The sequence below is a fragment of the Cynocephalus volans genome, chromosome 8 (genome assembly GCF_027409185.1).
Source record: "Cynocephalus volans isolate mCynVol1 chromosome 8, mCynVol1.pri, whole genome shotgun sequence".
Taxonomy (NCBI): Eukaryota; Metazoa; Chordata; class Mammalia; order Dermoptera; family Cynocephalidae; genus Cynocephalus; species Cynocephalus volans.
The window spans coordinates 61,607,830-62,761,262 of record NC_084467.1 but is presented as its reverse complement, the minus strand read 5'-3'; the positions used below and the strand labels follow the sequence as shown (position 1 = coordinate 62,761,262).

General features: G+C 34.7%; 1 protein-coding gene and 1 non-coding gene across 2 annotated transcripts; one reads left to right on the top strand and one right to left on the bottom strand.

Annotated features, from left to right (window-relative positions):
- The first annotated feature begins 270,929 nt into the window (after positions 1–270,929).
- On the top strand, positions 270,930–1,118,603 carry NEGR1 (neuronal growth regulator 1). Its single transcript, XM_063106484.1, has 7 exons — positions 270,930–271,105; positions 623,837–624,069; positions 766,209–766,334; positions 850,466–850,597; positions 930,439–930,559; positions 948,241–948,392; positions 1,118,479–1,118,603. The coding sequence occupies exons 1-7, from the start codon at positions 270,930–270,932 to the stop codon at positions 1,118,601–1,118,603; spliced, it is 1,065 nt and encodes a 354-aa protein (XP_062962554.1).
- Positions 1,053,286–1,053,359, bottom strand: TRNAI-GAU (transfer RNA isoleucine (anticodon GAU)). The gene has a single exon. It is a non-coding gene; the product is annotated as a tRNA-Ile (tRNA).
- Positions 1,118,604–1,153,433: the final 34,830 nt, after the last annotated feature.

The following is a 1,153,433-nucleotide window of genomic DNA, read 5'->3' as shown; positions in this document are numbered from 1 at the left end:
TTTCTCAAAAAATTACAGATAGAACTACCATAACATCCAGCAATCCAACTAGTGGGTATATACCTAAAGGAATGGAAGTTATCATGTCAAAAGGATATCTGCGCTCCCATGTTTATTGCCCCTATATTCACAATAGCCAAGATATGGAACCAACCTAAATGTCCATCAACAGATGACTGGATAAAGAAAATCTGGTATATATACACAATGGAATACTACTCAGCCATAAAAAGAAATAAATTCCACAATTCCCAGTTACATGGATGAGCTTGGAGAAAATTATGTTAAGTGAAACAAGCCAGGCACAGAAAGAGAAATACTGCATGTCCTCACTCGTAAGTGTGGATGGAAGGAAGGAAGGGAGGGAGGGAAAGAAGGGAGGGAAAGAAGGGAGAGAGAGACAGAGAGAGAGACAGAGAGAAAGAAAGAAAGAAAGAAAGAAAGAGAGAGAGAGAGAAAGAAAGAAAGAAAGAAAGAAAGAAAGAAAGAAAGAAAGAAAGAAAGAAAGAAAGAAAGAAAGAAAGAAAGAAAGAGAGAAAGAAAGAGAGAGAGGGAGAGAGAAAGAGAGAGAAAGAAAGAAAGAAAGAAAGAGAGAGGGAGAGAGAAAGAGAGAGAAAGAAAGAAAGAAAGAAAGAAAGAGAGAGAGAGAGAGAGAGAGAAAGAAAGAAAGAAAGAAAGAAAGAAAGAAAGAAAGAAAGAAAGAAAGAAAGAAAGAAAGAAAGAAAGAAAGAAAGAAAGAAAGAAAGAAAGAAAGAAAGAAAGAAAGAAAGAAAGAAAGAAAATGACTTGAACTTTCAGGAGGAGATAACAGAACTATGGTTACTAGAGGTGGGAAACAGGGAGCATGGGGGTTAGCAAAAATTTGGTTAATGGACACAAGGAATGATTACATTTTGTAACGATGTACATGCTAATTATCCTGATTTGACCATCATACATTGTACACAGATATTGATATTCAAGTCTGTATCCCACAAATATGTTTAGTCAATTATTTTCCAGTTGAAAACTGTTGTAATATCATCCAAGAAATCAAAGGAAGATTGCATTCTGGAAAGAAGAACAAGGTGTTATTTTTAAAAAGAAAGAAAGAAATATTAGATTATAGAAATCAAAATGATGATAACAGAAATTAAAATTTAGGAGAAGGATTAGAAGTTGAAGTTGATAACATTGCTCTAAATGTAAAACAAAATATTGGAAAAACTGGAGAGAAAGATAAAAATATTACAGGATATGTTTAAGAGATCTAAAATCCAAATTATTAGAAGTTTCAGAAAGAGAGAAAGCAGAGAACACAGTAGAGAGAAAAGTATGTTAAAAAATATATATGAAAACAAATTTCCCAGAGCTTAAGGAGTTTCCAGGTTCCTGTCAAGTGCCCAACGCAACCGAGTTTCTTAGTCAGGTTGGGGACTGCTAGGTTTTATCATATGGCTATAACGTTGCATGCCATTAACTAATTAATTGTATTCCAGTGAAAAATACAGACACAGATTCTGCTGTCAAGGAGCTACTAACATCCTAGCATCAAGATATGTGGGCAAAGCAGCCAGGACATCTTTGTATCCTTCTAGGACTATCTTCCCTTTGTCACCATGGGGAACACTTCTAGAAAAGTTCTGCCACGTAATAAAAAAAAAAAAAAAAAAGACAAATACTCTGTGATTCCACTCATATGAGGTTCTTGGAGTGGTCAAAATCATAGAAACAGAAAGTAGAAGGGTGGTTGGCTGGGCCTTGTTCATTCTTGCCTGGGGAGGGAAGAATGAGGAGTTATCTTTAATAGGTACAGAGTCTTAGTTTTGCAAGATGAAACAAGGTCTGAAAATGAATGGGGATAATGGTTGTTCTACAATATGAATGTATTTAATGCTACTGAACTGTACACTTAAAATGGTTAAAATGGTAAATTGAAAATAGTAAGTCTTGTTACATATATTTTGCCACAATTAAAAATTTAAAAATAAGGTAATAGGGAGTTATTTAGAAGTCAAACATTTAAATTTTTTTCTTTTGTAAAAAAAAAAAAAGGAAAGAATAAAATAAAAATTTCTATTTAACATTCTCAACTGCATATGTATTGATGTGTATGTACATTAAAAAAACATAAATATGTGTGTGTGAAAAAGAAAAAAAATGTGTGGGCATATTTAATCTGCCCCAAATTATTATTATTTCATAAAACTTTAGTTTCTGTGGCCGGTATGAGAGCATATACTTTGTTAAGTTATAAGGTATATTTCTTTTGGCCAGTAAAGTTCAAAATGTATGAAAGCCTCTATAGTTCCATTTTTATGCTAATTGTGTGTATTAGTCCAGCTCAATTTTACTTTATTCTAGAAATACACAACATAATTGGAGTTACTGTATCCAATTTCATATACAGCATCCATTTAGATATATTTAAATTTTCTATATATTAAATAATGCAATAATTGCCATTCTGAGAATATCTATTGTATAATAGTTCCAAATTCCAAATTATCTTTAAATATTATCTATAATCCTAAATATATATTGCAGGTTGTATTTTTATTTTATAAATGTGGGAATTAAAGGATAAATGGCTAGACTATGAAAACATAAAATGATACATATGAAATAATAAATTGAATCAATTAGTGGAGCAATTAATCTAAGAAGTAATTTACTTACAGATCCCTTTTATATAGAAATTAATTACACCCATTTCTTAAAGAAACAACACTCAAGAAGTGAAACAACTAACCCAAATCACACAACTGATTTAGAACTGAAATTCAACACAATTTATTATAATAATGCCATATTCATAAACACTATGACATGTGGTTTCCAAAAGGTTTTTTTGAATGTTAGACCAGCACATTATTTCTCTGTAGTACCTTTTTAACCATATAGATAAAGAATATAAAGTATTATAGATATTACTAAGCATGCAGTTCTATTTATTACATATTCACAAAATGTGTTAATAAAGCATTAGCAGGCTTTTTGCAATGCCCTTATAGAACTAAAAGGAAAACTAAACTTAGGAGAACATTAGAGTGTCCATCTAATCACCTTTATTCAGATTTAAAAAAAAAAAAACTCTCAGAAAGGAAAAAACAATCTTATCAATCTTGTTGTAAATATCCAGATGGAGAAATGCAGGAATCTTGGTAACCCATTATCATATCAGCTAATTGTATTAAAAATACATTTCTTGTATCTCATTTTATTTATTTTTAGTTTGTATTTCAAATCTAAGCTTAGCATGGGAAAAATAATAGTCCATTAATCTCTAAGTAGCACTCTTTCATATATAATACTAATAAATTATTAGTTGGAAATTACTTTGACCAAGCGATTTTAGGAACTATTGAAGGGGTATTAAGTAACTAAAGTGAAAATTAAAAAACAAATAAATAAACATACATAAAAATCCATAAACAAATATTTTTATAAAGTAGCTAATATCTTTATTTTTTCTAACATTTAATGTAAATTGAAAGCATATAGAATCAGAAAATGTGACAGTAACCTGGAAGAGTCTATAGGTGGGCTATACACAAATTAAATGAAAAGTAGCTTACATGGTCAAATTATTGACAAGTCTTTGAAATATTATTTGCCCGCCCCCCTTAAAAAATGTTCTTCCTTGTATTAGTTTTTGTTGTTGTATAACAAAGTACCACTTAATGTCTTTAAACAACACATATTTATTATCTTACGCTTTTGATGGGTCAGGAGTCTAGTAGAGGAGTCTAGTACAGTCTAGCTGGGTCCTCAACTAGCGTCTGCCCAGATTGAAATCAAAATGTTAGCCAGGGCTTTGATTCTTATCTGAGACCTGAGGTCCTTTTCCAAGCTCACTGTATTAATCTTGGCACAGTCCATCTCCTTGCAGCTGCATTCTTACTAGTATACTAGTATACATGTAGACACTGTCAATGATTATTCTCAGCTCTTACCAGCCAACTACATTTCCTAGCCACTTGGCTCCCACAGGCAGTTGGCATCACTACTATTGTATTCTTCCAGATCCGCTAGTGTGAGTCAGTCTTTCTGTTCCTCTCTAGTCTGCTAAGATGGAGTCATAAATTTGAAGTATAATCACAGCAATGACTATCTCATCATATTCACAGGCTCTACCCATACTGAAGGGTAGTAGATTATACAAAGTATGTTTATACAGGAGGGAGCTGGAAACTTGGCCACATTAGAATTTTGTCTACTGCAGTCCTGTATTATTATATGATATAATAAAATATGTTACGAAGAAATGATATAACATATATGTTAAGAAGAAATGTTTACTAATTATTGTGCTACTATTCAAATGTTTATCCATCTATTCATAAATGAATGTGCTATATGATAGTCTCTGGGTGAAAAGTCAGGTAAAATATGGCTCTTCTTTTCCTAAAGCATACACACTTATGACAAAGAAGGATAACTAATTCAACAATTAACCTGGTAAATATGGCTGAGGTATAGCAAAGGTGCAGATCATAAAGAAGGGTTACATAATTCAGACAGCAGAATTGGGAAGTCATTGTAAACTGAGAGTTGAATTAAGATTTAAAAGATATGTAGAAACTTGCTGAATTGGAAGCATTCCAGGCAGAGAAAAAATTATGTAAAGAGAAAGATAAGAAATACTGTATGAAATGTTCAAGAAGTATAAGTAACTTGATATACCATGAGGTAAGGGTGCCAATAATGTGAATGTAGCCTTAGCTGCAATCCCAATATTAATAAAATCTGTATCGATCTACTTAGAACTAGGATGAACTATAATTGAGTTAAGCAGAGGTAGATCACCGATGTCAGAGTGAGTTATGCTGTAACTAATGTTGGTGGCTGAAATCAACATCTTATAACATACAGTACACAACTTTAATATTTCCTAATACTATACTTTTTAAAATTCCTTAAAGCTTGTTGACAAAGCATAAGATTACTTTTTACTTCAATAACTGACTATAATAATTTTGTATTATATGGTAATCTATTGTAAAGAAGAGAGATTTCAAGCATTATTATAGTATGTAAAAGAACTAACAAATATGGGTTGCACAAATCTGATGCTATAGACACCTAATATTAATCATAGCAATGCTTAACATTCACACTAAAGTGAAATATCCAGAAAGAGGTGAATGAATGAATGAATGAATAAATAAATAAATAAATAAATAAATAAATAAATAAATAAATAAATAAATAAATAAAATTTGAGCACCCCCCCGTGTTCAGATAAAGATGTTCAGATAAAGAAACTGCCATTGTCTTCAAAGGGATAAATACTTTTGAGAATCTCCCATTGCCATAGTGAAGTTCCTTTTGTCACTTTTGTTTTTCTAACTAATTCTCATCTGTCTTACCTTCAGTATTTTTTAGTGACATAGTTTAAACCTAGACAACATGATACTCAAAAGCGTAAAATCTGGGATAAGTGTCTGTGATATCAGAAAGACAAAATAGAAGGGGCATCTCTCCCTTAGTTGCTTAGTTAAGGTGAGGTAGTATGTCAGTGTGGTTAAAAGCAGGAATGCTGGAAGAAAGCAGGATGCTTGGATTTGTATTCCTTCTGTTTCTTATTAGCTGTGGAACCTCGAGATAATTACTTAATCTCTCCATTACATAGAAATAATAAGAATGCCATCTGACTCACAAGGTTGTCTTGTAAGTATTAATATATTTAAAGTGCTTAGAATTGTGCAGGGCTTAGAAAGTTTTCACTATTTTTTAGCAGTGGAACATGGGTTGTGTTGAGATGCACAGAGAGGAAGCAAGTGAGCTGAGCTGTTATTGTAATGGATGGAAGCTTCCCTGTGAACCCCTGTTAAAGTTTTCCACAGATTCAGGCTTAGTTCAGAACGTGGCAGTTTCCCATAAAGCAGAAACATCACCAACAGTTTGTGATCAATAGCCAAATTATACTGTGCCACCACTGTGGTATACCAGGGCCCTAAGATGGCATGGACACTAAGAGGACAGGGCTTGAAACTAGTAACCTAATGAATATTAGGAAAGGGTGCAGGTTATTAAAATACCATTTATTAAAATAGCTTCAGTACTGTCACTTACTCTCTGTGTGTGTGCGTGTGTGTATGCACACATTTTAGCAATAGATCTTATGTGCCAACTCAGATTTAACAGCGAAGAAGAGATAAATCATAAGGGATAAAAGACAATTGACGGAAATCATGACATCTTCACATCAGGTTAAATTCATAATCCATAGTTTATAATCCCCTTTGGCCGGTAACAATGACAAACCTCTTCACCAGAGCTTTTAACCCTACTTTTGGTCAGTGTTCCAAGCCTGCTAAGGGTGAGAAATTGTTTCACACACCCAGAGTTGTCCTGCATGGCATTTTTCAGCCTGTCGCCCTAATTGAAATAAGCAGTAACTTTAAAAAGGAAAAAAGAGTACAGAGGAAGTGCTCTTCACGGCAGTGAAATATGGCCTTGACCTTCACACATTGCCCTGCCTCCAAAAAGCTGCCCTTTGCTTTACAAGCTTATAGCAGGGGACTAGCCAATGCTTTCTGAGTGACAGACAATATTTCACCAGACTGTGACACCTTTTCTAGCCTCTGCATACATCTCCCAAAGCAATTAAACTTTGTAAATAGTAGCTTTTAAAAAAATAAGCAAATAAATAGTTTTAAAAACCAGTAAAGAGGATTAGTGTGAGCCACATCCTCTTTTTTCATACTTACATTCACAATTTTAATGGCACTTGACTCTGAAATCATTCCAGTAAAGCGGAAAATTAATATTTTAATATGTCTACCACTCCAGCAAGTAGAAATAAGTAAAGTGGAATAAATAGTGGAGAATAAAATGTTTTAGTATTAACTATATTTATGAATATTTATCACCCTACCCATCAGATATCTGCCTTTTGCTGTGCCCATTCGCTTATATATACAGTAAATCATCACAGAACATACACTACCAATTGTTTTACATTTTATAGAAAAGAGGATGACAATTTCCTTTTAATATTCTTTTGATTAGATTTTGTCATAATTTTTTACTGAGTGAATCCAAGAGTGAAGCATAGCTAATAAAAAAACATTACCCAATAAGTTTTTCATGGAATGACAACATTCTTATCAGTTTTTCTTCATCTATATGGGGGATGGCAAAGAAACAGGAGAAAATAAAAAAATGCGTAAAATGGTTTTGTTGTCTATGATACTGTCTAAAAATGTTTTACTTTAAGTAAAAATTTGACCCATATGACTCTGCTGTGTTCATGATGCATATTCATTTGTTTATTTTTGTAAGGAGCAGGCTGGCTGATTGGTTCATTAAAACAAACAAACAAAGAAAATGCAAAAACAAATTATTACTGTAAACCAATCTTTATAGTATACACATTGAATTAGATTTTTTTAACCAGGAACACAATTAGTTACATTATTTCTATTTTTATCTAGCTCTGTAGACTATTTTATTCTGAAGCTTAATTCCTTTCAAAAATGAATGCAAAAAACAGCTCCCACTGCTCTTCCCCACTTGCATATATGCATAAACATGCACACACGTATATACACATGCACACACACATGTATCTATAGTTAAAGCAAAAATATCTGTAAAATTAATCTTCAAAACACCAGGTACCAACATTTCTATACTTAGATTAATACTAGAACTTTTTTTTTTATTGATAAAGGGGAAATGTTTCATTTACTATGAAGGGAGGAAACTACTTGTAGGGCCAAGAGTTCACTGTAGATAGGAAATTAACTTTTCTCAGCATCCCATATGTTAGGAAAACATTTTACCAAAATTATACTTTATAAAAAGCAGACTTTTCTATTTATGTCCTTCAAGTATTCTGTTATCAAAGGGCACTCTCTCAAGTCCTGTGTTCTGAACAGCAACGTATTCGGAGGGAAGACACAGCATCCTGAAATGACCTCAACTAACACTCGTTTGAATCTCATAGAAGTAATAGAATAAAAAAAAAATTTTTTAAAGGAAAAGAAACAACAGTGATTTAATAGCTATTTATAGAAAAAATAATAATTCACAATTGCAAGTTTGAGGTACTTTTATAAAGAAGCTTTTTATTTAATTAATTATTTTATTTTTTTGCAGGTGGTTGGTATGGGGACCCAAACTCTTGACCTTTTGTTATCAGCACCACAGTCTGACCAACTGAATCAACCAGCCAGACCCAAGAAGCCTTTTAAAGATCACTTTAGAAATAGAAAGTAGTGAGTGACATCGGAAGATCACAAATATTCTCAGGACAAAACAAACAAAAGAAATGAGACAACAGAAATTGTTCTCACGGTATGTGAATGATATCCTGTGACTTAGGATAAAATTCTCATTGATTCAAAAAGTGCTGTACTTCAAATAACTTAGTTGGAAATAAAGACAACGTTGGAAGTCGCTGATGTTGAGGTGCATGTGACAGTTTGAAAAAAATTACTTAGGGATTGTGAGATAAATGAAAGTAACTTTTCTAAATTAATTTTTATTTTATATATTGAATTTTAAATGTATGATGTGTAATTAAGTTAAATATTAGAAATAGATATCGACATTGCTAAACATATTTATTGAATATATCTGTTTATATATTCTTGCTAGATTAAATGTATGTCTGGTTGGTTAGTCACAATTAGAAAATCAGATTATTTTATGGGCACATAAAATACTTTAAAGCATACATAATTTAATTTGACATGAATGGAAATATTTAATAGTAATATCCTGAAATTCTCCTGATATTTTTATCATAGGCAGATACTTTCTTTCCAAAAGGATGATCCCTCCGTAGAACTATTATTATATGAATTGATAAACTGGTAATGATTTGTAAGATAGAAGTAGAATATAAAATTCATTCAATTTGACATCTCCTACAAATAAACTGAATGTACAGCACTCTTCAAACACAAAGGTGTAATTCTAAGGGAAGAAAATTGGGGTGAGCAAAGGCCCAAATGTGAATCCATTTTTTTTTCTCAGTAACCATCCAAACTAAACTATATAAAAGGTATTTTTCTTTAATCTCCAGGTCATACACACAAGCAAAGAATCACAAGTATACTGCATAAGAGCATTTTCTGACCATAGTGGTTCCATATACTTATGAAATACTACAGAGGTTTACAAGGTCTGAGATTTTTCAGATTTGAACATTTTTCTCACTTTTTGGAAGCCAGTAAACTAGAATCTCAAATGGGATTATTAGAACATGACAATTTTCTCCCTGATCCAGTCTTTTGGAGAATGACACATAGTGGCAAGATCATGGGTTTTGAAGGTAGACAGCCCTGAATTGGAATCTCGTCTCTGTCAATTGTGACTGTCAATGACACTGGCCAAGTTACTTAGACTATTTATTTTATAAAATAATTCAGTATCACCAACCACACATAGTTGTGATGGAAACTTAAATTATTCAACAAATATTTATTAGACACCAAATATGTATCAGCTACTGTACTAAGTGCAAGAAGAAACAGCTATTGCAGGGGGGAACAAAGGCAAGAAAAGTAGATGTAGTGCCTACCCAGAGTTTATAGTGAATACAGAAGGCAAAGCATACATAATTGATAGCATTAAATATGATAATGTGAAAAACACTTGCATTAGAGAGTGTCCCAACAATTTTAAGAGCATTGTTTAGAGAATAATCTTAGATTGGGTTCTCCAAAAGGAGGCCCTGAAGCAAGGACTTCACTGCCTGTAGTTTATTTGTGACATGATCCCAGGAGGTACAGGTGAGGCAGTGGGTGTATTAGTCTATTTCGTGTTGCTACAACAGAATACCTGAGACTGGGTGATTTATAAAGAAAAATGAAACTTATTGCTTACAGATTCTGAGGCTGGGAAGTCCAAAGTCCACCAGGTGGTGGCAACAGTGACCCAGTGGTCTCACATTGGAAGGTGGTGGGAGCAGAGAGAGAAAAAGACAGATGCTCCTCTTCTTTTAAAGCCCTAAGAACTATGCCCCTGACCACCATTTTTAATCCATTCACTACGGCATGGTCCTACAATCCAATCACCTCTTCAAGGCTTCACTTTTCAGTTACCGTAATAGGATTTCCCAGCCCCTGAACAGTCTCCGTGGGGGCTAAGTCTCCAATACATAAAACCTGGGGAACACAATTCAAGCTTCAGTGAGTTTGGGGGGTACATAATTCAACCCACTGCTGTGGGGAAGGGAGACAGCAAAATGGTAAAAGACATTAATGATCAAGAAATTACTAGGAGTTACTGCAGCTAAGTCCTAATGAGAACCCTCAGAGAAACTATGTGGATCCCGAAATAGAATCATCACACAAGATAGTCAGAAAGCTGAAGAATTTACCACTGACTCTCACTCGTCATTGGGTAACCATTGTCCCAAAGGTGTGAGCTCCCCTCTAAGTCCAGGGTACATCTGGCTTGTGCATAACCAACTGTCCTGATATCCTCTGGTAGAAGAGAAAAAAAAAAAAAAATTTGGAGACAGGTATATTAAGTTTTAAATTCTTGCTTCATCTTTCCCTAAGTACTTGATTTTAGGATGTTGACTTACTCCTTGGAGTCCCAGTAAAATATTATTGGTTAAATTGTGATACTATTAATTATCTCATAGTAATATTGTGAGGAATAATGAGTAATATAAATAAAATGCTAGTACAATAGCAAAAATATAGGATACATTCAATAATGGAGGCTATTATCTTTGTTAATAGCAATAATTTTCAAGTCACTATGCTTATATGCCACAAAAAAATAAAGATATTGAAAAATTTTATTGAAAATTATATATCAGGCAGGTGATAAAACTATTATAACTATTATATTTGTCCCTCAAAGACAAATATAATGACTTTTTCAATATCTTTGCTGCTGCACACTACATTTCTTTAGTTTATTACATTTTAACTCCATAAGGTTGGGAGAAGGGAAATAATTTTATGCACTACATAATAGAAAGTTTAAGTAAAAAGGAGGGTCCATATATAAATTTCAACAATGGTGGGTATGCTATGGGATCTGTAAGCAAATGTATATCCTAAAGCTACCCACAGGGGCATAAAATTTACCGCACGATTGCTACTATTACTTATTAAATCTTTGTACCAAGGCTACCACATGCATTTTATTTTTTCAAATTTATAATTTTATTTGTTTATTTTTCTTCGTTTTACCTCTTTTTTTAAATTTACTTTTTCTCAAAACATTTTATTTATTTTTATTATATATATATTCATGGGGTACAGAGTTGACTATCAGTATTTGTGTACAGTATGTGATGATCAAATCAATATTATTAACATGCTCATCATTACAAATCATAATTATTACTCTTTTTGACCCTTACCCTATTACTTCCAAGTCCTATCCCCCACCCCTTTCCCACCTCCAATAACTGTAAGTCTGTTCTCTCCTTCCAAACACCTACATTTTATATCACTACTTTGAATTTCTGAATATGTATTTTATATCTGCACTTTGAACTTTGATTCTTTAAAGAATATTTCTGAAAGTATATAGGAATCTAAGAACAACAACAACAATGAAAACAAAAAGAACAAGAAATACATAACATCTATTTCAGTCTTTACAAGGGAAATGATTATTTAATTGTTTGAGTCAATCTCTACCTCTCCAGAGTATGTAGGACTTCCTGGTTCTTCTTCAAATATATATGTACTTCTCCCTTTGAGATAAACTAGCAATAACTTTTATTCTCTTGTTAATCATCATAACTTATAATAGTGCTTGTCATTAATATTTCCCACTTAGATAAGCAGTATTTCCATCTCCTTGCCATCTGTATCCACACCTAAATGAGAAACTATGAAAATAGAATTTCATTTCTTAAAAATCAGATAAATTTTTTTCAAATAGATTCATGGACAGTGAGTATTGTAAACCATTACCTCTGTACTTATTTGTTTTTTTTTTTAAGACATCATGTTTACTTCTAACAACTTAGTTAAGATGATTTGGAGATTTTCTAATTGCTCATCATCATTCACTAGTGCAGTGGTTCCAGAAGATTGGCATCGTACGTCTGACGGGCATTTTTCCTGTACAGAATCTTTCAGGTTATACATCAGACCTATATTACTAGGAAAGAGGAAAATGATTGATGATTAATGAGAACATTACCTACAAGCTGACAGCACCAGATAGTAAGGATTTACACGAAATTGGAATGAAAAATGCCTTACCACTAAAAAAGGATAGCAAGTAGCTGACCTCAAATAGCCAAGATTAAAAGAACTCTAAGTTATGTGGAAATAGAAGTATTGATACATGTTATTCTTTCATTTATATATTAAGCACTTATTATCTAAAAGATAGTCTGTTGTACGTTGTGGGAACTATAAAGATGAATAGGAAAATAATCCTACCTCAGTGAACTACAGGAGAAGTCGCAAATATACACATATCCCATCATAAATTTTGTGTAAAAGGTAGAAATCTCTGCATCTTTTTAGACACATAGATCAACCAAATTTATCATTCATTCACTTACAGAATATGCAAAAAGTAATAAACACTTGTAATTTTTCATAAAATTTAATTTGTCCTACGAGAAAATCAATGAATATAAATATAAATACGTGAGAAAGATATCTTTTTCCATGTTACTTGGTTCTTTTAAAGTCTAATTGTTCTAAATAATTTACTGTATTTTCACATATCATATATTTTATGGTGTATACTTATTAGATCAGTACACATCTGATGTAGTAAATGGATAGTCAAGATCTCCTGCTATCTTTGCATGTTTTTGTTTTCTTATTCAGACCTACCAATTTATCTCACATGTGATTGGTAATAATGTTATTTAAGACATAATTGTCTTATATATGTGCTACATTTTATCATTGATAAAATTTTTCTATTATAAATTGATGTGATTATTTTTAACGCATAATTTGTTGTATGCTCCTAACTTTGAATTCTTAATGTCAAGGATATAGTGAGGAACAAAATGACAGAAGACTTTGCCTTCAAAGAATGCAAGTACTAGTGGAAGTGAATGATTATGAATGAATAATATCTAATAATCAAGATATTATTTATGATATAGAATATTAAGTAATAAGCATAAGTTTATGTATAATATATAATATACTGTCAATTATTGATAAGTGCTTTGAACAAGAAATGTAAGATGAGGAGATTTGAAAGTGACTGTATTGGAAGTGTGTGGGACTGTTTCACATAGGGTTATCAGTCAGGGATGGCCTTTCCCAGGAAGTTATAGTTGAACAGAGAAGAAAAATGAAATGATGTCATGAGCCATGCAAATCTTTAGGGCAAACATGTTCCAAGCCAAATGACTATCTGGTTCAGAGGACCTGAGTTGGACATCTACTCAAATGTTGAAGGAACAATAAGAATATAGTTAAAGCAAAGCATGTCAGAGAGTTCACAAAGGGTCGGAAATATGGAGCCTTGTATTTTATGGGAAATACTTAGGATTTTATTCTTTAAAAGTAATGGGAATTTTCTAGAGAGTTTTGGGCAGAAGAATAATACAATCACATTTACGTTTGAAAAGGCTCATTGTCTCTTGTAGCAGGGAAAATTGTGCATGCAGGGAGAGTTGAAGAGGATGCTGCTATACTGCAGGCCAAGATGATGGTGGCTTAGTTGTTTCTGGGTTTTGTTTTGTTTCTATAAAAGGGAAACTCTTGAAGTGCAAGACTTATGACGTTTATTTTCCTAGTACCTAGAAGACATACCATAAAGTAGGCACTCAAAAAATGCCTCATGAGCGAACAAAATGTTGGTCACTTGACTAAAGTTTTAGTCTAAGAAAGGAAGAAAGCTAGATGTTAAATTTTTCTTGAAATATATTTTGTTATAAATTTTACAATATGTCAATATCTCAATACAATAAATGAACTTTAATGTAGTAGGCATAGGAGGTTAATTTTCTCAATGAATTCACACTGTAACAATGATGAAAGTTTTAACAAGTGGAAGTCTTTCCTCTGGTCACTTAATATTAAGAATAATAACTGAAGTTTGAAATATCATTGATGCAGAATGATAAAAACATGCCACAGTTTTAATCAGTCCCTTTCATAAGGGTCTAATTGTACCACACTGTGTTACTAGGAGTCCCAGAGGCAGAAGATGAGATCTCCAACTGGGTGACTTTTGACAAAATCTTAAGTGTTCTTACTGATAGATTGGGCATAACATTTTGTTTGTGGTGCCTAACTAAGAGCATTATTAATAAGAAACCAATATGGTGATGTACCTGAAAGCAATCTGATAATGTCAATATACTACAGATTTTTAAACTATTATTATGCCAGCAAATTATCTAAAGTTAGTTAACATGGCACAGGTGATGACTTTATTTTCCTGGTTTCTCCTATTACTGCTTTATTGCCCTACATATTAGATCATCAATTTTGTTTTCAATCCTTACTCACTCTATTCTTATAGCCAGTGGCTCCCAAACAACTGGAAAGCTTGTTAAAACTCAGATTACTGGGCTTCACCACCAGGGTTTCTGAATCAGTAGTTCTGGATAAGGTTGGAGAATTTTCATTTCTAACAAATTCCCAAATAATTTTGATGCTACTGCTCTGGGGAACCACACTTTGAGAACTGCTGCTTATGGGGATAGTGACTATTCAATAGAGTTAAGAAAAATGCTTTTTATGTTGTTATTAAAGTAAAGTGTCTCTCAATCAATTATTCTTCGGAACTATATATGACAGCTTCTCACTCACCAAGAAAATAAACACTTCAAATGGGAAAAATTTAAGGTAATCATCTACTAATTTGAATATTCTGATGACTGGCATACTCCTATATTGGAACTCCCTTGCATGAGCTAATAGACATAAATCTAAATTCCATGTGGCAGAGGCAAACCCATCTCTTACTAGAGTTGAAAGTTGAAATTGCATACCTGTTATTCATTATATTAAAATCACTGAGATGTAAAATTATAGGTAGAGTGTCAAACACTATGTATTATTTCTTTATTCAGAAAAGTCAAAATCTTTTGAGTATAACTATATTTTTGATAACTTTCTTTCCTGTGTTAGTCATAAACTAAGAATAAACCAATAAATACTATTTGGGAATAGGTGAAGAATCTGTTAGGAATATAAAAAAATATTCTACCAAAATGCTTTCAGAAAAGTTTTGCAATTATCATAAAGACAAAAGAACTTGTGTAGAGAGATATGAACCATGTTTTATGGCCCATCTTCTCAGCTTTAGAAAGCCAAAGTCACTTAGTGGAATGCACATTCAAGTTCAAGAACTAGGTTCTATTTCTAGAAATTTTACTTAAATGGTATATGCATTCATTTCCGTCTTATATGGTATTATTACATTGCTATACATTAGTACAGATGACTGCCTTCCCCTTAATACAGAAGCATGGTATAATCCTTCTCTGGCTTTAGATGGGTTTTCACATATTTACATGCAAAGAACAAAAACTATCCTCCACACCTCTCCCTGAGTCAAACCCACCCATAAATAAAAAGAAAAGGTATATATCCAAGAAAGCAAGCTAGAAAAAATGAGGTAAAGAAAAATGATATTTCATTTTCTCTGGCATACAAATATGTTTCTAGAGCTGTTGTCTCTACTAAATATGGGTGCTGTATTCCAAAGAAAACTTGGACCTTCTTTACCCCAAAATTTATATTAGTCTCTTATGTGTTTATTTAATTTTTGATTATGCTGCAATTTATTAGACAATGTACTAAGTCAAAGGTCTTAACAAATGAATAGAAAAAATGCAAGTAAGAAAGCAAGATACAGAAAACTCCACTTTGCTTGAAGATAATGGAAATTTTGTTCCCAAACAAAGAGAAGTATTGAGTTAAACACTGGTATGAGGAGATCTACTCCTTGTATGTCTGTTTGTGTGGGTGTTTAGCTGTTACCTTGAGTCTGGATCAGAAGATATATTAATACCTGAGACAATTTTAAGTAGAATGCTCTTACTGCTTGTACCACATACATCTGTTTTCCCTTTTGGGGTATTAACATACCTGGAGCCTAGGATTTCTGACGGCTCAAAAACCATTGGCTTTTCAGAACCCCCAAAAAGGGCCTTTAGCTAAACTTGCTAGAAGAAATGCTGAGAGAAAAAATTTATACACACACACACACACACACGTATATATATATGTATATATATATATATGTTTATATATATATGTATGTATATATCAGATGTTATAAAGAAATTCAAAATTATTCTTTTCTCCAACATTTTGCACAATAATGAAAAACAACCGGCATATGCTGGAGTCTCTTTCCTTTGGTGGTGTTTCACCTCAGTGGAGTTGTCACTTTAACTAGGTCCTTCTCCACAGCTGCCAACATTAGTGTTTCCATTCTGGGTATGTCAAGTCCATTGGTCAGATTCTGCTTCAGTGTGTGGTCATAGGTGAGATATACAACACCAGGTGCCAAAAGATGGGGAAGGTTCTAGTGAAGCTTGAACAATCGCAACTCAGTAGAGGCCAGACTCTCTAACCTAAGTGCTACTTAATCAGATTTAGTTCCCCACAAGTGACAAACCAAGTCCTAGTGGAGACTTCAGAGTATTGATGACTGCTTCCAAATGCCTCACAGAATTGTGCTTCTGAATTCATTTATAAAGCTGTGTTTGCCCACAATTAAAACAAAAATAAGCTTTACAGTTTAAAACTAAGATAACATTCTCTTAATAAATCCTTCACCTTCCACCTGCTAGTATTTAAGGAAACAATCAATCAAGCATAGCACATTCATTTAAGCAGCCTCTTTCTAAAGTGTTTTGAGAATGTGTATGCAAGGAAAAATTGGGGAAGAATATGTGCTAATAGTACAGCCTCTCCTGCAGAGGAATAGTAGATCCAATTGTTAATGTCTATGGAAAGCATTGATATAATGTATAATTTCAAATGCTCATCCTAGCATCCAAAAACCCATATAGATAGATGATAGATAGATAGATAGATAGATAGATAGATAGATAGATAGATAGATAGATAGATAGATAGATAGATATCTCCAATAGAAAACAGAGACTTTTATCCAGCCAAGGCCCACCTGGTAAATCCTAAGCTTGCAGACCAAGACTCTTAGACATTAGCCATGCGTCTGACCTTCTATCAGAGAAAGGACAGGCTTCATAAATTGTCAATAGGTCCTTGTTGCACTGGAATCACGAGACCTTGGTTTTATTATTTCAAAAAGATAATTTTCACAAGTTACAACAAAGAATAACTTGAAAGCACAGATCATTTGAGAAAACTCTCATATCTCTTTTTCTCTGTCCTAAAATATTATGCATACTCTATTGCAAAATTATTCTATTAGTGATGAGGAGATGAGTTTCTCAGGACCCCAAATGAACAAAAACTGTTATGATTTGATGTCATTTTATATCTCAATTGTCTCAATTTTAAGCAAACATAGTCAGAACATCTTACTTCTGCAAGAAATTTACCATGTTGTGCTATGGATCTTGTAGTGGAAAACCTTCTCCTCGTTTGCCTACCAAAAAACAGGGTTAAGATGAGATGTGCAATGTGTACGTGTTTGTGTGTGTGTGTGTGTGTGTGTGTGTGTGTGTGTGTGTTAATTGATGAGGGTCCTCGAATTAGACTTCTGAAATAGATGAAAGAAATCTGCATTGTGGTAGAAACTGACAAAACAGGGAGAGTAATATTTAATTATTGCTTAACAGAATTTCGAGATATTTAACAGTACCTTAAATTTTTTTTAAAAAAAAGAAAACTCTTTTTGATGAATGTCTGTCTCTTTGGTTTTGATTCTTGCACTCATTCCTTTGCTTAAAAAATAATTAATTTAGAATCTAGAAAGAGGCAGGTATCCATTGTCTCTACCTCATAACTGCATAACAAATCGCTACAAAAGTGGCTTAAAATATGAGTCATCATTCATTTTGCTCAAGACTAGGGAGTGACTGGCTCAGTAGTTCTTCCTTGGTTTGTCTGGCACCTGGGCTAGTAAGTTTTAACAGGTAGACACTGGAACAGCTGGACCACTTCTGACATCGTTGTCTCTGTGGTCCTTACACAGGTGGCCTCATGGTAACTGGACTTCTTCCATAGCGAGTGAAGGCTCCCACATACACTGTTCAAAGGGCAACCAGGAAAACCTGCATGGCCTTTGCTGACATTGTTTTAGAAACCATGCACTGTTATTTCCACCACATTCATCTTAGCAGTCTCATAGTCTGGCCCATTCTCAAGGGGAGGGGACAGTGACTTCTTTTGATGGGGGAAGTTTATAAAAATTTGCAGTTATGTTTTAAAATCACCACAGCAATCCTCTGTAATTTCTGGCCAGAATTATCCAGAATATCTATCTAAATGTAACTGCAATCTGATAGGCTAAACAGAGTCAATAACAATTTCTAAGCAACTTAGCGTATAAATTTTTTTTCTTATAATACTAAAGTATCAAAGAGACATTTCAGATGTCTACCTTCTCATTGACATTAATTACATCATACTTTAATTTACCTTTCAGTAGAGTGTTATCTGTATGGCCATTATGGAACAAGTAGTTAAGATTAAAAAACAAATAAAAAAACAAAAAATTTCAAAGCTTAATGTACAGAATTCAGTGATTCAGACTTATATTTTTTTAATTATGACTATGGCTTACCACTTACATTTGCCATATTATTTTCCAAGTACTTTAAATTAAGTCATTGTATTGTACCAACAACTCTATGATATAGTTATTTTTATTATCCTCATGTTACAAGTAAGGAAACTGAGGCCCAGAGAGGGTAAGTAACTGCCAGAGGTCACACATTTAGTATGTAAAGAAGCTGAGATTCAAACCCAGGTAGCTGGCTGTAGAGACCATAATTGCTGCCTCTTAGTAAGATCAGCTCCTTTATACATTGGATAGAAATTAGCCTTCAACCACAGAGTAACATGAAAAGATTAAATGTAATTATAAGATTAAATATAACTATGAATGATAAACTAAATATAAATATAAACATAAGATTAGATATAATTCTACTGTTAGAATACAAAGTAATAGCTTAGAACTAGGGATTTTTAGGTGATCTTCCAAGTGTCATGGAAATTTGTTCACTTTTTTCAGTATTAGAGAGACCTCTGTCATTACTATATGTATGTATGTATGTATGTTTCCAAGTACCTATCTATCTATTATCTACCTATCTGTCTTTATATCTATCTTTGTAGAGATTGAACTCCCTGAGAAGCAGACTTTGAGATGGAGATTAGTGTACAAAAGTGGATTAGGAAGTGCTCTCAATATATACAGCTACAGAAAAAGTGAAAAAACAGAATTGAGCAGCAGAAGGATGTGAACTATGAGACGGTCATAGCAAAAGTGCCAACTCCACAGGGAGCTCTGAAGCTGGGACGGTGTTTCAGACTTGGACTGGGGCAAAGGAACCAGGTTTTGATAATCTACTATCACCTAGCTACTGGTTGCAGACTACGCTCAAGGAGGAGACATGGCCTCGAGCAAGGCAACTTCCTTCAGCTAAGAGCAGTTCCAGGAGAGCAATGAGAAGGCTTCAGCTGTCAGTTGACCCATTGCTGAAGGAGGGACATATGCACGGGTGTGCACGTGCACACACACACACACACAGAAAACATGTATATTTATTTGTAAATTGCATACACGTGCTTCTTCAATTTGTATATTAACTTTTATTTACATTCAAAATAAACAAATATAAAGTTCAAGTATATTTTCTTTGATCTCAAATTATTTTCTTGTGTATTCCCCACTTTGGAATTAATTCTCGAGATAAAGATAATTATTTTTACAAAGTTTATTCTCTATTTGCTTATGCTTCACTTTGATATAAAGAGATTTTTGAGGTGGGTTATAGAGATGTTTAAGAATACAAGAATTTTAAAAAATATAATTGAAGGAAATCAGGACAAAAAGAGAATTAGAATAGGAAAAAAAGGATGAAAACAGTGGCAAAGCTACTAGATTCATATAAAAAGAAGGTTATAAGATGCTGTACACTTTCATGATATGAGGTACAAATTTGGTGCTGGCTTCTGAACAACAGTAATAAAAGAAAATAGAATCTCTTACAAAGGCCAATGTCTACTAAATTAAAAATATACCAAATTTGTAAGTTTTTCTGGTACTAATACCTTAGAAAAATTTCATGTTTGGCTCATTATAGGGTTTATTTTTTCAACAAAAATTGAAACATATGCAAAGCCCTATGTATAATCAAGTAGAGAAACTTGAATACTTTCAAACCATTGAATATAACTGAAAAGACTACATAACATAATGAGGGCAGTAGGAACCACTGCAGGCTGAAATAACAAAAAGAGAATTCACGTAGGATGTAGCATTTAAGCTAGGCCTTGGAGCATGATTAATAGAAGTGACAGGCCTGATAGTTAGAAAGAGTTCATCCAGAGAAGCTAACATGTATAAATGTATGGAAATGCAAGAGAAAAGGCAAAGCATATTTCTGAAATTAGTGAAATCAGGTGACATTTCCTGATATCTTTGATGCCGCTTCTTAAGTTTAGTGAGTATGAAATTTGAGAATTATTCCAGAGAAGAGGTAACTTTGAAATTTGGAATGTTATAAAAATCTCACTCAAGCAAGCAGCAAGTCCGTATAAGAAAATGTTATTAAAATAAGAAATGAGATTTTTTTGATAAAACATCCAAATGAGTTCAAAATATATTTGATTTAAAATTTTACGCCAAAATAATTGGCAAAAAGGATCTACTGAGAGTATTATTTAGTTATGGAATTGGTATGACTAAATTATTTTGTTCAAATTTATTTGTAAACCAAAATGCAATATTTCAAAATGTAGCAGAGAGGCAATGCTATATTTGGTATTATGAAGACAGTGCTCTTAAAAATGTTTCCCATAATTTTGAACAAATATTAGTAGTTACATTGAGATGTCAGCTTGACAGCATGATTTTACAGTTGCAGAGAAATGGATCGCTTTTTTATGGAAAAAGAAGTCTGATAAAAATGATTTTTAAGTTATAATGCATGTTTAAAATTAATTAATAGATATTTTGTAAAGTTTTACTATAGACAATTTTTTTCTTCATTTTCTTGCATAACCTAACATTATTTTAATTAAATAGAAATTTATTTTCAAATATATCAAAAATAATCATGGTCTTTAAAAAAAAATTATTAGTTGATCAAAAGATGTGTTAGGAACTAAATGAAGCTACTTGAATTTGTGCTGAAGATTTTAATCATGATGCAGAGTAATTTTATGGAAATATATATAACTGTATGAAACATTGTTCCTATGGAAAAATAAATGTAGTTATAAAAGTTTCAAAAATTGGGTTATTAAAGTTTTCCTCTACACTGCTAAACAAATTAAAAATTGAAAAATAATGAATGGAAATTTTTAATAAAATATATTTTCTACCCAACAAATATTGAAGTGATATGTTATGGCTTTGGGGAAGCTATGACTAAACAACATGGAATTTGTATATATAGACATAGCTGGTCCTTTGTAGCCATACGTTCTGCATCCATGGCTTCAACCAATCATGGATCTAAAATATTTGAAAAAAAAAATTCCACAAAGTTCCGAAAAGCAAAATTTGAGTCTGCCACATGTCAAGTACTAAGCTGAATGCACGTGAAAGATGTGATGTGCATGCATTGCATTAGGTATTGTAAGTAATCTGGAGATGATTTAAACCATATAGGAGGATGCATGCAGGTTATATACAAATACTGTGCCATGTTATATCAGGGACTTGAGCATCTGCACATTTTGGTATCCAGAGGGGTCCTGGAACCAATCCAGGTTACCCAGGGATGACTTTATGAACTTGAACGTAGAACCTAATATTAAGTGACCTGCAGGAGTAGACACATATAGTTAATAGCATTCTTTCAACAGTATTGACTACAAAAAGATTCATTATTCACAATTCAGTAGTGTGTCATGACTTACCTTTCTTTTTAGATCTTGAGTATATGTGGGTCACGTTGGGGCCAATTCCTTTAAACCTAAATCCAAAATCCTTTAAGGACTAAAATACATATCTTTAGCATAGATTTCTTATAGGTATGATTCATTGCAAACGCCTAGTAAACTCTCTTGTATTCACTTTACCTCTCAGTATTGCTTCTTCAAACATTCCTTTCCCATGCACTTATGCAAAAATGCAGGTTCTGGACGAATGACCCTCCTCACCAACACAGCCTTCTGAAATCAGTCTTTATCTCCTTGTCACAACTCCTTTCACAAGCAGCAGTAGCATATGCCTGAAATTGTGCTAAATACAATTCTCCTTCTTGTTACTTTTTAAGATAGCCCAGGATCAAAGTTCTGATTTCTAATATTATAACATTATAAACTGTGTTAATTATATTGGATGAATGAATTAATGTGTCCATTGAATTATCGGGTGAATATTCAGCATTCCTTTATCTCTTAAGCTAAATGTTTACTTATAGGAAAACATTTGTGTAGAATATAATATTTTGATTAGCCTATATTTATCTAACTGAGTAAATTTTACTCTACAAAAGCATGTTTTACAAAAATTAGAATATAAAAATGTATACTAAATCCATGATGCCACAGTTTAGAAACCGTTGCCCTCTTGTAAAAACTTAAACTCCACTTTCTTTTTTTATATTATTAAAATATTTTATTTTTGTTTTTAAATATAAATCATATTCTAACATTTACATACCTCCTCCTCATTGGCCCCTTCTCATATTCTGATAAATCCCCTGGTCAAGCATGGACTCCAGAAAAGGATCTAAAATTCTGTGTGCATCTTTCCCCTATATTCCATTTTATAATGCACTACCCAAGTTTAAATACATTATTTCATTTGTTCTGGAGCAATAAACTGTGTTTGAGGAATTAAATGGCACTTATTTAAAGTGGCAAAAGGCAAACAATGTAGTCAGGCTTCTGATTCCCAAGGTTGTGCATTTTCTATTATCCTTTTTGCTTTTAATCTTTGCTGAGGTGTTCTGGCCTTTTCAGTTCAGTATGCAAAACCTCAATTATAGTATGGCACCAACAAATACTTCTGGTTTCTTCTATTTCTTTCTTTTTTTTTTTTTTTTAGTTTAATTTTGGAGAATGCAGGTCTTTCAAGAATTTCAAAGTTTTCCACACTCATGTATCAGAACACTAAATTATTTTTTTGGTATATTAGGCATAGCAAAGTTGAATATTTTTATAGGTTTTCTCATTTACTAAGATAACATAATTTATACACCATTTTCTTTTTGTGTTTATTTTTTATTTTTTTAATCTCCATATTCTCAAATTCATATTATTTTTTTAGCCTACAAAGTAATTTGATTTAACCTAAACATTTAACTTTTCAGACAATACGCAATGATACCAGCATCTACTTTTGAATATCACTTCTCAGTTTGCTGTTAAAACCCAGAATCATTTAGCTCATGTACCACTGAAAAGTTCACAGAATTGAGCCACTAACCAGAAGTTTTTTCCCTTGATAATTGCCATTTCTTTACTCTCCTACTTTACTATAGGACACTTTATCCAGGTACCTAATCTGTTTATGCCAACAATTAAAATGTTCTAAAATAAGTCCTTTTCAATGTAATACAGTGGTAAGGGAAAACTGAAGGATTAAAGTAAATACTACCTTCAAAATTAATGGCTTCAGATGTTTATATTGGCATTATTTTTCTTTGCTGTTATTTTTTTAACAAAAGAAAATAAGTATATCGAAAGAAACAACTTTTGAAAGCAGTACTGCATTTCCACAACCCTCACAACATTCACAGGTAGGGTATTGATAGTTGCTGCAGGCTATTTTAACTACTGCCAGACTCTTTGACGTTAATGCATACTGTTTCAAGTTTTTTGGCATGGAAGGATAATGGCTCCAAATGCACTTCTATTTATTAGTGAAGACTTACACAATCCTTTTGTATTTCAAACAGATGATGAGAATAATTTAATTTGTTTTACACCGTTACACTTGTTTTAATGATTTTTTCATAATTCACTACTTTCATGTCCTGATCTAATTTCCCACAAAAACAATTTTGTAGTTATCACATGAGCATCTCACAACCCATCAGCCAAACAAGAAAGAATGCTCTCAATTTTACTATTTCAAAATGTCCTCAATATTTTACCAACATGTTTTAATGTGTATTTGGTCGAAAGAGTCAGAACAAGATCACTTGAGCAATTCTGGTATATAATTCTCCTAAACAAAGACATACATTAATTAAAGATGTTAAGACATAAAACATTGAAAAGATTCTCCAACCTCTTTAGTAGTTGACAAATTAAGGAGTATATGTACATGTGTTACCTAAATGCAGAATTCTGCTTATAAAATCTGTTAGAGGACTTCTTTCTGTTGTAATTTCTAAAGTTTATACATGGCCTCTACTTGCCCTTTTGGCCTATGTTAGTAAATTTGCCCATGCTCTTGTTCCCTAGTAGCTGACACCACAGCAAAGGAAGGAATAATAGAGGTTGAATTTCCCCCCAGAGATACACAGAAGCCAATAATCTTGCTAACATCTGTTCTAGTATAAGAGTCACTCTAGTTAGGTGGCTACCCACATTTCTTTGCCATACTGTCATGGTGAGGACAGAGGATGCATACTTCCAATCACAGGATTTTAGGTAGTAGTTGTGTGGTACTCAAATGGAGAAGAACAGGCAATACATATTCCATCATTAGAAGATATTTCAATGGAATCAAGTTACTTTCTACAAGACTGCAAGAAACAAACAGTCTTTGGATAATAGGAAGTGGGATGAAACTTTCCTTTTGTGTAAGTCACAAAAACTGGGCCCAAAGTGATGCAAAGTTCTCAATTTATAATAAAATTCAAACAGCTGGGGGCAGACAACCCTGTTAAGGTTTACTGAGATGGACCAGAACTATCCATGCTATCAACAGGAACCTCCTTGTTATGAACTGAATGTTTGTGTCCTCCCAGAATTCATATGTTGAAGCCCTAACCCCCAAAGTGATGATATTTCAAAGTGGGACCATTGGGAGGTAACTAAGTCTAGATGAGGTCATGATTGTAGAGCCTCCATGGGATTAGTGTCCTAATAAGAATAGTAAGAGACCAGAGCCCTCTCCCTCTCCTTGATGTGAGGATACAGCAAGAAGGCAGACATTTAGAAACCAGAAAGAAGACCCTCACCAGACACTGAATCTGCCGGCACCTTGATCTTGGACTTCCCAGCCTCTAGAACTGCGAGAAATAAATGTCTGTGGCTTAAACTATCAGCCTATGTTATTTTGTTATAGCAGCCTGAACTGAATAGACTCTTCTCAATATCACCATTCTTAGTCTGGGAATGGTTGGAAGGAGTATGTACAATGTGGATACACATTGGAATTGCTTTGTTCATGCTTACCTATCTCCAAAACAAATGAAAGTGGTTCTAAAATATTAGCTTGTAGAGACTGAGATGCAAAGGCTGACATTGATTTCATTCCCCTATTGAATATACCCCAAATATGCTGAACTTCTCTGAGCAGGGGAAAAGAAAAATGACTGTGGAGGCAACCTCTAGGAAACTGGAGGATCGATGTATTTACTAATGTAGGCCACAAGAGCAAAAGTTCCACACCACCTCCTATTAGGCAAGGCAATTATTGCAGCCTTACAGAAGAATAATCTGTCTGCTAATATCTGTACTAGTAGTCACAATTATCCAGAGAAATAGAATTAATAGGATGTGTGTACATAGAGAAAGAGATTTATTTTAAGAAATCAGTTCAGATGATTATGACCATTGACAATTCTGAAATCTGCCAGGTGGGACATCAGGCTAGAGACCTAGGAGGGAGCTAATGCTGCAGTTTAAGTCCAAAGGACATCAGGCTGAAGACCCAGAAATATGCAGTGTTTCACTTCAAATCCAAAAGCCTCCTGCTACAGAATTCTTTATTGCTGAGAGAATTCAGTCTTTTGTTCTATTCAGGCCTTCAGCTGATTGGATGAAGCCCACCTACATTATGGAGGGCAATCTACTTTACTCACATTCAACTGATTTACATATTAGTCTTACTCCAAAACACCTTCACAGAAACACTCAGAATAATGTCTGATCACATATGTAGAAACCATGATGCAATCAACTTGATACATAAAATTAACCATCTCAGTACTTGACCACAATACTGAATTGTTATGGCTAACTTTTCTTCATTTAGATATCAGGATGAGGAAATGATGGCATTGGCTATGATCACTTCATGTGAATATCTGAATTTCCTGTCAGTCAAGGGAAACTAGAAGTAGTTGTATTTGAGCGACTTTGCTGGCACGATCCTGAGAAGCTGTTCCACTATAAAATACCACCATACCAAGCAAGAGGTATACACTGCCAAGGGTGCCTGGGCCAGATCTCCCAAACCAGGAAACTTTATAGTAGGGAGGACCCCCAGGAGCTCCAGAACTTACACATGTGGCCCAATTCATTGGCACACTTACCACACAAACGGTATCTGTAGTGGCCAGAAAAGCTGTCACAATCAACCAAGAAAGAAATGTACAACACAATCTGTTAATAAAGAGGCATGTGCAACATTTCCTCCCCTATGAATGTACCCCCAACATACTGCAGGACACAGAATTTAGAAGATACAGGCAGAGGAAGTGTCTCAAAGACTGAAATGTCACTCTTTCACCCCTGAATCTGAAGGGATGTGAAAAAATAATATCAGATGACAGAGAAGGAAAAAAGCTTTGAATTGAAGATGACGTTGAAGTTTAAAACCACATAGATTTGTACTAATTGAAAATAACAGGACGTTTTGAAATTTGCGCAATTTTTTTTTTTTTTTTCAGGGATAACAAATTCAGTTGCAGGATATGGCTTAAAGTGATGACTGGAGTAAAAAATAAAAGGACATCACATTTATAACTTACTGATTTGGTCCAATTAATGACCTAATACACTTATAAGTAGAGAGGGAATGTTATGTTAGCTATCTGTGGTAGCTACAGCCTCACTTCATTCCAACAATTAGCAATTTTCATTGCTAATATTCTGATGGCAACAGTCTTTTTCTTTGGAGAATTTGTCTGTAACTCCAAATGGTCCTGCTGAGATTATCTATCATGGTGCCCCTTATCTCAGCCACAGGCCTGAACTTCTGGACCAGGTTGGGTCATAGTTCCATTGGCTAATACATAGCAAATGCTCAAGAGGTAGACACATGCCCTGAGCCCGAGCTAATAGAATCTTATCCTGAAGTTTTATGAATTAATTTTGATGGGTGTATCAGGCAGAGTCCAGTCAAAAGAAAAAAGCTGCACCAGTTATTGGGAAAGAATATTTCGTATAAAAATATTGTTACTAAGTAACTGAAAGGATAAAAACAGAGCTCTAAGGTATCATGGAAGTAGCAAATATAAGAAGAAGCTGTCACCTTTAGGGCCAAAGAAACAAATGGAATAGCCTAGAATAATTGAAACTTGGAAACAGATGACAGGCCACAAGAGTTGAAACATGGACTACTGAAAGGGGGTGCTACTTTACTGGGGCTGGTATCTTTGAGTTTGGAGGACCAATTTTTGCTTGGGACCCAGACATCTAAGGAGGGGGCACTGGCAGATGGTGTTGGTGTCACTGAAAGGCAGGTGATGAGGCTGGGTACGTAAGTGTTGGAAAAACTGCCAGCTGGACTCAGCTGCTGCTATGTTGTGGTGATGCCCACAGGAACAGGAAGCAGTCCAGAGGCTCACCAGGAACAAATAGAAAAGAGCATTTTCCTTTTTCCTTCTCCAACTCTGTTGTTCTCCTGTAGTACCCATGATTGGCAGAGCTTAAGACAGAGTCATTGGACCAGACAAAAATGTGGCTTGCAGAGTCTCAGGCCCAGAATCACAAATCAGAACAGAGAAGGGTGAGTTGGAGATCCTGAGAGATAAGAACTATGAGAACTACATACTGGCATGTAACTAGTACAGAAATATAGCCCTTCCTTTTAAATTATGAAGAGAGGTGAATCTGAAAGTTTATTAAGAAAAAGCTGTCTTGAGGGTCTTGCAGTCAAGATGGTGGAATAGATGGTTCCCACTGTCACTCTCTCTCACAAACAACCAATGTACATTACAACTATTAAACAGTACTGACAGCCAAGGTGGGGCTGCTAGAGCTCAGGAGAAGAGGAGGAGAGATGTAAGGAGTGCCCAAAGCTGGGAGAAGCCACGATGAGAAATGATCACTCCTACAATTTTGAATTCTGGCTGCTTCCAGGATGCAGCTGGTGAGCACATGGGGTAGGAGCTGGCAAAAGCCACAGCTGTGCCCTTTGGATGAATTTGCTTGGAGGCTGTGGGGAGAGGAGAGACTTGGTGGCCCTCAGGCCAGCAAGACTACTAACAGGGTTTCTGTGGACCCACATAGGAGCAAGGAGCCACAACAACTGAAAAAAGGAGCCACTCAGAGGCTAGTGAGTCATCTCAAGGGACCAGCGCACAGCCTGTCCCATGGGAAGTGTTTGGAGTATGGGCGATGGGGGAGATGGGCCCACTGAGGCAACACTGGAGCACAGCAAGGACAGCTGATCTGCCATCCAGTCAGCACAGGCCCACTCTGTGTAGACTGGTCAGGAATATAGAACTCCAGGGGGAGCACTTTGCTGAAAAGACTCAGTTCCAGACCATAGTTTCTACACAACTCGGGTGCACCAGAACTCAAGAGAACCAGAAGCATCTACAAAGTCAAACATTAAACCTGAGCTGCACAAAAAGCCTTCCCCAGGGATTCAGCAGCAAGGCAGCAACTTAGTTCAACCATGGGCCTCAAGTGCTGGTCCCCACAGGAAGTTCCCCCATTTTAGAAGTAAGCAAATGACAAGTTAGTTCCAGTGCAGAGTTTAAGTGGTAGAAACAGCAAATAATCCAACACAACCCTGAAAGAAAAAACAAAATACCCACAGACCAGGGACAAAGTTTGATATTAACTAGTAAAGGTCTTACTTCACCAAAGAACACCAATAAAACCTAGAAGGAAGACACCTGGGCCCCAGCCAGGGCAGGGGGAGGGCCAGGGGCCTCAGCCATGCACCCTGACACCCACGACTAGCCCACCAATGACCACTAGCCACTGCAGGAGGTGCTGCAGCCCCCAAACCAAGACAGTGGGGGGCCAAAGGCCTTGGCCATGCCCTCCCAACACCTGCACACAGCCCAGCAATGACCAAGCCACCATTGGAAGCCCCTGGTCTCCACTGCAGGAATGAAGGGGGTGTCACAGGCCTCAACCACAGACACCCTCCTTCCTCCTTCTCCCACCCTATTTCCTTCCCCTTTCTCCTCTCCCCCACCCACCCAACTGTTCCGCAACAACATCTTAGAATGTAAAAACAGATGGAGCCAGGGCCCGCCTGGGTTCCTGAGGCTTGGATCTGGAGACCAGCCCCTCCTCCTGGAAACAGGCAAGGAGCATGCTCAAAACACCACTTATATGTGGGTGGCCCACCACAGCCACCACGATAGCCACAGCTGTCACAAAAGTGGCTAGATGCCATAACCACCATGCAGATGGCCCACCAGCCACTCTAGTGCATTGACACAAGGAGAGCCACCAGCAGAGACCAAAGAAAAAAAGAAGATGTCTCTCTCCCCAAAACCCATTCCAGAGTGAAAGAAGAAGCATCTGCTCTATGGTAACAGTGGGAGACCTGAACACACCTCTCAGCACTGGACAGATCATCTAGGCAACAAATCAACAGAGTAACTGTTACTCTTTCAGAGGGAGAGAAGAAATCTAGGGTAATTAGTGGTGGGAAGTATAGGTAGAGGAGGACAGGGAGAGATTGGACAAGGGGCAAAAAGAATAAGTACAAATTTTAATAATATATAAGCTAATAATATTGACTTGATAACATATGTCAATGTTGAACCTCCAAAATATGTATAATCAATTATGATTCAATAAAAAAATTAAAATTAAAAAAAAAAAGAAAAGACTCTCGGCAAGTCTCAATCCACTATCTCAAGAGTGGAGCAGGTTCATATCAGCCACTCAGTTCCAGAGTCTCTCCTTGACCAGCAGCTTCTATTTTTAATACACTCGACTAGATGTTTCCTGACTCCCTTTTCCTATAAGTATATAGTGATTCAGGATACAGTCCAGCCAAGTTCTTTGCCAATTCACAGCATGTGTGGCCTCCAGTTTCCAATAAGCTCCTTATTTCCATCAGCAACCTCCTCAGAATGGCCTTACTATCCATATTTCTATCAGCATTCTGCTCACCACCACTTGACAAATCTCTGAGAAGTTCCAAATTTTCCCTGATCTTCTTGTGGTCTTCTGAGCTCGCACCAGAATCACCCTTAGTATTCCATTCAAACCAATATAAACTTATTCTGGCCTTCTACTCCAAATTCTTCCAGACTCTGCCCATTACCCAGTTTCAAAGCTGCTTCCACATTTTCAGGTATTTATTATAAGCAACACCTCACTTCTCAGTACCAATTTTCTATATAATTCTGTTTTCTGTTGCTTATAACATTTCTGTTGCGAATAACTAAAATTGGGTAATATCTACAAAAATAAATTCAGTTCTCACACTTTGGAGGCTTGGAAGTCCAGGGTCAGGGGGCTACACCTGGTGAGGGTCTTCTTGGTGGGGACACTGTACAGAATCTCATGGCAACACAGAATATCATGACAAAGATGGCAAGAGAGCTTTCATGTGCTCTCCATATAAAGCCACCACTCCACATCCATGATAACCCACTAAACCATTGACCCATTAATCCATGAATGGATTAATCTATTCATGAGGAGAGAGTTTTCAGTATCCAATCATCACTCAAGGGCTCTGCCTATCAATTATCATAATTCAATTTACCACCCTATTAACACTTCCAGACTGGAAGTGTTATTTCTAACACATGAAATTTAGGGGACACATTCAACCCTGAGCATTCACCCAGTCTGTGGTATTTTGTTATAACAGCTCAAGCTGACTATGTCAAGAGGTAAGTATGGAGAAGAAATAATGATTAAGAGAAAAAGCCTTAAAAACATCATTTGAGCACTGTCTGTAGCCATGCAAACAACCTGATTCTTTACTGAACTCCCAATATGATAAGAGCTTATACATACCTTTCCCAGCTAAACTAGTTTAAGTGGATTTCCGCAAATAATCTTGACTAGTACATGGGGTTTAAAGCTGAGGCATTTAACTTTTTTTTTTTAATAAGAGATTGTTTCAAAGAAAATAAAGCTGACATTTGTGAAATGATTAACTGAACAAATGATGAACCTCAAAGACTCTTTCTTCTAACTATATGGCTTGTTGGACAATAAGTGAAGATCAAGGACACAATAAAGCTTCATTTTAAATAACTGTGTACCATGTTACTGCAATAGTCCAAAGTGGCAGTAGATATAATTTTTGGATTTTAAGTGGTTTCAATGTCATCCAACACTTAGAACATCCATTTTTATAGATATGTAGACAAGAAATAGGACAGACTTTAATTTAGTGAACTGAGGCTTATGTCCAATGGTGAAACTTGCACACTTGAAGTGCATCCAATTCCTGAATTTCTAGTATGCCAATCCTACTCAGGGAGCTGGAATATTGTTTGGAAAGAAAACAAAACTGTGGTTGAGCAGAGTCAGGTAGAAACATTTCAGAACTTCAAATTCACTTTCCAGCCTTTCAGAGAATAGTTTAGCATGCATATCTAACTTAGTTCAAAGTGAACACTTCTCTGGAAGTAATACAAGTCATGCACTGTCATCTAGTACCCACACACGTCTTACAAGCAAGTAGGGAGACTCATGATATTGCTCAACTGCAAATGGTTCCCTAAAATAACAAAGACATGAGCTGGAACACCTTCTTCTCATTTCAGAGAATGGCTTCTTTTAACTTAAGCCACAGACCCAGAAAAATTAACAAATCAACTCCAAAATCCACCTTCTAACTATAGGCAAGCATGAGAGATTTGGTGTGGAATTAGAAATTGTTGCCAATATGAATTATCACCAATTGTTATCAATATCCAATATTCTCAACCTCAACTAAGCTATAAAAACCACATAAAATTTTTAAAATATTTCAATAATAATTTGCTTTCATATTTTCCTCATTGTACTGTTTCAAACCTCCATGTTACCCAAATTTTTAGTGTCCCCCATTGCTATAACTCTCAGCTCTTGGTTTTGCCTCATACTTCAGAGAAGTTAGAAGCCAAAATATACAGACTGGACAATCTTGCTAATACTAAATAGTCCAATTTAATTGCATCCATAACTATTTTCTTTTATTTCTGCTTCCATTATAATAATGAAATTATCCCTCTGCTAACAAAAGCTATCACTCCATAAGCACTGAGAGACAGGATTTCATGCCATCCTTCTTACGAAATTAAACAAGCAACAAACCCATAACAACAGTTAAAAAAAAAAAAAAAGGAAAAAATCCCTAAAAGCCACAACCTTCTTCAATTATGGCTCTGTCTCTATTCTGAAGACAAACTTCTAAGTAGATTCTCTAAACACACTATGCTATTTTGTCTAATCTCTTACTAGCTATTTAACCAATTTTCCAAAGCTTTAAATTGTTTTTCTTAGAAATAAAACTTTAAAGCCAAAATTGAAAGCCATTTTTATTCTTTTCCTAGTCTCATTCTTTCCCCACCATTCTCAGAGGCATCCTTTATCCTGGTCTCATGACATAGTCTTCTATCTGATTTCTCCACTTCCATTAATGTTCAGCTGCAAATCTTTCAGCAACAAAGTTATTTTTTTAGGAAGACATTTTTAGGGAAGAGGGGGGCAGCAGCACCAGCCAGCTGAACCGTGCGGCTCCACGTGGCCCCCTCACCCTGCCACCTTGGACCCAGGTATGGGGGGAGCTCCAGGCCTCACCCCTGTGCCCTGAACCAGCACTATGCAGGTGATCCTGCTGGTGGCAGCTGTCAGCAACACCAGCCAGAGAAACTGTGTGGCTGGACATGGCCCCTCACCCTGCCTCAGACCCGGGGGGGAGCACCAGCAGAACTCAACAGCACTAGGGATTCATTCTATTACCACAGAGTCTCAAACAAGAACCAAGGTGGTTTAACATAACCACCACCACATCTGCTGTCAAGCAAAGACAATTCACCTCCTACAGTAGCACCCAGGGCCATTCCACAGACAACCTCAGTGTAATAGAAGGAGCAAATCCTCTACCAAATGACCAAGCATCAGCCAAAAAATACTAGAAGTACAAGCAATCAGGAAGAAATGACACCACAAAAGGATATAGTAATGCCCCAAAGTCAAACTCCATGGAACAGGGAATCCTTCAAATGTCTGAAAAAGAATTTCAAGCAATGATCTTAAGAAAACTTGAAGAAATAAAGGAAGACTCAATTAGAGAACATAATGAAAAAAGAAAAAACATCCAGAATATAAAGGTAGAAATCTACAAAAAGATTAATACCATAAAAAAGAATGTAGCAGAACTCCTAGAAATGAAAGACTCACTCAATGAAATAAAAAACACAACTGAGAGCTTAAGCAGCAGGGTAGAGCAAGCAGAAGAAAGAATTTCAGAGCTTGAAGATAGTCTTCTTGAAATAATTCAGGCATATTAAAAAAAAGGAAAAAAAGAATTAAAAATAGTGAAACCTAAGAGAGATAGCAGATGACCTCGAGCATTCTAACATCCGAATTGCAGGTATTCTTGAAAGGCAGGAGAAAGGAAAAGGTATTGAAAACCTACTCGAGGAAATAACAACAGAAAAATTACCAGGTGTAGGGCAAGATACAGACCATCAGATCCAGGAAACTCAAAGTTTGCCAAACAGAGTCAACCCAAAAAGATCCTTCCCAAGGCATATTATAGTTAATTTTGCAAAGCTCAAAGACAAAGAGAGAATACTACAAGCAGCAAGAAAAAAGCATCAGGTCACTTTTAGGAGAACCCCTATCAAACTAACATCAGACTCTTCAACAGAAACCCCACAGTCCAGAAGAAAGTGAAATGATATATTCAAAACACTGAAAGAAAAAAAGAAAAACTGCCAGCCAAGAACTCTTTACCCAGCAAGGTTCTCCTTCAGAAATGAGTGAGAAATAGTGTATTTCCCAGACAAACAAAAGTTGTGGGAGTTCATCACCACATGACCAGCCCTGCAAGAAGTTCTCAAGGGAGTCATTCATCTGGAATCTGAATAATGATGACCACCATCACAAATACACAAGAAAGAGCAAAACCCACAGTTAAAACAAAAATGCCATCAAGAAAGAGAAAGAAGCTAAATCATTCCGACTTAAATTCCCAACTCACATTGAAGAAGAGAAATAAAAGGGGAAATAATGATCAAAAGATATATAAACCACCTAAACAAGTAGCAATTAAATGACAGTAATTAAACAACACTTATCAATAACTACTCTAAATGTGAATGGACTAAACTCCCCATTCAAAAGACACAGACTAACTGACTGGATTAAAGAGCTAGACCCAAGTATATGCTGTCTTCAAGAGAACCACCTCACCTGTAAAGACATCCATAGACTAAAATTGAAGGGATGGAAAAAGATATACCATGCAAATGGAAATCAAAAACGAGCAGGAGTAGCTATTCTTGTATCAGAAAAAATAGACTTTAAACCAAAAAACATTTAAAAGGACAAAGAAGGCCATTATATAATGATGAAGGGAACTATCCAGCTAGAAGATGTAACAATCATAAATATGTATGCATCCAATACTGGAGCACCCAGATATATTCAGCAAACACTCTTAGACCTAAAGAAGGAGATAGGACCTAATACATTAATAGTGGGTGATCTAAGCACCCCTCTCTCAGTATGGGACAGGACTTCCAGGCAACAAGTCAACAAAGAGACACAGATTTAATCTACAACCTAGACCAACTGGAGTTGGTAGATATATACAGAACATTTCACCCAACAGCTAAAGAATACATGTTCTTCTCATCAGCTCAGGTTATATTCTCCAGGATAGACCACATATTAGGTCAAAATTCTAGTCTCAGCAAATTTTTGAAAACTGAAATCATTCCAACTATCTTTTCAGACCACAATGGACTAAAACTGGAGATAAACAATAAGCAAAATGCTGGAAGCTATACAAATACATGGAAAATAAATAATAGGCTCCTGAATGACCTTTGTGTCCAAGAAGAAATTAAACAGGAAATCAAAAAATTTCTCATAACTAATGAAAATAAAGATACATCATACCAAAACTTATGGGATGCTGCAAAAGCAGTACTAAGGTGCAAATTTATTGCAGTAAATGCTTATATCAAAAAAATGGAAAGACTTCAAATAAGCGGCCTAACACTATACCTCAAAGAACTTGAAAAACAACAACAATCCAAATCTAAATGAAGTAGATGTAAAGAAATAATTAAGGTCAGAGCAGAACTAAATGAAACAGAGACCCAAAAAAACCAGAAAAAATCAACAAAACTGAAAGTTGGTTTTTTGAGACAATAAACAAAATAGACAAACCATTAGCTAGATTAACAAAAAAAAAAAAAAAAAAGGAGAGAGAAGACCCACATAACAAAAAATCAGAAATGAAAAGGGAGACATTACAACTGATACCACAGAAATACAAAGTCATTAGAGACTATTATAAACAACTGTATGACAACAAATTTGAAAATCTGGAAGATATGGATAAGTTTCTAGACACATATAAATTACCAAGACTGAACCAAGAAGAGATAGAAAACCTGAACAGACCAATAACAAGCCAGGAGATTGAAGCAGTAATTAGCAATCTTCCAACAAAACAACGTCCAGATCCAGATGGCTTTACAGCTGAATTTTATCAAACTTTTAAAGAGGAGTTAATACCAATTCTCATGAAACTATTCCAAGCAATTGAAGCAGATGCTACTCTCCCAAACTCATTCTATGAGGTCAATATAACTCTGATACCAAAACCAAATAAAGACAAAACAAGAAAATTATAGGCCAATATCCTTAATGAATCTAGGTGCTAAAATCTCAACTAAATATTATCAATTAGAATACAGCAACATATTAAAATGATAAAACTATCATCAAGTGGGATTCATCCCAGGGATGCAAGGATCTTTCAACATATGAAAGTCAATAAATGTGATACATCATATCAAAAAGCACAAGGACAAAGACCATATAATTATTTCAATAGATGCTGAAAAAGCATTTGACAAAATTGAACATTTCTTCATGATAAAGACTCTAAACAAATTAGGTATAGAAGGAAAATTTCTTAACACAACAAAAGCCATTTACAACAAGTCCACTGCCAGTATTATTCTGAATGGGGAAAAATTGAAGGCCTTCCCCTTAAGGCCAGGAATAAGACAAGGATGTCCACTCTCACCACTTCTATTCAACATAGTACTGGAGGTACTAGCTAGAGCAATCAGGCAAGAGAAAGAAATAAAGGGAATCCAGATTGGAAAAGATGAAGTCAAACTTTCCCTATTTGCAGATGACATGATACTATATATAGAAAAACCTAAAGACTCTACCAAAAACCTCCTATAGCTGGTTAATAACTTCAGTATTGTTGCAGGATACAACATAAATGCCCCCAAATCAGTAGCATTTATATACTCAAATAATGAATTAACAGAAAGAGAAATAAAAAAAGTAAGCCCATTTACAATTGTCACCAAAAAAATACAATATCTAGGGATCAATTTAACAAAGGAGGTGAAAGACCTCTACAATGAGAACTGCAAACCATTTCTGAAAGAAATTAGAGAGACATAAAAAGATGGGAAGATATTCCATGCTCTTGGACTGGAAGAATTAACATTGTGAAAGTGTCTATACTACACAAAGCAATCTACATATTCAATGCAATCCCCATCAAAATACCAATGACATTCTTCACAGAAATGGAAAACAAACAAAAAAACAAACAAACAAAAAAAAACAATCTGACCTTCCATATGGGAAAACAAAAGACCCCGAATAGCCAAAGCAATCCTGAGGAAAAAAAAAAAAAAAAAAAAAAATCCTGGAGGCATAACTCTGCCTGACTTCAAATTATACTAAAAAGAGGTTGTAAACAAAACAACATGGTACTGATATAAAAATGAGCATTCAGACCAGTGGAGTAAAATTGAGAACCCAGAAATCACTCCTCAGGCTTATAGCAATCTGATATTCGACCAAGGCAACAAAAATCTACATTAGGGAAAAGATTGCCTCTTCAGTGGGTGGTGCTGGGAAAACTGGATATCCATGTGCAGAAGAATGAAACTAGATATGCATCTCTCACCATACACTAAAATCAACTCAAAATGGATTAAAGACCTAGGTATAAGACCCAAAACTGTGAAATTACTAAGGGACAATATAGGTGAAACACTTTGGCAGTTAGGTCAGGGCACAGGCTTTCTGAAAATGAGCCCAAAAGCACAAGCAGCAAAAGAAAAAATAAACAAATGGGACTACATCAAACAAAAAAGTTTCTGCACAGCAAAAGAAACAGTCAACAGAGTGAGATGACAACCCACAGAGTGGGAGAAAATTTTTGCCAACTACACATCCAACAAGGGACTAATATCCAGACATAGAACTCAAGCAATTATACAGTAAAAAAACAAATGACCCAATTAAAAAATGGGCAAAGGAGCTGAATAGACATTTTTCAAAGGAAGACATACAAATTGCCAACAGATACATGAAAAAATGCTCAACATTACTAGTCATCAGGGAAATGCAAATTAAACCACATTAAGATACCACCTCACTCTAGTTAGACTGGCTATAATCAAAAAGATGGTGAATAACAAACGCTGGTGAGAGTGTGGAGAGATGGGAACACTACTGCACTGTTGTTGGGACTGAAAATTAGTACAACCACGTTGGAAAACAATTTGGAGGTTTCTCAAACAACTATAGATGGATCTTTCATATGATCCAGCAATCCCTCTTCTGAGTATATATCCAGAGGAATGGAAATCATCATGTCGAAGAGATACCTGCACTCCTATGTTTATTGCAGCTCTGTTTACCATAGCCAAGATATGGAACCAACCTAATGTCCATCAATGTATGATTGGATAAGGAAACTGTGGTATATATACACTATGGAATACTACTCTGCCATAAAAAAGAATGAAATTTTCCCATTTGCAACAACATGGATGAACCTGGTGAAACTTAATGTTGAGTGAAACAAGCAAAGCACAGAAGGATAAATACCACATGTGCTCACTCATATGTGAGAGCTAAGAGAGAAAGGAAGGCAGGAAAGAAAGATCACAGTAGTCCTGTGATCCGACAGAGGGAGGGAATATTCCTAGGGCTACAAATTGGAGTTGAGGGGAGAGGGCGAAGGGGAGGGAGGATGTGGGATAACTGTGAGGGGACAAAAGTAATTTTTGGTAATGCGTATGCCCCCAGTATGAATCTGTCCCTCACATCATGGGAAGGAGGGGGGACAATCAGCTTTGTATCTCATGAATGTGCATAATAAATAAATTAATTTAAAAAATAAAAAATAAAGTGGAATATTTATATCAAAAAAAAAATTTAAGATAATTTATTATACATACATGTGGGGTACAAAGTTGATTTTCAATAGCTGTTTACAATGTGTGGTGGTTACATCAGGATAGTTAGCTTAGTCATCATTACAATACGTAATCATTTTTTGTGTCCACTAACCAGTTCCTCGTTAGCTACCCTCACTTTCCCCCTCTTTTCCTTTCCACCTCTAGTAAGTACAATTCTTTCCTTTCTTTCTAAAAGTTCAACATATTACTGTGATTGTTGTTTTTTTTCTTTCTCTCTCTCTGTCTTTCATTTTTGTTTATTTGTTTATTTATTGATTCGGCTCCCACTTATGAGTGAAAACATGCAGAATTTCTTTCTGTACCTGGGTTATTTTACTTGGGATAATGTTCTCCAGGCTCATCCATGTTGCTGAAAATGGCAGAATTTCATTCATTGTTATGGCTGAGTAGCAGTATTCCACTGTGTGTGTGTGTGTGTGTGTGTGTGTGTGTGTGTGTGTGTGTGTGTGTGTGTGTGTGTGTGTGTGTGTGTGTGTGTGTATACCACAGTTTCCTTATCTAATCATCCATCGATGGACATTTAGGTTGGTTCCTTTGCCTGACTATTGTAAAAAGAGCTGCAATAAATGTGGGAGTGCAGGTATCCCTTCAACATGATGATTTTCAATCCTCTGGATATATCCCAAGTAGTGGGTTTGCCAGATCATATGTTAGTTCTCTCTGTAGTTGAGGAAGCTCCATACTGTTCTCCATAATGGCTGTACTAATGTATATTCCCACCAACAGTGCAGAAGTGTTCCCCCTTCTCCACATCCTCACCAGCATTTGTTATTCTCTGTCTCTTTTATAATATCCAGTCTGACTGATATGAGGTGGTATCTCAGAGTGGTTTTGATTTGCATTTCCCTGATGATTAGTGATGCTGAGCATTTTTTCATATACTTGTTGGCCCCCGGTATTTTTATAAAATATGTTTAATTATGCCACTTCTCTGCTACCCACCGCAACATCCAGCCTCTGCATCTGCATCCTAACTTATGCCGTACTCTATGCACCAGGCTTCTTTTCAAATCATTTTCCAGACTCAGGGACCTCACACAGATTTCCAAAGCAACATAACTGCTCTGTCCTGAAGCTCCATGTGATTCCCTACGATTGTGGATCCTCATATACCAGTCGAAATACTACTTCCAAAGAAAGGTTGTCTTTATTCCCTTATCTTCAGTCTGGATCCATGTTATACTTTCTCATAGCATCCAGTTATTTTTCCTCATATAATTTCAATATTTTGGCACTTTTATATATACAGTCACAACTACATCAATTTTTATTAATCATAGTTTTGGTTCATGACACACTTACATATTTGGCACACACATGACTTTTTCTTGGGTAAATATGTAAGTACATATTTAGAATACAAAATACAGAAATCACTCATGACTCTACTACCAATAGCACTAGACAGATTTTTGTTTTCTAATGAATTCTTTGATATTAACTTACATATACTGATGAGTTTCTACCTCGTATTTTTCCTTTACTTTGCCTTCTAAAGATCCTAAGTCATGTAAATTATTCTTACTTTTTAAAATTCCTACATTTAAAATTTACTTTTAATTTTGTTTACTTTTGACTTTTAACTAGATCTATTATCAAAACGTAACATGAAAATCTGAATATTATATTATTAAAATGTACTCATACTATAGTTGATAACTATATTTTATTCATTTTTAATTTTCAATAATATTATGTTGTGTCAACAAATCACAATTTACTTGTGCATTTTCCCTTATATAAGTATTTGGGTTGTTTCCATATTTTTGTTCTTACCAACAGTGGTACAATGAGGATACAATAGATTTTCTAGTCTGCATGTGTGATAGGCAGAATGTTGACCTCTGTGATATTTGCCCCTTGTTGATACTTCCACAGATATGTTATGTTACATGGCAAAAGGCTTTGTGGAGGTAATTAAGTTTACTAATTGGGTGACCTTAACTTAGAAAGATTATGCTGTGTTATTTGAATAGGCCTAATATACTTGCAAGCACCCTTTGAAACAGAAATCTTTATCTTGCTGAGAGAAGAAGGGGATGTCAAAGATTTAAAGCACAGAAAGAATTTAATTTGTTGTTGGCTTGAGGATGAAGTGACAAGAAAATAGAAAGTTTAGTCATAAAGTTCCAAGTAACTGAATTCTAACAACAATCTAAATGAGTTTGGTGGTGGAATCTTAACCAGAGCCTCCAGATAAAAGCCTAGCATAGCTAATAATTTGATTTTGGTCTTGTGAGGACCTGAGCAGACATTGTCTCTGGACCTATGACTCACAGACCTTTATGATGACAAAAATGGGTGTTCTAAGACCCTAAGCTTGTGGTAACATGTTTTAAAAAACAGCATAAAACAAATACAACATATTTATCTATGTGCTTCTCTTAGAGTGTAATTTCTCTATGAGTCCAGAGGGTACATCCGTAATGTTCACTAGTGAATTTTCAGTTTTTAACACAGTGCCTGGTTGACTTTGAACATTTAATACATATTAGTAGATTAAATGAATGAACAGAAAACCGAAGTCTACAAATGCTTAAAACCAAAGAGAAGAATTGGGTATAAAATAGAAGGGCAAACTAGATAAAGGAAAAATAGTGAAAAACTCAATTGCATTATAATTATATAAGATCCTAGTAACTAATATTTGTGAAAATGTAACATATGGAATAAAAATTGTAAGTTAAGAATTATCTACACCGCCCCCTTTATGAAACATTATATTTAAAAACTTGACTGCAAAAACAGGTTTGTTAGAATTCAAAACACATTTTCACAAGGAAATGATATTACAAGAGGCTAATAAGTATCCAATATCACCTAAAAGCAACAAATTAATCCATAGTTTAATTGACAATTTCTTATGAACAATGAAACCATAGTAATAGTAGAAATCCAGAATATACAAGGAACTCAACTTCACAGTAAAAAAAACAAACAAATAATCCAATTAAAAAATGGGCAAAGGAGATGAACAGACATTTTTCAAAGGAAGACATACAAATGGCCAACAGGTACACGAAAAAATGGTCAACGTCACTCAGCATCAGGGAAATGCAAATCAAAACCACGTTGAGAAATCCACCCCAGCTAGACTGGGTATTGTCAAAAAGACTGAGAATAACAAATGATGGTGAGGATGTGGAGAAAAATAGCCACACTGTTGGTGGGACTGAAAATTAGTACAGCTATTACGGAAAACAGTATGGAACTTTCTCAAGCAACTACAGATGGAATTGCCATAGGATCCAGCAATCCCACTTCTGGGTAGATGCTCAAAGGAATGGAAATCATCGTGTGGAAGGGATGCATGCACTCCAATGCTCATTGCAGCTGTTTACAATAGCCAAAATACGGAACCAACTTAAATGTCCATCGATGGACAACTTGATAAAGAAAATGTGGTATAGATACACAACGGAATACTTCTCAGTCATAAAAAAGGATGAAATTCTGCCATTCATAGCAACATGGATGAGCTTGGAGAAAATTATGTTACATGAAATAAGCCGGGCACAGAAAGAGAAATACTGTATGTCCTCACATAAGTGTGAGCTAAGAAAGAAAAAAGAAAGAAAGACCACAAAAAAACACTGAACTTTCAGAAGGAGAGAACAGACCTATAATTACTAGAGGTGGACAAGGGGGAGGGGGTGGAAGGTTAGGGTGCAATTGGGTAAGGAACACAAAGAATAAGTGCAATTTGTAATGATAAACATGCTAATGATATTGATTTTATCATCACATATTTTACACAAATACTGATAGTCAACTCTGTGCCCCATAAGTATGTATAATCAATTACATTTAAATTCAATAAATAAATTTTGAAAAATAGTAGAAAACTTATAGCAAATGGCAGAACTATGGTTAGAAAGTAAATCCAGAAAAAAAGATAAGGGACTATTTTTGATACGATTTGAAATGATGGTAGTTTCATATGACAAATTGCTGTAATAAAATAATAGTTTTGTCACACTATTTGTATAGCTCAGATGGAATGGCCAAGAGACCAGGGGCAAAAACATCAATAAGGCCTTTGAATTTAATTAAGCCATGTGTGAAATAAGAGGAAATTTGAGTTGTGACAGTTCCAATAGAGACAGCTTACAGATCATCTGCCTAGAGCTTGATGATGAATTGGATAAAACAATGAAAGGAGGAGATGCTACAATTTTTATGAGTATTCATTAGACAGGGAGGGTGTGTTTTAGACTAACAAAATTCTTAATCCTAAACTTATGATTTTTTTAAAGACCAGGTCATTCCCTCTTCTGTTCCATACAAAGTAATCTCCATAACATGATTTTGTGCAGAAATAGTTTCACGGATTGTCTAAATATATTATTAGAAGTTCCCCATAATCTCCTCATTTCATAGACTACAGAATTTCTATCTGTTCTACACCATTCCGTATCAGGTTCAAAATTTTATGTGTTTAGTATATCTTTCTATGCTAATATACAATCATTCCTACAAATTGTTCAAATGCCATTCTTCTTGCCCTCCTTTTGGTGGGCAGCCCATGTTCCAATTTGGTGTGGTGACAAAGTAGTTTTCTAAAAAAGACCGTGCTTTTTACTGCATAAACAATGGGAGTAGGATCTAAATCCAGAATTTCCTCCAGTCTGTTTTATTTAGTTTAGCTAACACTGAGTTATTGACTAAGTTCTAATTAAGATAAAACTTAGCTAATTAATTATTTTGTTTCAGCATGCTTTATAGTACTAAAAAATTACTTCATTTAGTTTCTCTTTCTGTCCTTCATATATTCTATTTTGCATATAAAGTTGTATTCTTTTTACCAGCTTTTATCCACAATTATTGCAATGCAACATCACCAGACCACAGCATTGTAAATTTACACTTAAGAAGCTACAACTTCATATTTTGATATAGTTATATCACATTAAATATAATCTCAAATTTCTCTATTTCTGAATTTTCTATATGTTTCTTAACCATCTTTGTTTTCTTAAAGAATTTTGGCACTCTATTGTACTGGTATTAAAGAATTATGGTATTTTCATAAACTATAGGTTTCACATATAACAAAGAAAATTACAGTAGAAATTATGCATGCTTTTAAAATATTCCTTGAATTTTTTCAGGGAGAATGTTATTTGTTCAAAACACAATTCTCACATTTACTTTAAAAGGAATCAATTTGATATATTATGGGTTGTTAATTATTTATAAAATTTTTCAAACTTATGTGAAAATATAAGACAAAACTACATGGTTACACAATAACAAGTAGATAATATGTAAATTACATATGGAAAATTATTCAATAATACTTAACACTAAAGCTAGGCTGTAAGCTTCTGAGGCAGAGAATTATATTGCCTGTAATGCATAATGTATAATTGTTTCTCTGTTATATACAACTATACTCACACAACCTAACACTGAGCTTGTGCTTTATACATATTTGTTCAATGAATACATGAGTGAATGTATTAATAAGTCCAACTAATAGAAAAGTGTTTATCTAAGGTCAGTGCACACTTAAATATAAAAATTAAAATGCAATGATAAATTATTAGAAAAAGCAGAAGTATAAAATCTTTAGAATAGGGCATACACAAGTGTGTGTTGGGTTTTGAGGTAATAAGTACATCTCTTCTGCTTGAGAATAGTTTGGTGGACCTTCTCCCTATTAAAGCACATGTTTAACCAGTTTAATGCTATTAGCATTGAAAGAATACAAAACAATGAACTTGAAATATTATTCCATCTGGTTTTTGGTTTTTTTCCCTTCAGTGGTTCAATAATACCTGAAAAATTTATTTTGAAAGAGTAGATTAAGTGTGGTATATACTATATCGATAACCCTAGTAAATGGGACTATACATTTTTTAAAGAAGTTGCTATTAGATACAAATGTTTGAATTGTTAGAACCCCAAAAGGATTTGCAACAGCTTTCACAAAAGAAGATTAGCAGGGAAATTGCTCTTAGATGTTTCTTGACTTCAATGAATCTTTTTAAATGTTATTAATTTAGAAAATAAATAAACCTCAAACCTTACTGGAAACAACATGCTGGAAAATCAACTAGAGATTGATTCTAGAGATAAGGTAAAAGATAATAGAATAAGACTTCTAAAAATCACCATAGGTAGGTCATCATGACTTTGAGATTGGCACAGATTGCTTAAACAGAACACAACAATAATTGATCAAGAAGAAAAAAAGATTGACAGACTGGATTTTATCAGACTGGAAAATTTCTATTTAGTAAAACATAATTTTAAGATATTCAAAAGGCAAGTCCCGCAAAAGGAGACAATATTTGTCATACATGAATTCATAAGAGGACTGCTATTCAATAAATTCTACAAATTAATGAGAAAACAACAAAAATCCTTATATGAATGAGTGAAAAACTTGAGTAGGCTCTTCACAAAAAGGATGCCCAGAAGGCCAGTAAGCATATGAGCAATTGCTCAACATTATAAATCAACAGGGAAATGCAAATTAAAACTAAAAGCAGATACTGCTACATAGCCACCAGAATGGATACACCTTAATTAAACTTATAATACCAATTTGGGGTACTTAAATGGATCAATAGCACTCTTACACACTTCTGGTGATGGTGTAAAAGGAATAAAATGGCAACAAGAAGTCCCTACATATCAATAATAACTCTAAATGTAAATGAATTAAATTCCCCAATTAAAAGATATAGTGGATGAATGGATTATAAAACAGGAACCAACAATGTGCTGCCTACAACTACTTCACTTCAACTATATGTACAAACTATATGAATAAGATACATATCTACTGAAAGTAGGAATACAAAAAGGGATACAAAAAGATATTTCATGAAGATGGAAACCAAAAAAGAGCAGAAGTAGCTATTCTTATATCAGATAAAATAGACTTCAAGCAAAGGAAAGTAAAAAATAAAAGGAAGATTATTATATAATGAGAAGTGGATCAATTTAATAAGAGGATATAACAACTCTAAACATATACTCACCCAACACCACAGGAGTCAATTATATAAAACAATTACTATTAGACATAATAGTAATAATGAGAGAAGTAGATACCAACACAATCATAGTTGGGGACTTTAACACCTCACTATCTGCAAAGAAGAGATCATACAGACAAAAATTAACCAAAAAACATCAGAATTACTCTCTTCTCTGGCCAATTGGATCTAATAGACATTTATAGAACATTTCATCCAACAGTTTCAGAATACACATTCTTCTCAACAACACATGGGACATTCTCTAGAATATATCATACGTTAGGTCATAAAACAAGTCTCAACAAATTTTTATAAACTGAAATCATATCAACTATCTTGTTCAACTACAATGGAATAAAACTAGAAATAAAGAAAAAAAAAGGACAGTGAACACCATACCAATACATGAAAATTAAACAACATACTTCTAAACAAAAAATGGGTCAAAGAAGAAATCAAAATGGAAATTTAAAAAATTCCTGGAGGCAAAAGAAAGTGAACACACAATATACCAGAATCTATGGATTATAGTGAAAGAAGTTCTAAGAGGGAAGCTTAAAGCAATAATGCCTACATCAAAAAAAAAAAAAAAAAAAAAGAGGAAGACTTCAGATAAACAACTAACATTACACCTCAAGGAACTAGAAAAAAAAGAACAAACCAAACCCAAAATCAGTAGAAGGAGAGAAACAACAAAGATCAGAGCAGAAATACACAAATTAGAGATTAAAAACAATAAGGAAGATCGATGAAACAAAGAGTTGTTTTTTGAAAAGATAAACAAAATTGGTAAATCTTTAGCTAGACTAATGAAGAAAAAGAGGACTAAAATAAAATAAATGAAAAAAGAGACATTACAACCAATACCACAGAAATACAAGAATAATAAGAGACTACTACAAACAACGATATGCTAACAAACTGGAAACCCTAGGAGAAATAGATACATACTTGGTACATACAACTTGCCAAGGTTGAATCATGAATAACTTGAAAACCTACACAGATCAATAACAAGTAATGAGATGGAAGCGGTAAGAAAAACTCTAGCAACAGGAAAACCTCAGGACCAGATGCCTTCACTGCCAAATTCTACCATTTAAAGATGAACTAATATCTACTCTTCTCAAACTCTTCCAAAAATATTGAAGAGGATGGAATACTTCCAAATTCATTCTATGAGGTCAGAATTACTCTTAAACCCAAACCAGAAAAAGACACACAAAAAGCCCAAACTACAGACCAATATTCCTAATGAACACAGATGTGAAAATCCTCAACAAAACACTAGCAAACAGAATCCAAACAACACATTAAAAAGATCATTCACCATGATCAAGTGGGATTCATCCCAGGGATGAAAAGATGGTTCAATACATGCAAATCAATAAATGTGATACATCACAGCAACAGAATGAAGGAAAAAAAAAACATATGATCATTTCGATGGATGCAGAAAAAGCATCTGCATATGATAATATCCAACACACTTCTTCATGATAAAAACTCTCAACAAACTAAGTATAAAAGGAATGCACTACAACACAATAAAGGCCCTATATGACAAATCCACAGCTAATATCATACTGAATGGACAAAAGTTGGAGGCTTTTCCTATAAGATCTTGAGCAAGACAAGAATGCCCACTTTTCCCACTCATATTCATTAGAGCACTGGAAGTTCTAGCCAGCACAACAAGGCAAGAGAAATCAATGTGTCCAAATAGGATAAAAGGAAGTCACACTATCCCTATTTGCATATGACATGATTATATGCATAGAAAACCTTAAAGACTTCACCAAAAATTGGTGAATTAAATTCACTATAGTGGCAGGATACAAAATCAACACACAAATATCAATAGCATTTCTACACATGAATAACAAAATAGCTGAAGGAGAAATCAGGAAAGCAATCACATTCACAATGACAACCAAAAAACAATATACCTAGGAGTAAATTTAATGGAAGCAAAAGACCTCTATGATGAAAACTATAAAACATTGGTGAATGAAATTTAAGAGGACATAAATAAATGGAAAGATATCCCATGCTGGAAGAATTAGCATAATCAAAATGTCCATATTACCCAAAGCAATCTACAGATTCAATGCAAACCCTATCAAAATAACAATGATGCTCTTCACAGAAATAGAAAAAATGGTCTTAAAATTTGTATGGAACTGCAAAAGACCCTGCATAGCTAAGGTAATCTTGAACAAAAAGAACAAAGATGAAGGCATCACACTACATGACTTCAAAATATACAATAAAGTTATAGTAACCAAAACAGCATGGTACTATCATAAAAGTAGGCAATATAGATCAATGAAACAAAATAAAGAGCTCAGAAATAAACCCACGCCTACTGATTTTTGGCAAATGTACCAAGAAAAAACAGTGGGGAAAGGACAACCTCCTCAATAAATGGTCCTGGAAGAACTGGGTATCCACATGCAGAAGATTGAAACTAGACCCCTATATCTCACCATACACAAAAATCAACTCAAAATGAATTGAAGACCTAAATTTAAGACTCAAAACTATTAAAGTACTAGAAGAAAACATAGGAAAAACACTACAGAAAATGGGAATGGGTAGTGCTTTTTTTGACAAGACTATAAAAGGTACAGACATCTAAAGCAAAAATAGAAAAATGGGACTACATTAAACTAAACAACTTATGAAAGGGACAAAATCAACAAAGTGAACAGACAACCTGTGGAATAGCAGAAAGTGTTCACAAACTACACATCAGACAAGGGCTAACATCCAGAATATATAAGGAACTGAAACAACTCAATAACAAAAAAACCCAAATAACCCAGTTAAAAAATGGGCAAAGGACCTGAACAAATATTTCTCAATAGAAGACATACAAATGGCCAACAAGCACATGAAAAATGCTCAAAATAACTAATCATTAGGTAAATTCAAATTAAAACCATACTGAGATATTATCCCTCCCCTGTTAGGATGGCTATTATCAATAAGACACAAAATAACAAATTCTGGCAAGCATGTGGAGAAAAAGAAACTCTCCTATATTGTTGGTGGTAATGTAAATTGGTACAACCATTGTGGAAAATAGTATGGAGATTCCTCAGAGAAATAAAAATAGACCTATCTTGTGACCCAGATATCTCATGACTAGTTATATGCCCAAAGGAAATGAAATCAATATATCAAACAGACACCTGCACTCCCATGTTCATTGCAGCACTATTCACAATAGCCAAGAGATGGAATCAACCTAAATGTCCCTTAATGGATGAATGGATAAGAAAAATTGTGGTACTTATATATAAACATAGAAAATCCCCCACACTCATGTATACACTACAGAATTAGCTTCGTTTTCCCTTTGTAACTACTCCTTTTTGGTTAACTAAGATTGTATCAAATGCAGCTATCTATCGCACTTGAAGTCTCTATATCCTGTCTCCTTGATACATTTACCTGTATAACCCCAGCCCTCAGTTGATAGGAGGGGCAGTTGTGACTTTACCGTCTGTCTCCAGGTCAACATCTTCCAAAATAAAAGCCTTTCCTTTAAGTTCTGTCTGGTGGGTATGATTGGCAATCCTATAGTAACAAGCACTCAGACCCCCATGGGTCAGTGATTCCCCTGACTATGTCCGCCTCCCACATGTTGGCTGACAGGTTACTGTAGACACAATGGAATACTATTCAGCTACTAAAAAATAATTAGGTAAAAAAAAAGAAAGAAAGAAAGAAAAAAAGGAAAAGCAGTTCTCATAGAAGTAGGAAATAGAATAATAGTTACCAGAGTCTGGGAAGGAAGGGAGGAAAAGAGGAGAAGTAGTGGACTAACAGGTTCAAAACTGTCCCGTCTACTCTAAGTGAATCACTGTGCAGTATATTCATGTATTGAAACAATACACTGTACCCTACAAATATGTACAAGTAATTGTAAAAATAAATAAATAAATAAATAAATTTCAAAACATTTTTTAAAAAGAAAGAAAGTAGTTTTTAATGGAGGCCCAACTAATTCAGATATTTATTTTATAGTCAATTTTTAATAGTTAATTTTTAATATAAATAAAATTTTTATTCACCACCAAGTCATTATTTTTGTGCTTAGTTATATAAGTATGTATTTTAAATTGACATGTCTTTTTATACCTGGTAATAATAATAACACTAATAATAAATATAATGAAAATGCATTTATTGTGTATTTGCTATGGGCCATGAACCATCAAGTAAACATTTTATCCAATTATCTCATTTAAAAATCACAGCCCTCTATGAAGCAATATTATAATTTTGCCTTATTTATACTGAGGAAACTGAGTCATAAAGAAGATAACCCTGCCCAAGATGATACATCTGTCAGGTGTTAGCTCTTGAGTTCAAACCAAGCTGTTGCTGTATAAGCTTGCAACCTAACCATTTAGCTTAATGCTAAGGAACTTGTTCTTAGCGGTGTCAGCTCTACTTAAATTCCAGAGATGGTAGCAGTTAAAGATCAATTGCAGCATCTTGATGCTGTCTTTACATAGCTTTCTCCTTATTTACTTAAGTGGTCTCAATTTGTTTCTTATGCATTTAAGTGTTCAATTATGTTAATTGTGTTCCTCAGGGATTTGTTCTTCCTTCTCTCTGCTTTTTGTTTATGTAATCCCAGAGGCTTCCCTTACTGAAGGATAGGTTAAACTAAGCTTTCTTGGGCTGTATTCTCTGATACTGCTTTTTATTGCGGCAGAGATTCAGATATGGGTACCTCACCATTTTTTAAATGTTAATGGCTCTTTTCTATAGAGTACTTATTAGTTGATGCACTTGGCTGCAGAGAAGTATTGCCAGTGTTGTTGACGTATACTGATGGTTTCACTTTGCCTGTACAGATGTTGCTACAATGCTCAACCTAGTTATGTCTTTTGAGAAACATATATCATCAGTATTTAGAAAACTACATTACCATCTAAGAAGTGTTTAGCTTCCAAGATCTCAGAATGAGAAGATTTATGCATTGTTTGTTTAGGCTGTTAATGTTTGACTGGATTACAAAACAGATTTCAGATGCTGAAGGTATTACGTACTGAAGAATTAGTGCCAGCCGCAGGTGTTTAGATTGCTTGCTTGTTTACATATCAGATATGTGCCATGTACTCAGCAATCATACCACTCTGTCTTTATTTTTCATATGAGTTTAGTATTAAGACTGGCAGTAGAGATCCCACATAGGGAGAGAGAAAAGTGTGTTTCTCCTTATTCTGCAACTAAAACAGTGGACAGGAAATACTGTCAATTACAAAAAGTAGAATGATTACAGATTTGGTTATATTTCAAACATTTTATTCCACCCCCACTGCCATCTTACTTCAGTTGTCAGAAACGTTGGTATGTATTTTTTAAACTGGAGGTGATTAGATTCTTACTGGTAAATCTATTCTTTAAGCCTCCATACTTATGTTTCACATTTTTGCTCTGCTTCCATAGTTAGAATATAACAATCTCAGGAAAAGAAACCATACATTTTTGAATCTCTCCATAATTTCTAATTTAGTCAAATTTCTAAGTCTGTCATGTGGTCAATAACATTAGTGATAATGTTCCTTAATTAACATGGCAGGTGCATAATATGCCCTTGTGTGATACCTCCTATAGTGAACACAGTGGCAGCTTTATGTAAATCTGCAACTACTTTTTTTCCTCCACACCTTCAAGCACTTTGATTTCTCATTTACCAGAATACTAGAGTGTCACATACGTCAAGGGACGACCCAGAAGAACAATCTTTACTGCAGAGTGAGGGTCTCAGCAGCTCAGTGAATCAGTTATAGAGAATATAGGGTGAATTAGCAACAGAAGTCCGGGCAGTAAAGCAAACAGATTGCATTAAAGTTGTTTCTTGGCACGGGAACAGGTCTTAGTTTCTGGATTAGGGTTATAAATAGTGAAGGAGGGTGAGAGTTGGGAAGAAGGAGAGAATGAAGAGCAAAATAATATTTTTTTTTCCAATCAAACATAAAAACAAAAACACTAAGGAAACAGGCAGATCACACAGACAACACATAAGTAAGGAAATCATGTTTGGAAGAGTAAGAGCCTAAAAGGAGCACAGGTATTCAGTGGCTGTGAAAAATTAGAAGCTCAGTTATCAGGAGGGGGTACAAGTTGAGGGCCAAATCACAATAAGGCTACTCTGATATTATTCCCTAAGTGTTGGTTATAGCTCCTCAAACACCTCCAAAATAATAATGGGGCAGGGCTGAGCCTACATTTTAAGGCCAAATCATTTCAGCTCTGGAGAAATTGATTCAGAGATTGGAAAAATAGGCAAGACTGAAAGATGGGAAAAATATTTTAATTTTTTTCCAATGACATTTAATTTTCCAAAGTTATTTCAATTCCAGGAAGGAAAATCTTAGGCTTAAAGAAAAATAAAGTTTAGAAATTGTCTATGGATTTATTTTATCATTGATATCAACCTTATTATTTGGCTAGATGAAAGGTTGATGTATTGTTTCTTGTCCTTCAACATATTTATCTGGGACTGATTTTAAAATCAGGGTGAATTCATGTCAGTGCTTTATGATCAATACCTTTAACATCTCCTCACAATTTTTTTCTTTTATCCTGAAATCCAGTGGTGTACTTTATTCATATAGCCATCATCACACAGAAAGTTCCTAGATTAAAGAGTGATGGCAGTCCTAAATTTAAATAATGTGGCATTATAAGCTTTGTCATAATGCCTGGAGGCTAACTCTTTTACATTTTAAGGATTAGCTCCACAGCTATATTTATGGGACATTCTCTCCATAACTTAGCTTCTACCACTTTTAACTTTTTGACCACAAGTTTAAGCATACTTTCTTAATCTAACAATACTAGAACATCTGAGATGCTAATTTCATGAAATCTCTCAAGGTTTCTGTCTGGAGGACTGGTGCGGTTGATTACTTACTGTGATTAATTTATAAAATTTAATTATACCAGTAACTACAATTCTTGCTTTATTATTCCTATTATTATGTAATTATTGACAATAATTTAACAGGTGTAATGTTTTATATTTCTGTTACAAGTTTAATTACGTGACAGATCTGTACCTCCTAATTTCACTAAATTAAACAAACAAAAATGTGGCTTTCTGCGGCAGTGTCAAAACTATAGGTGTTGATCAACACTCTTAAACTCATTGTCACATTCAATTAATTTCTAAATCACACTAAATTGTTTGAAAAATAATTGAAATATAATAAATGATTTTATCCTAATTAACAAAATATATCTGAGATATACTTACTAAATACATATTCTTCTGTTGTCTACATCAGCAATTTATAATTGAGTTTCAGCAGAAATTTAATACATTCCACAAATGTAAATCTTATTAAAAATTATGAAACATATTAAAAAGTTTTACATCAAATTAATTAGTAATTCTAAGTCATGGGATGCACCAAATTTAAATAATTTTTAAATTTTGGATAAATATTAAATGTGTATTCATCAAAACAGTGCCTTTTTTTGAAGAGATTCAAGTAATTGGGATTTCCTGAAGAGTATTTAAATCACCTCTGGTACACATTATTGACAGGTCAGAAGGATATATTTAAAGTAGCTATAAAAAAGTTTAACACTCATGGTCTTGTTACCAAACACTACTGTAGTCAAATAAGTGTAAGCAAAATATGCATGTGTTTCTGGGATGAAACCTCTTTAAATGTTTCACTAGTGTAAGAGGATCTAACGGTAAGACTTGAGAAAAAACAAGTTGCATTGCTCTAAGTCACACCTTTTGTATTCCTTATTCAAACGATTTCTTGTCTTATGGCATGATCACAGATATTTTAACTGCATTCTAGTTACCTACTATGGGCAAATCACTTTTGCAATTGAAATTAGTTGCTTAAGAGCCATGCTGACTTCTAGTCCCAATTTTGTAAGTTAGTTCTGATAGCATTTAGAAATAAATTGCATTCCTTAACTATAGATAACAAAGACATGGAAAAATTCTGTCTGACTGAATTCACTTATTGCCTGATTTACCTGAGTGGAATTCAATGATGTACATTTATCATAGAGCAGTTTGCAATAACCATAGTTCCAGTGACGTAGTACTGCAACTGGTTTATATTTTACATGTTCATACAGATATTTCTTGAGTTCTTATTTGTAAACAAATTCTGCAAATAAAATGCCCCTAAACCGTATAGTTCTATTTTTCAAAAAGCTACGAATTTACAAGGTATAATTTGGTTTTCAGGAGCCATGTTGTGAGCATGAAGCAGGGACGTTAGTACCCATGAAGGGTACAAGGCGTGGCAGTATGTGAATTTTGTCAGGATCATGAATAGGTTGCCTAAGGCCATCACCTGGCACACCTTAATGCAAGACTCATTTTGGCCTCTAGGGAATTTTCAATGTTAGGCATTTTCAGAAACATGCTGAAAGAGAAAGATTCTTAAAAAGAAAAGCAATAATGCTTGAGCCTGTGGTTTTCAAACTTTAGTGAACATGAAAATTATATTTTAAATAGGCATTTCTTTTATATATATATATTCAAATGTATTTTTATTGAAATATAATTGATTATACATATCTGTGGAGTAAAGAGTTGAATATCAATACCTATGCACGATGTATGATGATCAAATAGGACAATTACCATATTCATCATTACAAAACATAATCACTTCTTTATGTTGAGGACATTCAATCTCTTCTCTTCTAGCCATTTGATAACATGCAGTAAATTAATGATTATTATAGACGCCTACCTCAACTATACATCAATAGAACTTATTTTTTCTAACTAGCTGTTTTGTGTCCATTAACCTATATCTCCCTCATTCCCACCTCTAGTAACCACAGTTCTGTTCTCTCCTTCTGAAAGTTCGATGTATGATTATGATTATGGTTTCTTTCATTCATTCTTTCTTTCTTCTCTATTTATTTATTCACTCATTTAATTTCTTTCTTTTTTTTTAGCACACACTTATGAGTGAGGACATGCAGTATTTATTTTTCTGTACCTGGCTTATTTCACATGATTAGCTCAGCTGGTTAGAGTGTGATGCCAATAAACACCAAGGTCCAGGGTTAGATCCCTGTACTGGCCAGCCGCACCCACCTCCCCCCCCCAAAAAAAAAATTGCTAAATAGGCATTTCTTGATCTCACCCCCAAAAGTTTTTTTTCAGTAAGACTGGGATCAGGCCCAATTATTTGCATTTCTAAAGAATTCCCAGATGATGTTATGCTATTTGGGGTCTACAGTTTGAGAACCACTGGCTTAAGAAAATCAAGCTTCATTCTATTTCTGATGTACAGTGAGAAAGGAAAAACAAAATGATTTAAATAAATCAATATTTCAGAGCCCAAGAACAAATAAAAGGCATATATGATATAACTTTGGGGATGGACATTTCTGAATAAGGGTTATACTGACCTAATTACCCTTTTTCTTTAATACCAATGATTTTCCTGGGATGGTCCACTTATTTTCAAATAGTGATGGGCAGTAATATACACTGCTACAAACTGAGTAGGAGTTGCCCTTATAAATGTCATGCCCTCTTTTTCACCGATATTTTTGAAAGGCAAATTTCTACCAAATTATCTCTTCAGGTTGAATTTATTTTCTTAATATAAAAAATCAATTTATAATTTCTTAAGTGGGATCATTTTAAGCCAAGAAAAAGTTATAGAACTTGAAGCATGACCATATGGGCTTAATCCTTCTCAAAATATCTATTTAGAATCAGCACGATTTTTAACTGCATGATTGTAACTATTGCATTGATTTGATAGAGGTTCCTCCAGCTATATAACTTGTTCCCTGTGTTGACTTCTCAATAGTCGTAGTGAGCTACTGAACACCTGTCAGAAAGGAAGAAGTACAATGAGTTGCAGGAAATAATGTGAATTATAAAATTCTCTACAATCTAAAACCTCAATGTTGTATAATATGTTTTAAGTTTCTTCCCTCTTTCATTTTTCTCTATCTCTCACCTCTCTCTTAATATCCTATCTCCTTCTTTCTCAAAAAAGGAAGATTAACAGATGCCAAAGTCCCAGATCTCCACCAGATAGTTGCATTAGACATTTCTTCGATTCTCTGCCTTTTCCATTTCCCTGATTTCTATCATTATCCTCTTTTTATCTTTGCATTTCTTAGTGACCAACAGCTGGCTCTGGCAGGTGTAGTGGTTTATCTTACTTTCATGATCAGGGCAGTCAATCAACAGAGGCAATTAAAATTGTGGTTTGCAAAACAAACAAACAAAAACACCGTACTTTGATATTGATCTCTATACATCCACCTTTTATCTATTTCTCAAGCGGCAGCTGAATCACACTATGTGAGTGTGCATAGAAATATATGTGTATACATACACATAAAATATGTTTGTATATAAACATACATAAAATGTATATATAATACATAATATATAAAATGTACATGTATACATAAATATATATTATATATTAAAGTGTATATGTATGCATATATAGTCATACAAGGCATTACTACATTTCAATCAAAGACAGTCCACATATATGATGGTGGTCCCTTAGGTTTATAATGGAGCTGAAAAATTCCTATCACCTATTAACATCATAGCCATTGTGTTACAATTGCCTACAGTGTTCAGTACTGTAAATGCTGTACAGGTTTGTAGCCTAGGAGCAATTGGCTATATCATATAGCTTAGCTGTGTAGTAGGCTATACCATTTAAGTTTGTGTAAATATACTCTTTGATGTCCACACAGCAACAAAACGCTTAATGATGCATTTTTCAGAATGTGTCCCCAACATTAAGCAGCACATAACTGTATATCTTTTCGGGGTGTGTGTGTGTGTGTGTGTGTGTGTGTGTGTGTGTGTGTGTGTGTGTGTGTGTGTGTGTGTGTGTGTGTGTATCTAACACCTTATTATTTGCATTGTTAGTTATCCCTATTTTTTCCTTATATTTCATTCCTTCCAAAGAATTAGGATCTTTTTATTAAACTGTTTTATATGACAAATGAATCAGATATCAATTATTTGCACTTGTTCTAATTTTATTCTTTATGCTAGAGGATTGGTTTCTTGATTTGAAAAAAAATAACAGATGGATGATACCTTTTGCCTATTTGCTATTTTTTTTTCTTTTTTAGCTTTTTCCCCTTTTGTTCTATCGTTCCTTTCTTTATAGTTTCTCATTATTAAAATTTATTTCTTTTCTAATCAGAAAAATAAATAGTTCATTTTAAGGGAGTATAATTTTAGTGGCGACAGGACTGGTTTAAGGTAAAAATATAACAAAAGAAATTAACTGCATACTGTCTGCATCTAATAATCTCTGATCTTTCCTACCTGTAGGAATAGAGAGAGGTGTGCAAAATATGATCATTCTCAGTTCATGTATGAAGAAATTTGAGAAAATGTCTTTCCAAATCCCAGTCCACAGTGGCACAATGAATGGGGTTGAGGACTTTGACAACTCTTTGGTTACTTACTAGTCTGTTTGAATATAAAACACATGTGTGAGACTTATAAACATTTACTGATCTTATTCATGGTCAACGGGTCAACGGTGGAGCAATTCGTCCACTCTATTTCCATTTTAGAGGAGATGGAAGTGTAAGTGTGCATATGAATGGATCCTGAATTGGGTGGCTAAAAGTCAGGTGTGTAAATTAGCTATTGAGAGAACTTCATTCTTACATTCCTTGGTGACCATTATTTTATTATGGAAATTTTACCAAGGAATATGACTTTGCATGTAAGAGAATTTTCAAACTACAGAAGAGGAATCTATTTTGGCTCATCCTGAATTCAGATCACATTATGTTTATATTAAAGAATTCCAGTATTTTGTCTGAATAATTATTCAAAGTTTACTTCACTCCTTTTCTCAAATTACTTTGGAAAATTATTTGGAAAAGATGTGCATTTTTATATTTTGTTTTATTTAACAATAGCATGTGTATATAAGTAGACATACACAACATGGATTATATGTTTTAAAGTTCAAAAAACCCTTTATGTAAGAAACCAGTATAAATCTTACCTTGCAACTAAGTAAGCTAAGCAGTAATGTGATTTTTTTTCTAGGTCTCATATATTATTTATTTGCCAATACAACCCCAACCCCTGGCACATTGCTTTGTTAATAGTAAATGCCCAATAAATAGCTGTTGAATGAATAAATGCTTTAGCAGTTCCTCAAATCAAAGTTTCTCTAATTCCAAGTTGTGTGCTACTACCCCATTTATTTATTCATTCATTAATTTTATTCAAAATTTATTAAATAGGCCTCCAAAGAGATATTAAGACATAGTTTAAGGCTAGAGATTTCAGAATCAGCTACCCAGAATCAACTGCCCAGGAGTGGTAGTTGAACCCACATAGTCATTTAAGATGTTAAGAGAAATGAGAAGACAGATGAAAGCATTTAAGTAACTGAAGATGACTTAGTAGAAGCAAACTAAGAGTGAACCTAAAAGTGAAGATATTTCTGAGAAAAAAAAAATGTGTGTGTGTGTATACACACACACACACACACACATATATATATATGATACACATGTAATACACTTACGTGACAAAGTGCCAGAGTGGGTTGAAAACAGATAAGAGATCCAAAATTTTTTCACCAGGTAGCCAGTGATAGGAATAGACACTATATTCCAGGGAGTGTAGACTACATAGTAGAGAATTCTGATAATTAATGCTAAAAAATAGATCAATAATTTAATGAATAAGATTCAAGAAATGAGAATTATTATCGTTTCTTTATATTTTTTGACAGAACATATTTGTAAGTCAAGAAAATATAAAGATTATCTATAGTATTTGTAACGAATCATATGTTTACAGAATCAGGTATCTTATAAGGACAACTAAAATCTTTGGTAATTTGGTAGGATTTATCCACAGTAAAATATGAAAAGCAAACCTTATCATAGGATCTCAACAGAGGCAGCAATATGAAGAATTATTATCATAGAATTGCAGTTGTCCATGGATATCACCGGGGAATTGGTTTCAGGACAAAAAACCCATGGATACTCAAGTCCCTTATACAAAATGGAGTATTTCTGTCCACTTTAGGTATTCGCAGATTCCACACCTGCTGTTCAATCAAGGAAAGATGGAAAAGTTGACCCTTTGTATTCACAGATGAAGAACCCACAGATACAGAAGGCCAACTGTGGTTTAGATTTGCATATTACAGATGCAGAATTATGGTTTAACAAAAATGGCATAGTCAAGCAGAAAACAATATAATAGAATTCACAAACTAAAGTGAATATCCTTAATATATAAAGAGTATTTAAAATTAAATATAAAAACCCTTATAAATAAGTGAAAAACATTTCAGAAAAATTTTAAAAGGCATTGCTCAAAAATATAAAGATATTTAAACTATCAACCAAAGAAATAGAAAATGAAGTGAGAAATCATTTTATTTTTATAATTAAAATGTTAATAAGAATTAAGTTTTCAGAAAGATTTAACAGTCCTATTCTAGTCATTTTGTAGAAAACATTTAGCTACCTTTACTTGTATGATGAGGAAATTAATGATATTTTCCAGCATAATCAGTCTTGTACTAAGTACTCTCATAGATGAATAGTGGAAAGAAAAATTTATACAAAGTTTTTGTAGGAAAATTTGATGATAAGTACCCCAAATTATAAAACATAAATAATTTTTCTAAGAATAATTTTCTCCTTCCATACCACCCCCCAATAAAAAGCCTGCAAAAATTACTGTGCATGAATGTTCACTACAGTTCTTTTATAATAATATGGTTACATAAAATGTAAAAAATCCATGTAATATGCCCACTATATTTGATATATATGTGCGTGTGTATATGTATATATATATATTCCTTAAAATGTCTACTATAGGAATAAGTAACTTACAAGATAACATAGTTATATATTTATTTACATGGAAATAGGACCACATTATATTGTATTGTGAAAATAAAAGTATCTGAAGAAATATGCTCTTTACTATTCCATTTTATTATAAAACTATATATGTCAAAATACATCTGGAAGAACATAGAATTATTAATAACTTTTTTGAATGTGGTAATATTATAAGAAATTTTTTCTATATCCATCTATTTGGTGAGAATTTTTATCAAGTTTTTTTTCTAATAAATAGAAACAAGTAACCTTTTTTATTTGAAAAAAAGTAACATTTATTGACGTCTTTTTCTTTTCTGTGATCAAAACAAAAAAACTTATGATTAAATCTGCAATTCACCCGAAACAATCAGAATCCAGTTAAAACAACTGGTTTGAAGTTTGTGTGTTGAGCAGTGGTCATGTTACCATGTCATCTATTAAATTTTTTATGAGACTAGTTCATCTATGGGGTTGAGATCTCTATTGTTAGAGATATGGAGGTTAATATTATTGTAATGAATAATTTTCAATAGAGATTTAAAAGTAGATAACAAAAAAATTGACCCAGAATTGATTTTAAGACTTATAATCTTTACATATGCCTGAGATTATTTTCATCAAGTGTCTAGAAAATTAATTGTAAAAATAATTCTTAATATAGTAACAGTCAGTAAACTATAACTATACCTTTTGTCAGGAATTATGTAAAATATTATTTTATGTTAATATTTCACAATTAATGACCTTTCAGAAGTCTTATTATGCACAGGTCTGAAGCAAAGCTGTCCTGATAATATAAGCATCATTGGCAAACTTTTAAAAAGTGTTACATAGATTTATGCCAAGGCATCTCCCATACATCAGATAACTTTCAAAATGATGAGCTGCATTGGTAAGTATTGACAGGGAATAATTCTCTTCCTAAATACACTTTTCATTGAGGGAGAGATTTCTACACTGCTCTCTTCATGATGAAATTGAAGAATACATATTTGGTCTCTTCATCTACACTCCTTCCTAAGGGAACTCACTTTCCAGTAAGTCACATATCTAGTGGGGGGAGACAGGGTTCTATTGTGCCCACTTGTCATTGCTGCTTTCTACACACCACTCTCTTTTCATGACTCTATGATGAGCCAAATACCTTGGCTTCTAATAATTGTTCTTATGCTGGTTGGGCTCCTAAGAAACATGTGAGTGTACGGACCTCAAGGTTTAGATTGGACAAGGAGAAGAAAACCTGACTCCAGTCTAGACTGCTCAAGAGCTCTGCTCTTAGGGGGTTGCCTCTTACGCCTCCTTCCTCCATTCTCTCTAATGCCATTATCTACCATTCTCCCACCTCTCATTCTTTCCTGTGCCACAAGCATCCAAAAGCTATTTCCTCTGTCTGGAAAGTTGTTACCAAGGTGTTCATATTATCCACTTTTCTGTTCAAAAGTAACAAAGAGGCCTTTTTTGACCACACTATAGAAAAGTCACTTTCCTGGCCCATCATGCTCTATTCTCTTTGATAAATTTGATTTATTAATTTTTCATAAAGTTTGCCGCAACCTGACTTTGAAAAAAAATGTTTTATCTTCCACAATTGAATTGTTTGTTAAATTAAAAAATGAATGGAATGAGTTAATGAAAGTACAGTGGGATTTTGACTAGTCATTAATTTAGCAGGTAGTGTGATCCATGTTTGCTCCCTGGTTTATCTACAATGCTCTATTCAGAGGCTCCCTGAAGGCATAATTCACCACCATTACCTGATTTCAAATGGCTCTCGATTCAGAATTATAGAAATTCTTAGCATGGTTATGGGTTTCAGGTACTACAACCACAAGGGAGTGATAGATTTTAAGAATAAAGATGAAGACAAATACAAATCTTTAATTTAAAGGGGACAAATTACCTTATTGAAATTAGGTAGAGAGGAAAAAGACATGAAATTTTGCCAAAAAAAAAAAAAAAGGTGCAAAAGGAAGAATTTAAAATGCATAATCTAGGAATTATGTATCGGAAAATAAACTTCGCTCAAAACTCAGTGAGAGAAAAATCAATTCAAAGAAAACAATTTTCAGAAAATAAAATGAAAAAAGATATGTTTACTGAACTGGGATTAGAAAAGGCCATGCTTGATACAAATTTTAATATAAGAACGTAAATCTAAGTATAACTCATTTTAATGCTTGAACTAGAAAAACGAAGTGTTGACTCCATTCCAAAGGGATACAAAAAGATCACGGAGGCACAGTCTCAGACGGTCATCTTGAAAAACTCTTCCAAAAAGGCCCAGTTCCAAGAAAATATTGAGAGGTACTCCTAAACTGTGGCATAGAGCACTTATCACCCCCCCATTTTCATGACTGGAGCATCTGCTCCTAGGAATTATTTTTTTAAAAACTTGTTTCAATTTGAGAAGCATTGACAGCATACCATATTTGAATTCTGTTTCAGTAACTTTCAAGGAAACAGAGCTATTATATGCAGAAACATGTATTTCACGTGCCGTGACGTAAAACTTTGGGGAGGCTTAGAGGACAATACAGAGAAAATGACCCACACACCAATAAGGTGAACAAGAAATAGACTGCAAGCCTGAGTTAGGTGCTGGATTCCTAACAGAAAGATTCCTTCTGTAGGGTTCTACCTACCTGAGGGAAGGGAAACTGAGATGTTTCACATAAACGATAGGTGCATTTTCATTCAAAAGCCATAGACTTCATATCTCTTACCATAACTCCCTGAATGTAACTCGAAGGAAGATGCTAAGATATGTATGTTTATTCCAAAGGGCAAGTAGAAACAAAAATAATTATACCTTTAACGAGCAAATAATGTTTACTCTGTATTTAGTGGCGAGGACAAGAGGCCAATCTGAAAAGCAAACAAAATACTGTAAAAGCACAGCTGGGTTGGCTTGAAAAGAGTGGAAATGCCAAAGGGTAATGGAAAACGACAGTTCCACCTCTCAATTCTGAGCAGTTGGTAGTGTCTTCAGTGGTACACACAGGGAGAGGAGGTAGTATGCATCGATAAAAGCTTCCCAGGAATACTGAAAGAATTTTGTAAAAGTAAAAATCTTGATTGTGGATTTTTCTCAAATGCATTTAAATTAAAAGGAGTTTTCCATAGACATTGCACAGGCTGAAGAGCATGCTAGTAGAACCAAAACCTTCCCTTTCAGAACTAAAACCTCTCTCTTCCTGTATAACTTGATAACTGTTCCTGGAATATAACAGCAATATTGATCTAGCTTGGAAATTTAATTTGTTTGGGGAGTATAATTGGGCTTGGGATAATAGATGCAGAAATTGAAAATTTTCTTGTGTCTTCTCAGTGTTGTTTGGATAGAAAACTTACTATGATGTTCTTATTTGTATTTTTTTCTGAAAAATTAAAAAACACAAACACTTTAAGGTTGAAGTAATTCAAATATGAAAATTTCTGAGGAAACTCATTTATTTCATTGGAAAAAGCAGGAATGGACCTTTTGTCCTGTGAGGAAACATTCACACTTGTACTACTCTAGGAGGATAAACATGAAGCTATTCCTATATTTATTCTGTTTTTCATTCAATCAAAAAACTATGCTCAAGACAAACAACAGGGAAGAATAAAATAGATTCTCAGAGGACATAATCAAGATTTGTAACCATGACCTGTAGCTCCAGGACAAGTTCAGACCTTAATTGTGGAAAAATATCTCTTTACTGGTCTTCCAGAGAAGGAAGTATTAATAAGACAAGAAATGCACAAAAAAAAAGTAAGAAAGGAAGTGTGAATTTGACACAATGATATACACTAACTGACATCTACCTACCAAAATTGTGTTTGGTTCTAGAAGAAACAGCAGCCAAGAGAGGTGCATTAATTTTCTGTGGCTGCTATAACAAATTACTACAAACTTTGTAGCTTAAAACAAAACAAATTTATTTTCTTCCAGTTTTGTAGTTTAGATGTCCAAAATGAGTCTCACTGAGCTAAAATCAAGGTGTTGCAAGGACTCTATTATTTTTTGGATGCTGTAGATGAGAATCTATTTTCTTGCCTTTCCAGGTTCTAGCACAAGCCAACATTCTTTGGTTCATGTTCCCTGACACCATCTTCAAAGCTGAAAATGGCCTGTCCAGTCTTGTTCACATCACATCACTCTGATGCATACCATAGTCACATTTCCCTCTCTCTTCCCTTTGCAATTAAATTAGACCTACTGCATAATACAGAATAATCTCCCTAAAGTCAGCTGACTAGTAACATTAATTCTATCTCTAATCATAACTCTACTTTGCCATGCAACATAACATAATCGTAGGTTCTGAGGATTAGGAGATAGACATCTTTGGGTAGGGTAGGGTTATTATTGTGCCTACCACAAGAAGACTTCCACATATTCGGAGGATTTGTATGCTTACATGCAAGACCAAGTAAAAATGTTCCTTCTTGTTTAGGGAGATTCACATACAGTCATGAATTGCTTAACAACAGGAATATGTTCTGAGAAATGTGTCATCAGGTGATTTTGTTTTGTGCAATCATAGAGTGTACTTACATAAACCTAGATGGTATAGCCTACTACACACCTAGGCTATATGGTATGACCTATTGCTCATAGGCTACAGACCTGTACAGCATGTTACCGTACTAAATATTGGAGGCAATTGTAATACAAAGGCTATGACATCACTGGGCGATAGAAATTTTTCAGCTCCATTAGAATCTTATGAGACCATCATCATGTACGTAGTCCATCCTTTACTGAGATGTCGTTATAAGGTGCATGACTTATAATGTCATTAGATGTGTGAGCTAAGGCACCTTTGTGATCCAGGCAGGACTGTAAAAAAAAGAAAGATTTTAAGATCATATAACCAGTATTAAGTTTGGTTGGGATAAACTAATATGTAAATGTCTTTCTGAAATTCTGAGTTGGCTGAGGACAAAGGCTTACACAGACTTCTGTGTTTTGTACCCTAATATATTCTTAAACTTTATGTCAGTATCCCACAATGCAATTTAGTAAATGAGCCCAAATGGGTAAACAGATAATAATGCTACAAAACAAATTATTTGTAAAAAAGGCAAAGATGCTAAAAAGTTCTGGAGTATTTAGATGGGAAGATTATATTTGATTGGTGGGATCGGCATTATTAAGAAGGATTTTAAAGGGGTACTATTAAGTAATTTGGTTTTAAGTGTCATTTTTGATTAGCTCAATCAATTAAGAATTGAGAGTCAGCATACTTTAATGGAAAGAGCAATAACTTTAGAGTTTTGAGGAAACCTTGAGAATTGAAATCACAGCTGCTCTAGTTTTCCCTGATTTCTAGCAAGTCTTAACCCCTCCAAGCCTAAATTTATTTTATGTAAAACATGGAAAATATCTAATACCCCCAAATTCTTGTGAGATTAGATTAGAGACAGTATCTACAGCATCTAGCACAGTCTTGCCATAAAATAAATTTCCACAAATAAGTAGTAACTATTATTTTAAGCTACTATCTGAACCCGCATTATATTGGTTTTCATTTATTAGCCATATATATATATATATATATAATTTTTTTTTTTTTTTTTTTTTTTTTTGTCTTTTTCGTGACTGGTACTCAGCCAGTGAGCACACCGGCCATTCCTATATAGGATCTGAACCCGCTGCGGGAGCGTCGCTGCGCTCCCAGCGCCGCACTCTCCCGAGTGCGCCACGGGGTCGGCCTTATTAGCCATATATTTTGAAAATATCCATCTCTTTCACAGACACTATTATTATAATTTTGAATGTTCATTTTTTAGATTATACATGCCTGCCATCTTCAAAGAAAATATTTTCCAAATCAAAGTATGGCTATAGGAATTATGATGATTAATTTTAGGTGTCAACCTCACTAGATTAAGGAATACTTAGAAACCTGGTAAAGAATTATTTTGGGGTGTGTCTGTGAGAGTGTCTCCAGAACAGATTAGCATGTGAGCCGAAGCGGACTAGTGGGGAAAGATCCACCCTCATTATAGGCAGGTGCCATCCGATCTGATGGGAGCCCAGAGAGGACAAAAACAAAGAAAAAGGTGAATCCCTCTGTCCACTGGAGCTGGGACACACTCTGCTTTCCTGTCCATGGACATCAGAACTCGAGACTCTTCAGCCTTTGGGCTGCAGGACTTACACCAGCGGCATCTCTGGGCTTTCAAGACCATTGTCCTTGGACTGAGAATTACACCACTGGCTTCCCTGGTTCTGAGGCTTGCAGACTTGGACTAAGCCATGCGACCAGCATCCAGCTTGCAGACAGCCTACTGTGGTACTTCTCAGCTTCATAATCACATGAGCCAATTTCCCCTAATAAAGTCCCCTCATATAGCTATATCTACATATTTATCTCTCTCTCTAGATACAGATACAGATAGATGGATAGATAGATCCTATTGGTTCTTTCTGGAGAACCCTAACTAGAATAGGCATAAAATTTCACAAAATCCATGATTCCTTTAAGAAGTATATTGTTTATGTTTACATGGTGTTTATATGGTCAAGATGTAAATAGTCACAGTAAAACTATTACAGTATATGTGACTTTGATCTATTTAACCAGTAAAACAATATTACATATAGTAGGTGATTATGTGTCTAGGAAATAATTTTAAAATGTAAAATTAAAATTATTTAAAATAGGAGAAAGTGAAAATTAATTGTAATATCACTAGAACTGGCATAGTGGGCACATGCCAATGTTTCAGTAGGATAGTTATCTTTGAATCCCCAGGGCTTCTTGTAATGCCTGGAACATCCTAGATGTTTAAAACAAAGTAAATTTGTGGAATTACAGTTAGTGTCTCTATCATGTTTATTATCTCTTCTTATTTTGCAATTGGCATTAATTGGTGCCTAATGAACGTGTGTGGGAATTGTAACGAACCTCAGTCAAATATAAATCTTATATTTAACTTTTTGCCCTTATTGTCTGAATTTTTTACTCTTGTTCAGAGTTCACCTAATTCTGATTCATTATTATACTTTTATCATAATTTTTCAGTGTATGATTTTCATTACATACCTAAAATCCTATGTGGAGTCAGATTAATCACCAAAGCAAATAAACCCTCAGGTCATTATTCATTAAAATAAAGCTTAGCTTTCATATCATCTGTGTTACATAAGAGCACTGCAAAATTAATAGAATTTCATGTTGTTGCGTGTCTTGTGAGTTCAAAATAACACATTTTTTATGTAACTAATATTCTGTCCACCACTGATATAAAGGAAGCAAAAATATGTTTTGGTGGCTCCATTAATAACAGGCTGTATTATTGCTTCTGTGACTCCCATTGTCCCCTTTGACACACTCATGGGTAAAGTGAACAAGGGTTCTTCAAAAATTTCATGGAAAGATTCAGATTATCTTTTAATTCTATTTTTTCACAAACTTTTGGAAGTACCCTCATATGTAGATTTCTCTCAGCTCTTTAGAATCCAAACTGACTACATGAAAAAATAATCCTTTTATGCAATGTAGTGTAGTTCATGTAGATGGTGGATGTGTTCTACTTTTCTTTTTCAAGTCATGTTTTCTTTTCTTGGTTGGTTCTAAATGTAGGGCTTCACGATAACTTTCTCTCTCTCATCCATTTTGTTATTTTTCATTTATCTTCCTATGCAAGTTTTTTTACCATGTAGCGCCTCATTTGTGAAGCAAGAAAAACAGGAGGCCTATCTGAGTTGTGGCCTTGAAGTCAGATCCTGTGAGAAGGGGGACAGGCCAAGCAACTTCTGTGGAAGGAGACTTGGATTAGGAAAAACTGTTTCAGACAAGAAATCTATCTATAAAGCAGTCATTAAGCAGGTGATCACAAAGTTATTGGCATGAAGAGATAGTATGTTGTTGCTGGCAGTGTGTAAGATAAAATGAATATAAACATGTATTATCAAGGTGAAGCATGTTTCAAATCAACTAAGTCTTTGAGTTAGTATTTATTCTTTTATTCAATCATTCATTCAACAAATATTTATTTAGTGCCTACTGTATGTCAGTCACTGTTCTGGCACCTGGGGATATAGCAGGAACTTACAGAAAAGTACCTACCTCAATGAAGCTTTTATTGTAGTGAAAGAAAACAGAAAATAAATATAATGTCAAAAATAATAGAAGTTATGAAGAAACAAAACAGGATAAGAGGATAGAATCTGTGGCTACTATTTTAGATGAAGCGGTCAACGATGTTCCCTCCTTCTCATATATTATTGAGAAAAAAGGTCTAAATCTAGTCTTTGCTTTCCAATGAATACTGGTACAATTGTTTTTAAGGGATCTTTAAGATTTTTGGAATTTGATAATGCCACCCCTTTATTATGTACTAGCTTACCGGAAACAACCAGCTCTACCCATCAGGTTGTGCAAATAATCTGGTGTACTCCGTTTTCCCAGTGGTCCGTAGAGCTTGCTGTTCAGCAGCTGGTTAACAATGAAGACAGCATGGACAGTCTTCCTAGGAGGAGAGAGGCAAAAACATAAAATGAACTGCAGGATTTTACAAGGATTTTAAACCAAGGAAAAACACATGGTCTTTCGGAGTACTTTAATCCCTTCTGTTTCACCATGTAGTCCCTGACTCTGCCTTTCAGAAACCCTGTCATAAAGCATAAGAAATCCCATCAATGAAACAGACCTGTGATCCTCTTGGTTTTCAGTGTTTTGAAGATGTAGGATTGAGGAGAAAGAACATTTTTGTCAGGTGGATCAGCTCTCAAAAATACAATATCATTCTGTACAGTGAAGAAAACAGAAAATGATTTCTCCCAAACAGGTTAAAATGATGGACTACCATCTACTTGTTCCCTTACACTTTTCCCTTTTAAATTTTCTCTAAAACTATAGTATAAGGGAGAAGATAACATAAAAAATTAATATCATGAGTCATATTGTAGGAAGAAAATTAATTCACATATATTACTAAATGGAAGTCCCGAATGGTAAAGCTCTTTCTGGAAAAGGTTATTTGTAATGACCAAATTCGTCACTGTTTGGAATCTCTTAAAGGTCACAATAGAAGGTTTTCACTTGTTTTAAATAAAATTCTATATTTAAAAAATAAATATGCTTTTCTTCCATTTCATAGAAATATCAGTGCTGTTTGAACTATAATTTACTTTTCGAGCCTTTGACATTTACCCAGCTGACTGTCTTTGGAGAACAATCACTTGACTGAGAAGCACTCTAGGTAAGAAAACTGTCAATTACAAATTACTGTTTGATGCATTGCAAAGTGCAGGAACTCTTCAGACTTAAAGAAGGACCTTGTTAGATACTTTTGTGTCTACTACCACTACCTTAAATTTAAAACAGAGACTCTGCATAAATGCAGAGCAAATTGAATAACAAAGACATCATCAAAAAAGAGGAATGACTCAATTAAAAGAATAATTGTGCTATAAACCTAATAGTGGAGTTTGTTAAGTTCATAAAATGTTCAATCAGATGTAAAATATTTTGAAAGACTCAGTATTATAGGCTTATCTTGTTATCTTGAGGGAAATATATTTTATTCATAAAATGAGTAATTGAAATCTTGACTTGGAATAGCACAATTATATATATATGTATAATTTAAATTAATTGTGAAATTTACATTATTTTTAATGATGTAATAAGACTGGATATATAACTCATTAAGGGCCAAGTTTTATATTCATTCTAAACATATTTTAATACAGAGACTACATCAACAAAATGCATTCTTTAAAAGTAAAGTAAATGTTTTCTAAGAGTAATTCAAAGTGATACAAAAAAAAGGTCAACAGGCCATAAACAGATTGCCAAAGATGAATGTTTTTTCTTTTGTAATTGGCAGCACTGTAAATTGTATATTTACAAATGTATGGTGTAACACATAAATCTAATTTATGCATTTATTATCAAGTGAATTTACCAAAATTTCACTGTACCATAAACTTGTACCTCCAGTATACCTTTTTGAAAATATTATATATTTTATAATTGAAATCACAACATTTGCTACAGCAAATTTTACCTTTCAATAAAATTCAATGTATGTTCTGAAATGAATAATATAGAAATACTTTTATATCCGCATAGCAATCGTCTCCAAAGAAAAGAAACACGATTAAATGCATCTAATTATGGCTAAAGGTGAGTTTAAAGGGCTGCTTGGATTTAATCAAATAAGAATTTATTTCATAAATATTTATCTTTTTAAGACTTTCATATTTTATTTTAAGATAAAATATCATTCAATTATATTTTCACTTTATATAAGTGATATACACACATAATATATAGATCATTGGAGCTGATATACAATAGGTCTTCAAAAAGTTCGTGGAAAGATTCATATTACCTTTCAGTTTCATTTTCCACAAACTTTTTGAAGTACCCACATATATATTAGGATATATAAATATGGGTGTATATATGTTACACACATACAAACGTGTGTTGTGTAGCCACAGAGAGTTCTCAAACAATTGTTACTTTGTCACTGTTCTGTATCGAGCAAATGCATTATGACCAGCTTTTCAGTAGTCAAACATTCCACCTCAATTATGTGATGTTCCACAGAATATGTGTTATTTCAGATTATAATTTAAATGTGATTTTACAAATCAGGACTAGTTCTCATTATAAGCACAGACATTCATTTATACCTTCATTAATGCATTCATTCAAAAATGCTGTGTTAAGTGCTAAACTCTGAGTTACAATTCCACATAAGCCGACAGTTTTGTCTTCTAGGAAGTTATACTCTCGATGGGGCAAACAAGTAAACAGGCAATTTAATTGCAATGTAAGAAATGATATAATGAAGATATAGTTATCAGGGCATATTGGAGAGGCAGGTGAGGGGTTTAAGGGAAGCTTTCAAGAGTATATGTCTTCTAAACTAGGTCATAAAGGATTAGCAGGAATTGGCTAAGCAAACAGTGGATGGTATTAAAGTAAGCAGAAGTGGCATCTACAAGAGATTTTATTCGTTGTGCAATGAAAAGGCAAATCAAATGCAAAGAGGTATGCCATTTGCACATTCTCACTTCCTCCATTTCCAACGTATTCCTTATTGATAGCTAGTCACCAAGTCTATAATTTTCATCTGAACAGGCTGATGGACTTTAGACAACAATTTCCATATCTTGACTGCAACGATTTCTGTAGACTCCTACACTAGCTTATTAGTTTCTCTTTGAACAAATGAAACTTTTAATAGCTCATTTTATGTTTGGCTTCCTAATTCCATTCAAGAAATTCTCAAGTACCATAAAATATTATAATAATTCAGGTTATGATTTAAATAACACAAATTGTCAAAATGGAGATTCTGCTTTACAAGTGTGATGATATTGTGGTGCCATTGCCAGTTGCAAGTTGAAAATAAGATTTTCTTTTTCTGTAGGTCTGATTCTATGTATTGCATACTGATTTGGAGCATGTGATTATCTAAGTCAGACACCCACAACATGTTTCTATGTTATGATCAAAAGTATGTTTTCTTTTATCTTTTTGTTCTTCCTTGTTATTTCCCTAAATTTTGCTAGCACAGAGGGCACCCTTATTAGAATGTTCATCAAACAGAGGTTTCAGCACTGCCTAAGTTAATAAAATCATCAAGCATTTCTTTATAGGCATGACAGAAAGACTTCTCGTCTATCATGAGTGTTTCATTAAGTGGCACAGAGTCAAGAGATCCAAGAATGAGAGATTTCAAAAAAAGAAAAAAAAAAAAATAGGGTTTCAAAATCATGGAGTTCCCCTCATTCCAAGATCTATCCAATTTGTGGATTTTCTCACCTGTGTATTATCACATAACCCCTTGACAAACAGAATACAGTCACCTTGATTAGGATTGTTCTGTATCTTTGAATGGATGAGATGACTCAGAAAAATGTTCTGCTCAGTAACCTGACATTGTCACCCAAACATGAACAAAAAGAAAAAAGTATCTTCAAAGTTCCAGTTAAAGCATCTCTACAAAAGACTTTACAAAAGAGTTAATCTTTCTATTAAAATTTCATTTCTAGGCAAATGCTCACATATATTTTTGTAAAACTTACCAACAAAAGGGGGTTATTATGGACCAGTTTCACCAAAATCTATACCTTGAGTTATATGAATAAATTCTTTCAAACATTTATATGCACACCTAGATGAACGACCTACTAGTAGAACTACCCGAGTTAAGTTACACAATAAAAAAATAATTTTGAAATAGATACAGCAAATTGCATGTGTCTGTTTTCTCCAGAGTAGGGTAATCACATCTACATCCATTTAGAGAATGCTTTTGGGCTGAAATGAATCAAATATTTCCCTCTCCGATCAATGATGGGAAATTGACCATACTGAACCTGCAAGTGATGCCCAAAGTGCCTACCCATTAGGCTTACTTTGAGTAGCAAGATCACCCCTCCCTGATACCTGCACATTGCACACTGTTTTGGATGTGCTTCGGTAGTAGCAACTCTGTTGTCCTGGAGACAAATACTCAGCCTGGGGGTAACCTGATAGAAAGCTGATGTACTCCTTCCATTGACAGAGCAGCTGTCATCACACTCTGGGACAAAAGCTTTGTTGTTGAAACTATTAAGAAATGTCACAAATGTCTACCACTGTTAGGCTTAGAAAGCTGCCAGGAACAAGTGTTTCATTTGCCTTTGGAGCCAGTCACTATCCTGGGCAGCTTAAAGTTATTTTTGTCCCCATCCAACACTAACCTCAACTTCCACCCCCAATTGTAAAATTCTCTATCTAGGTTCCAATTTAGAAATCAGACTAATTTTTGTCTTAGTCTTTAACCCGTACACTGCTGGGTTAGGAAGGGAAGATCAACAAGGTGGCTAGGTAGGGCCTGATCATTGAAACCAAAGCTCCCAATGAGCAAGACACTTAATATGCCATTTATTACAGGAATTAATATTAGAAAAACAGAGAAGCCAAATTTAAATTTTGGCCCATGAAGTTAAATTAAAGCTGTAAAACATAGTCACAAATTTAGATTGCATGCATCTAATCACACACTGTAATAAACTGTAATAGTTTGTCATACTAGTCACTATTTTGTGATGAGAGTTTTTAGGTTTGTGTTCAGGCAGTTTTCAAAATTGAGATTTCTTTGTTTATTATTTCAATTAGCAACTAAGTGTTGAATATCTACTGTGTATGTCTATGGATGATCCACTCCTCAAGGATGAGGCTGTGTGTTTCTAACCTGTGTGTTCACACCTCCAAGCTAAGAGATTGACACATAACACTGGATAGGCAAGTATTTGACAAATGAATGCAGTATGCCGGGGGCCAGAAGATGTTAAATTAAAAAAGATTTAGTCCTCAAAGTATATACAGTTTTCACCTGAAGCAGATCCATAAATAGGTGCTTACAGTTATTGTCTGTGAATGAGGTTTGCTGACAAGTACTCTGGGGTTTTAAAAGAAACTGGGGCATCAGAAATCAGCATCGTCGAGGAGGGGATATTTGAACTGAATAATATTTAGTTCAGTTTGGAAAATGATATGAAAAATAAGCAGGAATTATGTCAAGAAAGGGAGAGACTTAATCACGGAGTACAAACAGAATGTGTGAATGACCAGAGAAAGAACACAATATAAAACATTTGGAAATGGTATGTAGTTATATGGAGCTGGAGAGAGAGGTTGGGTGTTTTTATGTAAATGGTTTTAACTAAAGCTAAAGTGATAGTGTCTATCTAGATCGTGAAGAGCCAGCATTTTTAATTGAATGAATTGGACTTGATTCTGAATGCTAGGGAGAAATCAAAGAACTTTAACAAAAGAAAAGACATGATCTAATTGGTGCTTAAGACCACTTCAGCTGCAAGGAGGAGTAGAGCTTTGATATGGCTAGCCAAGAGGAGCAGTCAGGAAATTGTTACTTTATAATTATATAAGGAATAAGGTTTTTTTTGTTCATTATTCATTTTTAATTGTTTAATATAATTTCATTAATGTTTGTATTAAAATATTTATTTCAAAATTAATATAGCAAATTTTAAAGGATTTTCTGTAACCCAATCCTGTGATAATTTTTTTAATTAGTGATACTTCACATTCATTTTTGTTTAATAAAAAAGCAATGTTATATTTTCAAATTTTAATTAGAAGTGGTGATTAATACAGAGTGCACGATTTAGGTATTAGCTAGCCTGGACTAGACAAAATTTGTAACCTTAACCTGAGCCCTGCCATAGTTTTGAATTTTCTTCCAAAGCAAATGTAAACAGTGTTTCTTTCAAATTTCTTCCACCAGTGAATTTAATTAGTGATTAGTGGTTATTGCTGTGGTTTCTGTATCTCTATTAATGAAAGGTCACAAACTAATGATTACTTTAAAATGTGCTAAAATGAATCATCCTTAAAAAATAACTTTTTGTTACTGCTCAATGTGTGCTGCTCTCAAAAACACAATGTGGAATAAGCTGGAAAAAATGAATAATGTTATACTGAGGCTTTATAACCACTTCTCTTTCTGAGGAATTGGATAAATATATTCATCAAAATCACACTACAAAAGTGTGACAACAGTGGCTTTTCCATTCCAAGAACACAGGGTTTAATATAATGTAAAATGTAAATGACTAGTCAATTCAGGTCAGTCTAAAAGGGACAACAAAGTGACATTTCAATTTAAACAGAAACTACTATAGCCAACCTTAATCAGATGTTCTAATAAATGAGTAAACTGCATATTTCTTAATCCAAAATAAAACCAATTGCCATGACTCTTGTTCAAATGTCACATGAAACAATATGAAAATAGTTATGAACAGAGTTGATTGAATATAAATCTGTTATTCTAAATTTCAGATTCTACTCTATTTTTTTCCTTTCAAATGTTATTCAGTCATTTAGATATGTACACTACTTAGTACAATTCAACAACTATTTATAGAACTCTTACTACAGGTAAGATGTTATGTTTTGATAACTGACATAAACTGAAAGAGGAATTCATCGTGTACTCATTCATTCATTCATCAAACATTTATTGAGCTACTATTCTGCATTAGATTCTGTAGTAGATACTAGGGATTTATTTCCAAGTAAAGAAAGAGCTTGTAACTGACCTTAGGAAGGATCACAGATATCAATCAAATAATCTCATTAACAAAGACAAATTGACAACTTGGCTGAGTGGTATGAAGGAGAGATAGACCAAACATCTGTGAGCAGATATTCTAGTTAGAAAGGTCAGGGCAATCTTCCTCGAGGAAGTAATACTTTAACTGACATCTGAAGGATGAGTTGTACTTAACAAGTTAAAGGGAGAAGGGAGAGCATCTAAGAGAAAGAAAACAGCATGGGTAAAATTATTGTGTTGGATTAACAGAAGGAATCGTAGTGATTGCTATGAATCAAAAAGAGACCTGAGTGATTAGACTGGAGAGAGCTTAGGATAGGAAAATACCAATGGGGAATGATTGAAGAATTTAAACCAAGAGAAGGAGAATTTGGAGAAGAGGGCCTCAAAAGACAATATTAACTTTTTGTTTTGAAAATAGCTCTCTGGTTAGCTTGTGGAAAATAGATTGGATAAGACATAGAATAGTAGGTATGGCTCAGAGGAGAAATTTGAGGTAGAGATGAGCAAAGATGTTGATTAACCCCTGGCTGTGGTGAGATTACCTAGGAAGAGAACATGAGAAAGGAGAGGGCTTTGGATTGAAGAACTCTAAATTTATTGACTAAGTAGAGGAAAGTGAGCCTACAAAACATACCCAGAAGGAGTAGCCAGAGAATTAGGAGAAAACCAGGAGAAAGGCATGTCAAGAAAATGGAGGGAGGGAAAGTGTTTAAGAAGACCGTGGTTGACGGTATTAAATGTTACAAAGATTTGAAATAAAATAAGTACTTTTAAAATACCCATTGGCTTTATTAACATGACATCACTGGTAGCATTGATGAAAATTATTTCATGTAATTTCAATGATGCAAGCTATGTTAGCAAATACCAAACAGTACGTAAGAGCAAAGGAAATTGAGACAGTGGGTACAGGACACTATCTAATCATATGTCTGTAAGGGGGACAAGAGAGATTAGCCTGTAATGAGAGAGTCATGAAAGGGAAAATAAAGTTTGAGTTTGGGTTTGGGTTTTTGTTTGTTTAATTAAATTAATTTGATTATGTTTAGGATCTCTAGGAAGATGAGAGGAGAAGTGGATTATATAAGAAAAAGAAAGAACAGGCTTGTCAGAAAGGATAAAGAGTCTATGAGTACAGGAACGGATGGAATTCACAGACAGGTAGGGAGATTTTCTTGGGGCAGGAGCATGAAGAACAACTGCACTACTAGAATGGGAGGTATGGATATGCCAAAACCATCAGATATCCTGCCTGGTGTCTCCTATTTTTTTTTTTTTTCCATAGAGTAGAAGATAAGGCACAGGAAAGATGGATTGTTGATTCATCCAAGGTTGGTTTTAATATAAAGACAAAAGCTCTAGGAGACATGAATAATATTAAGAATGCCAAGAAGTTCAGACTATTGGAGAGAAAACACAGTTGAAAATATTGACAGAAAGTAGAGGAAGGGGTCAGTAAAAGGAAGAAAGGCCATGATTAGATGACAGAATAGTTGTAGTGAGAGTATTCAAATAAGTACTCTGAAAGACAGAGGTCACAAATAATCTATAGTTTATAAACAAACAAAAAAATGTTCTAAGAGATAAGACAATACTCCCAGATTTCAAAGAAGAAAAATAAATCTGCAAAAGAAGTCATTGTGGCACTGACGGAGTTGAAGAATTGGAAACGTGGTACTTTAACTGGAGCTTGAGGAAGGGGTAGAAAGAACTGTTGGAGGTGAAGAAAATCCCAGTTAAGGGAAACCCAGGAATGAACAAACAGTGAAAGAATGATATAGAATGATCATGCTATAGAATGATCACCAGTTCAATTTAGCCAAAGCAGAAGACAGACGAAGGGAGAAGTAAAATGAAGTTTGGAAAGATAATTCAGGATGCAGATTGGGTAGAGCTTTCCAAAAAGCTAGAAAGAATATGTGCATAATTTCTTTTGAAACCTTTCTTAACAAAAAGCATAGTCAGCAGAAATTCCCAAAGAATATGTGAGCAACGAGTAGACCAAAAAATAGAATGCGTTTAGCCAGATATTTTCTGAATTAAAATAGGACAACTGAGGGTCTCCCAGTGAAAAAAATGATCAAGTGCCACAATAAAAATATCAATACAGCTACACTTTGCTTCATTAAACACTGATTACCATGGACAACTGAGCCAAAACATTGGTCTTTTCCAACTGGCATGTCGTATAAATTTCTGAAGGAAAAACTAGAAATTCGATCTTTAATGTAAAATCTGATATAGAAGAGGCATCTGCTAATTTTAATAAGTTTTGTCACAAGACTCCAAAAGAGGGAGTGTTTTTGAAATAGAAAATTGAGGTTTTCAAAGTAAATTTACCATAAACCATTATGAAAGTCCTTGATGGAGTCAGTGATTCCATTTCTCTTTTTTCACATCCAGAGGAAATTAGAAATATGGAAATTGTGAAGAGGCCGACAGTAATTCCAAGATCTTCCAGGTTTTGTCCTTAATCTGGATGGAAAGAGAGAGAAAGAGATTCAAATTGCAAGTCAGATCAAGAAACTTTGGTGCTTACATTTTCTGTGGCAAAATGCTTCTGGGAAAAGAAATTGAAACCAAGATTAAAATAAGTCCTTGATAATGCTGACTAGACCATTTCTGACAGGCTACAGAAGATGAATTGGCAGTGGAAATGCAAGCCATGTTTTTTCGCCCTACATATCCAGAAAATGCCGTTTTATCTAAGGCCAGTTTGGGAAGACATTGAATGAAGGTTATTCCTCTACTCATATCACATGATAATAGAAGGTGAATCTATCTGTATTCCATTCTTTTTCATCTGAAATAGTTTCCCTTTAAATACCCATTTAAACATGACCATGCTGCAATATATTTACAATGGAATCCATTTCCCTTTTATGATCAATGTTTTATTTATAGAGATATCACAATACACACTAAGACAGAGAAATTTAACTTGCGTAAAATTCTTAGAAACCATGATCAAATTAATCCTTGAATTGTCTTTAGGTAAAATATCTACTTAGTACATTATAATACATAAGAAACTATTTCGAATGTTAAACTTACTTAAGAGAGGAAACTTCATATCATTTACTTTTAAACAGAAAAAGTGCTCAGTTTAAATAATCCTTATGCATGCACTGAAGTAGGTTTGAAGTACCTTAAATTAGCATAACTTTATTAACCATTGGCTTGTATTAGTTACTTGAGAAGATATTAACTCTTTAAAACATATATTTAAATTTAATTTAAAGCTCTTAAAAATTTCCTATAGTTTACATATTTATGAATTAATTTCAGCTTTACTTCCAAACTAAATCATTTTATTCAGTTTTACTATGTCCGTTAGCCAGAAGAAAACATTTATTGACTAAAATTGATTTTAAAATTCCACAATTCTTTTGAAATTGCATGTAAAATAATAGCTTTGAAATTATCATTCCAGAAGAAGTAACACTCAGTGACAATCTTAATTTAACAATTATACAAACAAAGCCAATTAAAGAAATGCTTGAAATCACTTTATTCCTTTGAACAGCACACAAATTTAATATATTGAATATCAAAGTCGGAGTTTAATGAAGGAAGTCATTTAGATGTTAACTGTAGCTTGATTGTGATGCTTTCAGATCTAAGCAGTCCTTCATGCAAAGCCAAGGAATCTCTCAAAACCTTATGGCTGACAGTGGCCTCAAGTAACTGAAACAGTACACAAACCTGACAAAGAACACTGCTGCCCTGAGTTTCCAGCAGAAAAAGCTGTTTATCTTATAGCACTACTAAAATTTCCAAAGTTGTCCTGATGTTGACCAATTATATCTGACAAGTATGAGAAGAAAAACTGTAAAATCTCATTAACAATTTCACAAATATATAAATATTCAGAAAATTATTAACAATCTGAACTCATTTACCCACGGGGTACGTTTACATTTGAACAGGCCAATCAAAGAATTATGTTCCTATCTTCAACATATGGAAGTTCCTGTCAGAATAAAGCAATTACTATGCTACACTTTTCAAAAGCCTGCTTTGGGCTACAAAAATAGCATTAGTTGATGGAGAAACAGGCATTAAAAAACAAACATACTGAGATTTCTTTGAAAATGTATTTAATTTCAAACGATGTTGAAAGAAATTATCTACTTTGCATTTTTAGATACTCTGAAAAAATTCAGTCATTTAAAATCTCATGAACATAAGAAATTGTTATTTTAAAATATTTGTCAATTAGTTTCCACTTTTTATTTCTTTTCTTTGCTTCTAGAGTTGAATTGCTTGGTAAAACCTAGTGCTATTTGAATGCCACAGAAGACCTACTCTGATCAGCAAAAGGGAGTTGAGGAAGGGGAAAGACTCGATTCAGGAAATTATGAAAGAGACATTTTTGTATGTAACACTGGGAGGTTAAGATCGTAAGGACACACATGCAAATTATATCAGCTATTTTTGCACAGCACACGCTTTATATTATCACACACATACCTATGAGGGTACTTCAAAAAGTTGGTGGAAAAATAGAATTTAAAGATAATACGAATCTTTTCATGAATTTTTAAAAGTACTCTTGTGTGTGTGTATATATATATACATATACATATACATATATATATATATATATATATATTCGTTAAAACATCTTAGAAGAAAGATGTGCACACACACCCACTTATTGAATTGTACAATGTGTGATGCCAATAATGTTCTTTATTAAAATATATCTGGAACTATGATTAGGATTTTTATTTTTCAAAGAAAGGCCTTACTTTTCCACCCGGAGAACTAATGCCTGAAAGAAAGCCTCACAGAGTTCTTGGTCATTGTAGAGATTGATATAGAGATATTGCAGGTATGTATCTGTGAGCACTGGGGGACAGAAACCGTCTATTGGTTATTTTGCTGTGCAGTGCTCACTTCTGAAGAATGTTGCTGAGAGGGTAAGACGGAGATGACAAAAAATCCTTTAAAATTGAAACATGGAGACTGTTGATAACTTTGAGGCAAATATATGAGGTGGTGTGATGGGGTGGGACCTCAAATAAAGAAATTTATTTAGAGGGAAGTGGGGGAAAGAATAAATGAAGGATTTTTATTTTGAATTTGGAAATATTAGCATAGAACAGAGAATACTAATGCAAGGCACAATGTCAGGCCTCAATAAGCATTTGTTCAATGAATTAACATGATTTACCATTATCTGCTATTTCTTGATTATTTTATTCCTTTACTTGTTAATACCACGGAGGGCAGGGCAAAGTACATTTTCCCAAATAGTCCTAAAATACCATTTTTAAAGTATTTTTATATGCCAATAACTCATTTTTATATAATAGATGCTGTTTCTGCTTGTTTTTGATTATCTGTGCCTAATTTTACTAAAATTTCTATCCATCATCAATTCTAGGAGCCCCATGGCATCTTATGACATTTGGAGATCAATTGCTACTACAGTCAATTATGAAAAGTTTTGTTTTAATGGACCTATAATTGGTATTGGTATTTCCTATTTTCATAATGTACTCAGAATATCCAGATCATTGTTTTTAATCACAATACATACAGAAGTCTAGATCTATTCTCAGAAAGCTGTTTAAATGTCTTTTTTTTAAAGAACTTTTTTAAAGCTTTCGAAAATCTAAAAACTGAGAACTATTTACTTCTCTGACTACAAACGGGAGGAATTCTAGTGAGCTTCTTCCTAAAGACTTTCTTTCTGACACACACTCACACACACAGTCTTTTTTCTCATTGAAATAAGCCCTAAAAATAACAGTCCACCTCATTATTTAACATTTTTCTGTGTGTCTCTGAGAAAACTGGGCTAGTAGAGTTTGGAGTTTACAGAATGATTCTCTCAATTCCATTTGTTGCATAGTGGTAAATTATATCCAAAGTGCCGGAGACCAGCTCCGCAGGATTCGTTGGACCTGAATAGGTGGTGTGGAGTCGGCTAGGAAAAAAGAGAAAGGTGGACGACAAATGTCTAGTGCAAGTGTGGACAACAACCACATCAATCTTGCTTTATTTATACTTTTTTACTTAATTTTTTACATGATGATTTATCTTTTAATCGAAACATTTTTATTTTGTTTCTATGGAAAAGGAAAGGTCAAAATATTCTAAAGCACTCACACTGTCACAAAAACACCTACTCATGCATCAATAGTTCACCCCAAAGCCTGTGGCTTGTGGCCAGGAAACCATACAATAGCAGCATACTTGGCTTAAAGACGTCAAATTTTTGGTTTGAATCATAAACTGTTAACCTTCTTAGCTTATAATTTAACCCCTTCTTTAATCTTACTTATACTTACTACACTTAATTTTAATAACATTGAATAGTTATGGTTAATAATTTAATATTGCTTATACTCTATATTGATCATTTTAATTTATAATCAAAATCACAATGTTTATCCCTTTTATTTCCCTGCCAATAGAGTCCGGGAACAGCACAGGGGACAAAGTGAAAAGTTAAATGATCCTACTCAAACTAACAAAAACACACTATATCATTCTTATTATTACTAGGGAAACAACATGTTCTTGGTAAATCAAGTGAAACTGTGGGAATGGGGAAAAACAAAGAAATCTGTAACTGGTTATGATCAAATAGTTGTAAACGCCACTGCACTCGGACCTACCATCTCCCTGGGGGATGTAGATAGAAATCCAACATAATAACTTCATTCCACACACACAAAAGCATGACCACAACTATAGAACTAGTTATTCTAAAATTATGGGTCAATGCACACACCACTAGCAGGAAAATCAACAACAAAATTAAATCAATCCAACCCATACCAGGAACATACATCAAAAACAACTGTAATACTGACAATGCCTTTTAAATAAGCCAAAAGGTTAGGCTGTTTAATTCTGGGAAGCCTTGTCAAGCAACCAAAGGTGAACAAACAGGAAATTCCATGGAGCCGTGTCACACACACAGGACCCCCTTGCAGCCTGTTGAACAAGGGGTATCACTCCTCAGGCTCCCATGCCATTCCCTATAGGAGGATGGCTCTCGACACCAAAGTAAAATTGTTCATAGACATCGTTATGCTGTAAAATTATAGTTTCTGTTAAAAATTAAATGATATTTTTAATACTTATATTTAATGATTATTCACATTTACTAGATGCAAACTTTCTCTAGCTGTGATTTAGAAGCAAATAAGTTTACCGGAAAAACATAAGCACTAATGTTTGAATACTGAGCACATTGTTTTATTTTTTTATCAAATATTGTTTACCTGTCAAGCACTACCCAAAAGGTATTAGTGACACAGTTCAGGAAAATGGAGGCACGGTGCCTGCCTTTGAGGAATTGACATTTTATTAAGCAAATAGCAAAAAAAAAGTTTACTTGTGATGTTGTAAATTATATGGGTGCATGTTGGGGGTTACCAGACACAATATAAGTGGCCCAATTAAATTTTAATTTTAGATAAACAACAAATCATTTTTTAGTAAAGTGTGTCCAAATATTATATCAAAGACATATGCAGGATCAGGCAATCCTAGCACATCTAGAAAATAGATCCATGCTAAACTTCTTATATTACGAATGTATCATCAAGAACATGATATCTAGTTGGAGAAGAAGTCAGCCAATTGATGAATGGAGATTGAAGGTAGGATGAACATCACGTGCAAAGACCATACTATGTTATGAATGTTTGGGTTCTTTCCAAAATTCAAATACTGCAATTCTAAAACCAAAGGTAGTGATAGTAGGAGGTGGGGTCTTTGGGAGGCGATTCAGTCATGGGGGATGAGACCTTGTGAGTGGGATTAGTACACTTAAAAAAGAAGCCAAAGAGAGACCCCCTTATTTCTAACGCCATGTGAGGACACAGCTAGAAGCTGCCATCTATGAACCGGAAAGTTGGCCCTCACAAGACACCAAATCTGCTAACTCCTTGAGCTTGAACTTCCCAGCCTCCAGAACTGTAAAAAAAAATAATTTATGCAGTTTATAACTACAAAGTTTATGGTATTTTCTTAAACAAGCTCTGTATTAGGGCCTGTTATAAGCCCCATTTTCTGGGGCTTATAACAGAATACCTGAAACTGGGTAACATACAAAGAAAATGAAATTTATTTCTTACAGTTTTGGAGACTGGGAAGTCCAAAGTCTAGGGAACACATCTTGTGAGGGCCTTTTTCTGGGTCGTGACTCTCTACAGCAATTCAGGGTATCACATAGCAAAAGACTGGCATAAGCAAGAGTGAGAGCTAAGCTTCCCAGTTGCCCTCCTTATAAAGCCATCAGAACCAAGCCCATTACTCCATGAATGGGTCAATTCATTCACAAGGATACAGTCCTCACAATCTAACCACCTCTTAAAGGCCCCACTTTTCAAGATTTCCCATCCTCTTAGCACTAATACAATGGGGTCAAGCTTCAATAACTTTGGAGGGGAGGACATTCAATTCAAAATAACAAAGGCATAAAGACAGACCAGAAGGTAAAAGAGAGTAGAGTGTATTTGGAGGACTACGGTATGCTCAGTAGGAGTACAAGGAGAGGGGAAAGACAGGAGACTGAAGAATTCATTTGGGATCAAACATGTGGACTAATAACTAACATAAGGACATTTTAATTTATCCAAATATATATATATTTTTTTTCTAATTTGTTTTGTAGTAATATTACTAGGTTTACAGTGTGGAATGTAAGTTTCATTTGGGAGGGTCAGAAGAAATTTTGGAGTCAATATAGAAAATATATGTTAGAAATGATGATTGTGTAAAAAGGAAAGGTAGCAGTAGTGTTAGAGTACAAGAGGCAGTCAGGAGAGAATGAAGCAAATTAGTATCTATTTAAGAGTTGATTCCTATAAGATTTTGTAATTGATCAGATGAGGGGAATAGAGAAGAGGGAAGAGTAAGGGATAATATCTAGATTTCTAATTTGATATATAGGGGTATTAAGGTTGAAATTCTGTAAGCCAGGGAATATATATGAAAAATACACTGGAGATAGTGCCATTATGATGGGGGAGTGGGGGAGAGGGGTTATAGGGAAAGAGGAGAATTCACAACAACCAAGAGGAGATTTCTAGCAGGTAGTTGGTGTATGTTAGTGAAGCCCAGAAGAGAGATCTGGACTTCGCAGTAGATTGGGGATATTGTTAGTTCATAGATAAATATTTCTCAAAATGTGGCTCCAGATAACCTGAATTAAAATCACCATGGGTTCCTGTTAAAATTCTTAGGCCCCAACCAGACCTACTAAATCTAACTTTATCACAAGCACCCAGATCATTCTCACACCCATCGAAGTTTGATAATCCCTGATAGAGATGATGTATGAAGGGGTGTACCTGGATAGTAACACTAAGGGACAGTATAGTGTGACAAGCGTACATAGTTCAGATGATATGGAGTACTATCAAAAGAAATCGAGTCCCTAGGGAAACCTAGAGGGAGCTACCAGAGAAATCACAAAAACAGATGAGGATGGTGTCAGGGAAACCAGGGTTATAGTGTTTCAGATTAATGCTTATAAAATACACCGGTCTGAATGTTTGCTTCTTTACCTGGGTTCTATGCTACTTGAGTCAGAGACTGCTTGTTTAACCTCTAAATCTCCAGCACCGAGCACATAAGACACACTCCTAAATTTTGTTTTAATGGATGAATGCGAGTGTTTAAACCTTGATAATGATGAACTGTGCTATTTGCCATAAATAATGTTCTTCTAGATGAAATTTCTTCTGAGGGAAAAGATGCATTTTAAAAATAAGTTTGTAAAATTTTATATTAAGTATCTAAGGTAAATACTGTTTTCTAACTTTATATTTGGTTCACATGTAAGTATTATCCAAGAAAACATGGTAATTTTGTATATATTTTCAGATATATGGTAATTTTGTATATGTATTTAGAATTAAATTCTCATAGCATTTGAACTGGCCAAAATTGTCAGTGTTCCCACTAAAATGGAACTATTTCTTTACCTATTATTCAATACAATAAGAAATCATTTAATAAGATGCTAATGCTACTCTTTTAAAATAATTAACCTCCACTTTTTGATTTCCTCTGTGTTATAAGTCTCCACATTGGAGATAAGTGTTAACAGCTTTATAGGTATACATTGCATGAGCTGGCATACATAACCTAAGGCTCCATATTTTAAAACACTCTTACCAGGATTCAATTTTTAAAGGATAAAGAAAGACGAAAGAAAAAGGCATAAAATGGCTCTACATATTATATCTCTGTCAGTATATTAACACACCTAGCTTTTCAGAATTCTTCATTTCAATTTTGATTTGGTCACTCAGTGCTGTTTAATTCACCACTTCCATTTAAAAGTTTTCTTATGCCTTTCCATTGCCTACTGAAAGTTCAATTTGTATTTATCTCCATTATTTAGCACATGAAATTGTAGCATACAATAATGATGTAAGTATAAGGAGGCCATAAAATTATTTCAATAAATATTCCAGATATCACAAGACCTCCTGCACTGAGAAGAAATATTTATGTAAGAGAAACTTTCCTATGTATTAGTATTTCAGCCAAAATAAATGACTTTTTCCCCCATCAGGTGGAAAGTCTGAATCTGCATTTAAATGGTCAGGAGAATTCTAATTCACATTTCAGCTACTGGAATCAACAACAAAGAAATCAGGTGTTGGCTGAAGAGTTGCCTCTAAAGTTATATTAAATTATACATACCTGAAGATATGCACGAAGATACATACCTGAAGATTTAGATATAATCAAATGCATCAGATTAATTCTCCCAATGAAACTTATTGTCCATCTCTAATTCAGACTTACGTGCTCCCAAGAATAAAATCTCTAAAAGTATTCATTCTAATCTCATTTTTATACATTTATTTTAGATTCCAGGGTACAAAGAAAAACAATGTGCCTTTTAATATGGCTTTATATATGAATCTTTATTTCATGTGTTATTTTTCATAATACTGATCACTAAAATATCTTCTAGAAACCTGTTAAGTCATAATAAAAGCCTCATGATAAGAGTCTTGTATAATAAAGTGTGATTTCTGTTTATGCTATTAATATGCTTACTTTAAACTCAAACCAGCTGTCAGTCAATTTAGAAATTATTCTCAACTCATAAAACTTCTACAAATATGTGAGCTTCAGGAGAGTTGGGCTATGGTTTATCTTTTTTACTACCTTATTTCATGCTCCAATAAGACAGCTCAGCATATTGCAAGCACTCCGTATGATTGAATAAATGAATCAATTACGTTGCTCAAAATTTTCCCAGAAAATTCCCAAAAATTTCCACAAAAAATCAGAGTTTCCTCAAAATTCAAAATTTTAAAATTAACATTAACTCTAGTAACAATGTATTAGAAATCAAAAGTAAAAGGGACAATAAAAAGTTGAATTTCAAAGGAAGAAAACAGACTTATAGTTACTAGACGTGGGAAAGGGGAGGGGAAGGGGGGTGAGAGAGTAACTGAGTAAGGGACACAAAGAATAATTATGATTTGTAATGATGAATATGCTAATAATATTGATTTGATCATCACATGGTGTACAAAAGTACTGATACTCAATTCTGTGCCCCATAAATGTGTATAATCCATATGTTTCAATAAAGAAATTTCAAAAAAGTAAAAGGGACTTTGGAAAAAATAGTTGATTGACTATTTGTCTGCTTCCCACAGAAAAGTCAGAAGTGCCTTTATAGCAGGGGCTACATGTTGTTGGACTCCATATTCTTTGCTTCCAGTATAAAATGCTGAACACATGGTACAGTGATGAACACTTCGTGATTGAACCACATTTGACCTTAGTTACTGCTTCTTCTGAGATCTCACTTTTATTATCTTAATATACATAATTACGCTTTCACAATATTTGAACATGCTCCCTGGAATGCCTGCCCCTCTGTTCATCACTTGGTTAATGCCTAGTCACGCCATATCAACATTGCATCCTTTGGTAAAGACAATCTTTAAATGCTACTCTCCTTCTTCATAATGTGAACATTTTGCTAGGAAGAGAATGCTTCTCTAGCTTCTACATTCCCCAGTACCACTTGTGTCTTTGTAAGGCTCTGTGGCTTGTTCACAACAAGGGCATAGGAGCAGAGTGATATGTTGTTTCTCGAACAAAGTGATTCTAAGTGGTGTCTTCTCCATTCTTTCATCCCTACCTGTAGTCTGGATTCAGAGGTTCTAAGCTCTTAAGCAGTTCTAGGCCTTAAGACAAAAGGAGCTTGGATTTCATTTGGATGTGATCCATCCACCAATCAGGAAATACTATTCATATTTTATGTATTCAAGAAATAAATGTTTATTGTGTAAAGTCATCATACACTCCGTTGTTATTGTTTATAGCATCTCGTGTTACCTTAAGTGATACACATCCCAACTTAGGGACATCTCAGTCCCTCCTACCAAAGGAGGTTTAATGACATGAAGCAACAGATCCCTGGCCAGAGTGTTAATCTACAAGGGTATTAGGCATCACTGGAATTATATCAATTAAAAGGAAGTTTCCTCGCAAGAGTACTATATGTGAGTGGAATGAAAAAAATTTTTAAGCAACTTTGGAAGGAGTCAGAGGAAAGCTACAGACAGTGTGCCCTAGTAGCAAAGGTCTTTAAAGTGGCCTGTAAGAATGCTTAGTTTGATTAATTGTATTTTTTTCCTGTTTTGTTGGGGAATGCAAATTTGGGGTCAGAACTGAATTACTCAGTGCAATGCAGAGAACAAATGATGCCCCAAGTAGTTCTTCCCAAACTGACCCTGTGCGGCACTCAGTCTAATGCATATCACATATTGAATAAATATTTCACTATCGTGTTTGAAGATGTGCCAAATTTTTGGCCTGCCAAAGCATTTGTCTAAGTTTGGCACTAGTTCTGACATACTGCATGCTATATCTATGATAATACTATTGCACACACACACACACACACACACACACACACACACACACACACACACACACGGGCATTTTTTGAGGAAAAAAAATTTATAATCGGCATATAGCATATTTTCTGGAAAACATTAGTTTTTGAAATATTCATGCAGTGATTAATAAAACAGTGGAGATCATTTGTTCTATTATTGTAAAGGTATATATGCTTTCATTATTGTGGAGCCTCCTAACTTATATTTTATCAATTATTCCCACAGTCATCACTTTATATATCTGAAAAGGCCTTATATAAATATAAAATTATTTTATTCATATTCATTTAGAAAACACATTCTTCTGGAACCCAGACAGTGATCATGGTTCATTTTATCATCATCCTGCTAGGAACTCTGTGGATCTTCTGCTAAGAGCTGATCCTTTAGTGATTACACAATTTTTGTATCTTCATAAATAAAGCATATAAAATATTTTCTTATTATTTATTAGATATAAAAATTTAAGGAAGCATGCCAGGCTTGCTGAGTTTAACCTTATACTCTAATTGAGGCACAGTGATATGAACAGTCACATTAGTAAGCAGTCTGCTAATTGGCAAGCACTGTGCCAGGGACTGTAATACATTATTCCGGACCAAATTTCAGAGAAGTAAAGCAGCATGTCCAAGGTCACACAGAGGTCAAGTCAAATTTAAAACACATCTATTTGATTTCAAAATTATTGCTTTTCTCGGAACCTAGCGCTGCCTTTCCTTGACGCTAATGTGCCACTTCAGGCCTTAGCTCATTCTAGTCAACAAAAATATGAACGTTCTTCTGAGAGCCAAAAATATTGGTCCAATTTGGTTATACTTAAGAGATAAATTTAACTGATGAAAACTAGGCAAATAATAATAATAATAATAATTATAATAACTGATATGGGGATAGTAGTAGATTATACCAATCCTGCCAGTGCCTGAAAATTTGCCCTGTTGGGATTAAGCAAATGAGGATGCAGTGCATAATGTAATCTGTTGCTGAATCTTAATGGTATCTCATGCTGAATCCCCTATCTCAGCTTATCATTTTAACAGTCCAGTTTTCATGGTTCTCATGTATAATTTAAAACCCATGGCCTGTGTAGTGTTAATTAGCATTCGGTCAATCATACAGCTAGTAACCAACACTCACCCTGGGAGATGGACGTGGGGAAGATTCAGTAACTCAGGCTGGGCCTAGAGCTCATTAGCTTGTTCTCTTTACTTTTTGGGAACTTGCTCATCTCATGGTCTTCTTGCATTTAATGGCAGGTAATAGGAAGACTTATTTGAATAGATAATAGCATTGACAATGGTAAACCTGACGTACTTTTTAAAATATCTTTAATCTTTATTCTTTTCTTTGTTGCTATATATTAATTAATTAATTTAAAAAAACAAGAACACATGCTCATAACTAAACAAAGAAAACAAAGCAAAGATATAAATTGGAATGAGATAATGAGATTTAATTGAGATAACTTAAGTACTTGTCATACTGTATGCTATCTTATAAACTATCAGTACATTTTAGCCATAATTAGTCTTATTTCTTAAGGATATTTTCTGGACTTCCAACTAAACTCCATGTTCAAAAGATTTATGTATCTGAAATATACATTTGAAATCCTTAGTTATTTCCCTTATAAATGCTAATATAAAGAGATATTATAATGATATGTTTATAAAATAAGTTTTTCTTGATCTTCACAATATTTGAAATCATTTCTATAAACTCTCATAATGCCTTCAAATTTTTCTTTTGGAGAAATGAAAAATTTAGACAAGACATCTGTTACAGTGATCCATGCTAAAATACATGGGGTACAGACTAGATCACTAGCTCTACTTTTACCATAAAGTTGTTAACCATGCTTGGACAAGTTAATTAATCTTCTTGTATCAGTTTGCTTCTTTAAAAATGGCAATCAGAGAAATAGCTTTTCTCAAAACTTGGCTTAAACACTAATACGAATGATTTTAAAGTGTTTTCTGAATATAAAATGTCACATAATGCTCAGCCATCAAGAACAGCCTCAACTTTTAAGAATGTACGTTTCTATTTTTTTCATATATTTCTACTTCTAATTGCCATCTGCTACAGTGATTATCAGAAAGAGCAAGATGCTTGATTAATTGATTGGTCACTTTGTTGCATTAATCTAGAAGTGGGAAAAATATGATCTTTTATCTCACCTGAAAGACATCTGCATCAAATCCTCCTCCACTTTACAGCGTAAAAGTGTGCTTATTTTAAAGTGCTTCATTACAGGAAAAAATAGCTCCCTGCCAAAAAAGAGCAATGTAACATAATTACTCTTGGCTTGGAAGCCTACTATTAGTTTATTCAATGACATTCCCAAATGGTTCTGGGAGAATTTGACATGAAACATTTTTGTTAGAAAGAGCATCTTTCAGCTTATGTATGATATAGACACAGAAGAATACGAATGGTCGAAATAAGCCTCCATTTAACAGTGACAAAACTACTTGCCATATAAATTCCTTTGATTTCAAGTCTTTGGTTCTATTTTGGGGTTGTAAGTGAGTGGTATACAATATCACAATAGTTTCAGATATCAAATCAGAAACTAGAAGAGTGGATCTCTTCTGCAAAATCACACAGTTAGCTACCAACCTATTCAGACAAGGCAACAGAATGATATCTCATTTAAGGAAGGAGCAGGTGAGACCTGGAAGGCTCAAGATCTGGAAATAACCCAACATTTGGAGTGTAGTATTACCAGTGTAAGAAGAGAGTAGGGTATCTGAAGAATATGGTGACAATTCTCAAAGGCAGCAAAGTAATAAATGCATCAACATGAGGTTCCTGTAGCATTCCTAGTAAACATATTGGGCTGTTAACATAGAGGTTCATGGTTCAAGTCTGGAGGGACAGTATCTCTTTATGGATGGATGGATAGATAGATAGATAGATAGATAGATAGATAGATAGATAGATAGATAGATGGATGGATAGATGAATGGATGGATATATAAAACTAGTTTTAGTTTACAAACTAGTTAAAATTTTAGATTTGGAGGTCACAAAATCATTGATTGAAATTTGTTTTTATCACTTGCTAATTATGCCTTTGGACAATCAAGTTAACTTTCCCAAGTCTCAATTTCTTTATCTGTAAAAAGAAAATAATAATAGTACCTAATTATTGAGTTATGAAAATTAAGTAATAATATGATAAAATTTTCTCACATGGAAGTTATATATCAATAGTCAATACATCGTTTTATTGATATTATTGTTGCTTTCAGGGCACAAATGCATAGGTAACAGCCTAGTACTTGCCAATGTGGGTAAATTATGAGATATAATTAGACATCAAAGGAATCCAACAATAGTGCATTAAGGACATATAATTGCAAAAGAAAACTTATCAAACCAGGGACTTGAATTTGAGGGAACACAGCAGAAGGCCAATTATGAGAAATGGAGTCACATGTTACAGTATGAGCAATTACAAAACTGATTTAGAAACATGGGATTCCAGTAATATAAGGAATACCAAATCTTTATTTCCTTACCTTAATTTTATAGATAAAAAAAGTAATATGGTACAGAAATAGTAATGATTTGTCCAAAAGTATACAGTAAGTATTGGGGCCAGGCTTTCAAACTAATTCACACAGTATATTTTCAACTACTGTGCTATTCTGCCCATTATAAATAAGGGATACCAGCAATGGAAATTACAAGCATAACATAGATAAAGCCAGTAACATAAGAGTAACATGGGAACATATGTGACTGTTCAGAAATCCCTGCCTGAAGTAGAAGATGCACTTAAGAGTTTTAGTCATCTGGAAGCTCAGAAAGATAAAAAGAGTGATGTAAATTAAATCTGAAAATAGTAAGAAAAACTAAACCTACCTCTAGCAGTTGTCATTGCAAATCATCATCATCATCAGCAGCAGCAGCAGCAGAACATAATTTATAGCATTTTAAAAAGTATATTGCCTAAAACAGGGGGGGGGGGGAGATGTTAGTCCTGCTTGCCTCCATTGTCCATTTTAGTAACCACATTTAAAAGAGAAAATTCACATATTGTATGCTGAACAAAAGCCAGTTACCATAATAGTTAAAAGTGTCACATACTGCTTAGAGAAGAATTAATGGGAATATAATTTTTGAAGGGTTGGCATAATAAACAAGAATTTATCCTTTTCTCTCTTATTGCAGGTAAAAAATTTAAGACTAACAGGTAAAAGCTAAGGAAACAAAGGATTGAAATTAATATAAATACGATTTTTTTTTTTTAGAAAGCAGAGATAATGTACAAATGGCCACATATTTATTTATTTATTTATTTATTTATTTATTTATTTATTAGAATTTTATTTTTTAATTTTTATTTTTTTATTTTTTTAAACTTTTATTTGGTCGATATACATTGCGGTTGATTATTGTTGCCCCTTATCAAAACCCCCCTCCCTCCTCCCTCTCCTCCTTCCCACCCAACAATGTCCTTTCTGTTTGCTTGTCGTATCAACTTCAAGTAATTGTGGTTGTTATATCTTCTTCCCCCCCACCCGTTTTTTTTTTTTTTGTGTGTGTGTGTGTGTGTGTGTGTTTGTGTGTGTGTGTGAATTTATATATTAATTTTTAGCTTCCAAAGGGGTTCGGAAAACTGTAAGCAGTAATTTTACACTTTGCAAGTAATGAGTACACTTTCATTATATTTAATTTGACAACGTAATATCACCTGGCATGCTAGAGGTAGACTTTAGGGGATTAGGGGAGGATGATATAGAAGACATTCAAGAGGATTTGACTTTACAACCTCTTCTTAATTTTGAAGTGTCACCCCTTAATTTAACTGACCAACCTTATTTATCCACCTAAATCTCTAATATTATGAAAGCACAAAATAGCTCAATTTTTGTTCATCAAGTCTAAGTAGAAATGACTGGAAAATATAACACAAAATACATATAATAAACCAGTAATATAATGCACATTCTCTTCCTTGCATGGAGGGAAATATTTTGAATGTGTCTGTAAAGTGCTCAGAGAAGAACACTGGAGTCTCAGCTGATCACTCTCTCAGTCAAACCACTGTCTTAATTTTGCTTTCAGGAAATCACACTGTCTGGATTATCTTCTATCTCACTATCTTCCCTATTTTGTTTGTCTCCTTTGCAGGAATATTTTCCTCTTCTTAAATTCTAAATTTTGGAATGCCCAATAATTCAGGCCTCTATCTATTTACACTTATTTCCTAAGTGATCTCCTCTGTTCCTGGCTTTAATTCTCATTTACACACTGATGGCTTCCAGAATTTCCCCAGTTCTTCCCTCTATCCTGAGCTTACCTGACAGCTACAAATGGATGTCTAGGAAGCCTTTGGAACAGAACATTTGTTTTTCCCTCAATCCCTGCTCCTCATTCTTTCCCAGTTTCCCTCATTCTGAAATGGCTCCGTTACTCACTCAATTTCTTTGGCCCAAATATCAAGGATCATCCTTTACTCCTTTTTTATAATCACTACATAAAATCTATCTGCAGGCCCTTTTGACTCTAGCTTCAAGCCACACCTGACTACAAGAACATGTGACAAAATCTATCATTGTACTGGTTATGTCACTGTCATCTCCTCGTTGATTACCTACAGCAAATTCCTATCTCTTGCTTTCACTCATACCGTCTATTGCCAGTTTTGCACACAGCAACCAGATTAATCTATTTTTTTAAAAAAAACCATAAATCAGATTATGTCAATACTCTACTCAAAACTTCCTATGACTTCCCATAATCTCTTATGACTAAGAAAATCCAAATGCTTTATCATGCTCTACAAGACCTCGTGTGATCTAGTTCCTTCTTATCTCTCTGACCTCACCTCATAATACTCTCCATCTTATTTTGCTCCAGCCACACTGGCCTTTATCTGTTCTCTCTGCTTGCCATACTAAGTATTCCTTAAGATCTTCCTTCCTTCCTTCACTCAAATCTTTGCTCAAAGTCACCACATCAGAGAAGCCATCCCTGTTGATTCTTTAAAATACTCATGCACATCCTCTCCATAGCCCTCTCACCCTTCTTTATTTGCATCAGAAGACTTATTATTATACAAAATGTATTTAGTTTCTAATTGCTTATTCTCTGTCTTTTCCACTAGAATACCAAAAGAGAAGCTTTTAGAACAGCTAGGATTTTCTTGCTGTTCCTGCCTGTTTGTTTTAAACACTATTATATTTCAAGGTTAAAACAGTGCTTGGCACATGATAAGAATGAAGAAATTGAAAAGTAATAAGTCCCTGTCTACACAGAAGGCAGGACCCCATGCTGCCACCACTGGGGAGGCATCACACAGCTTCCATGAAGGTGGTCCACAGCAGCGACCACCACAGCTTCTACTGCTGCAAGGATGGCTCCCTGCCACAGTAACATCCACAACCACCTTGTAGGTGGCCCATGGCATATTTGACCTCATTGACACAAGGAGAGTCACTTGAGGAGCCTGTACATTCTATGGATTTGGAAAAACTTGCAAGGACATGTATTCACCATTATAGTATCATACAGAGTATTTTCACTACCTTAAAAATCCTCTGCGTTCTGCCTATTCACCTCTTTCTCCCCTCACTCACTGGCAACTACTGACATTTTTATTATCTCCATAGTTTTGCCTTTTCCAGAATTTCTTATAGTTGGAATCATACAGTATACAGCGCTCTCAGCCTTCTTTTACTTAGTAATATGCAATTAAACTTCCTCCATATCTTTGCATGACTGAATACCGCATTTATTTTTAGCACTGAATAATATTCCATTGTCCAGATATATTACAGTTTATTTATTCATCTACTGAAGGAAATCTCAGTTGCTTCAGATGTAAATTTTTAAGATAACCAGTCACTGTACAAAGATACTTCAGAAAGTTCATGGAAAATAGAATTCAAAGATAATACAAATCTTTCTGTGAAATTTTTAAAGTGCCATCGTATTACTCTCACCTCTTGAAACCATCCAATTTAGAACTGGTTCTTGCTTCCCCAAACTTTATAATCTTGCAGCACAAGCCTAAATCTATAAGAGGCCCTTCCTACATCCCTTCTGAGAGGCTTTCAAGGTTCCTCTGTGGAGCATTCTCCCTTGAAGCAGGTGATTTTGCTTGAGTACAAGTGTGTTCCTAGTAGTTTCTGACTGGGGGCTTCAATAGAAGTGGAAATTCCACAAAAATTCAGCTAAGACATTTATTATTGCAAATCAGGACATCCAACACAGCACTAGCACATTTTCTAAGAACTCACCTGTTCAAGGTCAAACTGTCTCAGACTTGAGAGAAGTTTTTACTGAATCTGATCTTTAAATATTTCATTCAGTCCAAAACTTTATATTCATTCTTTATTTCTAGTCTTGTGGCTTCTTACCAGATTATATTTTTTATCTTGTAAAGTTTGATTTTTAACATTTCTCCCACTGTCCATCTGTTTGTAGTTTCTTGAGTCTTATTTGTCTATAACGGGAAGTCAATAGTGAGAGGAGAGATATACAGCCAATAAATTTATCTTAGAGCCAGCTCCAAGTTCAGAAGATTTCATTAGACTAGTGCATTTTAGACAAATTTAGCCATTATGTCAACTTCTCAAAACCTTTTGAGAACTTTCCTAAATCTTGTCTGTGTGTCTATAAGAACTACTGTGACTTCTATTTTGCTAATTCTTGCATTATCTCTCACTAAATAGGATAATTGCACTTTCATGAAAGACAATTTCAAATTACAGTGGACACTTTGGGAACTTTTAAATATAAACAAGAATATTTATTTGAGAAGAGCCTTAGAACATGAAGGAGTAAAATCCTGACTATTCAATTCCCTGCATTCCTTAATTGATATGAAGAGGCTTTCAAATATCATCTTAGCTGCAATAACGCTTCCCTAAAACTCTTTCTAGAAAGTGACAGAAAAGAGGCAAACACAGTCTACCTTTCCTATTTGGATCACATGCTTCCTTTACCTCCTCCTTCTCCAACAATAAATTTAATTCAACTTCTGTGAACTTATTCCTTTTTTTTGTCTCTCTCTCTTTCTCCTGAAACATACAAACTGTCCATGAAAGAGATTCCTGGTTCATGGACTTCAAATCCAAATAATGTGACATTGGACTTACCAGATCCCAAGACAGAAAAAAAGATAGTTTTATTGAAATATTCAGACTTTCCTGGGTACATAATCTTAAGGCCTCCATGTCCTCTATCAATTAGTACATCTTTAGGTGGGGCTAGGAGATGCAAAAACTTACTTGGAAAACGCTAATTGCAGGACCCTGAAAAGGATTTAAAGTTTAGTGCAATAAACTTTACTGAAATGGAATATTTGAGAGTACATAAGTTGGGACCATTTATTTTAGAGAAAAATTTTAGGTCTTGACAAGTAAATTGGACCTTGGTTCAATCTTGCAAACAGCAAAATAGTGAAACCATAGGAGAATTTATAGATAGATTAATTAGTGCATTTAGATAACATTTAGCATTAGGTCTGAATGCTGACATTTCCACTACACTCTTCAACATTTCTGTAGATGGCCTAAAACTAGAAACTGCAGATCTGGTATGCAAACAAAAGATCGGATGAGAGATCACTCTACTATACAAACTTTGGCCTTTGGCTGAATGCGTTGAAGAGATTTTAGATAGGAAAAAAAGTAATTTCAAACTAAACTTATGAATTTAAAAATAAAACAGTTGAATGCAGAACTGCCACAGCCTTAAGAAACAATAAAAAATCCCCTGATTAACAAAACCTTTGTTGGTTTTGTAAATGAAAGAACAACTGGAAAATTAACTACCTTATCTTAATGAAAAAGAAAAAAGAACCAAAAGTCCCCAACTGTGCTATGAAAGGGGCTCCAAGAGAGAGTGTAGTACTCAATTTCCAATGACTCGGTTAAGCCATCAAACAGAATCACCTCTAATAACAGAGTGGCAGAAGCAAAGCTTTCTAAACAGCATGGGTGCTATTCTGCCACCTGTAAATCCCACCACTATTTTTACACCTTCCTTAAGAATCTCCACAGTACTGGAGAGTTAGAGTTTTCAAATACTCCTTAGACTCCCCACCTCACCCAGCAACAACTCTTAGCCTTCTCATGAGCCAACTTTCATTCCTCTTTTGTGATATCCAAACAAATTTATTAATGAGAGATTCCTTTTAAATATTACTATCAAATCAAGTGTTCTGCAGATGGGCTATTGCCTAAAATACATGAAATCTCTTGCATGTGTCACATGCATCATACACTAATAGTTAAAGTGGATGTTTGTTTTTCTCTTCCTGTATACTTAACCCAATCCCAAATTGAGAAATTATTTCAGATTCCTGGTATCCTCTGTGCCAAAGAATCTACTGATATATTGAAATTATTGTAGGCTGATCTCATCAAAATAATAAATGATTTATTTAAGGCTTTACGCAGTCTTGCTCAATATGCTTCTAAGTTCAAAGCAAGGGAAGGACTGGATCTATTATGCAATGTATATCTAAAAGTGATCCTTTTATTCCTTGTACTAGCCCTGATAATACTCCTGTGTTGTTTGTAGAAGAAAAAAAAAACTAATGTGCATAGATGTAGATTTTGTGCAAGATCTTAGTGTTATCAACAAATTTATGATCCGCTATTTCCCAGTGGTCCCCAATTCAAATATCAGTTTGTTCTTATACTACCTAAAGCCATCTACATCTTTACTATTGTGTTCTCATGCTATTTCCTTCTGCTGTTCCTCTGGATCTGAACAGTCCATACATAGTTACTTGTCGTGGGAAAATAAAGAACATGCAAGGTCTATTACACATCAAAGATTTACAGAAGTCCCCTTCTACTTTTCTAAATATCTAATGAGCATAAAATTTCCTTGTATCTTCTCTCTTTTACAATGTATAGGGGCTCTTTTTTTTTTTAATTTTTATTTTGTCGATATACATTGTGTCTGATTATTGCTCCCCATCACCAAAACCTCCCTCCCTCCTCACTCCCCCCTCCCCCCAACAATGCCTTTTCTGTTTGCTTGTCGTATCAACTTCAAGTGATTGTGGTTGTTATATCTTCTTCCCCCCTCCCCCGGTTTTGTGTGTGTGTGTGTGTGTGTGTGAATTCATATATTAATTTATAGCTCCCACCAATAAGTGAGAACATGTGGTATTTCTCTTTCTGTGCCTGACTTGTTTCACTTAATATAATTCTCTCAAGGTCCATCCATGTTGTTGCAAATGGCAGTATTTCATTCGTTTTTATAGCTGAGCAGTATTCCATTGTGTAGATGTACCACATTTTCCGTATCCACTCATCTGATGATGGACATTTGGGCTGGTTCCAACTCTTGGCTATTGTAAAGAGTGCTGCGATGAACATTGGGGAACAGGTATACCTTCGACTTGATGATTTCCATTCCTCTGGGTATGTTCCCAACAGTGGGATAGCTGGGTCATATGGTAGATCTATCTGCAATTGTTTGAGGAACCTCCATACCATTTTCCATAGAGGCTGCACCATTTTGCAGTCCCACCAACAATGTATGAGAGTTCCTTTTTCTCCGCAACCTCGCCAGCATTTTCGTTCAGGGTCTTTTGGATTTTAGCCATCCTAACTGGGGTTAGATGGTATCTCAGTGTGGTTTTGATTTGCATTTCCCGGATGCTGAGTGATGTTGAGCATTTTTTCATATGTCTGTTGGCCATTTGTATATCTTCCTTAGAGAAATGCCTACTTTGCTCTTTTGCCCATTTTTTAATTGGGTTGCTTGTTTTCTTCTTGTAAAGTTGTTTGAGTTCCTTATATATTCTGGATATTAATCCTTTGTCAGATGTATATTTTGCAAATATTTTCTCCCACTCTGTTGGTTGTCTTTTAACTCTGTTAATTGTTTCTTTTGCTGTGCAGAAGCCTTTTAGTTTGATATAATCCCATTTGTTTATTTTTCCTTTGGTTGCCCGTGCTTTTGGGGTCATATTCATGAAGTCTGTGTCCAGTCCTATTTCCTGAAGTGTTTCTCCTATGTTTTCTTTATAGAGGCTCTTTTTGAACCTCAAAAGACAAGGTTCTAAGATTATTGCCATCTATTCATTAAAAGCATTAATTCAGAAAAGACATAATGCCTCCAAAAGGAAATTGCAGTTCTACCAAGAAATGATTATTATTTATCACATGATATTTTCCAACAAGGTAAATATCTAATCTCTAACAGATTAAACATACTTAGAATTTTTCTAAATCAATTCCAAAAGATAATTCAGGAAGTTTTTATGACTAGCTGAGTATTGAAATTACTGTGGACCAAATTTTGTAGATTGAATCTCATTTATACAATTGATCTCCAGACCTTGAATTTTCTCTAGAAGGAAAAACGTGAAAAAGCTTTTGGTAAATTAAATTATGTCGGTTGTCAACAAGCCCCAACTTTAGGATTGCCTAATTACCACACGTTCTTTTCAGTTTCCTTTTCTTTCATTGTTAATATTTTGTTTATTTATTGAAACAATTGATTATACATATTTGTGGGGTACAGAGTTGACTATCGCTATTTGTGTACAATACATGACGATCAAATCAGGATTAGTAGCATATTCATCATTACCAAATATAATTATTCTCTGTAGGCATTACCCAATTTCTCCCTGGCCCCCCGCCCCCTTTCCCACCTCTAGGAACCATGGTTGTGTTCTCTCCTTCTGAAAGTTCAACATATTATTGTGATTGTTTTCTTTCTTTCTTTCTTCTTTCTTTATACTTCAGCTCCTACTTATGAGTGAAGACCTGTGGTATTTCTCTTTCTGTGTCTGGCTTATCTCACTTAACATAATTTTCTCCAAGCTCATCCAGCTTGCTGTGAATGACAGAATTTCATTGTTTTTTATGGCTGAGTAGCATTCCATTGTATATATATACACCACATTTTCCTTATCCAGTCTTCCTTTTTGACCATTCATATGCTGGTCAGACACTAGATATACTTTGATGGTCCATCAAATGAGGCACATTTTCTTCATCTAAGAACTACAATAGTAGCTACAAAGCTTGTGGAATCTACAACTGATTTAGTTCCTGGGTCCCCCTAAAATTTGTTGGCTTCCCTTGCTGTGCAGACTGACATTAACAGAAAACATTAAGAAATTCTCAGTTAGATGGCTTGCTTCCTACGAAATATTGTTGCCTTCCCTCTCTACATATCACTTCCCATTGCTATAACCCTAAACTCAGCGATTTTCCTTCCTCTACCTGAGGAAGAAGAATCTCATTTTTTATCTTTAGGCAACTAAATCTTTTATAAAATTTTTGAATATTATTTACAATAACTCTGATTTAATTTTATTTGTTCATGATACATACAGGATACTTCAAAAGCTCATGGAAAAACAGAATTAAAAGGTAATGCAAATATTCCTATAAACTTTTTGAGATACCTTCCTACTTGAAAACTGATTCTTAATATTGTCAAGCTTGCTGTGGTGGTTCATATCTACTAATTCAGATCTTACATAGGTTTGCCAGCCAAGTATTAAAACATTTATAAGCACACCATTGCCCTATTCTTATGCTAAACCCAGGAGAATTCCCCAAATTTAAAACTAGATCATTTCAAATTAGGAACCTAAAGTTTGGCCCGGCATCTCTACATTCATTTTACCCACTCATTAACATTTTTATTCAGTTTACAGGTATTTCTTGAGCATTTACTCTGCACCATGGTTGAAAGCTTCAGCATTTTTATGAAGAGGGACTTAGGTTAAAAGGACTATCTTGAAGATATGTCTGCTTGAAAAGGATACTAGTTTTACTTAGGGAGTCTGTTTATTTGGCATGGCTCAAAATGTCTAATAGCAATCACGGAGGAGATAATGGAAGTACTAAATCTTAGCCCCTTTCCACTCATTTTTGCCAGTACTATGTACAATTCTGAACTAGCCTTAGAACAGTGAACTCAACAGAAATGCCTGGCTCACATGGAGTTTACTGTTGAATTTTTAAGTTCCTGGGTTGGTTGTCACATAGGGAGACTTTAGGATTTCCCTAACCTAAAGCTGATATTGTCACCAAAGGGCTAGTCAGTACATAATCTCCAACCAACTTCTTGGCCTACTCTACACACCATGCCACATCATAAGAGTCTGAGTACAGTCACATTTTTCTGTAAACTGTTCAGGGTAAATTCTAGGTTAAATGCAAGCATTTGCCTACCTCTTGCAGCTATCCCCAGAAACATGCCCCTAATACCACCTTGGTTTCTTTCCATTAGGCCTTTTCTTCTCAGAGAACCTACACATCATTAAGAATATTTCATGAGGGCATTTTGACAAATAAAAATCTTCCACTACTCTATGTACTTGAAACTGATTTTTAAACTGAATTTTTAGTTAAAGAGAAATATTACTTACTTTGTCTTAGAAGTCAATAACTCGAGGAAAGTAATTAGGAGTCATTCTGACTTTAAAAGTAGCACGTTGTTTTATGAATTCATATTACATTAATTCCAAATAAAAATGGAATAAAAGAGGCTTTTATGAATCAAACGTTTAGAAATCTCTGCATGTACTTAAATATTAGTTTATAAATGTTTGATGTTAAGTGAATGCCAGAATCATTTGAAACTAAGAGGTGCAATGTGAAGTATAAAATTTTTATTTATAAAATACATCTTTAAAATCATCTGAAGAATGTGGTTGAAGAAAACAGTGAACTAAACATATATTTGGATATATGGCATCTTATAGCATAGTAGGAACTTATAAAAATAACTCAGTCATTTAGTCAGCATAGTTTAAAATGATCCCTATTCTACTATAGACATTAATAAGCGAATCTATATATTTCAGCTGAAGGAAATAATTGTGGCTGAAATTTGTTTTATGCTGGCAGAGCATCTCTACCAAGGATATCACATATTAGGGATATTCTTTCTTGACATTTACTGAGTGAAAAATTGCAAAGTGGTTTAACTATGGTCTCCACTCATCTAAAGTGTTACTGAAATTATTACTGTAAACATATATGTAGTAACTTTATACTATTATAGGAAATGGAGGGACTTCAATTATCCCAGAATGTAAGACAGCAGAGATGGTCAACTTTTTCTTTAGTCTTCTGGGACAGTCAGGCAAAATGGAAAGGGAATGAGGGAACAGAGAAATTTTAATTGTGTGGGAAATTGGGGCTTGGGAGTTCAATGTGTGAAGTTATATGCCAATGTGAGTAGAAGAATTTAAACAAGCATAGCGTTTGATAGAATTAATATGTCTTATTTTTCCTACCTTTGCAGAGAAGTTTACTGAGCTCGATTTCCATATTTTTTTCCTAGTTCTGTATACAATTATTATAAAATTAACCTGATTAAAAAAATAACAAAATGAGATAGAGAGATTAGAAAACACATGCTATCTACCCCAGAACACAGGATAATACTAAATGTTTACACTTGATTATATTTCTTTCCTTTGATTTCACAACTAGGTAATAGCTGCATCAGTATTGAATCATGCATTTATAGTGGACAAATATTTTGCAGAAATAAAAAGTTTAGAATGCTCTTCACATATAAGGACATGTTCATGTACAGATATATTTACTACAAGGTATATTTACTTGTAGTCCTAACTCTGCAAATGCCTAAATTCCACAAATGCCTACAGTGTCTGTTTTCTCAATTACATATATACCTATATACAATAATAAAGCCATAATTATCAATTTATAAACTTTTCTTTTTCCTGTTGATGCTATATATTTTTTTTAATGTATGCTGCACTATTATTGCATTTCATTTGATTGGAAATATTCCTTTTACTCTAAGCGAATGAACTTCCTTAGGCTGAACAGTATCATTATTCTTCTGTTCATTTAAATATAACTGTAAGGAACTTTATACAAACATATGACTACTTGCTTCTAAAGATCACTGTCATATTATAATTTCAAAGATATTTCTCCTCTCTGATGAATTAGTCCAGATGCATCCCAAACCTGTCACAAATAAGAAAAAGGTTAAAGATCACATAATTTCTGTGTTGGACCCTCTGTCAAGTCATGTTTACTGTCACCAAAAGGTTAGGATAGAGAAGAAAAGAATCAGGTTGATGAATGTTGCAGAATCTGTGTCAGTGAAATGAAAGAGATGGCATGCACCTGTTTTGGGCAGGGATAAGCCATCCAGATTTTTGCCCTGTCACTTTTACTTTTTCAAAAGCACATTTTTGGGGGGTCTGGATTCTGAACACACCTTAAGGCACTGGGACCTCAGAAACAAATAATTCATTAATATGTTTCCTGTCAGTTCTTTGAAGATGTAGGCCTTTCCCTTTGCTGACGACTGTCTTTTGTCACTGTATATTACCATTTCCAAGCCTTTTTGAGTGAACAACTACAATTATGTTGGGATCTTTTAAAAGAAAATGATAGTAGAGGGAAAAAAGCAAAAACCAGAAACAATGAAATTTATTTGATTACCATTTATACTTAAATGTGGTCTAATACAGAGGTTTTCAAATACAAACCAAAATAAACTCAGCATTATTATCTTTCCATATCTTAGTTAAGAATTTTTTGCAAAAAAGGTAAAAATATCCACAATATGCAAACATTGTTTTGGTCAGTCATTAAGTACAGTGAAATGGTGAATTTAAAACTACAGGGCCTCTGACTGAGCTGAGCCCAGGTGATGGAAGAGAAACAGGATTATGATATCTGCAATCCACAGAGTCTCAAGTAAATCTCAGACTATCTCAAAATAGTTGCAGGTAATTTGGGCAAGAGATAAAGGTTAATCTTTCCAAAACTTTAGAAACAATTTTAATTCTCAGTAATTAACCATACAGCTATCAGCAGTATAGTACAGTGAGGTACACAATCTTCTTCCTCCTGCCTTCTAGAGACATGTGGCATTTTTCTCAGTGTCTGTCCTTAAGGGCATTATGCTGTTTCTCTTTACTCTCTCCCTGGAATTTCAAGAACTCTCTTTATGTCAAATGTCATTGTATAGATAATACTCACATTTATTTTCTTACACTTTGACCTTCCACTTGTATTCACGAGACTGTCCACTTTTCAAAAAGGTGTTGTATTCACCAATGCACAGTACCTTGCACAGTTCCAGGGGTAATATAGCCGCTGAGTGGGGAACAGATTTTCAGGCAGGGTATGTTGAGAGTTAGATACAGGTTGAAACAAGAAGCATGAATAAGACAAACTTCCATCCTGGGACTGAAGGATGGTGAGAGAAGAGTAGTGATTTGGGCTGATTGGATATTATAAGTGGAACATCTGCTTGGATATCAACAGTCAGGAGGAGGACAGGGGAGGACAAGGCCTTCTGAAGCTCCTGCTGATGGGATGGGCATCCCACGTCATCCAACCTTAGGACCAGCAAACGTACAGCTAATTCATTGGGATTCTGAGAAAAGTGAATTTAATATCAAATGATGGCTTTCTTTACCTGTAGGAGAAGAGTGATACTCTAAAGGAATTTAAGTGATGTGCAAAGTTTAAAAATACTACCAAGTACTATAGTGAGATTTTAATACTAGTATTTTTGACTCCAATTAAAATATTGCCATATATAAGTGACCTCAAACTGCAGTCCCCAGACCAAGAGTATTAGAATCACTCAAGAAATTGTAAGAAATACAAATTCTCAGGCCTCATCACAGGTCTGATCAGAAAGTCCTGGAGTGCAACACAGAAGTCTGTTTTTTAACAGGCTGTCCTGGTGACTGTGGTGCACGCTCATGTCTGACACCCATTGTGTTATACCAAGCTGCATCAAATACTCATTTGACAGCCTCAAGATACTTAAGGCACAGAGCTAAATAAGGGAGAGGCTCTGCTTTGATACCACAAAGTATTATGGGGTTCCAAAGGAAGAAAATGTAAAATAAGATGTTGAACAATCACTTCTACTAACTGATTTTCTACTATGTACCAGTCCTATTTGGGAAGTAGTATCATTGTTCCATTTGATAGATGAGGGAACTGGAGAGCAGCAACAAATTATAAGTTCCCAAGTTTACATAACTGACTAATGATAGGAATCAGAATCTTTCTCTTTATTTCATATTGAAAGGGTCTTAGGTAGAACCTCTCATCCAATCAGGGCCCTACTATAAGCATTTTTACTGCATGTGACAGTTTAAGATTTTGCAGCAATGGAGATATCATATGTTTTACTGGGTTTTTCACTCCCTCTGCTCTTTTTGTGTGTGTGCACTAATATGAAACGATCCTTAGGCAAGCACCCACATATGTTCTGCACATGGCATTTCCTTCTTTTACCTTATTAAATATCTTCAAAAATGATAGCTCGAGGCTATTTAATTACCTTATGGTGAATATCATATGAGCTACTTAGTAAATGATAACTCACCATTTAGTTTAGGCATAACATATCTGTTTCATAGTATCAGGGTGGTAATCCAATAATATGATATTCTGCAGTTATAGAAGAGATTTTAGTTGAATTTCCACACTTACAGATCTGTACTTATATGTTCTTATCTTCCCAATGTATTGTTTCAAAAGGTATTTTGTATATTATCAATGTATAAACATGTTTACATTAAACAATGTTTTTTTGAAATAAACATATTCAGAAAGAAACTGTGCTATATTTTTCAAATGCAATTTACCAGTTCTGGAGAAGAGCCTGTTCATAGTATCACCTAGATTCCATAGCAGCTCCTGCACTTGCAGATATCATGCGTCTAAAGAAAATAATCATTCTCAAAAAAGCAAATCAAGCTGTTCCATCTCTTCAGAGTTATGCCAGAATTAGTGCTCAAATAATTCCACTGGGGACTATAGCAAGCAACTGCTGCTTCTCCTTTCTGTAAAGGATTACAGTATACAATAAGCTCCATGAAATATTGTGACATTAAAAAAAAATCGACCATGGTCTTTGGAGATACACAGGCCTAGGATCAAATCCTGATTATACCATTTACTACTTGGGTAAACTTTAGCAAGTTACTCAGCTTCTATGAGTTTTATTTTCCTCACTTGTCAAATAGAAAAATTGCAAGTTTTGAGGACTCTGAGGTAACCAATGTATAACGCCTACCTATAAATCTTACAATACCTCATAATTTCCCCCATTTCCATGGCTTCAAACTTTATAGAGATGATCCAAGACCTTTGGAGAGTGACTTATAAGGGCTAAGAATCTGGAATCAGAATGTCTTCATCTGAATCCCGGGACCAAGGCCTGCTGGCATTGGGATTCTGTGTCTTACCTCCTAAGACTGTGTCAAGATGAAAGAAGAATATGTAGAATTAAGGTGCTTGGTACAAAACTGATACATACAAACACCAATTCAATATTAGCTGTTGTTATCATGCCCTTGCTCTAGTCTGGATTGAAATTCTCCACCTATCACGTGGCTTAGGGAAACAGCTACTGTTGTTCTATTGTTAGACATAGAGCAGCAGCATTCACAATGTTTATTCTCAAAAGTCATCTAGGATAGTCACTGTTAATGAAGATAGCTGCACAATTACGAGTATTATCTTCACCTGAAAGAATTCTTTGGCAAGGCGTTCAACCCTCATTCTCAGAACTCATAGTTTAAAAAGGTAGGTTATTAAAGTTGTTAGGTATCTGGTTTGAATTCATGGAGAAAAAAAAATGTTTTCCTGTGTTATTCATTGATATAGGCAGCATGCCTTTCTTTTCTTCTTTCTCTCCCTCCCTCCCTTCCTCCCTCCTTCCTTCCTTCCTTCCTTCCTTTTACCTTTGCTACTTTACTCACACATCCAAGCATACATTTGACAGGCACCTTCACATGGGCTCTGGAGTTGAATGGCCAAGTTTTGAATCCTGGCACCAACTTAATTAATTCTGTGAGCCTGCATGAGTTACTCAACCTCTCTCAGCCCCATGTCTCCTTCCTCCAATCTTAGATAACAGTAGCCAAGGATTGTTTTAACAACTAAATGAGATAATGCAAATCCCCTTGCACAGTGCCTGGTACAAAGAGCTCAGAAAGTGTTAGTGATAATAAGTCTTATTTTTATTATTCAATAATTTTATTATTTCTTCTCCTCATCTTCCTTCTATCACTACTACCTCCACTACTACTTGCCATCACTCTGACATTTGATGGATCTACACTGACAGGAAAAAAAAAAGAAAACATTCTCTCTGTCCTTATGGAATGCACATTCTGTGGGTAAACATATATACATATATACATATATATATATATATAATTATATATATGTATATAATGTACAAAGAAACAAAATTTGAAATAAATTATTATTTTTGATCATTGTTTGAAAGCACTTTGAGAATAACTGGAGGGGCCCAGTTAGAACGTTTGGGAAGGCCCTCTGTGCCTTTCATAGAAGTGACATTTAAGCCAAGACTTGACGAGAAGACGCACATGAAAAATAGAAGAGCCCAGATGTGTGAGGCAGTGCAAGGAAATTTAGGAAATGGAATGAGAGATGGAGTGTTAGGTCTGAAACCATGCAGCCTTCCTTGGTAGGGAAGAAAGTTGGATTTCATTTGCAGCATTTATTTGAAGCATTCGTCCTTATTCTTAAAAGGATTGTGTTGATATTACAGATTTTGCTCTTCTTTTTTTTATCATCTTTAAAACTATTGAATTGTTTATATGGCATTCTGCTATACTAAACATGTACAAGATATGATACCTGCCATAAGAAAAGAAAGATAAATATACCAGACATAAAATAAACAATGTTAAAATTTTCTAATTATGCATCAGTTAAGATTTTAATTTACTAAAGCTGTTTTCTTAATTCTGTAGGCTTTGTTCACAGATGGCAATATTTAAATCATGGAGTTAACATAAAGTGATAAAAGAAAAAGATCTTGGTGGTGTGATGTATCCAGTAAACCAGAACTGTGCAAACTCACCAATTAAATTTGACAACTCCTTAAAACATTTAATCCCACAGATGCAATATGACAGTCCCAAAGTGGGAATAGCACGTGAAATATCGCATCCTGCTAATTCACATAGCTGTTCTTTCTTAAGGCTGCACAATCAGAATTGCATTTAAAGAATAGACAATGGAAAATGCAGTTAGTATACAGACACCAGATGCAAAACCTTGGCTTTGTCACTAAGAGGATGCAAATGAAAATCTTCGCATCTTAAACATTATCAATTGGGCTGTTTTTATTTCTTGCCATTTTCTAGTTTGTGTTAAAATGTGACAGCAATAAGTTCCGACCCCCTTCCAAATGATTTAACAAATTGTTATTTTTTCCTGAAAATACTATACTAAATAGAAATGAAAAAATATGATTGTGTGTTGCTGTTACTGGACAATAATCTCTGTATTTGAGAAAAGCTCTTTAATTTAGCCCTAGTGTTTAAATTAAGCATTCTAATAGTAGTGGTTTTACATTCTCTTCAGGTAGACATGTTATTCAGTGCTGTGATTAATTAGGTAAGCCTGATTCCTTATATTTAGACCTCACTTGTAAGTGGAAGTGAGAAATGAATTGCGCCAAGAGCCTTCAGTTCTATTTTTATTAATAGAGTAGATTACATAGATCATGAAAACAATCTTCTAATTTATAAGAGTCAATCTAATACCTTGTTAAACAAGAGTTATTATTATTGAGCTTAAACTATTGAAGTGTGTTATATCAAAGGGCCACTTCCCACACTGAAGAATACTGCTGTGAACACTAGCATGTTAACCACATGCTAATGGGCTCTCGGCAGTCTGATAAGTTATTGATTATCTCAGCTGGCATAATTCGTATCAGAAGGAGAGGGTAGTTAACTGGAATGTAAGTCCTTCCTTTTGCAACTTGAAACAGACTCACATGCTCATCATTCACGTTAGTCAAGGCCATGGTTACAGACAGAAGGCTTTGTCCACAGGTGGATGGGTCCTTTCAGAAAGGAGCAGTGCTGAGCACCATTAAACTCTGGCCCAGAAAATTCCAACTCCTATTGTACCTATTAATCTAAACAGTAACCGACATGCCAGATGGAAGAGCAGTTCAAAGCCCCAAGCCATTGTTCTATTGCTAATGCGAATGGTAAAATTATACTGAATTTTCTATTTTGTTCATTTTTACCAAGACAGAACTGAATGAAAAAGGATGAAGAGTATATGTGATTAGAAAAGGCTATGTTAAAAAAAAAAAAAAAAGGATTCACGTGGTAACAGACAGCCATATGCCATATTATTTCAAAGCGTTTCTAAAGAAAGGATTTTTCCATTGTGAGTAATATTTAAACACATGCAAGACAAGAAATAATTTTACAGAGGATTCTCCCCACACAAAGTTGTGATCAGTGTGGTTTGTTATGTTCACTGGAAATTGGAACCTTATAATCTGTGCTTCAGCTGACACCTTTTTCCTCACATTACTGCTTTTTATAATGGGAAGAGAAATGCATGTTGAAAATTGTGAAGAAGCAATAAAATAGCTTTTAAATAAAGAATTATATTATTGTGAAGTAATTTAGGCATTGTAAATTGGCAAGATTTCATGACACATTGCTGTGTCTATTCATTTGTGGAAATGTTTGAAATTGCTCAAAAGGGTTTAGTTTCATGTTTTTGGAGGAACTGTTAAGTTTAGTGTGACAGTTTGCTTAAAGAGGAATGGTAAGAGGGAAAAAAATGTTCTCTTGGTGAATAACTCACCTTTTAACAGTTTCTTTTCAGAGATATTAAAATTATGTAATATTTTGCCAAATAGAGGATCAAATTTCAGTAGCAGCCATTTATGAAAGCTAGATGAATAAAGTCTCACCTGCATTACCTATTAATATCAGCCTAGAGGGGCTTGCTCAAATTGTTTTGATCAGAAACATTTTTTTTTCCTTTTATCTGCATACCTATAGCAGCAGTTACAAAATTGTCATGGAATATGTAAATTGTTAAAGTGAAAGCATGTCTGAAATAATGAGCTACTTAAAGCAACGTAGTATGGTATTTAAAAGTTTGGGGTTGGCAGTGAGAATGTCTGAGCTGTAATACTAGCAGTGTGCCTTAGCAAGGTAATTCAACTCTATAACCTTCAGTTTTGTTCACAATAGTTTTGGGGTAAAGTAGCTACCTGATATCAGCTGTTTTAAGAATTAAAGGAGATAATGCATATAAAATGTTTAACGAGGCATTTAGCATGGATTAAAATACAATTATATTAGTGTCGCATAATCTAACTTTCTTAACAATACTCAAGACAAAGTACACGTATTTAATCATAATTAACCGTATAAATAAAACTATATAATTAATAGCAACGTCAGGACTACAAACAAGCCTCTTTGAACTAACTTATGTTTTACACCATATTACCCAGAAAATATGAGATCAAGTTCTTCTCACTTATGTGAGTATGTTGTAGAATTTTAACACCTAGATATTTATTTGGCTACATATGATACGCATACATATGCACTTGTATATAATATGAATATAAATACATATTTTTAATTATCTGTGACTGGCTAGGGCAGTCTATATACACCATCAGTTTTTTTTATAACCTTGCTGTAGATTCTCAGGCACATTGATCCTTATCCTGACCACAGGATTTATTCTTAACTCAACTTTCTTTGGTTACAAAAGATGATTTAGTGTCTCTAACCCTAACTCTACACCCATTCCTGGGAACATTCATCCCCTCTATCTGTACCCCCCCACACACACTAGGTAGTAGTGATATGTTCATATGTCCACATCTCATTTTTTACTGATAAAGCTATCAATTATGTTTATAAAGCTTTGTCCCAAAGTTTTGAGCACAGGATGTGAATTTTCATTTTCACTGTTGGGAAAGTGGAATAGTTTAATCAGGTGCCCTCACCTCAGGTCTGGTTGGGTGTGGTGCAGCACATTGTTTGTAAATGAATTGTGGGGGGGAGGGTGGAATTAATGCACATGCATGCTAATGTATCTTTTTTGTTTTGTTGCTATTCTTATGTGTTCTTGAGAGTCATGTGGAGCAGCATCCCTGAACTGCTGGCCAGCAGAGAGCTCATTTCTAAAAATAGAGCATGTTTACTTTGCAGGCAGCTGCTCAGTTTGTCTTTGGACTTTGCCGGTAGCAGATGAGTTTTGGAGTTTCTCTTTGGACTGCTAGCTCCTAGATGAATGTGTGCAGAAATAAAAACTACACTTTTTTCAACCAAGGCTCCAAGGACCATTTTTCCAGTTACCTAGCTCATAGACCTGCATGATGTGAAGGGTTTGTGACCAGTCTGGACAAAGGGCTTGAGGGGTCTGTTAGCTCCAGACCCAGCCCTAGCTCTACAATTCGCATAGTCTGTGACAGGATTCCGAGCAGGTACAAGAGCCAAAAGCCCTTGGAAGAAGGAGGAAATGTGACTACTTCTGAATATGCTATGCCCTATGGCCACCTTCCTGTTGACCAGGATCTGGTTGCTGCACACTGTAATGCAAGTCAGCATAGACCAGTCATAACAGCAGAAAACTCCTTAAGAGGGGGAGGAAATGTGGCTATCCTTGAGTATGTGGTACCTGGTGGCCACTTTTCTGCTGACTGGAGCCTGGCTACTGCTCACTATGCTGAAAACTGATCAAGATTTGCAGCAGAAAGCAGAGTTGTCGGAAGCGTGGATGATTGTCCTGGAGGATGACATGCAGCAACTGGCCACTTCTGCCTCTCACACCAGGGAACATGACAAACCCAGTGATGGGTTGGAGGAGACCACGCTCCTCCAGGCACGAGCTGTTGTGCATCAGAAAATGAAGCATGAGCAGCCTATGGGACCAGGCAGACAACTGGAGGGCAATCCACAGGTGACCCAATTTACCACCTATATCCTGTATACAGAGGTTGAATTAGTTGATTTGGGGAAACGGTTTTGGCAGAAACAGGGGGAGCCCTTGCTGCTTGACTGTTATGGTTATGGGACCTCAGGGTGGATAGTGTGGTGTGCTCTGGTGAGGAGATGGAGAAATTGGCCTCTATTACCACACACCCATCCCTGAAGCAGCAGCTACAGAATAGCCGCAGATATGCACAAGGGCCAGGTAGTCACTCCTTGATGGAATGGGTGAGTGCACCTGCCTGAACCACGTGGGCAAATGCTAGAGAACTGCCCAAGACTGTGAGTAAGTGTCAAACGTATGCTGAGTTGGTCCAAATCATTCAAGAACTGGGGATGCCACAGTCCATGTTTAATATAAACACCTGTGGCCCAGATGATGAAAACTTTACAGGCAGCAGGAGAGACATAGTGCTGCAAAATGCCCTGTCAACATCCCTTGGGTCACTGATGGCTATACTGGACCCATATATTGGTTATCCTATACATGAGGTAATGACCATGATAGCCAGCTTGGGTGAAGTAGAGGATAGCAGACAAGCAAAAGTGGTCCAAAAGGTGGCTAAGACCAAACCCCCAAGAAATGCTTGGGATTTTATCCCAAAGGGACCAAGCAAGACTAGCCATAAGCAGATGTGGCTTGACTTGCTTGCAGCAGGGGTGGATAGTAGGAAAATTGACTGGCAGACAAATGTGGTCCTGTTTGCTTTGTGGTAGTAATTGCACCCTGAATAGTGTTTTACTAAATGTCCGGAAACAGGTAACAAGTTACACTCATTGGATTTAAAAGACTTTTTTTTTTTTTTGGTTGCTCTTGCGGAGGCAGATGAACTGTTCTATTTTGACTCGGGGGCAGGCAAGGACCAGAGGCCTCATGTTGAATTGGCAATATATTGGCAGAGGACAAATGTGTAGCATGTTTTGGCATTGGTGAATACAGGTGCAGAATGTAGCCTGATATATGACAATTCAGATAAGTTTCCAGGTTCCACAGTTCATAGAGATGGCTATGAAGGACATACTACTGAGGTCAAAGCTGTGTCATTGCCATTGGGCACAGGAAGATTACCTCCTCGTGTATATACTCTATATATATATCCCCAGTAGCTGAATACATCTTGGGTATGGATGTACTTTTTAGTTTGCACCTGCAAACGACAGTTGGAGAGTTTAGCTGCGAATATGGACAGTAAAGCGTGTGTTATGAGGATTTGCTAAACATGACCCACAGGTGTTACCCAAGCCAAGACATGTAGTTAATGTAAAGCAGTATCACCTACCAGGAGAAGATGCAGAGATAAGTGCCACTGTATTGGAGTTAGAGAAAGTTGGCGTTATTCATCCAGCTCAGAGCCCATTTAATCTTCTGGTACAGCCAGTGAAGAAAACTGATCGTTCCTGGACAATGACTAGATTATTGAGAACTAAACAAAGTAGGTCCTCCTTTGCATGCAGCTGTGCCTTCAGTTCATGACTTGATCAGCTGATGTCTCAGCTGGGAACTTATAATTATGCATTGGACCTTGCAAATGCTTTTTTCTCTATTCCAATCTCAGCTGATAGCCAAGATCAGTTTGCCTTCACATGGGAAGGAAGACAGTGGCCTTCCAAGTATTGCCCCAAGGTTATCTGCATAGCCCAACCATCTGTCATTGTTTGGTGGCTGGGGAACTAGCCAAGTGGACTAGGCCCAGCAAGGTTACAATGTTTCACTACATTGATGATTTGTTACTAACTTCTGATTCTCTTGCAGATTTAACCCAGGCAGCTCCAATGCTGCTAAGTCATTTGGAACAATGCGGGTGGACTGTGAACACAGCCAAAGTGCAAGGAACTGGGCTGTCGGTCAAATTCCTAGGAGTGGTCTGGTCAGGTAAGATAAGAGTCATCCCAGAAGCTTTTATAGATAAGATACAGGCATACCCTCGATCCAACACTGTACCTCAGCTACAGATATATTTGGGATTTGGGGGAATTGGAGAGCTTTTATACCCCATATCGCCCAAATGGCACACCCACTATATGCATTAACAAAGAAAGGAGCCCTCTGGGATTGGACTGAGGAAGTAGAACAAGTTTATCAGGCTACAAAAAGGGTAATACAGCAAATACAGGCTTTTCAAGTGGCCAGTCCCACTAAGCCTTTTGAGTTAGACATACATTTAACCCAGGAGGGGTTTTGATGAGGTTTGTGGCAGAGACAAGACCGATTCCACACACCTGTAGGATTCTGGTCTCAGCTCTTAGAAGCTGTGTATTCTGCCTTGATAGCCACTGAAGCTATCACAGGAACTTCCAAAGTCCTAGTAAGGACAACATACCCCATAAATGGTTAGCTGTGCACATGGACAACCAACCCTAAAGTGGGCATAACTCAGACTCCAACCCTGTCTAAATGTGAAGCATATATAGAACAAAGGAGCACTGTGTCAAAGAGTCCTCTGTCCAAAGAGTTGCAGACTGTGCTAGGACCAGTACAGGTTGTGCAGGAAACTTTGGCACAACTGTTACCCATGGAGGTGGAGGCTACACCTTTACATGAGGGACAGGGACCTATCACAGAGCAATTTGGTATACAGGTGGCTCTAGCATGGGACCCTCAGCATCGTGGACAGCTGTTGCTGTCCAGCTTTTAACAGATACCATGTGGTATGAAAATGGCACAAGGCAAAGCAGTGAAAGGGCTGAATTGAGAGCCGTATGGATAGTGATAAGGACCCTTTTTCCAGTTACCTAGCTCATAGACCTGCATGTGAAGGGTTTGTGACCAGTCTGGACAAAGGGCTTGAGGGGTTTGTGAGCTCCAGACACAGCCCTAGCTCTACAATCACATCTGCTGGTCAGCTTACATCATTAGTGATAAATGTATAATGGCTTTAGCCAAAATCAAACTAACAGAATAACATAAACAATTTAGCTTCTTTAATATAGCTAAAAAATGGTGGAATTGGTGGATTCAGCTGAGATTGCTATTATAACAACATTTGAACTTTATAACCTGTAGTCATTTCTCTTTTGCATACTAGGAAAGCAAGATTTAAAGTAAATTAGTTTCCGAAGTTCACTATATAGTAACAGGACAGAGATTCAGGTCCAACAGTTTTAAAAGTTTGTTGACACAAATTCAGTACTTCCAGGCCCTTACAAGTTCCTGGAGTCTTGTTCTCTATATGTGGCTACTGAGTTATTGACTCCGACACATCTCTTCACTTTCACAAATTGAGAGATGTCATGTCAATAGAACCCAAGAGACACAGTACAATTTACAGTGACAATTTTAGCAGAAATTTTATTTTGATACCGCTCAGCTTAATTATTCAGTGTCTATTTCTACATTCTTTTTATTCATTGGCACAGATACACAGATCCAACTTTAAAAATTCAAACTCTTCCTCTAGATTCTGATCTCACAAATATAAAATTGCTGTTCCTATCCATAAGAGCAATAAAACGTATGCTCTTTCTTCATGCTTGTTCATCTTCTTGAAAAAGAAGAGCAAGATAACACGGTACTATTTTGTACAGATGTAAAAATTAAGCAACATTAATTGGCAACCTACTTTCCTATGATATTCAAATCATTAATTTGGTTTGTATGTTGTCTTAACAGGACCAAAAGAAAAGACAGTAGGAGATAATTAGAATTTTTGAATTGTTATGACTCAGACTAGCAGTTTTCTAAAATAGTAGAAAATTCAGAACATTCAGGAATAAGAGATTTTAATTCAATAAAACCTGAATGCTCCAATGATTAAGAACTTGAGGACTCTAGTAAATAAGAACTAAGTTTAAATATGATCTGTAGGAACTTGAGCAAATTTTATTATCTTGTAGCTTTCTAATTTATAACAGAAGGATTACAAAAGTAGATATTCCATGGGATTCTGACCCTCACTTTCTCTTCTTTCTTTTCTTTGAGACCTAGGCCTTCATCACTATCTGTGGTTTTGAACAAATTGCACCTTTTTTTTTTTTTTTTTGACTACTGTTCACAAAAAGTTGTTCCTAGAATTCATTAAAATAATGTAAATAAAGCCGCTAATGCAGTGGCCAGCAAACTATGGCTCTTGGGTCAAATCCATCCTGCTACATATTTTTGTAAATATAGTTTTATTGGTGCATGGAATACTTTGTACTGCAATGTCAGAGTTGAATAGTTGGGTCAGAGACCTTATGGGTCACAAAGCCTAAATTACTTACTATCTGACCCTTTAGAGAAAAAGTTTATCATCTACTGCCCTAACACATTGCCTAATGTGTTTTTTTCTTCCTTCCTTTCTTTTTTTCTTTTGTCCTCTCTCCCTCCCTGCCTGCCTCCTTTCCTCCCTTCTTTCCTCCTTTTTTTCCTCCCTTTCTCCCTCTCTTGTCTCCTTCTTCACTCCCTTTCTTTCTCCCTCCATTTTTTTCCTTCTTTCTTTCCTTCCTCCCTCTTTCTGGAAAAACATTTTGTTTATTTTGTGAGTCAAGGTTTAAGCTAAGCTCCGAAGATACATCAAAAAGACCCAATTTCTACAATGTAGTGATGGGTACAGACATGTAAAAGACAACTAAAATATAGTGGGTGCTATGATAAGGTAACTACGTATATGTTGGTCTCCTAACCAGGACTTAGGGATTCAGGGAAGGCTCTCGTTAGGAAACAATGGTACGTTGAAATCTGGAAAATGAATGAAAGTTAGTTAGGTAAGGAGTGAAGGAGGAAAAGAATGTTCCAGCAATGGGGTAACATTTGCAAAAGCATGGTGATCAAAGTAAACATTGCACTTTTCAGAACTTCAAATAGTTCAGTGTGTTAGGGGCTTTATGCAGAAGAATGCGGAGAGATGAGGCTGGACAGCTGAGCAGGGACTAAACTATGCAGGGCCTTATAATTCACGGTCCAGAGGACTAAATTTACCAAATGCAATGAAAATTGATGCAGAAAGATTAAGTTTGTTGCACTGAAGTAACATAATCAAATCAGCCAACTAAAAAGATTATCTGGTTGCAGTTTTAGAAAGTGGATTTGGGCAAATGTTGTTGGCATGGAGACAAATAAGATGACTTGAAATACTTTGAATAAGTAAACAAATTTACGAGTATCTGGTTAGAATTAGTGGTATATATAAATGTGTATTTTTTAGGAATTTGACAATAATATAAAAAGGACACAGAAATGATCAAATCCTTCATTTATTAGGAAGGTGTACATAAAAGAAACAATATCCACACAGTAAAAAATATTGTAGTATTATTGTTGCTGCTGTGTGCAAAGCACTCGTAAACCAAGGGTATAACATTCTTTAGTCTTATATATATTTATTCAAGATATATTTATCAATTGCTTACTAGGCTTTAGGAACCATCTTAAGGACTGGGTATAGAGCAGTGAATAAAACAGTAAAACACTATGTTTTCTTTCATGGAGATCATGTTGTAATAGGAGACACAGCCAAAAACAAATAAATAAATGACTGCAGAGTTGTAGGTTACTATATAGCCAACAAAGGCAAAAAGAAAAACCAGGTACGGGGTAGAACAAATATAATGGGTGATTACGTGCCTTAGAAAGGAAAATCAGAGAAGAATTCTTAATGAAATGATATTTTAATTAATATGAAATATGACGGGACAGTCATGGAAAGGTTCACCATTTTAGACAGAGCAAATGGCACGTATGTTTGTCGCTTTTAGCACCAAGTAGAGCCATAGTGATCTTAATAATATTACCTTCAGTAAGGGATTGGGAGTTGTAGCCAGATTTTAATGGCCTAGGGGTTTTGGGGGGTTTGAAAAACTGTAGAGGTAAATATATTCAAAACATGCTAGTTCTCTTTATTTTTTCTTCCCCTAGGCTGAAGTTGGTGGGAGAGAACCTTTAACATTGTCTTTTGCTCCCGACCCTCCCAGAACCCAATAACTCAAGTTCTGCAGGTGAGAACAAAAGATTGAAAGGGAAATCACAACTGGCTAAGTTTTTCTTAAAACTTCAATGATAGCTCTAAACTTTAAATGATCATTTAAAAATCTCATAATAGATTAGAATTTATGTAAAGTATTATACTTTAATGACAAAACTTTATTTCTTCCCTTGAAATCATTTTTTAAAAATATTTTGATTCACTTTGGAAATTGTATGAGTTAGATTTATTTATCTGTTTATTGCTTTCCCTCACAAACACAAAATTAACCCAGCTGTGATTACACATTAAGTTACATATCTGCTCTCTAAAAATTCTTGGCATTTTGCTATGAACTTAAAACTAGTCTAAAAAAGTATCCTTAAAAAAAAAAAAATTCTTGGCACAACTCCAGAAAGGCATATATACACTCTGAATTTTTTTTTTTTTTTTAACAGAAGATACTTTGGAACATGCATATAAACTCTGTGCTAGAGTCGGTTGAATACGTAAATTGTAAAGTCAACACAATAGATAGGCATGTCTCTAAGGGCTTTATAGTAGATCATAGCTCAAACCACCTTATAACATTCTATTAACAATTTTCTTTAGGATAAATTTTTTAAACCATCATGCTTTCTTATAGGCATTTCATCTAACTGACAAATCATACTTTGCCCAATTTGCTTCATCTATGTATAACTTAATTTTAAGATGCAGCTTTTATCACTGAAGCTTTTCAAGAAGTAATGTATAAGGTTGAACGAGCTCAAGTCAGCATTTCCAGGGTAATGAACCTGGAGTATAGAGTACAGAAGATATTTTTACCTATGGGAATATTTTCTGATTTATTTTAGAAAAACTTTAAAATTTGTCTTCCCAGATACCTAACTATAGAACAAATCTGAATGTGATATTTACATGATGACTCCCAACATTTTATGCTTTTGTTCATTCACTTATTTTTTTTTTTCTGTTGCTATGCACATTTGTGACCATTCACTAAAAATATTAGAACTTTTAGACATATTGGGTAATGACTCTTTCTTGGCATGTATTAATTCTTTATATATCAACAGAAGCTCTTGAAATGGTATTTTTACTTTATATGACCTCTTTCATTAGTTTTCATGACTTTTCTTATGAGATACAAGTTTATATTAAGCCATTAATAATCAAATGTCCTCTTAGCACTCATCATTTTGACCACCTTGAAAACTAGATGTATTGACAAATCTTAATTGAAACTTCTTTCTTGATTTATCACTTACTATCTTCACATGCTTTGTCTTCTAACCCTCTAATGACTCTGTTTCAGTTTTCCTTCTCTTGTTTTTTCCAACAATTTCTAAATAGCGGCATTGCTTGAGATTCTTTATCCACTCCTCTGCTCATTTTCTCTATGGATAATTGCAGCCATATCAATAATTTGACTGGCAATGATTCCTCAATCATTCCTCAAGCCTCCACTCACCATTTTTATTCCCCACTGTCGTTATATTATGGTGCATATTTTTGCCTTAATATCATATCTGCATGTACCTGCTAATTCTTTTCCCTGTTTATATACTTCATAACTTTGCAGAAAAAAAAAATATATTAACAATATACTGGAGAACTATAGGGACATGGTGAGACTGGATTTTGTATGAAGAATTATAATTCTGATAGTCTGTCCCATTCACATCTCAATTGTTGGCCTTGTTTCTTATTTTGCTGAGAAAACATAAACAATTTTTAAAAATCATCTTTTCGGCACTCAATTTGCCAAAAACCATCTGTATTCATCTATTCTTCCATTTTTACAAATTCACTACACAAATTATCCAAGTTTCTATTTAAGATCAGCCCTTCTACTTGTGCTTTGTATTCTATCTACTCTCACCAACTCAGAACCCTTGTTTCTGTTGTTTATTGCATCATCTCTATCCACCCACAGGTATGCTCACATCTTAAATGGAAAGAAGCAACTCCCTTGATACCATGTGAGTCTATAGCTTCCTTCCCGTCTCTGTGCTCCCCTTTGGAACACAATTCCAGAGTCGCACTATGCTCCCTGCTGACTGCCTTGCCTCCCATTCTCCTGTCAATCACTGTACTGCACCTTTCCTCCCTCCTGCTCCACTGAAATCATTTCTGTCCGAGATGTCAGTGAATGCATCCTGCTGAACCAATCCATTGGACAATTCTCAGTCCTCATTTTACTCAAACCCTCAGGAATCTTCTAGATCAATCCTTTTTCTTCCAGGGACATTGTATACACTTTGTCAAGACAATTCACATTCCTGATTTTCCTCCTACGTCACTGAGCCCTCCTTAAACACCTTTATTGCCTCATCCATTGTTTCCCAACCTTTAAATATCAGTTTTCCAGGGTTCTGTGCTCTTTTTTTCTATCTATAACTTACTTCTTAGGTGTTCTCATCTAATCTCAGGGCTTGAATCACCATTTATCAATAATAATAAAAATGATGAGGATGGTCTTAGCAACAATGTAATCAATACTGTCATAATTAATTTAAATGTATTGATTAATTTAATCCTCAAGGAAAAATTAATTTCGCTTTGCAGATGATTAAACTGAGTCCCAGAGAAGCACGGTATCTTGGCCAAATTTACAGTTAGTACAGTATGCCGAGAATTCACATTCTGGCAGTTTAGCTCCTGAGCTCATAACTTCAGCCATTACAATAGACCAAATGTACATTTCCAGCCCAGAGTTCTCCATTGTGCTCCAGAGTTTTATTTCCCAACTTCTGTCTCAAATCTACATTTGACAGCTTCATGCTCGTCTAAAAAGTAAACACATGCAATACTGAATTTTCAGTTTCCTCCCAACTCCACTTGTGGTCCGCATCGGTCTGATAGATCTCTATTTCTCTGACATCATCTCTTACTAGTCTGGCCTTCTGGTTTAATTCCATATTATTCCCAAGTCATGCTCTTTGCACTTCCTCTTTTCTCCACCTGGAATGTTCTTTCCTCAGAGCTTCCATGTCGTGCTCTTATTTAGGTCTAAGTTCAAATATCACCTCCTCCAAAATAACATTTTCCATGATTAAAACAGTCATTTTCACAGGGTCTTTCTCTGACCTATTTTATTTTTCCCATTTTCACACGGTCTTTCTCTGTCTGACCTATTTTATTTTTCTTTGTAGTGCTCATGACCATGTGTAATTAAATATTTTTTTTACTTGTTTTATCATCTGCGTCTCCATTAAAATAAAAGTTTCATTAGGAGAGAGCTCATCAAGTCATTTCAATGCCTCTGCCAAAGTGCACTGTCCTTTTTCTAAACCTTCTTTAAACTTTTCGGCCTCTTTCTTCCTTTCTCAGTTTCTTCCTCTCAGTATCATATCTATCCGTGGAGGAATAACACAATGTAATAATGTTTTTGTTGTGAAGATGTTCATAATTCCTCCAGTTAAAATTTTATCCTCATTTTTTTTTTTTTTTTTTTTGTCTTTTTCGTGACCGGTACTCAGCCAGTGAGTGCACGGGCCATTCCTATATAGGATCCGAACCCGCGGCGGGAGCGTCGCTGCGCTCCCAGTGCCGCACTCTCCCGAGTGCGCCACGGCTCGGCCCTATCCTCATACTTTTATACAAATCTTCTTTTTGCGCTTCTATCATGGATTTTTCACATTCTGCTTGGTGGTACAACATATATGCCACTGTCCTCTTCACTCCTGCCCCCACTCCCATTCTATTATGTTTAGCTTCCATGCCAGTCAACAAACATTTGCTGACACACCTGCAACTCCTTTATGTGGCACCCGTGTCTTAACATTTCTCTATATTCAAAGGCCTGACATAGTAACTTGCATGTAGCAGCCTCTCCATAAATGTTTGTGAAACTGGTGAATTTTCCTGTTCCTGGAAAAAATACATTAATTTTTTAATTGAATCATATAAATTACTCACTATAAAATTTCACTATTTGGAATAAAAAAGCTGTCATTAATACTTCAGTAAAGCAAATAGTAATGATCTCTCCTCTGTTTCTTTTACTTCTTTGTGTTTGGGCAGCTGGCCAGTACAGGGATCCAAACCCTTGACCTTGGTGTTACCAACACCATGCTGTCCTTAGTGAGCTAACCGGCCAGCCCTATTTACTTTATATGCTCATATTTTTTGTATATTGAGTTTTCCTACAGGAGGAAATGCTTGTAGCTGTCACTGACTCTCCACCATCTTCTTTTCCTGGTACTTTGCCTGTGGTAAATTGAAAACCAGATGATATGTACTCCCCTCTGAGGTTATATTCGTTAAGTGACCCACATTGAGTAGGTCAGATTCACAATCACTATTAAAAACCGAGGGAAGCCCAGGAAGCAGCACTTCCTCTGCCGTTAGCAGCTGCCTCCCTAATCTTCTTTCCCTTAGCAATGACAGGCAGGCTGCTGGGAGGCCTCCGCTGTCCCTTGGACTTGAACTTCTTATACTGACACTAGCCTCACAGATTAGTTTGGCATAAATAACAGCTGCTTTAGCCTCTTGTGATATAATTTTTGACAAACTATCTGATGTCTTATCTAAGAGGCAGGACTAGAAATAACATCAGAGGGAAATTTCATTTTATTTGTTGAACTAGTGGAATCCAGGATTTGTGTATAATCCAAAAATATCTGTCAAAATGTCAGGTGTTTGTTTGCTCCCAGAAACCAGTAATTTCTCTTTCTAGATGTATTATATTTTCTAAAACCTCAAAAAGGGAATACTACAGTTACTATAGTTTATTTAATTTATATATATGTCTCTGTTGTGTGTTTAGCACAGTAAAAACCAGCTATAAATTTAAAATAACACAATTATTGATTATATACTCTTTATCTAATAATCCAAATCATATCCCCGTCATTGTTGGGTTTGTTGGGAGAGGGTATGAAAGAAATTATAAAAGGTTCCGACAAGTTACTTGCCTACTAAAAAATAAAAATCTGTAGGTTTTTTTTTTTTTTTCCTGAAATGTTTTACCTTCTTAAGAAAAAGTTCTTTATGCTCTATAAATGCAGCCTTGGGATGAATTATTGTTTTGGCAGATATGTCACACTGTCGGCTCATACTGCAAGTGTGAGCCAATAAATCCCGTGTGTGTGTGTTTCTTTTTTTACTTTTTTAATACATAAAATGCTGTCTAACCAGTTTTTCATAAAGTATACTTATGGAATTGATTTGTTTTAACCTAAATTTAAGATTATACTCTGTTAATTTTTGTCCAGCATTCTCGACACCCAAAATTACATTGTAATTTAATTTTGTCACCTAATTAAATGGCCACCCTCTTCTGATTTGTGTCATCTAAAAGCCTAATAAAGATAGCTTCCACCTAGGACACTTACAAAATGCTGAAGGGGCAAGACATAGGACACAAATCTTTACGGAACCACTCTGGACTGTTCCCAATATATACTGGCTGGATTACTGCCCAGGAAGCTTCCGGCCTTGCTTCTGCTCATGTCCTTGTTCCCGGGCAGCCTATTCTCAACCCTGCATCATACTGACAAGAGTTAAAGCAGGAGTTAGAACATGTCACTTCTGTTCAAAACCACCTTCTCATTTCCACTAAAATGTTAATGCTTTTTCCTACTTAGTGATCCTATCAAGAAGAAATTATGGTTTGCTTGCCATTGACCCAACTGACTCCCAGGGGATTACTTTTGTTTGTTTGTTTGCTTTTAATTTTCTAGAATTTTAATTAATTTTCCATATGTTCATTTACAAATTTTAAAAAATGTGTAAAACATTTGAAATAAAATGAATTTATAATCTAGTTAAATTAAGCAAAATATATTTATTCCAGTCCTTTAAAAATAATATATAATAATATTGTATAATGTTTAAGTATATTGCAATTCCATCTACAGTTGGTTGAATATAATCCCCCAAAATCATATTCACCCAGAAACTCAGAATGTGATCTCATTTAGAAACAGGGTCTTTGCTGATGTAACTTGTTAAAGATCTGAAAATAAAATCATCCTGGATTTAGGGTGGGCTCTAAGTCAGATAACCAGTTTCGTTACAGGAAATAGACACAGACAGACAAACCAAGAGGCAGGCCATGTGAAATAGGACAGAGATAGGAATTACACTGCTGCCAGCCAAGAAAGAGCAGGTACCACCAGAATCTGGAAGAGGCCAGGAAGGATTACTTCCCTGGAACCTTCAGAGGGAGCACAACCCTGCTGACACATTGATTTTGGACTTCTGGCACCCAGAACTGTGATAAAATACAATTAAACTGTTTTAAGCTACCAAGATTATGGTAATTTGCTACAGCAGTCCTAGGAAACTAATACATCATGTAATTACTTTTGTATATATTTTTTCACTTGTGCTGTATTTTCCCAATCCCTAACTTTCTTTTTCAAATGTATTACTTTTAAAGTAATTTAAAGCAAAATATTACATAATATGAATGCATTAATTGATTTTACAAGCCCAAATTGTAGAAAAGTTGAGAATGTTTCCATTTTTCTTCCTTTCTTCCTTTTTCTTTTCTCTCTTTCTTCCTTTCTTCCTTTATTTCTCTAGTTTTTCCTTTCTTTTTAATTGACCCATAATATTTGTACATATTTATGGGTACAGTGTGATGATGTTTCAATACACATACACAATTTATAAAAGTCAAATCAGGGTAGTTGGCATATCCATCATCTCAGACATTTATCATTTTTTAGTGGTGAGACCATTCAAAATCGTCTCATCTTGCTATTTTGAAATCTAAACTATATCATTGTTAACCATAGCCACACCACTGTATTTTGGAACTGGAATTTATTCCTACAATCTAACCATAATTTTGTATCCACTAACCAACCTCTGCTTAGCCTCCATTCTCCACTACCCCTCCCATCCTACAGCAACCACATCCTACTCTTTACTTTTATGAGATCAGCTTTTTTAGATTCTACAACTGAGTAAGATAGATGAATGGATAAAGCAAATGAGGCATATTTACTCAACGGAATGTTTTTCAGCAATAAAAAAGAGTGAAGTTTCATCATTTGCAGCAACATGGATGAAACTGGAGGTTATAATGTTAAGTGAGGTGAGCCAGGTACAGAAAGACAAGTACCACACAATCTCATACTGCAGTGAGATACACAAAAGCAAGGGAAGGGGGCGAGATGGCCAACTGTAATCAACTGGCACTCATCTGCTCCATAAAAAAGGAAACCAAATAATGAATAAAGAACCACATCTCAATGGGAGTGCCTGAGAAATATGCCAGGGAACACCAGGAGAATGGCAAACCCCACTGTAGCTTGGAAGCCCAGGATACCAACACAGAGAAGGGAACAAGCCACCTTCCTTCCTCCACACCATTTTCTCCACCGGGATCAACTCAGACTGAGGGGGGAATTATTCCTATGGAGAAAAGGTAAGCTGGAGATCCCCAACACCCCATATCCATCACAGACACCAGCAGTCTCTGCTACAAAAGAGTCCCCCAAGTCCCACAAGAAGTGTTTGGACATCTACCAAGAGTTCACATGGCTATAAGAGCCATGTAGTCCACTCCCCACACCCACATCCAAATTTGTAACAGCTAGTCACCGTCTTGAAACAGAACCCACAGTTGGAGTATGTGTGGCCCTGGGGACAGAAGGTCATTGCCTCTCCCTTTATTAAAGCTCCACCATTATATAACCCTGTCCTTTGAGTGCCTGCAGTGCCTGGGCCCAACAGAGCAACGAATACCCTGGAGAAATTTCCACCAACCAGGGCAGATCCCTCCCCAGGCACTCCCCCAAATCCGACCCTGCCAGCCCACTCCAGAGGTGGCCTTACCCTTTGGGATCCACCTCTGCATAGCAGGCAGGACTCCAGGATCCAGATTTACCCAAGCATGGCTCCACCAGCCACTCTGGAGGTGGCCTTGCCCTTTGGGATTCACCACCAAGTAGCAAGCTGGCACTCTGTGACTGCATAAACCCACACCTGGCCCTGTCAGTTGCCTCAGAGGTAGCCCTGATCTTTAGGAGCCACCATCAAGTATCATGTTGGCCCTCACTGCCTGTGTATACCCACACCCAGCCCAGTTAGTTGCCCAGGAAGCAGTTCTGCCATTCAGAAAACATTGCCACATAGCAGACTGACCATTTGTGCTCACAGATGCCAATGCCTGGCCCTGTCAGCAGTATCAGCAGTGGCTCTGCCCTTCAGGAAACACTACCACATAGCAGGTCTTCCCTCCACTCTGGTCCAAACCTGTGCTTGTTTCTGACAGCTACCTTGGCCATGAGCCCACCCGCTCAGGAGCTACTGCAACACAACAGTCCCATCCCTTTACATACACACAAGGCCCTGAACTTGAAGATAGAACTTTTGAAATAACATAGGCAGACAAGGAAAAATAAAAAAGGATTTATAAAAAAGGAAGAAAGCTTACAGGGATCATGAGAAACTGTCAAACAAACAAATATGTGCATTATGGGAGTTTCAGAGGAGAAAAAAATAGAAAGAGAAATAGAAAATCTATTTAATTAATAGCTCAAAATTTCCAATTCTTGGAAGAAATACAGACATCCAGATCCCAGAAGCTCAAAGAGCACCGAATAGATTCAAATCTAAAAAGGCCTCATGGAGCCACACTGTAGTCAAACTATCAAAAGTTAAAGACAATAAGAGAGCTCTAAAAATAGCAAGAGAAAGGCACCAAGTCACATATGGGAATTTCCATTAGTCTAAAATCAGATTTCTGAGCAGAAACATTACAGGTCAGGAGAGAATGGAATGATATATTCAGAATGCTGAAAGAAAAAGCTGCCAGTCAAGAATTCTGTACACATCACGGCTATCTTTCAGAAATAAAGGAGAAATAAAGTCTTTCTCAGACAAACAAAAGCTAAGGGAATTCATTGCCACCTAGACTAGCCACACAAGAAATGTTTAGGGAACTCCTACATCTAGAAGAGAAAGAACAATAGCAACCATTATGAAAACATGCAAAATTATGAAACTAATTGGTAGAGCAGAAACACAATTTAGAAAGAGAAAGGAATCAAAATGCATTAATACAATAAAACTCCCACAGAACTGCAAAGATAAACAATAAGAGGAAGAAGAACAAATGATATAGAAGCAATCAAAAAACAACCAACATAAAGACAAGCATAAGACCTCACATATTGATAATAACTTTCAAAGTAAATGAATTAAATACCCCAATTAAAAGAGATAGACTGGCTGAATGGAAACAAAAACATGGCCCATATCTATTCTGTGTCCAATTCTAAGTCCACCTTACCTATAAAGACACAAATAATCTGAAAGTGAAGAGATGGAAAAAATATTTAATGTAAATGGAAACCAGAAGTGAGCAGGTGAAGCTATACTTACATCAGATAAAACAGATGTTAAATAAAGAACGGTACAAAGAAACAAAGAAGGGCATTATATAATGATAAAGGTATCTATTCAACAAGAGAAAATAATAATTATAAATATATATGCAACCAACACCCAAACACCCAGATATATAAAGCAAATATTATTACATCTAAAGGGAGAGATATACATCAACTACTATCAATCACAGTAGTTGAGGATTTCACTGTGCAACTCAGCATTACACAGATCATCAAGACAGAAAATCAACAAAGAGACATCAATTTAAATGGCACCATAGACTAGATGAGGCTAACAGACATTTACAGAGCGTTTCATTCAATGGTTGCGGAATACACACTCTTTTCAACAGCACCTAAAATATTCTCCATTATTAACCATATATTAGGCTGCAGAACAAGTCTCAACAAGTTAAAAAAAAATCAAAATCATATCAAGTATATTTTTTATCACAATGGAATGAAACTAGAAATCAATAACAAGGGGAACATACAAAATTATAAAAATTCACGGAAATTAAACAACATGTTCCTGCATGACCAGTGGGTCAAAGAAGAGATTAAGAAGGAAATTTCTTTAAAAATTTTTAAATGAAGATAGACACAGCATACTAAAACCTGTGGCACATGGCCAAGGGAGTAGTAAGAGGAAAGTTTATGGCAATAAACACCTACATCAAAATAATTTTAAGATTTCAAATAAATAACCACGAAGAAATAGAAAAGCAAGAACAAATCATACACCAAATATGTAGGAGAAAGGAAATATTGAAAATCAGAGCAAAATAAATAAAATTAGACTAAAAATTCAAAAGATCAATCAAACAGAAAGTTGGGTTTTTTTTTTTTTTTTGGAAAAGATAAAATTGACAAGCCATTATCCAGACTAACCAAGGACAAAAAGAGAACACATTCAAATAAATAAATGCAAAAATGAAAAAGGAGACATTAAAACCAATCTCACAGAAATACAAAAGATCATTAGAGAATAATATGAACTATACCCCAACAAATTTGAACATCTAGAGCAAATGGATAAATTCCTGCATATGAAAAACCTACTGAGATTGAACCAAGAAGAAACAGAAAACCTGAACAGAACAAAAACAAAAAATGAGATTGAAACAGTAATAAAAAGTCTCCCAACAAAGATAATCCCAGGACCAGATGACTTTACTACTGTATTCTATTAAATGTTTAAATAAAAAAATAACGCCAATACTCCTAAAACTATTTCTCAAAATTAAAGTGGAGGGAATTCTTACACACTCATTCTATGAGGCCAGTATTACACTGACATGAGAACAGAAAAGGACAGAATGAAAAAAGAAAATTACAGTCCAATATGAACACAGATGGTAATATCCTCAATAAAATACTAGCAAAATGATTCCAATAGAACCTCAGAAAGATTATACATCACTGTGATCAAGTGGGATTTATCCTAGGTATGCAAGGATAGTTCAACATATGCAAATCAATAAATCTGATACATCACATTGACAGAATGAAAGGAAAAAAACATATGAGCATCTCAATACACATACAAAAAGCATTTGATAAAATTTGACATCCCTTCATGATAAAAACTCTCAACAAATTAGGTATAGAAGGAAAGTATCTCAACACAGTAAAGGCAATATATGACATACCCAAAACTGACATCATACTTGAAGGGAAAAAGCTGAAACCTTTTTTCTAAGAAGTGGAACAAGACAAGGATGCCCAGGCTCACCGCTCCGATTCAACATCTGACAATGGAACATTCTTCAGCCATAAAAAAGAATGAAATCCTGCCATTTGCAGCAACATGGATGAAGTTAGAGAAAATTATGTTAAATGAAATAAGCCAGGCACATAAAGCCACATACCACCTGTCCTCAATCATGTATGGAAGCTAAAAGAAAGCTGATCCCACAGAAGTAGAGAGTATAATAGTGGTTACTAGAAAATGGTAAGGGGGTGAAGGGATAGTGAGAGGATGAATGCCAAATTACAGCTAGAAGGGAAGAATAAGTTGAATTATTCTATAGAACTTTAGGGAGACTACAGTTAACAGCAATTTATCGTATAATTTCAAATAGCTAGTAGAGAGAATTTTGAATGTTTCCACCCAAAGAAATGACGAATGTTCGAGGTGACAGATATGCTAATTAGCCTGATTTGGTCATTGCACATTATACATACATACTCCAGTATTACAATGTATCCCATAAATATATACAATTATTATGTGCCAATTAAGAAAAAAATTAATTTAATAAAGTGAAAAAACCCTATACAAATGGGGAAAAAAAATAAGAGCAATAAACACAATAGCACACAAATCATTTTCTACACAAAATTAGAAGAATATCCTAGAAGTGGCAATGTTACGTAAATTTACCGTATTTCTTTTTGTTTTTCAATAATTTCTTTACTGCCACGTGCTACGGGTTGAATATTTCCTCCAACGTTTCCTGTATTAGAAACTTAACTTCCACTGTGACAGTGTTCAGAGGGTGGGAGATCCTATTACAGTAATTAAAAGGTGGGGCCTTTAAGAGGTGACTAGATTGTGAGGACTCTACCCTTGTGTATGGATTGATCCATTCCTGGAGTAATGGGTATGTTTCTGATGGCTTTATAAGGAAAGTGAGTGAGCGGTTTAGGTTTCTCTCTTGCTCAAGCTGTTTGCCTTGTGACACCCTGCAGTGCTGTAGAATCACCACCACCGAGGCCCCGACCAGGTGTGTTCTCTGGACTTTCAACTTCCTAATCTCTGAAACTGTAAGAAATAGATTCTATTTCTTTGTACATTACCCAGTTTTAGGTGTTCTGTTATAAGCAGCAGAAAACAAACTAACAGGCTAGAGTATAGAATTTTGTCTGGAAGTGACAAAGCAAAAAAACAAAACAAAAACTCTGTAGGTAAACTTGATGAATCAATGAGCCTCCAGTGAGAAATAAGAGAAGAAAGAATGGAACAGTGTTATTCAAAAAATGATTTTTAAAGGCACTATTCCCTTAATCTGTTTTCCCTGAACTACTGGCATAGCCTTTAAACTGGTCTCCTTGCAACCACACTTGCTCCATTATAGTTGATTCTTGACAAAGGAGGCAGAAAGTCCATGCTAGACAGAAGTCACATCGTATGACTCATGTTCTTGAAGCCTTCTTTACTCAGCATTTCACTCAGAGTTAAATCCAAAGTCCTTATATGTCCCACAAAGCTCTGCATGGTTTGGCTCCTTTACCTTTCTGACCATGTCTTTTACTACTCTCCCTTGATCATTGTGTTTCAGTAGCCTCCTTAATATTCCTCAGCATCAATTGGCCTCCTTCTGACGCAGCACCTTGCACAGGTTCTTCATCTTAACAGAGGGATTTTCTTCCATAAGCCCACAAATATATACATTACATCCTTCCTGGTTTTACAAAGAGTCACTTTCCCATTGAGGGCTAATCTGACAACCCCACATATAGTAGGAAACACCCTCACCTCAAACTGCCACTCCTCTAATCTGCATCCTTCTTTTTTCTGTAGTACGTATCATTTTTTAACATACTGTAAAATGTATTCACTTATAATTTTATTGTATCCTCCAATGAGAATAAGGATTTTCATTTATTTTGTTCAATATTTAATTTATCTGGATAAATGTTGTGAATAAATACACAACCAAATTCCAGTAATGTCTATAAAGTGTTGCAAGCATAGAAATTATCTCATATTTCATATTTTACTATTATAAATAATAACAGTAAATACATCTTGAGGCTTATAATGTGCCAAGCATTGCTCTATGTTCTTTACATACATTAACTGTAAGCACTTATGGCAAAAAGCTATGAGTGAATATTTTCTCTATTTTATTAGATGAAGAAATAAGCACAAGAGCTTGGTTTTATTTTTGTTACTTTTTAAAATGTGAATTAATATTCTAGTTTAATATGAATTAAAGTTAGTATTCTTACAGGTAAATATTTAGAGAAATTTTCCTATGATAAATTTATAAAAATATGTGAAATTTCTTGCTAGGTATTTTTTGGTGAAGAATTCGAACATTGAGATGAGTACGGTAAGATCAGAACTAGAAATTTGTGGGTTATAAATTATAGATCCTTTCCTGGATGAAAGCCATCTAAAGAGTACTGGAAACAGGTAGGTTAAGATCTAGAAGTTGAGGTTTTTCTAACTTAGTTTATGAATAAATATGAAATGTCTTGCTTACTACTTATACCACAATTAATGTATTTAGGCAATTGTTATACTCTACAATTAAGATTTATCAATTTTTTTAAAAAATTAAGATTAAAAAATGAATTCTAGGAAAATCTAATGCAAAAGAATCATCAATTTAGATTTAGCTTGTTCAAACTGAAATATATGAATTGCCTCCAGTGGAAAAAAATTCTTCTATGTCAATTTGTAAGGTAGATGAGTTACCTGTGAGATGCCTGCACTGTGAAAATATTGTACATGTTTAAATAACTTTGAGGGAAGTCTAGTGTCTCTTGAAGGCCTTCAGTGCATTATTATGTCCTGGAGTATGTAAACCTGTGTAAGTTGGTGTAATGCAACAATAACCAAAATCGCAAAACTTTTTTTCTTCCCACAGAAAACTTATCTACATCCTTCAAAGATAGTGTTCCAAGAAACTCAATTTAGAAAATGTAGGTTTGTCTATGCAAAATCATCTGCCTAAATTTAAAATGTGGGCTAATCTATTTTACATTAAAAGCAAGGAAAATACATATTTCATTCATTTGTTCATATTCTAGCTCTGGCTAGGGCTTACCTGTAATTCACAGGGAGAATGTTTGATAATATACATGAGCATGTAAAAGCTCCCTACATGTATTTGCAGAGTCTGCCTTTGCGTAGCCAGTGCTGATCTCTTCAAAGGGAATAATAAAGAATGTGAACCCCCCAAAAGATAAGCTTCAACTAGTGACTGTTGCGTGGTTGACAAAAGCCAGCTTTTAGCATTTGAGACTTTTCTAGGAGGTAAATTTCCTCCTATAATCTGCATAGAAAGTCCTCCGTCTTCTCAATTAAGATACCAAAGAATTCGCCAATAATTTTCAGACATCATAGCATCTGCTCAAAAACCATTCAGATTTTGAAAGAAGCTCTTCTTCTTCAAAACATAAAATTAATCAGAATATTGCATAACTAATGTGCTACAGTTGACAACTGTGTACAAACTACCAAAAATGGAACATCTGGGCCTCTGAGCATAATTTTATTTATAACAGGAAGGTGACATGATATAGTAGTATCAGCAGGGGACTTAAGTTAGAGAATCTGGATTCAGATTCCAGCTCTGCCAAACATTAGCTGAACAACTTCTACAACTTACCAAATGAATAATCATTTCAAAAAGCTGCTCATGTCTCCTATTTGCAAATTGGAAAGAGAGAGAGAGAGAGTGAAAGACCATTCAAAACCATTCAGGTATAAAAGATATATGTTTCTGCTAAGGCTGCCAACACCCAAACATGGCATAATAATCAAAATGATAAATACAGATAAAATAATAGTGCAGAAAATCTTAAATGATGTGAGGATAATTGTCCTACTACATAAATATTATTTCCAATCAACACGAGGTTTATGACTCATATTTCAGCTGTAAATATATTATGGCTATAAACTAGATTTTCCAAGTGGGAAAGGAATTTATGTCTAAGAGCAAAGCAGGGGTCTAAAAACACACAGGAAGATTGGGAATACGAAAAGCATCTGATCTAATTAAAACATAGCTAAAATTGTATATTTTGGGTGGTCCTCAAAGATGCTAATTTCTTCTTCTTTAGTGGTTTCTATTAACGAAAGCCATGCAAAATAATTGCATGATGCATCTTTATGTCTTCATTTTATAAAGAATGCACTTTGGTTTGTTTCCTGTCTGCAATAACTTTATAATCTAGATACGAGTGAAAGAAGGTTCAATAAAAAGCAAAATACCTATTGAATTGGGCTGTTAAAGAGTTAAAACAAAATTAAAAGTGAGAGAGTAGAAGACAAAAATAGAGTTCTAGATTAGTTTAATTATAGCGATCTTAGATCTTTTTAATGAACAATTATGATTACAAACATTCCACTTTACTGTTTATAAAAATGCTCTAGTGATAAAATGTGGGGTTAAGGAAACATTTTCACCAAAAGCAAAAAGTAAAGGGCCTAACTGTGCTGTTAACTTGCTGTTGGACCTTCCACAAGTCTCTGGACATTCATTTTACCATCTTTAAAATAACAGGTTGCATCTTAGGTTCTAAATCTGATTGCTAGTTGCAGGGGACCTAGAGCACTGTGTCAAGGAATACAAGACCTTCCCCAGGATAAATGCAAAAGCATTCTGCCAATCTAAGTGCCTGTCAGGAACATAGAAAGCAGAGCAGGAGCACAAATATTACATTTCAGCCAAATTTGTACCAATGTTTAAGGTACACATGACCTAAAAAGTCCATGTTTCCATAATGAATACAACAACGTAACTTCAAAGATAGTCAGAAACTATTATTATGGAGATGCCCAAGGAAGATTTCTTATAGATAATGGAAACTAAGCTGAATTTGAAAATGAATAAAGGCAAAAAGAGCTAATAATAACATCCAAAGTAGGTGTTAATGTCACAATGGCCAGAAGGCTTATGGAATACTCAATGGAAAGTTATTACATTCAAGGTACATTCTAGACAGCAATTAAGCCTTCAGGCTGCTTGGTTTGAAATACAAGCTCTACTGGTTCTGAGGTCATGTCTCAGTTTCTTCATCGAGAAAAAAAAGTAAATAGTAGTAGTTATTCAAGAATATGTAAATTAAATAAAAGAAAAGGATTAAATGAGATGACGACCACTTGATTAATGCTAGCTATCATTACTCCAGGTTGAAGTGAAGTTTTATGTACAAAATCAGTAAGAGCTTGGTAGAGAAAGCCAGGCTGCAGTCAGATTATGAAGGGTTTTTAATGTCTGGCTAAAGAGTTTATATTTGGTCTTCTCTTTTTTTTCTACTATTTGTCACATGTTTTCCTGAATAGTGGATATTAATAGCCTTACTACAAAAAATTCATGCTGCAAAGATCGAGGTTGCTGATTATTAAATACTTTTTCACTTACATAGTTTGTTTCAAGGGAAAAAAATCATGAAACAAGGATAACTAATAGCAATAGAAAATGTAATTTTTTTAAAAAAAAATCCATGTTCAAAACTTAATCTCCCTTCCCCCACCATATCTAGCAGTTAGACCTCTATTTGCAAAAGAGTACAGTGTGTCAGTTAACAGTGCAGGCACTAGAGCCAAATACACAGCAGAATCCAATGCCAGTTCAGTCATACTATCCTTGCCAGAAGCTCTAAGCTACCCATTTCTCAAATCTCAACTTTGAACTTTTATTTCTGTAACTATAAATTTCTATTATTTTTAACTTATTCTCTCCTACACTCCATTGATTAAGTTCACACAACTTATTAGCCTATTTCCATATTTTCCCCTTTACAGAGCCAATTCCGTATACTTTTTCCTCTTTTACTCTGCTATTACATCTATCTGATCAAATTTTAAGCTAAAGTCAATTCGACTGACCATGTTTTCTTCTCTGACACCCAGTCTGCAGGAAAAACAAAACAAAATAAAACACAGAACTGTACGTTTTAGTGCCAATACAACTTCATGGTCTCAACTTCAACTGGATCTTTTGCCACGGCCTGCCTCCTTTATCCATCCTCAAATTTTACACTTTCTGCACTCTTCTCAAATCCCTATACCATCATTTCACTTCTACCCTGATCAAACGTTTCACTTCACAAATAAAAACAAAAGACACAAGATGGGAAACTATACAACTTCCATCTATAGAATGTTCCTATCCTCCCCCTTGTTATTTCCATTTTATTTTATTCCTTGTTATTTTTATTTTCTAAGGCTACTACTTTTATCTAAAATACACACATTATATCACTGCCACCCTTCCTGCAGGACTAATGTTGTAGGGGAGATCTCACAGAGGAATCCAAGACCAGCATCAGTGTTGCAGTTTTACAGCTCTTTATTTGGTGTGACAGCTCTTTGTTCAGTGTTACAGTGCCTTTTTGCTTGCAAGCAAGGACAAAACTGGGGAGCAAACACTCCTAGACCAGTGTCTCCCCAAACAAAGGAAAGAGGCAGTCTTATATAGCCAATTTTCCCACCCTAACTTCTTGTCCAAGTTCCCATTTAGGTCCTCTTATGTAAATGAGGGATGCAGTCCTGCTAATTTGTATTGGCTGATTATGGGACACAGTCCATTGGTCAGCTCTGGAGCCTAATTTGCATTCAGACCTTAGGGCTGAGTGAGACTGTTGTTGTCTCCTATTAGCACATGGATACAGGCAGGTGCAGGAAGAAGGCAAGCTAAGTTGCAGGAGCCAGAGTTTGCTATTAAGATAGTCAAGCATAAAATTTCTAAAATGGTTTCTCGAGCAGAAAAAAGAGAAAGGTTTAACAATTAGAAAATGCTCAGGGTTCCCTGAAATGCTAAAGTTAGATAATATCTCTTTAGGAATGTACTAAGTTTAAAATAATTATTCCAGTTTTGAACTTCTATAATACCCTGTTCTGATGGTAGCCCTGAGAAAAAACTGCTCATCGTGTGCATGGGTTTATTTCCGTCCCCCCTCCCCTAATCTGTATTTACCTTGAGGGCAGAATTTATGGTTTAATTTATCTTTCTTTTTGTGGTGCTTACTACAATACTTGCCAAAGTTTGCTAGATACTTATTTATGATGGAATTAATAAATTTTGCTCTGTGGAGAGTCTCAATACTCCCATATCTCAGACAAGCTAATTGTTATGACTATTATTTGCAAACAATGTTCTGCTCCTTTTCTTCTTTCAGAGTGTTCTCTAAATCCTTGCTATTTAAAGTGTGGTCTTCACAATGGTACTGACATAACCTGGGAGCTTGTTATAAATAGAGAACACCAGTCTCCACCCCAGACTTCTTGAATGTGAATCTGCATTTTAGCAGGGGTGATTCATATGCACATTAAATATTGAAAAATATTTCTCCAAAATATATTTGAAAATCAAATATCCTTCAAATAGGAAGCTTTGAGAAAGGTAAGTGAAAGAAGCCAAAGCAGGGGCTGAGAGACTATTATTCAATGCAAACATTATTCTACAATATCAGGTACTATTCATTAATTTACTTAGGCAACAGATTTTTGCCAGAATAAACCATTTGCTAGAAATAGCAAAGAAATCATGTTGATAGCATTTTTGTAAACATTTTAAATCAGCACAAATATTGTAGCCACTAGCCATATGTAATCATTTAGATTTATATTTTAAATAATTAAAATGAGTAAAATTAAAAATTCAGTTCCTCAGTCACACTAGCCACATTTCAAATGCTCAATGTCTGTATGTAACAGGTAGCTGTCATATTAAACATTGCTGATATAAAATGTTTCTATCACTGAAGAAAATTCTGTTGGACACTGCTGTTCTAAATTATCAGTAGGAGTTATAGGCACCCACAGCTTTCTTTGAAAATGCAGTTAGGTTTCAAATCTGAAGAATAGTGAACAAGTCCCCCCATATTTGTCTTGGTATGTCTATTTAGGAAAAGTAAATTATCTGCAAGTAGTTTTAGTTTGAAATGTGAACAATGAAAGCAAATGATATAATTTAAATTGAACTGCTTTTTAGTGCTCAGTTATTTCTTAACAATTGCCAACGTACTGACATTACTTTTTTTTACAATTTCATCAAAAACCAAAAAGGAGTAAATAATAGAATTGCATATGAGGATACTTCAAAAAGTTCATGATAAATAGATTTAAAAGATAATATGAATCATTCCATGAACTTTTCAAAGACCCCTCATATGTGATAATACATACCAATTATCAAGAATTCTTGATAATATTTCAAAAATTATTTAAGCAGGATGAGTTTTTGCTCTTTAATAATGATGATTCTTTTATTGTTATAAAGGAAACCTAATTTTAGTTCTGTCTCATCTCCTTCCTTCCTTTAGCAATGCAAACATTGCATAGTATTCACTTCATGCTTCAAGGCTTACAAAGTAATTCATAAAATCTGGACAAAGAAAAAACAAAATCCAAATTGTGTAAATAGTTATAATTTTGGGAGTGGTTTTTCAGAGCCCTTTTTCTTACTGTAGAGTAAAATCTGTCCAAAATTTTAGACTATATGAATAAAACTCCTATATGGATTCTTTAAATATCCTGTATAAGTTTTTCATACAGTAATATTTTTAACAAATTCTGATATTTTATTCAGAAACACTACATGATGCTAAGTAAGAAAATGCTTTCTAATTGAGGCTAGTTTATTTATTTGTGGGTATAATGACTAATCGTTGAAACTTTAAAAACTGCAGTCAATTAAATGAAAACACATTTCCTCTTTCCTTTTGAGTAAGAACAGATAGATATCAACAATCTCTAATTCCTTCTATTTTTGATGTAAAATGAATTATAATTGAAATAATTTCTTAGCAGTTTTTATACCCAAATGCTGTTTTTCCACTGCAACCTATCAGAATTTTTCTTTGTAAATTTTAGACCACAAGCTTTCCACTTATCTATTATGCAAAACAGTTGTAATGTTTATAGCCATTCATTACAGATTTATTACTACTGGTTTCTATTTGTCTAGACACTTCAATACCCAAACCTTCTTCTGCTGCATTTTTCAAGAACTTACTACATTTCTTTGTCAGGCACATTGATCTCAGTTCTGGTCCTCAGTTTAGGTTCTGCCCTTTTATTACCCAATCTAGCTAAAACAGAAGACTGACAACTTTCATTTAACTGTCAGGCCCTTCTGTGGTCCACTAGCTGCAATAAAATGACTCTACATTGTATTTAATGAACCATGAAGATAGTGAGACCAATAAAAAAAGTTTTCATGCCCTTAGAGCAAGAGGCTGGTCTCATCTTCTATTAAAGCTGCTTAACAGCCCACAGCAACTGGCAGACATAGGGAAAAAGGTGAAATGGCAATGTAACTGAGCTACTCACCTCCCATAATGAAGCATCTGTTCAAAAAATATAGCGTGATCTCTCCTGCTAAGGAACTCACAAGGCAAAGGTGAACCAAGTAGTGAAGTAAAGACTCAATTAAACAATGTGTGTTCTAATTGCAATAAGAGAGCAAAAATAGGTTAGAAAAAACTAGGAAAATGATGGGAGCTTTTTCAGCAATTTAAATATTGTTCATTAGTGAGAATAAAAAGATGTACACAGCCTACCTACTGTTACAGCAATTAGGTTCCATGCAATTTGGCAAGAATAATATTAAACAGTAGATGAATTTTCTGTTTGGTTTGTAAACACAATAAAATCCCTGTATCATTTCTACATAATGTTGGAATTTGACCTGCCTCCCAGGAATTATTTCTCCTCCCTGTGTTTGAACACACTGACTATTAGTTTAAAGGAAAGAGAACAATAATTAGTGTGAAAGCAGTTAGAATGTTTGTGCTTTATAAACATAGACTAACACTTTTTCCCGGGAAGACTTTTAACATCTCAGATTCTCTTTCATTTTTATGGTTTCATTCTCTTCATCTTAAAGCTAAAATAAAGATTTCAGTGATTTCCTGACACAATAAATGAAAGGAAGAATTATCATATATTCAGTTCATGTTTAATTAGATAAACCAGTAACTGATAACCAGTAATCCTAGTACCCACAGCTCTACAAAAATTGCCACCCTGGCTTACCCCAGTACTTAAGTTTCACTACTTATAGGTTTGATTCTTCAGATTATGAAAGTAAGTTTCCCAAAGTCAACTATTAAAATGCTGCTACTTTAGGGAGATATAACTCATTAAGTTAAGCTATCACCAAACAAGGGCACTTTATGGTAATTAAATTTCAGAAAAGTATGGGAGATATTACTTAGAAAAGAGAAGTGGGCTACAGAAGGAAGATGGAAGCAGGCTAGCACCTTCTTGGTACTTGAAAGATGGATAGATTTCTGTTTGTAATCCATCCTTTAGCTGGGTGCCTGATTCAGGGCACTATCTAAACAACCTAGAACCATAGGCAGTGACTCCATGGGAAGGGATTGGTTTAGAGCCTAAAGTGCTTCAGGATAGGCTAAATCTGAGTGAAAGTGCTGCAAATGGGCTGCTCAGATGTCAGGCCTTACTAACAACAGGGAATTGATCTGAAAAATTGTCTGCCATCAGTGAAAGGTAGAACAGTAAACAAGAGAATCAATTTGTTAAATAAGAAGTTATTAAAGGTTTATTTTATTTTATTTTAGTGTATGACACTATTTTTCCTAGGGTTACTCTGTGGATATGTGTCCTTCTGTTGGGAAAATTCAAAACAAAATTCTCTCACTAGCCTGTTTTGTCTTTGAAGTAATATTTGCTTATTGCAACAGTCTGGCTGCTAATCAACTGCTTGCATTTTTGTTGCTGTTGTTGTTGTTGTTTGTTTGTTTTAGTAACTGAGCTTGCTTATCTGCTTAGACCACACAAATTCTTAGACCATATGAATTCTGAGAAACCAAGACTTTCAGCTGTCTCAGCCATATGTGGGCTGAGAAACTGAAGCTCAAAAACCCAGAAGAGTCTATCTATAAAAGCTTTGTAAAACCTGAGTTCAGGGTCCAAATCTTAGAGTATTAGCTCCTCTGGGCCCCCTGGCATAATAAAAATACCTGACTCTCCAACCCTCTGAGTGTCAATCATTTCTCTGTCCAGTCCATTTGCATAACACATTTCCTGTGGAGTTTGTACTAGTGAGATTTGTTTCACAGAGCTTTAAAATGCACTGGCATCCTTCAAAATGATAGGCATTCTATCATCAAAAGAGTATTCAGAGCATATAAATACTAACTATAATTTGTTATAAGGTTGAGTTAATTCATTTTACTCAAATCTATCAAAGTTCTTATTTTTCTCTTTATGAAGAAAGTGTGTGTGAAGCATCTGTCTTTAGCTTGCCAAAACAAATGAAAAACATTTCTGTTATTTTGCTTATAAGGAAATATCAATGCTTGTGGCTGCATATGCATCTCCATTTGTACTATAAGTTCCCATTAAGGAAACATTTCTTGGAGGGTAAGAATTGACTATCACTTTTATTGCATATTCCTGATCTTTTAAATATGTATCTAGAGATTTTGTGCATTGTGTTGTGTATGACAGAAGTCTATCATGCCTCAAATTTAAGGATGACTGGTGCCTTAATGAAAAAAAAATCTACCCCAAATTTATATGTTTACCTAAAAATGCAGTGCACTTAAAAATATCCCTTTAGCTCTTGGTATGAATAAGAGAATATGTTTGTTTTATTTGCCCCTAGCTATATAAATATAGTCAATGTTATTTGCCCTTTAAAATTCTTAATGAGAAAAAACCATTCATCCAATTTATACTGTAGCATTCTACAACAGTCTTAGTATATAACCATCTGCTAGCACCACAATAAATAGCTACTACGTATTCATCAGAAGTTAATATTAATCATCAGCTTCTTAAAATGGCTATGTTTATGTCTTTCTAACAGCTTCACTCTGTCAGTAAAGTTACTGTGTTCTGAGCTAAGAATTTCATTAAGTGCCTATTTTTTTAAGAAGCAACACTTCCGTAAAGAACCTGTAGACATATATGCATAGACAATATATAATTACCTTATATTTTCATTGTCATAATTCTATTTTAGAGCTGGCTTTAGATATCCATCTTTAAAACTGACCACATTAAAGAAGGCTCAGGATTTACTCCCTTTTAAAGTGCATCAGAATATCATACAAAATAGAAAAAGCTTTATCAGGACACTAATTCTGCCTTAAGTTTGGTGTCAGTCTTTATTCCTTTTAGTTGTGTCCAAGCAGTCAAATTGAAGGGAAGGTTGTGAATGCTAACCGATGCATTTTACCCAGTGAATTAATAGATCAAGTGGATATAAGAGTTTAAAATAAAAAAATAAAATAAAAGCCTGGTGTATATTGATAGAATAAATTTGGAGATGAACAAATAGTTTCAGTTCACTGATTTAAGTTATACCTTTTGGTAAATCTGGAAATATCACTTCCAAAACCACAGCATACATATACTTATACCAAGAAGACAAACACTATAGCCAACACCCTAATAGGTAATGTATGAAAGAATAGAGAATTAGCCTGTTCCTCAAAATCATACATCCATGCCATGAACACAGACTCAATTTGAGTCCATAAAAAATTACAAGAAAAGTTTCTATGTGATTCCTAAATTTAGAAAATAAATGCAAATATTATGAGAGTCTGAAGAAAGAAAAGATCAGTGAGGTCTAGTATCCTTAAGAATGGTACATGAGGTACATGTCAATCAATTAATTAAAAGCACTTGGATGGGTCGAAAGAACAGGGCTGGCCAGGACCAAAGATTCAGAAGTAGGAATCCTTCTGATGTGAAGTGTTGTGAGAAACAATAAGGTCACTGGCCAACTCCACATAAAGTCTCAGGCTTATACTGAGAAGTTGTGAGAAACATGACACAAATGGGACAAAGAGACTCAACCATACTGAAAAGAGAGAAAAAGACAAAAGGACAGGGAGACAGAGATGGAGAGAATTAAAGGCCAAACTCTCTATGCATTTATTCATAGCCTAATTTTTAAAAAATAAATAAAAATATAAGGAATAGAAAAAGACAATATTAAGAAATTACCTACATTTTCTTTCACTTCTAACAATACATTATTTGGGATCTTTTTCTAGCTTTCCAGCTACTTCCATATCACTGTTTCTATTTTTCTTCTCTAATAATCTGTACATTTTTTTCAAAGCTTGATCTTTGCTGTTCTTTCTTTTTAAATTCACATTTTCTTCCTAAGACATTCCAATTATTCTCATTCTTTAAGTGTTCGTTTCTATTCTCTGTCTCAAATTTTTTTTTAAAAAAATCTCAAATTCTTCATGTTCACTGCACTCATGCTCTAGTCTACATGCCTGTTCAGTGCATGTTTCAATTTGGATAGAATGTTTCTATGGGAATAGGCCATCATTGCCTCTAATTCACTAGGTACAAAATGAAACTTACTAGTTTTATGCCAACACCGTTCAACAGCCCAACTTCTTCTATATGTTAGTCAAATTCTTTGACATTATTTTTCTTTACTGTTTGTATTATTTGAATCATGTTTTTCTATACAATCTATCACCAATGAATCACCATCTTGGTCTAGGACTGTCCAACGCTAGCCATATACCCACAACCATGCACATTTACAACGTGAAATATAACAACAAAAATATGAAAATTTATTAAAATGTATCAAACAAAATTTTTTTATCAAAAAAGAATATCTGAAAACAAAATAAAGTAACAATACATTTTTAAAGTAACTGTCATATATCAATGGATAGTGTGATTACAAACTGCAACAAAGTGAACAACTTTGAAGAACTCAAAGCCCATGATAGCAAATGTTTCATTCATATGCATTTCCAGTTAGAGACACTCTAAATTTTCAACAAAATTAAATAAAACAATTTATTTTACACATTAGAAAAATATTTTGATATCCTTCCAAATTATGGGTCTCAGCACATTTGATATATAATTCTCTATTTCATAAACAATAGACCAATCATACTCAATACTACAGAATATTCCAAATACTAAAACACTGCATCGTGATTAAAGTCTTAATACTTAATGTGCTTAAAGAAAATACGTTTTCTGATTTTTACTGCCCTGTTTCAAGGATATTTCCACACACTTAGCAATGTGTTATCAAAGAAGCTGAGGAATAATAATCATTCAAATTTTGCATATGTCACCTCCATTCTTTCCTGCACATAGCATTAGCAAATGACATATTTAACACTAATTCTTGGATTTTGATCTTATTTTCCCTAAGAGTAATTGCTTCTCATATTATATTCAGGTTCTCAATGCGTTCAATCAAAATTAAGATCCCTGCTTAGAGAAAATGGCTATGAATTAGTAGCTTTTATAAAAATAGGAGAAGTTTAAAAAACTGATTTTGTATCTAAAAGACAAACAAAATATGGTACTTTTTTCTTCTCTGTTGTATTTTTCTGTCTATAAGCCTATCTAAATGGCACCTTTATAGAAAAAATGTGACTGTGACAATGGAAACACTTTGGAGATTATGAAGAATTATCAATCTATTTCGTAAGTGAAAATGAAAATACCTTGAATTTGCTGTAATTAAGCACTACAAGAACTAAATATGAAGGTACTTCAAAAAGTGCATGGAAAGATTCATATGAACTTTTAATTCTATTTTTCCACAAACTTTTTGAAGTACCCTAGTGTGATGCAAGTCACTAATAATTTTCAAATTCAAGACAGAAGTATGGCATGTTTTCTATTTTTCTCATATAGTCACTTGTGTGGTAAGAAGATTCCTTTGTTTTTCCCAAGATAAAAAGTTAAAGTAGGTACAAAGAAAACAATAAGCTTGAAAGGTTGGCCCAAGAACAGAGATAAGATTTAATAATAAAGGGTTGAACTGAAACGACAACCAAACAGTTTCTCAAAGTGACATGGTTCCATTCTCACAGCCACTCAGACCACCCTCATATTTTTATACGTATAGAAAAATTGTATAAAACCTGAATCCCCATTTTCTATTAACTTGAATATGTTCTCCCTAAGGAAATCTAGTTATACTTAATTTATAAATTAGTATCCATTACTTATCTTCTAAAACTTTCTGTATTTAGAGGAATGTATACTACTTTACATCGTGAGACACTATATGAGATAGATGAGTTTTTGTGATGAGTGAGTTTTATCCCCAAAGAAATCTGCAAACCTCTTAAACAGATGTGCACAGTGAATAAATCACATTATATTTTCATCAAAGGACTGGTAAATTCTGAACAATGTATAGATCCTTGGCTGTTTATACTGCTCATTAGTAAACAATGTCCAGTGCCTCAGAAGGAAGAGTAGTCAACTGATCATGATGGCTTAGTACAGTCTGGGAACAGAGTGTCTTCCAAACAAAACAAGCTGTGCACGTCCTTTTAGCTAGAGGCATAGCTCCCCAATCTAATGAAGCAATGCCTTAAGCATTAAATTAGGATTTAGCAAACATCTTTATTATAAAATAATTTAAAATTAAATTTAAGTATGTGTTATATAAAATCAAGGGTGAAAGAAAATGATTAAATAATGTACTTTTCCTGTTCATTTGTTATTTCAACATTTTACAAATTTATAAATAGGCTGTTTTGACTGAAATTATTTAGATCATGTGACAGGAGACCACAATACAGGGTTCGTTACTAATTTCCATTTTTTTAAAAAAGAAACTACTCTCTACATATACTCTATAGGTGAATACTCTACAGTGAATAAAATTAGAATAAATTTAGATAATTTTTTAGACATATCCCATAGCCTCACTCCAATATTGCCCTTGCTGAATATATGGTTTTTTGCACATCATTAACTGCTTTCAAAGTAAAAGGTGAACTAAAATGCTAAGAAATATTTTGTCAAGACACATTGATATATTAATCTCTATCAACCCCCTTCTGTTTATCCTAATATAAGCATTACTATAATTAGTATCATATAATACTTTGCATTCTTTTTTCATTTTCCAATTATATAATTCTTATGCTATGTTCTTATAGATATTCAATCTTTTAAACATAAAATACTATCCAAATATAAACCAATAATTACTAACAGTTCAGGAAGTTTTTCTTAGATCTTTTCTCTCTCATACCTGTGACACATGAATCTATCACTGAAGATTTTCATATTTTAGCTCCTTCATAGCTCTATCAGAACCCCCACTGCTCCTCATTTAGGTTCACCATCATCTCTTACTTAGACTATTACAAGAATTCTCTATTTGCTTTTTTTATTTCCGGTTTTAATGAGAAATCCATCAAATCCATCCCTGCACATCTACTAGAAGGAAGTGCCTATTTCCTGACCTCTAAGATGACATAGCCTGTAAATCACACCATTAATTACGAAGCACCAAGAATGTCAAAAACATGCTGTCAACTAAACTACATACAATACAATATATTCTAATTATCTAGAATGTTTATTTATTCTTAATGAGATATTTCTAACTTATTTAGATATATCATAGTATACTCTTATGTATAAAAATATATGCAAAACCAACTGGTTACAGAGTTCCTAAATGATTTTAACATTTACAGTCTGCTATGGATTAAATGTGTCCCCCAGAGCTTTATGAATTAGAAACTTGATCCCCACTGTGACAGTGTTAAGAGGGTGAGGAATAATATTATGGCAATTGAAAGGTGGAGCCTTAAAAGAGGTGATTAGATTGTGAGGACTGTACCCTTGTGAATGGATTGATCCATTCATGGACTAATGAGCATGATTCTGATGCTTTATAAGGAGAGTGAGTGAGCCAGTTAGCTCTCTCTGCTTAAGCCATTTGTCGTGTGACATCCTGCATTGCTATGAGGAATCACCACCCACCAAGAAGATCCTCACTAGATGTGTTTCCTGGACTTTGGGTTTTCCAGTCCCTGAAACTATAAGAAATAAATTTTATTTCTTTATAAATTGCTCAATTGAAGGTATTCAGTGATACACAACAGAAATGACAAATACACAATCCAACTCTTCTGAATCACATTTTAGCTCACAGTTTTTTAATTGGCACTTTTCATTTGATATTGTCCTCTGTACCTTCAAGAGTTTTGGCAGTGCAGAATTTAAATTCTAAAATCTGAATTAAATATTTTATGTGTCAATTTAAAAATGTGTGAGGGAGTACATAATTTTTCAAAAATCTTTTATGATATAACTAAGCATTCAAAAAAAAGAAAAAAACTACTCTAAATCTCTAAATCCAGAAAGTGAATCTGGGGATTAGATTATTTGAATGAGAAAGTTGCCAATTCCATTTTCTGGACTGGATTTCAATCTCATTTTACCAGGACACTGTTGGGATTCCTGTCACATGGGAATATAAATCTCTCATTAATGTAGATTAGTTGGGGAATTATAATAGATTGCCACCATGTAAAGCATGATTAGTTCCAAGAACCACTATACAAATAACATTTTATAATTCTACCTATATGCAAGTATGAAACTAGTTGTTTTGTGCATCACATGACTACAAAAGTCTCCATAAATAGGACCACCCTGTTTCATAAAATTTTTTAATTCTATTTTGATAAAAGATATCATGTGCTCAGTCAATTACTAATGGAAATTATAAGTCAACATGTAAGTTACTCTGGTTAAAGTGAAATATTTTAAAGAATTTTTATATTTCTTATATTTTAAAACTTAAGAATAGTATCATATCCACTCAAATATTAATTTTAAGCCTTATTATGTATAATACTCAATTTTCTTCCTTCCTTTTCTACTTCATAATTTCATTGGTAAATTAAAATAGTTTATAGCAACTATTTTAATCTGTATTTTTCATGTCAAAAGTATGCTTTATTAGTGAAATAAAGATTGAGGTTTGCTTGGAGTCTTAATGAATTATTAGTTAAATATAACTTCCATAGTTAAACAAAAACAGCATTCACACCAATAACAATGAAACTAACACATGAATTAATGTCACCCAGTTTTTACCAAGAGTGTTCATTTTTAAAACGTGAACTTTGATATATAACAGCGAACATCAAATTACTTTTGAAGACAAAGTTCTTAACAGCTGATGTAGTTAAAATTAATTTTAAAAGTTTGTGAATATTATCACTTGGGAATTCTCAAGATGGTAGTATTTTCTCGAAGACTCTGAAATTCATTATTGAATTAAAATATGAAAATTGTTCTTCATTATAAATGTCTTGCCAGTTCTCTTCCTGGCTTAGCCCAGGAAAGGCATTATAATTATTTCAGCATTTTGAGTAGATGTTTGGAGTTTTCATAGCTGGTAAAGATTTGTCTGACACAAATGTACAAAATAAGTTAAATGGAAGACAATCTGGAATCATAAAGATAAATAAGTGTATTCCTAATACAATTAGTGTTAGATATAATGAGAAGCTAGAAACTAGAGTCTAGGAAGCAAAATTATATTACATATATAAATTGTATATAATTACAATAAAATAAAAAATATATAAATATCTGTAACTGAATATATGAATATAAATTTAAGCGACAATAGTTGAATGTAAGGTAAAATTAGATTAACATGTGATTTTGGTTGTTGTTGTAAGTAACAAAAATAGAGAAGTTTGATGTAGTTCTGTTTACGAAAAAGGTTACTTCAATTGTCTATGCAGTCAACTTTTTAATTATCAGTGGTGTAATATTCATAATTTTAATTTATGATCTGAAAATAGAGAGGTAGGCTAGTCAAGTAATAAACAAATAAAGATAAGGGGAAAGTTTCAATAAAATACTGAAATACAGAAGACAAATAATAAGAATAGAAATGAAGATCATTCCTTTTCACAAAGTAAAGTCCCCGCAACTTACTATTTGTGTAAGCACTCTGTGCTTGAATGAATAAATAAAATGGTGATAATAAATTGGTTTTGACACTCAAACTAGGTGTTACACTAAAGTGTTTAACATAGTGTTTTGAAAATAAATTCTTAGAAATTATTAGGTTACTTTTACAGAGATTAATTTCAGAAAAGTGGTTAGGAAAAAGTCAAATCAGACTTCATTTCCTATTTCATCTCTTAAAAATTCTTAAAATACTCAAATAAAAGTTGTTCTTGTTATTAGTGACATTTCCAAAGATTCCGATGTTTTATAGGAAAACTGTACAGGCACAAAGTCTTTGATAGTGTATCATAAGTCTGTGGAATAGAGAATAAAACACTCAGGGGGCTTATAATATTAAATCAGACAACTGCTATGGTTTTACGGTCCCAGTAATAATAAAAATGTAGAGAAATAGAAATCAAAGTGAGAAAATCCAAAATTCACAGACCTTGGCTCTGTGGCCATATTATCCGGTTTTGACACTTTGGACAAGTTTCTTAATCTCTCTCTTTAATTCTTTCTTCTGCTGAATAAAGATAATAATGACAATTATCTTGTAAAGTTGTAAGCAGTGCATGAATTTATACATGTAAAGCACATAGAAAAGTATTCAGTATATACTGAGGTTTTTTCAAAGGAATGAAAGCTTTAACTAATTCCTGTTATGTACACGACCTATTTCCTAATGTACATTTCAAGTTAGGATTTTCCATTCTGACTCTAAGGATATTGACGGTCACACTATAAATAATTAATGTTCATACATAGTTCTTCTCATTTAGAGCTTACATAAAAACATTAATTTCCAATTCCTCCCCCACAACTCCACCCACAATGACTCAATAGCCTAGATATGCTCCCTATTTTTTCTACCATTGGGACATAGTCTCCCCCTGGATCACGGAAATTCTGTTTTCTCTCCTATATCTTCTCTATTAAATTCTACTTTCAAAATACTTGAAAAGAAATCCAGCTGAGCTATATTAATGACTTAAACTTATCTTAAATTATGTTGTATTAAGACTTGAGAGAGGTACTGGAGTTTCTTCATTTCCTATTATTAAAAATAAGTAAATAAATAATTCTCCCAGTTGTTTCCATTTAAAAATAAAAAATAAAAAAAACCACGAGAAAAAGAAGCAATCACCCTATATTTAAATTGGGTTAAATTATAAGTTATTTGACAGATATCAACAGGTAAGAATTTAAGGATAGTATGTGAGCCTTCTGCACTGCTGTGCTTTGCCATTTATAACCAACAGACATGACACATCAGGTGAGTATGCCCTTTCTTAACACAAAGACAGAATTTATCTGGAACAGTCAGAAATCGGAATCGTGACATAGCTTGATATAATCTCCATATTTTCACCTTGTGTTCCTCTTAATCATTTATCATATTCTACCTTGTATTATAGTTTTCCTTTATATCTTTGTATGTGTGATGGAAATAAAACACAGGATCTTTTGAAAGAAGTCATGGAAGATAAAGTTCAATAGGTAGACTGGGTAAAATTTGAAGAGGTTTTTAAATGCCACATAACAGAGGATTATAAATTTAGAATTTGAGGTACTGATTAATGTTCCAGTTACGCAATGGATATACCAGAACAACAATCTTTGTGAGCCTTACTTTTCTCCATTAAAATGAGGAAGAGAATAACCTAGTTGGCCACTGTTTTAAGATATATAATGTAAGAAATCATTTCTAATCTGACACCAAATGTGAGCCTTCAGCAGGCCATTCTATCATTCTATCAAGCCAACTACTTTGGGGTCATAATGTGGTAAGAACAGTGAATACCCTTGGCATGTGTCTCTTGACATACTGCCTTTCCTGTAAAATGTGTCTTCTAATCAGATGCAATGTAGAAGTAAGTGTGGCAAAACAGTAACATCTAAGAGATTATCAAAATCCATGAATGTTGTTGCTGATTGAAGTTTGCTGGGCTCTTGTTATAAGTACAAAGTGCTACTCCAACTGTTTTTAAAAGGGTTGAAAAGAACAGCTTTTTTCTGGTGGCTACTTAGACTCCTAGAAATAATATAATATTGTGGACTCATCAGTCTCTGATTTTGGCTGATCAGGCACTGAGATCAGCTTTGTTGAGGGAAAGTGTTTATCGTCAAGTGTATGTGCAGTCTCCGCCATGGTCATTTTTTTCATGGTACTGAATAATATGACTAGGGGAAAGGCATACTGTTATCTACAGTATGGCTCATCTTATCTACCATATTACTAATACCCTGGAAACAAAGTGGACTTATTCTTACTGGGAATTTAGGTAGGACATGAACATCTTCACACTGCATCCATTCTGTCTGTATTCTTATTTTCCAGAAATTCTTGGGAAATATTCCTATTTTTCCCCCAAGTCTGTCAGGGACTGAGATAGCAGCCAATTCATTAGCCACCACTCATAAATTACTATAGATGCATAATTCAGGCCATCTTTTCTTCCACAGAAAGTGACTTTCAGAAGGATTTCCCTTCACTACTGTTTTCATGGGTTGTCACACAGTACAGATGTAAGCAGCGACAGTCTACTTCCGGCCAGTAACCGTATATCTCAGAGATCTAACAGTAAACCATACTCAAACTTTTCCTTACTCCATTAACTGGTCATGGGAAACTCCCCATGAGGTCATATCTGTAGTTGAGGGAGAGGCAGTGAAGCAGCAGGAGCAGGTACTATGGGAGTCTGAGCCATCTGTTCACACAGTTTATTTGTGCCTTCTCAGACCTATGTGGCCAAGTCTAATATATACCATTTTCATTTTACAATGGAATGCTGCTATGCACATCCAATTTTATGGTTCAGTGGATCAGATCACACACAATTCATAAAGTCCAAGACAAGTTGCATAGTTGTGGTGTCCCATGAACAGGTGTTCACTCTACAAACTCCCAATAATAAGGTAGAGCTACATTTCAAAAGGAGACGAGTTATTGGCAGAAAACACATGGCTTCATTCCAAAACTTTAGAGGTCTTTGCTGTTATCCTTTTATGATGGCTTTCCAGAAGTTCTATACAACTGCTCTATATATCACAATACTTACAATACCATTGAATCTACTTTTTCATAAATCACAAGTGTCTAGGCAATATGACCCATAGACTGGATCTGAACTCTCCAGAAACTGGAGCTTTTTAGGTAAACCAGTAAATGAATCTGAGAAGAATTCCCAAATGTGGTATATGTTGTGTTCAAAATATAGGGCACACCAAGCTGTGCATCTTTGTTTACATCAGGGGTGCAAGATGCAGCAATGTATTTTACGCTTTAAACTAGATAGTCCTATAGACCCCCAGATAACTGGATAATTTGAAACTTCACTTGTGGGCCAGGTTCCTAATGCACCTAAAGTTTTTGCTATTTCCTGTTCACTAGGTCCTATCTGAATAATGTTACCCATGTAATGATGTTCTGCAAGATAGCAAGGTAATCAACATCTCTGCAGACTATATTATGACAGAGAACAGGATCTTTGACACAGCCTAAAGGCAAGACTCTTCTCCCTGCCATTAAGGCAACTTACTTCTGATTATCTATTTTGATAAGGATGAGAAGAAAAAGCTTTTTTTTTCTGGGTCAATAACTGAATAATGAACATTAAGGACAGTGTTTATTAGCTCCTGTTATGATACTACATCTGGAACTGGAGCTGTGATTGGCATTACCTTCTGATTGCATATTAAAGTCATTTCCCACAACATACCTGGCTTAGTCATGAACCAAATAGACAATAAGAGTGGAATAGGGATCACCATATCTGCATTGTAGTTCTTTAATTTTGGAACTTATATCTGTAATCTTCATGTCCCCACCCACCCCCCACCCCACCCCCACCACACACACACACACACACACACACACACACACACACACACACACACACACACACACACACACGCCCGGGATACAACATCACAATCTCAGAAAGTGGTAAGGGTGACAGGGGCTGTTTCAGAGACTTCTACTTGGCCCTTAACAAAAGTCCTCACACTGGTCAGGAAACTCATGTGGTTTTCTGCCAGTTATTACCACTCTGTACACTGAGGCTGGAGACATAATCATAGTACTAGTCTGTGGTCCACTGAGCCCACCAAAAAACTGACTTGAATCACAGTTCCATTGATCACCTGATTCTGTAAACCTTCAAGTTGAGCAGTGGAACAGTTTTCAGTTCTCTAGAGATTAACATGAATTTAAGAGTCAATATCTTATAAATTCTGGAAGTTCTTTGCTTGCTATGGGTTACTCTCTTAAATGATCACTCTGGGGAAGGCTAGAGAAAAGATTCATTGGTTACCTGTGGCCTAGATAGGTAGGAATATGTTTTGTTGTATCTGAATTTTATCCATCTATCTTTTTATCTATCTATCTACCTACCTACCTATCTAGATGTATCATGATGTTGAATAGTTGTGAGATGGATTATAATGTGTAATGGACATTTGTTTACTACACATTTGTGTGTCCCTCTCTTCCCATACTAACAGTTTTGAAGATTGTAAATCTCATCATTGCAAAGTGGAAACTATCAAACTACCTTATCTGGTTGCCCTGCTGCTAGAACGCATTTGAGTGATTTTGGTTTTGGAAATCATATTCCTCTGTTCGTAACATCGATGCAGAGCTGAGTTACATAAGGAAAGAGGCACACAATGAGTGATCCATTTTTCTTGTGCTGTTTGTGGCAGTGAAAACATATTCCAAAATTGGCAGCTGATGTAGCAGCCCTGATTTATCAGTGTCTGTACTGGGACAGAAGTTGCATGCTTGTGTTACTAGTAGTGGCAGTTCTGTGGCAGCCTGCTAACTTAGAGCTTCCTGATTGTGATCATGGCAGCAGCCATTTGGGAGGGCTAAAAGTCATCTCAGAAAACTCAGTCGAGAGTTTGTTTCTTCAGTCCTCCCAGTGGTTCGATGACATCTGTGTATCCCTAAATAATATTCTTTCAGCTTAAATTACAGTTGATTGTGTTGACAGTTGTTTTTCCATTTCTACGTATTTATTTGTCTTGGAGCTGGCTGTGACACAATGGTGACTTTTGCTTGCCATGTGATCTAAAATCGTGTTAGTTTGGATTAATATTTACATATCCCTTTCTAATTGGTAATCAGATCTTCTTGATACACTTTAGGAGGACATTAATAAACTGAAGCATATCCATGCAGTAAACAGGTTTAATTCAAGACATGGTGTTTGAGTAAAAGTGCGAAACTGAAGAGACTTACCCTAAGTAGAATTGGGATGGATTTGAGCACTGTAAAATACTAGAAAAGCTTATACGTGGAATAAATGTACTTCATATTTCGTGCTCTGATGAACACAGAATAATCAGTAAGTAATTTAGTAGACTATGAGTCAGTGAAGGACAGGTGCAATTTTATATTCCTTATTCTATCTAATCACAGTGTTTCATGCACTACTTCAATATAATAAACATTCAAAATATGCTAATTCAATTAACAAGGGGGTAGATTTGGAATTTAATATAAGAGGAATCCTTCAATAAGTTCTACTGCTGTTTGAGACAGACTGCACTTCCCAGAGAATTGTTTCTGTCACAGTATATTTTCAAGCACAGACACAATACTCGCTTACTGGAGATATACACTAGATTCCCATACTTGGTAAGATGTATACTAGATGATATATATGCACCTAGAGACCAGACACCAGTTTCTTAACTGTCCACTCCAGCGCTACTGGGGACTGCTGAAATGAACTGTTGGGGAAATCTTGTAGTGAACGAAACTCTACATGTTTCATATCCTCGTTATCTTGTTCACAATCCAGACTGTGAGTATCTATGGTGATCTATCCTCATCTGTTTCAATCTTTCTACTGATGTATATGTTCTGTAATTTCATACAACTTCACATTTTTCTCTAAATTTGTCACTGCATCCTTTCTATTTCCTTGACTACAATGAAACAATAATTTTGTTTAAAAGCAACACTTTCTTTAATACATAACACCATCTGCTCAGTTTCCCAAATGGAAATTCTGGGAGTTCTTTGACTCCTTCATATGCTTTACCTACACATTAATCACTGAGTCTTATCTATTTTTCCCTTCTAAATAACTCCATATACCATTCATGTCTTTCTAAAGCTGTAAAAACACCACTAATTCAATTTGCCATCGTTTCTCACCTGAATTTTTGTGAAAGAGCATTTTGAAGAGGTTTTTCTATAAACAGTCTTACCTTAAAGCCAGGAAAACAATCTGTTTAAATGATAATTCTTATCATGCCACTGCTCTCATTCAGAATCATTCAGAAATGATTAAGTAGATATGTAAACCCGCCAGTTTGGCAATGGTCATATTTTGAATCCATTGTTTTACTGGTAAGGAAGTTTTCAATGCAAATACTTTTTAAACAACTTTATTGAGGTATAGTTGATACAGTAGTTTCCCCATATCCACAGTTTCTCTTTCTGCAGTTTCAGTTACCTCAGTCAACTACTATACAGAAATATTAAATAGAAATTTCCAGACAGAAACAATTTATAAGTTTTAAATTCTGCACTGTTTGGAATAGCTTGATCAAAACTCACTCTGTTCTGCTCCATCCCACCTGGACATGAATCTTCTCCTTGTCCAATGTGTGCAGGCTATATATACCACCTGCACATTAATCACTTGTAGCCTAACCAATTATCACATTGACTGTTGCAGCATGCATGCAGCTTGAGTTCAAGTAACCCTTACTTTACTTAACAATAGCTCCAAATCGAAAGGATAGTGAAGCTGGCATCATTATAACAATTATTATAATTCAATTATTGTTCTGTTTTATTGTTAATTATTGTTAATCTCTTGTGTGCCTAATTTATAAATTACATTTTATAATAGTTATGAATACATAGGAGAAAACCTAGTATACTATGTATATAGGGTTTGGTACCATCTGCAGTTTCCGGCATCCACTGGGGTTCTTGGAACGTACCCGCTGCAGATAAGGAGGACTACTGTATACAATAAACTGCACATATTTAATGTGTACAATTCAATAAGTTTGACATATGTATACAAGTATGAAATCATCTTAATAATCAACATAAACAATAGCTTCCTTATGCCTCTTTGTAATCCCAAACACCACTACATCTCTGCCTTCACCATCGCCCCCAACATGGCACAATAACTACTGATATATTTTATTTCATTCTAGATCAGTTTGAATTTTCTCAAATTTTACATAAACTGAATCATACAGTTATACCTCTTTGGCTGTACTACTTTCACACAACATAAATATTTTGAGATATATGTATGCTGTTGTGTATATCAATAGTTTATTGAATTTTATTGCAGAATGATAGTACATGTGAATCTACTATGGTTTGCCCATTCTCCTGATTTGAGACATTTGAGTGGATACCAATTTTGACTATTACAAATAAAATTGCTATGAATATTCATGTACAAGCCTTGCACAAGCATATGTTTTCATTTCTCTTGGGTAAATACTTATGAGTGAAATAGCTGGATTATATGGTAAAAGTATACTCTGACCTATATCTGTGGGCTCTGCATTCATGGATTCCACTAACCCCAGTTCAAAAATATGTTTTTAAAAATTGTTTCTGTATTGCACAGACTTTTTTTGTGTGTCACTATTCCCTAAACAATACAGTTTAACAACTATTTATATAGCGTTTACATTGTATTAGGTAGTATAAATAATCTAGAGATAATTTCAAATATATAGGAGGATGTGCATAGATTAAATGCAAATACTATATGCAATTTTAGATTAAGAAATTGAGCATCCTCAAATTTTGTTATCCATGGGAGGTCCTCAAACTAATTCCCCACAAATACCAAGGGACAACTGTATTTAACTTTATTTCAAGCTGTTCTTTTTTTTTCCTAAGAGGTAGTATCATTTTCGCTCTCACCAGCAGTGTATAATAGTTTCAGTTCCTCTATGTCCCCATGGATATTTATTTAAAATAATTCCTGAAATCATATACTCTTAGTCCTTTCCAAAACAGCTTTATATAAGCTATTTATAAAGCCATTTTACTTAGTCAAACTTCTTGCCTTTCTATATACATTTAATAATTTATTTGTCAATTTTTAAGGAAAATAAATCTGCTTTATTTTGACTGGGATTGGGCTTTTTTATTTTAAGTTCTGATTGTTAACTGCTACTATACAGTCACAAAGTTATTTTATTTTATTTTTTGTATTGATGCTTTCTAAAACAGACTTACTAAACTCACTTATTAATTGGAATAGATTTTTGTAAATTTTGTTGTATGCTTTACATATATTGTCATGTAATTTTCAGTAAAGCCAGTTTTACTTCTTTTCCAATCTGGATGACTTTCATTTATTTTTCTTAGCTTATTACATTAGCGAGAATATACAACCCAATATTGAAAAGAAATAGTTAGAGCAGATATCCTTTTCCTATTCCTGATCTTATGGTAAAACATGCAGTAGTTCAACATAAATTATAAAGTTAGCTGTAGATTTTTTTTTATGGATGGCTTTTATTAAGTTTGAAGAAATTCACTTCTGTAACTCATTTGTTGAGACCTTTGATCAGGAATGGATGTTGAATTCTTTAAAAATTTTTTTGCTTCTATTGAGATGCTAATAGACTTTATTTGTTATAGTTTGATTTAGATAATGGCTTTTTGATAATAATTCACATAATTTAAAGCCCACTAATTTAAATAATACAATTCACTGGTTTTTAATGATATAGAGTTGTGCAAGTATCACCACAGTCAATTTTAGAACACTTCCATCACTTCAAAAAGAAATTCTGTATCTATTCACAATCACTCCCCATTTTCTTCCAGGCCCAACAACACTAGCCAACAAGTAATCTACTTTTATTTGTATATATTTGCCTATTCTGGACATTTACTATAAATAGAAATGTACAATATATGGCATTTTGTGACTGACTTCTTTCACTTAGCATAATGTTTTCAGGATTCATTCTTTATATAACATGTATCAGTACTTTATTCCTATTTATAGCTGAATAATGTTTAATCGTAAAGATGTACCACATTTTATTCATCCATTAATCAATTGATAGACATTTGGGTTGTTTACACATTTTTGCTATTATGAATAATACTTATATAAGCATTTGTGTACAAAAGTTTGTGTTGATGTGTTTTCATTTCTCTTCAACATAAGAGTGGAATTACTACATTGAATGGTTACTGTATGTTTAACTTTTGGAGAAACTGCCATACAGTCTTTCAAAGCAGCTGCATCATTTTACATTCTCACAACTGTGTGTGAGAGTTTTAATTTCTTCACATCTCTACCAATACTTGTTATTGTCTGTCTTTTTGATTATAATAATTTTAGTTGGTCTTCAGTGGTATCTCATTATGCTTTTGATTTGCCTTTCCTTGATGGCTAATGACTTTGAGCTTTTCATTTTTTCCCCCCATGTGCATTTTGGCTATTTGTATATCTAATTTTCAGAAATATTTATTCAGATTCTTTACCCATTTTAATTGTGTTATTTCTCTTTTTATTATTGAGTTGTAGGATAGTTTATATATTCCAAATAAAATTCCCTTATCCAATATATAGTTTCTAATGTTTCCTCCAGTTCTATGGGATATCCTCTCACTTTCATGATAGTTTCCTTTGAAGCACAAAAGTTTTCACTTTATGATGTCCAATTTACACAATTTTTCTCTTATCATTTATACTTTCAATGTCATATCTAAGAAAGTGTTGCCTAACCCAAAGTCACAAAGATTTACTCCTATATCTATGTATAAGAATTTTATAGTCCTAGCTCTTACATTTAGGCCAATTATCCCTGTGGGGTATTTTTTGTATGTGATAAGAAGTCCAACTTCATTCTTTTGTAAGTGGATATCCAGTTGTCTCAGCACCATTTATCAAAAAAACTATTCTTGGTGTCCTGTTTGAAAATAGACCATACACGTATAAGTTTATTTCTGGACTCTGAATTCTTTTCCAATAATCTATATGTCTCTTTTTATGACAAACCAAATTGCCTTAATTACTGTAGCTTTGCAGTATATTTTCAAATTGGGAAGTGTGAGTCTTCCAACTTCATTTTTTTTTCATGATTAATTAGTTTTTTCTGGACCCCTTGAATTTAATATAATTTTTAGAGCCAGGTTGTCAGTTTCTGCAAAGAAGCAAGATGAGATTTTTATACAGATAGCATTGAATGTGTAGATCAGTTGGAGATATTACCGTCTTGTTAATATTGAGTCATCTAATCTATGAACATAGGATGTCTTTCCATTCACTTGGGTCTTCTTTAAATTATTTCAACAATGTTTTGTAGTTTTCAAAGTGTAAGTTTTGCACTTCCTTGGTTAAATTTATTCCTAAGTATTTTATTATCTATGCATTTATAATCTATTATAAATGTAATTTTTCTTAATTTTATTTTTGGATTGTTCATTTCTAGTACATAGAAATACAATTGGTTATTGTAAATCAATCCTACATCCTGTAACCATGCTGAAATCATTTATAAAATATTCTGTTTCTTTTCTTAGTGGATTCCTTAGTCTTTTCAATATACAAGATTATGGCAACCTCAGAAAGATACTTTTAGAAATTCACACTTGGATGCATTTTATTTCTTCGTCTCATGTTAGTTGTCCTGGTTGTACAATGTTGAATAGAATTAATGATGGTAGACATCCTGTATTATTGCTGATCTTAAATGCAAAGCATTCAGTCTTTAAGAAAGTCATTAAGTATGATGTTAAGTGTGGGGTTTTAGTATATTCCCTTTATCAGGTTGAGGATGTCCCCTTTTATTCCTAATCTATTGAATGTTTTCATCACAAAAGAACATTGGATTTTGTCAAATGCTTTTTCTGTGTCAAAATGATCAGGTGTTTTTTGTTTGTTTGTTTGTTTTATCATATATTCTGTTATTATTCTGTTTTACGTTGGTTTTCAAATGTTAAACCAATCTTGTATCCCTAATATAAATCTCATTTAGTCATGATGTATAATCCTTTTTTTTTAATTGTAACATATTTGGTTGTATGTTTCTGTGGAGTACCGAGCTGAATATCATTACCTGTGTGCCATATGTAATGCTCAACTCAGGATAATTAGTATATTCGACATTGTACAATGTAATCATTTTTTTGTGGCCCTTTACCAATTCTTCCTTTCCCCCTGCCCTTTCCCCCTATAATCCTTTATATACAGTCATGTGACACAAAACAACTTTTTGTTCATAGTACTTCCTTATAATCCTTTCTATTTTGTAAGATCTGTAGTAGTATATCCCCTCTTTCATTTCTGATATTAGTAAATTCAAGTTCTTTTTATCTTTTTTAGGTAGGTTAGGCAAAAGATTTGTCAATCTTGTTGATCTTTTCAAAGAAACTGACCAACTTTTGGTTCATGATGTTCTCTTTTTTTAAGCTTTCTGTTTTATTCCTTTTCATTCTAATCTCTACTGTTTCTTGTCTTTTACTTGCTTTAGATTAGTTTACTCTTTATTTTTATACTCTTTATTTTTACATATTTTTTCTATTCTTTTGCCAATATCACACTGTCCTGATTATTCTAGCTTTATAATAAATCTTGAAGTTGGAGAGTGCCAGCCCTACAACTCTGTTCTTCTCCATCAATATTGTATTGGTTATTCTTGGTCTTTTGCCTCTCCACATAAACTGTAAAATCATTCAGTTCATATCCACAAAATAACTTTCTAGGGTTTTTATTAGTGTTGCTTTGAATCTATAAATCAAGTTGGGAAGAGCTAACATCTTAACAATATTGAATCTTCCTATCCATGAACATGAAATATATCTCTATTTATTTAATTTTTCAATTTTTTTCTTCAGAGTTTTATAGTTTTCCTCATATAAATCTTGTACATATTTTGTTAGATTTATACCTAAAATCTTTATTGTTTATACTAATGCAAATGGTATCAAATGTTTGGGTTTTTTAAATAATTTCACCCATTATAGTTGTTTTACTGGTGACCAAGTCTGTGAAAATTCTCATGCCACCATTCCAGAAGTGCACTTCCCATTATTTGGCTTTGGAAAGCTAAATCAACCTTGCATTATTGAGATAAATGTATTCCTGTTTATAGAGTCTTGTCCTTTCTGAAATATTGTGAATTCAATTTGCTAAACTTATCTTTAGAATTTTTGCATCTAAGGTCATGTGGGGTATTAATATCTAAGTTTTATTTAATTGTAATGTCTTTGTAAGGTTATTTATCTGGGTAATGCTCACTGCATAGAATAAGCAGGGCAGTATTCCCTACTTTTCAAATTTCTGCCAGAGTTGTTATAAAATTGACATTATTTAGTTCTGAATTTACAAATGAAGCAATTTGAAGCTGCATTTTTCTCTGCAGGAATTTTTTAACTACAGTTTTACTCTCTTTATATATAGAGGGATATTCAGGTTATTTCTCCTGAGTAACATCTGATGGTTTGTGCCTTTCATGAAATTTGTTCATTTTATTTATGTTGACAAGTTTATAGGCATAAAGTTGTTCATAATATTCCCTTAGTATCCATTTAGTACTGTACAATCTGTAGCTATGTCACCTCTCATATTCTTTATATTAGTAATTTGTTTCTTCTTTTTATTTTTCCTGGTCAGTCTGACGAGAAGTTTATCAACTTAATTGTCTTTTCAACAAATTACTTTTTGGTTTTATGGTTTGTTTGTTTTTTTAAATTTCTGTTTATTTCGATTGATCTTTATCACTCTTTTCTTCTACTTACTTCAGGTTTGCTTTACATTTTGCGCTATATTTTTTTTTGTCTTAGGTGAAACTCATGTCATTGATTTGAGATTTTCCCCCAATGTAGGTATTTAATAATATAAAGTTTCCCTTATATACTACCTTAACTACATCACACAAATTTTGATATGTGATTTTTCATTTTCATTCTATTCAACACATTTTCTAATTTCCATTTTAATTTTTTTCTTTGGCCCTTGGTTATTGAAAAATGTGTTATTTAGTTTCCTAATATTTGGAAATTTTTAGAGATATTTCCAGTGTTGATTTACAATTTTCAACTCTGAAAGATTGATCTGTTTTTTTATATCTTCCATATATTTATTTTATTTTCTAAATATTTAAAATGTAGTTATAATAACTCTTTTAATGTACCTGTCTACTAATTGTAATATCTGGATTGGTTCTGGATAATCTTAAATGGACTGACTTTCCTTCACACTATGGATAGTATTTTTTTTTTTTTTTTTTTTGCTTTTTGAACATTTGATAATTTTTATTGGATGTCACACACTATAAGTTTTACCTTGTTGTGTACATAATATTTTTTAATTTCTATAAATATTCTTGAAATTTGTTCTGAAACATGCTTAAGTTACTTTTAAACAGCTTGATTCTTCTGGGGCTTGCTTTAAAGATTTGTTAAGAACTAGAGCAGTGCTCAATCTAGGCCTAATTACTCCTTACTACTAAGGCAAGACCTATTTATATATTCTATCCAATGTCTCATGAATCATAACGTTTTCCAGTTTTTCTGCTAAAAACAGGTGCTATTCCAAACCTTATGTTAGTGTCGGGTACTGTTAACCCATTTGTGTGGTTCTTTTCCTGTGCTCTGGTAATTCTTTTACATGCATGTGCTGATCAGTACTCAGTGGAATTCTTGAGATGAATCTTCTTCATATTTCCAGAGTTCTCTTTCTATGCAGTTGGTTATTTTCTGGTACTCTGTCCTTCACATTCTAGCTCCCTTGATCTCCCCTGACTCTCATCTCCATCTCCTTAACTCAAAGAGCTTTCTGGACGCTCCGCTTGTGTTTTTCTGTATTGCATCTCCTGGAAACTCTCTCACTGCATTAAGCTGCTACAATCACCAAGCTCATCTAATTTGTTTTTCACCTCTCAGTGATCTCTGTTATTCATTGCCTGATATCCAGTTTATTAAAAACCATTGCTTCGTATATTTGTCTATTTTTTGTTTCAGGCAGAAAAATAAATCCAGACTCATCTTGTCTGAAGCAGAAAACGTAAACATTTTAATTGAAATTTTTACAGTGAGTGATGAATTTTATACAGAGTATTTTAGCAGTGAAATCATTGAGTCAGTGTAACTGCTTGATCAATTTCCTGTTGTTATTAAACAATTTCCTTTTTTCTTTCTTCTTTTTATTTTACCAAAATATATTTCATCATGATTCAATTTTCCTCATGTAAAAATTAATTAAGATTTGATTTACCAATCATTTTATTCCTATCCAAAATTAGCTATAATAGTTTTGCCACTGTGAGTTTATTTTGTGGCCATTATTTATATCTAGTCAAATTTTTGCACGTCTATACTACCTTAGAAAGATTTAATTAATCACTTTTGCTCATGAATGTATTTGGTTAGTTCAGTTGTAGCCACTGAGAGATTTACATTTGTCATTTCAGTAACATCAATGAGGGGTCTTCAAAAAGTTCATAGAAATATTCATATTATCTTTTAATTTTATTTTTCCACTAACTTTTTGATGTACCCTTATATTCTGATCTAGATCAATGATTGATAATGCATACCTATTTTTTAAAAATCTTTTATCCATTATCCATTAAACTGTCAATAGGTCTGTGAGAGAGAAAGAGTGATAAAGAGACACCCAAAGACATTAAGGGGGAGTGAAGAATGGAGGAAGGAAAGGGGATAGAGAGGGAGTGGGAAAGATGGCAAAAGAAAAAGTATATGTGTAACTGAGTATTGAATTGCTAAGCTTTAAATTGTAGACAGGGATCATACCTTTAGCCTCAGAGTACCCGAGGAAACACATGTTGCTTTGGATTAAAATTATACAACACCTGAACAGTATCCCACTGTATATGTATATATACCACATTTCCTTTATCCATTAAACGGCACTTAGATTGATTCCATATCTTGGCTATTGTGAATGGTGCTGCTATATATATGGGAGTGCAGATATCTCTTTGACAGACTGATTTTATTTCCCCTAGATATATACCCAGTAGTGGGATTGCTGGATCTTATTGGAATTCTTTTATTAATATTTTGAGCAACTTCCATGCTCTTTTTATAGTGGCTGTACTAATTTACATATCCACCAGCAGTATGTAAAGGTTCCTTTTCCCCACATACTAGCCAATAAGTATTTTTTGTCTTTTTTATAATATTCATTCTAGCAGGAGTGAGGTGGTATGTCATTTTGATATCTCATCAAAATATTATATAATGCTCTCCATTGATCTAAAGATAATGTCCAAACATCTTATATGCATTATATGGCCCATTCTTTTCCCTTCAGACTGTGCTCTGATATGCCTTCCTCACTAGAGAATTCATTTAGGTTTCCCTAATAAAATACAATTTCTCATATAATATTTCTTTATTTAGAACATCCTACCCCACCTCTCCCATCAATGATGTTTCCTATTTATCCCACAGCTCTCAGCTTAAAGTAATTTTCTTTGGGAAACCGCCCCTTACCACTTTCTACTTAAAAGACTGGTTTAAGTGTCCACAGTATATATCACCACAGTATCTTGCATTTTCCTTATAATATTAGGTACCATATTATATCATGTGATGCCTGGTTATTTATTGGCTTAATTTTCTGGATTGTGCAGTCTAAAAGGGTGGAGTTTTTCTCTTCATCACTGAACAGTTAGCACCTAATGAAGCAACTGGCCCAGAACAGGTCATAAAAAATATATTTATTTACTTAAAGTTGCTTCTCATTCTCTTATTCTATGACATCATGATTCTAAGACTCAACTAATATCTCAATAGTTGCATCGTCATGATAACATTGGATCATCACTCAATTTGTAATTAAATTAGGTAAAATGAAGTGGAGGTTTACCCATAGAAAGTCCTATTTTTCAAAAACGACACCTAATTTGTTAAAGGAAAGAAATAGTTCTTGTTATTTTAATTAGTATGTCTTCTCTTGATAGCCTGGTGATCTATGACAATACGAAGTATGGATTTTAATGAACCAACCATTTCCAAAGGATTCTCCCCTTTGTCACATACTTATTGGGTAATCAGTGTTTCACAAAACTCCGTGTATCTATGGGCTGTGCCACTCTTGCAACCCCAGAGGTTTCTAACACTAATGAGTATTGATGACATCAATGTATAACTCAAAAAGAAACTGGTAATTTAAGCTCTAAATCTAGAGAAAAGAAACAATGTGATTAGAAGGAAAGAAAATTAACTTCCTAATGTCTCTGTAGTTTTAAGTGTGTTCCTGCTTATTTCTAAACAAGACTCATTTTTACATATCCATAATTCCATTATTCAGGAAATAATGAAGACGTGAAGGAAATTTTATGAATAGAAGGTTAGAAAACCAGAAATCACTGTTTACCTTCAGGTATCCATAAAATATTCATCTGAACTGAATTACAATATTAACAACATATATTTAACACACATTACCAATACCTCAAAGACCTCATGATTTCTCTAATACTCTCTATTGAAAATGCCCCTTAAGAGAGGATCTGAAATTCAAAAATTTTTAAGGCTGAAAGATGGAGATGGTGTATTTATTTGTTGTAAATTTGTAGGTATGAATTTTTCCATCTCTTTAAAACTATGAACAAAGCCTTAATAATCTAAAAATTAAGTTTTAATGAAGGGAGTCCAAGTACCATCCAAAATATAAATACTATTATTATTATTATTTTTATTTTATTTTATTTTATTTTATTTTTTTGCAGGGGATGGGGGAAGTAGTGGGCATTGAGCTTTCTTAGTAGCTCTGCAACCATTTCTTGGAGTCTGTTATGATTCTCCAACAACACATAAAACTAGTTTTTCTGAAATGAGCACCATGAATGGTGACTTCTAAATATTGAACTTTGGTTTATTATCTGTTTTAGTCAAAATGGCTGAGTTCTGACATCTGGAAAATAAAAGCAGTATTGCTGGATTCTGGATACTTATAAACTATTTTTATTATGATATTTCTGGCAACACACTGCATGCATATTCATGGCTTTGGAAATGCTTCCTATTTCTATAGATTCCTTCTTCATTTGCAGGTGTGATTATGGATTCATGAATGCAGCTAATCACTTCTAATATGTACAGCAATCCAGCCACTGCATTGAAATCTTCCTTGATTTTTTGATGAAGCCATGGCCCTGAAGGAAGCTCACTGAATTATACAATCCAGGATAGCCTTCAGGATTAGACAGCTGCGTATAAAAGTTAGTTCATTTGCAGTTTACTTCTGATTATATTAGAGAAGGACTCTAGGAGACTCTCATTTATACTCCCACAGCCCCCACCCCACTCCACCCTGCTCCCCATATGTCATGCCTGAGCACCCACACCTATGCTCTGAATATCGCCTATATTTTTTTAAAAAGGACCATATGGCCATTTGCTTGCAGTCTAAAATCGATAGCCTATTTATTTGAAAAACAATCGAAACTTTTATTTTTCCCAGGATAAAAAAAAGATTCTGACTCTGTGTCCAAACAGAGTAATCAAAGCCATTGCAGGAAATGAGCAAAATCATGACCTTAATTTATATTTCAGCAATTTGTTTCTAATTTTGTAAAAAAAATAGCAATTTACCTTTCTTCTGTCTCATGATCAATGTGGGTATTAAACTAGATTTGATGAGGGTATATATCTCAACAAAGGGGCAACACACAGAGAATTTTCCCCCCTTTATCCATGCAGCAGAATAGAATCCTGGAAATGTTTGGAACTCTTAGAATCAAATGTACCCCAACAGCATAGAAATTGGTGTTCTGGTGTAAAAGGAATATGAGAGGACTTTCTGTGATTTTGTCACTTTCTGACACTACAATAGATGCAGGATTTCAGAGACCTTACTCCTCCTGTTAGCTGCTGGGCAGCACCTGAACCACACTATTGCCAAAGGACTCACAGACTCCACAGACTCCAGGCTCATTAAAAGTGGCTCGAGGCAAGAGATGTCAACCTGCATAATTAAATGGCTATAGTGATTGCTTCCCCAGGTGCAGTTTCCAGTCATCTCACCTGCTTTCCGATGTAACTTAACTTGGCTTCTTGTCCTGACTTCTTTTTGACAAGTCCCTTGATCAAATCACATTTGCCCATGTTTTTTCTCCACAGCTATATGCCTCTTGAATTTCAGTGTTCACTCAGTTCTTCTTTGTGGTCCTGTCTAATTTCAGTCTTACCTGATCCCATATCATGCCAGACATGACACCGCCAATGGAAAGGTGATATGCATAACTTTTTAGCCTTTTTTCATATATAATCTAATGGATTTCAACACACTGTTGATTTTATTTTATAGGGTACTAAATCTGTCTTTTTTTCCCTTAAGTTTTTGGTACATAGAAAAGCCCAAACATTTGTTGTTGTGGTGGTGGTTTTCATTTAGAGATAAGCAAACTGGAACCAAAAATGTTAAAAATTGCCTCAGAGCCACACAGCTATTAAATGATGGAGCTAAGACTTGACTCCAAAGACTGAATATTAAATCATTTTACACTCAATAAATGTTGAACTGAATTCAACTGAGCTAGTCAAATGATGTCAATAAGTAATAGAGTAAATGCTACTCACAAAGGTAGGACAGTAAGCAAGAAGTTATCATAGCCAAACTCTGTCAGCAAGGAATCAGGTCCCAGTCAAAAGGAAGTAATTACGTATATTAGAATGACTATTCCTGACTTTGGGTGCTGGAATACTGAAGTTGATGTCTAGTCTACAGGAATTTATATGCCAAGCTGATCAATAGAAGGTACAAAGGAATGAGGCAGATATTAAATTCCCTACATAGAGATGAGGTAAAGGCTACTCTAGCTTTGTGCTGTCCCAGAGGTTTGGAATAGATTTCTTTGAGCCCTTTTGCTTCAGATCAGGATTTGCCATTGGAATTTGTAGGAATGAGACTGTTGTTGTGGGGAAAGGAGGGTTGAAAACACTATTAACACAATCATTTCATACACTGTTTAGAGATTTTCCACAGTCTTATCAGGTCTACTACAAGGTGGGCTACTTTGAGGCAAGAGCAACAGCAATGGCAGTCTCTAATTCATCTTTATATCGCTCAGAACTTGGTTCATGAGTAGTTTGGAATGCAAACTACTCTTGCATTCTTGACTAAATCTTGACTAATCAAGATAGCAATCTTCACTAAATGTTCAAAAGTTTGTGGCTTTAAACCACTTGGCACATCTCTGAAGTATATCACAGGCTGTCTGTTTTCCCTTTTATTTTGCAATATAATATTAGACTTTGAGAACTGGGAGAATTTTATAATGTTTATTACTATGAATACCGATTGACAGAATAGAGATGAAAGAACTTAGCTCCATGTATGACCTCTAACAAAGGCAGATTTGCATAGCAGGTGAGAGTTTGGACTTGAAATACAGATTGCTTGGGTGCAAATTGCTCCTACACATTTACTGGTCATTAATAGGATTTGGGAAAGTTGCTTGAGCTTTGTGTCTCCCAATTTGCTCAACTGTAAACTACAGGCATGTGGAGTATTAAAAGTGTCCATCTCATGGGGTTGCTTTGAGGATTAAAGGAAGAGATATGGTGAAGTTCTAAGTGTCTGACACAAAGGAAGAGCTCAGTAAGTGTTATCTGTTATTACAATAGTCACAAAAATAAATATCAATTTGCTAACTTCCTCCTATCTTTGTATGCAAAGATAAGACATGTAGAAACTCTATATAAATGGCGGATGAAAATAAAATGAATAGTATATTCCCTGGAGAAAAAGTGATTTGTAGTTCTCTTAAACATTCATTACGCTCACTGTTTATGGACAGAAGCACATTGAAATGCAAAACTCTCATCCCTTGAGGAAGCTGATGAGGACTTATTCACCTTTCTCAGCATATGAAGAATGAAGCAACCACTGGGCAAAAATCTTTCTTTAATTCATTAATTCATTAACCCTTTGCAAGAACCTCCACTAAAATGGCATGATAGACAATAACATCTTTCACAAAATTTTATTGATTTCAGCATAGGGAAAAATAACTATCTCGTATGTAGTCATATCTTCCAAAACAAAAGAAAGAGAAGACCATCATAAGTGCTGAAACTCAGAGTAATTTCCAAAGAAAAAAAAAATAGAAAAACTGCATATATTTCATATTTCTCATCCAAGTTCTCCAAAGATTAATTCTGCAAATGAAGTAAAATATTATTAATCTCCACACTATTTGTGAATGACTTATTCTATTTTTCTAACATAAAAGTTTTGACAATCTTTGTGGCTTCCTTCCCCAAACAAATAAACAAATACCAAGCTCCAGAGAAGATCAGCAAAAATAAACCAACAAATAAGAACATAGAAATATAAAGAAATAAAAAAAAATTAATCACGAAACACCAAAATTTCAAAATTCACATTGTTAGCTCATTTTATAAATAGAAAATATAAATATATGCGTGTAATTGGAAATCTTTTATTCAAAAATTTTTAAAAATCTGGAACCCTTTCTACATGCCTAAGTCTCTTGATTAGGCAAATGAATGGTTCCTGAAATATGTCCACATCCTGACTCCTGGAATCTGTGAATAATTTACCTTACATGACAACAGGGAGTTTGCAGATGTGATTAATTTAAGTTTCTTGAGATTATCCTGGATAATCTGGATGGACCCAGTATAAAGTCACACGGGTCCTTATAGGAAAGAAGCAGAAGAGTCAGAGTAAAGAAGGAAATGTGACAGTGGAGATAGAGGCCAGAGTGCTGGGACTCCTGAAACCGGGCCAGGAGCAAAGGAATGAAGTCATCCTCTAGAATATGGAAAAGAAATGGATTATTCCTCAGAGTCTCCAGAAGGACACACACAGTTCTACTGATACCGTGATTTTAGTCCTGTGAGACTTCACGCCTCCAGAATTGCTTTCTTATATCTCGATGATGGAATTGCAATTTGAAATACATTTTCAGTCTCCAGGTCACTGTAGAAGTGTCAGAAGCTAAGAAAAGTTTGCAAATAATCTACTCATTTCCTCTATCTGAAGATGAGGATAAAAATATCATTTGTTTCACATTGCCTGAAGAAACATTTGATGTAATCTGACTATGATACAGATATGGGTCAAACAGGGACACTTCCATGCCCTTAGACTCCGGAAGTAAGTTTAGTTTATACTCAACTGTCTTGACAGAAAATCCCTTTAAAATCATTACTCAGACTTCAGTTTGAATTTGCAGCCACTTATCCATAGCAAAAGTTGCAGTCTATAGTAAATGACTTGGCATTCTTGAAGCCCTCACCCATTCTCATATTGTTGTGGAAATAAAATATCCTGTAAAAATGAGTGACGTTGGTGGACATTAAACACCACCCAAAGTCATGCACCTGAGACATACAAAATACCACATGAATCTTGTAATTCTAAACCTTCTTTTCATCTAGTTTTGTTGTTTTCACTAATAAACTGTGTTTAGATTGCCTGTTAGAATAAAAACTGTACAATTCATAAATATAGCTATTTAGTAGTTTAGGCAACGTCATTGTCGATCAGAAATCCAAGCTGTTAAAAGGTAAAACACCTGGAATTTTTGTATGAATTGACCTGCACCTTTTACATTTGTATGCCCAAATCTTTATACAAATTATATAGCTAACCAATAACATGACCTGATTCTTATTATGACTATTCATACACAACTGTGGATTTTAAATTTCAAAGTTCAATAAATATTTAACATGCATCAAGAAAGCCCTTTGCACTAAACTGCATTGATCTTGATATTTTAATATCTTGAAGGGTCATTAGCAGCACAAGATATATAAAGTTAGTAATTTATTTGCATGATATTTGTCATGTTTTTATTTATTCCTATATACTCATGCAGAAAAATTGGTAGGAAAATATATCCTTTCACTGTAGATATATAAAGGATATAATTTTACACATAGGCAAAAGAGACCAAAACAAGGATTCAAGTTCAAGATTCTCTGAATTCATTACATTGTTGAGGTAAACACATTGATGTAGCTCATTAAAATGAAAGTAGAGTGGATCATTAAAATCCTTCCAAAATTTACCCGTTTATAGACAAATCCATCTGTACTGACAGTCATTCAGCTACATGTTTTCCCATAAACATGTGTAAATGTAGCAAGATTTAAATTGTTTCTCTACAATGAAAACACAATTTTGTTCTAGTTTCCTGATTGTACATTATAGTCTTACTGAAAATTTGTGTTTGGTCCTTTGAGTGGTAATTGGCATTCATCCCTCATATGTTGCTTTATCATGTGCCTTTCTCCCTGTGTATTGAATTTGGCTATGAAAAACACAATATTCTTAGCATCCAATATTTATATTTTGGGGATGATAAACTTGGAGGCATATTAGTGGATATTTAAATGTATCTCTTGTAGCTTGATCTAATCAGTTATTTTTGTTACCTTGAGATAGCACAAGAGGCTTCCTGAAATTTCTTTGAGGAAAGTGAAAGCAGCATTGTTAATATGGGCATTTAAAAAGAATATAGTGACATAAAGAGAAAAGGTTCCATTCAAAGCTGGAAAAACAAATAGAATAGAATCTTCATCTTCAATTGCTGTTATGTTTTGCCCACAAGACCATTTTCTCCTTGCCCAGATGATGTACCTCAGCAATGTGAATCCTCCAGTTTTTGAAGCAGATTAAGATCAACAAACTGAAAAATACGTACATACTTGACTGCTTTGAAGATAAAAATCTATAAGATCCAATAGCACCCCATTATTGATAAATGGTCTACCTACCAGAAAAATATGAATTATTAATAGCATATTTTGAAAAAAATTCTTTTTGAGATTTTAATGTCCACATGTATGTACAACATGAGGAGACAATGGACAATATTAAATGATTAGATAATGCAGACACAATGGTAGCAAAAATACAAAATATGATGGGGAACCATTAAACTGATAGAGCCTACCAGCCAATCTAGAAAATCATTGTCAAGGAAAATTTTGGTAGAACTTAAATTGTATATGTAGAAAAGGTATTGGGTAATCAGAATTAAAATAGTGAGGGTTCTGGGAAGCAGGGCAAGGTTATAGACTAGAGGTGCCCAGGGCATGTTCTTCTCACCAAAAAAGGACCAGAACAAGCAGACAGCTAAATATCGATGAGAGCATTGGTGGAAGAGTTTAGGGGTGCAACATGAGATTGGAGAGATCACTGTGGAGGATGAAAGCCCAGGATGGTGGCGTAGAGAGGATAGAGAGGCACATGGCCTCAGCTGCTATGTCTCCAACACCAGCATTGGCACAAGAAGAATTTTCACCTGTGGTGAAGAGGTAGGCACTACACCAACCCTCATCCTCACCAGAAAGGCCCACAGATCCTTGGCAGGACAATCCCCAGAGCCAACTGTTGGGAGTACCCTAGAAAATATACACTGCCACTCTCTAGGACAGTAGCACAAACTGTGCACTCCTCACCCCCTACCCTGGTGACCCGCACTGATGCAGGGCAGCACTACCTTGAAAACAGAGCTCTTACTGGAGCTTGCCCTGCCCTGGGTCCAGGAGCTCAAGAGCCTCCCCAGCCTTAAGGCTCTGCCCTCTTCCCAGAACACTCACAAAAGAGGCAGCAATGCCCTGATCTGGATGCTTAAAGCCTGGTCACACAGTGGCTGTGACTCTAGTTCTGAGGTCTGGGAAGCCATCCCTAGTCCTGCTGAATTGATGCACCCCCACATCCCCAGCCAGAGATCAGACTGGCAGACCCTCAGGTGTACCACCCATTATTCCTTCCCCTACCTCCCAGCCCTGCCAACTCACTGAGTTGTGTGCACCTAAACCCTCAAGCCAGAAAAATAGCTCACAGGTCTCTACCCTAATGAATATGCCCTTGGCTAGTGGAAATAAAGTGCATCCACCCTTTCTGGAGAAGCAGTGGCCATTTGGTTTTCCCTTTTGAACAGTCCCACCTAGCAGCCTTGCTGAGAGTCCCAGAAGTAGCTGCACTGGCCATCTTACTGCAGACTATGCAGTTCTGCCTCATGGCCCTGCCCACTGCCCAGAAGCAGGTGGATGGCTCGCTTCACTGTAGGCCTGCCTAGTGACCCCTCCCATTGCCCAGAAGCCACTGGACAGGTCATCTCACTGCAAGCCTGCCTAACAGCCTTGCTCACCACCTAAGAAAATTGATGGGCCCCCTCACTGCAGCCTAGCCTAGTGGCCTTGCCCACTTGCTGAGAAGTGGCTCTGCAGCTCCACCTTTGGCAGTTCACCTCCTGAATTGCAGAGGGAAGCACAACCTCACATCAGGTCCCAACAACTAGCACAGCAGAAGGGCCACCAGCAGACCTGCACTCAGCTAGCTGAGCCAAAGCACACTCAGACCTCTGGCTCAGAGAAATAGCTCAGCTGTCATGCTCCTGGAAGACCCACCACTGAGTCTTTGAGCCATCACACTCATGCACAACTGAGTGAGAAACAACTTGGCTAATGTGCCCCTGGTAGGTCTACCCCTGGCCAGAGAGCAGAATGGTGAACCTGCCACTGGAAAACCAGCCCAGGAGACCCTAACACACTACATTCCCCACCATCAGCCTGAGAATCAATCCAGCAACCACATCCCCAATAAGCCAGATTCTGAGACGATTGACCCACAGGGTGCATGTGCACACCCCCAGCCTGTGAACCAACCCAGTGATATCTCTCCCAGCAAAGCTGTGCCACCACCACCACAAACCTGTATAGCATAGATCGCTGAGTCACTCCCAAGCATAGCAAAAGTGGGTTACATCTAAAGAAACTACAGAGTCTCCACTACTGCATTCATCCAGAAAAATGCCATTGCAGTCTACCCAACTGATACCCTAGCATACATGTGCAGGTGAAAGTCATTTCCCATGTAAGCCATTCTACAAAACTCAAAAAAGATGATTCTTCTACCAGATGCACAGATATCACCACAATGAAACAAGAAACTTGAAAGAGCAAGGAAACATGCCACCACCAAAAAACCAAAATAATGCTCCAGTAACTGATCCCAAAGAATCAGAAATTGCCAAATAGGCAGATAAGGAATTCAAATTAATGATCTTAAAGAAAGTCACTAACATACAAGAGAATACAAACAGTTACATGAAATCAGACAAAACAGCACGATCTGAATGAGAAATTCAATAAAGAGATAAATATCATTTAAAAAACCAAGCAGAAATATTGGAATTGAAGCATTAATTGAATGAAATAAAAAAATACATCTAAGAATCTCAGAAACAGACTAGATCAAGCGGACAAAAGAATTTCTAATCTTGAAAACAGCAGTTTAGACATGACAAGGGAAGACAAAAAAAGAAAAAAGAATAAAGAAGAATGAACAAAGCTTACAAGATATATGGGATACTATTAAGTGAACACATATTCAAATTATGGGCATTACAAAAGGAGAAGAAAAGAAACAAACAAAAATTAAAAACCTATATAAAGAAATAATAGCTGGATACTTCCCTAGTCTTGGAAAAGACGTGGACAATTAAATCCTGGAAGCTCAAATGTCTCCAAATAGATTCAACTCAAATAGGTTATTTCCAAGACATATAGTAGTCAAATTATCCAAAATTAAGGACAACAAATTATAAAGTCAGCAAGAGAAAAATGTCGTCAGTAATAAACAAAATTGATATCAGCCAGAATAACCAAGAAAAAAAGAGAAAATACCCAAATAAATAAAATTAGAAATGCAAATGGAGACATTACAACACATAGCACTGAAATACAAAAATCATCAGACTTATGAACAAGTATACATTAATAAAAATGAAAATCTAGAGTAAATGGATAAATTCCTTGACATGTATGCCCTTCCAAAATGGAACTAAGAAGAAATAGAAAACCCGAATAGACCCATAACAAGTAAAAAGATGGAATCAGTAATAAAAATTTTCCCAAGAAAGAAAATCCCAGAACCAGATGGCTTTACTGCTGAATTCTAACAAATATTTAAAGAAGAAATAATATCAGTGCTTCTTAAACTATTTCAGAAAATTGAAATGGATGGAATTCTTCCAAACTTATAACATGAGGCCAGCATTACTTTGACACCAAAACAAGGCAAGGACACCACAACCAAAAAAAAAAAAATTATAGGCCAATATTCTTAATGAACACAGATGCAAAAATCATCAAAAGATACTAGCAAACCAAATACAACAGCACATAAAAAAAATTATACACCACGATCAACTGGGATTTATCTCAGGGACGGTTTGACATACAGATCAATAAACATAATATGTTACATCAACAGAATGAAAGGAAAAAAACATAATCATCTCAATAAATGCATACAAAGCATTTGATAAAATTCAACATCCTTTCATGATAAAGACTCTCAAAAAATTAGGTACAGAAGGAAAGTACCTTAATACAGTAAAGGCTATATGTGACAAACCCACAGCTAACATCATACCAAATGGGAAAAAGCTGAAAGCTTTCACCATAAGAACTGGAACAAGACAAAGATGGCCACTCTCACCTCTTTTATTCAACAAAGTACTGGAAGTCCTAGCCAGAGCAAATAGGCAAGAGAAAGAAATAAGACATACAAATTAGAAAGGAGGAAGTCAAGTTGTCCCTGTTTGCAGATGATAGGGTATTATATATAGAAAAACTTAAAGATTCTACCAAAAAACTCCTAGACCTAATAAGCAAATTCAGTAAAGTTACAGAATACAAAATCAACATATGAAAATCAGTATCATTTCACTATCCCAACATCAAACTAGCAGAAAAGAAATCAATAAAGCTATCCCATTTACAATGCAGCACAAAACTAACATACCTAGGAACAAATTTAACCAAGAAGGTGAATGATCTCTACAATGAAAACTATAAAACACTGATGAAAGAAATTAAAGAAGACACATTAAAAGGGAAATATATACGATGCTCATGGATTGGAAGAATCAATATTATCAAAATGACCACACTCTCCAAAGCAATCGACAGATACAATGCAATCCCCATCAAACTACCAATGACATAGATCACAGAAACAGAAGAGAAAAATTCAAAAATTTTTATAGAATAACAGGAAATTCCAAATAGCCAGAGCAATCCTGAGCAAAAAGAACAAAGTGAGAGGTATCACACTCCCTGACTCAAAATATACTACAAAGTGATAGTAATCAAAACAGGATGGTACTGGCATAAAAACAAACACATAGACCAATGGAAATAAATCCACATACCTACACCCAACTGATTTTTGAGAAAGGAGCCAAGATCATAAATTGGGGAAAGGACAGTCTCTTCAATAAATGGTGCTGGAAAAATTGAAGAACCATATGCAGAAGAATAAAACTAGACCCCTATCTCTCACCATATACCAAAGTCAACTCAAAATGGATTACAGACTTAAATGTAAGACCCAAAACTGTAAAACTCCTAGAAGAAAACAGGGTAACACTTCAGGACATAGGTCTGGGCAAAGACTTTAGAATAATACTTCAGAATCACAGGTAACAAAAGCAAAAATAAACAAATGGGGTTATATCAAACTAAAAAGCTTTATGCATAACAATGGGAACAACTAACAGAGCAAAAAGACAAACTTCAGAATGGGAGAAAATATTTGCAAACTATTTATCTGACAAGGGATTAATATCCAGAATATACGAAGAACCGAAACAATTCAATAGCAAATAAATAAATAATACGATTAAAAAATAAGCAAAGGAACTGAATAGACATTTTTCAAAGTAAGATATATAAATGGCCAAAAGGCATATGAAAAAATGCTCAAGATCACTAATCATCAGAGAAATGCATATCAAAACCACAATAAGATATGATCTTACCCTAGTTAGAATGGCCATTATCAAAAAGACAAAAGTAACAAATGCTGGCGAGCATACAGAGAAAGAGGAACTCTTATGCATTGCTGGTGGCAATGTAAATTAGTACAGCCACTATGGAAAACAGTAATGGACACAGAACTACCATATGATCCAACAATCCTACTACTGGGTATATATCCAAAGGAATGGAAATCATCACGTCAAACAGACACCTGCAAACCCATTATATTGCAGCTTTCTTCACAATAGCCGAGAGCTGGAACCAACCTCAGTGTCCTTCCATTCCATAGATGATTTTATATAGAAAATGTGGTAAATATACACAATGGAATAATAATCGGCTAGAAAAATAATAAAAATATGCCATTTGCTGCAACACGGATGAGCTTGTAGAAAATTACGTCAAGTGAAACAAGCCAGGCACAGAGAGAGAATTATCACTTGTTCTCACTCATATGGGGAAGCCAAAAAAAAAGTCGATCTCATAGAAGTAGAAAGTAGAATAGTGGTTACTAGGGACTGGCAAGGGAAAGGGAGGAGAGGGATCAGGAGAGGGTGGTCAGTGATTACAAAATGGGATCTAAGATTCTATGGTAATATAGGGAGACTACAGTAAACAACAAAGTCCCATGTATCTTTGAATAGGTAGTCATGATAATGTTGAATGCTCTTAACACAAAAAAGTGACAAATGTCTGAGGTCATGGTTATAGTAAGCACCCTGATATGATCATTACACACAGTATGAATGTATCCAATTATCACGTTGTACTCCATAAATACATATAATTATCATGGGTCAATTAAGAAAAATAAATTAAAAAGAGGAAAAAAAAGAGAGGAATAGAAAGTAGAATAGTTATTACCAGGGGCAGAGAAAGGGAGGAGGAAGTGGGGCTGTGGAAAGATTGGAAAGTCTAGTACAAAGCTACAAAATTACAAATAGTTAGGAAGAATAAGTTCTGGTGCCCTAGGGGGACAAAAGCTAATTTTTTTTGTGTATTTCAAGATAGCTAGAAAAGAGGATCTTGAGTAATATAACCATAAAGAAATGATAAATATTTAGGTGGTAGGTATGCTAAATATTCTGATTATATCATTATACAATGTATGCATGTATTGAAACAACATATTGTACTCAACAAACATGTACAATGAAAAATATTACATTAAAATTAAATAGTGTCCCTCTCTACTATAAATTAACAACTTAACTTTGTATTTTTACTGTTGTATTATGTTATATAGTAGTTTCCATAATAAATCATAAGCTCCTGAAAAAAAATTGTGAGTATAATTATTTTTTATATTATTTTCAGCACCCAGGCTATTGCTTTTCAGAACAAGAGACATAATATGATTACTGGTTGGATAGATAAACGAAAGAATGAATAAATGAATTGAATGAAGTCAAGTAGGAATATTTTCAAATCTTGATTCTCTAAATTATGAAATCTACATAATACACTACTCTGTAGTTCACAACAATCTTATTAATACATTTTCAAAATATACATAATGGCATCTGCATGGCTAAAAAACAATGAATCTCTCTGGCCAGCCATATTGCATAATGACTAAGGGTATGGGCTCTTCAGAAAGGCAAACTTGAATTTGAATTCACTAACTCAAAGTTGTGGAAATTGGGTAAGATATTTATCCTTTCTAATTTTCAGCTTTTTATGTTGATAAAATAGAAATGAATATAATAAAAACAACTTTATAAACTATTATAAGAATTAAATGAAAGTCATTAAGTCAAAAACTTAAAACAGTTCCTGGCACATACTAGAAACATAACTAATAGTAATGATTACCGTTTTCATTCGATTTCCTGTCTTTTTAACATAATTTTTTCAAACCTACTTCAGAAAAATAATTCATAATCTCTAAAACATGGGAAGACATTTTAGAAAATCATATCACAAGATAACAATAAATTAGTCAACTTAGTCGATCTAAATGTACATTGACTGACTATCATATGACTTCAAGGGAAATGGGGGATGTCAATAAGAACACAAAACTTTAGAAATAATTATTCTAAAATATTTATAGTTTTATATTTCTTCTTCCTGAAAGTCTTCAAAAATGCAAGCAAAAAATAACCAAAAATAAATAATACTTTATCTTTGTAATTAGAAACCCCCCCAACATAACCTAAAGAAGATATGCTAAATAAGACCAAGTAATCCAAAGAAACTTTATATAGTAGCTAGTAAGAAACTCAATGAAATCATATCTACATGACTTGGGAGAAACTTTAGTCTTATAATGAGTATTCTCATTTTTAATGTCAAAATTCACTAAGAATATATGAGTTCACAGAATAAAAATATGTATTAAAATACATAATTAAAAATTACTAAACGTGCAACATGTTTACAAATCATAATCAATTCAATGTGCTTCCCAACAATTTGACAGAATCATTAGATAAAATAAAATAAATAACAATGTCGATTTGGACCATAATCCATGATCAAGTGTTAGAAAATCTAAATAATTTACAAAATTACCTATGGTTTAGGCCTTATTCTTTGATTGTAAGAGGCCTACAATATGGAGAAATTAAAAACAAAAAAATAGAGAAAAACAACCTGATTATTAGAAATCATTTAAAATTTTTAAAATAATCATCTGGACACAGATATATAAAAATAAAATTATAAATTATTCTTTAATGTGTGAAAAAGAGAGTGTTCAACATTAAACCTATGAAATTCAAAAAATAATTTATAGACATCAGAACATTATATTTGCGTTTACAAACACTTATTTTCAAAATAAAATGTAGATATTTAGAAAAATAATCTAGAAAAAGAAAAGAAAATCATAACTGGATAAAATTTAATTAAGGTACTAATAAATATGAATTTATACACTAATAAAATGAAAAGCAAATCAAAAATGTGATAGATAAATAGGATTGAGAGCAGGTTCTTTGACAAGAATAATAATACAGACAAGTTTCAATAAAGGTTATGAGGAGAAATACAAAATGTGCAATATACACCATCAGGAATGGAAAATAATATATGACTACAAATATATAATAAATAAAAAGATAAAAATATTACAGCTAGTAGAATTCCAGTTTCAGCTATAACAGAGTAGATAGCACACACTTTCCATTTAAAACAACAAAAACAAACTCTTTGAAGGTCATGGAAACCACTTAGCTCAGAGAGGCTTGAGGGGTGAGAATCTCTGAAAGAAAGGAAGCTTGCATGGTGAGTGCTGCAGTCACCTCAGCTTTTACCTTGATGCCAGTTTTCAACTTGCATCTACTGCAGCAGATTATAGAGAAACAGTATTATAAATCTGAAGACCTAAAAATTCAAGTCTCGGGTAATCAAACTTGTGGGGTCCTAAGGTTCCTGGAAAGAAAACACAAACACAAAGAAACAGCCCAATAATCTGAGTACAGGTCCCCATTATGTCAATGTTCAGCTCCCACATTGGACATTCACGTGAACAGGCCCCAAGAAATTGAACAAATCTCTGCAGATGGGAGGCTAACAAGTTGAACAGGGATGAGAGCAGTCTCTTTGACACAGGGGTAGAGAGGATGAATTTAGGTCATGCCACGGTAGAGGAAAAGATCTCAGATTTTTTGTCAAAAAACCAAAAGAATTGTACATCCAAGAAGTAAGGGCCATGCCATAAGAGCACTAAGTATGCCCACTAGGGTAGCAAAACTCAAGACCAGCTTTAACGAACCTTTAAAAACAGGCTTCAATAAAATTATAAAATAAGATAAAACAATTCTATATTCTTGCTAATAGAAAATGTAACCCTAATTGGAGGGACAGAGTAGCAGAATTTCCTAAACAAAAATTTAAGGCATGTTAAAAACAAAATTTATTAAATAAAACAAAAACAAAAACTAGTAAAAAACAACAGACCACCAACAATTAATTCGTTTAATGAGGATAACAGATATGGATTTAATAACTATGATTACCATGTTTTAAAACTTTAAAAATGACAAAAGAGATGAAGAGATGAAAAAATTTAATTGAAAATTAGGATGAACTAAATCAAATGTATCGTCCATGTCTAAAAACATGTATTATCTGAAATTAAGAATTATTAGATTTCAGAGCAGAGTAAGCAGTGGAAAAATTAGTAAATCCAAAGTCATGGTAAAGGAAAACACTTAACCTGAAGCACCAAGAGAAAAACATTGTAGGGAGAAAAAGTAGCAGTATAATAAATATGAGGAACACAGTCAAAGGACTAAATATATGTAACTGGAAATGACAGAAGGAAAGCAAAGAGATATTGTAAACATAATAATAATAATAATAACAAAGTATATAAAAGCTGAAAATTTTCCAGAGGTAATCAAGATAGCCCACAAAATCAAAAACTTTAATAAACCCCATACAAAGAAAATTACATTAAGGCATATCACGGTCAAAATGCAAACATCTCAAAGAAAAAGAAAAAAAGTCCTAATACCAACCAGAGGAAATATGACATGGTTCCTTCAAAAATCAGTAGGTGTGTGGATAACTTTTCAAAATAGACTATAAAAGCCAGAAAAATGAGGAACAACATCTTTAAAGTATAGAATGGAAAATGACAACTTCAAATTGATGTCTCCAACCAGTAAAAAATACCCTAAAACAAAGATGAAGCAATATGAATTCAGACCACTCCCCCCACCACATTTAAAGGAAATTCTTCAGGCCGAAGGGAACAAATCAAGGATGGAAATATGAAACTACAGAAGGTAGTGAAAAACATCGAAAAGGTAAATGTGAAAAGAATGTTGACCATTTAAAGCATATATGATAGCTATTGCTTTTGGAGTTTATAATGTTCATATAAGTAAAATATATATTTAAAAGCAAGAAACACAGGAGAGGTAACTAGAATTGAACTTTCTGCAGTTCTTGCACGGCTTAAGAAGTAAGAGTACTGATTTATGACAGACTGTAATAAGTCAAAGATGAGTATTACACTCTGTAGGTTGGGATAACTGATAAAGATAGTATACTATGAAACCAAAAATAAATAGGAGAGAAAATAATAAAACACCCCAAACACCTAATTCAAAAAAGAGGAGAAATAAAATTACAGGCATACCTCAGACATATTGCGGTTTCAGTTCCAGACCACCACAACAAAGCAAATACCGCGATAAAGTTAGTCACACAAATTTTTCGGTTTCCCAACACATATAAAAGTTATTTTTACACTGTACTGTAGTCTCTTAAGTGTGCAATAGCATTACATCTAAAAAACAATGTGCCGCGGGTTCGGATCCTATATAGGGATGGCTGGTCCGCTCACTGGCTTTGCGCGGTGTGGACGACACCAAGCCAAGGGTTACGATCCCCTTACCGATCACACACACAAAAAATACTCTTGCTAAAAAAATACTGCCGATCATCTAAGCCCTCAGCCAGTTATAAAATTTTTGCTGGCAGAGGATCTTGCTTCAATGATGTTTGTTGACTGATCAGAGTGGTGGTTGCTGAAGGCTGGGGTGGCTGTAGCAATTTCTCAAAATAAGACAACAATGAAGTTTGCTGAATTGATGGACTCTTTTTCATGAAAGATTTCTCTGTAGTATGTAATGTTGTTCGATAGCATTTTACCCACGAAAGAACTTCTTTCAAAATTGAAGTCAATCCTTTCAGACCCTGCTGTTTCCTTATCCACTAAGTTTATGTAATATTCTAAGTCTTTTGTTGTCATTTCAACAACGTTCACAGAACCTTCACCAGGAGCAGATTTCATCTTAAGAAAAAAGTCTAGAACATAAAAAGAATTATAAACCATGACAAGCAGTATCATCATAGACATTCGAGTTAGAATTAATAGCTGAAAATTAAGTAATGTAAAACATCATATTAATAGATTAAAGAGTAAGTGCCATATAATCATTTCAACAGATGCAGAAAATCACTTCATAATATCCAGTATCTATCTATGATTAAAAAATAAAAAAGCTCAAAAGCCTAGAAATAAAATAGAACTTCTTCAACCTCCTAAAGGGTATTCATGGAAAACCCAGAAATTAGCATTCTGCATAATGTTGAGAGAATTAATATTTTCTCTCATAATTGGGAAAAATATAAGCATATGTCTCATAACTTCTATTCAGCACTGCATTGTGGGTGCAATCAGGAAAGAAATTAAAAATAAAAGGCATCCAGACTGAAAAGGAAGAAGTAAAACTGTCTTATTCACACATGGCATGATCCTGTAGAAATCAAATCAAAGAAGTCCACAATGAAACTACCAGAATTAATAAGAAAAGCTCAGTCAAGTCACAGAATATAAAAGCATTACACAAAAATAGTTTTATTTCTATATATTATCAATGAAATATGTAGGAATAAATTTAACAAAGAAGTCCATATTTACACTTAACTATCAAATAATACCAAAATAAATTTTAAGGGATGTAGAAATGAAAAGATATCCCATGTTCGTAAATAGAGACAATATTATTAATATGGTAGTACTTCCCAAATTGACTTACAGATTCAACATAATCTCTATCAAAATCCCAGCTGGCTTCTTTGAAGAAGTTCTTTGAAGATATTCACAAGCTGATTCTAAAACGTATATGGAAATGAAAAGCATCTAAAAATGCCAAAATGTTCTTGACTAGAAGAATAAAGTTGGAGGACATACACTTCTTAATCTCGAAACATACAAGTACAATAATGGAGAAAGAGAAGTTCTGACAAAGGGTAATCATAGAGTTCAGTGGACTAGAATTGAGAAATCAGAAATCCATATGCCAAAAGATGAATTGAGATCTTTACCTCACATCATACACAAAAATTAACTCAAAATGGATTGTAGTTTTAAATATAAGAGCAAATAAAACCCCCCATAAGAAAACATAGAAATACATATTTGTGATCTTGTTTTAGGCAAAGCTTTCTTAGAAATGACTTTAAGAGGAACAGAAATAAAAGAAAACATAATAAATTGAGCATCAAATTTTAACGTGTTTTTGCTTCAAAAAGACTACTAGGCAAGTCAAGATCAAATCCCAGACTGAGAGAAAATATTTGTAAACCATGTTCCAGAATATGACTCTTACTACTCAGTAAAATAAATGCCCAATTTTAAAATGGGCAAAAGATTGATTATACATTTCACCAGAGTAGTACATATATGTCCAATAAGCACATACAAATATAATAAGTATCATTTATCATTATGAAAATGAACATAAAAACCACACTGCAATCCACTTCATACACACTAGAAGGGCTATAATAGAAAAGACAGGCAATAAAATGTGTTGCTATGAATGTGAAGAAACAGGAGCCCTAATACATTGATAGGCATATAAAATGGTGCAGCTACTTGACAGAATGAGTTGACAATTTCTTACACAACTAAACGTAAATTGACTGTACAATCCAGTATATTTGTCTTCTATTACTGTTGTAACAAATCACAAATCTAGTGGCTTAAAATAGCACTAATTTATTATCTTATAGTTCTGAGGGTCAGAAGTCCAAAATGTCTTACACAGCTATCAGGGAATGACAGCAAATGGGTGATGGAAATGTTCTAACTCTGTACTGTTGTGATTGTCACACAACTCTGTAAATTTACCTAAACTATTACATTAACCACTGAAAAAAAGTGGATCTTATATCAATTATACCTTAATAATGCTGATTAATATTTTTATGCCCAGTTCCTTAGAAATGTTAGTGAATTGATGGAACAACAGTACATATAGTCTGTAGAATGTTTTTGTAAACCTAGATAAATTCAAAATATTTCCAATATTTTAAATTAGTTTTTAAGTAATACTGAAGGAGAATATTTCTATAGTCTCGGAATGTGAAAATGACACAAAAAATGTTTTCTATGATTTAAATATTTTAAATTACTGTGTGGCTATGACATTAAAAATAAAATTAAACAAATGACTATCACAGTATTCATTACAACCTGCTGCTTTTGTCTTTTCTAAACAGGGCTGATATGTTTACCTAGATGCTTCCTTACAACTAGGCCTCTGGGTGGGAGCTGGGTTTCATTATGCAACTGAGCTTAGGGAAGAACTCAATCCTGCTACCAGTTAAATGCAGAGTGGTACCAGAGATAGCATGGTTCAGAACTAAGCTATGTGGTGGCTGCTTTCTAATCTACCAAATGGCTTTCAGGTTGGGTAGGAGCAGCAGCATCCCCAGCCATCCAGTTTGGTGGATGCTTTTTGGAGTCATTCCCACAGCTCAGGCTACACTATGTTCCTCAGCCCTGACAAAGGTTCTGTAAGCCACAAAAAAACCTTACGGCCTTCCTTTTTTCCTTTATCTAGTGTTGATTCTCTCTTCTGCCACTGAGTTCTGAGTTATATACCGGGAAAAAGTAATGCTTAATTTACATGACAGAGATACCATTTTTAATGTAGAAAGAACTTTCATAAATGAAAAAGCCAAAAACAAATGCACTCCAGTTAAACAGAGGCAACTTACTTAAGGACATACATGTGTAATGATTTAGCACATGAGAATATGCTCAATCACACGCAAATAAAAAAATTCAAATTAAAGCAACAATGTGTTATTTTTCACCTTTCGAATTGGCATCATTAAAAAGAGGGATACTATCCACAATGAGCAAAAGTGTGAAGAAACAAACAATAGTTTATACTGTTGGTAATTATGTAAGTAGATACTAAATTGTGAAGAACTGTGGTAATATTTTGGATAACTTCAAGTAATATGCAGGTTGACCCAGCAATTTCATTTTTAGAAATTTATGTAAATAAATAACTTCACTCTCTGATCCCTAGATTTTTTAACACTATGCAGCTTCTGGTAGATACTAAATAAACAGTTGTTCACACTGTTTGTGAAAAGATGTATTTACAAAAGGCTCAGTACAACAATATTGAAAAAAATAAAATGTTGGAAGTAACCAAAATATAAACCAAAGAGATAAGTTAAATATACTTAAATATTATACAGTCATTTAAAAGAATCAGTTCAGTGTATATGTTTATATATTTGGTAAGAAATAGTTGGTATAATGTAATCTTATTTTTTGTCAAATTCATGTCATAAAGGAAACTATTGATACCTTTTACTATTTCAATATTTAAAATAACATATGGCATTAACCGCAAACACTCATATACACATGAAACTCTCTCCCCAAGAGAAAAAAAACAAACAAACACACAGGGATAAATTTCAGTAACTCTTTGTGATAAATGGATTGGCAGAATATATGACAGATAAATGATTTCCATGTCTAACAAAGTTTTCTTTAAAAGCAGTAAAATGTGTAAATCCTACCAAAATCACAACGTAGGTAGATGTCTCTGAACTCCTCTTCTTTCTGTCTTTTCTTCCTCTTTCTGGAGTGAGACCATCGCTTGAATAGGCCACCAGCAGAAAACTGAGAGGTCAGATAAACAGGTCCACTGCAACCGCAGGGACACAAAGACAAGGACTGATGCACTGTTCACCTTTAATCCTTGTTGAATCAGAGGAGGGTCCTGAAGCAAAGAAGAGGCTCATATGGCTTTGGGAACAGAGGCAAAGCTTTAAACAAGGCCACTATTATTCCATTTGGGACCTTCTTGCTAATGAGAAAAAAGCCTACACTCCTTCCTTCTTGGGCAACATGGCTTAGCCAGAGGAGTGTGAGCTGGTTTTCAGCCCCTACTTACTACCTCAGTGGTCATTCTTATGCAGTGTGACAACTGCACAAGCTTAGATGATGTTTCTGACCATGGATTCACTGAAAGAGCTCAGGAGACAACACAATGGTGTCAATCATCTTGAGGAAGGCTTCCCTGGCATGCTTACATGTGATTCTGGAAAGGCCTATACCTGCTGACTTGTGAAGACCTGGACAAGGACCACTGATAGAGCTGCTCTCAGTCCCCTTGGTTCACCACCAGTCCACAAAGCTAGAAACTGTTGTGCTTTCCACCAATCACTAAAGGCCTGGTTTACAAGCTGAGGCTGCACAAAACCCTGAGTGAGCAAAGAGAAATAACAACCTACGATAGACACTAAAGAACCAGAAGTAAGAAGGACATGAATGTCCAGAGCAAGTAACTAAAATTGATTTGGATCTCAGGTGAGTTTTCTACTAAAAAGCAATGAGTTCTCAAAAATTTTTAAAGAATAAAATATATTCATAACATGATTTTAAAATAATTTTATAATTTAAAAGTCAATCAACAAACTAAAAAAAGAGAATGATCAATGATGTGGATCGATTGAATTGTGTCCCCCCAAATTTATATATTAGAAGTTTAATTCCCACAGTGATTGTTGAGGATGGGAAATCCTATTGTGGTAATTAAAAGATGGGGCCTTGAGGTGATTAGATTGTAGGACCATGCCATAGTGAATGGATTAATAATGGTGGTCATGGGTGTGATTCTGACCCCTGGTCTGGTTTGGTGGCTTTAAAAGGGGATCACAAAGAGTCTGTCCCTCTCTCTGCTCCTACATTTTCTGCCATGTGAGACCCCTGTATTGCTGTAAAGCCACCACCAAAGAAGACTCACCAGATGTGTTCCCTGGACTTTGGACTTCCTAGCCTCTGAAACTGCAAGCAATAAATTTCATTTGCTTTATAAATCACCCAGTTCCAGGTATTCTGTTATAAACAACAGAAACAGACTAATACATTCAATATGGAGAATTAGTAGATTAAAATGTCAAGTGCAATGCCAAAACATGTGGCAACATAGAGAAAAAATGGAACTAATAAAGAGAAAAATGAGAAACTTGGAGAATAGCTTCTGAAAATTTAACAAGTGTGGACATCGCAAAATGAGCAAAAGAGATAGAAGAACAAAAAATCAGCAAATAATAAAGGATGATTTATCTTTATAATAAAAAGAAAGACTGAATTCTTCAGCTTGAAAGGGCTCATTGAAATTCATGCAAGATTAATTTTAAAAAATAGATCTAGACACTTCATTTTGACATTCTTGAATAATAAATATAAGTAGAGAATATTCCAAGCTTCCCAACACAAAGAATAAGCTTCTTATCAGTGACTGATGATCAAATTTTTCATATCTGGTAGACAAATAAGATGATCAAATAATGTCTAATAGCAGATCACAGTCCACTGAGAGGAAAGCAGTTGACTTTCAAGACTCATGTAGCCAGACAAAATACCATTCCCCCATTAAAAAGAAAAATAGTACTATGCAAATTTCAGACTGTCACAGCATACTTGATACATTATTTTTAACTAAGTAAAAATTTAATGTGAACTTTAATCTCAAAAATGGGGAAGATAATAAGCACAAGTGTGTGTGTGTGTGTGTGTGTGTAAATTAAACTATTTTTAAACAATTTTTTGACTCCATCTTTCAACTATCCAGTCACGTTGGGATGAGTTCAGTGACTTCGGTGGCAGTAGGAGCAGAGAAAGAATTCAAGATAGCAAGCAGTTACGTGCTAATAAAGCAAGCCAAATCATAAAATCTACTACTCCCGGTCCCAAAGTTTCCCCCTATTTAGATAAGTCCAGCAGCAGTTGTTTATTTACACTGACATGGGCCACATACTATGTAAGATTCATAGTTCTGCAATAACTAAGAAGTTCTCAAACTCCCAGATTTAAAAAAAAAATTTCTCTTATTTACAAACCCAAAGAATGTCCTGAAACATCATCCTTCATCTGAAGACCTCCCACCCTTCTTATCTAAATTATCCAAAAGCAGGCAGAGTTAGACCACCAATTTACCACTTGTAAAATCTGTTTTGGCTTTTTGCGTGCAACTCTACTTAACAAACTATCACTGACATGAGGTAGAATCTGCAACCAAGTGAAACCTGCACTTGGACTTCCTGTTCCATCTGGATGAACTCTGTATTCTTGACCTACCACTTTTATGGGTAAAAATTGTAAACCAACTGTGGTATCCTGCTGCTGTGGGTTAAATGTGTCCCCCAAACATTCATGCAATACATGAAGCTTGACCCCCATTGATACAGTGTTAAATGGGTGGGGAATCTGATCATGATTTTAAAAGGTGGGGCCTTTAAGAGGTGATCAGATCTTGTGCCATCATGAATGAACTGATCCATTCATGGAGTAATGGGTTCACGGTTTAACCTGTGGTCATTGGCATCGTTCTAATGCTTTATAAAGAGAGCAAAGGAGAAGATTTGCTCATTCTTGCTTATTATACTATTTCTCTAGCCATGTGACACCCTGCATTGCTGTGGTGAGTCACCACCAAGTTGAAGGCCCTCACCAGATGTACTCCCCGAATTGTGGATTTCCCAGCCTCCTAAACTGTAACAAACAAATTTTATTTCTTTGTAAATTACCCAGTTTCGGGTATTCTTTTATAAGCAACAGAAACAAATGAATACACCTCCCAGTAACTTTTTTCTAATTCTTTTTATTTCCAATAAATAAATCTAACTTTTTTCTCTTTAAGAAAAATCTATTCATTCTAATTTCTACTTTCTTACAAAAATGTTATATAACTGTTTAAAAACAAAAGAGGTATATAGAGAACAATACTAGCCTGAAACTAAAAGTTTTAAATTATTTCAAGAAATCCAAAATTTGGAAGAATGGGAAGTTAAGAAGAGACAATGCTGTGTGTTCATATCATTCTTTTTACAAACACAATATTTTCCAAATATTCTTGCAATTAGATGAAGCCATATGACTAATTCAGGACAATGAAATGTGAATGGAAATGAGGCACATGAACACATTGTTTGAAGCTTTAGTTCTCTTCCTCTGCCATAGCAATTGGGGGAGCCAGTCAAAAGATGAAAACACCCTAGATCTCCACCCTAGAATCTCCACTCAGAGGGAGCTTCCCTTCAGAGCTGCTAAAGCTCCTATAGACTTTGCATAAGTGAAAAATAAACTTTGATATGCTAAACATCTGGGATTTGGGCATTGTCCCCTCGCAGCACAGCCTAGTTTATCCTGAAAAACACAGGAGACAAAAATAGGAGAGAGGGAGAAGTTAATGTTTTCTAAAGCTTTTATCTTATGTTGTGATCAGAAGTATGCCATTTGCTTTTATTAATATAATAAAGAAAATGATATATTAAATTGTGATTATTCAGAATGGAAAGATAAGTACTACCATATTGAAAAGCATAGTAGAACATAATTAGCAAGGCAAAAAAGCCACATAATACGAGTATATGAAAGCAAGCAAAACAATAAAAAGGAAAAGAGAAAACAACAGCAAAGTAAAATAAATAACCAACATAAAATAAAATGAAAGTAATAAAAACAATTATATCATTTATTACACTAAATGTGAGCAGTTTGAATTTCCCGATTAGAGATGATAATTGTTAGAATGGGTAAAAACAAAATCTACACATATGTTGTTTACAAAAAGTACAATAAAAATGAAATAAAGTGATAAAAACAAGTTGGAAGTAAGAGATGGGCAAAATATTCCTCGACAACTATAAACAACAGAAAACAGTCCTGGAAATATTTACAGTGCACTGGAATCTATGAAAAAAACTTTTGACAAGGGAAAAAGAGATGATATATAATAATTCAAAAAGTTTAAATTTTAAGGAAAATATGACACACTCAAACCTTCATATATTGAACAAGATAACAAATAACTATAGAAAGCAAATTTTTTAAAGAGAATTTAGTTCTAAAAAATAATTATAATTGGGAGAGTTTAACACATTTCTTTCTGAATTTTGACAAATCTTGTTTACCAAGACAGAACAGCTGTAGTGGATTTGAATGTTCCAATCACTATCAGCAAGCTTAACTATTTTCACAAATAAAATAATTACTTATATTCATAAATAATTCCTTATATCCATGGAACAATTTTAAAAATAAATCATCTGGGTCCATTAGGGAAAAATAAATTAAAAAGAAAAAAAATTATTTCCAGTAGATTACAGGTTACCAAAAATGGGTTTGGGGGCATGGGAGAGGGGAATAACAGGAAGTCATTGCTTAATGAGTACAGAGTTAATGTTTAGGATGACAAAAAAGTTTTCGAAATATGTAGAAATGGTGGTCATACAGCATCGTGAATATAATTAATTCCCCACATTTATATGTTTAAAAATACTTAAAATGGAAACCCTTTTGTTATATATATTTTACCACAATAAAATAAATAAATAAAATACACCATCTACTTGACTACAAATAAGCTTCATATATTTGTTTTGAATAGAGAATTCATAGTCTACACTCCCTGATGATAATTCAAAAAATTAAAATGAATTATTAAAATGTGACCCATAAAGTTTAGCTTCTAGAAAACTTTCTCCCACAAAATCCTTGTATAAATAAGGAAAACAAAAGAAAATTGTAAGTTAATTAGAAAGTAATAAGAAAAATTACAGCTTCAAGCAAAGTCTATGAGATTTAGAGCAATAATACTCAAAATAAAACATAGACCTCAAATGCTTTATTCAAATAAAAGACACCATAATAACAATTGCTAACGCACCACACATTTACTGTATCAGGTATTATTCTAAGAACTCGGAAGTATTATTAATTTTTATCACAAACCTAAGAGGTAAATGCTATTATTATTGCCATTGTGCAGATGAGGAAACTAAGGCACAGAGGGATTAAAGAACCCATTCATCATCACAGAGATGGCAAGTAGCAAAACCAGCATTCAAATCTAGGTGGTCTGGCTCCGAAGTCCACATTCATAAATATTACGCTTCAGGAAATCTTAAGAAGCAGGGGAAGGGGAGAAAGGAGGACTAAAAATAACAGAAAAAAAAAATAGGAGCATGTAAATAATGAATTTAGAAACTAAAAATTCATGAATAAGAAAAATAAAGAATAGGACAGTCTAATATGGCAAAGCAAGTTTCCTGACAATAGTAATGAAACAGACAAACCTTTACAATCCCAATACCCAACAAAATTTTACAGGAGCATACCTTTTGATTAATTAATTCTATTTCTAGGCACTGATGCTAATTGCAAACTGGACAATTGTGGCAGATGTGTGCATCTCTCAGGAACTGTCATAATTAAAAATTTTGGAAACAATCCAAATAAATGTCCATTGGTTGAGGGCTGGTTAAAGCAACAGTGCCATAGTCATACAGTGATGCTAATGTAGATCTACAATTGTTGCCATGGAAAAGCATCCACACATTTTTGATAAGCTGATAGCCATCATGCAAAATATGATTATTTCATAATTTATATATACATAAAGGAAAATATCTCAAAGGATTTGGATAATAAAATTTTTAGCGAGTGAGTGAATTTTTGCTATCTTATTTTTAATTTGTCTTAAAATTTGAATTATTTTCAGTATTAATTCTGCTTTTATAATGAGAAGAAATACTGTTTACTTTGAAAAAACAGGAAAGGAAAACACGAATTCTGGGGCTTTTTAACAAATGACAGTAGGGGTCATAAATATTTAAATTTATATACTTATTATCAGTCCTAGAAAACATAATCAAAGAAAAGGCTAAATTTGTATTCAGAATCATTGGATGAGAAATTAGGCATAACTTTTTGCTTCATAGCAAGTTTAGTTCTTTAACTGCTTATAAGAAATGCAAATGGAAGGCAGATATTTGGTTCTTTGCAGAACAGGAATTTCTTAGTAAATGAGCTTGGCCTACCAAGCGGAGGTTAGGAAAGAATTTAACTTTAGATGCACTCAGAACTTTCTCCAATTCTCTTATATTTCTCACCTTACTTCCATGAGTTAAGCTTTACCATTTTTTTTTCATGTTAATATATAGGCATAATTTGCAAAAATAGAATACATATTAGACCATATTTAAACCACTTTATGCTTTTATAAAGGCACGTTTTAAAAAATGAGGTTGTCAAGATAATTTGATGAATTTTAGTTTATAGAAACGGTTGGCTGTTGGACAAGGCTAATTGAAATTTATTTATCTCCCATATAAAGGAACTGCATATCTGAAGTCATTGTGAGAATAAGTGGCATAGTTTTTGCTTTTCAAATGCTAAGGTAGCCCTGATCTGGAATGGCCTCTACCTACTATTTTTAAAAGTATTCTGAAAACATTTCATATTTATCAATTAATCTTTAATTTAAACTATTTTGACCTATTCTTAGTAAATGTGACAACAAAAAACTCCCCAGGAGAATACAGCAAAAATCATGAGGTAAAAATCTGACTACTCTTTGGATGTCAATCTATCTAATAGAAATGTATTGAGAACCTACAAAATACCTACCCATGTTCTGAGTGTTGAAAACACAAAAGAGAATAAAATACATTACCTCTCCCTCTAACATCCTAACAGAAACCTGAGAAGAACAATGACAGGATACTCATTATAATAACAAGAAGTCATAATAATTTTATAGAAATGTATTTCTAATATAAAACTCCAATAAAGAGAAGTTATTTATTAACTTAATATATTTAAGGACTGTTATGACTTAACTCATATTATTTAAGGACCTATGATGGTTTTAGTACTGCCAAACAAAGTATATAATGCATCTGGCATCAAAAGAAAGCCGGTTAACTCAGCAGGGAGTGTAACTTTAGATTCAATAGCTGGCTTTTACCAGACTTACTCTCCTGTTATTTTTAGAGGTGATTTACCTCTTTGAGGAATGTGTCACATCAGTGGTTATCTCACAAACAATTTATTTTATAAACCAAGAAAATAGTACCTGTTTGTAATACATTTTAAATAATTCATGAATAATTTTTTGAAAACAATGAATAAAAATTCCACTTCTGTGGTTTTATAAAATGCCTTCTTTCAACTCTATATCATAATAAGGATTGGTAGGAGTCTATGGAAAATAATTGTAAATAGTGTTCATTGTGTTAGGCAGAATGCCCTCTTCCCAAGATATCCAGAACCTGTGAATACATTAAGTTATATGAAGGTAGTTCAAAAAATGTGTGAATAGAATTAAAAGATAATACAAATCTTTTCATGAACTTTTTGAAGACCTCTCATATGGCAGAGGGGAATTACGCTGACCATAAAGTTGAGAAATTATTCTTGTTATTCAGCTGGGCCAATGTTAACACAGGGGTCCTTAAAAGAAAAGTGGAAGAGCAGTAGAAAGGGCAGAACAAGAAAGAAATATGAGAAGTGGAAGAAAGGAAGGGAGGAAGGAAAGGAGAGAGGGAAGGGAGGGAAAAACGAAGGAGTGAGATACCAGGGATTATAAAAGCTTTTGCTTTAGATTTTCCCCATTTTCCACCACTAACTTATTAGAAATTCATTTTCAGTTGAAGCATAGCACCTAAGGTATGGCCAGTGTCATTATATATTTAGGAAGCTGTCGCCTTCACAGATCCATTGGATGAATAATGGCCACAGCAACAGGAAGGCAAAAGGTATATAGAGGTACATAGAAGGAGATCCTAAACGTAGAAGGAAATGGAAAGAAAATGTAAATTTTAAAATTATTATACTTGAATTAGGACAGCGGCTAGGGTTTGGAAATTTGTTTTCAATCAAATTTTTTTTCCTAGTGTTATCTATAGCAGTATTCTTTAAGTTGTGTAAGGGAAACAATTTATATGGGAGATTGTTTTCTATTTCTCATTATTTGCCCAAATTCAGATTATATTCTGCATTCCAACTTTTATCATTTTCTTTTTTAAGTCCATTTTGGAGCTACGCTCACTCTTGCTCTGACTTTATACCATTTATAGCACATGCTGAGGAATCAATATTTACAGCAGTTAACATTCAGTCTCATGAATATCAGAAACATGATGGGGTGAAAAAAATCAGGCTACTGAATTTGTTGGAGTATATTTTACAAAATTTGAATGTTCCCAGAAAGCAAAGTTTTCTGAACTTTAAGCCTACTGATATTCAGGTACGTCGCAATGGCTTTGTGAATTTATTTGCAAAGCATTTTTAACATCACTTTTTTAAAAAAGCTATCTCAATCATAAAAGACTTACATAAAAATAAAGTTTATAAGGAAGGAAAGTTTTATTAAATAACACTACCACTATCACCTTAAAATAACAAAAAACAAATACAAAGAAAAATTTTATACAGTGCAATATACTCAAATATTTTACTTCATGTCATGCTCATGGATGTATGTAAATAATTCTCGATTCGATCAAATAAAATATGAAACATTAGGGAATGATAGTTTTCTAAGCAAATATTTATTTTACCTTTACTAATACCTTATTTGATTGTTGTATGTATTGACCAAAAATAACTGAATTCACATTGATGTATTCTATGAAATTGTTTAGAATATGATTATAATAATTAAGTGGCATTTAATTAAAACACTTGTTTTAAGTGGGTTTTTGCTGCCTCACATTAACTGGCTCATTTGGATTATTGCTAATCGTTTCCTTCCATGATATCATGCATGGTGAAACTAGCTTTGGCCTGAATTTTAATAAGTTCTGTACAGCTGCTCACTGAACACCAAGAAGCTAATGAACAAACATTAGCTAAAGTGGCTTATGAATCAAATATTAAACTGCATTTTTGAATTACTCTTTTAAACATTTTTATCAACTCCAAGCATTAAAGTTTATCACTTATATTCAATAGTAGGTAAGCCTAAATATACGTTAAATTAAAAGTCCCTTTGAAGACTCGATAATTTATCTTTCATTCCATGACCTTTCTTCCATTAAATCTCTTCTTATATAAACCGAAACTCTCTAAATACTCAGCACATTGCTATTTCAATTAGATGGATGTTTTATAATCTTCCTCTTTTCACAATATCTTCTGTCTCTAGAATTAGAAAAACACTTTATAGATACACTTTTGACTGGGCTGCTAGTGATTCCTCTATCTTTGTACATACTCAGTACACACATAGGTAAATAGCAATGAAAACATTTGCTTTATTATTTAGATGAGGGACAAAATATATTCACATCTTGCTCCCAATCAAACATTACTTTCTGCATGATATTTGTTTGTCCTGACCAAACAAATGTCATGACACATCTTTGACTGGATTTTGTCTCCAAATGTAGAACTTCCACAAGCTAGGATGAACTTTGCATGCTCCATAGAACCAAAATATTCAGTTGATACCATAATTCTACATCTTACCACAGATGGCAGGGAGGGCCAATACAGAGAAGACCCACCAATGATATAGGGAAACAATTGAGAGAGGCAGAAAAAAACACGTATGGTTTCCCAATGCCTTGAGCAGTACAGAATTAATCTGGCTACCTAAAGCCTTCTATGGCATCGAGTTAAAAAAAAAAAAAAAAGGCATGGGAGAAATAGAATAATGGCCAGGGCTTCACCAAAGGTGAAGTAAAGCACGAGAAAGAGGGAGAACAGTATGGCATTACTTTGGAAGGTAAAAACCAAGTCTTCTAAGCATGCTGGCAGCCTCAAGTGATCATTTAAAAATAGGGCCATACCCAAGTATGCTAGACCTACTAACCAGGAAGAGCATTCCCACCGGTGATGAGCCACTTACTATTGCAGAATATGATTAATACAAAGCACCACTGACTCCTCTCTACACAGACAGTAGATGTGGGGAATTTGGTGGACAGTTTTTCTTTATCTTAGAACCCATACTTTATGAATTTGATTTTTCCTTCTGTGTTAAATACAGCTTTACTCACTTTTAAAACCCATGTTGAAACAAAGAAATCTCTATGTTTATTTATAAATTGGCTTCATGAGAAACTACTAATAAACAGAATAAAACATTAATTTTTATTAATAAAAAGCTCCAGTATTTAAGCAATAAATTATAATTTTCAATACTTTTGCATTTCCTCTGTAGTATAAACGTGTGTATTTAGAGTTAAACATAAATCTGTGTCAATAAATTATCATTCACAAAATTTAGCCTAGAAATGAAAGTAATAGTATCTTTCTTTTCACTTGTATTGAGTTGGCAATTTCAGAAAAATTCTGAACAATGAAGTTGGAAAACCATTTTCAGCAATGGACACTGCTATACAACACACGTTCAAACATACACGCACTAAATAACTCAGATATAACTTAGTAAGCCAGAGTTTATACTAAGCCACAATAATTAAAATATACATTCTTATTTTATTTCTTTATTTAAAAACGCTAATAGGAAGAATATTCACTTAAAAAACATACATTAGTAACCAAGTCTGCAATTTTCCTCAACAGACACATTCCCAAAACAAAATGTACATGTAACAATCATACCAACAAAACTCTGAATTCTTATGCACCTTTCAAAATTTATTTATTAATTCATTCAATAAATATTTAAATGTCTGCTATGTGACAGGCAGGGTGCTTAATAAAAACTTTTGAGAAGAATTTCAAGATTTACAAAAATATCTCGTTCTGAAAAACCCTCTCACAAATTGCTGATTCATTTTAATGATCCAGATCAGTAAATTGCTTTCCCTATTACTTGGTCTCATTCTATTTCATTTATTCATTGGCAGAATCATTCATCCATTCTATTAAAACCTACTGCATGCCTACTCTGAGGAAGACACTCTGCTTGAGGCAAAGGTGAACAATGTAGGGAGCTTACATTATATCGGGAAACACAGCTATCATATTATTATAAGCATGATAAATACCACAAAAGACAAGGAAGGAACAGGGTGCACACAGGAGTGAACTTGGTCTGAGGATAAAGAGGGATTAACATTTTATGAGGTGACAGAAGAGAAGTATTTCAGGCAAGGAAAGTCATTTGTTCAAAGGTCTCAAAATACTACAGGATAGCATGTTGAAGCAATGAAAGGAAAGGACAATGCTGCTAGAATAGAGACAGCACACTGAAGGATTAGGAAAAATGAGTTAATCTATTAGACAAATATTTACTGAATGCCTACTCTATTGTTCTAGGTAACAGGGACATAGCAGTGAGCAAAACAGAGTTCAAGCACTCATGAAACTTACATATTCTCTGAGGTAAAGAGCAAGAGACAACAAAAGTTGTGAATGATATATTAGGTAGTAAGAGCTTCAGAGAAAAGTTAAATGTGGTGAAATGGATAAGGAATGTCAAAGGAGGGAAGAGGGTTACCATTTTATTGGGCATGAGCTAGCAAAGTGATTAAGAGTGCTAATGAGTCACAATGCTTAGATGTGACCTAAGGAATATTACTTAACTTTAAAAACTTACAAAACATGATGCATTTACAAAAGGTCCTGATACATAGTATTGTGATTACTCAAAAAGTATTGCTATCATCATTGTCATCATTATCATCATTGTCTCATAATCATCTTCACTATCATTGTTATTTAGGATTGTAAAGGAAGATGTCATTGGAAAGGTTGAGTTTGAAAGAGACTGAAAGGAAATGGAGAAGGAATTCATACACACATCAAACAGAAGAAGACAACTACTAGATGAGGTCAAGAAATCACAGAGACTAGTAGTACTAGACTAGGAAGGATGAAGAGTAGGCACAGAAGAAATGTGTTAAAGAGGTAGTGGCTATTGTACATAGTGCTGCAATAAACATTGGAGTACAGGTATCCCTTCAGCATGATGATTTCCACTCATCTGGGCATATTGCCAGCAGTGGAATAGCTGGATCATATGGTAGGTCTATCTGTAATTGTTTGAGGAACCTCCATACCATTTTCCATATAGCCAAGACTTGGAACCAGCCCAAATGTCCATCATCAGATGAGTGGATAAGGAAACTGTGGTATATCTACACAATGGAATACTACTCTCTGCTATAAAAAAAATAATGAAATACTACCATTCACAACGACATGGATGAACTTAGAGAAAATTATATTAAGTGAAACAAGTCAGGCACAGAAAGAGAAATACCACATGTTGTCACTTATTTGTGGGAGCTAAAAATAAATAAATAAACAAACACACAAACAAATAAAGGGTGGGGGGGGGAGAAGACACAAGAATCACAACGATTCCTTGAAGTTTTTAAGACAAGTGAACAGATGTGATGTGGGGGGGGGGAGAGGGAGGGGGAAAGAGGAATGGTAAAGGGTCATGAAAATCAACTACAATGTATATTGAGAGGTTAAAATTTTAAAAAAGCAGCACACTGTACTCCCCAAATATGTACAAATTAATGTTAAAATAAAATAATAATATTTTTTTTAAAACAGGTAACAGCAATTTCAATTAAATAGATTCTTAGAGCCCTTGTAAAGAATTTGTTATGTATTAATTGAGAAGGGAAAGATGGAGTGTTTTAAGCAGAGGAGTGAGACAATCTGGTTTTTATTAGTATATCTCATGCATTTAGTGGAGGGAGTTGTAAAGGTAGAGTCAAGTATAGAAGGATGCAAATCAATTAGAAAGCCTGTATGTGAGGAAAAATAAAAGTGCAGTCAAGAATGGCCTGACAACTCGAACAACAGCATTTTGGCCTGACAACAGGAAGAACAGAATTTCTATATGTTAAAATTGATAATCATGCAGGAGGAGCAAATCTGGTTGTGATGATGGTTGGCAGATGGGGGGAATCAGAACTTCAGTTTTTATATGATATTTTGTTTGCACATGCAAATGGAGATGTGAAAGATAGCTTAATATGGATCTGAAATTCAGAAGAAAGGTACAAGTTGATTGCATACATTTCAGACTCCTTCTTGCCATATATACACAGTTTTCCCTTAATGTCCACTGGGGATTCCAGGACTCCCTCCCCACTGCGTATAACAAAATCTGTGGATACTTAAGTCCTGAAGTTTGCCTTTTTGAACCCACAGACATGATAAGTGGGCCCTCCATATATGTGGGTTCTGCATCCCATGAACACTGTGTTTTGGATATGTGGTTGGCTGAAAAAAACATCTGGATATAAGCATGTAAGTGAACCCACACAGTACAAACCTCTGTCATTCAAGGGTCAACTGTATAAGGTATTTTAAGCCATGAGGATGAAGAGGAGAGAAGAGAGAAGGTGTGAGAACTGAGCCTTGAAAAATTCTGATCTTTTAAAGGTAAAGGAGAGGAGAAAGAACACATGAAAGGGAATATTAGGGGTTGCTCTTTAGTTGGAAGGAGAAACTACCCTGTGGCAGGATTATATCTCAAAAAATCAGTATGTTTTCTGTGTACTCTCACTTTTATTCTGAGGGCCAGTTTGTCTCTCCAACTCATGCTGATGTAGAAAAAAATGTGTTAAAAAAAAAAGAAATAGAGACAAAGATTCTCTTTTTAGATGCATGAGAGTAGTGTTTGATTTTCACCTCTGTCAGACTAGGTTAGATGGTGTCTGGGAAGTAGAAGGAAGGACAGCCTTCTCTCACAGGGTACTAGAAAAGAAAGCCAAAGGGATACTCAGAACAGTTCCTGAAGAGTCCAAAAGTCCTATTCTCCCCAACTTCAATAGCCCTGGAAATAAACTGTAAAGAATTTCAGGACCAAGAGTCCTGAAAATTCCTCAGTCGTACAGAATATTCAATAGTATACATGGATATCTGGTGTGAGGATAATGGAAGAGAGAGCCATGAAGAGAGTATTTCATACATGCAGAAAGCTCTTACTAATATGAACCTGAAAAAAACTAGTGCTCTCTAAGGGAGAAGCAATTGTAGATCTATTTTAAGAGACACTCTGAAGACATATCCCATTAAAGAACAAGTCTTATTAAGTATTTTAAGGCAAGAAAATCTCTGTTCTGATTGTTGAGTGACAAACCACCTGAATCTTAGTGGCTTAAATTTTTTAAAATGTTAATATATCTCAAGGTTCTGTGGGTTGACTGATTGCAGCTGTGTAGTTCTTGGTTGGAGTTTTTCATGCAGTTGTGGCCAAATGTCAGCTATAGCTGCAGTTATCTGAAGGCTCAAATGGGCTGAACATGAGCTGGTTCACTCACGTGGTTGGCAGGTGATGCGGGCTGTCAAGCAAAGTGTCTATGCTCGGGCTTTCCATGAGGTTTGGACTTTTAACAGCATGACAGCTGGGTTCCTAAAGGAGCACCTCAAGAGGGAAAGCCCAAAGGTCAAGGGTTCCAAGAGGCTCAGGTAGAAGCTATAAGCTTCTGGTGACTTTGACTCTGAAATCACACATCACTTCGACAACATTCTACAAGTCCACAGTGAATCACAGGAGAAACCCAGATTCAAGTGTAAAAGGAATTCCAAATGGCCATGAACATAAATGCTTGGAGCTTTGGCTCATTGGGAGGCCACTTTGGAGACTGGCTACCACTGTCACTTTAGTATAACTTAAAACATGATATAGTTAAAAACACAAACTAAAATAATCTTAATTGTATTATTTTGGTTCATAAATATTATTTCTTTCTCTAAAAGTAATGCAAAATCTACACCCCTTACAATTTCTTACTATTAGAATAAAAATTGAGACAATTTAAAGATTGTTAATTTTAAAAATAAATTGTAAGTTTTCCTTCAAAAAGGCTATAATAATTTGTACTACCATTATTAGCAATGTTTGAGAGTTTTTATTTCCCCATACACACCATCAAAGACTTTTCCAATATGGAAAATAAAAGGATTTTTTTAGTGCATTTGTGACTAAATTTTTTTTGTCCATTTGTCATTCACCTACTGGTCAAGTTGAACATATTTTCATATGCTTAGAAATCATTTGTAGTTCTTTTGTGATTTTTCTGTTCAGGGCCCTCACTATTTTTTTTTTTTTTCCATTAAAATGTGCATTTTTTGAGAAAAGGTTTTTTTTAAAATTTTCTTATTTAATTTTATTTTTTATATTCTATGATGTTGTAGAGTAGTTGGGGAGGAGAGGGAGACGGGAAGAGAAAGGGGTTTTTTTGATACCACATTATACATTCTTAAAATGTCATGGGAAAATGGATAAAATAAAATGAATACTCCAAATAGTACAGTTTGAGTTAACATTTGTGACTGACTTCATGAATCAGAATATTCAGAAATAGAAGTAGAGAATAATTATTTCTCCTTCATTGTGGATCAATTCTTTTATTCATTTATTTATTTTATGTAGTAATTAATATCAAAACTTTGTTCTTCAAAATAATTCTGTTAGAAGTAGAGAAATATTTCTTCTCCTTTATTCAATATAGTTCTGCTAAACTTTGTAGAGGAAAGATTACACACTCCCTTTATATCTGAGGGTCTACAAGAGTATTCAGAAATATACATGGATTTAATGAGACAAAAAGAATTTGTTCCTAAATAATATTAATAAATAAATAATAAATGAATAAATAACCTATATAAATAACCCACAATCTATACCACTGCCAAAGAGAAAATAAAGCAAAACTTTCAGTTTTCTAACAATTTGTGTTGTGTGCTCCTTGCCAAGCACTGCTTAGTCACTAGACTGAGTGGTTTTATAAAGTATAGTTAAAGTTCCTTCAGAACCATTTCATACCATGCTTATAACCAACAGTCATCACTAATGACAGACACTAGAATTATCATTATCAAAACTAATATAATATTCAAATACCATATTATCCAATTAAGTAAATTTCTGCATTTCATCAATTCACTTCTGCAATCAAAAGCATAAGAATAGAATATAGTTATTATCTCTTAGAAAAATGCTGTTACGTCTGTGAATACCATTCTTCAAAAACACTAAGATAAATGGATCTTCTATTTACCATATGGTTTTATATGGTTTTAATGGTTTTATGAAAAATTCTCAATTTCTTTCTAACATTCTATCTGTTGAAAGCCACTTTAATGTCACCTCATGAAACACATGAGAATCAATTTCTGAAATCAGTACCTGACAATTCATGAATGTAAGCAATTTTCTATGTATTATCTGAGGATTAAAACCCATTATAAAATTAGGTATGGTGTCATATACTATACTTTTGGGGCACGGAGCAAAAGTGGTTAAGAGATTAAAGTAGGCAACATATCAGTGAAGCCAGAAGCCGCGCTGGTCAGACCAGGATGGTCTCACTCATTTCCTGCCACCTCAGGTTCTTGTACTTGCCTTGCTTCTGGAATCTGACAAAGCCATAGCACCAATTCCTTGCTATCTCTCTGAAGAGGCCCCACAAAATTGAATGGTCAGCTATGCTAGCTGGAGACCTATGGGCAGCTTGGAAACACACTGCTTTTTATTCATTCTCCCTCTTTCCCTGTCTCATTCTTCTTTTTCCTTATTCTTCATTTCTGGAAGTGTGTTTGCAAGTAAGGTGTGTGGATGTAGGCTATCATCAAACTGAGTTTTCTAGGGATTCCAGGCTAGAGCAGGATCCTGGTTACTAGATCCTATGAATGAATTAGGAAGAGATCCAGAAAGCTGGAAGGGATTGAACAGGTACTTGAAGCCAAAGTTAGACAGAGAAAGGATTTTCAAGTACAAAAGTGAGGGCAGAGTTGCGAAAAAGGTTTACAGTCTTTGGAACCACAAAACAACAAAATCTTTGAAACGTTTGGAATCACATCAAAATGACTGTGCAAAATATATTTTTGCACTCCTTTATACTGCTATGTTTAGCTTTGTTCCTTCTTATTCTATCATTAGACTGGATTTTATAGCTACAACAGATTTCTGGCTAAATTTGTAATAGTTTAATACTTGCTACTGAAAGTGTGATCTGTGAACATTATCTCTGATATCACCTAGGATCTTGTTAGAAATGCAGAATCTTGGGCCCCTCTTCAGACATGCTAAATTTGCTATGCATTTGATCAAGATCCCCAGGTGATTACCATACAGAATGAAGTTTGAAAAACACTACTTTAGATAAAGGAGATTAATTAACTTTGAGAACTACACAAAGACAAAATTAATTTGTTAAACAATCATAGTAAGAAAGATCTGGTTATCAATCTCCAAGGAGCAAATTACCTGGTTGAGAAAGATGGAGATAGGGGAAGAGGGAGGAAAGAAACTAACAGACTTAGTATTTACATTAGATCAGGTACTTTACTTGAAGGGTTCACTAATGTTATCATATTTAATATTAGCACAAAAACCCTATGGAGCAGTATGACAAACCTCATTTCACTGATGAGTAAACTGAGGTTAAATAACTTGTCAGAGATCATATACCTAATAAATTCTTGGCCATGGGTTTCTTTCCCCAAAAATTATGCTCTCTCTACTATTAAGTTCAGTGCACATGAAAGAGTTATGAATAATTCATGAGAAAATTGAGCATAATAATTAAATACATGTGACCCAATTTTAAATTATTAAAGTGATCACATCATTGTAGCATCATTGTGGATTGGTCTACTAATAAAAAGACTCACAGAGAATAAAGTTGTGGAATATTTGGATGATGGAAAAAGAAAGTAAAAACTTTCATTTTCGATTATCAGCTAGAAGTCTAGCCCTGTGCTAAGAAATGAACATTCATAATACGATTCTTATGCCAGCCCCATTGATTCCAAAATATTTTCCAATTTGGAGATGAAAAAACATAGAGTGGAAAAATATAAGAAATAATACCAAGTTCATAGAGCAAATAAGGTACAGAATTTTGAATTCAGAGCATAAAGCCATGCTATTCCCACCATACCATTAGGGGTGAAAACAAATATTTGTAATAAGGTTGGGGGGAATTCAATATGTAGCTTTATTTTATACTGTACTTTATTTTATAAACTATTTTATAGTTTCCACAGATAATCAGAACCAACACTTATTATCTTACTGCTATTACATTAAAATATTTGCTTAATAAAAAGTCTATTTTCTGATAAAGGTCAGTGTGCTGCTTACTCATGCCTCCATTGAATTATAACTGATGCTTCTAAATATTTTCTTTTTCTTCAAATAATCTTCTGTTCTTTCTGGATGTGAAAACACAATAAAAATACTTGAAGACCAAAAATGCAACCTTCAAATACTGTATGAAATTTATTCCCTAAGTATAAACCTATAACATCACAAGCTTAATAATAAAGGAAAAATATAAATATCTAAAGCCTCCTCAAGAGTAGATCAACATTACTATAATGCTACATTTTTTCTATTATCTCAAAGGGTATCACACTGGTCTTCAGCAGAGAATCATTTTCTAGCTGTTTAAAAATACCAAGCAACTAGTAATCCAATAAAAAACAAATCAGCAGGCCTATTTGATGTCACATATAACTCCAAGAGAGACCATTTCAATGAGTCTACAACCTAAATCTCTAAATAACAAAAATATTCATTGTATTTTTTAGTAACTTGCAGAGGCCTATTAAGTATTTACTGAAAAGAATTTAATTGGGAGTAAAGCCAAATGTTTGCTGATAAATGTGTATTTGTAGATGTTGCATGAATTTCTATATAATTGATCTCTGCACTCTCCACTCTACTTTGTTTTTATAGCAGCAAAAATGAAATTATTGATATATGCTACTTGTGAGAAGTAATGCAAAGGATGCCTAAAAGAGAAGTTAAACTAGTGGTGATGGTAATATACATAATCTTTTCATTAAACTTTTATATATAGCTCTTACAATCTTAGACATAGAATATAAAGTTCTTATGCTCATAGACACAGAGTACATTTTATATACTATCTAGTCCACCTTCGCATTTGTATATTCACTTATCCATATATTTATTTACCAGTGTTTTTTAATATTTATTTATGCTCTCGTTTACTTAAATTCGCTAATGCTTATTTTCTTTGATGAAAATAGGGTAAATAGTACTTACCTCATAATGTTTTGATAAATGTTCAATGAGGTAATCAATGTTCAGTGTCTAGCATACTATCTGATAAATGGTGCACACTAGTATTACTATTACTAAACTGAATATACTCAATACTACATAAATATTAAGAATGTAGTACAAGCAGGGCTCTGTGATAAAAAAATATGAATAAAAATGTAACCAACTCTCTCATTACTTACATTAAGAAATATACCCACTGTATTAGTCTGTTTCTATTGCTTATAAAAAAATACATGGAACTGGGTATTTTGTAAAAAAAATGAAATTTATTGCTTATGTTTCTGAGGCTGGGAAGTCCAAAGACCAGGGAACACATCTGGTAAAGGCTTTCTTTCGTGACAATTTTAGTGACGGCAGAGAATCACAATATGAAAATAGTGGAGCAGAGAGAGCTAGAGAGAAAGCTTCTCATTCATGCTCTTTTTAAAGCCCTCGGAACCACACCCCTGATCCCCATTTTTAATCAATTCCCTATGGTACGGTCCTACAATCCAATCACCTCTTCAAGGCTCCACCTTTCAATCACCATAGTAGAATTTCCCACCTTCTTAACAGTCACAGTGGAGGCGAAGTTTGTAACACATGAAACTTAGGGGACACAATTCAAGCTTCAGTGAATTTTGGAGGGATATAATCCAATCCACTACACCCACATGATATAAAAAAGGACTGTGACAATAGGTTCCAGGAAAAAAGTTCTACAAGAGGGCAGAGATTTCCAAAGACAGAAGGCCTTACTTCCACAGTATACATGACAGGTGCTTTAAAATTTTCTTTTGAAGTTTTTTCTCTGACTCCCAAGGCAGCCCATTCTATTTTTGGAGAAGTTTAATTATTAGAAATTACATTTTATTATCCCATAAGAAAACTGACTTAAGTACTTTTCAAAATATTTTCCATTATATTCCTAATCTTTTTCAGGTAAGTTTCAAAGCAAATGCAAATTAAATGGGGAAAATGTAAAAAGAATTTTCTTCAGAACTTTTTTTAAACACAGAAACTAGTAAATGGTAAATGAATTATTATATATAGAATGCTGTTATTTTATTTCTTGTGACTTCAAAATAAAATAGCATAGCCAAAAGAATAAATAACAGGCTGACCTGGCCATATACTTTCAATATATTATTAAACTGCACTATATTTCCTTCGGGAAGAAATTATCCTATTTACTTTACATTTTTTATACCAATAGATACCTGAGTTTCACTTGAGCCACAGGAGAGAGCTGTAGAAATAAATTTTGACAGAGCTGGGTTCACCTAATGAGAGGTAAGGGAGCTTAGAGTTTTGCCATGAACTCTGTTTTTCATTATAGCATTTTGGGAAGCAGGTTGTATCAAGTAGAGGGATTAAATGGCATGGGAAAAGGGTGAACATGATTAGATTTCACGTTTGAGGAGATATATTAGAAAATATGCTGTCAAAATCTGACATTTGCCTTCAGTTTTTCAGTTATAGGCAATATTGTTTCCCCAAATAAGACTATTTTTAAAAGTATTTATTCACTTTGTACTTTTCAGTTTGAGGAAAATGATTGAGCTTGTTGACAGGATTTGTTAATAGAAATGAAAGATATGAATGTGATATTTGCCTTAGAATGCTCATTCTCATATTCCGTGCTTGTGATGTCACATTTTATCTGTCTATGTTTGGTGTTTTTTATTACTGCAGGCAGCAAGAGATAGGCACATGTCAAATTGCCTCTAGCTAACAAATACATTTCTGGGAGACATAATGTTCTAAACACCAAACACAGTCATGTGTCTATAAGCCAATATATTAACAATGAATAAAGTATTCATACTTTACCTCTAGCACAAAAAGTTGAAAGGGAAAACCTTATAGTAGCATCCCTCTCCATGTATTAAAAAATAATTATTTAAAATAAAATTAAATTAACATTTAAAATAAAATCATTAATAAAAAATTGTTACTATTATAAAAGCAAGTTAAACAAAGACTTGTGCTAAGTGCAAATGAATTTTAAAAACTATAAAATGCAAATTTCATTTTCTATTTTGTCAACGAGTTTTTTAGTACATATACAAGGAGACATCAAAAAGTTTGTGGAAAAGTGCAATTAAAAGATAAAAATGAAAAATATAAACTGTATTTATCAACATAACCTTCATCAAGTTCAAAACAATTTCGTAAGCGATAATACCAGGCATTCAGTCTATCCCTAAAGAACTGAGGGTCCTGAAAATTTAACCATGTCATTGCAGTCTTTTTACATTATTAACTCAAGAAAAATGGGTGCCTTTTGAAAATATTTAAGATTAGGGAACAAAAGGAAGCCAGAAGGAGCCAAATCAGAACTGTAAGATAAATGCCTAATAATTTCATATCCAAATTGTCATAAAATTGTTTGATGAGAGAAATGAGCAGTATTGCTGTGGTGGAGAAGGACTCTGTTGAAGCTTTTCTGGGCATTTTTCTGCTAAATCTTTTGCTGTCTTTCTCCAAACACTCTCATTATAAGTGGATGTTACCATTCTTTGTCATTCCAGAAAGTTAACAAGCAAAATGCCTTGAAAATCCCCCAAAACTATTGCCATGACCTTTGCTCTTCACTGGTATGCTTTGCTTTTGCTTTGACTGGACCACTTCCAACTCTTGGTAGCCATGGCTTTGATTGTGCTTTGCTTCAAGATCATACTGGTTAAGCCATGTTTCATCTCCTGTTACAATTCTTTGAAGAAATCCTTCAGAATCTTGATCCCACTTTTTAAAAAATTTCCTTTGAAAGCTCTGCTCTTGTTTTTAGTTGATCTGGGTGCAATAGTTTTGGCACCCATTTAGTCGAACATTTCCTCAAGTGTAATTTTTTCAGTCAGAACTGTGTAAGCTGAACCCATTGAGATGTTTATGGTGTTGGCTGTTGTTTCTGCTGTTAACCATCAGTCCTCTTCAATTATGGTGTGTAGGGCATGAATGAGATTTTTTTTTTTTTCATACAAATTGATTTGGATAGTCTGCTGCTTCACCCTTCAACAGCATCTCATCCAATCCTAAAAAAAAAAAAGGGTTATCCATTTGTAAATTGCTGATTTCTATGGGGCATTGTCCCTATAAACTTTTTGTAAAGCATCAATAATTTCACCTTTCTTCCACCCAAGCTTCACCATAAATTTAATGTTTGTTCTTGCTTCAATTTTAGCAGAATTCATGTTGCACTTATAGGGTTCTTTTCAAACAGATATATTATACTTCTTAGTGCCTCAAACTAAATCCTGCTCAGACATGATATAATAAGTTAATACAAGTTTATTTTGGAGCAAAAAAATTTTGAAAGACATGTGTGGTTTTTTCATAATACAAAATTTCCATGAACTTTTTAAAGACCCCTCATATAACATGTAATTAATAAATATTTCTTTTACAGGAGTATGCTGAAATTATTAGAAAATTATTCAAAATTCAAGAAACTTTAATTTCCCATATTTCCTTAATCAAGGGTTTTGCCTCTGAAGGTCCAAAAAAAAAAAAAAAAAAAGAGAGAGAGAAAAGAAAATAAACTACCAAAAAAGTTTTAGATTGACATATGATTTAAAACTAATAACAATATTTTAATTATATGTGAAATTGAACTTTATTTAAAACTTTTAAAAATCAATAATATTTATATAATATTTGAAATAGAGCTTCCTTATAAAAATGTAAAGTGTGAATGAGATTTGCCTACTAAGATATATAAGTGGGGTCTTCAAAAAGTTCATGGAGGTTTTATCTTTCAATTCCATTTTTCCACAAACTTTTTGAAGTACCCTCATATATCTGACTCTTTTATGTATATTTGCTTGTAAGTTTGAAAAGCCCTGTATGTCAATCTAACATTTAGAATTTTATATTTTCTGAGAAGCTGAGAATTTTAAATACTATGCCACAGATTTCCACTTCTGAGCAAGATGAAATAACAATGACCAGATTTACTCTACCTGCTGAAACAAGCCAACAGCAGGTAAAATATATGAAACAATTATTGTTCAAAACACTGGAAATCTGGAAATGAAGAATAGTGACACCTGAGAGAGATGGTACACAAAGGTGATGAGCTCTGTGCTACTCCATAATACTGGAGAGAAAATGTCATGAGAATTGAGTAGAGTATACAAGAGGGTCAGTGAAATAGTGGAGAATCATTAGTCTCAGACTGAGCACTACTCTGAACCTTCTTAACAAATCTCATAAGCAAAACTTGAAAGGACTAAACTATTTTCAAGTTACTGAGCTGAGTCCCAGAAGAAAGCTTAGAAATACTTACAGTAATACAAAAATATCCAAAATCCAAAGAGAAAATGCACAATTACAAAGCATGTAAAGAGAGAATAAAACCAACTCAGAATTAATACAGGTGCTAGAGTTAGTAAATATTGTAAAAATTATAGTTGTATTCCACCTGTTTTAAAACCTTTAAGGAGGAAACAGAATATTTTTAAATACCCAAAGTAGACAAAATAAAAAAGTTATAAAGATCAGAACAACAAAATAGATGAAAAGGATATCAATATAGAAAACTAGTGAAACCCAAATTCGTTTTTGAGAATATCACTAAATAAATAAATCTCTAGCCAAATTCATCATGAAAAAAGAGAGAAGACTACTAATGTTTCTACAAATATTAAAATAATAAGAAAGTATTATGAAAACCATTTGCTAATATATATTTGATAATTTAAATAAAATGGAAAATTCTTACTCAAAAGATAAAAGTTCACAGAAAGAAATAGCCTGAATGTTTCCATATCTATTCATATCTATTCAAGAAACTGACATTGTAGAAAAAAACCATTCAACAAAGAAAATGTCAAGTCCAGATTGGTCTACCTGTGAATTCTACCAAAAATTTAAAGAAGAAATAATACCAATTCCACATGAACTCTTACAGAAAATTGAGGAAGAGAGAATAATTTCCAACTATTTTTATGAAGCTGGCATTACCCTGATACAAAAAGCAGACAGATATATGAAAACTACAGCAAATAAAAACAAAACAAAAACAACAAAAACCTTCTTCAACTTCATAAAGATTATCTAAGAAAAGCAAACAGCTGGCATCTTAATTTTAAAAATTATATTATAGTAAGAACATTTAACATCAGATCTACCTTATTAAAAAATTTTAAGCATACATTATGGTTGGCTATAGGTACAATATTGTACAACAGATCTAGAGCTTCATTTAAAATTTATGCCCATTGATTGGTAACTACCCATTTCCCCCAACCCCCAAGCCCCTGGCAATCATTATTCAACTCTTTGATTCTATAAATTTGACTGTTTTGGATGCTTCATGGAAGTGGAAACAAGCACTATTTGCATTTTTGTGACTGACATTTCACTTATCATAATGTTCTTAAGGTGCAGCCAAATTGTTGTATTTGGCAGAATGTCCTTTTAAAAGGCTAAACAGTATTTCATTGAATGTATATACAAAACTTTCTTTATCCGTATATCTATGAATAGATATTTATAATATTTTCACAGTTTGGCTATTGCGAATAAAGCTTCGATGAACATCAGAGTGCCAATAACTCACTGAGTTCCCGATTTCAACTCTTTTGGATAAATATCCAGAAGTGAGATTGCTAGATCATACAGTAGCTCTATTTCAATTTTTGGAGAAAACTCCATACTGTTTTTTATAGCACCTGTACAATTGTGCATTCCCACCAACAGTGTGAAAGCGTTCTAAATTCCCCACATATTCATGATTACTTGTTACATTTTGTTTTTTGATATTAGCAATCCTGACAGATGTGAGGTGATATCACATGGTGGTTTTGATTGGCATTTTCCTGATGATTAGTGACCCTGACCATTTTTTCATATACCTGTTGGACATTTGATGTCTTCATCTGAGAAATGTCTATTTAAATTCTTACCTCACTTTTAATCAGGTTATTAAATTTTTTCAACTGAGTAATACGACTTCTTTATATTTTTTCATTATTAACCCTTTATCAGATATGTGGTCTGCAAATAATTTCCACCATTTCATAGGTTGCCTTTTCATTTTGTAGATCATCTCCTTTGCTATGCAGAAGCTTTTTAGGTTAATGTAGTCTGCCTTGCTTATTTTTGCTTTTGTTGCCTGTGCTTTTTTGTGTAATATCTATGAAATCATTGCCAAGCCCAAGATAACAGGACTTTTCCCCATTAAAGACTAAATGTAAGACTTTAATCCACTTTAAGTTGTTTTTGTGTATGATATAAGATAAGCATCCAATTTCATTCTTTTGTACGTGGATATACAGTTTTTCCATAACCATTTGTGGGAGAAACTATCCTTTCCACATGTATATTCTTGGTATGCTCATTGAAGATCATTTGACTGTATGTGTATGGATTAACTTCTTGGATCTCTACTTATTCTCTACTATTTGTCTAAATGTCTGTTTTTTATGCTGGTACATTCTGTTTTGATTACTATAGATTTGTAATATATTTGAAACCAGATAGTGTGATACCTCCAGCTTTGTTCTTCTGTATCAAAATACTTTCACTATTTGAATCTTTTGTGATTCCAGTGAGTTTTAGAATTATTTTTTCTACTTCTGTAAAAAATGCCATTGGAATTTTGATAGGAATTGTTTTGAATCAGATTTTTGGGGGGAGTATGGACATTTTAACAATATTGTCTTTCAATCATTAACATGAGATTTCTCTTCATAAACTAGCATCCTATTCAATTGTCTTTCATCAATACTTTGTAGTTTTCAGTATATTAGTCTTTTACCTCTTAAGTTTATTCCTAAGTATTTTATTCTTTTTGGTGCTATTACAAATGTGATTGTTTTTCTATTTTTTAAAAAAATATTTCTTTGTTAGTGTATAGAAACACAATTAATTGTGCATGTTGATTTTGTATCCTGCAACTTTACTGAATTCATTCACTAGTTCTAATAGTTTTTTTTTTTTTTTTTTTTATGGAGTTTTCAGGGTTTTCTTGTATAAGATTGTGTCATTTATAAATAAGGATAATTACACTTCTTTCATACTGATTTGGAAGCACTTTATTTATTTTTATTGCCTAATTATTCTGGCTACAACTTCCAATACCATGTTGAATATCGCTTTCTTCCTGATCTTAGAGGAAATGCTTTCATCTTCTCACTGTTCAGTACGATTTTAGCTGTGGGCTGGTCATACATGATCTTTATTATGTTGAGGTATATTCCTTCTATTTCCAGATTATTGAATTTTGTTAAATGCTTTTTCTGCATCTACTGAAATAATCATATGGTGTTAATTTTCCATTTGGTTAATCAGGTTTTTTTCACTAATTGATTTTTATAGGTTTAATCGTACTTGCATTCCAAGTGATCATGGTCTATAATTGATCCTTTTAATGTGCTGTTGGATTGGGTTTGATGGTATTTTGTTGGAGATATTTACTTTTATATTCATCAGTTTTCTTTTCTTCTGGTGTCTTTTTCCAACATTGGTATCAAGGTAATGATGACCTCATAAAATGAGTTTGGAAAAGTTACATCCTATTCAACTTTTTGTAATACATTGATAAGGACAGTCATCAATTCTTTTTTAATTACTTGGTAGTATTCATCAGTGAAGACATCTGGTCCTTGACTTTGTTTGGAGGTTTTTGATTACTGCCTTAACTGACTTCTATTGCTTTCTATTTCTTCATAATTTAGTCTTAGTAGATTGTATGTTTCTAGGATTTTATCCATTTCTTCCAGGTTATCCAGTTTGGTGCACAATTGTTCATAGTAGTTTCTTATGATCCTTTTTATTTCTCTGACATCAGTTGTAATGATTCCTTATTCATTACTAATTTAATTTACTTGAGTCATCTCTTTTTTTTTCTTAGTCTAGCTAAGGGTTTTTCAAGTTTATCTTTTCAAAAAACCAAATCTAAGTTTTGTTGATTTTTTTTTTCTTGTTTTTGTATTTTCTATTTGTTTATTTCTGTTCAAATGTTTGTTATTTCCTTCTTTCTACTAAATATCAGCTTCATTTTTCTTCTTTTTAAACATCCTTGAACTCTAAAGTTAGGTTATTTATTTAAGATCTTATTTTCTTAATGTGGTGTTCATCACTATGAACTTCCCTATTAGTAATCCTTTTGTTGATTCTCATAAGTTTTGCTATGCTGTGTTTTCCTTTTTCTTTGTCTCAAAGTATTTTCTAATTTCCCTTTTGACTTCATAGTTGTTTAAGAGTGTACTATTTAATATCCATATATTTGTGAATTGTCCAGTTTTCCTTATGCCGTTCAGAAAGGGTATCTGATACGATCTCAATTATCTTATATTTGTTAAGTCTTGATTTATGACCTAACACGTGATCTATCCTGGAGGAAGATCCATGTGCACTTAAGAAGAATGTATATTCTGCTGCTGGTCCATTTAGTCTATAATGTTACTCAATTCTTCTGTTTCCTTATTGGTCTTCTATCTGGATATTATGTTCATCACTGAAAAGGGAGATCGACATCTCCTACTATTGTATTGTTGTCTATTTTTTCCTTCAGATATTTCAATATTTGTTTTATATAATTAGGTGTTTTCATGTTGTGTACATATATATTTATAATCAATATATCTTCTTGATTTTCCCTTTTATCATTATAAAATGTTCTTTCTTGTTTCTTGAGATAGCTTTTGACTAAAAGTTTCTTTTCTAATATAAGTGTAGCTACTCCTACTCTCTTTTGCTTACCATTCACAAGAAATATCTCTTTTATATCTCTTCACCTTCAGCCTATGTGTATCTTTAAATCTAAAATGAGTTTCTTGTACACAGGATATGGTTGAGTCTTTTTTTCCTTTTTCATTCAGCTGCTGTACATCTTTTAATGGGGGAGTTAAATATGTTTACATTTGAAGTAATTCTTAATAGGGAAGGATTGTAGTCTTGTAGTTCTTTTTTTTTCTGTCTTTTCATCTCTTAATGTCTTTCATTGTACTTTGTTGATTTTTTTATATTGATATGCTTGGATTTCTTTCTCTTTCTGTGTGTGAAATTTCTTGGGGCTTAAGTAAGATGTCTTATAATAGTTTATTTAAGCTGATTACAACTTAAGTTCAATTGCCTACAAAGATTCTACACTTTAACTTCCCTGCCCCTGCCCCATTTTATGTCATTGTCATCACAATTTACATCTATTCATATTGTATATTTTTAACATATTGTGTATTTTAACATATTTTAGTTACTTTTAACATATTTTAACATGTTTTAACGTGTTTTAACATATTTTAATTATTCTTAATACTTTTTTCTTTTAACTTTTATTATAAAATTGAGTGATTTACCCACCACCATTACAGTAATACCATGTTCTGTATTTGTCTTTATACTTACCTTTACCAATATTTCAAACTTTCTTATGCAAATGTGTTGCTCTGGAGTGTCCTTTTGCTTCAACTTGAAGAGTTTTATTTAGCATTTCTTGTAATGCAGGTCTAGTAGATGTGTCACCTTTTGTTTAGTAAAGTCTTCATCTCTAGGAAGCTGGAACAAAACTTAGTTTTGAAGGCAAGGTTTGCCAGGTATAACATTCTTGGTTGGCAGTCCTTTTCTTTCACCATTTTGAATATATCATCAAACTCGCTTTTGGCCCAAAAGGTTATCCAATAAACAAACAAACAAACAAGCAAAAACCTGCTGGTGAAATCTTATGAAGTTTCCCTTGTATGTTACAAGTAATTTTTTTACTTGCTACTTTCAAAATTCTATTTGCCTTTGATTTTTGACAAATTTATTATCATCTACTTCAGTGTGGATTTCATTGGGTCAATCCTATTTGGTGTCCTTTGTGCATCTTGGCTATTAATATTCATTTTCTTCTCCAGGTTTAGGAAGTTTTCAGCTATTATTTTTTTGAATTTACCTTCTGATCCCTTATTTTTTTTTTCTATTATCATTCTGGGAACCCCATAATGAATATATTGACTTTCTTGATAGTGTCCCATAACTTCCTCAAGCTTTCTTCACTCTTTTAAATTGTTTTTTTTTTTTTCTTTTTGCTCCTCTGACTAAATTATCTCTAGAGACTTAACTTTGAGCTCACTGATCATTTCTTCTGATTCATCTACGTGCTTTTGAATACTCTAGTGAGTTTTTCAGTTCAGTTATTGTGGTCTTCAGCTCCATAATTTCTGTTTTGTACTTTTCTATATTTTCTATCTTTTTGTTGAAATTATCTGCTTTTGCTCTATTAACCTAGGAGAGCATCTTATTTTTAATTATTTTAAATTCTATGTCAGATAAATCATATAAATCTATTTCATTAGGATTGGTTTCTGAAGATTTTTTTTATTTGATTGGAACATCTTTGCCTGATGTTTTGTTTTCCATGACTCTCTGTTTTGGTGTCTGTGCATCAGAGTAAGCAGATGCCTCTCCCAATATTATAGATTGGATACTCCTCCAATATTATTTAGGCTCAATTCCCACTCTTATTGTTGAGAGTGGGAAATTCCATTATGGTAATTAGCAGGTGGAACCTTGAAGAGGTTATTAGATTATAGGACCATGCTACAGTGAAATGTATTAAAAATTATAGACATGGACATGGTTCAAGGCCTTTAAAAAGATAGTGAAAGAGGACATTAGTCTTTTGCTTTCTCTGCTCTACCATTTTTGCAAAGTGATACTTTGTCACAATTAAAATCACCACCAAAAAAAGCTTCACCAGATGTGTTCCTTGGACTTTGGACTTCCTAGTCCCTGAAACTGTATGCAATAAATTTTGCTTTCTTTCTAAATTACCCAGTTTCAGGTATTTTGTTATAAGCAACAGCAATGGACTAATACAGACAGTTGGTACCAGAGAAGTGGGGTGATGCTTACAACAAATACTTAAAAATGTGGAAGTGGCTTTGGAACTGGGAGTTGAGGAGAGGCTGGAAGCATTTTGAGGAGCAGACTAGAAAAAGCCTAGCTGCTGAGGTGAGTTTAGAAGAAAAGAAAACCAGCAAAAGTTTGAGACTTCTTAGGAACTATTTAAATGGTGGTAACCAGAAGGCTGAAGGAAATATGAACTATAAAGACAATAAGGAGGTCTCAGATGTAAATGATAAGGAATTGAATGGAAACTGGGGCAGAGATCACCCTTGCTATGAACTGACAAGGAACTTGTCTTCATTGTTATCCATGCCCCAAGACTCTGTGGAAATTGGAACACAAAAGTTGTGAACCAGAGTATTTGGTGGAAGAAATTTATAAGCAGCAAAACATTCAGTAAGCTTCATGGCTACTTGTAACAGCCAATGCTGAGTTATGGTGGCAAAGGCATGACATAAAGGCAAAATTTAAAAGAAAAGCAGAGCATAAAGATTTGGAAATTTTGCAGACTGGCCATGTGGAAGGGAAGCAGAGAGCATTTTCAGAAGAAAAATTCAATGGTTAACACAAAAGTAAGGGATTGTCAAGAGAAGGGGGAACCGGTCCTGCAGGCATTACAGAAGCCTCTGGTGCTGCTCTTCCATTTCAGGCCCAGAGGCCTAGGGAGAAAGAATGGTCTTGGAGAACAGGCCTGAGGTACCTTCCACAGGCTTGCTGCTGAGGGCCACCTCGGGCAGCTGCCTCCAGTACCAGCACCCCAGCTGCTTTGGCTGCTGCAGCCATGGCTAAATTGGCCCCAGGTGTGGCTGGACCTACAGTTTTGGAAATTACAAGCCAGAAGCCTCAGCAGTATCCATGTGGTGTTAGGTTGGCAGGCTCACAGAATGCAAGAGTTGGGAAGGCTTTGGAGATTCAACCCCAATTTCAAAGGGTGTATGAAGAAGCCTAGGGGCCCAGAAAGATATTTGTCACAGGGGTGGATTCATTGCATACAGTCTTTGCTATAGCAATGCTGTGTGGAAATGTGGGCTCAGAGTTGCAGCAGAAAAACCCCAATAGTACTATGTATAGTGGAGCTGTGAGAGCAGAACCATCATGGAGGCTCCACCCAGACCTGTGCAGCTACCAGATTGGAACATCAGCTTGGGGGAGCTGAAGTGTGGCCTGAGACAAGGAAAGCCCTGGAAGTAGAGCTGCCCAAGGACTTGAGTTCCCAAGTCCCATACCAGCATGCAGAGAACATCAAATATGGAGTCAAGGTATGTAATTTTCCAGATGTAAGTTTAATGGGTTTCAGACTTGTTTGGGACCTGTTGTCCCTTTCCTCTGACCTATTTCTCTCTTTTTGAACAAGATTATGTACCATTTCTTTGTCCCACCATAGTATCTTGAAAGTAGATAACATTTTAATTTCCTAGATGGGACTTTGAACTTTGGACTTTTGAGTTGAAACAAGTTAAGACTTTGGGGATGAAATGAATGGATTTGAATGTGAAAAGGACATGACTTCGGGGGGGTAAGGGGTAGAATGCTGTAGATTGGATGCTCCCCAACCTCACTGAGGCTTAAACCTCATGGAATTGTTGAGGGTGGGAAATCCTTTTATGGTAATTTAAAGGTGGAGCCTTGAAGAGGTGATTAGATTGTAGGACCATGGTATAGTGAATGGATTAAAAATGGTGGTCATGGGCATGGTTTGCAGGGCTTTACAAAGAGAGTGAATGAAGAGGCTAGCCTTGCTCTCTCTGCTCCACCATTTTCACAATGTGATATTATGCTATCACTGCTGCCACCACCAAGACCTTCGCCAGCTGTGTTCCAGACTTTGGACTTCTCAGCCTCAGAAACTGTAAGCAATAAATTTTTTTTTCTTTATAAAATATCCAGTTCAATGTACTTTGTTATAAGCAACAGAAATGAACTAATATACCTAGTCTTCATCTACTGGCCTCATAAAGAAGAAGTCCTCCACCAATCCATCCATTCAGAAATTCCAGGGCCTCTACCAACTCTTTCTCTCTCCAGAAAAAGGCAGGTGGCTGCTTTTTTTTTCACATTCACTCTGTGATGAAGCAAGAGGTGGGCAGTGGGGGAGCTATGGTGTCTACCAGCCCAATCTGCCACTTTAGTTCTCCTCCAGGCATCTAGACTGTGCCAGACTCATCAGAGCACCAGGACTGGTGAGACAGATGGTAGTTTTCTGGACACCCCCATAGAAGCTGGGGCACTGGACACATGGATCAACTCTTTCCCTTTCCAGGAAAGCTGAGAGCTAGAATTATTGGTTTACTCTGTTGATCAAGGGGGGTTATCAATAGCATCTACCAACACATCCTGCTGTGTTTGTTCTCTCATGAGTGGCTAGACTGTGCCAAACCCATTAGAGGTCCAAGACTGGCCAAAAAAAAAAAAAAAAAAAAATTCTCTGGGGAGACATTTTGAAAAAATTACAGTGCTAGATGTGTGGACCAATTACTTCACTCCTCGGGGTGAAGTGGGCGAAGCTGGGAGTTAGAGGGTATCCTTCTAATTTCAGGGTGCTGTTACAGGGACAGGGTCTCCTGTGAGAGGGTGTCCTAAAATTTCCTACTAGCTCTTGTGAGTCTGGTTTTGCATTTTCTTGGAATGCAAGAGGTTTTCAATTAGTTTCTGACTGCTTACAAAGGGAACATGCCTGTAAATTCATTGAATTGGCACGTTCGTGTGGGGAAAAGGAGGATTCACAGCTTCCTTGTCCTTTATCTTGCTTATGTTACTGTCTCAACTAACATCTTATTTAATGGTGAAAGACTAACTGTCTATCTAAGATCAGAAGGAAGACAAGGAAGTCCATTCTCATCACATCATATTGCAGTTGCTAGACAGTGCAATGAAACACAGGAAAGAATAAATAAGGACATTAAGATTGGAATACAAGAGCTAAAACTGTCTTTATTTACAGATAGCATGATCGTCTATGTGGAAAATCTGATAGAATCTTTTAAAAATGTATCCTACCCCAATTAAGTGAGTTTAATAAGGTCCCAAGATGGAAGATCAATACAAAAACTTAAATACATTGTTTACATGCTAACAAATTACAATCAGATAATAAAATTTAAATACAATATAATTTAAACCAGTTCCAGAAATCTAAAATGCTTAGGGATAAATCTGACAAAGTATGTGAAAGACCTGTACACTAAAAACTGCAAAATATTGCCAAGAAAACCTAAAGATGATGCTATTTTGAAAGGGTGGTGCCCTTCAAAATTCATATTGAAACTTCATTTTCTTTGTGATAGTATTAAGAAGTGGGGCCTTTTGGGAAGTGATTAAGTCATGAGGACTCCACCCACATGAATGGATTAGTGCCTTATTAAATGCATTGAGGAAACTAGCATAGACCCTTTTGCCTTCTGTCTTCCACCATGTAAGGACACAGCATTTGTCTCCTCTGGAGGACACAACAACAAGACAGCATTTTGGAAGCAGGAAACAGGGCCCTCATCAAACACCACACCTGCCAGAGCCTTGTTCTTGGAGTTCCCAGTTTTCAGAACTGGGAGGAAAAAAGTCAGATTTTTTATAAATTACTCAGTCCATGGTATTTTTGTTACAGCAGCATAAACAGATTGAGACAGTTTACCTTATAGAGAAGTAAGCCTGGCTCATAGGTCAGAAGACTCAATATTGTTAAGATGTTTATTGTCTCCAAATTGATCTATAGATTTAATGCTATCCCAATCTAAAACAACAAGACTTTAGAAATATAAATTAGAGGGTACCGGTGATGTAGATGAAGTGAGGAGAGGCAACCAGAGTTATCCAGCTAGACTCTACTGAGCTCTGGCATAAAATCATATGCATTAAGAGGGATAATGCTATAAAATCTTGTGCAATGGTGAAAGGAGCACATTAAGGAATTTTATTAGTCTAGATTGTACAGGTTATAATGCAACAGATATATAGAAGTTACCTCACATAAAGGAGGTTTGTTATAAAGGTTTACTTCTATAAAAAGACAACCCAAGAAAGTGTCTCAGCTGGAAAATTTAATCAGTCCCTTTTGCCATTCAGGATGAAACAGTAGTTCTGAAGCACCAGAATCAGCTTTAGTGACCTAGCCAGCTTGTCTTCCCTTAACGGTGAGTGTCTAATACACCCTACTCTAGAAACTCTACAACACAGTTGGTCACTCTTCCTCCTTTCTACTGTTTGGCCTCTATGCTACTGTTTCCATTCTATTGCCTCTTGCTATAATTCTCTCTTATTCTCTCTACTTTGCAGTTGAAACTCCCCAAGAGATATGGTCTAATTGCATCAGTATGTCACTCTCAAGTTTGAGACAACACTATTAATATTTCTGGGAAATGTATAAACTCCGTTTGCTTTTGCCCTCAATAACAACAGCTTCTAGAGGCAATATATTTTCTAGTACTCTTATTGCTTTATCTGTTAGAAGTTTTTTTTAATTGACAATGCCAAAGCCAGTAATGAAGTCAGCTGGTGAATCATAAAGCTGTATATCTTATTGGTGTAGAGCATAAAAGTCTTAATAATTGGTTTTACATGAGTGCTAAAATATGGATTGATTTAACAGAAGATAATATTTGCATATGGTGTCTGAAAGCTGAAGGGAAATACAAATATCTCACATGAAAAATATATTTTCTGGCCTTGTGCCAGAGTTATGGGTGACACAAGGAAGAACAAAGCACAGTTCCTGATTACTAAGCACTTGTAATCTACAAAATGTTAAGTAACTTCCAATAACAGTTCAAGATAATAAAAGAAAATTTGCCACATTTTCCCATACTTAATATAAGCTATGTAGACAATAATTGCATTAAGTGTTCCATACATGATTTCATGTTAAGGAAATTTTAAATTGAAAATCATGTCAAATAAGTTTAAGGTTAGACTAAATTAAGTTATAGACTATGGGGTTTTTTTATTATTACTGGTTATGAATATTCATGAAATACAGAGCTGATTGTCACCCCTCATGCCCAAGAAGTGAAGGCCAGATTCATACTGGCAGCATGCACCTTACCACAAATTGTGTTTGTACTCTGTATCCCCCACCCAATTATCTCCAACCTCCCTCCCCCTCCCCGTTTCCCCTCAACTCCACTTTGTATCCCAAGGTATGTTCTCTCCTTCTGTAAGTCCAACACACCACTGTGGTCTTTCTTTCCTTCCTTCTTTCTCTCTTAGCTCCCATTTATGAGTGAGTACATGTGGTATTTATCCCTCTGTGCTTTGCTTATTTCATTCAATGGAAGTTTCTCCATACTCATCTATGTTGTTGCAAATGGGAAAATTTCATTCTTTTTTATGGCAGAGTAGTATTCCATGGTGTAATATACCAGTTTCCTTATCCAATCATCTATTGATGGACATTTAGATTGGTTCCATATCTTGGCTATTATAAACAGAGCTTCAATGAACATGGGAGTGCAGGTATCCCTTCAACATGATGAGTTCCATTCCTCTGGGTATATACCCAGAAGTGGGATTGCTGGATCCTTTCTATCTGTAGTTGTTTGAGAAACCTTCATACTGTTTTCAATAGTGGTTGTACTAATTTACATTCCCACCAACAGTGCAGGAGCATTCCCTTCTCTCCACACCCTCACCAGCATTTGTTGTTCACCATATTTTTGGGTTTTAAATATACATTGAATCAGGGATAATTTTATATTTCTCTGATTACAAATGAAAATATTTACACTTCAAAATGCTACTATGCTTTAATAATGATGAAGAAAATCAATTAATAAAAATTAAGCTCTCAAATTCTAGTGGAGGGCGAGCTGTGACTACCAGACCCAGCTGTGATGGAAAAAAGCAATGTGATGCAAAGGGATGTGCTAAGAGGACTGCGATAGGACTGAAACCTTGACAAGAAGTAGGGATGCAGTTATGCACAGCTTGTTTATTTGAATAATACTCCAAGAAAATACATCCTGTCTATGATATGCATTTGTAAGAACAAACTATTAGAAAAGAGGGCCCTACAACTACAAAGTCACTGTTCAAGAGTGGTTATTAACGTGCTGTCCCTCTCCAGCCACACCTTTTAAGAGAGAAAATGGCTAGATTATGAGGGCATTTCTTCAGAGGAAGTGGTATCACTTGCTTCTTTTCATTATTTTCCCCATTATATCATAATAGGCCTCTTTCCCTTTTCTTAATAGCTTCTTATTAAGTGATCAAGTTGATCTGCTGTTTAATGAGGAGGTGGAGGAGAGGGTAAATAACTGTTTATCCATTGTTTCCCCTAATTTCTTCTGTTGTTTTCAATCAAGGTGATTTGAAAATATGGGAGCAGTTATCACTGGCTTGCAGTGACCAGGGCACTTAGATGCCAAATGCCCAGCAACATGTGTAAGAGCTATGCAGACTGAAAAATTTTGGCACTGAATGTGCTAATCGAGACCCCATTCAGAAGCACTGCATATTGAGAAAGGGTTTAGAGGAGGAAATCATCATTCAAGTTTAATAGGTATTTGGGGGAACAGACTTGCTACATATCCATAAGCTGGTCTGTACTTTGTACTGTTTGGAGTTCCAATAAACATAATATAAATTATTTTAAAATTGTAGTAAACTCTATTGGAGGTTACTATGTCTTCTCATTGCTATATCAGCCCTACCAAATTATCATAGTAGAAATTATTCAGCAAAAATATTTGCAAAGATTTTTATTGCATCTAATAGAGATAAAACTCCAAGAAAATGGCTATAAATATTCTTTGCGATCATTAAATAATGATTAAAGATGCTTATTTATATAATTTTAAATCGTGCAAACTGTATGTGGTTACATGTTTCTTGCTAAGGAGGGAGAGACTGATATAATCATGAAAATTTATCTAATGTGACATGCAAATAACATAATATCTAAAAAAGAGAGAACAACTTTTGTGACATCAGTGAAATGATTTTATACCTGCTTTGTGGGAAGAGAGAGAGAGAGAGAGGGAGAGTCTTCCTGCATTATCCAGTTGAGGCCTCTTTAGCATGACATCAAAAATAAAGTTCAGAAACCCAACTGCCTGGGTTTAAATTCCAGCTTACTTGTGGAATGACTTTGATCAATTTATTTAGCCCCTTTGCACCTTTGTTTTCTAATCTTTAAATTTGAATATGAACAATACCCCTATAAATGTTAGATATTGTAACATTTAGCACTAGGCATAAAAAAATTTACTAGTGATAATTTTTTTAATAAAAAAACCAGATCATGGCCATTTCATTTGAGCCGATTTTCCTATCTATGTTATTCTTCATGCAGCTCAAAACAAGGAAGAATGAAACCTTTATAGAGAAAAACTGATAAAATTCACAGTGTTACTAATAAAATAGTGCACATCAAAAGGGACATTTAACAATTTGTAATGATGAACATGCTAATAATACTGACTTGATCATCACATAGTATACACAAATACTGATAGTCAATGCTGTACCCCATAAATATGTATAAATAAAAAAATTAAAATAAACAAACACAAAAGGGGTATACAAAAGCATGTTGAAGCCTTTTTGTGGCCCACCTTAGAGAAAAATTTAAATTTTCCCTTAGCCACCATGGAAACCACAAAATCCTTGCTATGATCTGCCTGGGATTTATTCTCAATGACGTTGCCTGGCAATGTACGACATATTGTGTTCTTTAGGTGTTGTATCAGTGTCTCTTCTTTGTTGACCAGGAAGCCAGAAAACACATAGCAATTAAAAAGATGTACTATCTAATGTATTCCAATTAGAGATGATACCCGCTTCTACCAATGGGTATTCCCGATTACCTACTAAACTACCAATTACCTACTAACCCTTTAAAATACAACTGACTTTGTATTGTTGCCATTGATTTTGAAAGCCGTACAAAAAAACCACAAGAATTATGTTAGACATAGGAGTGATTTTTTTTTTTTTTTTTTGCATTTGCTTTGGTTTTCTTTTCTTTTTCTCAATAACCACTTGGTTATTTTCCTTTTAAAATTGTAACACTATAAAACGAGGCTCTGAAACAATTTAGTCTTGTTTGGGCAATAATTTTATCTAATAATAGACAGAAGAAGCAAAGGAGGAAAGAGTTACCATTAACTAAGACTACCAGGATAGAATTAGCAATAAGGAAAACATAAATTAAACAAAGCAGACATTTGGGGGGAAAGTGACCTATTTAAAAAATAAAAAAACATAGAAAAGGTCTACTCTGGATTGTAACTGACTGGAGTAATCACACTTTTTCAACTAAGGAGTTAAAATGGAGCAGAAAGAGAAAGAGGGTAATAGCCACAGGAGGCAGGCATGAGTCTGGATTATAGCTATTAAGACAGTTTCTCAACAATTTTAACTTGATGTGGCCAAAGTGGAACCTTTATTCTTTTCCACCAAGTGTATTTCTCTCCCAAACTTCATAAGATACTACCATGTTATTTAATCTAGAAACCCAAGTTATCATCTCCTTTACCTCACTCCTGACATTGAGTCATCAAAAAACTGTCATTTTTACCCCCAAATATATCTTGTATCTGTTCCCTTCTCCCCATTTTTACACCTATGATCCTAACCTACTCTATCTCACTTAGACAAGTCCTTCATAAATTCAAATGAGTATACAAATTATATGAGAATCTTGTTAAAATATGTATTCTGCTTTAGTAGGTCTGAAGAAGGGCAGGCTCCAGGTGGTATTAATCCTGCTATTCCATAGATCATCTGTAAATAGCAAAGTTTAGATGACCCAGAAGGGTACCTAACTTGTGTTGCAGGGTCAAATTTCATCTTGCTGCAATTTATTCTCCACTAAGTAGTTAGAGTGGTCTTTAGAAAACACAAATCAGATCATGTTACTTTCCCAATAAAAATAATTTGTGACAGGGTTTAAAATGGAAATCTTACTCTTAACTCACAGTTGAATCTTCAAAGCTAAGAACAAAAGGCAGTAAATATCCCAACAACTGTACAGATCATCAAGAAATGTCCCTGCAAGATATTAAGAGGTGCCCAAACCAATCTTTCTAATATCCTCATTCATCACCTAACTTGAGCCTATGTAAGAGAAAGCTAGAGGTAAATGAGAATTCACAGGAATGCAGAAAAAGTCCCTGTTTTTCTCCTCTTTTTGCATAAGGCAGAGAATGCTCAATTCCTGGGTAATATGAAACCTGAATGTGATCTATTTGAAATGGAATTTGAGTGACATCTCTAGTTTGCTACAAGACCCATCACTCCCTATTATTTTTATATTGCCTCTTTATAAGTCCTACTTTATAACTCAAAAATTTTGAATATATAATACTACTTGTACAATGAGAAGAAAAGGAGGCCCAGTTAACAATTCAGAACAATGGCTATATTTTAAGGCAAGGCAGTAGAAGAGAGGGTTTTGGGATTTTTTTAGATACCCATGCCTGGTCCTAACCCTTGAACTCCTGAATTCCAACATAGACTCTTTAACACTGTAGACCTAAACTCACAGCTCATCAACATCTTCTTTCTAAGGATTATCAAACTCAGATTTAGAGATAGGAATACAAAGCCCTATTTCTATGTTCATCTTGCATGTACACTGCTTCCTTGATTACTGTTCAAATATACTTATACTTTCCATAGATTTATGAAGACACATGATTATGTCTTGCACAGATTTCTCTCATCACGTTTTCTATGCCTACCAGATGAATTTTGTTACAAAATTGTTGTCCTACAAATTTTCATTCACTAACTGAGTAATACTTTCTTCCCTAACACACCTATGAATCAGTGCTATGTGTATTTAAGGAGAAAGATCATGACTTTTTTTTCTTTTTGTCTTTTTTGTGACTGGCCACACCGCGCTCAGCCAGTGAGCGCATGGGCTATCCCTATATAGGATCTGAATCCACGGCCGGAGCGCTGCTGCGCTCCCAGCACCGCACTCTCCTGAGTGCGCCACGGGTCGGCCCAGATCATGACTTTTTTAAAGCTTCACCTCCCCCTTTCTATTTGCAGTTAGGCAATTTAAATGAAACTTGTGAAGACTGGAAAGGTCTTTGTTTTGGTGATCAAGACATCAATTAAAAGAAGAAATTAAATCTCACAAGGTGAAACCAGTTGGAAAGTACTGGATTCTTTTATGTTCCCCTTCAGTGTTAGTATATTTATACAACACATAGAGGATATGTTCAGAAATTATGTATTCTTAGTATGATTGACACTGAAGGAAATTGTGTAGGGCACTAAAATACTCAGCCTCAGTTTCTCCAATATTGAAACATCATGTATAGGCTTCAATGTTGGCATCATCTCTATCATTATCACCCTTATCAGAGAATCTTCAGGTCATTTCTTTCTCTTTGAAGGGGAGAGGCAGTTGACATCACGCTTTCCTATGCCTCTCACAAAATTCTGCATTTTGTCCTTTTACTCCTACTTAAACTTTCACTTCTCCATCAAGATCATTCAGAGGTCTGGCTATTTTACTCTTAAAAAATGGCCACTCTTCAGCCTTCCATATATTGATTTCAACCTGCCTTGAATCCTTCCGCTTTTCAACCAGTCAAATGCAATACAGAGATTTAATAATTTACAGTGCCATTATTAAAGTGCCCATGAATACATATTCATTTTTATAGCACAATTTATAAAATTTTAGTGATATTTATTTTAGTGATGTCTGCATATCTCCCATCTCGTCTCTTTCTATATAATAGATTAAAACACACTAGGCAATATTGCATTATTCTCTTCATGTAGATAAATGAATATTTGCCTTGCCTGCCTTTCTTTATCAGTAAATAATTCCAAAATAAATAAGTGAATGAAATAAAAAAGTAATCTTTGAGAGAATTACATTTTAACATTCTTTAACTTTATATCAGATATTTTTGAGGGATTTATAATAAAGATTCTTAACTGTTGTTGTTTTTGGTGTCGGTGACATAAAAAGTGGTATATAAGCTAATTACTAACCTCAAATGGAGTAACTGCTTTATCTCAGAGCTCTAAACTGAATATGGTCAGGTCAATAAAAGCTACCTCATAAATCTGAGTAGTCTAACAAGTACCATGCCAAATTTTATACATGTATATATGCCTTTCATTTGCTTGGTTCACTCCTGTGTACTAAAAGACAGCTCAAGGACATGACCAAGATTAACTATAAATTTTCCTTCAAGGACCAACTTTATATTTACACCAGGGAGAATTCATAAACCTTTTCAGGTAAGTACACAATTTCAGTCCAGAGTTAGTGTAAAACGGTTTGCTTGAAACATCTTAGCTCTACTTGTCACACATAGAAAATAAATATAAAGAAAACAGTAACTCCAACTTCTGAGTGACAACAGAAATACAGGGCATTTGCATTGTGTTTTGTTTTCCAAAACTTCATTTATTTTGATATTTACATTACCTGGTTTAGAGTGGAACAGTTCTTTCTAAATTAGGAATTGACAGCTTAATTCTATGTGATTGATATACTTTCTTTGTAGGAGTCACTGCTGGAATATAAACACATACCTTTATTATTTGTTTTTATCATATTCAATATAATAAAAATATAAAATGGAGACATTTTAGTTTTGTCGGATTCTGTAAGGTTCATTGGAAAAAACACAGCACAAGCAAAATTCTGTTTAGCAAGTATTAAATTATCCTATTCTGCATTGTGAGGTTAGTCTCCATATGGTATATAATTCACCTAAAATGGCTATGCAGATGCAGATATGACAAATACCATTTTAATAAGAAATTCTTTACAACATATTAATAGCCGTGTTTCTATTTAACACTCAATGTAAGTAGCAGGGGGAAACTGCCTTTTTCTTCATCTTGGCTAAAACTCACATTGTCTGAAGACCCACAGTGTTTTAAAGAACTGTACCTTTAATATCTGTGCAATGTTAAATGTTCTTCATAAAATGCTGCAATTTCCAGACTACAGTGACTTTCCCATCGGTAGCAGAGCCTAATGGGAATAACATTGCCTTTGGAGTCAGACTGACCTGATTTGAATCTTGACTTTGTGACTTACTAGCAGAGCAAACTTGCCGTTATTATTTAATTTCTATGAGTTTCACATTTTTCCTCTGTTAAATGTCAGTAACTATTCCATTAATACAAATCTTGCAGAGTTTATCATGATGCTTAATCAAAGTAATGGTGAGTGTAGAGTATCTACAAGCATGCCCTGTGCATTGTATACACTCAGTCAATACAGCTGTAATAGTTATTATGATTATATAAAGGCTAACACTGAACATTTCTTGATTGTTTCCTTGAATAGTGACTATCTTTTCTTATAAAGGAATCATAGTCTTAAAAAAAAAAGTCAAAGGGAAATAGCTAATGTTAGAGTTCTAAATGACTGTAGAGCAAACCAGATGGAAAACACTTGGGAGAAGATAAAATAGAGAAGCTTCATTGAAATTAAACATCAGGAGCATATACCTGGGTGAACAGTTATATCAGTTAGCATTCTTAGTTGCAAGTAACAAAAGACCAATTCAATCTAACTTAAAATAAAAAAGAGAATGTACTGACTCTTTAATTCACATTTCAAAAGGGCAGAGTTTGGCTAAAGAAATATTCAAACAACGTCCTCAGTGTTTTGTCTGTATGTCAGTCTGCTCTACGCTCTCTACATTAATCTCACAAAGATCTCTCACAAAGATCTTTCACTGTGGACAAACACACATTTGAGAGGTCCCGGTTTACAGTCACAGAAGAAGAGTCCCTCTCACTTTCAACGCCTAAGCAGCACTTTGACAAAAGGAAGTTACCAGGCACAGCTTGGATCATATGCCCATAATGGACTATTATTAATCGTGTTCAAGGAAACAGCATTTTGCTAGTCCATAATGTGCGATAAGACTATTTTTATCACAGGGAAGGCAGTTCCCTTGACTAAAGTTTCACCAGACTCATGTGAAATAGGAAGACAGCATTTCCCAAAGAAAGGGGATATGAGGCAGAAAGTAGATCCAATTCCTACCTTTATGTTGCCTATAGTACAATGTACAAAGGTGTATTATTTTTTTAAAATCATAATTCTATCAAAGTAGACTATAGCACATATGCAAGGCTGTGTGATGATGAAAATAGGGCAAGGATGATGATATATTGCATTTGGCAGAAAGAAATAAAAGAAGGCCTAAATAAATGGAAAGTCATCCTGTTTTCATAGATTGGAAGATTTAATATCACTAAGTTTGCAATACTCTCCAAATTGAACTACACGTTCAATGGAATTCCTATTAAAATTGCAACTACCCTTTTTTACAGAAACAGAAAAGTTCACCTTAAAATTCTATGGAAATGCAAGGTGCCAAGAATAGGCAAAATAATCATAAAAAAGAACAATGTTAGAGGATACATACTTTCCAACTTAATATGAATACAAAGCTACGATAATCAAGCATGTGGTACTGGCTTAAAGATGGACATTTAGATCAATGGTCTGAAATTGAGAATCCAGAAATAAACATATATGTCTACGGTCAGTCTATTCAACAAGGTTCTAAGGAACAAATGGTCTTTTCAATAAATAGTGTGGGAAAAACAGGATATCACATGCAAAAAATGAAACTGGACTCCTTCACACCATATACAAAAAACATTAACGCAAAATTGATCAAAGACTAAATGTAAGAGCTAAAACTATAAAACTCTTAGAAAGAGAAGTATAAATCTTCATGACCTGGATTAGGCATAGCTTATCAGATATCACATCAAAAGCACAGATAACAAAAGAAAGAATAAATTGAACTTCATCAAAATTAAACACTTCTGTGCACCAAAGGACACTATTAAGATAGTACAAAGACAATGTAGAGAATGAGAGAAAATATTTGCAAATTATAAATATGATGATTAGAAGATAGTAAACACTCTTACAACTCCACATGGAATAGACAAATACTCAGTTTTTTTTTAATGGGCAAAATATTTGAATAGACAGTTCTTTAGAGAAGATATGCAAATAGACAATAATAAGATGAGATATGCTCAAAATAATTAGTTGAATGCCAAAGTTACTATTTGATACCAGTTCACACTGAGTAGGATAGCAATAATAATAATAACAGCAATAATAATTATAACAAAAGAACACAAGTTGTAGCAAGAATGTAGAGAAACTAGAACGCTTGTACATTGCCGATGTTAACAAAAATTGTTTAGTTGCTGTGGGAAACTATTTGGAAGTTCCTCAAAAAAATTAAACATGCAGTTACTATCTGGTCCTAGCATCATTATTCATTACAGTTCAAAAGTGGAAACAACCTAAATGTCCATCTTCTGATGAATAGACAAAATGTGGTATATCTTTACAATGGAATATTATTTAGCCATAAAAAGGAATGAAATACAGTAGTCCCTCCCTCACCCTCATCCCCAGGGGATACAGTCCAAGACTCCCACTGGAACTAAATATTGAGAGTGATAAAAGGAAGAATAAAACAAAGTATATTCAAAGGGATTAAAGAAGAAATGTTACTCTATAATTTTATAACCAGTGAAAACAACTTTTACAAATTAAGAGAAGACAAATACATTTTGAAAGAAAGTCATCATTAGTTTCTTACTTAACTTAAAACTAAAGTGTTCTTTATGTGGATTAAAAATGGTTTCACATGAAAGTTCTTTTTTTAAGTTTATTTCTACTATATCAAATTGTAGATTAATTCCATCTCAAAAACATTGATATTTATTTGGCCAATAAAGATATGTAATAATGACCAACATCACTGGTCATCAGAAAATTAAAATTTTAGACACAGAATAACTAAAAATAAAAATATTAGTATTGTGTACTGATAAGAATATAGCATTACAGAAATGCTTACATAGTACTAGTGGGTGTATAACTTGGTATAGCCATTTTGAAAAACTAATTGGTATTATATGTAAAGATGAATACTTTTGCATCCAGAAATTACACTTTTATATATATATCCTAAGGATAATCTTATAACACTTCACCAGGAGAAATGGATGAGAATTTTCAAGGCAATACCATTGAAATGAGTCGTGGGTTGAAAACAATTTAAATGACCTTCCTTCAGTAGGGGAATAGATAAATAAAATGTGATATATTCTAAAATTGAAATGTTATACAGCACTGAAAGTCAAAAAATTCCTGATATACAACCACATGAATGAAACTGAGAGATATAATATCAAATGAAAAAAAGGAAGTTTCATAAAACTACATATATTTTTAGAGATAAAAACCTTAAAACTTAGAAAAATAAAGTGATATCTATTTTAGGTTATGATATGTATACGTAATATTTTATGACATTATATATAATATTTATGATACATAAACACCATGTAAATGGATAAAAAAAGTGAAAAAAGCATTATTCATGATATTAGCTATTTGAATAGAGAGGTAGGATAATAGGACAAAGTCGAAGCATGTAGCTAGATGCGTTGGTGTTGGAGGAATTATAGTTTTTACATTACAATGGATCTTATATATTCATGTGTTTGTTTTTTTCTTGTGATATAACAAAAAATTTCACATAACATAAAACTTGCCATTTTAAAGAGTGCAGTGGTTTTTTATATTTTTACAAGGTTATGCAATCATCACTATTGTCTAACTTCAGACATGTCCATTACCCCAGTAGGAAATTCCATACTGGTAGTTGTCATTTCCAATCCCATTCCTGGCCCATAGCTCCTGGAAACCATGAATCTACTATAGAGACTTTCTATCGATGAAAATGGAATGTCTCTCCATTTATTTAATTCTTCTTTGATATCTTTCATCACATTTATGTAGTTTTCCTCATACAGATCTTCTACAAATCTTGTCATATTTTTATCTGAGCATTTCATTTTGAGAGGTGCTAAAGTATTGTATTTTTAATTTTAATTTCCACTTCTTCATTGTTGGTATATACGAAATGCATTGATTTTTATATATTAACCTGTGTCTTAGTCCATTTTATGCTGCTACAACATAATACCGAAGACTGGGTAATGTATAAAGAATGGAAGTTTATTTGGCTCATGGTTCCAGAGGCTGGCAAATCCCAGAGCACAGCACTGTCATCTGGCAAGGGTCATCTCATGGCAAAAGGGCAGAAGGCAGAAGTGAGTGCATGAGAAAGAGAGAAATAGTGTTGAACTCATCCTTTTATCAGAAGCCCACTCCCAGGATAATGAACTCACTCCCATGATAAAGATATTAATCCATTCATGATGGTGGAGCCCACATAGCCTAATCAACTTTAATAGGCCCAATGTCTTAATACTGTTACAATGGCAGTAAAGTTTCAACATGAATTTTTGTCGGGAGAGGCATTCAATCCATAGCACCTCATATTCTGGAAAGTTGCTATAATTGCTTATTAGTTCCAGAAATTTTTTTGTTGATTTTTTAAAAAATTTTCTGCATTGACAATCATGTCATGTACAAACAAACACAGTTTTATTTTTCTTTTCCAATCAGTAATTATCTAGCAATTCCAGTACACTGTTGAAAGGGTATGGTGTCAGTTTTTTATAGGTATTCTCTATCAACTACAGGAAGTGCTGTGTTTTTTTAGTATGTATATATAGATATTCTTTACCAACTTGATGAGGTTTCTCTCTATTTCTAGTTTGCTGAGAGTTTTTTAATAAATAAATGGTGGACTTCGTCACATGCTTCTTCTATATCTATTGATATATTCATGTTATTTTTCTTCTTTAGCCTGTTGATGTGATGGATTACAAAAATTAATTTTTGACTGTTGAGCCAGACTTGCATACCTGGGACAAATCCCACTTGGTCATGGCATGCAATTCTTTTTATACATTGTTGGATTTAATTTGCAAATATCTTGTTCAGGATTTTTACAGCTAGGTCCATAAGAGATATTAATGTGTATTTTTTTGTTTTCTTGTAATGTCTTTGCCTGACTTTGATATTAGAATGGTTTTGCCTCATAGAATGAGTAAGGAAGTATTTCCTGTACTTCAATCTTCCTAAAGGGATTGTAGAAAAGTTGGAATAAATTAATCCCTACATGTTGAGTAGAATTCACCAGTGAACCCATCTTGGCCTGGAGCTTTCTGTTTTGAAAGGTCATTAATAATTGATTCAATTTCTTGGATAGATACAGGCCTATCAGATTGTCTATTTCCTTTACTAATTTCCTATTTTCAATTTCATTGATTTCTTATCAGATTTTTATTTCTTCTTTTCTGTTTATGTTGTATTTAATTAGCTCTTCTTTTTCTAGTTTCCTATGGTGGAACCTTAAATGATTGATTTTAGATCTTCTTTTATAATATATATGTTCAATGCTATAAATTTACATCTAAGAACTGATTTTTAAGCACAGAATTTCACAAATTTTGCTGTTATCTTTTCATTTTCATTTAGTTCCAACTATTTTAAAATTTCTCTTGAGTTTTCTTCTTTAATTCCGTGTGTTATTTAGGAGTATGTTGCCTAATCTCTGTGTATTTTGGGAATTTCCAGTTATCTTTCTATTATTGATTTCTAGTTTAATTCCATTGTGTTATGAGAACAGACACTCTATGATTTCTGTTCTTGTAAATTTGTTAATTAGTGTGTTTTATGGTCCAGAATGTGGTGTATGTTGGTGAATATTCCATGTGAGATTGAGAAGAATGTGTCTTCCGCTATTGTTGAATGAAATAGTCTGTAGATCCCAATTATAATCCAGTTAATTGATGGTGCTGTTTCTCAGCTATGTCTTTAGTGATTTTCTGCCTGCTGCATATGCCCATTTCTGATAGAGAGGCATTGAAGTATTCAACGAAAACAGTAAATTCGTCTACTTCTCATTGTATCTATCAGTTTTTGTCATATTTATTTTGATATTCTGTGGCTAGATGCATACACATTAAGGACTGTTATGTCTTCTTGGAAAACTGACCTCCTTATCATTATGTAATTTAGGCCACTGGCATTCAAAGTTATTATTGATATAGTGGATTAATATTTATCATACTTGTCACTGTTCTCTATTTGTTACCCTTGTTCTTTGTTCCTATTTTTGTCTTTTACTCTTTTTCTACCTTCTGTGGTTTTAACTGAACATTTTATATTATTTCATTTTCTCTCCTTCCTTAGCATAACCTTCTTTTATTTACTTTTTAGTGGTTGTCCAGGAGTTTGCAATTAAAAAGTTCATTTTATTTATTTATTTGTTTGTTTGTTTATTTATTTAATTTTTATTTTATTTTATTTTGTCAATATACAGTGTGGTTGATTATTGTGGCCCATTACTGAAACCTTCCTCCCTGCTCCCTCTCCCCCCCTCCCTCCCAACAATCTCCTTTCTGTTTGCTTGTCATATCAACTTCAAGGAATTGTAACCGTTGTGCCTTCTTCCCCTTCCCCCCCGCCGTTGTTCGTTTATTTATTTATTTATTTATTTATTTATTTATTTATTTATTTATATTTAGCTCCCACAAATAAGTGAGAACATGTGATATTTCTCTTTCTGTGCCTGACTTGTTTCACTTAATATAATTCTCTTTAGGTCCATCGATGTTGTTGCAAATGGCAGTATTTCATTCTTTTTTACAAATCTAAAAAAAATTGTTAACTTATTCAGATTTGTACATGTTGTTTAGATAGTGGCAACTTCCAAGCTTCTTACAAGTGAAACTGGAAATCTCTATCTTCCTTTTTAATCACATTTGTCTTAATGTCTTCCGAATTTTTTCAACATTCTCTCTGTATCTGAATTATATAATTTATTTTCTTTCTTTTCCACTTTTTCATCTGTTTCCCCTTTACCGGTTTGCGAATTACACATTCTATTTTTATTCTTGTATTAATCATGCTTGGAATTGAACCATGCATATTACCTTATTAAGATCTGAAGTTAAATAATATCTTAACTCTCCTTTCTGAATAATTCGAGGACTTAGAATAATTTACCTCTTATTACCATCTTCCACATCTATGTACTATTGTTTTTCCATAGATTAACCTCATAAATTAGATATATATTTTAATAAACAATGGCTGTTTAGATTTACATACATGCTTATATTTATGAGTATTTGGCTCACTGACACTGAATACTTTCGCTCTAATTTTCTGATATGGAGCCATATCCTGTATTGGTTACCTGTCTAATCTATTTTATTGCTTTTACAACTTCAACTCTATTCTTTCCGGATATCTGTGTAAACAAATTTATTCTTTATTTCCATTACTTCCTTTCCATATATTCTGCTCTTCTCTCTCTATGATCCTTTCCAGATAATGTATTCAGATCTAGCTTTAAGTTATCTATTTTATCTTTAACTATGTCTAATTTGTTTTTACTTATATTTTGATAGTTTATTTTTAATAAGTTTAGTATTATTTAATAAATTATATAATATTATATACTATATATTATAAGTTTATTTTGGCTCGTGTTCAGAATTGTCAGTCATTTCTAATAATCAGCTATTGTTTGTTCTTCTTTATGGTTCCATTCTTCCTACAATTTCTTTTTTTAAAAAAAAAACACTCTATTGAGCTATAATAGATATAAAAAAGCTGTAATTATTTAATGTATATAAACTTGATGAGTTTGCTGATAAGTATACGCCATGAAACCATCACCACAGTCTATACCATAAACCTATCACCTCCAAAAGCTTTCTCCTGTCCTCTGTACATTATTATTATTTGCAATAAGAATACTATCATAAGATCTACTCTCTTAGAATATTTTAAAGTATACAATACAGTATTGTTAACTATTGTCATTATCCTGTACTATAGACCTGTATTTTTCATTCTTAGTTATTGCACTTGCCAATTATAAAAGCTGAGGACTTAGGCATTTTAAATTTATTGTTCGTTATTTTTGATGACTTCCACATATGATGGCTTGCTCCTTTTTGTACTTAGTGGTCTTTGGTTGCATAATTGTGAGGTCACTCTTCTATTATCCTAACTGTGAACATTCTTCAGGATTACATCTGGGAAGGTTTCCTCCAGAAATATTTGCCACTCTTTATGCTGGATTCTATTTCACTCAAAATCTCTAAACAGGGTCTCTGTTTTAAATATTTCTACTTATTACTGGCCCAAGACTCAGTATTCCTATAAATGACAGTAATATCAATATAAGCACTATTCCTGGTGACATCATACCTTCTATTTTCTTATAGTTTTTTGCCCCCAGGTCTGGATTTAGCATTTGTAGTACTCCCTATTTTCTATGTTATGGGAGTGGGGTGTCTATATTTTTTCCTTTTTTTGTAAGCTCCAGATTGTATTAAAAATTTATTTTATTCAGCATATAGTAAATTTGTTATACAAGATTTTACAGAGTATCTAGTCCACCATACTGCTGGAAACAAAAATCAAGATTTTTAGAATTTTGGTTTCAAATATTTTCTTCAAATACATATGCAGAAATCAGGGTTCTCTAGAAAAACAGAATCGATATCAGAGATGATTGGTAGATAGATAGATGATAGATAGATAGATAGATAGATAGATAGATAGATAGATAGATAGATAGATAGATAGGAGATTTATTATGGGAATTGGCTCACATGATTACAGAGGCCAGTAAGTCCCACAATATGCTGTCTGCAAACTTGTGAACCAAAAAGCTAGTGTTATAATTTAGTCAAAGTCTGAAGGCCTGAGAACCAGAGAATGTAATGGTGTAACTTCTCTGCTGAAGTCAAAGTCTGAAAATCTGGAGGGAGAGGGGGAAGCAGGGTTACTGGTATAAGTCCCAGAGTCAGGAGGCTCGAGACTCATAACTTCAACATCAAGGGTAGGAGAAGATTGATATACCACCTCAAAAAAAAAAAAGAGAGAATAAATTCACCCTTCCTCTGCCTTTTTGTTCTTTGTGGACCCTCACTGAGTTTGTTGATGCCACCCCCAACCCCCACATGGGTGAGGCCAGATCTTCTTTTCTTAGTCTACGGATTCAAATGCTAATTCCCTGGAAATACTCTCAAAGATACACAGGCATATAATGTTTTATCAACTCTCTGGGCATCCCTTAGCCTAGTTAAGTTCACACATAAAAGCAACCATCACAAAATGCTATTTATTTATTTGATTACACGAGTGATTGATCCTGGATTTTTGTATCAATTACCATTGCTTTTGCAGGTAGTTCATTGCTAAAATACATCATGCCAATGCTGTAGTTATTTCCAGTTCACATTGTTACCCCTGATCCTTTCCGGAAGAAAAGTATCAGAATTTATTTTCATCCTTTTTCTGGAATATGAACTTTTTTTTCTCTTTATTTTCTTCTTTCAACTGTTTATATGAAATGGAATTTTTTAAATAACTACTAAATCTCTTCCAGATTTAGTAGTTATGTAAAATCAATTTTTAAAATGGTATTTTCTCAATGTCTACAGTCAAAATAACAATTTTTTTTCCAGGAATCTCTAGGTTTATATAAGATCAAATGTATTTCTTTCTATACTCACTCTTTCTAAGTTAATTTCATTGAAAGTCTTCAGGATAAATGAACTGTGTTCTAAAGATGTTATTTTGTTTGTTTACTCTAACTAAAAGCATTGCTGTTAGCAAAAGATAGATATTCTTATTTCAGATTCTAGTCAGACTCATTGCATTAGTAAAATAATCAGTTTAATATTGAGATGGCAGGTGGGTGATGAGGTGTACTTAGAAATAAATGTATTTACTGAAATAGTATCACTCTGTTTCTAAAATGAATCATCTCTTTCTTTGGTTTATTACTGGTAGTATTAATAATTTAACACTAATTATTAGTTATTACTATACTTAATTTTACATTACCACTGTTATTATTAATGCTAATAGTTATCATATGCAAAATACTTAGGGTCCTTACTTTTTGTCAACTATTTGCCGAACACTTTAGCTTAAGTTCTCACAAAACTCTATTTGCCATTTTACAGTTGGAAAAACTAATGCAAAAAATAAAGTGACTTATAAGTGTGTGTATATATATATAGGTACACATATGCAATCTTTATGAATATGAGTATATGGATGAGTCATATTAATTGCTTGGATAAACTAAGAGCATCCCCCCTATAAAATTAATCTTGGTGTAATGATGAGCATAGTAATAAAAAGTACAAATTGTTGGCTTTTAATATGAAAAATTTTACTTTTTGGTAACTTAGTATTTAGAGTCAAAGCTCTCAGAATCATTACATAGGAAAATAAAGTTTATTAATTCAAAAAATCCAGCATTTGCTACAACTTTTTTCTCAAAAAATACATTTTAAAGTTATTTCCTCTCTATCAATAATATTTACATCCATATACAAGCAGTCTAATAGGGATATATGAAACAAAAATCAACAGATTGAACCAAATCAGGGTCAGCAAAATTTGCAAGTCATTATCATAAATAATTGTCAGCAAGCATATATAAAAAGTACAGATGTTATTGCTTGGTTCTTAATAGAGGGGCACCTATACCACAGTCTACCTTTTACTACAGCTGGCACATCTGACTTTACATTGCAAATGCAAATGTGCTGACCACAGCAAAGACAAAGGCAGGATGGAACCAGCATGAAATTGCACAAGTTGCAAATATTATATAGCATTATTATTTACTGAGTCCCATCTGCCAGAAAAGCTCAAGTGAGTACACATAATACATCCACCTGGACATATACTTTGTCTCCCTTTTCCCTCATCTAGCCCGCATTCTTTTTACTTCAGTAAATTGACTATGTTTACATATAGAAAATGATCCAGGTGCTGTTTAAAGTAATATATCCCACTTTTTCAAAATGAGGCCAACTGATCGCCACACCATTAGCATGTGCACAAGTGTTTGCATACATGCACGCACATGTACACCAACACACACACACACACACACACACACACACACACACACACAAGCACTGAAAAAACTGGCTAGGGCTAGAAGCAGATTTTTGCATCTAGAACAGATTTTGTTTTTAATGTTTTTAAAAAATCTGAGTTTGTCAATGGGTAGTGAGTCATCTGAAATTACACATAAAATATTTGATACGATGTGTTCTAAACAAGTTAGATAGCTTTTTTCCATACAAGAAATCTTCTCTCCTTCTAGGAGAATATTTCTCTACCCACAAGAATGAGCTTCACATGCTATGTTTGTACATTACTACACCCCATATCTACAGTTGATTGCATTATGACTGAATTCTTGATTTAAGCTGGATAATTCACATTCTCCTTTGTAGTAATTTGGAATTAGGATTCAGAGACATTGAGTGAGTAGCTAGAGGTTTATATGTTTCAAAATGCAACATATACATATGGACTTTTATATAGCCATAGTTCACTCGGTAAACAGAGAAACAGAAAAAGTCATTACACAGTATCAATATCAAAATTAGACATATAGAGAGTAGATTCCTAACCACTTTCTATATTCTAATTGACTTCTTCTGTGCTTGAGTTTTGTGAGATACCTTAATATATAATTAACCCAAAATCATTATATCCTTAAGGTGACTTAGATTGTTTCAGCTATGTACTAAGTTGTAAATATGCATCATTTGCAAAGAGTAGGTGTGTGAGAGAGGGCATTGTTCTGAGCCCATAAGCCATTTTTCAAACCCTGTAAGGATGTTTTTCTGGCTTTGGGATAATACATTACTCCCAGTCCACTGGAAAATGCCTTGTAGACAACCTCCTTAGCCTCGCAAAGTACAATAAATCCCTGGTGTTCCCTACAGAAGAAATAAAATAGTTCTTTTTATTAAAACAAATACTTATCCTCAATATAAAATATTTAAAATATAAGATATTCCTGGGTAAAAAAAAATCAAGCTTTTTGAAAATTGGACCACACCTGCCTTTCACCATGTGTATTTTCCTGCTTTCTGAATATCAATCAGTTCCATTTGATTTCTCATCCTTGACAAATGTTTCAGAATTAGAGCAAAATCCAGTGAATTCAAAGCTTAAAAGAAGTCACCATGTCATAGTGAAAAGAGAATGCATTTTTGGGCTAGATAGTTCCAGCTTCAAATCCAAATTCTTCCCTTAACTATCTGCATTATCTTGGGCAAGTTACTTTACCACTCGGAATTACATTTTCTTTGCCTGAAAATCAGGGCAAATGGGTCAGTATGAGAAATAAATTAGAGACGGCACTTGTCATGTAGCTTGAGTGGTGCACAGAGGATGCTAATTCCTTTCTCTTGCACCCACATTTGATAACCTGTAAGTTTGACTCAGGATCTCATGCTAATACATAATCAAGTTAATAAGTCTGGGCAGTGGGGACAGAGGTCCCCACATGTTAATGATCCCTAATCTACCTTTCCAATAGGTCCCAGAGGTCTTTCAGGCTATTAACACCAATGATGAAGAACCACTTTATTCATTCTAGAATCAATTTTCATTATGCATCTGTCTAGAACATTCCCTATAACAATAATAAATGCCAGTTATTGATCACTAACTAGGTAGTAATCAGCTAAGCATTACATGATTTATCACATTTAATATTAACAGCAACACTCTTGAGTTAGCTATTGCTATCCTTATTTTAATACTATTAAATCTGAGGCTTAGAGAGTTTAAGTTTATTATTCAAGGTCACCAGCCAGAAATTGTCAGAGTCAGTATTCAAAATCAACTCTGTCTGGCTCCAAAGTCGAAATTATAACCAACATCCTTTGTATCTAACCCATTAAAGTAATGGTGCCCTGACTTTCCAGTGTTTGACAGGATCCCCAAAGAGCCATAGATAAGAGAAAAGTAGGTGATTCTACCAACCACTATTTGAAATAAAAATGCAGTTTATGTATAGTCACTCTTTTTTCTCAACTATTACTTCACAATGCCATGTTTTGACATATTTTCCAATTTCAAAATTGTACCGAGAGTCAATTCAATTTGATTTTGCTTATTTTTCTTAGGTTCCCCCCAACCCCTTAATCTTGTGCCACTGTTGCTGAATTATTCTTTTTGTTTGGTTTTTGTGTTATGCTTGCTTCTTTCTTTCTTTCTTACTCTTTCATTCTTTCTTTTCTTTTTTAGCAATTCCAACCTATTTGAGCAAAGAAAATAGTCAGAAGTGGGCTAGCATTACTTTTTACACTTTTACAATTTTTATTTTTGTATAAGCATCAAAAAAAAGAGGGGAGAAAAAAGCAAAAACGGGGAGAACAAATTAGTATAGTGTTCAAAATTGATTTAATTATTGAATATTGAACATTTACAGAATTAAATAATTTATGTAGAAAATGTATATTGAATGTCTACTTTTTGCAAGGTGTTGCTAGATATTGGACATGCAATAATAAACAAAACAAAGTTTCTGCCCTAAGGGGGGAAAAAAGATAACAAATAAGAAAACCAATAAATCTATAATCATGTTAGGGAATGATCAGTTTTATTTGAAAAATAAAACATGCCACTTTTCTGTAGCGGGCTGAGTCCAAGGGCTGATTAAGACAGCTTCATATCCTTTGGTACCCTGATATCTATGCACTCATAATCAATCTGGCCTACTCTGCCATAATCACCACAATGTTCTCTGAGTGCCCCTGATGTCTTTCCCTGCACTCTCAACTATTTTGGAAACCCAGCTGAAAGTGAATTCAAGTTATTCCTCCTAGACTGCTGAGTTATGTGCATATCAAAAGATATATGTCTGGGCACCATTTTTAGAATTCATAGTTTGCATCATTTAATGAGATATTAAAAGTTTCCTGAAGATTTTATGGCAGTTAGGATGCGGTACTTTCTAGAGCACACAGACTATATTACAGATAAGGAGACATTCATTTCTGATCATATGCAAAAGAAAGGGCTATAATGAGTTGACCTCATGTGCAATAACAAGGCAACTCAGATGATGCATAAGTAGGATCTGTGGCTTGGAACAAAACAAAACCAGGCAATTCAATACTGATAAATTATAAAATCCATGCTATCTGGAAAAATTGTGATTATTTCTCATTAAAACCACAATCCCCTATCTTTAGCACTAGCTTTCACACTGATTACTCTGTATTCTGGGTGCTGTTTTAAAACAGATGAAATACCAAAGCATAACTTTGTAGAAGTGGTCATATGTTTCATCTGATATGGGTTACTTCTCCCTCACATTACCTGAACCAATTCGTTAGTCAAGTACTTTAGTAAGACATTTTATTGAAATTGTTGCCAAAACGTATTTTCTCACAGGGGCTTTTCATGCACACTCTATTTAAAATATCAGTTATTATCTGTTCCATTATTTTACTGTATTTTTCTTTATAGTGCTTTAGTTATCTGAATGGTTATCTGTTTATTGTCTTTCTTCTCCACTAAAATTCAAGCTCAGTAATTGTGACTACTTTATTTTATTCTCCACTCTGCACTCTCCACCTACATTGGCTAGCACCATTAGCAATAAATTAATTTTATTATTAAAATATAGCAAAAGGACAGGTTAGGAATATTGAAGTCATTCTATAAGGAAACAAAGTACAATTGATTAAACATTTAATTTAAGTATAAATGTAGACCAAATCACAGCAAATACACTTTCATGCTATATTGTCTTTATTTCAATGACTCCTATTATTTCCTTAGTGGGAAATGGAAAACAGTGGGAATTTATTTGGTCTCCATCTATTGTCCTTACTACTTCCCAGTTATTCATCAAAATGTCTCTTCTCCCATGTGCCAATCCAAATTCCCAATATTTCTCATTATTTCCAATCTTGCATTTTATAATGGGCCAATATTTTTAGGGCACATGGACATCCTGATTTATATTATAGTTATTGGTTTATTTCTTTTTGCACATACCTGTTACTCAAGTTTGGAAGAAGTGACTCTCTCATGATATGTATGTGTATTCTCTATATACTTTAAGCACAAAATAATAATAAAAGAAGAAAGAAAAAACATGTATTACATGTGTTTTATATATATTTGAGAATAAATTAACTCAAAGTTTCTTCCAACAATGTTCCCACTGCAAGATAACATAGGGATTAAAAGTAAGTCTTTGAAGTCAGACTGGCACATACCACAAATACCAACAGAAAATTACTTACTCTTTCTGGGCCTAATTTTCCTCTTCATTAGCGTAAGGATGATGAGAGCTCCCAGAATTGTTCTGAAGATAAACTCAGTTAATGGAAACAAAATGTTTATAAAAGTGACAGACTTGTAGTGAAATGTTGATGTTGGGAGATGTTTCTACACAATTTGTAAGCAGAAACATTGACAGTTTTCAAAAGGATATTTATAAAGTGAATACTCTTGGAAGATATAGTGTCTTCCTCTTGAGAGAAGGGCAGATTTATTTACTGTGCATAAAATAATATCCCCTTCTGGAACAAAGTTTTAGCAGGTTTGCTGGAAGTGCACTGTAAGTATTTCATTCCCCTTGCTTGGAGATCCTCAGCTATAAACACGCTGTGTGTGCAGACATAACTTGGCCCTTCTCTGCTTTTCTTGTGGGAATTGGGGCTTAGAAAATAGGTGCAAGAAAATATTGGTATTCTGGCTACTATTAAGGCTGTGAGTGGTAAACTCTCTTTTGTCTGTGACCCACAAGTTTTACGTCTTCTCCTACCATTCGTGAAACCATAACAATATGCCTTGTAAGCTGGCAAGTAAGGTAAAATATCGGACTCTTCACAGTTTTTGATAATCAGCAATATTAATACTATGCTGTGTGTGTTTTTTTTCCCCTAAGTTGTATGTAACTTTCTAACTTGGAGCAGAAAAAGTGTTTTTGAGTGACAACCTAGATAGTCTTCTCCATTAATAATTAAAACTTTCTGTTTATTTCTTTAAATTTCCATACCCTTCCTACCACTCACTATAAAATATAGTCCTGGTTGGAGAACCTGGTATTAAACAATTGCTCCTGGAAACAAAACTGCCACATGCTAGTGTCTGTTGTTTCACTACATATCAATTACACTACTTAACAGTCAATTTTCTGATTCTGCACACAGGAATGTGCAGTCTTCTGGGAGACTTTTTTCTCTCCTGTTTTTTCCTCACTCCATTGTAAAGGAGTGTTGCCTTAGTTTCTGCTTTACAATATTTCATGCTCATACCACATGGTTCTTTATTCAAAATACTTTACCTTCAGGTGTTTTAAAAATCCAGAAAAGTAAAATATAGGCAAGAGCTTCAGGCTTCTATTCACTACCTGAGTGCTAGTACATGAACAAAGTCAGCAATATTTACATTTTAAGATGTATCATAGTGTAACTTTTGTTCCTTCCTTTGTTTTCACTCAGTCCCAGATATCTAGTTAAAAAAAAAAAAATCTAGAAACTTTCTGCAAAATGTTTTAAATTTTATTTAGTCATTTTCTTATCAGTATTTTAAGCTTTACATCAGCATTTATAAGCTTATTTCCTATGATGTTTTCAGTGCAATAAACCATGATAAGGATTACCATATACTATGGCTTCAGCAGCAGTTTATTGAGCTGTTCAGTAAACATAATTCAGCATGTTTAAGGTTTGTGAGATGTTACTAAAACCCATGTTTTAAAATTGTGAGATAATTTTTTAGTCATTTATTGATATCAAGTTAATAATACCAATAAATATAAAATGATAACAGTCATTGCTGTTATTGTTATTGCTATTGTGTTTATTATTTTGTTTGGTTTGAATTTTAAAACATATTAGGATCTTACTCATGTCATTATTTAATGATAGGATAGTCCCAATGTTACTTAGGGTCGATTTGAAAACAAAAGTTAAAGACTTCACAACTTTGTATGTGTTTCCCAACTGATATCATTGGTCCCCGTACTTTATACAAACAGAAACAGCACACACAAGCACACATATACACACATAGCACAAACACCACCACAATTTACATGGGAGTAACAAAAAATAAAGATGAAAGAGGTTCAGGAAGTAATACATTATGTTTAATTCTGTTTCTTGGACAGATTATGTAATACCCTGCATATTATTACACAAACCTGAGCGATCTAATGAGCCTCATACGTAGCTGCTCAGCCAAGTGAGTTCTTTGGGGGAATTCAGAGGTGATTATTGCCCCAAGCTGCTCTATTTGACAGTTAATTGTTAAAGGTCTTTAAGTCTCATCTGGGTTTATAATGATATAAAATGTAATATACAAAAGTCTAGATTCTCCATCCCACGTTTACAAACCTATGACTAGAGTGAGGAATTTGGTCTCCCCACATTAGATTTGGAAACCTCCCAATCATTCCTCTTTGTTCTCTAGTTCCACTGTCTTGACAGATGTTTTATATGTAGTATTGCATTATTTTAGCATTTTTCCAGGCATTTGAACTTAATAGTTTTAGCTGACATTTTCCTTTATAATGATCTCAGAAAGCTTACATAAGTGATTAGAAAAAACACACACACATATAATATATATACACATAAAATAGCATCTGTGTATATATACATATGTGAAGGTTAATTCTAGGTGTCAACTTGATTAGATTAAGGAATGCTGAGAAACCTGGTAAAGCTATCTTTTTAGGTGTGTTGTTGAGAGTATTTCCAACAGAGATAATTATGAGAGCATGAGTGGACTGGGTAGGAAAGACCCACCCTCAATATGGTTGGAAACCATCCAATCCTCTGGGGGTCCAGAGAGAACAAAAGACAGAAGAAAAAGGTGAAGCTCTCTATCTGCTGGAGCTGGAATACACTCTTCTCTCCTGTCTGTGCACATCAGAGCTTGAGACACTTCAGCTTTTGGGCTCCAGGACTTACACCAAGGACACCATCAGCTTCCCTGGATTTGAGGCCTTCGGACTTGGACTAAGCCACACTACCTGCATCCAGTTTATAGACGGCCTATCGTGCGACTTTTCTTCATAATCACATGAGATAATTCCCCTAATAAATCCCCTCTCATATATTTATAACATATCCTATTGGTTCTGTCTCTATGGAGAACCCTGACTAATACAACATATATACTCATGTATGTTGGTAGGTATAGAAACAAACACAAACAACTGATTCACTTTATGATGTTTACATAAAACAATTCAGCTTTGCAAACAATAATTTTGCACAGATTTTGGATAAGAGGTGAATTCACTAGAGAGTATTGTGAATAGAAAATACATGGCGGTATGGAAGTCTTCCAAAAAGTTAAAAATATTTCCCTTCAATTCACTTTATTCTGTCACTTCTCTCTAACAAACTGAAAAAAATATGTACCACTAATTATTTACAAAATGAGGCATTTTTATATAAACGATTCATTTTTAATATTCATAACAACCATGAATTTTATTATGCAAATTTTACAGATGAGGAAGTTTAGTCTCAGTGAGCTGTTATAACTCAACCAATTATTTTGAGGCAGACAAGGAGCATTCTAAAAACATCACTTCCATGTGGGTGGCCCACCACAGCCACCACAGTAACCATGGCTGCCACAAAAGTGGCTAGACACCACAACCACAATGCAAATGGTCCACCAACCACTGGAGTGCATTGACACAAGGAGAGTCATCAGCAGAGACCAAAGAAAAGAAGATGATGTCTCCATAAAGCCCATTCCAGAGTGACAGAAGAAGCATCTGCTCTACAATAATATTGGGAAACCTGAACACACCTCTCAGCATTGGACAGATCATCTAGGCAACAAATCAACAGAGTAATCATTATTCTTTCAGAAGGAGAGAAGAAATCCAGGGTGTTAGAGGGGGGAGGGGGAGTGAGAGGGGTTGGGGAGAGATTGGACAAGGGGCGTAAAGAATAAACGTGATTTGTAATAATATATACGGTAGTAATATTGATTTGATCAACATATGTCAACGTTGAACCCCAAAAGTATGTATAATCAATTATGATTCAATAAATTTTTTTAAAAAATTGAGGCAGAAACAAGTTTCTATACTGTGTCTGTCTGACTTTAGAAGGCATAATAATATCAATGGTCACAAATTGGGAAATATAATCATCATATATTTTATGGAATTCTTCCTAGAGAGAATCACGATTTTTATTCTCCCTTCCTAAACTAAGAAACAGAAGAAAAAATGAAGTCATGCCCCAGAGGTTGAGAATGAATAAGGCGGAGAAGGGTTTTATTTCAAAGATTCTGATTATCTTTGATTCAAATGATTTTTTAAAAATGTATCAGTATTTCTGGCTATTCTCATATTTCATTTTATATTTGAATAGTGCTGGCTCTGGATTCAGACAGCCAAGCCATCTGCCATGACTCTTCACATACTAGCTGTGTGACTTGAGACTAGTTGCTTTAAAACCCTCTAATCTCAGTTGCTCCATATTTGTAAAATGGGACTAAGATCTGTTCTGTTTTCACTGAATTGTGCTAAGAATTAAATGCGATAATATGTCTGAATTGTTGACACAATACTTCTTGCAGAGTAAATAATGTATTTTGCCTGGTAATATTTTTATCTATATTAAAACTATTATTATTTTATTATTCCATCATTATTATTACTAATGCAGGCGAAAGAGTATAGACTAAATTCTCGCTTGTGGTTCTTGAAACCTGCTTTATGCAAAGTTTTTGTTTAATGTAAAGTACTGCATACAACTCCTAGAATTTTAATCTATAAATCAGCAATTGTTTCATTGTTATCAGCAGATTTTTATAATTGGTTCATACAGTTTACTAGTATATGTGATAGAGAAATTGCCTTATATTCTTCTTGTTTTGTTTTCTTAATGTAATGAAACTCTTCCATCCCACTGATAATATGTGTCAATTATAGAAAAATTACAAAATTACATACAGAGGTGGAAGATGAAAAAAATATCTGTATTCATACTATTCAGAAATAAACATTATTAGCATTGAATTTTAATTACTTCTAGGCTTATTACTTTGCATTGTATACAATTCTGTATTCTATTAAGTAGAAAATATGTTCATATTGCTTTCTTTTAAAAATTTATCGAGCATTACTATATGCATAGTTCTAAATGCTTAAATATATATTACCCACACTAAGTACCTAATCTATAATTTAACAATGTTTGTTAAGGGAAAATAGGGAAAAGTGCATGAAACACATATGCACACTTTAAACAAAAATCCTAAATTCAACATTCATTTAATAACTACCATTCACATGAAGGACTAGAATACTCTCTGCATCCCAGAAACTCCACTGAGTATCTCTCTCTCTCACCTCAAATCTTTCATATTTCTCTTCAACAGGAGATACCATCATCTTGTGTTTTGTGCTTGCCACTTCCTTGCTTTTTCCTCACATTTTTACTTTCTTATTAATGTGCAATAAAACCAGTACCAAGAACAGTGAATAATCTGAGATTTTACCTTACTTGTAATCAAACAGGTTAGTGTGCCATAATTTCATGGACGCTGGCAAGAAAGAACAAGACTTCTCTGTCACAGAAAAAGGACAGTTTATTAACCACAGCAGTAGCACCAGCCAGAGAATTAGCATTGTACAAGTTCCCTAAGTCCCTTTTTCTACAGAGGTACTCAAAAAGGGTCACTTGACACCCACACATGCAGTGGGATACATCATAGGAGAGGAACTCTGAGCTTAAAGCACCTACATTTGTTATAATGAGAAACAAATATGCCTGAATTTTGTTCCAGAAGATAAGATCATTAATATATGAGAAAGCAAAGAAACCTGCCTATGGTTGAGGACTGATGCTGAAGTGGAGACAGTAAGTTCATATTTCATGTCTGTTTGTAATACAAAAATTCTTGAAAAGGCACCCTAAAACAAAGGATGTTAGTGCCTCTGCTTAAAACATGGAAGGCCCTAACAGACAATAATCATCCTATAGCCGGCACCATTAGCTGAAAAGCCCGTCCTCTCCCCTAATTATCTGGAAATGTATGTCTCTGGAATATATCAAGCTTCCATATATGTTTGCACATCTTTCCGGATCACTTTTGTTCTATTGTTTTGTCTATTCCACAGAAATACTACACTATCTTAACTATTCTATCTTCCAAATAAAATGTTTCTACTTCAAAACATTACCATATTATATTAATTGTTATATTTAAAATCTCTATGTATGTTTTAGCAAATCAACACTTCTTCTTATTCTTCTAGAATTTTTGGCTACTCTTGTTTTAAAACTTCTATAATTTTCTCCATGGAAGTCCTGAACATTAATGCCAAGAATTATTTATAAGTATATAATATTTTTATGTTATTGTAAATTGTTCCTTTTTATAATTTTTTGTTTATGTCTTGTTAATAGGGATACAATTTATAATATTTATATACACATATGTATATCTATATATACACATGTATTTTTTGTTTCTTTGTGAATCTTTTTAAAAAATTAATTCTAATTTTTATCCTTAAATCCTTTTAGATTGTAATAATTATTAAAAGGTGTTGCTATTCAGTTACAGTAATTTTAATTTTGTTCTTTTTATTGCCTCGCTGCTCTGGCTAGAAGCCTGAGTAATGTTAAATAGAATTCTTAATAGACAATATCCTTATTTTATTCTGAGTTGGGTGGAAATGACATCGACAGTTGATAACTAAATGTGTTCTTTACTATAAATTTTTTATAATCATCATCAGGTTACTAAACTATCTTCTACTTGCTAGCTTGTTAATATTATTTAAATCATAAATGGATTTTGGATTTTCTAAAATGCCTTTGCTACCTTTATAAGAATGATTATAAGTTGAGTATATGATTTTACATTTTTAGCTAGTATTGTAAACTACTTGAATGAGTAGCTAATGTTTAAAGAATTTTGAATTCCTGATACAAGTAAAATGTGGTCATAAGTACCCTTTTCATATATTGGGTGTTTCAATTTCTAATATTTTGAGTAGTATTTTTCTATGTCTGAGTGTGATTGGGCTTTATTTACCTTTAAAAAAAATTCTTTTTTTTGTATCAAAGTTATAGCAGGCTGGTAATATGAATTGGAAAATATTCGTTCTTTCTAATTTTCTGGAAAAATTTCCATGTAGTCTGAAATATCTACTGCCTTAATTATTGGTAGAACCAACCAGAGAAGAAATCTAAATTTAAAATTTTATTTGTGGATTTTCTTTATTTTCTTTAATTTATTTTTTAAAAAAATTTTATTGAATCAAAATTTATTATACATATTTTGGGGTTCAACATTGAGATATATTGATCAAATCAATATTACTAGCATATATATTATTACAAATCATATTTATTCTTTATGCCCCTTGTCCAATCTTTCCCCATCCCCTTCTCCCTCCCTCCTCCCCCTTCTAATTATCCTAGATTTCTTCTCTCCTTCTGAAAGAATAATGGTTACTCTGTTGATTTGTTGCCTAGATGATCTGTCCAATGCTGAGAGGTGTGTTCAAGTCCTCCAATATTATCATAGAGCAGATGCTTCTTCTGTCACTCTGGATTGGGCTTTATAGAGAGAGACATCCTCTTCTTTTCTTTGGTCTCTGCTGGTGACTCTCCTTGTGTCAAAGCACTCCAGTGGTTGGCAGACCATTTGCGTGGTGGTTGTGGTGTCTAGCCACTTTCATGACAGCCGTGGTTATTGTGGTGGCTGTGGTGGGCCACCCACATGGATATAATGTTTTTGGTATGCTCCTTGGTACTGATGGTGTGCCTGGTTGTGGGAGGGGAGTCCGGTTACTGACTCCATGCCTCTGGTTGCTAGGTGGGCCTTGAGGTGGTGGTGATATGCCTGGTGTGAGAGGGGGTTCTGATCCCTGGCTCCATACCTCAGGACCCCGGCCAGGCCCTGAGGTGCTGTTGGTGTGCCTGGATGTGGGAGGGGGGTGTCCATTCCCTGGCTCCATTCCTAAGGTCGCCAGGTAGACTTTAAGGTGTTGGTGGTATGCCTGGTATGGTTGGGAGGTCCAGTCACTGGCTCCATACTTCAGGTCCCTGGGAGGCCCCGAAGTGCTGGTGTTGTGCCTGGGCTGGAAGTAATTTCTTGTCCTTTGCTTACTTCTAAAATGGGGGAACTTTCTGTGGGACCAGTACTTGAGCTGTGTGAATTAGCTAAATTGCTGCTTTCCTGCTGATTCCCTAGGGAAGGCTTTTTGTGCAGCTCAGGTTTTAATGGTTGACTTTATAGGTACTTCCAGCTTTCCAGAGACCCAGTACACCTGGGTCGTGTAGAAATTCTGATCTGGGCCCCAGTCTTTTTATCAAACTGCACCCAATGCAATTCTATATTCCTGACCAGTCTCCTCTGAGTGGTCCTTCACTGACTGGGGTGCCAGTCAGCTGTCCTTGCTATGCCCCAGTGTTCCCTTGGTGGGCTTGTCTCCCCCACCACCCGTACTGCAAACACTTCACATGGGATGGGCTGTGCACGGATCCCTTGTGATGACTCACCAGCCTCTGAGTGGCCCTTTTTTTTTTCAGTTGTTGTGGCTCCTTGATCCTATGTGGGTCCATGGGAACCCTGGCCTGGGGGCCACCAAGGCCCTATTCTCCCATACCCCCTCCAAGCAACTTTATCCAAAGGGCACAGCTGTCGCTTTTGCCGGCTCCTGGTCCGTGTGCTCTGCAGCTCCAACCCTAAAGTGGCCATGGCATGAAATGGTTGGAGCGGTTATTTCTCTCTCTCATCATGACTTCTCCTGTCTTCATATACTCTGTAGGTCTCTCCTCCTCTTCCCCTGAGCTCTAGCGGCCCCAGCTTGGCTTTTGTTGCTTTTTTATAGTTGTAAATTGGTTGATTTGTGGGAGAGAGTGATGCTGGGGACTGTCTATTCTGCCATCTTGACTGCCTTGCTCTATTTGTGAATTTTCTAAATATAAAAATTAAAAAATATTGCTTCCATATCTTTTATTGTTATTAGGATATCTTACATTTTCTGTTTCTTTTTGTGTCAGTTTGGTAACTTTTTGTTTAGTTGTTTAGTTGTTTGTGGATTAACTTGGTGGTTAATAGGACAGTCTTATACGTAAGAACTGAAACCATAAAACTCCTAGAAGAAAGCATAGGGAAACTTTCCCCGATATTGGTCTTGGCAATCATTTTTTGGATATGACACAAAAAGCACAAGCCAAAAAAAAGCAATAATAAACAAGTAGGCAATAAACTAAAAGGCAATAAACTACATTAAAATAACAGCTTCTACACAGCAAAGGAAATAGTCAACAAAATGTAAAAGCAACCTGTGAAATGGGAGAAAATATTTGCAAACCAATACCTGATAGGGGGTTAATATCCAAAATATATAAGGTACTCATACAATGCAGAAGTTAAGTAAATAAATATCCAGTTAAAAAAAGAAAAAAGGCCAATGCCAAGAAGAGTGAACAATCTGACATTTTACCTTACTTGTAATCTAACATGTTAGTATAGATAGATATTTTTTTTCCAAAGGCATACAAATGTACAACAGTAATATGGAAAGGTGTTCAATATTGGTAATCATCAGTGAAATGCAAATCAAAACCACAATGAGCTATCACTTCATATCTGTTACGATGGCTATAATCAAATGGAAAAGAGATAACACACATAGAAAATAGTGTGAAGAAAAGGGAATCCTTGTACAGTGTCGGTGAGAATGTAAATTGATACAGCCATTCTGGAAAACAGTATGGTGGTTTCTCAAAAAATTAAAAAATAGAACTGTGTGAACCAGCAATCCCACTTCTGGGTATATATACATAGGAAATAAAATCTGTGTCTAGAAGAGACATATCTACACCCCAGGGTTCATTGAAGCATTATTCATAATAGCCAAGAGCCAAAATATGGAAACAACCTAATTGATCAACAGTTATCAACAAGAGATAAAAAAAAAAATGTATCATATATACAAAATGGAATACTATTCAGTCTTTAAGAAGAAGGAAATACTGCCATTTATAACAATATGAAGAAACCTGGAGGACATTATGCTAAGTGAAATAAGCCAGACACAAAAAACCAAATACTGCATGATCCCAGGGATTGAGGATGGGATAAATGGTGAATTATTGGTAAAAGGGTACAAAGTTTTAGTTATAATATGAGTAAGTTCTGGGGATCTAAAATACAGCACAGTGACTATAGTTAATGATACTGTATTGTATAATGAAAAATTGCTAAGATAGATCTCTAATGTTCTCACCACAAAAAATCTTTAAAAATTTAACTATGTGAGGTGATGGATATTTAATTAACTTGATTGTGGTAATCATTTCACAATATATACATATATTAAATTATCATTTTGTACACCTTAAATCTACACAGATTTTATTTGTCCATTATACTTCAATAAAGTGGGGGGAAATAATTAGTAATCAAAGAAATTAAATATTAATTAAATTTAATATTAATTAATTAATATTAATTAAAACAAAAATAAGATACTAAGCTTATATTATGAAATTGGAAAAAAAATGAAAATTCCAAATTCTCTAATGGGAAAGTAAATTGAAATAATTTTTTTGTAGAACAATTTGCAATTGATAAATTGTAGAACAACTTATCATTCAGGTTTGTACTATTGGACCCAGACAGTCCAATTCTAATAATGTATTTCAGACATTCATGTGAACTGTTTTCTACCTAGAGATTTAGCACTGAATTGTTCATCAGTTGTTTTACAGAATAAAAAAAACCTAATTGTTGCAATAATAGGAGATGGCATGAATAAGTCATAGCCACACAATTGCACACAGCTACGCAATGAAATATTATTTTGGAATTAAACATAGTGTTTAAAAATATATCAATGACTTAAAAAGTTGGCTAAATTTAAATTAAAATATTCTTAAAATATTAAAAACTACATCTACAGCACCATTCTAATTTTATAAATTCAAATCAATACATGTAGTAGCCAACTTCCAAGATGGCCCTCAGTGTGATCTTGACTCCTGGCATTCACATCCTTGTGTAATGCTCCCCACACTGAATCACATATAGACTGTACAACATTGGTATAAAACAGAATTATGGTGCATGACATCTAAGGCTAGGTCATCAAGGCCCCTCCCCCTTTGGACTCATGGATTGCAGAAGGCAGTCATAATGGTATTAGAGCACTCAAATATCCAGGTGGAGTGGCCAAGGAAAGGAACTGAGGCTTCCGACCAACAGCCAGTACCAACTTGTCAGACACTTGATTGAACTATCTTGACAATAATTTATCCCATCCCAGGCAAGCATTCAGATGTCTACAATACCAGTTAACATCTCCAGGTAAGATCTTATTAGAGATCTTCGTCAAAAACATCCAGCCAAGCAACTCTCAAATCCTCACCCACAGAAACCACACCAGTTAATAAATGATTTTATTTGCTTACACATTATAACTAATAAACATATATACACAGAGAAATACTGGAAGAATATACACTAAAATGTCATCTCATGATAGGTGAATTATGGGAATTTTTCCTGGCTTATATGTATTTTTTGAATTTTCTATGATGTTTTTAATGATAAAATAATTTTTAAAAGATATTTTAAAACGACATCTCATGAAGCAGAAAGACTGCCACCTATCTTTCTGGTTAATATAGATCTAAATTTCCACAATCCAAGGTACTCAAAGGAGAACACAATTTTTATTTTTATTTTTCCAAATGTCTTAATTCATGAGACAAAACCTGAGGATTTTGTGGTCTGTTTTTAACTCAGCCTTATACATCTATAGATTTAGACATACCACCTAGAGGTTGGCATCAGATTGTCAGCTTTAGATTTTAGTGTTATAAACGGTGTATGTGGGTTGTAAACTTTTAACTTTTTCTGGATTTTCATGAGTATTTGTGTTTGAGAATAGTTTCTTGATGCCATTTTAAATCAGAACTTATTTCATTTAAATTTTTAAAATATTTGAAACATGTAAATATTCTCTCTTTATAGAACATCTAGAAAATACAGAACCGTACCAGTTTAAAATGCAAAAAAAAAAAATCTAATCCCATCACAAAAAGATAAGATTTTTTAATATTTTGGTATATGAGGGATATTTGGTGTATGTGTATAAGATATAGATTTATAAATGATGATGGTGACAATGAAGAAAAAGACAGAGAGGAAGAAGGACAGAGAGATAGCTAGCTAGCAATATTTATAATTTCCCTTTTTTCTATAAAGATAGATCTGTATATCTAAAGTTTCCTTTGATTTCTGAATGTGGTAATTCTGTACATATGTGTGTTCTGATATCAAATTTTGTTCCGCATAGGAAAGGGGGGAAAATTGAGAGGAAGGGAAATAGATCTAATAAAATCACAAGTAAGAATATGAAGCTGAAAATGTTGGAGGAAGATGAGCTAGAAAAGAATGACTTAGTGCCCATGTAATACCCTCCCTTTTTCTTTCAAATCTTCTACTGAGTTGTTTTCTGAACACAGCTACACTGACACTATAGAGACAGAACAGTGGAAACAATGAAAATGCGGGATTGGAAACCAGATTGCCTCATTTCAGATTCCAGTTATACACTTAACATCCCTGTGACCTTAATCAAGTTACTGATCCACTCTGTACACAGGTTTTGTCCTCTGTGGCATGGGGCTAATTATGGTACCTAACTAATAGGGTTATTTATGACGATTAAATTATTTAAATATTAGAAGTGAGAACAGTGGCTATTATTTACTAATTTTATTATGATATTTCATATAATTACTCATGGCTTTTCATTTGTTTTAAAAATTGGTATGGTACTTTATTAAGTACAAAGTTAAATATGCCCTCAAATTTTGCATTTTCTCTTTCAATATTTTATATTATGCATATTAATTAAAATCCTTGCCCATCCTGAGATCTGTTAAATATCCCCCTCCCCCATTAGTGCCTGGCTGATTTTAGCATATGGAGTAAGATGATGGCCTTTTTATATTTTCCAAATAGTTAACAAATTTTCTCATCACCACTTTTTGACTAATTCTTCCTTCTCTCATTTACTTGTGTCAAATATGTTTCTTAGGCATTGAAGAGTTCTTCAAGTTATTCCTCCAAAACACTAATCCAATTCACTGCAGTATCAGTACTGCTTGTATGTTTTTGTGTTTTTAATATCTTGAATATGAATTTTAATTTTGCTATTGCATTTGTTTTTTCTTTGATCGGTTTTTAATTTGTTGTGTACCCTTTTTGTTTTTGAGTGATCCATTTCTATGTTTCTACAGTTTTCATATGAATGCAGTGTTTATGTGAACTTCTGTTTTGTTTTATATTGCTTCCTCCCTTATATATTTATTCAAAAAGGATTTTCTTTCTAGACTAGTACTTGTTGACTGTGTCCTTAGCTAGAACGACCAAATAGTTTTATCAAAAAATATTAAGTAGTAAACATTAACTACTGACAGTTTAGAAATAAGGAAGTCATTTTATAATTTAAATGAGAACATTCATGGATATGTACATTTCCTACATAGAAAATTAAAATATGGAACCCTTTTATTTAAAATGTGAATTAACTGCAACAATTACTCATTTCCTTTTCCACCACTCCTTCCGTTTCTAGACTATCTTTCACATTGTGTCTTTAAGTATCTTCCTAAAAGACAAAGAGGTTCGTGTTAATCCCTGACTTAAAACATATGTTACAACTTAATTTTATTTAGAAGATGTTTATGTCTCTTCACAATCTTTCCCAAACTTATTTTTCTTGCATTAACTTGTACCACTTATTTCACCTTTCATTTTAGAGTTGAGTCTAACAAAACTGCCTTCCTAGGCTCATATTCCTAAGATCACTTGTTTTTCTCATATTATTTCTTCTTTTTAAAAGTCCTCCTTTTACTCTTCCTACTGGCATATCCTACATATTCTTTAAGGCAGAGCTCAAAGTTTATCTCCAATGTGAAGACTGTTAATTGCAAATTCTGCTGTGTGTCATAGCATTTTGTTTCTGCCATCATTGCAGTAAACTCCTGTAAAGAGACAGAATGTGAGAGGCAGTTAGACTCTGTGGGTCAGCCTGGATCAAAACTGGGACAGCCATCAAAGGTACCTTGAATAGGAAATGAAGTGGGAACTTGGTCCATTCAGAGTCATTCTCAGGGGCGGTTACTGTTTATGTTCAGTTCTTCTTTGTATGTCTGGGGCACCTCCTCTGGAAATGAACATATGCTCACCTTTAAAGGTAGAAAAAAATTGAGCCAAGGAAGGAGCAATTACAACTGCTGCTTTTATTTTATTTTATACAGGGGTGTGTGTGTGTGTATGTGTGTGTGTGCATGTGTGTGTTTGAGTGCTGTGAAAACAGGGCCTTTATCTTATTCATCTCTTTATTTCTAAAGCCTTGCAGAGCACTTAGGCATGCTCATACATGTTAAACATTTTAATACACTGATTCTTTAATTCTTTTAACAAATATTTATTGAGCCTCTACTGTACATTGGTATTGTGATAAACTCCAGAAATAAACCAGTAAGCAAGACAGAGACCTCATAGAGCATGGACTATTATGGACTAAACTTTTTCCACTCAAAATTCATGTTTTGAAGTCCCAGCTCCCAATGTGACTGTATTTGGAGATAGGGCCATTAAAAAGTAATGTTAAATGGAGTCATAAAAGTGGTGCCCTAATCCAATGTGAATGGTATCCTTAAAGAAGTGGAAGAGATACCAGGGATGACTGGACAGAGGAAAAGTCATCTTTTTCCACAGTAAGGACACAGTGAGACACAGTGAGAGAATGGCCCTCTGCAAGCCAAGGAAGGAGTTTAAGTATAGGGGTAACACAATAATTTTGTGTTTTGGAAATGTTACTCAGAAAAATTAGGTTGTAGAGAGCAAGAAGGAGTGTTGGAGACCAGCTGAGTTGTTTAGGTAAGAGAGATGAAGAATTTTCAATTACTTTTTACCAATAGATGGCAAACAACAGACAAGGCTTTATTATTTATTTTCATTTAAAAAGTTAGAGCTTAATATAGGCTTAATAAAAATAATTTCAAAGAGTACTTAGAATAATAATTTTGAGATCACTAAGGGTCTTGGGAATAAAAAATAAACTTACACAGCTTGGCACATAGTGAGTTCTTAGTCAATGTTTGTAGTGGGTTTTATATTTTTTCTCACATTTATCTGTTTTGCCTTAAATATTCTTCACTTGGTACGTATATTTAGTCTTTTTAATCTCTTCTAAAACTTGGTTGATAATGGTTTCCCAGGTCATAAGAAAATCTAGAAAAATCACTAATCATGTAGAACAAAAATGTTTATGAAATTGAATCATTTGTGAGGTGAAGTCATAATAAATATCAATAGCAATCCTTTGAAAGTTATTAAAAGAAATATTAATCCATCATCACTTTTATGCTGCTGCCTCCATTCTGCAAGGAGAGTTGTATGGAACATTAGAACATCAGTCATAATGAAATAAAGTTGGTTTCAGTCTTGAAAAGCCATGTGATCCCATACTGAAAAATAACACAACCATTATATGTGAACAATCCAGGAAAATTAGTCATTTGGGAATGCCAAAATTGGTTTCTGAATGGCTCTATGTACAACAGAAAAAACATTTGGAAAAAATGAGCTAATCAAAATATGAGAAATTTTGTTATTGTCCGGCCATAGTCCTTCTCTCCTTTCTCAGAGGAGACAGTACTAAATATCATTAAGAGATCCTGATAGCATCTGGATTTGCTTTTTGGGTAACGGGAAATTAGATCCTCCATAAATGATCACAGATAAATCTTACCTCATAAATCCAATTAAAACTGACAGATCAGTGTAAGTGTAACTCCTAGATTACAATTATGGAAATAGAGCATAATTTTTTAATATAACTTCTTATTTGGATAAAGGCCAGAAAACACAATATTTAGCATGCTGTTCATTTTTCCATATATCACACATTTATTTGTCACACATATGCTATTTATAAATTATTTTTTTCCTAGTACTTCCCTATTTTAGTTATTTATTTTTATTTTATTGGAACACAGTTGATTGTACTCAACTGTGGAGTACAGCATTGAATATCGATACCTTGTGTGCATTATGTGGTGTTCCAATCAGGATAATTTTGTTTGTTCTAAGACCTGATCAGTTACATACCTCATGTAGAAATTGTGGAGGCTGGGCAAATATCCTTTAAATTGCAGACTTGTCTCAATTATAAAACTACTGAAATAGGTCCCATTCAAATGTTATTTAAACCCAAGGCCAGTCTCTTAAATATCTTTCATTATAAATATGTGTATGTATATGCACATGTATGCACGTGCACAAACAAGGATTTGCGTGCTCACACCAGGAAAGGATATGCACTAGGAAAAAGGAAAATATTTACTTTTCTACCAAGATTACATGTCTAGGGAAATTCTAATTAACTTTCATTCTGTAAACCCAGCTTTTGCTTTGTCCATTATTCATAATATATCCATGTGTGCAAATCCCCATCTTGTGGTCCAAATAAATATTTCTCTTAATCTCCATGAAAAGTAAATAAATAAATAACTGAACTTAGGTGTCACTTCCACTGAATGATGTATTGTTTTCAACTATACATTAAAATAATAGTAATAAAACAGAAACCAATTCTCAGGATGGCTCATGTTCAGTCATCATATCCATAGTAATTGAGAGATGGAGAGCAGTCACTGAGTGCACAAGAATAAATGTCTAATGTCAAGGACTGAGATTACCCTTGATCAGGTAGCAGTAATCCACACCATTCACAGTCCATCTAATTATTCTGAAAGGAGCTTTAGAGATTACAAATTATTCTCTTTGCCTTGCAAGAGGAATGGAATCCAAAGAGATAGATTTGTCTTTGGTCCTTCACCATTTAGCAGCCAAAACTTGACAAAGATTGAGGTCTGCTGTCCTCTATTTCAGCTTTCACTCCAGTTATAACTATCACTTAACCTAAAGTTACTGATTTAAAATGTAACTACATTTATAAAAATGTTTACTTTTCCTCAATTTCCAGTCATGATGTCTTTCCACTAAAGGTAGCCATCTTCACCATGTATATTGCCACAAGGTTTTTTTGATTGACAAAAACAATTAATAATGGTGATAGAAACACAAAAGTAGAGATGATAAACACAGCGTGGGTGTTTTGAAATATTTACTGGGTCAGAGAAGTTCTGGGATTAAGTTCATCATACACTAAAGTTTTCTTCCTTAAAATTTATGCTTCCCTTATACACATGACTTACATTATATTCTACAGTGATAATGAACAAGCTCAGTCCAAGGAACATTTTGAGATAGGAGATGAAAGCCTAGGTTGAGCTTACTAGAAAAAATAAAACTAATAATTTTTAAAAAATGAGGGTTATGCACCTTGAATGATGGATTAGATGTACTTTTCCCTGTTCTTCCCACCACGTACACTAAAAACACTGACATTACATATAAAACAAACATAAGATGACTTTGAAAGATAGAGAAAGATGGAAGACTGTCTGGAAACCTGAGCACTTGGGGAAATGACATGGTAGTGAGTTCCCTGGATTTTTCTTTTGCCTCATGCTTTCCAAACTTGGTCCTAAAGAAGCTCGCAACTTAGAAATGCCAACAGGCATACACAAAAAAGAAAAAAAAAAAAGCCAAAATGAAAGCCTGCTCTCTCTAGCCAAAGTACCAGCAAAGAAGCAGCCCAGCAAGAAGAAAGCTTTTAGGACATAATTACTGTACTCTAGTCAAACACCATCAAAAACACTGCAGCCCCACCCCATACATGCCAGCAAAGGTCAACGAGGAAACTGGATTCCCACCTTCACTGAGCTGCAACAAGACTCCCCAAACCTCCTTCCTTGCCAGGATGGTGTTATAGAATGCTGAATTGAAGAGCCAGAACTTTCATCACCACCAGGCAATAATGATTCATCCTTCTCCCACCCTACTGGGGTTGTGTCAGTGGAGGCCCAATGGAGAGTCAGAAATTTCACTAACGCTCATAAGTAAGGAGGCCACTTTCCACCACTCCATTACAGTGTCAATTGAGGCCATGTGGGAAATAGTAATGTATAATTACTCTCCCAGACAGAGTAGAATCAGTGGCAGTGCAGGGGTGAACCTTAATTTCCATGCCAGCCCATCAGCAACACGGAACCCCTACCCTTCAGGTGCCTATGGAGGTCAAATGAGGAACCTAGACTTTAGGAACTTGGCATTAAAGAGGTGGTATCTCATTTCCCCAATAAAAAAGTATCAGAGGAGGATTGCTAAAACAGACGATTTAAATAATTTCCAGAGTCTCAAAACATAATACCCAAATATCCAGTTTTTAATAAAAGAAATCATTTATTATACTAAGAAGAAAAAAATACCTACTTGAATGAGAAAATCAACAGATGCCAACATCAAGATGACACAGATGTTATAATTATCCAACAAAAATTTTCAAGCAGCTATCATAAAAATGCTTCAATGAACAAAGAAGAACATGCAGGAAACAATTAAGAAAATAAAAAAGTCTCAACAAAGAAAAAGTCTCAGAAAAGAAATCTCAGCAAAGATATAAAAGATATAAATAAAAACCAAAATATTTTAGAACACAAAATGAGAGTAAACAAAATTAAAAACTTAGTGATGGGGTCAACAGTAGAATGGAGAGGAAAGAATAAAGAATCAGTAAATAATACACTGGTTGGGCGGGGGGAGAACCCAGATCTTCGGAGATTTGTGGAACCATAAGAAAAAAATCTAATATTTATGCCATCAGAATCTCAGAAACAAAGAAAAAAGAAGGTGGAAATTCAAAGGTATTTGAAGAAATAATGACTGACAATATGCTAAATTTGGATAAGACAAAAACCTAGATATTCAAGAGACTCAGTGAACTCCAAGCAAGTTGAACACAAAGAAATACAAAAAATAACAAACCATAGTAAAAGTTTTAAAAACTAAAGACAGAAAAAAATTTTGAAAGTAGCACATGAGCAATGACACTTTACCTATAGTGGAAAAACAATGTAAATGACATTAGATATTTCATCAGAAACCATGCAGTTCAGAAACAAGCAGCATATTTTTCAAGTGCTAAAAGCAAAGAACTGTCAATTCACAATTTTATATGGAGCAAAAATATAGTTCAGGAATAATGGGAAAAATCAAGAAATTCTCAGATAAAGGGAAACTATGAAATTTTTTCCATAAGAAAGGAACAAAGAATAACAGAAAGAACAAATACATGGGTAAATGAAATAAACTATCATTCTAATCTTAAGTTTTCTAAATTACGTTTGATTGTCAAAGCAAAATTTATAAGATTGTCTCATGTGGTTCTCTATGTAGAAAAAAATCTCAAAGCGACTATATAATAAATGGAGAAGCAAAAGAGATTTAAAGGGTGGTGAAGTTTCTACACTTAGCTGGTAATGGTAAGATGTGGCTACCAGTAGACTGTGATAAGATCAGTATATATAATGTAATACTTAGAATAAGCACTAAAAATTCTATACAAAGATATATACTCTAAAACACTACAATAAATCAAAATGCAACTCTTAAAAGTATTCAAATAATCATGGAAATGCAGGAAAAATAAAACAAAGAAAAAACAAAGGGAAGAAACAAAACAAAACAAAAAAATGGCAGAAATAATCTCTAAAATATAAACGAGTAACAAAGTTTAAATGATCTAAATATGCCAATTAAACAATGTAGATTGATAGAGTAGATTAAAAAATGACCCAGCTATATGCTGACTACAAGAATTTCACTTCAAATATAATATAGGTGAGTGGAAAATAAAAGGATAGAGAAATATGTACCATGCAAACATGAATAAAATGAAAGAGGATGGTACTCTATTTACATTAGACAAAACAGACTTCAGACCAAAGAAAATTATCAGGAGCAGAGAGGAACATTATTTAAAAAGAAAACAGTTACTCTATTAAGAAAATATAGCAATGTCATATGGGCATGCACCAAACAAGATAGTTATGAAATGTTTCAACCAGAAACTAATAGAATTAAAAGGAGAAGCAGACAACCTAAAATTATAGTAGGAGACTACAACGCTCCTCTGACACCAATTGATAAAAAATGGCTGGGTCAATCTCCCAAAATCAATGTAACACTACACATTAACAGACTACAAAGAAAAAAATTCACACGACATTAGTTGATGAAGAAAAGTCATTCAACAAAATTGAACACCCATTTGTGATTAAGAAAAAAAAAAAAAAAACTTTCAGAAAACTAGGAATACAAGTCAACTTCCTCAACTTGATATGGAATATTTGCAAAAAAATTCCTACAGCTAATATTATGCTTAATGGTGAAAGACTGAATGATTTTCCCTGAAGATTAGGAAAAAAACAAGGATATCCACACTCACCTCAGCTATTCAACACAGTACTGGAAGTTCTAGCCATTACAATAAAGCTAAATAAAAACAAATGAAAACAAGGAAATAAGAGATACACTGCTTAGGAAGAAATAAAGCTGAATGCTGACACTATTTTTAGATGAAATAATGGTGTATGTTGAAAATATCAAGAAATATAAAAAATAATCTTCTTAGAATAAACAAGTTCAGTCACAGTATACATGGTCAACATATAAAAAACACCTCTATTTCCCTATACTAGTAATCAATATGTGGGAACAAATTAAATATTCAGTTTCACTTAAAATTGTTCAAAAAAAGTTAAATACTTAGGTGTAAATATAACAAAACTTATGCAGAACTTGCATGACATAAACTATACAACATTTCAAGAAACTGAAGTTCTAAGTAAACAAATATGCCAATTCATCGATTGTAAGTCTCAATACTGTACAGAATTCAATTCCATCGAAATTAATGCATAGATTTAACAAAATTCCTATCAAAACCCTAGCAATATTTTTTGTAAATATGCACAAGCTTATCCTAAAATGAATATAGAAAGACAAAGGAACTAGAATACCTAAAAAAAATTTGATAAAGAAGAATTAAGTGGGAGGAACTACCCTACTTCATTTGAAGACTTACATAGCTACAATAATCAAGAATGGTGGAAAGACAGACACTTAGATTAAATGAACAGAACAGAGAACCTAGAAATAGCCCTCACATAACTGATTTTTTACAAAGGTGCAAAAGCAATTCAATGGAGGAAACATAAACTTTTCAACAAATTTTACAGGAGCAATTGAACATTGATTGGTAAAATATATAACAACAACAAAAAACTGTACCTAAATTTCACACTTTGTAAAAAAATTGACTCAAAATGAATCATAGATTTAGATAAAAAATATACAATTTTTAGAAGAAAACATCATAGAAAATCTTCAGATACCTAGTGCTTGATGAAATTTCTTAGATATTATAACAAAAGCATAATCCATAAAAGAAAAATATTGTTAAACTAGACTTCACTAAATTTAAAAACTTTTACTTTATGAAAATTCTTGCTAAGAGGATGAAAAGAAAAGCTATAGACTATAAAAATATATTTACAAACCACATGTTGAAAGAGGTCTTAGATCTAGAAAATGTAAAAAAACATTAAAAACTGAACAGTCAAAAATATAATCCAATTAGAAAATGGGCAAAACAAAGAGATGTTTCACTGAAGAAGATTCATGGATGGTAAATAAGCCCATGAAAGGTTGTTCAACATTACCAGTCATTAGGGAAATGCAAATTAAAATCACAATGAAGTCTTACTACAAACCTAATAGAGGTAAAAACTAGTGCTAGTGGCAATAGAAAATGCTGTGAAGATGTGGAGAAACTGAATCTCTCATACAGAGCTGTTGGAATGTAAAATGGTGTAGCTACTCTGAAAAATAGTTTGGCAGTTTAATTTTATAAAACTAAACATACATTTACTGTACAACCCCACAATCATACTTCGGGGTATTTATTATGAGAAATGAAAACATGTCCACACAAAAACCTGTACACGATTGTTTATAGGAGCTTTATTTGTAAGAACCTCAAACTGAAAAAAATTAAAATGTCCTAACGTAGGTGAATGGTTAAACAAACTATGGTACATCCATTCCATGGACTACTCAGCAAAGAAAGGAAGACACTGTTAATATTAAGAAAGAATTTGAATGGATCTCAAGGACATGCTCAATGAATAAAATCCGTCAAAAGGTCACATGTTATATGATTCCATTCATACAACATTCTGGGAATGACAAATAATAGTAATGGAAAACAAATCAGTGGTTGTGCAAATCCAAAAGGTGACTGAGAGATTGGTATTGATAATAAAATAAGGCCAATTTGAAAGATAAAGCTGAACTTAGTAAACTTGCTGGGCAGCAGATTCCTACATTTGGAAACACAGCCTTTCTGAACAGTGCTTGAGCATTACACTCAGTTCATAGGATTTGATTGGCTCTAACAGAAGTGGGCCTGGGTAGCTATTAGTTCAAAGTAGGGATGCTTCAGCATTTTAATCTGTCCCAATTCAAAACTGGTTGATATTGATACTCAACTCTGCACCTCACAGATATGTAGAATCAAACTATGCTTCAATTAAAAAACAAACAAACAAAAACTGGTTTTTCCCTCATTATAGTTTTGAAACAGTTTTCAATAACAAAGTTTTAAATGGTCTATGATTAAAACAAATAAACAACTATATCAACAACAACAAAAACAAGGTTTTTCTTCTGTCCTTGCTTTCATATGATCAAAGAAAAGAACTTTCTTAATGTTATTTATTTGATTCTAAGTACCAAGAGAATTTATAGTTTAACACTGATTTGAAATTTTGTCAGTTTCAAAGGGTTATGGTGACAAAAAATAGAGAGTACAGGGACAGGCAAGTTTTGATATCTTTAAAAACCCTCTTATATCCAGCTGAGTTGAGGAAGGACTACGCATTGACCTATGGGTGAGCTGGAAGTAAAACAGTGTGTTCGATAATTTTATATGTTAACTTGACTAGGCCACAGTACTTAAATTTTTGGTCTATTACCAGTCTGAATGTTGCTGTGAAGGTTACTTTTTAGATCACATTAACATTTAAATCTGTAGACTTTGAGTAAAGCAGATTACCCACCATAAGGGTGAGGCTCATTCAATCAGTTTAAGATTGTAACAAAAAAAACAGGTCCCCTGAAGAAGAGGGAGGGAATTCTGCCTCTAGACTGCCTTCAGACTCCTGCTATAGCACCAACTCTTCTTCCCTGGGTCTTCCCAGCCTACACTGCAGATCTCAGACTTGTCTGCTTCCACTATAGCATGAGTCAATTCCTAAAAATAACTCTCTCTCTCTCTGTCTCACTCTCTAAACAGAGTACATCAAAAAGTTCATGACGATATTCCTATTATCTTTTAATTCTATTTTTTCCACAAGCTTTATGAATATATATTATATATATAAAATATATATAACATATTGTTTCTCTGTTGAACCCCAACTAATATAACCAGCATTCTCACAAACTTTCAGCTCAGCTTTGTGTAATCTGGGGATGTTTTCAGTAATAATATCCAAAAATGTTCATAAGATTACTGTCTGTAACAGACAAGAAATGTAAAATATAAATATCTGCCAACAATATAATAGATAAATATATAATTGCATAGTCATGCTATGAAATGATTAGTGGACACAAAAAATGAAGGAACAACAGCTGCGCAACAGCACAAAGGAATCCTAATATGTGATGGTCAGCAAAAGAAGCCAGACCAAAAAGTATATACTGTATAATTACATATTGTACGATATGATGTGGTTTTGTGCGAGCACATATAAAAGCAAGCTACTGTTTCAGAAGGATGCAAAAGTAAGTGGTAAAAATGTAAAGAAAATGATGACCATGAAATAATTATGGTGGTTACTTTTAAGAGAGAACACAGGGCTTATGAGTAAGAAAGGGCTTGCAGGAGGCTTTTGGGGTGCTGGAAATTGCCTATTCTTTAACCTAGATGGAATTAAATGGATATTAACTTCAAAGTTATTTCACTAAGCTCTACCTTTACATCTTACACACTTTTCTGAAAGTGTGTTGTTAAAAGTGTGCTGTGTTTTAGAAGAAAAAATTTTAAAATGTCATGAACATGGGTGTCTATTATAAATTTGGAAAGGTATTTGATATAGCCCTTTAAAGTCATTCCACTTCAAACCTGGCCGATTTTCTCTAATCGTAAGAAAAAAACAATGATTTACTTCCTTGTAAATATCATAACTTACAAAAGGAGCAATACAAATCTCAATGGTTGCTAGAAGTGTTCATGATATAAAATGATAATATTTTGTTTCTAGCTAGGACAATGTTTTAAAGCCATGTTTTCACAATTCTGTATTATAAAAAATATATTGGAAGTAAAGATTCTTCTAAATTACAAATTACTAATTTCAGTCAAGATGTCTTCATAAATTTACACAATGAGGTACTTCCCCTTCTATACATACACACAGAGACATGTACACACACATCAATTACAGGAAAGAATTGATAAAGAGACAAAATTAACAAGTCATAGAGTTGTTTGAAAATATACAAGATACACATCTCTGCAATAAGGATCAGAACTTTTTGGGAAATGAAATGAAATAACATAATAAAATGAAATAGAATACTTGTTTGGGAGAATAAGATTTTACATTGTTCATAGTACAATAGAAAATATCAAATTTGATATTAATTTTTATATAGATGCAGTTCCTAAAGACTTTGGGCAATAAGTGAGGAAAAATCTTAAATAAAAAAAATGATTATTGTTTTTTTCTGGAACCCATGCAAATATGTAATGAAATGTAGTTAAAGCTGTACTCATTATCTTACAAGTGGAAAAAACAAAAATATCAGTACTTTAAAAATGATTTCCACCCACGCTTATTTTAAGACTTCTCTTTCTTATTTAAGTACTTAGATGAAATTTTCAGAGCTATTCGATAGGAATGGTTTGAAGAGCTTTGAAAGTAAAGTTGGTATTTCTGCACCCCCAAATGCACATGAACATCCATACACTTACTTTTTTGCTTACCCTCAAATATGGCAGTTAGTAGATAAGATGAAAAATAAATGGCAATTAATGAATGAATATATAATTTTTAAATAGAGTGATTCAACAGGGAAATTTCCTCTCCTTTATTCAATAGCTATTTCCAGAGTGTATACACTGTAGCTGTCACAATATAAAGAATACATAAATTTAAGTCAGTTCTTGCCCAAAATAAGCTCACCGTCTTCCTACACTTTTATTGGAAAAACCACAAAATGACATTTAAAAAAAAATGAAAACCATCAGTTCAACTCTGGCTTAAAGAAAAGAACTCCATTCCCCAGCTTTACAGTAACATTTGTAACTAAATTGTGCATAACCAAACTATGAATTCCAACAATATAGATGATATTTGCTGGTTTATAATTGCAATGCTATTTGAGCAAGTCTCTTACAGTCCAGGGAAATCATAAAAAGTTTTTTTTATGGTGCTATTAAATTCATTTAATCTGTGCTAACCTGGGCTACTCAATCACACAGCAGGTAAATGTAGGGATTGAATTGATGAGCAGGAGCTGCTTTGCAGCAACAGAATTCAAATAAGTTACTTTTGACTACAAATTTGCTTTATTACTTTATTTAAAAAGCAGAAGATGTATGTATTTTCAAAAACGTAATCCATAATGGCGTGGTTCTCAATATGGGGTGACATTCCCCACCTCCTCCATTCCTGCCCCCACCCCAGGTCCAATCCACAGATACTTAGTATGTCTGGAGAAACTTTAGTTATTACAATTATTGGCATGTACTAGTGTTACTGGCATCTAGTAGGTAGAGGCCAGGGATGCTGCTAAACATTTTCTAATGCACAAGGCAGTTCCTTCAACAAATAGTTATCTGGCCCAAAATGTCAAAAGAGCCTAGGTTGAGAAACCCTTCTGTAATGGAAGATTCCTCCTCCTCCAACACATTTCCTGAGCTTTGTATTTTTCACACTGGCCTGAAAATCATCACTATAGGTAAGTTTTAGTTGGCAAAGTGCTCCCAGCTTAATTTAAATAGAGAATCAATTATGGACCAAGTGAGAGAGCTATTACTCACATGTCCAGTTTATAAGGGCTCCCTGACCAACTCCTTCAGGAATTACAAAGTGCTCTCATTAGCTTTCTCCATTAGGTCCTGGGACTTGTCTTGCCTAAAATTTCTCATGGCAAGACAGTAATAATATGAAAGATGAAGCTGGCTTTACTCGCTACCAAAAAACAATTCTAAAATTATTTTCTAATTTTTTCTGTAATAACAATCTCGTTTACACTGTGGAATAAAAGTCTAGTTTATTAAACTAAGGAAACTTAAGCAACTTCATTATAACATTATCCTTTCCAACACTTTTGAGTGATTCAAAATACAGGTCATAGATCATGAAAGACATGGGTGGAAGCCAATCTAGATAATGGAATAATCAGCTATTACAATCCAACTCCACCATTCTCCTTCTCAACTAACTGCATGTTGGTTATTACATTTCTTCAAATATGAGAAGTTGAGCTTTAAAAAAAAATACAGGCACATGATTATAAAGGAAGTAGTAATTAATTCCAAAGTCAGTTCCTAAAAATTCTGACCAGGGAAGTATCCCATTACACCCACTCCAATAGTCACCACCTAAAAAGTTCTAAACAGTGTGATTACCTATTCTTAACAACTTAAAAAAATTCTTCTAAAGAATTATGTGCTATCTGAGCTGGAAAGTTTCCTTTCTTTCATTTTCTTGTGTGTGTTTTTGTCCTGGTTTTCCCTCAAAAGGAGCCAAGACAACCAGAATTTAAGTCTCTGCTTGGAAGAACTCTAGGACCTCAAAAGCAAATATTGGAAACCCTGTAAAAGCCTGTCAAATATATGCCCTTAGAAAGGCCCAAGGGAAAGAAAGTCACAAAAGCTTTTAAATTCATTTTCGTCTCTAGTAAGAACAGTAGTATTTGGGTAAGAGGGACTGCCCACCTGACATTCTTGCACTCACTTTAAATAATAATGACCTACCTCTAATAATCTCTCCAGTAATCCATACATCTACCAGTATAAACTAGGTTTAGTCACTGCCTCCTTTCGATGGGCTCTGTGAGAGTTAAGTGCTTTGTGATCAGTGAACAGAAGTTGAGATAACTAGAACTAAGAAAAAGAAACTCTTTGCCTTTAAACAGACGTGGTTCCAGTTTCCGTTTACAAGCCTGAAGAGCTGTTGTACATATTAAAACTGCTGAAAACTGCTGCATAGCTCACTCCTCTGCCTCCCCCCCAACACCCGTGGACACTGAGGATGTCAGATCTCTGGGAAACAGCAGTTAGGAAAGGATGCTTTTCATAGCCTGTACTAGAAAACGCTGGCACCCCCATTCCTGCATGAAATAGCACTAAACTGAGTCACAATGCCGGAAGCTGTGTCTTCTGCTTCTCTTCAACTGGACCTAGTTCATTTCTAGCGAAAACACTAAATAATATCGTGTAGTTTTGCCTATGTATGTGACATGCCAATTCTTCTAATACCCCGTTTGTCCTAGATAATTTTAAGCTTTATCCATCACTGTACCACGCGAGAAAGAAAAATGCAGTTAACAAGATGACAGTGTTATCTAGGTATCTGGCATCAATGTTAGCAACAGTCTGTCATTTGACAATTATTTCTCTGGCATACCAGACGGTAAAGAAAATGTTTTCATTCATCCGCAAATGACTAACATTTTATTGATGTTTCAAATGTGGTTGAATACTACTGCACTCTCAATTTCCGAGCCTGAATACTAATGACATCAGTAACTCCCGCTGCAAATGTCTCCGTTTACTGCTGAGCCTTGGAGTGTCAGTTCAGCAGGGAGGTGGTGCTGGTTAGGGGCTCTACAATCCGTCAGTATGGGTGGTCACAGGTGATGGGAACACTTCTCTTTCCCCATATATACTCATTCATGGCGAGAAAAAAAAAATGAAAAAAAAAAAAAAAATCCTCAGCACCGCTACCAAGCAAAACGACTCCCTGCCTGCCTCTTAATGAGCTCAGTTTGGGGAGGCAGCCGGATGCTGAGCCCTGCAGAGACTATTGCTCAGGTGCGCTTTGCCAAGGGACCCTGTTAGTATTACGGAAGACGAGCTAGGGATGTGCGAGATTTTGCTTTATTTATTTCCTCCAAAGGAAGAAGGACTGGGATCAGGCTAAGAAAATCTTCAAAGACGGCTAAAGGGAGGTGGGGTGAAGGAAGAGAATGGGGGAGGGGTGGGCGGGACGCTACCTTATTTTTTAATTACTCGTTTCTCTCCTTCACTTCCCCGCTCCTCTTCCCAAACTCCTCACTGAGCAAGCCTGACTGCCGTAACTACTATCGACTCCATCCTCGGCTCTCGCATTGATTTCCAAATGGCCCGGAATAGCTAAGGACTCTTAAATCTGGAAATGAGTTCAAGAAAGGAAGAAGAAAAAAAAGGGGGCGGGGGGTAGGGGGCGGCCCCCTGTTCAGCGCCCCATTCGGCCTCAAGCCGGGGCATTGGTTCGCAGCCCAGAGAGGGTATGCGGCGTGGGAAGCGGAACTGGCCGCTCTGCGCCGCGAAGGAACAATCCTTGGTTCAGGCCGGTTCTGGAGGTTGTTAAAAATTATAACCCTGTGACTCCTTATACCTCATAACTCTGCCCTGCTTTGATACGGATGCGCTGGTCATTCCGCCGGAGCAGATCATTCCGCCTGATGGGCTCAAACGGGTTAAACCGTCTCTTACATAACGAGACTGCCTGGCTCTCCACGATTACAGCCCTGATCGCAGTCTCTTCCCGACTCCGCATCCCAGCACGACCCGCCCCGTCCCTCCCAGCGCGCCTGCGTGCTGCGCGCCCACACGCCCGGCGTGCACGCTGCCGCCGCGTACTACACACACTATCACACACGCACACTCGCGCACACACGCTCCATGTCGACAAAAATCCCTCCCCCGACACAACTTAGTGTCAGCACGCACAGAGGGCTGGGGTGGGGGGCATACTCCCGTGCGGACTGGCTGACCCAGCAGACACGCAAGCTGCTCTACCGCAAGGCCTGGCACCCCCTGGTGTCCCCGCAGAAAGCAGCTGCCCGCTACCATCCCTACCAATTCCCTAAAGAGGTAAAAAGAGAACTAGTTGGCTGCTTGTTCATCGTAGCGCGGCCTTCCAGGCGAGATTTAAAAGAAACAGAAAAAACAACTCAGTGCTGGCGTCATGATGGCGCCGACCATAACTTGGAGGACTGTAAACTTACAGTACCTCAAGAGGTAAAACGCACCGAGAGGGAAAGCAAAGCGCCTTTCAGCTCGCTTCACCACAGCCCCCCCAGCCCCGACACGCAGACTTTTCTAGCAAAGCATCCCTCTCGCGCTAACGACAGTAAGGGAAGCCTTCAGTCTACGGTGCCTCTTTCCTTCCGCCTCTGTTTGCATAATTGTGATATGCCTTTTCCTGATATTTTCCCCCCGTTTTCGTTCTTTTTTCTTTTCCTTTTTTCTTATTTTCCCTCCCTCCCTGCTCCATCCCCAGTCCCCGGGCGGGGTTGCTAAGGAAACGGCCGCTTGGCAACGCGCGAGAGCCCGGGGCCGGCGGCCGCCGCTGCGCCCCGCGCTGCTTCTGCTGCTGCTGCTGCTGCTGTTGCTGTTGCTGCTGCTGTTCCTGCTGCTGCTGCTGCTGCTGCGATTGCAGCCGCTGCCGCCGCTCGCCCTGCCTCCGCCGCGCCTCCTCCCTCACTCACCCGCGCGCTCGCCTCCACGCTAGATGGTGTGCGAGCCGCCGGAGAATTAGACACACTCCGGACTCGGCCAAAAGCAACCAAGAGGAGGTGTAGTGTGGTGCCAGGGGGTGGGAGGGGAGGGAGGGAGGGACAACGAAGAGGAGGAGGGGAGGCCAAAAGAGAGAGACAGAGAAACAACACCCAACAACTAGGAGGGGGAAAAGAAAGAAAAGCAACCCACCCACTAAAAAAAAAAAAAAGAAAGAAAGAAAGAAAAGAAAAAGAAAAAAGAAAAAAAAAGGGGGGGGGGGAAAAATCCTGTGGCGCGCCGCCTGGTTCCTGGGAAGACTCGCCAGCACCAGGGGGTGGGGGAGTGCGAGCTGAAAGCTGCTGGAGAGTGAGCAGCCCTAGCAGGGATGGACATGATGCTGTTGGTGCAGGGCGCTTGTTGCTCGAACCAGTGGCTGGCGGCGGTGCTCCTCAGCCTGTGCTGCCTGCTACCCTCCTGCCTCCCGGCTGGACAGAGTGTGGACTTTCCCTGGGCGGCCGTGGACAACATGATGGTCAGGAAAGGGGACACGGCGGTGCTTAGGTAGGAAGAACGGCGTGCTTTTCGTACTTGTCTTAGTCTATCTTTCTGTCTCTCTTTCCATCTTCTTTGCCTTCTTTTTAAACGACGCTGTAATACTGTGGTGGTGCCCACCATCAAAAGACCACAACTCAAGAACTCCAGGTGCTGATGCTTCCCGGAACCCTGGCCCCTTTATGCTGGGGCAGGTAGCGAGCTGGACTGGTGATGCTAAAGCACTTTGTTGGAACGCCTAGTAGCCCGGGGATGAGTGAAGTGTCAGGTTTAGAAGGAGGGGCAGGTGCCACTTTGAAACTCAATTCACAAGGTCTCTATTTTACGGTCATGGGGTACTCTTGGAGAGTGTGACAAGTTTATCAGGTTTGCTTCTATTTTACTCCAGCATAAGCGACTTTTTCAAACTGCTGGCTCTCTGCTCCCATTTGTTTTCCCTCTCACTCGGACACTTAGGCTCAATTTCTTGCTTTTCAGCTTTCCTTTTACCGCCTTCTCCCTTCTCCCTTGTCTTCTTTCTCTTTTTCCGTTTTCTCCACCTGCTTTTTTACTCTTTTCCCTCCATTGCTTCTTTTTATCCCTTTTAAATCTTCCCTCTGTTCCTTCCTCCTTTTTTATTTTCTTCTCATATTTTATCCTGCTTTTTGTCTTCACCGCTCTAATTTCAGATCCTCGTATTCGACCCACTTTCCTCCTCTCTCCACCCGTTTCCTTTTCCCCGTTCTTTCGTCCTCACTGCTGTCCCTAATTCTGTGTCTTGTCTTCCCTCTTTTAACTTCATCTCTTTCCCCATACCCTTTCAAATCCCTGTCACACACATGCATGTTCCCACTTCCCCGCTCCAGTGCCATTTCCTCACCCTCATCAGTCTCATTTTCATCCACACACTTCCTCACATACTCTGTCACATCCTCACGCACGCTGGCATCTCCCTGCTCCAACAACCACTTTCACGTTCAGATTCTCTCACTGTCACTCACACGTGTACACACCGCCTCTCTCTCTGTGTCTCTGTCTCTCTCTGTTTCTATCTCCTCTTCCTTCCTCCCTTACTCCCTTGTTCCATCTTCAGTTTTACTTCCTTTCCTCACTCTCCCTTCTTCCCCTTCCCCCCTAAGGTTGAGCATTGAAATGGTTTGCCATTAATGAACGTCCATAGCCTGATTCTACCCCTAAGCAACATTGCAGAGTGAGCTGCTGGAAACATTTCGTCTCTTATGAAAACATAAATTGATGATCAGCAGTGCTTAGATCTAAACAAATCTAAACGCCCTTATATTCCTTCGTTTCCCATCGCCCTCCCTTCTCCGCCTCCCACCTGACGTACACCTCAAATCTCTCTGAAAGATATTCTTTCTCTCCACTGGGTGGTAGTTGGCTTATAAGTATGGATTGCACAAAACAGTGTAGATGGCATGTCTAACATGAAAGAGAGTGGGATATGTTTCTGCCTGAACCATGCAATGTATTTTAAATTTAATGATGTGGGTGTGGTATATGACTTATACTTTTTGAAACGTGCTTATGAGTCCAAATTTGTGTGGAAAACTATTATAATTTCTTATATAAACTATTAACATATTTCTATAATATATGTTATCTTTGTGGTGAATACAAAATGCCACTGAGTGTATACAAGAGTTAACAAATATTTTTGTAATCACATAGTAAATTAACTTTTTATTGCCGGTAACAGCAATGAACTCTTTGTCACACAAAGTACATAAATTAAACCTATGTTTACTCTTTGTATTATATTTGTTTTAGAAGTTTGAACAACAGTGGCAAGGACAAAACACTATCTCCAGAAGCTGAAAGCATGTCATGGGAGTTACTATATATATATTTGTAGCAGCATGTTGCTTATTTGTAGAGCATTGCCATTTTCATCCTTAAGGATTTGGCAGACTGCTTGACTTTTTATGATATATCTTGGATTTTGGTTTCCTAATGATTACTATGGTTAATTAAAATAAATGCTATGGTTAATTAAAATAGCTGGACCCATGTTCTACTTCCAGGAGACCTATATTTAATTCACTCATTACTTCCAACAGTGAAGCTTCTCTCATGTGTAGACAATATCTTTCCAGTGTTATTGGTTTGGTGCAGTCGTTGTTTACTTTGTTTGTACTGTACCTCATTCATTTATATGCTGTCTCCTGAGTTTTGGAAGATCTTATTTTAAGAAACTTTTGACTTTTCAAATTCTTAAAGAAAATAGAATCTGTCTCTTCTCAATGATGTTTCTAACCAATTAGTTTTTAGTTTTTTAATAAACAATCATTTATGGTCATATGAAACAGAAATTTGATCTGTATCGCTTTTTACTCAAAGCAATTTGCTTATAGTAATTCTATAATTCTCTAGGAGGTATCCAGTTGTTGGAATTATTATATTGTCCATAGGTTCTTAACTAATTTCACATATTTATTTAGAAGAAATTCTCCATGAAAAAGTGTTAAATGGTGTCAGTTATTTTTCTTTACTCTTCTCCTGCAGCTGGTATTTGCTGTGTTCATAGACCAGTACAAATAGAGCTTAAGGACTAATTGAGTGTGGGCAGTTCAGGTGACATATTTTTCATCAAAAGTATCATCATAGAGCTATATTTTGTTTTGTCCTTGTATACTTAAAATCATATTTGATGCTGTTATCTAATTTATTAGAAAACAAAACAAAAATCTGCCCTTCAAACTTACTTCCCCTTCCCATAAAAATACATGAATTGAGTGCTCTAGAGAACACTTAACTGAATTACATGATACCATGTATCAAGCTTTACACAATATATTCTATTTTTAATGTAACATATTTCTCAAAGTGACTCTAATAAAAAGCAAATAGTGGCATAACAGTTATCAAATAACTTTAAGTGTTAAAGGCCTGAAAGTGCAAACATGCCAGTCAATGACTCTGTTGCTTATGCTTGCATTAATGAAACAGAAGTTTAAAGGTCAAATGATTTCTGTCTCCTAAGTGCCGGAATATCTGTTTTTGAGAAGAGAATAAAGAAAAACAAAACTTTCTTTAAGTGGAGTTATAATAAACAAAGGAATTTTATTGTTATCTACTAAATACATACATCATTTTGTAAATCATCTTCTCTGTTTAGCTTACATAGAGGACTTATAATGAAATTCCATTTACTAATTTTAACGTCTTTATCATTTTAACTTTGCCTTTTAAGGTTAGGGAAACTATATATTAAATGTCAAGATGTCCCTTGCTTCTAATTATGTTATTCACTGCTGTATCTCTGAAGGATTCCCTTCTACTATTCTTGATATTCTTGATATTCTTCTTGATAAAATATTTAATGATGTATATATTTAATATAGTAACGTATAATATTGCCCTTAAACTTTAGGTGTAAGTAAAAGCATGAATGTCTAACATACATTGTAATTTGCTATAAACACAAATGTTTTCATTAACTTATTAAATGTAGACTTTGATTGCAACTACGTTTTATAAGTATAGTAATTTATTCCTAACAAAACTTGTTAATGTGTGTATAGAAACATTAATTTTTTCAACAGTAGTTCATGAAAGTTCTGAGTTCATGTGTCATGGGGTATCATAGCAGAAAACAGGTGATGCTAGAACCACATTGGTCATGCTTCAGGACCTAGTGTTTCTAGACCTGGAGAATCAAGGGGAACATGACTGTTTTTTTTTGTTTTTTGTTTTTAATTTTGCAGTTTCTTTAATGTGAATCAACTGTTTTATTCTCACCCTATTAACAAATACTATTATGTAAATATGCCAAAAATGTTTAATATCCTTATTTATATCCTCCTAGTGCCTGTATGTTTTTAAAATACATGTCATTTTTGAGCTAATTTTTTATCCTGTTTCTCACTCAAAACTTCTGTATGAATTTTGTACATTTTTAGTCACCTTCCTGATGTGAATTCACACTATCTTATTAGCTACTTGTCATGCTTTAATCGAGGGAAGGAAAAGAGATTGTTTTCTTAATCGTGATATCTTCTTTTACCTTAGCAAAGTCAAACACAGCTTTGTCATTTTATTGCTATGGATTTGAATGAAAGTTATATAATATCCTACTATGATGTTGTACTGAGGAGGACTTTTGCCTAGAGCAGAGAGTATATTTCTATACCATTGGAAGCCACAAAAGTTTTGCAAGTAGATTTATAAATGGATATGACAAGTATATATTACTTCTCAGCCTATTTGTCCAATACATTTCGCCCTTCGATTAGGTTATATTAACTAGTTTTAGTTTGAAATGCATGCTAGTAGTTACAATAAAGTAGAGGTATGAAAATGTAGAATTACCAATAGCTATAAAAATCAATTATGCTTTACTTTTGGAATATTATTGAAGAGTCTCACATTGTTTATTGAGTTATTCCTACAAATTGATGCATCCCACATTCCAAATACACTGTTCAACTATATAGGCATTTTCAATTTAGAACATTAAGACATTATCTGAAAACTGATATGCTTATTAAATAGTGTCATTGAATAAATATTTTAAAATTTTTGAGGGCCGACCCTGTGGCTCACTCGGGAGAGCGTGGCGCTAGGAGTGCAACGGCGCTGGGAGCGCCAAGACCGCGGGTTCGGATCCTATATAGGGATGGCCGGTGCGCTCACTGGCTGAGCCCGGTGCGGCTGACACCAAGCCAAGGGTTGCAATCCCCTTGCCGGTCACAAAAAAAAAAAAAAAAAATTTTTTTTGAGAGTTCTTCCTTCTTAAAAAAGGAAGGGATAATAGATTGTTATGTGAGTCAATCTGGAAAGTTATGATCCAGAATATGGAATAAAATGCTAAATGTTACCTGTAGTTATTTGCAGAACTGTTCTGTTAGCATAATATATGACTTGGTTTATTAATATATAATCCTTACTAATGAAAGTACAACATAGTATTTTTATATTTTCTAGATAAATTTATTTTTGTCCAATCTATTTAGTTCAGAATTGAAAAGCCCATGTGGTTGTATAAATCTTTGAATACTGCATGTTGATGAACTACCTGTTTTAAAAAGATTGTCTTTACAACTAAACAGCTCTATGGAATAAATTAATTCTGCAATACCTGACTTCTAAAGAATTTAGAGAAATGTTCACATCATGGTCTATGTTAGTTCTGTGCCTGGTTGACCAGATCCACCCTTCATCCTTCAGCTATTCTATGATATTGGGTAAAGGGGAGAGAGCTAATCACTCAGACTGCATTTCTCAGTCTTCCATATCAATGGTCTTTAGGCTGTGGTTGGCCAATAGAAGTTTTGAGAGACAGGAGGACATGACAAATGAGAGGCCAGTATATTTCTTACCTTTACTGTTTTGGGCAGGGTCCAGCAGTGTCTTGACATCTCCTCCTTGAAGGTTTTTGTTCCAGCTTCTACCTGATGACTAGCTCCTAGGCTTCTGTTTATGGACTTATCGCTTTATTCCTCTCATCTAGGAGCAGTAGTGGCTTCCTGCTGTTACTAACCACTGGGTTATCTCCCCATCACCTGTTTGGCTTCTCAGTGATTCCATCCCCTTTATGATAAATTAAGTGCATTAAATCCTCTCTGTTTTAAATATACAGAATGTTTTAAGTGTGGCTTGTAGAACTCTGACTGGTAGTTGTTGAAAAGTAATAGTTTCACTGATGTTAGTTATATTTGATTGAAAGACAGTTTTGCCCATGGCACCATAAATGTTGCTTACTAGCACTGGATGTAATAGTCGTTTAAAGATAAATGCATTGAAGTTAACTATAACAGCACTGAGGCATATTACAAAAAAAAAAAAGCAAGAAAAAAGATGGATACATTGGGTTTTATATATATATATATATATATATATATATATATATATATACACAAATACAAATTATGGTGAGAATAATAAACCAATTGTATAAATATTAATATACAATTGAATAAAGAATTTCAATAGAAAATATATACTGTCGCTATGTATGAAAAATAAAGAAGTGGATGAATATATATTGACAATATTCACTAATACTGTGTTCTTTTTTGACTGAGCAAAAGAGAAAAAGGACTAAACCCTGCTTGTGGATATGTGATCAGAATGCCAAGATAATTCCTACAGTGTTGCCTATTGAAATCAATAGGAATTAAAGGTCTTTCTTTTATGAAGCTTAATACCTGAGGAGCTAATCAAAGTTTCTAGTTTCTTATGAAGTATATGACCATAAAGATGCTTGTGATTTGAGTATTTGACTATTGTAGGAATATTTCTCTCAAACCAATGGAATCTTTTGATTAGAAATCGGATCATTTTTCTACCATAACCTGTTTCAAAATGGCATAAATTAGGACATTATAGATATCACATGACTTACATAGAACTAAGAGAAGCTTCAAATGTGATTTTTTTTTTCTTTTGTACTCTCCTTAACTGAGTATTAGATGATATGGTGACCTTCCCTCTAACTTCTACAGAACATTTTCTGAAAGACATTTAGGTGGATGTTGGGTTCCACAGTCACCATCAAATCCAACTTTTGGTATATTTCTCCATAATTTTGCAGGAAAATTTTAATTTAAATCATCATTAATGAAATGACCCTCTTTCAGGGATGCTCCAAAGAGGATTTTTGAATTGGAACGAAAGTTGAAATTCTTGTTTTCTGCCATTACATCTTTCTCAAAGCTTGCTGATCCATTAGAGATCATCATTGATACTTTATATGTATAGGAGAAAATACAATTTGCTGCTCTGTTTTTCCCTAGGAATATCATACTACCTGCTTCTTTGCTTTTCTAAAGGAAATTTTAAATTGGATCACGTTTTATTTTGTCAGATATTTTATGCATTTCAAATTAACCAGTGGAAACGAGAACTTCTCATACTACTAGAGAGTAAGATCTAGGATTTATTTTTCCCCGACAGGCATAATCTTATCAAATTGGATTTTAATTACTCCACTATTACAGAAAAAATGCTATAATTTACAAGATTTTGAAGAAATTAAATAATAGAAGTTTTTTGATATTTTGCCAAAATGTACTTTCTGTTCTTTGCTGTATTGGTTTTGAATGGAAAAACACCTGTTTTATAAGCACTATCACTCTTGTTCACCTATCCCTAGGGTCTTGGCACAGAACATTGCATATATTAGGCCAACATTCACTAATTTTTGATTTAATGATTCAATGGAAGGAAAAAGGAGGAATAAATGTATTTGTTTTTTAGTTAATTGTTTCACATTTTGGTAGTTGTAATATCTTTAATACTGTGTTGGATTTTCATGCTTATAGTAACTATTTTTTTCATGGAAAGATTTATATTATCTTTTAAAATTATTAAAAATTGAAACATAATTGATTATACATATTTTGGGGGTACAGAGTTGGCTATTGGTATTTGTGTACAATATGTGATGATCAAATCAAGATCCATATATTAACAATCTCTGCCTTAAGTAAGTCCTACAGAAGTTTCAGTGGGTTAAGACAAATATATTGGAAACATTTAATGTCTTTAAATTGCAGGACACAATCTACTAGTGGATCTTGAAAAAAATATACTGGTACTAAAGGTATTTTTAAAATAAAGTGTACCAAATACACATTGTACATAATAAAGGTAAGTATAATTTGATTAAACTTTTGTGTATATTTAAGGGCGTATGTGTGTGTATTTGTGTGCGCTCTGTATCAAGATTTCAGATGTATTTCTTACTGCGGGTTTCAGCAGAAAAAGTTTGAAATGCAGTGGTCTAGTTTTAAGATTTTGAGATGTAGTTACAATTTTAAGGAGATACAAGATTTTAAATTATATAGGAAGGCTTTTACTCTTCAGAGTCGTAATCAGCAGATAACAGGGACAGTTCAAAATAGCATAATGTATTTAATATTTTAATATTTTTTTCTGTTTCTACTTCAACTCATGGAAGCTCCTTTTCTTTCTCCTGACTTCAATTAAATAAAATCAATATGGATACAGAGGTAGAGAGAACTGGCTATTGCTATGGATGACTAACTCTCAATTGTGAAAAGTAGCTACATCCACCAAATCAGAGCAGAACTTTTGTATCATCCTACCTATCTCCAAGAAGTAGGTCAACAGTTCTTTAAAAACTACAGGGTATTGGTACTAGCTGATAGAATTTTAATATGGTCATATGGCTTTGATTTATAATGTTGAGGAGGTTATCTATTAGTGTAGTGGTTTCTAAGCCATATCAAGTTCTGAATCCTTACACAGGACCTTTGATGCTCTTAAGAAATCAGCTGCATGGGTACAGGTTTCTTAAACACTTTCTCTAAGAAAAGGGGAATAGAGGAAAGGAGGAATTTGGCAGTGTTGCCAGTTTTAAGTATAGTTCTTTTGAACAGCAGCCAATACATTGTACTTTCCAAATAGCTGGTAATTTGCTCAGTTTAAGGAAGATGTTTGTAACCCTTTTTAGTCCGGAACTAAATTGTTCTTTACTGAATTTCACTAAGTCCTTTAGACACAGGTCTATTGCCCATGTTCATGCTACATGATAGGGTTTAAAAAATATTTTTAATTTTATTTTAAAGCTGTGGCTACTGCCATAAAGCATGCAAAGATTTAGGATGACTTAAAAGGCTATGGGAAATGCGTGTTCTTTTGTCTTCGGAAACCCCTTTCCTCATGCAACTAAATTGAATTTAGAGATATGAAATGGATTTAGGAGATATTGTGAATATAAAGCTGTAATTGGAAGGAATTGTTTGTATAATCTCTCCAACGACATTATGTCCTATCTTATAGAGATATAAAATAAATAAATCAAAGGGATCATAAAGTTTTCCTAATCTTATAGACAGAATATTTCTTATGGGAGAAGATATATTTTATTTGTACATAACCTCTTTTTCAACTTAATATCTTGGATAATTGATCAATTAAAAAGAATATGACATCTCTGATGCTTAACGTAGTGCTTGGCCTATTGTTAGTGCTCAAACCTGAATGTTGAGTGAAGGAATGGGAGAGAGAGAGGGAGGGAGGGGAGAAAATATGTTATGCTGTATTAGTGACTTCTAATCAAATTACCTAAAACTTTAGATCACTTGGGATGACATAAAATTAAGCCCAGAAATTACACTATATACAACTACAAGAAGAAATACATTTTATTTCCTTGTAATTTATTAAGTAATTGGGATAATTCTAAACCTATAACCTTTCCATCATGGATAGTGATATAACTGTACAATTGAAGTTCTAACATCCTGTTGATCATTCAGGAGTATGTGTTCCTTCCAAATTCTAGTTCATTTATGTTTATTTTAGAAGATAGGTAGTACTATAACTCTATACTATGGCCTGCAAAGGAACCAGGAGCTATTTTTTGAAATAAGGTTACAAAAGGAAGTTATAAATCTTTGAGTAATTGGCCACTTTTCTTAAGCATATGTCATTAATCAATTTTTTGCTCTTACATCATTAATATGAAATAATAGATATGAAAAGTTACTTTGGCTTATGCACAAAGTTTATCATCTATCATGATTCTTTAGTTTTATTGACACTGGTCATGTGTTGAGGTGTCCAGAATGAGAGTGACCAGAGTTTGAGATCCTGCTTCTCTACTTACTGGCTATATGACCTTGAACAAATGCCTTATCTCCCTAATAGAACCACACGGATTATATGAGATATTGCATGTAAAATGCTAACACAATATTTAACACATAGTAATTGCTATAGTTATATCAGCTAGTAATATTATGCTTTTATTCTCCTAATCTGAATCTGAAATTTACTGGCACTACTTACCTACTGACATGAGTATATTTTTCACCATTTAAATCACTGTACCAATTACCTGTGACCCTCTGTACAATATTCATTGACTATATATTGCATATTTTAAAAGATACTATTTAATAGGCATGCTTATATTTGCTGTTGAGACCAAAACAATTGAAATGACTCAATATCTGGAATTAAAAACACATCAGAAAAGGCTTTAGCTGTTAGGGTGCAGATCCAGAGCACTCAAAAACAATGGGACCACAAATTTTATGCTCAACAGACTGATGGTGATTTGATTCACTTACCAGAAGTAAGAGAGCAATGTAATTGTGTGGTCACATGAAACATCGAGGACATAAAGGAGAAATGAAAAGAGACAGAAGAGAAGAAATAACAGGGATGAGAAAGTACAATGTAATGGCCGTGAAGGAGTCAGAGGGTGAAGATTAACATTTGTGACATAGTTTAGTATGGAAGATCTGATAACTGATGACAACGTTGGAATATTACATAGGAGGGCTAGAATATTTTTAAAAAATGCCAACTTGGATTCTGGATAGGGTAAGAAATAATTATCCAGGATTGTTATGTTCTTATGGTTCCTCAGAGCATTTGTATGTTATGCTGGAGGCAGTACAGTTCAGAAGGAGTCTGTATGGGCAAGAACATTCCCTGTATGTTGCCATGTTTGCCATAGACCATATACTCAATAGAAGTTCAGAAATTATGTATGAATGCTTGCTGTAATTCTGCATACTTGCAAAATGCATAGCAGAATGTTTTATGTTCATAGTGATGGAACCATCAACATCATGATTCAGATTCAACTAGCACTCCTGGAGCATCTACAAAATATGATATACTTTCACAACAATATAGAATAAGGTATTGCTTTCCAAGTTTTATAGTCAAGTAGGCTTCGAAAGGTAGGGTAACCTGCACCAAAGTGGGACAGGTTGAAAATGGCTAAGCCAGAATTCAAATCTTGCTCTTTTTTCCCCAAGCCCAGTACTTTTCCATTATTTTGGATCTCATAGGAAGAAAAGATAAAAATAATTGATAAATTTATTGCTTATTCAGTTATTAAATATTTATTGAGCACCAACTGCATTTTATCTACCGTTAAGTCTACTATGTTAAACATCAAGATGATATGTTATATATTTTAGGAAAAGTGTGAAATTATTTTAAATGAGACTAAGTACTTAGCATATATATTAGATATATATGCATGTATATTAAATGAGCACAAGCATTTATTAGATAGGAAATCAGTGAATTCTTAAAATTATAAATATCCTTAAAAAAACTCTCATCCAAAAATGATTTCATCCTTAATGATTAAAAGGTACTGTTAAGAAGAAAAAATAATCAGCTATTGACCATTGCTTATAGTTAGGTATTATATATTGGTTACTTCAGTGAATCCCAGCAATCTATAATTTTTCTGGGTTGCAGTGGGGAAGCAATCTCATAGAAGCTGAGTAACTTTCTGAACTTTAATACATCCAATAATTTGATCCTAGGCTTGTGTGTCTCCAAAGCCCATGGCCATTTTTTTTTTTCTTTTTTTAAAAAGCCACAATATTTCCTGGAGCTTTTTGTACACTGTACACTTTAACAGAAAGGAGAAGCAGCAGTTGCTTGCTTTAGTATTCCAAGTATCTAGTTTATTTAATTGAATGCTAATTCTGGTGTAAATATGAACAGCTGATTCACCTTGATGTTCTCCTTTGAAAAAGGTGCAGAAGCCTAGATGGTTGAGCACCATTATTTCCCAAGATAGATGGGAAGATTAAAAAAAAAAAAAATTAGGGACCTATAAAAGATGATTTTACTCCAATTTCATTAAACATATAAGTGATATGTTATGGAGTCTTATGTTTAATTGCTGTCAGTGAATAAAATCAACTATATTTGACATGTTGCCTTTTTCTACTAGCTGGTTGAAGGTGTGTATATATAGTGTATAACCTGAGTGAAAACTTTTTTTATCTGATGATATGTAACTTAAGAATCTTTTTAAATGTGCTTACATATCTTCCTCTATAGACTCTATGTGTATACACAAGAAGGTTGTAAATTTCATTATGGCTTCTTCTATGAATATCCAAAGCTTTTCCAATATAAAGTCCTATTTTTGTCTCAAATCATTCAAGACTATTTTCAAACTTTTCTAGCTCAATTCTAGTTCTTTCTCTCTGAATTCCTACACCTTTCCATTTCACAATGTTTATTCTATCAGTTTTACATTACAGTCTATTGTTATCTCATTTGACTCTGCAGAAGACTATAACAGACATGGTCTTATATAACAGCATTGACTTATATCATTGCAGATCCTTAATAGAATCTTTCATGTTGCTCTTTGTATAGAATGTTTACTAAATTCTAGGATCTTTGAATTTATATTTTTATTTTTTCTTTCTTCCTTTTGGAATTTATTTTATATTTTTTCCACTCACATAATTTTTCTAAAGGGATCATGTTCTTTGAGACATTCATTCTCCCATTTTCTGCATATATTTATTGAGCCCCTGTGATATGCTAGACACTTTCTATGAGTTCGAGATCCAGTGATGATAAAAGTTCCCTTCTATTGAATTCACATTCTAATTCAACCTGCATTCTTAGAACCTTTTGTGTGTGTTATAAATAAATTTGTTCGAATCTTTACCTCACCAGCTATTAGCTCTGTGGCCACAGAAAGTTATCTGTTTCTTTGAGCCTAGGTTTTCTTGTTTGTAAAATGGAAATGGTAGCCACTTTCATACTTATTGTGAATCTTAGTAATAACATGTGAATGTGCCTAGAGCATTGTTCGAATGCAGTTGGTGCTCATTCAATGTCAATATCCATTCTTTGCTCACTTCCTTTCCTTCCTTTAATATAGCAATAACTCATGGCCAGGACTAGTTAAAGGAGTTGTTACATGTTATATTGCACTTGGTGTATTCTAATCGTTACTCTATTTGTTGCAGTGTAGGGAAACATCCTAGGAACTTCTGCAGCTTACCTATTTTTAATTCAAGGAACCTTTCTGACACTATGAAGAGTAGACAGAATCTGAACATGGGATGACCATCTCATGCATCTTTTTTCTACTTCTCAGACCCTCTTTTCCTTCATCTGAGATGTTTTGCATTCATACTATCCTCTCTTTAACTTCCAACACAGATTTTCCCCTTAATTTACTGTCAGTTTTTGACACACTATGAAGAGTTTGTTTCCTTCCTCATTTCTTCTGTTAGCATAAAAATCTTTTTAACATCAGGCCGGCCCCGTGGCTCACTCGGGAGAGTGCAGTGCTGGCAGCGCCAAGGCTGCGGGTTCGGATCCTATATAGGGATGGCCCCTGCGCTCACTGGCTGAGCGCGGTGCGGACCAAACCATGCCAATGGCTGCAATCCCCTTACCGGTCAAAAAAAAAAAAAAATTAACATCATTATGTGTTTCTTCTACAATACTACACTATTCTCAACACACATGCTTCTCAACTTACAATAGGGTTATATACCAATGTACCCATCATAAACTGAAAATGTTGTAAGTCAAAGATGCATTTAATATACCTAACCTACTTAACATCATAGCTTAGCCCAGCCTATGTTAAACTGCTCAGAACACTTACATTATCCTGCAGTTGGGCAAGATCAGGAACACAGTACCCTGTGGAGTATCCATTGTTTATCCTTGTGGTTGCATGGATAAACAAGCATCATGAGAGAATATCTTACCACACATTGCTAGTCTGGGAAAATATCAAAATTCAAAATTCAAAGCACAGTATCTTCTACTGAATGTGTATCACTTTTGCACCATCATAAAGTCACAAAATTTTAAGTCAAACCATTGTGAGTGGGGACTCTCTGTATGCTTGCATTATCATTTTTCTTAGTTGGAATGACAATATGTACAAGGAATACATCATAATTACCATCTGATGGTCTGTTTGACCAACAAAGCAAACAATATTTGTAATTCTTCTGCAAATAATTCTCCAATGATATAGCATTTCTGTGATTATGTCACTTCATTTTCTGAACTTCTTTGACCCACCTACCTCCCATAGAATGGATAACTCTAGTCTCTAATCTCAGTAATTGGTAGGTTGATTTTAGGACTTTTCCTGGAGCAATCTAAAAATTCTCCTCATATTTGACATATATGATAAGTTGATTGTTAGCAGATAATATTTAGACTTTTCTGTGTCACCTAGCTTTAAGTAGCAAGCAATGTGCATAATGTTAATATGGGAAAATGACTAAAATGTAAATTCTTATTAATTTTCTCCATTCACATTAGCATTCCTATTCACCTTTGTTCTCCTGTATAAGAATATTGTGCCATTTCAAAATTCTTTTATATATACTCATTATTTTCTATACTTTAATTCTTTAATATACTCATTATTTTCCTACTTTTAGTACCTATATATGAGTACTTAAGATTGGGCCATTAAAAATAGGGGTATATTTCTTTGAATCATTAAACAAAATGGATCAGGAAACTGATTAAGATTAGTTACCTCACTGTATAGGTTAGTGGTGGTACCTAACCTATAGATTGTGTGAATTAAATGAGATAAGGTTTGTGAACTCCTCAGTATCATGCCTGATACAAAATAAACAATAAGTAAATGTTAGCCATTATGATTTTTATAAATATTAACAATAAAGCTTCATTGATATTGTAGGGATTGGCTGACAGTAACCAAAATCAAGATTCTCTGTTAATGTGATCACTTTTATACCCTCCAGTATGATTTACGGTCTTATCTCATTAGTTATTCTTTATTTCAGGATAGGACCTTTTGATATTTCCCCCTCTTTTGTAGGACTATCTTTTCCTCATCAATTGACTTTCCTTAAGAATTTCAATAATTTCCAAGTTCTATTCATTCTCTAAACTTAGTGCAATGCTAATTTTTTAATATCCCCAAACATATGTACATCAAACATGTATACATATGTATGTATATATGTACACATATATATTCAAAATGTAAATATGTGTGTATATGTGTTTATGTACATATGTATATTCAAAATACAAATATATATTTCTATATTTACATTTTGAATTTATTTATCTTACTACTTTGAAAGTTTGGATCTAACAAAATGTGTTTTAGTGAATATAAGAAGTTCCTTCCTTGTATTTATATATATATAATAAAAGACCTCTACCCAACTATAGGCCTGGTAAAGATAGAATTGAATTGTTGCCTTAGTTACCTTTGTATCCTTGGGTCCTTGAACAGGCTTAGTACATAGAAAACCTTTTGTGGAAATGAGTAAATAATCTATATAATACTTGTTTGTTTCAATAGAGTCCTTAGTATGTTTAGTTTGAGGGTATCAGTTATGATCCAAATTTATGTTTAATTTGTTATTATAGTTTGTTATTAGTTAACATATTTTTACTCAGATTCCACTAGAAATACATGTAAGGGTAAATAGGTATCCACATCTCTGTTTCTCAGTGTTCATTTTAGTGTTGTATCAATCACTCACCAGAAATTTTGTGAGGCTGGAGGACATATATTCCCTGTAAATATCACTATTATATTCCCAAGAAATGTTAATATTAATAACAGTATGATGATACAATAGCATGGATAGAAAATATTCTCACCAATGATAATCTCAAGATTTAAGCAATGTGTTTTTTTTTAAAGTAATGCTATCCAAAATTAAGAAATTTTTGGAATTTATTAAATAAATCACTTAAATTCTGGAGCATATGGTATTGTAGCATTTTTCCACTAGGTTTTTTGAATAGAGGATCATAAAATAGGACATCACAAATGGGGAGGAAAAATTAAATTTGTGTCTGATAGGACCAATAATAAATTTCAGAATCAGAAAATTCTGATAAATTGTGTGTTGTGACAATGATGATAATGCCCATGATTTCTACAGCCTAATACAAACATTATTTTTAAATTCATAAAATTAGGAAGGGAGCTCATTGGATATTTTCCAAATATCTTGTAAGTTACTAATGAGTATACAAGGGTACTTCCAAAAGTTCATGGAAAAATTGAATTACAAGGTTATGTGAGTCCTTCCATGAACTTTTTGAAGACTCCTTAATTTAATAATACATGTCTTAGGAATTTAAGGAACAAAGAGTCCTTACTTTCATTTTAAAGATAATGAACTTTTGATTTCTGGTGCTTACAGTACATAGTACTATTCAATGGGACATTCCATAGCTTATTGATTGATTGCATTGTATTCCTTGAAAGCTGGAACTACTCTTAACCACTGTTAATCTGTAGTAAATTAGGGACATACTTTAGTATCTAAATTAATTTTTAGTTAAATTAAATTGGATGTTTGCACTTCAGTGATTTTTCTTGGAGAAAAATGCAAAAGATGAAATTTTATGTACTCTAAGATTAAATGGAAATATTGAAACTTATCGACTTTTGTAACACAAAGCTAATTAAAATTAAAGAGTAAAAGAACTATCTTCCTAATGAAAGAGTCAATTTATTATCTATTTTAAATGATATTTATTTGGCATCAGCAGATATGTTGGTAGTCAAACAGGCAAACAGCAATCATCAGTCATACATAATTAAAACAAAAAGATTGTCCAAGACTTTAGAGTAAGTATAGCTCAGAGAAAAATATCTTATATAGAAAGTATACATAAATTGGTTGTAATGGTATAGTTATTCAACTTTTGATTAAGGACATAATGTTAAATTATGTACCACTATTGAACTATTTTATAAAGAAATGAAAGATAAATACTTAAAACATTCTCAGAACAGAAGTTTGTAATAAATTATAAACTTATTACATTAACATAATTTTAGATTGGACAAAAATATGTGAAAACATTTTTTGCTAATGTGTTTTCCATATGTAGAAAAATAAAACTTTGGTACAATTAAAAATGTATATATATATTTTTTGTTCAAGAAGAAGAGAGTTTTCTATGAACAAATTAAATATTGACATTTTAAATGATTTTTTTCATTACTAAAAATGTCTGTTCATTATTAAACATTTTACAGGTGTCAGCAGGGGCTATATTCTCTGTCATTAGAAGTAAATAATTCTTTTCAATATTATAAGAAGATTTAAATAGTTCGAAAAAATTAAAATGCTACTCTAAAACTATTTGGTTTCATACATATTATTTTACTTTGAATAACAAATAATAAAAGATATGGTAGGATAATGGATATCAAAAACAAAAATGACATAATTATATATTTAATCACTTTTATTGATTAATTTTCTATATTTAAAAATCCTGAACATAGACCATATAGCTATTTAATAATAGACTATGAATAATCCCATAAAATAGAAATCAAGATATAACTGGGAATATAACTTGCAAATTTTGAATTAAAACTTAAACATATTTCTTTCATACCTTTGAAATATATGTATCTTAAAATGTTGTATTGTTTATATATTATCTTACTTAAATATTAGAGCAATCCTAGAGGGAAGCAGAACAAGTGTTAATACTCCAATTTTACAAATGAATAAACACTGACTTATATGTTTAAAGACTTCTTCTTGGTTATGAATAATAAATAGGTCTTGTAAATATCAAAGCCTGGACTGGAACTAGTCTCAGTACTTCTTCTGTCTGGTCCGCTGCCGGCCAAGCCGAACAGCCCTAGTCTCATTCCTTTTGTTGGGCAAGCGAATGGCCCGGATTACTCTTTCCCTCCAGTCCCCTTTGGAAGGAGCCGGGGGAAGAGAGCCATGAAGAGAGGTGAGCACAGCCGCCGGCCCCAACCAGCCTGGTTTAAAGGACACTCAGACGCGGCTGGGGTTCTGTTGAGCAGTTCCGTTTATTATCACACAAGCACTTGCTTTTAAAGGCAAATGGGGAAGGGAGGTATTTTACATCCTCCAATCAGCTTAAAGGTTACGAGAGCATGCATCCTGTCTCAATGCCTAGCTATTGCAATCACGCAGTGCTCACGAGTGTGGAAGCACATATTTGGCCAATAAGGGCTAAGGCAAGGTTCCCACAGACACCCCCACCCTACTTCCTCCTGGCGCTGTCTTAGGCTGCCTCATTAATACGCCCTTGTGGGCCCATAATGGCACCACTTGCAATGTCACTTAAGGTGGCGTTAGTTTTTAAGGCCCGACACTTCTTCCACATACGCCTTATAAGGGACACCACCTGGCGAATGGCGTAAGGCCCCAAGATGATTAAGACAAGGAAAATGGCTAGGGAGCCCGGCAGGAAGGACAGCAGGGTGGTGAGCCGTGGGGAACTTAAAAGCCAGTTTTGGAACCAATTACTATTGGCTTCGCATTCTTTTTTCGCTTTTCTAATCCTTCTCTAAGCTTAGCTAGGGAATCCTTGACCACTCCAGAGTTGTCGGCATAGAAGCAGCACTCTTCTTTGAGGGCAGCACATAATCCTCCTTGCTGTAAGAACAACAGGTCTAGTCCACGTCAATTCTGTAAAACAACTTCAAAAACTGATGTTAGCGATTTTTTTTTAAATGTGATACAGACACCTCCAAGTGGCCACGATCTATATCCACTGCCTCCCTAAGGGAAGCTACCTGTTGAAGTGCCAAGGCTATTCCGGCGGTCCCGGTACCCGCTCCAATAACTCCCAAGAGGGAGCTGATGGCCACCGCAGCTGCCCCTGCAGCCCGCTTGTTTCAGGTCCACTTATTTCGGGTTTTGGGGGCGGTGAGATTTGCCACAGTGCTGCAAAAGGGTTTGTTGGCACCTACATAGGAACCTTTGCCAAGGACCCACAGAAAGGTGAGTCCGGGGTTGGTGGCATTGGGCAACGCTACTGCTTGATTTATCTCTGCCTGCACATGGCACTCTTCTTTAAAGAAGGCGCAGAACTTGATAAACAAGTTTGGGGGGAGGACAGCCTTACAGAACATTTTCCAATCTTGGGTTATGAAAGGTTGGTGAGCTAAGCCCTGGAGGATGGTTTCTGCCCATAAGGAATTGGGCCCATCCTCTGTGACAGCCTTTTTCAGCTCTTTAAGGTCATGAGCTTCCCAAGGGTACCAAGCAGCCAGCCTGTTTCCGCCGGGGGCTTTGTCAAATTTGGACCTACAGTCCTTTTTCCAATGTAATCCTTTTTTACATCAGGGGCAAGGTGTGGTAGGGGGTTTTTTGCCTTTAGCCTTGGGACAGTGGCTTTTAAAATGACCTTGTCTTCCGCAACCAAAACATTGTCCCTTGAAGGGTGGGGAAGTATTGTTTCCTGAGGGGATCAGGGCAGTAAATGCCTTAAAGGCTTCTGTTAAGTTTTGTGTCTGATCTTGCAAGGCTGAGGATAAAGTCCTGGCCTTGGCAACAGCCTTTTTTAGTTCTTTTACAACGTTGACCAGATAGGCCTGAGGGGCCTCTTCCCCCCATGGGCTGTGGATGGCTGGGGGTTCCCAGCGAGCCATAACAGGAAAAACCTGTGGCTCTGCCAGGGATGTTGCTAAAGGTGGGCTAGCCTCCTTCACTTCTTCAGGTGCCACTTTCTCTCCTTCGGCTAAACTTTGCTCAGAGCCTTGCATTGGCAGCTTTGTTTCCTTTTTTCTCTCCTCATTGAACTGCGCCCAGTCCCTTTCTGCCCTTTCCTGATGCTCGGGATGGAAGCAAAGCTTTAGGGCAGAGATGGTTGGGTAGAACCCTAAGGGGGAGTCTAGCCCGTGACTAATCTTGTTCTTTCTAGCCAGAGTCTGAACCTGGTCCCAAGTCTCATACGAGAACAAGTTGGACGAAGGTGCCCTAGGGGCTACCTGCACCACATGATGCCAGGCATTGTTGGCCGTGGAGTCAGATATTTCTAGGCCTCTGCTTTTTAACATGTACTTTAGAGCCTTGCAGGCTGTCTCGTCACTCTTTCCACACACACCTCCCATGTTGCCCCGCGAGGAAGGGACAAAGGGAAGCAACAGGGTAGAGAAGTGCAGGGACTTCCCCTTGTTATGGTACTCACCCTGACACGCAGGCGGATTACTTCACAGCAACTACCGCGGTTGCGGGGAGCCACTCTGCTGGTTGATCACCCTTTGTCGACCTTCTTTCAGGACTGAGCAGCCAGGGGACTCACTCGCTTGCCTTTTGCCCACAAGTTTTAAAAAACGCCTCACACAGGGCACCACTCTGTCGGGTCTGCTGCCGGCCAAGCTGAACAGCCCTAGCCTCGTTCCTTTTGTTGGGCGAGTGAATGGCCCAGATTATTCTTTCCCTCCAGTCCCCTTTGGAAGGAGACAGGGAAAGAGAGCCGTGAAGAGAGGTGAGCACAGCCGCCGGCCCCAACCAGCCCGGTTTAAAGGACACTCAGATGAGGCGGGGGTTCTGTCGAGCAGTTCCGTTTATTATCACACAAGCACTTGCTTTTAAAGGCAAATGGGGAAGGGAGGTATTTTACATCCTCCAATCAGCTTAAAGGTTACGAGAGCATGCATCCTGTCTCAATGCCTAGCTATTGCAATCACGCAGTGCTCACGAGTGCGGAAGCACGTATTTGGCAAATAAGGGCTAAGGCAAGGTTCCCACAGACACCCCCACCCTACTTCCTCCCGGCGCCGTCTTAGGCTGCCTCATTAATACGCCCTTGTGGGCCCATAATGGTGCCACTTGTAATGTCAATTAAGGTGGCGTTAGTTTTTAAGGCCCGACACTTCTTCCACATACTTTCCTTCATATTATTTATTGCACAGACATAAACTACTCAAAGTCACACATTTTATTTAATTTTTCAGGGACTCACTCTAGACCAGGTTTTGATTTCCCTTTAGCCTCCATATTGAATATATGTGTCATAGATACTGAGACCTCTAATTCCAGGTTCCATTGTTTCCCATTTTGTGTTCCATTCCCCATCATACTTTACCCATTTCCACTGAATTAATGTGTGTGGAGTAAATAATGGAAACATCTAGGAGGAAATGAAATCACACGAGGAGAATAAAATTAAGGAAAGAAAGATGTAATGATAATTACTTAATCTTTTTTCCATCCTCTTGGTCATCGTTATTATTTTCCTTTGATGTCTTTTTCCCTTTACCTGCCAACTCGAAAGAAGAAAGTACCAGGAGAAGATGAATATCTATTAATGATGGTTTTAGCCAGTTGTACCATGGAGAAATTTTATTACTACTTCACTTAATTTGGGGGATAAGAGGTCAGAAGGAGAAATTTCTTCTTGCAGAAAGATGTGACTATGTATCAGTAAGATAGAACAGAGACGATTCAAGTATAGAGAGCTTTAGATTCTACAGTCTCTTCATTTTGTTTTGAATGACAATATTTATTACAATTAAAAAATTATTTAAGTTCATTTTATTAAGCATATATTTAACTTTGACAACATATTTTCCTTTCCATTTCAGTTAAAAAACTACTTCAGTGTAAAAAAACACAGAATCATTCCTTTTGGAGAAATAAAGCATCCAATTTGTATAGGTGATTTCCAGTAATGAAGAAATAGAGCCCTTTGTTTCTTCTTGATCAGCATTTGCTCAGTCAGTGTTATGGAGAATGAGAATCTACCTACACATTGTTAACACACACACACACACATGCACACACATAGACCTCTTTTAGCTGACCCGTATTTGATCAGCACTCTTTATTTACTCTAAAAAATTCTAACAGATTCCCACAGCATGTAAGTAAATTTGTTTTCAATATTCCTATGAACTTCCCTTCCCGTCAGTTGAATTCTGAGATTATCAGAGTCAGTTAAAATATGTGTGATGAAAAAGAATTTTCTTTCAACACAAATAAAGTTGAATGCCTTGGAAATACTTGCTAAAGGCTATTGTTAAAAATAGTTATGTCTAAATAGATGTAGATATGGGTAAGTAAAATGCTTGTAGAAAAATGAAGTCTAGATGTGTTCTACACTTAGAATGCTTCACAAATATCTTTAAATTCACACTCCACTTTGAAGAACTGGAAACTGAAAATCTGGTGATCTTAATGGTAGTAGTATGTGGTACAAGAAAGACAGTGTGGAACTTCAGTCCATAGTCATTTGCTAACAAAAGACATTGACCAATCTTTTGAGACTGGTATATAAATATACATTTACATGTGTTAAGGGAATATAAAATGTTTAGGGAATGCACATAATAAATTACTTTTTCATTAATTGACCAACATGATCTTCATCTTATTTTAGAAGATGTTCCTAAAAAAATACATGCTGTGAGAAAAAGTTTTAGGAACCTGTCTTCAAATAATGTACCCCTAACTATATAAACATATACGTTTCCTCCACAGTCATAACAAGGAATTAAAATGATACTTTGCTGTTTATAAAGGACCAAATAAACTATATGGCTTTTAATCTTTAAGGGAAAGTGATAATCATGTTTTTTTTCATTGATATAACTAATATTTCTTGAGCACTTAGTATATGAGAGCATTGTATTAGATTACTGAGATCGATTAGGGGAAAAAAAAAAAAAAAGCCAAAAATCCTTGTCCTCAAAAAGTTTATATATACTGGCACATAAGCCAATGCAGCCAGGGAAACAAAACAACAAGAGAAGAAAATAGAGTTCCTAATAATGAAGAAGATAGTCAGCACTTGGTATTCTTCTCTCAGGATGTCTAGAACAAAAAAGAAGCCAATGTTACTTGAGGTTTTACTTAAGGAAAGCTTTCAGTGCTTTCAGAACTTTGGGTGGAGGCAGAGCCCAGCCTTATCTCCCAATCCACCCCTTTAACAGATCTAATTATTTTTACATATACTATTGCACTTTATTTTTCCAACTTTATGGTAAGTAAAGGAAATATCATTCTAACATTTTTCTTGTCATTCATGAAGTCTCAGAGTAAAAGGCACCTCCTCAGAAAGCCTGCCCTGCCACCCAATCTAGGATAGACTCCCAGACAAACGTTAAGATGCCCATTTTTCTCCATGTGATATGCCCTTTATAATGTTGAATTTATTGTCTTTCTCCCACTACTTTATGAAAGAATGGGGACTTTGCATGCTTTGTTCCAAGCAGTGCCCAAGTGGTGCCAGACCCACAGTTAGTGCTCAATGAGGTTTTGTTGACATGAAAAGTACATTTTAGAAATAAGATATATATTTTTTTAATTTCAGGACTTCTCAATATTTAATATGACTGTTAAATATTCATTTTAGTGAATATGTAGTTTTAACAAATATGTAGTTTTAACAAAACCATTTTACCTTATTCTCTTTAAACAAATGTTCTGCATAACATAGTTTTGAGAAATATGCTTATATCAAGATTTGCCAAGTAAATCTTTATTTAAAAACATGAGGGAATTGAGACTATTTGAAACACATCATGCTACGTGTTAAAATAAGAATACTGTTCTCCAACCAATTTGTTTATGAACTTAAATGACCACAACTGTAAGTATGTAAAGGGGTAGTGAAAAAAGCTATATATTTCTATGTTCTCATTTTTTATAGTTCTACCCTAATGTCAGCTTATTCTATAGCCATCTACTTAGGCTTACATTAATTGTGACTACTTCTTGTTTACTTTTGACATTGCTATAAAACATAAATTTTCTTCCTTGAATAAAAATGTTCAAATGATATTTTTATAACATGCTTATTTGTGATCTTTCTAAAATACATGTCACTGTATAACATAAAATCCATAATCTTAGATCTGAAATCTTTCAGAAAGTTTTGTGTTAACATGGCCAAACATTTTATGTTTAAGCTTCTGCTTAAAATTCACTTTTTTAAATCCACAAGAATTGTTTTAATTATATTTTGCTTCTAGACTAAATTTTATAATTTGTTCACTTTTCAGAAAGGAATGTAATTACTCAATATGCATGTAAATGTCAGCTTTACGAATGTTGGCTCCCTTACTATAAGATGAAATACTGAATCAGTGTGAAGTTGTATTGAATTTCAATAGGAATTCATTAAAAATATTATATTCTAATTCAAGCAACTATTTAGGAAATGTGTCTTTTATCCATGGTACATTTCATTGGAGCAAGTTAGTTGGAAAGTATCTGACAGGGTAATAGAGGAACGTAACGATGTACAGGGTCATTTCTAGAGTTGACTTCTTTTAAAAAAAAATTTATTTATTTTTATTTTATCAATATTATTTTTTTTTTACATTCTATGATGTTGTTATAGAGCAGTTGGGAGGGAGAGGGAGAGGATAAAGGGGAAGGAAATGTGATTGAAGAAGGAGGAAGGAGGAGGGTCAGGATTGATGCCTGTGGCATCCCCCACATTCCCACAGGGGATACTGGGTGTCTTCTCCAGGTGGCTTGGTCATGGCTGGGCTGGGTGCAGATGTTGGGGGGTGTGGTTAAAGCCCTTGCCTCCCAATACCTCAGCTCAGGAACCCAAGGCCCCTCTGCTAGAACTCAGGAGAAGAGGAGGAGAGACCTACGGAGTGCATGAAGATGGGAGAAGCCGTGATGAGAGAAAGGAAAAAAACCCTCTGACCATTCCCACTCCTGGCCATTTCCAGGCTGGAGCTGCTGAGTACACAGAGCAAGGAGGTGGCAAAAAGCTGCAGCTGTGCCTTTCAGATGAAGTTGCCTGGAGGCGGCAGGGGAGAAGAGGGCCTTGGTGGCACCCAGGCCAGCAAGACCACTAAAGGGTTCCCATGGACCCACATAGGAGTGAGTAGCCACAACAACTGAAAAAAAGGAGTCACTCAGAGGCCAGTGAGTCATCGCAAGGGACTGGAGCATGGCCCATCCCATGGGAAGTGTTTGGAGCACAGGTGGTGGGGTAGACGGGCCCACCAAGAGAACACTGGAGCACAGCAAGGACAGCTGATCTGCCCCCCAATCAGTGTAGGACCACTCAGAGGAGACTGGTCAGGAATATAGAATTACATGGGGTGCAGTTTGATGAAAAGACTCAGGCCCAGACCAGTGTTTCTACACAACCCAGGTGTACCAGATTTCACTAGACTGGGAGGTACCTAAAAAGTCTACCATTAGAACCTGAGCTGCACAAAAAGCCTTCCCTAGGGAATTAGCAGCAAAGTAGCCATTTAGGTCAACCACAGAGCTCAAGTGCTGGTCCTCACAGGAAGTTCCTCCATCTTAGAAGTAAGCAAAGGACAACAAATTAGTTCCAGCGCAGCATTTGAGTGGGAAAACAGCAAATAATCCAACACAGAACTGAAAGAAAAAACAAAGTACCCACGACCAGAGACAAAGTTTCATATTCATATTAACTAGTAAAGGTCTCATTTCACCAGAGAATACCTATAGCACCTAGAAGGACCGGAAGTCCCCTGGACTACTAAGCCAGAAAGAGAGGAGGGACAGGTGTCTCAGCCAAGGCCCTCAACACCCACAACCAGTCCCAAGGGTGGGGGCCGAGGGCCTTGGCCACACCTCTCCGTACGCATGCAACCAGCCCAGCGATGACCACTGAGCAACCCCAGGAAGTGCCCAAAGCTCTCATGAGCCAGGGCAGTAGGGAGCCTCAGGCCTCGGTCATGCCTCCCCAATAGAAGCAACGAGCCCAGTGTTGACCACCAAGCCACAGGAAGCACCCCAGGCTCTCCTGAGCTGGGGTGGTGGGGAGCCTTGGGCCTTGGTCACACCCTCCCCCCAACATGACCACTTTGTTTTAATGCACAGTTTTGCTACTACCTTAGTATGACTTTGGATAAATTGCTTAAACTCTCTGTGCCAAAAGCTCATATTTCATAGAATTGTTGTGAGGATTTTATATAAAACTTATAATTACTTAAAATAGCACCTAGCTCATAGTAAGTGCTCAGTAAATAATAGTTAATTATTACATGTTTTTGCTAATGTAGATCATATAATTTAATGACTGAGAAGAAAATTTCTATTCAAAAATATCCTTCCTATAAGTTGTGTTTACCAATAAAGAATCAAATTTTGCTTTTGGGTGAAACCAAGGATGGAGAATGTCTTTTTGCTATATACATAATAGCCTTGGTGGGGAAGCATAGTTTTTAAGCTTTTAGATTTCAAGTGAGAGTAAACTAGATTATTTCACTTTCTAGCTGTTGAGTGAGGCAATTCTCAACCTCTCAAAGCCATGGGGTTTTTTTATCTATAAAATGGGAATGAGTCCATATTTCTTAGGGTTCCTCTGAAGCTCAAAAGAATAAACTTACATAGGCACCTAATGCACTGCATGATACAAAATAATTAATAGGTTTTGATTGTCATTATTGTTTTAACTTTATATTATACATAATTATTGTATAAAATCACTTTAAATGAGAAAAATAAACAAATGTACAAACAAAAATCTTGTGATTAAAAATCGGAAGAGTTCCTCCTGAGAACTGAGGAATAAGAACAATGAAAGAGGAGCAATAACAAAAGGTAAACTTTGCCTGTATGGCAATTTTGCCTAAGATATAACTATATCAGTATACAAGAATAGTTTTATTTGTACCTCATTATTGTCAAAGAACACTTACTGCACTTCCCCATGTTCATGCTCTTGTAAGGGTTCATTAAATAGACATGATACTTACCCTTTAGAAGGATGTAATGAGATCTATTTTCTCAATGTATAAGCTCTCTTTCTGTGGTAGGTTTGATTGGGAAACTGTGCTATTTAATAGAATAAAATAGTAAAAGTTTCTCTTCTCATTGCAGATGAGAAAAAAAAAAAGTCTTCCTCTAGTTTTAGAGTAAGGCCCTAAAATACTAAAAATCACTCTCATAACTTAGGTGATAGCCTGATGAGCCAAAAAACATGTCTTTAGATGCCACAGAGTCATGATTTGACTAACCATATGTGGGAAAAAGAGCATCTGAGAAACAAATAATAAATTTCAGTCTTTAAAAGGAGAATGAGAGAGAAAACAATAGTATAGTCGAGTTGTCTCCCCCCACTGCATTAGGTGCGATCTAGACTGATATCCACTTTGTCCTCATCTGTTAAACATCTCTTCAGGAAGCTAGCTGTTTCTCTATTGCATCCTCAGCACAGTGCCTGAATTAAAGTTAACTGCATTGAATTGAGTTGGATTTAATTACAATCCATGGCTTTTTTTCTTTAATGGTAATTTTCTGCTGCTGATACACTTTCATATACTTGATAAATACTGACATAACCTATACTGCAAACTTGGGCTTGATAAGACCTAGTCATAAAACCATTTTATTTCGCCTTGTCATAGATAGGATCACACAATGCAAACAGGAAGACAAAAACAATTTAAAAATGTATAAGAGTAAAAGGTTTGGAAGTCAGCAGAAAAACATATTTTCTATTAAAATACGCTTTTTAAAGAGTTCTCATAATTTATTATTCCTTATGATCCTCAAAATAGCTCAAAGGAATATGTGGGGAGAAGTGTAAAATAAAAGACATAAAATAACTGAGATCATGTAGCTATTTAGTAAGCAACCTAAAATAAGATTTCCTGGCTGCTAATATATTGGTTCTTTCATGAATATAAAATGATAGGTGAATTTTAGTGTGTAAAAACACATGATAGTGCATTTAGAATTTAATATATTAGATTATTTTCCAATTTTAGGGTATTTTCTCAGTACTCATTATCCTTTTGAATTTTTAAAGGTAGAGTTACCAAAGATTTAAGAACTTACATTCTGTACATGTTCATTATGCATCATGTTTATTACAAAGTTACATTACATATAATAATTTAGTTATATGAGGGCTCATCAAACAGTTCATGGAAGAATTTATATTATCTTTTAATTCCATTCTTCCATGAACTTTTTGAAGTACCTTCATATAACTGCCCTGTGGGCTTCAGGATAATAGCTAATTTTAATTTGTAAATATCCATAGCTTATTTGTATGTAATTAATCTCTTCTTTCTCTCTGCCCTATTTTCTACTGATATTTTCACGCTAAACCAGTGGTAATCAAACATTTTGGGGCCATTTTTGTTCTTGATAATCTTCATGAAACTGAGGACCCTGGTGGGGGTTGGTGAATGTTCAAACACATGCACATGGCCATTATGTATCTCTAAAAGCCCATTCCAGAGTTTCTCAATTTCAGCATTATTAATATTTTGAGCCAGATAATTTTTGTTCTGGGGGCTGCCCTGTGTATTGGGGATGTTTATCAGTAGCCTTGGCCTCTATCCACTTTACACCAGTAGCACTCGCCCCCTGAGTTTTGAAAACTGAAAAGGTATCCAGGTATTGTCAAATGTCCCTTAGTAGGCAAAATCACTCTTAGTTGAGAAGCACTGAGTCATAGCCCAATGGCCCTTGATTCATGGACCACAGGTTAAGAAAACCTGTGTGAATGGAGATTTGGGAAGGATCAAGAATATTGAGAAATAATTGTTCATGAAATATTACCATCTCCAACATAGGACCCTTCGAGCTTTTTACCTGATATTTGCCAAAAAACAGTAACAAAAATAAACTTTTTTTTCCAAATTAGAGAAGTTTAAATGTGGTTTTTCTGCAGACATTTCAGTAATTTATCTGGGGAAATAATTCTTAGATAATATTTGAATTTTCATTCTTTATGAATTTAAGATAGCTGGTCTTTACAAGCTTTGATTCCAAGGGTAGAATGATCAGGTAATTTAACTGTTGTAGCCTCAGATTATAGTTAACATCTTTTAGGAGTAGAGAGATAAAATGGAGATGAAACATATGTGCACCTCCAAACCAGTGAGTAAGAAGGAGGTACCTGAGTAGAAGTTGTTGTCGTGAAGTTGCCATCTCCTTTTCACCTCTTCAACTTATTCCTAATAGAAAAAAAAAAAAAAAAAAGGAAAAAATATAAGTAGATCTCCAACTATATGAAGGAAGGGCATATGAAACAGAGGGGACATATACCACTATGGTGTTGCATATGAATATTTTTATCATTATTTCTATTAAAAATAATGACAATAGCACTTACCCTTTTTAAGCACTTCTTATTTGCCAGGAACAGTGTAAATCAATTTATGCAGACTTTTTTTCCTTCAATCCTTTCCCTATCTTGTAAGGTAAGAAATGTTATTGTGTGGTGTTCTTAATTGGCCAAAGAAAATATAGCACTTACTCTAATTTTATGGCCTTAATGTTTTGGTGATGGTATAGGTGTTAACTATGCTATTACATGGATTTTATATGCACATTCCATTTTTTGTTTTATCATTTAATACAGATGCAAATTTTTATAGTTAAGCTGAATTTCTCTAATCAAGTAAAAAAATTGATAAGTAACAGTAAAGAACACTAAATGTTTTATTTATGTGTAGAATATATATTCTAGTTTTTACATAAATTTTATCTTAATTTCTGTGAACTGCAATAATGAAATGGACATTAGGAAACAATTATGTTTGATATATATAACGTAATGAAATTACATGGTTAGAGTAATTATAGTTCATAATTCAATTTTAATTTCAAATGCGTATTTTCTACCTCCTCATCAATTTAAATAAGATAAACTATATAAACAAGCAAACAAAAAGCACGTTCTTTTTTTCTTCTGTTGTGAGTGGAGTAGAGGAAAAGGATCTGGCCAGCTGGTGCAGAGTTACAATTTACTGTAAATGGCAGTGAAAACAGACTTGTTTGGAATCTCCAGCTGGATGAGCATCGTGTCAACACTTTTGTGATATTTCTTGATGATATCATGTCAGACTGAAGAGCACTTAGCAGATACTAATTATCATCTGGTGAACACTCTTCAGTCAAAAAGGTGAAAATCTATTGAGTATGTGCAATGCATGCTCAATTGTTAAACTAAATACAAGCTACAAAGACTTAATGTTTTGGTGATGGTATAAGTGTAAACAAAACAGATATTTTGCATTGTTCTATAAAATGTTTCCCAGTGATTGGATTCCAATTTCTAATATTATTATTAATGAGTGAGTTAAATACTTTAGCTATTTTTATTACAGTTCATGCTATTGCAAAATTATGATATAAAACATAATATACAAACTTCTAGTTTAGTCTTAAATATGACTTTAAGCTATTAGTTAATTTGGAAAAAAGATAACAAATGTTTGCTACATTTCCATGAACACTTTAATTAAATAATTAAATTTAATGAATTTAAAATTTAAATATACATTTTGATAAGTCATAGTAGGAATTCTTAAATGAGCAAATTTTAAGTACCACACATGGGATAAAGTGTATTAGTACCCCAGATAAGTTAAGATGGTGTCCTAATTTCTTATTGTATTCTGAAAATTGTTGATTCATTCATCCATTCAATGAATATCTATTCAGCACCTAATTTATGCCAGCTATGTTAACTATCATTTTATGTTGCTAGAAAGAAAATAATGGGTGTTCATGGATTTGATTCAATTTTTCATTCAGGTTATTTATTATTTCATTAAAATTATTTGTTAGTGAAATCAAATACTCCACAGTAAATTAAATTCTATTAATAATGGCGTGCATGTTAGATTAGTGCACAAGGGGAGCATTTCACTTACTTGAATTTCCTAGTCAGAAATAGCCCTGCTCACAGGTTCATTTCTCATAATACATCAATTTTACTTTAGGGCATCATAATTATGATGAAACATAAGTAGAATTTACAAGGTGACATAATAAAAGATTGAGTAGTCAAGAAAATAGAAAACCTAGTATGGACAATAGGAAAACACAGACACACACAAAAACCCTGAAAATATATTAAAATGTTGATAAACATACATGAATTGTTACTACATTTATAGAGTTAGGTGTATAAATCTCCTAAGGGTGTATGTAAAGAAATAGGAATGGCAGTAAAGTTTCTGGAAAATCTCAACTAGAAGTAATATGAAAGAGATAAATTTTTAAACAAAGAAAGGATACAATTTTTCTAGGAACTATATGGAAAGAAAAAGACAAAGCATTTCATATAAAATTTATCAACACTTTACTGGCTATTGTAAAATATTGAACCATATATGAACGAAATTTTTCTTCTTGGTGTATACATGAAGTGGTAACCAAAGTTTCATTTTTGAAAACATAAAAGCTTTCAGAACTTTAACTTGATGACTTGAAAGGCAGCAATATTTCTTCTTCATTCATTTAATCTAGGCTGCAAGCATTCTTTTGGTGTCTACTAAGTACATACAGTTCTTCTAGATACTGAGGAAAAATTATAAAGACGTTGTCCACCAGAGGACAAGTTGATTGTAGAAGCAAGAAATACATCCTGAAAGAGTTATGAGTGTACTACTATTAAATGCATTATAAAGACAATGCATAGTACTTAAATTCTCAGAAGAAGGAGTACATGTAATTTCCAAACATAGAAGTGTTGTGAGATTTGAAGTGGACCTTAGAGTGTGTATAGAATTTAGGTTAGGAGAGAATATGGGTCAGTCTAGGTACTATTAAAGAATGTCATTCAACTCTGCTTCAGGAAATTCATTTATTTAGCCTTGGGAAAATAATTTGTAATCACTTCAGGTTTCATTTTTCATTTGTAAAATGGTGGAATTTTTAAAAAATCTATTATTCAAGACTTTCTTGATGAGTTAATTTTGCATTTCTGCTTCAGCTAGTGTCCCTTTGTTGATTATTTTTTCTTACAATAGCACCTCCAAGATCCAGTCCCAATTCCCTCAAATCTCTATTTCAATATCGTGGATTCAGTATTGCTTCTCTGCCAATATCCTGAAATCCGAACAATACTTCTGTTGATTCCAATTAAAAGCATGCATCATTGTATTAATTTTTCTGGTGCTTTATTTCCTATATCCGTTCAATTAGCATTGCCTTTGAAATCTATAATTTCCATTTTTATGGTAACACAATGTTTCAGTATTTATCTCTTTGTTCATGAAAACTTATGTATTCCTAGTTTATTTTCCTGTGTCTTTCTTCATACTCTCATCTCAAAAAGTTGAATGGAAAAGACCCATACTTGGCTACACCTCACGATATGGCAGAAAGAATAATATATTAAAGTGAAGATGAGTGTTGATTTATTATTTAATACCTCTACTGGCTTATTGTCTTTCCATAAAAATATTCTGATTCTATGATTTGATCTGAAATTCATCGTATGTCTCTCCTGCCTGAACTTCTGGGCATCTAGCCTAATGAGAGGGAAAGAATTCCTAGAGAGTCCACAAAGCATCTTATAGTGAGCTTTTCAATTCTTCAAGTATCACCAAAAGAGAAAGAATGAAAATGGAATTATTAGAGATTCTTTGTTGACAATAAGGAAGAGATGATGGATGAGGCAATGGATCATTATAGCCCAATACTTTAGGCAGAATACACTGTCCATCAAACTCAATATAAATTCTGAAGCTACATTGTCAGATAATTTGAACAATTTTCACATCTTTGGGTCTATAAGAGCCAATGAACCCAACTAAATGACACCTTCCCAATATTTACACTTGTCAAACTATTGCTTGAGGTAAAAGGTCCTTTAAAATAACAACAGTAACAATAAAACAACCTGCACATGTATATCTCTCTCAGGTGAGCAATACCAATTCATTATTCCTTAGCAATTTAATTGGTTTCTAAACTTAGAAAATGTCACTTTGCACTGAATGTGGCCATTTATAATCAGAGGTCTGAACTGGATGGTGTGAAGTTAGATACTATTGGATCTATCAAACTATATACTTTATAGAATAAACCACATACTACTTTCGGGGAGTTTTATTTGTAGACCCCCAAATGGATACGCATCCTGTTGAATTTGGAATGCCGAAAGAGACTCTAACTTGAAATTATTCTTTCTCTCTCAGGCTCTCAGTCTGTCTCTTTTCTCTCCCTCCCTTCTCTCTCTCTCTCTCTCTCTCTCTCTCTCTCTCTCTCTCTCTCTCTTTCTCTGTCTCTCTCATGTACACATGCACATACAAACACTCCTCACCCTCTGCAAACTTTTCTACAGGTAAATTGATTGATAAACTATAGAGTCTACTCTACATAGGAATTGGAAAGTAACACAACTTAGTTGTAGAGGAAGAGAAATCAACAAATGTGTTACAGACACGTATTAGAATTGTTGAGATTTGAGTTTATCAAATCCAGTTTGTGGTTCTAGGACTTGGTATGCTTATGTTTGAAATGTTTTTTGAGCTCTGGGAGGAACGTGACATAAGACTACAGTGGTATAAAATATTATTTTTGAATAAACTCACTGGCTTCCCTAGACAAACCTTTAAGAGGTTATGTTGCATACATTTTTATTTAAAAATTCATGTATGGATACACTGGGAAGATTCAAATAAACTATGATTTATACTTATATATGCCTTTATACTTATATAGTCAATTATTTGTAACCAAAATACCATGACATCTACAAAATAAAAAATAATGTACTGAAAGTTTTCTAAATAAAACACTCTTGGATCAGTCATTTTTCTGAGGGAATAATTTACTAAGTTTGGCTGAAATGTATCCGTATAGAAAAAAGGAAAATTGCTTTGAAGAAATATTGTAAGAAAAATGTTTTATTGTAAGCATATAATTAAATCAAAATAGTATTTATTTATGTTTGTCTTTTGCTTTGTGTTGTTTTGAACATGTGTATTTGTAAAATGAATATTTTGTGATCATGTATTATTAACTTTTTTTTACTAATCTAGTCTTTATAAAACATGACTCATTGGAAGAATAATATCTACATAATTAATAAAGCATATTTTGTTTAAAATAATCCCTTGCTTCAAAAATCAATGTAAAACTAGTAAAGAAAAGGTATAGTGGTCAGCTACGTAATATGCCCCCTTTGAGGTATAGTATAGTATGACCATGCAAACTGTAATATAGTCATAGGCTACTTTTTTTCATACATATTTACAAGAGAATTTCTAGTAAATAGGAGTCGATTTTAATGTCCCATTACTCTCCCTGCACATTTTCCATTTTGCCAAAGGATCTTCACGTAGGCACAAGAAATCCTCTGGTGAATTCAGCTGGGGTTCCCTACAAGAAAAGAATTCATGAGTTCATAAATCTTTCAGTCCCTTCAGTTTATCTGGAGAGTTATGGATAGCATGCTGGGTAGTAGTACATGGAGCAGATCATCTTGAAAAATAATGCCATCTCCATAATGGGGAGGTTGCTATTTCCCAGTGGGGGTGAGCTGTTTAGGCTGTATAGATATGGTTCTATTGCAGATTGCTGCTGGCAGGGTGAATTATGTTCTTCTTAGTTTCCATATTGCTTTGAATATATTCCAGTGGCTGAGATTTTAATTAATTATGTCAAAAAGAGCACATGTAATTACTATTAAGGTTCTGATAAAAATGGACAAATGAAAGGAATTTCACAGTTAAATGTATGATTCTCTTATTAAAGCCCTTTAATGTATGAAAGTATTACGGGATTTTGAGATTATTAAACAATATTTTATGCTATGTCTGCTGTATCTTTAAGCACAGTGGCAAACAAGAGAGTGGATAGTCTGCGCTGATTTTTTTTGCATATTTCTTTTAGATTTGTTTGTTCATTATTTGAAGTAAAGAATTTGCATTTCATTGTTTGTCTCTAAACAAAATAGCAACTGCATTTCCAGCCATTTTTCCAAACAAGTTACCGTTTCTCTTTTGTCCAAATGTCACAATATGCATGTATATGTTAAAGCTTAAAAATACTTACTATTTACTAGCTTTAGTAATTATCAACATTTTTCCAGTCTTGCCTGTCATAAGAGCATACATTTTTCCCCTTGCTGAAATATTTTGAATCAAATATTGGGCATCATATTAAGTCATTCATAGATATCTTTAGGAAATACCACTGTCATACTCAGCAATATTAATAATATTTCTGTAATATTTTCTAATATTATCAAATATATTGAGTAATCTTTAAATCACCAAAAGTATGCAAACCAGATATCACATGATTTCTGATGTAGTAAAACTAGCAGTTTTCAGCCCCAAATATTAAGTAATATTGTCAAAAAAATTAAGTCTGAATCTTTTCAAGCCTCAGTAACTAATTACTCATTCACAGGAAATACAGAGTGTAGAAGAAAAATTTGAACAAAGCCACAATGATGCAGAATAAGTTCAAGAGACGTATTGTACAACATGGTGAATCTAGTTAATAACACTGCAGTATTTTTGAAAATTATGAGCAGAGTAGATTTTAAGTGTTCTCACCACACACACAAAAAAAGATATGAGGTCATGCATATGTTAATTCATTCATTTAGCCATTCCATAATGTACACATATTTCAAAACATCATATTTTATACACTAAATATACAATTTTTATTTGTCAATTAAAATAATTAATTAATTTATTAATTTATTTTTTTAAAAAAATTTATTTTGTCAATATACATTGTGGTTGATTATTGTTGCCCCTTACCAAAACCTCCCTCCCTCCTCCTTCTCCTCCCTCCCCCCCAACAATGTCCTTTCTGTTTGCTTGTCGTATCAACTTCAAGTAATTGTGGTTGTTATATCTTCTCCACCCCCCCCCTTTTTGTGTGTGTGTGTGTGTGTGTGTGTGTGTGTGTGTGTGTGTGAATTTATATATTAATTTTTAGCTCCCACCAATAAGTGAGAACATGTGGTATTTCTCTTTCTGTGCCTGACTAGTTTCACTTAATATAATTCTCTCAAGGTCCATCCATGTTGTTGCAAATGGCAGTATTTCATTCGTTTTTATAGCTGAATGTATTCCATTGTGTAGATGTACCACATTTTCTGTATCCACTCATCCGATGATGGACATTTGGGCTGGTTCCAACTCTTGGCTATTGTAAAGAGTGCTGCGATGAACATTGGGGAACAGGTATACCTTCGACTTGATGATTTCCATTCCTCTGGGTATATTCCCAACAGTGGGATAGCTGGGTCGTATGGTAGATCTATCTGCAATTGTTTGAGGAACCTCCATACCATTTTCCATAGAGGCTGCACCATTTTGCAGTCCCACCAACAATGTATGAGAGTTCCTTTTTCTCCGCAATCTCACCAGCATTTATCGTTCAGAATCTTTTGGATTTTAGCCATCCTAACTGGGGTTAGATGGTATCTCAGTGTTAAAATAATTAATTTAAAAAAATAGCCATGATGATGCAATCAGCCAAAGACAAAAATAGAAAATTCCATAGGAAAATATTGTTTCTTCAGTGACTGAACGGCAAGAAAAGATTGGGGGGCATAACTGTTATAGACTACAAGAAAATTAACAGACATTATTAATCAAATGCAATGTGTGAGCTTATGTGGATCTTGATTTGAACAAATCGGGTGCTTATGTGCATTTTAAGACAATTGAAGAAATTTTAATATAGAATGGGTATTATTTGAATTTTAAAACATTCAATGCTTTTTTTAATTACTGTTTTTCATCATGATTTAGTATCACACATTATGGGAATTCTGTATATATTTTAAATATTTCTAAAAATTGTTAGGTTTGCATATTAATCCTATGAATACCCATGACTAAACATCAACAATATTCTAATCAGAGGCTTCTATTTCTAACATTCCAAAAAATATTTAAAAGGTATGGAAAAGTATGACTTTTTTGTCAAAATAATCATTAATATTTTTTCTGCTATATAAAATTAATACAAGTATTGCATTTAATTAAAAATGTCCAAAGTTAATTATTTAATAATCTATAAAAGTAATATAACACAAAAATCCATGTAAATATATATTAAATAGAAATTGGTTTGTGGCTCTTTTGGCCTAATAATTTGACAAGACCAAAATTACCTTATTTCTTTTTTTTTTAACGGTTTTTTTATTTAAGCATAATTGATTATACACATTTGTGGAGTATAGATTTAAATATCAGTACCTGTTTACAATATGTGGTGATCAAACCAGGGTAATTAATATGCTCATGTTTACAAAACTTAATCTTCGTGACCCGTAACCAATTTCTCCCAAAACCCCAACCCCCTCCCATTCCACCTCTAATAACCACAGTTCCCTTCCCTTTTTTTTGAAAGCTCAGTGTATTATCGTGATTATTGTTTCTTTCTTTTCATGTATGTATTTATTTTTTAGCTCCCACCTAGGAGTGAGGACTTGAGGTATTTCTCTTTCTGTGTCTGGCTTATTTCACTTAACATAATTTTCTCTAAGTTCATCCATGTTGCTATGAATGGCAGAATTTCATTCTTTTTTATGGCCCATTAGTATCCTATTATTCCATTGTGTGTATATGCCACATTTTCCTTACTCAATCATCTGTTGATGGACATTAGTAAATAGAGCTGTGATAAACATGGAAGTGAAGGTGTCCCTTTGACGAGATGATTTCCGTTCCTTTTGGTATTATATACCCAGCAGTGGGATTGCTGGATCATATGATAGTTCTATCTGTAATTGACGAACCTCCATTCCGTTTTTAAGTAGCTGCTCTACTTAACAGTCCCACCAACAGTGTAGGAGAGTTCTCCATTCACCACATCCTCACCAGCATTTGTTATTCTCTTTTTGGTAATAGCTAGTCTTACTGGGGTGAGATGATATCCAAGTGTGGTTTTGATTTGCATTTCTCTGTTGCTTAGTGATGTTGAGCATTTTTTCATTTGTCTTTTGGCCATTTATATCTTCTTTTGAGAAATTCCTATTCAGCTTAATTTTCATTGCAAAAAGAATTTCTTCCTGTTAGATTTGATTAATATTTGTGTTTAAAATAAAATTCTAGTTGTTTTGTAAAAAGCCACTGTAATCTGTGAAAATTTCATTACTCTGAATTTAAATACTATTTATTCTTTTATTTGTTCAACAGGTGTATATTTGTTGTCCATAGAAATTTCAGCAATAAATTATCAGAAATATGTTTAGAAAATTACATTAAATGCTTTATGAATGCATAGATACCTTTAAATAAAAATTTGCTTAAAGTTGCTAAGATTTCTCATTGTTATATAAATATCTTCATGTGTTTTTCTTGGGAAGATGAAAATTTCTGAGATACTTAGGAACTTTTATCAATTTATGCTCGCCAGTAATTGCATGCTCTTTGATTGTTATTTACTTGGTTTTACCTATTAAACACCTAGGTTATAAATCAGTACACTATAAAGCATTCAATGAACATTATTAATATTAGCATAAACTATATTTCTAAGTTTGCTTCCCATATAACATCCTGTGTATTATTTTTTCATTTATTTATCACATTTTAAGTTGTATATTTATTTGCGTGGATATTTACCTAATCTCAGTCTCATTCAGACTTCTACAGAGCAAGGACCATGTCTGTTTGGTTACCATTATACACTGCACACCCAGTGTAGGGCCTACCACAAAGTTAAGCTTTCACCTAAACTTATGAATGATTTGTTCATGTTATATATATTTGGAGAACAAAAACAATAATATTAAATTAATATAATTATGTTCATACAACTAGGAAGTGGAGATTGGGATTCTGTGTGTTTGGCTGCAAAAATAATTTTTTGCAATATGCCTTGCTGACTCTAATTTATTTGGTCCCTTTTTTGATGAAAAAAAAATTTTAAATCATGGGATGACAAAATTTACCATTCATCATAGAGCAAATGATTCTGAGGCTAGGCCTTATTTTAAAAGGGCATTAAAAGATTAATACTTGCCAATTAAATAGAAGATCAAGAGAAGCATTTATTGCTATCTTCATATAGACTAGGTATGGCGCTGCTTTCAGCAGGTGTCACCACTTGCTTAAGACCTCCTATATATTTTTAGCTGCTCTCTTCGCTACTCCTCCACCCCAAACTTCCAACAACCTTTTCTCAGCACAGCAGCCAAAATGTTGAACAGTCCTTTTAAAAGGGGCAAGTCAGAAAAAGTTAATCCTCTGCTCAAAATCTTCCAGTGACTTTTCATCTCATTAGGTGTAAAATTTAAAGACCTTAAAATGTCTGACAAGGCCCCATATGATCTGACTGCCCAGAATTTCTTTCATATCATGTTCAACTGATCTGCCTCTTGTTCATACCATCCCAAGCTAATCATACTCCTGCTTCAAGACCTTTGCACTTGTTTCTTAGTCCTGAAACATTGATCCCCTAGGCATCCACATGACTTCCTTCCTTCCTTGCTTCTGGTTTCTAATCAAGGTCACCTTACCAGTTAGGCTTTTCTGACCAGTGCTTGTCACCACTGGACATACTATATTTTTTACATATTTAGTAAATTAGAAAATCAGAACTCAGAGCAGGTGGGGCATTTGAGTTTAATTACCAAAAGAAATATAGACACTGATGCTCAGATTAATGTTTTATAGGATAATATGTAAAGTACTTGGTTCATCATAACGGCTCAATAATCAACAATTGTTTGTATTTGCAATGAGTCAAAGTAAATTAAAAGTGGAATTCAGTGCTCAAGCCTATTAGTTACTTCATACTGAGAATCTACTGATATCTACTGCGTCTTTCCGTCACCCGCAGCAGAGAGAGTGTTGGTAAAGGGCTCTGCAGTGGGACTACTCGATTTGATGCTGCTGTATATAATCTTGGGCAAGTGCTTTTAGTTTTTATTTTTTTTTAACTCTGTCTTCAATGCATTTTGTAGTGGTGATGGAAATAATAGCACCTATCTCATTTCATGTCTTCAGGATTGAATTAATTAATACAGCTAAAGTACTTAGAAGAGTGCCCAGTTGATAAAAGCATTTGTTGTTAGCTATTAACTGTCTTATATTTTATTGCATAATATTTTTATTATTACACAATGCTTCTATTACACAGTCTTTTGAAAACAGATAGTATATAAAATCTAAGATAAAAAAACTTGAAATAGTTCAACTAGTGATATTTGATGAATTGCTCAAATTCTCAATACTTTTAATCCTTTCAGTATGAGTTTTGCTAATATGTATAATAAAAATATTTTCCTTTTTTTCTATTACTAATGAGGTTTTTTACAGTGGGGAATTATACTGCTGTCATGTCCTGTATTTCTGTCGTGTTCTGTATTAAACCAACTGACAGTGAATGTGGAGTGGACAAAAGGTCTTTTTAATTTTGTTTTGTCACTCAGCACACATTTATCGTTCATCTGCTTTGTGATAAGCACTCTTCTAGCTATTTGGGTTGCGAAACAAATGATATTAATAATAAGACATTTTAAATCATTTTGAAACTTATTTCTATATAATAAAGGCAATCATAAATGGATGTTTAAAATGTTCTGAAGTGAAAAATGATCAACCTATTTCTCAAGGCAGTCAAAGCTTCATAGAGAAAAGAATGCTTGAGCTGATTTTGAAATAAGTAAGTGTTCTTTAGGCAGGCTAAAGGAGAAGAAATTGTAAAATATGTATGTGTATCATGAAGGCATAAAAAACAGCTTTATTTGCGGTGAATTAAAGTTACTACCTTATTGTGAGAGTACAATGTGTGGAGGAGGTATTTCAGGTGGTAAGTTTTGAAAACTGGACGCAGTCATAAGAGAGTATTTAAGGCTCACTTGTACAATATAAATGGCAATAGTTGGGTTTTATTTAGTTGGCTATGAATTGCTTCAAGCATTGGGTGATCTAGTCAGGATTATATTTTAGAAAAGTAAAGATGGAAAGAGAGAACAAAAGCCTGGGTGTAGGATTATTAATTTAGGTTGTTGCAAACAGGCAATGCACAGAGAAAATCAATTTGGTTTTATTGAATAGGATAAAATACTTTCTACTATAAGATAACTGTAATTCATCTCATTGTAATAACAGAACTCAAATATTTCAAAGGAAGAAGCACTTAATGACAAATGCTGGTAAGAATATCAGTAGGGTAGTAAATAATTAATTTTTTGATTTTTTCTTTTAAAACTTGTATTTAATTTGCACAGCCTATTGCTGGAGACCAGCTCCAGTCGAGTTGTGGGTACCCGAAAAGGGAGAGAGAGGGTCGGTGAAAATAAAAAACACAGACGGAGACCTCAATGCATCAGTATGCACGTTCTCTCTCTGTGGGCTGTCAGCGTGTTGCAGCTGGAGCACAGTAGAGCATGAGACAATGCCTTTTATTGAGATTTTTCTCTGCAGGGGTTTTTTGGGTATCATTTTTATTACATCAGCAAGCTTAAATCAATAGTCCAAAAAGCAGGGAGGAAACTTTTTTTGAGGTCAGCACATCTTAGGTGATCAACTCATGCTTCTATTTCCTGGAATCAGGTTATCAGATCAGCCATCCCTTCATTGTCTTGAAGTTATCTTGTGACCTTTTTCTGTTAGGAAGCTGTGGTTAATATCCACCCTGTTAACAGGGTGGGAGCCAAATGTAAAAAGAACAGCAGATATTTGAGCAGCATTATCATGCACATTTTAAGGTTATGCATTTGCTATGGCCCTGTAATCTTGATCTAAATGTTAAAGTGTCCTTGTGCACAGCACCATCCCTCACGAAACCAGTTACACTCTCTTATTTTTCTAAGATCTAATTTTGCAGGTTTAATAATTTTACAGCATATATTTTTATCCCAACACCTGATTCTTAATGATTTATTTAAAACTGGACACCACCAAGTAAAGGGGGTTCTATAATTTCGTTCCCATATACTTAATTTGTCCCAATCATATAATTTCTCATTAATGCCAACCATTCTCTTGCCATTAATATAATCTCCAGTAAATGATGTTTGCCAACTTACATTAGGCTGCAGCTCATATTTAGTCATGAGCGGTGCTTTTGGAACATATGTTGGTGTGGTCAATTTATCATAAGGGGATAATTTTAAATTGTCCAATTTACTCGGACAATCCTCTGTGGGAATGTTTAGTTCAATGACCGCAAAATTATTTGTGTTATTTTTATAATCTTTTGGGAATTCAGAGAACTGCCACGCTAACCAAAATATCGAAAGAGAAGGCAAAAGCCACGAAGCCGAGGCAGGAACCCTTATGGTTGTAGCAAGTGCTCGTAGCTGCGGCCTTGCCAGCAGCTCTCCCTCCAGCAGCCTTGCCAACTCGGAGAGGGCAGCCCAAGCTGACTCCTTTAGGATATTGCCATGGCGTGGACCACACCAGCATATTAATTTACTGTATTTAGGAGTTAGTTTTTTATAACATATAGTTTTATGTCAATAAGTTTTTGAAACAGGTTATCAGTATTAGGTTGCAAAACTTATTCTTCAAACTTTAGATATTAGAAGTCTAGAACTTGTAGTTGTTTTTAGATTAATGGAATATTTACTTAGCAATTTTCTTAAAATGAATTTTATCACTGTATATGTAAAGAATTTTGTGCCAACTTGAAATTTTTCTCTCATTTAAATATATTTCTCTTATATTTAAAATTAATGTTTGAATATTCTAAAGGAGTAGCAAAACCCATTTTATTTTCTTATAACCATGAGTATTATTCTTCTACATTAATTTGAAATTATATAATTTAAAAGTTAATGTCTGTTTAGCTATTTGCAAAATCTGTCTGAATCATTAAAATATGAATTGATGCCATGTGATACTAAAATATGCTCCATGCTTTCAGGAATTATTACTGGTGCTATGACTGTACCGGCTGACTCAGAAGTTGAATAGATGTGTAACTGGAAGAACCTCTTTTTCCGATGTAGTTCATACTATTCCAATTAAAATAGTATTGTAATCATTTTGGTCCTATAAATTTCTTTAATAAATTTTAGTTGATTTACTGAAGAAATTATTTAAAATTTGTTCTAATCACTTCTCAACCAATTAGAAAATTTGGTTGGGGTGGGTCATTGATCCATTGTAAAATTTCTAACAACATATAGTTAATCCTCTTTATTTGTGGATTCCTTATTTGTTAAGACACTAAAATTTATTTGTGATCCCCAAATCAATACCTGTGGCACTTCATGGTCATGCAGAGAGCAGCAAAAACTTTGAGTTGACCAGTGTGCTCACTCCCATCTGAGGTCAAACAAGGCAATGCTCTGTTCTTTTTTTCAGCTGTCATACTGTAAACAAGTGTCCTTTTCGAAGCAGTGCTACATTTTTCACATTTTGGGGGCTTTTTGTTGGTGATTTCACTGTTTAAAATGGCCACAAGCACAGTGCTGAAATGTCTAGTGTTTCTCAGTACAAGAAGGCTATGATGTGTTGTATGGAGTTAATACATCTGTTATGTAAGCTTTATTCAGGCATGAGTTATACTGCTGTTGGCCATGAGTTCAATGTTAATGAATCATAGTTTATATTAAATAAGGAATCTTTAAACAGAAACAAACATAAAATAAGGTTATGTATTGATTGGTTGATGAAAATGTGACCAGAGACCAATGTTCAGAGACATGAACCTAGCAGGAAATACAAGAAATATAGTAACCTAATCCTGTATTACCCCTGGGAGCAATAGTTTAGTATTCTCTGATTCAGTGTTTACAGTGACTTTATAGAAAATAACTACAACAAATGAGAATTGACTGTACATTTCCCAACTGGTAGCTTTAGCAATTTGAGATAGTATATGCATAAACAGTGTTTTGCTTTCATGTATATGTAAACATAAAGCAGAGTTAAAAATGCATATCAATTTATATTGTTTGTTAGAAAATTTGCCAATAAAGTATTGTGTTATATAAAGTAGATAGAAAAGGTTTACAAAAGCTAACAGATCTAAAATTTCTTAATCTCTTGGACAGTTAATGTAAGATTTTAGAGACAGAAAGTTCCAAAGGGTATAAATCTCACAGTTAATAACCAAAAAGCTGAGGCATTTGTAACAACCTAGATGCTGTAATCCTTTCGCATTCTGGAATATATGTTTTGAATATGAATAAAGAAGTAAATCACGTGTATATGAAAAGAAGTTATCTACCATATATTGTTACCAAAACAAAACAGGACAAAATAAGAATGCTGAATTAAATAAATAATTAATGAGACATAGAATTAACTTGGGATCAGGTACTAAATATAGTATACTGGAAAATCAGATTAAGATGCTATACTTAGATAAATCTGAAAGGATAAATCTAGCCTTCTCTATAAATCACGTATTAACCTAAAAGAGAATTTAATTTCCAATTCAAATTTAAATTAAAAACCTTGATCAAGTGTATTCTAATAGCACATATATTAATTAAAATACTTATTTTCAGCAATAACTTGAATTAGCATAAAACCATCACTATAGGTAACAATGTTTGAAATTCTTAATGCATATAATTAGGTAATGAGAGTTAATCATTGTTGTGAATATAATCCAGTCAATTTATGCACATCACATACTTTATTTTTCTAGGTTGTTATAATTGCATTCAACTTGTGGGTTTTGTTTTTGTACTATTTATAGGAAAAATAACTTTATTCACTTAAGAAATATCACTAGTATCAAGACTGCTTGGGCAGGAATACAAAAAGGTGACTATGACAGACACTGCTGCAAAGTCTAATGGTAAAAACAGACACATAAACCATTCTTAAAATTCCACATTATTTACTATTTAATCCTCAAAACAACCCTATGAGATTGATACTATTTTTGATTCCTACTTTAACAGAAGAGGAAATTGAAGCTTATTCATCCTCCTACATAAAAGACTTACCCTCCTAAGGAACTGAAGTAGTCCTTTTAGGTTTAGCATTTGTAAGGAAACATAGTGATTTTAATTGAGATGAGAAGTGTACCTTTATGGTGCACAAATAATTTTTTATGTTAATGATTTGTATGATCTATCTTGATTAATACAACTGAATATTATCAGAGCCATACTTAAATAAATGTAGAACATGTTATTAAAATATTTAAAAATATGTAATTAATAAAAAAGGCAAATTTTATTTCCTTTTTATTTAATTTTATTTAACTTATAGATTAAATTTGTAAGTTATAGTTTAATAAATTTATCTGTTATAAAGGCATGATTAACATGAATACAATTAATGTTACTTTTAATAATCATATTGCATAATGATTTTCAAATACGATATCAATATAAAGCAATCTTTTATCTTTCTAGAAATATGTAAAAATACTTTATACCCTCATACTATCAATCCCAGAGAATTTACTAACGATATAAATCAATTAGATTTGCGTCCTTTTATCTGTAGCTGTAACACTGTGTAATAGTGGAGGGTAGACTCAAGAATGAGACTGAGTTCAAATCTCAGCTTTATCATTTGCTAATTTAGCGATCTTGGACAATATGATTAACCTATCTGTGCTTTGATTTACTCATCAGACAAATTGAAATAATAATATATTACATAGCTTGGTAGTGGGGATTAAATTAAAGAATACATTTAAAATACGGAGACAGTATCTGGGCTGATAAATATTAGCAATCATTATTGACATAAGCATATTTTATATATGATATCATGAGTAAATTATCAGTTCATGATAACAGAAATTAGTATATCCATCCAAGTTTCAATAAAGAGCTGTTGAATAGATGAATGAAAGCTCTTACCTATCACAGAGACCTAACATAAGTCAAGAGATATTTAATGATTAGTTATGTGTCAGTGAGGCCTGGAGACACCTCAATGAACAAGACAGATCTGGTCTCTCCCATTTAAGTATTAGTACTTCAAATCTAATAGTGAAAATAAAATTATATATATATATTAAATATATATATATGTATACACACGCAATTACATTTGTTGTATATGATTATTAATGAATGTTTTATAGTTTATTTTTTCCTATCACAAATCAAATTTTTGGCACCTCAACTCATTATATTACAAAACTAATTATAGAAATTGCTTGCTTTTAAGGGAATAATATTCGAGAGGATAATTACTTAATTTGTAATTCACTTTGAATGATATATGTGTGACATGTCAATAATAACAACTTAGGTAGCATCAAGTATATTCTATGACGATAACACCATGATAAGTTCACCGTTATGTTATTTGTCACCACCTCTGTTATTAATATTTTATGTTATAAAACATATTACTATCTCTCTCATCATCCTTTATCTTTTGGATAGAAATCATCATCATGATCATCATCAAAATATGCCCTAACTGTAAGAATTCACTGCAGACCAAAATGTTTACTTCTTTACGTAATAGATAACGTGTCTTGAATGTTTAGTGTATACCAAGCACTGTTCTAAGGGCTTTCCAGGTGTAATTTTATTTTCTTAAATGCTTACAATGTGTCTCTCAAGTAGATATTATTATTAAACACATTAATAGGTAGAGAAATTGAAACAAAATGTGGCTATTTGTCCACATTCACAAGCTGGTGACAGCTGGAGCTCAAATCTAAGAATGCAAATCCAGAATTTGCATTATTACCATGCCTATGGTATGCTTTCTCTATAAGATGTTCTTTAACTTTGGATCATCAGAAAATAGAGGAATACTAGAATCCACTAAGGTTGAATTTACCTCTCTTTTGAAACATTTTTCTTTATTTTATTTAAAGGCCTAATGAAATCAAGTGGAAAAGCAAAGCAGATACGTGTTTCTAAATGTAGAACATGGTAAACATTCATTTCATAGAATATTTAATACTTTTGGTTATATAGATTTATTTTGTATATTCAGAGTTTATTATACTGGCTAACCATTAGTTCATTTAATAGCTCTATACAAGTATTGATTAATGTAAAATCTGATGTCATGTTAGATTTGTTCTGTCATTTTCCTTTTTCTTCATTTTATGATGAAAGTGATTACTAACTTGGGTGGTTTCTAAGTAAGGTAACAGCTCAGGAAAACAAAATAGATGAGGAATTTAAAATATCTGGAACATATAATCGTAGTGTATCTCATGTGATCATGCAGCTATTACCTACTGATTTTTTAGCCAAGGCATTGTTTGAGAATCATTCTCAACACATCTAAGCAGCCTCTAGCCACTGCTCAGAGTTAGCGTGTAAGAGGAAATGCATTCATGGGCTCTCTTTCATACATTTTATAGAACATGAAGCTTTGGTTCATGGTTCTCACATTCTCAGAGGTCAAAACACAAAAAATCCTTCACATAGAATGAAGTAATTAAAACTAAATTTAGACTCCTTATAATTATGGTAGAGAGGGAATATCAGGTATCCAGAAATCTGGGTTCTGGCTCTATCCGGATATTGGAATATAGGTAATTCATTTAAATTCTGGGACTCAGTTTTTTCATCTGTCAAAACAAACAAGGGAATTTCTCATTTCTGAAGTTATATTCATAATGATTATTAAATACAGCAAAAAATTATGATCTGATTTCTAAATCAAAATGCCATGTTATAGAATCTTTCTCATGTTAAAAAGCAAACATTTTAATAAAATTTTTGGTTCAATTTTCATTTTAATTTTTTAATGCAATATTTGTGTGGATTATGGAGGGGAAGAGTCAGAAATCATATGTAGTAAAGTACTTCACTATTTAGGGAAAGCATGAATTCCTTAGAATCTAATCGAATTCCTTAGTAAATTATTATATCACACTTGCTTTGTGTGATTTGTAATTCTGGAATTTACCTTGAATAGGCCTCTGATGAATCTACATGTTGGTAGGGACTGTTTCCTATTTTAACCTTCATAATTTGTGAAAACATTTAGAAAAATTCATAAAGATGATATACATTAAATAAGAGATAAAATGTGGATAAAAGGTAGGCATTTTCACTTTCTAACTAGAGTCAAGAATGTATGTTTTATTTTTAAAATAATCATAGTATAGAAAACATTTTCTAACTATCCTGAACAAATAGAAAATGGAATTGAAACAAAATATTTTAACCCTGGGTTAGAATTCTACTACATTGTTTCCCCTTAATCTTAATAGCTTATTCTTCATAATAGAAATCTCTTTAGATTATTTTTTATATCTAAACAAAAATTGAACTCTCATATATTATAAAAATGAATCTTACCTCCTAAAAAGTCCTAGGCAACTAAAGTAACTTTTTCGGGCATTCAAATATCTGAATGGAAAGGGAACCCAAAGATAAATTTATTAATTCCCATTATTCCCCTTATTCCTCTTTTATAGCCTAGAGAGCATTTTTACAGTGAGAAATAGCCCATATCCAATAAATCATATTGAAATGATTAAATCATAATTTGCACAGATGATTGAACACACAAAGTAAAACCAACTACTGATTATTTACAATGATGGACTAGTATTAATATGGATACTTCACCATTGTATTTAATTCAAAGTCTTTGTGCTAGGCTTTTTAATCTCCATGATCTCACTTTGAAAGTTTGACCTTTATAAATATGTTTTTCTGAAGATTACATTGGCTTACTTTCTCTTAAGGTCTTATGCCTTGCTAACTAAACTAATTTCTCAGTAATTCTCCTAACTCTTAACTATTTCAAATGTTATGTCTCACCACATAAGTTTGATCATGTTACTCCCTGTACAGGACTCTAGAGTGTCTTCCTATTATCAATTAAATTAGTAGTGGACTCCTCTGAACTCACTATATTCACTTTTCCCATTATTTTTTTATTAAATCAGTTCTATTTTCAGCAAGTAATTCTCTTTACTATTCTGTATACTCTACTTCTTGCCTCTAGGTCTTACTCACTTTTTGTTCCTTTTTACTGAAAATATTAGTACTATTTTACACTTTCTGTACTTCATGTTTTACAAAATGCTTTTACAAATATGATTTACAAATTTGTCCTATATCCCATTTACCAGAGACTTCTCTAAAATGCAAACTTTTTTCTGCCCTTTTCCCCATCCAAAACTATTAGTGAGTTTCCATTACCCAATAATACTGATTTCCTTAGTGAAGATTTCAAAGTCCTCCACCATCATTTTCCAAACTACATCTCTGGGTTAGTCTTTACTAACCAACCTTCACTGACACTTGATATTCCAGCCATAGTATATATTATTATACCCCAAGTACATCTATGCTTTACCATTTATGCACCTTAGCTCTCAATTTTTCATCTGCTGAAATGTACAGTGATACCCCTCCATCCTTTCCCCATGTTCTTCATATTCAACTCATTCTTCTAGGCCAAGAAAAACTTGTCCTCCTTCATAAATGTTTCCCTGTTAAGGACAGGTATAATGGATTGCTGCTTCTGCTTCAGAGCCATAGTAGCTTTTACATGTTGCAAGGAATCACACCTTGATATATAATCATGTATATGTTATTTTCTTATTGTGGATTTTCAATTCCTTGCGGATAGAAGCTATATTATGTTTCTCTGTATCTCAGTGTATGGACATTCATCCATATATAGTCAGCTTATAAATGCTTGTTAAAATTTGATGGAAAAAAAAATGATGGAGGAATCTTTACCCCATAATTATTTGGACTGTGAAATAAAAACATAGCTGCAGATGGAGTACTCCCTTGAGGATTTCATGTAGGGCTGATCATGTGGTGATGAACTCCTGCAGTTTTTGTCTGTCTGGGAAATATAGTATTTCTCCCTCTTTTCTAAAAGATAGCTGTCCTGGATATAGTATTCTTGGCTAGGGGAATTAATACCAATTCTCTTCAAACTATTTCAGAAAATTGAAACACAGGCCATTCTCCCAAACTCATTCTATGAAGACAGCATCACCCTGAGACCAAAACCAGACAAAGATACAACAACAAAAAAGAAAACTATAGGCCAATATATTTGATAAACATAGATGCAAAAATCCTTACAAACATAATAGCAAGTAGAATACAGCAACACACTAAAAAAATTATACACCCTGGTCAAGTGGGATTCATCCCAGGGATGCAAGGATGGTTTAACGTAAGCAAATCAGTAAATATGCTACACCACATCAACAAAACCAAGGACAAAAACCATATGATTATGTCAATAGATGCAGAGAAAACTTTTGAAAAAATTCAACATTCCTTCATGATAAAGACTCTCAGCAAATTAGGTATAGAGGGAAAATATCTCAACACAATAAAAGTAATATATCACAAACCCACTACCAATATCACCCCAAATGGGGAAAAGTTGAAAGTTTTCCCCTCAAGAAGAGGAACAATACAAGGATTCTCACTCTCACTACTCCTATTTAACATAGTATTGGAAGAACAAGCCAGGGCAGTCAGGCAAGAGAATGAAATAAAGGGCATCCAGAATGGAAAAGATTAAGTCAAATTGTCCCTGTCCACAGATGACATGAGTCTATATATAGAAGAGCTAAAAACTCTATAAGAGAAATCTTAAAATTGATGAACTATTTCAGTAAAGTTGCAGAATACAAAATCAACACATGAAAATCAGTAGCATTTTTATACTCCAACAATGAACTAGCAGAAAAAGAAATGGAGAAATTTAGCCTATTTATAGTAGGCTAAAAAAAAAAATACCTAGGAACAAAGTTAATCAAGGCAGTGAAAGATCTCTACAAGAACTACAAATCCCGGTTGAAAGAAATTAAAGAGGACATGAAAAGATGGAAAGACAGTCCATGCTCTTGGGTTGGAAGAGTCTACATTGTGAAAATGTCCATACTACCCAACATGATCTACAGAGTCAATGCAATCCCCATCAAAATAGCAATGACATTCTTCACAGAAATAGAAAAAACAATCCTAACATTCATATGGAACAACAAAAGACCCTGAATAGCCAAAGCAATCCTGACCAAAAAAATAAAGTCAGAGGCATAACACTCCCTGACTTTAAACTATACTACAAAGATATAGTAACCTAAACAGCATGGTAGTTGCATAAACACAGACACATGGACAAATGGAACAGAATAGAGAACCCAGAAGTGAACCCACATACTTACAGTCAACTGGTCTTCAACAAAGGCATCGAGAACACACATTGGGGAAAAGATTACCTCTTCAATAAATGGTGCTGGGAAAAGTGGACATCCATATGTAGGAAAATGAAACCAAATCTGTACCTCTCACCATATACGAAAATCAAATCTAAATGGGTTAAAGACTTAAATGTATGTCCTGAAACTGTATAACTCCTTAAAGAAAACAAAGCAGAAACACTTCAGGAAGTAGGACTGGCAAACACTTTATGAATATGACATCAAAAGCACAGTCAACAAAAGGAAAAATAAGCACATGCGATTATATCAAACTAAAAACTTTCTGCACAGCCAAAGAAACAACAGAGCAAAAAGACAACCTACAGAGTGAGAGAAAATAGTTGCAAACTATGAATCTGACAAAGTATTAATATCCAGAATATACAAGGAACTCAAACAGCTTAACAAAAAAAAATAATAACCCAATTAAAAAATGGGCAAAGGAGCTGAATAGACATTTCTCCAAGAATGACGTACAGATGGTCAACAGACACATGAAAAAATGCTCAATATCACTCAACATTAGGGAAATGCAAATGAAAACCACATCAAGATTAGACATTGAGATTAACCACACCCAGTTAGACTGGCTATTATAAAAAAAAAGACAGAGAATAACAACTGCTGGTGAGCATGCACAGAAAGGGTAACCCTACTTCACTGTTGGTGGGACTGTAAATTGGTGCAGCCATCATGGAAAACAGTATGGAGGTTCCTCAAACAACTACCAATAGAGCTACCACTGCTGGGTATATACCCAAAGGAATGGAAATCATCCTGTCAAAAGGATAACTCTACTCTGGTGTTTATTGCACCTTTATTTACAATAACTAAGACTTGGAACCAACCTAAATGTCCATTGTTGGGTGACTGGATAAGGCAAATGTGTTATACTTACACAGTGGAATTCTACTCAGCCATAAATAAGAATAAAATTCTGCCATTCTCAGAAAGATGGATGAACTTAGAGAAAATTATGTTAAGTTAAATAAGCCAACCTATAAATGAGAGCTAAAATAAATAAATAAATAAATATAAAAATAAGGAAAGAGAGATACAGCAATCACAATAATACATTGAACTTTCAAAAGAAGGCAACAGAACTGAGGTTACCAGAGCTGAGGAATGAGAGAGGAGTAGGAGGTAAAGAAGGAATTGGTAAAGAGCCATGAGAATTGATTACATTGTATAATGTTGAATATATTAATTGTCCTGATTTGAACACCATATAATGCACACAAGTATTGATATACAATGCTGTTCCCCACAGATATGTACAATAAACTATATTCCAATAAAAAATAAATAAATAAAATAGGGAAGTACTATGAAAAAATAAATAAATAAGTTATAAAGAGAAAAAAACAGAACAAATAGCTATATAAGCCAGCTGGCTAGTTTATAAAACTTTACTGTGTACACGTTTTAATTCGCTTTCATCTTCCTGCCTTTTGAGATATCTTGTGTCCTTCTGTCATGTTCTCTTAAGGGAAGGAAAAGAGGCTGTGAGGAAGTTAGATAATTAACTTCAACTTACGTTGCAACAACAAAATTCATGGAAATATAAGGATGGGTAATGACCTGTATTGTTTTAGTCTTCTATATTCCCATGTTTCCATTCTGCCCAGGTCCAGAGAGTAGAGTGTGTTTTACTTATCCTTTCAGATAAGCAAAAAACACTTGATAAAAATTTTTTTAAAAGGATGGCCTATTGATACAATTGAACTATTTTTTATTACTTTAAAGGAAAAATGTGTTACTTAAAACTATCAGAGCATGCAGTTTTATAGATAATGTTTGTCAGTGCCAGACTATAGCACAGTTGTGGCCATGGTAATGGTTGTTTACACTGCTCATTCAGCTACCTAAGGAGATTTTTCTGTCTCACCTTCTCTCTAAGGAAGCACACTGTACTTAACAGAATGGATTAAAATGTAGCATATACTTGGTTGGTGTGCCTGGCAGTGCATTAGACTTACCCTTGAAAGCTTACTAAAACAAAAACTCCAAAGCAACTCTAAGATATCTTATTCAGTAGCTGTGAGCATGTCCTGTTTGTCATTTTAAAATTGTCCCCAATATGAGTCAGTTACAGCCAATTCATAAAACAGCGGTTGGTAGATTCCCTCTGCATCTGTGTGACTGAGATTGTCTATTGGTGAATTGTCTGAAGGTCTTATCATTGCTTCTATTTGCCATTCTTTCTAAAATTAAAATTAACTAGTTAATTTAAGCACCATCTATGTTCAGAACATCATGTGATGGATATAACATGGCTCTTACTCTCAAGTTGCTCAAAGTATAGGTAAAGAACCAAAATTAATGAACAAGCTGGTTACTATATCGTATGTTCCAGAATACATAAGTACGAAGTCATTTGGGAAGAAACATGATAAAATAATCATTTCTGACAAGATGGAAAAGATAACACATGAAGAAAATAATGATAAGAATAATAATAGCAAACACTCACATAACACTATGGCCAACAGTGCTTTTTATACATTAGCTCATTTAATCTTCAGAACAATCCTTAAATAGGTACTATCATTATTCTCATGGTAAATGTGAGGATCCTAATGCAAAATGAGGTTATGTATTTGCCCCAGATCATGGTTCTTGAATGGTGCAGCATGAACTCAAACTCAGGCAATCTAGATTCAGAATTTTTGCTCCTAATCAAAATAACTTCTGGAGAAGGCAACATTTGAACCGGTAGTAAAAGAGAGGGGAAAAAATCATTTCACAGAAAGAAAGAAAAGACGGATGGAAAGTCAAATGCTGTGAAAAGCTGTAAAAGTTTTTGCCATGGCAGGCTACAAGAGTCAGTCTGAAGGAGTTGATGTGCAATGGGTATAAATACTGTGACAATCTATCACTTTCTTTTATCTGGCTACTTTCTTGGGTTGCTCCTTTAGCCAATATTTCATGCATTCATTCATAATGAACTTGCCATGTTATTTGGGGCAGGGCATGAATCACTAATGTGGACACTAGTGGACAACTTTGGACTCCTTTCATGATCTTTAGAGATCAAAAAGAACAATTTTCCAAATACTGATGATTGTTGGCAAAGTGCACATTTTATTAGAATAGCTTAATAATGTATATTTGTGAATGACTAGATGTTGACCTAAAAGGGCATGTTGAATCATGTATCACAGGATGTGGTTCTGGATTCATTATTATTTCGTATAATTCATTATTTGACAGGCTCAAACAAGAGTGTACTTATTAAGTTTTGGATGACAGGAAGTTGGACAGGGTTGATAGAATTTTGGGTACAATAGGATTAGAATTCAAATTAACTTGGACAAATCACAGAAATATTCAGCTTTATATTAGATGAATAGGACCAATTCAGAATGTGCTTGGTCCTAAGAGAATGAAAAGATGAAAAGTGGTAGCTAAGTAATATTTTAGAAGGAAATCTGAGATTCAAGGACTAGCTAAAGGCTATTAATCCTTTGTTTATATTCATCCAGCAGAAGTCTAGATTTATGTTTTAATGAAGAGCACCATGATTTGATTTACATATTTGATGACTTGGGAAATGCATGTCAAAACCCATACAGGTTTATCATGTCAGCAAATCCATTTCTAGAAACAAAGGTGTAAAAATAACTTCATAAGTCCCATTTGTACCAATCAGCACTATTTTTTAAAGTAAATACAAATAATTTTTGTAATGCATTATTATAATATTACTCCAAAGAGAATTTGTGAGGGAGATAGGTAACTTCATTCTTAAATAACAGATTTTAACTTTCAGCATGAACTTTGGACAGCTTACTTTGCTATAATTACATTGGCAAATGATTCATGTGATATTTCCAGCAGTGAAATCTGCAAAGTATCTTACCCAATGTGGTTGCCTAAACAGTTAAATCCTCTGCAATCAGAGAACTCCTACTGAAACAGTGATTATCTGTATGATATATTCTAATGTACTGAGCAACTGTGTAAATATCATGTAGATTGATTGTTCATTTTACTAACTTCTTAAAGATATTGAGTCGAAAATTTACACAGTGCACTGTTCATCGTACAAAATCTGCTTTTTGATAAAAGCAGTAAGTCCTAAAATAATGTGGAATTTAGAAATGTAATTTTCATTACTTGGTGGAACAGATTTTCCTATTTGAAAAAAAATCTTTGAAATCAGAGGGTGAATCTAAGTCTGTAAACAAATTTTAATTTTATAGGCTTTTTATAAATTCATTAGAAACTTTGATCATTAGGTCTCTTTATAAATCAACTTTAAAAAACAGAATAAAAAGATGTATTGATTACCATGAATATAACACTCAAGGACTTAACAATTAGTTTAAATATATTATCCAGATTATAATTTTACTTTGCCCAGACTTGACCACTGATTTTTCAATAGATATTTTAGAAGTCACCATTGATAAATATTATCTTATTGGAAATATAGGTTATTTACTTTGGAAAATTTTGAAATTTGTTATATAATTCTTTCCTATTTGAAAAACTTAAATGATAGTCTACTCTTATCTAAAGTATCATTTACAATTAAAATATTGTTTTATATATGTACATGCTCATATTTATGTGCATATGTATGTGTGTGTGTAATTATCTGACTATAAATCAATAATATTAATTAGGGCTAATACTATAGATTCCAGGATCAACTTGTATTACAGTAGCATGGGATGTTACTATTTGTGTCAAAACTCAACATGGTTTTCTACAAGCGGAGTTGGGAAAATAATTTTGGTATTGATTTTTAAAAATATAAAATTAATAATTTAGTGACTTTTGCATATGGAAATGCAAGCCCAAGCATTTGATAATCCACTTTACTGAGTCCACCAATTCAAATGCTAATCTAATTGAGAGACAGACACATCCAGAAATGATGTTTAATCTGGGTACCCCATGGTGAAGTTAAATTGACACATAAAATTAACCATCACACAGGTCGGCTGTGGCTTTCCTAGCCTTATTTAAAGATCTTTGTATGTGCCTGGCATTTTTCTAAGGGTATTACACCTATTAACTCATTTAATGCCAACTTTATTATCCAGTCAGATATTGCTATTATGACCATCATTCTGATAAGGAAACTGAGGCACAGAGTAGTTAAGTAACGTGCCCAAGGACACACAGTAGTAGAAGAAGCCAATGTTCTGGCTCCATTGGCAGGAATCTTACTCAGTTGTACTCTGGATAACACTAGCTAAAATTACAGAACCACATCATGTAGAATTCAAAGCTTTCTCCAATGCTTTGTCAATTACCAGTAATGCTCTTTTTTGATGGTCATCTCTGCTCCTTTGCACACATGCTATCAATTGTCCATACCACATCAAACCAATGTGTCTTACTTGATTTTCACATGGGGAAAAAACCCTGTTCTTGCAAAAGCTTTGCATATGTGATAAAGGAAGTCTAAACTTAGCTTAAGAAAGCCAAACTCTTCAAATGTAACATTAACAGTCCCATTGTCAGAATTTTTTGTTGGTTTGTTTGCTTACTCACTCCAGAATAATGTCCACCCTCGTTTTCTCCTCACAGTCTCCAGGTTTTCTCAGTCCTTCCATTTATGAGCAAAATAGTTCTTCTTGTCTCATGCAAAGCAGTTTCTTTTCAACTTTTTCCTTCATGGTCTCTATCTTGCCTTCAGATTACACCTTTCTTTTCAATCCACCTAACTTTAAAGTAAGCACTTCCCATCCTTAGAGGACTGTGGGAATAGCAGTCAGGAGGAAGCAATTTTAAACTCCTTTCTCTACTACCACTTATATGATGCCCATTATTTATGAGGTCTATGTTTTATAATATTATACTTTTCATTCTCATGACTTTACCATGAGTTAGGCTTTTATCATTCCCATTTTAGAGATGAGGAAAACCGGTTCCAAGAAAATTAGTTCACGTATTTGAGGTTCCAAAGCCATTAAGTGAAGAGTGCATGTGCTAACTCTGATTCCAAAACCCAGATACTTCCCAATGGTATCTTCTCATTTAGGTCATGGATATTCTTAAATTCATTATTTAAACATAATATTTTGTGATTAAATGCTTTTTGCAAGCATAGAGTTACATTTTCTTCTGAGGGAGATCAACTTGGTAGCTATTCTGTGAAAATGGAATAGATGGCATTTTGCCTACTCTAATATGACAATAATTGAACCCTCACATTTCTTAGTACATTTTAAAAGTTACAGAATAGAAGTGACAGGAGAATGCCTTGTTTTGTTTTGGTTTGTTTTCTATTGAGATCGGAAATATAAAAGTAAATCTGCAGGTAAAAGATTATTCAGTTTCTGAATCACTTTTCTGAATTTCGAAGGCATTATGAATGGAAATACCATCATTTTATGAAGAAATAAATAGCATTTGAAGAATATACTGTGAATATACTGGTGAATATTTATTTCTGATAGCTGTATGTAAATGATAAATATAGTTAGCTATCACCAAAGACCAAATCAAGCTTCTAATGTGACTTGAGAGGTTTTGAATGTATGAATTTATATATGAAGTCAAACGTAAGCTCTCTCTAGACAATTAGGAATTGAAGGTTCTAACATTTGCCATTGAGAAGATAATTATTCTCTAGCTACTCAATAAGGTCCACGCCCTGTGACACTGATGATTCAGAAATCCAGTATATGTCTTCTGTGAAGTACTGGTTTTGAAGATGAGGAGGGAACATGTGTCATTAGTAAAATGTAACTCCTTGAACCTTAGGTATCTGATTAATCTCATACTTTTATAGGCATTCATTCTTGATATTCTTATGTTTAAAAGGTCTATGGTAGTAAAATCATATTTAGTAATATGTTTATAATTTTCTTTTTTAACGATAAGCTTCCCTTTTGAATAATAAAAAAATTCCATAGTATGTGTATTTTAACAATGTATAAAATAAATATATTTATCTCCATAAAGGTTTAGATCCTTTTTTGGAGATTTTGAAGATATGTTATTCTTTCATTTCCTCTCAAATAATGTTTATGGCTAGTTAGGCTATAACACTTTTCATCCATAAATTAGTTTGTCTCATAACTTCTTCTTAGGTCTTTTCGTTTACCATGCATGTACTTTTCCTTGCTAAGTCAGTTCCTCAAAATATATATTTATATCCTCATATAATTCTAAAAATCTTCAAAAACATATTCTCTTTCAAAAATTGTCAAATACCAATTCGTTTTCATCAAAACCAAGATTAATCTGGATCAAATTTGATTCTAATTCTTGTGAAAAGTGGTTGTATTGCCCAAGCTAGTTTAATTTTCTTTCTTTATCTATCTTGTCATAGCTACATACCTGAGGCTATTTTAGAAATATTCCAGTTCCAAAAAAGAAATAAAAATTACTAATCAAGATAGACTATATTAAAATTTAATTAGAGGCTCTCAGTTAAAAAAAAATCTAGATGCCCATTAATAGTGTTGAATATATCCCTAATATGAATATTTATGAAAGGAAAACATTTAAAATAGTCTTAGTTTCTTAAATATATTTTTCTAATTTTTTAGCTCTCTATTAACTATTTCTGCTCAAAGAAAAATCTGTATATCACAATTTATGGATGCTAGTAGAATTTTGGTGAAGAACTTTTTTATGAAGCTAATATTTCATAATAATTCATTTTAAATACATTGAAATATAAATGTTTATATTTAATAAATATAAATACTAAAAAAGTTCTTTACAAATGTATTACTAATGCAAAACTCATATTTTTTATTAATATGAGTTTTAAATTAAATAAAATAGTCTGCTTTTCATTTTAGATGTGACAATCATAAAACACCTTTAGTATAAAAGATGCACTATGATCTTACCTCATCTAATCCGGCTCTGATGATAAATGAGGGACATTGTAAAGTGGGTAATAATTTATACTCACTGGAATCAGACAGGCCTGGGTTCAAATAAAATTGTGTCATTTATTTACTGGGGGACCACTGATAAGCTACTTCTCTGATTCTCATTTCATTCATTTATAAATTCTCATAACCACTTTCACAAGGTTGTTGTAAGAAATATATAAGTAAGCACATATATAAGACTGGGCAATTGTTAGTAATATTGAATCAGTAATTCAAACACATAATTCTTTGGATAATTTAATAAGGATATTTTGGTAAAGTTTCAGGTATTTTCTTTTTTTATCCATTTTAATGAATACTGTTTAAAATGTACTTCCAATTTGCTTCCTTAGTAAGTGGAATATATTAAAATATTTTAGAATTTTCGTGACACAATATCATTATTAAGTATATTAATTGATTCTAATCTTTTGTACTCATAAGTAAGAGAATTGTTAAAAAGATTGAATTTTACCCTTATTGTTTAAATTATAAGCAATAGTTTTCTGAATTATATGATATAGATTCTGGTCTTAAAGCCTCAGCTATATCACAGATATATGTTTGAAAGATGGATATTCACATATTAAATGCACATCTGTTAGATTTCTGAGGTCTAATGGTGATATAATGAGTAATATGGTTAACTTTGTAATCAGGTTTTCCCTTGATGTTCAGATGTCTTCATTTACTTCCTTATTCAAGACTATTAGAAAAGTCCAAAATAAATTGAAATGCATAGTTTTTAGAACCATTGAAACAGTTGTAGCCTAGAACATAAATCACTGTGTTAATTAAATTAATAATTGTGATAATCATTCATATCTTAAATAAATAGTTCATTCATATCTTAAAATAAATAGTTTCCTTTAATCCAGGCCCTGTAATATACTACCTATGTAACCTTCAGTATGTTGTAAGTTATTTATGTTAGCTAGGATATACACTTGGATATTCAAGCATATAATGAATAAGAATATAGTAATAGGATATACTTCATAGAGAAGCTATGAGAATTACATAAAATACTGCATGTAATGAACAAATAATTTAGCATATTTGTATTTCCGTATCCTTTACAAGGAACTTCCTTCGCACAGATACTCAAGGCGATTCATCAAAAATAATTATCCTAACCCCACTTTTAATAGGATGCTTCACTTTTTCTCCTCCCTTCATTACACCTCAAATAACATGGCCATACATTAGGAAAAAAGTCACTGAATTTGACAACTTTCCTAACCAGTTTTCTTACAGAGTCATTCCTACTAACATAGTTCTCAAGAGAAATGTTATTAGAGAGGAGTTTCCTTTGCAGAACAGAAATTGTCGAATGCCATACATTAATGAAAGCCTAAGTTCTTGGGGGACAGACAGTTCCGTAGTCAATTTGGTCTACTGAAGCATACAGTATTTCATCCAAAATATTTTTAATTAAAGCAATTGTCATGCAGCTGTGATGTTGTCACTTATGAGCATAATGAATTTCAACTGAAGTCCACTATTACTGGGAGGATAAACTGAAGGACTTCATTGGTAATATTTAGTCAGAAAAGTGCAGTAGTGCAAATCAATATCTTGGTGTTGAGACTTCCCTTGGGGAATCGAAACCTTGAGAAAGTTGTCAAGCTGCAGGGAGATGGGGATGTTGCTGCTAGGTATTGCTGATTTATTCTCTGGTACTTTTACTTTATATACTAAATACATCAAAAATGAAAAAAGGTTATTTTTCTTAATAAACAGACTTAATTGGTAAACTAATCATTTTTTGTCTTTGAGAGAGGAGGAAGGAGTATCAAAATTATTGTAATTTTTTTGTCACCGATTAGCAAATATGCAACACTTGCTATTTAGTGTTATAGTTTTTCTGGAAGTAATTGTATGTAAATTTTTGCATTTTTAAGGGAAAGCAATATTATAAAGTAGGAAGCATCTTTACAAATGGAATTATAGTTATTCTTATGGCAACTTAAATAGCATGTTTTAGGAATGCATTATGTAGAAGAGAACTGTCTCAGTTACCATAGGTTTTTAGGTTATCAAGTTTAATAACTTATTATCAAAAGAGTCTCCAAACTAGAAAAAAGGCTTTTTGAATTAACACAGTTAGACCAAAAAAATTTTAAAAAAATTAAAGAAAACCTACAAAATCTTTCTAATTATCTTAAGCATACAAACCTCTTTATTATGGGTGTACCAGAAAGTGAAGAGAAAGTAAAAGTCACGGGAAGCCTATTTAATGAAATAATGGCTGAAAAGTTTCCAAATATTGAGACAGATATGGTCTTACAGGTCCAGAAAGCTGAAAGATCCTCAAACAGACTTAACCAAAAAAGGATCTCCTGAAGACATATTATAATCAAATTATAAAAAGTCAAAGACAAAGAAAGAATTCTAAAAATAGCAAGAAAAAATGTCAAATCACCAATAAGGGAATCTCCATTAGGCTAACAGCAGACTTCTCAAAAGAAACGTTACAGGCCAGGAATGGGTGGGATGACATATTCAAAAGTGCTACAAGAAAAAAACTGCCAACCCAGAATACTACATCCAACAAAGCTTTCCTTTGGAAATAAAGGAGAAATAGTATCTTTCCCAGTAAAACAAAAACTGTGGAAATTCACCACAATACTGGCCCTTCAACAAATCTTCAAGGGAATCCTACATCTGGAATCAAAAGAGAGATGTATGTCATTATAAATACACAAAAAAGAATAAAAATGGCTAGTACAATAGATACGGAGATGAGAAAGAGAAAGAAACTGTATTTTATCACTATAAAAAAAAATCAAAAGCCAAAGAAAGGAAACAAAAGAAAGGAACAAAAGAAATATAAATCAACTAGACAGAAATTAATAAAATGGCAGGAATACAGCAATACCTTTCAATAACAACCTGGAATGTAAATGGACTAAATTTCCCACGTAAAAGATATAGACTCTTGAATGGATTAAAAAACTAGACCCAACTATATACTGCTGGCAAGAAACTCACTTCATCAATAAAGACACACATAGACTAATAGTGAAGGGATGGGAAAAGACATTCCATGCAAATGGAAACCAAAAAATGCAGAAGTTGCCATACTTAGATAAATAGACTTCAGACCAGGAACTATGAAAAGAGACAAAGAAGAACACTATATAATGATAAAAGGATCAATGCAGTAAGAAGATATAACAATTATAAATATATATGAATCCAATATCAGAGCACCCATATATGTAAAGCAACTGTTGTTGGATCTGAGGGGAGAGATAGACACCAACACAATAATAGTTGAGGACTTTAACATGCCACTCTCAGCACTGGACAGATCATCTAGACAAAGAATTAGCAGAGAAATATTTCATTTAAGCAACACTTTAGACCAAATGGACTTGACAGACATACACAGAACATTTCATCCAACAATGACAGAATAAACATTTTTCTCATCAGCACATAGATCATTTTCCGGGATAGACCATGTGTTAGGGCACAAATCAAATCTCAACAAATTTAAAAAGATTGAAATCATATCAAATTTATTTTCAAACCACAATGGAATAAAATTATAAATTAACAACAAACAGAATTTTGGAAACTATACAAATTCATGAATATTAAACAATATGTTCCTGAATGACCATTGGATAAAAGAAGAAATAAAGCAGGAAATCAAATAATTCCTTGAAAAAAATGAAAATACAAGCACAACTTACCAAAACCTATGGGACACTGCAAAAACAGTACTAAGAGGGAATTTTATTGCAATAAGTGCTTACATCAAAAGAATAGAAAGACTTCAAATAAACAACCTAACATTACATATCAAAGAGCTAGAAAAACAAGAACAATCTAATCCTGTAACTATTAGATGGAAAGAAATAATTATGGTAAGAGAAGAACTAAATGAAAGAGATGAAAAGAATGACACAAAAGGTCAGCAAAACAAAAAGTTGGCTTTAGAAGATAAAATAGATAAGGCATTGGCCAGACTAACTGAAAAAAGAGAAGATCCAAATAACAAAAATCAGAAATGAAAAAGGAGATACAACTGATACCACAGAAATACAAAGAATCATTAAATACTATATGAACTATATGCCAACAAATATGAAAATCTGAAGGAAATGGATAAACTTCTGGAAAAATACAAACAACTAAGACTGAATCAAAAAGAAATACAAAACCTGAACAGAACAATAATGAGTAATGAGATTGAAGCAGTAATCATCAGTCCCCCAACAAATAAAAGCCCAGGACCAGCTGGCTTCACTGCTGAATTCTACCAAAACTTTAAAGAAGAATTAAACTTTTAAAACTGTTCCAAAAAATTAAAACAGAGGCCATTCTCCCAAACTGATTCTATGAGACCAGCATTATCCTTATACCAAAATAGGACAAAGACACAACAGAAAAAGAAAGATACAGATCAATATCCTTGATGAACATAAATGCAAAAATCTTCAACAAAATATTGGCAAACAGAAAACAACAGCACATCAAAAAGATTATACACCATGATCAAATGGGATTTATCCCAGAGTTGCAAGTCTGGTTCAACATATGTAAATCAATAATTGTGATACAACACATCAACAAAATTAAGGACAAAAACCATATGATTATCTCAATAGATGCAGAAAAAAACTTTTGACAAAATTCAGCATCCCTTCATGATAAAGACCCTCAACAAAAATTAGTTATAAAAGAAAAGTATCTGAACACAAAGACATGTAAAATAAAATTTAAAAAGCCCACCACCAACATCATCTGGAATAGTAAGAACAGGGACAAGACAAGGATGCCCACTCTACTCATTCCTATTTTATATAGTATTGGAATTATTAGCCACAGCAATCAGGCAAGAGAAAGAAATAAAGTACATCTAAATTGGAAAAGACAAAGTCAATTTGTCCCTGTTCACCAATGACATGATCCTTTAATAGAAAAACCCATAACCTCTACCAAAATCTCCTAAAACTCATAAAGAAATTCAGTAAAGTTGTAGGATACAAACTCAGTACAAAAAATATAAGTAGTATTCTAATACACCAACAATGAACAAGCAGAAAAAGAAATCAAGAAAGCAAACCTGTTTGCAATAGTTACCAAAACAATAAAATACCTAGGAATAAATGTAACCAAAGAGGTGAAATATTTCTACAACGAGAACTACAAATCACTGCTGAAAGAAATTAAAGAGAACACCAAAAGATGTAAAGACAGTCCATGTTCATGGATTGGAGGAATTAACATGAACATGTCTATACCACCCAAAGTGATCTACAGATTCAGTGCATCCCCATCAAAATTGCAATGATGTTCTTCACAGAAATAGAAAGAAACAACCCGAAAATTCATACAAAACAACAAACAACCCTGAATAGCCAAAGCAATTTTGAATAAAACAAATAAAGCCAGAGGAATTATACAACCCAACTTCAAACTATATTACAAACCTATAGAAATCAAAACAGCATGTTACTGGCATACAAATAGACAAATGGACCAATGGAACAGAATAGAGAACCCAGAAATCAACCCATGTACTTATAGTCAAATGATATCCAAAGTATCAAGAACATACATTGGGGAAAAGACAGCCTCTTCAGTAAATGGTGCTAGGAAAACTGGACATCCATATATAGAAGAATGAAACTAGACCCGTATGTCTGACCATATACCAAAATCAACTCAAAATGTATTAATGATTTAAATATAAGACCTGAAACTACAAAACTCCTAGAAAAAGAACATAGGGGAAACACTTCAGGATGTAGGATAAGGCAAAGACATTATGAATAAGACCCCCAAAAGCACAAGCAACAAAATAAAATAAATAAATAATTGGGATTATATCACACTAAAAAGCTTCTGCACAGCAAAGGAAACAATCAATAAAGTGAAAAGACAATCAGCAGAATGGGAGAAAATATTTACAAACTATATATCTGACAGAGGGTTAATATCCAGAGTATACAAAGAACTAAAACAACTTAACAGTTTAAAAAAAGAAATCAAACCAAACCCCAAATAATCCAATTAAAAAATAAGCAAAGGAGCTGCACAAATATTTCTCCAAGGAATACATACAAATGGCCAACAGGAATGTGAAAAAATGCTCAACATTACTAAGCATCAGGGAAATGCAAATTAAAACCACATTGAGATACTATCTCACCCCAGTTAGACTGGCTATTATCAAAAAGATGGAGAATAACAAACGCTGACAAGGATGGAGAAAAAGAGGAACTCTCCTACACTGTCGGTGGACCTATAAATTAGTGCTGCCATTATGGAAAATGGTGTGGCATTTCCTCAGACAACTACAGTTAGAACTGCCATACGATCCAGCAATCCCACTTCCAGTTATATACCCAAAGGAATCAAATCATCATGTCGAAGGTATACCTGCACTCCACGTTCATCACAGCTATATTTACAATAGGTAAGATAGGGAACCAACCTAAGTGTCCTTCAATGGACAATTGGATTACGAAAATGTGGTATATATGCACAATGGAATACTACACTGCTATAAAAAAAGAATGAAATCCTGCCATTCGCAGCAACATGGATGAGCTTGGAGAAATTATGTTAAGTGAAATTAGCCAGGCACAGAAAGAGAAATCCTCACTCATAAGTAGGTGCTAAGAAATAAAGGAATGAAAGAAGAAACAAAGTAAGGAAAGAAGAGAGGAATGATGAAAACCACAATAATACGTTGAACTTCCAGAAGGATTGGGAAAGGTGAGGTGGGGGTTAGGGAGAAATTGGGTAGTGGTCACAAAGAATAATTATGATTTGTAATGATGGATATGCTAATACTGATTTGATCATCACATATGGTACACAAACTCTGATAGTCAACTCTGTACCCTATGAATATATATAATCAATTATGTTTCAATTAAAAAATAAATTTAAAAGAACTTTAAAGTTTTATTTAAAGTTTTTTATTTAAAAATTTCATTAAACAAAGTATGTCATTATTTTAGCAATATTTTGAAATTTCTGGATTGACATTTTTTGGTTTTTAAATATTTTACTTTTAATTTATTTTTTTCTGTCCTCCATAATAAAATATAGCTGACACTTTTTGGTAGAAAGACGATTTAACAGCTGGTGCTAACTAGAGATGTGATTTTAATTAGAAATCTCTAATTTCATTTCTTTTATGAATTACATGCATGGGTGTCTTCATAATACATAATATGAAAATTTTATTAAGGATTTTTTTAACCTGCATAATTTATCACCATGTCAAATTCATGTGTATTTTTGTTGGGATGAACAAAAACACAACGAAACAAAAATATCTTTTAAGCATATGGACAGATTGAGTCAGTTTTACAAATGTTTTCTAAAAATCAACAGGACAAAAATATATATAGCTCCATAAAAACTGAATTTATCCTCATTCATTCTTGACAATTACACCTTGCTTCTGCAATACACTCACTTTCTCTTTTGCTCCCACATTAAATTACCAGAAAATAATGTGAACATGTGTTTGCAATCAATAGTTTTACAATTTTTTTTTTTTTTTTTTTTTTTTTTTTTTTTTTTTTTGTCGTTTTTCGTGACCGGCACTCAGCCAGTGAGTGCACCGGTCAGTCTTATATAGGATCCGAACCCGCGGCGGGAGCGTTGCCGCGCTCCCAGTGCAGCACTCTACCAAGTGCGCCACGGGCTCGGCCCAAGTTTTACAATTTTTTATGTCCTTGACTTCCTCAACACTGGGATCAGAAAAGTGCAATATCCTTTCCTTCCGTATTGTTCTTATATCATGCCTCTTCATCTCAATTGCTTTCCCTCCATTTCTTCTGGCCACTGCTCCATTACGTTCCTGTTTGCCTGCCCTAGTAGACTTGTCTTACATAGTCTTCTCTGACGGTTCCATCATGGTACTTAGTCTCTACCATACACTTGACACATAGTGTGTTCTACGTTTTAGAGATTATTTCTTTTACACTTTTAATGACAACTTTGTAAGTCTCATCATTCACATTAAAATGTCGTTAGCTTCAGGGAGCGGGGTAGTTTATATTTCTTTTTATCTAGCTCGTGACAATTTCTGTTTCTCTGTCTTACTGAATGAGCAGAAGAATTTTAGAATTACAGTTTGATCTTTTCTCAGTTCACATTTATTATTTCCCCCACAGTCTCATGTGTAAACTATTTTGATTATCACTTCCTTATTGTTTTTTCCACATCCTAAGATAGAAAAGTTTGTAAATAATTCAGTGCTCAGAATCTAAGTGATAATTAAGGGTGAATGTAAGTAGTAATCTAGATTGTAAGAATCTCTTCAGGAATTGAATATTTGTGTCTTTGGAGATAGTGTTGGCTTTGATTGTTTTCGAGTTTTTGATAAATTTGGTGTCCAGCTGCACACCACCAAGCTTGGCTTTCTGAGAGAAGCTCCAGCCAAGTGTTTTAATTTGGCCCTGTCCATTTCAGGATTGCATCTAACCAATGAGCCATCTGTCCATCTGCCACCCTGGATATAAGAAAGACTGAGAAAAAATGATTTTAAACATGACATGAAAAAAGGAGAATTTGGCAGTATTATTTAGGCAGAACAAGAGAGGTAATTTTAAAAAGTTCAATGATTATGATTTTCCAAGATAAATTGACAGAGAAAAGTTTTAACATAAACAAATTATCTTATTTCTCTTCAAAATTCTAAACCTGATTCTTTTAGTTTATTTAAATTCTCAAGTTGTATGAATCAAAACAGTGTAAAGCATCTTTGCCAATATCATTTGGTGATCGGCAAGAATCAGAATACATCTATCATGAACATTTCCTTTTGGGAATAAGTATTTCATCCAATGATTCAGTGTTTTTGTACTCCACAATTACATGTTTGATTTTTAAAACATTTTCTGAAATCCTTCTGGTCCAATAAACACTTTCCTTTGCAGATAAATCTTACAAAAATCTTCCAAAAGGAAGTGGTGAATAACTATGAGATTTGTTTTTTAAGACAGCCTCCAATATTGTTTATCTCTTCTTAGAGTGACTATTTTATAGAGTAAGCTTTTTCACTTGGGCAGTGATTCTCAAGCATTTTTGGTCTCATCAGTTTTACACTCTTAAACAGAATCTCTTTGGTGTTCTAAATACTTTTCATGTAGTCTATGTCTATGGGTATTTATTATATGAAATATTAAAATTGAGAAATTTAAAAATATCAGTTCATTTATGAATAAAACAACAAACCCATTGTATGTTAATATATTATAAAAATTATATATATATATTTTTTTTTTATAAATAAGGTGAGTGACATTGTTTTTCATTTTTTGATTATGTCTTTAATGTCTGCCTTAATAGAATACAGCTATATTCTATACTATTTCTTCATCCCATCTATGACAATATGATACATGGTTGAGTCTGGAAAGAAAATCTTACCACACCATATACAGAGTTGAAAGAGGACAAGTATGTTAATAGTTTTTTTCAGAAAATTGTGAATATTCTTCTTTTTAATTGGTTTATTGAGGTATAATTGATATACAAAAAAACTGCACGTTTAATGTATACAAATGGCTATGATATCAGAAATGGAGTGAATGTAATGATGATGTGACAATGATCTATAAGACATGGGAAATCTATGGGACAAAAGAAGAGTCAAAGATATTTTCAGGTTTTTAGTGCAGGTTCATGGAAACATTGTTATTTCTGTCCTCCTTGAAGTCATGGGCTATTTTTCTAATTTACTATTCTTGCATATTTTCTTGATGGAAAGTAAGATAAATGGTTAAGTAAAATTAAAGAAGATAAATAAGAAGAAAAATATTTCTAAATCTCTTGGTGTTCAAGAGAGTATATCGTCACATACTGGCCTGGAAATGAAAGGGTCCAATCCAATTACTTCAAAATAAGTGCATCTATTTTTTTAATTTGGTTCTATATCGTGGAGAAAAATGCAAAGGTAAAATTTGCCAAAATTTCAGAAATGACTATATTAATCAATAATAATTGTTGTGGGAAAGAAGAAACAAGCAATGAACTTGCACTTTTTTTTGTTTGTTTGTTTGTTTGTGCTAATAGTTTTTTTTGTTTTTTTTTTAATGATGAATCACCCATTCTTTTGGAAATTCTGGCAATCTTACTTTCTCAAAGTAAAATTAAACTTGACTGCCTGATTTTGTGTCTGTAATCACACATATCAAATTATTTTCTAGTGGCATTTAATGTAAAATAGCTAGCATTCTGTTAAAATAAACAAGGGTACTTTAAAAAATTCATGGAAAGATTTATATCTTTTAATTCAAATTTTCCACGAACTTTTTGAAGGACTCTCGTATAAACAGTTAAAATAACTAAACTAAATACGTTTAGTTTATTAAACTAAAATAACTAACTAAAGAGACAGTTTAAATTATTGCAGAATTGTCAAAAATGAATAATGATATACTTTATTTGTATTTGAAATAAGGCTACCCTCAGGAAGCTGGTGTGGTCTGTAATAAAAAAATGTTTTCTCAGTACTGAAGTAGTCCATGTTTTTATAGATGCTCTTTAAATAATTGTAATCCTTTTATTGTAGTATATCTATTATTTCTAAAATACCAATTCTTATCTTTCTAAAGAAGCCTTATTAGAGATGCTATTCTAGAGACTGAAGTCTTTCTATGTAAAAATTATATTGGAAGAAAAATATTTGCAGATTTCAATGGAGAGCTGAAAATATGTAACTCTAGTTCTTTAGGTAAGTGAATAGATTTAATGTAAAATAAACTAAGTCCCATTTCTATTCAGAGAATTAATAACAAAAATCTTATCACGGTGTAACAGAAATATGTTGACACAAAATTAAAGATATACTTGCTCTAGTTTATCTGTACTTTGACATTTAAAATTACATAAACTAATATTTGAAATTTATATCAGTGTTGCATATTTCACCAAGTTCTCTAAACACACACACACACACACACACACGTTCCATTCTATTGCCAGGTGACAGTTACTCTATTTTATAGATGAAGAAAAACAGATCAACTTTTTTTTCAGATAGTGCAGAATATTTTCACAATCAGATAGGATTGTTTCAATTTACTAATAGGTTGCTTTTCTTTTTGACAAACTTAATGAATCTCTACCTTTGATTGACCAGTATAATCAATAAAATTACTGCAATTTTTTTACAAAGGGGACTGATTGTTCAATTTGCTCTCTTATGTGCTTTAAATCAATATAATAAACATTAGTCTGAAATATATGCACATGTTAATTATTGGTTGGAAATTATTTGGCAAAATATATTTTTTTAATCCCAAGGATTTTTATTGGAATTCATTCAATAAGTATTTATCTAGAAATTTCCATAGTCATGCACTGAGAAGGATAACATATCACATTAATTATGCCTGAACAATTCTGCAACAACCTACCTTCCCAAAGTATAAGATTAATTTTTCTTTTACTTAGACTCCATGTATTTATAATATTTGTAAAATACTTATAAAATACTAAGTATTTGTAAAAAATATGCATAGTATATCACTTTAATGTTAATGAATTTATTTAATTTTTTTGGTGGCTAGCCCTTATGTGGATCCAAACACTTGACCTTGGTGTTATCAACACTGCTCTAACCAACTGAGATAACTTTTAATAGTCAAGATTTATCAGTGATTTGGTTTTATGAACATTTTTGCTATTTCTCATTGTTTTATTCACAAGAACTCTTCTAAATCTTAATTCTCCAGCTTCCCACAATTTTTTCAATTCTTTCTAGCTCAAACAAATGATTTGATTTTTATTTTAATTAGAAGATCAGAGACCTCCCTGTAAGAGCACATACAATGCCTTAGTCCTCTTAACTGTATGTTCCATCTCTGTCTTAGCCCCTTTCTTCTATTTTCTGGTGTTAAAACTCTTTGAGTGTGTACTGTATCCCATGTTCTTCTCTCATCTGATACTGGCTTCTTGAAATAATCCTTAGCTACTTTACTATAAGTATGCTTGAAGTATTTGGCTATATATATAATGTACATATAATATACATTGGCTTTTTTTGTTTGTTTCATTTTACTTTTCTCTCTTCTCTAGCTTACATCTTTCTTTCTCTTTTTATAGCCAGTTTTATTGAGATAGTATTTTTTATTCATTGCTTTTGTTTCTTCATTTTTGGTCCTAAACATTTTGTGTGTGTGTGTGTGTGTGTGTGTGTGTGTGCGTGCGTGTGCGTGTGTGTGTGTGACCGGTAAGGGGATCGTAACCCTTGGCTTGGCGTCGTCCGCACTGCGCTCAGCCAGTGAGCGCACCGACCATCCCTATATAGGATCCGAACCTGCGGTGGGAGTGCCACTGCACTCCCAGCGCCACACTCTCCCGAGTGAGCCACGGGGTCAGCCCGGTCCTAAACATTTAACAACTCTTGTCTTCAGTTCCTCATGGACCTGCTAGTTAATAGGAAAAATGTATGCCTCTGATTGCTATACTTTTGAAAACTAACCCCTCTTTTATTAAAATATATCTCCTTTTTTAGTCTTCATGAATCATTTCATTGCTTCTCATATTTTTCATTCTACTCCAGTCTTCCCTGGTATTTGTTTTGTTTTGTTCTGCTCTTTTCCTATTATAAAACTAGGTATGTCACCAAATTCCCATGTTTAGCCTTCTTTTGGCTTTGCAATTTTAGCCACTGCAATTCACCTTTAATATTGATGTTTGGCAAATATCCGTCCCCAGCCATGATTTTTGTGGGGCACAAATGCTCAATTCCTTTTTTTATTTTTTGGCATCTGGCCAGTACAGGGATCTGAACCCTTAACTTGCATGTTGTAATATATATACCTCCTAAGTACTTTGTAAATAAATTTGGCCCATACTAAGAGTTACACTATTGGCTTCTGTGGACTTCCATCCAGCCTCTGTACTCAAAATGAATTACCCTGTAGCTTCCCTGGTTCCCAGCTTGCAGATGGCATATTGTGGGCCTTGACCTTCATAACTGTGTGAGCCAATTCCCATAATAAATCCCCTCTTATATACCATATCTATATTTATAGCTGTAGTTGTAGATATAGTCTATTGGTTGCTTCTTTGGAGAACCCTGACTAGTACAGTCCTCATGGGTGAAAATAAAAATGAGACTTGAGTTTACAAAATGTAACATGACTTTTCCTCCCCACTTTCTTTTAATGGTTGTCTTGAATGTGAGGATCCAGCCTCTCTGGTCTCTAACTTATTAGTCATTCCAACACACTGAAAAAATCAGCTCATATAGTGTGAACAGAGTAAAATGTCAAAGTTCGTTGGAAGATGTGACCATTAAATATGGTCAAGATTGTAAATGTTCAAACATAACAAGTCACATAAACAGCTTCAAACTATGAGGCACTTGAACACCCTGTACAAAATTAATATCACTCAATACTTCCTTGCAATGAAATTTAGGACATTGGTATTTCTTGAATATTCAGTTTTGCTGTTGGTTCAGATATTTTCATAAACGTTGAAGTTATTTGTATTTTCTTCTCATAGTATGCCACATTTTCAGAAATAGTTCTGTGCCAAGACTCAGATATAATCATCTGGTAATAATGTGTATTTGATGTTTTTAAAAATAGCACTTCCCATACACACTCACAAAATTGCCTGACCTTCCTCCCCCTCAGAATTAATCATGCCATCTGTGCTCAAATAGTATTTAATCATACTTCTAGTATAACATGTACCGTATTACATTATATTACAGTTAGTTATGTATCTGTCTCCTCCACAAACCATGTGCCCCTGAGAGTAGAGATAACTAATTTATTTCTGTATTCCCAGCAACTGGCATCATGTTCAACACATAGTAGGTACTCAATAAGATAGTATTTGTATCACTTTGAAAAGCAATCAGGTGAATGTAAGTATTTGTTAATTGACAAAAATCACCTGTTACTCATTACTCCTGAGTGTGAAGCTTAAATTGTGTTTTTTTTTTTAAGTAGCAACAGGTTATGAATGTAAAAAACCTTAGAAGACTAACAAGATTCAAATTCTAATTCCAGTCTAATAGAAATATAGCTAGGCTTGAACATGCAGTTTTAGCATTTGCTTGGTCCAGTGCTGTCTACATGGCCAAGTAGATGAAGGCCAGAGAGTCAGGCCCTTGCTCGCCTGACTCCTAGACTTTTGCTGTATCGACCCAATTTGGTTTTCCCTTACCTGAAAATTCAAATAGGTAGTGGTTGTAGAGTGAAGAGCCTTCTGATATCAGTATGTGGGTTGGGTGAGAGCAGAGAAGTAATTGAAAGTCAAAAGAATCTAGTCACTGCAAATTAAGCCTTGTTAATTAAGACCACTTCCAAGTTCCATATTAGAAATCTGATCCAGGTGCTTTTATTCCCTACAGAAAATGATTTGTTATTGTTTTCTTCCCAAAATGATCCTGTGACAGGAAAATCCTACATTTGCAATGTAATAGAGTTTTTCATACCTCCAAGCACTTAGCTTTGACTGCATCAGTACAATTTTATATTTGTTCATTGTTTTACATTGTATTGCACAAGGGCATGTAATTTTATTTTTAACATGGTCATAAGACTTTACAGATCTAACAACTTGATTTAGATTTTCCGTGAAAAGCTGTTAGAAGGCCAATTGCAAATATTTTTAGTGTTGCTCACAAATCAGAATTGGGGACTATAACCTATTAACGTCTTTAATTACATAACATTTTATTCTCATTTGGAAATTACACATGAGTCTTAATTGTTCTTCCTTGTACAGGCCAGCCACTCCCAACCCCCGCAAAAAGAGTCTTAATTGTTTTGTATAGTGACTTTAAAGTAGAAGAATTAATATGTGTGTGTATACACATACATACATAGTATATGTATACACATGCGTATATATACATATACATATACAGATAAATCCTATAGCTCATTGAAACTGCCTTGATTATTTTTATACTACTTTTTTGTCTTTGTAATTCAAACTATAAAAATACTCAAAAGAAGTCAGCGTGTAATTAGTCTGTATATATGAAAAACAGATTGCATTGTTTCACATGCTGTGAGTTGTGAGTGATGTACAATACTGTAAAAGATAGCAAGCATCAACAGTTTTGCTCCCTAAAGCTCAACATTCTTGACTTTTCACACATCACTGCTTGGGGAACTGAAAAATGCAGAGGTTCTTCTGATACAATGACTATTGACTGAAATGGCTGGATTGGTTAGCATTTTTTGGCTATGGCTCACCTCTCAAGATTCTTTTACTTTTAAAATCAATTTTGATATTATTTAGAGCTTGCATGCCAGGGGAAAGAGGAAATGAATTTTTTTTCCCCATGAAATAGGCACCTTAGTAGACGTAAAGATCTTTACAGGGAACCAATTGAATTATCTTTGTGATTATAATCAAGGAATACATTATGTAGTCAGACACTTAATTCAAGCTGTCACAAAGTTGTCACCGTGTAAATTTGTTTTATTCAATTTTTAGCCTTCTAGCATTTTTGGTTCTTATTCTAACATTTCACTGTACGGATATTCAGTAGGATCAAGCCAAAATCATATAAAGATTGATGGATCTAGTGAGTATGACCATTCCAATTTTAATTTCCCTTACCTTTCAATTAAAATTAAGCATTTCATTAAGATGTTCTTAATCAATTTGTAAGCATGAAATAAAACAACTATTTAGTAAAAACATATTCCCTGCATTTCACTGATTCTAAGATACTTCTCCACCCATCCACATCTTAACATCTTTGAAATTATGATACATATTATAATCCAAGTGATCTTACATTAGTGTTCAATCAGAACACGAAATGATACTGTTGTCCTTACATGTGCATGTATAAACTTTGTCCAAGCTATTCATATGTTTGTCATTTCACTTAAGTTCTGTGCATTATTGAGAGTAAAGAATGAAGTTTATTTGCCATGTAAAAACATCTTCATCTATTGCACTAATATGTGATGTTAAAGTGAAATTATAAATATTATGTTCTCAGAAAGCCCTGAAAAAAGAACAAAAAAGTATAAATTTGATATTAGCAAAGCAAATATTTAGTATTGAAGGAATTAAGATAATTTCTTTTAAAGCTACAACCAAGTACTTAATATAAGGCCTAACAAGGGAAGATACTATAAAATGTGTTGTTTTGTTACTGAAATATATATAATTGTCTGTCATTTTCAGACAATGTAAAATGAAGGCAATAGAAATTGTCTGATTTTTTTGGACTAAGTGAAAGAGATTTAAAAAGTAGCCAGAGATGATATTACCCATTCATATATCAAATACAACTACTGTTAAATCATTTAAAATAGTACACAGTGAGAATTTTTATCACAGTGGTACATAATTTTTATCACTAGTGGTACATAAAGGTGCATCTTACAATTAAAGGCAACTTGGAATTGGTGAACTACATAATCAGCTAAAATAAAATGCACTCTTTCTGAACTCATCTTTTATTGAAAAGTTAGGTTGAAAAATTATTATAACTCAAGTAGTACTCAAGCTTACATTGGTGTCAAAATCCTCAGCTGCCTTTAACATCCAATTATTTAGGTTTGAGTATATTTCTGTTTAAGTATAAGGCAGCAATGTCATTTATAACCTCTATTACATTTGCTGACCAGAAGTTTCTCCAAATTTATCAAACTGTTTTCTTCACTGGTATATTCTATTATTTTTTCTAGTTTTTATTCTAATCAAAGATGGCATAAAGTAGAAAAATATAAAAGAAGAAAATGATAAACCAGAAAATATAATATCTTTAAGGGCAATCAAATTCAGCATTCACTTCTTTATCAGGAGCAGATGTGGCTACAAGTGAAAAAAAAAATACTAAGCAACAGTTGTTAAACAAGATAGAAACTGATTTTTGTCACACACTATGTTCCAGAGTAGGTGGTCCAGGTCTGATACATTCCTCCTACCATGAAATCATACTCCTTCCACCTTGTCTCTAGGATTTGCATCTTTCCTATACTCAAGGTGACCTATGACTTAAGGTATCTCCAGCTCCAATATTACATCTCATTCCAGCCAATACGAACATACACTCTTTCTCTAATATCATTGCCATACAAATTGTCCTTTCCCTTTTTTCCACTTCCAATCTTTTGGCCATAATTTAGTTTATATATGCCCCTAGCTATGTAGGAAGCTGGGAAATGTGGTCTTTATTTTGGGCAGCCATATAAAAAGTGGAGGTACCTCTTTAGCTCAAGAAGGAGAGAACTGGTTGGAGAAATACCAGCAGCTTCCACCTCATCCTCCCACCAATCACAGAACATTCAGAAAGCAGGAGAGCAATGGAACATGATACTTTCCAAAGAGAAGAGCCTTTTTGTTGTATTTTGCTTAAAATATTTGAGATAAATATAATTTTTTTTTAGTACCTGGGCTTAATTATTTCTTGTGTGTCTTTATGTTCATATAATTTAATAATTATTAATTATGAATTTTGTGCTTGGTACTTAAAGTATCATCTTGCTGAACAGTTCCAGGACTACCATTTGAATTGAATATAATGCTCGATTACATATATATACATATATACATATACATATATATATATATAGTTTTGTGGCGTGCGTGTGTGTGTGTGTGTGTGTGTGTGTGTGTGTGTGTGTGTGTGTATAATTCAATATAATGTTAATGATTCTTTTGGGGTTGTGCAATACAATGGCCCTGAGACATAAAACAAAGAATGCAAAGCAAAATGCTGAATTAAATTTTAACTGGCTTTGTCAAAATTTGTTTTTAAAATGAATAATCTAAATTGACTCTTTACCAGTGGCTAATGAAAAAGTCTTATTTTGTTTTTAAATCATAGAATCTTACCAAATGTAGAAGTGTCTTACTTCATTTTTGAGCAACATATTTTAATTTATTCCTTTGCTGTGGTCTTCTGCTCTTTGGTATGTAGGTTGGGAATCCAAATGTTTTTGTCTGGCTGGAATATTTGGTAGAAGACAATTTATCTTATAGATGAAAATAGAAAAACTTTCAGCTTTGGGAGTTTACATTGCCAGATGTTGGACTGTAAGCGCCCCCTGTGCTAGTGAATGAAGTGGCAGATTTATAACTCTATGTTGTTAATCAGTGTATGAACAATTGCTTTTAAATATTTGAACTTTAGTCTACAATAATCTAATTCTTCTGTCATAGAGATAGCTCACTGGCTATTGATTTAAGTGATCGATTAGAACAGTTATTTTTGCAATGTTCAGATATACAAAATATACTATCTTGAAGCCTAAAAGCAAAATGGAGGAAATGGTGCTTCTGTTGATTAAGGTTATATTTTCAACCACACCATGCTGCAAAAATAAGACTGAATAAGTGAAGGAGCTATAAGCAATTTTGTGGTGTTCTTTTTTAGATACTGAAAAATAAGATTTCCTGACATTTGTATAGTATTTTTATCACTATGATAATTCAAATTAATTTGAGCAATTATTTTCTTGTATCTTGCCATCATATCACTTTGAGAGAAGGAGCAATAAAACATTGACTTTCAGTGGAACATAAAAGACCTGCACTGTATAGCTCCGTGTGCTCTCCTCAATTTTCTGTGATCTGGGTAACATCATTAAAATTTTCAGATAAATTTAACCACATAGTTTAAGCAATGTCTTGTAATATTCTTCTAAAATAGAAATTGGATGCTAGCTAAGTTCTTTAATTAATTGTCCCAAATTATATGTTAAATTGTCCCAAATTTACTTGCCATTTTTACATGGCACACAGTGAAATGAGAATATGGTTATTAAAATTTTAATTTCATTCTCAGTTATTAAAATGACTCTTTGTGGGACTATGTCTTATTATCTCAATTTGCCAGAAATTCTTTCATTACAGTTACATGTATGTCATTTCCTCTCCTGCAGTGATTATTTTTCTATGTACAAAATTGCATTTTTTCTATCATTTACACATAGGTACCTATTTCAGTCAGCACTTTAGCATGTCTTACTAAAATAAAATAAAGTTTAAACGTAAAACAAATATAGTATTATTGAGAATATACTGTGATACTCTTCACTACTCCCTAAGCTGTTTCTTTTATTGTTATAAGACATGTTTTTTAAAGGTTATGTTTTTCTTCTAGTAATACCTAACTTAAATCATTCAAGGGAAGGAAAGGGAAGGTAGTGGGTGAAGCTGAGGGAGGGAGAAGGCACTAATTTACTGAGACTTAATGCTCAAAATACGTTTGGATTGTATCTTCACAATCGCTCTCAGTTTTCTCCAAACTTAAATTGCCTCCATAAAAACAACAACAAAAACAACAACAACAACAAGAAAAATTGCAGCTTGGTGTTGATTTTGGGGGCGTGATGTATATAACACCTTGTAATTTAGTGCCCACACATGCTATGCAGTATTTTAAAGGGCATAGATTCTAATAATTCCTTATTCTATTTGGATTTCCAGGAGTCTTACGTTGGATGAGGTCTCTAGTTATTATGATACAGAGTAATAAAGCTGTGTAGATTTTGTAAGTGTTAAGCCAAAAAAAATTCTCTGACTATAACTCGTAGGGCTTTGTAGAAACATACAAACAGATATTTTGTGTTTTGTTTTGTTTTGTTTTCATGTTTCTATGAAAATATAAAAATATAAAAGCACTTTAGGCCTACCCTCTCCTAGAAAAATAATTTATTTGAACTGTGTACTGGAAATTAGGGCTGGTTCCATAGAGCTGAAAGTAGTAAAATTTAAAATTTTTAGGAAAATATTAAACAACACTAAGAGCAGAGTAACTCTTCACCCTCAAGTGATATACTGGCTTTTCTGAAGTACTTTGGTGATGGTTGTTTAACAATGTCATAATAATGAGCTCCCTTCAGTTAAGCCAGTGGCTTTTTACAATGGTTACATATGGTTAAACTCTACCTATTGAATATAGAGCTATGTGACTGTCCTTCATAAATCCCTGTGCCTCATTGTCATGATGGGACAGTGATATGATTGGCATAAAGATGACAACAGACACATGCATGAGAGAGAAGTCCCTTTAATGTTTAAGATACAACAAACTGTGCACACTGTGCTTGCATTGTATGTGTGTGTAAATCACTACACATAACAGAGGTTACAGAAGGCATCTCTCCCATTTGGGACCCATCTTGTATGGCCTTTTAAGCCATGGGAAGGAGCTGAAGCCAATGAAAACATATGATAAAACATAAAGGTCCAATTAAGAACGGCGAGAAGCTCTTTTTGCTATTCACATGACATGGACTCATGAAACCAGAATCTTCAGAAAAACAGGAAGAAAGGAAAGAAATATAGAAACTTCTGTGTGAAGGCAAAGTGAGTTTCCCCAAATACTGCCCAGATCTTCATATTTATCAGATGCTTTCATGGTACCAGCACCTGACATATGCTGAAGGAAATGGTTTTTGCTGGGAAATTAGGGAGATTCACAGTCATCTTCCCTGTTTACTGTTTCCCTGGAAGACCTGCTTGTTGTCTAATTCTGAGTCAAATAATTGATTTTCCTGGTTTTGAGAGTACCAGCTGGGGAATCTTGGCAACTTCCCTGAACATGCTTGCTCTGACTTTAGCTCTAACAGGGATTACTTTATGATAAAAATTTCTTTATTTTTGAGATTCAAAGTTTGATGGTGAATAAAATATTTGTTTAGAACATCATGCTACCACTAAGAATAAAAACTTTTCATTTGTTTCATCCTGCTGATTAGTACCTTATGCAAAGTATGCTTGCAAGAATATTAGCTCTATTCCCCATTTACCATTCTAATATATATATCCATATCTCTGAGATATATATATATGTTTATGTGTGCATATCTCTGAGATATATATGTTTATATATATATGTGTGTTTGTCTGTGTGTAGGTATAACTATATATGTGTGCGTGTATATACACACAGAGATAGAAAGACGGAGAGGACACAGGATATGCAGCTCTGTTACACTTATCTTAGTCTAGTAAAGAAGTAGGCCCCTGATTTCACATATGTAGGGAAGTTGTAAGACAGACAAACATTTGGACAAATATTAATTCAATTTATTCTGTTCAAATACTTCCTTCTGTAAATTCAAGTGATGAATTCAGTTTCTTTGTGATTGTTATGGATTTATAAGTTCTGTACTCATTTTAAAATTTCATAATAGTACTAAAATATTTACTTTATGTATTATTTTTATTTTATATGAAGATTATGCTCTTTGAATGAAAGCAATGAAATGATAACTTAGACCAATATCATTAATAAGTCTGATATTATCCCTATGTTTTATATTCTCTAACTAGGCCTGTATATAATGATTATAAAACCCTGTGGGTTTTCAGGGCTATAATTTGACTGAAAGCATCTGAATATGATTGAATATAAAGTATATTTAAAAAATGTACATAATATCCTATAATAAAAGAATACCACGTAATCTAAGAATAAAGGAATATATTACATGAAAAAATTATATCCTTGATACTAAGTTAGAAAGATAATTAAATGACATCTCTGGCCTAAAAGGTAAATGTATTTTTACCTTTTAAGGGTCTTTTGTGAGTAATTCTTTGCTGCCAGTAATTTTAGCAATATGGGTGCTTAAAGGAATGATGATGTTGACATTAGGAGCTGTTAACACTCACTTTAATCTTGTTTTATAATTAGCTTTATAATGCACAACTACACATTTGACAGAGTAATATAGTCCCTAAATTTTCCATTTTGAATCACAAAGATACTCACACTAAAGAGATATTACAGATTGTGTGACTGTTTTACTGACACTTCATGCTGCATTATGTTTGTATTGATTACTAGATGCTTTTATGTACCGAACTTTATTGATTATTGTGTATGAAATTATTCCAAAAATCAAAAAGGAAAAATTTGTTTTGTTTTCAATTGTAAGTCACCCTAATATCAGTGTTCCTTTGATGACATAAAGAAAACAAAAACTACACACATTCAATCATCTGCAAAATCAGACAAAAATTAATTTTTCTGTTGTCTTACAGAGGTACTTTTTTTTTTTTTCTTTTTTAGTCCAAGATGCAGAAAGGTTGAGTATATACTTAAAGCACAAAGTTATTGAGTGGTTCCATCAACTACTAGGTGAATGACCTTAGAAAAAGTATTTCTCTTCTTTGTCATGATTTTCAAAAGACTTAACCTAATGAATGTACTTTTCCTTTAAAAACATTTTAAGTGTTATTGATGTACTGAATAGGAATAATAAATAAGCAAGATATAATCAGACCATCAATAACCTAATTCTTTGTAGGTGTGACTCATAGAGAAAAAAAAAACTGAAAAGCAGGATGTCGAACTGTGGGAAAATCATCGTACCACCCAATGGTAGAGTCCCCAGGCACTTATAAAAATCTGTGCATGATAAATCCTATAATGTGTAAGCTATAATCCAGTAAGGCAAAATAACATCCAAGAAAACCGCACCATTCTAATTTGGCAATATTCAATTTGATTTAATAGTGGTAATACATGGAATATTTGAAGCTTAATTAGTATTTTAGTTACCTAAGTGATATATTATTCTTCTCACTGAATCATTGCTAGGAATGTCTTATAAAGACATATGCATATGCCTTCCTAGACTGTAATTTACATTTTTAATATTTATAATTTGCAATTAGCTCTATCATTACTTTTTATTTGGGAAGGTATACTAAATCAGTACTCTTAAAATTTTAACAAAAAATCATATTTTGTAATGTTCTTCCTAGAGTGTATTATATTGTGATGTATTTTACTATCTGCCAAAACTGCTCTCTTTTACAGCAGAAGATAAATTGTTCTTTATCTCTGAGCAGTGCCTTTTTGCCATAGCCAGTGGGATTCAATACGACGGATTCTTTTTACAATCTTGGTTTAGAAAATTAAAGAAACTCAAGTAGCTCTGCAGCAATCCATTCAGGGCTAATACATCTTGTCGCGCATGACTGAGGACAAGTGCCCTCCAGATTAAATTTTGCTGCTCAGCACCCAGCATTTTCATAAAATATAGCCCTTACACAGCTCCATGAATATCCCAAGCATGTGGTTTAATTTAAACTAACATGCTTGAGTCACCCATTTAAACAAAATATTTGTAATGTTCTGAAACTATTTTATAAATGCATCTTCTTAAAATAAAACAAGCAAACACTATAATTTCAAATGACATAAAACAGTATCTACACTCAGTGACAAGCAGAGAGATCTTCAGTGAGAATTACCTGAGTTACCTGAGGGACTATACATTTATTTTTCTGAATATTGATTTGTGAAAGAGGAAGGTGGCACTGCCAGCTGGTGTTACAAGTCACTGTAGGTGCTGACCTTCCCAGATTCCCTGTTCCCCATAGCCAAAGAAACAGGGTATGGTTGATATGAATGGCCTAGCAAAAATTTACCATCTCCTGTGATGCTCTATTTAGGCTCATCTACAATTACAGTTTAAGGTGGATTTTGATATGTGTTTTGATAAAATTTATTCATAAAATGATATGTATGTAAGTTTGGCAAGAGTAAACAAGAGAAAAAGATTCTAGAATGGATTAAAACACTCCTCACCAGAGGGTTATTTATTGTGGTGCACTGTAAACACAAACCCTATGGATGATTTTTTCTTATGAGAAACATAACCTGAAGTCTAAGGAAGACTTTTGTACTTTTATGTGATTGTTAAAACAAATCAAGTGAAATAAGCATCTGATGCTACAATTTTCTCTTCTCTGTGCGTGTATCTGTGTGTCCTGGTCTCAACATAATTTATCAGATGATGCTTCATCATGTTAAAAATTTACTTTTGGAACTATTCATAGAACTTTTGACCACATAGAAACAATTATGGGATTAAAATGAACCTAACATGTTAAGGAGAAACAATTAATTCGCACTCTGATGATATGTGCTCATATTTACTAATATCCTGTGACTCAGTTGGAGGGGCAGTGTGAATTATTAGGAGAATATTAGTGGAGCATTATGCATACAAGACCCTGTATGTGTATTATGGGTTTTAGGAAATCACACCAATTGATCTGTAGGCATAAGGAGTCATCATGTAAAACTTTACTCTAAGTAAACCTTTAACTAACAAGATAAAAAAAAGTTATAAAATTAATTGAGCCACTGTTTATGCATGGTTGAGAGTATCAAAAGCTAGAAAAATGACAAAAAATAAGTAGCAGAATCCATATAACATAAAAACTAAATAGAAAACACAAAATAATTTAATGAAGTAAAGGCGTTTAATCATTGTATATCATATATATTGTTATATGGTAACATTTTAAGTTAATTTTTATATAAATATTAAAAAATATTAAGTAGTTATATTTCCTATTGGGAGTGGCAGGTAATTTATTTTCAAAGAGCAATTTAATGACTCTAGCTGTTATGTTCCTATTATGCATAATTATTAGCTGTACAGGTACATTAGCAGATGTATACTTTCTTGCCTTTATAACAAGTTTAACTAAAATGTTAAATTTATAGACATAGCATTTTGATTGATATGTTATATTAATATAATAGAAAACAAAATTAAATTGAAATGAATGTTTAGGAATACCATTTCTTTCTTAGCAAAAAGTAAAAATGTGTGATTATTTATGTGGATTATGGATTAATAAAAATATTTTTCCAATATAAATGGAATACCAAAATTATATATCCCCTTCCCATATAGGTATCTGAAGCCATGCTTCTATTTAAGTTTCTAAGTTGCAGGTAATTCATTAGTAAATATCACCAGGCATTTTTCATGTTCTTAGCATTTATCAAGTCATTTCAGGTAAATTATATCCTAGATTCTCACAAAAACCTGTATACAGTTATTATATTAACTGTTTTCTGTAGAAGTAAATACATTCATATTCGCACATGCGTACACACACACACACACACACACACACACACACAAAAGCCTGATATTTAGAGGGGTCAAATTTCCCAAGAAAATACATGGTATTTTGTAGAGCTGCAACATGAATCTGTTTATTCTAGCTCTACTCATCAAGTTATATTTAATATTTGACTGATAGGATTCAAATTTCCCATTCATGTGTAAGTTATTTTGGCTGGTATGACAAATTATTTTTTATTAATAAAATATTTTAACATATTTTATTTAGTTGAGATATCCTAAAGTAATGGCTTCTTAATGCTGTTAAATAAATAAATAAATAAATGAGTACTGGGAAAAGACAAGAGGAAAAGGAGAGAAGAAATTAAAAGATATGCACTGTACATTTTACCACCTGACACTGAAGACCAAGATGATCAGACAGACATACCTCTGAATTCTTTCTATTCCTCTTAAAATCTATGTTCTTTTCAGCAAATGACTTGAAGAATACAGTCTTGTTTCATGAGCAATATAATGCCAATTGTTCTTATTATGTACTTCTTTATTACTATATCTGCTTTGTAGGAAGAACATGTGTAAAACATGTAAATATCACTCAAGCAATGTCACCTCTACATTCTTATGTAGATAATAATTTATGCTCTAACTAATCCTATCATTGAATGAATAGCCTGCTTCGGACCTCCATAATACTAGTCATTTGGGATATAGCAATGCAAAAAATGCATCCAAGCTCTTGAGAGTTCATTATTAAGCATGAAAGACCTATATACAGTGAGGAGGTATGAAACAATACTATTTTGGGAGCTCATAATAGAGGTACATACCACAACCTGTGAAGTCAAGAAGACATTTTAATTTAATTTATTTTTTTGTTTTTATTTAATTTTATTTTTTATTGCACACACTTGTGGCATACAATGTTGATTTTCATTGATTGTGTAGAATGTGTGGTGGTTAGATCTGGATAGTTAGCTTATTCATCATTACAAGAAGCAATAATTTTTTACATCCATTGACCAATTCCTCATTAGCCCCCCCTCCATTTCCTATACTCTTCCTCCTCCCTCCCCTTTTCCACCTCTAGTTTTCTAAAAGTTCAATGTATTATGGTGATTGTTATTTCTTTCTTTCTTTCTTCTGTCTCTCTTTATTGTTCATTTGTTTATGGATTCAGCTCCCAGTTATGAGTGAGAACATGTGGTACTCTGTTTCTGTATCTGGCTTATTTCACTTAGAATAATGTTCTCCAGGCTTATCCACATTGTTGCAAATGGTAGAATTTCATTCTTTTTTATGATTGAGTAGTATTCCATCCTGTATATATACCACAATTTCTTCATCCAGTCATCCACTGATGAACATTTAGGTTGGTTCCATCACCTATCTGTTGTAAGTAGAGCTGCAGTAAACATGGGAGTGCAGGTATGCCTTCGACCTGATGTTTTCCAATCCTCAGAATATATCCCCAGGAGTGGGATTGCTGGATCATATGAAAGTTCTATCTGTAGTTGTTAAGGAACCTCCATACTCTTCTCCACAATGGATGTACTAATTTACAGTCTGACCAACAGTGCAGGAGGATTCCTCTCTCTCCACATCCTTGCCAGCTTTTGTTATTCTCTGTCTTTTTTATGATAGCCAGTCTAATTGGGGTGCGGTGATATCTCAGAGTGGTTTTGATTTGCATTTCCCTGATGATTAGTGATGTTGAGCATTGTTTCATATACCTCTTTGCCATTTTGTATGTCTTCCTTTGAGAAATGTCTATTCAGCTCCTTTGCCCATTTTTTAGTTGGATTAGTTGTTTTTTTGCTGTAAAGCTGTCTGAGTTCTTTGTATGACATTAATCCCTTGTCAGATGCATAGTTTGCAAATATTTTTTCCCATTCTGTAGGATGTCTTTTCACTCTATTGATTGTTTCCTTTGCTGTGCAGACGCTTTTTAGTTTGATATAATACCATTTATTTTTTCTTTTGTTGCCTGTGCTTTTGGGGTGTTATTCATAAAGTCATTGCCCAGTCCTAAATCCTGGAGTATTTCCCCTACGTTTTCTTCTGGGAGTTTTAAAGTTTCAGCCTTATATTTAGGACTCTAATCCATTTTGAGTTGATTTTGGTATATGATGAAAGGTACAGATCAAGTTTCATTCTTCTATAAATGGATATCCAGTTTCCCAGCATCACTTATTGAAAAGGCAGTCATTCCCATAGTGTATGTTCTTGGTACCTTTGTCAAAGATCAATTGGCTCTAAATATGTGAATAAATTTCTTGACATATACAAACCACCAAGATAGAACCAAGAAGACATAGAAAAACTGAGCCAATATCAAGCAGTCAGAAGCAGTAATCAGAAATCTTCCAATAAAGAAAAGCCCAGGACCAGATGGCTTCACTGCTGAATTCTACCAAACCTTTAAAGAGGAATTAATACCAGTTCTTTCCTATCTATTCCAAAATTTGAAACAGAAACCATTCTCCCAAACTCATTCTATGAAGTCAGTATCACCCTGATACCAAAACCAGATAAGGATACAACAAAGAAAGAAAGCTATAGGCAGATATCCTTGATGAATTTAGATGCTAAAATCCTCAACAAAATACTAGCAAACAGAATACAGCAACATATCAAAAAGATTATACATCGTGATCAAGTGGGATCCATCCCAGGAATACAAGGAAGTTTCAACATACATATGCAAGTCAATAAATGTGATACACCACATCAACAAAGTGAAGAACAAAAAACATATGATCATCTCAGTAGATGCAGAAAAAGCATCTGACAAAATTCAACAGTTCTTTATGATAAAGACTCTCAACAAATTAGGTATAGAGGGAAGGTATCTCAACAAGCTAAAAGCCATATATGATAAACCCACTGTGAATATCATCCTGAATGGGGAAAAGCTGAAAGCTTTCCCCTTAAGATCAGAAACAAGACAAGGATGCCTGCTCTCTCCACTCCTTTTTAACATCATATTGGAAGTAATTGCCAGAGCAATTAGACAAGAGAAAGAAATAGAAGGCATCCAAATAGGTAAAGAGGAAATCAAATTCTCACTGTTCTCAGATGACATGATTCTATATGTAGAAAACCCAAAAAACTCTTAGAGCTAATAAATGAATTTAGTAAGATTTCAGGATACAAAATCAACATACAAACATCAGTAGTGTTTTAATACTCTAACAACAAACTAGAAGAAAAAGAGATCAAGAAAGTAAGCCCATTTAGAATAGTCTCCAAAAAAATAAATTATTTAGGAATAAATCTAACCAAGGAGGTGAAAGATCTCTACAAAGAAGACATTTTAAAAAATCTGACCCCTGAGCTGAGCTTTAAAAGATAAGTTTGAATTTTTCAGGTGCATGGGGGAAAGGGTGTGAGATTAATATGAATAAACCTAAAGAGGTGAGAAGTAGTTTGAAATTATAGGCACATCAGTTGTGCTTTGTAGTAAACTGTCAGAGAGAGGTAAGAGAAGAATTGCTACATGGTATGGCTTTTGAGAGAGAGCACTCCAAGAATGTGTATATAACTTAAATATATGATAATAAATTTAAAAGAAGACACAGTGATAGATTTTTATAATATGATTGAAAGTACAGTTTGTCACTTGAATAGAGAGGCTGTTTTCCTGGAGCTAAAAATGAGATAGTTGGCATCAAGTCTGCTGTTGGCAAAATGTTGAAAGTGAAGTTTTAAATATATTACATTTATAAAAATCATATTTTCATGTTAGATGATAAGGAAAAGACATGGTGCCCAAGGAACATATATTTATGAATTTAAGAACAGATATTGAAGAAAGAGTACATGTTAAAAATTAATTCCTTTCTTGTTTTTAATTGCTATCCAGAGCTGGCTATAAACCATTCAAAATTGAAGTGCTCATCCTGACTTGGCAGCTTGACTGTTGCTTAAATAGGATCAGAATAATTATTTAGTTCTGATTAAAACAGTACGAATGTATAACTGGGAGAATTATTTGTAAATCCAAATTTAATATTACTATGAAGCAGAAAGGTGAAGTTTCAGCTTAATATTCCAACCAACAATTGTTTCTTAAGATTTGGGTATATCGTGTGCAAATAGTATATAATTTGCAAACATCTCCTAGGATGACTAATAATACTTACAAAGGGATCTTCTCCTTTTCAAGCAGAAGGCTATAAACACTATCTCAGATATTCAATAGAAATCAATTCTATTGACTTAAATAAAAGATGCTGAGGAAAACTCATTCTTAGAGGTACAGGCACTAAGAGGAAGAATGTGATTCATTTGATTCCAATTAATGAACTCTTGCCAAGAATTAAACGATGCCAGCTTCACAAGTGTGAAGTAACCTGCAGGCAACTAAAGTACTTAATATACAGAATGTGAAGATTGAAAAGAAGTGTCATTGGTAGGCACAAAGAAAAAAAAATCCATGTCCACACATACTGAGAAAAATCTCAGCCTTCTGAATCTCTACAATTTCATAATTTACTGATAAAACTGAACCTTTTGAAAGTTTTATCCTTCTAAAATAGTCTGGTTTTGAAACTTAATTATGCTATTTTCAAGCACAGATACAGCTAGAGAAAGGCATAGAGTTATGAGTGTGAGTCCCTTCATATTCATCTCATGACAGTAAAGAGATGAATTTAACATCAATTTAACATTCCTTTGGCTTTAATGAAAATACTAGAATGATTTGAATATGTGTGATAGTATTAAACTCTTCTTATGCTTTGATTAAACTGACCGGAGTGGAGCGGTCAGAAGGAACATTACATGAAGCATGATTGTACGTAACAAGTGTATCTCAGTTATTACGACCTTGACAATGCCTGAATTTGAATAGTGGCTCTACCACCACTCGATTTCCTTAAGTCTCATTTACCTATTCTTTTAAATAGAAGTTAAAAATAATGCCTAGCCTAATAGGGTTGTGGTGAAGATTAAGATCATGCATGACAAACTCTCAGCACTAACTTGTCCTGTGGTTCAGGAAATGTTAGCTACTATTATCACTAAGGGACTTCAAAAAGTTTATGGAAAGATTCATATTTTTTTTAAATTCCATTTTCCATAAACCTTTTGAAGTGCCCTCGTATTATTCCTTTAAAATATACTAGCTTTGGATTGTGTTTCACATGGCATGTTTTGAAAAATATTTCTAAGGTTTAGTGATGTTTTTGTTTGTCTTTGTCCTGACATTCAATAAATAAGAAGAAAAAGTAGTAGTTCAAAATCTTATAGCCCAAACCCAGGAAAACACAGCAAAACTTAGACAAGTTTGAATTTCATTTCCATTTGTGTCAGCCATTGTGAGTAGCATTCAAAAAGGTTCAGCGGTCAAGTCCTTTGTTTAACTGACCAAATTAAATAACTTGAGAATGGAAATTCAACAAATAAACATTGAATACTGAACATGTTTCATATATTGTTTTAGGATCCCTCATGTTATTTCAATAAGTATTTTCTGGAAAAATTCTAATACAAATTAAACATAAATAAGTATCCCTTTGGCGACCAAAAAACAAACAAACAAACAAAAAGCTATAGAGCTTGCTGATATACTTTTGAAGTTTAAGAAATTTTAATATTAATGGCTGAGTTTTATAGAGGGGAGAAATATCTGGTAAATTGCTAAGGGTGAAGATAAACCCTAAATAAAGGTTTCCAGCTAAAGAGAAAAGAACTAGAAACCATAACACTACCTCTCTGATAAAAGGTGAAAGTGTACTTTAATGCATTGAGAGGACAGTGTGACCTAAGTCCAGAGTAAGTGTTAGGCCACAATAAGGGGTTTCTTTTCAAGCAACAATAGAAAGGAAGGTTGACCCAGATCTTTCCCATCTCTCCCCTTATTGAAGAGAAATAATTGGCAAGCACTTTTGAGAAGGAAGCAAATAATATGGGTATCACTTCCCTCTAGTGGCCAGTGAAGATCTCACAAAGTATAGGAGTATGCCATCAGAAGACTGATGACAATCTTTTGCAGGATATTTTATACTTTTCAGTGTTCTTCTAAATGTTCTATCTCATTGAATTCTCAAAGAACTCTAGGAGGATTTGTCACTCCCACTTTCAAATGAGGTAGCAGATTCTTAAGACAAAACATGATTCAATCCCAAGGCTAATACATTGAAGGTTGGGAAGCCTTAAGACCAGATTTTAACACTAATTAGCTTTCTGAATTTATTGAGCTTATATAAATGAGGTGGAATAGTCTGGGTAGTTATTATCCTAAGGCCCATTACAATTATAAAATTGCCTCAAGTTGTCTCAGTTTTATATCTAGTGTGTAGCCAAACTAAGACTTTAGCATTGGTACTGTATCATCTGGCCCGGTTCTTTTTCTTCCCCTTTTTCTGCTCCTCTTGAATGTCTTAGGATACACATTACCTTAGTCAAGATTAATGAAATATCCAAGATGAACCATTATTAAGGATATAAAGTCTTACAGATTTTAGTAGATTGAGAAGGGAAGAGAACAGAATAAGTGAAGACTATAGATATTTAAGAATTATGTGTTCTCTTAAGAAACTCTTATAAATACATTTTCATGAACAAAGTAAAACTAGTAGTGAACTTGATTATTAAAAAGTTAGCTTTTTGAAAATCGTGCGGGAAGTTGGAAAAATAACATGTTAAATTTCAGCTGGCATGGACAAATCAATCCACAGGTGGCAATATGATCTAAACTTTGTTAGATGATGTTTTCCAAGTTAGATGTAAACAAGGATGTCCTCTACTAAAGAGATGTCTCCCCACCCCCTGATGGAGATATATCTACTATTTTCTTTACTAAGATAAATTTTTGGGTTGACTAGTTACAGAATGAGTAATAACTGGCCACTTCTGATGATCTTGATGGTTACAATGAGTGCTTATATATTTTTAATATCTAAAATTTCATTATACATGATCGTCTGTATTTCACATTAAATCAGATCTAAAGTATGAAAGCATATAATGCCAAAATAGAGCACTAACTTTTCTCCATATATGGGTGAATATAGTGTGTGTGTAGCCTTTAAGTTGACCAATGATACAAAGGTGTTATTTATCATCTAAGTTGCATTAGATACAGGAAGACTTTGCATAAATGTGGCTCTTCAGCATTACTACATTTATTATACAGCTGAGCAACCTATTAAGAAACATTCAAATAGTAATTTGAGAATAATTCTCACCAGATAACTGTTTTTTATCTCAGGTTCTGACCTAATAAACTATTAGGTGTATTTTAATTTTTTTTCCCATCAAGTCTCTCCCCTTGTTGGTGACCTCAAGTAGGGAATATAATTTTAATAGTAGAAAACCCCATTTAATGCATGGAGACATCTCAGTGAATTTCATTTTCATTTGTGCAGTTCTTTTTTTTTTTCCCCACTTTTCGCTCATCCGATCTACAGCTCTCCTGGGGAAAAGAAGCCCATATTGTTTCTCAGTTTTCAGACCCAGAACATGTAATTGCTAAGTTTATGAAGTCAGTCACAAGAGGTATGTTCATATTTGATTGATTGCTTTGGATAGTTCAGCTCTTGGATTATGCCATATTTTGCTGAACTATTATGCAGTCTTGCTCCTACTTATAGTTCTTTAGAGCAAAGGGAAATATAACTGCAAAACTACATCATTTAATGGCTCTTATTCTAAACACTATTTAAATCATGATCTTTTCCTTTAATAATTGCATAGATGTGAAGATTTATCTGAAAAATAGTAATATTTTTATTAGTAAGAATTGAGGGAGAGAAGGGCAGAAAGAGAGAGAAGAAAGAGTAATAGGGGCATGTGCTGAAAGCCTGCCCATGCCGGGCACCATGCTAATTGCTTTGTACTCATTATCTCTAATCCTTACAACATTAAAAAATAGTGTTGTTATCCTAACTTTAACAATAAGATATTTGAGATTCAGAAATGTTAAGTGAATTGCTAATGATAGACTCATAATAATAGCTAACATTTGTTGAGAATATTCTATATGCTATAATTGAGCTTAGCACTTTTTCATGTTATCTCTAACTCTCAAAATAACCCTATGATATATGCTTTGTTTTAATCCACCTATATAAGTGAAGAAACTGCTACAAATATAATTTAAATAATTGCCAGAACTGACAAACTAATAAGTAATTAAGCAGGAATTTAGAGCTGGGACTTTTACTCAGTACCTAGTACTAGGACTAGATGGTTCGTAAGGATCAATCAAACATTTCAGGATACTTGCTGGAGTTTCTTTGGTAAAAGTATAACATATAGATCAAAATAGTCTGAGTGAATTTCGTGCAACTAACATGTGGTTTTAGCTATGCCTAGTCCAAATAAAAAGAAAAATCAAAACTGTTAGGCAGGGAAGCCAAGGCTACTAATTCAGGCCTTTTATCGAGTTTCTCTCCTGTCCAATTCTGTCCTCTCCTTCTGTCATTTTTAGTGCATTACATAATTCTTACTAACTCTGTTCAGTTACTAAGAACGCAACCAATATCATTCTTTCTCTCATGTGTGATTTCCTTTCTAGATCTCTAATTTGTCATATTCTCTTTTTTAGTTCATAGAGCTACTTCTTTCTTTAACTCTTTTTTTCCTGTGCTTCTTGCTCCATGCTTTTGAGCACTGTTTGATTGTGGCAGCTTCCTGGCTAGCTCTCTTATTTGGTACCTCCTTTGCTAAATTTCTTTCTACTGCCTTCTTGAAAATATCTTCTGTGTCCTACAGTCTGAACACCCTCTATATTACCAGTAGTGATGCTGCTGCTTCTGCTGACTCCACTGAGCACAGAGGAGAGAGAATCCCTATACTCAACTACTCTTACGGTCTCTTTTATTCTTGCTCATGGCATATAAGACTCAGACCTTCCACTATCATCCCTCAGACTTCCCTCTCCCATAAAGTCTGGGGTTCTTTTCATAACCAGTTCTGCAGAGGGAGGGCACATTTAAATGTAAAGACAATGAAGAAAAAAGTTTAAAGACATTAAATCCATAAAAATTTGCCCTCAAAAACATCTTATATGTGGTCATTCAATTATAGCTCAACAAAAAGATAAAGTTATTGGATATCCCTTTAACATGTCATGTACATTCGCATGGGTTTGTCTATATTTATGCTGATCCTTTTATTTTGAATGCCCTCTTTCAACCTCCGTCCCCATCACTACGTTACACTAAAAAATTTTTTACACATACTTAAAGGCCAATCTCAAATGTCAGCCCAATTTTGAAACCTTTTATAGCTTCTCCTCTGGCAGAAGAAATAATATCTCCCCAAGTTCTCATAGGACTTAGCAAATTGTACTAAATATAATACAAAAAAACATCATACTAAACTTTTAGGTCTTTAATGTAAAAAGTGCTTACTGATTGTCATATTCTTAGCACCTGGTATTAAACAGAAACAGCTGGTGTATGAGTCCATTTTGTTTTGCTATAACAGAATACCTGAGACTGGGTAATTTATAAAGAAAAACGAAATTTATTGCTTACAGTTTCTGAAGCTGGGAAGTCCAAAGTCCATCTGGTGGAGCAACAATGACACAGGGGTCTCACGCTGCAAGATGGCAGAAGCAGAGAGAGCAGAGAGAGAGACAGACAGACAGACTCTCCTCTTCTTTTAAAGCTCTCAGAACCACGCCCTTGACCACCATGTTTAATCCATTCACTATTGCATGGTCCTACAATCCAATCACCTCTTCAAGGCTCCACCTTTCAATTACCATAATAGGATTTCCCTCCCTCTTAACAGTCACAGTGGGGGCTAAGTTTCTAGTACATAAAACTTGGGAACACAATTTAAGTTTCAATGAGTTTTGGGAGGACATAATTCAACCCATTACAGGTGGTGGTCAACAGATGTTTGAATCATTTATTTACAGTGTGTCAGTTTATATCTTTCAAGAAGCAGTCGTCAGTCCTGGATTGGCTGTACAATATTTATAGGGGATGGAGCAGAGTAGACAAGGAGAGACTTCAGACATTGACACCAGTCTGACACCTATGGAAGGAGAGACAGAAAAAGGATGATTGAAGAAGAAGACCCTCAAAATGCAGTACAGTTCTGAGACAGTCTTGGCCTGGCTGATGTGAAGATACTGAGCAAAGATCAGAAGAAATCTCCACAGTAAGAAATGTCCCAATTCTGGTACTCCCATGCTCAGTCATTAACTGTAAGAAGCCTGGGAAAGCTTGGCCTTGGCATAAATACCGTTGTGGATATGAAAGAGCACAGCTGGAAGCTGACAATCAACTATGCTTCCTGAAGTAGGTTCTCTTCAAGGGAGATTTCAGTAGCCCACCTTCCCCACCACCATAGTGTTCCAATAAGAATACTTCTCTTTTCAATCTCATTAAGTTAATGTATTGAAGGAGGGAGGTATACCTTTAAAGTCATTATGAAAGGATTACTGAATTAAGAGGCAGGAGACCTAGATTTTGGTCTTGATTTTAGTAATTAGATAGATGACTTCTGCATGTTACTATAGCCTTGGATAAAAAACCTAAATATGAGATCAGAAACTATAAACTCCAAGAAGAGAACATAAGGGGAAAATTCCCAGACAGTGGCCTTGGCAATGATTTTTGGTTATCACACCAAAAGCTCAGGCCACAAAAGCAAAAGTAAATAAATGGGACTACATGAAACTAAACAGCTTCTGCATAGCAAAGGAAACAATTAACAACACAAAACAGCAGGGTATGGATTAGGAAAAAACTATTTTCAAACCATATAAGGGATTAATGTCCAAAATTTATAAACATCAGCCTCTTTAAATTTAACCGCTTGCAGGTTATATCTGCATATGAGAAGATCCTAATTGCTAACTGCTTATACTTTTTAAAATAAAATAGTTTCTAATTATATTAAAAGAAACAAAATTTATAAACAACTCATAAACTCAATAGTGGAAAACCAAATAACCCAATTTTAAAAAATAGGCAAAACAACTGAATAGACATTTCTCCATAGAAGACATTCCCATTTTACAGATAAAACTAAAGGACAAAATTGTTTAAAACCATCCCCAACCTTCAAGAAACTTTATAGCTGGTTGAAGATATGATAAAAGTATAACTTCAGCATAAAGAGAGCATGCAAAAGGATTCTCAATAATTTTTATTGATGCATAGAAAAACAGTTGTGATAATAATAGTAATGATAAAATATAGTGTCTAAACCTTTCAGGAAACTGTATATCTAATGCATTTTGACAGCATTCTTCTGTCTGATTCATCACGTGGCTGAGTAAATCCTATGAAGAATCTCAATATAGGATAATAAAAAATGTAACCAATGCCTCTAATAAGCAGATAAGTATTAGAGCCAGGGATTCTCCTAACCACAGGAGAAAAGGAAGTGTTACAACTTTGCTAGACACAATCTAAGCAAGAAGAGCTGTGAGAGGCCTCAAATCTCTGTGAGTCATCTGTATCCTGATTTAGCCTACTTGTTCATGCGAGCTGTCAAGCAGAATTGGTAGAGGGCAAGGGAAGTGCTGTGACAAGGTGCCACTGAGAAGAGAGTTAATTGGGATTCTGCAAGCCGGTGGATGTGTGAGGTTCAGAGAAGAAGTGGACCCATTAATGGGATATGCTATCTTTAGGGACTGACCAAAAAAGTCACAAAATTCAATTGGCTGTTGGTCACAAATTCAACATCTGTGATTTTTTAAAATAAAATTAACCATTGAGCATAAAATAATACAGAAAATGGTGGTCATTAATTCAACTAAACATAACGAATTATTATCTTTAATATAAACTCTTCCTGCTAAAAAATGAACAAAAACAAAATAGGAAATTTTTTTTTTTGTAATTTAATATCCTTGACTGCCAGTTTTACTGTATCAAATTAATTCTTTGTATTCTACCTTATAAATAAATTCTCCTTTTAGAGACTTCTGAGATCTAGGTTAATATTGCCCATTATTTTTAAGATCTTGAGACTCTAAAAAGATATGACTTTTTCCAAACCCATAGTTAGGATCTGAAAAACAGCAAGCTGTACCTCATCTCAGTGAGTCACGCTCAGCTTCTGAAGGGGACCTTACTGGCCTTCCTCACGCTGTGTTGAAGGAGTTCCCTAGTGACTGTAAAAATAAGTTGTGAGTGTGTTGGAATTTTTAGAAGCCTTGGACAAAAAAAAAAAAAAAAAAGAAAAGAAAAAAGATGTGCTCTACAATTAGATGATAGTAGCAGTGTTGTTTTTCTAGAAGGTTAGAATTTGCTTTAGAAAGTAAAAGAAAAAACTAGTGACTAGGAATAAGGTTTTTGAAAAAGTTATTACTTTGATATACCGTTGGCATAAAGATCAAAATTACACGTATGAATTTCTATAAAAAGAAATTAATTTAAAATGTGGCATTGTACATGTATAATACTGTTTAAAGTAGTATTAGTTATAATAATAAAATATTGGAAAATGAAATAAACATCCCATAATAGGAAAACGGTTAAACTGTGGTATACACTAAACCACTAAAACGAGCTGTGGTTGCTTCTCAGCCGCAGTTAGAGGTACTGACTGCATTCCAGTAAATTTAGCTAGAAACTAGGTATTGTGCAGAGGAGTCCTGCTTTCTTACTCATCACATCATATCACCTGTGCCTGGGTTTGAATCCTGACTCTGTTATTCGCTATCTATATACCATGAGTAAATTTCCATACCTTCTTGCCTCAGTTTCTTCATCTATGAAATAGTAATAACAGTAGTACCTAACTCATTTGTTTAACCACGATCATATAAATATAAGATTTAGATCAGTGTCTGGCAAATAATAGTTCCTCAATAAATATTCACTGTTGTAAAAACAATAAAATCATTTATTTTGTCATTTTATTTACATGAAAAATGTTCATTTAATCCTCTTTGAAAATGACTCCGTACTGTTACCAAACTATGATTCTTTTTCCACTGAAATCCAGCTCCTGTTTTGTAGCCACTAATATAATCTGTCTGGCTAATTCACTTCCCACTTAAAACCTCTCAGTGGTCTCCCCTGACATACCTGCCTTGCTGAGGTGCACAGGCCTCCCATGATTTGTCCCTGCTTACAATTGCAAACTCATTTCTTGTCACTCTGATTTTCATTTCATGTTCTAGCCATCCCTAAGTGTTTATTCTTTTCCTTGTAAAATGCCAGGCAGATTTTCTTAAGCCAATGCCTTTATCCATGTCTCCTTTGCCTAGGAATACTCACCCATCACTAACATTGATTGACTTTTTTACTCATCCATTAACAATTAGCTCTTTTTGGTCTAGGCTTCATCGGGTGCCCCTTCTCTGGGGCCTCATGATGCTGTGTGTCTGTCTTTAATCCTCTCATCTGGTACATTGTATTTTAATTATCTTTTTTGATATACTTCTCCATTAGAGTTTGAATATATCGATGGTAAATTCTAAGGATTATGTATCCCTACTTTTTGGAACAGTGTTTAAAGCATAGTGGCTCTTTTGTAAATGCTTTAAACAAATAAATGTTGAATTGATATAATTGTTGTGAAGATAGTTATAAAAAGTTATGTAGTCACAGGGAAATGTTGGTGATATCCTATGAGGTGAAAAAAAAGCAGGGTACAAAATTTTATACAGAATTCTATATACCATTTTTAGAACTGTGTAAAAAAGTCATAAGGAAAAGAGATGATTGACTTAGGATATATTTTATATTGCTTCTCCAATTAATTTCCAAAGAAAAAATATTTAACATACAATTTAATACTAGGGCAATTTATGAAATTTTCTTGGACAATCTTCAAAAAAAAAAAGTTAGTCCTGTTCTGAGGACTGAACTGTCTCCTAAAGCCCACAAAGTATCTCACAGTGTTCATAAGTCTTCATATCCATGTTTTATGTAGATAAGGGCTACAAGATCTACATTCAAACCAATGACGTACAATAGTTGTATTCATAGTGCCTATGCCTTAATGCAAGGGTGGTTTAAAATGTGAAGTCTATGAAATATTTCAATTTAAAAGCATAAAAAATCATTTGTAGAAAAGCAACAATGATTCCAAGTTTTGATGCCTGGCTCTATAATATTTCTAAAATTATAATAATTTTATTATTGATGGGGAATATCAGTACTTATGTTTACATATATTTTTTTAAGTTTACCCTGAACTTAAACACATGTTTGAAACATACACCCAGCTTTATTTTCCAACATAAATCAGCACTTTCATCTCAGTACTTTTGGGTAATGGGATTGTTTGCTAGACAACTCAAACCAATCATGATGCCATTCCATTAGTAGCAATTTTAGACATTTATAAGGAGGAAAATTGAACATTTTGCCATTTAGGCGACTTTTAAAAAGCATGTCTGAAAGACCAATTAGACTATTAAACTAATCACTATTATAAATAGAGGAAAAGACAGAATGGACAAATCATTAGTTGGAATCAGGAGACCAGTGATAATTTCTAGATATGACTTTGTTTCTCTGTAAGTTAATGTTGGGTAATGACTAGCTACTGACCAATTTGGAAGCATTGCTTGGACCAACTTATAAACTATCTTCATACATTCTTGATGGGTAGTTGAACATTCACATCTAATGATTAAAATGATCTTTTATATTTAGAAGAACTTTATAATTTGCACCATGATTTCAAATGCACCACATTTGGTCCTAGTCTGTACAGTTCTTAGTGAATGAAAACTTTGTACACATTGTAGATATGGTGACTAAATCTCACAAAGCTTAAACAACTTGCCATCACTAAGCAAACTTTTTTCTTCTAATTCTCTGCTTGTTTTTCAATATCTTACACTGCCTCCCTAGATGATAGTAATGCAGTAATACAGAAGCTTAACTCTGAAAAAAATATTTTTTTCTGTATTTTTAAATTTTACACAAAATCACTTCCTTTTGATCCATCAATATTAGGATGCAAACTTACAACATCATTTGGAAAGAGTAATGTGGTTTTTAAAAAAGCAATTAGGATCAAAAGATCCTTATTCTAATTTAAATCCATTCACTCGACTGAGTAGGTGGCTTGAGGCATGGCAGTGAACCTCTCAGGTATCAGTTAAACCACCTGTAAAATAGAATTTAAAAATGCCAAATGTAGTAGAACTCTTGAGACAGTAAAAGGATCAATGGTTGCCAGGGGTTAGGAGGGAGGGAGGGATGAATAGTACAGAGGAATTTTAGGGCGAATAAACTGCTCTGCATGATGCATTACTATAATGGTGGATACATGTCATTAGATATTTACCCATAGAATGTTTAACACCAAGAATGAGCCCTAATGTAAACTATGGATTTTGCAGATAATGATGTGTCTATGTAGATTCATTGACTGTAACAAGTATACCACTCTGGTGAGGGATTTTGATAGTGGAGGAGGCTGTGCATATGCAAGGATAGGGGGTATATGGGATATGTCTGTATTTTCCACTTAATTTTGCTGGGAATTTAAAATTGCTCTAAAAAATAAAGTCTGTGTAAAAAAAAAATTACAGGACAATGAAACTTGCAGCTTTATACTAGTAAACTAAAAATCTTAAATATTGACAATTTTCTTAAAAAAAAAAAAAAAATGTCCATGGTGCCCATGTCAGAAGATTATTGTTGTGAAACAAAATGAGAAAATGAGAAAGTGTTTTGATAACTGTAAGCATTCCAGAAAGTTATAACTTTATTAGCATTGCGACTATCTATATTATTTCCATCTATCTTTCATTATTTAGTAGGACAGGAATAACAATCCAAAAAATGTAATGAAATACGTAGTTCAGATGTGAACTGAAGATGAAACTATTAGAAATTAGGTAGCCAAAAAATAAGGGAGAGAAGAGTTGATTAATTACTGTAGATATGTTCTTTTTTTAATAACCTTTCAAAAGCATATTTTAAAGAACATATTTATGATAATTCCATGTAAGCTGGTAATACTACATTAATTTTCATTGCATTAAAATGAATTTAATACCTGGAACACTCAAATATGTTAGTTTACTTAGCAAAAGGAAGTTAAAAAAGCAGATGAAATTAAAATTGCTGAACAGTTGACCTTGAGATGGGAGATTATACTAGATTATATAGGTGAGCACAAGGTAATCACAAGTGTCCTAGGCAGTGGAAGAAGAATGTAGGGGAGAAAGAACCAGAGAGAGAACCAGAGAAATGGCAATATGGAAGGACTCAGTCCATCATTTCTGACTTTGAAAATAGAAGAAGGAACATGGGCAACTTCTAAACCTTAGAAAAGGTAAGGAAACGGATTCTATTTTAGAGACTCCAGAAGGAATGCGGATCTGCTGACACCTTGATTTTAGACCGGTGAGACCTATTTCAGACTTCTGACCTCTATAACTGTAATGAGTTTGTATCATCTCAAGCCATTAAGTTCGAACTAAATTATTATAGCAGCAATAGGAAACTAATACCATATGCTTATCATGACAAGGGAAGAATATGACATCTTTTTTTGAAATTTATTTTTATGATGACAACTGGATTTTCAACCACAGTGTGTAAAGTAAAGACCTATATGAGAAAATTGCATTTGATGATGTGGCTTTTTTTATGGAGAAGGCAGTCGTATCCTCGTTACTATTAATGTTAAGTTTATAAGTTATAGTTGGATATGAAATTTTTTTAAAGTGTCTTTTAAAGTTTCATATTAATATACTAGTGCTATCCATTGTTTTCTTGATAAAAGGCACATTATGGCAGATAGAAGTAGATGTAATAATGGTGTTTGATTATAGTGACAAAACTATTGAAATACCTGATATAGAAAAAGAATATATCAAGACTATATCACACTGACTACTGTGTATTTAATGTGGAAGAAATTTTATTTAGGGTTATTTGACTGAAAAACAATCATATTGTTTCAGTTAAAAAAGCAAAGAACTAAATCATTAATATTCTGTAACGACATGGATATACCGATGACTTTACCATTCTTCCACCACTGTTTATGATTTCCTGTTAAGACAACTTTACTTTAAAATTAATGATGAAGAGGATCTCTAGTCATCTTTCTAAAAGAGTCATTTAACAGTACAAAAGTTTAATTATAGGAAATACTGGATTCACAAGCAGATCAACTTTTTAATGTCTTAAATAATATTTAGTTGTTGAAAGAACAGTCTGATATTTTAATATTCATTTTTCATATTTTTTGGTATTTTCCCAAAAAACGTCACAGAAACATTAATATTCTTATAACAGTTGTTGGAAAAATATTGATTTTTATCTTTATTAATTAGGAGGACCGAAGTTGGTTCTGAATACGCTTGTCAACATTAAAGTGTTGACACTTTCATAAATAACTTACTTTTATCCTTTACATAGGTAGGATATTTGTCAAGAGCAAATCACAGCAATATTCTTTCTAAGGCAAAAAAAGAAAAAAAGGCAATGCACTGGAGAGAAGTCATTTAAAGTAACAGTGACTGAAGAATTTGCAGTAAAAATTAACTTGAGTATTCAGAAACCCTTACAATCACAGCCTGAGTTTCTCAATCCCAAACGTTTGATTACTGATGATATTTCTACTTGTCAGCAGCGTCCGAATGTGTACTTACTCACTGTTTCTTTGTTAGACTCCCCAATACATGCCAGAAAGGGCAAAGGCATACTTTTGTGCATTCTCATACCATGACCCTCTAGATTTTTGATGCTCAGTGTATACACCCAGATATTAGAGAGAGATAGCAGTTTAATCTTTTTATACTGAGATTCTTGTAAGCACAGTAATATTTGTAGCAACTGTTAAATTCTGCTTCTTGGATGGCTACTTGTTCTTTATTTTTGACTTTTGTACATGGAATTAACTTGAAGTAAAATCTCCTCTTCCTCCGGCAGGGGGAGGAAAAAAGCAACCATTTGAAATACACCCAGAGTATCCTGTTGTTCTTAGCACGGCCTATTCTTGATGGCCTATTTTAACAGAGCCCACCATGTGAAATTTTACCAGAGCCTAAAGGGAAAAGAAAATACCCAACTCCAGCCCCCTATAAGCTTTGCATCTCATCTAAGAGTGGGGAGAGAGACACTGGGAAGCACTTATGAAGGTCAAAGCCTAGGGGCACAGGCTCACTAAAAGACTGAGACACAATCCTAAGACTATCCAATGCTTCCACTCACTCCACACCTTACCACCCATCAATAGGGCTCCTGTACAGTAACAGGTGAATAGTATTGGAAGAACTGCACATTTCAGACTTTATTGAAGGAATCCCTAAGGAAACACAAAGACAACAGGGGAGACAAAACAATAACATCAGAGGAAATGTTATCCTCTGATACTCAACAGTTACACCAAACAGTAAACATGTCATATTAGCAAACATGGGTGCTTAAGTGTGCAATTGTAAACAAATGAATTTGTTCTATTGTTCATTGAAAAATAAACATATGACTTACAAGGACTTACATTTAAAAGATTAAATATTTTCTGACTTGGCATCACAGCCCCTCCCCAAGTTTCTGAGTTCCAAGGATTATAAAGCTTGCATTTAACTGCTCATTCAAATTTCATTTTGAACACCTATAATATGCCAAATGCTGCCATTACTTCAAAGAATACAACAGCCAAACCTCTATCTACTTGGAGCTTTTTACATTCATTCTTCTTGGGGGAGATAGACAATAGACAAATAAATGAGCAAAATTTATAGTGTGTTAGATGGCAATGATTGCTATAAAATGAATTAGGGAAAAAATAAGAGTAAATTTGTAATATCTAAATAAAGTGGTCAAAAAGGGACTCATTGAAAAAGTGATACTTAAGGATGGGTCTGAAATATAGATTCATATCAACTAAAAAGTAACAGATGGACAGGAAGCATTTGTTTTTTTATTCAAAACAAAGTGTGAACCCTGAGCACTGTGGAGGAGCACCTCAGGAGAAAGATTTCTGAACTGTGGAAACCTTACAACCTACCAGGATGCATACTTAGAATTTTGCAATAGAGGTTTTAATAAAAGTACAAATAAAATTTTTTGTATGTGTCTAAATAAAATAATTTATATTACCGAATATAAGGAAACCTATATTTGAATTCCCTGATTAATTGTAAACTCCTGAAACTGGTATTAATGGTCCCATACTTTGATTATTTTTCAATGTGTTGGTCTGAAGAGATATCGTATTCCTTTTCTACTGAACATTTGTGTGTTAAGTCTTTCATTTGTCTTTCCACTCACCTCTAATTTGTCAGTGAACCTTTAACTGACATTTGTTAAAGTTCACTAAATTTAGAAAAGATTCTCAAGGATTAGGAAGTGTCAGACATAATTTTGTGTTTAAAAAAATGGGTCAGAAAAAAAAGCCTCATCAGTATAGATCCATTTAATGAAGAGTTTGGCATAAATTCTGGATATGAAAAACCATTGCAGGAAAAATATAGCACTGTTTGCATAAAAATAGCCATTGGAGAATTTATATTTCATTAACCTGTTGAATCTTATAAAAGGTCAGAAGCAGAAATAATATTAAAAATCATAAAGAGGAATTCAATAGAGAAAATATACTTAATTCCTAAATTATAAGATTAAATACTAAGTCTAGGCCTGAGGCAAAGTATCTTAGAATAAATAATTAACTTAAAAATCAGAATAAATGCTATAGAGCAATATATACACTATTAAATTAATATATAACATAATAAATTGTTTATTAAGCTTTTTAAAGTCCAGTAGAGCAATATTTAATAGCATGGGCTGAAAGTTGCACCTTGCTGATTTTTTCAGGAAAAGAAAAAATTTCTAAAGGCAATATGAAAATGTGAATATGTTTGTTAAAGTTATGATTTATATCTAACACTTTCCTAATATAGACATTATAAGAATTTTGTTCAACAACTCTTAATATCTTTTCTTGATAATGAACTATTGAATGCATAAATATCTAACTCCTTGCAACTTGTAACTAATTATCTTGATATGTTATCGTGGAGAAAAAGATAAGAACATTTTTCTTCTGGCAATTTTTAAAATTTAAAAATTATCGTCATATTCTCTTTGCTCTCTTCCTTGTTTGCTCTCTTCCTCTATTCTCAGTTTCACCCTAATTATTTCAGCTTCTGTGGATTTGATAAAGTTTCTAAAACCTTCACTAAATTTGCAGTTACTTTCCCTACTGCACATTCTAGTTGGTTAATGTTCTGTAGACTGAGTTTACTACCTTCATGACTACTACCAGGTAAAATGTGATGTCTTACTCCCTTGGCCTGAAAAGATATTCCCACTAATTCTACTTAAATCAATGTTAACTTTTTTTTGGCAGCCACAATCTTTGGGTCCAATAGAAAACAAAACAAACAAACTATATATATATATATATATATATATATATATATATATACACATACATACACACACACATATATATACATACACAAAACAATATATATATATGTATACACACACACACACACACACATACATACACAAAAACAAAAACAAAGAACCCCAGAGTATCTTTATTTTCCTTACATTCAAAATTGTGTGCATGGACGTTTGGGTTTGGGTTTAGACAGAGAGAAGGAAAAGAGGAAGAAAGATGGCATGAAACCAACAACAGTAGAGGCTGACTTCCCCTCACTTGTTTCTCTCCAAAATTTAATGTAAACATCTTCTAAGTAATAGACATTTTGAAATTATTCATAGTCCTCTGTTCTTTCTTGCTACTTATTTCCCAAACCAGCAGCACTGAAAGTTTGAGAATAGGATAATCAGACTAGATATTTTACTCAACTACAATAGTTGATGGCCAGTTTTATAAATATTTAGATGCTGAGAATAAACATCATGTCTTGCTACAAAATCTATTTCAAGCTTTTAAGGAGCCAGACTTGGTAAGAGGCAACTGATTAAGAGAATGAGAGGGGTAGAAGGAAGGATTGTTGGCCAGAGAAGTGTATAGAAATGAGAGAAAAAGTAGGGAATGCTGCTTGTCCTGACATGGGTACAAATAGACAGCACCTGAAGGAAATACCATTTGCAATGCTTCACTCTCTCCAGCATTCCCTGGATGTGCTATTGTATTGATGATCTAGGAAACCAGGTGTAATAGCTTCAGTGGAATCATCTGTTCTAAAACTGTTGCTAGCAAGCTGTGCATGTCTTCCCTTCCTGACTTATCTTTATAAAATCATACTTTATTATTTAGTGTTAACGTATTTATTTAATGTGTTGTTTTGACCAACTGTTTTGCATCTACTTAAACAATATATCTTCTGCATATCAAAACATATTTCACCACCGAACTATTTTCTGAACATGTGTGACCTTTCTAATTAAAATTTCTAATGCAATGTTCCTTATAACAGTTGGAGACAACTGTTGTTGATGTTCTGCTATTCTTTCCAGTATTTTGTTGTTGTTGTTAATGATAATTTTCCAGACAGATATTGTTCTGATAAATCATAATTGTTTAATATAATACCAATGATAATAAAGCTAATAATCATGAACTATGTTAAGGCTATACCTTGTGCTCCCACAGCCCCAGGGAGGAGGAAATGGGCATGTTAGTTACTTTTAAAAAAATTACCAAGTGTCGGACTCTAAACGGTGTTTGTGAGAATAGAGAGAAAACATTTGATTTGCTTTTGATTTGGAAGTTATTCATAGTGATACTTAGCAGATGAATATGACATTTTAAAAACCTCTCCTCCATCAGATTTTTCAGTGTTATACCCATTAGTCTAACCACTGCATTAGTTTAAAAATCCAAGTAGATGCACTTCATTTGATTCCCCCACCTTAATTTTCTTTCCATAATGATACGAGAATTAAAAAAAAAAAAAAGTAGGATGGGGGACTGCAAAACAAAAACAGAAAGTTATGAATATAAATATTCAAGACACGGTCTGGGAAATCATAAGCAGTAGATATCCTACAAAAGAAGTGCAAAATTCTAAAAGCAAGGAAAACATTTAAATTGCACAAATTTCATGAGACTTTCAGTTCAGTCAAAGTATTTATATGAGTAAAATGACAGATATTTGAAAGGTGAGAAAAGATTGGATATCATTTGAAGTGGTGACACAAAGTACAAACTGGGAATCTGAGGAAATATCAGAGCTGGTCTCAGATGCTTGAGATAATGTTTGAGATAGGTTGATCTGATTGAAGAGAGCAGGCAGAGACAGTAAATATGGGTAATAAGGAGGCAGCTATACCTGGCCTTAGACCACTCAAGGATATTCCTGCTTCTATCACAAAAAACACTTTTCAAGTCAATGGGTTACATTCTAAACGTGAGGTACGTTCTTTTAGAGATACACTAGGTCCTTTAAATGGTCTTTTAGGGTCACAGAGCAGTAGTTTACCACAAAGGTAAGCTGTAGCTTGAAGGAAATAGTAGGCTCCCCGCAAGGCATGAGGAACATTTGTTTTAGTAGCCTGCATGCTTGTTCCAGTGGCCTTCACACTTACGGATGGAAGTCTACTTTCTCATCCGGCCTACTGGTTTCTGCTTTTACCTTTACTTGAAAGAAAAAACAAAAAACAAACAAACAAAAAAACTTGTCTGAAGATTATGTAAATTTAAATTCCTTTGTATTCCAAAGGACTGACAACAAAAATAAAATCCAAGTCATAGCCCTAGAAGGTAGAATCTGCTTGCATGTTTTAATTTGGCATATTCCTACCTTCATGTACTCTTAAATTCTAGCCTCAAAAGGAATGTTTTGTTATATAAAGCAACAATTTTTACCATTCAAGCTCCATTTATATAAAAGGCTTGCTGATAACGTTTCCAGAAAAACAACACAAGTAAAATCCTCTTTTTAGTATTTTCAGTGACAGTGTCATGATAGAATCTATGTATATATTATTAGAAATTGGGTTTATTTTAAAATTCCAAATTTGGATTTTAATACTTGGACTACTTGAGTTATTTCTGCTACTTTTTTGTTCTATTTACTATTGATATAGACTTTTTAATTTAAAAATATTTCACATGCAGTCATATAAACAATACAATCTCTGAAATTTCCTTTTTAAAGTTGTAATTCTGGTAATTGCATATTGAATTTGTAAGGAGAAGGAGAGCTAATGAAACTATTGAGATGTTTTTAGACTTCTTAAAGTTGAATTTGCCTTCCCACCTGGGCACTTTAGGGAATTTAAAACTATTTTGATATAATATTCCAGTGAGAAAAGTCATCACCAAATGGTCTGTTCTTTTACAGTGCTAATATTGTTCACGCATCAACACCTGCTTCTTTCGAGATGGTAGCAGCTGTTTGAGTTGGAAAAAGGAATGAAACCTTGATAGTATCACACTCAGTACTACTGTATAATGAGCTAAGCCAGCTTCTGAAAATCCAACTTATTTTTGGAGGAAAGTGAGACATTGCTTGCAGAAACTTTGGTTATTTGCTAAAAGAACAATAGTTATTAAAAAAATGAAGATAAGTTTTCAAAAAATATATATGTATATTTTTGAGTGAGCAAATTGTATAAAATATGTTTAATTTAACTATGGCTACAGATTATTTTTGTGTCAAAAAGGCAGAAAACACTTTGTCAGTTACAATACGCTTTTAGATCAGTTTATAATATGTATAGCTGGTGCGTTTGTTTCTATTTAAAAGCTAAATTAATCCAAATATACAAAATGTAAACTTTAAAATATTCTTTCATCCATAAAATTTGTGCATTTACTCACCCATGTCTTTCTTAAATCTCGTTTAAATATGAATAACCATGTCCCCCAAATATTTAAAATTTCTTAGAAAATAACCACACAGCAAATGTATTTAAACAAGAAGTGTGGTATCAGAAACAAGAGAATTGAAATATAATGCCTAAGCAAAGTTTTGCATTCTTCCATGTTATTTCAATTTATGGAAACCAAACTATTTAATTTTTAGAGAATGGTTATGTTACACTGCTTGCAATATTTAATGTTTGAAGTTATCCAGCAATTGTCCCCCTTACTGAAGTCCTGTAATACTTTACACTTGCATTGTCCTTGAATACCATGAGAACATTTTTGTTGTGCAGAATTCAGTGACCCATTTACTTATGAATGTGAACCCAATATTCCACCTGTGCTCTGAAGTGCCTGTTTTACCTCTGAGCAATATTCAAGGTGTTATGTTTAGTCAACCAAGACCTATAAGGTTTGGTCTATAGTTTTCTTAGACATAGGCATTTCTTCTCACTTATGAAGGATAGACGTTTCAGAAAATCAAGGAGACTTTACAAAGATTCTTTCTACTCGGAAGTACTCTGACTCTCTGCCAGAAATACAAGTTTACGGCTGAGTATATAACCTAAGTAGATGTTTAAACCAAAAATCCAAATTGGGATGGCAATAGACATCTACAAGCGCAGAAGAAAATGCTCATGCCTAAATGTTAGTAGACATTTAGGATCTATTATACTGATTTCACATTATCTAGGCAAAGTACTTACCACCTGCAACCTCAGCAGATGTATTATTCAGCCTCACAAGGATCTTACACCTGTGTTTGATTTTATTTCAGGTTCAGTTTAACATGTTGAATTAGATCCTCTTAGGTCTCATCTTTATCAACTTAATTCTTAGATAATTTATGGCACAGAGTATTTATGATTTAAAAAATAAGCATTATCTTCATTTCAATTATGGTTATCACATTTTTAAATTCAACAAAAGTAATGGTTTGGGGACACTTGATTAATGTATACTATAGATCATATGTTTTTATTATTCACTTTCATATCATAGCTCAATATATTGTATGGATGGTCTTCCAATCTGGAATGTGGTGACAGACAAAGGGCTTCATTTTCATTTCTGTTTAAACAGCTCTATTTCAGTTCTATTAGATTTAAAATTGTCCCCAAAATTTTAGAAACAAAGCCATAAGGCAAAGGCAGAGAAGACGGAAAGAAGGAACAGAGCAGGGATCATTGAGTGGGCTGTACATGATCCAGTGGGCCAGTACATGGGCTGGTTGGGCCACTGTTTCACATGAAAAGTGTTGGATTATTCTGAGGCACTAACCCCTTCAACCACATCAGTAGCTAAGTGGGCCCTGCTGCCTGGGGCTGCCACGGGGCAGCTGGGCAAGAAATACACCATCACTGGAGAGCTGCACTAAAGGGAAGAGTTGCCACTGAATATTGTTTTTCATACTGCATCATCTAAGAGACTTTACATCCTGCCAGTATGAGTGTACTTCAAAAAGGTCATGGAAACATTCATATCACCTTTCAATTCTCTTTTTCCACGAACTTTTTGAAGTACCCTCTTATTACAGAATACTATTTTTATAGGATATATCCTCAGGATATCTTTTGACCAAGAACCTACACTTCAAACACTTTAAGTGCCCACATTTCACAGACAGCATATCCACTCTCTAAAGTAGCAAAGAATGCTTGGTCTGTGTGTAAAACTTCTCAAACGTGCTGCAGGAGGAACATTTCAAAATCACTGATCCCTTCAGTGGCTAATCTCAGCATGCTTTTTCCCATATGGACCTACATTGTGGCTTTGGGAGCCTTTGGCTCTATCTTCCAATACTTCCATGGATCAGATAAGAATGGGAGAGATTTGCTAAAGTAAATAATCCTTGATGTTTACTCTGACAATGGCTATTTTCTGTCATCTTAGGCAGGGTCTCATGTGTGTAGCTTTGTTCTTAAGTAGATGCGTGGCAGTGATAACTTTGTCTCTCAGGTTGGCTTCTGTTCTTGGCCTGTGCAAGGAATGACAAAGTCTTCAAAGGAAATCAAATAGCATGTATGTCAGTGTTAATGAATCACAGTTCTCACAAGATGAAATGGTGCTGTCTTGAATTAATAGCCGGCAGTGGCTACGGTCAGGGCTCCACTAGGTTTCCTGTGTTAGTGTCTTCATCATTGGTAGTCCTGTCAGATGGTACGTTTAACCTAGCCTGGTTCAAATTTAACAAATAACCTATTCATATAAAAAGCAGTGCTTTTATAATCATGCACCAGCTGTAAGTGCAGAGACTGCCCTACAAAGGGCAACATGGTTTATTTAACTCCCCGTCTTGCATGCATATCCGTCTATAAGAAGTGTATGTGAGAGTTGCAACATGCAGAATCTGAAACCCACTGTCATAGCTGTAAGTGATCAAAATGCTGAAATTAGGGATTGAGTTGAAATTTATATTAAATATTCTTTATCATAATGTTTAACTCTTGCATATAAGTAAAAATAGCTTTATTTGTGGAATTACGTGTGAAGCATTATTTAAATTTTATTTTTTATTTTAATTTTTTTAAAATTTTAATTATAAGTAATAATTGTACATCTTTATGGGGTACAGAGTAATATTTTGATACATGTCTACACTGCAATAATCAAATCAGGCTAATTAGCATATCCATCTCAGCATTATTTATCATTTCTCTGTGATGAGAACATTTGAACTTTCTTCTAGCCATTTGAAAATATACAATAAATTATTGTTAATTACAGATGCATTGCACTACTATAAACCACTAAAACTTATTCTTTCTATCCAAATGTAATTCTGTAGCCTGAGTCATTTCCGTCAATCTCCAATACAATACAAAAACAATCAGACATAGAAGCCCTGCTTTATTTGGAGAAGAATAGTAATCTGAAAGGTAGAAAATTTTACATCAATTGAAGTAGAGATAATTTCTTTTTTACTACCAAAATTTTAAAAAGGAGACAATAATAGAAAATAAAAATTTTGTGTTCAAAATAATAGAGGAAAACATTTATTATAGTGTTTACTTACTTATATTAAACTTTATCCTCTTGCATGTGTTCTAGTCTATTAATGCTGATAATTGGTTTCATTTCGGGTCAAAATTATGAAATAAAAGCAGGACCATCACAGAAAAACTGTATTTTCTTAGTTTAAAAAAAATGTGGTAAAAGCAGTGACAAAAAAAAAAAAAATGTAACTTTTGCATTTATTGACAAAATAGTCTATAAGCATAGCATCTACCACAGACGTGGTAAAATTCTATCAAGAAAGGTCAATCTCTCACAGTGGAAAAAGAAGAATATTTTGCTTAATACCAAAGTCCATTTGAAATGTACAACTATTTACTAGAAATGAGATGACAATTCTTTCCACTGCCTGCAAAAATGTGGTTTTTGTTCTTCTTTAAGATGTATGTTGAGCAATTCTTTTGAAACCTTTGGAAATAGAGCCAGGCAAAAATTTGAAATTGATTCCTGAATCCCCAAATAGGACTGAAGAGTGATTTTATATTAATTGGAGATCTACAACAGGAAACAGAAAGATTGTTTATAAGAAGCATAAAACATTATTTAAACATGTAGAATAAGAATATGTTACATCTGTGAAAGTTTTAAAAATATTTCACCTATACTATTACACACATTTATAATATAGTACCTGTCTCTCAGAAGATTCATGTTACCTTCTTATAGGAGGTCGCAGGTCTTTTCCAAGTGTTATGGTTCAGATAATTTTCTTATACGTAAAATTCCTTTATAAGAAAGACTACCATTATGCCTAAACCTAGTAGCATTCTCTGAAGGCTTTTAGTTTGTTTTGTTTTACTTCGATTTGCTTACTTTGGCTTGGCTTGATTCGGTTACCTTGATTTGTTTGGGGGAGGATGTAAAAAATAACTCAGTACTAATAAAATACTTATCACTTAAACATAGACGATCCATACAGGCAAGAACTGTGTATGTGTCAATGACAACTAGAACTGCATGCTTGGCACAAATCATATATTTGAAATATATTTGTAAATGAATGTTAGTTCCTGAAGTTCCTGTTTCCCCATTAGAAATTTTTTAAAGAAGAAAAGCTTGCTGAGGTGCCATTGTTCTAGAAAGAAAGGCCCCGTTCTGGTGATGATTTCACTTCTGACAGAAGGTGTCCCTCAAAAGCAAACACATCTCAGAATCTGAAGTAAATGATCAGATTTTAGGATTCAGACTTCTGGTTAAGATGACAGAATAGACGGTCCCCAGCATCACTCTCTCCCACAAAAATCAACCAATTTACAACTATAAGAAAGAAACGACAGCCAAGTTGGGGCCACTAGAGCTCAGGGGATGAGGAGAAGAGACCTACAGAGTGCATGAAGGCGGGAGAAGCCACAATGAGAGAAAGAAAAAAACCGCTCAGACAGTTTCAAATCCCGGCCACTTCCCGGCTGGAGCAGCTGAGTGCACGGAGCAGGAGCTGGCAAAAGCTGTAGCTCTGCCCTTCAGATGAAGTTGCCCGGAAGTGGCAGGGGAGAAGAGGGCCTTGGTGGCCCCCAGGCTAGCAAGACCACTAATAGGGGTCCCATGGACCCATGAAGGAGCAAGGAGCCACTAGAGGCCGGTTAGTCATTGCAAGGGACCGGAGCAGAGCCCATCAGATGGGAAGTGTTTGGAGCATGGGAGGTGGCCAGGGGAAAACTGGGGCACATCACGACAGCTGATCTGCCTCCAGTCAGTGTAAGACCACTCAGAGGAGACTGGTCAGGAATATAGAATTGCATGGGGTGCAGACTGATGAAAAGACTCAGGCCCAGGCCAGAGTTTCTACACAACCCAGGTGCACTGGATTTCACTAGACGTGGAACTTCCTATAGAGTCAATCATTAAAACCTGAGCTGCACAAAAAGCCTTTGCTAGGGAACCAGCAGCAAAACAGCAATTTAGCTCAACCACAAAGCTCAAGTACTGGTTCTCACAGGAAGCTCCCCCATTTTAGAAGTAAGAAAAGGACAACAGATTAGTTCCAGCACAGAGTTTAAGTAGTGAGAACAGCAAATAATCCAACACAGAACTGGAAGAAAAAACAAAGTACCCACAACTAGAGACACAGTTTGATATTAACTAGTAGAGGTCTCATTTCTCCAAAGAACACCTATAACACCTAGAAGGACCAGAAGTCCCCTCGGCTATCAAGCCAGAAAGGGGAGAGGGCTAGGGGAATCAGCAATGCCCCCCAGCACCCATAATTAGTACTGAGGGTGGTGACTGAAGGCCTTGACCACACACCCCCGGCATGCACAACCACTGCAATGACAACCACTAAGCTGCCACAGGAAGCACCCCGGGCTCTCCTGAGCCACCATGGTAGGACTCAGACCTTGGCCATGCCCTCCAACACAAGCAACCAGCCCAGCAACGACCACTGAACTGTTGCAGGAAGTGCCCTGTGCTCTCCCGAGCTGGGGTGGTGGGGAGCCAGGGCCACAGCCACCCCTGACACAGGTAACAAGCCCAGCGATGACCACCAAGGCACCGCAGGAAGTGCCCTGGACTCTCCCGAGCAGGGGAAGTGGAGGGGCCAAGGGCCCTGGCTAAACCCCCCATGACACCCTCGACCAGCCCAGTGACAACCATCAAGTCACCAAAGGAAGTGCCCCCTGTCCCAAGCTAGGGGCCTCAGGCCTCAGCCACACACCCCCAACACATGCAACAAGCCCAGCGACTACCACTGAACTGCCACAGGAAGCATCCCGGGCTTTCCTGAGCCAGGATAGTGGGGGGGTGTCAAGGTCCTCAGCCAACCCCCGGCATGCACAACAAGCCCAGAGATGACCACTGAGTTGCTGCAGGAAGCACCCCAGACTCTCCCAAGCCAGAGTAGTGAAGTCACCAAAGGAAGTGCCCCGTGTCCCAAGCCAGGGTGGTGGAGGTCCAAGGGCCTCACCCACACCCACCCCCGACTCCTGCAACCAGCCCAACAATGACCACTGAGCCTCAGCAAGAAGGGCCCCAGATTCCTGAGCTGGCATATTGGGAATGAGGGCTTTTGCCACTCCCCCTGACATCTGCACTCAGCCAGGCAATGACCAAGCCATCGCTGGAAGCCCCCTGGTCTCCCCTGTGGGAATGAGGGGGGTGCCTCAGGCCTCAATCCCGCCCCTTCTCCTTCCTCTTTCTTCTATCCTATTTCCTTCCCCCTCCCCTCTCCCCCTCCCTCCCAACTGCTCTGCAACAACATCATAAAATGTAAAAAATATAATAGTAATAAAAAAGAATTTTTTAAAAGGGGAGTGGGGGGTGGCTGGACATGAGAACTTTTAAGTAAGTGGTCAAGGGATATCAAAATGACCAGAAATTGCTAGAAGACCTAACATGTGAAACAGAGAGGTATCAAAAGCATACTTCAACTACTTCCCAGTGTTGCTGCAGGCCACCCTATTTCTTGGATAAACTAAATGTGACAATTCATTTAGACCTACTTTCTCTCTTTTCTTTAATTTTCTCTGTCAATTTAATGTTTGATATTTCCTGTTAATAGCTATCCACTATTGAACATTTTCTGTGTTACATTACTGTTATCACATTCAGTGTTTCTGAAGTACTTGATATGATCCCTATTGTACAGATAAGGAAACTGAGGCTTAGATTAGATAAAGAATCTGTCCAAGGTCTGTGCTGTAAAATTCAACACACCATTCTGCCTATAAAGTTCTTGGAAGCCTAAATTAGCTCTCCAAATATTGGAATAGATTATGCCTAGTTTAGCAAATATATTAAAAAATATTCTGTGTAATAGGAAAACAAAGATAAATATTTTACTTTCAATTAATAACCTAAGTGAAAATACCCAAATCTCTTATGAACCACAATGTAGTTAATATATATTTTTTGAAGAATTGAGTTGTGATTAAATGAGTAGCTATAAAGAGATATCATCCTTGCCAAAATGTTAATTATTTTGAAACAGAAATCTGACTGTTCTTAGGATAACTGACTAAGCCACTAGTTTACGTGATTTGACTACTCATGATTTTTTTCCCTTAAATTGTCATTTGGAAAAATTATGGAGGATAGGTTTTTTCACTGAAGTTGATAGTTAATTTTTCAGTGTCCTTTAACTGCTAATATTTGAAGTGAGCATTTTTATTACGAAAAGAGATGTTCCTGGAACCACTACGGGGATAATAGTCATAGCGGTTTTAGCAATGATGAAAAGGTTAGAACAATTAGAAAGTACTCGTTGCATAATTGAGATTTATGAATGTCTGGTACATCATGAAACTGTTTTAAATCGTTGCAAAAAAAGTAGGATTAGAATTATAAAAGAACAAACTAAATTTAAATCAGAAAGTGCATTTAAGGATTACTATTTTCAACCATATATTTTTTCCGCCTTAGAGACAGGAATTTGTAGAACTATTCTATATTATGTATCATTGTGTATATAAAGTTTTATACTTATTATTATATTCAGACAATAAAGTTCCTCACAACCATTTATCTAATAGCCTCATCTTTCATCTATCTGATTCAAACAAGGCTTGCAGACATTCATTCCGAAAGATAATTTATTAAATATATTAACGTACACAGTGACCTGTGGACATCTAATAACTGCTAAAGCAGCAGAGCTCAAATTTGCCCTGTGAGTCATGTGTAAAAAATATTAACCTAAAGGTATGTATGATCTTAGAATATGACTCTAGGATATCATTATAAAATGCTGTATACACTCGGAATGTATGCATTCATGTTCCAAGTGAAGTAAAATTTTTCTTGAAGTGCACAATCTCTAACGTTTTGTCGATATTTAAACCAGTTCGAAAACATTTCAGATTTGGTGACTTTCTCCATTAGTTGGGCAGTCCTAGAACCTTTCCATAGGAGGGTATTTGTTACGCTTCTGCTCTAGAAATTTACATAGCCTCCTGTGAGGGGGAAAAAAAAACAAAAAAGCAACTGAGTTTCCTGTTTTACATTAATTCTGGAAGAGGCTCTGGGAAGATCATCGGCTCCACAATAATTAACCAATCATGGGCCAGACGCCAGAAGTGTATAAACCAGAGAGGAAAATAAGGGGGCCCTGATTTGAATGGCTGGTGAATTTGGTCTAAACAAATTCTTGGCTTCTCAGGGACTTCATCCCTTAAAATGTTCGCTCTTGTGTCTTAAACTTCTCCCTTTTTATTGCATCAAACCCATTGGTATACATTCATGCTCACCTCTTGCCAAAATAAAAAACAACCAAATTCACTCACCAATCTTCTGTCAGCCCGAATCTGTCCCAGCTACTACATTACCTCTGCCCACACATCTGCAAGATGTTCACATTTGCTATCTCTACTTATTCAACTCCCATTCGTTAATTTTTTTTTACCAGATGAAATTCACTTCTAACACTACCCAGAAACTCATTTCACCAAGATTACTATCTGCTTTCTATGATGCAAATCAATGCACAATTTTCAGTCCTTTGTTTAAGAATTTTATACTGCAAGCACTCCTCTCTTGGAACTCCTTTATGTTTGCTTCCATCCTACCATTCTTTCCTAGATTTCATGCCACTCTTCTGTCTTCATCTATCGAGGTCAGAATTAAGATGAGGGGTGGAGTTGATAGAAGATACATGATAGAAATAGATATAAATATATATATAGTATCAGTCTACCTAGATAGATATAAATATATATAGTATCTATTTATCTCTTTCTATTATATATCATCTATCATCTCCACCCTTATCTCAATTCAGACTTTCAGTTCTATATGCTTAGTATCTTTTTTTAAATTCTCAAAGTAAAAAAAAAAATCAATTTGCATATATCTAAACTTAAAATAATAATATTTCTGCAAACTCTGGTTTTAAACGTGGGTCTTTTTCTCTAACAATACAACTATCATGATACAATTTCCAAATGATATATCCTTGTTATCTAAGACATATCTACTTTCATTGAATAAGTCCTTTCGAGAGGCCATCTGTTGGCATCAATGATCATCTCTACTGTGTCTTTGTTTTCTATTTTATTAATTTTTTCTTTGTTCCTTTATTTTTCCCATCCTTCTAATTTTCTTAGGTAGATATTACTATGTTTTCTCACTTTTTAAGTTGGATATGAGCTTATTTATGTCTGTCTCTCTTCTTTTCTAATATATTCATTTAAAGCTATGAATGTCTTTTTAAGTATAGCATTCACTAAGTTCCTCAGCATTTGATATCCAGTATTTTTGTTATCATTCAATTATAAGTTCTTGATAATACCATTATGATTTCCTCTTTAAGAACACATTGTTTATATGTATTTTAATTTCCAAATGTACAATCATTTTAATATTTTCTTTGTTACTTATTTTTTAATTTAATTGGATTATGGTCACAGAGTATGATTCTTTGCCATTCTTTTACATCAGTTTTATACTTAAGTGCTAGTATGTGACCATTTTGTAATTGCTTAATATAAGCTTGAGAAGGAGGTGTATTCTCCATCGGTTATATGCATTGTTCCTATGGATCATTAAATTTATGCAATTAGTTATGGTTTTCAAATATTCTATATCCATATTAATGTTTCTCAACATGAACTATCCATATTGAGAGAAACACATTGAAATCTCCTACTTTGGTACTTACTGTAAAACTTTTCTTCCTGTTCCATCAATTTTGTGTGTAAAAGTTTGGCTATTTTATTGGGTATATACATCTTTGGGATTACCATATCTTTTGTATGAATTGACCCTTTTATCATTACATAAAGACATTCTTGTAATGTAGTAACATTCATAAAATTTTTATGACTTTCCCTATTTTTGTCTTATTAAAGAAATCAACTCTAGTCCTGAGGTAATATTGTTTATTGTCTTTTACAATCATTATACTTCCCATTTATTTCTCTTGTCTTATTGTCAGTAGACTTTGCATAGTAATAATGATAGTAATTGTCCTTATTCTTTTAAATTAATTAACATTAACTTTGAAGGGTTTTTAATATTTACCATGATGTCTAACGTAAATGTGTGTATGTATGTGGGTGCGTGTGTATACATATAGTTTTACATACCACTATATTATCATTTTTTGTTTATCTGTCCAAAAACTTATTGAGCTATATATCCCTTAAGGGGAAATCTGCATGTTTTAAAAAGATATTATATCTTCATTGCCTAACATAATGCCCAACACATTGTGTATATTAAATAATTATTTATTAATTTAAGAAAAATGAGTAAATTAATAAATACAAGGGTACTTCAAAAAGTTCATGGAAAAATAAAATTACAGATATATGAGTCTTCCCATGAACTTTTTGAAGACACCTTGTATGTACTGTCAGAAGTAAATGTTTACACACTAAATAATAAATAATTATAGAAACATTGTACAAATCTTTAATCTTTATTTTGGGTCATTTTTATTTGTTTATTTGTTTTCATGGTAACAAACTTTTTCTCTGAATTTTTTAAAATTAGTATTCTATGAAGGAGATGTTTATCTGTTTGGCTGGCTGGCTTTTGTTGTTTTATTTTTTTTTTCTTTTTCTTTTCTTCTCTTTATTTTTCTTTATTTTATTTTATTATTTTTTATATATTATTTATTATACACACATGTGGGGTACAACGTTGATTTTCAATAATTGCATGTACAGTGTGTGATGGATAGATCAGGATAGTTAGCTTATTCATCATTACAATATGCAGTCATTCTTTGTGTCCATTAACCAATTCCTCATTAGCCCCTCGCCTCCCCTTTTCCACCTCTAGTAACCATGATTCTTATCTCTCTTTCTAAAAGTTCCATGTATTACTGTGATTATGGTTTCTTTTTTTCTCTCTGTCTGTCTCTCTTTATTGTTTATTTGTTTATTTATGGATTCAGCTCTGGGTTATGAGTGAGAACCTGCGGTATTTCTCTTTCTGTACCTGGGTTCTTTCACTTAGAATGAGTTTCTCCAGTCTCATTCATGTTGCTGCGAATGGTAGAATTTCTTTTTTTTATTTTTAATAACACTTGCTAAAGAGTCAGAGGAGATACTGAGGGACTAAGCGCTGAACCAAAGAACCAAAATGTGAGTGAGTTAGAATGATGCTGATTATGTAAGCTTTGTGTTATTATTATATTTTTGTTATTTGGGTTGTAGAATGACATTGCAAAAATTTGTGAATAAGCAAAATTACCATTTTTGGTTTTATAAAACTGTTAGAATCTTATATTATCATATAGACTATAATGTAAGTGTGCATATTTTAAAACATAAAGATAACTAGCAAATCTTAAATGGTAACACCTGGCCAGTTGTGGCTGCAGAAGTCCAGGCTTTGCCACAAACTCTAACCAACTGTGTTATAGATCCATTCATTTTATGAAATGACTGGTAGCCGAATACCACCAAAAAAATCAATATTCCAAAATTTAAGATTTGAAAGACATACTGTGTTTTGATGCATTGTCTTTGACATTTGCTGAAGTTCCAAGCAAACTCATTTAGTTCTGTTTTATTTTCCAATCATCAAGTAATTATTAGAAATATCTTTTTCAAATTTATTTCAGTTTATTTTTGTAATAATTATATTTACTCATTGTAATGCAAAAATTCCTTTCATGGTCACTTAGACTTTACACCATTAAGTTGAAATCTGAACTAAGTTTCCTCTTTTATTATATATTCTTTTTTAAAAGAAGTGAAAAATAGCTCTTCTTTCCAAGTCAATGTGTGTCAGTTACAAATTCATAGTATCTTTGTAGCTTGAAAGTCTTGTGCTTCATGACAGGTGTCAGGATTGGTAGTGATTCAGATTAATATTAAAGAATAATAAATGAATGGCAGAGGAAGTCTGCAAAATCTTCTCTGTTCTAAGACACTCAGCCTTGAAAATTTAATACCCATGAAACTGAATTGCTATTAGGCAAATTATGAGGGGATTCAGAGAACAACACATAGACATGTGTGACAGGATTTTTCAATATAAGTCTGATATTCAAGTTATAAACAGATCTTGAGTTATTATACAAGGATATTAGTTCTTGGTGGATGGAAAATACCAGCTTTGTGGATTGGGTTCATTGATTTGTGCTTCACTTTTTCTTAGAAGATTATATATTTTATAGTGTTAAAATAACACTATTTCTCAATGCCTATTTTAGATTTAGTATATAATATCACATGACATAGAACTCATGAAGATTTTAAGAACTTTCTGAAGTTTCCTTAAAAAAATTCAGAAATCCTTTAGGAAATATTCTGTGAAGATTCTCTTTAATGAACTCATATACATCTAAATATGCACTTTTAAATTAAAGTTTTTAATGCCCAAATGTGACTTATGCATTATGCATACTGACATAAACACACACGCTCACGCACACATGCATACGTACACACTGTACTGTTTCCTTATAGTAAAAGATTGGCTGAGTGAACCAAAATGCATTCATTAGAAGTATAGATCAAGAAGAGAATATAAGCAGTTGTATAGCGTGACATAGTAAAAATACAACTTTCCTCAAACTTCCACCATACATTCCACTTATAAATGAAGACTCTAAATTGTGTGATTACATGTAAATGGCATTTGCCATATGTACTTGTGCCACCTACCCAGTAGTGTTAAAACAGCAAATTAAAACAGATTTGTGGAGTGCCATTGACACAATGAAAGAACTTGTTCCTGTCAAGAATTAAAATATAATTTTGTGAAGGCCTCTTACCAGCCTATCCTCCCCCCACCACTACAGCCAATAGAAAAGAGAAATGATGGGAGTCACACAGCATGTGAAAACAGCAGAAACTAAGAATTTTGCTCAATAACGTCCTTTAACTTTCAAAGAAAAACTCAAGTAATTCAATTCCAGAGTAATAATACAAGTTACAGCAGATGGAATTTTTCATATTTAAGTAGAAAATATTAAGTATTATATTTTCTACTTAAATTAGAAAAGTGTATGGAGTTAGTAAAAAGGAGGCCCTAATCGAGTAGCAATGACCAAGGAAAAATGATTTTTAAAAAAGAAATGAGGTAATACTTTAGCAGTATTGCTTTATGCTAATTCTAAGTAAGGAAAATAAGATTTAGGAAAATAATGAAGGTAGAGATAAAGCCTGGAGTGGAATCACACAGAAAAATGCAAAGTCAAAACAGATTCTTCTAGGATATCAACTGTCCTGTGAGATACATCTTGTACCATCAATGCCCATTTATCTTCTGAGAGGTAAAAAAAAATTTCTACCACCCTAGCACATCCAAACTTAACACCAAAACACCCCACTTCATCAGGCAGGCAAAAACAATGTAGATTTTAGAAAAGCATGATGCATGCAATAACCTGTCAACTTGAAGTTTGCATGTGACTGCTTCAGTGCTCTGAACAAAACTATTTCACACTACCTTGCAAACTTATTTTCTGCTATCATGTTTAGCGTTCACAGGTAACAAAAATGCTGTTGAACAACTTGATCCATTTGAAGTAAACCCTCAATGATTAATGCACTTGGAATAAAAGTAAAACTATACAAGATAAGTAAAAGTAAAAGTAAAACTATGTAATGAAGTCAGACGAACACACATAATGTAAATTTTCAGTTGACTCTGTGGATGCCTTTTTTACGCATGCCTTTCTGCTTCTGTTCAGAATGTTTGACGTGTATTCATATTATCATATCCTGGATATTTAAAGAGATTATTATAAGTTATTTCTCAGGAAGTTTTTTCCTTCCTTTGAAGGCCACACATCCATTTTTTACCTCTCTCTTTATAAAACCCCAGATTCAGTATTGTTAAGGAAACATTTCATATGCCTTCTGTATAGTTCTTTGTTAAATCTGACAACTGCATGACTTTGACATGCTTTTATCGAGAATTTGTTTTGTAGGTACATAGGTAATGTATACAGATTAAAGGGCAATGCAAGCCCTGGGGTGTGAGTTGCATATCTTTATTTGAATGAAAGACTAATTTCAAATTATCTCCTGTAATTTCCTAAGGGAAGATATATTATAAAGTAATAAGAGAAAAATGAATATATATTAATATTAATAAGGGAAATATGTCTGTGTGTATGTGTGTGTGTGTGTGTGAGTGTGTATACTTTAAAGCATGTAAGGCAGAAGTCAGGGAAGCAGGAAGGTATTTCAAAAGAAGACAGATTCCTGTCTTCTAAAGTGTAGAGTACTACTGACCCTTGTTTGGCCTTGCACTTTCTTCTTGTCTCTGAAATTTGGACACTCATTAGATGGAAGAGAAGGTGTCTTTGGGAAAATTGTTCAAATCTATTTTGTTTGGTTATAAATAGTGGACTATCATTAAGGAATACCAACTGTGGTAGAACTCTAAAACATTTTTGTTTTTCTTCTTTCACATGTGAATATGTGGCTATATGTATGCTCCATGAACATATATTCTATGACCCGAATTTCCAGTTCATATCCCATAGCGATTACAGTTTATAGACATATACGTGGTTTGTTGCTTATCTGTTTAACAGTGTTTCTTATAGTTTTATGATTACATCCGCTTTACCTTAGTAGGAAATACCTCAAATGCAAACAGCATTGAAGAAAATAAGATACTAAAAGGTTGTTTTATCACTCATCGTTTTATCCCTTTATGTGTCCCCATAACCTAGTACTTGTCTGTATGCTCAGTAAATATCTGCTTGAAAATGAATGAATGAATGAATAAGATATAATTTGGGGTTCCTGAAAGACATATGTTTTTGCGTAATTTAGAGTGAGTGGAATGATCCTGTATGTTGCTGGAACGTTCTACTCAGAATTGGTCATGCACTTATTTTTCAGAATTCTATTCACTTAGGCAGTAATTTATTTTTGAGAAATCCTACTCCAAAATAGCTGAGGGGAATAATACTTCTCGATCAATAGAATCAGTGTAAAAGGGGAAAGGGCATTAAGAACATCTCAGGTCATTCTGACAAGTCACTCCCCAGATGAAAAACACTGAATTGATGCAAATACATATTTAAAACCATTTCCTTTGTTGTCAGTACATTTTCTTGGAATAAAGACACAGTGAGCTCAATTTACAATATAATGAGATACTAAAAAGCTGTCCATATTCAATAAAATATGAACATAAAACAAGATTTTTCTATTACTTTTCATGATTATTTAAAATATATTCACAATAAGGTGGAAAATATCTGCTTTAGAGGACATTGTTATGTGAATTAGAAAAAGTGGATATTTAATCATGAGATACAAAAACTGAAAACAAGTTAATAAGAAAAATAATGAATTAATATAATTTTTGCAAGTTATACAAATTTAAAAATTCAGATTATTTTGACTTTATTTGGAATTTCCATTGAACTTATGGTCTTGTAATGCTTAGCCACATTGACTCCTTATTTCCCATAAATGACATTTTCTGCAGCATGAAGGAAGACAAATTTATTTATGTCCTCTTCTCACTCTCTTACTCACCCTTTTTCTTTGGGGCAGCATGACTGTCCTAATTGATGAATGTGAAAGGAGTATTTGGAAGTGATTGGTTCAGGCTGTCCACAGGAAATCTGGTAGTATAAATCTGTCATATTCTTGGGTTCAGGTTTAGTAAACATAATTGCTGTCACATATGAGCATGGTTCTCCATAATCATCTTTAAAAGTATTTTTTAGATCCAATTGCATTTCTCTTTGCCTTGTTTTTAAAGTAGTTTAGAATTGACAAGAGAAAGAGAGAGAAAAAGCGATTATTGGGCCTCTCGTCCTCCAACAGAAATATATCTGCCAGAACTTAGAAAATGATTTTCTTAAAAAGGGAAGAAAGATTTTATTTTCAGTTTTTTAAAAATCAGAACACTGTTGCTCACAGAGTTTATCAAATTGACTTTGATGAGATTTCTACATATTTTCATTAAACTTTTCTAAAAGCTTCTCCTTTGGCTTCAAAGAAAAATAAACACACACGTTCATAAACATACATGAATGGTTTCTGTGTGTGTGTGTGTGTGTGTGTGTGTGTGTGTGTGTGTGTGTGTGTGTGCGCGCGCGCATGCTGTCTGGCTGTCTGCTCACCACTGAATTAATCATTGAGAAATGCAAAAGTTATATTGAAATAGTAGAGTTTAATGAACTATGGCCTGCTTGTTTTACACCTCACCAAACCATATACCTTTACCATAAATAGTAACTGCATGACGACATAGTTTCTCATTGTTTTATTGTGTAACAGAGCTAATAAAAAGTCTTGCAAAGCATATTTAAAAATGCTGACACAATCTCTTATATGTCCCAGATACATGATAAACCTTCAATGCATATTTCCTGAATTAATGAATGAATCAGCTGTAAACTAAATGCATTCCTTAAACTATGGGATTTTTATGGACATGTGGGAGATGAAAATAAATTTATCTCACTAACAGTTTCAAAAAGCTGAAAGTGAAGACAATAGAGGTTGCTGTAGCAGTTTCTTTTGCATTTTCACTTTTGCTCCAAGATTATCAAATGTTATGTTATCTTGTTAACTTCTTAGTGTTTACGTATTACTGAATTTAATTGTGGGGGAGATTCAGTTCAGCTAAAATTAATACTTCATTAAAAGTTTCAAGAAAGCTAAGTAATTTAGTAAGGTTTATAGCAGTGTAGACCCATAATTAGCTTTATATTTTTCTATTAATTCATTTCAACTATACAAAGTTTGTTCCTTGCCACTTGATGATTAATAGTTCCACAAGTGAAATGCTATACTTTGACCCTTTTGGAGATGCTACTTGATATTTTATGCAGTGTGAATAAATATTTATTTAGTTGGACAAATATAAATCCTGAATAATACTAATTTAATCTTCACTACAATTTTATAAAATAGGCACTGCCATAATTCCCATTGTACACAAGAGAAGTGGAGGTACATAGAGGTTAATAAATTGGAACACTCCCACACATTACACAAAAATAGGTGTTGTAGGTGGGATATTAATCCATGCAGTATGGCTCTGGAGTCTATGATCTTAAAAAATTGGAATGCTGCCTGTCTGAAAAGCCTTTTGTAAACATGTGCTCGTGATCTTGCATGAGTAATGATTCCCATCATTTTACTTTTACTTCCTAGTCTATTGGAGATGCTTTATGCCATTCTCTAATAGAGAGTGAGGAAGTATTTGTTTCTAAATAATAAAAAGTATTTGAATGCTTCAGCACTCATGTTCTTCAAATTGTGTTTGTTCACATACTTTTTACTGTCTCATTCAACATATGCCTTCTGAATGATAGTCTCTGTGCAGAACAGCAAGGCTGCCTGAGTTTAAGTATCTTAAGAGCTAAGATATATACAGAGAAATAGGTTTTTATTTATTATTAAAGGTTAAACACAAGTTAAAATGAAAACAAAATGTTATATGTGCAGTCTCATTCCATATGATGCAGGAATATTCTAATTAGTAAAGTTTGCCTCATGTAGTGACCTTCATTCTAACTTCTCTGTCATTCATGAAACAAATGTTTATGGAGCACCTATTCTCCACTACTATGTCAGGTGAGGAAATAAAGCATCCATTAAAAGATAGACATAGCCCTTGCCTTCATTGAGTGTAACCCCACCAGCCATTTGCATCACCTGTCACCCACTCATTTCTCTGCTTGGCACTGCTCTCTCTGACATCCCTTAGCTACTATTCCTGCTTCCTCTTGACACAAACACAGTTACCACACACACACACACACACACACACACACACACACACACACACACACACACACACACACACACACACACACACATATTCAGATGTTATGAACAACCCCATAAATTCCATCATGATAGGGCAAAATTTACCTTCCGTAGGAAATATATAATCAAATTAATGTAATTAATTTGAATATGTAGTTAAACATTCTAATAGGAGACCTTAGATCTCCTCTTTTTTTCTAGGGAGCATGCATTTTAACAAAAAGAATATGGTTTCATGTAAAGATCACTGGACCCAGAACCGAAAAAAGCAAGTTTAGTCCTTGATTTAGTATTTGAGCCACTGATGCTGTTAGGTTTCAATGAGACTGTACAGGCCATGTACCCTGGAAGATAATAGATACTCTCAGATTGGCTCTTTTCCTTAAATGAGACAAAATATAAGAAATTATGTTTAAACTATAAAGTGATGTATATTCTATCAATCAATCTGTCTGATCATCTATCTAGCTATCAGATTATTGTGGCTAGTAATTTGTCTTGTTGACTAACTACAGTAGCTCTGGTCTTAAGAAAATCTGTCTTTTATAATAAAATGTGGGCCAATGTTTTGGTGTTGTGAACTTTATAGTGTCTTAAAATTATATTCAATAAATGAAAATTGGGTTACTTATGTTGAAGATCAATCTCACATTTTTCATGTCCATTTATCTTTACTTGCATGTGTCTCATAATCTTTCAGAATTGCCTTTTGCTTAGTAAGGAATAAAAAAAATCACATTCTGACAGAGTAGAACCTTCCTAACGAAGCATTAAATTATAAAATCTAAGTACCAATTACCTCCTTGGTCGGGAGGGCATGGAGTTGCAGTCTGGTGAAGTAGAATGAATGATGAACTATGGTCCCCTCCAGTTTCTGTGGTCTAATTCTTTGATACAGAGATTCTTTGTTAAAGGGATAGTTACTCTATTGGTTTATTTATGATGATTGCCTGGGTATAGTGTTCATGCAGTTACTTCATTCCTTTTCTTTATTAGCTGCTGACTTTTTTATTATTCTGATTTTCCTTTTTCCTATAAATTGTTAATTATTACCTTGATGGCAGTGGGTAAAACTTCTATTAACTGTCATTGTTTGACTAGCACTTATGGAGATTTACTTTTGCTAACCCCCCTACTGTACTAGACAGTCATAAACCACAAGGCACAGTGCATTGGAGAAAAGCCTTTCTGCTTTTGTGGTCTTCAGCCCAGGGGAGTGTGTATGTTTACAGATTTATAAAGAAACTGTCCATTGAGGACCTGTATATTTTGTTATGGAGATGTATTTACTATCATTTAAACAAAGACTTCCACCAATCAAATCCTAGAGAAATATGCTGCTTTAATTAAACTGTCACCCTTTGACCAATGTTATTGCCACTGATTTGCTAAACTAAAGTTTAATAAAAAGAACCAATGAATTGAGTGCTGCTTCCATTTGATTGCAGAGTATTTTAACAAGAGAATAATGTATTTGAATTTTAGTAACCAACATCCAAATATAGTTCAAGATAATATATATCATAAGATTGGATGGCTGATTCTATTTATTGAATGTATAATTTTGATATATTTCATTTTAGTTCCCTATTATAAATTGATATCATGTCAAGACTAGAAAACCTGGAAAAAATGTAGCATTTGTATTTTTATAATTCCTTAAGCATAAATTTTGCTTATTTCATAAAGTGCCTTTACATCTCCACAGGATGGGTTCGTGTGTTTCCGTTTACATTTTTGGTAATCATGGCCTATATTTTAATAATATTGAACTACTCATGGCTCCCTGAACCCACCATATTACACATACTAGTCTGTGTCCTTGGAATGGCCCTCTCCTTCCCTTTTTCTAATATACCATTCTTGATTCAATATGCTTCCGAGCACCTTGTGCATTCTTCTGTGTTAGGACTTACAACACTGAGCGGTGTACATGTAATGTTGGTTGTACATAATGGCAGAGTCTATATCATGAACCTTTATATTCATATCGTTCAGCAAATTATCTGTATATTAGGCATACAATATAACTGCTGAAAAAAACGAACAATAGTAACTCCTTTTCAAGTTCCCTTTAGAATGTCATACTGAATGAGTGAATAGGTGAAAAACTTCTTCCTTATTTAACTATATTAATTATTAATAATACCTCAAGTCCAATTGAGGATACCCCAAAATTAATTGGTTATTACTTTGTATCTTTGTATTATTTTATATTGCATTACACATAGAATTTTTGACTCTATTATTTCATTACTAAAATTTAACAGAATATATCTCAGTTTACATTAAAGAGAATTTTTAATTTGGATTGAAAAACAACTGTCTAAAGAAAACCAGTTTTTATATTGCTCATACTACTTGGTGTAAAACTAAATTTTCTACCTAAGTATACATGCATTATGGACTGCTCCTAAAATATTAAACTAAAAATGTACATATTTTTGGAATCAATATTAGTTCTCTGCCCCAACACTTGTCTCTTTGTCTATTTCCCATTTTTACTATTATCTTAATATTGAAGTCACTTACTATACTACCGATCATGTGAGTTTTCTGAAAACAAAAGTAATAATTTCAACCACCTATCACTTAAACAGAAGATTATTTTTAAACAAAAATATCCTTTTTGTAATTAAAATATAGGAAAACTTTCATCAGATGGAAAAGTTCTGGTTTCTCAATAAGGCAATAAAAGGATTTATTGACTACTCTGCTGTGGTTTGAATATTTGTCAACTCCAAAACTCATGTTGAAATTTAATTGCCTTAAGAGACAATTAGACTATGAAAGCTCCATGGGTTTGGTGCTATTATAAAAGGGCGAGTTCAGTCCCCTCTTGCTTTCTCTCTTGCCCTCCTGCTTTCTGCAATGTGATGATGCAGCAAGAAAGCTCTCCTCAGATGCTGGCACATTCATATTGGACTTCCTAACCTCCAGAACTGTGAGCCAACACATTTCTGTTCATTATAAATTACACAGTCTCAGCTATTCTGTTTTAGCAGTACAAAATGGACTAAGACACGGTCTCAAAATGATCTGACCACTTAATCTTTGATGATTTTATATAGAATAGTAATGTGACTCTTCCAGACACTAGCAAGCAAAATCGCGGTGGTAAACTCATCTATTGGCTTGACTCCAACTCCCAGAGAAAGTGGAGGATCTGCTGCTTCTACCATAAAGTCCAAACCTACCTATTGTCAAAAGTGGCATGGAAAACAAATAACAGATTACTTACAATATATACTAAAGATAGGGTGTAAAGAAATAAAATACTACTGTTTTATAATTCTGCCAGGACCACTTTTACAACTTTTATAATATTTAAACTCTAGTGGCTCAAATTAAAATATTTTTTTCTGATTATAAAATAAATGAAAAATGAAGAAAAGTATAAAGAATAACGTAAATACTCTATCCATCAAACAGATGCAACACCTGTTGGCATTTTGCAATATTTATTTCAATATTTTGTTTTCAAATAATAAAATATGATACGGGGAGAAAATTATAGAGAATAAAATATTATAAGTAAAGCTAGAAACCTTTGACCCCAACTAGTTTTCTTTTCCCCTAATCTAGAGTTATTTCATAAGCAACCTGAAGTTAGAGTGCATCTGTGCCTTCTAAGCTTTTATATAGTGTGTAGTAAGAACAGCTCAATGTAATTCTAAAAATATACATAAATTGTACCATGCAGTATTGATATTTTGGCCATTTGCATTTTTCACTAACATGCCATTTTGGTGATTATTCATGTTGAAAATTTAGTTATCTAGTTCATTCATGTTATCTGCTATATAGTATATCAGTAGCCACATAATGTATAGTGTATTTAGTACTGTATGAATATGTTTTCCAGGCTCTTTGTTTTCTTAAAGAATTTTTTTGTGTTCTTTTTATTGTTGTGCCTTCAATATAATGAATTTGTTGTTATCTTTGTTCCTTTTCCCACAATACCAATTTTAAATTATGCATTCTGTTTCTGGTCTTATAGCAGTTATTCTTGGATTATTAACAAGTATTCTCAACATAATATACAAAATTGGTCACTAACACTGTCCTCCACTCAGATATTCCAGGGGCATTAAAATACTTGAACACTGATTAGCCCCATGTGAAAACCCTGTTATTGTTTTAATTCTACATTGTTTTTAACATACCATTGGAAAGTATTTCTGCTGGTGTTTTTACAAGCAATACATATTGAGATTTACCAAAAAGTATGAGTTTCTTTGCTTAACCTTTGAATTTTCCACCCCACTTCCTCCTCCTGAATTCAGTTTCTTTCTTTTTTCTTCCATATTTTACGGTGCATTTAACAAGAATATATGAAGGACACTACTTCTGTTTTATCAGAAAATGTCATTATTTTGCCTTGATTTGAATGATAGTTCAGCTGGGCTGAGAATTCAAGTCATAGATACTTTTCTTAAACACCTTGTAAATGACATTCTTTTATATTGCTTATTAAAGATGTTGATCAAAATCACCATTAATCTAATTGTTTTTCTGCTATAGGTATTCTGACTTTTCTTTCTCTTCATGTTTTTGGGGTTCTGTTATCCTTACACTAGAGAGTGTCTAGGCATGGATTTTTTTAAATATAGATTTTGACTGACTATGCTTTTTCAATCTGAAGATTTAATTTTTATTTTTTTTTATTTATTTTTTTTTTAAATTTTATTTTGTCGATATACATTGTGGCTGATTACTGCTCCCCATCACCAAAACCTCCCTCCCTTCTCCCTCCCCCCCCTCCCCCCCAACAATGTCCTTTCTGTTTGCTTGTTGTATCAACTTCAAATAATTGTGGTTGTTATATCTTCTTCCCCCCCCCCCCCGGTTATTGTGTGTGTGTGTGTGAATTTATATATTAACTTTTAGCTCCCACGAATAAGTGAGAACATGTGGTATTTCTCTTTCTGTGCCTGACTTGTTTCACTTAATATAATTCTCTCAAGGTCCATCCATGTTGTTGCAAATGGCAGTATTTCATTCGTTTTTATAGCTGAGTAGTATTCCATTGTGTAGATGTACCACATTTTCCGTATCCACTCTTCTGATGATGGGCATTTGGGCTGGTTCCAACTCTTGGCTATTGTAAAGAGTGCTGCGATAAACATTGGGAAACAGGTATACCTTTGACTTGATGATTTCCATTCCTCTGGGTATATTCCCAACAGTGGGATAGCTGGGTCGTATGGTAGATCTATGTGCAATTGTTTGAGGAACCTCCATACCATTTTCCATAGAGGCTGCACCATTTTGCAGTCCCGCCAACAATGTATGAGAGTTCCTTTTTCTCCTCAGCCTCGCCAGCATATATCGTTCACAGTCTTTTGGATTTTAGCCATCCTAACTGGAGTTAGATGGTATCTCAATGTGGTTTTGATTTGCATTTCCCGGATGCAGAGTGATGTTGAGCATTTTTTCATATGTCTGTTAGCCATTTGGATATCTTCCTTAGAGAAATGCCTACTTAGCTCTTTTGCCCATTTTTTAATTGGGTTGCTTGTTTTCTTCTTGTACAGTTGTTTGAGTTCCTTATATATTCTGGATATTAATCCTTTGTCAGATATATATTTTGCAAATATTTTCTCCCATTCTGTTGGTTGTCTTTTAACTCTGTTAATTGTTTCTTTTGCTGTGCAGAAGCTTTTTAGTTTGATATAATCCCATTTGTTTATTTTTCCTTTGGTTGCCCGTGCTTTTGGGGTCGTATTCATGAAGTCTGTGCCCAGTCCTATTTCCTGAAGTGTTTCTCCTATGTTTTCTTTAAGAAGTTTTATTGTTTCAGAATGTATATTTAAATCCTTAGTCCATTTTGAGTTGATTTTAGTATACGGCGAGAGGTATGGATCTAGTTTCATTCTCCTGCATATGGATATCCAGTTATCCCAGCACCATTTGCTGAAGAGGCAGTCCCTTCGCCACTGAATAGGCTTGGTGCCTTTGTCAAAGATCAGCTGACAGTAAGTGTGTGGGTTGATTTCTGGATTCTCTATTCTATTCCATTGGTCAGTGTGTCTGTTTTTATGCCAGTACCATACTGTTTTGGTTATTATAGCTTTGTAGTATAGCTTAAAGTCAGGTAGTGTTATGCCTCCAGCTTTATTTTTTTTGCTCAGCATTGCTTTGGCTATGTGTGGTCTTTTATTGTTCCATATAAATGTCTGGATAGTTTTTTCCATTTCTGAGAAAAATGTCTTTGGAATTTTGATGGGGATTGCATTGAATTTGTATATCACTTTGGGTAGTATGGACATTTTCACTATGTTGATTCTTCCAATCCAAGAGCATGGGATATCTTTCCATCTTCTTGTATCCTCTCTAATTTCTCTCAGCAGTGGTTTGTAGTTCTCATTATAGAGATTTTCACCTCCTTGGTTAACTCAATTCCTAAGTATTTTATTTTTTTGGTGGCTATTGTAAATGGGCAGGCTTCCTTGATTTCTCTTTCTGCATGTTCACTATTGGAGAAAAGAAATGCTACTGATATTTGTGTGTTGATTTTGTATCCTGCTACTGTGCTGAAATCATTTATCAATTCCAACAGTTTTTTTGTAGAGGTTTTAGGCTGTTCGACATATAGGATCATGTCATCTGCAAACAGGGACAGTTTAACTTCATCTTTTCCAATCTGGATGCCCTTTATTTCCTTCTCTTCTCTGATTGCTCTGGCTAGTACTTCCAACACTATGTTGAATAGGAGTGGTGAGAGTGGGCATCCTTGTCTAGTGCCTGTTCTTAAAGGAAAAGCTTTCAGCTTTTCCCCATTCAGGATGATATTGGCTGTGGGTTTGGAATATATGGCTTTAATTATGTTGAGATACTTTCCCTCTATACCTAACTTATAGAGGGTCTTTGTCATGAATGAGTGCTGAACTTTATCAAATGCTTTTTCAGCATCTATAGAGATGATCATATGGTCCTTGTGTTTGAGTTTATTAATATGGTGTATCACATTTATTGATTTGCGTATGTTGAACCAACCTTGCATCCCTGGGATGAATCCTACTTGATCGTGATGAATAATTTTACGTATGTGTTGCTGTATTCTGTTTGCTAGTATTTTAGTGAGGATTTTTGCATCTATATTCATCAAGGATATTGGCCTGTAGTTTTCTTTTTTGGTTATATCTTTACCTGGTTTTGGTATCAGGATGATGTTTGCTTCATAGAATGAGTTTGGGAGATTTGCGTCTGTTTCAATCTTTTGGAATAGTTTGTAAAGAATCGGTGTCAATTCCTCTTTGAATGTTTGGTAAAATTCTGCTGTGAATCCATCTGGTCCTGGGCTTTTCTTTGTTGGGAGCCTTCTGATAACAGCTTCAATCTCCTTTATTGTTATTGGTCTGTTCAAATTTTCTACGTCTTCACGGTTCAGTTTTGGGAGCTTGTGTGTGTCCAGAAATTTATCCATTTCCTCCAGATTTTCAAATTTGTTGGAGTATAGTTGTTTATAGTAGTCTCGAATGATTCCTTGTATTTCAGATGAATCAGTTGTAATATCGCCTTTTTCATTTCTAATTTTTGTTATTTGAGTCTTCTCTCTTCTTTTTTTTGTTAGCCATGCTAATGGTTTGTCAATTTTATTTATCTTTTCAAAAAACCAACTTTTTGATTCGTTGATCTTTTGAATTGTTTTTTGGTTTTCAATTTCATTCAGTTCTGCTCTGATCTTAATGATTTCTTTCCGTCTGCTAACTTTAGGTTTGGATTGTTCTTGTTTTTCTAGCTCTTTAAGGTGAAGTGTTAGGTTGTTCAATTGCCATCTTTCTATTCTTCTGAAGTGAGCATTTAATGCAATAAATTTCCCCCTCAATACTGCTTTTGCAGTATCCCACAGGTTTTGGTATGATGTATCATTGTTTTCATTAGTTTCAATAAATTTTTTGATTTCCTGCTTGATTTCTTCTTGGACCCATATGTCATTAAGTAGAATGCTGTTTAATTTCCATGTGTTTGTATAGTTTCCAGAGTTTCGCGTGTTATTAATTTCTAGTTTTAATCCATTGTGGTCTGAGAAGATACATGGGATAATTCCAATTTTTTTGAATTTATTGAGACTTGATTTGTGACCTAATATGTGATCTATCCTGGAGAATGATCCATGTGCTGATGAGAAAAATGAATATTCTGAGGTTGTTGGGTGGAATGTTCTGTAGATATCTGCCAATTCCAATTGGTCTAGAGTCTTGTTTAGATCTTGTGTTTCTCTACTGATTCTTTGCCTAGATGATCTGTCTAATATTGACAGTGGGGTGTTCAGGTCCCCTGCTATTATGGTATTAGTGTCTATTTCCTTCTTTAGGTCTAATAGAGTTTGTTTTATAAATCTGGCTGCTCCAACATTGGGTGCATACATATTTATGATTGTTATGTCTTCTTGGTGGATCAGTCCTTTTATCATTAAGTAGTGTCCCTCATTGTCTCTTTTTATGGTTTTTAGTTTAAAGTCTATTTTGTCAGATATAAGAGTAGCTACTCCAGCTTGTTTTTCTTTTCTGTTTGCATGGTAAATCTTTTTCCATCCTTTGACTCTTAGTCTGTGTGAATCTTTATGGGTGAGGTGGGTCTCTTGTAGGCAGTATATAGTTGGGTCCTGCTTTTTGATCCAGTCAGCCAGTCTGTGTCTTTTGATTGGGGAATTTAAGTCTTTTACATTAAGAGTTGTTATTGAAAGGTGTTGATTTATTCCTAGCATTTTATTGGTTGTTTGGTTGTCTTAGGTGTCTTTTGTTCCTTGCTTTCTGATTTACTGTTTGTTTTCTGTGTTTGTTGGTTCCTTAGGTTGTAGATAGTGCTTTTGTTAGCTTGTTTTCTCTTCATGAATGCCATTTTTATTATACTAGCGGGTTTAGATTTTTCTTGGGTTTTTATGGCAGTTGTAGTTATTTTTCAGGAACCAAACTCAGTACTCCCTTGAGGATTTATTGTAAGGGTGGTCGTGTGGTAGTGAACTCCCGCAGTTTTTGTTTGTCTGAGAAATATACTATTTGCCCCTCATTTCGGAAGGATAGCCTTGCAGGGTAGAGTATTCTTGCCTGGCAATCTTTGTCTTTTAGTATTTTGAAAATATCATCCCATTCCTTTCTAGCTTTTAGGGTTTGTGATGAAAAGTCTGATGTTAACCTGATTGGGGCTCCCTTATAGGTGACTTGAGGCTTCTCTCTTGCAGCTTTTAAGATTCTCTCTTTGTCTCTGAGTTTTGCCAATTTGACTATGACATGTCTTGGAGAAGGCCTTTTTGGGTTGAATACATTTGGAGATCGTTGAGCTTCCTGGATCTGAAGATATGTGATTTTTCCTATACCTGGGAAGTTTTCTGCCACTATTTTGTTGAATATGTTTTCAATGCAATCTCCGTTTTCCTCCCCTTCTGGAATACCCATGACTCGGATATTTGAGCGCTTATGGTTGTCTGATATCTCTCTCAGATTTTCTTCAATGTCCTTGATTCTTTTTTCTTTCTTTTTGTCTGCTTGTGTTATTTCAAACAGCCCATCTTCAAGTTCAGAGGTTCTCTCTTCAACTTCGACAAGCCTGCTGGTTAAACTCTCCGTTGTGTTTTTTATTTCGTTGAATAACTTCTTCAGATCAGCAAGTTCTGCTACATTTTTTTTCAGGACATTGATTTCCTTGTATATTTCCTCTTTCAGATCCTGTATACTTTTCCTCATTTCATCATGATGTCTAGCCGAGTTTTCTAGTATCTCATTCAGTTTCCTTAGAATTATCACTCGAAATTCCTTATCAGTTATTTCAAGGGCTTCTTGTTCTATAGGATCTAGAGTTTGAGATTTATTAACTTTTGGTGGTGTACTTTCTTGATTTTTTGTATTTCTGGTATCTTTTTTTTGGTGTTTATTCATTGTTGCAGGGGGTTTCACAGTCCACCAGTTTGAGACTAATGACTAACTAGGATGTTGCTGTGGTTGCCAATTTCGTATGGCTCCCTCCATGACTGCTCAGTTGGCCTCTAGTGCCTTGTGTGTGTGGTTGCCTCGGGTCTTGGGCTTCTCCGGGGAGCCACCTTTTTGGTCAGCTTGGACTCTGCTGGGCTGGTGGATCACGTACCACAGGGTGTGTGATCTCTGTTGAGCTTTCACTTCCTGTGCAGGACTTCTCCCTGTTCCGTGTGCTCCGGCCCAGGCTGTTAGAACGTGCAGTGGCGACCCCACTGGGTGTGTGGTTTCTGTCGAGTCTCCGCCTCCCTGGCCGCACGTTTCCCCACTCTGTGCGCACTGTGCTGGGCTGGGGCGTGTCTTCTGCACCCCTCGTCTATCAGCTGGGCCTTCAAGACCCTGCTCGGCACCGCCTCGCCCAGGAAGTCTACCAGGTTTCTGCTAGGCACAGACGACCGGTCTCTCTGGGTGCCTTTGTAGCACTATGTAGATCTTTCTCGGGTCTTGTTCACCTTTGTATCCCCCCAGTATAAACCGAGTCTAGTGCCCACCTGCAGCCAGCTCTCTGGCAGGTTCAAGCGTCCCTGGGAACTCTCCTACCACACTATTCCCAACCAGAAATTCGTTAGGCTTTTTTCCAAACTGGTGGCCGCAGAGATGGTATCTGCCTCCCAGTAACAGGGAGTTTACCTGGGGCCGGAGTCCAGGGTGTGGTGGAGTGACAGTCGGCCCGCCCGTACTTCCTTGCCCTCCCGAGACTGGCCGGGGACGCCCCACACCACCAGCCCCGCCAGAGAACCACGGAGGGAGTGGGAGCAGAGGCCGGTCTGCAGGCTCCGGAAAGCCCCCCGCCAGGCCAAGCAAGTGGGAGGGCTCAGTGATGGCGGAGCAGTGCGGAGCTGCCCGCACCTGGGAAAATGGAGGCAGCACCGGGGTGGTGAGTGGCCTGGCGGTGCAGGCGGGAGCCGCGTGGGCATCCACCCCCCGAACAGAGCTGTGCCAGGGATCACTCACAGTGCTGTTCCAGGTCGGGTGCTCGCTCTGTCTCTGGTTTGCCGCCTTCCCCAGTTCTTGGCCGCTGCCGCCTCGGGCTGTTCAGTCGCAGGCAGCTCGGGCGCTCCCAGGAATCTTCTTTAATGCCGGCCTGAAACCTCGAATCCTGAATAGGGCCGCTGGCCGCCTTCAGCGCGGCCCCGGCTTCCGGGATCCTGTCTGCATCCACAGCAGCCCTGGCGCCACGTTCCCTGTTTCGAGACTCACTTTTGCAGCTAAGAAACAGTTCTTTTCCTGCTCCACACTTCAAAGCTATTGCCTGTAAATGAGGCAGCCTTTCCTGCCGGGGGTAAAGTGGCAGTCACCCTCCACGACCGGCCAGCAGCAGCAGTCCTCCCTTAAGAGATGGCGAGAGGAAGGTCCACAAGTTTCCCGGCTGCCTGAGGCCCAGTGGCCACCTTTTCCACCTCAGCTACTCCGCACCAGCCGCCGCAGCCGCCGCCATCTTGAAAACCCCCCTGAAGATTTAATTTTTAATTATAAGATCTCATCCATTAGTATTTCAATATTGCCTTCCCTCATTTCATCTGTTCTCACATTCTGGAATATATAATACACATGAATCGAGACTCATATTCCTTAACCTTTCCTTTATTTTTTGATGTTTACTATGAGGTAAACTTTTTTCTGTTATTAATAAAATCACTGTAACTTTCTTTTGATTATTGTTGTGTAGCAAGTTTATCCACTCTTTTATTTTTAACCTATCTGTGTCTTTATTTTTAATTTTTTTTTCTTGACTGCTTTGCTTTTTAATCCAATTTGATAATCTTTGCCTTTTAATTAAGTTGTTTAGAGCACTTGCACTTAGTGTGATTATTGATATAATTACATTTAGTTCTATCATCTTGCCATGTGTATTTTGTTTGTCTTATTTGTTTCTTATTCCTTTTGTACTCCTTTTTTGCCTTCTTTTGAAAATTATTGGACTATTTTTTATTGATTTTTTATTTTAATAGTTGCTTTAAGATGTATAATATACAACTTTAACCTATTGCAATCTACTAATTTCAGGAATTTTTCAGCCATTATTTCTTCCAATCATTATTTTATGTTTCCACTCCTCTGTTTTAGAGATTTTACTTACAGTTATATCAGGACACTTAAAGTTGTTCCCAACCTCACTTATAATTTTTCGCTATTTTGAATTCTTTCTTCTTTGTGTATTTGTAGTTTCTATTGTCATATATTCAAGGCATTGACTTTTTCCCCAAAGACTGTATTCTACTCCTAATCTTGTCTTGTGTATTTTTCACCTTAGATATTGAATTATAATATTTTATATCTATCATGTCTTACCTTATTGAACACATGAAATATAGTTATATTAACTGCTTTAACATACTTGTCTACTAATTCTAACAACTGTTTTAATATACTTGTTGCTAATTCTAGTATCTGTTATTTCTGGATCAGTTTTGATTGATATAATTTTTTCTTTATTAAAGTTTTTAATATATTTTTGCCTTTTTGGCATTGCAGTTATTTTTTGACCAGGTGCCAGACAGTGTGGATTTAATGTTGGTGTTTGCTTGATATTTTTAATCCTATAAATATTTTTGTGCTTGGTTATTGGAGATACTTTAGTTACTTGGAAAGAGTTTTATCCTTTAGGATCTTACTTTTCAAGTCTGTTAGGCACAACAGAGCAATGTTCAGTCTTGGGCAAATTATTTCCCTCCACTAACACTCAACTCTTCCAGGTATTAAACCCAATGACTTGTGGATTATGAGATTTCAAGTGTGGCTAGTGAAAGCAGTCACTCTTCTATATGACGGATGTGAGTGCCAGGTACCAGGCCCTTTAAATTTTCAGACAGTTGTTTCTACTGCCTTGGGTAGTTTTCTGAAAGCCCCAATCAGTACTTTGCTGAATATTCAAGAAGCCCTGCTGTAAATATCTGGGCTTTTTGTGAAATTTGTCTTTCCTGGTACTGTCTTGCAAACTCTACCTCAGAATCCCCAGACTCACAGCTCTGTCTGCTCAACTCAAGGAATCTGCTGAGCTTTGCTTGGGTTTACTCTCCCTGTGCCACAGCCTGAAAACTCTCCACAGTAGTAAATTGATGCAGTCATCGATTTCACTTATTTTGTTTCCCATCTCTCAGGGATTACTGTCCTTCAGTGCCTAAATCTCATTTCTTAAAGACGGTTTTTTCTTATATTCTGTCTGATTTTTTTGGTTGCTGCATAAATCCAGTCCCTCTTACTCCATCTTGGCTTAAAGTGGAAATCTTCATTTATTGCTTTGAATAGTGGACATATTACACCTTAAATATAATAAAAACTAGGATAAATGTTATATAAATATCAACGTTCTTTTGGGTACATAGCCAGCAGTGACACTGCTGAACTATTATGGCTATTCTATCTGTAGATGTTTGAGAATCATGATGTTGAAGGGATACCTACACTCCCATGTTTATCACAGTTCTATTTACTATAGCCAAGAGATGGAACCAACCTAAATGTCCATTGATGGATAACTGGATAAGGAAAATGTTGTATATACACATAGTGGAATACTACTTAGCCATGAAAATAATAATGAAATTTTGCCATTCACAGCTACATTGTTGAGCTAGGAGAAAATTATGTCAGGTGAAATAAGCCAGGTACAGAAAGAGAAATATCACATGTCCTCACTCATAGTGGGAGCTAAAAATAAATTAATGAATAAGAGTGCAAAAAAAGATAAAACAATCACAATAATACATTGAACTTTCAAAAGGAGGGAACAGAACTGTGGTTATTAGAGGTGAGAAAGGGGGAGGGAAAGGGGATTAGTGAGAAATTGTTTAATGGGCACAAAAAATGATCATGTTTTGTAATGATGAATACACCTATTATCTTGATTTGAGCATCACATTGCACACAGGTATTGATATTCAACTCTGTTCCTCACAAATATGTATAATCCATTATGTTTCATTAATAAATATATAAATAAAATAAAAATAAATAAAAAAGGGAGAGCACATAGAAACAGAATAGAATGGTAGTTACCAGAGGTGATGAGGGAGGAAGGGGAGATACATGTCAAAGGTTGCAAAGTTCTGGTATGTAGAATAAATAAATCTAGAGATCTATATACGGCATAAGGACAATAGTTAATACTATTGTATTGTGTACTGGAAATTTTCTGAGAGTATATTTTAGGTGATCTTACCACACACATGCACACAAGATAACTATATGAGATAATGGATATATTAATTGGCTTGACTGTAGCAGTCATTTCACTGTATATATGTATATCGATACATTATAGTGTAGACTTGAAATATATGTGAAAATGTCAATGTTTTCTTATATGGAGTGATGATATTTTTCATAAGCATATTTTCCCCTGAAATAATAATCTCTATTGACATTGATGTGGTAGTCCTGGTTTTCAGTAATACTTATATATTTCAATGGAGAGAGATAGGTGATTAATTAACAAGCATTTAAAGGCAATTTATATATTTTGATGATGATAATTATTTAATACATATAGTGTTGTAATACCATTTTAGGGTTTTTTTTTCTAGATGATATTTGAATGTATTGCTTATAACAAAATTTTTAGTTATACAAAATATATAGTCTTTTATCAAATTAAAAAAATGATGCATTCTTGCTGCAGAATTTAGAAAAATGTAAACATTGCTGAATGTTTTTTAAAAACTAAATAATTTTTGAAATATATGAAATGTATTTTTATAATCTATTTCATTAAATGGGATAAATACACCATGTCTAAACTATGCTAAATAATTAATTCCCTTTTTTATGTTAACTACAAAAGTCTAAGCTGAACACATTGTTTTCTGGTTCTTATGTGCTAGTGAATCTTTACTAAAATATTTTCAGGGTTTTCCTACAAATGTTAGTATTATATTCCTTTGCCTTTTAAAAAGTTTATTTGAACACTAATTTTAGTTTAAGTATAATTGAAATTTCAACTATAATATTAATTAGTGACAAGTTACTATTGAGTATCAAAGCATATGTAATACATCTGTTGCAACTTTGAGAATATAGATTTGAGTGGACAAGAGTCTCCACTCAGGTTTTTTGAAAAACCAAAATGATATTTTACTACGCAATACAAAATAGTCTACGTTATTTCTTCCCTTTTCTTACCTGCATAAAATAATAATTTCTTACAGAAAACAGCCATCTTTCATTGAATTATTATGCTTTCTGTTAAATGTACAATATAATGTCAAAAGTATATTTTGCATGTATGAAAGAAATACAGTGTATAGGAGTTTTCCAATACATATTTTAAAAGTTTGCTTCAAGCAATAATTTCAGCTATAGGAACTCCGTATTTAAAGTTAACCAAATTTATGGTGAATTTTTTTCTTACATATCTACAAGAATGCCAAACCAGATAATTAGGTGTGGATTGATTAGTAATGGTGGTTATGAGTCTATTCTTAAGTGAGTACTGTCAAGACAAAGTAATTGTTGAATTTTAAAAGAATGGTGCCTAAGTATCGTTGAAGCCAGGTTACAAAAAACTTTTAGTTTTTCAAGAAAAGAGATTGTAAGACAGAAATTAGCTGGACCGACCTTTATTCTTCAAAGATAAATAAAATCTCAAGAACAACTTAAAGAAAACATCATGACTGTTTAATGAGAAAAAAAAATAGTCAACTCTACTATAGTCTTGACTAGTTATTACTTCACTAATGGATCTTTAAAGTTCTCTGGTACTCACACTATACACTTTAGATTGTTTTTAATTTTAAAATAATCACATTTAAATTTTACATTCACCATAAATTACTTTTATGGAAGATCGCAATTGTCTTTTAAAACATAATATATCTCATTTTTATTCTTGATTATTATAACATCAGAGGTAAATAGGTGATTACTGTTATTACTTACTGTAGTTACAAGTTGCCCATGTTAATAGTAAAGTGCATGAGTAGTGGTGTCATAATAATTGAAGAAGTTGCAATTTTAAAAATTATCATCACACCTTCACTTTCAAATTCTCTCTCCAAATCATAGTTACGCTCAGAATGACTTGCGGTCTTAGTTGCAACAACTAACGACTCCACTCTTAACATTCTTACCTTAAGGGATTATTTTTCCAAGGCACAGTCTCCTGGACTTAATAGAAGATATCTTTGCCTGGGTCCTTTGTTTCTGACCTCAGGTTTGCCCTCTTCTAAGCTAAGCCATTTCATGGGCAGAGTGACCTGTGAAATAAAATTTAATTCTCCATGAAGAGAGCACATATATATGTGAATTTCTAACTCCCTAATAACTATATAAAGGTATTGAGGAGATCCCATTAGTTCACCATTTCAGCTGTGCTCTATTTATATTCAAGGACAAGGGGAGTAAAATAACTCTTAAGGCACTCGATGCAGTATAAAATGGGTTCACTAATGTAGACATAAACAGTGAAAGTATATGTGATACATTCCTAGGCTTATCACCTAATTTGCATTTAATATTATAAGGTTGTCTTGAAAAATCTATTAATTAGATGTGTTTTTATGTTTGACTTAAAAGCTTTCTCCAAGAAAGATGGACTACTAAAAATTCCCTTGGTATCTCCTCCTGGCTTCCTGCAAATGAAGTTGTGCTACTTCCACAATTACTTAGTTTTCAAGTTTCCCTCAAATCCATAAGTAATTTATTTGAGAATACAGTATTCATGAGATTATTATACTGTTGCCCCTCTTTTTTTAGAAACCCCTAAACTAATTGAAGCCGGAGTTTATTCTTCTTTAACTTAACTTTTAAATTGTATGTTGTATTCTACCTTCAGGTGCATGTGTGCTTGTCTCACACCCTTATTATACTATAAGATCTTTAAGGACAGGGTTTTCATCTTGATTTATTTTTAAAACATCAGAATGCCTGGCACAACATAATTAGTATATGATGCATATTTACCGAATGTGTAGTATCAGATATATTAAAAGGTAGGTGTATGCAGTGGGTGGTTTCTAGGTTAGAGTATACAAAATTAATCTTATCCAGAAGCTTGAGCAAGAATGGGGGAAAGATTTTAACAAGTTAATCAGGAGACTCAGAAGACAGAACTTAGAATGTGAACATGTTTGTCAGATGGGTGGATATAAATATGACCTAACAATCTGAACAATAAAAAATCTGTTTCATAAAAATCAGATTCCTGTACACAGATGTTTCCCTATCAAGCAGTTTTCCTATTTCTTTCTCTTTCCTTCTTTCTTCTATTCCTCATCCATTCTTCTTTCCTTTCTTTTTCCCTTCCTTCAAACCAACAATTATTTGTTAAGTGTGTACTCATCGCTAGAGATGCAGCACAAATATTCCTGTCTTTAAGGAGTTTGTATTCTGTTGGAGATGTGAGGCAGGAGTTCAGGGGTATTTAGTGATCACTGAGGAAGTCAGAATGATTAGAATAAGCAAGAAATTAAAATGAGATGAGGTCTTAAAGGTAAGGGAGCTTGAGGAGTACAGGTTGGGTGTTCTGTCTGGCTGAACCCACAGGTGGAGTCGCCCCAAAGGTGCTGGCAGGGGAGTTCCTGCAAGGGACTGCTCCAAACTGTCATTAGATGGGGACAGTTGGGATTCCAAATCAGCATCCTTCTGACAAACAACAAGAAAAGTGATGTTGTACCCTGGTATGTCTGTAAGGAGGGGGTGGGGTTAAGAAGTTTATATAAAGTTTTAAGTAATTTGGCTCAAGGTGGGGGCTAGTTTTTATATGTTCAGCTTGGACAATAACCTAAACAACTTTATCAGTGCCTGGGAATGTTCAAGGCCCTGGCTTGGGTTCAAGCCTGCTGGGGAGAAACATGCAGCTGGCTGAGTCAGAGAGTGGTCAAGGTACTCTGTTTTTTTGGTCAGGACTAAGAAAGAAAGTGAGGATAATTGGGGGACTCTACAATGGTCTATCTGCCATTGTTAAGGAGGAGGATTTGACTCAAAGTGAGGTAGGAAGCATTGAGAGTTTGAGCAGAGGAGTGATGGTATCTGTTACTTTTTCACATGATCATTCTGGAAACTAGATTGAGAAGAGGATCTAGGGGTGAAACTATTGGAGCAAGGGCACTGAATAGCAGGCTATTGCTGTAATCCAGGCAAAACCAAGTTTGAATTGGCACAGGGTATTAACATTGAAGGTACTGAAAAGTGTTTATATTCTGAATATATTTTGAAGGTGGACTTAACAGTATTTTCTGATAAATTGAATATAGAGTGTGAGAGCAGAGGGATGAGTTTAGGATGACTCCAAGCAATTTCTTCTGAGCAACTTCAAGTGGAAAAAAATGTTATTAACTGAGAGAATAGTCAATACTATCTACTTCCATTTCTTTTCATTTATTCTCTCAGACCTTGCAATTTGGAGTTTACCCCAAACACTAAAATAAATTAGACCTCTAAATATCTTCCTACTTGCCTGCCCTGCAAACATTTTATTACATTGTTTTCTTCAAATAAGAAACCTACAGTATTCTTTTTCTTTTTTTTCTTTTTTTGAACCATAATGGATTATACATATCTTTAGGGTACTGTGTTGAATACCTGTGTGCAATATGTGATGCTTAAATCAGGATAATTATTATATTCAATGTTACACAATGTAATCATTTTTTGTGGCCCATTACCAATTTCTCACTAACCTCCCCCTTTCTCACATTTGGTAACCTCAGTTCTGTTCTCTCCTTTTGAAAGTTTAACATTTATTGTGATTGTATCTTTCTTTCTTTTTAAAAAATTTTATTTGTTTATTGTCGATCTGTTAGGAAATGCTTTCCTCCATTAACTTCAGTATTACTCTTTTTATCTTTGGCCAAAAAGTCTTTGTTCCATGTGTTTTTCTCACACTCCATTTGTGGTCTAACTCCCAGTGACTTTAATATAGAATAAGTAATTAAAGTTATGTACCTATTAATAAATAAAGATATTTTAACTTATGTATTAACTGGATGTGGTTTATTTTATTTTGTTCTAGGGTGTATGTTATCATTAGCATGATTAAATATGGAAAAGTAAATACATTTTGGTCAAGTGACTGAATTGTATGTTAATCAAATAATGTAAATGTGCCTTCAGAAATACTTAAATTTATTCAAGAAATTTAACAATGCCATTTAAAGTGATTGAACATGCTTGTATTAGTCAGGGTTATCCAGAGAAGTAAAAGCACTAGGATATATTGGTTTACATATATTTGTATACACACATACAGAAAATGTATATATATACATATATACATGCATGTGTATATATAACTTATTATGAGGAATTGGCTCTCAATTATGGAGGCTTAGAAGTCTCACAATCTGCCATCCACAAGCTGGAAATCCACAGAAGATGGTGGTGTAGTCCCAGTCCAAGTCCAAGGGCCTGAGAACCAGGAGAATCAGCGGTGTAAGTGCTAGCTTAAGTCCCAATGCAGAGAACCAGGAGCACTGATGGCATATGTCCCAGTCTGAGGACAGATCATCAGTGTCACAGATAAGCAGTCAGAAAGAGTAAGCCAGTTCTCCCTTCCTCCACATTTTGGTTCTGCTCAGGCCCTCAACAGATTGGAAGATGCCTACAAGGGAATTCTTCTTTACTCAGTGTAACAATTCAAATTCTAATCTTATCAGAAAACACCCTCACAGATACACCCAGAAATGATGTTTAGCTAAATATGTGAGTACTCCTTGGTTCAATCAAGTTGACACATAAAATTAACCATCATAATACTGAAATCAGAGCAAATTAATAGAAAATGTGTATAATGCTGTGTGAAATAATTTTGTTTAAATTGTAATAGAATTTCCAAACCTATTTCAGATTTAGCATGAATGGTCACTTTTACAGAACTACCATATTCATAATTCTGAAAATCTTATTTAACACAACTTACGAATATTGTGTAATAATAAGATTCAATTTCAAATTATTACTGGGATATTCCTGCTTTGTGGCACCACTGTTTGTTATACTTCACACTCTGGGGATAGCAATTCATTCTTCAGATGTACAAGTTTCATGATTTATTGCTGCACTTTAGTACTTTCTGTCTTGCTTGCAAAATGTTCCATACTTATTCTTTGTGAATATGTTTTACTCTTAAAGCGATTTAACACCATTGCAGACCCTTAATGTAATGCATTATCATGATCCAGTGTGATTACATTGTATAATGTAATCTTAGTTTCTTATATTTTTATACTTCTTGAGCTTTTAACAACCTATATCCTATAGCAAATGTGAAATATTTCATGCTTTACTTAGTGTGGTTATCAAAGAAGGTATGATTTTTGCACAATTTTATCAGATTAAATAGTTCTTTAAGATTTTACTTAGAGTGGGTGAGATCAGTCCTTTTTAAAGGGAATTAGCTGTATGAGTTGTATTCACTTGACTCATGGCAATATATTATACCATTTGTCTGCTTCCTACGATATCATTCTAACATACGAATGTTTATTAGCTATTTTTTGTTTGTTTGTTTTGTTTTATTTTTGTCCCACAAACAATTAGAAATAATGTTTATTTCTACCTTCTCTTTTGGACTTTGGAGAGGGTGATATAGGATTATAAATAAATAGTGTATATAAAGATATTTTCATTCCCTTTTAGAATTAGAAACAATGTGAGTCAATTATTCCCTGATTGTGGTTAACCATGTGTCTTCCAGAGCCCTTTCTATCAAAGATGTGAATACACTGAAGACAGTCAGCTACTAGTTGATCTATTTATTTTATAATTGAAACATATCTTCAAGGTGTCAGGCTTTGTTGAGAATTACTTAACAAATAAGACTTTTATATCAACTTCAGAAGCTTTTAATTTTTAGCACTTCATTATAAAAAGCTATTTTTTAAAGAAAATTAATAGTGGTGATAACGTTATATAACAAATAACAATTTTCACATTTTTAAGTGCCATTTTTCATACATCAATATCAATAATGGCGAAGATATTGTTATCTGCTGGGGGTCAATTATCCATGTCATTACTACACATTTTATGACAACTTTTGTTCCTAATTATCTTTTCAAGGATGGTTCTAAAGCAAACAGACTTGGAAAAGAGAAACAGTGCTCCTTCCAGGGAAAAAGGCAGACCGTATAATCAAATTAGGTCTCCCTTATTTCCTGGCGCAAAGTTTGGGCAGGCTTTCTGGAAGACTTCTAATAAGATTGGGGTTTTTCTAAGTTTAGGGGTCCTCAGATATGACACAAGCCCTCTGTGCAACTTCCATTTGGGCCATCTGGCATCACCCCACTGGTTCTTAGGGGGTGAATGGAGAACTTATGAGAACATGAAGCTCATGCAATGAGTAATAATGTTTTTTCTCTCTGTCTTGAGTCTTTTGTCTACTGTCAGCCTTTATGAAAGTGTGACAGGCTGACATGATAGCTTTCAAGTAGGATAGCATCTCTGACTCTTCACAGTTCTTGACACTACCATCATATTGTAGAGGAAATAGGCTTGGGGGAGGGTGGAAAACTAGCCCAAGGCCTTACTGATGGAGGGGGTAGAACTTGAGCTATGGTTCTAGCTTGTGTCTTAATATGATGTTGCTTCTAAGGAGTATACTTACAGCCTGAAATATTAAATTTATCACCTCGTCAGAAGTAATTGAAGCTAAACATAGTAAAGATTCTTTTAGGCAGTGCACGATTTTACTAGTGAAGACTTAACCAGGTATAAATAAAAAAGTATGTATCCATCAAGATTCAGTTACATCTTCAATAGAGCAAACTAGACGGAAACTTTTTTTTAAATTACTGTAATTGTTGTTTTCGATTTTTGTAAAGTTACTTTTATAATTGTAGTTTGATGTATAAAGATGTTCCTGGAATTTGCAAAGGTCAGGGAATAATATGGAGATAATAATTTTAAAACTTTCATTTCCAGCACTGCCTCCCTCTCATAAAAATGCTTCCTCTTACTCTCTGTGTATGTCTCTGTCTCTCTCTCTCACTGACACACACACGCACACACACGCACACACAGAGACAGTCTCTGATGACTTTCAGGAAAGAATCACATCACATAATGACTATCTCTAAGTAATCTTTGTAGTTTTTCTGTTAATGAATTTAGCATTATGGCCATCACAAACCAGAATTATTTCTTTGTTGGGAAAGCCATCTTTGAGGAACACCAAAATGTTGCTTCTTTGTTCTGCTAGAAAAAGAAAGTTAATTACTTTAAATAATTTAAAAGGGACTGTCCAATTCTAAAAGTTTAAGTTTCTTGGTTCTGTATGAGAGATATAAAAACTTTCAAAAGTAATATAGTTCTCATTATCCTGTTACATTACTTCATACTTACTTTGAGTACAACAAGCATTAGCTTCTCTATTTGCCTCTTCATTACACTATCTGTTAGTTTTATAAAATATGATGGCACTTCCACTGCATTTTAAGACTAAAATTTCATAATAATTTGATTTATAAACAACTTATAGATAAAGAGGTATATGCAACTTAATACATACGTTATGGATTGAATTTCAATTTTTTAATTTGGCTACATTTATATTGTAATTTAAACAGTACATATCTTAGCATACCTCAATAATAATAATGTTATGGAAATTGTGTTATTCTACTAATGTTGCTATTAGAGGCTCTAAGTAAATTTTAAAAACTTTTTTTTTTTTTTAAAGTAGAGTTAACTGAAATACATGTGACCTTATAGCCTTTTATTTGTCCTGGTAAGGATAAAGCCTTTTTATATTTCTTACACAGTAAAGTTTCTGTTTATTTCTGTTGGATAGATATGAAATTATAGTGAAGTGCGTTTGCATAAGTTCTCTAGCAATACTAGTTTTATACAATATTAAACAACTTTGATATTTTTCTAGATGTCCTTCCTTACAACCCAACTAATGTTTACTGAAGCTATCCTCCGGTGACATATAATGATGTTAAAACTTAAGAACTAAGTAAATTTGAGTAATTTATCTTTATATAAACCTTAAAATTTTTATCATCAGTAGTAACCATTTTGGTTAAAGAAAAAAATGCTACTTATTCTAAAATTTAACTTTTATGTTATCAAATGAGGAAATTGTTTTCAACCATTTAGGTGACTTTGTATTTCCAAATGAAATTATTTGTACCAATATTTTTGTCAGTGAAAATGCTAGCTCAAGGTTAATTCCACATCAAACTTCATTCATTCATTAGAAATTCTTCTATGAAATCTAATTTACCTGTACAAATGAAAAGCATTCAGTGCTAAGAATGTGCTAGCACCTATAATTTCTACAATAGAATACATAAAGGCAGTTATTAACCTAACGTAGTAGGGATGATAGAATTAGGTTTCTGGTAATCTTTTATCTCTATAGAGGCAATCCAGATTTGTTTTTGTTTTTGTTAAATTAATCCCAGATCAGTGAACAATTTGGTCTTTACTTTTTACCTGTATATGCCTATATATTATTGGGTTTTAATAATCTTTCCCTATGTGCCACATTGCTTAAGGATTTTTTGCCATTGTTGTGCTCTTTTGTTGGTTTGTGTGTTTTTTCTACTCCAATATTAAAGTCTTAGGTTTTGCTCTGGGCTCTGGACTATTCTTTTTTTTTTTTTTCCCAGTTCTCTTTAACTGTATTCAAGGGGTTTCCCAAAAATTTTGTGGGGACTGGCAGGAAAGTTAAGATGGCCAAAACAGTAGGAGGAGGTCACCTAGTGAATTTATCTTGAACCTGCAGTTAGCAGAGAGGGCACACTGTATTTATAAATATATGTTTATTTAGGACTGGAGAGGGTCATGGAGGTTATGGGGGAGCAAAAAACCTCCTTGGTGATTGCTGAGAAATGCTTTTTTGTTTTTTGGGTTTTTTTTACTTTCTTACTGCTAATCATCAACAAACCTCAAGGCAAGAGATTTGCAAGCCAGCAATTTCTGAGGTTGAAGGGAGAAATATGTTTTCATTTCCTTTCCAATTCCTCAAACATTACATCTCAGATTATATAAATTAGATAAATGATAAATTTCTAGTTTGGAAAAGATGATTTACATATAACTTTAAAAGAACATCTATTTCTTTCTTTTTTTTTTTTTTTGAAAAGATGAGCGGTAAGGAGATCTTAACCCCTGACTTGGTGTTGTCAGCATCATGCTCTCCGAAGTGAGCTAACTGGCCATCCCTAATTTAGGGATCCAAACCCGCAGCCTTGGTATTATCAGCACCGCACTCTCCCAAGTGAGCCACGGGCTGGCCCATAAAAGAACATCTATTTCTTAAAGTGACTGAAACAGCAGCAGTGCTAACCAAGGCAGAATCATCCCCCTGGGCCAATGGTCATATTTCACGCCTGAAATTTTACATATGCAGATAATAGCAAATAAATCTATTTTACCTTTTTGCTCTTATAGGTGCTCAAATGCTCAGAACTTCAAATCCAGTCTTTATAATAAAGAAGCTTTTGAATTCCCCCTTTTAAATCAATTATATAAAAGAATATGTTACCTGTCCTTTTAACTAATGCTTTGTTCATAGTTAAGACTAATTTATTAGGCAGAGAATACAAAAGGGATATGGTTTCTTTGCCTGTACCATGTCACTCTGCATGGCTAAAATCTGTGTTACTTAAAACCATGAGAAGTTCATATTTCCTAAATTTTACATTTTTTCATGAATTTTTAGAAACTTAATTTATTGTCTAGTGTTGAATTCTTCGTCCATGCCAAAACATTTGCCTTTATCTCTGTATGAATAACCACCTTTAGTTAGAATTTATCATCATTATGATCCTAGATTATTTGTAACAAATTTTGTAGTATGTGGTATTAAGCAAAAGGTGTTTCTTGGCCTGTTCACATGCTTTTAGAGGGATTTTGTCTTTCTACTTGAATTATACTAATATAATCTTAGGATTATCTACTATAAATTTAAAATATTATAGGAATTATGTTATTCATGAATAAATCTGTTTTATATTAGCCAAAATTGGCTTTTAATATAAAACATTCTTTGATTATACCTGAAAATTCATGGAAATGAACAAAGAAGCAAATAGGGTCTATAATTCCAAATAAGGAGATTTTTATCAATTTTAGAAACTTTGTATGGAGATTAAATAATGCTCCCAAAATAAAACTAATGACATGAAGCTTATTTAATAATATGTACAACAATAGCATTTTTTAAAAGAGTATTCCAGGAGGTGTAATACGGGTCTCAATGACTTGCATAAATTAGACGTATTTAGAATATGTCTAGAACTTATGTGCGGCCATTATGGAATATAGAGTTGTTTTATTTTGTATTTTGAAAATAATGTGTTCCAGTGTAATCACAGTTTAACACTGCTGCTGTGTGTCACTGCTTTCTGTTAAGGTGGTTATAGAATTTTACTCCAACACACTAAGTATTTGTCATTTTCTAATATTTAAATAGTATTTGAAAATGGTAAAGTCCTCTAAAAATTGCAATGGACCACTCCACCCTGCATAGTTTCACTCCATTTCATGCCATGCTGATATTTTCTGTAAATTAAAGAGCTCTTGCACAGACCCTGAAACTGCTACTAAATCATATACATACACACACACACACACACACACACACACACACACACACACACACACGGTATGTATACATATAATATTAATGATTCTTAGACATATGTATATATAATATATCAAATATATTCATAAAGACACATACATTGCATACATTTTATTATATATTATATAATATATATAATCTTCATAAATCTACCCAAAGTCACAAGTTTGTGTATGTTTTTGTGTATGAATAAAACATAACGTTACTAAATGAGTTGGAAATAAAATTCACAAGTTTTTTGCCAAGTATAAAACTGCACATTTGCTCATCTTCTTGCAAAGGCCATTTCTGTACAAATAGGGTCCTGGGGGATTGTTAACACTAGCTGAAACTTCCTGTTTATTCACTAGCTTTGGGATTTCCCATTTGCCAACACTACAAATGCATTGTATTATAAATGAGAACAGATTGTTGAGAGCTGTTGTTTAATGTTTTCTGGAAATAGATGAAGACAACATGTTCTGTCTGATATATCTGTAGCAGAATCTAGTTAGGAGCTTATTGAATATGGGAGTTTTGTTTTCTGGGTTTTTTTGTTTGTTTTTTAGCAAGCATAGGAAATATATTCTTGCAGTGACATCACTGATGATCACAAATTCTTCCTAAAGAAGTAATTATGCATATTTTAAAGTAAACCTCTTCATAGGGAAACAATTGATGTTCAGTTTGGTATCTGGGTAAATAATATTTACATAAAAATACTATAAAGTTATTCATATATGAACCTTAAAAATCCTCTGCATTAGCCTATAAAAAGGAGCTAGTAGTGATTTTTTTAATTGTGATAGATCAATTGGTGAACTGTCCTTACTCCTATTCATGTATCCTGATAGATTTTGAACAAATATTTAGGAAATCATAATTTTCCTGAAAAAAAAGGGGGAGAGTAAAATAGTGTCCACCCTACTTTGCCTGCTAACATATTTTGCTTTCTGTACCTTTAAGCTTTTGCCTATTTCACAATCCTGAGACTTTTACTTCTTAAGAGATATTTACTAACACCTGTAGGGAAAACTAAAGTTATAGCCTTATTTTCTAACTTCTCTTAAATAGATAATGAAAACTTATGCTTAGATAGGTTATATTTATTATGGTGTTAGCATATATCTAAAGGAGAAGCTTGACTATGCTACAGCATACTTATTATACCTATAATATTGTCTTCTTGAAAATATGGATTCAGAATTCTATGCAGTTAGTTTTTCGTGTGCAGTGGGTAGGGGTTGTTTGCAAATGTCAATATAGGAGATGTCTCACAATACCATAATTAAATTTTGGGTAAGGCAGTTTATATACAAAATACACAGCAGAAATGTGGGAAAATGACTAGCTGTAACGTGAAGGAAAAATTACCTTTGTATATCCTAATATTCAAAGTTTATGTACAGTCTCAGTACATGTAAATGTGTGAAAATTTGTTCTAACCTCCCCTGGTGAATTATGTTTCATCAAATATTGGCACCTCCATTACTGATCACTTTTTAAAACAAAATTTTACATGACAACATTGTGCATTAAAGTGAACTATAAAAATATTTTAAATCATACAGCTTCAAAATGATACGTTGTTCACTGAAATTTTTCAAAGCGTTAGAAAGAAATGGAATGAATTCATAATAGACCTTAATTTCATCCTTCAAAAAGTAGGGTTTGTTAAATGAGTGTCTTAAGAAGTGTTAAATTATGCACAGACATATAAAACATTAATAGGGTATTTGTATTGGGTGGGTAATTTCTTCCTTAATTGCTGAGTTTATTTACAGGACACCTGGTATCATTCCAGTTTCTTATCTCTTCAGTTATACTCTTGAATAATTTATAATTTTTCTAAAAAGTTATACTTTATCAGCAAATCATTTCTTTATCATAAAATATATTTTGCAGATTGATCTTTTCCTTTTTGTAGTGCAGTCAAATAATTTTTGGATGTAAAGACGTTTTAACCCTCCTTTTCTAATATGCATTTTACCATCGTGTATTTATGAGTAATATTTTCAAAGCCTCACATTTCTCAAAGGTTCACTGACCTAGACTCTGTGTGCTTGTCATCAATACTCCTCTGGAAGTAGGTTAGCTGTGAAATAAACCTAAAGGCTTATTTGATTTAAATTATGTAAAACCCAAAAGGTTCTGACCTTGTGAGGTTATGGTTCAAGATTTCAATAATCATTTGAGTTATTCTTCTTAATTCATCATCTATACAAGATTTATTTTAAACTTTCCATCAGATCCAGTTAATGAAGCTATTCTTCTACATAACCAGACATTCCAGAAGATGTGAGTGTGACCAAGGATCATTTGTCTGCAAATTCACTATAAAAAACAATCTTTGAATATATTCCAGTATTTTTCAACCTCAGCACTATTGACATTTTGGGCTGGATAAATTCTTTGTTTAGAGGGGCTATCCTGAGCCTTATAGGACATTTAGCAGCATCCGTGTCCTTTAACATGCCACGAGCAACCCGTTTCCAACTGTGACAACCAAACATATCTCCATACTTTACAATATGTCGCCTCTGAGGAGAGGGGTGTTAAATCATCCCCAGCTGAGAATCACTGAGATATTCTGATACTCACAATAATATAAACACTACATTTTGACATACTTCTCCCAATAACCTGGGCAGTTTCTTGTATCACACCAACAACATGATTTTCTACCTCAAGATGCTTTTTTTTTTATCTTCATAACCCTTCCCCCGCTTTTTTAATACTGAAGCATTCAAGTCTGTCTTCCATATATATTACATTTAAAATTTTTTAAACTTTTTTATTTTAACATTTAATTGTACATATTTGTGTGTTGTTGCAATACATCATATACTGCACAGTGATTCACTTAGGGTAGATAGCATGGTTTTGTACCCATTAGTCCACCACTTCTCCTTCCCTCCTTTTCCTCCCCTCCTGGAGTCTGGTAAAGGTGACCATTATTCTACTCTATTTCTATGAGAACCACTTTAGATTCCACATATGAATGAGATCATGTGATACTTGCCTTTTAGTGCCTGACTTACTTCACTTAACATGATGGTTTCCAATTCCATCCATGTTGCTGAAAATGATAGGATATCATTTCTTTTTATAGCTGAAAAATATTCCATTGTGTATATATACCATGATTTTTTTTTTTAATCTATGCATCCATTGATTTCATCTCTTGGCTAAAGTGAATAATGTTGCAATGAACATGGGAGTGCAACTTTCTTATGATATATTGATTTTATTTCCTTTGGATATATACCCAATAGTGGAATAGCTGGGTCATAGTGTAGATCTATTTTTAGTTCTCTGAGGAACCTCCATACTGTTCCACAATTGTTGTACTGATTAACATTTCTGCCAACAATGTTGGAGAGTTCTCTTTCATCACATCTTCACCAGCATTGTTTACTTTTTGTTATTGATAATAACCATTCTACTTGAGGTGATACAATATCTCATTGTGGTTTTAATTTACACTTCCGTGATGATTAGTGATTTAGAGCATTTTTTCATGAGCTTGTTGGCCATTTGCTTGTCTTCTTTTGAGAAATGTCAAATATCCAGGTTTTTTCCCATTTTTTAATTGGGTTATTTGAGGGGTTTTGTTGTTGAGTTGTTTGAGTTCCTTATATATTCTGGATATTAGCCCCTTGTCTGATGTGTAGTTTGCCAACACTTTCTCCCATACTGTAGATTATCTCTTCACTTTGTTGATAGTATCCTTACCCGTGCAGAAGCTTTTGATGCAATCCCATTTATGTATTTTTGCTTTAGTTGTGTGTGCCTTTATAGTCTTGCTCAAAAAAGTGCTGCCTACTCCATTTCTTGTAGTGTTTCACATAAGTTTTCTTCTAGTAGTGTCATAGTCTCATGTCTCAAATTTAGGTCTTTAATCCATTTATACTACATTTTGAGAGGGTATCTTGATCTCTTTTTAAAGGATAATTTTGGAAGATGCTCATAAATTTTAGTCTAAATAAATTTACTAATAAATCTTTGTCATTTTGCCTATTTAACAAATTTAGGTCATTTTAATTCTTAACAAAACAAGAAATAATTATTATATTTATGATTTTTATTTCAAATTACCTTGTTACTTACTGAGAACATTACACTTACCCAGTGTTCACTTATTCTCACTCATTCTGCATTCATCGCACTAAGTTACATTGTACAATGTCATTCTCTTTATTTAAAATAACATTTATAGTCATATCTTCTCTCTCCATATTTCAGATTCCTACTCATCATTTAAGACCCAATTGCCACACAGTCTGATAGATGGAACATTCCACCACTTCTTTTAGGGAGAGGGATATCCCCTTCCTCTGTGTTTCCAGAGCATTTTGTTCAAACATTTATAATTGCATTGACCACATCACATTGTAATTTATTGCCTGGTGTTAGGTAACTGTTACAGATCACACTGTAGAATGAAGTGAGCCTTTATCAATTTATTATTTCCAGAACATTGCACATGGTTTAAGACATAGAAGACAGTTGACATAGGCAATAATTAAAATATGGCAATAAGTGAATAATACCATAATGTGTTATTTTCCAATTTTATATCAAAAAAACCACATACTACTCAATCAGAAACGTTTTTAAAAAGCAGTATGTTCTATTGGAAAGATCACTAATTCTTCAACTTACCATTTAATTTGTTCATTGTGTTACATTAGGAGAACTCTTAACTTCTCTGATTATCAATTACTAATAATATGAAATTATATATTAATGCTTACTTTCCAACTGTGGATTAAATATTGTTGAATTACATATACTCACATCTAGCTTAATGCTTGAAAGCACCATGTAAGAAATATTACTCAATATCTGAAGTATAAAATATAATAAAGGTAATTAGAATAAAGTAAAATAACCTTCACATTTTTTTGTAACCTTGGAACTGGCTGAAAATCTAAATAGATTAGATATGATAAAAATCAGTTACATTCCAGGATATAATCTCTGTGTTAAAACTTTTCACCAAGATCCAGAAAAATTTGAGATTTTTTTTATATGTTGGGTGGGTTGGGATTTTAAGGAATTTGCTTTGGAAATAAAATGTTTAATTTTCACAACTACATTTATTTAAAATTTGGTAGGAAACAGCTCCCAAAATAGAAATATAGAAATATATGTATACATAATTATTTATAGAAATTATGATTTAACTAAATATAAATACATAGACATATATATGTAAATACATATAAATATATAAGTATAAATACACACACACTCACACACACACAAGAGGGAGTCTTCAAAAAGTTCATGGAAAGTTTCATATTATCTTTTAATTCAATTTTTCCAGGAACTTTTGAAGTATATTTGTATATTTCAGTCAGGGTTCAGCTAAAGTAACAGAAACAACTGTAGCCGTTTTTCATATAATGGGATTTATTTTAGGAAACAGGGTGCTTAAAATTGCTGGAAAGGCTTAAAAACCAGAGTAACATTACAAAACTACTACTGTACCACAATCAGAAAGCGGGGAAATCAAGACACAGCTCTACTGACTATGTCCTTCAGAATCACACCACCTTAGCCACTGCCAGACTATTGTCACCTGAGCCACAAAACACTTGCTGTATCCTCACTACCAGATGAATAAAGTATAGCCCACTAATTCTCTTCCAACTTTACTCAGTTCCTAATTCTGATTAGCAGAACCTAAGTCACTGCTGGTCTTAGCTGCAAGGGGTATGGGAATTATCTGAACTCTATAACCTGTGGAGTACAGAAAGGAGACTGGAAGAAAGAGTGAGGAAACCAATCTTCTGGATCCACTACAGCTTGTAAGTAGCAGAATCAGGATTTGGCCACAAGTAGTGTGATTCTAGGGCCAGTGTTTTATGTCACAGCCAACAAAGGGAATTTAAAAGTCTGTGTTCTATGCTCCTTAGTCAAGTCCACAAACTGTTATGCAATAATCACTCAGTTTAGTGTTATGGGGGACACAAGTTTTGGGGCACCCATAGAATTAAGTCCATGTTCTCAAAAATTGTATCGAGCTTTGAAAAGTAGGAGGAGGAAAGTGGTTTTTTGCCGGAAGGGAATTCTCAGCAGTGCTCGTAGCTTCCTTCCATCTCTTCTGCAAAGTGATGCAGATGACTTTCTAGAGTGAGTAGCTGCAGTGTTTAGATAGTTCTCTTTAGTCACAGGATTTCTTTGCCTTACTTTCTGCCACTTCTCTTAAATAACATTTGGCTGCAGTTTTTCGAGCAGGTGGCACTTAAGAATCAAAAATACCTTGAGGCAAGTGAACATCCCGCTGCTTACAGTCTGGCCTATATAAAGAACGTTAAACTAGCAGGTGTCCACCCCCGGCTGCATTCTGCCTACAAATCAAAAAGAGATATTTCTTTTCCATTGGGGAATGTATTTCTGGCTTTGAGAGACTGGTGAACAGAGGAAAGTTCCTGAAATATTAGCAATCTTAGGGTCATAGTGTAAGTGGACAGGCTGTCTCAAATCTCACAGTCTTACTACAGAGGTGATATCTGTCCAGACACCACTAGACTTGCTTTTTCCCTCTAGAGAACATGGTTAGTAATCTCGTTATAGATATTTTCTCTGTGCCTAGAATACCGGTAGATTGAAGCACAGAAATCAGTGTCAGTGTTGCTAAATCATGGTTTACCATAAAGCTGGATACCCAAACAGGTAATTCACTGGTGTGTTCAGAGCACTGCTGATATGAATAATAGAGAAACATTGTAGCTACTAAACGTTGTGTTTAGGGATTATTGAGGACAAAAAGAAGCCATGCGTAAACATCTCTAGCACTAATAAAAGTAACAGATTTAATTAGACAAATCTTTAAAAACCATACATAAAATGGTCCAGGAACGTGTATTATAGCAAGTGAAAATATCGGGCCTTCATTTTTCCATTGTATTTTAATATGTATTAGTAAAATTTATCAATTAGAGATAGAGCCAAGAAGATAGACAAAAGAAATTGATTAAACCCAATATGGCTTGCAATACTATCACTTCCTTTTTGAGCCAAAGATTGCAGAAAACTACTTAAGCTTTCTCTTGAGGTTTCAGACCAGCAATTATAAGCTCAGATAAAATGCATTCTCAGAGGAATATGGCACTAAGCTATTAGTGAACTATTTTAATGTCTCTTAATAAAACATTTCAATTCATATTCTTGTTATCAAAATTAGTGAAAATGTTTTATTAAAAATTCTTATGGATGTGAATTTTGAAGACATTTTAGTATTAGAAAATTGTTTCTAAAGAAATAGGTGAAAATAAGTAACTAATATAAACACTTCCACAGACTATTTCATTTGAACATTTAAATGTCAAACTCTATACAACTTAAATGTGTTTTTTTAAAGTTTTAAGCTATTATCTCAAAGTCAACATAAATATTCTACATAAAGCAGATTAATTAAAATAACTTTGTAGGGGGGATATCATGTTGAGATATATTATTTTCATCAAGTAGGGATTGAATCTACTATAATTGACTAAAAATCATTCTATTTTCATTGAACAAATATTTATTTATTCATCTTCTATATGTACAATTATGTGCCAATGATTATCTAGTTAAATCGTTAAGGCTGCATATGACTTTAAAGAAATCCAAATTGCTAAATCTAAAGTTATAAATTGAGTATTACTGTTCACAGTTCAAAGGAATCTATACTTTGCAAAGCAATTCTTTTTAAATGCCATCTATAATGCATTTGCTGCTTTACAGATCATAGCTACTTTTCAAAGAGATTAGATGGATAGATATATTTTAACTTAAAGTTTATGTTTTTACTTTCTTTCTAAGTATATTTTAATTTGTGCAAGGTTTTTTAAAAATCAAAAAGTACAGAATGCTATCATATAAAAAGTAAAAGTCTTACATTGTACTCCTCAGAGTGGAACTTTTACTATATCTGTTTTGAGAATGAACATCTCTATCATCCTTCTACTGAACTTCTAAACAGAATGGTATTATAATACTGTCTGGGGTGGCTTCCTTGCTGAAATAATATGTTCCTTCTATTTCAGAAAGACTGATCAACTTTCACATAGTTTTAAATTTAGCCTACACATAAAAGTGTATCTACTGTTTAAATTTTTCCCAGATACTCTTAAGTGAAGTCCTATTACTAGTTAGTTGAATGCTAATTGCTTTCTTGATTTGATGGGGCCTACATTTGTATTATCAGAACTCCTCTGCCACCCACCTCACCATCAGGATGACACCACAAAAGAGGCAAGATGTAAGACCACACCCTCAATACTCATATTCCAAATGTGAAATCTCCTTCCCTTTAGTGGGTGCCCCGTACTTGGTTTTACGGTAGTCAGTATTGTCACCTGGGGTACTTCCTCTGTATGTCAGGAGAATTACTATCCCTTCTATGCCTACTAAGTGTCTGGAGAGCTCTCCAGCCAAGTCAGTTAAAACCACCACCCTTCCCTACTTTCCATGTACATACTTTACAGGTGTTCCTCCAATTTGAGACCCATGTGGGGATCCTCCTTTGTCAGGCTGCAATCTACTTGCCCAGAAGCCACTGCTGATGCCAGATTTTCTGGCACAAGTAATGTCCTTTGAGTCACTTTTGCTAGTGTCCAATGGTCTTAACAAGATTACAGACGCACACTGTTGAGTGTGGCTGAAACATTGAGCAAGACTTTCCAGACAATTAGAGGAATTGAAGAGAGATATAACACTAATAAACTTAAAACTTGCAATTAAATATCACAATGAAAACGAACATCAGCCACATTTTCTTGAGTCCAGTCAGGATGCCTCCACACTTAACTTTTCATCTATGATTTACAGTAGGAATTCCCATTCTTTCTGGGGAAATGCTTTTCTCAACCCACAGTGATGTGACATTATTTTAAATGCTAAATGGACAAATCACATAAAAATTTAAAAGGCCGAAATTAATGCACTGCTCACAGCTTCTCAAGCACTTCCATTCCTAAGGATGTTCATTGTCTTACACTGACATAACTAAAAATTTCATTCAGGAAGTTTAAGAAAGCAAAACTCTAAACCAAAGTTTCAGTCTCTTTCTTTTACAAAACAAAAAACAGCTTCCAGCTTTTTCAAGACTTTGTGGATCCCATTTTGGCATAAAAAGCAATAGTGACAAATATACCACTGCATCTTGTTACAAGACTCAACTTCGTTCAAAAACAGAAACTTTTCATGAGTACACTATCTTCTTTTTACTTTCAATAAATTGCAGGTTCGGTAAACTAAAAGTGTAACTCCTAGGTGAGCAGTTTGCCCCAAAGGAATATGCACCTTGTACCTGGGGATGATAGTGGAAAATAGAATCAATTAGAATAAATGGTGGTCTCAAATCTTTTTTCTGTCTTTGAAAACAAAAACATAGGTTCTTCCAGAATGTGTTTTCACACTATTTGAAATAACACAAGGAAGTGAAAACCTTCTTCTGAAAGAAGAATCTATTTCTATTTATGTAATCATTTCAAGTCCTAATTTTAATGCCCAGTGTATTAATCAGTGTTCTCCAGGGAAATAGAAACAATATTCACACACACATACATGCATATATAGACACATACACACATATACTCATGTACATACACACATACATATGCATACAAACATGTACATTTCTCTATTACTCTCTTTCTATCTACAGGGAGAATGAGAGAGAGAAAGATTGTTTTAAGAAATTGGCTCATGTAATTGTAGAGGCTTGGCAAGTCCAAAATCTGCTGGATAAGCTGGCAGGCTGAGGACCCAGAGATGAGTTGGAATTTGAGTCCAAAGGCAGTCTACTGGCAGCATTCCTCTTGCTGGGAGTGGGGAGAAGAGTGAAGTCAGTCTTTGTTCTTTTAAGGCCCTTAACCTAACCGATTACATAAGGCCTACTCATATTATGGAGGGTAATCTGTTTTACCCAAGTCTTCTGATTTAAATATTAATCTCATCTAAAAAAAATACCTTCACAGTAACAAATAGAATAATGTTTGACCAAATATCTAGTCACCATGGACCAACTAAGCTGACACATAAAATTAACCATCACACTCAGTAAGTTGATCAATTCTGAAAAACTGCAATATTCTACAATTACCAGTCACACTGTTTGATGATTAGTAGATGGTGTACATAACATTACACAAATATTTGTACATAGAAAAATAGAGGATATAGTTCAATGGCCTACATAGTAAGAGTATAAGCATCAGACAACAGCCACGGTGCCCTGCTGGATAAAGCAGTGTGTGTGGTGCTGTCACACACACAGGTTAAATTCAGTCTTCACTATTGTGCTAGGCAGTACTGACTGAGAATCTGACAGCCTGATGGTATTGGAGGAAAATGAAAGCCATCTAACAGCAAGAGGACAAATTCTACAGAAAGTCCAGGATTAAGGAGAGAAAGATCATAGTCTGGATCTGCTTAGAAAGAGTAATTTTCAATAGCAAACTAAAGTGGTTATAATTCCTCAGCTTTACATATCCTTCACCACACTCATGCCATGCTCTTACCTACTTTTCCATTTACTATTTTCCTTTTCCTGACATTGTTTCTGATATTCTTTCTGTTTAAACATATATATATATATATATATTTCTAAACATACATATCTAAGCATAGGTATATTTCTAGACATATTTGTATTTCTAAACACATATATTTTTGTTTCATATAAAAGCTTACTCTGACCCCCAACTCCCACTCACCAAGAATAGCAGGTATAACATTAACTCAGATGTACAACAAATCTCCCTTTCTTTACTTTCTCCACTCTATTTGACTTTCTCATTTTGAGTTTCCATTTAATGGGATTGGCAATAAGCTCAGTTTTTCTTGTGGCTTTCCCCAACTCCAAAGTTGACTCATAGTTTCAGAGTCTCATGTAGCACCCAAACTTAGGCAATTGTTTCACTCAGTTTGCTAGTAATGATAAGTTCATAATCCTGGCCATAATGAAACCCTTGGGTCTAGTGGCTCTCTGTGCCTCTCTGTGTCAGCGTGGACTCTTCACTGTGTGCCTACCTGGAGTCCAGTATTCCCAGATGCATCATGTGGCAGGACTGAATATGCAATACTGACTTCCAGGGTTGCTGAAGAATGAATACATTCAAATTCAAACATTAAGTAAAGGAGATCAGAGACTTCTTGCCAAGAAGCAAGTATTAAAGCAAATATCAGCAGGTGGCCATGGAGGTGGTACTAAAAGGAGAAATTTGAAGAGAGGGAAAAATAAAAAGCAACACTAGAAAAAATTAGAGAGAGATGATTTGGAGAAAACTCAGATTCCTCACCAAAAACCTATATAAGAGGGAAGCTGAGAGGATCACAAGCTAGGTCATGGTCAAGGACAGTAGTGAGAGAGGTGGGATGGAGAAAGGATGATGATTTTCCAAAGAAACATCATTTAATTGTTTAAAAGAGAAACCCAAGATGCACTTTATCACCCTTAACAACTAGAAATTGTCCTAAAAGATGAGATCCAAAACTTTTATATCTTTTCCGGTAAACCACCTCTACATGGAGAACTTTTTCAGGTGGAAAACGAAGGGAGCAGAGGAGTGAGGTCCAAGGCAATGTAATGAGCAACAAATCAAAAATGAGGTATATATTTTTCACAGATGGGGTATGTACCTTGCCATTTCTTGCTCCTGGGAAGCCGAAGTAGATCCATTTTCTTTAGAAACCTGCAGACCACTCTCTCTTTATCTTCTCTTCTCCTCTCCCTCCAATCTAAGGAAATTATTTTCTAGTCTGGAAAAAAGTATCTTCCTTAAAATTTTTAACCAAGACCCAAATTTCTTTGAATCAATAAACATAGACTTGGCTACCTGCTTCAATAAAGAGAGAAAGAAATCTAACAATTATTAACGTGTCACAGTATTTGCCAGGTCATACAAATAGTATATCACCTCAGAATCAGTTGATGATTAGAAAATTCAGTGGGACTTCAGAAGAACAAAATAGGATATTAGAAAATAAAACTTGAAAACCATGGGAATATTATGGAAAAAAGTGGAGAATTATGGAAAAGATAATGAAGATATAAATTATAATGGAAATATAATATAAAGAAAAGACTCATTATTTGCATTTCCAGAGAAAATAAGCCAAATAGTTAGATAAAAATGGAGAAAAAAACATAAGACTCAGAGCTATCAATATTCTAAACATAAAAAAAATTGTGAAGAATTAGGTCTATTTTGTTGGAAATGGAGAAAGGAAATAGGTTTCTTTGTGTTATGAATAGACCATGAATGTGGAACAATACAGAAATAAATTTAAAATTTCACTGAACGACTTAGACACTCTGTGATCTTCTCCAACCTAGCACATGGTAGATGCTCAGAAAAATTTGATTACTTTTTTGTTACTTATCAGCACAGGGATGTATGCACATGCAAATTCCTGCTGCAACGATTTCAAGAAATTGGACGATAATTCCTACCATTCCTTCCAATTCCTCTTTACATTCTCTTACTCACATCAATAAAAGTTTTTATGGTACAGAAGGTCTCCATGACTGCAAACTATGAGAATTTTCATAATTTGGATTAAAAAAGAAAATGAGTTTTTTATATTTGTCATGAGTGGCTTTTTTTGTCTATTAGCACCACTAAACTCTAATGTCTTTGTGGACCCATGTTAAATCTTACTCATCTTTGCATATCATATTATATGTAATGCTATGTCTAATGCTTATGAAAATTTAAAATGAATTGATTTAATAAACAGTACTTTACGCATGTTGGTGTAATTATATTAACGAATCATTTTTTTTCTCATGATATTCAGTTATATTATGCTCTGCTTTGAGAAAAGAAATGAAGCCAAATGGTTAATTTCTCTAAAATCTAGAATGGGATGCTGAAATAAATCTAATAATTATAATTATAATAGATAATATTCTTTAGCTCTAGCTACATGCCAGGCACCACGCTCCCTGCTTTTCATGGGTTATCTGAATTAATTCTCACAATTCAATGAGATAGGTACTATTGTTACTCTCATTATAGAGAGGAGAAAACTAAAGCTTATAAAGGTTGAATAACCAACCCCAAATCATGCAACTCATATTCAGTATACACTGGAGCCTGAGAAGTCTGTATATTGATATATATAATTACCAAATTTATGTAACTTCCTTTGGCACCTATTCCACAAGTCAAAACTAATGGCAGAAAATCAAATAATGTATGAAGCAGGATAGAATAACAATTCATACATTGTTATTTCTATTTGTTTTCATGTTCTTAAAGATAACACCTATATTTTTGACTGACTGTATCTTGATAATGAACATAGTTTTCTATCCATGAATAATAACTGCTTGGAGTTAATACATGTATTAAAAATAACAAATCTTATATTTGCATGTAAAAGAGCTCAGGAAATTTGAAAACAGGATGGTAAGTTGTGAAAACCAGGTGTGCAAGATTTTTTACATTTTTCAAGGGTGTCATTTCTAAGCATGTTCATTCGTAGGTTTAACAATACCCCAAAGTTTCTAAATTAATAGAAGTCTTTTTCAAAGTAATTAAGAGTTGATATATAGCTCTTTTGGAGAAGAAAGATGTTTCTGGTTTATGGTATTTTTTAATTGTACATAAACTGAATTTTTTTAAAAAATTGATTCATCATCAAAAAGTGGCTATTGCCAGAAAATCACTTTTTCCTGAAGAGAGCAGTTAATTGCCATGACTACCATAAAATAAAAAGTTAAATGAACCTGAGAAAGGTTCTTTCTTACTGTTTCAACATGTTAATATTTTATTTTTACTTCAGAGCCATCAATTTATCAAGTGCATTCACATTAGTAACTACACATCTGTAATTTAAAAAATTATTCCCAAGTGTCACAGGCAGGCTTGCAGAATCTTTCACACCACAGAACACAAGATTCTTGTGTATATAATTTTTATGCACATGGATCTTTAAATCCTGGTGGAAATTGTGTGTGTAAAATACCTTTTTTTATATATCTGCACACCAAACTGAAAATCAATCAGCTGGTGTTATACTGTTGTATTACCTCTCGTGTTTCTCCAGCCAGGGAATGAACAAATTCTAGAAGTCTTCTTTCTTAAACCTTTTCTTTCCTGTCAGGATAAATAATCGAAATTTCACACTGTGGATTACTAAGTACTAACATCCATGTTTTTATTGTTATCTATATGCTTGATAGAGATAAAAAGAAATGAGGAAAAAGTTTTTCTAACTATATTTGAAGAATCTCTAATGATATAGGCAGCCTCTTACATACAACCGTATACCATTCCAAATTTTTTCCCATTGTTCTATTGTTCCATTTTCTTGTTTTAAAAAGATGGCAATAAAAGGTTTAAAAGATTGGGGGGGGGGGTTGTACATATTTATAGTTTGGGAATATAAATAGTATCTTCAGGAGAAGCAATGACTATAACATTTGTTCCAAAAAGACTCCATAAAATCAATTGAAGGTTAATAAGTTTCTGTAGCCACATTTTAAGAAAAAATTGTATTAACATTACTCATCTCTGTAGGTGCAAAAAGAAAAGAGTAGGGTATTAATCCATTAAACTTATCACATGTTTAAAATTAGATGAAGTATTTTTATTTATGAATCTTCTTTCTCTTCTCCTGAACCATTAACCACAATTTTTCTTGGAATGAAAGGAAGGAGGCAGATAAAATAGAATAAAATAATAGCAAAGATTGTGATTATTTTTCTCTATCTTCTTGGATTTGTATTTTAATATTTAGCACAATTTTTTAAGTTCAGTACCACTACTACATTTTGGTAAGCTTGTTATTCTAGGCTTGCTGCAGTCATATGAAAGAATTTATCCAGATAATCAGGTTATTAAATTATTTTATACATTGTTTAGTTGAAAATGTGTTTATGTGAAAAGAGATTAAAGCAATAGACTGTCACCTGTTTTCTGGACATGACAGCCTTGTCTAATAATGTCTCTTGCTTAACCTGGGAAGTTGTTGACTCACTGCAACCAGGAGGAGAAGACTTTAATAATAGAATCTATTAAGTATAGATGTGTTTTAAGTAGAAGGAAAAAAAAATTCTAAAGCAAAAACAATTTAGAAATTGCTGCTTACATATGACAATCATTGAATTAAAATTAATACTCAGCATAACAGGCTAGAAAGTGTTTTTGAAAAGAGCAACGAACTATGAATTAGACAGCTCAGTTCATTGTCCTAGTTCTGCCACTGTTCACCTCCAGAGCTTTAGATATCTCTCTGAGTTCCTAAGGAGGTTGAGATATCTGGTTCTTAAGGTCCATTTTAATCTCCTATAATTTGCTTTCCTTAGTAAATATCTCTTTATATATTCCATATTCTGAATATATATTTATATATTTATATATCTGAATATATATTTATTTATATAATATATATTATATATTCTGAATTCTAGAACTCACTTTATCTAAACTATTACCTTTTTCTTTTTCTAAACAAGTCATATCATTGGTAATGATGTGAAATACTCCTTTTGTTAAAATTATATACAGAGAAATGAATCATATTGAGTTGTTTTGATATATCCTCAGACTGTTATCTTACATTATGAACTATAAGTGGTATATTATTTATCTAGCCTAGAATTATTAATCATATTGCATGTGTGTCATATTTGCCAGTGTAATGAATAGATTCTGAAGGTACTCACATGACCCTGAGATGTAATGTGAAAAATTACACCTAGAGGGAAGATCTCACTGAGGATACCTCTAATGAACTTAGGAGAGAATGTTAACAGTTTACAGTGCTGAAATATTCACTTAAATAATGAACACAATGTTTAGTTATAAAAATGAGAAAATCTTTGTAAATATTTTTGTCACAAAACATCTGATCTTATGGGTTTATGAGTGTAGGAGGTGGGCAATGCAAGTTGACTTTAAAAAATACTACTTATAATTACTTATTCAGTTATTTTACTTATCCATTACAGTATTGTATAAATTATTCAGCTATAAATGTCATATATTTTTCAAAGCTTGATTTTTACTAAAGATTGTATTCTCCTTTCTAGAAATCCCTTCTGTACTGTAAAAAAATTATTAGACATATCATTTAGCATACTTAACCACAGATTTCAGAAAAGAGATGAAATAGGATAAAGGCTCAGCCAACTGTATTTTGTTAGCTTTGAGGAAAAAAGTGACATGTAGAATGACATGGACTTGTTAAGTGCATCGACACAGATACAGACATGTATTTTTGAATTATCTGTTTATAGAATTATTTATTTAAATAAACAAAGCAAAATAGCTTCAGAGAAGAAAGACTAGTTTCAGAGAGTCTGTGGATAAGAAAATGTTTTTTAGTCCAAAGCACAATGGCTATGACATATTTTTGCCTAAGAAAGGCTAAAATTAGCTTTTCTTTGAAATGAGACTAGAAACCCAGCCAAAAAAAAAACAAATCAAACTTGAGTTTAAGTAGGTAAAAGCATTTAGCATATTTTAAAATTTAATGTAAAAAGTTTCTGAAAAAACTTCTATGCATATATCATACTTTCTTCAGCCTAATTTTCTTCATGTTGTTCCACAATGTATGTTCTTATTCTCCAGTAGTTAGATAGGCTACAATATATGTAGGACTTACCATGAAGATTCTAGAATAGATCATTCTGTTTATTAGTATGGTTTCATAAAGCTTCAGTGTGGTAATTTCACATAATGAAATTTGTAATATTCTCAATATAAGTTTATTTCCTTCTTATGTTATCATTGCAAAACAGTTCTGCAATCAGTGGATTCATTATAACCTACTTTTAAGATGTGTGATTATTTCCTGCCCCAATGATATTTCATTTGAATCACTGAGTACAGACCTAATAAGAAGAAAATTTTTCTTATCTGAAAAATTGCTTTCTTGAAGAAGCTATATAAATCAAACTTGAACCTTTTACAATTCTTGTTTTCTTGGGTTGTTACCAGGTACCTGAATGTTTCTTACCTGATACCATGACAAGGAAATAGGAAATTGACATATATCTAAATCCGTATCTATATCTATAGTTTAATGAAATTTTTTTTGCATTTGGTAAAGAGGGAACACTGAAAATCTTGACAATCCTAAGATCTATTTACAATTGTGTCTAAAGATTTATCCAAAATTTAGAAATACTAAATTAATCTCTAATCTGCCATTGCTTTGGGTTTCTCATTCTAAATATGTTGCTCTTTTCCTTAGCCAGTTTTCATTTCAGTTTTCTATTCAAGGCAATGGGAAGAAATTTATAACCTGTCATATTAGAGTCATAAGTCAGTCATCCTAGAAGTCAAAACCTTCTGTGGACAAAAAGGACAAAAAATTCAAGTCCATCTTTTTTTCTCTTTTAGTCTACTTATTTCATAATTGGGATTGAAAATTGATATCTGAAATTTAGTATGAGTAACTTAAGCTGACATAGTTAGCAATATCTACTGAACTTTTTCCTACATAATGAGGCATGCCTGTGAACAAAGAACTTTGGTGAAGCGGACAGTGAAATTTTCATATTGCATGTTCCTGGGTCACTGCTTCCTCAAATAGAATTTGAGTACATTCCAACATGCCTCAGCTTTTCACCATGCTACAGAAGAGTATAGCAGGAAAAGTTAACTGTGAAATTTCAAATATATCACTCAAACCGAACTCCTATTCCTTTTGTCGAGTAACTATTTGATATAGTTTATAAGAAATGAGTGTTCTGACTCTATTCTAGTGTCAATTTTTTAAAATGTTTTTTAACTTTGCCATTATTGTTTTCTTATAGTTTAAACTCATTGCATCAGTTAGTACTTATATTCACATTTATTTAAATTTCCTTCAACCAAATGCAATAACTTTAGAAAAGTTACTTAATGTTTTTTCTCCTGCTCAAAAAATTAAGTTTAGATCCTACTTATTCTAGGGCAAAGTCATATTTATCTTAGTTATATCTAGGTTTTCACTGCCATATGGCATCTCTTATGAATTTTCTTTTTTGTTTTCCATTAAATGTTTCCAAAATTCTTCACTCTCAGTAAACTTAGCATTGCCCTCTCATCTCAGTTATAAAAAGCAACTTTCTCCAGTAAGGTAGTTAAACACCGTTAATATGAACTTGCTCAGTATTCCTTTTCCTTGGCTATGAAACATCTGCCTCCCTCCTTTTTCCTTTTTCCTCTTCAAGCCCCTTAATTCTCTTCTGCTATCGTTACTTGTGTAATTAATTTATCTCTCTTTCTCTCTCCTCATCCTTAGAAATATCTTCAAGTTTTCCACATCGTAAGGAAGATTTCAGCAAATGATGCTGATCCCTAAAGTTGTTCTTATTTTTCTGTTGACTGTTCCTTCATTTGAAAACCTTTGTAGTAAAATAATCTACATCTTCTGCCAAAGTTTTTTATCACTTAATTAAGTATCGATGGTGACTTCATAATCACTACGTGTCCTCTGTCCTCTTCTCAGCCATCATCACCAAAGCTTTTAACACTGTCTCTTTCTTCTATTAAAAACTCTTTGTTATGTACTTCTTATGACTCTTCTGTAATCCAATGCTCTTCAGGACAAGCTAAATTGTGTTACATAAACAGATACCACCAAATCCCACCAGTGTAACAAAATAAGGGAATATTTTTCACTCATTATATATGAAGTTGGCAGGACTTTGTTATCCATAGTCATTAAGATATCTAGGCTGACAGAGGATTTATAATTATATAGCTGCATCATCTGGAGGATGTGGCATCCTCAGTTGTTGGGACAGAGGAAGAGTCACTGTAGGTGAACTGCCAACCTATTTAATGCTGCAAACCAGGAAAATTGCATGTGATTTTTCTACAGCATGTTGTCCAGAACTAGTCATGTGATCCTGCCTAGCTGCAAGGAAACCAAGAAATGTGAGAAGGCACGTGGAATGTTAGGTGAGCTCCCTGTCTCTGCCACACCATTCCTGCTCAATATATTTCAATTACTCTCCCTTTAACTGCTCCTTAAATGTAGGTGTTCTCCAAGTTTGTCCCCTTGACTCGTTCATAACCTCAGTAATTCAACTACCATTTCTACAGAGTAGACTTACATATCTTTATATCCAACTTTATCTCTCTCTCCAATGTTGTTTAAACTTTCCTGTTGGATCTATATGACTATCTCCATCCTCCATAAATTGTGATTAATGGAACTATTATTATCTTAGACACCACCCTTTAAATACAAAATAGTTACTTGAATTTTAGTTCTTGCTTGTTTCTTTATATTGCCTGCAATAAATATACAGTTTACTCCCTTTTTGCATTTTTGCTGCCTCCAACCTAATTCAAGGCCTTATCATTATTCTGCTGAACTACTAAAATAACCCCAAATCTGCTTTCATTGCTTAAAATCTCTCCTACCATCTTTTTGTCCTAAAAAAAAAAAAATGCCATTTCAATCATCCTGAACTACATCTAGAATTCCCAGTTACCTAGCTATGAAAAGGAAAGTCTAATTTTTAAGCTATTTGTAAAATTGTTAAGTTTTTTGTTATTATATTGTGAAATGATGTGAGTGAATATTCTTCTCATTTTCTACTCATAGGATATATGTTTCTAAGTTAATTGCTTGATTGAATATAAGAAAGCATAAAACTTTTTGTTGTATCAATCTAGGCAAACCTTGGTGCAGTCCCAAACTTCAATTGTTATGTACTAGCCATAAATCAAAGAAACAAATAAAAAGTAAAACAAAAGCTAAGAAAGGTATAGTTGATAATACTAACTCATAGGTCTATAGTGGGAACTCAAATTGATAAAAAAATTTTTTGGTTCAAAAGTTAAATTTGCATTGTGGGAGGATGATTTACTAGTTTGCATAGTCAGTATGCTTATCTCAGGAGCCGTGAATGTATGCATAAGAGCTTTCAAATATCAAGATAAGTGTTTGGTGGTATTTGTTTTTTTTACAATTCAGTATATTATGTCCTGAGTGATTTGAGTTTGGCTAATTATGCCATAAGATGAAGTAAATAAAGTCTAGACCAAAAAAAAGCTCTGTATAAGTTCTCCTTATTGGGATGTCTTAGGTATGATGTTTATCTCTTCTGGGTGCATAACATATTTTAACGAATAAATATATTTTAGGCAAGGAAACTGCTACACCTAACTTTTAAAACCTGTCCAATAGTCTATTTTAAGTTCTTTGTAACTACTGATATATAATGAGCATGTATATTTATTAGTAATAAAAATAAAGTAATTAATAATGATTCAGTGAGAAATCATTTATATGGGTTTAAAAATTACATTTCCCTTATTTGGAAACAAAAGGTAAGATGATGAAAATCAAATGTTCTTCTATAGAGAAGCTGTATACTTTTAAAATATAAGCAGTTATAATGTTGATTTTTTTCAATAAACCTGTGTGTGTATTTATTTAGGTTAAAACATTTTGATAAAATTTGTCAAACATTTATATTAGACTCACCTAAATATACCCATGTTTATATAAATGTATTGAATTAAATATTTTTTGAAAAATGTTATATGGTAGACACTTGGATAGACCCTGAGGGACGATGTGAACAAAACAATTTCCAATCTCTAGGACTCTATTGTCTCCGTGAATATGGACAGAACAGACAATGATAGGGGTGAGTGTGGGGCTGTTCTTGCTACAGGTTATAAAACGGGTTGTCAGAAATGTTCCCTGGATAAGTGATATCTAATGTGAGTGTTAATATGTAGGGCATTAGCCATAAAAATATACTAGATAAAAGGGTAAAGTAAGTCAAGACTTGTTCTGGGAAGCTCAAGAAATCCAGTAAGGCTGAATCATGCAGTGTTGGCAAGGGAGGGACTAGAGACTGATTAAATTCATGTATGCCTATACCCAAAAATCCAGTCTTTATTCCCAAAGTGGATTAGTTGAGGAGTTTAACGGTGGGAATGACATAAAATCAAACACATGTTTACAAAGATGATTCTGGGTGTAGTGTGGAGACTAGTTTGCAGACAGGAAAGATCAAATTTATTGTCTGGCCACTATGATGAAAAGTAAATATAGATGAATAGACAGATAGAGCTTTGAATGTCCCTTATTATTGCAAATTTACAGCAAAATCTTGTAACAAATCTCCACTTACACCATTTTTTGAATGAATGGGAGCTGGGCTCCATTCCTATTTAAAAATACATGAGTAATGCCATAGTACAACAAAAGCCACTGGTGAATAGGCTAATCTCTGATAAACCCAGACATTTTTCTTTCTATTTGTTGAGATGAATGCTTACAAAGAGTAGTGATGCTTGTTTACGAATGACACTATAATTGTTCTTGTGATTAGCAAACTTAATTTAGTGTTGTGTTAAGCAATGAGATATGAAGACAAAAGAGAAAAAGTATTGTTGTTTTATAAAACTAAATGGAAAAATTTAAGAAACTGAAATTCAAGCCTCCTAACAGATTCTATTAAGTTTGTTGTGGATGTGATAATTGTACAAGAGATTGGGGGAGAGGGATATATTATTTTTCTGCTGTTGCTGCAGCATATTACTGCAAATGTACTGGCTTAAAACAACAACAAAAAATTATCTTACAGTTCAGGAGATCAGAAGTCCAAAATCAGTCTCAGTGGGCTAAAATAAAGAGTGAACAGAGCCCTGTTTCTTCAGGAGGCTCAAAGTTAAAATCTGCTACTTGCCTTTTCCAACTTCTAAAGGTTACCCATATTCCTTGGCTTGTTACCCTCTCCCCTCTTCAAAGCCAGCAATTGCATTATTTGAACGTCTCATTCCATGGTCACATCTCCCTCTCTGACTCTGACCTTCTTACCTCCTTCTTGTAAGGACTTCGTGATTACACTGGGCTCAACCACATTTACCTAAGATTATCTCCCAGTCTTATAATCTTTAACTCAATCATATCTATGAAGTCACTTTTTGTAAATGTAAAGTAACCATTTACAGGTTCTGTGGATTAGGACATGAACGTATTTGACAGGGTCATCCTTCAGCCTAATATGTGAGTAAAAACAAAATTCATAAGCATACTGCAGTCAAAACTGTATGTTCTCCCTGGAAGAAACCAAATCCAAAAAAAGAAGAGATGTATATGAATGTGGTTTGGAAGGAAGGACGGAAAGAACAAAGAAAGGAAGGACCCAAATACTAATTTGTGGAGTGCAGTCAAAAGTCTCAAAGTTATTCGTCCTCTTCTAAAACACACATATGTTGTAACTTAAACTTAAAATATAAGACATGCTTTTTAATAATTCCTGATCGTTTTAAAAATTAACTCAATTTTATCTTTACAGCATCATTCCCTGTTGATTTATAATTATCCGCTAGAACCAGAGAGGGTAAATTAACTCTAAAAATATTTGCCTACGAGTTTTCCTATTTCATGATCATCCCCTTAACACCCCACTTCCCTACAAGGGCTGGATCAGACACTGGCTCTCCAGGGGTGGCAGGGAGAATGGGGTAAAGAAGAAGAGTGTAAACCCGAGAGAGAGGAACCACTCTCTCATGTCCCACTGCAGGCATTATGGCTTGAAGAAGGTCTGAGTCCAAGGAGAGGTGACTTAACACTAAGTCAAGAGTCTCAGCAAATTGAAATGATGACTCAATGACTGTCTATTATCTATGAATGAGCAGAGAAGTCAAGAAGCATGCTGGGGAAGGTTTACCTCACTTAAAGCCTAAAGGAATTGATGGGAGACAGAACATAAAGTTGTATTTCAATTATATCATGCATTGTTTTTAATTAAGTCCTTAATTATGCTCTGTCACCATATCATATTAGGAAAGGAGGGTTGGGCTCAAAGAAAAAGGAAGGATGTATATTATACTATAAAATGTTCTTCATTTGTGATCTTTGTTACCCACTGAGGCTGAGTAACAATAAGAAACAAGCTCATGGAATCTTAACACTTTAATGACCAAGTGTTCATGATCAGTGGAGCTGATTAAACAATTTCATTTCGCTTTGTAGCAAACACAAAACATGTTACGTTTTATATTTAAAGGAAAGCACTTTTAAAAGGAAGACAAAAATAAATTAAAATAAAAAACAGAGTTACAAACAATGATAAGCATTGAGCAACAAGAACAACAAAAAAAAGATGGCTTTTCACTTAGAGGGTGGTTGATTGTAATATGCACCTTTATTCCCTTATCTATTGACTTTATTTTGATTTAAAGCAATTGCTATTCAGCTAACATAGCACAATTTTCTTTTAAAATTCATCTCATATAGTAGGTTTACTCTTGAAGTTGCTTGCCTCTTAAATATTTTTGGTATTTATTGAAAGAGATTTGGATTCTCTTGACTTTCTGTTATTATTGCTTCAGCAATAAAATGAGCAATAATTAGGCAAAAACAACTATATAAGAAACATAAATACATTTATAGTACTAAATATGGATATAAAATATATATGTGTATGTATATACACATATATATTAGTACATAATATTTTATTTGTTTGTTACATAGTAAGATGTGACACTTCAGTTTGCTTTGGTAAGGATGCAGCTAGCAAAAGACTTACTTTAAAAGCTTTTCACTTATACCCTCATTAGCAAAAAGTTACATAGCTGCTAGCATGTTTACAGACCTTTGCTGTTTTTAGTATCTTCCAAATGTGAGTAGTTCATTTAACTTAAATTCTATTTTTTCCCATATTTTAGGTGAAAGGTCACATTTATAGCATAGGATATTGCCTATTGCCAAATTTCTTGTAAAATAGCAATTGTGCAATATTTATGCAAATTGTCACTTTTCAGAATTTAGCATTTTAATTTTGAAGGTCATACTCTTACTCATAAAGTCCATGTAGCTTCCTTACCATTAGGCTTCTGAATTTTTTAGAAATTCAGACAGTATAATTGAATCAGAAGGGGGACAGAAATACCAGCTATACTATCTAATTCATATTACTTACAGTAAATTTTTTTATCACACAAAATGTTTTGCAAGTTTTTTTTTTATTTCTGAATCAGCTGTAGCATTCTTTTTAAGGCAGACTTAATTATGAGTTCTTGAGAAATCTAAGTGTGTTTTTCGTTTTCTTTAGAGTTACACATTTCTCTTTACTGCTGTCCTCCAGTGATCAAATGATACTTATTAGAGTTGTGATGTCAGCATAGCAATGTAGGTGTGAGACTTAGGATTAGATGAGAGATGGGAGAATGGACAGGTGACAGATAGATATTAAAACATATGTACAGATCTAACCTGTATTTAAATTAGCAATATCATGTTTTTAAACCACGATAGATCAATTAATGTGAAAACAGAATCAAAACCCACTGTAAAAGTTGTAGCCATTTCTAATTTGACTTCTACCACATATTTTAATAGACCTCTACATAAGGAGGTCCTTCAGTCTCCTTGCTTACATAAGGCCATAAAGTTAGCAATGCCAGTTCCTTGCTGTGTTTGAAGTCAGCATTTTGCTGTTCCTAGAACAATCTGAAACAAAGATCTCAATGATGTGGTTCATTATTCTAGATTAAGCACATCTCTTGTTTTTTGAGCCCTCCTTAAAAAAAAAAAAAATGCTATACTCTCTTTTTCTTATTAGTTCCTGAAAATAAAAAAGTCTCCTCCAAATAGTCCTGAAATCTTGGTTAATTCAGTCAAACTTTCACCTTGAAGTAGAAGAGGAGACCAAATAATTTGAATTTTTTTTTTTTTTTTTTACCGGTAAGGTGATCAAGATGCTCGGCATGGTGTGGGCTGCACCACGCTCAGCCAGTGAGCTCACTGCCCATCCCTATATAGGATCCGAACCCGCGGCCTCGGCACTACCAGCGCTGCATTTTCCCGAGTGAGGCACGGGGCCGGCCCATAATTTGAATTTTTGAAGTACCAAACTTAGTTGGATACCATTGTGACATTCAAAATGTACCATGTAGCAATTATTTTAAAGGTATTTCTTTGCTTCTTCATCTTCAGTCTATTATGGGAAATGTTGGTACAATTTTTGCAGCAGGATTGCTCTTTTTCTGCTGGGGATTTTTCAATATATATATTTATTACATAACAAGTTTTCATTTTGATGAACCTTAGTTTTTTTATTGTTTGTTACTGGATTTTTGGTTTGTTTGTTTGCTTTTGAGAAACTACATAGATGCCTTCTACTGAATTTTTGCTTTTTAGGACATTTTAAGAATAGAAGGAGAAAGGCAGAGTCAAGTTTATAAGTTGTGCTTAAGCACTAATATGGACTAAATTATGTGTCTCCCCCAACCCCGAAAAGTTCATATGTTGAAGCCCTAAACCCCAGTGAGATGATATTGGAGATGGGGACTTTGAGAGGTAATTAGGGTTAGATGAGGTCATGAGAGCGGGGTTGTGGTATGATGGGATAGGTGTCCTTACGAAAGAGAGACAGTGGTACACAGCAAGAAGGCAGCCGTCTGTAAGCCAGAAGAGAGCCCTTACCAAAACTCCAATTTGCCAGCATCTTGATCATGCACTTCTAAGCCTCCAAAACTGTGAGGAAATAAATTTCTGTTGTTAAGCCACCCAATCTGTGGTATTTTGTTATGGCAGACCAAGCAGACTAATGCAAGCATACAGTATGAACATAAATGCAAAAACTTGTTGTCTATGTCAGCTCTTTTTGTCCTCTGTACGTGAAGTTCCATGTTATATGAAACACTAACCAAGTAATTGCTAAACAATAAACAAATAATTTACAACCGCTTTATAAGTGTGTATGATGGAAACCATGCCATATTACTTCCACAAAACTGGAACAATTTCGTGAATTGCACTGAAAATTAATGTGGTCACAGTAATTTGAGATTAGCTATGTACTAAAGTGCCTAGGTTCTAGAAGAGCCCTGAGACTTCGAATTGTGCAATATGATGAGGAAATACATGATTAACAAAATCTTGTGCTGGCTCTTTTTTTATGAGCTGAGATATAATGAGTCGATGTTGTTAGGTGATTGCAATAATAAAGAAGAGGAAATTCTGAAAGCAGATAAAATCAATTTTAAGTAAAAACAGGACCATCCATGTATGTAGTTTTCTCAGCAGGAGCTAGAATAGACAGTTTATATTATATTTCTAAAACTTTCCTTGTGGATGTTTTAAAATTAAGTATTGATTTGGTTTTCAGTTACACTCTTGAGTCCTTGGTGATAGCTACAGTTCCAAGTCTGTCTTTTTATTCCACAAGAATACAAAATCAATCAGACAGAGCTTACAACTATATTTTAAAAAGTTATTCTAGTTCTTAAGAAAATCAACTTATTTTTATTTTTCGCATTATAGTTTATAAATTTTTATCTTTTATGTTGGTAATGTCAAGATCACTATTTGTATTTTATTTATATTTCATTTGTCATGCAATGGTTAAATAGAAAAACATTTGCCAATTAAGATCCAATTCTATAGAGTGTTATCCTTATATAAAGATATTCAAATCTTTATTTGATTAAGATTATATCAACTAAAAGTGCTTTATGTACTGTTTGCAGAAGACAATAACAAATTTGCATACATCATATTTTAAAATAATGTGTAAGTTTTATTTTATCATTTGTAAAACGCAGTAAGTAGATGCTTACCATATCAGCAAGGATTACATTGGTGAGAAAATAAAAGCAGTAATATATATGAAGTAGCAAATCACTGTGTAAAATAAGCTAAGTAATAGACCTGTGAGGAGAAAACTTTTCACCAAGTTTACTTACCAGGAACAGTGTAAAGGGTAAATTATTTGTTCTCTATCACTAAAGAAGAAAATTTATGAGTGTAAAAGAGTTGTATTCTTTTTATAATTTTTTTTATCATCAAGGTAGAAAATCAGTTGGCCAAAGGCTATTCTACCATCCGTCTTTTTGCATTTTCCATTTAAGAAAAAAAATCACAATCTCAAAACTTTTATAAGTCCTTCAACAGGATATCTTCTATTAAGCAGCTCACTCATATTTAAGAAATAAAATACACTAAAATATACAATGAATATATGCTAGGTTACAAAAAACAACTATTCTTTGAAGTAAAATCATCTTTACTGTTAAGCATAACCAAGGAATTGACAAACCTTTGTCAGAGTGAGAAATAATGAGGAATAGAAAAATGGTATGACAGTTCATTATTCAAAATAGCCTTAAATTCCTGGATATTATCTTATGAAACTTTGAAACATACTATTTAGAATCAGATTATAGATACCCTCTAATAATTGTGAATATTCTATTCAGAATAAATTCTTATAATAAAAATATGTCATATAATTAAAGATAACATACTGACATTAATTATAAGAAGCTGAAAGAGTTGAAAAGAATAATAAGATTTGAAATCCCAAGACTTACATAGCTGCTAATTTCAAAATGAAATCCATTTGTTAGGTTTAACTGAAGTCAAAAGTATTTTGTTGCTTAGTTCTGTTTTTGTTTTTTTGTGATTTTTTTTGCTTTGTACGTTATATGTTTTTGAGGGAAAATGCCACTTAATCCACAGGAACTGAATTTTAACACAGATTTAAAATTTGGAGAAAATTTTATAGACCTAAAAAAAAAAGGCTACAGATTAGGTTGGTTCAGAAAAAAGAATAGAGTTGTCCTGTGACTTGAATTTTTTGTTGTAATGAGCCATAGTCAGATTAGAACTTCTGCTATAACTCAGTTTACTTGCGATTTACATGTTACTGTTAGGTGTTATCGACTGTTGACTTTCCGAATACTACTAGACTATTAAAAACAAATCTGTTGGTCAAGTAAAGCTAAGGTTATTAAATTTAGTTTAGTAAAGGAGAACATCAAGTTCACCAATTGTTAGTAAATACTCCAAATAGGAAAATCAGAAAGGGTATTTAGAGGTTTTATTGTCTGGATTGGGGTAAGGATTTTAAGGTAGGTCTTGCAAAGTGGGTAACTGGTTGGAACTGGGCAGAGTTAAGACATGATAGCTGTGGATTGGTAGGCAGAATGTCAGGGTCTTGAAGTGACTCTTGATAAGCAATCTGTATTATCTCCAAGGAGCAAGTATTTCCTAGAGCCAGCACTGTGATTTCTTAAACTGGCCCCAGTATTTAGCAGAGAGACAGAAAAGCAGGCCTAGACCCTGTGTTGTTTAACATAGGGCCTGGAGAGGATGGCTGGTTCTATTGTTGTTTCCTACAGGCAAAGGGAGTTATGTTGTTTCAGTTCTCAGTTCCTCCTTTTGGTCATTCTTCAGGCTACATTGGACAGTAAACCATAGTCCAGGGACATGATCAATCCAGGTCTGCACAGAATGATTTGTCATGGTCATAGGTAGGTTTTCTCAGGGTAGTTGTCCCCCCTTCTTGTTCTTTTTCTTATTAAAAGATCAATTATTCCACCATTTTACAGGACAGTGGCTGTGCAGCAGCACTTAAAACTCTGGAAGTCACATATGACCCTACAACACAGACAGTTACTAAAAGAATTATAATCAGAGTTATTTTGTTTTTGTTTTCATTTTTTATTTCTTTTTTAGTGAGACATAATTGGTTATACATATTTGTGGGTTATGGAGTTGAATATCAATACCTGTGTACATCGTGTGATGATCGAATCAGATAATTAGTGTATCCATCATTCCAAAACTTAATTATTTTTTGTGTCCATTAACGGATTTCTCCCTCATCCCCCGCCCCTTTCCTCTTTCCCACCTACAGAAACTACAGTTCTGTTCTCTCCTTTTGAAAGTTCATTGTATTATCGTGACTTTCTTTCTTTCTTTTTTAATTTATTTTTTAGCTCCCACTTATGAGTGAGGACATGAGGTGTTTCTGTTTCTGTGCCTTATTTCACTTAAAATAATTTTCTCCAAGCTCACCCATGTTGCTGCAAATGACAGAGTTTTTAAGCCAGGAGCCAAAATTGCCCCAAAGTAAACAAAGAGAATAGACCCCATTTCCAGTACAACAAGTACAAAAAAGAGATATAGGATATTAGCCAAATTACCTACATTCTTGATTTCTCTGATCATTTCCAAAAATCATCTTAATGGTACCAGAGATCTCCATAAGTACATGAGTACAACATTCTTCCCCTGACAGTAAGTCAATAGGTGAGGCTGATATTATACGTAAAGCAGGATATCTAATTTCAAAAACTCTCAGGCAATGAATTGTCTGGTCTTAGTGAAATTTTGTCTGATTTTCCTGTTCTCTGAACGAAAGCATATCATAATCTTCTAACTTTGTGAGCTTTTCATAAAAAATAAAATGTGAAGGCTTGGGGGCAGAAGAAAACAAAATTCCTCTTCATTGGTTAAAGTTTTTGAACTCAAATTAAGGCCCACTTTACCTCCTTTTCTATTAAACTGTTTAAGGGCTCTTTTTTAAAAAAAGAAAAATTGATGGATTGAAATAGACCCTGGGTGATATTAGGCACTAGTACAGAGGAGACATCAAAGGTCTGTGCCATGCAGAAAAATAATGAGACAGAACAGAGAAAGCTTGGTGGTCTTTCCCAGGCAATCTACATTTTCAAATAATGTAGATAGTTTAACAATAACAGTGAGCACTTATACTCTGTGTATGTGTCAGATATGTGGTAGCTGCTTTTCATATATTGTTCAATCAGTCCTCATAACAACCGTAAGGGATAGGTACTGTTACAATCCCCACCTTACTGAGACAGTGGGGTTAAACTTACAAATATCTGTTAGCCAGTCAATAGTGGGGGTAGTGGGTTTTTAAACCCAGTGTCTGGAGTCTTTTAAGCATTATAAAATACCACCTTTAAAATTCAGTAGGACTTTAAGAGCAATTAAATATTAAAACTAAACAACATGTGCAAGACTTTATAAAATTTATTTTGCCTGGAATTTAAAATTAAAGGTCTAAAATACTTATGTAGTTATATGAACTTTTAAAAATATACCTAAAAGACAATCTGGATTTTCTTTTTATGAGTGCATTATTTTTCTAAGTGTCCTAAACTGAAAAAATGTATGAAAGTGTAAAAGGTAGATTATTTAGCGACTGTATTTATGATTCTCTGATTTCTATACAAAAGTATATTTAACATGGAATATTATATTAGGCTTCATTTATTTTGACTCTAATGTGAAAATAAAACTAAGACAAAACTTGACAGTAAACTGTAGAAGGTTCACACCAAATTTCACTGAATTATCCTATTAATTCAACCAATTATTCTTTATTGAGGTTTTTAATGTAGCAAAGTAACTTGAAATAATCATTTCAAATGATTCTTTACTATCTTATCTGCTCAAATTTTTATTTACCCAAACTCTGGGGGCTCAATAAACCAAACAATAAAATAAATGAAGCATTTGCCTTTTTAGAACATTTCAAATGAAATGAAATTCAGGTTCACCTTGAAACATCAAACATCATTTCTAATTATTTGGTGTATTTTAAACCTTAATTGGAAAATTGATCATTTAAGACTCGTATTTGAAGTGTAAAGAAATGTGATCCACAGAGAGAAAAAAAAAAAAAAAATACTACAAAATGGGTTTGAGGCCTTGTGAAAGACTTAGCAAGATGCTTAGTCATACATCATAGGTTAAAAATTGTATACTTTGGATCAAAGCTTAAAGAAAAGGAAATTTCAAATCCATTATTTTGATTATGAAAAGTAAATGTGGGAGTGGGGGAAGCAGAGATAAGAGGTGATAGGGAGAATACTTTCATGGCTAGTTTGGAGAGAAAAAGGAGAGCAGCTCCATTTCCATTAAAATTTCACTAAGACCAGGCATTCCTGACCTGAGATTAGATTGGGTTAAGGCTTGCTATCAAAATGACATCCATTTTGGAGTTAGTGGATTCTAAAAATTCACAGTTTGTGAAATACTTTTATAGAGAAGAATTGAAATAATGGATAATGATATAAAATATCTAATAACTTCAAGTTCTAATTCTTTAAGAAATGATAATGTAAGACACTAGGAAGGAGATGTTCTGACTTTGAGAATTATAACAAGTATGTTAAACTTGGTATTCGCGAAAGAACAGAACTTGATCTAAACAGGGATTTTTATTACAGGGGATAAGTAGAGGCCAAGGGATTCATTAATTAATACAAAACATTCAAGGGAAATATACCACACTAATCAACTAGTGGAAATGTTCCTAAATCTTCTGCTTGATTCCTGTAGTAAAATAATTATACTATTAAAGGTAATATAAGTTTTCCTGAAAAAATATCAAATAGTAAATCAATAAAGTAAGGAAAATATGACTGCATTTTTATTATATTAGGCAGTGGATATTAGATTTTCTTTTAGATTTCAAAGGAATATTCGTGTTTGGGTGCAAAATAAACATATTAATTATTGAACTATTTGGAATGTAATATTTTAATCCAAACTCACCACTAATCTCTGTGTGTATACTAAGATGTGAAATTTAATGGAGATTTATACAGATAATATAAAAAGCCAAGCTTGAAAAATTAGATGTATTATCACATTTTATCTTCATGTTTAGGTAGCACAATTTCATTATTTTTAAGGTGTGGATTTTGGCTCTCAGGAATCTCTACTTGTAGAATAATTTTTTGTGTGTACTGTGGTTGTTGGGAGAATACAGGAATTTGCTTTATTAAATAGGAAACTCACCAGACGAAGTTATGTAACATTTTTACATAACCTTTTGTGAGTTATGATGTAGTAGCTACTTACCTTTGTGAATTGTGATTTTTTTTAAGGCATATAAGTACAATATTTTGCCTGTTTCATCAATTTACTCATATTAGTTTTGGTTCACTCACTGTAATTATAAATATTTATATTTCTTGCTAACACTGATGTCTTTCCTAAAGTTAGCTTTCCTTTCTTTAAACATTGCTGCCTTTCAAGATTACTATTGGTCAGATAATGAGTCCTACGGAGACATTACTACTGAATAATTAGGTTCTATTTTTCGTTTGGTTTCATTTATTTAAAAATGTTTTCACACCCAACTAGAAGATACCTGTATTATAGACGTGTGAATTCTGAGGGAGAACCTTCTTTGTTTTTGATAGGACAAGAAGAGAAAGGAAAGAGAAGCACAGAAAGCAATCCAAGAAACAGGTGCTAAAATAAGCAGATGAGTTAATATATGGAGTGCGTGCTAGCACTTGATTGAAAACTAAAACTGCATGATTAAATGCTAACAGCATAGACAATTTTGGAAGGAGGCTGAGGATGTGGCTAGTAAGAAACATAGAGTTTGTTTAGGGAGGTGTCTTGTTTCCTATACAAGACTCTTGGGTTATCTGAGTCAGAGAGTAGCTCTTAGATTGAATGCCAGTACTAAATATATTTATGTTTCTAAGAAACCCTGGGTGATTAAAAATTACTTTCAGAAGCAATTGTTTTAATGGAGAAAATGAGATTAGAAAACAGCTGAATACTTTCAGAGTTGTAATTGCAAATTATTTTCTCTGATGGAATTTTAGATATAAAGGTATTCTGTAGCTATGTGTAGAATCAGACAATAAATATAACAGAAAATTCAGTCTTTGATTAGATCTGACTTTTGCTCAAGAGTAATGGACTTTCCTGCTCACCTCTACAACAGTGTTGTTTTAGCTTCTCTTTTTTTCAAAATTCATATCTCCAATAAACGAACAACAAAGCACAAAATAATTGTGATGCCAGTCTACTAAATTGCGTCTGGGGCTTTCAGTTGTTAGTTCTAGATGAGGGTCACAGCATACCTTCGTAGTGAAATTGAGCTTCATAATTGGCAGTGCCAATTCACATTATGGAAACTGGCAGTGTATTTAAAGCATCTGTAAACATTAAATTTTTCATTGAAATACAGCAGGAACCTCTTTTCAACTCCATTCAGGGCCTTTGCACAGGCCCTGTGCAAAATATATTCCCACTGCCTGATATACTTTCCCACTCTTTTCCCTGACTGCCGATTAATCCTTGACCTCTTATACTTCTTTTATATGAATTATTTCTTATTTTCTTTTATGACATAGCCGCTTGATATTTTCTTTCATAACCCTTTCCACAATTTGTAATAATAAATTCATTTGTGAGCTTATTTTTTAAGTCAGTTTTCCCTATTTGTGAGCACTGGGAGTATATCAGACTGTCTGACACATACTATTTTAAATTATGTGAGGCCATGTCTGATCTTTTACTTAAATGAGAAGTGACACCATTAGTTATTAAATAGTAAGAAAATAGGATAAAATATGTCAAAATACTTACACCTGGACTCCTTATTGTTATTGACTTTTAAGCAACTAAAGTCTACAAAATTTATTACATTGTTCAATTATGTTTAAAAATTAATCACATCTGTGATTTCCTTTCTATTTTGAAGCTAAATGTTCTTACCAGAAATGCTAGAATGTATTCTGGTTAAACAGCAGAATGCTAATTATCTAACCTTTTCTACTGCAATGAGCTCATTAAGAAATCAGAACATTAAGTTGAGAATATTTACTGACAAGATTTATAAATTTGATCTAACCAAGCTGTAGTTTTAGTAAAATGGTGATTTATAAGTAAAGGCCTAAATGAGACTCACTATTTCACAGATGTCTTTCTAGGTAAAAAAAAAAAAAAAAAAAGAAAAAAGTGCATTACCAATATAACGCAGTGTTAGAATGTTCTCATATCTCGTTAAGTTTCAATATGTAAAGATAGTTTGCATTTGGAATAATAAACACTTGACATTACAAAAACATAATGGCCACAGAATAATCTTGCCTTTACATATTTGTAAACTATTTGAGGTGTGTTAATATGACTTGCAAATATTTTCTTCTCAAAATCTATGAAGACAAGTACGTAAGTTTATTAAAAGAAGTTATGTAATATGAAATTGTTAGGCTGATAACTCTGAAATGTTTTGCTTTTTGCAAAATTTTTAAGGAACTTTTGTAGTAGGTACAATGCTATAAAGTATCCAAAGTAAAATTAAAGACTCACCAGTAATGATAAGAATTTGAGAAAATTGTACATTATAGTATAACAGTGAGGAAGAGCTCATCTCTAATGTGTTCATTATAGATTAAAAATGTGAAAAGGCATGATTGCATTTTCATTTAACTTTTGTATTGTGTCCTTTGTATTAAGTAAAACTTTGCTAGATAAATGAAAATTACAGGAAAACATTTTTTAAGGCATGTTTCTTTCAGGAAAGAGAATTCAATAAGTAGATGTATTTCTGGTTTAGCTAGAAATCTTCCTCATGTACATCTCCACCTCCCGTTGTGTTTTTAACAAGAAGTGGAGCATATCGAGTCAGAAAGCCTTTTCTCTGGCTGGTAGAGAGAGAACATTGAATAGACCTAAACTTGCTTGTTGTCTTTGCCAAGGATCATACCATGTGGAGGATGACTTCCAGTCTCCTGATCAGGGCATTTCAAGCTAGTCTCTATTTTTCCTGTCTTTTTCCTGACACTTCCATATGTAGCACCTGTACCCTAGTTACACTGAACATGTTTGTATTACCCAAAACAGAACCCACCCCCTCAGTCCACACCATGAACTTATGAAATAAGTTAAAATACTTACAGCTTGATACCTTATTGTTATTGACTTTTATTGATTCAAAGTTTATTTTTTCCATCAGTTTATGTCCTCCCAAAATTCATATGTGGAAGCCCTAACCCACAATGTGACTGTATGTTGAGACAGAGCCTGTAAGGGAGTAATGTTAAAGGAGATTAAAAGGATAGGGCTCTGATCCAATAGGATTAGTGTCCTTATAATATGACACACACAAATGAAGAGGTCATGTGAGGACACAGTGAGATGGCAACTGCTTACAAGCCAAGAGAAGAAGCTTCAGAGACGTACCCTCCCTGCTCTGTACTTTCATGGGACTTGAATGCAACTGTAGCATGAGAATGTGTTGTCTATTCTTGTAATTATTTATTCATTCCTGTCTCTCCTATGGGATCATGATGTCCTTGAGGACATCAAGCTCAGAGTCTGGCACAAAAGAGGAAGGAAGGAAAGATGGAAGGGAGGGAGGGAGAAGAGAAGACAATGGAAGAGAGGAAAGGAGGGATGGAAGGAGAAAAAGGAAGGTAAAACTTGATAAATAAGAAATCTACAGTATCGTCATCATTATCATCACCGTCATCATGGATATACAATGTGCATGACAATGTATGTCTTAATATATCTGAGAGAATATCATTTTAAATATCGAGGTGTGGCATATTCTCTTACCAGAGCAGGCAGTAGCTTCATGTTCATCCCTAGTGAAATTTCTCTAGACTTCTAGAGGGATGGAAAAGACTGACTGCAACCATCTTTTGCGATGTGAAGGGACAAGGATTGTCCCATAAATTTGAAATACATGAATGTACCACGGGCAGGCAATGATACATTTTCCCAACAAGCTTAGTAGTTGGGAATTGTATCTGTGTGGACACTGAAAGCTATTAAAATTTTGTCCAAAAGAATCCCTAAAATTTTTTTCAGAAATACTATGGCATTTTATGAAATCTCAGTTTGGCAACAGTTTGGAGATTGGCTCATTCCTTTATCTTTTGGATGAGAAAACTAGGTCTAGAGGGTTGCATGACTTATCCAAAGCCTCACTGGTAAGGATTTACTCAGGGAGAAAGCAAGCAGACAGGTGTCTGACTCCCTGTAAGTGGGCCTACTGCCTGCTGAGAATGTGCTCATTCTAATTTTCATGAATCCAGACTGGTTGTTAGGCAAGCTTAGCAAATGTGTTCAGTGAGCAAACTTGCTTCCTGTTAAAAAAAATTATCCAAATTATCAGGTAGATGATCCTGGAGTTATTTTAATTAAAGGCAATGGAGAAAAAAATTAGGCACTGAGATAGGTTTCTGGGATTCATAAAATTAAAGAGCCTCTCCTGTCAATATGTAGGTTAGAGGTAATTCCTGTAACTGTGAATGTAAATTAACTGTGTAAATTCCAATGCATATTAATTACAAAAAAAAAAAAAAAAACCCTTCACTGTATCATCCTTTATTACAATGTGGGAATTCTTATTCTTTAAGGAAAACAAAAAGAATTGTTCTATAAACTGAAATTGGAGTCTTTTAGATCTCTTTCTATTTTGATCCTCTCTGGCCTCAGACACTTAGATATATAATTGCTCTTTGATGAACCTTTTTGCTTAAGGCATTACATTTATATAACAATTAATATATCTGAAGGATTCTATGTGACAACATCCTGGGGGGATGATTAAATATCCATGGACTCCTGATCATAGGTATATTTTAAGAAATAAATACACATCTATTCTCTTAAATTAGAAAATGTGAATTCATTATCTGGAAAAATTAGGAGTGATTTTACATTTTTATCCAATTGTTTGATAGTGGTTAAAATCTAATGGCTAGCTGCTGGTCATCTGGCAAATCACTAACTTCCAACTTTAATTTTCAGTTTGATCACTTACATGATTAAAAGACTCATAAAATATAATAATCATTTTTCTATTTAAGATATTAGGAAGATCTTCTTCCCACAAATCCCTGAAGTTAGATCTGATTCAGGATTTCCTATGTCAACCAAATTTGAAATTAATCACTGGACTAATTAGTTACAGATATATAATAGTTCATAATTTAATCTCCTGTCTGCAGGACAAGAAATAATTTAAAGTGCCACAAGTAGACATAAGTTATAACTAATAAGATGGAATTAAAGAAAAGAAAAAAGACTATCAGGAAAAATAAAGTGTATGTGGAAATTATCAGAGTTATCACTGATCGGGAAAGATATAAGTAATAAGATGTGATTTCAGCTAGGAATCAAACAATATTCCATAAAAGAACAAACTTTATTATTCTACAAACTTAAAATTTTGTAATTTTTTACATAGGATTTGCTGCTTAAAATATAACATTTATGTTATCTATATAAATTAATCGATTAGTTAAAATCATACTTGAAAATGACTGATATACTTTGTATTGAAAGGTAACTTCTAGTTCTAAATATTTTTAGCTAAAAATTATTATGCACTCATGTGTCAGTCACTATTCTAAGCTTTTTGTACATATTAACTTATTTAATCTGCCAGCCATTATAAGTACTATTTCTATCTCCATTTTGCAGGTGGGGCCCAGAAAACTTTACTCACTTGCCCAAACTCACATTGTTATAAGTGGTAGCTGGTTGTTCCTATATCTGGCTCAGAGGGGACCCTCTTAACCTACATATCCTTGTTACATAGAGTATGGTCCATGGAAAAATGTTGGATGGTCCACTGGATGATTTGCATCTTTTAGGATCTTGTGAAAAAAGCAGAATCTGGATCCCACCCCATGCCTAATGATTCAACCTCTTCATTTTAAAAGATTTACCTGGTGATTCATTACAGTTTGAGAAGCATAACTCTGGACTCTAAACACTGACTCTTATTAAAACATTTCTTTTAGAACTACATTATATATTGTATTATAGTCTTAACTGATGATTGTGTGTTTTTTGTAAGAAACACAGAATCTCCTTGGGTCAGCATCTTTAAAATTTTATGTAAATTCAAAGCTAAAATTTAGTGTTGAAACAAGAATTTATTGTTCTAAGATTATTGATCTTGCTATTGTAATGGGAAGAAAGGTGTTTGCGCATTTGAACTCCTATTTAAAGGAGACCTGGTTTTACTTTTTACTTGCTGTTTGACTGCAAGTTACCTAAACTTTGCTTTCAAATCTATAAAATCTGAAATTACTCAGGCCCAGTATCTCTGAACTACATCATATGAGCAGCTGTCTTCTTCATCATTCATAATGCTAGCCTACTGTGATAGCCTAAATCAGTAATTCTTTAAGTATAGTGTTTATGAAAATCACCTGGAGGTCTTGTTGTATCATAGATTGTTGTTTCACTCATAGTTTCTATTCAGTAGGTCTAGGGTGAGATTTGACTGTGTTTCTAACAAGTTTGCAGGTGAGGCTCTCACTGTTGGTTTTGGGTCCACAATAACAAGTCACCTTCCTGCTCTCTGATTTCATCTGTTTTGATTGCCAACAGTATTTCTTAAATACATTTTTAAGTACATTTTGTATTTCTTAAATACATTTTCTTAAATACATTTTTTAAGGCAATAGCTACCACAAATAGTGATTCCTGTGATAGGTCTGGGCAAAGTAAGTGGAAAACCTTCTGGAAAGAATTCACCTTTCTAAATGCCATTAAGAAGCTTTGTGATACATGGAGGGAGGTCAAAATATCAACATTAACAGGAGTTTGGAAGAAGTTGATTTCAACTGCTATGGATATCTTTGAGTATTTCAAGACTTCAGTGGAGGAAGCAAATGCAGACATGGTAGAAATAGCAAGATTAGTAGTGGAGACTGAAGATGGGACTAAATCGTTGCAATTTTATGATATATTTTTAACAGATGAAGAGTTGCTTCTTACACATGAGCAAAGAAAGTGGTTTCTTGAGATGGAACTTACTTCTGGTAAAGATTCTGTGAACATTGCTGGAATGACCACAGAGTTTTAGAATATTACATAAATTTAGTTGATAAAGCAGCAGCAGGGTTTGAAAGGATTGACTCCAATTTTAAAAGAATTTTTACTGTGAGTATAAATGCTTTCAAACAGCATCACTAGCTACAGAGAAATCTTTGATCAGAGGAAGAGTCAGTTGATGTGGCAAACTTTATTGTTATCTTATTTTAAGAAATTGCCACAGCCACCAACATTCAGCAACTTTGATCAGTCGGCAGCCATCACCAAGGAGGCAAGACACTCCACCAGCAAAAAGATTACCATTCATTGAAGGCTCAGATAAGCATTAGCATTTTTAGCAATAAGGTATTTTCTAATTAAAGCATATACTTAAAAAAAAAAAACATAATGCTATATATAGCACACTTAATAGACTACAGTAGAGTATAAACATAAATTTATGTGCACTGGGAAACCAAAAATATGTGTAATTCACTTTATTGTGATATTTGCTTTATTGTGGTGGTCTGGAACTGAATGCAACAAGATAATTATAACCCAGATTTTCTAAACTCTAACCATGTGTTTTTTATCACACTATTTTGCTATAGTGAATGATGACTTGTTTGTGTTACCATAAAAATATTTTTTAACTATCTGTACTTTAAAAGTTATTAAATATGTATAGAAGTTAATTATATTATTATTCAATGACTGATTATTAAAGATTAGAAAAAATAAAAATATAATAAAAATGTTTTTATAATAAATATCCTTTACATCAAAAATGGCTAACATAATTTGAAATACACATAATTTTAAATAGAACTATAAACAAATTCAAGACGCAAGAAATGATCAAATTGACCCCCCCCCTTTTTTTGTGTGTGTGTCTTTTTCGTGACAGGCACTCAGCCAGTGAGTGCACCGGCCATTCCTATATCGGATCCGAACCTGCGGCGGGAGCGTCGCTGCACTCCCAGTGCCGCACTCTCCTGAGTGCACCACGGGCTCGGCCCAAATCGACCCCTTTTATAATGGAAACTAAGCAGTCCAAAGTTATAGCACTACCTACTTAGTAAAACATTTTTGCAAAACAAGTACTGATAACAATAAGTCTACCAAGTTATCTGAGTTTATGCGGTAAACAAAATATTCATTCATATTATGAATAAAGTTGGGTACTTAATATTCTAAACAACAGCATGGTCTAGGAAAGAATTGTGTTCTCTTTTTCTTTTCTTCTCTCGCTTTCTTTTTTGTTCTTATAAAATACTTTAAGGATACTTAACATAAATCTCTGGAATAAAAGAAAGAACAGAACAACAAATAGTGTAAAAAATTAAGAGCAATGCCATGTTTGCCCTTACAAATCCAGGAAAGCTTGGTGTAATACAGTCTGTCTCATGTTCATCCAAAGAAATCATAGCATCATCCTCTTGAAAAAGCACATTAATTAATAGTGTTGGCAGTGATTAGTCATGATTCAGTATCATCAACTTGTAACTGGCCATTCAAATATTTTTATTTCAATATAAATATTACCACAAATATTACATGGATGATGACTGTACATTATATTTAGGTAATTTATGAGAAATTACTGCTATTGAAGATATTACTGAAGACATTTTGCTCTTTTAAGCATTTAGTGTTGTAGGTATAGGTCCTTGATTTGAATTTCTGTTTCTAGAAATCAATTTTGTTGGGAAACGTAAAATTTAAAAAAGAAATATTTATATTTGTAATTTCTTTTAGTTCCAGATTGCATTATGTGTAAAGTGTTCAGTAGCAATACATAATAGGGAATATGAAAAGAAAGCAGATGATTTAGCTCAAAGAAGTAATTTGTTAAGAGAACGAAGAACTGCGCAGCATATACGTGGTCTGACGATTGCAACTCAGTGTAATAAGAGAAAATTGTTTAAAAGTTTTTTAAAACTGAAACTATAAAGTAACAGTTGGTTAAGATAAACATTTTAGCACATACCTAGACCAAAATGTTTACTCATGAATATTGTTTAAAATATTTTGAAGGCTGAAACTACAAATAATGCAGACATTTTCCTGTAACACTAAATCTTCCTGACACTATTATAACAAATGCTAACCTTTTTATTTATTTATCTATAAACATATATATGTATATATGTGCATATACTCGTAATTATGCATTGCATGCATTTCATTGCATAAAATGTATTATCTTTATTAAAGCAATCCTGCTAAAACAAAATAATCTGATGAAATCTCATGTTGTTTCTTTTTTACCTCTGTGGACGATCATCTGGAAGCTGCCTAAAATGAGCTTTATCTATGAAAATTTGAACTCTGAAAATCTGCTCAATCTACATGTGTCTCCTATTTTCATTTTGTCTATAAATCTGTCAGGCCATTTGAAAAAGGGTCTTGACCTAAATCATTGTGTTGCTTTCACTTAATATAATGCCCACTTTTATAATCGCTTCCCATCATTTCACATGTGCTGCATTATCACTTTGTGATCTCCGTGACATACGACTTTAACTGATAGTTTTACTTATGTGTGATCAGTTTTTTCTTTTTATGTGCAAAAAATCCAATATCGGGTTTTCTCAAGATAAGAAAAATTTCCTGGTCATTAATTTAGAAAATATTATTAAATCCTGTTATTCCTTCAAAAGTTCGATTAGAACCACATTAAACATTTCTGTAAATTTTTTATTTCCTTTAATCAACACATCATTATTAAACAAATATGTTCCAGGCAGCAAAGTAAGCAGCTCTGGGTTAGTCATGAACAAACTTGATAAAAATTCCAACCCTCATGGAACTTACCTTCTACCGCAGGGATAGAGACAAAATATTTCACAATAAATAAAACATATACTGTTTTGGGTGATGATAATTACAACTGAAAAATGATTAAGAAAAGAGAATCAAAGGTTTACAATTTTAGAATTTTTTAATGTTTTTATGTTTCTTTCTCTTTTTTTAATCATTGCACAATGTAAACATGTTTTATCACCCTTTACCAATTTCTCCCTAATCCCTTTCCCCCTTGGATTGTTCAAAGAAAGCTTCAACAAAAAGGTAAGATTTAAGTAAAGCCCTGAGGAGGGAGATATTCTGATATGTAGGAGAAGTGTGAATAGCTTGTACAGCTGTGGTCAGAGCACGTGATGGACTCATTGGCTTTAAAAATCAGAGGTATCCTTCTGTAGAGCTGAAGGTAAATGTCATTCCCTTCTACACCTCATGGCTGAAAATGGGGATGGGTAAATTTCCCCAAAGCAAATGAAAAATCATGCTGAAAAGGCCACATATGATTCCAATTATACTACATCTTGGAAAAGGCAAAACTATGGAGACAGGGAAAAGAACAGTGGGTACCAGTGGTTGGGGAGAGGGAAAAAGAAGAGGCAGAACACAAAGGATTTTTAGGACAGTGAAAGTATACTGTATGACAGTATGATTGATACATGCCATTATACATTTGTCAAAACCCTCAGAATGTACACCAAGAGTGAACTTCAATGTAAACTATGGTGTTTGGGTAATAATGATGCCAATGTGGGTGATGGAATTTGACAAATGTACCCCTCTGGTGGAGGTTATTGATAGTGGGGGAGGCTGTGCATGTGTAGGGGCAGGGTTACGTGGGAACTCTCTATAGTTTCTGCTCAATGTTGCTATGAATCTAAACTACTGTAAAAAATAAAGTCTATTAAAAAAAAATCAAGCCATAGAAAGACCCCTCTTCCCCCCAAAAAGGCAGCTTATAAGAGGGAAAGGAATATTTGCTGGGAGGCAATTAACTAATGCTCACTATTACTGAAATAAACTTGAACAATATTTTTCTTTATCAATCTGATTCTACTAGTTATGTTTGCATATCTAATTTTTTTTTTTTTTTTTTTTTCTTTTTCGTGACCGGCACTCAGCCAGTGAGTGTACCGGCCATTCCTATATAGGATCCGAACCCGCGGCCGCTGGGAGCGTCGCCGCGCTCCCAGCGCAGCACCCTCCCGAGTGCGCCACAGGCTCGGCCCTGCATATCTAATTTTTAAAATTATCTTTTAAAGACAAACACAGACGCTATCACTTTCTAAAGTTTTCTTCCTTGATTATCAATTCATACCAAATATTTTAATCATAAGTAGATATCATTGGGAGAGTCAGCATAGTTAACTTGTTTCTATAATAAATTTTAACCCAAGATTTAAAAATCAGGTGCTATTGATATTTGAATTGATTTTAGTTCACTTTTTAAAAAACAAATTCATAGCATACTGTGTTTTGGATACAAAGATTGCTATAATAAAGTGATGACCACTTATACCAATTGTAAGACATATACTCTATAATTCCATGTTCCAATATTGAAGCATACTTTAAATCTTTAGGATGTAGTTTGATTTTTTTTATCATTTCTTTTGTTTTTGAGTGAAGGAAGTTAATCTTGAAATTAATGCAAAAATTGTTTAAGGAAATGTTTATTTAAGATGATATTTTATATGGCACTGTAACAACAGTGCACTAAATAAGATTAAAGTTTTCCTCAATATGATACATTATTTTTTATTTTGTTTTTTTGGCTTTTATTGTCATTGTTTTGTAAGCATAAAATTTTGTCATGTACATTATCAGCATTTATTCTTATCAGTGAATAATCCAGGGAGAAGTCTTGCTGAAGGAGCAAAATACCAGGATAACATATTGAAGATTTCCTCTTGTGTGTCCTCACATAATGCAATGTTTACTATATCTAAGATGGAATAGTGGTTGAAAAGAATAACAAAAATCTTTTTATGGAATGTGAATGTTTATATGGATACAAGGAATAATAAGTAAACTCTGGTACATAATTTAATATATTCATAAAAATGACATTTTAATTATAATAACATTATTATTCCTTCTCATTTTAATGTCATTTCTTATTGTCATCTTCTTAAAAATCATCAAATAGTTACTGAACAGTGTGCATGACAATAGCTGTCAATTTCCAAGGGGAAAACTACTAAGAATTTCTTTCTCTTCCTCTTTCCTTACTTCCCTTCCTCCATCCTTATTCTGGTACTTGCTGCTCAAAGTGCTCTTAAGCTAGAAGTGGAGAAGTCAAGGAGAGTGTCATTCTCTAACATTTTGGTTGTACAATGGGCTCACATATTTTACTTTCATGATCACAGGATGTTGGATATAGTTCTAGGCCAAACTGAAAAATGGACCATGCTGGTCTTTAGTACTGTCTTTCACCATTTACCCAGCTATATCCCTTCCTAAAATCTCCAAATTCAAATCTTCTAGGATTCTGTTTTAAGACAGACTGAACAAGTTGATACAGTCATTCACACTAAAGTTCCAGAGACTTAATAAGTTCTTTTGAGGACGCACTCGGCATTGCTGAAAGGTGTCATGGAGGGGATATGATGAACACACGTTAATGTAGTGAAGATAGGAGGAAGAAGCAGGATAGGAATCAAGAGAGTGGCTTTTAGTTCCAAATTCTGTCACTCACTAGCCATGTTAACTAGGGCGAAACACCAAAAATCCCTTGACCTCAGTTCTGTCATCTGTAATACACTCACTCATTCATTTATTCGGTCACTTAATTAATATTATCTTCTATTTGCCTGACATTGTGCTAGTTTCTTGGGATACAGTGGTGAGCAAAAAGGGACACATTACCTACCCTCGTGGTGCTCATAGTCTAGGAGGCAGAAACAGAGATTAATCATGTAATTGTACAAATATATAACTTTAAAATGTGATGAGTGCAATGAAAGGAAATTACAGGGATCTGTAACTGAAGATTGTGTGCAGTTTAGGATTATATAACTTCTCAGGTTTTTCAGATTTAGAATTTTAAGGAATAATAATTGTGGAATCCTTGATTCGGGAGGAGAGAGATTTAAATTGTGAATAGGAGTGAAGAAACTTCATCAAGCTCCTCTTATCCCATTCTTCAGGCAATCTTATCTTTTGCCTTCGGGTAGGTCAAGATGCATGTTTTGCTCAATTACTCAGTAGTTTTATCTGGTTTCTCCATGATGTATTGAATTGAGGTCTTGTGATTAATTACACTGCCTTCCCTTTAGTCACTTCCTAGTCTCTCCTAAGTTGAACCCTAGCCCTGCCTGTGTTTTTCCAACTACTGCAAATGAAAGTATCTGAACATCTAGAACCTATCTACAGTGCGTCTTTTCTTCTACACCATATTACATTCTTAAAAATCTTCTGTTTCAGTATATGGTAAGAAGTATGGGTCTAGTTTCATTCTCCTATATATGAACATCCAGTTTTCCCAGCACCATTTGCTGAAGAGGCAGTCTCTTCCCCAGTGTGTACACTTGGTCCCTTTGTCAAAGATCAGATGGCTATAGGTGTATGGGTTGATTTCTGGGTTCCTTATTCTATTCTATTGATCTGTGTGTCCGTTTTTATGCCAGTACCATGCTTTTTGGTTATTATAGTTTTGTAGTATAGTTTAAAGTCAAGTTGTGTTATGCCTCCAGCTTTATTATTTTTTTGCTCAGGATTGCTTTGGCTATGTGTGGTCTTTTGTTATTCCATATAAATGTCTGGATAGTTTTTTTTTTTTTTTCTTTCTGAGAAAAATGTCATTGGAATTTGGATGGGGATTGCATTGAATCTGTAGATCACTTTGGGTAATATGGACATTTTCACAATGTTAATTCTTCTGATCCAAGAGCAAGAGATATCTTTCCATCTTCTTGTGTCCTCTTTAATTTCTCTCAGCAGTTTGTAGTTCTCATTATAGAGATTTTTCACATCTTTGGTTAACTTTATTCCTAAGCATTTTATTTTTTTGGTGGCCATTGTAAATGGGCTAGGTTTCTTGATTTCTTTTTCTGCATGTTCACTGTTGGAGTATAGAATTGCTACTGGTATTTGTGTACTGATTTTGTATCCTGCAGCTTTGCTGAAATCATATATCAACTCTAAGAAATTTTTTTCGAGAGGCTTTAGGCTGTTCAATATGTAGGATCATATCATCCACAAACAGGGAGTTTGACTTCATCTTTTCCAATCTGGATGCCCTTTATTTCCTTATCTTCTCTGATTGCTCTGGCTAGTACTTCCAACACTATGTTGCATAGGAGTGGTAAGAGTGGGCATCCTTGTCTAGTTCCTGTTCTTAAGGGAAAAGATTTCAGCTTTTCCCCATTCAGGATGATATTGGTAGTGGGCTTATCATATATGGCTTTAATTGTGTTGAGATATTTGCCATCTATACCTAACTTGTAGAGAGTCTTTATCATGAATGAATGTTTAATTTTGCCAAATGCTTTTTCAGCATCTATAGAGATGGCTGTATGATTTTTGTCCTTTCTTTTATTGATGTGGTGTATCACATTCATTGATTTGCATATGTTGAATCAGTCTGCATCCCTGGGATGAATCCCACTTGATCATGGTATATAATTTTGTGTATGTGTTGCTGTATTCTGTTAGCTAGTATTTTATTCAGGATTTTTTCATCTATATTCATCAAGGATATTGGCTTTTCTATTTTTGATATATCTTTGTGTGGTTTTGGTATCAGAGTAATGTTTGCCTCATAGAATGAGCTTGGGAGAATGGCCTCTGTTTCAATACTTTGGAATAGTTTGTAGAGAATTGGTATCAATTCCTCTTTGAAGGTTTGATAGAATTCTGTAATGAACCTGTCCGGTCCTGGGCTTTTCTTTGTTGGGAGCCTTCTGATAACAGCTTCTTTTATTGTTATCTCTTTTATTGTTATTGGTCTGTTCAGATTTTCTATATCTTCTTGGCTCAGTTTTGGTAGTTTGTGTGTGTCCAGAAATTTATCCATTTCCTCCAGATTTTCAAATTTATTGACATACAGTTGTTTACAGTAGTCTCTAATGATTCCTCATATTTCTGAGGTATCAGTTGTAATATCACTTTTTTCATTTCCAAATTTTGTTATTTGGGTCTTCTCTCTTTTCTTATTTAGCCTTGCTAAAGGTTTGTTAATTTTATTTGTCTTTTCAAAAACCGACTTTTTGTTTTTTTTGATCTTTTGTATCATTTTCAGGTTTCTATTTCATTTAGTTCTGCTGTGAATTTAATTAATTATTTCAACTCAAAATGGATTAAAGAATTAAATATACATTTTGAAACAATAAAACTCCTTAAAGAAAACAGAGGGGAAATACTTCAGGAAGTAGGAATGGGTACAGACTTCATGAATATGACTCCAAAAGCACAGGCAACCAATGGAATAATAAACAAATGGGATTATATCAAACTAAAAAGCATCTGCACAGCAGAAAAAACAATCAACAGAGTGGAAAGACAACGAACAGAGTGGGAGAAAATATTTGGAAAATATACATCTGACAAAGGATTAATACCCAGAATATACAAGAAACTCAAACATCTTTACAGGAAGAAAAAAAAAAACAATTAAAAAATGGGCAAAGGAACTGAATAGACATATCTCAAAGGAAGATATGCAAATGGCCAACAGACACATGACAAAATGCTCAACATCACTCAGCACTCAGGAAATGCAACTCAAAACTACTTTGAGATACAATCTCACTCCAGTTAGGATGGCTAATTTCCAAAAGACTGAGAATGAAATATGCTGGAAAGGTTGTGGAGAAAAAGGAACTCTCATACACTGTTGGTGGGACTGCAAAGTGGTGCAGCCTTTGTGGAAAATGGTATGGAGGTTCCTCAAACAATTACAGATAGATCTACTATATGACCCAGCTATTTCACTGCTGGGTATATATCCAGAGGAAAGGAAATCATCTTGATGAAGGGATACCTGTATTCCCACGTTTATTGCAGCACTATTTACAATAGACAGGAGTTGGAACCAGCCCAAATGTCCATCATCAGATGAGTGGATAAGGAAACTATGGTATAACTACACAATGGAATACTATTCTTCTATAAAGAAGAATGAAATACTACCATTAGCAGCAACATGGATGGACTTAGAGAAAATTATATGAAGTGAAATAAGCCAGGCACAGAAAAAGAAATACCACATGTTCTCACTTATTTGTAGGAGCTAAACATAAATAAATAAATAAATATACCATCAAATAAAAGGTGGGGGCAAAAGAAAATTGAACAATCACAACATTTTTTTGAAATTGTTAAGTCAAGTGAACGGATATGATGTAGTACACGGGTAGAGAAATGAGGAAGGGAAAGAGGAATTGGTAAAGGGACATGAAAATCAACTACAATGTATACTGAGAAGTTAAAATATAAATAAATAAATAGATAGATAGATAAATAAATAAATAAATAAAGTTTAATCAGACCATCATGAGAAAATGATGCTATGCAGTTAAATATATACACTGACAAGTGTATATTAAAAAGCAAAAAAATGAAAAAAAAATCAACGAAAAAGTCCTAGATACCCTGGCCATAGACTTCACACACCAGCACACAATAAAGTTGATATTTTTGAAACAAATTCAAGTCCCACACTAGTCAGGAAATGAAAGTGTGTGTTTATTAACCTTCACAAGGTTTGTTAAAAATAAATCTGACAATATTTGCTTTGTTATTTATACAAACAAACAAACAAACAAAAACTTCTGTTTCTTTGAACCTGCTCTTTCATGTCTCAATCCTTTTTGGTTTAACCAGTCCCTTAGTCTGAAATACCTTCTCCCAACCCAAGGCACATTCATTCATTACAGTCATAGTGCCAAGAGCTAGAGCTGAAATCATATGCTGATTAGGTAGACCTTCTTGATTCCTCCAGGGAAATTTAATTATAAATACTATTTACTTAGTGTTTTCTGTGTAAATCTCTATGGCAAGCACTCTGCATTCTTTCTTTCATCTCATTGAAACTCTGAAACATCCTCTGTGGTGTGGTTCTTCTTCTTATTGTTGTTATTTTACATATAGGGGAACTGCAGCCCATAGCTGGTACATGGCCAGACCAGAATACAATGTTAGGTGTGTAATTTCCAGAATCTTGACTCTTAACCATCATAATCTCCTTCTTTGTTTTTATAACATTTAATTCATTATCTCAGTGTGTCTAGTGCTTAATTCATTAAATATTGAGGCTATATATTTAAATATGAAATCTTCGTCAACAGGCCCCATATTATATATGTTCTCTTTATTACCTACAGTACCTATGAGAGTGTGTTTTTTGAATGCGTAAGTTAGTGAATCCTGTTTTAATACATGCATATACTGTATATTGATTCACTTAGGATAGATAGCATAGATTTATACCTGTGAAACAAGACACTATACCCCACCAATATGTACAAATAAAGGTTAAAATTTAAAAAATAAATTGTGGACTTTCTGTATTATCCAAGAACTTAAAAAATGTCTATAGTCAATGCAATAAGTTTTAAAGATGTACTTCTGGAATGAGTCTTTTGTCTCAGTAAGAAACTATCTGGATGTCTATACATATATGGTTAATACATTCAAAATACTGAAAGATTTTAAAGATATAAGGTTGCTTTCAATATGTTATGACATCAAATATTTTATTTAAAGTTCAAAAGCACCCTGACATTAAACCCTAGGATATTATTAAAGGGATGTATTTATAACATCAAATCTCAGTTGCAAAGACCAACAATAATAGCAACAAAATATGAACATTTTAGAGATTATACATTGTCAAAAAAAGAAAGCCCCTTTAATGGTAGGCTGTAGGCTGCTAAATAGAGTATTTGGCGGGTTATTGACTCAAATGAGCTAACTAATGGTTCTTCATCTGGGGAAAGAAGCAATAGTAGTTACTGGAAGGTATTTATTCAAATAGACAAATGCAAACTTGGATCCTTTTAGGGCATCTAAGTTGTGAAAACCTGTTTCTGGTTCAGTGATCTGCAAATTTTTGTAATAGAACAAATACACACACACGTATACACATACATATAGTATATAACTAAATGAGTAAAACATTTTTACCTTGAAACTATCAAAGAACACTTTTAAATGCACATAAATATCTTTTAGTATTCAAAGTCAATTTACAATTATCTTCCATGTAGTGGAAGGTTATAGAGGTATATTTCGTTCTTTGTTTCTTAATTGCTCTGAATTCAGAAGAAAATTCATTAGCCAAGTTTTGATTATGTTGAAAAAAAAATCACACATGGCCCATTTTATCTATATTTATGTTGACCAAATACCAAATATGAAATAAACGTAAAGACATATTTATTATAATGACTGGCATTGTTTTGGTTGTCATGTTCGTAGGAAAAAATATGGAATTCTCGGCAATTCATTTTTTCTTTGCTCATTTATTAAGATTGTTAAATAGGACTAATTTATTCTTATATCTGATAGGGCTTTTTATTTTTTAAAAATCAGGGAAAAAGTGATTACCAGCTAACATATTTTCCTATGGGCTTTTGATAACTGGGACTATGACTTAATTGGTATATTTCTGTTCCCACTGGCATGCTAATTAGGTGAGATTTACTGTAATATAGAATTGGTGTGATGTACCTGTTTATGAAACTTAAATTTGATTATCAAGCAACTATATATCAAAGGAAATTACTCAAGTATATTCTTAGATGAACCAATGAATATTAAGAGTGCTGAAAATACTTACATTTTAACTTGAATTTATATGCTTTTTGTCATAGACATATGACACATTGTATTTGGAGAGATTTTATATATATATGCACACACTGTTAAAGGTAATCATTGATATGTATCTGTTAAATATGCTCTTATGTTTATAAAATAAATAATTGGTATCATGAACTTACTTCAGTTTTATATGTATTATCATAACCTCATTTATCATTCGAACAGATGGCATATTCAGCAACAAGAGTTGTATTTTGAAGTAGATAAAGTTAAGATATTAATATAATGGTATATTAGTGTATGTAGAACTATTTATATTCTTTTTATTTTAATTTTTAAGGAAAGTTGGTGAATTTTCAAACTTAAATAAGCACATATTCTTTCTGTTAATAACAAAGATATGTGGGAACACATATCAAAAGGCAAAACTAGATCCTTAGAAGCTCTAGTCTTCCAGGTTATGTTTTTTTATATGTGTGTGAATGTTTGTGTGCATGTGCTTTCCAAAAACGATGTATGCATTTTAATGAGATATTTGCTGAAAGGTAAAAGGTTGAAATATATCAGTGTGTACAGATTTTTTTAAGTCACTTTTAAATCATTTTTGTGGCCTTCTGGTAAAGTGAACTCACTGAGATTTTGCAAAGTTCAGCTGCTTTTTCTGGTTTTGATATTTGCATACCAATAAAATACATTTGACATCGCTGCTGCATCTGATTTTTTTACTATATGACTTGGGTAACTCTTTGGGTTAAATTAGGGAGTAATAAAATACTACTCATAGTTGATCATGGATGAAAAGACAGGCTGTCTAATAGACGAAGATGTCAGAATTACACTCTCTTAAACCAAGACATTGTTAGTTCCAAGCTAATAAACAAGAAATATGCACCATATCAGCAGGATAGTTGTTCCACATTTTCACTGTGTTCTGATTACTTACAATTATTTACTATACTGGAACTGTAGGAAAAGACTTAAATCAATAGATGCTTTATTCTAATTTCTAGGGACTGTCCACTTTTCTTGTAATTTCATTTTCAATCTTTGTGCTCAATTTGAAAAAAAAGAACAATTATAAAAATAATTATTTTATCAGTGAAGATTTAGCCTGAGGTGGCAATGGTTTGAATTTTTTCCTTGTAACATTTTTACTGGTGCTTTTATGTGTAGAAAAAGAGAGGTTAAGTAATGTGGTTCAGTTAGCATTAGGTTTAGCTTCAAGTGACAAAACCCCCCACCCCCCAAAACGGTGGCTCATTCTACCTTGCTGTCCCACCATCTTCAACACATTAATGACATCTCACTGTCCAGCATTGCTGCTCCAATTGCAGACATCACATTCATGTTCCATTAACAGAAAGGACCCAAAAATGAGGTGCAGTGGGGTTAGGAGAAGTTTCTGTTTAATCTATCTGGGATGCTATGACAAAATACCATAAGTAAGGTAGCTTACAAATAACAGAAATTTATTTCTCACAGTCCTGGAGTCTAAGAAGTTCAAGATCAAGGTGCTGGCATATTTGGTGTCTGGTGAGGGCCTCTTTTCTGGTTCATAGATGGTGCCTTATCACTATTTCCTCACATGGTAAAAGGGCCTATCTAGCTGTCTGTGGTCTCTTTTATAAGGCTACTGATAGCCGTCATGACTTAATCATCTCCCAAATGTCCACCACATCATACCATTATGTCAGGGATATGAATTTGGGAGGGACATAAACATTCAATCCATTGCATATGACTATATCTAGTTGTAAGGGATGCTGGAAAATCTAGACTATATTCCAAAATTAAAAATGTGAGTCTCTTTTATTATAGAAAAGAGTGAGAATGAATACTGGGGGAAATTAGCAGTTTCGGCCACAGCGTATTATCACTGGTGTCAAATAAAACATAAATTAGGATTTAGGTAAGGAGAGACTTTATTCAAAGGGATTACTGAAGGTTAGGGAAAGGAACTATTGCAATAGGAGGATGGAGACTTTCTGCAGTATGCTTGGACCGTAAGATCTGAAAGCATCTCAAAAGTTAGGCAGAAACGGGCTTTTCTTTCATAGAAGGAACAGACAAAGCTAGAAAGTACCAGTGTAAGGAAGTGAGATGAGTGAGGATGGTGTGATAGGGCAGCAGGTCCGAGAATGTTTTACCCTGAGGCCAGCTCTTCTCTGGAGGACAATTAAGGACGTGCTGTATTCTGGCTCAGGTTAAGGGCAGGTCAAAGTTCAGCAGTCTGAGGAGAGAAAGAGAAACTTAACCAAATTTCCGATAACAAGCATTTTGCTCTGATCAGTAGGGACAGACAGTTCAAATAATCATTTATGAGGCAAACCACAGGAATCAGAAGAGTCTGTGTTTGGCCTTGCCATAGACAAACAAGGAGGGCATCCTTGAACCTCGTTTAAGTCATAGGGGGAAGGATGTTTCTTTGCAATTAGCAGAGTCACTCAAACCTGAACAGTGAGAGGATTTCTTTAAATTCGCCTATTTACCAAGAGCCCAGGGCTTGGGCAAATATCAACTTTGTCACTGGAATGAGAATAAAGGTAGCTCTAATTTTTAAGTTCATTGACTTATGATAGTATGGATTATTACATTGACAATGCATAACCGTGTGGTGATATCGGTTAAACACAATTTGGAGTAAAGATAGTATTGTGCATGCACTTGTTGAGGTCATCTGTAATAGAATAAACCTGCAATAGTGTATGTAGTGGCCACTTGAAAGGAACGTTAGGTTAATTTAGTCACCTGTGAAACATCTATCCCAATGAAGACACTGGTTGAATCGGCACTGCGAGGGGCACACTGGAATGGATCATGCTCTAAAGGGAAAAGTGTTGTTCTTCATGAAGATAAGAAGCTGATCTCCAAACAAGGAAACTACATCTTCCAAGGCAGAACTTGGGCATGAGAAGGAACCTCATCACCTCTTTTTGTCTCCTTCATTTGAGTATGGAAATTTGATCTAGACTTCAGTAAAGTTTAGAGATGGCCTCTGACTATGAAGGCAGGTGAAGGTTTGCACTAAGCATGCTTGAATGAGCTAATTTTTCGAACTAGATTATGTAGTGGTAAATTATTTACTCTGTGTATTAAATTTTGATTACAACTGAACATAGTAAAGCTTTAATTTTAATTTTATTTATTTATTCTGGTTGTCTTTCTGAATTGTATTTATTTTTATTGAAAAATAATTGGTTATACATATTTGTGGGGTACAGAGTTTACTATTGGTATTTGTGTACAGTAGGAGATGATCAAGTCAGGATAATTAGCATATCGATCATTGCAGCACTATCTTCCTTTGGGTCCATTAACGAATTTCTCTCTCATCCCCTTCCCAGTTTCCCACCACTAGTAACCACAGCTCTGTTCTCTCTTTCTGAAAATTCAAGGTATTATTGTAATCTTCTTCCTTCCTTCCTTTCTTCATCTCTCTCTCTCTCTTTCTCTCTCTCCCCTCCCACTTATGAGTGAGATGTGCAGTATTTCACTTAACATAAGTTTCTCCAGACTCATCCATGTTGCTGCAAATGGCAGAATTTCATTCTTTTTTTATGGCTGAGTAGGATTCCATTGTGTATATATATATATACGCCATATTTTCCTTATCCAGTCATCTGTCAATGGACATTTAGGTTGGTTCCATAGTTTGGTTATCGTAAATAGAGCTGCAATCAACATGAGAGTACAAGTATCCCTTTGACCTCACAACTTCAGTTCCTTTGGGTATATACGCAGTAGTGGGATTGTGGGATCATATGGCAATTCTATCTATGGTTGTTTGAGGAAACTACATACTGGTTTCCATAACGGCTGCACTAGTTTACAGTCCCACCAACAGTGTAGAAGGGCTCCCCTTTCTCTGCAACCTCGCCAGCATTTGTTATTCTCTGTCTTTTTGATAATAGCCAGTCTAACTGGGGTAGATGATATGTCAGTGTGGTTTTGATTTGCATTTCCCTGATCATTAGTGATGTTGAGTATTTTTCATTTGCTTGTTGGCCATTTGTATGTCTTCCTCTGAGAAATTTTTATTCAGCTCCTTTGCCCATTTTTTAATTGCATTATTAGTTTCTTTTATTGTGAAGTTGTTTCAGTTCCTTGTATGTCCTGGATATTAATCCCTTGTCAGATGTATAGTTTACAAATTTTTCCTCCAATTTTGCATATTGTCTTTTTGCCTTGTTGTTCTTTTACTGTGCAGAGGCTTTTTAGTTTGATATAATCCCATTTGCTTATTTTTTCTTTTGTTGCCTGTGTTTTGGGGGTCTTATTCATAAAGTCTTTGCCCTGTCCTATGTCCTGAAGTGTTTCTCCTGTGTTTTCTTCTAGTTTCATAGTTTCAGGTCTTATATTTAAGTCTTTAATCCATTTTGAGTTGATTTTGGTATATGGTGAGAGGTACAGTTCTAGTTTCATTCTTCTACATATGGATGTCCAGTTTTCCCAGCATCATTTATTGAGTAGGTAGTCCTTTCCCCAATGTATGTTCTTGGTACCTTTGTTGAAGATCAGTTGGCTATAGCATGTGGATCGATTTTGGGAATCTCTATTCTGTTCCATTGGTCCATGTGCCTGTTTTTATGCCAGTACCAAGCTGTTTTGGTTACTATAGCTTTGTAGCATAATTTGAAGTCAGGTAGTATAATGCCTCCACCTTTATTTATGTTTTTGCTAAGGATTGCTCTGGCTATTTGGGATCTTTTGTTGTTTCATATGAATGTTAAGCTTGTTTTTCCTATGTGTGAAGATTGCCATTGGTGTTTTAATGGGGATTGAATTAAATCTGTAGATCACTTTGAGTAGTATGGACATTATCATAAAGTTAATACAAATCATTTCCCATGTTTAAGCTTTCACTAGTGTAATTAAGAGGCTACCATGGTGACAATTGTAGTCATTTAGAAAGATGTCAGGCCATGGTCAAGCTGCCCTTCCCAACCAAAAGATAGTCCTGCTTTGATAATATTTTTTATGTGATGAATTACAGGTAAAGAGTTAGCTGCATTTCTTAAAATTGTTATTTTTTATTCATAATGCCTTAGCCAAAACATACTATTAGACTTTATGAGAGGGCCCAATAAATGTGTTTTTAACAAACTGAAAAATGAGACAAATTAGGGTAAATGGAGTTCAAAATTACAGAGATCATTTATGTTGGAAGGCGTACTTTAGTGTGCGTGGACATAGGCTTGCTGACTCCGTATCTCCTTGGAACATTATCTACAGGTCTGGATGGAGAGGAAAAGAGTAAGACATAAAGTCATCTACTCTCAGAAACTTTAATAAAATGGATACATGTAATCAAAAAATGTGTACAAATAGCTGTGGGCCATGAATAACCACTCATAACAATCAGAATGGACAGGGTCTTGACCCCGTACCCTCAATGTACCTTGCTTTCTAACACAGTGTGACATGGTAGGCTCACTTTGAATATTTTTTGCCCAGACTTTTGAATAAGCTATTTATCCAAGGAACCCTGGTTCCTTTTAGTGGGAAGTGAAATTTAGAAACTACTGTTGGATATCAGGGATGGGTTTCATCTTATAACTTATTTTATCTTAGATCAGTTTAAGTATTCATGAATGAATGACTCTGATAGCTATTATATGTTATAGGTGCCTTTCTTATGCAAATTACTTTCTTTTAAATTATGTAACTAAATGAACAGAAAAAAAGAAAGAGTCATAAAATGGAAGACACAAAAGCCAAGATTAAAGAAATGTTAATATTTGTCTTTTTTGCTTTATTTCTTTATAGATAGACTAAGATATATACAAAAGTAGTTATATGGAAGCTGACATGAATTGTATATAATAGAATACATGTGGGTGTGTTTTATATTTAAAATGTACAGAAATGGCATGATGAGGTATACATATTTTCTCAGCTTTCTTTTTCAGTCAACATGCTATTTTTGACACTTGTCAATGTTAATTTGAAGATGTAGTTTGATTGCTGCATAGTATTGTATTGAATGAATTAAACAGGAAGTTATCTTTTCTCCTATTGAGAGAATTTTAAGGCTGTTTCTACCTCTTTGCTGTTATTTACAATATTTCATCAAAACATTCTCTCCCATTTCCCTTGGCGTTCATGTACAAGATTTCCTCTAGGGAAGATATGTACTATTTAATTTTACTAAGTGTTCATGAACTAGTTCTACAAATTTCTTGCACAGACTTATACTCTTGTCAAAAAGTGTTTTCATTATTAATAATTGGTATTGTAAGCTATTAATATCTCTGGAATGATACCTTGTATTTATTTATATTTCCTGCTTACTAGTGAAATTCTGTATATTTTTTTATCAGTTTATTTGGTTTTCTTCATCATATTTATATTATTTAATAGTTATAGGGTTAATCAGGTTTTTTCCTTTAAACCTAGGTCAATTTTGATAGCATTTCTTTCTGGAATATTGTCTAATGCGTCTAAATTTTCAGATTTATTTGCATAGAGTGGTTCCAGCAGTTGTTTATGATTTTCTACATTGCTACTGTTTTATGTATTTATGTTTATCCTTTTTAAAAGATGAAGACACTGGAGTTCAGAGAGTTTGAGATTTGCAAAAATCAACTACCACCACCACCAAGAAAATTGTTAAACACTAAATCAAACCCAAGCACTCTGACTTTAATCTTAGTTCTTTAATCTCTTCATCAGTAATGAGGAACTGATACTCTTGCTCATAGGGTAAACTGAAACATAAGTTAATATGTGGAGATCCGTGTAGAACATACCCAGGCACATTTCCACTTTCCAGCATGTTGACAAATGGACTTCCTAAGGCTCAACCAAAATATATTTTTCCGTAGCAGCAGGCATAACTTTAGCTTCTGTTGAAAGGACCTGGGTAGTCAGCTGTAGCATTCATTCATCCAGATGGTCAGCACCATAAAAATTTGGATGAAAATTAGGATATGCAGATGAGCTGTAGATGCTTCACAGCATGACATTGCTGAAAGTAATTTTTAATATAATGGTGCCTGAAAACTCAGAATTCTTATTTTGAAGCATAGGGGAAGACACAGCTTACATATTAATTATTTTAATTCCAGTATATATGCTTAACATTTACATTGTATAATGTTTAGAGGACTTTTTTTTTTTTTTTAGTAAATCAGTTTTTAGAGTAAAAATAGTCTACCTCACCAGACTGACTTGCCTGTTTTCTGTAACAATATAGGTAAGCATGCTTTTAAACACAGCATCAAGTAACCTTCCTTCAAAAATTTATAAAATCTGTACCACTTACTTGCTTCCTAGACACATTTTCAAATTTAATTACAATTTTCTGGGTCTCTAATTTGTAAAAATAAATATTTGCTAAGCTTATCTATATCTATTTGGTAGCTTAAAATATTGTAATGTTTTTAAAGATACGTAAAATTGTTTGAAAGCAATTTACAGAGAAAAATGTTAACTCATTTTATTCCACAGTTTAATATATGTCAGGGATAAAATTAATTAAAGCTATGATATTTTAAGCTCAAGATTGTCCCTTTTTATGCCCTTAAAGTCGAATTTAGAAATGTCAGGTAAAATATGTATTATATGCCTGTCTCTGAAAAGAATTCCCACCTATTTAAATTAGAAACATTAAGAGGGGAAAAAAGACTTATTTGAAATCATAAATCCACATATACAGAAAAAAATATAATAAGGCCAAAATATGGAGAAAACTTTTTTATTTTTTTGGTTTTCAGTATGAGAACAGTAATCTATCTTTTGTAAATTCCATACTGTATCAAAGGCCTATTTGAAAATATAGAATAAAGTAAAAATAAAAGCACATTAGTAGAGTCCATGAGGCACCTAATAATTTTTACAAAATCTGTTCTTGAATAGTATCACAGTTTTAAATAGGTATTATAGGAGTTCATCATATCATTCTAAGATGATAAATGCCAAATTTATGACTTTTCTTTATTTCAAAAAACTAGTGCTCTTTTAATGTCATAGGAGTAGGGGCATAGGAGACGTTTCTTTTTTTGGAAGTTACTGGAGGGTTTTATTTTTTTTATTTTTTAACTTTTATTTTGTCAATATACATTGTGTTTGATTATTGTTGCCCCTTACCAAAACCTCCTTCCCTCCTCCCTTTCCTCCCTCCCCCCCCGCAACAATGTCCTTTCTGTTTGCTTGTCGTATCAACTTCAAGTAATTGTGGTTGTTATATCTTCTCCCCCTGCCCCCGGTTTTTGTGTGTGTGTGTGTGTGTGTGTGTGTATGAATTTATATATTAATTTTTAGCTCCCACCAATAAGTGAGAACATGTGGTATTTCTCTTTCTGTGCCTGACTCGTTCCACTTAATATAATTCTCTCAAGGTCCATCCATGTTGTTGCAAATGGCAGTATTTCATTCGTTTTTATAGCCGAGTAGTATTCCATTGTGTAGATGTACCACATTTTCCGTATGGAGATGTTTCTTTTTATCGCCAATACCCAGAGGTAAGAATTGGTACAGTGCCTTCTAGAACGTGGAATAGCAGTGGGAGAGATACAGTTTTCCTTCCCAAATCATACATTTTATATTTGCACATAAAAATTACGGCAAACAGTAATATTAGTAGTAATACAGGTAAACTATATAAATGTATCTGGGGCACATGAAAACCTAACAATTATTCTATATCAATTCGTATATGGAAAACTATATATTGAGTTATAATTAACTGACCAAAAAATAAACTTTAGAAGTATAAATGTAGTGATTCCTACATTGATCAGAACCATTTAATCTATTTTTTTCACCTCTATCACTTTTGGAGCTACAACCATATCTCATCAAATCCAAGGTGTCATCTATTGGAAGACATTATTTTATGTATCACTATGAAAGAAAAAATGTCCAATTAAATGACCATCTTTTAATTCTAAACTCAATCCTAATTCAGGAATGATAAAATGTAAAAATTACATCAGATAATTTATAAAATCTTTTATTTTTGTAATATGTTGCCCGTTGTGTTTAAGCTTCTGTTTTATAGTCTCAAAACTTTTACACTTCCATATTCCAGCATCTAATATTGTTTATCATCCTGTGATGTTATTTTGTCTTTGTTTTGGTTCAGTATCATATAAAATCCTTCATATATGCTATGATCTTTCATTTTTCTTTTCATGTCACTTTTTATTTTTTTTGAAAAAAATTTTTTTTAAAATTTTATTGCAGTAGCCCTTTAATGAACCTTAAGGACATCTCCTTCCAAGGTGTAACTTAGGAAAGCTTGAGTGCACTTACCCATTTTTAAAAAACTTTGGCTATGAACAAATTTATTTTGTAGTGGTTTACGAAAGTACATAGGTGGTATTAGACATGAAATAGATGTGTTGGTTGGTTAGAGAATTAAATGTCATTTTAAACTGATGTATCAAATTGTGCACTCCTTATAGTAGTAATTACAATGTCATTATAATATTGCTGTTTTTTTAGCTGTAAACTTCTCTTGCCTTAATACTTTAAAACAGATAGATACATAGATAGATAATGAGAGAAACAATCACAGAATGGAAGCCAATTAAAATTTAGGGACTATGGTTGATGCACCACATCGATCATTTCTGGGAATGAAACTTAACTCCCCTAACTTGTAGGAGAGCTGTTGGAAGATGGCCCTCTGTGGCAGCCTAAGAAAACTGCCTTGTTCAATGTCAGACATCCTTCTGTGAAAATATGCATTTATTGATTGATCATCACAAGGTGTATAAAGGCCTGGTGCCCATGACCCAAATGAGAATTACTATGAAGGCCTATCATAGCTCCATAGTTCCTGTGGAGTTGATTAAGGTCTTCCTTTGGACTGTATCCCTTCTCAAATTCCCCCTCTGCCTATCCTGCATTCTTCTCTTTCATTCCATACATGTTTAATCCCAGGAATATTTCCTAATAAATGCCCTGTGCACAAATTTCCATCTTGGAGTCTGCTTCTTGGGAAACACAGACTGGACAGCAAGCTAATTTAATTTTACAAATGAAATACATAAATGTTTCTCTTCATCCAGAGGTACAAGACACAAGATGGGGATGTTTTGTGGTTACTGTCTGTATGTTGAGTGGTAATACTGGTATATTTCTCCATCAATTATTCAGCAATATTCAAATGACACTGTCTTGTTAGATCTTGCTATTAGCACTGAAAAAGGAGTACTTTTTATAAAGCAAGGGACAGGGAGTTCTGAGAAATGAGCTCAGATCAATGCATTTGGGAGCCTGATGGATAAAGGACTCTGAAGTTTAAAACACCAACTGAAGACTCAGCCTACATGCTACATAGAAAGCCCAAATCCAGTGCTATCAGAGGCTAGATCAAAACCCATTATTTTTTCTCAGATTTTATTCTGAGGAAAGGATTAAATGCAAAGATATTGTTTTATTTCTCTAAAATTTTGTTTCTGAAACTATACACCCAAATAATCGATGGCTGTTGGAAAAGCATATTAAATCCACTTTTTATGCAGTCCTGTGTGCAAATAAACTTTATTTATAAATTGCATATTGTGTTGTTTTTAAGCACTGTTCTATTAGCATAAATATTTTAAGAGCTGTATTCTGGCATGAAAAACTATTTTCTATTTAATCTTCTATGCTTTTGTCACTATACTGGGTATTGGAATTTCAGTAATGATTAAGACAGGTTGGTCCTCAAAGTGTTCAAACATCTGGGGGTGAAGACAAATATAGTTTATGCTACTTGCAATACAATTTTTTAAAGGTACTGTATTTGAAGGATGTACAAAAAACAAAGTATAATGAAATTGCAAAAGATATAATAAGCTAAGATTGGCAAAGCATGGTAGGGTTTCTTATAACTAAGGAGATTATATTAGAACTAAATTTTAGGACAGAAATAGGAATTTGCCATGTTTGAAAGAAGGAAAGACTATTTCAATATTATGTAAACGAGGTTAATAAAAGTATGATACAGTCATATGAAGGGATTGCTCTTAAGGTTCTTGGAAGGGACTGACAAGATATAAGACTGACTGAGTTTGGACTTTATTCAAAAATCCATAGGATTTTAGCCATTTAAAGTTTTGTAAGTAAGAGAGTATGATGTTTAAATTTGTTTCAAGAAGTTTGTAGCACAGAGGAAGACTGGGAGAGAAAGACTGGAGAGTGAAGAAGCTGTTGTCAAGGACAATGTTTAAAATGCTGGTAGTAAGAAGAAGGGTAGGGTTTCCAACTACGGAAGTGGTTGTGGAAACAAGAAAAGACACTTCTGAAAGATATTTCAGTAGGAGACTCCAAAGGAACAGGAGAATAGTCAAACAGCGCAAAAGTGGGATGAGAGGGGAAATTCAGCAGTGGCACTAGGGTTTTAACTTGAGTTGATATGAACACCACCACTTTCAGTTCACTTATTGTCTGTTTAGCTGAGTCTGATAAGATACTCAATAGTCTGGGAGGGTTTTTTTTCTTATTTCTATAAATGCATTTCTCATTTCTAGCAGTTCCATTTTTTTGTTGTTGTGGTTTGTTTGTTTTAGATCTGCCTGTGCTTCATCCTTTATTTCTTAGGCTGCTGATGAGAACTTGGAGAATTGAATGTTTTCTTTAAGTTTTGGGTGTTGTTCTCTAGTCATTAACAAAAACAATGTTGCTCTTACTCTTGTTGTGCTACATAAGTGAAATATAAAACAGTGATTGGGTTTTGAGGTTATGATTCTTCAAAATGGCAAGGATGGACAAGTTTATATAGGATGAAAAAGGCATTTTAAAGGTGGAGATAACAGAAAGTTTTACATTAGATACCTTTATTGTAAACAAATACAACTTACATTTTGACATACCTTAATTTTTTTTTAATATGCTACCATCTATGCTATAAAATTAACTAGACTGGTTTAATATCCTTAGTTGATAGCAAATAGCAAAGTAAAGCAATTAGAGTATAGTTGGATGTGTTTATATAATGTGTTATATATATTGTCCTTGATTTTATGTTGGCATCAGGTATTACCAGTGCCAGTGTTCATATCCATGGCATTAGTCTAGGTTTTAATGTCATACTGCTATAGAACTTGGTATAAAATACCTTTTATTATAGTGTTTTTTCTAATTATTTATTATTCATTTTGGAATCTATACATTTGTATTACTTTATAAATATAGCTATCTATTCTTTATCATATTCAAAACTTCCACTACATGAAGCAGTAAAATTGAAACAGGAAATTACGGTACTAAACATGAAAATTTTTCATGACTGAGTTACTACCAATGTCTAATACTGATAGAACTTTGAATGAAAATTCTATGATTCTTGTGGGAAAAGAAAGAACAAGTTCAAGGAACATAACCATTAGGAGAGAAATGTCAATTTTGTAACTGCAAGAAAGAAGCATTAAGCTATAATTAAAAATAAGTTATTGGAGACCTCCAGAAAGCTTGAAGCCAATTTAATTAATGCAATTAATCTACTTTTCTTCATATGTTATTAAAAATGAAACAAAACAAAACAAAACAAAAAACAGTAATCTGAAGATCAGCTTTCAAAGTTCATGCGATTTGGCAATGTACATTTTAATAAACTAAATAAATTTTTATTTTTCTTGAAATTTAAAAAATCTTAAAACTAGATGTCTAACATGACACCGTTAATTATCCTGGGTTATAAGTTATGGTATAAATAAATCATCTCATCTGTAACAAGAATCATATATGGCCAAGTAAAAAATTCATATAACTTATTTTTTTAGAACAAAATACAGATAGAAATATTTAAAATTATCTTCAGGGCTTTGGATGCCTGTGAAGAAAGAGAATTATACTGTCAAAACTGCCAAGAAGCATATCGTGCAATTTTAAGAAACCTAGATCATTAATGTGCCACAGGTATTCTTGCATGTATGATTAGTGGAATATTCAAAAGTCCTTTCTAAAGCAGTGTCAATGTTAACACAATAGGAATCGATTACAGATACAAAATGAATTAATCTTAATTGGAGGCAAATTTCCTTGCCCTACAGAATGTTATTTTAGTGAGAGCTACTGGGAAAGAAAACTGAATAGAGAAAGAAAAAGAAAAATGTGCACGAGTGTGTGTGTATGTGTAAGGGAGACATGGACATAAGAAAATATTCATTTGGCAGGTAACAAAAGTACATTTATGACATGTACATACAATATGATATAAACCACCTAATCAAGAATCCTTCTTATAAAAAACAACTTACCCACTTAAACTGACTGAAAAATATGTATGAGAAAATTATTTTAGGTTAATTAATTATTTATTAAAATCTGAAGTCTTCTCTACTAGACAAGATATTAATCAGAAAACGTGATGATTTCACTAAGGAAGATAATTCTTTCTCTAAGTGTTAATTGACCAACATTTTACTGGCTTAATATATCTTTAGTTTTTTTTCCTATTAAAAATTTTCATAAAATTTAGGTAGTTAAATATTTATATACCCATATATTCTTATATCTAACAAATTTCTGAAGGATAATTCCAAACTGGTATTTGGATACAAGAGCTATTTAAGAAAATTATCATATAATTTCTAACACAAAGCTACCAATGGTTATTGATCCAGGTAAAGTACGTTCAGTCTACTTACACTGGTATTCTATCCTATTAAAAAACAGCTTCTGATTACATAAAGTTCTATTTGCTTCAAGAAATTGTGTTGTCTGGGGCCGGCCCGTGGCTCACTCGGGAGAGTGCGGTGCTGATAACACCAAGGCCCCGGGTTCGGATCCCATATACGGATGGCCGGTTTGCTCACTGGCTGAGCATGGTGCTGACAACACCAAGTCAAGGGTTAAGATCCCCTTACCGGTCATCTTTTAAAAAAAAAAAAAAAAAAAAAGAAATTGTGTTGTCTTACACAAACTTTTTAAAACACTGAGGTAGAAGTACACATGCGAAAGTTCTTGAATTATTCATCCATCTATCCACAATCAATTAAATAATAATCAGTGAACCTCTAATTGTATTTTGTGAAGTTACTAAAAAGAGATTATCCTGTCTTTCAGAGCTGAATTTCCTATGCAGTATGGTGCTAAAGACGAGCTTAATATACATTTCACAGCTGAATGTCAAAGCCTGTACATAAGATATAAATGAATAGTACTTTGGTATATTCCAGTTGGAAAGTGTCCACCATATATTTTAAAATGAATATATAATCTTTGGTAATGATAGAAATTATACTCAGTTCGACCAAATTTAAAAATAGATGCCAGCTATTTATTCCTATGTCTTAATAAAAATAAAACATTTAAACACTTTTATACAAATGATGTATTTTAAGAATAATTCGGGTTTTTCCCCCAGAATGTGAAGTCTATTCAAATCCACAAATCTGATATTATTATGCATCACTGACTATGTTTCTTGTTAGAGTGGACAACAAATTGACGAGCTAGAGCATAGATTAGGAAAATCAGTCAGTGTAAAACCACAGTTCAAGCAGGATTTGGAGCAAGTAAATTGTCTGTGAATTATGGTACCTTATCTTCAAAGTTTTATAAATTGAATAAGTTGTACTTCCTAAAATTGGAGTAGACATCTAGTCAGTTTTTTTCTGTAGCAAGAATTGGGTATGGTGTTAAAATATGCATTTTACCTCCAGTTTGGTGCTTGAGGTATGACTAGATAAATCTCATCTTTACATAAAATCAAAATGCAGTTCACAATGTGAACTTTTTACAAACCAGTTTGAGCAGAACACTCATTAAGGGTAATGGAAATTGAACATATACAGACACTGTTACACCACAACAAAATTTAAATCTCTAATGTACAGGATATTACCAAACATGAAAGATTCATGAGTTAAGTTGGTATCTTAAAATTAAAAGGTACATAATTTAGTTTACAAATCAGAGCTATCTTTCTCATGTTTATAGAACTTGCTATTTTGTCACTAAATGTTTCTACAACTAGAAAGGTAGTTCTTTACTGCTTTAACCAGGTGTGATACACTCAGAATGACATAATTATAAAGTAAATTTATGCAAATGTGATAATATTGGTAATTTATGGGAAAAATTTGAATGAGTGCTGGGAATGCCTAAAACATATACGTGCTCTAGAAATATTTTATTAGCATTTTATCTAGTTTTTAAAATTTTTTCTCAGGCCTCTCTTCCCTAAGTGTTCACTTCCCAAGTTTTTACTATTAGTTGGCACATGCCTTAGTCTGCAAGGGCTTCCATAACAAAACACCATGGACTTGGTGGTTTAAACAACAGAAACTTATTTTCTCCTAGTTCAGGAGGCTGGAAGTCTAAGATCAAGGTGTCAGCAAGTTTGGTTTCTCCTGGGCTTCTCTTCTTGGCTTGTAGATGACTGCCTCTGCTCTTTGCATGTGCATCCCTCATGTCCCTCTTTCTTCCTATAAGGACACCAGTATATTGGACTAGGACCCCAAATTTATGACCTTGTTGCATATTAATTGCCTCCTTAAAGGCTTGCTGTGGGTCAAATATGTCCCCATAAAGGTTTATGTATTGGAAACCTAATCCCCACTGTTAACAGTGTTAAGAGGATGGGAAATCTTACTATCGTAATTGAAATGTTGGGCCTTTAAGAGGTGATTACATACTGAGGACTGTACCTTTGTAAATGGATTAATCTATTGATGGTTTCATGGGTGGTCATGGGCATAGTTCTGATGGCTTTAAAAGGAGAGCAAATGGGGAGGTTAGCTCTCTCTTGCTCAGCCAATTTACCATGTGATAGCCTGCACTGCTCAGGAACAAAAACCACCATCAAGAACAAGGCCCTCACAAAATGTGTTCCCTGTATTTTGGACTTCCCAGCCTCTGAAACTGTAATCAATAAATTTTATTTCTTTGTAAATTACCCAGTTTCTGGTATTCTGTGAGGAGCAACAGAAACAGACTAATGAAAGGCTCTATTTACAAATACAATCACAGTGGGGGTTAGAACTTCAACACTAATTTTGGAGGGACACATTGCAGTCCACAAAAGTCAATCATTACTTATTCTTTCTCTTATTACTCTAAAAGTTAAAATTCGGTCTTACTTGCGGGCCTCTAGAGGTAGTAGACTAATTCTGTGTATTTAGATCTTATTGTGCATAATTATTATTTTTTTGGCAAACGTATAAATTAAAATGAGTGTTAACAAGAGGCAGTGTAGCTTAGTGGATAAGCCCATGGATCTAGGCCAGGCTGCTTGTATTTGTATTCCAATTCCACTACTTATTGGCAGAAAGATTTGCGGAAAGTTATTAACCTCCATTTGCCTCAGTCTACTTACATGTAAAATTAGTATGAATAAGGCTTCAAAAGCAATTCTTGAAGTATTAGACAAACTTCTGGCAAATAGTAAATTCCTTATAGTATTAATTATTTTCATTATTAAGGATATTTTTCTATCCTGATTATTTAAAGGTATGGTTGGCTTACTAGGAGAATTTTTTTTTAAATAATATTTTAATTACAAGTTGGTTAAATGTATGGACTCTGGTCCATGTGGCTGCCTTTGTTTGTGTCCTGGCAATATCACTTTCCACTTTGATGCCCTCCAACATTCTGTTTAACTTCCCCAGACCTAATTTTGCTTACAGGCAAAATGACAATTAAAAATGTTGCCTCATAGTGGCGTGGTAAGCATTAAAACCAGTAGTAATGTAAATAAACAGCGTTTAGTGTTGATACAAAATAAGAATTATTACCCTTATTATTTTTGTTTATGTAAATATTAATATGATGATGAATACCCCTTAATTTAATTTTAGGCTAAAAGTATGCTTTATCCTTTTTTTTTTTAATTCAACCATACTGGAGCCAAACTCCTCCCAATGGCCATTCCTGCAGTTCAAGTTCTTCCTTCTCCTTTTCGATATAGTTCTGAGTAACACATGGAGGTGGTGCTGGGCTCCCAAAGTAGCCTCTGCACATTGATTTTGTTTGTTTCTTTGTCTGTTTGAAATTTGGGTAGATTATGAGCAATGCCAATGCTTTATGTCTAAATCTATGGAAAGAAATGGGTAGGTAGCTACAAAACAAATCAAAGCAACCCCATTCAGGATCCTTCATTAATTGATGGGTACAGTAGAGGAAGAATTTCCAAAAAATATATAAAATTGTAAGGAGGAACAGAGAGATTCAAAGGCAGGTAGACAGACTGTTTTAGAATCCTTACAACTGGGCCCACTTTTTGACCTACAAGTTAAACGTCTTGTAATTTATCTTTACAAAATAATAGGATAAGTGTGCAAAATGTACATATGAAGGTAATATTCAGTAAAAAAAAGAAGGTGAAAAAATAGTTTACAACCTGTATGATTACACTTATTTATATGTTTGTTTTCACTGTGTAAGAAAAAATATACATATATGTATATCTACACATATATATATACCAAAACAACAGTGGTTGTCTTGGGATAATTGAAATTTGTTTTCCTCAGGAATATTTGACATTTGATCTACAGGTGAATGTGCAAATAATAATAATAATAATAATAATACAGAACCTGGAGTTAGTGGTGATTTATAATTCACATGCTGCAACTAAATGTCATGATCATAGGCCAAGTCATATACACTCTGTGTCTCTTAGATTCTTCCTTTATTAAAAGGAAACAAGAAAATGTACCTTCTCTATCTCAAGGTTGCTATAGGAATCATACAATACGAAAACTATCAAAATGCTTTACAATGTTGAAAGAACAATTTAAACGTCAGGTATTAGGGTTAGTAGCAACAAGAAAAAAATTATAATAATGATTCTCATTCCAGATGTTTAACGGTTACAGTGTACATTTTGCTTTTTTGGTAGAGCATATTTTTTGCAAACACAAATCCTATTAAAGGTCTATTCTGGGAAGAAATTTAAACTAAATGCTTTATAAATTGACAAGAATGACCGTATTTGGGCAGCACTGATGAAAGAATGGGGCCAACATAATGGAAGTGGTTGATGCTCAGGGCCACGTGCTCTGTTTTGAGTCCAGCTGGCCAAACCGTGGGAGCTTTTGCACAGACACTATCAACATATTGCTTTTTCAGTCAGAGTTTATCTTGCTTCAGTTACTGGTGCACTAACAAAGCCGTGGAGGTATAGGATCCTCAGCTCCTCTACATGCCTGGAGAGAGGATTAGAAGTTTTCTTTTCTTTAGGTAACTGTGTCTGGATTCTGTATTTGGAGGGCTTATTTTTAATAACTGAAGAGAAAAAGGCAGAGTGAAAATGTTCTTTCTGAGAGTCTGTAAAGGTATTATGATTTGTGATAAAGGCTTCTTTCTACAAAATAAATGGCACAGACTTAATTACCCATCACCTCTCTGCATCTGACTTAAAGCCCTGTTCTTTTGGCTAGTGAAATTTTGAGTAAAACAAAGGAAAGAAAGAAGGATTTCTTTTCTTTTGTCCTTTTTTAAAAATACATTTTAGATATTTCTGAGATTGAAAATTAGATATTTCTGTTTGCTCCAATATAGAAAAATTTTTAAAATGCATTTCTAGAATTATTCTTTAAGCTGAAATTGAATCTGTAAGCCATCTCATCACTGAGCATTATTTTACAGGACAGTAGCTGTCAAAAACTACATTAAACCTAACGCTTGGCAGAGTACATATTACGGGGAGATTCTGTGAGTATTAAGTCTTAGGGGGAGCACATAGTCGGTGTGATCAAGCACTGCAATCTTGGCTTTGTAGCTGATTATTGCATTGAGGGCTAATACGATTTAAATTGTGCATATATGTGCAAAGTGGGTCACTCCTTGGATGCTACTTTAGGACAAGCTGTGAGATAGCTTGTGAGCTGCTGAAATTTTTAATCTACATGTTTAAGTCCACATGGTCATTACTTATAATAGAAACCACACACTAGATTTATAGTGTGCTCAAAGTAAAAGCAGCTTTAGAATAAGTGAGACTCGGGTTCAAGTTCTGGCTCAGCCACTTAATCAGTATAACCTAGGGCAAGTCAATTAAATTATCTGAGCCCCACAGTTCTCATCTTACCTTGTAGGAAATTTTAGAGGATTGTGGAATATATATGTAAAATAGTGTCTATTAGTTCATTAGAGTAATGGATTATGCAAGGAAAATATTAAATTTCAAAATTTATAAATTTATCTTATAAAATTATTTTTACTGATGCAGTTCCAGAGACAATTAGGACCTGAACAGATTCTGTTTCAAAGTAAATATTGTATCCTGATTTAGTAGAGATTTCCAAAATAAATGTTTCTTTAAAAATACAACATGTAGAAAGAACTTTTTTCTTTTCCTTTACTCCCACTAGTTTTCGCACATTAATTAACAGGACTTCACTAAACTTATATACTAATGTGTAACCTTCTGAATAGAGAAAGAATACCGAAGCTGGAGATAAATTCTCTCTGAAAGTGGCTGTCTACTTGCTAGTCAGTTAATAACACCATGTGGGCAGGCCCTGGTTTCCTTTTCAGGGAAAGTTATCTTGGGAAAACATACCCACTTGAGGTTTGACAAGCACGGACCTCCGCAGTTAGGTCAGTTGACAAGTTAGCTCCTGCTCCAGATGTTGGAAAAGCAATAGTCTGTGCTTACTTTAGAGCAGAAAGCTGTTTGCCAGGAAGAGGCTTCTGAGACATGTGCAGAATCTTCCTTCTCTGGCACTGGGAGTGGAAGACTACAAGAAGATTCACTTGTCTTTTAGGAGTTTATCAGTGTGGTCACCAGGCAATATGTGTGTGTCCCCAAAGTGCTTTTTAGCCACTTTATTTCATTCTCTATTTATATTTATTGAACTCATTCTGCTGCTTCACACTATTTTAGATGCAGTGCATTTAAAGATGAATAAGGGTAGTCTTTTTCCTCCCGGAAGAGGGAGAGAAATAAATGCATGTAGTACAAGATATAGCACCTAATAAATACTGCTGATATTAAATGTGATAGGTCCTCTCGTAAAAGTATGTAGTACATATTATGGTATCACAGAATAAGGAGTGATTAATTCTGCCTGGAGGATTCTAGAAGTTTCCAAAGAATGGGTGATGTTGGGAGGGGGCTTGCCAATTGAGGAAAGGCACTTGGAAACTGGGAAACACTTTCTAGGCAAGGGAAACAAAGTAAATAATGTTTGACTGAATTAAATTGTATACTTCTTGGGAATACCCTTATATGCAGACGGTGTATCTTGTTTAGAATGGTAGTTCAGGAAGATAAATTTGGGGCCAATTTGGGAAGGATCTTGAATGACATGCTAAATAACTTGGACTTTATTCCTCAAACAACGAAGTGCTAGCTGTTTGGAAACTGTCACAAGGAAAGACAAGGATAAGTCCATAAGGCAGAAAAATATCTCTGGTAGCAAGGTAAGAAACAGCCTGGGGTGGGGGTTGGGCTAGGAGGAGACTTCAGGCAAGGAGCCTATTATAAAAATCATGAAATAATCTGTGAAAGGATTACTATAGAATAGGCATTGCACACAATCCAGGAGCAAAATAGTGTAGCTCCTATTTCATATAACACAATGTTGTTGACTGTAGAACATTAAGATTCACTGTGAGGCAAGAAAATTTACATCAACAAAAGAAATAATTTTAGATAAGCTCCCTAGATGAGGCTGGAATTTCTCTGAGAACAGTTTATGAAAATTATGTTTTAAGTTATTCTCCCCTCCTTCTTCCAGGTACATATTGGTTGGTAAGCAAAAGTCTGCTTATTCAATCATGTATTCAGTCTTCATTCAATAAATCTTTATGGATTATCTCTATGTGTTAGATATCATGCTAAGTGCTAGGTGTTGAATTAGGCACAGTCTCTGTCGATGGGCATCTAGCTGTTAAGTGACTGAAAAGAAATGATGCTATATGTCAGAATATTTCATAATGATTCTATGTTTAGAAGTTGGCATTCCTGGAAAAAAATTCCCATTAAATGCTCAAAATAAATCCATTTTTAAATGTAATTCTGGAATACAGCTTCTTCATTACATTTGATGAAATAATTGCACACTGCTGGTGATAAAACAGATGACATTGTGCTAGACCATCAATACAGTGAGAAGTTAATCAGGTTACTGTGTTCCTATATTTTAGCTAAAACAGAAGATAATGCTTCACATCTGTAGTTCAGTGCAGAAGGGGAAGATGTTTCTTTTCTTTTTCTTTTTTTGACATTTTTAAAAGTTAAAACTAGAATGCTCACAATAGGTATCAATTATTTCATTGGGGGTGAGGAAGTAGCTGTGTCATAATTTCTAGCCCTGAGTGAGGAAATCCACAAGTGACCATTTATTTCCCATTTTGAGATAGGGTATATTTTCCCCAGCACAACTTTTATTCAGTAGACAATATAGTTTGGAAGTAGGTTGAGCATTTCAGAATATGTTATGGAAAACACTAAGATAAGTTCAACTGCTCTGATGCTGAGGAAAAAGAAAAAAATTCTGCCTGTAAAGAACTATTTATCCAGAAAGCAAATCAATTTTGTAAATTCAGTCTTGTCAAAATGGCCTTGCTTAATGCCAAGGAGTCTAGAGATTAGAGAATGGAACATAATGAACGACACTAATTTACCCATCTTAGTTAATTACATGGAAACTTTTGGACCTTGAGTAATGTTTATTGTTGATGTCCACCTCCTGCTGGGTACTGCTCCATTTGAATGTCATGGAATTTTATTTATCTCCGACTTTAAAAGAGTGTTCTGTAATTCAGAAGCTTATCGTATTAACTCCTCCTCTAAACAAGGGCAGAGATGCAAATAAAGAGGTTATTAAAATCGGCTGTAAAAGACATAGATCTTTCATTAAAAGTTTCTAGACAAGCAGAAACACATAAGCTTAACACAAGGAGATTAACATGGTTAGGTTAGAGGCTAATTGTGTTTTGCATCTGAAATGTAATAAAAGTTTGTACCCTTTGGGGGGAAGTACAGCCAAGGTTCATCAATTTTTACCATCTTTAATTCTGCAAACCCTGGAAAACTAATTCAGAGCAATGGTATGGGTAGTTAAGATGATAAATCTCTAATTAAACAGGGAGTTATCTTCTTAAATGAATAATCTGTATTTAGATCTCAGTGTGTTTCAGCATATTTAACCGTGTATGGGAAAAAAAATCAAGGCAGGTTCAAAATCTTGTAGGTAGAGAGCTTGAGTTATTTTGCATATGCTATTGACATAGGTGTAAATTATTAATACATAATTTCCTAAAAGCAATTTTTGCCACTTCATGAATATGAACTTTATGAAAATTTTATTATAATTTTTCCAGCCAATTACTTTGTCAGAGGTCTGCAAGATGGATTCTTTAAAACCCGAGTTACCATCTAAATCATGTTGAAATCTGAAATGCTTCAGGCACTGTCATGGAGGGAACACTGATCTATATATGAAACAAAGATTACAGGTCAAGCAGGAATGTTTTCTTTGTTTTCCAAGTGTGACTTTTGCTACTTGTCTTATATTTGTAAAATAGCCACTAGTGAAAATACGATGTGACATTTAATATGTGTAGTATATAAATTTATTAAAAGTACTTGATTTCATAATTATTAAAACATGTTTGTTGAATAAATATTCACGGGTATTTTCGATTTGCAGTAGACTAAAGCTGAGAATTCTGCCTAATACATAAACAAAACCAACCAAAACAGAAGAAATCACTGTTTCTCTTTGTCACTTTTATATATTATGACTCAAACTATTTACTAAAATCTTTGTACTGTTAAAAATAAATTGTTGGCAAGGTTGTCTATGGGTTTAGAATTGTACATTAGATAGCTAGTTAAAATTAACAATACTAAAAAAGAAACAATTTTAAACTTTAAACAATGATTAATAAGGTGAAAAGAGTAAATAGGACTTCACTCGAAAAAGTGTCTGAATTTGATAAGTAACAATTTGACATGTCAAAGCAAAGAAACTTTGCCCTCCACTTCCTGCCCCCCCTCCTCCGGCCCCCAAAATGAATAAATGGCCTGTGAGCCTACAGGACAAGTGGTTTTAAAAAAAAATGGAGGGGCTGCAATGTTAGTGATTACACCATTTATTGTGGACATGCATTATAGACAGAATTTTGTAGCTTTGGATGCACATAATCCTTACCCCTAGGATTAAAACTAGAAAATCAAGGACACTAATTAAGAAGATTCAAGTTATAACTAGATGCTGGCCTCTATGCAGCTGCTTTGTTGATACTTTGTCACATTAAATTCACTAGAAGTTCGAAGTAAGAGAAAGGCAAAAAAAAAAAAAAAGGAAACAAAAAGAAATCAATGTATTACAGTAGATCTGGGGACCAATGTGAAGGACAGGCTTCTTGCTGTATTTCCAATGTGCCTTTTCCATTTTGTGATATTGTAAAAGTAAAGTCTTCATTAGATACCTCTGGTGTTTACAATCCCCACAATAGAAATAAAAAGGAAATGAGATGTTCCATTTTTAATATTACACATGCAATCATTTTAGAGTGTGGAGGTTAATTCCCCCCACAAAAGTGCATGAAAGGAATTAAAGGAAACAATTTGAACATTTTAATTCCTTTCCTGCATTTCAAGGAGAGAAATTAGGCACCAAAACACAAAACAATTATATATGTAATTTAAAATACATACTGATTTTTTTTCAGAGCAACAAATAGGCAATGGAGCTAAAGTGTAAAGCTTACCTTGCATAAATGAAACCTTTGCCTAATAACACAAAACTTTAAGGACAGCTATAGCAGATGCCTAGTTCATCAAGATGATATTGGTGTAGTAGCATGAACCCTAATTATTTTTATTTAAAAGGTACACATGAAACAAACTAGACGTAGCCAAAACTATGGCTTAAATTTTCTTCATAATTCCCCACTTATTTCAAAATTTACTGCTGTGTTTAATTAGAGAAGACTTTAATTCTCAAAAACCTTTAACAGAATCAACATCCTCAAACCCTTAAACTTGCTGCTAACCAGATAACATGCCAAATATCGTAGCATCCAATGGGAGCATTCTTTGAGTTCTAATGGTAGAGATTATTAAGTCGGTCTTTCTTTTGGTACTCTTTGTCAAGTTCCTGTACCTTTGGCAAGTTCAAATGCAAAAAAGTTGTTAGTTCTGTTTGTGATATTTCTTGCATATCTTTTCAAATTGCCAGACTGAGTCAAATCATATACAAGGATCCATGAGGTAGTGGGCATAGTTTCATGTGAAGGAAGTTCCCAGATCCTGAACCTCAAACGGAAATGTACCATGTGAAACTTGAGTGTGTGTCCTGTTAGGTTGATTTTGTTCAGACGTGTCAATTAAGTCAAGAATTTATCAGGAAAAGAAATGTAAGAAAAAATCAGAGTATGTGCTATGAACTAAGTCATGTTCCCCCAAAATCCATAACTTAAAGCCCTAAACCCTGATGTGACTGTATTTGGATATAGAGCCTTTAGGAGTTAATTAAGGTGCAACGAGTGCGTAAGGGTGGGGCCCTAATCCTACAGGACTGGTACCTTTATAAGAAGAGGAAGAGACACTGGAGCTTTCGTCTCTGCCATGTGAGGACCACAGCAAGAAAATGGCCATCTGCAATCCAAGGAGAGAGCCCTCACCAGACACCAACCATGCTGGCAATTTGATCTTGGACTTTCAGTCTCCATAACTGTGGGAAAATGAATGCCTGTTGTTTAAGACACATAGTCTGTGGCATTTCGTTATGGCAGTTGGAGCAGAATAATACAGTGTGTGGTGGGGGCCTGGGGGAGTCCTCCTCTAGAGTTGTGCAGAACTGACAAGGATCTCTCAGGCTCCTTATGTCCTGCTGTACCTAGTGGCTAGGGAATAAAGAATGAAAAATCTCTTTTACTTTTTCTTCTGCCAAATTCTAAATTAAGAGAATTGCAAAACTGTTCTTCACTTTTAATCATGACTTCAGAAAACTGTGCAACTATGATAGATGTGAGCAACTGAATTTCTATAGAATCTAGCTACCTGGACTAGTATAGACTGTTATCCATGCCAACCTAAGGTACAGAAAACTGAATAAATGCATAAAAACCAATTAATGTCGAAATTAAATGTATTCCAATGCTGCACAGTCTGAATTTTGTAGCCAGTGCGTTTAACAAGGAATTTCCTTTTTCCTTAAGTTTGGACTGTAGTAAGCAACTTCTATAATTCATTATTTTATCCATCTATTCATCCTTCCCCCCGATAAATAATAATATTATACACTAGCAATAATTTTAGGTACCTAGAAAACTAATAAGTCACTGTCACCACTTTTGGGATCTCCCAGCAATTAGGGGAAAGAAGGGAAATTTTAAAACACCGTGAAAAGTGCTGAGGTAGAAACATATCAAGTGCTATGGGAGCACAAAGGAGAGAGGACTGCCCCTTCCTCACTACAGGGAGTTGTGGCAAAGAAAGTACCTACATGACCAAGAGTTAATGGGCATAGAAGGACCCATGTGTAATTTACCTTTGTGGAATCAGAAAAACAACACAAAGGCAGAGTCAATAGAAATCAGTGATTAATTGGACATATTACTGAGCAAGTAGAGAAAATATGATACAAATAAACTTCAAAAGAAAAGAACTTTCACATCCTATTAGTTCCTACTTAAAACACTTATGTGTAATGAAAAGGAACTAATTCAATAAAAATGAGTTACTGGCTACTGTACTACATGTAATCAAAGGACATAGATCAGTGAGAATAATGTTACTAATGGGCATAAGGAGACATTTGTTTCTTAAAATAGTAACTTAGTGAGAATCTAATGATATTCTTATCACTTTGATGAGTTTTTAAAGTAAATCACCATAATTCCAGCAAGAACTTCTCTGACTAAATAAATTGTTCTAATTTCAGTTTCCACCCCAGAATCTGGAAGGGCACTTGCAATACTCTTAGAGAGGTTGAGAAGTAAAAGTTCTTGTCTTATATTCTTATCCAAACCCAGACAAGAATCTTTAATCCTCTTTGTGGGCCATAACAAAGTTACGATCTTTGTGCTACCAGAAAAAAAATCAGTAAACAATGAGTAAATAAATTTCTCATTCTATTTTTGGGATGTATAAAATTAAATTCTCTCTCTTCACTCATTTTCTCTGTGGAGCCAAGCAAGATCTGTACAAAGAGAAAAAGAAAGGTTTGATTAATTCCTTATGAGTAACACGTTATTAGCTAAAATCAGAACATCAAGTGTTATTGAACTCATTATATATAATTACTCTTTTTGGAGCTGTGAGGGATTCAAATCCCACATCATACTTATAAGATCTCTCAAAGAGCTTACTGACTTACCAATTTGGCAAGAATAATAAATAGGAAATAAATTGAGAAGAAAATTATACACATTCAAGTCATAAGCTCAAAGAATTAATTCCAGAATTTTAGGAATGATGAAGGTGGAAGACAGAGAGATTGAGTTGCTTATTTAAGATTACACAGCTAGTCGTTTTCAGAACTAGTATCTACAAGCCAGATTTTTAGGTACTTAATCTTTTTTAAAATTTTTTTTTGTTTCTGTGTGCTTTGTATCTTCAAAGGGTGAAATAAATGGTTATATAGATTATGTGAATAGTATGAATATCATTTTACAAAAGGATTTTGACTGAACTTTATTTCATATTTTTCTAGACACATCTGAATTGGTCTACACTAATCCAAATTGTTATATTTTAGCCATAAGTATTTAATATATTTGGGAATAGGATGGCACCCTCTTTTCAAATATATTTTTGTCAATAAATAATATTAGATATTTCTAAATGTTGAAATAAAAGCATAATTTGTGTACCTGTATATTCGGATATATTTCATTTCTCACCATTTTGTTAGTGAATTTAAAAAAAATAACATTTCATCTCTAAAGAATCAAAAGAAATGACATGTTTAAATGACAGAGAATTCTAGATCAAGTCAATCAGCATTGAGAATCACAGTGGAGAAGTTGGAGACAAAAATAAAGAAAGATAATTATTTGCTAGGCATAGGGAAAAGAAGTTATCCTATTCATTAATTCAAACTAACTGTAAATGCCTTGTTCAAAACGACTGCTGGTCTATGTCATTAAGTACAAAGATGATGTTTATAAACCTCATTTTTAATGTAGACCTCTAACCTTTGTTAGATATTCTTATACATTAAAGAAACCTGAGCAAATATTCACAATGAGTAGCAAAGATAAAGAATTTATACTATTTAGCATTAGGAATAAAAATATATGTACACACCTTGCCATAAACAAATCATTTTTTAAAGAAAAACATGTGCATGCATGTCACATACTAAATATGTAATCTTGCTAATTACTGAATATTTGAAACAGGCTTTAAAGATAAGAATTGATATATGTGTTAATATTATTATTTGAGTACTATAGTCTTCATAAATTGAATGTATTTGCAAATGAAATATAATCCCTTTGATTTCTACAGATAATTAGTGGTTTCAGACCTCTTCTAAAATTGTGAAATATAACTTCTTAAAATTTATATTAGAATTTCAGCTTACTAATACATAGAGAGAACTCTTCATATACTTGTATATTTTCATAGACATATACATACATATATGCATACATATGGATATTGAGCATAAAATATTTTATGTACAGAAAGGAAAAGACAATGTATTCAAAGGCAATGTTTTGATTGTATAGATAGCATAGATGGAAAGTCATATATTAGTCAAAGTCCAACAGCATATTGGTAATGAGATATCATATGCTTGTGAATACTAGCCTGAGATGGCAAAGATCAGAAGACTAACTTTACAAAATAAGTCTATCATCAAAACAATTAAATGAATATTATTACTAAATAGAGTACCATGGTATTTGTAGATATAAATTAGATGTATTGCGGAATAATATTTTTAAATAAAATTTATTTTTCAAAAATTAGTTGTTTGAAATTATTCTCTGTAGCTTGTAGAATTGAGCCAGGCATGTAGAATCAAAAACTGTTCCAAAGAATCTGCCGTCTAAAAGTGAATGTTCAGAAAATAGTTTCAAAAAGCCAAGAGAAAGAGAGAGAAATAGAGATGAAGACAGATGGAAAACGCTCAAGATATAGCTCTAGACGTGAATATTCAGAGTCAAATGCATCAGTCATTTGCTCAGCAACAGAGAACTTCCTAAGGGGCTTCCCTGAATGCTGAAGGGTGTGTGGTTTATTATGTAAAAGCTCTGATTATTTACTTTGCACTAGGGTAAAAAGACATTTTCTTTAGAATTTAGTTTTTGCCACATGTTGTATTTTTTATGCAGGAAATATTTTGCTATAATTTTCTCTAGAAAATGCACCTATTATTTAAAAATTACTCTCCAGAGCTAATTAACTTCAGCAGGTTTAGATCCTATCATCTCACCTTATGGCTTTGTATTCTTCTAATTGCTTTCTGTCAGGAAAGATGGCTTCATTCTGAAAATTTGGAGTATTAAATTAATTTCAACAAACATTTAGTTGAGGTTCCAATACGGGTAAGGTATTAAAAATCTTAAAATTAAAATAAAAAAAAGTTTATGTTAGTTTTAGAAATCAATAAGAAATTGGTTAATGGATAAAAAGAATGATTATGTATTATAATGACGAATAAGCTAATTGTCCTGATTTGACCATCACATATTGTACACAGTATTGATATTCAACTCTGTACCTCACAAATATGCGTAATCAATTAAGTTTCAATAAAAAATAAAAAGTAAACTGAAAGTCTAAAAAAAGAAATACTTAAAATCTTTTTATATTGATATTCTGCTGTAAATACAAAACATGAAAGGAGCAAATTATCAGATAAGTCTCTAACGGGCAAAAAGGGGTGGAAAATAAGTAGAGTATCTAAATAATTAATGGTTTCTCATTTTTTCTTAATTTATCTGAATAAGTTAGCTGTTTACAGATAGAATTTGGCAGAGAATATGTGGCCTTTGAGTTTAATGTTAATTATATTACTATGTTTACTAGAAATTACTTTTAAGGAATGAATCAAGTGAATTGTTTCTAGAACCAAGCATGATTTGTGATGTGAACAAGTGAAAGATGATTTTTTAAAAAGTGTTTATGCTGTACAGATTCTTAACTTAATTGGCAGGAATATAATTATTAATTTTTTACATATAGACTACTGAGTCTAATTCAAATATTGTATAAAGTATTTTTGTGTGTGTGTAATTTAAAGTTGACAGTTTATTTGGTGTCAAGTATAAAGAATCCTAAACTATCGCATATAATCTGTGTATATATTATTGGCCTTACCCAGTTACCAGTTCAATTTCCTTTACTAAACAATGAAGAAGATGGAAATATACACCATAATAAAATCGTTTGTCCGGGCCGACCTGTGGCGCACTCGGGAGAGTGCAGCGCTGGGAGCGCACTCCCGCCGCCGGTTCGGATCCTATATAGGAATGTCCGGTGCGCTCACTGGCTGAGTGCTGGTCATGAAAAAGACAAAATAAATAAATAAATAATAAAATAAAATAAAATCATTTGTCCTATAAACACAGGCGCTGGTTGGGGAGGGGGGAGGTCCAAACAAAGGAAAGGGTGTATTTATTTGCATTTCTTCACTTAGGAAACATTTTGTGAGCAACTACCATTTGCAACATGCTATGCTAATTAATATGTGCACTGAATGCAAACATAAATATATACTTCCTGTCCTAAATAATATCACAATCTAGTGACATGAAAAAAGAAAACTACAATAAAACCCCATAAGCACTGTCATAGCAGTAGAAACAGAGAGTGTCCGGAATACAAAGGGAAGTAATGTTGACTCAGCCTAGAAAAATCAAAGCAAGTCTTGTCCAAGAGGTGAGATGTATGGAGATGCATGACTCTTAATTAGTGAACTTACCAAAACCATTGAGAGTCTGATGGAATCAATGAAGGCCCCACACTGGAAAAAATACAAATATAAACAGAAATAAAAAATCGTTCATAAATCTATGTAATTCATTAACGTGTATTTTATTCATATACCAAGTTAAACTATTTATAGAATGCCTCACTATTTTTATTCAAAAGTTAATAGTCTAATTTAAAAAGAAATAAAAGAGCAAAAAATCAAACTTGTGCAAATTAAAAATAAATTAAACTTTAAGGTCAGTTAAAAATTAATTTCCTTTTCAAGACGCTGCTTAAAATTTGAATTTGTACATTTTTTGGTAAAACATGGTTATGTATACATCATTTTTGACACCAGATGAGATTTTCCTCCATTCGATTGGAAATGTGCAAACCTTGACAGCAATACCAAAAGGAATCAGGACTCCTTCTGTCAGCTCTGTCCATTCTAGAACACCAGAATTCTCCATGAATCCTCATTTAAATTCATGTGAGCAAGTTATTGGGGTCAGATTTGGCCAGGACTGCTTTGCTAATGTTTTCTTACATCAATATCAAAATTATTCAGCCTATGCTCAATTTTAAAGCCATTTCAGAAGAAGCAATACTCAAGAGTTCTGTTGTGATTCCAAAGTCTAAAGGCATTTATTTTCCTGGAAGAATTTGTCAAGGCTTTGTCACTATCAATTTAACCCCAAAGAAGCGCTTTCTGTAGCATTTGAAAGTTCACATAGTTGTACACCTCTAAATTTCTCTCTCCATTTATTTAGCAAGTTAGACAAAATACTTCACAGTTCACCACGACTATCAAGAATGGTATCACAGCACTCCACATGACTTCCAGAAATATTCCCCAAGTAGATCAAGCCACCAAGAAGCTCTATTAGATTGTTTTGAGGATGAGCTTTCTATCATTAGTAAAAAGTTCAATCAAGGGCTTTGAAATGAGCACGCTGGAAAGTTGGCAAACTTCTGTGTAGGACAGACAAACTTTATGTTTTCTTTCCATGCTCTTGACACATTTCTTAAAAAGGCAGTGATTCAAGACCCTGCCTCTGATGAAGTTGAGAACTTTCAGGACAGTAGACAAAAATTTTCTTAGGATTCCTGGAAGTGTTTTAATTCTGGTATATGCCAACTTAGAAAGCAGAGAGTCACAGTATCGTGGGGAGCTCCTTTCTTCACCAAGGCACCAGAGCTGTGGATGTTGCCAAGCCTCACAGGTGTTCCGTCTGTGTATGGATTTACCAAGCCTTTTCTTGCAAGCTAAGTTTTCCTTGGCAAAGAAACTTTACACACTTTCAAGGATATTGGTGGTCCTTGTAGTTTTCAAAGGGGGCCTAGAAAATAGGAAGTCTTCTTCAATGCAATAAAATAATACAGTATAGTAGAAATGCCAGCAATTTTGTAGATACAGTATAGTCGCTGGTAATATTTTATTCTGCTCCAAACCACAAATGAGTTGGATTCCTTCCAGGGTTCATATGATCACTCCAAAAGAAGTGTTTCTTCTTTTACTTGGTAACATTATGCTTAAAACAAAGATTTTTATATTTAAAAAAATCCAGATCCAGGTACAAATGCCCCCTTTTGAAAACAAGTTGTCTTCTCATGATGGTAATCTTGATTGTACTGTATATTTTCATGATGAAAAACTGTAAGCCTTTTCATGATGAAAAACTGTAAGCCTCTCCATCAAAAATGTTGGCCTTTCAGCATAATCTTGGTGTGCATTAAATACTACTTCTGAGTTCTCTGGAATTTACTGATGAGTGGGTAGAGAAGGGCTGGGTTTAAAATGCATAGGGAACATCACATTCAAAGTTAAAAAGTGGAAAGTGCATGTAGAATTTTAAGGATAGTGGAAAGTTTAGTGATGTAGAAGCTTAGCTTATTCAGGGAATAGAGAAAGAATAATTCCAGAATATAAGACTCTAGGGTCAATGAACAAGTTTCTGAGGTCCATGAACCAAATACCAAAAAATATTATAAGTAAACAAAGTACATTTATTATATTTCCTGTCTTTAACTGGAAAAAAATAGTTTTATGTTAAATGAGGAAAATATGTTGTTTCACTCTGAGCAAATTTGGAATGTCAAAGGCTTTTGAGATCTCCGGAGCCTGGGTGGTGGGGGGCCGAGAGTATTGGCCACGTTGCCCCCCCTCCCCGCGACTCCCACAACCAGCCCAGTGATGACCACCCACCCACAGCAAGAAGGGCCCCGAGTTCCTGAATTGGAGTGGTGGGAGGCGAGGGCTTTTGCCACCCTGACATCTGCACCCAGCCTGCAATGATCAAGCCATTGCTGGAAATCCCCTGGTCTCCCCTGTAGGAACGAGGGGGGTGCCACAGGCCTAAATCCTGCCCCTTCTCCTTCCTCCTTCCTCGTTCTTCCATTATAACTCCTTCCGCTTTCCCTCTCCCCCCTCTCCCAACTGCTCTGCAACAACATCATAGAATGTAAAAAAGAAATAATATTAGTAAAATAAATAAATAAAGGCTGTTATTATTTAGGTTCAGATCTGAAGGCTTGATTGGATTGAAAGGTCTGCTTTCCTGATGGCTCACTCATATTGCAGGCAAATTGGTTCTGATTCTGAAGGAGACCTTACTTCTAGATATGTGGGCCTCTTTACACAGCTTGGGATATCCTCATGTCACTAGATTGCCCCAGAGTAAGCAATCCAATAGAGAAAGGTAGAAGCCTCAATGTCTTTTATGACCTAACCTCAGAGGTCCTATGTAGTCATTTCCCTAATATCCTATTTATAACACGGTCAGCTTTATCCAATTAGGTAGGAGGCAAAGATCATTTAGAGCTGTTTTGGAGGCTAGCTACCATATCCAATAAAACTCAATTGCTATCATCGCACAAGTTGAATATCTAGAAAAGTCACTTATGGACAGGGATTTTAAAAAAGTAATTCTTGTTTCTATATTAGTTAGAATTGAAGTGAACAAAACATTTCAGAGAGTAATTCAGTTCCTTAAGGTAATTAAGTCAGCTAATAGACCCAAGCAATGTACTTTCAGTAAAATTTGCAGTGAGACCAAAAATAATTACTCATCCCTTTATTTGAAATTGTGTGAACTACACAATTTTATGACAATTGTTGTTCCCAACTTTGATTTAAAAATAAATTTAAATGAAATTTATTATTTTTTGGTATTGTAGAGTTACCTTTAATATCAGTCAGTGCATTATATATATCAGCTACTTCATTTACAAATAATATAAAGTACTAAAGATTTTAATTTTCCCAAGGTAATTTTAATGTTAACCATTATCATTAAATTTAATTATATACTATATATATTAATTTAAAAATTTATGATTTTTTAAACTTTTTGACCTTTTCCCTTTTAGAATAGAAAAATATTACTTTATCTAGAAAAACAGTGAAATTTAACTAAATCAAATAGTATAATGACATTGAAAATTTTTAGCCTGTATTAGCAGCCATTTTTCTCCATCACAATGAAAAATACTTCATCTACAAAATAACAAAAAAATGTAGTAGTAAAAAAATGTACCAGATGTAGTGGCAAAAATGCAAGTACTTTTCTCCACATTAGCCAGAGCCTCATATATATTGCTTTAGCCATGCAAAATTGCTGTTTTGAAAGGTTTAACCATTCTGGACTTTAGCCTAACTTATAGAATGAAATAACATGTATTGTAACAATAATTCAGCTTTTATTAATGTCCTGCAATATGTCAAGAATTGGAATACAAAGATGAGTAAGAGATGGTGCTTATCGCAAAAGGTTTACTTTTGAGTAGGGGAAGTTGACATGTCCTTGTTTCACTTACTTTCTGGTTTAAGGCTGTGTGTGCTGACATGTGCACAATGACAGTGGGAACTCAGAGGAATGAGCTTGAGGCTAAAAGCTCTGTACTGTAGTGCTCTGCATCCAGATTAAAAATGCGTGCAAACAACTGTCAGTTCTACAATTTTATATGTTTAATTTGTTTCATTTTAAACCATGGAAAAATTCAGTTTCTGATCAAGAAGACGTGCTACCACCTGTGGTCATTTAAATATTTCTTTGCACTTTCTATTTTCTCTGCCTTGAATAAATTTCCTCAGATAATTCTTGAGGCTGGTTCACTTTCATCTTCCATTCTCAGTTTAAATATCACTCCCTCAGAGAAATTTTAATGAACACTCTATCTAAAGTGGTCCCCCAAATTATTTTCTATTTTATTATACTATATATTTCCTTAATGAAACTATCTGTAACTCTCTTGCTTATTTTCTGTTTGCTTCTCTGGCTCTTTCGTTAGAGTGGAAAATCAGCCTGTGTGATTTTGGGCAGATGGTATAGGGATCGTACTTGAAGAATTCCTACTCTGGGATATTCTTTTTTGTTTATTTGAGGCTATTTAATTTTCCGGGATAAATCAAGAATATGGTAAAGGTAAAAAAGAACTAACCTTCTGAATCAGTGTTCCTTCACTTTGAAAATGACATAGGATTAACAACTTCAGGTTGGGGAAAAGACTAGATGAGCATCTCAAAAGTAATGTAATTCCTTATCAGATCTCTAGAAACATTTTTACTCCCTGTTTGCTAGTAGAATCATGGTTTGTTCCTGCTTGCACCTCCCTAGTTCACCCATTTATCAACTGCATAATGATCACCTTCTATGGAAAGGTTGCTGTGTAATATGTATTAAGAAATTATGAAACTTTCAAGAGCTTACAAATTTGAAAGGTGATGAACTACATGCAGACCTATTCAAAATACAAAGTAGAAAGGGAAGCAAGCAACTAAAAAGGATACAATCTTTTCTTCTAATAGTGTAATCTGAAGCAATTTATCTAACAGAAACTTCAGTTTTCTGATATGTTAAAAAAAAAAAAAGTCGAAAGGAGTCATGAGTGAAATGAACTCTAGAGTTGCTTCCAGTTCTAACGACCTGTATTATAATATGAATTAAGATGAAAAAAAAAAAAGTTCCATGGGAATTCAGTGTCATTTATATCACTTCTGGTAGGGGATAATAAGGAAAGGTTTCAAAAAAAAAATATATATATATATATATGTATATATATGTGTGTGTATATATACACACACATATATATATATATGTCTGAATGGAGTTCTCAAGGAGACATCTGATGGCTAGATTTTGAACACTTAAAGACAGAAGTAGAAGGTGAGAGATGGGGAAGGGAATTGCAGATGGATGGAAGCACTCAGAGCAGAAAAGCAGAAGTGAATCAAAAGAGTAGCTGGGCGCCAGACTGGCCCCGTGGCTCACTAGGGCGAGTGCGGCGCTGGTAGCGCCGTAAGCCCCGGGTTCGGATCCTATACCGGGATAGCCGGTGCGCTCAGGGTGCAGACCACACCGTGCTGAGGGTTGCGATCCCCCAGAACAACAACAACAGAAAAGAGTAGTTGGTTCATTTTGGCTGGCTCCTATGTTACATATAAGACTAAATTCTGGAAGGCCTCGAGTGCCTGGCTGAGCAGATTTTGTTTTCTTTCTATGCAAGTGAAGAGTGTTTGTACACTTGGCACTATATTCTTCTGTACAGAATATTCATCTGCCTGAGGGGAGACATAAAGACTCAAAGTCCACCAATGTATAATCAAAATTAAAAGTATTGAGTATTAATTAACGAACCAAATTCTTATTAGAATATTAATATCCTTGTTAATATATATAAATTTCTCAAGTTGAAAAATTAGATTCCTGGATTTTCCATGTCTTTGGTGCCTAATAGTTGAACGATTGCTTATGACAGAAATATTCCTTGTGAATTTAAAATAAGGACTGATAAAATTCAGTCTTTCAGAAATCTATTTGAGAATTATATATTATTATAAAAGATTCTAAAACTTTTAAAAATTTTTGTGGGTTATTTGTAATTTATGAAACTCATATTTATTAGTATTTGATGCATGATATCAAACTATCATTAATTTTTATATTAAAAGGTACACATTTATTTAATTATCAATTTATGTTATTTAAAAATCATGGATGAGGTAAAAATTTAGGAAATAGGGTCACCTAGTCTAGTTACTCATTAGAATCAAATGGCCTTTCTTTAGATTTTAACTCTATTTCTTCTTCACTTTTTCATTTACTTACATACTGGGTAAAAGAGATACTCAGAAATAAATATTGAAATGGTTTTCTAGGGATTGAACTTTGGATCTGCTATTAATATTAAATCTAATTCTTTGTGTGCTTAAAATGCTTGCTGAAATAGATGAGTAGATATTTAAAAGGCTAAGAACATATTGCTAGTATGAAAAGAAAAAAAAAAACTAATCTTTAAGATGAACTCGGGCAGAGGCCAGCAAGATGAGAATGCTCAATTTAAAAAAAAATCTGAGCTTTTTTTATGGTATGTGTAGGGCGGGTGGTTAATCTCTTCTTACAATCTGTGTAACATCCTGCCTATTTGAAAATCAAAGGAGAGGATGGATGTTTATAGGTCACACAGATTGCTTCCCAAGTAGCCTCTGATATAGCATTCCAATATTTTTGTTTGCAATATTTTTCTTTGTTTCTTGCTGTAGACGATTTTATTAGGATTCACTTTTTTTATACATTGAGTTTCTTTCTGGCAAATTTTCTTATTTTGAATGGATATTTCCATTCTATTATATCTTGCATGTTTGAACTGTTTTTATTTCATGATAAAGCATATTACATATAGAACTGTGTAAAAGTTTTATAAAAGTACTTTCCTTTACCATTTTAAAAAGGATTTACTTCTTATTCTCGTTTGATTTTTCTTTCTCTAATGGTCAAACCTTTTAAACAACTAAAGATTATTTCCTTTAATGCTAATTAAATTGAATCATTTACCAACTTTTATCTATTCTAAAATAGATGCCTGTTGCTTCAGGTCATTTATCTGGCTATAGTCTTAAACCTGTAATTAATTTATCATTTTGAAGGGTGGGAATGCCCTAAACTTAATGTCAATGAAGTGAATAGAAGACTCATTTCTCTGGAGTCAATTTATTGTCCTTGTATAATTTTCCTCAAAAATTGTTGTAAAGTTATAAAGCCGTGCACTTACTTTCCTCAATTTTTTCTTTGTTTTATTTGCTTTATTCTTCTTGATGCATCTTCTAAATATTTGACTTTTATCATTTTATTCTACAAGTGTCAAATTCACTTTCCTAGAGTTTCAATGTTTACCTTTTCTTAAATTTCATCTTTGCTCAATTATTGCTTAATTATAAGGCATTTAGATTTCTTAATACTAAGGCTATCTGGGAATGAACTTTGTGTTTGAATTACGTGACAATCGGAAATACATTTTTTTCCATTTATCTTCCTTTTTAAAGATTCTTTTAATCTTTCTGTCTCCATTTGCCCTAATGATCATTATATTTTTGATCATTATATTTTTCATTAATTCTTATCTTTCTATCCAAGGGTCTTCTTTCAGATTTAAACAGATTTTATTCATTCAGCAAAGGAATTTACAATATTATATGGAATTTACAAGCCATATTTCCTAACGGTCCTCCAAAATCTACCTGTACTCTTACTGTTATTTTAAAATATTCTTCTAAAACTTTTCTAGATAACTCCATACAAAATTACATAAATGTTCTTCTAATCTGTCCCATGCTATTCTCTTCAATATCCATTTTGTATACCAAATTTGATCTGTTGCTACAGATAGAAAAACTTAGGAAATGTGGATATTTGCATGCCTGAAGAAAAGCATGGAGATCAGATGCTGACCTAACTCGTTTGTTTCTGGTTTCCAATAGATGATTTAATATAAAGCTAAAGTTTTTGTCATATAATATTTTACCTTTCTGTTACTAGGATGTAGTTTCAAATGGTCATTAATATATCTTACTTTCAAACCACTGAAGACACTTTGAAGAACTTTCATGCTTTAATTATAAAAAGAATAGGAAATTTCAATCTTGCAGAATTCTATTGTAGCTACATGACTCTGGTTGAGGTCAGAATTATGTTGAGAAGAAGATAGGCTTAGGAGTTACTTGTGAGTATGAAGTATTCAGTGGAGACATAAACATTAAATTAGTACTTGACCATCATCTTCCATGTCAGAGGGTGCAATAAGACCCCCATAATTCTATAAAATATACTTCTTATTTCTGTCTTTGAGTACCACAAGAATGACCTCACGTAAGTGTTGTTAGGAAGTAATGCTTTAGTTTCCCATATTCATTCTGGTAGAGAACAGGAAAACCCTGAGGTAGGTATTCCATTCATAAGCCATTTGTCAAAATAGTAAAAGAACCAACATACCTCTGATGCTTTTCTTTTGACGCAAAAACTGTGCTACGCTTTATTTATGATTAATCCTTAGCTACAAAGTAAGGTGAACACTTCTTAATGGAATTTAGTCATTTGCTTACAGGACAGGTGATCATATCAGAGTTCATGTTTCTTCATTGAACGAGGTCATGATTTCAATAATTTTTCTTTTTTTTTGAGTTTGCCTATGCAATACTTTCAGCAGTTAAAGATTCAACCTAACTATGCTTAATATTATAGTATGCTTTAACAAAATCCATATATATTCAAGTCTCTGCATTTAGGATATGGTTACAAAGATAGTTTGTGCAAATTTTCTGTTTTCATGACATCCAAATTTTCTAGTTATTCAAATAATAGTAGATTGAATTGTGGAATACCAGATATCCCAGAAAAAATTCATAGTCCCTAATTTATTGTCTGAGGACATTGTTCTTTTTCATTTTCTTTCTTTTTTTTAAAAAAAGACCTTTGTGTCAATTTTGTTTTCTGACGTTTACTATTGAGTTTACAAAGTATTAAGGCTTTCTGTTTGATAAGAATTTCTCAGTATTCTCAATTTATTTACCAGTAATCAAATCTTAATAATATTAACCATTATATGTTAAGTACTTGTTACATGTCAAGCATTGTGTTCAGCATTTTATGCACGTAAACTGAAGCTCAGAGAGATTAAATATTTTTTGAGGCTTCAGTGATGGAAACTATCTGCATACAGATGCATGTGAAGGACTTCATAGCACACAATGGTAAACCCTTTTATTTCTGGATTATTTTTACTTACATCTTTGTTTCAACCATTGCATTTTTAATTTGTTTATTTTCATTTTTGCTCTTATGTGTCATTGAGAAATATAGAACACTTATTCTGATATATTTTTCTGTTGGATATGATTAAAGAACAATTCTGGAACTCCAATCATAAACTCCAGGAGTATTATACAAGGGTATTTCAAAAAAGTTCATGAAAAAATAGAACTAAAAGATAATACAAGTCTTTTCATGAACTTTTTGAAGACCCTTCATATTGTCCTTGCAGGTACTGATGCAACAGTTGTCACTTTATAGTGTAAATTTTTCTTGCTCTTGCCCAGTAAGTTAATTTATGGCACATTTATTCCCAAGTCATCAGACCACTTCAGACCATGATGAAAGGTCCAAGTTTTAAAACCTCAAATAACATGTAATTAATTGCAAACATGTAACACTATGGTTCTGGGCACTGCCAACACAATTATGCTAGTCTTTAACCATGTAGTATACCATTCATTTCAGAAAATCCATTGTTCAATTTGACTTTGACTTTGACTTTTTTTGAGTTAAATTGGTTTTGATATTCATTCTGAAGTCATTTTAAAATTATTTTTCAAAAATGTGTAAGAAAACTTTATATAACAGGAATTATTTCAACTACATTCTCTAACATTTATATTTATATTTATATAGTCATATATATGATATGTAATCCAGGGTTAGTGAGTATATCAGTCAGGGCTCAGACAGGAAAACAAAAGCAATGCTGATTTCTGCAAACAGAGAAGATTTGATAAAGGAAATTAATTACAAAATTATTAGACTAGAAGAGGAAAAAGGTGAGTATGAGAAAATTCAGAGGTTACTAATTCCAGGAGGGGAAAAGTTGGTAAGAGTACTCAGGTGTGAACTCAGGACAAGTGTGCCCACCTGGGGAGTTTGGAGGGAGAGCCTTCATGGACTGAGCAGGGTTAAGTAAAGTCATAGATTAGACAGCTGATACTTGTTCTTGGGATGTGGCCTGGTATGCTGCCCTGAAATAAAAAGAAATGTGGTGAGTTCAGATTCATTTATATATGGTTATGTATGCTTCTAAAAAGTTGAGCTCTCTATAGTGTAGCACAAAACAGTTTTATCCCCACCACTGTCTCCCATGTCTGTTTAAAACTGCTATAGGAAGTAGAAATATTGGTGATACCTAGGATAGTTTATTTGAATTTTCTGGGTGGTCTAAGGCAATAAATGCATCCTGGTAACATTTAGTCACAAATCACATATATGTTCTGAGATAACGTGTCTACTCTGTCCAGGCACATGTAGTAGACAAAATTCTAAATTTTATCCCCCAGCATTGGCCTGTTTCAAATGTTTGGTCAGTGTGAGAGAGTGTGAGGATCGGTAGGTGACTTTGGATTCTAATTCCTTGTCCAGTGCTTATGTGGTTTCTGAACTTTCCAGAATTGATAAGGGAGAGAGTAGTTTGAAGAGAGATAAGAAGCAAATAAGTTATTCTTTGATTTGTGCTACTGCGATCTGACATTGTTGCTCTCTGTGCTTGGCAGATGTTCAATTCTAATACCATCTTGTTTTAGTCCGTTTTGTGTTGCTATAACAGAAATACCTGAGACTGGGTAATTTATAAAGAAGAGAGGTTTATTTGGCTTATGATTCTGGGACAGCTGCATCTGGCATGGGCCTCGGGCTGCTTCTATTCATGGCAGAAAAGTGGCAGGCAGCCGGCAGGTACAAGCAGATCACATGGTGAGAGGAAGCAAGAGAGAGAGAAGATGCCAGGGTCTTTTTAAGCAACGAGCTCTCGCAGGAACTAATCTAGCAAGAACTTATTCATTACTCCCCCCCGCCCCCAGGGAGAGCATTAATCCATTCATGAGGGATCCTCCCCCGTGACTCAATCAGTTTCCAACACTGCCACATTGGAGATCAAATTTCCACATGAGTTTTGGAGCAGACAACACATCCAAACTCCATCACTTCTCGAATATTTTCCTTGGACATATCTGCTCTGAGAATATCCAACTGCATTATCTTCTTATGCAGGATGTGCATCTCTGGCTGAATTCTTTTGACTTTTCTTCATCCTGCAGTTTCTTTAGGTTCTCTGTTACCTAACAGGCAGTTTTCTAAGGTTGAATGTCTCTAAGTCATCCCATGCTGACTTTCTCTCCATCATGGTCTACAAATGGTTCAAGTGAAATACTCATGTCCCCTTGCTCTGACAAGCCCAGGAAGTGCAAGAAATTCCTGACATGGCTACCTCTCTCTCCTCTCTCCTCTGTTTGAGCAACAAGATAGGCATCATGTCTTTCCTTTGTCTCTCTGGCTCAAAGACCCCACGTGCTATGAGTGTTGCAGGACCTTTCACCTGATGCAAGATAAAGAGATGCACCTCATAAATTTGCAAGCATTTCTCAGACCAAAAAAAAAAAAAATTCCTCTTAGTCTTTCAACAGCAATCATTTTATATGATCAAGTGGGAATTGGGTAGGGTCACAAAACCAGTGTTAGACACCCTCTTGGAAGTACTACCATGTAGGTGACTTAGCATCTCACTTTGGAACAAGGGGGTGCACTTGCTATCCATTTCTTAGTCCTCAACCTTTGAGTATGCAAACAGTTCAAGACAGAAAACTTATATGAATGTAAAGTGCAATTTCAGGAGACAAAAACAAAACTGGAGAAGAAAAGTATTTTAGGAGTCATATTTTTTAAAAAAAACTATAAAATTCTGAATATTTGTAATTAAAACAACAGGTCTTAATTAAGTTCTACAGATATATATTAACTAGGCATTGAACACATGAAGAAAAAATTTGTAAATCCTTGCAAAACCTATTGGAAAAGGACCTAAAGGAATTGAAGAAGGAAGCAAAGGACAAATGATTGGGAAAATAGAACTGAGAATGAATATATTACAAATAATAATGTAAAAAAAAATTGTTGGCCAAAGCTAAACTGACATACATATAGTGTATTTTTAATTATTTTACACTTAATTTAACTTTTAGATTGAATTATCAACATTTTTCCATAGGGAAATTGATATTCTCAAACAAATTTATCTTTTGTAACAAATTCCAGTTAAGGACCGTTGGCGTTGTTTATTTGAAACATACTGTGCTGACATATGGATGAACCTAAATAGAAACCAGGTTATCAGGCTGATGTCCAAGGAGAGAGAGACTGCTTCTGAATGGGTCTACCTTAAATCAGTCTTCAGTGGAGAGAGGAATGTTGAACATTATGAAATTGATGCCCTGAAAATAGTTGCAAGACATTATTAAGTTGGATTTAATTTTTAAACAAATATAAAGTGCTGTTTTTCACATCTCCCACTGGAATTTTATGTTCACCATAATCTGTACATGGTCACGTAGTTCATTATAGGAACCTTGTAATAGTCATTAGGTCTTGCTTCTTTCTTGCACACATGCATGGACACACACACACACACACACACACACGACTGACAAAGGTTCAAAGTTGATGGGCATGTTCTCTGAAATTTTGTGAATGCTCTTACTGCACTTGCCAATTTCACTGCCAAGGGTTAGCTGGCTGACACGTTCATCATAATCAGCATCTATTCTATTTCCATTTTATACTCAAGGTCTATTGTTGCCAATTCATTCAAGAAGGTGTTTTTATTTAAGTGGTGCTTAAGTGCTGGCCTGTACTCTGTGAATGCAGTTCTCATAGGGAATGATACTGTATGATGGCTCATTCTGTGTGATTCCAGGCTACTGTGATACTCTTGTCTATTTCTATTGCAGATTCATCAGAGAATTTTCTTGCTTCTAATGTAGCAAGTATTTTTCTGGCTTATATTATCTTCTAGCACTTTTTGAGCCATGATATGGGATTCAGGGGAAGACTATGACATAGCCTTTGCCATCAAGGAGTTCCAAATATATCTAGGGCTTGAGAATTATAATATATAATAGAGAATCATATAGATAATTAAATGTAATAATAATCTCTACAAGAATTTAATTTTTCAGGAAATAAAATTATTGAAGGTTTTGTTTACACCTTAATTTCTTGTTTCTTCTTAGCTGCATATTAGACACATATTATTCTTTTTACATCTGTGTACATTCTTTACTACTGTATTCTTTCACTTCAGGATATATGGGAAATACATTTTTGCATTAAAAGCCTACAACCAGCATTCTGTCTCATCGGAAGTACTTGTTAAATATATTGCCAGAATCGCCGATGATTATCAGTTTAAGTAAAAACTGGATAAATCTTTAGAGCCCTGTGATCATAAAATAATTCCAGATTTCTGTGAACCTTCACATTCTTGGCATGCTATTGGTGTTTGCACTTAATACCAGAAGATAGTCCTTGACTATTTATTCATTAATATCATATTCATTCTTCTTATCAAGTTGCTCAGAGTTTCTCTATTATCCTTTATATCCTTCAGGGATTCTGCTTAGTAAAATATCTGAAATCCTCTTTGTCCTCTTGATCACAATATTGAGCTGGTATCCAAGAACACAGAGAATTTTTTTTTCTCTCTCTCCAACACTCAGAGGGTTCTTACTGTTAAATGCAAAATAGATTAAAGATGGAATATTAGAAGCCTGAAGAAATGTAATTCTTCATTTTATTGCTTTAACAAGAGACTACTTCTGAAATATTTTATATGTTTTCCTGCTGACTTTTCCCTTGTTTCTAGCAGCGTCTCTTGTCTGGACTTCTTCAATGGTGTCTTCATATCCACTATTCCATCCCTTTCCTGGCTTTCATGGTCATTTTGAAGCACGTAAATGCCCACATCACTTCCCTGATCAGAAACCTCAATGGCTTCTGAGTGCTTACAAGAAGACGCTAACCTCCTTAGCGTAAATTCACAGTCCTTCAACATCAATCATTGCTATTTTATTACCTACTGTCCTCTTAATATACACTGGACTATAATCACGTTGCATAATTTGCTATTTCCTGAATTCTTCACAATCTATTCTGCCTCTGTGCCTTGATTCACTTTGTTGTGTTTGCTTAGAATGGCCATTTCCTACATGGCTGCCTAAAGAGATCTTCGTACGTCTAGGTCAGCTTCTGCTGACTTCATTCTTTCACCCATCTGGGAAAGTTTCTCTTTCATGTACTCACCATGTATTTTGTTCATATTCATATTACAGCATTTATCATATTCTGACTCATGTGATTGTTAGATGTGAGTGTTCTCCTGTGCTTGATAGTAAACTCCTTGATGACTTAAAAGATACATTCCTCAAGAACCTAACAGTATCCTTAAAGTATATCCTTAACCTATCCATAAAGGACATATCCCTCAAGAACCTATTCAGTGCCTTATACCACTGTTGCATTGGAATTCATTTATTTTATTAAAATATAAAAACTCATGAAGCATTCACACTAAAATTTTTCCTGTTTCTTTCTAACGTTTCTTGGAACACAAAGATCTTCCTATACTTAACTTCAATTACCATTGCTCCTCACTAATGAAGTGATTATTTAAAAAGATTATAAGCTTTTTGAAGACAGAGGTAATCTCTTTCATCTTTGTGCCCTGATGTTTTTGTGAGCATAAATCATTTTCATATGTAGATATTATGTAAAAGACATTTAGAAAATAATACATCTAAGCTTGTATATTCAGTGGCAGAACACGGGATCTCAGCTCAGCTTCCTGACTTATTGACTAGTTCCTTTGACCTTGAAAGCTACTTTTTATTGAGACATCATGGTTTGGTGGAAGGAATATGAACTTCATGTTGGAATAAACCCAGCTCCAATCTCAGCTTAAATATGCTAATCTGTCACTTCTTTTAATCAATGTAATCATATTTATGTATATAATGTTTGCCACCAGTTTTTTATTAAATACTACATCATGAATATTTATTCTTGCCAGTGAGTGTAGAACTACCTCATCCTTATTTACCACTGCAGAACATTCAATATTGTGGATGTAGGGGACTTATTTAAAGATTTTCTAAGGAGGAAGCCACTGTAACATAGTGGTTAACATCTTTGGTTAGACTCAGACTTTAAACTTCTTAACCCTTACTACTCTACTTACCAGTTAGGTGATACTTTTGCTAGGCCTGACATATGATGCCATAGTATTTGGAAAATGGTTAAGAATCATCAATGCTAGAAAATATGCTTAGCTACAGAAACTTTAGCCCTTTTATTAATATAAGAGAATTTTTCCAGTAGGTGGCAGCAACTTTGAGTGGTGGCCATAAACACCAAGAATGGTGTTTTGTTAACTATAGATGGTTTGGGGAGCAAATACAAATGAATGATCTGGCAAACATTATATCCTGGAAGTACCTTTACTAATGAAGTTGTGTTACACTATTATGTATTGTGTAGCATAAAATGAAAATGAAATCATTTTTTTGCCACACATGATGGAAATACACTGAGATGTTTGCAATGGTTCAGATCTAGTCAGTCTTGTAGACAGATATTCATGAAATAGTTTATGACTTTATTATAAATATAAAATTATTTAATTCTAGATTTTCTCTCTACATGTTAATAAAGAAGTAAAAAATGACAAAGAATGATAACCAAGGCATTTAAAGTGTAAGTTGGAAAAGCAGAGTGTTTTCCAGAGATTCGCTACAGTACAGTTGCTTAATAGAGAGTAAAATGAACTCTGACTCTGATGTCTAATTATCTAGGAATACATCCTGGCTCTATCAGTTATTAGGTATGCGACTTAAGTGTGCATTTCCTCATTTATGAAGTGAGAATAACAATAACATTGACTACATAATGTTGTCATAATGTTGTAAAGATTAAATGAAATAATTGTGAAATAAATTGTTAGCAGTGGCGGGACTATAGTAAATACTCAATATAATGAAGCAATTACCTTTTCCAATGTGGCCTTAAACTGTATTTTTAATTTTCCGTTTAAATATCTATTTCTACATCTCTTTAAAATCTGTAGTACTCAGCTTAGTCTCACTGTTTGTTTCTTATACTTTGTGCTTAAAAAATCAGAGGTAGGAAAATAAGGTAAAAATCCAGATACAAATTCACTTACAACAGTGATAGATGTTGGAGAAGCAGGATGCTGTCATAGGTAAGAGCAAAACACCAAGCACCACATCACCTTTGTTCCATCAAATAGATCCAATGAGTGTCTGAGATAGTGATTTCCTTGGTAAGTAAAAAACATAAGGGTAATGTCATCCTTTTTATTTTTTGGTGGCTGGCCAGTCCAGGGATCTGAACCTGTGACCTTAGAGTTATAAGGCTGTGCTCTAACCAACTGAGCTAACCAGCCACCCTCTTACCTCATCCATTTTTAAAAGCTCTTATTTTACTGTGTTTTCCTCTACCTTGTCCAATATGAGGTAATTCAAAAAGTTCATAGAAAGATTTGTATTATATTAGAATTCTATTTTTCCGTGAACTTTTTGAAGTACCCTCCTATATTTTATATCAATATATATTTATTTTTATATATTCCACACCTTGTTACAAAAAAAAAAAGAATTAACCCTGTTAATTGCAGTTATTTTGGCTTATTTACAGTGTCCTTAATTTTCTTCTTATACCTAGCTTTACAGCTGAGAAAAAGAGTTTAGAAATACAGTGTGTGTATATATATATATATATTTTCATTTTAAACACCATAAAATAATAACATAATACAACACCCTTGACAAATACAAATATTTAATTTTCCACCTATGTAATTTAATGTTGCTTTTAATTGTGACTGCAGATATGCATATTTTTTTCTACCAAAGTCTAGGAGGACATAAAGCCATAAAAACATTTGTGACATTCAGAAATGTTAAATGCTTATTGGGAATGCTTCACATTTTTCTGTAGGGGTTTTACATTAAGACTAAATTCGTATCTATATAAATAAATAAGTGATATGAAATACCTAAGCAATCAGTCTAGGAAGACAGATTACTGTCAACAGTTCTCTTCTAAGAGCACTGCTTTAGCACTCACTAAAATGTACTTATACTAATTCAGAGTGTGGTTTTAGAAATTGTGGTTTTTTGACATGGTATTTGAAAGAATCAGTTCTGGTATCTGGGAAGACAACTTTTGAATCAAGTACCTTTAAACATTTCAACTACAATGTAGTTCTTAACATTGAAAGTTATTTCTAAATCTGTCCATCGGTGATTTGTGGAACTATTACAAGAGTGGGGATGTGAGAAGAACTCCCCTAACTGAAAGAAAGGAGAAATGTGAAATGATCCAAATTCCACCCACTCAAGGGCCACGTGAGCTCACAAATTATTGTAACTTCCAAGTCTCTATTTGCTCATATGTAAAATAAGGGTTGCAAAAGAACCTAAGGTCATAGGCTTTTGGTGAAGATTTAATGAAGCAAAGTGTCAGGCACACAATCTGGTTCATAGACATTATCAATTCATAGTAAGGATTTTCACTTCTATAGAATAAACATTTTAAACATTTTCTTTCTAAGTATACTTTTGCCAATGTTGCTACTGGAATTTCTGTCTTTCCTCTTTCTCCTCTCCACCCCGTATATCCATATTCATTTCTTTGCCATGTTGTATAGAAATACCTCTGTTATGTATTGCATAGTATTAAATAAAAATGAAATTGTATCTTTGCCACACACGATTTTAGCCACAGAGTCTAAAAATTAGACTTTGAGTCTGAACTCCATGTTTACTAGCTTTTTGAATTTAAACAAAACATTCAAACTTTCTGAACCCTACATCTTTATCTTTACACAAGGCAAAATGAAACTAAATCCAGTGAGATCATAGGGGTGGAGGGGAGAGGTGCAATTCTCAATCTCAGTAATGTTAAAATCATTTGTAAACTATCATCAGCTCCTCTGATTTCTTACAGTCATTCTTCAGTAAGGTCCAGAGAAGGCAGATGCTTTACTTAATGTATAAATAGACGTTCTGAGCCAGGGAAATAACAGATTTTATTTACTAATATTCTAGTTCCCGATGGACAAGAGATATTTCTTACCTGCTCTATCTGTTTGACATTTTGTTGGACAGATTGTCACAAAATAGGGTATTGTAAATGAAAAGGAAGGGGGGTATATTTACCAGAAGAGAGAAACTGAGATGTAGAGCTTGTGATTTTCGCCCAAGTGGACCACAGAGTTAATTAGTAACAAGCAAGGAAGTAAATGCTCAAAAACATTCTTCCTTTCCTTTTCCTAGTCATCTAAAAGGAGATACAATTTCAACTCCACAGTGGGTGATCACACCTGCATGTACAATAGAACCCCTTCTGGTGTTTTCCAAGGGCTAAAGAAATAAAACAGTACTCCAAGGAAGTAACACACCTGTGTGCTTTTGGCTAGCGCCACTATGTATTGTAACTGGCCAAATGTTTTCAAATAACATTCTGAAGCTAATTTTATATAAAAACCAAAAAAAAAAAAAAAAAGTCAATCCATTCTGCATGTATACCTTAAGCAAGGGTGCCTCTCCTACATTGCTACTGTGCTACCTAGTAAGAAAGGATACAAAAAAAACCAGTTCAGGTTTGTTCCACCTTCATGAAGTATATACAGAAATCGAGGTTTGCGTTCTTTAAAAAAGGACAGCATTTTGTTGGTTTTCTTGTTTAAAGCAAAAATATGACAGAAGTAATTGTAGCAGATGTTAGGGGATATTTTAAAGCTTGAGTCCAAGTGGCTTTATCCACTTCAGAGATGTTTAATAATCCCCCAGAAATGCACTGCCTGTAGTATTGTATTAATATTATGAAATAGTATTCATACATACAAAGAAATCATGTAGATCTGTGTCTTAACTAGGCAGTGTACACATGGAAAAACACTAACAGAGGCTAAAAAATGCAGGTTCTTAAAAGCTGTTTTGTTCATAAACCCAGTCAGATGTCTCATACTGTTGATGTCTCAAAAGATTGGTGTATTTTAAAAAATTAATTAAACAATTAGAACATCGATAATGAGATGATTGCTGATGTTAATGTGCTTAAAATTTAAAGTGTATGAGTTTCTTAAAAGTAAAATAGTCTGAAAGCTGATGATTAATGTTTCCTCCTTTAAGAAATGGCGTCATTTATGGAGATGCATGGTATCAGAATAAAATTCTAACCTGTATAAAATTCTCCCTTTTGACAGTTCTTTAAAAAAAATCTTTCCATTATTGCAAGGTAATAGCTTGACTGTAATGTCTGCTGTTAAAGGAGCAAGTGCCTGTACAAATATTAATCTTACATTATTACTGCTAAATATTCAGCTGATTTGAATATTAAAATAGCCCAAAGGCTCTTCAATAAAATATGTGATTACTGAAATAGTGCAGTCCCTTTTGTCATGCCAGGCATATTCTATACATATATTAACAGATTTCATAGTTACTTAAGTTAAGTAAATATATTAATTTATAATACTGGCAAAGCCTGAAGTTTAATTTTGTGCTTTTAGAAATGCTCTTACTATTACATTTAGACTTTTCTAGTGCATTATAACAAAATTTTGATTCTATGTGTAACAATTTAAACTGCTGGAACTGTACAATCTTTTAATTTCTAGAAACTCTGATATAATTTTTAAGAATATCTTCTTAATAATAACTGATACTTATATAGCAATTGCTATCTGACAGGCTCTGTTCTAAACACTTTGCGATATTGAATCCTTCAATCCTTGTAATGAGCCTATCAAGGTTCTATCATTATTCCCTTCTTATTATATAAATGAACGAACTGAGTCTAGGGGGTTTAGGTAAAACTGCTCAAGGCCACGCAGCTAGGAAGTGACTAAACAAAGATTCTAATCAATATGATCAGGTTTCACAGTCTGTGCTCTTATAGGCCACAATTTATTTGATAAAGATGAATATTAGATAAACAGGGTGTTTTTTAAAGGAAAATATACAAACAAGAGAATGCAAGAGCTGTATGAATAATAAGTTTTGTGAAAACATTTTATGTGTGTGAAATGGCCTTTTCTTGTGGAAACATTTTATGTGTGTGAAATGGCCTTTTCATTTTGAGAATGAATACAATGAAGGAAACTGATGAAAGTCAACTATGAACTTGCGTTCTGGTATTCTGTTTTAGAGCATGTACTTTATACTCTAGAAATGACTCAGGAATGCTGAGTGGAGTACAGAAAAGCTAAAGAATTTACCCGAAGTCCTTTATCTCTAGCTTCCTCTATGCCATTGCAAGCTTAGAGAGACTCTAAGCAAGGACAGCTCCAGTATAATTTTAAAGCTGGCAGGTGTTCTTTTCAGCTTCCCACTCTGCTCTTTATTCTGTACACCAATTTTCCCTTGTTTCCTGCTCTCTTTGTTCCCAAACTTCCAGTCTTCTCCATTTGTATTTTAGTTAGTTAGGATTCTTGTGATGTCTCACCCTAAATTAGCCCATACTCACAAAATCTAGGTTTTAGTGGTTTTAGAGTGATCACACCCAGCTACCTTAAAATGCTTCTATCAGTTACAAAAACATATTAAAGTAAATAATCTTCCACATGTGATATGCTTCTTGTTAACGTAGAAGTTGTTAAAGTAGAAGAACAAATGTTTTGAAGTCAGTCAGACCTGAGTTTATTTTCCAATACTTCTACTCTGTGAGTTTGGGTAAGTTACTTCAGCAATCCAAGTTTGTTTGTTTTTTTTTCTTACCTGTCAATCTGAAGAAAATAATATCTACTTCACTGGGCTATGGAGATTAATCTTTTTAAATTCTTGTTGAGTTTTTGACACATCCTAGATACTCCATAAACATGGCTCCCCTCCCGTTTCTTGAATATTCCCAGTGGTGGAGAACATATCTCATTATGAGGCAGTTCATTGCACAACATGTCCCTTGTGTTGGGCTCAGACCTTCCTCCCTTCAGACCATTTCTGCCCTTTCCTGGTTCACTTCTAGATCTTGCTGTGCCTCTGACACATGTGACCCCATGCAACGTCCCAGAACCTCTCTGGACCTGTGTTCCAACCAGAAAATGAACGGATTTCATGTAAGATATTTTTCAGCCTATTCCCATCTATAAAATCCAGTAATACTTTATGATACTCTCAGTTTTAAGCCATTTTCATCATTTTATTCAGTAACTGTAAAGCTAGGTGCATGTGTTTTCTCTCTTTATCATTCTGGGTAGTCAATTTTAAGGAGATAATTCTGATGATAATGTATGAGGTAGAAAATAAATTTAATTCTCAAACAAAATCTCTAGCTGAATTTTAATCTCCAATATAAGTAAAAGTAGAATGGCACCAGAATAAGGCAGGGTTGGATGTGGAGGAGTCCTGCCTGCTTGGCCTCAGATCCATCCCACCTTCTCCTCTCCCCTATTGCCAGTGGTATTTGAATTAGCTCTGTCTTTCAATCTCTCTGGCAAGCTAATGTAAGCTACCTCTTCTGCTGGTGCCAATCACCCAGGAGAGGTCCAATTTCCAAGCAGCTACAGGCTGTTGTGTTTTCCTCTCTACTACTTTTCAAAAGACTGGTTATCCTGGTAGTTAATAGTAAAGACTTTGAAAGGATAGTCTAACTCCAATTGCCCATGTAAACAACAAAGAAACCACACATGTAATAGAAAATTTTAAGACTCAATTTTAAGAAAGTGCTCAAAACATGATTGTTTTAAGAGTGCTCCACAAAGAGTTTATTTCCTTCAGCTGGTTTTCTTCCTATGTGTAAATTCAATGCCTTCTTTCCTAAAACAATGTGTAGAATTCTCAGCCGATATTTGTGTATGATCTTTGTAAACATTCAAATGTCTCTGTCATCCTTTCCAAGGGTATTAGGTGTTAATCTCAATGACTTGGAAATTTTAATGACTGTAGCTGCATTTGCTTTATTTGATATTGTCATGCAATTTCAATTATATATGGTATACTTTTTTTTTCATTTTTCTGTTTTGAACAGATATTCTTTTTAATGTTAACCAATGTGATGATTGAATTTCAGAGGCGCCCTCATTGCTTTATCTTACTTGTGTAATTGATAGGATCACTCTATTACTCCATGAATAAGAATGACCACATATATATGCTATTATAATTTTAAGTGATAAAATTTTGTTTCTTCTAATGAGACCCTTATAAACCAGGTATCTATGTATGCTATTCTATCTTAAATATGCCTTCTTGTAGACTAAAGTCTAATATTGCGTAAGCCTTAAACAGATGTTAGTATCTCAGTATCATCCCTAGTTGTGGCCTTACATGTGAGAATTTTACATTCCAGATTTGACTTGTGCCAAGTGAACACTGGAGAATACTGGTTTGACATATTTTGCAGGTATACTAGGACTGGCTTTATATTTTTTGCTACCTATTTACAAAGCTGTAAGAATTTTTCCACAATTCAGCTCCTTTTTAACATTTCTTAACATTTAACATTCTTGGGAAGGAGAAAGAAATCAGTAGCAATTTTTATAACAGGTTTACATTTTTCAGCATAAATACAATTATATTTTATTAACATGCTTTTTATACATAAACCTACTTCAATTTCCAAATTAGTCAGGGCATTAAAGACTGAATGGCATTACTATATTTTGGCTTTCTGACTTATTTCTACTTTAGCTATTTTTATTCCCTTAATTAGATCATGGATAAACATGATTTGTTGCATGCTGCTAAAGATCTCTTAAAATATACTTCATCCTTAGAATTATTATATACCATTCATATACTTCTTTCTCTTCCATTTTGTTGCACATAACTTTTGGAGCACAGAGTAAAAGTTTGAATAGTTTTTTAATTTGGAACATTGTTTTCTACATAAAAACCCATATTTTTCAATGAAATATGCTTACATTCTATAGGAGACAGCATTACTTGGCAATAAACACATCAAAATGACTCTGTTATAGGCACACAGTACATGATAGATTGTTAATGATCCATTCTATGAGTACCAAACTTAATGATCCAGAGCTGCCAGCTCACAGTCATTCTAGATGCTAACTAGCCATGACCCCTGCTTCCTTTTTCTTATATTTTGATCAGCATAAAAACCAGTATTGAGTTTGCCCCTTCCCTTTTCTTCTTTCTATCTCTAAATAAATGCCTTTCTCATTTTGTTCCCTTTCTCCTTTACCACTCGTTTATTTTCTATCATTTTAAATTGTATTTGTGGACTCTAAGAATCAATCTTTGCATATCAGTCTAAATAATTGGTTGATATGATATCTTCTTTCACCAGTCATCTGACTCATCTTTCTTTGTCCTTGACCATTTTAGAGATATTCATACTATTATTCTTAAGTTTTCATGTTTTATGATTGCTCAATTCTTATGTGTCTTTCATTTTATTCTACTCATTTATTTAACATTTTTATTGAGCATCAGGCCCTGAGTTAGGAATATAAGACATGGTTCTTGCTTTCAAAGAGCTCATGGTTTAATAAGGGAAATAGATAGTGAAACTCTTACAATTTTAAAACTGCTATAATAAAGAAACGTGTAGGATACAGTAGGAATATAAAGCAGAAACTGGTAAAGTATATCTGGAGAAGGTCAGAATAGTCAACAAAGGCAGAAATATTTGAACAGAATCTTGAGGATTAGGCGTACTTCAGATTTAAAATGGTGGAAGAAGTCATTCTAGGTAAAGGTATCAGTGGTGTACAAGGACAGTAACATGAAATCACTTAGTGCTTTGAACTCAGTGTGATGTGCTCAGGAAACTACAATTTGTGGGTGAAGTGGTCAGAGGGGTCGGTAAGGGTGAGGATATGGAAGGTTGTTTAATTTTTATCCTGTAGACAGAGAGAAATAATAATTGCATACATTACTTTATATGTATATATCAAATCTCCTGCTATATCAAAAATATATATTTTCATATGGATTTTATTCATGACTATGTGAAAATAGATGTTTTGTGTGAAAGCCTTTAAAATCAGGGGAATATAAATACAATTAATGCTTTTGAAAAATAATTTCAATATAGTGTGAAAGATGGTCTAAAGGATGACACAGAATCAATTAGAAAGCTGTTGCAGTGGCCAAGGAAAGAGATGAGTAGGGCTTGGATTACTGCTATTCTGGGGTAAAAAGAGGAAGAAACAGGTGTGAGGACTGTTTAAGCTGTCAGTTCAATAGGATTCAGTGGCTGGATGTGAAGGTGAGGAAAACTCCAAGATAACTGGTTTGGATAACTGGTGGAGCCAATTATTAAGATAGGAATTTCAAGAGAAAGAATAGGTTGGAGATAGGACAGGCGAGAAAATGTCGGATCTGTTGGAGGTGGGATATTGTATGAGGTGTTGATGGAAAACTCAGGTGGAAAATCTAGCACAATGTTTCTCAAAGTTTAATGTACATACAGATCACCTGGAGATTCTCTTCACACTGATTCTTTTTCACTAAATTTGAGGTCGAGCCTGAGGTTCTGCCATTATGACAGGCACCCCTGGGTTATGACAGATAGCCATGCTATCTGTCCATGAGCCACACTTTGAGTAGCGAGGATCTAAGAGACAATTGGTTATAATACTCAGCAAAGAGATATGAGCTGGAGATATAAATTCACAAGTCCTCAGCAAATTGGTTGCAGCTGAAGCTAGGGTAATGATTATTTACATAGTTTAAATATAAAAAAAATTCCTATAAAACTAATATTTGAAGTATTAATAAAAAGCTTCAAGTTATGCTATTCTTGACAGATTTAAGCTTTTTATGTAAAGTGTAGTTTTTAAAGTTTCTTCTACCTTTTACTCAGACTATCAGAGAAGCTCAAAAATTGAGTTTAGGAAGAAAATTATATGGATTTTACATGGAATCTGGTGAGCTAATAGATCTGTCATCTAGAACTAGTAAAGGCTAATTCCTTTTTAAGTGAGAAATATCTCATTCTTAAACCAATCAAATGAATCAGATTAAACATTTTCTGATAATATGATAAAAACAAATTGGCAAGTGAGGGAACCCAAACATTCAGACCAGTAGTACTTGAACCCAGGAAGAGTACATAAAATGAGAAGAAATATGAAGCCTAAGACTGATCTTTGTGGAGTGAAGATATTTGAGAGGTGAGTAGAGAAAGAGAAGCTAGCTAAGCAAGTGGAGGATTGCTAGAGAAGGCAAAAATAAAGTCTGGAATTCATCAAGTTATTGCAAACAAAAGAACAGAGGCCTTCAGGGAGGAATTTGTGAACAGTATCATAAGCCAAGTCAGTGAAAGCAAGATGAGGACCCAAATCATTGCACTTAGAATTTTTGCAGTCATGAAATTGTTGGCAATTTCCAGGTTCGTTTCAGTAGACAGAAGAAGCCAGATCACTGTGGCTTGACGATTGAATTCAAGATGAAGAATTAGAAGGAATGAGGGGAAATACTATTTTTAAAGGAATTTCATTATGAACAGTATACAAGAGAGAGGAGCAGTTCATAAAATCTGATTTTTAAAATTATATTTTAATTTCGGTATTTAACATCGCTGACAACTAGATTTTTACTCTCTTTTGGTGTGGGAGACTCCAATACCTGTGGAAAAGAAATAGATGGGGTTTAGAGACAGAGGTTTTCGTTTCAGTTTTGCCATTAATAATCCATATAATAGAATTGAAATGACAGCTGAAATCACTCAACACTAAAGCTGTATTGTCATCTATTCCCCCATCTCTACATTCTTAACAGGAAATCAGTTGAGATGAGAACCACTTCACAGGTGGAACAGAAATAAAACTTTATTTGATCCACTGAACCATCTGCTTTAATTACGTCACTTCTCAAAATCAGGGCTCTCTTCTCCAGAACTGCAACTTAGTTTTTGGCAGAAAGTATAAAGAAAGACAAAAATTACACTGCCTCTCATCAGCGATATATTTAAATGATACTAAATGAAAATCAAAATTTGGCAGATGATTCCAGGTAGATCACCAAAATTAAAACTCTTTTATGCTCCCAATTTGACTCTGGACTTATCTTCTTCAGTAACTTCTATGTTGGTGCTACTTACTGGCCTGATATTGATAGTGAACTCAGCTTGAAATATATCTTCTTAACTCTTGGTTCCCAGAGATAGCATAGTTCCTGGAAGCATGGAAGCTGTTCCCTAGATATTTACTGAATAAATCAATAAATTGTTTTATTACTTAATGAGATCTTTTAAGACCATAATAGAGTAGGATTAAGCTAGATAAAATGCCTGTTTTTATGAATCAGTTCTGTGGGGTCAGCAGACATTTTAGAAACATCTAGTCTTCAATATGGCAGGAATGTAATTTAAGATCATTTTGGTTCAGTATAAGACTTGATATTTATACAGGCCTTCTCCTTAAAGTATTATTTTTTAAATGTTGTACATACATTGCCTTTGAACCACTTTTGGCTTTTTTTGATGGAGTCAGTATGAAGGTTATATTTGTATATGAGAAATAAAAACTTAAGTTGTATAATGAGTTATATTTTGATGTTTGGACTGAAAAGTATTCCTTAAAATTTTAATAGACTTTTTTTTATTTTGTGGACCATAATTCATTTGTAGAAACCTGAAATTGAATTGTTTCACTGTAACTCCCAAGTGGCAAATCATTTCAAAAGTTCTATGAATAGACACATTTGCACAATCTGATTGGCTACCCTAAAGGCAGAACCAATTATATTATGCTAATGTGCATATTATGCTCAGAAATATGAATTTACCAATCTAGTATGTCAATGTATGTTATGTTTTTAAGCAGGTAAGCTTATAGCTGTGAAGTTTTGCATGAAGAGAGGTTTTAAAGATTTGCAATTGTCAGGTTTAGAGAGCTTGAAGAATTCTTACATTTCGTAATAATGACTGAATCTTCCCTTTGACAGTAAGTACAGAACTTTAATATAGTGATAAACTTAAGTCCACCATGGCTGTGGAAACAGTTTGGAAAAGGCCTTTTGCATCTTTCTGTGAAGTTCATAACAGCCTGAGAAAATTATTTGGAAATTTGCTCATTACGAAAAGCTTTTTATTTGCATTGCCTAATAAAACGAACCAGTGGATACATAATTTTTCCTAGGGCATATAGTTTATAGTCTAAAATGTTGTGGTATTTTTGTGACACCACTTACCAAGGTTTTATATTTTATTTTATTTTATTTTATAGCTCATCAGATAGTTCCAAATGAAGAACGTCCTTTAAAATTGAGTAAACAAAAGTAAATGCCAGTAATTCTCCTACCTTAGGTGGGTACTCTATAAGCCCGAGGGAGCTCTAAGCACTCTTACTTCAACTAAGAAAGAAACATAAAAAGATATATACTATGTACTGTAGACTTTTCATTTTTTATTTTAAATGGAGAGAAAAATAAATGATGTGGTGGTAAAAACCTTTAGTACATAGAATTTTTCTCAAATAATTCCTGGTATGTTATTCAGTAATAAGTCATGTAGCCAGATGGCTGTATATGAAAAATCACCTGTGTAAGTCAAACATTTTAATCTTAATTTTATCAAGGGTGAGACCTTGAATAAAAGAGAATTAATAACTTTTATATTAGAGCTGAGTTATATATGATGATTTTTGTTGGACATATAATAATTTATATAATGCTTTTAAAGACTGTTCTTAATGTAATGAAGGTAAGAAATACCTAGTTGTAAGTGGCCCATTTAGTTCACCGTGTCTCTGTCTATGACTGTGATTATTCTTTTGTTTGAGCAATGCAATGTATCAAGGCAGGAGAGAAGGAGAGGTTGGCATAATGTGATAGGAGAATATAATAAAATATAATGACATTTACTAGTCCCTAATACTCCTACTATGTTATTTTGTTAGTTCATTAAACGGTTTTCTCTTTCACTTTAATGTTCATTGATCCCCAGTGTGTATGAAAGTCTCTATATGGCTTAGCTCTTTAATTTGTTATTTCAGTAATTATTGTTCTTGTGTTATTTGTTAATATTTTTTTCATTAACATGTTTTAAACATGGAATGTAATCTAGTATGGAAGCATTATATTAACTTTAAAAATCCCTTGCTTTAATTTACGAGATATTTTCTAATCTTATTATGTGGGATTTAGCAGCATAACTCTCATTTACATAAAAACAGGCCAGTTGGCCTCTTTATGTGGGAGAATTTGCATCTGCATTTTAAAGCACTAAGCCTTTTTAATATTCCCCTAATAAATCAGCTTTTAGGATTCATCCAGCAAATAGGTGTGGGAAGGAACTGTAAACACTTAGCTAAGTGGTTACAGATACATGAGCAATTAAAATGAGGTAATTTTATTTGTGTAAAGAGTTTGGGCTTAATTTGAATCAAACAAGAAGTGTCAAGGGCTCTGTTCAGATTTCAGTATCACCACCACTATCACCACAACAATAAAAACCTAATCACCTCTGCATGGGCAAAGGCAGAAAAAGGATAGGAGTTATAGCTGCTTTCTTTTCAATAACTACTGCCACAGAAATAACAATGATGAGAACACAAATATGAATTGAGGAAATGAAATACTATGTAATGAAAGGAGTTGAATACGTACAGATTTTATTCTTATTTCAGATGTTTCTATTATTTCAGGGCATTTCAATGCACTGAAAATCAGTGATTTGTGGAAATGAAATGATATTTAATGAAAGGAGTAAAATAGGTAAACATTTTATTCTTGCTTCTTGGGGTGTTCCTATTGTTTTGTATTATGCCTTCGGCACCTTTTAAAATTATAGTAAAATTAAAACAAGTGTCATCACTTAGGAGCTTTTCAAGTTCAATAAATTTATTACCTTTTTATATTAAAAAAATTTAAAACATTGTCTTTTCCTAGGTATCTTGTCCAACTTGTTCTTAGATACCTTGTATTTTTATTATTGTATAAGGTATCTTTTCAAAATTAAATTTTCTAAATATTTGCTACTACTGTATAAAAATGTAATTGTTTTATGTTATATTGATTTTATATAGAGTGAACTGGCCAAACAATTATTGAATGTAATATGAATTTGCAGATTCTTTAAGTGCCTCCATGTAGATAATGATAACATTAAATAATGTGAATAATGACAACCTGGATACTTAAAAGTATTTCTTTTTCTTATCATATTGTACTGGCTAAAATTCTTGTAGAATTCTAAAAGAATTCATGGTAGTAAATATTGAGTCATGTTCCAAAGGAAATGCATTTAGTTTTAGACATTCACAATATCTATTGTAGCCTTTAGTTTATTTCCTTTATATATTTAAGCTTTTCTGTATATAACCTTTATCAGTTTACTAATCTTTTTATAGATATAAATTATATTGAATGTATTTTCTGCATCCATTGAGATGATTGTACACTTTTTCTTCTTTAATCCATTACTAAAGTAATCATACACTTGGATAAATACAATGTCTTAAAGTGGTGTTACTTTTTTATAAACTGCTAAATTAAGTTTGCTTTAGAATATTTACATTTATGTTTATTAATGAGAGTTGTTTATAATTTCCTCTTCTCATAGTTGCCTTGTCTGGTTTCCTTGTCCAACTTACTCAAAAAATTAGTACAGAGTCTTTTCCTTAGTTCTGTTCTTTATGGACTTTAACTTTGGATTATCAGTTTCCCAAATGACTGACAGAATTTGCCTGTAAAAACAGGGCCTGATGGTCTTTACAGCATGATATTTTACAAGTGATTCAATTTCTTTAATACTTAGATGACAATTATCAAACTGAGTTTTGACCGAGTTTTTTGAGTAAATTTCTTTTGGACATTGACCATTTTGCTTAGGTCCTTCAATACATTGGCATCAAGTTTTTCAAAATACTATTTCATTGTCTTTTTAGCATTTATTGTATCTCTAATTATGTTACTTTATTATGTTCACAATACGGTTTTTATGACTTCTTTCTTATTAACTTTGGGTATTTGCTAATGTTAATTTTTTTGAGCTTTGGAATGTTATGATCCTCAGTTGAACCTGAATTTCTAAATTTCTGTTTTTTTAAATTACATTTTTACTTTGTTTGAGTTTATTCTGTTATTATTTTTCTAACATACCAAATTAGATGCTTAGTGCATCAATTTTCAGTCTTTTGTTATAATCTAATAATATGTCTAATTTTTTTCTCTAATTTCTTGTATATATGTTCTTTGGGTTTTGGTAATGTGTTATATCTAGTTGTTGGTAGTACTCAGTTCTTTTAAAAAAAAATCCACTGTGATTTCTTCTTTGACCCATATATTACTTAGAAGTATGTTATTAAATTTCCTAGGAAATAAGGTTTTCAAAAACGTAATTTTCTATTTTTGATTTCAAACTTATTGGTAATGAGTGTAGTCATTATGAAATTTGGGGGGCTCTTATTATGTGTTTAATTTTTATAAATGTTTCAATGGTTCTTGTAAAAATGGGTTTTATCCAACTGTTAGGAGCACATTTCATTTATGACCATTGAGTCATTCTCATTAATTAATTAACTTGTCTACAGCTTCTGCATACTTTTGTGATTTTCTTCTTTAAATCTACTTAATTTAACAATTACTAGAAGAGTCATTTTAATACCCACCACTATAATGACAGATTTGTTATTATATTCTAGTAGCTATGTCAATTTTTTATTTAAATGTGTCGAAGCTGCATTGTAACTGCATCCAAAATGAAGCATCTCATATGTTTTCTGTGAAATTGACCCTTATATGAATATGTAGTGTTTATCTCTACTTTATCTCTACTATTTTTGTTATTGGTGGTGTCGGTGGTTTATTTTACTATTTTACCTCATAATTTACTTTGATATTAATATAAATATATGAGTTTTGTTTAGAATTTGCCTAACGTATCTTTTTCTATTCTTTGTCTTTTAATTTCCAGTGTTGTAAAGTTTTAGGCATTTTTCTTGTAACTAACATGAGGCTAGGCTGTTTTCTCTTAGCTAGTATGACAATTTTTGTGTGGTCTATTTTTAGGGCCCATGCTAGCAAGCATTCTCACTATTCCTTTTTCTGGGAAGAGAATTTTCCTGGTTTACTTGCTGAGACTGCTACTTTTTAGAATCCTGGTACTATGGGAGATCGTTCTTTCAATCTCCCCCTTTCCTGGGTCCCAGGTTCTGTCTATTGCCTTCAGAAGTATCTTGACATATCCAAACTAGGCTATTCAAAGTAAAAGAGTATTCAGGATTTACCTCTCCTACTTCAGGCGCTCTTGTAACTTGGCCCCTGAGGATTTCCTTTCCCTTAATTTCCTGCCAGCTAAACCATGCATCTACTCTTTTTAGTTGTTCTGTACTGGGACTGTTTTCCTCAAAATCTATGATCCTTTGTTGCCAGAAACAAAAGCCGGATTTTTTAAAAAAACTTAATATACTATCAAATTCTTAGATTTAGAAGGAATTTTGGAATTAACTTACCTAACATTTTATTTATTTAGTTTCTCAGTTTCCTCATCTGAAAAACAGGAATTCTAGTACCTTTACAGCATTGGTTCTTTTATTGTAACTAGAATATGTTAAACCTGTGGCTCACACTTAGCCACATATGTACTCAATAAATAGCAATTAATATAATTAATAGTCATAAAGTTTTATTATATTAAAAAGAGTATTTAAGTGTAGAATGCCATTAAAAAGGAGGTGGAGATGAAATACAAAGCATTGTTGACATTGTGGATGATTTTAGGTTAAAATGTATAGCTTCAAATTTACAGTGATGCATGGAACAAAATGGGGAAATGTGATATTGCATGGCAAATTAGGCACAGTAATAAAGCTCAACCATTATTCAGCTTTTATCAGAAGAGAAGTGGCAACTTTAAAATTAAGACAAAGCCAATTTAAAAATGCCTTTACAACCCCAAAGCTGCTACTTGGTTGAAATTCATTCATTGGTTTGATCAGGGTTTTATTTCTGTCTTCCATGGTACATTCATTTTTTAGTTCTCAGCTTTGATTAATCTTAAAGAATTTTCAGGTTCATATTGATGGAACCAGCATATGGTACAGCTCCATTATAATACGGTATTGTCTTCTATTTTCTTTTTTTCTGTCACTGTTTTCTACTGTGGGAGAGAAAAGACTCTTTAGACTTAAGAGCATTTTATAGCTGTGCGTGTGATTATGCAAATGTGCTTATATGCTGTGTCCATATGATTCACACTATATATACATGTGAAAGAGAAAGAGGACTCTGAATAGATTATTTTACCATACTATTTTAAGTCAGCAAGACCATCTTCATCTCTTTAGTTAGAGGGAAATACATAAGCATATAACTTCAAGAGTTATGAGCACAGCACCACCATTCGCTTCATTGCCTGAGCTAAAAACCCTGGAATCATCCTTGATTTCTCCCCTTTTCCTTCACATCATGTCCAGTCCATGAAGACATACTCTCCTCTCTAACATCAAAACACGTACACAAATCGAATCATATTTCTTGATTTCCAGGGCTGCCACCCCACAAAGCCACCATCATCTTGCATTTTCTGATGGGTCTTGCTATTTCCACTCTTGCTCTTCTGTAGCATATTCTCTGCAAGCAGCCTGAGGGATATATATGAACCCTATGCTAGATGATGTTGCTCTACACCAAGATTCCCAATGTCTGCCTATCACACTTAAATAAAAGCACAAAATCCTTGCAGTGGCCCCTGACTATTCCCTTGAAAAAAACCTCCTACTGTGCTCCCGTGTGCTTCCTCGCAGCCACACTGGCCTTCTGGCTGTTCTGGAATGCTCTTCCCTGGATATGCACACTGCTCTCTAGCAGACCCGGCCAATTTCTTTTCCTTTAGCCTGCCTCATTTTGCTTCATAGCACTTATCATTACCTGACATTATATTTTATAATTTTATGTCTATTTGTTCATTCTGGATGTTCTTTACCCTAGCAGCACATTCGAATTGCCTGAGAAGTTATTGAAAATTATATATGTACAACACACACACACACAAACCCACACACATTAGAATTACCTGAGAAGTGATAATTATACATATATATATATATATATATATATATATATATATATATTTCCCCCCCCCCCCAAGACGCTATTCTCAGACAAATTCAATAAGACTCTTGGTAGGGTGAGATGGGGGAGTCCTAAACATTGGTAGTTTTTAAAAGCTCTTCAGCCAGAGTTGAAAACCATTGTATATTTGTTTTGTTTCTTTCTCTCCTTAGTAGACTATAAGCTCACTGACAGCAAGGGCATTATCTATTTTGTTCATTGCTCTATTCCTAGTCTTTAGAATAGTACCTGGCTCATAGTAGGCTTTCAGTAAATATTTGTTCATTATTTTTTTAAAAATTAGTTAGTCCTTTCTACCTAGAATGTACAAATATACATTATTGGTATTGGCTGTATATAATTCAGTAAACTCTATACCTCTAATTCACTTATCAACCTGTTTGTTCACTCAAATAAGAAGTATTTATTCAGTGTTTTTAGTGAGCTGGTAATATTCTAAACTCTCATAAATCAGGAGTGAAATAAATAAATAGAACTTATGTTTTCATCCTGGTGGTAAGTTTCTATAGACGATGGTAGTTTTGGAAATAAAAAACATCTAAGTTCTTTAAATTTTTTTTTTTTTCATTATTTAGCATGATACCTTCAAAAAAAAAAAAAAAAACAAAACAAAAAAGCCACTTAACTTCTTTGGATCCAGTCATAAAATTACCTTAAAAAATCTTCCTCCTTTAATGCAATGTAATTGGAACTGTTATTTTTGTCCTGCTGCTTAAAACAACTTTCTAAAGTAATTTCAGATTATTCTTTCTTTCTAAAACTATGACTAATTAAAAGAAATCCAATTTTCTGCAAAAGAAAATAATTGGATTGTAACAGGTTTACAAGAAAGACTCACTACATCTGTCTTAAAAAAGCTCATAGTCTGCAGTGTAAAGCCAGCTGGAGTGATTGCTCTGGGATATCCCCAATAACAAAAATGCTGTATCCTTTAAAAGTTCATTTGAATTTCGTACAAACTAATCATTCAATTTTTTTTTTTTTTTTTTTTTTTTTTACCCATTCAACGAACATCCTTTGGTACTAAAAATTGCCAGGCATTTTGCCAAGTCCTATGGTTATAATACATGTTCTTTGCTCTTAAGAAGCTCATTTTACCATGGAGGTCTAAGGAAATAATGACAAATATCATGTCAAAAGTAAAACAAAACATGTATTGCACAGTGAAAGGAAGTACATGGAACTGGACTTAGCCCCTGCCCTTAAATTTACATAATCTCTTTTTTTTTTGAAGTTCTATAGCATTCAGCTTTGTTTTATGTCAACTGATATAGCCTGCTTTTATTCCAGTTATTTAACTATTCATGTTATCCAGTCCTTTAAACTCTTTTTGAATTACACTTTATGTATTATACGTATATTACACTTGCACATATATGTATTCACATTGCATTACATACCACACTCACTAGATATGTATTTTATCAAATTATGTAGAAGAAATTAAAATGACTCTAAGAGGTTGTAGTCATTATCATAAATACCCTAGAACAAAATGGGATAAATCTAAATGCATAACATCATGCTCAAAGGCTGCCAAGGAAGCTAAATAAATTTAGATGAGTAACTATGGTTATAATTCAGGTATAAGATAAAAAGATCCAGAACTTGTAATTAGCCAGATGCTAAACCAAAATCTTTAGAAAGGTCAAAAGTGTTTGTAACATGTAGTGACTGCTGATTAAACCCAATTTGATAAACCCTCTTTCTTCCCTTTGAGATAGGCAGAGCAGTGGTATTTGTTTGTTTGTTTGTTTGTTTGTTTGTTTGTTTTTGGCTGGCTGGCCAGTGTAGAGAGAGCAGTGGTTTTTAAAGTGAACCCAAGCACCTCAGGTCCTGGAATGTGGACTGATATAAATTGCTGTACATCTTCTACCTGGTTTACATATTAATATTTTTCCCATACATGAAAGCTGGATCTCAGCATTGAAGAGCAAAAGTCTTCAGTTCAATTCAGTTGTGTTACCTTTATCATGCAAGTATTTAGTGGAAATTCCAGGACCTTTAAATTTTTCCAACCTATTACCTATCTTTTCAACTCTTGGATGGTTATCTGGTCCTTTTTATCTAGGGAAACAGATGAGTGCAGGAGTTAGAGCATGGGTTCCAGAGGCGTGCAAGCCTGAATTTGAAACCTGGTTTCTCCCGCTCCCAATTGCAACCCCTTGGAAGAGTTAATTTCTCTAATCCTTAGTTTCTCTGTCTGTGAAATAGGAACACATTCTATAACTCACGTGGTCTTTTTAATGATACATTAGAAATTCTTTGTAAAGAATGGTAGGTCACAAATGTTAATTTCCTCTTGCACCTATCTTCCTTGTACATCAATAACTTTGAATGTAAAGTTCAAAGTTCTCATCTGGGTCAGTCTGGGTTATTGTTTCTCTAGGATGGGACTTAAACCCATGAGTGATACAACAAGAAATTTTTTTAATTAGAGAAAGACATTAAAACACAAAAATGCAAAATGACATGATCTCATACTGAAGGACAATTACTTAAATGAGAAAATTAGCTTAAAATAGAAGTCACTGCACTAATTTTGCTCTTCTCATTTTACTTTGGGCCAGACAAAATGTAAGCCTACATTTGCGTTCATGTCTAGGACTGACTAGATAACTTTAGAGGCCTATTTTTACTCTGATATTCTTTGAGATTATATTGGTCATGGACTCCAGAAATAGCAAAATACCTGAAAAATATTGTTTGTCATTTTATCTATGGTAGAAATTTAAAGGAGAAGGATGTACATGACTGTTTGTCTTCATAACATTAGTAGAATGTTTTATTGCTCCATAGGGCAATAAAAAGTTCATTTTTTGTGACCAAAAATTTTTGACACATCTATGTATTTTAAAAGAATATAAAGTGCCACACTAGATACTTTAAAATTTTAAAAAGAAAGAAAAATAAGGCACAACTGAGTAATCAATTTTATTTGTCCTCATAAAAGCATCATACCAGCAATAAGGCCTTTCATTTAGTATGTTTCTTCTAAGAAGTATGTGTATAAGACAAAATCAGGGATTTGTTTTTCCCTAAAGTATTTGATTATATATTTTTAAAAATTCTGTTTTCTAGTTTAACTCATATTAGTGTGACTCTCTAAGGATTATTTTCTAAATGTTAACGAAAATTGGAATAAATAAGGTGTTAGCTATAGCATTATATGGATGGAACACAGTCTTATTTATTTGAGTTTCTTAAAGTAGATCCATAGAAAATAACACTGTAATACAATTTCAATGAAAACCGAATGCCTGATCTTTGATGCATTACATTATGAAAGAATACCTTCTTGTGGCATATATCAGAGACCTCTTAATTATTGCATTTATACTAAGAGTTAAGAATAATTATTACATAGAGGACTATCTTTGTTGTAATGGACAAATAAGTAATTTGGTTAAATGGGGAGATAATAGTTAAATGAAGAACTACCTATAAAAACCCAATGCCCACACTGGTTTAATGAGAATACAGTATGTTAATGTTGCTTTTATAAATTGGAAATAATTATTTGAACATCCTATTTAATTAAGTTCTTGGTATATAAATATAAGATTGTTAATATATCTTATAGAATTTATTCTTTTAAAGGTTTCATACATATGTAAATAACTTACATGTTATTCTGTGTTACATATGTGTTCTGTGTTAATATAGGTTAACTAATATAACTTAGGAAATCATTCGACAACCTCAATTTTAAAGTAAAGTCAGTAGTAACAATAGTAATATAACTGGGAAATGTTACATCAGATATGTCAGAAAGCATTCTTCAAGTGAGTTAAAAAATAGGAATTCTTTGTAAGAAAGATGGTATTGTTTAATGGCTAAGACTATAGCTGTGTGACTCAACAGTCCTAGATTCAATCCTTGCTCTGCCACTTACCACTTGTACCACACACTCCTCAGATGAGAAGAGGTATAATAACCTATAAATAACAGGATTATTAACCAAGATAATGTTTGGACTGCAAAATTCTAGTCAAAGAATACACACTCAATAAATAATAGTACCATGATGGTGATGTTAAGCATCACTTTAAAATAAGAGAAGTTATATGGTTAAATAATTTTGGAAATATGCACACAAAAACGTTGAACATATTTTTTTCTCCCAGCATTCCCTAGAGCTTTTAAAATGCTAATGTGCATTGTGAATCTCTTGAAATTCTGCTGTTCCTAAATTTAATTAACTATGGAGCTCCCCCTCCCCATTTTTCCACGCAGCATCCCTTGGGACTAGTATTCTTCCCACACACTTTTTAAAATGATTTCTTAGGTAAACACCTACCTATTAACCATAATGCATGCAAAATTCATATTGCTCAGATTTAAGCTCCTTGAATTAAAAAAAAAAAAAAAACTTTTTACGTACTAAATGTCAAATGCCAGAGTAACGAGTGTTCAAAAACTTTTGTTCATGAACATGACCGTCAGCCAACAGAATATTTTAGGAATAAAGTTTTGAACTTCACCAAAATTAATCTTTCTGTCCCGAAACTGTCTGTGAGCACCAGAGCATAATATTCAATTAATACCTTCCAATATTAGTAATTATTATTTGTTAATAATGGCGATCTATTTATTTACAGCTATTTCATATTAACAAAAATATCACATTATAGTGCTTGGGTTTATTTAAAGTCACAATTCTATTTAGATTTGAACAGTTTACATGTTTGTAGAAAAAGTATAAAAACCAAGAAGTGGTGAGATGACTATTGTCTTGCCCTCCAAAAAAAAAAATCATTGATTACTAATATAATTGATTATAAAACCAAGCTGTTAAAAAGAGTCATTGGATATTGTATGAATCTCAGTTACTGTCTTCACTTTGTGTTATATTTATTCTAATTGGTCTGCCTGTCTCCAGTTTTGGAAAAAAAACACCTGGCACATTGTACCAGAGCAATACACAAAAGCTTTGTCCTCAGTGTAGCTCGTCACTCTTTCATGCAGCTTGACTCTCCAAAGCCTTGCACATGCCTCTCTCTCCATCTCCATCTCCAAAACTCTATGCACTTCATCAATTTATGCTCTCCCATAACTTAGATTTTTATAGGTCCTTGCACAGTTAAGTTATTTTGTTTATTTGCCTCTGTGCCTTTGTGTTTATTATTCTTATTGGCAGCTAAGTCTATCTAACTCATTGTTTAAAATTCTGTTTAGACATCATGAGTTCTAGAAGCCTTCTCTAACCCCTGAATCCAACACAGGATTTAATATCATTCAACCATGTTCCCATTTCACCCTATTGCTTCTGTTGTTTGCAGTGAACATGCTGTATTCTACTCATCTGTTTGAGTGCCTTTTTGTTCATAAAAATGTCAGCTTTTTGAGGGCAAATATTGTAGTTCATTAATTCCTAGCATCTCTGTAGTAGCTTGCTGTATCTATAGTTGTTATTTATGATTGACCTTACTAAGTGTTAGAACACTAAGTGTTAGGAAATATTTTTATTTTAGTTTGGATTCACCTTAAAAATCTGTGAACACTCTAAGTTTCCCACCTAGTATCTGAGAGTGTTTGATCTGCTATGTCAGTATTTCTGTGAGAATGCTAACATTGAGAGACCATCCTTTCAAACCCTAAACTTCTCTTTCCCAAAGATATCAGCTCGCCCACTGATTTTCTGAATTATTCTAATACCAACTGCATCTTGTTCAGGCACTTGCTGGTAATGAACTTCTCAGACATGCTGAGCCCACTAATATCCTTTGAATCCTCCTTATGTTCTCTCTCAATCCCCTTTCTGAGTAGAGTCTCAGAATGTTCATCAGCCCCCACGGTGTTCAAATTGATCTTCATTGACATGACCACCATCATGCAGAGGATACTATATTAGATAATTAAGAAAAAAAAGAACTTGAATATTTAGTTTTAAATATGTGCTTAATTTTTCTCCTGTTACCTTATTCTTTAGCCTGAATCAGGCATTCTTATGGCATCGCCTTTCTGTAAGCAAAGGATATCAGAATGAAGATACCAGTAAGAGCTAAGGCACATGTTGTCATGAATTGTTGTGTGTATCTATTTTGAATTATCTTTAAAAATCTAACTATAGGGATAATGACATACTTTTCTCAAATAAACCACTTCCATCCACCCGGTCCTCTCCCAGGCATCCACCAGTAAAAAAGTGCTCACTCCCTCCTATGCTTATGTTTATGTGACATGACCCTGAGATTTGCAGCCAAAATCAAGTTTCCTTTGAGTTCCATACAATCCTGTTTTAAGAGAGTAAATCCTTTATTACTACTCTTCTACTAAGGGTGGGAGAGTGGGGAAATAGGGGGAAAAAAAAAAAAAAAAAAAAGGAGTATAAATAGCCAGGAGAGAATAGTGCAATGCTTTAGTTGAGCCTGGAAGGTATATAGAGTTGTATACTGCATATAAGGCAGGAATTTCATTTTTATCCATTTTTATCACATTTTCTTTAGTGAACAGAAGAAGGAACAAGAAAGAGTATGACTTTGTACTAATTAGAAAAATAGAGATGAAAATGGGCATTTTGAAATTGGACATTGTGGGCACCATTTGTTCGTTTTTCCTTCTGTTTTTATCCAGCGCTGCTTTTCTTCTGACTTCTTCCCTTCCCTTATCTTATTTTATCAGCTGTCTTTAGCTGCTCTGACCCATCTCACAAGCATGGGATGTGGCAAACACAGGTGTCAGCAGCTCTTCATAGCTGGCAGAACCGTGATTTCACTTGATTTCCCCCCCATTAAAAAGAGAAAAAATAAACACCTGTTTTGACTCTTGTCCCTTCCTTTTCTCTGATGGCAAATTAAAGTGACAAGCTGGCTGGACAGTGGCAGAGGGGACTTAGTTTTCCGTCAAATTATTTTTAAATCTCTCTCTTTTTTTTTTTTTTTTTTCGCCAATGGTTTCTCTTCCTGTCATTTCCTCTGTGTATGTTTTTGACAGCTGGGATTATTTTTATTGTACATTTGGTCTCTCCTTTTAATAGGATTTTTTTTCTTCCACTTCCCAGGTTTAACTAGCAGTAGAATGGCTGTGCCTGACCCCTGTATTTAACTATGTCCCCAAAGTTACAAGTATCTACACTGGATTTCATTCATTCTCTAAGTACATAAATGTCTATGATATGTCAATGCTGGCAGGTGTTGGGGCCAAAGGTATGAATAACACATGGTTTCTATTATTGAATAGCTCAGCATGTGACAGGCAGCTAGATACAAAACAGATGAGTATGTAGAAATGCAGGGAGACAAACCTGAAAGTCCTTAATGGATAACCTCTTAGGTTACTGAAAGTTGTCACTGAATATGTCCTGCCCTGAGCATTAGGATGCTACTTATACATTTCTAGATGATAGTATGTAGGGTCTTTGAGGACTACATAGTCCAAAAATTATTTTTATCTGAAGATTGTGCTTTTTACAGACACACAAAAAAGCTTCATTTAAAAGTAGAATGATTTTAAAAAGAAAGAAGAAAAACACAAGTTGGGGAAAATGATGCTAACTTTGGATTTAAACGAAGTCAAAATTAGAATATTATGTAAGAATCCATATGTTAACCTTCACAAAGACAGGGAGAGCTTAGAAGAGGAACTGTCCCTGAAGTGTGGAGAGAAATGGGATGGCTTGGTGAATCCCACCATTTTCTGTGGTCGACAATAAAGGAAACTCAGAGAGTTCTGATTATTTCTATTATGGAAGACAAAGAATGATTCAGGAAAGAAACATGAACTTGGTTGATCATCAGCTATTTAATGATAATGTATAAAATATTGTGATAAAAAATATCATTTAATCCACATTACCATTCTTTGAAGTTGATGTTGTTAGCACTTCCTGTTCTTTTTTTTTAAGGACTGAAGAGAAGTGGTGCTCAGGAGGCTTAATAGTTCTTAACAGTGGGACTTACTAGGACCAGGTTTTAAGGCAGGTATGTCTGGCTTCGCTCGTCCCACTACTGTAATTTCTGAACAGGTTTTCCAAAATAGCAATAGTATAACCAAGGAGTACTCAATTCAGACACTGTAGGTGATTCTCATGAAAATGGTCCAAAGATGAAATGTTGTACTTGTATCTTGACTTATCTTTTCTATTATAATCATTCACCTATTATTCACAACAAGTTACATTAAGCATTGCATTAATCCTGGGACTATACAATGTGTGGTACAAAGAGAATTATATAGGCCAAGGCTCAATTTTCAGTGAGTTTATAATCACAGATAGTTAAGAAAATTCAGAATAATAATATTTAAAGTATATGAGCATTTTCTGTGTGTCAGGCCTTGTAGTAAGCTCTATACCTAGACTATCTCATTTAATTCTTAAAACAGCCCAATGAGGTAGTTACCATTTTTATTCCTATTTACAAATGAGAAATTAGAGGTTGGTACAGCTAAACAACTTTCCCTGTATCCTTGATTTATGGATAAAACACTTTAAATGTAGAGTAGGAAGAACATAATGGCGCATACTAATAGGTTCCTTGGGTTGGATGTCTCCCCAAAACTTAATTCAGACTGTAACCATTGAGGGTGGGAAATCCTATTATGGTGATCAAAAGGTGGAGCCTGAAAGAGGTGATTGGATTGTAGAACCATGCTGTAGTGAATGGATTAAAAACAGTGGTCAGGGGCGTGGTTCTGAGGGCTTTAAAAGGAGAGTGAATGAGGAGCTTTCTCTCTGCTGTCCTTGCATCCACCATCTTGCAATGTGAGACCCCTGGGTCCCTGTCACCACCACCAGATGTATTCCCTGGACTTTGGATTCCCCAGTCCAAACTGTAAGCAACAAATTTTGTTTTCTTTATAAATCACCCAGTTCTAGGTATTTTGTTGCAAGCAACAGAAACGGACTAACACAGTAGGTTACAGATAAGCAAAATAACTGCCTTTTATGAGAGTGAAAATAAATTTCTTTCAACAATGAAGAAAGAGGCACATGGAGAGTTAGATGTCTAGATTAAGGCTTCTGAAAAGATATCTCTAACCACTCTTTGATTAATCAATTTATTAACTATGTGACCTTGGGCACATCATGACTATTAAACTCAATGTCATATTCTGTAAAATGTGGATAATAGTTATTGACACCATTAAAATCACCAGTGAACTTGTATATTCATACCATCATTATCTCCCCATTTTTCCAAAAGTGATGTTTGTGTTTGTTAAATACAGTTACAAGGGGAAAAAATTCTTACATACTTATTCAAACAACAAATAATATTGAGGCACACAGGCTTACTTTATAATTTAATTTTATCTTACTTTATTTTATTTTACAACATCTCTTCTAATTCTTCTTCATAGTTCAGAACTAGTCCCTCTGTCTTCATATGCCTCAGTATTACACAACCATAAAGTGGCTCGCTTTTTATTTTTTCTTAAAGAAAATACAAGATTCAGTCCTTGGGCAAAGTAAGTATTGTATTAATGTACTTAATGAAGAAAGAGCTAATTATTGACAATTGACCAAAAAATGCCCTTTATCTGCAGAGTATATTATGGAGAATTAAATTTACTCTAAACTTCCAAATTTCAAACATGTAACATTCAAACAAAAGAAAATGATAGTAAATGTTTTTTAGTTCACTTTTATTTAAGGATCTGTTTAATTCTGTCTCTCTTCACTTCTTTTCACGTTGGCTGCAATACTTGATTTATTTTTCTTAAATTAAAAAATATATATATATTTTTAAAATTTATTGATTATACACATTCATGGGGCACAGAGATGATGGACAATACCTGTACCCAACATGTGGTGATCAGATCAGTACTATCAGCATGCCAACTGCCTCAAATTGCAATTATTTCCATTGTCCATCACCCAGCCTGTTCCCATTCCCCTCTCCTCTCCCCACACACCCCTGGAAACCCTGGATCTGTTCTCTCCCTCTGCAACTCACATCACTGTGGTCTTTCTTTCCTTCCTCTTTCTCTCTTATCTTCCACTTATGAGTGAGGATATATAGTACTTTTCCCTCTGTGCCTGGCTTATTTCACTTAACATAATTTTCTCCAAGCTTATCCATGTTGCTGCAAATAGCCGATTTCCTCCTTTTTATGGCTGAGTCGTATTCCATTATGTATGTGTACCACATTTTTCTTATCCAGTCATCCATCAATGGACATTTAAATGGCTTCCATATTTTGATTATTGTAAATAGAGCTGTGATGAACATGGGCACACATATATGACATGATGATTTCTGTTCTTCTGGGTATATAGCCAGAAGTGAGATTGCTGGATCATATGGTAGATCTACCTATAGTTGTTTGAGAAACCTCCATACTGTTTTCCATAGTGGCTGTACTAATTTGCAGTCCCACAACCAGTGTAAAAGAGTTCCCCTCTCTCTTCACCAGCGTTTATTATTCTCAGTCTTTTTTATTATAACCAGTCTAACTGGGGTGAGATAATATCTCAATGTATTTTTAATTTGAATTTCCCTGATGATTAATGATGTTGAGCATTTTTTCAAGTATCTGTTGGACGTTTGTAAGTCTTCCTTCAAAACATATCTGTTCATCTCCTTTGCCCATTTTTTAGTTGGGTTATTTGTTTTTTTACTGTGTAGTTATTTGAGTTCTTTGTATATTCTGGATATTAATCCCTTGTTGGATATATGTTTGCAAATATTTTGTACCATGCTGTAGGTCGTCATTTCACTGTGTTGCTTGTTTCCTTTGTTGCGCAGCAGCTTTTTAGTTTGATATAATCCCATTTATTTACTTTTTCTTTTGTTTCTTGTGCTTTTGAGTTCTTATTCATAAAGTGTTTGCCTAGCCCTACTTCCTGAAGTGTTTCCCCTATGTTTACTTTTATTAATTTATAGTTTCAGATCTTGTACTTCTATTCAATGAAATACTAACAGAAAACTTCCCAGGTATAGGAAGAGACACAGACCTTCAGATCCAGGAAGCTCAAAGGTCCCCAAACAGATTCAATCCAAATACTTGATTTCTTATATGCATCTTTTCAACTGGTGGCCATAGGATTATTGGCAACATAGCATAGCAGAGGCAGAAAAAAGTCAGAACTGGTGGAGAGAATTGACTTTCTTCAGAGCACCCTGGCTTCCCCTGATGCAATCAACAATTCATACTGAGCTTGACCCAGAAAATTAGTCAGATTAGGAAAGGAGAAAATTTCTTCCTTTATTTTTCTTTCACGTATATATTTTTTATCCCTTGGACTTAGAAGGAGAAAAAAGTTTTAAAAGGATTTAATGCCTGAATTCACTCTAGGATGCTAATTTAAAAAAAAAAAAGAACTACAAACTACGAGAAACATGAAAAGTTATGAAAGAAATGGTCAATCTTATAAATAAGCTCAAGGACATTTACTATAGTAAGTGAATTCTTATCAGTATGTTTGCTTCTAGGTATATAAATGATACCTTTTTTAAAAAAAAAAATTGCCCCAGTATTCATGTTTACTCTACTTTTTTTATGAAAGGTTTAGACAGAGTTTTTTGACCTTTGAAAGGAATGGAATTTTAAATTACTAATAGTAAAGACATATATGGAGAAATATGGACTTGTTAAAACACACAAAATCATATAAAAACAAATTACACTGATAACTTTGACCTTGATCTCTCACTTCACACCCTTAACAAAAAGCAGGTAGTAATGTGCTCATTGCCACTGTGCTCTATGAGAAAAGTAAGGATACCACAGAAATTGTTCAACTCTGGGTCAAACAGACTTTTTAAAGGCAGTCTAACCTTGTCTTTGCACACTACCTTATTTTTTCATAGTTTTTTTCTGCAATCGGTCTTAACAATAGTTTATTTTATTTATTTTTTTTTTAATTTTATTCTGTCGATATACATTGTGGCTGATTATTGCTCCCCATCACCAAAACCTCCCTCCCTTCTCCCTCCCCCCTCCCCCCAAACAATGTCCTTTCTGTTTGCTTGTTGTATCAACTTCAAATAATTGTGGTTGTTATATCTTCTCCCCCCCCAGTTTTTTTTTTTTTTTTTTTTTTTGTGTGTGTGTGTGTGTGTGTGTGTGTGAATTTATATATTAATTTTTAGCTCCCACCAATAAGTGAGAACATGTGGTATTTCTCTTTCTGTGCCTGACTTGTTTCACTTAATATAATTCTCTCAAGGTCCATCCATGTTGTTGCAAATGGCAGTATTTCATTCGTTTTTATAGCTGAGTAGTATTCCATTGTGTAGATGTACCACATATTCTGTATCCACTCATCTGATGATGGGCATTTGGGCTGGTTCCAACTCTTGGCTATTGTAAAGAGTGCTGCGATAAACATTGGGAAACAGGTATACCTTCGACTTGATGATTTCCATTCCTCTGGGTATATTCCCAACAGTGGGATAGCTGGGTCGTATGGTAGATCTATCTGCAATTGTTTGAGGAACCTCCATAACATTTTCCATAGAGGCTGCACCATTTTGCAGTCCCACCAACAATGTATGAGAGTTCCTTTTTCTCTACAGCCTCACCAGCATTTATCGTTCATAGTCTTTTGGATTTTAGCCATCCTAACTGGGGTTAGATGGTATCTCAGTGTGGTTTTGATTTGCATTTCCCGGATGCTGAGTGATGTTGAGCATTTTTTCATATGTCTGTTGGCCATTTGGATACTTCCTTAGAGAAATGCCTACTTAGCTCTTTTGCCCATTTTTTAATTGGGTTGCTTGTTTTCTTCTTGTAAAGTTGTTTGAGTTCCTTATTTATTCTGGATATTAATCCTTTGTCAGATATATATTTTGCAAATAGTTTCTCCCACTCTGTTGGTTGTCTTTTAACTCTTTTAATTGTTTCTTTTGCTGTGCAGAAGCTTTTTAGTTTGATATAATCCCATTTGTTTATTTTTCCTTTGGTTGCCCGTGCTTTTGGGGTCGTATTCATGAAGTCTGTGCCCCGTCCTATTTCCTGAAGTGTTTCTCCTATGTTTTCTTTAAGAAGTTTTATTGTTTCAGGGTGTATATTTAAATCCTTAATCCATTTTGAGTTGATTTTAGTATACGGTGAGAGGTATGGATCTAGTTTCATTCTCCTGCATATGGATATCCAGTTATCCCAGCACCATTTGCTGAAGAGGCAGTCCCTTCCCCAGTGAATAGGCTTGGTGCCTTTGTCAAAGATCAGATGACAGTAAGTGTGTGGGTTGATTTCTGGATTCTCTATTCTATTCCATTGGTCAGTGTGTCTGTTTTTATGCCAGTACCATACTGTTTTGGTTATTATAGCTTTGTAGCATAGCTTAAAGTCAGGTAGTGTTATTCCTCCAGCTTTATTTTTTTTGCTCAGCATTGCTTTGGCTATGCGTGGTCTTTTATTGTTCCATATAAATGTATGAATATTTTTTTCCATTTCTGAGAAAAATGTCTTTGGAATTTTGATGGGGATTGCATTGAATTTGTATATCACTTTGGGTAGTATGGACATTTTCACTATGTTGATTCTTCCAATCCAAGAGCATGGGATATCTTTCCATCTTCTTGTATCCTCTCTAATTTCTCTCAGCAGTGGTTTGTAGTTCTCATTTTAGAGATTTTTCACCTCCTTGGTTAACTCAATTCCTAAGTATTTTATTTTTTTGGTGGCTATTGTAAATGGGCAGGCTTTCTTGATTTTTCGTTCTGCATGTTCACTATTGGAGAAAAGAAATGCTACTGATTTTTGTGTGTTGATTTTGTATCCTGCTACTGTGCTGAAGTCATTTATCAATTCCAAGAGTTTTTTTGTAGAGGTTTTAGGCTGTTTGATATATAGGATCATGTCATCTGCAAACAGGGACAGTTTGACTTCTTCTTTTCCAATCTGGATGCCCTTTATTTCCTTCTCTTCTCTGATTGCTCTGGCTAGTACTTCCAACACTATGTTGAATAGGAGTGGTGAGAGTGGGCATCCTTGTCTAGTTCCTGTTCTTAAAGGAAAAGCTTTCAGCTTTTCCCCATTCAGGATGATATTGGCTGTGGGTTTGGCATATATGGCTTTAATTATGTTGAGATACTTTCCCTCTATACCTAACTTATAGAGGGTCTTTGTCATGAATGAGTGCTGAACTTTATTAAATGCTTTTTCAGCATCTATAGAGATGATCATATGGTCCTTGTGTTTGAGTTTATTAATATGGTGTATCACATTTATTGATTTGCGTATGTTGAACCAACCTTGCATCCCTGGGATGAATCCCACTTGATCGTGATGAATAATTTTTCGTATGTGTTGCTGTATTCTGTTTGCTAGTATTTTAGTGAGGATTTTTGCATCTATATTCATCAAGGATATCGGCCTGTAGTTTTCTTTTTTGGTTATATCTTTACCTGGTTTTGGTATCAGGATGATGTTTGCTTCATAGAATGAGTTTGGGAGATTTGCGTCCGTTTCAATCTTTTGGAATAGTTTGTAAAGAATCAGTGTCAATTCCTCTTTGAAAGTTTGGTAAAATTCTGCTGTGAATCCATCTGGTCCTGGGCTTTTCTTTGTTGGGAGCCTTCTGATAACAGCTTCAATCTCCTTTATTGTTATTGGTCTGTTCAAATTTTCTACGTCTTCACGGTTCAGTTTTGGGAGCTTGTGTGTGTCCAGAAATTTATCCATTTCCTCCAGATTTTCAAATTTGTTGGCGTATAGTTGTTTATAGTAGTCTCGAATGATTCCTTGTATTTCAGATGAATCAGTTGTAATATCGCCTTTTTCATTTCTAATTTTTGTTATTTGAGTCTTCTCTCTTCTTTTTTTGTTAGCCATGCTAATGGTTTGTCAATTTTATTTATCTTTTCAAAAAACCAACTTTTTGATTCGTTGATCTTTTGAATTGTTTTTTGGTTTTCAATTTCATTCAGTTCTGCTCTGATCTTAATGATTTCCTTTCGTCTGCTAACTTTAGGTGTGGATTGTTCTTGTTTCTCTAGTTCTTTAAGGTGAAGTGTTAGGTTGTTCACTTGCCATCTTTCTATTCTTCTGAAGTGAGCGTTTAATGCAATAAATTTCCCCCTCAATACTGCTTTTGCAGTATCCCACAGGTTTTGGTATGATGTATCATTGTTTTCATTACTTTCAATAAATTTTTTGATTTCCTGCTTGATTTCTTCTTGGACCCATATGTCATTAAGTAGAATGCTGTTTAATTTCCATGTGTTTGTATAGTTTCCAGAGTTTCGTTTGTTATTCATTTCTAGTTTTAATCCATTGTGGTCTGAGAAGATGCATGGGATAATTCCAATTTTTTTGAATTTATTGAGACTTGATTTGTGACCTAATATGTGATCTATCCTGGAGAATGATCCATGTGCTGATGAGAAGAATGAATATTCTGAGGTTGTTGGGTGGAATGTTCTGTAGATATCTGCCAATTCCAATTGGTGTAGAGTCTTGTTGAGATCTTGTGTTTCTCTACTGATTCTTTGCCTAGATGATCTGTCTAATATTGACAGTGGAGTGTTCAGGTCCCCTGCTATTATGGTATTAGTGTCTATTTCCTTCTTTAGGTCTAATAGAGTTTGTTTTATAAATCTGGCTGCTCCAACATTGGGTGCGTACATATTTATTATTGTTATGTCTTCTTGATGGATCAGTCCTTTTATCATTAAGTAGTGTCCCTCATTGTCTCTTTTTATGGTTTTTAGTTTAAAGTCTATTTTGTCAGATATAAGAGTAGCTACTCCAGCTCGTTTTTCTTTTCTGTTTGCATGGTAAATCTTTTTCCATCCTTTCACTCTTAGTCTGTGTGAATCTTTATGGGTGAGGTGGGTCTCTTGTAGGCAGCATATAGTTGGGTCCTGCTTTTTGATCCAGTCAGCCAGTCTGTGTCTTTTAATTGGGGAATTTAAGCCTTTTACATTAAGAGTTGTTATTGAAAGGTGTTGATTTATTCCTAGCATTTTATTGGTTGTTTGGTTGTCTTAGGTGTCTTTTGTTCCTTGCTTTCTGATTTACTGTTTGGTTTCTTTGTTTGTTGGTTACTTAGGTTGTAGATAGTGTTTTTGTTAGCTTGTTTTCTCTTCATGAATGCCATTTTTATTATACTAGCGGGTTTAGATTTTTCTTGGGTTTTTATGGCAGTGGTAGTTATTTTTCAGGAACCAAACCCAGTACTCCCTTGAGGATTTCTTGTAAGGGTGGTCGTGTGGTAGTGAACTCCCGCAGTTTTTGTTTGTCTGAGAAATATACTATTTGCCCCTCATTTCGGAAGGATAGCCTTGCAGGGTAGAGTATTCTTGGCTGGCAATCTTTGTCTTTTAGTATTTTGAAAATATCATCCCATTCCTTTCTAGCTTTTAGGGTTTGTGATGAAAAGTCTGATGTTAACCTGATTGGGGCTCCCTTATAGGTGATTTGACGCTTCTCTCTTGCAGCTTTTAAGATTCTCTCTTTGTCTCTGAGTTTTGCCAGTTTGACTATGACATATCTTGGAGAAGGTCTTTTTGGGTTGAATACATTTGGAGATCGTTGAGCTTCCTGGATCTGAAGATCTGTGATTTTTCCTATACCTGGGAAGTTTTCTGCCACTATTTTGTTGAATATGTTTTCAATGGAATCTCCATTTTCCTCCCCTTCTGGAATACCCATGACTCGGATATTTGAGCGCTTGAGGTTGTCTGATATCTCTCTCAGATTTTCTTCCATGTCCTTGATTCTTTTTTCTGTCTTTTTGTCTGCTTGTGTTATTTCAAACAGCCCATCTTCAAGTTCAGAGGTTCTCTCTTCAACTTCAACAAGCCTGCTGGTTAAACTCTCCGTTGTGTTTTTTATTTCATTGAATAACTTCTTCAGTTCAGCAAGTTCTGCTACATTTTTTTTTCAGGACATTGATTTACTTGTACATTTCCTCTTTCAGATCCTGTATACTTTTCCTCATTTCATCATGATGTCTAGCTGAGTTTTCTTGTATCTCATTCAGTTTCCTTAGAATTATCACTCGAAATTCCTTATCAGTTATTTCAAGGGCTTCTTGTTCTATAGGATCTAGAGTTTGAGATTTATTAACTTTTGGTGGTGTACTTTCTTGATTTTTTGTATTTCTGGTATCTTTTTTTTGGTGTTTATTCATTGTGGCAGGGGGTTTCACAGTCCACCGGTTTGAGACTAATGACTAACTAGGATGTTGCTGTGGTTGCCAATTTCTTATGGCTCCCTCCGTGACTGCTCAGTTGGCCTCTAGTGCCTTGTGTTTGTGGTTTCTCGTGTCTTGGGCTTCTCCGGGGAGCCACCTTTCTGGTCAGCTTGGACTCTGCTGGGCTGGTGGATCACGTACCCTAGGGTGTGTGATCTCTGTTGAGCTTTCACTTCCTGTGCAGGACTTCTCCCTGTTCCGTGTGCTCTGGCCCAGGCTGTTAGATCGTGCAGTGGCGACCCCACCGGGTGTGTGGTTTCTGTCGAGTCTCCGCCTCCCTGGCCGTACCTCTCCCCACTCTGTGCGCACTGTGCTGGGCTGGGGTGTGACTTCTGCAACCCTCGTCTATCAGCTGGGCCTTCAAGACCCTGCTCAGCACCGCCTCGCCCAGGAAGTCTACCAGGTTTCTGCTAGGCACAGACGACCGTTCTCTCTGGGTGCCTTTGTAGCACTATGTAGTTCTTTCTCGGGTCTTGTTCACCTTTGTATCCCCCCAGTATAAACCGAGTCTAGCGCCCACCTGCAGCCTGCTCTCTGGCAGGTTCAAGCAGGCCTGGGAACTCTCCTACCACACTATTCCCAACCAGAAATTCGTTAGGCTTTTTTTCCAAACTGGTGGCCGCAGAGATGGTATCTGCCTCCCAGTAACAGGGAGTTTACCTGGGGCCGGAGTCCAGGGTGTGGTGGAGTGACAGTCGGCCCGCCCGTACTTCCTTGCCCTCCCGACACTGGCTGGGGACGCCCCCCGCCACCAGCCCCACCAGAGAACCGTGGAGGGAGTGGGAGCGGAGGCCGGTCTGCAGGCTCCGGAAAGCCCTGCGCCAGGCCAAGCAAGTGGGAGGGCTCAGTGATGGCCGAGCTGGGCGGGGCTGCCCGCACCTGGGAAAATGGAGGCAGCACCGGGGCGGTGAGTGGCCTGGTGGTGCAGGCGGGAGCCCGGTGGGCATCCACCCCCCCGAACAGAGCTGTGCCAGGGGTCACTCACAGTGCTGTGCCAGGTCGGGCGCTCACTCTGTCTCTGGTTTGTTGCCTTCCAAGTTCTTGGCCGCTGCCGCCTCGGGCTGTTCAGTCGTGGCGCGGCTCGGGCGCTCCCAGGAATCTTCTTTAATGCCGGCCTGAAACCTCGAATCCTGAATAGGGCAGCTGGCCGCCTTCAGCGCAGCCCCGACCTCCGGGATCCTGGCTGCATCCACCGCAGCCCTGGCACCGTGTTCCCTGTTTAGAGACTCACTTTTGCCGCTAAGAAACAGTTCTTTTCCTGCTCCACACTTCAAAGCTGTTGCCTGTAAATGAGGCAGCCTTTCCTGCCGGGGGTAAAGTGGTGTTCACCCCCCAGGACCGGCCAGCAGCAGCGGTTCTCCCTTAAGAGATGGCAAGAGGAAGGTCCACAAATTTCCCGGCTGCCTGAGGCCCAGTGGCCACCTTTTCCACCTCAGCTACTCCGTGCCAGCCGCCGCAGCCGCCGCCATCTTGAAAAAACCCATAACAATATTTTAGAAGTAGAGATTCACCTCACATTATTTGAGTTGCTAATATTATTATTTTTAGTGGAAATTTTCTGGAACACTTTTCTTCTGATGTAATTGTCATATTCTCCCTCATCACATTATGCAGTTAGGTATTTGGCTAATTATTGAGTGCTTAATGTCAAAACACATAATGTACCTGAAACGTGGAGCCCTCTCTTCCCTCCCCTACACCCTAAGCAGCATTATGCTGTGTACTGACCATGAAAGAATGTGAGCAGGACAATTGGTTTGGTGGCACTGGTACTTATAGAAGAAAATAATTATTCTGATAGAACATACATTACACTTTGAGGTGGAGAATTATGATTATAGGCATTTAAAATGCATGGAATGTTTTTACTATGCCTACGTGATCCAGAAGGCCTTTTCTATACAAGGCTTATTTACTCTCAGAACTCTAAATTTACCATGTCATTTTAACACATTCTTGAGGGCTGACAGAGCTGGAGATACTTTCATAGGCTAATGTAAGTGGACACACAGAAGTGCCAAAGTGCATTAGGAAAATGGAAATCTATTCTGCTTCACGGTTGAATTTACTCTTCTCTAGAGACTGAATTTATTTGCATATTTTATTTCAAATCTATGTGAGTTACACTGAAGGAGGTTTGAAATTAAATAAGTGCCACAGTTAAATGGCAGACATAACACTGGCAAACCTAATAGCCTATCGCAAATTTTCCTTTTCGTCAGAGTTTAAGTCTTTGTTACTTTTTGGCGAAAAAGTTATACCTGTTCTGTAAAAATGAGTGAAATTGTGGTGGAAAATGTTGGCCAGCTGAAAGAGATATTTGATAATTACTATATGCATTACCAATACACGAGGAGAAGTAAAAGATAAATAGAATGAAAATATAAGTGTACTTCAAAAAGTTTGTGGAAAAATAGAATTGAAAGATAACATGAATCTGTCCATGAACTTTTTGAAATGCCCTCATCTATGTGAACTTGTGTATATATATACACACACACACACACACACACACACACACACACACACAAACACACACATCCTTGTATATAGGAACTCATATATGTGTACTTATATAGAGAATGTATACACACACACACACACACTCTATACATACCCTCATATATTGAGTGTATTTCAAAACAAGTCAGGCACAGAAAGAGAAATACCACATGTTCTCACTTATTGGTGGGAGCTAAAAATTAATATATAAATTCACACACACACACACACACAAACCGGGGGGAAGTGGGAAGAAGATATAACAACCACAACTACTTGAAGTTGATACAACAAGCAAACAGAAAGGACATTGTTGTGGGGGGGAGGGAGAAGGGAGGGAGGTTTTGGTGATGGGGAGCAATAATCAGCCACAATGTATATCGACAAAATAAAACTTAAAAAAAAAAAAAAAAAAGTTTGTGGAAAGATTTATATTATCTTTCAATTACATTTTTCCATGAACTTTTTGAAGTACTCTAATAATTGATTTTCTTAAATGATTTTCTTTTTCTAAATATTATTTCCTGAATCCGTGCATGATTTTCTTCCACTAAATATTTGAAATACTGAAATCACTAGAAACATTTAAGAGGTGATTGACTTATTTTTTAAATAAAAGAAATATGGAAACTTCATTTATAAAAAACAGGCAAACAGACCAACATACCTTTATTATGACCAAGGATTTGTGAACTACCTCAACTAAAAGTCTCAAAAGCAATTTGGATTCAAGTTTTTAAAATAATCTTTTATAAATTTCAAATAAATACAAATCTAGATATGTTTAATTATAAAACATGAATGCTTAATTAATAAAATATGAACAGTTTTGATACTTTACCATATTCTCTAATAATTGCAATATATGAGGAAAAGGAATTATAGATGAAAGTCACATCTAATATCAAATGACTATCTCATCAATTATGATTTGTAATTATGGCTTTGATTTATAAATACATCTTGATGGTTGACTTCTTGATCTTGTTTATATACAGCCTGACTTTGAACTATTTTTTTCTTCAGCCTTGATAGTAGGTTGGGACATTTTGCATTCACCCTGTCCTTATTTTGACTCCCCTCATGCTATCCCCACTTAGTTCTCGATATGTAATAGCAGAAATGTCATATCCCCAAATAAATATAATAAACAGAGCTTTGGTGCCAGATCACTCATTTTCAACTCTCTGTCACCGCTCTTGTATATTGGTATGCCCTTGACTTTAAATGCCAGCCTGCTGCTTTAACGGGCCCAAAGAAAAATGCAGACTGCCAAGAAAATACAACAAGAAGTTAGCTAAATGGCATGTGGGTAAACCTAATCCCCCATAACATATAAGGAGATTAATATAGTGATTGTTAATATGGCTGCCATAAAATCTGTTTCAAGGTGCTCAATAGATAACTGTGGGATTGGATTGTAAGATTTAAATTATTCTGCCTTTGTTTTGCTTCTTTTCAAACACTGTAAGTCGTCAGACTAATGAAGCCTGAATCTTCAGGATACTAAAACAAATTAGGCAGTGGTTTCCCTAAATGTCGGATTCTAAGTCAAAGCATTATTTTGTGATTTTACAAGATATAAGAACAGAGATAACTAGTTATTTTACTTTATTTTGCCATACCACGGAGGTTATGCTATATGTGTGTGAGTGTGACCACTGTTTGCATAAAATGTAATAATTTTTATTATGCAGATCCCTTCTGTTGTTGCAAAAATTGATTTTCCATTTTTTGGTTTCCAGAGAAAAAACATGTTCTTCCATGTTCTCTCTCTCTTTCTCTCTGTCTGTCTCTCTATATATTTATGTATACTATAATGAGATATGTACATAAGATATATATTCACATACATAATTTGGCAAAGGGAAAGGAAAATGATGAATAAAATTGTGGCTTAAAGCACTTTATTATAAATTCAGTAATTCCCATTTTCTCTACACATTTTTCTTCCTCAACTAATGAGGCATGCTGATCACAAAAATAAAATAAATGGGAGGAAATATGTACCTTTATTTTTCTACCCATTAAGCTCTCATTCATTTGGCTGTCCATTAATCTCTTCCTTCTTGTAAAGTGGCTCATGTAAATGAACTATAAATCTGTGGTACCAGGTTAACAACACAATGCTATAACAAAAATAAATAAATAAATTATATGTTTCATAATGGTTCTGAATTGGAATAAAACATTTTAGTTCTGTTCATGCCAGTATTTCAGGTTTTCCCTGAGTGGAATTGTATTGTAACAAACACTACAGTGTATATCACTTCAGATTGATTTTTCTATGTGAGATTTTATATTATTTTTTATACCATGACTATTTACATGACCTTAACACAATGAGGAAAGTCTGAGTATAACCAAGTTCAGTTAATATGATCTAAACACAACACATAATATTATCTTCCAATAACTTCGATAACTTCATGGTTTCTTCTTAGGTCCTTTTCTTTTCCGTGTTTCCCATTTTCTACCTACTTAAAAGTATCCAAATGTTACCGTTTTATCTTTTTAATGTCTTTAATTTTACTTGCTTTGCCATCCTGCTTCCCTTTCATGAATTTTCCTTTTTCACCAACATTTCCTCCTTGCTTATTTAACTTTCTAATTAAATCCTGCCAAGATCCCTTTAGAATGGCATTGCATGTTTGCTGGCAGGCTGCATTTTGCTGTGCTGCTTCAGCTTGAAATTTGGGTACAAAAATGTTGATATTTACAAAGCATCCTGTAAAAGTCAATATTGTACCAGGCAGAGCAGAATAGCAGCTGGGTTGTCAAGCCTAACCTGCCAGCCCAACAATCAGATAGGGTTTAAAGGCATCAAAGTTAAAAGGAAGCCTCTAGCATTTGGATATGTATTTTAGGTTATTCCTGAATCAGAGAAAGTTTTGAAGGAAATGAATATCTGAACAATGAAATTGAGTTTCTATCTTCTATTTAAATCACTGTTTTTTTTGTTGTTATCTGCTAACCTTGAAAATGCCCATTTGAGTGTTGCCCAGTTTTAAGTGCTACTTTCAAACCACTTTACAGGTTAATAACAGGTGTAACCTTCCCAAATGTCTTTATTCATGTGCTATTTAAATTGCAACCCATTAGCAGCAATTACTTTTAGTAAGCTTAGAAACATGCAATATTTTATATTTGATGTGTCCTTTGCATTGATTTAAGGAAACCATGAGAGATCTGTGATAAACTCTTTGGTGCAATTTGTAAAGCATAATTAATAAATTGCTGAATTGCATTTTTGAAAGTTAGCATTGATTTACATTTAAGAGTAGACAATCAATATGACATTATTGATTCGTAATATAAACACTAAATATTTTATATCATTTCTTCATGTTATATGGTTTCGTTATTCTGAAACTCTTCCACCCAATTCTTTAAACTCCTATTGAACATTTACCCTTTAGGCTATATAATAAAATTCTACCAAATAATCATGTGCTCTTTTACTGCTTTCTAATGACCATATCTGTCACTTCACTGGACCGTAGACTCTGAGAGGCTACAGATTTAATCACAGTGAAGTCTTGGACCAGGTGCTAAACAGCTTCTGATAATTAGTTGATATTAGAGTCATTATTTTACTTTCCCAGGTAACATTGTTGAATTGTATTTTACTCATTTCCTGTAGTCTGGGGATTGTTGAGAATTCAGTGGGGGAACTACAGAAAAGTTTGTAATTAGATAAAGGGCAGTTGTTATCACATTGCTATACTTTAAAAAAATTTATTGTGTATTTTTCTGATTTTATAACAAATTTCCCACACCTTTATATGAAGCTTTCATTAATAATCAATAAAAGCAACTTCATTACCAGTAAGACTTTCAACTTGTTTCCCCCCTCGTATTACATTATAACACAATGTAAAAACAGGAAAGAAATGAGTCCAGACCTAAATTAATTTCATTCCAAAGCAGTTTAATAATTTTCACATATAATTAACAAACCACAGTTATAAAATTCTAAGAAGCAGTGGCAAAAAGAGAAAAACACCAGAAGACTAGAATTGTATTAATACCCCAAATTTCAAAGACAAAATTTAGTTTAAGAAAACTGCACATTCATGTCAACCCTGGGAAAATTGTAAAATAAATTATCAGGTTGTTTTTGGAGGGGCACTCAGGAAAAATTATATGTTCCTAATCTGTGTAGCACAGGTGGCTAATTTCCTTGGAATGAGACTCTTAAGTGAAACAAGAGTATACCCATTTTAGGGTAGCCTCAGTGGAGATGCATTCCTGTTGTATATTATTGGCAATCATTTTTCCATTCTCTTCAAACCCCTTGAATTTCTGAGCCAACACTTGGCTAGTTTGTCCTAGCTACTAGCTATATGATTACATTCAACTTTTATAATACTTTTCTTAATTTGAAAAAAACTTGAGTAATGTCTGGTTGCTTATCTATCACTCATTTTATTTCCTTAGGCCTTTCTTGGATAGTGCCTGGTGTTAATGTTTATATTTTAATATCTGACATTTTTTTCTTTGTGACAAATCCAGAACATTCACATGCCATAATTTCATAAATATGGGTCAAATTTGATCCCTAAAAGAGTACTGCTCAATATTAATGTGCATACAGATCACCCGGGGAGCTAGTTAAAATGCAGATTCTGATTCAATGGGTCTAGAATAAAGCCTGAATTTCTGCCTTTCAAATAAGGTCCCAGGTTATGAATATTTTGCATAGAAAGATCATAGTAATATAGACTGGATTGGCAGTGACACAATAGAATTAAAAATAGGTGCTACAATTCACCCTCACCTTGGGATGGTTTGGTAAACTGGTCATTGGTTCATTGTTAGATACTATTTAAATAGAAGGAAGATTTTTACATAAGGTATGTGTAGGAAAAATTTAATAAGTTGCTTTTACAAACATGATATGCAAGGAAGATAAATGCACGCATTTCCTCTGATATAAGATGATAAACATTGACCGACTAAATATATATTTATATATATTTTTTAAAATCACAAAACTAAATGTATTTAAAGGAAATTTGAATAATTAAACTTTCAAAAAAATTTTTTGATGAAAATTGTAGCATTTATATTTTTGAAGTTGTTAAAGCTTAAACTGCAGTATAATTTTTATGAGTATTTCTTCTCAACTCTCTTTTCTCATCTGTAAAATGGAAAAAGTATTATTATGCATATAAAATGTGAGTATACAAATAACAGGCTTACCACATAAAAAGTGCTAAATAAATAGCATTCATTTTAATTATACAAATTTATTACCTTTGTCCAAAATTCAAACTTAAGAAGAAATTAAAGGAAGCTTATAAAGAAAACAGCCATACATGATGACTTTTCTAGAATAGCCATCACCATGGTATTCAAGTTTTCAGAATAACTCGGAGACTTAGAAGTATAAGCTTTAAAGTCGGATTTGAGTATACACTTAGGACCTTGATTATGTTGCTTTCACCTCTTGAGACTTGGTTTAAACATCAATCTCATGGTTATTATGAGAACTAAACAACATAATGTACATTTAGCTCACAGTACAAGGACATACACAATACAGAGGCTCAATTATGGATACTACCTTTTTATTTCGAGTCTCTTCAGAGAAAACAGGACAAAGGAAACCAGGACAAAGGAAAGTGAAAGCAAATTAATTGGTGATAAATTAAGCCAAGTACTAAACATAGCTAAAGTTAGGTTTTAAGGCTGATGCCTTTAAAGCTCAGGAAAAGTCATTGATAGACTGTAAACAAAGTGCAAGTCATGTATTTTTAGTGACTAAGAATGACTGTATGTAAAGCCAAGGCCCAGAGATCAGAGAAAAAAAAAAAAAGAAAGAAAAAAATGCATGTGTGTGTGTGTGTGTGTGTGTGTGTGTGTGTGTGTGTGTCAGTTGGGATGCAAATACACCAGAATCTTGGGAATGGGAGTGTATCTTAGAAATTTTCAGATGACAGAATCAACAAACCTAAGTGAAAATAGATGCTTGTAAATAGATGAAGAGCTTCAGTTCTGAAGCCTAGATCCATCTGTCATAGTCCTCACTTATTGTGATATATTTAACTTTCTTGAAACTTCTGGTGTTGTGTCATCTTCTCAGACGGGAAAAAAATGGGTGAGAGGAAGGTAATGGTCCAATTACCTTGAAAAATAATCTCAAGATTGTCTGTGGGAACTAATAGTGGACATTATTAAACATGAAAGGATTGAGTGAAAGAGGCAGGTTGTGAAATCCTACTCAAAGTTGAACTCTCAAAATAGAAGATATTTTCCCCAGTAATGATGGCCTCATTGAAGCTTGGAGTGAGCATTCTTGTATTCCTTTCAGCACTATCATTTTGTGATGTCGAAATAATTGGGACTCAGAAACTACATTTTAGAAATTGATATCTTTCAGAGAGGCAAAACCGAAAACCAGAGTAAAGCCTCACATTTGTGTGTTTCATAGATAATGGAATAGAAGCCAGTTCATTCAATCATGTATTCTCATATTTAAGAAAACTTTATTGATCATTTAATATGTGCCAGATGCTGTGCTAAGGATATTTGTCTCAAAGAGCTTATGACCTAGTAGAAGAGAAAATTATGTACCTGAATTTTATATTCCCAAATATGTGTATGTGTGCATGTGAAACATATAATGTATGTCACTGTATATATAACATATAGTAGAATATAGATAACTGTATATATGTGATAATCCCAAATATCACTGTATGTATGGATGGATAAATAATATTCATTTTATGCATATATATTATGTATAATATGTATAATATAGCATGTATGATATAAATACTTGGGATTATAATAGAAATTATATATACTTATATATAAAAGGATTACTAGACATATTACATATATAAAAGTGTAAATGAAAGTCTATGTGAGTGTAACAGATGAAAATATTGTGGAGGACATGACTTTCCTTTTAGCAGTGTTTTGAGGTACAGGTAAGAATCTGTATAGTAAAAGAAGGGAGATGGGGTGCAGGAAAGGCATTGTGGGGAGAAGAAAAAACATGAGGCTTAAAAGTGCATGAAATAGCTTTTATTTGGTCTTAGTGTACTATGTGTGAGATAAAAGAACCAGTGTAAGGCTGCAGTGATAAATTAGACTTCTATTTTAGAAAGTCTTCAATTCTATGCCAATTATTTTGGAATTTATTTTGTGAGCAGTAGGATGCCAGGTGAACTTTCTAAGCAGCAGAGAGTCATGATCAGGACATATGTATTAAGAAGATAACTATGACAATAATGGAAAGAGATAAGATTGAAGTATTTAGAAAATTATATGGATGGGCCAGATGAGAAATGATAGTGGCCTGTACTGGGGTAGTGGCAAAAGGAATGGAAAAGTCAGATCTCAAACTTTGAATATCTCATGAATTTTTATAGTGGTCTCTTCCCTTTTAACAACTGACCTTGCTAATCAAAAGAATTCAGTTATCCAGGAAACTGTATGGTTACTCTGATGCTGTAGCTTATTTAACTCCTTATATGCTGTAATCACACACTATATCAATGGGGCTTTACCTAAATGATAAAACCAGAATAAATTGTGAAGAAATATTCCAGAGTGTTCTTTGAAATTGAATTTTTATAAAATGGCCTGTTATATGGTATATAATAGAATAGTTTTCATTAAAATAGCTTCCTGCTTAGAAGATGGGGAAGAACAAAATTAATTAGTTAAAATGCACATCAATTATCGAGTTGTATGCCAAGAATCACGGAAATCGCATTTTATGCATTATTTTGTTTAATCTTCACAAAACCTTTGAGGCTAAGTATTATGATTAGCCACATTTAACAGATGGGTTCACAGAAAAATAGAGAATTTATGTAAATTGCAAACACATGTTGATTTAAAAGTCCTAGTATTTATCCCTTTTGTAGAGTCTTTTAACCTTACCATCCACACTTACAGCTTCTAAAAATTTTTGTCTTAGTTAGGAAAAATTAAGAACTTGTTTCAATATTATTGATTTTACAAAGGATTAATATATTAATGTTAAGAAATCTTAATGCAAATCCTAAAAAAAGTTGATTATACCTGCTATGATACCTGTAGGAGGTGGTACAGTGTCAAGCATCATGTAAAATTTTGAAATTTAAGACTGGCAAAAATGTTGGGGATTATTTAGACTAAACACCTAATTTAATAGCTGGCAAACTGACTTGGAAAGGTAAACTGAAGTCAGATCGTGGAAAGCCTGGAATAACATCCTAAGGAGTTTGGATTTTATTCCTTAGAAATCGTGGCTCTGTGGATCTATAAAAGGTGTTTGAACTCGGAGTCACCTGATCAGAAGACTTGGGATGACTGTCTCTCAGTAGGTATAGGACTCATAATATGGGAGAAGATATTAGAGGTTAAAAAGTAAAAGAGATCACTTGGAAGATTTCACATTAATCTATGCATAAAGTGATGAGATCCTGAGGTACAAGAGATAATTGAAAAATAAAACACCAAAATTTGTTATCTAACTGGTTGGTGGAATAAAAAATCAAGGATGACTACAAAGTTTCAAGACTGGGTGACTAGGACAATTTTGTTGATATTTAGAGATTTAAGGAGAACCAGAAGATTTTAGGGGTAAAATGAGAACTTCAATTTAGCCATGTTGAATTTTAGACAGTGGAAAATTATTTAAAAACTACCTTGAGATATAAAATTGAAACTGAGAATAGAAATAAAAGCTGGGTATTTAATTTTGAGGTGGCATTAATACTATGCAATTATATTATCTAGAAACAGATTGGAAAAAAGAGAGAAGTAGAGCCTAACCCCCCTTGTTAAGTTGTAGCAAGGAGGTGGAAGGAGCAAGCAGGAGGAATTGTTGGAAAATATAGTATTACAGAGAGAAAAGGAGGAGCATGTTTCAAAGAGGATGGGGAAAACAAAGACTGGGAAAAGGTCAATTGAGAGATCATTGATAACTTTAGGAAGCACGTAACTCACAAGGTAAAGGTCAAAGGTCAAAAGTGAGAGTTGTGCATGACAAAGAAAGTGAGCTTTTTGAGAGCAAAGATAATCTGATTTATTGTTATATCTTCTGATCCTTTTATAGTGTCTGGAACTTTGTAGGAGTAAAAGATTAGAGATTTCCTGAAGGTGAGGACTGATGGGAGAAGGCAAGAAAGAATGGGATCAAGATAATAGGTTGAGGAAGTAGCCTTGGAAGTGAGGATCAGAAATAATTTTGAGAGAGCTAGAAAGAGATTGTGAGTATCCAACTCAATGATTTTGATCTTTTTCCACACCAGAGAAAGAGAATTCATTTATTAAAAAATCATGAAATGGATTAGTTACTTGGGAGTTTCAGAAAAGGTTTAAAACACTGTGAGGAAATGATAGACACAAATTAATAAGCAGAAGAAAGAGCAAGGGTCCATTTGTAGTGGGGTAATATGTTCCTAACATGTTTCAATACAAATAATTTTGTATCTTCTTACAGCTATATTTGACTACAAATTGGCAAATGTCTATATTTATTTATTACATAAAGTATGTTTGATTTTACAAGATATGAGCAAGTTGGCTTGATTTTTAAGTACACCCATATTTTTATAATGTTATCAATGTTACTACTTATGTATTACATATCCAAAGTCCAAAAAATCAACAGGAAGCCATACAGAAAATATTTTTTTCTCTAGGATGCTTTCTGTGTGGTATGTATTATTATGTTTCATCAAGTTAATGGTTTTCCCTAACTCCTTTGCAATTGCAAAGTTAACAGATGTACAAACATAGACATTACTAATTCGGAAGAAAGTCCATTCTGTAAAATAAAGCAAATCATTAAGAACATCTTTAAAAAAGCCAGTTCACTAGGTAAAGCAGAGGAGATTTTTAAAAATATCGTGAATGCCGTTAAAAACCAAACTTGTATTAATTTTGAGATACATCAAATAGAGGTGTTCTAGAATATTGTGTTTGAGTTGTAAGTGGTTACTGATGAAGTGATCAGAGAAAGAAAATATTGATTGCTTATGGCATTAAAAAAATGAGTTTAGGTTTCTTTCCATAATTATTCACACACAGAAGGCACAGGTTGTATCTTTTCAGAATTTTCTTGAAAGTGTTTAAGGCCTAAATGATAAAATAGAACAGAGAAAGTGAATCAAGATGCCTAATGTTTTGTAGTGATGCACTCTGAATAAAATAGTTCCAGTTGGTCCTTATGTACAGCGAAGATGACAGTAGACAAAAGTTGAAAATATGAAAATTTCCACCCTTCTTCAGACCCATATTCAGTTAGCCTGTTGCTATTTTTTTTTATATATTTGCCTGTATCTTCATTTTTCCCAAAACCCTTTCTTTGATTGTGGCTCCCTAGAAATTTGCAGAGCAGCAGTGTTATTCATGTTATAATGAAAATGCTTAAGATTGTGTCTTCACACATCCTTCAAAGGCTGTGCCTTGGCCACATGGTACAAAGGGGTTGAGGTCATTAGTTCTCTCACTAATTAGGTTGAACTGGACAACACAAAGGAGATTATCCAACTGAAGCGTCCAACATGGTCACCCTTTTCAACCAAGGATAGATGCCAGCTCTTAAATCTTTTAATCTGAGTATGACTCAGCTACTGCCGTTGAAGGTTTTCTCTGTAGGTAAAGGCATTCCTAGAAATTGTTGCTTATACGTTGAGTTCACAAATTAGATTTGGCCTTAGGTAATGTTCTTTTAGAAAATAATAACTCTTTTAGGAGATTCCTCAAGTAGGAAAGCTGTTTCTTCTTGTAAGTTTGGGCTCTTAGGGTCTCCCCAATGTTCATATTGCTCTGTCATACCTCCTGACATACCAATGCCAGGCAGGACGTTTTAAATTAAGTGTCAGCTGCTAATGCTACCATAGAATTCAAAGTAAGGGTGAAAGGAATGAGTCATGTGGCCTTCTGTCTCTGTGAGGACTCTGACACCATGATGTAGAAATTTACAGAGTAATTCCATGGTTCCAGATTTTGAGCACTGAAATAAGAACTCAGTCTAAGTTTGCATAGTGTGAGGACTCTACTGAATACTTTGTCCAAGTGGTATAGGCTGATGCTATCTGGGAATGACCCCCAAACTTATGTAATAATACAGTAATAATATTTTACTGCTTGACTTCTGGCTCTGAACAAGTGAGAAGGGTGGATTTTTAATGAATAAGACATTTAGGCATTTAGAATTCGGTGATGGGTTTTGTACATCATATTTAATGTCTTATAACCTTTAGATTCATAATTATACAAGTAATGGTTACTGTCTGATACTTTAGGTCTTTCTGCATTAGCAGACTGAAGACAACCATTTTTGGAAGTAATTGACCGTACTCTAAATGGCAGGCCTTATTCATTCATTTGGTCATACATTCCTTTAACAGTAGTGCTGGATGTTCTACCAGCTATTGAATATATAAAGGTAGGCTGTCTGCTACTTATAGACTTTTCCATATTGTTGGTGGTAAGAATAATTGAAAAATGATAACAGATAAGAGTCAGGTTGGACATACATAGTAAAGAAGGACTCCTAAGAAATGGTTGGATTTGGAAAGTGCTCTGTTTGTATGGGTAGCTCTCTCAGTAACTGTGGTTAAGATGATGACATTGAAGTCAGAGAGTTAAAATCCCAGATCTATGATTACATTGTGCAGTATTGCATATACTAACTATCCTGATTTGAGCATTATATATTGCAACAGATATTGATATTCAATGCTGTACCCCACAGATATGTACAATTATGTTTCAATAAAAAAAAAATCCTAGATCTGCCACTTGATTACTGCATGACTTAGAGGAAATTTTTTCCCAGTTTACTCATCTACAGCATAGATATAATAATGATTCCTGCTTTATAGTGTAGCTATATAGAGGTTTAAAGAAGATAATGCATTCAATACATTTTGTGGCACACACTAAGTGCTTAGCCTGTACCTATTATTATTGTTATTATTATTATTTCTTAACTGTTCTCCAACTTCCATTTTCTTTTTTTTTAATTGGTTGTGAATACTCATGAGATACAAAGCTAATTGTCACCACTTGTGCCCAAGATGTGATGGCCAGATCGATACTGGCAGCATGCCCATTACCACAAATTGTGATTATACCCTGTGTCCCCCACCCAATTATCCCAAACCTCCCTCCCCATCCCCTTTTCCCCCACTCCATTTTGTATCCCTAGATGTGCTCTCTCCCTCTGCAAGTCCAGCACACCACTGTGGTCTTTCTTTCCTTCCTTCTTTCTCTCTTATCTCCCACTTATGTGTGAGTACATGCGGTATTTATCCCTCTGTGCTTTGCTTATTTCACTCAACATAAGTAGAAATAATATTCATACTCATCTTAATAAAATAATTTTCCTTCACATAATGTTTGGCTGTTCACATATTTGAGGTTTACAGTTTATATTATTATTTTTATAAGTAAATTCTGTCAGCTAAATAGATGAGGCATTATCTTCTCAGGTTTGGTTATGTATAGAGTGAGGCACAGAGTGTAAATGGCTTACCTACACTGCCAGCCAGTGGCCAACTCTAGCCAGAAGCTGGCCCTCTTAACTCCCCTCTCTATTGCTCAATTGCTCAAAAATTACTTTACTGCCTGGAAAATTCTTTTAGATATTTTAAGAAAGCTTTAGGAGAATGCATACTGTTCTAAAAATTCAGAAATTGACTTAGTTGTGTGACTGGGGCATGGAGACTATGAGTTTTCAATTGAGAAGGGTATGAACTGCCAAAATTATCCACACCAAATTTGGCTGTGAAGCAACCTGAGGAGCACATTTTCTCATAAAATATACTGCTACCGTGCATTAAACATTGTTGCAAGAAAGTTCTAGCAGAGAAAGAAGGCTTTCCTTAATTTTCCTGGAAATCTACAATTACTTTATTTGCTCATATGGTATGACTGATGATAATTTGACAGGGAAACCCCATGTACTACTTCCTTAGCCATCTTTATTTTATATTGAAGATCTCTCTCAAGGTTAATTCTTTTAAAATAATTTAAACTTTGGTATGGTCATTGTTTGGGGGCACTCAAAAAACAAATAAACAAGCTCAGTTTACTAGCTACAGCTCAGATTTCATTCAGAGCTGCAGTTTAGCCGACTTATCATAGAATGGATTTGAGCCAATTGTCCTCGTAAGCTTCCCAATACAGGAGCAACTAGCCATGTTTGGCTACTGAACACAGTGTGTCTATTCTGAATTGAATTGTACTGCAACTATAAAATTCACACCAGATTTTAAAGGCTTAATATGAATTAGGTTATATAATGTCTTGTTAATAATTTTATATTAATTACAGTTTGAAATAATAGCTTAGATATATTGAGCTAAAAAAAGGTATATTATTAAAATTAATTTCACCTTTTTCTTTTTTTTTTTTTTTAAGGTGACTACTAGAAAATTTAAAAATCCATATGTGGTTCACATTATGTTTCTATTGGGCAGTGCTGTTGAAGACCTTTAATTTTGGACACTTTAAAAGAATACTATGCATTAGTGATTCCTTCAAATATTTAAGAAGTTTGTAGTGGTACAATATTTGAAATCTTGTAGTAATTTGTATTTAAAGTCTCATTTCTCCTTTTTGTATTTATTTTTATATATTCCTGAAATATCACCAGTAATTCCATTTCTATAGTAAAAATAAATACATACACATATAATTTTAAATAATAATATTCATGATATTAATATTATTCTCCAAAAATGACACAAGTCATATATATTAGTTGTAGATAAACTATAATGTTATATATTTAATAATGCACTTAGTTGCTCATTTCCATGAACATCCATAATACGTTAAGTTTGGGATATAAAGTTGGGTAATCCTTGGTTCTTGTGCTCAAATAACGTATAATCTAGTAGGTAAAATAGATAAGTAAATATCAGTGACAGTGTAGAGAAATGTATTTTGATAGAAATAAACATACGTTGTTGTGAGAGTGCAGAGAGCAGGAAAGTACTCCCAGAGGAGTTGAAGCTGAGTTTTAGGAGCTCTGTGGACCAATTAATACTCATCAGATGAAGAAGAGGTGTGTTCCAGACACAGCATTAGCCAAGGTTCAGAAGCATGAAACATGACCTGTTTGGGAAGTAAATGTGTTCTCTATGGCTTGAACAAAGGCTGTGTTTGTTATGGGTGGGAGGGAATAGGGGCTGATGGAGGAGAGACTAATGGCAAGAGCTGAGATTGTGCCAGATGATGCTAAAATATGTGATTCTAAAAATATGAGATCCATTACATAGTATTAAAGAGTATTATGGAGGGGAAATTTGCAACTTGAGAGCTAACTCTGACAGCACTGGAGAGTTGATTTCAGGGGGAACAGAAAACAGGTGAAGAAATCGGTCAAGAGGTCATTGCAGTAGTCCAGGCAACCATTTATGACTACCTCAGCTAAGGACTTTGTATGCCATAAAAAGTAAGGCAGGAAATAAATAAAATTAAGGAATCTAGGATAACACTCAGGTTTCTGTCTTGCATTACAGGATATCATTTTCAAAAATAGGGAATATCAGGAAACAAACAAGATTGGTAGAGGGAAAGATTGTTCAATTGAACACATTGAATTTGTGGTATCTGTTAAAATCATCTAGTCATTAATTATATATTTGGGACTGGAGCTATAGATTGGAGAGTCATTATTTAAGAAATAATTCCATTAATGTGTTTGTGGATTGAGCTCTCTCAGAAAATGCAGAGTGACAAGAACAGAGGGCCAGGGACTAAGTCTTTTGATGAAAATTAGGATGTATTAGAGATGTACCCAGAGATAATTCATATTATACATTTTGCAAAACCACTAATATAATCTGTAGCTTTGGTAGACCAGAACTGTCCTAAAAGACAGATGTTTTATAATTTCACTAAATTATCATCATTTTACCAGTGATAAATGATGGGAACCACACTATTATTCAAAACTATGTAAATCAAATATAAAAAATATATTTCTTGGCATGGATTTTATGGCTATGATCAACAATTTTCCCAGAATATCATAATTGATATGAACATTAGATGTTAAAATGCCCCTTAAAGCTGACTAGGAAGAGCAGATGGATTCATGGAAAGGGTACCAAAATAAGTAACTCCCAATTATAATATCACTTAACGAAAGTCTTTGAATAAAAACGGTGTATATAATACAACGGAAAAGGCAGTGTTTTTTTTGTTTGTTTGTTTTGTTTTTTTACCAGTATTATATAACATTATTTAAGAAACCAAAATTGTTGAGGTGTTCCAGCAAACTTGTAGCATTCTGGGGAATTGGGTAGATGTGACAGATGGAATTCAACTTCTCTGTGTAAGATCAATATCTTTTATAAAGCTGACATGCTCTTTGTAGATAAAACTATTGAAACTATTATATTGCAATCATTTGAATTCTGTGGCAAAAGTAGTATTTAGATACTGAAGTCGAATTTTGACTGAACTTCAATAGTTAATAATAAAAGTGTTTTATAGAGAAAGAAAAGGAATCTTTAATAGTAAAATAACATAATGACTAAATACTAAACGATGCATCCTTGTTGTACATGGTTCAAGTTAGATTATTTCATTTTAATATGTATATCAGAGATCAAAAATGTTCAGAGAAAACAGCCAGGATAGTTAGGAGTTCATTAGGATTTACACATGATGAGTGATTGGAAAAACAACAATTTCAATGGTATATAAATGAGAAAATCTAGACAAGGAGTTTTGGTTGAGAGAGTCACAAATGTGAAAGCTATCATAGAAAATGATTCCGATGCCTTCTTTATTCTGTTTTGTACTTTATACAAGTATACTAAAAAGTTTATAAAAAGTATTTTAAAAGTTTATAAAAGAAAAATAGAGGCTTTCAGTTATTAAATTTGTTAGAAATATACTGACCAATACAATTGGTTAGAAATAATTAGGAGTGATTTCAGGAATGTACTTACTGGTGCCATTTATAGTCAGTTATAGGCTTCATGTTCCTAAAGTTTACAGAATAAGCATGCTGGCAGGATTTTTTTAATGGCCTTGGGTCATTTTTAAAGATGGATTAAAATCATTAATAACATTTGCAGTTATGTAAGCACTGGCCATAAAATGCCATTACTCATTTGTTCTACTTAGGCAACACAAAATGCAATTGCTGGATTGATCTGATCTGCAGCTGGATCACTTACTGGCTCATTAATTTTTATCATATATTGAGTATTCTGACCTGGTACATCAGCTTTTGAAATAGCCACTTGTCTTCTGTCCCTGGACAAATAGCTACTGGATGCATTTTTAAAATGTTGATCTAATTTATTTTGTTCTCATTGAACATCTGTGAGAACGAAAGGCTGGTAAACAAGGGTTTAGGTTTACATGTACTGTGGGACTCATATCACCTCTGCATACACTCCTACAGGATCAACTTAGGCAAATTTGTTTAGATGGTGAAACGGGTCTTCAGCATTTCACCTCTTCTCATTCCACTCTCCCTTCTCTTTCAGCACCCATGCCCAGCCATTTAGTTTTTGCTCTTTCTGCTACTTGGTAGTCCCAGAGAAGCAAAGTCGTTTGGATGCTTAAGATGAAAAAGACTTTGTAATAACATCCTTTTGCCTTCTTAGTTTTGTGTATCTCCTCAAATCTTCTTCTCCAGCACACAGAGACTTTTTCCACCTAGCATGAGAGAGCATGTGGCCTGGACATCGTGAATCCTCACCCCACATATTCAGTTCTTCCCCTCGTGAGAGTCACAGGATGAAGGACCACAGTTCTGTGTCACAGAAGGGCGACCGCTTTGAATAGTTTAGTGCCTTCAACTCCCTCCCACAGCATTTTCTGCTGTCATGCCAACCACTTTTATCCCATTTCCCTTCCTAACTCCAGTATTCTGTTTCTGTCTCCCAAATTAATTCACACAGTCTGTCAGTTCCTTGATATGTGTTACAAGTATCTCTGGAATAGTAAAAAGAAGACCACGCTCAGCACAAAGAAAGGACCATTGTGATTTCCAGTATCAATGGTAATCTGGGAGTAGGGCCTTGCACCCCAAACCACGCGTGTTCAGCTACATTGTGAGAGCCATTTTATTTTAATTAAACAATATATCACCATAGCAGGATTTTATTCTCTGTGATTTCTGTAGCCATGTGGTTCTCGATAATACACGTTTTGTGTGCATAGCATTTGAAAAATCTACACGTATATTAAACTCAGTATTCTGCTCCCCCTTTTAATTTAGCCTTTTCTCTTTTTGTACCTCCTTTCATTTTATATTTTTCTCCTCATCTGAAAAATATATGTTTCTATTTCCCCTTATTTTCTCTCTTCTTACTCTTTATATTTTCTCCATGACAGCTTTTTTCTTCTTTCCTTTTACATAAAGTGTCTCTGGTCTCTATCCTTTGTGTGTTTGTAGAGGAGGATTTATCTCCCTTGGGTAGTTTAGTGATCAAAAAGGCAGTTAATGCATGGCCTGACTGGCATGGAGAGTCGCCGGTATCATGAACTAACTCCCTTTGCTATTAATAGGACAGTGGCCACAAGAGACAGGCGCCCCTTCTGTCCATGCTCACCTGTAGCCTTGAGTGCTCTTAGGGAACAGGAAACAAAATCTTTCCTTATTAGAGACTTAGAGCTGGAGAAGAGTTTCCAAATGATTTTTAAAACAGCCTCCAAACCATCCTTCTTTGAATGAAGGGCTATTCTCTCAAATTTCACATGGCAAAGTTGATTATTTTATGCACATCTTTTCAGAGACTTAATTATATAGAAAAAGAACTAAGAAGAGACTCAGAAAATAAATGGCTTTGATAAAGCAGATTTTATAAAAATCCCCTCATCTCTTCAATTCATCATAATATTCCAGAGATTTTCCCCTGGCCACGGATGAATGTAATTGTTTCTTTTGTGACACAAATGGAGTGTTTACTTTCCTACTGCTCAATGGTAGTTGAAATGCTGTGGGGAATGTGCTTCTGTGGTATCTTCTCCAATACACTGTATTCCAGTGCAATCAAATAAACTGGATCATTGAAGACCACCAGGCACATTCATGTTGCAGCAGTAGAGAGTGAGAGGGTCAATGTCCTGCATTCTGTTCCTGCCCCTTTCTTTCTTTGCTCAGCAGTGCCCTGTTTGGTCAGCATTATTTAGTCTCGTTTCTGCACTGTCTCCTCCCTCTTCGCATAACCTTGCCATAGATCACCACCGTGTGAGTGGTTTGTATTTCTCCCTGGTAGCTGTTGCTTCTCAGTCTCTCTCCTGCCTGTCTCTTTATCTCTTTTTTGTGTGCCAGATGTAACGCTGACACCAGGCCTTGATTGAAATCGTAGAGTAGTTCTTTCACTACTTGCTATTCCCACGTCTTGTTTCTTTTATCTGGATTCAGTAAGTGAAGGTTATAGAACATACAGGATTAAGCAGGTTTATGAGAGAATTGGACATTAACTCTTTGGAAATTCTAGTGTGGCCGATAAGGCCATCCCGATGAAAAGGCCGCATAGTTACTTCCTAAGAAGCTTGATTCCAGAGACAGCAAAAAAGTGCCCCTTCCTAGAAATCTCTTGCTCACAAAACACTCAAAATTCTGCTTTTAGATCACTGAACCTTTGACTTAAATATTTCTGCCTCAAAATATCATTATCAAGATAGATATGGCAATTTTTAACTTTTATAGGTCACTATACAATTCTCAGCTATAAAATAATTATTCCCTTTTTGCGCTCAAGACCTTTGCACTGGGGAAAACAAACAGAAGGACTCTGAGTATCTCTGACAGGGAAATTCCCAGAAAGTAGCACTTCAAAGACACCGGTGAGAATGGACTCTAAAAACCTGCAAATCCGATACAGTCTAGTGAAGCCACCCACGGCAGGTCAGAGTGTCAAGGGAGAGTCTTTTTTTTTTTTTTTTTTTTTAATTACAGGCAGTCCAGGGAGAGTAGACACTTAGAAATTGTTTTGAAATGCCAATCAATTCCATTGGTCAGCATCATGGAACTCCTCTGCATGTTGGAATCCTGTCATGGCATATGATCTCAGTTGGAGGAAAGCATAAAAAGGGGATGGGGGAGCAGGACAGAGGAGGATAACAGGAGAATTGTAAAAGAGGTTGGGAAGAAGCATAGAATGAAGGCCAGTCTACAGGGACAGACCAGAATGCCAGACGGACATCTTAGTGTTACCAAGTTGTAGGGTCCAAAGAAGTGGAAAAGAAAACTTAAACATTCACTCAGCCAAGACAAATGATTCTTTTAAAGTCTCATAATGCACTACTGTGCGGAACATATCTGGTAGATTAATGACCAGCTGTGGTAAAGGCCTAGAGCCCAATTTTAAGCTAGTGATAAATATCCTGGATTTAGAGGATTAAATGTTTTTGTAGCTGAGCTATATTTTATGAAATGATAAAAACAATTACTCTACCGCATATAGAATTCTCACACACTGAAACCAAATTTAATTAGCTATGTCATTTTAGATGAGATTGGAGAACAAATAAATGTAAACATGCGTATTTTCAGTTTCATGTGTACTAGGACGGTCCTTCCTTTGCCTTTTACAGTTTTTCTTACATATTTTCTCAGCTAACTATTTCCAGTGTTCTTTTTTCCAATATCCTTCTTACGAGCAAAGTTATCCTCACTTCAACATGAGAGACCCTGGTGGTAGAAAAGTATTTCATGAAGTGTAATGCATTTCCACGTATGGTGAAGCAATGCAAGTTGTCTACCAATTAGAAAGTTAATAAACAAGTCTATCAAATACCCTAATTTTTAAGATAGTCTAGGAGCCACTGATGTAAAATAAGTGGAATTTTTAATAGATTCAAAGAGATAAAGTACTTTTGCTTCTTCTCTGTGCATTACATTATGGTTACCATCTCTAGAAACCATAAAACTGTGTGTGTGTGTGTATATGTGTGTGTGTGTGTATGTGTGTGTGTGTGTGTGTAGCATAATTGATTAGATTTGTCCGTACATTTTCAAACCTATTACATGAAAATCCTAGGACATGAATATACCGTTCCCCTTTCCTCTAGAAACTATGTAAAGTATAACATAGAGTTACATGGACTCCAGTCTTCGGCTGCACACATTCAAATCCCACTTGACGGATTTATCTTGGGCAAGTTACTTAACCTCTCTACACCCATTTTTTCATACAACAACCCTATGAAGAATAAATGAGCTATTACACATAAAGTGCTTACCACAGTGATTTGAACACATTTTATTATATAGAATTTCAGGGAAATATTTTCATGACTTAAAAGGTAAAAGGAAGGGAGAGAATTCAAGGAATATTCAGTGCATTCTCATATTTTCACATTATTCTGAATGCTTTAATATATGTGATACTCCACAACTTATTATGATTTATGTTTTTTATTTATGATTACAATTTTGTCTGTGAGCAAGAAACTATTATTCTTATCACTTAAAGAAGGAATCCAAAGCTCATTGAGATTAATGCAGTATGATACAGATGGTAAGAGCCCAGACCCTGGTGACAAACTGCCTGGATTTAAAATCTGGCTTCACCATTTACAAGCTAGTGATCTTTGGTAATTAACTTTTGTGTGCCTCAAGTTCCTCATCTGTATGATGGGAATAATTATAGTATTTATCTCCTATGGTTGTTAGGAGGATTGATTTAGTTACAATATATGTAAAAGGCTTGTAATAATGCTTGGCTCACAGTAAGTATTCTGTAATGGATAACTATTGTTTTTAAATCATTATTGTTATTATCAAAAGTATGCTTAAGTTTACACAGCTACAAAGCAGTAAAGTAAAGACAAGCCTAGAGTTCCGGACTTGTAACTGAAAATATTTATGTTGCCACTAGCATATGAAAAATTTGTCTGTAAATAATAAAGAACATTATTAACTGGGCTCTTTCTATATGCCAAACATTCTTATATCCACTTTACATGAATTATTTTAAATATTTCCCACCATGACTATGTGAGTTATTATGCCCTCTTTGTAGATAATCCACTGAGTCTGAGAGAGATTAAATTATTTGCCCAGGGCCACCAGAATTCTGGTAAAATAGTCTAACCTCTGAGTCTTTATAATAGTATGTAAATTTCAGTTTTTATTTATTTATTTATTTGTTTGTTTGTTTGTTTGTTTGTTTATTGTAGTTTCTAAATTTTCCATAATGGACATGTGTTAGTTTTACAAATGGAAAAAAATGGATATTAAAAGTTATTTCATCAGGCTAACTATCTTGTTAAGAAGAACCCTGACAGAAATTGTATACAATACGTGACGACTAAACTGTGGAGCCAGAGATTAGTATGCCTGTGGGTGGGCAGGTGGCGGAAAAGAGGAAGGTGGGGAATTAAAAGAGAATCCAAGGTGGCAGAGGATACCTTCAATGACAAGCTTTAACTTCTCAAAGCTTCTACTAGGGGCTAGATTTACATCATAGAATGGAATGGCACAAAATGTTTCAAAGAGACACATTTTATCATAGTTGGATTCAAGCAAGATTGGCACTCCTTCGACATTGAGATTCTATGACTCAGAACAATTTCATAAATGTTTTAAATCACAATTATCTGAAGAATAACATTATTTTCAGAAAAAAATATGTTGAGTAACTTTTAAAGTTATGGGCAGAAAAAATAAGTTAATCAATTATAACTACAAGTGGAGTTTAATCCAATGTGCCTCATCTGTATTCACGTACCATCGTGGTCCATTGCCTCCATATTTTTGAACACACATTCACCACTGACATGCACATGTCCCTTTGTCTGATCTCCACTTGTGGGATTCACAGACATTTGTTCTTCATAAGTCTTTTCTTTCTGAGGTTCTAGTTGTCTACAAAGCAGTCTGAACTTTTAAAGAACAGTTGAAGAGGGCTGAAGTGTATTTAATTTGATTCTATCTGCTGAAAGTAACTCTTATCAAGTCCAAAAAAGAAAATTTATCAAGTCCAAGATCCTGTGGAGGAGGCAGAGATTCTTGGAAGGCGGGGGAATTATGATCTTCTCTGCCAATGCAGGAAGTACCTTAATCCATGAGGTAGTAAAAAAAAACACGTTGTGTTTTGTCTTTGCCACTAGATTATAAAACTATTTAATCTGATTTTTCTCTGGGGAAAACAAATAAGTGTTTTCTATTATTTCGTTTTCCAGATATCATTGTGTAGAATGACTTATAGCTTCATCAATGTTTAGAAGTGAAACTGGTATGTTTGACTTATTATGTTTTATAATAATTAATAGTTTTAATAATTTGAAGTTTAATTTTCCTGCTTAGATTTTACAGATATTGCCCACGATAGACAGGCAAAATAATTTCAACTGCAAAGTGCTCTTAAGGATGAACAAATGATTATGTCTCATGCTGTTTTCTATATGACTTAGCTATTAAATATAGTTTTAAAATTAGAGTTGTTATTTTAAATTTATCAAATCCTGATAGAATGTGCAGGGATTTTATTTTATGTACAGGATTCATAAACAACTACAATGATATAAGGTCACATGAACAGCAGAGAGCTCCCGGAGGGGAATATTCCCAGTGAATACAAGGAAGCTCTCCATTTTCTTGTTTTATGTTGTTTAGCCCTTCAGGATTTCTCCCCTTAGAAATAGACTTTTGTGAATTATACTTCATTTGTATTTGTTGATGTCTTCCTAAATTAATCTTTGTGGCAGGCACTCTCTAATTGAACTAAGTTAAGTGGAATAATTTTGCTTTGTTTTTGCTGTGCCTTTGTTTGAGTATCTGGATCCACTTGGAGTTTTAAATGTATCCAAACACTGTGCAGCCTGCTCCAAGTTAATCAGTCACCATTTATTGAACCCTTGCTGTATACACTGTAATGAAATAAGCATTGTGGGAATTGTTTGAAGGAAATGAGAGATGCAGTTAACTTTATGCAACTGGGAAAGGAAATGGAAAAGAAGATTCAGACATTTTAAAATGAATAGGTATGTCATTTCTTTCGGGAAAAGAGAGTTGGACTAAAATGTAAGAAAATGGAATTCTAGGCTCACTGTACAGTACCCTCAAGGTGCTGTGTTCACTGCGCTATGCCAAATAATAGAGCAAATGAATCTTACCCCTTTGAGACAGGAGATTGTGAGGATTAATGAGAAATTCTTTTAGGTTATGCTGAAAGTTGTTTAGAAGAAAGAGTCATGTAAATACACATGGGTTTAATATTGAACTTGGAAGTTTAAGAGTTCATAATAAGTCCATGTTTATAGCTGGGCCTCTTGAATTTGTAAAGTCTGAAGAGAGATTTCATTTTTGAAAATTAGGTTTTTATTGACTATTGTATTTTTAACTCACTCATCTTGAAAATCTTATTTCTTTCTATAAATTGGAAGAACTAGATAGTAACAATGTCACAAATTACTTGTTTACAGAACATTGCTTATTGGATGCAAAAAAAAGAAACATTAAACATGATTGCTACCCCAACAATATGCACAATGCATACATGTCATCTACATGATTTATTATTCCAAGTGAGAGCTGAATGGTTCTCATCTAGGTGTATATGTAAAATCCTTAAACAGTTCACATCATGAGTGTAAACTGCAGGACAAGTTTCCATCTTCTTCACCGTATTGCGTGAAGAGTCTAACCTTTCTACCCTCCCAAATCTCAGTAGATAACTTCACATTCAACTTACTGGTGAGGCTAGGGCCATTAGACATAAATCGTATTGTTGTTATAGTGCCAAATTCTTCCAACACTGAGATTCAAAACCTTGTATCCATAGTAACATCTCCCTCTCACCCACATCATGCTTCCCAAACCTTGAAGAGCCTATCACCGAATAGGGCTTCCACAATCCTTCTCTTTCGTTGTTCCTCCAAGCTCTGGAACTAAACCTTTCACCCTTCACATTAGTAAAACTGAACTAGTCTTCCTCAGAAGGAGACTTCTGCTTTCTGATGGCCTTGCTTAAGAACTTCTTTTATACTACATTGGGCATTGTATGTTCTGCTTAAATTATGGAATGAGCCTAATTGAAACTTTCCTCCTGTAACCAACTCTGTAATATCTTCTTTCTACTAACTCTCAAAGAATAAGAAACTCCCATTTCACACGGTACTTCTCAACGTGTATCTAGAATCATGCTTTCCATGTACTTTTTCTCTCCCTACTATTAGATTCTAAGTTCGTTATTGTGAGTAACATTGTCATTTTTATACCCAGAAGTTTGTGGAGTACAATGGTGAATTTCACACGTCTCTCACAGATGAAATATTAGGCATTAGTTGTGTAGTACTGAGGTAGATGAAGACATTGTCATGATGGAAGCACAGAAGAAGGACATATAATCCAATTTCGGAGTATGGAAATACAAAATACAAATGCAAAAAGATGGGATGAACATTTGAGGCAGAGGGAATAACATAGGAATGCAGGAGTGTTAAAGCATAACGCTCTAGTAGAGATCTGGTACTGCCAAGGCTAAGTATGTAAGGCAGGATGTGGCAAACAACAAGCTATTAACACAAGATTGAGCCTTGTGTTGATAATGTGATTATAATATTGCATATTTGAGATAAGCAATTAAGGTTGAACTTTGTGATACTATGTTATATGCTTGAACTTTATTTTGTAGATGAAAACAAGCCACTGGAAGGTTTAAGGTGGGGACTGGTTATAATAAAGAGACTTTTAAAGCAGATGTATATTTATATCTCAAGTTTGCCATCTGCTATGTGCCGTTAGTGGTAAGGATGAGTTCCTCATCTGTAAAACATATAGAATAATGTCTAACTCATTGTTACAAGAATTAATTGAGATAATGTAATTATAACATCTTTTGAATACTACTTAGATGATGTCTTTTTTCCCCATTGCCTAGAATAAATCCTAACAATGGAAAATTTACAGTAACCAGTGTAAATAAGTCTCAGTGCTGTGCATAAGAGAATGGATTTTGTGTTGCACTGTGTTGCCAACTAATAATGGCTTACATTTGAATTTTTCTTTGTTGTATTTTTAGATCGAATTTTAATTTTTATCAAAGTAATGCATATGCATAGTTTAAAAGTCAAAGATTAATACAGACCTCCCCACTTCTATTTCTGGCTTGTCTGTGGCAACTTCTTATAACTCTTGCAGCTGTTTCTTCCTGCACGTATCTCCATTTTTTTTTTTTTTTCGAAATAATATGCATACTCTGTTATTTGGTGATTTTTTCAATTTAAAGGATTTCTAATGCATTATAAATATGAAAGGTGAAATTTTAGTTCTCTTGTCCCCTCCCCATGTCTGTGTAATCTCCTACTTTTTCTTTCTCTATCCCTCTTTTTAACAGATTTTGGGGTTAAATGAATAATCATTGACCACAATATCACAACTGTAAAGATAGTTTACATTTGGACAGGATTACATTTTCTTTCATTTACAGCTTTTTAAAAATACTATATTTAATAAATATCTTTTCTTTTACTTGCATAGTTTTTTTATATGCCTATATTTAAATTGTGTGAAGATTTTTCAACTTAATGTTTTAAATGTTCTATTTATTTTTCTTAGACACTTATACTGTTATTATCCAGTAACTCTTTTTTGTTCTTTGTTCTTCATGGCTGCTGTATCTGCTTTCACCTCTCAGAAGCCATTAATAGTGTTCGTTTGTTTTTCTTTTTTCTTTCCTAAATGTTCTTCAACTTCATGCATCTCACTTATTTTCTTGTCTTCCTTTGTTCTGTTAGTTTCATTTGATTTTTTTTCAAATCCTTGACTATCTTTCTGTTTAGTCATATTAAGAAGTCACTAGATGACTGACTGTGTAGAGTTATGTGTAAAACTAGTTGGCTTCTAATTTCTTTGGGAACCTCCAAATAGCATTATCTCTTTGTCTCTTTGGGACAGGGCCCCAAGTTTTCTTCAAATTAAAAGCTATCTCCATTCTGGGGTGGAATAAGAGCTTGTCTGCCAGCTTTCTGGTAGATGCACAGGGAAAGGAGCTGTGTATTATATTGTTTTAAAGGTAAACATCCAGTTTTTATTCCTGTTTTCACTATGATGTCTTATCTACTGTTGGGATGGTATCCCTGACTATAGATTTTTTGGTATAATTTCCCCGGCTGCATGAGGTAGAGAAGGGTTTAAGTTATATAAAATTTGAACCAATCATCTTTTCCAGCCACACTCCTCACACTTACTTCCTAAGTTAGCTGGTGCCTCTGATTTTCTAGCCCTTGTAAGGTTTAGTGGCTCAGACTAATTTTCTTCTTTATGGTCACAACATCAGAAGGAACTTGTAAGGTTCATAAGGAACTGGTAAGGTCACAACATCAGAAGGAACTTAGTTTCCATCCTTCTCTTCTTTACTAAATCAGTAATCAGTCATTCATCAGTTTTCCATCATCAAAAAAGTTTCTTCTCATTTATTGTCTTGTTCATTTTTATTCTCATTTTCCTTGTGGGGTTGCTCTTTTTTTATTTCGTATTGACATTTTAGTGTAATTTTGGGATTAATTGAGGACGTAAGCACATTTAATCTGTAACTATAAACCCCACATTTGACAGTTTCAGGATGCTTTGACATTGATCATCTGATTCTCACCACAATCTGAAATGTTTCACAGGTGGAGTAGGTATTATCTCTATCTTATAAGTTTTGGAAACAGCTTCTTGAGTTTGGTAGTTGTTAGGTAGCAATTTCAGGACCATAATTTGGTTTTATCTTCAGTGCTCTTTATAGTATATCACAAAGTCATTACTGGATCCTCAGAATTAAATATAGGAGACAGAGAAATAATCTTCAGCATCATAGCATAAAGAAAACGTCATTTAAATATCAATAGATTAGCCCACTTTATTTAATTTTTACATTTAACTTGATTGCTCGCAGAAGGCAAAACACTTTCCATATTTAAACAAAGTGATGGTTGGTGCTCAGTCTCATATATTTTTCAGGCAGCACTTAGCTCACAGGGTTTAACAGGGCCTGCATCTCTCCCACCACTATGAAAAAGCTCTTGATTAGTGAAGCAAAGTGCTCTGTTATCTTAAATGCTAGAGCTCACATAAAAGACTCAAGGGAAACTTCATCGTCTCTTAAAAGCACCTTCCATACTATAGCTTTTGCAAATAGAGAGATGCTTGTCACCAATAGGTTTAGTTTAGATAGCTCACCTGGACTGTTCTGCTAATAACTCATCCCTCAGACTTGTTCCATCTCATCTAAAACAATATTAGGAGCAGCTGGAGAGACACTGCTTGAAAAGAAATTTATTGTGGCAGATAGTGAAATTAAATATTGAATTGTATCTTTTAAGAATACTGCTATTTTCCTTCTTTTATTTTGCCTTTTTCTTTTTTAAATTTTTCTTGTCCTGATCCTTGGGATTCCTTTTTTTGACTTATGCCTTGCCACTATTTTCCATAGTGTTTTGTCCATTATGATTCTTAGAAAGGATAATATTCTTTTAATAATGAAAAGACAGTGAAATTTTTAGTAATGACAAGACAGTGAAAGTATGCAATCTCATATGTGCTCTGCATTATATATATATTTCTTAAAAGAGCAACTTTTATGTCTTTTTGTTACATAAAGTAGAGGTAGCTAAAAAATTTGGAGGTCATCTAGATTAATATGTAGTCTTTAAAGTGGTCAGCTAAAAATCAGTGTTGAGGTATACTGACCGTTTTGAAGGTGCCTAGTTAAATTCCCTTCGGGCAGGGAATTCATTTCAAAAACAGCAAATAGCACCTTCAATATTTTACAGTCTTTTAAATCCAGGGACAAACAGGCACTTTCTAGATTTATCCTTTATATCCCATAGTACTTCGTATTCCATAACTATTGTATACATTTTCCAGTTCTGATTTGCCTTAAAAAGACCTCCAAATAGATTAAAGAAATAGACAATAAGACACAGAACTGTCTGAATTAAATGTCTCACTATTTTTAAATGATTTCTGTGAGTTCTGCAATTAAATCCATTGAAAAAGATACTTTTTTTCTTGCTGACATTTCACTCAAAACATATCTGTTGCTTTTAGAGGCAGTGAGATTAAAGTGTTTGGAAAGAAATATTTCTGTTCAAAAACCCTAGTGCAAAGACAAAAGCAAGTTGTAAAAACAAATTTGCACAATAAATTTTTTTATGTTTTACTTTCAAAATCGGAAAGCATTTTGTTTTAAAAGTAATTTTTTAAAAAATGTCTAAATCCCAAAGAGTGAAAGATAAATAATTGCCTACAGTTGAGAGCACACAGAAAAATTCTGCCAGCACTTATAGTCATGAGCCAGTCTCCCTCAATCAAATTCACTTATCAGGTGTTAAAAATAAATGGAATGGAAACCCTGTGGCTGGATCCAATGTATTCCAAGTTTGCATATTCACAGGAAATCTTCCAGTAAATCATAGAGTAAAGCAATGGCACTGAAATTTCAAAGTAATATCAAAGACACCCGCCTCATTACTCTTTTATCTTTTGGTTCATGTACATATTACATAAACTGATGGGATCCTCATTGCTTCAATGATCTATGTTTGGATGGAAATTCTTAACTGTGTTTCTAGGTTATGATGTGGTGATGTGAATTCTTGAAATGAATCAAAAAGAAAAGAAAACAAAACAAAACTTGAAAATACCAACTTTGCTGTGGAAGTTTTAGATTGATTTATTCTAGTTTTATGATTATGCATGAATCTTACATGTAAGTTGTTCTACTTTTATAATGAGTAAGTGTCATTATGAAGCCCAATACTGGAACACTAATAGAAACTCAATTTGGTAAAGGCATGTCTATTGAGTATCTATAGAATGCCAAGCATTGTGCTTGATGATAACCACACACATAGTCGAAGGCTTTGCACTCAGGAGGAATTAGAAATAAGTAGCTTTGTCTTTCCAAATAGCAGGTGATTAAGTTAATTTATATCTTCTTCCCAAAAATGATAAGATGAATTTAACTACATGGCACAAATAAATCTGATAATTAAAAGTTTTGAGCTGGAAGGGCTTTTGAGATTATCTGTTCTTTCTAAAGCCTTTGTTTTATAGACAAGAAACACCTACAAAGAACTTGCCTTTAGTCATATAGTTAACAGCTAACACATCTGCAGCTAGGACTCAACCCAGCACAGTGGAGAGGGTATGGAATTCAGAGTCAGGCATATTTTCTTCTATGCGGGTTATGTGGTAAGGAAGATTATGGACACTTTTCTAGTGTCGTATCATGCCGGTGTTGACTCGATTGCACAGATCCAGGAGTTTCTGCAAAAGTAGTATCAGACCTCACTTTAAAAATACTTTAGATTTCCAAATTTTGCATAACAAATGGGATGGAAGAGCAGTCCATAGAACTGGCAGACCTCAGGTTGAGTCCCTAATACCAATACTGCCATATCCTTCCTAACCTAATAGCTGTACTTCTTTAGGTTGCAATACCTTTAAAGTCCTTAGGCATAGCCTCAGCACATTAGACACACGTTTACAAGAATGTGAAGAATGGGAAAATAAATATAAGAAGGCAAAGGAAATCAGAAGAAATGTGCCAGAAAGAAAATAGCCACTATCAATGCTCTCCCCGCCCCCCCCCCCAAAAAAGTTTATCTTGCTTTTTTTACTAATAAAATTATGTGAAATATATTCAACCGTGTCATAGGAATACACTTGAAATTCTTGATGTGCTTCTTTGGAAAAGTGTAAATTCCTCTTTCATGTTTGTAATGCTTGTTCAATAAGTGATTCAGCATGTGTATAATGGAGAATAACTCTTTTTGGAATAAGGAACAACTGAAGGAAACAATTGATGTCTAGTCTCTAATGTTAGATTTTTCCCCCTAGAATTCTGTTAGCATGACCTCTTTTCTATGAGCCCCAAACTGAACAATTAAGCATATTATTCAAGGAAACATTAACACAAGGGAAATATATTCATTCTTAGTCTTATGCTATTCTTGAGTTGTTTTAATCTTCCATTAATTTCAACTGGAACTTGAATAAAGATGATAGAACATCATGATTAAGGTATACACCTTTTAATAGATCACCTGAATTTGTCTGTCATATTTATGGAATAAATAAGAGGTGCTAATCTCTGAGGCTGAGTAAATTAATTCAGATGTAGACATTTGCAAAAATAATTAAAATACCATTGAATACAAAAAAAGACTAATTTAAACTAAAAGGAACTGTTAATTATATAAGATTCAGAAATACCTTGTTCTTAAATAATGTTTAAATATTGCTAGCAACTCAGAACATGCCACCATTACTTTTATTAATTTAATGATTATTAAATAAGTACTATATTCAAAACTAAGTAATGTGTTTAATTACAGTTTTATACATCATCAATTTGTGGAATATTTTTATTTTGAATAATTATATTATTAAAATACTTCAATTTGATAGTATTTCAGAAGCTCAAAGAAAGAAACAAATTTGATAATGTAGTTTAGAAACTGTATAGAAATTTATTTAATATCATCAAAGTGTAGAAGCATGATTATTATTTTATTCATTTTATTTATTTGCATAAGAATAAATGTTATTAATCAAGGCCTAATACAATTTGGCTGAAAAATTAAGTCAGGAAAATCTCGAGCTTACTTTGAATGTCAAAAGAGATAGTAAGTAATTTAATAGAGAGAATCAGCATGTTGGAATCAATAGTTGTGATATCCTGAGGTAATGTGCTTAATGTGCATGGGCCGTGTTCTTTAGACTGGATTACTGAGGCAGTGGTGTGAGTATCTGCAGTAAGAAGATAAGTAAGAGCACCAGGTGAGTGCAGATGACGGTTTCACTAAGTAATCTACTTCCTTGACTGCATTCTGTAAAAAGCTAAATTCCTCTAGCAAAATTTCTTTTGCACAATGAATGAATCAAATGGAAATACGGCATGAAAATGAGAATGTGCTTCCTCCTAAATTGCTCAATAAAAATAAAATACAATCAATAAAGGAAAAAGAAAGAAAGAAAGAAAAGAGGAGGAAAGGAAAAAAATAATAAATCATCCTAGTAACAGTGCAGGCAAAAGAAGCCATAAGGCAAGACACCAGCACTGAAGTCAGGCAGCCTTGTGAGGGTATCCTGCTAGTTTCTAATACTCTGTTCTTATATTCTGTGCGTATCCTTCCAAATAAAGGTGAAAATGATTTCATTTAAATTTTAGCACAAATCAAGCATCTGTTTTCATAATCTCCTGTGATAACACATTTTGCTAAGTAAGGGGAAAAAAGATTATGATTAATCATTCTCTTTTATATCCCCAAATAGTTTTCAAACATTGTTTAAAGATAAATGTTTTAAATAGGATCTTTTGTCCCTTCTGTTCTGCATGGTAGATCAAAAATTGCAATGGCTTCTGAATGAAAATTTGAATCTGTGTTAGTTTCCTAGAGCTTCTATAACAAACTGCCACAAACTTGTGGCTTAAAATTTATTCTCTTGCATCCTGGAGGCCAAAAGTCTAAAATCAAGGTGCTTTGAGGACCACGCTGCCTCACCAGACCCTGTAGGAGACTCTGTCCCTTGCCTCTTCCACCTCCTGGTAGCTCCAGGTGTTCCTTACTTTGTGGCAGCATGACTCCAATCTCTGCCTCCATGGTCACGTTTCTTCCTTCTCTTCTTTCTGCCAAACATCCCCTGTGTGTTTCTTATAAGGACACTTATCATTGGATTTAGGACCTACCTGAATAATTCAGGATAATCTGCTTATAGCAAAATCGTTAACTTAATTATATCTGCAAAGAACTTTTTTCCAAATAAGGTAACATTCTTTGGTTCTAGGCATCAGTATGTGAACACATCTTTTGGGGGGCCAGATTTTGTTTTTGTTACTTAAAAATCTTTACTTTTTTATCCAGTCCAATGAGATACAATCATTGTAAGCATAGCAAGCAAAAGTGCTAAAAACATCAATTTCAGAGTCAGATGGACCTGAATTTGAATTACAGCATCCATCATTACTATATCTAGCATTACTATATCTGTGTGGCATTAAGTAAGTAATTTTAAGAGTCAAAAAAGACACAAAATGTAGCATTCCAAGCATCAAAATTGTAGTCTGAGGGCTTCAAATTGTGTTACAAATACCCTTAGGGTACATGATAACTTTCCAAGGTCATGCAAGCACAGATAATTTTAAGCAATCTCTTGATCTTAAATTTTTATGTGTGTTCTTCCATGAAAGTGACTTGCCTGAGAATGCCTTTGGGCTGGTTGTATTTCCTATATAATGGAATTGTTGTGAAAATTAAGTGAGATTATATAAAGTTCTTGGTACCATGTCTAGACAAAAGAAAGGGTCAGTAAAATATATGATATTATAGTGCTTAAAACATGTTAATATTGATATTTGAATTTCTATTGAACCATTCAAAATATCTTACCAGGTAATTTTAAGCATATGCCACTGATTTGACATAAATATTTGTATTCTCCCACACTTACTTTAGTAAAAAGAAACTTTTCAGTATTTGTTAGTAAGATATTAAAAAATTTAAAAATATCAACCAAATTACTTGGGGAGTGCAGATATAATGTAGATTTATACAATCTGAAATGTTGGATTTTGCCAAAACTCCATTCATCAGGTGTTAAATATGTATAAAACAATTTGTTTTGTTTTATCAATAATTATGAAACTCCTATTATTGAAGATACTGTGTGAAAACAAAAATACAATAATAAATGAGATGTAAACCCTGCACTCAAAGAGCTTATGACTGGTAAGATGCATTAATGTAGACAGAGTCAAGCACAGATTTGTGACACAGAAGTACTATACAACTAAATGCACAAAACGATTTTTCACATGGTTTCTAGAAATGAAAGTATTTAAAAATCCATTAAAACAACATAGCATTTTTATATATTTTATGAGCAAGAAAATGTTGAATTTACAAAAATGCACCTAAATTTTGTTTTAATTAAAGATACAAAAAGTGCTTTCAGATAAATCTTAAAAACGTGATAGCTTTTGTGTCAACAGTTGATTTTTTGAAAAGAAGTTTTAAAGTTAATTTGTAGATATTTCGACACTTACCTATGTATTTTTGTCCAAATAATAACCAAACTCACTCAGAGAAATCTAACCAAAACTTACCTATGAGAATCAAAGTAGGTATTTTAAGGTAAAGACAGGGAAATCAGAATAATTAAAATGTTAACTCTATATATTTTCTCATTTTATTATAGGTTGAGAGATTATATAGTTTATATTTTAAAACTTCTATATTCCTAAATTTTTCAGTATGTATTCATATGTTCATTCACTCACCTCTGCAAGTGAATCTTGTACTCACTCTTAAGATGAAACTTTAGGGGAAGCATCATTATATAATTCTTACAATTTCCAAACAAAAGGCAATAATAAACTAAAGTATACAATATCTTAAAGTAAAGAATAAACTAGGTAAGAAATATTATTACTATAATCATCTATACTCAGTTCTACCTCATAAATTACCTTTGAGTTCAGCTGTATCAAAATAAATAGAAACTTTACAGCATCCCAAGCATAAATAGGGACTAGCCGAATACATAGTATCTAGAGGCAGGGAATAAAATTGTAGCTATATTGTAGGATTTTGGAATTTCCTCTAGAGAGACCAATACTACCAGTCAGTGGTGAGTGACATTTTTCATACATCAGAGAAGCAACATAAATAAAAGTTAAGATGTAAAAGGAGAGAAAAAATATTGCTGGGTTTAGGTATACCTAAGTTCTTCCTGAAGTGATATAAAACGAATTTAATCTGACAGAAATATTTTTGAAGAAAGGGCATATAAGTAGAAGGATTTATTTCATTCTTAGTTTCTGTTTTTCATTTGTTTATTTTCCTCCCACCCTCCCTTCTATTAAACTCATATGGGAGGTGGGAATGGTAAAGTACTCATATCTTTAGGTATTTTACTTCGTAAAAGTAGGTGTTGCAGCATGGCGTCTATTTATGTACCTGTCATTTTTAATTTGAAAAGCTTTGTAATACACCAGTAATAAATGCATTCATAACCACATCTTCTCTAATCACTACAGTGCCTGCACTGCTATTTGGCACTCATTAGCTGAAACTGCCATTCACCTATAATTTATGACTAGCATACAATTATGTGTTATCACTACTCCAAGTGATTACTACACTGCATGTTTTTGAGATAATGGTATGCAACACTCCATGATAAATTGTACTGCAATGGATAGTTCATTTCTGTCATTTACTCTATTATTTTTCTAAAAACCATCTCAAGAGAATTATATTGAAATGTGAGTACCTTTTTAAAGTAGTAATATTGGGTCAATGCTATTCCTACAAGAAGAGAAAACTGCATTCAGAGAAAGACACAGACTTAGTGTTAACAAATACATTTGAACATATTATGATAAAAGTGAAATAGGGAACTTTAAGGGAAGAGTTTGAATTTTTCTTTTTTAACAATGAATGATTGTATTTTGATTAAATGCTGACAATATTTATTTAGTACTTATAATTTGGCAATAAAAGTAAATATTTTAACATTAAGTATCATGAAATGTGGCATGGATAATTGAAAATATTACACAGTAACTATCAATTTGGATGCTGTGCATTAAAAACCAAAATGCTTTTTTAATCTTTTGAACATTTTCATTTTATTATCTGCCCAGTACTTTCACAATAGTTATAAGAACTAAAGTTAATTATTTACTCTGTGTCAAGCAAAGTACTGATTTAAGTATTTCACAGGCGTAATCTCATGTTATTCATATAGCAACTCTATAAATTAGGTATTAGTATCCCAATTTTACAAAGAAGGCAATGAGGCTCAACAAAGTTGTATAGGTTACTCAAGAGCACGCTGAGTACATGCTTGTATTAGTTTTCTAGGACTGCCATAACAAAGTACTACCAATTGGGTGGCTTTAAAAACAAAAATGTATTATTCTGTTGGAGTTCCGGAATCTAGAAATCTGAAGTTAAGTTGCTAACGGGTTCACACTACCTCTAAAGGCTCCAGGAAAGAAGCCTATCTTGTTTCTTGCAGGTCTGGTGGCCCCAGGCATTCCTTGGCTTGTTGCAGTATGACTTTAGTTTCTGCCTTCATCTTCACAAGTCTCTGTGTCTCTGTGTCCTCTCCTTTCCTTTTAAGGACACCAGTTGTTGGATTTAGAGTTCACCCTAAATCCAGGATAATTTCATGTCGAGATCATTAACAAAGACTCTATTTCCCAATACGGTCACATTCTGAAGTTCTGAGTCTAATTAAATTTGGAGGGACACTCTTCACACTACAGTGGTGGAGCAGAAGGCCCTATTCAAACACAAACATACAGTAGTCTTTTCTCTTGAATGTGTACGATTGTGCCAGAGACCACGTTCAGCACGTATTTTTTTATTTAATACATGTTTCCTCTCTTTTACGTATAAGAATGTCCAAGGTCATGTAACACAGAGCAGCATCGTTTAAGTTCAGAGTGACTTTTCTAAAACACAAAGTATGCCATTCTCCTGCTTAAAAATTCTTTGATGCATTACAATGGTCTTTAGAATAAAAACCAAAATCTTTGAAGTAATTTTCAGGGTTCAACAGGATCTGACTCTGCTTTCTTCTCCAACTCATGCCTGTCTCCCCTCCCAATACTTGTACATGCCTGTGCATCCTGGCTTCCAAGCTTTCTCCCATGTTGTTCCCTCTGCCTACCACACTCTTTCTGTCACCTTTTGCTCTGGCCTCACCTTCTCACTTCCACTGGGTTGTCCTTTCTGACACCCTAGAATAGGTTTGTTGAATCTGCCATGGACTCTCATAGCAATCTGAGCAGCACCTGACCTAACAGTCATTTGTAGGAACAAGCACCACTACTGTAAATTCTCATCTGCATTTTCAATACAGCTGTATAGTACATTTTCAATATACACTATACAAGAGTATATGACTGGCACTCAAATATATGTTGTAAGAACAAATGAACAAAATGAATGAAAAAAATGAAGCCAGAATATCTCTAAACATGAGATAAAGTAGAAGCAAAAAACTGCCTAGTAATTCATGACTCATTGTCTCCACCTTGTTCTTAAAAGGCTTATTCTGACTTTTCAGTGCACTGCTCCTCAAGAAGGAAACACATCTGGGCTTCCAGCAAGCAGCTGAGAATCAAATAATATGTTTTTAGTGTTACTTACTCCTGTTGTTTCTTCATGAGTCTAGAACTTCCTAATCATGCTGTAAGAATTAAGATGGAATACTTATTTTTTTAAATCCCATTTGCCTTCACTCCAATGGTGTGTTAAAATCATAGTGAGAAAAGTATGGAGGCAAGTAATAGATTTTTAAAATAGGACAGTCGTGACAGAAAATGTGGTCAAGGTCCAGGCCATGCCTGCATCCTGGGTTTGCATGAAATCTAAATTTACCAACATGTTTCTTGTAGAGCTCAACAAAGTCACAGGGTGATAAAGGCAGGGCAATACTATGTAAGACGATTTCAACTAAATAATCTTAGTTCTTAGAACATGATAGTGTATACATACCACCTGCAGTACTAAACACATGGGGGGAGCTACAGCCAACAGCATGGTAGCTCATTTAGAATTCATGCAAAATATTTTTCCAGGAAGTCACCTTCCCTTATGGCAGAATGCAACATTTTGAAACATTCTATTTTCATTTCAGCAAACAGGTTTTCCATGAGAGAAACACTACTGCCCACAAACAAGGCCTTTGGTCAATTTATCTCTTCCCCCTCCAAAAATATTTTACTTCATGTAAAATATCTATCGATCTAATGTTCGATTTTATACATAATGAAAGCAAGATCTTTCCAATCAGAAAATAACAGATCAGATTTATAGAAGGAAAACCCACATTTCTGAAAAAATACCTTTAGAACATTCAGCCTTCATTTAGTACTTTATTTTGTAAAACTTTTTCTATACAAAATATAGTAAATCTCTTCCTAATAGCATTGTTAAGCCTAGTAAAAATTATTTCCTGTTATGTAAATTAGGAATTTTTAAACTTAATGTCCACTCCACAGGATTTTTATGAGTTTAGTTCACTGATGTATACCCAGTGTCTAGAAGCAGTATGTAATAAGTACTCAATGAATATTTTGAATAAATAAACAAATAGACGAAACGTACTATGGCTTTAACTCATTCACTAACCACAACAAATCTGATATCCCAATGTCATTTTTTAATACTTTGTTTTTCACATGTACTTCAGAATATATTGTTCAGTATTGAAACCATCTCTGTGTATACCAGTGGGATATTGTGTCTCTCTAGTTGTGTCTCATTGATTGAGGAGTGGATCTTTTCAGAAGTCTTTTCTGCAATGAAAGATTGGAAAGATTGATATGGAAGGTCTAATTGACACTTGCCTGTTTCCTCTTTCTAGTGCAACTTGTACATTTTCTCCTAATTGTACAAGTTTAATTTCTGAAGGGAAAGTTGATAAAGTCCCAGAGTTGCTAGAGACAGCAGATAGTTGAAATGGAATGCTAGCCGACTGAAGAGTAAAAGTGATATCCTTGGGAGTGTATTTGTTTAAAATAAGACAATTGGAGAAAACCAGTTGGCTTTCATGAAGATGTCTCCATAGATATAGCAAGGTGTAGTCTGGCTATTTTTCTTCTTTTATGTGACTATTCACCATGCATTACTACAAAATGGTTTGCCACCTCAGCACATGAATCAATGAGTAAAAAACAAAGTTACTAGGGGATATAGAGAACATTGCATATAAGCATTGGGCGTAAGTCTATGCAACCACTTTTCCTCCAGTCATATGTGTAGGGTTTTTTCTATTCATATGGTTTTAAGAAAATAATCTAATGTACCATTAAATATTTGCTTTATCTACTTTATGAAGAAATGTTGTGCTTATGCATTATTATTTACATTTGACGTAAAACACGTAAATGAAGGAGAAATAATGGCCAGTATTATCCTGGAGGCATTTACTCATTTTAATTTTGTCTTATTTTCTGTCTCTTTGGGAATTTACAAAGCCAGAGTTGTTGATTATATGGAGATACTCTTCATTTATTATATGTGTAATTATAATGGCAGATTAATTCGTTTTGAGATAAAATTCTACAAATAAAAATTATAATTGTGCAAGTCCTCCAGTTACTCAATTTGTACATTTTAAAAATATATTCCAAGTGAGAGAGGATCGTATTTTTAAAAATTCAGGCTTACAATTTCTCTTTTCCCACAAAGGCCTGTGGTGATACGAAATTTATATGCACCATTGTCTGAAAGTGCCAGAGAAGAAAAATTATTGGTGCCTTTGGATTATGGTTGGATTGAATTGCTCTATTTTCTTTCCCTGACTGCTTGCTATAAGGAGGAACACCCAGCATGGACTTTCCCCACTGTCATGATCCATTTATTACTGACTTGTGGCATTTATTTGAATTTTGCAAGTATAATACCGATTTTTCATTCATTATTTTTTCATAAGTGCATTTTAGTGTAATAATCTTCTGCTCTCTGCTCTCATGTTTTTGTCAGAATTTATTATACCAGTGAAGAAATCTTTGTTTCTTGCTTAGCCTTGAACATACACAGAGCTCATTTAGGTTTTCTAAAACTGAAACAAATGCAGCTAATTATTCCTTGACCTGTATTAACAACCCAGCTGGTTGAACCCGGATTTAGCTTACTGAATATACAATTATAACAAAATTGACTTGCACCCTTCTTCCAAGTTGTGAGTGTGTTAAATATTATGAAGATTTTTAAAAGGTGCTTATTTTCTTGTCCTTTAGTCATGATCAACCACTTTTCTATGGTCTCAAACCGTATGTTGCTTTTAACTCCTTTAATTTCTTTTTCTCTGCCACACAGTGGAAAATCAAAGGGGAGAAGTTACCATCTGCATTGGCTGTCATCACTTACAGGAATTTTTGACTTGCCTGCTGATGTGATTGAGGCATGGTTGATTTTCAGTATGCTACAAAAGATGTCTTTGTTTCCCTGAAAATTCAGTATACGAGATGTTATATACTCTTTAATTCTTCAAAAGACCACCTGATTCTTTTATAGAAGTTAGAAACAATTAGAATTTTATCATTTGCAAAACCACTTGAAAAACCAAGTATATAAGACTCATATTTTGAAATCTACTTTTGAGGAATTTTGCAGAGGGCAACCATCTGTAGGTAAAGGAAAAGGATCATACAGCTCAAACATGTACAAGAAGCATAAGCAACCATCTATCCAGTTTGGTTGAAGGAACACTAGGGCTTATCTACTGTTTTGCCATGACATCTGTAACTTCTAAAACTTAAGACATTTTTTCAGCCATGCACATGTTTAAAATACACACACACACACACACACACACACACACACACACATTGCTTTGGACATAGGATATGTGTTTTAAGTTAATATTTAAAACCTTAACTTGAATTAATTTTTCAGATTAACTATCTGTCATTTAAAGAGGCAACTCTGCTATAATAAAACAAGGGGTATCTACACTTGATAAAGTGCTAAGAATTATGAGGTACAGTTATTTTTAAGCTAAAAAGAACCCCGACACACACACACACACACACACACACACACATATTTAAAATTTTCAGTGTGTGACATTTCCTGGAATCTGTTAGTAACAAATATTATTTGAATGAATGAGGTAAATTATTGAACTTTTGATGGCATAGTTATTAGCATTCTACATCAATGTTTTGTACATGGTTAGCGAATAAATGAATGAATCAACAGATACAATAAAATAATTGTTTCTAGACTGGCCATTTTTATCACGTGCCCAGCAAAACAATGATATGGTTATAACCTCTTACTTTCTAAACATGCTAAATGATTTTTTTTCTTTTCTTTTTACTTTGACACTAGGATAAAATAAAACTGATATCTAAGAGGGAGATAAATATTAACCTCTTAAAATATTTTCTATGTGATTTAGATCTGAGTTCAAATTGGTTTCCCAAATGTACCTTTTAAAATCCTTATTTATTGTATTTGATTCTGTTAGGAGGGCTAATATTTTCTTAAGCAAAAGTGAACCATTACATTCTAACAAAGTAAATGATAGATAAAATTCCACATTACAAGAAAGAATGGGTAGAGGTGCAACCTAGGTGTTCTTCAGCTCTTTTCCATGAATAAATAAAGTGCATCAATCTGATCCAAACCAAATTTCCATTCACAGCAGAAAGCCTGGGTCTAGGATATATGATCAATCTGGAACAGCTAAAGGAAATCAGACACCCCCTAGGAAGTTAAGAAAGAGACTCCAAAGCACTTTACCAGAGGATATTTTTCAAAACAAAATGGCTCTCCAAGGTAAAAATGTTGAGGATTAGTACAGTTCCACAATAAAATTAGTTTAGAAACCCTGCAATACTTTATCCAACATGGAAGATTCAGAATGCATATGAACAAAGCCACTAAAGCCAGCAATACCATTCATGGCATAGACTAGGAAGCATTGTCTAAAAGCAGCCGTATGTTGGGTAGCACACATAACACATTCAGCTGCAAGCAGCAGAAAACCTCACTAAAGTTGATTAAGTCATGTAGACTTGCATGGTCTTGTTTATGATGCGCAACAAGTGATTCCATTTCATGCCTGTACTTTGGTCCAGAATTTTTATAATTCCCTTGTCCCTACAGCTATGTTCACAAGATAACCACTACTTCTTCTAGCATCAATTCTTCCTATGGCAAATTTTAAAAGCACAAAAGTTGTGAGGGCCAGAACATTGCAAAAATAACTATTTTTTTGACCCTTGATTATTTTTTCAGGGAAGGAAAATATTTCCCATAACTCTCCCTTTGGGTCTGGGTTTGGTTTTATTGGCCAGAACTTGGCTACAAGTTCTACTAAACCAATAACTAATAAAGGGAATAGAATGACCATGCTTAACTCAGACCAATTATTGATCATCATCTGGGGCTATTAGGTAGGCAATTAACAGTGGCTACTGTGCCACCCAATATTTCCTCAAGTTGACATGGAATCCTATTTCACAAACTCCCAATCCTCAAATACACTTTGGGGAATGTTTCCTTTTGTTTTTATGCAATTATTTGTAAATACAATGGATAAATATTTCTTCATTTAAAAAAATATAAAACAGTGTTTCCATGATGTAACCATGTATTACTGCCCAACAAACCACCACAAATATGGTGTCATAAAATAGCAATGATTTTATTTTGCCAAGTGATACTATGGGTCATAAATTTATGCAGGGCACAATGAGGTTGGCTTATATCTGTTCAGAAATGTATGAGGCCTCAGCTGTGAAGAACTGAATGGCTGCGGGTGACTTGAATGGCTGGGGGTTGGAATTATCTGAAGGCCTTTTTATTTAGGAATCAAAAGCTCAGCTAAGACTTTTGATCAGGTAGTCTACATATAGCTTGTCCCTGGCAACTGGGTTCCAAGAAAAAAATATCCTGAAAGGAACGTGGTGAGTGAGTATCATAAAAGAACAAACTAAAATCCACATGGCTTTCTTTGATCTATAATCAGAATTCATGCCTCACCATTTCAGCCACATTCTATTGGCTAAAAGCTAATCACTAAAGCCAACCCAGATTTAAGAAGGGAACTTAAATTACCCTTTTAATCAGGGAGTGTCAAGGTCTTGATGCAGAAGAGTACGTAGGATGGGAGATACTGTGGCCATTTCTGCAAAATATAATCCACCACAAGGAGTAAGATGAAGGTGAAGATAATTGAGATAGCATTGTTAATGGTAACTATGGTTGATGTCATTTAAAAAATTTCAGCTGTAACCTTTGTAGAACATGAGCTTTCAATATAAGGTATATGAGGGGACTTCAAAACATTCTTGTAAAAATAGAAGATAATATAAATCTTTCCATGAACTTTTTGAAGTACCCTAGTATTTTGAGGAGAGAAGAAACAAATGCCACCCCTCATCATTTTAATGTTCTGTGATTCAGTATGGAGAATGGAGTCTGCTGTAGTGTAGAACAATAACTCCTGAGCCTAGCTGTGTAAATCACCTGAGAGATTTACAATATATTGTTTTGTAGATCTCGACTCATATTTACTGCCTCACAATTTCTGGTGATAAGGTTTTGCAATTAATATTTGTGTAACAAATCTAGTACTGGCAAGAAAAGAGGGAGTGATTAGTAAATATGCTTAATTAACAGAATTATCTTTTGGAGCTTTTAAGAAATGTGTGTGTGTATATATATGTATCCACTGAGATCCAGTAATAGAAGTTCTAATAAAGTTGGTTTACAGTACAGTCTCTCTCTCTCTTTCTCCTTCTTCCTTTCTCTCTCTCTCAATATATATTCATATATTCAATATCCTATCCATATATATTCATATATTCAATATTCAAATATTTATATATATTCATAAAAAATATATAAAGTATCTCCATGAACACAGAGATGATAGGAGTATTAACTAACACAACATTTGAGAAGAAAATTTGGCAAAATTAAATATGCATATAGCATTTGAGCCAGCAATTTTATTTCTATGAATACATGCTTTAGCTGTACCTACATTGTTACATTTAAAGGCTATTCATTGCATAATTGTATTAGCATAACATCTACTGGAAGAAACTAACCAATCTCCACCTAAAATACTTGAAGGTTAGTGCTCTGTATTCTCTCTGTAAAATCGAATGACTGCTGATGACCTCTCAGAGCTAGTAGCCTCCTTCCCCCTTAGTACTCCCTCACTCATATTAATGCATCATCTAGGCCTTCTCCTGTAAATAGTTTATGGATGAATCTATAGGCACTGAAAAAGAATGAGAAAGTACCTACGTACCTACATGAAGGTATTATAGAGAGATATCCTAGATATGTTGTAAACAAAAGCAAGCTATTTATAGTATATTATGTATAGGATAATCTTACTTACGTTAACAAAAAATTTCAAATAGATACAGGTAAAGAAAAATATTCTTGCTAGGCTATTGTTTTCATTATTGTTTAAAATGCTGCAGAGGTGATGATTCTGATGTTCATTCAGGGTTGAAGACATCTGTCACTAAATTGACTCATTTTTTTCAGGTGGGAGGAAGAACAAAACGCATACTTACAGAAAAAATACTTGGAAAATTTGGAAGGAATAGAGTAAAAGTCCAAGTTTTTTAACAGTGTATTCTATGAGGAAAATCAATGGGAGACATTTTTTATTCTTCTAAATTAGCATTTGTAAATGCAGTAATGAGATATGCCTTAACATATCATTATCTAAGAGATAGTGCGTCTTAATTTCTAAAGGATTTTTAAGTATATTGAATAGAGCCAACTAGGGCAGATTTTCATTATAATGTGATATCATTATACCAATGATTGCAGGCTAATTCCCCACTTATGCAATCTGACCACTGACCATGCTAGATCAAGAGGGTTTAATTTCCTTTGTAAATGTTCATTCCCTCTCATTTTACTTGAGTGCAAGTAAAATGGTAGTTTAACAAGGGAAGAAATCACTGTTAAAGGGAGAATATGTAAAAGCAAATGCTGTGGATTTTTGTCACAATAATTATACACTTCCCTTTACCATCATCCTCTGACATATCTGTGTAAAACCAAAAAGAAATCGTGTTTTCTGATTTGTTTCCTATAACCTTTTAAATAATGACCACGATTGTATTGACCTTTAGTGTTGACAAGTGCACACTGGACTCTTGTCTTCAAGAAATAGGGTGTAATAATAGATCCTTTTCCCTCTGTCTTATCTGACATTTTGGCATTCATCACTTTTTAATACTTTATTGGATTTTTTTTTAATGAAAGCATTACTTTATACTTGCCGACAGTCAACTTTGTCTGTCATTCTTCCCCATTCACAAGAATTTCTCAAGAAAATGAATGTTCATATGAATAATATACTTGATATTGCCCCCAAATTTAAGATTATTTTGTTAGGATTTATGGACACTGATGTTTTACATCAGTATTACAATTGTAATTACATTTGTAATTGTATTACAATTGTACAAATGAAAAAAATTAAAACTCAGAGAAGTTATGTCACTTTCTCTACTCACATAACTAGTAAGTGGCAAAATAGGATTCCAACCTAGGTCTGGTTGACTCCAAACCTCTGCTATTACCTACAGTTTACTTATAAGGATAATATTAGCACTATAATTTACCAAGTATTTTTATAGACATCATCTCATTTAGTGGTAAAATAGCTCCAGATGCTAGTTGTTCGTATTAACATTTTACAGAGAGGTATGAAATAAAGGATTGAGAAATGATGTGAGCTGCCCAAGATGACAGAATTAATAAATGGTAACCCTGCATTTTGAACTCAGGCCTCCTGATTCCCATGACTCTTTCCATGTGCCTCACCTATCCTAATGATTTTACAGCCATTATATCACCTAATTTAACCCTTGCTACCACTTGTATGGTCGGTGACTTTGTAATCTTGATTTTACAGATGAGAAAACCTGATGTTCAGGAAGGTTAAGTACTGGAAATATCGAGTGGCCTCACCAGGCTCTGGATCTTGCATCTACTGATTCCAAAAACACTTCTCACAAGATAGCCTCCTGTTTAAGCCCTGTCCTCTCGGCATTTTACTCAGCAAACAAAATCAGTGTCATCTATAAACTGGAACTTCACTTTGTAGCCCTGCTTGCAAGTCAGTGACAAATAATGTTCAATAGATCATGTATCAGTGTTGATTCCGACATTGCACCTCAAAGAGGTAGGAAGAGGAAATGCCTCACTTGAAATCAGAAACAAACTTTGGGAATGAAAGTAATAAATAACGGGCACTTAAGTGGATTTCAGCATATCCTTTGGCCCACCCACAGCTAAAGCTTAGTTCAAATTGGTAACTTTATGAGTGAGTGAGAATTCTTAGTGAACCTAAAATACGAACAGGAAATTGCTTAGGAAATACAAGAATATGGTAAAATCCTCCCATGTGTGTATGTGACAAAAGTCTGATATATAGGCATTATAATCATTTGTTTGTGGAAAAGTTAGGAGTCATCAAATTATACAAGTCACGGAGTTGATATTATACCAAATGAAACCTGAGGAAAATAAGCATAATTTTATTTTGTATTCTGGCATTTAAAGAATTTTGTCTCAGAGGGGACATTTTTGCATTTCTACAAAACGTATAGTTCATTTTAATAAAAGATAATTTTATAAGAGCTGACTGAGTTGAATTTAGTACCATAACCTAGGCAATGAAATTAACTAAAATTAGATTTCTGCTTATTTCTGAGTCCTGTGAAAGCAAGCTTTAATGATGGAACAAATGTTTAGCCCTGCGGATTAACTCTGAGCCTCCTAATGAGCCACTGATGTTCACGAGAATGCTGGACAGAGTTTAGGATGGATACAAAAAGTGAAAACCTAATAACACTAACATAATTAATTTGAGAATCTGCCTTGGCCATTAAAAATTCAACTTTAATAGGAAATAAAGGAAGCTTACATCTTCATTTTATGCTATGATAATTTTCTAGACGTTATAAAACCCTTGTAAAATTATATGCAGTTACTTTTTATCATATTCAAATTTGAGTGGCAATAAACCTTCTTTTAAAGGACCTACTTTCTTAACAAATACCCTTTTATAACTTTGGCCATAGAATATAGAAACAAAGCACAAAAAAATTGTCACATTATGATAGGATAATTAGAAGGACATTTTTATTCAAGAAACAAGTTCAAAAGAAGCTCCCTAGAGCAAACATAATTTTTTTGTTTGTTTATTGTTTCGTTTTGTTTTTTTACATTGGAGGTGATCATTAAATGTCATTGAGTTAATTTCATTTAAAGTGGAGCGTAATATAGCTTCAATATTTATGGAAACATGAAAGATGCTCTATAAGTAGATTATACTTGAAAGTTTTAGAGTCTATTTGTTAAGCTAAAAGGGTACCATATGTGAACTCTAACGCCATCCTTTTGCACCTTTTGGAGTGAATACATGCTTGCCTTAGTGACTACCTATGAAAGTTCTCAATTCTTGAGTTGAGGGATAGAGGGACGCCTTTTTAAATTAACGTTGTTATCATGTACGAGTATATGATATACAATTTTTGGTACAGCTGGTATAGAAAATATGCAACATAATGTAACCTGTACTGAATATTCATCTCTTGGTGATGCCCTCTTTCTGGCTTCTGTTTATTTATTTATCAAAATTGTCTGTGTAACATATTGGGGAAAAAATGTTTTCATATGTGTAAAGGTTTTCAATTCACAAAGTGTCAGTGAAAAAAATAATAAGTATTAAGGGACTTAACGGACTTTTGTCATGAAAATATTTAAAGTAAGAATTGGATATGAGGAGATAGGTATGAGATTTAGAAGCACCATGGCAACCTGAAAAATAAATTATTGACAACTAAATTACCAGGGAACACATATGTTAAGAAGAGGATTACAAATTTAAGTATTCACTTAAGTTTATTTATACCCAAAATAAGACTCCAGAGACACAGGAAAACATATCTAATACTGTATACATGAATGTTGTATTTGAAACCATTTATCATGCAGGTTTATAAAATAAATTACCTAACACATTTCTCCAAGTAGTAAGGGACATCATCAAAGAAGATGAAGGGAAAGGGAGATGTTTTAAAAGTTTAGATCTACTGAAGTTTGTTATTTATTTGGGTGTGTACCAGAAAAATAAATAAATATGTATTGTTTAACTGGGAGGATATTGGAACAAGGTGACAAAATAGTGAAAATGGGAAGAGATACAGGATATGGAACAATAATTAGTCCGACGTTAAACAAATTCAGTTTGGGAGGTATTTGCTTGTCTCCAAAGGTCTGGAATTCAGGGGAAAGATTTTGACTAAATGCATAGATTTGCGAATCAACATGTTAAAATTGATAATGGAAGAGTGAAAGTGGATTAGATCACCTGGGGGGGTAATTATTTGTCCTTTGTCATTTGCCTTGACATAATGAATGAGATTTTAATGGTATAAACAAAAAATATTGAGATAATATCAATAAAAGATTAGTCTGTCTTGGAGGAATTAAGGAAGATTTCACATAGATGACAACCTTAAGACCAAGAGGCTTGGTCCTAAAAGGTAAATTAGATCTTGTCAGATATTGAGTATCACTGAAGGGAGAGAAAATATTACATGAGTTTGTGTCCCTGAAATTTTTTAGACGGTGAGTACTCTACTTATCAAAATATTAAAAATAATAAATCAGTATTGTATTCAGAGTCAATCTTGGGAGTAGTATGATCCCCTAGAATACGAGAAAGTCTCTTCTGTGTCCTTCTCTTTTCTTCTTTATTTCATAGTTTTTATCTGGATTCCTTTATGGAGACACAAAAGTTTCATTTGCAGTTATAAATTAGGCTTAAAAAGCCAGCAAAGTTAACATACTATGTGGATGAATATACATTTTGAAATCTGTTCACTTCTACTTTGGGGAAAAGAGTTAGAAAATTGAAAGAAATAGATGCTAAGAGTAGGGATATCCCTAAGGGGAAAAATGCGGTAGAAAGGGAAAGCTATAGGCATTAAATTTTAGCTCACATTTTTGTTATGAAAATGCTGTAGCTATACTTAGTGGATGTAGGCAAATGGAATTTTTTTTTAAAAAGAGATCCTTTATGACCTATACTAATTGTACATACTATAGTGGAAATTCTATTCATGTGGGATGATAAAAAAGGAGAACTTCAAAGAGGGAATTTATAATGGACATTAAAGAATGGATGAGATTCTAAAACATGGTAAATAAAATGAGGACATTTCAGGGCAATATATCATTAATAGATCAGTGTAATAAAATTATTCAGGAAAGAGAAAAGACACTAAGTTGCCTATTGCACAAAGGACATATTGGAAAATTTATAGGAGAAATGGCTGGGAAGTAGATAGAGGTCAAATTACAAAACATCTTTAATTCCAGAATAATGTCTTTGGACTGTGAGCCATGAGGAAGTATTTGATGGTACAAAGCAGAAAATTGCATAATCCAATTAGACTTTTGGGACAATTAATGAGATTAAAGTGGGTAGAATGGTGGTAAGGTGGTAAGGATACGGTATAAGTTCTCTGATGTCGGGGGCCTTCTTTGTCTTGTTCATTGAGTCTTTCACTTGGTAGAGCCAGTCATTATTTTGTTTATATCTATTGATTTGCCAGAAATAAGTTTTTATTCATATGGGCATTTGGTCTATGTTAAACAATTTTACAATACCAATGAGATGGGTAGATAATGTTGAATTGGTTCCCAACTCAATTGACATTGTAATGTGATTATTATTTGAGTGGTTATCGAGAAATATTTTGGTCATATACAAAGTCAGTTTTTCACAAAGAACTTAATTGCTGTATGTTTTATTCCTCTCAATTGCAAAAACATAAGGTGCTATACAACAATTTTACATTTACTGATCATGTGTCACTATCTTGATTTGCATTTATCCATACAAATACCAATTATATCTCAATTTAGTTCAGTTCTTTTTCATAGATTCTCTGCCTAGAATTGGTTTGAAGTAACTTCGGTGCTTATAAAACTGGATTGTAGAGCTTCAAATTACCTGTGTAGAGCTAATACTTGATGATATCATGCTTACCCTTGAATTTAATCCTATGGCTATGGCTACTGGCATTTAGTTTTCTGCTCTATAGACTAAATCTCTAAATGAGCAAAGTGAGCAAAGCGAAACTCTCTGAAGTATGCACTGGGATATAGGCATGACTTACAGTTTGGCATCTTTTTTCCTGTATGGAACACTAAATCTAGAAGATTAATTTTTGATGTCATATTCAGAGACAAAGAAGTTTGGGAATACCTGTGTGTTATTCCTCTCTCTTGGAGACTCTTCATGGATATTGACATACTAAATAGTCTGAGTATTCCTGCAATGAGAAAACCTGATTATTTTAATTCATTTATATGCACATGGAAGTACAGTTTGAAGAAATGCTTGTTAACATCCCAGGGAAGTAGTTCCATGGAGTCCTCTTTGGGTACTACTAATCCTATTTCACAGATAAGGGAACATAGGTCTGCAGACACCAAGTCCTGAATAACAGTTAGTTGGTAGCAGAATATGAATGAGTTTAGGTCTTCCGATTTTATTTTTGAGCCCTTTATCCTAGGTTGTCTTACCACAAATCCCACAAGCTCAGCAGTTAGAGTTTAGACCAAGTTTACTTACACGACCATTAAAATTCACAGAAGGTAACAGGAATATTTTCTGCTGATATGACTGATATGTATTGACAGATAATTTTACAAACATAGTAAACTATGTGTTAAAAACCTTCATTTTCATTTCTCACCTTGACTTTGGTGAAAAATTTTTACTAATCAAGTCTCAAATTACTTAATTCTCATTATTTTTATCACGTATGGGAAGAGTTTTTCCTCCCCCAGACTTCCTACAGCTTTAGCAATAAATGTATTTAAAAGAGAATATTGAAAGGTTAGAATTTAGTTTTGTAAGAGAATGCTACTTTATCATTATTTCTTTGGTTTGATGATGGCATTTTTTAATTCCCTTTAATAAGCTTGAATATGACATATTTCTAATTTGTCATTAATAATCATTGTGGAAGATGATTTATGCAATTATTAATATATTCAACCAGTAATTATGGAGCACTTGGTAGATGTCAGACATTGTGCTAGACTCTGTGAATATATTGCATCAAGAAAATCGTCATACTCAGGGAGTTGGTAATCAAGTTGACATATGAAATCTCTATGTGGTATTGAAATAAATAAGAAAAAAATACATTAGATTTTTGGAGTATCATTTGGTTGCCCGCCCAAACTAATCACTGTTACCTCTGCCTTTTAAAAATATTGATTTATGTACTTGAGCTATACCTGGTTTACTGGTAAACACAAATGAAAAGAAATTGAATTTATCTATTTTAATGATGTCTTCAGTACATCATTTTTTAAAACAGAGCAAATGTTCTGTATAGACAATGTGTGAACATAAGCCTCCACACTCAAGTATGATTTGTTTATGAGCCCTTTCTTTCCACGGCAACAGCACAGTTAACTGAACCAGGCTGAAGATTCTGTGAAAACTAAGTTTCATGCTATCAGCCAAAAAGCACGGAAGGAACTGACAATAAAGATGTGCATCATAGTCACTGTCACTGCTGACCTATAACCGAGATTGGGATATTTTAACAGATATTATTCTAATAGTTTATAATATTACTCTAATAATTTTCAATACTAAACTCTTTTGGGAAAACAGAATGCAAAAATAAAAAGTGTAAATCTAATAAAATTTATTCAAAATTTATTTTAATGCTAAAACTGGTCTATGGCAATTCAGAAATGGCTGGTACTGGCATATTAGGGAGAGAAAGGACTTGTACTGTATTTATGGTCCCCATAATACCAACAAGTGAGCAAACAAACAGTTCTAAGGTTGTATAAGAAATAAGGATGTAAGTGAAAAGTCACAGACCTCTCTTTCTTCCTTGGTTCTGAAAAGAGGTCTGCTTCACCTTTGTTTTTTTTGTTGTTGTTGTTTGTTTTAAGTTTATTTATTAATTTTTTTTTTTTTTTTTACATTCTATGATGCTGTTGTAGAGCAGTTGGGGGTGAGAGGGAGAAGAGAAGGGGGAAGGAAAAAGCGTGGGAGGAGGAGGAAAGAGGAGGGGTGGGGTTGATGCCTGAGGCACCCCCCTCATTCCTGCAGGGGAGACAAGCAGTGGCTTGGTCATTGCTGGGCTGGGTGCAGATGTCAGGGGGGTGTGGCTGAAATCCTCATCCCCCACTGCCCAGGCTCAGGAGCTCAGGGCATTTCTTCTGGTGGTTCAGTGGTCATCGCTGGGCTGGTTGAAGTTGTCGGGGGGCATGGCTGAGGCCCCCAGCCCTCCCCCATCCCTGGCTTGGTAGCCCAGGGGACTTCCGGTCCTTCTAGGTTTTATAGGTGATCTTTGGTGATGTGAGACCTTTACTAGTTAATACCAAACATTGTTGGTTTTTCCAGTCTGTTGGTTTTTTGTTTTTTCTTTCAGTTCTATGTTGGATTATTTGCTATTACTATCACTTAAACTCTGCACTGGAACTGATTTGTTGTCCTTTTCTTACTTCTAAAATGGGGGAACTTCCTGTGGGGACAAGTACTTGAGCTGTGTGATTGAGCTAAATTGCTGCTTTACAGCTGATTCCCTGGGGAAGGCTTTTTGTGCAGTTTGGGTTTTAATGGTTTACTTTATAGGTACTTCCAGATCTCTTGAGATCCGGTACACCTGGGTTGTATAGAAACTCTGGTCTTGGCCTGAGTCTTTTCAGCAAACTGCACCCCCTTGCAGTTCTATATTCCTGACCAGTCTCCTCTGTGTGGTCCTGTGCTGATTGGTGAGCAGATCAGCTGTCCATGCTGTGTCCCAGCATTCTCCCAGTGGGCCCGTCTCCCTTACTGCCAGTACACCAAACACTTCCCATAGGACAGGCCATGCACTGGTCCCTTGCAATGACTAACTGGCCTCTGAGTGGCTCCTTTTTTCAGTTGTCTGTGGCCCCTCGCTCCTATGTGGGTCCAAGAGAACCCTGTTAGTGGTCTTGCTGGCCTGAGGACCACCAAGGCCCTCTTCTCCCCTGCCTCCTCCAAGCAACTTCATAGGAAGGGCACAGCTGTGGCTTTTTCCAGCTCCTGCTCCATGCACTCACCAGGGCCAGCCTCGAAGTGACCCAGGGCTCAAAACGGTCAGAGCGGTTCTTTCTTTCTCTCATCATGGCTTCTCCCACCTTCATGTACTCCGCAGGTTTCTCCTCCTCTTCCCCTGAGCTCTAACAGCCCCAGCTTGGCTGTTGTTGCTTTTTTATAGTTGTAAATCGGTTAATTTGTGGGAGAGAGTGACACTGGGGACCGTCTATTCTGCCTTCTTGACCGGAAGCCCTGCTTCACCTTTGATGTCAGTGCTGCCTTCAGGAAGTTTGCAATCTCTCATGTCAGAGCATCTCAGAGCCCTGAGTTCACTGCCATTTTCAAGTTTAGTTTAGGAAAGGGGCAATACTGTTATTCAAGAATTTATCAAGTACCACCTCAGAGAATTACTTTCTACAATATATTATTTGCCTTCCTGTTCTATTACTGTACTATGCCTTTGGGTCTACACTCAATCTGACTGTGGCCTACTGAAAAATATTATTTATTTCCCGGATACATTTAAACAATTCAGGGTAACTACTGTGACAAAAGGTTGCTCAGTGGCATATGGGCAAATTGAAGGGTACCTTAGAAAATTGTAGTTTTGTGGTAGTTTAGAGAGTATGGTACAAAGGTACAAAGGGCCAGGAATTTGGATTCAGTTGGACTTGAGTTCAAGTCCCAACTCTACCTATATCTAGTTTACTGCTTTGAACTATTAATTTCCTTGACATGCCTCTTATTCTTATCTAAAATTTAGCAATACTAACATTACAAAGTACTTTTGCATATTTGATTATTGTCTAGAATATCATTAAGTACGTTTTCATAAAGTAAATGATGGCAATGATGATGGTAATTGTAATTTGATCATTACTGTGTGTGACTGACAGCTACGAGATTGCAGTACTTTTTATTAGGATTGATTGTCTTATTGCACTTTGTATTTTTAGTGAGGTGCTTTTATGGAGTTTTGTTTTGAATATCTCGATTTCTTTAGTTTCCCTTTTGGAAGTCAGAAAAGCATGGATCATTAGAAATGATGATAATTATTCCAACACTTTCTTCATCTTAATTTAATGTTCATTAATTCTGAGGTTGTTATGTATGTGAATTATCCTGGTAATTGCTTAGGTCAGCAAGATTTTTAAAGAGCCTTCCATTTTGTTTAGGCTTATATCCAACCAACTTTAATATATTGTCATTCAATTTTTCAAAGTGTGAATTTATGAACTATAGTGTTTGGTCTATCAAAAAGATAGAAAAGTTTGATTCAGGATAATCATTATATAGTAAATCAATTTATGTGAAAGCCCTTTTCCTTAAAGAGTGCAATTTCTCTCTTTGGTTTGTCTTTGCTCTCCAAATATACCCAGGAAAGAAAGATGGTAATTTTTGATATCAACAAGAGACAGGGACATAGCACGGGTTTATAAATGTTTAGAATTAAAAATACCCTCCACATATACTAATTGAAAAGGTAATGAGGTGAAATCTTAGCACTATTTTTTTTCCGTTGTGCTAAGAGAATATTCAGTTGTGCCAGATGCTATCCTGTATCCATACACTTAGAAGTATCCAAATAAGTTAAATGAAATGGAAATAAAGGATCTAATAATTCTTCTTTTTTGAGGTCATAAATACTGATTAGACTCTAAAGAAACTTGAGTACAAAAATGTTGTTTGGCTGAAGGACAGATGTTGAATAAAATTTTTAAACAAACTTGGCAGTAATTAAATGATGTTTGCCGGCTCAGCAATGACCAAATAGGGAGTTTATGATTTTCATTTGCTAAGACTACAGGGCAGGGATGTACGAGATCATCTAACTGGTCAGTTTTATCTCTAATTAAAGCCTGCTGTATATAAGTAGTAAGCTACAGGAAGCAAACTTAAAGACATTAAAATGCAATGAGATCAAAAAGAAGGAAGACTGGGAAAGCTATTAAAAGTTTCAATTTTACATGAATCTACATCTTGTAAAAAGACTAAGATTGAGAACTGATGAAAGTAGAGTTTTCTATTGATCCTCCTTCTCTTCCATAAAACCTCTTAAAAGACTTCCATCCTTATATTCTCACCCCTCTACTAAAAATTCTCTCAGTAATGTGACTGAGAAATAATCTTCTTGTTAATGTTTTCAGTCTTCCTCTTTGACTTTTCTGTAATGTCAGACACTGAAGAACACCCCTTCTTGTTAAAACTTTTCTTGGCTTTCATGTTAAAATATCTTTTTTGGTACCATTTTAAACACTAAATATGCTAAATCTTCAAGCTTCTGTTCTTCAAGCTCCTCTCTATTCATAGCATAAGCATACTTATATCTATTGTGAATAATTTCCAAATATATGTGTATATATAACTTTTCTAATGACAACCTTTATAATTACTTTATTGACCATCTTTTTCTGGTGACACCACAAGTACCTCAACTGCAATATACTTTTTTAAAAAAAATTTATTACTACTGCCCTCAAACCAAGTTCTCTAATTTCTAATTTCTAATTTCCCTACATTTAAGTAGTGCTTGTATTTTTCCCAGTATCTAAGTTCAACAATCAAGAATACCATATGTTCACTCTTGTCTTGTGCTAGGCCCCTCAATATTTGGGATTAACTATCCCACCTTGATCATAACTATCCTGTCTATCTTCTTATTTGAAATTTTCTTTGTTGACAAGCCAGTCTGGGCTGTTGTGACTTCTGGAAAAGATCACATTCATTTCTAATTGCATATTCTGCCTGTTTTAAGAATCTTTACTTCAACTCATACCACACAAGGTGGACTTATGCTTTCCCTCTTTTATCCTCTCTTTGGGCTTTTGACCTACCTACATTATACTACCTATAACAGTATGTGCTTCTGATCGGTTTCCCAATATGTCTCGTTATTCTGGAAATTTCTGGGATTATGTATTTTCAACTCGGTATCCTTAGCCAAAAGGGGAATGCTAAAAACAAGTAGGAAGTTCAATAACTATTTGCTGAAAATAGGAATTGGACGAATGAATGAGTGAATGAGTAAGTGAATGAATGAATGAATGAAGAGAACATTTAGAACATTGCTGCTTTCTAATTCTTCTGCATTGGGAAAGTTATTGATAGCTCTGGGGTCTCCCTTTTTTCAGATATATACAAGGAATAGTAATATATATTTCAGAGACTTATTATGAAAATTTAAATCCCATAGTTTATGTAAAATCACTTAGCTTAGTATCCAGTTCTTAGGATATGCTCAAAACAGCCCTCCTCCCAATTTTTTTCGAGAGTGTCCCTTATCTATTTTAAAACATCATCATTGCCTATGGAATTTATTCCAAAATTCACAGATTGACATCTAAAATCATCTATCATTTACCACCAGGTGAATTTGGGAGATTTATTCCCCACTTCTCTCATGCACTCTTATTCAATCGAAGCAGATTGCATGCTGTTGCACAGCCTTACTCCCTATTTTGTACCTCTTTATCTGTGCTTCTCTTGGTGTCTCCTGCTGAGAACTGTTCTGCTGACAGCTCTTATTCATCCCCATTTCTCTAACTCTCTAGATGATTCCTGTCTATAAAGAGCCATTTCACATACCTATTTCTCTAGGTAATTTTCCTAATTCTAATGCAGTGAGGTATGATGTCTTCCTTCTTGAAGTCCTATAAATTATTGTGTCTCTTATGGAACTTTTGTTATGTCTATCATGGCGATCATGATATAGATATTTTGCTTACCCTCCCTTTTATATTGTAAGATTATTGAAAGTAGGGAACTATTTTTTTATGTCTTTTTAATTTTCTAGTAGACTTGCATAGTCAGAACTCAAAAGGAAAATTTGTTGAAGGAATTGAAATGGGAATTGACTGACTGTATCTCAAAATAACAATTTTGAATTGTGAAGTTATGTTATTTCTCAGTAAGATTAGGCAGGTATATCTCACTTTTACCTTGTTTTCTCTGTTTAAATATGAAAGTGTAATTTAATAAGTAGTAACATTGATGATTTGTCTGCTATAGCTGCCTGTCCATTAATAGCTTATTGGGATGACCAACTAATTTTGTGAGGATCACTGAGCATCTGTTAGATAATGATGACTTTCAGCCATTGCTAAAGATGAAAGACAAATGTTTCTCATTATATGTAAGACAATTTGGTGTTTGGCAAAATCAAAAGTAAGCTTTGCCAAATATGATTTCCTTTAATTGTTGGACCAGTGTGTATTTCAAAGGAAATTTATTCCATTCATTTACTTATAACTCAATAAAATGTCACTTTACAATCTGTTAACTGTCCATAAATTCCTATATTTGTTTTATAATTCATCTTTTTTTCTTTTTGACTAAATGCATGAAAATACTGTAGCCCTTTAAAGAATAGTACAGTGTTGATTTAAAATCCCAAAACGTACATATGATAAGCTAGTTATTTTGAGGAAACAAAAAATATATGATAGCTTCTTTCAAGGGTCATAATTAGGGAGGTCAAATAGAGAGAGAGAAGAACATGTGTGTGTATATGTAGAATGACATCTATGAAGTCCTTTTGAATCAGAAGCGAATTACAAATCAAGGACCTCAGGAGACAAGCAAAGCTGGAAACAATAGACCTGTATGTCCGCTATTGATTGCAAAGACAATTGTGAAATATCGGTAACAGAATAAAAGCTGAGGTAAGTGTGGCTGTATCACTAACACGATTTTTTACAAGACAGTTTGTGCTTAACTAACTTGCTGGGCTGCTTGAAAATAATGCACTGTGAAAGATAAGAAAAGTGGATATAGTACATTTCGATTTTCATAAAAGATTTTGACAGCTTCACGTGAAAGATTAATGGCTAAGGTAGAGAATTGTAGAGAACACAGTAAGAAATTCCTTACATAGGAAACCAGTTCAAGAATAAAAGAGAGTATTTGAGGATGAAAATATTTCAAGCAATGTAATGTTTACAATTTTGGGAGAGCAATATGCTTTATATTTCTAATTGTAAAAACACGCTCAACTTCTATCCTTCTTCCTTTCCTTCTCTAATTTATAATTGCCATACATTATTATATTTAATTATGCTCTTCAAATATGTGTTATGCTAACTACAAATTATACCAAAAGTGATTACTAGTGTGTTTAGCCAGAAAATGCAAGTAACCTTAAGGACAATGAATGACAAATTTATCTTTTGCTTAGAAATGAAATACTTATTGTCCTAAGGTAAGATAGCTGAACTACATAAACATTAATAATATTTCACCAAGACCATACTTGTAGATCACCAAACAAAAATGTAAAAAAACTTGTATTTATCAGGATAATGATCTAAAACATCGCATTGTTTGAACAAATTAAACCAAATAAGTGAGGTTTTTTCCAGGTTTAAACAAAATATTTATTCATTTATCAAGTTTTCTTTACAACTCCTCCTCACCTACTCTTTGTCTATTTAATGTAGCCTCTGAGTTTTTCTCACATGTTCCCGAAATTTAGGAAATACATCCAAATGAATGGCTTCCATTTGTTTTTCTGAGACAAATAGCAGTTTGTTCTGCTTTCAGGGTGTCAAAGCTAGAATTTTACTTCACTAAGTTTTTGTTGTTGTTGTTTTGTTTTGTTTTTAAGAGTAAAAAGAAATTGCAGGTAAAAGTAAGCTCTGTAGATAGTGAGCATTCCCATTTGCTCCAAATGATATGTTTCATTTCTGAACCATGCAGGAAATCTAGAGATTCTTGTGTGTGCTTAAATTCGATATAATCAGAGGCAAAAGATTTAAAGTATGATAGAGTAAGGTGCATATCAATGCTACCTCTTGTTCTAAACCTGCCCTGACCTATTCCTACCCCATTGTTGTTTCCAGAAGAAAGTGTCATCTTCTCTTTTATGCACACTTACACAGTGTGCTATTTGAAGTTATCGTAGTATTCAAAAACATATTTTTTAGGCACTAACTATGTGACAAACACCTCCTCCTTACTGAACATCACAATGACCAAGTCAACCAGATTCTTTTACAATTTAGTAGGGGTGATAAATGATTGAATGAGTGATTTTACAGTGCAGTGAAATAAAGCAAGACAGCTAATGTGCTGGGGCAATGCAAGCCTTAGGAGGGGTCCATCACACCTATCTGGGGGAATAGAATGGAAATGTCAGGGAGAGCTTCCCAAGGAAATGACATCCAAGGCTAGGTGCTTAGGTCTTGTTATGTGGGACATTTCAGTCAATCCTCACAAAAATAGCCCTTTCAAGTACATATTACTGTTTCCATCTTAAAGAAGCAGATACAAAGGTTGAGAAAAATTTAGTTCTCAAATTCCTAAGGCTAGAAAGTGGCAGGAAGAGTTGTGATTCAAACCATGTTGTTCTGAATTCAAAGTACAATTATCCTGGGAGAAGCCATGTCAACATTTCCGCCAGATTCCAGTTCACCTGTTTTTAGAGAACATTATAGTGATGGTTTACTTCTTTACTCTTCTGGTTTACTTCATAGAGTGACTCAAGAAAGTAATGACTAATATCACAGAATTCTGACCTTGAGAGATGATTAGTCATGGGGATAGGAAAATATGCAGCAATGGAGTAAAGAGGTTCAGCCAGAAATTCATGGCTGAAATTTCAGCTTTTTCTAAATCACAGTGGAATTTTACACCCCTTGGAGGCATTTGCTTTCCTGAGCCAGCCAACCACTGAGACGTGACAGGTCCAGCTGTCCACTAGATGCTGCTGCTGGATGGATTCTCTAGCAAGAGAAGCGTTGATATTTGGGGAGATTCTAGTACTTTCAGTACGAAAGAGCTCAGATGAAATTAATTTAAATTATATGTTAGTTACATATTCAAATTTTGTTCCCTTTACATGCAATTATAAATATTCATTTTCACTTTTTGTCCGTTTTTGCACCAAATGTCTCTTTCTTTCTCTCTTTCACACACACACATGCACACACACCCCTCTTAAAGTACACACATATCTCTTGAAGCAGTAGAGATTTAACAATGACCAAAAAGTCGATCAGAGAGAAAAGAAAAGTATTTTTTTAATTTCTCACAAGGAAAAGAAACTACCAACACTGGATATTGTCTTAAAATCTTTAAATGTATTTGAATATTGAGTAACCACAAAGGATAATCAAGTTTATGGGATTTAGCAAAGTTTATAGAGCACTATTATTAATTTCAAAAGACAGGATAAAAATTTATAATTTGCTTATTCGTGGACAATTAAAACATAGCCTGCTACACCCTGTTTTTTTAAAACAGATTTCCAGCAACTTTAAACATAGACCTAGCAGAGAATGAAGTGAAAAGACCTTTTAAGCAACTATATTTAGAAAGTCCATGTTCTTTGCAAAAAATGTCTTCAGGGCACTACCTTCAATCTGTAAACTAATAATAGGACTCACTCATATTCAGTTATCTGTTTTCTTTGCCCCTAGGTAGATAGAAACTGAACATTAAAAGAGAAAAATTAGAGACAAATATGCTGATAGCGTAACAGTAGAAAAAGATACTAAATGTAGCATTCTGGACATCAAATATATAGAAGATATGATGACTTTCCAGTGATTATGCAGAAACAGATAATTTTAAGAAAAATTTTGATCTTAAATTTTCATATGTGTTCTTTCCTAAAAGTGACCTGCCTGAAAGTAGGTCACAATTGTCTTTCATAAAACCTCTTGAACATGCAAAATCATATCTTGGGACATGGCCCGCAGTATTAAACCTCCGGGTAATGAAACAGACAAGTTAAAATATTGATGTTGGTATTGAGACAATGAATATCTAGAGGTTGGTAAATCCTTTTGTAATATAGTCGGTTTCCAATTTTCTTTCAACATATTTTCAAGTGATATAATAGAGTCAACAACTGATAAAGCAGTAGGAAGAATTTTTGTTGTTATATCACTGTATATTCTTTGGTGTATTACTCTCATGAAGTTGAAGAATTGAGTGGCATTGCTATCATAGGACTCTTTCCATTTCTATAGGCTTACTTATGAAAATAATTTTTACTCATAGTTTCTATCCATAAAAATAAAATCAAGGAAGAATTGTTCTGGACCCTGTTTCATGACAGCAAAAAGTTTGCTTTTGCTCATTTTCACTAAGAAAGTATTCAGAATATTTTTTTTTACTTAGATTCCTATGGTCACAAGATTTATTTTAATGACATTTTATATATTCAATTTAAAAAGATTGTGTATCATTAAAAGGCTTTAAAGACAAAAAATAGATTAGGATCAAATTATGTAGCAGAAGTGGAATGATAATATCGGTTTGAGGAGAAAGGTAAATAATGTAGCATTTCTTTAAAGTAGAGCTTATTCATCTTTTTAAAAAAGGCTGTTGGTGAACCTCAAATCACTATGTTATTTAGATTTCTTTGGACACATTTAAAAGTTAGAATTAACAGTTTTATTTTAAAATGGCAATATTTATAGTAATTAGACGTTATAACTTTGCAAAGTCCTCAGATTATGGTAAAAAAAATTTAGGCAATTTAAAAAAGTTCAAAGGTGTACACAATTTAAAGAATTGTTTTATGGGTCATAAAAGCAAAAATTTTTTAAAAAATGGTAACCCTTTTCTTCATCACAACGGCCTTCATTGTGCTCATGAAGTCTCTAAGTAGAGATTCATAACCATGTCCTAGAGTTATGAGGAACGTTAACCTATAAAGCCTGATGATAATTATAAAGTTTGTACACTTATAATTCACTTTATAACTTGATAGACCTATCTCCCATGCAAGTCTCTTTGATCTCAAACCAAAATAGAAGTTGCTTTGCACAGGTGGTCTTATCTACACTTTGAAAATAGGTGAATAAAGCTTTTATAAAGGTTGAATTATTTGAGCAAATTAATTGCTAGTAAACCAGGGAGTTGGTTTCTGAACATAAGTTTTGAATCCCGATATAAAGTTTTTAAAAAATATAACACTGAGGCTCCTTTTTTCTTCATTTTCTGCTTGTCAGATGGGGAAGTAATATTAAAAAAAGAAAAGAAAAAACCTTTTATGGAAGTTCAAGGAAGAAGTACTTTAACGTACGACATTCAATTAACTCTGTGAACAAGCCCTGTACGTTGACAATGTAGATAAATAAAGTTTGGCTGTATTAGGCAGACTCGAAGAATACCTCTTTTTTTCCTTTCTTCTAATTATATTTCATAGGACAAGGTTTATGTAGTTGTTGGTAGTGGTGGTAGTTTTGTTTTGTTTGGCTTTTCAACAGAAAGTTAACCACAGGAAGGCAAATAATAATAGGTATCTTTAACTACAGTCTTACCAGGTACCTGGATCCATCCTAAACATGTTAAGTAAACTAATTTAATCTTCATAACAATTTTGTCAGGTAAGTACTTTTACTAACCCTATCTCACAGTTGAGAAAACAGAGGTAAACTCACTAGCCCTAAATGCCACTGCTAGTACACAGGAAAGGTGACATTTGAGCCCCAGTATTAACTACAATTAATCACAGCACTATGTAGTCTGTTAAGGAAAAATAATAATAATAAAATATAAGATCTAAGAAAGATTCAAATTTGAGACTATTTTTAACTTTTAACATCTTTTGAGGAAATGTACAGTTTAAATTTGTTTGCAGGAAGCCAGATGGGAAAAAAAATACATTATTTTTTTTTTTCCTTCAGGGTACATTTCCTAATTTATGTTTTAAGGCATAGCTCATACTGAATTATGGTTTCGTCCGTTTTCTCAAGAGAGGACAGATAAATTTGGGTTAAGGGCTACTTTAGTTAATGATTGCAAGACTAGCTTTAATTAGTTGTACTATGTAGCCATTCTTTATTCATAAAACAAACTTCTGCTTAGAATACTTTGTGTTAGAAAAAAATTACAAGAAAAGTCCAGCAATGACCAGCAGGAAGTTTAAAGATCAACATAACAGAGAGAGAGAGAGAGAGAGATAGATAGATAGATAGATTAAAGATCAACATAACAGAGATAGATAGATAGATAGATAGAGAGAGAGAGAGAGAGAGAGAGAGAGAGAGAGAGAGAGAGAGAGAGAAACTTGTCTTGTCTTTTAAATGCCTGTATTCGCTGATACTGTAAAGTAGCATATACTTAATTAGTTTGACAAAAGGAGTGAGTTTAGAAACTTTCTCTATATCCAGGTTATGTTTCTTATTTTAACATCTCTATTCATATTCAAATAGAATGATTTAAACATAAAGAAGCTTGATGGGAGGGAGCTGAGTTGGTGGTACTGTTTTTAGTAGAGAACTCCATGTGCTTTGCTCACTTGTTTTGGGAATGAGGTGTCTGTACCTGTCTCCATCCCAAAGAGGATGTAATAGAAAGGCTTGCCCAGAACCTAGAGCTGTATCTCAGTCACTTCTCTGGAGCTGATTGCATTCCTCATCTCTGGTCCTGCTATTCGAAACACCTCCTGCATGCATTCCGAATGTACTGTTCATTCCCTTTATAGCTCCTGAAGTGAAAGTCCGACTTCTCCAGGCAGCAGCTGCCAGGCTAACAGCACTGCAGACAGAACTCTCCCCACAGTGGTTCAGAGCAACTGCCAATTAACAAAAATCTTGAAGTCTTTCCAGATCCAAATATCTCACATTCAAGTCCATGCAGGAAAAACCAAGCTGGTTTAGTTGAATTTAAAAATTAAAAAGTAGAAATGTTTTCTTCCACTCTGTAGGTTGTCTTTTCACTCTGATAATTGTTTCTTTTGCTGTGCAGACACTTTTTAGTTTGATATAATCCCATTTGTTTATTTTTTCTTTTGTTGCCTGTGCTTTTGCGGTCATATTCATCAAGTCTTTGCCCAGTCCTACTTCCTGAAGTATTTCCCTATGTTTCCTTTTAGGAGTTTTATAGTTTCGATGTATATTTAAGTCTTCAATACATTTTGAGTTGATTTTGGTATATGGTAAGTGGTACGGGTCTAGTTTCATTCTTCTACATATGGATGTCCTCCCAGCACCATTTTTCAAAGAGGCAGTCTTTTCCGCAATGTATATTCTTAGTGCCTTCATCAAAGATCAGTTGGCTGTAAGTATGTGGATTAATTTGTGGGTTCTCTATTCTGTTCCATTGGCCCATGTGTTTGTTTTTATTCTATTACCATGCTGTTTTTGTTACTATAGGTTTATAGTATAATTTGAAGTCAGGTAGTGTTATGCCCCCAGCTTTATTTTTTTGTTCAAGATTGCCTTGGCTATTCAGGGTCTTTCATTGTTCCATACGAATGTTACAGAGTGGGAAAATATTTGCAAACTATGCATCTGACAAAGGATTAATGTCCAGAATATACAAGGAACTCAAACAACTTAACAGTGAAAAAAATAAATAACCTAATTAAAAAATGGGCAAAGGAGCAGACTAGGCATTTCTCAAAGGAAGATAGATGAATGGCCAACAGACACATGAAAAAATGCTGAACATCACTCAGCAACAGAAAATGCAAATTGAAACCACATTGAGATATCATCTCACCCTAGTTAGACAGGCTATTATCAAAAACAGAGAATAACAAATGCTGACAAGGATGTGAAGAAAGAAGAACGCTTCTACACTGTTGGTGAGACTGTAAATTTGTGCAGCCATTGTGGAAAATGGTATGGAAACTCCTCAGACAACTACAGATAGAACTGCCATAGAATCCATCAGTATTACTGCTGGATATATACCCAAAGGAATGGAAATCATCATGTCAAAGGGATACCTGCACTCCCATGTTTATCACAGCTCTATTTAAAATAGCCAGGAGTTAGAACCAAACTAAATATCCATTGTTATTGACTGGATAAGGAAAATGTGGTGTATTTACACAATGGAATATTACTTGGCCATAAAAAAGAATGAAATTCTACCATTTTCAGCAACATGGATGAAATTAGAGAAAATTATGTTAAGTAAAATAAGCCAGGTACAGAAAGAGAAATACTACATGTCCTCACTTTTAAGTGGGTGCTAAAAAAAAATAAATAAACAAATAAATTAAAAATGAATCAAAATAATACAATGAACTTTCACAATGATACAATCACAATAATACAAAATCAGAATAATATAATGGACTTTCAAAAGAACAGAACTAAGGTTACCAGAGATGTGAAAGGGGGAAGGAGAAGGGAGTAAGGGAAGAGTTGATAAAGGGCCATGAAAATTAATTATGTTGTGTAATTTGAATATACTAATTATCCTGATTTGAACATCACACATTGCACACAGGTATTGATATTCAATGCTGTTACCCACAGATACATACAATCAACTACGTTCTAATAAAATAAAAAATAAAAATAAATAAAAATCAGAAATGACAAAGTAATTTCCTACTTGATTCATGTTTAAGAGCATTGTAACAAAGCTAGAGCTAGTTCTAAACTTACTTCTCAAATATGTGATGCCTCTTCCTTTTTAGGACCTTTCCATTCTGTTTCACTCATCAGTCTTGCATTCTTACATGCACTATCCCTAAAGTGGGATAGTCGGACCCACCTACCTCTGAGAATGTTTTTGTGACTGTTAAATGAGATTACATATTAAAAGCATTTACTAAGCCTCATAATCCATAGTAATCATTACCAAATGAAATTTGTTATTATTATCAAGATAAGATGGTGTTAATGAGACATTAGTAACGGGCCAAAAACGAAGACTTTTTACCCTTCAGACTTTTCTGGTTGGTTTAATCATAATATACAGATCTCTTTCACTCTACCCATGTTTATTGTGCTTAATAAGTTCTAATTAACATGTTGAATTATTTACAAATAATGTATAGAATCCCTGTAAATTTAAAAATTATTTGGCATTATACCTTCTAAGCACAAATGTGTATTCTTATACAGAAGCTTAACTTAAATGAGTCAATGGGAAGGACAAGATAAAGCAATTTGTTGTATTGTAGAAAAGCATGGTTTAATTATGAGTTAAAATGAGTGATTTTTAATGTTTGGAAATGTGATTAATCCATTACCAAACTTGAATGAATTCCTAGGCATTGAAAATATTGGATTATTTATATGTGTGTGGGAGTGGGTAGGTGGGTGTGTGTGTATAGAAAGAGAGAGAGAGACTTAAAGAATTTAAATTGTGCACTAAAATAAAACTAAAAGGTATTAATTCACACAATCACTTGATTACATTAATGTTCCTAAGTTTTAGGAAAGAATTAGGTATAGTTCCATAGGAAAAAGGCAAGAAAAACTCACAAAGCTTTATTTTTTTACAAGCTTTTTCCTCTAATTTACAATATCAAAAATATTTAAGGTTTTTGAGAATGTGTCTTATAATCAGATAATAGCTGACAGCTTCCCATCTCCTATGTAAGGTATTTTTAAATATCTTGTCTCAGAGTAATTATAAGAGAGAAATTAAAATATTAAGTCAATCATAATATTATACGAAATGATATTACCATCTAGGAAATATTATGTATATTATATAAACATAAAAGTTATGTATGCATAACACATACATATTATCTAGGAAATAGCTGTCATGAAAAATATTAAAAACAGAATGCCTTAAAAACTAAGGCAGGTAGGAGAGAAGATCGAGCGTTCTGTCCATTTAATCTATGATTTACTTCCCTAACCTCACTTCAGCCTAGAAGTAGCATGGAGATTGTATGGAGTTCTGATTCTTTTTTTTTTTTATGTATGCTTTTGAAAATTCTCTGTCTGTCAAATTTAGGACTTTTATGATACAGTGAGGGGACAGCTGTGAAGGTAGCTGGCCAATTCCTTCATAGGAATATCATTTTCACATGGTTTAGCTTTGAATACAAGGGAAATTGTACTTTTCTTCTTTTATAAATTAGTGCCTTTAATAAGAGATTTCATTAATCAACATGTCTTGAGAAAATCTGGTCTCTTTCCATTGAGCTGAATAAATCCTGCTGTGTGGAATACCGGTAATGGGGCTAAGGCTTATGTTTTTGGAATGTGTTACAAGGCATTAGAGATAAAAGGACAAAAATCACTCCTCAGCAGCCACAAAATTTTTTCTTAATAAAGGTTTAAAAATAATAAATAACCTAAATATGCTTCTTTCCACAAAATTCTCTGATGTACACCTTTCAGATTTAATCACCATAGGAGATAGTATCACAGGAAGAGTTTGTTAGAATTATTCTAACATCAGTTTAATCAACTAGCAGCTTACCAGATGGAACTTCATATCCCTAAAAAAAGGACCTGCCTAATGTGTAGAAACTTAGTTTATAAGGGAACTCATTAAAAGAGTTCAGAAGCAGAAATGCCATCCTTATTAGAAAAGCATTAAGTATCTTGGGCCTGGGTTTATATAATTAGCAACTGTGACACAAAATGAAATGTTCAAGCTATTTTCTATATATTTTTCAATAGCCAGATGTTTGGAACGATGTAAACAAAACATCCAGATGATTGACTGAACTTTTAAGTATTTGTCATGATATTTGGTGTGGTTTTACAGTTTATGCTGAAAAGTATATTTTTGGAATTGCTTCATTCACCTCCCTGCAAAGTAGGTAGTCTAGCAGATTTTTTACATGGAATAAAAACAAAAAACAAACAAAAAAAAACTTCCAAGAAAAGCCATGCCATACTCAATTAAAGCATATATTCATTATTGAACATTTTTATTCAGATTATTTCATTGTCTATACTTCAAAGGGATCTTAACATCACTAGCTGCTAAAATGTTCCATTTTTAGGTATAGAGGGAAAAAAAGATAACTGTGTGACCAAAGAACAATTGTTTCATCCTGCCCTATTAATGATCTGACCATTCTCACTTCACCAATCTCTCCCTCAAACCCTAAATTTCTCCATTTTAAGCAGGAAGAACCCCTCACTCTTGATACTGTCTGAGATTAAACATGCACAGCATAGTCTGTCACCGTGGTTAAGAGTGCAGGTCAACTGGCTTTGTTCAAGTCACAACCTGCCAGTACCTTGGCTTCTTTATCTGTAAAATAAAGGTAATAGTAGTATCTGGCTCATAAGGTTATTTGAGGATTAAATGGGATAATAAATGTAAAGTGCTTAACAAAGTGCCAAATACATGCTAAGAGTGTCTAATGGTTTAAAAGGGTTCCTGAAGTATAGACTCAAATTTTGTAGTTCTTCCTTTTCAAGTAGTTATCTGTATGCATGATTTGCTCCATCTACTACCTGAAGCTTGTCCATCTCTGCCCTTCACTTGCCATTTTACACTGTTCACTCAGTTCTTCAGCTACAATTCAGTTTGCCTAGCACATCCTCTATATCATACAGTAGTTATTGTTTGTGCCACATATATTTTCATTTAATTACATATTATCATAGTTTATGGGGGTGTGACTTTGTTTTCCCAACATGGTTACATTTGGGGAATTTTGATACTCTTTACCATATTATTTCTTTTTACAAAAGTATCTTAATTTTTGCATTCATTCATCCACTCAACAAACATTTATATTTATTGTCTATTATGTGTAGGTCCTTGGAATATGCAGAAGTGACCAAATAGACAAAATCCCTTGATCTTGCTTCTAGCAAAGAAAGACAGGTGATAATCAATTAAGTAAATAGATAGTATGTCTAATGATAGTGTTGGGAACAGTGGTGTTACATTTCCTCTTTAGTAAGTTAGGTAATTCAGTGAAGATCTAAGAAAGATAGGGAACAAGTTATGCAGAACTCTGGAGGAATATTTCCAGTTGGAAGAAAGAGCCAAATGCAAACTTCCTGAGGTAAGAGCATGTCCAACTTGTTGGAAGAACAACCAGAGGACCACAGACTAGAGCAGAATGAACTGGGAAAGAGTAGCAGGAGATAAGGTCAGAAAAGAATCAAGAGACTTGATAGAGCTGTGTTGGCAGCGATCAGGATTAGAATTTTTATGAATGTAATAGGGAGGCTTGGAGTTGTTGATGGTCTGATTTAAACTCTAGAAGGTTCATTATGTTTATTGTGGGGAGAATGGACCTGGCTACAAGGGTCAAGAGCCAAAGACAGAGACTCTCAGGGACTCACAATAATAATGACAATTTAATTACCACATTTTTCACTTCCTGTTCTGCATGATGGCCATTTATCAATATGCTTTATCATCCTTGCTAAACAGATTTATATTTGCAGACACCAGAGTTCTTGAACCAAGACAAAAAGTTTTTGGTGCCCAAAGATTACAAAAATAAATTGCTATCATACTCTCCTTATGATACCATGCATAGCTTCTCTTCTTACAGAATTTCTGAATATAACATTCCTATGTCAAGTGGTATCTCTTTGTATTATAAAAGAAAAATTAGGATGACGATGGAGTACAAAATGGAGGTAGAGAGGTAGAGATATAGTTTTGTTCTCAAGGAATCTTTATAATCTTTATAAGATTACGTAATTTTATAATCATATTATAATCTTTATAATATAACATGCACACATGTATTTTTGTGTGGTTGGCCTATTTCATATTCTTTATATAGTCATCTCATACAGGACATTAAAACAACATATATTCTATATATGTATCTTATGATTTTATAAAATTAAAAGTCATGCCTAGGCATAACTATTTCCAATTTGTGAAATTTCATATACGGTAATTTGTTTTTTTTAGACTGTAATTCAGTAGTGTACTTTGAGAATAATTCTACAGAAATCCAAGAGAGTAATAAAAAAAAGGTTTTTTTTTTTTTTTTTTTTAGTCTTGTTCAATGGTCTTCCTAATGTTTATCTCGGAAAACTTAATATTCGGCCCAATGACAATTATGAAGTATAGTTATCCAAGCCATGGCAACATAAGGACACATTTTTTTCATTTTTTCACAGTGTAGAAGTTAAAATTTATTCTTCTGTGATAGACCCTGACATGCCAAAACAGAGGAAAAGTGCTTATGCTAAGACTACTGTTTTTTCTCTGCAGGCTTCCTGACACCCCCAAAATAAAGGTAAAGCTGCTATGGCCTTAAGGGAAAGGGAAATGCCTGGCAGAGTGTTGTAAATCAGACTTTCATGGTAAAACATGCATTATTAATTAATTTTCTGCTTCCTTTAGAATAAGGCAGGTTAAGCAGTTGGTCACATTCAGTAAATAAGAAATTACTTGCAGTAATTTCTGAAACATTCTAATCATCTTTCCCTTTCTGAAATCTATTTTAAAACTCTTTGATCTGCTTTACAGTGGAAAGGACATTGAATGTGGAAATAGAAGACTGATTATGAATTCAACTTTGCCTCCTACTAGTACTGTGGCTTGAGCAAGTCGTTTAACCTAAACATCTCCATTTATTTTCTTCTGATGAAAGGCATAGCAATCTGTACCCCACAGGGTTGTTCTGAACACCCAAAAGGATAACATTTGAAGGTCATGAATGCAGAGGTCACACAATCAACAGCTGATAAACCCAGAGACTAAATGAGTGGAATTATCACAGTCCTCACAGTAGTATTTCAGAGTTCTACCTTGTACCAGCACAAATGTGATCTTCTGAAATGGGAAATGTGTCCTCCCTATCTTTTTTGTGCATATTATTAAGAATGACAACATACTGCAATTGTTTAACTATATCATTAAGGGGGGAGGGTATTTTCTTCATTAAATACATAAGAAAAAGCTTTTCAATTAATGGTGACCTTTAGGACTTCTAGTTTGGATTCTGTAGATGGTGAAGCTGACTACAAATTAGATTCTGCAGTGTACCTTGCTCTTTACTTTTTCACCCACTGATTAGTTTCATACAGTTGGCAGCAGCCTACCCTGTTGCTTCCAGCTTGCAATTTTGTAGCAATCTCAAACACTGTGTTCAATCCCCCAAGGTGTTCTGTGGAAATGCTGTCAAACTATTTCGATGTATGTGTGTTTTCATTCTGTAGCTGCGCTTTGTACTCATTTAAGAAAACCAGTCTTTAATTTGTAACAAAATGTTTTCAAGATGAAACAGAATTTCAGTCCTCAGCAAAATCAGTGGCATGTGACCACAGCCTTCTTCTGTTTTAAATCTTGACTTGCCTGACTTCTGTTATATACAAAGCTGTATTTTTAAATCTTGCCATAGAATAAGACTTTGAATAAATGGCTCCGAATTCAACCTTAAAATCTGCTAATGGTCCTCATGCTTGCCATCATCATCTGGCTCTAGTTTATCTTTCTAATTTCATCTCTCATCCCTTTCATACTATATCCCATGCTTATTTGTTCTTCTATCAAATGCCTAGCTCACCTTTACCTGGTGTTGCCCTCTTACAGCACCTCTGTCTAGAGTGGCCTGTCTTCCACTCCTCATCTCTTTACTTCAGTCATTAAATACATAAGGAAAAGCTTTTCAGTTAGTAATGACCTTTACAACTTCTGCTACGTTAGATTTTGTAGATGGTATTACCATTCCAGGAAGGCTTTCTCTACATCCCAACACCCTTTGCTGGTCAGGTAACCCTCTTTGTTATCTCTTGTATCATGTGCATGATTCTCCTTTCTGTATAGTTATAATAATTTGTTTGCTCGACTGTCTTCCTCACTAGACTAAAACTTTTAGAGAACAAGGGCAATAACCTATTTGAAGCCATAAATAAGTGCCTTATAAATGTTTGTTGGATAATTGGATGCTTCCTAGAAAAACTATTTGTCAGTTTATTGAAAAGATAGCAGAAAATTGCCACTAAAAGTATTATATTAACTTTGCTACATTTAATTATGACAGCAATCAGCAAAAGAGTTTACAGTTTTATCAGTAAAGTGCAGTTTATAGGTTCAATGTACAAGTTTACTACTCTGCAAATGCAAGTTATTTTTAAAATGGACACTTGCATGGTACTATTGTATGCTTTTGCATTTGGTACATTATATTCAGAATTGGATTGGGTCAAACCAGTCTAACTCATAGACTTTTTCTACTTATAATTTCAAACAAAGAAATATGTTTTAATGTAGGAAATTGTTATTTGAACAAATTTAACCTTCTTTAGATGTATTTGTCATCTAAAGGGTTTTGACTGGCCTGAGTTGAAACACACACACACACACACACACACACACACACACACACACTTTTTAAAAGACGGTATGCAGGTATTGTTTCATATTTGCACTGGGAATGGAAGGTGGATCAGTGTATTCATGTATCCTGAGTTTATGCCTGATGTTTGCATTTGATGCTGTGCTATTATTCAGCATGTAGAAATAACACTCAGAACAAAGATAATGTGTTCTTTCATTTTCATTTTGATTAATAGTGTTCTGTCTCATAATTTGTAGGTGTTATTTGGAAGATGGAGCTTCAAAGGGTGCCTGGCTGAACCGGTCAAGTATTATTTTTGCGGGAGGTGATAAGTGGTCAGTGGATCCTCGTGTTTCAATTTCAACATTGAATAAAAGGGACTACAGCCTCCAGATACAGAATGTAGATGTGACAGATGATGGCCCATACACCTGTTCTGTTCAGACTCAACATACACCAAGAACAATGCAGGTGCATCTAACTGTGCAAGGTATGCATTTCCAGAACTGCTATATTGTGACAGGCTATGCTTAGAAATATTTAATATTTAGATATCAAAATTATGCAAAAGCAACTAACCATGTTGAAAGATATATTTTCATCGTCTTCAGGGATTTATGTTCCTAGATACCAGTAAGCGTAATGGCTGTTATATTACAGGCATATAAATACCCACTTACAAAGATCAAGAAATATCCATTAATACTACACTGTAATTTCTGTATATGATTCACTTTGTATCTTCCTTTAATTCACCCCTTTGATAAATCTTTGAGAACCTGTGATTGATAGATAGATTGAAATAAATCTGAGAACCTATGATAGACACACTGAAATAAATCTTTGAAAACCTATGACAGATACATTAAAATATTAGAACTTTTTGAAAAATTGATAGTAACTCTTCAAAAGCAGTCCTCTTAGCCTTCCAGTACTCTGTTTCCATCCCACTTCTGTTTACTTTGATTCAAGTCACAATGAAAAGTAGCAGCCGTCTAGAATTACTTTATTTAAGTGTAAAGTAATTGAAAACATATGTATACAATGCTTCATACTTTGATTTGCTTTCAGTAGATTATAAATCATGCTAGCTAATTTTCAATCTCCAAATACAAACAAAATAGGCAAATTATTTTGTTTCTCTTGCATACTAAAATGTAAGAGCATATGTATCACAGTACAAATACTTTTTAAGAAAAATGCAATTATAATGCTAGGAGAATGGAAAATATATATTTTTGCCCTTTCACATTATTTCTTTGTGCTTTATAAATTAATCATGTGTTGGTTGTATAGATATATTATGCTCTGTGGAACTCAAAATGACATTTCAGTATTTGTAATGAAAATTAATAACAAATTATATGATAATTGCATGCATGTTTTATTACTAATAGGAAAGTCAAGTGGACAAGTTAGTTGTACTATCTTCAAGTTTGCCTTTTGATAACCCAAGAATAAAAAATAAAGTACATGGCTTAATTATGAAAAAATCGTTAATCTATAACTTATTAACTGAGCTTTATTTCCTTAGATAAAGGTGTACATGAAATCAAATACAGCTTCAATTACAGTATTAGTAAATATTTTAATGTTACGATAAGGTTAAATTTCTTAACTAAACAATTAACTTTAAAGAGGAATTTATAAATTGGAGAATAAGTAAATAAATTTCCTCAATGGTTTTTCTTAGTACAGATTATTGCAGACTGTGATGATGTTCATTATTTAAAAGTGATGTGTGAGAATATAATAAAGTTTTCAGAAGAGTTCTTCTTTACCAGAGATTATTCAGGGACTCCATAGGGCAGGAGTTTGTCCAGCTTCAAAGAACTGACACAAGATTATAAGACAAAAATACATTTCCTCTGTTATCCAGGCCTGATTTTGTCCTTCTGCTCGGTTCTGTGCCCTTTAACTTGTGTTTCTAGCTCAAAGACTACAAAAGATTTTTATTACATGAGAAAAAATGTACTTGGACAATAATATACTATATTTGATCACTTAAGATGCAGACATTTTGCTTTTACATTTTAAACTTGTAGGTTTAAATGATATATTGCTAAAGGCTAAATGTATTTCTTTTTCCTTTTTCTATACTCTCTTGTTCTGTGTTAGGCCTATATTTTTAAACCAGACTATCATTATATAAAATATTCCCAGGCACATGTTTAGTTCCCAAAAAATGTCTTTGTAACTTTATATTACATAGATTGTTTAATACTGTTCGCATTTTTAAAACTGTTACATGCTTTACTATGGTACTCTTTTTTTGACTGGCCATTTCATGATGCTGAAATTTTGAGCAGTTAGGAATGTTTTTCAGTATAATATTGTGTTCCTCAAGGGGCTGGCCAGTTAAATCACTTGAGAGAACGTGGTGATGGTGACACCAAGGTGAAGGGCTTTGTTCCCCATACCGGCCAGCTGCCCGAAAAAACAAACAAAAAAACATCGGTTCCTCTAGGAAAAAAAAAAAAAAGAAAAAAAAAAAAATTCCGTCTTACTGTTTTGAAAGTATGTGCTTGGGTAAAATTAAAAGCTAATAATTTTACAGTATTTATGAACATAATTATTTATTAGAAGTTGATTGACATGTGGGCTGTTTTCCAATTACATTAATAAAGTTCAGGGAATACATTAATAGGCTTGTCAGTCATTTGAAGAACTAAATAAATGTCATAAAAAGCCAACCCCACTTAAGCTACATTTCCTCTCAGTGAACAAAAGGAACTGATATACACAGCTCCTCAGTCTCTACATTTGTTAGGCTGTCTGATGCTCAGGTGTATCTGGATAGTTTTGAAGCCTATGCTCTTTGCCCAGCAATTTGTCAATCCTTTATTCACCAAGATAAACTTAGCAACTAAGGGAAGACTGTATTAATCATTGATGTCAAACATACATTGGCTGGTAAAAATAAAGCTCATCTCCAAGTGTTGCAAATATGTACTCAAGGGAGATATTTAAAAAAAAATCATTTTAGAAAGGGGATAATACAGGGAATATCTGCCAACACAGAACACTATACATGGGAAATTTGCTGGTGCTATTGATTTCTTAGAGCTATTAGTACAAATGAATGGAGCAATGGGGGAGGGAAAACACTAGAGTAGGAGCTGGGAAATCCTGGATTCTAATCCTGAATTTCCCTTATAAAATGGGTAATTATCAAGCCTCTCTGAACTCTAGTTTTCTCATTTGGAAGAGACTGCAGAAGATCATTGAGGTCCATGTCAGTCAAAACAAAAAGATGAATGACAAAAACAAGCAAACAACCAAAAAATAAAATCAACAATCCACTGTGATTGTTTGCTCTTGATTTAAAAGGAAAAAAAAGGTATTTAAGTAAAAAAAATTTTAAAAAATTATAACTCATACTGAGCACCATGCAAATTCATTTTTACATATAACACCTGCTAGGATATACTCCATAAGTATATTTTATTTCTTTTTATGTTTTTCTTTCATCCACTGAGCTGAACAATCTATGACTCATCAAATTTGAAAAATGTGGTAATTTGGAGTTTGACTTCAAGTTGATGGAAATTGGCTAATAGACTGTAGGAAAATAAATTTTTTCATAACCTGTGTATTATATGATGCTGATAAATCAAATTACCTAATTATTCAGTGTTTTAAATCATGTGGCCCAGCATTTATGAAGAACAATCTTTCTTGTTCACAAGTATAAAATGTATGAGGCTGGAGGACTTGTTATGAAGCCAGAGATACCTATTACAATACTGTAATGACAGAAATAGTGAATTGCAAATGCTGCCCATTCGATTATATGACAGGTTGGTTTCCACTTTGAGTCCTCCATAATGTCTAAAGTCCGGGTTGTGTATAGCACAAAATAGACATTCACAGACATTGTATATTAAATAAGTATATATAAAATGTTTATCACTCAACTCATTCCCTTTCAGGACGATATACTCTAGGTTTTCCTTAGGCAGAGCAGAAGGATATTTGACTAGCACATACTCTCTGTAACCAAAATAACTTCTGAAGGGTATTTAACTTCCCCGGGCATTGTAATTTCCTCAGGGTATCTGACTTACCTAGAGTATTTGGAATAGATGGGATGCCATGCCGTGCTTCCTTTTTCAAGCATGGCTTGTTTCTCTAGCTGCTGGGAGTGTAGTAAGCAGACGATATTCAGTGGTCAGGCTTTTGGTGGATAGCCTTTGCTGCAGAAAACTACCTTGGCCAAGGTCAAGCCCTGTCTGGAGCAGGTGGCCTCCAATGACTGATTGAGGCAGGGAGTATAAAGAACCCTTCGCTTACAGCCCAAAGTAGGATAACTCTGATGGGTCCATTTAGCTCAACTTCTTGCTCTATTCAATCCTATCTCCTTTTTCTTCCTTCCCCAGAGGTTGATCACAGGGGTATTCCCTAGTAAATATCCTGCAGTCTAAACTCCTTCTTGTTTCATGTGCTTCGCAAAGATCCCAAACTATGACAATGTCAGACCCTTTTCTCTGGCTTAGTCATTGTTTTTGAGAAAGCCTTTGTGAAATGGAAAGACAACACATTCAAATACCACTTATTATTAACATTCTGTTTTATGTTGGAAGGGATTTCAAGTGGCTTATAAAGAAGTAGTCAGTACACCAAGATAGACAGGAGAAATAGGAAGCAAAAGATCAATAAGGTAAGAGTAGGATTCAATCAGATGTGAGGTTAGATCATAAAATTTTCCTAATGATATGTATATACTTTCAGACCTTGGCAATAAATTTAGTTCTAAGATTTCTAGCAGCCAATACAGACAGAGAGACAGGATCAGTATTTATTTCATGGTCCATAAGGTTAAAACTTATTTTTCTCAGTACCCTAATCCTGTTATTCATAATGGAGAAGCATTTCTACTCTGAGCCATCTCAGAGAATGACTGTGAGAAGGAAGGAACATCTCAACAGTAACTGTACGTACAGCACTCATTCATAGGTTTTTACTTTATATTACCTCTCAATATAACCCGAAGTTCATGAAGGTAAAAAAAAAAAAAGAAATAGAATTTTCAACAAGATGCCCATCCAATAACAGGGAGATATCTTCTTGATTATCACCTTAATAATCCATAAAGAAATTTTACAACCTATCCTTCCTGAGGCAAGCCTCCACTAATACTATTTCTCTCAATTGGTCTTTGAATAGGAAATTAGGTGCAGATACTTCAAAAATATACTTACCAATGAGTATCTGGAGAGAAGTTATTCTATGTGGCCACAAGTATAAAATCATATTTTTTAAAGACCAGCACATCTTAATCTAATGTTAGCATCTTTTTTATGAATGTGAAAGCCTTGGTAAGGTATACACAGGAAGAGAAGACATACTACTGTTCCAGGTAGAGCTGATGATCATAAACAGCATTACAGGACATGGGTCTGCCTTCTTTAAAAAATAAAAGGGAGGAAAAGCTGTAATGATCAAACACCATATCAAAATACCATGTACATTAAAAAAATTCAAGCCATTGTTATGCAACAGTGAACAATTCAAAATTTTCAAGATGACAAAATAAAACTAAAGAAATATTATCAGCACTAAGAAAAGTTTTACAGAGCTCACAAATGTCAAAATAGTCACTGCCTGAATGCAATGATTACTCAGGACAAGACCCTTTTACTGGCTCCCGCTCTGTTTTATTCAAGCTCTATTTATATCTGTGGGGGAAATTAGGATTATACATAGGAACCCAATTTGGGGCATGCTGTAAAATACAAAGAAATGGACAAAAATCCAAAACACATGTCCTTAATATTTTTAGCATGGGAACGAATAACAAATCACCTGAAATAAAAATGGCTCCATAAGTTAGTTATATATCATCAATTCACCCAAAGAATTTTTAGTTTTAAGGACTGTAACTTCATGGTATACCTACAAGATAAAATAGTTACAAAATATAATCTTAGATAAAGTGAAAAAGGTGATTTGTTGGTGGAGTTACTACCAGTAAAATCTAGGTCTCCCGAAAGTTACCTTAGTTTTTTGTATATAATCTATATTTTCTTTATTGTATTAACTAGATAACAGAGATAAATTTCTAAGAACACTTTACATGTGATGATAAATACATGATAACTGCTTATAACAAAATGTTTATTTACTGTCTAAAATTCAATTAAAAGTGGCATTAAATAATTTAAATTAAACTTTCTTAGATAAGGGGTATACACGCTCTTTCTCATTTGCTCTGCAGAGAATTCCTACCTGTTCTACCACAAATTATTCTTTGCTTGCCCCAATTTATGTTATGGTGCAAGTCCAGTGGGAGCCAAATTATATTAAGCTCACAGAGTCTAATCAATACCTGACTACTGAACACAAGGTCAAAGACCAGTTAAGTTCAATAAATGATACAGATAAGGTTGTATTAAGTCCTTTCAGATTTTCCCCACAGTGGGGTAGCAGTAGCAATGGAACCATGCCTTAAAGCACCCCATTTTTCTATTTCTATTGGTCTTCAATGTCCAGAAAACAAGAATTTATGAAGATAGGAATGTATTAGCACTTTGGAAGATATTCTTCCGTTAAGAGGACTGTCATTGTATTCCCCAAGTGTGCTCTTCAGTGAGAAATATTTAATCTATTAAAATATATGAGGGAGTATTATAGAAGTCTAGAGAGATAATGGTCTGGTACCTAAACAGTTTAGAACAATTAAGCCTCATTTGTAATACTTGGGAAAAAATAAGTCTTTCAGGTGTCATTTGTGATCTAGACTTCAGCAAGATTATTCCCCTAAATATAACTTTACAGACAAACTCAGGTTCACTAACCCTGTGCTTATATGAGCTAAGCTGTTTTAGGTAATGGAATATTGTATAACAAATTTAAAAATTAATACATTTTTCAGTTTTCTTTTCATACAATCCAATCTAGCTAGAATGGCAATTATTACATGGCAGGGTGTAACAGGCCAGCTTTTAGGGAAACCATTACCTCATATCAAACTGAATATATTGACACTGATTAGGTTATGGCTTTAGCTACTATGTTTCATAAGGAATGAAGTTAACTGAGATAATTTTGAGTGAAATTCTCATTTGAATATAAACTTTTCTTCCAAAATACACATTTTTCTTCTGAATATTCTTTCTTTCTTTTTTTTTTTATGAAGGTAAAAGAAAACAAAAAAATTAAAACAAAATTATTTTCACCCGATCTCATCTGATCTCGGAAGCTAAGCCGGGTCAGGCCTGGTTAGTACTTCGATGGGAAAACAAAATTATTTTTCTGCAGTTGATATAAAAGAAGCAGCAGAAAGAGGAGGTAGATTTCAGTAAATAGTAATTTTCCTCCCGAAATATTTTCTCTATAAGTATAGTGGTCATATTTTCTTAATCAAAAATTAGTACATGAAGTTTTTATATGTTGTCTAATATAAGATACTGATACTGGAACAATAGTGTAGATCAAAACTGTGCTAAAATTTATAATGTACTGCTGCTACACACAAAGAGAATGAACAAGTTGTGATATTTTGTTATTTTCAATATGCTATCATTTGCCAATGAGAGACAGGTAGGAAAGAGAACAAAAAATAATATTGATAGATATTGCACATCATTGGCTTCCATCTGTCACCCCTTTTTCCTAAGAAGGAGCTTTGTGAGCTGGCAACAGCAAAGGTGAACAATATTGGGATTTAAATAAGCACCTTTGCAAACGAGGAATTGTGCCAGCAAGGAAGGTTCTGCTTTAGTGCCTTGGATCTACTGATGAGTTGGATAATATTTTGAGGGGATGGCAGGAGAGGGGCAAAAATCAAACAACTGTATAGTTTGTGGTCAGTATTGTTGAGCTGCAATTCTGCCCTACTTTATTCTTCTCTTTAAGCATTAAGTTTTGAACCATTTTGGCAAGTGTTAAATAAAAGGATTTCTGGCAATGGGATGTATAAGGAGAAGAGGAAAATTATGTATAACTCATTTTGAGACTGAGTAAAGCAATATTTCTATTTTTGATAAGAAGGGTAGATTTCAGAGCTATTTATTGTTGCAGTGTACAGTCCAAAATATAATTTGAAAATATGTTTAAGTAATTATCTCTTTCAATAAGATTTGCTGCCCTTAAAAGTACCTTTAGTGGATATTTATTATAGTTTCTGAAGCACATAGTTTGATAACTGTCTCAAAGCTCAGACTGATCATGTTTTCATTTTCTTGGTAGTAATTCTGAGTTTTGTTTTGTGTGTGCATTGTAGAATGGTTATATGAGTGTGTGTTGCCTATCTTGGAGTATCTTTAGTTTTTCCTTAAAAACAAGAAAAATAACTGTGTAAGTAATACATGTCAAATTCCAATACAATGTTCAGTATCACTATGAAAATCTCTCTATAAATAAAAGATTACCAACCTCTACCTGGCCCATTTATTTTGAGAAACACTGCAAATAAAATCTAAGTCTGGTGAAATAACTTATCTTCTCCTTGGAAGTCATTGTAATAGTATTTGATCTATGAAATATTTTTTTTCTGTTATCCTTCTCAAATCATGTGTATAATTAAGGTATTACTACAGAGACAATTAGTATTTTACTATTTTCGTTAGCTAAGTTCTAAGTGGCATACTGCTTATAACCTTTGTTTAGGGCAAAGATAAAATCTAGTAGAGGAGAAAATTTGAGTCTCCTAATGATACTATTTTTCTTATGTTTTGTAGCTGAAAAATAAAGATTAATCACATGTAGTGCCAAGAGGAAATGGGCACAATTAAGACACAGTTCGGTTTGCAGAGTCAAACTAGGTCACAATGTCTCTCTGATCCATACCATTTTACCTCCCATCCTTCACCATCTTCTGGTTAATGATCTAGCAAGAGCAGTAGAGAGACTCAGGAAAGGTGGCCCATGAACCTGCACTAAGCTGTCAGCTTTCTAACCCACATTGCTAGGTCTGCATCTAGACCAGTGGTTCTTAAACAGTTTGTGGTCAAGAACCCATTTGAAAATCTGATGAAATCTGTAGACACTTTCTCTAAAAAAAATGTACTCTTAACATTTTACATACTGCTTTACATGAGCCCAGGGCTCATGAACCCCCTAAATCTGTCCATGGACTCCAAATAAGAACCCTAGCAAATTTCTGGAGGGTGATGCCTGGGTCTTAATTCTTTTGATCTGAAATCCATGACAGTGCCTGACAAATGTTAGGGACTCAACAGAGGTTTATTGTACCTATTTGTACCTACAATAAACAGAGGTTTAGTGTACAGGTACCTGTTTCTTTCTCCCTGGCTTCACGTCAATCACTTTGCTTAAGTTGTGACTTAACGTACTGATCCTGTCTTTAGGACATAACACCAGGAATGCTGACATAACAAGAAATTTTTAATTTAAAAGGATTAGTTAGGCATTCATGACTTAGGTTGGTTATTTTCATTCCAGGTCATAACATCCTTATCCTCTGCTAATCCCCATGTTTTCACAAATGCGGAATAGTGAATGCATGCAGCAGCAAAATAATAATAAATGAGATACAAGCATTTTACAAAAAAAAAAGTCCCCCTAGCAATGTTATTTTGAGAAAAAAATATACTTATAGGGAACAGAATTAGCTACAAAGATTATAGCCAAGAATTCCTAATGCCAAACCTAAGTATGAGGTTAACATTTAAAAAGGGCCAAGAATTACACAGTTCACAGTTAAAATTTTCTCTCAGGTATTTCACGTATTCTTTCAGGTTTTTAATTGAGCAAATAGATGAATGGACACTTTTTAAAGAGTTGAAGACTTAAGGAAGGACAGATTTCAGAGCTATTTATTGGTGCAGAGTAAGGCAAGACATGTGTATTGTTATTCCCTCTTTTTAGGACCCTTTCATTTTAAGGTAGTCCATTTTTTAAAAGGGCATCTAGGATTAATTCAATTTAATTGAATAAAGATTTACCAAGTCCCACTTTAATTCAGTACCTACTATGTGCAAAAAACTTTGCCAAAAGCTGAACATGGTTTCATTCCTCCTTGTGGCAAGCAGAATAACGGCCTCCAAAATGACTACAACCTAATCTCCAGAACTAGTGAATGTATTAGATTACATGGCAAGGAAGAATGTAACCTGATCTCAAGATAGGGATATTATCTTGGATCGTCCAGGGCCTAATGAGATCACAAGTACCCTTAAAAGTGGAAGAGGGAAGCAGAGGAAGATAGAGGGAAATGTGACTGCAAAAGTAGGTGATGATGTGATGTAAGATGAACTCAACTCACCACTTGCAGGCTTTAGAGAGAGGAGGGGACCATGAGCCAAGGAATATGTGTAGTCTTTAAAAACTGGAAAAATCAAGGAAATATATTCTCCCCTAGGCACTCTGGAAGAGAACGTACCTCTGCCAACATGCTGATTTTGCGAAGTTAGACTTACATTGGACATGTAAACTACAGATGTGTATGATAATAAATCTGTGTTTTATAAAGCCAATAAGTTTGTGGTAATTTGTTATGACAGCAAATAAAAAATGAATATATCCCCCCCCACACACACACACACATAAACACATTCAAAAATAAAGATACCTTCTTATGCATCTAGAACAACTCTCACAATCTTGGTACTATTGACATTTTGGACCACATAATTATTGTGTGTGTGAGTGTGTGTGTGCATATGTGTGTTGGTAGTGGGGAATGTTCTGTACAGTATAGGATGCTTACAAGCCTCCCTGGCCTCAACCCGCTAGATAACAGGAGCATTCCCCTGTCGTGTCACTGAAATGCCTGCTGGAGTAAATATCACCACAGATTGAGAACCACTGATCCTGTAGAAAAGATAGACACATGCTTTAATTCTCAAATGCATGACAGGAGGCAACGAGCTACGTGAAGGTATGAATCCTATCTCTTACTGCCCTACTCTTAGTGACTACAACAGGGTTTGTAATTGAGGCTGAAATAAATATTTAATGAATGATAGAATGAATGAGTGAAGTCCCTTAGGAGTGTAAGCCAGCCAGTGACCAGAGAAACTTCTTCTGAAATTTTTCTCTCATTCAGTAAGACCAGTGTTCTCCTAAGCAGTTTATTGTGCCATAGGCATTAGATTGATTTCAAGTGATATCTAGCTTTGGTATTTATAAAGTGCATGAACTTGGTTAAGTGTCTTCACCTCTTTAAGACTCACTTTCTGCCTCTGAGAAGTAAAAAATAATACCCAGCTCTCTAGTTTGCTGTGAACATTTAAAAAACAATTAGATATATAAGATATTTCTCAAAGTATCTGATTCAGAGTAGGTCTTCAATAGATATTAAAACCTTTCCTTTAAAAAAAAAAAAAAAAACCTTTCCTTTTCCAAAGAGCTAATAATGTACAGATATGTCCTTTCCTCTTTCTCTTATTGAATTACGATATAACTGATATTGCTCTCACCGATTCCAAGTGATTTTTATATAAGAATATAGACAATAAAGTTAATCTGTCAAATTTTAATAATGTTAATTTCTCTTCTTTCCTGTGGAGATACTCTATGTGAAAAACTTATACCAATGTTAAGATTTTGAGCTAGAAAAATTGGAAATAATTCTACATTTTTTTGAAAATCAGTTACTACCTAAAAGTAGAGAAAATATATTGTACATTTCTGCTTACTTGATCTCAAAACCATTCTTTGTGCCTCCCTTGCTATGTTCTGTGTCACCCCCACGGGTGCTGTTTCCAGCCTACTGTGTTTTCCGGTTTCCGACAGGATTCACCCAGTGGGAGATACTGGCAAGAAGGAGATTGGAGACAGCAGTGAGAAAGAAGTCGGGCTATTTTCTCTTCTCTTACTGCCACAGGCAGGGTCCCCTGCAAGGCCTTTCTCTCCTCGGCTCCAGCTTCCGCTGGACAGCCCCCCTGCGGTTGGCACTGCTCACACCGGGAAGCCCCGAGCTGTGGAGCCTGCTGCTGGTGAACAGTCCCAACCTGTGGGTTCTGCCAATGATACCTGCTTGCATGACTATTAGTGGCTCCTTGTTACAAATCTCTGAGTTGTCTCTTCTTCACATTCTTTGGCTTCTCAGGCTTTTGTCACATGTATAAAAAGTCCCTGTGTCAGATCCCTCTTTTTTAAATACTTTGACTGGTTTCTGTTTTCCTGACTGGACCTTGTCTGATACAGATCTTTTCCCCAACATTTCAAGTGTTTCTTCCTTGTAAATATTCTCAAGAGGCATGTTTTTAGGCTCTCTCTTATATATAGGTAACAATTTTTTATAATGATAATTTCGCTTTTGCATTCTGAAAAAAAAAAAAAATCTCATTCCTGAATATAAAAAGCAAATTTAAAAACAAATTTTTAAATTAATTACACATATGTTGGGATCTCAGATTTACTAAACTAATTATCAGAAAGTAAGATAAATTACAGAGGGAAAGCTAAAAGTATGCATAATTATTAAATGCTGGCATTTATGTGAGCCTTGGGCTTCTCTTTATTAGCTTTTTGGGTGCAATTATCATTAACATTTCAGTTGCATCTTTAATGAATATTAGATCTACAAATTCACAATGGTATGAGTGGAAACAGCAGTCTCTCATTATCCACAAAAACTGCAACTTTAAAAAAAAAAAAAAAAAAACCTTCAGAGAGGCTGTAGAGCCGTGGTTGTTTATTTACCCTGGGAGCTATGAGCTGTCCAGCAATATTCTGGGCCTTGATTTTTACAGCTGCACCTGTGCCTTGCCTTGTGGGGAAACTGCTGAAGAGCAATTTGGGACTCTTCTCCAGTAAACCAGTTAACTGAGTTTGGGCACTAACTAATGCAACCTAGGCACATTCTTCAAGCATTTGTCTTGTGCTAAGCATGTTGTAGGTGTTGGAAACAAAGATCCACAAATCAAAATTAGCCTTTCCTGTCAAAGAACTTACAAATCAGTGAGGGGCTATTGACTTGGAGGCAAATGAGCACACTAAAGTTAGATAGGGGCTAGTACATATGTATATGATGGGTACATAAGGAAGCAGTGGTCCTTTTCTTAAGGAGAATCATAGTCAACTTTTGTGGTAAAGCAGTTTGTAGGCAGAGGGGCTTGAGGTTTAATTACAAGGCAGGAAGTGATGATTAGTGATGATAGTAAACTGCTTGGAAGTTACTCTTAGTGAATATAATAAATCATTAAGAGCTGAATGAGGAGCTACATTAAGTCTCAGCAAGAGCTGAAGAAGCAGTTAGACGAATGATGCCACATTGTCTTGCTGCATAAAGTGGAGTGAGTGTGGGGGTGGAGGAGGAACAGAACAAGCTTTAAAGATTGGAGGAATGGCTCAATCAGATCACTGTCATAGACTCCTTTAGAAGTGGTGCTGACAAAGGGATGCTCAAATGTGCAGCTCCTGAGAGATCAAGATGCTGTTGGAGGTTGTTTGAGCCTGGGTGGAGCAATGGGACTCTTGGGGAGCAGCTGTAGGAAGTAGTAATTGCTGGGCTCGACTGCTGACTGGAGCCATTCATTGCTGAGAAGAGCAGCTGCAAAGAGTTTAAGCAGGGAGCCTTGAGGAGCCATGGCTGGGAACTTCCCCAGATTAGGAAGCTGCCAGGGGAAACAGCGGTTATGAGTGTCATCATATGGAAATTTTAAAGTTATCCATCCAGCTCTAACATCTCAGCAGTTGGTAATGGTGGAAACACAGTCTTACATGTATAAAGAAATGGTGAAAGTCTGACAAAATAGGTTTGAGATTTGTAAATAACAACTTTCTTCAAATTCTGAAATAGCTTCCTTTTATCACTTTTTGTTGTTGTTTGTTTATTGAGGAAGATATTTACTCTAAAATATAGCTACTTTATCAATGAAAACAAGGACACTTGAATTTAAACCAAGGGATTCTTCAACCACAAAACCCATGACAGTATGAGTATATGTAAGATTTGGTTCTTTTGGTCTTTCTCTCCTGGCAGGATTGACTATAGTTTTTATCCTGTTCTCAAAGTTCCTGACACATAAATAGGATAAGACCTTTTGCATTAACAAGACAGATAAGAAAGTCAACCAGTGGAGAACTTGGTAACATCTGTCAACAACTTATCCACAAAAAAGCACTGTTTTTACTGATGACTTTACATAATCATCCGGTTGAGCACTGTCTAGCATTACTATGAGTCTGTCCTTTTCAAATTGTGTAGGATAACAAAACTTGATATAGTGGTGATTCAGTCTACATATTTTTTGATCAGCTTGGGCTCATTTACAAGGATGGGGGAAGGAAATAGCATAACAGATTTTTTATTTTGGTGGAACAAAATTGTGATGCAAGGAGATGACAAAGAAAATTCCAGTTGGACACCTATTGTGTTAATCCACACTTGAATGAGTGTCTGAGAACTACCATGGATACTGTAGAAAGGGATGGAAAGATGTGAAGGTAGAGATGCTTAACTTGGGAATGTGAGCACTGTAATTTTAAAATTATAATACACCTAGTAATATTTTTGTTTTCTTGAAATCTTATACTGTTGCAAATTTTTATCAAAATTATCCTATTTAGAAAAATTCCATGTGGATTAAGCCACATGGGAGTCAGTTACCTTGATTTAACAGATGCTTCATTGCTGTGGGTTTTAATCGATAAACTTGACCTTCAAACTGCCTGTTATGCAGTCTGTTCTGAGCAAACAATGATATGAAGTGAAGTGAGTCAGGCTTTGAGTATATTAGTGAATCGGGGTTTGAGTGACCAAGAATAAAATGTCAGGATAATGGCACAAAGGAGAAAACTCATTTTTCTAGGTTCAGTATATTCAGTTATTTCTAGGTATGTCATACCATACTCTCTTTTAAAAAGAGCATTTTTAACAGAAAATGTATGTGTACTTTTCAAAGTAGCATACAGATTTACCCTTGAAGCTTCTGACCTAATAAAGACTCCTGGAAATAGTTACTTCAGCTTTGGACAAATAAAAAATTGCTTTCAAAGGTGTTTATTTAGCTAATGAAGATGCTTTACAGGGCATTTGAACAATTATTTGAAGGCAGAAAACATTCCATTGCTCATCCATCTCTCATGGAGAGTTGTCAGCATTGCACACCTTGGAGTGTTTTGTTTCCCACCTCCAGAGGAGATACTGTCCCACTTTCTGAGACTTGGCATGTGGTTGGGATTACAGTGAGGCTTTTGAGCTTGTAGTTCACACAGCCCTCTTGTCTTTGACAGTATGGTGTTTTCCTCTTTTAACTTCGCAGTACACAGCAAGGTCTTCCTTAAAGGCAACCTAACTTAATCTGTACTTTCTGAAGTGTGGTTTGCTCTTCAATTTGGCTGCTTCCAAAATATGATAATACTGACTTTTTGCATTTGCATGTAGTTAAAAACTTGGGGTGACCCTATCAAGATCAAAGGGAGAGAATGTTTTAAACTCTGGATCCTTTGAATTCACAGGGATGTTTTGGAATGTACTTAAGGCTTAAAATATGGAGTTAGTCAAATAGGAAAAGCTATGTATTTCAGAAGCAAAATTATCTTCTGTTTTGTTCCTTCAGGATAAGAGATGGGATTAGACTTCTGGTTCATCACCTTCTGAAAGAACAGGGGTTATTTGTTATACTTACTATTAAAATGTTACATTTCTGTTCAGAGATAACTAAATATACCAGTTTGATTTAATATGCTCCAGAATTTTTTAGTTCTCTCCTTTTCCCACTGCAGTACTTAACATTCCATATCATTGTCATAAAGTGTTATTTATGAGTAGCCACAGACACCAAGTGGCTCACACTTCACTGTGCCAAGTGTGGCCTTAGTCCTCTCTGACTATTACATAAAGTGGAGAACACTGACACAGGTGGAGATAGAGAGGGCATATGCATGCACATGAAACACAGAAGAAAATGTCACGCCAACCTCTACCCTTCCCTTTTTCCCAAACTCCTCTTGCTAATTGGATAATCAGAAACTGCCTATTACATACAGTCCCATGGACCCCTTTTTCTTGAGCCCAGAATGAAAGCATATATATGGCTAAATGAAAATCTAGGCCTATCATTGGGAATAGTCTGTAAAATAAAAAGTTAGAATACCATGTATTTGGAATTGAAAAATCTCTGGGTTTGGGTAGTTCAACTTATTGATTTCTTTACATTTGGTAGTTCGACTACATGTATTCTTTACATTTTCAGTGTTCCATGATGAATGGGTACTTTTTAAAGGATCTCCATATTGTATGGAATTTTGCCACCAAATTTTCTATTGCTTACTATCCTAATGGATTGTAAGGAAGTATATAAGGCATGTTGTTTATAATAAGATTCACTATGCTTTTTACTTTATTTTGTATTTGATTTTTAACACTAGTGTATTAATAAAAATTTATTAAAGCATCAAATAGTATACAATAGGCTTTAAAATAAATGATTAGAGTTCAAAGATATCTCTGTAGGAAGTGGTAGAGCCAGAATGGCGAGCAAACCCCCACTGCCTACTCGCCCCAATGCAACAATCTCTTCTTTGGCCTATCTTCTTTGCCTACCCCGACCCTGTGAGAATAGTGAACATTAGCTGTCCCCTTAGAGAATCTGTTTCACATCTCCCTGTTTCTCTTCTTCCCTAAATGCTCTTCATTCCCTTCAAGTAGAATTTATCGCACATTTTCTGAGTCATCTTTGACCCTTTTCATTCTTCTATCACAGTCTATTACTGGTTAATATAACTGTGTTTCTGGCTAAAAGGTAAATCACATTAGGGCAGGTAATGTGTTTACTTATACGTCTCAATAAATCTTTCCTTATAAGTTAATTTATGCTATCATAGTTGATATTAATCAGTTAATGGAACCATGTTTTGTGGAAGAAATGGCTTCTCCGGAATTATGACGCCCTTCCTTCTGCCACTTAGGAGCTGTGTGAACTCAGAATTTAGACACAAGTCCATTCGAGGCTTTGTGGAGAATAAAACATTCATTACAGAATTACCTTAAAAATTAAGAGATGAAATATGTTGAGAATTGACACAAAGTCAGTAGTCAATAAATGATACTATTATTACTATTTGTAATCAAAGTCTTTTAAGAGATATGTATATGTTTTTATAATCAGATAAAAAGCTCACTGATCATTTTTAATTCATCAATCTCTTCTCTGCTTTGTCAGTCTAGCTTCTTATTTAATAGATGTATCAAACAGCATTGTTATAAATATTGCTGCCTGTTTCTCCAACTTCATATTTTATAGTTTTTTAGTGATGACAGCACAACATAAACAAATGCATATGCTAAGCCATTTTTCAACTTTGTAATTGTTAAGCCCAAATGTGTTAAAATGCCACTTAGCCACTTTATCACAATTAATGAGATTCTTGTTAACCTTTTTATCTTAGACCAATCATCTCCTATCCTGACAAACAAACCAATTTTAAAAAAAATAGATTTCACTGTGTACCTTCTGACTTTAATAATGACAGACAAATTGCAGACTAAATTGTCGGAAAAACTTTTGGTGTCAACTAACAGAAAAGACTTAAGAGCAGCCCAAAAGACTTTCATATAGGAAATTATAGTCATTACCAATAGCAGAAACAAGAGCACAGAGAAAATAAATCCACCCAGTTAAAATAGGTAATAATAGGCAGTAATGATGGCAGCATGGGTATCTATGTGGAACTGCATGAAAGGGAAGCAAAATTGTTTCCTGACTTCTTTGGTATTCTGACATAAATAAGAAAGAGAAAGAGAGAGAGAGAGAGAGAGAGAATACATTGACTGTGATAGTTCCCAACCTCTACCACCCATCAGGAGGCTATGAAAACATTTTTCTCAGGGAAGAACCATAGCTTTTCTTTGGACTGAATACTGTAGTGCTGTAGTGCTTGGATGCTTGTGTAAAATAGGAGAAGAATAAACCAATACTCTTACATTTCTACAGAAAGGACAGAGGAAGCTTACATGTGGTAAAGGGAGTGACAGCACCAAGTGATAGCACCAAACTTGAAATCATTTGAAAGGTGGGATGGTCAAATGGATGGTAATAATTTAGAGCATCTGTTTTTCATTGCCTGGACGTAAGCCATCAGCAGATTCCCTATACTACTGAGAAGTTAATGGGGTAAAGAGGGTAACAAACTACAGTATAGTGTTTTACAAATACATATTTACTTAATATTAAAAGATCTTGCACCTCTATAGTCTCATTTTTCATGAATTTCCAAAAATTCTGATTAATGGGAGGAAGAAGTATGTGCCTATTCTATTTGCTTGGTTTAGTTTCTCTTTGTATTTAGTTCCTTATAAATATTATTTTTAAGTTTTCACTTCTCCTAAGAAATAGCCTACAGAGAAGTGATGATTTTGTTGGCATACTCTGGAAATCCAGGAGCAAGTTGTATTTCCAGTTAATTTTTTCATTCACAGCAACAACTTTGTGGTTCATTTACCTCTTTTGTGAAATGTGGAAAGAAAGATAAAAAGGATAAGTTTTATCAGGCATTAATGTTACAATCACCTAAATTTTCATTGTTGAAGCAAAGGATGGATGAAGTCTTTCTGTGGTGAGACTGGCCCCAGGATGAATCAAACACTGAAGCAAGGAAAATAATTTGTTCCTGTTTTCATGGGTGCCATGACAGTGTCTTCTTACAGAATCTAGAGAGTGGTATGAGTTGGCTCAGAAAGAGTTAATTCTTATTCAGGTTTGTTGTCTCAGAATAATATCGGAGGTTAACCATAAGCTCTACTCTCAAGGGCCAGAAATATCTCACAATCTTCTTATATTGTTCAAATAAGAATGTCTTTGTTTTAAATTTAGCAATTGTTATGTTAATAAGAGAGGATGTTCCTATTGTGGTCAACTCTTCACAGAGAAGCTTATACCACTGAAGGATTAGAGACATGCTGGGAAAAATATTGTTTGTCTTATATACACAAAGGGGTATACTTAGTTATCACTGTTGTTTTTTTCCTTTCTTTTTTTCTTTTTCTTCGGAGGAAACACTTTGTGTTTCTTTGTTTTCTTTTTTTCTTTTTCTTTGGAGGAAACACATCGTGTTTCTAGAGTTTGCAACCATGTGTTAATGATAAAATAGAATTCAGGAATGGCAGCTCTATCTTTTTTCTATTGTGCATGTGTGCCATCCATTTTCTTGTTATAAAAGATTACAAAGTGCTGAGCAACTAAAAAGAAAATAATTAGAAATGAAATCAGGGAAAAATGAATAGAAAGAAAATTCTAATCAGCTGATGAAAGTGTATCATTTGGCACTGGGTCTTCTTTCAGTCTTAACATATTTCCTTATCCTTCAAAATCTAATCTCTAAGATCGAGAAATCCCAAAACAAGAACAACATGAGACTATCACACACACAAAATGGGGGATCAGAAGTGACATCATGCAGCCTTCTTTTCTTGTCTTGTCTATGCTAGAATAGAAAACATCATGTGGATAAGGATTGCTTCCGTATTTTAGTAAAAATATGAAGCTAGAATTTAGGGTCTAGTGTGAACCTTTAAACTTATTTAAACTGATAAGGATTTCCTACAGAGAATTGCACTGAATCTCATACATCAAACAATTAAAATTAGAACTAAAGAAATGTCAGAGAAAAAAAGAAATTATTTTAAAGAGTAAAATTGAGATTTATTACAAAGCAAATGAAAAGATTTGGTCTAATTAGGTGAATGTGTATATCTATGCATATGTACATATATACATATTTGTAAATACATATACATAAATGTATAGCTACATACACACACATATCTATCTATCCATCTATCTATCCATTTATCCTCACAGTTCATTTATTAACAAATATATTGGAGGATATAGCAGAATACATCATTTCCTAAAGTGAATTATTTGGAGAAATAATTCCAAAAAATGATCTGCAATAAAAAAGATTTAAATACTAGGGTACTCCAAAAAGTTTGTGGACAATAGAATTAAAACATAATATGAATCTTCCCATGAACTTTTCGAAGTACCCTTGTAAGTTTAAAAACTCTGAATACTACATTCCCCTTTAAAACTTACACATAGTAAATGTACATAACATTCTCTAAGAATGATTTTTATCATAGCAGCTGTAGTAGGCAGAATAAGGGTCTCCAAAGATTTCCATGTTCTAATCCCTATAACCTGTGAATATGTTACTTTATGTGGCAAAGGGAAATTAATGTTGCATATGGAATTAGTTGCTCATCACTTGAATTTATTATTTTTAATTTTATTTTCTCTCTTCATGTTTTTTAATTAATTTATTTATTTTATTATACATATACATGGGGTACAATGTTGATTTTCAATAACTGTGTAGAATGTGTGGTGGTTAGGTCAGTACACTTAGCTTATTCATCATTACAATATGCAATCATTCTTTGTATCTGTTGACCAATTCCTCATTAGCCCCCCTCTTCCTCCCCCCTCTCCTCCCCTTTTCCACCTCTATTTTTCTAAAAGTTGAACGTATTACTGTGATTGTTGTTTCTTTATTTCTTTCTCTCTGTCTTTCTTTATTTTTCATTTGTTTATGTATGGATTCAGTTCCTGGTTATGAGTGAGAACATGCAGTATTTCTTTCTGTACCTGGGTTGTTTCACTTAGAATAATTTTCTCCAGGCTCATTCATGTTGCTGCAAATGGTAGAATTTTATTCTTTTTTATGGCTGAGTAGTAAGTATTCCATTGTGTATATATAACCACAATTTCCTTATCCAGTCATCTATCGATGGGCGTTTAGGTTGGTTCCATCACCTAGCTATTGTAATTAGAGCTTCAATAAACATGGGAGTGCAGGTATCCCTTCGACCTGATGTTTTCCAGTCCTCTGGATTTATCCCGAGGTGTGGGATTGCTGGATCATATGGAAGTTCTATCTGTAGTTGTTTGAGGAAACTCCATACTGTTCTCCATAATGGCTGTACTGATTCACAGTCCTAACAACAGCGCAGGAGGGTCCTCTATAGATTATTCTTTATTATCCAGGTAGACCCAATGTAATAATAAGAGTTTTTATAAATGAAAATGAAAGTTAGAAAAAAGGTTTAGATATGTGATGTGAGTAGTACTGAGCCACTATTGCTAGCTTTGAAGATGAAGAAAAAGGCCAGGAACCAATGAGTGAAGGCTGCCTATGGAAGTTGGAAAACATGATAAAGTACATTCTCTCTTGGAGCCTGCAGAAAATAACATAGCCCTGCCGACACCGTGATTTTAGCCCAGTGAGGCTAGTGTTGGACTTCTAACACACAGAATTGTAAGAAAATAAATTTTTTTGTTGTTTTTAGCCGCAAAGTGTCTGGTAATTTGTTACAACAGCTGTAGACCACTAATACATATGCTATGGCTGTTCTGGCTGTTTGAATGATTCTGTGTGCCGGACACTGTGCTCCATGCTTGATATTCATTATCATATTTAATCAACCCAAAAAGACAATAAATGTAAATATTTTTATCTATATTTTATGAACTAGGAAACTGGAAAGGAGGGGCTCATATAGGTTAGAAATTATGCAAAATAATACAAATAAAATGTATCAGAGACAAGCCTCAAATTAAAAACTAACTACAAAATTCATGCTTTAAATTTCTTATTGTTCAATTCATCTTTTATCAGATTTACTTGACACTACAGACTTTTATTTCTCTCCCAGTATACCTGTTTATTTCAGGAAACACTATTATAATGGATAGAGACTGTACTCATACTTGAAACTAAGATCTTAATTCCAATTTTGCTACTAAATACTCACATAATCTCGGTGAAATAATCTTGTATTTCTTGGCCTCAATTCCTTCTGGTATTGATGTTCCCCAAAACAGTCACTATTCTCAAGGGGCTTAGGATCTATTTCTTAGCTTTATTCATGCCTACAGCTAAATGTGTTTTGCATTATTTACATTATCCTCAGGACCAATGAATTGGTATCTGAATCTCAGTTTTCAGATAAGAAAATTGAAGTGCAGAGAAGGTGAGTTTCTTGCTCCAGATCCAAAAGATAGTAAGCAACAGAGACAGGTTTTCAATGGACTTAATCCATTTATCTGGCTTCCTGACCATACCGCTTTCCACTGTACTACATTTAATCATATGTTAGTAAACATCACAATGCAAAATTCTTACAAAATGCCTTATTTTTGATACCAATGTAAGCTTTGATAAAATTAATACATTACCAGTCAATGTACACTTTAATCAAATACATTGTAGAAATGTAATTGATAAATAGGCTATTGCCTTAGTTTTCTTCTGTACAATGTATGATAGCTTTTTATATGGAGAATAATTTTTTTAAAAAAGAAAACAAATAAAATGATATTTCTCTTCCTGGGTGGTTCTAGTGTGTGTGTGTGTGTGTGTGTGTGTGTGTGTGTGTGTATTTTTTTTAAAGTACTATAGGAAATTCTGGTTAAAATCCAAGGCTCTAGAAGAACCTCAGATATGGTCATCCAACCGACTCTACGAGTTTAGGATTTTGCCAGATAAACTGAATGTAGCATTGAATGTCATTTTACTTACATTTAATCTACATGTAATCTAGTCAATTATAATTACATGTAATCTAACTAGAATGGTAGGCAGAGTTGTAAAACAGAAATAGAATACATTTTCAAGTCAAATTATCTGAACTTAAATTCCCTCTCTACCATGGTTAGCATTATTACCTTTAGCAGACAATTTCAAGTTATAGTCAATCAGGGTCAGTTTGCTCATCTGTAAAATGAAGATAATCAGGCCTGTCTTTGAGGATTATTGGCATTTTATAGGTATCCAGGTATTTAATTACCCATAAATTTCCAAAACCGGTTTGAACCAAGTGACTTTCCAAAGTATTCAAATTTTAAAATGTTCACACTTCTATTGCAGTTGCTTATTCAACTGTTCGCCCATTGGATTCTAAGTCTCTTAAAGGTTGAAATGATATCTATTTAAATTTTATCACCAGCATCGAGCATGTGGCCTGGCCTCTGATAGACACTCATTAAATATTTGTTGCATAAATGAGAATCTTCACTGAATATTACTTGGCTTACATTTAATGTCTGAGTTTATGGGGTTATTTTTAAAAATCAGTAATGAGGAAAAAAAAAACTTAAGAAAAAAAAAGATCTTCTGTCTGACTCCATCTGTCAATTTTAGTTTTAATGTGTTGCTTTTTCTTTCCTGAAAGCTCTCATCATATGATAGACTGGATTGAATCTATAGCATGTTTACGTAAATCTCTATACTATTTATAGAGTCTAAGAATAACTACAATTGATGATTTTGATTAAACATGTTTAATATTTCTGATGTAATATTTGTCTTTTTGTGGTTAATAAATCTTTCAAACACTTCCTCAGTATTAATATATTGATTCAGTCTTCAGAATGTTTGTGAAGTCTAATTTGTTTTCTGAGCCTGGCCAAGAGAGACTTACATTTGGAACTAACAAGATAAATCTTATATAGATTTATGTAAAATGGGACAAAATAAATATTCAAAAGACTTATAAAATCACGTAAAAACCCCTTTCCAGTTAAAACTGACAATTCATTATTCTTTTAAGTAGTGGGTACAGTACTTGAGTGGGATGTCAGTTTTGGTTATAAAATTAACTCACTAGTGCCAACCACTGTTATCATCTTGTTTTAGCTCAGAACAAAAAGAGCAAGATAGAAGAAATTTCTCTTGAAAGTAGAAGTGGTTTGGTGAGATTGACCAAACAATAACAAAGCAATCACATCCAATCAACACAGGAACATTAAAAAGCTATGTTTTAGTCCAGGGTATACCTTTGAAGAAATATAAAATTGAATTTTCAGAATTATGCTTAGTTGCTCCACGCTCTCTCTTTTCCAGTTCTTTGTTGCTTGATTTGTGGAATACTTTATGAGAGAAAAACCACGAGCCATTTCAAATCGACTCCTGCTGATATGCCCAGCTACATGGCAGCATGAAGCAATGCCTTCTCTAAAAAGTATTCTCTTAAACAGACCATTGTATCTTTCATCTTTAAGATCATGCCCACAGAGCACTGTAGCAAAGACTTAATTATTTTGAAAGCCTCATGAGAAATCCAAAGGGAATTCTTCAAGTATCTCAGCAGCCAGATCCTTAAACTTCAATTAATACTATTGGGAGTTGTATGTTTAAAAACCTGAAAAAAGGTTTAAAGGTTTAAAAAAAGGCTTTCCTTTTGTCAACAATCTTAAACTTGACACTATTTTAAAAATGCGTGTATTTAAGAAGTAAGGGAAGATGAGTTTGCTCATTTTCCTAGATTTGAGAAAAGAAAGGAAATATGAATAGTCTAAAAATTTGTGATGTCTACTTTGGTAACAAAAAATAACACATGAATAGTTTAGAATAGAGAGCAGTAATGATTTTGATGCTTCTCTGAATGATTTATAACTGTGCTAATTGATTACATAGACTTAAAATAATAGACTGTATACATGGAAGAGGCTTTAGAAATCAACTGTCTCAATTTACAGACAAAGACCCTGAGACCTACTGGAATTTATTGACTTTTGTAACTCATAGAGTTTGTAACAGAGAGTCTGGCAGAACTAAGTTTAAAATCTGTTTCTTTCCTAGTTGGAGGACCTCTCAGAGCCTTCTTTCTTCAACCTGTTGAGATGAGCTGTGTACGTTCTGAGCATGTTAGATGGGGGCTGATGCCTTAAGGACCCTGGCTGGCCTGTAACACATGAAGTGTTTAAGTCATGTTAGTTTCCTTCTATTCCTGTTCTTATTGTCTGGAGTTCTTTCAACTACAGCACATTTGCTATACTTGGTTCAATGTTTGGCTTCAAACATTGCAGTAATCCAGATTTGTAATCGTGGTTAAACTTTGGAAATGTTTGCATTAAATTAGGATGAAAGCTCTGCTGGAGAAGATTCAAAGGCATGTTGTATAGAAGGGACCCAATGACTATTCCATACGGACTTAACTGGTGTCTCAAATTCTTTCTCTGATAATTTTACATCTGTTTCAAATAAATTATTTGATGTTTAACAATGGTTAAATTCAATGTTTGGGCCAATTATATTACCAAATTATATTGGAGTCAATAAGTGCCTTGTAGTTTCTAGACAACCACTGTGGAGATGTAGTAATGGAAACAGAGGCCAGACCTAGAAATTGCTTTTAAATATTTATAAAAGGCTCTCTTCGGGCCATATGTTTAATCTGCATTAAAATAGAAATGATGGTTTCTCTTATAAATATTGATCATTACTTTTAGTTTAAATCTTTTTCAAATGAAGCCAAGTATAGATAAGACACGAAGAGGCCTGACTGTAGCGGAACTGAGACAAAACGGTTTATCCACAACATTCCCCTACAGCCAGCCAGTTGGAGTTAACCAGTGGGCTGGTGGCAATAGCAATTAAAGCAAGAAAATCCTAGAAGTGAAAATAAAGGGAGAATCTTCCTGAAATCCACCTGACTTCCTCAAGACTATCTTTACTAATTGCCCCTCAGTCTAGGCAAGAGAGAGGTATAGCTAAGAGCCTGGGGCTAGGTTCAGCTCCAGAACCACCATCTAAAATCTAAGTTAGCAAGGTGCAAAGTATGCACTTCACCTTTGCTGTGTTTTGCTGGTTTTTGTTTTTTATATTTTAACAGAGTGAAAGAGTTAATAGGACGTATATTTCCAGTGAATGTTGTTAAAAGGAAAACTAGACAAATTAGACAGACTTCAACAAAAAATGTTGAACTCAGAACCAGAGAGTTTCAGAGAGCTCCTATTTAGCAGCATGAGCAAATGGCTTTTATTAGCAGAGTGCGAAAGCAAGGTAAAGAAATTACTTGATTGGCTACAGCTTGTCATTTGCCTTATTTGTGTATAATCTGGTAGAAAGTAACTAGTTAGAGTTCAGTTGGCGGCTTCTGACTGGTTAAGTTTAAGTTTCATTTTACTGTTTACACTGGACTTCAGTTTATCTATGTAGGAAACTAAAGCACGGGAGCTGTCCCAGCCTAATGGCTTCTCAATTAAGTTTTTTTTAACAGCCTCCAAAATTTCACTTTATTAAATTATAAGTGAACTTTAATGTTTCTGTCTTACTGACATATGAGCATAATGGGTTAAACTTCTTAACATATGTGGCTTTATTTCTTAGTAGAACAATTACCAGTGGACCCTGTTTCAAACACATCTTCCTGCTAACTTTCCATCTCTTCCTAAGTCAGAAAGATTATTCCAAACTATTGCTAAGTTTGGAAGCTAAATTTTACTTTATTTGCCCCAGCAAGATCCTGCAGGACTAATTAGTGACCAGGGTTCCATATTGCTTACCTTTAATAAGTAATCTTCATGACTTTTTATTTGTATTGATTTTATTTATATTGGTTCAAGAAATAAATTCCAGATGAGAGGAAAACTCCAACTACATAATGGTGTGAATAATAAATAAATGTAAATAAAAGCACTTATCCAAAAATATAAGATGAGATGGAATTTTAAATTTTAATTCATTAAAAAATATTTAATTTGTCAAAAATATTATGATTTTAATATAAATGAAGTATTTCTGTACATAGCTTTGGAGGGGGGGGACAGTATTATGCATGTGCACGTATCTCCATTACTGACCTTAGCACATTAAATATTCTGCAGTGAGTGCCTCTCATTTTTACCATCGAAAGCTGTTTCAACTCATAGCTTTTAAAGAAAGAAGAAAAGTAACCTTATATTATATTGTTTGCATAAAAGTAAGCCTTAAAACCTGAATTGTAAAACTTGATCAAAGAATAACATTATAATTGACACTTTGAATTCTTTTTCAAGTATCTCAACCAACATGTTATATACAATATCTTTATGCATTAAGATGGAATTACATAATGAGTAAAGAACCATTAGAATATACAAAAATGCCCTGATTAAAGAAGGAACTCTTTCACAATCCTTGGAGAACATGCTACATTCTAATTATGCATGCTATTAAGGTGGCTGCTGTAGCATTCATTCTCAGGCTATATTATAGACAAATTGAATTACTGTGTCTGTATCAGAAGCTTTGTATGTAGCAAGGGATTCCCATGCAAGCTGACATCTTGGATATGAAATGTAATAGAATATTCACTGCTGATGTTGGATCACACAACTTTGTTCTTTTGTGAAATGTGTGCATCCATAGTAAAATTGCTGGAAGCCACCATCATTGTGGGTTTTTGAGTTCTTTCTGGTTACCAGATTGAGGGGTGGATACCAAATGAGTAGAAACTCTAATAAATGTGGCCATTCTTTAGTGAGTTTGCTTGCAGAAACAGGCAACTGTATAAGCTATTGGTTTATACAGATCCTAGTTTAAATTTGTTCCCAGCCACCTTTATGGAGACAGAATTTCACTTCTCTTCTTGAGACTGCTAAGTCTTGCCAAGTTCTATATGGGAAGAGACATAGAGATAAAACTTAAATGACAGTTTCCAAGTTTAAGGAACATTGCTAATACATTAAGTTTATATTACTTTATCAGACTGTGTCTCCACCATGGCAATTATATTATCTTTCATTTAAAAGTGATAGTGACGTGTACTTCCATAAAGCAAACATGGTTATTTTTTGGAGACCAAATAATCCTGTCTAGTTATGTGTAATCAGCACACAATAGTTATTAAAATGACATTTTATAATTTGTAATTCAATTTCTTGAATAATAATATAAATTAATTTTTAAGCAATATCTATTTGAAATCTAGTTATTAATAAACACATCCAAGCCCTGTCTTTTTCCCCTTGTGTGTGATGATAAATACAGTTGCTCTCCTTAGCAGTGCCATCGCAATTGCTTTTTTTCCCTGAGGCACTGCTTTATACTAGATTTCATTTTGGTTAGATAAAAGATACACTAAAGGATTTTAATATAATACATAACAAGGTGATGACATGGAATCATCACTATGAGCTCTCATACCATGTAAATAGGGGAAGCAAAGTAATAAATCAATTATTATTAAATGAACAAATAAGACTCATACAAATTATAAGGCCAGAAATCTTTTTTTTGCACACACTAACATTAAAGTCAATAAATAACAGCATGCATATCATTCATCTGCCTTATTAATGGGAAGAAAAATAGTGCTAGCTATATATATATATATACACACACACACACACAAACACACATATATACGTACAGACAAAGAGAATGAGAGGGATGTGTGTGTATATATATATATGAGGGAGATGATAATAGATATAGAGAGGGTATATATTAGAGAGAGAGATATGTGTACAGGTATATATATATATATATATGAAAGGTATATTTTATATATATTATAAATAAAGAAAGCATATAATAAAAATGTATTTGGACACACCAAAACTCATAGATGATCACTCTTGTCACATGATTAAATACATCACCTTAGTCATGGGACTTCCAGAACACCTCTAGATGAAAGATTGAGGTCACACTGGTGCCCTTTGACTGATTTAAAACTAACAATATCTGACATATTAAATATCTTAGTTGAAATGCTATCATCATATAAAACTCTTTTGTCAAGTTTGGTTAATACTTCATAGAGTGAAGTGCGTAGAAATACGATTGAAAATAAAACTGCTTTAATTCTGCTGAACGTAGAAGAACTTTTAATAAAATGTATTTCTTATTTAATAAACATACTGACAGTATAAGCAGACATTAAAAAAATGGTTAGATACCATCACGGTGGTATCAAAAGTCACCAAAGTCTACACTGGTGTATAAAGGTGCATGTGGCTTGAGTCATAGTAATGTGGAGACTTAATTTAGTCTTCTGATATTTTAACTAAGATCTCTGGAGGTTTACATATTTTGGATCAAGTTTCTTCATTTTTATTTCACCTAAAACCCAACAGAACTAAATTGTATAGATAGATTAAAAACTTTAAAATGGGAAATTACTAAAAGAGGATTAATCATACAATTTTAATAATTCTTTGGTACATTCTAGTCTCAAATAGTTTTCCCTGTTCCAATAATGTAGCTGAGTTAGCATAACAAGAATATGTGAAAATATAACCTAGAAAAGAAGCTCACTAAGAAAAAGTAATAACTTCCCATCATTTAATTTATAATTGAAAGTATATTTTAGAATTAGCAGTGACATCTTGTGCCTATATTGTGTTTATTAGCCAAAAATTTGTTAAAATCATTTGCAAATTTTATGTTCTCTAGAATAGTTAGCAATGAAAATTTCAACAATTATCAGCAATCCCACTGCTGAGTATATGCCCAAAGGAATGCGAATCATCCTGTCAAAGGGACACCTGCACTCCCATGTTCATCACAGCTCTGTTTACAGCAGCCAAGATATGGAACCAACTTAAATGCCCATCATCAGATGACTAGATAAGGAAAATGTGGTATATTTATACAATGGAATACTACTTTACCTTAAAAAGAATGAAATACTGCCATTTTCAGCAACATGGATGAACTTAGAGAAAATTATGCTGAGTGAAATAAGCCAGGTACAGAAAGAGAAATACCCCATGTCATCACTCATAAGTGGGAGGTAGAGAGGAAGGAAGGAAGGAAGGAAGGAAGGAAGGAAGGAAGGAAGGAAGGAAGGAAGGAAGGAAGGAAGGAAGGAAGGAAGGAGGGAAGGAATAAAACAATCACAATAATATATTGAACTTTTTTAGAGTTCTGTTTTTAAGATAATAGAACTGAGCTTGCCAGGGATGGGAAAGGGGGAGAGGGAGGAAAGAAAGGGAGGAATTAGTAAAAGGCCACAAAAATTGATTGCATTGTATAATAATGAATATACTAATTATCCTGATTTGAACATCACATACTGCACACAGATATTGATATTCAATGATGTACCCCACAGAAACGTACTATCAACAATGTCCAATTAAAAAAATAAAAATTAAAATAAAATAAAATGAATTATCACAGATATAGTTATGACCTTACAAAAATTGACCTAGAACATTAAAGGAAAAATTAGGTAGGTCCTGAAGTCACCAATTTATCTTTGAGGTAAAATAACAGGTTATGAGGTGTTTAGTTTAAGCTTGAACTGAAAAAACTGGGTGGGTACTAAATGGCACTGAATTTCCAAGCAGGAATAATTGAGAATATCTTACCAAGAAGATCATCACACAGAGCATAGCTGCTACAAAAAGTAGCTATAATAGGTTTTAGTTATTCATAGAAATAAATGGTACCGAACTGTCTTATAAATTAAAATGAATTAAAATACAATGTTTAAGTAGTAATTCTTATGGGACAATTCTTCAACTTCTCTTAATTCTCAACCTTTTTTCTTTTTGGCTAATAAAAATACATAAAGTGACAAATGCCCTTGTATTAAACAAGCTTTAGTAAATGCAGGTCTTCAGCTTCTTTGGAATTTGTTAAATATAAAAGCACATTATCACACACTGCACACATATTTTATCATCTAGTGACTATGGTCTGAGTGTAGGATCACTGGGGCTATGGTGACCAATCTTGTCATTACTGACTATTGGATCTTTAAACTTCTGTGCACCTCTTTGTCTGCCTCTCTTTCAATTTCTAAATCTCTGAAGTATGAGTAAGAAATCCTTTCCTTCCTTAATTTTTCTGAGTATGCAATTAACAAGATGAATATTTAAATTGTTTGAAGAAAAATAAATATTATTAGCATTTTCTTTTCTTTGCCATTTGGTGTTATGGTTAAAAATTAAATATAAGATATTCATGTCTCATTTTTAGGAAAAGGGTCTTTGGTGAGGCCCTCATCAGTACCAAAATGTTGCTTGTGGTTAGGAGGGAATTCTAACCCTAGGGGCCTATCTTAATGGTTGTTTGATCTTCTGTAAGCTAATTACCTACACCTAGATCGATGAACTTGATTGTCCATTCAATAATAGCATTTTCAGCACTTTGAAGCATAGGTAGTATAAGAGCTAGGGATTCAGCATTATACAAGATAGCCTCAGGAGGCTGCCCTCACGGGGCTTCATTCTACTGAAGAGAGGAGATGCATAATAAAGAAGAAATGTATCACGTAGTAATAATAGTATTAATATGTCAGAAGCAGTTAGTAAGTGGTACCTGCTATTATAAGCAGCAGAAGCAGTATTAGTAGTTAGAGATAGGCTCTTAGAGAAATAAATATGGAGGTTATTCCTTTATTTGGAGATTATTTTGTCTCTACTGTATTTTGAAAACCTCATTTTCAAACTTCAATCATGCATTGATCAAATGTTTTGCATAATTCCATGACTGCTTCGTTGACACCTCAACAAACGCAGATCACAGAACTAAGATTAATGTTATCAACAGATGATTTTCGTGTACAGAAGAATGAGCTTTAAGGTCAGATGGATCTGTACTAAAATCATTTACTTATACATTGTGTGAATATTAAATAAAAGTATTTTAAAACACTTCAACATTGTATAGCTATTATGGTGATGATGGTGATGGTGATGATACATTTTCTTTCACAATGTTCTATTTTATACCTAGACATGACTGTAGCCTACTAACAGATCTTGTTTCTTTGCTTCAGAATCTCTTCCCTTCAGTGTATCTTGCCCAGTACAATCTAATTGATATTATTTAAACAAATCTACATTTTGTGTGGGATGATTCTGTATGTATTGAGAGATGAGTTAAGCAAACAAATGTGCTTTCCATCCCTAGCTTCTATAATTGTGGTTACAGCTTAAATCTTGTGTTTCCTCTTAAAAGTTATTAAAACATGCAAACATTCTTTTTCTTCATTAATTGGAGCCCTGCCCTCATTTTCCAGTACATAGTTCGCTACCCTGAAAGTTAAATAACTCTAATTATTAATATTCAAAACATTACATGTATCAGTGAAGGCAATTAAGATGATTTGAATATTATTAAATGAAAATGAACTATTTCTGTTTCAAAAAACTAAATAAATATGCTTAGGGATTTTTACATTGTTAAATTGCCTCAAAAATAATTGGACAATTCAATATAATAAAGTAAATGCAATAAATAATTTTAATTCATAATAACAATAAGTAATGTGCTTATTTGCATGACTGGTATACAGAATGGTTTGTGCAAATACTAAACAGAGACTAATAGGAAAAAGGCATAGGTTATTAAACTTCTAAAACTCTAGTTCATAAGTTATGACACTTTACCACAGTTGAATTGGCCTAACTCCACTGTAGCATCCCTTATAAGATTTCTTAATCCCCTCCCATTTACCATGTGAGGAAATCCTCATTTATCAGACAAAAGAAACTGGATAGGACCTTCCCTTAGCATGATTTTACACTCAGTGGTGTACTGTATTGTTTTTCTGGAAGTAGAGAAATGGAAACTACTTACATGGTAAGTCTATTGGATGAGGATTTTGTTGGTTGTATATACCTCAAATGTTTTTTTTTTTTTTTTTTACTAACCATGTTTTCTCTGTAACCTTTGGGAAAGATTCCCAAATATTTTGATGGCTATCTTATCAGAGGAACTTAAGGAGAGCTGCAGGGCCAGAGGAGAATTAGCTACAGTTAGAGAGAAGCCTTGATCAATGGTACTGACCTTTTGGACATTTGGTGAAGGAAAAACAGAGTTTATGTTTAATGAGATCTGGATGAGACTAAAAGGCAATATGGAAAATTTTAGTTAAGCCTACTCTGAGAAGAAATAAAATGGTTTCTGATCAAAATAGCATAGATCCTAGCTATGAATAACATGTCCTTGGATTAAAGACATTCCAACATTAATAAAAAATATTTCTACAAATAAAATATCATATTTAATAGAATAATAAATGCTAGCTTTAATTGGGATTATTAGGGCTATATGCAGATACTGAAACACTGAAATGGAATTGTGTAACTTTTTAACCATTTCAAAGAGTTGGAACTCTTATTGTATTTGTGTTCTCCACAGTTCTTCCTTGTGACAATACCCCAGCTCAACAAATCTCTCAGGCTCAAATGCCTACTGTCTTTTCCCAACCTTCTTGCCCTGGTCTATATACAAGAAATTCTATTTATTCCTATTTCTTGATCCCATCTGCAAGGATGCCTCCATAGATTGACTTGCTTGCCCTATCTTCCTAGTAGCTCTCTCTTGGGTCGTCCTCCACACCCTGAAATTCAGAGGTTAGTGCCACACCAACCCTGAACCCACCTCTTTCCCAGGACCTCTGCCTAAGATATGCATTCTGGATTCTTATATATCTGTGTAGGTAGCTCTGAAATCAATGACAACTACCTTGTTTCAGCATTTTAGCAGGCATCAACGCTAGAGACAAAGGTTCAATTTCTCAGTTTTCTGAAAGAAGTTGCAAAAATGGATATCTTCCCCATGGAATTTTGCCTTTGCAGGCATCTTTTCCATGGAAGTCCTGGGTATATATGCAGAAAGTTGTTCTTTTTCACCCAAGCAGAACTTTTGGATTTCAATTATTGCAAGATATGTTTTAAACTTATGAATGTTTAAACACTAAATAAACAAAAACTGCATAGCAGTTTTCTCATTTTAGGAAATCTGTTGATTTTTATGTCTGTCAACATTCTATAGGATAAGCCCTTCTAGGATAGAGAGAATAATAATGTATTAAGGAGGGAAAAATACAAAAGCACAGCAATATTGTGAAAAAGAACGTTAACCTCCCTGATGACTGAAACTTTAAACACCAACCAGACTGCCTTCAATAATGTTCTTGAGTGCCTTTAGCCAAATTTGAGAAGAAAGATAAATTGTGTAAATTTTAAAGACTCTCAGCCATTCTTAGTTAATGAGTCTTCTTCCATTATTAGCCACAATACACTAGTCACTGTGACACTTGAGAAATTTAAAATCAGTTTCTTCAAAAAATATCATCCTTTAGCCAGAACTACTGGAAATCTAAAGGAGCCAGAACTATTAACTTAAAATTTCAAAATTAGAAATGTTTTTTTAAGAGTTCATGAATATGTTGTGTCTTATTCTTTAAAATTCAGTATTGACCAACACTATTTGGAAGAATGTACAGTTAAAACTATACTTCTAGATAAACACTTTTCACAATTCTACAGGGAAATAATACCATAGAGGTTGACCAAACCTTGACTAAAAATAAAACAAAACAAGCAACAAAACCTTACGTTTTATGTATGTTTCATGATTTCATTGTAGAATCATCTTGATTTTTATACCACTAGCAAGTTCTCACACAAGGCAGTAAATTCATTCTGTGTTTTAAAGTATGAATTAATCCCTGGAAGATTTTAGGGCTAACATATGTCTTAAATAGGGTTATTAATAAATAAGGGACTTCAGACATTTTAGACTAGTATTTCAAACTTTGCTTTTTGTGGGGAAAAAGGTGACAACAGAGCAGTTGATTTATCAAGGAGCAGAAAACTAGCTGCACAACTGGGTTCAGAGAGCTATCCTTTTAATTCTAAGTTTGATGTAGAACATTGCCTCTCAACCTGGCTTATATGACTTTACCTTAATCCTTACTAGCTGTTAATGTTAAGAAGCGGGGTAAATCTGATGTTCTTGCATTTGGCCATGTTTTTGAAATGGAAAACAGAGGCAATAATACTTTGAGTTATAGAATATATATGTGTTCCATAACTATACCTTAAGCAAAAAAAGTCTATACTTTAAATCTGAACAAGAAGAATACTCAACAGTTATTTTATCAACTGTGATATTAAAAAAAATAATTAATCTAGTGTGGATCAGTGCAGATTAGACCTATAATGTGGCATCAGAACCCAGTGCCATAGGACACAGCAATTGGAGACAGCTCAACCAGATTGATTCCCAGCTTACCAGATTGTCACTCTGACAGGTTACTTAACCTCTTCATGCCTCAATATTCTATCTCCAAAATGAAGATAAAAATATAAATGTAGAGTACAGAAAAAAACCCTTATACTTATGATTAATTGATTTTTTGGCAAAGGTGGCAAAACTTTAAAGGGGGAAAGAATAACCTTTTCAACAAATGGTGCTGGGATAACTGGATGTCAACGTGCAAAAGAATGAAGTTGGGACCTTACTTCACACCATACACACAAAAAAACCTATCTCAAAATAATAAAAAACTCGAAGGTAAGAGCTACAGCTGTAAAATTCTTACAAGAAAACATAAGAGTAAATTTTCAGTACCTTAGCTAAGGCAGTGGTTTCCTCAATTTGGCAACAAAGCACAAGCATTGAGGAAAAAAAACAGATAAATTGGACTTAATAAAATTTAAAAACATTTGTATTTCAAAGGGTCTTATCCACGGAATGGGAGAAAATATTTGCAAATCACATATTGGATTTGAAGGCACTATATCTAAAATATATAAAGAAATCTTACAACTCAACAATAAGATGACAAATAATTAGAAATTGACCAAATAATTTGAATAAATACTTTTACAAAGAAAATATATTGGCCAAATATACAAATGGCCAATAAGCACATAAAAATATGTTCAACATCATTCATTAATAGAGAAACAGAAATCAAAACAATGAGATACCACTTCACACATGGTAAGATAGCTATAATAGAGGTAATGTACAATAATAAGTATTAGCAAGGGTGTGAAGAAATTGTGACCTTCATACAGTGCTGCTGGGAATGCAAAATGGCATAGCTCTTGTAAAAACTGTGCAGCCATTCTTCAAAAAATTAAACAGAGTTACAATATGATACAGCAATTCCACTCCTAGGTATATATCTAATGTGGTTTGAACGTACTCCTAAGCTCATGTCGGAACTTAACAAGTTCACACTCATGATAATCCACTCATGAGGGCACAGTCCTCACAATTCAATCACCTCTCAAAGGGTCCACCTTTCAAATATAATTGATATTTGTTTTTTTTGTTTTGTTGTTTTTTTTGTCCTTTTTCGTGACCGGTAAGGGGATCACAACCCTTGGCGCGGTGTCGCCCGCACTGCGCTCAGCCAGTGAGTGCACCTGCCATCCCTATATAGGATCCGAACCTGCAGCGGGAGCGCCACTGTGCTCCCAGCGCCGCACTCTCCCGAGTGAGCCACGGGGCTGGCCCTGTATAATTGATATTTGAATAAAATATCTCTTAATACCTTTACAGTAGAGATCCGTTTTCCAACACACAAAATTTTGTGGGGCACACATTTGACCCATATCACTAACTTTAGGAATCAGCATTCTAGAGTCCTGACTGAATGAATCAAGCAGTATCTCAATAGTTGCTTAATATCTTTGGTCTTATTTTACTTATCTATAAAAATGGGGTAACAATACATACATCTCAGTGTTGTTTTAAGAGTAAGTGATAGAATGCATTTGAAGTATTTAATATAGTGCTTACTGTATGGTAATTGCTTAAGAAATGGAAATAGTGTCATTATTAACTGTTATTATTAATCTTAGAAGAGTGCTTCAAAGAGCCCCTCCTCCTGTTTAAATATATTTCCTCTTATTCTTTAATTATTAAGAATGTTATACTTTAGAAATTTGTAACTAATTGTAGTTCTTAAGAGAATACCAAAAGGTCTTGTGTTCTGGACTTCACCTATTCTCCCACTTGCTATTCAGATATAGGTTACGTTAGAAGAAAAATTAATAGAATTGGCTAAACTCTACTATGGGAGAGTGGCAGCATGAAGAATAAATTATAGGATTTTTAAGCTGTTCAGACATGTGCTTGTTATTCTAAAGGTGTGTATACATGTAGCCTTTTAAAAGTTTGAGCTCCCCTGGCTTTCTTTGGTGCTACCCATTGCAGCAAGATTGCAGCAACAAAAGACATGTGAACAAGACTCCTAGTAAGGATAGGAGATGTTAGCCTGTAGGAAGTATACATGGAGAAGGTTTGTTTTCACTTGGTTTTCTAAGAGAATGTGTATTTCTCATTCTTTGGCGGTGAGATGGATAAATTAGTCCTTAGTTCTTCACATCTACTCAGGAAAATTATTTATTTTAATGATAAAAAAATAATTGCAACAAAGAGAAGGTGTAGTACACAATACTGGGGAGCAAGAACTATGGAAGCAAAAATTTTTAAAAAAAGAAAAGAAAAACAAAAAGGTAATTAAAAGAAATTATAGTAATTCTAGTACAAGGAATGGGGCTAGATATATGCTTCTGACCTTATGACTGGGATGAAGCGTCAGGAGGGAAAGAAACAAGAAGATTTCCATTTCAAAAACTGTTAAGCTTTAGATATATGAGTCAATATTTTGCACCCCAAATGGAATTTTGTTCTTAGCAGTTGTCAATACAAAATAACTAAGTCGCAAGAGTAGTATAGCCTCTCTTTTCTGTGTTCCTATCTTCCTTGTTAGTGTCTTTTTCTTCCCTATCAGAAAACAAGTAAATGTAATAAATATAAAAGTATAAATGTAATAAATACCTCTTGCTATGGTTTGAGGGCCCCCCACCAAAACTCATGTTGAAATTTGATTTCCAGTATGGCAGTGTTGGGAGGTGGGGCCTAGTGGGAAGAGTTTGGATTGCTGGGGCACTGCCATCGTGAATAGATTAATGTCCTCTAGCAGTAGTGAGTGAGTTCTTGCTCTCACAGGAATGAATTAGTTCCCTAGAGAGCAGGTTGTTATTAGCAAGCCCGTCTCTCTCCTGCATGTCTCTTTGTATGTGCCCCTTGCCTTTCTGCTTCTTTGCCATGTCACAACACAGCAATATGGCTCTCACAAGAAGCCAAGCAGATCATCAGTGCCATGCTCTTGGAATTTCCGGCCACCAGAATTGTGGGCCACATAAACCTCTTTTCTTTATAAATTGTCCAGCCTTGAATATTCTGTTATAGCAACACTAAACAAACTAAGACACTTTTCAAATAGTTGTATATGTGATTTATCTTCACTGGAGATCTTTCTTTCTGTTTAAGGCAAATTAGGGAGCAGGTGAGTAATGCAGAAGGTGCATTCTACCTCATACCACCTATGTTACCATTTCAGATGCTGACTGATGTTCAAAAGTGAGGGCAAGTGTTCTACCCTATAGGAATAATTTCCCTGATTAGACGTGAAGAAATAAAGACTAATTTACCTGTGCCACCCCCAATTCCAGCTTCTCCCTCTCCCTTCACTTTTTCTCGTAAACCTGGACTAGTACATACTTTGCACTGGCCATTTTAATATATAATCTGAGGCAACCAAGAAGAATAACATACAGTAATTATTCTCATGAAATAACCAGGTTAAAACCATAAAAGAAAAAATGCAATAGAAACATTATATCATACTATCCTTAAGTTAGTAGTGCTAAAGTAAATACTACCATTTTTATTTACTATTATTATTAGTGCATAACTAATAGCCATAATTTTCAAGGGAGAACATTTTAGCAGATTTTGAATTCAGGAAACTTTTCTGGATGAATCTAAACCCTTTTGCTATAGTTTTCAATACCTTTTGTTCCTTTGTGTATAATTAGCAACTCCTTTGAAAGCTTGCAAACTTTTGAGTTCAGACTTGTCATAAGGACTATTAACAGGTTGATAGTCCTTTCCCAGAAGTGCATAAGTTAAAAAGCTGTCATCTTTTGATACAGAAACTTCATTGCAAGATTTAATTAGCATTTTAAGTGTAAATCTTTTAAAGTAAATCTTTCATCTGCTTATTAAAAGCATTTCTATATCTTAGTTTATAGTATAAAGATAGTTTTGTAAAAACATATTTTATAAATTTTCATACTGATTATAAAGATTCTATTTATTTTGTTATGAAAAATATTTGGGTAACCCTAAAACAGATAAAAGTTTAAAGAGAAACTTATAATATTTCACCAGATATTTGGATAAATCACAATAATGCTAATGTATATAATCAAGAAAAAATAATTTCCTACTATATCGAGTATTTCTCTATTCTCTAGTGTTTTGTGCGTATTGAATGCTATGTTCAATGTGATTAATTAATGTCTTGTGAACCATTTTCCAGGAAGTTTGGAGGATTTATTACATATTTCTGTTTTTATGTGTAAACCGTGTATTTTTTAATTCACTAAGATCCTCTTACTTACAGGCCCATTGCAGATTTTGTGTTTTGCTACAGAAGTTTAAAAGGAACTAATGTGCAAATTTTCCTTACAATAAAAAAATCTTTAAAAAAATCTAAACAAGAAGAAATCCTGCAAGAAACATTGCTCTATGAGTCAGGTCTTCTGGGGGAATTGCAAGCTGGCATTTTGCCCACTTATGCAGGGTTTCTTAATTTGTTCTAATATAAAATAATGTTAGTGTTCTCCCTAGCCGTAAGTACCTCACCAATTTGAAATGCAAGACATGTAATTAGACTTGAAGCTAAAAAGGAAGGTACCTTGGAGAGTCCTGGCTCTTATTAGCTTTAGAGCTAGGGACAAACAGATGCCACAGACTATTTGAGGGCTGTTTCTTGAATGATGCTAATTGTTTACTGTGCTCATTATTCTGTGACATCCTTAGAATCACCCAGGTGGGGAGTAGTCAGACTAGAATTACCAATATCTGTGTTGAGACAAACTCACACTTCCATAGTTTAAGTCCATTTTGACCAAGGTACAGGGATTCAAATCCATTCTGAGGTTTGTGAAGGAAAGTAAGAAAGCAACTTGGCACTGGTGTTGGCTTGTAAAAGTGGGACTCTTAGAAACTATTTCAGATTCTTTCACATTCCTTGTTCAAATATATAGAGAAAAATGTTTACCAGAAGAAATAAGATCAAGGACAAGTCCATCCTTTCTCCATGTGAATTTAAATCAACCATCAGGCAACTGCTTTGATCCATTTCATGTGATTGCCTGTCGACAGATCTTCCTGTCCCATTCTCAACAATCAATAAATAGGTCTTAAAATGTAACTTTTCTTTGTGTACTTGCTTTATGAAAGCAGTGAGTGAGTCATCTAGTTCTCAATTACCCACATGCCAAGTATAGGATTCTGGATGTTTAGTAAGGTATACAAGCCTCTTACTGGGGGTGGGGGGCATTTAAGTTTGGTCTAGATGAATTTTAAGCCAACCTCTGGTTTTCAAATTCTGTACTTTTAATTGTTTACTTGGTTTTGTTGGATTACTTATCAAATAATCAAATTATCAATTAAGAAGTAGTGTTTTATAAACTAATTAGTTAAATAAACTAATATTTGATTGAGCCACATGAAAAGTGGCCAATTATGATATGAATTTAGACTGCAGGTGAGTCTGTGTACATGGGTGGGGGTGTGGTCTAGTTACAATGAATAATATATGACTTGCAGAACAATGAAAATTCTCTGAACAATTTTCATACCCCCCTGCCCAAGCAATGAGGGAAAATACCAATCTCAAAGCAAAGGAAAAGAGCAAACACAACGATATAAGCATGATATGAGCTGTTCACAACCCATAGGAAGGAAAAATAGACAAAGACAGTGTTAGGAAAGATATGGAGTAAAATTACTTTCAGTAGACTTTAAGGGGCACCATGGAGAAGCTGAGCAGTGTGCTTTCACTGATTTGAGAAAAGCATGAAGATATGGTTATGGTTAAAGACACGAAAGTCATAATGCCTAAGAGAGTAAAGAAAATCATTTTAATTAGGCTGTCAATTCTTCTGTTAACTCTTTTCAGAAACTATCTTGTTTGAATCTTTGTTATTTTTAACAATAACAATTTGTGTTATGTATGGTTATCAAGCAGAGTCAATGTTAACTTTAAGAAAATATCTCCTTTAAATTGTTTCATTGAAAAGTGTATTTCAGTGGAATAACTTATAATTATCACAGTATTAGACAGACTGTATCACTTCTGGGAAGTTTAACAAATGGTCAATTTTCTGTGTTGAATTATCTATCCATGCCATAGTTTCTTGTTGAGTAAAAAGATCAGCCCTTTCATTTCTTTATTTATTTAATGAAAATCCCAAAATTAAGTGACAGAATGCATATCAAACAACAGTGGAAGTTTAATGCATATAATGATTATGCAGTGAATCAGGTATTTTAACCTAGAGGAAGTCATTGAAGACATTTTATTATGCACATAATGTATAACATTATAGAATCAAGGTGGCAGTTTTATGTTCTGAATGGAATGTAATTGAGGAAATATACTTTTGTAATGAATAAATCCTACGGTAGTGGTATTGATGAGGTGAGCTAATGTGTGTAATTTACATTTTTGAAGTAATGCTCTGTACATAGAAGAAACTGAGGCCCAGAAAGATTGATGCTCCAGAGCCAAACAGTAACAATGTAGAAATTATACTTTTTGAGTTTACATATGTTGAATTGAGTTAAGCAAAAGTAAGTAAGGTTACAATAAATAAATGGTTAGAAAGGATCAGTACAAGTACCTACCACATGCTCCATACTTTATATATGTTTTCTCCAGTCTGTACACCCTGCAAAGTAGGGAGCATGGCTCTCAAATGAAATAACAGAGCTTCAGAAAGCAAAGGAAATTACCCATGATCAGAATAGCTATTAAATGCTAGCAAAAGTATTCATATAACCTCCTCCAGGTCTAGACCAAGAACCACTGACGTTAAATCCTTGGGAAGAGCTCAAGTTACTTTTTTTTGTTTTTCTTTCCTGAAGAAGATGAAGATTTTTTAGTATGTAGAGCTTAAAAGCTGTTATCACGAGTACGGATTGGTGAGAAAACAGGGATACTGAAGATAGGCCCCTTTCAACCTTATTAAATTTCACAGTGTCTGTTTAATTTTTAAGGAAATAAAAATTTTACACACTGTGTTTGCAAGAAAGTCAGCCATGAAAGATTCAGTGTTCTTAGGGGAAACATTCTCTTCCTTAAATGAAAAAAATAAATTCTCTGTTAACTCTCTTGAAAGGTCTTCTAATTGAGGAAGTTCATTTTTCCCTCAAAGCACGTGGGCAGTTCCCGTTAATAATAAAGTCCTTAGGGGAAAATAATTCCCTAATATGCTATAAAATGTCCAAACGGGGTGAAATTTTCTGCCAAGTTTTATACTGACTCTGAGTTTTGATATAAGCAACTCACTGTGCCTTCCATAGGACTGAAGAAAATTTTATCAGCAGTTACACAACTAACTGAATTAAATGAAAAGGAGCAAATGGGAAAGTCAACAGATTTAAATTGCACCCTCTAACTACAAAGCAAGGTTTGCATCTGTTTATTTCAATGACAGTCTATCTTGGTGCCATGCTGTAGGATCCAAGAGCCTTGGAAAGTGAGATAACAGTGTTCTTGAATTCCACAGGAAGGCAACATGTTTCGAAGAGAATATTCCCAAACTGTGTTAATATGAAAACGTCTGTCAGTTACAGATTAATTTTCATCACAGATTTTCTACCTTTGGAAACATCTGTAGTTGAAATGTATTTCTCTAAAATGCAGATTACAGAGGTCAACCAGTTTATCAGCCATAACAAAAACTGGCTGCTTTCTATAGTACACAGATATACTGAAATAGCAAAATTAAGTGCATACCCTTAAAACTGCAAGTGAAAAGCAGTTGGGTGAAGGGAAAAGACTTGTAAAAAGAACACATTAGGTCTAAAATAATTCAGTTGGGAACTCACTTGTGGTCTGCCACATTATTTCAACAGAGGGAAGTCATGGGATTACCCATTATATTCAGGAAATATTTACAGCAACCTTCTTCCCCACATACATTTTTATGGTAAAGACTTTCCACTTCAAATTTAACAGTCGATAATGAAATGAAAAGAAATTGAGAAAATGCACCTTGCAGAATCTTTGTTTAAAATGCTTTATTTATAACTTTATACTTAAATATTCTGTATATTTTAAAATAAACATGCACTATAACAGATTAATTAGGAAAATGTTAATGTAGAAATCTGTGCACAGGACTAATTGAGGTGAACCTTGCCAAACAATTAACAGTTACAATTATTTTTAGACTAAGATTTAAGACTCTTTAGCAAACTTGCATGCAAGTGCCGAAAGGCTTGGTGATGTCACCAGCATGTAAGGAAGAAACTATCAATAGTATTCTTGTTAAAAGCTGAATTTGCTGTGAAGCAGATAGTTTTCTCTGTTAACGATCATTCTCCTTTTGCTTTTTCTGATTCCTTTCTGCATTGGACCCTTATTGTTCCAGACAATAGCCTCTCATAAAATATCTACACATTTGGGGATCCTATTCTCTATATAATTTCTAAAAGAGGAATTTCCTTGAAGCCTGAAACTTACTGCACTGTAGGATGGATTCTGATCGAACAGAACTCTCTTGCAAATTCTTTGTAGGTAAAAAGTTGAGTGAAACTAAAGGAACGTGACTTCATAAAATAAATTTCCTATGTATAACAGCATATACACCACCCATCTTTTGCCATTCTGAATATTTGCCATTATTATTATATTCACCGGATATGTTGCCTATCATTCTCATGGAATTCTAAGAAGCTTAATTTCAGGCTGGAAATAGAATCTAAATATTAATCAATATTCATAATTAAATAAACATTTTCCCCCTCTGCCATTTATTCCTTACTGGGCGAGATGTGAGGTCTTAAAGAAAATGCTAACAGGTATAAGCATAGAGCCTTCATCCAAAACTCTTAACCTTTTTTGAGGTGATGCATTTATGGTAAGAAGAAAAATATTTATGCATAAAGCCAGAACTGAAGGCAGGTTATCTTGGCAGGAAGCTGCAAAATAATATTTTGCCAGAGGGTAAAAGAGTACTTTGAAAAGCTCCATTGAAACTATAATTTCTATCTATATCAAAGTGCTTGGAGCTCATTTCAAAGGACTTAAAAAAAAAATGCTTGCAAAAGCAAACAAACAAACAGAAACAAAAAGTTTACCTAGAACCAAAGGTTGTCTTGAATTTAAACAGAAAACAACAAACAAAAAAAGTCAACAAAGAATCTTTGTTCCTGCTAACAGTAGCTTGCATATATTTTTAGAGGATTTGCTTGGGTAAGTAATTGGGAACATCATAATTTTTGTCTCTAGAAATATGCTTTTAAAAGGATTAAAATGATAATTTTTATCAATCCTAGGAAGCTGGTACAAAATGCACTTTAAAATGCAGGCATTCTTTGAAATAGCAACAATAAGTCTAGTTAATAAGAAATACATCAATAAAATATTAAAAATTATAGCCTTCTCTGTAAATAAAATTATTAATTTTTAGAAAAATGTATATGTTCAAAGCTTGCCACCTTGATAATTGGAGGTGTTTTGAAATATAAGGCCACCTTAAATATCTCCCCATTATGAAATCCCAAAGTTTAAAGTTAAAATGATGTAATTCTGAAAATATTATTGGAAAGGAAATAGATTTTAGATTTTTAGAGACCTTGGTAATATTGAAATATTTCAAGATAATAAATACTGAAGTTAACATATTTGGCTGCTATTAAAAGATATATCTCCCTATAGAACTCATATGAAAGCTTCAACTTCTAAATCAAGTGTTAGAAATAATACTGAGGTTTACATTAGTCAGTTTGATGTTTCTAAATTGGGCCATCAGAAAAGAAAAAAAGAATTTCAGTCCTTTTACACGTTAATTGTCTGCAAATAGATATTCAGTTTGAAAAAAGTATCAAGTTTTATTCAATGCTCCATCTGAACACAGAGAAGAAAAAAATGATCTAGTCCCAAGAAATGTTGTGAATGCCATGTTAAAAACCTGGCATTTCTAAGATTTTTGTGAAATGCTTTAGTAAAGAATAAGAAAGTTATGTTAAGATGTTTTTCACAGAGAAAAAAGAAATTCTTTATAACTTGTGGGTAATCTAGAACTTTTTGCATGTTTAGAGATTTTAATAAACTCTTAAGCAAGGAGTTTCTTGTGTAATTCTCATGGTGCATTTAATCTGCTTTCCACATATATTGCCAGCATTAGGGTTAACAAGAAAGTCCAGACTTCCATAAATATGTGGTTCATTGGCCTCCATAAAAGTAGCTGGGCATGAGACAAGCTGCTGGTATATCTTATTTTTTTGAAGGCACCATTAATCTTTAAAAATGATTATCTTGTCTTATATACTAAATTATTTGCCAAGCTATTTCCTTCCAGTCCTCTTCTTATATTGATAAATGGTGATAGGGAGGGGCATTGTTTATGCTCACCTTGGTCATTAGCCTCAATTCTAAGGCAACAAGATAAAAAGAAATACCTCTCTCCATGAATCATCCTTTATACATTTTTATCATTTATTTGGCGGCCAACAGATGAGATGTACCTATGTTATACTTGCTGTTTTTAAGCTTTCGAATTTGTGTTCTGATTCTCATATGCTGCAACCAGGGAACAGACATTAATTTCATTGAATATATTTTTTTATTAAAGGAATTCACTGATAGATATAATATCTATCTTTGTAACTTTTTATTGTCTTCACATTAGTGTGGCTAAGAACAAGATGAGACATGGGCAAGTAATAAATATTTTAAATATATATTGACTTCTTAGAGTTATGCATTCCTTGAATTGATCCTTGGTAATGATAACTGATGTTCATTTTATATCTTCTGAAATACCATGCATTTTATAATTATTTCCAGCAATTTCTCATCATTAATAATGGTGACTTCAATAAATGTATGTAATTAAAACTATATATTTCCATAATTGAAAATACTTTTTTAAGGTAAAATGGTATAATTTGATTTTATAGTTACAAACATTGCTGTAGAGCAGAGGTTTGCCCAGAGTTGTCCCTGGGCCAGTAGTAGGGACATTACTGAGAATTTGCTGACAAGGCAAATTCGCAGGTTCATCCCAGATATGAAAAAGAAACTCTGGGGGTTGAGACCCAGCGATCTGTTTTCACAAAGCCTTTTGGTGATTCTAATTAATGCCAAAGTGTCAGAATCACTGTTGGTAAAAATAATAAAAGTATTTTATCCAAGATGGATCATCTTTGCTAAAAAATGTTATGAGGGAAGCAAATTTAGATTTATATATTCTAATGAAATTTTTTTAAAAAATGGTTAAAGAATGTATTGACTACAGAAATTGGCCTATTTTAGGTTATTTATTGGTTTTAAAAATGTCCCAACTATTTCTTTCCCCTCCACCCCCCAAACAAAAATAAACAGTAAGAGCAGGCTTTTCCCAGTATTTGAAATTATTACCAGGAGAGAATGATTTTGAAGTCATTTTTAATTTGAATTAGGAAGACCAAAGACAGTAAATCATTACCCTGACATCACTAAGTGAAATCTAAATAAAATTCAGGCCATGACAGGCCATGGTATATTTTGCTATTGTCCTTAAATTATAATATAAAATTTACAAGATCACCTCCATGAAGGACCAAGGAATCAGTCCTTAGAGCTTGATAGCTCAATGGAATTTTCACATTTCTGAAATATGGACTATGTGCAATGGTAAATAACACTAATTTTTCCTTGTTTTTTTTTTTTAAGTAATGTGTATTTATTGTAAGTGTATAAATAATAAAACTAAAACCACAGACAAGTTTACTCCTTTGTCTATTCTATTTTCTTGGTTACTAATAATAAATTGTGTCCCTCCCACCTGAAAATTCATAAGTCAAAGTTCTAACCCCCCATACCTAAGAACGTGACTATATTTGGAAATAGTGTCTTTAAAGACATAATTAAGTTTAAATGAGGTAATAATGAAGGTGGGCTCTAATTCAGTATGGCTGGTAACTTTATAAGAGGAGGAGCTGAGAGCAAGCATATACACAGAGGGAAGACCACGTGAAGACAGAAGGAGAACATGGCGATCTGCAAGCCAAGGCAGGAGCCTTTGGGAGAAACCGAACTTGCCGACACATTGATCTCAGACTTCTGTCCTCCAGAACAGTGAAAAAATGCATTCCTGTTGTTTAAGCCACCCAGTGTGTGCAACTTTGTTATGACAGCCCTAGCAAATGAATTGTCACTAGCTATTATTGTGGCTAGTCCTTCTAAAGCCATGCATGGCTCTTTCTGGTTCCCTGTTGGATTTTTCTCCAGGTGGAGCTGCCTCTTACTCTCAGGACCCTTTTCTGGTTGTTGGGTTTTTTTTTTATTTTTTATTTTTTGGTGTTTTAGTTTGTTTTACCACGCTACCTACCATTGCTTGTAATGTTCTTTGACCCTTTGGTCCCACTCATCACCCTCACACTCTACCTCTTGACCTGTACAATCTTTGTTGCTAGAGTTTTACATGTTATTTCCATTCTCACTATTACTGCTATGATTCATCATCTCTTTTCTGGAATACTGCAAGAATCTTTCAATAGGGTATGTTCTCTCTAAGTATCTTCTCATTCCAGCCTGACCCCCAAAATGGAGGTAGCATGGGAGTTCTAAAGCAGTGGTCTTATTTATTTCATTCAATCACTTATCCTCCCTATTTTAACACTTACTTTAGTTTAAAAGCAATGTTTTATCCTCCATTAATTACATGGTAAGTCCCAAATGCCCTAATATGGGATCATGACCTGTAACAACTTCATTTTCTTCTACTTCTCCACATGCTACATCTGCTTGGACAATTCAAATTTATGAGCTTTTCCCTTCAACTCTAATACGCTCTTCATTTCTATTGTCTTTCCAGGTAATTTTTACAAACACTGATATCTTTAAATTGCTAGCCATGAATGAATGAATTGGTATTGCTTCAAGAGGTATAGAAAATAAAAGGTATAGAAAATAAAACTATAAAGAAATGTCCTTTAAGATCTAATTCCAGTCCTACTTCCTCCTAAGATCTTCCTTAATCACTGTTGCCTATGCTTCATCTTCTAAAATATCTTGAATCTTAGTCATTCACTTGACATGATTTATGCTTTTCATATCGTTGGCTTAGAATCATAGAATACATAACAATGTAGAACAGTACTGGACTTGCACAAAGAAAATTACATTATAGTAATTTTACAAGAACTCCTTGTTTATTAGGGCCAGTATGTTAAAAAAAAAAAAAAATGCTTTAAGAATGCCCTTGTAAAAGAAATCACAGCTCTTGTCTTCATTACCTTAAAAAATTAGAACCTTATATAGTACCAAATTCAGGGGAGAAGCAGAGTATAGAAGCCAGGTGGTGGAGAGATAAATAAGAAAAATACCTTACTTGACAGTATAACTCTATCTTTATTGGTGGGCAACACCTAAGGGTTAAGACAAGCACGTAAGGATAATGTAGAATTGTCTAACTTCATTTTGTCTTTCCATCTTTTTGTTCTGCCTTAGAATAGGCAAAGATCAAAGGACAATACTCAAATAGAAAGTTATTTTCCAGAGAGGGGGTCCTAAGTAACTCAGGTGCTGGGGTAGATCCTTCCTTCAAATGTTGGTGCTTATTGTTTTGAGTAGTTAAACAGTACTCTATGGAATACAGATGTTTCCAAGTCTCTGAGACCTAAAACCAGGACTGAACGTTTCAATTGTTGAGATTGTTCACTGTATAGCGATGCCTAGCTGAAAGAGAAAGGTAGGGACTGTAATCTAGTCCATATCTGCTCCCCAAGCTGTAATTCCTAGCACTGGGCTACACCTTTTCTAATCTGCACAGACACATTTTACCAGACTCAGCAGCCCTGATGAAGTTAGTTGAAGCTGTCAACCATTACTACTACTGGTGACAACATGAATTGGTTAAATTTCGAAGACTCAGAATGACCAGAAATTTGTCTTTACAGAGAAAAGCACCATTATTCTATAACCAGATTATTCTGTTTTAGTTTAAGATTTTTATTTTTATTGTTAATCAGAGACCTGCTTTCTAGCACAATTAAAGCAAATAAACACAATGAAGAGGAGAATGATAAATTGGGTCCAGGATATTTTTTTTGAAGCTCATTATAAAATGGTATCTACAAGACTGTCATTTTTAAGGCATATCTATGTATTCATATTTGTCTTTGTGATTTAATGAAGGCATATTTTATATAGGAAAGAAAAATTTGCTGTGGAGACCAAGAAGTTTCCTCAGTAATTAATATCTACAGAACATTTACTTGTGACATTATGAGAACTGAATGAAAACCCAAGTCTTCTAGTGTTGACCATCTTTTAAAGACACTTGAACCCTTTGGAAGCTAACACACATAAGAAGCAGATCTGGCAGCTTCAACCCATTTCAGTGAAGCAAATTCACATCCTTTCCGCTTTTCAGAGCAGGCCAATTACAATATTAGGCTGGGATATTTAAAAGACAGGAAGTAATAATGCAGAAGAAAATGCACCATAAAGTAGAAACTCAGACAATGTTGGCTTTTAAGTATGAGAATAGCCATGCAGGTTTGTGATTATAGAGGAAGGAGACCACAAATCTAGCAAGACAGAGAGAGAAAATGAGAAGTTTGTGGTTGTAAAGTATAAAGATAATAAGTACCAAAACTATTTTACACTCGAAAATAACAATAAATTTTTATTTTAATTCCTACCTTACAAATCACTCCTGAACACAATGTTACATTCTTACATTTTCCTCCATTAATGATAATGTACTATCACAGAGTGCTTTGAGATCCTTAGATGAAAGGTACAGTCTAAGTGCAAATTAATGTCATCTAAAAGCTGTCTTAATGACTTCATAAGAAATAGTGGAATGGCTTCCAATTTAGTTTTAAATAGGTGTAAATCATTTCACATGAAGAACCAAGTGAATTAATTGCAGAAGAATAGTTCAGCATGCACCAAACCTATTAGGATACTTGAACACAGCTGCAACTCAGAGGATAAACTAGATTAGAATACTGTTTGCAGAAAATAGCAAATCGAAGCACTCTTTGAGGCAATTAACAAAATCAGAGCATCCTTTGAAGGAAATAAGCATGAAAAACGCCTTTCTTACTCTGATTTTTCCAAATGCCTAAATTTGCTACTGTCTTGAGTGTCTTGGATTATGTTCAAAGCCCAACACAACAGAGTTTCTGTCATACAGATGAGATTTTGTTTTGATGTGAACTATTCAACCACAACTAAATGCACACTTTCAACCATAGCAATGATGAATATGAACTATTACAGTAACACCCACTACAGCTTGAATCACTGGTGGCATTACCCATCAAATTCTACTTATGTTTTTTGATTTGAGGGGAGGGAGGAATGTGAGAAGATTGAGAGGAAAACTAGAAAAAGTTATTAACAATAATAAAGGAGGAAAATATTCGCATATGTGTATGTAGATTATTTTGAATGCATACAGTGTTTTTATATGCATTGTCTTGATTTTATATAATTACCCTGTGAATTAGTAGGGTAAATGTAATTTTTCTGTATTTTAAAGAGAAGGGAACAGTCATTCATATACATTATCTTGTCCATAATCATATAGTGAGCCAATTGCAGATCAGGGACTCAATCTAATATTTTTATTCCAAAACCTTTTCACTAAGTCATGCCACAATAAAATTTCTCCTCTTAAAAATTTTGTAGTTATTTTTTCTTGTCAACAGATATTTAGCTACTTATATATAAAACAAGCCATCATGTTTTGCCATAGGCCTTATATATTTTATATATTTATTTCCATATTTAAATATTTTTTCAAACCTGCAATTCAAAGTACTTTACTAACATAAATGTTATTCTGTGGAAGTAGATAAATCAACCCCTGCATTGGACAAAAATAAACAAAAAATCAAAACATCCTATTTGTACTTTTTCTTTTTCATATTTAGGATTTCAATTTCAGTAAAAGAAAGAGTACGTGTGTGTCATAAAATGCAGGTCATTTTATTTTTGACTGTGAAACATTAGGGAAAGCTAAGCGTTGTTCAGGTTCCACTAACCTCTCACAGCATTTTCAGGAGGAAAAATAAAGAAAAAATGAAAGAGAAAGAGACAGAGCAGCAGCATCCACGTGGAAACAGACAAGATTGATTATTTGTGGTAAAGTTGGTTATTGGACCATAAAAATCTTAGATGCCATAAATCGTGGCCTACTTTTGTTGCACATTCCACACAAGCTGCTGTTCTCATCAGTGTGGCCAGGAGTGTGTTACTGAGATTTGAAACAGATGCAACCTATATCTGTCAGAGTGCCCTAAATTATACTGTGGTATTAAGGAATCCCTAGTTCTCAGTGGCTTAAAATAACAAACTTTTATTTCTTGCTTATGTTCCATGTCCAGTATGGTGGATAGAGGGGCTTCATTCATCATGGTCACTGTCAGGTAAAACATGACACAGCCACTTCCTTCTTGAACATTATGCTGTGCTGAAGGTAAAGGGAGAATGTTGCAGACGGTCCCTAGCCAAACAGGAAGTGGTGCACATCACTTCTGCTTCCAGCACTCCCTCTGTTCTGGCCACCTGTAACTGGCTTGTCACAGAAATACATGATGAACAGAGTTAATGTCTAATGCCCAATACTGGTTTAGAATAGTCCATAGAACCATGTCTTGGAAAATCATAGAGCTTAAAAAAACAAGTAGGTAATTCAGCAGAATGCATCAGAAACCACCTCAGAAAATCATAGTTTACCCCTTAGGTGCAACAAGAGGGAAACAACATTGTCTTCCTGAGTGTCACGCCTCTTTAAAGCAAATTTTAGACAATATTTAGTCATAAAATTATATAAGATTAATTTTGAAACATTTTAACAATTGAGTGTACTATAGTTTTCCATTAATATTATGACATCTCTTATATTGCCATCATTTATTTTCATTTTCACTGCATTGTTTAGTTGGTCAGAGTACTGAACTTTATAGACTGCACAGCATAAAAGTCTAAGGTTGGTGTCACTGAAAGTATTTGATTCTGTGCAAGCAACACTAAGAGGGGCCAGTGTGACTAATACTTCCCACAATACTTCTCAGAAAGGATATATTGATATTTCAGTTATTCTCAAATAAAAATAGATCATTTGAGCTCAAGCTAATGGAAACCTCAACTCATGAATAAACACTAATAGAAACAAGGACTCTAGGTGGGGTAGTTTTTTCTAAAACAAACAAACCAAAAAAAAAAAAAAACCACATCTGAGACTCAGTAAAAACTATTTGTTGGCAGTAAAGAAGGTGAAATTAATGTGATTTAAAGCTTTCGTTACCAGGTTCAAAATCTGTTAGGTTCTTATTTGTATGCTACAAATTAGTTTAACTTGTCGTGTATTGATATGCTGATATAAAGCATGCTATCTCATGATTAACAACAAATGTACAATGTGTATAGAATGGATGCAACTGTCAGGGCTGCTTAATATGCATTTTGAGCTTGGAAGGAACATTAAGTGACCACCACAACTGAGATAGCACATGAAAAAATTGTGTGGTTCTAAGTCACTCTTACTTTGATTGTTCTCATGATACTTAAAAGGATGCTGTTAAAGGTGCTTTTACAACACAAAATTATCTCAAACATTGTAATCCACATACAAAGTCTACCAGCAGTGCTGTTCTATCAACTCTGAGTCTGAAGAACTATTCGAATTTTAGACATCTGAGACTTAGGTGAGACCCTCCAAAATGCCTAGGTCACTCACTTCTGAGACCATCCCTACCTACAGCTATGTCTTTTTATGTCTCAGTGTAATATGTCACCTACATTAATAAACCTACCTAAGTGATGCTTTACAAGATATACTGTGCACTTCCAAGTCACTGAAACATTGATAATAGAATATTTGATATTCTCAACACACGATGGAGAAAAATTTCGAAGACAGAGAACTTCTGTACGGCTCTTCTACTTAATGCAATCCTGCAGTGGAATTTAACTTCTATTAGACTTGCTTCTCACAGCTTTCTTATCCCCAGGTATTCATATGAAAGTTGAGATTCTTACAAACAAAATATTCTAGCCTTCAGGGTGAATTTTCAAAACCTGCTTAGACGAGGCATGTATATAATCTGTTAGTTTATTGCATTTTGGGTGCATATTGCCTCTGCAGTGTTTTGAACATTTACCCCTTCAGGTTATAGCATATTCATTACAAAACATCTCATGAGTGTGATATGAACTCAAATTTGAGCACATAGATTTGAATGAATAAAAAGGCACTTACAGAGCCAGATTATAGTCACATTCATAGGTCTGTGATTTTTCAACTTAGCTCTAGGCCAACATAATTTCACACAGTGTAACAGAATGAATAATAAAACTGTTACCTAATCTTTAAGACATTACAATACCAAATTCTGGAATTAGAAATATGAGTCAGCTATACTTACCTGCCCTTCCCTCCTCAAAGCCTTAATCATGGTGTAAATGAAGCATGAATTTTATTTAGGCCAGTTTTTTTTTTTTTTTAATCATCAACTAATTTCTAAATTTTATGATGTTTTTCTTTGGTCAGTGGTAATTTTTTCAAACTAATATATGCTCCTTCATCAAAGTTCAGGGAATAATCTATTGTTCATTCCTATAAGTATTAATTACATACCCTAACATAATTAAGCATTAACTATATTAATTCCTTGCATTAAAATTAATCTTTTAAAAATTGTAGATTTTTGTAGCAGGTCTTTGTCCATATTATATTCCTATGTCTAAAAATGTTTGAAGCAAATGATACAGTTTGAGTGATAACACGTTCAGAAGGCTCAGTTTGTAAAGACTTCATAAAAACTACTCAAACAAGTTTGACAAATCGGTTAGTATATATTAAGACCTGTTACATACAACAGATTGTCTGAAAAATGCTAATATATTCTACATTATTAAGTGAAAAGGAGGAAAAGGAAATCAAAATAATTATTCTTTAGGGCAATGATTTTCTTATGACCTGAATATGTATTTCTCTTTTTTTAAATAATATTTTAATCTTTATCTATACAAATAATGTCTGGGCAAATTTCCAACCTCTACTCTGTTTAGCTACCTTTTCCTGAACACTCTATTACCTGAAAATACAAGCCTTATATAGCTCTGTCAATGTTATCTAGCAATCAGTATCCATTATGTTAAATAAATGTGAGACTAATTGCATTTCCCTTATGGACCATCCATCTGTCTTCCAGAATTTTGGTAAGGTAATCACTTTTGCCTGCTACATTTTTATTAAGATTTGTTTTAAACCTAGTAGCTATATTCTAGGATTTTTTCCTCTCTATTTCATGATTATTTTTCCCCATAATAGTATAGCTTCAGTACATCGTCTCACTATATTAGTCTATATTTATCCATTTACCTCTTCTCATAATCAAGCTTTTGATGACTTGTGTCAGTTGACTTATATAACTTGTTTACCTAATTTCACCTAGAATTACTTCCTCTCATCTATTAACTCATTTAGCAAATATTTACTTAACAACTATTTTAATACAAGAACTCTTCTTAATATTCAGTATTAATCTAGGAACAAGACATGGAAGGACACTGCCTTCATAGAAAATAAACTGGTGAATGATGCAGATAAATAGATCGGAGTTTTTGGTATAATGTAGGGAAAGCAGAGTGTGTTAAGAGCACTCAGGAAGTGTTCCAAACTAGGATTTTGAAATCAAGGGTGTACTCCTAGGAGAAACTGATTTCTATTGGTAAACATGAAGGCTGAGGAGAAGTGGACCAGACAAATGGCCTGCCTTCCAGTGTGTATATTCTTAAGTGAGGGGCTTAGGGGGAGGGAAGGAAAGAAGAAAAGAGGGGAAAGAGAGGGTGCATGTATGTGTGTGTGTCAGAGTAGGGGGAGAGGAAAGGAGGAATACAAGGTGCAGGCAGAAGCGGGAGGACGGAATAGAGTGTGCTTCAGAAATAGGATATACATTTTAATGGACTAGAAGCAGTATGATATGACTAAGGTAATACTGGAAAATATTTAAAATATTGCTTGGCAACAGAAATGGATTTTCCATGAAGCTAATGAGAGTTAAATTTCAGAGTCCTCTTTTGTATGAACAGTTTCTGTTTACCTATCTATTTATGTATCTATTCACCTACCTACCTATATTAATTTGCAAAGGTAAGGTGTTTTACCTCAATTGGTGAATACCACTCTTTCTAATTTTCCCTTCTGTCAGGAGGCACTGAGTGGTCACTTCAGTTCCTTCCATATATGGCAGTTAGTTCTGGTTATTCCCTTGATAATATTTCCCAGAAATACCCTACTAAGTAATGAAGAGGAGTGGATTTTAAAAAATACCTTGAGAAAAGATTTATTTTTCTTGCTGTTTAGACATGAAGTAATGACATTGACAAAGTTTATATAAAACTTATATGTGCTACTAAAAACAGGACATTGACCGTAAATTGTCTAATGGTGTCTTCAATTCAAAGAACTAAGACTTGGTATCAAATGGGTCACATCTGACAGAAAATTGATATAGCTTTTTCTAAAGTTGATAACAATCCTAACATATTTTCAGGACAAAACCAGTAATGAATTGGTGTGCTGAAATGGATTTCCTGAACTAATAATAATAAAATGAAATCTGAGCAATGTTGCTAAGAAAAAATGGAAAATAATCTTTCTCTTCTCTCTATAGAAAATATCACAGAGTAACTCTCATATATCTAGTTACTTTGTAGAAAACAAATATTATGGAGGTGGGTCAGATAATTAATAAAATTTTTATAATTTTTCTGGATTTTTAAAAATTTGTCAGGTTTTAAAAATTTGTACTTCATTTTTGTGTGAATTTTGTTCTTCTAATTTTGTATACTTTTTTTTTACAAAGGGCTCTCCAAATTCTGGATATTCCCCCACCTGGCAAATAGATGTTCTCAAACAATGGTAGCTCTTACTATTAAAAGATCAGGTTGATTCACTGAATCTGTGAATTCTTTCCTTACTATGTCAGCTTCAATGTTCTCTCCTTACTGGATTTCTATGGTGTTTGTCTTTGTTGCCACTAATTTTGGCACTTGTCTCTACCAATTTCTCGTGGTAGGCTATTTGGTCCGCATGTACTTTGCACTTGGTATATTATTTGTTGACGATAATAAACTCATAAAAAAACAATCTGGGTGCTCCAAATCAAACAAAATTCTTTCAATAACTTAAAAATTTGCTTTTCTCACCACTGCTTCTTAATCTTACCATTCTCTTTGCTTAAAATTCTGTTTCAGATTCATCTTAACCATAATTTCTATTTAAACAAAATCTAAGCACATTAACTATTTCCAAATTCTCTTCTCTTTCCTGCCTATTAATTCTGGTTATTTAATCCTTATTAATTCCTTTCAGTATTGCCATGGTTGCATCTTTGTCCTTGGCTGTAAGCATCAAATAGAAATTATCTTTCTATATGAAGTCTTAAAGGAACCAATATCATTGTTTCATTTCAGTAACTATACAGAACTCTGACAATTGAATTATTGACTTTAATTTTGACTTCATGATAATATTTCGTTATGAGGGCCTACTGTTTGCTTCAGACCTTCATTCTCTCTTGTTATAATCCAATAAACTATACCTAATTGATTAAAATTTTCCTACTTAAATTTGACATTTATTTGGATTTTTGAAAACATATCTTCTATGCAAAGGGTAGGATTGTTTTACTTATTTATTTTTAATTTTTAAAGAGAGATGGGGCCTCTCAAGAAAATGTTTCTTCAAATCAATCTATGTAGTTGACACTAAAATAAGCAATTGAAAGTAAAATGTAGAGACTAGAAAAATCAAAAATATTTTGCTGTTTTGATATTACTTGGTGTACATATTTGAAGGGATCACTTACTTTTAAAGTTGGAAGTGGGCTTAAGTGTCCACACTAAATACAATAATCTTTTATGTTTTTAGCATGCATGGCAGTTCTCCATTCACTGCTAGACTATTTCACAGATAGAAAATTGGCTATCTCCTCCTGCCATGTGAGGATGCAGCAAGAAGTCGCGATCCATGAAGCAGAGATCTCTCAAAAGATACTGAATTTGCTAGCACCTTGATCTTGGACTTCCCAGCCTCCAGAACTGGCCCAGCACAAAATGAAAAACACAGTCCCATTTCATGTTGTACTAAAGTATAAAGTTTAAAGAAAATTAAAAAATAGAAAGAAGAGATGAGAACATAGACACACAGAGAAGACCATGTGAAGACACAAGGAGACGGTGGAATTTGCAAGTCACAGAGAGAGGCCTCGCAAGAAGCCAACCCTGCTGGCACCTTGACCTTGGGCTTATAACCTCTGTAACTGTGAGAAAATAGATTTCTGGGATCCTAAGATGGCGGTGGCTGTGGTGGTTGGCGCGGAGTAGCTGAGGTGGAAAAGGCGGCCACTGGGCCTTAGGCAGCCGGGAAACTTGGGGACCTTCCTCTTGCCATCTCTTAAGGGAGGACTGCTGCTGGTGGCTGGTCGTGGGAGGTGACCGCCACTTTGCCCTTGGCAGGAGAGGCTGCCTCATTTACAGGCAACAGCTTTGAAGTATGGAGCAGGAAAAGAACTGTTTCTTAGCTGCAAAAGCGAGTCTCTAAACAGGGAACACGGTGCTGGGGCTGCTGTTGATGCTGCCAGGATCCCGGAGGCCAGGGCCGCACTGAAGGTGGCCAGCTGCCCTATTCAGGATTTGAAGTTTCAGGACGGCATAAAAAAAGATTCCTGGGAGCGCCCGAGCTGCGCCGCAGGACCAAGTGAGCAGCCAGAGGCGGCGGCAGCCAAGAACAGGTACAGTGACGATGCAGAGGCAGAGAGGGAGCCGCCTGACCACAGCTCTGTGACTGACCCCCGGCCGGCCCTGCTCGGGGGGTGGACGCCCTGCTGGCTTCCGCCTGCCCCACCAGGCCACTCACCGGCCCGGGGCTGCCTCCATTTTCTCAGGTGGTGGCAGCTCCGGCCCTGCTCGGCCAAGCGTGTCCTCCTCGCCAGGCTCGGCTCTTCACTGAGCCTTCCTACTTGCTTGCCCTGGTGCGGGGCTTCCCGCGGCCTGCAGGCCGGCCTCCCGTCCCACTCCTTCTGTGGTGCTCTGGCGGGGCTGGTGGCGTGGGGCATCCCCAGCCAGCGTCGGGAGGGCAAGAAAGTACAGGCGGGGCCAACTGTCACTCCACCACACCCTGGGCTCTGGCCCCCGGTAAACGTCCTGTTACTGGGAGGCAGATATCATCTCTGCGGCCACCAGTTCGGAAAAATGCCTAACCAATTTCTGGTTAGGAATAGTGTGGTCAGAGAGTTCCCAAGTTCACTTGAACCTGCCGGAGAGATGACTGCGGGCGGGCACTGGACTCGGTCCGCGCCTGGGGGATTCAAAGGTGAACTGTGTGCTGCAGGCTCCTCCCCCAAGGAGCTCAGGCTCTGGTGTGGGAGATAAGACAACTACACAAATAACCGCGATACCAGGAGGAAGGTGATAAGTCCTGAGAAAGATCTACACAGTGCTACAAAGGCACCCAGAGCGACCGGTCGTCTGCACCTAGCAGAAACCTGGTAGACTTCTTGGGTGAGGCGGTGCCGAGCAGGGTCTTGAAGGCCCAGCTGATAGACGAGGGCTGCAGAAGACACGTCCCTGCCCAGCCCAGTGCACAGAGAGCAGGGAGACGTCCGGCTAGGGAGGCAGAGACTTGACAGAAACCACACACACTGCGTGATCCAACAGCCCGGGCCAGAGCACACAGAACAGGGAGAAGTCCTGCACGGGAAGTGGAAGCTCAGCAGAGACCACACACCCTGCAGTACCGCCCCATGATCCAGCAGCCCAGCAGAGTCCAAGCTGACCAGAAAGGTGGCTCCCCAAAGAGGCCCAAGACCCAAGGCAACCACACACACAAGGCACTAGAGGCCAACTGAGCAGTCACGGAGGTAGCCATACCAAATTGGCAACCACAGCAACATCTTAGTTAGTCAATAGTCTCAAACCGGTGGACTGTGAAACCCCCTGCCACAGTGAATAAACATCAAAAAAAAGATACCAGAAATACAAAAAATCAAGAAAGTACACCACCAAAAGTTAATAAATCTCAAACTCTAGATCCTATAGAACAAGAAGCCCTTGAAATAACTGATAAGGAATTTCGAGTGATAATTCTAAGGAAACTGAATGAGATACAAGAAAACTCAGCTAGACATCATGATGAAGCGAGGAAAAGTATACAGGAACTAAAAGAGGAAATGTACAAGGAAATCAATGTCCTGAAAAAAAATGTAGCAGAACTTGCTGAATTGAAGAAGTTATTCAACGAAATAAAAAACACAATGGAGAGTTTAACCAGCAGGCTTGTCGAAGTTGAAGAGAGAACCTCTGAACTTGAAGATGGGCTGTTTGAAATAACACAAGCAGACAAAAAAAAAAGAAAAAGAATCAAAGACATTGAAAAAAATCTGAGAGAGATATCAGACAACCTTAAGCACTCAAATATCAGAGTCATGGGTATACCAGAAGGGGAGGAAAACGGAGATTGCATTGAAAACATATTCAAAAAAATAGTGGCAGAAAACTTCCCAGGTATAGGAAAAATCACAGATCTTCAGATCCAGGAAGCTCAACGATCTCCAAATGTATTCAACCCAAAAAGGCCCTCTCCAAGACATGTTATAGTCAAATTGACAAAACTCAGAGACAAAGAGAGAATCTTAAATGCTGCAAGAGAGAAGCATCAAATCACCTATAAGGGAGCCCCAATCAGGCTAACATCAGACTTTTCATCATAAACCCTAAAAGATAGAAAGGAATGGGATGATATATTCAAAATGCTAAAAGACAAAATTGCCAGCCAAGAATACTCTACCCTGCAAGGCTATCCTTCCGAAATGAAGGGCAAATAGTATATTTCTCAGACAAACAAAAACTTCGGGAGTTCACTACCACATGACCACCCTAACAAGAAATTCTCATGGGAGTACTGGGTTTGGTTCCTGAAAAATAACTACCACTGCCATAAAAACCCAGGAAAAATCAAAACCCACTAGGGTAATAAAAATGGCATTCATGAAGAGAAAACAAACAAACAAAAATGCTATCTACAACCTAAGGAACCAACAAACACAGAAACCAAACAGTAAATCAGAAAGCAAGAAACAAAAGACACCTAAGACAACCAAACAACCAACAAAATGCTAGGAATAAATCAACACCTTTCAATAACAACTCTTAATGTAAAAGGCTTAAATTCCCCAATCAAAAGACACATCTGGCTGACTGGATTAAAAAGGAGGGCCCAACTATATGCTGCCTACAAGAGACCCACCTCACCCATAAAGATACACATAGACTAAGAGTGAAAGAATGGAAAAAGATTTACCATGCAAACAGAGAAGAAAAACGAGCTGGAGTAGCTACTCTTATATCTGAAAAAATAGACTTTAAACTAAAAACCATAAAAAGAGACAATGAGGGACACTACTTAATGATAAAAGGACTGATCCATCAAGAAGACATAACAATCATAAATATGTATGCACCCAATGTTGGAGCAGCCAGATTTATAAGACAAACTCTATTAGACCTAAAGAAGGAAATAGACACTAATACCATAATAGCAGGGGACCTGAACACCCCACTGTCAGTATTAGACAGATCATCTAGGCAAAGAATCAGTAGAGAAACACAAAATCTAAACAGTACTCCACACCAATTGGAATTGGCAGATATCTACAGAACATTCCATCCAACAACCTCAGAATATTCATTCTTCTCATCAGCACATGGATCATTCTCCAGGATAGATCACATATTAAGTCACAAATCAAGTCTCAATAAATTCAAAAAAATTGGAATTATCCCATGTATTTTCTCAGACCACAATGGATTAAAACTAGAAATTAATAACAAACAAATCTCTGGAAACTATACAAAAACATGGAAATTAAATAGCATTCTACTTAATGACATATGGGTCCAAGAAGAAATCAAGCAGAATATCAAAAAATTTATTGAAAATAATGAAAATAATGATACATCAGACCAAAACCTGTGGGATACTGCAAAAGCAGTATTACGGGGGAAATTTATTGCATTAAATGCTCACCTCAGAAGAATGGAAAGATGGCAAGTGAACAACCTAACACTTCACCTTAAAGAACTAGAAAAACAAGAACAATCCAAACCTAAAGTTAGCAGATGGAAAGAAATCATTAAGATCAGAGCAGAACTGAATGAAATTGAAAACCAAAAAACAATACAAAAGATCAATGAATCAAAAAGTTGGTTTTTTGAAAAGATAAATAAAATTGACAAACCATTAGCATGGCTAACAAAAAAAAGAAGAGAGAAGAGTCAAATAACAAAAATTAGAAATGAAAAAGGCGATATTACAACTGATTCATCTGAAATACAAGGAATCATTCGAGACTACTATAAACAACTATACGCCAACAAATTTGAAAATCTGGAGGAAATGGATAAATTTCTGGATACACACAAGCTCCCAAAACTGAGCCATGAAGATGTAGAAAATCTGAACAGACCAATAACAATAAAGGAGATTGAAGCTGTTATCAGAAGGCTCCCAACAAAGAAAAGCCCAGGACCAGATGGATTCACAGCAGAATTTTACCAAACATTCAAAGAGGAATTGACACTGATTCTTTACAAACTATTCCAAAAGATTGAAACGGACGCAAATCTCCCAAACTCATTCTATGAAGCAAACATCAACCTGAAACCAAAACCAGGTAAAGATATAACCAAAAAAGAAAACTACAGGCCGATATCCTTGATGAATATAGATGCAAAAATCCTCACTAAAATACTAGCAAACAGAATACAGCAACTCATACGTAAAATTATTCACCACAATCAAGTGGGATTCATGCCAGGGATGCAAGGTTGGTTCAACATACGCAAATCAATAAATGTGATACACCATATTAATAAACTCAAACACAAGGACCATATGATCATCTCTATAGATGCTGAAAAAGCATTTGATAAAGTTCAGCACTCATTCATGACAAAGACCCTCTGTAAGTTAGGTATAGAGGGAAAGTATCTCAACATAATTAAAGCCATATATGAGAAACCCACTGCCAATATCATCCTGAATGGGGAAAAGCTGAAAGCTTTTCCTTTAAGAACAGGAATGCCCACTCTCACCACTCCTATTCAACATAGTGTTGGAAGTACTAGCCAGAGCAATCAGAGAAGAGAAGGAAATAAAGGGCATCCAGATTGGAAAAGATGAAGTCAAACTGTCCCTGTTTGCAGATGACATGATCCTATATATCGAACAGCCTAAATCCTCTACAAAAAAACCCTTGGAATTGATAAATGATTTCAGTATAGTAGCAGGATACAAAATCAACACAGAAATCAGTAGCATTTCTTTTCTGCCATAGTGAACATGCAGAACAAGAAATCAAGAAAGCCTGCCCATTTACAATAGCCACCAAAAAAATAAAATACTTAGGAATTGAGTTAACCAAGGAGGTGAAAAATCTCTATCATGAGAACTACAAACCACTGCTGAGAGAAATTAGAGAGGATACAAGAAGATGGAAAGACATCCCATGCTCTTGGATTGGAAGAATCAACATAGTGAAAATGTCCATACTACCCAAAGTGATATACAAATTCAATGCAATCCCCATCAAAATTCCAAAGACATTTTTCTCAGAAATGGAAAGAACTATCCAGACATTTATATGGAACAATAAAAGACCACGCATAGCCCAAGCAATGCTGAGCAAAAAAAATAAAGCTGGAGGCATAACACTACCTAACTTTAAGCTATACTACAAAGCTATAATAATCAAAACAGTATGGTACTGGCATAAAAACAGACACACTGACCAATGGAATAGAATAGAGAATCCAGAAATCAACCCACACACTTACTGCCATCTGATCTTTGACAAAGGCACCAGGCGTATTCACTGGGGAAGGGACTGCCTCTTCAGCAAATGGTGCTGGGATAACTGGATATCCATATGCAGGAGAATGAAACTAGATCCATACCTCTCACCGTATACTAAAATCAACTCAAAATAGATTAAGGATTTAAATATACACCCTGAAACAATAAAACTTCTTAAAGAAAACATAGGAGAAACACTTCAGGAAATAGGACTGGACACAGACTTCAGGAATACGACCCCAAAAGCACGGGCAACCAAAGGAAAAATAAACAAATGGGATTATATCAAACTAAAAAGCTTCTGCACAGCAAAAGTAACAATTAACAGAGTTAAAAGACAACCAACAGAGTGGGAGAAAATATTTGCAAAATATACATCTGACAAAGGATTAATATCCAGAATATATAAGGAACTCAAACAACTTTACAAGAAAAAAACAAGCAACCCAATTAAAAAATGGGCAAAAGAGCTAAGTAGGCATTTCTCTAAGGAAGATATACAAATGGCCAACAGACATATGAAAAAATGCTCAACATCACTCAGCATCCGGGAAATGCAAATCAAAACCACACTGAGATACCATCTCACCCCAGTTAGGATGGCTAAAATCCAAAAGACTCTGAACAATAAATGCTGGCGAGGTTGTGGAGAAAAAGGAACTCTCAGACATTGTTGGTGGGACTGCAAAATGGTGCAGCCTCTATGGAAAATGGTATGGAGGTTCCTCAAACAATTGCAGATAGATCTACCATATGACCCAGCTATCCCACTGCTGGGAATATACCCAGAGGAATGGAAATCATCAAGTCAAAGGTATGCCTGTTCCCCAGTGTTCATTGCAGCACTCTTTACAATAGCCAAGAGTTGGAACCAGCCCAAATGTCCATCATCAGATGAGTGGATACAGAAAATGTGGTTCATCTACACAATGGAATACTACTCAGCTATAAAAACAAATGAAATACTGCCATTTGCAACAACATGGATGGACCTTGAGAGAATTATATTAAGTGAAATGAGTCAGGCACAGAAAGAGAAATACCACATGTTCTCACTTATTGGTGGGAGCTAAAAATTAATATATAAATTCACACACACACACACACAAAAATAACTGGGGGGTGGGGAAGAAGATATAACAACCACAATTACTTGAAGTTGATATGACAAGCAAACAGAAAGGACATTGCTGGGGGGGAGGGGGGAGGGAGGAGGGAGGGAGGTTTTGGTGATGGGGAGTAATAATCAGCCACAATGTATATCGACAAAATAAAAGTAAAAAAAATAAATAAATAAAAATAAAATAAATAAATAAATATATATAAAAAAGAAAATCGGCTATCTCTTGTATAGTATGCAAGTTATAATCAAGACAATCTTAGGTGACATATCAGTCCTCTAAAATACTAAAAGACAAGGCTACCACTTACCTAATTTGGTCAATTTCCAAATATTATCACACAGCTGTTAAGTACCTCTTTAGTATTTATTTCTCTAATTTAAATGACTCCAATTCCTTCATCATTCTTTACATGGAATAAAATCAAACAATTTAGGTTAATACTGTCCCTTTCCTTAGATGTGGATCCCTTAAGAAAAGAGAAAATGAATCTTTCTTTTTAATATTTTCCCTTTCTAGGGCATAATAATACTGATACTTATCATTTGTATAACCTTTAGGCCTCACAAATAACTTTCATTTGCACTGTTGCATTTAACCATCACAAAAAGAAGTAGATACATTCCCATTTTTTGGAGATGGAAACCGCAATTCAGAGAGGTTAAATGATTTATCAAATTTATACTTCTTGGTATAAAACCTTTACTTATCTTCTGACACTGCATCCAGAGAGCATCCCATTATACTCACTTCTCACATTTATTTATAAAATATACCATAGCTGTTAAAATATACTAGATATTTCCTCATAAATATTATTTATTGACCATAAAATCAGCTACAAGCAAAACATAAAAGTAATTCTGTCCTTTCAGGGAGAATCTATAACTACCAATAACATTGGTGGAGTTACTATGTAGTGTAGTATATTTAAAGGATCAAAATGTTGGAGGAAATTTTTGATGAAACAAATTAATAATATAGTCATTTTAATTAAAATGTGCAAAACTTTGTAGGATCAGATATTTGTGTCATTTTTTAAAGTACAGCTTACATTATTCACCATAGCTATGGCCTTTTATCATTTTTTGAATATTGAAATATTAAAAGAATTAAATGCTTGGGAAAGTGTCTGCTCTTCATTATTATTTGATTAGCCTATTCTTACTGACATTATAATGGATGAATATGATATGTTATGGAACATCATGTCAAAAACAATTTCAACACTGCCTGTGAAGCCAAAATTCTTCTTTCTAATAATTGCTGGTGGTCTACTTAGAAGATATTTTACTATTCAGAGGTATGCTATTCAGAGGTATTGTAAATATAGTAAAATATTTACTATAGTAATATTTTACTATTCTTCTTGTGTTTTTTAATTATTATCGTTATTTAATTAGAGATTTTTAAATCATTCAAATAGTTTATTTTTCAACCCAAGAAAAAGTACCATGGGTATTTTGCTCAACTCTTTTCTCTCCTCATCTTTCTTTTCTTTATGTGAGGAGAAAAGCTTTTTTTGCAGCCTTTTGTGTGTATTCTCATAAGGTAGAAAATGAAAATGCTTCAAACCAGGGTTAGGAAAATTGTGGTATATTTTAAATGTCATTTAAAAAATAGCACTTTTAATATAAAAGAAAAACAATGGAATACGTATAATATCCATAAGATATGCCTAAGATGTATATGTCTATTTAGTGCAAGAAATAGAAACCACTCAAGATATATTAAGCCCAAATAGATTATTAAAAATATAATTTTTATAGGGAATTAGGTGCTTACACAATTGTTGGAGAAGCTCTATATCAGGCCTCCAGTCATGGCTAGGAAAACATTTCAGATCTGATCTACCTGGTAACTGATGCTGAATGTAAGATGGGGAATGAGGGGGCCGCCACTGAAAAGTTTTAACCCTTTCATCATTTTTACTGATTTCCCTATTTTATTCAGCATGTGATTAGTTGTCAAAACAATGTAAAGATCCAAATCAGACCTGATCTTGAACTTGTCTTCACTGAGAAACATGCCAGAAACTGTCCTCCCTCAAAAGTGGCTTGGTGAACTGTTTTCAGTATATAGCTTTCTTCTTATGAAATACTTTCTACATTCCTCTTGTTCTCAATGTATCTCTAAACCAGAAACCCAACAGAACACTATCTTTTGTTCTTCATATGATATTTAACCTGGTATATAACACCACGTGCACCTAAAGCACTGTATAAATAATAAGTAATAATATTTATGTCCTTCAGGAGAAGGCTGAAAACTTTTCTACTTTAATTGAGTTCTTCTGTTTGTGCTTTTAATGTTTTATTTATCGTGTGCTTTCTTGGAAGGATTTTTCTGTTTATTGTTATGGTTCTCGTTCTATTTCAGCACTGGAAATAGCTTCTATCTTGTGTTGCCCTTTTCTTTGAAATTTTGTTTAATTTCTGCCAGATGAAGGTACTTGGGAGGCTGGAGGGCACTTGTGTCAATAAATTAAGGAAATAAAAAATGCCATCTGCCACTTTTTCACCTTCTATACAACATTCATCAATGTATCAGGAAAAATGACTGTAGTCACAATTCCCTCACAGACAAATTTATTTTCTTGTTTTTCTCTGATGACCTTCTAATTTTTAGGTGTAATCAGATTGGAGTGAAAGCCAGTAAATTATACACATGTTATTCTTAAGTTTAAACTCTAGCTGTTGCTAGACCTTTCAGATCATGGCACAACGGCTCTTGGGGTGGAGTGGGGAACGAGACAAAAGCGTCCTTTCAAGTGCATCAGTGATGACGAAGAGCTGCACACCTGTGTCCTCCACAGGGGGATAAGCTGCACAGTCTCTGCTGTGGCAAATCACCTCGCATGAATAACGACAGGAGGTGATGGCGTATAGCCTGTGGATCCAGGTGACCTCTCCCTATTTGAGCCCCAGACAATCATGAGGCCAGTCCCTCAGCATGTGCTGCCCACAAGTGAAGGAGAAAACTGCTTGAAGAAGGGATGTAATATAATTTAGTGTCACATGAACAAACCTTCTTGTCAGAGAGATGTGACGTAATATGTGAGTTCCAATGTGTGATTTTGGGCATTTACTTACTTTGCTGATTTTCAGTGTCCTAATCAATAAAAACGTGAAAAAAATAATAATAATGCCCTAAAATGTTGTGGGGAGGATTAAATAAGATCAAAGGTATAACATGATTACCACATAGTAAATGTTAAGAATGATATTTTAATAGCATATTAATAATGTACAGCCTTCCTGTTTGTTAGGTATAATCATCACTTTGGGTGGGTGCCAGACTACTCAAAGTTATATTCCCTGAGGGGACTGTGGAAAACTGGTACTTTGTATTCCTGATTAAGGAGAATCTATCTGCTTTGGAAACTTGATAACCATGGGTAGGAACTCTAATTGAAACAAAGAAAAGTATACCCAGCATTCTCTCTTTCAGTCACTTATGTATTTAAATACATTTTTGAGGGCATATGATGTGCTCAGAATTGTGCTAGACACTGAGTCTCTAAAGATGAAAAAAAAGGTGTGCCTTTTCTTTGAGAAGCACACAAATGTGTCAGTAGATTAATTTTAGTGCAATATAATCTAAAATGGAAAATACACGGAATAGAGAGGAAAGCCACTGACCCCTTAATACAGGTACAAAGCAAAGGAATCTACAGGCAAAGCCAAAATTTACTCAGAAGCACGCTTAGATGTTTTTGTAAAATTACTAGACCAAAACAGTTTTGGATAGGAAACATCTCTGGAAGGAGACAATGAGGAAAGAAGTTATCTCACACTGATTTTTGAAAATAGGCGAGTGGTGGCATATTAGGAACGGGAATGGAAGGGGACTCAAGCATAGCTGTGTAATAAGAAGTCTTAGGAGCATGAGCTATGGGAGTCAGCAGGCTGTTTTTGCCCCTTCCTAATTGTGTCCTTAATCTCTATTGTTCACATTCCCTTTACTTGTAAATTTGGCAGGGTGTTGTAAAGGTTAAAAAAGCGGTTTGTTCATTTGTTCATTTTTAATGATTAGAAGAGTAACTGCCTATAATAAGCATTTTTAAAGCATTTTAAAAAGATAGTTGTTATCTATATTGGAGAAAAAGTAAGACAATATGTATTACACATAACTTAGGAAAAAAATTACACACAAAAATGCAAAAAACATTTCTCTAAAATGTTATATGTTTTGTCTCTGTTATAAATAACTAAATTATTTCTGCAGATTTTTGCCTCTGTGCGTGTAAAACCAACATAATGTCCGAGAGGACATGATAAGATTTTTATAAATGATTTCCTGGCAGGGGCTACCTTGTCTAAATGCATGGTTTCTCCTTTTGTGGAATAAAAGCTATTTCATTCAGTACAACTCTGTTGAGCCAGATTTCTTAAATGGTTAAAAAGAAAAATGGAAACAGTCATAATTACTCACTAACTTGAATTAATGTGACTGCATTATGCCCTAATAACTGCAGTTTACTCATGTCTCCCCTTTAATAATCTGAAATTAATTTCATTTTATGCTTGCAAATAATCAGTTTATTTATAAAGGTTAGCCATCTTTCTTAGCACAAGTTATTCCTTTCTCATTACTTACTGGATTGTGCTAATGAAGCCGAGGCTGGAGATGCATACAGATCTATTGCTTCTGTTCTCGTTGGTTTTGACATGGCAGCACGGGAAGGAAGGAAGTCTGCAGACAACTCGATTTGGGTCTGGAAATCTGATTCCAGCCTCATGTGTTTGCCATGCATATAAGCACTTCAGTATCTCCTAACATCTTTCATGGAGGAGGACCAAGGCTGCCCCTAGGAAAAAATGTACATAAATACTCTGAACTCTTCCAAGGAGCCTTTCAGTTCACTTCTCTTACATCTAATAATAGGGTATGATGTGTGTTATATGCCAGGCACTCATCTAAGTGTTGTACATTTAATTCTCATGATGACTCCAGGAGGTAGGTGCTATCATTATCCTCATTTTATGGATGGAGAAACTGAGTCATAAGGAGTTAAAGGAACTTGCCCAAAATCATGCAGTTATTATTACATGTTGAAGCTAAGATTCAAAGCCAAGCTTCTGGCTCCAGAGTCTGTGATCTGAAACATGATGCTATGTTACTTCTCAATATATAGATCCAATAAAATATTCTACACTTTTACAGGTAAGCACTGTTTCCCTACTGTGAGATGAAATAAGCCATAGTTAAAAAAGGGTAACTTCTCTGCTTTTAAGAGTTAGTAAACTAGTATTTGTCCTTTCAGTGACCTCTTCTTGCTTTGGTTTCATTGGATGCCCAATTATACCATTTTAATTTGATTATGCAGATATGCTATTCTATAAAAATAATCTCCAGTTTCTTCATGCCCATATGTTCACTCTATTCCCAACGACAGAAATGCTTTATGATTTGGGAAGTAGCTTATCCTGTCTGGGTAAAGATTCACTTTCTTCATCTGTACATAAAAGAAATATAATTAAGTATCTGAAGAATTTTCAACTCTAAAATGTTATCCTTCTGTAATTCCATAAGAATAGGATTAAAGCTTCATTTTTTGTGTGTTTGACTTTAGTACTTATCTCTGCAAACTAAGTTCATTGTTTTGTACATAGTAAATTTAAGTAAGTTTTACTGTCTATCATTGTATTTTGTGATAATCCAAATTCTAGTATAATGATTTCAAAATGCTATTTTTATTAGACACTGAGATTAAACGGGCATTCTAATGAAGCACACAGTAAATTTGAATTATAATTTTTTTAAATATAAAGTTGTCTAAAAATGACCTGGCACCATATTTGGAAAATATAAGCTGTCCCACAAGATCTAGTGGGCAAAGATTGTGAATAAGGTGCTGAAAAGTGCACTGCAAGTAGTAATAAAAAAGCATGGTTGTGCTGTGCAATGATCTCTCCTTCCTTGTAAGAGACTTGTGAAGTCATATTCTCACAAGTAAGTGCTGGAAAGAAAGAAAGCAAGAGTATATTGTCTCTTGCAAACTCTCCTTTCCTGGGTAGCAAGAAGAATTTCTGCCTCTCCCCACCAGCCACACGTGAGTGCACCTACAAGGGCGCTATGAGTTTCTTGGTGTAGGTATAAGGATAACGGGTCATGTATGACCTGGATTGGCAGAATTTGGAAGGGAATTCTCAGTCATATTGCAAGAATTTGCAGAGCAGTAGGGATCTGGAAACAGACCATTGGCAGTTCTTCTTCCTTTATTAATCATTGTGAGTGTGGCAGATGGTCCTTGGGTTATTTTCCAAGAGAAGTGAGAACAGAGATGTGAGGAGAGGTTCTCTTCTACTGTCCACATTCAGGAATGTGAGCTGTTACCTTGATGTTTAGATGGATAAATGAAAAGTTTTCATTGAACATTTGTTGATAGTCAGCTGTGTTCCAGGTACTTTTGTAAGCAGTGGTGATAGCGTGGTGAACTAAACCCTTGCCATTGTGGAGTTTACATCCCAAATGTGGCCAGACACAGACAAAATAAGTAAAATATATAATCCGTTAGATCTAGGGTTGGCAAATTCAGTCTGGGGGCCAAATCTGCATTGCTGCTTGCTTTTGTGAAAGTTTCATTGGAACACAGCCATGTTCTTTGATTTTCCCACTCTCTCTCACTGTTTAGTGAAACAATGGCACTGGAGAGTAGTTGCAAGAGAAACCATATGGCCTGCATCTGTCCAGAAAAAGTCTGCTAACTCCTGGGCTAGATTCTAGTGAATAGTATAGATAAAGATAAATCCAGGAGGGGGAAAGAAACAAGATGTGTTTTAGATAGGATGGCCAAGGAGCAAGTAACTGAGAAAGTAACATTTGTGTAAAGTACGGAAGAGGTGAGAGAGTTCATGCTAATTTTAAGGAAAGAGCATACTAGGCTGAAAGAACAGCCAAGTTCACAGGTTCTGAGATAGGAGAGTGCTTGGAAAGTTCTGTAAACAGCGGAAGCCAATGTTACTGGAGCAGAGTGAGTGAGGGAGAGAGAGGTAGGAAATCAAGGAATGGGGGCAGGTGTCAAGTCATCATACAGGGCCTTGTGGGCCATCATAAGTTCTTTGGCTTGTATTCCGAATGAGTTGGGAACACTGGAGAGTTGTGACCAAATGATTTTAACAGGATTTTCTCCCACTGCTGAGATGAGAACACACTGATGAGAAGCACGGAGGGGAGAGCTTCTAGTACATGTCGTAAGAAACCAGGCACGAGATAATGGTGGCTTGGAAAACAGGAGTGGAGGTGGTGAGATTACTAAACTCTGGCTATATTTTTAATTTTAAAAAGATCGCAAAGATAGAAATATGCTCTCCAATTAAATGTCACTTTTATTGAGTTTAGGGCAATTAAGTGTTGTCATTTTCAAATGCAATAAAATATTATCTTATTTTTATGCAAGTATATTTGTGTTATGTAACTTTTCCTTTACATACATACATACATATATATATATATATCTGCTGGGCTAGTCATGAGGTATTTACTAATTAGAATTTAAAAATGTTTTTGTTTGCCCGTTTGATTTCCATAAGAAGCCCATGATTTGAATGTCCCATTGTGGGCATGCAGGCAGGCTGAAAAAGAGGGAAAATATCAGCTAAGTTCCTTTAGATTCTCTTTCCTTTACTTTTCTTCAATTATCACTGAGAAATGTGGCAATTTAAAACAGGACTCTTTATCACTAACATGAATTAGCAAGGTTCCACTGTAATAATCTCTCATTAGAATCCATGAAGTTCAGGTAGTACATGATGAATTCAGAGTTGGTGACACAAATGCATGCTCCGCAGGCAGTCTGTTAAATCTGATGGAAAAGCCATCATGGCTTTTAAAACTTACCTGTAAGGAAGCTGGAAACTACAGTCTGAGCAATAGAATAGTGAGCTTTAGAAAGGAATATTTTTAAAGAACAAGAAAAATAAGAGGAGCATATTGCACTGTGGCTTTGGTTAAGTGTGGGAGAAGAACATCTCATTAGCTGCTCTCTAGGCTGTTGACCTGAAGATCTACTAGTTAAAAAATGTGTTTGTGCCACTGTAGAGAGTGACCACTGATGATTGCCTGTTCAAGAGCACACTAGGGAAAATATGTTTAGAAAAATGGAAATTAGGATAGAAAGAATGTGAAAGCCAAATTACAACACTTGGTATTAGAGTGTCGAAGGGAAAAGCAAAGCCTGCCAAATTCAATGCCCTAGAGAATATCTCGAGGGAAAGGAAATCTTTGCAAGGAGAGAAGAAAGGCTTTCTATACTAAGCCTTTAGAAAAAAACTCCCATCAATTAGATTCTCTAGAAATTACAGTGTGGCATAGAATTTATAAAATAATAGAGATAGAGGGAAAATGTATATTCGTGGAAGCTAAACTGGATAGCATTACTATATCATACTCAAGAGATGATAACAGCACTATAGTTTTCTATAGAGCTTTATCAGTTATAAAGCATGCATTCTTCATGAAATCAAGGAGGTTTGTGGCTTAGAATATTTTTCTGGCGAGAAAACTGTGGCTCAGGACAATTAAATCACAAATAGTTTTGGAGCCCAGTCCTTTTGATTCTAACATAGGACACTTTTCAATACCCATGTTCTCCTTGACATCATTGACTTCTATATTGTATTCCACTTCAGAAGTTGGAGGGAAAGAATCACTAATCACTGCCATTTGCTTTACGGTTTTGTATTTGCAAGTCATCCCTGTGCTATCTCTTTTGCTTGTTCCGTTTTACAGACAAGGAAACTAAGTCTTAGATACTTGCTTAAGGACAAAGAACCTGTTAATACAAGAATAAAACTGGAAGTCCAGCTCTTCTGACTCCAAAGCACGTGCTTCTTCCATTAAACAATAAAAAACATGCACAAAAAAGTATATTTCCTGACTTAAACAACTCATGATAGCATGAACCATTTACCAGAAGATCTTAGTAATGCCAACGCTGATAAAAAGATAATCTCCATTGCATGAAAGATTTCTTTGCCTTTTTTTAAATTCCTCTGCCTAAGCCAAGAACTGTTAGGTGCGAATCCTTTCTGTTTCCATAATGTGAGGTGTATTAAACTGTGAATTCCTTTAAACCAAAAATTAAATCTTCCTAATCACTGTATCTGACACACTATAGAGAACACACATTTGTTAAATGAATGGATAAATACATAAAATGGATGAAATCGATGAATAAGTAAATAAATGGTAAACACTTCTATGTGGGATTATGAGCTTGCTCATAGGAGAACTCCTTCTTTCATGAAGTTTTCCCTGATGTCACCTCCCCAAGGAGAGGCTGCCACTTTTAACATCTCAGTACTATATAGGTGGCTCTTTATGAACTAGCATGTGTCTCTTTCTGTACATATCACCTGGTAGAGCCCTTACTTGGGGAGATGACTGTCTTTTCACAAGACCAAGTACTCCCTAAGAATAGACATCATTTCTCACTCCTTATTTGACCTCAATATTTTGAACATAGACACTTTTATTAACACCTGTCTTTTTTCTGCCCTGTCCTTAACCTCAGCCAGAAGAGCTTGTAAGGTTGGGAAGAGGAAGTGTAGCGTGTGTGGCAAATGCAGCACGTCAAGACAGAGTCGTAAGAAGGCACCTTTGGGGGCAGGTAGAGAGATTGTGTGGTATGACTGGAGACTAGAATATAATGATATCTGCTTACTAGAACCATGGTCCATCATTATATATTTAAGCATGAATTTCCAACATATTCCAACATAGACACTCAGAACGTATTTTTGTAAATTCAGCCATTTTTAATAAAATTGATTTCTTATTAATTATTCTTTTTGCTACCCCAATAATCTATTAAAACAAATTTTTTATTTATATTACCTATTTCCTCTAAAATGCTTTGAGTACCTTAAAAGTATAATGCAAATTTAAGAGCCCATTATTAATTTTAAGACTTTGTAAGAATGAATAATTCAAAGCTATGGTTACTATACCATAAGCCTGATAAAGCATAATCAAAATAATAAGCTTATTGTTCTCAATATATTCTAGGACTTGGTATTCAATATCCTTTTCAATTAATTTTTCAACATCTTCCAAATGCCAATATATATATATATATATAATCTTATAAAGGATTTTTTATTTTTCTTCTAGAGGTTAAATGGCTAAGGCAGCTTCCCCCAGAGCTGAGTTGACTATTTCTGCTTCATAAATCAACTGCTTTTCTCCTAGGACCAAGGGAAACTCCAGATTCAATTATTTCATTTTGAAAGAGAAAAATTATTATTAAGGGTCTTCCAAATAACCTCACTAGTAGAAAAAAAAAAATTCTCCCAGGTTCATCAGGGAAAACCAGAGATTATACAAATGTTATTTGTCAGCCAATGCATATTGATTGAATAAAAGTTGTTATTCTTTCTAATTGCACGTTTCTTTACAAGGAACGCTGCAGGTCAGGGATTTGAATTTACTGAAAGAAAATGAAAAGGGGTTGCAGTTTGACCTGAGAGACTGCATATGGGAAAAATATACAACAGAGTTACATTTTTCAAAAGGGTCTTTGGGCAATGAAAGTGATTTATAGAACTTCCACATGCCTAAACATGATATTCACTGGGGAACATTTAACGATAAGAAGAGTGGAAGATCTTAAATGTAAGCATCAAAACTCATAGGTCAAGAAAAGGTGAACTCAAAGACTTATATAGCTAACCTCATGCTGTTATAGAATGTCTTACAATTGCTTGAGTCTTGGTGCCAGTGGACGTTGGCTGTTGCAATTCTTGTTTTGATACCTAAGATTATAATTCTCATTACCTACTGACTGACCACTTGATTTATGGTATTGAGTTGAATCCGTTTTTATTTAATCTCTTCTACATATCAGGTGCTGTATTAGTTGTGGCAGTATAGAAGATATAATTTTGTTCATTCACTTATTTACTCAAAATGCATTTATTGAGAGCCTACTGTATTTTAGGTACTGTATTAGATTCTGGGAATATAGAGAATATTATAATTTGGGCCTGAATATGAGAGCTCATGGTTAGGGTATTTAATTCTAGAGCTCACATGGGAAATAATATGTAGCCAGCATTCTAAAAGTAGAAATAGAGATATACAAAAGGTACCTAATACATTTTGATCAAAGGAATGAAGGAAGCCTTCAATGTAGGGCCTGAGACAGGTTTTAATGGATGGGTAGGAGTTTGCCAGGTTAACAAGGGATAGGGCAGAGAAGAATGACCAGTGTGTAAAGATGAAGAGATATGATATTAGGCTAATTTTTCAAAGAAAGCATGCTTAGTAAAAATCAAACCCTCAACAGAGCAGAATACAGAATCAACAACATCTCAACTGGAAATCATTCTGCCCTTTGCACTGATGGATGAAAACCACTAGTTTCATCTCAAGTTTAGTAATTTATTTTTCAGATTTCACAACTGCTGCAATTGCTCCAAAATAAACATGTTTATACTAAAACAGACATCCTGCAATGCTAACAAGCAAAGTGGGAACTGCTTCATAAATGTAATCCTCTCCAAACAACAGCACAGACAACTTTTGGTACTTGTTGTTTGCTGTGTGATAACAGAACCTTTTCTAGCTTCTTTCTTCCTCTATCTCTTGACCCATTTCTGGATCTGGCTGTTATGGACAGAAAGGCTGTAAATTCAGAGGCACAGAAAAATGAACTAAAGAGGATCAGGAGTTGTCCAGTTACCCCTCAGTTTTCTCTTGTGAGCGTTCCTCATTTCTGCCTCCTTTCAGCTACTCTGAATGAATTATTAAATCCCTAGTTTGCTACATAGCTCATAGAATTTCCAAGACAAAGGCACAGTTTGGTGGAATTCTACTCCACTATGGACACAATCTTTCTATGAAAATTTCTACATCAGCCTGTATCTTTTAATGGACTTCTAAACATAGCTCGGACTGCTCATAATTATCATTCAGCAAAGTCATATTAAATTCATATATGTCACCACTTCACATGGAATAATGAACAAGAGTACAGTTGTATGTGAGAACTCATTAAGCTGCGGATTTGAAAATGGCAAATTATTATCTTTTAGTTGTAGCAAAATTATGATCCGAATCTGTGAAAATATGACAACATTCTGAAGATTGATAAAACTTATGCATATTCCTTATAGTTCACTTCAATAAACATTTACTGAAGGCATACCCTTTGCCAAACTCTGAGGTTACATGAATAGACAGACTTCCATCCTTGCCCTGAAGATTTACAGTTTATTGTCATGGATTAGGGTCTGCAAGTATTTCTGAGGGTCAGTATAGATTTTTACTATGATTCGTGATTATTGGAAATTTCCTTAAATTGAAATTCCCAAATTCAGTAAGCCCAAAATTGAATCCCTGCCATTTTTAATGATACTCTGGTTTGTCCCATTTTTATTAAAACGGGTTACTTTACCGGGTTATTTTACCTGTAGGTATTTCTTTCATCATCTGCCTTGTGTTAAAATCTGCATAGAGATCTTATCTCTTTTAGGATAAAAGCGATCAGTATGTTGCTGATCATGCACAGCCCCTTGTGCATAGTCGGCGCTTGATAAAATTGCATTAAACAAAATTAGAAATATACCAATCAAAGGGTTTTATCCATTTCCTGATACAAGGGGTATGCTATGTCTAAATGTAGAAAAAATATAATTAAAAATCAAATGCTTTCTAAAAGAAAATTTGTCTGCATTTTTCAGCATACCTCTTATGGCAGTGCTTACAAATCTTGATTAAAGCCATCAAAAATCATGTATTAAGTTATTTCAAAAATAGACAGGATGTATTTGTAAAATATTAGGAAGAAAAAACTTATTTGGTAAGGAAATAAACTAGGGCTTACAAATGTGGGCGGTAATGTCAACATGCAAACCAATTCCCCTGGTAGCACACTGCATAAAAACATTTTGTTCAAACCAGGGTATCCTGCTGTGTTGTGTAGTTTCCTGCCAAAATGTTCCTTTGCTGTCATGAAGATAGCCAAAGCTATCTGTTAGGAAAACTCCCTTCGCTACTCAAATAGCCCAACTCAGCACTTTCAAAGGCCCACAGGAAACAGATGCTCATCTTGGAATCATCAGGGATGGATGGCTAGGATAAATACAGGTAGCCTGATGTCGCATAGTCCATGAGACTACCCTCCCCTAAACCGTGAATCAGAAGTGATGTTAAACTATATCCTGAAATTTCAGCCTTGAGTGCTTCAGGATTGGGCTTATTTTAAAGTGTATTTTACTGAGAAAATTTCCAAAAACCAATGTTGGGGTTTTTATAGATAGCTATGGCACCCTAAGATAAGCAAAATTACATTCTCTTGGTGCCCTATAGTTAAATATTAGAGCATCTAAATGCATGTGATGCCAAATCTTTCCTACTTCTCTGCTCTCTTTTCTGTTAACAAGAAAAATAACAGCACTATAAAATCAAAAGCATAAGCATTTAGAACTAATCCCTCATCATTCTGTCCCCAAATAAATGAGATAAATAAGTAACGTACAGACACTGATATATACCCATTCACCTAGCAGGAATTCTGATTTGTTTGGCAGAGGATATTCTAACAGGGTTGTGTAGGAGTTTATTTTGCACCATGAATAAGAAATTCTCCTGCTAAGACAGTAGATTTCAAGTGTTCTCATCACAAAAAAAAAAAAGTGTGTGATGTAATAGATATGTTAATTAGTTTGATTTAGACTTTTCACATTGTACGCATTTATCAAAACATCATGTTCTAATCATAAATATATACAATTTGTATTTGTCCATTAAGAAACAAAAACCCAAATAAATGAATAAGAAATTCTCAGTAACAGTCCAAACAGTCAGTCTCGACACACCAAAGCAGATGTAATGAGGCCGTAATCCCCTCTGTAATAAAATGTTCTTGACCTCAGTGCTGGGGATTTGGTATCTAAAGCAGACTTGAGTCAGCCAACATGAGGGACGAGGGGTTTTGCTTGGCGATAGTGGTGAAGAGAAGTACTAATATGGAAAGAAGAAGGAAGAAGAATTTGTTTTCTTCAGAGTAAGGTACTGTGGGAGAAGTAAACGTTAAATAAGATTTTAAAATATGTGCTATGGTCTAAATATGTCCCCCCAAAATTTATATGTTGAAACCTAATCCTCAATGCAGTAGTATTAAGAGGTGGAGCATTTGGAAGGTGATTAGGTCCTGAGGGCAGAGCCCTGTGAATAGGATTATGATTTTATAAAAGAGGCCCAAGGGAGCTTGTTGACCTCTTCCCCACTGTGAGGACGCAGTGAGAGGGTGCTGTCTATGAGCAATGGGCCCCTACCACGTATGAACTTGCTGGAGCCTTGATCTGGGACTTTCCAGGATCCAGAACTGTGAGAAATAATTTTATGTAGTTTTTAAGTTACTCAGTCTATGGTATTTTGCTCTAGCAGCCTGAATGGACTAAGACAGAATGTGTCAAGGTAACGAAAAGAGCTAGGAAGGAGTATTCTTCAAAAATGTGGGAGGTAGTGACACCTGGAGATTAGAGAGACAGGAATGGAGTGAAGAAGTGGCCAATGACTTGCTTTACTATTTGGTCACTTTTTTTTTTTCTTTTTTTTTTTCACTGAAAAACATATCCCAGAAAATATGGCAGCAATCTTTCAACTTCCATAACCTACCGTTGTGTGTGTATGTGTGTCTTTGTGTACGTGTGTTTGTATTTGTAGCTCTGAAAAATGAAGGAGATAATCATGCAAGTAGGTAAGACCTCTTGTGTTAGGTAGATGAAACTAATAGTACTCCCTGCTACTTGGTGTTAGAAAAGCAATCTGACTTAAACACTTCTGTAGGAAAAGAATTTTGATTTGCTGGAAGGTGAAGCTTGCCTTCCATTCAGCTCACCTTCCAAGGACAGCACTAGAATAGAAAAGAGGGAAACACAATTTCTGGCTCCCAGCAGTACAACAGAGAAAATAAGAACACAAGCCCAGGCTACATAATTTGAATCTGGCTCTGACTTTTTGCTATATGAATTGGTCAACTTAATCTCTCTCTGCCTCAGTTTTCTCATTGGTTTTAAAATGAGTATAATAAGAGTACCTATTCATAGGGTGGTTGTGAAAACTGAGTTGAATGTTAGTGTTTAGAATAAGGCATGATAAGTAGTAAATGCTCAATTAGTGTTATTATTTATTAGTACTTAGTTTTGTTACACTTAGTTTTAGTTGTATCTAGTGAAGGCATAGGAGAGGCCTGTTTTCCCGACTTAGAGAACAAAAGTCTTCCTGGGTTCTATTAGGTAGGGCTTTATTTCTTTTCTCTTATTTTTTTCCTATTCTTCATTCATCTGGTTTTATAAGTATAATAATGATTTTGACTTTAATTATTTCCTAAACTGGTTTTGTTTATACCTGCTCATTTATGCACAATGTGACTTTGTATATCATTAAATATATTTTGTGCAGATATATAAAACTGTATGATTAATTCTCAAAACATTAAGACAAAAATTAAGCTGCCCTATCTGATCATTATGTAGAAATTAACACAGGAAATGTTTCTGTGTACTCTGCAATTAAAATGATGTAAGGCATTATTTATTAAGAACTATTTCCACAAGAATCACTGATTGATTTGAAAAAAAGAACCATTGTATATTATTTCTAACTTTAAATGTCTATTTGACTTGACCTAAGATTGACTCATATCAAGTAAACTTTTTAATAGGTATTTCTAAAACCTCAAAAACTGTAATTTCTGTCTGCAAATATGAACTCTTTTTGAAGACCATTTCTTGGATGTCGCATGGATATCCACATTGGGCAGGCCTGTTCAAGGATGTCTGTCAGGATACTTAGTCAGGCAAGGGAGTCTCTGTCCATGGCTTGGGCACTATGTGTTAGTAATCTGACTTGCCTTATTCCTTTCATCTCCCAGGTCATTGTTGCTTTCTTCTATTAAACTTACCATGAAGTATTGAAAAGAGCTGGTGAAGAACTTCCTAGTTCTTGTCAAGCCTGAGGCATAGAATCTTGATTTCATGCCATTCCTGCTAGTCTAGATTTAACATTAAGGCAGGAGAACTCAACGTGGTTTCCATATGTGCAAAAGGCTCAAGGACAGCCTCCGTGTTAACACTGATGGCAGGGTCATCATTTCCTACACACACTTCCTCTCTCTTTAGCAGCTCCTTCAAAACCTGATGGATCATCAATAAGTTGCAAATCATTAAGAATAGATTTGAAATGGCTTATTGTGGCAACGCAAATGTGATTTTCCCCCCTTAATCATAAGTAAAACTGATTCTGATTCAGTAAAATGCCCTCTCCTTACTGTTGGAAGGATCGGGAGGCCCTGATTTGCACACTGGTGTGATTCAAATCCAAGTGTTCATGAGAGAAGGCCCACTTCATAAAATTCTTCTGATCTACTCCTTTTCCCATTGAGGCATTATGTCTTTGTTAAGGGATGGTTACATCCATAGTTCTCATTAGTTTGATTAATGGTATACCTCTAATAGAGGCCGCCACCTGACATTTGGGGAAAAAAATGCATGGCAGGTGATTTTTAAAAATACAGAACCTGTCCCCTTAACCTAGTTTCATTCCCTCTGGTAGGGGTAGAAATTGGATGTGACACTCATCAGTGGGAATAGTCTGACATACTCTTTCCATCCCTCCCCAGTTTGATTAAAAGGACAGACTGGATTTCCAATGAAACTGAAGCAAATGTAGGAAGAAAGCTCTTTCATATCCCCAGCACACTATCATATCCACAAATTTTTACATTGCCTGTCAATTAGACACGTTAAGGTTTCACTACAATATTGAATTAATGTAGTGATTCTGTTCCTAATAGATAGTACATCTCATGCCCTGTCTGTCTTTTCAATTAGAAAAACAATGAAGTATAAAAATAGGCCAATTTAAAATTTTTCAAATGCTGAACTAAAATTTTTATTTAAAAGTCTTTGCTTTGAAGTTGGCTTTGGGTCTCGCTAATGAGACTTCTTCTCTTTTGGTCCTTAAAGCTGTTATAAATATTTTTCTAGCCCTGATGGTTATCAACTGTCTCTTGTAATAACAATGTCTCTTAAGTTTCAGAGTCTATTTTGTTCTGAGATAAAGCCCTTCTAACATTAGGAACAGATAGAGGATACAAAACTGGCCTTTAACAACCCCTTGCCTAGCTGGCTTGTCTCCGTCTGTATGTAACTACTCAGATCACTCTGTTTGATGCTATTTCCATGAACAGGAGGCAATCCTCTCGACTTCTGTGTTCTTATTGCCTAATGGGATACACGTTTATTTTAAATTCCCCCAAATAAATTGAAAATTCCTTTGCTGTTTTTATTGGTTTACTTTTCCAGTTAATGTTCTATTTCCATATCTAAGTCTATTTCTCCCCAAAGATCAAAGAGCCCAAGTCTCTATGCAATAGTACAAGCCCTTCCCCATCACTATGCCTCAAACAGGATGTTGCTTCAGCCTGGAAAGTGATGACAGCAGCTGTCCTTGGGCATGGATGTCCTCTTTAATCAAAATGAGTTCCCTAATGGGCACTATAATGACATTCATTTGCCATTTGGTTGTACCTGATGTTTAAGGCAATGCCATGATTACTTTTTCTTAAAAATGTAAAATAACTTTACAAAAATTGAAATAACAGAAATATTGCTCAAAGAAGAAGTTTAGTTTTAAAAAAATAGCAATATTATCCTAAGTTTGAGAAAGTGCTATAATCTTCTATCTCACAAATGATAATAAGATCATTTCATTTTTAACTTGGTAACAAAATTCTGTATTTGAGAATAACAGATATGTTGGTTACAGAAGATCAGTCTATAGACTCTAGAACAGAGTCTCCTGAATTAAGATATAGGATAATCGTGGTAATTTAAGATAACATTTTTAGGTGCATCTTAGAAATTAAATGTTTTACTCTCAAATTTGAAAGGTGTTTGATAAAGGAGGAAATCCATCTATACTAGAACTAATATTTCAAACTAGACTAATATTGTCTAGGTTTCCTTTTACATGCAATCTCTGATAGTACTGTAACTAAAATGCATGGAAGGAAGTGTTCATGAAAAGTTGAAAGATACATTTAACAGTGCAAATGGGAACAACTCTCTGGTATATATTAGTATAACATTTATTAGTTATACTGAAAAATATATTTTTTTAATTTTAGAGAAAATTTTTCATAGTTCCTTATTTGGTCAAGATCCCAGACTCAAAAAGCTGGGAGAATCTTCAGAACACACACAATTCATCTTCAGCTTCCTGGAAGCAGGCATTGAGAGATAGATGCTGTCCAAGATGAGTTTGTATCTTGCCCAAGCATGATGAATCTAAAAATTAAGCTCAATAGATGCGTAGTGTATTTTCCCTTCAAAAGAATCACTGGGGAACACACTTTCATAACCTTCCCTTTTACTCTGTTCCCATGTCTAAGAAGCCAGAACAGCCAGACTTCTCGTTCTCAAAGTGTGACAGAACCATCTCATCAAGCAGCATGAAAAGGAAATAAAAGAACAGAACATTGTGATCAATGGCAACTTCCCATGTGATTTCTGAACTAACAAATGCCTATTACCAATCATCAAATAGGCAGTGACAGTGAAGTGCAAAGCAAAATGAGCACAGTTTTGATTTACATCTGAATTAAATGCTACTACTAAATGCTGCTAAATAGTAATCTACCGCTAAATAGTGGTCTGTGATCTCCAAAGCCATTTTTCTTAGATCCTCAGCTTCCTGATCCAAAAATGTGGATAACAGTACTTACTTTGAAGGAATTTGTGAGAACTTGAAAAATTCATTCTTGTGTATCATAAACAAACAATAATTGGGAGTTATTGGCAATAGTTATTGACTAATTGATCAGATAAAAAGCACTGAACCAGGTATCTTTGGGATGGAAATTTACCTTTCAAGGAGGCTAACAGCAAAGATTGTATTTGTACAGTATGCTATGTTACAAGCATCACATATGTTATTCTCATAATGACTGTGGAGCAGGTATTGTTATTCTTATTCTAGAGGTGAGTTTTAGAGGTTACCTAACCTTTCTTGCAGTGTGACTCTAGAATGAGTATTTATAACTACCACATTTTACTGAAATGACAGTTTACTGTCTCAAGTAGAAGATATGTACAAATACAACTGAAAAAGACAGTAAGTGACAGGATAATTGTTGCTAGACACAGGAAAAGTGCTTCTCTGCCTCAGTCTTACAAATTAGAGATTTGACACCGTGGGGTACAATAAATTAGTAAATTGAATCTAATTTTTGATTATATCCTTTAAAAATATATTTCTTGAATACAGGAATTATAGTAAATAATCATATCTATTCACCTCTAGGGGTCCTCATTTCTTCTGAAAATAAAACAGATTTTAATTAAAATTCATATTGTATGTTTCCATTATTATAAGGAAATTGAAGAGATGTTATTTTATATAATTATCTTTTCTAAGGATCCTTATGTGACCCCTTGTTCCTTCTCTTGGGTTGGTGCCTGGTAGTCATGCAGGTTTTATTAATCAGGGTTCTGTAAAGAAATAGAACCAATAGGATGTGTATATATAGAAGGAGATTAATTTTAAAGAATTGGCTCACATGATAATGGAGGCTGGCAAGTCCGAAATCTGCAGGCTACTAGGCTGGATACTCGGGAAAGAGCCAACGTTGTAGTCCAAGTCCAAAGGCTGTCTGTCTACTGGTGAATTCCCTCTAGCTCGCAGAGGTCAATCTTTTGTTCTATTCAGGCGTTCAACTGACTGGATGAGGCCTCTCCATATTATGGAGGGCAATCTACTTTATTCAAGGTCCACCAATTAAATGTTAATCTCATCCCAAAACACGCATAAAAACATCTAGATTAATGTTTGACCAATTATCTGGGTACCATGGTACAGCCAAGTTGACACAAAATCAACCATCACACATGTTTTGTTGAGGCACAAAATTATCTAAACAATCTATAGCACTCCAAATTTCCCAATGTAGTCATTCAGCCACTGGAATATTTTAGGTTATGATTAATATAACCTCTACGTAATAAAATTAGGTCTACATTTTTAAAGTAAAAATTAAGCTAGAGATACCAAATCATTTATTTTTTAATGTGATAATAGATAACAATGTTTTCAAATCTGAAATACCACAGAAACATATCAATGGCATTGAAAAGGAATTCAGACCCTTCAGTGGTGGATCTCAAAAACAGAATGAGTCTACTAATTAGAGATCTCTCCATTGTTTGGGTTTATTTTAATTCTGGAAATGAAATAAAAAATTACTTTGGAACATATAAAAAATACTTATTTTAATGTATATCTAATGATATGGTAATTCTGAACATTTTAGAATACCTATGGTAGTAAAACCCTAAACACTTTTGCAGCATTTGAACTATATTTTGCTCACTCTATGTAATCCTACAGATGTTGTTGATGTACAATGTTTCTTGATTCACTTAAATCAGTTATGATGGAGAAAATTCAAACCGAGCCCACTTCTATGGTCCTTCTATAAAGCAAGCACTTCCAGGTATTATATTCACTAAAAAAGAGAAATCTGCTCTGGAAATAATACATATAATCACATTTGCTAAACATGGAAAAGCCTTATTACATTCTTGTTTGGTATCTACTTTACATCATCACCTGCAGCTATGCTCTGTCGCCATTATTCTAACACTAGTAAGAAAAAATCGCCACTAAGAACCTCAAAATAGAGGGCTTATTTTCTAAAGCTGTAATTATGTAACTCGAGTTGCAGCATCCCCTTCAAAGAATAACAATGGGAAGACTCTAAGACTGTCGCAAAAGAAACACTTAGGAGTAAATTTTTTTTTTTCCAGAAGCATATTTAAATCTTTGCAGAAACAAGAGTGGAGTTTTCATTACAGAGAATAGTTTAAATGCTCTGGTTAAAGTCAGACCCTCTGGAATATTTGCAAACATGAGTAAGATGCCCGGTTCTGCAAATGAAGCAGCAGCTTATATTACCACAATCAAAATTGTATCCCTCTATCTAAGCCATGTATTTCTGCTCTATTGATTTTGTTTTCCATAATTTTATTTATTTATTTGTTCGTTTACTTCTTTAGTAAAAAAGTTTTTGTTCAAGAACTTGTAGAAGATTGTCATAACAAGTCTGGTCTCTTTTTATCCACCTGTCTTTTCAGTCCTCTTCTCCATGGATTCCTCTTGGGAGCCTCCTGTTCCTCCTATTGAATGGGTGTCTGAAAGTCATAAATTTTATGCTAAGGCACAAGTCTGTCCATGACATTTCAGCTTTGTCCGTGTGGTCTGCTAGCTACTGAAATTCTTTAGGTGATGATTACCATAAGGACTTCAAATTCATTTGTATTTTAAAAACAGCTTGCGTTTTCTTCAACCCTATTGCAGAATATCAAATCAACTTTTTATTAACTACTGGAAATATCTCTTTATTGAAACCAATTTTTAATTCTACTTCAACTTTTATTGGATCTACTTTTTAATCAAATACTGGTCTTTGCAGTTCAAGATTAAATCTCATTTGATTAATTTCAGGCCATTTTTTTTCTAGGCTTTTTGTACTATTATATGATGTCTCATTGCTTGATATCTCATCTCATCTGAGAATTTAATTAATGTCATTAACAACCAACTGCATATCGTTTATGAAGATGTTTAACAGAGAAGAGTTCAAGACTTCTCTGAATGAAAGAAAACACTTCATATCCACTTGCCAAAGACTCACAATTTGCCTTTATATCACCTGCTTAACTCATCAACAGCAAGCTAGACATAACACTTTTTACCACCTAAGTTCTTTCCAATGGGATTTTCAGTATTCTAATGTATCAATGATTTTTTTACCTTACTCAAAGCTAGAAGCTCCTTACTTGGCATAAATAGTGATTTTCCCCTAATAGTTTTATATATATAGCCATAAGTGCATTTTTCTGTAGAAAGGATTCATTTATAGTTTCATAACTAAAGAGTACATAATTCCTAAAATGTATACAACTATGTGCTTTTTTGGTGGCTATCTTTTAAAAATAATTTATGCTCTATTTCACCTGTGAAGGAGAGCAGTACTATTTTCCCTTTCGTGTCTAAACTCTGCGTCATTTGTATCATACAAATTAATTTTCTTGTAAAGTTATTTTTCTCAAAAAGCACATACTTATGATATTCTAGATAACTTTTTTCAAAATACACATTTTAAATATCTTTGGATGAAAAAGAAAATTAGACCATAGAAACTAGAAAAATAAGGTCATATGTTTTTATAAATGTACTTCAAATAAAATGAATAAACGGGGTGTTATCCAGGGATTATAAAACTTTTACAAAAATAAATCCTGTAAGTCTTATTTTATAGTCTCTCCTGACATTTATATTGTAAGAACATCAAGAAGAATCCTAACTTATTTTACATTTAAAATATGCTTCCCATTGATTTATCCAGCAAAGAAATTAAGGAACTAAGATATATATTTTAGTATTTGTTCTAATTAGTTGAGTGCTCAATTGTGAGTGAATAACATTAACTTATTGTCTATTTCATGAACATTGCTTTGCTGTTTCAAATAAATGTTAATTAAGACTGTGCCAATGGTTGAGGGGATTACAGTTTTACATGCAGGAATTTTAAAAGAACATTTCACATAAGAAACATAAGATTATCTACTCTTTATTAAATATAGGGTAGGTAAAGTGCTGTGTTCAACCAGGGGCCTATTATTAAAAGAGAGATAGAGAGAATGCAGATGGTATTAACAAGAGTACAATACATGTTACTGAATGCCCCAGGTAAGATAAAGAATAAATGTACTTCAAGTGAAAAATAAAAAGTCTGATGAGAAATATAATGTCAATGTTCATGTATTTTCACACTAAGTGCATGAGGTCTGGAGTGAGAAAGACCTGCATTTGAATCACAGATCCTCCTCTTACCAGGTGGCCAACTGGGAACCCCTCCTATACACAGAGTAGGAGTAATATCTACTTTGACAGACTATTGTTAGGAACAAGAATGATATATGTAATGTACCCAGAATAGTGTCAGGCATATATAGAAGTCTTTCTGTAAGTGATGTTTTTATTTCTACTATCTTTATCAGCTACTTCTCAGCACTTCCAAAGCAGGGTCACAGGACCCTCTTAGAAATGATAACTATAGAGTTGCTTGTGGGTAGGTTAGTATTGGTAGAGGATGGAAAGTGAGAGGAAGAAGCTGCTTAACCAAAAAAAAAAAAAAAAATTAGATCAGTCTGCTCTTTGATTAACACACTAACACAGGATAAATTTCCAGAATTTAAATTTTGCTGAATACATTCAGTACAACTTTTGTTCCCATTTTTCTTCCTTCTTTTCTCTGTCCCTCTATCCTTTCCTTTCTTCCTTTCATCTTTTCTTCCCTTCTCTCTCTTGCCTTCCTTTTTTCTTTCTCTCACTCTCCCTCCCTCCCTCCCTCTTTCTCTCTTTCTCTCTTTCTTTCTTTCTTTCTTTCTTTTTCTTTCTTTCATCAGGTCTAACTTTGCCATATACCTTTTCTCAGAAATGTAGTAGAGGGTAATAATGTATGGCAGATACAGAATTAAGCACTGGTTAAGTTTTGTTTGTTGTTCTTTGTTTAACAACAGCAAGGAGTACAACATACGTTAAAATGTTTGCAAAAAAATAGGTGTAATATTATTTGGACTAGAGTGAGCTTTTTCAGATAGGGATTCTCTTTTTCCCTTTTAAAACTGGAATCTTCATAGTCCCAGTTTTCTCTTAGGTAGTCTTGATATACACAAGAAAAAATAATGTTTCACCAGTTCACATTGTTTTCCCAAATTGTGCCTGCTCTTAGAGTATTAACTTCAAATAAGTTTGGTTAATGTTTTATTTTACTACTCTTGAGGAAGATTAATTTCTCAAATTTCCTTATGTTATCAATGCAGATGCATATAACTGCTATGTAATTGTGTGCAGCTAATTCTTTTCTATGGTTTCGCAGAATAAAGAGTTTTATAAGAAAATGAATATAGAAAACAGAATTTTGTGAACAATAAAACCTACCAAAATAACTTAAACTACAAGATGCAGGAAAATAAACTCTTACTACATGGCTAGAGTTTCTTTGAAAATAGCATATGTAGATTCAACATTGATAGATATTGTCTATTTGGGTTTAACTCAAAAGTCTTTAACATGAAATACACTGTCAGAGATTAGGATACAGACAGTATGAGACACTTGAGTAAGCCTAGTCACCCTCCCAGCACTAGCTGTGCCTTGTTGTCTGCTAATCATCAGGGAGGCCAGAACTCTTATGATTTTATACCTCACTGAAATTAATTAATTAATTGACATATGCACACTCACACTAAGTATACTTGTATACCAGGATCTCATTTAACTTCTTAGTAACTCAGTAACTCCATTTTATGGCAAGGAAATGGAAGTACAAACAAATAAATCAACTAGTACAAGGACACATAGATATATATTATTTATGTGTCATTTAATTATGGCAGTCATAATTAAAAACACAGTAGTCTAACTCTGGAAACTGCTTAATTAACCATTATGCTGTTAAGCCTTCCTTGACAGCAATAGTGAATTGGAAGATTCAGAATCCACAAGATTTAAGAAAATTCCAGGAGAAATTTCTTGTGATTACTTCTTGAAGTAGCTCAGTTGGGGGACTGACAGAGGAGATAACCAAAGTAGCCAACCCTGACCATCCTCTTTTGTTAGAACCATGGAATTACAAACATAAAAGGAAGGAGGAGAGAGTGAAAGAAAAAGGCTAACAAGGAAACAGGTCGCATGCTGTTGATAACAATACATGCTGTTTATTAAACACTTTTGTATGCAGATACTATGGTAACAAGTTTTTACATTGTGATAGATTGCAACAATGAGGATAATTTCTCTAATGTTCTTTCTGTACTCCTCCCTTTGCAATATTACTTTACAGTTCTTCCCATTAAGAGGAAGAGTCTGTTTTCCCAGTCCATGAATCTGGGCTGTCCTTGTGACTTGCTTTGACAAATGGAATGTGGCAGAAACATTACACTAGTTCTGAGTTTTGGTTTGAAGAAGACTGGGGGCATTTATTTGTTCTCCGTCTTCAACCTCTGCCTTACCATGAAAAAAGATAGATAGAAATACACGTACCCCATTATCCTAGCTGGCAGCCAGCCAACTACCAGGCAACGGCCATGAGAAAGCTTAGCTAAAATCATTCATGTTTGGTCCATATCAGCTGAAATGCTCAGCTGTTCCATTAACTTGTAAGCAAAACTAAATGTCACTAAGTTTGGGTTGTTTCCTTATGCAGCAACAAATAACTAATATGTCTATATTATCTCCTAAAATCTTAAAAGCAAAACACTGTTTGGTAGATATTATTACATTTCAGAGATAACAAAACTTTGTTATGGTAACATGGTAACATGGTAATGGTAGAGGCCAGTATTTACTCCCAAGTTGTATAACTCTAAGCCCAGGTTTTGTCCTGCTCCAAAAGAAACAAGTTAAGCAGCCGTATTAATCAAAGAAATGGAACCAATAGGAAATATATATATGGAATTGACTTACACAATTATGAAGGCTGAGAAGTTCTACAATCTGTCGTTTAAAAGCTGGAGACCCAGGAAAGCTAGTGGTGTAATTCAATCTGATTCAAAAGGCTGAGAACCAGGTGAGCCAATGGTGTAAATCCCAATCTGAGAGCGGGAGAAGATGAGACGAGATGAGATGGCCCAGCTCAAGCAGCAAGACAGAAAAAAAAAAAAAGGAGTGAACTTCTTTCTCCACTTTTTGTTCAAGTCAGGCTGTCAATGGATTGGATATTACCCACCTGCATTGGGGCGGGCAATTTACTTTACTGAGCCCACAGATTCAAATGCTAATCTTATCCAGAAACACCTTCACAGACACACCTAGAAATAATGTTTAATCTGGGTACCTGTGGCCCAGTCAAATTGACACAGAAAATCAATTATCACATCAGTAAATGAAGATCTAGGTATAAATTTCTCCTTACTTCCAATCTAAATCTTTAAACCATGCGTCAAGACAAGTTTTATGAAGTAAATCCCAATTATAAATGAAGGTAGTTTCACATCTCAAATCAAGGCAGTTTATATGGTTAACATTGTAAAAAGGTAGGCCAAAATCCAAGACTGAAACAAAACTCATTTATTTATTCAACAAACATTTATTAAGTACCTGCCATATGCTAGATCCTGTGCCTCGCACTATTATGCAATTAATTTTAAAATAGTCCATGATTTCAGAAAAAACTCTCAACTGAATAATTTAGGCAGAGCAAGGCTAGTAATTCATAAGGATGCAGATTAATTGAAATCTTAGTTTAATGCCATGCTTATGCTGCAGTGAGAGTACTATGGATCTAAAGGGAAATGAACCTAAAGTTTTTTTTAAAAAATAGTCAAAATAAGTAAGCATATGAAGAATAACACTTGGAAACAAATTTCTTCGACCCACTCTGTAGAGAATACAGTATAAATTTGGAGCAGCTGGTTTATAACATCAATTCTAGTACAGTCATAAGCCCAAGTCAAGTGCTGAAAGATTGACCCAGCTTTATATATTGCTAGAGAGAGAATAAGGAATCACCCTAAGTACCTGCAAACTAGGGCCACCAACTCAAATTGTCATTTGCCATTTCTTTTGTCTGCAGTTCTGCTTTCTTCTCCATTGTCTCTACCTCATGAAAAGACTGGTTTCTTCCAGAAAGATTCGCCCTGTAGAGAATCTAGACTTAACTAGCCACGGAGAAATAAATTTTCTCTTCTCTCACAATGTATAATTTTTTTTTTTTTTTTCCTAATTCCTGGGAAGGGACCATTTATAGAAGTTCATGATATTGGCCTTTAGAAAACGATAGTGTTTGACTCAGAATTTTACAAGATCTATTTTCCTATTACAAAGAAAAGTCCCAACTTCTTGTCGCTGGCAGATCCAAGGAGTACTTTGCTCAGTTAAAAAATACATAAATGTTTTTGTGGCATTTGACTTATATTTGTGAATAAATACAGAGTAAATAGAATAATTCTGTGTTCTGATGATTTAAAAAAACAATAGCCTGTTTAAAGGAAAACAGGTAATTTCTCCTTATTGGTTCATGTAATGAAAATGCATTTTCTATGTATCACATTTTTGGATTCTTGGATCTGCTTTTCATTATGCTTTTTTTTCATGTGTCAGTGCCACTTAAAGGCCGAAAGAATAACTGGTTCCTTCCACTTTGACTTCACAAATATAAAGATCCCAGTTATTTATAAAACGATCCGGTTTTAACATGTTTGTAGTCAAGATCACTCAGTCAAAGCTAACCTTTCAAGTAAACAAGGAAGCAAATTCCAGATAACATGCGCTTCCCTGACTGAAATTCTCCATGTAGTCATCACAATGTACTTTACACCCAAGTTTCTGAAGAGGCCATCCCATTTTGCCTAACTGGACCTCAGCTTTGTGATTTATTAAAGTTATTTCTCCCCTCTGTTCACATAATGCTCACTGTTAAAGAGGTAGCCCAGCTCTCCGCTGACTTGTTCTTAAGGCCCCTGTCCTCAGACCAGTTTAAAAAATCTTTATTGAGGACCTACGAAGTATGGTTATTTGATGTTTTATTATGGTTTGTAGGTGACCCGGATGAAACTTCATAAGGAGAATGTGATGTCTATTTTCAGTTCTAAATTATGTAGACATCAGAGCTGACCTTCACTCTATGGGCCTTTAATTTTGGTTTGACTCATGAGGTCATATCAGCTAGTGCCTTAGAGAGTTTCTTTTTGTAAGAGTTCATCATTTACCCATATACTCCTGAGCAAGAAAAATCTAGAGACAACTTTCCTTTCAGCTCTGTATCTCTGATGAAGAGCTTTCACACATATGGCACAAGTGGTATGTCACTTTGATCGTCTGGTTGTCAGTTCATAGCACTATGTTGATTCTGTCACTGGTATCACCATTCTTCCAGACTATCTTTTACTCTTCTCTCTCATTCAAACCTAGTATTCAGTCTGTCATTGAGTCCTGTCATTTCCTCCTCTGAACTGTCTTTCAGTTTCTGCCTTCCTCCCCTTTCCTCTTTCCGCACTAATATAGGCTTGCAATTCTTATAGGGTTGCTCAGTTGATTTTTCTCACTACTACTGTGAGGCTCTCCCATCTCTATTTTATCTTACATATTTATATCAGTCCCTTGTTCCTAAAGTCCTACTTTCCTTCTCTTATTCCATGTTTAGTAACCTATAGTCATTCACTATGACCATCTAGTAAAATGCAGTCTAGTTGGTATACCTTACTCTCTTTAAACCAATGCTCCCACTTGTCCCAGAACACCCCACAGACACCAAACTTAAAAGCAGAATGCTCATTCCCGCCTCATCACTTTTGTTACATTTTTCTTTCAACCCCAAATTTCCTTAGTCTCCCCTCTCTTACAGAAACCCAACTATGTCCTCGGGGACCAACACAAGTTCTATTCCTCCCAAAGTCTTTTCTGATAGCTGTAGCTAAAATTCACACCCTCTCTGCTTCTGTGACATCCAATAATACTCTGTCACAGCACCTGCACATTGTGCTATCATTGTCTGCTTATAGAATTGTGTCTCACATTCAGTAATGAGCCATCTGATGACAGAAAACAATTTTTTTTGCTGAACCTCGTAACCCAATGTGACCAGAAGTGTTTACGTCATAGTTGGTTCTCAATAAAAACTTGTCACATTATTTAATAAATCTCTTATTTCTTTAAATGTTTAACTTTAAATCTGAGTAAATGTTTAATAATACATTGTGTATCTAATGAGTAACATGCATGACCCCAGAGTAAAGGTGCTTTTATCCCCTCAAATAATCTCATTGCTCTGTTTGTAATTGTTTTCTTCCCCAAAACTCCCTAAGAGCAGAAACATATTTTATTAGCCCTTTTAACCTTTGATAATACCTAGCACATTGATGGTTACTGAGTACCTGGTGATTTGAATATCTAGGCTACTAGAGCATGTGATTCCCAGTGTCTATCATAGCAACAATTGGCTATCTTATAAGACACTGTCCTAAAAGACAGCATACTGTTTTTCTGTTTACGTCTTTATGCATGGAACCATCAAATCAAAGAAAGCTACTATTTTTTAAAATTTTTATTTGTCCATGTGATGGACTCACACTTAAAGCTACATTGAGAAATGTGGAAGTCAGTCTTTAGAAATGTTTTCTAATTTAACAGATTAAAATATTCTTAGAGCTCCTGTATCTGGATGATGGTAATACACATTTTTTTCCCCATCTATAGTGTAGTTTTCTTAAAGACAGTAAATTTGGCTTATATAATTATGTTTTCACATAACACATGGTATCTTACACCAATAAACACTAAGTGAATATTTTCTGAGTGAATATATGAATTATAACAACTGAGAGCTAAACTCTGTAATGGCTGAGAGAAGACAATATCAATATGCAACAAAGTAGGGAAGTATCCTAATGAAATGGTATTTTCAGATCTTCCCGTATATACATTCCCTGTCCTCTTTTTTGGCTTTATCTTTTTCTTTGACATCTAATTAATACTGAACTGTTTCACTTATATATCTGTTATGTAAATTCCAATACAGTAGTAATTTTTGTTTCTTTTTGTTGTTGTTTCTTTACCACTAAGTCAAGAACAAGGGTCAGCAAAATACCATTTGCAGGCCAAGTCTAGCCCACAGCCTGCTTTGTTTTAATTAAAGTTTTATTGAACACAGCCACTCCCATTAGTTTACATATTATCTATAGCTGTTTTTGTGCAACAATAGCAGAATTGAATAGTTATGACAAAGGCCTTATGGCCCACAATACAGAAAATATTTATTCTTAGCCCCCTTAAAGAGAAAGTTTTCCACTGTTGTTCGATGCCTGACACCCAGTAGATAATCAGTAAATGTCTGCTATATGAATGAGTGAATGAAATAATAAATAAATGGGTCAGAGATAAAACTCAGATAACACTTTACCATCCCTGTCCCAGAGGTTTTTTATGTGTCTTAAAATGATTGGAGGCCCTGAAACAAATGTAAGGTCATATTTCTTGATCTATAAGGGGCTCACATTCCTGTGGAAGAAAATTTGAATTTAACCCACAATTTCAATTACTCTGTATAAACCTTTTGTGATGGCTGGCATCCTTAAAGAAGATTAGACTAGAAGAAAAGATGAGGTTTCTGAAAAAAAGTGGAGTAAAGAAATCTGGTAATGTTAAGCAATCTATAAGTGGGGACTACTTGGGGGAAGTAGTTATTTTGAGTAATAAAAGACTGTAACACATTTTCCTGGCCCAACTACCTTGAGAAGTCTTCTGCTGCAATATCAAGAATAGAACTAAGCATTTCACTGTGGACCCTTAAAGTAGCCTGTGAGAACCCTCTTCTTTGAAAGAGCTGGTTAAAGGGAACAGAGGTTTTTTTTTTCTTGCTGGCTAGAAAGGTGTGAGAAGCATTGGTTGTTTCTATTTTGGTAGAATTGAGCACCAAATTATGGGCTGGAGTTCAGAGGACAAGACCAAAAAGGTGCTTGGAATCTTAGAATCCAGACCTGAGGGATCGCAGAACTGTAGGCAGCAGTTCTGATTATACCTGAGAACCCCCTGCCAGAAATAATTGGAGTGTGGTATCTCTGAGAAAAGACTGGCTGTCTGCCTCATCAAGTTGATAGGAGCTTATTGCATTGAGATTTGGAGTACTGCTGGAAATGTAACAGAGTTTTACTTACTGGTTGATGCCAGAGATATGCTGGATCCAATATCTGTTAAACCTCAGAAGAAATGTAGACTTCAGTTTAATTTTCGGTAGGAAAAAAACTGAAAGGAACTTATGTTATGACGAAAAAAAAAAAAAACACCCTTTGGGGATTTAATACTAATTGATTTCAGTTTGATTTTACATAATAGCCAAATCCAGAAAAACTCCTGTATTCTACAAACTCAGCATATATTAAAAAAAAACATCATGAAGCACATTGAAGGCTTGTTTCCAACTTAATTTGGATTCAGAGAGTAGCAGTAGACTGTGAGATGAGAAAGGAGCAGTAAACTACACTGCTGTTACACAATTTCCAAATGGGATTGTTTTTCCCTCCTCTTTCCCTATGAAACGATCCTGCCCTGAAACACATACACAGGCCCTTAACTCTGCTCGCAGCCTTGTCTCACTGCTGAGCCATCAGTAGCATTCTTTGTGCATTGATTGGGAGGAAAACATAAGCCAAGCCTTTTTTCCTTGAAGGAGCACAGCTCACACTGCAGGCAATAAATAATGACACAGAATCAGAACAAACAGCAGCTCCTGTGGAGTGCAGGACAGCAGGTGTACTTTGCTAGAAAGTTAGAAACTCAAGAATTTGGTCTCTGATGGCAATAGGCAGAGGTTACGCGGAAAGACGAAGCAATGAGGACTTGCATCCCACAGACACGACCAACATACTCATTAGAAGAACGAAAGGCGGTGGAATTGTGGGGAGCTGCGTGGATTGTACAGTGAACATTAAAAAAGAAAGAAAGAAATGGAAAGGAAAGAAAACCCATCTTTTGTAATGAGAGAAAAAGAAAAGGTCAAAAGACTATGTAGCAACAGCAGGGTATGTTTCTGAGTTGTTCCCTTGGGGATCCAAAATACAGGTGCTGTTTTCTCTTTGTTATGTTCTTTTCCTTTGTTTTCTACTCCTACCTCTGCTTTCCATATGGAGGGGTAAAAAAATAGAATTCAGGGCTAAAGAAAAAATTTAATCATTTATTGAGTACTAATAATGGGGAGAAAGCTGAACTAAACACTTCGGACATTAAAAAAAAAAAAATACTCCTGTGCTGAAATTCACAACCTAGTTACAGGGTAAGGGAGGTAAAGAATTATACAGAGTGAGAGCAACCAATTAGTTATTCTATTCCCATTGCCCGAAAATATTCGTATAATTTGAATAGCCCTCTTTCTTTAAAAGCAAATGCTACCCTTTACCTGACCCTGAAATTGTATATGTGTTAGAAAAGAATTATTGAATTATAGAAACTGTCAGAAATGAAATATTTATTTGCTGAGCTGTTCACCTGACCATACATTTGGTTCCGCAAGTTTTTTTTTTTTTTTTTTTTTTTTTGGCTTCTCTTTCTTACATCTTTACAGTTGATGTGGAATTTGTATTTCTATCTGAGTTAATTGGGATAAAGAGAAAATCTTGAACATATCATGCTGGCTTTTTTATGCCTGTTTATCTCTTGGTATAGTTACACTGAAATTCTGATCCAAGGAGGAAGCCTAGTTTTGGAAATAAACAAAAAAGTAAGAATTCTGTATTGCCTGATTTTGACAGTTCATTTTGCAAACAAGTGTTTTAGAGAAGAGTTCTATGTTGTTAGTTTGTTTTTAATTTCTATATTTTCTGAGTTGTAAACTGAGAACCGTAATAAAAAAAAACTGAGAGATTGGATAAAAGGGACTTAGCAAGTACTGGTGCTAGTCTTCTCTCTGTTGGCATTTACCATGAAAATACTGAGTCACAAACTGTAAGGAAAGTCTATGGCATAAGGAATTGAAGAATGATTATCTACAGAGAGTCTTTCAGCTCCTACATTGACTGACAGGGTTGCATGACAAAAATCACTGTTGGTAAGAGCTGTAGACCCTTCGATTTACTTTAAAAATGGAAGGCTAGTAATTCTTGTGAGAATTTTCAGCAGCTATCAAATTTTATCCGTCAGTGGTAAAGCTGGGATTGTTTCTCTCTCTCAAAAGCTTTATGTATTTTTCAAGGAAAAACTTCTTATTTTCCTCTCTGCTCCATTTATCCATAAAATAGAACACAATACGGCACAAAAATAAAGGCTTGTTTTCCCAAATATTCATTGGCTATTTACTGGGCAGGCCAGACCAAACTGGATTTCACCATGAGTCTCATTTTTGGGGGAGCCAGCATCGAAGAGAAAAGCCAGTAGTGGCAACTGTTCTAGGCAAAAGTATAAGCTTAAAAGCAGCAGCTTGCTAAAGTCCCCATTAATAAAAGCCAATTGTTTTCACCTTCCTTCACTAAAGGGATGTTGACTGTCATCATGAATAAAATGCTATTTGTAGACAAATCCTCAATTAGTTTAATGGGTGTTCTCTTTACCTTTGTCATTATCCCTAGGTCTCACTATGCATTAAAAAGTATTTCAGGAAAGGGGTTATTGTATTTTGACATTTTGGAACTGTAGCTATGTAGGTAACTAGCTAACCCTGTCTTTGTCAATAAGCAGAAAATTTTAAAGATTTAAAAACAATTTGCTTGTTTGGTTTGTGTACTTTTAACTACAAATGAATAGCAGACAACTCTCTTTTAAGTTTCAAACCAAGTCATGGCAAACAAACTCCTTTCCACAGAGAAAAAGGGAACCATTTTTTTTTTCCTTACTTCCATAGGCTCACATGTAATGTTAGGGAAATGGAAATCTACTTATACCTCTTTTTAGAAAGTGTACATCGTGTTGTTTATAAATTGATCAGATAAAGGAAGGAAGACCCATTTAAGTAGGAAGCTACAGCTGCTTGTAAACCAAAACAAACCAAAATACAGAATAAACCTCAAATGACAGATGTTTTTATTAAAAAGGAGAGAGCAGATTTAGTGAAGAGAATGATTAGCAGGTGGAATCACGATCGTTGTGGTAGGAAAAGTAAACTTTATTCTGATAATTCAAGATTTTGTGGGAGTGCTACTAGAGTGGAGGAGATACAGGGATAAATGGCTGAAAAAGAGAGAGTAAGAGAGCAGAGCAAGAGAGAACACACTTGATTGTATATTTACTTTCAATATATATAGGAAAAAGAAAAGAGAGCTGAGAATACAGAGACTGGGACCAAAGAATTTTACAGAATATCACATGTAAACAGGGAAATGTGAGAGGGAACCAGAGTTCATCCATTGGACCTTGCACTGGCAAAGTGAACAGCTAATAGAAGTACAACTTCTACCACCTGTCTTCTCTGTGGTTTATGAGAACTGAGAGTGCCAAGACCCTGGACAACGAAAATGCTATAGGTGAAAAAGTGAAAAAAAGAAGAAAAATTACTTGAGAGAATATCTGAAGTGAATCATTAGCTGAAACGGTAGTAGTAAAAGGGATATATCAAGATACTAAAATTAGGTGTTCTGATTTCTTTAGCTCATTCTTTTAATATTTTCACATTGTTCTCCTTTCTTTTTACATATGTTCAGTGTTTATTAGGAGCTAGGCACAATGGCAATCATTTTACATTTGTCATTACATTTGATCCTTTTCACAACCCTATGAAGTAAGTATTGTGATTACTCTCAATGTATAGGTAAAGAAGTTGAGATTTAGAAAAATTTCATAACTTGCCCCAAATCACATAGATAATAAATGGGGACTGGGATTCAATATTCCGTCTTCTTTATTTTAAAGTTGATGCTCTTAATTATTATTCTATATTGCTTTTTTATGATGTAATAAACATATTAAAAGTATTAATAAACTGGTTAGATACATGGAGCATAATCCAGTGGTTCAATTTTTAATCAGAATCATGTTTTGATGAGACCTTATGCTGGATCTTCTGAATTAAAATGTGTATAAGTGGAAATAAAGCAGGTGTAGTTTTCAAAAGTTACATAGGTGAGTTATGAAATGCCAAGGAAAAACAAAAGAGAATATAAATCAAGACTGTGTTCTGAAGGATATTTAAAGCATGGAGAAATTCTATGCGGTTTACCTATGAAAAGAAACTCAGCCTCATTAGTCGTCTAGTAAATGCAAATTAAAACTACAATGAGATACTATTTCACACCCCCAGAATGAATGAAATTAAAACAAACAAACAAATGAACAAATAATAGTACCAAGTGCTGAGGCAGATATGTAGCAACTGGAACTGCTGGTGAGAGCATAAAATGGTATCCTCAGGTTGGAGACCCGTTTGGCAGTTTCTTATAAAGTTAAACAAACATCTACCTTATGACCCAGAAATTCCACGCCTAAACATTTACCCAAGAGAAATGAAAACACGTATCCACAAAAGACTTGTACATGAACGTCCATAGCAACCTGTCCTAAAAATAAAAAAGTGAAAACAACACAAATATCCATAAACAGGAGGATAGATAAACAAATTGTATTTTCAGGCATAAAGTATTACTCAGAAATAATGAGGAATAAACAAATTCTACATGCAATGTGGGCAAATCTGATAGACATCATGGTAAGCAAAAGATGCTGGATGATTCCATTTATATGAAGTACAAGAACAGCCAAAATTAATGTAAGGTAACAGAAATCAGAAAGTTAATGCTTCTGTGTGTGGAGAAGGGCAGGAATCGACTGGAAAGGGGTGTGATTAAACTCTCTGGAGTGATGAAAATGTTCTGTATTGGATGATGGTTACACAATAGTGTGTAGTTGTTAAAATTCATTGCTAGAAACACAACATCTGTGCATGCAAATTATACTTCAATTAAAAATTATGTAGTTTCTATTATTACCCACCCCCCCCCATTGCCTTCTACTGAGAAAACTGAGGCTCAAGGAGGATAAGTAAGATTATATGGCTCTTGGTTTATAGAAGATTATACAGTTTACATCAGAATCCAGATCTCCTGATTTTGAGTCCCATTCTTTTTCCATTCTCCAATTGCTTTTAATCATCGTGTCCGTTCGTCACAGGGTATGTATATAATTAAAAACACAAGCAAACAAATGAACTGCAACATCTTTTAAACTATAAAAGTATTAAAGTGAGAAAATTGCAAAAGCTAAAGCATACAAATTAACTAGTTTTGGTGCTTTTCTGGGCAGATACCCATCACCAACTCTGAAACTCTCTTTGTCCAGGTGACACTAGCCTCAGTGTTTGAGAGTAACCAATTGTTCTTTTCTGGGTACCACAAACTATCCTCCTGAAAACAACCAGGAAAGATAACTTGGCATCTTTCTCAGGACTCCATTTTAAGTTTAAGGAGTCCCTCCCACACTGGTAAATATAATGAATAGAGTGCATTTCATTTCATTGAATCACTTCTGTAGACATTCACAAAAAGTCGGCTTCTGTGCACTTCAGTCAGACACACAGTTATAAAAGTGCCATAAAACCTGTGTGATCACCACCTGCATGTAAAAAATGCCAGCAATAACTTACCAAAATATTTCCAGTGAAAATATGACTTTGACCCAGATGGCAAAATAGGCTGCGTTGGCCATAAATCTGCAGGCAGTAAATGGGCAGGTGGTAAATCTGCTATCATTGCTACTGTTTTCTCAACACTGTCTGTACAGCCTTTTCCTAAGGAAATAAAAGTTCTGGAAATATGGAAGAAGAAACAGAGCAGTGACTGGAAGCTGTTTTGTAAGGATGTACGTTTTTTGAAATTTAGGTAACCTGTCCTTAAGTAACCTGTTATAGGCTCAGGTCTGAGATGCTGGTAAGTAGGAAAAAGTGTGCTGAGAATAAATATTTGTATTTTATATAAAAGATGCCAAGTTCATTTCCTATCAGTTTGGCAGCAAGGATCACTCTGGAAATGCACATGTTTTTTTCTTTACGTAGAAAAGCAAATATTCCCTAAATATTAAAAGTTTATTTATCTCCCAACTTCTATTTCCTATCACAATTTTTTCTCCCCACAATGGGTGAAAAGCTATCATGGTTGTCATGGATATGGTGAAATAAACCATAGTCAATTTAGGAATAATGTTGTGATTATGTTTAGATTTGGGGGCAAGATCACACCCTATTGAGTAGAGATTTGGTTTTCTCCAGAAGGGAATAGATGTACTCACTGTTCATCATCCTGTGAAGAAGTATTTAATCCTGGGGCAAAAAATGATGCAGAAATGTGGACTCTGGAAGAAGCACCTTCATTACTCATTAGACCTGGGGTCTTTGAGCCTCATTCTGAAGCATGCATTTTAGTGGTCAAGAGGAGCAGCCCTGTCTACATGGAATTAGATTAGAAATCCCACCCCTTGATTCCTAAACTTGTGTGTTCTTCCTATCAGGGACACAGAACAACATAAAGGTCTTTGATTCAATGAATATTCTAGATCCTGGAGGATGGTGATACCTCCTGCTCCCAGAATATTGCATGAAAGCTGGACTTCAGCTGTGCTTTCAGCAGGCTTTTCTAACACATTATATGGTCAGCATTTGGGATGAAGTACTTGATACAACTCGTGGATCCTGCAGTCTTGGGTTTACTCATGTACCTCATTTCCTGTAAAATAGGAACCCCAGTCAATGGGATCCTATGATAGTGGTCTAAACACACTCTGAGCCTTTGAATAGTGGAGCTGGCTAAGGCCCTGTTGGCAGGAAAGGCAAACTTATATGGGGAATGTGTGTTTATTCCTGTTAGAACAAACCACTGACCTTTCCAGAATGCTTGGGAAACAATGTAGTCATTTACAATTAAGTGGCTATTCTGCTCAAGCAACGGTGCCATATAGAGGGCTCACCATTCATTTGTTGTGGGTAGTTGGACACTTGGCTAGATCAAGAGCTAGATCAGCCTTGATAAGTGGGAGCCAGTGCTGTTGGACCCATGTGTAGCATTCATATTTGCCATCATGGCCATTTTGTTTATGTACCCATTATGCCAGCACTCATGTGGCCAATGATAGTGGCTGCTGACAATGACTGGCCAGGTCATTTTATCTACTTGGTTTAGTGCCTCTTCCATTGTGGATGTTCTGCAGTGGATATGAACATGTGATACAAAGGCCTTTTCACCTTGTGCCCACTCTCATAGATCTGTCCATGTGCCTCTATCTAATTATTTTTTGTCTATGACATTCCAATCTTTTATTTCCAGGTCATTTGGATAGGCCACTTCTCTTTCCACACAAGGTAGACAGCCATTTGCACTGTCTGAAGCTCCCTTGTATTGAGAGAATTTTTTCTCACCACCATCTTTCAAGGGCAGACTAAGTCTATAGTGCAGCAAGTGTCCACTTTTGGCTTACACTCACAGACAAAGACAATCATTCCAGAAAGCAAATTGAAACTACTTTCTTCTCTATCAGTTGGTCAAAGCTGATCTCCCATCTGGCCAGTTGTGGGCTGAGAGAGAGGTGCTGATGCAACAGTGCTGCCATGGAGTTCTGAATGACCTGTTCATGCCTGTATGTTCTTATCTTGCTCATGTTCCATCCCAAATGTACCATTTCCTTATGAGAGTTGGAGGGGGAAGTCCAGCGACAATCTTTAGAAGTGGTGGGTCTGAAAGGTCCAAACTCATGATTGTAAGATTTCTGACAATCATCACTTGTGTCCCATAGTCAGGTATTCTGACTCTACCAGGACCCAGTAACACAATGGGAGATATTTTTTCAAACGGCATATAGTTCTACTGCAAATAGATGATGTCTCTTCAGAACTCCGGAGGCCTGTGTTGTGATTCTCCCACTAGGGCTTACCAGAAATTCCGTGTGATATCCCCCCATCACTGATAGCTCCAAAACCACAGGGCCTACCGTGGTTTGGCCCAAGTGGTACAGCTATTGCACCTTAGCCTGAATCTGCTGCAGAGCCCTTTTCTGCTCTGGACTTCATTCAAATTTGGGTCTACATTTCGTGTCAACCAGTACATTTCTAGGTATGGAATGAATATGTTCCCTTTTAAAACCTGAAAATACCCACTAGGACATTGTAGTCCCTTCCTGTGTTAAAAGATGCAAGATGTAATAATTTGTCCTTTACTTTGGATCCTCCAAATTAATTTGGACAGTCTGGCCCCTGAATCTTTATAAAATTTATCCCTCACCTTCTGCTATGCATGTGTTCTACCAAGGACTCCAGAATGTTAGCTAACTCTTGCTCATCTGGCATGATCAATATAATATCATTGATGTAATGGATTAATGTGAAGTACTCTGGTTGTCCAGATGGTCCACATCTCTTCAGACTATGTTATGATAGAGGGTAGAAGAGTTAACATAGCCCTGGGGCAAAACTGTAAATTACTATTGTTGTTCAATCCATGTAAATGTGAACTGTTTCTGATTGTCTTTTCTGACTGAGATTAGAAAAGAACACATTTTCCAGAATAATGGCTTCATACCAAGTTCCTTAGGCCATATTAATCTGCTCCAGCAAATATACCACATCTGGCATGGCAGCTGCAAAGGGACTATTTGTGAGTTAAGCTTGCAGTTATCTTCCAGGATACATCTTGTTTCTCTAGGATTCAGCCTAGTGAATTAAATAGCAATGTTATGAGAATGAATACCCCCGCACCCTTTAGATACATAAGGGTGACACTAATCTTCAACCCCATCTCCCACTCCCAGGATTAAGTAGCGTTTTTGTTTCCCTATCTTGGCTGGTGGGTGGAGGGAACAATTTCAAGGGCTTTCACTTGGCCTCACCCTGTGTGATAGCGCTTACCCAGTGAACAAATGTCCAGTAGAGGTATAATACATTTAAGAAAAGAGAAATGACCATTGGGATATTCTAAAGTGGACTTTAACCACAACTTTATTTCCACCTGACCTCTATATGACTTCACTCTAACACAGAGACCATGATGATGGTCTCTGAATATTGACATCAACTTAGACACCGTGTTCAACAGTCATCGAAATATCCAGGCATTTAATTTCCTCAATCAAATGGCCATAGTCCCTCTGGGGAAGGACTTGAGGACTCATTACGATGCACACTTACCATGCAGTTGTTGAGTGTTTACTCCTGGAGACCCTACGACATCTTCATTGAATGGGTTCTCTGTCTAAAAACTGGCTCAGGTCTGGAAACTGGGCGTGGGATCATAAATTTGTATTGGTGTGACTTCCCTCATACTTCTGGTCATCTAACCTTGAGCTCTTTTGATGGTGTGGCCTGAATAGTACCGTTGCTGGCAGCCTGTCTATTTTGCCCCTATGGATGCTGTGTTCTATTAACATCCCCATCTGTGGGTCAGTCTTCCTTGGCTATCACTCTGATATAGTTTTCATTACAAAAAATGCAACCCCCTTGGAGTCTGGCAGTTAAGCACTGCCACTTAGTCTCCATTGTTTTGGAGTCCTATCATCCACACTGATATCAGTAGGCCAAAATCCATAACAGCCTTTTCTACTTCCAGTCTTGGTCCAGAGAGTTAGCAAAGAATTTTTACTGATGCTTTAGCACATACCTGATGGTTTGAGTAAATGATATGTCCTCTGGCCTTCACATGGAGCATAATCATCTACTGGGTCTCTCAGCTATTCATTGAATACCCATTCCTGCATTTCCCTGATCCCTCTGCCACTTCCTCCAGTGCCTGCTATGGAAATTCTGGCATTTCAACTATGTGCCATCACTTTTTCCATGTTTCTAGGAGTCTTTCTAGGATAGCATTCACAACATCTCCTGGGGTGTATCCTTGCTAGTTAAGTCCTGTATTTTGGGAGGACCCACCCATATCAATAAACCCTTTCCTATCCAATTTTATGTTCCAGCCTGTTTGCATGAGTACCCTTGGAATTCAGTCCCACGCGCATTCACCCAACATTTTGTTGCAGTCTGGCAGATCTTTTGGGGTATAGACCATCTCATCCCACCTAGATTATGCTGTGACTTTATCATCATTTCAGGCCTAACGCTAGGAGGGGAGAGGAGGGCAGGTCCTGAGGTGGATAAATATCGCTGTGGAGGAGGGAAGACTTTGTACTGTCTTTTAACAGGGATGGCAGCAAGTGCTGGCTATTAACAGGAAGGCCATGTTACAGGCTCAGAAAACTCAAAGAGTCTAGGGAGTCAAAATTTTTATGGGCAGGTACCCAGATGTCTCCATCCTGACCCCGGCCTTAGTTGGTATTTAATTTTCTTTCATGTTTGGCCAATCTGACTATTAAACCCAGAATTGGGCCCTCAGCTTTCTTCAACCTCTCACTAGAGCTATCTTCTTTGTATAAAACCAGAGTCTCATTGGCTTCTGCATCTAGCTTTCAACTGTCTGTTATCTAATCTCAACATTTTTTTTCTATAGAGCAATGCTGTACATTAGAAATATAATGTGAGCTGCATATATAGTTCAAATATTTCTAGTAGTCACATTTTTAAAAGTACAACAAATCAAAACTAAAAAAAAGGTGAAATTGATTTAATGATGTATTTTATTTAATACAATCAATCCTAAAAATTATCATTTTGACATGTAATTAGCATAAAAATTAACAAGTGATGCTTTACACTTTTTAATACTGATTCTTTAAAATCTGGTGCGGGTTTTATACATACAGCACATCTCAGTTTAGAATCACCACATTTCAAGTACACAATAGCCACACAGGCCAGTGGCTATGGTATTGGGCAGCACAGCTGTGGAGCACCAGTGGTGCTTAGCAATAGCCAACTAATCTTGGTATTCTCATATGCATTCTTTTTTTCACACATTTTGGAAACAGCAGTGACAGCAATCAGCTGCTAGTGTATGCCTTTCTATCACTGTATCCTCACACTCTCACAAATTATCAAAGTGAAATCTTCAGTTAGATACCACCTTTTGCCGGCTGTTGTCTGTGCTCCTCTTTCTAATGAGGGTCATCATCGCCTGCCAGGTGAAATGTGATCCAGCTCCAATGATCAAACTCCATTTTCCAGCCTGCTTTCTCAAACCGCTCTTGATATTAACTGTTGAAGACTGGAGTCTATGCTCAGTTTGAATGTAAGATGTTTAGTAGCGAACAGCACCTGTGAAAGGAAGGAAGCAGGACTGGCTGGAGGAACATGTCAAGCTGTGATGAAAGCCTAACAAAGCCTTGGACGACCTGATGGGGAAGTTCTGGAGCTAAAAAGGCCACAGAATTAGCCCATGTCAGCGATATGGCTGGGATGTTATACTACTACTCTGCCCAGTCATTGCATGTGGGTTGTTTGAGCCAGGCAGCAGATGCTGACCGTGAGGAAGCTGACAGCTGGCAGCTGCACAATAAGGCCTTTCTTGAAGGGGAGTGGGAAGCACATCTCCATGTCTACACAGGGTCCGCTGGTGCACTTCAGATGTAGAGACTCTGCTAGATCAGTGTAAGCAGAAACCTGTTTGGAGTGGGTTGAGGAGAGACTGCAATATAGAAAAGTTGGCAACTTAGTAGGGAAGCACAACATGCTGTCAATTCCATTGTCTGTGATTTTGAAAATGTCATTACTGTATAATTAGACATAATTTTTTTTTAATTTAAAATGAAAAGGAGAGCAGCGCTTAGTTCTTAAAACACAAAGGAAAGCTTAAGCTAAGTGTAAAAACCTCTTTCTTCTCCCAAAACTGCTCCTGTGTCTGCCATTGCCAGTTAAGCCAGAGTTTTAATAAGTATTAATAGTGCAGATTGCTAGCTTGAATAAATGAAAATGTATTATTTCCTGTAACGTAAAGCAGCTCATGGCTCATAATCAACTTTATTTGGATCCAACCATCACAATTCTCTGACAATAAAATCCTTTTGAAAAGCTTTTAAAAGACAATTATCATTTGTCTGAGCATTTGTTTCCCTTCCAAAACTTTTATTTTACATTTTTTCCTTGACTTGCTCAAAGCAATTTGTCCTTTAGAATCATGAGAAGGTAAAAGATTTTGAGAAATCATGCATTACATTTCTGTGTCTGAAACCACACTGGAGTTCCCTTAGAGTGTCGAGCACCTATACACACACACAGAGAGAGAGAGACAGAGAGAGAGAGAAACAGAGAGAGAGATAACTTCTTAGTACTAAATTGGACATAAGAGCTTCCTGTTGGCAGAAAGTTATAAGACATATATAATAATGATGTTACTGTGAACTCAGAGTAGTTAATAGATACATTTAAATTATTTATTTTATTTGTTATTGCTATGGATATCTTGGATAAACAGAACAATTTTTAAATTTTAAATGTTTAATTGGTACTCTTTGACCATCTAGATTCATCACATTGCAAGCACTTGGAGTACATACTTCGTTTATAACTCCAGTGCCTAGTACAAAGCCTGAGAAATAGATGATGCCCAGAAATGTTTTGTGAATGAATGAATGAATGATTACGGCAACTTAGTTTACTGTTGTTTCACCATGTGAATGGCACTTAAATCACTATTTGGAAAGTGAGACAAATGAGATAGTTAGCTGAATTTCCATGGCAGTAAATTTCTAGAGATGAGGCCAAAGCCTATTACATCTGTTTACTTAACTGCCATGTGTAATGATGATGGGAGAAGTGTGATGATACAGGTTAATCAAAACCTCAGAGTAGCAAGACTTTCTACAAGGGCCCACACGCTTCTGCAACACCAATAAATTGGAAACAAACAATAAATGGAGGCATTGCCATTTTTCTTTCCTGTGCAGCCATCACTTATCTTGTCAGTCCTCCTGCTGCTGCTGCTTTTGCACACATATGAGATATATGTTTAATAAGCAATAGGTGGTGATCTTTAAAAAGATGCTCTTCAATCACAATGCTGTTAAGGATCTAATCATGTAAATGGAAAAATCCACATACACACACTTATTAGGTTTTGCTAGCCAGTGACAAATTGGTACATACAGAAAACAAGCTACAGATAGACAGGTATTGTTATTGTAACTTTTATTTGCTTTCAGCTAATTTAGTGTGCATTGATTTAAAAGCATTAGATAGTTTACTTTAACGGGTGAAAATCACATATTCATTGTGGGTGTCTACCTCTCTGTGAAAAAACTCTCATTTTCCCCTATTGTTCTGTTCTTTTTCTAAAATAACAATACATAACAGGAGTTGGAGGAAGTAATTATGCAAAAGATTCTATTCATTTTCACATTAATGCTTTTCCAAGTTCAGAACTAGTATTACCTTGGATTGCAGAACAGATGAAGTATGTTATCTTGTTTATTCAAAAATCATGCAGCTGCAGTAGAAAGCATAATAAAAACTCTTTTGATCTATGTATGTGGAATATACCTGCAGGCCTGAACCAGCTGTGTGGCTGACAGGCTCCCTCACCTCTATTCTCAGTCTTAGTTTCTCCACCTGAAAATAGGGAAAATATTTACTTGGCAAAATGGTTCTTGGAAATAAATAATATACTTAAATCACTTAATTGGTGCCATAAAATAGGCACTCAAAAATATGTTTTCTTCTTCACTGTACATAGCTGATGATAGGAACACTATAACCTGTTCTGAGTTCTTACAGAACAAAACCTGAAAAATCTATAGTAGATAATAAAGCATTTAAAGAACAAATTTCATGGAGTTTGAAGAATCATGGCACATATATTTCTTCTCATTTGATTGGATTCAAGTCTGCGTTCTGAGATTATTTCAGAGTAGTTTTCCCTCTTATGAGTTTTAACTTTTCGGTGTTTGGCAATGGTCTTCCTGGAGGAGGAGTTGGTATGTTTTATTTTCCCTTGTAAAAAGTGGTACGATGTCATGCGCAATCTTGTACTTATGAACCAAGAACTGTTATTGTGATCATCTTACCTCAGTTATTTTCAGCTTGGTATAATTAAATAACGTTTTAAAAATCTTTTAAGGATAGTATATGTGTATATTTATTAGGATTGAGTGGGAGGTGTTTTGGGGTAGAGTGGAACAGATTAGGAGATATGACCAATCTTATTTTTTTATATTTATGAAAATAGAAAAAAAAAAGTAATAAAAAGAATTACCTTAGAAATCTCAGAGTTCCCTTGATGATATTCACTGTTTCTCTCTCAGCTGCAGATGAGCTTCCACAGTATAAAAGTTACTCAGATGAAAAGTAGGAATAAGCCTTCGTAAGAGACACTGCTCACCTGATTTGTCACCTCTAAATTTCAGGATTGTGTTTCCAATCCTCAGTTGTGTTTTCTGGGTTGAATTGTTGATTTAAAAATTTTTGAAGTTATTTGTTGACATAGACTTTGTAAATGCAATAAAAAGTATAAACTAAGACTAAATCTATACCATACATTAGTCTATACCCAAATCAGAGCATTATATGTGCTTAAACATGAAAAATTTCCATTAACTTCAGTTCCTTTCCACAAGGAATTCTTAAATCATTACATTAGGAATATAGCATCACTGTCCTCTATTTATAATTTTGTACATCATGACTTCTATTTATATCCACTCCTCGTCAGTCTTTTTTCAGGATGTTTTACTGTTACTGTTATTTATTTGTTTGACATATTTTCTTACCTATTACACTAAGTCTTCAATTTCTCTGTCTATAAATGTTAAAAGTTTGCATTTTAAATTGAAATTTTTTTATTAACCATATTTTTCTGGTGCCTAATTGCACAAAATTTGATATGATGTGCTTTCTAACAATTCTTCAAAATGTCCCATACAATATTTTTTTCCAAAAATAAATGGATAACTCTGTGCAGTACTTAAGTTTGCGGTGTACACTAACATTATAGCATGGAGATTAAGAGTAAGGGTTTTAACAGCAAAAGATATCTAAATCTTAACCAATATCTGACATGTCCTTGTCTCATAACTTGGGCAGAATATTTAACTACTCAATTTTTCAAAGTCTATTATTATCACTAGATAATAAGAATGTCACCTTATAGGGCCATTGTAAGGATTAAGTGAGGTAATGCATACAAATTGCCTACCAAAGTTCATGGAAAATAATAAGTTCTCCATAAACAAGAAGTGTCATTTATACTATAACAATTTCCAAAGTCGGTTCTGACACAAAGAACCTGTACATGAAGTAAGAAAAGTACCTGCTGACTTTTTTTTTTTTTGAAAGTGTGAGTGGAGGTTATTTCCAAAAGGATTTTAAGTTAAAATTATTTCTTACATTGCATAAACCTACATACATTTGATACTTTTTATATTATAGTATTAAAACTCTTTATTGACGTAAGGTTTTATTCTTCAACCACTTTTAGCTCAAATCATAAGGATTCCAACTGTATGAAAAACAGAACTTTAAGCCCACCCATGTTGCTGTGAATGGTAGTATTTCATTCCTTTTTATAGCTGAGTAATATTCCATTGTGTAGATATACCACAGTTTCCTTATCCACTCATCTGACGCTGATGATGGACATCTGGGCTGGTTCCAACTCTTGGCTATCGTAAATAGTGCTGCAGCAAATATTGGAGCACAGGTATCCCTTCAGCATGATGATTTCCATCCCTCTGGGTATACTCCCAGCAGTGGAATAGCTGGGCCATATGGTAGATCTATCTGTAATTGTTGAGGCACCTCCATACCATTTTCCATAGAGGCTGCACCATTTTGTAGTCCCATCAACAGTGTATGAGAGTTCCCTTTTCTCCACAACCTCACCAGCATTTATCATTCTCAGTCTTTTGGATATTAGCCATCCTAACTAGAGTGAGATGGTATCTTGAAGTGGTTTTGATCACTCAACACTGAGTGATGTTGAGCATTTTTTCATGTGTCTGTTGGTCATTCATATAACTTCTTTTGAGAAATGCCTATTCAGCTCCTTTGCCCATTTTTTAATTGGGTTATTTGGTTTTTTGCTGTAAAGTTGTTTGTGTTCCTTGTATATTCTGGGATTAATCCTTTGTCAGATGTATATTTTGCAAATATTTTTCTCCCACTCTGTTGGTTGTCTTTTCACTCTGTTGATTCTTTTGCTGTGCAGAAGATTTTTGGTTTGATATAATCCCATTTGTTCATTTTTCCTTTGGTTGCCTGTGCTTTGGAGATCATATTCATAAAGTCTGTACCCACTCCTACTTCCTGGATAGTTTTCCACATGTTTTCTTTAAGGGGTTTTATTGTTTCAGGATGTATATTTAATTCTTTAATACAATATGAGTTGATTTTGATATATGGTGAGAGGTATGGGTCTAGTTTCATTCTCTTACATATGAATGTCCAGTTTTCCCAGCACCATTTGCTGAAGAGGCAGTCTCTTAGAGAAAATTATATTAAGTGAAACAAATCAGGCACAGAAAGAGAAATACCACATTCTCAATTATTGGTGGGAGCTAAAAATAAATAAGTAAATAAACGTACAAACAAATAAAGGGTGGGGGGGAAGAAGACACAACAATCACAAAAATTCCTTAAACTTGTTAAGACAAGTGAACAGATATGACATGGGGTGGGGGGAGAAGGATGCAGAAAGAGGATCATGTAAAGGGACACAAAAATCAACTACAATATATATTGAGAAGTTAAAATAAAAAATTAAATAAATAAATTTTAAAAAAAAGAAAAACAGAACTTTAAGAAAAATACTTAATTCAAATGGTGCTTAGCTTCAGGAGTTAGATTTTTGAGTATTTTATAAGATATAGTCTTTAAAAAATTCATTATCACCTTTAATATATATTCTTGGCCTGGCCAAACCAATAACTGATTAAAAGGTCTAGGTCAAGGAACTAACCCTGTCTACATGGAAATAGCAAAGGTTTTGTTTATTGTGACTTGATTTTCATGATATGTCTTAAAATTATTTATTGTCCATTCCAATATTGAGATTCTTGAGTGAGATCTTGCTTAGTTTTAGAAATAATAACGGAAATTTCCTGGTAAATGTGTGGCAGATGTTTTGCACACAAAGTCACTGCAAAAAAATGGTAATAGATTAAAATTTTTATATCATTTTGAGATTATTTCAATAATTTGTTTGTATAATGAGAACTTAAGGGGTTTGCAAAAGCAAATTTTCCATAGTCATTATTTTTTCATTAACCACTTAATTTTTGTTTGCTTTTCCAATGCCTATTACTAGGAACATGAATAAAAATTTGTCATTTATATAAACCAGGTGCACACACATTTCAATTCTCTGCCTATTATTTATATATTGCAGCAGGCAAGTAGTTAAGCATTTTACAAAAGAAACATGAGAAATTGTAAATATTGTTTGCAAACTATAATGAGCTTGCAATGAAATCTCTAGCTAAATACACATTCCAATTATCTCTAAAATTGTGTTAGTGTGTTATTATCCTTGAAAGTGATATTGAAAAACAGTGCAAAGCCATCTCTTTAATTCCACATGTGAACCTAAATTGGATGGTATCTACATATGCAGCATGTACTTACACTGTACTCGGAGACCAGCCCACTGGACCATGGCCAGCAGATCTCTTAGAGCTGCATTACATGCATGACATCTGTTCTTGCTAATTAATTCACCTTGCAACATTCACAGTGGTTGGGAAGATTGGCAACAGGACCTGTGATTTCTATTATTATCAAGTTTATAACACATGAATAAACAAACACAGCCTAACATAAGTGGTATATTCCTAGTAATCATTTCCAAATATTACATAGACAATTAGCTTCATAAATTTATGAGGGTACTTAAAAAGTTTGTGGAAAAATAGAATTGAAAGATAATAAAATTTTTCTGTGAACTTTTTGAGGTACTCTCATACGCAAACTGAAAGAAATGGTAGGGTTGTATTCTAGACTCCTGATTCCTTTCCTGATATCATCTAGCATTTCTTTCATTTAGGGCTTATGCTTGACTAATTACATTATTTTTATTCTATTCATATTTAATGAGATATGAAATATATAAAGTATTAAATATTATTATTAACCACATAGGCACTAGAGATACAACATAAAGGTCATTATTCTTTGACTAGCAGAGAATATAATTACATTTTAATTAACTGTTTATTGAACATCTATTATGTGACAGAAACTGGTCTAGGCTCTGGGGATTAACAATGGCCAGCATTGATACAAATCCTATTAAAGAAACTTTAATGGGAGAGTACAAAAACCAAAATACATACTAAATTCACATCATATGTTAGAGGGTGATGAGTTCTATAAAGAAATTTTTATCAGGGAATACAGAAAGGTAAAATTTGTAAATAGGATGATCAAGGAAACCATTTTTAACAAGGTGATATTTGACCAAAGACTTAAAAGAAGTACAAAGGAAAATTATTCACTAATCTGAAGGAAGAGTCCAAATAAATGAAACTGTTAGCTATGGGCCCTGAGGCAGGAGAATGCCAGAAAGCAAGGAACCAATGGAGCTGGTGGAAAAATAGTGCTAGATAATATTGAAAAAGCCACAGGATGAGGACGGCAAGCCCACAGTCAGCCACTGGAAGAAATTTACCTTTTTCTCTGAGTACAATGATGTATTAATCTGCCTGAGTGCAATGGTGTATTATTCTGCTTGGGTGGTTATAATGAAATACCACAGACTGAATGACTTAATTTCTCACAGTTCTAGAAGTTGGAACTCCATGATCAAAGTGCTGTCAGGATTGGTTTCTCATGAGGATTCTCTTCCTAATTTGCATACAGCCACCTTCTTTCTATATCCTCACATGGCCATTCCTCTGTGTGTATGTGGACAAGGCTCTGGTGTCTCTTTCTTTTCTTATAAGGACATAGGTCATATCAGATTAGAGTCTAACATAGGTCAGATTAGGGTCCCATCCTTATGACCTCATTTAACTTTAATTACCTCCTTAAATAATCTCCAAATATGGTCTCATTGGGGATTAGAGCTTCATCATATAAATTTGGGGGAGTGCAGAATTTAGCCCATGACATTCTTCCCTCTGGCTCTGCCCAAAATTTATGTCCTTCTCACTTGCAAAATGCATTCACCCTGTCCCAACAGCGCCAATCCTTTTAATCCATTTTAGAATCAATTCCAAGTCCATAGTCTCATCTAAATATCACCTAAATCAGATATGGGTGAAGCCTGAGGTTTGATTCATCCTGAGGCAAAGTTCCCTGAAACAAGAAAAGTTATGCGTTTCCAAAATACAATTGTGGGACAGGAATAAGATAGATACTCCTATTTCAAAAGGAAGAAATCAGAAAGAAGGAAGGGATGACAGACCCCAAGCAAGTTCAAAACCTAGCAAGGCAAATTCTGTTAGATCTTAAGGCTCAAGAATATTCCTTTTTAGCTGGATGCTCTGCCCTCTAGGCCCAATGGGGCTGCAGTATCTCCTTTATGGCCCTAGGCCTTAGATCTGACCCCATGGCTCTTTAAGGGGCAGCTTGACCACTGAAATTTAGGATATGGCTCTATCCTCTGAAACTGAGGAGAAAGACAGCCTTGTTTACTGGGCATGTATGTTCTTGGCCTCTGGTGGTAACGACAGCCCTGGTAATGTCTGGGGCAACTTTGGGGTCATTCTTTCCTTTTTTTGAAGGATAGAGGATGTTCACATCTAACTACCTCTGTTGTCCTGTCCTGGCTTCTGAGAGATAGCTGATAAAATCTATGGGTAATCTATGGAGTAATTGTTCAGCGACACCCTGCTTGTAGAACACACTTTCTTATTTTTTGCAGTATGGATAGGCTGAGTTTTTTCAAAGTTTTTTCAAATCTTTTAAGTTTGGTTTCTTGTTATTTAACAATTTCTTCTTTAGTTCATCTCTTTTATCTCTTATTCTATTAAGAAGTGTTCAAGCTGCACCTTCAGCACTTTGCTTAGAAATCTCTTCAGCTAAATATCTAATTTTATTGCTCACAAGTTCCACCTTCCACAAAACACTAGAATGCATTCAACCAAGCTCTTTGCCACTTGATAACAAGGATCACCACTTTCTGATGACATATTCCTCATTTCCATCTGGGACCTCACCAGAAGCACCTTTAATTTTCATATGTCGACTTACATTCTGTTTATGATGACATATGTTTTCTCTACAACAATAGAAGCTTTCTTTACACCCCCCTCTTTTCAGAGCCATGACCAGCATTGCCTTTAATGTCCATTTTTTTCTACCAACAACACAATTCAGTCCATAACAGATGGAAAACTATTGGAATGTTTTGAACACAAGAGCAATGCAATCAAATTTATTTTATTATAATTACCGTGACTTCTGTTTTGAGAATTAATTGCAGGGGACACAAATGACAGCAGGAAGAACAGTTAGGAGGTTCTGAAGACAGAGCCCAATAGATTTGCTGATATTGGATGTAGAGTACGAGAAAAAGAGGGAAACTAAGTGTGACTTCAAGGATTTTGGTTTGAGCAAATTAGAAGCACAGGTTATCACTAACTGAGACAAGTAAGGCTAACATCATAGCAGGTTTGCATGGGAATAACAAGATTTCTCATTAGACATGTTAAGACTGAGGTATATATTAGATAACCAAGTGGAGATACTGAGGTGACAGTTGTATGTCTACATCTATGATTCAGGGGAAAGATCAGGGGAGATCTCTGTCTACAATTCAGGAGAGAGTTATCTACTTTTGATCTGATATTTAAAAGTACCAAATTTGATGGGATCATTAATGGAGTAATGTACATAAAGAGGAGGTTCAAGAACCCATCCCCGAGATGCTCTAATATTGAGAATCCAATGAGATGGGAAAAGCCATTAGAGCTGACTGGGAAAGAGAAGGCAGGAAGAGTCAGTAGGAAACCAGGAGTGTGTGATGTCCTGGAAGCAAAGTAGAAAAGAGTTTCAAGGAGAACAAAATGATCAACTCTTTCAAATGTTGTGTAATATGTCAACTAAAATGAAGACTGAGAACTGGTCACTGGATTAAGTAACATATGCATCATCTCACCATTGAGTAGTGGGAGAAAAGTTAGTTGCAGAGGAGGAGTGGTGGTGAAAGTCTAACTAGAGTGAAATTAAGAGAAAATTGAATGAAATAAAGTGGGGCCATGAGTATAGACATGATTTTGAGGTGTTTACTGTAAAAATAAGGCAGTATTTGAAGGGGAAAGGGGGCTCAAGATGTTTTTTGTTACTGTTTTTCTATTTTTTTTTTAAGATTTTAGAAATACAACACATATTATGGGAATGATCCAATAAAGGTGAAACACTGAATGATGTAGGAGACAAGAGGAAAATTAGTGTAATGAAGAACTTGAGTAGTTGAAGGGAATGGGCTTAGGGTTCAAGTGGAGGGATGGGCCTGGATAGGAACAGTCATGTCTGTTAACAAGGAAGATTGCAAAGCATAAGGACACAGACACTTACGTGTGGGAAGAAAGCAAATACTCGTGATTGAAAGTGAAATATGAGGCTACGAATGATATGTTATAGGGATAAGGAAAAGTTATGCCGAGGGGAGTAAACTGGGATTTTTGAACACCTATAATATATCTGACACTCTACAAATGGTTAAAAACACAAAGATCAATACAAGATCTTTTTCCCTACCTTCAAGAGGCTGACAGTCCAGTAAGGCCGATAAGTGAGGATGTTCACTTAATGATGCAGAGTAGTAAATGCCTTAGTACAGTACCTGCAGCTTTTACATGAACTGTGCTTACATCCCTATCTATGCATGCATTCATGAGCACACTCACAAAACATGGGATCGAAAGGGACTATAACTATGCAATACCAACACTCTTCCTCAGCTCTGCGAGCTGCTAAGATTTCTCAATCTGATATGCTCCTCTTCTCTTCCAGGTTTTTTTTAGAAATCTCTCTTGTTTCTCTTTTCTGCCTACTTAGTCTTGGGGGAAAAAAAAATTAGGCTTTGGAGTCAGATAAGCCCAGTTTGAATCCTAGAACCCTAAGTAACAGCTAAGTGATATGAGCAAGTTAGTGAATTTGCCCTAGTCTCTCCATCAGCAAAATAGGAATAATGATGTCTCACACAAATATTGTGAAGATGGAATTCTTTGATATATATATATAAGTGCTTAGAATAGTGCCTGACACATAGTGAATGTGCAATCAATAGTACTTATTATTTATCCTATTTTTTATGTTATTTTATATTTCCACCTAGTGTCTTTGCTTTGTCACCTTTCTTTTACTCTTTAGTTGGAGATTTGTTTTTTGGGTTTTTTTTACATTTACATTTTACCTCCTTTATTTTTCATTTAAGATGATACTTCACCATGAACTTAATCTTTATGAGTATTACTGCATTTTATTTTCAGTTGCTGTTTATCTTTGGGGTAAATGTGGGGACCCTGCTTCACCAAGTCTGATTCTATTCTCTAAATGGGCTGGAGTCAGTGGCAATATCAGAAAGCTAGTCATAGCTTCAGGGGGATGGCTTTTCTACAGCTCTTTCTTCCACCCAGCTGTGCTGTTTGCTTTATATCACAAGAGAGTACCCGATCTGGAAGGGTGAGAATGGTCAGCTCTTTGTGTCCTTTAACATCAGCTATTGATTGGCCAGTGTTAAAGATTCATATAGTGTTTTTGTAAGAAAATATGTATATATAAAGACAAGGGATGATACCAAATGAAAAAAGCATAGAGATTTTATGCTTGAGCGCCTTCTACAAATAGATACTACAGTGATTCAGGTTAAATAAAATAAGCCCTGTTTATTTTTTTCTAAAGCTATTCAATATCAAACAAATAGTAAGCAATGGAATTTCAAGGCAGCCTAACTCCCAAGTCCATAGCTTTAAACTTCATATGGGACATTTTAAATCTTATTACCATGACTCAGTGGCTTAGACCCTTAACAGCAGGCATCATATTTTAGTGTAGCAAACATAAGCTTCAGTTAAGTTTAGAAAACCAGTCTTGGGGAGAGACCCAGTCTTGACAACATATGATCTGTTTCTTCTCAGATTTTTCTTTTCTTAGAATTAGGTTAATAATTGCTAATTTATAGAATGACTGTGAGGTACTGTGAGACACATTACTGAATAATGTTATGGATAAGAAGTACCTAGCAAAGTCTTCACACATAATAAGTATTCAAGAAATATTTCCTTCTCTCCTTTAGTATTCCTATCCATCTTTCTACAATCAATACTGGCTTGTATGAAGCTTCTTTTCTCCTTTTTAATGACACAAATCCTTTCTTCTACCATATGACAAACGTTTAATGAGCTCGAATTATAAAAGTGCCTGTTGTTAAAAATGACCAACCCATAGTCTCTACCCTTACGCCCCTAATAATCTTTAACAGGTCCCTATATAAAATCTGCAGCCTTTAAACAATCTTCCCCAGCACTCCACACAAAAGTGCTTCTCTCAACTCCTCCCGAATTTTTTTGTATCCCCTTATTTGGTACTAAGCAATGTAGTTTTCCCTCTGTGATTTCTCTTTGTACATGCATGGCCCTGGTTCTCGAAGCAGATTGCAGGGGAGTATGATACCTGCCTTGTTTAAGAGAAGAGCATAGCACCTTATACGTGATAGGTATTTACCAACTTTCTGATGGATAAAATTAACAAAGTAATTTTTATCCTGGAATTCATTTTGAAAAATTGTTCCGTCTAATTATGTGCCATTTCTTACTATGTTAAAACATACACACACACACACACACACACACAACTTGGCTAACACAGGCTATGGGCTATACTGCATTCAAATCGCTTGAACCTTTCTTTTGGTCAAATATTGTGATGAAAATGCACAAAATCAAAGTCTGTTTCTGGATGCCTTAAAAAAAAAAAAAGATCAATAGCATTGTCTATTACCACCTTCAAAACTAGCAAGCAAACAAACAAAACCTAGTTGATGATGGTGCTGCATGTTGACATTGACAGAACATCCTCTTCTTAAAAGTACCCAGTACATTTCACTGGGAGATGTGTAAATAATAGGACTCATTTAGCACTGGACTGAAACACGGCCCAGGCTCTGCAATGCCTCTCAAGATGGAAGCAGAGAGTACACAGAAAAGGCCTCCATATACCTGGAAGGAAAATTTTATCAGTGTGTCGTGGGTGTGTTGGGGGTAGGAAGTGGCAGAAAATTGGATGGGGATTCAGGTCAGCAGAATGTTAGCAATTAGAACATAGAACTATATTAATATGTAGTCAAGAGAGGAAGATTAGTATTCGCATTCCTGCAAAAGTTAGGTTTTAGTGAGCACAAGTTTGTCTTACCTGTGACCTACATGTGCAAACAGAAAAGCACCAATGCTCTAGGACTGGCTGAGACTTTTGAAATGATCCACAAATTGTAGTCTGGTCTAAATCATAGTTGTGCTTTATTGCACAGTACACCGTTAAATAAAACACTGCTTCCTTACTAAAGGATGTGGACTTCTAGTTTCCAAACAGTGTTGAGAAATATATCTTTTTAATGCCCATTTTGCCTCATTCCATTGGTCTTATATTTGGTGACACACACCACAGAACTTACTGGAAATCAACAAAAAATTCATTAATTAATGTATTTTGTTTTTCATTGACATAGTTTTTTTCTTATGTTTTATTTGATTATTTATTTTGGCTTTAAAGAATTCAATTTTATCATGACATTAATCATTCCATTGGGTCAAATACATTTCATGTTTGATATCTAGAACTTATTTGTTAAAACTATGTGATAATTTACTTGTATAATTGATGTATGTGTAATTCCACCCATGGGGGAAAGAAACAGGAGAAATATAACAGAAAAGAGAGAAAGCAGAAAATGAAGAAATCATATGGAAAAGCAAGTAATTATAACAGAAAGAAGGAAGAAAGGATAAGGTAAGAAAAAGGAAGGGAAGAAAAATGGATTGAAAATATAGAGAAAATGGAAAAAACAAAAGAGGAAAGAAATCATTAGAGAGAGGGCTGTGTATAATTATAAGGCTATAAAATGATTGATGCTTTTGGTTCATTTCATATTGATTTCATTTCTGTTAATAATAACAATTGATATTCATGATTTCTGTTGCAGTTTTTATTAAAACAGTTTTTATCAGTAATGACTATTAATATCTATTTAATACAGTTGGCTTTCCTTATCTGTGTGTTCCACATCTGTGGGTTCAATCAACTGCATATCAAAAATATTCGGAAAAAAATGCATCTGTGCTGAACATGTACAGACTTTTTTCTTTTCATTACTCTGTAAACAATTCACTATAACAATTCATACCATGTATGTTTTATTAGGTATTATAAGTAATCTAGAGGTGATTTAAAGTATACAAGAGGATGTGTATAGTTTATATGCAAATACTACGCCATTTTATACCAGGGACTTGAGCATCTGCAGATTTTGGTATTTGTGGGAGATACTGGAACTAATATCCCATGGATACCAAGGGACAACTGCACTCACTTTACAAAGTCGTTACTTCATTCAAGCATCACATTGTCTCATTTACAGGTTCATAACAACCTCATGAAATAAGGACACTTTGAATCTAGATTTTACTTAATTTTTAAATTTTTATGAAATTCATAAAATTCAGATAATAATTAAAATAATATTAACAACAATGTACCAATACATGAATTTAACCATTTGATAATATTGATTCACTTCACTTGTAAAATGGAGATAATATAGAGATAAAGCTAAATATTTACCTCTTCGAATTCTCTTTTGTAATCCCTAGTTGTATCTACTCTAAGTTAGTATGTACTCTTTCTATGCATGTTTTTACATTTCTATTACATATATATGTTTTATGTATATGTATATATACTCATAATAATTTACAGGATAATTTTATATATTTTCAGCATTTTCATAAATGGTATCATACTTTCATACTGCATGATTCTTTCCCAATTGGCTTTTGGCACTCAGCATTTTATTTTTTAAAATAGTTGATGTTGCTACACAAAGACCCAGTTAACACATTTTGTATTCAGTTAAGGATTCTATTGTTTAACCTAATGTTTTATAAACCCATGGACATTTAGGATTTGTCTAGGTTTTTGCTTTTGCAAACTATATAATCTTTGATATATTTCCTTGTGCATATGTGAGATTTTCTCTAGCACAGAGACTCCATGGTTACACAATGAAATCATCTGGGAAGCATTTGAATATAATAAATGGATGGCAATTCAATTAGGCTGGAGCAGAGTTCATACACTGGAATGTTTTAAGAATATCCCAAGTGATCCTAATGGGCATCTAATATTGAGAATCACTTCTTTAGGGCAGTGATTCTCAAACATTAATATGGATATAAATTACCTGGATATCTTATTTAATTGCAGTTTTTGATTTAGTAGATTTGGGTGCACCTGAGATTCTGCATTTGTAACAAGCTCCCAGGTGATGCAGGACCACACTCTGAAGTCAAGGATATAGGGTATGCAAACACTTAGAAACGAAACTGTAAAGATATATGCGTATCTTCAATGTTACTAGGTGTTTTCAAACTTACGTTTTTTGCCAGTGTGTGATTTTGCATTTTCTGACATCCTCGTCAACTTGGTATTATCTCATTTTTAAAGTTTTATGAATATTATGGATTTCAAGTTGTGTTGTTTTAATTTCAGTTTTTCTAACTAAGAGTGAGGTTCCATTTCTTGTCAATCAATTCAAATAGTTGGCCATTAAAGTTTTCTTTTATGGATTTACTATTCATATCCTTTATTCAGTTTTCTAATGGATTTTTATTTACTTATTTATTTTTGTGGCTGGCCAGTACGGGGATCCGAATGCTTGACCATGGTGTTATAACATCACACTTTACACACTCTAACCAATTGAGCTAACCAGCCAGCTCCTATTCAGTATTCGGTTTTCTATTCTCCCATTCTTTTTTTTTTTTTTTTAACTTATTAACTTGTTGAAATTCTTTACACATTTAGCATACTCCTTTTTTGTTTGTTTGTATCTGTTATGGAGTTCTTCTACAAATCAGTGGCTTCACTTAGGTTTGCTTACGGTTACTCACAGGTACACAGTAGACCTATATTTAAATTTAATATAGTAACATTTATCAATCTTTTTCATTACGGTTTATGTTTCATGTCTTACTCCTTTCCAACCTCAATATCATAGTCATTCTATATTTTTTAATATTTAAATAATTTTGCTTTTAATATTCAGGCTTTGAATCTACATATAACTTATTTCTATGTATGATGTGAAGTCAGAATTCACTTTTATCTTTTTTTTTTTCCTAAGGGTAGACAATTGTCTAGCGCCATTGATTGCATCCTTCTTCCCTGATTTGTGATAGCTCACTATCATATTCAAAACTGCTGTATGTGTGTGTTCTGTGAGTGTTGTGTGTTTTCTGTGTGTACCAGTTTCATTCTATTCTATATTTTTCTCCGAGGGTTTTACAATTAGTCTTGAGAATATGACAGAATAAGTTATCTTTAATTTTCTTCTTTGAGATTGCCTTGGCTACTCTTGGTTCTTTATTCTTCAATATTCATATTAGGCTAATCTATTTGAATTTTGTGAGTAAAATGGAATTTTTATCATAATTTCATCCATTAATAGATTTATTTTGAGAAAAAATAATGTCTTTTCTGTAAACTAGTTAAACTCTCTTATCAACTCAATACTATGTAACTTATCTTGAATATTTTACGAAGATAATTATATTATCTATTAGCAATGACTTGTTTGCACCTTAGTTTCCAATACTTATACTTCTAACCTATTTCTAAATCTTATTGAAGTGGCTACGACCTCCAATATGGTGTAAAATAGAAGCAGTAAATAATAGATGCTAACTCCTTACCTTATTTCAGTTTTTATGAAATATATCTAACAATTCACAATTAAAGATAATGAGCACTGTGAATTTTTGTTACATCCTTTTATCATATCATGAAACTTTTTATCCCAAATTTGCAACTTTTTGTTATAAATTATAGTATCCTTTCTTATGTAATTATTTCTCTGCATCTATTGACATGGTCGTATATATATATATTTATAATTTCCTTCTATCTGTTTCTGTGTAGTGTTAAATTAATAAATTGTTAAATAATTGCTTCCTTTCTGAAATAAGGAAACTTACTTACACATGATTTTTATATATATTGCTGGATTCACTTGATGAATTCAGTATTATAATTAAAAGTTTTCTGTGTTTATTAGTGTAATTACTTTTCTTATATAGTCCTTGTCCATATTTAGTATCACATTATATTGATTTCATGAAGTGAATTGGTAGTATTTATCTCTCTTTATTTTGGGGAATAGGTTTATAAAATAATAATGATTACCTTAACTTTTGTTACTTGAATATTCTATTGAGTGGTTTATGTAATATGGAAATTAGTCCTCTAAATATTGGTAGATCTCTCATAAAATTCTGTGGGCCTATTATTTATTTCTTACTAATAAAAAGAACACCCAAATCAATTCTTCCTCATAAGCAGCCTGAATTCTCTAGAGACCAGTCTCCTTTACTTTGTATTTCTGCCATCTTCAATATATGATTTTCAGTTTCCAAGGCCATGCACATCCAGCTGTGGGACATAACATGGAGGATCACCCATGGGAGGTTTTTATGGGCCAAGTCTGGAGGTAGCACACATCACTTCTGCTCATATTCCATTGTTTAAAATTCAATCATTAGGAACTACAAGAAGTGAGTTTGGTGATCGATTAGCAACCTTGCTATATCCAGGAAGAAAGAGATTATATTCCTCTACTACAAAAGAATTGTTTATTTATTTATTTATTTATAAATTTTACTTAATCCCCCATTTTAAAAGGGCCATTTAAGAGCAAGCATATAACTCAGTTCCTTAAGGTACCATTTGAATGTTACAGCTCCCAGACTGATAGAAACAGTTTGATATTACAGTCATAGCACAATTCTGCTGATCCCTACAAACAACACAATCTAATATACGTAATAAATCTTCTAATCAGCTGGTGACTCTGCTGTCATGTGGTACATATTTTTTTAATACAATAACTCACTGGCAAAAGTCAACCATAGTCACTGCTATTTTTGCAATATGTTTGAAAGGCAGGTGGTCATCTCATCTCTGGAAATAAAAAACAATTAAGAGATAATGTGGGGAAAAAGGGAAACGGGCAGAAAGTATGTGGGTTTAGGTGTTTGGGGAAACAGGAGGAGAAGGGCTCTTATGTTATTCATTAACTGACAAACATATTTCCATCTGTTTATACTAACACATCAATCTGGATGCAGATACTGTGACTGCTATAATGCACACAAACTCACAAAAATGTGCTTAGGTATAAACACTTGATCTAATATTCATATTATGTTGGGAAAGGCAAATATAAAACTGGCCAGTGGAGTTTTTAAATAGCAAAAGCTAGACTATCTTTTTTTCCATCATAAAGATATTAATCAAATGTTCTTTCCATTCTAAAAATTAGACAAGAACTTATTTGGGTCTATTAAGTTTTAAGCCTTCAGAGGGAAAACAGTAAATAGCCATTTGGGGTGTGTTTGCTTTTGTGTTTGTTTATTTCAGCAGTGCTTTATCTGAAGGTCTTCGGTAATATTCCCATTCTGCCATTTTAATCTCGTTTTGACCAAGTTCTTTTACAGCCAAACTGCCTGATCTCCAAATATGGGGCCTATATGCTTACATAATTGTTTATTTCCAAATACTGATCTCACGATTCTTCATTCATCTTTCCAATATAAATTTATTCCATTATCCAAAGCTGAGTTGAAATGTTATCTTTTCCTTCAAGTCTTTTCTGATTCTTCTCTCCTCCTGCCACTCCTCTACCTACTCCCAGTTAAAACTAATCATTCTCTTACCTAAAATCCCATAATCTTTTTCTTTGAACCTTTCTCATGACCCTTAGGATGTTCCACATTACTTTATAGTTAGCAGTGTTCTCATCTTCTCTCTTAACTAGGCCCTGGACTTTGTGAGGGCAAGACCACTCCTGGATTCCCTTTTATATTCTCAGTACCTGATGGTACATAGTTGGAACACTGTGGATGGAATATTTTGTTATTATACAATACTGTTTTTGCATATTCACTAAATGAATAACTTTTATTTTAAATGTAAAGGTAAAGGTCGGTAGGTTGCAGATTAATATTTAATAATCACCTCTCCAAATAAAAGCCATGATTTGTAGCATTTGCCACTTTCCATACTGTGAACTCTCCCAGTTGGCAATTTCACACCACCACCGTGACACCAGTAAACACAAAGTTGAGATGTGCAGTAGCAGACCAGCAGTTCTGCCATATAAATACAATACATGTAAATAACCCCAAGAGAATAGATAACAGTAAAATGTCACAAAATATTTAGGAAATGATATGTTTTCAGTTTTTAAAAGTCTCCTTTTAATACAATTTATTTAACTTCAGTGCTATATCATTTAATTTCAATAAAGGTTATGTGTAAAATGCAGCTCAAAAATTTCCTGAAAAATCTAACAATCAGCTTCCACATGCTGGTACAACTTAACTCCAGGACACCACTTGGTGAAATACACCCTGATATTGATATTGTTTATCAGTGCATACTTTCCAGTTACACATTTTTGCTTAAAATACTTTTGAAAAGGGGGAGGTCATACTTCACATTATTAAAGGAAATATAGGAAGAAATTCTATTTCTTTCCTTTTATGGGCTTTCTCATTTTCTCTACGTTTTTGTTGCTATCCCTCTTATGTTCTCTTCCTTACCCTCAATTATCCCCCATCCTGTCACCATTCCTGAGCTCATGCTCTTTGCTCATCACTTTCCCCCCGGAGATCTCATTTTCAGTTTCTAATAACCCAGGCCCTTGAATGTGTTCATGGTATTTTACTAGAGTCTGTTCCTCATATACACATGTATATAGTACAGCAAAAGTCAAAGAACACAACAGTTGGAAACTCCTAACTGCATACTTGATTCAAGCACCCACTCAATGTAGTAAAGAAACACCCTTCTCTAATCCTTCTGGTCTTCCATATTCTCTGGAAATCTCTTGATGCCAGGAAGCTTACACTCTGCTGAAATAGTGTCTTTTGTTATTAGGACACTTCTTGTTTAGGATACTTCATTATAACCTTCTGAAATCTACCATTATTTTACTCACTAGATCAACAGAGGATAAATCCCCTGCCAATCCAAACATTGTTTTTCCTTACATTTCTTATCTTGACATAAACACTTCTAGTCCTTTCATTACCCTCCTAAGATGGTGTTGTATCCGGGTACCTTACTATTCTGGCAGACCTCTAATTGCAAAATAACATATCAGTGTGCCACTCTTACGTTGTAGTGACTATAACTGAACACATACCCTCTGATAGAGTTTCATCAGTAAACATGTCTCCAAGAGACTCATCCAAGTTATTTAAAATACAGGAAAGAACACAACCAAACACAGATTCTTATGGAACTCCTGTGACATTCTCCCTTCATACTGACAAGAATCTACCACCAATACAAATTGTATTGACTTAACCAGTCAGAACTCTAGCTGTGTGAGCACCTTGTCCACACTTCCTTATTTTATTGTTCCAACTATCATTAGCAACTGTCAAATGGATCCTGAAATCTATACACCCTCAATATTTGTGTAGAATTCCCTTTATCTGCTAAGATAGTTAACTTACCCAAAAGGTAGATTGGGTTATTTTGACATAGCCAGTCCTTGCCATTCACATCTCTCAACCCTCAAACCCAAAAGGTAGATATAATTTCTATCCTTCTGTTCTTTCATTATAGTAGTAAAGATGAAAAAAAAAAGATAAGCAGTTGTGATAGGTGTAAGTGTACATATGAAATAATAGAGCTAAAATTTATTGGATAATTTATTTGAATTTTCCAACTTTCAGAAGGAAGAAAGTGTTTGGCTTATTTTTGGAGGATGGAACAAGTGTTCAAAAAAAGAAAGTTCAATAGCCTAGAGGTAGTTACAGAACACATGTGCCCAAGGGAATATATTTTGCAGTCTTAACCATATTTTAAAATTCTTGAAAATAGAATATGATAGCATCTAGAAAGCCAAAATAGAAATACATGACACTTCTCAACTGGGATATGGAAATATGTTATGTAGTTAGTACCTATAGAAGCTAAAGAAAACCAGTGTTTCTTAGCTAATACCTTAGGAAATAGTTCACTCACATTGTATTTTAATTCAAAAGGAAGAAATGGAAAGTATTTCTGTTCCTCAGAATGTAGTAATTAATATAAGGGAGAATTAATTTTTAATAAATGTGTTAAAGACTAAATCCCCAAACATTTAGAACTGATGAAAATATTCCCATTCGATACTTTCTGAGCAATTACTGTGTACTAAGTATGATCCCATAGCCTACTCAGGAATCAAGGTAAAATAGTTCCTACATTCATCTGGGTTCTCCAGAAATATCTAGAAAAAAATTTGTTCATGGCTTGAAAATGAATAGAGAATATAATTTTAGATGTGACCAGCCAAGTAGTTCAATCAACTGTTGCAGCCACAAGGAAGAATCAGTGGTCTACAAATGCATTCTGATCTTTTTCAACCCTATACCTTCACACATATGTCACTTTACCTGGAATGCACTTCTCTAGTTAGATATTTACAACATATTATCCCCCAAATTATCTTTGTATTGTCATCATCATCCTGCCACCTTTGTTTGGGTTGGATAAATTTCCCTTATGATATTCATAATATTTATGTATCTGTCTGTCATATAACTTGATATAATTATATTTTTACTCTAACTTTGTATCTGTTTTCTCCCATAGTATATAAGATACTCAAAAGCAGCAACTCTATCTTATTAAATTTTAAATCACTAGCACCTATCACAGTCCCTGGTGCATGGAAGTGATATATAAAAACTTTCAAACCAAATGAATAATGTATAAATCTGTAAGAGAGAAACCTTTTGAGGTTAGCCTTCCTATAATTAGACTTTCCCCTTTATTACCATATTCCACTGTTAACAAACACATATAATGTTATAAAATGCACGCACTCACAAGCACGCACACACACACAAACACAGAAACACATATTCAATATAATATGTACCCAGCTATATAACTAATATCCGTATATGTATATATTCACATGTACCTGAGAGGACTACCAAAAGCTCATGAAAAAATGGAATTAAAACTTAAAAATAAAAAATATAAACTTTATTTCTCAACATACACTCCATCAAATTTAAGACACTTTTTTAAGTGATGATAGCCATTTAATCCATATCTAAAGAACTGAGGGTCCTGGGAATTTAACAGTTTAACCATTTCAATGCAGCTTTTGTTTTTTTTTGGTTTTTTTTACATTATTAACTGAAGAAAATGGGTGCCCTTTAAAGATATCTTAAGATTAGGAAACAAACCAAAAAGTCAGAAGGCGCCAAATTAAAACTGTGAGGTGGATGCCTAATGATTTCCCATTGAAACTCTTGCAACATTGCTGTTGTTGAGAGGAATGAGCAAGATCATTGTTGTGGTAGAGAAGAACTTTCTGGTGAAGCTTTTCTGCGAATGTTTCTGCTAAAGTTTTGGTTTCTCAAAACACTCTCACAACAAGCAATTGTTACCGTTCTTTGGCTTTCCAGAAAGTCAACAAGCAAAATGCCTTCAGCATCCCAAAAAACTGTTGCCATGACTTTTGCTCTCGTCTAGTCTGCTTCTGCTTTGACTGGACCCCTTCCACCTCTTGGTAGACATGGCTTTGATTGTACTTTGTATTGGGGATTATATTGGTAAAACCATGTTTCATCTCTAGGTACAATTCTACGAAGAAATGCTTGGGATCTTAATCCCACTTGTTTAAAATTTTCATTGAAAGCTCTGCTCTTGTCTGCAGCTGATCTGGGAACAATAGTTTTGGCACCCATCAAGCAGAAAATTTGCTCAACTGTGATTTTTCAGCCAGAATTGTGTAAACTGAACCCAGTGAGATGTCTATGGTGTTGGCTATTGTTTCTGCATTCAATCATTAGTCCTCTTCAATTAAGGCACGAACAAGATTAATTTCTTCCTCTCAAATTCATATGCATCGTCTGCTGCTGCAGGCTTCATCTTCAACACTGTCTCATCCTTTCTTAAAATGAATTATCGATTTGTAAACTGTTGATTTTTTGGCACATTGTCCCCATAGTCATTTTGTAAAGTATCTATGATTTCACCATTATCCCACCCAAGCTTCACCATAAATTTGATGTTTGTTCTTCAATTTTGGCAGAATTCATGTTGCCCTGATAAGGACTCTTTTCAGACTGATGTTTTCTCCTTCTTGATGACTCAAACTAGATCCTGTTCAGATATGTTATAACAAGTTAGTACAAGTTTATTGTGCCGCAAAAAATTTTTGCAATTCATTCATTGTTTTTTCATAATATGTATTTTCCATGAACTTTTTAAGACCCCTTGTACATATATATAATTTGCATATGTATATATACACACATATATATATATATATATAATTCAGTGATTATATAGTTTCTATATTCCAGTCAAAATACTAATGTGAGTCACCATATCTTAGTATTTTTATATGGGTCCTCCACATCATTTTTACCATGACTCATAAGGATTATCTAAGAATACTTTCACTACCAATGAAAATGCTCATTAAATAGCACCTAGGTAAAAGACAATATGTAATACTTAATGTACTTCATGGAAATCAAGGAGTTAAAAGAGATAAACCTCTTATTCAAGATGAAGAGAATTATGAGTATCTGAAATTTTTAGAGTTTTTGTGATTCATATTTAAATGCAAGTCCTAGAAACTAGTCCCAGTATAAAACAATTTCTGTCAAGAGCCTGCCTTTTTTTCCTAATGAATAATTTAAAATGCAACTTTTTTCATGTGAACTGTCTTATATCTTGGCAGTAAGGCATAGTGTTTTAATAATTTATATAATTTTGAATATAATATAGTTAATGCCATAAAAGCAATTTCTTTGATATTGAATTATAAGAGAATGCACTTAGGCCACTGTGACTAATGACTTAGGGGCCAGCAGCATAGCAAATTATCTTTTAACCCAATTTCAGAGAAAATCTGTTCATGTAACCATAGGACTGTACTATCTCTTGGCACATAGCTCCTTGATAACATATCGTTATAATATTACATAAATAAATAAATAAATAAATAAATAAATAAATTATTCTCTTTGAGTAACAAATGTGATCATTAAAAATATAGATGATAATTATTTTTTGGAAGCAGAATACTGATTTAAATTATGGTTTGATTATTAAGTTTCTGAATAAAACCTGTTCTCAGAATATTTCCTAAGGCAGAACTCTTGTCACTCTGCAGATCTAATCATAGTCCATGTCAGGTGAACAACCACATATTAGTGTGATAATATACAGCTTTTATAAGAAACCAAGCAATGCAAAGTGAAAATGGATTCTTTGGGTCTTCCAAGGCCAAAACAGGCTGAGGGCTTGCCAAGATGTGAGGCAGAGATGGCAAGATTGTGTCTCCCTGGCTGAATCCAGACCATGCAGAGCTCACAGCATATGGTGAAGATTTTGTACACACACAAATCCTCAGGCACTGTTTACTTTCACAGACGTTGTAAACTTTTATATTATAAAAAGTTTCCAACATATGATGATGAATTGTCTTCAGTAAGAGCCATTTTTTTCTAATTTCCATAAAGGTAGCATTTGGGTTAGTGCCAGGATAAGTCTACAAATATTTTGATGAGGTTTTATGGTACAAAAAATATTTTAAATTCAAGTCTAAAGATCTAGCAAACCTAAACATCCATTTTCAAAATGGAAATTATCAGTGGTAGTTGCTCCCTTTAGACTGGTGCTCTGCACCTGGCCCTCCCACTCACACTGTACATATTGTACACTTTGTCTTAACCCACATTACTCATTTAGGTTACTTATCCATAGATTTAGGTATTTTAGTTTTTAATATAAACTTTGACCATCACGGGAAGTTTTATCATCTATTTCTGAAGTCACTAATTTGTTTCGTTGTCTATCTTGATGCCAACACCACACTTTGTTGTAGATTTATGACAAATTGTGAAGTCAAGTAGTATAAGTCCTTCAACTTCCATTATTCTCTTTAAAACCATGCCCAGATTTGGTGGCTTTAAACAACTACAAGGTATTTTACTCACACAACCACAATTTGGGCAATTTGGACACAATATTTGGGGCCTCACTGGGATGACTTAAGCTGCTATGGTCCAGAGGAGCTAAAGTGACTTTCAGGCTCTCTCTGGTCCTGTAGTCTCAGAATCTCTCCATGTGGTATCCACATGTGGTTTCTGCACATGCTGTCTCCAGCATGGTGGCCCCTGGGTGATCAGACTAATTATACCATGGACCAAGGCTCTAAGAGTGAGTGTTCTCAGAGAACAGGGTAGGATACAAATGGCATTTTTAAAAACCCAGTTTTGAGGTTACATGACATTACTTATCCCCCAAACTATTGTTTGAAGCAGCCAGGAGCCTACTCAAATTCAATGCAAGGTGGGGCTGGGAAGGAAGGAACATCCTATTTTTCATGGGAGGAATGTTAAAGAATTTATGGCCATATTATAAAAGCTGCTACACAAGCCAACTACCACAAAGGCAGATGCGTGGATAGAAAAAGGAGTTGGTGACTGGATATGTAGAATTCTGTCCCTTGATTCCATCCCTGCCAACAAAACAAGTCATTAAGCCTCAGTACCTTACCCATAGTAAATGTTCAACAAATATTAATCCTTGCTGTATATGTCCTTTTGTTATAGATGTTTCCAATAAGAAAGGCAGAAAGTCACCATGTTCCCTTTTGAATTCCTGTCCAGCTACCTTCTAGCTCACTTGCTCGAGCACATATGTAGAGAAGGACACATCACTTGTTTTCAGCGAAAGCGTCAACACCAATTCACTGGTGAGCTTGCTGGACCATAAGGAAATCTCTAGGATCTATGTAAAAATACATGCCCCAAAAGACTAAAGTGAAACATATCAAACTGTTAAGTGATTCTCACTAAATGGTGATGTTATATTAAATTGAATCACATAAAATTGCCAATATCCATTTGTTTTTAACCTATCAAAGGGCAATTTTAGATGTTGCAACCTAATACATGTTTTTGTTTCTTCTTCCGTATTCTTTGTATATTTTGCACATTCTATTCAGTGGGTGTATATTACCTTCATGATTCGGGAAATAAATACAAAGAAAACAGAGGAATTCAAAGAAGGCATTATTTACTAAGGGTGCTGAAATGGCACATCATCTCAGCAAGTGCAAAAAACATCGTAGAAACTTTTAGATATAAAAATCTGCCAAAACATATATATTCTATATAACCTAAACATAACAAGGAACATTCATATTGAACCTGAACAGGTTTACTTCATAAAATCAGGAGGCAGGTGTGACATTATAACTCTATGGCTCCAAAGTAGACATTGGACTCTCTTGTGTTTTAAAAAACCCTAAAGCAAGCTTTTAGCTATGGGAAATGTTTGCAGAGAGTGCAGCTGAGTTCTAGGCTGACACAGCTGGGCTGTATCCTCTGGTTTATGTGGAAAATAGTTCACTGCCAAGCATGAGGCAAGAAAAGTTCACTCAGACCATTCCAGAGGGTATTTGCTGGCACATTCCCCAAACGGAACAGAGGAGCTGGCCACAGGTTTATGAGAATAGTGCCTACACTGAAAGGAGGTACCTACTTTCCTTAAGATAAATTCCAGGAAGAGGAATCATTGGCTCAATGGGTTTGAGATTTTTTCAGTTCTTAAAATATACTGCCAAATTGTTTCCAGGAAAAAGCTCGTTATTAATTGTTAATAAAATGTTGCCATCACTGCAGGTTTTGAAGATATACAGCTGGTTCCTTAAGAATTCTGCCTCACTAGAAACGGGCTCCTCCAATGTGAGCTCTATGGTATTTCAGTTGTGGTGTTATAATTATGTATTTTGTTACCATTTTCCACTAAGGAAGAGGATGAGTTACACAGGCACTGCAGATTCCCTGTGATAGACAATACTGCTGTAAGTGTGCTCTTGCCTTGCTGCTGCTGCTGCTGCTGCTGCTGCTGCTGCTGCTGCTGCTGCTGCTGCTGCTGCTGCTGCTGCTGCTGCTGCTGCTGCTGCTGCTGCTGCTGCTGCTGCTGCTGCTGCTGCTGCTGCTGCTGCTGCTGCTGCTGCTGCTGCTGCTGCTGCTGCTGCTGCTGCTGCTGCTGCTGCTGCTGCTGCTGCTGCTGCTGCTGCTGCTGCTGCTGCTGCTGCTGCTGCTGCTGCTGCTGCTGCTGCTGCTGCTGCTGCTGCTGCTGCTGCTGCTGCTGCTGCCGCCTGAGGGGGTAGCTGCTATTATGGTCCTGACTTTAAGCAATATTTTATGTCTTTGAACCATCCAAGTAAGTGAAGCTGAAGCTAGCCTGAGGTACAGCAGGGATTTGAACTCTAGTGTATAAACACTCATGTGTAGAGGCCAGCTATTGATCCTCTAGCCCAAATGAAGCAAAAGTAACAATCTTTACGGTCCAAAATATTGAAACTCTTATATAACAATGTTGTATTTTTGCCTTCAACCTGTTTGTACAGCAAGTGAGAAATTTGCCTTCAACCAAAAATTTTTTAAATTATTACATCAAATGTTAAGCTGCCAAAACTTACCCTCTCTAAAACCAGTAGCCTTTTAAAAATTATTTTATCACATTTGATTCTCATGTATACTAAACATTCTTTGTGTGTATGTGTGTGTATGTGTGTGTGTTTCCATTTACCTCTGAAAATCTACCTAGCAAATAGTTGTGCCTTGTCTCAGTCAGAAAATCTGTTTTAAAATTAAGGGCTATCTTGCCTCCTCTCATCTCACTGACACATAGTCCTTATTACATAGTCAAGAGAAGATGAGGAGAAAGGGAAGAGAGAGGGAGGGTATACAATTTAATCATTTCTTAATTCCATATTCCGTGGGGTTTATCTCCTGCAGTGTTTACTTTCTTCTCTCCATTGCTGTTTTCCCTGCTCACTGCTATGCAGAACCAATTCTGGGTTTTCCCAAAGGAAAATAACACAATGGGAAAAAGTTGCCTGTGGCATCTCTCCCCCTCCAGTGTGGTGCCCCCTCTACACCCACCATGCTGCTTTCAGTAAGTTTGAAAATAAAGGCAAGCTATTAAGGTAACATCTCTTCTAGGGATTGTTGTGTTTTAATATTAGGCCCTTGAAGGTACAAAACTGCTCTGAAGCTCTGAAAAATGGCTTCTCTATTTACAGTGCAGATTTAAAATAAACAGCAGAGAGAATTTTAGGGAAAGGTCGTTTTGGTATCCTGGAGGATCTCTTGAGTCAGCCCTCCTCCCATCCCAGGGTTATGAAAAACTCAGCAGATTTTCCCTGATGAGTAGCTGGGTGTAGAAAACTACTCTTTAAACCATCAAATCCTGCTCAAATTCCATCTGTTCCAAAAATCCTGATTTAAGATCAGCATCCCTCCAATTCTTATACCATAGAAAGAGTTATATTCACAATTCTACATTCCCAAAATACCTTGTGGGTCCCTCTGTGTAGGACTTATCCCTCTATATTATAACTAGCAATGTTATGTCTTTCTAACTCTTTAGACATGGACTTTTTAAGATTTGTCTCCCTCACAAAGTTGGTGCTCAATACATGTCTGTTGAATGAATGAATGGATCAATTAAAATAGGTCACTGCCTGTTTTGACATTTTTTTTATAGTTGATCCCGTGAAGGACACAATAGATTGAGGAAAAACTCGTGTATGGGTTTTCTAAATGAGGAAAACCACTAAGGTAAACAATAGGATTCAAAGTTTGAACCCAAGTGTGAAAAACACATTTTTTTTCAAAATGTTTTTTGCCCTCTAAATTGTTCTGGCATATTCTATCAGTAGCTAGTCCACAAATCTGGCAAGTTTTTTAAAACTCATGCTTGTTTTTTTTTTTTTTTTTTTTCTCTCTCTCTCTGAGCACTATCTCTGAGTGATGGGATGAGGGGAAAAGCCATAGAAATCTCTGAAATGTCATAAACTATAAAAAGTCAGTTATAGTCTATCAGCTGGAGAAAACAATGTTGCTGGTTAGATGCAGGCCATGAAACCATCAAATAGCCACAAGCAAACCAGTTTCAAAAAAAGAAAAATCATGAAGCAATTTCTTCTCTCAGTTTGAGAACAGCTCCTTTTCCAGGAGGTTTGTTATGTAACGTAGATCTGTTTTCACTTTCTGGGGGCTGGCCAAGACTGGGAAGGGAAGTACGAGCCCAGTGAAAGGAAGAATGTTCTTTTGATATTGCCGGCCATTACCAGATATGAGAGTGTAAAAAAAGCCAGTTCCTCAAGATTTATAGCTGTGTCTAGCTTGTTGACTCAAGCAGTTTGGAAAAGGTTCAGAAATACAGTTTATCTGAACTAACCCAGACTCCAAGTCTGTGGAGGGGGGAGAAAGGTAGAAATAATATGTACATACTACTAGAGTCAAATCCTTTTGATTCTAAGTTTGCATAGCTTCTGAAGTAAAAAAAATACTGTAACCAACACACATAGTATGGCCTAAGATGTTACAGCACATTCTGCTGAAAATAAATTTGTATAATTACTGTGCAATTATTTCTCTGTGTTTGCATGTCAAAAAATTATAGTTGGCAGTGAAATAGGGAAATACTGTGCTTTTAAATGAGTTAAAAGAACACTGAATCCCCAAACTCAGAGAATTTATGAAAAAAAGCCACACAGAACCCTTGGAACTAAAATTACATTTTCACCATATTCTCAGAATTTGTCTTACTTGCAATGGCATGAAATTTTATGGGAAATCTTCACTGAGAAGTTGAAGAAGTATTAGCTTAGCACGTGAAAGAACACAAATATTTATCAGATTTCCTATATGTGTCAGGCCCTTTTCTAAGTACTGGTGATACACTGTTGAATAAAGAAAACAAGGTTCCTATCTTAGGTTTCTACTTTTGTTCCATGAAGAGAAGACAGACAATAAAGAAATAAGTACCAATGACAGCAACAGACTGCAAAGAATACTGACAAAGAAATGGGAAGAAGAGGAGCAAAAAGGGGCGGAGGGTTATGGTTGCGAATGACTATTTCAACAGCACACATACTATCTTAGTCTATGCAGGCTGCTATAACAAAATGCCATAAAGTAGACAGCTCATAAACCACAGAAATTTATTTCTTACAATTCTGAAGGCTAGAAAGTCTGAGATGAAGGTACTGGCAGAATTTGTACTAGTGAGGAAAAAGGTATTGCTTTTTCATAAATTTTGACTTCTCACTGAGTCCTTACATGGTGGAACGGGCTAGCCAGCTCCCAGCAGTCTCTCATATAAGAGCACTAATCCCATTCATGATCTATTCACCTCCCAAATGCTCCACCTCCTAACATCACCTTTTGGATGAGGATTTCAATAGATGAATTTTGGGGGGATACAACATTCAGACCATAGCAGATACTCAGAGAAATATACCTTGCTTTAAGATGATCAAAGTCATCAGCGACACAATGTTTTAAGATTAAAACATTTTTTTGATTTTTTAACATTCACTCAGAAATTCACATTTTATTACTTCTTTATGGTAAGTTTTAGGGGGTGGAGAAGTCACGGTGGGAAGAGAGAAGTCAAGTAGGAAATCAGAGTGGTAGAATCACTTTTATTTTTATTTGTTTTTGCCCTAATGAACATGTTTAGAGAACAGAAGTGATTGTGTACATAATTCAAATAGACATATTAAAAACTTTATGGCCCGAGCCCGTGGCGCACTCGGGAGAGTGCGGCACTGGGAGCGCAGCGGCGCTCCCGCCGCGGGTTCGGATCCTATATAGGAATGGCCGGTGCACTCAATGGCTGAGTACCGGTCACGTAAAAGACAAAAAATAAAAAATAAATAAAAATAAATTTAAAAAATAAAAATAAAAACTTTCAAAGTTGTTTGTGATGGGCCTCTAACTTCAGAGAATGGATCAGAGGACACTCAGCTTATTCGCCTGTAAGACACGGCTTTGATTTTACACCCTGACTAAGGAAGCAAGTGGTTTTTGTGCCCAGAATTTTGTGGTTACAATAAATGCTTAATTGATGTTTTTCAATAATCTTTGAGTGTCTGTGAGTGAGATTAAATAAATACTCCATCCACCCTTTTTTTTGCATCATTTAACAATCATGTATTGAGCACCTTTTGTTATTACATGGGTGTGCTGGATATAGGGGCACATACAAAGACACACTTTGGAGGAAATAAATCAGAAAATGAAGTGCAATACATAGTAACATATAAATATAGCAGCCACCTGCAATATTGGTGTCAAATCCAGAGTAAGAAAAAGTAAAGTTTATTTCTGATAGTGTAAAAATGCTTTATGAAAATACAGACCACTTATTAGAGATGATAGGAAGATAATATATCATTGTTTCTTTAGAAATTAATGGGTAACAGAATGAGGTAATTTTTTTCTCTTTTCAATTTTCATGTTAATTTCTTTTTTTTAAGTTTATTTATTTATTTATTTATTTATTTTACAGTCTAAGATGTTGCAGAGCAGTTGACAGGGAGGGGGAGAGAGGAAGGGGGACGGAAATAGGATGGGCAAAAGAGACAGGAGGGGCAAGGTTGAGATCTGTGGGACCTTCCTCATTCCCACAGGGGAAACCAGGGGCTTCAGCAATGTCTTGGTCATTGCTGGGCTGGGTGCAGATGTCAGGGGGGTGTGGCTGAAGCCTTTGCCCCCCCACCACCCCAGCTCAGGAGCCCAGGGCTCTTCCTGCAATGGCTCAATGGTCATCACTGGGCTGGTTGCAGGTGTGGGGGGGGGAGGGCATGTGGCTGAGGCCCTACATCCACCCTTTAGCAGCCGAAAGAAGGCCTCCAGATGGATTTGTATGTGCTGTGATCTTTCATGGACTTTTGTAGCTTAAGAGCTCGATGGGGCATTTAATTGATTCCAGTAAGCCAAGAACCTTTCCAGATCCAAATAGTCCATGTCTTGCATTTACAGTTAAGATAACCATCAAATACAACCTGTAAGGGTTTTCAGTATCATGTGTGACCCATCTTAGATGTCAAGCAACTTAGGGTGGGTGCAGATTCTGTTTATTCTTTCTAAAAATCATTTACATAGACTTTTTTTTTTATTTTTATTTTTTTGTCTTTTTTGTGACCGGCACTCAGCCAGTGAGTGCACTGGCCATTCCTATATAGGAACTGAACCCGTGGCGGGAGCGTCGCTGCGCTCCCAGCGCCGCACTCTCCCGAGTGCGCCACGGGCTCGGCCCCATAGACTTTTAATATAATAAATCACTCTGTGCTTATATGATTTCTGTGATATACAGATAATTGGCTTCTCAAATTGTTAATGTTTATGTGCCACACTACATTATAAATTCTTGGAAGAAATTAAAGTCTGCAAAGACTGCTTATTGAACAAACAAAAAACTTATTTTATTTCAATGTATTAAGAAGTATGTACACATTGAAAGAAAAAAAAATGCAACCACTCACAAACTCAATTGCTCATTATAATGCAAATTGTGGGGGATGATCCCAAATGGTAGGCCGTGTGGAAATCATTAGTATCTGGTATGGATATGTATTTTAGTTTTCCTTAATGATGCTGCTTCCTATCCTGCCTGAGGACATTGTGACAGATGGCTGAGAGAGGGGAAGGTGACTGAGGCAGGTCAGACTCCCAACTTTCTGGTGAAAGTGAAACTAATGATAGATTTAAATTATTTTTAGAAAATCTAAATCTATAGATACATTTAAATACGCATCATCTCCTCACTGTGGAACCAAGTGAATAGGAATTGAAGACTGGGTGCTAAGCAATAGTTGAATTTGAGGCCAGTGAACACGTAAAGGCAAAGCAGATTACGAATTCGAGGGTCCAAATGTTTAAAACATTTCAGCCCAGCACAACCTTTAAATCCACTTCCAACCTCTGTGGCTTAGAAATCTTCCAGTGTTCTTAGATCTCTCCAACTTGTGGTACACAACAATTAATTATGAACACAGTTGTACAGTCTTGTATATCTCCACTTATAGTCTCACGAGGAGAGAGATATTATATAATTTAGCACAAAATATAAAACTTCTACCTTTCGTTGCTTTTACCTATGGTGTCATGATGATGATGACAGTAATGATAATGCTATAATAATTATTTCTTGCATATTAAGTAAGTTTACACTTATATGAATAACACATTTCTTTATCACTCTGCCCTAGATCCTAGATACTTAATGTGCACAGCAGTCCAAAATCTTAAAATCTGTAGTCATTTAAGGCTTAAAAATGTTGAATGGATTGAACACATCTATTCCTTTTTGTATAAATTATTTTTAAGTATTTAAAAAATGATTTGAGAGAGTTTCAAATAAGATATATAGAAAAGGAATATACATCTAGAACAGTTAGTTGTTTTGACTGGTCATTTTTCTGTCTATCTATGCAAGTGCTTAGAATATTGGACAGACCATAAGACATCAAAAACAGAAAGCTTAAGAATACACTACATTCCTCACACTCCAGAAGATAAGAACTTTAGTGTGCCCCCTTAGAGAAGGGGATCTGGTGAGGCCAGTACTGTTATATCCGAATTTGCATTATCTCAGGACAAAGTTTTTGCCAGGCTTTTTTTATTTTACTTTTTTGGCAGCTGGTCGATATGGATCCAAACCCTTGACCTTGGGTACCGCATGAGCTAACTGGCCAGCCCCTTTGCCAGGTTTTACTGTATTTTTCTTTGTCATTACATGGTTTTCAAAAACATTATTTATAATGACCGTGTGACAGTCTTTCTATTTGGACATTTTTTCTTATTATGAATAACCTCATAACAAACACCCTTACACACATGCACACATACACACACACAAAAAGGAAAGCTTGAGAATCCTTCCCACCTATGTGCGTGCCTCATTTATACACAAACTGTAACCTGGGAACAACTATTGGAACCCATGGTCCTCAGAAGCCTGAGACATTACCATTCTTCCCTGCTCCTGCCTCTCTTCTCTCTTCCATTCTCCTTAGGCTGATGCTCCCTGGGACCATCTCTGATCCTTCTCCAGTACCATACCTTATTCTAGTGTCAGAGCACACAGTTGTGAGCATCAGCCACGTGACCAATTCCATGCCTCCATTTCTATTTCCTACATTGAGGATTTTAATAGTTTTCCTTCTTTATAAATAGCACTGCACTAAATAACAACTTTGTGCATAATTTATTTTACATGATTCACTTTAAAAGAAACCAAGACAAGATTAATCTCTACTTATTTGGACCCAGAATGTGTATCTATTGGATATGTGTTGCTCACATAAAATGGGAAAGGAAAATGTGGAAAATATTAGTCTTCTCTTTGTTATTGGACTATCTGCTTCTCTCTTAATTTTAAGTCTCTTGAGGGCAAGGATTATGCTTTTTAAATTTTAGCATTTCATTTGCATCCAGAATTATTCCCTCCATAATACTTAATAAAAGTTGGAAATCTTGAACTGAATATGCAATGGCTTTGGATATTCAGCAAAACAACACCTGTTTTTGCCTTCATAAGCCACAGTGCATATGAAGGATTTCATTGGCCCTCTTTACATGCAGCATCTGCTGACAACAGGTGATGCATTTTGGGAGAAGAGACTTGCCAGAGGGATTTTGTCTTCTAACATCCTCTTTCCAGATGTTTCTTTCCTATAGCATATCCTGAGTTATGAGGCCCCGGGAGACGATTGCAATCACTGAGATGACATATCACACCTGGAATTCACCATCCTTTCTCCACCACACACTTTCCCACAGTTAAATGTCAAATCTAAATTTATTGTTAAGGGACTTAGTTGTTCTTCTATGTAGTCAAATGCTAGTGCTTAATATATTAGTTTACCATAATGCTTAGCACTTCAAATATAGGTAAATATGTAAGATGCAACTAAACTATTTTAAGATTAGGAAGGATTGACAAAATAGTGTAATATAGATGATAGAATGCATGTTCTTATGGCACTCCATCATTTCTCATAAATGTACACACCTCTCTCCAATGTTGAATCAGTTATATGTTTGAAACTTGTGAAGTAGCTAGACTAGAGTAAGAGTGCTGTATACTATCTTCCATATAAAGTACTATATATTTTTTTCTTTTTTTAATTCACATTGGTGTGTATGTATGTACATGCATATATATTTATATGTATGTGTATATGTGTATATATAGCCACATAAAATATGTATTTCATATTTTACTATATCAAACGTACACCTACATCCAAATGTCTAAATGATATTGTTGTTTAGAGTTGTAAGTTTATTAACTCTCCTATTCACCAGTAAGTCATGCAAATTTCTCTCTACATTCTTTCTATGGTATTTTAATGTCTTTATTTCTGTTCTGATTCAGTTACATTGGAAAAGAGTCTTCTGTTTGAGATGTTTTTTTAAATTTTTTTATTACTTGCCTGAGAAGAGCTTACTGAAGATTTTAATGATAATATGTTTTAAATGCCAATTAAACTATGTCATTTAGCAACAGTTACAATGCCATATCACTTAGGAACAAGCCTTTTCTTCAGTCATATCAACAGTTAGATAAAACCAAATATTTTACATTTTTAATCATATCTTGATTTTCTTGTAGCAGAGTTTTGGCTCCATGAAAAAATCAAAGATGATATTCAAAGTATGGGTAATTTAATTTATTGTCACAACAGATTTTAGTTACTGGCTTTCAAAATGACTGCAAAAACATATCTCTTGCATAAAGAAACCCTAAGAATGGAACAATTAAAATGATTCCAGTAAAAAAAAAGTCATGTTTTTCTAATAATTACAAAAGTATCTAATTGTGCTTTATTTAGATTTGACCAAGAACATCAACATACTATAGTTTTTATAAAGTAAAGCAAAATACATTTATGGCACAGGTCATACACACTACCAAAGTGATAAATTTCTGAGAACAATTTTAAGTCCTGGGAAAAGGGCAGTGCTAAAATTAAATTCAAATACCATATATGTGTTTTATGGCCTCTAATAATAATAGCTAACACTGACGCCAAGCACTTTTCTAAGTCCTTTAACATATATTGACTTAATTCCCACAGAAACTACATAGTTTTAAATGTTTTCTCTAGCTTTCATACGAAGACACTGACGCTGAGATAGATTAATAACTTGCCCTAGATAACACAGCTAGCCGGTAGAGAACCCATATTCATACCTATGCCTTTTGAGGATGAAATGAGACCATTCTGTTCCCAGAAAATATGGAAATTTAATCCCGGAAGTTATTTTAGAGATTTTTCTATCCGACATTTCGCAAAGTGTATTCCATGATCAAATTCTGAGACAAAAGCTTCCGTAGTCTAATACATCAGAGAAAAAAACAATATAATACAGTAGTCCCCCCTTATCTGCAGTTGTTTTTCATGGTTTCAGTTACCTGCAGTCAACTGCCATCCAAAAATATTAAATAGAAAATTCCAGAAATAAATGACTTGTAAGTTTTTAATTGTGCACTGTGCTGAGTAGTGTGATGAAATCTCAGGCTGTCCCGCTCCATCTTGCCAGGGACATGAATCTGTCCTTTGTCCAGTGTCTCCACACTGTATGTGCTGCCCGCCATTAGTCACTTAGTAGCTGCCTGTTCTTGTGTTCAATAACCCTTATTTTACTTAATAATGGCCCCAAAGTGCAAGAGTAGTGATTCTGACAATTCAGATATGACAAAGAGAAGCTGTAAAGTGTTTCCTTTAAGTAAAAAGGTGAAAGTTCTCTAATTAATAAGGAGAAAAAATGTATGCTGAGGTGGCCAATATCTATGGTAAGAACAAATCTTCTACCTGTGAAATTGAGAGGGAAAAAGATATTCATGCATAGTATAAATAGTGTTCACTACTATTTGTAGTTGCAGGCATTCACTGGGAGTCTTGGAACATGGATAAAGGGGGACTACTGTACATATTTTCCTCTTCACTCTTGTAGATTTATAGTGCAAAAGGGCATAACAAAGGTTCTGAGAAGTCCTGAAGTGAAGAGATCCTTTTCAACGACTGTTTTCCAGTCATTACTGACAAGAAAACTCTTACTGAACTCACTTTTCACGATCCTTAGAATTTGTGTTCCTTAGAACATAAATGTTGAGAAAAGGTAGCCCTACTAACTGGCAGATAGAAAATTGAAGCCAAAAATGCCTTTGTGACCCTAGAATCTTACTCCCAATCCTGTACACTCAGCTTTTAAATCAGCGTGTAGGCACAATGGTTCTGCTATTTTAAGTTTCTTCAAGAATCCCACTTTTATTTAACCTTTTCAATAGAAAACTATGATTACATTGAAGATACATGGATAGAATAGACAGAATGGTTATATTCTAGTTTGCTTAATACAAATTATTTACAATAAGTATTTAGTCAATTTTCAAATTTTTTTATTAAATATTCCATTACCCTGAAGTATTTAATATATAAACAATAGAGGAAAAAAAAAAAACCAACTAACAAACAAAAATCTCCTAGATAGTCTTGAGATTCTAGAGAATCCATCTATTAGGTGATGACCATAGGCCATAAGTACCTTCATTACCATACCTTTATTGCATGATGTCATGGAGTTAATTATATGAGGTTCAACAAGATTTATATATTTTTTTCTGAACACTGCATGTTTTGCCATTTCAGTTCCTCCGAAGATATATGACATCTCAAGTGATATGACCATCAACGAAGGAACCAATGTCACCCTTACTTGTTTGGCCACTGGGAAACCAGAGCCTTCCATTTCTTGGCGACACATCTCCCCATCAGGTAAAGTAGGAATATATCAGTACTGTTTGTGTTGTTCATTATTCTCCTGTACATTATTTGTTCAGAATTTGAGTCAACTTATTTAGTTTTTTGTGTCTTTTTCATGAGGTAGTCACGATGCATATTTTTATATTATTTTTTATACCTAAAGGCACTATACCTAAATTTCCCAAAAGTTAAATGAACGTTTTCTGTCAGAGCCCAGAATAGAACCTATGTCCCTTGATTCCTAGTCAAGTTTATTTTCAGTTACTATACTGGATAATCACAGCTCACTAGACAAAGTCTCAAATGGAAATATCACAAGAGAAATATCTTCATTTAAATGTGTAAGGGATTTATTCAATCGGCTTTCACGTGTTAATAGGCCAGCATGAAACGCAAAAGTAATCAGGGGAGAATGAAATTAATCAAACTATAGGGTTGCTGGGTCTAATTTCAAACAACATTTCAGAATCAAGAATTTTGGAGTTAGAATTAAATTTTAACTGATGAGGGATCTAAAAACCCCAAAGGTTAAGTAAGATCATATAGCTAGGTGAAATTAAAGGAAGGAATGTGTTTATGGTTTTCCAGTGTTTCTGAAACAGTGCATATCCTCCCAAAGAGATTAAGTCCATTTTAGGAAGTTAGCAATAATCATTATCAAAACAGGTTTGTTTTCACAGCCACAACTGTAAAACAATCATCATGTTGTTGAAATTTAAAAGTTTGAACAATATAGCTTCAAGCATACCCTAGAAGTAAGAGTGGTACTTTCAATGAATAGGACCCTGCCTCATTTCAGATAAATGAAATTTTATTTTACTTGTTTCATAGTTTTGATGTGAATAATTCCAACAAGGCTGGTGCAATGAAATTGCTTTTAATGAAATCAGAAAGGCACACTTTATGTAGGAATAGAAAGAGCACAACTGGAACATCTATTTTATCTGCTAATGCATTCTTTAATATCACTTATCCTTAAGTGTCTTTCAGCTTCCTCATTTATGCAGCGGGTCTAATGAGACTTGCCCACATCACATGCTTAGTATTACTATTAATGTGAGAGAAAATCAATATAACAGCGGTATACACTTATATAATATGCATTATTGCCCCTATAATATTTCTGAAGTATGAGCGTGCTCTTGACTGCCAACACTTCACTCTCTAGAGCTGCTACAAAATCATAAAACTGGTATGTGAGCACTGAATTCATGGCAGGACACTCCGTGGGGTATAAGCGACACAAACTCAGGACTACCAATTAGATACATGTACTCTGAATGACTTCCTTATTCATCTATTCAGCCAATCCTTCTGCAAATCTCTTAGCCTCAGTTACACTCAGTTAGTTTCCCACTTTGCAAAAATTGCATGATAATAATCCCTGGCTATTGTGAGACTCAAATAAAATAATAGGCATAAATGTGTTTTTAAAAGTATAAGGTGATATGCAAATGTACAGCTGATTCTTAATCATCTTTCCAGGGATTTAAATCTGATATGACAATATAATTTTTGTAAAAATGAAGCACATAATCTCCATCTTTATATAATTTAAGATTAATATTTTGGACTTAATTCTCCTGCTTTGCAATGCTTGTTATTATGCACATTCTTATTTTTTCAAGTGCTTTGATACATTTTAGTTTAATTAAATAGCAAGAATGTTGGTTAGTGGAGTTATTAGAATAATGATAATGGATAACATCATGATGCTGAAAGAAGACAGATTGGATTTATAAGTTAAACTGTGCATAGATTTGTTTTTCTGATCCTGCCATACCTAGCAAATGAAAAAATTAGCATAAATATTAAGTATTATCCAATGAATAGCTCAACTTGGCATATACTTTTTTAAATGCTTCTGATAATTTCAAATTATAATTTGTTAATGATCTGTATTCAAATACATAGCACTATGGAGTTTCTGCTATAAGTAATATGTAACTTATATATTTATATTTGACCAAAATTGTGAACTCCATTAGTCTGTTTATATTTTATCTAAAAACATCAATATTTTCATGTTCTGTAGGTAAGCTCCATGTCGATACTACGAGCAATGGCTAGTTTTTTGTACATGTGTTATTTGTTTAGATTTTTTATCAGTAACTTTGGTATTTTTCACTAAATTATTTGTGGTTAATTCTAGTATTAAAAATCAAAAATAAATGGCTGGTTATAGGGTGATAGCTCCACAGAGTTTCTCCCTAATCTACAGAAAAATAGGACTGTGGGTGATACCACATCACAAACATCAATGAAGGCAGTTGGAGTTCCATTCTACCTGTTAATTCAAACAATACAGTGTTCTTTCATCAGAAACATCTTTCCTGAGAAATTACTGGATGTATGAGTTTCCTTGGAGCTCACTTATACCAATGATTTCTTCTTTCTATTTTTTCTGTTCTATATTTGGGAATTAATTTCAACTTTAAAAGGTTGCATAAATAATACAAAGAACACTATAAATCCTTTACTCAGTTTCATGTATTATCATTTTGCCCATTTGCTTCATCATTTGCTCTGTGTGCAGAATATGTAGAAATATACAGATATATTTTTTCATGAAATCATTTGAGAAATTGCACAGATTTTGGCCTTTTTAAATCTCTAGATGGTGCAGTGTGCATTTCTTAAAAATAAGGATATTCTCTTTATGTAACCACAATAGTTTTCAACTTTGGTAAATTTAACATTGATATCATATTTTTATCTAATTAACCATCCATATTCCAATTTTGTCAACTGATCCAATACTTTATATAATACTTATCTCTCTACAGATTCTAAGGCAAAACCACATATTATATTTACTTGCCATATCACTTTAGTCCCTTCTAATCTGGGGACTAATTTTTCAGTCTTTCTTTGTCATTATTGAATATTGACAATTTTCAAAAATGTAACGATGTGTGAACCTTTTTTTTAATAGAATGTTTCTCATTTGGGGGTTGTCTCATGTTTCTTCATGATTGTATTCTAGTTGTTCCCATCTGGAACTAAATAAGTGAAGTTGTATCCTTCTCAGGGAATCATATCCAGAGGCACATGATAGCCATCTGTCCCTCATTCAAGATGTTAATTTTGACTACCCATCAAAGAGTTGTCTGATTTCTACACTGTATAGTTTTTTCCTCTTTCTTCCCCATGCTAACAATAAGCAGTTTGTAGGGAGAGATTTTAAGACCATAATATGCCTGTGTCTTCTACTTGCTAACTCTCCCCTTAGATTTGACTTTACTCTGATAATAAAACTGATGATTTTTTCCAGCTTCAGCAATCCTTCTACTTTTATCAATTAGCACTTGACAGTCTACTGTAAATAAGAATCTCACTTTCCCTTGTCTATCATTTATTTGTTTATTTATTTATCTATTTTTATAGCATGAACTCATAGATTCCCAAATTTAAAAAACTGTTTGTAATTCGTTACTATCTTTAATTATTTTATTGCTCAAATTGTCCCTAATTTGGCCAGTGGGGATCATATCATTCTGGCTCTTATGTCCTTGTAACATCATTTTTTTGAGCACTTCCATACTTTCTGGCATGACAAAATATGCCAGGCTCATCTGTGTCTTTACTTCCCCACTTCTGAAATCAACCATTTCACTTAATTTCACATGATTGGATACCATACATTTAGGCTTAGAAAAAGTAGATATTGGTTTAAAACTCTACTAATATGCCTTACAGTAAAATTATCAGCAATTCAACATCAAGGCTACTTCCTATGATAATCTACTAAACCAAAAGACTTCAATAACTTTAGAGCAAGAGATAAAAAAATAAATTTGTATGGCATTTTCTAACAACAAGCCTGGGACAGGGCATGGAATATATGTATATGTAAAAGTGCTTGTAAAATTAATAGTGAAAAATATTTATTTCAAGGAAAATATAATGAAGCAATTGTTTATCAATAGAGATATAAATAAGTTTATAGATATTTACTTACATGGGATCCTACTGCTTCCACTAATCTATAACTGGTTCATTTTCTACTTTGAAAATTTTCAAGGTTTTCTCAAAATTCCTATTATGAGGTGCATGATTCCTTATCATTCTTACCAGTAATTTAGGCATCAGATGGTGCCAGTATAGCATAGTAACTAAGATCATGAACTTTGACTCAGTCAATTGGGTTTGAGATCTAGCTCTTCCTCTTATCAACAGGAAGACCTTAGAAAAAAATGCTAATTTCTTTAAACTCCAAATACAAAATGGTGATAATAATTGTACCCAATTCATAGAATTGTTCTGGGCATTAAATGGAACAGTAGAGCATTGGACAGAGTTAATCAATTATAGGAAACATGCCATGTTATTAGCTATTAATATTCTACTAATGTGTGTTTGAATTTTTGACCAGATAGAATTTCCAACCCTGTCCCTAACTGAGGAGCTTTATGACTCTTGAGTGTAATTCTCACATCTGCTCTCAGATGAGGTGATTGTGAAGCGAGAACTCACTTCAAACATCTAAAGAACATTGACAAGTTTACAAGAGACATCTGACTTTAAATATAAATACAAAATAAAATTCTTAACCACATATCATTAGATTAATAAACCCAGATCCAGTCAGAAAAAAAAAAAACAAAACGTAAATTATAAGATAAATTTTAAAATAATAAATGATACGTAAAAAATTTGGAAGCATTTTCAAAGCCTCATTCAAATATTCCCTGATGCCTTGTTATTTATCTTGATCTCTATTTCCTAGTGCATTCCTATTCTTTGGTATCTGGAATCTTTTGAAATGTTCGCACATTAGCTTGGTGGTGTTTATTAGCTGACAAAGGTATTTTTTTGCCTCTGAATCTAAAAATGTGAACATAAACACTGGACTATATGTCTCCAATCCTTTTTTGTCTAATTGTCATAAGTCAAATGCTTTTTACAGGGTATTCGTACTTTAATTATCCATTGAAATTAATGCTATTACCTAACTCAAGATGAAGACCGTTCAGTTTAAGTCCCCCTTCTCCTGTATGTTCTAGATTCCATCTCTTCCCATTTGTTGGGTTCTTGTTCCATTACATATCCTCTTTCTCCCTGAATCTTCAGCTTTTTCCTTTCTATTGATGCCATTGTGCCCACATTTAAATAGACTCGAGTCTTTCCTTTCTTAAATCAATCCCTTGACACTGCTCACTTTTGTTTAATAAGCAGTTATTGAGCACTTATAAAAAAAGACCTCAAACAAGTAGTCAAAGATGTAAGGGTAGACCAGAAAGCCATAATTTTAAGAAACCAAAAGAGGAAAAAGTTTCCAGGAACAACAAGTGGTGAACAATGTCAATTAGGTCAAATAAGACAGAATCCAAATAGTTACCTTTGAAATAGGAAGATTGGTGGACATTTTGGGAGTTCAGTGACACAATGGGCCAGAAACCAAAATATGGAGGATTCAAGTAAATGAGAAGTGAGGAAGTAGGTGTGGGGGCATAACTATGAATTTTGCTAGTCAAGGTGGAAATTTGATTTCTCTACTTTACACGTTTCATTTATCTCTATACGTAATTGACAGACACACTCTTATTCATCCTTCAATTTTTCATAAAACCATTTTTAAGCATCCCAGGAAACATTGGGTGTCTCTTCTTCTATAGTTATGTAGTACTTAGTGCCACCACTGTTTGGAATTAACCCCCTGAATTGTAGTCATTGGCTTTATTTGGCTGTGGTCTCAAGTGACAGGGAACTCATGTCCAGAGAGAGTCTGTTCATCCTTATACCCCATGGCTTAGCACAGGGCCTGACACAAGGCAGGGGCTCTATAAATATTGCTGAACCAATGGATTCTTCTCCCTCTCCTTGATTTCCAGATGACTTCTTAGAACTAGAGGTTAAAAATGGAAGAGAGAGTAAGCTGATGGCACCAGCAACTACTTCCTTTCTGAACACACACACCCCTAAATATGAATCAGCCCTTCATTTTCCTTGTAGCCTCAGTATAGCAATACCTCATTAACAAAAATAACAGCTTGTCTCAATGAAATTTTAGCCAACATGGTTCAAAAAACATTTATCCATCACTTTTTGTACTGTAGGCAGTGAGGGAGGTACTGGCACATACTTATCTCATTTAAGCCTCAAAACTAAACTCATTGTACAGATGTTCATAGTATTCAGTGTTTAAATACTGGCCACAATAATCAACCACAAAATAAATAAATAAATGAATGAATGAATGAATAAATAAATAAATAAATAAATCCATAGGAAGTCTCAAAGTTAGTACAGAAAACTTTCTTGTACCTTTCACCCAGTTGCTCCCGATGGTTACATCATGTGTAACTAAAGAATGATGTCAAACTAGGAAACAGACATGAGTGCAACTAGTGTGTACAGTTCTATACCATTTTATCAGTTGAATTGATTCATGTAGCCACCACCATGATCAAGATAGAGGATTATTCCCTCAGTACATAGACCTCTCTTGTGCTATCCCTTTATAGTGACATCTATCCCTCACCCACCTGTCATCTCTAATCCCTGACAACAACTGATCAATGCTATAATTTTGATATTTCTAAATGTTATATAAATGGAATCATTTAGTATGTGACCTTTTGAAATTGGCCTTTTACACTCAACATAATGTCCTTGAGATTTATCTAAGTTGTAGTGTGTATTCATAGTTTGTTATTTTTTATGGCTGAATAGTATCTCATGATATGAATGCTTCACAGTTTTTTAAACTATTCACCTATTATAGGTATTTTGGTAGTTTCCTGTTTTTTGGTTATTACAAATAAAGCTGAAATGAACAATCATGTTTCTTTTTCCATTCTTTTACTTTTCAACTTACATATGGAGTTATATTTTAAGTGAGTTTCATGAAGACAGCGTATAGTTGAGACAGAATATTATTTTTTAAATCTACTCTGCCAATCTCTATTTTGATTGGTGTATTTAGACCATTTATATTTAATTTAATTATTGATTTTTTAGGGCTTAAATCTGACATCTAAGTTTTTTTTTTTAGTTTCCATTTTTTCCCTTGTATTATTGTTTCTCTACTTTCTTTTTCCTGCCTTCTTGTGGATTACCTAAGTATTTTCTTTTTTAGAATTCAACCTTATCTGTAGAGTTTTTGATTATATCTCTTTGCACAGCATTTGTGGTGGTTGCTCTATGTATTACCTTATGATTACATAACTTACTATAGTCTAAAGATGTTCAGCTTTTACTAGTTCCAGTAAAGTATAGAAACCTTACCTCCCTTTACATCTCTTTACTCTGCCCTATATAAAATATGTTTATCTTAAGTATTATCTCTATGTACATGTGAAATTATTTTTCTAAAGAGGAAGTGTTATAATTTTTATTTCAACTGTCAAGCAAATTCAAGAAAAGTATTTGTATTTACCTATCTTTTTACCTTTACCATTTTTTCTTCCTTCCTGATGTTCTAAGGTTCCAACTTTTACAGTTTTATTTCAATTTAGAAAATTTCCTGTAGCCATTCTTTTATGATAGGTCAACTGGAGATAAATTTTCTTAGTCTTGTTCATCTGAGAATGTTTTGATATTTTTCTTTATTCCCGAAGAATATTTTTTCTTGGGATAGAATACTGAGTTTAGTAAAACATGTCCATCATTATTTAATATTGAAGTAGTATTAAAAGGGTCATAAGACAATATTTGGAAATCATGTAGATTAAAGTATACGACTGTTGGAAAATAAAAAGCGGTATTTTCTGTGCTTTTCACAAGTATTGCTATGGGTTTACCTCAGCTATAAGTTAAATAATATATCAATTGTCAGTCAAGAATACAGCAGATTTTCCAAACTAGGAGATTTTAAAGACTTTAAGATTGTTCAGTGAGAGCTCTTTCAGGATAAACAGAGTAAAGAAAGTAAAGTATTCATTATACCATGGATCAGTACCCTAAAGCCTGTAGGCCAAACTGTCCTACTGTCTTATTTGTAAATTAAGTTTTTTTGAAAACTCTGTCATGCTCATTTCTTTACTTCCTTGTACTGTCTACGGCTGCTTTCACTCTCCAGGGATAGAGTTGAATAGTTGCAACAGAGTCTATATAGTCAGCAAAGCCTAAACAATTTATTATCTATTTCTTAAAGAAAATGTTTGCTGACTCCTGCATTAGATGTTTTAAAAGAGGTTTGGGTGTTAAATTTTGTTTCCCAGCTGAGAAACATACATGTTTAGCACACTAAAACTTCCATAATTATATTAAATACAATCTTATGACAGAAAATGTTGATAACTGATTATCAGAAAAGTAGGAGAATGTAAAAAAAAAAAAAAAGAAAATTATTAGCTAAAAACCATATACACTACTGGAATCTATTGTTTAAAGTAATTCTGAAAATAGTTCATTACAGGTACAAACTAGAAAGTAGTACTTCCCAGTAATACTCTCAATTTTATTGTTGTTCCCCTTTTGTGAAAATCTTCTTTGAAATGCTTGAGAGCTGGGCCAACAACAAGGGTGATGTGATGAAGAGGCTGTGTGTGTACTTCTTCCAAGGTGGCAGCCTGTCCCCCAAACACTGTAATTCTTTAAGAATCTCCTTTCAGGTTTGCAATCCTGACAGCATACTTTGCTCTTTTTCTTCTTAGGAAGGAAAAAAAAAAAAAAAATCAGTAAAACTGGCAATTTGTGCTGATGACGTTTACGTAATTCCAGATCTTCAGATTGTAAGCTATGGTTCTAGTTCCATTATAGAGTTGTACTCTATGTGGAGCTTTTGTGGATGTCCATAATAGCTTTATATAATGGATAATTATATAATGAATGAATCTACATAATGATGGCAAGTTAAACGTTTTACCATAAGATTGCACACCGGTAATTTATATATGCAGTTAAAATTGCTTCTTTGTTCTGAGTCTTTTCTTTATAATTTTAACTTTCATTTGTCTCTTTTCAAAGTCCCCTCTACTCTATGCAGTCAGTGGTGGGCTATGCTAAAGTGTTTGTATTCAGAACTGTTAATGCCTGTTATTTGAATATAGAAAGCACGAGAATTTTTAGTATCTTAAGACACATATAAGACCAAACAATGGTTCTGATGATATGATGAGTCGATATAAAAAAAATTTCACAATTCTCAGAAGAAAGTGCTTACCCACATAAAACAAAACACAAGAACGCACCAAGTAGTTCATGAAACACCCCCCCTTTTTTTGTAATGAAACTTGATTTTCTGAGAAAGCTAGGGCTTTAGAAAAAAATGACACTATATATTATGTCTTCTCATAGTGGTCTGAATTGGGGGAGAAGATAATGGTTATCGTTAGGCTGTTAACATTTTGGGAATTTGATTTTTCTAGAGTCTTTTCCTCCAGTGATTTCAATGTCACGTTACATATATTATGGAAAGGTATTACATAAATAGTTATTTCTAAAAAAGTTAGGGATTTGTTTAAAGGTTATCATCTTAGAAAATGCAGGATCCAAAATGAGGATCCAAAAGAGCAATATTAGGTACTGTAAATGTATAAAATGAGCCCATCTAGTGCTTATATTAAGTATTATTTATTGATCAATTAGTATATCCCAGGTATTGCTCTAATATATGTCAAGTTAACATGTGTTAACTGGTTTTCATGTAAAGTATTATAATTTCATGTACTACTTACATGAGGAAAAGAGCATGATGTTAATTTGAACCCAAGTTGTACTGATCATTTGAACCCCACAGTCAATGAAGATACAACTTGGTCATTCTCCCCCATAAACATAGGGTCATGTTCATCAAGTCTACTTTTACACACAAATGTGTGCTGTTCCTGGATCCTTACCGAAATACGTAGGAGTAAAAAAGAAAAAGAAACGTAGCTTAATAATGATAGTTTAAAAATCAAAACTCACAGTGTCCCTGACAATTATAGATAAGAGCACATGGTTGGCTTGCAGTAAATTATTATAAGAAGAGCTTTGATCTCTAATGTGAAAGAGCACTGTGTTCATTTTTCTTCACTCAAAATGAGTACATTGCTATTAGAGATTTTAATTGTACTCTAGCTTGTTTTAAAATTATAGTTTTCTTGATTAACTTGCACAAAATTAGGAATAATCATCACTAGTGAAAAATTAGAATGATTCTAATAATCTTGGATCATAGATCAATGAATCAATGATAAACACTTTTTATTCCCCTCATATTTTGTGTGCTATCTTTTTAAGATTCAGGGAAGTATACCTACATGTTTCAGACAATTATAGCTACATAGTAGGCACTCAATAAATATTTGCTAAGTTATACAATATTTTAGAATACTGTAAAGTCTTTACAAGACTAATAAACTTATATTAACTGATTAATATTTTAAAAGTTAATATGAAAAATAAATGTTTACATTTATAACCTGTGTGACTAGATCTTTCCACAAAGAGGTTGTAGAAAAAACTAACAATATTTTTATAATTATTAAACTCCTATTTTAAAAGGCAATATAACATAGTGTTCAAAAGGACATGGTTAGTATTTGGACTACCTGGTTTCAAATCTCCCCTCTGTCACTGCACATGATAACATGGGCAAATTTCTTAAGCTCTCTGTGCCTCAGTTTCTTCATCTGCAAAATGAAGATAATACTAATAAAAATATCACAGAGTTTTTATGTAAAAGAGATATTACAGGAAAAGAGTTTAAAAGAATACCCATTTAAAATTTAAAGCTCCAAAATCTTAAAAGACAAAAACTAACAAATGCTGGCAAAGATACAGAAAAAGGGGAATTCTTATACACTGTTGGTGGGAATGTAAATTAGTACAGCCATTATGGAAAACAGTATGGAGATTTCTCAGAAAACTAAAAACAGATCTACCGTATGATCCAGCAATTCCACTGCAGGGTATTTATCCAAAGGAAAGAAAATTAGCATACCAAAGGTATTATCTGCAGCCCCTTGTTTATTGCAGCACTATTTGCAGTAGCCAAGATATGGAATCAACCTAGGGTCCATTGACAGATGAATGGATAAAGAAAATGTTATTATATATATATATATATATATATATATATATATATATATATATATATGGATGTATGTATGTATGTATATGCCATGAAATACTACTCAGCCATGAAAAAGAATGAAATTCTGTCATTTGTGGCAGCATAGATTAGCCTGGAAGACATTAAGTTAAGTGATATTAGTCAGGCACAGAAAGATAAATACCATATGTTCTCACTCATATATGGGAGCTAAAAAAAAAAGAAAAAATTAAGTTGAACTTTTAGAAGTAGAGTAGAATTGTGGTTACTAAAGGCTGGGAAGGGGAGGGGGAAATAGTGAGAGGTTGAGTAATCAACACGAAATTACAGCTAGATAGGAAAAATGAGTTCTAGTTATGTACAGTAGTGCTAGGCATCTATTATTGACAATAATTTATTGTATGTTCTCAAATGTCTAAAAGGGAGGAGCTCAAATGTTCTTATCACAAAGTAATGGTAAAGTTTTGCAGTGATAAATTTGCTAACTACCCTGATTTCTTCATTACACACTGTATACATGTATTAAAATGTAACTCTGTACCCCATAAATATATACAATCATTATATATCAATTAAAACATAAATTACTTTAAACATAATAAAATAAAATATTTAGATAAAAAATAAAATGAATTATCATTGCTCATCATTTTTTAGATAAACAGAGGTAAACACATTTTCTTTTCTGTCATGCTTTGTTTTGAGTGTGCTAGTCTGACCACTAATACCAAGTTAAAGAAAATAAAAATAAATTGATACATTTTTCGGACTTCTCTTAACTGCTATATTTGATAAATGGAGTGATGTGATGATTAAAAATTTCAAGCTAATTGAAAGCTATTTATTTTTGTTATTCCTTTAACATATATTATTATATTAAAGGTCTACAACAAATGTAACTGTTAGTTTTAAAACTAAAAATTAGTGTTTTAGGCCTTAACATAATGGAGTATACTTTTAGAGTTTAGAATAACAGAATACACCATTTTACTAGAGCCTTAAGATAACCTTGAGAGGTAGCCGTTTGTAGGCTCCATTTTACAAATGAGTCCTCAGCTCAGATAAGTTAAACAACTTACCTGTGTCCATAGTACATGACAGCACTAGAGCTTCTTTCTTTATTCCAGATACATGGCGTCTGTATTTACTGAAATGAACAAGCAAGGGTCATTGGTCTAGTTAAAAAATCTTTTGTTTATAAAAAAATTATTTAAAAATTCCAACTTCCTTATCAGTGCTAAGCAATGCTACAAATAGTTAAACAATGAAAAAGGGCAAGCATTACTTGATAAGTGGATATAAACATAAGAGGCTGCAATATTTGTTGAAGATTTACCTCTTTAAACACCCTTAGACAACATCATACCCTAGCTTGTTCTAAGTAGTCCCATTGGACACGTAAGAGGTGAACATGAATAGATTATAAGCAAAGTTCTGTAGGCCTAGTGACTTGCTTATAGCTATATCTCTAAGACATAAAATAGTGCCTGTGTTGGAAAAATAGAATGGTTTGGTCAGGGCCCTCACCTTGGGTCCTGTTGGGTGTGGTTTTAGCACATCCATTGTAAGCAAATTGTGTGTGTGTGAAGTTAGTATGCATGTGTGCCAATGTATCTTTTTAGTTTTGTTGCTGTTCTTCGGAGAGGGACAGAGAGGGAGAGGGGAGTTTTAGTGAAGTACACAGGTGGGCATTGGCCTTGGGCGTCTGCCCGGCTCAGCCATGCTTTCCAACCTACGGCTCCAAGGACCTTTTGACCAGTTACCTAGCTCATAGACCTGTGTGTAAGGGGTCTGGTGACCCAGCCCGACATGTGAAGGGTTTGTGACCCAGTCTGTGAATGGGCTTGAGGGGTCTGTAAGCTCCAGACCCAGCCCTAGCTCAACAATCAGCCCAGTTGGCAGGATTACCGGCAGGGAAAAGAACCCAACAACTGGCGTGGTCACCTAGCTATACAATTGGCGTCACAAACAGGATTAAGAGTTAGACAACTGGCAATGTGAGCAGGATTTCCGACATCAGCCTTAGCACCACAGCCTGGCACATTGTAGGCCTATTACATATATATTGAGTGGATGAAAGAATTAACAGCTTTTAAGCAGCCAGCATATGAGAATGCTTTATAGAAAATCTCAGTTTCTCGGCAAATTTGTAATTAGATTCTTTCAGCAGGAGGATTTTTTAAAAGTGTAGTATTTATAATAACTAATTGAGGGCTGATTTTGGTCATAGAATAAAATCGTTTATGCTCAGCAAATTTGAATCTTTGATTTAAAAAATATTATAGAAAGAAATTGGTGGATGAAAGAAAGAAAGAAAGAAAGAAAGAAAGAAAGAAAGAAAGAAAGAAAGAAAGAAAGAGAGAAAGAAAGAGAGAAAGAGAGAGAGAAAGAGAGAGAGAAAGAGAGAGAGAAAGAGAGAGAGCGAAAGAGAAAGAAAGAAAGAAAGAAAGAAAGAAAGAAAGAAAGAAAGAAAGAAAGAAAGAAAGAAAGAAAGAAAGAAAGAAAGAAAGAAAGAAAGAAAGAAAGGTAAGGAAGAAAGGAAGAAAGGAAGGAAAGGAAAGTCACTAGGGGAGGAGATTTTTACTGAGGAACTACCAGAATAACTTCCAGAATTGAAAGTCTGAATTATTTAGATCCCAATAAACTCTGGATGATGAGAGGGGAGGACAAGAAACACAATGTATTGGAGGAAGGGTTTCTAAAAGAATGTTTTCTCTATTTTTATTATGTGCTGTAGAAAAAAAAAATCTATAAAAATAAAGAACAAAAGAATCTTTTGCACAGCTATAGATTCCTAAGGGGTTGCCACCAGAAAAATGGAGCCAGGTCTCTGGGGGACTTTTGTATAATTACTAAAGTAAACAAAGCCAAGCAAAAGGATACAAAGGATACTGTGACCAGAGACTATGAATAATTTTTCTGTTATGTTTTTAGTTTATTATTAGTATTATCTATAATTTCTTTATTCTTAGCTCACTGTGCAGCCCAATTTGAGCCTATTAATGTTTCTAAAAAGTTTATAGAGAATATTTTCTATAAAAAGACATTACTTTCACCCTCTATGAGAATGTTACAAAGGGAATTTTTTCAGAAGCTAAGGGGATCAGCATTCATAAAATGTCTCCTAACATAATGGAAATGTCTCATGAAATGGTGAGGAACTAATTTTGCCACACTGACAAAAGGGGTAAAATGCAGCATTTATTGCACATAACCTTTGTATGAAAACTTGGCCTGAGAGATTGTAGCTTAAAAAAACTAGATTTATTATAAATTTTTTGTCTAATTAAGGCTACATTTCATTGTAATCTTCAGAAATTTATAGAGACTATTATTGCATGGATTTACAAATTAATAACAAGTCATATTAAAGTCTTGAAAACTTGTCCTCAAAGCATACAGAATTCATAAAAATAACGTTTTTTAGGGTTTTTTTTTTTTTTTTTTTTTTTGCCAAATTCCTTGTTAGCCAATTTTTGTTTTAATGTTTCTTTTTGAAGTAGGTTTGAATATACTCCGGTACCAGCTGTATTGTTTCTGGACAGTACTGTAGCTCTGAAGATGTATTACACCCATGCATCATCACAGCATTGTCATTCTGACGATGTATTAGTGTAATACATCTTCAGAGCCCTCAAATGAGAAGCTGTCTGGGAGGAATGGGGCGAGGAGCAAATTCAATTCAATTACAGGACAAAAGAACCAGTTGAAGAGAAGGAAAGAACTCTCGGAGCAACATCCTCTGTGGAGTTGATTACAACTGGGTATTTCGTGGAAGTATATTCCATTTTTCCTTTTGTGACATGACAAGGAATAATTACGGATTTTGAACACACGTCTATGAAGACAAAATAGCATCTAAACCCTCTGTGCTTATCTCAGTAGAGCCCTGATATTTTTTGGAGGCAATTAATTGACTTGGGAGGAAGTTAGTTGTACAAGCAGTGCTATTTATTTGATATATAAACCTATAGTATATAGTTATCTTACACATTAGTTTATTAAAATATGATATAAAATTTGAATGTTAACCTTTCTGGTAAAGTCTTAGATGACACTTTTTAAATTTTCAGACATAAGAGGGACAGTGGTTGACTAAAAAGTGATCGGCAGGCAGCAAATGAGAAAATTAACTCTTTCTAGCTTGCTCCTGACTATTCTCAATAGATTGGGCTGTCTGGAGTGATCAGTTAGTCTTACTGCTAGTGTAAATTTTTCTTGAATATCTCTCATGTGTTAACAAGCAGAGAGACTATTAATTTCATCATAGTACCAATTCATTAGAGGCTTAAAGCTTTCAGTCTCATATACATGTTTCACAAAAATAGATTGCTTAAGTAAAAAATCCCTAACTCATCATGTAATGGTTATATTATAAATATTTATTTTATATCTATTTTCTTCAAAGATCACCTACTAGACACTTACTATGTCAGACACTGCTGGATATTAAGTATCTAATGGTAAGAGGAAAAAGTACAAGCAGTTTACAATCTTTTAGGAAGAGACATACATAAAAAGGGAAACAATTACACATTGACTAGAGACTATGAATACAATAAGGCTTTCTGAAGAGTTATCTTTTAAACTGAGCCTTGAAGTTTAAGGATGGGGAAGTTGCTGTGTGAAGTAGCACTATGCATCCTAATTGGCAAGAATAACATTTGTAAGTGCTTGAAGGTAGGAAAAAGTTGGTGTGTTCTGAGACTAATGTCAGTGGGCCTGAAATAAACAGAAGGGGGGAAGACAGCAGCTTAAGGAATGGATGGAGAAAGTTAATTGGCAGCGATAGGATCAAGTAAGGATGGCAGGCCTTGGTGAAGAGTTTAGATTTTTTTTTTCCCCTCAATGCAAAAGGAAGCTATAGAAAGTTTTTGAGCAAGGGTGTTGTTGAGAAAATAGAATAGTTTGCTCAGGGCCTTCTCCTCAGGTCCAGTTGGGTGTGGTTTAGCATATCCATTGTAAGCAAATTGTGTGTGCATGTGTGTGTGTGTGGGGGTGTGTGTAGTTAGTGCACATGTGTGCTAATGTATCTTTTTGGTTTTGTTGCTATTCTTGTGCTCTAGAGAGAGAGAGAGAGAGAGAGGGAGAGGAGTCTTAGTGAAGCAGGCAGGCAGGCATCTGCCTCGGGCGTCTGGCCTTCATGGCCATGCTTTCCAACCTATGACTCCAAGGATCTTTTGGCTGGTTACCTAGCTCATAGACCTGCATGTAAGGGATCTGGTGACCCGGCATGATGGGTGTGGGGTCGGGTGACCCAGCCTGGCATATGAAGGGTTTGTGACCCAGTCTGTGAATGGGCTTGAGGGGTTTGGGAGCACCAGACTCAGCCCTAGCTCAACAATTGGCCCAGTCGGCAGGATTACCAGCAGGTAAAAGAGCCCAACAACTTGCATGGTCTCCTATCTTTACAATTGGCATCACAAAAAGGATTAAGAGCACTACAGTTGGCGATGTTGACAGGATTCTAGACATTAGCCTTAGCAGGGCTCCACAATTTGGTGTAGTTGGCAGGATTCTGAGCAGGTACAGGAACCGAAAGCCCTTGGAAGAAGGTGGAAATGTGGCTACTTTTGAATATGCTCTGCCCCGTAGCCACCTTCCTGTTGACTGGGATCTAGCTGCTACTCACTGTACTGCAAGGCAGCATAGACCATGTACTACAATGGAAAAACCCTTGGGAAAGGGAGGAAATGTGGCTGTCCTTGAGCATGTGGTGCCCAGTGGCCACTTTTCTGCTGACCAGAGCTTGGTTGCTGACCACTATGCTGCAAACTTATCGAGATTTGTGGCAGAAAGCAGAGTCCTTGGAAGCACAGATAAATGTCCTGGAGGATGATGTACAGCGACTAGCCACTCCTGCCTCTCACACCAGGGAAAACGACCAACCCAGTGGTCAGTTGTGGGAAACCATGCATATCCAGGCACGACCTGTTGTGCATGAGAAATTGAGACAGTAAAGAAGCAGAAACAGGGAGAGCTACTGGTGACTGCAACTGTGAGACCCAGGGGTGGATGGTGTAAAGTGCTCTACAGACTATGTAGTAAATGCATGTTGCGTTTGTCTGAAGGCAAAAGGTTCAGATGGTGCCACTTAAACCTGATGGCCGGCTGGGTGCCATAATACCCGACCAAAGAGTGCCACATGCAGATGGGCCAATGACCCAAAGACATGTGCCTCTGCAGAATTTCAAGTATGTTTTCACCTGGTGAAAAGGTGGAAAAGTTAGTCTCCATTACTAGATGCCTGTCTCTGAGGCAGCGGCTGCAGAACGGCCGCGGATGTGCACAGGGGCAGGGCAGCCACTCCTTGATGGACTGGGCGAATGTAGCTGTTTGAACTGTGTGGGCAAATGCTGAAAATCTGCCTGAGATTGAGTAAGTAGCTGGTGTAAGCCGAGCTGATTGAGGTAATTCAAAAGCCAGAATATAAAAGTGGAGAGCAGCAGAAAAATGCAAGGGTGAAGCAGATAAACTGTTTGCTAAAGACATTATCTTGGAGGTGAGGCAGCCGATGCTAAGAACCAGGACAATGGGGAAAATGCCCTAAAGGCATTTGAGAAGTCTGGCTGGGTGCCCCACCCATCACAGGCCCTGAGAGCGTTTGAGAAGTTTGGGAGAGTGCCCTTCCCATCCTAGAAGGACTGAGTTGTCCTGGAGGAGAGCTGCCCTCGGCAAACTGCTCCCTGCATCCCAGCCACTCTGGCTGGAGCAATCCTGCTTCAGCACCCGCGAAGAAAAAAAGCCGAAAACCTTGGTGGCATTCATGTTGTATTAAGTTTTCAGGCCAGCAGTATGTGAAAGCAGTGGAGGCATGGCAGCCTCCACCTAGATTTCAGAAGATGTATGAAAAAGGCTGGGGGACTCAGGAGGAGACCTGCTGCAGGGGTGGAGCCGCTGCGGAGGTCATCTACGGAGCAATGTGGAGCAGAAAAGTGGGGTCAGAGCCCCCACAGAGAACCCCCACTGAGGAAATGTCTAGTGTAGCCAGGATGGCAGTACTGCCACCAGGAGCTCAGAATTGTGGGGCTGCTGGTAATGTGCATTGCCAGCCTGGAAAAGCCGCAGGCACCAGGCAGCTCAATGGTCTGCACTTGGCGGAGCTGTAGGAGCGAGGTTGCCCAACGCTTTAGGGGTCCAGGTACCCCAGTGTGCTTAACATTTGCCCTGTTTGGGTTTTGGATTTGTTTGGGGACTGTTTTTCCTTTCTATTCCTCTCTTCTGGAATGGGAATGTGTACCCATTGTCTGTCCCACTGTATCTTGGAAGTAGATAAACTTGTTTTTGACTCTTTACAGGCTGGAAGGAGTTTTATGTTTGGTCTCAGAGGAGACTTTGGACTTTGGACTTTTGAGTTGGTGCTGCAACAAGCTAAAGACTTTGGGACTGGGATGGAATGTATAATGTGTGGGTAATTTATCCTCGCTAAGGGAATGTCACAGAAGATTTTGAACACATAGATTGTATGGCGAGGACCCTGAAGGGGTGGATTGTTGGGAAAATAGAATAGTTTGGTCAGGGCCCTCACCTTGGGTCCAGTTGGGTGTGGTTTAGCACATCCATTGTAAGCAAATTGTGTGTGTGTGTGTGTGTGTGTGGAGTTAGTATGCATGTGTGCCAATGTATCTTTTTAGTTTTGCTGCTATTCTTGTGTGTGTGTGTGTGAGAGAGAGAGAGAGAGAGAGAAGAGTTTTAGTGAAGCAGGTGGGCGGGCATCTGCCTCAGGCGTCTGCCCTTCATGGCCATGCTTTCCAACCTATGGCTCCTTTTGGCTGGTTATGTAGCTCATAGACCCACGTGTAAGGGGTCTAGTGACCCAGCCTGGTGTGTGAAGGGTTTGTGACCCAGTCTGTGAATGGGCTTGAGGGGTCTGGGAGCTCCAGACCTAGCCCTAGCTCAACAATTGGCCCAGTGGGCAGGATTACTGGCAGCTAAATGAGCCCAACAACTGGCATGGTCACCTAAGTTTACAATTGGCATCACAAACAGGATTAAGAGTGCTACAATTGGGGATGTCAACAGGATTCCGACAGTAGCCTAGCCTGAGCACCACAGGTACAACATGATATGATTTTAATTTTTTTTTTTTTATGACCGGTAAGGGGATCGCAACCCTTGGCTTGGTGTTGCCCACACCGCGCTCAGCCAGCGAGTGCACTGGCAATCCCTATATAGGATCCGAACCCGCGGCAGGAGCGCCGCTGCGCTCCCAGTGCTGCACTCACCAGAGTGAGCCACGGGGTCGGCCCTGATTTTAATTTTTAGATGTTTTTGGTGCAGTGTAGAGAATGAGTTGCAGGGAAAGCCTGAAGCAGAAGCAGGCAAACCATTTTGGAAATTACTGTAGTAGTCAAGATGTTGACTTTAACAAGGGTGATGACAGTGGAGATAAAGAGGACTGGTGAACACTGTAATATTATAGAAATAAAATCAAAAGACTGAGAAATTGGGGATGGGGAATGCCTCTTCATCAACTTGAAGTATAATTATGTCATTAATTAAGATAAGGTTTAGAGGAGAAATGTATTTGAGAAAAAAAATCAAGATTTCTGTTTTGGCAATGTTAAGTTGTAAGAGACATTGGACATCCAAGTGGAAATGTCAGTAAGTAATTCGATATATGATCTCAAGGAAGAGGACAAGGTAAGAAATGACACTTGGAATCATGACTGTAAGTCTCATCTAAGGAGGCAGAGTAGACAGACAGAAGAGAACCCAGGACCAGTATCTAAGGACTTGGCAGACAAGAGAGAAGGAGACTGAGAAAGAGTTGCTAGTGTCACAGATGAAGACCTACGAGAGTGAAGCTCACAAAGGACAGGGTTTTAATAATGAAAAAGTGATCTAATGAATTGAAATATAAGGAAGGATAGAATAGGATACATATAGCTGAGTACATATGGTGTTTGGCAGTGTGGAGATCATTTTTGACCTTGGTAAAAGTAGTTTCAGTGAAACTGTGGGAACTGGAGCCGGACTGGATGGATTAAACAGGGAATGCAGGTGGGGGGTGGTAAACAAGTCTATTTCAGGAAATTCTGTGGTAAGGTGAAGAGAAATAGGATGTTTGCTGGACTATGGTATAGAGCTCAAGAGAGGGATGTGTTTTTAGGAGAAAGAGAATAGTATGACAAACCCAGTGTACCTATCATATGGCTTCAACAATTATCAATACATAGCTAATCTCATTCATCTAAACTGCCTCCCCTAGCTTAAGGGGGGATTGCTTTTTTATTTCACAAAATGATGTCTGTTAAAAGGACCATAAGCAATAGTAATTGCAGAACATTTAAACTCCAACCTATCATAAAACAAGACAGAAATCACAGCAATTGTAAGTGATCCCCCATTCTCTCTTACATTTTGTTCTTAAACTCACAATGTAGAGATTTCTGTTTGAACAATACAGAGTACTTAAGGAGCCCAACACGTCTTAGGAGTATACGGTATGAGGCTCACAAGCTCCCTTTTCTCAGTTCTGTTACTGGAACATTTCTCGTCTCTTCTGAGGAACTCAAAGTTCCTCAGTTGTAGCTCTTTTGGGAAGCTCTTAGTCTCCTATTTTTGATAACATGCTCTGTCTCTTAGTTCTGTTCCATTGCTTTGCCCCAGAATTGTGTGCGCTTTATGCCCAATTCATCACCCCAGGTGTCTGCTGCTGCTGACTGGGACTGTCACCTGGCAGTTTACTGCTCAAAGAAACCACCATCCTTTTCCTTTCCTTATGGTCTGTAACAGGAGGTGCAGTCATTCAAAAAAGTCAGCCTTTCTCTTCCCAGGTGTTCTCCTGCTCTGCAGCCGACACAGATTGCCAGCTGCTCCCATCACCATTCTCAAATGTTACAGAGCATATGTTGGATCCACAGAGTCAATCAGGAAGCAGGAAGAAACTATTGGATGTAGTTTCCAGATTGTTAGAAAAAAGGCTGTGTCTGCATACCTGTTGAGTCTGATTTGTATTGTGCAAGTATATTCACTCACTCTGAGTAAGAAAAATACTCAGTCAAATACAATTTAACTTATAACTCAAAAGAAGATACTTTCTTCGTATGATATACTTGGTGAATTTGTTAGATCCTTATACTCGTGGTAGTGTTTAATCTCTCAAATGTCGCTTCTGTGATACATTGAGTCCATGTACAGTCTAAGACGGTAATCTAAAGTGTTAAGGTGGAATTAAAATACTGACTTAGGTAGTTTGGTAGTGGAGTTGGATATCAACCTTTATTTGGCTTCAGTCTGCAAATTTATCCTCTCTAGGATTTCTTCCTACAGATGGTGGGGTAATCAGATGTGAGGGGGTTGAATAGAATATGATTTTTCCAAACCCCACTAAATTGAAGAAGGACACATGTTGAGCTTGTTAGGGCCCTGACATAATCATCTTTAATTGTGATGTCTAGACTAAATATCAAACATGCCTAGACTAAGATATGCAATTCAGATAGTCTTTCAACAGCAGTTTTCTTATACACTGCTTTTCAATTTTATTATTTAAAAATTATTTTTTCATTTATACTTCCAAAATTTTCAAAAGAAATGTACCCATCAAAGGTAATATGGACTAAAGTGTAGTAGCAGCTCTTCTCAGAATATAAAGATGTAGAATCGCTAGAAGATTAGAGGAGGAATCTTGTTAACAATCCACAGGCAGAAGTCAGTCTTCTTTCCTACGGTGAATGATGGGAAGGTTAGTATCCAGGCTCTGTAACGGGGATGAGTGTTACCATTCTGGATCAAGTATTCAGACATGGGCAAAAGACTCTTGAGATTCATCACACCCACTGACCACTACCACTTTTGAGGATTCATGCAGGTGTACACAACATCAACTTTTATCTCTCCTAAAGTAAGATCCATAAGAGCTGAATCCACTTGTATCCTGATCCTCATTGTGCTTACATATAGTATGTGACTAACACATAGTTTTGAATGAATGATAAAACTTGAATTATAGTTTTGGTAACTTTGGGTAATGATTTAATCTCTTTTTCTTCCACTGTCATTGGCAACGATACGATATCAACAATATCTTTTTGTAAACACTTATTCTCTGCCAGGTAATGTATATAATTTTCTTAATTAAACCACCCCAAATACCTTTATTATAGGGGGTACTATTAGCATTTTTGAGCTAAATAACTGAGCATTTTGTAATTTTCCCAAGGACCACAACTAGTATCTTGCTGAATCACAATTCACACTCAATTCTGATAAAACCCAGTGCCCAAATTATTCACCATTACTAAAAGGAAGATATAGAATGCAAATTACTGGCTACACAGAAGGGCTAATACAATTAGGATTAGAATTAGAATCTCTAGCTCATGGGCTTGCTATTGTAAAATGATCACATAAAAATGGCCACGATTTTCTGGAAGGATTTCCAACAAAGAGTGCTGTTGTAAAATAGATTGAGAACCTGTTAAGCAGTGAACTCCCTATTACTGGAAATAGTAAAAAAGACTACATAATTTCTTATCAGGAATGCTGCCTAAATGAACTCTGGCAATTATAAAAGTGAAATGGCACATTAATAATTGATTTTATAGTACAAGGGTATTTCAAAAAGTTCATGGAAAGATTTGTATTTTCTTTTAATTCTATTTTTCTATGAACTTTTCAAAATACCCTCATATTTGATTTATAGACCAGAAAAAAATATTTTTTTTTAATGTGGAGAACGTCTTTATTTTACCAAGTAAAGAAATACATCAAACAAAATTTGTCCGTCCATTCTAAATATTATTTTATAAACAAAAGATATGCTAATACAAAAAGACAGGACATCGATATTTAGAATAAAAGTTAGCTCTATGAAAAAAGGAATAGCTGATAATCCTACATCAGATGTGTAAGATTATCAGCTATTCCTTTTTTCATCTTTATCTGTGTGCCTGTCCATCTGCTAATCAGAAAAATCAAAATTGTATATTTCCTGTAGATGAGGAGTCAACAAACTACAGCCTGTGGGACAAATCTCTTTCACTGCCTGATTTTGATAAATAAAGTTTTATTGGAATATAGCCACACCCTTTTGTTTATGTACTGTCTATGGCTTCTTTCATGCTGCAACAGCAGAGTTGAGTAGTTGCAGCAGAACCTATGGCCTGCAAATTTGAAAATATTTTATTCGACCCTTTACAAAAAAAGTTTACTGATCCCTAATGTAGATTATAAAAGGATCCCACCTCATATTTTTAGTACATGTTTTTCTCTCAGTATTATACTGAACACGGACTCCTGCTGCCTATCAGAAGGCCAGTATTCTATTTCATGGTTAGTACTTCCATGTGTTATGTAATTCCAATAGACAACTGTTTATCCACTTTTTCCTTGATTAATTCTTTAAATATATCAATATGTTAATTTATTTCAGCAAGTGCCAGTTAACCAATGAATGCTAAATTTTTATGATCATTAAATTTTCTTCAAATTCTACCAGTTTAAAACTCCATATTTTCATACAGTATCCTCCATATCTATGTCAAGAATAATTTTTTTTATTACAGAATTCTGAAGGGATGCATCCTTGACTGCATTTTTCTGTTGGTAGAGAAAATGTGTCTCTGGACTTCATTCCAGGAGGAAGGATGCTCTGAGTCAATTTATGTAGCCACTTATGAGTGAGGCAGGAATTTTTTCTTGGAAAAGGAACTGGGAGCTGACACATTTACCCAGGTGGCCTATTGGCCTCCACTGAGTGACAGCCACAAAAGCCGCTTTGTGCTGTATAGCTCCTGTGTAGCAAGATAAAAGTCACTGTCTGACCAACATCCAAATGGGTAGAGAAAGCACAAGAAACAAACAGTGGGGGGAAAAAAAGTTGTCAAATAAAATCAATAAGATCTCTGTCTGGGATTTGTGAAGTCAAACAATGGGAAAATGTGTGATTTTATAGTACTGATCTTCAGAGACAACCTTAGGAGAGCGTCTTATGCCCTTAATGGAGATTAATTGTGTTAAATGTTGATCATTCACTGTTCTACCAAATACTTTTCTAGATTTGTTCAAATTATATTGCAATCTATATAATAAGCACTATCTCTACATTTTAGAGGTGAAATAAGTAAACTGTATAAATAAATTTAAAATGGCAGATTAAAATAAATTTGGACCTTAACTAAGAGTTTGTCTCTTATTGAAGAAGAAATAAAAATTGAAACCATTGACTTTCTCAGCTACATTGGACATTACTTTGCATTAAAGTATGGAGGCTAAAAGAAAGAATAAAACTGATAAAATAAAAAATGATGTATTTACACCAAATATTTTACCACATTCTCACCTCTCAAATGAAAGTATAAGACAATGTCTAAGGTATTTTGTGCTCCTAAGTCCTTTAATTATGTAAATTTAGTCACAAGCTAACTTTCATAGATGTAATACACAACATTCTGTCTTATTATATTGTTCTAAAATCCAGATAAATAAATTTACATACATGTGCACACTCACGCACACAGTCATGACCTAACCATTTAAAGAAACCTTTGTGGTAAAATCAAACTAAAACTTCTTGACAAAATCTGAAAGGCAAAACTTAAGTGCTATACATGCTTTCTGGAAAAAATCAGTAGCAGCTCAGTAAAAATCTAAGATCTGACCTTGCTGCCACATAGAGCAGAGAGAGTAACACATGGCTTATTGTCCAAAAGAAGGGAGAGATTGTAAGCTTTGAGAGGCATTTTTATATGTGTCTATAAATATGGGACACTGAACAGTCAGCAGGGATATTTCTATATTCATGACCATTTTTATATTAAACACTGGTGAATGTTAAAGGGAAGAAATTATTTTGGAATGGTAAAATAATATGGTGCAAGTACGTTACTTTACAGTGGTCTGACTTTATAAAGAAAACAGCAGTGAGATGCTTGATGAGAAAATGGCCAACACAACCAGTTGTCTCTTCTAAATATTGAACAGGAACATTTCTTCAAAAACAAAAGTGAGATTAGAACTATCTGATCAGGTTCTATGAGATGGAGCAAATGCTGGGAGTTGCTAGCCAAGACAAGAGTAGCTGCTGCAGGATGGAGAGGCAAGCCAAGAACAGGGATGGGAAATAAGAAGGCAAATTACGGGTCCCACGTGGCAGTTAAAGATAGGGTGTCAGAGACCAGAGTGTGAAAGTGATTGTATGAATAACTAACCTGTCCTCTATATTTCAAGGCAGATACTATGTAAATGCTGTAGGCATGCTATATTATATAGTTTATAAAAACACAGAGAAGATGTGTTATTATTATCATTTCTCTTTTACTCACAAGGCACTGAGGTTTGCATAAGTAAAGTGAATATATTAAATTGAGACACCATTACTGCACAGTTTACTTGTATAAATTTTGAGTATTTTTACTTTGAGATAATATTCCATTATTGCATTCAGTGTTTTACTCAATATCAAATAACTAAATGGTGATTTGGTGAATAATTGTGATGTCTCAGTAATAGTGATAACAGGGAGCACTGTTTCCCTAATTAAATATCCCTCTTTATATTGTATCAGAGTTTTCCATTCCAGATGTTGTGATTATAAACATGATTTTTTTGTCATATGATTTTTATTTGATAGAGCATATTGAAAGAATCCTTATTTTAAGTTAACAAACCTTCATTGCTTTTCAGAAAAACAAGAGTACAATGATCTTGTTATAATATTTATGAAGAGCCCTTTTCTGAGTTTGGCTCTGTTCTTTTTGTGCAATATTTTGATTCTGTTTTCTTCAGATAATTTTCTTTGATCAGGCTCTAAATGTTTTTCTTTTGTTTTTCTTGTGTGAGTTATAAGAAGCACATTATAGTCTTTTATTGAACTTAGTCCCTGTATGTATTAGAGCTTCAGAGACATTTTTCATGCCAAAATGAAATTGTATTTGATTTCATTTGTTTTAAATTACGGCACCATGTGAGCAACAAATAGTCCCTGGGTATTTTCTTTTCTGGAAATTATAATAAAAATTTTCAAAGGCAGAAAATGCACTTCATTGCTATTAGCCAAGTAAAAACTAGTAAACCCACTGAAATAAACAAAAATACAAAACCAAAGGGCATAGCCTCTGAACTTTTCATCTATTTTTTCCAGAATAAAAATATCACAAGCCATAGATAAAGTCTCAATATATCATCATATTTTTACCTTTATCTGGAGACTGACATTTGTTTAAAATATATCAAAAGATAGCAGTCTACCTTTTAATGAAAAGAATAAATGTGAAGATACATATATTTCCTCAATGAATTAACATAGGCCTATTTGTATATTTCATCAGGAATGAACTTCAACTTTACCCATAGGGAACTTCATTGTAAACCAACATAATCAATTATTGAGAGACTTTGTAATAAGGACATTGGAGAGAGAGTCTCTACTTAAATAGCTAATTATAAACTTATTGAGTATTATGTATGATAAGGAAGGGAAAATGGAAAGAACACTGGACTGGGAATCAAAAGAATTATTTTCTCTCAAAGCTCATGTTTAACCTTTGGTTTTTAATCATCTTATACCTAAATGGGAAAGTTTACACTTGCCCAACTGGATTGTTTTGATGATAAAATGAAATAATCAACACGAAAGCATTTACAAAATCAGAAGTCTGAAACAAACTTAGAAAAACATATTGGTAGGCTCATTGTGTCCTATAAAATAGGATCTGAGGGCCGACCCCGTGGCTCACTTGGGAGAGTGAGGCACTGGGGCTCCCGCCGCGGGTTCAGATCCTATATAGGGATGGCCGGTGCGCTCACTGGCTGAGCGTGGTGAGGACAACACCAAGCCAAGGGTTGCGATCCCCTTACTGGTCACAACAAAAATGACAAAAAAAAAAAAAATAGGATTTGAAAGGACCTGAATGATAAGAAATATTTTGATAGTTTGAATTTTCTATTTGTTTTTTTTCAACTCTATTTTTTTCCCCTAAAACTTTGGAATACAGACTTCTGTAATTAAACATAAATGTAAAAATACAGACTGGATGGTGGGGTATGGGTGGGAAAGAATTCAAAATTATATTGTTAAATTGAGAAATCAACCCGTCCCACCTCTTCTTTCAAATTGTTTCTTTCATTGTGTAAAGATGATGGAAGAAATTTTCACCAGGTCACTATATTCACTCAGAAGAGACACTAAGTGATTTCTACATTTATTTTTATATGTTTTAATATTGATTCTATGCTATTATACTCAGATGGATTTAATGGAAGAAGATTGACTAATCTGCATATATATAATATCTGATCTCTTCTAGTAAATATCTGAAGAGGAAATCCTTTCTGTTGATGTTGTTGTTAATGAGATTTATATGCTTGACTTCAGAATATCTTTCTTCCAGTGTGTCTATTTGTCACTAAGTCAATTGCCCCTTTATACGATACAAAGCTGATGTATTTTACTACTCACTAGAGGAAATAGTCTTAAGGAAGATAGCCTCCCTCCTACACTCAATTTAATTGTCATTTGAAAGCCAGTAATGCAACTGAATCATTTACACTAGCTATATCCTTTATTTTCGGAAGAGGGTTGGAAACTTCTATGACCCTTAGAATCAGATAAGCTTTTTACATAATTGAGATAACCAGTGTTCTATTTTTAATGGCTAATATCCAGGCTGCCTAAAAGGCATTTGAGAGAGAGAATTTGCCATGCAATTAAAAGGGGAATGGAACTGTAAAAACCTCTATAAATATCATTTTGGAAAATTTAGAAATATGTGTATGTAAATTATATTCATTTCAGGTAAGGCAATATTGTGTGAATATTGTGACAGAACTGGCAGAACAGAGAACATACATTGAGGAAACTGATTTATCTGTGTGATGTTCGAAGTTAACTTCCAGGGAAAATTAACAGAAAACTAACAAACAAACAAAACCCAAAAAACACACCTTTCTCAAATGGTAGTCACTTAAGGACTTAGATAATGAGCAGTTAAAGATAATTGTCACTTCCTTTCATTAAAAAATTTGAATTTTAAGGTATTTCACAGCTTCTAGTTACAACCAGATAATCTTAGATGAAAGAATATTTCAGATTTACTGAAACAGCCTATACAAGTTTGCCATCCTGTGTTAAAATCTCACTAATTCCTCCAGATAATCTTTAACTCTTTACTCTTGCAGTCCTAAACAACAAATTTAATTACTTTATTTATTCATTAAGCAAATATTGATATAAAACCATACACAAGGTTCTATGCTGTTACAGGCAAAAACATGAAAAACAATAAGTCACATACAGCAGTTTGCTTGCTGTGTTTTTGTTGATGCCCTTTTAAATTTCAAACTCTGTAAACCAAGATAACATAATTTTTAGTGCACTACTTTCTGGTGTTTCCTCATGGACATTTTCTCTTATTATCTTGAATCGTAGAAGCCAGGCTTCATGTTCATTTTTTAGTTCCTTTTAGTCAACTCAAATCTTCTCACATCTTCCCATCCCTGGCTTATTAATTGTCTGCTTCACCCCCTACCTTGTCTCTAAAATCATTCACTCCTTGTCTCTAAAATCAAGGACTACATCTTCCCTATAATCTGGACTTCAATGTATCATAACATCTCTTGCTAGAATTCTTTCAGCAAACTTACTTTCAAATGACCGGGGTTGAGCTCACAGATGACAAGGTAAATTAGAAAAGCAAAATATTTTGAATGTAGTTTCTTTCCTTCTGAAACTACTCTTTATATTTTTAATGGAATACATTGGTCCTATACAATGTCTTTCTGGGATTCTAAATAAATGTTTCCTACTGGTTAGGAAGTAGTTTAGACTTTTTTTTTTTTTTTTTTTTTTTGCCATTATTGGCACATGCTTTCTTTTTCAAAACTTAATTTTGCATGCATTTTATAATTGAATATTCTCAGAAAATTTAAAAGGCAATTCAAATCTACTTCAATTCTGTTATTATTCTTATTACTAATTAATTTTTTGTACCCCAGTACACAATATGGAGATAATACTGCTCTTCAGTTCAGAGCGCACTGTGGTTTGTCTATGCATGGGCCCTTCTATTTTACTTTTCCCTATCGTGCTTTATTCTCAATCCCCTTCCCTTCCCCTGTCTCACACAACCCACTCTAATGTGTTTAGTATAGACTCACGAATGTGAATGAATTCATGTAAGGCATGTAGAATTATTCTGTGATTTGAAATTTATATAAATGCCAGTGCTTAAAGATTTCTATTCCTCAACATCTTTACCAAAACTTAGTATTATACCAACTTTGTAATTTTTGACAGCCTTATACGTATAAGACAGTATTGAATTTATCTGATTACCAGTGAATTTGAACATCTATTCATACACAGTATTAATTATGCAGATTTTTCATTTTGAGGATTTTCCTTCAATACACTTGCTTATCTGTTTTTAATTTTAGAATTTTAATTGAATTGACTTAATGTCATTTTACATTATAGATATTAATTTATTGTTTATCGTAGGCATTTTAATTAATCCTCTGAGTCTGTCATTGGTCTGTTAATTTTGTTTAGATTTTCTTTTGTTGAACAAAAGTCCTTAATTTTGATGTGACCAAACCATTAATTACTTAACTTATAGTTTGTTTTATAGTTTGTTTTTTTTTCATCCTTGGATCACAAGCATACTCTGCTATATTTTTTCTATTAGCTTCATACTTTTATGTATCATATTTAGGTGTTTAATCCATCAAGATCTTTGCATATAGCATGAGGTAAGGGATCTAACTATTTTTTCTCCATATGATGAACCAGCTTCCCCAACATACTTTAACAAACAATTTATCATTTTCTATTCATCTTTGTGGTCTATCTTATACTGAGCAAATGATTCTTTTCCATTACTATGATTTTTCTGCCCCTGTACAGTACTTTTGCCACACTTTTTATTAAAATGGCTTTATAACATACCTTGAATGTGGTAATTACCCCCTGCTTTTTTTTTTTCAAAATGACTTATCTCCTTTTCACTTTTATTTTTCTATTCAAATATAGGTGAAAGTTTCGCAAAGTTCCTCAATAAAACAATAACAGCAACAACAGTAAAAATTCACAGGAATTGATGGATTAAATAGGGAGAATTGGCATGTGTTCAGTATTGTCATTGATCTATAAACATGGTATATATCTTCTTTTATAACAAACTTAATTTATCATCTTTAATGAAATGTTAAAGTTTTTAATACAGTATAATGAATAAAAAGATAAAAATTCTTTTTTTCTTATTTATTTATTTATTTATTTATTATTATTTTTTTTTTTTAATTTTATTTTGTCGATATACATTGTGGCTGATTATTGCTCCCCATCACCAAAACCTACCTCCCTCCTCCCTCCCACCCGCCCCCCCTACAATGTCCTTTCTGTTTGCTTGTCATATCAACTTCAAGTAATTGTGGTTGTTATATCTTCTTCCCCCCCCCCCCGGTTTTTATGTGTGTGTGTGTGTGTGTGTGTGTGTGTGTGTGTGTGTGTGTGTGAATTATATATTAATTTTTAGCTCCCACCAATAAGTGAGAACATGTGGTATTTCTCTTTCTGTGCCTGACTTGTTTCACTTAATATAATTCTCTCAAGGTCCATCCATCTTGTTGCAAATGGCAGTATTTCATTCGTTTTTATAGCTGAGTAGTATTCCATTGTGTAGATGTACCACAATTTCCATATCCACTCATCTGATGATGGACATTTGGGCTGGTTCCAACTCTTGGCTATTGTAAAGAGTGCTGCAATGAACATTGGGGAAGAGGTAAACCTTCGACTTGATGATTTCCATTCCTCTGGGTATATTCCCAACAGTGGGATAGCTGGGTCGTATGGTAGATCTACCTGCAATTGTTTGAGGAACCTCCATAACATTTTCCATAGAGACTGCACCAATTTGCAGTCCCACCAACAATGTATGAGAATTCCTTTTTCTCCGCAACCTCGCCAGCATTTATCGTTCAGAGTCTTTTGGATTTTAGCCATCCTAACTGGGGTTAGATGGTATCTCAGTGTGGTTTTGATTTGCATTTCCCGGATGCTGAGTGTGGAGCATTTTTTCATATGTCTGTTGGCCATTTGTATATCTTCCTTAGAGAAATGCCTACTTAGCTCTTTTACCCATTTTTTAATTGGGTTGCTTGTTTTTTTCTTGTAAAGATGTTTGAGTTCCTTATATATTCTGGATATTAATCCTTTGTCAGATATATATTTTGCAAATATTTTCTCCCACTCTGTTGGTTGTCTTTTAACTCTGTTACTTGTTTCTTTTGCTGTGCAGAAGCTTTTTAGTTTGATATAATCCCATTTGTTTATTTTTCCTTTGGTTGCCCATGCTTTTGGGCTCGTATTCATGAAGTCTGTGCCCAGTCCTATTTCCTGAAGTGTTTCTCCTATGTTTTCTTTAAGAAGTTTTATTGTTTCAGGGTGTATATTTAAATCCTTAATCCACTTTGAGTTGATTTTAGTATACGGTGAGAGGTATGGATCTAGTTTCATTCTCCTGCATATGGATATCCAGTTTTCCCAGCACCATTTGCTGAAGAGGCCATCCCTTCCCCAGTGAATAGGCTTGGTGCCTTTGTCAAAGATCAGATGGCAGTAAGTGTGTGGGTTGATTTCTGGATTCTCTATTCTATTCCATTGATCGGTGTGTCTATTTTTATGCCAGTACCTTACTGTTTTGGTTATTTTAGCTTTGTAGTATAGCTTAAAGTCAGGAAGTGTTACGCCTCCAGCTTTACTTTTTTTGCTCAGCATTGCTTTGGCTATGCATGGTCTTTTATTATTCCATATAAATGTCTGGATAGTTCTTTCCATTTCTGAGAAAAATGTCTTTGGAATTTTGATGGGGATTGCATTGAATTTGTATATCACTTTGGGTAGTATGGACATTTTCACTATGTTGATTCTTCCAATCCAAGAGCATGGGATATCTTTCCATCTTCTTGTATCCTCTCTAATTTCTCTCAGCAGTGGCTTGTAGTTCTCATTATAGAGATTTTTCACCTCCTTAGTTAACTCAATTCCTAAGTATTTTATTTTTTTGGTGGCTATTGTAAATGGGCAGGCTTTCTTGATTTCTCTTTCTGCATGTTCACTATTGGAGAAAAGAAATGCTACTGATATTTGTGTGTTGATTTTGTATCCTGCTACTGTGCTGAAATCCTTTATCAATTCCAAGAGTTTTTTTGTAGAGGTTTTAGGCTGTTCGATATATAGGATCATGTCATCTGCAAACAGGGACAGTTTGACTTCATCTTTTCCAATCTGGATGCCCTTTATTTCCTTCTCTTCTCTGATTGCTCTGGCTAGTACTTCCAACACTATGTTGAATAGGAGTGGTGAGAGTGGGCATCCTTGTCTAGTTCCTGTTCTTAAAGGAAAAGCTTTCAGCTTTTCGCCATTCAGGATGATATTGGTAGTGTGTTAGTCATATATGGCTTTAATTATGTTGAGATAGTTTCCATCTATACCTAACTTATAGAGGGTCTTTGTCATGAATGAGTGCTGAACTTTATCAAATGCTTTTTCAGCATCTATAGAGATGATCATATGGTCCTTGTGTTTGAGTTTATTAATATGGTGTATCACATTTATTGATTTGCGTATGTTGAACCAACCTTGCATCCCTGGGATGAATCCCGCTTGATCGTGGTGAATAATTTTACGTATGTGTTGCTGTATTCTGTTTGCTAGTATTTTAGTGAGGATTTTTGCATCTATATTCATCAAGGATATCGGCCTGTAGTTTTCTTTTTTGGTTATATCTTTACCTGGTTTTGGTATCAGGAGGATGTTTGCTTCATAGAATGAGTTTGGGAGATTTGCGTCTGTTTCAATCTTTTGGGATAGTTTGTAAAGAATCGGTGTCAATTCCTCTTTGAATGTTTGGTAAAATTCTGCTGTGAATCCATCTGGTCCTGAGCTTTTCTTTATTGGGAGCCTTCTGATAACAGCTTCAATCTCCTTTATTGTTATTGGTCTGTTCAAATTTTCTACGTCTTCATGGTTCAGTTTTGGGAGCTTGTGTGTGTCCAAAAATTTATCCATTTCCTCGAGATTTTCAAATTTGTTGGTGTATAGTTGCTTATAGTAGTCTCGAATGATTCCTTGTATTTCAGATGGATCAGTTGTAATATCACCTTTTTCATTTCTAATTTTTGTTCTTTGAGTCTTCTCTCTTCTTTTTTTACTTAGCCATGCTAATGGTTTGTCAATTTTATTTATCTTTTCAAAAAACCAACTTCTTGATTCATTGATCTTTTGAATTGTTTTTTTGGTTTCAATTTCATTCAGTTCTGCTCTGATCTTAATGATTTCTTTCCATCTGCTAACTTTAGGTTTGGATTGTTCTTGTTTTTCTAGTTCTTTAAGGTGAAGTGTTAGGTTGTTCACTTGCCATCTTTCCATTTTTCTGAGGTGAGCATTTAATGCAATAAATATCCCCCTTAATACTGCTTTTGCAGTATCCCACAGGTTTTGGTATGATGTATCATTATTTTCATTAGTTTCAATAAATTTTTTGATTTTCTGCTTGATTTCTTCTTGGACCCATATGTCATTAAGTAGAATGCTGTTTAATGTTCATGTGTTTGTATAGTTTCCAGAGTTTCGTTTGTTATTAATTTCTAGTTTTAATCCATTGTGGTCTGAGAAAATACATGGGATAATTCCAATTTTTTTGAATTTATTGAGACTTGATTTGTGACCTAATATGTGATCTATCCTGGAGAATGATCCATGTGCTGATGACAAGAATGAATATTCTGAGGTTGTTGGATGGAATGTTCTGTAGATATCTGCCAGTTCCAATTGGTCTAGAGTATTGTTTAGATCTTGTGTTTCTCTACTGATTCTTTGCCTAGATGATCTGTCTAATATTGACAGTGGGGTGTTCAGGTCCACTGTTATTATGGTATTAGTGTCTATTTCCTTCTTTAGGTCTAATAGAGTTTGTTTTATAAATCTGGCTGCTCCAACATTGGGTGCGTACATATTTATGATTGTTATGTCTTCCTGATGGATCAGTCCTTTTATCATTAAGTAGTATCCCTCATTGTCTCTTTTTATGGTTTTTAGTTTAAAGTCTACTTTTTCAGATATAAGAATAGCTACTCCAGCTCGTTTTTCTTTTCTGTTTGCATGGTAAATCTTTTTCCATCCTTTCACTCTTAGTCTATGTGAATCTTTATGGGTGAGGTGGGTCTCTTGTAGGCAGCATATAGTTGGGTCCTCCTTTTTGATCCAGTCAGCCAGTCTCTGTCTTTTGATTGGGGAATTTAAGCCTTTTACATTAAGAGTTGCTATTGAAAGGTGTTGATTTATTCCTAGCATTTTATTGGTTGTTTGGTTGTCTTAGGTGTCTTTTGTTCCTTGCTTGATGATTTACTGTTTGGTTTCTGTGCTTGTTGGTTCCTTAGGTTGTAGATAGCGTTTTTGTTTGCATGTTTTCTCTTCATGAATGCAATTTTTATTATACTAGTGGGTTTTGATTTTTCTTGGGTTTTTATGGCAGTGGTAGTTATTTTTCAGGAACCAAACCCAGTACTCCCTTGAGGATTTCTTGTAAGGGTGGTTGTGTGGTAGTGAACTCCCGCAGTTTTTGTTTGTCTGAGAAATATACTATTTGCCCTTCATTTCAGAAGGATAGCCTTGCAGGGTAGAGTATTCTTGGCTGGCAATCTTTGTCTTTTAATATTTTGAATATATCGTCCCATTTCTTTCTAGCTTTTAGGGTTTGTGATGAAAAGTCTGATGTTAGCCTGATTGGGGTTCCCTTATAGGTGATTTGACGCTTCTCTCTTGCAGCTTTTAAGATTCTCTCTTTGTCTCTGAGTTTTGCCAATTTGACTATAAAATGTCTTGGAGAAGGCCTTTTTGGGTTGAATACATTTGGAGATCGTTGATCTTCCTGGATCTGAAGATCTGTGATTTTTCCTATACCTGGGAAGTTTTCTGCCACTATTTTGTTGAATATGTTTTCAATGGAATCTCCGTTTTCCTCCCCTTCTGGAATACCCATGACTCGGATATTTGAGCGCTTAAGGTTGTCTGATATCTCTCTCAGATTTTCTTCAATGTCTTTGATTCTTTTTTCTTTCTTTTTGTCTGCTTGTGTTATTTCAAACAGCCCATCTTCAAGTTCAGAGGTTCTCTCATCAACTTTGACAAGCCTACTGGTTAAACTCTCCGTTGTGTTTCTTATTTCGCTGAATAACTTCTTCAGTTCAGCAAGTTCTGCTACATTTTTTTTCAGGACATTGATTTCCTTGTACATTTCCTCTTTCAGATCCTGTATACTTTTCCTCATTTCATCATGATGTCTAGCTGAGTTTTCTTGTATCTCATTCAATTTCCTTAGAATTATCACTCGAAATTCCTTGTCAGTCATTTCAAGGGCTTCTTGTTCTATAGGATCTAGAGTTTGAGATTTATTAACTTTTGGTGGTGTACTTTCTTGATTTTTTGTATTTCTGGTATCTTTTTTTTGATGTTTATTCACTGTGGCAGGGGGTTTCACAGTCCACCGGTTTGAGACTATTGACTAACTAAGATGTTGCTGTGGTTGTCAATTTGGTATGGCTACCTCTGTGACTGCTCAGTTGGCCTCTAGTGCCTTGTGTGTATGGTTGCCTCGGGTCTTGGGTCTCTCCGGGGAGCCACCTCTCTGGTCAGCTTGGACTCTGCTGGGCTGCTGGATCACGTACCACAGGGTGTATGATCTCTGCTGAGGTTTCACTTTCCGTGCAGTACTTCTCCCTGTTCCATGCGCTCTGGCCCTCTGGCCCGGGCTGGTGGATCATGCAGTGGCGACCCCACAGGGTGTGTGGTTTCTGTCGAGTCTCCGCCTCCTTGGCCGGACATCTCCCCGCTCTGTGCATACTGGGCTGGGCTGGGACGTGTCTTCTGCAACCCTCGTCTATCAGCTGGGCCTTCAAGACCCTGCTCGGCACCACCTCGCCCAGGAAGTCTACCAGGTTTCTGCTAGGCACAGACGACCGGTCACTCTGGGTGTCTTTGTAGCACTGTGTAGATCTTTCTCGAGACTTATCACCTTCCTCCTGGTATCGTGGTTATTTGTGTACTTGTCTTATCTCCCACACCAGAGTGTGAGCTCCTCAGGGGAGGAGCCTTCAGCACACGGTTCACCTTTGTATCCCCCCGGCACAGACCGAATCCGGTGCCTGCCTGCAGTCAGTTCTCCGGCAGGTTCAAGCGGACTTGGGAACTCTCCTACCACAGTATTCCTAACCAGAAATTGGTTAGGCGTTTTTCCGAACTGATGGCCGCAGAGATGGTATCTGCCTCCCAGTAACAGTAAGTTTACCGGGGGCGGAGTCCAGGGTGTGGTGGAGTGACAGCCAGCCCCGCCCGTACTTCCTTGCCTTCCTGATGCTGGCCGGGGACACCCCACGCCACCAGCCCCACCAAAGAACCACGGAGGGAGTGCGAGGGGAGGCCAGCCCGCAGGCCCTGGGAAGCCCCGTGCTGGGGCAAGCAAGTGGGAAGACTCAGTGAGGAGCTGAGCCAGGCAAGGAGGACAGGCTTGGCTGAGCCGGGCCGGCGCTGCCATCACCTGAGAAAATGGAGTCAGCCCCAGGCATGGTGAGTGGCCCGGTGATGCAGGCAGATGCCGGGTGGGTGTCTGCCCCCCGAGCAGGGCTGGGTCAGGGGTCACTCACAGGGCTGTGCCAGGTCGGGCACTCACTCTCTGCCTCTGGTTTGTCGCCTTCCCAGTTCTCGGCTCCTGCTGCCTCGGGCTGCTCGCTCTGTCCCGTGGCGCGACTTGGGCGCTCCCAAGAATCTTCTTTTATGCCGGCCTGAAACCTCGAATCATGAATAGGGCAGCTGGCCACCTTCAGGGCGGCCCTGGCCTCCGGGATCCTGTCTGCATCCACAGCAGCCCTGGCGCCGTGTTCCCTGTTTCGAGACTCGCTTTTGCAGCTAAGAAACAGTTCTTTTCCTGATCCGTACTTCAAAGCTGTTGCCTGTAAATGAGGCAGCCTCTCCTGCTGTGGGCAAAGTGGCGGTTAGCCCCCACAACCGGCCACCGGCAGCAGTCCTCCCTTAAGAGATGGCAAGAGGAAGGTCCACAAGTTTCCTGGCTTCCTAAGGCCCAGTGGCCGCCTTTTCCACCTCAGCTACTCCGTGCCAACCGCCGCAGCCACCGCCATCTTGAAACCAGTTTCAGAGGCTAGGAAGTCTAAATATAAGAATTTTAATAAGCCTGTATATGTAATAGTTAGAGGTTGTGATATTTCTCAACTGATGCCTTGTATTTATTCAATGAATTACAAAGTAAAGTCATTAGCTAAGAGTGAGGATGTGAAATAGCTATTGGGTGGGGTGAAAAAAGGAAAAGAAGTGGGAACAATCATAAATGGAGTAGAGGTTTTTGTTTTGTTCTATTTTGCTTTATGGATGAGAGCTGTTGTCAAATATCAAACAGTGTAACGTGGATAAGACTTTCTATTCTTTATGTCTTATGTAATCTTGGAGGCAAGACCAAAGAGCCATTTCTATTCTGTAAGTTACAAGAAGGTAGTTTTTACTTTTATGTAAAAAAGAACATTACTTTTAGGGCTGTACAAATCAAACAGGCTTTCATTGAGGTCATGAAATTAGAAGTGGTCAAAGAGGGCATCTTGCTTGTTTGGAATATATGAGGAATGGCAAAGTGGCAATTCATGCATAGATTAGTGTTTGGACTAAAAGTTGTAAAGGTCATAGTCAATGTAGAAAGACAATTCTACAATCTCATAATGAAGTATTTACTTTTGTAAATTAAAACAGTAATTTTGGATGACCTCTGCTGACCATGCATTTTCTGTTGTTTGGCCATCAGTAGTGATATTAGAGGACAAAGCCAGCTTTTCATGTGATCAAGTAAAATTATTATAAAATAACTTGCATCATCTATCAGCATCAATGCCTCAATTAAATGTTTTAAAACAAAGAGAACAGAAAAACACAATTTAAAAAATCTCAATTATTTTTTATATTTTGAAAAAAATCATTATAATGCTCTCATTTCTCTTAATTATGCCAGTATAATTTTATTATGGACAGTCATTGATCATTTTGCTAGGTCGATCTAGGAACATTATGTGGAGATATATGGATTGGGGATTTTTGCAGAAACCTTCCAGTGATTTAGATCAGGATCAGCAAACTAAGGGTCGCTGGCCAAGTCCAGCCTGCCAACGCTTTTCTTAAATAAAGTTTCACTGGAACATAGCCTTGCCCATCATTTACATATTGTTTACGGCTGCTTCACAGTATAGCAGAGTTGAGTGGGTGCAAAAGAGACCATATGTCCTACAAAACCTGAAATATTTACTATGTGGCTCTTTATAGAAAACATTTGTCAGCACCTGTTTCAAAAGATAGAGACAAAAGATGAGCATATAGACCCTAACTAAAATTACATATCATGGATATGTATATATAATGATGACTTATATTTTTAAATCTGCATGGTTTATCATTATTATTGCTAATACACATGGAGCACTTGCTATGTGCTACATTTGCCAAGCACTTTATATCCATAACTCATTTAATTATTGCAGATGAACTATTATCATTCCCCCTCTACAGAGGAGAGATTAAGGCTGAAGAACAGAGCTAGGATTTGGACCCTGACTGGTATGACTGTAAATTCCGTGCTCTTAAACTTCATACTATAGCCTAAAGCAAATAAATAAATAAATAAATAAATAAATAAATAAATAAATAAATAAATAAGGTCCAAATGTCATCTGCCCAAGTTTAATTGACAACTTTGGCTTCCCACATAGAGAACTAAGTCATCAGTCACTTTTTTGATAATTAATTCTCAGGTCACCAAGCCACCAATGGAAGAGGATTGCAGAATTAACCAAAGGGGAGGGCTAAGTAACTGAAAGACAGATCATATTTCCAATTCTTGACAAAAAAGATAAAGCTGTTTTATATGCAATTTACAGTGGAAAAGTGATGCTTGAACAAAGAGGAGCAAAGAGTGGATTCTGCTCCTTCAATTATCTGACTAAGAGAGGACAATTCGATCTGTAGGACCTAAGTACCGATTAGTTAAATGAGAAACCAAAGCATGATACCCAGTTTCAGGGCAGAAAGACACTCAGAAAGGCAACAGAGCTGTGCGCTTGCACGCTGATGTTTAGCTACCCCAACATGGGGACCCTGGGAAAGATCTGACCTATTGAAGATGATGTTGCAGGTTATTAGGGCCCTATTTGGGAGACTGGAGAACAACAGTAACATTGAAAAGGATCCTATAAATAATGTTCCATTTTCAGCATGGAATAAGATTATTTTTAAAAATACCATACTGAAAGACATTTTTATATTTAACATATTCAGCATTAGTTAAAATTAAAATGCTTTATTAAAACAGAGGCTGATGTGGTTACAAAAATGTCCATTCAAATATTTCTCAGGCTGCCTTTGAAAAAAATCGGTGATGGCTGAGTTATAAACTATCCAAACCAAAATCTTACTGAGAAAAACAAGTAACTGCAGTTGCCCAGATTACATGTGCTATCTGTATCTCTGTTATTTTATGTGTATATTCTATAGCATTTTACTCTTCTGGAGAAAGGTACTTCTGCATTACAATTTTCAATTCTCCATAGATCCTAGTTTAAGAAGCAATGTGGCTTTGTTCAGGCTGCTATAATAAACAGCATAGACTGGGTGACTTAAACAACAAACATTTATTTCTCTCAGTTTTGGGCACTGTAAAGTCCAAGATTAAAGTGCTGGCTAATTTGGTTCCTGGTGAGGGCCCTTTCCCGGTTTGCATATGGATACCTTCTTGATGTATCCTCATATCATAGAAAGAGAGATCATCTCTCCTGTCTCATGTTATAAGAGCACTAATCCGATCAGGAGAGTGCCACACTCATGACTTAATTACCTTGCAAAGGCTACACTTCTAAATACCATCACACTGAGATTAGGGCTTCAACATATGAATTTGGGGGGATACAAATATTCAGTTCATAACATTCTGTCCCTTGATCCCCCCAAATTTATGCCCCTTTCCCTTGCAAAATACATTAATTCCATATCAACATCCCCAATAGTCTTGACTTGTTCCAGCACGAAGTCTAAAGTCTACATTCCAAAATCTCATCTGAATGTCATCTAAATCAGATATGGGTAAGACTCAAAGTACGATTCATCCTAAGGCAAAATTTCTCTCCAGCTGTGAACCTATCAAACCAATTAAGTTATGTGCTTCCAAAATGCAATAGTGGGAGATGTGTAGGATAGAGATTCCCACTCTAAAGGGGAGAAATAGGAAAGAAGGAAGGGGTGACTGGTCCCAAGCAAGGCTAAGACCTAGCATGGCAAATTTCAGAAAATTTTAAGGCCCAAGAATGGTCCTCTTTGGCTCAATGTTCTGCCTTCCAGACCCACTGGGGCAGTGGTTCTGTCCCCCACAGTTCTTCTGGGTTGGAGTCACACCACCAAGGCTCTACTGGATGAGGGTCATTGCTGCACAGCTCCAGGAGGGCCCACCTGAAGATTTTGGACAGAGGCTGTCTGGCTTGTTGAAACCTAGGCTGATTCAGTTCCTGATGTGCACCCTCTCCTTGATTTGCAGATGGATACCTTCTTGCTGTATATTCACATGGTGGAGAAAGAGATCATCTCTCTCATGTCTCTTCTTTTAAGGGCACTAATCCCATCGTGAGAACCCTACCCTTATGACCTAATTACCTCTCAAAGACCCTTTATCCAAATACCTACACATTGGGGACTAGGGTTTCAACATATGAATTTTGGGGAAACACAAACATTTGATCCATAGAACAATGCGTATGGTATGTGCTTGGCAAATATAGGCAGGAAGGATGAATGAATATTTGGAAAGGTAAATGGGTTTTTGCAGGAAGATTAACCTGGAAGAATGAAAGCATGGATTATCTAGTTTTGAAAAAAAAAAAAAAAAAAAAGGAATGGGAGTATTATGTTGATATAAGGAAACAATTATCACATGAATTAAAAATAGACTGACCAGTATTGACAAAAGATGACAAACACAATTCTGATATTCACTGTCATTGCTATTATTTTTGCAATGTTCATCACTGCACAGAGTACCATATTATTAAAAAAGTTTTTAAGATTTTTTCTGATCTTTGGTATTAGTGCAATTTTGTACTATGTTCTGCAAGCAACTACAATTACGGAACCTCCAGCCCCAAAGGGACACACAATTAACAGATCAACCTTAGACTGGGTGTTTTCTCCTTAGAGCAGTAATGAATGTTTTGAAATTTAGTATGAAATGAAATCAAGTGATTGAATGACTAACTGGGACACAGTAAATGAAGGAAATCATTAAGTCAGACTCTTGTTGTGAGTGAATTAGTTTCCATTTTCTGAGTGTAAATCAGGCACTTGAGGAAACCTCTGCAGGGTGTCTCTTTCAGTCCACAGAGTTACACTGAAGTAAAGCAGTATCCTTAAAAAATAATTCCTGAAAATAAATTTTCATTTGTCAACTCTGAAATTTCCAATGGCCTAAGTTGACTGTAGAATTGTTATTTAAAATGTCCCGCATCCCTTAATTATGAAGGTAATGCAAGAACTAATAATATAGTTGCCTGCCTCCTGGTTCCCAAAAAGATCAATGATATGGTCTCCTGAGGTTTGCCAGGGACAATGTTAAACAATGTATCTTATAAATTATATTTTAGCTGAATCTAAGTCTCAGCTACCCAAGCACCTATTTTGTTTTCTTGTGTTCAGCAGACAAGCCCCCAGGAAACATCTTTGTGGCAAGAAGGTCATTATGTTTTCTTAAGTTTCAACCTTATTCCTAGGTGATTCATGAGGAAAACTTAGCTTTGTATTTTTCAGGTAGACTAGATATTTAATTCCATTCCTTCCATATATTCCTCTCTTAAATCATACTTATATTAATCTGAGTATCTGACAACCATACAAGGTGTAGAATGGCATAGGAAATTTAAAGAATAATGCAAATATCACATTGCAATAATGGAGTAATTAATTCACCATTTATTGAGAACTGTCTATCTTCTCCATTAGAGCTTCAAATGGAGGAGAATAGCTGTGAAATAGAACAAAACATGTTTTCCTGCCTTCAAAAGTTTGCAACATATTAGGAAGATAAAGATATAAATAGCTATGTTATAGAAATGCGTGGTGTAAATTCCATAAGAGAAATAAAAATAAAATTCTAGGGAATTCACAGATGAGATAGACCATGTCTAAATCAAACATATTCAATCAAGTCTGGCATCATGAGGTATTTGAACCTGGTAATAATCCCTCTGAATTAGAGATCGTGGGAGAGGAGAGAATGTCTGCAGTGGACTGTCATGAAGTGGTAATGTACAAGGAGTGTTTGGGGAGCAACATGAAGATGTTTATGATACATGGTGGGAATCTTAGACTTTATTTATTATTTGGTAAAAACTGAAAGCAATTAAAGATTTTTGAGTAGTGCAATAGCATAAGTAGAGTCATGTTTTATAAAGATCAAACCTATAGGGATACAGAAGCAAGAAGGCAAAAATCTATGGATTTCATGAAGGCAGGGATTTTTTTCTGTTTGCTTCAATATTGTACTCCTGTCAGTTAGATCTTAATAGATGCTCAATAAGCTTTTTATTAATGAATAAATCAATTTCCTGATTGTGTGAGGGCCAGGATAAAATGTGAACTTTTATTTGAGGCATTCATTGGAATTCATAGAATTCACTGGAAGTACGTTCAATTGCACAGAGATAGAATATAAGGGAAATATCCAGTTGCTGTTTTGTTGTTTTGTTTTGTTTTGGTCTGTTTGTTTTTTGTTAAATCCTTCCTCATAAACAAAGAAGTGATAATTTGAATTGAACAAGGAAAACAGGAAGCTCAGATCACACAGTTCTATGCATTTTCAGTAATTGAAAAGAGAGCCTGAGGTCCATAAAAGGCTTTGCGGAGAGGACAAGGGAAGTAAGCAGGTTTTTTGGCGATTCATTTCAGGGGCCAATAGACAGGATAGGAGTAACCCAGAAAGGAGAGAGGGAAGGATGATAACACTTTGTTACTCCAGCATGGCCTGCTTCCTTCATAGCTGTGCAGATGGATAGGAAAGTCACCTGATGTACTCAGCGAGCATTGGCTCTGGGAAGAGGAATAGTTGCCTGAATTCATTGTAATCTCTGCCACCCACAGAGACTGAAAACCTGAGCCAGAGAGATCTCAAAACTGGGTCAGGAAGGAGGAGGGGGCACTACCTATAGAAGAGTCAGCTACTGGAACCAACATTTGCCTTCCTAGGAAAACAACACTGTAAGAAAATGAGCTATTTTTTTTGTCTCTTCCTTACCCGAAGGAACGAAGCCTGAAAGTACAAAATAAGTTTTACTCTCCATTTTGTTTGGCATGTTTATACCCCTAAATTATTAAAACATATGGCAAGATAAATGACCAATTGCATAGTCAGAGAGATCTCCAATTTGCCTCATTACTTTATTCTTTTGTTGGTGTAACAATAACATTTCTTCACCTTAATCTCCATTCTGAGGGATAGGACAAACTAAGGCCTAGGCAACATTAGCATTCCCCCTCAAAAAATAAAAGGTTATTTTCTCACCTCTGTGCCAGAGCTGTTTGAATATGAAATATGTAGGAAAATCAAGACCAGAATTTGTAATTCTAGAGCTATTGAAAAACTAGCTGAGTAAAAGGTCATATGGTTGAACCTATTTCATTTCTTTTTTGTTGAAAAACCAAAAAGATTTCTTTTAAAATTCAGGTTCCATCTCTACTTTTGCTTGAGGTTTATTATAGCTGAAAGTCTGGTTTTACACATAAAACTTCCTTGCCTAAAACATGCATGAATGGTTTCTGATTTCTTCTCATCCAGATATTTGAGAACAATTTTAGGAAGCACCCAACTTTACTGCACTGCATTCTAAAGTGTTCCTTCCTGACTCTTCTTACAGAGCCCATCCAAAATGTGCCTTCTTGATGTTAAATACCAGTTGGCATTTTTAGTTTGGTTGGAATAGAATTGCAGAATTTTGCTTTTCTTAATTGTGAAAGAGGCAGATAGTTATCCACATTTTTTCCTCTTTCTGCATATCTAAAAATGCATTCAATTCTTCAGCAAATATTTAGTTCTCTCATTATACCAGACACTGGAAGGCATGAACCCGAAGGACTGATTACAGTGGAGGTTCCTGGTCATAAGGTAATTTCCTGGAGAAATGTTGGTCCAGGAGGACTTTCCTGACACCATTCAAACTATATCCTAGAGGCAACCAGGAGACAACTTCACATCTTGAGCAAATTTGCTGGCTCAGACAGGAAATGTATCTTTTCAAGAAACTATACTCTGCCAGTTACAAAGCCTTTTACCAATTACTGATTTCTGCATGACGTTATGATTTTTCTTCAGTGCTGCTGCTCAACCTTATGGGAGGAAAAGTACATTTTAAATTGTAATTTAATGATGAACTGTAAAGTACACATTTAAAATCAAATATGCTGCTTACATTTCCAAAAATCTCTGAATGTATGCAAGTAAAAGAAGGGCAAAAAAAGTTTTTATAAAGACATTCAAATTATTTAAATGTTAAAACCCAAATTCTATTTTGGACATAAAATTCATCAAAATATTTTCAACAAATATATCTAAGATGAAAAGTAACTAATACTATAATACATGACTGAATTAATAGATAATAACCAATAAAAAAATTTTAAATATAATGTTAAAAGTTAGAAGGTAGTATTTTCTTTTCAAAATAAGATAGTTATTATATTCTCTAGTCTAGCTTTGGTGAATGTACGTGATAATTTTGAACTTTTTACACTGAAAATGATGAAAATATTAAATAATAAAAATCTAGGGAGATCCTGAAGCATATTATCAGGAACACTATGAGTATTTTCTCTCTTTGAATATTAATTGATCATTTCAATAGAATATAAGAACTTTAAACCCTACAGCAGGAGTATAAAGTGATGACTTTGCCAGTCCTTCCTAGTCCTTTATTCATATGTAACAATTTAAAAATATTTTTTCTCAAATGCCCTGAAGCACATAATATTATTATAGGATAAGTCACCTTCAGTTGTTGCCCTCTAGTACCTATCATCACAAAAATAGCACAGGTAATGGCATATCTGAAATACCACACAAACCAAAAGTACATTTTTATCAGTTGTTCATTTAATTATGTAGTATGTACATGATTACTGATACACTTTTACATTTTATATACTTATATGTATGCTCATTGTGCATGTATGAATATTAATTTTGGCTAATATTAAGTCATTAGAAACTTTTTTTTAAATTTAAATTTCTGTACTTGTCCTATACTCCTAAATGTTTTTGCAAAAATCATGTAATTGCTTTATCTTATTTACTATTTTAAGAAGTAATGTCTCCCTTTACACTTGGCCATCCAACTCAGCAACCATTCATTAAATATCATATTTTATGTTCATCCTGTCATTTATTTTTTTTAATTTTTATTTTTTAATTTTTTTTTAATTTTTAAATATGTTTATTTTTTATTAGGTATTTCACATAGAAGACTTAAAGAAAGAAAATCATTACAGTGATTTCAAATTCATTCCTTGGATTCAATAAATATCCTTTATAATGACATCTTATCAATGTCTAGAAATGCATGTAGATACTAAGTCAGCTAACGAATAAAATGAGTATAGTCAGTATGGAAACTATACACGTCAGGGGTGGGGACCATGAGGGATCAGTTAAGTCACTTTGCCACCATGTTTTTTCATAACATGATTCACATTTGTTTCAATCACATGTATATCCATTTTGAGGGTTAAGTTACACTGCTGATGCTAACAAGCTAAAATATGATCTTTATTACCTTGAAAGAAAATTCAGTTTAATGAAGAAAATCAAGAAGAAAATTTCAGGACCCTTGATCAGAAGCTTTCAATGCTTGCTGTACTACTTTGATGTAGACAAAGGTTCAAGAAAGGCTAAGAAGGAAGAGCATTTACCCAATGAAGACATGGTCTAAGAAACAGGTGAATTAGGTGCTCTGCAGAAACTAGCTAGCCACCAAGATGTTACCAACAGATGACTCCTCATATTAGCACCTAGCCATGTTTAAAGAGCCTTAGCCAGTGTTACAAAAACAAAATGTTTAGAGTAATACTTATGAATATAAGCATGATTGTTTTTTTGCTTTGTATAAATAATCATCTTTGAAATGCTAAAAGTGGGTTCCAGCTGTGGTTCTTTTCTGGTGTGAGAAGCTCCAGGTACACTGGATGATCTACTGATTTACCTTCTCAAAGTACTCTTGTCATTTTTAAGTACATTGAAAATTACAGTGATATGTTTTGATCTCTCAACAGCTTATAGTTAGTGGTGGGTTAAAATTGCTATATATGTAAAAATAACCATAAATAAGAAAGAGACTCAAGTAAAGTTTGTAATAGTAATGAAATTAAACTTGGCTCTCTAAGAAGACTTTGTAAAGGTGGAAGGTTCAATTTGAAGTGTGTCTTCAAGGATGAATATGAAAGCTGTCTGCATCGTAATGAATTAATCAGAGAATCAGGAAATAGGAAAACTTATGCTGAGTTAGAGGTGCTGGTGGGGCATTCATGAGAAAATGCCGGTGCAACTGGTGCCAGAAAATTAGGAAACAGGCCACATCTAGTGAAGAAAATGCAGAAGGTGGCAAGATACAACCAAAGAAGTGAAAGAGATTTGTAGGTAGAAAGTATGTTGATTGAACTTAAAAAGATGCCAAGAGTAGAGGTTTGGGAAAATGATTATAATTAAGTGGCAAGTGGAGGGAAAAACCAGTTAAGATTACTGAAGAGGAGCAGGTGAAAAAAAGAGAACTGAAGAAGACAATACAGAAGAGGAGAAAGAATTTATAATTGTCAAAGACAGCAATGGCAAGACAATGAATGGGCCCACTGCATTTAAAATTGAGAGGTCTTTGGTGAATCTAGTGAAAGTTGTTTCAGTGATGCACTAGTGGTAAAAGTCAATTACAAAGCTGTAAGTGCACATTGCCTTTGGGGGAAATGAGGGATACTAGTCTTTAATGAAGTGTGGTGGGGAAGGGATGAAGGAAGATGGGTTGGTAGATTATGTTAGAAGCATAGCTCAAAGAATAGCTATTTTTACTTTTGTAAAACTAAACTAAAAGTGAGGAGGAGCCAGGGTAGAAGAGTGATTAACAAAGGAGAAAGGAAGGAGAAAAGTTTCTTGGAATAATCAAAATAATGATAACAATAAAACATTAAGCTCTTACTATATGCTAGGCAGTATTCAAACCACTTTATAAAAATAAGTCAATAGCCCTCCTACAATTCTGAGTTAGATACTATCATTAAACCCATTTTACAGATGAGGAAACTGAAGCTTATTTAAGATTGGTTAAATAACTTGCTCAAGTTACCCTGCTAGGAAGTGATAGAGATATAATTTGAAGTGGGGCGGTGTTAGTCCATCTCTGTTGGACATTCTATTGCTCATAACAGAAACACCTGAAACCGAGTAATGTATAAAGAAACAATATTTACTGCTTACAGTTTCAGAGGCTGGGAAATCCAAAGTCCAGGGACCACATCTGATGAGGGGTTTTCCTAATGGTGATGCTACAGCAACATAGGATATCACATGGTAAGATGGCAGGAGCAGAGAAAGACTAAGCTCCTTCCTCTCCCCTTATGAAGCCATCATAGTCATGCCCATGACCACCATCAAACCATCAATGGACAAATCTGTTCACCATGGCATGGTCCTCAGAATATAATCACCTCTTCAAGGCCCCACTTTTCAATTACCATAATAGGATTCCCAACTGTTTAATCACTGTCACAGTGGGGGTCAAGTTTCTAATACGTGGAACTCTGGGAGACACAATTCAATCCTCACAATTCAGAGGTCATCTGGCTTCAGCTCCCCAGCTCTATAAAGAAACCATTCTGTGCTTCTGCTTTCTTCAGCCAAAAATTGCCAGTCTTGTTCTTTCTGTAAATTTGCAAAATTTGGAACCTGAGAGGAAAATCAACTGGTTTTTCCTGTTTATTCTGTTCGCTGCCCTATCCTTAGGGTCATAGATGATGCTTGGAATACATCAGTCCCAACCTTCCTGTACTGCAGTAAGTGAATCAATTGCTCTCAATAAGATGAGGAAACCTAGGATCTTTTATGAGCATCTCAGAAGTTTCATAAAGTATGAAAAACAGCCAGATTGTCTCGATATTAACAAAAATTTAATACTTTCCAAAAACTAAGAAATTTCAACATTGTGGTTGGAAATGAATGAATAAGTTGTCCAACTGGGGGTGGGGGAAGGATAGGACATATCAAGTTTCTTGCTTGTAAGAGGCTGTCGTTGACACGTCCTTTTGGAATCAGTGCAATACACACACAGTTAGATGAGACATATAATTCTGTGCCATTTTATTTTGGTATATTATTTTATCACTATTGTAATATAATAATATGTACTATTTTGCTTTCAACAAATGAGCTCTGATGAATTTGTAAATATTTAACTTTTCCAGAGTTCTTCTTTCTCACCCTATCTATCCTAGCTGCTCCACTCCCATACTAACTTCTGTTATTTTTACTTTATTGAAAAGTTCTTAGAGCCTTGGGCTCTTCAGCCAAAAGTGTAATATGAAGCTGAAATATAAATAATGCATCAGATCGACTTTACTAACTTCCACTCAATCTGGGCAAGTGACATTTACAATTTTAACAAACTGGAGGCATGGTGGCGAATAAGAGAATATTTGGAATGGGGAAAACTGCAGTTAGAAAATAGACTAAAAATTCTATGAAAGTGTTCCTTCTCATTTGGCTAATATATGTAATTCAAGTTCACTGGAGGAGTGTTAACACTCAGATGCTAAAGTGCACATCTGCAAGCTATTTCCACAAAAACAATATGAGTTATACTCACCCCCAGAACCCTTACTGATTCATATTTTCTACAATGTTTCTTCTTCCAAAGAGCAGCAGATATATCAGATGTTTGAGTATGAACATGTAGATACACTTGCCTTTTACATCTCAGCCTAATCTCTGAGGCTTAATCAGCACACCTGGCAACATTTTGAAAAGTGTTTGCTTTGGAACAATAATTCCAGTAGATGATCTGTAGGAAAAAGAAAAAAGGAAGGAAGGAAGGAAGGAAGGAAGGAAGGAAGGAAGGAAGGAAGGAAGGAAGGAAGGAAGGAAGGAAGGAAGGAAGGAAGGAAGGAAGGAAGGAAGGAAGGAAGGAAGGAAGGAAGGAAGGAAGGAAGGAAGGAAGGAAGGAAGGAAGGAAGGAAGGAAGGAAGGAAGGAAGGAAGGAAGGAAGGAAGGAAGGAAGGAAGGAAGGAAGGAAGGAAGGAAGGAAGCTGTCTTTTGACGATATTTGACTTGAGATAAGCAAGCACACCTGTTTTGGAGACTCGCAATGAACATTATTAGTATTTTAAAGGTTCTGGAAGTCCAGTGTTAAAGAGTAATTTTTTTTCTGTTTAATCCATTATTTTTCAAGTTTATTTAAAAATGTAAAAACAATTTCTCCATATTTCTATTAAGAGAACTTCCTATAAAATGGTGGTGGTTCTTTTGTGGTCTCCTCTTCACTCCCCAAAACACATTTTGTGAAATGCTACAGTTGCTGACTTGCTCTGTGTCTTTTGGTACAATAGCAAAAAGAGAAAATTCAACATTCTTGAGTACTTATGTGACAGTAATATCTATTCATATTTTTGTTAAAATAAAATGGACAAATCTTTGGAGAATGTCAGAAAAGTAAACTTGATTTCTTCTAAAAGCAGCATATCCTTATAGAGCTTTGAGGCTAATTAGCAGGAGATAACTGTACCTTATCAATGCCAAAGCAAATGCCTTTAAAAAGAACTTTCAATCTTATGCAATTGATATCCGAATTTTTAATTTTTGATATAAGAATGTTGCATTAATCCCCCCCCACATGCATGTACAAAATTACTAAGTATTAGACTAAAGACAGAACAGTATATGATATATGAGACAACAAGCGTATTAATTTAGTGAGTACTTTTATCATGCTTTATATTTCCAGTGTTAACATAAGAACTGGACACAAAAAAAAGGCACTCAATAATGTATATTAAACGTGGCACTAATGAGTGTAATGCAGTCATTTTTTTAGTATAAAACTGAATACATTGGCTGAGCCTGGGTCTCTGATATAAAAGCAGGATATCTTCAATTGCCTATATACTTGTGAAATTTAAATTCTTTATCATTGCTGATAAACACCAATGTCTCATGAAAACTAGAGGCTTCACCTTAAATCAATTAGTATCTTCACAATAAAGGTGTAAATAGAAGGCTAATCAATGACCATGCTAAATTGCTTCTCCCCTTTTTCTTCCCTTTGTCCATTGGTGAATGGGGACAGATACCAAGCTTTAATAAATGTGCTAATCCCAAACTTCAAACCATCTGAAAATTAAATCCTGACAGTTTTATACCAGTGCTGTATAATGGTTAAGTGCAAGTAAAGTGTGAGTCTTCAGAAGATGCCGTATATGAAAACAATATGTCAGTGTTGTATCTTCTCCTGCAGAGGAATATAATAGTAACAATCATTTTAGGCAAGTCCAATTTTGCTTGCACCACTGGTAGGAAGCCAAGAAAGAAACAGTGTGCTTTTTAAATGAAAAGGAAAACTCTAGTCTCTTTTCACTATGTTGAAAAAATTGTCCTTTTTCACTCATAGTATTGCTCTTACCAAAAGAATTACCTCTAATTAGCAACAGTTCTGTTACCTTTAAAAAAAAAAAAAAAGTATCCACTGCATTCTCTCTGCCTTTTAAAAAAGACCTAAGTACTAATCACGAGCTGATTCCACCATCGTGTCATTATGCAGGGATGGTCATTCAGCAGCAGAGCTAGTCTGAGTGGGCTCCTCAGAGAGTGGTGCTCGGAGTTGAAGTCTACATATTACTCTACAAAATATGTAATATTTTCTTTTCAAAAATGAAGAGAGAGACTGTAGAATATTACCACATAAAATTAATCACATAAAATTTACCTTCCTGACTTATAATGTTTTGTTAATAAGAATGATAACCTTGATCTCATTTCATTAAATTGTTGAAATCACTAATCCATTTAAGAACAAAATCCCCTAAGTTTCTTTTCTTGATTTCCAAGCCTAACTGTTTATTAGGGAAAAAAAAAAACTAAAAAGTCTAATAATGACAAACTTACATAATTTACTACTTGCTATTGATCTTTCACTTTTTTTTCCATGGTCATGTCTTTGTATAATCAAATTGTATTTGTGCATGTACACACACACACACACACACACACACACACACACACACACACACACAGATATTAAAGCCTTTCTACACCCATGGCAACGTGCCTGTGAAAACTGTCTGTAAGGATGGCTCAAGAAGACTCTTAGATTTAAATACCAAACAACTTGGTGACAAAAGGTAAATTAAAACAGATGTTTGTGAATACTGAAAAAAACTTTGTATTTACATTTTGTGACTTTTCATAATAATTACAGATGTTAATTGTCTATTTGATAATGTTTTAGAAAATATGGCAGTGAATTTAAAATGTCTTTCAAAATGTGTTTGCAGATTTTGAAAAGCCCGACAGACTATCCAGATAACATTTATATATATGCAAAGAAATTATGATAGTATGATATATATGCATCACATATGATTGAAAACTCTCTTCCACAAACCTTAGCTCAAGTCAGAAGGCCTGTAAATTGTACTCAAACAATTTCCTAGTTGTTGGTTTTTCTTCTCTTCTTATTTATTTATTTTTTTTAATCATGGTCATTATTACTGTCGTCTCCCCATGAATTAGCAGGTTAGACATGTAGACCTATTTCTATGCTTTCTGAAATTTATCTCTTTTTGCAAATCATTTACTAATTGACACTGTTGCTGTCATCTACTCTCTCCTTGATTGGAGTAAAAAATAAGCACTTAGCAGCTTCATTTGCTGCTTATTGTCACTGTCTTCTTACTGGACCAAATAATATTTACTCCAAGAAACCTGTACATATTCTAGTTATTTTTACAACAAATGACTCTAGGTTATTTGTATTTCCTTATTTAAAAAAAAAAAAAAAACATTTTTAGGAGGCCTCCCAAGCCTGTTGGCATCAATCTTTCTGATCCTCTATTCTAATTACCAGATTTATCAGACATTTTCCCATTTTGAAATTACTTTGGTTGATTTTTATCAGATTTTATTTCAGAGTTAGTTTTTTACTTTCCCTTGTAAGTATTGTCTCCCAATCAGAGAAAAAATTTAATTAATTTTATTCTCATTAAGGCTATTCAGCCATATCTCTTAATGAGTTTTATTAAATTACTAATGTAAATCTCTCAGATATCTCTTGTGAATCACAACCTTCATTCATTCAACAAGTATTTCCTAAAAGACAATTATGTGTCAAAGCTTGGGATACAGTAATGAGCAAAATGGACCAAAGTTTCTTTCCTTATAGAGCTTTCATTCCAGTAAGGAAGACAGATGATAAGTAATAATGAATCATTTACTATATTAGAAGGTGACTAGATTAGATAAGATTAGATAGAAAAGAACGAAACCTGGTAAAGTGGATTGGGAGTGTTGGAGTAGAAAGGAAAATGTTGCAATATGGTCGCTGGGGTAGCCTCGCTGAGAAGATAGCATTTGAACAAAGATGTGAAGGCAGAAAGGAATTATGTGCAAAGCTGCTGGTCAGAAGGGCATGCAAAGCAGAGGCAGCAGCCAGTGCAAAGTCCCTGGTGCAGGAGTGACCTCAAGTCTGGGGAGAGGTGAGGAGGCCGGTGTGGCTGAAGTGGAAGGAAAAAGAGAGAGAGTGTGAGTAAATGGAATGTGAGAGGTCCCAGAGCAGGCCAGATCACAAAAAGGTGTTAAGGCACAGAGAAATTGTGCAATTTCTCTCTTTTCATGTTCTCCTATCAGATTTGAACAGTGGTTCTCCACTAACTACCATGTCAAAACCACAAGACATGACTGGCTCCCAGCTCCCTGTTCTGTCTCCTCCTATCGGATTTCTCTCGTGGATGGAAATTCACTACAGGAAGAACAAGTTTTGATTTAGCTGCTCATTGCTTTTCTTAGCTCCCACATGCTTCAGTCTGTGGAAGTGGGAAAGAGAAGAAAGGTAGAAAAAAAGGAAATGATGAAGAGCTAAAGAAAATGCATTAAAAACTTGCACGTACTTGGTATAAGACTGTGCTCTTTACTATGATGAACTTTATATTATTTAGTCTTCAGAACTCTGAGGGGCAGTCAATGTTTTCATCTTTACAGAATAGTGGAATGAAGTACAGAGAGATGACTTACATTGTCTAAAATCACACAGCCAGTAAAGTTCTTACTCTAAAATCAAGGGATGGGGGGAAAGCAGTTTTAGACTCTGGTGAAAGATTTTTTAAGAGGATGTCAATAAAAAACATGTTGAGGACATGTAAGAAAAGATAGAAAATCTGAATATAGAACTGTTCTAATGCAGTAGGTCTGTGATCTGCATCTTCTTCACCTCAAGCTTCATTCAGTTCTAGTCCTGAGAGGGAAGTAATTAACCATAAACCTTCTCAGTAGCAAGGTCCTTCCCACTTCCTGTTTCCTCATCTCTCAGTTCCTCTGCCTGGGCCCGATCTGTTGTTTTATCCCTCTACGTCTCCAGATTTTTTGCACAAGTCTCTTACTTCCAGATCCTGGTTGTGTACTGGTTGATTTGAGTTGATATGAACAAATATTCCACTCTCCACTGTTCCCTCAGATCCCTGCCGATATAACCAACCCTTTCAATCAGTGCGCTCCTTTCTGATTGTGTGTTTCTAGCCTTGGCCTACCTGCTCAGCCTATGAACTTTTCTATGCTCTTTGGGACTTCAAGTGTGAGCGTATATGCTGACTTGACTGTATGGATTTCATACACTTTCCGCATCTTGATGGTCCAGGCTTATGACTCCTTGCTTAGCAACACTGTACAAAACTTTGTTGCCTCTTCTAACGTGTCTCTTTTTAATCCTAGCCTGTCCAGTTGCTGCTCAACTATTTATGCTAATGCCTCACAGCCCACCAGCAGTTTTCAGGGCATTTCTCACTGTGCTTTAACTTAAACCTAACATTCTGCTGAAGCAGACTTCGAGCTGTGCCTTACCACATGTGGAATAAGATCATTTTTGCAGCTGTACCTTTTTCCTTTGAGGAAATACCCTCCATGTATACAACCCCCTTTTTTTAAGGCTGTGGAAGTCTTGCTTTCTTCACCATTTTATGAATTTCTACTATATGTGTTGCTTATCCTACAACACACAAAAAATTTGACCATGTTCTTTTGTATATTTGTGCTTGTTTTGGTGCTTGTGAATCTTCCAAATCTGTTTATAGTCTCCTTAAGAACTGGATGAGTAACAGCTACTTCTCTTTATTATTTTTTCTCCATATCCTGGTGTTATATGAGGCCCCTAGTAAATTCTGAATAAATGTCTGAAGTGTGAGTACTAATAAAATCCTTTATCAAAGCTTTAGCCATTCATTTCACCAGTTTGATGGATCTTTTGGCATATCCTATATTTATTTTATTGATGTTTATTCAAAATGGTTATTATTTACTTACCTCTCTATATAGTATATTAAAATTATATACACTTAGAAATTACCTTAAAAATTTTAACAGCAAAACAAAAATCAGTTATAAGAAATAGAAGGATATCCAGATAAGGAAGTGAAAGGAAGAGGATAGGAATATAGGGGAACAAATGAAAAAGTCTCACCAGAGTGACACAGAAAATAAAATCTAGCTTCATCTCAAAAACAGTACCTAAGTGGAACTATTGATGATGAATAAAGACAAGAAATAAACAAGATGTCGGGAAGCCCAGCATCTTGATGATATTGTAGCCCTGAGTCACAGGCCATATTTCTAAACCTAAGAGGATTTGGGCTCTGCACTAGAAGCTTAGGTCACATACAGTGAGATGTGTTATAGAGGCAAACCTGAAGCATTAGTGGTGGGTATTTGTTACATTTGTGTGCTGAGCATTTATTTTCTCCTCTGGAAGTCAACATTTCTTGGGAGAAACTGTTCTTGGCAATTATGATATCCTGACTCCACTGTGTCTTGTCCAGGATGCATGGGATGGAGGATCCATTCCTTCAGCTACACTCGATTGCTGTAGAGATGGACATGCGACCACATCAGACTTATCAAAGCCTGGGGGGTGAATTGATATTGATGCTAGAAAGGGCCTCAATCTTTCTGAGATTAAGGGCAATATAAACATGAGGATGTGGGGGGATATCTTTACAATTGCCTAGAGAGAACCTGCCTGAGAGTAGAAACAACATAAAAGAAAGCATTACTAAGAAAGGTAAATGTGAATTCTGGAGATGATGTCTGAGTTCCTGACACCAGTTTCTACTAACTTTGAACTCTTCAGTTACTTGACATTAAATCTCGTTTTTCTGTTTAACTAGTTAAAACTATGTTTCTATCACTTTGAAGGAAAAAATCACAGCTAATGCAGTTATCATGGGGTTCCTTGTAGAGCAAAAAATCATTGTATTTGTGGGATGAGCAGAGCAAAATCAGAAGGATCTCTTAGAATTTATCTTTCTCCTACTCACTCCAAAACTAGGTGGGGATTTTAAAAATCCACACTTTATGATTACTTGCAGAAAGTATAAAAGAACCACTCCGAGTCTGGGTTTCACAGAAAAAAAAAAAAAGAAAGAAAAGATTCCAACTAACACTTGACAGTAACAGCTGTACTTGAATAAGGATCACGTAAGTACTGTCTAAGTTTTCTAAATACTAACTCCAATAACTCACAACAGCAGCAATTTGTCATCCAGCACTCTTTCCAAGCATCAGGATTAAGAAGCTATCTTTGATAAATTCTTCAGCACATGTCCACTTGCTGAAGATAGCACTTTTGTTAATTTTTTTCAAGCAGACTGGTGACAGACACCAGAACAAATGTCACTTATATAGAAGCAAAGAGATGCTGAGCAGATAAAGTCAATTCTATCACTGAGGAGCAGCAGAGATATTGACCTTGTTTAGCATAGAGTATTATCCTATTCAAAGCTTCAAAATAAATGCTAGAAACTGTGCCATAATTCAATACTGATTAAGATGTGTATCAAAAAGGGGAGAAAAGACTGGCAAGTTTAGATGCATCAGAGTATTCTCAAAGAGCATAATAACAATAACAGAAAACATCCAGCATACAGAGATTTCCTGAGAATGAGCTATGGCAATAAATTGTCCACAGATACTGAGAAAACTAACATTCTCTTTGGAATAATATGTTTTCTTTTTAAATCTGAAGATAACAGTTGTTTAAAATAGAAAATTATTCATCTTAAATTTCAGCATATTCTCTTCACTTGTAATGTAACTACATGCTCATAACGAAAGATTAAGTAGAAAACTAAAGTAGTTACAGAATTAACTGATGATTGATGTTGCAATTAACCCATTTCCTTAATTTTCATCAGCATAGATGGAATTTCAAAGCAAGCTATACGAGTATGCGAAGAAATACCAAAATGTGGAGTACAAAACCAGAAAACTCCAAGAAACAGTAACAGAAAGAATGAGTGGTAGGGGAGAGGGACATCACGAGAAAATATAATATACATAAAAGACCTAGTATTGGTCCTAGTATATCTATTTATTTTCCTGTGCTTTAATTGAAATGTAACCGATTATACATATTTCTGGGGTACAGAGTTGATTATCAATACTTATGTGCAATATGTGATAATCAAATCAGGATAATTATATTCATCATTTCAAAATGTAATCATTCTTTGTGCCAATTAACCAATTTCTCACTAAACCCCCTTCTCCTCCTTCTCTCCCACCTCTAGTAACCACAATCCTGTTCTCTCCTTCAGAATGTCAATCACATGTTATTGTGATTTTTTCTTTCCTTCCTTCCTTCTTTCCTTTGCTCCCACTTACGAGTGAGGACATGTGGTATTTCTCTTTCTGAGCCTGGCATATTTCACTTCACATAATTTTCTCCAAGCTCATCCATGTTACTGAGAATGGCAGAATCTCATTCTTTTTATGGCTGAGTAGTATTCCACTGTGTATATGTACCACATTTTCCTTTTCCAGTCATGTGTTGCTAGATATTTAGGTTATTCCCATAACTTGGCTGTGGTAAATAGAGCTATGATAAACATGGGAGTGCAGGTATTCCTTTCACATGATAATTTCCATTCCTTTGGGTACATATACAGTAGTGGGATTGCTGGATCATATGGTCATATGAAATCTGTAGTTGTCTGAGAAACCTCCCTACTGTTTTCCATAATGACTGCACTAATTTAGTCTCACCAACATCGTAGAAGAGTTCCCGTTTCTCTGTATCCTCACTAGCATTTGTTATTTTCTGTCTTTTTGATAATAGCGAGTCTAACTGGGGTGAGATGATATCTCAATGTAATTTTGATTTGCATTTCCCTGATGATCAGTGTCATTGAGCATTTTTTCATGTATCTATTGGCCATTTGTATGTCCTCCTTTCAGAAATGTCATTCAGCTCCTTTGCTCATTTTTTAATTGGATTGGGGTTTTTTTTGGTGTTATTGTTAAGTTGTTTGAATTCCTTTTATATTCTGGATTTTAATGCCTTGTCAGATGTATAGTTTGTAAATATTTTCTCCCATTCTGTAGGTTGCCTTTTCATTCTATTGATTGTTTCCTTTGCTATGCAGAAGCTTCCTAGTTTGATATGATCTGATTTATTTATTTTTTTCTTTTGTTGCCTGTGCTTTTGGGGTCTTTTTCATAAGGTTTTTGCCCAGTCCTACATCCTGAAGCATTTCCTCTATGTTATCTTCTAGGAGTTTTACAATTTCAGGTCTTTAACCCATTTTGAGTTGATTTTGGTATATGGTGAGAGATACAGGTCTAATTTCATTCTTCTACACATGGATATCCAGTTTTTTCCAGCACCATTTATGGAAGAGGCTGTCCTTTCTCCAATATATGTTTTTAGTTCCTTTGTTGAAAATCAGTTGGCTGTATGTGGATTGATTTCTGGGTTCTCTATTCTGTTCCATTGGTCTGTGTGTCTGTTTATATCACAGTACCATACCGCTCTGGTTACTATAGCTTTATAGTATAATTTGAAGTCAGGTAGTATAATGCCGCTTGCTTTTTTTTTTTCTTTTTCTTTTTGCCCAGGATTGCTTTGGCAATTTTGGGTCTTTTGTTGTTCCATATGAATGTTAGGATTGTTTTTCTGTTTCTGTGAAGAATGTCATTGTTATTTTGATGAGGATCACATTGAAACTGTAGATCACTTTTGGTAGTATGGACATTTTCACAGCATTCATTCTTCCAATCCATGAACATGGAATGTCTTTTCATCTTTTTGTGTCCTTTTAAATTTCTCTCATTAGTGATTTGTAATTTTTATTTTAGAGATCATTTACCTCCTTGGTTAATTTTATTCCTACATATATCATAATTTTTGGTAGCTATTATAAATGGGATTGTTTTCCTGATTTCTTTTTATGTTAGCTCATTGTTGGAGTATAAAAATGGTACTGATTTTTATATACTGATTTGGTATCCTGCAAATTTACTGAATTCATTCATCAGCTCTAAGACTTTTTTCAGAGTCTTTAGGTTTTCCTATATATAGGATCATGTCATCTGCAAACAGGAATAATTTGACTTTGTCTTTTCCAATTTGGATGCCCTTTATTTCTTTCTCTTGCCTGATTGCCCTGGCAAGTACTTCCAGTACTATGTTAAATAAGAATATGAGAGAGGACATTACTGCCTTGTTCCAAAAGCATGGAGCTTTTCTCCATTCAGGATGATGTTGGCAGGGGTTTTGTTATATATGGCTTTTATTGTGTTGAGATACTTTCCTTACGTACCTAATTTGTTGAGAGTCTTTATCATGAAAGGATGGTGAATTTTGCCAAACATTTTTCTGTATTTATTGAGATGATCATATGATTTTGTTGATGTGGTTTATCACATTTATTGATTTGCATATGTTGAACTATCCTTGCATCTCTGGGATGAATCCCCCTTGATCATGATGTATAATCTTTTTGATGTGCTAGTATTTCTAGAAGACCAAATATAAAAGTCTAATACATTAAATTTTAGCTATTATTATTTGTTGTGATCCTTCTGTAGGCCAGATCTTCCAAAACATCTTGACCTCTGTTTTCAGCCAAGGAGTAATAAAAACCAAATTTCCTCTCCTGATGAAATAACCAAAAATTTGGAACAACTGTTTAGAAGACACCAGACAATGGGTGATGAAGGATGATGACTGCTCAGAGGTTGGAAACAAAGGAGAGGTCCACTGTTGTTCCAGCTTACTGCTTTGAGAGATTAACCAGGCTGTGGCACAAGGAGGCAAAACCCAAGCAGAGCCTGGCAGACTCAACAAGAGGAGGAGGTAATAGCTGAGAGTCCAGGAGAAGCAAGGTGGTTAGGTTTCACAGGACAAATACCAGAAAGTAAGAAGCTTGAGAGAGAGAGAGAGAGAGAGAGAGAGAGAGAGATCTCCACATAGTCTTCCTTGACATATGAAGCAACTGGATGAGACTAGGGAAAGAAACACACAAAAGGATTGAAAGTAACCTTTGCTTAATGTAGTGGTAATAATTAGCCCTAGACTGAGCACTGTGCTGGTCCCACCAAAAGCATCTGAAAGGCAAGACTGAAGAATATCAAACTGTTTTCAAGTTTAAATACACCCAAGAACAAAGCTCAAGAGTATGTATAGGAATACAAAAGTAACCATCAACCAGTCAAGTAAAATTGACAATATATGTTGCTCAATGAAAAAATAACCAGGCATACAAAGTGCCAGGAAAATGTAACCCATAATGAAGAAATAAACTAATGAATTAAAATTGATCCAGAACTGATATGGATGTTATAAGTGTCATTAAAACAGTTTTGATATCTATATTTCTTAAGTAAAAAAAGTTAAGACATGAAATATATTTCTATGCCTATCTATCTACTATTTATATATCTCTCTATCTAATTTTGAAAAGACCTTACCTTAACTTCTAAATTTGAAAACTACAATGTATGATGTGATTCACTGGATTCAATTAAAGCTAAGTTAGATTGCATAAGAAAAAATAAATAAACTTAAATATATACCAAACTATCCAAAATGAAACAGAGAAAAGAGAATTTGAAAAATGAACACAGAATCAGTAAGTCAGGGGACTATTTCAAACACCCTAATCTTTATGTAACTAGAGTTCCCAAAGGAGAGGAGCGAGAGATGATAATTTTTTAAAAAACAACTGATGAATTTAATGATGGAAACAAATTTGGTGAAAACTATAAGCCTGGTGAGAGGGTTTTTTTTTCCCCCTCCTGACACCAAATACATGGTGTCTTTCCTTCCCCAACTCTCTGACACCATCTGTGTGTCCAGCAATTCAATTCAATCCTGACACTCTTTCTGGAGTTATTGTCAGATCCCACAACTTACAGAGCTAGGTCCACAAGACTGACCCAAATTTAGATACCAATTGCAAGTCACAGGACACCCATGCTTCTGTCCAACTGGCTATAAATAGAAAGTTACCACAACCTCCTCTTTATGTTCTGTAATTTGCTAGAATGGCTCACAGAACTCAAGAAGGCACTTTATTGCAAGTCACTTTCATTCATTATCAATAATACAAATGAACATCCAGATAAAGAGGTATGTAGGATGAGGTCTGGAAGACCCCTGAGCACAGGAGCTAGTTTTCCTGTGGAGATGGGGTGCACCACCTTCCTGGCATGTGGATATGTTGGACAACTGGGAAGCTCCTTGATTATTGTTATCTAGGGGACTCTATGAAGGTTTCATTACATAGACATGATTGATTAAATCGTTAGCCATTGCTGATTAACTCAGTATACAGCCCCTCTCCCTTTCCTGGATATTGTGGGGTAGGGCTGATAGTTCCAAGCTTCAAATAAAGGTTTGTTCTTTCTGGTGACCAGCCCACACCCTGAAGCTATCTCAGGGCCTTCCAAGAGTTGCCTCATAAGAACAAATGACACTCCTATCAACTTTATCACTCCGGAAATTCCAAGGGTTTCAGGTGCCCTGTGTCAGGAACTACGGACAAAGACCAAATATCTTTCTGTGGTACCACATCCAGAGACCAAAAATGTTCAGTGAAATCCAGTCCCAAGAAAAATAGAAGCAACAACAACTACAACAAGGCACATCATAATCAAACTGCTAAAAACCAGTGAAAAGAAAGTAAGGTCTTAATAGCAGTCAGAGGAAAAAGAATAGAGGAACAAAGATAACAATGTCAGAAGATTTTTTTGTCAGAAAATATGCAAGAAGAGTACATTCTATATAATTCCATTTATATAAAATACTAGGAAATACAAAATAATGTATGGCAACAGAAGAAGCACTAGCTGCCTAAAGGTGAGAATTATAGGGAGGAGTAGGAGGGAAGGATTACAAACATACATGAGGAAACTTTTGGAGGTGACGGATATGTTACTTATCTTGAATACAGTGATGATTTAATGGGTGTATTCAAATGTGAATACACATATTGTATTTAAATGTGTGTAGCTTATTGTATATCCAAATAAAGCTGTTAAAAAATATGTGTGTGTGTGTGTGTGTGTATATATATATATAAGTTAAATGGACAATTTTTTTCTTCTGACCCACACAACACCATGCAAAATATTTTATATCTTATAGATAGGCAAAGAAATCAAGCAGTGTTAAAAGGCTTGCCCAACAAAAAAGCACACTTATCTAAATTCAGTAGCTATTTTTTCCCATTATTCCTTGCTGTCATGCAGACAAGATGAGTGCTATGGTTAGAATGTGTTCCTCAGAGCACATGTGCTAGAAACTTAATTCCCAGTGCAACAGTGTTAGGAGGGGCTTGATAAGAAATGATCAGGTCATGAGAGAATGGAATTATGCCATTATCATAAGAGTAGGCTTGTGATAAAAGCCAGTTTGGCCTTCTCTTGCTCTCTTGCTCTTTTCACTCTCTTGCCCTTCAGCTTTCTGCCATAAGATGAATCACCAAAAAAGCTCTTACCAGGTGCAGGGTCCTGGATTTTGGACTTCCCAGCCTCCAGAGCTTTAAGAAATAAATTTCTTTTCTTCATAAATTACCAAGTCTGTGGTATTCTGTTACAGCAACACAAAATGGACTAAAATAATGAGCAAATTCTAAAAGGCCTTTCTGACTGCAGGAAATAAAAATTATGGACATAATGTATTATAATGTAAGACATTATACTCCATGAAAAGTTAACTTCTTAATGACTGTGACCATATTCTATTTTCTAAATCTCTTAATGCAGATTAATTGCACTTAAATAAATTTTTAAAATGTACAAATAAGTGAATTAATAAAAATAAATTATAATTTAATGATTTACTGTATTTCTGAAGATAAGAAAATGCCTTGTATTTCTAAGGTTAGTAAAGAGAATAGGTAGCTTACACACAAGAGAAGGGCATGGGAAGAAAACAAGCATGTAAAATGTGTAAGTGCCAATTTTGCTTGTTGAAGAAAGACTTACTTGCAGGTAACTGAGACCATCATCATCTCACTGTTTTTACAGTTGTTGCCTCCTAACTTGTCTTCCAGTTTCTACTCATGCCTCCTCATCCATTTTGTAGACAAAAGTCAGAGTGATCTTTCTAAGACATAAACCAGGTAATATCTTACTAATAAAAAGCCCTCCAATGACATCTCATTATACTTAGAATAAAATAAAAACTCCTTACCCTGGTGAAAAACCATATGTGAACTGACTTCAACTCTCCACTGTCTCCTCACACCTCTCTTCCCCTTACTGGCCTTCTTTCTGTCTGTCAGTCTTGCCATTCTATTTCTACCTTGGAGCTGTTGCACTAACTGTTCCTTTTTCCTGATTCCTCTCTCCCCAGTCTCCACATGGATACCTCCTCCATGATATTAAGGTCTCCACTTACAAGATGTTCTGTGACCATCAAATCCCATTCATTCAGTGACTAGGCAGGCACTGTCTATCAGATTGCTTTATTTCAGTGGTTCTCCATTAGGGCAGTATGGTCCCCCGAGGCATAGTTGGAAATGCCTCAGAAATTTTTGAGATGGGGGTGACCGATGCTAGTATTTAGTGGGTGGAAGCCAGGGATGCCGTAAACATCTTACAATGTACAAGACAGCACCAGTATCTATCTAGAAAGTTTGCTCTATTTTAATTCCCTGCCAAGCATGCATAATTATCTGATATTTTCCTCTATGTTTACTATTTTCTTTCATTTTTTATACCAATGAAACTGGGACCTTAGGTGACTTGTTTACCCTTATATTCACAGCTCTTTAAGTAATGACTGGCAGCATGTTTTCTCAAAAGTATTTACTGAATGACTGATGACTGAATTACAACCCCATTTTTCTTTAAAAGTATTATATATAACTTGCTGCAACTGACCTCCATAATCAGCTAAAGGCATGTTTTCCCAAGAGTATAATTTAAGACTAAAGGACAGGGACTCAACTTTTTATAAGTTTTAAAAGAAAAACAGTGTGAATGGCAGAGATCTTTAGGGGACAAAGGTTGCCAATCACACGTTTTGTGAGTAAAATTCTTCATAGTATGTGAAATAAATCTACTTTCCTAAATCTCTGGCAGGGTAAATGATTTGCGTTTAAATGTGCAAACTCATTGCATCTCTGATTTTTCCTCTGTGATATTGTAAATAAATTAACACTTTTATCTAATCTGACTTACTTCCACCTGTTATATTTGAAAAAATATTGCAGTGCTGGCTGTTGTTTTCTCTGGAGAAACAACTATTGACCTCATTGTTCCAAATAAAGGTAATAGTTTTAACTGTTGTTTTCCTGTAGTGAAATAATCCAGAGGAAGCAAGGATTGTGAATAATGATGCTTACATTTGGGCAAATTATAATGAAACTAAATGTTTGGAAGTCATCAAACCATCTATTCAGTAACCCTCATCAAAAGCCTGGTTCTATTTATTTTGTCTAGCATCTTCTTCTCTTCCTTGTATCTCCTTGGGTATGACAAATTTATCAAAGACAAAAATCATGGCTGCTGAAATGAGGTCAAGTAATCTGCTTAGACTCACAGAGTGGTGGAGCTAGGACTTGGCTTTAGGCCTTAAGGGAAATAAATACCAATAAGTTTATATATTTTACTTCTTAGTTAAAGCAATTTCAATTTAAGCAAGACTTTCTAGGGGGCAAAAATGTCTTCAACTAAAAGAATAATTGATAATGACAGGAATTTTAGGCACAGGAAAATGAGCAGTACATATATTTGATTGTTAGCAAACTTTTTCATGTCTATTTTATCACATCACCCATGTATATGTATGGCCCATTTGAACACTGCTGTCTGACCTGGCTATATAGACCCAGGCATTTTATGGCTCCAGAGGAGTTTCTTTTTCTCCCTTTTGAATAGATAGGCAATAGATTGTATCATTCTTGTTGAGCTGATATATTCCTATCACAAACCAATATGTTCATCCATATGCTGTCACAGTATTGTACAATAGAAAGTGTTGATAACACTTTGTTTTTTAAAAAAGATTACTTGCTATTGGATATCATCTCTGCATTCATTTTTCTACGATATAGTTATTTCCTTCTTATAATTGTATAGTAATATCAAATAATCAAAAAGAGAATAAGGTCACAATCGATTATAATCATATCCCTTTCTCACAAATACCTTTTCAGCTTACCTTTTTGTTCATGTGAGTGGACATTATATGAGATATATCCATCATGTTGACCACATGCCCCCATTATGGGTTCATAAAATAATATTTTGTAAAACTAGAAATATTTGAATTCTCAATACTATAATGTTTCTGCTCTCTCACTTTGGTCTTGACATTTTAAAAATAGTGGAACCTATCTATTCTGTCCAGAAATGTTTGAAAGATCTGTGAACTCAGTGATCTTGGAAGGTCTTTCATCACTGCTAGTGTGAAGTCACCAGAAGATAATAGTAACAATTGCTTTGCCTCCATTCTTAGCATCAATTTCAGATCCACCGAGAAATGAACACAATATGAGGATACTTTTAAAAGTTTATGGAGAGATTGGTATTATCCTTTAATTCCATTTCCCACAAATGTTTTGAAGTACCCTTATATTTGGGGAGGCAGGGGACAGATGCAGTGATGGTCAAATCTGAAAAGGCCAGGCAATTCATTACTTTGTATATTCATTCTTGCTTAATTCTACTGTTCTTTCATTCAATTATTTTTCATTTTTTTATTTAATAAATGAAATGAATGCCTATTATGTATTATTAAGCTGGAACTTTTAAGTTCTTTAAGTTTCTTTAAATTACTGGCTGTAGCAAGTGTAGGGAGTTAAGAACAGAACTTTCTTATAAAGTCTCATATCATCATGTCGGTTTACATTCAAGAAGGGCTAACCCAAATGATCCTTTTGCAGAAACCAAAGGCTTAATATGTTAGGGGCAAAAATATAATGTACTTTAGGACTCTTCCCCCAGAGAGTGACACAATTTTATTTTCTAAAACTCTTTTCCATGACATCTTATAACTCAAACCCTTACTCTATCCATTTCCCCAGCTCTAGCTTCAAATATGAGGAAAGAAGTACTGTTTTGCTCATAAAAGAAAATCTTATGGATTTTTTTTTCTTTGGATTTGGCTGAAGTTTTGTAAGAAGGATCAAGGGATTGGTGCCAATAGGCGGACTCTTAAGCATACAGAAAGGGGTAACTAGTTTACTGGAAAGAAAATGGAGTGTAAGAATAGAGATGAAGGGGAATATAAGGGACACAGAAATAAAATAATGAAAGGATTACTGATTTTACTTTTTTAACGTGTGATTTTTAAAGAAAAACTGAATGCATTGAAAAAATGATAGGCTCATATACATTCTGTGATATTTTAAATAATGTTTGAGGATAAGTGATAGAAAGAAATATTTGGAATGTAAAAAAATGGAATAAAATGTCAACTGATGTTAAAAAATAAAGCCAGTAATATAAGACAGTATGCCAAATTTCAAGCACTTTAAATATAAGTAATATACCCGAACAGCCAAGATTCCTCTTTACTGTTTTCATATGGTATCTATATTATTTTGCTTGGGCTGTTGTCACAAAATACCACAGACTGGTTGGCTTAAATAACTGAAATTGATTTTCTCACAGTTCTGGAGGCTGGAAGTCTGAGATCAAGCTGTCAGCAGGGTTGGTGTCTCCTGAAGGCTGAGAGGGAAGGATCTGTCCAGGCCACTCTCCTTGGCTTGTAGATGGCCATCTTCTCCCTGTATCTCATATCATCCTTCTTCCATGTGTGTCTCTGTGTCCAAATTTTCTCTTCTTATAAGGATACCAGTTATACTGGATTAAAGGCCCACCCTCATAAGCTCATTTTAACTTCATTACCTCTTTAAGCACCCTATCTGCAGATGTGGTCACATTCTGAGGGACTGGGGGTTCTTCATATAAACTTTATATGGAGGACTTATGAATTTTCACAAAGAACATATGAATTTGAGGGAGTGACACAATTAAGCCCATAACAGCATGAAAAGCAATGTTAGTCAAGCAACATTTATTGAAGAATTATATTTATTTGTGGAGCCAAAGCACTGTTAGATGTTAAGTACAGCTTAAAAAATACTGGTAGATTAAGTCTTTGATCTTGATAAAATTATGAAAAATATACAGCCCTCAGCAGATATGTGGAACATTATTATGATTAGCTCTATGAATCTATGTAGGCACTGGGCTGTTTCCTAGGCACAGAAACAGAGTGCCCACGACTGGGGTTTGCTCAACCAAAGCAGTACAAGGAACAAAACAATTCCTATTTTGCAGATGCAAAAATGAGGAACAAATATTCTGAGAGACGTATAACACCATAACAGTGAGTTACAGGCATAGTGGGAATGTAAACAATATTTTCTGATACCCAGTTGAACCTTCTATAACTGGAACTATTGTCACTTGGAGAAGATAGTTTTATTAGACTACAGCATAAATAGACAAGTACATTCAGATAAGTTATAATACTTACAAGTGGAACATAATAGAGGTTTCACATGGTACAGACCAATAACATATGGCTCTGTTCAGAGAGAAGTAAATAATACATTCTAGTAATAGATTCAACCTGGTCAGAACAGAACCTATCTGCAAACAACCACATAAACAGTAACAGCTGGTTCCTTTGCAGGCACTTTTTTTTCATGGTTTATCCCTTTTGAACAAGGTGTGTGCGTGTTGGATGCTGGGGGAGGAGGGAAGCAATTCTTCTCCAGTATAATGTACAATATGTTATCCCACTTTTCTCTTTTTGTGAATTAATTTTTTAAGGGAAAAACAATGACTAAACCTGCTATTGAAAATCAAATCACATATTAGCCAGGAAAAATGAGTCTCAGACCACCAAATGGGGTAACATGTACAGGGGCCTGAAAAATAGTCACAAAATCCAAAATGTGTGATGGCAGTTAAGAAAAGTTCAGTGAGTAGTATATTGAGTGAATATGATCTTTACCTGATAATTATAAGCATATGTGTTGTTTCTTCCACTTTAAACTGTTAAACTGCTTTTCTGGTTCTGTAGATTTTGGTTTACAGAATAAAATTATGTTGTGAAATCTGACAGCACAATTTTTACCTGTTAAATACAAATACTATAGGCACTGAACAATGCTTCATAATTTCAATCTTATTTTTATCAATAAAAATTTCAATTTTATTGAGATTTTGCACAGGGTTTTATACATATTTTCACATTTAATGCTTATAATAACCCTATGATAGGTATCATTTCCTTTGCTCATATGAGGAAACTGATCATAAGATATATTAAAAATGTTACCCCATATCACATGAAACCCACTGATCTACTCTGAAGCCCACAGTATTAATTACTTCTATCTCTATTGTTGTTTTAAAATATTGTAGTGGATTGAATTGCATACCCCCGAAATTTAATATGCTGGAGGCTGTATCCCCCACTGTGGCTATTAAATCCTACTATGATAATTGAAAGGTGGGGCTTTGAAGAGGTGATTAGGTTCTGAAGACCATGCCTAGTGAATGGATTAATAATGGTGGTCAGGGGCATGGTTCTGAGGGATTTAAAAGGAGAACACATGAGAGTCTCTCTCTCTCTGCTCTGCCATTTTCTGCCATGTAAGACCCCTGAATTGCCGTAAAGCCACCACCAAAGAGGACCTTCCCAGATCTTTGGACTGGACTTCCCAGCCTTTGAAACCATAAGCAATATTTTTTTTTCTTACAAATTACCCAGTTCCATGTATTTTGTTATAAGCAACAGAAATGGACTAATACAGAAAATTGGTACCAGAGAAGTATGGTGTTGCTTATAACAAATACTTGAAAATGTGGAAATGGCTTTGGAATCAGGTGTTGAGGAGAGACTGGACAAATTTGGAGGAACAGACTAGGAAAAGCCTACATGCTGGTGGGGAAAGTGGAACGTCTTAGAGACTAATTAAATGATAGTGACCAGAATGCTGATAGAAATATGAACTGTTAAGATCATCCTAAGGAGGTCTCAGATGTAAATGAGAAGAGACTTATTGGAAACTGGGGTAAAGATCACCCTTTCTATGAACTGTCAAGGAACTTGGCTGCATTCTGTTCATGCCCAAAACTTTTATGGAATGTAGAACTTCAAGGTGCTGGCCCAGGGTATATGGTGGAAGAAATTTCTAAGCAGCAAAACATTCAGGAAGCTACATGGCTACTTGAAACAGCTTACACCAAGTTATGGTGACAAACGTATGATGTAAAGCCAGAATCTAAAAAGAAAGCCTGGCATAAAGATTTTTTAAAAACTTGCAGCCTGGCCATTTGGTAGAGAAACAGAGAGCATTTTCACAAGAAAAATACAATGGTGCATCACAGTGACCATTTGCTAAGGAGACGAGTACATAAGAAAGGAATTATCAAGAGAAGGGGAAAAAGACCTTAAAGGCATTTCAGAGATCTTGGAGGCTGTGTCTTCCATTACAGACCCAGAGGCCTAGGGAGACAGAATGGTCTTGGGGAACAAGCCTGATGCACCCTCCATGGGCTCACTGCCCAGTGCCATCTTGGGATGCCGCTCCCCACACCAGCACCCTAGGTGCTTTGGCTGCTCCAGCTGTAGCTAAATTGGCCCCAGGTGTGCCTGGATATAGAGCTTTGCAAAACACAAGCCAGAAGCCTTGGCAGAATCCACATGGTGTTAGGTCTGCAGTTTGGCAGAATGCCAGAGCTGTGGAGGCCCCAATTTCAAAGGATGTATGGAAAAGCCTGGGAGCCCAGGAAGAGATCCATCACAGGGATGGATTCACTACACACAGCCTTCACTATAGCAATGCCAAACAGAAACATGGGGTTGGAGTTGCAGCAGAAAAATCCCAACTGTGCCATGCCTAGTAGAGCCATGAGAGCAGAACTGCCATTGAGACTTTAGACCTATGGAGCTATCAGAGTGGAACAGTAGCCACTGTTCTCTCTCTCTCTGCTCTGCCATTTTCTGCCATGTGAGAACCCTGTACATCCTCCACCACCAAAGAGGACACTCCTGGATGTGTTCCCTGAACTTTGGATTTCCCAGTCTTTTAAAACATAAGCAATAAATTTTGTTTTCTTACAAATTACCTGGTTCCATGTATTTTGTTATAAGCAATAGAAATAGACTAATACAAAATGTCTTCTTTTTTTTTTACAAGGACATTGATAAGAACACAATTTGAGTTAACTCTCAGTATATGTCTACTTCTGAAAGATGCTAAATGGTTTTAGAAGCCTCACTATGATTAGTTGCTTAAATGCTATTTGATGATCTCAAGGTGATGTCGTAATTATTACAGTATTCCTATTAGGCACCATACTTCTTTGCTTTCTGTCCCCTCAGCAAGTATTTTCACTTGTAAACAAAGAGCCAAAATCTCTGTGGTAATTTCCAATAGGAAATAACCTAATGTATTTAGTTTTAACACAGTTCTGCTCTATTATATGTAATATAGCTATTTTGTAAATATCTTCGGCTTTATGTTCTTACTTATGATGTCATGATCTGCCCACATATTACTTAATGATCCTCAAAATACCAGTAGGTAAAGAGACATCAAAAGTACATTTTTCTTTATCTTGGCTTTAAACTTCCTAGTGGCCTAGAAACTAAAAGAGAAACAATCAGCAACTACAGATTATAATATGAAAGGAAATAAGGATGTTAGAAGTAGAGCTTTTCCTGGTACTAAGATGCACCAATGATTTATCCCATGGTTCCTCAGTAGGTATAAGCATTGATTACAGCAGAAAAGGACATCAATACTTTTTCTGATAAAAAGATAACAGGAAGTTTCATGTGGCCTTTCTTATAATGTCCCTCAGCGAAGGCTAGTATGATAACACCAATGCAACTGATGTTGGATGTCAGAGGTAAGGTCTGGGTGGCCCAACATTCGGCCTCAACCCACCAGTCCTCTTACCAGGTTCTTGACTCTGTCATAGGAAAGGATTTAAGGGAAGAGTTGCAGTAGAAAGTGAGAACAAGTTTAATATAACAGATAAGAAATACAGGCTCCACAGAGATAGTGTGGCATAACTCCAGAGATTGACCAGGGCCCACACCAAGTTTAACACAAAAGCAAGAAATACATACTTAAAGTTCAGTACAGAATACAGGCTGCATCAAGAGACTGAGCAGCTGCTTGCTGAAAGTAAGTTTGATACAAAATAAAGTATACACACCTCAGCCAGCTAAGTGCGGGTTTGCTCCAGGAAAGTGAGCAGCAACAACCTCGCCTTCTCCTGGGATTCAGCTTTTATAGTTTCTCTGTCTAATGAATATTCAATAAAGGGGGTGGTTCCCAGTTATGTAACATTTAGTCTTGTACATGCTCAGTCAGTCTCTTCTTGGAGCAAGTTGATTGGTCAAATCCTATCACATGTACCAGGCATATTCAAGAATATGCTGTGCTCTCTAGCACCTCTAGTGGAAGGTCATTCAGCTATCAAGGTTATATAACCCTTCTGTACTGAGCGTGCCCAGCCATTGAATTTGCATAAGCTAGCGCCTTGTGGTCTCATTTTCCCTGAGTTGGTGCTGAAAATAGGTCTAACTAGTAACAGTAACTTTCCTGTAGGAAAGAGCCAAAAGGAGGGGGCTGAAGCCTTGGGAATGGCTTGTTACCCAGAGGCGTGTCCTATAACCTGAGCCCAGGGAAACTGAGCACCTCCTATGTCACAACATGTGGTAAAGGTAATTTTAAGAGGTGCTGAAATAAGGCAGTCAAAAAGAGCAGTTTTCTAGTATATTGGCTTATTCTAAAGGAAAATATAAAATAGCTAAAGAAATGAATGAATTTTCTTCATGTAATCCTTTATGAATATTATTTCTCTACATGAACTTATAATAAGAATTGAACACCAGAGAAGTCAAAGTTCTAATCTCCAGCCAGACCCTGGAGTACAGCATATATTGCTCAAAGAGGGCCCTCAGTCACAAAGCTAATATCATAGGATGTTAAATGAGATTTTAGCTGAATCTGAAGGCAACAGATAGCAAAGTGAGTTGTAATTCATGTCACCTCTGTAGAATTTCTAAGACATGATTAAGCAAGAACCAATTAGAATACTCCTAAAACTCTCTCCTTCCTTGTGGGATTAAAAGGATTGGGAAATAGAAATTTTACTGTGACTTAGGAAAGAACTGTAGTATGTTAGTATCATAAATCTTTTTAATTTGGGCCATTTTAGTGGATGTGTAGTAGTATATCAATATGCTTTTTTCTTTAAATTTAGATAAAGTAAAAATTACTCTTTCTAGTGCACAGTTCTACAGTTTTTGACAAATGCATTGTCATGTATCCATCATTACAATCAAGATATAGAACAGTTTCATCATTCTAAGAAATTCCCTCATGCTGCTCTCATGTAGTTAACCAGTCTCCACTCCCCAAACCTTGGAAAAAACTGATCTATTCTTCACCTCAATAGTTTCACCATTTCCAAAATGTTATATAAATGAAATTATACAGTATATATAGCCTTTTGGGTCTAGTGTCTTTCATTTAGTAAAATGTATTTGAGATGCACTCATGTTGTGTATGTATGAATAATTTTATTGACAAATGGTATTGTATTTATTGCCAAATGGATGTACCATAATTTATTTACTCATTCACCGGTTGAAGGACATTTGGGCTATTTCCAGTTTGTAGAAATTGTCCCATAAAGCACAGGTTTTTGCTTAAACATTAAGTTTTTATTTATCCAGGAGTGAGATTGATAGATGACATGGTAAATATATGTTTAATATTACAAAAAACTGACAAACTGTTTCCTAAAGTGACTTACCATTTCACATTCTCACCAGCAATGTAGGAGAATTCTGGTAGTTCTGCTTCCTAGCAGCCCTAAACTTTTTTTTAAAATTTCAGCCATTCTAATACATGTACAGTGGGATCTCATTCTGGTTTTGCATTGCATTTTCCTAATGAATAACCATGCTCGGCATCTCTTGATGCACCTATTTTCCTTCTTCTTTAACACAGTATCTGTTCAAATCTTTTGCCAACTCTTTACTTGCGTTACGTGTTTTTACCAAGTTTCGAGCATTGTATTAGTCCACCTTTTTGTGTTGCTATAACAGAATACCTGAAACTGGGTAATTTATAAAGAAAAAAGGTTATTTGGCTTATGATTCTGGGACAGCTACATCTGGGGTGGGCCTCAGGCTGCTTCTACTCATGGCAGAAAATGGCAGGCAGCCAGCGGGTGCAAAATCACATGGTGAGAGGAAGAAATAGAGAAGTAAGGGAAGGTGCCAGGGTCCTTTAAACAACCAGCTCTTGCAGGAACTAACAGAACAGGCACTCACTCACTAACCACCCCCAGGGCATTAATCTATTTTTGAGGGATCTGCCCCCAGAACCTAAACTGCTCCCAACATTGCCAAGTTGAGAATCAGATTTTGACATGAGCTTTGGGGGAACAACACATCCAAACTCTATCAAGCATTCTTTAAATATTCTGGATATGAGTCTATTGTCTGATAGGTAATTTACCAATATTTTCTCCCCTCACATGGCTTAAGTTTTTGTTTGATTGGTGGTGTTTTGTCAAAAGCAAAAGTTTTCTTTAATTTTAATGCAATCAGTGTATGAACTTGTGCTTTCGGTGTCATATCTAAAAACTTTCAGCCCAAAGCAAAGTCACAAAGGATTTTCTCCTTCATTTTCTTCTGTAATAGTTTTATGATTCACATTTAGGCTAATGATGAATGCTGAGTGAATTTACATATAAAGTGTGAGATATGGGTTACAGTGAACAACCTTGCCTTCATCCTCATATTAGCAGAAAAATATTTAGCCTTTCATCATTAAATAGGAGTCATATGTAGTGTTTTTTTTTCCTTCTGTTTATAGAAGTTTTTCTCAGGATCAGAATATTCTCCTCAATGCCTAGTTTTTTGAGGGTTTTTTTTTTTTTGAATGAACATTAAATTTTTTCAATGATTTTCCTTCATGTAAATATACTCATATAATATTGTTGTTGTTTATGTAGTGAATTACATTGTTTAATTTTTTTTCAGTTGTACATACAACCAGCCTTTCAATCCCAGGATAAATGATGCTTGGTCAGAGTATATTGTCATTTTTATATATTGCTAGATTTGTTTGCTAAAAATGTTTAAAAGATTTTTGTGTCAATGTTCATGGGGAGTATCTTTTTTTTCTTTTGATGTCTTTATTTCTGAAATTAAAGTAATGGTAGCCTCCTGAAATGAATTAAGGAGTTTCCTTCCTTCTCCATTTTCAGAAAGAATTTTTGTAGGTTTGGTATTATTTCTTCCTTAGAAGCTTTGATAGACATATTATCCCAAAGTTTTCTGTGTGGGTGATTTTTTTCATTACAAATTCAATTTCTTTTAACTGGATACAAGTATATTGAATACTCAGATTTTCTATTTCTTGTAAATCTGTTTGGAAATTTGTGTCTTTCAAGAAAGTTGTCCATTTGACCTAAACTGTTGAGTTAAAAGGTAGATAGATTTTCTCAATATTTGCTTAATAGCCATTCAATTTTTCTTGGAACTGTAGTAATGTCCTCTCTTTCACTTCTGATATTGGTAACTAGTGCCATCTCTCTTTTTAAGCTTTATCAGTCTGACTAAGTTTTACCCATTTCACCGATCTTTTAAAGAATTAGCTTTTGGTTTCATAGATTTTCCCTACTGACTGTCTATTTTCAATTGTACTTATTTTCACTGTTCATTATTTTCATAATTTTATTTACTCTAAGTTTTATGTGTTTTTTTTTTTCTTCCAGCTTCTTAAGGTTGAAGCTTACAGTGTTGATTTTAGACCTTTATTCTTTTTTGATGTTGTTCCATTGTCTTCTGACTTCCATGATTTCAGACAAGAAGTCTGTGATAATTCATATTTCAGTTTCTTAGTATGAAAGGTATATTTTATCTCTGGCTACTTTTCAGATTTTCTCTTCCCTTGTTTTCAACAATTTGATTATGATATACTTTTGTATGATTTTTGTTTGTTGTTTATCCTGCTTTGAGATTATTAACTTTTGGTTTTGCCATTTTATTAAATATATCATATTCGGAATTTTAACCTTTATTTCTTTAAATATTTTTATATCCCCTTTATGGGACCCCAATATCCATAAATAACATCATTTTATATTGTTCTATGTACTACTTAAGCTCTGTTTGCTTATTTGGTTTATTTTTAGTATTTTTTCTCTCTCTGCTTCAGTTTGGAAATGCTATATTCTCTTGCTATGCCTTCGAGTTTAGTAATGATTTTTTTTCAATGTCTAATCTGCTGTTTATTTCTTCCAATTAATATTTCACCTTGTATACTTTCTATGTCTAGTATTTTCATTGGGTTATTTTTTTCTGTCTTCCATTTCTTTTCTCATTATATTAATATTTTTTTCTTAAATGCTTGAACACAGTTATAATAATCAGCTATTTTAAAATTCTTGTCTTATAATTCAATTATCTCTATCATTTCCATGTCTCTTGCTGCTCACTAATTTTCTCCTAGTCCTTGTTCACAGATTCTTTCTTCTTTTTTTATTTTTATTTTTTTGGAATATTAAACATTATGTTGTTACATTGTTAATTGTCTAGATTTTGTTTTCTTACTTTTTTCTTTCAGACAGCTATATTACTTGCACATCATTTTGGTACAGCAAACCCTGTTTTTAAGCTTTAAAGAACAGGTCAAGAAGGGTTCTATTCTTTTTTTCTCCAACCTACAACTAATGTCTAAACCCTCTGGAGTCTCCACTAAAATCTCTGATGATCACATTCTTGCTGATTGGAGATCAGTGTCTCTTCAACTTGTTTGAGTTCTAGAAATTGTTCACCTTACAAACTCTCCAGTTTTTCTTTCTCCAGCTTTACGGGATTTCTTCCTATGCAAGTACAACCTAGTCTTCAGTCGAGACAAGGAAATACATGTAGATTTCTGTAGCTTTTGTCTGTGTGGGTTCCTTCTCCTTAGAACTCTGCACCACTATTTCCATCCTCCTTGGCCTGCCTGAATTCCGTCTCTTTTTCCTCAACTCAGCAAGACCACTGGGCTCTGGTTTTCACCTTTCTGACCTTCGAATCTGAAAATTGTTTCCAGATGGAAGCCATAGAGGTTTATTTTGGGGCTTATCTGGTTTGTTCCCTTTCATCAGGGATCACAGTCTTGTGCTCTTTGTTGTCCAATGTCTGACAAGAGTTTATTTATTTATTTATTTTTAAGTTTTACCCATTTCTCTAGTGGTTTATGGCAAGAAGGTAAGTCTGGTCATTGTTCCTAAATATAATGAGAATAAGAATTCCAGAGTTATCTGTTAAGAAATAGAGTATTTTAAAATTTTTTAATACTCTTTTTCTTACAGCATTCTAATTATACCTCAAGTTACAATCCGAAGTCCTTAATGGAGTACAAGGCCTTCTAGGTTACGACTTTTGCTTATAGCTCCAGACCCACTTCTATTCACTCCCATTAAATTAATGTTCTGGCCTAACCAAATTTTCAAAATTCTTCCTTGAAATTTTGACAGCACAATTATGAGAGCACAGCATCATATATTTACCTCAAATATAGTACTTATCACACTTTCTTGAAATTACCTGCTTATACTTGTGTTTTCCCAGTAAACTTTAAGCCCTTTGAAATAAAAATAATCTTGTTCACTGATCAAAATTAATCCTAGCAAAATTAATATCCATTAAGTGAATGAAATGCATCAATGGAAGGAAAGAAGGCAAATGGAAAGACAGGAAAGAAAGAAACGATTGTAGCTGATTTAAGAATTTTCCTTCAGTGCTGTCTGATGGGCTTTGACAAATATGTAACAAAACAAATAATAAAAACTTGAGCTTTTTAATTACTGGTTACCTTTACTTGCTTTTGAAACTTGTTAAAATCATTTCAGTAGGTGACTTCCATAATTTTGTCTACTCATACACTCTCTTCTCATTGCTCCCTCAAATCCCATTGTTTCTGTGCTCTTACTTTATAGATTTGTGGTACATTCTCCTAAAAATTTTTTGTTTCAGAAAAAAATGTCTTCATTAAATGTGTTTTTTGAAATTCACTCATATTATTCAGAGGGATTAGTGACTTCAGCAACTTTATAAATTAGACTACATATTTTTCTGTTCCTAATGTCTTTGAAAATAATAGGCAAATTATAATTTATATGTGCAAGCAGAACTGCGAAGTCTAATGAAAACTGTGATAGGAAGAATAATGGCCACCAAGGATGTCCATGCCAAAATCCCCAGAAGCTGTCACGATATGTCTCTTTTCACCATATATGGCAAAAGAGACTTTGGAGATGTGATGCAGGTTAAGAACTAGAGATGAAGAGATTATCTTGGATTAGGCAGGTGGGCTCAATTTAATCACATGAATCCTAAAAAGTGGAAGAAGGAAGCAGATAAGAGGGTCTGAGAGATGAGAGTGGAGTAGAGGCAGTAGAGATTCAAACTGGGAGAACTTGACCCAACATTTTCTGGCTTGGAAGATGGAGGAAGGGAAACAAAAGCAGAGGGATGACAGTATCCTCTAGAAGCTGGGAATGGCCCTCAGCTGACAGCCACCAAGGAAATAAGGACCTCAGTGCTACAATAGAAAGAAATTTAATTTTCCCAACAACTTGAGGAAGCAAATAAACAAGCCTCCAGAGAGGAATCCTGTGCCTTTGACCCTTTTATTTCAGTCAAGTGAGACCCTGTATTAGTTTTATATTGTTGTTCTAACAAATTATCACAAACTCAGTGGCTTAAAAGAGGACAAACTTATTACCTTATACTTCTGTAGGTTAGAAGTTCAGTACTGGTCTCACCAGATTGAAGACAAAGTGTTGGTAGTCTGTGTTCCATTTTGGAGACTCTAAAGGAGAATCCATTTCTTGCCGTAGACTGAGAGGCATTCTTGGTTTCTAGAGGCCACAGCTTTCATTCCTTGGCTCATGCACCACTTCCTCCATCTTCAAAGTCAACAACTGTTAGTACAGTCCTCATCATGTCTCATCTCATTGACCCACTCTTCCAACTTCCTCTTTTACTTTTAAGGACTCATGTGATTAGATTGGGCCTTCCCAAAATAATCTTCTAATCTCAAGGCCCTTAACATTAACCACATCTGTACAGGTCCTTTTTCCATATAAGCTAATTACTCCAGTGATTAGGAAGTGGATATTTTGGGGGGGGGGGCCCATTATTATGATTATCATAGACCTCTGCTGGACTTCTGACCTGAAGAACTGCAAGATAATAAAGAAAATTTGTGGTAATTTGTTATGGCAGCTACAGAAAACTAATACTAGAACCAATAACATCTTTCAGAGATTAAATTGACATCTATACAATGCTTTATTGTTCTAAGAGCAAGAGTTACACATATATATCCTAATTTAGTTTATACATTTATAAATTTATCATTTTATTTATAAAGTTATTATTTTATACAACGAGCTAAGCATTTTTATTGCCACTATCTACAAAAGAGAGAACTAATGCAGCATTTCAGTCATGTACCGATCAGGCCCATAGGTTTTAGAGTTAGTTCTGGGATTTTTATCTGTCATTGGGATCATCAGCAAGATATTTAACCACTTTAACCATTATAGTCTTCTTCTGTATAATGAAATCTACCCCATAAGTTTGCTTAAGGTTAACTGAGGAATTCAATAAGAAAAAAAAAAAAAAGAAGCATTTTGCATGGTACCTTACACATAATAAGGACTGAATAAAAGTAAAGATTATTTTAGTAATGGTGACATTTGTAAGCATTGTTTAAATAAGATTAATCTACCTTATCTAAATGGAATGTCATATTTTCTGGGCTTTTTATTATGTTGTCTTTCTTTAATCAGATAGTCAAAAATGTAGAGTCCATACAGACATGGAATAAGATGTGGCCTTTCATACCACAGAACTTATAGTATAACAGGAAAGGTAAATATTTTAAAAGTTGCAAATAATTATAGTGGGTGATAGTGAGCACATATTATGCCACACAAGATTAGTGTAAGCTTTTTGTTTTGTTTTGATTTTTGAAGTATGTAATGTGGGGCCACCAGACTAGGTAGTGAGTAAATCAAAAAAGGTTTCTCTGAGGAGATATTGTTTAAGCAGAAACCTGAAGGATGAGAAGTTAGCTGGGTGAATTGAAGGCAAGAGTGTTCTAGGCAGCAAAAAAATCAATTGTATAAGGAGAATGCTGGCCATAAGGACTTTATCTCAGCCTACAGTTCTCATCAGAAACCCAAAACTGAAAGCCATCTTTAAATGCTATTTTTTGAATATATGCATACATACATAAAAAGAAAGAAAGGAAAAAGGTATATTAGGAAGGTTAAATTGTCCTTGAGAATTCAAACATAGATAAAGTGACTCCGACATGAGATCGACCTTCAATTCCATCTACAGACATACAGGGCAGATGTGTTTAGTGAGCTCCTACAGTGATATGAGAACTGAACTGGTCACTGCTATTAATGTCTCTTGAGTGACTTCCTTATTATTACTTCTTGTTCCTATTAAATATCATGTTAGGACAGAAGCACTAATCTTTGAATATAGTAACTTGTCAGCATAGAAAATATTTTTTATCTAAACCAACCTCCCTGACATATCTAAACCTATGCATTATAATAATAGCTAATATATATTTTAAATTCCTAGGATGTGTCTCACAGTGTTTTCAGCATTTTACTTGTATTAACTCACTCCTCACAACAAACATATGAAGTAGGTTCTTTTATTATTATTACACATTACAGATAAGTGAACCAAAGTTTAAGTACCTTGTATAAGGTCTTATACATAGCTAATAAATGGCCAAGCTAGGATTTGAGCCCAGATAATCCAGTTCTAGAATCCACTCCCTAACCACACAGCATAGAACAATGCATTCAAGAGATATTTGCACAGTACCAAATATGCTGGTGTATAACAAGTTTATGGAAAATAATTTACAATCATAAATGTAAATGAACCATTTAAGTATATTTATAAATTCAATTGCAAAGTGCTGTGTAGTAATAAATGGCTATGAGACCCTAACAGTATATCTTCCTGCAGGGCAGCCTTGTAAAGTGGCATAACTCTTTCTGAGCAAGGGTTTTGGAAAATGATTGAAGTGACTCTGCAAAACAGTATGCAATCATTGGCATACCACATGCATATGTGCATTCAGAGATCAGTAGCTGAGATTCATGGGTTTCCAGAATGGGTTTGAGAAATGCTTAGGAAATTGGCCAGACACAGTGACTGATGGATGACCGAAGTAAAGGCATTGTCAAAGTGATTGCTAAGATTTATGGCTTGTGCAACTGGGTGATGATCAAAGTATTCACTGAGACTTGGGACACAAGAGGAGTTGCAGGTATGGAAGGAAAGGTAAATTTGGTTTTGATTGTGTTGACTTTGAGATGCCTGTGAGACATCCAAGTGGTGATATCCACCAGTCAAATATATGTATTTAAGATTCAAAACATAGATATGGGCTAAAAAGATAAAACAGGAACTTGTCAATATATAAATAGTAATGAAATGTATGCAACTGAATAAGATCCCTAAAAAGAATGTACTGAATGAAGGAAAAAGAGGTAATAGGACAGAATCAATATTTGAGGGATGCGAAGATATGAAGGGTTTTGAAAAAGTGAAAAGAAATGGCTTTTCAACCTTTTCCTCTAGGTTAGAGGAAAACTAGTGAAGGATATTGTTCTAGAGCTGAAGGGAAGATGGATTTATTTTGTAATTTTTTTTTTATGAAACGTGAATACTCTGGAGAAATATTGATGGTGTTGCAAACCATTTTTATATGCAACATCAAGTATGTTCAAATGCCTTACAAAACCATAAAGCCAAATCTAGATGTCATTTAGTGGCCAAAATAGAACTTTTTCTAGCCAGGTTCTTATCGGAAATGGGTATCACAGAGATATTATAGAGCACAGCCACATTCTATTTTCCAGCTTCCTCTTTAAAGATGCTGATAATAGTGACATCATTAAAAGCTTGGGAAATTTCTTCAGTTTTCCATTTTTTGAGTTAAGTCTCTCTGCTTGGAACAGACAATATACGAAGGAAAACTGGTTTTTTTAGATTATATAGCAGTACTTATCTTTTTTTCTCAAAATTGTATTTGATGTTTTTGTTAGTCTTTATAATCTTAAAAAGGATCTATGATAACTTTACAGAGTCTATTCTAACCCCTGCCACCACCTATTACTTCAAGATGCCAGCAAAGAATGACAATTCTTTTTAAAATTCTTTTCCTTCTTCATGACTCTGAAGTAGCAACTTCTTCACATGTGAGCTTTACTTTAGATTCTCGGTTCTTGATTCTTACAGGACTTAATTAATTCATTAATCAATATATTTATTCATTTGGTATCTACATATTTATGAAGCATATGATGCTTCAGGCATTATGCTAGAGCTACAGTCACAGAGATGAACAAAACATAAACAGTTGCTGCACTGGTAGAGAATGGTAAAACCTAAGTCGAGAGGAGGACTGCCATATCAAGATGTGTTTGTGCTTCATCTACATTTATAATTGGCACCCTGGGAGTTAAAAAAATATCACAATGTCTAGATTTATAATAGATGCCCTAGGAAAGTACCTATCTCTCATAAACATTGCAAAGACTCAGTTTTGGTCATGGTCCTCATGTCTTTAGTTCTCTATATCCCCTCAGGCTTGGTCTTTCCACTACATTTTGGAGGATCGGTTGCGTTATGTTGCATGGATGAACTGAAATGTTCTACTTTGCATTTTAATGTGCTGTATCCAAATCCTCTCTTCCCCTTGAGGAGGTATTGAAGGGAAAAGAGGTCTAAATCAACCAAGTGTCAGGGTTTGTTTCTTTGCATCCAGAACTAAGATAACTACTACTAAGGAAAATAGAGGACAACAAAAGCTGAAGAGACAGCCAAGCAAATTACAGACAACTAGTAGACTCCAGAGTTTTACATCCTAGGCAAAGCAATTCTAAGTTTCAGATCTGGAATTCAAGTCTGGTAAGATCAAACTGAGAGCAAAGCAAGGATGAGTTCAGAATGGAAACAGAGCTATATGTGGAAAAACAATAGAATGCTTAGAGCACACTTTTTGGGAGAGATGATACATGGTGAACAGAAGCAGCGACTGATGGTTTAAGGTACCAGGAAGACAGTGGGGAAAAATAAGATGTTGACCACGAATTTACACTTTGTTTCTCTTATATTATTGATAGTGTTGATAATATCATCCATTCACTGGCTCAATAGCTGTTGAGTTACGCAATGCTCATAATTCTGGTAGTTGTAAATAGGGACCTTGTTCTGTGGAGGTTGCAGAGGTATTCTAATTACAGTTACATAGGTTGTGCAATGAACTGCAGAGACAAATATTTAATAGATGTGAATGGTGCTCTCTGCAGTTATCTGATATAGTGGTCCTGATATTGGTTATATTTTGTCATATAGCTTCTTACAGTTGCTCTTAATCTCCGTCTGACATTTAGTTCCTTAGAATTGAAAAAAGAAAAAATGTTTGCTTCTTTAAGTTCTGAACCTATTGTTTGTCTTTTCATTATACTTGTTGATTCCTGGTAGATATGCAAATGCAATGTGTTTATTCCTATCCTTTAATACTTTAAAAGCTATTGTTCATATTTCTGAAATATTTAAACATCAAAAACAATAATATATACATGTATACCTACTATATTTCCTGATTTATTTAAGGATTAAAAAAATAGTTGATTATTCAGATTGGTTACAATGTATACTTCTTATCAGGGTAATCATTTTGGGGGTACGATTTTACACAAAAATAGGAATATTCAAGCAAGATTTTAATGTGTTGTTTTTGTTTTTACAAAATTTTATAATAGTATATGTTTTCAGTTGTGATTGACTTCATTTTATACTGCCCAACAAGATCATTTAATTCTGGTGTAATATATCAACACTCCTCATACTTTAATTTATATTTAATACTGTCCTTACTTTATAATTCAAGATATACTTTAAAAATTCTTAGATGTGAATAAGGATTCTGTCCTCTCTATATTTCAGTAGTTTTTATAGATGCATTTAAGCCTAGAGTATCATCATTGTAGTGGTGAAAATAAGAAAAAAGAGGGGAACAATAGAAAATAAATATTGTATTAATATATTGAAGTTAGTTAGTTAAGAGACCTGGGATGAGCTAAGAAAGTTATTGTAAGACCAGATTTTGAGAATATGGACTTTGAAGATACTGCTTCTTTTATAAGCTGACATCCAGATACCTGAAATAGTATAGCATCCAACTACCATATTAGAAGTTAACTTTCCCTTATCTATAACTTGGAATCAGCCACAATAAGGGTGATTGGCAAAGTCATATTTACCTAGAGAGCAGACCGTGCAACAGCTAATATAGACCCAGACAAGGGAGCCCACAGGACAAAAAAATAAAATAGTAATTGATATGGATTTTAGATTTTGAGGGCCATAACTAAATTTAATTTTGTTTGATTCATTAATATTGAATCTTCTTACTAATTTTCTAACTTCAACATCATTACAATAGTTTTGGCAAGACAGTAAGATGAAAACAAAATAACAGTGACTTCTGAAAACAGACCACTTATTGGAAGCATTGTTTCATTTTCCAATTCCCTTTAGTATACATTGAAATGTGATTTTTCAAGGCCTGTGCAAGGAGGGAGAAGGGTCTCCCTTCTTGAAATTCACACAGGCACATACTTCCTTTGCCATATCTCTGATAATCAGGATCCTTCCTGCCCAATGATCCTCTGCTTTCAAATAAATAAGAATTCTTTTATTGAAGGAAAGAGTCTTTTTTTCAAATCCCATTCACTTGAGGATATTTTTTATCTGTGATTATGTCTTTATCATTTTAATCTACTGCTTATTTTAGTCAAATAGAATTCCAGGAGAATTCCCTGGAATATTGCAAAATAAACATAATTTAGTTTGTTTTATGACCACTAAACTCTTAGTTTGAGGGTCAGTTTTTTTCTGTGTGTATAGTGTACCTTTCTTGGTGACGTTAATAATTTTGGAAATGGAAATATAGCAATGGTTTAACATATTGCTATACTCTTACCAAGCCATCTGGCTTGAAACCTTGAGTCTGGGTAGATTTCCACAACAGAAAAGTAACATTTAGTTAGGTTAAGTGTCAAGTTGCTAGCTCACACTGTATAAAAGTCAATAAATACCAAGTCATATTAGTGAATTTCATCTACACTGCTAGAAGGTTGTTGAACTCAATTACAGAAATGTGCAGAGCTCTATTTGATGTGTGACGAGGTTAGGAGACGACAATCAATTAAAAAGAACACATGTATAACCTGTTCTGGGGAAACAGTTGCTATAGTATTCCTTGTTCTGTTTCTGCTTTTTTCTATGAGTTTTCCTCTGAACATAGGAGAACAAAGGGTTTAATAATTCCCCAGTTTCATTTGGAATTGTTTTCTCAGCAATATCTAGTCGGAAGTCATGAGATTGTTGTTTTACTTGGATGAAGCCTCAGGCGGCTACAATTAAACATGCTGTATTTTTTTTGTAGCAAAACCATTTGAAAATGGACAATATTTGGACATATATGGAATCACAAGGGACCAGGCTGGGGAATATGAATGCAGTGCGGAAAATGATGTGTCATTCCCAGATGTGAAAAAAGTAAAAATTGTCGTAAACTGTAAGTCTCATCCCCTTTTATCAAGATAACTTCTGAGAAAAGAGAAAACATCTTGAAAAAAACTGTCTAAAATTTGTGTTGCTATTTTTTAAGAGGTGGTCTACCAGTAAAAATCATTTACTGCCAGTGAAAATGTGTACATGTTGAAATACCGATCAGATTGTTTTATGTTACATCTATTGTCCCAAATAATCCCACTGTAATTCAGTTTGATGTACAGATTGAAATGTTTCCAATATCATCCTAGTCCCTGGCAGGCTTACCCTCTTCTTCCTCATGGGTTTCACCTGCAGTGCATCTGGCTAAATGCAAGTGTGTAACTCCCAATCAAACCTGGTAAAAATGAAGTGTGCTGGTCTTTACTCAAAGAGGAGAGCTGTACTGGGAAGCTCCTATTACTTGGGTGATTTAATTCTGTGTAGTTTGGAAAATATTCAGAAAATGGAGGAAGAATTTTCCCATGAACATAATTAGGAAGTTAGAATACAAGGAGGATTCCTGCAGAACCATCAATGCCATTATGTTATACCCTTTCTCTAAATGCTCCCAAAACACTGATACAAGATAATTTTCCAGTAACATCCTATTGTATCTTATGATCTCAACAGCAGTGACTGCAGTAGTCTTTACTTTTCAAAAATACCCCTTTACTCTTTATGTCAAAAATGTTACCACTGTTTCACTTCTTCAAACAAAGTATCGTTGGGATATTAGTATTTTACCAAAAGTATTTACAAGCTACAGCTTTCACTTTTTTCATCCATTTATACATCTTCCTGTTTTTATTAATTAAATTTTTTATTGAAGCATAGTTGATTGTACATATCTGTAAGGTAGAGTTGAATACCAATACCTGTGTGCAATATGTAATGCTCAAATCATGATAATTAGTATATTCAACATTATACAATGTAATTGCTCTTGCTAATAACTTGTACATAATATTGCACCATAGATCAAAAGAAATTGTTCCAAATATATTCAGAAATGCTAAAGCTAATCAGCAATTGTTTCATATTAATATGAGTCTTTTAGTCTCATTGGCCAAAAAAAAAACCTGTCAAAACACTCCTAGTAGATGAGCTGTCCACCAAAGAAAGTCATTGTCTTCAAATAACATTTGTCAGTGACTAATCTATGTACTTGCGGTTGAACTGTCTCTAGTAGACTGAGCAAATGTCTATGATACCAGATCTGGAGGCAGTTTCTGGAGCAAGATCTCTCATAGAGTGTTCTGCAGACTAAATATAATAGGAATCATCCAAGAAACTCATTAAAAATGGAAAATTTCTGAGCCCTTCATAAGCCCTGATGAATCATAATCTTTGGGGTTCATGGCCTGGAAATAAGCATTGTAACAAGTTCCCATTGATTCTCAGGACTCCTGTTGCAGAGGGCTACTGCTCATCCCTCTGGAACTCTTTGAAATGAGGTAATAATAAACAAGTAAAATTTCCTGATCATTTTATCACTAACCATGCTTATCTGAATATGTGAGTTACTGATTTTATTGTTGGAGCATTGGAGGTTAAGAAGGGGAGGGTTGGGAAGGAAGAAATAGGACTATTAAGGTAGTAATATTTTTAGCACTGAGCACTAAGAAAAGAAAAAGTAGAGTCAAAACTTCCAAATAAGCAAAGCACCCAGTCCAGCAATGCAGCCCACTTTTGTACCCTTAGACCCAGTAGATCTTTAAAATGTTGTCTCTGATGGGGATAGAATTGAAAACCCAGCTGCTGTATGGATTTGCATGGGTCCATACTCCATGTGTAATCTACACCTTTTGTATGCATATTTTCCTTTTTATGCCTCTGACTTTAGCTCACTGACACATTATTTAATCTTATTTTTCCCCCCTAGACAAGTGGAGACTTTAGACTGAGAAAGGTCAACTTAAGGAGTCAGAAACTTGGGAAGAAACTAAATAGAAAGTCACACCAACCAAATTAATCATCATCTCAAGGGTCTGAGTGGAGAAGAGAATCTATCAGTAAATCAAAAGGACAAAAACTGGGGAAAGAAGATATCAAGAACTATGAAGGGTCTGCCACAGTTTCATGGATGCTGTCAGAAGACAGAGACAAAGGGCAGTTTATCACTCACAGCAATAACAGTAGCCAGATTACTGTCATTTTCTTGCATCAGTTCCTTAAGCCCCAATGACAACAGGGTGACATGATGAGGGCTAGATGACACGTACAGACCCAGTAGGTTTATGGCATAGCTGAAGCACCCCGAGCTTAAGAAACTCAAATATTTTGTAATGGTAGCAAGCAAACCTGCCCTTTGCCACAGAAGCAGGAATTATCTTTATTATACTGAACTGTAAACAAATCTGCCCTTTACTCCATAGGGAGAACTACTTCTGTCTTCTAAGAAAAGATAGGAACAAAGGCTGTCATTGCCTCTGCTGCCAGATGTACGGAAACAAACCTTGTCGATTGTCTTCCAACACAAGAAGGGAGCGGGAAAGTCTGAAGCAGAGCCTAGAGGCATCCCATCAGCTGAAGAAGGCCTGTTAGTGGCTTTTTTAGGGAATTAGGAACCTTAGAATAGGCAAGAAATAAGACTTTGTTAATCACTTTAACTTGAGAAGAAAAACAGAAAGGAAAATGGGAAAATTGGGGAAAAAAAGGTAGGGAAGTGCTTTTTCAATCATAACACAGACTACTTCTTTCAGGTAGATAAAGTACAATCATAAATCAACATATTGCTGTAGACATACTATTAACTTCTCACATTAAAAACAAATGGACCCAACAGGATCTTTAAATGATTTTTAACAATCAGTTTTGTCTTCTGCCCTTCTCTGAATCATACCTTTGATGGCTCACCTTTTTCTAAATGTCCCATGAAGAATTGTGTTTAATATTGCTTTGTGTTCAATACTAACGTCACACATATACAAGTGATATCTAAGGTGTGTAGATGTGTGAGTGTATCTGTGTATATATTTGTGGTTCTGATTAGGTTTGCCAAATGTTAATTTCATGAAATTGTCCCTTTAAAAGTCAAAAATTGAGAGCTACCAGTGGATTTTACTGAGCTGCTTTCCCATAGGAAATTAGCCAAAGCTGACTGAACAAACTTTAGTTTGTCAAAGCCCAAAACTGAGCACAGTAGTCTATGTTACTAGCAAGGAACTGCACATCCCCTGATAACCTGAAGATTCCCTGAATATGGTATTGTGCCAGCTTCAAAGCAGCCCTTTCTTTCATTATGAATCAATATTGGTTGTGCATATGGAAGGAATTGTGCAGTTTTGTAAATTATAATTTGAAGAGAAACTTTGTCCCTTTTCCCAAAAGGGTTCAAGATGAAATGTAATAAATTTTCATAAGCTCTGGTAGATTCTGTTATGTAATAAGTCAATTTGAGAAACAGATTTAGTTAGGTTCCCTTCAAGTTAGAAATGTTTAATGTTTTACTGTTCATTTAATACATCTGCCACGTTCACAATGTTCACAATAGACACACACATATAATAAAAAACTTCTTATATGCCACATACTTTGTACTTAAACCACTTTAATGTGGATTTTTATTCAATTTAATTAAATAGCAGTTTGGTGAAATGGTTGATATCAAATTGAAAAACAAACTGAAACAATAAAAAAGAATCACGAAAATTACAGCCAGACCTTAAAAGATTAACACACACACACATATAGAAAACAAGAGAGAAAAAATTTGAAGCCATTGATTATCTAAACCAGAGGGAGTTACTGGGTTTAGGTTCGGACAGATTCTCTATTTTATTTGCATTTGTGTTCCATCCTTAACAGCAGCCTAGGTCCATAATTTTTATTGCTAATTACAAAATGGAAGAATGAATGCGATCCATAATGCCCATGGACCCAACTGAATTGGGTAAAACAGGAACCAGTAAGGATCTGGTTAGGGAAGGAGAGACCAGAGTCTCGAAAATCGGCAAAGTTGACTCATTTGAAGCCAAATCTAGAATCTGGAAAATTGAGAAAGTATCCTTGGCTATTCAAGTAATGTACATCTATGCAGGGAAGCAGAATCCCAGGTATTAGAAATCAGCACAGTCCGGAAGACCTAGCCTTTCAAGATGAATGCTGCTAGTAAGAGAGGTGGAGTTCTCTGATCTTGTGTAGGAAGCTGTTTGTTCTCCACCTTATTTGTATGTATTCTTCCAGTTAGAGATAGTTGTTTTGGAAATTTGGGCCTTATAGTCAGATATAATTTACTTTACTATAACTATTAACAGATAAGTTACTGTTCCATAATTTATTGGACTTTGAGAACTTAGGCAAACTACTTTACCTCTCCGAGTCTCAGTTTCTACTTCTGTAAATTCAAAGCAATAATACATAATTTATATATATATTTATAAATATATAATTTTTTATAACATTATGAATATATAAATATTGATATTTTTACATGCTATGTGTGTGTATATATACAAATATAAGCTCAAGTTACTCCAGAATGTAAACTCTATGAGGTAGGGGATATTCCCGTCCTTTGTACACTGATATGTTCCTGTCACTTACAACAGTACCTGGTCCATAGAAAGGCATCTAAAAATTGTTGAATGAATAAATTATTAAAGAGACTAGCTCCAGGTGCATCATTCTAGGCAAAACAGAGAAGAGATATTAAGTTTGCTTCACAATTAAATTTTTTTCTCCTAGGAAAATGACTAGATGTTATGATGACTAATTTACTTCTGATACTATTTTTTTTTCTACCAGATTTTTCAGGTGGATTGAATAAAGATAACTTGACATTTATATAGTGAGCTCACCCAGAGAGAAGAAACAATAATTCAATATTTTTTACAGATAAGAAAATTAAGGTGTAGAGAGATTAAAATATTTAATAATTTCCTTGATTTTCAAAAACAAAACAGACACAAATAAAGAAAGCTGTTAAGTAACTGGAAAAAATAGAGTCAACTAGATTAAGAAAAAGAAAAGAGTTCCAAACATTATTTCAAATTTTCACTCATGACAGTCAGATTCATATATTGACCATTTTATTTGGTATCAGATATAATTTTGCACACACAGTTTTCAATAAAATAGAATTGGGTAATTCTTCCCGTGGTTAAATAAATGGTAAAGACATTTTTGGTACACTGTGAACCAAGTTTTTATCCAATAAATCACAGGCACATATTGGTGCATTATTTTGCATCTGCTACATATTCATTTATGCAAATGTGCACTTTATCTTCCTCTATAACTAGGTCCAAACATGTGGAAAAGAATGTTCCAATTAGTCTAACTTAGTACGATTGTGTGGAAGCCTGAAATGAGGGGACACTGGGGAGAGGTAGGAGGGGGAGACTTCTAGGGAAATAACCAGTTTTCTTAGGGTATTCATGAAGTTTACTCCACAACCCTGGGCAATTTAGGCAGACATGTCAGACTTAAGACTAGAAGAAATTGTATATGACAAGAAGCCATCACCTTGAATAAAGAGAAAATCCAGCATTCAGAGTTTGAATGGGGCAAAGACACTATTGTGAGACCAAAGAAAACCACACCGTGTACTTTGAATTCATAGACTTCACCTTAGCTTTTATTTCTGACTGCGTTTTATGCCCCTGACTTTGCTTTTCATTTCCCTCATCTTTCACATCTGCTTGTAATTTAAGCTACTCTGCTGTATTTTATGTTTCTTTTTAAGGTAATTAACACTTATTTGGAACAACTCAGTGCATAAAAAATGCATATAGTTGTCTTCTAAATAAAGTACCAGTTCATATGCCATCTCTAGAGTAATGATGGAACACTTCAGTACATCTACATTTATATATTCATTTATTGAGCTATTTACTTATTGCTTACCATGTGACAATAAAGTTGCTAGGGCCTGGGATATGGGTCATCAAGTTCATTGTCTAGGAAAGGAGAAAGACAAAAGAAATGTAGTTATAATACGGTGTGACAAGAGCTTTGATAAACTAATCATAAGGTGCTGTGCAAGACTATGAGAAATGCACCAAACCTAGCTCTGTGGTATCATCGAAAGTTTCTAAGAAGCCTTGACCCTGGTGGAGTTGGAAGGACGAAATTGAATTTGACCGATATTAAAAAGAAAAACGGGAAAGAAGTGTCTTCCTGATAGAAGCACCAGCATTTGCTTAGTCTCATAGGAGTCAGGGGACAGGATTGTTTATTCAGTTAGGCTAAATGGGCTGGAGTAGAGCAGAAAGGGAAACAGAACAGAAAAATGGATGCTATAGCGGAAGGCAGGACCAGATTAGGGAGGTGTTATTGAATTTACATAGGCATGTTTAGTTCCACAGCTTCAAACACCAAATAATAACTTTGAGATAATAGAACTATTCAGAGACACATCAGAATATTAATCAAGTGTAGGTATATATTTTTATTTCCTACTTCCATAAAGAATACTTGGAAAATTTCTGTTTAGTCATGGCAAGGGTAAGGGAAAGGATTAAAATGGCAATACTGAGAACAACTGAGAACAACTCCAGCTAAAAGATATGAGAAACTAAGAAATTTGGAGACAAATCTCTGAAGGCATTGAACACTGGACATTAGAAACATATGGATAATCTCCCAAAAAGCATATTTTTAATTAAAATGTTTCTCTTCAACAGAACACCAAAAAACACAAAACAAACAAAAAACTAAGAATTAAACCTTTTCTTTTCACCTTGGGACTTTCGTGGTATAAAAAGTTCATATTTAATTCTGTGGATTACATAATTCCTCAGCTGAAGTAAAACTATGTTATTAAACATGCAGTTAAGGAATACGTGATTTCTTCTATTGAGGAAGACATAATTGGTCCTGTGTTTTAAATCTGAGACATATACTTCAATTAATGAATAGTGTGTGATTATTTTTACTTAATGTGCCTGCTACCCAATTTAACCTAAATGTATCCTTTCATATTTTTATCTAGGTTTCGAGAAGAGTTTTAGAGTTAAGGATCTGTGAGTGATCTTTTCCCCTTTTGTTCACAAAGTCAAAATGCATCTGTAGTGACAAAATATACATATTTTTCTTACTCCTCCCTTTGCTAAAAGTGAAAGATGAAACAATTCCCTTATTTTAACACATGAACAAAACTTTTTTTCTCAATGGGAGTCTGTGTTTATTTCATTTATAGTTCTTTCTAGGTTGGCATGCATCACTTTAGAAATATAATACATAAAGTAATAGGTATGATAGTTTAACTATCAACTAGCAGTAAAAAAGCAATTTCTAACAGGGTGAAAATGCTGTGGGTTGAAAATGACTCTATGCCAAACTGAAGAAAAGTCATGAAGTCAGGAAAGAAAGAACAAAGAGAAATATATAAAAAATATATATATAAATATCATTTATATGTGTGCATCTGTGATGGTGTACTCATCTACACCGATGTTCTAGTAAGCAGCCAAAGGGTCAAACTCTGAAACACAGGAGGGCTTCTTCTGAATGTGTTCTTCAAAATGATCTAGAAGTTTCAACCATTGCATTAGTCAGCGCAAACATACAGTTTACAAACCTGTATTTATCCAAATCCAGCTTTATCAGCATGTTTCCTCAGTGAACATGGATATCAAGCAAGATAATTTATGGAATTAAATTCTTTTTTAGCCCCACACTTGGGAATCATTCATAGAATCGAGAAACACTGCATGAATCTTCTTCAGTCTTTGTCACATCACCATGATTAAACTTCACAGGAATTGCCAAATATTCTTAAGTCTAATATTGCACATTTGTGTGTTTTGTGTATGTGTGTACATGTGTGTGAGAAGGGAGTGAAATAGAATGATTAGGGGCAGAGTATGGTAGAAATAGTATAAATAAAGGCTGTATGTAGAAGAATTGTGGTAGACGAATTTGGAACAAAAGGGGCCAAATTGTGGGAAAGCATCCTTTGTACATTTGAGCTTTCATGCACTCTCCCCACTCATTGCTTTCTTCTTTTATTTATTCATTCATTCTCTCCACCATTAGCACATTACTACTCTTTTTTGACTGCCATTTTTTGTTTCCTCTCTCCTTTTCCTTTTATTTGTACTCACAATACTAAACCAACTTTTGAAAGACATTTATATAATGAGGATTAGCATTGAATTTTATTCAGTCGCCTTGGACACATTTTAAATATACAGTTTTCTGAATAACCTCTTACCAAATATACTGAATTATTCAGTCTATATATTTACCTATGAATAAGTGAGTGCAGCTGCTTTTTGAAAATTTACTTGGTGATACAATTTTAAGTTTAGGGATTACAGTGTAATGAAAATAAGATAACAAAAAAACAGGTAATCTGAATTCTATTTTTAACTCACTTAACTAATTAAACACTTTTGTACAAAAAACTTAAACTTCTAGGTCTCAATTCCTTCATTTAAAAAATGAAGGAACCACCCTATGTTATCACCTACTTCTAAGATTCTGATAAAATTCTCTGACATAAGTGTCCAGGTTTTTCCTGGGCTCCATGGATTCAGCTCCCAACAGGCAGGGAGCAAAGGATTGAAACCACTGTTTCACTTTAGTGTTAAATGATTCTAGATAACTTTTGGTATGTGAATTCTTTGAGAAATTATTTAGGGTGATCATTTAGTTCTCTCATACATTGTTGGCATATTTGGGCAAATTTTTGTCCTTTAAAATGTAATTCATGGAAAGAATAAATGCAGCAATAGAGAAATAAATTTCAGAGAATTTCAAAGTAAAATACTGTTTATGCAATGGAGTGTAACAGAAGGTAACAAAAACAGGATTTGGAATCAGATAAAAAAGAGTTCAATCACAGCTCAGTCACTTATTATCTGTGAAGTATTGGGAAAATTAGTTCACTTTTCAGGGACCCAGTTTCCCTATTTAAAAAACTGGGGTGAGAATTAAGTGTTATATGTAAAATAACAGAGTGACTGGTATAAAGCAAACAACTTTCTATATCAAAAGTATATATATCCATATATAGCACTCATCCCATTGCTCTATTTGTTTACATGTGTACCTTCCTCTGTGGCCCATGAGCTCTTTGAAAAGGGACAGTCCTCTAGTTCACCTTTGTGCTCCAGGCAGTATAATACGCTGGCTACGAAGACAGGCTCTGTAGCTGGTGACCCTGGCTTTGAATCCTAGCTCTGCCACTTACTACTATGTGAACTTACTCAAGCTATTAAGCTTTGTGTGTGTCAGTTTCTTCAACCATAAGTGGAGAGTATGAAGATTAACTGAGTTAATGCATGAAATGGTTTAGTCCATATTATTATTACTCCCAATACCTACACAGTGCCTAGTAATAAATGTCTGTTTGTTGAATAAATAAATATAAAATAAGCAAACATGGAAATTTACAGCTGATAAATGATTGTAAAATCACCCGCATTCCTTCATCGTATGGATGTGTATGTTTGAGTTCAGATAAACCTTTGGATATTAGATTATAGAGTTCACAAAAGGATTTAGGCTGGAGCCTTAAAATCCTGATTCCAGGCCAGCAGCAGAACCAGCCTTTTGCCGGGGATCCTAAGAGATGGGGCTGGGACAGTGTGCCTCCTCCCACAACCAGATCCTAGAAGGTTCTTTTTAACCACATGTATTTCTTTGGGTGTGTGACTTATCTGCTCAGGTCCTTCACCAAATTTCAGCTTAGATTTGTCTAATTTGTTTTTGAGAGTTATTTTGAAATAAGGATATTAATCTTTGAGTGTTAAAAAAAAAAAAAAGAGCAAGAATAAAATAATGGTTACCAGGGGCTGGGAGGCATGGTGGTGAACTAATGGGGACAAAGCTACGCTATCTACCGTAAGTGAATTATTGTGCAAAATATGCATGTATTGAAACAACACATTGTACCCCACAAAAATAAATATAAATGAAATTGAATTTTTTACAAAATTCCTGATTCTAGGTCTGAGGCTACTTTTATTATACCAACCTGCCTCCGTGCAAATTGAAAAAGGAACCTAATTATTTGCAATAAACTGTGTAAACTCCAGAGACTTTTAGGAAGATAGTAAAACCTAAAGAATGAGAAGACAGGATCACTGTGTACAATGAGAGAAAGATTTGAATAACTAGAGTATGCACAGGTGCTAGCTGTCAGAATGGCTGACACTGAAATAAAGTGAAGAACCAAGAAAATGAGGACTCTCAATGAATAGAGAAAACAATCACAGTAAATAATCCTTGGGAACGATGCTGTACTCAAAATAGGTTTGTTCACATATTGTCTGAAATAAGAGCTTTTGTTTAATGGTGAACATAATGACGTCTCAGCATCATGCAGCCTGCCTGCTTGCTGCTACACAGTAAAGTTAACAGCAGAGCAAAAATACAAACAAACAAAAAATACTTAGTGTGCCAGAGGCATTAAACAGTTACGCATTTCATAGGTAAAGTGAAAGACAACAAAGTTTTATTTAGAACACTGTGTGTGTTCCTTATTTCAGAATTCACTGCTCTACCTTGTCACCTTAATGTCATAGTTCGTTAAATTTTTCTAAAACTTAAAAGCAGTTTGGAGGCCATTGTAAAGACAAAATATGCACTTCCCAAATGTTTTGAAGTTAGGGTAGCAATATGGGTAAAATTTCTAAAGTTTTTGAATAATATAATGAGACATATTTAGCTTAATGCTTATTAATTTTTTTCAACAATAAATCATACATTGACCTAGTCTACACCAAATGAATGTTCTGTAGCCCTAGAACAGATGTTGAGAGTATTTCCTGCATTGAGTACAAGCAGCTAGTGAACATTTACATGATAGTATTGAGGGAGGTATATCAGTATTAGCTGAAGTTCACAAATGCTGCATTTGTTAATGCTGTTTTATCTTCGTGAGCATATTGGTTTTGCAAACCCTTCTGTTTTTCTCTGTGGATGTCAAAAGGACTTTGAAGCTCCATGTAATTTATTTTCACATGCAATCTTTGCTAAAGCCTTTCGTGAGCTATTCTGCACAGCCATACAGGAAATAAATGAGTCTGATGATTTGTAAATTCTTTAGGAGCCAAGCTGTATAATTCTGACTAAGAATACAGTGTCCTGATGGAATTTTCTAGATTATCCAATGTGGTGGAGATTTCAAGTTGTTTATCAAAATCTGTTTTTATCCCCTTCCTGTACCCGCTGCTTGGACTACATTGTCTAGCCTGGTGTAGGGTTAACTTTGGCCCTGTGACTGAGTTTTGGTGATAGAAATGTAAGCAGAAGTGACATGGGCCACTTCCAGGTTTGCCTATAAAGACTTCCCATGCATGTTCTGCCATGCCTGTTTCACCTTCAGGCTAATGGGGACAGTGACTCCCAGGGTGACCTTGAAAGCTACTTGACAAAGCTGCCATTACTTGAGCCTGATTGTGTGTAGCAAAAGACACTACCCCTACCCCTTTTCATTAATCTTTCACTGATCTGAATTTTTATGGACTTTTAGGTGAGTGAGAGCTAAACTTTTTGTTGATGCATTGCATGTTTGGGTCTGTGTGTTCCCATAGTTTAGTCTGCCCTGCTTAATACAATCAACTACCCAGACCCAAATACCCTGGATAAAATATAAATTTTGCTTCATATCTTACTTTAAAAACCTAGCTCAAAAAGCAAAGATAAACAGCTCCCTGAGAAGAGTACAGTAATAATGGATCTCTGTCATAGCCTACTGAATTTGTTTGCAAATTTTGTGATGCATGATGAAAAAAAAAAAAATTCTGAGTGTCATCACTTTGAGGCTACATATGATTTTGCTTAAAAACACAAAGCATCTGGCCATCAACCTCTGCCATGAACTTTCCTGACAAAATATGACTGAAGACAAAGAAAAAGGAGCAATGGTTGCAAAACTTTCAAAACCTGAAACTGACCACAGAGCCAGAATACAAAAGGAGTTTTGGCAAATTAAAAGGCTTGAGGGTTAGAATATGAAAAGCAATGATCTACTGCTGTAGTGAGAATGTTGGTGCTCCCCAAAAATTCATATGTCAAACTTAATCCCCGTGATAGTATTAAGAAGTGGGGCATTCTGGGATGTGATTAAGACATGAGGGCTCCACCCTCAGGAATGGAATTAGTACCATATAAGAGATTGAAGGGAGCTTGTTTGCCACTTCCACCATGAGAAGAATTGTTCTTTAGAAGGTGGTAAATAGTTAAGTCGTGAGGGTTCCACTTTATGTTGTGATGAAAAAAAGCTTGTGACTTGTTATTTTCTATCACCAACCATATTAGATGTGTAAAATTACCCCTCCCAGTATTAAAACCTAAAATTCTAGAAGCTGGATAGAATATGAAATATGTATTTACAGCATTGCTAAGCCTATGGCTATATGAGAAACACAAATTAGAAGCCAGAAAGTACCACAAAATGCTATTCTATGGGGCAAGATGCCCTGAGCAGCTGTTGCTTTGAGTGTGGAATTTGGTTTTAACTTGCCAGTCTTGGCAGACTACAGACAAAACCTGGGCTCCTTGTAGTATGGGAACTCATGATACTGACACCCCCCTTCATAAAGGTGAAACAATGAAAGAGTGACATACTCAGAGGGTGGAACAGGAAACAAAAAACAAACAGCTCACCTTGTTATGCTCATCTCCATCCTGACACAGGGTGATGGGGCAAGGGAGTGGCTGTGTGAAAGAAAATGTATTCTCTGAGAATTCCCAATCACAAGACTCCCTCATGTAGATTTCGGGCTAGATCCATACTACCTGTAGAGCCTAAGAAATGCCAAGTAGAAAATTTACTTTAAGGGGTTCCAAAGTGACAGGTCCCCTAGATGCCTGGCAGAAGAAAAAGCAACACTCCCTGCAGAATGAACACATTTTAAACACAAGCCTCAAAAATTTTCTATACATGGAGTTCAAGAAATATGAATTTTCAATTGACAATCCAGTGAACAAAAGAGAAAACAAGCCACCAACAGAAAAGCAGGCAAGCAAACAACTACAGAGTAAGAGATACACATACTGCAAATATTGGAACTATCCCAAATAGAATATGGAACAAGATATTAATATGCTTAAAGAAATCAAAGGGAATTAAAGCATGAGAAAAGAAGATGACACTTTAAAAATTGATAAAATAATTTTTAAAAACATCTTAGCAAACTAGCAATACCTTAGCTGAAAAGGGGCATCTGTAAAAAGCTACAGCAAATTTCATACACATGGATTAAATGCAAATACATTTTCTTTAAAATCACTTCAGACAAGGATGGCCCTTTCATCACTTTTTGTAGTCAAACCAATATAATAAGGCCAGGAAAAAATACAAGGTAAAGGGAATTGAAAGGAAGATTTAAAACTGCAGTCATTCCCAGATGATGTCATTGCCTATATACAAAACCCAGAAAGATGTACAGATAAATTAATACAATAAAGAACAGTTTATCATGGTTAGTAGATATAAAAGTCAAGATACCAAATTTGTATTGTTATAAAGCAGTAAAAAGAGCAAATTTAATTGAGAAAAACAATATTTACAATGTCAACAAAACATAAAGATAATTAGGATAACTCTAACAAAATATGCATGTAAAATTATTTAAATACATTAAAGAAGACCTAATAAAATGGAGAGGCATAGCATATTCAAGGGTTTCTTAAAGATGTCAATTCACCCTCATAGTGAAATACAGATTTACTATAATTCAAGAAAAAATCCAAACTTGTTTTTTTATGAAACCTGACAAGATAATTCAAAAAAATGTATTGATAAGGTAAGGGCTCTGTAAAGAAAAATAATCAGGTGGACAATGTGCCCTACCAAATATCAAAACGTATTATAACTGCATGAAAATTAAAGTTTGGTATCAGTGCAATAATAGACAAATATACATTGAAACAGAACAATAGGCCCCAAAATAGAACCATGCTTATAGAGAATTCTAATATGTAAAAGAGAAGATATTGCAGATCAGTAGGGAAAAATAAATTACTGAACAAATAGTTTGGGAACAATTAGTTTTCATAAATGAAAAAAAAAAATAGAACCCCACCTCACAACATAAACAAAATCAATTTCATATAAATTGAGGATGTAAATGCAAAATGCAAGTAATTAAAATCTCTAGAAGACAATATAAGAAAATATCTTCCTGACTATTGGTAGGGAAAATTTCCATAAACTGAAGAGGAAAGTACAAACTATGAAGACAATTGCATGCATTATACTACATTAACAACTTCTCTTCTTACAAAAGAGAGCAAATAGAAAAGCAACAAACTGGGGAAGGTATTGAAATGCATAAAGCAACAAATATTAAACGTATAGAGAATATAAAGAACTCTTATTAAAAGAAAACTAAGCAATTCATGAAATATAAAGAAAGACACTCTAAGCATTTCACACAGAGGAAAGTCTATTGGATCATAAACACAGGAAAAGATAGTCAATCTCATTAGTTACTAAGGAAGTACAAATAAAAACCATAATCATGTATCATTTTAGATATAGACAATATGTTATTTTTGAAAGACTGTAGTACAAAAAGAACACACGTTCAGGAGAATGTAGACAGAAACAGCAGCATAAAAATGAGTAATCCAATTAAAAAATGGGCAAAAGAGCTAAGTAGGCATTTCTCTAAGGAAGATATACAAATGGCCAACAGACATATGAAAAAATGCTCAACATCACTCAGCATCTGGGAAATGCAAATCAAAACCACAGAGATACCATCTAACCCCAGTTAGGATGGCTAAAATCCAAAAGACTCTGAATGATAAATGCTGGCGAGGTTGCGGAGAAAAAGGAACTCTCATACATTGTTGATGGGACTGCAAAATGGTGCAGCCTCTATGGAAAATGGCATGGAGGTTCCTCAAACAATTGCAGATAGATCTACCATACGACCCAGCTATCCCTCTGCTGGGAATATACCCAGAGGAATGGAAATCATCAAGTCGAAGGTATACCTGTTCCCCAATGTTCATCGCAGCACTCTTTACAATAGCCAAGAGTTGGAACCAGCCCAAATGTCCATCATCAGATGAGTGGATACGGAAAATGTGGTACATCTACACAATGGAATACTACTCAGCTATAAAAACGAATGAAATACTGCCATTTGCAACAACATGGATGGACCTTGAGAGAATTATATTAAGTGAAATGAGTCAGGCACAAAAAGAGAAATACCACATGTTCTCACTTATTGGTGGGAGCTAAAAATTAATATATAAATTCACACACACACACACACACACACACACACACACACACACACACAAACTGGGGGGCGGGGGGAGAAGATATAACAACCACTATTACTTGAAGTTGATACGACAAGCAAACAGAGGGGACATTGGTGGGGGGGAGGGGAGAGGGAGGAGGGAGGGAGGTTTTGGTGAGGGGCAACAATAATCAGCCACAATGTATATCGACAAAATAAAATTTAAAAAAAATTCAAGTAGGAAAAAAAAAACAAGAAAACAATAACCAAGATATGGAACCAACCTAAATGTCCATCGATGGATGACTGGATAAGGAAATTGTGATATATATACACAATAGAATACTACTCAGCCATAAGAAAGAATGAAATTCTCCCATTTGAAGCAACGTGAATGAGCTTGGAGAAATTTATGTTAAGTGAAATAAGTCAGGCATGGAAAGAGAAATACCACATGTCCTCATACGTAAGTGTAAGCTAAACAAACAAACAAATAAATAAATAAGAAAGGAAGAAGGAAAGAAAGAAACAAACAAACAATAATCACAATAATCCACTAAACTTTCAAAAGGAGAGAATAGAACTGTGGTTACTAGAGGTAGGAAAGGGGTGAGGGATCAGCAAAAAAACTGTTTAAGGGTCACAAATAGTGATTGTGTTTTGTAATGATGAATATAATAATTATCCTGATTTGATTATCACATATTATACACAGGTATTGATATTCAACTCTGTAACCCACAAATATATATAATCAATTATGTTTCAATAAAAAAAATTAAAAATAAAATGAAAATAAAAAACAAAAAAGCTGAAACAGAAAAAAAAAATGGGCAAAGAATCTGAACAGGCATTTCTCAAAAGAAGACATACAACAGGGAAATGCAAACTCAAACCACAATGAGATATCATCTCAACCAGGTTAGAATGGCTGTTATCAACAGGACATAAGAGGATACAGAGAAAAAGAAACTCTTCTACTCTGTTGGTGGGAATGTAGAATGGTACAGCCATTGTGGAAAACAGAATGGAGGTTCCTCAGAGAACTAAAAATAGACTTACATTATTATTCAGCTATTCCACTACTGGATATATACCCAAAGGAAATCAAATCAATGTATTAAAAGGTCAGCTGCACTCCCATGCTCATCACAACAGTAATCACAGTAGCCAACAGATGGAATCAACCTAAATGCTTATCAACAGATTAATGGATAAAAAAGGCTATGGTGTATATACCAAAAGGAATACTATTCAGCTATTTTTAAAAAAATGATATCTTATTATTTGCAACAATATAGATGGAACTGAAAATCATCATGATAACTGAAGTAAGTCAGGCACAGAAAGACAAATGCCACATGATATGATGATATACTCATATGTGGGGGGAAAAAAGGTGATTCTAATAGAAGTAGAGAGTAGAATAATGGTTAAAGGTTAAAATAAAAAAGTAAAAATAAAAAATCCAAAGTGATTAATTGAATTTACTCTAGCTCCAAATAAGTAAAATGAAAATTTCAGAAGCAAAAATCACATAACTTAGAACAAAACAGTGAGATACAGATGAGAATCAACAAAAAGCAACAGGCAAGAAAAACAAACTTTGGAAAAGCTTTGTATACTACAGTTATCAGACAAGTTTAAATATACATGAGTGAACTTTGAATATGAGTAAGAAAAAAGTAATTTTGAATAAAAACTTCACAGAACTTCCAAGTATGGACACTAGAATAATAATAATTAAAAGCCTTACAACCAAAAATTTGGTAAGATAAAGCTGAAGATAGAATTAGTGAATTGAAAGAACGATCTGAAGAAATTACATGGAGTGCTAGGCAGAAAAACCAAGAGACAGAATTTTAAAAAGAGTAATTAAGAGATATGAATAATAGAACATGAATGTCTAAAATATATAAAATGTAATTTTATAAGAACGTATTGCATACAATGAGGAAGTGAGAAATAGATAATTTTTAAGGAAACAATAGCTCAAATTTTTTTCAGAATTACTGAAAATTCCTAATTCTCAAACTGGGTGAGGAATCTTTATGAATCCCAAGCAGGAAAAATAAAAAGATGCCTGTATAGAGGCAAATTATAATTAACCTGCAGCAGACCAAAGAAAAGAATGATGTCAAAAACAACAAAATAAAAAAATAGATCACCAATAAAGCAACAGAAATTAGACTGACAGTTGATTTCTCAGTAGCAACAGTGGATGCCAGAAGAAAGTAGAATAATAGACATACCTTAAGTGTACTGAGAGAAGACAACTGTCATCTTAGAATTTTTTATGCAGAAAATATAAAAATATCTTTAGGCAAACAATAAATGAGAGAATTTGTCACAAAATAACTCTCACTATATGACATGAGCATTTACATTGAACACCAATGTCTTATTCTCTTCATATGGAAAGAAGAGAAGTTTATAATTTTTTTACCCCTTTGAAGTTCAGTATCTCATTTGTTAAAGAAATGTTAATGACATGCATCACTTTTAAATGGAAACACTGAAATTCTGATATCTGAAAATCAAGCCCCCTTTTTCACAAACTTGATCATCATAGAAGCATATGTCAATAAGGTGATGCCATAAATGGTCTGAGTTGCTGAGCCAACACATGGAAAATTTCTGCTCTGAAGAATCACATGGACTCACAGCTTATTTTATATGAATGAAAATAATTTTTTACTATATAGAACTCCAGAAACTGAGGGAATATTTCTTACTAAAGCATAATGGCCTCTACTGACCTATGTTATGATGCTCTTAAAACATAAGCTTCAGACGAAAATGTGCCATGTGGAAATCTGAAGTACAGGAAAAGATATTAGGCAAATACATTGATAAATAAATAAGTAAACTCTAAAAATATTAATTATCTATTTTTAAATATTTGAATCTGTGGGATAAAACAGGCCAGAGCTAAAATGTTAGATATTGAGGGCCGAGCCCATGGCGCACTAGGGAGAGTGCAGCGCTGGGAGCGCGGCGACGCTCCCGCCGCGGGTTCGGATCCTATATAGGAATGGCCGGTGCACTCACTGGCTGAGTACCAGTCACGAAAAAGACAAAAAATAAAATAAAATAAAATAATAAAAAATAAAAAAATAAAATGTTAGATATTGAAAACAGAAGGAGAGGAATAATGTTAAAACATGCTAAAGCCCTTGTATCTTTAGGAGAAAAAGGTAAAATATTGATTAGCTTAGATGAAAAATTATTAAATAGAAACTAACGTACAATAAAAAAGAACAAAGATAAAACCTACTTTTAAGAGTAATAAAGTACACAAACATAATAAGATTAGTCTAATGTTTATTTGTGGTTTCTTCTGAATGTATTCTGCTGAATATATATTATGAACAAAATAAGCAAAATTAGGAATGAAAGGAAGACAGAATTCTAGATGCTGCAGAGATTAAGCAGATACCAGAAGGTTATCAATAATTTCATGTCAATAAATTAGAAAGTTACAATACAATAAATAAATTTCTAAAAGTTTCTAAAAATATAACCTATTAAAAGTCTCAAGAAGAAATAATCAGAATTATTCAATATAAATAAAGATATTGAATTATTAAGTAAAATAACAATATACAATTCAGTTATTTTTATAGGAAAGTTTTATCTAATTTACTTAAAGTGATGGATTATTAAAATTTACACACAAAAAGAAAAAATAACATTTTCAAATTATTTTATGAGGCTCAAATAATTTAGTAAATAAAATCATATGAGAAGATTAAAAGGAGAGGAAATTAAAGACTAAACTCATTCACAAATACATGCAAAAATTCTAAGCAAGATACTAGCATACTGATTTCAGTAATGTATTAAAAAAATGCAATCAAGTTGATTTTATCCTGAGTCCAATTTTGAGATACATTAGAAATTTAAAAAGGAAAATTATAAGGCTATTTAATAGATTCAAGAAAAAAATTTAATAAAATTCAACATATATCTATCATAAAAACTCTCAGTAAACTATAAAGAGAAAAGGACTTACTTAACCAGATGAGAGGCATATATGAAATATCTATGTTAAACATCTTACTAAACATTGAAAAGTCATATGTTTTCTTCTTCAGATCAGGAAAAAGACTTGAACATCAGCATCCATACTCAACATTTCAGTAGAGGTTTTTACCATTGCAGTAAAAAAAGGCAAAGTAATAAAAAATTTTTTGAAAAAGATTACTAAATTGCCTTTATTTGTCAATATCATGTTCTATAACATAAAGCCAAAAGAATCCATAAGAAAATTGTTACAATTAATAAGAGTTTAGGAGTAATGTTGAATAAACCAGCAAAAATCAGAAACTGTAATTTTTACATTTTATTTAAAATATCAAATATATATAAAGTTATATCTTAGAGAAAATGTGCAAGTCTTTCATGGAAAAAAATATTACAACACTTACTAAAAGGAATTTAAGAGATTTTTTAAATGAAAAGAAGGATATGCTATATCTTCGGATCTGCAAACTCCTACTGTCGATGTAGTGAATATATTAACTGTCCCCGAATTGATCTATAAATTAAAAACAATTCCAATTAAGATCCCAGTAAGTATTTTTGTCAAACTTGACAAACTGGTTCTAAAATTAACATGGAGTAGCAAGAAGCCAAGAAGACTCAAGCTAGTCCTAAAGAAAGATGGATAGAGAATTTAACATCATTGTAATCAGTGTGGTGTTGGTAGAAGGAAAGATAGAGTGATAGAACAGAGAGACAAGAAACAAAGTAATACGTAAAATTACACAGCAGAAACTCAAAGCCAGATGTTTGATTTCCAAACCCTTCCATGTAATGTCCAGAGCAATCTTTTCAAAGTGCAAACCTGATACTGTTACTGTCCTGCTTAGTAATCTCGGTGGTTTCCCACTCTTCAGGATTTAGGGTCAATCCCTTGGTATGGCACACTGTCCTCTTCTTGATCCAGCCCCTCTTTGCTCACTTTCCAGAGTCTCCTTTCCTTCCTCTTCTTAGTATAGTGTCCCAATCCTCCAGTGGTACTCATAGTTTCCTGAATTTGCCATTTTTTTTAAAACTGAGACTGAAAACATCTTTTTCAAGACTTTACTTTTCTGCCTTCCTATTGATGGGCTAATTCTTTCTCTACCCTAGATATCATACCTGGCAACCAATAAATAACTATTGAATGAAATGTTGATTAAATAGGACAAAAGTGGCACACTACTGACTGTTCATAGAGGAGGAAATATCCTCATGTGAGTGCTGTGTGCATATACAATGAAATCCTTTGAAGTGGCTGTTAGACTAGGCTTGCTCTGGGTGAAACTGACAAGCAGTTAGCAAGGGGATAGATATTACTAAATGCATTGATGGTCACTCAGAATGTGTCCACACATAAGCATGTAAGGTAAAGTTTGAATAAACACTTTATTACTTCCTGCATTATACCCATTTTGTTATAGAATAAATCACATTCTTACCATGCCATGTAATTGACTGATGAAATAGATGCTAAGCTTTAAAGTAATGTAGTAAAGCTTTTAAAAGCTTTTAATATGAATATTCATTTTATATATATCATAGTTGCTCAGTGTTCCAACTACATATATGAAAATTATCTGGTTTTAAATTAGCTTTATCCCCTTTTGATTACTTCCAACTAGAAATAAACAACCAGTTCCCTCTCTTTCCTTGTAACATAAATATAATAACACATACATTTTTCTTCACTTGTTTACATAAATTGTTTTGAAGGAAGGTGCCTATTTTTCCTTTTATTGCTGTGTCTACAAATCCATAATTGCGCATCAGCACGTGCTCTGTGAAAAAAGTGTAATAGAATCTGAGACTAAGCCCATATCAGGACACAAGTTTTGAAGCAAATTTTCAAATTGACTTAAAATAGATAAGTTATAATCCAATTTCCAGTAAATCTTATTAGCATTTTCCATTACATTTTATAAGGCAAATGTTGATTTATGTTTGATAAACTCAATTCTTCCTTCACAACTTGAGTCGTAGATCAACAAGATTTTAATGTTGTAGGAAGCTAAACTGCAAGTTATACATGCATTACTCCAACCTCACTAACTTTCTCATTTGTAAATTATGTTTAAGGACATTGCTAACCACTAGAATCAGCGTGGTCATGCTGAGACAGTGAAGAATGAGACACAAGCTCCGTGAAACAAGCTTTTATTTTAATTTATGTTAAATTGTCAAATCCTAAATTAATGAATAGCAAATGTGAACCTTCAAATGGGCTCATGTGGAAATATTTCTATTTGTGGTTATCTTTTTAAATTATTTTAAGGGTTTGCTCTTTTGTGGCTGTAAAATAAATATGATAACTTCACACCAGAACCCAGTGTTCATTCAGTGAGAGTATAGCAGACATCAAATGAAAGCAGCCATGCAACTAGAATTAAAGTTCAATATCATTAATTTAATTATAGTACATAATCATTTGACAGTGCTGCGGATTGGATTTAAAGGATGATATTGTAATTGATTATTAATCATTAAGAAGCATGCAGTCGAGATAATGCTGCCTGGGTGGTGGTAAGTTACAATTTTATCCTATCCAGAGACCAGATTGTGGGAACAAATGGCTCCTGTCACCATCAGTGAATCATGGAGGATGAAAATGGAACAGAGAGCTGCCCTGTGAACATGTGGGGCACAATAATAACCACCATTACAGAGGGCTAACAATGCACCAGCCCATAGCTAACCACTCTACATACATTATCTCATTTAATCTTTACAATAAACCACGGGGGTAGATATCATTATCTCCATTTTGAAGATGAAAGAAATGAAGTTCTGAGAGTCTGAGTAACCCACACATGGTCATACACTGTGTAATGGGGATATGTATGATCGGAAAGGCCAGGCTTTAAATCACCACTTACACACCCCCCGGGGAAAATCTGCAAAATGAGCTACCCTCAATCTTAACGTGTTTGGTACTTGCCAGTCATAACATTTATCGCGTACATTCTAAAAGCTGTTTGCTAGGAATGTCCTCCTTCCCTCTGAATTCTTTCGAGTCTGTCTTCTCCCTTTGAGTAAATTTATTTTACATTTTGATCTACTTCATTAGACAGCTATACCTGACAAGAAAAGAATGAGAAGAAAGATCCTGAGATCTTTCGTTTTCATGAGAAATGTACCCTTTGGGTTACACTGAAAAGAGATAGTGGTTAGCAGGGCACTATAGACCACTGGGTGGGAAATTTTTACTAAGCAGGGCACCTGACGATGACTGAAGAAAGTTCTGACAAAGGAAATCCTAGTGTATGGGAGGCCAGTGGGTGTTCATGGTCCTTGTGGTTGTCTTTCCGAGTCTTACAGCAATCATTTCATTGTGCTGCCACTGTCTGTGCATTGTTTGTAGCTCACTGGTGCTTGCAACTTAGAGAAAATATAAGTGGTTAAGAGATAACTTTTTTTCCTATCAGAGGCTAATAGTATTCAGTTGAGAGATAAAATTTAGAAGACATTGACTCCCCATATTTTCATAGTTAAACCACAAATCCTTTGAGGTATAATCGAAGAAATTTTTTCCTAACAATAACTTCTGGAATGATCATGGCGTCTAGTTTACAATGTGCGCGCGCGCGCGCGCGCGCGCGCGCGCACACACACACACACACACACACACACACACACACACACACACACACACACACACACACACTCATACAAAAGGTCTTTCATGGCTTTGAACTCTTTTTTCCAAATTAGAAAATAAGATCGATTAAAACTTAGACCTTACAAAACACTTTTAATACATTACCCTACTTTAACTCTCAGAACCATCCTATGTTATAAGTAAATGTCCCTATTTTACATAAAAAATAATTGAATTATATAAAAATTTATTAAGGTGATGAAAGTAAAAAATCTTATACTATATACCATTTGCATGTCTGGTTTCTAGCTGGACCACAGAACCTAATTTATTGCATCCAAACTATATTTCTAGTAGTAAATGACAGTTTCTCACTATTCCTTTAGAAACTGAAATCCAAGTACAAACTCATAATCCCAGATGCCAAGAACAGGTTATCCCTCATGCTTTTAAAAAAACTAAAAAAAAATCTTGCTGGCTTAGTAGTAAATGGGAAATTTTTCTTGTGCTGCTCCCAGAGAATGACTCAGGATGCCGTGAATAATTCTGTGCAAGGACTCCCGGGTACCTGGACATACCAGAAGACTCACATGCACAGTGAGTGGTAGGTCTAGTGTCAGACCAGATCTTAGTTCAAAGGCACTTAACTCTGTACCTAAAGACTTACTTGACTGAGTTCTATTAACTGGGCATACAACACTCACTTTAAATATTGCTTCTAAGAATTCTACTTTATATGATATGTACGTATATATCATATATATGCAAAATATCTTTCATATATTCTATTTTTCTTTATTCAGTGTTAGAATGCTATGAGCACTGCTAAAGTCACTAAAAATACAAAAAAGACAGGTTTCAAGGTGCCTACATTCTGTTGGATGAAAATATACACTGAATAAATGTATCATATTCCAGGTGGTGATTATTGCTATAAAGGAAAAAAGGAGTAATAATAAGATAGAAAGTGACAGAAATTCTATTTTACATAGCACAGTTAGAGAAGGCCCCCCTAATAGTTACACTGAAGAACGAAGTAGAAAGAACCATATGTATATGTGGTTCATTCAAGGCAATCCTACCTACACAACATTTGTTTTCAATACATGGTTATTATGTAATATGTTCTCTTGAACTTATTGATAAAGCTAACCTAAACATCACACATTTTAGAGTACAGTACTAAGCAGAACATATGTGTGTGTGTGTGTGTGTGTGCCCTCCCTGAAAAAGCCTGTGGAATTTGTTTATCAATTGGGCCAAGGGGACTATGAAAAAATTTACTATTAGTAGTGTTACAGAGGTAATGCAATATAAAATTTAAACAGTAAAAGCAGCAAAAGATATACCATTACAAAGAGTTCAAAAGTGTAGGTGGAAAGATAACTTCAACTAAATGCAATTATAAATGCTTGGGAAGTACCAACACGTCCTGGTTTGAGATTATCCCACATATTTGATTTGTTGGTTTAATGTTCATTTTGCAGTTTTCAAGGCCTTTCTGCAGGTGACAAATTACATAATGATAGGTGTTTATTTTATGTGGATGCTTGCATTTATGTGGAAAGAAGTTAAACTTCCAGATAGTTCTTAGAGACATTTTTTTTAACAACATGGGAAAGTTGAATACGTCTATATCTCTCATTTATCTGAAAATAGTAGAAATAAATGATGCTATTCTTACCAGGAATTTGCCTTATGAGTAATAAATACATTATCCAAAGCTTCCCTTTTAGTGTTAAGAAGGAAAAAATTGATATTATTTTTACATTTAATACCAACAATGGCATTCTGAGATTAATATATAATACTAATATTTTATTGTAAAAATTCAAAAAAGTAATGCACGAAAATGTTTTCTTAACACTTCATAGCTTCCCTAAATTTCTCTGTTATTGATTCAGATATCTGCATTCTTCATAAAGACTGAGCTCTATAGAACTATGTCCAGAGAATACTAGAAGCTTCACAAATATTTATCAAATGGAAAAAAGAAAACAAAAGAATTGTTAATGGAAATAAATGCATGTAGGCATCAGTGCTGTATAATTAACATATGCATTGATTTGACTGCTTCACATACTGTCTCAAGTCAAATGAATACCCATTAGTATCCTAAAACAGACTATTTGGGGCTAAAAGTGCTTTGAGGCTTTCCACATTTTGGGTATATCTTATTTTCAATTTTTTTTCAATATTTAAAGAAAATATATTGCTTGGCAATCTTATGATTAAGTGACTTCTCTTTGAGCTCTTTAATTATTGGTGAAAAACAACTTCCTTAAAAGTCATTAAAAAATAAAATAATGTTCCTTCTTAAGGGAAATAATGTCTCCAGTTTTGAGGGGACTGATATTCATGAACAAATCCCTCCAGACCCTATGAAGCTTTATTAGAGTGATTTGTTTTTATAGCTGTCTCCCATATTAGATCATAAGCTCCATAAAGGCAGGAACCAAGTTATATTTGTCTCTGTATCTTTCTTCAGTGCCTAATATAAAGGAACTAAACATATTTCTGTTGAATGTTGAATTGATAAAGTGTGAGGAAAAAAATAATAAATCTGGGCTCTCTTGCCTACACCCTAATGCCTGGTTAACTTTTTTTCAAAGATAGCCATTAGTAGGATAACAGACTTATGTCCTAGGCATTGTATATGAATACAGTTACTAAGTGGCATTTGTTGAGTTCACATCAACATCCTGCCAAACACTTAATTGTGGTATGATGAGTGCTAATAATTCCTGATTTAACATTCTCTCATCCTAGGTCATTCATCATCTATTAGTTTTATTATTTTATAATTCGTTGACACCACGTGTATTTTTCTGGGGTCAATTTAGCTTTTCCTCAAGGAATAGGCCTCCTGAGCTTTTTTGTTTGTTTGTTTGTTTGGTTGGTTTCTGGTTTTTTTTTTTTAAGTTTTTTTAGGTTTCTGGTTTTTTTAAGCTACTGTCAAAGTGCTTACCACAGTGTGGGTTTTGAAAGTTATGTTTGGAAAATATTGAATACTCTATCCCCCTATTGGGTAATCACAGAGCACATCCCCATATTAAAGATTCTGAGAGATTTTGAAGAATAGAACACTGATTAATTTACTCTGTTGGCACAAACTTTCCTTTTCATTTATTGATTGATTTAACAGATATTTATTAAGCACTTGTAATATACCATTATGCAAAGATCTGGATACATAGCAATGAACAAGATTGACATGGTCTGCCTTGACAGAATTTACAATCTAGCAGTGAATAGATATCCTCTGGAATATGTTTTTTAAAAATGCTTCTCAAGTATATTTTCTATTTGTTTCTAAAAGTAACAAAGATGTCACACGCTTTAATTTTTTAACAAATATAAAAATGTTATCTAATTTTATTTTTTATCACCCAAAGCATTCATAATTTAATAAAACAAATGATAAGATTATGACTACATATGCCCAAGTTTTCCCAACTGCAAGATATTAGCTTTAGAAACCAGTATTGAACTATTAAATCTTCAATCCCTGGATACATTTAGCTATTCATAGCAGATATCTGGCATACTCCATATCATTAATGTAACTTTCAATATAAGAATTTGTAGGATGGTGCAAATATTAAACAGAAACAAAACATGCCTTAAAAATTAGAAACAAGAGTAACAACAAATCCAGTGACAGGAGTTAGGTAAAGTGAAATTTGGAAAATATGATTAATTATTATCATGGACCCTTGATTGCCAAACTAAGAATTCAACTCAAAGTTGGATGAAATAGAGCAGTGAGAGGACCCTGACTGTGGTATCTATCAGGGCATAAATCTTGAGAAACTGGAATGGAAATAGAAGTTGTGTGAAAGATAAAGGACAGAAGACCAAGATGGAGTTGAGATTCTGATGAACTTGCCAAGATAGCAGGCTTATGAACAATTCCCTAGAAATCATTGCTTGAGAAAAATACCCTAAAATAGTTTTTTCCCCTTATAAAGTAATTTCTTTTATTACTTTTCTCTCTTATTTTTTTAAATCTTTGTCTTTCAAACTCTGTCATTTACAATTTTTTCCACCAACTTTCTTCTTATCTCAATGCATTCTTATAACTGTAACCCAGGTTTTTCAGGGTTCCTCTATTTTTACCTCTCAAAGACGACCTTTACTAACTATGGAACAATCTGAAGGTTGTTCTTTACTGTATTTCCCTTATAGGTCTCCAGTGTCTTCAAGTGAGTAGGCCTTTTCACTGACAGAAGCAAGGATCTAACATAGGACAACAGTCTCTTAAACTCTGGAACCCCAAAATATCAAGTGAAATTATTCTCACCTTCCTCCAAAATATTGTCCCATCAACCTGAATTAGACCAACAAACCTAATAGTGATAAATATAAAGTTCTTTTGTTGCAAAATTAATGTAACAAAATGTAAACAGAATAAGGATCAATATGCTCCACATTAAAATTTCAGTTTATTGGAGTTTGGTACTACTTTGGGGTAGACTCATTCTTAAATGAAACACAAGAAAAAACTACAAAATACCAAAAAATTATTTAAGGGTATCAAAGAGCTGCTGGGGTAAATATTTGTGTGTGTGTGTGTGTGTGTGTGTGTGTGTGTGTGTGTGTGTGTGTGTGTGTGGTGGGGAGGATTGTGAGTTAGCATTCTGCAGCTTTTTTATTCTGGGACTGCTGATTTGTGGTCCAGGGCAGGAGGCTAAGAATCCATGGCTTTTATTTTGGGGTTTTTTTTGGCAGAGGGACATTGCTGTAGATCAGGAAAAAAAGAAAAAAAAAAAACAGAATAATTGTTGGAGATTTCACAGAGCTGAGGAGACAAAATTGTAGTTTAATGGTTCAAGATCACAGTGAGAAAATACAGATAAAGAATTAAGCCAGACACACAGCCAGTTTCCCTCAAAATATATGATAGTTCTTATGATGACCAAGACAGGAATTGAAAAAACTAAATGGAAAGCTTCAAAAAAGAAAAAAAAAAAAAAACATTTCTGTCACTGATAACAGGATACCTGAAACTGGGTAATGCATAAAGAAACAATTTATTTCTTATAGTTTTGGAGGATGGGAAGTTCAAGGTCCAGGGGGTGCATCTGGTGGGGACTCTTTACAGAGTCCTGTGACAATGGGTATCACATAAGGAGGATTGAGAAGAGCAAGAGCACTTGTTAACATGCTCACTTGTTCTCCTTATAAAGCCACCAGTCCACAGCCATGATAACATATTAAACCATTAACCCATTACTGTACGAATAGATTAACTCATTCATGAGAGCATGGTCTTCATGATCCATTCACCTCTTAAAGCCCCTTTCAGCTCTGCCACATTAGCAATCAAATTCCCACGTGAGCTTTGGTGGAGACAAACATTCAGACCATAGTAGAGGCTATGCCCTTAGGTGGGAACCAACCAGAGACACATGGAAGCTTTAAAAATCTCATCCCAAACCTAAATAAGATCAGTTACATTTAATAAAATAATTTAAATTAGATGGTAATAGCCCAACAGTACATGCTTTAATACGTGAAAAAACTACCAAAAGGATAGTAAAATATCCTAAACTAAAAAGTGATAGAAGAAAAATAAAATAATAAAAAGATTTAATTACTCTAAGGAGATAAGAAGGAAAAATGGAAAATAAAATAAGTGCGCTATAGAAAACAAATAGCAGATAGGTAGATATATACCCAAATATTTCATTAAACTATTAAAAGTAAAGAGAATATAAACTCTGATTTAAAACTAAGTTTGTCCAGACATGCCTTAAATAGGACACTACATTGAATTTAAAAAGATAGAAAAAAATAGATCGTGAAACATGCACCAAAAGAAAGTTGGTGTGATTTTACTAATAGCAGACAAGTTAAATTTTAAGGTAAGAAGCTTTATTAGAAATAGTGAGGGTCATTTCCTAATAATAAAGGGGTCTACTACTGGAAATATATCAAAATTTTAAATCAGCATGTACTCAATAACACAGCATCAAAATATATAAAGCAAAAATTGATATAACTAAAAAGAGATATAGGCAAATCACAATCATATGGGAGATGTATTAGTTCGTTTCTGTTGCTTTTAATAAAATACCTGGAACTGGGTAATTTAGAAAGAAAACAAAATTTATTGCTTACAGTTTCTGATACTGGGAAGTCCAAAGTCCATCTGTTGTGATGATAGTGACCTAGCGGGTCTCGCAATGTGAAAATGGCAGAGAAGAGAGACCAAAAAAGACCCTTCTCTTCTTTTAAAGCCCTCAGAACCACACCCCTGATCACCATTTTTAATCCATTCACTACTGTATGGTCCTACAATCCAATCACCTCTTCAAGGCTCCACCTTTCAATTACCATAATAGGATTTCCCACCCTCTTAACAGTCACAGTGGGGGTTAAAGTTTCTAATGCATAAAACTTGGAGAACACAATTCAAGCTTCAGTGAGTTTTGGGGGGACATAATTCAATCCACTGCAGGAGACTTTAACAAACCTCACTCACTAAATAATTGACGGAACAAGCAAACCAAAAAATCAGAAATAATATAGCAGATGAAAACAACACAGTCAACATATGTGACCTAAGATGTTAGCTCACACAAAGCAGGCTTCTCTTGGGAACAATCCTTCCACTCCTGGCCTGACTGTCCATCCTCATATTCTCACCTATAAATCACAGGTATGCTTCTCTGCAGTACTTTCCCTGTTTCCTTGGGAAAACGCCAACTCTTCCAAACAAGGCATTCTCATTTATTGTTCTTTTCTTGACTCTCCAAGAATGCCAATTGTCATCCACATGACTGATGTCTTCAGGCTATAGGTAAAGGATGAACCCTAGGCACCAAAAAAAAAAAAAAAAAGTGAATATAAGTCCTCTCAGTCAAGTTCAATCTTCCCATTACTGAGAACTATGGAACTATTCTCATATTTTCAGTACTAACATCATTAATGATGTTTAGCTCTCAAGGACAAATATTCTATCAATTAAAAAAAAAGAATAGTCATCCAAAATGGAGCTTAATTTTTAGTAATCCTGTACTTTCATTATTGTGCTAAAAAACACTGGGCTCTTTCCTCCTCTATCAGCCTGGCAGTAACAAAAACTGACATGCTAGCTCTCAAAGGCTGCTTCCACTGCTACCCTGGGAATGGCACAGGCTTTAATTACCTGGGTCTTCCTCCAATAAAAGGAGAGTAAAAGGAGTTGCAATTTCCTCTGGTCAAATAAGGATGCATTCTCCTCCCATGAGAAAGAAGAGTAAAGGTAATGGGCAATTTACCAGCTGAATGAACCTTTATGTGATACTCTGAGAGCTGTTCCAACAGGTCCAGATGACACACAAAAACGATTTTCCTATCAGGAAGAAATATTTGGTTAAGCCCAACTAAAATTATGATTTTAACTATTAGTTCCTAGCGTGTATTTAAAAAAGATTAAAGAAGGAAAAGAGGGGAAAAAGTGTGTATCTCAGCAAAAAAGAAAAAAATAAACTGGTGGTTAGTTATAATCCTTGCTACTTTCACACAGATTAGCAATATCTATAATGATAATAATGATATTAATAGCTAAAATTTGTACAATGCCTAAATCATGCAAAGCATTTTTCTAAGCACAGAACAAATATTAACTCTTTGCAACATGCCATGACCCTTATTTTACTGACACTAGGAGAAGTTAAATGCTTGCCCAGAGTCACAAAGCTAGTGAATACAAGACATTTGAACCCATACAGTCTGGTTTTAGAAACTGTGCCCTTAATCATCTTGCTATACTAAATTTGAAGGGAAAGGAAAAGTTTTAGTAAGACTTTTATCAAACAATGCACTGTTGAGACACATTCTGGCTTCCTCTTTGCTTTGGACAAAATTATGAAGTAAAAGAAGATTTTAAGACCCTCGCAGTAGTTCTTCTGAACTACTTTTTCCCCATTTAGAGAGCTCTCTTCACTAGACACCAAGGTGTAGAGTTGGAGTTAGAGCCAGATCTCCTGACCCCATTTAGGCCTCTATCCATCATGCTACCAGATTGCAACACTGATTTTTCCATCTGGCATCATATTTCTGGAGTTATTGTTCACATTCTCCCTTCTGTGTATTTCACAGACCTTGGTTTTATTGCATAGTTACACAGAAGAGCTTAATTCATTGCCATTCTTAGAAACCAGACTTTACTGTCACTGTGGCAGTTTGCATCGAATTACTCAAAACACTCAGAATTGACTTTTCAAGTGACTTAACAAACTCTTGTGTTTCTATCCTTAAACTTACCAAGGAATAAATTATGTGATTTGGGCATTTGTTAAGATTCTATTTATTCAACATATGGTTACCATCTTTTCTGTTAGGAAATACTTAACATGATGAAGTGTACTGCCTTCTCTGTATAGCCTTACTCTCATTTCTTTTGCCTTATGACTTCAATTTATGACCAGAAATAATAATATTTTCTGATGGAAAGGTACATTATAATAATATTAGAAATGTTAGTGCTGGACCAAATATTTGTTAATGCCTACAGACAGATGCTTGCAGAATACTGGAAATTGGTTTGTTAAATATGAGGTCATGACACATTTTTCTATAGACTCTTACAGTTGGGAAATAGTGGAATGGTTTCAGTGGAGAAATAAATTCTGGTTGGAATGTGTTTTACAATGCAACTTAAAAACATCATTCAAAATTACACTTTAAAGCATGATGAAGTCCAGAAGTTATTCAGACCTGTCTGCAGAATGTTTTCTGTTTGTTATGTTAAACTTTTGAAGTAATAACAAGAACTATACTTTGGCATAAATTTGCAGAACAAAAAGACAGCAAGCTTTTACTACTGAGTAGGTATATTGCTAGATAGAACATTTGTAGTAAATCCTAACGTAATTGCAGTTAGGGCTTGAAACATTTCACCACAGATGTGGTGCTTATGTCTGTGAAAGGCTTGAATGGCATTTCCAAAGGTAAACACCGCCTATTCTATACCCCTGTTGAAATAAAAGGTCTGCAGTAACAGATCCAGGGTGGATGGTATGTTTCATTTTTTAATGCCGATTGAGTGCCTGTGCTTTGGCTTCTAAAAGAATTAACTGTTCTATTTCCACGCGGTTCTTTTTTCTATACAATTAAAGATAGACAAATAAAGCCCCTTTAAGGGCTTTCTTAACATGTGGCTTCTATAATGAAATTATTTTGGTTTGAGACCATGCTTTAAATACAAACCAGTATTGTCAGCAGTGGTCTTGAAAATCCTAAAAAAAGTGTTTTAACTATTTTCAGAATAAGAAAATAGTTTAAAAGATAGAACAATTGCTTGGAAGTAGATCGTAAATAATGTTCTTGGGTGATGGAGAGGTTTAGAAAATCAGGTTTTCTGAAGCCTTTAGCTCCATTTGTGTACTCGCATGGAGGAGCAGGGTTAGCATTTAAGAGAGTAAGACGAAATGAGACAGATGACTACACTGTAATCTTCTTGAAAGCAGAGGCTATCTCTAGGTTACTACCGTATCCCAAATGTCGAGCACAGAATATGTCAAATAAACAAACACATTTAAGAATGAATCAGTTCTGTATAAGAATTTGGACTTTATCTTGTAAGCAACCAAGAACCGATAGTTGTTCAAAAAAAATAAAAATAAAATAAAATGCATACTGTTGGAGGAAGAAAGAATAACTTGGGTGTTAACAGATTTGGAACACATGTTCTATGAAGTACAATTGAATTCACTGGGAATATTTTGTCCAGAAAAACAAAGATTTAAGAAGCTATAATCAGTCTCCAAATAAATGAAGCTCTACGTTATGAAAAGAGGAATAAACATTTGTGTAGTTCCAAAAAAAGAATTAGAACCAATGGATAAGAGTTTAATAAAGAACAGTGGAGCTTAATTTAAGGGAAATGTTTTTTTCTGAATTAGAGCTGTTCAGCATTGGAACAGGCCACACATTGGGAGAGGGTACTACATCACTGCAAGTATTCAAGGACAGTTGAATGTGAGTTCCCAAAGGATGGGAACCATGTTGTATCTCTGGTATCTGTCATCATGTCTATGACATAGTAAGATTCAATGAACACATGTTTATGGAATAAATATCGTACAGGTTCAATAGAAATCTTTCAGGGATATTGTGGCCCTGCTCATTCCCTGTTGTTTAATGCATGCATCTATTTTGTTTGCAAAAGCCCCCCAAGATGCTTGTAATTTAAAGTCTATAGGAAATACATTGCACTTAAGAATTTAACCAAAATAATGTATACTTTTGTCCATAGACAGCCAAGATGGATAAAAATCATGTGTAAAGAAAAACTATAGTTTTAGAAAAGATAGTTTTATTATTGCAGACTATTGTACCTTCCTGAGTGTCCCTCATTTGTCACATGAAAGTTAGCCTATTTTAAAGTGCTTAATATATTTTCATGAATGATTTAACTTTGCAAATAGCTTTGGTAAATATTTGATATGCTGTTATTAAATTTTCTTTTGCTGACCTAACCTTTTGACAGTTATTTTACTTTGGCCTGACGTTGTTGGATTTAAATCATTTCCACATTTGGGTAGTCATTCCAAAGAAAGGTTTGATAGAAAATGTATGTTTATACCTTCTTATTAAAGGTTATCTAGCCTAGAAACTTACACTTTTCTAGATAAAGTAAGTCAAAATGGCAGGCTACTCTTCTGCTGCTATTCTGCTGCAATAATAGGATCAACTTAAACAGATCAAGGGAAAAAGAGTGTCAGAAACACAAAGAGATATTTTGTACAATATACCCTAACATTGCCAGAGAGATATGATCTTTTTTTCCCCTAAGAGACCAAATAACACAGGCACAGTTTTGAGTAGTAGTGAGAAAAGGAAGTTGAAGAATTATCACAAGGTTTCATTATGGCTTATGTTTAAAAGCAAATTTAATGGGTTCAATATTATTTATTTTAGTGCATAATAGCAGACCTGACACACACATCTACCTCCCTTCTCTTCTAAATTCCCACTGAAATAACAACAACAACAAAAAAGATATATATATATATAAAAGAGAAAATCATAATAGGCTTAGTGAGGAAAGGGAGGCAATGACAAACTGGAAATTATGAGCAAATCTTAAAAAAAAATTAGAGAAAATCAGACTGATGTAGAAAATAATAAAACAGCAAATACAGGAATAGAAGCTACCTTTTCCAATTTCAGAATCATCGTGTGGCAACTTCAGAGAGTCTCTGGCAAATATCAGGGTAATTATTGAAAGAACTACCTCTAGAACAGCTGCAATCATGGGGATCCATTCTTTCAAGCTACTTCCTTTCACTTAGAAATGGATAAAACCTAAGCACTGTATTCTAAGAAGAGAATTTTCTACACAGAGTGAGTCCATGATACAGATGTGGGAATCTACAAAAGAAGAGAAGTTTTTGAAAATACCACGTGTGAACAGAAGACGAAAAAAGCACAAGTTAAAACAAACCAAAAAAAAAAAAAAAAAGATTTCAGCTATATTAAAGAGGGAAATGCACTATAATTCTCCATTGCTGAACTAAAACTGTCTCTTATCTGGACAATTAAGTGTCCCAGTACATATGACAGCTTGACCCTATGCATCCTAAAATGGAAGTGGTCAGTCAGCATAAAGTCAGTATATTACTTACATAAAATGAATAATTGTCTCTCAAGATAAGCAGTTACCTTTTTTAGAAAGAAGTCTGAGACTTAACACACCTGCAGTGGAAACCTATAACTGCTGCACAGGTTCACAAACCTAGTCCTTTAATAATACGCACATACAACTGAGAAGCAATACTTCTGATCCTAGAACTCCATGCAAATCAAACTATCAATCATGTATAAAAGCAAATGGAGACATTTCCAAATGGAGACATAGAGTTTAGCTCAATTTTTCTATGAGACACACACTCCAGTAAAATCTTAATGAGCTAGAAGAAAGAAGATGGTATGAGATAAATTAAAAAGTGACAACTGAGTGAACTGATGGTAGCAAAGAAAATGCCAAAATAATTAAATGGGACTCCAGTAGACTTGGGCATTTTGGAATATTTTCTTCCAGAAATAAAGGTATGATGACATAGAAAAGTACACTTTACTTTTGTAATTAAGAATCTTTATATATTCATAAAGTTGCAAAGATTTATTTTCTTGAGTTAAAGTTCTAAATTCAGCATATAGGCAAAGAAGACAACCGAACGTAAAAAGAAAAGTATGTTATAAACATTGACAATGTAAAATAATGACATAACAAGAATTAGAGTGCAGAAAAAGTGATAAGAAGAAAAAAGGGTTAATTTCTAATGTACTCATCTTTCATATCCAGAAGTGAATATTCATAATTTAAATATGATCAACTGAAATAATATACTATTTTAAGCTACACAAACAATGAGCATAAAAACTAAAAAACAAAACTGCTATGCATAATTAATTCCAGAGAGTGGGTGGATGGTACTAGAAAGCAATACTTTGACATTTTTTTTCTGAGGTGTTTCTCTATAGATAGAAATTCTGTCATGTGCATATATTATTTTAATAAAACTGAACTTGGTTTCAATTATATTTTTAAAATATCACACACAGGTATTGATATTCAATGCTGTACCCCACAGACATGTACAATTAATTATGTTTCAATAAAAAAATGAATAAATAAATAAAAATAATCTGTAGGATACTGAGGGATTTCAAGTGAATACAATTTTTATAGAAATGTGTTTGATGTATATTTCCATGTCTATTTTCATGCATATTTTCAGAGGTTATAAAGATTACATTTGTGTTGTAATTTACTGTATGCGAAGTACTTTAAAAGTCATTTCTGATGGAAATAATAACCCTGTGATACATTTATTATAATACTCTTTTTCAGATAAAAGAAACCTGAGGCTCAAGAAACTTAGATATCTTGTTAGTAAGTGGCAGAACCAAGATTTAATCTATTAATCCAGAGCATGATAAATGCCTGAATATCCCTCAATATTTACTGCTCTACAATAAATGGAGGCAGCTATTCTCAATGGCTGCTTTTCAAATCCATACTCCACACAGAAGCACCTCCAAATTCCTTCACATATTATTGGGTTTGAGAATGAGCAAAAAAACATCTGGGCTTATGGATAGCTCAGAATGCTACTGGCAGTGTGTTAATTACATTTGATTATTTAATTATTTCCCAATTACTGTGAAATAGGACCTGGTATTATTTCTATTTACTAATGAGGAAAACTAAGGCTTGGAGTGGTTAAGTAATTTGTACAGGGTCTTGCACCTAGTCAATGGCAGCACTTGGATTTAAACCACAAATATTTCAGACTCCAAAACCTGTTTGCTTAAACACTAGACTAAACTGCTTCCCATGAGAAGTTTATTGACCATTTATTATGTGTCAGGCATGGTGCTAACAACTCTACATATGTTATTTTATTTCATTTAATCTTTACAACAAATCTAAAAGGTAGGTAATCCCATTACCCTTATTCTACAAAGAGAGGTTAAATAATTTTTCCAATGTCACACAGTTAGTTAGTGGCAGAGTTGTGTTTAAACCTGTCTTTCTGATTCCTGAGATTAAAGTATTAATGTCATACTGCATTTCTTTTAAGCAACTAGCCTGAAGCCATAGAACTAGGGAGAAGCAGAATAGAGAGAGAAATGTTTTTAACTCTATTAATCTAGTTAGGCCAGATGATAGGCTGGAAAGGGAGGACAAAGAACTTAGCATTAGATAGGTTTGTGTTCTAATTTTCATTTTTCATATTGCTTTTCTGACTTTGAACATTTACTTATTTTCTCTGAGTTTAGTTCTCTTCTTAAATGGGCATAATAATAACTATCTGGCAAAACTGTCATGGGGATTACAGACTATATACATAATATTTGTGGCATGTGATAGAAGGCCAATATGGTAACAATTTCTAGTACATTTTCATTTATCCATCCTTTGTATAAACATCTCTATAGAGTTCATTCAGTGACTTACAGAATGAAAAAAGAGTTTTCTCTTGCCATAGAGTACTCATCATTTACACTATATGATGTAAATTAAAGCATGATTAACTGGTTATGGTACGGTGGTCCAGCTCCTATAATGTGCATTATAGAAGACTACAACAAAGAGCCAAAGATGTTTAAAATTAATAATACTTTATATACCTGTAGAATTCTATGGTTACAGTTCCCACCCCCACCCCAACTCCACCAGTCGGGGCCTCAGCTAGCCTATGTGGCCACTTTGAGTCAATTAGAAAAAAGTTCCTTGTCTGGGCAGATGCAGCCTTAAGGGTGTAAGGCTCAGTAAGCAGCAGGAAACTCTGGAAAGAAGCCCTCTCTTGAACCCAATATTGAGACTCAATTTGGCTGTGAAGGACAGACTGAATTTCAAACCCACTTGTTCTCTTGTATAGGTGCCTCTGTACAACACTAACTTCCTATTGTTTTATGTTTGTCCTGATCAAACAGCTCTGAAGATTAGAAGTCTTTGGTGGTTTATAATCCAATCTCCAAGAAGTTAAGTACTTAAATAGAGTCAAACAGCTAGAAAGTAAGAAAGCTAAGCTTCAGTAAAGGTCCTCCAACTGCGAGTCCAGTGATCTTTCCATGAAGTCTACTATTTCCAATGATGGTTCATCAGATTGTGTCGAACCTGTTACAGAAAATCCAAGATTTAATAGACTATACAGATATGATATAAAATATTCATTAAGAAGTGTAAATCTTTCCTTATTAACTGAAACTTATCATTTCATGTTTTATTTTGGCTCAAAAATTATTTTAAGTAATAATCTTGTGGACTACAATAACATTTTCACGTTTAACTGTCAAGTGTAAAACTTCTCAAAGACGTTGAATATACCCGGCAGACTACAGTTCCTTAAAGATTTCTGAAAAGTTCTTTTAAAATGTCTAAAATAGGTGTATATTTTATCCTAGAAATCCTGGTTAATCTTATATGTACTCTTTCTAGTTATTTATTATTATTATTTTGTTTAATTATTAAACAGATGTATATATACATATATATAGATATATATATGACTATATATATATCTATATATATATAAAATCAGAGTTCTCATCTTAAAAATGTTCTGCCCAGAAGAAAAAGAGATTACATGCATGAGATGGAGGTACAATTGCCACCATGTGCAATTCATTAGTTCTTTAACACATGGCCCATATTAAGCAATAGAGAAGTCTGGCACATTATAGAGAATTTTGGTACATATCTGAAAATGCAAGTTTCTGAATTCTTTGGTACAAAAAAAAAAAAAAGAAGTGTAGTTTAGTCCCGCCCACAGAAAATTATAATTATTGTCAAATTAATGAATCAATCATAAAACATCCAGGTAATGGGAAAAAAATATCATTTCATTAAAAATTTAATCATATATCCATTTTTCCCTAAACAAACAAAAACCTTAGTTAATGGCAATCTCTATGAATCACAAACCATGCTTTGCATTTTGCATCTGGTGGTAAACAAACAATTCCTGTCCCCGAGCAGCTCACTTTCTAATATAGGGTAAAATATTGTAAAAACAATTTTCAACACAATAGGGGTATGCATATAATATTATGAATGCATAGAGTAAGAAACCATTAATTATACTGTAGATGGGGCTGTGCAGGGATCATGGAAGGAAATGACATTTGAATTGTGATTAAACAGATCTGGCAGAGAAAGAAAGAATGCCTAGCAATGGGACTTTGGACATTTCACTAAACCTGTTTGTGTTAATGTTACTACACAAGAGAACAAGAATATACGGTTTTCAGCCATGCTGCTGTAGTTATTAATTTAGTTCTAAGTCTAGCTACAGATTTTGAAGACATTTCTTTTTCTATTGTGAAAGCATTTGTTACTAAGCATTGCAAATAGGTTATTGTAACAAACTTTTTCCTCATTAACTATTACCAAAGGAGGCTGGTCACCAGGGAGAATCAAACCATCAAAACTGGCGTATGCAAAGTTCATGCCCAGCATCCCCTGCCTGATCTTTGTAAGCTTGTTTTCTTACTTGTTGGCATCTGTTCCCTTCTCTTGCCAGACCCTAATGCTTCTTTGCCTTTTTATCTTTGCCATTATTAAAATAGGCTTTCCTGAATGATCTTTTTGTCTTTAAATTGGTTTCTTCATGTCAGACATTTCTAATGAGAACAAAATAGAGTGTTTATTTCTAAATATAGTAACAAGCATTTGGAGCATCTTTGTGACTTATGATTTGGTTTTACCGTGATGTAGAGCAATAAAAAGTGTGTATTCAAGTTGTTTGTGTGATGTTCAAAAATAAAAATTAGTATTTAATTCCCCAAAGAACAGATGTTTGGCAGAGAATTTTATTTTATTCTTGATATTCAGACTTTTTCCAACACTTATTACAGTTTTTGCAAAGGTCGAGATAGAATCCTTTTGAACCATTGTTAGACCCCATTCCCAGAGATGGATCCTGTGAAGAAACATGAGGTTTTGTTTGCCTTTTAAAGAATTCACTAGTTCTTTATACTATTGTGATTCACTGTCTGAGTGTAAAGCTATTTCAAGACATTCTTTGTGGACTGCTGTTTCATATCTCCTTTATCAAACTACAGTGGCCCATGGGGTTCCTTGCTCAATACTCTTGCATCTTTCTATGTTCTGTGTGACAAATCCTGGCTTTTTTTTTTTTGAAGCCTAACAGTATTACTAGGTTACCATACTGCAATATTATGACTGTGGACCTAAGTTGGGGACACTCATTCCATGGGTTAATAAATGAATTAAAGACATGTTGCAATTATTTGGAAAATCCAGGTCAAAACCTCCCCCAGGAACCTAACAAGATACATGCGGACGATTGAGATTCAGAAAGTTCTACTTAAATTATCAACAGAGATAAAACGCTAAATTCTCTCTTCTGTGAGTGATGCTGGAGGAAATGGTCTGTGAGGCCTGATAGGCAGCCTCAACCCACCCCGTTCTCTTACCAGGTTCTTGACTCTGCCATAGGAAAGAATTCAAGAGCAGAGTCACAGTAGAAGATGAAAACAGGCTTAATGTAACAGATGGGAGATATACACTTCACAGAGAAAGGACAGCCTAGCTCCAGAGACTGAGCAGGGCCCACACCAAGTTTAACATAAAAGTAAAAAATGCACATTTAAAGTTTAGTACAAAGTACAGGCTGCCTCAAGAGAGTGAGCAGCTGCCTGCTAAAAGTAAGCTTAACACAAAAGTAAAGCATGAACACCTCAGCCAGGGAAGTGTGGGTTGGCTCCAGGTAAATGAGTAACAACCTGCCTTCTGCTGGGATTCAGCTTTTATAGTTTTGCTATCCAATAAATATTCACCCCATCTAATGAATATTCAACTAAGAGGTGGTTTTCTGTTATGTATCATAGTTGTGCACATACTCAGTTGGTCTGCTTTTAGGGCATGTTCATTGGTCAAGTTCTATCACGTGCACCAGACATATTCAAGAACATTCTGTATACTTTATCTCTTCTAGTGGAGGGTCATTCAAGGGATAAATTCCATTTTATTGAGCTTGCTGGGCTGTTAGGGTTACATAAACCCTGTTTACTGAACATGCCCAGCCACCCCCCTATGGTCTCAATTTCCCCATGTTGACACCAAAAATAGGTCCAACAAGCAATAGTTACTCTCCTGTAGGGCCTAAAGGAGGGGCTTGAGACCTTGGGGAGTGGCTTGAAACCCAGAGGTGTGTCCTAAAACTCAAAGCCATGTAAGCTGAGCATCACCTATCTCATGAGGAGGGCACCTCTTATGTTAGGGATCTAGAAGCTAATTAATAAAAGGGCTTTTTCATCATTTTAATAATAGAGAAAGCCTAAGAGATATCTAGTTCAATCTCTCATTATATATAGATAAAAGAAGGTTCAGAGAGATTAAGGGATTCTTTCCTGTTAGAAGGGACAGAGAGGCAAGAAGAACTGCCTTGTCTTTTAATGGAAAATTCTGCCTTTTTTACTATATCATGAGAGTTTAATAATGATGATGCCATTTTCATGTCAATGTGGATGCTTAAAACTAGCAATATGCCTGACTGGGAGGTGGAGTATGGGGATCCACTTTGGGCTCAATCATGGCCAAGTAAGGACTCAATTCTGGTTCTTAAATACAGTACTCTGAAGTTGGGCAAGCTTCACTTTCGTCAGTTGTAAATTGGGGGAAATTCCATCAGTTTGTGTGCAGGATTGAGTTATTTTATAGAGTGCTCCCAGTATAGAATTCAACAAGACTAGACACTTCAAAAACATAATGTTAAGATGCCTAAGCTTGATGTTAATATGCCCTACTAAATGGAAGCTTGCTAGGGTGGCTGCTCAGAAGACCATGGCAAAAGATTAAATCACAATGCCCTGTAATAGACAATTATGGCAATTTTTACTTTTCCTCTATGATGTCTTTCACAGCTGTTATTGGAAAATCATTTGTAAGATAATTTGCTCAGTGCTTTCTACACCGATAAACTGTAAACTCCTTGAGAACAAGGACAGGTCTGTTTTGTTTACCATTGTACTCACCCCCTGCAACCCACCCCCCCAGCCAAGTAACTAGCACAGTGCCTGGCAAATGGACAATAAACAAGAGTATTACTATCTTTCCAAGTCTGAAATGGCAGCAGATGAGTGAAGTCAGGGAAGATGATGAAGGGAAGAGGGCTTATGAAAGTCCATGCTCTGACTCACAAAAGTAAAGCTATGTCCTACTCCTAAGACCGGTAGAAGAGAGGAATTTGAATCACTTTAGTGTGAGAACTTCCCATGCACTTGAAAAAGCAAGAATTAATGCTCACTGGATAAGCCTATCCTTTAGGGATGCAGGACTGTTTTTTTAATATAAGTATTCTGTTCGTTCCCCCTGTAAAATTTGTGTTCTAAAGTTGTATGTATTAATGCTGGGAGATTCCCAGTACTAAAGGAGCATTCACTGCAGGAAGAAAGGAAGTCCACTAATTTCCTAAAATTGAATGCCAATATTTTTGTACAAATGTTTCCATGCAATTTTCATTCAGGGAGTCCTTTCTTTTTAAGTCTACGTAAAGGCTTTAGGTATAGATGGTGTCATTCTCATAGGCATGCCTGCTTGTTTAGTACATTTGGTCTAATCGCTTGCCTAAATGCACCTTCCTAAGATATTCTATCATTTCCTTTGCTATATAACAGCCCTATAATTTCTTTTAAACCTTCCACCTCAGCAATTAGTTCTGTACTCTGCCAGAATGAAAATACTTAATAAACACTCTTGAATAAAGAAATACAAGGAAACTTAACAAATTCTCCTTTCAATGAAATTAAAAGTGTGTAGTTTTGATTCCATAGGAGGAGTTGCAATTGGACATAGCCAAAAACAGAATGGAAAATTCAGTTGACAAACAAGCAAGTTCAAATGCATGTAGACTAGCTATGATGGGTGATTTTGCTGCACCTTCAACACTGAACCTCACAATATAAAATGTGCTGTGTTTCTCAATCACTAGTTATCTAGAGAATTTTTTGTCAGTAGGAAAATACTTAATATTCCATTACTGAACTCATGTGTTAGACAGTCCCCTTCCAAATTTATGTATTCATTGAAAACCAGCACCCTATAATGTCAAAATTTTATTTATGCTTAGAATGTATCCACTTATGTTAAAAGTATCACTTGTCATTTCTGTCAGAAGGAGTCAGAAATTATCTATCTCTTGACCTATTTGATATTAACCTACAATAAATCTTGCATCCTATCTCAGAGCTGGCACTGCCTTCCCACGCCCCACTGAATATGTTCAGGGTACAGAATATGCACTTTCAAAAAAAACCATAATAGGCAAAGGAATGAAATCAATTGTGAGTGAAGTCACAACCATATTTATGATCTATTTATCTTATTCTGAATATTCTTTATTTCTTGAGCAGTTTTAGATTTAGAGAAAAATTGTGCAGAAAGTATAGAGTCCTCATGTACTCCCTCTACCCCCAACCCCTAGTTTTCAGTATTATTAAAGTCATGTATTAGTGTGGTATATTTGTTGCAATTAATGAACCAATATTGACACACTAATATTAACTAAGTTTACAGTTTCCATTAGGGTTCACTCTTGGTATTGCAAGTACTATAAGTTTTGACAACTGTATAATGTCATATGTCTACCACTACAGTATAATACAGAAGAGTTTCATTGCCCTGAAAATGCCCTGTGTTTTGTCTATTCATCCTACCCCCTGCCCAGAACCCCTGGCAACTACTGATCTTTTTACTATCTCCATAGTTTTGCTTTTTCCAGAATGCCTTATAGTTGAAATCATACCATATACAGGCTTTTCAGATTGGCTTCTTTCACTTAGCAATACACATTTAAGGTTCCTACCCATCTTTTCACATCTTGATAGCTCATCTCTTTTAAGTCTGAATAACACACAGCCTCATTTATATAATGATTGTTTTCCAGTAACCAAAGGAGTTATCTGAAATGTTACATAGTAGAAAGAACAGGACTTTGGAGTCTAACAACCATGGGTTTTAAAAGTGACTTTGCCACATTTTAGCTGTGTGAGCTTGGACAATTTACTAATGATTTCAGAGCTGCACTTTTACCATCTCTCAAACAAAAAAATATTAATATGTAACTTGAAATAGTCATGACAAGAAAATAACACATAAAGCCTTAGCACAACCCCTGGTCATGCAGGCAACAACAGAGGCAGCAGCTGTGATGGTCGTGGAAGTAGTAGTAACATTCATGGTATACAAGGATATTGTCTTTTCAGTGATAGATGTCTACTTTCAATAAATATCACTTATTTCATAAATACAGATAGACTAGAACAATAATTAATGATTAGCAATCAGATAGGGCTGTATAGTAAATTGACAAAAAATAAAATTAATGAAAAATAGAGGCTTTTTCTAAGGAAATAGGCAAGCAAGATTAAGGGGGAATGAGATGGGAAAAAGTCCCTGTTTAATATACCTAGTTGGCTAGAAATTTCTGAAATGGAAGGCTTTTCTAAGTTGTCGATGTAACTTTCAGTTTCAGGAAAGAAAAGTTGTGCACATGAATATTAGGCCATTCTGAAATATTTTAAATTGCTCCATGTTTTCTAGGTATATGTATATGATGTGGCTTCATAAAATCTCCAGAGAATGTTTTAGTTAAATCAAAGACTGTAGATTAAAGGAAGAGTAAGGTGTTACGGATTCACAGACTACACTTTCAGATAGTCACCATCGTTTCTTTCTTCTTGCAGCCCTTTCTTAAGATTACAGTAAGTTATGACCCTGAAAAACATTTGAGATTTTAAATACATGCAAATTGAAGAAAGTAAAATATTTTTAAGCATTTATGTTGGTTATACTTTGCATTTGAAGTAACTAAGAGCCTTGAATTCCAAGACGTGCATCAGTGAATCTATGTTGGGGTGGAGATAGGAGTTCCAATGAGTCAATGAAGTCCTACTTTTGACAAGATGATTTAAAATGTTGAGTTCAAAGAAAAAGAGATAATTTACCAAAGATAAGACTGTAAGATGGAACTCATGATGATGTAGAACAGGGATTGACAAACTTTTTCTATAAATGGCCAAATAGTAAATATTTTAGGCTTTGTGGGCCCTGTGGTGTCTTGCAACTACTCAATCCTGATATTGTGGTGTGTGCGTAGCCACAGACAATATGTAAACAAATGAGTGTGCTGTGTGTTAGTAAAACTTTAGTTACAAACATAGGTGGCTGGATTTGACCATGTTGTTGACTTCTAGTTCAGAAAATAAGAAAAAGAATGGAATTAACCAGAAAATATTATATTCAGTGTACAAACTAAAAATGACTAATCCGACTAATTTTCCCCAGGGACTGACAAACTGATGGTGTAAAGAATAATAGAGATTAATACTATGACAGTGCACATAATGAGTGATTAGTGTGTGAGAAGAAATACAACTTTAAAAAAAAATATTTCTTGAGCACATGGTAGAAATAAGACACTACTGTATGTTAGACAATGGAAGAATGCAGGTTTTAGGATTGGAATTGGACATACCTTGGTTTTTAATCTTAATTGTCATTTATGGGTTACATGGGTATGCTAATCACCCTTTCTGAGCCTTAGTTTCCTATTTGTAAAATACAGATAAATCCTACCTCATAAAATTGTTATGTACTGTAAGCCAAAGAGCTTGTATGAAGCACTTAATGCAATAGGTGCACTCAAAGAATTGACAGGCAATCACTTACTTGTTAGGTAAATTAAATTCCCACATAGAAAGTTGAGACAAAAGTAATAATGGTACCTTATAAAATTGTGAGGATTAAATAAGATAATTTATGAAAAACACTAAGGACAGTTCTTGACATCATCTAAGTGTCCAGTTGATATTAGCTGCTGTTTGTGCTGATTCTGCCGTTGTCATCATTATCATTAAATACAGCAATGTACAGGATATATGCATTCAAAAGTGAGTTTAACACGTACAGGACAGAATGTGATAAATGCCATGATAAAGACACAGTAGTCACATCTGATTGGGGGATCAGAAAAGGATTCAGGAGAAATGACATTGAGCTGTCTGGGAAGAATGAATAGTATTTCACTTCAAGGAGCTGAAACATATTAAAAATAAAGCAAAAGATGAGAGCAAAAGGAAAGAAGCAGGGATTTGATAGGCATCTGCAGTGAGCAGTAACATAATCTACACATTTCTTATTCAGACCTCAAAATAATCCTATATACCGCACATTATTAAACACACTTTGTAGAAAAGCAATCTGTATTCAAAAGATTTAATGACTTTCCTAAGGTCATACAGTAATATGCCGATCCTGTAATCAAACTTAGATCATTTTTCTCCCCTAAATCAGTGTGATTTCCACTCTGCCATACAAACTCTCTAAAAGCAAGTGGAGCTTAGTGAAGGCTTAATCCCCCTATGTAGGTCAATTGTCTTTAAGGCCTTAAATACTTTTATATCTCACATTTTATTCACCAAGCAAAGATATTTATATCCTAAATTTCATTTTCTTCGTCATTCAAAAAATATTTTTGAGTACCTACTATGTGTCACACACTATTCTACAGCAGGGCATACATCCATAAAGAAAACCACAAAAGATAATTGCTACACTGTTATGGGTTTCTGTTTGTTTAACTTTTTAAAAAGTACTTTTAAGATTGAGTTAATAATGTATTATCTAAATAATGTTAATATTTCCCTCAGAAAAAAGCACAATCATTTTTTATCTTATTATCATCTTACTTCTCTAAATAAAATATTGAAAAGCTGACTTCTCAAAGTCATTAGAAAGCAAAAGTAGATCTCCATATAGCAGATATTAGCTAATATTTACTTTAAAAAATTTTTTTTCCTTCTACACTAAAAATCACAATTGTTTTAGAGCATGTGGTGATGGCGTTACTTTAATAAAAAAATTAGAAAAATACAACTTAAAAAATAAAGCTTTTCAGTAGAAAGTTTCCTTGCAACATTCAAGGCTAAAAAGAAAACTCTCATATGCAAGCAGCAGGGAGAAAACTTGTATGACCTTTCCTCAATAACACAATAAAAAAAAAAACAGGGATTTTTTGTAATAAGACAGACATGTCTACATTTCAAAATTTGTTATTTCTGTATGTATATCTTTACAGGTTCAAACTGCTTTTTAAAATGTGAAACTTGTGCTTACTAGTTTTAAGTCCTAGAGATAAAGATTCAGCTTCCATGGAACAGCTGGATCTAATTAGAACCCAAAGTTCTGATTCCACTTGATCTGATTTCCCCATCTGTATAGAGTCATTACACCATAAATAGTGTAAGCTATATAACTTCCCAGTTCAAACCAGAGAGGAACTGGCAATCACGGCTCCTGTTATTCAGGGGTCACTGAAACTTCTGTTTAACATCACAGCATTTCCATATGGGCTGACTCAATAGTTTAGACTTTCTCCACCAGTAAGAGAATAAGGGAAGAATACGGTTTTCTATGGTGCATCTGTTTATTTTTATTTGAAGGTACTTAAAAATCTGGAGTGTCAGATTTAGGAATAAAATATTCTCTATTATCATCAACTCCTTGTATGCTTTTGTGTTTACGCATTTTTGTTTCATGTTTCATGTGCAAGAGTATATAACACCTTGTGTTTTCTCTCCCCTTTTCATAAGTTGGATGTGTAATGGATTTATAGGTTAAAGCAAAATTAGGAATGTAAAAGAGATCATCCTTCCTCAATCCCATCACTTACAGATGTGGAGACTGAGAAAGAAGTGGTCAGACTTGCCTTCAGCTCACACATCAGAGACACAGGAGTGAAGTGGCAGACTTTTGAGTTCCCAACTAGCATTATCTCAGCATTCAGACTGACTAGACTGGGAAACCCTGCCAGGAAAAACAGCATTTCTCCACATTTATAGTCTGGCTGCTTCTGATTCTGTAATACAAGTTCATTGACGGTTTTATAAATCAGAGAATAAAGAGAAAACAGAACATTCACCCAAACACAATCGCTATTAAAATTTTGGATTTTACACATTTTGTGTATACAGTTTGCACCCTTCCCACTTTAATATATCTTATTCTGTTCCCAGGTAATTAATCACGAACATGCGTTTCAATGGCTAAATAGTATCTCATACAAATGTACCACAATTTAAAACAGAATTCTATTGTTTGATAGATTATTTCCAATTTGGTTATACAATAATACTATGATGATAATTCCTGTACATTATTAGTCCTTTGTACATCTTTGTTTATGTCCTTAGAAAAAATTCTTTAAATTGGAATTTTTTAGGTTACCAGATATGTATTTTAAGCCTTCCGATATGCGTTGCCAAATCGTTGTTCTGAAAAGGCTATAACATTTTACAATTATACTCTCAGAATATGAAAGTTTTGTTTTTCTGCATGCAGGATTAACAATGGATGTTATCATTTTTTCCTAGTTCCATGTTTGATAAGTAAAATAATAGTGTCTTATTTTAATTTACATTACTTTGATTAAAAGTGAAATTGGACATTTTTCACATGCTTCTTGAAAATTTCTAAATATACATAAATAACTACAGAAAGCAGAAAAATTAAGAAACTCTTGACAAGGAAAGGAATAATCAATTTTAGCTGAGAAGATCAGGGAAAGTACTTAATGAATGTCTAGAAAGAGTCATTGGGAAATCACTTTGAGATGAGGAACTGAATGAAAAAAATGAATGAAAAAAATTTATTTGCAGCACCATGGATAAGTTTGGAGAAAATTATGTTAAGGGAAATAAACCAGCACAGAAAGAGAAGTATCACAGGTCCTCACTCATAAGTGTAAACTAAAAAATAAAGAGAAAGAAAGAAAGAAGGAAAGCAAGCAAGCAATCACAGTAGTACATTGAACTTTCAGAAGGAGAGAATGGAACTGTGGTTACTAGAGGTGGGAAAGGGGGAGGAGAAAAGTGGTTAGTGAGAAATTGGTTAATGGATATGAAGAATGATTATGTTTTGTGATGATGAATATACTAATAATTCTGATTCGATTACTACATGTACACAAATACTGATAGTTTACCCTGTACCCCACAGATATGTATAATCAATTATGTTGCAATAAGAAAAAAAGATGTAGGCTTCATTAAGGAAAGGTAATCGTAAAACTGAGCCTGGCAAAGATATATAAAGAACAAGCGAGAGAAAGACAAGTAAAAGTTTCCGAATCTAGTCCTGTGAGTTATCTACAGGAAGGGTTGTGCTTGGGGCACTATTAAAGGCTCACGGAAAAACAAACTATAGGAACAAAAAACAACTCAGCAATTTCTGTGATTGAATGATGGATCTTTAGAGGTGGAAGGGACCTCTGGAGAAGCTCTAGCTTAACCGTGCAATTTCCACATGAAGAAACAGAGCAGTTGAGTGCTTTGCCTAGGGTCTCATCTTGTTAGGAGAGTCAGAAATAGAATCCAGGCCTCCTAATTCCCAGTTGAATGTTCTCTGCACAATTTTACGGGACTAAAACATCTTCAAACAGAGTTGTAATGTTATGTTTGTCCCTTGAATGAATCACTTAACTTCTCTGAAACTCAGTTTTCTCATCTTTAAAATGAGAGGCCCAGATAAACATAAACATTTTTGCTTTTATCAAAATTATTGGATTTCGCCTGTGTATAACTCACACTAAAGTTTTTTGTTTCCTGGGCCATGCTAATCTAAAAAATTGTGTTTCCCTGCATATATACTTTTAGATAGCTGAACTGCTTTCTTCTTCCCTGTGGTCAGGTAATTCAGAAACTGTTCTGGTTTTTGTTTTAAATTGAACTTTCTGAACAAAATTGTTTCTTGGCCAAGATGATTTATAAGATATTTTAGACCCGAAAGCATTCTTTTACGAAAGTTATAAACAACTGTGAATGGGGACAGTGCCTGTTGACTACATATTTTTCTGACTCAAGAAAAACTATTAGGATAGATTCAATATTATTTTTCACTGGAATTAAATAAGCCTTCCATTACTTTCCCCATATGTATTTATGTACATATATGGGTATATATATCTGTTATGTATATGTGTGTCTATACATATATGTATTACCTTCTTCCCTTACTGCCTTTACTTTTGTGGGTAATCTTTGAATGAGACATGACATAACAATTTGATTTTAATGAAAATTTGTCAGTGGCAAGGCCACATGCATAGAGTACTAGGTGTACACATGCTTATGAGCCAGTTTGTTTGATGTCTGAGTTACAAAACATCATACAGAAGTGAATGCTGTAGTTCAGTATATTGTGCTAATAAGACTGAGATCACATGTTCAGTTCCCGTTCTTTGGTTTCTTTCACCCCTAGCTACAAAGAATGATATTAGTTATAAAGGTGAATAAAGGAGAAACTGTAAAGGACTCAGAATAAATCTATCACTACCATGGGGAAACTAACAAATGAACAAAAGCTCAGAGGTGAATCGTCAGATGATCATTGCAGCTTGTCAGGAGGCAGGTAAAGAAAAATGGAAAATGGTTTATAGATAGTTCATCAGCTCACACAGCACCAAAGTACGTGTGGCCTCAAATGTTTATTGCAGCCAAACGACTATTTCTTCACCAATAATGATATGAATAAGAATGTGAGAAAAATAATCACTCTTTTTCCTAACCAGAGATGAGCCCATTGCAAATTCTGTGAATTCTGTGGAATTTTGGCTGATCAAATTTCCAAAAGTTGTTTGTAAGGCTAGGTTAATGGACATCTGGGTTAGGAAAAAGTTATTACTTTGCTCAAGCACTTAGGAATCCTACCCAACATATAAGGGTACCCAGTTAGTTCTCAAGGACTGAAAATGATAGGAAAATAAATTTTTCTGTGGCTTAGACTCAGAACTAGATAGAGCTTATGAAGAATGAATAGGATTGAGTCAAAAGGGTCTTGAACACATTTGGCTCAGTACAGAGAATTCTGTTGGTTTAGCTTTTTCTTGATAAAGAAGCTATTCCCTCAGCATATCTTTTTAAATAAAGTTAATAAGACATGGCTAGAGCCAACACATTCTAAACATGAAGATTATTTTTGCTAAAGGTGAAATAACATATCCATAACTAACTATTAATATCCTTAATGTATTTACTCATAGTCTGTATTTGTAATAATATTTATACAAATATTAATATATGCAGCAATAATATATCAAGTTAGAAACATTAATTCAATAGTCTATAAATTGTACTATTTTGGTGTCATTCATAAACTTTCAATATTTCTGTTGGAAAGTTCCTGAAGAGCTCTCTCAGTAAATGCAGCAGGAAAGCAGATCAGTATTCTCTCTGAGACTTAGGTAGCACCACTGGTCAAGGACAAACATGCTCAGTTATGTTTTATTTGAAATAATACAGTTTTTACAAACATGAAGAGAGAAGCTGTTTTTTGAACGTGGGTGTTTGTTAATTATCTTTTGCTCTCTAGCACACATTCAAACTCAGGAGAGCCAGGATGAACTGACAGATCATAAGGTCTGACCCAAGATTAATCTTTCTCTTAATCATCATGTTCTGTTTTCAGGGATACAAAATCAGTTAACTTCTCAATATTTCTGGTAGATTTTCCTAAGCAATGAGGATTCAGGTCAGTTATATTACAAAACTTGTTATAAATTCCTAGTATATGCTCCTCTTCCAGAAGAGATACTATGCCAGTTCAGGATGACCTACCGATTCAAATCCACTATCCCTTGGAAGACCAGGGAAGAGAAAATGAAATGCTGCTTAAAAGATTCATTTACATCACTCCTATACATATATAAGAATGTATATATGTATGTGCATTGTTGATATATAACAAATGCACATTGTTAGAAATGGCAAAGAATCTATCATAGTCTGGAAAAACCAAATTACTTTAATGGTAAACTTTCACATTTTGGGACAAAGTGTCACTGGTATTACCATTTCCAAAAGCTAAGGAGAGCACTAGAGAAACAGGATAAAATTCTGAGAAGTAATTTTTCTTTCCTGAGAATGTTGCAGTCCAAAAATACCTGACTACAGTTCATGACCTATGCTGTGCAAGGCAGCCAAGCAGTGATTAAATATGGAACTTCCCAATCATTACTCAACTTCTCTGCAGCCTAATATGTGTCAGCTGATTAACCCTGATTGAAATTTAATACCCATTTTTCCTACTCTACCTAATCTGTCAAAGAACTACAGACAATGTGGAGATAAATGTTAGCCTCTTACTTCCGGTATATTCTTCAAACATCCAGAAACTTCAGGCTTAGTCATTTCCTTGAAAAGATGTTAAATCTTACCATGGGTTTCAAAAATGGTTCTATTGAATATTTAAAAAACAGAAAAGTCCTAAGGTAATGATTTATTTCACTCATTTGTTACTGTATTATAAAAATAATTATTGAAGTACTGCTATTTTCTGCTGCTGTAGGAATGAGAAAAAGCACCTAATTCAGGAGTATGTTGTAATCCTAAAACTATAATATATAAACAAAAGTTAATATGTGATGAACAGCACTATTATTAAGTGCTTATATTTCTTTCTGCATTCAAGAATTAAACTTTTTGAGAGGACACTGGTGTCCTGAATATTTAGCATATTGAGACATCATGCTCAAATTATATTACAAAGTTTGATTTACCTAACATTCAACAAATATGTATTTCATGCATACTATGTGCAAAGAACTCTGAAAGTACTTGCATTTTTCAAACGTATCAGAAAATATGTGATTGTTCCAAAAATAGCTCTAAACTAGAACATAATCTGACTTCTGCTAGAATTGAAAAAAAGCAAAAATGAAAGATGTCGTGCAAACTTGACTTATTACATGAATTGGTTCAATTTGGAGTTAATGGGTGGTGGGCTGCATAAGAGGATGACTTAATAGATTGTCAAGGTAGCAAAATTGTATACAATTTAGAGTTGTATAAATATGTAAATGGGATGAGGAGAGTTGGTAGGAAAGCCAGTAGGAAAATGACTAAAGAGGGAAATTGTGGGAGGGGAAAGAATAGTCCTTTTCAGCAGGCTTCTGAACCCTTCATTCACAACATGTGAACAAATAATAGTCTGGAGAAGTTATTGCAATAAGCCCCTGGACAAGGATCTGTCTGGTATTGGAAATAACAGAGGAGACTTCTGGTCCTGGTGAAGATCCTTTCATTGTTAATATTAAGAATGGATACTTTTTATAGATGTTGTACCAGGCCTGATGTTAAGCACTTTGATACCTCTTCTACATAGTTCTCACCACAGTTGATATCATTTCTGTTTAAAAGATGTAGAAATTGAGGCATGTATTTTAAGTACCTTTGCCAAGATCTCACACCTATTATATTCGTTCAGTAAGTATTTATTGAGCAGTTACACATGCCAGACACTGCTCATAGAGTGTCAGGATACATGAATAAATAAAACAGACCCTGGCTGATAGAGTTTTTATTTTAGCAGAAAATGAATAAATAATTGGTATTAAAATCAAAACAAAAAAGTAAACTATGTATTAGGAAGCAACAAGCACTATGGGGGAAAAAAAAGGAGAGAAAGTAAAGAAAGATTGGGTGCTGGGAATTGTGTTTTTAATGAAGTGAGAAGGTCACATTTGAGCAAGGAGTTGAAGGAAGTGAGGAAGTTGGCTAGGTGTCTCTCTAGGGAAGAACATTCCAGCCCCAGGGATAAACTAGTGCTAAGTTCCAAAGGGGAGTCTGCTTGACTGGGGAAGAACAAAAATTAAATAAAAAATACAAGAGGCAGAGAGTCAGTGTCAAAATATCGGACCATGGGGGCCATTGTCGTGGTTTAGCTTTTGCTCCCAGTGAGAAGTGGAGTTCTCTTGAGCAGCTATGATTTCTGCCATTGCCAGAGTAATGGAAGATGTTCTTAACAGGGCAAGAGAAGAATGCTCCATTACTTTGTTTTCCTTTCCCTGTGGTAGTTTAATGTTTTTCTATAGGAAGCATATATCATATTTCTGTAAGTAATAAAAACCGTCATCAATTGTTTATTGTTCATTTGAATTTGAGTCAGTTTTTGCAAAATCCATGAGGAAAGCTAATGAATGATTTCCATTGACTGTTTATGATTCCAAATCATATCATCTGCCAGTCCTGAAGGCTTTCTATTTACCACCAAATGAGTCTGGATAGTTTCTGAAGCCTTAGTGGATTCAGGAAATCTACAATATTTTAGGGCCTGAATTTGAAAAAGCTTGGAGTTTACAAATTGCAGCACCAACCCACATGCATATACGGTTGTGTTTGGATCATGATTGGAGTAGTGAGAGTTTTTAAAACAACAGTATCCTCCTCTGTCTTTCCTTAAGGCTGATTCTGTCCTCTATCTGCTTCCTAAGAGTGGGTCGTGGAAACTTATAGAGGCAGCATAACAGGCTGATGTATTTCTTTCAGAGAAGTTTAGCCTAGCATAATTGAAAAGTCAATGAAATGTATATCCAATGCAATTTTTGTTGCCTGACTTCACAATCATTTCCAAATTCAACTATCACTTTTCCAATGGTCCATTTTTTCTAACATAAGATATTCACAGTAACTATGTCACCAGTACCATCACCATCGCTAAAAAGATATGCTGCCTGAAACATAAGTTCTCTCCTGCCCAAGCAGACTGCATTAATGTATTTTAGCCATTGTGTTTTATAGACTTGTTGAAAAGCCTAACATCACGGCAGGAATAAAGGAAACTTCAGTCAGGGGACGGTAAGAGCAAATATTTGGGGTTTTGTATAGTTTTACATCATCTTATATCACACTAAAGAAGAGGCTGCCTACTTCATCAGGCTGATCTGGTTGCCCAAGACAGACTAGCAATTCTGTCCATTTGAAGCGATTGGCAATACCAAGTTTACGGTTCTCCTCTTTTACTCCTCTTCTTTATTTTGAACTTTCCTTATTACTCCTGAATATATTTAGCCTTGCCTGAAAGTCCCAGTGATACAGGCCTAATCCTAGATAAAAGAGTGACTATCTTCCTCTTGCTGCTATGGCTCTCAGAAAAAGAAATATCAAAAAAATATGAGGGAGAAATATATTTAACTTTTACAAATCAGATATTTATAAATTGCCTACTGTAAGCTAGAATGCACATTTATAGATTCCCCACTGCATACTAAATACTGAAGCAAGAACAGTGTACTTGATTAGTTCTAGTGAATCTAGTAAATTAGTGAACGAATAAGCAAATTATACAAAGCAACAAAAATCCTGCTGCCCTAATTAATTTGTGATCTCATTTGTGCAAATTTAAAGTATATTTCATTTGTGCATAGCTGATCCCTTTCTTTCTTATTCTGTTTCTCTCCCTCCTCCAGTTTTTTCCTTGCTTCCTCTCTCCCTCTCGTTTTTTCTCATTCTCTTTCTCCACATTCACTGGATTAAATTTCACTTGTCTCCCCACCTTTTTTCTCTAACACAATCAGCTTTATAATTTATCTTTATTCCATGGTTTAAACATTTTAATGTTTCAAACGTTTATTCTCCCGGCCACGTTGCACTCATTATGAGCAGCACCTGCACTGAGAACAGTTTGCCAATAGTGAAAGGCACAGCCCTACCAGCTAACCCCAATCAGTGCCTGAGTGTGGCCGCACTGCTCCCCTGACCTGCAGGCTGACTGGTTATGCTCATCCTGTCTCTCATTTGTATAGTGGCCAGAACTCTGCCAAATTGTGTGATGATGACAAATGAGAACTTGGACAAAGCTATCAGGTCAATGCATTAACTCACCGTACTTCCTAAGGCCTCAAGCATATGGATCATGCTCAGGAACAGCTTAGGGAACATAAATTAGTGAACCTCACAGAGAAGTCCAAATGAGTGAATTTGGATCTTCTTGTTCCAGGGAGATGTCATCCTTGTCACTTTTCAAGTCATCCCAGAATATCTGGACTATTCTTATCCCCACATATCTACTCAGGCAGAGGCCCTGTACTGCTGAAACAGAGGCTTTTCAGCACTGAAGTGCATGGTCAAGTCTGTGCTAGGCACCGTGCACCACACACCTGGCTGGTTCTGCTTGTTGATGTCATTCCCACTCTGCTCATGGTACTTCTAGCCCAAGTTCAAAACCAAGAAGGTGATTTTTTTTCCCCCCATATTCATCCTGTGGCAGTCTGGAGATGTGAGAAGTGGAATAAGTGTGCCTCTCCCAAGGGTTCTGTGTTCACCTGGGCCTCATTTGGTTGCAAATAAAATTCCCATGACAGGAGGATTGATTTAAAGAATACAGAGAAAACCCACCCCTGGGCCACCGTCATGCTTTCCCATGCACTTTTGGTAGTGTATATTTTTCTGTAAGCAAAATGTTTTTATACACTGGTAGACCTGCTTTACGGGAACTTCATTCTTTTTTAATGTAGTTCATAGAGTTGTAGCTTCTTAACCTTTCATGGGTCTTCAGCAACTGTCTCATTTTTCATGAGATACATATGTATATCAGCTATAACACACTGTCAGTGAACAGTGGTTTTCAATCAAATATGCTGTCAGTAAAGCTGATTCTCTAACAAGAAAGCTGTCAAGCTGTGACAGCTGCTGTCTTTGCTACCCAAACAATCTGTTCTGTGCTAATGGTGACTTGTGCACTCCCATTTATTATACAGTCGTAATGAGCAGTGTCCTCAGAAACACAATCTGAGCTAGTAGATTTACATACTTTGTTGTGTGGGTTCTGCAAAATCAACATCAGCAGAATTAGCAGCTGGTTTTCTATGAATATTTTGGAGGAATTTCTTTGTTTCAGAAGTTTTGGCTAATTATCCAATGGTGAGGAGTCATCTACCATCCACTCCATAGCTTCTGCTGAATTCATACTATATGTCTGGTACTGGAAATGCAAAAAGAAGTAAGAATGATATCTGTTTTTACCCATTCATTTTAATCTACTAATAGAGCAGATATTTGGTCACTCCAAGTTAGAGTGGTTAGACATTGTCTTCTAGTTAGAAGCTCTCATTTTTAATAAATAATAAATGACTTCTTAATTTTCCATTATGAGGTTGAATATTTAAGCTCTTCTATATTTGGCTATTGGGATAATTTCCTCTGGTCTGATACTGAGTTATTAATGAAGAACTTTATTTTCAAGTGACTGTCTCATTAGGAGAGATTTAGATTGGTGAAGATATTCAGTTCGAGTGACTTAATACTTATTGTGTTCTATTACTTTTGTTAAGAGAAGAACTTCCTACCCTAATAGGGGCCAGGACATTCCATTCATGTTGTTTCCCCAGCTTGAATCACTAGGGGAGACTGCAGAAGGGTGTAAAGGAGAGTAATTTATTTTGACATTCTGAGACATCTATTCCCCTGCAATGTACCCTTTGACACCAAGAGCATTGTTTCAGTTTCAGGGGAGCTCCATGTTCCAGGCAGGTTAGAGATCTGTACCCCATGAGTCTCTACAGAGCCAGATTTGGTGTGCTCCATAGCTCTTTCCATGGCCAAGGTATCCTGCTTCATCATGATATCAGTGTGGCCACACATCAACCAAGAGGGAGCCCCAAGTTGAATGCAGTTAGCACATAATTTGTTCCTGCACAGGGCAACCCATACTGGAAACTCTTGGCTGAATAGTAATTCATTCATGTTGCAAACACTACTTCTTCTTAGAGAACAATTGAGAACACAGAGTAGGCCTGTAATTGCGGCAATGAAAATATAACTTTTAAGGGTAGGCAATGTGTAAGGCCGGAATCAGCCATTCAAGAAAAGAAGCAGAGCAGTTCTGCCTTGATCCATGGATATCTATTTGCAAAAAGAGTAGAAATCATCCTTGGGACTGAGAAAAGGAAATGCATGCTAAGATGAGTGGCCTGGTTTTTCTCGTTGGACAGTCCTGATTGGTTTTGTGTTCTCCCATCCCCTTCCTCCAACCCGTACTAATACATCATGAAGACACTCTAGATGAAATGTACATCTCTGTTCATGCTGCCTCTGGTTCTCAGGTGCATCAATGACAAGTGCTTGTTGGGCTCATACCACATTACTTGGCAGGTCACAAACGCCTGGAGCCCAAACACAAGTGAGTAATGGTTGGTGACTCTAATTTCTCCCTTTACCAGCAGTGCAGTATTTGTTCTGAGAAAAGGTTTTAGTATACTAGTGTCCAAGGACTATGCCTCACTTTCCAACTTCCTACACACACCCACACACACACATTCTTCCACTCTACTGTCAGACCATCACGTGCACATGCCCCCAAGCCACCTGAAACACAATCTGAGAAAATATTGATAAAATGTTTTCAGCAAGAGCAGCAACAAAAGAAATAGGAGCAACAAACCTTTGTTTGTGATGAGAGGGGGCTTGGTTGAGCCAGCTCTTTGTAGCTGCACATTAAAGAATTGTGAACATTCTCAGTGATTGTAACTCTTATTTTCAGCTGATGAAAATCATAAAGCATAAACTCACCTAGTTAACAAAGCCTGTGATCAGGCATAGGGAACTTTTTTTGTGTCCTGTTTTTTTTTTCCCTGCACATCTGCTCATCTGTAAATATGTACAAGTATTCTATGCAAAGATGTTCTATTTTCTTTTTACAAATACTGTACTCTGAGCACCAGCACATGTGGCAGAGAAAATGAAAGTGTATTCCCTTTGACACAATGTTAACTGCATACAAGAGGCTTCAACTCTCCTGTGGGAGTATGAATTGGGGGTATGGGCTTATTCTCACTTGTGGTATTCTATTCCTCCCCCTTGTGACAGGTGAAATGAATAAAATGAATATGATTATAGCCGTTAAACACCATGAATATATATATATTTTCTCAGTACTTAGATACTGTGGTATTTGCTAGCAAAGGATTTTGAATATGGGGAACAAAAAGATTTTGAAAGGGATCCAGAAAATAATAACAGCTAGCTCCATGGACACATATAAAAACATCATGGGAGATGCTACAGTATATTAATTATCAATGTTTCTGTCTGAGAATGTGAAATGTTATGAAATGCAGAGGTTTACCATCCATAAGACAGTAGTGGTTTAGACCATGACCTCAGACTCCTTACTTCTCTTTGCCACTTGTAAAACGGAAATCATTACAGTTCTTGTAGAATTGTTGTGAAAATCAAATGAGTTGGCACACGAAAAATGCTTGGAATAGTTTCTGGGAGAGACTAAGTTCTTAATCTATGTTCCTATCACTGTGCAGTTCACATCTTACTTGGAGAATCAAACATCAAACAGATATTCATAGTTTGAGTTCCTTTCTTGATCCAGGCACTTGGTACATGCTTTATTTTCATTTTCTGTTGTCTTTATAACTCTACAATAAAGAGTTCATTTCCATTTCACCAGTAATCAACACGATTATGAAGGTCAAAAAACTTGCTCAAAGTCTCATATAGAATTTAAATCCATATACCATGCCACCCACTAGTAGGTCCCAAGGATCCACATGATGACAGCATCTGGTGAGAGGGAGGATAATTGAGATGAAAGAATATTCTCTCATAATAAAATTAATTGAGCATAGATAGCCATGTCAAAAGTGCTTGCAGAATAATCCATGTTTGCTAGTATAGTTTCAATTTCTGAGTGAAACAAGCCTGGATATGAATCCAGCTTATCAGCTAAGTAAAATTGGGAAGATTACTTAATCTCTCTAACTTCAGCTTTCTCATCTAAAAGATAAAAATAATATAGCACCAGACCTGTGGAGTTCATAAATAAGATAATGCATTGAAGGAATTTAGTGCTGTTTCTAGCACATGGTATATGCTTAGTACAGATTAATTGCCATTACTAGTGTTAGGCTAGGAAGTCTGTAACTGAGGAGAGATTAAGTTTATGATGCCTGGAGACATCCAGTAACATGGGTTAGGTGACCTCTGTAAATTTCTTCCAGTCCCATAACTCAGATGGCTCTTTTTTCTTCCTCTTCTTTCTCTCCTCTTCCTCTCTTCTTTTTCCACTTTTACTTTTCCTTCTCCTCCTTCTGGAGAAAGGTATACATAGTAAACATTGATTAACCATGGCAACATCAACATGCTGCTTCCCTATTCCACCTTTATTATGACTATAATGATGTAATATATAACAAGTTTTATATACATTTTGATGTAATTTCTATAAGCAGTGAACATTTAGTCTTTTATTCTATTATTGCTACTTTGCTATCTATAGAAATTTGATTGCATAATATAAAATTATGAACATAAAGATAATTATCACTCTAAAGCCCAACTCAGTTACACTAAGCCCTCCTTTAATTTTGTATTAGGACATTGCACTTTTCTATGACCATATATTTGAACATATAATCAAACGATAATATGGGAAAAAACTAACTCTTTGAAAGGAGAGTAATATATTTTACTCATCTGTAAATGTCCTAAAGTTCTAGGACATATAAGCTACTTAATGGACATTTATTTTACATAAACATGGAACTTGACAATGTGTAATAATGTCCTGGCATATTGGCATGATAGACATATACATGTGAAAGGAGTTCAGATCAAAATATTTCAAATTAGTGTTATGCGTGGAGATTCATACACTATAGCACCAGAACTCCATCACCCTTGGAAATATTGTAAAACCCAGTTTTTTCTTGTCTGTCATAAGAAGAGAGAGAGAACAAATTTCTACTGGTACTGTTTGTCCCATAAATTTCAGATAATAAATTTCTCCTTCTTCACCCTACTCCTATTCCTTACGTAAATACTTGTAAGGATCTGCATACACATTTACTCCAGTCCTTTTCCTGACTTTGAATATTGGGCCACTATTATAAAAACAGCACCTAGGTATATATATATGGTAAAAGATTCCTCTAAGGAGCTCCAAGAACATTTATAATTACTATCTAGCTTCTTGCTGAATGGAACACATGTTTTACAATTGTTATTAAAGTCTCCATTGAATAACACACAGTTATGAAGATAGTCACTTTTGCAAATTAAGAAAAAAAGACAAACAAGAAGATAGTCAGCTGAAAATAGTTCAGACATTTTATAAAATTTAATCCAAATATGCCCTGAATATCTGAAAAATATTATTTGGTTATGTCTCTTACAAAATAACCAAGGGAATCCGATAAATCTTATGAAATTTCTCAAAATGGGGAAGTTGACATTTGATGGCAACAATTCAGTGCTACTTTCTGCTAATCCATCAATCCATAATTAACCTTGCTCCAATAGTAATTCTAAGCTTTCGGGGATTTTCTCATCACATGGAATTCTATTTACCTTTGCCCTTCAAAAAATATTTTTACCATTTTGATAATAAAAACAAAAACTAAAAGACATAAATATGAAATGGTTTAATAAAGACTAGGAAGGTATGAAATACACATGAAAGAGCTTCCAGATTATTAATTTTCCTGCAACTAATTATAAGTAGAAATGACTTTCTTCATATCTCTTGGATTTTTATTACTTCTATTATTTACTTTCTCTTTTGACAAAGCCAACAATACTTCCTTCTCAGCACTTACTGTAATATATTTTTAAACAAAATATTTAGTTATTTCTAGGTCTATCATAACACTACCTACCACTCTAAAGACTGCACTTCAAAAAATATTTAAAAGGTATGAAAAGTCATCAGTAGTTGTATAATATAGATCATTATATTTACATGAGAAACATTAAGAGCATTTTTAAAATTCCAATTACTTCTATCTCTGATTCAGTTTGTCTTTGAGTGTTTGTTCATTTGCTTTTTGTCTTGCTTTGTTTTATTTTAATATCCTCTTCTTTTACACAATATTTCTCCCAGGACAAGAACCTAAAATATTTATTGGTATTCAAGATATCACGTGAATAGTATAATTTAGACAATATGAAGCATTCTTAAAACATATAGTGAAAAAAAATACATGATTTTCAGAAAGCTCTCTCTCAATCCTGAAATCTCATCCATTATTCATGACATCGATTAACACCTTTGCATAGGTGACTCAAACACTCATAACCCTCGGCCAACCTTCTCTGGGACCTAGACTTTTCTACACATCGCTTAATCTGATATTGACCTGTGGGTGTCTCAAGAGCATCACAAACTCCCTATGTTTCCAGACTGAATTTAGGATTTCCAGCTGTCTTCTATCATTAACCACTTAAAGTGTTCAACACTAGGCTTGTATGATCATTCATCCAGTTGTGCTAGCCAAAAACCCAGGAGTCATTTTTTAATATCCCTATCTTCCTTTTCCCTCACATCCAATCTATCATCAACCCTGTCCGTTTTGCCTCTTGGATAATTCTCTCAAACCCTTTCTCCTCTTGCATCTCTACCACTATAACTCTACTTCTGTGCCTCAACCTTGATTGATGTGATATGTTCCTGATCGTTCTCTCCCATCCCATCTGGCTTTTCCCCAATATTAGATCCAGGCTGAACTTAGAGGAATTTTTTTGAGAGTCTCTCCTTCTCCTACCACTTAATCAGTCTGAATTCCTTCTTTCTGTTTTTTTTTTTTTTTTCATCCATTGTTCTTTAATTATAAGGCTGAAATAAGCATTTTCTTCCTTGATTTCCTGAGCAAACCTGATTTCTTATTCCTGTTCAGGCTTTTTAAACCATCTTTTAAATTTTTGAATCTGCACCGATATTATTGAATTGCTTCTGTCTCTGTCCAAAGACAGGAATATTCCCCTTATAAAAAGGGTCTTTATTCCATTTTATTTATTAGTAAAATCTAAGATCCTTCTATGAATAGGGCCACAATTTGGATTTCAGCAATCAAAAGTCATCTCCTCAGACTATGTAATTTATAAGTCTAAACCCAACTTGAGATGACAATAGTATGGAGTGACTCCTAAGAGCCTGTGGACAAGCCTCATGTTGCCAAAGTTACCCCTTCATAGTCTCCTCTTTCAGTCCTGAAATCATTTCAAAACCTAAAAGAGAAACAGAATTTGTGGCAGCTAAACTGGCAGTTTATATCTGTTTGAGAACTCAGGATCTTTGTGATTAAAAGGATCTGGACTTCCATCCTGCAGACTTGGCTGAAAAACACGACAACAATATGAAAGATCCCTGCCTCACCTATGTTACCAGGCCACATGTGCCAGTGGAGTTCAATGTTAAGCTTCAGCAGCCTACACATTAAAGCCACCTTGGCTGGTGCCAAGGCCCCCTGGTGTGACCTGGTTGGCCTGGCTTATTTTGCCAAAGCATTTTGATGAGCCACCCACTGGGTGCACCTGCTCTTTGCTTAAGGTCAGGCATGGCCCACCTACTTGCTCAGGCTACTCCTATAAAAAATGATTCTGTTTCTATAGTATACCTGCTCACTTGTAGAATAACAGTCACTCTCTCAGAACAAAGACCCACAAGTTAGTGTGAAAATCCCATGCGGCACATACTTAAGACCTAAAGCTGCATTCTTGGTCAGAGCAGTTCAAAGACAGCCACACAACTGTAAAAATAACCCATGCAGCACCTGTAACTTCAAAACAACCTGATCCCTCCAAAAACTTTTATCTATGAATGCTGATTTTGTTCTTTAAATTACTCTTCTTGTCTATATACCTCAAGGTTTCTGGCCCAGTGCTCCAGACTGGAACTCACTAGAAGTGAAGTTATCCTTCGATCACAGACACAACTAGAAAACCTCCTCACATGGGCTACCTGCTTTTGTAAACTTCCTACATGGAGACACTGAACAGAATGTTAATTTCCTTCTGGCAGCTAGCTACCCAAGAGAAAAGAGAGCAAAGGGGCCAATCTATAAATGGCCATTTCCTCTACTGAATTTGCGAATGTCAGTTGTTCTTCTTTCTTTGGGTGAGAGTGGGCACGGGGGTGGAGAAAAGCCAAAAATATTAAGTAAAAATCCATCCTATATCCTTAACTTTCCATGAGAATACATGTGTCCTGCGTTCAGTTAATCCCTTCCCTTGGGACTTTTCATTCTTGCTGACACTGTCATAGTTCAGCCCTTGACCTCTGAACTGAAATGAGCCGATTTTCCCACTTTTAGGCTTAAACTCCTCCAGTCCGTCCTGCTCACAATATAATCAGAAACAAGTCAACTTCAGGCCACAAAAAACTTACCAACAGTACAATTAATGAGATTTGAAATTACTTGGTGAAAGTTAAGAACTGTAAACCTTACATCTATGACTGTCAAGGGACTGGTATGTAGAATCACTGAAGAGATGACAGAAAATCCCTGCGGCCTCCACTGATGGCAGCTCTAGGTACAGAAAAGATACAGACTAGTTATGAAAGTAGGTAGCTCATAAGAGAGATTGGGTGTGTTGAATCAGATTCATGAATGACAAAGAAATGGGTTAAAAACAGGAAACATTTCTACTTACTTTAGGATTGGCATGTATTAAATTACCACAAACAATATATAATTTGGCACAAGCTCAATTTCAAAGTAAAAAGTTTATAGAATTAAATCTTGTTGGAGAATCTTACCACAAACACTTGACGGATTGATAGAAATTTTCACCTATCGCCTTATTATTTTCACTTAACCTATAGACACAGCCTGTTAAAGAAAAAATAATCTTGGAAAAGCTTTTCCATATGTCAACTGTCTGTACAGTAGTAAAACTACAATTTATTCATATGTTCACTCATATGACAAATATTTATTATGTTCAAGGCATGATTCTAGCTGCTAAGGCTATACCATAGTAACTGACATGCAGTAAGTACTTGATAAACGTTTGTTAATTTACAGCATAAAATGATAACTAAGGAATAAACTCTACCTTAGAGACTATAATGTATTTAAGAGGGTAATAGCATAATTAATTGTGGTGCTGAAATAATGTGCTATATTAATATATAGTTGTATATATTTTACATATAATTGTATAATATAATGTACATAAAATAATGCAATGGTCATATATAATAGTTCTATTATTAATAGTACTGTTATCATAGAAATTCAGTGATATAAATTCATATTATATATAAATAAGCATCATACAAATCTATAGGTGATTGTTTTCATAAGAGTAGTACAAAAAGTAAACTAGGAATTCAAGCACATAGTAAACAATGAAATGGTATAAAAGATTATTATATTCAAAGTGATCTACTGATGGCAAGTTAGTGGTTTTTAAAAACAATTTTGTGCAAATATATACATCTACAATGTATATATATATATACATATACATATATGAATATATGATATGTACATGCATACATAATTATATATTATAGACAAATGTCACATTCATCAGTGGATAGATTATACTGAAGGATTTGCAGAAGTTTTGTGTTAGATTCTAACAGTGCTCTGCCAATCACTTGAATCAGGGTGGCAGTAGTGTTTGAGTGACAGCACCTCACATTTTCCAGTACTTACTATATGCCATGCCTTCCTTGTACTCATTCTTTATGTTCATTCTCTCACTTAATTGCCACAAGTCCTTGAACTAGGTTTTATCGTTCCTGCGTTACTGAGACAGGGATTAAAGTTTTAAAATGTTAACATACTTGTCCAGCATCCCACCACTACTAACTGGTCATATGCTAAGATTCAAATTGAATTGCTCCTTAATGCAAAGCTCTTAACTGCTATACTATGTGGATGTCTATATTTAGAAATTTTTCAGATTAAAAACCTCTTTGTTAAATCCACTGAAGGCAAATATTATCTGGGTCAGGAATAAGGCTATCTGGAATTCAAAAATAAAGACCCCATCTGATAAAGTTATGGTTTCATTCACATTTAAGTTTTGGTTAAGTTTTATTTTTCTGTAAATGAATGTGAATTTTTACAAGAAAATCTTATTATCATCTTAATTATCAATTAATATGTATTAATTGCCCACTTAATACAGAGACTTGTACGAAATTTCAAGGATGGAAAATGAATCTAGAGCAATTTGATCTTTTTTAATATGAACAATTAACATCTAAGACATGGAAATGCATTATGCCAGATAGGAAGAGAATTCTTGTTGATAGAAGACAACCATTCTTAATGTTTACAAAATGTGAGAATTATTTTTTAACATCTCAGAAATCTATTTAGCTTTACTTACCCCAGCAGAAAGCTTGTAATCATCTGATATTAGGCTTCCTATTGAAATTTCTAAACAAGCCTACAATATTTTCAATAACTAAGAGAAAATTAATATTTACTAAAATATATTTAAATGAGCTTGTCTAGTAATGGAATTAGCTAACAAAACTGAAAATAAAATGTGATGAAAAATGGCAAAAAACAAAAAAGTAGGCCCTGCTTTTTGACATTTACAGTTAATTCCACACAAATATTTGTTTAATCAGACAATGTGGTTAATTACCAAGGTGAAACTGAAAGTTACCAACACTAAATGCTGGTGTAAAAGTTAATAAATTCAGTTCATAATCATTATGCACATGCTAGTTATAATAATTTACTGTCCATACCAAATCTTTATAAGCATTGTAATTAAATATAAAATGCACATTAGAATTATAATGAGTAATTAGGGCAACATAACCAATATGCATGAAAGTCCCAAAGCTCATTAAAATGTTAAAAGACAAAACCTGTTCTACCTAGTGTTTTTGCATATTTGCTATAGCTAAATTAATACCAGTAGAGTCTGTGCATTGTTTCACCATTTTGGGTTTTTATGAATTATGCATTTAAAATGCCCTGGAAACATTTGGTTACCAAATACAGGCTTATTTGCATTTTGGAAGAAATAGGGCTAATACACACACCCACTCACCCACACATACTCACACACAAAACCCATACAAGATTATTTCATGCTATTACTAGGCCACCTCATAGGATTACTTTAGTAAGAAGAACATTAAACCATAATGGGCTGTTATTTCATGGAGCACACAGTGGAACAATTTGGAAAGAACTTGCAGATAATAGACCCAATGGGAAGCATCATTTTGACCAGTCTTTCCACTTTTTACAACACAGTCCCACTTCTTATAACATAGTCATATTCATTTCCTAGTACAAATTTCCATTTTAAAAAATGGTGAACTCAAATTCAGGCAGAGAACCCACATTTTACACTTAACCAAAATGATAACAGAAGCAAGACATATTGCTTCTAAGATTGTTCTGGAAGCATTCATCCTGTGTCTTTTATAAACAAACACCATAACTGCTTCTAATATCCCCAGTACACACAGATCAACTTTCTAAGTTAAAATTATATCTTTCAATTTTCACACAAAGTAAATAAACTATTTTGTCCCCCACATATATTTCAGATTCAAATAATAACAAAGATTTCTAGTCAAAATAAATGTTTTTTTTTTTTTTAACAAACATATCCATTCATTTGATCAAAATATTGCTCTATGTGTCTAGGATGTATAACTTTTTCAGGGAAATTTTTAGCTTTAAATTAAATTAAAGGTGAAATAAATACAGGAATTATTCTATTTCCATTTTTTTTGAAACCTAATTAATTATACATATTTATGGGGTACAGAGTTGATTATCAATACTTGTGTACAATATGTGATGATCAAATCACGATAATTAGCATATTCATCATTACAAAACGTAATCATTTTTTGTGTCCATTAACCAATTTCTCACTAACTTCCCTCCCCCTCCCCCTTTCCCATCTCTAGTAACTGCAGTTCTGTTCTCTCCTTCTGAAAGTTCAACCTATTATTGTGATTGCTGTGTTCCTTCCTTTCTTTCCATATTCTTACTCATTAAAATTTATTAATTGAAAAATGCTTTGAGAAATGTACATTATCAAAAAATGGCATTGATATCAATATTTGCCTATATAATACAAATGTATTTAATTATTGTTGATGTATTACATGGACATTATAAGACTGTCTACATTAAATATAACTCATTGGAATTTAACTATATTGAGATTAAAAGCCTAGAAGGTATATTATAACAAGATCATAGAACTGTAGTATTTTATAGAGATAATGCATTCATTCATTATATTTCTTTATTCAACAAGCATTTTTACAGTATTTACTGTGTTCTTGATACTGGGGTAGGCCTTAGAAAAACACAGAAGTTTATGACACAGTATTGGTCATTTTCTAATTCCATTAGAGCCTTAAGCTTCTCTAAGGTGAGAATCATTTTAATCTATCCTGACTGCCAGCACTGAGTAAAAAAATGAATAAGAGAACGGATAATAATTCAGAATATTTAGGTGATGGATACATTATCTACCCTAAGTGAATCATCATACAATCTATACATGTATTGAAACAACACACTGTACCCCAGAAATGTGTACAATTATATTTTAAAATAAAATATTTTTTTCAGAATTAATATGGAGTCAGTTAATAATATATGAAAATGGAAAAATATCTCCCAATTTCCAAATGCATGCCATTGTGGTCACTAAAGAAGTAGGGAATCTTCCTGTGATGGGTTTCTGTCAGCCTTTCTTGGGAACTCTGATAATACCTTCCTGACATGCTAGCTTTCCACAGTCCTTGGTTTGCATAGCCCTTACTGTCATTTTGGTTTCCCTGGGCTGCTCTGTTCTTTATGGTGTATCTTCATTCATATACTCTTCTCACTGAATTACTACTCTGGAACCCATAATTCATTTCAGACATCCCATTTTCTTAACAGAGGATAAAACAAATCTTTCTTGTCAAGGCAGACCCATATAGCTCTCTTTGGTTTTGATATGGAAGAGGCTTTGAGATGGAATGACTTTAGAAAAATCTACCTACAAGTAATAGTTTGGATAATTCTTTGGCAAATACTGACTCCAAATGTAGGTGGAGTAATATTTTCCAGCCCCACTGATGACAAAATTGACTATGTGACTACTTTAGCTAATGGGCATTACAGATATGGAAGAGAAGGGACACATGAGGAAGAAATAGATATTAATTGTTGTATGTCACTAAAATCTTGTGGTTATTTGTTACACAGCTTTATTATGGCTATAGCCGACTAAAACATGACATTAGCCTAAAAGTTATCTGTGACTGCTTTCTGAGTCAAAACATATTGGTGGGAGATAAGACAAGCACTGCTTGAATTTTCTTCTAGAACTCTTCTGCCCAGGTATATGATATTTTAATGCCCAGTTATATAGGGTTATATGTAATATATATAAAATATATATTATATTATATAAAATATATATATATAATATATATAAAATCTGTAGTTAGTCATTTAGTTTCAGATGCTATGTTCTCTATTATATCTAATTACTCTGACAAATACATTAAATTTAATTAAATATACATGCATATATATATGCACTGATCTAACTATGAGAAAACATAAGGTATTATTACATAAAAATTACATCAAAATGTGAAGGTGATATATTTGCAGACATTGCATTATTCATTTTAGATACATATGACATTCGAGATTTTAAATATACAAATGATAATGCTAGAGAAGTTTTCTACTCAGCAAAGGAGAATAACATTATGAGATCTTCCTCGGTCTAGATCAAAATGAGCAACATTTCTGTAACATGGAGAACTGAATGGTTATTTTATTCTTTATTCATTCAACAATAATAATACTTTTATTGTGTGCCTACTGTGCTTCAGGCACTGATCTAGGGAGTAGATAAAAATCACTGAACAAAGCAAAGACTGTTCCCTTTTGGATCATATTTTTCAATGAGATAAGAGAGACAATCGGCAATAAAAAATGTACTCATAAATATATACTATGTCAGATGGAGATCACTGGCGTGGAAAGCAATAAGAAATGTTAAGAAGAAAGGGATTGCAGGGTGAGAGAGTAGAGGCCAGAGAAGGTCTTTAATAAGGTGGAATTTGAGTAGACACTGGATGGAAATGAGGATGCTAGTAAAATATGCAGATATCTGAGGGATGAATATTCCAGACTGAGGAAGTAGCAAGTATAAAGACCTTGAAACAGAGGCATTCTTGGTATGTGTTCCATGAATGTCAAGTAGTCATGACAGAGATGTGGTCACAGAGATAGCAGGAGGGCCAGGTCATTCAGGACCTTTCAGACCCCTTCAATGAATGTGACTTTTATTCTGAATTAAAGGGGAAGCCGAGAATGGTTGTGTGTAGCAAGGATGGAGGATTTGACTGGCTTTAATACAAACACTATGGCTTCTGTGTTGAGAATTACCTTTGTAGAGGGAGCAAGGGCAAAACCAGGGGGACCAGTTAGGAGACCACTGATATATTGCAAGCAAGAGGTGATATTGGCTTGCACCAGCACGATAGCTATGAGGATGAGTAGAAGTGTTAGGATTCTACTTGCATTTTAAAGGCAGAGCCAAGGAGATGATAGAGTCTCTCAATTCTTAGAAATGTTTTGCAATGACATTGATAAACAGGTAATAGTAACTGCTTATCAAATGCACAAATTAACTGCAGTATGAGAGCAGTAAATAAAGAGGATTTAGTGATTTTGACTGAAGGGCTGCTAAATGAGATTGAGATTATAAGGAGGGTATCAGCTGCAATATATTTATATATAATTTCTGAGCAGAATAGAAAAGAACCTAAACATTTTCTCTAATAATTTATTTATGTGCTGCTTTTGCTGACATGGGAAATTCTTTTTGTCAGTCAGACTTTTCCTTTCTTGACACACTCTTCAGTTGTCAAATTACTTTTGCTGTTAGGCAGAATTTTCTTGTACCGCATTTTTGTTTAATCATTTTAGGAAGATGACATCCTTTTTCCCTTGTAAAACATTCTTAGTCCCAAATAACCCTGTACTATTGTTTCCAAAAATTATAGTTTTCCTACCACTCGTCCTCCCATATCATTTGATTTCTTTAGGATGTACTATTTGTACGTAAAATGTCTGTTCTACTTTATGTCTCATTCCTTAGCTCTTAGTTACTACTTACTGTGTTTGCTCTGATTTAGCTTTCTTCCTCTGTAGACAAAACTATGTTTTTCAAATGAGAAGAAAATTACCTCTCATTGCTACAGTTACTATTACTTTCCACTAGGTTCTTTTTCTTCTTGTTTGTAAATTCACTGCAAGTCTAAGCACATCTGTTGCACAGTAATGGCCTTTGTTGCTTTACTCTTTGAACCATACAGAAATACTGTAACATTATATCCTCCAGATGCAGGTTGGAGCATACAGCTGCTTGCTACCTCAAAATAAATGGGGAGGTGAAAGTGTTTCTAGTTTAATGTTCATTTTCTTACTAGGAATCTGTTTCTTTAGTTTTGAAAAATGTCATTCACTTAACTTGTTTTCCATGGTCTTGCTAGACTTCTAACATTCTCTCTCATGCATTTGAGGGTGGGGGGACAAGAAGGGCAGGGAAAAATGGGCAGTTTACTACTGTATTTCTATGGTATCAATCTTATTTTTTCTTTAATTTCTGTTTTTTCTAGCTACTCAAAGCTTCTTTTTCTCTAAGACAGTGTGTTGGGAAAGTAATTCTTTAGAACATATTAGCAATATGAATTATTCATTTTTCAGAATTAAACAATTTCAATAACTGAATTTTAATCAACTTTTTAAGTATTCTATTTTAAGATCATTGAAGGCCACAGTTACAAAAAGAAATAATAAACCATTCAGTCAACTAAGAAATCTGATCCAGTGATTATTCTGCAAGGGCATACCAGCATATTCTGTAAGTCATACCAGCCCAAAGCTCTCTGGTGCCTTCAGATTTACCATTAGGTCTTTGGAGGAAGCTGGCCCTTAGGCCAGCAGGAACAATGATCCAATGAGGAACTGGCCTAAGGAAATATTCCACCAATGTTATTCCCATCTATTACCAAGTATATCTTTATTGCTATTATTTTTTAGATTAACTGCAAGAACCTTAAATTTATATGCAAGTCCAATTTATGCACATTTTGAAAGATTAATATTAGTCTTTAAAAGTGTATCATGACCTAAAACATAGCAATAACTATAACAGAAGTTCCAATAACATATCTTGTCTGATTAGTACAATTAGAAACGCTCTTCCCATGAAAAGATTCCCAAGAATACTCTCATGTTTTACAGGTAATCTAAAGAAAGCATCAGAACTTTTCTAATCTTTGCTTTTTCAGGATTTACTAAAAAATAATTTTTACATCAGGAAATTTGTAATAGCTTTAATATGAAAACAATCCATCCAAAAGTTTTAAGATTTTTACTAATGGGCAACTTTTGCTACAAGACTGTACATGCTGAGACTAGAGATGCCTTAGGAGAATCTCGACTTTGCAATTCTGGCAAACTTGTCCCATGTATCCAAATCAATCCAATACGGCTATAATTTCAGCATGACTACCAACAGATAAGAGTTCAAATCACGAACAAGTCAAAAGAGAGAAGGTTTGGTGAACAGCTAGGAAAACAGTGAACCATTTAATTCCTATTGATACAGCTGATGGCCCAATAAATCTGAGACATATTTTACAGTGGATGCATCACTGGCGTGAGCATTGCTGACTACAAGGGCACAGCTACTTCAAGCTGTAATTTCACCAGTGCTGACCCTTGTTAAAAACACAATATGAATAAAATCTGCTTAAGCAATAACAAAGTACTCATTATGTAACCCTTTCTCTCCTTACTACACTTTTATTTCCATCATGAGTCACAGGCAACCCATCCATCCACCCATCCTCCAGTTGCCTATGACAGGTGCACATTCATAATCAACACAATATCAGACCATTTACACCACAATATCAAAGACTAATGGTAGTTTCAGATATTTAATCCCCTTGAAGTAGTCAAATAATGTAATAGCATTAAACCTGAGCTTCGGAAAAGAATCTCTTAGGTTATAGTTTCAAACAATGAATGAATGTTCTTTGAAGGTTAAGGAGGCCAGTGCAGTGCATTTGCTAATGATCCTAAGATAAGATTTCATATGCAGTCATATATCTTACCTCTCTAAATTTTTTTCACCAAATATTTTGCTTTTTCTGCACCTCCACAAACACAAGGGAATCAGAGATCACAGCTGAGTACACTGTCATAATGGATATTAAATGTTTAATAAAACCATTAATGTCAAGTTTACATGTGAAACCCCACTTATCGTTTTTCTTTTGAAAGAGAAAATAACATCATCATATGCTCAACTGAATCAGCACATGATCTTTTATATGCCCAAGCCAATGATGCACCACCACAACTGCATATCTTTCTAGAAAGGATACCTTTGTGCTGCATATATTTTTTATGTTTTATTTTATTACTGAACCTAAGCCTCTTACTCCTTGGTTAGGGAGAAATAAGACAAGGTCTACCATACCTGCCTCTCAGTAAAGATTTTCTTGATTAACTACATTTAAAAAATAAGATATGGATGGAATTCTTGGGAGAGCAAAAAGTGATATACTAGTCCAGCTTTTAATTAAATTAATCACATGCTTGCAGTACCAAGGCGATGGATTTTAAAAAATCAGTTACATTTTCTATCCACATCTTATCATGATTCTATTCTCTTAAAGGAAGCATGATATGTTATTCTCTTGTAATTATTTCTGTTTAACAATAGCTAATGTTTTTGTTGACTGCTAACTCAGTGCAAAGCACTAGGGTAAGCACTTTCGATGAATTCTTTTATGTTGTCTATACAGCAATCCTGTGAAGTAGGTACTATTTATTTTATGGGTGAGAAAACTGAGATTTAAAACTGTTAAGAACTCAGATAATGAATGCTATAGACATTTTTGTTGAACTGCAAAACAGAGCCATTTTGCTATACTATTACACCACTGTGTAAATTTTTAAGGCCTTGGGGAAGCTGGAAGTACATTACAAACTGAATTATTTTTATCCCCTGTGAACACTGACCAAAGGTTTAATTCAATGTTAAAGTGCTTAAGTCATGAAGATTATGATTCAACTATATTTTGACAGTTTGATTTTTTTAAAAAACCTGACCAGATGAATTCTTTTTTAAAAATTTTCTTTTAGCAATAACATGGATTTCTTAGCTCTCTTAAAGGTAAAATTATTCCATAAAACAAGGACATATTTGCTTCATAGAGTCTGTTGGCTTTGTAATCTGTTTCCATGAGATCTATGTCAACCTTTGAAAGATTGTCATTATTTCCCACCCTGAGTTTCAACCTATCTTGAAGGAAGAAATTTTCAACTGTCTATCGTCATCCTCATCTGTCACAATAATGTATTGAGTACATTCTATATTATGCGTTCTCTGGTAGATACTAGAAACCTTAAAACTTTTTCCAAGACTGTTCATTTGACCAAGCTGCCTCAGTGTAGCCCATAAATTCTAGAATCTAGACCCAAAGTCAACATGCTTATTGTCCAGTGTTTTCAAACCATGTAACTTCTATAAGACTTATTTGTTCATGATTTCCTTCTCTTTAGGAAATCTAAGTTTACTACTACTCTCTGAACACACTTGTTTATTTTTGCAGTTATTTAACATGGTATACTCATCGTCCATCATTTTGAGGGGAGACACTGGCCATCAAATTCTTTTGCCGTTGGAGCTATAAAGTTTCGTTTCAAGTATCTCAACTTAATAAGTCTATTAAAGTAACTCTGGATTTACTCATTTTTTGGCAATATGACTGTATATAACCAAAGCTCCCATTGAGGATGGCAAAATAGAAAGAAGGTCTTTGTGGCTATTGTCATGTAACTAAGAAAAGGAATCTTGATTAGCCTTGTTGGGTGCCAAATGCAGAAGTTCTGTTGCTTGCACCTGCAGATCCTGGAGTTTTGGATGAAGAACCTTTCATTATCTCCATCCTGAAATGACTGGCTGAACAATGCAAGGAAATAATCCCACTGAGTAAATGAAAAAGGAAGACTCCTCTTTTTTGAACATCTAATCACCCAGGTGTTAAATACCCTTGTTGACCCTTTCACTGTTAGCTTTCCTCAACATCTGCTTGTTGCTCTTACACATCTGTCGAGTAACATTCCTCTGAAATTGATTTTTTTTTTCTACTGTGCAATTGCTTCATCTCACAGTCATATACAATTTAGCACAAGGGCTGTGTGCCTGAATTTCAGCAGTGCACATAAACTGTCTATTCCAAATGATGCCATTGTACTTGTGAATCTGAGGGAGTTAAGCATTCACCTTCCTTGCTACTTTGTTGTTATTGAAGGAGCAAAAACAAAAAACTATATCCATGGAAAGAAAAAACAGTCCTGGAAACATATATGCATGAAGATGTATACATTTACACTTCTACCCTGGAAAAAAACAGCTTACACTGCTGGTGCAGGGCCAAAATCTAGAGCAATGGAGGGAGTTTGGTGGTAAAAGAAATAGGCTCTGAGAACACACACTTAGGTTTTATCATTTGATCATCTTTCTAAGAAAGGGCCCAGTATGATTTCTTAAAACATGGAACATTTTAGTGGAAAATGAATGTGATATATAACTTGGCCAAGCATACTTATAATCATCACTGTTACAGCTCCCGTTGGAGATTTAATTACTTATGATTGTTATCAAATACATCTATTCCAAGAAAAATAAATGATCATATCCTTACGGTGCAAATAATTGAGACCTTTTCCTTACACAAAATTTGAGAGGACGTTAAAGCTCATGAGCACTTGGAATCCTGATGAACCAGTGATGATTGTTGATCTTAAAAGTCATGAACAACATTACCTGATAATGTGGAATAGATGTTAAAGATCCACTAGTCTAACAGTCTAACATACCCAAAATAATTCCCAAGAAATATCAGGCCCATAAATAGCTCAAATAAAACCTTCTGGGGCCGAGCCCGTGGTGCATTCGGATCCTATATAGGAATGGCCGGTGCACTCCCTGGCTGAGTGCCGGTCACGAAACACACACACACACACACACACACACACACACACACAAAACCTTCTGGAATTCTATAGTCACAAAAGTTTGGAAAAAGCTCTGTCCAATAAGAGAATCATAGCACATACAGGGACATCACAATCTCTGAGGAGCACTGTAGAAAAGTGTGCAGGCAGAGAGGGAGTGATCCCTTTCCTCCTCATTATAAGGATCCTGGCTGACACTCCTATAACAAAAGACAGGTTAAAAACAGAAAAAGCATAACAAATTTATTTAATCATAGTTTTATACTTAAGCTTGATGAAGAATGGACAGCCATGTAGAAATATTGAACAAAAAGGGTATGGTCTAATGGGAATAGACTGAGTTGGGAAACTCAGCAAGGCCTGTCCTTTCAGATTCTTCCTGGCTTCTCTGTGAATCATTTCTTCCTCCTAATTATGGGCCAGAACCCTTTCTGAGATAGGGGTCTTGTGACCTACTATCAAACAAAGGAGGTCAGAGAATTTCTTTATGACTAGCTTTTACACAGAAAGGTCGGGGGGGGGGAATAATATTTTTAAATTTTATGGCTGGTTTTGGGGAAAAGAAGCTCTTGTTTCTATGGCCCACCTTGAGAAAGAGAAATTCTAGTTTCTATGGCTTGCCTTGGGGAAGAAAGGTGAGCAAGACAAAGGAGGGTGGGAGAAGGTCAAAGAGGGCCTTTGCTTCTGAGGCTGCTTATGAGGTCTTCACTTTGGTATATTGTGTTCTGAGCCCCAACAAAAGAAAAATGCTGGCCATAGTCAGACATTTCTGTGGCCATAGAATCCTTTTATTTATACAAAGTAATAGAGTTCAGAATGGTGTAAACTTGGAATTTCACTAAAAATGTCCAGTCGTTGCCAGTTAACTAAAATGAGTTGAGTCAGTTCCAATGTGACCAGTGATCTTTTTAATTACATTCTTTCTCAATTCCTGCCTTTTCTATGGATTGGCCAATGACTTTCTCATCATCCTAAGGATTACTGCGACAGCCTCCTAGCTGTTCCGCCTGTTTCCTCTCCTGCCTCTCTGCAGAACATGTTTCATGCAGCAGCCAAAGAACCTTTATAGAGTTTTAATCAAATCGTGTCACTGCTCTGCTCATAATCTCCAAAACCACATCCTCTTAGAATAAAATCCAAAGCATTTACCATGGGCTAACAGACCCTACAAAATCTGGGCCACAGCCCCCTGCCCCGCCTTCTCTTCTGGATTCTTCTCACTTATTCTACTCAAGCTATACTGACCATTTAACTGTTTCTTAAACAGCATGTTAAACTTAAACCTGTCAAACATGTTCCCACCTCAAGCATACTCTCTGCTCAGGGCCTTTACCTTTCATGCTTCCTCTTATAGTAATTTCATACAAATAGCCACATGACTTTTTTCTTACAGTATGTAATTCTCTACTCAAATATCATCTTATCAAGAAGGAGTTATGTTACTTCACCGTATAAAATAACATGCTTTTCTACTCCTTTTTCTTTTATCCTGTTTTATTTCTATCTTAGTTTGTATCATGCCGTATTATCTCTATGAGGCAAGGAATATTTTTTTTTTTTTTCATTAATGTGGTCCCTGATACAAATACTTGTTGAATCGATGAAGGAATGAAGAATAAATAAGTGGATGATTCCTCTTCCTCTCGAACAGTTATTTCCAAAAGATGCACAGAAATATAAATAAGTAACATGAATTTTTATGTCTCAAAAAAACCCCAATAGAGCCTTTAGGTTCAAGTTTATAATTTTAGCCACACAAACTGAAATCTGCATGAGAATCCTCTCTCCACATTCATTACCCCACAGCCCATAGACCTTAGCTCTCTACCTCACCAAATGCTCTTAGGACTCTTTCTTATGCATAATATCATTAAGTTTTGACTAACTCTTTATCCATGCTTCTATATGGCATATTAGATACCTTTCCATTTGTGGTGTTCATCATAGCAGCCCATGAACCCCTGCACAACAGGATCATGTTCCTTTAACTTGTGTGGTTAAGCACCTCATGTTGAGCTGTATGCACAGTGTACTACAGGAAAGCCCTTTGATGACGACTTAGATTTTTATTTTGGTTCATTACGCCTGGATTTTCAGGCAGCGTACTGGATTTCATGCTTTCGTTTGTAATGTGTCATGGCCCCTTTGACAAACGAGAGAGTAATTAAACTAACCAGGTTATCAATAGGAGCTTGTGACAGATCTCCTGTTGCATATGGTTATTTCATCTTCAATAATAGTTGGATATCATAAAAGATTATAGCCTGTTAACATGACAGGCAGAGAGAGATGAAAGCCTGAAAGAACAATAGTGAAAATACAATTTTACCTGTACCTCTCACCAGCAAAGCAGTGTCATAATAACTGACAAATAAGTGGAGTTTTATTTATAGGTGTCTTTTGTATATTGTATTGCCTTTTATAGAAAGACATGAATCTTTTCTTAACAAAAAAGTTAAAAATTATTAAATGATTTCTTATATTGTGTCTGTGTATGTGTGTATATATATATATATATACATATAACTGTGTGTGTGTGTGTGTGTGTGTGTGTGTGTGTGTGTGTACTATCTCATAACATTTTCTCATTCAAACATTTTTGGTAAACATTCTTTCATTATTTCGCACCAAGTTATTAGCAAGTACTTTAACAAAAATACTTCTTTGCAATTTTCTTTCTAGAACTGAAAATTGAACTTTATTAAAAATAAAAACACCACAGAGAAATAGAGGTGCTATAATTTCAAAATGAAGTATCGTTCTTAATAGAAAATGATGAATTTACTAGGGTATTTTTAAATGGAAAGACAATGCTTGCTTGTAAGAGTGTTTATTGTTTTCATTTTCACTGTATATCGAAAAAACATTAAACCCTATACTTTTTCACTGCTTTCCAAAGAAACTACTATATCCGTAGTACACACTTACTCAAGTAATATTTCTGAGTGAACTAGTATTTGCATCCTCAAGGTTCCAGTAGTATTGAATTATTTCTTATAGTGTTATTTAAACTATAACATGTACTATGTTAAAAACTTGGAAGAAAAGGAAATATTTATGAAAAGATACATGCATATAACTCCTAATGTTTTCCTCCACAATTCTTCTACTTACAGTCTTCCCCACCTCAGTTAATGTTGGTTCTGACCTTCCAGTTACTTACGCCAAATAGTCACCCTTGATTCCTCTTTTTTTTTTCTTTTTTTTCCATCTCACTTCAGTCTATCAAGAAATCCTTTTGGCTCTAACTTCACGACAGACCCTAAACCCAATCACTTTCCACACTTCCACTGCTACACCATGGTGTGAGCACCGATGTCACTTGCCTTGTTTACTGCAACAGTTTCCTACCTAGTCTCTTGAATCTTATCCTGGCCTCTCTATGGTCTTTTCTCAACACAGCAGCCAGGGTGATCTTTTTAAAACACAGGTCAGATTATATCCCTCCTCTGCAGTGGCTCACCATTTTACTCAGAATAAAAGTTAAATTTTTAAAATGTACCTCAAGGTCCTACCCAGTGTTTTGTCCTTCACTCCTCTTTGGCCCTGTCTCCTGCTACTCTTCCTTTCTTTCTCTGTGCTTCAGCCACACTGGATGGCCATGCTCTTTCTCAAACAATCCAGGCTTGCTTTTGCCTCAGGGCTTTACTGCAAGCTGCTCCCTCTTCCTAGAAGGCTCTTTCTTCAGATATCCACAGAACTAACACTCATCTACATCTAGTCTTTACACAAATCTACCATGTCCATGAGGCCCACACTGATTACCCTATGTAAAATTGCATTCTGTCCCTTGCTCTAATTCCTCTAAGCTTGCTGCTATAAGGTTTTTGTGTTTTGTTTTAGTTTTACTATATTGCTTATCACCTTCTAACATGCTATTTACTTATTTATTATATTTACTGCCTATAGTCTGTCTCCCCATGCCCCACCACATCTAGAATGTAAACTTCATCATGTCAGGGAATTTGCTTTGTGCCTTGAGAAATGCCTGGCACATATTGGTGGCTCAATAACCATATGATGAATAAAGGAATGGCTATGCTACAAAAGAAGCTTTCTAAGCGTCACTCTGTGCTAGGCGCTGTGCTTTGATCTCAGAATATGCAAAGATGAATCAGATATTTACCCTGCCTTCAGGGAGCTGACAAGGCAGCCTAGCATGCCCACAAATAATTAAAATGCAAGATAGAAAGTATATGGTATGAGAGATTTAGATAAACTAATCAGAGAAGTGAAAGCTATTTCTAGCTAAAGCAATAGGGAGGAATATGGAGACAGTGACACCCAAACTGGGCCTTGAATCTGGAAATGGAGAACAGTATCCAGGTAGAAGAAACCACATAACAAAATCACTGAATTGCTAAAGCACAAAGAAAATAGAGAATATTGAAAAAGCCCAGGCTTTGAGTCAATATGCCCAAATTCAAATCCGAATTCTGCAACTAAATAAATTCGTTATCTTAGACAAATTATTTAACCTCTCTGAACTTCAGTTTTCACATTTATAAAATTGAGATAATACCATCTAGCTTAGAGCATTACTGAGAAGAAACCATGAACATAAAGCACCTTCCCCAGTGACTGACTCCCAGTGATCATTCAATAAATGAGAACTATTATTGGAGTGTAGTTTGACTGGAGTACAGATGAAGTGTTTCCCTCACCAATGCCATTTTTCCAATAGGAAGCAAGGCCAAAATGTATTGCATTTACTCTGCACTCCCTGGGAACATTCATCTATTGTCCAACTTGAAAAATGAAGCTGAAAATGACTAGTCTTGTATTTGAAGCATAAAACACTGAAAATGTAATGCATTGGCCTATCAGGCATAAGATTGCTTTGAATATAGAAAGAATAAAAATATAGGTGTGTTATACTTCTGCCAAAGATTATTTTTACTTACCCACCAGGTATTTTTTTGTTTATTTGCTTCTTTTTCAGTTGCTCCTACGATCCAGGAAATTAAATCTGGCACTGTGACCCCGGGACGCAGTGGATTGATAAGATGTGAAGGTGCAGGTGTGCCGCCTCCGGCCTTCGAATGGTACAAAGGAGAGAAGAAGTAAGGACTTTGTGATTATTACTGTGTTTCAAGCACTCTGAGCTAATGTGTTTGCACTTCAGATACTTACTTTAAGCAATTTCTTTAACTGGCTTGAATGATTCTCAGCTGCCTCCTCTTGAGCAGGCAAACTGAAGGGGCCCACGTGGGAGGGATGAGTAGCTAATAGCATCTAGAAGAAATGTCCACTTTGGTTTATACGATCTCAGAAATGCCTGCAAGTCCCCCATCGCTGATGCATTTCATTTCTTTGCCTCTGAGCCAGGACTCCATTGCTCTTGCTGGCAACCATGTTTACTTAGGAAGTAAACCAGCTCTCTTAAGGAACTTGGGCACAGCCTTCATAAGAGCACTTTGAAAGCAGTAGGAGCTGCTGTCTCTGTCTGGCATCCTTGATAAGGCTTTCACCTGCCTTACTCTCCCACAAGATAGTTTAACATCTTGTTTTATGGGACACCATGTTTTAGATATTCTATCACTGAAGAGGCTGTAGAGGAGATAAAATACATAGATAAAGGACTAACCAGGGGGATTTTAGGGCTACTCTAACTTCAGCTCTGTATGATTTCCCCTTTGAGAAGCCCCAGAAGCCTTGGCAAGGGCTGTTGAACAAGGGAAGACAGGACTTGACAATTTTCTCTTTACTTTTAACCAGTAGGCTCATTCAGACCTCTTCAACTGCTCTTATCAAGCCATTGAAGAAGCCTGGGACCCCTGTGGGGTAACTGGAAGACATAATTTAGAGGGGACGGTATTATATATACCGTATATATTTTGCTTCAAAACTAGGGAGGGACATATTCAAGAAAATGTTAAGTTGAGCCATATGAAACTGCTATTCTCAAGTCAAAAAAGCCAAATATTGGCAATTCCATACTCTTCAACATATACATACAGGGTTTACTCACTCATGTCATGGCTCATAACGAATTGCAGCTAGATTTCTGGACAGAAAACTAGAGAAATCACGTAAGAACTTAGATATTGCCACAAGGGATATGATATAAGCAGGTACTTTGTTCCTGAAACTGGAATCGAAAGATTATTTGTGGAAGACAGTCTCCCTTTTTAACATCAGACTTAATAATAAAGTCTATCCCCATAACCATCTCATTTATACTGAATAAATGACTGGTTTTGCCTAAAATTTTTCACAGCTATTTTATATATAATCTCTTCAGTAATCTGCGGTGTTCAATTTTTAACTCTTTTTACTATAATATGTGCTAATTACTAATTCTAAATCTGCCTCTTTGTGATTTCATCAAAGTCCCCATATTTTTATATACCAAGAATTAGATAAACTGGTCTGTTGTCACCCTCATTCCACTCTACAAGATTGTATATCTGCCAATATAACCTCTTTCAGATTTTGATAACCCAAGATGAGAAGTTTTCGATTTGTGGTTATTCATATAAACAAACATCCAGAAGAATGGTTCTTAATCCTTTGCAAGTTACAAAACCCTTTGTTCAAATATAATCTTATTTGGAAGCCCAAGAAATAATAGCTATGAACACAGCATTTCTCTGGCAGATGTTGGGTGAGTGGAGCCTCAATTTTACTTCTCAGAATCTCCCCTCAATTAGGAAGTCCTTGCAGGAATCCCCCAACTCCCCAGTTCACAACAAAACACAGTTTAAATAACACTGACTTAAACTATTTTACATATCTTTCAAGGTCACATTTTAATTTATGTTACTAATTTTTTAAAAGCTAGCAATCAGAAGCATTCCTCATAGTCCAAGTGGGAGCTCCTTTGTTAAAGACCATTTTGTTTCCAGTACTTTGCAATGTCCTGGATTTTTTTTCCTCTCTCTGTCTTTTCCTTTTCTAAATTCAGCAACCATCGTCAAAAAAGACTACAATAATCCTCCATCCACTTTGTTGGCCTATAGCAAATATAGCAAAGAGCCAATTGGTGCCCATAATTATAACTTCAGTGATTTTATTTCCTACCGGGAAGAGAAACTACAGCTTTTATTAGATTTTCAAAGGAATTTAGAAAAACTTGTTAAAAAGCAAAAGGTAGATTGATTTTCCCCAATCAATGTCCTCCCCAACACACTCACACAACTAGGGAAAGGAAAATCTAGCAGCTGTGAAAATCAAATGCACTTGTGAAAAGCAAGCATATTTTCAGTTGCATGAAGTACACATTAATCATTTTCTAGGGTTATATTTGAGAAAATATCCAAATTCTCAAATGCCACTGGAAGAAAATAATTTCCTCTCAAAACTATAGTAAAGCAAAGTTGAGTATATGCAAGCAGTAGTACAGAGAAGGATTCTGGTTGCTGAATGCTTGTTATTATACTCACTAAGTGGATCTATCGTTGAGGCCCAGGCCATTCAAATATATACCTCATTGAAGTGAAAACTATCTATTTAATGAGCACCTGCTATTTTATAGGTAATGTTGTAAGTTGCTAACAAATAGTAACCCATTTTATTCTCATAGCAAACCTAAAGGATAGGTGCTATTATTATACTTACCTTTTGCTTGGGGAAACCAGAGCACAGAGTGTTTTTAAGTAATTTGCACAAGTTCAAACAGTTAATGGCAGGGGTGGGATTTAAACTAGGAAGTCTCGCAAATCTTCATGCAGAGTCCATGGATTTAACCCCTATATTATGGCACCAAGTGCAGGTCATGGCCTTTCAGAGTCTATCAAAAATAATCTGAAATGTCGAGGTTAAATACCAAGGGTAAAGGCATTTCAGGTTGTTTATGGAGTCACAAAGTAAGAGACTGCATGTAGAAACTCTAACTTGTAATTTCCCAGTTTATTTAGTCAAGGACACAGAAAAATGGAGCCAAGGTGGACATACAGCAGAAACAGATACAGCATGCTTCAGAGATGTCTTCTTGACCTCTGAGGTCCCAAACTGAGAGCATGAAGCTGTCAGAGACCCTGTCACAGTGGAGCAGAGTTTTTGCCAGATCTGGAGAAGTTTTGTTTCTTAGAGATTTTTTTTTTTTTTTTGTATTAGGGCTTACATAAATACTCAGAAATAACTCACACAGTTTCTTTACTTCTATTTAAGAAAATGTTTATAAATATCTACCTCTCTTAAATCAAGATCTTCAAGACCAGATTTTCATTCAGATAAATATAAACAAATAAACACAAACAAAAAACAGAGCCAGCTCCTAAACCTCCCTAGCCCTGTCTTTGCCGACAGTTTTTCAGCAACTTGTATAGTTGATTTCTGTGTGCTGAGAATAATCAGCTTGAAAATCTTTAAAAAGAAACCCTGTAAAATTAAGCACAACTTAAAGAAAAGTAAAAAACATATAATTACTGAGGAAAGCCACTTTCCAGGTCCCTTAAGTTCTTTTACCTCATTTATTCTTCAGACCTCTGTGAGGTAAGATTTATTATCCTCAATTTACTGATGACAACACTGAGACACAAGAAACTTAAAATAACCTGTCCAAGAGCTCTTAGCTTTAAGTTGTCATCAAGACACATTTTGGATTTGTCAACCTGCCAGCCCATGTTTTCCCTTATATCTGCTGCCATTATTGGTTATCTATTTCTAAGTCACAAATTAACTCAAAACATAGGTACTTAAATCAATAAACTCTTACTATCTCAAACAGTTTCTGTGGTTCAGAAATCCAGGATCAGTTTGACTAAACAGTTATGGTTCAGGTCTTCCATAAGGTTGCAGTCAAGATGTCACCTGCTGTTGGTCATCTGAAGGTTTGACTCAATTTGGAGGGTCGCCTTCCAAGTTAGTGCCAGCTGTCTCAGGTGGCCTCAGTTAATTGCTATGAGGATATCTCCATAGGGCTGCTTGAATGTGTTCTTGACATAGCAATGGATTTTCTTCAGAATGATACAGGCAACAGCAAGGTAGAAGCTGTCATATACTTTATGACCTTGTCTCAGAAGTCATGCTCTGTCATTTCTATACTATCTTACTGGCCACACAGGGCAACCCTATTCAGTGTAGGAAGGGACAACACAGGAACATGAATATCAAGAGATGAGAATCATCACATGCCATCTTCAAAGGTGGCTCTCACACTGTCTGTCTCATGGATGATCTAATTATTTTTATATTAGAAAAATTAGCCCATTTGACTTCTAGTTTATTGCACTGTTTAGATAAATATGAGCATAACTAAAGTTATATGCTTGTCATTAAAATATTATACCTTGGTATAAGGTGGTCATTTTTTAACACCACAGTCTCTTTTAGCATACTTGGCAAGAACAGTCCCAATAGGCTTAAACTTACTCCATATACACTTAAGTACTGGGCAAATCAGAGTTCAGCATTCAATTATATAGAGAGTAAAAAATTTAAACTTATTTTCTTATAATAGAAAAGGGTCATGTATTAGTCAGGGTTCTCCAGAGAGACAGAACCAATAGGATATGTTATAAATATATGAGAGGGTATTTATTAGGGGAATTAGCTCACATAATTATGAAGAAAAGTCCCACAATAGGCCATCTGCAAACTGGATGCCAGCAGCATGGCTCAAAACCAGAGAAGCTGATGGTGTCCTTGGTGTAAGTCCTGGAACCCAAAAGCTGAAGAGTCTTGAGCTCTGATGTCCATGGATAGGAGAGAAGAGTGTGTCTCAGCTCCAGCGGATAGAGAGAGCTTCACCTTTTTCTCTGTCTTTTTTCTCTCTAGGCCCCCAGTGGATTGGATGGTCCCTGCCCACACTGAGGGTGGGTCTTTCCCACCCAATCCACTCAGCCTTTCATGCTAATCTCTGCTGGAAACACCCTCATGGACACACTTAAAAAGATAGCTTTGCTAGGTTTCTCAGCATTCCTTGATCTAATCAAGTTGACACCTAGAATTAACCGTCACAAGTCCACCCTTTGTCAACTTGGTGTCCATACTAGCTCCTTAAATCATTCTAATCTTCAGATCGCACAATAACATAATAGTTTCACCTAGCATGATACAACTACCCTGCGTACAACCAAAAACACATTAATCCCTTTCCCAGAAGAGGAGGTAAAGTCCTTAGATGATATTTACCCTTCTCCTGATAATCCCTTTCCTTTGTACTAATCTTCTTAGCACCATTGGATTTTTCTTCTGAAAATGTTCTCTGCTTCTCTACCACCTGGCTAGGCTGCACGTTTTTTTAAATCTTTATGCTCTGCTTCCCTTTTAAATTCTGGCTTTATGTCATGCCTTTGCCGCCACAACTCAGTGTAGGCTGTTACAAGTAGCCATGCAGCTTCCTGCATGTTTTGCTGCTTAGAAATTTCTTCTGCCAAATACTCTGGTTCACAACTCTTAAGTTCCAACTTCCACAAAGTCGTAGGACATGGACAAATGCAGCCAAGTTCCTTGCCAGCTCACAGCAAGGGTGAGCTTTGTGCCAGTTTCCAAAAAGTCCCTTCTCATTTACATCTGAGACATTCTCAGAATGCCCTTTACTGTCCATATTTCTACTATCATTCTGCTCACCGCCAATTAACCAGTCTCTGAAACATTCCAAACTTTCCCTGGTTTTCTTGTCTTCTAAGCTTTCACCAGCATCTAGACTTTTTCTAGCCTATCCCTTCAAATTATTCCAACCTTTGCCCGTTACCCAGTTCCAAAGCCACTTCCACATTTTCAAGTATCTGTTATAAACAACACCTCACTTCTCTGGTACCAATTTTCTGTATTAGTCCATTTCCGTTGTTTATAACAAAATATCTGGAACTGGGTGATTTATAAAGAAAACAAAATGTATTGCTTACAGTTTCAGAGGCTGGGAAGTCCAAAGTCCATCTGGTGGTGATGACAGTGACCCAGGGGTCTCACATTGCAAGATGGTGGAAGCAGAAAAAACAGAGACAGACAGACTCTTCATGTTCCCCTTTTAAAGCCCTCCAAACCCCTTTTAATGACCACTATTTTTAATCCATTCACTGTGGCGTGGTCCTGTAGTCTAATCACCTCTTTAAAGCACCTCTTTTCAATTACTGTAATAGGCTTTCCCACCCTCTTTAACATTCACGGTGGGGGCTAAGTTTCTAACACGTAAAACTTGGGGGACACAATTCAAGCTTCAATGAGTTATTCAGGGACATCATTCAATTCACTATAGTTCATAAGAAGAAGTATACTCCCTATGTGCATGTAATAAAAGGATGATTTCAGAATAACCAAAGTACCATTAAGCAACTAATATCTTTGATGACATAAAATAAATTAATCTACTGCTTGAGAACAGTATATTCTCTTAGGATTAAGGCTAAAAACATAAATTGTAATGGACTGACTTTTCAACAGGTATTGCAAAACATAGGTTTTGCATCACGTTATGAAGATGGCGTTACCATCTTGTGTCCTTGTTTTCTTGTATGTTTGACTTACATCCTCTTTTCCTAGATTTTCTCAAATCCAAGCCTGAGGCCTACAAAGACATGCCATTATAAGTGCTCCAGGCTTTTAGGTGATGGATATGCTAATAAGCTTGATTTATCATTCAGCAGTATATACATATATCAAAACATCACATTGTACCCCATAAGTACATACAATTATTATTTTTAAATTAAATAAATAAACAAATCTTTAAAAGAGTATTTTATTCACATTGCCTGTTTTTAAAGGGCCAATTACAGCAATGCTTTTTTGAATTCTTTAATTACAAGAATATTTCATTTTCCATCATAGTTAAAAATAGGGATGCAAAAGTTACAAATGAGGTAAATACAAATTACTCCCAGTAATGGAAAACAAAAATATAGTAAAACACTAAAAATTATCAATGTATTAGTTAAAAAACTAGTGTGTGCCTAAAAATGAAATATTTTGCATTGGACAGTGTGGCACCTACATTTTGACTTTTTAAGCAACATATTTCAAACTTAGTCTATTCATATTTAAGTCATTCTTTACAACATTTCTACATAGAAAATGTGATGACCATTATCTTTTTGCCTACATGTAAAGGATTAGTTATCTACATACATAAAACATGCATGCACCTATGTGCATGAAATGTATACAGATACCATGGAACAGGTAGGAAAATACCTAAAATCAACCATGTAAATTATGCCACATTTACTTTACACAGAGGCATGGTTATATTTTTCAGTCAGGTTAATGTTAGGTTTCACCTTAGAAAACAATGATTTTTCATTTTTGGCTTTATAAAGGTAAGATGAACTTGAGAAGTTGTGAAAGTATAGCAACTATTCCTCTCCTCTCTCCTCTTCTAGATATTTACTACCTGACTGTCTAGGCAGGACATCATTATCATCTGTGTATTCACTTTTTTAAAGAAATATGTGAGGGAGAGTCTTCTCCATTTCTCATATTTACAAGGAAACTAGCAAAATGAGTTAAAATATTTCCCAGTATGTATCATCAGTGATCCTCTTTCTTTGCTGTTTTTTGTGTAATTTATTTAGGTTAAAATTATGAATACATTACATTTGTATAGTGTATTGTGATTTTCAAAGCATTTTTATGTATAGTAGTTTTGCAAATGTGTACATTGTAAGTTTTACTTACACAGAGTCAACTCTTCAAGCTTGGGATGTTACATAAGAGAGACAGAAGAGAAAAAGAGAGATAAACATATAAAGTAATTTAAATGCCACGAGTTGCTACTCTACTTAATATATAAGCTGACTTTGCAATCATACAACACTTGTTATATAACTCACTATATACTATCTTATCATTCCTTGCATAATTCTAACTAGATTATAATTGAGGGATAAAAAACTATATCTCATAAAGGTAAATGACTCATTGAAGGAAAATACAGGATGGAAAATAAAACCTAATTTCCTGACTCATATGTCAAGATATCTCTCTTCTAGTTTACACCACAAATTGGATTAATCAGAAAGGACTAGAAATGCATTCACTCCCTTTCTCTTTCACCTTCTCATTTACAAGGTCATTCTCACCAGAGTAAGCAGTTACACATTTTGATTTACAAAGGTACTGGAAATAACCTTGTTACACTTCAGTTTGAAAAGATCGTCCCAGCTGACTTGAGATTTTACTTCCTCATTCAACAAATGTGCATTAGCATTTATCATCTGTGAGAAAACGTGAAATTTTCAAAAAAGGAAGCACATTCCTGCATTGAAGGAATTTGCATTTCTGGTGTTATCTCATATGTTATGTTATGTTTGTTAATGTTATTTACTTATTTATGATGATATTTCACTCCTTTTAATAACCAATGCCTTATCAGTAAACTCTCTCTCACCCCTGTGATGACTTTATCATCCGAGTCAAGAGAGGTAAAGGGTAAATATGTGAAACAACTGAGAACATTTCAACCACTGAGAACTGGACAGCACATACCCATATGACACACAAATACATATTATTATATTTTAAACTTTGGGCTAGTCAAACAAAGATGAAAGTCGTCCAACTCCAGTTTGCATCTCCTGACTTAGAGTTTAGGATTTGTTATAAAAATCAGCAAAATAAAATAAGTAACTAAGTAAGAAAACCCTAAGAGAATCCTAAAATGGAAGGAACCCTAAGTGAAAGTGCACAGGAAGAGTCCATTCAATTCCAATCAAGGATTAAGGAACGCTTCAGGGCAGAGGAGGCTTTTGTGTTGGATAGGAACATTGCAAAGTGTTGAAAATAATCATGGGAAAGGAAAGAAAATGGTCAATGTCAGGGAGCATTGTATAGAGACTTTTTTTTTCTTCCTCTAGGAACAGGATATGAAATCAGGTGTAATAGGAGGTAGGGCTACAAGGCACCTCAGGGAAAGACTTGGAGGATCTTAAGTGTCATAAGTCTTATAATTTGGACTAATAATTCTAATTCTAATTTTAATTATAATTATAATTCTTATAATTCTATGGGCATTGGAAAGCAATGGAAGGGCTTTTCAAGACTAGTAAAATGATCCAATCCCTATCTTTACAAAATGTTTCTTAGAGAAATTGGGAGGAATGAATGGGAAATATAAAATATTAAAATATATAATACAATAACTAGAGTATTGACTATGCAGTTAAAAAGCAAGAGAAAGAAAAGGTAGTATTTTTTTTTATATTTCAGTGACTGATTAGATACAAGGAAGGAACAATTTGAAGATAATTCCAAATTTTCAGTCTAGATAACAAGGTGAATGGTGAAGCCATTAGCTGAGGCTGGAACACAGGAAAAGAGGTTTGGGAGGAACCATGCTGAGTTTGGTTTGGGACGTTACCAGAATCAAGGTGCTAATACTGCATACAGAGTCCACCAGGAAACAGCTGAAATCTGGTTGTGCTCTTAAAATTCATAATGATCTTTCCAAAGCAAATACCTGATCTTATCACTTTATTAGTGAAGCCCATCCGTGATTCTTCATTTTCCCTGGAATAAAGTCCTAACATCACAGTGTAGCATGGGAGGCCTTCACATCCTGGCCCTTGTTTAGCTTTCTGGTTATGAATCTTGCAATTCTACTCTGTCACAATGAGGGCTATAGTCATCCCGAAATATTTCAGTCCCCAAACAGTGATACGATCTCTCTCTCAGCCTCTTTGCATGCTGGCCTGTTTATCAGCCCTTTCCACCCGCATGCCCCTCTCTGGCTACCTTTGGCTGGCTGCCTTCCACTAACTAGTCCTTTAGTCTCAGTGCAGTTGTCAGCTTTTCCAGGAAAACTACCCTGAGCCTTTTCTACTTGGGGAAGAAGCTCTCCAGATCTACTCTCGTGTGCTCACCTCTACCAAAGCACTTATTAAATGATAATCAACTTCCGTCCCTGCCCCTCTCTCCTACTGACTATTATCTACCTGAGAGTGAGAGTTCTGCCTTGTTCACTGTTATGTCCTCAACACCTAACATGGGGTTTGGCTTGAATAACACACTGTTGCAAGAGTGAGTTATAGGCCTTTAATAATTATAAAGTAGAAAGCCGTTTTTATTGAAATACACTTTCAAACTGATAAAAGAATATTAGTACAAATGGATTCTGTCACCTTAGATTTTGGGACACTATAAACCCAATATATGATTAGACAAAGGAAACTGGTTTCTGTTGTTCAATTCTGCCTTCCCAGGATTTCTCTTTTGTGAATGTAGTCTCTTCAAAATGGTTGTATTGTTATATTGTGGGATGAAATTTGACATTAAATTCATGGGCACATTGATCTAATATCTGAAAGCAGTTCAAACAGAGGGGAGAAATCCAGTCATAGGCCAGGTTGTCAGGGATACAGGAACTCAACTGCAATCAGGGGAGGTTTGACACCTGCACTGTAGCCTTTGTTTATTTGATGTGGGGTTAAAAGGGACTCTCCTCTCTGTGTGAATCAAACTGTCACAAGTAAGGCAGCCCAAAGGTCTCTAATCTAAAATTATTAATTTCATTAAAATTGATAAAATAAACAAGACATACATTTTAAATAGCTTAATAATATCTAGAATCATTAAAGTGTCCTAATATATTATAATAACATTAATTTATTCAAATGTGCTACTAAAGATAGATACCCCTTGGGGCTACGACAGTGATTCATGATAGTCGTCAGTCTGTTCCTAGGAATAAATGATATCATATTGTTTTCAAGCCTTAAGTATCAGAAAACACAATAAACCAGTAGGTTGCTATAGTAGCATGTTCACATAAGTTTTCATTTCTCTCTGGTTGCTAGCAATTCTTACTCCTCCCCCTTTTTACTTTTTTTTTTTTTATCTGCCCTGCACATATGTAAAAAGCCTAGATGAGGTTGATAATGTGCATGTAATTGATACTGAGTTTGGCACATCTTGAAATCACGCCATGATCTTTTCAGTCACTCTCCTAGATCTTTTCTTTAAAAATAATTTCCTGTGTGCTCAATATTTAATATTTTGCTGCCATCTGAGAGGAAATGTATCTGTTCTGTCTAAGAAACAGACCCTATCATGGAACAATAATAACACCTATCATAAACTAGTGCCTACTGTATTTGATATATATGTGCATAGATATTACAGATTATATATTAAAAAAATTTTACATCAACACTTTGTGATAGGCCTCATTTTTCCCATTTCACAGATGAAAAAACTAAGAATTACAAAAATGTAAAAACATAATTCATTCAGTCAAGCATGCAACAGTTACTTACTGTGTACCTATTAAGTGTGCAGCACTGTGCTACGTGCTTGGAATACAATGAATAACAAAACCAGCCAGGAACCTTGCCTTAATGGAGTTACACTTTAATGGAGAAGATGGATATTAATCAAAAACCACACAAATTTATGAAAACTTACAATTGAAATGATGTTAGAAAGAGAGGTATTTGATGTTACGATGATGATTTGGCCAAGCCAGGTGGAATACAATAACACTATAGCATCACTAGAACTTGAACTTTAGAGACAATTTTGGAATTACTCTAAAATATTTCTGCATTCTTGCCACTTGGCTAGACTGCATTTTTGTCTACCCTTTTTGACTGTATTCTGCATATACATTATGACGAGAGATTTCCTACCATCCAAATATTTAGTGAACCCAGAGGAAAAAAAATAAACAATAATCGATGCTGAGGGTGTGTGTGGGTTTTGCAGGGAGTCTGAGGAGGAAGGAGAAAAAACCCATTTTATCTTCTCATCTCAGGCAGTGAGTAGCCTGAAAGGCTGACACCACTGGAGGCTGTAAGAGGCTGCACTGAAAGGCGTACATAATTAAGCAGCAAATAGATAGTAGCTAAGGGGCCTCTGGCCTAGAGAATCATCTGGATAGTTAGCTGAACTGTAGCTAACGTTTTTGCTCGACTTTCTCCTACATTAGACTCACCCTTCGAATTGAGCCTGGCTTTTGTGGCGTGGATGCTACATACCATTTGGCTATTTAGCTCCATTGGTTTTATTTGCTGGCTTCACTCAATTTTCTTAACAGTAGGAGGACGTGGGTTTGAATCTTGGTTCTGCAACTTATCAGATGGTGGAAGATAGATTAACTTAATCTTTCTGAACGTCTCTTTTCTCATCTGTAAAATCAGAGTAACAACACCAACCTATTAGGGGTGCTGTGGAGATTAGTTGATATACACATTTGAAAATGCTTAAATGTTTTCTGAGTGTCAGTTTCCCACACTCTGAACATCAAACACGTTAGTGTACAATGCTGAAATTTTTTAGTGTTATATTATATTTCTTCAGTCATAAGTGTACTGAGAACAGCTAATATTTTCTACATACATAAAGCGTTCCTGCTCACATTGAAAAGACTAGAAATGCAGTTATGATTCAGAGACTGTAGAGAGACAGGATAGATAGATAGAGATAGATGTATTAGTCCACTTGCTATTGCTTATTACAGAATACCTGAAAGTGGGTACTTTGTAAACAAAATTTATTTCTTACAGTTTTGGGGGCTGGAAAGTCCAAGGTTCAGGGGACTCATCTGGTAAGGGCTTCTCCTTGCTGGGAAGTATACACTCCCGTGGTGAGTAGGCTATCACATGGCAAGAATGGCAAAAACGCTTTCATGTACTCACCTTTAAAAGCTACCATTCCACATCCATGATAACCCATGAATCCATTAATCCACTAATGGATTAATACATTCATGAGGGAATCACCTCCTAATGGCCCCACCTTTCCACACAGCCACATTGGAGATCAATCTTCCACATGAACTTTGAAAGTGACAAATATTCAACCCATATCAGTAGATATAGATATATGGATATGACGGAACTCTATCTTTGAGATAGGCATGATGAGATGTATTGTGGAAGGGACCCATATGCCATCTTAATGTCATATATAGACTTTAAGATATAGCTAAGATTCTTGAGATAGTAACTATGTCATTATTTTTTTTCCTTTGAGTCCCAACACTTCTTATGCATAGGAGGCATCTAATCATCATTTGATGATCAAATAAAATTTTGTTTCCATTAAGACCATATCAGAGTTCTACTCTCACCGATGACTCTCTCTCTCTCTGTCTCTTTCTCTGTCTCTCTTTTATTTTTGAGTTATGTCTTTACCTCATTTTGGAACTCCACAAGCTTATAATCCTTTGCTGGCAGTAACATTTCTTTGCTTTCTAAATAAAATTCTTATGATTCAAGGAATACTTTCTCCCACCATATAACATCCAAAAATTGATTAATAAGACCATATTAATCTTATCCACTATGTAACATGATATATCATAATCATATTGCCTTGTGATTCCAGTATGACAAAAGATTTATTATTATATGTGAATACCTCCCTCACTCCCATTCCATATTATTTTAATATTTTAAATGTTGCTGTCTGATACTCTTCAAAATATGTTTCCTACATTAGCAATTGTCTTTCTGTGGCTATTTTTATTTAAAAGTTTCTAGAAATGTTTACTGTTATTCCTGACCTGGAAAGACAGATAACGAACAATAGTCCCAAAATGTAAAGTGAGGCTGTATTTATATATAAAATGAATAAGGTGTTCAGTATAGCTGCTGCATTTATTTTTGCAATCTTAACAATCAGTCCTGATGGCTGTGTGGTCAGTTTTTCTATGGTGATGTTGCTGCAGGCTCTTCTGGTCATCCTAGATAGCTACTGCCTGAAGGGAGGTTATGACTGTAAAGTCTGTGAACATTTCAGGAGTCAGAAATGTAAGTATCCCTAGTTATTACGATGCTTTCCATGTGCTACATCTGACTGACACTAGAAAATATAGGGGACTATTCTAATTCATAACTAGTTATTGGGTTGGGCTGTGTCACTTAAGAGCTGGCAGCATCTGCTGGCAAGGCAAATAGCTTGCAGTTCACAGATTTATGAAGCACTAGCAAAGGCAGAAGTAAGAGGAGTGAGGATAATGGTCCTTGATACAGAGCAAACTTTTACTGGTGTCACAGGATAGAAGACGGCAGGGTCCACAGTAATAGAAAGATCTTATAACCATATTCTCTATGGCAAAGATAAAGCAAAGAAAAATTACCAGGTATTTTAGGTAAGCACCATAGGCTGCTGATCTCTGCTGAAGAAAAGGATGCCATGCTTAACTTCTAGCACAATAGAATTTGTTTATCTTTCTTTGGGAGGAGGAGCTATAAGAAAACATTTTTCATTCTATAATATAGGTCAACGTAAGACATTCTTTACAGAAAATATAATCATAGATGACCATATTAGAAAAAATCTGTTTCATAAATAAAAATGTGTATTCAATTAAAGAGTTCTTTTACTATTCATTTTTAGTCAAGAAGTGAAATCACATTAGCGTCATACATGCTGGAACTCCTAGGTATGGCTTACAATACCAATATTCAATAATTAAAGGTAGATGTGTTCATCATAACAGGGTCCCCATTGTGACTAAAATAACCTTCTGTTGTAAGCACCTGTTTACGTGTCTGATTCCCCCCTTGGCATTGACTTTCTTCTCAAGGGCAGAGATCAGTGTTGCCCAGCCTTGTCCGTAATCACTCAGCATAGAACTCATCTTTGTAGCAATTTGATGAATATTTTCAGAGTTGACTTGAATAGTTAAGAAAACTCCCCCCCCCCACCGGATTCCTTCAGGAAAATCACAGAAGTACATCCCCTAGAGATATACACCATCTCAGAAGGTCACTCTCCCTCAAAGTCAGTTTTGCAAACGTTCTGCCAGCCATCTACTAGGTGAGGGTAGGTTCCTAAATGGCATTTGAGCAGTCAGCACTTCTAAAACTCCAGACTATAAAAGGAAGTAAGCTTTGGATTTCTCCAGTAATTTCAGAAAGGTAGTTTTCCCTAGAGGGAAAAAAATTCCCCCAGGGAAGATACTTTTCTTTTTTATTGGCCATAATCACCTGCCTGGCTGATCTGAGTAGCAGGGGTTGGAGCACTAATGTGCCACTCTGGTAAGAATGCACACGGTACTGCTGGCTAGCGGCCCAAAATGGGCCTACAAATACAGAATGTGGATACACTGGATGATTCAGCAACATCTGGGGCTTTGCCTTCAGATACATTAAAGAGCAGGGAATTGGAAGCCAACTCACTCAGAAAGACAGACATAAGGAACATAAACAAATAAGGCCATGGAATGTCTAAATATACTCCCTTGAGATTTTCTCCCCAGAGTTCAACCAGTTGAAGACTCTGGTTAATTTCTTCCCAATTCTTTAGGAGAAAAACAGTCTTGGTTTTGGCAGGTGGAGCACAACACGGATTTTGTAGTCTAGGGAGCTGCTGAGTCCTCTGGAGAATGTGTCTATAACATGGATGTGGGGAAGTTGATTTGAGTCATAATGCTGAAGCTTGCAGAGCAATGAAACTGTGATTTTTATACACAGCATATACTGATTAGTTAAAAATAAAGTTGTTAATGTGATGCAGAAAAATATGCAATAATCACTAAGAGAATTTAGCATAAATGTTGATAGGTTCGAAATACGAGAGAGAGGAGTAAAAGCTGCCACATCCATATTTTATGCTCTACTTTTTTATGTCAGAGTTGGAGATTATCAGGTTTATTGCTCAAGCTAAAGTTTGTTCAATGTTCATTTAACTCAAAGTTTTATTAATCTGATTAAATGTTTTCTTTTGGATAAGCCAAATTTAACTATTACATAAAATATAAGTAATTCCCAGAGTAATCAAGTATGACTGCTTATTTTAATCTGAATTTAACTACAGTATATTTTATCTAAATTCAGGTGCAAGCCACATAACATAATGCAAAGGAGTTGAGTTCAACTTAAACTCTAAATAGAATGCCATTTATTAGCATTTTCATGATTAAAAAAACTATTTAGTACTAAAACCTGAACATGTTTTTGTTTTCGTTTTTGTTTTGTTTTAATTTTTTTAAAAGATGACCGGTATGGGGATCTTAACCCTTTACTTGGTGTTGTCAACACCACACTCTCCCAATTGAGCTAACCGGCCATCACTATATAGGGATCCGAACCCATGGCCTTCGTGTTATCAGCACCACACTCTCCCAAGTGAGCCACAGGCTGGCCCTAACACTTGAACATGTTAAAGAGGAAAAACTAACATGCCATTTATACCGTGAGTTTACATAGCCCATATTATGATCAGTGCATCTCTTTCACAATTAATTTGGGATTAGTTAGAGAGAAGTTAGTATCTGGTTGGCATCCTCATTGTAGCAGAATTTAAATTTAGAGAGAGAATCTCTTGAAGGGGCCACTGAAAGGGGCTTATCTATGCTTGTGTTGGGGGAACATCACCTGGACTCCATTGACCTATGTACTATTTATTACATACCTAGGATACAAGGATTAAGTGCTATGTCAGAGAAAGTATGTCCAGATAGCCCTGCCTTTTGAGGAGTTTAGAACAATTAAATTTATTTGATTTGAAAAGACTTGCATGCATGGGAACTGCTAGTGAAAATAATGCAAGAGAAAATATGAAAAAGGACAGAACTACCTCTTTGAAAGCTCTCTCCATGTATGCTCCATGAATTTCAAGAACTTCCACTTTTCACTAGTGCCATGTCACAATGTCTGATATTACAATACAGCAGAATAGCATGTGTTCTCAACTATCCCCTTGTCTGCGCTTCTAGATTTTTCAGATTAATCTGTTTTGTGCAGTTCACATTTATAGAAAAAGTCCTATTTGTGTTGAATTAAACTGTGATAATTCATTGCTACTGAATGCTAATTTATTCAAAGGGTACCCACAGAAGACTTCACAAGGGTAGAGATTGCAATCTGTGGCTACTGGATTTACTATTAAATTATAACCATAAGAGTATAAATTAAAATGGAATTACATTTCTATAATGCCTTAAAATAAAAAGAAAGAAAGAAAATAATGCAAGAGAACATACAGAGAGAGGAAAGTCATCTAAGGAGCATTCAAAAAAGAGAGATTGGTGTCAGATCATGCCTAAATGAGGAGGGAAAGATCTGACTGGCAGAAATAGAAAGGGTGCAAGGGACAGAGTGTAGATTCAGGAGAAAGGTAAAGCAGGAATAGGCAGGCATGGCATGAGTTGAGAATGGTAAAGCCATGCTGTCTTATTTGAGAATGAGGACCTCTGGTGGTAAGTCTGCAGAGAGATCATTGGATAGTTGGGGTGGAATCAGGTAAAATTGAATCCCATATTGAGGCCCAGAAAGGTTAAAGGACTTTCCTAGACATATTCTTAAATTGTGGCAGAGATGTGACTCAGCTTTAAATGCTTTCCTTGGTACTATACTGCTGTCTCTTTCTAGGTTTAATGCAAGTCACCTGTCTGGATTGTACATGGCAACAGTAAAGTAGTGTTGACTCTGGATTCAGAACCATCCTATCACAGTGATGGGGTTAACTTTCATAGGAATTATCCATAATATCATTTGAAATGGCCTAGACGTTCTCTAGCCAGCTTACCTAAAAAACATCAGTTTGTACTTTTAGTGGAATCTTTATATTTACTTCCATTTTACTGTACCTATGACTTTAATAGATGAGATGCCATTGCTGTGGTGTGTTTAATTTTCTAAAATGCAAAACAGTGCACAAATAGGATATGTGGGTATCCCAGCTCAGTTTTCTATATAGCACAAAGAATCCCATAGGAACAGTCTACAGCTGTGATGCAACCTCTCCTCTCCCAAATCTACTAATGTAGGGAAAATGTAATTGCACCATTATTACATTATATGTTAACATCAGAGTGGTCAAACTGTCTATGGATTACCATGACAAGCCCATCTAAGATAAAAGTGAAACTGGTATCCACAACACATATTTACCTAGAGTTTATTTTGTCTTCTAGGCTCTTCAATGGCCAACAAGGAATTATTATTCAAAATTTTAGCACAAGATCCATTCTCACTGTTACCAATGTGACACAGGAACACTTCGGCAACTATACTTGTGTGGCTGCCAACAAGCTAGGCACGACCAATGCGAGCCTGCCTCTTAACCGTAAGTAATGCAGTGTTGCCAAACTACTTCCTGGGCCTCTTGGCTCCTGCACATCAGTACAGATAAAGCCTAAAAATGGAGTACATTCATTTTAGAACTCAGTGCGTTGTGACACATTCCTTACACAGAAGGAACTTTGCTCGCAAATAATATGGGTGTTTCAGAATTTTGTAATCCCTGTAAAAGTGTACATGTATATTGAAAAATATCATAGGGCTGAAAAAAGAAAAATATATATATAAATAAATAAGGGCTAACTGAAAAATATCTTCTGACTGAAGACGCTTGATTTGGTAGGGTTTTGTTTGTTTCTTTGGTTTTAAAAAAATGCGTTATGTTATCTTGAAGCACAGATTAATGCGCTTAAATTTACTCTTGGTTGGTTTTCATTAGACATTCATTTTGGAATAGCCAGAATTTCACACGCTATAAATAAAATGAAACAGTAGGTAAATGATCATAGATAAAATATTTTATGCATATAGATAACGTTTTTACTGAAAACTATTTTGAAGTGCAACTTAAGGTTTCACTAAAATAAATATTACATTTCTAATGTATCTTAATTACTAAGGACTAGAAATAAATAAAGAAGAGCAAACATAAGGAACAGTTAAAGGCAGAAAAACCTATAGCAATGCTTTCTCCTGCAATTAATTTTAGCGCTGTTTAGAAACCGAGTAACCAACAAATTGTTACAACCATAAAATACTCGTAATTTTGAAATTTAGTGTTTTTCAAAATGTTCAAACATGACTATGGAGAGTACACTGTCTTTTCAGTTCCACAAAGTTATCTGAATTGTCCTTATCTTTTTAGTGTTACATTTTTATAGTAACCTGACACACACACACACACACACACACACACACACACACACACACACACACACACACATCATTCTGTGATAGTAAGCTATCCCCGAGAATGCAAACATTGTGGAGTTCATTGCAGCCACGATAATTTCCATTTTGCAGAAATGGGGATGAGATATATGATGTTCTTATTGCTTAAAAATATCCTACAATAAGTTTCATGATTATGAGCACTGAATTATCATATTTAAGAATCTCTGATATTAAATATCAGTTTATATCACATCTTGTACTATTCCAGCTTAATAATCCTTAATATTTTTTAGTATTCACCTCTGAAAGAAAAACATTGCCATGCAATATAGTATACAAGGGTAGTTCAAAAAGTACATGGAAAGATTTGAATTATCTTTTAATTCTGTATTTCCACAAACTTTTTAAGTACCCTGGTATACTTGCTTAAGTTTCTTCCATGACAATGATTTATTTAGTGTAATTATGAATAACATAAACCATTAAAAATATTACAGAGCAGTGTGAGTTCCAATTTAATGTCAATGTTGTTACTTCTTTGGTATGTTATTAATATTTTAAATAGTTTAAATATTCAAGAACCTGAAAGAGTAAATGAATTGACAAGGCAAAGTAAAGAAAACTTTAAGGCTTAATAACATTAACTTTTTGCTACTTAAATTTCTAAATCACATCCTGATTTTCAAAACTGGAGCCTTAGTGAGTGTGACAAGTTAGGAACAAATGTCTCTTACTTAAATGTTTGTTTTACTCTGGCAACCTTAACACTATCACCTGGAAATAATTCACTGCTGCATGTGGAATCTTCAGAATGGACTCTCAGGATCTCTCTCTGCCATTGACTTTCTGTATGTTGAGGGGCTACTAAATGTTAGTGCAATTTTATCAATTTGTTAATAAAGACAAAATGCGCAAATCTTGTCTGTAATTATAAACATCACTCTGGAACTCTAAAGAAATGTCTGTATATTCTGAATTCTTATATGATCCCATCTGAAGCCTTTATTTCACTAAGTATTTCTATTTTGTACTACAATTATTTATATATATATTTTCATCTACCCACCAAATTCTAAGTTCTTTGAGAAGATAGTGTCAATGTCTGATTAATTATTTTATCTCTCATATCACCAAGCACAGTGCCTGGTATTTAATAGCAATTAGTAAATCTTTAGTGAATAAATAAATTAGTTAAACATTTAGCAAGTGAATGAATGAAGAATAAATGAGTAAAAAAACTTTGTTTTAGCTCTAGAATGTGTACTTGTAACCCCTAGATATACAAGACAATATCACTCTAATACAAATAACACTTATTGTTAGCTTACTCTGGACCAGACTTTATTCTAATTTCTTTATGTGAATTTGTTCTTTTAATTCTCACACAATCCAAAGAGTTAGATTCTATAATTCCTTTTTTATGGATAAAGAAACTTAGAAAGAGAATATAAGTGTGGCCAAAGTTAAATGATTAGTAAATGACAGCAAAGACTTGAACCCTGACAGTCTGACTTTAGAGTTCAAGCTTTTAACCACAACATTCCACTGTCTCTCACTATAAACGTAAAACCAGCAATAAAGTGAGAGATTGTTTGTATCATTTGCTACATACTCTTCAAAAGATAAAATCTCTACATATAGCATAATTGTTCTTCTCATGGTTTTTATTCACTTTTCTTTAATAATTAGGGTGCTTGTCTTCAATATATAAAAACTCTTTTTAAAAATATTTAGGTACAAACAACAACAAACGAGATATAAAATTTGAATATATGAAAAGTGAATGGGGTTGGTGTTTACCCCAAAATTTATTATACAAACATGAGACTTGAGGACATCTAAATATACATTGTTATGGTATTAAGCCTCCTTGGAATAGTGCAATTATCTAACATGGGCATTGTAAATCTACAAACTATACATAAGGGCAGTCGGTTTTCTTAAAATTTATAAGATGCTAGCTGGAGAGTGGGTAATATGTCCCTCAATAAGAACTCCTAAAACATCTTCACAAAGTCACTAAATGGGATGATGCTCAAGCTCTAAAATGATCTAAGACTAGGAGCCAGTACTAAGCTGATCTGATACTGGCCTGTGACTTGCTAAAGAATTTTTTAAAAAATTGCTGCTGGAGATCAGCCCTTCCTTTAGGTAAGGAAATGTATAAAGCTAACTTGCCCATCTCCTTATTCAGATAAAAGGAGCAAAGGATCTGCCACCTAAATATGTGATGATATTTGGCACATGTTTTGAGTAAGAAAATTTTCATCTTTTCGTGATTTGTATCCCTGAATAGTTAATAAGCTCAAAGACAGGGTGGTTGGACATATGGGTTACCTGGCATAAAGCTAATTAATGGCAAACACTCAAACTGGTTCATAATAACATTCTGACGGAGCTTTAACCACTGGGAATCAGCTCCTTTTCTATACTATTTAGGTTAAGCCCTGAGACTAATTCACTCTATTTCTGGTATGTAATAACTCACATTTTCCAAATCACCAAAAAGATAAAAAGACAAATTTTAACTTAGAGCTTTGCCATAACTAATACTATCAAAAAGGAAATATAAAACTTTTTGGTGTGTGGATGTGTGTGTGTGTGTGTGTGTGTGTGAATGTTTGAGTGTGTGTGTTTCACATAATGGGAGTCAAGCATGTCTTCGTTTGAATAACAGTTTTACTGTATATTAGTTGTGTGTGATGTTGTGTAAGTTACCTAAAGTCCAAATCCTCGCTTAACTCATTTATAAAGTGAGGGCAATTATAGCTCCCACCTTACAGGATAGAAATTAAAAGGGATCATGCATATAACACATTTATCACTCAGACAGGAACAAAGTAAGCATTCAATAAATGTAAGTCATTTCTGTTATATCATTACATCTCCCAAGAGCACTTAATTCAATTCATTAGAAAAAACAATGTGCAAATGACTGACATTATTTGACGACTGTCTGCCCAGTACTTTACTGAAGGCTTATTTGGTAAACAGTCCCTAGTGAGCCAGGGAGAGGACATGCAAACTTCAAATAATATCCCAAATCTAGCGCATAATTTAACCTCATCCCTTGCTCAATGTATTAACCAGAATTTTTGGCACTAATTCTTGATTAAATATGCTGCTTACAGCATAGCAATTCAGACATCTGGGAGATTCAAAGAGTAAAGGCAGGACTAATATAATAGTTTTATTTTGAGGCTCAGATAATCCATTCAATAGCAACATTAATTTTATATCTCTATCTTTCTCTAACTGTATCTAAATATAGACTGCCTACAGTGTACAAAACACTGTGCTAGATGTCACAAAGAAAGGGGTTAATAGAACTCGAACCTCATCCTCCAGGAGTTCTCAGATGAGTAACAGGAAAGGGACAAGAAAACAAGCAACCGTAATCGAGAATAGTCAATGGTACCATATTGGGGCAGAAAAGAGGCTCATAATGCAGTCTCAACGGCCATGAAAGAACTTTCATTTAGAGTAGCTAATATCACTATTTGAATTAGAACTAAGGTACGACTACAAACACCATCTTAGCCATCACTGTCTCATTTTCAGAGGCGGAACTTTACAGGAATTTATTAAACAACAATCGTGAACACAAGGTTCAGTGGCACAAATGAGAGAGTGATCTACTCAGTCTCCATAACTCAGGACAAGCTATAGAGGAGATGGCGCTTGAGCTAAGGGTGAGATTGGCTTGAGCCTGGGTGTGGGAATGGTGATGGAAGAGAAAGAGGAGCACTCCAGTATGAAACAGCTCATATAAAGACATGGCAGTATGAAGCAATCCGAAACGCTGGAAGACACTACAATACTTTAATGTGGCTAGAGTAAAAGGTAGGCGAAGGAGAGTATTGAGAGATGAGGCTGGAGAAGTCAGCAAACATTAGGACAAGGAAAATTGAAAATGAGTTTAGACTTTATTCCAGTTTTGGGGAGTGGTATGGGTTGAATGTGTCCACCAAAAGTCCCTTGGAAACTTGATCTCCATTGTAACAGTGTTAGGAGGATGGGAAATCCAGTTATGATATTTGAAAAAAGGGGCTTTTAAGAGGCAATTAGATCATGAAGATTATGCTCTCATAAATGGATTAATTATTCATGGAGCATTGGGTTAATGGTTTAATGGATAATCACAGGTGTAGACTGGTGACTTTATAAGGAGAGCACGTTAAAGAGATATTGCCATTCTCACCATGTGATTCCCTGAGTTGTCATGGAATTCTGTACAGAGCCACCGCCAAGAAGAGGGCCCTTACCATGTGCCCCCTGGACACTGGACTGTAAGAAATGAACCTCTTTTCTTTATACATTATCCAGTCTCAGGTATTCTGTTATAAGCAACAGACGATGAACTAATACAGAGAGCCATTGAAGGATCTTCACAAAAGAAAGGTATAAACATATTTGGTTTCTGGAAGACTTTCTTAGGCATTGTGGAGGGCTAAACCCAGGTACTAAACCTTCAATAATAAAGGCAAAAGAAAATAATTTGCACAAAAAGAGTAGCAGAGGTGAGAGGGTTGAAAGATAATTAGGAGGTAGGAGTTAATGACCAAATATAGAGAGAACAGGAAGGGAGTTGTTACAGGAATCTAGATAACTCCCAATGTTTAGTTTGGATAACATTAACTGAGATAAGAACATAAGAGAAGGATTAGGGCTTTTAGATTTGGGGAGGAGGTAGAGTTTGAAAGAAAAGAATGAGTTCAATTTTAAACATTTTCAGTTTGACGCAGTGTCTAGTAGGTATTTAGATAATGTCCAGAATGGAGAGATATATTTGAAGTTATCATAATGGAGGTGGTGGTTCAGCCATGAGAGTAAGTCAGATTTCTCAAAAGGCCATGTAGAGTGAAAAGATGACTAAGGACAGAAATTGAAGTAAAATCAGCATCAAGGAGTGAGCAGAGGAAGAAGCCTCCTGCAGAAGAAAAAAGATTCGATGTGAACAGAGATGCCAGAGGAGGCCCCGTGCCACAGAGAGCCACAGAAGCCATGGGAGGAGACCATTTCAAGAAGAACGGAAGTCTGAAAATCACCTACTGTCTCCGACAATTAGGCAGTTATCAGGGATCTTTGCCAGGGCAGTTTCTGTGGAAAACTGGGAGTAGACACCAGGTTTCTGTGGAATAAAGTTAAATAAATAGATGAGGAAGTAGCAGCATGTTTAATAAACTGCTCTTTCTAGAGGGTAGGCTATGAAAGGAAGAAGACAATGCTGACGTTATGCCTGGATGCTCTAACAGCTCATCTGATTGGGCTTCTTTTCTGATGAATGGGCCCGGTGGCTCTGTGTATATCAACATCTCCCTGACCTGCGGAGACGCAGCACCCCAGCCTTTGGTGAACTGCACTCGCCATGTTTCCTGTTTTCCTCTAAGCCTCCCTCATTCTCAGCTTGTCTGCCCCTTTCTCACATCTTTCTTGGGTCCTGAAGAAATAAGCAAGAGCTTTGATTTAATATGAAGACACTTGAAACCCCTTTCTCTTCCATGATCTATAGGCTTTAGACTGTAGCTGTAAGAGGAACTGTAATTTTAAGTAGAGATTTTAGTAATTTCATCAACAGAATTATTTTACTTCAGGTAAAGAGTATACTTTCTCAAGTAAAAAGAAAGCAAAGTTTATGATGGAAAAATTACAAGAAAGTTAGTGTATAGTAAAGATCCCTCATCCTCCAGATTATCTGTCCAAAAATTTGTGAAAGATGTCTGAATTTTAAAAAGAAGAAAATTGGAAGTAATGAGAGAGCTATGCTACAGATCAATATAGATCAGCCCTCAGAGAAAAAAGTTCTGTAACAAAATGAATAATGGATGACAGTGTACCATCTATTTGTAGTAAAATTTCTTATTAACTAGAAAGTTTAGGATTTAGGATTATTTGGTGGTTTTTTTCCCCCACCTATGTTTTCTGCTTCCTGCATATGAGCATCTGAATAGATGTTTCTTCTAAGTCTGTTCCTTAAAGAATGTGGACTGAATGGTCCCATCCTGCCATCTATGGGTCCAATTCATCAAATGTACACCATCATTTAAGCAGAAATTCAGCAGCCAGTAAAGCATAGTCATCTCTATGGGTAAAACATGCTGTATATGCTTTGTTTCTCACTTTCTCAGAATAACAAATATTCATTATAGGACATGTTTTAAATGACACACCATCTAAAATGAAATAAGAAAAGAGAATTAAGAAGGAAGAAAGCTGCAAAGTGCTGAAAATTTACATAGCTTTGGTTTAATACAAACTTCTCCTGAGACCCAATATATGAAAACATTTGGGACAAATCTAGTTTTAATAGGAAGAAAGAGTCCTTGCTTATAGCCCCAAAATATATCATAATAATATTGCTACAATGTGCAGATGCCAAACTTCCTTTTAAGGTGTTCTCAAAAGTATGGTATCAAAACCTTGGCTGTAATATAGGTCCTAATGATGCTATAGAGATTTCTCTCCTTTTCTTGTGTGTGCGTGTGCGTGTGTGTGTGTGTGTGAATTTATTCAAAGTAACAAACCATTAGTCTCAGAAATATTACACACACATAAAACATTCAAAGAACACACAAAAATTTTGAATTTTCCCTGCCATAGCAACCCTGTGGAGGTAGCAATAAAATTTCCATTTTAAATACTTTATACATATAATCAGTGCTATGTAGCTTTCTAGATTATCTCCTATGTTAATGTTTCTTCCCAGTGTATTTAATCTGATAGACACCTCCTCTTTCAAGATAAAAAATAAGTGAGTAGCTGGTATCCAAGAGAAAAATGGAAGAGGCTACTGGAGAAAGTAAGAATGTGGGCAATGTAACAGTTTTTCCCTCTTTAGATTTGACTGATGCAAGTGAACAGTACGTTTCCACTGACTTATTGAATATGGAACCAGCTGTGCCCTCACAAGTAATATTTCAGCTCCCTGCTTTCCTCAAATGTCCCCACATGCCAGTAAACAACTGTGTGGGCTCTCTGTTATTTTTGGCTGTTACAATGAACCCTGATTCCATGTGAAAGGTGATACCACAAATTTGAATGATTCATACATTAGATTGAAATTGATCTTTCTCTCCTGGAACTTAAAAGAGACGGGGTTTTCATTTTGGTTGAAAGAGCCAGTAATAAATTTAGACTTGGTGATTATTGAAGACAGAATGCTGTGTGAGCCAACTTGCTTTATCCCCAAAGCTTTGAGATGTTAATGGGAAGGCTTTCCTGGATGTTCTAGTAACAAATATTTGACAAAAATTAGTTACGCAGTTGTAGGTAGATTTTGATAGAGCTATGCATGCCTATCAAATAGCTCACTACCAAAAAGAAATCATAAATAACACACACAGACATATTCATCACACAAATAATCAATGTCTATAAATTTGCTGAAATGGAGTATAAGTGAAGCAAGAGGATTTTGTGCATGTGTGCGTGTGTGTTTCCAACCTTATACCTAGAACCTGTATGTATTTTCAAGAAAACAGATACAAAATGGTCATTCAGTGCCATACAGAAGAGATCATACCCAGCAGGTTGAAGCAGTCAGGATAACTGTTAGAGCCTGTGGTGCTTCAGGTCACCAAATTTCCACTAGTGAAAATCAAATACGAATGCTAGCAGAGCTTTAGTTACCTGTGTCAATTGACAGAACTTTAAGGCTAGAGGATGTCTCAGCTGTTACCTAGACAATTTTCCTCCCACTTTCTCAAGCAATGGAATTCTTTCTTCTCCCAAACAATACCTTATGCAAATACATAACAAAGGTAAAATTGGAGTTAGTTTAATTGATTTGGAGGGAAATCTGGAAAATCCTCTCATTTTCCTCTCTATAACATTGCACAGTAACCTTGAGGCCTGTCAAAATGGCATAGAGTTCCAGAGAATTGGTTTGAAAACTTCTGATCTAGACCAATTATTTCACTTTATAGGTAAGGGAACTGAAACTCAAAGAGGATGAGTCAGAGCCCAAACTCAAACTGCATATCTTGAGCTAGAACTTAGTTTTTCCTACCCTTGTTCCAACACTCTTCCCACTACACAAGTCAAGCGCCAAAAGCTTTGAATTAAGTAGATCTGAGTTGAAACTATAATCCTGCATGAAAATCACAGTCTTTGTTCTGTCACCTATAAAATAGGGACAAATAATTTACTTTTATAGGATTGTTGTGAGGATTAAATGAAATAAGACAAGCAAAATGGCCAATACCCTGCTAGCCCAAAACAAATGCCCATGAAAATGTTTGTTTCCTTTCCTTCTCTCTCTTTGTTACTCATAATCCAAGCACTGAAGGGTAACCACAAACAGATCTACATGGCCTGAATAACTGCTTAACTTTATCTAACTGGATATCTAAATTAATAGTGCTGGTTCTTTGATTCGTTTATTAATGCATTATGGACAATAAATTTATCAATTTATTAAGGACATTATGATATTGTCCTTTTTATTAGAATTATTAATTAAATCAGCCATGCACATAAGCATTCACTTGCAGTGAGTGAAAAAAAAAGTGGGCAGGTTGATAGAGAGGGTTGTACAAGATTAATTACTCTACAAATGTGTTTCTCTCAGGTTAAGAGGCAATTTGACAGCTGCATCTTCAAACAACATGCTGCACACACATCCCAATAGCTGACAAAGGGTCAGTAAATGCCAAAGGGAGAAGGAAGCTTTGGTATTTGCTGTTTTCATTGATCAACCTCGAAATGTAGCAGGGTTGTGGGAATGAGGTACCAAAAAATATGGAAAAGTCAAAAAGAGTTTCAAATTTAACCATAAAACTTTACTAGGAGCCCTAACCTAGGAGTCAGACTAGGCTTAAATTGGAGAGGTCTTTAATGCTTAACTGTCTGGCCTCAGTTTACTCACCTATAAAATGAGGAGGCTAAAAAAACTAATCTGCAAGTTCTCTTTCAGTTGTAATGTTTTAAGATCGTAAGAAATCTATATATGTTCTTAAAAAAACAGTAGTATGTATGTATTAGTTGTTATTTAAAAAGTTATACTTCCTTTTTAACAAACTAGAATGTTGCCAATATTTTCCCTTCTGTATATTTTGGTCACTGAACTCAAATTATTTTTTTATTGACAGAAAAAGCTGTGTTTTAATGTGCTCTGCTCTGTGATGAGTTTCCGTAATGTTTAGCTCACTAGCACTACTGGCCTAATCATTTTGTCATCTCTTTGAAGAATTTTACTCTCTAGGGAAATTTCCTTTATGTTTACAGTTTCAATTCCATTGGCCAGCAACCTATAAAAAGGCATGAGAATAGACCTTCTTGCTTGCTATTTTATTTCACACAGCACTAACCCTATAAAAAATTGGGCTGAAAAGTGACCCTATGTTTAAAGGGGTTGTGACTATTAGGGCTTTGCAACAATGAAAATATGCCAACATTTCCAGTCTGAAGGAAAATATATTCACTCTTTCTTCAGTAGGACTCTCCTGTTCTTCTCTCTGACAGAGCCTACTGGAGGTCTGTGTGAGACTCCCCTCCCATTATTTCTGAGCCGTTTCTTCAAGCACACTTACCCAGCATGCACTGCTTTCCTTGTGGATGTGACTAGGTTTGAAGCATGATGAGATGGCAAAGTTTGAGCCACTCTTCTACCTCCACTCCTGTACTGTGGGATTTCCTTCTCCAAAAAATGGACACGTGGCCCCTAATAGAAGACCCAGAAATATGTAGGAGTGAAAAGATTATTATGAAGTGCTGAGTGCCGTTAATACTAAACTTTCCATTTCTCCTTAGCCGACATGAAACATAATTGAGTACTCCACCAAAAGAAAAGAAAAAGTAAAGCAAAATTGCCTTTTTTTTTTTTTTCCATTTTGATGTTCCAGAGAGTGACAAAAAGAGAAGGAATTAACTGTGAAAGCAATGATATTTCAATGGGCCACACTTTCTCTAAAGCACTGTAAATTCAGTTTTTGTATCTATAAAACTGCAAGGGAAAGGACCGAAAATGGCACATCCCCACTGAATGTGTCTATTCAGCATGGACTGGATTTCCTTACTTATAAATGTGATTCAAGTGGGATTTCTCTACAGAGACACAAATTAGCTATCCTCCCAGTATATACTTAAGTAAGATTTGAATAAATCAAGCAAGACTCGCTTGCATGGAAATGTTATTTCACCAATGCCATGGCCAGACATTTATAGTAGGTTCGATTGTTCCAATTTTAACCTTTTCTTTTTTAACAAGCTTTCTTTTTCAATGGGTTTAGGGCAAAGAAGCAGCTTCCTACCCAGCTGTAAAATGTGGTCGTAGATAGTTTCATACTCTTCAGTTCCTTTCTTTGATTTTTTAAATCAATCCAATTAGTGCATATGTGGAGCTGCCTAATTAGTGAAGCAGATCATAATTCCTGCCAAAGAACTATTAGTGTCACTGTTCAGTCCACTTAGAGGAATCACAAGTTTTCTAAGATACTTCATAAGACAAGATATAGCAACACAGTTTCTTAAAACTGGCAGGATACTAGAGCATGCTTTAAGAATTAGTGACTATACTGCAGGGAAACATGTATTTTCTCAAGAACTTCAAACTTCTTGGCAGTGCCGTAGTTTATGATAATAATGCTTATAAAATGTAGATAATATCTATAATCAAACTGAGTAACATTAACTGAGTAAATAAATTTTCAGGAAGACTTGCATAGGCGATGGATGTACAGTTCTGCAGGCTTAACTCTGCTGGAAAAAGATAAATTGAAAGAGTTTATTTCTCTCAAGATAACACAGTGCCTGTTGGAGTCCATATATGACATTCTTTCTTACACCCATTTTGCTTCATACTACAGAACCACCTGGGTTTCTCCAACATTCCTCCTGCCAGCAACACCTGAAAGAATGGGCTTCACATGCCAAGTAATTTTAGACTCTCACATATCACCATCATAATAATCTTCCATACAATATTTTCTTTTCCTGTTACTGTGCTTCTTAAATCTTTCCCCCCTCTTTTTTTGTTACAAATTTAAAAATTGTATAAAAAGCATTACTGGCTCAGATATTATTAGGGATAGGTTCTCGTCTGCTATTAATTTACTTATTTATTTATTTTGCTTTCTGGAGCATTCCCTCTTGTTTTTCTGTCTCTCATTTTTTCCACAACTCCAGGAGAATCATTACCAAAAGAGATAGATGCTTTTCTTACTGGGAGTATAGATTCCGGACAGAACCAAACAGCCTGTGAATAGGCAAGCTCAAAATTGCTTTTGAAAGCTTCATCACTGAAAATGTAATCAAACTTAGCTTACTCAAAATTGATTTAAGTTGCAGCCTAAGGGCCAACCTTTGACCAGGGCAGCGTTCACACTTGCATCGATTCTGCCTGCAATTGAATTACGCGGCAATCTGGCGCGCTTTCAGCGTTAGCCCTGGAGTGCAAATGGCCAATTTGGGAAGCAAGTTGGTTGTGTTTAAAATTTGCAGGAAGATTTTCTCATATGTTCCTGGGGAAAAGCAGGCTTACTAAAAAAAAAAATTCTCTTAGTCACAGAATTGGTTGCCCAAAGGATATTGTGTTTGCTGGTTTTTATATTTATTTTGATTTGAGAAAACTTGGTTTCCTTGAAGAATCTCTTCTGACTTTGAAAATATGAGTTCTAGTCCTTCAATATGTGTATTAAAATTCAGGAGAAATGAAAATTAATGAAGGAAGAATAATGCAATACAATATGCTGCTATTCGATAAAGGGAAAGATCAGAAACACATTGCATTTTATAGTTCTAGAAGCAGAAGTTTAAAAAAAAATCATTTTGACTGTGACGGAAGCAAAAGAATCTTTTATAGGTTTCTATAGAATTCTGTTCTGTGACAACACCTCTCTCTCTTTCCAAAATATTTTGTTAGATTGGCACAAGGAAACATTACAAATTATCTTCTAGGACATGACAGGCTTTTGTTTGCATTTCTAATTTTCATGGTTTTCCCCCTTGAATTGTATATCAGTTGTATATCATCTACCCTTCTCACAAAACTTCGTTCATTTTCATATAAACCACATCATCTTTATGTGTTTATTTTACATACTTATAATTATAAGATAGATTCAATTTCACACCTTGCAAAAACTTCCTCATATTTTTACTCAGTCATCCTAAATAATATTTTAATGGCTTCACTATGACATATTCAATGGTGCACTGGTAAATATTTAACTGAAATAAAGAATGCATGTAACAAAATTTAGGATTAATAATAAAATATGTAATTCTATTTATTGTAAATTCCATGTAGCCAATTGCTTTTCACAGATGCTTTCACTGATTTTTGCCAAAATTATGTATCTGCAACCAACCTATGGTTGAAATTCAACCACAATGTGACATACGGAGTTGTATTCCAACTCTGAGCATCGTTCTAAGATAAATATGGGTTGGTATTTTTATATATGGTAATGAGTAAGATGAAAGTAACATGTGCAACTTCTTTGCTGAATCAGAGAACAGTTCTGGAATACTGCAAGAAAATTTCCTCAATTTTTTGTGCTATTCCAAATCTAATGGTTACGGACATGACATACTTTTGTGCTTAATCTTCATTAACATTTTCTCCATTATTTCTTAAGTCTAGACAATCAACAAAACAACAAAGAAACCCCTAATTTGAAGCATTTGCCAGTTTCCATAGTACAAATACTCCCACCATGGCTGATTTCAAGCTATTGAGGTGATGTTACTGAATGCAGAGTTGGGAAAAGATGTACAGTATCATTACATTATATAATATTTCTACAAGATGGATACAGTATGTGTACATATGCTGAAGATCATAAATAATAGTAAGTAAAATGTAGTAAAATAATTTGGAAGTGATGAGTTTTGTGTAGTTATTGCATTTGTTGTTAATATAATATACCTAATTTCCACTCCACAGTAGGTTTTAAGCAGCATTATTTCTTTAGACTTAAGTAATAAGGCCTCAGGAGATGCTTATCTTGTAATGTTTTAATCCTATGAAGCCAGAGAGAAAATATGTTACCTGGTCATAAAAAGCTTTCAAGACCTTATGTTAACATCACAATAGGTTCCAAATCCATTGTTATCTCTCCTCTAACTGGGTCAGAGTAAGAGCAAGAGTTAGGGGAGGAGGAATACATATTTTAAGCTCCTTTGAAATAGATGGAATCAGGTCCATTTCATAACACCCCCCCCCACCACAGAAAAAATCTTAAACAGTTTTAATTGTTTGGTTTTCTCATTCTTACCTGTTTAAAGGAAGAAAATTATAGTTTGTAGGCTGCACACCTTGGGACATAAAATTAACCAGTAATTTGATAATTTTAAAACTTAACATTTTTTCACTTACTCAGTTTATTGACCATCTAAATGCTTTGCCCCCTACTCTATTGGGAATACAAAGATGAGCTAAAATGACTTGATTCCTAACCATTTGGAGACTGCTAATTTTGAAAAGGAGATTGGAGATACACGATTACCACAAAATGTAGTCAATCCTTAGAGGTGACAGGGAGAATGACAAGGATGAGTGAATAATAGAAATCCCATGTGGCTGGAGCACAGAGGACAATTAAAGGTAAAGTGGACAGACACCCACATGAAAAAGGATGCAGATGCCAACTCATGAATAGCCTTGCAAGGACATAAAATTTCTTTAACATGTTACAGAAATGTTATCTGCCAAAAACATCTTTTCATACACTATTGATAATTTTTAAAATGTGGGTGGCAAAAGAGCCAAATAATTATTACTGTAGTATTGTAATACCTTGGTTCTTAAGGTGTCTTATGGCACCTGTGAAACAACCCCAGTTACTGAGATGAAGATAATTTTTAGTCTCTGCCTAATTCCTCTACCACTTTTGGCACTCCACAGACACATGTACTTATTTATCACCTCCTCATATATTTCTAGAAAATCATATATACTTCTGCCAATTTTTACTTAAAGGAGGAGCAGTCACTTCACTCTGTTGAGCTATAAGCTAATCAAGTAGTAAAACAATTAGTGTTGAACATTAATAGTAATGAGAAGTTTAACCTTTTTCTGATATATCCTTTCCCCAATTTTTCTAGTAGACTGTTAATCTATTCACTAGTTTATTCTAGAATTGTTTGGGCTAATCTCTTTTTTCTTCAGAATTTACAGGATGTTTCAAGAAGTTCTCCAAATACACTTAGGACCACAATCTTTCAACTCTCAGTAATGTAATAAAGTTAAATACTCCTGCCTCTGAATGAATCCATAGAGAGCTTGCTTATATATAGATTTATAACACGTTGTTTTATGATTAGAGAATGTCTTGGTTAATAATGAAATGATAACAGCTGATGAATAAATATTAAAAATTATTTCCGTGTCCTAGAAAACAGTCCATAAGAATAGTTTACCAATTTAGTTACAGTTTATTCTCTCCTATGAATTAACTGGCATATACTGTCAGCAGTCCTAGATCAAGGAAGAGTTAAATTCTCTAAAGAGAACTTGGCCTTTGTTTATTTGTTATGTTTTTATCTATTTTGTTTTGCTTTGCTTTTGTTTTTAGTAACATATATCTTTAGTCCCAGCCCACCTTCTCGAAATTGGTTATGTCAGGAGCCAGTTGAGAGAGCTGAGGTGGTTTAGCACAAATCTAGCCTGACTGTTCATCAGCAAGTATAATATAAATGCCTGTGTGTATCACACTCTACTACCTGCAGGGTGTGGGAAGAGAGAAGTATAGGAGCCTCTCTTCAGGATCACTGGGTAAGATTAGACTTTGTATCTAGGCTCAATTAGGGAATGAGGAAAGGCAGAATGTGACGCAGCACTATATCTAGATACAGATAATCATGGCTTTGGGAGTTCAGAGAGAGTGTGTATCGGTACTGGAAAAAAATAGCTCTGAGCAAGTATTCAGCGGATAGTGATTCAGAATCATTATCTTCAAATATAATGGACAACATTATTATCTTTTGTGATTTAACAATAGTTGAATTCAACGTGAGATAGGCCTTGCTTTTAACAGTTTTGGAAAAGATGATGTTGTCGTTGTTGTTGTTGCTGCTGTTTGTAAAGGAGAATGCAGCAAAGTGAAGCTTAGACAGATGATGATTTATGGCAGAAGTGAGGCTGATGACCACATAGATGGATCACAAAAAAATCTGAAACTTACTACAATGATTGGAAATGACTCTTTTAGTAGTGTGTGTGTGTGTGTGTGTGTGTGTGTGTGTGTGTGTGTGTGTGTAGCTAGATTAAAAATGGCCCAGTATTGATTTCAGTTCCTCATGATCAGCCTTAGACATACTGATTGTAACCCATCTTGTTGTAAAAGACCAGCAGACACATGGTCATCTAAATACTTATTTATGCTTCTCACTTCATAGGGGCTTCGTTGTTCATTGTTGATTGCTTTCTGAAGGTTATAGCCATGCCAAGGACTTCTTCATAGGTGATCCTTTAAAGTTACAAAATTCTAATATTTGTCTTATTTAAAATGACTTTTGAAACCTTATTGTATAAAACAACGGTCTAGAAACAAAACTGAATTATTTTATCTACATTCTACTTTACCATTAAAATTCTATTGACCCAAAGTGCTTAGAGACCCTCCACCAGAAGGGCAGGAATATTCCAAGAACTAATTTATCATTTTGTATTCATTAATATTAAACTCCTGTGAGACTTGCAAAGAACTGACCAAAAAATTTTAAATTCTGCGAATAACTTTCTAGATAACTTTTCTAAAGCATCTGTGTTAGTTGGGATTAGGAACAATTGCAAGTGACAAAACCCAAAATAGCAATGACTTAAACAAGATACAATTTTATTTCTCTCACGTGGAAGCCTGCAATAGACAGTTCAGAGCTAGGACAGCATCACTGTATCAAGGACATAGCCTCCTTCTATGACTTTGTTCCCCTTGGTAGCATTTGTTCCCAAGGTCACTTCACAGTTCAAGGTTGACACTCCAGTTCAAAGCATTATATTTATACTTCAGATTGTAGGAAGAAGAAAAGGAGAAGGTCTCATCTTCTCTTTTTATAAGTACTTCCCCAAATCTATACACACCACTTACACTGATATGCCATTGGCCTTTACTGACATGGGCACACTTAGATACACGGGAAATAGGAAATTTAGTTCTTTGTTAGTGTTCTCAGCCCCCCAAAAAAGTTGCTATTTTATTATAGGAATAGGGTATGATGGATATAAAGGGACAGCTAGTAGCTTTTACCCCAATATACTCCTTTATTAACCAAATATCTAGGCATGCCCTTCTTCCCACATGTAGAACAGACAATTCCTCTCAAAAGTAGAAAACCATCCTCCTGGATCTGAGTGAGGTCCAGGATCTCTGGGTGTTGCATAGTCTTCTCCATCTCTGAAGGTAACACGCTTGGTCTGATGACTTAGGGGTTAAAACAAATTTTTTCTGTCACACATAAGCCCAACATGTGTCAGAATATGAATACAAAGCTGCAATAGTACTCTTATTCTGAGAAGTGGAAAAGAAAATCCACAGCAGCCACTTAACTGTAGCATTGATCACATCCCACCAATTGGAAAAATCAAGACTCCCTTTTCTAGCACTATAGTATATTTCTTAGGTAGCTCACTGGGCAGCTACTCATTCTATGCTCTGGAGAGAACTCCCAAGTCTATTGACCTCTGTGGCCACTGTCTCTGTCCCCTTGGAAGATGTCTGTTTAACACTATACACCATGACAACAACTGAAGAAAGCATTGGGGGCTGAATAGGTTGTGTGGCCCACTATGTATGGCGCAGACCAGGGACACAGAGCTCTCTTTAAGGGTTGCACAACTGTAATAGTAGACCAGGCTTGTGGTTTCTTTGACAAAACAATTTGCCTAAAAACTTTGTAGACTTTCCATCTACATAATTTCTTTTGTTAGCAACTTTAAGGAAAGATTTTTTAGAAGAAAGGGTTTTGAATTCTGATGGCCCTAGTCCTTTACTTACTATTTTCTTTGTTTTCTCTCAAACAACAGCTACATTGAGGAGATCTGAAATGGTGGGCTTGGCTGGAAAGGCAATATCCTTCGTCTTGCCCTTAGAGTTAGTTCACAGACCTCCCATGGCAAGTGTTTTCGGCTTCTTTCATATTAAGGTTGATGCTTTGTAGCCATTTTCTTTACTGTTTTAGTTGGAGACAGAAGCAGTTGTATGTAAGCAGTGTCGCAAGGTATGAATTACCAGGCTCTCCACCAATTTAGATCGTATGGTACAGGTCGTTCCTCCCTTGGCACAAGTGTATTTCCTCCCAGCTCTGGAAGCCAGCTAGCACTATACTGAGTTCATAACTATGAAAATGGCATAACATGGACAACACACATTGGCCTTCTAAATTCTTATTGTTCTCTCTTCCTTGAAAATGATTGTTTTGTCGATTTAGTCACAGAAGAATTTTATATTAAATAATGAGCAAATAGTTGTTCCTCCAAAGATGTTCACATTCCATAATACCCCAAATGAATAGAGACCCCAAAATTACCAAGACTAAACAGACCCAAATGATTCACATATTCTGAGTTCAATGAGAAGTTATCATCTTCACCAAATAAGGCATCATATGTGCACAGAATATACACACATCCCTTAGTAGAATTAAGGTGAGATTAGGAAAATAAATTATTAAGGTTTTCTAAGAGATTCCCAAGTCCCTTGAGCTAAAATAGAAAATAAATTTACTGAAGAGAATATAAATTTTAAAATTTATTTTAAATAAATTTGAAATAGAAAATAAATTTACTCCAACATTCAAAAAAATGTGCTGAATCTTGGGAGAACAACAACAAAGAATTTTTAAGAAATGAACTTTGTCCTTAAGGAACCAGCCGTCTGTAAATTCCCATCACCTACTTTATTTCTTACCTGCCTTCACTCATTTTATACATGAACAAAGCATTCCAGAGAAGAAAGGTAATAACTATTCTTTGTCATAACTTGTTAATGGTAGAGCCTAGATAAGAACTCAGTTCTCCTAAGACTTCATGTTTTGCAACTGTACTAAAAAATGATTGCAGAAATCTGAGTCAATAACTGTGAAGTGTCTGAGATTTTACCCTACTTATAAGCAAATCTAAGATTGCCACAATTTCATGGATGTGGGCTGAAACACAAGACTCCTGGGTCAGATATCTAACACTTTATTGCTCATGGCAAAAACAGCAGGTAGAGAGACAGGATGTTTGCATTAGTTTCTTGAGCCCCAGCTCCCACAGGGGTAACGTGGATGGTCTGGATGTTGCTTGGACAAGCAGTGGTTTCTGTTATAGGACAATGTAGAGTTTAGGAAACCCTAAGAAGGCCAGTAAGTAAGCTTGTTCTTTGTTTCAAAGGGAGACGTTGCCTCATCTCACGAGAAATGGCCTGAATAAGAGCATTTACTTTTTATCCTTTACTCCGGTCTTTTATTCTTGGCATTTCCAATAAAACATGTAATGATAAAACATGTAGCAGTGCAAGAGACCCATGAAGGAGTGTCTCTTGGCCATCTGTAGAGAGGGAGAGATGAAAATGGTGGATGTATCCTCAAAGGCAGCATTTCTCAAATTTTGTTATGCACAGAAATATACCAAGTACCTTGTTAAAATGCAGACTCTGATTCAATGATTCTGGAGCAGAGGCTGAGACTATGAATTCCTTCAAGTTCTCAGAGAGGCTGATGCTATGAGATCAAGGACCACACTTTGGTAATAGCAAGGCTCTATGGGAAGTCTGGTTGGGTCTCAGAAGAACGTATTTAGATCTCTATATTCTAGATTGTGTACCTTTTTTTCAAAGACCCAACCAATCTTTCTAGTTTGCTACCTAGGACTTAGCAGACTATGACAGACTGACACCATCTAAAAATATATGATATCACAACATATATTCTGAGTAGACCCTAGAATATCAATTTATTAATTTACAATGAGAGATTAACTTGGATTATAATATTCATATTGGCATGATCAGTTCATTCTGTCCCTAAAATGAAGTTACAAGAGAAGCCAAATCAATGTCAGAAGTCGTTTTATTAATTAATCATGAGAAATCATTGTCTGAGAACAGAAAATACTTAAAGTCTGTAGGACCAGCCATTCTTTCCCTGTAAGCAGACCTGCATAAGACACCAAATCACAATCAAAAGGTTGCTTGGTAACCATGGATTCAGAAAGAGAGATAAATGAAGCAAACATTTAATGGCATTAGTCCAAAATCAACGTTGCTTCATTCATCTCACAAAAATGGCAGTTTTACCAGTGGGACAAAATATGCATAACATCCAATAAGTCTGTCTGCCTTTTCTCTGAGTGGTACATACATCATTTCCATCTTTAAATCCCCCCACCCATTTTCCTCTGACTGTCCTTTATATATGCATGTGGCTAACCAGATCTCTACTTCCTTCCCCTTACATATAACCTATTCTTTGTTTAGAAGTGTTAATATATTCAATCAGGTTTCCATCTTTAATTTGCTGTAAAATCACTTTTGTCTTTAAAAGGTAATTTTACATATATCTGCTCCAATCTGTTGCTTTCATAATTTCACCCTCAGAGGGCAAGCTAATTCCGATTATGCAGGTGAAGTGGGGGTATAGCCCATTCAAAAGGCAATTCGATCAAAGACCAGCCAATCACCATACTGCTTATTTCTTCAACTTATTTTTTAGGTGCCCTGTAAAAAGAAAAAGATACTCTCAAAAAAATCAAAAGGAGATTTTCCTTTTCCTTGAAATATTTTTAGGAGAGTTGCCACTGAAGGCCACATATACTTGTGTAAGTTGTTCCAGCCCTGTTCAAACCACATCAAATATTGTGCAATATTCTTAATGATTCTTATGACTAATTCAGTCAGAGCCTTTATGAACTTTGCAAAGGTAACTTAAACCTAAGATTATAAAAAGGCTTCAATGTTATACCTACATACATATATACATACATACATATATGAAAACTGTAGCCAAGCTACCTCCACACATAAACAGTCCATGTTCTATTTGGAGCTATTGGCTTGTTAGCCCACTGTTTAAAACTTAGAATATCCTTTCTCTACAGAAATGGTATTCCCTTACACATCATTTATCCATTCATTGCTGAATATGGACTCCATATCAGGATCCACATCAGTTACTGGGCCTACAATGGCAACAAATCAGACATAGTTCCTATCCTCAAGAAATGTATAGTCTGTGGGAGATATAAACACATTACCAAACAGACGTAACAGTCAGAGGTCAGGCATGCATTTCTGGAGATATTGATATCTAATCTGAGACCAGACCAAACGAAGGAGAGGGTGGAAGACATCAGGCAGATGAAACAGGATGTATAAATTCCCCAGGCAAAAGAGACGGAAGAAATTTTCCCAGACAGGTTCACAAAAGTATGTTTAACCCATAATACACTTAAAGTGGAATTCCAGATTGATTGAGTAAGAGGAAGTAAGAAGATATAGCTGTTGAATCTTAGGTCTAAAGGCTCTAAAAGCCCTAAAAAGTTTATTTTATCTAACCCCTAATGTTTTGGTTGGGAAAACTAAGTCCCAACAACTAGTCCAACATACCCCGAAGTTAGTGGCAGAGCACAGATCACAAACGAGATCACCCGATTTTCCTACAAACACTGCCTCAAGAATATAATTAATTGTTCAATGGAATATGCCCACTCTGTCAGGCATAATTTAAACAATTGCATTCAGAGTTTCAATTTAGGATAACATGAATTCATAGTATTACGTTTTCGACTCAGAGTCTTTAACTAGCATGTTCTTAAGTGATCACATATACACTTACATATCTTTATGTATATCAGTTAGGGATTAAGTTCTTCCTAAGTAAGAGATGTCTGAAAAACAGCATCTTAAACAAATTAGTGTGTGGTTTTTTTCCTTGTGTAACTAGATGTCCAGAGATAGGTGAACTTATACATCGTGGTGGCACCATAGTGTTAACAGGGACCAAACAATCTGTCCATTCAGCCTCTCAGAGCATGTTCTTGTCTCATCTGCACAAGATAGCAGACAGCACTGCAACATCCCCACCATGTTCCAAGTAAGAAGAAGGGAAGGGGACAGGATGGCTGAGTCTGGTATCTTTAGATAGGTTTTCCCAGAAGCTTCACCCAATGACTCCTACTTGCACTTCTTTGTCTGAAATGTATCAGATAACCACTCTATTTGCAAGGAAGGTTAGAAAATATAGATTGTCTTTTAGTTGGGATCATTGTTACCCCAACAGAATCAGATGTTAAAATCTAAATCAAAAATCTGGCCAGGAAATCAGAAGTTCTTACCTGGTTTACCCATTTCCTTGATCTGTCACTTTGAACAAGTCTCTCCATGTCCGTAAAATTCATCCTCCACATTCATAAAATGGTGTAAGATTACATAAATATATTTAGTTTTGAAAGGTCCATGAACTAATCGGTTTCCTGTGATCTTTTATTGTAGCTGACCATTTTAGCCAGATGTTAGTCAAAAAGAAACAAAATGTTAAAATTAAGCTTAGGCCCCTAAGGAGAGTTTTTGCAGTCCCCTGTGAGTCTCACAGCTTTACCTAGGAGTGGTAGTGATGCATAGGGCAGAGACACAGAGACAGGTAAAAATAGATTGGTCTGGTAAGCTTGCTGCTTTGTGCAATACTTCTCACAGCTCTGGATGCCATCAGCCGGTGAACGTATAGCTGCAGAGGCCTTGACTAAACTTTTAGCCTTTCAAACTGTATCAGGAAGATATGGAGCATGAATATCCTGATGCCCCAGCTCCTATCCCTTCTATTTAGAGTTTCTGTATGTTCATGTAATCATGGTCTATTTGGGTATCACTTTAATAGGAGATGTTTATTTCTAGCTAGAGCTCTCTTTATTGTCCTCTTAGGTGGCATACTAAGATAAGCTTTTATTTTATTCCCTATACATTTGTCTAGTCCAATAAACTTTCTAATTTCAATATCAAATTACTAATATATTTAACAGACAATAATCAATACTCATATTGAACATATACACATTTCTAAACCTGAAACAGTGTTACCATGTGGCTTCATATGTGGAAAGGAGAAGCCCCCCGCATAGGGGGATTCTCTGCAAAACCCTCATGTCTGTAAGAACTCTGTTTCTGGAGATTTCCTAAGCTACGCTTGCTTTTCCAGGAGTGCATTCTTTGCCAATCTTCTTTGTAACAGAAAATTGGTTTTAGGATATTATCAAACCAATCTAAATGGTCATCTTTTATCAACTGTTCATTGATTACTCCTCTAGGGATCCCTTTGAGGATGTAACAAACCAGAAGCCAAGGTGCTATGTCTGTTCATTTATTAGTGTCTAGCACAATGATATGTGCAGTCAGGCATTTATTAACAGTGTTTCCAACCTCAAGTAGATAAATATATTTACGCATTTGCAAAATGAACTTGAACATATAGAGATGTATTTAAATAAACATTTTAAGCCTGTTTTTTTAAAGCCTGCAGACCTCAAGCATACATATCTGGCCCGTAGGTGGGAAATCAAGGCTTAAACAAGAGTTTGCAGTGATCTAAAATGCCTGGCAATTGACACCACTAGAAGCTCTGCTTTTCTCAATAGTGAGAAAAGAGTTAATGTGCAGGGTACTGGTGTTGAGCTTGTCATTTCCTGTTTGGAATACTGAAAATAAATACTTCCATTTCAGTTGTTTCCTTGTCCTCTTCCCTAGGAGCAATTAGGATTTCCCAGAATCTCGACAGCCTGCTTTCTGCCTTTGTTTAGACTTGCTATGTGTCACAAGCCTAATGCGCACTTTCAGTAGTTGTGATTAAGAATAAGAAATGAAGATCAGAGAGGTCACCAATGCTCAGATGGCTTGTTAGAGTTTTAAACTCTAATGAATAACTTGCAGTAGGGCTAAATAAAGCTTTTTTAAACAGAAATCATCAGCATTCTGATATAAAAGACAAAGTCTGATACTCAGAGTTAATTTAAAAAATTAAGGCTCCAAAATATGACCTAAACATAGTATAATTTACAGTACAAAGAATTGTCTGTTACCCCTCACCCATTCCAGTCTTGTACTTGATATTTTGTGAAAATTAGCTATGATGTAAGTAAGACATATAAGATCATGCCATTTTTACACCCTCAACTTTTGAAAAATATATATTACAAAAAGTGTACTTTGAAGATATCTCCTTTGTACATAATGAGCTCACATTTCAGATTTTAAAGGTTTTGTTGTTGTTATTGTTAGTTTTGCATTTTTTGGCCAATTACTTTGTTTGACTTGGATCTTAGGAAAATCAGTTTGGTCAATCATACAGAAAACTACTATTTATCTTTAAAAAATGGCAAATCCATGATGCCAACTCAGACTGATTAACAATAGATGTACTTACTTGTGCCTCACAAAATTATGACAATAGTCCTGCATTGGTTAAATGATGTGATGGCATCTTTTCCTAAATATGCTTTGTGAAGCAACTAAACACATGTGGCTCCTCCAGTTGACTTTCAGAAAGCTTTAGATAAGTCTGTCCCAAAATATCTCCATGAGTAAGAAGGAAGTGATGATAAAATGATATTCACAGCTAAAATGTGTCCTACTTTCTAATATAAATTTTCACAAGACATATGAGCCCTTTATCCATTGATCTGTTATGTGTAATCCAAGGTTCAAAATGAAAACTTCCTTTTACTTCTTGATACAGCATTAGATTAATTCGGCAATTAGCTATCATACCTAGAATCGAAAATAAACATCAGCAAACAGTGTCTTTTTCTGTGAATGTAAACAAACAAAACCACACAAATACAATAACAACAGTAACAATGACAAAAACCAATTATAAATGCTTTGGATTAAGCTAGCAGCTTCAAACTAAATACTTTGTTAATTCTCTTTCTTTCCAGTTTGGTTAAAATTTATGCTAGCTTTCCTCTATGGACTATGATGATTTGTTCCATCAAATTTTATTGCTGCATTTTCAGGTACTTAACAGAAAGAGGTGGCTAGAACCATACAGTAATATTTCAGAATATTTTCCTTTAAAAGGTATAATAAGAATAATAAGGTACCCAGTATAAACAAAGTTAATAAGTATTAGTAAAGAAAAAATTTACTGTGAAGCATATTGACCCAGTATATTACTCCAGTTAATGTACCAGATCCAGTGGGAAAAAGGTATGTTCAGATCTCCGATGAGCTATAGTTTTAGGCAGGGAAGACAAATTTAAAGTTCTGTCAGAGTGTCTCTGTATAAAAAATACAAGTCTATAGTGACAACAAATTTGAAATAGCTTTTTGTTTTGAAAGACATAGAAAATTGCTAAATAATTTTCTCCCAGAATAAATCATGGCTCCCCTTGGAAAAGTCCTATGTGTGTCAAAAATTATGAAAAGCAACAACAGATAACCTGTACAATGTCACAGAATTAGTTAGCAGCAAATATGAAGCTAGAACCTTGTTTTATAAAATTCAGTGCTTGTTACTCTATAACCACCACCACAGAAAAAGAAATACAGTTTTTAAGCAGAAAGAGGAGATGAAGTGATCCCACACTTGTGTCTGAACTGTCCTGAGGGTCACCTGAAACATGGTACTAGTCACCAGTTTACTACTCAGCTTGGAAGAGAATCCCTCAGTGACTTCACATAGTGTGATGCTTTCTGTCTCCTTTTGCCAAGAAAGCACCCTCTTGAAAGCAGCTCTCTCTTGAAGTAACCCAAATAAAATCCAGGTATTTATCATTTCAACTCTGCACTTAGGGAGGGCAAGAACCATGTGTAACCCCAATAAAACTGGGTTGTTCTGTTTTAATAAATAAATAAATAATAAATGAATGAATGAATGAATGAATGAATAAATAAATAAATAAAATTTTAAAATAAACTTTAAAATCCCTAAACAGTAATCTAGATCATTACTAAAGATTATCTTAAGGATGCAGGAGAGACACCAAATTATTTCAACAATAAAAATAATCTCCTTAATTTTTTCCTGAAATGCACTAAACCTTAGGTTAACTGCTCAAACATAGTTTTTCTCTCTCTCTCAAGTTTAAGCTGTGCTGGCTCTCTTTCCCTATCTCTCAGTCCCTATTTCTGCCACCAGATTTTTTCTTTCTTCGGTAGTTCCTTTATTATGCAAAGTGATTTATTTATCTATCTAAGATCCAAAAATTCATACATTATCCCCAATATAAAATAACAAAGTGTTTAGAAATAGGATTCTTGCCCTTGAAAAACTTTATACATACACACTAACACACACATATAGAAATACACACACACACACATGTACATATAAAACATATTTAATTCTTGTAAATTTATTTTATAAAATCACAACAACAGTTGGAAAGTTTCAGCTGCAAATACGGACAGTAAAGCCTGTGTTACAAGGATATGCTAAGCATAACCCACAGGTGTTACCCAAGCCAAGACGTGTAGTTAATGTAAAGCAGTATCACCTACCAGGAGGACATACAGAGATAAGTGCCACTATATTGGAATTAGAGAAAGTTGGCATTATTCATCTGGCTCAGAGCCCATTTAATGCTCCAGTATGGCCAGTGAAAAAGCCTGATGGTACCTGGAGAATGACTGTAGATTATCGAGAACTGAACAAAGTAGTGCCTCCTTTGCCTGCAGCTGTGCCTTCAGTTCACGACTTGATGGATCAGCTGATGACTCAGCTGGGGACTTACCATTATGTATTAGACCTTGCAAATGCTTTTTTCTCCTTTCCAATCTCGGCTGATAGCCAAGATCAGCTAGCATTCATGTGGGAAGGAAGACAGTGGACCTTTCAAGTATTGCCCCAAGGTTATCTGCATAGCCCAACCATCTGTCATTGTTTGGTGGCTGGGGACCTAGCCAAGTGGACTAGGCCTAGCATGGTTACAATGTTACACTACATTGATGATGTGTTATTAACCCCTGATTCTCTTGCAGATTTAATCCAGGCAGCTCCAATGCTGCTAACTCATTTTGAACAATGTGGGCGGGCCATGAGCACAGTCAAAGTGCAAGGACCTGGGCTGTCAGTCAAATTCCTGGGAGCAGTCTGGTTGGTTAAGACGAGGGTCAACCCAGAAGCTATTATAGATAAGATACAGGCATACCCTTGACCCACAATGGTAGCTCAGCTACAGACATATTTAGGAGTTTGGGGGTATTGGAGAGCTTTTGTGCCCCATATGGCCCAAATGGCATGCCCACTGTATGCATTAACAAAGGAGCCCTCTGGGATTGGACTGAGGAAGTAGAACAAGATTGTCAGGCTATGAAAAGGGCAATACAGAAAGCACAAGCTTTACAAGTGGCCCACCCCACTAAGCCATTTGAGTTAGACGTACACATAACGAAGGAGGGGTTAGGATGGGATTTGTGGCAAAGACAAGACCAATTCTGCACACCTGTAGGATTCTGATCTCAGCTCTGGAAGGGTGCTAAAGTGTATTACACCCTAATAGAAAAGTAGTTAGCAGCTGTGTATTCTGCCTTGATAGCCACTGAAGCTATCACAGGAACTGCCAAAGTCCTCATAAGGACGATATACCCCATAATAGGTTGGCTGCACACGTGGACAACCAACCCTAAAACGGGTGTAGCCCAGACTTCCACTTTGTCTAAACGGGGAGCATATATAGAACAAAGGAGCACTGTGTCACATATATTTACATATACTTATAGACAGACGTATATACACATGCCATATATATATATATATATATATACACGCACATATATTATATATGTACTTATGTTTATATGTGTGTATATATACCTATTTTTGTCTTAAACTTTTATTTGGGGGTATTTATTCACATCTCCATTTATATGTTTTTTGTTCACCACTGGAAATCAATACTCAGCCAAGACCTGTCACATAGTAACTTCAATAAATATTTGACTGACTAATAATGAGCAAATTGCTTATTTTCTGAGTCTGCTTAAGTGAAACACATGGATAATCTCCATGGTCCTCAAGAACTGGAAACCCCATTTCTTGCTTTCCCCAGGGTTTCTGGCTGGATCTCAACACAGTATCTCAGGGGTATAAGAATGGAATCAGTGGCCCGTGGGCTGTGCAGTTAGCAGAAATGATTCTTCACCAGAGCTCACCAAACCCTGTGATCCAAGAAAGGGCTCCCTGATTCATGCATATTTACCATCAAGGAGGCTTGAAAAGGCTTCTAAAACACCCATTTCTTAGGCAGACTAATCAAAATTACTCCACTAAAACAGCTAAGGCAATTAATAATCCAACTGATGATAAACAGAAGTACCTTTCCCTTGATCCACAGTGTGATTGAATGGGTGGGCTGGAAGTGCTATAATTTTATGAACTTACTCATTACATCTGCTGATTTCTTAGTCAGTTTGGGCTGCTATAAAAAATGTTCCATAGACTGGGTGGCTAATTAGCAAAATAATAAGAAAGAGAGAGAGAGGGAGGGAGGGAGGGAGGGAGAGAGAGAGAGAAAGAGAGAGAGAGAGAGAAGGAAGGAAGGAAGGAAAGAAAGAAAGAAAGAAAGAAAGAAAGAAAGAAAGAAAGAAAGAAAGAAAGAAAGAAAGAAAGAAAGAAAGAAAGAAAGAAAGAAAAAGAAAGAAAGAAAGAAAGAAAGAAAGAAAGAAAGAAAGAAAGAAAGAAAGAAAGAAAGAAAGAAAGAAAGAAAGAAAGAAAGAAAGAAAGAAAGAAAGAGGAAGGAAGGAAGGAAGGAAGGAAGGAAGGAAGGAAGGAAGGAAGGAAGGAAGGAAGGAAGAAAAAGTAAGTCTTACAGTTCTGGAGGCTGGGAGTCCAGAATCAGGGTGCCAACATGGTTGGGTTCAGGTGAGGGCCCTCTTCTGGGTTAGAGACTGCTGACTTCTGGTTGTATACTCACATAGCATAAAGAGGGTGAGAGAACTCTCTGGGGTCCCTTTTGTAAGGACACTAATCCCATTGATGAGAGCTCCAATCTCATGACCTTATTATGTCCAAAAGATCCCACCTCTTAATACCATCACATTGAGGCTTAGGATTTCAACATATGAATTTTTAGGGGGTACACAAACATTCAGTATATATTGCACTGGTATGCTTTATTGTGAACTAAGAAATAATAAAAATCAATTACAAGATGAAATCTAGAATGAATAACACAGAAAACTGAGTTCCTATATCACTCCATTATGTGGAAACCAAGCAATAGTAGAGCAAATGCAGTTTACCTGAATTTTATTCTAAGTATCAAGAAAGCAGAAAAGCAGTTACATATAAAAAAATCATTACTAGAAAATGCAAGTAACTGTTCAAAAAAGGACAGACTATTAGATTAAAGTATAGGTAACAGAAAATGCTCATCAATTCTTATATCGTTTCTGCCTTTTGCTACAAATATTTTTAGAACAATCTTCCCTCAAGCCATTTTTCTGATACTCAGCTACTACATTCATAGCAGAATTTATATAAAAAATACGCTTTTGAAACTGCATGAAACTCTGCAATAATCATTTTTATCTTAAGCAGATAGTTTTGGAATATGATGGAAATAGGGATTTAAAAAAGCACACAACAAAAAGAAAGAAAATAATATTGTGGGTCTGCATTGCTCTAAATAAAATTGAGACGTGCTATCTTTTCTGAGTTTCAGTCTTTTCCTCCAACTGTCCTCAAGGAATCAGAAAGCCTATTCTAGACTTCTGCTATGGCCTGAATGTCCCCCAAAATTCATATGTTAGAATCTTAACCCCTAAGGTGATGGTATTAGGAGGTGGGGACGTGGGAGGTGATTAGATCATGAATGGGATCAGTGTCTTAATAAAAGAGGCCTGAAGGAGTTTGTTTGCCCTTCCACTATATAAGGACACAGCCAGAAGGCGCCATCTATGAGGAACAGGCCCCCATCAGTCCCTCAATTCACCTTGGTCTTGAACTTCCCAGCCACCAGAACTTTGAGAAAGAAATTTCTGTTGTTTTTAAACCACCCAGTCTATGGTATGCTGTTATAGCAGCCTGAATGGATTAAGACAATTCCTAGTAATTAATCCTTTGGTTCATACTTTACTGTATTCTCTACCTCTACAGGAGTACCAGTTAAAAAGGGTCTATGTGATAGTAGATTGATTATCTTACATTTAAACATTTATTTATTTATTTATTTAATTTTATTGAATCAAAATTTATTATACATATTTTGGGGGTTCAACATTGAGATGTGTTGATCAAATCAATATTACTAGCATATATATTGTTACAAATCTTAATTATTCTTTATGCCCCTTGTCAAATCTCTCTGTATCCCCCTCTCCTTCCCCCCCTTCCCTCTACTTGCCCTAGATTTCTTCTCTCCTTCTGAAAGAATAATGGTTTCTCTGTTAATTTGTTTCCTAGATGATCTGTCCAATGCTGAGAGGTGTGATCAGGTCCCCCAATATTATCACAGAGCAAGCCCTCCTTCTGTCACTCTGAAATAGGCTTTGTGGAGAGAGACATCCTCTTCTTTTCTTTATCTCTGCTGGTTTCAATGTATTCCAGTGGCTGGCAGACCACCTGTGTGGTGGTTGCAGTGTCCAGCTGCTTTTGCACTAGCCATGGTTATTGTGAAGGCTGTGGTGGGCCACCCAAATGGAGGTGATGTTTTTGGCATGCTCCTTGGTGCTGGCAGTTTGCCTAGTTGTGGTGAGTGTCTGGTCCCTGGCTCCATACCCTGGGTCCCCAAGCAGGCCCCGAGGCACTGGCGTGGTGTGCCTGGATGTGTGGGAGGGCGGTCCAGTCCCCTTCTCCATTCCTTGGGACCCTGGGTGTGCCCCAAGGTGCTGGCATGGTGTGCCTTGTTGTGGGAGGGAGGTCCAGTCCCCTTCTCCATACCTCAGGTCCCTGGGTGGGCTCCGAGGCACTGGCACAGTGTGCCTGGTTGTGGGAGGGGGTTCTGGTCCACTTCTCCATGCCTCAAGTCCCCACAATGGCCCCAAGGTGCTGGCATGGTGTGCCTGGTTGTGGGAGGGGGATCTGGTCCCCAGATGTATGCCCCAGTCCCCTGGGTGGGCCCCGAGGTGCTGGCAGTATGCCTGGATGGGGGAGTGGGGCCCAGTCCTTGGCTCCATGCCTCATGTTCTCTGGTGGGCCCCAAGGCACTGGTGGTGTGCCTGGGCCAGAAATAATTTTTGTCCTTTGCTTACTTCTAAAATGGGTAACTTCCTGTGGGAACCAGTACTTGAGCTGTGTGGTTGAGCTAAACTGTTGCTTTGCTGCTGTTTCCCTAGGGAAGGCTTTTTGTGTAGCTCAGGGTTTAATGGTTGACCTTACAGGTACTTCTGGCTCTCCATAGACCCAGTGTACCTGGGTTGTGTGGAAACTCTGATCTGGGCCTGAGTTTTCCATCAAACTACACCCCATGCAATTCTGCATTCCCAACCAGTCTCCTCTCAGTGGTCCTGCACTGATTGGGGGATGGATCGGCTGTCCTTGCTGTGTCCCAGTGTTCTCCCGGTGGGTCTGTTTCCCCCACTGCCCATGTTCCAAACACTTCCCATGGGATGGGCCCTGTGCCCGTCCCTTGCAATGACTCACCGACCTCTGAATGGCTCCCCTTTTACAGCTGTGTTCTGGCTCTTCACTCCTAGATGGGTCCATGGGAACCTTGTTAGTGGTCTTGCTGTCCTGGGGGCCACCAAAGCTTTCTTCTCCCCTGCCACCTCCATGTGACTCCATATGAAGGGCACAGCTGCAGCTTCTGCAAGCTCCTGCTCTATGTACCCAGCAGCTGGAGCCTTAAAGTGGCCATGGCCCAAAATACTCACAGCAGTTTTTTCTTTCTCTCATCATGGTTTCTCCCACCTTCGTGAACTCCATAGGTCTCTCTTCCTCTTCCCCTGAGCTCCAGCGGCACCAGCTTGGCTGATGTTACATTTTTATAGTTGTAATTGGTTGATTTGTGGGAGAGAGTGATGCTGGGGACCATCTTTTCTACTATCTTGACCAGAACTGAGTGCCATTTAAACATTTAAATGTGATTTGAGAGAGAGAGAGAGATGTGCTAAACATTTCCTCAGCTCAGAGGTGTCATGTCTGTGCATTGTGCCTCCCATAACATCAAAGGCAGGGGGCAGGGGACGGTAGTCTTGGCTTCCCATGATCTTACCAGGTGGCCTGATAGTATGGTGATGTGGTATCCACATGAGGTGAAAGGAGTCAAGAAGGGACATAAACATCTCTCACTCCACCTAGGGTGGGTTGTGCTATGAAGTCAATTGAAAAGTCATAGGAAAGAAAATGCGGAGTCCCCTCCTGCTGGCGGAAGAGGGAATCGACTGGTTTATGCCCTGGCTGCAGATATTTTGAAGGCAGGACTCTCTACTGGCAAGAAGACAGTTCCAGGGTGGCTCCTGGTCCCTTTAACATTGTCCTTTACAGTTGTCTCCCCAGCATCTACTCATATTACATTTCCTAAATCTCTTCCATCCATCCCCAATGGCTCTTCTTTGACAGCCCCCTCTGGATTAAGGTAACATAGACCCTATCTGTAACATTCTCCCTTGTTTCTCTTCAATATGAGCAAATCCTCCCCCATTCTGGCCTCCACCCACACCCTCTCTACACAAAAGCCATATTCACTTTTCTTTCTCAGAAGACCTTAATGGCCAATCAAACCTGACGTTAGTGTGGAGAAGATGGGAAACATTTGTTTTCTGTGCTATAAGAGAGATGTCCCACACCAAATTTTTGAATTCCTGAAATGCAGCAAAGGAAGAAAATTGAAACAAAATATTTTTTTCCAAATTCCAAGTCCAATGAAATCTGTATATCATGCTATAAATATGTCATATTTTTAGTTTTACTTCCCAGAACTTTTTCATGGCTAGCCCTTCTGTCTTCCTAAGGTTAAAGCAGAGATCTGCAGACTACTCCCTGAGGGCCAAATCTAGCCACCACTAGTTTTCATATGGCCTGTGAGATAAGAATAGCTTTTATTTTTTTAAATCATTGAAGAAGTCAAAAGAATAATATTTCATGATACATGAAAATCACATGAAATTCAAAATTTAATGTCAGTAAATAAAATTTTGCTGGAGCACAGCCTTGCCCGTTTGTTTATGTATTATCAGTGCTGGCTTGTAACCAGAGTTGGGAAGTTGCTAAGGAGATCATTTGGCCTCCATAGCCAAAAATATTTACTCTCTGGCCTTTATAGGCAAAGTTTGCTAACCCCTGTTTAGAAGCATGGATTTAGTTAGACAAGGGAGACCTAGGTTCAAATCCAACTCTGCTACTTACTAGCATGTGACTTAATCTGGAGGATATAATATCCATCTCAGAGAGTAGTGTTTCTAGGAGTAAATGAGAAGATACACTCAGACCACTACAGCCGTTACATGATGGAGAATAACATTAAATAAATGCGTTTTTTAAAAAGTTGGCTAAGGATTTTATTACTGATTGCTGCCTTCTCTGGACCTCAGTTTACTTATTTATAAAATATAGAAAATACTATAAAATATTTTGTCTCATTTATTGATACATTTTTCTAATGACTAAATATCATTAAAAATTCATATGCTTTGAAAGTTAAAAGTATTAGAAATCCAGCCACCTAAATATCTGTATTAATTTCCTAGGACTGTCAAAACAAAAAGATTACTACAAACTGTGTGGCTTAAAACAAGAGAAATTTACTCTCACATAGTTCTGGAGACAGAAGTCCAAAATCAAACATTTGGCAGAGTTGGTTCCTTCTGGAGGTTCTGAGGGGGAATTGGTTCCATGCCTGTCTCCTCATTTCTGGTAGTTGCCGCCAATCCTGGGTGTCCTTTGTCTTGTGGTAGCATAACTCCAATCTCTGTCTCTGTCTTCACATGGCTTTCTTCTCTATGTGCTAGACATTGTGTTAAATCATGGCATATGTTTTTATGATTTGACTTTTAAGTGGAGATAGATCGGCAAGAAGATATTATGGAATAATGCAGAATTTAAAAAAGGAATTTAGCAAACTTTAAAAATTTTATAAATTTCTTAAAGAGGGCACTCCTACCCAAAGTGTTCCTAAGCACATTATCCTCTCCAGCCTAATCTGGCTCCCTTGCAGCCCTCAATATTATTCTCTGCTTTGCAGTATCTCCTACTTTCACTTCACCCATCATATTTATTTTCCTTTCCTTCCCCCAAGCGTATGTGCTGTGGCTTTTTTCTGTCTCTGCTACATACCTGGTGAAGAAACTGAGGAGTCAGCTGGCACTCTCTTAGTGTTCCTGTCTGCAGGCCAATCCTTGTTGCTCTGTCCCATTTTTGTGGGCCTGAGTTCTTGATAAGGCAATGTGCTCTGCACAGAGACCAACACAATTTTGGCAATCATAGGGAGAAACACTTATTTTCCCTGCTAAGCAAATAGCTTATTACTGAAAACCACTAAGAACTGAGATGAAGTCTGTATACAAGAAATGACATGAATCATACAAGTCTTAGCCAGGCTTAGACCATTGTGTATACATACATAGAAGCATACACAAGCACACAAACTCCAGCTGTTTATTTTTTTCTTTTGAATATGCCTTAATTCTTTAAATCCTAAGCCCAGGATTAAGTCAAACAGGATCTCAGTAGGAATCTGATGCAAATGTGTTTTTGGATAGAATTCATAGAAAAACTCCAAGCAGTGAAAGCCTGGCTTCCTCTCAGGAACCACGAGGGAGTAGTTGCTTTACTACCATTTTATTCTACCTAGTTACCTCTCAATAAATGGGCCATTGGCTGGTTTGGGAAGAGGATCTCCATACCGGTTCTTTACCTAAAAATACTATGCAAAATCTGTGTGTTCCCCTGATGATTTCTAGTTGACAGTTACTCTTACCGTCCCCATAGTGGTAGCATGATATGTATGGATGAACATACTGAAAGTTAGAAGTCCTGGGTTTTAACCATAGCTCTGCAATAGGTGAGCTTGGAAAGTCATGTAATGTGTCAGGGCTTGGCATAAGATTATATCTAAATCCCTTTATAGCTCTGAGTCAACGATTATATGAACAGTGAGTTTCAGATTTATCCTTGTATGACATAATTATTAATAGTCTAGCATATCCATGTACTATTTTATAAAAACTATTGGCATCCAGAATTGATAAAATATAGTTGTCCGTAAATTTTTTTCCTTATTACTTTGAACTACAAATGAGAATTGTGATTAGATTTTTGATGTTTTATTGTCTAGAGTACATTTTTGTACTTGTGAACACTAAGAGAGAAGAGGGAGACAAGAGAGGTAATATGAGTAAAGGAGGCACTGGGTTTTGAATTGTAGAAAAATTGAGGTGCTAAAGAAATAGAGCCTTTAATTTTCCCTGTTTCCCGGGTAAAATAAAAAAAGTAAGAGAAGATGACAGAGTGGGAGAAATAAAGGAAGACGGCCGAGTCACAGAACTGGGTCCAAGTCCCTAATTCACTACTTACCATGTATATGACCTTACCTGATGTATAAGACCTGAGACAAAGTTCTCCAATTCTTAAATTTTGGAAACAAAAGCTATGCGTTTGTGGTGGTGATGATGTAAGATAATAATACACATACATTCCATAGCAAGGGGCATGTTATCCTAGAGCAGTGCTTCTCAAACTTTAAAGTACCTGCAAATCACTTGGGATCTTGTTAAAATCAGATTCGAATTCACTAGGTCTGAGCTGGTGCCTGAGATTCTGCATTTCTAACAATCTTCCAGATAATGCCGAAGATTTGAATAGCAAGGGTAGAGGCATTTAATAAATGTAGAATGTCCTTGCTGTTCATCCTTCCACTTCTAAGCGTAAGTACATATTTACTTTGAAATGATAGATAGGAAAGTTGGTCATTTTTTTTTTCCTGATCAGTATGCCTGCTCTATGCCAATCATCTATCACCTATAGTCATGACAAAGGACTCCAACAGTGTATTATTTTCAAGTTATCTTGTTACAACCTGCTGGGACAAGTTCCCCAAAGTTTGACTAACACTGTGATCCTTCCTTTCTTTTTTTCAGCCACCACTGCCAGTTTTCAAATGCTAAAATTTATTGATTAAATTCTTCATCCTCTTTTACACTAGAAAGTCAGTGTTCTCGGTAAAACTCTGTTCCTTTGCTTGTTTCAAACTTCCCTCTGTTAAGAAAATATAACCAAAAAAAAAATCTTGCTCCTACATTTTCCATGTTCATGGTTTTATTTTATGCTCTTCTATTTTTCTAAACAATAGCAAAAGGCTTGGTAACCATTTACTTGTCTTTCTAGTTCTTTCAGTGAATAATAGATGATAATTTACTCTCCTTCTGTATGATTGGAGCATATTTTAAATTATTCATTTAATCTTGGTCTGTAATTAAAATTATGTGGGCACTTACGGCATTATTCTGAAATAAAGCTCTGTGGATTTTCTCTGATCTAGCTCATAGAGTCCAGGTGCAAAGCAGCATAAAAGCATGGAAGAAAAAATCAGCCATATCTTGGGTTCATGCACTGGCCATTTATCTAACAGCTCCCAGGCAAAATCCACAGATACGTCCTTCCAGGAGATTAAGTATGTCCCAGAATCAGCAGGAAACCTGCAATATTCTCTTGTTGCATTTACGTAGAAGGTAGCCCTATCTCTCTCCATTCCAGTATATTTCATGGAGCACTAACTCTATTAAAAACAAAACAAAACAAACAAATATATGCCCATGTGATAGTCTATTACTGTTCACAAATATTCATTTACCTCCCTATGAGGGTTATACATCTCTACCCGTTTCCAGATAATGTTCAGGGCCTCCCTCCCATTGACATCGCCGGCCATGTGAGTTTGCTTTGAGCAATGAAAAAGCAGAAGTGCTATGCATTACATCTCAGTAGAAGCTCCAAGAACTACTAATAGTTCTATTTCAGACTTTCCCTCTGCCATGAGAAAGTCATGAGCCGGGTAAATGACACACCTTGAACCTGATCTTAGAATGAAGATGACACATGGGGCAGGAGCTGAACTGCATGAACAAAAAACAAATTTTGTTGTTGGGAGTCACTGAGATTTTGACTTAGCACAGCATAACCTAAAAAAAGCTGAACAAATCAGTGCTTTTACCTATACAAATGATTTAAAAGAAAGGGGAATTAAGCCCCTCAACTGTAGAGAAGAAAATGAGCTAAATATCCAAGTAAAGTTCAACAGCAGTTTTTAAAGGAAGTGACAACTGAAAGGTCACATTCTGCCTTGTGGCTTAGTAAATCTATACTAGAGAAGGCATACAGATTTCATCAAAATTCTAGTGCTGCTTAATTGGAAGTGTCAGCCTTGAACAACGAAATGAAAATGACTGAGATAGTAGAGGGGGAAAAAGTCAGATTATTAATATGAGAGTGCTTCAAAAAGTTCACGGAAAATAGAATTAAGAGATAAAGTAAATCTTTCCATGAGCTTTTTGAAGTATCCTCAGATCTGTTAGGTGTGTATTAGGGATAATAATAAACATTGCAATATATTTGCTATCCTTATTCTAGAATCAGGAAAAGTACCAAGATCTACCTAAAGATTTATGTCCAGTATTTTAAAGAAGGAAATAACATCTCTTTGGATTCTAGGTCAAATATATGCTCTCAAATGGGAGTCAAGATAAAGATGGCAAAGGTAACAGAGCACAGTAAACTGTATTGAGAAAGTTTATTATTTTCATTTTATTGTCTCTCATGATTATTATTATTATTTTTCCAAATAATCTATGTTGTTTATGAATAATAATCTGACTCAAACCCTTGGCACCTACATTGTCACTAGAAAGCTTTTTAGCCACAGGAATATAATGAATTTTAAAAATTCATTATTAATGGATCTTTGTGCCTTCATTTCACTTAAGCCTACAAACCAGCAGTGGAACAGATGCAAAAATGACCTCTAAAAAAGGAGTTGTAATTGAGTCAAAAGAATGGTTACTCATATCTTTTTTTAAACTCTGGCAAAAATGCAATTTAACAGTCTCCTACATCTCAGTGATTCATGAATGCTATATTTATGCATATTCATGAAAGAAAGACTTAAAAAGAAGACTTGTCACTTTTTTCTCTTTTTGATGTAGGCAGAACAGATACTAAAAGAACACCTAACCCATCTGTTCAACTCTGAAAACTCGAGAACTCAACATGATTAGCCACCTAGGACTCCGAGTATCTATACTTTCAAGATTCGTGGTCGCCTTCAACTATTCGAACACCAAAGTATATTCAGAAACAGTGATATCAAAAACTTGAGACCCTAAACATTTCTATTTCAAATGACTGTTTGTTTTAATAGCTGTTTTATTTTCATTATACAGAATTTTTAGGATTATCCATTCAAATTTGGTTTGAGATTATAAATTCAAGTGTGCCCATAATTTTATCCAGTTCACTAAGTTTCTTTTGTTAATCTTTAAGGAGTGAAATACAATAAAACTAGTGAGTGCAGAAAAAATATTCTTATACTGTGAACAATATACTTTATCATCCAAATTGGGAAATTTTTGAGAGTAGAAGTAGGCTCTATTAAAAATTATATGATGATTGTCTCAAGCAAACTGGAATGCATAATCACACTGGCTATGGGAAATGTGGAATTTGGATGCTGAATCAAAATTAATAGGATCATTGATCTTTGTTACAGACTTCCTTTAATCATGTTTATGATAAACTTCTTAAACTCCCTTGTTTAAATAACTTGTTTAATTAACTAACAAGAAGGTGGACTGCCTCAATGGTTTAGCAAGGTTGAGAGTTAGCCTGCTCTAAGACCTAATCTCAGGTTCACAGGCAGGATGTGCTATGGGCTTTACATACATCGTATTATTTGTTTTTTAATGCAACATTATGAGATATTTTCTGAATTTGGCAGAATATAAAATTGAGTCTCAGAAATATTAAGTTGTCCAAATTCAGAATCCATTGTGAAGTGGACCCAAATTCCAACCCAGTTCTATCAAGATAGAAAAAAAAAATACATTCTCTCTTAAAGCTTTTTAAAATGTTTCCCTTTTTCCCTTAAGTCTAGTCTTCAGAGGGCTAGAAAGCTAGGAGAATCTTTCCTACTTTAGGGAAGACAATAGATTTCAAGCTCACCCTTTGCATAGTATCACATTCTTTCTCATTTAATAGCTATTAGAATCCTGACTGGTTCTTCATGAGGCACAAAATGCTGGGTTTGAGAGCTAAGGGTAATTCTAATCACCTTAATAAAAATCAAGTGTGATTTAGATGAAAGAAATGGAACTTGCACTCACACAATTTGGGGTATACTATGTGACTTTGGGAAAGTTGTTCTGTTTCTCAGCGTCCTAGTATCCTCATCTGGTAGTATTTATCTTACAGAATTAATAGAATGACAGTAAATTGGATAAGATATATAATGGAAAATTACACAGTACCTGGGACATACTAAGGTTGTATGTAATGGATGTTGGCTTTATTCCCCCCACCCCGTAGCACTGAAGGACTTCAACTTAGGTACCGGGAAAAATAAGAGATTTGAGAAAGAGGATCTGGGTTTAAGTCCTAGCTCTGCAATTTATTAGCTTTTTAGCCTTGAGATAATCTGTATGGCTTACTTTCCTCATCTTTAAGTAGAGATTGTAATAATAGATGCCCTTAATATCTCTCAGGATCATTGTAAGTTACATATGAAAGGAGTATAAAAGTTTTCTGATAAATGATGACTTTTAAATTATTATTATTGTTGTTGTTGTTGTTATTACCACCATACCGTCTTAGTGACTAGAGCAATATCTGTATAGGTGATAACCATGGACACTAGACTTCAAGTAAAGGTGATGCAGCTGGTCATTACAGAACACTGGGGAAATGGTAGAATATAAGATTGAAAAAGCCAGTCCAAGCCAAGATCTTAGGAGCCCAATTTTTTTTTTTTTTTTTTTATCAGAATGATGGTGATCTGAACTACATTGTGATTTAAGAGATATTAGTTTGGAGAAGTGCATGCAATTGATGCTGTTTTGCTGAATATTAGATTCTCTGCCAGTAGTAGAGTCTGTCTGGAGCCAATTTACAGCACAACCCAGCAGGCACTTCACATACACATTTTAGGAATTTGATTAAAAGTTTAAAGTGTTTTTATTCTTTTGTCTTTTTATTTTTTTTCCTTCAAAAGACTTTGCCAGGAACTTTTGGGGTGATGGAAAGTACTGTGCATGTACTGTAGTACACAATTCTATGCATTTGTCAAAATCCACAAAAATGTACACCACAAAAAGTGAACTTTATTGTATGCAAATTTAAAAAATCAAACAGAATATCAGGGAAACCGAAGATGGAATGCAGAGTCTGAAAAATTAATCTAACTGTGTAACAAATAAATCACATACTCACATTGAAACAGGTGAAGAAAGGAGTTGATCTAAATGACTTCAAAAAATTGTCTTTTGACTTGATATCATAAGCCTTGGTTTCTCATAAGATTATGGTTAGTGATTCTGAAACTATATATCACATATATACTAGGGTAAAACAAATAAATAAATATAGGTAATGAGAATCAGCTTTCCTAGTGTCTGAGAAAGAAATAACAAACAAGCAAAGGCAAAATGCTCGAATAAACTATGTGGTGCTTGATTGGAGTTGGAGATATCAGTATGAACTCAAGTTGATTTCAATGCGTGTATATAGAAGATACAGAAATAAATGTAGATATGTGTGTACACATGGGCTAATATACATATGTAATTTTCCTAACACTGTCTCCTGAGAAATCTAGAAGCACTGATACCCCAGTAGTGACTAGCATTCTTGGTCTCTAATACCATTCTCTAATAAAAGGAACCAGGAATCCTTGGAGAAATGGCTGATTCTGGGTCTGGGCAGAGAAAATCCAAGATGAGTCTATAGCATCTTGTGGTGGCAGGATGTAAGAAAGTGCTCAAGCAAAACAAAGTATGAGGGACATGTCAAAAGGACACAAAAACAATCTAAGAGAACTCCAAGTTGTTCCCAATTGGGATAATTTGAGATACAAAATAAAAATTGATAGTATTGATAATAAACAAATATTGACAGTGTTGTATTATAACTCAAGAATAAAATAAATATCATGAGTCTCTATTGATATAAGTAAGTGATTGAATCCATATGCAAATAGAATAGAAGAGAAGCAGCCTTTCCTTACGAAAGAATTCCACTTAATAAACATAGGAGTGAGGGAAATAGAAAACCACCATCAGAACAGCAGGGCAATAAATGCTGCAGGTAAGACATACTGATGCATATTAAAATAAGTGAGAAAAAATTTAAAAGAGAAAGAGGAGCTTTGAATATTCTCAAAGTATCTCCCCCAACACATGTATTAATTAAATGGTGATTTTAACATATTTGCACAAAATTCTTTGACAATCTTCACTATAGGTGGAGCTTAATTCCTCTCCCCTTGAGTGTAGGATGGATTTGGTGACTCACTGGTAATGAATAAAGTATCAAAAAAGAAAAATAGTAACTTTACAGTAGAGAAATATGACAGAAGCCATCTTAACCAAATAGTTAAGGTTAGCATCAGCAGTAATAAGATATGTTGATATAATGTATCCCTGCTATGATAGAAAGAGAAGGGCACATCAGCTCTGTGCTATTCTTTTCCCAAATACATAAGTTCTGTCTAATCATAAGAAAACATAAGAGAAATCCAAATTGAGGGGCATTCAGCAAAAATCCAGCCAGAACTCTTCAAAATGTCAAGGTAGTGAAAGACACTGAGGAAATGTCACAGATTGAAGGACACTAAAGAGACACGAGAACTAAATGCAATATAGTACCCTGGATTGGATCTTGGAATAGAAAAAGGACTTTAGGAGAAACACTGGGGAAATATGATTAAAATTCATAGTTTAGTTAATAATATTGTACCAATTGATATTTGATAATTGTCCCATGGTTATAGCTGGGTGAAGGGCATATAAGAACTCTCATTTACATCATTGCACCTTCTCTAAAAATCTAAAATTATCTCAAAATAAAAAATGAAAGAAAAAGCTGTTAAGATGAAGACTTCCCCTTATTAAAGTGATAAGCAACTTAATTTAGTCTGACGGAATTAAAAAACTAGAAATACTAAAAATATTGTATCAATGTTTATTTCTCCCTCACTTTGATTTATTGCTTGTAACTTGGAAAGCATTGTGAATTTGACATCTTGCATTTCCATACTGTCTCCATATTTGTCTGGACCAGAGTGACTATCCCAGACTTCACCACACTTAAATATCACCAATTCCAAACCCTTACGTGACAACTCAGGATTTAAGGTTCTGCTACCTCCTATTTCTCCACAATCCCGTTCAGTTATTTTCTGGCTGTTTCACACATGTGCCCTACCAAAAGTATCTGCATTCCCAAAAGAAATGTGAGGGATGAATTATACCCCCTTTAAAGGACTAATTCTTTAACTACAAGTATCAGGCTTCATAATATTTGGGTGTCTGCAGGAAGGAAGGCTTTTCATGAATACTTCAAATAAATCCATAGAATTTTTCTAAAACCATTCCAACTCATAGCCTTCCTAGTTTAAGGGCATTTTCATGCTTTGCAAAATGAATTCTCCACATTTCTCTTCATTTCATGGAAAACAAAAATTACACATCTGTTGAGGTGTTTTCATTTTGCTATTTTATACATCTGCTTTTTTGTGACACTTATTAGGCATTTTTTTAATTTAGTTTTTTTATGTTTTTTTTTTAAGCGGAATATTGTTGATTGTACATATCCCATGGGGTACAGCATTGGATATCAATACCTGTGTGCAATCTGTGATGTTCAAATCAGGATAATTAGTATATTTTGTATTATACAGTGTAATCATTTTTTGCAGCCCCTTACCAATTCCTCCCTTACCACTCTCTCCCTCCCCCTTTCCTACCTCTGGTAATTCCAGTTCTGCTCTCTTCTTTTGAAAGTTCAACATATTATTGTAATTGTTGTATCTTTCTTTTTTTATTTGTTTAGCTCTCACTTATAAGTGAGGACATGTGATATTTCTTTCTGTGCCTGGCTTATTTCACTTAATGTAATTTTCTCTAAGTTTGTCCATGTTGCTGCAAATGGCAGTATTTCATTTCTTTTTTATGGCAGAGTAGTATTCCATTGTGTATATATACCACATTTTCTTTATGCAGTCATCCAACAATGGACATTTAGGTTGGTGTCAACTCTTGGTTAGTATAAATAGAGCTACAATAGACATGAGAGTACAGATATCCCTTTGGCATGATGATTTCCATTCCTTCCAGTATATAACCACCAGTGGAATTGCTGGATCATATGGCAGTTCTATCTGTAGTTGTTGGAGGAACCTCCATACCATTTTCCACAATGGCTGCATCAATTTACAGTATCACCAACAGTGTAGGAGGATTCCCCTTTCTCTACATTCTTGTCAACATTTGTTATTCTCTGTCTTTTTGATAATAGCGAGTCTAACTGAGGTGAGATGATATCTCAATGTGGATTTGATTTTTATTTCCCTGATGTTGAGTGATGTTGAGCAAATTTTCATGTGTCTGTTGGCCATTTGTATATCATCCTTTGAGAAACTCCTATTCAGTTATTCAGCTCCCTTGCCCATTTGTTTATTCATTCATTTATTCATTCATTCATTCATTCATTCATTCATTTATTTATTTTTTAACTGTTGTTTGAGCTCCTTGTATACTATGGATATGAATTCCTTTGTCAGATGCATAGTTTACAACTATTTTCTCCTACTTTGTAGGTTGTCCTTTCACTCTGTTAATTGTTTCCCTTGCCATGCAAAAGTTTTCAGTTTGATATAATACTATTTGTTTATTTTTCCTTTTGTCACCTGTACTTTGGGGTCATATTCATAAAATCTTTGCCCAGTCCTACTTCCTGAAGTGTTTCTCGTTTTATTTTAGGAGTTCTATAGTTTCAGAACTATGAATTAAGTCTTTAATCCATTTATAGTTGATTTTGATATAATATGACAAGAGGCACAATTCTAGTTTCATTCTTCTACATACCAATGTCCAGTTTTCCCAGCACCATTTATTGAAGAGGCACTCTTTGCTCCAATATATGTTTTTGGTGCCCATGCTGAAGATCAGTTTGCTGTAAGTATGTGGGTTGATTTCTGCATTCTCTATTCTGTTCCCTTGGTCTATGTGTCTGTTTTTATGCCAGTATCATGCTGTTTTGATTATAATAGCTTTGTAGCATACTTTGAAGTCAGATAGTTGTTATTCCTCTGGCTTTATTTATTTATTTATTTATTTATTTTTGATCAGGATTGCTTTGGCTATTCAGAGTTTTTTGTTGTTTCAAGTGAATCTTAGGATTGTTTTTTCTATTTCTGTGACAAATGTCATTGGTATTTTGATGGGGATGGCACTGAATCTGTAGATTGCTTTTGGTACTATGGACATTTTCACAAAGTTAATTCTTCTAATCCAAGAGCATGGAATGTTCATCTTTTTGTGTTCATCTTTTAAATTTCTTTCAGCACTTATTAGGTGTATTTGTCACCATAAGTAGTCATAAAAAAAGGCATGAGAAACAGGTTAATTGAACATAATGGCTACCTTCAAAACAGAATATAACCTCTTCCCCCCCACCACCCCCAATGGTTGATTTTGGGAGTATAATTCTTCCTCTCTCTTTCTTATGTTTCATTTTATCTGAGTATGGCTGCATGTGAGTTTGTGTCTATCTGTGAACTTGTGTGCATGAGTAATTATGAATTGGTTAAAAATTCATTTTAAAACATTGCCATTAATAGGACAGAGTGATAAATTGTTGCACTTTGATAGTTTTTCTTAGAATTTTGTGTATATTCAAGATAAGGTGTGCACCATGAAATATACATTATTATAGCAAATGCTTCTAGAATTGTTAAGCAAGTCATAACATTCAATTTGACAAAATGGTTACATTGCTTTAATTCATCAGACCTTCAAGAAATTCTCTCCCATCACCTAATTGAGCTATGTGCACCTCTCTCTTCAGCAAACACTTTCCACTTTCTGTCTGGCCAGTTTCTTGACTAGGTAATGAGCAGATTGTTTCAGACACATAAGGCAGAAAGGTTTGTAGATAAATTTCATGTAAATGTAAGTTGTATGCCTCAAATGCTAAAATCCAGCACGGAAACCTCAGGCTTCCCTGCAATATAGAGACTGCTATTGTGCATTAAAGTTTGATGAATCTGAGCTCTTAAAATTCATCCCCAAACTATTTTGTTTTCATTTAAAGAGAAAAGGCATAGTAAGTGTGATATCTTATAGTGCATTAAATAATCTCTAACTATGTATGCCAAGTTAAGAAATTTGTATCATTGTTTATGATCTAGTCCTGGCAAGTATCTATATTCATATTTTCTTGTATTATATATCATCATAGAAACTACTTTTTACTAAGTTCACTGACTGATACGTAAGTACATTATCAAATAGAAACCTGAGAGAAGTCTGAAAGAAATCATCAGGCAACTGAGCTAACTGGCCAGTCCTGAAAGAAATCATCAGGGATGTCTTTCTTAAACCTATGTGTTACCAATATCCCAGTGAGGGTGAAGGACCTTTGAAGATATTCTTGACTCCTACAGTTACAGAGAACAAGAAAGGAGTACCAGAAGTAATTTCCAACCATTCAATGATAGAGTTCATACAGTCTCACTAGAAAATGTTTATTTTCTTTTAATTTATCTTTGTTGACTTCATTTTCTTGAGTTACCTATGAAAGAAAGAGAATTTGGCAAAATATGAAACTTCAAACATTGAGACTGGCTAGCATACTCAGTATTCTTATAAAACTACCAACTGTTTAGAGTAGTAAGTTAATTTTCCTCCTCTTTGTGAGCTGAGAATACATATTTGTCATCTTTATATATCTTTTACAGGAAGCAAATGTTCTAAAACATGTCTATTTTAATGTAACAAGTAATATCATGAACCAATATTCAGAAAGGAAATTACCCTGTAAGTGAGGGAGTAACATGGCATGTGAGCAGCTTCTTCCCTCTCCCTTCCCCTGGCAGACATTACTAATCAACCTTGGAACTCTGCTACTTAGCCCAATTGTAGCCTCCAAATGTCCACTACCAATCAATCAGAGTTGGCATATAAGCAATGCCTATCTGCTTGAAGAGCATTGAGAATGGCTAGCTGTTTAACCAATGGTATGACAGACTATGTATATAATCTGTAATTTGGGAGTGAGAGAAGTGCAGGGCAGCAATAACCAAACAGAGCTTCTCAATCCATTCCACGAAAGGCTAGTAACTCTGTCTCATATTGAATTCCAAGTGGCTGCTCCTTAGGGAGGTATGTATGTCAACTATCTATTTACTGAAGGAAAATTGATTCCTTTTAATGAGTGCACTTTCAGGAGGGATGGAGAAAAGCAGACTGTTTTGGGGGCAGACTGTTTTGGGGGTAACTTCCCAGTGTTTTTCACCAGGGACACTGAAGAGTTCTTGAGTTACAATTTCTTGGGTTTGTGGGACTTTGGTATGCTAAAGCTTTCATTTTAAATGCTTAAACTTCTCTCATTTTAAAAAGTTCTAGCAGGCTTTATATGCACAGCACCTCAGACTGTAGCAACCTAATTGGTGAAATCCAAAGAGGAAGTTCAAGAGCTCAATGCTCAAAATGTATGTATTCTCTGATTAAGAGAAATAATGAATTATTCCTCAAGGATTTTTTTCTAGATTATCCAAATCCTTCTACCAGGAAAAATAGGAAAGTAGGGTCTGTGAAGTCCTTTCCAGGAACAGAGATTTAATATCCTATGCTGTATTTCTTGAAAGTGGCAATAACAAGACAGGAGGGTGAGAAATCCCAATATAAAACATAACTTTCTGATTGCAAACTCTTCACCTCTTGAACAATTAAGTGACTCATTCTTCCTTAATGCAGAAATTCTCTATCCTGGCCACTAAAATATACTCCCAGACCAAATAGGTCACCTCCTCATGGATAATTAAGTGGCTTCTGCTAACTAAAGTACTGAGAGAATAATATGATTGTTTTATTTTTATGTTAATATTCCATTCTAAAAAAGATTGTCTCTAATTAGCAAAATAATATTATCTACAATTAGCATTTGATTGACACCTGTCTGATTTACACTTGTTTAATGCCCAGTTTTTTAATAACACACACAAAAAATCAATATTTTATTTTTTAAAAAGTGTTTTAGGGCTAAAAAGTTAAGTAAAGTTACTTATGCAATGGTAAACCATTTCTGTTTGCCTACCCTAGTATCTAATATGTCTAAAAGACATAAAGATGAAAGCCAAACATAATTATTTTTATTAATTCTCAGAAGTATTAATTAAAGCAATGAATCTTCATTTAGATTGCTGATTTAGTTATTGCAATAAAAAGTCATTTTCTGCAAGCCTAATTTACTATTAAATCTTATTTTAAAAATGTTCTGTGATGGAGATATTTGATATTAACAAAAGAAAATATATTAGATAAGGAAAAGATTTTGTACCTAATGAAATATAATTATCAGAAGTATGCTAATAGTATAAAGACACTTGGGCTGTATCAATACATTCAGACAAATTTGAATTCAGTCAAGTAATAAGTTAATTTAAAAGCCATCAGCTATTAAACATTTTTTTCCACATTGGCTTGTATGTTAACCACAGTCTCAGGTAAAATTTTTTAAAAACTATGCAAAAATAGATGTGACTCCTCATCTGTGTTTAGTTCCTAGAAAAGGATGAAACTGTTATAGCAATATATTTCAGATGAGCTCTGTCTTAGCTATGAATTAAAAATATCTCCATTGTATCATCTCTTGTAAGCCTTTTCATCGGAAAGGTTTATCTTTGAGTCAGATTTCACCACTTATGACACATTCTGATAGCTTCTGACCTACTTCTACAGCTTAAAGAGTGTTCATTAAAATAAAATACATTAACATATAAACCACAGATAGGGAAGATGAAATTACCTTAAATAACTACCAAGAAAGTAGGTGTAAATGAAAACGGTTTTAAGTTGAAAATTAATTCAGGCATTAATACATTGATACCAGACAGATTCCAGGCTAGGCAATTAATTACTCATTCTGAAATGCTTTAAATAACCTTATTATTTAAAGACAGGAAAACTGAGAGATGAGACTGGTCATTCAAAAAAGAGGGTAAGTATAAATTACAAGTTCAGACACTATAGTACTTGGTGTTAATAAACTTATGCTATGGGAAAAAACAAAGTTCAAAATATAATCTTATTTCTAGAAAGTATACACTCAGCAGAATTTTTAATGATAGAGAAAAAAGGGGGAAAAAGCAGGAAATTGCATCATAAGTATTTTTTACATTTTTACTCAATTATTTATTTTTTATTATTTATTTTTTACATTTTACTCAAGCTGACTCAATTATTTTGTGGAAGGATATAGAATATAAATAAATAAAATCTGTTACAAAAACTTAAGAATAGAAAGGTTAGCCTATGTCCCTATATTTAAGTCAAATGTAAAAGAACATCTTTTCCTGCCAATGCCAATTCTCTGTGTTGTTGAGGGATTGGGCAGTTTTAATTGTTGAATTCTCCTGAGAATATGCTGTAAAGCAAAATATACTATTGCCTGCTTATGCCATCAAAGAAAAACCAGAGCTAGGCTGTAAAAAACAGTAAAAAACAGTGGTTAAAGCAGTAAAAACAGTTTTTTATTTGGGAACTATTGCAATAGAGGGAAAGAGATATCAGTATGGAATTGGTTTCTGTTGCTTTGCGTTGCTTTGCCCCCCATGGATTTGTCACCCCACTTCTCCTGGGTGATGGAGATGCAAAGGATTACTCATAGCCCATCTCTACTGAGCAGTGAGAGGACCCAAGGCGGTTAATCTCCCTTTGGGATGCTCAAGTGAGAGCCATCCCTTCCTTGGGAAATTAATGCCGAATTGGGGTTCTCTTCCTGCATTTATTTTCCAGACCAGGAAGTTACAGGAAGAGACATAGGTGGGGTTATAGTTTAACAGTATAGGCTGGTAACTTCAGTGAAACAAGCCAGATGACATTTCAGTAACACAATTAAGTGGTCCTATCAACAACAGTTTGATCTTAGCAAACATTCGTTCCTATAGCAATTACAAATCAGTAACTAGTCTGTCTTTGAGCCAGCAACCTGCTGTGCCACAATCCTTATCTTGCAACAAAGACTTATAGCCTGAGGGAAATTTCCTGTCCTTGCAAGGTCAATATTTGAAACTGCAAGGCTTTGGAAAAGCAGGCCCCGTGAAGTACATATGCTTTATAGTATATTCCACAGGTTTCAGTCTGAAAATACAGCATTGGAAAAGTGGGGATTTATAGTTAAGCAGCAGGGTGAGGGAGGGGGTAGTGGATGAGAAATTACTAAAGAGGAAACATCAGGAATAAGGGAGACCTAACAGTATTCTTGCTAAGGGCAGGCCAGGATAATCAGATATCACCTGAGGGTGGGAGATGGGGAATTTGATCAGATCTGGAGCGTGATCAGATATGGAGGGTGAGGGATTCTCTCCAAACTGATTGAGCAAGATTTTTGCTACAACTAGGCAATGCAGGCACAATGATAACAATACTAAGGATGGCTAGAGGGTTTAGAGGTGCCTGACTAGAGTTAGGTCAAGGAGAGAGTCTTTGTCAATACACAATGTATTCTAAGGAGGAGGGGAGAGGGAGAAGTAGGAGAAAAGAAGAAAGAATATTTGCAACTAATGATATAGAAGTTTTCACACTTTTGGCACTTGTTTTGCTATTATGCACATGAATGTGAATGGGTTATTTTCAGGCTACAAATCCTTTCAATATGAAAGAATAAGTATTTTTTACAATGAGTTTGCAGAAAGAACATGTAAGTTCATTTGCCCAAGATGACCAATGGACTTTATGTCAGGTGTAAAATCAAATCAATTGGAGCTTATGCCTGGAGCCGAGTACTGAAAAGGGTTTTGAGACTGACATCCTGGCCAGAAGAAATGAGTGTTTTGGGTTTTGAGACTGACATCCTGTCTAGCAGAAATGAGTGTTTTGATTGATTTGCAATGCCTATCACATGTGGGAGAGGCGACACAAACATGTTCTTTGCCCTGATTTAAATTTTTCATTCTATAGCTGGCTAACCAATGTTAAGTAATTTGCCTAAGATCTTAAACATAGATAAGTGCAGAAAAAGAAAAAAAAAAAAAAACATATCTCCTGACTTCCAGTCTTTCTTTTGCATATCACACTGAATCTGCATGAATATATTATTTGCATACATATTCATATACTAGAAACATTTATATGTGTGTGTATATATATATATACACATATATATGTATTGCTGTCTGAGCATACCTTTGAAACACCCAACTATACGAATAGTTCATTAGTAAATTCATTTCTCAATTTCTTTCTCATTATTAATTTGAAAATAAGAGAAAGTATGATTAAAGTGTGTTTAATTTTTCTCTCAATATTGTCTATAATGGAATCTGAATTTTTTCAGAAACTTTCAGTGTTCACATTTCTAAAGAAGTAAAGATGACTTTGAAAGAGTAATGTTTGCATATTGTAAAAGAGTAATGCTTGTATTTTTTGTGTTAAGGTAGTAGAAATTCCATTAGCAATCCTTATGGAGCATGCAATATTATTTAATTAAGTACTTATACACAATATCTATAAAACTTCTTCTTAAGAACATAAAATGTAGAGTACCACACTATGGTATAATAAATTCCTTTTATAATGCCAGTCTCTGAGACAACATAATGCTCATGATGTAGGTGTTCTAAGAGTTTTATAGTCAGAGAGATGTATTACACACTTAAAACAGTGAATATGTAGGTAGAGTTTATCTCATAGTTTGGTCAGGTGGTGTATTTTAGGATCCTAGAAAAGAACAAAAATCCCTAAATCCTTTCCTACTAGCTAATCATTGCCTAAATACAATAACTAGATTTTCCTACACCATGAAAAAGTATGGTCTAAATTTCCCTACCAAGTGCTTTGTATAAGGAGCAGAAACTGGATGATAGGGGGCATGTCTTGGACATGAGCTTCTGCTGTGGTCTCAGGAGCTAGTACAGGGGCTGACCATGGCTGCAGGGTACTATATAGAAAGGAGTAAGAATTTGTGGGTTAAGTGTGTCAGGCCTGAATGAAAGTGTGGATGCCCATAGGTGTGGTCACAGTGCTCCAGCATGATGGGCTGGATTCAAGAAAAGTTCACATCAGTATACAGAGAAAAGTTGGATGAGTAGCAAAGAAGTCAACTCTGAACCCTGGAAACGTCCTTTGAAGGAATGGTGCTTCTAGAAAATGGCAGCACCAGACCTAGGATGGGAAGGAGCTCTTAAGGTCACCACACAGTTTCAACTTTAAAATGCTGTGCCATTGATAGATTGACATGGCTGAAAAAAAGTTGTGAATGGGTGAGAAAATAATATGGCAATGAGAACGAGAATGAAAATTATCATAGATGGAGAAACAAATCTGCACTGAACTTGGGAGCTCCAGACAACACACATGGGTGGCAAAGGATGGTAAGGCTAAAAAAAATCCCAAGCATGACTACTCTACCATTTAGCCTTGGATAATAGAAGTTATTGTCCCACAATGCTGCTACATTCATGGATGAGTGGATGATTTAAAATATAGCTTTATTTTTCCATTTTACCATATAAATGACTAAGGAAGTGTAAATCATTAGAAACAACCTTATTATTCCTAAAGCAGCACCAAGTATACACTTCAGACCCTGATATACACATTTCTGTACACACCTGGCATCCATTCCATAGATTTCAACTAAAGTTTATTGAACACTGGCTATGTGCCTGGCACTATGCGAGGCACTTTTGCTTTCCATGGTGGTCAAATGTTGATGTGGTCCCTGCCCTCTTTCCCTTAGGGTATATAAAATAAATATTTAGAAAAAATCCATGAAAGAATGTTACTCAGGCAGAGTAGATACCATATGACACTCCATGTCACTTCAATCAGTGCTGCTATAGGCTAGGACATCTCTCCTCCACATGTAGTACTTAAGAGCATGGGCCTTAGGTTTTAACAGATACAGGTTTAGATTCATGCAGTTCCACCACTTTTCAGGTAAATGGCCCTGAAAAATCATTTTACCTCTCTGTGCTGTGGTTTCTGCACCTATAAAATAGGTCTGTTAAAAGAAAATATTTGATACACTTCTAGTGCTTATCTAGTTCTGATTCTCCTCTCCTTGCAGGCATTTGGGCAGATTTTAGGCAAGAACATGTGACATTTTCTGACCAATGAGATTTTTGAGCAATTGTGATATGTGGAGCTTTCACACCAGAGCAGGAAAGAGCCAGTGCATCCCACTCTGTCTCTTTCCCTCTCAAGTTGAGCAAAAATAACTTTTGTTCTTTCCAGATGGTACAATAACAATGTGGTTAACCTGGTCTCTGAGGGATATACAAATATACATGTAGCCTGGCATTAAACAAACATTTGTTATGTTAATTCCCTGAGATATTAAGGTTGCTTATTACTGCTGTATTGTCTAATTTATTCTTATAGAGGCCTGGATTAGATAAAGCATTTGAAGTTCTTAGCACAATGCTTAGGATACAGTAAGCACTTAATAAATGCTAGCCTTTGCTCTAGACACAGATGGTTTCAGCTTATGTTCCTGATGTTCAGAAGATCGAAGTTTTAGACACTTCTTTTAGTATGAGAACTCTCCTATTCTCAGTGCAGGGAAGCTATCAACCTCTATCCACACAGACTCATATGAAATGACTAGCTCCTTCTTTTATTTAAATCACTGTACGTTGACAATATTTGCTGTACCAAAGGGGCTCATGTTATTCAGCTCTACAAAGTCGCAAATAATATATATTTGAAAACAAGTGCTAGCTGATGTAAGCACCAGATGGCTCAAACATAAAATCAAGGGAGCTGCTTTTAGCTCTACCCCAGGGCTCTTAAAGCCGCCTTCTCAGTGCTCCTTTATATGTTGTAGTTTATTTCTGAAGTGACAATAAAATTGGGAACAGCAGAATGGAAAGGAGCACCACAGCCCCGGCATGTTTTAACAATCTGCTATGCATATGAGATGAAATGTTGCCATCACTAGAATCAACAACATCTTGACACATGATTCAAACGTCAAGAATATCCAAGAATGTAAGATGTCTTTGAAACAGCGACAAGAAGCTGAAGTCAAATCCAGATTGGAGCCTGATGCCTAAAAGAATCTCATTTCCTTTTTTCTGCAAGTTGGGAAATTTGTAGGACACAGTTTTGTCCTTGGGGACCGAGCCCCTAAGACATCCATTATTATAATCCCTTGCATTTGATGGCAGCGTGGAGTGTGCTTCATTTAGCGTGAAGGTACTGCAAAGAAGTATTATGCCTAAAGTAGCAGTGATGTTGCTGCTCAGAGAAACCACTGGCTAAGGAAAGGCTCACTGTGCCTGCAGAATGAGCTCCATCTCCAGAAGGGAGATGCTGGAGCTGTATTTATTATGTTTTGCTGCGTAATGAATTACTCCAAACTTAGTAGCTTAAACCAACAAACATTTATTATCTCAGTTTTTGTGAGTCAGAATTCCAAACTGGTTTACAAAGGTGGTTTCGAGGACAGTTCTAGGGTAGTTCTAGGTGGTTCTAGGGTGGGTTTAGAGGGGTTTAGGATGGTTCAGAATCCCTCACAAGGCTACAATCAAAGTGATGGCTGACATTGTAGTCATATGAGGCTTGACGAGTCTGGAGGATTTGCTTCCAAGATCACTCAGGGTGGCTGCCGGCAGAACAGCTCAGTCTCTCTCTATGTGGGCTTTTCCATAGAGCTGCTCACAACCTTTTCCCAAGCTACTGATCAGAGGGGGTGGGCAGTGAGTGAAGCACACAAGACAGAGCAAAGTGATATACCTTCACATCTGCCATAATCTATTGGTCAAACACACCAACCCTGGTACAATGATATGAATTCCAAGAAGCGAAGATCATTGGGGGCCATTTCAGAGGCTGGCCCCAGGGGCCAGTGCTATAGCAGATCTAGAATGCAGTGCTCTTCTCTGCTCCCCTCTTTTTTTCTGCTGGATCAATTTTCTAAGGTTTGCATGTAATCCTCACTTCTGTCTGGCACCACATTGATATGAAAGAATATCGTATTTATTAATCTCTCATGTTTATTTTTAAATTTTTGAACATATCTAAGTATCTTTCCCTTTGCATTCTATTTCTTTGCTGGACCATTCTTGTTTCTATTCTCCAAGGAATGTTAAAGCTGCAAAGCTGTGACTCTAGTTTTTAGAAGACCTCCTCTCAAATAGGAAAGACACACGAGTAGACTGTGAGTGGCAGAAACAGCCTATCCCCTTTCCACTCCAGTGACCTTGCTAAATTGCAAAATACACGTGCTCTCATTTCCAATTAATTATCCCCAAACAAATACTTCCCAGTCTATTGTCTCAGTCTCTTGACAAGTGCACAATTTAGATGGACGGTACCAGACAACAAGGGAGGGGGCTGTTGCTTTGAATTGGTGGTGAAACAAGGATTTAGACAAAGAAACTTAGAAGAGAAGAATAGAAAGCTATTCATAAAGGATCTTTCCTACTTTAGCTCTATGAAAACATCAAAAACATCAAAACATTCTGGGAGAAAAGGAAGTTGGTGAAAACAACTGTCCACTAGTTATTATTGGCCATAATAAGCATCAGGAAATTTCTTTCAAAAATAAAAGCAACTTCAACAGTAATTAGGGTTTCAAACCAACTTGCAAACTTTCCTGTAGTTTTTCACTTCATTATGATCAATCTAAATTTGTGGTTTGGTTGACTAGCTGTGAGAAATGATTTACATAGGTGACAATCAATAGAGCATCTCCTTAATATAGGAAACTGATTATAGGTAATTCAGGTCTTAACCTAATTGTGTTCCTCAAGTCCTGCAGGCTGTCTTTTCCACTCAGTTATACCAAGGGCCATCCTTTGCCCAATACCTTCTAAGAACTATCAGCTTAAGTGTTAAGTTCATGGGGTCTAGAGTCCAGACACTCTGGATTTGAAATTTGGCTATGCCACTTACTTTGTGTGTCACCTTGTACAAAGACTCAATTTCTTCAAGCTTAGTTTTCTCCTCTTCAATAATGGCGATAATAATAAAATCCAATTCTCTGAACTGATGTGAGGATTAAAAGTGTTTATGTGTTTAAAGCATTTAAAATATTGCCTGGCACGTACTCAACATGTAGATGCTACTCTCATCACTACCTTTGAAAACCTATTCGTCTTCTTTATATTTGGTAGATTTCATATTTTTATGTTATCATGTATCAATTTTTATTTTAATTATTTTCCTGTGTCCCTGCTGGAAAGCAAATGTTGTGTTATTTATCATTGTACCCCAGAGCACTATATAATACTTGGCACAAAGTAGGTACTCAGTCAACTTTTGAATAGATGGATGTATTAATTAATTAGCAGGAAAATCAGGTGACTTTATTCCTTGCTGTCAATTTTTCATTTTACCCCATCTTGAATAAATGACCATTTTTGGAAATTCTTTTTTCCACGGGCATTTCTTATTTATTTGGATTAAAAAGAGGTTTGGTCAGTTCATCCTCATATGAACTGCAACAGAATACTGGTTAAATAACTTGGTAATTACAAACACTAGTGACTGAAGGGCTATTGTTTAAATTTTTAAAAATATATTAAATAAAACTTTACTTTTCTTTTTGGTAGTTTACCTTTTGTAAACTTATCAGGCCCAGGTTTCTCTCCACAGATACAACCACTTGAACCAGAGAATCATAATATTTTTGAATTAAACCATGGATATCATATATTCAGATTGCTAATTTTATAGGAAGGAAAGTAGTAAGTGATGCCAAAATCTCATAGATAATTAGGATCCAAACTATAGAAATACATACATAGGAGAAGTCATAGAGAGAAATTTCATCCTTACCAACTCCAAAGCTGTGTCTCAATGGGTAAATTCTTTGCACATAGCCTGAGTTTCCCCCTCAGGTCTGGTTTTCTACCGTAGAAGCAGCTGCTGGGGCTGCTGTGCTGCAAGTCATTCATCAAATCCATAAGAAATAGAAATATTGGGAGATTTGTTACAAAATGTATCATGTCTGCAAAATACCACAGTCCACATACAATTTATTTTTTAAAAAGGAAGTAAGTTAAAACAAGAATATGGCTAGAGAAAGAGACAGTGAAAGAGAGAGAGAGAGAGAGAAACATAAGGCAATGGACTACCCACAATAGTGGGATTTAAAGGGTATACTGATAAACTGAAATCAGCAAAGGACATTGGCTTCCAAAGGAGTCTAATTACGTCCAGGCTAGGAAAGTTCAGAAGAAAATTTCTTTTCCACAAAACCTATTTGGCAGTTGCCATGAAAGCCAGAAAAACTCCTGAAAAATGAGGGGGGTGTGTAGGTTGCCTCTACCTGAGAAGCATAAGGTATCCTTTGATCCTTCTGTGGACAGGCCAAAAGTAGACAAATAGATCCTGATCTTCAGCTTTTGAGCTCAGCAAATGTTCTCTAAATCCAGCATAGCCCATACCACTCTTCCCTACTAGATTAGAAACTTTGTCTGGGCAGTTATATCTTGTTGGCATGCTGTTATATCCTAGCGTCTAACATAGCACTTGGCATATAATAAGTAGTAATCTTTGAGGCCTGAACTGATGCAGAAAGTGCTTCAGATGGAGCAGCAGCCAATCAGCTGCTAAAGCAGGAGACCTGATGTGGCAGTCAGGAAACCTGAATTCTCATCTCAGTTCTGATCTCAAGGAGGTTGTGGCAAGTGACATGCTATTCCCTCTCTCTTGATTCTCTGTTCTACTTTTTGGGTAAGGTAATAGCCCTAGAGAGGTTAGATAGCTGGCCCAAGGCCACAGAGTTAATTAACAATCACAGAACCAGGACGGATTCCCAACTCTACATTCTCTCCACTATACCCTGCTGTGTACTTACAAAGTAAATTGAATCTCAGTGGAATTATAATCTATTCTCATTGATACAATCCCAACCATAGCTACTCAGACTGCTGCCCACCCACCTCCCCAACAATCTTCCATTGGGGCTATTATTAGAAGGAAGATAACAATAATTGCAATGCTTTATACATAACATATACATAATCTATTTGTTATGTTAATAATAACTACTAACTTTGTTAATGTCTATTAAGTACCAGGAACTATGCTAAGATCTTCACAGAAATTACTTTATTTTCACGATCTCCTTATAAGGCAAGTTATTATTTTCCCCATTTTACAGCTGAGTAAACTGAAGCCCAGAGAAGGTAATTAATTTATCCAATTTCACCATTGTGAGATAAAATAGGCAGATATTACTTTCTCCATTTTTCTAGGAGACAAAGGCACAATGCATTTGTGACTTGACCCAAATTACTAAACTGGTAAATGACAGTACTTATTCCCAAACTCAAGTTTTCTGGTTGCCAGAGTAGATTTTTTTTTTTCCTTCCACCCATGGCTTCTAGACCCTTTTCAGGCAAAACTAATGTTAATTTGGCAAAAAATATGCTATTTAAATGATTTAGATAAATAAACATTAAACAAATGTCACTTAAAACATGTACTATTTCAGCCAATGGTAGGAACATTTATTGAGAAGGTAGGAAAAGGAAAGCCTACAAGTTGGAAGAAACTTGAGAAGTTACCAAATTTGTCAAGGTAATATATAGATAGGATTGATTGCTGACAGTTACCTCAATGAAAGTATCTTCCTCCAATATAGCTACAGGGGACAAAGGAAGTGAAACAAACAAACAACGTTAAAAAGAACTGTTTTGACTTCATATAAGGCCTAAACCCTCATATGATTTTAATGGATAAATATTCTGTCCAACTTAACCACCTAGTGCTATATCCTGGATTCATTTACCAAGAGTTTAATTTTGTGTTCATAAGAATAAATTGCTTCACTGAAATATGTAATTTGGGGTAAGTATCAACAATAACTGAAATTTTGCTCAAATGTGTAAACTTAAATTGTTTCTGGGTCTATTAAAGGTCTTGGTATTAATAACATCTACTGGAAGATCCAGAACAAGACAAATCTAGACGTGCTGAGCTTGGTAGCAGTTTGTTCTCTACAACCAAACTTGACTGAAATCATATGTATTTCTTTTATCTGTGTACAGTAGATTGTGAAATTAGGACACATTTATGTCCAACTCATTATGCCCTTCGGCATTATCTATCTTTTTCTCTGTGTGATAATGAATCATATTGTAATTAAATGGCAGGAGAATAAAACAGAAAAATTAAAATACAGTCAAGGCAGCAGGTATCTTGTCAGACTCTATTTCAATTTGCATAATAGGAACTGCTTTAATCCTGCCTTAATTTTTTGTAAAAAAAAAACTTATCTATCCAGACCAAGCTGGAATTTTTATTTGGATCCAGTAATAAAACTTTTAACATCTTGGGATCAGATTTAAACTATAACTTTATGATGTTTGGTTGGAGTATTTGACTCACTACTCTCCATGAATCTTCCTGCATCAGCAGTGTTCTGGGGTTGTCACATGTGCAGGACATGTACATATGTACAAATGTCGCCACCAAAACAATCAAATATGAGCAGATGCACCCATATATATGTGCAATTGTACACATATTCTTCCATTCATCTAGCAAATATTTATTGATAATACAACAGCACAACAGGATAAGTTCCTGATTTTATGAAGCTTAACATTCTAATGAGAAAGACAGGAGATAAATAAGCAAAAAATGCTTATCATGTCATGTCACACCCACATACATATATGTACATGTATATACTTACCTTACATTCTAGTATATAAGTACATACACACTTGCACTTGTTCAGGTCAATTTGAGAGTGGCAAAGTTTCCCAAAGTTAAATGTATTCCGGAATTGGTTGGTCAGACTGTGGCGCCAAGAAAAATCGCTATGGAGTCCTTGGTCTTCAATCACTTTCTCTCCTTGCCTCATGAAGTTGTGAGGATCAAACGTTATTATAGGAGTGAAATTACGATACCACCTACTCTGGCATATGACTACAAAGACTTGGTCTTGTTGCTTTGTCACATTTAGGGTAATGTTATTAGGGTAGAGCATTGCAAAGGTTTTTCTCTTTTTCATTGTCATTGGATTGGGCGTGAAAAGGCCAGTCTTCCAATTCCATCCCTGAAGTTTACTGGCTGTATAATTTGAGCACACCTCTGTATCTGTCTGGGCCTCATTTTCCTCATCTGGGGGATGAACTGGCAGGATCAGAATAGCCTTTCAGGCTGGAGCATCCTCTGCCTCTAACTGGAATTGTTTACCTGCGTATCTCACTGTTCAGAGAGCTTATCATATTCTCACATCTCATATTCTCAAGATCGTTGCCCACTGCAGAATATGCTGCAGCCAAACTTGTGGTCAGAGGCTTGCAGCAGCAATGAACATATCTGATTTCCCTTTCTATTATTGTCTGTCACCAGCCAAGACAAAGCCTATGATTCGAATATGGAAACCAAGATTTAGTATGCCAGTTCTCATAGAAATTTTCCCCAGGCCCCTGACCATGAGAGATTCCTCTGCTACATACTCCTAAATTACCTTGGACTTAGTTTCCATAATTCTTACCACGATGTCAATTATGTAATTATTTTGTTGTTTTTATTTATTGCCAGTCTCCCTTAGAATAAATTTTAGAGAGAAGGGAATTTGCCTTATTTACTACTGTATCAACAGCATCTAATATAATGTCAGGAAAATAGAACATACTCAAAAGATGTGTTGAAAACAGAATGAATAGTTCCCAAATAATCTGGTGTGTCAGCATGGCAGTAATGGGGCAGCTTTTCTGCAAAAACCCTCATTGGTCATGCCTTGTGGCTTTGCTCTTGGCCTTTGGTGTTTTTCTTTAACTGAGCCAGTAGTACAGCTGCTCCTTTCAGGCCTGGTTTTCTGCAGCATTGGTTTCCCAGAAAGCTATATCATTGCCACATTGCTTCAAATAGAGCACTAGGACCACCACAGTAACACATTCTGCCTGCCTGCCTGCCTATTCTTTTCCTGCTGTTCCATGTGAACGTGTCCTTACTCACCTGGCTCATGGAAACTGCATGTGAGTATAAATCCCTTCAGTGCCTGTAAAGGATGTGCCATGGCATCCTCCTTTGTCAGAGAGTTTGCCACTGTGTACCATTTCACACTGGCCAACAGGTGGACTCAATTTATATATCTCCAGCACATAAAGCCCACACTCTAGGGACATTTGTCACCATTCTCAAGCTGCCTTTTTATTACTATTTTTCAGCTTCTTTCTTTATTGCTCAGCCACTTACAAACATACTGCCTGGATAGGGCCTAGAGATAGCTTGAGAGTAAGAGCTTTCTTCCATGATACCAGAAATTTTAGATCTAGATCAGAGAAAGAATGATACAAAAATTGGTATCTGCCTACTATATGCCAGTCACTGTGCTAGGTGTCTCACCTTGGTTATTCATCTTAAAAAACCCATCTTACCTGTGATCTACGACCTGCAAAAGATCTGACAAGCTAGTTTATGGCAGAGGCTTGAATCCAGGTCTGTGTGACTTCCACCATCCCCCTATTAATGACATACCTCACATGACTAAGTCTTAGTAAAAGTGTTGATTTGAATTCACTAAATCCCCTTTCAGATCCAATGTGTCAAAATAATGAGCGATATGCTAATTCATTGGAATGGGTTTCTCACGTATACGGTCATTTTTCAACTCCTTGGAGATCCTTCAAAAATCCAGCCAAGGGCCGAGCCCGTGGCGCACTCGGGAGAGTGCGACTCTGGGAGCGCAGCAACGCTCCCGCTGCGGGTTCGGATCCTATATAGGAATGGCCGGTGCACTCACTGGCTGAGTACCGGTCACGAAAAAGACAAAAAAATTTAAAAAAAATCCAGCCAAAAAAAATCCAGAGGCAGTAACTAAAAGCCATTTCTCTTTACAATCATATAAATTATATGTGAGGAAGAACTGGAAAGTGCTAACAGGCTACAGTTCAGTCGTTGGAAGTAATTAGGATTTTGTAGGTTTGAGACAATAAACAATCCAGCTATTAATTACCAGGTATTTTGGCCCAAATTTTCTTTGCATGACATTAATACAGTCTTTTACAAATATATCAGTGGTTTATAAATATATCAGTGGTTAGTAGTTCTCTTTTGGATTCTCGTTGTATCTTTTAACTGATTCCCTTTATTTTTATTTACATTCAATTTGCATTAAAGAGGAAACAATGTGTTTTTTCTAAAGCCTGAGACAATTACTCTATTGTGATACAGGAATACATGTTTTAGAAATAGCCCCATCCTTTCCAGAGATTAATATCTATATGATGACAAAAGTCAAAGTCTTTGGCTTCATAGTCACTGTACTACTGGCTCAAAGAATATATGAAATATTCACTAAAACCCAAATTTTCTCATTGCCTTTTGACTCAATGTTATGTTTACTGAAAGTTGATGGTTTACCTAGAAGTCTAGTACAAAACATTTCAAACAGTTGTAATTCATAGCATGGACCAAATTCTTCCAAAATTATTCTCTCAAATTTCATCTAGAAGGGAAATATATTGCAGCAAATTTGAACATGTCTAGAAAGTTATTTTGTTAATATTATTAAGCATATGAATGCACCATTTGTTACTAGTGCCCCTACAGAAAACATTTCCCTCGCTCAAAACAGAACCGGCTTTTGGTTAACTAAGAGGATGTTTTTTTATAATCAGAGAAGTAGTTTTGTCTAAGATGAAGTATGGCAATATTTGTACTGTCTCAGGAAATTTACCAGGATGATAACTGGCACGCATCTTTTCTTGATTTTGACACAGGGCTTTGTCTTCGAATGAATACTGGAGGTACACACCTAGAGATTCCAACAGCAGTTCTCTAATTCTCATCCCTCTGTGCACCTTCCTTTCCTCCATCACATATGCACACCCACTCACACACCTGCAAACAATAGCTGCCTGTAGGCACAAAAGCTTCTACAAAATAAATGCAGAATATCTTGTGCATTTGTAAAGTTACAGTGAAATTTTGGCGGTTGAATGCAGTTAATGTTAACACATAGGCTTTCCGTTGTAAACATCTGGAAATATTTCTGCAGTTTTTTCATTTATGGAAGTGGTTTTCTTGAGGAAAAAATATTTACTTTTAAGGTTGAATTATATGATAGTTACTTACAATAACATAAAATGTTGCTAGTGCTGGAATCTGGAATATTTTTAATATTTATCATAATTTCAATTAAAAAATAAGCTAACATTTATAGACCCATGGTTATTTGCCAGGCAGCCACTGTGTTAAGTGATTTGTATGCATTATCTCATTCACCCTCACTACAATGTTCAGTCATAGATATCATCATGATCTCCATTTTATAAATGGACAGACTTAGAGAGGGTGAACAGCTTTTAAGTATTGGAACTAGGACCTGATCCTAGTTAAGATTCCTCCAGAATATCTATTACTAATCACTGTGCTAAACCATCTTTTAAACAACCATGTGATTGAAACAAAAAATAACCCAGTGAAAGATGTGGGCCAATATTATAACCTCTTAATTATATGTCAGAAAAGTGAAATCCAGACCTCGGATTAGAGTCACACACCTAAGGATTACCAGATGGGATGGAATCTAAGTCTTCTGACTGCCAGGACAGTGCTGTTGGTTTTAGACAGTAATGCCTTGTGGTCTTTGGTATCTACTATAACCACATGAATGTTCACAGGTCATGAATTTCTTCTCTGGAGGCAAAAGTGTGATTCCTAAATAGTAATGGTACTCTATGCACAAAGTCTCTGCTATTTCAGTGCTCTAAGAGAGAGGCCTGACATACAATTTATGGGCCTCCTCATTAAGGTGAAAAGTAAGGGTCACCTTTTCTGCCTTCTCTGTCCAACTTAGCTCACCGTCTGTCTTCTGTGGCTCCATCAGCACTAACCTTGGTCATATTCTGGGACAACATCCTCTTCATTCTACTGTAAAAATGACATTGCTTCTACTTCACAATGATTGGGAGTCAGAGCTCTCAGATGAAACCATGGCAACCAAAAGTATTAATTTCTGCCATGTCTCAATAACACAATCATGTTATCTCTCAACAGTCTAAAAGATAACTCGCACAAATTTCTGCTGTATAATAACATAAAGATAAAATAACAACCTAGAAACCAAATATGACCTTCCAAAAAACATAGAAATGAAGGGGTTTGATACTGGACAATTCTAATAATATATTGTGTGTGCACAGTTATAAAACAATAATTAATGTAGTCTATTGAAAGGGCCATTACAAATGGATCCTTCTTATTACACAGTGTTTCCTTAATACCTTGTTTTAATAGAATTTCTCCTGTCCTGGCTAAAATTACATTTACTAAAGAAATAAAATCTTGTTTCACACAATATCTCATTTTCCCACATAACTGTTGAAAATGTCTGTCTTGGTGAACTTCTCGTCACCTCTGTTTTATATACAATTAAAACTATCCCTTTGCTAAGGCTATTCCCCACAGCAATGCAGTAGCCTGCAATGATATATTCTGCCGTTAACCCTGGAATGCTCACTCTGATTCTCCACATTATGAGACACATAAGAAAGTCTCACTGAGGACCTTTACTGCTGCTCATCAGGAAAGCACACTTGGCACTTCATAAAAAATATTTCACAGTTTACAAGTTGATTACTAAGACGACAGAACAGCAGCTCAAATCTGACCCGTATAAAAGCAAAGAAGTTCATGAAAGCTGAACAATATCTGGTTTAACTACTGTGTTAAGAGGGTGGAGTTTACAAGTTCAAGATTCTTATTTAATTGTGTAATTCTGCTATGATAACACCCTCTGAACTATCTGAAGAATTGTTCCTCTGTGACACCAGGGCATATAGAGAGGCAAACAACTATATTTGGTGTTGGCTTAGAATACGAGAACAGGATTGGAAAATTGTGTGTGTAAACCCTTTTCTCCATGCAAAGTTCACTGTTATAGAAGTTCCCAGGAATTAACATCGATTGAATTTGCCTCTTCTCCAGTTATGGTGACAGAAGCCACTCACTTACTAGCTACTTCTAATAGAAAAACCTTATGACTGAGAAAGCTAGTAGTAGTGAAGAGTTATAATCTCTTGCATAGGAATGTCCCATTTAAGTAATTATAGATATAAAGCAAGTGAATAGGGTATGGCTCTGAAAGGTGAGAGAATGGAATGTTAATACATCCCAGCATAGTATCTCTCCCATCTCTACTCCTTATTACCTGCATGCCTATGAACAAGTTATTTAACCTCCCTGTGCTCCATTATTTCATCTGTAAAAGGGGAACTGATAATAGCGTATACTTCATAGAGTTGTTGAGAGAAGGAAGTGAGTTCATACATGTAAAACATTTAGATTTGTGTCTGGTACACGGTAGAGTTTGATAATTTGCACCACTGTAATTAACATAATAACAATTATTGTTCATATAATGGCTATTCAATAAGTAGTTTCTGATATACTGAATCAATGATCTCTGAAGAGTATAAGGAAATCTACAGCAGATTTATTGGATCTAGTAAGTTTCAAATGTAACTCAGACTGTATTTTCTAAGTAATAAAATATTATTTTCTTAAACAATTAGTTTGATTGTATTGAGTTAGTGGGATTGTTCTGATTTGTTTAAAGATATAAGAGGGGAAAGGTTAATTTTAAATATCTCTTGTAGGTGTTAAACATACATGCCTACAATTTGTCACAAAGTCCCCATTTTAGGATTAAAGTGTATTTGTCCTTCACAAAAATTGTAAAATCTTGATCTGTAAATGTATACTTTTACCTAAATCAAAACTATTAAAAATACCCTGGATTCTATAGTTATCTTCCAATGACCAAAATAACTCCCAAATAATTATCCTAAAGCATAATATATTCACCATTTTTCATTGGAAAAAATCAACTTCTACATTCTAGGTGAGATTTGTTACCTATATGGTTTCAACTACTCATGCTGTTCTCCATCTTTGCTTCTACTTGCTAACGTTAAATTCTCCCTAACTTCTAACACTCTATTAATTTTCTCTTCATTAATTCAGATACAAAATTTTCCATTCACTTCTGTAAGTAATAACAAAAACTATTACTGCTATTCACTCTCACTTGGTTGTTTATATAAAGTATCTTTAATCCTCCCAACAACCCTACAAAGTAGGAGCTATTATCTAAGTTTGATCAGTGAGGACACTGGGGGTCAGTGAGGTTCATTAACTTGCTCACCATCCTGCAGATGAGTAATGGCGGGTTTGAGATCTGATTCCAACTTTATCTGGGTCCTTTCTGACTCGCCAAACTGTCTCACATCAAGGAATTTAGCCGACTCTGATCATCCACAACCCTCAGTGACAGCTTTTCCCAATCTCAGTGCTTTGATCTCACTCTAGTTTCTTTTCTGCTTCATGCTCATCCAGCTCTGTGTGTGACCCTTAGATTTTTTTTTTTTTCCATACAGGTTTGCATTTATTTCTACATTCAACCTGTTGAAAGAACCTACCACAGATTTCTATAATCTGAGTCTCCAATTCAATCAACTTCTCTGCTCCCAATTCTTCTTTTACATAAAATGGCCTCACTGAGGATTCTACTTTACCTTGGCCTGTATGAGAAAAAAATTCTTGTATTGACAGTGAAACTAAAATTATAGAGTGGATTCTGCATACATAATTTTTTTATGCGCTAAATTCCTGTATTCTTTTAAAAGCCTTTCTATGAGACAATGTAGCTTTACATAAGCAATTCAGCTCTACATAAGCAAGCACAATAAAGGCCTTGGTTCAATGGGATCGCTATTTGTTTCTACCATTTTTTCATTGAGATGAAGCTGTAGTTGTATGCCACCCATCTTTTTCAATGAACTCTCAACATTAGAATTAGCTTTGGAAATCCAAAACAGTGAAAGCCAAACAGTTAAAGAAAGTAAAGTTCAAGTGTCCAAACTACTGAACATAGAGAACTCTGTTCACTGTCCCATCGAATTTAGTTTTCCCATGAATATTTTGATTAAGTATCTACCTCTCAAGCCATTTTATGCTTTCATTTCTTTTGAATTATAAAATCCTTTCATTTGAGTACACACTCTAAGTGTATATTAATGAGATTTATTACATAGCATTAACCTAACTTTAATGTAAATTTTAATTATCTCAAAAGAGCATTTTTTTTAATTTAAAAGCATAACAGTCAGAAAAATATTTGAGGGTTTATTGCCATCCCACCAAAGGAACAGTGCCCATTAGAGCACCTTTTCTCCAATATGATTTTTTATTTAAAAAATTTTTGTTAATTTTTTATAAATAATGGATTTTTGAGATAAGAACTGAATGTTCTAATATTTTAAAGCTGTACAGTATGCAGTCTACATGCTCCGTGAGGTTAGGTATTTTTAACTGTTTTATTAGCTGCTATAATCCCAGCACCCAGAATACTTCTTAACACATACGGAGAAATTAAATATTAATTGTGAATTTATTATTAATTGCTATTCTTGGAAACAGAAAGTAGAAAAATTCTCATATTTTTTTGTTGTTGTTGTTTTGTTTTTGTTTTTTTGTTTTTTCTGACCAGTAAGGGGATTGCAACCCTTGCCACGGTGTCGTCCACACCACACTCAGCCAGTGAGCGCACCGGCCATCCCTATATAGGATCCAAACCCGTGGCCTCGGCACTACCAGTGCCACACTCTCCCAAGTGAGCCACGGGGCCGGCCCAAAATTCTCATATTTTTAAATAATCTAATCCAGATTTTCCTTAGTAAAGTTTCACCTATCAATAATACCAAATCACGCTGTCTGATGGATGGTTAGACTTTTGAATTTTTAACTGTAGCTTGTTGTCTGACTAATTCTTTTGCCACTTCATAATGCTCCTCTTCAAAAGTTTACTCTCCCATCCCATATCTGTTGTGACCTAGGCCATCACCTTTGCCAGGTGTCTTGATCATCTTGCATGATCCATTGGCCCAGAACAGTCAGAAAAGGCCCCCAGGAATCAGCCCTGCAGACTGGGACACATACAGACATTTGACCTCCAAATAATTGACCCCAAAAAATGTTTTTTGGAAGGCTGATTTTATAACTCCTAATAAACTAGGGTTTTATTATTCAAACCAATAGTTAAACTAGACTAATAGGGAAGGGATGTGAGTTTACTATTAAATGGAATTGGGAATTGCCATTATCTTGTCATTGAAAGACAGTAGAGTCCCAAAAGGCTTGGCAAGTAAAAAAAAAAAGTTTTGGTTTTGGTTTTTATGCTCTACAACATCTCTCATCTTTTGTAGGTCATGGGAACACAGATAAGCAAAGTACGTTCCCTGAGACAAGATTTTGCCTGAGGGTCTCTGCTTTTACCTCTCACAGCCAAACTTACTGTGTTTAGTTTTAAGAATCTAGTCTACTTTTCTTACTATTAAAAAAACTGTCTTATTAACTAGATTGAAGAGGAGTAGATTACCTGTGTGAAATAACTGCTATAATAAGTCGCTCAGCCCACCACATTATTAGGGTTCCTCAAAAATGTAGTGTTTTCCTATTTGCATTTTCCCTCATTAAAAATTGCTTATGTCTTTTAGGATTGCCAGTGATGGTGTTTCTAATATTAGTATTGCTACTATTTTTATTATCAGCATCATTTAACACTTGAAAAGAAGCAATTATATTTAAAAGATAAGTTAAAAATAGAAATCTTAGGTAAAAAGTATATACATTATTTAAAATATCATAGAATTTATTTGCTAGATACTTGCTGGAAACTTATATTGATATGCCAATGACACAGTTTTCCTTTGATTATGCCTGAAAAATAGCCAACAGTGCCTTGTAGACATACAAATATATTGCAGGTAATTCAAAATGTGTACATGTTTGTGTTTATGTGTGGGATTTGTGTAGGGGGATGTGTCTGTGTATTTGTTTACTTCTTACACAGAAATGTAAAACCAGACATAATTGTTCCTGTAAGTGGCCAAGTTCTGTAAATGTGCTTGTAAAATATGAGATTCTATCTTTAAAATGACATTTGGGAATAATTTGAATTTATCCACGATTTTTATTTTTAGTACATATTAAGAAGCAACACTTGATTGAATAGCTTTATAGAAACATGCATCAGCTCTCTCAGAAGAAGGCATTCCACATATAGCTTTTAGTATTTTACTAGATGGAAACCTTGTAAACTATTGCTTGAGAACTTTAAGGACAGGTCCTTAACTTAAGCACAGCATAACCTAATTCTCTAGACTAGAATGTGGAAATAACTCCTAAATTTTGGCTCAGACTATAGGATGACCTAATACAGAGACAGTGATGGGGTGTTGTGTAAACCTCAGAAATTGGGTTTGGCCAATAGTTGCCATGGTTAGGGACGTCTTCAAATCAAAGACCACCTGTGTATATGTTGCATGACTGTTGATTGTCTCATGAGTGTTTGTCTTTTATGTATGATTAATACACAAAATGTTTTTCTTTTCTTTCCTTTTCCCTTTTTGTAGAAATTATTGAGCCTACTACCTCTAGTCCTGTCACAAGTCCAGGTCAGTATCCACATACATTCACAAAGTATGTCTGGGTACTTTTTCCATTAAACAAGACCTTCGCGTCATTGTAACAATAAACCAAGTTGATTATGGCCCGCATGCTTGCGGCACTACTTCTGATGTCTGTTACTTGTCCTCGTCTGTCTGTGATTTGTCCTCCCTTTGGATTTTGTGATCTTACCCTGATTTGAAGTTAACATCTTTTACTTCATTCTGTAGGAATTATGCAATAAATACGTGTCACATTGCAGAATACTTGCAAGGTGATTAGCTTCCACAATACCTTTCCAAACAGAGCTGTAGAGAGTTTACAAGGTTTTCTGAGTAGCTGTTAAAAAAACTATTTACTTTGGCTTGGTATTACATTATTATAAAATCGTTATAAAGCAGGAAGGCATTTAATGCTTCTAAGGGGAACAATAGCTGGGTGAAAACCTATACTTCTCTTGCAATATTACAGTGGTAGATCTGGTCTCTTGAAATTGTCAAGTCAAAGGATTTATTTGAGTTGTTGGGCTTTATTTTCAGATTGTTCCTAATTCAACCACAAATACTTAGTCTGAAAAGATAGGCCATTGCTATAAGTGTGTTTTTAAAAGTTGTTTTCAACTGTGAACATTTCTGAGTGACACGAAATCGAGATAAAAGCTACTGATATTAGAAACAACCTTTATCTTGTTATATGGGAATTTAGCAGTTCATTTTCAATGCTGGCTGCTGGCTATTTAAAGAAGAAAGTGGAACTGTTGAAGTTATTTAGCTTTAAAAAGTTCATAGGGATTTCTTATAACTGCTGAGTTAAAGGATTTGTTGATGCCGCCTACCCATGAAGAGGTATAAGCTAGTTAAATAGTTGTTTCTCCTCTCATTTCAGAAATGGCACTAAATTTTAGTCTAAAATGGGATTTGCTGATCTGAGAAGCTGAGTGTTTTAGAAATGAAAAAAAAAACTATCTCAAATTGTAATCAATAAAAAATGCTTTAAATTGCTTTAGATGATTATGAATTACCCCACCCGCAAAATGAAACAAGTTTGAGCAAGTCTATGATTATGTATTTAAAGAATCTCATAATATAACACTTTCTGGTCAGATTATAGAATACATTTTTATAACCCCTGAAACTGAAGGATATTTGAGTTGTCTGTTTTAAATTATTTTACAGTTGATGCATACAAGGGTTAGGTTATATGATTAATAACAGTTTCCCATTTTACAACTGGCATTAGTATCCTCTCTGGTTTGAGTGTCATATTAATATAATTAATACTAGTAGTCATTTGAATCTGATTTTTCTCATAACTTATAAATATGCTAGATGTAATTCCTATTACATAGGTATTTACCTATGGCCTCCACAGAGTAATATAATCTCAGATCATAGGAGATCTTAGAGTTAATCTTGTTAGCACAATTTTTGATCTCCTTTTCTCCATCAATTTTAAAGAGGATATTTAGTAATGTCTATATAGCTATGTCACCTAGAGGGTTGAAGTGAAGATTAGGTAAGTCCTTACTTTCTTTCTTAGGCCATTGCCCTAATTATTGGATGAAGTCTTCATAAATTAAAAGAATGGGATACCTTCCTAATCTACTCAAATGAAGAAGAGTTAAACACAAAATATTTTAAGAAGTGGTGTCTGGTGGTATCCAGTAACATCATGTTTGCTGACTTCGTATTTTTGAAAAAAGTTTTTTGAAGATAAGTATAGCAAAATTCTTTTTCAGTAGGCCATCTGTGTCAAAGGGCCTTTCAATGGTAGGGACTTTTACCAAGAAATTCACATGTTATAAGGCAAACAAAGAAATTGCTCTTATCTCTATAAAGATTTATATTTCTTCAAACAATGTGTAGCATAAGGGTTAAGAAAATGGGTTTTAAAGCCAACTGCTAGGTTTGAATCTTAGCTCCATTACCTTTTAGCTGTGTTAATTTTATCAAGTTATTTAACCTTTCTTTGACTCAGATTGTTCATGTGTAAAATGGGGGAGGGGATGTGCAGTAATGATAGCACCCATCACGCAGAGTTCTGAAAATTGAGTAAGTCAATATTGGTAAAGCACCTATAAAAGTGCCTAAAACATTGTAAGTATGATAATAGTGTAGGTTAAATTTAGGGGTGGGGAATATATATATATGTACTTCCTTATGGTGTCCAGATATAGAAAAATTTTAATAACTTGCTTAAAGACTAGAGATTGTGGATTATGTGGTCTCTCAAATACTCTGAGGCCAAATACTGTTGACACTGCCTATAAAATGCCTCAGCAACAGCCAGTATGTCTGCAAATTGATCAATTTGTTGCTAGGGTTAAATGTTTTGAAACTGCGAATGCATGAAAAGTAGACTAAAATTGAATTTCTTAGCACGAAAGTCTTTGAAAAAGACAATGTAAACCTTAAAAAACATATTGTAGAAAAAGTTAATAAATATGTGTTGAATTGAATTGAACTGAATTGAATTGAAGGGTAAAAAGTAAAGGCAGCTATAAATGAAACTCACCCTTCATTAATTGTGAATTTGTTATAGGCCTCCAGGGAGCAGTTTGGTTAGGCATGGATTTAAAGAGTATGTGGTTATAGTAGGATTGAAAGAGTGGTATAAATGATAAACAAAAGCTTTTAAATGTATTGTGCAGTCTGCTGAGGGAGATACAAAGGAGGGGGATTTGGTAATATATAACTCTAAGCAAAAGATCATTAAAGGCAGATCAGAAAATAATTTACACCATGAATAAAGCCAACCTGTTCCAAGTTTTACTTGTTTAAAAGAAAGCTTAAGAAAATGCTATCCAAATAACAATGGTACATGAAAATTCTCACAACAGTGTTTAGGAGATAAGAAATACCAGATTTTTAAACTAGCCCATTTGCTGCTTCTACATAAGTGGAAAAAGAGAATTTAAAATAACTCCACACAGACCTCATATTTCCTAATATTGCTTCCAAAGAGTAATGTGGAGATAAAGTGGATATAGTTATGAAAATATTGTACATGCTGAAAGTAGATTGAAGAGAGTGGATTTATATCATCTATGTTCATAAGTTCTAAAGAAATTAAGGTCCTGAAGTCATAACTTATATTTTTATATATTCTTGACAAGTCAGAATCTGTTTCAATTGAAGGGAATGAAAATTGAATTATCAAAATCATTATTCAAGAAAAAGCCATGAAGTATAGTACATAATAAGAGCAAAAAAAACAAAAACAAAAAAAACAAACAAACTATTCTTTGATCAGTCTCAGAGTTTCAAAGTTTGAAAGGTAAGAAGCATTTTTCAGGATGGATGTGGTATGCAGGGAACTTGAAAATTTAGACTATTTTTATCGTAACTGCCATGCTAGACCAAAAGGTATTCTGAGTAATGCTCATCAAGCTAAAAAAAATGCCTACCATTAGGCCAATAACACCAGCATCTTATTAAACCACCTAAACCCATTTTCACTAATTAACAAACATATGTACATATACACATTTTTGTGATTACCCTTGAAGTATATTTTAATATTAATATTTGAGTTGTATTTCTTAAAGGGTAGAAATGGAGATTGAGGTTGTCTATTTTGAATAAGACAAACTACTATTCCTAAAACTCTCTGTTGGTTTACTAGTGCAGTCTGTCTGACTGAGTTTATTACGAAAGTACTCTCTACTACAAGCTTGATCCCAACAAGTAAAGGCTGAACTTCCCAGTCTTGAATCAACCCACAATGATGCTCCCATTTTGGTTTTATATTTCTAGGCCATAACTATCTACATAGCATCAAAGTGATCATCCAAAAAGATAAATTCCAGTCAAACCAGCATTCACTTGGCTTCATGGAGATTCAAAAAATTTAAGAAATATTAATTCAGCCAACCTGTTTTAGTTTATAGGCAGAAGATTAAAATAAAAGATTTGTTTAACACACCATAGATGGCCCACTTTTGTCCTTACTTTATCCCTAGAAATAATCTTTAGCAGTCATCGACTGAAAATTGTTATTCAGCAAATAATTTAATTTTTAACTGCATGCCATTGTTATTCATAGTAAAAAAAGAGTCTTTACTAATATATCTTTAGACAAATCAAGAAATAGTTTTAAAATGTGATTTTTCCATATCTGATATTAAACAAAAAAGTCAATGCAGACCTTTCATTGGACTAGGAAAACTTCACTATTCAAAAATGGCTATTATTAAGCATATTGTCTTTATAAGAATTTTAAAATCATTTTTAAGTCAATGAAACAAACCTAGTTCCATTTGACAGCTGCAGAAAGAAACAAAACAATTGTTTTACCAAAGATCATTCAGCAAGTATATGGCAAAACCATAATTAAAATGCCCAGAACTTTGTTATCAAATATGTGTGCCTCACTCAAAACAACAGAAATCATTTTTGAAAAAACAGAATGAAATGTTTGTAAACTGAATCATTTAAATTCACCAGAAGATACCACATTATATGAAGAAAACCCACTTTAAATTGAATAATTTCTACCCGATTCATCTACTTAACAAATAATTTTTCACTTTGCTAGCTTACTGGATTTTCCTAAAAAGAAAAATGCCTTTATTCAACTTACCCCAGGGAGCCCATTTCCTATTTCTTCTGAAGGATATAGTTCATCATTTAGCAAGCATTTATTGAGTAACTTCTGTATCAGGCACTGAGTGCTGGGAGCATAAGGTTATTATCTTAAAGGGGTTTATAATCTATTAAGGAGACAAGTATATGTGTAACTAACCATTATTTAATATAGTATATTCTGTAATTTCAGTCTAGAGAAAGAAGCAGACAATTTTGCCTTGAGGAAATCTTCGAATAGATGAACAGGGTCTTCATAGATTAGACATAGTTAGCAAGAAATGGGGGTAACATAGCAAGCAAAGAAAATGCTTACAAAGTCAAGGAAGTAGAAAATGTAGAAGACTGAGGGTAAAAACTGGTTTGATTTCTTTATTTTCATTATCTAATACAGTGACTGGTACTTAGCAGGTCCCTCAGATGCCAGCAGATGCCAGATGGTTTAAAAAAAAAAAAAAATACTGAGCCACCTAACAAAGCATTTGAACCAAAAAATAAACATAAAAGTTAGGAGGTTTATTGGAAACTAGCTACATAATTCCTTTCAGTTTACATTAGGTGGTATCTAATCATTTTTTAAACTCATCTAAAAAGAGGACAATACAATAAAAAAACAAAATTAATTTACTATCAATAGAACCAAACTCACTCTCTTGAATCAGTTTATATATAATATAGGTTCCTAAAAATACTTTTTATGCTGTGTTTTTATAGTAATTGAAATAGCATATTAAGACATTTTTTAAAAATTGCAAAATCAAGTACTATGCTAGCAAAAAATGTCCAATTGTCAGGAAGTTATTTTTTCTCAAGAAACTGGCGAATAAATGAATGAATGGTTTAGAAAAGCCGTATGCAGTCCACAGGGTTACAGCATAAGAAGAATTGCATAGGTAGTGGTAATATGCTGCAGTAAAACTCATTCAGGAATAAAGAAGGGTAAAAATATCAATCAAAAATCAAATAATTAAATATAGCCTAAAGGCTGTGTAATTTATCTATTTGTTTACCAAACAGAAAGTTCAAAAATCTCAATGATTAGATGAAAAGCATATACCTGATGATGCATGAATGGATGTATGGGCGGATGGATGGGTAAATGAATGGATGACTAACGTATATGTGGTTCATAGGACTTGAGTATTAGAAAAGAGGAGAAGCTGGTGGAAGTTGAAGGTAAGTCACTTGTGTAATTCCTGTCAGTTTCCAAGAACTTATTGAGCATCTGAATTTGTCAGACATTGCACCACACATTAGAGATTCAATGGTGATTGGCACACCGCTTGTCTTTGTGAATCTCACATGTCAGTGGATGAGAGAGACATGGAAACGGAGAAATTAATATAATGCAATATGTGCTGTAATAGAAATATGGGTAATGCACTCTGGGAACTCTGGTCCAGCCTGAAGAATATCAGAAAAGGCTTTCTGGAAGAACTAATTCCTGAATTTGGTAGTTTAAGCATGCGGGCTTTTTAAAGGGCGGAAAACCATTCTAGATGGAGAATTCAAAACGGGCAAAGGAACAGAGACATAAAAAACACAGTGTGCTCTCGGTGAACTACAAAAAAATCATGGAGTGTAAATTGAGCAGAGGGTACTATGGGGCCAGACCATGAAGAGTCTTGTGTATCTTGACTGGACTCTGGGTCTATTTAACATTAGACATGGGCCAATTATGAGGCTACGTATGTAACTTTGAGGGTCAGGATGAAGGATTAATCGCTGTAAGTCTGGCATCAGAAAAGGATACTGTATAATACTAGGAAAAACAGGATGAGAACCTGATATGGGACAGTGGTAGTAGAAAGGAGAGAATTGGACTGATTCCAAAATTATATAGAAAGTAAACAAATTGTTTAGATTCAGAGGGCAGGGAGAAGTTGAAACAAGGATGACCCCCACCTCTCTTTGCAGGTGGTGAGAACACCAGCCAAGACAGAGAATATGCCAGATATTTTTAGACTTTATTCTGTAGTTTGGGAAAGGATTCAGTGTTTTGTTGTGTTTAAAACAGAAGAATAATATTCTTGTGAGTGTCTTGCAAATATAATTCTGTAAAAGTAAGAAAATTAAGAATAAAGGTGAGAAAGCCTCAGGTGAAGTCTGTGAAAGCACAGTCACTAGCTACAAGTTTGGTGCCATCTCTTAGGGAAATGGCTACCTGATGACAAATGTCACTCTACTAACTGGGTAATGAGTTCCTACAAAATAAGTATCAAACTCATGGTATTATTTCAACACTTATTTTAAGGTTTGTAAGGTTTTTTCTTAATTTGAAACAATCAAGCTTCCATTATTCTCTGATTGTTAGAGTGTAAAAAATTTCAGACAGCTCAGAATACATTTCAAATTCCAATTAATATGCTTGAATGTAATGAATTCAGATATTAATTATAATTATCCATAATTAGTTGATTAATTTCTAGATAAAAGTATAGCAGAAAACCTATGATGCAATTTAAAATATGATGCTCTTTTATTTTTATAGAGTTGAAGAAAGTGGGGTGCTCTCTAATCTCTGCTTCTCACTGTTTATTTAATCCTTTCTTCCTTGACATGTCTTTGACTCTGTCTCAAAATATCATTTGAGGTTATTGGTCTTTTGATTTACTCTGGACTCAGAGTAAACACTACTAAAGATATGGATCAATGCCTCAAAGTCAAACACTGCATGTACTAATCTCAAGTCTTTAATACGTTAAAGCAAATGATTGATATATAGCAGAAGTATTAAGATTACGGATGATTATTCCTACTCTGCTTTCTCTATATAAAATAACATAGACTAAGCATGTGACTCCCTATTAAGTATTTACCAGGTACCTTGTACTATATAAGAAATTATGGAGGTATATAATAATCATCAAAGCACTTAATGTCTTGGATTAAATTTGGACATATGTGTCTGCCACACCTCTAGATTGCAGAGAAGGAAGGAAGCAAGAATCTCTGTTCATTTTTAAAAATATTTCTTTCTACAGTGTCTGAAAGAGTGACTGGAACATGGTAAGAATGGAGCTTACTGCATGAGTTCATAAATGAGTGAGCAGTTAAAGTGAAGAGGATTTCAGCTGGATGAGGAATCAGAAGAATTGAAATGCATGTCTTTATATTTTGTATTTTAAATTAAATAAACATGCATTATTCCAAGTTCAACATAGAGCCCAGATTTACATTGGAGAGAATTTCCATTATATATCTACTCAAAAAAGGAGGGATCCAAAGTCTGATGGCAAGTAGAATTTCCTCTCAAAATTCCTATGAGAGAAAGAAAGTTTCTTCCTCACCTAATCATTCCTGGTTTACCAGTAGAAGGAAAGAAAATAGAGGAAATTAACAAAAGGCAGCTCTACTGGCCAAACATGGATTAGATGAATTGAGGCAGTTTCTCACATTTAGGAAACACACAAGATTTGTTGAATGAATGAATGAATGAGTGAATAATTTCCTAGGTGTATTAGTTTCTGGTTGCTGCTGTAACAAATTATCACAAACAGTGGCTTAAAACAACACAAATTTATTATCCTATAGTTTTGGAGGTCAGAAGTATGAAGTGGGTCTCACTGGCTAAAATCAAGGTGTCAGCAGGGCTGCATTCTTTTCTAGAGCTCTAGGAAAAAATATCTTTTCTGATTTTTCCACTTTCTAGAGGCTGCCACATTCTTTTGCTCATGTTCCTCTACCATCTTCAAAGCCAGAAATGGCCATTAAATTCTTTCTCATATCACATCACTGTGACACTGACTTTTCTGCCTTCCTCTTCCACATTTAAGAACCCTTGTGATCACGTGGGACTCACCTGAATAGTCTAGGATAATCTCCCTATTTTATGGTCAGCTAATTAGCAACCATAATTCTATGTGCAACCTTAATTCCCCTTTGCCACATAATATAATATATTCACAGGTTCCAAAAATTAGAATGTGGACATCTTTGGAAGGCCATTATTCTGCCTCCATAACTGGTGAACAAATAATCCCTTTTTTCTGCATCTGATATGTTCCCTCAGAGCCTACCAAGCTTTCTTGGAGTTTTCCAATATTCAGGTCATGAATTTTTGAGAATACAGGCTACTTGAACATTGAATTTTATATTAAATGTTTCTAATCAACTGTTTCACTGTAGGAAAGGTAAAAAAATATTCATTAAAACAATCCTATTTGTCAGGCCAAATACAATATTTCATAAAACAAATAAGCTGATATTACACACACACACACACACACACACACACACACACACACACACACACACACACACACACACATCTATAGAAAGAGAAGACTAAAAGATCTTAATGTAAAAGATAAATCCCAGCTGGCCCACTGATCGATTAGAGAAGGCATCTATAACAGAAAAGAATCAGAAATGCAAGTAAATCTTGAAACAATTGAAGTTAATGACTTTCAGTCTAAGTGATTGGTCTTTCAATAATACATGTAGGAAACAGTTCCTTTCCTTGACACAGGATTCTGCAAAAGCCAATAAGCAAATGGTTGTAGTTGTTCTAAGTAGGAATGAATGCATTTTAACTTGGCTTTAATTCTGAAATACTAAGAAAAAACAGAAAGGGAAAAGTTGTTCTGTAATGGAGATTTTGCACTTAGGATCATAGGATAAAATTGCTTAGAAAGTGAGCCCTCTGATTTATGCTTATTTCTATCATCTGTGAGTACCACAATTTTTCCTTTCCTGCTCCCTTGCCTCCTCTAGAACCCCTATATCTTCAGTCAGTCCTCCCAGCTCAGAGCTTCTCACTGTTCTAGAAATTCAGGATAATGCCTACAGTCCAAAATTAGCAAATTTCATCCAGTTGTTATTAACAGATTAGTTGTTAAACCAATGCATGCTTGTGTGATAGTCTTAATGACAACCTCAAATATGCACCTTCCTTGGGGCTTTTTGCCTTTTAAAAGAAGCCGCCTGTTTAACCCTAAATAGTTTATTTCTTATGGTGGAAATTTCATCCAGTGAAATAGGCACATTAGGAGAATATCATTGGTCAGGAGAGCTTTTCTGTTGCCCTATAAATCACTAAATCCAGGGATTCAGATCCTCAGGCTCTGCCTGGTCATCTGAGCAGCTTTAGTAACAGAATTGACTTGGCATCTTTCTCCCATTGTTTACTTAAATAGACCGTAAATAGAGACTTTGCGAGGGCAAACAGACAAGGCTATTTTGTGCTTTATTTGAAGAGGGTGCTATGCATACTCATATTTTGAAATGAGTAACAGTTTAAAAACTATTTCAACAAACATCTACTTCTCAAAAATAATCTTATGAAATATGAATTATTTGTATCAACATTTTACAGATAAAGAATTTGAAGTTCAGAGAGGTTGAACAGCTTACCTAAGGGCCCACAAATTCAGGAAGTATTTTCTTTGTTAGTCGTTTTCCTGCATTATATTAGGCATCTCACTTATATTCTCATTCCACCCTCACAACAACCTAACAATCCAAATTCATCTGGGATTGGCTCCTGGATAATGGTTACAAATCCAAACTACGATAGGTTGGGGGCACTTTTATTATAATAAGAGGCCAATTAGTTTTTGTCCTAAAGTAAACCAACTATCTTTTGCTTATCTAAACCAACAAACTAACAACAAAACATGCTATCTTCAATATCACACCTTGTGTCTTAAATGTTTTGAAGAGAGAATATGTTAGTGATTTTCAAAAAAACATTGATTGGTTTATGGGCATATGGACTTTCTGCCTCTGATCATGCAGCCAGATAATCAAAATCTTTCCATTTCATGAAGTGTCCATCCCATTTCCTTACTGATTTTTATTGTATCAGAGTAGCACAAATCCACTCAGCAGGGCATTGCAATTGTTAAGCAATCACACATATGAGCATGTGAGTCTGAGCCTTTACTGTTAAAGTTGATTTTCAAAAAGCAGTGTGTGTGTGTGTGTGTGTGTGTGTGTGTGAGAGAGAGAGAGAGAGAGAGAGAGAGAGAGAAGGGGGTAAGGTGGAACAGTGGCACCTTGTATACCCACTTTACAATTAATAATGGCAACTTGATTAGGTCCACATCATAAATACATTCTGTTAGAAGTAATTTCTGCTGCCAAGTAGAAGTGATGGTACATCTCACCAATCTTTGCATTTCATTCATAGCAGTTTTTTTTGGCCCTTTTCTGGTGTTACCTTTTTTCTATCACTCTCCTCCACTTGAACCACCAAACTCCCATGGTTTCAGGATTTCTCTAGGATTTTAAAATAGGATTATACTCAGTATCGTATTCTGTTTGTGTTGCTATAACAGAAATACTTGAGACTGGGTAATTTATAAAAAGCAGAGGTTTATTTGGCTTATGATTCTAGGACAGCTGCATCTGGCATGAGCCTCTGGCTGCTTCTACTCATGGCAGAAAGTGGCAAGCAGCCAGCAGGTACAAATAGATCACATGTCAAGAGGAAGCGAGAGAGATGAGGCACCACGGTCTTTTAAACAACCAGCTCTCACGGGAACTAATAGAGTGAGAACTCACTCATTAATCTCCCCTCCCCCAGGGAGAGCATTAATCCATCCGTGAGGGATTGGCCCCCATGACTCAGTTTCCAAAACTGCCACATTAAGGATAAAATTTCCACGAGTTTGGGAGGATAACACATCCAAACTCTGTCACTCAGATACCCAGATCAGTCTTACGTGGTCATGCAGGTAGATAAAACAAAATGGGCCAGTCCACTTCCCAAGGTAATGCCTTCTTTCTTGAAATTTCTTAGGTGTAAGGGTAGTATCTATTCATTAGTGCATCCACTTATTCAACATCCTTTATCAAACATTTATTATATGCTACATAGTGGGGTCAGTAAAAAAAAAATAATAATAATTTTAAGCAATAGCCTAAAATGTAATAGTGGAGGCAGGAATGTGTTCTATTCTGTTTGATCATGTCATATGTTAGAAATTTTGTTTATTACATTTAGTTAGAACTGAGGACACGTGCACTTGTAAGAAACAAAGCAGTTTGATAAATATCTTTTGGTTTTTTTGGGGTTTTTTTTTTTGCTGTTTTGGCTTTCAAAGCCTTTCAATTCATTACTCATTTTCTGAATTTGACAGAGCAGAGCAAATTATGAATAGTCATTTTGTATTCTAATGTATTTAAAGATGACATGGGCACAGAAAGGGAAATACCACATGTCCTCACTCATAAGTGGGAGCTAAAAAACTAAACAAATAAATTTAAAAAGAAAAAAAGAAAGATACAGCAATCACAATAATTCTTTGAATCTTCAAAAGGAGAGAACACAACAGAGGTGGGATAGGGGGAGTGGGAGGGGGGTTAGAGAGAAATTGATAATGGGCCACAAAAAGTGATTACATTGTGTAATGATAAATATAGTAATTATCCTGACATGAGCATCACATATTGCACACAAGTGTTAATATTCAACATTGCACTCTACAGATATGTAGAATCAATTATGTTTCAATTAAAAAAAAAAAGAATATATACAAATCTCATTCTCCATACTAACAAATCTGTGCTTTTCACAGCCAGAAGAATGTAGTCACTAGGTGGCACTTCTGTGCTGTACTCTCTGCTGAAGACTCACAATTGTCCTGTCCGTAGACTGATTTGTGCTAGAATTTTGTAACAACTTCTCCCCTCCTATAGCAAAATGTATCAGACTGTGATTTGTTTTGCACTAATCCCTTGAACAAGGGGTGTTCCCATAGACTGAATAGTAACATACTGAAATTGTTAATACACACTGAAAAAGGGAAAATTCAGTCCTATTGCCTGAATGTTTATGCACACTATGCCACTCGATCTATTTGCATTTAATATTTCATTAATTTGGAGCTGAATAAAATTGGACGATGTACCTAAGCAATATGGTTACAATATGTAACTATTTTATGCATCGTAAAATAGTGATTAGGATGCTCTTTCTTATCCAAAAGGCCTTAAAATCAAGTCACTTCAGACTTGTCTCAATTCATTCAAAAATACGGATAAAAAAAATGTGGCCCCTGTACTCAATAAATTCTCATTCTTTTGGGAATACAGAATCTATAAAATGGAGTGTTTGGCCTAGATAATCTTAAAGTTTGTTTTCAATTCTTAAATTCTATGAGTTTCCCATAAACAGAGTATAAAAGGTCTATGGGTCTAAATCAGCTGTGAAATTGCTTTGGTATTCCTCACAAGCTTAGTTAAATTGACTGTTTCCAAGTCAGGTGGGTACATTGCACTTCTGTACTCTGAAATATCTGCATTGAATCTAGGATCTTAGAATGAGAAAGAGTCAACTCAGACACAAATTTCTGACCCCACGTCAGAGGCCTGGAACTAAGTTCAAGTGAGAGAAAAGAACTCTATAAATTTCCAAATTATTAGTTGACAAATTAAAATTTCCAAGAATGACAGGTCAAAACGAACTTGTCCCTCACTCTGGCAAGTTGCAAAAACCATGGGTCTCATGCAAGTGCAGGAATTTCCAGTGGGTTCATTTAACCACAGATCAATGACCTTCTACTCCTGCTGGATTGGGATGGAGTGACAGAAAGTTCCTAGTAGCAAACCAAATCCTGTTAACTTGTACCATCTTAAGTCATATTTAAAATCATCTTTCCATTTTCTCCATCTGCTCTCCCCTATTGTCTTACCTTTCTCAGCCTTGCCTATGACACTAAAGAGGAGCTATAGATTAGTTGATTTTACATATTTTTCACACAAGATATTTTTCATGGTAGGTAGCACACAGAAGCCAAAATGAAGATCTCCAAGAGTAAAGAGCTGAGACTTAAACACTATTTTGAATAAACAAACACAAAAAAGTTCTAGGTTTTTGACTGCCTTGCAAACAGTTTACAACATATCTAATTAAAGAACATAGGATGTGAGTCAGTAACCTGCCAATGGGAATCATGGAGCCCAAACCATTTATTGTCTCTCTCCCTTAAGCCCTGTCCAGGAGAGATTTCTCTGGCAGACAAATGCAACCCAGATGGCCTGGAGGGTAGTAATGAGTGCTTGAGACTAAATCTGATTCCATGCTTACCAAGTAACGTTACGATACCCAGAAGGTCAGCCTGTCTCAGTGGGCAGCATTGAAGTGGAAATCCAAATCACAGACATTACTATTTATCATGCAATTATTCTGTGGCTGACACATTGTTAAATAATTTTAAATGTATTATCTCAGTTAACCTTCACGACAACCATAACGGTGCATATGTTAATCCCAATTTACAGAAGAACATGAAGCTGAGAGAGTTAAGAAGTGATTGACTCATTTTGGTTAGGGTTTATTTGATTCCAAATCTTGTGGTCTTAAAAATTAAGCCAGTTTCTCAGCTGACATTCTCACCCATACTCTTAGGGGCCCACAAATTCTGTGAGAAATTATTTTTTTTATTTTCTGTTTTTTACTATAATCTTTAAATAATCATTTTACCAGATATATATATATTTTTAAAAGAGACATTTCCCTTTGCAGTGAATAATGAGTAAGCTTTAAAAATAGGCTGAAGTCCATCATATTTTTATATTTTCTCTTTAAAAAGAATTCATACATATCTCAGTTTGGAAGCACAGTGTCAAAATAGGCTTCCTGAGAGCTCAGTTTCAATCTGACTTTGTAACTTACTAGCTGTGTGATCTTAAGCAGGCTATTTAACTTCCCTGAGCCTCAGTTCCTTCTGTAAAATGGGGATATAAACATGTACTGTGTAGGGATTTGAGATATTTTAAAAATATTTCTGTAAACTCTAATGTATTTGATAAAGGTAGACATCAGTGTTAATGTTGGCCCACCTTCAGGAGGAAAATGTGGATCAACTCGAATTTTTGTTATTTATTTAGAAAATGGCATATACTCTTTAGCCTGTTCTGAATTTATGCAGTAAAAGTTGATTAACTTGGTGAGAAACCCAAATTAATCAACTCAAGAACATGGAAAAATTAGGTTTCTGGTCCCACAAAACTGAGAGAGATAGATCCTAAATAATGGCAGATCCACCAAGATAAAAGCCACTCTGTGTGCTTTTCCTCATTGCTCACTTTTTGGGGGAGTGGAGGTGGGGGCAGGGGCAGATTTCTGTGTTAGTCAAACACAAAATAGGTAGAAAAGTATATTCAGCAAACTGGTGAACTAAATATGCCTAGTTAACACAAAAATATCCTAGACTTTAACTTTTTGAATTGCTATATAAAGTCTAATTATAGGGTAATGAAACTGACTTCTACAGGATTTGTCTGAATTCAGCCTTTCTAAATTGTATCTGTAATTGTATCTATAAACTCTTCTGTCAGGAGAAATGATTTGATGTGGCATTTGTTAGCATACTATGTGTATGTGGTATTTTTGTCCATGTTATATATGTAGCAAAACTATTAGTTTCTTGATAATTGAGGTAAATATTATATTAGTTTCTATTGCATCTTATTCCTGTAGCTTATTTTACTTATACAATTTTTAAAATTTTGATAGTATTTGTGCTTTTATTTCCAAGTACTACTTAGCTTAGAAATGTCATACAAAGTTTTTCTGTGAACACGTAGTGTACAAATGTTGTACACTGTCACTGATACTTAGCTCTTGCATACACTGCAGTCAAACTAAATAGTGCAACATTTAAAAAGCTGAAAAAATAGAACATTGGAGAGTACTAATTCTTTTCCTTTAAGTACAGTCTCATTATAACAAGGTAAACTGTTTTTAATTTCACTTTTGTTTACCAAAGCATTATGTTAAGCGTTTTTCTATTTATGCACTTTTTAAGTGTACTGTGGGGGAGAGGGGAACCAGTTTTACATTACATTCCCAACAGAACACATTTCATATCAGAACAGACCCATTTTAATGTAATTGACAGTTAATTTTAAAATATAACAGTTGATTCTACAGAAAGGAAGAATTATTAGCATTTTGAAAGGGAAATATGGGCTTGATTTGAGAATGAAGAACGATCTGTACTTTAATTAAGCAAGCTGTTATGGAGTTCCTCATGCATCATATTACATCACTTACTTGCATCTAATATTTCAGTAATTTCAACTTTTTATACATTTCCAAGGAATCTACCTATGATTGCAGAATATAATTATACTATAGGTGTATAATATGAACTCTGAGTTAAATGCATTCTTTGATTTTTTTTTTTTAATTTCTAAAATTTTGATGTAGAATTTGGCCAATTTAAGTTTGAATGTAAAGGAAGAAAGATGTGCCTTATTATGTTTTCTCACTACATAGTTATTCACATCAGTTACATTTAATATTATCTGTACATGTCTTTGACTAATCATCTCAGTGCAAATATAGAAGCTGATATTTTGTGACCACAAGGATAGTAACAAAAGGACATTTGTCTCTTTGATTCAGCTTATCACAACACAACTGTAAAAGCAGTCTCTATCAGATGATTTCCTTTACAACAACCGGACGTTGATCTACATAGAAACAATAAGTAAAAATAATGCCTCAACTGGGTAGAACTTCTGTGGAAGTCTCTGGGCTCTTAAAAGCTAAATTCTTTCCACTTTGTTTAGTTGAGCCTCTGATGAATGATTGAATGTAATGCAAATAATGTGTAATAGTGAAGCAAAGGCTTTAGAACACGGAGGGGAATTTTTGTACTTCAAGGCAAATACTAGTCTTGCAACATATTTTGAGACAAAGTGATTCTGTTGGACAAGTAGATTTGGAGATCCTGCAAACTATATCACTGCCTTAAAGATTCAGGTTATACACAAAACACATTAGAGATTCTGAGAAATCCTGCCATAAAGAAACCTGATAAACTTGGTTTAATTCAGGATTCTCTAAACTTACTTGAGCAGGGAATACTACTTCTCCTTTTTTATTAACCAACTCCTAGTTTTGCAGATGATATTATGCTAAATGCTGGTGTCCATTGCAGTTAAAACAGCTGAAAAGCAATCAAAATGCTCTGTTTTCATTTTACCCCATCGTCCTCAAGGAGCACTCCAAAGGTTCTCTGTATCTTGGGTCTGCAGAATCATCAAGCCTGTGCCAGAAGTCTGCCCTAGACATGAGGAACATTTTAACCTTGTTCTAGGCCACAAGAGTTTTACTGACTAAATTATGCCTTAGAAGCTATTTCATAGCCTGGGAAAATTATGAGTACACTCAATATGCCAACCTTCAGGTCTGAGGCCTTTTCCAAAAAAATTGACCTCTGAGAAAATAACCATAGGGTATATATAATTATATATTCAAGTTTACAAAACAACCTGAAGTTTAAACAGAATCACTTTTATTTCATCATTGATTCTTTCAATGTGTTTTGCCTTCTGAAAGTAGAGAAAAAAAGTCAATAGAACTTTGTACACACGGCAAGATTCTTATCAATATTTAACTTTAGAATATATAAGAAATTAATGTGTTTTATTTTAACAAAGGATTTTTTGTGTGATTTATAATAGCTGTAACAAACACTGTCTAGGGCAGACACATAAAGAGTTCTTATATGTATTTTTTACTCCTCATCTGTAGTTGTAGTACACAGAATTCCTTACTACTTATATTTTTATGAACATTATCTTTTTACTCTCATGTTATACATTTTGGCATTCTTTGACATGTTACCAGTGAGTAGACTTATTTGTAGCAATGGAATTATTGGTTACTTTTTATTCGAAAAGGGCCCATACTGATTGGTCTTCACTTTACAGATAGGTAAACTAAGGTTTACAAACTCTCTCTGACTTTCATAGTCATATAGTTCTTAATAGCACAATCAAGTGATACAACCTAGGTTTAACATTTCCCAATTCAGGGCAAATCCATTTTACCACAAACCAGAAAAATGATGGTTAGATCTTTCAGCATATTTCAGACTGTGGGATCGTTCAGATCCCAAATTACATCCAAAATTATGTTGAAAATATTTGCTTTATAGTAAGGTTAAAATTCATTTTATTCATTGTATCACCATTAATGCATCACAAATTATGCATCAATTTTATGGAAAATATGCCATTATTGGCTTAGGACTATAAATCAATTATGCATATATGACAAGTAATTAAAAAGTTATATCTTCATGAGATATGAACTTATTATTAGATCTCAAATAGAAATGTGTGTGTGTTCACACATGCTGCACATGTGTATACAGAGTAAATAGTTAATAATAAATACATGGGCCAATAATAAACACATGGAAAATCTGATATTCATTCTTTGGTATCATTTGCATACTAATGCCAGTCCTATTGTGGAGTAAGGTAAGATCTGGACAATTTTTAAAAGACCACATAAAAAAGTCACTATATAATGTTTCCAATTAGCATGTTTAAATGTACTGTTATTGTTGCAAACATTAAGTGCTGGTAGATCTTAGAGAAGTATCTATTGCTGTTGGCTGAAATGATGAGGAAGAACTTTGAGAACTAGGTGGTACTTCATCTGATGTTTGGAAGTTCAAAAAAAAAATGTTCATAGGCAAAGAAGATGGGTCATTTTTATGCAATATGTGAAGAAATTGACCAGTTTCAAAATCAAGACATTACCCTTACCAAAACCTGAGTTTTCACTTTAGAAATCTTATTAAAAAAAAAACAAAAAAACAGGGTCTTGGTGGACAGTTCAGAGAAGGATAAAATGAAGGAAGTGATTATTGTCATTTCCTCATTTAGCTTAATTCTGCAGGTCATCAGTTTGGTCATGAGTGGCTTTATTCATTCTCAGCCTGACCTGACACTCATAGTTGGAGCTCAAATTTGCTTAAGCCAAGAAGTCATTGACAATAATATATCCAACATAACTGTAGCCATGCTAACTTATGGCATAGTGAATTAAAAAAATTTAACCCAGGTGATTTTTAAAATATGTATATTTATATATACAGAAGAGAGACCATGAAGAAACTGTACAACTAATCCTTTTGGCATTATGTTTGATCATTTGGTTTACAAAAATTTCTCTAATAATGAATAAGCCTTTTAATATGTATTTCTAAAATTGAATTTTAATTCAATAAAGCAAATCGTATTATTTATGAATGCTACAATGGGTAGTTCAGTTAGACTCAGTGCTGAGAAGAGATGCAGGTGAAATAGTTAATGGTCCAGACATACATTGATCTGGCATTTATTATGGTGAAATATTTTGATTCAGGTGGTTCAATAAAATATGGTGCACACTTTGTTTCGTGGGTGAGCTGTTTCTCTAACACTAATAGACTGTGCTAGATCAGGGATGACAAATAGCTTTCATTCTACCAGCTCTTGTTGACTGGTGGTAACTATCTAGAGCACAAGTTGAGAAGGATCGTGTGGCTGTGTCAGAACTCAGGAAGAAATGATGCTATGATAACTTTACTATTATTTTTTATGCCAAGTAGAATGTAAACACCATGAGGGTAGAAAATTTGCATTCTTTGTTCTTTGTTGCATCCTGAGTGCCTACAATAGTGCCCAGCATATAGAAGGCTATATGTGTGTGTGTGTGTGTGTGTGTGTGTGTATACTTTTTTTTTTGCAAAGAAGAAAGAAGAATGGCAGCCCACATGCTATATATCTTTGCCTTCTCTGCATGAGGTGGTTGTAAACTTCATAGATCTCTAAGTCACAATCCTTGAGTATGTATTGAAATATGATAATTTTGTATGTTTTTAAAAAGAAATTTCTGAATATAAAAAATGCAAACAGTGACTTATGTATACATATGGAGAGATATCATAAGCACAATAAATCACAACAAGAGACATAATTTTTAGAAAACCATTCTGTTAGACCCTTAAGGGAAGTTCATTTCATTACATGGGAGTAAATAAACTCTTGTTGAAAACTATTGGTGCTTAATATTTTAAGGAAAAAAAAAAAGGAATCCTGAAATCTGAAGTGTTCTTGAAGTCTTTGTATTTATCCTGCTGCCTCAGAAGTCAGTAGTCAGCAGAGGAATTCTCACTGATAGGGAGTGCATTTGCCTTTGAAGCGACTTTGGATAGAACAGGCTGCATCCAGGATGTGAAAATAATGGAAGCCAAGAGACCTGGCAGGCAGCTGGGTAGTGGGCACCCCACAACTATCTCCACTGAATATATTATTCCCTATGGTGGAGTAATGACCTAGAGGTCCCCTATGATTAAGGCAAATGATCTTATGAGTGGTCATGAGTACGAACATTGATTGGGCTTGGCAGACTGCATAATCAACTGCAAATTAGCTTTTGAAAATGACTGGCTCTACCCATTGGGCAGAAGAAATGGAAACAAGGGAATCTGGCAGACAGCAGGTACCCATAGCAGCTGTACAGTTACATTCCCATAATTTACGGATGAAGAGAGCCAAGCCTAGACCTTTCATGGCTATGCTTTGCATTTCTGATATTTGAAGGGAACGCAGGAGGGAGCTGCACACCCGAACAATTTACCTTCAGGGTCATAGAAAATCAGAGTAAGAATGTCCTACTTATGTTGGTGCACCTCTTGAAGCATGATATGCACATCACTTTGCTTTATATCCAGAAGAAAAGCACAACATCTGCTGTACTGATAATTGGATACCAGACTTGTCTGATGAAAGGATATTAATTTTCACTTTATAGATTGATAGACCTTGGGAAGTCAACTAGTCCATCAAACGATCTTACTGCAGAATCCCTCCTAAGCCAGAAGGAAATCTTTGAAAGAGATAAAAGCATGTTTACACTGTTATGATTTCAAATGCTATAACCTTCATCATTGTAGAGAAGAATTGCTAAACCATTCCAAGGAAAACGGATACTAGATGACCACTACCTCTCACCTATTAGAGGGGTCCATGTTTTTCTGCTGGTATATTTTATTTGACAGGCCCAGGCTAAAACTTACAGAAAAAGAAATAAGACCAATTCAACAAATATTAATGAACTCATGTTGAGATTTTAGCGATGTGCGAGGGGCCATGGCAGCTATTAATTCAGAAGTTTCAATTCAGCATACATTTGTTTCTATAAAGGAAAAAGGTATGAGATGACTTCTAAAAATATAATTTAGCATCCTATCCTGACTGAAACATACAAAATATATAATTTAGCATTCTATCTTGAATAAAACAGATAGGAACAAATGGAAAAGGTGGTTCTAATCAGAAAACACTAGTGTTAGGTTTTATTTTACCTGAGATATTTGTTTGATCTGTACATTACCATCTTTCTCTATGCTGCATGTGTTTACATCTGTATATTTTGCAATTGTATATTTTTTTCTTTATCCTTTCTACTTAGCTTTTCAAAAACTATAGATTATGTATTGAAAAAGAACAACATGAGTTCTTAAACCACCTCAATTTAGAGAAACAACAAACCAATTCTATCCTGGGAATCAGCTTCCTTGAAAGTAATTTATTCTTCTGATCTCATAAAAGAGATTGAAAACCCTGTTTCCAAAAGGTTTTCAAATTGTCTTAGAATGAACATGTTTGATTTTTTCAAAGAAAACTATAGAATGATGGTAAACATTTCTATTTAAAAGAGAAATACATATGTCAAGCAATTCACAGAGTAAACTGATATTTCCATATATATTTGTAAACACATATACATAAGGCATTATTTCAGAAGACAATTTGAACACAGGAAATGATAAGGGTAGTGTACATTGCTTACTGAGTAAATGTATCTCATTCAATCAGAAAAGTACTTTCTCTTTACTTAAGAACAGGAATAGAAACATCATCTGTCAGTTGATCAGCACTTACCAGCCCAGTGTGTAAAGTACTAGCTGGTATCATTTCAACTGTAGATGTGTTTCTTGTTGGAAATTAGAGTCTTAATAAGTACTTCCCCCAATTCTTTTTATTATATTGGAATTATATAGAGTTATGGAAACGACACACAACACTTTGCTTATCCAATTCAGAAAAGCTAATGTTTCAAACAGAAACCAGATTAAGTACATCAAAACCTAATGCATTATTTTGATTGATCAACTTTCCAGTATTGAGAATGGATGTTAGCAAAGTTGCAGATGATTTATCTAGCTAGGAAGGAGTCTAGAGGAATGTGAAGACTGCTTATAAAGTAGAGACTTATACATTTATTTCATTGATATGTTATCAGAGGACTCTAGTAGGTACCTAATGAATTCTTGCCTTGTTACTGATCTAATGCACATTTCTCTAGCTCAGCCAGGATCTGTAGTGTGATTTGAGCAGAACAAGAGATAATCAAACATTCTGTTTTTATAGAATTGTCCAAATTTAGGTCTTCAGGGCCCTCCAGGATGCCTATTTGAGATGTTTTTTCCTTTCTGAAAAGCATTATCTTGGGATAGAAAAAAAAGAATGTAGTCTGCCGTAATTCCAGCCCCAGGAAATAGGAATTCCGGTCCCCTTACAGTTCTCAGAAAAGTAAAAATAAAACCAGGAAAGCAAGATTTTCTATACAAGGAACAGATATGAAATTTCCAATCAACAGGTACCTTTCTGCTGTCCATCCCCTCTTCTACCACCTACTGTTGAACTCAAGCCAAGGATCAACCCATCACCATTTTCGATTTCAGGACTTTTCTAAGTTTCCATGTATATATTCTCCAAACTCCTTCCAGATGCCAATGTGAGCCCACTTCTGGCCCTTTATTTCCTCTATTCCTTCTGGTTTCTTTGCCCTGTTTCCATATTATGTGTTGTTCATGACTACTGTTTCTGTTTTCTGTTCGTTTATTTTAGAGTGTCTCACATTTCTTAGAACTATCCCTTTCTTGTTATACTGGACAGGAGCCCCACACTGACTACTGGCATCTTTTATATGAAAAGGAAATAGGAAAAATTTATAATTAAGAGGTAAACTACCAGTCACATATGCAGTGAGCATATAGACAGAATTCCTCAGCTGAAATTGTAACATGTGAGAAAGGTAGAGATTCATTCCCAAAACATGAAGACTACAATAAATCTTTTGTCAAAAAAAAAAAAAATACCCACAACAATGATCAGGTACATTCATCAAGTATTTATCCCTGGAGAGTTGATGGTACATTTTCAATGCCTAGCATCTGCTCAATGAATGTTGATAGAATTGTTGAACTATTTTGTTAATACAATGGTTCTTTAGAAAGGTGCTCAATATCTTCTGGCCAGTATCATTTCCCTTTTCTCTTTCTCATACTTTGTCACAGCATTCTATAGATAGTCTTTTCTCTCCTTCTTTCACTTCCTACTGATATTAGAAGTTACCAGATTACTAAATATCTGTGTTACCAAAATTCAAATCCTTGAAGGTACTTATTGTAATGTCTGCTTAATAATTTACCTCCAATGATCTATGTTAGTGACAAATTTTGTGATACTCAATGTAAATACCATAGATATTTAAAAAGGAAGAGGGCATCAGTGAGGGAGATAGTACTTAGAAGATGCTTCGAGAAGAAAGTGGTTCTAAGCAAGGAGTTTAATCAACTGTACAATTTGAGGGAACAGTTCACAATTCTGCCTTCTCTGCAGGCACAAGTTATAAGTTTCTGGGGTCCCTCTCAGTTCAGACCAACTGGCTACGAATTCAGGGATTCTCACAACTAACCTTAGGTTTAATAATTCACTGAAAATATTCACAGAATTCATTGAACGACATTATTACTCACAGTTTATTATAGGGAAAGGATACAGAAAATTAGCCAAGGGAAGAAACATAGGGCAGAGTCTTGGAGAGATCTAAATATACAGCTTTTGGTTATCTTCTCCCTGTGAAGTCATGGATGGCATTATCTCCTCCCAGCCACAACGAGTGCTGCTATACACAGAGTATTGCCAACCAGAGAAGCTCACTTGAGCTTTCAGTGTTTGGGGGTTTTATTGGGGCTTAAACATATACTGCCTGTGTGGCCACCCTTTATTCTCCAGCCTTTCACAAAAGTCAGGCAATTTTAAAGCATCAGTCCTTCATTAGGTCAGAACTGATATAGCATGGTCTCAAAGCCTCCATTATAATCACATTGTTAGACTGTAATTAGCCTACCCCTGCAAACAAAGACACTCCTATTAGGTAGTTATAGCATGGTCTCAAAGCCTCCATTATAATCACATTGTTAGACTGTAATTAGGCTGCCCCTGCAAACAAAGACACTCCTATTAGGTAGGACACTTCAGGGGCTTAGAGATTGATTACCTTCCAGAAGCCAGACCTCTCTTTGGGCAAGGCCAAATTCCTTACTACACAGGTGGGACCTGAGTTTTAAAGAAAAGAGAAGATAAAGTTAGGTAGAGTAAAGATGAATAATTTCAGACAAAAGGATAAACATAAGAAAGGCTTGGAAATAGGAGTGAATGAATGAAAGGGAGTGCTAAAGAGATAATCCCAGCCCAGTTAAAGTGGAAGATGCTTTAGGTAACTGAGATAAAGAAGGTGGGCTAGAGCAGAAGACATAGATTCTGAATGGTCTTAAAAGTCAAGTAGAGCTCAGGCAGAGAAGCTTTGCTTTGGAGAAACAGAACTAGAAATATTTAAGATTCTTGAATTTAAGAGGTGAGCTAAATAATAAAAATTCTACATAAAGAAATTCTGTAGAATTCTATTTATTTCTGGCCACCACATTTTAAGTAATTCTGAAAATTGTATACTACTGACAGGAGTGCAATCAAGATTTAAGGTCTAAAATTTATATCAGATCCAATTATGGAAGCAATGTATGTTTAAATAGTTTTTAAAATACAGGCCTTAAAAAGACAAAACAGCTTTCTCCAAAGGCTTGATGAGATTTCATATTTCACGCAAGCAAAACTAAGATTCAAAAGAGAAAAATAGGGCAAGAAAGTATAGACTTACCAGTACAAAGGGACTTTTTCTATCAATTAAAATAAATTAAATGACAAACTTTTTGAAAAATTAGGCTTTCCTAATTTTTAAGTATTCAGGTAGTGGATGGCTATTTACCCTCATTTCAGGGTTGATTTGTAGAGATTTTTTCATTGGACGGCAATGTTTCTTCCTGAATTTTCTGTGGTTCTTTGAACTATGCATGATGATTCAGATGAGGGAGGGTTTGGATTCTTAGACATCTGATAGGAATTTTCAGGAATATAGGTATCAAGTGATCCAATTTTGGAATAGGGTGATGGTAATGACCATAGAACAGAATGATAAAAGAGACATTTCAAGAAAAAGAAAATCAATAGAACTTGGTGAATGGCTAGATGGGGAGTACGAATCTGAGAAAAATGCAAAGAATACCCATCTTTCAAGCATGAGTGACTAGGCTAACTGTGCAACAGCTAGTTGAAATAGAATCATCACAATGGAGAAAAATTTTTGGAAGAAAGATGATGAATTCTACCTTGAACACGGTGAGTTTGAAATGTAGAAGCCCAATAGGCAGTAGACAGGATACATCTTACATTTAGATTCGGGTAAGAGGCAATCTACTTTCATCTTCATTGCTTAAAGATTTCTGTTATAGCATTTATCACAGTGTGTCTTTCATTAGAACTCTTTAAATACCTGACTCCCAATGGATTCTGAGATCTTGAGAACAGGGTCAAAGTTTTATGTATCCTTTTATTTTACCAAACCAGTTTTGATTCTTTCTCATATTCAGTAAATATTTTTGTACTAAATTATTTAGAAATAAGGATCTGAAAGAAATCTATAAATATAAAGCTCAAGAGAATATAGAGGAAAAATAGCAAGGGGCTACTGACTGCTTGGAGAAAGGAGGGGAAAAGAGCTGAACCAGGAGTCTGGGAAGTTGGAGAAATGAGAGAAGGATCAGACTTGTATGCTATTATGGACACTTGAAGATAAGCGCTTCACGATCAAGGGCCTGGTTAACTTACAGGTCTCAGTAACGAAAATGGAAAAGGGCCTTTGTTTTTATTGGTAAAGGTTTAATTGATGACTTTCAAGAGGAAATGATATTATTGTAAGTAGTTCAGAACTTACCATTATAAAGAAAATTTATCCTGTGTCCAAGGGACACTTACAGAAATAGATGGGTTTCCTTCCTATGAGTGATTTTCTCTTTATTGGTGTTTCTTCCTCTCACTTACATCTGAAACTCTTCTTTGCATTTTAGTTTGGTTTTCATCTTTGCTCTATGTCTTAGTCAATTCCTGCTGCTATAGTAAAATACTACAAACTTGTTAATTACAAATAATAGAAACTTATTTCTTGTAGTTCTGAAGGCTGGGAAGCCTACGATCAAGGTGCTGGCAGGTTCAGTGTCTGGTGAGGGCCTAGTCTGTGCTTCCAAGATGGTGCCTTGAATGCTATGTCCTCACATAGCAGAAGAGCAAAAAGGGGGAGGAAGCTCTCTGAAGCCACTTTCATAAGGACATTAATCCCATTTATGAGGCTGGAGCACCTGTGACCTAATCGCCTCCCAGAGGCCCCACCTTCTAATATCATCACTTTGGTAATTAGGTTTCAACATGCAAATTCTGGAAGAACACATACATTTAAACCATAGTACTCTATTAAGTGAGACTTAAAAAAAGACAAGTTTCTCTGCTAAAATGCTGATAGAAGGAAAAGCCAATAAGTACATTCTTCTGTTTTGTTTTCTATTTACACATTTGGTGGGTGTCCTATTTTTCCATTTTGAAAATATAGTCCTTTGAGAATGAGAGAACTTTTGCCAGTGTGGTACACACTGGCTAGAAATGTGAAGGGGCCAGGTTTTGCCACAGCAGGGTTGATTGACATTCACACTAGGAGGAAGAGTGAGAAAAAATACTCTGCTGTGGGTTTATGTTTTCATTTCAAGAACAAAAGGTCAAGCTCTGAGGTGGTCACTAGAGGTTCCAAGACATGCTTTTTCTTGCCTCCTCCCCCATCATACCCTTCATTATCTCCATTATCTCCTTGTAGTCACCCTCCATTATTTTTATCTTCAGCCAAAATAAATATGGATTCCTTAATGTTTCCTCAAGTCTGTAATTATGTCAGATAATATTAACCTACTTGCATTCATTACTCATTTAATAAATGTTACTTGAATACTTGCTGCTATGAGCCAGTCATTGTGCTAAGAGCCTCTCTGAAATATTAGCTATGTGTATCAGTTAAGATGCTTTGGGCCGTGCATAAGAGAAAACCCCCACTCAAAGTTGCTTAAACAATAAGGAAACATTATTATTTTGTACAGCAAGAAATCAGCTTCAGAGTTGGTTAATTCAGTGACTCAAGGAGTCTGTTCTTTCTGGTATTTCAGCTCTGGGTTCTTCTAACAGTCCTTCACAGTCCAGTTGTCAGCTGCAGTTCCAGGCTTTACATGCAGACACATCAATGTCCAGAGGAAGAAAAGAAGCCATTTCTTCTTCTGTGTTTCTTTTCCTCAGGGAGGAAACATTCCCCAGAATTTCTCAGCAGTCTTCCCCTCACCCTTCACATGTTACTGCCGAGATGTGACTCAGTCATTGCAGGACTGAGTCACGTGCCCTTTCCTAAATCAATCACAGGCAAGAAGAATGGCATTACTAGACTGGTTTAGACTCATGCAGATTTACCTTTGAGTTACTGGACTCACCAGCAGGGAAGACTGTATCTCCTACATTACACAGGTATCTATAAATGTTGTCTTAGAACATGAAACAAATTAGCAAGAAGTTAGAGGAACAATACTCATTTAGGTCAGACTAAGTTTTACAAGTGTATGTTTTTTGAAGAAGAATTTCATTGGCCATGCACATTCTATACATTCTATCCTACTGTGATAAGCACTCTTTAGATCAGAATAATGAGATTTTTATATTCAGTGAGGTGGGTATTAAATGCATGTTAGTTCTAACTTTGTATTTCAAAATTTAAACAAATACATTCAAACAAATGTACTGCTGCCTTTGGCTAGATTTTATGAGATATTGATATAAGCAAAAACAATACAGCCCTACAAAAGAATAGTTTTAAAATAATACTTTTTATTTAAGAATAAGAAATTAATGTATAGACATCACTTTGATGGTCCCAAGATTATTTTATAATGCAAAGTAAAAAACAATATATAGTATGCATCTATTCAAGTTATGAGTCATATAATAAAATTTAAGTGGGTTATATAGGCTAGTAACTAAGTGGTAATGTAATTCAGCTTAGTTCATTGATTAACATGAGGTTATTGCTTTATTTGAGGTGAGAAGAAGACTTTTCTTCTCTCCATCAAGTGCAATCATTTCTGCTTTATCCTGTTTTGGGTGCCAGTATGTGATGAATTGAGAGCAATGTAGCAAATCCTCCTCCTTTACAGATGTATGGGCTTTTGCTTTCTACCCTTCCTATTTTAAAATAAGTCAAGTTGGCTTGAATGTAAGCTTCCAGGGTATACTCCAGGGAAACAAAACAGACAAATTTGGAGTTAGTGAGACAGCTCTCTTTAAGCAGAAAAACAGGTTTTGCAGTCTGAAAAACCTGACTTTGAATCATGACTCTACCCCTTATTATGTGACCTTGGATTAGTAACACAACCTTTCCATGGCTTAGTTTCCTTTTTTATGGGGTAGAAAAAAATAATACTCTATCAATCAGCGTTCTTTGTGGGAAACAACAGAAACCATATATGAGTAACTTGTACAAAAAAAGATTTGCTAGAAAGCTTTGTTAGGAGCTAACATCAATAAGAGACTAAGGAACCAGACCTGAGAATGGACAGGGGAACACTAGAGGGCCAAGAATTAGAAAACTGGAAACTCAGGATGAAACTGTTTGGGCTAGACTCCACTGCTACTACCTTGGTTGCTTTAATAAATAACCTCTAATCTACCTGGAAGATTTAAAATCTCAGGAAAGAGCCCCCAATTCACTGAACATAGTTCATTATTTCTACGTATGTTGCCTAAGACAAAAAAGGGAAGATTTGCCTCCTTTGGCTTCCATTATGGAACCTGTTTATCTTTAATGCACCCCCCAAGGCACCATACAATGGGGAAGAGGTAATTCTCCAAAAAGAAAAGCATGAGCTATGTTCATGTGCATATTATCTCATTTGATCTTCATGAGAACTCTATAAGGTATTTGGATCTCAGGAAACAGATTCAAAAAGGTTAAATAATTTTTCCAAAGTCATATCAATAGTAAGTAAAATGGTGGAGCCACTTTTCATGTTTACATCCACTTATTTACAATTGTTATAGCCTTTTCAATTGTACCATACCATCTTTATGGGAAAGAAAAGCTCTAATTTTATTGAATCTTGAATGATATAATATTTCTGGTTGCACTAAAGGCTTCAGGCAACAGACACTCTAAGTTAGGAATCTGTTATAGGTTATATGAATGGTGCTTGATGTCAAGGGGGTCTGTCTATAATAGAAGAAGAGGTACAGGTAGTTCATGGTTCCCAATGGCAAACATGACAACAATTTTTGGTTAATTTAGCCAAAGACTGGATGAAGAATCTGATTCTGTGAGTTGCCAAATGACAATGTAGGTAGAAAGTTATGGCATTGTTTAGGAAGGAGTAGACTCTGAGGAATGAAGTGGTCATGCTGAAGAAGATTCAGAAACATTCAATACCTTAAACCCTCAAATTTGAATTAGTGCAAGTTCAATTGCAGAAACTGCTCTGGTCTCATAAGCAGAAAGTGACTTTTTATAGGGAATTAGGGCTGACAAAATTGTCTGAGAGGGCTGTGATTGTAAGCTATAGGCTGGCCCCCAGAATTGGCTCCCAGAATAACACGGTGTACCTTCCCACTAAGGAAAGTACTATGTTGGCCAATGTCAGGGAGCTGGGAAATTCATGAAGTCCATTACAAAAACAGTTGCCTCTGGAAAAACTCTGCCTTAATGAGAATCTTGAATTAGCACGTAGTAACCAGTCCTGTGAACTGCAGAGCCACACCATTCCTGTAAGATTCACATCAGAAAAGGGAACCACAACCCCCTGCCTCTCTCTCTGTTAAACAAGTCTTGAGCATATACATCTGACTGATGACACGTAACCATGTCTGGAAATCCAACTCCAAGGGAGTCAGGGAATGTCATTTTTAGCTTTCCAGCCTCTGCAGTATGAGAAAACATATCCAAAGGATTTTGGAAAAAAATATCATGTAAGCTAATCTTTTCTTTTTACTACATCTTTAACACGTTTTTAGAAAATGCATATTCCAAATAGAAAGAATAGGATTTGTTGCTGCAAATTTATAATATTGTAAAAAAGTTAATGAGCAAATACAACTTCTTAAATTTCAAGGAAAAGTGCATTGGCTTACAAAAGGAAACATTTGCTCATTCTTACCAAAAAAAAATGTTTTTTTTAATTCATGCTAGGGTGTGTATGAAGCATAACAAACTACTCATACCATAAACAAAGTTTCAGAGCAAAACTTTGTCATTAATAAATCAGTAATATTTACTCTTCAGCTAGCTCATTATGTTCATTTTGAACCATCCTGGACAGCTTTCATATTAGTCAATTTGGCTAATGTTACAAAAATGGGGACAAATATTGTGGAACAGAGTGTGCAAACTCAGAGAGGCTTGAAAGACCTGGATTATGAGCAAATAAGTGACTCATGGAATTTAAAATAACAATGTGTAAAAGGCATGAAACTTTAGGACCAAAATAATTAGAGGGACTCCAACTTAAAAGGGTTCAGAGAACAAAGTACACATCAGGAGAGAGCTCTTTAGTAGTTACAGATATTTTACTAAAATCATCTGCCTGGGAGACAGCCATGAGGAAAAAAGGAAAGAAAATAGTCTCTCAGTAGATGGAGAAGAGGCTGAATTCTCAGATGTTGTTGTAGCATTAGACAAAGTGTTAGTATGCAGGATTATTTCATCCAGAACCCCTGATTCTGCTCTCCTGTGCTGTCAGGATGATTACTAAGGATTACTTCCTAAAAATATGGTGTGGTCGTATAAAGGAGAGACGGGATGTTTTTAAGGTGATTTTCTTTCATTTTCAAACAACTTAAAAGGTACAAAAAAAAAAAGAAATAGAAACAAAAACACTTCTATATATTTTGCTTCTTCTTCTCAGTTTTTCTCTTTCTATGTGGATGAGAATTGGTTGAGACTCTTACAACTGCTATATCAGCTTGCTGTTCTGAGTCATCTAGTAAACACAGTCCTCTGCTTGACCAGTGTCTCCAGATTGTTGTATGGAGCACTGGTTGGGGAAAAAAAGTAATTGAAGATTACAGAGACTGTATGAATTAGCATAATAATAAGAAAAATAACATTTATGGTTGTTAAAGTATTGTTAATATTATTATTAGTATCATTTATTGACTTGGTGCTGTTGCCAGAACTGTGCTGCTTTACATAAGTTAGCATACTTATTTTTATCTCTAGGTCTTATTTGGTTTGTATTCAGGCACAAAAAATTGCTGAACTGTCTATTCAGGACTCATAGACTCTTAGAAAATATTCCATTAAGCACCAACTTTTTAACAGTAGAAGATGAACAAGCCTTAGAAGGTGAAAGGGGTTAAGACCTGCTTTGTGCTTCATAGGCTGTGTTTGAGTCTAAACGTCACCTTGTTTGAGGATGTGCTTACAATAACTGAAGCATCAGCTGGATTATTAGGAAAAGTGTACCTCCCAATCTTTTCATTTTCTTCCCAAGTCTAAAGAGATAGGTTGAATTTTGTCTTCTTTTTTTTTCACCATGAAAAAAGGGGAGAAAATAGTTACAAAAGACATATCAGGTAAAGAACTGTTATATTAAATACAAAAAAAAGTCTTAAAACTCAGCAATAAGAACACAAATAATCTGATATAAAAATGGGCCAAAGACTTTAACCTCACCAAAAAGATATACAGATGGCAAATAAGCATACAAAAAGATGCTCCATATTATATATTATCAAGGAAATGCAAATTAAAACAACAATAAAGTATCACTAAACACCTATTAGAATGGTCAAAATCCAGAACACTGACAACACCAAATGCTGGTAAGGATATTGAGCAACAGAAACTCTCATATATTCCTGGTGGGAATGCAAAGTGGTACAGACACTTTGGAAGACAGTTTGGTGAATTCTTATTAAACTAAATATAAGATCCAGCAATCGTGCACCTTAATATTTGTCCAAAGAAGTCGAAAGACTACGTCCACACAAAATCCTGCACACAGATGTTTATAGCAGCTTTATTCATAACTGCCAAAACTTGGAAGCAACCAAGATGTCCTTCAGTAGGTGAATGGATAAATAAACTGAATGTTATTCAGCACTAAAAAGAAATGAGCTATCAATCCATGAAAAGACAGAGAGGAATCTTGAGTGCATATTACTAAGTAAAAGAAGCTAATCTGAAAAGGCCACATACTGTATGATTCCACGTATGTGACATTCCAGAAAAGGCAAAACTATGGAGACAGTAAAAGGATCGGTGGTTGCCAGGGGTTGGGGGCAAGGGAGGAATGAATAGGTAGAGCACAGAGGATATTCAGGGCAGTGAAAATACTCTGTATGATACTGTAATGGTAGATACATGATGGAGTTTGGATGTGTTGTCCCCTCCAAAACTCATGTGGAAATTTGATCTCCAATGTGGCAGTGTTGGAAACGGATTGTGTCATGGGGGCAGATCCCTCATGAATGGATTAATGCTCTCCCTGGGGGAGGAGGAGTAGTGAGTGAGTTCTCACGCTATTAGTTCCCACGAGACCTGATTGTTTAAAGGACCCTGGCACCTCCTCTCTCTCTCTTTTTCTTGCTTCCTTTCTCTTGCTTCCTCTCGCCATGTGATCTGCTTGTACCTGCCGTCTGTCTGCCACTTTCGGCCATGACTAGAAGCAGCCTGAGGCCCATGCCAGATGTGGCTGTCCCAGAATCGTAAGCCAAATAAACCTCTTTCCTTTATAAATTACCCAGTCTCAGGTGTTTCTGTTATAGCAACACAAAACGGACTAAAACAATACATGTCATTATACATTTGTCCAGACCCATGGAATGTACACCAAGAGTGAATTCTAATGTAAACTATGGGCTTTGGGTGATAATAATGTGTCCATGTAGGTTCATCTGTTGTAACAGATGTACCACTCTGGTGGGGGATGTTGATAATGGGGGAGGCAGTGCATACGTGGGGAGACAGAGTATATAGGAAATCTCTATATCTTCTTCTTACTTTTGTTGTGAACTTAAAACTTCTCCAAAAAAAGTCTATTTTTAAAAATTTAAAACACTCAACAAAAAAATTGTATGGTAAAGGATATGGCTAGAGGATGAGGAGTATAAGAAATGTGGTGAATTTGCCTTTCCTACCTTCTCCATCTACTCCCCCACACAATTATCTATGAACTAAACAAAGACTAAAATTACCAAGGTCAGAATCATGTCCATCATCTTACTGGAAAACCTCAGTCCTGGGGACAATTATTTAATAAGTAGTTTTTGTGTCTGTATTAGAAAACATTCTGCAGAATATTTTTTTACTAGCCAAAAATCATTGTAGCTAAGTTATCACCTCCAAGTTGTGCTCTATTATATTTCTCATGAAAGTTGGAGATAGAGTTTCTTATAAGAAAAATTTGGACAAAAGCAGTGTAGTATCACAAAGAGTTCTCAGTGAGTTAGAAATAGTTTTTGTCTTTGTTTTTCAATAACTGTGTGATTTTTGCAAGTATCACTCATCTTCTGTGGGCCTCAGTTTCTTCATCTTTATAAAGAGGGATTTAGACTGGAAGACAGATTTGTATGATCCTATGCCAATTTGCTCAGCCACAAAAGGATGGGAGATTATTAATACTATTGGATAGGGGCTGATAATATATTTTTAAAAGGGAAACCTACATTGAAAATTTACCAATAAATTATTGTCTTAGAACATTTCAGTTGCACACACTTTCTGGTAATATCCATTATATTAGAGGCCATTTGTAAGGTTTTCATATCTTGATTTATTCTAGTCTGGGATTGCTTTCTGAAGGGATAATCTCATTTATGATATTGCCTTTTTAAGATGTAGCAGCATTATATAGAAAGATAAATTTGCACTGCCAACTAAATGCAAATGATCACGATTTTGAAGAAATCGTTCCAAGGCTCTATTTTATACAGATGCATATGGAGATTCTTATATGTTTATGGGTTATAGGCAATAGCAATAAATAAAATTAGTTGACCTTGGGGATAACAAAAATAACACTGTATGAGGGAAAATAGTATTCCAATCATACTAGAAGTCAACATCCAGCTGATATTTTATTCATGTGACCAAATGGAGTCACTTGTAGGATGTTCAAATCACCATGAAAGTTGGTGTACATAAAGGCTTTTTGAGAAGATGAAACAGAATGGAAAGGTGATATTGGTGAAGCTAGTTCTGTCAAGGTTCAACTTCTATAGTCATGCTGAGGAGAATCTGGTAATAGTTGATCAGTTTACCTAAAAAAAACCATATAGTTTTCAAGTTTATACTCCTCAAAAGTATACCAGTTGTTTTCCAGAGAATATAGAAAATAATCTATACATTTTTTTGCTATTTACTCCTAAGGAATAGGAACCTAGGAGAAGGAAATTCTTAGTGAAAGTGACATTTTTAAAACCTTTTTAGATACTGCTATTATAGAAATTGCTGTTAAATGCTAGGCACTTTCACCTATTTTATGTGTTTTAAGCCAAAAGCCAGAAAGCCTTAGCTATTTAAAATCCTCTACTGACAGTTGCCTCTGAACAGAGATGGAATGTACCTGACATCATTGCTGAGACTCTGCCTGTCTCAAGTATGGGACTCTCCTTCTGAGCCTGAACATGACCTTAGACTCTTTCTCATCACTGCACACCTGGTGGCCACCACCAATGGATAAGAGTTGGCACTGAAGATAAAACCTATGAGCCATGCATGTTTGATACTTTTGCATGGACAGATCTACACACACACACACACACACACACGAGAAACACAAACAGACACACACATACAGGTCTCTGTGCTATTCCGAGAATATGCCATGTTAGATGGACTCTGTCTCACGGCCTTTACACTGGCTGTTCCCCTCTGGCAACACACTTTCTCCATATATCCACATGGTGTCTCTTTGACTTCTTCAAGTCTTTGATCAGATGTCCTGGGTGTGACCTACCCTGACCACCCTTTTTCTAATTGTATCCCACCCCGCTATTCTCAATTTCCCTTCCCTGATTAATTTATTGCATTATCTCACTTATACAAAATACTGTTTGAATTTTTGTCATTGTCTTTTCCCTGTTCAACTAGAATGTAAATTTCATCAGGGTAGTGTTTTATTCACGATTGTGTCTCCAGCACCTGTTACAGGTGATATATAGTTAGCCATCAATTTTTTGTTGAGTTAATGCATCCATCACTCAGTGAATTAATAAGTTATGGCCATAGGAACTTAGGGGAAGTACAGAAGTGAAATAGGCCTTAGAATAATCTTGATAAACAAAACTTCTGTTTGTCATGTACAGTTTGTAGACTTGCTATTTGTGGCTTAAAAGTGATAAATATTACATTTGTTTTCACGATAAACTACCTCAAAATCCTCTAATGGCGGGCCGGCCCGTGGCTCACTCGGGAGAGTGTGGTGCTGAGAACACCAAGGCCCCGGGTTCGGATCCCATATACGGATGGCCGGTTCGCTCACTGGCTGAGCGTGGTGCTCACAACACCAAGTCAAGGGTTAAGATCCCCTTACCGGTCATCTTTAAAAAAAAAAAAAAAAAAAATCCTCTAATGGCAAACATTCCTAAGGGAAACTAAAGAAGTGAGAATTAAAAATGGAAAAGCAAAACATAAAAACATCTTAGTCGTACCATTGGATTCTTGGGTTTGTTTAAAATAGAAATTGCTTCTTGACAAGTAAATGTATTTTTTAATCAGAAAAGATTTTGTGAATTAAGTAAACATATTTCTTCACTCTTTTCTACCACCTAACAGTTTGTTCTATTTTTCTTAGAAAGATGAGCTGTGGCAGGTGTTTTTTTCCTCCCATGTTAAAAAAAAAAAAAAATTCTATATATGCAAGATGTTACTCAGTGACACAGCCCAAAATACCTTTTGCTACTGTTTCCAAAACGAGTTCTTTAATATTAATGTGGTTCTGCTTTGGCAACAATGAAGATGAACAGTTATTTGTAGTGTTTTCTGTCTTTGGCTACTTAGTATAGAAAGGTATCAGTATGAAGAGTTAATGGCAGTTTTAAAAATAAGCAGAGGTTTAATCTTCATTGATCCTGATTCAGTGTTTCATCAAAATCAAAAGACCCAGTGCTGGAAATGAGATGGTACATTAGTCCAAAAGCTCAATGGTTTGTGATTCACTATAAAAACTGGATTTCTAGTCTTTTGTATTAAACTAGTGTCCAAAAAAGAAAGGTACAGAGAGAGTGAGAAAATAATGCTCAGAGAATAAAAATGGAAAAGAATAAAAAGAATTAATAAATTTTAAACAAAAGGAATGAATGTAACTTTTAACCTACAAAGTGACTAAAAAAGCATTTCTTCACCAAGCAGAAAAATAGAAATAAAGGATGCAAACAATTTAAATAAAAATTCGTACTTTTAAAAACAAACAAATTCTTAAAAGAAAAAGAGGGGGGACAAGAAATCAGTGCCTAAGATTCTGTATCATCTGTTACCACAAGAAGTGTATAAATGAAAATTGCAAAACTTACTGAAATCTTTTTTTTTTTTTTTCCTGGTGGCTGGCTGGTACAGGGATCAGAATCCTTGACCTTGGTGTTATAACACTGCACTCTACCCAACTGAGCCAACCAGCCAACCCCTGAAATCTTTATTGGTAGAAATATCTATATGATTCACATAAAACAATGATCCAAGGAACACCAATAAGCTCAAAATTTTTGTTTTATTTTAATATTAAATAGATAGTTTATTTTTGCCATTTTTGTCATTTTGGAAGAGAAAACATGAGGAAGAAAAGTGACCTACCTATTATACTTAATTATATGTGGACAAAACAAGGAGAGCTGCAGTTATTCAAATCATGTAGGTCCTGAAAAATCATTGTGTGAAGAAGGGTGGTTATAGTAGAGAGAAAGGATTACAGTTAGCAAAAGTATTTATCTGTAGAAGATAAAATTGTCACTTTTAAAAAAAATTCCTTCAGCTTCATCTGTTGTTGGTGGCTGGCCAGTACAGGGATTGAACCCTGGACCTTGGCATTATCAGCACCATGCTCTAACCAACTGAGCTAACCAGCCAACCCCCTTTAGTTCCTTTGGGTTGGTGAGCACTGCTTGAGCATACCCTGTGACAGCCTCGGTGGAGAGGGGGAACCAGCGGGGGCATGGGGGGTGCTTTCTGAAGTGCTTTTCCCACTGACCAGCTATGTAACCTCAGGAAAGAGCTACAACCATTCCCTTGCCTGGTAAAGACTTAATGATGCCTACTTTATGGAGCTACGAAATGAAATTTGTTACACAAAATAAGCATGCAAAACAGTTATAGTGATGGTTATCTATGTTAGCTATCGTCATCATATAAAGTAAAGGAATTAAGGTTTAATAGAAGGAGCCTAATATTTGGATGTGAAAAGAGCAAATCAGACTAATTTTATATCATTTTTAGGTAAGTTATTGGACCTCTCTGCACCCGTTTCACTAATTTTAAACTATAAATAGGCATTCCTACATTTCAGGGTTCTTTGAGAGAATTAGAGATTAGGTATGTAAAATTCTAAGCATAGTTCCTGGTGCGTGTAGGACCTGTAAGTTATTAGTTATTATTCTAAGTATCTCTTCTTGCTTTGCTGTAAGGCACTGTTCCACTTATCTGCCAGTGGATTCTTTGGCAGCATAGTGCTATGAATAGAAGCAAGGACTGTGTCACCAGACACCCTTTGTTTTAATGTTGGTGCCACAACTTCATTCATTCACTCATGCCTACCTACTGTGTGCCATCACTGTTGCAGGCTTGGGGTGCAGCAGTAAACAAAGACTCATACCTTCATAGAGCTCCCCTTCTAGTAGGAGGGAACAAACAATAAAGAAAGTAAATAAGTAAGTTATACAGAATATTACAAGATGATAAATTATCTAAGAAGTAGAGATTGGGAGAGAGGGGAAAAGAGAGAAAGAAAGATACAGAGAGGAAGAGGAAAGGATGATGGTTGGAGGATAAAGCAAAAAGTAAGGGGGGAAGGAGTTTGCAATTTTACTTATTAGTTACATATTATGCTAAAACCTTGAGAAATTACTTAACCTCTCTGGCTTCACTTTCTTCATTTGTAAAATAGGAAAAATATTATTACCAAATTCATAGGATTGCTTTAAGTCTTAAATGAATTACCCCATACAGAGAATTTAGAACAATATCTGGCATATAGCAAACATTCAGTAGGTATTGGCTATTATTATTACTATTATTATGAGTTAAGGAAATAAGACCAGTGTAATCATATGGGTTGTCTGAAATGTAGTCTATCAACTTCATTGTTCTCGGACCATTCTAATTATCCAGTTTTCACTGTTTCAAAACTCTGAAAATGTTTATGCGTGAGCCTTCCTTGAACATTTTCTAACCAAGTAAAATTTATGAACCACGTAAAAGAAGTACAAATATTCAAAACATACTAAGCAATTCTGTAGTTGTAATTTATTTACATTCAAGCAATCACAGAGCTACTAAGAAACTTTAATAAGCAGAACCACTACCGTAGATAACAAAATCAATGACAATATTAATTGCATATTGGCAGGGAAAAAAAGATTCCCTACCAACCAGAGTCTCTGATTTTCTCATGAATGAGAGAATACAAATAGTTTAAAGTATATCTAATACCTATAAATAAAGATTTTATGCAAGAGATGTTTAAGCCATAACTCAATTAGACTGGGATAGGTATGAAGACAGTTTCCCAGAAGCAAAGTTTTCTCCCTTAAGTGTATATTTACCTTAATTGCCCATCACAATGTAGGACTGGGTGCCAGAAGGACCTAATAAAAATGAATAAATAACACCTAGATTCCTATTAAATATTTAGCCTGTCTGGAAGAGAAAACAAGTGAGACATACTTTTATAATGACTTTTTTTCTACTGATTGATTCTACTGGCTAGTGAATTTATCTGGATTGCATCCAACAAGCTAAAATGGGATGCTGGTTTTCTGAATTGTTTTTTCAATTCCATGTCAGGGTATTGCTGTAGTGCATATACGAATTAGAGAGATGCAGCAGGTAAAGAGAGGAGCTGGCAAGAATAAGACAGTAGGAAACTAATCCAGGCCAACTGAAGAAGCACAATGAAAATCATTAGCACTGATGCAACTGCCCAGCATAGCTAATCAGCCCCTAGGATAAGTAGAGTTAGGATGTGGAAATTCATAAAGCCAGATCAGGTCCTTTGATCTATGTTATTTTTATAATACTAAAGTGAAATAATCATTTCTGCTTAGTTCACATGGAAAAAATATCTTATTAAAAAGGTAACATTTATACTTACATTGCACATTTTTTATGTTTTAAGCAGTGGTTTGTCGAATGTTAATGGCTATATTTTCAGGTGTCAACAAAAACTTAAAATAACTTAATAAAAGGAATGTATTGATTCATGTAATAGAATAGATAAGAGGCACTGCATTCAGGTGAGGTTTGGTCTAGTCACTGATAGAGTGTCACTGAGACATTATTTTTCCTGTGTCTATATATCTTCCATTATCATTATCCTTAGGCACCACCACTAACATGCAACAATTCTAATTCTCCGTTTGTAGTAACAAAATGATACACCAGTTACAGGCCTCCCATTCTCACACAATACCAGGAGGGAGGAGGTGATTGCTTCTGGTTTCTCCACCTATGGATATTCTGAGACTTGCTTTCACTCTGGGCCCAAATTTGTTCATTAACTATTTACTATTCCAGAGGAATAGGATATGTTTATGTGTTAGATCAGGCAGGGAATCAATTCTACCCAAACTGAAAACAGAAGAGGGCAGTTTCCAAATAAATATCAAGTTATTGTGGAAAACAGAGAAGGAAATAGACCCTGAGATGATAACGAAAACATCCCTTTCTAGGGCTCGACCTGTCAAACACTAAAAATGTTGTTTGTATGATGGTGGGGAGTGTCAGCACATTCACAAATAACTGTGACTGTGAACTGACTACTTTTCATGAGGCTGGAAAAGGGGGTTCATGGGCCAGATCATGAAACGCTTTAAATGCCCTGCCAAGGAATTTGAGATTTTGCCCCTGCCTCTGAGGATTTTAAGGAATTTTTTAATCAAGGGAATAACATGTTTGGCTTTTACCTTCTTTAGAGCAGTCTCAATATTTTTAAATGATGTGCACACATGTGTGCACATACACACCTTCGTTTTACCAATGTAACTGTGTCTTTTAACAGCAAAAGAAATCAATAGTGTGAGAGAATGTCAGTTCCTATAGAACAAAATAAAGTGGGACAAAGGATAAAGGCATACATTCGTCTTGTGAGAAACCTACGAAAAAATACTTCAGTTCAACAGACAGTCCTTAGCTTACGTGAAGAGAAAGCACTGATAAAATGACACAAGAAAAGTACAAGATTATTGCAATGTTTTTTCCTTCTCATGCCCTGGGGCTTCCTACAGGTTTTGATCTCTAACCTTGTGTATCAAAATATAAATAAATAAAAATTTAAAAAAAAAAATAAAAGAAAGAAAGAAAGACAGAAAAACATTTCCCAGAGTGAAATATCATTTTCTGACTGAGATTTCTCCTCAGTCTCTCTGAAAGACATCTGAGATCAAATACCAAAATGTATACTGAAAAAATACATAACAAAGCTCCAATAATCTACTAAGGCAACGAAATGCCTCAAGCAAAAGGGCCATGGAGTTTCAAGCAAGGGCTTTATTTACTTCTACTAACCCTGCTTTTCCTTAAAATCACCTCCTGCCCATCTACAGTCAACTGCAGCTAACTAAACTAAGGCAACTGGACACTTTCTCCCATCAATTCAGTAGACAGGACTAAATAGAAGGTGAAAGAGGAAGTCCCACCAAAGCAGGGAGGGTGGCAGCCAGCCACGCTGCAGGCATAAACAGTACTATTAGAAGGCAAGAAACATGGACTCAGGAGGGGGCAAGAGTAAGGAAATGCTAACTCGCCTTCAGCGCTCTGGCAGTCTCAAGGGAGACAATTAACACAGTGTCACCAAAAGCAAACCTCAGCCTTTGACCAGTCCCTGTGAAAGGCAAAAAATAGCTTTTCATACTCACTTGTCAAGAAACCTGCTGAATAAAAGCATCTGCCAAATTTTCTGCCCTAAAGATAGATTTCCAGTGAAAGTCAACAAAATTTGCTGCTAAAGCACATATAAAAGCAGTCTTTGAAATATCTACCAGTTAACTCTTATTATCAATATTAAGCAAGGTTGCCTGTTTTTTGGTTTTTTTTTTTTTAACATTTTAAAACTGCACAGGTTAAGCAATTTTAAAAAATATATGAAATATTTGTCAAAAACCTTGGTTTGACTTAAAATTGATTTGTAGACAACATTCTCCATGTACATATCAAGCCAATACTCAACAATACGTGCCCTTTATAGACTAGCCGTGCTGAGGGAAATAAGCTTATAATTACATGCATGAGCATGCCTTAAATATTTTATTTTGCCTGGTACAACTTCGTAGGCTTTCCGAAACCACCCTCAGTTTTGGTAATTTGCTAGAAGAACTCACATAACTCACTGAAAACTGCTGTACTCATCACATCTAAAGGATACACATTACAATCAGCCCAGAGAAGAGCATAGGGCAGAGTCTAGGAAAGTTTCAAGGGTGGCGCTTCCATTGTCTATGCCACATGGAGTCATGGAATGGACAGTGTTGCTTTCTTAGTATTACTATGTGACAATATGCATGGAGTATTGCTAACCAGGGAATCTCACTTGAACCTTTGTGTCCACCGCCTTTATTGAAGCTTGACCATGCATACACAGTTGACTGCCCACATGGCTGATCTCAATTTTCAACCCCTCAGGTAGTCAAGCTGATACAATGTGACCCACAACTCCCACCCCAAATCACACGGTTCTTGTGGCTTAAAGCTCCCACCCCACATTGTTACTACCTGGCTGGCCTAAGGTCCCCAGGCAAACAAAGACCATTTTTATCAGGCATGACATTTCAAAGTCTTAGAGATTACATTCCAGAAGCCAAGGTCAAAGGCCAAACCTCTCTGTGAGCAAGGTTAAATTATTTACACACCTAATAAAATATGAATAGCCAGGTATTGTTTATTTCATTGAATTTTAATTTTGTTGTCAGAAATGACAGTTGAGCGTAGAAAAGAAAGAAGTGAGTCAATAATTGATTCTATAATCTTAAAGCTTCAGTACGGTCTTCCCGTTTTTTTCGTTCTTCCCATTCTATTATAAAATAATCGAACAATTCCTATTTTCACTAGATAGACTAGGTTGATATAAGGAAAAACTCATAAGAGAATACTTTTATAAAAAGTGTGACACATATCAAGGGTGTTTAAAAGTTTTTTAAAGAAAAATGGATAAAAAAAGACTGAAAAAAAAAATGAAAAGAACAGAAATCATCTTACTACAATCTCCAGGCAGAAATCTCAAAGGAGAAGTGGAGTTTATAAACTCCAAACACATATTATCAAGAGATGAATATAAGTGAAGTCTTGTAAATTAAAGCCTAAGTATTTGAACAAGTGAATATCAATGAAATAAAGAATAATTAAAGATACTATACTCTGTGGAGAAAAATGGTATGGGAATAAAATGCAACACTAAATTATTAGGATACAAGTTAAATTAGATAATATCAAATTTTTATCAGACAGGAAAAGAGAATATAAGTGGTTAATCGATCTTGGGATAACACCTCGTACTTTAAATTTTAAGTCAGGATCAGTTTCCTAACCTAATAAATAATTTTTTTTTTTTAAAAAAGATATTCTTAGAGTGGTTTATTCTTGCTTAAGCAAGTATGTGTGAAATCTCTTATAACAATTCTAAATTTTTCTAAACAAACATTGTACTTAGACATGCTAAAGTTATGCTATAGCTTTTGTTGTTGTTTTAACTTCTATAATTTTGGCAATAGTATACATGGGGAAATACCATTAAGAACGTTTATTACATAAGCAAGAAAAAAATTACATAAAGTTATACATTGTTAGCATACAAATATATCTAGTATGTTTTACTCTTATCACAGAAATATCAGATTAATATAACCGATTATCTGTATTTTCTTTTTATTTGTAAGAGATGTTTTAATGACACAAACTTTGAATATTTTTCAAACATCCTTTTAACTTCTTTGAGAAAGAGCTTATTACTCAATGGGTTTCAAATTGCATTTCTGAAATATTCAATAGCCATCTATAGAATGTAATATGCTTTCTTTTTTAAAATTATAAGTTATTCAATTATCCAGAGAAGTATAATATAATAAAATCCATGTATGCACCAATGAGGCTTAATAAATGTTAATGTTCACTGTTATGTGCTTCAGATCTCTTTTTGTGGTAGAATTGAAGTCCCCTTTGTCCAATTTCCCTAACTACCCCCATCCTGAATTTAGGAAGTATCTTTCCCAACCATATACCCATAAAAATATATATTTTCTGAGACATTGTTTTTTCCTCCTTACCTCTATTGAATTTCTAATGTTTATTTTTTCAATTTTTTTCTCTGTTATCTCAGAAGCTGTATATTTCATATTTTTATTCTATGAGTGGTTTATCTTACACTTTAGGATGTAAAGTTAACCAAAAATTTTTCTAACAAGGTTTAAATTTATTCAGCAACCTCTTCCCATACAAATCAAGAAACTTAGTATGGTTTACTTATTCACTGAACAATTGCATCTCTCATTGCCACATACACACAGTACTTGTATTGTTTGAATTTTTATTTTCTGTATTAATCTCTCTCTCTCTCTCCCCCCCTCTCTTTCTCTCTCTCTCTTCCTCCCCCTCTGTCTCTCTCCTCTCTCTCTCTCTCTCTCTCTCTCTCCCCCCCCCTCTCTCTCTCATCCTTCCCTCTGGGTTAACTTTTCTTTTTAAGACACATTTTTTTCAGTTGTGTGAGTCTGTGGGCGGCAAACTTTCTTACCCTATGTATGTCTGAAAATTTGTTCAGGATTTTTGAATGATAGTTGTGTTAACCCAAGGGGTTGAATTGTCAGAGAACACTTCTGCACCTTACAGATCTTACCCAGCACCAAACTTTATTAATGACTCACAAGATACAAGCAAGCAGCAGGCTCAGTCAAGACAGTCCTTTTCTGTAGGAACTCAAGACCGAATGCAGCTTCCAAAAATATTCTCTTCCCTACTTTTTGGAATGTTTTCGTTTCTGATAAACAAATGTATTGAGCAGTATATGCACATTGTTCACAAAGGAACCCATTAGGAATTTGGAGCTCTTTCATTTTATACTCTGATATTACAGAGATAGGGGAATGCTTGGATGACTACCACATCCCTTCCCCATTGTCCAGTAAGCCATGCCCCATACATCCATATGGTCCAGAATGATTTACATAAGCAATCTAGTTACACCAAGTATACCCTATGAAAAACATTTTCTCAGTATAGACTCCCTATCTGTAGTAAATACCATTATCATACTATAAAGAGGTCTGTTCAAGGTCTTCAGCATGTTTACAAGGAAGTATGCTGAAGGTCACTTATTTCCCCTGGATGGCCCCAGAAGAGAATAAGTGAGTTGCAGTGTTAACCCTAGTGTTAACCCTTTTCCTCCCAGTTGTTAGGATGTAGAATCCTGGGCTGACAGGTTTTGTTTGTTTTCCCCTCAGCACATTGAAGCTGTCATTTTGTTATTTCCTGATGTCCACTAGTTGTTAATGAGAAATTTGCTGTCAGTCTAATTGTTGTTCCTTTGTATGTAACTATCCTTTATTTCTGTTAGATTTTAAGGTATTGTCCTTATTATCATCCTTTGTAAGTTCAATATAATGTTATAATGTGTCTGAGTATGTCTTTAATTTTATTTATCCTGACGTAATCAATGTGTGCTTTCAATCTTAGTAGTTATATGTTTATTTAATCTCAAAAATTCTCATCTGTTTTCTTATCAAGTATTCCTTCCCTATTATTCCCTGTTTTCTTCTAAAATTCATCTCAGACTATTGTTGGAACCTTTCAATCTACCTTCTGTTTTTCTTAATTGCACATATATTTATGTACACACATTTTTAAAATTACTTCATCACTCTTACTATAAATTTCTCTTGTGGTTCACTTTTTTTCTGTTCCACTGCCCCAGAGTAAAATTAACTTCATCTTCAGTTTTTTATTTTAATGCTTCACTCTCAGAACATCTAATCTATTTTTTCCACATTTATCATTTTTATTTCATTTCTGCCTGTTTGTGTTTTATAATGTCTTCCTCTTAGTTTGAGTGGATGTCTAAGTGATATCTAGGTCTGAATCCCACTGAGAGAATATCAACATACACTCTTCATGAATCAGAGTGAAGCAAGATAGCTTTTTTGCACCACCATCTACCATCCAGTCTAAGGAAAGGTTTCTATGCATCACTTTCTCTAAACAAACAGAACTGAGGAAATGTCTACAGATCCGTCAGCTTGGTTCTAGTTCCTGGAATAATGGAGCTGTAAATAAATCAAGTTGCTTCCAATTTTCAAGTTCCTAAAAGATCTTGGAGTACTAAGAAAGAATCAATATGTCTTTATAAAGCACAACTCCCACTAGCCCAATTGAATTTCATCTCTCACACCAGAATTATGATCCTGGGGGATGAAGAATCAAAAAGTTCATACATCGAGATTTCAGTAAGGCGATGACTTAGGCTGACTTATCAATAAACAGTAAAGAAAGGTAGAAGTGAAAGCTCGGGTTTTCAAATATTTTCAAATTAGGAAAATGCTATAACCAGTCAGGTGATTTTGTAGTAGCTGTATTAATATCATCCCATTATTTTAGCCTATACCGCTTCCATCTCTCATTCTTTTTATTACTGCTCATACAGACTCAAGGATAGATCTTAAAGTAAAAAGAGTCGGGCCGACCCCGTGGCGCACTCAGGAGAGTGCTGCGCTGGGAGCGCTCCCGCCGCGGGTTCGGATCCTATATAGGGATGGCCGGTGCGCTCATTGGCTGAGCGCGGTGCAGCCGGTCACAAAATAAATAAATAAATAAATAAATAAAGTAAAAAGAGTCAAAGGGACTATAAAGATCATCTAATCCCAATTATTTAATTGTAAATTTCCCATAAATATTGCCTCCAGTGAAAACTAAACTGAAGTGGAATTTCAGTATAAGGAAACAACATGTAATAAGAAAGGTTATGATGTCTGCAGAGAACAGAAGTTTGCCCAGAAGGTCTGAAACATATGGTAGGTAAAAGCCAGGAGTAAGGGCTAAGGTAAGAAAGACATCTGGGGTCAGCTTCTGGAGGATCTGGAATACCAGGCTAAGAAGGAATGCTGGGACATTGTTCTGTTGGGAATGAGGAACTGTGGAACACTGGCTCCCCAGATGTCTCTGACACAACCTGTTGCTAATACAGGGCTCAGTTTGTTGCTTCGCTAGGTAACTGAGAAGACTACCTCAACAGAACTAGTAGTGTTTTGGAGGGGTCAGCTTTTCTGGAGAACTTAATGTTTGGTTTAATGTAGGTCTTTCACTTTGGGCCTTGGTTAAGATTAGGTAAGGATCACACTATGACAGTTTAGGACTGGTTGAGACAACAAGAGAGGATTTTGAAGATTTTTGAGATGAGTTCAAAAAGTATTAGGACATAAACCGTTGATGCCTTTTATTGAAGAGTTGACAGATCTTTCAGAAAATCTCTGTAATAAACAATAAATTTCATTTATTTATTGGGCAAGAATCTCCTTTTGTTGATAAAGACAATGGAATATATTAATATAGCTGGTAAACTATGTAGGGACAGATGGCTTCAGTTCTCAGAGCCATTGGAAGTTCTGAGCAGGGACATAACTTGATGAGAGTTGTATTTTACAACCATTTTTCTAGCATTTGTGAGTGGAATGAAAAGGTATGTGAGAGACAGAAAACAGCCTTAGCTGGGAAATTGTTTTGCAATACCAGTTAGCAAATGTGTCTGAATATACGAAACAAAACGAGGAGAGAAATAAAAGCAAAATCAAAAAAGAAGAATAAACATTTGGGTAGATTGGGTAGTGGTGGGGTGAGGGAAAGCTATAGGATGTTAGAAAGAGGTAGAAATTTAGGGTGTTAAATTTTAAATCTGAATGACCATAGGATAGCTAATTCTTCTAACAGAGGCAGTTATTTCTCACATTATTTATGAGGACTGCCCCATTCATTACAAATTTTTTGAGCACTGGCTATATCCATTCAGTACATCTTAACCGTGGCTGCAAAACAGAATGTAAAAATACTAATGCCTGGGCCCTACTGCAGAATAACTGAATCTGCACAGACGAAGAATAAGGTTGGGCATCAGAATTTTTAAAAAGTTACCCAGGTGACATTGATGCACTGTGAATGTATAGACCTTGAAGGGGAATACTGACATCTAGTGCTTGGTCCTTGACACCGAGGAACTTAAGACTGGTTAGAAAAAAGATATTAACCGATAAGGTCCACGTTCCCTTTATTTCACACAAACTTTTGATACTGCCAAGCCCTTCAGGACTTTCCAAGAGTAATAGGATGAAAAAACTTTACCTTTCAGTTTTAAAGTAAATTTGCATGTGAATGTGTTTTGTAATTTGGGCTAACATATCTGTTCTTCACTGGGTGACATTAACAAATAGTCACCACTATCTCAGTGTGGATAAGGACCAACTGAACTGTAATATATAGTGACTATTGAACTAATTTAGTCTGCTCAACTTCAGCACTCTCAAACATAGTCACACTAACTTTTTAATAATTTGGGGGCACTAAAAGTAATATGCTGTGGTATCTTCATTTCTACCAGATACACTCTTCCTTAGAGAAAGAGTTATGATCTCCATTTCTTCAATAATTTATCAGTTGTCCCTTTCACTCTGTCTCAGGCTGTCTCTGATTGTATTAACCAGGCTGCAGACAAGGTCTCAGCTGGGTCTGGAATGATGTAAGTGCTTCTAATGAAAGGGTTTTTTTTTTTCCCCTAGATAATTCTAATTCGGCTTATTGCTTTTCATTTGCAGCCTCCTATTTTCCTGCAGATGCTAAAGACAACTGGAGGATTTTCTCTTCTCAAAGTTAAACATCTGTTGATAAAAAATGACCAGAAGTAAAGTACTTATTAGAATTTAATTACAAAGAAAATTATGTTTTTTTAAAAAATAGTTTACAATGTGATCCTGCTTCCTAAAAGTGGTGCACTCTGTTTTACAAATTTCAACTTTATCCCTATGCAACAGCCAAATTATCTTAATGGGTGTCCAAGTGACAAATTAGATGAATGCCTTCCCCCTGAGTCATTTTCTGATAAAGACACATCGTTGAGTTGCAAGATGACAAACTATGTGTTCTAAGTGACAAATCATTTAATTAAAATTTACAAGCGGTTAAATACTGTTTGACCCAAATGGAGGCTGTTATCATGAATCAATTTCAGAGGAGGAACAGACTTTTCAGAAAAATCAATCCCAAATAACTATAGCACTTTGAACATAGTGTACAACCTCTGTATGATGTTTTTGAACACCTCTTCAGGTTAGTGGCAGTTTTTACCTGGCTCAGAAAGAATTCCAATCTAGTTGAAGAGAATTTAAGTTTTACTTAGTACTTAAACTCTATTCAGTTTCATGAATATTTAATATCACGTTCATGCTCAAGCATAATGCTCTTCTATCTTAAGAGAAAATAGCTAAAATTTTGATGAGTTATGGCTTTTTATTGCATATACAGGCCAATGGAAATTGCAATCATCTTTCATGAAAAGGCTGGGTAGTTTTTATTGTTCGAGAATAAGGGTGGCCATTGCATTTACTTACTAATACAGTAAATGTAAAATGGCTTAAGTAACATGCTTTATTATTTATGCTGCCAATCACATAATGTGAGGGTAGTTTCATAAAAAATATAAATTAGAGAAATTTCACATGCCAGCAGGCTGTAGATCTGTTTTATGGCTCTGACTTAGCAGGTGCCCTTCTATTTTAGTTGTGCCCTGTAATGAAGTACATATTTAAGCCGTATTGAAATGCAGATAAAAATATGATGCATATAAGACAAGTCAGTTTTTTTTCTCCAGTGACGCTGTGCTTTACAAGCTCTTGATTAGTAGTTAATGACTTGGAATTCTTTCATCAATTCAACTCAGCTTTTTGCTCATCTATTCCAAGCCAAGGCTGATAAGATCTTAAGAAATGCATTTGCTCGATTTTGGTAGTAGGACTTTAACATTGTTGGACTCATCGGATATGTAAGACTCATTTGTGAATTAGAAAATTCACTAATAGTCAGGGTTAGACATAGCCCATAGCACCACTGTCTAAACTAACATAATAAATAGAAAGGATCAGTGAAACATAAAAATAATCATTTAATATATATATAACAGTTTGTTTCCCCCAAACATTAAATTTGTTTATAAAGAAAAGGCAAACAGTACTACTGTATCATTTTAAGTTATTACTATTATAATATTTGTACAATATTATCTTGGAATCTATTTTGTTTTCTTCTCCGTGGAAAAAGAAATTTAAGTTTTTTCTCTTATATATATTAAGAGATATGATCATTAAACATGCTGAAAAGTCAGGATTTTCACTAGAATGTAATAAGAATTTATTATTTACAATGTGCTCTCTGACTCCATTTAAAATATACAAAGCCAATGAAGTTTGATTTATGAGGACAATTTTCAATGGTTACCACCAAATGCTTAAAATTTAAATGTGCTATATGTAAGTAAAGAGCTTGTTTGCAATGCCAGATATCAATTGGACAGATAGCTATGATTTTGACAAGCAATTTGTTGCAAATTAGGAAGGTATTTTATAAAAGGTCAAAAGTATGAAATGTTTCATCTTCTGTTGAAATTAATGGTTCTGCTAATGTCTATAATGCTGTTTACAGTAGTCTAAAAGACATACAACCTCTAATTATCTATAGTAGTCATAGATAATTGTCAGAAATGGAAATGAGAAAAATTCTATCAAATTAAAATAATTAGCTCACTAGTTAAAATTTCCTCTCAGATTAAAAACCTCTTACTTTCTAAAATATGACACTGAAAAATGAAGGAATCCTTTAGCACACTGTTACTGAAACATTACTAAAATTTGACTGAAATACAATCATAAATGATAGATAACAGGGATAATGAGATTACATAATTTTCTAGGTGTTCATTTATTACCCCATTTTCCATTTTTACACCATGACACCTACTTCAGCAATCTAACAGACCTCAGACATGTTTATCGCATGCCTTAAACACCTCCAGCATAACTTCAGGATTCATTCACATAATACCAGTTCTAAATTTAACCCGCTGGCTAACCTAATGAAACAATCCAGTCTTGAGTTTTGTGCCAAAACGCATGTCTTCTGAGAAGACATAGATGAATTTTGTCTTATTTTCCATTCATCTATTAACTTTATAAAGTGTTTATTATGAATATATGTTTTTAGCGTTGCTACTAAATGTTGACAATGGACAGAAACTAAACCTTCTGGCCATGACATGTAAAACAAAGATCCACTAAAATTATGAAAAAGGGCTTTCCAAATTTGGGTAAAAGCTGGCTCAAGGGCAACTCACAATTTGTGCTACAGCTCTGACAATTTTGTGTGAGAGGCTGTCTGAATCTGTACACCACTCTGCAGAGCTGGATTTAGACTCTTCTCTCCTCCAGCCTTATTAAGCTAGATCAATGGTTGTTGAATGTGGTCTGTGGACCCTGTGAATTCCCACCCATTCTGTACCTCCATGATTTATCTCCAATCCCATTCTCTTTGCTCAGTCTATTCCATGTACACTGCAAGCCAGACATGTTCCATCTCAGGGTTCCACGCTCTCTCTACACGCAGCATTCTTCTCCCAAATACCACATGACTCCCTTTTTCTTTCAAATCTTTTCCAGTTACCACCTTCTAAGTGAGGCTTGCTCTGACCAGGCATGTGTATTGGCTGCCCTTCCCAGGAATCTCCATCACCCTTCCTCTGCTCTATTTTTTTCATAGTATGTATCATATTCTAACATGCCATATTTTAACTATTTATATTCATGGTTTATAATCTATCTGTACCCACCAGTACATAAGCTCCAAGAGGGCAGGGATTGGAGGGTTTTTGTTAAGCAAATGTGTTGCCAGAGCCTAGAACAGGGAGGGCCTGGGAGAAAGTAATTGGCCAATAATTATTTGCTGAATTAATTAATTAAAGATAGTAAATGTATGCTTCAAGTCCTGAACATTGATTGATTATACTGAGGGATATAGAATTTCAGTATATTGTTATAACTACTGCTGTTACTTTTTTTTACTAAGGGTTGTCATTTGGTGCCTACATACTGTGTGCCAGGGACTGTAAACTCTTTCACACAAATTATCTGTCCTTGTTACTTGTACATTATTATCATCATTTTACAAAAGAGAGTGATGAGATTCAAAATGTTTAATTGTTCACACACCTAGGAAATGGAGAAATCAAGAATAGAGCATGGATCTGTCAATCTCCAAAGATTTTATTATTAGTTGTTAGACAATACATAAAACGCTCATCTCTAATAATTTGGTAACAGCTGGTCATAATAATCATTTTTTTCTAATACCCTTTATGTATACACCCCAATTCAAGGACTATTATTTGTCACATGAATCAATATAATAATTTTCTAACTGATACTACTCTCTTTTTCTACTCCAATCCATTCTATACCCCATGCTAGTTTAATCTTCCTAAAGTACAGCTATAATCATGCCAATACTACAAGTATGATCAGAGGCCTCCAATGTGTCCCCATTAAGTACATATTCTTTTTATCATGTAACTCCAGTTCAGTTAACCACGGATGCAGCTTTCTCTTCTCAAAACCCACCCCAGTAATGAAGCTAGACTTAAAGAAACTAGTAATGACCCGAGTAAAAAAACGTCTACAAAGTTGTCTGGTATTTAACTTAATGGGTTCATGAATACCAAAGTTTTAAATAAGTTGTAACTCTAGTATCATCATCACTCTGAAAATACTGTCACTCTTTTTCTCCAAATCAGCATGTGTGCACGTTGTTGTTAAAAATGAGTTGCGGAAGACTAGGGATGGATACAGTACCCAGATCATAACTACCTCAATAGTGAGCACGAAACCAGGGGAACATTTATCAGCAGGTTGCAGCACCTCTCAGATGCTGAAATAATTAAGTAGTAAACTTAGGGATCATGTTGGTAGCCTCCACGAAGAACTGCAAGTTCCATCAGAGCAGAGACTGTCATATACTGTTAGCATCTATTGTAGTAGCTGGCACAGAGTAAAACTCAGTAAATACTTGACTCTATTATTTGTATTGCTTATGCTCTCAGTGAAACTCTAATTTTTAATTATTATTTTCCATTCTGTATACCACAATCGTAGTAACATTGCAGGAGGTGCAAGAATTTGAAATATTTAATAAAATAAGTGGTACAAATTCTAAGGTCTGAAACGGCACCCAAGCATTCTCAGAATGATCCTAGATTTCCATATTAAATCCAATAAAGGATCTAAAGTGCCTTTCTGTGTCTTGAATTCCTAATACTGTTCTGAAGATAAGTGGTGTGGATTTTCTAAGAGTGAATGAATAGCCAAACACTATTTTCTTCTGCACAACTGTGTATCACTGCCTTTGTTTATACTTCAACTAATTGAGATAAGGTTTCGGTTTGTTATTATACTAGACTCCATTGTGTAGACTTCCTTCAACACCAAGACCCTGCAGTTCACAGTGTGAATTGCTTTTTCTTGTCAACAATATACACAAGAACGAGGCAGCATGTTTTTAGTTAATGATGGAATGCATATTTTCACAGATCAGTTGGCTCACAGGTGCTCTTCGTTTTCTGTGCTCTATTGTGGAGAAAGCTCTTTAATTTACATACCTGTAGGTTTTGTATGGACTTAAGTTGGCAACACAAATGCATCCTTGGGAGAATATGAGACTCTGCAATAGAAACTCAATCTCTCATTTTGCGTTTTTGACAAATATTTTTAAAATGTTACTTTAGATAATTGGTAAAATTAAATCAAAATTGGGTGGTACTAATGTGGATACAACTACAATTTGGTTAGATATCATTTGTCCCTTCCCTTTATCTTTCCCCTAACCCTTTTCTTTGGTGTGTGCTCTCTAGTTATCTTTATTTTCATTCATTTTATTTTCCCACTCAAATTTACCAAGTAACTAATGCGGACTAAAAGCAGTTGTAGTCTTTTCCAATCCAACAGATTTGCCATGCTCCCTTGTTCATTGTGAGGCATACTTAAAATCGGAATTTGCTCATGCCCGGTTACATGTGCCACTTTTGCATCCCTGACCTGATGATGTAACACTGGGTCAATTTTGACTTTGGAGGCTGAGGTTTTGTGTGTGTGTGTGTGTGTGTGTGTGTGTGTGTGTTTTGTTTGTTTGTTTGTTTGTTTTCCTTAATGAAGACTAGATGGCAAGCTGTTGATAGAAGATTAAAACTTGACTCTAATCTACTTTTATTAACTACATGGAGCCTTTGCAGATGTCTCAAAATCCAACTGGGATTTAAAAGTAATAGCAGTAGCTCAGGAAAGAGATAGTTTAACTCCGACCTTCTCCATGAAGAAATGCCCCAGTTATTTTTTTAAAATTTATTTATTTATTATTATTATTATTTTATTTTATTTTTTAACATTCTAAGATGTTGTGGAGCAGTGGAAGGGGGAAGAGGGAGGGAGTAGAAATTGTTATCTTCATTTCTTGCAAACTCCCCTGTGCCTAGAGGAGTCAAGTACCTAAGGAGTCCTCAATAAATATTTGTTGAGTACATGAACGATCCAGTAAAAGGGTGAGCTACACAGGTCCTTTACAGCATACATACATACAGCTAGCTTCATCTCATTTTCTTACCATTGCTTTCCCCTCTGATTTCCTCACTACCAAATGTTACAATAAACACACATGTGCACACGTCTTTGTAAATCTTCTCAATTTTTCACCGTGAATTAATTATTCCGTTTGAGAAACACAATAATACATGAAATTTGGTGCCTAAACTTGTTTTCAATTAATTGATGGGCTGACTTTAAATAAACTATACCCAAAAGACGAAAAACAAAAGTGCTCTTTATATTATCTTATAAAGGAATTATTGGGATTATTGTTTTCATCACAGTTGAATGCCTCCTGTAACTGCACTTCTAGTGTAATCTCTGGCTTTTAGTACAAAAGCTTCTCTCCCTCCACTCCTAAGGTAAAATCATTTGAAGTATCTTCTTCAATGATTGGCCTGGTGCTAACAGTCACCACACAGGTAGGGGGCCATCCTGCTGGGCAAGGCCCTGCTTTCTAAGGCCTGCTTTGCACTACAAAAGAGAACTACCTTGACAGCACCTATTAGTGCTTGATTTTCCTCTTTGCATCTCCATTGCTCTCTAACTGGCATGCTATCATGAAAGGGCTCTTCTAAAAGGATCTGTTGAATTTCCCAAATACCAGCTTTTAAATCTTTACTTGATCTTTAAAGAGTTGTTCTATCCTGAGAGAGAAGGATAAAAGCATCCCTAACAAACTTAGCCTATTCCTACTTAAGGAACAATTATGGGTTTCAGGCTAATGCTGAGTGTTTTCTCCCCAGTGCATTAGATTTCATCATTGATTTTACTTATAAGTGGATTTTATTTAAAGGTTTTATATGCAATTATCTACTACTCTGATAATGCTACTTATTTTATAGCACCTAGTTTTAAGAGGATGCAAGCTAATAAATTAATTTAGCTAAACATGTGTATGATTTAATAATTAAAATCATAAACTAAGGAATAAGACAGACCAGGGCTCGAATCCCATTCTGCCATTTGTCCTGCCACTGTGGCAACTTGGGCTGTTACTTGACCTCTTTAAAATCCCATTTCCTTATGGGCTAAGGGAACTGTGAAGATTGAGAAAAGTTATGTAAAGCCTTTATAACAATGCCTAGCACATAGCATCCAAAGAGAAACTGACATTAACTCTCTCTTTTAACAACAATTTCTTCATATGTTCAAAGCACACCCTTCTTCGAAGTTCTCTCCATACTTTTATGTCCGTTCCCTCAATAATCAGTTCAGAGCTAGAAATTCATCTTCTGTAATCAGTCCTAAATGTAGATTTCCTCTTCCCACGGCCATCTTACAGATATTTGACATTGGACACGTGTCTGTGATTCATTTGTGACATTTATATAAGTCAGATGGGAAGATTAGACATAAGCAAACAGTGTGTCCCTCTATCAACATTTGTTCAGCCGTCTGTGAGAAATACCAAGAGAACTTATTAGAGTAATTTGCAAAATTTTGTCGGCCAGTTTGCTTATTCAAATTAGAAACTGATTATGCATTCAAGCTTTATAAAGAGAATAAATTAGTTCAAACTTCTTCAATAAAAATGGAAGTAAGACCTTCAAATTTGGCAATCATGACCAAGTTCAGGATGTTAATTTAGTTTAGCTAATTATGCAGATCTTAAAGACAATCACTTAGAAGTGATCTGTCTTATTTTTAAAAGTATGCATTAGGATAATGTATGATTTTCAGAAAAAAAGAACTTGTGACATGATAGATTGGCAAAAATTTATCATGATATTTTTTGTTAATTTAGCCAAAGACTTGTTAGAGCTGTTCTTTTTTGAGAACAGCAATGGACAATTATGTTTATTATATGTTATGGAGTTTTACTATGGAAATTGAAAATAGGTAACACTATATGAACACCCATCAATTGAATATAGAACAGCGGTGTTTCATTCATAAAGAAGGCAAGTAAGACCTGAGTGGAAAGATCACCATTCTTGAGAAAGACAAGACATGTTTACTTTATATTCAGATACCAGCCAGCCTCAAAAAAAAAATTGTTTAGCCATAATGGTGATCAGTTTTAAAAAACGTATAAAACTAGAATTAAGCCCAAAACAAAACCCCTAATACTTGTTTTTAAAGTGAGTATAAATTGCTCAAGACAAGACAAATTGAAAAGTAGGCAAATGAGTTTGTTTCTGGCATTTTTATAATACTTTTAACCTTATACCTGGTGTCTATATATTTCTCCCAACTATCTGTAGTGCCTTCTGACTTCTTTCTACAGATAACTTCAAAATTTTTCCTGTTTTTCACACCATCCAAACCTACCTTGGGTCCATTACTTCAGTGCCCTACCATAGGCTTGATGACAGTACATAATATAGCTAATATCTATCAAGAAGACTTTTCACAAGAAACACTGTGTCATATTATCTTGTATAATATTCAAAACAATTTTATAACGCAGATGTGATTTTTTAAATCTTCATTTTATAATTGAGAAAAACAGGGCTAACAGAGGCTAAGGAAATTATCCATCAGGGCTTGAAGACTAGGGTGAGGGAAATACAGTGCCTAGATACAAAATTCAAGATGGCATTCACTTTCAGATCTGTGAGTAAGAACCTACTTGAATTGTATACCTTAGCCATAGGTGCCTTGTCTACATTGCCTTAACCCAGGTCCTACTGCCCATGATCACACAAATAGCATTTGAAACAAGTGAAGCAGTCCAGTCTGACTCTAGAGCTCTTGCTTGGCCCTATGTCAACAACACTGACCCACCACAGAAATACTACTGGTATCGATCAATTGACAAATCACTTTGGAAACATCATTCCCAGGCTGAAATAAAATTTGTCACTCAATTATACATTCAACTGATATTAATTAGTACCTACTGCAATTGAAATACTGTGCCTGGTTAGTAATATGTACACTGATGGGACAAAAAAGACACGGTACTTGCTTTTGTGGCACTAAAAGGTCTGTAGAGAGAAGCAGGCATTAATGAAGTAGTCATGCAGCTTAAAGTAAACTGCAACTGTGACAAGTACCACAAACAAGTACATGGTAGTACAATTGTCAATAGTATTGATATTGGACCAATTAAGGTATTCTTAGAAAGATAGATTGGGCCAATATTCAATGGATGAAGAAATTACTGCATGAAGAAAGGAGTAAGAAAATTCTAGGCACGGGGGCAGGTAGGGAAAGCCACATACTTAAGTAATTTTTATACAAAGCAGAAAGTAATAAATTGTGCAAAGAAATAATTATGGGTGGGCAGGTTTGGGGTTGTGGCTGGAGATAGTTGTGGGAACCCCCGTGGAAGAGTTTAGCCTGAGTTTTGGTGGACCAGGAAGGGTTTGGACATGCAGACATAAGGCAAGGGGAGCATTCTAGGCAGGGGGATTAGTGAGAGCAAAGGAACAGAGGTATGAAGTCTTAGCTGGGTGCAGAGAAAAGTTGCCTGGATAATGGCATGTGGGTGAGGTATAAAGAGTAAGTTAAGACTAGATCATCAGGGACTTTTAATGCCAGTTTGATTTGATGGGGAGCAGAAAGTCTTCGAAGTCTTTGAAGTAGGGAAGTGATGTTTAGAGTTATAAAATTTTAAATAAATAAATAAATAAATAATAGAGTTATAAAATTTAATCATCGGTATTTTAAAAAGTTGAGGTATGAGATCACTCTAATCTCAGATTAGTGAAATATTTGAGAGATTAATGTGGAATCTATAGGGAGACTTTGTTGTTTTATTTTTTTCTTAGAAGAGGATCAGAGAAGACTTTACAGAAAACAAAATCTCAGAGCTAATCTTTTAAATAAAGTGGCTGTTATTGAAAAAAAAAATGTATCCCCAAGTTGAAATAGTATTTTCCAAAATATCAACTAAATGATGGAAGGGTGATAACTTAAGTTTTACTTAAAGAAAGAAGATGCTTAAAGCAATGGAAAAAAGATAGACTAGACAAGAAATAAAATAAAAATAAATTGTCCAGGACTGATAAAGAACTTGAATAATGAACTGATAAAGCTCAAAGGCTGTAACTTGGTTTGATTTTGTGTGTCAGGGGAGGGTTTTGAGGAATGGGGTGACATGACCAAAGAGGCAGAGGGAAGATAACTTTGTCAGAGACATATGAGACTGATGGAAACTGGGTGATACTGAGGCATGAGAGCCAATAAAGAAAAAGTTAAAGTCACTAGGCAGCAAAATGACCAAGTTCTAGATACAATATAATTCTATGTCGAAGATGTTTTTGATTAACATTTGGAGAAGGACCTAGAAAAATGTATCCCTTGTTATCATAAGGAAGTCAGAGCCCCTGATTCAGTCATTCACTTATTTAATATGTATTGTACGCCACGTTTGCCAGACCCTGAGATAGGAACTGGGCTTGCGAAAGTTAATGAAGACAGTCCCAACTTTCAAGAACTTATGAATTACTATTATGACTAAAGCCATATCAAAACTGAGCAGCAAAGAGACAATTTGAATGAAATATGAAGAACATAGCGATGAAATTTGATAATCAAAACTAAATACTTAATAAAAAGCTGCTATGTGCAAAGTACTACTGTGGTAGGCACTGTTGAGGTTATTGTTAAATATACAACTCAGTCCCAGTCATTGAAGAGCCCACAAGCTATTTGAGCTTGCAAGAGACAAGTAGACAATAGATTAAAATAGACAATGTTTAGTTTGGTGACAAAGAAATGGCATATATAATAAGAGTTTATAGGAATTTAGATCATTTACATAATACAATGACAGTATGCGAAGACTTTATAGAGCAGTCAGGCCTTAAGCTGCACCTTGATGAATCAGTTGGATTTGCATCCAGGTTAACCAAGAGATTCACATGATCTTGGAATGAATAAATGAGCTCCTCAGAGTAGAAGTGTAGTACAAAGAAAAGGTCACAAGCTTTACAGTCAAATAGATCTAGGAAAAAGCACTTGTGTATCTGTGTGATTTTTGGTAGTGAGGTAGCTTCTCTGAGACTGACCTACCTTTCTTATAATATAGGAAAAATAATAGTAGGTCCTATTTCATATAGTTGCTGCGAGAATTAAAGAAAATAATTTATGTAAATTCAGGTCCAAGTATGCACGTATAAAATGTTAGTTTCCTTCTTAAATCTGCAATGTGAAAAACTTGCTAAACAGTAATCTGAATAAAGACAGAGATCCTGTCTCTCTTACTTTCACTTTTCCCTGAAACTTAGCATAATTCCTGGATCATCCAGGGACAATAAACATGATGAATGATTGAAAAAAATTGAGTAAATTTGGGTGTTGTATTAGTTTCTGTTGCTTATAACAAAATACTTGGAACTGGATACTTTGTGAGAAAACAAAATCTATTACTTACAGTTTCAGAGGCTGGAAAAGTCCAAAGTTTAGGGAACGCATCTGATGACTACAGCAACTCAGGGTATTACATGGCTGATATGGTGGAGCAGAGAGAGAGATCTCCTTGTACACTCTCTTTTTAAAGCCCTCTGAACCACACCCACAACCACCATTAAACCATCAACTTAATCACCTCTTCAAGGCTCCACCTCTCAATTACCATAATAGGATTTCTTATCCTCAACAGTTACAGTGGAGATCCAGTTTTAGGGGGACATTCGACCCAAGACATTGGTGTTGTGAGTAGATCTATCTGTGTGGCAGAGCAAACGTAGGAAAGAACAGAGAGAAAATATTGGAAATTGGAGTAGGAGCCTGATCCTGTTTGGATCTTAGATTTATTTTTTAGGCAGTGAAGCATCACTGAAAACCCTTAAGCAGGGGAGTGTTGTGATGAGGTGGTACCTTACAGACATTATCTTGGCAGTCAGGTAGTGGGAAAAAGTGAGGAGGATTTAGACCACAAGAGTGGAGCTGGTGGCAGGGTAGTGTGGAGAAGGGGTAGAAGTAAGAGGACTTGTGAATGAAGAATCCCAGAACCTAGTGACTGACTGATGAAGACAGAAAGAAGGAAGGAAGGGACGTGAAGCCAGTGGAAGATACGTAACCGTACCTCCAATAGATTCCAACCAGGGAAGCAAGATGGGATGATCAACCATCGCAGTTGCCTAGTATAAGGAGTTCCCTAGACCAGGAGACTTTCAATGCTAAAACTAGGAAAGTCCCAGGCAGACTAGGACGAGTTGGTTATCCATTCCTTTTTACCCAGATGGACTCAAATTGCTATCATGCCAAAATAAAAATAGTTTAAAAACTGGGGGGAAATAGGCATAGAAAAGGGGAGAAATGTATGAAGGAAAGAAAGAAATGGGACTTATCTATATAGAGGTATATGGTAAAATTGTCATAATATCTCCATTGGTGCTGATGGTAATTATGTGTGTCTTATTAGAAAGCTGTGGGATTTTCAGAATTCCCTTTGCCTCTCAACTTTCCATAGAGTCTTGTATAGCAGCAGCCTAGAAACTATCCAACAAATATGTGAGAAGGACTTGCCATGAGCCTACTGTTGTGGGGAAGAAAAATGATTAAGCCACATTTACCTGTCTTGTAAAATAGTAAAGGCCCTTGCAGTCTCGGCAGATCTGTGGATGCCTTATTATGCTGTACAATGTGTTTTCCATCTGCACTGTGAACAAAGAGAGACTGTAGTCACTCCACTCGAGAAAAATGCCTTTATTAAAACCTAGCAATGATTTTCTTCTGCAGATCGGATTTGTCAGAGTGCTTCATTGCTTAGAGTACCTTAACATATATCTCTCTGTGTTGTACTTAATCATGTATTTAACTATATTTTTATACCTTAGTGGAATCTTAGAAGTCATCTAATAACTCCAGTTTTGAATTTTGGTTATATTGCTCTATTTCGCTTTTTATTCCCATTTATTTAGAACTAATTACAAAGTTACATGACTGTTGAAAAAGTGCTTGTTATGATTATCTGTATATTTTTGAAATTCTGAACCAACTGTCATTTCTGAGAAGCAAAAATACAAGACTTCATTATCTAGCACTGAAACATGCACATACTATAAACTGAAGTGTCAGGTCTTCGGGCTTATGAGTCACAGGTGATGGGAAGAAGATAAGAAAATAAATTTATGGCTTGGCAGTGATAAATCACAAATTAAGAATTTCAACTTGGAGACATGAAAAGGTAACAAAGAAAGTGCAGGTAAAGCACCATGCTGATAGTCAAAAGATCATAACTCTCATCTTTGCTACAAGCTAACTGGATGAACTTGAACGAACAGCTTAATATACTCGACTCTCATTCGATTACCTGCATTCATTCATTTAGTCAGTCATTCAACTAATGCTTTTTGCGAGAGATAGGAATAAGAGGTGAATGTATTATACACCAAGCGCTATACTAGGCTCTAGGGCAGGGTTCCTTAGTCTCAGCACTGTTGGTATTTTGAGTTGAATACTGCGTTTCTCCTGGAATTTTAGGAAACATTGAAAAACTTGTACAGAATTTGGTTCTTGGAGCCTAAGTAGTAGAAAATCTAACATCTTCAGAATGCCATCATTGGACTAAGTGACTCACTCCTAAGTATCATTCAATATGTACATCCCTGGCAGACAATCTTATTGTCTCACATCTTTGCCCATCCCTAAAGCAATTGCCACAAGATCTGATTGGCCAAACTTGGATAGCAAGCCTGCAACCAAGTGGGGCCAAAAGAAGGATAGAGCTACCCTACCCAAATCACAAGTTATGGGTTGAAAAGAATGGTGTCCTAAGGAAGAATGCTGGGCAAGATAAAACTTCCAATGTCTACCTCAGTAGTTTACAAAGCCTCTTTGCATTTGTGATGACATTTGATCCAGAATGTACCGTAAGCAAGCAGATCTTCATTTTCTACACAAGGCAGCAGAAAGGAGTGTTTGATCCAATCTTACATAAATGACAGAGCCAAAACCTGGAGCTGGACCTTCTGGTCATAAATGTAATGCTTTTTCCATTTCTCATGCTTCTTCTTGAGTGTTTTCTACCCAACTCAGGATTTTGAGATCCACATGGTAAGAGTGGAAAGTAAATAAAGAAAATCCACAGGGGAGCTGGATATATGGATAAATCATAAAGGATCCATGTCCCATAAACAAATTAAAGAACATTTCAAGGAAGTGACATGATTGGATATCAGAAGATGAGAAAATGTCAGAGAGTAGAGGTAACAGTTTTGAAAACTATGTAAAAGATATTATAGATGTCTAAGAATCTTTCCATCAAGTAATGTGACAACGAGCTGAATCAAATGAAAAAAGTTAGATCCAGAATTAATAACAATAGAATTAGTCATTATAAACTCTAACGCAAAGGAAAGCAGGAAATCCACTGTAGTAAAAAATTTCTTAGAAACAAAACTGCACAGGAAATGCTTACAGTTAGCAAAAAATAGGAGTAATTTAAATTGTCATTTGATGCTGATGGATAGAGCGTTGCTATTAAGGGAAGTGGAGAATAAATTAAGACTACGAATATTCTAAAGAAATGAACAAATTAAGTCTATAGAATAAGATTTAAGTTCAAAGATAAGAAAATGAGCTCATGTGTTAAGGCTGAAAGAGAAGGAAAAAAAGTGAAAACAGTGAAAGCAGTCATCCACAGTATTTGTGCGTAAATGTGAAACTAACATTTGCAGCATAATTGAGGCTCAGCTTAGAGTAAAAGAAAGGGGCAGAGGTTATTTCTTTTGTGTACCATTCTGATTTCTAATCTTTTGACGACTGAGTTTGGGGCTGGCTCTCTCCATTTAGTACTGCTCCCCATCAGTGAACAATCTGCTCAGAACCGTTCCAGATTTCATGCTGATCCTTATTAGCTTTTCGTTTCCCTGGGAGTTTGTCTCTGACATAAACAATGCTTTCTAGCTGCAAACAGTTCTGCAGCATAAAATATCATGAAGGGCAATAGCACTTGTTTGCACTTCTTCCCCCCATGTCTTATTGAAAAAGCTGCTGGTGTTATTTCTAGTCTTTCTCCAGACTAGTAAAAATTGTAATTCCACCACATGATAAGTTGATTTGTCTCTGGTTTTTCTACTCTTGTTCATCTTGGCATAAAAATTTGGATGACTCACCTTTGTTTTCTCATGAAATTAAATGCAACTTTATTTATATCCTGGGCATTGCATGAAATTTTACACTAAATCTGTTATCCTGAGTATGATCGCTCACTCATCACAGAGCCAGGGATTCAAGGATTTCAAATTTATACCCAGAGCTTACTTAATATTGCAACCCCATTCTCACAACCCAGGGACGGGTTACTGTATGATTAAAGGAGCTATTGTGTTAAAGCCCCACTGCATGTCCTTAGCTGCAGCTCAGGTAGCACATAAAGATGACACAGTACTTGTAAAGGATGAGTTGGAGAATATCCTTTTCCCTGAATCCATAAAGCACGTCTCTGAATCCAAGCCTATATCATCTGCCCTTAAAAGTATAATGGCTTCGTCAGTTTCCAATTGTCACTGCATTTCTGTACTTTCAAAAAGCTATTGAGATACTTGGGGTATGAAAGACGCTATATAAAACCAGATTTAATTCCATACTATTCCAGTAATTTGCCTCATAAATACTTCTTGAAGTGGTGAAATACTTTTGGTTACAGAAATAAAACTAATGTATTCATGACCTATGTATTATTTCATCTTCTTGGAAGTCAAAGTACTCTTCCCGTGTTTATGTTACTGAAATAAATCTACTATAGGTATTTTTATAAAGGTTGTTAGTACAAGCGACACTGTTGGAGATAGCACTATTATCTGCTGTATTTTCCTTGCAATTACTTTTTATGCATTTTTCTTAGTTGTTTTAAGTGAATAGGCTCAAATTTTTCCTCGTTAATAACTGCTCTTTTTTTTCCCCTGAAACCTTGTAATTAGTTAGATGGTTGGAAATGTTAGCATGACCTTATGGCCAGAAAAAAAGGCATGAGGGGGATGTCAACCAAGACAGGCTTCAAAATCACTGCTGAAGAGACAGTATGAACCCTATTGGCTTTGAGGCAGGGACATGGATTTAATGACTACTCAAGTCCATGTTTTTCCTAGTGAATTATGTCTTCACATACTACCTTCTCTTTTGAGTGTGTCTAAAAACAATCCTTTTATCTTGCCCCTGTGGAAGCCCCTGCTGTATCTGGAACCTTAAATGAGAAACTTCCGCATTTTGGTTATGAAAATTAGAAATTATTTTCAAACCTTGTAGCAATGTAGATTGCTGCCTTAATAAGAAAATGTGTTGAAAGTAAAAAAGAAACAATTAAGACATTCTGTGGAGTTTTGTGTATAGTAATATGATTGAGGATTATCTTTGCATCTCTGCACTAGGAAAATCTAAGGGTATGAGAATCAGCTATCTAATTAGATACTTAAAAGAGAAAAGTAAAAGGAGGTTCATGGTAATCATGAATGTGAATATGTGTGTGAGTACATGTGTGTGTGTTGGAAGGACTTACAAACTGGCACAATTTCTTGGGTATCAGGAGCTCTTGTTTACTCCATAGTTAAATTACAACTATTGGCAGTGTAACATGGAAAACTGACTCATGATGTTAGAATGGATTTTATTCGTGTAATTCAGCTGTTAATTTTGAGCCCCTATTGGTGTTAACGGATAAGGTGCAGTTGCAAATGTGTGTAAAATATGGACCCTGCCCTAAAAAAATTCAAGGTCTAGTGAAGATTACATGTTCAAAAATAAAATTTTGCTGGGGACTTAATTTTTTCCAGGATTATGTACTGGAATATAGAATAGGATTATTGAATATTTTTAACAGGCATAATCAGGTTTAAAATATCTTATTTCAAAGGAACTTTAAATACTTGCTTTTATAACCTGGTAGCATAATTTTTACGGGATCTCCTCAAGGACAAGGACAAAGCTCTGGCCATTGCTGTGCACGGTATTGGCCTCAAGTTCAACAGCCAGTCTGCAGAATGAGTAGTTATACCACCTACTATGAAATCGGTAGCACTACTGGGTGCTTCTTGGTTCCTCTGGCTTTTTTTCTGGGTTCATTTATTTTACTGTAAAATTGGCTAAAGTAAAAAACTCAGAATTTTGTTAGAACTTTCTAGAAGAGTTTAAGAACTTCTGATATTAAACCTCTTATCTTGAACAAGCTGATCTGACTTACATGAGGGAGCACTGAAGTACTTTGAGATTGGGAGAGGCATCTTCCAAGTATCCAATTGGTCTAATCGATTAACAAATGAAAGGGGATTCTTGGACTGGAGAAAAGGAGATTAGAATTGGACCTTTCCCTGAAGTCCAGTACAGTAGAGGTAACATTAAAAAACACTGAGACCATGAGAAGGCCACACATATTACTACCCAGAGTAAAGCTCACTGTCTTTTAAAATGTGTATTTTTCTATGTGCTAAGTATTGCATGTTCATTGAAGATTATCTAGAAAATATAGAAGCATAAAAGAAAAGATTTCCAACACTCAAAGTTAATCACTATTGACACTAAATTCTCTTTTAATATTAATTCTCTTATATATTAATAAGCCCTCCAAATCCCTCTCATACTTTGGCTATACTTGTATTCAGTATTTACAATTTAAATCCTACATTACATCCTACCTTGGTATGCCACAGGTTTTGCTGTGCACTGAATTACTGACGGAAAATATCTTGCTTACATATAATAGCTTTCTATATAAAATTCCAATGTTTCTAAACATTTTGAAAATAAAAGATAAATATAAAAATAAATTTATTAATTTAAAAAACATCCAGGTTTACAATAATCAATGGGAATACCAAGAAAAAATAAAGAACAGTCCAGTCCAGACTGAGAAGAATGTATTCAACAGTGTGGTTCAGGATTTGAAGTTCTGAGACACGGGTTTGAGTCTCAAGTCCATTTAATGATTATGTAATCCTGAGCCCATCAGTGAATCTCCCTGAGCCTTAGTTCCACCATCTATAAAATGGAGAAAATAATATAGCTTTCCCTAAAACCTTGTTGTGAGAATAAGTGATATGAGGTACATGGAATTATGTCATAAATTTGTAAACAGTGCCAATTTACCTGATGTTAGTAGCTTCTAATCAGGCTAGCTTATATTGTAAAACAATAGCATCTCCATATAAATGGTCAAACTTTTGCACTAACTCTTTCTCATACCTCTCCCAGCCTGAATATTGCAATAGTGAATGTGAATTCTGGTATGATCAGATTAGAGTTTGTAGAGTTTAAGGGAACTAATGATTGTATGAAGTATCTATTACTTCATGTGCATAATATAGATTTTGGCATAAAGTCTTCATGTGAGTAGTACACAGATTAGGTAAGAGCATAGTGCTTTCATACAATCTCAGTGACAGTTTCATGTTACTCTTTGACAACTCGAATAAATTTGACAAAGACATAACTTCAAACTATATTATAAGCTTCTTGAAAGGGGAAAAGATTAAAAGTAATGAGATTTTTATCCTGTGCCCTTTAATTGGGCAGTTGTCACCAAAATCAAATATTCCAGAAAACTCTTTGTGATGTAACTTACAAAGTTTACTACAATACAGTTGGACCTGATTGTATAAATTATATCTAACTTGGGGAGCACCTTAACCTCTTTTGTGTTATTGTCAGACTATGTCTGTTGTAAGCCTGCCCTGAAGCCATTGGGAGACCTTGCCCTACCACCGGCTTTCAGAGTTTTCAGCCTCTGGAATGTTACATCATCTCTAATCTCTCTCAGCCTCTTCTTACCAAGGACTTCTCTTATCTGTCAGGGCACAAGGAATAATGGCTTTTTTTTTTTTTCTCAGCAGGCACTGCAAGCCCTCTCTTTCTTCTAAGCTCTGTTAAACCTCACTTCTATCCTTTTCTTTCAACACTGACCAAAGTTTCCAATCACTAAAATTTCTAAATAACCTTTCAATGACTGGTAAACAGGGCTTCTCTTGGTCAACTGGAAAAAAGGAAAAAGTTTTAACTGTCCTTCTTTTGAGTCATTTTGTTCTTTACCATAAGCTGTGAAAGTATCAAAGATACAAATTTATTAAAGAGTTCCTCTTCTAGTCCTCATAGCAAATATAGTAGTATGTCTTTATTAATTTTCTTTTAATTATTCCTTATTGTAGAAGGCATAATTTCTGTGATCAAATTTTACTGACTTTTTAAAGTATTTTGAAAAGAAAAAAAACTAACAGAAAAGAGTAGCTCATTCATTCACTCAGGAAATTATATTGGGTAATTTGTTAAGCTCATTCTCGTCATTGTGAACACAAAGATGAATAAGGCATATTCCCTGCCTGAAGCTTCAGAGTTTTTTAAAGAGAAAAACATATAAACCAGGAGATAGTTACAAGCGATGTTCAAACATCTGGGGAGCACAGATGGTGGAATCAACTGTGCTTAGGAAGGTCAGGAAAGGCTTTTCAAAGAACATGTAAGTATGAACAGAGACTTGAAGAAAGAGTCAGAGGTCAGCAAGCAGAAAAGATGGGGGTAAAGTCATTCTAGGAGCAGAAGGATGGTATTTCCTGGCTGTTCAAGGAACTTCATTAAAGCCAGGTAATTGGATGAGAAGAAGCAACTATATCATTCATGGCCTTGTTTGCTGGAGTAAGGGGCTTGAATTGTATCCTACAAGATTGAAAGTGATGTGTTTCAATGTGCATTTGTAAAGATACCTTTGGTAGCAGCTCTTGCCCTATTTGGGTGGCTTGGACAGAAGTGGAAAAAACACTGCAGGGATATTAGTCAGGAGGATGATGCAAAATGTAACAAGCTCCTAGGTGTCACATAGAGTGAATGAAGATGTCGTGGCATAGGAATACTGAGTATGAGACACATTATTTCTATTTTTAATGGACTTCAAGTCATTTAAGAATTTATTTATATTTAAAATTGAAAATGTCATAATTTATCTATATGAATTTAAATAATTACAAACTGAAACACTAGGACTAAATTAATTGATTATTAAAAAGGTAGAACAAATATTATGTAGCCTGATTTTTAAATCATACCCGTGGGACAAAATTCACACATTTGGAATTTTGGAATATGGGCCAAGATTGAAGATTCTGATTAAATGGATCCTCCTAGTTGGGACTTCGTAAGACTCAGACACACAAATGTATTTTAGTCGGATGAGTGAGTAAAAAAAGAAAGATAATAACTGAAGATATCATTTAAAAGTGACAGTGTCTCTATTCAATAATATGACATAAGATATCATAAAGAATGAAAAGGAAAACCACAAGGTATTGGAGAAGATATTTGTAATACATATATACCCCACAAAGGCTTTGTATCTCAAATATATAAAAATTTCTATAAACAATAAGATTAAGGCAGACCATGCAATAGGAAAATGGGCAAATAAATGTGAATAGGCACTTCACAAAAGAGCTTATCCAAATAGTCAATAAACACATGAAAAGGCACTCAATGTCATTAGTCATCAGGCAAATGCAAATTAAAACCACAATTTGAAACCTCTCCACAGGCATCAGAATTGCTAAAATGAAAAAGCACAGGGGATGGCTAGGATCTAACAGCACTCTCGTACACTTGGGTGGGAGTGTAAATTGGGGCAGTCACTTGAGAAAACTCTGTGACAGTATCTAATTAAGCTGAACATATTCCTACCCTATCTCCTAGCACTTCCACTTGTAGGTATACCTACAGAAATGCAGGCATATGTTCAGCAAAAGCTATGTACAAGAATGTTCAGAGTAGTGTTGTTGTAATAGCCCAAATCTAGAAATAACCCTAATGTCTATCAGCAGTAGAATCGATAAAGAAGTTGTGATATGTTTATCCAAAAGAGTCCTATACAACAATGAGAATGAATGAAATACAGTTACACACTACATCATAAATGAATTTCACAAACATAATGTTGAGTGAAAGTAAGCCAGATACAAAAATGTATATATCACTTGATTTCATGTATTTAAGGTTTAAACATTGGCACAAGTATAAGTCAACATAATGCTTACTCTTAGGAATGGGCTTAGTGACAAGAAAGGGGACATGTGGCTTCAGGGGTTCTGGTAAATGTTTCCTTTGTGAAAATTTATTAAGCTGTGCAGTTACCATTTATGTGCTTTTCTGTTATATTTCAATTAAAAGTTTTCATTAAGAAAAACAATAAAAGAATATGAGTAACCAGCTTCTGTTATGAACATACAACAGCCTAATATTGCCATCTTTAGTAAAATCTAAATATGCCAACTATATTTGTAGTCACTTAAATTGGTCATAGGGACATAATCCATGTAATACATGTCAGTTTTGAGTTATTTCCCCTTCTCAATTGTATAGTGTGCAATTCTTAAAAGGCAATCTTGTCAAAAATAATTCATTTTACCTCCCCAAAATATTGAGCACATTGTAAAGGTTTGCCTGATGTTTCTATGAAACAATTCGCTATTTCATGACATTTAAGAAAATATAACTTTTTTTTTCTTTCCTAAAACAACATGAAACCTCCCTAGCTTTGTACTCTGAGATGGTTATCTTAGAACAAACTAAAAAATCTATTTGGTACACAACTGATTTGAAATGCCTCCTATTTCCTCTTCCTCACGGTTTTCTGTGGAATGATTTCCAATGAGTTCATCTTAAATGAGGAAGCATAGCTTCTAGTAAAGGGAAAAATATCTTCTAATGTGGTCATAGATACTCTAACGGCCACATAAAGTCCTCTGTACTGATAACTGTTTACAGCAATGTGATTTAAATTTTATATTCTGAGTTGTCTTGACTGTTTTAAAAACAATAGTTTTTATTTTAGTGCCATTTTTTGATAATTTCTTATAAAACAATTTAATATGTACAATATAATGGAGATTTTGAAAATAAAGACATGACATGGTCTCTTTTTCTTTTCTTTTTTCTTTCCTTTTGTAATTCTTATAGAAGAAAGCTAGGAAATTCAGTGACAGAGATGTAGCACCTCAGAATCATGCTGTATAGAACATATACTAAATGTCCCTGGAAATGTCCAGTAGGTCACCTAACTGATACTACAGAATTGCATTTGACCATTGGATTTCTCCCATGCAGATTCCAATCAGGAAGCCAAACACTTGCCAACTGGAATGTCCACTAGGTCACCTAACTGATACTGCAGAATTGCGTTTGACCAGTGGACTTCTCCCATGCAGGTTTCATCTGGAAGCCAACTGCTTGCTGAAACATAAGAATAAACATATTGGGTCTTTCTTTTTTGTTTAAAATCATGTACATTTCCTAGATCTTATTCTCCCAGCATCAAAAATTGAATTCCTCTCAGTTGTCCATAGTTTAAAGATTCTTGTTTTGAGAATTCTAATACAGAGTTAGAACACTCAGGACTTGGTTGTGTCAGATTCCACGCAGATCACTTACCCTATTCTAGTCATCATTTCGAATTCAGTTTTTTATAGTCCATCAATCTGCTCCTCTAAAGCCATAAATCCTCAATTAACTTCAAGTGTAACAATATTTAGAGATTTTTTAACTCTAGGGTTCCACAGAGAATTCCAAATTTTTCTAATAGTATTGTCCCATTATCTACAATCTTTGCTTTAAGACAGTTTTGACAGCCTAAGCCAATTAAAATAAAAATACATTGAGCCTGTGTCTTGACCTTGAGTTTGTATTTTCTCCTTGATTTATTGCAGTTTCCGAGAAGACAAGGTTTAAGATTTTCCTGATGATAAGTCTTAATTCCAAGTATAGTTTCAATGGGCAGGCTAGTAGCACCTTGCTTAGATAACCCTAAAAGTGAATTGTTGTTACTGTTCTGTCATTTCCAATTTTGCCCAGAAGTCAGGAGTATTTGTAGAAGTGATTTTGGCTGTACATTACATTTATGTCTTGTGTATGTGCATAATTCTGTGTTATAATTGGGCTCCCATCCAAAAATGTAAACTCCATGAGGGCAGACATTATGTTTATTTGTACACCTAGGCTATGGTGTCTCCAGTGTCTAGAGTACTGGTTGGCACATGGTAGCTGCTCAAAACATATGATTTGAGTTCACAAATATTATGTATTTTATTATAATGTATAATGTTTATAATGTGTTATATTATTATAATGTTTGTGTCTTTTGGGTAAAAACTGTCTTATATTGTACTTCAGACAGCATGTCATGTGAACATTTACTGGGTTTTGATGGAAATATATTATTGTCTAAATCAGAGATTGGTAAACTTTTACTTGAAGACCCTAATAGTAAATGGTTTTGACTCAGCAAAATTTGAGGTCTCTCTGAAAAGTACTCAACTCTGCTGCAAAGACTTTACTCTGCAGCAGTACCACAAAAGTAGCCACAGACATGAAAGTGAATAAACAGGCAGCCTGCCCAGCCACCTCCTGATTTGGTTTGACCCTTGAATGAAGAATGATTTTTAGATTTTTAAATGATTTTTTTAAATCAAAAGAATAATAATATCCTGCAGCACTTGAAAATTATATAAAATTACAATCTCAGTGTTTATAAGTAAATTTTATTAGGACAAAGCTATGCCCACTCATTTACGTACTGTCTATGAATTCATTTCCATTCTAATGGTGGAGCTGAGTATTTGCAAATACCAAGCAAAGTACAGAGCAGAACCTTTAAAAAAAAAAGGGGGGGGGGGCTGGAAATAATAAGAAATTTTTCTTTACTCTCTGGTCATAACAATCTCAATATTTTCTAAATTTGTAAAAAGTTCAAAACTTTAGTTTTGGGGAGACTATGGTTCCTATAATTAAAACTTGCTAATGATACAAGAGAAGGAATAAAATGTTATTCTGTACCTGTTGGTGAACACGAACATAGAACACAATTCTTAGTTATCTGTTAATTATTTATTCAAAAATAAAATGTAAAAATAATGTCCACAGGTAAAGCTCAAGAGTCACATAAATCAATCGGACTAGGCTTTTTATCTATCAACTTTACAACAATTCTTTATGACAAAAACTAAAATTAACTTATCTCTTTTATCCTCTGATACAGTTGAAAGTGTTAATAAAAAATCCAGAAAATCTGTACATTGTTAATTAAAAGTTGGCTATAGATTACTGTCTTCTATAAACTGTAAAAATCAAATGGGCCTTACTATGTTCATTAGAAAAAAAGTAAGCTAAAGTACATTTCTCACAAATGATAAAAAACTGTCAGCATTAGAAAAAGTATATCCAACTGATAAAACACAAGGATGCGAGCTTTTGCCAATTAGAATGAGCTTCAGGAGGGCAGCTATTATATCTTATTCACATTTGTATTCTCAGTGCCTAATAATTTAATGAAAGAATAAATGAATGCTGTTCATGTAGGGGAGTTTAGAACTTCCCCCCACATTTCTCAGGTTCAATAATTTCGTCTGAAGTAGAAAGTAAGCAGATTAACAGCAGAAAAGGCATACAAAATATATTACGTGCACGGGGGCATCATAGGAAAGTGAGTACCCAATAACTCAATGAAATTTAGAAGTTTATGTACCCTTCTTCTTAGGGGAGAGGGAGGTCAGGGCTGTAGGCACTTTTACAGCAAGAGTGAATGATTTTTAGGGGAGATGAATGAACAACAGACAATAGCCTGGGACAAAGTTCAACCGGGCTCTGTGTGTGGTGTCAATTCCTCCTCTTGCCTGTGTGTTGATCTTCCCTGTTTGATGAGATTATAGCGAAGGGGCTCAAGACAATTGCCTTTCTGCTGTAGGAACTTCCCTGAGATAAGGAAACTAAAGCAAGCCCCTGGTGCTTCTGGAGAGGCAGGGCGGTGGGGGGTGGGGTGGGGTGTTTGCAGGTCAGAGAGACTGGTTCTAAGGCTGTTTTTCTTTAATTCAAAGTACTCAGCATGTCTAAAATGACATACTTTGGAGTTTCATTCTGAGCCCCAACATTCACAAAGCCATTCATTCATTTACGCATCTGGCCAACAAGTAATCATTTGATGACTATTCTGTGCTAGTGCTATAGGGGCACAAAGATACATAAGAAACTGTCTCTGCCCCTCAGCAACACTCTAACTGAGGAGGTAACATATAAGTAATAAAAGTGTACATAATGAAAAGTCTTAATATAAATTTAAAATAAAAGGCTTTAGAAGGCAATGTCTTTTTAAGTGACAAATAAATAATATAGGAAGTAAGGCCAACAACAGTAGTGAGGAGGAATGGATCTCTGAGGTCTTGAGTGGTCAACAAAGGCTTTTTGGTAGAGGAGAGACTTACAAAGGAATTTGAAGGGTGAATAAATACGCAGTAAGTATTTGATGAATCAATAAATATATCTAAGATTTAGACAGCTAAAGAGAAAGAGCAACACGAGAAGGTAAAATCGCCAGCTTTCTGGGTCCTGCTCCTAGATCACCAGGAGGTTCAAGGTGAACAAGCATCCCACGACAGGAGTCGTCAGTTCTGTCCTCTCTTGATCCATCCCCCACCGCTGGCTAAGCCTGAGTGTACAGATTCTGTAGATGAACCCTAGTACAGCAGGATCTAGAACAGAGCGGAAAGGCTGAACACAGGATTTTCCCTGAAAATTCAGACCTTATAACATCTAGAAAGACGATTGTCCACAATAAACCTCAACTGTTTCTGACAAAAGGTCAGAGTCAGCCATAACCTTCTATCAAAGCAAAGCCCAGGGAGGGATTTCTAGTGTAGTCTCAGAACTGCCCTCACCTCTTTGTTTTAAGCTTTCCAGCTGCGACCAATTCCCATTATCCTAGCCTCCCATCACTGCAATTTTAAAAGGTCGTTTAGGATTGTGCCATGAGAAGTTAAGATATCCAATTATCTAATAATGGCAATTTTTTCCTGTGTTGTTTATTGAAGATAAAAAAGAAGTATATAAAATTCGGTTAAAAAAGTGATTTTTACTCTTGTATTTTAAGATGTTTTATATTTGAAATTGCATGTAGCATGTGGAGTTGCTATTTGCAAATGCATTTATATGCAGGTGATTTTTTTAAGGTAAATTACGGAAATGTGTTTCTTTACATGGTGAATAAACACTTGTACTTTTCATGATTGAGTTTCTTGTAAGATGTAACCATCAGCAACATTTTATTTAGTATTGTCATACAAATTACATGCACCCATTCCAGCTACCATTAGACATATTTATCGAGTATCAACATTGTGCTAAGCATGGAGAGTACTAAATGTTAATGTAGACTTCCATTTTCAAGGAACAAAAAGTACAAAAGATATGGTTAGAATAAAATAATCTTTTGTGATATTGCAGGGTTGGATTGGATTTTTAGTGACTGCCTGTCCACGTAGTGTTCTTGGTAACATAACACATGTAACCATTTCAGTTTCCACTTGAAATATTTACCAAAGAGCTAACTTGTGCTTAGCATGGAAGTATTCAATGACAGATATATAGATTCCCAACTTCAAGGAGCTAAAAATCTAGTATAGGTGATAACACTTGATGATGGAGCAGGGGGGCAGGGGAGATCTTCAAAAAGTTCATTAAAATATTTGTATTATCTTTAAATTCTATTTTTCGATGAACTTTTTGAAGTACCTCCGTACTTAGATAGCTATGCTAGAGAGCAGAATGGGATTTCTTAAAAACCTGTGATGCCTTCCCATATCACTAAAAATTAAACTCAATTTTATTACTGTTGTCTAAAAGACTCTGAATAATCTGATCACTCATCACCCGGCCTCACTGAATATGCTTTTGCTTATCATGGTTCACCAAGTTCTTCCGAGTGTCAGAAATAGCACATTGCCATTTCTATTTCATGTCATAGGCCAAAGCAAGTCTCATGACTAAATCAAAGTCCTGAGGCAGGGAAGTACATGTTGCCCATGGTGAGAGGACACTGAAAAGTACATGGCAAGGAGGACAGACGAAGGGAAGCCTAAAGGATTGGAGTCAGTAACAATCTGCCACACTAGGAATGTGTGCATTTATATGATTTTGTGTTCTTCTAATTGATGATTCTTTTCTCAGCCATGCTGATTTCAGATTAGTTGATATCCTCACTTAACTTCTGAGTGATTGTTGACCACCCACACACTGGTCATGTGATTGACCACATTATAAGATATGGCTGTGCATTTTGCCTGGGAGAACTGTATTGTGGCCTCATTTGTACCAAAAATGATTTTGTGGACATATGTCTCCCATATTCAATTATAGGTACTTTGAAATACGTCTTCCATTTCATTTGTAATGATTCTGAGAGCCTCACCTACATTTCTGCACAAAGTGAACACCCTATAAATACTACCTCTCAACTGACTGTTTTATCCTGTTTTGAAATACTGGTGACCAGTATATTTCCGTGGTTCTCATCATTTGAAAGTATTAACACAAGTATTAAAACCTTACTTACTAAGCTGCTTACCTGAGTCAGCTAAGCTGATTGAGGTTGTAGGACCAATCAAAAACCAGACACAAGACTATTCTTTGTAAATGTCTATAAACATGACATTTCTAATTCCAATGACAGATATAAAGACCTAAGGCTGTGTTTCTCATACTTTAATGTGCATTTGAATCACCTGTGGAATCTTGCTAAAATGCAGACTCTGATTCAGCAGTCTGGGATGAAACCTGATAGTAGACATTTCTAACAAGCTCCCAGCTGATGTTGATGTTGTTGATGCCTGGTCCATACTGAATGGCAAAGTTACCTTTTTTCCAAATAGAATTTTTAGCCATGAGCTGTGCAATGTTGCACTTAAGAAAAGTAATGAGAGGTGACCTCAAAATGTAGATTATTATAGAATTTTTATTCAAATATCAGAGGTCAGCTATACTCTTGCATGCTGAAAATTAATAGAATTTATATTTTAGAAACAGATCTGTAATCAAAATAAAATTATATTCATCAGATATCACTACTTTATTGCTCTATCACAGATTCTGGTTGTTGGCAATGAGTGCAGAATTATACCTGGACAAGTTAATTGGACCAATGCTCATGAGAATTTACAGAATTATTGGTAATTCAGTATTTCTCACTTCATAGTAAATTGTCAGCTGTGTTCATCAGCTAACAGAATGCATTGATTTACTTATAGAATAAGGTGCGATATATTTTGGGTAGAGATACTTATTGTTTTATATACTGAAAAATATTTAGTACTTACTAGGACATAATATGGGAGTAGTACTGTAGGTGAAACAATGATGGATGACACAGAACATCTGTTCTCAATGGATTTACAAATGAGGGCACAGAAATGGATAACCAGGTAATAGTAAAACAATGCAGGAAGTACTAAGTTCCTTTAGAAATGAACAGAAGTGCTAAGGAAAAAATTACTTGAGGCTGAAGAAAACCAAGAACAGATCAAAATAAGAACACACACACACACACACACACACATATATATATACATACACAAAAAAGGATATATATATATGCACATATAACAAGGGTAATATACACACATATATAACAAGGATATGTATGTACACACGTATATCTAGATGGAGAGAGACAGCATAAGAATATATGTATATAATATCTATATCCATATATATATCTAAGAATTCCTCAGCTAGGGTACTGTTTAGAACTTTAATGAAGCATGGTAAGGTAAGAATATGGCATCAGTCTCAGGTAGAAGTATTCAGTATATTTTAAACTTTATTAAAGGGAAGGAAATATGGTAAAATTCCATTCAAACCCTAGAAACCCAACCAGTAAATTGTAATCACACCTTAAACTTTTGATCCTACTTTCACTTTTCCTACCACTTCTCTTAGTTTTGGGATGTGTAAAAAAAAATAATCTTCTAATATACAGAGCACTATTCAGAATCTATTAAAGCCCTATATAGTGCTTAAAAGACATGATTATTTGTAGTAGTTTGGAGAAGAATAAAAACAGTCATAGGAAACAGAATCAGGAGTGAAGATTAAAGAAAATGGGATTTAGGGATTTGCTCACTTGTAAAAAAGATTGTAGGGAAACTTTGATTTTGTTGTAAATTTTAGACTAAGGATAGTGAACAGGTATTTACTAACCAAGACAGGCCAAAAAGAATATACTCCAGTCAGACACAAGTAAGCACCTGTCCACACGTGCCTGGCCAGCACAGCTTGCTCCTCCTGTGAGTGCACCAAGAGCAGGGCAAGTTTCCATGGCTCCATTGCTGGCCAGGGACACTTGCCAACCTTCTAGATCAGCATATTCAGACTCTGGCCATAATAGCACCAAATGGGTCCAGGTGCTCTCTCAAGAGTGGCTGGCCCCATTTCACTTGTAATAGTCTATCTGAAATTTCTGGGCTTCCTTGGCAACCAGAATTGTGAGCTCAGATAGAAAGCAATTCATCAGAGCACCCCAACCCAGGGTCATCATCCCTGTTTGGTTCTCTGAGCCAGTGCAAAATACTATTGTGCCTGGGTGCTCTTTCAACATGAAAACAAAAACAAAAACAAAAACCCAGAAACCAAAACCTTCTTTTATTGCCCTGAAAGTGGTTCTTTATCCCTTTTTTCAGTGGCATAGGAAGGCAATTATATTTGTTTAGAGAGCTTATTATTATGCAAAGTAATTTCTCAGCACCACAAAAAAGAAAAAAATGGAGGCGCTGAGATTCATCACATTTGAAGTATCATTTAATAGAAATACTTTACAATAGGGAAAGATTCTAAGACTTTGGATATAAGTACAGAGGTGTTTTTTCACAAGAGTAGTTTGAAATGCCTCTGCCTAAGATCCATATCAGAACACCCGTTAACCTGTCATTTGTACACCACCAACCTCAGCAACCTTTGAGCTCATAAAGAATATTTGAGCATCCTCACATCTGTCCAAAAGGTTTACATAGATTGATCTGTTACCATTGAAACTCTCAATGAGCATTGTAAATTGGTAAGTAGCTGGTTTGAACCATGCATTAGCAGCTATAGCTAATAGAAATAGATCTACAAACCATGTCCAGCGAGGCATGCAGCCCTTGTGAGAAAGACCCAGAAAAAAAGATATTACTAACAATGAGAATTCTTAAGAAGCCTCTGAAATGCAGTGTTGCTTCACCAAGTAGATGTTCAGTACAGCTCTCCTTCCTTTGACTTGAAGAGAATCATATTTCTCTTTCTCAATGTCTGACCTAGAGGCTTTCCTTACCTGAAATTTACCATGAGTGCTAAGTATACTTCAAACAAATATTCTAGATATATCTTAGACAAACACAGATTCAGGCATTTAAATTCCATGGACAATCAATTAATAATTAGCCTTTCTTCTTTCGAAAGATCTCAATCTAACCTCCTCACCACCTACATTTTCCCAAGTAGAGAATATAAATGAAGAAACGAAAATAATTATTCATGAATGCAAAGTAGGCAGAAAGTTTATAAACACTCTTATAAGTAATGTAGCACAGAAGCACCTTAATTTTTTGATTCACTGATATGTTTAGCTTATTTTAGCAGCATGAATTTATAATGTGACTATTACTTCCTATGGATAAGGCTTCATCTATTAGTTTTATAATCATTTTTGTGGTAACAGCTTTATTGAGATCTAACATTCATATCATAAATTCATCCATTGAAAGTGTACAATTCAGTGGCTTTTAGCAAATTCATAGAGTTGTGTAGCCATCGCCACAGTCAATTTTAAACATATCGCCTATAAAAGAAACATTTTACAACCTGTAGCTATGACTCCACAAACATTTCATGCTTCTTAGTCCTAAGCAACCACTAATCTTCCTTTCCGTATACATTTGCCTGTTATGGACATTTTATATAAATATAGTCATAAGGTTTTATAATGATTTTTACTGATTAACTTTACTTGTGTAAATATTTTTCATTCTCTTCAAAAAGTGTTCTTTTTTTTCTGAGCCACGTACCTACAATGTTAGGTGACTACAGTGTTTATAGGACTACTGTTATAGCTTATATTAAAGCTCTATGAATGGATATGTAGTTAAGAGTATATATAAATGCACTTTGACTGACCATCAATACTAATTTCTAGCTTCTTAGCTCATTACTCATTCAACAACCTTAATGTGACTTCAATTTTTAAAAAGAATATTTTAGTAAACTATATTTTCAATTGTTTGTTTGTTAATGAAGTCATTTGGAATATAGAGAACCACCACATTTATTACCAGTAACACATAAACCTTTAAGTTTATAGAGAAAGATAATCTCTCTGACTCATATGCCCACTGGGCTCTAGGGTCACATTTATTTATTGCCCAGGGACATTTCTGGGCAGTGTGGTGCATAGTGATTGGTGTTTACTTTGAATATTCCTTAAAAACAGCTGCTAATAGGTAACTGTATGAGATGACGGATATATTAAATTGCTTGACTGTAGTAACTATTTCACACTGTCTTAGTCCTTTCGTGCTACCATAATAAAATACCTGAGACTGGATAATTTATAAACAATAGAAATTTATTTCTTACAGTTCTGAAGGCTGGGAAATCCAAGATCATGGCACTGACATCTGGTGTCTAGTGAGGGCCTTCTTTCTACATCCTCACATGGCAGAAGGAAGAAGGACAAAATTAAACAGACTTGCCTCTCAAGCCCTTTTACAAGGCAGTAATCATGAAGGCTCTGCCTTCATGGCTTAATCACCTCCTAAAGGCCCCACCTCTTAATACCATTGCATTGGGGTTTAAGTTTCAACACAAATTTTGGAGAGAACACAAACATTCAAATCACAGCAACAACCATGTAAAAATATATCAAAAAATCGTGTTGTACACTTTAAATATATACAATAAAATGATTTCTTTAAAAAAAGAGCAACTTCTAATACATATGGACTACTGTCTCTTGCTTGAACTGTTACTATGGACTCCTAATTAGTCTACCCAGATTCCTGCATTGCTTCATCTTAATCTATTCTCTACCACATAAAGCCTGATGGATATATTTAAAACATACCACTCCTCTGCTCAGAACCATCACGTCTCGTGAAAAATAAAATACAAAGTTCTCTCTCTGGCCTATATGATCTTCTCCCTTATTCTACAACCTCGTCTCTTAAAATCACTCGTTCAATGGACTCTCCTACTCCACTCCAGTCATCGTGGTTTTATTGCTGCTTTTAAACACACCATGTATGCTCCTGCCTTACAGCCTAGTGTTAACCAGGCTCTGCCCACCACAGTTTCCCTCCAAATATTTTCATAGCTCATATCATTACTTTATTCAAATCTCTAGTCAAAAGTCTCTAAATTCCTGACCATGCATAAAAGAGCATCCTACCCCCCCCATTAACTTTCTATTCCCTTATTCTCTCTTCCTCTCGCTTATCACTATCTGATGTTATTTATTTGTTTATTTGTTTAATTATTTTACTCACTTTCTGATGTTATTTATTTGTTTATTTGTTTACTTATTTTCCTCACTCTCCTTCCCTGAATATAAGTTCCCTGAGACCAAGAAACTCTTTTGTTCACTGCTGTATCACTAGTGCCTAAGAAGTTCCTGGATAATAGCAGATATTTAATAATATCTGTTGAATAAATGGATGAACGGGTGGATGGAGACGGATGATTGAATAAATGGATGAACGAATGAAAGAAAAGAAATATTGACCCTTTTCCCTTCTGATAAAAAGAACAAACTCTGAAATAGAGATGTAGAATTTTTATAGACTTTGTTTTTTTCTGAGTTCAATTCAAAATGCTTAATTCTGTTTTAAGGAGTACAGGTTAGGCTTTAGCCCTAAAATTATTTTTAATATCCTATAACAAGAGTGGAATCCTAGATAAATTCAGTTAAGTAAAAAGAATGAGTGATTTGATTATTTTATTTTTACCTGAAGAAGATTTTGAAAAGGTTAAAAAGGAGGTTTTCTAATCAGACAAGCTAGCTAGAAACCTGGTTTCAGAGCTGACATTTTATAGACACTGCGTGAAATATTACAAACAACAAACAGGCTTCATCACTAAGGTTCTGAGTAGACGTCCTTCATCTCTATTTCTTTTCTTCCATTAGTGCGTGCTTTACTAAAAAAAATTGAAAGTTATCGCCATTTTTTACTTTATTCGAACTGTACATTTTATGTATTTTAACATTAAATAAACTGAATTCATGATTTATTTCTTTATCATATTTTCAGATACATTTTTATTGCTTTCAAATCAGTATTTATGGGACTTGAATACACCTAAACAATGCCAGGGAATATGTATTTATTGCCTGTTTACAAAAAATAATGGTTTTTTAAAATTCTTATATGGAGAGTAACAGCTATAAAAAAGCTATAAGACACATCACTTTTGAAAATTTAGTAAAATGTGTGTATTATACACTTTCTGTATTACCAAGCCAAAATGTGGGTGTTTTATAAGCAACTCTATGCTATAAGAAATTTGGAAATTCTGGAAATTTGTGTTTTCAGTGAAAATGCAGTATGGCTGCTTTAACGAAAAAACATTTAGTACCACTAAAAAAATCAAATCTATGAATTGTAATTTTACATAAAAACAAGAAAAAAAGGCACATTACATCTCTTGGTCACCTAGCTGAGCCCTAGGCAGAAGAGCAGAGCTGCAGAGGAAGGGTATGTTAGGGCAATACCCAGGAAAAGGAGCCAGGTCAGGCTGAGGTTTACAGAGGCAACAGAGAGGAAAGGAGTCGAGGTCCAAATGAGCCCAAAGAGCCCAAAGCAGAGAGGAAAAGTGTCTTCAGACCAGGAGTCAGGCCATAGTTTCCCAGAAGGTGTTAAACATAAACCTGCAGAGATGAGTTACCCAAATGGTTGAGAAGGATACTGTCTCTTTTTGCTACTGCAGTACCAGGCCATGAGCAGTGGTTCTGCAGTGGTAAGGAGAGGTGAGACTTGGCGTTTGTGTAGCATTTATTTGTGCATTTGCTTTATCTGCCCTACCAGGCAATCACCACTCTGAGAAGAGAGGCAGGGGCTAGCAAAGGGCCTTGAACTTAGTAAGCAGTCAACACATTTGCTGAAAAATAAACATCAATTATCCTCCCCCAACTCCTCCAGTGAATTGTTCAAAAATAAGTATGGTAGTCCACAAGGTATATTTTCACTTCAGAATACATCTCTTGAATATTTCTCTTATAGAGCACTTTGAACTGAAAGCAAGCACAACATGTCCAAATGAAGAGTATTTTGAGAAAATTTTAAGTATCACAAAGCACTGGTTTTTAAAATGGAAGGGCCTTCTCAATCATAACCATAGCACGTCATCCCGACCATGATGTTTTAATTGCCACCATTTGTCTGGCTGTAGAACAATGAGATATGGGTGGGTCTAGGACTGGCAGGAGAGTTCCCAGGGTGAGAAGGAAATGGGATGCAGTGTACAGTGAACCTAACAGATGGAGAAAGCCTCCAATGGATGACTCTCTGGACAGACTGCTGCAGAGACCACTGGCTCTGGGTGACTTGCTCAAGCTAGTAGGAAAACGAAATTCTATCAGCCAGTCTTTCATCGATTGGGATTTTATTGTGCAATCCATCGAGCATTTGCATTAAAAATGAAATGCAATTTAGACTTTGCTTAAAGTTTTAGACATTTTTTTGGTTTAATTTTACTTTTTGTAAAATAACAAAAACTGTTTATGGTACATAGAGATGTATATTCCGGATCTGTAAAATAATCTATTTAAATACTGAACAGTGGTTTGTTCCCTCTTCAGAAATAGCTTTTTCACTGAATTTAATTTCATTGAAAATAAACAGGGCTATGCTTGCCAGTATCAGCAGTTCTAATCAATGTGATTAAAAAGAAACACAAAAAACAACTTTTAAAATTATCCAGATGTTACCTCTTAATCAAAGAACCAAAAAATTATGTATTAATCACACCATGGTTTCTCCTTATTTCATACTGGTTTATTTATGAAAGAGAAGTCTTTCAAAAGACTACCTGTAGGTGATAAAGATTTTTAAAGTACTCTTTTCTTTCTCTTTACCAAAGAAAAATCCAAAAGGAGTTTTTTATTTTGTGTGTGTTTTTATTTTTCAATGGCAAATCTTATTCTAATGTTTTTTAAAGCTTTATATTTTTTACTTATCTCTGAGAGGCAGTACAGTAAACCAGTTAAAAACAAAGATCTTAAAACCACACAGACTGAGTTAAATCTGAGCTCCAATGCTTAGGTGTCTCAGTTTTCCCCATCTATAAAATGGGAAGAATAATATAGGCTGTGGTGAGGAGTAAATGAATTTATATATGCAAAGTTCTTAGAACAGTACTTAAAAATGGCAAATCTATGTAAAATCAGCTGTGCTTCTTATTATTTTGTTCTAAGTTACAGGGGTCCACAAACATGACATTATCCATTCTCCTTTAGCTATGAATTTCACTGATAGCACATTGGTATTATGTCCCCAGCATGTAAATTTATTAGAGTCTATACTCTGTGCCTTAACATTACAGCAGTTTTATAAAGATGATTTGTTTTCATTTTTGTGAAACATTGATTTGAAGACTGTTTTTGCACATACACTTTTAAAAATGGTACTTGACACAAACTGTCTTTACAGCCAGTGTGAAACCTTCAGCAAAGAGGCCAAACATGCACCACAGATTAACAGAAGAGGGTATTTGCAGTCTTTTAGAGCATTATTCTATAAACACATAAGCTGGAGCTGTTTCCCTGCCATAATTGTAATTCTCAGACTTCCTTTGCCCTTTGAGTAAGTGTCCTTGTGTGCCTCTGAAATGTTGGTATGCATGAGGAGTGTGTGTGTGTGTGTGTGTGTGTGTGTGTGTGTGTGTGTGTGTGTGTGTGTGTGTTCAGTCTCTCTGTGTGTCTTATGTACGGGTGCATAGTTCCCTTTAAGCACCTCTCTAATTATTGTTTGTCCTACTGTCTGTGTTGGTCATTCACTTGGGATGGCTCATATTATATCTAAGTTCAGCATTCTCTGTCTTTCTTTCATCTCTTCATGTCATTGTCTCAGTCTATCACTTAAAATTCTGGAATGTTAGAATTAGAAAGGAGTATTGTCCTATTTTACAGTTGGCACAACTCCATATATAGAGACAAATATATATTATATTGCTCACTGAATTTATGAATAGAACTCCTTTACTCAACAAATATTTAGCTATTTACTATATTCCAGAAACTAGAAATAGAGAGTTCATTTTTCTTATTCTCATTTTTAAAAGGTGCAGGAAATATTATACATTTCTATTAGCTAAAACACAGCCAGTTATTTAAATATCTTTTAACCTGTTGATTAATTGTATTTGCTCAACTCTTCATAGAAAAAGTAATGAATTTTCTTCCTTACTATAAATACAACATAAGAAATTAGTGGTGAAAGTATGTATAAGATTAGACATATATTTTCAAGTAGATTAGACTATGTTAATGCAGGTAAATGCAAATCTACAGTAACAATAAATTCAATTAACCTTAACATGAAAAGATTTTTTTTTTTTTTTCTGGAGCAAAGGAGGAATGAGGACAGTCCATCCTATTGGCGTGGTTATTGATTCAAGGTGCTATTGCAGTCTGGCTCACAGGTTTGTCTTCTCTCACACAGACAGAGCACATTGTAATCTGGGCCATGCAGGGGACTTCTGTGTCTGCAAAGAAGGCAGTCTCTAAGTTTGGGTTCAGATAAATACCCAGCTACTTACATGTGCCTCTGTGCCTATGTTGTCTCAAAAGTGGGCATACAGGTGCTGACATGTTTAGGTAAGCTAACAAAGTAAACACCAGTTACTCACACAGTGAACCTAAGTAGGCCTAAATGATGGGTGGTAAGAACCAGTGCAAACTAGATGAAGTGCAGACTAGATGAAGATGAAATTCAACATGGCTGTGTGGGCATCCTGCTCCTCCACTGGCAGTTCTTTGATGTGTAATTTTGAAAGCAGGTGCTATTCTTATTGCAATCACATTGTCACACTCCATTATGAGGAAGCAATTAAGCTTATAATAAGTTAAGAGGTGATGTTTTGTATTTTTTTTAATCTCACACAACCGTTGATTTGTTAGCTTTTGAAAACAGATAGGAATTTTTCAATTACAACCTGCAAAATACCTTTTCTCATTCTGAGTGTTTGAAAAGCAAATGTATCTTGGATCCAGTGCTTTTGTGTTTACAAATCTGGATATGATTTAGTAAGCTTTAAAGAGATAGCAAGCACATAGTAAGGAAATCAGATTTACATAATTTTCTGCTTGCTTACAGAACACAGCAGTTGAGATTATCTTTTACATTCAGGAAGACTGTTTTAATATGATAAGATGAAATACCACCTACAGTACACTTGATCTTGCTAGTTTGACTTCTTAAAATAAATTATGAGCTGATTTGTCATAGTGACTTTCAACATAAATTGCTATTATAATCTAAAGAAGCAATTCTAAAGGATACTGCTTTTTTTACCTCATCTACATAGAAAGATTTAGGTTATTTCTACACTTATTCTTCTTCTCCATGCAATCTATTTACTATAACTTTACATGGCAGGAACAACAAAAATCCGTGCTTTTTTCATTCCATCTATTCTTCTGTTTAACAAATAGCAGTTCCAGTGGAAAAACAGCATAAGTAAACGAAGTATGTCGACTTTACTTGTATATAAAAGAAGCATTTTTTTAGGGAGATGTGTGTGCCTTTTCCCCCAGCAGAAACACAATTAGATTGTAACCTTGGGGAAATAAGATGAACTCAGGGCTTTACTTTTTATCTTCTACACTATTTATGTATGTATGTAAGTATGTATTTTTGCAGCTTCAATAGCTGCTATAAATAATGAGTGTTATTGTCCAAACATCTTTTAGCTGTAGGAGTGTGATTTCTAGAAAAAGAGGAGGTAGTGCTAAACCAAAGGACCCAAAGCACCCTCTTATACAATCATGAGCCTCCGGGGAATGTTTGATGTTTTTTGTTCTGATTTTTGCTTTATGTATTGTGAGCATTGTGCTTGACTAAGCTTTCTGTCGCTGCTTCTAAATTCTATTTGTCCAAATTTGCCATGGTACCTATTTTCTATATTGCTTGTATTTATTATTTGACCACAAAAGAGGTAGCAAATGAACATAGTTATGTGCTTGCTGGGATTAGTTATTCATTGAGAAGTGTTCAGTTTTAGTCATTTTACGTTAAAAAAAAAAAAAAAAGTGTGTGTGTTGGGGAGTGCACACAGGTCTTCTGGTCAAGCTTTCTTTCTGTACCCAGTATGGAGATTACACATATGTATGTATTATCTCATTCAGGGCTCAGCATGGAATCAGCGTAATCTTGAATTTATAAATGGCAGATGATTATTTCCTTTTAATTCTAGAACAATAGTACTAACCCCCTGGAGTCTCTGATTGGAGCCTTTGTTTTTATTGCTTTCATAGGTGTGAAAAGATTTGTAGAAAATATGAGTAGCAGATATAGTGTAGGATTATAGAATGTAACAAAAACAAAAACTTGAATTAATGATAGACAAATAGGTTCAAAGGGAGATTTTATTTATTTATTTGAAGTTGTAAGAGAAATTCTAATACTTGCAATAACCCCAGGGTATTAATAACCGCATCCTACAGATAGAAATTTGAGGCTCACAGTTCCTGAGTACTTTGTTGAAAGTTTTCTTTATACTCAAAATTTTGTAAAAGCAGTTAACTTTGCAAAAAAAAAAAAAAAAAAAAAAGTGGGGTGTTCATATTGATATAATCAAAGAATTAAATGAACTGAAGAATTTTAAAAAGGAAGCCAACAGTCTGGGCAGTCCTTTATATGCACTGCCCAAATGTTTGATAATTATAATGCAATTGCTGTTCTATCCTCTAACTTTGGAAATATGTCTCCTCAGGAAATATAATAGTAAGTTATCTACATCAAGTTGAAGAGTCTAGTTTTTCCAGCATTCTGTTTAACCAGCTGGAAAAGGACCTCTGATCTCCATCTACCAGTGATGTGATGAAAAGTAATATCTTCAAATGAACAACATGCAATTACATATATCTCTAATTGGCACTTAAGAAACAGTGACACTCAGTTTTTTCTTCCAGGATTGTGTAGTTTTTCCTTACTTTAAAACAGCTTTTTGAGTCTTTTTTTTTTTTTTCATGACTTAGTCATTAGGAGATCAAACCATATTTATAGACTCAAGATTCCTTTTCCGTAACTTAAAAACAAACCCAAATGCAAATCAATAATGTAATATGTACTTTAAGAAAGGTATTCAAACAATAATTGGAATTAGGAGACTCACATAATTTAGTAAACATACCTAGGAATAGAAAAGGACCCAAAATGTTCAATTTGAAGAGATGTATTTGCAAGGCTCCGAAATGATTATGTTCGTTGTTTCTGATGAAACCACTAGACCACTCCTCCCAACACTGCTCAAATTTCAACAGCCTTTCCAACACTCACTTTCCTTCTTCTTCAACCACTCCCTTTCACTTACAAAATTGTTTTCATAATATCCCCACATCATATTTGATTTCATTGTCAGCAAACAATAAAACAGGCCTTTTATGGATTATTTTCCTGTAGCTGCTAAGCCTACATTTAGTCTGAAGTGGTTTTCATAGTCCTATAAATGACTTTGAGCTTGACCTCAGCCCCTGTCTTTAACATTCAACTGTGAGATTTCACAGGAATTGTCACCTTGTTCTTTAAGGAATAAAAATGACATTATGGCAATCTTAAATAAGAAAAACATTCACACAAAAACCATTATAACAAATTGAAGAGTATTGAACTAGTCAATTTGTGCATTTCATTGAACATTCTGAACCATACAAATTTGAATGATGCTTTCAATACACAAATAAGTCAGTTCTGTAACAATAAGACACTGCCATTGTATATCAGACATTATGCATACTGCAGCCAGCTGCATCAAAGAGATGGGGGAATTGGGATTTGTTTTCAATGTTAAATTGAAATCCAAAAAAATTATTATTGTTGCTCTGTAATAAACAGGAATGCTGTTTAATGAAAGCCTTCATTTGTACTACTGGTGAGTTTTTTTTGTTACCAATTCAGACATGGGGATAAAGCTGTCTATTACTCTTCGTAAGCAGGTCGCTTCCATAATGCTTAAACTTTGGAAAAGATCATCTTGTTCATATGTGAAGAATATCATAAGAATAGTTTAAATAGTATAGATAAGAATAGTTTACTACATGAGTAGATTCCGGGAAGATTGGTAGAACATATGCAGTGCTTATTGCATCCTTCTCACGTCCCTTTATCTTCAAGAAACTAAAAATGTGTAATGATGAGATATTAACATTTAACATCTTTCTCTCTTTTGATGAAGAGAGAAAATAATCATTTGTCTTTTCTAATTTTAAGATTAAAAAAAGTACACCCAAGTGCAATTATGTAACCCAAACCTTTTTATAATGACATGTTTCTAGGAATACACCAAAATGTGTGGTTGGTTTCCTGAAAGTCTTGTATGTAAACTTACAGGGAATTTTCAAAATTCTTTTTGACAGTTAGGATGATGCCAAATTTCCCTATTAATTGTGATTTTAATTAAATTTAGTGTGAAATGGAAAATGTATATTAGAACACATGTATTTACATGTGGCTTTCTGATTTCATTAGGAATTACTCTTAGATATTGGTGTACTAGGTGGTAGAGAAGTTCCTGCAATAAAACCAAATTGACACATTTATTGTTTTTAAACTATAGCTTTGCTAAGAATATGTTTCCCTTAATCCCTTTTCCATCTTTCAAGTTTTCATGTCTTGACCTCAAGAATGAATAATAAACCAAAGCTGCTCTTTCACTTGAAAAAAAAAACCCTGCATTTTATTCAGAGATGTTCTGAATGCTAATTTTCTGATTTCGTGTGTGCCTTTGAAAATAGATGGATCAAGACAGACATAGTCTAGATATATAGCAGAATTTTATAGATGCCTATTCTTTTGATTCCAGGCAGCATTCTTCTTACACAAATCAATTAGCCATTTATAACAGATTTCTAAAATAACAATTATTCAAATATCACTAATATTTGATCAGTAAACATTTATTATGAGTTTCATATGCAGGAGGCACTAAAAAAATCCAAGCTGAACTTATTATGAGAGATGCAAATAAGGCATATATATTGACTATAGATCTTGCAAATTATTTCTGACATTTGATATTTTAAGCAAAAATCCTATCACTTCCAGCGTGTATACAGAACAAACTGATTTTGTATTTTGTTGGTTGAAATGTCTAATTAAAGAGGTGTCTAACTGTTGGATAATTTATAAGACTATGAAATTATTTTTATCATATTGGATTAAGAAATATTTTGAGATTGTATTTGTTACAATTTTAATATGAATAAAAAATGAGAGTTATAAAAATCCAAGGCAAGATACTAAATAAATTAATGTGAGCAGTGCAATATGTTGGAAAGGGCACTAAATTCAAAGTCTAGACACTGGCATTAATTTTCTTGTAGGAGTGGCAGGAGAGTGAGGGAGAAATTGGTAAAGGGCCACCTACAATGTTTACATAGGTAATGATAAAATAAAAAAATTTTAAAAATAATTATTTATGTAGCTCTTCCCTCTCCAGGCCACAGTCTCTTCTGGCTTTAAAATGACATAAGCCTAGAATGTCTTTCTCTAACTAGATTTCTAACTTAGTTATGCTTTGAAAAAGGAGAATAGATTCTCTCAAAGTTTCTTTTAACCCTGGAATTCTAATAATATATGATTTGGTAAAAATCATTCCTTTTCTTCTAGGGTAAAATGTTTTGCTTCTACTTAACTATAAATTCCTTAAAACCAAGGATTAGGTCTTGTTCATCACTGTGTATTCAGTGCTGAGCACCATGTCTAACACACAGGTGCCCAATAAGCATTTGTTGAATAAATAATGTGATTACTGGCATAAAAATCATTTACTGCTAAGTTATGACCTTCTAATCTATTTAGGCCTACAAGACCAATTTTCCAGTTTTAGGTTTAAATGTATATATATTTAGATTGAGGATAATTAAAAATACTGAAAAAGTAGAGGCATCTCTCAGTAAAATAAATGCTTTATCTTTAGACAGGCTTTTCCTAGTGTTTTGTGACCAAAGTAATTGTGGATATGAACTTAATGCTGATGGACTGAGACATTCATTAATGCAGGAATGCTATTTCTGTTACAGTGAGAAGCTCTTTCAAACAGTAAATGGCCAAATTTGCAATATTCTTAAATATAATCAGAGGTAAGATGTTTTGATGTAGTAGGTTTAAAAATGCCCACCCTCTTTTTTAATTTCTTGACTAGTGTTCAAAGAGATTGTAAGCAGCATATTATCTCTATTTTATTTTTGGAAAAAAGTTATTAAACATCCTTAAAAATCCATGTGAATCCAGATTGCAGAGTGTGTTTAGTTCTGGAGTCACTGTGCAAATTTATTAGTATTTTGTCCCTTTTATCCTTTGCTGGACCTTGCTTTGGACTAGAATTCCCTAACATGTGATTTTTGTGTGCATGTCCCCAAGTTCCTTCCAGAGCAGTTGTATTTCCCATTTTCCCATTTTCTGAGTTGGATCACTTTAGACAGAAATAGAGCCTTAAGGAAAGAGCATTTCAAGATCATAGGAAAGAGGAGTATTTTATAGTCAAAATCATAATAAAAATATAAGAACCATGAGTGCCTTTAAATATTTAAGAAATACAGTAGGAGACAGAACTTTCATTAGGCAATGTTGCTGGAATAGCAGAAACTAAAATGATGATAGTATAAAACAGTGGGTGATAGTCCTGGGATAAAATCTATGAGGAAAAACAATACCAAATTTAATTAAGATTTTAAGACCCCTTTTTCATTATTAAGAATATGTGCCTACTAACAATGTAACTAATGCAGACCTTATAAAAGTGATGCAACTGAGAGAATTATCATGAGCCAAGAAGAGTGGTGGCAAAGAGATTAGATAATTGTTTACTTTCAATTGATTTATTTATCCAAAATTAATTTATTGTATGCCTACTATGTGCAAAGTACCATGCACTGTGAGGGGATATGAAGTTGCACTAGACACAATATTTACAATCTATTGTTTCTTCTTCATATAAGAGTGTTATCTTTGTCTGTGTCCCCCCAAAATGAGCAGCTGGCTTGTAGGTGATCATTTGGGGAAGGAATTTCAAGGAACACTGGTGGGCGACTACAATAAGTAAAGTAGGAAAGGAGAGAAAGCTAGTCCATAAATGCATTAGTGAGCTGGCCCTTGCTGTGGGTAACTGGGCTCCGTCCTACTGGGAACCCTCCGAACAGCTGCGCAGAATGTACTTCAGAATTGTTTGACCTGTACACAGCTGGTTGTCATAGCAACAGCTAAAGTAAAAAGGTAATGAGAGGATGTAAGGCAAGACACAAAATGTATGTGAAACAAGTATATTTTGAGTATTTATCTCATATGGAGATTTTAAAAAGCAGGTATTTATTAAGCCCTTATTGTGTGCAGTTGCTGTGCTAGCCACTGGGGAAGAGGAAAGGAGGAGAAAAGAAAGATGAAAAAATCATGATCCCTGCCCTTTAAGAATTCATGGCCCAGGTGAGAAGGCAAGTCTGTAAGCAAGGCCTGGAAAGATGAGTTTGATTGCAATAGTCTCAAGGAAGGGAGCAAGTCAGCAGGGGTCAGGTAAGTTATCATAGAGGTTCTTAAGGAGAGGTAAAAGACGAAGTTAGACCGTGAGCAAATACACAAATGCAGCAAAGGCCTGGGCATGTACTGAGAATGGAGAGCTTTTCTGCCTGTGCAGAATGTGACAGAGAGTAGTCGACAATAAGCCTCGACAAGCAGCTTGAGGAAAGTTTACAGAAGGTCTTGAATTCCATACAAAGTCATTTGGATTGTATTAAGGTTTTTTAAATAGCCAAAATATAATGGCAGTGATTAGAGAATCACTGAGGATAACTGAAAATCAATCCAGAGCATAACAAGTGGAATAATGTAGGTAAATCAGAACTACAAGGCCAGATAATCACTGGCCTTCAGTGCATTTGAAAAGCTAAAAAAAGACTTTGAAGGTAAGTGGAATGTTCCAAAAAATGGAAAAGATAACCAAACCGTATGAAATTCTTGATCCATTATGCTAAAAAAACAGTGTTGCAGAATAACAGAAAATAAGCTGGTTTAGGGTAACCTTTCTAACACAAAAGATGTAAAGAATAAAATTTAATAAACAAAACAATGTGATCATTAAAGGTTTAAGTTTAGATACCATATATAAAAGCTTAAATAATTTCACACCCACATAGCCATGTATATAGAATTTTAAAAATTCTCTCTTGCAAAAATGTTTGCTGGTTTGCAATTTTTCCCATTTTTTACCACACTAGCAGTGTCATAGCAAAGATACAGCTGATAGCAGTGACTATTAGTGACCTTAAGAACACAGCTGGGTTTCTATTTTTACTTCTGTAAAATCCTCTTTTCTTCAGCTAGATGATCCTTAAAGGCCCAAACTAAAATCTATGTAGAAAAGGCAATTTGTATTGCATATTGTGACTACACTTGTATATTTCACAAAACAAAGCCAGCTTTTAAAACACACATACACAACCACACACAAACATTCCAAAATATTTAAGGACACTTATATAGAAATTCTTTTGCAAACCAACCTGAGATGAATAACAGAACCATACCAAGTTTAAAGATCCATTTAGGGTCATACAAAATTACCTGTATGGATAACACACTTCAAAACAGAGCTAATACAATTTCATGTAAATTACTTCTGTTTTTGAAGAAATAAAGTAAACAAAAAAAATCCAACACATTTTGACAATATTGATGAACAATTCAAGTTTTGAGACTTTATTTCAATGACTAGGAAGGATAGAAAAATGCAACAGAATTTGCTTCTATTAGGATGATTGCTTCCTTATACTCCTTACCTCAAATTAGAGATAATAGTCTTGGAACATTTCATCTGGCTATTTGCAGATAAAAGTATTTATCTACAAACAGGCAGATATATGAATACGGGTAACAACAGAGACAAACATATGTTTAAGTTTCCTAATATAATTGATGCTGAGTAGATAGGATGGTATACTGTGAACTTTGGCAAGATTGCTTTTAAGCAAGCAGAATGGGATTCAGGGATGGTGGGCTGCCGGAGAAATAGCTTAGCAGTTTCTAGGAACAAGCTGGCAAGGAAATTCCCCTAGCCAGAAAGAGAAAGAAATGGTATGAAGTCTTTACCCATTGTCCTCATTGTTTACAACACAAAATAGATTTTCTGTGAAGATAATTATTATATATTTTTATGCTTGTGAAGGCTCAGTCTGTCAAAGAAGTGACTATAGTAGGGTTCATAAATGCAGCCTTACTCCACTAGACTGAGAGTTACTTGGAAAGTGGACCATGGTATGCTTATCTTTCTGTATTCCCAGGAAATCATTTGTGGCACAATAGAGGTGTGTTGAGTAAAAAATCAAATTAATACATTGTTAGCCCCACCATATGACAACTGTGCTTCTCAGGCATTCCTCAACCCCAAAGTCTAGGGGAAGAAGATCTCAGAGGGTTTAATGTATAGGAACATGAAATTTTCATACAGTCAAAGCCATCTCTCTGGAAATCACAGTGCCTCACGTGTGAGTTGATATATGAGATGACCTGACTTGTCCTGGCTGTATCTGTAACCTGCTATAATTCGTCTTAGGACCTGGACCGTTTGATTACACAAGAAATAACAGAAAGGAATAAAGAGATTCTGTCACTTGTGCTGGAACCTGCATGATTGTTCTAGACACCATTTAGAAAAGTTATATATCCAATTGCAAAGTATATCCCATCAGCTGCTCTTTTCCTCCCCAAATCTCCACCAGCATTTAGGTAGAATTAAGTAATACAATAAAGTGGGATGTACTCTGGACCTCTGGATATCCGGTACACCTTCTGAGAGTATAAAGGGGTGGATTTTGGTTAAGAGAACATTAAACTATCTTTTGAGCAAACTCTTCCCATAGTATGTAATGAAACAGGGTCATCTCGTCAATTGGATCTAATCAATGATGCATCATTCCTCAGTAAACTAATGTGTTCTCTATTTTGAGTGCACATTAATCACTCTTTTGCATGAAACCTAATTTGGTTGTAAGTCATTCACTTTCCATTAAGATATAAGCTTCCTCAGGAAAGTGTAAGTTGAGGCCAGGATTAACGTAGCTTAAGTAACTCTACCTAAAATTGCAACAGGAATCTTAAAAATATGACTCAAAGTTAGTTTAGTTATAGCTTGAGTAATTTAACAAAATTGCCTAGGCAAATAATCAGTATTGTACTAAAACTAAATATTTCACAGTTACATTTGCTTTTGCCTAAAAATAAAAACTGGAGCAATACAAGGGAAAACTGCCAAGACTGAAAATAATATGCAGCTGCTGTAAGTAATTGGGAGTCATAATCATAATTAGACAAGATGTAAGATATGTGTTATAACCCAGAATGGATCTTCCTGTTGACAACTGGGAGAACTCCCAAAGCCCAGACTCTGCACCTAGCCTGGGCACTTCTGCTCCATGCCTGAGAGAGCGCTTCCAAAACCAGACTTGGCATTAAGTCAGCAGTGAAACCACTCTCTAAATGCTATGCACCATGCTGTTCTCTTTGGCAAAACAGAAGGAAAGAGGTGAAAAGGAAGAAGTCATACTCCCTGAATTTGAGGAGTCTGCAAACCAGAAAAGACTGGCCAGTTATCTGGTGGTAAATGGCATTTAAAAAAAAAAAAAAACCTTCCAAAGAAGCTAAGAAAATGCAGAGAAATAATATTTTTGTAAGATAAAATGAGGGACATTTTTGTAAGATCAGAGAAACAATGATTTAACCAAGTGTTGATTAAGAATGAATTAAGTATGCTTGTGGTGTGGAAAGCATCTGAAGCTAAACAGAAAGCTCTGTGGGGACAAGAGCCATTGCTGTTTTGCTCATTGACTCAGAGAGTTCCTGGCACAAAGAATTTGAATTTGTTAAATGAGTGAGTGAATGAGGAGTGTTTAGATAACACTTTAGAGAGTACTTGTGCTTTGTTAGATGCTGTTCTGGGTGGTTTACATGTATCAACACATTTAATTTTCACAATAACTTTTGAGATAATACCAATGATCATTTGCAGATGAAGACACTGAACTAGGCAAAGTTAAGAAACTTTCCTAGATTCATCCAGTTAGAAAGGGATAGAGTTGGAATTTGAACCAATGTCATCTGGCTCTACAGTCTATATGCAATTTCAAAAAGTTCATGGAAAATGCATATTATGAAAAAACCATGCATGGATTGCAAAATTCTTTTGCACCAAAATAAACTTGTACTAACTTGTTATAACTTGTCTGGACAGCATCTAGTTTTAGGCACTAAGAAGGACAAGACATCAGTTTGAAAAGAGCCCCTATCAGAGCAACATGAATTCTGCTAAAATTGAAGCAAGAACAAACAGCAAATGAAGCTCGAGTGGAAGAATGGTGAAATCATTGATGCTTTACGAAAAGTTTATGGAGACAGTGCCTCAAAGAAATCAGCAGTTTACAAACAGATAGCTCACTTTAAGAAGGTACGAGATGATGTTGAAGGTAAAGCCTGCAGTGGCAAACTACCCACCTCAATTTTTGAGGAAAAAATTAATCTTGTTCATGCCCTAATCAAAAAGGACTGACGATCAACAGCAGAAACAATTTCCTACACCAAGACATCTCATTTAGTTCAGCTTACACACTTCTGACTGAAAAATTAAAGTTGAGCAAACTTTCTGCTTGATGGATGCCGAAACCGTTGCACCCAGATCAGCTGCAGACAAGAGAAGAGCTTGCAATGAAAATTTTAAACAAGTGGGATTAAGATCCTGGAGCATTTCTTCAAAGAATTGCAACAGGAGATGAAACGTGGCTTTGCCAGTACAATCCTGAAGACAAAGCACAATCAAAACAATGGCTACCAAGAGGTGGAAGTGGTCCACTCAAAGCAAAAGCAGAAAAGTCAAGAGCCAAGTTCATGGCAACAGTGTTTTGGGATGCTCAAGGAATTTTCCTTGTTGACTTTCTGGAGGGTCAAAGAACAATAACATCTGCTTATTATGGAAGTGTTTTGAGAAAGTCAGCCAAAGTTTTAGCAGAAAAATGTGCAAGAAAGCTTCACCAGAGTGTTCTTCTCCACCATGAGAGTGCTCCTGCTCATTCCTCTCAACAAATAAGGGCAATTTTGTGAGAGTTTTGATGGGAAGTCATTAGTTATAAATCATGTTATAGTCCTGATTTGGCTTCTTTTTGTTTCCTAATCTTAAAAAGTCTTTAAATCTTTACCCATTTTCCTTTAGTAAGTAATATAAAAAAGACTGCATTGAGATGGTTAAATTCCCAGGACCCTCAGTTCTTTATAGATGAGCTAAAAGGCTGTGATCATTGCTTACAAAAGTTTCTTGAATTTGATGGAGCTTATGTTGGGAAATAAAGTTCATATTTTTAATTTTTATCTTTTAATTCCATTTTTCCACAAACTTTTTGAAGTCTCCATGTATTAAAAGCAATGTTATATTTAAAAAAACAGAATTCTTTAGCTTTACTAAGAAACTAGAGAGAACGTTGTTTGTTTTAAATTCTGATCTGAAAACCACACCAAAGCAGTCTTTCTGATAGACCCCATTTTTTTCTTTCTATCTCTTCTTTTTTTCTTAATTAAAATGACAAATATTTCCATTCCTCTGGGTATATTCCCAACAGTGGGATGGCTGGGTCGTATGGTAGATCTATTTGCAATTGTTTAAGGAACCTCCATACCATGGAAATCATCAAGTCGAAGGTATACCTGTTCCCCAATATTCATCGCAGCACTCTTTACAATAGCCAAGAGTTGGAACCAGCCCAAATGCCCATCATCAGATGAGTGGATACGGAAAATGTGGTACATCTACACAATGGAATACTACTCAGCTATAAAAACGAATGAAATACTGCCATTTGCAACAACATGGATGGACCTTGAGAGAATTATATTAAGTGAAACAAGTCAGGCACAGAAAGAGAAATACCACATGTTCTCACTTATTGGAGGGAGCTAAAAATTAATATATAAATTCACACACACACATACACACACACACACAAACCGGGGGGGGGAAGAAGATATAACAACCACAATTATTTGAAGTTGATACAACAAGCAAACAGAAAGGACATTGTCGGGGGGGAGGGGGGAGGGAGAAGGGAGGGAGGTTTTGGTGATGGGAAGCAATAATCAGCTACAATGTATATCGACAAAATAAAATTAAAAAAAAAAAAATGGAAAAAAAAAAAAATGACAAATATGAAACCATCTAATACATTGCTCAAGGCCTGGGTATTCTCTTTCTCTATTTTAAATATTCTTCCTTTCTTTTCCCTTTCCTTTCTCCTCTCCTTCTCAATTTAAATTTTCCTCTCCTTTCTTCATTCTTCTTCTCAAAAACAATTAAATAAGTGGTGGGAAAGAAACATAACTATTTCCCCATCACACATTTGCCTTTAAGGCAAGAAATCATAGGAACAAGTATCAAAATAGAATGTTTTATCAAAGTCATCTTGAATTAAAAAATACATATTTAAGAATGTTTTCCCACATTTAATTCAACAAACACCCATTGAACATATCTATAGAAGATACAGATGCACATGTTGTAGGGAGGGATGCTCCGTAACTTCAAGATGCTCAGAATACAGTGGACAAAGTGTGTGTGTGTGTGTGTGTGTGTGTGTGTGTGTGTGTGTGTGTGTGTATGTGTGTGTGTGTGTGTGTGTGTGTGTAATAAAAAGTTAAAAAGATACCATTTCTGAACTCAGGTATAAGTGGAAGACTAATAATTTTTGTTAGAGAGACTAGGGAGGCCCTCCTAGAGGAAGTAGTAGTTTAATGTTTAAGGATGAGTAGGACTTTAATAAGTGGAGAAGGGTAATAGGAAGAAGGCCATCTAGGCTTAAGGCTGTAGTGTGTGCAAAAGACATGGGGTAATAATGTGTTCAGAAAATGACCCATGCAACTGTACTTAGGAAAATGTATGAGTCCGGATAAGTTGGCTAGAACAAAATAACAGAGGTACCTAAATATTGGACCTTAACATTTGGCTTCACTCCATAGGCAATGGGGAATCCTAGAAGGTTTTGAGCTGACATGGGCTTCTCCTCCTGCCTCCCCTAACACAATCTATTGTCCAAAAGGTAGCCAAGTAGTCATTTTTAAATGAACAAACTCTTCTATGGCTTCTCATATCACTCAGAATGAAACCAAAGCCCTTATCATAGCCAAACTACATCTCTGATTACATGACCTATGCCTCCTGATTTTACTTAATAATGAATAGCAATATGATATTCACAGGCAACTAAAAAAACGGCAGAGAACCTACAATAAATCTGACCATCCCAAAGGCACAAGTGGATTCTGCTCAAGGAATTCAGGACTATAGCTGGGAGACTATGAGTTCATCTACACTCGCTGTCTTTTGCAGCAAGAGGATGATGTTATAAAGTTCAGTTATATTCTGCTACTGTATAATCTGTCTAATGATCTGTCTTCTTGCTCAAAAAGCTGAAGAGAGGTAGTCTGATCTGTACAGGTCAAAATAAGGTAATAAAGAGCCTGAAGGTAAGAAGAGAAGAAAGATTTAGCAAAATATGAGTGGGGAAAGACAAAACTCTCTGAAAAAAGAAGTCAAGATATTGTGGTCTCCTTATGGGTTTGTGGTGACGGTAGGGGAAATGGAAGTGAATCATACAATCATTCAACAAACATTTACTGAGCACCTACTCAGTGAAGTATCAGACTGCATTTGGTACCAAAGATAAAAGATGCATATAATAATTTTTGGCTTCAAGATGTTCTTTGTCTGGTCAGGTTAAGATGTGTAAATGTGATGTTACTAGTTACTGAGTAATGGGGTGGGGGTGGAGAGGAGAGTCTTTAATTTGGCATAAAGAATTTTTCAAAAGGTTTTTTTTTCTTTTTAGGAAGGTGATGCTTCACCTGAGTCTTGAAGCTAATTTCTAATACAGTAATAGCTAAATTACTTTATTTAATTTATTAACATCAAATTGAGATTTAACATGCCAAGCAAATCTAATTGACCCAAACATTACCGAGACCCTTAAATTTAGTATCATTAGCTCTGTTCTCCAAATAATTCAGTTCGACAGTCACATACACAGAAAAAATCACACATAATAAATATCAATCAATGGGAATAAAGTTATATAATGATGACATATCCTAACAATGGACTGCTGTACAGCCATTTAAAAATATGAGATATATATGTACTAAAATGTCTATATCGTTGCATTTTGTAAAACAATAATTGCATTTGTATCTGTTGCCTGGACTAGTTACCTGCCATGACTCCTTAGGGAATCCTCCCATATTTGTGCATTGTCCTGTAGTTGCATATATCCTAATGTTTTATATTTGCCTGTTTATTTGTATCCTCATCTAGAATGAACTCCTCCTGAAAGAGGGAATTGGGTATTTTCATCTTTGCCTGTGTGATGCTTAATTCAAACCTCAGCACATGAAAGATATTCAGTATATAGATAAGGAGTATGAGTAATGTGAGGTTTCTTTCTAACCTCGCATTCCCTTGACTAACTTTACCCTTTGTTTTTTGGCCTACTGATTGTTCATAATTATTCTGCAGTCCATTGCTTATAACAATTGCAGGACAACAATGCAGCAGCCAGCTTCTAGTTTATTTTAGGACTAATACATCAATTTGTAACATTAGTGAACAACTGTATGCTGTTTTAATTGTAAAGTAAGAGTTAATTTTTAAATATACTATTTATAATATCTTTGTCATGTTTAAGACAATAGGAGGCTGAGTGAAAGAAGATACAGACACATTGGGAAAAAAAGATGGTATTGAAGGTAAATGATAAAAAGGAGGACATGTGGGAGTATATGGAATTAAGTAACAAAAGGACCATACCTGTCTTGTTGACCATTTCATTTCCAGCACTTAGTACAGTGCTTGGTAACTAGTTCAATAAAAACTTGCTAAATTCCATTAATACGTACAATCATGTATCAATTAAAAAAACTTTAAAAACTTGCTGAATGAATGAAAGAAAGTATATGAGGGACTTTCAAAAAGTTTATGGAAGGATTTGCATCTTTTAATTCAATTTTTCTGCTAAGTACCTTCATATTAGTGTATTGTCTAGACTATAAGCATGTCACTTGCCTCAGAAGAGATCTGTTTTATAAGACAGAAATATTCAGAACTATTTATCTTAATTGAATAATTTATTTAGAATTTTTTTGAGAATCTATTATGTACTAGATTTTGCCAGACTTTGTGTCTGGAATCAAATGATAAATAAGACATGACTTAGGAAAGTTTACAACCTGGTGGGAGAAACAAATACATAAACAAATGCTTGTAAATGCATTGTGACAGTTGTATAAAAGAGAGATATATATATTATGGTCTAATAACGCAAGCTCAGCTTATTGGAGAAGGAGAGGGGATTCAGAAACAATTGCCAAAAAATGCAATCTTTTCTTTTTAAAGCATGGAAAAGAAGTTTTGAGGGTCCTTGGTACTCTTCCCATTTACTGTACTAGTTCATTTGTCACAATAATAAAAATAATGTCTGCTTTCTATTTTTAGCTTTTAAATTCTATTTCTTATTTATGAAACCATTTTATATGTTTTTCTTATTATTGATCCTTTACTATTACACTAGTTTTATTATACTCAAGATTCTTGAAAAAAAGAACTCAAACAGCTGTTATTGAGAAGGTCATACACCAATTCAATATTTCTTTATATTTAAAAAAAATTCTAGGTCTTGGACAAGAGAAAATCAGGAGTTTCATGGTTTTAAATTAGATTTCTTATATTCAAGTACATCAGAAATTGAAAAGCTATCTGTTCAACTATAGAACTATGTTCTTATCATCTTTTAGTTTTAAAAAACTCATTTGTGATGCATAAGATGCACTGAATAGTTGATTTTGCTGTCTGTTTATTAAAAAGTAGAAGCCGCAGCACCGGAATCTCACTCGCCTGGAATCAATGATTGCACTGTCAAGGAAACTTCCCACTGGCAGGGGCCAACGCCTCTTTCCTCCCCTTTATTTCTTAGAGGAATAATCAACAAAGTTTATTCTTCTTGTTACATGGCAATATAGTCATTTGTGAAAGTTTTACTAAAAATACCTGCTGGTAATTCAAACTCAGTGTTACTAAAACTGCTCCTGGACTGGAGTTATGGATTTAGAGATGAAACAGTATATTTCTTTATCACGTTATTCAATATCTACTAAGAAACAGTACTTGAAATCCAGGTTTCATTAAGAAAAGGTAGTTAAAATATGCTGGTGATTTTTTTGTTATTATTATTATTACTATGATAAATGAGAATCAGTTTTGAGCAAGTTCAAGCATGCCTGTGACATTCAGTTTCTGGAACACAATATAATTCACATACAAGGAAGCAATTCACACACAAGGAGGCAACTATCCTTTTGTGAAATGTAGTGGAATCCATTCAGTAGACTTCAGCAATATCCCAAACTTGATGCATCTTTAGGTGTTTAGTGAAAATTCAGCAAGACCATTAGCCAAGTACCACATGAGCTTCTCCTTGTATAAAACTGTGATCTTTCTAATGTTTAAATGTAGACATAACATTCAACTGCTCCAAATTCTTCAAATACTCCTTCAGTATGAAAATCTAAATGCTTTTACATTACAATTAAGATCATTCTACCTGCCTAGAGCTCCAGTTTCATTTTCCTTGACTTTGGGCCTCAAACTTCAAGGTCCAGCAAGACTAATCTGCTTTTAGTTCCTAGAATATATGCCCTGCTCTCTCCTTTCCTCATGCCTTGGAATATGTTGTTTTCTCTACACAAATAAATGATGCCCTTCAGTAAAACTCTCTGTTAAATCGTTTCTCTCTTGCCCAGGAAAGTTTAAATGCACAATTTTTCTGTGTTACTGCAGTTTGCATACACAACTCTAATATTCCTAAGATTGTATTGTAATTGTTTAACTATCTTTCTCCACCAAAAAAAAAAAAAAAAAAAAAAAAAGACCTTGGCAAGGAGGACCTCTTCTCCGTTTTTCCAGCATTTAATACAGTATTGGGGTCATAAGAAGATCTACAAATACACGCATGAATGAATATTGCCCACTAATACAAATATTTACAATACTTACAAGAAGAATAATAATGTTAGCAGCCATTACTGAGTACTTAATACATGTCTAGCCCAGTGCAATATGCTGTATGTACATGCTTCGTCTCCAATTCTCGCCACAGCCCAGCCAGACGGATTATATTACTTCTATTATTTCCATTTTGCCCTTGTGAAAACTGAAGCTCAGATAGATTAAATAGGCCACACCTTGTCATTGAGCAGAATCAGACATGTACCTCAGTTTGTCAGACTCCAATGCCAGTGCTTTCCTTTACACATCAGCTGTCTTTTGATTATTGTCAAGACTTGAAAGACACAAATTAGATGTTGATTAAATCTTTTCCATTTTTTTCCAGCTCCAAGTACAGCCCAGTATGGAATTACCGGGAGCGCTGAAGTTCTTTTCTCCTGCTGGTACCTTGTGTTGACACTGTCCTCTTTCACCAGCATATTCTACCTGAAGAACGCCATTCTACAATAAATTTAAAGACCCATAAAAGGCTTTTAGGGATTCTCTGAAAGTGCTGATGGCTGGATCCAATCTGGTACAGTTTGTTAAAAGCAGCGTGGGATATAATCAGCAGTGCTTACGCGGGGATGATCGCCTTCTGTAGAATTGCTCATTATGTAAATACTTTAATTCTACTCTTTTTTTGATTAGCTACATTACCTTGTGAAGCAGTACACATTGTCCTTTTTTTTAAGACGTGAACGCTCTGAAATTACTTTTAGAGGATATTAATTGTGATTTCATGTTTGTAATCTACAACTTTTCAAAAGCATTCAGTCATGGTCTGCTAGGTTGCAGGCTGTAGTTTACAAAAACGAATATTGCAGTGAATATGTGATTCTTTAAGGCTGCAATACAAGCATTCAGTTCCCTGTTTCAATAAGAGTCAATTCACATTTACAAAGATGCATTTTTTTTTCTTTTTTGATAAAAAAAAGCAAACAATATTGCCTTCAGATCGTTTCCTCAAAATATAACACATATCTAGATTTTTCTGCTCGCATGATATTCAGGTTTCAGGAATGAGCCTTGTAATATAACTGGCTGTGTGGCTTTGCTTCTCTTTCCTGTAAGTTCAGCATGGGTGTGCCTTCATAAAATAATATTTTTTTCTTTTTGTCTCCAACTAATATAAAATGTTTTACTAAATCCTACAATTTAAAAGCAAAAATAAACCACACTGTAAAGTTAAACTACACCCTGTCTCTAAAGAACATAGAAGCTATTGGGCTGTAAAAATGTCTTCCTTCGATACCGGTGGGGTTTGAGAATTTTGCCCCATAATAACTCAGTTTTTGTGATGAAAAGCAATTTAATAACAGTACAGTAAATGTATCATATGATTTCTTTAGTTGTAGCTAAATATTGGGTCCACTGTGAGAAATAATTCCCTTTAAAATGACAGCACAGTTCACTCAAGGGATTGATTGTCTAGCAATACAGCATATTGTTATGCAGCAGATCAGTCTCTGAAGTAACTAATTATTTAATAAAATCTTTCTGTGTACCCATTTCAGCTCAAACAAGTGAAGCCCAAAAAAAGATCATGCTTTATTTATTTTTACATATTTGAAAGGTGTGATCAAATGGAGACAAGACAACAGTGATGAGAATACCTTAAGATATATTAATTATTAAATTATTGTGAATATTAAAATATTTGTTATAAATAACAAAAACCACATTTGAAGGAAAATGCTGTTACTCTAAGTATTGCACTACAGGAATAGTTTGATGGTTTTAGTCTTTACTAAAGATAGGCCATAGCCTTGAAAGCCATTTTACAGGTTGGATGAAGTTACCAATTTTTGTACACCTAGATTTCTACAAATAGTCACCCTATGTAAGTCATAACAGCAACAAATATCCTACTAATAAAATTATTTATTTAATTTTTTTTTTTTGGTGACTGCCTGGTGCAGGGATCTGAATCCTTGATCTTGTTGCTATCAGCACCATGCTCTAACCAAGTGAGTTATAAGTGAGCTAACTGGCCAGTCCACTATGAATAAAATTAGATACAAGAAATTTTACAGAAGTTATACATAAATATTTACAATGTCTGATATTTTTTCTCTCAATGTCTGATTTTTTTCAAGTAAAATTTAGTCCCAGAGTTAATCTATTTTACCTAGGAAAAATGAATCTTAAGGGTCCATAAACATAGTCTTACCATAAAAATGGCAATAACAGGGCGTAATTCTATTAAATTTTCTAACTGTAATAAATTTATGACATTATTTTGACTGATACGGTAAACATGGATTTTTAAAACAAATATGACATTTAACTTTATTATTTATTTGCTTTATAAAAAATATTCTTTGTGGCATTGGTGAGTAAACTACAATTTTTTTTTTTTTGTATTGCAGCTTTAAAGTGGCACACTCCATAATAATCTACTTACTAGAAATAGTGGTGCTACCACAAAAGTGTTAACCATCAGTACCATTGTTTGGGAGAAAGAAACAGATCAAGAATGCATACTATACAGTGACCGCTTTCCTAGAGTTAAAAATACCTCCTCTTCGTAAGGTTTGTAGGGTAAATGTGAGGTAAATTGAGGTATAAACTATGGATGAACCAAATAATTAGTTCAAAGTGTTGTCATGATTCCGAATTTGTGGAGTCTGGTGTTTTCCCATAGAATGTGACAGAAGTACAGTCATAGCTCAGTAGCTATATGTATTTGCCTTTATGTTAGAAGAGACTTTCTTGAGTGACATTTTTAAATAGAGGAGGTATTCACTATGTTTTTTTGTATCACAGCAGCATTCCTAGTCCTTAGGCCCCTGGACAGAGTGAAATCATGAGTATTTATGAGTTCAGTATTGTTCAAATAAGGCTACAGTATTTGCTTTTTTGTGTGAATGTATTGCATATAATGTTCAAGTAGATGATTTTACATTTATGGACATATGAAATGTCTGATTACTCCATTTTATCAGTCCTGACTGTACAAGATTGTTGCAATTTCAGAATAGCAGTTTTATAAAACTGATTATCTTTTGATCTATAACAATTTTTTTTAAGCTATTCATTCAGCATTATATTTTCCACAAGTTCCAGTCATGGGACTCCTTTTATTGCCCCTAATTTTTTTTTCAAAAAAGAAAGAAAAATAAAGAGCAGTTGAGAAAGGAGAGTGGAAAGAAAAGAAAAGGAGGTAAATAGAGAGGGAAGAAAAGGAAGGAAGAAAGGAAGAAAAGAAAGGATTAAGGAAGGAAAGATGGAGAAAGGAAGGGTAAGAGGGAGGGAAGAACCGGAATGTTGGGATAGTTCACTTCTTCATTTGCGTTCTTACTTTAAGTGGTATAATTATGTTTTACGATGATCTCATTTGAAACATAAGTTCTGTTCCACTGTTAAGTTACCATTATGCAGCAATTATATAATGAAAAGTACTGCCCAAGTTATAGTATTGTGTTTTTTGAGACACTAAAAGATTTGAGAGAGAGAATTTCAAACTTAAAGCCACTTTTGGGGGGGGCGATAACTTTACTGAAAACGTAATGTTTCATCATAACATTTAAGCTATATCTAGAAAGTAGACTGGAGAACTGAGAAAATTACCCAGATAATTGAAGACAAAAAATATATATATAAATACCCCTATGTGTGAAGTCAGAAAACACTGAGAAACTGAATTATCAAGGCTAATCATCTATATTGATCAAATTTACTGAATAATTGTTAATTTATCCGTTGTGCTTAGCTTTGTGACACAGCCAAAAGTTACCTATTTAATCTTTTCAATAAAAATTGTTTTTTGAAATCCAGAAACGACTTAAAAAGAGGTCAGGTTTTTAACTATTTATTGAAGTATGTGGATGTACAGTATTTCAATAGATATGAATATGAATAAATGGTATGCCTTAAGATCCTTTGAATATGTATTTACTTTAAAGACCGGAAAAAGCTCTTCCTGTCTTTTAGTAAAACATCCATATTTCATAATCCAATGTAAAATATGTTGTACTGTTTCCAATAGGTGAATATAAAGTCAGTTTATCAATTAAAATATGTATTTGACTCATTTTAAAACTCTATTAGTTTAAAAGAAAAAAGAAAAAAAATCATTTAAACATATTTCTGTTATTCCCTTCTTCATTTCCTACTATTTCCACTGTATCACACTCATCTTTCTAATATTCCATAGCAATACAGGGTGAAAATTTTAGATGCTACAGTTTCAAAGGGCTGTAGTCTTTCTCTCTGTTGCTGATTCCCAAAAGGTTTGACAAGCTGAGCTACATCTAACCTAAAAAGAATTTTTCAGCAGATATTTTATTACCAATTGTTAAGAAATTTTACCTGCTGAAATGCAGCAGTTAACAACAGAGATAAAATCCTGATAGTCTTACAGCTAAGCAACTGAACACTCAAATGCCTGTAGGAGCCAGGCAAAGTATAATTTCTTAAGACAGCTGGGTATAGAACAATACAGAATGTAGGCTCCACCTCAAGACATTCAGATACAGTTTCCTTAGAAACACCTTCCCAAATAAAACATGTAATTTGACTGAGAGTCCTTCATTTGTGAGTGCTAGCATATGTAAATGGTGGCCACCCAAATGAATGATTTAAGCCATCTATCCCAAATCTGTCCATCTATGATCAATGAAGTAAAAGGAAACAATGTGGCAGATAAACCAAAACAACCAACCATGAAAAAGATCCACTCTTGGTTTAGTAAGCTATTTTGAAATATGGGTGTCATTGCTATTCTGGGAAAACCATAGACACTAAACCCTTCCCTACACAAAAAAAATGAAAAAAAAAAAACCCCACAAATAAATGTCTAATTTTCCCACTGCCTCATTATTTCTTCCCTTTTCAGCTTCTATATGAACTCAGTTCCATTATGGAAACAGAAGCAGACCCAGAGAGTTAGCATGTGAAGTAGAGCTCATTTCCCTCTGAACAAAATAAGTCAAAACATAAATATGTCAATACTACATCCAGGTATTCAGAAAATAATTACTCACTTTAACCTGTTAGGCAGAAATATAAGTAAAATTTCAAGAGAAAATTTTCTAAGCATGATTCATTTCACATAGCGGCATTTGGTCCAAACACCAGAGAGTTTATGCACTCCCTCTGAACTTTCCAAGAATCCTATGATATGCCTTCACATTCACGTGCACTTTTTTCTAATTCCCAACTTACTGAAAATATTCAGGCATTGATATCTCTTGTGGGAGGAGGACAAATTGGCAAGCAAATGAAAATAAATAATTGCCAGTATTCCTGAAAACAAAGAAAAGAGTAATGGTTTTAATTCTTCTCCTTAGATGCTTCATCCATGGTCATCTTAAGACTAGAACAAACTTTGAAGGTCTTTGGTCTAAGAAACGTGCTCCACCTCAAAGGTACTTCTGAAGTGTCACAACTACCTCTGCCTTGTATTTTACAATGGCAAAGCATTTTGGTAGACATCGCTGCATCGGCTCACTCAACACTCCAAAATACTTAAAGCAGAAAATATTATTACTGTCATGTACTGATGAGGAAAATTAGATTCAGAAATTTTAAGTCAATTTCTGGAGATTACACTTCTACTAAGTGGTAGATTTGAGCCAAAGGTGCAATGTAAAATACTCCCAGTTTGTTTCTATTCCCACTGGCCTTCCAAGGAATACAAGTAGGAAAAGGATATGATTACATTGCTAGCTTCACAAACAATTACATGTATATTTATATACAAATAACTTTATTTACACATACATATACACATACATATGTGTGAATGTAATATATGCATATATATTTGTGCCATTCCTTTATTTTCCAATGCCTCCAAAGGGTATGGGTTTAAAAGCAAATCAGACCATACATTTCACCTAAAATTTGTAGGAGTGCAGAACATACAATGCAATTGCCTTCGGACACACAGCCATTGGTTACATTAGACCCATCACACCAAATGGAGGATCTTGTCATAATCACATGTATCTTCCTTTATATAGCATTTTGCAAAAGACCTGCCATGTTTTGGATAATCTACTAAGACTATTCCTCAGACATCGGCAATCAACTTAATTCTTGGAAAAATGGAGATCAGAACACACACACATTTTTTTTTAAATTCACAATAGAATATTGATTTTAATCTTGAGTGATGTTTGATGCAATTTATGTCAAAATACAAATTATACGCACATCTGTTTGTTCTGAGGGAGTAGAGCAAGAGGGAGGCTCTAATTCTGGAAATTAAATTATGTGCAACCTAAGAAATACATTTGTATTTCTTTGGCAAAATATAAATATAATACAAATCCTATGGATATCACTTTTAGTTTGAAAAACATGAAAAGTATGACTTTCATGCATACACATAAAATGAATACATCAATTCATTAATGAAAGACCTGATGTTTCATCCAGATAAAATAGCAATCCAAAGGACACACACATTTATAGATTAAGAATATTAAAATTAATGTGCTAATAGAGGCAAAAGTGGCTTCCTCCAGAGTGAGGAAGAGAATTCAATTTAATATTTAACCAACAGAACTTATTTCCATATCTGTAGAAAAAAAATATTCTGCCTTACTATCACTTACTATCTGCAACCTGAAAAAGAGTTCAAATGCAATGAAAGATATAGAGAATCTGCCCTATAGAATCAGAATCAGGTAACTTCAGAGGGCGTGCTCTAAATACTGCAGTGTTTCACTGAAGCAAAAACTTTTCCCTAAAATGATGAGATGTAAACATTTTAAAAACAGTTGAATTAAGTGAATTGCTAATATTTTGAGCTTTGATAATATAATCCCTATTTTAATCACTCAAAGAAACCTAAAGTTATCTACATATCTAATATACTACATTCTAATTATTCATTTTTTTTTCTTCTCTCACAAACCCTTACTCAATAGATAGTCTGGGACATGTAGAAGGGGAAATAAACAATTACAACAAGAACCATTTTACTTCAAGAACCTACCTTGTTGAGAAATTAATGTATTTTGGACACTTGTTCAAAGAACTACAGGAAAAAGTCTTTTTTTTCATGGAGAGGGGGCATTTAATGCATGGTATAACAGGAATTTGACATCAACAACAATAAGACAAATGAAGTAACTGCTGAAATAGCAACATTTCATCAACCAGATACAACAGTAATGGTAAGAACATAGCAAGAAGCTGCAGCAAGAGCTGCGTGGTCCGCTTCCACTTAATGTTAATGAGCCCAGTCTTAGCACAAATTTTGGTCTGGTAGAAACTACAGGAGGTAGCATGGTTCATTAGGTTTTCAAAGCTTTAAAATGTTAAAGAGGGCGGTTTTCCTCCTTCATTACAAGTGGATTGCTAAAAGCATTGAGATGTTTCTTGGTGGAACTTTGAATCTTCATTAATTTTGACTTTTTCACATACAGAAAAGTTCATTTTACATTAAACCACAGTAGACTTATACCTCCTGCAATTCTGAATTGTGCTAAAACAAGTACTCCAAGCACATGGGATTCCTGAGAAAATTTGGGGACGATATTTTAGAAAAAGGATTTATAAAATATTCAATATAGACTACACTATGCTAACAATAAAGAACAGACATTTCTCAATAGTTCTATAAAAACTAGCAGAATCCACAGAACTCTTAAATAGTTTTCTAAGTAGTTTCATAAATGTGGATTGTGATTGCCCTGAGACTTGATATCTCCCTATCACGCATTGACAAGTGACCTGGCAAAAACATGGTCAATAACTCTTTTTGACATACTTCTTAAGAAATCGTTGCCAGAGATTTGAAACTGCTTCAAGCTGACGTCTTTTTTTGAAACAAAACATATATGCACACACAAACACGAAATTGCATTGCTATCAGTGGTCTGGAAAATAAGCTTGCAAGCTGGCCATGTGGTGTTCTGGATAATTTTTTTTTTTTTTTTAAGAAGAAGAAGAAATGACAACAATGCAACCACCAATTTCTGTTTAAGTTACATTTTTAAGATTTTAGCATAAGAAACATCTTGCAATTTAATTAATCAAAAGATGGCAGCTGCTTTGAATACTGACATGGAGAAAAGCAGAATTTTTAAAATTTGGAATAAAATTTGTTTCTGGAAATCTGTCTTTCCTATTGATAGAAAACTAGTTTATGCTTGGGAAAGTCTTACTGTCTAATAACTCTAAATGCTGACAGGAAGAAAGAATGGATTTTGCTTTTTAATTGGGAATAAGCTATTTTTCCTGGAAATGTATATTTCCAATTTATAGATAGACAACCTAGTATATGTGTTCAGAAATTCCTGTTCTCTCATGATTCAATTTTCACAATGTACTGACAAAGTTTTTATGATTTTATATTTGACAAACATATGTCTTTTATCAAGTAACAGAAGAACTTCTATAATGTTCTCCATTTTTATATTGAGGTACATTCTTAGGCTAGTATCACTTCAAGAAGAATCTGTCATTTATTGATTTTGGAAATTTTAAATATCAAATTTAGTGTAGACTGAACAGAGATTTAATTTAACCTTCACCGGAGAACTTGAAATGTTCATCTGGCATCCATCCATTCATTCATTCATTCATACATTCACTCATTTGACAATAAGGTGTGGAAGACCTTCGAAGAGCCATCGAAAAGGAATTACCTGGTGGAGTCAATCCGGTTGTTTAGAAGACTATCACCAAACTGGAGAAAAAGACATCTATTTCTCTAATCCTTTCTCTAGGAAGCCAACTTCACTTTAAAACCTTAAAAGAGAGAGAGGGAATGAGAGATGACAGAGAGAGAGAGAGAGAGAGAGAGAGAAGAGCATGTGCACCACAGAATGAGAGGGAGGAAGGTGAGAAAAAGAGAGAGAGAGAGATTTTCTCCTGGAAAAATGTAAAATGTTGCTGGAGAAAAACTCTGTGTGTGTGTGTGTGTGTGTGTGTGTGTGTGTGTGCGTGCGCGTGTGCGTGTGTGTGTGTTTACTTCCTGCTGCTTGTGTCTATCATGAAAAATAATGTCTTCTCTTTGCAATGTGGCTTCAGTTTCCACATTCACTATTAGTAAATACAGTAATATGAATAAAGGTTGTTATTCTATGTTTTCCAAGTTGTCATTCTTGTTTCTGTATAGTCTGATTGTTATTCATCTAAAATTAGATTTTGACAATAGTATATCAGAACCTTTTCTCAATAAAACATGACAATATTCCATTGTATCATACTACATAATGAAAGTGATAAAACTTCCATTTCTCTGTGACTTTGGTATCTCACAATAAATTCTTCTAGTCAGTTGGATTTGAATAGGTCACTACTTTTTAAATATGCACAGTAAAAATAAAGAATCAGCTCTTCTATACTTGTCAGGTATAAGCTTTTGGTGATGTTTGCCATAAAAAACCCCCAACAAATCCCAAAAGCCTTGAGATTTAACTCCCTTAACCTGAGGCTTCCAGAAAAAATCGAAAAGTAATGTTCAAAAGTAAATATGTGACATCAGGGTATTCACGTTACACTCTTAGTTGTGCTGGAAAACAGCAGAAAGACTGGCTAAGTTGAACAGAAGAGGAATTAATTGGACAGTTCTTGGGTAGCTCTCAGAATGATGGAAAACTTGGATAGCAGCACATCACCAAGACAGGAAATGCAGCCAGCGGGCAGCCAGGCACAGGTAAGGACACCACCTCAATGGGGCTCAGAACACACTCCCTCAAAATGACACCTCAGCATATTGATTTTAAGCTGAAGGAATTTGAGAAATGGCAGGTGCTAGAAAAACTCTCTGACCTACCCCTTCTCCCCTAAAGCAGCTCCTAAAACCCTCGTGCGAGAGGTGCCCTCCCTACACCCAGAGAAAAGGAGCATCCTTATCTCTGAAGACAGGAACACTAAGAAGAATCTAAACGAACAGGCCTTACTACGTTTCCCCAGCTTACTACCCTCAGCTCATAGCCTTTTGTCCTAACACGCTTTCACATGACTTTCCACCTAGTATGGAAAGATGCAGGTTTAACTGTTTCTTCCAGTCCAGTCTTCATTTCCTTATGAGGGCTTCCATGTCACATAAAACGTACATTAAATAAATGTATATGCTTTTATCTCGTTAATTGTCTTGTTCCAGTCCAGTTTACAAAGTCCCAGACAAATAACCTAGAAGGATAATAAGAAAAATAATTTTTCCCTCTCCCGCAAACTCCATGGACACGTTACCTACATTGAAATCTCAGCTCTACTACTGTTACCCTGACTAATATCGAACTGTTCCTATATTTGCTTCAAATCCTCAAAATCCAAAGTCCTGAGCAGCTGACCAAACTCAAGTTTATAACCCAAGAACTACCATACCAGTTGCAAGAACTATTTACCCTATCTGAGTTTTAGAAGTAGGAGATGTGACCGTTTCTTCAACTAAGATCCATTAGCAGGAACTATCTCCAAATAGGAAGGGTGTTTGAATACCGTTTAGCCAAAGTATGAAAATTGTCCACTACACATGCCTGTAAGCAGGTGAGTTTGCAATCGATTATACATGGAAATCCATATGCATTTGCTTTCATGATAAGTTAGTAAAAATTTTCTATTTTAACTATAATCTGAGATTCAATTATGCCTGTATATTTAGTGTCTTCTACACCAAAATTATTTGACTGCCTATGAAAATAAATATATTGAATAATTCATCAGAATGTTGTATTTTATATGATATGGTCTTGAAAAGTACAGTGGAGTTGAAGTAAAATCTATAGTTAATATTTGGTAAAGACTAAAATTTTGATTTGGGGAGAAGATAGATAAATAGATGGGTAGATAGATAGATATACCTTTCTTTCTCAAAATCAACATTTCCAAGTAGGAGGAAAATATGCAAACAGTTCCTTTGCTTAAAGTTTCCTTTTTAAGAGCAACAATCAAAAGAAATAGACAAAAATTCTCCCTCATTCAAAATGTTTGTCTAATGTTATTTAGAATAGATACAGTATATTATCTTGAACCTATACACTTATTCCAGTACATAGTTCTAGTAAGAAGTTTCTTAGGAACAATTTGGCTTCCATGACAATTATTTATTTAAAGTGTAGAAGAGCATAAAATATTTTATATACACATTTAATATTTTAGTTTTAATGGATATTTTTTCTTGTACTCTAATTCATGCCTCTAACATTATCACGTGTGTGACCAAACGATAAAAGAGTCATATTAAAAATTAATATACAAACTCATCATCCCTAGGAAAGTAACTTCACGGAAGAGCCCAGTATTCCAAAGCAGGTCAACTGCCTGTCTTTTAAATGGAAATTATAGTACTGTTTAGTGTGAGCACTGATATGCTGTAAGGGCATAGAGACCAAATTCCAGATTTCTTTCCCAGAGAAAAACCTCGACCTGGATTCTCTGTTATCTATTCTCAGTACTATGAAAGTACTGAGTTAATACTCTGAATAAAATTATAGTCAGAAAAAGAGAGTTTAAAAAAATGGTAATCTGAAACAAACAAAATAATATAAAAGTATGATAATTAGTTGGATGGCACATTCAAGCCTTATGATCTTGTAGGTCTTTCATTTCATAATGAAAGGGACAATGGGCAGTGACATTCAAAGAAGTATCAGGTTTTGATCTTGAGAAAAGTGAATGAGGATTTTGCACTTACTGGTAATACATAATACTCAATAAATTTCCTTTCTGAACTGCCCTCTGTCATTTAGACTGACTTAAAATGTGATATTCATTTATTCACTCATTCCCCAAGAATTTATTGAGTGCATGCTTTTACCCAACACGGTGCTGTTATATAAGCGTGAGAGACTCACAATGTAATGGGAGAGAGAGACATATAAATAAATGATTACAATACAAGGTAGTACTGGAAATGTATTTATGAAGTGTTTGGGGAGCACAGAAAACACAGCGATTAGCTGAGAAAGGCAGGAAAGATTTCACAGAAGAGGTAACACTGAAGCTTGATATTGCAATGTGACAGTTTCATACTGATTGAAAATTGCAATAAATGTTTGATAAAGATGAACTGGAGTCCTCATTGGGAGCAGTGTATGTCAAGAGAGTGAAATTTATTTTAATTTATGGCCAAAACACTATCACTTGTAGTTATCAAATGCAAAGTTGATATTGACTGCCTCGAACTATTTCTCTCTTCTGGTCCCTGTTGAATTCACTCCAATCAGGTTTCTGTCCCCATCACTTTAGTATAAGTCAGAGCCATCACTAATCTCCGCCTTGTTAAATCCAAACGTGATTTCTCAGTTCTTGTTTTACTTGACCTGTCAGCAGCATTTGGCAAGGATCATAGGTCATTTACTTCTCCCTGAAACACTCTCTATACTTGGTTTCCATGACACCTTGTGTGCCTCACTTTGCCCCTTTCTGGCCACTCTTTTTCAGATTCTTTTTGATGTTTTCTCCTTTTCTTCCTAATAACTAAGTGTCAGAGCGCAGTCCTCCAACTGCTTCTCTTTTCCTGCTACACTCCGTCCCTAGGTGTGTCGTCCAATCTCTCAGCCTTAAACAGCATTCTGTGCTGCTCCATATCTAGATCACCAGCCCCAAATTCTGCACTGACCTCAAGACTGATATACCCAACTTCCCACTCAGTATCTCCACCTGTAATGTTTAGAAAACATCCCACACTTAAATACCTCAACTCTAAACTCCACATATTTTCCTCCTCTTGCTGTCTTCCCCATCCCAGGAAATGGTAATTACATTTTTTCAGTTGTTCAGGGCGAAAAACTTGAAGCCATCTCTGACTCTTCTCTTTCAGACGATACATCCAGTGCATCACTAAATCCTGTCCACTCTAGCTTCCAATCCATCTAGAATTCAAAGACTTGTCCTCACTTTCATCTTCCTGGTCTGAAGCGCCATCATCCTTTGCCTGGATTTGTGTAACAATCTCCTAACTGGCCACCTTTATTCTAGCCTGGGGTTCTTCTTCCCTCTATCCTCAATACTGGAGCCAAAACAATCCTGTCAGATCAAGTTATTTCTCTGCTAAAAACATTCTAATATCTCTCTGTGTCACTTTGAATGGAACCAAAACTTTTGATATGAAACACAAAGTCTTATGTGATCCAATATCTAACCATCTCTCTGCTATCATCTCCTGCATCTCTTCCCCCACGTTCATTTCACGTCCTTCTTGCTAGCCTCCTCCTGTGCTCACTCACGGCAGGCATGCTTCTCCGCGGGTATGTGCACTTGCTCTTCCTTCTCCTTGGAATTAACCTCCCTGCCTATCAGTTTGGATAGATTGATACCTTCCTTAAGGTCTGTACTCAAATTTCACGTTTTCAATGAGATTTTTCTCTTCTCCTAAAATTTTAATTTCCATTCCAATTATTTGTATCCCCTTCTTTGCTTTATTTTTCTCTTTAGCAATTGTAACTGACATTGTGCAATTTATGTATTTATCTTTATAAATTTCTCCCTTTCCCATGACAGCATGCTCCATGATGGCAGGGATTTTTGCATGTTTTGTTCACTACTGTATCTCCAGTATTTAGAAGCAGTGCCTGACATATAATCAATGCTCAATAAATATTTATTAAATAAATAAATAGTATACCAAGGATTTTTAATCTTAACATTGGGATTCAGGATTATAGAAATTAGTACCAGTACTAAGTATTTACTCATCTGGCTTCTGAGAAAGTTACTAAAAAGGAAGTGTGAAAATATATATATCTCTTGCCAAATCAGAGGCCCTTTCAACCGAAAGGAGAAGAAAAGTGATACATCATGGCATGGATTCACGACAATTGCTGTAGTGTCTGTAAATGCATCAAGAATTCTTTCTTTAATTGCAATTTGGTATGTCGACTGTATAAAAGAAATGACAATAATTACTTGTTGTTCATGCTTCACTAATTGAATAAACAGTATATATAAAGTAAGGGGGAGGGAGGGGCATAGATCCTGGCTCCAAGTCTCCATTGCTTTCTTCCCAAACCAGAATTCCAGCCAGAAAGTTGAAGTAGTAGCATTTTGAAACTGAACCTTAACAAATGCCAGCATTCTTGCCATGAAGGAATGTGTTTCCCAATTCTTATTTTGTTTCTCCTAAAATCTTACCAGTTTTTACCCTTGTCAAACACTCATTTTATTTGCTTTATAATTCTAATTATAGTTATTCACTACACTAAAGAATTTGCTAATATAAAAATTGTCGACCTTGGGTGTAATATTGTGATTTCTGCAACCTGATGTTCTATTTCCTTCCAGAAATTTATACAAAATGTTTCTATTGTGTCTTAGTCTGTTCAGATTACCACAAGAAAATACCATAAACTGAGTGTTTTATAAACAACAGTAGTTTATCTCTCACAGTTCTAGAGTCTGCAAGTCCAAGATCAAAGTGCTGGTACGCTCGGTGTCTAGTGAAGGCCTGCTTCCTGATTCATAGATGATGCCTTTTCAATGTGTCCTCACATGGTACAAGGGGAGAACAGAGCTCTCTGGGGTCTCTTTCATAAGGGCACTAATACCATTCATGAGGGCTCCATTCTCATCACCTAATTACCTCCCAAGGACCCCACCTTCTAATACCATCACCTTGGGGGACAGGATTTCAACATATGAATTTTGGGGGCACACAAATATTCAGACCATAGCACACTGGAATATAAGAAATTAATTCTCAACTTTCCATTCTAATAACAGTAGTGCTACTAAAAACACAATAGTTGTTTAGTCACTGAGATAACACAGCCCAAAGTTTTATAATTTCAAACACAATCTTGACTAAAATCAGCGACAGATTATGCTGGATTTTTTTCACCTTAAAAAATATTATTTTTAGTTGGACCTTTAAAAACTCTGTATTTTGACTAGTGCATTTTTTTTAGGTGGCCTAACTTATAGAACAGATAAATGCCGAAACTCAGTGGCTTTTCTCAATTGAATTTCTCATCTAGCAAAAGTCAAATAGCACAATTGAAGTGGGGTTTTCTCCTCCTTGTAGGCATTCAAGGACTCAGGCTGATCAAGCCTCTGCCATCTTCAGAACATGGCTACTATGGTCAGCTCAGTCATTCTACACCTGACTACAAGGCAAAGGAGGAGAGAGAGTGGAGAAACACGCAGGAAATTTTTATGGGCTAGTTGTAGACATGGCATAACCATATGTATATTCCATCAACTGGTACTCAGACTTTCAGCCCCAACCTGTTGTCAAGAAAGGCTGGAAAAAGTGCATCAAAGAGAAAGGGAAAATGGATTTTCTTAAATTTAGCCAGTCCCTTCCACATTTTCCTTTTTAGTTATTAAAATATCCATTTTCCTTCTGTTCCCTCATATTCAATATATTCTTCCACTCCCCCAAAGTCCTATCCAGTCACTACATCCAGATAGAAGTCCAGTGTTTTCTGGTGATTCAAAAATTCTCCATAAAGTCCAAATGTGTCTCCTTATGAATTGGCAACCCCTGTAATACAAAACGATGTGTTTCTAGCTCCTATTCTCCAACCACACAGGTACCAAATTTATGAAGGCAGTAAAAGAATAGGATAACCACATGAAAAACTTCTCAGAAGAGCAAAAACGTGACTGTGGCAATGATTTTAAAACCTGCAGGTAGGAATTCTGAAGGATCCCTACACATGAAGAGGAAAAAAATTCCCTGATTAGACTCTGACTTCTGGGAACATTTCCCTTTCGATTGTTCTTCCTGGCCCCTGCCTCCACCCTATGGAAGGAAACACCTTCCTTGATCATTATCTTCTACAGCCACACATGAGGATAGTGTGGAGGATTAGGCCCTCCTTTGGGGCTATGGATGCTTTGAAAGCCTCACTCCTGCTTCAGTAGGAAGGCCACACCCCTAACTTGACCTTTGTCATAGGGATGAGTCTTCATGGTCATTGGTCCCTCTAAAGCTGTTTCTATCTTATTCTAAAGCCTTTTAAAGACTTTTCCATCTTATTTTTAAAGTGTAGTGGCAGTCATATTTCCAACCCTTTCAGCTTCCAAATTTCTATACTTTTTTCATTCTTTTTGATTTCTTGAGCTGGGCCTGGAATTTCCACCCACACTTCCACCTACAAGCTGTGGTCCACTGAGCCAGACATCAATTAGCCATGGGGCCACAGCCATATTCCACTTCAAGAAAGGTTTAGAAAGGAAGTCTATCTGTGGTCCCAGCAGGAAGGAAAACCAGTCTCGTTAGCAGCCAGCCAGTTTCAGCCATAACTATTAAGTTTGAAGGACTGTTATGGTTTGTACGGTGGGCTTTTGTTCTGTTTTGTTTTAAGATTTTTTGATAGCAAAGACGATATGGAAGTCTGAGATTTTCTGAAATATATAATATTTATAAGAATCCCATTTTCTGAGAACTCTTGCTCTATTATTAATAGCATGACTTCCATAGTGAAAAACAGGAAACAAGTGGTATAATTTTAAAGGAATAAAAAGCTCATTCTGCCATATCTTTTTTTGGTCATGAGTTCAGAATTATGCAGATTGAGTCTGCTTCTTGTTATCTTCCCCATAATGTTCTTTGCTCCTGCAAGGCAGTTTTAATTGTTACATACCTATAGCAATCTTAGTAAATGTTTAAGATGTAGGGAAGTAGAAGAGAATGTTTATACATTCTTATAAACTTTTAAGAACTTAATAATTCATAATATCACTGAAATTAACTGTGTGTACCTAATGAAATGTTTAAGCTCTACTAGAAGAAACATGCTTTCTATGACAATATGTTTTTCACGTATGAAAGTACAAAGTCATTAAGTTATATTATCTTTTCCATTTATATATGAATGACTAGCGTGAAGAACTTTTTCATGCAGAAGTTCCAGGAGCAACCCTGGAGTGAGGACAGAAGCTGAAGTGTGTTGGTGTCCATTGCATCAAATTCCAAGATAGGTTTTCCCATGAAAACATTTCAGGTTCCAGTTCCCAATACTATTTTAGTTGAAAGGATACTTCAAGACAGGAATAAAAATGGGAGACTCTTTCTGTATACAAAGAGTTGATTCCTTATGACTTCAGATAAAACCCGGAGCAAAAACTAAAATACTGCCAGCCTATATATCCCTAAAATTCCTTAAGAGAGGATTCCTAGGAGAAATCAACAGAGTAAGCTTTGACCATATATCTTTAAAGGAATAACATAGACCATTACAGTTTTAGCCCATAATCAATAATCTGTGCGAAGCTAAGACCATGGCTTCATTGTGAATCACCTTGAGGGTTATCACCCACAGGAATCAGGCTTTTGTTTGAAGACAAGTTCTCAAAGTTTTCTTCTGGAATATATAGCAAAACAGTTTCGTATAGATGTAAAGAGACAGCACTTCTCATGCTTCTGCCTTCACAGAAGTATATATTTTCTTTCTCAATTACTTACTGACTTGAATTTTCTTTTGATTATCTATGAATTTCAAAAGACTCAGTACTTTTTATCACATTATTCATAATGTCTACTGGAACCATTTCAGCAATGAAGTCCCATCATTTACTACAAATTGGATAAAATGTTAAAGCATCTTAATTCAATAATTTTCCTTGCTGAAATAGAAAAAAAAAGAGTTTTATTTCTATTTGACTAGCATGGTCTTGAGAACTGGAGTTAGGATTTTTTTTCTCTTTGAGTCATTAAAGCTCAGATTCTACCATCCATTTAATTTTATCCTCATTATACATTTTATTTTCACTAGTTACCACAGACTTAATGATTCTAAATATATAGTTCTGTTAGCTCAGGACATTTGCAATAAGCATTTTTTCTTCATCTTGATTATGGCATAGAAAATCTTTAGAGAATTACACAAAGCCTATACTATTCATTCCATTTTTAATTCATCCCTCCAAATTAATGATTTCTATTAATTAGACAACAAAAACTGAAAAGGGAAAAAGTTAAGGGTGCAGTGCTTTTCATCTAAAGGTGCAGTTCTGTAAGAGATGTTAAACAGTTGGGCCAGATTTTAATGAATCCAAGATAGCTTTTAATTAGGGTTGACATGTGAACTGAATAGTTCTACAGTACCCTATACATGAAGGGGTTCTTTTAAACACTAAGACCTAGAATTATTATATATAATTAGTGTTATAAATGAAAAGATACAAATGGCACATTTTGGTGCCAGGAGAATAGTAATTCAGAACTCATTTCTAGCAGGCCTCCCAGCCCACACTGGTCACCATTTACTAACTGTACTGTTTTCCACAAATGTCAACATTTGGGCATCTAATAGGTAAACAAAGGGTATAGGACAACATATTTGTTCTCATTCTACTGGTAATATAACTTCCAATTAATTTACTTTCTAGATCTACATGACTTTTGTATTCTGTGCAACTTTTAGAAATGTACCATCTGTGCCTGCTGACAGACCCAACCTAATCTGAAAGATGGTGGAGAAGCTCAATAACCACACAGTTTAGGTCAACTTCATAGACAACGATGCTGCAAATGGCTCAGAAACAACCGTGCCAACTTTTAAGAAAGCATGTGGCTTGTTAATTAGCCAACGAATAATTGTTCCCTTTAAAGGAGACATTCATCTGGTCTATTGGACAATGTGGTAGAATTCCTGCAACTCCTAGGATTCAATGCTGAAGAGACAGAATGAGGTTACTTTAAAATATGACTCTAACCAGCATTTTAAAAGAATTCCAACAAAAACCAAAACTGCTTTCAAGCTCTCCTAGCAATTTCTTGTCAGAGAAATGGAAACACTGGGAAAACTGTCTGGTTCTTGAAGAAAAGCTATCTTTAATTTATAACAAAATTAACAACTTGAATATTTACATGTGAAGGTGTATATTGCCAAAGGACTAAAAGATCTAGAAGACTTTATGATGGAGCCAAAAATGTGACTAGGGAGAGTTTCTAGTCAATAGGGAACTACAAGTTGAATAAATAGATCGTAAGGAATATCATCATCAACATCAGCATTAACAACATACAAGTATTATTTGTAGATATGCCATTTCACATGTACTGTTAGAAAAGAAGGGTTTGGCAGGAGCCTGTCCTATTGAAACTAATGGTCGAAATTGGGCTATAGTTAAAATTACTCTACATCAGGGATCAGGACACTTTTTTCTGTAAAGATTCAGACAGTAAGTATTTTAGGCAATAGAGTATGTTGCAACCTTTCATCTCTACCATTGCAGAGTTATAAAAATTTAAACTATAAATTTATGTATTGTGATTTGATAAATAATCAAATAAATAAATGATTTGATATGGCTGTGTTCCAGTAGCAACTTATTTATGGATACTTAAGTTTAAATTTTTATCATTTTCACATGTAATGAGATATTTTTATTTGATTTTTTTCAGCAATTTAAAAATGTGTAAATCATTCTTAGCCTGAGAGACATTCAAAAACAGTCAGTGGCTGGATTTGGTCGATGGGACATAGTTTGCTGACACTTGCTCAACATCATAGTTTGCCTAGGACAGTCCCAGTTTGCAACCATTGACCTGGCATCATTATTAATAATCCCCCCTTTCAATCTCTAAGTATTCTGTTGTAAGTAATAAATTATGTGATCACCCTAGCTATGGTGAAAATGTACTGGAACAAAAAGCCAACAAAACCATGCAGCATACACAGCTTTACAACAGAAGTACATCATAAAAATATTTTATTTATATATGCCAGTAAATTGCATTACTGTATACAAGAGCTCTTTGTTATCTGACTTAGATAGTGTACGTTTGAAGGTATAATTGAGTAAATGAAGGAAAGTAGTCAGTAGCTAAAGAAAGGACTCATGGTTTAAGAAAACAGCATAAAACATATGATAATTAGGCTTATCTGAGATGAGCTGAAGGGGTATCCAGAAGGAGGAGAGATGAAAAAAATTGAGTTAGACTTCTCTTTTTATACTGTTAGAATAATATGTATAAAATATATCCTGACACAGGTCAAACAAAGTACCTTTAATACTTGAGTATATAAATACAGAGAAGGTGAAACTTGAAACAGTAAGCTAAGAAAAACAGAAATTTGGCAAGAAATTGTTTTTCGGGAGTTAAATGAGTTGGACAGCGGGGTATTAGATACACAACAGAAAGCAAGCCTTTTTGGAAATCTCATGCATCGAGAGTGTTTTCATCCCAAAACTGCACAATTAATCCAGCTCAGATTTTACAGTGTTCAACAAAATGTGCAAGATACTTCTTCCAGGCTCCATAGTCTGCAAACACATTCTCTGGTTAGACCCAAAGCACTGTTGAATTTTCCGTAGTTTCATTTGTCACTAAAAATGATCAGTAATCACAACATAAAACTTGAGGTTGACAGCCACAATTTCATCAGAAAGTGCCCAATTCAAAGAACATATTTTCTTCATCCAGCTCAGAGGTTAAGACATACCATGGCAGATAAAAGTGACACTTTGTACTCATGACAACAAGAAATAATAGCCATGCTTTAAGGAAAACCAAAACGTGTGGTCTTCCAACCTATCGTAAAAACTCATAGGCAACTTCATGAGGTACCATAATAACTCCATAATTCACTCTTTCTCTCTGGTGTTTAGACTAGTATGACTCTAAAGTAGTTTACTATTAGTAGCGACAAGGAAGTCCTGTCATGGCTTCTCTCCCACATTCTTTTACTTGATCTATTTTTCCCCCCTTCATCTAAACAACAGGTTCCATTGCTACATATTGTATAGGGAGCACAGTCTGGGGAGCCCAGCATAACTCAAAATCATCACATACCATGAGGACTAAAAACCAGACTTCTCTGTACAAACTGAGTTCCATTAGTTCTATGAATTTATTCTTTTCTAACTGTAAAACTGCTGTGTGTTTTAAGGAAAACGCTCCTTAATAACAGTGGAATTAATCATATTTGCCTTCATAGAATTATCATATTATGAGGAAAAGAGAAATATAAACTGACAAAACAATAGAAGAAAAATCAATCTTCATGACAAATGAGAGAGTGTGATTTATAGCTTAACCAAAAAGACAGAGAAAGAGATGTGTAGAGAATAGGATAATATCCAGGTTAACCCATTGCATAGCTGAGGACCATTCATATTAAAATGACCATTTCTCCATTTCTTGACAAATCTTTCAGTATATTCTGCTGAAGTGTCCAGATATTGGCATCCAATCCCTACAGCAAATGTCTCCTTTCACTGACTTCCTGGACCCAGGACATTTGGCTCCCTTATGTGATCAACTGCCAGAGGACAAGCACTTGGAAAAGTGATTGCACTTTTACTATAATCTGACTGAGACTGGAATCTCACTTTTTATTTGGATGAAGTGCTAGGTATTAAAAATATTTATGCCTGGCATCAGAAGGAATATACTGATTGTACTGACTGCACTACTTGAAGTCAATTTATATAAGGAAATGTTTTTCTCAAATTTATATTCCATAAAAATAAAATATAAAATCAACATAAAAGCTAAAGTTTAATAAAATGAAAAACTTAAAAGTATACAATGAACATACTTGGTTAATAAAATTTTAGAACATCTTAAGTCTCTTTACTGACTTCTTTGGGTATTTTTATGTCAAACTTCTAACAAAAAAATCAAGGTTGTTGTTTTTCTTGAAGTTTTAAGACTAAAAGTGGAGGTTGGCTTAAAACAAGGGCATAACAAAATCCACATCTTGTTTTGGGACTTCTTTAATTGAAGGAAAAATTTATGAAATTACTTTCTTGAACTTGAATTTGAGTATCATGTAACTCCAGTTTAAACATCTTTAAAAAGGTCATTTATATAGTCTCCCTTGGTATCCTCAGGGGATTGGTTCCAGGACCCTTTATGGATACCAAAATCTATGAATGTTCAATTTCCTGATATAAAATGGTGTAGCATTTGCATATTACAACCTATACACATCCTCCCGTATACTTTAAATCATCTCTAGATTACTTATATTACCTAATGCAATACAGATGCTATGTAAATAATTGTTATACCATATTGTTCAGCAAATAATGACAAGAAAAAAAGTCTGTATATGTTCAGTACAGATGCAATTTAGAAAAAATATTTTCAATGCAATTGGTTGAATCCACAGATAAGGAACACATAGATAGGGACGGCCAACTGTATATAAAAACAGTAATTAATATTTGTGGGTGTTTATCAAGTGCAGACTATTTGCTACTTATTTCATACTTATTCCTCATATATCCCTCACAGTAACCCTTTGAAATAAGTACTATTATGCTCATTTTGCAGATGGAGAATCTGATACACAAGCAGGTAAAGTAATTCATAAGTGATGGGTGATGGGTGAATGTATTAATCTGTTTTTGTTGCTTATAACAAAATACACAGAACTGGATATTTTATAAAGAAAACAAAATTTATTGCCTACAGTTTCAGAGGCTGGGAAGTCTACAGTGCAGGGACGACACCTGGTGAGGGTCTTGATGGTGATGGCAATGACCAAGGGGTTTCACATGGCAGAAAATGGCAGAGCAAACAGAGACTAACCTCCCATATGCTCTTCTTTTAAAGCCCTCAGAAACATGCCCATGACCACCTCTTTTAACCCATTCAAAATGGCATGGTCCTACAATCTAATCATCTCTTTAAGGCCCTACCTTTTGATTATCATAAAAGGATTTCCCACCCTCAACAGTCACAGTGGAAATTAAGCTTCTAATATATGAACTTCAGGGACACAAGTCAATCAATCCACAGCATTCCTGGCCCCCAAAGTTTATGTCCTTCTCATAGAAACACATTCAATGGAACTAGGTTTAAAATAGGCAATTTGATTTCCAAATCAGTTCTTTTTTTATTTAATAGTAATTTTATTAACCAATATGCTTTGTTAAAATTAGAGATGCTATTTTTTTAAGAAGTGTCTCTACAGCCAAATTTACAGAAATCAAAAGGGTTATAAGAGAATACTACTGTAGTGGATTGAATTATGTCCCCGAAACTCATTGAAGCTTGAATTGTGTTCCCCAATTTTATGTACTAGAAACTTGGCCTCCACTGCAACTGTTATGAGAGTGGAAAATCCTATTACAGTAATTGGAAAGTGGAGCCCTGAAGAGGTGATTAGATTGTAGGACCACGCTGTAGGGAATTGATTAAAAACGGTGATCAGGGGCATGGTTCTGAGGGCTTAAAAGAAGAGAAAGGAGAGTCCTTGTTCAACAAATTAGATCACCTAGATGAAATGAATAAATCTAGAAACACGGCACCTACCAAGACTGAATTATGAAAAAACAAAGTTTGAACAGAACTATAGCTCGTGAGATGACTATTGTTTTTCAGATTCCTGATGCAGGGCTTCCTTGAGCATTCTTGCAGGTCTGGTCATGTGGTGGTGAACTCTCACAGCTTTTGTTTGTCTGGAAAATATACTATTTCTCCCTCATTTCTGAAGGATAGCCTGACTGGATATAGTATTCTTAGCTGGCAGTTTGTTTTCTTTTAGTGTTTTGACTATATCATAGAATTTTCTTCCTGCTTGTAGGGTTTCTGTTGAGAAGTCTGCTGTTAGCTTGATAAGGGCACCCTTATAGGTGACTTGATGCTTTTCTCTTTTGCTTTGCCAGTTTGACTATAATGTGTCTTTTTTTTTTTTTTAATTTTATTTTGTCGATATACATTGTGGCTGATTATTGCTCCCCATCACCAAAACCTCCCTCCCTTCTCCCTCCCCCCCTCCCCCCCAACAATGTCCTTTCTGTTTGCTTGTCGTAACAACTTCAAATAATTGTGGTTGTTATATCTTCTTCCCCCCCCCCCCCGGTTTGTGTGTGTGTGTGTCTGTGTGTGTGTGTGTGTGTATGAATTTATATATTAATTTTTAGCTCCCACCAATAAGTGAGAACATGTGGTATTTCTCTTTCTGTGCCTGACTTGTTTCACTTAATATAATTCTCTCAAGGTCCATCCATGTTGTTGCAAATGGCAGTATTTCATTCGTTTTTATAGCTGAGTAGTATTCCATTGTGTAGATGTACCACATTTTCCGTATCCACTCATCCGATGATGGGCATTTGGGCTGGTTCCAACTCTTGGCTATTGTAAAGAGTGCTGCGATAAACATTAGGAAACAGGTATACCTTCGACTTGATGATTTCCATTCCTCTGGGTATATTCCCAACAGTGGGATAGCTGGGTCGTATGGTAGATCTATCTGCAATTGTTTGAGGAACCTCCATACCATTTTCCATAGAGGCTGCACCATTTTGCAGTCCCACCAACAATGTATGAGAGTTCCTTTTTCTCCGCAGCCTCGCCAGCATTTATCGTTCATAGTCTTTTGGATTTTAGCCATCCTAACTGGGGTTAGATGGTATCTCAATGTGGTTTTGATTTGCTTAAAGAGGATCTTTTTCAGTTGAATCTGTTTGGGGATCTTTGAGCTTCCTGGATATGAAGTGCCATGTTTCCCCCTATACCTGGGAAGTTTTCAGTTATTATTTCATTGAATAGGTTTTCCATGCCTTTTCCTTTCTCTTCCCTTTCTGGAACACCAATGATTTGAATGTTTGTGTGCTTAAGGTTGTCTGCTAGCTCTCTTAGATTTTCCTCATTTTTTAAAATTCTTTTTTCCTTTTTTTTTTGGTCTGCCTGGGTATTTCAAAAAGACCATCTTCAAGATCAGAAATCCTTTCTTCTGCTTGTTCCAGCCTGCTACTTATGTTCTCAGTTGTGTTTTTTATTTTGCTGAGTGAATCTTTCAGTTCTATGAGTTCTGCTACATTCCTTTTTAAAGATATTAATCTTTCTGTAAATTTCTTCCTTCATTTCCTGGATTTTTTTTCTCATTTCAGTATGTTATCTAATTGTGTCTTCTTGTGTCTCAGTGAGTTTCCTTAAGATTGTTGTACAGAATTCCTTTTCAGTCATTTCAAGGGTTACCTGCTGTATAGGGTCTGGCATTTGAGAATTACTGTATTCTTTGGATGGTGTCATATTTTCTTGGATTTTCATATTTCTAGTATCTCTACGTTGATGTCTGGACATCTGGCAGAGCAGTTGCTTCTTCTGTTACCCTGGAGTGGGCTTTGAGGAGAGAGATGTCCTCTTTTTTCTCTGGTCCCTGCTGGTGACTCTCCTTGTGTCACTGCAGCTGAGTGCCTGGCAATCTGCCTGAACAGCAGTAATGACTACTGCTGTGGCATGGAGCCACCTCTGCAGCAGCTTTGGCAGTGGCTGTGGTGGACCGCCCATATAGAAGTGGTATTTTCAGTGTGCTCCTTGCCTGCTTCTGCTCCTGCCTAGGAACCAAGGCATGCTTTTTTTAAAAAAAAATTTTATTTTTTTGTCTGCTTCCGCTTGGAGGAGGCTTCCCTTAGGTCCTCCCTCGGACTCTGGGCATGCTCTGTTTCTTGCCTGCTTCCAGGCAGATGTGGCTGCCCTCAGCTTCTCTCAGAGTCAGTTCTTTTAACCACCAGTTTATACTGCCTTCCTGTATTTTATTTGTAAAATGACATATTTGCAAATCTTAAAAATTCTAGGACTTTAGAATGATTGATAGGATTTACTAAAGCATGTGTAAAACATGAACCCTCTGTGTCAAATCTGTGTCAGTTGTCACTTATACATAACTCATTGTATTACTACATTTAACAGACAATAATTAAATTAATTTACATATGGAATCAGTGTAATTTTCTATTATCTAGAGCTGCCAGACAAATTGTAACTCTCTGCTGCTTCTACCCCTTCATCTTTCCTGAGTAATGCATTCATTACTTTTGCACTCTATTGAGGTCATAGGATTTCAGGGAGTTACTTCTTCTTATGTTTGTTGAATCTATTGCTGATATCAGGAAACTATTGGCTGAAACTTTTAGAAAGATGACAGGTTACTACTTCAGCAATGCTCTCATTATCTGTGACTTTTCAGATCAGCATCTGTAGTGAATACAAACAATAGGAAGCCTTGATTTATAGGATTTCAGGTTGCAGGAAGAATATGGTTCAGTAAAATCACCAGGTTTCTATTCTAGTATCAACTTGAGATGAGAGAACTCATATTTTAAGCTTCATTAACAAATCAAATCTAAAAAGATTCTGGATTTGAAATGATAGTACAAATATCCAACCTCTGAATCTTAACTCTGGTCTAATCATGACCTTTGGTAGAAGTATAATTTTAAGGCAAGATATTCCATTAAATTATCATACAAATAGTTAATTCCGTTTTGCAGTCTCATTTTAACGCTATTTAAAAAGTCAAGGAAACAGCTTCCCCTCCGAAGCCTCCAGAAAGGAATACAGATCTACTGGCATCTTGATTCTAGCCTAATGAGACCCATTTTGGAATTCTGACCTTCATAACTGTAGGCAAATTTGCTTTGTTTTCAGCCGCTACATTTGTGGTAATCTGATAGAATAGCAGTAGGAAACTAATACTACATCCAATTTCATTTCCTCTCTACCGTCCTTCCTCTTATATAGATATATCTCAAAGAAAGTGGGGGATAAGAGGGAGAGGCCAAGGGGAAAGGAGAGGGAGAAATTATGGGTTTCTATAGTTGAGAATATGTTAATACATGTCCTTATTAAGTATATTTTAGGTTCCTACATCAACTTTTTTTCCTCCTGCTAAGTAATATGCAATCTTAAGAGGGAATTTAAATATTAAAGTTAAACAAACTTTAAAAATTAAAGTTAATAAATGCTTCTTTTGGATTAATTAACTATACAAATAGAGAGCAGAGTGCAAATCAGTTTGGGCCTCCCCTAGGATGGTATTAAAGAAAAAAAATGTTGCTGTCATTTTGCACTAGAATGAGATATAATTTTGTTTCTGTCTGCTCATTCAGTTTGTAATACATAAGAACTCAGACACAATTGTGCTTGAGTAATAACTTAATGCCTTACCTGAAAACACAATAATAGAAAATGCTGATAAATTAAACCAATATCTATTGAAATTAGAGTCTAGGAAAAATGCTCCCATGTGATAATTACAAAACAAGCTGTTGCTAGCAGTAAACTTTACCTGCTATACTGTGAGGGCGATTAACAGTCCTGCTGAAATAATTTTATAGCTATAAAATGTAATTGCATTTTGTTAACCCAATGTGAGTCTTTTTCACAAATGAAAAAATAAGCCCAGAATGCTAGTTTTCTTCTTTTGCTTCTAGCAAAATTAATAATTATCCAATTAATAATTAGTTAATAAATAATTATGCATAGATTGACTAAGAGGTCATCTTATTTTTTCAATTAACATCACATTACCTTGAAACAGGAATGATATTTTGATTCTACATAGCAAGTTTGTTTCATAAGAATAGGAGGTATAAGATGAAAATAATTTAGCATAATTTGCATAGTTTATTCTTCATGTGTAGTATTTTTGAAAAAGGACCTATAGAAATTTTATAGCAACTTGTGTGCATGCCATATTCAAAAATAGTCCATTTAGCTAATTAGCATTTTTGAAATTCCATTGCTAATTATCATTTCAAAAAGATTGCAATTATCTTAAGAAAAAATAACATACAGCCCAATATAGACTAGAAGTATTACCATAAAACTTAGCCTTAAACATTCCATGGGTTTACTATCTGCAGTGTCACTGTCTGTGGTGCCTTTTTTGGCAAACACGTTTAGGTAACCAGAGGCCACAGCCAGAAAAATGAAAGCCCTAAATGCCTCTTTTTCTAGGGCTGAACATTTGTAATTTTTTTTTTCTTTTTACTGGCAGGCAGCCAGTAAAGGAAAGGACTGAGAATCTGAAAAGGAATTAGGGGGCTGGCCAGTTAGCTCAGTTGGTTAGAGCATGGTGCTGATAACACCAAGGTCTGGGGTTCAATCCCTGTACCAGCCAGCTGCCAAAACAAAAAAAGAAAGAAAGAAAAGAAAGTAGGCAGATGAAAATAAGTCTCCAGACAAGTGAAGGGCAAGAGGAGAGAGGAAGGAGGGAAAGAGGGACGGGTAAAGCGTCATGAAAATCAACTACACTGTATATTGAGAAGTTAAAAGAAAAAAGAAATAAGTCTCTAGAATTTTCAGTCCCCTTTTCTTCTTCCAGTAATTTTTCTAACCACTCTATAGTTACAGCAATCTTTAAAAAAATAATAAAATCTTGCTGTAATAAGATGCTTTCTTTTCTAGACCTGGGATCTTTTGGAAAATGTTGATTCTCTTACAGGATTCTTAACTTGTAAAAAGATTATCAACCTTTAAAAATGCCTTAAGCATTAAAACAATAATGAGATTATTATTATTATTAGAATAACCAAAATCCAAAACATCGGCAATACCAAATGCTGGCAAAGATGTAGAACAACAGGAACTCCCATTCACTGTTGGTGGGAATGCAAAATGGCACAGGCACTTTGGAAGACAGTTTGGCAGTTTCTTACAAAACTAACATACTCTTACCATATACTCATGCTCCTTTCTATTTATCCCAAGGAATTGAAATTTGTGCTTATATAAACACCTGCACGTTGCTGTTTATAACAATTTTATTTATAATTGCCAAAGATTAAAAGCAACTGAGATGTCTTTCAGTAGGTGAATGGATACATAAATGGTGGTACATCTGGACAATGGAATATTATTCATCACTAAAAAGAAATTAGGGAGGAGATATATGAGCATTCTGTACACTAAAAACTTCCCTAAAAAATAAAGTTTATTAAATAGAAAAATTCCTTAACAGCACTGTGGTGGTCTAGATAGAAAATGGCAGCAGTGGGCCAGACCTATGTGGAGTGCACCCAGAGTGGTGGAAGCCTTAGATAGCGTGTGGGAGGCCCTCGCCTACATTAATTATCAAGGTCCCCAGGGTGGGAATGAGCCAAATGCCTTCCCGAAGTTGCACCACAGTGAGTATGAGACACCTGAATTCATCACCATCTCCCCAGGTCCAGGCCCTTTTCCTGGGAAAGATGGCAACAATATTCCATATCTCTCATGGGAATCTCCTTCTAATCATCTGTGCATTAAAAGAACTTGGGTGCATAAAGAGAACTTGGACCACTCCCTAGGCACCAGAGGCCACACACTAGTTTGGACTGTGACTCTCCATGTGGACCAAAAAATGGTCTAGAACTAGAGCTCACCTTCTTTACTTGTATCAAATGTTGATTATCCCTTTGCTTTTGGCAGTAGATAGCTTAAATAAGTAATGTATCTTTTTTAAAAAGTCTTAAAAACTTTTAAAACTGATTTAGTTATCCATTTTAATGATGTATTGGATGTACCTAATTTAAAAGATGGTAATTTGGTAATTTTCTCATTATTTATCTGGTATTATTAATACCATCATACCCCACTAAGGCATTTTTGTTTTCTGCTTAGATTGTACTAGCTTTGATGATGTGCCTTTATAACAATGTCCGTTGCATTTTTTCAAGTCAACTTATATAGAAGCCAAAAGAACACAATGTATTACTATGAGGAGCAATTTCTTAACAGTACTATGAATGTGGGACACCAATAACGACTTTGATTCATTTTCAGTATGCCACAATGTTCTTCAAAGAAATACTTATCCAGTGCATTTTATATCATTCAAACACTGTATTATTAATTGTTTTGCATCAAAGCCAAATAATTTGATAGGATAGCAAGTAACTATAAATAGAGATAAATAGAAAAAAATCAATTCCTAACTCCTGAAGTAACTATTATTAAACTACTATTAAAGTATATGCAACCCAGTTGCATCCTACATGTGCACAGGTACACAAATGCACACACACTCAATAGGTTAAAGAACACTAGCATTTATGATAGTGCTCAAACTAAAGGTAACATAAGGAAAAGAAATTGAAAATATGGCCACGTAGATTTCCAATAAGTCATTGAAAAAGTAAGTAGGATACATTGCTGAGGGCATTAACACTTTGGTGGTCATTACCAACCATAATGATAATTTCAGAAACAGTACCTTAGCAGCAGACAAGAAGTGTTCTTCTCAAATGAGCCTAATTTATTCCTTGACTGGATCTAACAATGCAATCGCACTAATGGCACCAGATTTAAAAACCCTTCTACATGCAAGTAGAAAATGAAAGTAAATACTGTATTTAATCTACAAACCAAACACATACTTCTAGTTCAAATTATAGAGATTTGAGCACTGGGCTGCAGATGGAGATGTAACAGAATAAGCTAAATACATTTTTACAGGGTTTTTGTTCTTGTTGTTGTTGCTATCAGTTTAGCTCAGTTACTGCTCAATCTGAAAACAACCCCCTTAACAATAACACCAGATAATTGAGTTATAAATAGATGTAAAACAGTAGGATGTGGTACATCACCATATGTGGCTTTTATAAATTGTTTGGGATGACTTCATTACTAGCACACAGCTTGCCCCATGATCATTTTAAATCATTTCATTAATGAGATAACAATAATGGCTTACAATATCATCCCCTTGTCCATTGTCACAGCTTTTCAGTAGGGCTGAACAGGTAGAGAAAAATATCTAACAGATTTATATCTTTCCTTTGTTTGTGTGTTCATAGCAATCTGCAATCATAAAAAGTTTTATAAAAGCAAAAAATTATAGAACTCTTCCCAAAAGATGTTGTTGAGAGATTAACACATGTTTGCAAAAACTGTGGATTAGGATTACTTAAGCCAGTTTCAGCCACGTATTTAAAAATCTTGACCATTATAGGTTGTGTTCAGAGGAGAAAGGAAGGTAAAATGCAAGGGTTCTCCATTACTGAGCATTCACTCTGTGTCTGGTACTCTACTTATCTTGATCCTCACAGCAACCCTGAAAGGGAGACACTGTTGACATCACAGAGAAAAGAAAACTGAGGCCCAGCAAAAAGTAACAGAGACAGGACTGAACCGAGATCAGCCTGGTTCTAGATTTTACTTGGCAGTTTCCATCTTTGCCCTAAAATAATTCACTTGAGTTAAACTGGAAAAAATGGTGAATTAACAACTAGCATTTTTACCATAGTGTTGGCATTTGTGACGCCAGGCATCCAGTAGCTCATTGTAGACACCAACACTTTCATGGTGGGTTCTGAATAGAGGGTAACAGACTACTCAAGACTCCAGGTGGTTAGTATTTGGATCAGTGCTTCTCAAACTATCTCTGGTGAAGGACTATCTTTTTTGTTTGTTTTAATTTTCAATCTGATGCATATCACTACTTTGTGAAATGCATTAAAAATAAACTGTTACAAAAATGAAGTGAAAATGTAAAGCAAGACATTAAAAAACAAGCTCAATTATTTTAATGATTTTATGATTAGATTTGACAAACTCAGTGATAGCATGTTTAGATACAGTGGCAATGTCAAAGTGCTTGAAAAGTTTCTAAATGCCCGCACTCAACTTCGTTCTTGTTGTGAACTGATGACAAGCAGTTCTCAGACCAGCTGAGGTCCATAGACCACATTGTGATGACTAGATCTAAATAACTTGCTGGTGGCTTTATCACTTGTTTCTCCCCTATCTGGATACGCACTTAGGCAATGCATAAATGTCAGAGATTCCCAAGTTCTGGGTCATTATGCTTGGAAACTTCCGAAAAACTTACCAATTTGCACCAATGCTGCAGATTGAAAGTAAACATGCTGAACTTTTTAGTGATTTCATAACAACACAGCCCAATGTGTTGGAATGGCCAGCATGCTCTTTGTTTCTCATGCTCCCTCCCCCACCCCAGGTCATTAAACTGTTTTTCAGAAAAAAAAAATTTATTTGATTGATTTCAGCAGTAGACAATCTACTCCGTTTTTAATTTTCAATAAAACTACTATGTGACTCTTTGTCTTAAAATTAATCTTTCAAAATCAAGATTTTTGAACATGTCCTATACTCTTACTACTATGGAATTGTTAGTTGGCTTCATTATGTCTTTAACAGTTTTCACTTCTAATCATCCACAAAGTACTTTAACATATTTGGGCAAAAGTACTGACAGTAATGGATGTTTAGGTAAATAATGCATGCTTCCTTGTCAATGCACATACTTAGACCCCATTCTGGTCATATGCTAGCAAAGTCCATTTTGTAAGCAATTTTCCATTAGCATTTAAAAAAAAAAAACCCTAACATAATGAGAAGGTGATATGAATAAATGCCACGTAAATTATAATACTATATGCATAATTTTAAGACCCACAGTCTTCTTTTATAGACCTGACTGCTAATTGACATGAAATTTAGATTTGCATAAAAATGCCTTTATAATCATAGTATTATTTTCATCAAAATGTAGAAAGAACACTTTGATGGACAAAAGTTAAATAGAAGTAAACTTGTATGTGACTTTTACATCTTTGAAAGAACATTGTTAGAACTGATAATTATACTGTTTTCAGAGTAATAGGCCTTCCTTTTTGGTTGGATTTCTAGATATGTAGGAGAATATATCAACAAATGAAAGTAAAATTTAAATTTCAAAACTCAAGTGAAATTCAATTACCCAATTTCATTATCACATATTTTATTATTCCAGATAATCAGATGTTTAATTTCCAAAGTCCTTATATCAAGCATCAATGAGTTTTAAGAGCAGATGGGAGAAGGGGAAGACTGTGAAATAACATTAATATTTTAGTTTGGAATAATATAGATAGCCAAAAATGTAATAATAAGATTAGGAATAAAATTAAACTTTTCAACATGAAATAAGAATGTAGGGCTCTAGTTTCTTCTTTTCTGTGTGTGGTTGTTACTAAAGAGTAACCACTACTGAAAAATCTGCTAGAAATTGTTGTTAGTGCCAATCTGCCAATCATGTTTTGATATTTGAATGTATGATGTTATTTTCACTAATTTTATCTTAAAAATCAAATTTATATTGAACACCTTAAACAGACTAATTAATTGTGACCATGTAGAAAATAAAAGCACTCCTTTTTCAGAATTTCTACAGGCATCAGAGGAGAGTGATCTGAAGTTAGCAACAGTTTTTAAAAAACACAAAACAAAAACTGCTTGTTATCCCAGCTAATGATATAATAACAACTATTGTAAGAGCATTTCATCATTTGTAAAAGAAGCAGCATTTGCACATTTCTTGCCATTAGCAGAATGACTTTTTCATGGATATTAACAATAGTTTATACTGTATCAGATAATCAGACTGAGATTCAGTCTATCTTGCCAAATACAAAATTAAACATGTTTCTGCGTTGCAAAAATGTTTATTACACTTAAAGACTGAAAAAAAAGCATTGTCCCTTCCCAATGACATGTTTATGAACAAATATCTTTGTCATATTGCTGTGATACACCCAACTCTTTTTCCTTGTCATACACAGACAAATTATATAGCTTAGATTCTACCAATTACAAACTCTTATTTCTTCATAAGTAAATATATTTACTTAAAGAAAAACATGCAATTGCTATGCAAAAGTTTATAATAACAAAAACAAGTAAATTTTAAAAACAGATACAGTATTAGACTAATGGGAAGAAGATTGCAGGGGCACTACATGGCTTGACAGCAGGTTATGCAAAAAGGATCTGGATATTCTAGCAGGCCACACTGAAATGAGTTAATGATAAAACGAAGTGTCAGAAAGAGAGTAAAATCTAGGCTGAATTAGTAGAAGTGACATGACAGTCTTATGGTCTTGGCACCATAACATGACTGGTTTCAATTCCATGAACCATATTTTAAGATGATGGGTAAAATACAGTACCTCCAAAGGAAAAAGCCCAGGAGTCTAGATGTCTGTGAACTCTAGACTGATTAAAGCAGAAGTCAATACTGGCAGCCAACAAGCAAGATCCAGTCATTCCAAAGTGTTTTATTTGGCTTGCACAGTGCTGAACTGCACAACGCTTTAAAGTTTAGAACAGATACAGATATTAAGGAATCAGAGGTTTTCTCGTACAAACCAGATTTCTAGCTTTTCTTGGGAATTACAAGATCTGGCAGCACAAGGCCCATATTTTCTCCTTGACAACAAATGACTGAAGCTGAGACCTGCTGCCTTCTCCGTTTTGATAAGGCATGAATTCTCCCTCTTGCCATAGGCCTATCTCTCTCTGTTACTTTTTACCCTACCCAGCTTCACACATTCATGCACCAGCCTGGCCTGTGAGAGGTGTATGAGTTTAGGAGAGATCCCCAGGTGAGGTTCTGAGAATGTGTAACCTAGAAAGACAAGAGGATATATGATCATGCTTTTCAATTATTTCCAGTTTACTACATAGATGAGAAAATGGACTTCTTACTGTTAAGTTTTTACACAAAGCATAAGTAGGACTTAAGTTTGGAGTGTATAGGGAGATGAGTTTTAAGCAAACACAAGAAAAAATTGTATCCTTTGAAATAGCACTATTTCACAATAGAGAAGTCTTTTTCAGAAAGGAATATGCACCCTTTCATTGGAGATATTCAGGCAAAATCTGGGTGGCCAATAGCATTTATCCTCTTAGCCCTGAAAATTAGTCCTTCTATATTTAAAAAAAAAACAAACAGCATTGCAATATATCTATGTATATGAAAGTTGTATAATTTTAGTTGTTATGTTGCTGCTCCACTAAGTGCTCTCCATCTCTTGGATACCATGTAGTCAGGGGAAATATGACTTTTACAGGACAAAGGAAGTTAGTGCTCAGAACTTCCCATTTTTAATCTTAAATGTACATACATAGGTACATTTTTTACTAATCCTCTATTTTATGGTCATAACTACCTTTGTCCTATAAAAATTGTATTTCCCCTGTATGTCCCTTCAAATTTTTGAAATGAAATTTAGTCAAGCTCTAGATCTCAATACCAGTTTATGGAAAATATGGGAAACAGAAGATCAGATTTGCACACCGTTAGGAAATTGACCCAATTTCACAAACAAAGCAATAAAAAAAGAGGTAGAGCGATGGAAGTGGGAAGGGGGCTATTAGAGAATAAAAGAAATTTGAGACACCAAAATGAAATAAAATGTGTGAACTTTGTGTGAATCATGATTCAAACAAATAACTTAAGATATTTATGAGGCAAATGGGAAGTTTTGAATAAAGATTGGGTATAAGATAATATTAAAAAGGGGTAGTTGCCATTGAGTGAAAATTTGGGGGGAACAAGGTATCTACAGTCTTGAAGACTTGAAGAATACTCCACATATCATTCATTTATCAAAATGGGAAAAAATACCTTTACAATGGAGAAATATGGAAAATGACCTCAACCAAATGAGCAAACATAACATCACCAATAATGGGACATACTTAGATCATGTATCTCTCGATTTGTTGCATCCGTGTGATATTCCTGCCAAAAGAATAAAATGTTAACCAAAATCTGTTCATGACGCAACAATTGGACAAATGCAAATAGATGGCCATTTTGCAAAACAATTGGCCTGAACTATTTTAAAACATAAATAACATGAAAGACAAAAAAAGAAAGAAAGAAAGAAAGAAAAATTTGGAAAATGCTCTATAAAGAAGACTAAGTGCAAAGTATG

Excerpts from the sequence above, each read along its gene's own strand:
- NEGR1 (XM_063106484.1), top strand. The coding sequence starts at position 270,930 with ATGGACATGATGCTGTTGGTGCAGGGCGCTTGTTGCTCGAACCAGTGG. Across the intron at positions 624,070-766,208 it reads GGTGCATCTAACTGTGCAAG|TTCCTCCGAAGATATATGAC; the intron begins GTATGCATTTCC and ends TTGCCATTTCAG. Across the intron at positions 766,335-850,465 it reads GCGACACATCTCCCCATCAG|CAAAACCATTTGAAAATGGA; the intron begins GTAAAGTAGGAA and ends TTTTTTTTGTAG.